The sequence below is a fragment of the Cervus elaphus genome, chromosome 28 (assembly GCF_910594005.1).
Source record: "Cervus elaphus chromosome 28, mCerEla1.1, whole genome shotgun sequence".
NCBI lineage: Eukaryota > Metazoa > Chordata > Mammalia > Artiodactyla > Cervidae > Cervus > Cervus elaphus.
The window spans coordinates 1379356-2516158 of NC_057842.1; positions in this window are offsets into that span (position 1 = coordinate 1379356).

Here is a 1136803-nt window from a genome sequence, read left to right on the forward strand (position 1 = left end):
TATATTCTCGAGTTACGACGGGGATGGCCCTTCCACACACGTGTTTGTTCAGCGACGTCAGGACTCCTGCCTAGTTGCGAGGGACAACTCGGGATTCTCCTCGAGGCTTGGCAGGGCAATTGGGACGCCTCTCCAGCTGAGGCGGGAGACCAAGGGTCCCTTTCCACGTGCCACAGGAATCCTGGGACTGCTATTAAGTTTCACGAGGTGTCAGGCATCGTCTCCTTTGGAGGCACTGATCTCCGCGTACCTCTGGAGTTTTCAAAGTATGTGAGGCCTCCGGTCGCGATGAGGTGGGGAACTAGGTCTTTTTCTGTGGTCTCCACAGGGGATTCGGACATCCTTTCTTCTTGGGAGATGCAAGACGAGCCTGCATTCAAGTCACTGCAGGGATATCCGGCCTTATTTCGAGTCAGGGCATCGCGGTGTCCATTCCACTTGAGGCCGCAAACTCAGCACATAGCTAGAGCTGAGAGAAGCCTCCTCTTGAGGTGCTTGTGGTAAGGTGGTATTCCTCTGGAGTCAAAGCCAGGGACTAGCCTCTCATCTCGAGTTGATTGTTGGCCACGGAGCTCTTTCCTGTTGCTACAGTGACCTCAGGATCCCGCTAGCCTTGAAACAGTGTTCTTGGGGTTTCTCTGGAGTGCCATCAAGGAAATCAAGGCTCCTTTCATGCGTGATGTGCAACACGGAATTGCTCTGCACGCAGTGCAGGGGAATCGGGCCTCATATCGCGGCGAGGGGGAAGTCTCATGGTTTTTCTCGAGTAGCGGCGGGAACCTGGGGTATATTCTCGAGTTACGACGGGGATGGCCCTTCCAACCACGTGTTTGTTCAGCGACGGCAGGACTCCTGCCTAGTTGCGACGGACAATTCGGGATTCCCCTCCAGCCTTGGCAGGGCCATTGGGACGCCTCTCCAGCTGAGGCGGGAGACCAAGGGTCCCTTTCCCCGTGCACAGGAATCCTGGGACTCCTATCAAGTTTCACGAGGAGTCAGGCATCGTCTCCTTTGGAGGCACTGATCTCCGCGTACCTCTGAAGTTTTCAAAGGATGTGAGGCCTCCGTTCGCGATGAGGTGGGGAACTAGGTCTTTCTCTGTGGTCTCCACAGGGGAATCAGACATCCTTTGGTCTTGGGAGATGCAAGACGAGCCTGCATTCAAGTCACTGCAGGGATATCCGGCCTTATTTCGAGTCAGCGCATCGCGGTGTCCATTCCACTTGAGGACGCAAACTCAGGGTCCCTCTCACATACCTAGAGCTGAGAGAAGCCTCCTCTTGAGGTGCTTGTGGTAAGGTGGTATTCCTCTGGAGTTGAAGCCAGGGACTAACCTCTCATCTCGAGTTGATTTTTGGTCCACGGAGCTCGTTCGTGTTACTACAGTGACCTCAGGATCCCTCTAGCCTTGAAAGAGTGTTCTTGGGGTTTCTCTGGAGTGCCATCAAGGAAATCAAGGCTCCTTTCATGTGTGATGTGCAACACGGAATTGCTCTGCACGCAGTGCAGGGGAATCGAGCCTCATCTCGCGGCGAGGGGGAAGTCTCATGGTTTTTCTCGAGTTGCGGTGGGAACCTGGGGTATATTCTCGAGTTACGACGGGGATGGCTCTTCCACCCACGTGTTTCTTCAGCGACGTCAGGACTCCTGCCTACTTTCGAGGGACAACTCGGATTTCTCCTCGAGGCTTGGCAGGGCAATTGGGACGCCTCTCCAGCTGAGGCGGGAGACCAAGTGTCCCTTTCCACGTGCCACAGGAATCCTGGGACTCCTATCAAGTTTCACGAGGAGTCAGGCATCGTCTCCTTTGGAGGCACTGATCTCCGCATACCTCTGGAGTTTTCAAAGGATGTGAGGCCTCCGGTCGCGATGAGGTGGGGAACTAGGTCTTTCTCTGTGGTCTCCACAGGGGATTCAGACATCCTTTCGTCTTGGGAGATGCAAGACGAGCCTGCATTCAAGTCACTGCAGGGATATCCGGCCTTATTCCGCGTCAGGGCATCGCGGTGTCCATTCCATTTGAGGCCGAAAACTCAGGGTCCCTCTCACATACCTAGAGCTGAGAGAAGCCTACTCTTGAGGTGCTTCTGCAAGGTGGTATTCCTCTGGAGTCGAAGCCAGGGACTAACTTCTCATATCGAGTTGATTTTTGGTCCACGGAGCTCTTTCTTGTTGCTACAGTGACCTCAGGATCCCTCTAGCCTTGAAACAGTGTTCTTGGGGTTTCTCTGGAGTGCCATCAAGGAAATCAAGGCTCCTTTCATGTGTGATGTGCAACAAGGAATTGCTCTGCAGGCAGTGCAGGGGAATCGGGCCTCATCTCGCGGCGAGGGGGAAGTCTCATGGTTTTTCTCGAGTTGCGGCGGGAACCTGGGGTATATTCTCGAGTTACGACGGGGATGGCCCTTCCACACACGTGTTTGTTCAGCGACGTCAGGACTCCTGCCTAGTTGCGAGGGACAACTCGGGATTCTCCTCGAGGCTTGGCAGGGCAATTGGGACGCCTCTCCAGCTGATGAAGGAGACCAAGGGTCCCTTTCAACATGCCACAGGAATCCTGGGACTCCTCTCAAGTTTCACGAGGAGTCAGGCATCGTCTCCTTTGGAGGCACTGATCTCCGCGTACCTCTGGAGTTTTCAAAGGATGTGAGGCCTCCGGTCCCGATGAGGTGGGGAACTAGGTCTGTCTCTGTGGTCTCCACAGGGGATTCAGACATCCTTTCATTTTGGGAGATGCAAGACGAGCCTGCATTCAAGTCACTGCAGGGATATCCGGCCTTATTTCGCGTCAGGGAATCGCGGTGTCCATTCCACTTGAGGCCGCAAACTCAGGGTCCCTCTCACATACCTAGAGCTGAGAGAAGCCTCCTCTTGAAGTGCTTGTGGTAAGGTGGTATTCCTCTGGAGTCGAAGCCAGGGACTAACCTCTCATCTCGAGTTGATTTTTGGTCCACGGAGCTCTTTCGTGTTGCTACAGTGACCTCAGGATCCCTCTAGACTTGAAGCAGTGTTTTTGGGGTTTCTCTGGAGTGCCATCAAGGAAATCAAGGCTCCTTTCATGTGTGATGTGCAACACGGATTTGCTCTGCACGCAGTGCAGGGGAATCAGGCCTCATCTCGCGGCGAGGGGGAAGTCTCATGGTTTTTCTCGAGTTGCGGCGGGAACCTGGGGTATATTCTCGAGTTACGACGGGGATGGCCCTTAAACCCACGTGTTTGTTCAGCGACGTCAGGACTCCTGCCTAGTTGCGAGGGACAACTCGGGATTCTCCTCGAGGCTTGGCAGGGCAATTGGGCCGCCTCTCCAGCTGAGGCGGGAGACCAAGGGTCCCTTTCCACGTGCCACAGGAATCCTGGGACTCCTATCAAGTTTCACGAGGAGTCAGGCATCGTCTCCTTTGGAGGCACTGATCTCCGCGTACCTCTGGAGTTTTCAAAGCATGTGAGGCCTCCGGTCGCGATGAGGTGGGGAACTAGGTCTTTCTCTGTGGTCTCCACAGGGGATTCAGACATCCTTTCGTCTTGGGAGATGCAACGAGCCTGCATTCAAGTCACTGCAGGGATATCCGGCCTTATTTCGAGTCAGCGCATCGCGGTGTCCATTCCACTTGAGGCCGCAAACTCAGGGTCCCTCTCACATACCTAGAGCTGAGAGAAGCCTCCTCTTGAGGTGCTTGTGGTAAGGTGGTATTCCTCTGGAGTTGAAGCCAGGGACTAACCTCTCATCTCGAGTTGATTTTTGGTCCACGGAGCTCGTTCGTGTTGCTACAGTGACCTCAGGATCCCTCTAGCCTTGAAAGAGTGTTCTTGGGGTTTCTCTGGAGTGCCATCAAGGAAATCAAGGCTCCTTTCATGTGTGATGTGCAACACGGAATTGCTCTGCACGCAGTGCAGGGGAATCGAGCCTCATCTCGCGGCGAGGGGGAAGTCTCAAGGTTTTTCTCGAGTTGCGGTGGGAACCTGGGGTATATTCTCGAGTTACGACGGGGATGGCCCTTCCACCCACGTGTTTCTTCAGCGACGTCAGGACTCCTGCCTACTTGCGAGAGACAACTCGGATTTCTCCTCGAGGCTTGGCAGGGCAATTGGGACGCCTCTCCAGCTGAGGCGGGAGACCAAGTGTCCCTTTCCACATGCCACAGGAATCCTGGGACTCCTATCAAGTTTCACGAGGAGTCAGGCATCGTCTCCTTTGGAGGCACTGATCTCCGCGTACCTCTGGAGTTTTCAAAGGATGTGAGGCCTCCGGTCGCGATGAGGTGGGGAACTAGGTCTTTCTCTGTGGTCTCCACAGGGGATTCAGACATCCTTTCGTCTTGGGAGATGCAAGACGAGCATGCATTCAAGTCACTGCAGGGATATCCGGCCTTATTTCGCGTCAGGCCATCGCGGTGTCCATTCCATTTGAGGCCGAAAACTCAGGGTCCCTCTCACATACCTAGAGCTGAGAGAAGCCTACTCTTGAGGTCTTGTGCAAGGTGGTATTCCTCTGGAGTCGAACCCAGGGACTAACTTCTCATATCGAGTTGATTTTTGGTCCACGGAGCTCTTTTTTGTTGCTACAGTGACCTCAGGATCCCTCTGGCCTGGAAACAGTGTTCTTGGGGTTTCTCTGGAGTGCCTTCAAGGAAATCAAGGCTCCTTTCATGTGTGATGTGCAACACGGAATTGCTCTGCACGCAGTGCAAGGGAATCGGGCCTCATCTCGCGGCGAGGGGGAAGTCTCATGGTTTTTCTCGAGTTGCGGCGGGAACCTGCGGTATATTCTCGAGTTACGACGGGGATGGCCCTTCCACACACGTGTTTGTTCAGCGACGTCAGGACTCCTGCCTAGTTGCGAGGGACAACTCGGAATTCTCCTCGAGGCTTGGCAGGGCAATTGGGACGCCTCTCCAGCTGATGCAGGAGACCAAGGGTCCCTTTCCACGTGCCACAGGAATCCTGGGACTCCTATCAAGTTTCACGAGGAGTCAGGCATCGTCTCCTTTGGAGGCACTGATCTCCGCGCACCTCTGGAGTTTTCAAAGGATGTGAGGCCTCCGGTCCCGATGAGGTGGGGAACTAGGTCTTTCTCTGTGGTCTCCACAGGGGATTCAGACATCCTTTCATTTTGGGAGATGCAAGACGAGCCTGCATTCAAGTCACTGCAGGGATATCCGGCCTTATTTCGCGTCAGGGAATCGCGGTGTCCATTCCACTTGAGGCCGCAAACTCAGGGTCCCTCTCACATACCTAGAGCTGAGAGAAGCCTCCTCTTGAGGTGCTTGTGGTAAGGTGGTATTCCTCTGGAGTCGAAGCCAGGGACTAACCTCTCATCTCGAGTTGATTTTTGGTCCACGGAGCTCTTTCGTGTTGCTACAGTGACCTCAGGATCCCTCTCGCCTTGAAAGAGTGTTCTTGGGGTTTCTCTGGAGTGCCATCACGGAAATCAAGGCTCCTTTCATGTGTGATGTGCAACACGGAATTGCTCTGCACGCAGTGCAGGGGAATCGGGCCTCATCTCGCGGCGAGGGGGAAGTCTCATGGTTTTTCTCGAGTTGTGGCGAGAACCTGGGGTATATTCTTGAGTTACGACGGGGATGGCCCTTCCACCCACATGTTTGTTCAGCGACGTCAGGACTCCTGCCTAGTTGCGAGGGACAACTCGGGATTCTCCTCGAGGCTTGGCAGGGCAATTGGGACGCCTCTCCAGCTGAGGCGGGAGACCAAGGGTCCCTTTCCACGTGCCACAGGAATCCTGGGACTCCTATCAAGTTTCACGAGGAGTCAGGCATCGTCTCCTTTGGAGGCACTGATCTCCGCGTACCTCTGGAGTTTTCAAAGGATGTGAGGCCTCCGGTCGCGATGAGGTGGTGAACTAGGTCTTTCCCTGTGGTCTCCAAAGGGGATTCAGACATCCTTTCGTCTTGGGAGATGCAAGACGAGCCTGCATTCAAGTCACTGCAGGGATATCCGGCCTTATTTCGAGTCAGGGCATCGCGGTGTCCATTCCACTTGAGGCCGCAAACTCAGGGTCCCTCTCACATACCTAGAGCTGAGAGAGGCCTCCTCTTGAGGTGCTTGTGTTAAGGTGGTATTCCTCTGGAGTCGAAGCCAGGGACTATCATCTCATCTCCAGTTGAATTTTGGGCCACGGTGCTGTTTCGTGTGGCTACAGTGACCTCAGGATCCCTCTGGCCTTGAAACAGTGTTCTTTGGGTTTCTCTGGTGTGCCATCAAGGAAATCAAGGCTCCTTTCATGTGTGATGTGCAACACGGAATTGCTCTGCACGCAGTGCAGGGGAATCGGGCCTCATCTCGCGGCGAGGGGGAAGTCTCATGGTTTTTCTCGAGTTGCGGCGGGAACCTGGGGTATATTCTCGAGTTACAACGGGGATTGGCCTTCCAACCACGTGTTTGTTCAGCGACGGCAGGACTCCTGCCAGTTGCGACGGACAACTCGGGATTCTCCTCGAGGCTTGGCAGGGCAATTGGGACACCTCTTCAGCTGAGGCGGGAGACCAAGGGTCCCTTTCCACGTCCACAGGAATCCTGGGACTCCTATCAAGTTTGACGAGGAGTCAGGCATCGTCTCCTTTGGAGGCACTGATCTCCGCGTACCTCTGAAGTTTTCAAAGGATGTGAGGCCTCCGGTCGCGATGAGGTGGGGAACTAGGTCTTTCTCTGTGGTCTCCACAGGGGATTCAGACATCCTTTCGTCTTGGGAGATGCAAGACGAGCCTGCATTCAAGTCACTGCAAGGATATCCGGCCTTATTTCGAGTCAGGGCATCGCGGTCTCCATTCCACTTGAGGCCGCAAACTCAGCACATAGCTAGAGCTGAGAGAAGCCTCCTCTTGAGGTGCTTGTGGTAAGGTGGTATTCCTCTGGAGTCGAAGCCAGGGACTAACCTCTCATCTCGAGTTGATTTTTGGTTCACGGAGCTCTTTCCTGTTGCTACAGTGACCTCAGGATCCCGCTAGCCTTGAAACAGTGTTCTTGGGGTTTCTCTGGAGTGCCATCAAGGAAATCAAGGCTCCTTTCATGTGTGATGTGCAACACGGAATTGCTCTGCACGCAGTGCAGGGGAATCGGGCCTCATATCGCGGCGAGGGGGAAGTCTCATGGTTTTTCTCGAGTTGCGGCGGGAACCTGGGGTATATTCTCGAGTTACGACGGGGATGGCCCTTCCAACCACGTGTTTATTCAGCGACGGCAGGACTCCTGCCTAGTTGCGACGGACAACTCGGGATTCCCCTCCAGGCTTGGCAGGGCAATTGGGACACCTCTCCAGCTGAGGCGGGAGACCAAGGGTCCCTTTCCACGTCCAGAGGAATCCTGGGACTCCTATCAAGTTTCACGAGGAGTCAGGCATCGTCTCCTTTGGAGGCACTGATCTCCGCGTACCTCTGAAGTTTTCAAAGGATGTGAGGCCTCCGGTCGCGATGAGGTGGGGAACTAGGTCTTTCTCTGTGGTCTCCACAGGGGATTCAGACATCCTTTCGTCTTGGGAGATGCAAGACGAGCCTGCATTCAAGTCACTGCAGGGATATCCGGCCTTATTTCGAGTCAGCGCATCGCGGTGTCCATTCCACTTGAGGCCGCAAACTCAGGGTCCCTCTCACATACATAGAGCTGAGTGAAGCCCCCTCTTGAGGTGCTTGTGGTAAGGTGGTATTCCTCTGGAGTCGAAGCCAGGGACTAACCTCTCATCTCGAGTTGATTTTTGGTCCACGGAGCTCTTTCGTGTTGCTACAGTGACCTCGGGATCCCGCTAGCCTTAAAACAGTGTTCTTGGGGTTTCTCTGGAGTGCCATCAAGGAAATCAAGGCTCCTTTCATGTGTGATGTGCAACACGGAATTGCTCTGCACGCAGTGCAGGGGAATCGGGCCTCATCTCGCGGCGAGGGGGAAGTCTCATGGTTTTTCTCGAGTTGCGGCGGGAACCTGGGGAATATTCTCGAGTTACGACGGGGATGGCTCTTCCACCCACGTGTTTGTTCAGCGACGGCAGAACTCCTGCCTAGTTGCGAGGGACAACTCGGGATTCTTCTCGAGGCTTGGCAGGGCCATTGGGACGCCTCTCCAGCTGAGGCGGGAGACCAAGGGTTCCTTTCCCCGTGCACAGGAATCCTGGGACTCCTATCAAGTTTCACGAGGAGTCAGGCATCGTCTCCTTTGGAGGCACTGATCTCCGCGTACCTCTGGAGTTTTCAAAGGATGTGAGGCCTCCGGTCGCCATGAGGTGGGGAACTAGGTCTTTCTCTGTGGTCTCCACAGGGGATTCAGACATCCTTTGGTCTTGGGAGATGCAAGACGAGCCTGCATTCAAGTCACTGCAGGGATATCCGGCCTTATTTCGAGTCAGCGCATCGCGGTGTCCATTTCACTTGAGGCCGCAAACTCAGGGTCCCTCTCACATACCTAGAGCTGAGAGAAGCCTCCTCTTGAGGTGCTTGTGGTAAGGTGGTATTCCTCTGGAGTCGAAGCCAGGGACTAACCTCTCATCTCGAGTTGATTTTTGGTCCACGGAGCTCTTTCGTGTGGCTACAGTGATCTCAGGATCCCTCTAGCCTTGAAACAGTGTTCTTGGGGATTTTCTGGAGTGCCATCAAGGAAATCAAGGCTCCTTTCATGTGTGATGTGCAACACGCAATTGCTCTGCACGCAGTGCAGGGGAATCGGGCCTCATCTCGTGGCGAGGGGGAAGTCTCATGCTTTTTCTCGAGTTGCGGTGGGAACCTGGGGTATATTCTCGAGTTACGACGGGGATGACCCTTCCACACACGTGTTTGTTCAGCGACGTCAAGACTCCTGCCTAGTTGCGAGGGACAACTCGGGATTCTCCTCGAGGCTTGGCAGGGCAATTGGGACGCCTCTCCAGCTGAGGCGGGAGACCAAGGGTCCCTTTCCACGTGCCACAGGAATCCTGGGACTCCTATCAAGTTTCACGAGGAGTCAGGCATCGTCTCCTTTGGAGGCACTGATCTCCGCGTACCTCTGGAGTTTTCAAAGGTTGTGAGGACTCCGATCGCGATGAGGTGGGGAACTAGGTCTTTCTCTGTGGTCTCCACAGGGGTTTCAGATATCCTTTCGTCTTGGGAGATGCAAGACGAGCCTGCATTCAAGTCACTGCAGGGATATCCGGCCTTATTTCGACTCAGGGCATCGCGGTGTCCATTCCACTTGAGGCCGCAAACTCAGGGTCCCTCTCACATAGCTAGAGCTGAGAGAAGCCTCCTCTTGAGGTGCTTGTGGTAAGGTGGTATTCCTCTGGAGTCGAAGCCAGGGACTAACCTCTCATCTCGAGTTGATTTTTGGTCCACGGAGCTCTTTCGTGTGGCTACAGTGACCTCAGGATCCCCCTAGCCTTGAAACAGTGTTCTTGGGGTTTCTCTGGAGTGCCATCAAGGAAATCAAGGCTCCTTTCATGTGTGATGTGCAACACGGAATTGCTATGCCCGCAGTGCAGGGGAATCGGGCCTCATATCGCGGCGAGGGGGAAGTCTCATGGTTTTTCTCGAGTTGCGGCGGGAACCTGGGGTATATTCTCGAGTTACGACGGGGATGGCCCTTCCAACCACGTGTTTGTTCAGCGACGGCAGGACTCCTGCCTAGTTGCGACGGACAACTCGGGATTCTCCTCGAGGCTTGGCAGGGCAATTGGGACACCTCTCCAGCTGAGGCGGGAGACCAAGGGTCCCTTTCCACGTGCACAGGAATCCTGGGACTCCTATCAAGTTTGACGAGGAGTCAGGCATCGTCTCCTTTGGAGGCACTGATCTCCGCGTACCTCTGAAGTTTTCAAAGGATGTGAGGCCTCCGGTCGCGATGAGGTGGGGAACTAGGTCTTTCTCTGTGGTCTCCACAGGGGATTCAGACATCCTTTCGTCTTGGGAGATGCAAGACGAGCCTGCATTCAAGTCACTGCAGGGATATCCGGCCTTATTTCGAGTCAGAGCATCGCGGTGTCCATTCCACTTGAGGCCGCAAACTCAGGGTCCCTCTCACATACCTAGAGCTGAGAGAAGCCTCCTCTTGAGGTGCTTGTGGTAAGCTGGTATTCCTCTGGAGTCGAAGCCAGGGACTAACCTCTCATCTCGAGTTGATTTTTGGTCCACGGAGCTCTTTCGTGTTGCTACAGTGACCTCAGGATTCCTCTAGCCTTGAAACAGTGTTTTTGGGGTTTCTCTGGAGTGCCATCAAGGAAATCAAGGCTCCTTTCATGTGTGATGTGCAACACGGAATTGCTCTGCACGCAGTGCAGGGGAGTCAGGCCTCATCTCGCGGCGAGGGGGAAGTCTCATGGTTTTTCTCGAGTTGCGGCGGGAACCTGGGGTATATTCTCGAGTTACGACGGGGATGGCCCTTCCACCCACGTGTTTGTTCAGCGACGTCAGGACTCCTGCCTAGTTGCGAGGGACAACTCGGGATTCTCCTCGAGGCTTGGCAGGGAAATTGCGACGCCTCTCCAGCTGAGGCGGGAGAACAAGTTTCCCTATCCACGTGCCACAGGAATCCTGGGACTCCTATCAAGTTTCACGAGGAGTCAGGCATCGTCTCCTTTGGAGGCACTGATCTCCGCGTACCTCTGGAGTTTTCAAAGGATGTGAGGCCTCCGGTCGCCATGAGGTGGGAAACTAGGTCTTTCTCTGTGGTCTCCACAGGGGATTCAGACATTCTTTCATTTTGGGAGATGCAAGACAAGCCTGCATTCAAGTCACTGCAGGGATACCCGGCCTTAATTCACGTCAGGGCATCGCAGTGTCCATTCCACTTGATGCCGCAAACTCAGGGTCCCTCTCACATACCTAGAGCTGAGAGAAGCCTCCTCTTGAGGTGCTTGTGCTAAGGTGGTATTCCTCTGGAGTCGATTCCAGAGACTAACCTCTCATCTCGAGTTGATTCTTGGTCCACGGAGCTCTTTCGTGTTGCTACAGTGACCTCAGGATCCCTCTAGCCTTGAAACAGTGTTCTTGGGGTTTCTCTGGAGTGCCATCAAGGAAATTAAGACTCCTTTCATGTGTGATGTGCAACATGGAATTGCTCTGCACGCAGTGCAGGGGAATCGGGCCTCATCTCGGGGCGAGGGGGAAGTCTCATGGTTTTTCTCGAGTTGCGGCGGGAACCAGGGTTATATTCTCGAATTACGATGGGGATGGCCGTTCCACACACGTGTTTGTTCAGCGACGTCAGGACTCCTGCCTAGTTGCGAGGGACAACTCGGGATTCTCCTCGAGGCTTGGCAGGGCAATTGGGACGCCGCTCCAGCTGAGGCGGGAGACCAAGGGTCCCTTTCCATGTGCCACAGGAATCCTGGGACTCCTATCAAGTTTCACGAGGAGTCAGGAATCGTCTCCTTTGGAGGCACTGATCTCCGCGTACCTCTGGAGTTTTCAAAGGATGTGAGGCCTCCGGTCGCGATGAGGTGGGGAACTAGATCTTTCTCTGAGGTCTCCACAGGGGATTCAGACATCCTTTCGTCTTGGGAGAAGCAAGACGCGCCTGCATTCAAGTCACTGCAGGGATATCCGGCCTTATTTCGAGTCAGGGCATCGCGGTGTCCATTCCACTTGAGGCCGCAAACTCAGGGTCCCTCTCACATACCTAGAGCTGAGAGAAGCCTCCTCTTGAGGTGCTTGTGTTAAGGTGGTATTCCTCTGGAGTCGAAGCCAAGGACTATCCTCTCATCTCGAGTTGATTTTTGGGCCACGGTGCTTTTCCGTGTGGCTACAGTGACCTCAGGATCCCTCTAGCCTTGAAACAGTGTTCTTGGTGTTTCTCTGGAGTGCCATCAAGGAAATCAAGGCTCCTTTCATGTGTGATGTGCAACACTGAATTGCTCTGCACGCAGTGCAGGGGAATCGGGCCTCTTCTCGGGGCGAGGGGGAAGTCTCATGGTTTTTCTCGAGTATTGTCGGGAACCTGGGGTATATTCTCGAGTTACGACGGGGATGGCCCTTCCACCCACGTGTTTGTTCAGCGACGTCAGGACTCCTGCCTAGTTGCGAGGGACAACTCGGGATTCTCCTCGAGGCTTGGCAGGGCAATTGGGACGCCTCTCCAGCTGAGGCGGGAGACCAAGGGTCCCTTTCCACGTGCCACAGGAATCCTGGGACTCCTATCAAGTTTCACGAGGAGTCAGGCATCGTCTCCTTTGGAGGCACTGATCTCCGCGTACCTCTGGAGTTTTCAAAGGATGTGAGGCCTCCGGTCGCGATGAGGTGGGGAACTAAGTTTTTCTCTGTGGTCTCCACAGGGAATTCGGACATCCTTTCATCTTGGGAGATGCAAGACGAGCCTGCATTCAAGTCACTGCAGGGATATCCGGCCTTATTTCGAGTCAGGGCATCGCGGTCTCCATTCCACTTGAGGCCGCAAACTCAGCACATACCTAGAGCTGAGAGAAGCCTCCTCTTGAGGTGCTTGTGGTAAGGTGGTATTCCTCTGGAGTCGAAGCCAGGGACTAACCTCTCATCTTGAGTTGATTCTTGGTCCACGGAGCTCTTTCGTGTTGCTACAGTGACCTCAGGATCCCTCTAGCCTTGAAACAGTGTTCTTGGGGTTTCTCTGGAGTGCCATCAAGGAAATCAAGGCTCCTTTCATGTGTGATGTGCAACAGGGAATTGCTCTGCACGCAGTGCAGGGTATCGGGCCTCATTTTGCGGCGAGGGGGAAGTCTCATGGTTTTTCTCGAGTTGCTGTGGGAACCTGGGGTATATTCTCGAGTTACGACGGGGATGGCCCTTCCACCCACGTGTTTGTTCAGCGACATCAGGACTCCTGCCTAGTTGCGAGGGACAACTCGGGATTCTCCTCGAGGCTTGGCAGGGCAATTGGGATGCATCTCCAGCTTAGGCGGGAGACCAAGGGTCCCTTTCCACGTGCCACAGGAATCCTGGGACTCCTATCAAGTTTCACGAGGAGTCAGGCATCGTCTCCTTTGGAGGCACTGATCTCCGCGTACCTCTGGAGTTTTCAAAGGATGTGAGGCCTCCGATCGCGATGAGGTGGGGAATTAGGTTTTCTCTGTGGTCTCCACAGGGGATTCAGACATCCTTTCGTCTTGGGAGATGCAAGAGGAGCCTGCATTCAAGTCACTGCAGGGATATTTGGCCTTATTTCGAGTCAGGGCATCGCGGTGTCCATTCCACTTGAGGCCGCCAACTCAGGGTCCCTCTCACATACCTAGAGCTGAGATAAGCCTGCTCTTGAGGTGCTTGTGGTAAGCTGGTATTCCTCTGGAGTCGAAGCCAGGGTCTAACTTCTCATCTCCAGTTGATTTTTGGTCCACGGAGCTCTTTCTTGTTGCTACAGTGACCTCAGGATCCCCCTAGCCTTGAAACAGTGTTCTTGGGGTTTCTCTGGAGTGCCATCAAGGAAATCAAGGCTCCTTTCTTGTTTGATGTGCAACACGGAATTGCTCTGCATGCAGTGCAGGGGAATCGGGCCTCATCTCACGGCGAGGGGGAAGTCTCATGGTTTTTCTCGAGTTGCGGCGGGAACCTGGGGTATATTCTCGAGTTACGACGGGGATGGCCCTTCCACCCACGTGCTTGTTCAGCGACGTCAGGACCCCAGCCTAGTTGCGAGGGACAACTCGGGATTCTCCTCGAGGCTTGGCAGGGAAATTGGGACGCCTCTCCAGCTGAGGCGGGAGACCAAGGGTCCCTTTCCACGTGCCACAGGAATCCTGGGACTCCTATCAAGTTTCACGAGGAGTCAGTCATCGTCTCCTTTGGAGGCACTGATCTCCGTGTACCTCTGGAGTTTTCAAAGGATGTGAGCCCTCCGGTCGCGATGAAGTGGGGAACTATGTCTTTCTCTGTGGTCTCCACAGGGGATTCAGACATCCTTACCTCTTGTGAGATGCAAAACGAGCCTGAATTTAAGTCACTGCAGGGATATCCGGCCTTATTTTGAGTCAGGGCATCGCGGTGTCCATTCCACTTGAGGCCGCAAACTCAGGGTTCCTCTCACATAGCTAGAGCTGAGAGAAGCCTCCTCTTGAGGTGCTTGTGGTAAGGTGGTATTCCTCTGGAGTCGAAGCCAGGGACTAACCTCTCATCTCGAGTTGATTTTTGGTCCACGGAGCTCTTTCGTGTTGCTACAGTGACCTCAGGATCCCTCTAGCCTTGAAACAGAGTTCTTGGGGTTTCTCTGGAGTGCGATCAAGGAAATCAAGGCTCCCTTCATGTGTGATGTGCAACAGGGAATTGCTCTGCACGCAGTGCAGGGGAATCGGGCCTCATCTCGCGGCGAGGGGGAAGTCTCATGGTTTTTCTCGAGTTGCGGCGGGAACCTGGGGTATATTCTCGAGTTACGACGGGGATGGCCCTTCCACCCACGTATTTGTTCAGCGATGGCAGGACTCCTGCCTAGTTGCGAGGGACAACTCGGGATTCTCCTCGAGGCTTGGCAGGGCAATTGGGACGCGTCTCCAGCTGAGGCGGGAGACCAAGAGTCCCTTTCCACGTGCCACAGGAATCCTGGGACTCCTATCAAGTTTCACGAGAAGTCAGGCATCGTCTCCTTTGGAGGCACTGATCTCCGCGTACCTCTGGAGTTTTCAAAGGATGTGAGGCCTCCAGTCGCGATGAGGTGGGGAACTAGGTCTTTCTCTGTGGTCTCCACAGGGGATTCAGACATCCTTTCGTCTTGGGAGATGCAAGACGAGCCTGCATTCAAGTCACTGCAGGGATATCCGGCCTTATTTCGAGTCAGGGCATCGCGGTGTCCATTCCACTTGAGGCCGCAAATCAGGGTCCCTCTCACATAGCTAGAGCTGAGACAAGCCTCCTCTTGAGGTGCTTGTGGCAAGGTGGTATTCCTCTGGAGTCGAAGCCAGGGACTAACCTCTCATCTCGAGTTGATTTTTGGTCCACGGAGCCCTTTCGTGTTGCTACAGTGACCTCAGGATCCCTCTAGCCTTGAAACCGTTTTCTTGGGGATTCTCTGGAGTGCCATCAAGGAAATCAAGGGTCCTTTCATGTGTGATGTGCAACACGGAATTGCTCTGCACGCAGTGCAGGGGAATCGGGCCTCATTTTGCGGCGAGGGGAAAGTCTCATGGATTTCCTCGAGTTGCGGCGGGAACCTGAAGTATATTGTCGAGTTACGACGGGGATGGCCCTTCCACACACGTGCTTGTTCAGCGATGTCAGGACTCATGCCTAGTTGCGAGGGACAACTCGGGATTATCCTCGAGGCTTGGCAGGGAAATTGGGACGCCTCTCCAGCTGAGTCGAGAGACCAAGTGTCCCTTTCCACGTGCCACAGGAATCCTGGGACTCCTATCAAGGTTCACGAGGAGTCAGGCATCGTCTCCTTTGGAGGCACTGATCTCCGCGTACGTCTGGAGTTTTCAAAGGATGTGAGGCCTCCGGTCGCGATGAGGTGGGGAACTAGGTCTTTCTCTGTGGTCTCCACAGGGGATTCAGACATCCTTTCGTCTTAGGAGACGCAAGACGAGCCTGCATTCAAGTCACTGCAGGGATATCCGGCCTTATTTCGAGTCAGGGCATCGCGGTGTCCATTCCACTTGAGGCCGCAAATCAGGGTCCCTCTCACATACCTAGAGCTGAGAGAAGCCTCCTCTTGAGGTGCTTGTGGTAAGGTGGTATTCCTCTGGAGTCGAAGCCAGGGACTAAGCTCTCATCTCGAGTTGATTCTTGGTCCACGGAACTCTTTTGTGTTGCTACAGTGACCTCAGTTTCCTTCTAGCCTTGAAACAGTGTTCTTGTGGTTTCTCTGGAGTGCCATCAAGGAAATCAAGGCTCCTTTCATCTGTGATGTGCAACAGGGAATTGCTCTGCACGCAGTGCAGGGTATCGGGCCTCATTTTGCGGCGAGGGGGAAGTCTCATGGTTTTTCTCGAGTTGCTGTGGGAACATGGGGTATATTCTCGAGTTACGACGGGGATGGCCCTTCCACCCACGTGTTTGTTCAGCGACGTCAGGACTCCTGCCTAGTTGCGAGGGACAACTCGGGATTCTCCTCGAGGCTTTGCAGGGCAATTGGGATGCATCTCCAGCTGAGACGGGAGACGAAGTGTCCCTATCCACGTGCCACAGGAATCCTGGGACTCCTATCAAGTTTCACGAGGAGTCAGGCATCGTCTCCTTTGGAGGCACTGATCTCCGCGTACCTCTGGAGTTTTCAAAGGATGTGAGGCCTCCGGTCGCGATGATGTGGGAAACTAGGTCTTTCTCTGTGGTCTCCACAGGGGTTTCAGATATCCTTTCGTCTTGAGAGATGCAAGACGAGCCTGCATTCAACTCACTGCAGGGATATCCGGCCTTATTTCGAGTCAGGGCATCGCGGTCTCCATTTCACTTGAGGCCGCAAACTCAGGGTCCCTCTCACATATCTAGATCTGAGAGAAGCCTCCTCTTGAGGTGCTTCTGGTAAGGTGGTATTCCTCTGGAGTCGAAGCCAGGGACTAACCTCTCATCTCGAGTTGATTTTTGGTCAACGGAGCTCTTTCTTGTTGCTACAGTGACCTCAGGATCCCTCTAGCCTTGAAACAGTGTTCTTGGGGTTTCTCTGGAGTGCCATCAAGGAAATCAAGGCTCCTTTCATGTGTGATGTGCAACACGGAATTGCTCTGCACGCAGTGAAGGGGAATCAAGCCTCATCACGCGGCGAGGGGGAAGTCTCATGGTTTTTCTCGAGTTGCGGCGGGAACCTGGGGTATATTCTCGAGTTACGACGGGGATGTCCCTTCCACCCACGTGTTTGTTCAGCGACGTCAGGACTCCTGCCTAGTTGCGAGGGACAACTCCGGATTCTCCTGGGGGCTTGGAGGGCAATTGGGACGCCTCTCTAGCTGAGGCGGTACACCAAGGGTCCCTTTCCACGTGCCAAAGGAATCCTGGGACTCCTATCAAGTTTCACGAGGAGTCAGGCATCGTCTCCTTTGGAGGCACTGATCTCCGCGTACCTCTGGAGTTTTCAAAGGATGTGAGACCTCCGGTCGCGATGAGGTGGGGAAGTAGGTTTTCTCTGTGGTCTCCACAGGGGATTCAGACATCCTTTCGTCTTGGGAGATGCAAGACGAGCCTGCATTCAAGTCACTGCAGGGATATTCGGCCTTATTTCGAGTCAGGGCATCGCGGTCTCCATTCCACTTGAGGCCGCAAACTCAGGGTCCCTCTCACATACCTAGAGCTGAGATAAGCCTCCTCTTGAGGTGCTTGTGGTAAGGTGGTATTCCTCTGGAGTCGAAGCCAGGGACTAACCTCTCATCTCGAGTTGATTTTTGGTCCACGGAGCCCTTTCGTGTTGCTACAGTGACCTCAGGATCCCTCTAGCCTTGAAACAGTGTTCTTGGGGTTTCTCTGGAGTGCCATCAAGGAAATCAAGGCTCCTTTCATGTGTGATGTGCAACACGGAATTGCTGTGCACGCAGTGCAGGGTATCGGGCCTCATTTTGCGGGGAGGGGGAAGTCTAATGTTTTTTCTCGAGTTGCGATTGGAACCTGGGGTATATTCTCGAGTTACGACGGGGATGGTCCTTCCACACACGTGTTTGTTCCGCGACGTCAGACTCCTGCCTAGTTGCGAGGGTCAACTCGGAATTCTCCTCGAGGCTTGGCAGGGCAATTGGATCGCCTCTCCAGCTTAGGTGGGAGACCAAGGGTCCCTTTCCACGTGCCACAGGAATCCTGGGACTCCTATCAAGTTTCACGAGGAGTCAGCCATCGTCTCCTTTGGAGGCACTGATCTCCGCGTACCTCTGGAGTTTTCAAAGGATGTGAGGCCTCCGGTCGCGATGAGGTGGGCAACTAGGTCTTTCTCTGCGGTCTCCACAGGGGATTCAGACATCCGTTCATCTTGGGAGATGCAAGACGAGCCTGCATTCAAGTCACTGCAGGGATATCCGGCCTTATTTCGAGTCAGGGCATCGCGGTGTCCATTCCACTTGAGGCCGCAAACTCAGGGTCCCTCTCACATATCTAGAGCTGAGAGAAGCCTCCTCTTGAGGTGCTTGTGGTAAGGTGGCATTCCCCTGGAGTCGAAGCCAGGGACTAACCTCTCATCTCGAGTTGATTTTTGGTCCACGGAGCTCTTTCGTGTTGCTACAGTGACCTCAGGATCCCGCTAGCCTTGAAACAGTGTTCTTGGGGTTTCTCTGGAGTGCCATCAAGGAAATCAAGGCTCCTTTCATGTGTGATGTGCAACACGGAATTGCTCTGCACGCAGTGCAGGGGAATCGGGCCTCATCTCGCGGCGAGGGGGAAGTCTCATGGTTTTTCTCGAGTTGCGGCGGGAACCTGCGGTATATTCTCGAGTTACGACGGGGATGGCCCTTCCACACACGTGTTAGTTCAGCGACGGCAGGACTCCTGCCTAGTTGCGAGGGACAACTCGGGATTCTCCTCGAGGCTTGGCAGGGCAATTGCGACGCCTCTCCAGCTGAGGCGGGAGAGCAAGTGTCCCTTTCCACGTGCCACAGGAATCCTGGGACTCCTATCAAGCTTCACGAGGAGTCAGGCATCGTCTCCTTTGGAGGCACTGATCTCCGCGTACCTCTGGAGTTTTCAAAGGATGTGAGGCCTCCGGTCGCGGTGAGGTGGGAAACTAGGTCTTTCTCTGTGGTCTCCACAGGGGATTCAGATATCCTTTCGTCTTGGGAAATGCAAGACGAGCCTGCATTCAAGTCACTGCAGGGATATCCGGCCTTATTTCGAGTCAGGGCATCGCGGTCTCCATTCCACTTGAGGCCGCAAACTCAGGGTCCCTCTCACATACCTAGAGCTGAGAGAAGCCTCCTCTTGAGGTGCTTGTGGTAAGGTGGTATTCCTCTGGAGTCGAAGCCAGGGACTAACCTCTCATCTCGAGTTGATTCATGGTCCACGGAGCTCTTTTGTGCTGCTACAGGGACCTCAGGATCCCTCCAGCCTTGAAACAGTGTTCTTGGGGTTTCTCTGGAGTGCCATTAGGAAATCAAGGCTCCTTTCATTTGTGATGTGCAACACGGAATTGCTCTGCACGCAGTGCAGGGGAATCGGGCCTCATCTCGCGGCGAGGGGGAAGTCTCATGGTTTTTCTCGAGTTGCGGCGGGAACCTGCGGTATATTCTCGAGTTACGACGGGGATGGCCCTTCCACACACGTGTTAGTTCAGCGACGGCAGGACTCCTGCCTAGTTGCGAGGGACAACTCGGGATTCTCCTCGAGGCTTGGCAGGGCAATTGGGACGCCTCTCCAGCTGAGGCGGGAGACCAAGGGTCCCTTTCCACGTGCCACAGGAATCCTGGGACTCCTATCAAGTTTCACGAGGAGTCAGGCATCGTCTCCTTTGGAGGCACTGATCTCCGCGTACCTCTGGAGTTTTCAAGGGATGTGAGGCCTCCGGTCGCGATGAGGTGGGGAACTAGGTCTTTCTCTGTGGCCTCCACAGGGGATTCAGACATCCTTTCGGCTTGGGAGATGCAAGACGAGCCTGCATTCAAGTCACTGCAGGGATATCCGGCCTGATTTCGAGTCAGGGCATCGCGGTGTCCATTCCACTTGAGGCCGCAAACTAAGGGTCTCTCTTACATACCTAGAGCTGAGAGAAGGCTTCTCTTGAGGTGCTTGTGGTAAGGTGGTATTCCTCTGGAGTCGAAGCCAGGGACTAAGCTCTCATTTCGAGTTGATTTTTGGTCCACGGAGCTCTTTCCTGTTGCTACAGTGACCTCATGATCCCTCTAGCTTTGAAACAGTGTTCTTGGGGTTTCTCTGGAGTGCCATCAAGGAAATCAAGGCTCCTTTCATGTGTGATGTGCAACACGGAATTGCTCTGCACGCAGTGCAGGGGAATCGGGCCTCATCTCGCGGCGAGGGGGAAGTCTCATGGTTTTTCTCGAGTTGCGGCGGGAACCTGGGGTATATTCTCGAGTTACGTCGGGGATGGCCCTTCCACCCATGTGTTTGTTCAGCCACGTCAGGACTCCGGCCTAGTTGAGAGGGACAACTCGGGATTCTCCTCGAAGCTTGGCAGGGCAATTGGGACGACTCTCCCGCTGAGGCGGGAGACCAAGTATCCCTTTCCACGTGCCACAGGGATCCTGGGACTCCTATCAAGTTTCACGAGGAGTCAGGCATCGTCTCCTTTGGAGGCACTGATCTCCGCGTACCTCTGGAGTTTTCAAAGGATGTGAGGCCTCCAGTCGCGATGAGGTGGTGAACTAGGTCTTTCTCTGTGGTCTCCACAGGGGATTCAGACATCCTTTCGTCTTGGGAGATGCAAGACGAGCCTGCATTCAAGTCACTGCAGGGATATCCAGCCTTATTTCGAGTCAGAGCATCGCGGTGTCCATTCCACTTGAGGCCGCAAACTCAGGATTCCTCTCACATACCTAGAGCTGAGAGAAGCCTCCTCTTGAGGTGCTTGTGGTAAGGTGGTATTCCTCTGGAGTCGAAGCCAGGGACTAAACTCTCATCTCGAGTTGATTTTTGGTCCACGGAGCTTTTTCGTGTTGCTACAGTGCCCTCAGGATCCCTCTAGCCTTGAAACAGTGTTCGTGGGGTTTCTCTTGAGTGCCATCAAGGAAATCAAGGCTCCTTTCATGTGTGATGTGCAACACGGAATTGCTCTGCACGCAGTGCAGGGTATCGGGCCTCATTTTGCGGGGAGGGGGAAGTCTAATGATTTTTCTCGAGTTGCGATTGGAACCTGGGTTATATTCTCGAGTTACGACGGGGATGGCCCTTCCACCCACGTGTTTGTTCAGCGACGTCAGACTCCTGCCTAGTTGCGAGGGACAACTCGGAATTGTCCTCGAGGCTTGGCAGGGCAATTGGGACGCCTCTCCAGCTGAGGCGGGAGACCAAGGGTCCCTTTCCACGTGCCACAGGAATCCTGGGACTCCTATCAAGTTTCACGAGGAGTCAGGCATCGTCTCCTTTGGAGGCACTGATCTCCGCGTACCTCTGGAGTTTTCAAAGGATGTGAGGCCTCCGGTCGCGATGAGGTGGGGAACTAGTTCTTTCTCTGCGGTCACCACAGGGGATTCAGACATCCTTTGGTCTTGGGAGATGCAAGACGAGCCTACATTCAAGTCACTGCAGGGATATCCGGCCTTATTTTGCGTCAGGGCATTGCAGTGTCGATTCCACTTGAGGCCGCAAAATCAGGGTCCCTCTCACATACCTAGAGCTGAGAGAAGCCTCCTCTTGAGGTGCTTGTGGTAAGGTGGTATTCCCCTGGAGTCGAAGCCAGGGACTAACCTCTCATCTCGACTTGATTTTTGGTCCACGGAGCTCTTTCGTGTTGCTACAGTGACCTCAGGATCCCTCTAGCCTTGAAACAGTGTTCTTGGGGTTTCTCTGGAGTGCCATCAAGGAAATCAAGGCTCCTTTCATGTGTGATGTGCAACACGGAATTGCTCTGCATGCAGTGCAGGGGAATCGGGCCTCATCTCGCGGCGAGGGGGAAGTCTCATGGTTTTTCTCGAGTTGCGGCGGGAACCTGGGGTATATTCTCGAGTTACGACGGGGATGGCCCTTCCACCCACGTGTTTCTTCAGCGACGTCAGACTCCTGCCTAGTTGCGAGGGACAACTCGGGATTCTCCTCGAGGCTTGGCAGGGCAATTGGGACGCCTCTCCAGCTGAGGCGGGAGACCAAGGGTCCCTTTCCACGTGCCACAGGAATCCTGGGACTCCTATCAAGTTTCACGAGGAGTCAGGCATCGTCTCCTTTGGAGGCACTGATCTCCGCGTACCTCTGGAGCTTTCAAAGGATGTGAGGCCTCCGGTCGCGATGAGGTGGGGAACTAGGTCTTTCTCTGTGGTCTCCACAGGGGATTCAGACATCCTTTCGTCTTGGGAGATGCAAGACGAGCCTGCATTCAAGTCACTGCAGGGATATCCGGCCTTATTTCGCGTCAGGGCATCGCGGTGTCCATTCCACTTGAGGCCGCAAACACAGGGTCCCTCTCACATACATAGAGCTGAGAGAAGCCTCCTCTTGAGGTGCTTGTGGTAAGGTGGTATTCCTCTGGAGTCGAAGCCAGGGACTAACCTCTCATCTCGAGTTGATTTTTGGTCCACGGAGCTCTTTCGTGTTGCTACAGTGACCTCAGGATCCCTCAACCTTGAATCAGTGTTCTTGGGGTTTCTCTGGAGTGCCATCAAGGAAATCAAGGCTCCTTTCATGTGTGATGTGCAACACGGAATTGCTCTGCACGCAGTGCAGGGGAATCGGGCCTCATCTCGCGGCGAGGGGGAAGTCTCATGGTTTTTCTCGAGTTGCGGCGGGAACCTGGGGTATATTCTCGAGTTACGACGGGGATGGCCCTTCCACACACTTGTTAGTTCAGCGACGGCAGGACTCCTGCCTAGTTGCGAGGGACAACTCGGGATTCTCCTCGAGGCTTGGCAGGGCAATTGGGACGCCTCTCCAGCTGAGGCGGGAGACCAAGGGTCCCTTTCCACGTGCCACAGGAATCCTGGGACTCCTATCAAGTTTCACGAGGAGTCAGGCATTGTCTCCTTTGGAGGCACTGATCTCCGCGTGCCTCTGGAGTTTTCAAAGCATGTGAGGCCTCCGGTCGCGATGAGGTTGGGAACTAGGTCTTTCTCTGTGGTCTCCACATGGGATTCAGACATCCTTTCGTCTTGGGAGATGCAAGACGAGCCTGCATTCAAGTCACTGCAGGGATATCCGGCCTTATTTCGAGTCAGAGCATCGCGGTGTCCATTCCACTTGAGGCCGCAAACTCAGGATACCTCTCACATACCTAGAGCTGAGAGAAGCCTTCTCTTGAGGTGCTTGTGGTAAGGTGGTATTCCTCTGGAGTCGAAACCAGGGACTAAACTCTCATCTCGAGTTGATTTTTGGTCCACGGAGCTTTTTCGTGTTGCTACAGTGACCTCATGATCCCTCTCGCCTTGAAAGAGTGTTCTTGGGGTTTCTCTGGAGTGCCATCAAGTAAATCAAGGCTCCTTTCATGTGTGATGTGCAACGCGGAAATGCTCTGCACGCAGTGCAGGGTATCGGGCCTCATTTTGCGGGGAGGGGGAAGTCTAATGATTTTTCTCGTGTTGTGATTGGAACCTGGGTTATATTCTCGAGTTACGACGGGGATGGCCCTTCCACACACGTGTTTGTTCAGCGACGTCAGACTCCTGCCTAGTTGCGAGGGACAACTCGGAATTGTCCTCGAGGCTTGGCAGGGCAATTGGGACGCCTCTCCAGCTGAGGCGGGAGACCAAGGGTCCCTTTCCAGGTGCCACAGGAATCCTGGGACTCATATCAAGTTTCACGAGGAGTCAGGCATCGTCTCCTTTGGAGGCACTGATCTCCGCGTACCTCTGGAGTTTTCAAAGGATGTGAGGCCTCCGGTCGCGATGAGGTGGGCAACTAGGTCTTTCTCTGCGGTCTCCACAGGGGATTCAGACATCCGTTCATCTTGGGAGATGCAAGACGAGCCTGCATTCAAGTCACTGCAGGGATATCCGGCCTTATTTCGAGTCAGGGCATCGCCGTGTCCATTCCACTTGAGGCCGCAAACTCATGGTCCCTCTCACATATCTAGAGCTGAGAGAAGCCTCCTCTTGAGGTGCTTGTGGTAAGGTGGCATTCCCCTGGAGTCGAAGCCAGGGACTAACCTCTCATCTCGAGTTGATTTTTGGTCCACGGAGCTCTTTCGTGTTGCTACAGTGACCTCAGGATCCCTCTAGCCTTGAAACAGTGTTCTTGGGGTTTCTCTGGAGTGCCATCAAGGAAATCAAGGCTCCTTTCATGTGTGATGTGCGACACGGAATTGCTCTGCACGCAGTGCAGGGGAATCGGGCCTCATCTCGCGGCGAGGGGGAAGTCTCATGGTTTTTCTCGAGTTGCGGCGGGAACCTGGGGTATATTCTCGAGTTACGACGGGGATGGCCCTTCCAACCACGTGTTAGTTCAGCGACGGCAGGACTCCTGCCTAGTTGCGAGGGACAACTCGGGATTCCCCTCGAGGCTTGGCAGGGCAATTGCGACGCCTCTCCAGCTGAGGCGGGAGAGCAAGTGTCCCTTTCCACGTGCCACAGGAATCCTGGGACTCCTATCAAGCTTCACGAGGAGTCAGGCATCGTCTCCTTTGGAGGCACTGATCTCCGCGTACCTCTGGAGATTTCAAAGGATGTGAGGCCTCCGGTCGCGATGAGGTGGGGAACTAGGTCTTTCTCTGTGGTCTCCTCAGGGGATTCAGATATCCTTTCGTCTTGGGAAATGCAAGACGAGCCTGCATTCAAGTCACTGCAGGGATATCCGGCCTTATTTCGAGTCAGGGCATCGCGGTCTCCATTCCACTTGAGGCCGCAAACTCAGGGTCCCTCTCACATACCTAGAGCTGAGAGAAGCCTCCTCTTGAGGTGCTTGTGGTAAGGTGGTATTCCTCTGGAGTCGAAGCCAGGGACTAACCTCTCATCTCGAGTTGATTCATGGTCCACGGAGCACTTTTGTGCTGCTACAGGGACCTCAGGATCCCTCCAGCCTTGAAACAGTGTTCTTGGGGTTTCTCTGGAGTGCCATTAGGAAATCAAGGCTCCTTTCATTTGTGATGTGCAACACGGAATTGCTCTATACGCAGTGCAGGGGAATCGGGCCTCATCTCGCGGCGAGGGGGAAGTCTCATGGTTTTTCTCGAGTTGCGGCGGGAACCTGCGGTATATTCTCGAGTTACGACGGGGATGGCCCTTCCACACACGTGTTAGTTCAGCGACGGCAGGACTCCTGCCTAGTTGCGAGGGACAACTCGGGATTCTCCTCGAGGCTTGGCAGGGCAATTGGGACGCCTCTCCAGCTGAGGCGGGAGACCAAGGGTCCCTTTCCACGTGCCACAGGAATCCTGGGACTCCTATCAAGTTTCACGAGGAGTCAGGCATCGCCTCCTTTGGAGGCACTGATCTCCGCGTACCTCTGGAGTTTTCAAGGGATGTGAGGCCTCCGGTCGCGATGAGGTGGGGAACTAGGTCTTTCTCTGTGGCCTCCACAGGGGATTCAGACATCTTTTCGGCTTGGGAGATGCAAGACGAGCCTGCATTCAAGTCACTGCAGGGATATCCGGCCTGATTTCGAGTCAGGGCATCGCGGTGTCCATTCCACTTGAGGCCGCAAACTAAGGGTCTCTCTCACATACCTAGAGCTGAGAGAAGGCTTCTCTTGAGGTGCTTGTGGTAAGGTGGTATTCCTCTGGAGTCGAAGCCAGGTACTAAGCTCTCATTTCGAGTTGATTTTTGGTCCACGGAGCTCTTTCGTGTTGCTACAGTGACCTCAGGATCCCTCAACCTTGAAACAGTGTTCTTGGGGTTTCTCTGGAGTGCCATCAAGGAAATCAAGGCTCCTTTCATGTGTGATGTGCAACACGGAATTGCTCTGCACGCAGTGCAGGGGAATCGGGCCTCATCTCGCGGCGAGGGGGAAGTCTCATGGTTTTTCTCGAGTTGCGGCGGGAACCTGGGGTATATTCTCGAGTTACGACGGGGATGGCCCTTCCACCCACGTGTTTGTTCAGCGACGGCAGGACTCCTGCCTAGTTGCGAGGGACAACTCGGGATTCTCCTCGAGGCTTGGCAGGGCAATTGGGACGCCTCTCCAGCTGAGGCGGGAGACCAAGGGTCCCTTTCCACGTGCCACAGGAATCCTGGGACTCCTATCAAGTTTCACGAGGAGTCAGGCATCGTCTCCTTTGGAGGCACTGATCTCCGCGTACCTCTGGAGTTTTCAAAGGATGTGAGGCCTCCGGTCGCGATGAGGTGGGGAACTAGGTCTTTCTCTGTGGTCTCCACAGGGGATTCAGACATCCTTTCGTCTTGGGAGATGCAAGACGAGCCTGCATTCAAGTCACTGCAGGGATATCCGGCCTTATTTCGAGTCAGAGTATCGCGGTGTCCATTCCACTTGAGGCCGCAAACTCAGGATCCCTCTCACATACCTAGAGCTGAGAGAAGCCTCCTCTTGAGGTGCTTGTGGTAAGGTGGTATTCCCCTGGAGTCGAAGCCAGGGACTAACCTCTCATCTCGAGTTGATTTTTGGTCCACGGAGCTCTTTCGTGTTGCTACAGTGACCTCAGGATCCCTCAACCTTGAAACAGTGTTCTTGGGGTTTCTCTGGAGTGCCATCAAGGAAATCAAGGCTCCTTTCATGTGTGATGTGCAACACGGAATTGCTCTGCACGCAGTGCAGGGGAATCGGGCCTCATCTCGCGGCGAGGGGGAAGTCTCATGGTTTTTCTCGAGTTGTGATTGGAACCTGGGTTATATTCTCGAGTTACGACGGGGATGGCCCTTCCACACACGTGTTTGTTCAGCGACGTCAGACTCCTGCCTAGTTGCGAGGGACAACTCGGAATTCTCCTCGAGGCTTGGCAGGGCAATTGGGACGCCTCTCCAGCTGAGGCGGGAGACCAAGGGTCCCTTTCCAGGTGCCACAGGAATCCTGGGACTCCTATCAAGTTTCACGAGGACTCAGGCATCGTCTCCTTTGGAGGCACTAATCTCCGCGTACCTCTGGAGTTTTCAAAGGATGTGAGGCCTCCGGTCGCGATGAGGTGGGCAACTAGGTCTTTCTCTGCGGTCTCCACAGGGGATTCAGACATCCGTTCATCTTGGGAGATGCAAGACGAGCCTGCATTCAAGTCACTGCAGGGATATCCGGCCTTATTTCGAGTCAGGGCATCGCGGTGTCCATTCCACTTGAGGCCGCAAACTCATGGTCCCTCTCACATATCTAGAGCTGAGAGAAGCCTCCTCTTGAGGTGCTTGTGGTAAGGTGGCATTCCCCTGGAGTCGAAGCCAGGGACTAACCTCTCATCTCGAGTTGATTTTTGGTCCACGGAGCTCTTTCGTGTTGCTACAGTGACCTCAGGATCCCTCTAGCCTTGAAACAGTGTTCTTGGGGTTTCTCTGGAGTGCCATCAAGGAAATCAAGGCTCCTTTCATGTGTGATGTGCAACACGGAATTGCTCTGCACGCAGTGCAGGGGAATCGGGCCTCATCTCGCGGCGAGGGGGAAGTCTCATGGTTTTTCTCGAGTTGCGGCGGGAACCTGCGGTATATTCTCGAGTTACGACGGGGATGGCCCTTCCACACACGTGTTAGTTCAGCGACGGCAGGACTCCTGCCTAGTTGCGAGGGACAACTCGGGATTCTCCTCGAGGCTTGGCAGGGCAATTGGGACGCCTCTCCAGCTGAGGCGGGAGAGCAAGTGTCCCTTTCCACGTGCCACAGGAATCCTGGGACTCCTATCAAGCTTCACGAGGAGTCAGGCATCGTCTCCTTTGGAGGCACTGATCTCCGCGTACCTCTGGAGTTTTCAAAGGATGTGAGGCCTCCGGTCGCGATGAGGTGGGGAACTAGGTCTTTCTCTGTGGTCTCAACAGGGGATTCAGATATCCTTTCGTCTTGGGAAATGCAAGACGAGCCTGCATTCAAGTCACTGCAGGGATATCCGGCCTTATTTCGAGTCAGGGCATCGCGGTCTCCATTCCACTTGAGGCCGCAAACTCAGGGTCCCTCTCACATACCTAGAGCTGAGAGAAGCCTCCTCTTGAGGTGCTTGTGGTAAGGTGGTATTCCTCTGGAGTCGAAGCCAGGGACTAACCTCTCATCTCGAGTTGATTCATGGTCCACGGAGCTCTTTTGTGCTGCTACAGGGACCTCAGGATCCCTCCAGCCTTGAAACAGTGTTCTTGGGGTTTCTCTGGAGTGCCATTAGGAAATCAAGGCTCCTTTCATTTGTGATGTGCAACACGGAATTGCTCTGCACGCAGTGCAGGGGAATCGGGCCTCATCTCGCGGCGAGGGGGAAATCTCATGGTTTTTCTCGAGTTGCGGCGGGAACCTGCGGTATATTCTCGAGTTACGACGGGGATGGCCCTTCCACACACGTGTTTGTTCAGCGACGGCAGGACTCCTGCCTAGTTGCGAGGGACAACTCGGGATTCACCTCGAGGCTTGGCAGGGCAATTGGGACGCCTCTCCAGCTGAGGCGGGAGACCAAGGGTCCCTTTCCACGTGCCACAGGAATCCTGGGACTCCTATCAAGTTTCACGAGGAGTCAGGCATCCTCTCCTTTGGAGGCACTGATCTCCGCGTACCTCTGGAGTTTTCAAAGGATGTGAGGCCTCCGGTCGCGATGAGGTGGGGAACTAGGTCTTTCTCTGTGGTCTCCACAGGAGATTCAGACATCCTTTCGTCTTGGGAGATGCAAGACGAGCCTGCATTCAAGTAACTGCAGGGATATCCTGCCTTATTTCGAGTCAGGGCATCGCGGTGTCCATTCCACGTGAGGCCGCAAACTCAGGGTCACTCTCACATACCTAGAGCTAAGAGAAGCCTCCTCTTGAGGTGCTTGTGGTAAGGTGGTATTCCTCTGGAGTCGAAGCCAGGGACTAACCTCTCATCTCGACTTGATTTTTGGTCCACGGAGCTCTTTCGTGTTGCTACAGTGACCTCAGGATCCCTCTAGCCTTGAAACAGTGTTCTTGGGGTTTCTCTGGAGTGCCATCAAGGAAATCAAGGCTCCTTTCATGTGTGATGTGCAACACGGAATTGCTCTGCACGCAGTGCAGGGGAATCGGGCCTCATCTCGCGGCGAGGGGGAAGTCTCATGGTTTTTCTCGAGTTGCGGCGGGAACCTGGGGTATATTCTCGAGTTACGACGGGGATGGCCCTTCCACCCACGTGTTTGTTCAGCGACGTCAGACTCCTGCCTAGTTGCGAGGGACAACTCGGGATTCTCCTCGAGTCTTGGCAGGGCAATTGGGACGCCTCTCCAGCTGAGGCGGGAGACCAAGGGTCCCTTTCCACGTGCCACAGGAATCCTGGGACTCCTATCAAGTTTCACGAGGAGTCAGGCATCGTCTCCTTTGGAGGCACTGATCTCCGCGTACCTCTGGAGTTTTCAAAGGATGTGAGGCCTCCGGTCGCGATGAGGTGGGGAACTAGGTCTTTCTCGGTGGTCTCCACAGGGGATTCAGACATCCTTTCGTCTTGGGAGATGCAAGACGAGCCTGCATTCAAGTCACTGCAGGGATATCCGGCCTTATTTTGAGTCAGGGCATCGCGGTGTCCATTCCACTTGAGGCCGCAAACTCAGGGTTCCTCTCACATAGCTAGAGCTGAGAGAAGCCTCCTCTTGAGGTGCTTGTGGTAAGGTGGTATTCCTCTGGAGTCGAAGCCAGGGACTAACCTCTCATCTCGAGTTGATTTTTGGTCCACGGAGCTCTTTCGTGTTGCTACAGTGACCTCAGGATCCCTCTAGCCTTGAAACAGAGTTCTTGGGGTTTCTCTGGAGTGCGATCAAGGAAATCAAGGCTCCCTTCATGTGTGATGTGCAACAGGGAATTGCTCTGCACGCAGTGCAGGGGAATCGGGCCTCATCTCGCGGCGAGGGGGAAGTCTCATGGTTTTTCTCGAGTTGCGGCGGGAACCTGGGGTATATTCTCGAGTTACGACGGGGATGGCCCTTCCACCCACGTATTTGTTCAGCGATGGCAGGACTCCTGCCTAGTTGCGAGGGACAACTCGGGATTCTCCTCGAGGCTTGGCAGGGCAATTGGGACGCGTCTCCAGCTGAGGCGGGAGACCAAGAGTCCCTTTCCACGTGCCACAGGAATCCTGGGACTCCTATCAAGTTTCACGAGAAGTCAGGCATCGTCTCCTTTGGAGGCACTGATCTCCGCGTACCTCTGGAGTTTTCAAAGGATGTGAGGCCTCCAGTCGCGATGAGGTGGGGAACTAGGTCTTTCTCTGTGGTCTCCACAGGGGATTCAGACATCCTTTCGTCTTGGGAGATGCAAGACGAGCCTGCATTCAAGTCACTGCAGGGATATCCGGCCTTATTTCGAGTCAGGGCATCGCGGTGTCCATTCCACTTGAGGCCGCAAATCAGGGTCCCTCTCACATAGCTAGAGCTGAGACAAGCCTCCTCTTGAGGTGCTTGTGGCAAGGTGGTATTCCTCTGGAGTCGAAGCCAGGGACTAACCTCTCATCTCGAGTTGATTTTTGGTCCACGGAGCCCTTTCGTGTTGCTACAGTGACCTCAGGATCCCTCTAGCCTTGAAACCGTTTTCTTGGGGATTCTCTGGAGTGCCATCAAGGAAATCAAGGGTCCTTTCATGTGTGATGTGCAACACGGAATTGCTCTGCACGCAGTGCAGGGGAATCGGGCCTCATTTTGCGGCGAGGGGAAAGTCTCATGGATTTCCTCGAGTTGCGGCGGGAACCTGAAGTATATTGTCGAGTTACGACGGGGATGGCCCTTCCACACACGTGCTTGTTCAGCGATGTCAGGACTCATGCCTAGTTGCGAGGGACAACTCGGGATTATCCTCGAGGCTTGGCAGGGAAATTGGGACGCCTCTCCAGCTGAGTCGAGAGACCAAGTGTCCCTTTCCACGTGCCACAGGAATCCTGGGACTCCTATCAAGGTTCACGAGGAGTCAGGCATCGTCTCCTTTGGAGGCACTGATCTCCGCGTACGTCTGGAGTTTTCAAAGGATGTGAGGCCTCCGGTCGCGATGAGGTGGGGAACTAGGTCTTTCTCTGTGGTCTCCACAGGGGATTCAGACATCCTTTCGTCTTAGGAGACGCAAGACGAGCCTGCATTCAAGTCACTGCAGGGATATCCGGCCTTATTTCGAGTCAGGGCATCGCGGTGTCCATTCCACTTGAGGCCGCAAATCAGGGTCCCTCTCACATACCTAGAGCTGAGAGAAGCCTCCTCTTGAGGTGCTTGTGGTAAGGTGGTATTCCTCTGGAGTCGAAGCCAGGGACTAAGCTCTCATCTCGAGTTGATTCTTGGTCCACGGAACTCTTTTGTGTTGCTACAGTGACCTCAGTTTCCTTCTAGCCTTGAAACAGTGTTCTTGTGGTTTCTCTGGAGTGCCATCAAGGAAATCAAGGCTCCTTTCATCTGTGATGTGCAACAGGGAATTGCTCTGCACGCAGTGCAGGGTATCGGGCCTCATTTTGCGGCGAGGGGGAAGTCTCATGGTTTTTCTCGAGTTGCTGTGGGAACATGGGGTATATTCTCGAGTTACGACGGGGATGGCCCTTCCACCCACGTGTTTGTTCAGCGACGTCAGGACTCCTGCCTAGTTGCGAGGGACAACTCGGGATTCTCCTCGAGGCTTGGCAGGGCAATTGGGATGCATCTCCAGCTGAGACGGGAGACGAAGTGTCCCTATCCACGTGCCACAGGAATCCTGGGACTCCTATCAAGTTTCACGAGGAGTCAGGCATCGTCTCCTTTGGAGGCACTGATCTCCGCGTACCTCTGGAGTTTTCAAAGGATGTGAGGCCTCCGGTCGCGATGATGTGGGAAACTAGGTCTTTCTCTGTGGTCTCCACAGGGGTTTCAGATATCCTTTCGTCTTGAGAGATGCAAGACGAGCCTGCATTCAACTCACTGCAGGGATATCCGGCCTTATTTCGAGTCAGGGCATCGCGGTCTCCATTTCACTTGAGGCCGCAAACTCAGGGTCCCTCTCACATATCTAGATCTGAGAGAAGCCTCCTCTTGAGGTGCTTCTGGTAAGGTGGTATTCCTCTGGAGTCGAAGCCAGGGACTAACCTCTCATCTCGAGTTGATTTTTGGTCAACGGAGCTCTTTCTTGTTGCTACAGTGACCTCAGGATCCCTCTAGCCTTGAAACAGTGTTCTTGGGGTTTCTCTGGAGTGCCATCAAGGAAATCAAGGCTCCTTTCATGTGTGATGTGCAACACGGAATTGCTCTGCACGCAGTGAAGGGGAATCAAGCCTCATCACGCGGCGAGGGGGAAGTCTCATGGTTTTTCTCGAGTTGCGGCGGGAACCTGGGGTATATTCTCGAGTTACGACGGGGATGTCCCTTCCACCCACGTGTTTGTTCAGCGACGTCAGGACTCCTGCCTAGTTGCGAGGGACAACTCCGGATTCTCCTGGGGGCTTGGAGGGCAATTGGGACGCCTCTCTAGCTGAGGCGGTACACCAAGGGTCCCTTTCCACGTGCCAAAGGAATCCTGGGACTCCTATCAAGTTTCACGAGGAGTCAGGCATCGTCTCCTTTGGAGGCACTGATCTCCGCGTACCTCTGGAGTTTTCAAAGGATGTGAGACCTCCGGTCGCGATGAGGTGGGGAAGTAGGTTTTCTCTGTGGTCTCCACAGGGGATTCAGACATCCTTTCGTCTTGGGAGATGCAAGACGAGCCTGCATTCAAGTCACTGCAGGGATATTCGGCCTTATTTCGAGTCAGGGCATCGCGGTCTCCATTCCACTTGAGGCCGCAAACTCAGGGTCCCTCTCACATACCTAGAGCTGAGATAAGCCTCCTCTTGAGGTGCTTGTGGTAAGGTGGTATTCCTCTGGAGTCGAAGCCAGGGACTAACCTCTCATCTCGAGTTGATTTTTGGTCCACGGAGCCCTTTCGTGTTGCTACAGTGACCTCAGGATCCCTCTAGCCTTGAAACAGTGTTCTTGGGGTTTCTCTGGAGTGCCATCAAGGAAATCAAGGCTCCTTTCATGTGTGATGTGCAACACGGAATTGCTGTGCACGCAGTGCAGGGTATCGGGCCTCATTTTGCGGGGAGGGGGAAGTCTAATGTTTTTTCTCGAGTTGCGATTGGAACCTGGGGTATATTCTCGAGTTACGACGGGGATGGTCCTTCCACACACGTGTTTGTTCCGCGACGTCAGACTCCTGCCTAGTTGCGAGGGTCAACTCGGAATTCTCCTCGAGGCTTGGCAGGGCAATTGGATCGCCTCTCCAGCTTAGGTGGGAGACCAAGGGTCCCTTTCCACGTGCCACAGGAATCCTGGGACTCCTATCAAGTTTCACGAGGAGTCAGCCATCGTCTCCTTTGGAGGCACTGATCTCCGCGTACCTCTGGAGTTTTCAAAGGATGTGAGGCCTCCGGTCGCGATGAGGTGGGCAACTAGGTCTTTCTCTGCGGTCTCCACAGGGGATTCAGACATCCGTTCATCTTGGGAGATGCAAGACGAGCCTGCATTCAAGTCACTGCAGGGATATCCGGCCTTATTTCGAGTCAGGGCATCGCGGTGTCCATTCCACTTGAGGCCGCAAACTCAGGGTCCCTCTCACATATCTAGAGCTGAGAGAAGCCTCCTCTTGAGGTGCTTGTGGTAAGGTGGCATTCCCCTGGAGTCGAAGCCAGGGACTAACCTCTCATCTCGAGTTGATTTTTGGTCCACGGAGCTCTTTCGTGTTGCTACAGTGACCTCAGGATCCCGCTAGCCTTGAAACAGTGTTCTTGGGGTTTCTCTGGAGTGCCATCAAGGAAATCAAGGCTCCTTTCATGTGTGATGTGCAACACGGAATTGCTCTGCACGCAGTGCAGGGGAATCGGGCCTCATCTCGCGGCGAGGGGGAAGTCTCATGGTTTTTCTCGAGTTGCGGCGGGAACCTGCGGTATATTCTCGAGTTACGACGGGGATGGCCCTTCCACACACGTGTTAGTTCAGCGACGGCAGGACTCCTGCCTAGTTGCGAGGGACAACTCGGGATTCTCCTCGAGGCTTGGCAGGGCAATTGCGACGCCTCTCCAGCTGAGGCGGGAGAGCAAGTGTCCCTTTCCACGTGCCACAGGAATCCTGGGACTCCTATCAAGCTTCACGAGGAGTCAGGCATCGTCTCCTTTGGAGGCACTGATCTCCGCGTACCTCTGGAGTTTTCAAAGGATGTGAGGCCTCCGGTCGCGGTGAGGTGGGAAACTAGGTCTTTCTCTGTGGTCTCCACAGGGGATTCAGATATCCTTTCGTCTTGGGAAATGCAAGACGAGCCTGCATTCAAGTCACTGCAGGGATATCCGGCCTTATTTCGAGTCAGGGCATCGCGGTCTCCATTCCACTTGAGGCCGCAAACTCAGGGTCCCTCTCACATACCTAGAGCTGAGAGAAGCCTCCTCTTGAGGTGCTTGTGGTAAGGTGGTATTCCTCTGGAGTCGAAGCCAGGGACTAACCTCTCATCTCGAGTTGATTCATGGTCCACGGAGCTCTTTTGTGCTGCTACAGGGACCTCAGGATCCCTCCAGCCTTGAAACAGTGTTCTTGGGGTTTCTCTGGAGTGCCATTAGGAAATCAAGGCTCCTTTCATTTGTGATGTGCAACACGGAATTGCTCTGCACGCAGTGCAGGGGAATCGGGCCTCATCTCGCGGCGAGGGGGAAGTCTCATGGTTTTTCTCGAGTTGCGGCGGGAACCTGCGGTATATTCTCGAGTTACGACGGGGATGGCCCTTCCACACACGTGTTAGTTCAGCGACGGCAGGACTCCTGCCTAGTTGCGAGGGACAACTCGGGATTCTCCTCGAGGCTTGGCAGGGCAATTGGGACGCCTCTCCAGCTGAGGCGGGAGACCAAGGGTCCCTTTCCACGTGCCACAGGAATCCTGGGACTCCTATCAAGTTTCACGAGGAGTCAGGCATCGTCTCCTTTGGAGGCACTGAGCTCCGCGTACCTCTGGAGTTTTCAAGGGATGTGAGGCCTCCGGTCGCGATGAGGTGGGGAACTAGGTCTTTCTCTGTGGCCTCCACAGGGGATTCAGACATCCTTTCGGCTTGGGAGATGCAAGACGAGCCTGCATTCAAGTCACTGCAGGGATATCCGGCCTGATTTCGAGTCAGGGCATCGCGGTGTCCATTCCACTTGAGGCCGCAAACTAAGGGTCTCTCTTACATACCTAGAGCTGAGAGAAGGCTTCTCTTGAGGTGCTTGTGGTAAGGTGGTATTCCTCTGGAGTCGAAGCCAGGGACTAAGCTCTCATTTCGAGTTGATTTTTGGTCCACGGAGCTCTTTCCTGTTGCTACAGTGACCTCATGATCCCTCTAGCTTTGAAACAGTGTTCTTGGGGTTTCTCTGGAGTGCCATCAAGGAAATCAAGGCTCCTTTCATGTGTGATGTGCAACACGGAATTGCTCTGCACGCAGTGCAGGGGAATCGGGCCTCATCTCGCGGCGAGGGGGAAGTCTCATGGTTTTTCTCGAGTTGCGGCGGGAACCTGGGGTATATTCTCGAGTTACGTCGGGGATGGCCCTTCCACCCATGTGTTTGTTCAGCCACGTCAGGACTCCGGCCTAGTTGAGAGGGACAACTCGGGATTCTCCTCGAAGCTTGGCAGGGCAATTGGGACGACTCTCCCGCTGAGGCGGGAGACCAAGTATCCCTTTCCACGTGCCACAGGGATCCTGGGACTCCTATCAAGTTTCACGAGGAGTCAGGCATCGTCTCCTTTGGAGGCACTGATCTCCGCGTACCTCTGGAGTTTTCAAAGGATGTGAGGCCTCCAGTCGCGATGAGGTGGTGAACTAGGTCTTTCTCTGTGGTCTCCACAGGGGATTCAGACATCCTTTCGTCTTGGGAGATGCAAGACGAGCCTGCATTCAAGTCACTGCAGGGATATCCAGCCTTATTTCGAGTCAGAGCATCGCGGTGTCCATTCCACTTGAGGCCGCAAACTCAGGATTCCTCTCACATACCTAGAGCTGAGAGAAGCCTCCTCTTGAGGTGCTTGTGGTAAGGTGGTATTCCTCTGGAGTCGAAGCCAGGGACTAAACTCTCATCTCGAGTTGATTTTTGGTCCACGGAGCTTTTTCGTGTTGCTACAGTGCCCTCAGGATCCCTCTAGCCTTGAAACAGTGTTCGTGGGGTTTCTCTTGAGTGCCATCAAGGAAATCAAGGCTCCTTTCATGTGTGATGTGCAACACGGAATTGCTCTGCACGCAGTGCAGGGTATCGGGCCTCATTTTGCGGGGAGGGGGAAGTCTAATGATTTTTCTCGAGTTGCGATTGGAACCTGGGTTATATTCTCGAGTTACGACGGGGATGGCCCTTCCACCCACGTGTTTGTTCAGCGACGTCAGACTCCTGCCTAGTTGCGAGGGACAACTCGGAATTGTCCTCGAGGCTTGGCAGGGCAATTGGGACGCCTCTCCAGCTGAGGCGGGAGACCAAGGGTCCCTTTCCACGTGCCACAGGAATCCTGGGACTCCTATCAAGTTTCACGAGGAGTCAGGCATCGTCTCCTTTGGAGGCACTGATCTCCGCGTACCTCTGGAGTTTTCAAAGGATGTGAGGCCTCCGGTCGCGATGAGGTGGGGAACTAGTTCTTTCTCTGCGGTCACCACAGGGGATTCAGACATCCTTTGGTCTTGGGAGATGCAAGACGAGCCTACATTCAAGTCACTGCAGGGATATCCGGCCTTATTTTGCGTCAGGGCATTGCAGTGTCGATTCCACTTGAGGCCGCAAAATCAGGGTCCCTCTCACATACCTAGAGCTGAGAGAAGCCTCCTCTTGAGGTGCTTGTGGTAAGGTGGTATTCCCCTGGAGTCGAAGCCAGGGACTAACCTCTCATCTCGACTTGATTTTTGGTCCACGGAGCTCTTTCGTGTTGCTACAGTGACCTCAGGATCCCTCTAGCCTTGAAACAGTGTTCTTGGGGTTTCTCTGGAGTGCCATCAAGGAAATCAAGGCTCCTTTCATGTGTGATGTGCAACACGGAATTGCTCTGCATGCAGTGCAGGGGAATCGGGCCTCATCTCGCGGCGAGGGGGAAGTCTCATGGTTTTTCTCGAGTTGCGGCGGGAACCTGGGGTATATTCTCGAGTTACGACGGGGATGGCCCTTCCACCCACGTGTTTCTTCAGCGACGTCAGACTCCTGCCTAGTTGCGAGGGACAACTCGGGATTCTCCTCGAGGCTTGGCAGGGCAATTGGGACGCCTCTCCAGCTGAGGCGGGAGACCAAGGGTCCCTTTCCACGTGCCACAGGAATCCTGGGACTCCTATCAAGTTTCACGAGGAGTCAGGCATCGTCTCCTTTGGAGGCACTGATCTCCGCGTACCTCTGGAGTTTTCAAAGGATGTGAGGCCTCCGGTCGCGATGAGGTGGGGAACTAGGTCTTTCTCTGTGGTCTCCACAGGGGATTCAGACATCCTTTCGTCTTGGGAGATGCAAGACGAGCCTGCATTCAAGTCACTGCAGGGATATCCGGCCTTATTTCGCGTCAGGGCATCGCGGTGTCCATTCCACTTGAGGCCGCAAACACAGGGTCCCTCTCACATACATAGAGCTGAGAGAAGCCTCCTCTTGAGGTGCTTGTGGTAAGGTGGTATTCCTCTGGAGTCGAAGCCAGGGACTAACCTCTCATCTCGAGTTGATTTTTGGTCCACGGAGCTCTTTCGTGTTGCTACAGTGACCTCAGGATCCCTCAACCTTGAATCAGTGTTCTTGGGGTTTCTCTGGAGTGCCATCAAGGAAATCAAGGCTCCTTTCATGTGTGATGTGCAACACGGAATTGCTCTGCACGCAGTGCAGGGGAATCGGGCCTCATCTCGCGGCGAGGGGGAAGTCTCATGGTTTTTCTCGAGTTGCGGCGGGAACCTGGGGTATATTCTCGAGTTACGACGGGGATGGCCCTTCCACACACTTGTTAGTTCAGCGACGGCAGGACTCCTGCCTAGTTGCGAGGGACAACTCGGGATTCTCCTCGAGGCTTGGCAGGGCAATTGGGACGCCTCTCCAGCTGAGGCGGGAGACCAAGGGTCCCTTTCCACGTGCCACAGGAATCCTGGGACTCCTATCAAGTTTCACGAGGAGTCAGGCATTGTCTCCTTTGGAGGCACTGATCTCCGCGTGCCTCTGGAGTTTTCAAAGCATGTGAGGCCTCCGGTCGCGATGAGGTTGGGAACTAGGTCTTTCTCTGTGGTCTCCACATGGGATTCAGACATCCTTTCGTCTTGGGAGATGCAAGACGAGCCTGCATTCAAGTCACTGCAGGGATATCCGGCCTTATTTCGAGTCAGAGCATCGCGGTGTCCATTCCACTTGAGGCCGCAAACTCAGGATACCTCTCACATACCTAGAGCTGAGAGAAGCCTTCTCTTGAGGTGCTTGTGGTAAGGTGGTATTCCTCTGGAGTCGAAACCAGGGACTAAACTCTCATCTCGAGTTGATTTTTGGTCCACGGAGCTTTTTCGTGTTGCTACAGTGACCTCATGATCCCTCTCGCCTTGAAAGAGTGTTCTTGGGGTTTCTCTGGAGTGCCATCAAGTAAATCAAGGCTCCTTTCATGTGTGATGTGCAACGCGGAAATGCTCTGCACGCAGTGCAGGGTATCGGGCCTCATTTTGCGGGGAGGGGGAAGTCTAATGATTTTTCTCGTGTTGTGATTGGAACCTGGGTTATATTCTCGAGTTACGACGGGGATGGCCCTTCCACACACGTGTTTGTTCAGCGACGTCAGACTCCTGCCTAGTTGCGAGGGACAACTCGGAATTGTCCTCGAGGCTTGGCAGGGCAATTGGGACGCCTCTCCAGCTGAGGCGGGAGACCAAGGGTCCCTTTCCAGGTGCCACAGGAATCCTGGGACTCATATCAAGTTTCACGAGGAGTCAGGCATCGTCTCCTTTGGAGGCACTGATCTCCGCGTACCTCTGGAGTTTTCAAAGGATGTGAGGCCTCCGGTCGCGATGAGGTGGGCAACTAGGTCTTTCTCTGCGGTCTCCACAGGGGATTCAGACATCCGTTCATCTTGGGAGATGCAAGACGAGCCTGCATTCAAGTCACTGCAGGGATATCCGGCCTTATTTCGAGTCAGGGCATCGCCGTGTCCATTCCACTTGAGGCCGCAAACTCATGGTCCCTCTCACATATCTAGAGCTGAGAGAAGCCTCCTCTTGAGGTGCTTGTGGTAAGGTGGCATTCCCCTGGAGTCGAAGCCAGGGACTAACCTCTCATCTCGAGTTGATTTTTGGTCCACGGAGCTCTTTCGTGTTGCTACAGTGACCTCAGGATCCCTCTAGCCTTGAAACAGTGTTCTTGGGGTTTCTCTGGAGTGCCATCAAGGAAATCAAGGCTCCTTTCATGTGTGATGTGCGACACGGAATTGCTCTGCACGCAGTGCAGGGGAATCGGGCCTCATCTCGCGGCGAGGGGGAAGTCTCATGGTTTTTCTCGAGTTGCGGCGGGAACCTGGGGTATATTCTCGAGTTACGACGGGGATGGCCCTTCCAACCACGTGTTAGTTCAGCGACGGCAGGACTCCTGCCTAGTTGCGAGGGACAACTCGGGATTCCCCTCGAGGCTTGGCAGGGCAATTGCGACGCCTCTCCAGCTGAGGCGGGAGAGCAAGTGTCCCTTTCCACGTGCCACAGGAATCCTGGGACTCCTATCAAGCTTCACGAGGAGTCAGGCATCGTCTCCTTTGGAGGCACTGATCTCCGCGTACCTCTGGAGATTTCAAAGGATGTGAGGCCTCCGGTCGCGATGAGGTGGGGAACTAGGTCTTTCTCTGTGGTCTCCTCAGGGGATTCAGATATCCTTTCGTCTTGGGAAATGCAAGACGAGCCTGCATTCAAGTCACTGCAGGGATATCCGGCCTTATTTCGAGTCAGGGCATCGCGGTCTCCATTCCACTTGAGGCCGCAAACTCAGGGTCCCTCTCACATACCTAGAGCTGAGAGAAGCCTCCTCTTGAGGTGCTTGTGGTAAGGTGGTATTCCTCTGGAGTCGAAGCCAGGGACTAACCTCTCATCTCGAGTTGATTCATGGTCCACGGAGCACTTTTGTGCTGCTACAGGGACCTCAGGATCCCTCCAGCCTTGAAACAGTGTTCTTGGGGTTTCTCTGGAGTGCCATTAGGAAATCAAGGCTCCTTTCATTTGTGATGTGCAACACGGAATTGCTCTATACGCAGTGCAGGGGAATCGGGCCTCATCTCGCGGCGAGGGGGAAGTCTCATGGTTTTTCTCGAGTTGCGGCGGGAACCTGCGGTATATTCTCGAGTTACGACGGGGATGGCCCTTCCACACACGTGTTAGTTCAGCGACGGCAGGACTCCTGCCTAGTTGCGAGGGACAACTCGGGATTCTCCTCGAGGCTTGGCAGGGCAATTGGGACGCCTCTCCAGCTGAGGCGGGAGACCAAGGGTCCCTTTCCACGTGCCACAGGAATCCTGGGACTCCTATCAAGTTTCACGAGGAGTCAGGCATCGTCTCCTTTGGAGGCACTGATCTCCGCGTACCTCTGGAGTTTTCAAGGGATGTGAGGCCTCCGGTCGCGATGAGGTGGGGAACTAGGTCTTTCTCTGTGGCCTCCACAGGGGATTCAGACATCTTTTCGGCTTGGGAGATGCAAGACGAGCCTGCATTCAAGTCACTGCAGGGATATCCGGCCTGATTTCGAGTCAGGGCATCGCGGTGTCCATTCCACTTGAGGCCGCAAACTAAGGGTCTCTCTCACATACCTAGAGCTGAGAGAAGGCTTCTCTTGAGGTGCTTGTGGTAAGGTGGTATTCCTCTGGAGTCGAAGCCAGGTACTAAGCTCTCATTTCGAGTTGATTTTTGGTCCACGGAGCTCTTTCGTGTTGCTACAGTGACCTCAGGATCCCTCAACCTTGAAACAGTGTTCTTGGGGTTTCTCTGGAGTGCCATCAAGGAAATCAAGGCTCCTTTCATGTGTGATGTGCAACACGGAATTGCTCTGCACGCAGTGCAGGGGAATCGGGCCTCATCTCGCGGCGAGGGGGAAGTCTCATGGTTTTTCTCGAGTTGCGGCGGGAACCTGGGGTATATTCTCGAGTTACGACGGGGATGGCCCTTCCACCCACGTGTTTGTTCAGCGACGGCAGGACTCCTGCCTAGTTGCGAGGGACAACTCGGGATTCTCCTCGAGGCTTGGCAGGGCAATTGGGACGCCTCTCCAGCTGAGGCGGGAGACCAAGGGTCCCTTTCCACGTGCCACAGGAATCCTGGGACTCCTATCAAGTTTCACGAGGAGTCAGGCATCGTCTCCTTTGGAGGCACTGATCTCCGCGTACCTCTGGAGTTTTCAAAGGATGTGAGGCCTCCGGTCGCGATGAGGTGGGGAACTAGGTCTTTCTCTGTGGTCTCCACAGGGGATTCAGACATCCTTTCGTCTTGGGAGATGCAAGACGAGCCTGCATTCAAGTCACTGCAGGGATATCCGGCCTTATTTCGAGTCAGAGTATCGCGGTGTCCATTCCACTTGAGGCCGCAAACTCAGGATCCCTCTCACATACCTAGAGCTGAGAGAAGCCTCCTCTTGAGGTGCTTGTGGTAAGGTGGTATTCCCCTGGAGTCGAAGCCAGGGACTAACCTCTCATCTCGAGTTGATTTTTGGTCCACGGAGCTCTTTCGTGTTGCTACAGTGACCTCAGGATCCCTCAACCTTGAAACAGTGTTCTTGGGGTTTCTCTGGAGTGCCATCAAGGAAATCAAGGCTCCTTTCATGTGTGATGTGCAACACGGAATTGCTCTGCACGCAGTGCAGGGGAATCGGGCCTCATCTCGCGGCGAGGGGGAAGTCTCATGGTTTTTCTCGAGTTGTGATTGGAACCTGGGTTATATTCTCGAGTTACGACGGGGATGGCCCTTCCACACACGTGTTTGTTCAGCGACGTCAGACTCCTGCCTAGTTGCGAGGGACAACTCGGAATTCTCCTCGAGGCTTGGCAGGGCAATTGGGACGCCTCTCCAGCTGAGGCGGGAGACCAAGGGTCCCTTTCCAGGTGCCACAGGAATCCTGGGACTCCTATCAAGTTTCACGAGGACTCAGGCATCGTCTCCTTTGGAGGCACTAATCTCCGCGTACCTCTGGAGTTTTCAAAGGATGTGAGGCCTCCGGTCGCGATGAGGTGGGCAACTAGGTCTTTCTCTGCGGTCTCCACAGGGGATTCAGACATCCGTTCATCTTGGGAGATGCAAGACGAGCCTGCATTCAAGTCACTGCAGGGATATCCGGCCTTATTTCGAGTCAGGGCATCGCGGTGTCCATTCCACTTGAGGCCGCAAACTCATGGTCCCTCTCACATATCTAGAGCTGAGAGAAGCCTCCTCTTGAGGTGCTTGTGGTAAGGTGGCATTCCCCTGGAGTCGAAGCCAGGGACTAACCTCTCATCTCGAGTTGATTTTTGGTCCACGGAGCTCTTTCGTGTTGCTACAGTGACCTCAGGATCCCTCTAGCCTTGAAACAGTGTTCTTGGGGTTTCTCTGGAGTGCCATCAAGGAAATCAAGGCTCCTTTCATGTGTGATGTGCAACACGGAATTGCTCTGCACGCAGTGCAGGGGAATCGGGCCTCATCTCGCGGCGAGGGGGAAGTCTCATGGTTTTTCTCGAGTTGCGGCGGGAACCTGCGGTATATTCTCGAGTTACGACGGGGATGGCCCTTCCACACACGTGTTAGTTCAGCGACGGCAGGACTCCTGCCTAGTTGCGAGGGACAACTCGGGATTCTCCTCGAGGCTTGGCAGGGCAATTGGGACGCCTCTCCAGCTGAGGCGGGAGAGCAAGTGTCCCTTTCCACGTGCCACAGGAATCCTGGGACTCCTATCAAGCTTCACGAGGAGTCAGGCATCGTCTCCTTTGGAGGCACTGATCTCCGCGTACCTCTGGAGTTTTCAAAGGATGTGAGGCCTCCGGTCGCGATGAGGTGGGGAACTAGGTCTTTCTCTGTGGTCTCAACAGGGGATTCAGATATCCTTTCGTCTTGGGAAATGCAAGACGAGCCTGCATTCAAGTCACTGCAGGGATATCCGGCCTTATTTCGAGTCAGGGCATCGCGGTCTCCATTCCACTTGAGGCCGCAAACTCAGGGTCCCTCTCACATACCTAGAGCTGAGAGAAGCCTCCTCTTGAGGTGCTTGTGGTAAGGTGGTATTCCTCTGGAGTCGAAGCCAGGGACTAACCTCTCATCTCGAGTTGATTCATGGTCCACGGAGCTCTTTTGTGCTGCTACAGGGACCTCAGGATCCCTCCAGCCTTGAAACAGTGTTCTTGGGGTTTCTCTGGAGTGCCATTAGGAAATCAAGGCTCCTTTCATTTGTGATGTGCAACACGGAATTGCTCTGCACGCAGTGCAGGGGAATCGGGCCTCATCTCGCGGCGAGGGGGAAATCTCATGGTTTTTCTCGAGTTGCGGCGGGAACCTGCGGTATATTCTCGAGTTACGACGGGGATGGCCCTTCCACACACGTGTTTGTTCAGCGACGGCAGGACTCCTGCCTAGTTGCGAGGGACAACTCGGGATTCACCTCGAGGCTTGGCAGGGCAATTGGGACGCCTCTCCAGCTGAGGCGGGAGACCAAGGGTCCCTTTCCACGTGCCACAGGAATCCTGGGACTCCTATCAAGTTTCACGAGGAGTCAGGCATCCTCTCCTTTGGAGGCACTGATCTCCGCGTACCTCTGGAGTTTTCAAAGGATGTGAGGCCTCCGGTCGCGATGAGGTGGGGAACTAGGTCTTTCTCTGTGGTCTCCACAGGAGATTCAGACATCCTTTCGTCTTGGGAGATGCAAGACGAGCCTGCATTCAAGTAACTGCAGGGATATCCTGCCTTATTTCGAGTCAGGGCATCGCGGTGTCCATTCCACGTGAGGCCGCAAACTCAGGGTCACTCTCACATACCTAGAGCTAAGAGAAGCCTCCTCTTGAGGTGCTTGTGGTAAGGTGGTATTCCTCTGGAGTCGAAGCCAGGGACTAACCTCTCATCTCGACTTGATTTTTGGTCCACGGAGCTCTTTCGTGTTGCTACAGTGACCTCAGGATCCCTCTAGCCTTGAAACAGTGTTCTTGGGGTTTCTCTGGAGTGCCATCAAGGAAATCAAGGCTCCTTTCATGTGTGATGTGCAACACGGAATTGCTCTGCACGCAGTGCAGGGGAATCGGGCCTCATCTCGCGGCGAGGGGGAAGTCTCATGGTTTTTCTCGAGTTGCGGCGGGAACCTGGGGTATATTCTCGAGTTACGACGGGGATGGCCCTTCCACCCACGTGTTTGTTCAGCGACGTCAGACTCCTGCCTAGTTGCGAGGGACAACTCGGGATTCTCCTCGAGTCTTGGCAGGGCAATTGGGACGCCTCTCCAGCTGAGGCGGGAGACCAAGGGTCCCTTTCCACGTGCCACAGGAATCCTGGGACTCCTATCAAGTTTCACGAGGAGTCAGGCATCGTCTCCTTTGGAGGCACTGATCTCCGCGTACCTCTGGAGTTTTCAAAGGATGTGAGGCCTCCGGTCGCGATGAGGTGGGGAACTAGGTCTTTCTCGGTGGTCTCCACAGGGGATTCAGACATCCTTTCGTCTTGGGAGATGCAAGACGAGCCTGCATTCAAGTCACTGCAGGGATATGAGGCCTTATTTCGCGTCAGGGCATCGCGGTGTCCATTCCACTTGAGGCCGGAAACACAGGGTCCCTCTCACATACATAGAGCTGAGAAAAGCCTCCTCTTGAGGTGCTTGTGGTAAGGTGGTATTCCTCTGGAGTCGAAGCCAGGGACTAACCTCTCATCTCGAGTTGATTTTTGGTCCACGGAGCTCTTTCGTGTTGCTACAGTGACCTCAGGATCCCTCAACCTTGAAACAGTGTTCTTGGGGTTTCTCTGGAGTGCCATCAAGGAAATCAAGGCTCCTTTCATGTGTGATGTGCAACACGGAATTGCTCTGCACGCAGTGCAGGGGAATCGGGCCTCATCTCGCGGCGAGGGGGAAGTCTCATGGTTTTTCTCGAGTTGCGGTGGGAACCTGGGGTATATTCTCGAGTTACGACGGGGATGGCCCTTCCACACACGTGTTTGTTCAGCGACGTCAGACTCCTGCCTAGTTGCGAGGGACAACTCGGAATTCTCCTCGAGGCTTGGCAGGGCAATTGGGACGCCTCTCCAGCTGAGGCGGGAGACCAAGGGTCCCTTTCCACGTGCCACAGGAATCCTTGGACTCCTATCAAGTTTCACGAGGACTCAGGCATCGTCCCCTTTGGAGGCACTGATCTCCGCGTACCTCTGGAGTTTTCAAAGGATGTGAGGCCTCCGGTCGCGATGAGGTGGGCAATTAGGTCTTTCTCTGCGGTCTCCACAGGGGATTCAGACATCCGTTCATCTTGGGAGATGCAAGCCGAGCCTGCATTCAAGTCACTGCAGGGATATCCGGCCTTATTTCGAGTCAGGGCATCGCGGTGTCCATTCCACTTGAGGCCGCAAACTCATGGTCCCTCTCACATATCTAGAGCTGAGAGAAGCCTCCTCTTGAGGTGCTTGTGGTAAGGTGGCATTCCCCTGGAGTCGAAGCCAGGGACTAACCTCTCATCTCGAGTTGATTTTTGGTCCACGGAGCTCTTTCGTGTTGCTACAGTGACCTCAGGATCCCTCTAGCCTTGAAACAGTGTTCTTGGGGTTTCTCTAGAGTGCCATCAAGGAAATCAAGGCTCCTTTCATGTGTGATGTGCAACACGGAATTGCTCTGCACGCAGTGCAGGGGAATCGGGCCTCATCTCGCGGCGAGGGGGAAGTCTCATGGTTTTTCTCGAGTTACGGCGGGAACCTGCGGTATATTCTCGAGTTACGACGGGGATGGCCCTTCCACACACGTGTTAGTTCAGCGACGGCAGGACTCCTGCCTAGTTGCGAGGGACAACTCGGGATTCTCCTCGAGGCTTGGCAGGGCAATTGGGACGCCTCTCCAGCTGAGGCGGGAGAGCAAGTGTCCCTTTCCACGTGCCACAGGAATCCTGGGACTCCTATCAAGCTTCACGAGGAGTCAGGCATCGTCTCCTTTGGAGGCACTGATCTCCGCGTACCTCTGGAGTTTTCAAAGGATGTGAGGCCTCCGGTCGCGATGAGGTGGGGAACTAGGTCTTTCTCTGTGGTCTCCACAGGGGATTCAGATATCCTTTCGTCTTGGGAAATGCAAGACGAGCCTGCATTCAAGTCACTGCAGGGATATCCGGCCTTATTTCGAGTCAGGGCATCGCGGTCTCCATTCCACTTGAGGCCGCAAACTCAGGGTCCCTCTCACATACCTAGAGCTGACAGAAGCCTCCTCTTGAGGTGCTTGTGGTAAGGTGGTATTCCTCTGGAGTCGAATCCAGGGACTAACCTCTCATCTCGAGTTGATTCATGGTCCACGGAGCTCTTTTGTGCTGCTACAGGGACCTCAGGATCCCTCCAGCCTTTAAACAGTGTTCTTGAGGTTTCTCTGGAGTGCCATTAGGAAATCAAGGCTCCTTTCATTTGTGATGTGCAACACGGAATTGCTCTGCACGCAGTGCAGGGGAATCGGGCCTCATCTCGCGGCGAGGGGGAAGTCTCATGGTTTTTCTCCAGTTGCGGCGGGAACCTGGGGTATATTCTCGAGTTACGACGGGGATGGCCCTTCCACACACGTGTTAGTTCAGCGACGGCAGGATTCCTGCCTAGTTGCGAGGGACAACTCGGGATTCTCCTCGAGGCTTGGCAGGGCAATTGGGACGCCTCTCCAGCTGAGGCGGGAGACCAAGGGTCCCTTTCCACGTGCCACAGGAATCCTGGGACTCCTATCAAGTTTCACGAGGAGTCAGGCATCGTCTCCTTTGGAGGCACTGATCTCCGCGTACCTCTGGAGTTTTCAAGGGATGTGAGGCCTCCGGTCGCGATGAGGTGGGGAACTAGTTCTTTCTCTGTGGCCTCCACAGGGGATTCAGACATCCTTTCGGCTTGGGAGATGCAAGACGAGCCTGCATTCAAGTCACTGCAGGGATATCCGGCCTGATTTCGAGTCAGGGCATCGCGGTGTCCATTCCACTTGAGGCCGCAAACTAAGGGTCTCTCTCACATACATAGAGCTGAGAGAAGCCTCCTCTTGAGGTGCTTGTGGTAAGGTGGTATTCCTCTGGAGTCGAAGCCAGGGACTAAGCTCTCATTTCGAGTTGATTTTTGGTCCACGGAACTCTTTCCTGTTGGTACAGTGACCTCATGATCCCTCTAGCCTTGAAACAGTGTTCTTGGGGTTTCTCTGGAGTGCCATCAAGGAAATCAAGGCTCCTTTCATGTGTGATGTGCAACACGGAATTGCTCTACACGCAGTGCAGGGGAATCGGGCCTCATCTCGCGGCGAGGGGGAAGTCTCATGGTTTTTCTCGAGTTGCGGCGGGAACCTGGGGTATATTCTCGAGTTACGTCGGGGATGGCCCTTCCACCCATGTGTTTGTTCAGCCACGTCAGGACTCCGGCCTAGTTGAGAGGGACAACTCGGGATTCTCCTCGAAGCTTGGCAGGGCAATTGGGACGACTCTCCCGCTGAGGCGGGAGACCAAGTATCCCTTTCCACGTGCCACAGGGATCCTGGGACTCCTATCAAGTTTCACGAGGAGTCAGGCATCGTCTCCTTTGGAGGCACTGATCTCCGCGTACCTCTGGAGTTTTCAAAGGATGTGAGGCCTCCAGTCGCGATGAGGTGGTGAACTAGGTCTTTCTCTGTGGTCTCCACAGGGGATTCAGACATCCTTTCGTCTTGGGAGATGCAAGACGAGCCTGCATTCAAGTCACTGCAGGGATATCCGGCCTTATTTCGAGTCAGGGCATCGCAGTGTCCATTCCACTTGAGGCCGCAAACTCAGGGTCACTCTCACATACCTAGAGCTAAGAGAAGCCTCCTCTTGAGGTGCTTGTGGTAAGGTGGTATTCCTCTGGAGTCGAAGCCAGGGACTAACCTCTCATCTCGAGTTGATTTTTGGTCCACGGAGCTCTTTCGTGTTGCTACAGTGACCTCAGGATCCCTCTAGCCTTGAAACAGTGTTCGTGGGGTTTCTCTGGAGTGCCATCAAGGAAATCAAGGATCCTTTCATGTGTGATGTGCAACACGGAATTACTCTGCACGCAGTGCAGGGTATCGGGCCTCATTTTGCGGGGAGGGGGAAGTCTAATGATTTTTCTCGAGTTGCGATTGGAACCTGGGTTATATTCTCGAGTTACGACGGGGATGGCCCTTCCACACACGTGTTTGTTCAACGACGTCAGACTCCTGCCTAGTTGCGAGGGACAACTCGGGATTCTCCTCGAGGCTTGGCAGGGCAATTGGGACGCCTCTCCAGCTGAGGCGGGAGACCAAGGGTCCCTTTCCACGTGCCACAGGAATCCTGGGACTCCTATCAAGTTTCACGAGGAGTCAGGCATTGTCTCCTTTGGAGGCACTGATCTCCGCGTACCTCTGGAGTTTTCAAAGGATGTGAGGCCTCCGGTCGCGATGAGGTGGGGAACTAGTTCTTTCTCTGCGGTCTCCCCAGGGGATTCAGACATCCGTTCATCTTGGGAGATGCAAGACGAGCCTGCATTCAAGTCACTGCAGGGATATCCGGCCTTATTTTGCGTCAGGGCATTGCATTGTCGATTCCACTTGAGGCCGAAAAATCAGGGTTCCTCTCACATACCTAGAGCTGAGAGAAGCCTCCTCTTGAGGTGCTTGTGGTAAGGTGGCATTCCCCTGGAGCCGAAGCCAGGGACTAACCTCTCATCTCGAGTTGATTTTTGGTCCACGGAGCTCTTTCATGTTGCTACAGTGACCTCAGGATCCCTCTAGCCTTGAAACAGTGTTCGTGGGGTTTCTCTGGAGTGCCATCAAGTAAATCAAGGCTCCTTTCCTGTGTGATGTGCAACACGGAATTGCTCTGCACGCAGTGCAGGGGAATCGGGCCTCATCTCGCGGCGAGGGAGAAGTCTCATGGTTTTTCTCGAGTTGCGGCGGGAACCTGCGGTATATTCTCGAGTTACGACGGGGATGGCCCTTCCACACACGTGTTTGTTCAGCGACGGCAGGACTCCTGCCTAGTTGCGAGGGACAACTTGGGATTCTCCTCGAGGCTTGGCAGGGCAATTGGGACGCCTCTCCAGCTGAGGCGGGAGACCAAGTGTCCCTTTCCACTTGCCACAGGAATCCTGGGACTCCTATCAAGTTTCACGAGGAGTCAGGCATCGTCTCCTTTGGAGGCACTGATCTCCGCGTACCTCTGGAGTTTTCAAAGGATGTGAGGCCTCCGGTCGCGATGAGGTGGGGAACTAGGTCTTTCTCTGTGGTCTCCACAGGGGATTCAGACATCCTTTCGTCTTGGGAGATGCAAGACGAGCCTGCATTCAAGTCACTGCAGGGATATCCGGCCTTATTTCGAGTCAGGGCATCGCGGTCTCCATTCCACTTGAGGCCGCAAACTCAGGGTCCCTCTCACATACCTAGAGCTGAGAGAAGCCTCCTCTTGAGGTGCTTGTGGTAAGGTGGTATTCCTCTGGAGTCGAAGCCAGGGACTAATCTCCCATCTCGAGTTGATTTGTGGTCCAGGGACCTCTTTCCTGTTGCTACAGTGACCTCAGGATCCCTCTAGCCTTGAAGCAGTGTTCTTGGGGTTTCTCTGGAGTGCCACCAAGGAAATCAAGGCTTCTTTCATGTGTGATGTGCAACACGGAATTGCTCTGCATGCAGTGCAGGAGAATCGAGCCTCATCTCGCGGCGAGGGGGAAGTCTCATGGTTTTTCTCGAGTTGCGGCGGGAACCTGGGGTATATTCTCGAGTTACGACGGGGATCGCCCTTCCACCCACGTGTTTGTTCAGCGATGGCAGGACTCCTGCCTAGTTGCGAGGGACAACTCGGGATTCTCCTCGAGGCTTGGCAGGGCAATTGGGACGCCTCTCCAGCTGAGGCGGGAGACCAAGGGTCCCTTTCCACGTGCCACAGGAATCCTGGGACTCCTATCAAGTTTCACGAGGAGTCAGGCATCGTCTCCTTTGGAGGCACTGATCTCCGCGAACCTCTGGATTTTTCAAGTGATGTGAGGCCTCCGGTCGTGATGAGGTGGGGAACTAGGTCTTTCTCTGTGGTTTCCACAGGGGATTCAGACATCCTTTCATCTTGGGAGATGCAAGACGAGCCTGCATTCAAGTCACTGCAGGGATATCCGGCCTTATTTCGAGTCAGGGCATCGCGGTGTCCATTCCACTTGAGGCCGCAAAATCAGGGTCCCTCTCACATACCTAGAGCTGAAAGAAGCCTCCTCTTGAGGTGCTTGTGGTAAGGTGGTATTCCTATGGAGTCGAAGGTACGGACTAACCTCTCATCTGGAGTTGATTCTTGATCCACGGAGCTCTTTCGTGTTGCTACAGTGACCTCAGGATCCCTCTAGCCTTGAAACAGTGTTCTTGGGGTTTCTCTGGAGTGCCATCAAGGAAATCAAGGCTCCTTTCATGTGTGATGTACAACACGGAATTGCTCTGCACGCAGTGCAGGGGAATCAGGCCTCATCTCACGGCGAGGGGGAAGTCTCATGGTTTTTCTCGAGTTGCGGCGGGAACCTGGGGTATATTCTCGAGTTACGACGGGGATGGCCCTTCTACACACGTGTTTGTTCAGCGATGGCAGGACTCCTGCCTAGTTGCGAGGGCAACTCGGGATTATCTTCGAGGCTTGGCAGGGAAATTGGGATGCCTCTCCAGCCGAGGAGGGAGACCAAGGGTCCCTTTCCACGTGCCACAGGAATCCTGGGACTCGTATCAAGTTTCACGAGGAGTCAGGCATCGTCTCCTTTGGAGGCACTCATCTCCGCGTACCTCTGGAGTTTTCAAAGGATGTAAGGACTCTGGTCGCCATAAGGTGGGGAACTAGGTCTTTCTCTGTGGTCTCCACAGGGAATTCAGACATCCTTTCATCTTGGGAGATGCAAGACGAGCCTGCATTCAAGTCACTGCAGGGATATCCGGCCTTATTTCGCGTCAGGGCATCGCAGTGTCCATTCCACTTGAGGCCGCAAACTCAGGGTCCCTCTCACATACTTAGAGCTGAGAGAAGCCTCCTCTTGAGGTGCTTGTGGTAAGGTGGTATTCCTCTGGAGTCGAAGTTAGGAACTAACCTCTCATCTCGAGTTGATTTTTGGTCCACGGAGCTCTTTCGTGTTGTTACAGTGACCTCAGGATCCCGCTAGCCTTGAAACAGTGTTCTTGGGGTTTCTCTGGAGTGCCATCAAGGAAATCAAGGCTCCTTTCATGTGTGATGTGCAACACGGAATTGCTCTGCACGCAGTGCAGGGGAATCGGGCCTCATCTCGCGGCGAGGGGGAAGTCTCATGGTTTTTCTCGAGTTGCGGCGGGAACCTGGGGTATATTCTCGAGTTACGTCGGGGATGGCCCTTCCACCCATGTGTTTGTTCAGCCACGTCAGGACTCCGGCCTAGTTGAGAGGGACAACTCGGGATTCTCCTCGAAGCTTGGCAGGGCAATTGGGACGACTCTCCCGCTGAGGCGGGAGACCAAGTATCCCTTTCCACGTGCCACAGGGATCCTGGGACTCCTATCAAGTTTCACGAGGAGTCAGGCATCGTCTCCTTTGGAGGCACTGATCTCCGCGTACCTCTGGAGTTTTCAAAGGATGTGAGGCCTCCAGTCGTGATGAGGTGGTGAACTAGGTCTTTCTCTGTGGTCTCCACAGGGGATTCAGACATCCTTTCGTCTTGGGAGATGCAAGACGAGCCTGCATTCAAGTCACTGCAGGGATATCCGGCCTTATTTCGAGTCAGGGCATCGCGGTGTCCACTCCACTTGAGGCCGCAAACTCAGGGTCCCTCTCACATACCTAGAGCTGAGAGAAGCCTCCTCTTGAGGTGCTTGTGGTAAGGTGGTATTATTCCTCTGGAGTTGAAGCCAGGGACGAACCTCTCATCTCGCGTTTATTTTTGGTCCACGGAGCTCTTTCGTGTGGCTACAGTGACCTCAGGATCCCTCTAGCCTTGAAACAGTGTTCTTGGGGTTTCTCTGGAGTGCCATCAAGGAAATCAAGGCTCCTTTCATGTGTGATGTGCAACACGGAATTGCTCTGCACGCAGTGCAGGGGAATCAGGCCTCATCTCGCGGCGAGGGGGAAGTCTCATGGTTTTTCTCGAGTTGCGGCGGGAACCTGGGGTATATTCTCGAGTTACGACGGGGATGGCCCTTCCACACACGTGTTTGTTCAGCGATGACAGGACTCCTGCCTAGTTGCGAGGGACAACTCGGGATTCTCCTCGAGGCTTGGCAGGGCAATTGGGACGCCTCTCCAGCTGAGGCGGGAGCCCAAGGGTCCCTTTCCACGTGCCACAGGAATCCTGGGACTCCTATCAAGTTTCACGAGGAGTCAGGCATCGTCTCCTTTGGAGGCACTGATCTCCGCGTACCTCTGGAGTTTTCAAAGGATGTGAGGCCTCCGTCGCCATGAGGTGGGGAACTCGGTCTTTCTCTGTGGTCTCCACAGGGGATTCAGACATCCTTTCATCTTGGGAGATGCAAGACGAGCCTGCATTCAAGTCACTGCAGGGATATCCGGCCTTATTTCGCGTCAGGGCATCGCAGTGTCCATTCCACTTGAGGCCGCAAAATCAGGGTCCCTCTCACATACCTAGAGCTGAGAGAAGCCTCCTCTTGAGGTGCTTGTTGTGAGATGGTATTCCTATGGAGTCGAAGGTACGGACTAACCTCTCATCTCGAGTTGATTCTTGGTCCACGGAGCTCTTTCGTGTTGCTACAGTGACCTCAGGATCCCTCTAGCCTTGAAACAGTGTTCGTGGGGTTTCTCTGGAGTGCCATCAAGGAAATCAAGGCTCCTTTCATGTGTGATGTGCAACACGGAATTGCTCTGCACGCAGTGCAGGGTATTGGGCCTCATTTTGCGGGGAGGGGGAAGTCTAATGATTTTTCTCGAGTTGCGATTGGAACCTGGGTTATATTCTCGAGTTACGACGGGGATGGCCCTTCCACACACGTGTTTGTTCAACGACGTCAGACTCCTGCCTAGTTGCGAGGGACAACTCGGGATTCTCCTCGAGGCTTGGCAGGGCAATTGGGACGCCTCTCCAGCTGAGGCGGGAGACCAAGGGTCCCTTTCCACGTGCCACAGGAATCCTGGGACTCCTATCAAGTTTCACGAGGAGTCAGGCATTGTCTCCTTTGGAGGCACTGATCTCCGCGTACCTCTGGAGTTTTCAAAGGATGTGAGGCCTCCGGTCGCGATGAGGTGGGGAACTAGTTCTTTCTCTGCGGTCTCCCCAGGGGATTCAGACATCCGTTCATCTTGGGAGATGCAAGACGAGCCTGCATTCAAGTCACTGCAGGGATATCCGGCCTTATTTTGCGTCAGGGCATTGCAGTGTCGATTCCACTTGAGGCCGAAAAATCAGGGTTCCTCTCACATACCTAGAGCTGAGAGAAGCCTCCTCTTGAGGTGCTTGTGGTAAGGTGGCATTCCCCTGGAGCCGAAGCCAGGGACTAACCTCTCATCTCGAGTTGATTTTTGGTCCACGGAGCTCTTTCGTGTTGCTACAGTGACCTCAGGATCCCTCTAGCCTTGAAACAGTGTTCGTGGGGTTTCTCTGGAGTGCCATCAAGGAAATCAAGGCTCCTTTCATGTGTGATGTGCAACACGGAATTGCTCTGCACGCAGTGCAGGGGAATCGGGCCTCATCTCGCGGCGAGGGGGAAGTCTCATGGTTTTTCTCGAGTTGCGGCGGGAACCTGGGGTATATTCTCGAGTTACGACGGGGATGGCCCTTCCACACACGTGTTTGTTCAGCGACGGCAGGACTCCTGCCTAGTTGCGAGGGACAACTTGGGATTCTCCTCGAGGCTTGGCAGGGCAATTGGGACGCCTCTCCAGCTGAGGCGGGAGACCAAGTGTCCCTTTCCACTTGCCACAGGAATCCTGGGACTCCTATCAAGTTTCACGAGGAGTCAGGCATCGTCTCCTTTGGAGGCACTGATCTCCGCGTACCTCTGGAGTTTTCAAAGGATGTGAGGCCTCCGGTCGCGATGAGGTGGGGAACTAGGTCTTTCTCTGTGGTCTCCACAGGGGATTCAGACATCCTTTCGTCTTGGGAGATGCAAGACGAGCCTGCATTCAAGTCACTGCAGGGATATCCGGCCTTATTTCGAGTCAGGGCATCGTGGTCTCCATTCCACTTGAGGCCGCAAACTCAGGGTCCCTCTCACATACCTAGAGGTGAGAGAAGCCTCCTCTTGAGGTGCTTGTGGTAAGGTGGTATTCCTCTGGAGTCGAAGCCAGGGACTAACCTCTCATCTCGAGTTGATTTTTGGTCCCTGGAGCTGTTTCGTGTTGCTACAGTGACCTCAGGATCCCTCTAGTCTTGAAACAGTGTTCTTGGGGTTTCTCTGGAGTGCCATCAAGGAAATCAAGGCTCCTTTCATGTGTGATGTGCAACACGGAATTGCTCTGCACGCAGTGCAGGGGAATCGGGCCTCATCTCGCGGCGAGGGGGAAGTCTCATGGTTTTTCTCGAGTTGCGGCGGGAACCTGCGGTATATTCTCGAGTTACGACGGGGATGGCCCTTCCACACACGTGTTAGTTCAGCGACGGCAGGACTCCTGCCTAGTTGCGAGGGACAACTCGGGATTCTCCTTGAGGCTTGGCAGGGCAATTGGGACGCCTCTCCAGCTGAGGCGGGAGACCAAGGGTCCCTTTCCACATGCCACAGGAACCCTGGGACTGCTATCAAGTTTCACGAGGAGTCAGGCATCGTCTCCTTTGGAGGCACTGATCTCGGCGTACCTCTGGAGTTTTCAAAGGATGTGAGGACTCCGGTCGCGATGAGGTGGGGAACTAGGTCTTTCTCTGTGGTCTCCACAGGGGATTCAGACATCCTTTCGTTTTGAGAGATGCAAGACGAGCCTGCATTCAAGTCACTGCAGGGATATCCGGCCTTATTTCGAGTCAGGGCATCGCGGTGTCCATTCCACTTGAGGCCGCAAACTCAGGGTCCCTCTCACATACCTAGAGCTGAGAGACGCCTCCTCTTGAGGTGCTTGTGGTAAGGTGGTGTTTCTCTGGAGTCGAAGCCAGGGACTAACCTCTCATCTCGAGTTGATTGTTGGTCCACGGAGCTCTTTCCTGTTGTTACAGTGACCTCAGGATCCCGCTAGCCTTGAAACAGTGTTCTTGGGGTTTCTCTGGAGTGCCATCAAGGAAATCAAGGCTCCTTTCATGTGTGATGTGCAACACGGAATTGCTCTGCACGCAGTGCAGGGGAATCGGGCCTCATCTCGCGGCGAGGGGGAAGTCTCATGGTTTTTCTCGAGTTGCGGCGGGAACCTGGGGTATATTCTCGAGTTACGACGGGGATGGCCCTTCCACCCACGTGTTTGTTCAGCGACGTCAGGACTCCTGCCTAGTTGCGAGGGACAACTCGGGATTCTCCTTGAGGCTTGGCAGGGCAATTGGGACGCCTCTCCAGCTGAGGCGGGAGGCCAAGGGTCCCTTTCCACGTGCCACAGGAATCCTGGGACTCCTATCAAGTTTCACGAGGAGTCAGGCATCGTCTCCTTTGGAGGCACTGATCTCCGCGTACCTCTGGAGTTTTCAAAGGATGTGAGGCCTCCGGTCGCGATGAGGTGGGGAACTAGATCTTTCTCTGAGGTCTCCACAGGGGATTCAGACAACCTTTCGTCTTGGGAGATGCAAGACGAGCCTGCATTCAAGTCACTGCAGGGATATCCGGCCTTATTTCGAGTCAGGGCATCGCAGTGTCCACTCCACTTGAGGCCGCAAACTCAGGGTCCCTCTCACATACCTAGAGCTGAGAGAAGCCTCCTCTTGAGGTGCTTGTGGTAAGGTGGTATGCCTCTGGAGTCGAAGCCAGGGACTAATCTCCCATCTCGAGTTGATTTGTGGTCCAGGGACCTCTTTCCTGTTGCTACAGTGACCTCAGGATCCCTCTAGCCTTGAAGCAGTGTTCTTGGGGTTTCTCTGGAGTGCCACCAAGGAAATCAAGGCTTCTTTCATGTGTGATGTGCAACACGGAATTGCTCTGCATGCAGTGCAGGAGAATCGAGCCTCATCTCGCGGCGAGGGGGAAGTCTCATGGTTTTTCTCGAGTTGCGGCGGGAACCTGGGGTATATTCTCGAGTTACGACGGGGATGGCCCTTCTACACACGTGTTTGTTCAGCGATGGCAGGACTCCTGCCTAGTTGCGAGGGACAACTCGGGATTATCCTCGAGGCTTGGCAGGGAAATTGGGATGCCTCTCCAGCCGAGGAGGGAGACCAAGGGTCCCTTTCCACGTGCCACAGGAATCCTGGGACTCGTATCAAGTTTCACGAGAAGTCAGGCATCGTCTCCTTTGGAGGCACTCATCTCCGCGTACCTCTGGAGTTTTCAAAGGATGTAAGGACCATGGTCGCCATAAGGTGGGGAACTAGGTCTTTCTCTGTGGTCTCCACAGGGAATTCAGACATCCTTTCATCTTGGGAGATGCAAGCCGAGCCTGCATTCAAGTCACTGCAGGGATATCCGGCCTTATTTCGCGTCAGGGCATCGCAGTGTCCATTCCACTTTAGGCCGCAAACTCAGGGTCCCTCTCACATACTTAGAGCTGAGAGAAGCCTCCTCTTGAGGTGCTTGTGGTAAGGTGGTATTCCTCTGGAGTCGAAGTTAGGAACTAATCTCTCATCTCGAGTTGATTTGTGGTCCACGGACCTCTTTCCTGTTGCTACAGTGACCTCAGGATCCCTCTAGCCTTGAAGCAGTGTTCTTGGGGTTTCTCTGGAGTGCCATCAAGGAAATCAAGGCTCCTTTCATGTGTGATGTGCAACACGGAATTGCTCTGCACGCAGTGCAGGGGAATCGGGCCTCATCTCGCGGCGAGGGGGAAGTCTCATGGTTTTTCTCGAGTTGCGGCGGGAACCTGGAGTATATTCTCGAGTTACGTCGGGGATGGCCCTTCCACACACGTGTTTCTTCAGCGACGTCAGGACTCCTGCCTAGTTGCGAGGGACAACTCGGGGTTCTCCTCGAGGCTTGGCAGGGCAATTGGGACGCCTCTCCAGCTGAGGCGGGAGACCAAGGGTCCCTTTCCACGTGCCACAGGAATCCTGGGACTCCTATCAAGTTTCACGAGGAGTCAGGCATCGTCTCCTTTGGAGGCACTGATCTCCGCGTACCTCTGGAGTTTTCAAGGGATGTGAGGCCTCCGGTCGCGATGAGGTGGGGAACTAGGTCTTTCTCTGTAGTCTCCACAGGGGATTCAGACATCCTTTCGTCTTGTGAAATGCAAGACGAGCCTGCATTCAAGTCACTGCAGGGATATCCGGCCTTATTTCGAGTCAGGGCATCGCGGTGTCCATTCCACTTGAGGCCGCAAACTCAGGGTCCCTCTCACATACCTAGAGCTGAGAGAAGCCTCCTCTTGAGGTGCTTGTGGTAAGGTGGTATTCCCCTGGAGTCGAAGCCAGGGACTAACCTCTCATCTCGAGTTGATTTTTGGTCCACGGAGCTGTTTCTTTTGGTACAGTGACCTCAGGATCCCTCTAGCCTTGAAACAGTGTTCTTGGGGTTTCTCTGGAGTGCCATCAAGGAAATCAAGGCTCCTTTCATGTGTGATGTGCAACACGGAATTGCTCTACACGCAGTGCAGGGGAATCGGGCCTCATCTCGCGGCGAAGAGGAAGTCTCATGGTTTTTCTCCAGTTGCGGCGGGAACATAGGTTATATTCTCGAGTTACAACGGGGATGGCCCTTCCACCCACGTGTTTCTTCAGCGACGTCAGGACTCCTGCCTAGTTGCGAGGGACAACTCGGGATTCTCCTCGAGGCTTGGCAGGGCAATTGGGACGCCTCTCCAGCTGAGGCGGGAGACCAAGGGTCCCTTTCCATGTGCCACAGGAATCCTGGGACTCCTATCAATTTTCACGAGGAGTCAGGCATCGTCTCCTTTGGATGCACTGATCTCCGCGTACCTCTGGAGTTTTCAAAGGATGTGAGGCCTCCGGTCGCGATGAGGTGGGGAACTAGATCTTTCTCTGAGGTCTCCACAGGGGATTCAGACAACCTTTCGTCTTGGGAGATGCAAGACGAGCCTGCATTCAAGTCACTGCAGGGATATCCGGCCTTATTTCGAGTCAGGGCATCGCGGTGTCCATTCCACTTGAGGCCGCAAACTCAGGGTCCCTCTCACATACCTAGAGCTGAGAGAAGCCTCCTCTTGAGGTGCTTGTGGTAAGATGGTATTCCTATGGAGTCGAAGGTACGGACTAACCTCTCATCTCGAGTTGATTCTTGGTCCACGGAGCTCTTTCGTGTTGCTACAGTGACCTCAGGATCCCTCTAGCCTTGAAACAGTGTTCTTGGGGTTTCTCTGGAGTGCCATCAAGGAAATCAAGGCTCCTTTCATGTGTGATGTGCAACACGGAATTGCTCTGCACGCAGTGCAGGGGAATCAGGCCTCATCTCGCGGCGAGGGGGAAGTCTCATGGTTTTTCTCGAGTTGCGGCGGGAACCTGGGGTATATTCTCGAGTTACGACTGGGATGGCCCTTCTACACACGTGTTTGTTCAGCGATGGCAGGACTCCTGCCTAGTTGCGAGGGACAACTCGGGATTCTCCTCGAGGCTTGGCAGGGAAATTGGGACTCCTCTCCAGCCGAGGAGGGAGACCAAGAGTCCCTTTCCACGTGCCACAGGAATCCTGGGACTCCTATCAAGTTTCACGAGGAGTCAGGCATCGTCTCCTTTGGAGGCACTCATCTCCGCGTTCCCCTGGAGTTTTCAAAGGATGTAAGGACTCTGGTCGCCATAAGGTGGGATACTAGGTCTTTCTCTGTGGTCTCCACAGGGAATTCAGACATCCTTTCATCTTGGGAGATACAAGACGAGCCTGCATTCAAGTCACTGCAGGGATATCCGGCCTTATTTCGCGTCAGGGCATCGCAGTGTCCATTCCACTTGAGGCCGCAAACTCAGGGTCCCTCTCACATAGCTAGAGCTGAGAGAAGCCTCCTCTTGAGGTGCTTGTGGTAAGGTGGTATTCCTCTGGAGTCGAAGTTAGGGACTAACCTCTCATCTGGAGTTGATTCTTGGTCCACGGAGCTCTTTCGTGTTGCTACAGTGACCTCAGGATCCCTCTAGCCTTGAAACAGTGTTCTTGGGGTTGCTCTGGAGTGCCATCAAGGAAATCAAGGCTCCTTTCATATGTGATGTGCAATATGGAATTGCTCTGCACGCAGTGCAGAGGAATCGGGCCTCATCTCGCGGCGAGGGGGAAGTCTCATGGTTTTTCTCGAGTTGCGGCGGGAACCTGGGGTATATTCTCGAGTTACGATGGGGATGGCCCATCCACCCACGTGTTTGTTCAGCGACGTCAGGGCTCCTGCCTAGTTGCGAGGGACAACTCGGGATTCTCCTCGAGGCTTGGCAGGGCCATTGGGACGCCTCTCCAGCTGAGGCGGGAGACCAAGGGTCCCTTTCCACGTGCCACAGGAATCCTGGGACTCCTATCAAGTTTCACGAGGAGTCAGGCATCGTCTCCTTTGGAGGCACTGATGTCCGCATACCTCTGGAGTTTTCAAAGGATGTGAGGCCTCCGGTCGCGATGAGGTGGGGAACTAGGTCTTTCTCTGTGGTCTACACAGGTGATTCAGACATCCTTTCGTCTTGGGAGATGCAAGACGAGCCTTCATTCAAGTCACTGCATTAATATTCGGCCTTATTTCGAGTCCGGGCATCGCGGTGTCCATTCCACTTGAGGCCGCAAAATCAGGGTCCCTCTCACATACCTAGAGCTGAGAGAAGCCTCCTCTTGAGGTGCTTGTGGTAAGGTGGTATGCCTCTGGAGTCGAAGCCAGGGACTAATATCCCATCTCGAGTTGATTTGTGGTCCAGGGACCTCTTTCCTGTTGCTACAGTGACCTCAGGATCCCTCTAGCCTTGAAGCAGTGTTCTTGGGGTTTCTCTGGAGTGCCACCAAGGAAATCAAGGCTTCTTTCATGTGTGATGTGCAACACGGAATTGCTCTGCATGCAGTGCAGGAGAATCGAGTCTCATCTCGCGGCGAGGGGGAAGTCTCATGGTTTTTCTCGAGTTGCGGCGGGAACCTGGGGTATATTCTCGAGTTACGACGGGGATCGCCCTTCCACCCACGTGTTTGTTCAGCGATGGCAGGACTCCTGCCTAGTTGCGAGGGACAACTCGGGATTCTCCTCGAGGCTTGGCAGGGCAATTGGGACGCCTCTCCAGCTGAGGCGGGAGACCAAGGGTCCCTTTCCATGTGCCACAGGAATCCTGGGACTCCTATCAAGTTTCACGAGGAGTCAGGCATCGTCTCCTTTGGAGGCACTGATCTCCGCGAACCTCTGGAGTTTTCAAGTGATGTGAGGCCTCCGGTCGCGATGAGGTGGGGAACTAGGTCTTTCTCTGTGGTCTCCACAGGGGATTCAGACATCCTTTCATCTTGGGAGATGCAAGACGAGCCTGCATTCAAGTCACTGCAGGGATATCCGGCCTTATTTCGAGTCAGGGCATCGCGGTCTCCATTCCATTTGAGGCCGCAAACTCAGGGTCCCTCTCACATACATAGAGCTGAGAGAAGCCTCCTCTTGAGGTGCTTGTGGTAAGGTGGCATTCCCCTGGAGTCGAAGCCAGGGACTAACCTCTCATCTCGAGTTGATTTTTGGTCCACGGAGCTCTTTCGTGTTGCTACAGTGACCGCAGGATCCCTCTAGCCTAGAAACAGTGTTCTTGGGGTTTCTCTGGAGTGCCATCAAGGAAATCAAGGCTCCTTTCATGTGTGATGTGCAACACGGAATTGCTCTGCACGCAGTGCAGGGGAATCGGGCCTCATCTCGCGGCGAGGGGGAAGTCTCATGGTTTTTCTCGAGTTGCGGCGGGAACCTGAGGTATATTCTCGAGTTACGACGGGGATGGCCCTTCCACACACGTGTTTGTTCAGCTACGTCAAGACTCCTGCCTAGTTGCGAGGGACAACTCGGGATTCTCCTCGAGGCTTGGCAGGGCAATTGGGACGCCTCTCCAGCTGAGGCGGGAGACCAAGGGTCCCTTTCCACGTGCCACAGGAATCCGGGGACTCCTATCAAGTTTCACGAGGAGTCAGGCATCGTCTCCTTTGGAGGCACTGATCTCCGCGTACCTCTGGAGTTTTCAAAGGATGTGAGGCCTCCGGTCGCGATGAGGTGGGGAACTAGTTCTTTCTCTGCGGTCTCCACAGGGGATTCAGACATCCTTTCGTCTTGGGAGATGCAAGACGAGCCTGCATTCAAGTCACTGCAGGGATATCCGGCCTTATTTCGAGTCAGGGCATCGCGGTGTCCATTCCACTTGAGGCCGCAAACACAAGGTCCCTCTCACATACATAGAGCTGAGAGAAGCCTCCTCTTGAGGTGCTTGTGGTAAGGTGGTATTCCTCTGGAGTCGAAGCCAGGGACTAACCTCTCATCTCGAGTTGATTTTTGGTCCACGGAGCTCTTTCGTGTTGCTACAGTGACCTCAGGATCCATCAACCTTGAAACAGTGTTCTTGGGGTTTCTCTGGAGTGCCATCAAGGAAATCAAGGCTCCTTTCATGTGTGATGTGCAACACGGAATTGCTCTGCACGCAGTGCAGGGGAATCGGGCCTCATCTCGCGGCGAGGGGGAAGTCTCATGGTTTTTCTCGAGTTGCGGCGGGAACCTGGGGTATATTCTCGAGTTACGACGGGGATGGCTCTTCCACACACGTGTTTGTTCAGCGACGGCAGGACTCCTGCCTAGTTGCGAGGGACAACTCGGGATTCTCTTCGAGGCTTGGCAGGGCAATTGGGACGCCTCTCCAGCTGAGGCGGGAGACCAAGTGTCCCTTTCCACGTGCCACAGGAATCCTGGGACTCCTATCAAGTTTCACGAGGAGTCAGGCATCGTCTCCTTTGGAGGCACTGATCTCCGCGTACCTCTGGAGTTTTCAAAGGATGTGAGGCCTCCGGTCGCGATGAGGTGGGGAACTAGGTCTTTCTCTGTGGTCTCCACAGGGGATTCAGACATCCTTTCGTCTTGGGAGATGCAAGACGAGCCTGCATTCAAGTCACTACAGGGATATCCGGCCTTATTTCGAGTCAGAGCATCGCGGTGTCCATTCCACTTGAGGCCGCAAACTCAGGATCCCTCTCACATACCTAGAGCTGAGAGAAGCCTCCTCTTGAGGTGCTTGTGGTAAGGTGGTATTCCTCTGGAGTCGAAGCCAGGGACTAAACTCTCATCTCGAGTTGATTTTTGGTCCACGGAGCTTTTTCGTGTTGCTACAGTGCCCTCAGGATCCCTCTAGCCTTGAAGCAGTGTTCTTGGGGTTTCTCTTGAGTGCCATCAAGGAAATCAAGGCTCCTTTCATGTGTGATGTGCAACACGGAATTGCTCTGCACGCAGTGCAGGGTATCGGGCCTCATTTTGCGGGGAGGGGGAAGTCTAATGATTTTTCTCGAGTTGCGATTGGAACCTGGGTTATATTCTCGAGTTACGACGGGGATGGCCCTTCCACTCACGTGTTTGTTCAGCGACGTCAGACTCCTGCCTAGTTGCGAGGGACAACTCGGAATTGTCCTCGAGGCTTGGCAGGGCAATTGGGACGCCTCTCCAGCTGAGGCGGGAGACCAAGGGTCCCTTTCCACGTGCCACAGGAATCCTGGGACTCCTATCAAGTTTCACGAGGAGTCAGGCATCGTCTCCTTTGGAGGCACTGATCTCCGCGTACCTCTGGAGTTTTCAAAGGATGTGAGGCCTCCGGTCGCGATGAGGTGGGGAACTAGGTCTTTCTCTGCGGTCTCCACAGGGGATTCAGACATCTGTTCATCTTGGGAGATGCAAGACGAGGCTGCATTCAAGTCACTGCAGGGATATCCGGCCTTATTTTGCGTCAGGGCATTGCAGTGTCGATTCCACTTGAGGCCGCAAACTCAGGGTCCCTCTCACATACCTAAAGCTGAGAGAAGCCTCCTCTTGAGGTGCTTGTGGTAAGGTGGTATTCCTATGGAGTCGAAGCCAGGGACTAACCTCTCATCTCGAGTTGATTTTTGGTCCACGGAGCTCTTTCGTGTTGCTACAGTGACCTCAGGATCCCTCTAGCCTTGAAACAGTGTTCTTGGGCTTTCTCTGGAATGCCATCAAGGAAATCAAGGCTCCTTTCATGTGTGATGTGCAACACGGAATTGCTCTGCACGAAGTGCAGGGGAATCGGGCCTCATCTCGCGGCGAGGGGGAAGTCTCATGGTTTTTCTCGAGTTGCGGCGGGAACCTGGGGTATATTCTCGAGTTACGACGGGGATGGCCCTTCCAGCCAAGTGTTTGTTCAGCGACGTCAGGACTCCTGCCTAGTTGCGAGGGACAACTCGGGATTCTCCTCGAGGCTTGGCAGGGCAATTGGGACGCCTCTCCAGCTGAGGCGGGAGACCAAGTGTCCCTTTCCACGTGCCACAGGAATGCTGGGACTCCTATCAAGTTTCACGAGGAGTCAGGCATCGTCTCCTTTGGAGGCACTGATCTTCGAGTACCTCTGGAGTTTTCAAAGGATGTGAGGCCTCCGGTCGCGATGATGTGGGGAACTAGGTCTTTCTCTGTGGTCTCCACAGGGGATTCAGACATCCTTTCGTCTTGGGAGATGCAAGACGAGCCTGCATTCAAATCACTGCAGGGATATCCGGCCTTATTTCGAGTGAGGGCATCGCGGTCTCCATTCCATTTGAGGCCGCAAACTCAGGGTCCCTCTCACATACATAGAGCTGAGAGAAGCCTCCTCTTGAGGTGCTTGTGGTAAGGTGGTATTCCTCTGGAGTCAAAGCCAGGGACTAACCTCTCATCTCGAGTTGATTTTTGGTCCACGGAGCTCTTTCGTGTTGCTACAGTGACCTCAGGATCCCTCAACCTTGAAACAGTGTTCTTGGGGTTTCTCTGGAGTGCCATCAAGGAAATCAAGGCTCCTTTCATGTGTGATGTGCAACACGGAATTGCTCTGCACGCAGTGCAGGGGAATCGGGCCTCATCTCGCGGCGAGGGGGAAGTCTCATGGTTTTTCTCGAGTTGCGGCGGGAACCTGGGGTATATTCTCGAGTTACGCCGGGGATGGCCCTTCCACACACGTGTTTGTTCAGCGACGGCAGGACTCCTGCCTAGTTGCGAGGGACAACTCGGGATTCTCCTCGAGGCTTGGCAGGGCAATTGGGACGCCTCTCCAGCTGAGGCGGGAGACCAAGGGTCCCTTTCCACGTGCCACAGGAATCCTGGGACTCCTATCAAGTTTCACGAGGAGTCAGGCATCGTCTCCTTTGGAGGCACTGATTTCCGCGTACCTCTGGAGTTTTCAAGGGATGTGAGGCCTCCAGTCGCGATGAGGTGGGGAACTAGGTCTTTCTCTGTAGTCTCCACAGGGGATTCAGACATCCTTTCGTCTTGTGAAATGCAAGACGAGCCTGCATTCAAATCACTGCAGGGATATCCGGCCTTATTTCGAGTCAGGGCATCGCGGTGTCCATTCCACTTGAGGCCGCAAACTCAGGGTCCCTCTCACATACCTAGAGCTGAGAGAAGCCTCCTCTTGAGGTGCTTGTGGTAAGGTGGTATTCCTCTGGAGTCGAAGCCAGGGACTAACCTCTCATCTCGAGTTGAATTTTGGTCCACGGAGCTCTTTCGTGTTGCTACAGTGACCTCAGGATCCCTCTAACCTTGAAACAGTGTTCTTGGGGTTTCTCTGGAGTGCCATCAAGGAAATCAAGGCTCCTTTCATGTGTGATGTGCAACACGGAATTGCTCTGCACGCAGTGCACGGTATAGGGCCTCATTTTGCGGGGAGGGGGAAGTCTAATGGTTTTTCTCGAGTTGCGATTGGAACCTGGGGTATAATCTCGAGTTACGACGGGGATGGTCCTTCCACCCACGTGTTTGTTCAGCGACGTCAGACTCCTGCCTAGTTGCGAGGGACAACTCGGGATTCTCCTTGAGGCTTGGCAGGGCAATTGGGACGCCTCTCCAGCTGAGGCGGGAGACCAAGGGTCCCTTTCCACGTTCCACAGGAATCCTGGGACTCCTATCAAGTTTCACGAGGAGTCAGGCATCGTCTCCTTTGGAGGCACTGATCTCCGCGTACCTCTGGAGTTTTCAAAGGATTTGAGGTCTCCGGTCGCGATGAGGTGGGGAACCAAGTCTTTCTCTGCGGTCTCCACAGGGGAATCAGACATCCGTTCATCTTGGGAGATGCAAGACGAGCCTGCATTCAAGGCACTGCAGGGATATCCGGCCTTATTTCGAGTCAGGGCATTGCAGTGTCCATTCCACTTGAGGCCGCAAAATCAGGGTCCTTCTCACATACCTAGAGCTGAGAGAAGCCTCCTCTTGAGGTGCTTGTCGTAAGGTGGTATTCCCCTGGAGTCGAAGCCAGGGACTAACCTCTCATCTCGAGTTGATCTTTGGTCCACGGAGCTGTTTCTTTTGGTACAGTGACCTCAGGATCCCTCTAGCCTTGAAACAGTGTTCTTGGGGTTTCTCTGGAGTGCCATCAAGGAAATCAAGGCTCCTTTCATGTGTGATGTGCAACACGGAATTGCTCTGCACGCAGTGCAGGGGAATCGGGCCTCATCTCACGGCGAAGAGGAAGTCTCATGGTTTTTCTCGAGTTGCGGCGGGAACATGGGTTATATTCTCGAGTTACGACGGGGATGGCCCTTCCACCCACGTGTTTCTTCAGCGACGTCAGGACTCCTGCCTAGTTGCGAGGGACAACTCGGGATTCTCCTCGAGGCTTGGCAGGGCAATTGGGACGCCTCTCCAGCTAAGGCGGGAGACCAAGTAACCCTTTCCACGTGCCACAGGGATCCTGGGACTCCTATCAAGTTTCACGAGGAGTCAGGCATCGTCTCCTTTGGAGGCACTGATCTCCGCGTACCTCTGGAGTTTTCAAAGGATGTGAGGCCTCCAGTCGCGATGAGGTGGTGAACTAGGTCTTTCTCTGTGGTCTCCACAGGGGATTCAGACATCCTTTCGTCTTGGGAGATGCAAGACGAGCCTGCATTCAAGTCACTGCAGGGATATCCGGCCTTATTTCGAGTCAGGGCATCGCGGTGTCCATTCCACTTGAGACCGCAAACTCAGGGTCACTCTCACATACCTAGAGCTAAGAGAAGCCTCCTCTTGAGGTGCTTGTGGTAAGGTGGTATTCCTCTGGAGTCGAAGCCAGGGACTAACCTCTCATCTCGAGTTGATTTTTGGTCCACGGAGCTCTTTCGTGTTGCTACCGTGACCTCAGGATCCCTCTAGCCTTGAAACAGTGTTCTTGGGGTTTCTCTGGAGTGCCATCAAGGAAATCAAGGCTCCTTTCATGTGTGATGTGCAACACGGAATTGCTCTGCACGCAGTGCAGGGGAATCGGGCCTCATCTCGCGGCGAGGGGGAAGTCTCATGGTTTTTCTCGAGTTGCGGCGGGAACCTGGGGTATATTCTCGAGTTACGTCGGGGATGGCACTTCCACCCACGTGTTTGTTCAGCCACGTCAGGACTCCTGCCTAGTTGCGAGGGACAACTCGGGATTCTCCTCGAGGCTTGGCAGGGCAATTTTGACGCCTCTCCAGCTGAGGCGGGAGACCAAGGGTCCCTTTCCACGTGCCACAGGAATCCTGGGACTCCTATCAAGTTTCACGAGGAGTCAGGCATCGTCTCCTTTGGATGCACTGATCTCCGCGTACCTCTGGAGTTTTCAAAGGATGTGAGGCCTCCGGTCGCGATGAGGTGGGGAACTAGGTCTTTCTCTGTGGTCTCCACAGGGGATTCAGACATCCTTTCGTCTTGGGAGATGCAAGACGAGCCTGCATTCAAGTCACTGCAGGGATATCCGGCCTTATTTCGAGTCAGGGCATCGCGGTCTCCATTCCACTTGAGGCCGCAAACACAGGGTCCCTCTCACATACATAGAGCTGAGAGAAGCCTCCTCTTGAGGTTGCTTGTGGTAAGGTGGTATGCCTCTGGAGTCGAATCCAGGGACTAACCTCTCATCTCGAGTTGATTTTTGGTCCACGGAGCTGTTTCGTGTTGCTACAGTGACCTCAGGATCCCTCTAGCCTTGAAACAGTGTTCGTGGGGTTTCTCTGGAGTGCCATCAAGGAAATCAAGGCTCCTTTCATGTGTGATGTGCAACACAAAATTGCTCTGCACGCAGTGCAGGGGAATCGGGCCTCATCTCGCGGCGAGGGGGAAGTCTCATGGTTTTTCTCGAGTTGCGGCGGGAACCTGCGGTATATTCTCGAGTTACGACGTGGATGGCCCTTCCACACACGTGTTAGTTCAGTGACGGCAGGACTCCTGCCTAGTTGTGAGGGACAACTCGGGATTCTCCTCGAGGCTTGGCAGGGCAATTGGGACGCCTCTCCAGCTGAGGCGGGAGACCAAGGGTCCCTTTCCACATGCCACAGGAACCCTGGAACTGCTATCAAGTTTCACGAGGAGTCAGGCATCGTCTCCTTTCGAGGCACTGATCTCGGCGTACCTCTGGAGTTTTCAAAGGATGTGAGGCCTCCGGTCGCGATGAGGTGGGGAACTAGGTCTTTCTCTGTGGTCTCCACAGGGGATTAAGTCATCCTTTCGTTTTGGGAGATGCAAAACGAGCCTGCATTTAAGTCACTGCAGAGATATCCGGCCTTATTTCGAGTCAGGGCATCGCAGTGTCCATTCCACTTGAGGCCGCAAACTCAGGGTCCCTCTCACATAGCTAGAGCTGAGAGAAGCCTCCTCTTGAGGTGCTTGTGGTAAGGTGGTATTCCTCTGGAGTCGAAGCCAGGGACTAACCTCTCATCTCGAGTTGATTTTTGGTCCACAGAGCTCTTTCGTGTTGCTACAGTGACCTCAGGATCCCTCTAGCCTTGAAACAGTGTTCTTCGGGTTTCTCTGGAGTGCCATGAAGGAAATCAAGGCTCCTTTCATGTGTGATGTGCAACACGGAATTGCTCTGCACGCAGTGCAGGGGAATCGGGCCTCATCTCGCGGCGAGGGGGAAGTCTCATGGTTTTTCTCGAGTTGCGGCGGGAACCTGGGGTATATTCTCGAGTTACGACGGGGATGGCCCTTCCACCCACGTGTTTGTTCAGCGACGTCAGGACTCCTGCCTAGTTGCGAAGGACAACTCGGGAATCTCCTCGAGGCTTGGCAGGGCAATTGGGACACCTCTCCAGCTGAGGCGGGAGATCAAGTGTCCCTTTCCACGTGCCACAGGAATCCTGGGCCTCCTATAAAGTTTCACGAGGAGTCAGGCATCGTCTCCTTTGGAGGCACTGATCTCCGCGTACCTCTGAAGTTTTCAAAGGATGTGAGGCCTCCGTTCGCGATGAGGTGCGGAACTAGGTCATTCTCTGTGGTTTCCACAGGGGATTCAGACATCCTTTCGTCTTGGGAGATGCAAGACGAGCCTGCATTCAAGTCACTGCAGGGATATCCGGCCTTATTTCGAGTCAGGGCATCGCGGTGTCCATTCCACTTGAGGCCGCAAACTCAGGGTCCCTCTCACATACCTAGAGCTGAGAGACGCCTCCTCTTGAGGTGCTTGTGGTAAGGTGGTATTTCTCTGGAGTCGAAGCCAGGGACTAACCTCTCATCTCGAGTTGATTGTTGGTCCACGGAGCTCTTTCCTGTTGTTACAGTGACCTCAGGATCCCGCTAGCCTTGAAACAGTGTTCTTGGGCTTTCTCTGGAGTGCCATCAAGGAAATCAAGGCTCCTTTCATGTGTGATGTGCAACACGGAATTGCTCTGCACGCAGTGCAGGGGAATCGGGCCTCATCTCGCGGTGAGGGGGAAGTCTCATGGTTTTTCTCGAGTTGCGGCGGGAACCTGGGGTATATTCTCGAGTTACGACGGGGATGGCCCTTCCACCCACGTGTTTGTTCAGCGACGTCAGACTCCTGCCTAGTTGCAAGGGACAACTCGGGATTCTCCTCGAGGCTTGTCAGGGCAATTGGGACGCCTCTCCAGCTGAGGCGGGAGACCAAGGGTCCCTTTCCACGTGCCACAGGAATCCTGGGACTCCTATCAAGTTTCACGAGGAGTCAGGCATCGTCTCCTTTGGAGGCACTGATCTCCGCGTACCTCTGGAATTTTCAAAGGATGTGAGGCCTCCGGTCGCGATGAGGTGGGGAACTAGGTCTTTCTCTGCGGTCTCCACAGGAGATTCAGACATCCGTTCATCTTGTGAGATGCAAGACGAGCCAGCATTCAAGTCACTGCAGGGATATCCGGCCTTATTTCGCGTCAGGGCATCGCGGTGTCCATTCCACTTGAGGCCGCAAACACAGGGTCCCTCTCACATACATAGAGCTGAGAGAAGCCTCCTCTTGAGGTGCTTGTGGTAAGGTGGTATTCCTCTGGAGTCGAAGCCAGGGACTAACCTCTCATCTCGAGTTGATTTTTGGTCCACGGAGCTCTTTCGTGTTGCTACAGTGACCTCAGGATCCCTCAACCTTGAAACAGTGTTCTTGGGGTTTCTCTGGAGTGCCATCAAGGAAATCAAGGCTCCTTTCATGTGTGATGTGCAACACGGAATTGCTCTGCACGCAGTGCAGGGGAATCGGGCCTCATCTCGCGGCGAGGGGGCAGTCTCATGGTTTTTCTCGAGTTGCGGCGGGAACCTGGGGTATATTCTCGAGTTACGTCGGGGATGGCCCTTCCACACACGTGTTAGTTCAGCGACGGCAGGACTCCTGCCTAGTTGCGAGGGACAACTCGGGATTCTCCTCGAGGCTTGGCAGGGCAATTGGGACGCCTCTCCAGCTGAGGCGGGAGACCAAGTGTCCCTTTCCACGTGCCACAGGAATCCTGGGACTCCTATCAAGTTTCACGAGGAGTCAGGCATCGTTTCCTTTGGAGGCACTGATCTCCGCCTACCTCTGGAATTTTCAAAGGATGTGAGGCCTCCGGTCGCGATGAGGTGGGGAACTAGGTCTTTCTCTGTGGTCTCCACAGGGGATTCAGACATCCTTTCGTCTTGGGAGATGCAAGACGAGCCTGCATTCAAGTCACTGCAGGGATATCCGGCCTTATTTCGAGTCAGAGCATCGCGGTGTCCATTCCATTTGAGGCCGCAAACTCAGGATACCTCTCACATACCTAGAGCTGAGAGAAGCCTCCTCTTGAGGTGCTTGTGGTAAGGTGGTATTCCTCTGGAGTCGAAGCCAGGGACTAAGCTCTCATTTCGAGTTGATTTTTGGTCCACGGAGCTCTTTCGTGTTGCTACAGTGACCTCATGATCCCTCTAGCCTTGAAACAGTGTTCTTGGGGTTTCTCTGGAGTGCCATCAAGGAAATCAAGGCTCCTTTCATGTGTGATGTGCAACACGGAATTGCTCTTCACGCAGTGCAGGGGAATCGGGCCTCATCTCGCGGCGAGGGGGAAGTCTCATGGTTTTTCTCGAGTTGCGGCGGGAACCTGGGGTATATTCTCGAGTTACGTCGGGGATGGCCCTTCCACCCATGTGTTTGTTCAGCCACGTCAGGACTCCGGCCTAGTTGAGGGACAACTCGGGATTCTCCTCGAAGCTTGGCAGGGCAATTGGGACGACTCTCCCGCTGAGGCGGGAGACCAAGTATCCCTTTCCACGTGCCACAGGGATCCTGGGACTCCTATCAAGTTTCACGACGAGTCAGGCATTGTCCCCTTTGGAGGCACTGATCTCCGCGTACCTCTGGAGTTTTCAAAGGATGTGAGGCCTCCAGTCGCGATGAGGTGGTGAACTAGGTCTTTCTCTGTGGTCTCCACAGGGGATTCAGACATCCTTTCGTCTTAGGAGATGCAAGACGAGCCTGCATTCAAGTCACTGCAGGGATATCCGGCCTTATTTCGAGTCAGGGCATCGCGGTGTCCATTCCACTTGAGGCCGCAAACTCAGGGTCACTCTCACATACCTAGAGCTAAGAGAAGCCTCCTCTTGAGGTGCTTGTGGTAAGGTGGTATTCCTCTGGAGTCGAAGCCAGGGACTAACCTCTCATCTCGAGTTGATTTTTGGTCCACGGAGCTCTTTCATGTTGCTACAGTGACCTCAGGATCCCTCTAGCCTTGAAACAGTGTTCGTGGGGTTTCTCTGGAGTGCCATCAAGGAAATCAAGGCTCCTTTCATGTGTGATGTGCAACACGGAATTGCTCTGCACGCAGTGCAGGGTATCGGGCCTCATTTTGCGGGGAGGGGGAAGTCTAATGATTCTTCTCGAGTTGCGATTGGAACCTGGGTTATATTCTCGAGTTACGACGGGGATGGCCCTTCCACACACGTGTTTGTTCAGCGACGTCAGACTCCTGCCTAGTTGCGAGGGACAACTCGGGATTCTCCTCGAGGCTTGGCAGGGCAATTGGGACGCCTCTCCAGCTGAGGCGGGAGACCAAGTGTCCCTTTCCACGTGCCACAGGAATCCTGGGACTCCTATCAAGTTTCACGAGGAGTCAGGCATCGTCTCCTTTGGAGGCACTGATCTCCGCGTACCTCTGGAGTTTTCAAAGAATGTGAGGCCTCCGGTCGCGATGAGGTGGGGAACTAGTTCTTTCTCTGTGGTCTCCACAGGGGATTCAGACATCCATTCATCTTGGGAGATGCAAGACGAGCCTGCATTCAAGTCACTGCAGGGATATCCGGCCTTATTTTGCGTCAGGGCATTGCAGTATCGATTCCACTTGAGGCCGAAAAATCAGGGTCCCTCTCACATACCTAGAGCTGAGAGAAGCCTCCTCTTGAGGTGCTTGTGGTAAGGTGGTATTCCTCTGGAGTCGAAGCCAGGGACTAACCTCTCATCTCGAGTTGATTTTTGGTCCACGGAGCTCTTTCGTGTTGCTACAGTGACCTCAGGATCCCTCAACCTTGAAACAGTGTTCTTGGGGTTTCTCTGGAGTGCCATCAAGGAAATCAAGGCTCCTTTCATGTGTGATGTGCAACACGGAATTGCTCTGCACGCAGTGCAGGGGAATCGGGCCTCATCTCGCGGCGAGGGGGAAGTCTCATGGTTTTTCTCGAGTTGCGGCGGGAACCTGGGGTATATTCTCGAGTTACGTCGGGGATGGCCCTTCCACACACGTGTTAGTTCAGCGACGGCAGGACTCCTGCCTAGTTGCGAGGGACAACTCGGGATTCTCCTCGAGGCTTGGCAGGGCAATTGGGACGCCTCTCCAGCTGAGGCGGGAGACCAAGTGTCCCTTTCCACGTGCCACAGGAATCCTGGGACTCCTATCAAGTTTCACGAGGAGTCAGGCATCGTTTCCTTTGGAGGCACTGATCTCCGCCTACCTCTGGAATTTTCAAAGGATGTGAGGCCTCCGGTCGCGATGAGGTGGGGAACTAGGTCTTTCTCTGTGGTCTCCACAGGGGATTCAGACATCCTTTCGTCTTGGGAGATGCAAGACGAGCCTGCATTCAAGTCACTGCAGGGATATCCGGCCTTATTTCGAGTCAGAGCATCGCGGTGTCCATTCCATTTGAGGCCGCAAACTCAGGATACCTCTCACATACCTAGAGCTGAGAGAAGCCTCCTCTTGAGGTGCTTGTGGTAAGGTGGTATTCCTCTGGAGTCGAAGCCAGGGACTAAGCTCTCATTTCGAGTTGATTTTTGGTCCACGGAGCTCTTTCGTGTTGCTACAGTGACCTCATGATCCCTCTAGCCTTGAAACAGTGTTCTTGGGGTTTCTCTGGAGTGCCATCAAGGAAATCAAGGCTCCTTTCATGTGTGATGTGCAACACGGAATTGCTCTTCACGCAGTGCAGGGGAATCGGGCCTCATCTCGCGGCGAGGGGGAAGTCTCATGGTTTTTCTCGAGTTGCGGCGGGAACCTGGGGTATATTCTCGAGTTACGTCGGGGATGGCCCTTCCACCCATGTGTTTGTTCAGCCACGTCAGGACTCCGGCCTAGTTGAGGGACAACTCGGGATTCTCCTCGAAGCTTGGCAGGGCAATTGGGACGACTCTCCCGCTGAGGCGGGAGACCAAGTATCCCTTTCCACGTGCCACAGGGATCCTGGGACTCCTATCAAGTTTCACGACGAGTCAGGCATCGTCTCCTTTGGAGGCACTGATCTCCGCGTACCTCTGGAGTTTTCAAAGGATGTGAGGCCTCCAGTCGCGATGAGGTGGTGAACTAGGTCTTTCTCTGTGGTCTCCACAGGGGATTCAGACATCCTTTCGTCTTGGGAGATGCAAGACGAGCCTGCATTCAAGTCACTGCAGGGATATCCGGCCTTATTTCGAGTCAGGGCATCGCGGTGTCCATTCCACTTGAGGCCGCAAACTCAGGGTCACTCTCACATACCTAGAGCTAAGAGAAGCCTCCTCTTGAGGTGCTTGTGGTAAGGTGGTATTCCTCTGGAGTCGAAGCCAGGGACTAACCTCTCATCTCGAGTTGATTTTTGGTCCACGGAGCTCTTTCATGTTGCTACAGTGACCTCAGGATCCCTCTAGCCTTGAAACAGTGTTCGTGGGGTTTCTCTGGAGTGCCATCAAGGAAATCAAGGCTCCTTTCATGTGTGATGTGCAACACGGAATTGCTCTGCACGCAGTGCAGGGTATCGGGCCTCATTTTGCGGGGAGGGGGAAGTCTAATGATTCTTCTCGAGTTGCGATTGGAACCTGGGTTATATTCTCGAGTTACGACGGGGATGGCCCTTCCACACACGTGTTTGTTCAGCGACGTCAGACTCCTGCCTAGTTGCGAGGGACAACTCGGGATTCTCCTCGAGGCTTGGCAGGGCAATTGGGACGCCTCTCCAGCTGAGGCGGGAGACCAAGTGTCCCTTTCCACGTGCCACAGGAATCCTGGGACTCCTATCAAGTTTCACGAGGAGTCAGGCATCGTCTCCTTTGGAGGCACTGATCTCCGCGTACCTCTGGAGTTTTCAAAGAATGTGAGGCCTCCGGTCGCGATGAGGTGGGGAACTAGTTCTTTCTCTGCGGTCTCCACAGGGGATTCAGACATCCATTCATCTTGGGAGATGCAAGACGAGCCTGCATTCAAGTCACTGCAGGGATATCCGGCCTTATTTTGCGTCAGGGCATTGCAGTATCGATTCCACTTGAGGCCGAAAAATCAGGGTCCCTCTCACATACCTAGAGCTGAGAGAAGCCTCCTCTTGAGGTGCTTGTGGTAAGGTGGCATTCCCCTGGAGCCGAAGCCAGGGACTAACCTCTCATCTCGAGTTGATTTTTGGTCCACGGAGCTCTTTCGTGTTGCTACAGTGACCTCAGGATCCCTCTAGCCTTGAAACAGTGTTCGTGGGGTTTCTCTGGAGTGCCATCAAGGAAATCAAGGCTCCTTTCATGGGTGATGTGCAAGACGGAATAGCTCTTCACGCAGTGCAGGGGAATCGGGCCTCATCTCGCGGCGAGGGGGAAGTCTCATGGTTTTTCTCGAGTTGCGGCGGGAACCTGGGGTATATTCTCGAGTTACGTCGGGGATGGCCCTTCCACCCACGTGTTTGTTCAGCCACGTCAGGACTCCTGCCTAGTTGCGAGGGACAACTCGGGATTCTCCTCGAGGCTTGGCAGGGCAATTGGGACGCCTCTCCAGCTGAGGCGGGAGACCAAGGGTCACTTTCCACGTGCCACAGGAATCCTGGGACTCCTATCAAGTTTCACGAGGAGTCAGGCATCGTCTCCTTTTTAGGCACTGATCTCCGCGTACCTCTGGAGTTTTCAAAGGATGTGAGGCCTCCGGTCGCGATGAGGTGGGGAACTAGGTCTTTCTCTGTGGTCTCCACAGGGGATTCAGACATCCTTTCGTCTTGGGAGATGCAAGACGAGCCTGCATTCAAGTCACTGCAGGGATATCCGGCCTTATTTCGAGTCAGGGCATCGCGGTCTCCATTCCACTTGAAGCCGCAAACTCAGGGTCCCTCTCACATACATAGAGCTGAGAGAAGCCTCCTCTTGAGGTGCTTGTGGTAAGGTGGTATGCCTCTGGAGTCGAATCCAGGGACTAACCTCTCATCTCGAGTTGATTTTTGGTCCACGGAGCTGTTTCGTGTTGCTACAGTGACCTCAGGATCCCTCTAGCCTTGAAACAGTGTTCTTGGGGTTTCTCTGGAGTGCCATCAAGGAAATCAAGGCTCCTTTCATGTGTGATGTGCAACACGAAATTGCTCTGCACGCAGTGCAGGAAAATCGGGCCTCATCTCACGGCAAGGGGGAAGTCTCATGGTTTTTCTCGAGTTGCGGCGGGAACCTGCGGTATATTCTCGAGTTACGACGGCGATGGCCCTTCCACACACGTGTTAGTTCAGCGACGGCAGGACTCCTGCCTAGTTGCGAGGGACAACTCGGGATTCTCCTCGAGGCTTGGCAGGGCAATTGGGACGCCTCTCCAGCTGAGGCGGGAGACCAAGTGTCCCTTTCCACGTGCCACAGGAACCCTGGGACTGCTATCAAGTTTCACGAGGAGTCAGGCATCGTCTCCTTTGGAGGCACTGATCTCGGCGTACCTCTGGAGTTTTCAAAGGATGTGAGGACTCCGGTCGCGATGAGGTGGGGAACTAGGTCTTTCTCTGTGGTCTCCACAGGGGATTCAGACATCCTTTCGTTTTGGGAGATGCAAAACGAGCTTGCATTTAAGTCACTGCAGAGATATCCGGCCTTATTTCGAGTCAGGGCATCGCAGTGTCCATTCCACTTGAGGCCGCAAACTCAGGGTCCCTCTCACATACATAGAGCTGAGAGAAGCCTCCTCTTGAGGTGCTTGTGGTAAGGTGGTATTCCTCTGGAGTCGAAGCCAGGGACTAACCTCTCATCTCGAGTTGATTTTTGGTCCACGGAGCTCTTTCGTGTTGCTACAGTGACCTCAGGATCCCTCTAGCCTTGAAACAGTGTTCTTCGGGTTTCTCTGGAGTGCCATGAATTAAATCAAGGCTCCTTTCATGTGTGATGTGCAAGACGGAATTGCTCTGCACGCAGTGCAGGGGAATCGGGCCTCATCTCGTGGCGAGGGGGAAGTCTCATGGTTTTTCTCGAGTTGCGGCGGGAACCTGGGGTATATTCTCGAGTTACGACGGGGATGGCCCTTCCACCCACGTGTTTCTTCAGCGACGTCAGGACTCATGCCTAGTTGCGAAGGACAACTCGGGAATCTCCTCGAGGCTTGGCAGGGCAATTGGGACACCTCTCCAGCTGAGGCGGGAAATCAAGTGTCCCTTTCCACGTGCCACAGGAATCCTGGGCCTCCTATAAAGTTTCACGAGGAGTCAGGCATCGTCTCCTTTGGAGGCACTGATCTCCGCGTACCTCTGAAGTTTTCAAAGGATGTGAGGCCTCCGGTCGCGATGAGGTGGGGAACTAGGTCATTCTCTGTGGTTTCCACAGGGGATTCAGACATCCTTTCGTCTTGGGAGATGCAAGACGAGCCTGCATTCAAGTCACTGCGGGGATATCCGGCCTTATTTCGAGTCAGGGCATCGCGGTGTCCATTCCACTTGAGGCCGCAAACTCAGGGTCCCTCTCACATACCTAGAGCTGAGAGACGCCTCCTCTTGAGGTGCTTGTGGTAAGGTGGTATTTCTCTGGAGTCGAAGCCAGGGACTAACCTCTCATCTCGAGTTGATTGTTGGTCCACGGAGCTCTTTCCTGTTGTTACAGTGACCTCATGATCCCGCTAGCCTTGAAACAGTGTTCTTGGGGTTTCTCTGGAGTGCCATCAAGGAAATCAAGGCTCCTTTCATGTGTGATGTGCAACACGGAATTGCTCTGCACGCAGTGCAGGGGAATCGTGCCTCATCTCGCGGCGAGGGGGAAGTCTCATGGTTTTTCTCGAGTTGCGGCGGGAACCTGGGGTATATTCTCGAGTTAAGACGGGGATGGCCCATCCACCCACGTTTTTGTTCAGCGACGGCAGGACTCCTGCCTAGTTGTGAGGGACAACTCGGGATTCTCCTCGAGGCTTGGCAGGGCAATTGGGACGCCTCTCCAGCTGAGGCGGGAGACCAAGGGTCCCTTTCCACATGCCACAGGAATCCTGGGACTCCTATCAAGTTTCACGAGGAGTCAGGCATCGTCTCCTTTGGAGGCACTGATCTCCGCGTACCTCTGGAGTTTTCAAAGGATGTGAGGCCTCCGGTCGCGATGAAGTGGGGAACTAGGTCTTTTTCTGTGGTCTCCACAGGGGATGCGGACATCCTTTCGTCTTGGGAGATGCAAGACGAGCCTGCATTCAAGTCACTGCAGGGATATCCGGCCTTATTTCGGGTCAGGGCATCGCGGTGTCCATTCCACTTGAGGCCGCAAACTCAACACATAGCTAGAGCTGAGAGAAGCCTCCTCTTGAGGTGCTTGTGGTAAAGTGGTATTCCTCTGGAGTCGAAGCCAGGGACTAACCTCTCATCTCGAGTTGATTTTTGGTCCACGGAGCTCTTTCGTGTTGCTACAGTGACCTCAGGATCCCTCTAGCCTTGAAACAGTGTTCTTGGGGTTTCTCTGGAGTGCCACCAAGGAAATCAAGGCTCCTTTCATGTGTGATGTGCAACACGGAATTGCTCTGCACGCAGTGCCGGGGAATCAGGCCTCATCTCGCGGCGAGGGGGAAGTCTCATGGTTTTTCTCGAGTTGCGGCGGGAACCTGGGGTATATTCTCGAATTACGACGGGGATGGCCTTTCCAACCACGTGTTTGTTCAGCGACGTCAGGACTCCTGCCTAGTTGCGAGGGACAACTCGGGATTCTCCTCGAGGCTTGGCAGGGCAATTGGGACGCCTCTCCAGCTGAGGCGGGAGACCAAGGGTCCCTTTCCACGTGCCACAGGAATCCTGGGACTCCTATCAATTTTCACGAGGAGTCAGGCATCGTCTCCTTTGGATGCATTGATCTCCACGTACCTCTGGAGTTTTCAAAGGATGTGAGGCCTCCGGTCGCGATGAGGTGGGGAACTAGGTCTTTCTCTGTGGTCTCCACAGGGGATTCAGACATCCTTTCGTCTTGGGAGATGCAAAACGAGCCTGCATTCAAGTCACTGCAGGGATATCCGGCCTTATTTCGAGCCAGGGCATCGCGGTCTCCATTCCACTTGAGGCCGCAAACTCAGGGTCCCTCTCACATACATAGAGCTGAGAGAAGCCTCCTCTTGAGGTGCTTGTGGTAAGGTGGTATTCCTTTGGAGTCGAAGCCAGGGACTAACCTCTCATCTCGAGTTGATTTTTGGTCCACGGAGCTCTTTCGTGTTGCTATAGTGACCTCAGGATCCCTTTATCCTTGAAACAGTGTTCTTGGGGTTTCTCTGGAGTGCCATCAAGGAAATCAAGGCTCCTTTCATGTGTGATGTGCAACACGGAATTGCTCTGCACGCAGTGCAGGGGAATCGGGCCTCATCTCGCGGCGAGGGGGAAGTCTCATGGTTTTTCTCGAGTTGCGGCGGGAACCTGGGGTATATTCTCGAGTTACGACGGGGATGGCCCTTCCACCCACGTGTTTGTTCAGCGACGTCAGGACTCCTGCCTAGTTGCGAGGGACAACTCGGGATTCTCCTCGAGGCTTGGCAGGGCAATTGGGACGCCTCTCCAGCTGAGGCGGGAGACCAAGGGTCCCTTTCCACGTGCCACAGGAATCCTGGGACTCCTATCAAGTTTCACGAGGAGTCAGGCATCGTCTCCTTTGGAGGCACTGATCTCCGCGTACCTCTGGAGTTTTCAAAGGATGTGAGGCCTCCGGTCGCGATGAGGTGGGGAACTAGATCTTTCTCTGAGGTCTCCACAGGGGATTCAGACAACCTTTCGTCTTGGGAGATGCAAGACGAGCCTGCATTCAAGTCACTGCAGGGATATCCGGCCTTATTTCGAGTCAGGGCATCGCCGTGTCCATTCCATTGAGGCCGCAAACTCAGGATCCCTCTCACATACCTAGAGCTGAGAGACGCCTTCTCTTGAGGTGCTTGTGGTAAGGTGGTATTCCTCTGGAGTCGAAGCCAGGGACTAACCTCTCATCTCGCGTTGATTTTTGGTCCACGGTGCTCTTTCGTGTGGCTACAGTGACCTCAGGATCCCTCTAGCCTTGAAACAGTGTTCTTGGGGTTTCTCTGGAGTGCCATCAAGGAAATCAAGGCTCCTTTCATGTGTGATGTGCAACACGGAATTGCTCTGCACGCAGTGCAGGGGAATCAGGCCTCATCTCGCGGCGAGGGGGAAGTCTCATGGTTTTTCTCGAGTTGCGGCGGGAACCTGGGGTATATTCTCGAGTTAGGACGGGGATGGCCCTGCCACACACGTGTTTCTTCAGCGACGTCAGGACTCCTGCCTAGTTGCGAGGGACAACTCGGGATTCTCCTCGAGGCTTGGCAGGGCAATTGGGACGCCTCTCCAGCTGAGGCGGGAGCCCAAGGGTCCCTTTCCACGTGCCACAGTAATCCTGGGACTCCTATCAAGTTTCACGAGGAGTCAGGCATCGTCTCCTTTGGATGCAATGATCTCCGCGTACCTCTGGAGTTTTCAAAGGATGTGAGGCCTCCGGTCGCGATGAGGTGGGGAACTAGGTCTTTCTCTGTGGTCTCCACAGGGGATTCAGACATCCTTTCGTCTTGGGAGATGCAAAACGAGCCTGCATTCAAGTCACTGCAGGGATATCCGGCCTTATTTCGAGCCAGGGCATCGCGGTGTCCATTCCACTTGAGGCCGCAAACTCAGGGTCCCTCTCACACACATAGAGCTGAGAGAAGCCTCCTCTTGAGGTGCTTGTGGTAAGGTGGTATTCCTCTGGAGTTGAAGCCAGGGACTAACCTCTCATCTCGAGTTGATTTTTGGTCCACGGAGCTCTTTCGTGTGGCTACAGTGACCTCAGGATCCCTTTATCCTTGAAACAGTGTTCTTGGGTTTTCTCTGGAGTGCCATCAAGGAAATCAAGGCTCCTTTCATGTGTGATGTGCAACACGGAATTGCACTGCACGCAGTGCAGGGGAATCGGGCCTCATCTCGCGGCGAGGGGGAAGTCTCATGGTTTTTCTCGAGTTGCGGCGGGAACATGGGTTATATTCTCGAGTTACGACGGGGATGGCCCTTCCACCCACGTGTTTGTTCAGCGACGTCAGGACTCCTGCCTATTTGCGAGGGACAACTCGGGATTCTCCTCGAGGCTTGGCAGGGCAATTGGGACGCCTCTCCAGCTGAGGCGGGAGACCAAGGGTCCCTTTCCATGTGCCACAGGAATCCTGGGACTCCTATTAAGTTTCACGAGGAGTCAGGCATCGTCTCCTTTGGAGGCACTGATCTCCGCGTACCTCTGGAGTTTTCAAAGGATGTGAGGCCTCCGGTCGGGATGAGGTGGGGAACTAGATCTTTCTCTAAGGTCTCCACAGGGGATTCAGACAACCTTTCGTCTTGGGAGATGCAAGACGAGCCTGCATTCAAGTCACTGCAGGGATATCCGGCCTTATTTCGAGTCAGGGCATCGCGGTGTCCATTCCACTTGAGGCCGCAAACTCAGGGTCCCTCTCACATACCTAGAGCTGAGAGAAGCCTCCTCTTGAGGTGCTTGTGGTAAGGTGGGATTCCTCTGGAGTCGAAACCAGGGACGAACCTCTCATCTCGAGTTGATTTTTGGTCCACGGAGCTCTTTCGTGTGGCTACAGTGACCTCAGGATCCCTCTAGCCTTGAAACAGTGTTCTTGGGGTTTCTCTGGAGTGCCATCAAGGAAATCAAGGCTCCTTTCATGTGTGATGTGCAACACGGAATTGCTCTGCACGCAGTGCAGGGGAATCAGGCCTCATCTCGCGGCGAGGGGGAAGTCTCATGGTTTTTCTCGAGTTGCGGCGGGAACCTGGGGTATATTCTCGAGTTAGGACGGGGATGGCCCTTCCACACACGTGTTTGTTCAGCGATGGCAGGACTCCTGCCTAGTTGCGAGGGACAACTCGGGATTCTCCTCGAGGCTTGGCAGGGAAATTGGGACACCTCTCCAGCTGAGGCGGGAGCCCAAGTGTCCCTTTCCACGTGCCACAGTAATCCTGGGACTCCTATCAAGTTTCACGAGGAGTCAGGCATCGTCTCCTTTGGAGGCACTGATCTCCGCGTACCTCTGGAGTTTTCAAAGGATGTGAGGACTCCGGTCGCCATGAGGTGGGGAACTAGGTCTTTCTCTGTGGTCTCCACAGGGGATTCAGACATCCTTTCGTCTTGGGAGATGCAAGACGAGCCTGCATTCAAGTCACTGCGGGGATATCCGGCCTTATTTCGAGTCAGGGCATCGCGGTGTCCATTCCACTTGAGGCCGCAAACTCAGGGTCCCTCTCACATAGCTAGAGCTGAGAGACGCCTCCTCTTGAGGTGCTTGTGGTAAGGTGGTATTTCTCTGGAGTCGAAGCCAGGGACTAAGCTCTCATCTCGAGTTGATTGTTGGTCCACGGAGCTCTTTCCTGTTGTTACAGTGACCTCATGATCCCGCTAGCCTTGAAACAGTGTTCTTGGGGTTTCTCTAGAGTGCCATCAAGGAAATCAAGGCTCCTTTCATGTGTGATGTGCAACACGGAATTGCTCTGCACGCAGTGCAGGGGAATCGTGCCTCATCTCGCGGCGAGGGGGAAGTCTCATGGTTTTTCTCGAGTTGCGGCGGGAACCTGGGGTATATTCTCGAGTTAAGACGGGGATGGCCCATCCACCCACGTTTTTGTTCAGCGACGTCAGGACTCCTGCCTAGTTGTGAGGGACAACTCGGGATTCTCCTCGAGGCTTGGCAGGGCAATTGGGACGCTTCTCCAGCTGAAGCGGGAGACCAAGGGTCCCTTTCCACGTGCCACAGGAATCCTGGGACTCCTATCAAGTTTCACGAGGAGTCAGGCATCGTCTCCTTTGGAGGCACTGATCTCCGCGTACCTCTGGAGTTTTCAAAGGATGTGAGGCCTCCGGTCGCGATGAAGTGGGGAACTAGGTCATTTTCTGTGGTCTCCACAGGGGATGCGGACATCCTTTCGTCTTGGGAGATGCAAGACGAGCCTGCATTCAAGTCACTGCAGGGATATCCGGCCTTATTTCGGGTCAGGGCATCGCGGTGTCCATTCCACTTGAGGCCGCAAACTCAACACATAGCTAGAGCTGAGAGAAGCCTCCTCTTGAGGTGCTTGTGGTAAAGTGGTATTCCTCTGGAGTGGAAGCCAGGGACTAACCTCTCATCTCGAGTTGATTTTAGGTCCACGGAGCGCTTTCGTGTAGCTACAGTGACCTCAGGATCCCTCTAGCCTTGAAACAGTGTTGTTGGGGTTTTTCTGGAGTGCCACCAAGGAAATCAAGGCTCCTTTCATGTGTGATGTGCAACACGGAATTGCTCAGCACGCAGTGCAGGGGAATCGGGCCTCATCTCGCGGCGAGGGGGAAGTCTCATGGTTTTTCTCGAGTTGCGGCGGGAACCTGGGGTATATTCTCGAGTTACGACGGGGATGGCCCTTCCAACCACGTGTTTGTTCAGCGACGTCAGGACTCCTGCCTAGTTGCGAGGGACAACTCGGGATTCTCCTCGAGGCTTGGCAGGGCAATTGGGACGCCTCTCCAGCTGAGGCGGGAGACCAAGGGTCCCTTTCCACGTGCCACAGGAATCCTGGGACTCCTTTCAATTTTCACGAGGAGTCAGGCATCGTCTCCTTTGGATGCACTGATCTCCGCGTACCTCTGGAGTTTTCAAAGGATGTGAGGCCTCCGGTCGCGATGAGGTGGGGAACTAGGTCTTTCTCTGTGGTCTCCACAGGGGATTCAGACATCCTTTCGTCTTGGGAGATGCAAAACGAGCCTGCATTCAAGTCACTGCAGGGATATCCGGCCTTATTTCGAGCCAGGGCATCGCGGTCTCCATTCCACTTGAGGCCGCAAACTCAGGGTCCCTCTCACATACATAGAGCTGAGAGAAGCCTCCTCTTGAGGTGCTTGTGGTAAGGTGGTATTCCTCTGGAGTCGAAGCCAGGGACTAACCTCTCATCTCGAGTTGATTTTTGGTCCACGGAGCTCTTTCGTGTGGCTACAGTGACCTCAGGATCCCTTTATCCTTGAAACAGTGTTCTTGGGGTTTCTCTGGAGTGCCATCAAGGAAATCAAGGCTCCTTTCATGTGTGATGTGCAACACGGAATTGCTCTGCACGCAGTGCAGGGGAATCGGGCCTCATCTCGCGGCGAGGGGGAAGTCTCATGGTTTTTCTCGAGTTGCGGCGGGAACCTGGGGTATATTCTCGAGTTACGACGGGGATGGCCCTTCCACCCACGTGTTTGTTCAGCGACGTCAGGACTCCTGCCTATTTGCGAGGGACAACTCGGGATTCTCCTCGAGGCTTGGCAGGGCAATTGGGACGCCTCTCCAGCTGAGGCGGGAGACCAAGGGTCCCTTTCCACGTGCCACAGGAATCCTGGGACTCCTATCAAGTTTCACGAGGAGTCAGGCATCGTCTCCTTTGGAGGCACTGATCTCCGCGTACCTCTGGAGTTTTCAAAGGATGTGAGGCCTCCGGTCGCGATGAGGTGGGGAACTAGATCTTTCTCTGAGGTCTCCACAGGGGATTCAGACAACCTTTCGTCTTGGGAGATGCAAGACGAGCCTGCATTCAAGTCACTGCAGGGATATCCGGCCTTATTTCGAGTCAGGGCATCGCCGTGTCCATTCCATTGAGGCCGCAAACTCAGGATCCCTCTCACATATCTAGAGCTGAGAGACGCCTCCTCTTGAGGTGCTTGTGGTAAGGTGGTATTCCTCTGGAGTCGAAGCCAGGGACTAACCTCTCATCTCGCGTTGATTTTTGGTCCACGGAGCTCTTTCGTGTGGCTACAGTGACCTCAGGATCCCTCTAGCCTTGAAACAGTGTTCGTGGGGTTTCTCTGGAGTGCCATCAAGGAAATCAAGGCTCCTTTCATGTGTGATGTGCAACACGGAATTGCTCTGCACGCAGTGCAGGGGAATCAGGCCTCATCTCGCGGCGAGGGGGAAGTCTCATGGTTTTTCTCGAGTTGCGGCGGGAACCTGGGGTATATTCTCGAGTTAGGACGGGGATGGCCCTTCCACACACGTGTTTGTTCAGCGATGGCAGGACTCCTGCCTAGTTGCGAGGGACAACTCGGGATTCTCCTCGAGGCTTGGCAGGGCAATTGGGACGCCTCTCCAGCTGAGGCGGGAGCCCAAGGGTCCCTTTCCACGTGCCACAGTAATCCTGGGACTCCTATCAAGTTTCACGAGGAGTCAGGCATCGTCTCCTTTGGAGGCACTGATCTCCGCGTACCTCTGGAGTTTTCAAAGGATGTGAGGCCTCCGGTCGCCATGAGGTGGGGAACTAGGTCTTTCTCTGTGGTCTCCACATGGGATTCAGACATCCTTTCATCTTGGGAGATGCAAGACGAGCCTGCATTCAAGTCACTGCAGGGATATCCTGCCTTATTTCGAGTCAGGGCATCGCGGTTTCCATTCAACTTGAGCCCGCAAACTCAGGGTTCCTCTAACATACCTAGAGCTGAGAGAAGCCTCCTCTTGAGATGCTTGTGGTAAGGTGGTATTCCTCTGGAGTCGAAGCCAGGGACTAACCTCTCATCTCGAGTTGATTTTTGGTCCACGGAGCTCTTTCGTGTTACTACAGTGACCTCAGGATCCCTCTAGCCTTGAAACAGTGTTGTTGGGGTTTCTCTGGAGTGCCACCAAGGAAATCAAGGCTCCTTTCATGTGTGATGTGCAACACGGAATTGCTCTGCACGCAGTGCAGGGGAATCGGGCCTCATCTCGCGGTGAGGGGGAAGTCTCATGGTTTTTCTCGAGTTGCGGCGGGAACCTGGGGTATATTCTCGAGTCAGGACGGGGATGGCCCTTCCACACACGTGTTTGTTCAGCGATGGCAGGACTCCTGCCTAGTTGCGAGGGACAACTCGGGATTCTCCTCGAGGCTTGGCAGGGCAATTGGGACGCCTCTCCAGCTGAGCCGGGAGCCCAAGTGTCCCTTTCCACGTGCCACAGTAATCCTGGGACTCCTATCAAGTTTCACGAGGAGTCAGGCATCGTCTCCTTTGGAGGCACAGATCTCCGCGTACCTCTGGAATTTTCAAAGGATGTGAGGACTCCGGTCGCCATGAGGTGGGGAACTAGGTCTTTCTCTGTGGTCTCCACAGGGGATTCAGACATCCTTTCATCTTGGGAGATGCAAGACGAGCCTGCATTCAAGTCACTGCAGGGATATCCTGCCTTATTTCGCGTCAGGGCATCGCAGTGTCCATTCCACTTGAGGCCGCAAACTCAGGGTCCCTCTCACATACCTAGAGTTGAGAGAAGCCTCCTCTTGAGGTGCTTGTGGTAAGATGGTATTTCTCTGGAGTCGAAGGTACGGACTAACCTCTCATCTCGAGTTGATTCTTGGTCCACGGAGCTCCTTCGTGTTGCTACAGTGACCTCAGGATCCCTCTAGCCTTGAAACAGTGTTCTTGGGGTTGCTCTGGAGAGCCATCAAGGAAATCAAGGCTCCTTTCATATGTGATGTGCAATACGGAATTGCTCTGCACGCAGTGCAGAGGAATCGGGCCTCATCTCGCGGCGAGGGGGAAGTCTCATGGTTTTTCTCGAGTTGCGGCGGGAACCTGGGGTATATTCTCGAGTTAAGACGTGGATGGCCCTTCCACACACGTTTTTGTTCAGCGACGGCAGGACTCCTGCCTAGTTGCGAGGGACAACTCGGGATTCTCCTCGAGGCTTGGCAGGGCAATTGGGACGCCTCTCCAGCTGAGGCGGGAGACCAAGGGTCCCTTTCCACGTGCCACAGGAATCCTGGGACTCCTATCAAGTTTCACGAGGAGTCAGGCATCGTCTCCTTTGGAGGCACTGATCTCCGCGTACCTCTGGAGTTTTCAAAGGATGTGAGGCCTCCGTCGCCATGAGGTGGGGAACTAGGTCTTTCTCTGTGGTCTCCACAGGGGATTCAGACATCCTTTCATCTTGGGAGATGCAAGACGAGCCTGCATTCAAGTCACTGCAGGGATATCCGGCCTTATTTCGCGTCAGGGCATCGCAGTGTCCATTCCACTTGAGGCCCGCAAAATCAGGGTCCCTCTCACATACCTAGAGCTGAGAGAAGCCTCCTCTTGAGGTGCTTGTGGTAAGGTGGTATTCCTCTGGAGTCGAAGTTAGGGACTAACCTCTCATCTCGAGTTGATTCTTGGTCCACGGAGCTCTTTCGTGTTGCTACAGTGACCTCAGGATCCCTCTAGCCTTGAAACAGTGTTCTTGGGGTTCCTCTGGAGTGCCATCAAGGAAATCAAGGCTCCTTTCATATGTGATGTGCAATACGGAATTGCTCTGCACGCAGTGCAGAGGAATCGGGCCTCATCTCGCGGCGAGGGGGAAGTCTGATGGTTTTTCTCGAGTTGCGGCGGGAACCTGGGGTATATTCTCGAGTTACGATGGGGATGGCCCATCCACCCACGTGATTGTTCAGCGACGTCAGGGCTCCTGCCTAGTTGCGAGGGACAATTCGCGATTCTCCTCGAGGCTTGGCAGGGCCATTGGGACGCCTCTCCAGCTGAGGCGGGAGACCAAGGGTCCCTTTCCACCGGCCACAGGAATCCTGGGACTCCTATCAAGTTTCACGAGGAGTCAGGCATCGTCTCCTTTGGAGGCACTGATCTCCGCGTACCTCTGGAGTTTTCAAAGGATGGGAGGCCTCCGGTCGCGATGAGGTGGGGAACTAGGTCTTTCTCTGTGGTCTACACAGGTGATTCAGACATCCTTTCGTCTTGGGAGATGCAAGACGAGCCTGCATTCAAGTCACTGCATGAATATTCGGCCTTATTTCAAGTCAGGGCATCGCGGTGTCCATTCCACTTGAGGCCGCAAAATCAGGGTCCCTCTCACATACCTAGAGCTGAGAGAAGCCTCCTCTTGAGGTGCTTGTGGTAAGGTGGTATGCCTCTGGAGTCGAAGCCAGGGACTAATCTCTCATCTCGAGTTGATTTGTGGTCCAGGGACCTCTTTCCTGTTGCTACAGTGACCTCAGGATCCCTCTAGCCTTGAAGCAGTGTTCTTGGGGTTTCTCTGGAGTGCCATCAAGGAAATCAAGGCTTCTTTCATGTGTGATGTGCAACACGGAATTGCTCTGCATGCAGTGCAGGAGAATCGAGCCTCATCTCGCGGCGAGGGGGAAGTCTCATGGTTTTTCTCGAGTTGCGGCGGGAACCTGGTGTATATTCTCGAGTTACGACGGGGATCGCCCTTCCACCCACGTGTTTGTTCAGCGATGGCAGGACTCCTGCCTAGTTGCGAGGGACAACTCGGGATTCTCCTCGAGGCTTGGCAGGGCAATTGGGATGCCTCTCCAGCTGAGGCGGGAGACCAAGGGTCCCTTTCCACGTGCCACAGGAATCCTGGTACTCCTATCAATTTTCACGAGGAGTTAGGCATCGTCTCCTTTGGAGGCACTGATCTCCGCGTACCTCTGGAGTTTTCAAGGGATGTGAGGCCTCCGGTCGCGATGAGGTGGGGAACTAGGTCTTTCTCTGTGGTCTCCACAGGGGATTCAGACATCCTTTCATCTTGGGAGATGCAAGACGAGCCTGCATTCAAGTCACTGCAGGGATATCCGGCCTTATTTCGAGTCAGGGCATCGCGGTGTCCATTCCACTTGAGGCCGCAAAATCAGGGTCCCTCTCACATACCTAGAGCTGAGAGAAGCCTCCTCTTGAGGTGCTTGTGGTAAGGTGGTATTCCTATGGAGTCGAAGGTACGGACTAACCTCTCATCTGGAGTTGATTCTTGGTCCATGGAGCTCTTTCGTGTTGCTACAGTGACCTCAGGATCCCTCTAGCCTTGAAACAGTGTTCTTGGGGTTTCTCTGGAGTGCCATCAAGGAAATCAAGGCTCCTTTCATGTGTGATGTGCAACACGGAATTGCTCTGCACGCAGTGCAGGGGAATCAGGCCTCATCTCGCGGTGAGGGGGAAGTCTCATGGTTTTTCTCGAGTTGCGGCGGGAACCTGGGGTATATTCTCGAGTTAGGACGGGGATGGCCCTTCCACACACGTGTTTGTTCAGCGATGGCAGGACTCCTGCCTAGTTGCGAGGGACAACTCGGGATTCTCCTCGAGGCTTGGCAGGGCAATTGGGACGCCTCTCCAGCTGAGGCGGGAGCCCAAGGGTCCCTTTCCACGTGCCACAGTAATCCTGGGACTCCTATCAAGTTTCACGAGGAGTCAGGCATCGTCTCCTTTGGAGGCACTGATCTCCGCGTACCTCTGGAGTTTTCAAAGGATGTGCGGACTCCGGTCGCCATGAGGTGGGGAACTAGGTCTTTCTCTGTGGTCTCCACAGGGGATTCAGACATCCTTTCATCTTGGGAGATGCAAGACGAGCCTGCATTCAAGTCACTGCAGGGATATCCTGCCTTATTTCGCGTCAGGGCATCGCAGTGTCCATTCCACTTGAGGCCGCAAACTCAGGGTCCCTCTCACATACCTAGAGCTGAGAGAAGCCTCCTCTTGAGGTGCTTGTGGTAAGGTGGTATTCCTCTGGAGTCGAAGTTAGGGACTAACCTCTCATCTCGAGTTGATTCTTGGTCCACGGAGCTCTTTCGTGTTGCTACAGTGACCTCAGGATCCCTCTAGCCTTGAAACAGTGTTCTTGGGGTTGCTCTGGAGTGCCATCAAGGAAATCAAGGCTCCTTTCATATGTGATGTGCAATACGGAATTGCTCTGCATGCAGTGCAGAGGAATCGGGCCTCATCTCGCGGCGAGGGGGAAGTCTGATGGTTTTTCTCGAGTTGCGGCGGGAACCTGGGGTATATTCTCGAGTTACGATGGGGATGGCCCATCCACCCACATGTTTGTTCAGTGACGTCAGGGCTCCTGCCTAGTTGCGAGGGACAACTCGGGATTCTCCTCGAGGCTTGGCAGGGCCATTGGGACGCCTCTCCAGCTGAGGCGGGAGACCAAGGGTCCCTTTCCATGTGCCACAGGAATCCTGGGACTCCTATCAAGTTTCACGAGGAGTCAGGCATCGTCTCCTTTGGAGGCACTGATCTCCGCGTACCTCTGGAGTTTTCAAAGGATGTGAGGCCTCCGGTCGCGATGAGGTGGGGAACTAGATCTTTCTCTGAGGTCTCCACAGGGGATTCAGACAACCTTTCGTCTTGGGAGATGCAAGACGAGCCTGCATTCAAGTCACTGCAGGGATATCCGGCCTTATTTCGAGTCAGGGCATCACGGTGTCCATTGCACTTGAGGCCGCAAACTCAGGGTCCCTCTCACATACCTAGAGCTGAGAGAAGCCTCCTCGTGAGGTGCTTGTGGTAAGGTGGTATTCCTCTGGAGTCGAAGCCAGGGACGAACCTCTCATCTCGCGTTGATTTTTGGTCCACGGAGCTCTTTCGTGTGGCTACAGTGACCTCAGGATCCCTCTAGCCTTGAAACAGTGTTCTTGGGGTTTCTCTGGAGTGCCATCAAGGAAATCAAGGCTCCTTTCATGTGTGATGTGCAACAAGGAATTGCTCTGCACGCAGTGCAGGGGAATCAGGCCTCATCTCGCGGCGAGGGGGAAGTCTCATGGTTTTTCTCGAGTTGCGGCGGGAACCTGGGGTATATTCTCGAGTTAGGACGGAGATGGCCCTTCCACACACGTGTTTGTTCAGTGACGTCAGGACTCCTGCCTAGTTGCGAGGGACAACTCGGGATTCTCCTCGAGGCTTGGCAGGGCAATTGGGACGCCTCTCCAGCTGAGGCGGGAGCCCAAGTGTCCCTTTCCACGTGCCACAGTAATCCTGGGACTCCTATCAAGTTTCACGAGGAGTCAGGCATCGTCTCCTTTGGAGGCACTGATCTCCGCGTACCTCTGGAGTTTTCAAAGGATGTGAGGCCTCCGGTCGCCATGAGGTGGGGAACTAGGTCTTTCTCTGTGGTCTCCACAGGGGATTCAGACATCCTTTCATCTTGGGAGATGCAAGACGAGCCTGCATTCAAGTCACTGCAGGGATATCCGGCCTTATTTCGCGTCAGGGCATCGCAGTGTCCATTCCACTTGAGGCCGCAAAATCAGGGTCCCTCTCACATACCTAGAGCTGAGAGAAGCCTCCTCTTGAGGTGCTTGTGTTAAGGTGGTATTCCTCTGGAGTCGAAGTTAGGGACTAACCTCTCATCTCGAGTTGATTCTTGGTCCACGGAGCTCTTTCGTGTGGCTACAGTGACCTCAGGATCCCTCTAGCCTTGAAACAGTGTTCTTGGGGTTCCTCTGGAGTGCCATCAAGGAAATCAAGGCTCCTTTCATATGTGATGTGCAATACGGAATTGCTCTGCACGCAGTGCAGAGGAATCGGGCCTCATCTCGCGGCGAGGGGGAAGTCTGATGGTTTTTCTCGAGTTGCGGCGGGAACCTGGGGTATATTCTCGAGTTACGATGGGGATGGCCCATCCACCCACGTGTTTGTTCAGCGATGTCAGGGCTCCTGCCTAGTTGCGAGGGACAACTCGCGATTCTCCTCGAGGCTTGGCAGGGCCATTGGGACGCCTCTCCAGCTGAGGCGGGAGACCAAGGGTCCCTTTCCACCGGCCACAGGAATCCTGGGACTCCTATCAAGTTTCACGAGGAGTCAGGCATCGTCTCCTTTGGAGGCACTGATCTCCGCGTACCTCTGGAGTTTTCAAAGGATGGGAGGCCTCCGGTCGCGATGAGGTGGGGAACTAGGTCTTTCTCTGTGGTCTACACAGGTGATTCAGACATCCTTTCGTCTTGGGAGATGCAAGACGAGCCTGCATTCAAGTCACTGCATGAATATTCGGCCTTATTTCAAGTCAGGGCATCGCGGTGTCCATTCCACTTGAGGCCGCAAAATCAGGGTCCCTCTCACATACCTAGAGCTGAGAGAAGCCTCCTCTTGAGGTGCTTGTGGTAAGGTGGTATGCCTCTGGAGTCGAAGCGAGGGACTAATCTCTCATCTCGAGTTGATTTGTGGTCCAGGGACCTCTTTCCTGTTGCTACAGTGACCTCAGGATCCCTCTAGCCTTGAAGCAGTGTTCTTGGGGTTTCTCTGGAGTGCCATCAAGGAAATCAAGGCTTCTTTCATGTGTGATGTGCAACACGGAATTGCTCTGCATGCAGTGCAGGAGAATCGAGCCTCATCTCGCGGCGAGGGGGAAGTCTCATGGTTTTTCTCGAGTTGCGGCGGGAACCTGGGGTATATTCTCGAGTTACGACGGGGATCGCCCTTCCACCCACGTGTTTGTTCAGCGATGGCAGGACTCCTGCCTAGTTGCGAGGGACAACTCGAGATTCTCCTCGAGGCTTGGCAGGGCAATTGGGATGCCTCTCCAGCTGAGGCGGGAGACCAAGGGTCCCTTTCCACGTGCCACAGGAATCCTGGGACTCCTATCAAGTTTCACGAGGAGTCAGGCATCGTCTCCTTTGGAGGCACTGATCTCCGCGTACCTCTGGAGTTTTCAAGGGATGTGAGGCCTCCGGTCGCGATGAGGTGGGGAACTAGGTCTTTCTCTGTGGTCTCCACAGGGGATTCGGACATCCTTTCATCTTGGGAGATGCAAGACGAGCCTGCATTCAAGTCACTGCAGGGATATCCGGCCTTATTTCGAGTCAGGGCATCGCGGTGTCCATTCCACTTGAGGCCGCAAAATCAGGGTCCCTCTCACATACCTAGAGCTGAGAGAAGCCTCCTCTTGAGGTGCTTGTGGTAAGGTGGTATTCCTATGGAGTCGAAGGTACGGACTAACCTCTCATCTGGAGTTGATTCTTGGTCCACGGAGCTCTTTCGTGTTGCGACAGTGACCTCAGGATCCCTCTAGCCTTGAAACAGTGTTCTTGGGGTTTCTCTGGAGTGCCATCAAGGAAATCAAGGCTCCTTTCATGTGTGATGTGCAACACGGAATTGCTCTGCACGCAGTGCAGGGGAATCAGGCCTCATCTCGCGGTGAGGGGGAAGTCTCATGGTTTTTCTCGAGTTGCGGCGGGAACCTGGGGTATATTCTCGAGTTACGACTGGGATGGCCCTTCTACACACGTGTTTGTTCAGTGATGGCAGGACTCCTGCCTAGTTGCGAGGGACAACTCGGGATTCTCCTCGAGGCTTGGCAGGGAAATTGGGACGTCTCTCCAGCCGAGGAGGGAGACCAAGGGTCCCTTTCCACGTGCCACAGGAATCCTGGGACTCGTATCAAGTTTCACGAGGAGTCAGGCATCGTCTGCTTTGGAGGCACTCATCTCCGCGTACCTCTGGAGTTTTCAAAGGATGTAAGGACTCTGGTCGCCATAAGGTGGGGAACTAGGTCTTTCTCTGTGGTCTCCACAGGGAATTCAGACATCCTTTCATCTTGGGAGATGCAAAACGAGCCTGCATTCAAGTCACTGCAGGGATATTCGGCCTTATATCGAGTCAGGGCATCGTGGTCTCCATTCCACTTGAGGCCGCAAACTCAGGGTCCCTCTCACATACCTAGAGCTGAGATAAGCTTGCTCTTGAGGTGCTTGTGGTACGGTGGTATTCCTCTGGAGTCGAAGACAGGGACTAACCTCTCATCTCCAGTTGATTTTTGGTCCACGGAGCTCTTTCGTGTTGCTACAGTGACCTCAGGATCCCTCTAGCCTTGAAACAGTGTTCTTGGGGTTTCTCTGGAGTGCCATCAAGGAAATCAAGGCTCCTTTCATGTGTGATGTGCAACACGGAATTGCTCTGCACGCAGTGCAGGGGAATCAGGCCTCATCTCGCGGCGAGGGGGAAGTCTCATGGTTTTTCTCGAGTAGCGGCGGGAACCTGGGGTATATTCTCGAGTTACGACGGGGATGGCCCTTCCACACACGTGTTTGTTCAGCGACGGCAGGACTCCTGCCTAGTTGCGAGGGACAACTCGGGATTCTCCTCGAGGCTTGGCAGGGCAATTGGGACGCCTCTCCAGCTGAGGCGGGAGCCCAAGGGTCCCTTTCCACGTGCCACAGTAATCCTGGGACTCCTATCAAGGTTCACGAGGAGTCAGGCATCGTCTCCTTTGGAGGCACTGATCTCCGCGTACCTCTGGAGTTTTCAAAGGATGTGAGGCCTCCGGTCGCCATGAGGTGGGGAACTAGGTCTTTCTCTGTGGTCTCCACAGGGTATTCAGACATCCTTTCGTCTTGGGAGATGCAAGACGAGCCTGCATTCAAGTCACTGCAGGGATATCCGGCCTTATTTCGCGTCAGGGCATCGCAGTGTCCATTACACTTGAGGCCGCAAACTCAGGGTCCCTCTCACATACCTAGAGCTGAGAGAAGCCTCCTCTTGAGGTGCTTGTGGTAATGTGGTATTCCTATGGAGTCGAAGTTATGGACTAACCTCTCATCTCGAGTTGATTTTTGGTCCACGGAGCTCTTTCGTGTTGCTACAGTGACCTCAGGATCCCTCTAGCCTTGAAACAGTGTTCTTGGGGTTTCTCTGGAGTGCCATCAAGGAAATCAAGGCTCCTTTCATGTGTGATGTGCAACACGGAATTGCTCTGCATGCAGTGCAGGGGAATCAGGCCTCATCTCGCGGCAAGGGGGAAGTCTCATGGTTTTTCTCGAGTTGCGGCGGGAACCTGGGGTATATTCTCGAGTTACGCCGGGGATGGCCCTTCCACCCCCGTGTTTGTTCAGCGACGTCAGGACTCCTGCCTAGTTGCGAGGGACAACTCAGGATTCTCCTGGGGGCTTGGCAGGGCAATTGGGACGCCTCTCCAGCTGAGGCGGGAGACCAAGGGTCCCTTTCCACGTGCCACAGAAATCCTGGGATTCCTAAGAAGTTTCACGAGGTGTCAGGCACCGTCTCCTTTGGAGGCACTGATCTCCGAGTACCTCTGGAGTTTTCAAAGGATGTGAGGCCTCCGGTTGCGATGAGGTGGGGAGCTAGGTCTTTCTCTGTGGTCTCCACAGGGGATTCAGACGTCCTTTCATCTTGGGAGATGCAAGACGAGCCTGCATACAAGTCACTGCAGGGATATACGGCCTTATTTCGAGTCAGGGCATCGCCGTGTCCATTCCACTTGAGGCCGCAAACTCAGGGTCCCTCTGACATACCTATAGCTGAGAGAAGCCTCATTTGAGGTGCTTGTGGTAAGGTGGTATTCCTCTGGAGTCGAAGCCAGGGACTAACCTCTCATCTCGAGTTGATTTTTGGCCCACGGAGCTCTTTCGTGTTGCTACAGTGACCTCAGGATCCCTCTAGCCTTGAAACAGTGTTCTTGGGGTTTCTCTGGAGTGCCATCAAGGAAATCAAGGCTCCTTTCATGTGTGATGTGCAAGACGGAATTGCTCTGCACGCAGTGCAGGGGAATCGGGCCTCATCTCACGGCGAGGGGGAAGTCTCATGGATTTTCTCGAGTTGCCTCGGGAACGTGGGGTATATTCTCGAGCTACGACTAGGATGGCCCTTCCACCCACGTGTTTGTTCAGCGACGTCAGGACTCCTGCCTAGTTTCGAGGGACAACTCGGGATTCTCCTCGAGGCTTGGCAGGGCAATTGGGACGCCTCTCCAGCTGAGGCGGGAGACCAAGGGTCCCTTTCCACGTGCAACAGGAATCCTGGGACACCTGTCAAGTTTGACGAGGAGTCAGCATCGTCTGCTTTGGAGGCACTGATCTCCGCGTACCTCTGGAGTTTTCAAAGGATGTGAGGACTCCGGTCACGATGAGGTGGGGAACTAGGTCTTTTTCTGTGGTCTACACAGGGGATTCAGACATCCTTTCGTCTTGGGAGATGCAAGACGAGCCTGCATTCAAGTCACTGCAGGGATATCCGGCCTTATTTCGAGTCAGGGCATCGCGGTGTCCATTCCACTTGAGGCTGCAAACTCAGGGTTCCTCTCACATACCTAAAGCTGCGAGAAGCTTCCTCTTGAGGTGCTTGTGGTAAGCTGGTATGCCTCTGGAGTCGAAGTTAGGAACTAACCTCTCATCTCGAGTTGATTTTTGGTCCACGGAGCTCTTTCGTGTTGCTACAGTGACCTCAGGATCCCTCTAGCCTTGAAACAGTGTTCTTGGGGTTTCTCTTTAGTGCCATGAAGGAAATCAAGGCTCCTTTCATGTGTGATGTGCAACACGGAATTGCTCTGCACGCAGTGCAGGGGAATCGGGCCTCATCTCGCGGCGAGGGGGAAGTCCCATGGTTTTTCTCGAGTTGCGGCGGGAACCTGCAGTATATTCTCGAGTTACACGGGGGTGGCCCTTCCACACACGTGTTTGTTCAGCGACGGCAGGACTCCTGCCTAGTTGCGAGGGACAACTCGGGATTCTCCTCGAGGCTTGGCAGGGCAATTGGGTCGCCTCTCCAGCTGAGGCGGGAGACCAAGGTTCCCTTTCCACGTGCCACAGGAATCTTGGAACTCCTATCAAGTTTCACGAGGAGTCAGGCATCGTCTCCTTTGGAGGCACTGATCTCCGCGTACCTCTGGAGTTTTCAAAGGATGTGAGCCCTCCGGTCGCGATGAAGTGGGGAACTATGTCTTTCTCTGTGGTCTCCACAGGGGATTCAGACATCATTTCGTCTTGGCAGATGCAAGACGAGCCTGCATTTAAGGCACTGCAGGGATATCCGGCCTTATTTCGAGTCAGGGCATCGCGGTGTCCATTCCACTTGAGGCCGCAAACTCAGGGTCCCTCTCACATAGCTAGAGCTGAGAGAAGCCTCCTCTTGAGGTGCTTGTGGTAAGGTGGTATTGCTCTGGAGTCGAAGCCAGGGACTAACCTCTCATCTCGAGTTGATTTTTGGTCCACGGAGCTCTTTCTTGTTGCTACAGTGACCTCAGGATCCCTCTAGCCTTGAAACAGTGTTCTTGGGGTTTCTCTAGAGTGCCATCAAGGAAATCAAGGCTCCTTTCATGTGTGATGTGCAACACGGAATTGCTCTGCACGCAGTTCAGGGGAATTGGGCCTCATCTCGCAGCGAGGGGGAAGTCTCATGGTTTTTCTCGAGTAGCGGCGGGAACCTGGGGTATATTCTCGAGTTACGACGGGGATGGCCCTTCCACACACGTGTTAGTTCAGCGACGGCAGGTCTCCTGCCTAGTTGCGAGGGACAACTCGGGATTCTCCTCGAGGCTTGGCAGGGCAATTGGGACGCCTCTCCAGCTGAGGCGGGAGACCAAGGGTCCCTTTACACGTGCCACAGGAATCCTGGGACTCCTATCAAGTTTCACGAGGAGTCAGGCATCGTCTCCTTTGGAGGCACTGATCTCCACGTACCTCTGGAATTTTCAAATGATATGAGGCCTCCGGTCGCGATGAGGTGGGGAACTAGTTCATTTTCTGTGGTCTCCACAGAGGATTCAGACATCCTTTCGTCTTGGGAGATGCAAGACGAGCCTGCATTCAAGTCACTGCAGGGATATCCGGCCTTATTTCGAGTCAGGGCATCGCGGTGTCCATTCCACTTGAGGCCGCAAACTCAGGGTCCCTCTCACATACCTAGAGCTGAGAGAAGCCTCCTCTTGAGGTGCTTGTGGAAAGGTGGTATTCCTCTGGAGTCGAAGCCAGGGACTAACCTCTCATCTCGAGTTGATTTTTGGTCCACGGAGCTCTTTCGTGTTGCTACAGTGACCTCAGGATCCCTCTAGCCTTGAAACAGTGTTCTTGGGGTTTCTCTGGAGTGCCATCAAGGAAATCAAGGCTCCTTTCATGTGTGATGTGCCACACGGAATTGCTCTGCACGCAGTGCAGGGGAATTGGGCCTCATCTCGCGGCGAGGGGGAAGTCTCAGGGTTTTTCTCGAGTTGCGGCGGGAACCTGGGGTATATTCTTGAGTTACGACGGGGATGGCCCTTACACACACGTGCTTGTTCAGCGACGTCAGGACTCCTGCCTAGTTGCGAGGGACAACTCGGGATTCTCCTCGAGGCTTGGCAGGGCAATTGGGACGCCTCTCCAGCTGAGAGGGGAGACCAAGTGTCCCTTTCCACGTGCCACAGGAATCTTGGGACTCATATCAAGTTTCACGAGGAGTCAGGCATCGTCTCCTTTGGAGGCACTGATCTCCGCGTACCTCTGGAGTTTTCAAAGGATGTGAGCCCTCCGGTAGCGATGAAGTGGGGAACTATGTCTTTCTCTGTGGTCTCCACAGGGGATTCAGACATCCTTTCGTCTTGGGAGATGCAAAACGAGCCTGCATTTAAGGCACTGCAGGGATATCCGGCCTTATTTCGAGTCAGGGCATCGCGGTGTCCATTCCACTTGAGGCCGCAAACTCAGGGTCCCTCTCACATAGCTAGAGCTGAGAGAAGCCTCCTCTTGAGGTGCTTGTGGTAAGGTGGTATTGCTCTGGAGTCGACGCCAGCGACTAACCTCTCATCTCGAGTTGATTTTTGGTCCACGGAGCTCTTTCGTGTTGCTACAGTGACCTCAGGATCCCTCTAGCCTTGAAACAGTGTTCTTGGGGTTTCTCTGGAGTGCCATCAAGGAAATCAAGGCTCCTTTCATGTGTGATGTGCAACACGGAATTGCTCTGCACGCAGTGCAGGGGAATCGGGCCTCATCTCGCGGCGAGGGGGAAATCTCATGGTTTTTCTCGAGTTGCGGCGGGAACCTGGGGTATATTCTCGAGTTACGACGGGGATGGCCCTTCCACACACGTGTTTCTTCAGCGACGTCAGGACTCCTGCCTAGTTGCGAGTGACAACTCGGGATTCTCCTCGAGGCTTGGCAGGGCAATTGGGACGCCTCTCCAGCTGAGGCGGGAGACCAAGGGTCCCTTTCCACATGCCACAGGAATCCTGGGACTCCTATCAAGTTTCACGAGGAGTCAGGCATCGTCTCCTTTGGAGGCACTGATCTCCGCATACCTCTGGAGTTTTCAAAGGATGTGAGGCCTCCGATCGCCATGAGGTGGGGAAGTAGGTTTTCTCTGTGGTCTCCACAGGGGATTCAGACATCCTTTCATCTTGGGAGATGCAAGACGAGCCTGCATTCAAGTCACTGCAGGGATAATCGGCCTTATTTCGAGTCAGGGCATCACGGTGTCCATTCCACTTGAGGCCGCAAACTCAGTGTCCCTCTCACATATCTAGAGCTGAGAGAAGCCTCCTCTTGAGGTGCTTGTGGTAAGGTGGTTTTCCTCTGGAGTCGAAGCCAGGGACTAACCTCTCAACTCGAGTTGATTTTTGGTCCACGGAGCTCTTTTGTGTGGCTACAGTGACCTCAGGATCCCTCTAGTCTTGAAACAGTGTTCTTGGGGTTTCTTTGGAGTGCCATCTAGGAAATCAAGGCTCCTTTGATGTGTGATGTGCAAGACGGAATTGCTCTGCACGCAGTGCTGTGGAATCGGGCCTCATCTCGCGGCGAGGGGGAAGTCTCATGGTTTTTCTCTAGTTACGGCCGAAACCTGGGGTATATTCTCGAGTTACGACGGGGATGGCCCTTCCACACACGTGTTTGTTCAGCCAGGTCAGGACTCCTGCCTAGTTGCGAGGGACAACTCGGGATTCTCCTCGAGGCTTGGCAGGGCAATTGGGACGCCTCTCCAGGTGAGGCGGGAGACCAAGTGTCCCTTTCCCCGTGCCACAGGAATCCTGAGACTCCTATCAAGTTTCACGAGGAGTCAGGCATCGTCTCCTTTGGAGGCACTGATCTCCGCGGACCTCTGGAGTTTTCAAAGAATGTGAGGCCTCCTGTCGCGATGAGGTGGGGAACTAGTTCATTTTCTGTGGTCTCCACAGGGGAGTCAGACATCCTTTCGTCTTGGGAGATGCAAGACGAGCCTGCATTCAAGTCACTGCAGGGATATCCGGCCTTATTTCGAGTCAGGGCATCTCGGTGTCCATTCCACTTGAGGCCGCAAATCAGGGTCCCTCTCACATACCTAGAGCTGAGAGAAGCCTCCTCTTGAGGTGCTTGTGGTAAGGTGGTATTCCTCTGGAGTCGAAGCCAGGGACTAACCTCTCATCTCGAGTTGATTTTTGGTCCACGAAGCTCTTTCGTGTGGCTACAGTGACCTCAGGATCCCTCTAGCCTTGAAACAGTGTTCTTGGGGTTTCTCTGGAGTGCCATCTAGGAAATCAAGGCTCCTTTCATGTGTGATGTGCAACACGGAATTGCTCTGCACGCAGGGCAGGGGAATCGGGCCTCATCTCGTGGCGAGGGGGAAGTCTCATGCTTTTTCTCGAGTTGCGGCGGGAACCTGGGGTATATTCTCGAGTTACGACGGGGATGGCCCTTCCACCCACGTGTTTGTTCAGCGACGTCAGGACTCCTGCCTAGTTGCGAGGGACAACTCGGGATTCTCCTCGAGGCTTGGCAGGGCAATTGGGACGCCTCTCCAGCTGAGGCGGGAGACCAAGGGTCCCTTTCCCCGTGCCACAGGAATCCTGGAACTCCTATCAAGTTTCACGAGGAGTCAGGTATCGTCTCCTTTTTAGGCACTGATCTCCGCGTACCTCTGGAGTTTTCAAAGAATGTGAGGCCTCCGGTCGCGATGAGGTGGGGAACTAGTTCTTTTTCTGTGGTCTCCACAGGGGAGCCAGACATCCTGTCGTCTTGGGAGATGCAAGACGAGACTGCATTCAAGTCACTGCAGGGATATCCGGCCTTATTTCGAGTCAGGGCATCGCGGTGTCCATTCCACTTGAGGCCGCAAATCAGGGTCCCTCTCACATACCTAGAGCTGAGAGAAGCCTCCTCTTGAGGTGCTTGTGGAAAGGTGGTATTCCTCTGGAGTCGATGCCAGGGACTAACCTCTCATCTCGAGTTGATTTTTGGTCCACGGAGCTCTTTCGTGTGGCTACAGTGACCTCAGGATCCCTCTAGCCTTGAAACAGTGTTCTTGGGGTTTCTCTGGAGTGCCATCAAGGAAATCAAGGCTCCTTTCATGTGTGATGTGCAACACGGAATTGCTCTGCACGCAGTGCAGGGGAATCGGGCCTCATTTTGCGGCGAGGGGGAAGTCTCAGGGTTTTTCTCGAGTTGCGGCGGGAACCTGGGGTATATTCTTGAGATACGACGGGGATGGCCCTTACACACACGTGCTTGTTCAGCGACGTCAGGACTCCTGCCTAGTTTCGAGGGACCACTCGAGATTCACCTCGAGGCTTGGCAGGGCAATTGGGACGCCTCTCCAGCTGAGGGGGGAGACCAAGTGACCCTTTCCACGTGCCACAGGAATCTTGGGACTCATATCAAGTTTCACGAGGAGTCAGGCATTGTCTCCTTTGGAGGCACTGATCTCCGCGGACCTCTGGAGTTTTCAAAGGATGTGAGCCCTCCGGTCGCGATGAAGTGGGGAACTATGTCTTTCTCTGTGGTCTCCACAGGGGATTCAGACATCCTTTCATCTTGGGAGATGCAAAACGAGCCTGCATTTAAGTCACTACAGGGATATCCGGCCTTATTTCGAGTCAGGGCATCGCGGTGTCCATTCCACTTGAGGCCGCAAACTCAGGGTCCCTCTCACATAGCTAGAGCTGAGAGAAGCCTCCTCTTGAGGTGCTTGTGGTAAGGTGGTTTTGCTCTGGAGTCGAAGCCAGGGACTAACCTCTCATCTCGAGTTGATTTTTGGTCCACGGAGCTCTTTCGTGTTGCTACAGTGACCTCAGATCCCTCTAGCCTTGAAACAGTGTTCTTGGGGATTCTCTAGAGTGCCATCAAGGAAATCAAGGCTCCTTTCATGTGTGATGTGCAACACGGAATTGCTCTGCACGCGGTGCAGGGGAATCGGGCCTCATCTCGCGGCGAGGGGGAAGTCTCATGGTTTTTCTCGAGTTGCGGCGGGAACCTGGGATGTATTCTCGAGTTACGACGGGGATGGCCTTTCCACACACGTGTTTCTTCAGCGACGTCAGGACTCCTGCCTAGTTGCGAGTGACAACTCTGGATTCTCCTCGAGGCTTGGCAGGGCAATTGGGACGCCTCTCCAGCTGAGGCGGGAGACCAAGGGTCCCTTTCCACGTGCCACAGGAATCCTGGGACTCCTATCAAGTTTCACGAGGAGTCAGGCATCGTCTCCTTTGGAGGCACTGATCTCCGCGTACCTCTGGAGTTTTCAAATGATATGAGGCCTCCGGTCGCGATGAGGTGGGGAAGTAGGTTTCCTTGTGGTCTCCACAGAGGATTCAGACATCCTTTCGTCTTGGGAGATACAAGACGAGCCTGCATTCAAGTCACTGCAGGGATATTCGGCCTTATTTCGAGTCAGGGCATCGTGGTCTCCATTCCACTTGAGGCCGCAAACTCAGGGTCCCTCTCACATACCTAGAGCTGAGATAAGCTTGCTCTTGAGGTGCTTGTAGTAAGGTGGTATTCCTCTGGAGTCGAAGCCAGGGACTAACCTCTCATCTCCAGTTGATTTTTGGTCCACGGAGCTCTTTCGTGTTGCTACAGTGACCTCAGAATCCCTCTAGCCTTGAAACAGTGTTCTTGGGGTTTCTCTGGAGGGCCATCAAGGAAATCAAGGCTCCTTTCATGTGTGATGTGCAACACGGAATTGCTCTGCACGCAGTGCAGGGGAATCGGGCCTCATTTTGTGGCGAGGGGGAAGTCTCATGGTTTTTCTCGAGTTGCGGCGGGAACATGGGGTATATCTCGAGTTACGACGGGGATGGCCCTTCCACCCACGTGCTTTTTCAGCGACGTCAGGACTCCTGCCTAGTTGTGAGGGACAACTCGGGATTCTCCTCGAGGCTTGGCAGGGCAATTGGGACGCCTCTCCAGCTGAGGGGGGAGACCAAGTGTCCCTTTCACCAGCCACAGGAATCTTGGGACTCCTATCAAGTTTCACGAGGAGTCAGGCATCGTCTCCTTTGGAGGCACTGATCTCCGCGTACCTCTGGAGTTTTCAAAGGATGTGAGGCCTCCGGTCGCGATGAAGTGGGGAACTATGTCTTTCTCTGTGGTCTCCACAGGGGATTCAGACATCCTTTCGTCTTGGGAGATGCAAAACGAGCCTGCATTTAAGGCACTGCAGGGATATCCGGCCTTATTTCGAGTCAGGGCATCCCGGTGTCCATTCCACTTGAGGCCGCAAACTCAGGGTCCCTCTCACATAGCTAGAGCTGAGAGAAGCCTCCTCTTGAGGTGCTTGTGGTAAGGTGGTATTGCTCTGGAGTCGAAGCCAGGGACTAACCTCTCATCTCGAGTTGATTTTTGGTCCACGGAGCTCTTTCGTGTTGCTACAGTGACCTCAGGATCCCTCTAGCCTTGAAACAGTGTTCTTGGGTTTTCTCTAGAGTGCCATCAAGGAAATCAAGGCTCCTTTCATGTGTGATGTGCAACACGGAATTGCTCTGCACGCAGTGCAGGGGAATCGGGCCTCATCTCGCGGCGAGGGGGAAGTCTCATGGTTTTTCTCGAGTTGCGGCGGTAACCTGGGGTATATTCTCGAGTTACGACGGGGATGGCCCTTCCACACACGTGTTTCTTCAGCGACGTCAGGACTCCTGCCTAGTTGCGAGTGACAACTCGGGATTCTCCTCGAGGCTTGGCAGGGCAATTGGGACGCCTCTCCAGCTGAGGCGGGAGACCAAGGGTCCCTTTCCACGTGCCACAGGAATCCTGGGACTCCTATCAAGTTTCACGAGGAGTCAGGCATCGTCTCCTTTGAAGGCACTGATCTCCGCATACCTCTGGAGTTTTCAAAGGATGTGAGGCCTCCGGTCGCCATGAGGTGGGGAAGTAGGTTTTCTCTGTGGTCTCCACAGGGGATTCAGACATCCTTTCATCTTGGGAGATGCAAGACGAGCCTGCATTCAAGTCACTGCAGGGATAATCGGCCTTATTTCGAGTCAGGGCATCGCGGTGTCCATTCCACTTGAGGCCGCAAATCAGGGTCCCTCTCACATACCTAGAGCTGAGAGAAGCCTCCTCTTGAGGCACTTCTGGTAAGGTGATATTACTCTGGAGTCGAAGCCAGGGACTAAACTCTCATCTCGAGTTGATTTTTGGTCCACGGAGCTCTTTCGTGTGGCTACAGTGACCTCAGGATCCCTCTAGCCTTGAAACAGTGTTCTTGGGGTTTCTCTGTAGTGCCATCAAGGAAATCAAGGCTCCTTTCATGTGTGATGTGCAACACGGAATTGCTCTGCACGCAGGGCAGGGGAATCGGGCCTCATCTCGTGGCGAGGGGGAAGTCTCATGCTTTTTCTCGAGTTGCGGCGGGAACCTGGGGTATATTCTCGAGATACGACGGGGATGGCCCTTCCACCCACGTGTTTGTTCAGCGATGGCAGGACTCCTGCCTAGTTGCGAGGGACAACTCGGGATTCTCCTCGAGGCTTGGCAGGGCAATTGGGACGCCTCTCCAGCTGAGGCGGGAGACCAAGGGTCCCTTTCCCCGTGCCACAGGAATCCTGGAACTCCTATCAAGTTTCACGAGGAGTCAGGTATCGTCTCCTTTTTAGGCACTGATCTCCGCGTACCTCTGGAGTTTTCAAAGGATGTGAGGCCTCCGGTCGCGATGAGGTGGGGAACTAGTTCTTTTTCTGTGGTCTCCACAGGGGAGCCAGACATCCTGTCGTCTTGGGAGATGCAAGACGAGCCTGCATTCAAGACACTGCAGGGATATCCGGACTTATTTCGAGTCAGTGCATCGCGGTGTCCATTCCACTTGAGGCCGCAAATCAGGGTCCCTCTCACATACCTAGAGCTGAGAGAAGCCTCCTCTTGAGGTGCTTGTGGAAAGGTGGTATTCCTCTGGAGTCGAAGCCAGGGACTAACCTCTCATCTCGAGTTGATTTTTGGTCCACGGAGCTCTTTCGTGTGGCTACAGTGACCTCAGGATCCCTCTAGCCTTGAAACAGTGTTCTTGGGGTTTCTCTGGAGTGCCATCAAGGAATTCAAGGCTCCTTTCATGTGTGATGTGCAACACGGAATTGCTCTGCACGCAGTGCAGGGGAATCGGGCCTCATTTTGCGGCGAGGGGGAAGTTTCAGGGTTTTTCTCGAGTTGCGGTGGGAACCTGGGGTATATTCTTGAGTTACGACGGGGATGGCCCTTACACACACGTGCTTGTTCAGCGACGTCAGGACTCCTGCCTAGTTTCGAGGGACCACTCGGGATTCACCTCGAGGCTTGGCAGGGCAATTGGGACGCCTCTCCAGCTGAGGGGAGAGACCAAGTGACCCTTTCCACGTGCCACAGGAATCTTGGGACTCATATCAAGTTTCACGAGGAGTCAGGCATCGTCTCCTTTGGAGGCACTGATCTCCGCGGACCTCTGGAGTTTTCAAAGGATGTGAGCCCTCCGGTCGCGATGAGTGGGGAACTATGTCTTTCTCTGTGGTCTCCACAGGGGATTCAGACATCCTTTCATCTTGGGAGATGCAAAACGAGCCTGCATTTAAGTCACTGCAGGGATATCCGGCCTTATTTCAAGTCAGGGCATCGCGGTGTCCATTCCACTTGAGGCCACAAACTCAGGGTCCCTCTCACATAGCTAGAGCTGAGAGAAGCCTCCTCTTGAGGTGCTTGTGGTAAGCTGGTATTGCTCTGGAGTCGAAGCCAGGGACTAACCTCTCATCTCGAGTTGATTTTTGGTCCACGGAGCTCTTTCGTGTTGCTACAGTGACCTCAGATCCCTCTAGCCTTGAAACAGTGTTCTTGGGGATTCTCTAGAGTGCCATCAAGGAAATCAAGGCTCCTTTCATGTGTGATGTGCAACACGGAATTGCTCTGCACGCGGTGCAGGGGAATCGGGCCTCATCTCGCGGCGAGGGGGAAGTCTCATGATTTTCTCGAGTTGCGGCGGGAACCTGGGGTATATTCTCGAGTTACGACGGGGATGGCCCTTCCACACACGTGTTAGTTCAGCGACGGCAGGACTCCTGCATAGTTGCGAGGGACAACTTGGGATTCTCCTCGAGGCTTGGCAGGGCAACTGGGACGCCTCTCCAGCTGAGGCGGGAGACCAAGGATCCCTTTCCACGTGCCAAAGGAATCCTGGGACTCCTATCAAGTTTCACGAGGAGTCAGGCATCGTCTCCTTTGGAGGCACTGATCTCCGCGTACCTCTGGAGTTTTCAAGGGATGTGAGGCCTCCGGTCGCGATGAGGTGGGGAACTAGGTCTTTCTCTGTGGTCTCCACAGGGGATTCAGACATCCTTTCGTCTTGGGAGATGCAAGACGAGCCTGCATTCAAGTCACTGCAGGGATATTCGGCCTTATTTCGAGTCAGGGCATCGCGGTTTCCATTCCACTTGAGGCCGCAAAATCAGGGTCCCTCTGACATAGATAGAGCTGAGAGAAGCCTCCTCTTGAGGTGCTTGTGGTAAGGTGGTATTCCTCTGGAGTGGACGCCAGGGACTAACCTCTCATCTCGAGTTGATTTTTGGTCCACGGAGCTCTTTCGTGTTGCTACAGTGACCTCAGGATCCCTCTAGCCTTGAAACAGTGTTCTTGGGGTTTCTCTGGAGTGCCATCAAGGAAATCAAGGCTCCTTTCATGTGTGATGTGCAACACGGAATTGCTCTGCACGCAGTGCAGGGGAATCGGGCCTCATCTCGCGGCGAGGGTGAAGTCTCATGGTTTTTCTCGAGTTGCGGCGGGAACCTGGGGTATATTCTCGAGTTACGACGGGGATGGCCCTTCCACACACGTGTTTCTTCAGCGACGTCAGGACTCCTGCCTAGTTGCGAGGGACAACTCGGGATTCTCCTCGAGGCTTGGCAGGGCAATTGGGACGCCTCTCCAGCTGAGGCGGGAGACCAAGGGTCCCTTTCCACGTGCCACAGGAATCCTGGGACTCCTATCAAGTTTCACGAGGAGTCAGGCATCGTCTCCTTTGAAGGCACTGATCTCCGCATACCTCTGGAGTTTTCAAAGGATGTGAGGCCTCCGGTCGCCATGAGGTGGGGAAGTAGGTTTTCTCTGTGGTCTCCACAGGGGATTCAGACATCCTTTCATCTTGGGAGATGCAAGACGAGCCTGCATTCAAGTCACTGCAGGGATAATCGGCCTTATTTCGAGTCAGGGCATCACGGTGTCCATTCCACTTGAGGCCGCAAACTCAGGGTCCCTCTCACATATCTAGAGCTGAGAGAAGCCTCCTCTTGAGGTGCTTGTGGTAAGGTGGTTTTCCTCTGGAGTCGAAGCCAGGGACTAACCTCTCAACTCGAGTTGATTTTTGGTCCACGGAGCTCTTTTGTGTGGCTACATTGACCTCAGGATCCCTCTACCTTGAAACAGTGTTCTTGGGGTTTCTCTGGAGTGCCATCAAGGAAATCAAGGCTCCTTTCATGTGTGATGTGCAACACGGAATTGCTCTGCACGCAGTGCAGGGGAATCGGGCCTCATCCCGCGGCGAGGGGGAAGTCTCATGGTTTTTCTCGAGTTACGGCGGGAACCTGGGGTATATTCTCGAGTTACGACGGGGATGGCCCTTCCACCCACGTGTTTGTTCAGCCAGGTCAGGACTCCTTCCTAGTTGCGCGGGACAATTCGGGATTCTCCTCGAGGCTTGGCAGGGCAATTGGGACGCCTCTCCAGGTGAGGCGGGAGACCAAGTGTCCCTTTCCGCGTGCCACAGGAATCCTGAGACTCCTATCAAGTTTCACGAGGAGTCAGGCATCGTCTCCTTTGGAGGCACTGATCTCCGCGGACCTCTGAAGTTTTCAAAGAATGTGAGGCCTCCGATGGCGATGAGGTGGGGAACTAGTTCATTTTCTGTGGTCTCCACAGGGGATTCAGACATCCTTTCGTCTTGGGAGATGCAAGACGAGCCTGCATTCAAGTCACTGCAGGGATATCCGGCCTTATTTCGAGTCAGGGCATCGCGGTGTCCATTCCACTTGAGGCCGCAAATCAGGGTCCCTCTCACATACCTAGAGCTGAGAGAAGCCTCCTCTTGAGGCACTTCTGGTAAGGTGATATTACTCTGGAGTCGAAGCCAGGGACTAAACTCTCATCTCGAGTTGATTTTTGGTCCACGGAGCTCTTTCGTGTGGCTACAGTGACCTCAGGATCCCTCTAGCCTTGAAACAGTGTTCTTGGGGTTTCTCTGTAGTGCCATCAAGGAAATCAAGGCTCCTTTCATGTGTGATGTGCAACACGGAATTGCTCTGCACGCAGGGCAGGGGAATCGGGCCTCATCTCGTGGCGAGGGGGAAGTCTCATGCTTTTTCTCGAGTTGCGGCGGGAACCTGGGGTATATTCTCGAGTTACGACGGGGATGGCCCTTCCACCCACGTGTTTGTTCAGCGATGGCAGGACTCCTGCCTAGTTGCGAGGGACAACTCGGGATTCTCCTCGAGGCTTGGCAGGGCAATTGGGACGCCTCTCCAGCTGAGGCGGGAGACCAAGGGTCCCTTTCCCCGTGCCACAGGAATCCTGGAACTCCTATCAAGTTTCACGAGGAGTCAGGTATCGTCTCCTTTTTAGGCACTGATCTCCGCGTACCTCTGGAGTTTTCAAAGGATGTGAGGCCTCCGGTCGCGATGAGGTGGGGAACTAGTTCTTTTTCTGTGGTCTCCACAGGGGAGCCAGACATCCTGTCGTCTTGGGAGATGCAAGACGAGCCTGCATTCAAGACACTGCAGGGATATCCGGCCTTATTTCGAGTCAGTGCATCGCGGTGTCCATTCCACTTGAGGCCGCAAATCAGGGTCCCTCTCACATACCTAGAGCTGAGAGAAGCCTCCTCTTGAGGTGCTTGTGGAAAGGTGGTATTCCTCTGGAGTCGAAGCCAGGGACTAACCTCTCATCTCGAGTTGATTTTTGGTCCACGGAGCTCTTTCGTGTGGCTACAGTGACCTCAGGATCCCTCTAGCCTTGAAACAGTGTTCTTGGGGTTTCTCTGGAGTGCCATCAAGGAATTCAAGGCTCCTTTCATGTGTGATGTGCAACACGGAATTGCTCTGCACGCAGTGCAGGGGAATCGGGCCTCATTTTGCGGCGAGGGGGAAGTTTCAGGGTTTTTCTCGAGTTGCGGTGGGAACCTGGGGTATATTCTTGAGTTACGACGGGGATGGCCCTTACACACACGTGCTTGTTCAGCGACGTCAGGACTCCTGCCTAGTTTCGAGGGACCACTCGGGATTCACCTCGAGGCTTGGCAGGGCAATTGGGACGCCTCTCCAGCTGAGGGGAGAGACCAAGTGACCCTTTCCACGTGCCACAGGAATCTTGGGACTCATATCAAGTTTCACGAGGAGTCAGGCATCGTCTCCTTTGGAGGCACTGATCTCCGCGGACCTCTGGAGTTTTCAAAGGATGTGAGCCCTCCGGTCGCGATGAAGTGGGGAACTATGTCTTTCTCTGTGGTCTCCACAGGGAATTCAGACATCCTTTCATCTTGGGAGATGCAAGCCGAGCCTGCATTTAAGTCACTGCAGGGATATCCGGCATTATTTCGAGGCAGGGCATCGCGGTGTCCATTCCACTTGAGGCCGCAAACTCAGGGTCCCTCTCACATAGCTAGAGCTGAGAGAAGCCTCCTCTTGAGGTGCTTGTGGTAAGCTGGTATTGCTCTGGAGTCGAAGCCAGGGACTAACCTCTCATCTCGAGTTGATTTTTGGTCCACGGAGCTCTTTCGTGTTGCTACAGTGACCTCAGATCCCTCTAGCCTTGAAACAGTGTTCTTGGGGATTCTCTAGAGTGCCATCAAGGAAATCAAGGCTCCTTTCATGTGTGATGTGCAACACGGAATTCCTCTGCACGCGGTGCAGGGGAATCGGGCCTCATCTCGCGGCGAGGGGGAAGTCTCATGATTTTCTCGAGTTGCGGCGGGAACCTGGGGTATATTCTCGAGTTACGACGGGGATGGCCCTTCCACACACGTGTTAGTTCAGCGACGGCAGGACTCCTGCATAGTTGCGAGGGACAACTTGGGATTCTCCTCGAGGCTTGGCAGGGCAACTGGGACGCCTCTCCAGCTGAGGCGGGAGACCAAGGGTCCCTTTCCACGTGCCAAAGGAATCCTGGGACTCCTATCAAGTTTCACGAGGAGTCAGGCATCGTCTCCTTTGGAGGCACTGATCTCCGCGTACCTCTGGAGTTTTCAAGGGATGTGAGGCCTCCGGTCGCGATGAGGTGGGGAACTAGGTCTTTCTCTGTGGTCTCCACAGGGGATTCAGACATCCTTTCGTCTTGGGAGATGCAAGACGAGCCTGCATTCAAGTCACTGCAGGGATATCCGGCCTTATTTCGAGTCAGGGCATCGCGGTTTCCATTCCACTTGAGGCCGCAAAATCAGGGTCCCTCTCACATACCTAGAGCTGAGAGAAGCCTCCTCTTGAGGTGCTTGTGGTAAGGTGGTATTCCTCTGGAGTGGACGCCAGGGACTAACCTCTCATCTCGAGTTGATTTTTGGTCCACGGAGCTCTTTCGTGTTGCTACAGTGACCTCAGGATCCCTCTAGCCTTGAAACAGTGTTCTTGGGGTTTCTCTGGAGTGCCATCAAGGAAATCAAGGCTCCTTTCATGTGTGATGTGCAACACGGAATTGCTCTGCACGCAGTGCAGGGGAATCGGGCCTCATCTCGCGGCGAGGGTGAAGTCTCATGGTTTTTCTCGAGTTGCGGCGGGAACCTGGGGTATATTCTCGAGTTACGACGGGGATGGCCCTTCCACACACGTGTTTCTTCAGCGACGTCAGGACTCCTGCCTAGTTGCGAGGGACAACTCGGGATTCTCCTCGAGGCTTGGCAGGGCAATTGGGACGCCTCTCCAGCTGAGGCGGGAGACCAAGGGTCCCTTTCCACGTGCCACAGGAATCCTGGGACTCCTATCAAGTTTCACGAGGAGTCAGGCATCGTCTCCTTTGGAGGCACAGATCTCCGCATACCTCTGAATTTTTCAAAGGATGTGAAGCCTCCGGTCGCCATGAGGTGGGGAACTAGGTCTTTCTCTGTGGTCTCCACAGGGGATTCAGACATCCTTTCATCTTGGGAGGTGCAAGACGAGCCTGCATTCAAGTCACTGCAGGGATATTCAGCCTTATTTCGAGTCAGGGCATCTCGGTTTCCATTCCACTTGAGGCCGCAAAATCAGGGTCCCTCTCACATAGCTAGAGCTGAGAGAAGCCTCCTCTTGAGGTGCTTGTGGTAAGGTGGTATTCCTCTGGAGTCGAAGCCAGGGACTAACCTCTCATCTCGAGTTGATTTTTGGTCCACGGAGCTCTTTCGTGTTGCTACAGTGACCTCCGGATCCCTCTAGCCTTGAAACAGTGTTCTTGGGGTTTCTCTGGAGTGCCATCAAGGAAATCCAGGCTCCTTTCATGTGTGATGTGCAACACGGAATTGCTCTGCACGCAGTGCAGGGGAATCGGGCCTCATCTCGCGGCGAGGGGGAAGTCTCATGGTTTTTCTCGAGTTGCGGCGGGAACCTGGGGTATATTCGCAAGTTACGACGGGGATGGCCCTTCCAACCATTTGTTTCTTCAGCGACGTCAGGACTCCTGCCTAGTTGCGAGGGACAACTCGGGTTTCTCCTCGAGGCTAGGCAGGGCAATTGGAACGCCTCTCCAGCTGAGGCGGGAGACCAAGGGTCCCTTTCCACGTGCCACAGGATTCATGGGACTCTTATCAAGTTTCACGAGGAGTCAGGCATCATCTCCTTTGGAGGCACTGATCTCCGCGTACCTCTGGAGTTTTCAAGGGATGTGAGGCCTCCGGTCGCGATGAGGTGGGGAACTAGGTCTTTCTCTGTGGTCTCCACAGGGGATTCAGACATCCTTTCGTCTTGGGAGATGCAAGACGAGCCTGCATTCAAGTCACTGCTGGGATATCCGGCCTTATTTCGAGTCAGGGCATCGCGGTGTCCATTCCACTTGAGGCCGCAAACTCAGGGTCCCTCTCACATAGCTAGAGCTGAGAGAAGCCTCCTCTTGAGGTGCTTGTGGTGAGGTGGTATTCCTCTGGAGTCGAAGCCAGGGACTAACCTCTCATCTCGAGTTGATTTTTGGTCCACGGAGCTCTTTCGTGTTGCTACAGTGACCTCAGGATCCCTCTAGCCTTGAAACATTGTTCTTGGGGTTTCGCTGGAATGCCGTCAAGGAAATCAAGGCTCCTTTCTTTTTTTTTTTTTTTTTTAAGGCCCCTTTCATGTGTGATGTGCAACACGGAATTGCTCTGCACGCAGTGCAGGGGAATCGGGCCTCATCTCGCGGCGAGGGGGAAGTCTCATGGTTTTTCTCGAGTTGCGGCGGGAACCTGGGGTATATTCTCGAGTTACGACAGGGATGGCCCTTCCACACACGTGTTTCTTCATCGACGTCAGGACTCCTGCCTAGTTGCGAGGGACAACTCGGGATTCTCCTCGAGGCTTGGCAGGGCAATTGGGACGCCTCTCCAGCTGAGGCGGGAGACCAAGGGTCCCTTTCCACGTGCCACAGGAATCCTGGGACTCCTATCAAGTTTCACGAGGAGTCAGACATCGTCTCCTTTGGAGGCACTGATCTCCGCGTACCTCTGGAGTTTTCAAAGTATGTGAGGCCTCCGGTCGCGATGAGGTGGGGAACTAGGTCTTTCTCTGTGGTCTCCACAGGGGATTCAGACATCCTTTCGACTTGGGAGATGCAAGACGAGCCTGCATTCAAGTCACTGCAGGGATATCCGGCCTTATTTCGAGTCAGGGCATCGCGGTGTCCATTCCACTTGAGGCCGCAAACTCAGGGTCCCTCTCACATAGCTAGAGCTGAGAGAAGCCTCCTCTTGAGGTGCTTGTGGTAAGGTGGTATTCCTCTGGAGTCGAAGCCAGGGACTAACCTCTCATCTCGAGTTGATTTTTGGTCCACGGAGCTCGTTCATGTTGTTACAGTGACCTCAGGATCCCTCTAGCCTTGAAACAGTGTTCTTGGGTTTTTGCTGGAGTGCCGTCAAGGAAATCAAGGCTCCTTTCATGTGTGATGTGCAAAACGGAATTGCTCTGCACGCAGTGCAGGGGCATCGGGCCTCATCTCGTGGCGAGGGGGAAGTCTCATGGTTTTTCTCGAGTTGCGGCGGGAACCTGGGGTATATTCTCGAAGTATGATGGGGAAGGCCCTTCCAACCACGTGTTTGTTCAGCGACGTCAGGACTCCTGCCTAGTTGCGAGGGACAACTCGGGGTTCTCCTCGAAGCTTGGCAGGGCAATTGGGACGCCTCTCCAGCTGAGGCGGGAGACCAAGGGTCCCTTTCCACGTGCCACAGGAATCCTGGGACTCCTATCAAGTTTCACGAGGAGTCAGGCATCGTCTCCTTTGGAGGCACTGATCTCCGCATACCTCTGGAGTTTTCAAAGGATGTGAGGCCTCCGGTCGCGATGAGGTGGGGAACTAGGTCTTTCTCTGTGGTCTGAACAGGGGATTCAGACATCCTTTCGTCTTGGGGGATGCAAGACGAGCCTGCATTCAAGTCACTGCAGGGATATCCGGCCTTATTTCGCGTCAGGGCATCGCCGTGTCCATTCCACTTGAGGCCGCAAACTCAGGGTCCCTCTCACATAGCTAGAGCTGAGAGAAGCCTCCTCTTGAGGTGCTTGTGGTAAGGTGGTATTCCTCTGGAGTCGAAGGCAGGGACGATCCTCTCAACTCGAGTTGATTTTTGGTCCACGGAGCTCTTTCGTGTTGCTACAGTGACCTCAGGATCCCTCTAGCCTTGAAACAGTGTTCTTGGGGTTTCTCTGGAGTGCCATCAAGGAAATCAAGGCTCCTTTCATGTGTGATGTGCAACACGGAATTGCTCTGCCCGCAGTGCATGGGAATCGGGCCTCATCTCGCGGCGAGGGGGAAGTCTCATGGTTTTTCTCGAGTTGCGGCGGGAACCTGGGGTATATTCTCGAGTTACGACGGGGATGGCCCTTCCACCCACGTGTTTCTTCAGCGACGGCAGGACTCCTGCCTAGTTGCGAGGGACAACTCGGGATTCTCCTCGAGGCTTGGCAGGGCAATTGGGACGCCTCTCCAGCTGAGGCGGGAGACCAAGTGTCCCTTTCCACGTGTCACAGGAATCCTGGGACTCCTATCAAGTTTCACGAGGAGTCAGGCATCGTCTCCTTTGGAGGCACTGATCTCCGCGTACCTCTGGAGTTTTCAAAGGCTGTGAGGCCTCCGGTCGCGATGAGGTGGGGAACTAGGTCTTTCTCTGTGGTCTCCACAGGGGATTCAGACATCCTTTCGTCTTGGGAGATGCAAGAAGAGCCTGCATTCAACTCACTGCAGGGATATCCGGCCTTATTTCGAGTAAGGGCATCGCGGTGTCCATTCCACTTGTGGCCGCAAACTCAGGGTCCCTCTCACATAGCTAGAACTGAGAGAAGCCTCCTCTTGAGGTGCTTGTGGTGAGGTGGTATTCCTCTGGAGTCGAAGCCGGGGAATAACCTCTCATCTCGAGTTGATTTTTGGTCCACGGAGATCTTTCGTGTTGCTACAGTGACCTCAGGATCCCTCTAGCCTTGAAACAGTGTTCTTGGGGTTTCTCTGGAGTGCCATCAAGGAAATCAAGGCTCCTTTCTTTTTTTTTTTTTTTAAGGCTCCTTTCATGTGTGATGTGCAACACGGAATTGCTCTGCGCGCAGTGCAGGGGAATCGGGCCTCATCTCGCGGCGAGGGGGAAGTCTCATGGTTTTTCTCGAGTTGCGGCGGGAACCTGGGATATATTCTCGAAGTACGACGGGGATGGCCCTTCCAACCCCGTGTTTGTTCACCGACGTCCGGACTCCTGCCTAGTTGCGAGGGACAACTCGGGGTTCTCCTCGAGGCTTGGCAGGGCAATTGGGACGCCTCTCCAGCTGAGGCGGGAGACCAAGGGTCCCTTTCCACGTGCCACAGGAATCCTGGGACTCCTATCAAGTTTCACGAGGAGTCAGGCATCGTCTCCTTTGGAGGCACTGATCTCCGCATACCTCTGGAGTTTTCAAAGAATGTGAGGCCTCCGGTCACGATGAGGTGGGGAACTAGGTCTTTCTCTGTGGTCTCCACAGGGGATTCAGAAATCCTTTCGTCTTGGGAGATGCAAGACGAGCCTGCATTCAAGTCACTGCAGGGATATCCGGCCTTATTTCGAGTCAGGGCATCGCGGTGTCCATTCCACTTGAGGCCGCAAACTAGGGTCCCTCTCACATAGCTAGAGCTGACAGAAGCCTCCTCTTGAGGTGCTTGTGGTAAGGTGGTATTCCTCTGGAGTCGAAGCCATGGACTAACCTCTCATCTCAAGTGATTTTTGGTCCACGGAGCTCTTTCGTGTTGCTACAGTGACCTCAGGATCCCTCTAGCCTTGAAACAGTGTTCTTGGGGTTTCTCTGGAGTGCCATCAAGGAAATCAAGGCTCCTTTCATGTGTGATGTGCAACACGGAATTGCTCTGCACGCAGTGCAGGGGAATCGGGCCTCATTTTGCGGCGAGGGGGAAGTCTCATGGTTTTTCTCGAGTTGCGGCGGGAACTTGGGGTATATTCTCGAGTTACGACGGGGATGGCCCTTTCACCCACGTGTTTCTTCAGCGACGTCAGGACTCCTGCCTAGTTGCGAGGGACAACTCGGGGTTCTCCTCGAGGCTTGGCAGGGCAATTGGGACGCCTCTCCAGCTGAGGCGGGAGACCAAGGGTCCCTTTCCACGTGCCACAGGAATCCTGGGACTCCTATCAAGTTTCACGAGGAGTCAGGCATCGTCTCCTTTGGAGGCACTGATCTCCGCGTACCTCTGGAGTTTTCAAAGGATGTGAGGCCTCCGGTCGCGATGAGGTGGGGAACTAGGTCTTTCTCTGTGGTCTCCACAGGGGATTAAGACATCCTTTCGTCTTGGGAGATACAAGACGAGCCTGCATTCAAGTCACTGCAGGGATATCCGGCCTTATTTCGAGTCAGGGCATCGCGGTGTCCATTCCACTTGAGGCCGCAAACTCAGGGTCCCTCTCACATAGCTAGAGCTGAGAGAAGCCTCCTCTTGAGGGGCTTGTGGTAAGGTGGTATTCCTCTGGAGTCGAAGCCAGGGGCTAACCTCTCATCTCGAGTTGATTTTTGGTCCACGGAGCACTTTCGTTTTGCTACAGTGACCTCAGGATCCCTCTAGCCTTGAAACAGTATTCTTGGGGATTCTCTGGAGTGCCATCAAGGAAATCAAGGCTCCTTTCATGTGTGATGTGCAAAACGGAATTGCTCTGCACGCAGTGCAGGGGAATCGGGCCTCATCTCGCGGCGAGGGAGAAGTCTCATGGTTTTTCTCGAGTTGCGGCGGGAACCTGGGGTATATTCTCGAGTTACGACGGGGATGGCCCTTTCACCCACGTGTTTCTTCAGCGACGTCAGTACTCCTGCCTAGGTGCGAGGGACAACTCGGGATTCTCCTCGAGGCTTGGCAAGGCAATTGGGACGCCTCTCCAGCTGAGGCGGGAGACCAAGGGTCCCTTTCCACGTGCCACAGGAATCCTGGGACTCCTATCAAGTTTCACGAGGAGTCAGGCATCGTCTCCTTTGGAGGCACTGATCTCCGCGTACCTCTGGAGTTTTCAAAGGATGTGAGGTCTCCGGTCGCGATGAGGTGGGGAACTAGGTCTTTCTCTGTGGTCTCCACATGGGATTCAGACAACCTTTCGTCTTGGGAGATGCAAGACCAGCCTGCATTCAAGTCACTGAAGGGATATCCGGCCTTATTTCGAGTCAGGGCATCACGGTGTCCATTCCACTTGAGGCCGCAAACTCAGGGTCCCTCTCAAAAACCTAGAGCTGAGAGAAGCCTCCTCTTGAGGTGCTTGTGGTAAGGTGGTATTCCTCTGGAGTCGAAGCCAGGGACTAACCTCTCATCTCGAGTTGATTTTTGGTCCACTGAGCTCTTTCGTGTTGCTACAGTGACCTCAGGATCCCTCTAGCCTTGAAACAGTGTTCTTGGGGTTTCTCTGGAGTGCCATCAAGGAAATCAAGGCTCCTTTCATTTGTGATGTGCAACACGGAATTGCTCTGCACGCAGTGCACGGGAATCGGGCCTCATCTCGCGGCGAGGGGGAAGTCTCATGGTTTTTCTCGAGTTGCGGCGGGAACCTGGGGTATATTCTCGAGTTACGATGGGGATGGCCCTTCCACACACGTGTTAGTTCAGCGACGTCAGGACTCCTGCCTAGTTGCGAGGGACAACTCGGGATTCTCCTCGAGGCTTGGCAGGGAAATTGGGACGCCTCTCCAGCTGAAGCGGGAGACCAAGGGTCCCTTTCCACGTGCCACAGGAATCCTGGGACTCCTATCAAGTTTCACGAGGAGTCAGGCATCGTCTCCTTTGGAGACACTGATCTCTGCATACCTCTGGAGTTTTCAAAGGATGTGAGGCCTCCGGTCGCGATGAGGTGGGGAACTAGGTCTTTCTCTGTGGTCTCCACAGGGGATTCAGATATCCTTTCTTCTTGGGAGATGAAAGACGAGCCTGCATTCAAGTCACTGCAGGGATATCCAGCCTTATTTCGAGTCAGGGCATCTCGGTGTCCATTCCACTTGAGACCGCAAAATCAGGGTCCCTCTCACATACCTACAGCTGAGAGAAGCCTCCTCTTGAGGTGCTTGTGGTAAGGTGGCATTCCTCTGGAGTCGAAGCCAGGGACTAACCTCTCATCTCTAGTTGATTTTTGGTCCACGGAGCTCTTTCTTGTTGCTACAGTGACCTCAGGATCCCTCTAGCCTTGAAACAGTGTTCTTGGGGTTTCTCTGGAGTGCCATCAAGGAAATCAAGGCTCCTTTCATGTGTGATGTGCAACACGGAATTGCTCTGCACGCTGTGCAGGGGAATCGGGCCTCATTTCGCGGCGAGGGGGAAGTCTCATGGTTTTTCTCGAGTTGCAGCGGGAACCTGGGGTATATTCTCGAGTTACGACGGGGATGGCCCTTCCACACACGTGTTTCTTCAGCGACGTCAGGACTCCTGCCTAGTTGCGAGGGACAACTCGGGGTTCTCCTCGAGGCTTGGCAGGGCAATTGGGACGCCTCTCCAGCTGAGGCGGGAGACCAAGGGTCCCTTTCCACGTGCCACAGGAATCCTGGGAATCCTATCAAGTTTCACGAGGAGTCAGGCATCGTCTCCTTTGGAGGCACTGATCTCCGCGTACCTCTGGAGTTTTCAAAGGATGTGAGGCCTCCGGTCGCGATGAGGTGGGGAACTAGGTCTTTCTCTGTGGTCTCCACAGGGGATTCACACATCCTTTCGTCTTGGGAGATGCAAGACGAGCCTGCATTCAAGTCACTGCAGGGATATCCGGCCTTATTTCACTTCAGGGCATCGCGGTGTCCATTCCACTTGAGGCTGCAAACTCAGGGTCCCTCTCACATACCTAGAGCTGAGAGAAGCCTCCTCTTGAGGTGCTTGTGGTGAGGTGGTATTGCTCTGGAATCGAAGCCAGGGACTAACCTCTCATCTCGAGTTGATTTTTGGTACACGGAGCTCTTTCGTGTTGCTACAGTGACCTCAGGACCCCTCTAGCCTTGAAACAGTGTTCTTGGGGATTCGCTGGAGTGCCGTCAAGGAAATCAAGGCTCCTTTCATGTGTGATGTGCAACACGGAATTGCTCTGCACGCAGTGCAGGGGAATCGGGCCTCATCTCGCGGCGAGGGGGAAGTCTCATGGTTTTTCTCGAGTTGCGGCGGGAACCTGGGGTATATTCTCGAAGTACGACGGGGATGGCCCTTCCAACCACGTGTTTGTTCAGCGACGTCAGGACTCCTGCCTAGTTGCGAGGGACAACTCGGGGTTCTCCTCGAGGCTTGGCAGGGCAATTGGGACGCCTCTCCAGCTGAGGCGGGAGACCAAGTGTCCCTTTCCACGTGCCACAGGAATCCTGGGACTCCTATCAAGTTTCACGAGGAGTCAGGCATCGTCTCCTTTGGAGGCACTGATCTCCGCGTTCCTCTGGAATTTTCAAAGGATGTGAGGCCTCCGGTCGCGATGAGGTGGGGAACTAGGTCTTTCTCTGTGGTCTCCACAGGGGATTCAGACATCCTTTCGTCTTGGGAGATGCAAGACGAGCCTGCATTCAAGTCACTGCAGGGATATCCGGCCTTATTTCGAGTCAGGGAATCGCGGTGTCCATTCCACTTGAGGCCGCAAACTCAGGGTCCCTCTCACATAGCTAGAGCTGAGGGAAGCCTCCTCTTGAGGTGCTTGTGGTAAGGTGGTATTCCTCTGGAGTCGAAGCCAGGGACTAACCTCTGATCTCGAGTTGATTTTTGGCCCACGGAGCTCTTTCGTGTTGCTACAGTGACCTCAGGATCCCTCTAGCCTTGAAACAGTGTTCTTGGGGTTTCGCTGGAGTGCCGTCAAGGAAATCAAGGCTCCTTTCATGTGTGATGTGCAACAGGGAATTGCTCTGCACGCAGTGCACGGTATCGGGCCTCACTTTTCAGCGAAGGGGAAGTCTCATAGTTTTTCTCGAGTTGCTGTGTAAAGCTGGGGTATATTCTCGAGTTACGACGGGGATGGCCCTTCCACCCACGTGTTTGTTCAGCGACGTCAGGACTCCTGCCTAGTTGCGAGGGACAACTCGGGATTCTCCTCGAGGCTTGGCAGGGCAATTGGGATGCCTCTCCAGCTGACACGGGAGACCAAGGGTCCCTTTCCACGTGCCACAGAAATCCTGGGACTCCTATCAAGTTTCACGAGGAGTCAGGCATCGTCTCCTTTGGAGGCACTGATCTCCGCGTACCTCTGGAATTTTCAAAGGATGTGAGGCCTCCGGTCGCGATGAGGTGGGGAACTAGGTCTTTCTCTGTGGTCTCCACAGGGGTTTCAGATATCCTTTCGTTTGGGAGATGCAAGACGAGCCTGCATTCAAGTCACTGCAGGGATATCCGGCCTTATTTCGAGTCAGGGCATCGCAGTGTCCATTCCACTTGAGGCCGCAAACTCAGGGTCCCTCTCACATAGCTAGAGCTGAGAGAAGCCTCCTCTTGAGGTGCTTGTGGTAAGGTGGTATTCCTCTGGAGTCGAAGCCAGGGACTAACCTCTCATCTGGAGTTGATTCTTGGTCCACGGAGCTCTTTCTTGTTGCTACAGTGACCTCAGGATCCCTCTAGCCTTGAAACAGTGTTCTTGGGGTTTGTCTGGAGTGCCATCAAGGAAATCAAGGCTCTTTTCATGTGTGATGTGCAACACGGAATTGCTCTGCACGCAGTGCAGGGGAATCGGGCCTCATCTCGCGGCGAGGGGGAAGTCTCATGGTTTTTCTCGAGTTGCGGCGGTAACCTGGGGTATATTCTCGAGTTACTACGGAGATAGCCCTTCCACCCACGTGTTTCTTCAGCGACGTCGGACTCCTGCCTAGTTGCGAGGGACAACTCTGGATTCTCCTGGGGCCTTGGCAGGGAAATTGGGACGCCTCTCCAGCTGAGGCGGTAGACCAAGGGTCCCTTTCCATGTGCCACAGGAATCCTGGGACTCCTATCAAGTTTCACGAGGAGTCAGCCATCGTGTCCTTTGGAGGCACTGATCTCCGCGTACCTCTGGAGTTTTCAAATGATATGAGGCCTCCGGTCGCATTGAGGTGGGGAAGTAGGTTTCCTTGTGGTCTCCACAGAGGATTCAGACATCCTTTCGTCTTGGGAGATGCAAAACGAGCCTGCATTCAAGTCGCTGCAGGGATATTCGGCCTTATATCGAGTCAGGGCATCGTGGTCTCCATTCCACTTGAGGCCGCAAACTCAGGGTCCCTCTCACATACCTAGAGTTGAGATAAGCTTGCTCTTGAGGTGCTTGTGGTACGGTGGTATTCCTCTGGAGTCGAAGACAGGGACTAACCTCTCATCTCCAGTTGATTTTTGGTCCACGGAGCTCTTTCGTGTTGCTACAGTGACCTCAGAATCCCTCTAGCCTTGAAACAGTGTTCTTGGGGTTTGTCTGGAGTGCCATCAAGGAAATCAAGGCTCCTTTCATGTGTGATGTGCAACACGGAATTGCTCTGCACGCAGTGCAGGGGAATCGGGCCTCATTTTGCGGCGAGGGGGAAGTCTCATGGTTTTTCTCGAGTTGCGGCGGGAACCTGGGGTATATCTCGAGTTACGACGGGGATGGCCCTTCCACACACGTGCTTGTTCAGCGACGTCAGGACTCCTGCCTAGTTGCGAGGGACAACTCGGGATTCTCCTCGAGGCTTGGCAGGGCAACTGGGATGCCTCTCCAGCTGAGACGGGAGACCAAGTGTCCCTTTCCCCGTGCCACAGGAATCCTGAGACTCCTATCAAGTTTCACGAGGAGTCAGGCATCGTCTCCTTTGGAGGCACTGATCTCCGCGTACCTCTGGAGTTTTCAAAGAATGTGAGGCCTCCGGTCGCGATGAGGTGGGGAACTAGTTCATTTTCTGTGGTCTCCACAGGGGAGTCAAACATCCTTTCGTCTTGGGAGATGCAAGACGAGCCTGCATTCAAGTCACTGCAGGGATATCCGGCCTTATTTCGAGTCAGGGCATCGCGGTGTCCATTCCACTTGAGGCCGCAAATCAGGGTCCCTCTCACATAGATAGAGCTGAGAGAAGCCTCCTCTTGAGGTGCTTCTGGTAAGGTGATATTACTCTGGAGTTGAAGCCAGGGACTAACCTCTCATCTTGAGTTGATTTTTGGTCCACGGAGCTCTTTCGTGAGGCTACAGTGACCTCAGGATCCCTCTAGCCTTAAAACAGTGTTCTTGGGGTTTCTCTGGAGTGCCATCAAGGAAATCAAGGCTCCTTTCATGTGTGATGTGCAACTCGGAATTGCTCTGCACGCAGTGCAGGGGAATTGGGCCTCATCTCGCAGCGATGGGGAAGTCTCATGGTTTTTCTCGAGCTGCGGCAGGAACGTGGGGTATATTCTCGAGTTACGACGGGGATGGCCCTTCCACACACGTGTTTGTTCAGCGACGTCAGGACTCCTGCCTAGTTGCGAGGGACAACTCGGGATTCTCCTCGAGGCTTGGCAGGGCAATTGGGACGCCTCTCCAGCTGAGGCGGGAGACCAAGTGTCCCTTTCCACGTGCCACAGGAATCCTGGGACTCCTATCAAGTTTCACGAGGAGTCAGGCATCGTCTCCTTTGGAGGCACTGATCTCCGCGTACCTCTGGAGTTTTCAAAGGATGTGAGGCCTCCGGTCGCGATGAGTTGCGGAAGTAGGTTTTCTCTGTGGTCTCCACAGTGGATTCAGACATCCTTTCATCTTGCGAGATGCAAGACGAGCCTGCATTCAAGTCACTGCAGGGATATTCGGCCTTATTTCGAGTCAGTGCATCGCGGTGTCCATTCCACTTGAGGCCGCAAACTCAGTGCTCCACTCACATATCTAGAGCTGAGAGAAGCCTCCTTTTGAGGTGCTTGTGGTAAGGTGGTATTCCTCTGAAGTCAAAGCCAGGGACTAACCTCTCATCTGGATTTGATTTATGGTCCACGGAGCTCTTTCTTGTTGCTACAGTGACCTCAGGATCCCTCTAGCCTTGAAACAGTGTTCTTGGGGTTTCTCTGGAGTGCCATCAAGGAAATCAAGGCTCCTTTCATGTGTGATGTGCAACAGGGAATTGCTCTGCACGCAGTGTAGGGTATCGGGCCTCATCTCGTGGCGAGGGGGAAGTCTCATGGTTTTTCTCGTGATGCGGCGGGAACCTGGGGTATATTCTCGAGTTACGACGTGGATGGCCCTTCCACCCACGTGTTTCTTCAGCGACGTCAGGACTCCTGCCTAGTTGCGAGGGACAACTCTGGATTTTCCTGGGAGCTTGGCAGGGCAATTGGGACGCCTCTCCAGCTGAGGCGGGAGACCAAGGGTCCCTTTCCATGTGCCACAGGTGTCCTGGGACTCCTATCAAGTTTCACGAGGAGTCAGCCATCGTGTCCTTTGGAGGCACTGATCTCCGCGTACCTCTGGAGTTTTCAAATGATATGAGGCCTCATGTCGCGATGAGGTGGGGAAGTAGGTTTCCTTGTGGTCTCCACAGAGGATTCAGACATCCTTTCGTCTTCGGAGATGCAAGACGAGCCTGCATTCAAGTCACTGCAGAGATATTCGGCCTTATTTCGAGTCAGGGCATCGTGGTCTCCATTCCACTTGAGGCCACAAACTCAGGGTCCCTCTCACATACATAGAGCTGAGATAAGCTTGCTCTTGAGGTGCTTGTGGTAAGGTGGTATTCCTCTGGAGTCGAAGCCAGAGACTAACCTCTCATCTCCAGTTGATTTTTGGTCCACGGAGCTCTTTAGTGTTGCTGCAGTGACCTCAGAATCCCTCTAGCCTTGAAACAGTGTTCTTGGGGTTTCTCTAGAGTGCCATCAAGGAAATAAAGGCTCCTTTCATGTGTGATGTGCAACACGGAATTGCTCTGAATGCAGGGCAGGGAATTCGGGCCTCATTTTGCGTCGAGGGTGAAGACTCATGGTTTTTCTCGAGTTGCGGCGGGAACCTGGGGTATATTCTCGAATTACGACGGTGATGGTCCTTCCACACACGTGCTTGTTCAGCGACGTCAGGACTCCTGCCTAGTTGCGAGGGACAACTCGAGATTCTCCTCGAGGCTTGGCAGGGCAATTGGGACGCCTCTCCAGCTGAGGCGGGAGACCAAGTGTCCCTTTCCACGTGCCACAGGAATCCTGGGACTCCTATCAAGTTTCACGAGGAGTCAGGCATCGACTCCTTTGGAGGCACTGATCTCCGTGTACCTCTGGAGTTTTCAAAGGATGTGAGCCCTCCGGTCGGGATGAAGTGGGGAACTATGTCTTTCTCTGTGGTCTCCACAGGGGATTCAGACATCCTTTCGTCTTGGGAGATGCACAACGAGCCTGCATTTAAGTCACTGCAGGGATATCCGGCCTTATTTCGAGTCAGGGCATCGCGGTGTCCATTCCACTTGAGGCCGCAAACTCAGGGTCCCTCTCACATACCTAGAGCTGAGAGAAGCCTCCTCTTGAGGTGCTTGTGGTAAGGTGGTATTCCTCTGGAGTCGAAGCCAGGGACTAACCTCTCATCTCGAGTTGATTTTTGGTCCACGGAGCTCTTTCGTGTTACTACAGTGTCCTCAGGATCCCTCTAGCCTTGAAACAGTGTTCTTGGGGTTTCTCTGGAGTGCCATCAAGGAAATCAAGGCTCCTTTCATGTGTGATGTGCAACACGGAATTGCTCTGCATGCAGTGCAGGGGAATCGGGCATCATCTCACGGCGAGGGGGAAGTCTCATGGTTTTTCTCGAGTTGCGGCGGGAACCTGGGGTATATTCTCGAGTTACGACGGGGAGGGCCCTTCCACCCACGTGTTTGATCAGCGACTTCAGGACTCCTGCCTAGTTGTGAGGGACAACTCGGGATTCTCCTGCGGGCTTGGCAAGGCAATTGGGACGCCTCTCTCGCTGAGGCGGGAGACCAAGGGTCCCTTTCCACGTGCCACAGTAATCCTGGGACTCCTATCAAGTTTCACGAGGAGTCAGGCATCGTCCCCTTTGGAGGCACTGATCTCCGCGTACCTCAGGAATTTTCAAAAGATGTGAGGCCTCCGGTCGCGATGAGGTGCGGAAGTAGGTCTTTCTCTGTTGTCTACACAGGGGATTCAGACATCCTTTCGTCTTCGGAGATGCAAGACGAGCCTGCATTCAAGTCACTGCAGAGATATTCGGCCTTATTTCGAGTCAGGGCATCGTGGTCTCCATTCCACTTGAGGCCACAAACTCAGGGTCCCTCTCACATAGCTAGAGCTGAGAGAAGCCTCCTCTTGAGGTGCTTGTGGTAAGGTGGTATTCCTCTGGAGTCGAAGCCAGGGACTAACCTCTCATCTCGAGTTGATTTTTGGTCCACGGAGCTCTTTCGTGTTGCTACAGTGACCTCAGGATCCCTCTAGCCTTGAAACAGTGTTCCTGGGGTTTCGCTGGAGTGCCATCAAGGAAATCAAGGCTCCTTTCATGTGTGATGTGCAACACGGAATTGCTCTGCACGCAGTGCAGGGGAATCGGGCCTCATCTCGCGGCGAGGGGGAAGTCTCATGGTTTTTCTCGAGCTGCGGCGGGAACCTGGGGTATATTCTCGAGTTACGACGGGGATGGCCCTTCCACCCACGTGTTTCTTCAGCGACGTCAGGACTCCTGCCTAGTTCCGAGGGACAACTCGGGGTTCTCCTCGAGGCTTGGCAGGGCAATTGGGACGCCTCTCCAGCTGAGGCGGGAGACCAAGTGTCCCTTTCCACGTGCCACAGGAATCCTGGGACTCCTATCAAGTTTCACGAGGAATCAGGCATCGTCTCCTTTGGAGGCACTGATCTCCGCGTACCTCTGGAGTTTTCAAAGGATGTGAGGCCTCCGGTCGTGATGAGGTGGGGAACTAGGTCTTTCTCTGTGGTCTCCACAGGGGATTCAGACATCCTTTCGACTTGGGAGATGCAAGACGAGCCTGCATTCAAGTCACTGCAGGGATATCCGGCCTAATTTCGAGTCAGGGCATCGCGGTGTCCATTCCACTTGAGGCCGCAAAGTCAGGGTCCCTCTCACATACCTAGAGCTGAGAGAAGCCTCCTCTTGAGGTGCTTGTGGTAAGGTGGTATTCCTCTGGAGTCGAAGCCAGGGACTAACCTCTCATCTCGAGTTGATTTTTGGTCCACGGAGCTCATTCGTGTTGCTACAGTGACCTCAGGATCCCTCTAGCCTTGAAAGAGTGTTCTTGGGGTTTCTCTGGAGTGCCATCAAGGAAATCAAGGCTCCTTTCATGTGTGATGTGCAACACGGAATTGCTCTGCACGCAGTGCAGGGGAATCGGGCAGCATCTCGCGGCGAGGGGGAAGTCTCATGGTTTTTCTCGAGTTGCGGCGGGAACCTGGGGTATATTGTCGAGTTACGACGGGGATGGCCCTTCCACACACGTGTTAGTTCAGCGACGGCAGGACTCCTGCCTAGTTGCGAGGGACAACTCGGGATTCTCCTCGAGGCTTGGCAGGGCAATTGGGACGCCTCTCCAGCTGAGGCGGGAGACCAAGGGTCCCTTTCCACGTGCCACAGGAATCCTGGGACTCCTATCAAGTTTCACGAGGAGTCAGGCATCGTCTCCTTTGGAGGCACTGATCTCCGCGTACCTCGGGAGTTTTCAAGGGATGTGAGGCCTTCGGTCGCGATGAGCTGGGGAACTAGGTCTTTCTCTGTGGTCTCCACAGGGGATTCAGACATCCTTTCGTCTTGGGAGATGCAAGACGAGCCTGCATTCAAGTCACTGCAGGGATATCCGGGCTTATTTCTCGTCAGGGCATCGCCTTGTCCATTCCACTTGAGGCCGCAAACTCAGGGGCCCTCTCACATAGCTAGAGCTGAGAGAAGCCTCCTCTTGAGGTGCTTGTGGTAAGGTGGTATTCCTCTGGAGTCGAAGCCAGTGACGAACCTCTCATCTCGAGTTGATTTTTGGTCCACGGAGCTCTTTCGTGTTGCTACAGTGACCTCAGGATCCCTCTAGCCTTGAAACAGTGTTCTTGGGGTTTCTCTGGAGTGCCATCAAGGAAATCAAGGCTCCTTTCATGGGTGATGTGCAACACGGAATTGCTCTGCCCGCAGTGCATGGGAATCGGGCCTCATCTCGCGGCGAGGGGGAAGTCTCATGGTTTTTCTCGAGTTGCGGCGGGAACCTGGGGTATATTCTCGAGTTACGACGGGGATGGCCCTTCCACCCACGTGTTTGTTCAGCGACGTCAGGACTCCTACCTAGTTGCGAGGGACAACTCTGGATTCTCCTGGGGGCTTGGCAGGGCAATTGGGACGCCTCTCCAGCTGAGGCGGGAGACCAAGGGTCCCTTTCCACGTGCCACAGGAATCCTGGGACTCCTATCAAGATTCACGAGGAGTCAGGCATCGTCTCCTTTGGAGGCACTGATCTCCGCGTACCTCTGGAGTTTTCAAAGGATGTGAGGCCTCCGGTCGCGATGAAGTGGGGAACTAGGTCTTTCTCTGTGGTCTCCACAGGGGATTCAGACATCCTTTCGTCTTGGGAGATGCAAGACGAGCCTGCATTCAAGTCACTGCAGGGATATCCGGCCTTATTTCGAGTCAGGGCATCGCGGTGTCCATTCCACTTGAGGCCGCAAAGTCAGGGTCCCTCTCACATAGCTAGAGCTGAGAGAAGCCTCCTCTTGAGGTGCTTGTGGTAAGGTGGTATTCCTCTGGAGTCGAAGCCAGGGACTAACCTCTCATCTCGAGTTGATTTTTGGTCCACGGAGCTCTTTCGTGTTGCTACAGTGACCTCAGGATCCCTCTAGCCTTGAAACAGTGTTCTTGGGGTTTCTCTGGAGTGCCATCAAGGAAATCAAGGCTCCTTTCATGTTTGATGTGCAACACGGAATTGCGCTGCACGCAGTGCAGGGGAATCGGGCAGCATCTCGCGGCGAGGGGGAAGTCTCATGGTTTTTCTCGAGTTGCGGCGGGAACCTGGGGTATATTCTCGAGTTACGACGGGGATGGCCCTTCCACCCACGTGTTTCTTCAGCGACGTCAGGACTCCTGCCTAGTTGCGAGGGACAACTCGGGGTTCTCCTCGAGGCTTGGCAGGGCAATTGGGACGCCTCTCCAGCTGAGGCGGGAGACCAAGGGTCCCTTTCCACGTGCCACAGGAATACTGGGACTCCTATCAAGTTTCACGAGGAGTCAGGCATCGTCTCCTTTGGAGGCACTGATCTCCGCGTACCCCTGGAGTTTTCAAAGGCTGTGAGGCCTCCGGTCGCGATGAGGTGGGTAACTAGGTCTTTCTCTGTGGTCTCCACAGGGGATTCAGACATCCTTTCGTCTTGGGAGATGCAAGACGAGCCTGGATTCAAGTCACTGCAGGGATATCCGGCCTTATTTCGCGTCAGGGCATCGCGGTGTCCATTCCACTTGAGGCCGCAAACTCAGGGTCCCTCTCACATAGCTAGAGCTGAGAGAAGCCTCCTCTTGAGGTGCTTGTGGTAAGGTGGTATTCCTCTGGAGTCGAAGCCAGGGACTAACCTCTCATCTCGAGTTGATTTTTGGTCCACGGAGCTCTTTCGTGTTGCTACAGTGACCTCAGGATCCCTCTAGCCTTGAAACAGTGTTCTTGGGGTTTCTCTGGAGTGCCGTCAAGGAAATCAAGGCTCCTTTCATGTGTGATGTGCAACACGGAATTGCTCTGCACGCAGTGCAGGGGCATCGGGCCTCATCTCGTGGCGAGGGGGTAGTCTCATGGTTTTTCTCGAGTTGCGGCCGGAACCTGGGGTATATTCTCGAAGTACGATGGGGATGGCCCTTCCAACCACGTGTTTGTTCAGCGACGTCAGGACTCCTGCCTAGTTGCGAGGGACAACTCGGGGTTCTCCTCGAGGCTTGGCAGGGAAATTGGGACGCCTCTCCAGCTGAGGCGGGAGACCAAGGGTCCCTTTCCATGTGCCACAGGAATCCTGGGACTCCTATCAAGTTTCACGAGGAGTCAGGCATCCTCTCTTTTGGAGGCAATGATCTCCGCGTACCTCTGGAGTTTTCAAGGGATGTGAGGCCTTCAGTCGCGATGAGCTGGGGAACTAGGTCTTTCTCTGTGGTCTGCACAGGGGATTCAGACATCCTTTCGTCTTGGGAGATGCAAGACGAGCCTGCATTCAAGTCACTGCAGGGATATTCGGCCTTATTTCGAGTCAGGGCATCGCGGTTTCCATTCCACTTGAGGCCGCAAAATCAGGGTCCCTCTCACATAGATAGAGCTGAGAGAAGCCTCCTCTTGAGGTGCTTGTGGTAAGGTGGTATTCCTCTGGAGTCGAAGCCAGGGACTAACCTCTCATCTCGAGTTGATTTTTGGTCCACGGAGCTCTTTCGTGTTGCTACAGTGACCTAAGGATCCCTCTAGCCTTGAAACAGTGTTCTTGGGGTTTCTCTGGAGTGCCATCAGGGAAATCAAGGCTCCTTTCATGTGTGATGTGCAACACGGAATTGCTCTGCACGCAGTGCAGGGGAATCGGGCCTCATCTCGCGGCGAGGGTGAAGTCTCATGGTTTTTCTCGAGTTGCGGCGGGAACCTGGGGTATATTCTCGAGTTACGACGGGGATGGCCCTTCCACACACGTGTTTCTTCAGCGACGTCAGGACTCCTGCCTAGTTGCGAGGGACAACTCGGGATTCTCCTCGAGGCTTGGCAGGGCAATTGGGACGCCTCTCCAGCTGAGGCGGGAGATCAAGTGTCCCTTTCCACGTGTCACAGGAATCCTGGGACTCCTATCAAGTTTCACGAGGAGTCAGGCATCGTCTCCTTTGGAGGCACAGATCTCCGCATACCTCTGGATTTTTCAAAGGATGTGAAGCCTCCGGTCGCGATGAGGTGGGGAACTAGGTCTTTCTCTGTGGTCTCCACAGGGGATTCAGACATCCTTTCATCTTGGGAGGTGCAAGACGAGCCTGCATTCAAGTCACTGCAGGGATATTCGGCCTTATTTCGAGTCAGGGCATCTCGGTTTCCATTCCACTTGAGACCGCAAAATCAGGGTCCCTCTCACATAGCTAGAGCTGAGAGAAGCCTCCTCTTGAGGTGCTTGTGGTAAGGTGGTATTCCTCTGGAGTCGAAGCCAGGGACTAACCTCTCATCTCGAGTTGATTTTTGGTCCACGGAGCTCTTTTGTGTTGCTACAGTGACCTCAGGATCCCTCTAGCCTTGAAACAGTGTTCTTGGGGTTTCTCTGGAGTGCCATCAAGGAAATCCAGGCTCCTTTCATGTGTGATGTGCAACACGGAATTGCTCTGCACGCAGTGCAGGGGAATCGGGCCTCATCTCGCGGCGAGGGGGAAGTCTCATGGTTTTTCTCGAGTTGCGGCAGGAACCTGGGGTATATTCGCAAGTTTCGACGGGGATGGCACTTCCACCCATTTGTTTCTTCAGCGACGTCAGGACTCCTGCCTAGTTGCGAGGGACAACTCGGGTTTCTCCTCGAGGCTAGGCAGGGCAATTGGAACGCCTCTCCAGCTGAGGCGGGAGACCAAGGGTCCCTTTCCACGTGCCACAGGATTCATGGGACTCCTATCAAGTTTCACGAGGAGTCAGGCATCATCTCCTTTGGAGGCACTGATCTCCGCGTACCTCTGGAGTTTTCAAGGGATGTGAGGCCTCCGGTCGCGATGAGGTGGGGAACTAGGTCTTTCTCTGTGGTCTCCACAGGGGATTCAGACATCCTTTCGTCTTGGGAGATGCAAGACGAGCCTGCATTCAAGTCACTGCTGGGATATCCGGCCTTATTTCGAGTCAGGGCATCGCGGTGTCCATTCCACTTGAGGCCGCAAACTCAGGGTCCCTCTCACATACCTAGAGCTGAGAGAAGCCTCCTCTTGAGTTGCTTGTGGTGAGGTGGTATTCCTCTGGAGTCGAAGCCAGGGACTAACCTCTCATCTCGAGTTGATTTTTGGTCCACGGAGCTCTTTCGTGTTGCTACAGTGACCTCAGGATCCCTCTAGCCTTGAAACAGTGTTCTTGGGGTTTCGCTGGAATGCCGTCAAGGAAATCAAGGCTCCTTTCTTTTTTTTTTTTTTTTTTTAAGGCTCCTTTCATGTGTGATGTGCAACACGGAATTGCTCTGCATGCAGTGCAGGGGAATCGGGCCTCATCTCGTGGCGAGGGGGAAGTCTCATGGTTTTTCTCGAGTTGCGGCGGGAACCTGGGGTATATTCTCGAGTTACGACGGGGATGGCCCTTCCACCCACGTGTTTGTTCAGCGACGTCAGGACTCCTGCCTAGTTGCGAGGGACAACTCGGGATTCTCCTCGAGGCTTGGCAGGGCAATTGGGACGCCTCTCCAGCTGAGGCGGGAGACCAAGGTTCCCTTTCCACGTGCCACAGGAATCCTGGGACTCCTATCAAGTTTCACGAGGAGTCAGGCATCGTCTCCTTTGGAGGCACTGATCTCCGCGTACCTCTGGAGTTTTCAAAGGATGTGAGGCCTCCGGTCGCGATGAAGTGGGGAACTAGGTCTTTCTCTGTGGTCTCCACAGGGGATTCAGACATCCTTTCGTCTTGGGAGATGCAAGACGAGCCTGCATTCAAGTCACTGCAGGGATATCCGGCCTTATTTCGAGTCAGGGCATCGCGGTGTCCATTCCACTTGAGGCCGCAAACTCAGGGTCCCTCTCACATAGCTAGAGCTGAGAGAAGCCTCCTCTTGAGGTGCTTGTGGTAAGGTGGTATTCCTCTGGAGTCGAAGCCAGGGACTAACCTCTCATCTCGAGTTGATTTTTGGTCCACGGAGCTCTTTCGTGTTGCTACAGTGACCTCAGGATCCCTCTAGCCTTGAAACAGTGTTCTTGGGGTTTCTCTGGAGTGCCATCAAGGAAATCAAGGCTCCTTTCATTTGTGATGTGCAACACGGAATTGTTCTGCAAGCAGTGCACCGGAATCGGGCCTCATCTCGCGGCGAGGGGGAAGTCTCATGGTTTTTCTCGAGTTGCGGCGGGAACCTGGGGTATATTCTCGAGTTACGACGGGGATGGCCCTTCCACACACGTGTTAGTTCAGCGACGTCAGGACTCCTGCCTAGTTGCGAGGGACAACTCGGGATTCTCCTCGAGGCTTAGCAGGGAAATTGGGACGCCTCTCCAGCTGAAGCGGGAGACCAAGGGTCCCTTTCCACGTGCCACAGGAATCCTGGGACTCCTATCAAGATTCACGAGGAGTCATGCATCGTCTCCTTTGGAGACACTGATCTCTGCATACCTCTGGAGTTTTCAAAGGATGTGAGGCCTCCGGTCGCGATGAGGTGGGGAACTAGGTCTTTCTCTGTGGTCTCCACAGGGGATTCAGACATCCTTTCGTCTTGGGAGATGAAAGACGAGCCTGCATTCAAGTCACTGCAGGGATATCCAGCCTTATTTCGAGTCAGGGCATCTCGGTGTCCATTCCACTTGAGACCGCAAAATCAGGGTCCCTCTCACATACCTACAGCTGAGAGAAGCCTCCTCTTGAGGTGCTTGTGGTAAGGTGGTATTCCTCTGGAGTCGAAGCCAGGGGCTACCCTCTCATCTCGAGTTGATTTTTGGTCCACGGAGCACTTTCATTTTGCTACAGTGACCTCAGGATCCCTCTAGCCTTGAAACAGTATTCTTGGGGATTCTCTGGAGTGCCATCAAGGAAATCAAGGCTCCTTTCATGTGTGATGTGCAAAACGGAATTGCTCTGCACGCAGTGCAGGGGAATCGGGCAGCATCTCGCGGCGAGGGAGAAGTCTCATGGTTTTTCTCGAGTTGCGGCGGGAACCTGGGGTATATTCTCGAGTTACGACGGGGATGGCCCTTTCACACACGTGTTTCTTCAGCGACGTCAGTACTCCTGCCTAGTTGCGAGGGACAACTCGGGATTCTCCTCGAGGCTTGGCAGGGCAATTGGGACGCCTCTCCAGCTGAGGCGGGAGACCAAGGGTCGCTTTCCATGTGCCACAGGAATCCTGGGACTCCTATCAAGTTTCACGAGGAGTCAGGCATCGTCTCCTTTGGAGGCACTGATCTCCGCGTACCTCTGGAGTTTTCAAGGGATGTGAGGCCTCCGGTCGCGATGAGGTGGGGAACTAGGTCTTTCTCTGTGGTCTCCACAGGGGATTCAGACATCCTTTCGTCTTGGGAGATGCAAGACGAGCCTGCATTCAAGTCACTGCAGGGATATCCGGCCTTATTTCGAGTCAGGGCATCGCGGTGTCCATTCCACTTGAGACCGCAAAATCAGGGTCCCTCTCACATACCTAGAGCTGAGAGAAGCCTCCTCTTGAGGTGCTTGTGTTAAGGTGGTATTCCTCTGGAGTCGAAGCCAGGGACTAACCTCTCATCTCGAGTTGATTTTTGGTCCACGGAGCTCTTTCGTGTTGCTACAGTGACCTCAGGATCCCTCTAGCCTGGAAACAGTGTTCTTGGGGTTTCTCTGGAGTGCCATCAAGGAAATCAAGGCTCCTTTCATGTGTGATGTGCAACACGGAATTGCTCTGCACGCAGTGCAGGGGAATCGGGCCTCATCTCGCGGCGAGGGGGAAGTCTCATGGTTTTTCTCGAGTTGCAGTGGGAACCTGGGGTATATTCTCGAGTTACGACGGGGATGGCCCTTCCACACACGTGTTTCTTCAGCGACGTCAGGACTCCTGCCTAGTTGCGAGGGACAACTCGGGGTTCTCCTCGAGGCTTGGCAGGGCAATTGGGACGCCTCTCCAGCTGAGGCGGGAGACCAAGGGTCCCTTTCCACGTGCCACAGGAATCCTGGGAATCCTATCAAGTTTCACGAGGAGTCAGGCATCGTCTCCTTTGGAGGCACTGATCTCCGCGTCCCTCTGGAGTTTTCAAAGGATGTGAGGCCTCCGGTCGCGATGAGGTGGGGAACTAGGTCTTTCTCTGTGGTCTCCACAGGGGATTCAGACATCCTTTCGTCTTGGGAGATGCAAGACGAGCCTGCATTCAAGTCACTGCAGGGATATCCGGCCTTATTTCACTTCAGGGCATCGCGGTGTCCATTCCACTTGAGGCTGCAAACTCAGGGTCCCTCTCACATACCTAGAGCTGAGAGAAGCCTCCTCTTGAGGTGCTTGTGGTGAGGTGGTATTCCTCTGGAGTCGAAGCCGGGGACTAACCTCTCATCTCGAGTTGATTTTTGGTCCACGGAGCTCTTTCGTGTTGCTACAGTGACCTCAGGATCCCTCTAGCCTTGAAACAGTGTTCTTGGGGTTTCGCTGGAATGCCGTCAAGGAAATCAAGGCTCCTTTCTTTTTTTTTTTTTTTTTTTAAGGCTCCTTTCATGTGTGATGTGCAACACGGAATTGCTCTGCATGCAGTGCAGGGGAATCGGGCCTCATCTCGTGGCGAGGGGGAAGTCTCATGGTTTTTCTCGAGTTGCGGCGGGAACCTGGGGTATATTCTCGAGTTACGACGGGGATGGCCCTTCCACCCACGTGTTTGTTCAGCGACGTCAGGACTCCTGCCTAGTTGCGAGGGACAACTCGGGATTCTCCTCGAGGCTTGGCAGGGCAATTGGGACGCCTCTCCAGCTGAGGCGGGAGACCAAGGTTCCCTTTCCACGTGCCACAGGAATCCTGGGACTCCTATCAAGTTTCACGAGGAGTCAGGCATCGTCTCCTTTGGAGGCACTGATCTCCGCGTACCTCTGGAGTTTTCAAAGGATGTGAGGCCTCCGGTCGCGATGAAGTGGGGAACTAGGTCTTTCTCTGTGGTCTCCACAGGGGATTCAGACATCCTTTCGTCTTGGGAGATGCAAGACGAGCCTGCATTCAAGTCACTGCAGGGATATCCGGCCTTATTTCGAGTCAGGGCATCGCGGTGTCCATTCCACTTGAGGCCGCAAACTCAGGGTCCCTCTCACATAGCTAGAGCTGAGAGAAGCCTCCTCTTGAGGTGCTTGTGGTAAGGTGGTATTCCTCTGGAGTCGAAGCCAGGGACTAACCTCTCATCTCGAGTTGATTTTTGGTCCACGGAGCTCTTTCGTGTTGCTACAGTGACCTCAGGATCCCTCTAGCCTTGAAACAGTGTTCTTGGGGTTTCTCTGGAGTGCCATCAAGGAAATCAAGGCTCCTTTCATTTGTGATGTGCAACACGGAATTGTTCTGCAAGCAGTGCACGGGAATCGGGCCTCATCTCGCGGCGAGGGGGAAGTCTCATGGTTTTTCTCGAGTTGCGGCGGGAACCTGGGGTATATTCTCGAGTTACGACGGGGATGGCCCTTCCACACACGTGTTAGTTCAGCGACGTCAGGACTCCTGCCTAGTTGCGAGGGACAACTCGGGATTCTCCTCGAGGCTTAGCAGGGAAATTGGGACGCCTCTCCAGCTGAAGCGGGAGACCAAGGGTCCCTTTCCACGTGCCACAGGAATCCTGGGACTCCTATCAAGATTCACGAGGAGTCATGCATCGTCTCCTTTGGAGACACTGATCTCTGCATACCTCTGGAGTTTTCAAAGGATGTGAGGCCTCCGGTCGCGATGAGGTGGGGAACTAGGTCTTTCTCTGTGGTCTCCACAGGGGATTCAGACATCCTTTCGTCTTGGGAGATGAAAGACGAGCCTGCATTCAAGTCACTGCAGGGATATCCAGCCTTATTTCGAGTCAGGGCATCTCGGTGTCCATTCCACTTGAGACCGCAAAATCAGGGTCCCTCTCACATACCTACAGCTGAGAGAAGCCTCCTCTTGAGGTGCTTGTGGTAAGGTGGTATTCCTCTGGAGTCGAAGCCAGGGGCTACCCTCTCATCTCGAGTTGATTTTTGGTCCACGGAGCACTTTCATTTTGCTACAGTGACCTCAGGATCCCTCTAGCCTTGAAACAGTATTCTTGGGGATTCTCTGGAGTGCCATCAAGGAAATCAAGGCTCCTTTCATGTGTGATGTGCAAAACGGAATTGCTCTGCACGCAGTGCAGGGGAATCGGGCAGCATCTCGCGGCGAGGGAGAAGTCTCATGGTTTTTCTCGAGTTGCGGCGGGAACCTGGGGTATATTCTCGAGTTACGACGGGGATGGCCCTTTCACACACGTGTTTCTTCAGCGACGTCAGTACTCCTGCCTAGTTGCGAGGGACAACTCGGGATTCTCCTCGAGGCTTGGCAGGGCAATTGGGACGCCTCTCCAGCTGAGGCGGGAGACCAAGGGTCGCTTTCCATGTGCCACAGGAATCCTGGGACTCCTATCAAGTTTCACGAGGAGTCAGGCATCGTCTCCTTTGGAGGCACTGATCTCCGCGTACCTCTGGAGTTTTCAAGGGATGTGAGGCCTCCGGTCGCGATGAGGTGGGGAACTAGGTCTTTCTCTGTGGTCTCCACAGGGGATTCAGACATCCTTTCGTCTTGGGAGATGCAAGACGAGCCTGCATTCAAGTCACTGCAGGGATATCCGGCCTTATTTCGAGTCAGGGCATCGCGGTGTCCATTCCACTTGAGACCGCAAAATCAGGGTCCCTCTCACATACCTAGAGCTGAGAGAAGCCTCCTCTTGAGGTGCTTGTGTTAAGGTGGTATTCCTCTGGAGTCGAAGCCAGGGACTAACCTCTCATCTCGAGTTGATTTTTGGTCCACGGAGCTCTTTCGTGTTGCTACAGTGACCTCAGGATCCCTCTAGCCTGGAAACAGTGTTCTTGGGGTTTCTCTGGAGTGCCATCAAGGAAATCAAGGCTCCTTTCATGTGTGATGTGCAACACGGAATTGCTCTGCACGCAGTGCAGGGGAATCGGGCCTCATCTCGCGGCGAGGGGGAAGTCTCATGGTTTTTCTCGAGTTGCAGTGGGAACCTGGGGTATATTCTCGAGTTACGACGGGGATGGCCCTTCCACACACGTGTTTCTTCAGCGACGTCAGGACTCCTGCCTAGTTGCGAGGGACAACTCGGGGTTCTCCTCGAGGCTTGGCAGGGCAATTGGGACGCCTCTCCAGCTGAGGCGGGAGACCAAGGGTCCCTTTCCACGTGCCACAGGAATCCTGGGAATCCTATCAAGTTTCACGAGGAGTCAGGCATCGTCTCCTTTGGAGGCACTGATCTCCGCGTCCCTCTGGAGTTTTCAAAGGATGTGAGGCCTCCGGTCGCGATGAGGTGGGGAACTAGGTCTTTCTCTGTGGTCTCCACAGGGGATTCAGACATCCTTTCGTCTTGGGAGATGCAAGACGAGCCTGCATTCAAGTCACTGCAGGGATATCCGGCCTTATTTCACTTCAGGGCATCGCGGTGTCCATTCCACTTGAGGCTGCAAACTCAGGGTCCCTCTCACATACCTAGAGCTGAGAGAAGCCTCCTCTTGAGGTGCTTGTGGTGAGGTGGTATTCCTCTGGAGTCGAAGCCGGGGACTAACCTCTCATCTCGAGTTGATTTTTGGTCCACGGAGCTCTTTCGTGTTGCTACAGTGACCTCAGGATCCCTCTAGCCTTGAAACAGTGTTCTTGGGGATTCGCTGGAGTGCCGTCAAGGAAATCAAGGCTCCTTTCATGTGTGATGTGCAACACGGAATTGCTCTGCACGTAGTGCAGGGGAATCGGGCCTCATCTCGCGGCGAGGGGGAAGTCTCATGGTTTTTCTCGAGTTGCGGCGGGAACCTGGGGTATATTCTCGAAGTACGACGGGGATGGCCCTTCCAACCACGTGTTTGTTCAGCGACGTCAGGACTCCTGCCTAGTTGCGAGGGACAACTCGGGGTTCTCCTCGAGGCTTGGCAGGGCAATTGGGACGCCTCTCCAGCTGAGGCGGGAGACCAAGTGTCCCTTTCCACGTGCCACAGGAATCCTGGGACTCCTATCAAGTTTCACGAGGAGTCAGGCATCGTCTCCTTTGGAGGCACTGTTCTCCGCATACCTCTGGAGTTTTCAAAGGATGTGAGGCCTCCGGTCGCGATGAGGTGGGGAACTAGGTCTTTCTCTCTGGTCTCCACAGGGGATTCAGACATCCTTTCGTCTTGGGAGATGCAAGACGAGCCTGCATTCAAGTCACTGCAGGGATATCCGGCCTTATTTCGAGTCAGGGCATCGCGGTGTCCATTCCACTTGAGGCCGCAAACTCAGGGTCCCTCTCACATAGCTAGAGCTGAGGGAAGCCTCCTCTTGAGGTGCTTGTGGTAAGGTGGTATTCCTCTGGAGTCGAAGCCAGGGACTAACCTCTCATCTCGAGTTGATTTTTGGCCCACGGAGCTCTTTCGTGTTGCTACAGTGACCTCAGGATCCCTCTAGCCTTGAAACAGTGTTCTTGGGGTTTCTCTGGAGTGTCATCAAGGAAATCAAGGCTCCTTTCATGTGTGATGGGCAACACGGAATTGCTCTGCACGCAGTGCAGGGGAATCGGGCCTCATCTCGCAGCGAGGGGGAAGTCTCATGGTTTTTCTCGAGTTGCGGCGGGAACCTGAGGTGTATTCCCGAGTTACGACGGGGATGGCCCTTCCACCCACGTGTTTGTTCAGCGACGTCAGTACTCCTGCCTAGTTACGAGGGAAAACTCGGGATTCTCCTCGAGGCTAGGCAGGGCAATTGGGACGCCTCTCCAGCTGAGGCGGGAGACCAAGGGTCCCTTTCCACGTGCCACAGGAATCATGGGACTCCTATCAAGTTTCACGAGGAGTCAGGCATCATCTCCTTTGGAGGCACTTATCTCCGCGTACCTCTGGAGTTTTCAAGGGATGTGAGGCCTCCGGTCGCGATGAGGTGGGGAACTAGGTCTTTCTCTGTGGTCTCCACAGGGGATTCAGACATCCTTTCGTCTTGGGAGATGCAAGACGAGCCTGCATTCAAGTCACTGCAGGGATATCCGGCCTTATTTCGAGTCAGGGCATCGCAGTGTCCATTCCACTTGAGGCCGCAAACTCAGGGTCCCTCTCACATACCTAGAGCTGAGAGAAGCCTCCTCTTGAGGTGCTTCTGGTGAGGTGGTATTCCTCTGGAGTCGAAGCCAGGGACTAACCTCTCATCTCGAGTTGATTTTTGGTCCATGGAGCTCTTTCGTGTGGCTACAGTGACCTCAGGATCCCTCTAGCCTTGAAACAGTGTTCTTGGGGTTTCGCTGGAGTGCCGTCAAGAAAATCAAGGCTCCTTTCTTTTTTTTTTTTTTTTTAAGGCTCCTTTCATGTGTAATGTGCAACACGGAATTGCTCTGCACGCAGTGCAGGGTATCGGGCCTCATTTTGCGGCGAGGGGGAAGTCTAATGGTTTTTCTCGAATTGCGATGGGAACCTGGGGTATATTCTCGAGTTACGACGGGGATGGCCCTTCCACACACGTGTTTGTTCAGCGACGTCAAGACTCCTGCCTAGTTGCGAGGGACAACTCGGGATTCTCCTCGAGGCTTGGCAGGGCAATTGGGACGCCTCTCCAGCTGAGGCGGGAGACCAAGTGTCCCTTTCCACGTGCCACAGAAATCCTGGGACTCCTATCAAGTTTCACGAGGAGTCAGGCATCGTCTCCTTTGGAGGCACTGATCTCCGCGTACCTCTGTAGTTTTCAAAGGATGTGAGGCCTCCGGTCGCCATGAGGTGGGGAACTAGGTCTTTCTCTGTGGTCTCCACAGGGGATTCAGACATCCTTTCATCATGGGAGATACAAGACAAGCCTGCATTCAAGGTACTGCAGGGATATCCGGCCTTTTTTGCGTCAGGGCATCGCAGTGTCCATTCCACTTGAGGCCGCAAAATCAGGGTCCCTCTCACATACCTAGAGCAGAGAGAAGCCTCCTCTTGAACTGATTGTGGTAAGGTGGTATTCCCCTGGAGTCGAAGCCAGGGACTAACCTTTCATCTCGAGTTAACTTTTGGTCCACGGAGCTCTTTCGTGTTGCTACAGTGACCTCAGGATCCCTCTAGCCTTGAAACAGTGTTCTTGGGGTTTCTCTGGAGTGCCATCAAGGAAATCAAAGCTCCTTTCATGTGTGATGTGCAACACGGAATTGCTCTGCATGCCGTGCAGGGGAATCGGGCCTCATCTCGCGGCGAGGGGGAAGTCTCATGGTTTTTCTCGAGTTGCGGCGGGAACCTGGGGTATATTCTCGAGTTACGACGGGGATGGCCCTTCCACCCACGTGTTTGTTCAGAGAAGTCAGGACTCCTGCCTAGTTGCGAGGGACAACTCGGGATTGTCCTTGAGGCTTGGCAGGGCAATTGGAACGCCTCTCCAGCTGAGGCGGGAGACCAAGGGTCCCTTTCCACGTGCCACAGGAATCCTGGGACTCCTATCAAGTTTCACGAGGAATCAGGTATCGTCTCCTTTGGAGGCACTGATCTCCGCGTACCTCTGGAGTTTTCAAAGGATGTGAGGCCTCCGGTCGCGATGAGGTGGGAAACTAGGTCTTTCTCTGTGGTCTCCACAGGGGATTCAGACATCCTTTCGTCTTGGGAGATGCAAGACGAGCCTGCATTCAAGTCACTGCAGGGATATCCGGCCTTATTTCGAGTCAGGGCATCGCAGTGTCCATTCCACTTGAGGCCGCAAACTCAGGGTCCCTCTCACATACCTAGAGCTAAGAGAAGCCTCCTCTTGAGGTGATTGTGGTAAGGTGGTATTCCTCTGGAGTCGAAGCCAGGGACTAACCTCTCATCTCGAGTTGATTTTTGGTCTACAGAGGTCTTTCGTGTTGCTACAGTGACCTCAGGATCCCTCTAGCCTTGCAACAGTGTTTTTGGGGTTTCTCTGGAGTGCCATCAAGGAAATCAAGGCTCCTTTCATGTGTGATGTGCAACACGGAATTGCTCTGCACGCAGTGCAGGGTATCGGGCCTCATTTTGCGGCGAGGGGGAAGTCTAATGGTTTTTCTCGAATTGCGATGGGAACCTGGGGTATATTCTCGAGTTACGACGGGGATGGCCCTTCCACACACGTGTTTGTTCAGCGACGTCAAGACTCCTGCCTAGTTGCGAGGGACAACTCGGGATTCTCCTCGAGGCTTGGCAGGGCAATTGGGACGCCTCTCCAGCTGAGGCGGGAGACCAAGGGTCCCTTTCCACGTGCCACAGGAATCCGGGGACTCCTTTCAAGTTTCACGAGGAGTCAGGCATCGTCTCCTTTGGAGGCACTGATCTCCGCGTACCTCTGGAGTTTTCAAAGGATGTGAGGCCTCCGGTCGCCATGATTTGGGGAACTAAGTCTTTCTCTGTGGTCTCCACAGGGGATTCAGACATCCTTTCATCTTGGGAGATGCAAGACGAGCCTGCATTCAAGTCACTGCAGGGATATCCGGCCTTATTTCGAGTCAGGGCATCGCAGTGTCCATTCCACTTGAGGCCGCAAAATCAGGGTCCCTCTCACATACCTAGAGCTGAGAGAAGCCTCCTCTTGAACTGATTGTGGTAAGGTGGTATTCCCCTGGAGTCGAAGCCAGGGACTAACCTCTCATCTCGAGTTGACTTTTGGTCCACGGAGCTCTTTCGTGTTGCTACAGTGACCTCAGGATCCCTCTAGCCTTGAAACAGTGTTCTTGGGGATTCTCTGGAGTGCCATCAAGGAAATCAAGGCTCCTTTCATGTGTGATGTGCAACACGGAATTGCTCTGCACGCAGTGCAGGGTATCGGGCCTTATTTTGCGGCGAGGGGGAAGTCTCATGGTTTTTCTCGAGTTACGATGGGAACCTGGGGTATATTCTCGAGTTGCGACGGGGATGGCCCTTCCACCCACGTGTTTGTTCAGCGACGTCAGACTCCTGCCTATTTGCGAGGGACAACTCTGGATTCTCCTCGAGGCTTGGCAGGGCAATTGGGACGCCTCTCCAGCTGAGGCGGGAGACCAAGGGTCCCTTTCCACGTGCCACAGGAATCCTGGGACTCCTATCAAGTTTCACGAGGAGTCAGGCATCGTCTCCTTTGGAGGCACTGATCTCCGCGTACCTCTGGAGTTTTCAAAGGATGTGAGGCCTCCGGTCGCCATGAGGTGGGGAACTAGGTCTTTATCTGTGGTCTCCACAGTGGATTCAGACATCCTTTCATCTTGGGAGATGCAAGACGAGCCTGCATTCAAGTCACTGCAGGGATATCCGGCCTTTTTTGCGTCAGGGCATCGCAGTGTCCATTCCACTTGAGGCCGCAAAATCAGGGTCCCTCTCACATACCTAGAGCTGAGAGAAGCCTCCTCTTGAACTGATTATGGTAAGGTGGTATTCCCCTGGAGTTGAAGCCAGGGACTAACCTCTCATCTCGAGTTGATTTTTGGTCCACGGAGCTCTTTCGTGTTGCTACAGTGACCTCAGGATCCCTCTAGCCTTGAAACAGTGTTCTTGGGGATTCTCTGGAGTGCCATCAAGGAAATCAAGGCTCCTTTCATGTGTGATGTGCAACACGGAATTCCTCTGCATGCCGTGCAGGGGAATCGGGCCTCATCTCGCGGCGAGGGGGAAGTCTCATGGTTTTTCTCGAGTTGCGGCGGGAACCTGGGGTATATTCTCGAGTTACGATGGGGATGGCCCTTCCACCCACGTGTTTGTTCAGAGAAGTCAGGACTCCTGCCTAGTTCCGAGGGACAACTCGGGATTGTCCTTGAGGCTTGGCAGGGCAATTGGGACGCCTCTCCAGCTGAGGCGGGAGACCGAGGGTCCCTTTCCACGTGCCACAGGAATCCTGTGACTCCTATCAAGTTTCACGAGGAGTCAGGCATCGTCTCCTTTGGAGGCACTGATCTCCGCGTACCTCGGGAGTTTTCAAAGGATGTGAGGCTTCCGGTCGCCATGAGTTGGGGAACTAGGTCTTTCTCTGTGGTCTCCACAGGGGATTCAGACATCCTTTCATCTTGGGAGATGCAAGACGAGCCTGCATTCAAGTCACTGCAGGGATATCCGGCCTTTTTTGCGTCAGGGCATCGCAGTGTCCATTCCACTTGAGGCCGCAAAATCAGGGTCCCTCTCACATACCTAGAGCTGAGAGAAGCCTCCTCTTGAACTGATTGTGGTAAGGTGGTATTCCCCTGGAGTCGAAGCCAGGGACTAACCTCTCATCTCGAGTTGACTTTTGGTCCACGGAGCTCTTTCTTGTTGCTACAGTGACCTCAGGATCCCTCTAGCCTTGAAACAGTGTTCTTGGGGATTCTCTGGAGTGCCATCAAGGAAATCAAGGCTCCTTTCATGTGTGATGTGCAACACGGAATTGCTCTACACGCAGTGCAGGGGAATCGGGCCTCATCTCGCGGCGAGGGGGAAGTCTCATGGTTTTTCTCGAGTTGCGGCGGGAACCTGGGGTATATTCTCGAGTTACGACGGGGATGGCCTTCCAGCCACGTGTTTGTTCAGTGACGTCAGGACTCCTGCCTAGTTGCGAGGGACAACTCGGGATTCTCCTCGAGGCTTGGCAGGGCAATTGCGACGCCTCTCCAGCTGAGGCGGGAGACCAAGGGTCCCTTTCCACGTGCCACAGGAATCCTGGGACTCCTATCAAGTTTCACGAGGAGTCAGGCATCGTCTCCTTTGGAGGCATTGATCTCCGCGTACCTCTGGAGTTTTCAAGGGATGTGAGGCCTCCGGTCGCGATGAGGTGGGGAACTAGGTCTTTCTCTGTGGTCTCCACAGGGGATTCAGACATCCTTTCGTCTTGGGAGATGCAAGACGAGCCTGCATTCAAGTCACTGCAGGGATATCCGGCCTGATTTCGTGTCAGGGCATCGTGGTGTCCATTCCACTTGAGGCCGCTAACTCAGGGTCCCTCTCACATACCTAGAGCTGAGAGAAGCCTCCTCTTGAGGTGCTTGTGGTAAGGTGGCATTCCCCTGGAGTCGAAGCTAGGGACTAACCTCTCATCTCGAGTTGATTTTTGGTCCACGGAGCTCTTTCTTGTTGCTACAGTGACCTCAGGATCCCTCTAGCCTTGAAACAGTGTTCTTGGGGTTTCTCTGGAGTGCCATCAAGGAAATCAAGGCTCCTTTCATGTGTGATGTGCAACACGGAATTGCTCTGCACGCAGTGCAGGGGAATCGGGCCTCATTTTGCGGCGAGGGGGAAGTCTAATGTTTTTTCTCGAGTTGCGATTGGAACCTGGGGTATATTCTCGAGTTATGACGGGGATGGCCCTTCCACCCACGTGTTTGTTCAGCGACGTCATGACTCCTGCCTAGTTGCGAGGGACAACTCGGGATTCTCCTCGAGGCTTGGCAGGGCAATTGGGACGCCTCTCCAGCTGAGGCGGGAGACCAAGGGTCCCTTTCCACGTGTCACAGGAATCCTAGGACTCCTATCAAGTTTCACGAGGAGTCAGGCATCGTCTCCTTTGGAGGCACTGATCTCCGCGTACCTCTGGAGTTTTCAAAGGATGTGAGGCGTCCGGTCGCGATGAGGTGGGGAACTAGGTCTTTCTCTGTGGTCTCCACAGGGGATTCAGACATCCTTTCGTCTTGGGAGATGCAAGACGAGCCTGCATTCAAGTCACTGCAGGGATATCCGGCCTTATTTCGAGTCAGGGCATCGCGGTCTCCATTCCACTTGAGGCCGCAAACTCAGGGTCCCTCTCACATATCTAGAGTTGAGAGAAGCCTCCTCTTGAGGTTCTTGTGGTAAGGTGGTATTCCTCTGGAGTCGAAGCCAGGGACTAACCTCTCATCTCGAGTTGATTTTTGGTCCACGGAGCTCTTTCGTGTTGCTACAGTGACCTCAGGATCCCTCTAGCCTTGAAACAGTGTTCTTGGGGATTCTCTGGAGTGCCATCAAGGAAATCAAGGCTCCTTTCATGTGTGATGTGCAACACGGAATTGCTCTGCACGCAGTGCAGGGGAATCGTGCCTCATCTTGCGGCGAGGGGGAAGTCTCATGGTTTTTCTCGAGTTGCGGCGGGAACCTGGGGTATATTCTCGAGTTACGACGGGGATGGCCTTTCCACACACGTGTTTCTTCAGCGACGTCAGGACTCCTGCCTAGTTGCGAGGGACAACTCGGGATTCTCCTCGAGGCTTGGCAGGGCAATTGGGACGCCTCTCCAGCTGAGGCGGGAGACCAAGGGTCCCTTTCCACGTGCCACAGGAATCCTGGGACTCCTATCAAGTTTCACGAGGAGTCAGGCATCGTCTGCTTTGGAGGCACTGATCTCCGCGTACCTCTGGAGTTTTCAAAGGATGTGAGGCCTCCGGTCGCGATGAGGTGGGGAACTAGGTCTTTCTCTGTGGTCTCCACAGGGGATTCAGACATCCTTTGGTCTTGGAAGATGCAAGACGAGCCTGCATTCAAGTCACTGCAGGGATATCCGGCCTTATTTCACGTCAGGGCATCGCGGTGTCCATTCCATTTGAGGCCGCAAACTCATGGTCCCTCTCACATACCTAGAGCTGAGAGAAGCCTCCTCTTGAGGTGCTTGTGGAAGGTGGTATTCCTCTGGAGTCGAAGCAAGAGACTAACCTCTCATCTCCAGTTGATTTTTGGTCCACGGAGCTCTTTCGTGTTGCTACAGTGACCTCAGGATCCCTCTAGCCTTGAAACAGTGTTCTTGGGGTTTCGCTGGAGTGCCGTCAAGGAAATCAAGGCTCCTTTCATGTGTGATGTGCAACACGGAATTGCTCTGCACGCAGTGCAGGGGAATCGGGCCTCATCTCGCGGCGAGGGGGAAGTCTCATGGTTTTTCTCGAGTTGCGGCGGGAACCTGGGGTATATTCTCGAGTTATGACGGGGATGGCCCTTCCACACACGTGTTTGTTCAGCGACGTCAGGACTCCAGCCTAGTTGTGAGGGACAACTCGGGATTCTCCTCGAGGCTTGGCAGGGCAATTGGGACGCCTCTCCAGCTGAGGCGGGAGACCAAGGGTCCCTTTCCACGTGCCACAGGAATCCTGGGACTCTTATCAAGTTTCACGAGGAGTCAGGCATCGTCTCCTTTGGAGGCACTGATCTCCGCGTACCTCTGGAGTTTTCAAAGGATGTGAGGCCTCCGGTCGCGATGAGGTGGGGAACTAGGTCTTTCTCTGTGGTCTCCAGAGGGGATTCAGACATCCTTTCGTCTTGGGAGATGCAAGACGAGCCTGCATTCAAGTCACTGCAGGGATATCCAGCCTTATTTCGAGTCATGGCATCGCGGTGTCCATTCCAGTTGAGGCCGCAAACTCAGGGTCCCTCTCACATAGCTAGAGCTGAGAGAAGCATCCTCTTGAGGTGCTTATGGTAAGGTGGTATTCCTCTGGAGTCGACGCCAGGAACTAACCTCTCATCTCGAGTTGATTTTTGGTCCACGGAGCTCTTTCGTGTTGCTACAGTGACCTCAGGATCCCTCTTGACTTGAAACAGTGTTCTTGGGGTTTCTATGGAGTGCCATTAAGGAAATCAAGGATCCTTTCATGTGTGATGTGCAACACGGAATTGCTTTGCACGCAGTGCAGGGGAATCGGGCCTCATCTCGCGGCGAGGGGGAAGTCTCATGGTTTTTCTCGAGTTGGGGCGGGAACCTGGGGTATATTCTCGAGTTACGACGGGGATGGCCCTTCCACACACGTGTTTGTTCAGCGACGTCAGGACTCCTGCCTAGTTGCGAGGGACAACTCGGGATTCTCCTCGAGGCTTGGCAGGGCAATTGGGACGCCTCTCCAGCTGAGGCGGGAGACCAAGGGTCCCTTTCCACGTGCCAACGGAATCCTGGGACTCCTATCAAGTTTCACGAGGAGTCAGGCATTGTCTCCTTTGGAGGCACTGATCTCCGCGTACCTCTGGAGTTTTCAAAGGATGTGAGGCCTCCGGTCGCCATGAGGTGGGGAACTAGGTCTTTCTCTGTGGTCTCCACAGGGGATTCAGACATCCTTTCATCTTGGGAGATGCAAGACGAGCCTGCATTCAAGTCACTGCAGGGATATCCGGCCTTATTTTGCGTCAGGGCATCGCAGTGTCTATTCCACTTGAGGCCGCAAAATCAGGGTCCCTCTCACATACCTAGAGCTGAGACAAGCCTGCTCTTGAGGTGCTTGTGGTAAGGTGGTATTCCTCTGGAGTCGAAGCCAGGGACTAACCTCTCATCTCGAGTTGATTTTTGGTCCACGGAGCTCTTTCGTGTTGCTACAGTGACCTCAGGATCCCTCTAGCCTTGAAACAGTGTTCTTGGGGTTTCTCTGGAGTGCCATCAAGGAAATCAAGGCTACTTTCATGTTTGATGTGCAACCCGGAATTGCTCTGCATGCAGTGCAGGGGAATCGTGCCTCATCTCACGGCGAGGGGGAAGTCTCATGGTTTTTCTCGAGTTGCGGCGGGAACCTGGGGTATATTCTCGAGTTACGACGGGGATGGCCCTTCCACCCACATGTTTGTACAGCGACGTCAGGACTCCTGCCTAGTTGCGAGGGACAACTCGGGATTCTCCTCGAGGCTTGGCAGGGCAATTGGGACGCCTCTCCAGCTGAGGCGGGAGACCAAGTGTCCCTTTCCACGTGCCACAGGAATCCTGGGACTCCTATCAAGTTTCACGAGGAGTCAGGCATCGTCTCCTTTGGAGGCACTGATCTCCGCATACCTCTGGAGTTTTCAAAGGATGTGAGGCCTCCGGTCGCGATGAGGTGGGGAACTAGGTCTTTCTCTGTGGTCTACAGAGGGGATTCACACATCCTTTCGTCTTGGGAGATGCAAGACGAGCCTGCATTCAAGTCACTGCAGGGATATCCGGCCTTATTTCGAGTCAGGGCATCGCGGTGTCCATTCCACTTGAGGCCGCAAACTCAGGGTCCCTCTCACATAGCTAGAGCTGAGAGAAGCCTCCTCTTGAGGTGCTTGTGGTAAGGTGGTATTCCTCTGGAGTCGAAGCCAGGGACTAAGCTCTCATCTCGAGTTGATTTTTGGTCCACGGAGCTCTTTCGTGTTGCTACAGTGACCTCAGGATCCCTCTAGCCTTGAAACAGTGTTCTTGGGGTTTCTCTGGAGTGCCGTCAAGGAAATCAAGGCTCCTTTCATGTGTGATGTGCAACACGGAATTGCTCTGCACGCAGTGCAGGGGAATTGGGCCTCATATCGCGGCGAGGGGGAAGTCTCATGGTTTTTCTCGAGTTGTGCCTGGAACCTGGGGTATATTCTCGAAGTACGAAGGAGATCGCCCATCTAACCACGTGTTTGTTCAGCGACGTCAGGACTCCTGCCTAGTTGCGAGGGACAACTCGGGATTCTCTTGAGGCTTGGCAGGGCAATTGGGACGCCTCTCCAGCTGAGGCGGGAGACCAAGGGTCCCTTTCCACGTGCCACAGGAATCCTGGGACTCCTATCAAGTTTCACGAGGAGTCAGGCATCGTCTCCTTTGGAGGCACTCATCTCCGCGTACCTCTGGAGTTTTCAAAGGATGTGAGGCCTCCGGTCGCGATGAGGTGGGGAACTAGGTCTTTCTCTGTGGTCTCCACAGGGGATTCAGACATCCTTTCGTCTTGGAAGATGCAAGACGAGCCTGCATTCAAGTCACTGCACGGATATCCGGCCTTATTTCGCGTCAGGGCATCGCGGTGTCCATTCCATTTGGGGCCGCAAACTCAGGGTCCCTCTCACATACCTAGAGCTGAGAGAAGCCTCCTCTTGAGGTGCTTGAGCAAGGTGGTATTCCTCTGGAGTCGAAGCCAGGGACTAACCTCTCATCTCCAGTTGATTTTTGGTCCACGGAGCTCTTTCGTGTTGCTACAGTGACCTCAGGATCCCTCTAGCCTTGAAACAGTGTTCTTGGGGTTTCTCTGGAGTGCCATCAAGGAAATCAAGGCTCCTTTCATGTGTGATGTGCAACACGGAATTGCTCTGCACGCAGTGCAGGGGAATCGGGCCTCATCTCGCGGCGAGGGGGAAGTCTCATGGTTTTTCTCGAGTTGCGGCGGGAACCTGGGGTATATTCTCGAGTTACGACGGGGATGGCCCTTCCACACACGTGTTTGTTCAGCGACATCATGACTCCTGCCTAGTTGCGAGGGACAACTCGGGATTCTCCTCGAGGCTTGGCAGGGCAATTGGAACTCCTCTCCAGCTGAGGCGGGAGACCAAGGGTCCCTTTCCACGTGCCACAGGAATCCTGGGACTCCTATCAAGTTTCACGAGGAGTCAGGCATCGTCTCCTTTGGAGGCACTGATCTCCGCATACCTCTGGAGTTTTCAAAGGATGTGAGGACTCCGGTCGCGATGAGGTGGGGAACTAGGTCTTTCTCTGTGGTCTACACAGGGGATTCAGACATCCTTTCGTCTTGGGAGATGCAAGACGAGCCTGCATTCAAGTCACTGCAGGGATATCCGGCCTTATTTCGAGTCAGGGCATCGCGGTGTCCATTCCACTTGAGGCCGCAAACTCAGGGTCCCTCTCACATAGCTAAAGCTGAGAGAAGCCTCCTCTTGAGGTGCTTGTGGTAAGGTGGTATTCCTCTGGAGTCGAAGCCAGGGACTAAGCTCTCATCTCGAGTTGATTTTTGGTCCACGGAGCTCTTTCATGTTGCTACAGTGACCTCAGGATCCCTCTAGCCTTGAAACAGTGTTCTTGGGGTTTCTCTGGAGTGCCGTAAAGGAAATCAAGGCTCCTTTCATGTGTGATGTGCAACACGGAATTGCTCTGCACGCAGTGCAGGGGAATCGGGCCTCATCTCGCGGCGAGGGGGAAGTCTCATGGTTTTTCTCGAGTTGCAGCGGGAACCTGGGGTATATTCTCGAGTTACGACGGGGATGGTCTTTCCACACACGTGTTTCTTCAGCGACGTCAATACTCCTGCCTAGTAGCGAGGGACAACTCGGGATTCTCCTCGAGGCTTGGCAGGGCAATTGGGACGCCTCTCCAGCTGAGGCGGGAGACCAAGGGTCCCTTTCCACGTGCCACAGGAATCCTGGGACTCCTATCAAGTTTCACGAGGAGTCAGGCATCGTCTGCTGTGGAGGCACTGATCTCCGCGTACCTCTGGAGTTTTCAAAGGACGTGAGGCCTCCGGTCGCGATGAGGTGGGGAACTAGGTCTTTCTCTGTGGTCTCCACAGGGGATTCAGACATCCTTTTGTCTTGGAAGATGCAAGACGAGCCTGCATTCAAGTCACTGCAGGGATATCCGGCCTTATTTCACGTCAGTGCATCGCGGTGTCCATTCCATTTGAGGCCGCAAACTCAGGGTCCCTCTCACATACCTAGAGCTGAGAGAAGCCTCCTCTTGAGGTGCTTGTGCAAGGTGGTATTCCTCTGGAGTCGAAGCAAGGGACTAACCTCTCATCTCGAGTTGATTTTTGGTCCACGGAGCTCTTTCGTGTTGCTACAGTGACCTCAGGATCCCTCTAGCCTTGAAACAGTGTTCTTGGGGTTTCGCTGGAGTGCCATCAAGGAAATCAAGGCTCCTTTCATATGTGATGTGCAACACGGAATTGCTCTGCACGCAGTGCAGGGGAATCGTGCCTCATCTCGCGGCGAGGGGGAAGTCTCATGGTTTTTCTCGAGTTGCGGCGGGAACCTGGGGTATATTCTCGAGTTACGACGGGGATGGTCTTTCCACACACGTGTTTCTTCAGCGACGTCAGGACTCCTGCCTAGTAGCGAGGGACAACTCGGGATTCTCCTCGAGGCTTGGCAGGGCAATTGGGACGCCTCTCCAGCTGAGGCGGGAGACCAAGGGTCCCTTTCCACGTGCCACAGGAATCCTGGGACTCCTATCAAGTTTCACGAGGAGTCAGGCATCGTCTGCTTTGGAGGCACTGATCTCCGCGTACCTCTGGAGTTTTCAAAGGATGTGAGGCCTCCGGTCGCGATGATGTGGGGAATTAGGTCTTTCTCTGTGGTCTCCACATGGGATTCAGACACCCTTTCGTCTTGGGAGATGGAAGACGAGCCTGCATTCAAGTCACTGCAGGGATATCCGGCCTTATTTCCAGTCAGGGCATCGCGGTGTCCATTCCACTTGAGGCCGCAAACTCAGGGTCCCTCTCACATACCTAGAGCTGAGAGAAGCCTCCTCTTGAGGTGCTTGTGGTAAGGTGGTATTCCTCTGGAGTCGAAGCCAGGGACTAACCTCTCATCTCGAGTTGATTTTTGGTCCACGGAGCTCTTTCGTGTTGCTACAGTGACCTCAGGATCCCTCTAGCCTTGAAACAGTGTTCTTGGGGTTTCTCTGGAGTGCCATCAAGGAAATCAAGGCTCCTTTCATGTGTGATGTGCAACACGGAATTGCTCTACACGCAGTGCAGGGGAATCGGGCCTCATCTCGCGGCGAGGGGGAAGTCTCATGGTTTTTCTCGAGTTGCGGCGGGAACCTGGGGTATATTCTCGAGTTATGACGGGGATGGCCCTTCCACACACGTGTTAGTTCAGCGACGGCAGGACTCCTGCCTAGTTGCGAGGGACAACTCGGGATTCTCCTCGAGGCTTGGCAGGGCAATTGGGACGCCTCTCCAGCTGAGGCGGGAGACCAAGGGTCCCTTTCCACGTGCCACAGGAATCCTGGGACTCCTATCAAGTTTCACGAGGAGTCAGGCATCGTCTCCTTTGGAGGCACTGATCTCCGCGTATCTCTGGAGTTTTCAAGGGATGTGAGGCCTCCAGTCGCGAAGAGGTGGGGAAGTAGGTCTTTCTCTGTGGTCTCCACAGGGGATTCAGACATCCTTTCGTCTTGGGAGATGCAAGACGAGCCTGCATTCAAGTCACTGCAGGGATATCCAGCCTTATTTCGAGTCATGGCATCGCGGTGTCCATTCCAGTTGAGGCCGCAAACTCAGGGTCCCTCTCACATAGCTCGAGCTGAGAGAAGCATCCTCTTGAGGTGCTTGTGGTAAGGTGGTATTCCTCTGGAGACGACGCCAGGGACTAACCTCTCATCTCGAGTTGATTTTTGGTCCACGGAGCTCTTTCTTGTTGCTACAGTGACCGCAGGATCCCTCTAGACTTGAAACAGTGTTCTTGGGGTTTCTATGGAGTGCCATTAAGGAAATCAAGGATCCTTTCATGTGTGATGTGCAACACGGAATTGCTTTGCACGCAGTGCAGGGGAATCGGGCCTCATCTCGCGGCGAGGGGGAAGTCTCATGGTTTTTCTCGAGTTGCGGCGGGAACCTGGGGTATATTCTCGAGTTACGACGGGGATGGCCCTTCCACACACGTGTTTGTTCAGCGACGTCAGGACTCCTGCCTAGTTGCGAGTGACAACTCGGGATTCTCCTCGAGGCTTGGCAGGGCAATTGGGACGCCTCTCCAGCTGAGGCGGGAGACCAAGGGTCCCTTTCCACGTGCCACAGGAATCCTGGGACTCCTATCAAGTTTCACGAGGAGTCAGGCATTGTCTCCTTTGGAGGCACTGATCTCCGCGTACCTCTGGAGTTTTCAAAGGATGTGAGGCCTCCGGTCGCCATGAGGTGGGGAACTAGGTCTTTCTCTGTGGTCTCCACAGGGGATTCAGACATCCTTTCATCTTGGGAGATGCAAGACGAGCCTGCATTCAAGTCACTGCAGGGATATCCAGCCTTATTTTACGTCAGGGCATCGCAGTGTCCATTCCACTTGAGGCCGCAAAATCAGGGTCCCTCTCACATACCTAGAGCTGAGAGAAGCCTGCTCTTGAGGTGCTTGTGGTAAGGTGGTATTCCTCTGGAGTCGAAGCCAGGGACTAACCTCTCATCTCGAGTTGATTTTTGGTCCACGGAGCTCTTTCGTGTTGCTACAGTGACCTCAGGATCCCTCTAGCCTTGAAACAGTGTTCTTGGGGTTTCTCTGGAGTGCCATCAAGGAAATCAAGGCTACTTTCATGTTTGATGTGCAACCCGGAATTGCTCTGCATGCAGTGCAGGGGAATCGTGCCTCATCTCACGGCGAGGGGGAAGTCTCATGGTTTTTCTCGAGTTGCGGCGGGAACCTGGGGTATATTCTCGAGTTACGACGGGGATGGCCCTTCCACCCACATGTTTGTACAGCGACGTCAGGACTCCTGCCTAGTTGCGAGGGACAACTCGGGATTCTCCTCGAGGCTTGGCAGGGCTATTGGGACGCCTCTCCAGCTGAGGCGGGAGACCAAGTGTCCCTTTCCACGTGCCACAGGAATCCTGGGACTCCTATCAAGTTTCACGAGGAGTCAGGCATCGTCTCCTTTGGAGGCACTGATCTCCGCATACCTCTGGAGTTTTCAAAGGATGTGAGGCCTCCGGTCGCGATGAGGTGGGGAACTAGGTCTTTCTCTGTGGTCTACACAGGGGATTCACACATCCTTTCGTCTTGGGAGATGCAAGACGAGCCTGCATTCAAGTCACTGCAGGGATATCCGGCCTTATTTCACGTCAGGGCATCGCCGTGTCCATTCCACTTGAGGCCGCAAACTCAGGGTCCCTCTCACATAGCTAGAGCTGAGAGAAGCCTCCTCTTGAGGTGCTTGTGGTAAGGTGGTATTCCTCTGGAGTCGAAGCCAGGGACTAAGCTCTCATCTCGAGTTGATTTTTGGTCCACGGAGCTCTTTCGTGCTGCTACAGTGACCTCAGGATCCCTCTAGCCTTGAAACAGTGTTCTTGGGGTTTCTCTGGAGTGCCGTCAAGGAAATCAAGGCTCCTTTCATGTGTGATGTGCAACACGGAATTGCTCTGCACGCAGTGCAGGGGAATCGGGCCTCATCTCGCGGCGAGGGGGAAGTCTCATGGTTTTTCTCGAGTTGTGGCTGGAACCTGGGGTATATTCTCGAAGTACGAAGGAGATCGCCCATCTAACCACGTGTTTGTTCAGCGACGTCAGGACTCCTGCCTAGTTGCGAGTGACAACTCGGGATTCTCCTCGAGGCTTGGCAGGGCAATTGGGACGCCTCTCCAGCTGAGGCGGGAGACCAAGTGTCCCTTTCCACGTGCCAAAGGAATCCTGGGACTCCTATCAAGTTTCACGAGGAGTCAGGCATCGTCTCCTTTGGAGGCACTGATCTCCGCGTACCTCTGGAGTTTTCAAAGGATGTGAGGCCTCCGGTCGCGATGAGGTGGGGAACTAGGTCTTTCTCTGTGGTCTCCACAGGGGATTCAAACATCCTTTCGTCTTGGGAGATGCAAGACGAGCCTGCATTCAAGTCACTGCACGGATATCCGGCCTTATTTCGCGTCAGGGCATCGCGGTGTCCATTCCATTTGGGGCCGCAAACTCAGGGTCCCTCTCACATAACTAGAGCTGAGAGAAGCCTGCTCTTGAGGTGCTTGTGTTAAGGTGGTATTCCTCTGGAGTCGAAGCCAGGGACTAACCTCTCATCTCGAGTTGATTTTTGGTCCACGGACCTCTTTCGTGTTGCTACAGTGACCTCAGGATCCCTCTAGCCTTGAAACAGGGTTCTTGGGGTTTCTATGGAGTGCCATCAAGGAAATCAAGGCTCCTTTCATGTGTGATGTGCAACACGGAATTGCTCTGCACGCAGTGCAGGGGAATCGGGCCTCATCTCGCGGCGAGGGAGAAGTCTCATGGTTTTTCTCGAGTTGGGGCGGAAACCTGGGGTATATTCTCGAGTTACGACGGGGATGGCCCTTCCACACACGTGTTGGGTCAGCGACGTCATGACTCCTGCCTAGTTGCGAGGGACAACTCTGGATTCTCTCCGAGGCTTGGCAGGGCAATTGGGACGCCTCTCCAGCTGAGGCGGGAGACTAAGGGTCCCTTTCCACGTGCCACAGGAATCCTGGGACTCCTATCAAGTTTCACGAGGAGTCAGGCATCGTCTCCTTTGGAGGCACTGATCTCCGCGTACCTCTGGAGTTTTCAAAGTATGTGAGGCCTCCGGTCGCGATGAGGTGGGGAACTAGGTCTTTTTCTGTGGTCTCCACAGGGGATTCGGACATCCTTTCGTTTTGGGAGATGCAAGACGAGCCTGCATTCAAGTCACTGCAGGAATATCCGGCCTTATTTCGAGTCAGGGCATTGCGGTGTCCATTCCACTTGAGGCCGCAAACTCAGCACATAGCTAGAGCTGAGAGAAGCCTCCTCTTGATGTGCTTGTGGTAAGGTGGTATCCTCTGGAGTCGAAGCCAGGGACTAACCTCTCATCTCGAGTTGATTTTTGGTCCACGGAGCTCGTTCCTGTTGCTACAGTGACCTCAGGATCCCTCTAGCCTTGAAACAGTGTTCTTGGGGTTTCTCTGGAGTGCCATCAAGGAAATCAAGGCTCCTTTCATGTGTGATGTGCAACACGGAATTGCGCTGCACGCAGTGCAGGGGAATCGAGCCTCATCTCTCGGCGAGGGGGAAGTCTCATGGTTTTTCTCGAGTTGCGGCTGGAACCTGGGGTATATTCTCGAGTTACGACGGGGATGGCCCTTCCACACACGTGTTTCTATAGCGACGTCAGGACTCCTGCCTACTTGCGAGGGACAACTCGGATTTCTCCTCGAGGCTTGGCAGGGCAATTGGGACGCCTCTCCAGTTGAGGCGGGAGACCAAGTGTCCCTTTCCACGTGCCACAGGAATCCTGGGACTCCTATCAAGTTTCACGAGGAGTCAGGCATCGTCTCCTTTGGAGGCACTGATCTCCGCGTACCTCTGGAGTTTTCAAAGGATGTGAGGCCTCCGGTCGCGATGAGGTGGGGAACTAGGTCTTTCTCTGTGGTCTCCACAGGGGATTCAGACATCCTTTCGTCTTGGGAGATGGAAGACGAGCCTGCATTCAAGTCACTGCAGGGATATCCGGCCTTATTTCGCGTCAGGGCATCGCGGTGTCCATTCCATTTGAGGCCGCAAACTCAGGGTCCCTCTCACATACCTAGAGCTGAGAGAAGCCTACTCTTGAGGTGCTTGTGCAAGGTGGTATTCCTCTGGAGTCGAAGCCAGGGACTAACCTCTCATCTCGAGTTGATTTTTGGTCCACGGAGCTCTTTCTTGTTGCCACAGTGACCTCAGGATCCCTCTCGCCTTGAAACAGAGTTCTTGGGGTTTCTCTGGAGTGCCATCAAGGAAATCAAGGCTCCTTTCATGTGTGATGTGCAACACGGAATTGCTCTGCACGCAGTGCAGGGGAATCGGGCCTCATCTCGCGGCGAGGGGGAAGTCTCATGGTTTTTCTCGAGTTGCGGCGGGAACCTGGGGTATATTCTTGAGTTACGACGGGGATGGCCCTTCCACCCACATGTTTGTTCAGCGACGTCAGGACTCCTGCCTAGTTTCGAGGGACAACTCGGGATTCTAATCGAGGCTTGGTAGGGCAATTGGGACACCTCCCCAGCTGAGGCGGGAGACCAGGGTCCCTTTCCACGTGCCACAGGAATCCTGGGACTCCTATCAAGTTTCACGAGGAGTCAGGCATCGTCTCCTTTGGAGGCACTGATCTCCGCTACCTCTGGAGTTTTCAAAGGATGTGAGGACTCCGGTCGCGATGAGGTGGGGAACTAGGTCTTTTTCTGTGGTCTCCACAGGGGATTCAGACATCCTTTCGTCTTGGAAGATGCAAGACGAGCCTGCATTCAAGTCACTGCACGGATATCCGGCCTTATTTCGAGTCAGGGCATCGCGGTGTCCATTCCATTTGGGGCCGCAAACTCAGGGTCCCTCTCACATAACTAGAGCTGAGAGAAGCCTGCTCTTGAGGTGCTTGTGGTAAGGTGGTATTCCTCTGGAGTCGAAGCCAGGGACTAACCTCTCATCTCGAGTTGATTTTTGGTCCACGGACCTCTTTCGTGTTGCTACAGTGACCTCAGGATCCCTCTAGCCTTGAAACAGGGTTCTTGGGGTTTCGATGGAGTGCCATCAAGGAAATCAAGGCTCCTTTCATGTGTGATGTGCAACACGGAATTGCTCTGCACGCAGTGCAGGGGGATCGGGCCTCATCTCCTGGCGAGGGAGAAGTCTCATGGTTTTTCTCGAGTTGGGGCGGGAACCTGGGGTATATTCTCGAGTTACCACGGGGATGGCCCTTCCACACACGTGTTTGTTCAGCGACGTCAGGACTCCTGCCTAGTTGCGAGGGACAACTCTGGATTCTCTCCGAGGCTTGGCAGGGCAATTGGGACGCCTCTCCAGCTGAGGCGGGAGACCAAGGGTCCCTTTCCACGTGCCACAGGAATCCTGGGACTCCTATCAAGTTTCACGAGGAGTCAGGCATCGTCTCCTTTGGAGGCACTGATCTCCGCGTACCTCTGGAGTTTTCAAAGGATGTGAGGCCTCCGGTCGCGATGAGGTGGTGAACTAGGTCTTTCCCTGTGGTCTCCAAAGGGGATTCAGACATCCTTTCGTCTTGGGAGATGCAAGACGAGCCTGCATTCAAGTCACTGCAGGGATATCCGGCCTTATTTCGAGTCAGGGCATCGCGGTGTCCATTCCACTTGAGGCCGCAAACTCAGCACATAGCTAGAGCTGAGAGAAGCCGCCTCTTGATGTGCTTGTGGTAAGGTGGTATTCCTCTGGAGTCGAAGCCAGGGACTAACCTCTCATCTCGAGTTGATTTTTGGTCCACGGAGCTCGTTCGTGTTGCTACAGTGACCTCAGGATCCCTCTAGCCTTGAAACAGTGTTTTTGGGGTTTCTCTGGAGTGCCATCAAGGAAATCAAGGCTCCTTTCATGTGTGATGTGCAACACAAAATTGCTCTGCACGCAGTGCAGGGGAATCGAGCCTCATCTCGCGGCGAGGGGGAAGTCTCATGGTTTTTCTCGAGTTGCGGTGGGAACCTGGGGTATATTCTCGAGTTACGACGGGGCTGGCCCTTCCACACACGTGTTTCTATAGCGACGTCAGGACTCCTGCCTACTTGCGAGGTACAACTCGGATTTCTCCTCGAGGCTTGGCAGGGCAATTGGGACGCCTCTCCAGCTGAGGCGGGAGACCAAGTGTCCCTTTCCACGTGCCACAGGAATCCTGGGACTCCTATCAAGTTTAACGAGGAGTCAGGCATCGTCTCCTTTGGAGGCACTGATTTCCGCGTACCTCTGGAGTTTTCAAAGGATGTGAGGCCTCCGGTCGCGATGAGGTGGGGAACTAGGTCTTTCTCTGTGGTCTCCACAGGGGATTCAGACATCCTTTCATCTTGGGAGATGCAAGACGAGCCTGCATTCAAGTCACTGCAGGGATATCCGGCCTTATTTCGAGTCAGGGCATCGCGGTGTCCATTCCACTTGAGGCCGCAAACTCAGGGTCCCTCTCACATACCTAGAGCTGAGAGAAGCCTCCTCTTGAGGTGCTTGTGCAAGGTGGTATTCCTGTGGAGTCGAACCCAGGGACTAACTTCTCATATCGAGTTGATTTTTGGGCCACGGAACTCTTTCTTGTTGCTACAGTGACCTCCGGATCCCTCTAGCCTTGAAACAGTGTTCTTGGGGTTTCTCTGGAGTGCCATCAAGGAAATCAAGGCTCCTTTCATGTGTGATGTGCAACAAGGAATTGCTCTGCACGCAGTGCAGGGGAATCGGGCCTCATCTCGCGGCGAGGGGGAAGTCTCATGGTTTTTCTCGAGTTGCGGCGGGAACCTGGGGTATATTCTCGAGTTACGACGGGGATGGCCCTTCCACACACGTGTTTGTTCAGCGACGTCAGGACTCCTGCCTAGTTGCGAGGGACAACTCGGGATTCTCCTCGAGGCTTGGCAGGGCAATTGGGACGCCTCTCCAGCTGATGCAGGAGACCAAGGGTCCCTTTCAACGTGCCACAGGAATCCTGGGACTGTTATCAAGTTTCACGAGGAGTCAGGCATCGTCTCCTTTGGAGGCACTGATCTCCGCGTACCTCTGGAGTTTTCAAAGGATGTGAGGCCTCCGGTCGCGATGAGGTGGGGAACTAGGTCTTTCTCTGTGGTCTCCACAGGGGATTCAGACGTCCTTTCGTCTTGGGAGATGCAAGACGAGCCTGCATTCAAGTCACTGCAGGGATATCCGGCCTTATTTCGCGTCAGGGCATCGCGGTGTCCATTCCATTTGAGGCCGCAAACTCAGGGTCCCTCTCACATACCTAGAGCTGAGAGAAGCCTACTCTTGAGGTGCTTGTGTAAGTGGTATTCCTCTGGAGTCGAACCCAGGGACTAACTTCTCATATCGAGTTGATTTTTGGTCCACGGAGCTCTTTCTTGTTGCTACAGTGACCTCAGGATCCCTCTAGCCTTGAAACAGTGTTCTTGGGGTTTCTCTGGAGTGCCATCAAGGAAATCAAGGCTCCTTTCATGTGTGATGTGCAACAAGGAATTGCTCTGCACGCAGTGCACGGGAATCGGGCCTCATCTCGCGGCGAGGGGGAAGTCTCATGGTTTTTCTCGAGCTGCGGCGGGAACCTGCGGTATATTCTCTAGTTATGACGGGGATGGCCCTTCCACACACGTGTTTGTTCAGCAACGTCAGGACTCCTGCCTAGTTGCGAGGGACAACTCGGGATTCTCCTCGAGGCTTGACAGGGCAATTGGGACGCCTCTCCAGCTGATGCAGGAGACCAAGGGTCCCTTTCAACGTGCCACAGGAATCCTGGGACTCCTATCAAGTTTCACGAGGAGTCAGGCATCGTCTCCTTTGGAGGCACTGATCTCCGCGTACCTCTGGAGTTTTCAAAGGATGTGAGGCCTCCGGTCCCGATGAGGTGGGGAACTAGGTCTTTCTCTGTGGTCTCCACAGGGGTTTCAGACATCCTTTCGTCTTGGGAGATGCAAGACGAGCCTGCATTCAAGTCACTGCAGGGATATCCGGCCTTATTTCGCGTCAGGGAATCGCGGTGTCCATTCCACTTGAGGCCGCAAACTCAGGGTCCCTCTCACATACCTAGAGCTGAGAGAAGCCTCCTCTTGAGGTGCTTGTGGTAAGGTGGTATTCCTCTGGAGTCGAAGCCAGGGACTAACCTCTCATCTCGAGTTGATTTTTGGTCCACGGAGCTCTTTCGTGTTGCTACAGTGACCTCAGGATCCCTCTCGCCTTGAAACAGAGTTCTTGGGGTTTCTCTGGAGTGCCATCAAGGAAATCAAGGCTCCTTTCATGTGTGATGTGCAACACGGAATTGCTCTGCACGCAGTGCAGGGGAATCGGGCCTCATCTCGCGGCGAGGGGGAAGTCTCATGGTTTTTCTCGAGTTGCGGCGGGAACCTGGGGTATATTCTTGAGTTACGACGGGGATGGCCCTTCCACCCACATGTTTGTTCAGCGACGTCAGGACTCCTGCCTAGTTGCGAGGGACAACTCGGGATTCTAATCGAGGCTTGGCAGGGCAATTGGGACACCTCTCCAGCTGAGGCGGGGGACCAGGGTCCCTTTCCACGTGCCACAGGAATCCTGGGACTCCTATCAAGTTTCACGAGGAGTCAGGCATCGTCTCCTTTGGAGGCACTGATCTCCGCGTACCTCTGGAGTTTTCAAAGGATGTGAGGCCTCCGGTCGCGATGAGGTGGTGAACTAGGTCTTTCCCTGTGGTCTCCAAAGGGGATTCAGACATCCTTTCGTCTTGGGAGATGCAAGACGAGCCTGCATTCAAGTCACTGCAGGGATATCCGGCCTTATTTCGAGTCAGGGCATCACGGTGTCCATTCCACTTGAGGCCGCAAACTCAGGGTCCCTCTCACATACCTAGAGCTGAGAGAGGCCTCCTCTTGAGGTGCTTGTGTTAAGGTGGTATTCCTCTGGAGTCGAAGCCAGGGACTATCCTGTCATCTCCAGTTGATTTTTGGGCCACGGTGCTGTTTCATGTTGCTACAGTGACCACAGGATCCCTCTAGCCTTGAAACAGTGTTCTTTGGGTTTCTCTGGAGTGCCATCAAGGAAATCAAGGCTCCTTTCATGTGTGATGTGCAACACTGAATTGCTCTGCACGCAGTGCAGGGGAATCGGGCCTCATCTCGCGGCAAGGGGGAAGTCTCATGGTTTTTCTCGAGTTGCGGCGGGAACCTGGGGTATATTCTCGAGTTAGGACGGGGATGGCCCTTCCACGCACGTGTTTGTTCAGCGACGTCAGGATTCCTGCCTAGTTGCGAGGGACAACTCGGGATTCTCCTCGAGGCTTGGCAGGGCAATTGGGACGCCTCTCCAGCTGAGGCGGGAGACTAAGGGTCCCTTTCCACGTGCCACAGAAATCCTGGGACTGCTATCAAGTTTCACGAGGAGTCAGGCATCGTCTCCTTTGGAGGCACTGATCTCCGCGTACCTCTGGAGTTTTCAAAGTATGTGAGGCCTCCGGTCGCGATGAGGTGGGGAACTAGGTCTTTTTCTGTGGTCTCCACAGGGGATTCGGACATCCTTTCGTCTTGGGAGATGCAAGACGAGCCTGCATTCAAGTCACTGCAGGGATATCCGGCCTTATTTCGAGTCAGGGCATCGCGGTGTCCATTCCACTTGAGGCCGCAAACTCAGCACATAGCTAGAGCTGAGAGAAGCCTCCTCTTGATGTGCTTGTGGTAAGGTGGTATTCCTCTGGAGTCAAAGCCAGGGACTAACCTCTCATCTCGAGTTGATTGTTGGTCCACGGAGCTCTTTCCTGTTGCTACAGTAACCTCAGGATCCCTCTAGCCTTGAAACAGTGTTCTTGGGGTTTCTCTGGAGTGCCATCAAGGAAATCAAGGCTCCTTTCATGTGTGATGTGCAACTCGGAATTGCTCTGCACGCAGTGCAAGGGAATCGGGCCTCATATCGCGGCGAGGGGGAAGTCTCATGGTTTTTCTCGAGTTGCGGCGGGAACCTTGGGTATATTCTCGAGTTACGACGGGGATGGCCCTTCCACACACGTGTTTGTTCAGCGACGTCATGACTCCTGCCTAGTTGCGTTGGACAACTCTGGATTCTCTCCGAGGCTTGGCAGGGCAATTGGGACGCCTCTCCAGCTGAGGCGGGAGACCAAGGGTCCCTTTCCACGTGCCACAGGAATCCTGGGACTCCTATCAAGTTTCACGAGGAGTCAGGCATCGTCTCCTTTGGAGGCACTGATCTCTGCGTACCTCTGGAGTTTTCAAAGGATGTGAGGCCTCCGGTCGCGATAAGGTGGTGAACTAGGTCTTTCCCTGTGGTCTCCAAAGGGGATTCAGACATCCTTTCGTCTTGGGAGATGCAAGACGAGCCTGCATTCAAGTCACTGCAGGGATATCCGGCCTTATTTCGCGTCAGGGCATCGCGGTGTCCATTCCACTTGAGGCCGCAAACTCAGCACATAGCTAGAGCTGAGAGAAGCCGCCTCTTGATGTGCTTGTGGTAAGGTGGTATTCCTCTGGAGTCGAAGCCAGGGACTAACCTCTCATCTCGAGTTGATTTTTGGTCCACGGAGCTCGTTCGTGTTGCTACAGTGACCTCAGGATCCCTCTAGCCTTGAAACAGTGTTCTTGGGGTTTCTCTGGAGTGCCATCAAGGAAATCAAGGCTCCTTTCACGTGTGATGTGCAACACAAAATTGCTCTGCACGCAATGCAGGGGAATCGAGCCTCATCTCGCGGCGAGGGGGAAGTCTCATGGTTTTTCTCGAGTTGCGGTGGGAACCTGGGGTATATTCTCGAGTTACGACGGGGATGGCCCTTCCACACACGTGTTTCTATAGCGACGTCAGGACTCCTGCCTACTTGCGAGGTACAACTCGGATTTCTCCTCGAGGCTTGGCAGGGCAATTGGGACGCCTCTCCAGCTGAGGCGGGAGACCAAGTGTCCCTTTCCACGTGCCACAGGAATCCTGGGACTCCTATCAAGTTTAACGAGGAGTCAGGCATCGTCTCCTTTGGAGGCACTGATTTCCGCGTACCTCTGGAGTTTTCAAAGGATGTGAGGCCTCCGGTCGCGATGAGGTGGGGAACTAGGTCTTTCTCTGTGGTCTCCACAGGGGATTCAGACATCCTTTCATCTTGGGAGATGCAAGACGAGCCTGCATTCAAGTCACTGCAGGGATATCCGGCCTTATTTCGCGTCAGGGCATCGCGGTGTCCATTCCACTTGAGGCCGCAAACTCAGGGTCCCTCTCACATACCTAGAGCTGAGAGAAGCCTACTCTTGAGGTGCTTGTGCAAGGTGGTATTCCTCTGGAGTCTAACCCAGGGACTAACTTCTCATATCGAGTTGATTTTTGGGCCACGGAGCTCTTTCTTGTTGCTACAGTGACCTCAGGATCCCTCTAGCCTTGAAACAGTGTTCTTGGGGTTTCTCTGGAGTGCCATCAAGGAAATCAAGGCTCCTTTCATGTGTGATGTGCAACAAGGAATTGCTCTGCACGCAGTGCAGGGGAATCGGGCCTCATCTCGCGGCGAGGGGGAAGTCTCATGGTTTTCCTCGAGTTGCGGCGGGAACCTGGGGTATATTCTCGAGTTACGACGGGGATGGCCCTTCCACACACGTGTTTGTTCAGCGACGTCAGGACTCCTGCCTAGTTGCGAGGGACAACTCGGGATTCTCCTCGAGGCTTGGCAGGGCAATTGGGACGCCTCTCCAGCTGATGCAGGAGACCAAGGGTCCCTTTCAACGTGCCACAGGAATCCTGGGACTGTTATCAAGTTTCACGAGGAGTCAGGCATCGTCTCCTTTGGAGGCACTGATCTCCGCGTACCTCTGGAGTTTTCAAAGGATGTGAGGCCTCCGGTCGCGATGAGGTGGTGAACTCGGTCTTTCCCTGTGGTCTCCAAAGGGGATTCAGACATCCTTTCGTCTTGGGAGATGCAAGACGAGCCTGCATTCAAGTCACTGCAGGGATATCCGGCCTTATTTCGCGTCAGGGAATCGCGGTGTCCATTCCACTTGAGGCCGCAAACTCAGGGTCCCTCTCACATACCTAGAGCTGAGAGAAGCCTCCTCTTGAGGTGCTTGTGGTAAGGTGGTATTCCTCTGGAGTCAAAGCCAGGGACTAACCTCTCATCTCGAGTTGATTTTTGGTCCACGGAGCTCTTTCGTGTTGCTACAGTGACCTCAGGATCCCTCTCGCCTTGAAACAGAGTTCTTGGGGTTTCTCTGGAGTGCCATCAAGGAAATCAAGGCTCCTTTCATGTGTGATGTGCAACACGGAATTGCTCTGCACGCAATGCAGGGGAATCGGGCCTCATCTCGCGGCGAGGGGGAAGTCTCATGGTTTTTCTCGAGTTGCGGCGGGAACCTGGGGTATATACCTGAGTTACGACGGGGATGGCCCTTCCACCCACGTGTTTGTTCAGCGACGTCATGACTCCTGCCTAGTTGCGAGGGACAACTCGGGATTCTCCTCGAGCCTTGGCAGGGCAATTGGGACGCCTCTCCAGCTGAGGCGGGAGACCAAGGGTCCCATTCCACGTGCCACAGGAATCCTGGGACTCCTATCAAGTTTCACGAGGACTCAGGCATCGTCTCCTTTGGAGGCACTGATCTCCGCGTACCTCTGGAGTTTTCAAAGATTTGAGGCCTCTGGTCATGATCAGGTGGGGAAGTAGGTTTTCTCTGTGGTCTCCACAGGGGATTCAGACATCCTTTCGTCTTGGGAGATGAAAGACGAGCCTGCATTCAAGTCACAGCAGGGATATTTGGCCTTATTTCGAGTCAGGGCATCGCGGTGTCCATTCCACTTGAGGCCACAAATCAGGGGCCCTCTCACATACCTAGAGCTGAGAGAAGCCTCCTCTTGAGGTGCTTCTGGTAAGGTGATATTCCTCTGGAGTCGAAGCCAGGGACTAACCTCTCATCTCGAGTTGATTTTTGGTCCACGGAGCTTTTCGTGTGGCTACAGTGATCTCAGGATCCCTCTAGCCTTGAAACAGTGTTCTTGGGGTTTTTCTGGAGTGCCATCAAGGAAATCAAGGCTCCTTTCATGTGTGATGTGCAACACGGAATTGCTCTGCACGCAGTGCGGCGGAATCGGGCCTCATCTCGCGGCGAGGGGGAAGTCTCATGGTTTTTCTCGAGTTGCGGCGGGAACCTGGGGTATATTCTCGAGTTACGACGGGGATGGCCCTTCCACACACGTGTTTGTTCAGCGACGTCAAGACTCCTGCCTAGTTGCGAGGGACAACTCGGGATTCTCCTCGTGGATTGGCAGGGCAATTGGGATGCCTCTCCAGCTGAGGCGGGAGACCAAGGGTCCCTTTCCACGTGCCACAGGAATCCTGGGACTCCTATCAAGTTTCACGAGGAGTCAGGCATCGTCTCCTTTGGAGGCACTGATCTCCGTGTACCTCTGTAGTTTTCAAAGGATGTGAGGCCTCTGGTCGTGATGAGGTGGGGAAATAGGTCTTTCTCTGTGGTCTCCACAGGGGATTCAGTCATCCTTTCATCTTGGGAGATGCAAGACGAGCCTGCATTCAAATCACTGCAGGGATATCCGGCCTTATATCGAGTCAGGGCATCACGGTGTCCATTCCACTTGAGGCCGCAAACTCAGGGTCCCTCTCACATACCTAGAGCTGAGAGAAGCCTCCTCTTGAGGTGCTTGTGGTAAGGTGGTATTCCTCTGGAGTCGAAGCCAGGGACTAACCTCTCATCTCGAGTTGATTCTTGGTCCACGGAGCTCTTTCGTGTTGCTACACTGACCTCAGTTTCCCTCTAGCCTTGAAAAAGTGTTCTTGGGTTTTCTCTGGAGTGCCATCAAGGAAATCAAGGCTCCTTTCATCTGTGATGTGCAACAGGGAATTGCTCTGCACGCAGTGCAGGGTATCGGGCCTCATTTTGCGGCGAAGGGGAAGTCTCATAGTTTTTCTCGAGTTGCTGTGGGTACCTGGGGTATATTCTCGAGTTACGACGGGGATGGCCCTTCCACCCACGTGTTTGTTCAGCGACGGCAGAACTCCTGCCTAGTTGCGAGGGACAACTCGGGATTCTCCTCGAGGCTTGGCAGGGCCATTGGGACACCTCTCCAGCTGAGGCGGGAGACCAAGGGTCCCTTTCCCCGTGCACAGGAATCCTGGGACTCCTATCAAGTTTCACGAGGAGTCAGGCATCGTCTCCTTTGGAGGCACTGATCTCCGCGTACCTCTGAAGTTTTCAAAGGATGTGAGGCCTCCGGTCGCGATGAGGTGGGGAACTAGGTCTTTCTCTGTGGTCTCCACAGGGGATTCAGACATCCTTTCGACTTGGGAGATGCAAGACGAGCCTGCATTCAAGTCACTGCAGGGATATCCAGCCTTATTTCGAGTCAGGGCATCGCGGTGTCCATTCCACTTGAGGCCGCAAACTCAGGGTCCCTCTCACATACCTAGAGCTTAGAGAAGCCTCCTCTTGAGGTGCTTGTGGTAAGGTGGTATTCCTCTGGAGTCGAAGCCAGGGACTAACCTCTCATCACGAGTTGATTTTTGGTCCACGGAGCTCTTTCGTGTTGCTACAGTGACCTCAGGATCCCTTTAGCCTTGAAACAGTGTTCTTGGGGTTTCTCTGGAGTGCCATCAAGGAAATCAAGGCTCCTTTCATGTGTGATGTGCAACACGGAATTGCTCTGCACGCAGTGCAGGGGAATCAGGCCTCATCTCGCGGCAAGGGGGAAGTCTCATGGTTTTTCTCGAGTTGCGGCGGGAACCTGGGGTATATTCTCGAGTTACGACGGGGATGGCCCTTCCACCCACGTGTTTGTTCAGCGACGTCAGGACTCCTGCCTAGTTGCGAGGGACAACTCGGGATTCTCCTCGAGGCTTGGCAGGGCAATTGCGACGCCTCTCCAGCTGAGGCGGGAGAACAAGTGTCCCTATCCACGTGCCACAGGAATCCTGGGACTCCTATCAAGTTTCACGACGAGTCAGGCATCGTCTCCTTTGGAGGCACTGATCTCCGCGTACCTCTGGAGTTTTCAAAGGATGTGAGGCCTCCGGTCGCCATGAGGTGGGAAACTAGGTCTTTTTCTGTGGTCTCCACAGGGGATTCAGACATCCTTTCGTCTTGGGAGATGCAAGACAAGCCTGCATTCAAGTCACTGCAGGGATATCCGGCCTTATTTCACGTCAGGGCATCGCAGTGTCCATTCCACTTGATGCCGCAAACTCAGGGTCCCTCTCACATACCTAGAGCTGAGAGAAGCCTCCTCTTGAGGTGCTTGTGGCAAGGTGATATTCCTCTGGAGTCGATTCCAGGGACTAACCTCTCATCTCGAGTTGATTCTTGGTCCACGGAGCTCTTTCGTGTTGCTACAGTGACCTCAGGATCCCTCTAGCCTTGAAACAGTGTTCTTGGGGATTCTCTGGAGTGCCATCAAGGAAATCAAGGCTCCTTTCTTGTTTGATGTGCAACACGGAATTGCTCTGCATGCAGTGCAGGGGAATCGGGCCTCATCTCACAGCGAGGGGGAAGTCTCATGGTTTTTCTCGAGTTGCCGCGGGAACCTGGGATATATTCTCGAGTTACGACGGGGATGGCCCTTCCACACACGTGTTAGTTCAGCGACGTCAGGACTCCTGCCTAGTTGCGAGGGACAACTCGGGATTCTCCTCGAGGCTTGGCATGGAAATTGGGACGCCTCTCCAGCTGAGGCGGGAGACCAAGGGTCCCTTTCCACGTGCCACAGGAATCCTGGGACTCCTATCAAGTTTCACGAGGAGTCAGGCATCGTCTCCTTTGGAGGCACTGATCTCCGTATACCTCTGGAGTTTTCAAAGGATGTGAGCCCTCCGGTCGCGATGAAGTGGGGAACTATGTCTTTCTCTGTGGTCTCCACAGGGGATTCAGACATCCTTACCTCTTGTGAGATGCAAAACGAGCCTGAATTTAAGTCACTGCAGGATATCCGGCCTTATTTTGAGTCAGGCCATCGCGGTGTCCATTCCACTTGAGGCCGCAAACTCAGGGTTCCTCTCACATAGCTAGAGCTGAGAGAAGCCTCCTCTTGAGGTGCTTGTGGTAAGGTGGTATTCCTCTGGAGTCGAAGCCAGGGACTACCCTCTCATCTCGAGTTGATTCTTGGTCCACGGAGCTCTTTCGTGTTGCTACAGTGACCTCAGTTTCCCTCTAGCCTTGAAACAGTATTCTTGGGCTTTCTCTGGAGTGCCATCAAGGAAATCAAGGCTCCATTCATGTGTGATGTGCAACAGGGAATTGCTCTGCACGCAGTGCAGGGTATCGGGCCTCATTTTGTGGCCAGGGGGAAGTTCATGGTTTTTCTCGAGTTGCTGTGGGAACCTGGGGTATATTCTCGAGTTACGACGGGGATGGCCCTTCCACCCACGTGTCTGTTCAGCGACATCAGGACTCCTGCCTAGTTGCGAGGGACAACTCGGGATTCTCCTCGAGGCTTGGCAGGGCAATTGGGACGCCTCTCCAGCTGAGGCGGGAGACCAAGGGTCCCTTTCCACGTGCCACAGGAATCCTGGGACTCCTATCAAGTTTCACGAGGACTCAGGCAACGTCTCCTTTGAAGGCACTGATCTCCGCGTACCTCTGGAGTTTTCAAAGGATGTGAGGCCTCTGGTCATGATCAGGTGGGGAAGTAGGTTTTCTCTGAGGTCTCCACAGGGGATTCAGACATCCTTTCGTCTTGGGAGATGAAAGACGAGCCTGCATTCAAGTCACAGCAGGGATATTTTGCCTTATTTCGAGTCAGGGCATCGCGGTGTCCATTCCACTTGAGGCCACAAATCAGGGGCCCTCTCACATACCTAGAGCTGAGAGAAGCCTCCTCTTGAGGTGCTTCTGGTAAGGTGATATTACTCTGGAGTCGAAGCCAGGGACTAACCTCTCATCTCGAGTTGATTTTTGGTCCACGGAGCTTTTCGTGTGGCTACAGTGATCTCAGGATCCCTCTAGCCTTGAAACAGTGTTCTTGGGGTTTTTCTGGAGTGCCATCAAGGAAATCAAGGCTCCTTTCATGTGTGATGTGCAACACGGAATTGCTCTGCACGCAGTGCAGGGGAATCGGGCCTCATTTTGCGGCGAGGGGGAAGTCTCATGGTTTTTCTCGAGTTGCGGCGGGAACCTGGGGTATATTCTCGAGTTACGACGGGGATGGCCCTTCCACACACGTGTTTGTTCAGCGACGTCAAGACTCCTGCCTAGTTGCGAGGGACAACTCGGGATTCTCCACGTGGCTTGGCAGGGCAATTGGGATGCCTCTCCAGCTGAGGCGGGAGACCAAGGGTCCCTTTCCACGTGCCACAGGAATCCTGGGACTCCTATCAAGTTTCACGAGGAGTCAGGCATCGTCTCCTTTGGAGGCACTGATCTCCGTGTACCTCTGTAGTTTTCAAAGGATGTGAGGCCTCTGGTCGTGATGAGGTGGGGAAATAGGTCTTTCTCTGTGGTCTCCACAGGGGATTCAGTCATCCTTTCATCTTGGGAGATGCAAGACGAGCCTGCATTCAAGTCACTGCAGGGATATCCGGCCTTATATCGAGTCAGGGCATCACGGTGTCCATTCCACTTGAGGCCGCAAACTCAGGGTCCCTCTCACATACCTAGAGCTGAGAGAAGCCTCCTCTTGAGGTGCTTGTGGTAAGGTGGTATTCCTCTGGAGTCGAAGCCAGGGACTAACCTCTCATCTCGAGTTGATTCTTGGTCCACGGAGCTCTTTCGTGTTGCTACACTGACCTCAGTTTCCCTCTAGCCTTGAAAAAGTGTTCTTGGGTTTTCTCTGGAGTGCCATCAAGGAAATCAAGGCTCCTTTCATCTGTGATGTGCAACAGGGAATTGCTCTGCACGCAGTGCAGGGTATCGGGTCTCATTTTGCGGCGAGGGGGAAGTCTCATAGTTTTTCTCGAGTTGCTGTGGGTACCTGGGGTATATTCTCGAGTTACGACGGGGATGGACCTTCCACCCACGTGTTTGTTCAGCGACGTCAGGACTCCTGCCTAGTTGCGAGGGACAACTCGGGATTCTCCTCGAGGCTTGGCAGGGCAATTGGGATGCATCTCCAGCTGAGACGGGAGACCAAGTGTCCCTATCCACGTGCCACAGGAATCCTGGGACTCCTATCAAGTTTCACGAGGAGTCAGGCATCGTCTCCTTTGGAGGCACTGATCTCCGCGTACCTCTGGAGTTTTCAAAGGATGTGAGGCCTCCGGTCGCGATGAGGTGGGGAACTAGGTCTTTCTCTGTGGTCTCCACAGGGGTTTCAGATATCCTTTCGTCTTGAGAGATGCAAGACGAGCCTGCATTCAAGTCACTGCAGGCATATCCGGCCTTATTTCGAGTCAGAGCATCGCGGTCTCCATTCCACTTGAGGCCGCAAACTCAGGGTCCCTCTCACATATCTAGATCTGAGAGAAGCCTCCTCTTGAGATGCTTCTGGTAAGGTGGTATTCCTCTGGAGTCGAAGCCAGGGACTAACCTCTCATCTCGAGTTGATTTTTGGTCCACGGAGCTCTTTCTTGTTGCTACAGTGACCTCAGGATCCCTCTAGCCTTGAAACAGTGTTCTTGGGGTTTCTCTGGAGTGCCATCAAGGAAATCAAGGCTCCTTTCATGTGTGATGTGCAACACGGAATTGCTCTGCACGCAGTGCAGGGGAATCAAGCCTCATCTTGCGGCGAGGGGGAAGTCTCATGGTTTTTCTCGAGTTGCGGCGGGAACCTGGGGTATATTCTCGAGTTACGACGGGGATGTCCCTTCCACCCACGTGTTTGTTCAGCGACGTCAGGACTCCTGCCTAGTTGCGTGGGACAACTCGGGATTCTCCTGGGGGCTTGGAGGGCAATTGGGACGCCTCTCCAGCTGAGGCGGTAGACCAAGGGTCCCTTTCCACGTGCACAGGAATCCTGGGACTCCTATTAAGTTTCACGAGGAGTCAGGCATCGTCTCCTTTGGAGGCACTGATCTCCGCGTACCTCTGGAGTTTTCAAAGGATGTGAGACCTCCGGTCGCTATGAGGTTCGGAAGTAGGTTTTCTCTGTGGTCTCCACAGGGTATTCAGACATCCTTTCGTCTTGGGAGATGCAAGACGAGCCTGCATTCAAGTCACTGCAGGGATATTCGGCCTTATTTCGAGTCAGGGTATCGCGGTCTCCATTCCACTTGAGGCCGCAAACTCAGGGTCCCTCTCACATACCTAGAGCTGAGATAAGCCTCCTCTTGAGGTGCTTGTGGTAAGGTGGTATTCCTCTGGAGTCGAAGCCAGGGACTAACCTCTCATCTCGAGTTGATTTTTGGTCCACGGAGCCCTTTCGTGTTTCTACAGTGACCTCAGGATCCTTCTAGCCTTGAAACAGTGTTCTTGGGGATTCTCTGGAGTGCCATCAAGGAAATCAAGGCTTCTTTCATGTGTGATGTGCAACACGGAATTGCTCTGCACGCAGTGCAGGAGAATCGGGCTTCATTTTGCGGCGAGGGGGAAGTCTCATGGATTTTCTCGAGTTGCGGCGGGAACCTGGGGTATATTGTCGAGTTACGACGGGGATGACCCTTCCACACACGTGCTTGTTCAGCGATGTCAGGACTCCTGCCTAGTTGCGAGGGACAACTCGGGATTATCCTCGAGGCTTGGCTGGGAAATTGGGACGCCTCTCCAGCTGAGTCGAGAGACCAAGTGTCCCTTTCCACGTGCCACAGGAATCCTGGGACTCCTATCAAGTTTCACGAGGAGTCAGGCATCGTCTCCTTTGGAGGCACTGATCTCCGAGTACGTCTGGAGTTTTCAAAGGATGTGAGGCCTCTGGTCGCGATGAGGTGGGGAACTAGGTCTTTCTCTGTGGTATCCACAGGGGATTCAGACATCCTTTCGTCTTAGGAGACGCAAGACGAGCCTGCATTCAAGTCACTGCAGGGATATCCGGCCTTATTTCGAGTCAGGGCATCGCGGTGTCCATTCCACTTGAGGCCGCAAATCAGGGTCCCTCTCACATACCTAGAGCTGAGAGAAGCCTCCTCTTGAGGTGCTTGTGGTAAGGTGGTATTCCTCTGGAGTCGAAGCCAGGGACTAAGCTCTCATCTCGAGTTGATTCTTGGTCCACGGAACTCTTTCGTGTTGCTACAGTGACCTCAGTTTCCTTCTAGCCTTGAAACAGTGTTCTTGTGGTTTCTCTGGAGTGCCATCAAGGAAATCAAGGCTCCTTTCATGTGTGATGTGCAACAGGGAATTGCTCTGCACGCAGTGCAGGGTATCGTGCCTCATTTTGCGGCGAGGGGGAAGTCTCATGGTTTTTCTCGAGTTGCGGCGGGAACCTGGGGTATATTCTCGAGTTACGACGGGGATGGCCCTTCCACCCACGTGTTTGTTCAGCGACGTCAGGACTCCTGCCTAGTTGCGAGGGACAACTCGGGATTCTCCTTGAGGCTTGGCAGGGCAATTGGGATGCCTCTCCAGCTGAGACGGGAGACCAAGGGTCCCTTTCCACGTGCCACAGGAATCCTGGGACTCCTATCAAGTTTCACGAGGAGTCAGGCATCGTCTCCTTTGGAGGCACTGATCTCCGCGTACCTCTGGAGTTTTCAAAGGATGTGAGACCTCCGGTCGCGATGAGCTGGGGAAGTAGGTTTTCTCTGTGGTCTCCACAGGGGATTCAGACAACCTTTCATCTTGGGAGATGCAAGAGGAGCCTGCATTCAAGTCACTGCAGGGATATTCGGCCTTATTTCGAGTCAGGGCATCGCGGTCTCCATTCCACTTGAGGCCGCAAACTCAGGGTCCCTCTCACATACCTAGAGCTGAGAGAAGCCTCCTCTTGAGGTGCTTGTGGTAAGGTGGTATTCCTCTGGAGTCGAAGCCAGGGACTAACCTCTCATCTCGAGTTGATTTTTGGTCCACGGAGCCCTTTCGTGTTGCTACAGTTACCTCAGGATCCCTCTAGCCTTGAAACAGTGTTCTTGGGGATTCTCTGGAGTGCCATCAAGGAAATCAAGGCTCCTTTCATGTGTGATGTGCAACACGGAATTGCTCTGCACGCAGTGCAGGGGAATCGGGCCTCATTTTGCGGCGAGGGGGAAGTCTCATGGATTTTCTCGAGTTGCGGCGAGAACTTGGGGTATATTGTCGAGTTACGACGGGGATGGCCCTTCCACACACGTGCTTGTTCAGCGACGTCAGGACTCCTGCCTAGTTGCGAGGGACAACTCGGGATTATCCTCGAGGCTTGGCAGGGCAATTGGGACGCCTCTCCAACTGAGGCGGGAGACCAAGTGTCCCTTTCCACGTGCCACAGGAATCCTGGGACTCCTATCAAGGTTCACGAGGAGTCAGGCATCGTCTCCTTTGGAGGCACTGATCTCCGTGTACCTCTGTAGTTTTCAAAGGATGTGAGGCCTCTGGTCGTGATGAGGTGGGGAAATAGGTCTTTCTCTGTGGTCTCCACAGGGGATTCAGTCATCCTTTCATCTTGGGAGATGCAAGACGAGCCTGCATTCAAGTCACTGCAGGGATATCCGGCCTTATATCGAGTCAGGGCATCACGGTGTCCATTCCACTTGAGGCCGCACACTCAGGGTCCCTCTCACATACCTAGAGCTGAGAGAAGCCTCCTCTTGAGGTGCTTGTGGTAAGGTGGTATTCCTCTGGAGTCGAAGCCAGGGACTAAGCTCTCATCTCGAGTTGATTCTTGGTCCACGGAGCTCTTTCGTGTTGCTACACTGACCTCAGTTTCCCTCTAGCCTTGAAAAAGTGTTCTTGGGTTTTCTCTGGAGTGCCATCAAGGAAATCAAGGCTCCTTTCATCTGTGATGTGCAACAGGGAATTGCTCTGCACGCAGTGCAGGGTATCGGGCCTCATTTTGCGGCGAAGGGGAAGTCTCATAGTTTTTCTCGAGTTGCTGTGGGTACCTGGGGTATATTCTCGAGTTACGACGGGGATGGCCCTTCCACCCACGTGTTTGTTCAGCGACGGCAGAACTCCTGCCTAGTTGCGAGGGACAACTCGGGATTCTCCTCGAGGCTTGGCAGGGCCATTGGGACGCCTCTCCAGCTGAGGCGGGAGACCAAGGGTCCCTTTCCCCGTGCACAGGAATCCTGGGACTCCTATCAAGTTTCACGAGGAGTCAGGCATCGTCTCCTTTGGAGGCACTGATCTCCGCGTACCTCTGAAGTTTTCAAAGGACGTGAGGCCTCCGGTCGCGATGAGGTGGGGAACTAGGTCTTTCTCTGTGGTCTCCACAGGGGATTCAGACATCCTTTCGTCTTGGGAGATGCAAGACGAGCCTGCATTCAAGTCACTGCAGGGATATCCAGCCTTATTTCGAGTCAGGGCATCGCGGTGTCCATTCCACTTGAGGCCGCAAACTCAGGGTCCCTCTCACATACCTAGAGCTTAGAGAAGCCTCCTCTTGAGGTGCTTGTGGTAAGGTGGTATTCCTCTGGAGTCGAAGCCAGGGACTAACCTCTCATCACGAGTTGATTTTTGGTCCATGGAGCTCTTTCGTGTTGCTACAGTGACCTCAGGATCCCTCTAGCCTTGAAACAGTGTTCTTGGGGTTTCTCTGGAGTGCCATCAAGGAAATCAAGGCTCCTTTCATGTGTGATGTGCAACACGGAATTGCTCTGCACGCAGTGCAGGGGAATCAGGCCTCATCTCGCGGCAAGGGGGAAGTCTCATGGTTTTTCTCGAGTTGCGGCGGGAACCTGGGGTATATTCTCGAGTTACGACGGGGATGGCCCTTCCACCCACGTGTTTGTTCAGCGACGTCAGGACTCCTGCCTAGTTGCGAGGGACAACTCGGGATTCTCCTCGAGGCTTGGCAGGGCAATTGCGACGCCTCTCCAGCTGAGGCGGGAGAACAAGTGTCCCTATCCACGTGCCACAGGAATCCTGGGACTCCTATCAAGTTTCACGACGAGTCAGGCATCGTCTCCTTTGGAGGCACTGATCTCCGCGTACCTCTGGAGTTTTCAAAGGATGTGAGGCCTCCGGTCGCCATGAGGTGGGAAACTAGGTCTTTTTCTGTGGTCTCCACAGGGGATTCAGACATCCTTTCGTCTTGGGAGATGCAAGACAAGCCTGCATTCAAGTCACTGCAGGGATATCCGGCCTTATTTCACGTCAGGGCATCGCAGTGTCCATTCCACTTGATGCCGCAAACTCAGGGTCCCTCTCACTTACCTAGAGCTGAGAGAAGCCTCCTCTTGAGGTGCTTGTGGCAAGGTGATATTCCTCTGGAGTCGATTCCAGGGACTAACCTCTCATCTCGAGTTGATTCTTGGTCCACGGAGCTCTTTCGTGTTGCTACAGTGACCTCAGGATCCCTCTAGCCTTGAAACAGTGTTCTTGGGGATTCTCTGGAGTGCCATCAAGGAAATCAAGGCTCCTTTCTTGTTTGATGTGCAACACGGAATTGCTCTGCATGCAGTGCAGGGGAATCGGGCCTCATCTCACAGCGAGGGGGAAGTCTCATGGTTTTTCTCGAGTTGCCGCGGGAACCTGGAATATATTCTCGAGTTACGACGGGGATGGCCCTTCCACACACGTGTTAGTTCAGCGACGTCAGGACTCCTGCCTAGTTGCGAGGGACAACTCGGGATTCTCCTCGAGGCTTGGCATGGAAATTGGGACGCCTCTCCAGCTGAGGCGGGAGACCAAGGGTCCCTTTCCACGTGCCACAGGAATCCTGGGACTCCTATCAAGTTTCACGAGGAGTCAGGCATCGTCTCCTTTGGAGGCACTGATCTCCGTATACCTCTGGAGTTTTCAAAGGATGTGAGCCCTCCGGTCGCGATGACGTGGGGAACTATGTCTTTCTCTGTGGTCTCCACAGGGGATTCAGACATCCTTACCTCTTGTGAGATGCAAAACGAGCCTGAATTTAAGTCACTGCAGGGATATCCGGCCTTATTTTGAGTCAGGCCATCGCGGTGTCCATTCCACTTGAGGCCGCAAACTCAGGGTTCCTCTCACATAGCTAGAGCTGAGAGAAGCCTCCTCTTGAGGTGCTTGTGGTAAGGTGGTATTCCTCTGGAGTCGAAGCCAGGGACTACCCTCTCATCTCGAGTTGATTCTTGGTCCACGGAGCTCTTTCGTGTTGCTACAGTGACCTCAGTTTCCCTCTAGCCTTGAAACAGTATTCTTGGGGTTTCTCTGGAGTGCCATCAAGGAAATCAAGGCTCCATTCATGTGTGATGTGCAACAGGTAATTGCTCTGCACGCAGTGCAGGGTATCGGGCCTCATTTTGTGGCCAGGGGGAAGTTCATGGTTTTTCTCGAGTTGCTGTGGGAACCTGGGGTATATTCTCGAGTTACGACGGGGATGGCCCTTCCACCCACGTGTCTGTTCAGCGACATCAGGACTCCTGCCTAGTTGCGAGGGACAACTCGGGATTCTCCTCGAGGCTTGGCAGGGCAATTGGGACGCCTCTCCAGCTGAGGCGGGAGACCAAGGGTCCCTTTCCACGTGCCACAGGAATCCTGGGACTCCTATCAAGTTTCACGAGGACTCAGGCATCGTCTCCTTTGGAGGCACTGATCTCCGCGTACCTCTGGAGTTTTCAAAGGATGTGAGGCCTCTGGTCATGATCAGGTGGGGAAGTAGGTTTTCTCTGTGGTCTCCACAGGGGATTCAGACATCCTTTCGTCTTGGGAGATGAAAGACGAGCCTGCATTCAAGTCACAGCAGGGATATTTGGCCTTATTTCGAGTCAGGGCATCGCGGTGTCCATTCCACTTGAGGCCACAAATCAGGGGCCCTCTCACATACCTAGAGCTGAGAGAAGCCTCCTCTTGAGGTGCTTCTGGTAAGGTGATATTACTCTGGAGTCGAAGCCAGGGACTAACCTCTCATCTCGAGTTGATTTTTGGTCCACGGAGCTTTTCGTGTGGCTACAGTGATCTCAGGATCCCTCTAGCCTTGAAACAGTGTTCTTGGGGTTTTTCTGGAGTGCCATCAAGGAAATCAAGGCTCCTTTCATGTGTGATGTGCAACATGGAATTGCTCTGCACGCAGTGCAGGGGAATCGGGCCTCATTTTGCAGCGAGGGGGAAGTCTCATGGTTTTTCTCGAGTTGCGGCGGGAACCTGGGGTATATTCTCGAGTTACGACGGGGATGGCCCTTCCACACACGTGTTTGTTCAGCGACGTCAAGACTCCTGCCTAGTTGCGAGGGACAACTCGGGATTCTCCACGTGGCTTGGCAGGGCAATTGGGATGCCTCTCCAGCTGAGGCGGGAGACCAAGGGTCCCTTTCCACGTGCCACAGGAATCCTGGGACTCCTATCAAGTTTCACGAGGAGTCAGGCATCGTCTCCTTTGGAGGCACTGATCTCCGTGTACCTCTGTAGTTTTCAAAGAATGTGAGGCCTCTGGTCGTGATGAGGTGGGGAAATAGGTCTTTCTCTGTGGTCTCCACAGGGGATTCAGTCATCCTTTCATCTTGGGAGATGCAAGACGAGCCTGCATTCAAGTCACTGCAGGGATATCCGGCCTTATATCGAGTCAGGGCATCACGGTGTCCATTCCACTTGAGGCCGCAAACTCAGGGTCCCTCTCACATACCTAGAGCTGAGAGAAGCCTCCTCTTGAGGTGCTTGTGGTAAGGTGGTATTCCTCTGGAGTCGAAGCCAGGGACTAACCTCTCATCTCGAGTTGATTCTTGGTCCACGGAGCTCTTTCGTGTTGCTACACTGACCTCAGTTTCCCTTTAGCCTTGAAAAAGTGTTCTTGGGTTTTCTCTGGAGTGCCATCAAGGAAATCAAGGCTCCTTTCATCTGTGATGTGCAACAGGGAATTGCTCTGCACGCAGTGCAGGGTATCGGGTCTCATTTTGCGGCGAGGGGGAAGTCTCATAGTTTTTCTCGAGTTGCTGTGGGTACCTGGGGTATATTCTCGAGTTACGACGGGGATGGACCTTCCACCCACGTGTTTGTTCAGCGACGTCAGGACTCCTGCCTAGTTGCGAGGGACAACTCGGGATTCTCCTCGAGGCTTGGCAGGGCAATTGGGATGCATCTCCAGCTGAGACGGGAGACCAAGTGTCCCTATCCACGTGCCACAGGAATCCTGGGACTCCTATCAAGTTTCACGAGGAGTCAGGCATCGTCTCCTTTGGAGGCACTGATCTCCGCGTACCTCTGGAGTTTTCAAAGGATGTGAGGCCTCCGGTCGCGATGAGGTGGGGAACTAGGTCTTTCTCTGTGGTCTCCACAGGGGTTTCAGATATCCTTTCGTCTTGAGAGACGCAAGACGAGCCTGCATTCAAGTCACTGCAGGGATATCCGGCCTTATTTCGAGTCAGAGCATCGCGGTCTCCATTCCACTTGAGGCCGCAAACTCAGGGTCCCTCTCACATATCTAGATCTGAGAGAAGCCTCCTCTTGAGATGCTTCTGGTAAGGTGGTATTCCTCTGGAGTCGAAGCCAGGGACTAACCTCTAATCTCGAGGTGATTTTTGGTCCACGGAGCTCTTTCTTGTTGCTACAGTGACCTCAGGATCCCTCTAGCCTTGAAACAGTGTTCTTGGGGTTTCTCTGGAGTGCCATCAAGGAAATCAAGGCTCCTTTCATGTGTGATGTGCAACACGGAATTGCTCTGCACGCAGTGCAGGGGAATCAAGCCTCATCTCGCGGCGAGGGGGAAGTCTCATCGTTTTTCTCGAGTTGCGGCGGGAACCTGGGGTATATTCTCGAGTTACGACGGGGATGTCCCTTCCACCCACGTGTTTGTTCAGCGACGTCAGGACTCCTGCCTAGTTGCGTGGGACAACTCGGGATTCTCCTGGGGGCTTGGAGGGCAATTGGGACGCCTCTCCAGCTGAGGCGGTAGACCAAGGGTCCCTTTCCACGTGCACAGGAATCCTGGGACTCCTATCAAGTTTCACGAGGAGTCAGACATCGTCTCCTTTGGAGGCACTGATCTCCGCGTACCTCTGGAGTTTTCAAAGGATGTGAGACCTCCGGTCGCGATGAGCTGGGGAAGTAGGTTTTCTCTGTGGTCTCCACAGGGGATTCAGACATCCTTTCATCTTGGGAGATGCAAGAGGAGCCTGCATTCAAGTCACTGCAGGGATATTCGGCCTTATTTCGAGTCAGGGCATCGCGGTCTCCATTCCACTTGAGGCCGCAAACTCAGGGTCCCTCTCACATACCTAGAGCTGAGAGAAGCCTCCTCTTGAGGTGCTTGTGGTAAGGTGGTATTCCTCTGGAGTCGAAGCCAGGGACTAACCTCTCATCTCGAGTTGATTTTTGGTCCACGGAGCCCTTTCGTGTTGCTACAGTTACCTCAGGATCCCTCTAGCCTTGAAACAGTGTTCTTGGGGTTTCTCTGGAGTGCCATCAAGGAAATCAAGGCTCCTTTCATGTGTGATGTGCAACACGGAATTGCTCTGCACGCAGTGCAGGGGAATCGGGCCTCATTTTGCGGCGAGGGGGAAGTCTCATGGATTTTCTCGAGTTGCGGTGGGAACCTGGGGTATATTGTCGAGTTACGACGGGGATGGCCCTTCCACACACGTGCTTGTTCAGCGATGTCATGACTCCTGCCTAGTTGCGAGGGACAACTCGGGATTATCCTCGAGGCTTGGCAGGGAAATTGGGACGCCTCTCCAGCTGAGTCGAGAGACCAAGTGTCCCTTTCCACGTGCCACAGGAATCCTGGGACTCCTATCAAGGTTCACGAGGAGTCAGGCATCGTCTCCTTTGGAGGCACTGATCTCCGCGTACGTCTGGAGTTTTCAAAGGATGTGAGGCCTCCGGTCGCGATGAGGTGGGGAACTAGGTCTTTCTCTGTGGTCTCCACAGGGGATTCAGACATCCTTTAGTCTTAGGAGACGCAAGACGAGCCTGCATTCAAGTCACTGCAGGGATATCCGGCCTTATTTCGAGTCAGGGCATCGCGGTGTCCATTCCACTTGAGGCCGCAAATCAGGGTCCCTCTCACATACCTAGAGCTGAGAGAAGCCTCCTCTTGAGGTGCTTGTGGTAAGGTGGTATTCCTCTGGAGTCGAAGCAAGGGACTAAGCTCTCATCTCGAGTTGATTCTTGGTCCACGGAACTCTTTCGTGTTGCTACAGTGAACTCAGTTTCCTTCTAGCCTTGAAACAGTGTTCTTGTGGTTTCTCTGGAGTGCCGTCAAGGAAATCAAGGCTCCTTTCATGTGTGATGTGCAACAGGGAATTGCTCTGCACGCAGTGCAGGGTATCGTGCCTCATTTTGCGGCGAGGGGGAAGTCTCATGATTTTTCTCGAGTTGCGGCGGGAACCTGGGGTATATTCTCGAGTTACGACGGGGATGGCCCTTCCACCCACGTGTTTGTTCAGCGACGTCAGGACTCCTGCCTAGTTGCGAGGGACAACTCGGGATTCTCCTTGAGGCTTGGCAGGGCAATTGGGATGCCTCTCCAGCTGAGACGGGAGACCAAGGGTCCCTTTCCACGTGCCACAGGAATCCTGGGACTCCTATCAAGTTTCACGAGGAGTCAGGCATCGTCTCCTTTGGAGGCACTGATCTCCGTGTACCTGTGGAGTTTTCAAAGGATGTGAGGCCTCCGGTCGCGATGAGGTGGGGAATTAGGTTTTCTCTGTGGTCTCCACAGGGGATTCAGACATCCTTTCGTCTTGGGAGATGCAAGAGGAGCCTGCATTCAAGTCACTGCAGGGATATTCGGCCTTATTTCGAGTCAGGGCATCGCGGTGTCCATTCCACTTGAGGCCGCAAACTCAGGGTCCCTCTCACATACCTAGAGCTGAGTTATCCTGCTCTTGAGGTGCTTGTGGTAAGGTGGTATTCCTCTGGAGTCGAAGCCAGGGACTAACCTCTCATCTCGAGTTGATTTTTGGTCCACGGAGCTCTTTCGTGTTGCTATAGTGACCTCAGGATCCCTCTAGCCTTGAAACAGTGTTCTTGGGGTTTCTCTGGAGTGCCATCAAGGAAATCAAGGCTCCTTTCATGTGTGATGTGCAACACGGAATTGCTCTGCACGCAGTGCAGGGGAATCGGGCCTCATCTCGCAGCGAGGGGGAAGTCTCATGGTTTTTCTCGAGTTGCGGTGGGAACCTGGGGTATATTCTCGAGTTACGACGGGGATGGCCCTTCCACCCACCTGTTTGTTCACCGATGTCAGGACTCCTGCCTAGTTGCGAGGGACAACTCGGGATTCTCGTCGAGGCTTGGCAGGGCAATTGGGACGCCTCTCCAGCTGAGGCGGGAGACCAAGGGTCCCTTTCCACGTGCCACAGGAATCCTGGGACTCCTATCAAGTTTCACGAGGAGTCAGGCATCGTCTCCTTTGGAGGCACTGATCTCCGCGTACCTCTGGAGTTTTCAAAGGATGTGAGGCCTCCGGTCGCGATGAGGTGGGGAACTAGGTCTTTCTCTGTGGTCTCCACAGGGGATTCAGACATCCTTTCATCTTGGGAGATGCAAGACGAGCCTGCATTCAAATCACTGCAGGGATATCCAGCATTATTTCGCGTCAGGGCATCGCAGTGTCCATTCCACTTGAGCCCGCAAACTCAGGGTCCCTCTCACATACCTAGAGCTGAGAGAAGCCTCCTCTTGAGGTGCTTGTGGTAAGGTGGTATTCCTCTGGAGTCGAAGCCAGGGACTAACCTCTCATCTCGAGTTGATTTATGGCCCATGGAGCTCTTTCGTGTTGCTACAGTGACCTCAGAATCCCTCTAGCCTTGAAACAGTGTTCTTGGGGTTTGTCTGGAGTGCAATCAAGGAAATCAAGGCTCCTTTCATGTGTGATGTGCAACACGGAATTGCTCTGCACTCCGTGCAGGGGAATCGGGCCTCATCTCGCAGCGAGGGGGAAGTCTCATGGTTTTTCTCGAGTTGCGGCGGGAACCTGGGGTATATCCTCGAGTTACGACGGGGATGGCCCTTCCACACATGTGTTTGTTCAGCCACGTCAGGACTCCTACCTAGGTGCGAGGGACAACTCGGGATTCTCCTCGAGGCTTGGCAGGGCAATTGGGACGCCTCTCCAGCTGAGACGGGAGACCATGGGTCCCTTTCCACGTGCCACAGGAATCCTGGGACTCCTATCAAGTTTCACGAGGAGTCAGGCATCGTCTCCTTTGGAGGCACTGATCTCCGCGTACCTCTGGAGTTTTCAAAGGATGTGAGGCCTCCGGTCGCAATGAGGTGGGGAAGTAGGTCTTTCTCTGTGGTCTCCACAGGGGATTCAGACAACCTTTCGTCTTGGGAGATGCAAGACGAGCCTGCATTCAAGTCACTGCAGGGATATCCGGCCTTATTTCGAGTCAGGGCATCGCGGTGTCCATTCCACTTGAGGCCGCAAACTCAGGGTCCCTCTCACATACCTAGAGCTGAGAGAAGCCTCCTCTTGAGGTGCTTGTGGTAAGGTGGTATTCCGCTGGAGTCGAACCTAGGGACTAACCTCTCATCTCGAGTTGATTTTTGGTCCACGGAGCTCTTTCGTGTTGCTACAGTGACCTCAGGATCCCTCTAGCCTTGAAACTGTGTTCTTGGGGTTTTTCTGGAGTGCCATCAAGGAAATCCAGGCTCCTTTCATGTGTGATGTGCAAGACGGAATTGCTCTGCACGCAGTGCAGGTGAATCGGTCCTCATCTCGCGGCGAGGTGGTAGTCTCATGGTTTTTCTCGAGTTGCGGCCGGAACCTGGGGTATATTCTCGTGTTACGCCGGGGAAGGCCCTTCCACACACGTGTTTGTTCAGCGACATCAGGACTCCTGCCTAGTTTCGAGGGACAACTCGGGATTCTCCTGGGGGCTTGGCAGGGCAATTGGGACGCCTCTCCAGCTGAGGCGGTAGACCAAGGGTCCCTTACCACGTGCCACAGAAATCCTGGGACTCCTATCAAGTTTCACGAGGAGTCAGGCATCGTCTCCTTTGGAGGCACTGATCTCCGCGTACCTCTGGAGTTGTCAAAGGATGTGAGGCCTCCAGTCGCCATGAGGTGGGGAACTAGGTGTTTCTCTGTGGTTCCACAGGGGATTCGGACATCCTTTCGTCTTGGGAGACGCAAGACGAGCCTTCATTCAAGTCACTGCAGGGATAACCGGCCTTATTTCGCGTCAGGGCATCGCCGTCTCCATTCCACTTGAGGCCGCAAACTCAGGGTCCCTCTCACATAGCTAGAGCTGAGAGAAGCCTCCTCTTGAGGTGCTTGTGGTAAGGTAGTATTCCTCTGGAGTCAAACCAGGGACTAACCTCTCATCTCGAGATGATTTTTGGTCCACAGAACACTTTCGTGTGGCTACAGTGACCTCAGGATCCCTCTAGCCTTGAAACAGTGTTCTTGGGGTTTCTCTGGAGTGGCATCAAGGAAATCAAGGCTCCTTTCATGTGTGATGTGCAAAACGGAATTGCTCTGCACGCAGTGCAGGGGAATCGGGCCTCATCTCGTGGCGAGGGGGAAGTCTCATGGTTTTTCTCGAGTTGCGGCGGGAACCTGGGGTATATTCTCGAGTTACGACGGGGATGGCCCTTCCACACACGTGTTTGTTCAGCGATGTCAAGACTCCTGCCTAGTTGCGAGGGACAAGTCGGATTTCTCCTCGAGGCTTGGCAGGGCAATTGGGACGCCTCTCCAGCTGAGGCGGGAGACCAAGGGTCCCTTTCCACGTGCCACAGGAATCCTGGGACACCTATCAAGTTTCACGAGGAGTCAGGCATCGTCTCCTTTGGAGGCACTGATCTCCGCGTACCTCTGTAGTTTTCAAAGGATGTGAGGCCTCCGGTCGCGATGAGGTGGGGAACTAGGTCTTTCTCTGTGGTCTCCACAGGGGATTCAGTCATCCTTTCATCTTGCGAGATGCAAGACGAGCCTGCATTCAAGTCACTGCAGGGATATCCGGCCTTATATCGAGTCAGGGCATCGCGGTGTCCATTCCACTTGAGGCCGCAAACTCAGGGTCCCTCTCACATACCTAGAGCTGAGAGAAGCCTCCGCTTGAGGTGCTTGTGGTAAGGTGGTATTCCTCTGGAGTCGAAGCCAGGGACTAACCTCTCATCTCGAGTTGATTCTTGGTCCACGGAGCTCTTTCGTGTTGCTACAGTGACCTCAGTTTCCCTCTAGCCTTGAAACAGTGTTCTTGGGGTTTCTCTGGAGTGCCATCAAGGCAATCAAAGCTCCATTCATGTGTGATGTGCAACAGGGAATTGCTCTGCACGCAGCGCAGGGTATCGGGCCTCATTTTGCGGCGAGGGGGAAGTCTCATGGTTTTTCTCGCGTTGCTGTGGGAACCTGGGGTATATTCTCGAGTTACGACGGGGATGGCCCTTCCACCCACGTGCTTGTTCGGCGACGTCAGACTCCTGCCTAGTTGCGAGGGACAACTCGGGATTCTCCTCGAGGCTTGGCAGGGCAATTGGGACGCCTCTCCAGCTGAGGCGGGAGACCAAGTGTCCCTATCCACGTGCCACAGGAATCCTGGGACTCCTATCAAGTTTCACGAGGAGTCAGGCATCGTCTCCTTTGGAGGCACTGATCTCCGTGTACCTCTGGAGTTTTCAAAGGATGTGAGCCCTCCGGTCGCGATGAAGTTGGGAACTATGTCTTTCTCTGTGGTCTCCACAGGGGATTCAGACATCCTTACCTCTTGTGAGATGCAAAACGAGCCTGCATTTAAGTCACTGCAGGGATATCCGGCCTTATTTTGAGTCAGGGCATCGCGGTGTCCATTCCACTTGAGGCCGCAAACTCAGTTTTCCACTCACATAGCTAGAGCTGAGAGAAGCCTCCTCTTGAGGTGCTTGTGGTAAGGTGGTATTCCTCTGGAGTCGAAGCCAGGGATTAACCTCTCATCTCGAGTTGATTTTTGGTCCACGGAGCTCTTTCTTGTTGCTACAGTGACCTCAGGATCGCTCTAGCCTTGAAACAGTGTTCTTGGGTTTTCTCTGGAGTGCCATTAAGGAAATCAAGGCTCCTTTCATGTGTGATGTGCAACACGGAATTGCTCTGCACACAGTGCAGGGGAATCGGGCCTCATCTCGCGGCGAGGGGGAAGTCTCATGGTTTTTCTCAAGTTGCGGCGGGAACCTGGGGTATATTCTCGAGTTACGACGGGGATGGCCCTTCCACCAACGTGTTTGTTCAGCGACTTCAGGACTCCTGCCTAGTTGCGAGGGACAACTCGGGATTCTCGTCGAGGCTTGGCAGGGCATTTGGGACGCCTCTCCAGCTGAGGCGGGAGACCAAGGGTCCGTTTCCACGTGCCACAGGAATCCTGGGACTCCTATCAAGTTTCAAGAGGAGTCAGGCATCGTCTCCTTTGGAGGCACTGATCTCCGCGTACCTATGGAGTTTTCAAAGGATGTGAGGCCTCTGGTCACGATCAGGTGGGGAAGTAGGTTTTCTCTGTGGTCTCCACAGGGGATTCAGACATCCTTTCGTCTTGGGAGATGCAAGACGAGCCTGCATTCAAGTCACAGCAGGGATATTCGGCCTTATTTCGAGTCAGAGCATCGCGGTGTCCATTCCATTTGAGGCCGCAAATCAGGGTCCCTCTCACATACCTAGAGCTGAGAGAAGCCTCCTCTTGAGGTGCTTCTGGTAAGGTGATATTCCTCTGGAGTCGAAGCCAGGGACTAACCTCTCATCTCGAGTTGATTTTTGGTCCACGGAGCTCTTTCGTGTGGCTGCAGTGATCTCAGGATCCCTCTAGCCTTGAAACAGTGTTCTTGGGGTTTTTCTGGAGTGCCATCAAGGAAATCAAGGCTCCTTTCATGTGTGATGTGCAACACGGAATTGCTCTGCACGCAGTGCAGGGGAATCGGGCCTCATTTTGCGGCGAGGGGGAAGTCTCATGGTTTTTCTCGAGTTGCGGCGGGAACCTGGGGTATATTCTCGAGTTACGACGGGGATGGCCCTGCCACACACATGTTTGTTCAGCGACGTCAGGACTCCTGCCTAGTTGCGAGGGACAACTCGGGATTCTCCTGGGGGCTTGGAAGGGCAATTGGGACGCCTCTCCAGCTGAGGCGGGAGACCAAGGGTCCCTTTCCACGTGCCACAGGAATCCTGGGACTCCTATCAAGTTTCACGAGGAGTCAGGCATCGTCTACTTTGGAGGCACTGATCTCCACGTACCTCTGGAGTTTTCAAAGGATGTGAGGCCTCCGGTCGCGATGAGGTGGGGAAGTAGGTTTTCTCTGTGGTCTCCACAGAGGATTCAGACATCCTTTCGTCTTGGGAGATGCAAGATGAGCCTGCATTCAAGTCACTGCAGGGATATTCGGCCTTATTTCGAGTCAGGGCATCGCGGTCTCCATTCCACATGAGGCCGCAAACTCAGGGTCCCTCTCACATACCTAGAGCTGAGATAAGCCTGCTCTTGAGGTGCTTGTGGTAAGGTGGTATTCCTCTGGAGTCAAAGCCAGGGACTAACCTCTCATCTCGAGTTGATTTTTGGTCCACGGAGCTCTTTCGTGTTGCTACAGTGACCTCAGGATCCCTCGAGCCTTGAAACAGTGTTCTTGGGGTTTCTCTGGAGTGCTATCAAGGAAATCAAGGCTCCTTTCATGTGTGATGTGCAACACGAAATTGCTCTGCAGGCAGTGCAGGGGAATCGGGCCTCATTTTGCGGCGAGGGGGAAGTCTCATGGTTTTTCTCGAGTTGCGGCGGGAACCTGGGGTATATTGTCGAGTTAGGACGGGGATGGCCCTTCCACACACGTGCTTGTTCAGCGACGTCAGGACTCCTGCCTAGTTGCGAGGGACAACTCGGGATTCTCCTCGCGGCTTGGCAGGGAAATTGGGACGCCTCTCCAGCTGAGTCGGGAGACCAAGTGTCCCTTTCCACGTGCCACAGGAATCCTGGGACTCCTATCAAGTTTCACGAGGAGTCAGGCATCGTCTCCTTTGGAGGCACTGATCTCCGCGTACCTCTGGAGTTTTCAAAGGATGTGAGGCCTCCGGTCGCGATGAGGTGGGGAACTAGGTCTTTCTCTGTTGTCTCCACAGGGGATTCAGACATCCTTTCGTCTTAGGAGATGCAAGACGAGCCTGCATTCAAGTCACTGCAGGGATATCCGGCCTTATTTCGAGTCAGGGCATCGCGGTGTCCATTCCACTTGAGGCTGCAAACTCAGGGTACCTCTCACATACCTAGAGCTGAGAGAAGCCTCCGCTTGAGGTGCTTGTGGTAAGGTGGTATTCCTCTGGAGTCGAAGCCAGGGACTAACCTCTCATCTCGAGTTGATTCTTGGTCCACGGAGCTCTTCCTTGTTGCTACAGTGACCTCAGGATCCCCCTAGCCTTGAAACAGTGTTCTTGGGGTTTCTCTGGAGTGCCATCAAGGAAATCAAGGCTCCTTTCTTGTTTGATGTGCAACACGGAATTGCTCTGCATGCAGTGCAGGGGAATCGGGCCTCATCTCACGGCGAGGGGGAAGTCTCATGGTTTTTCTCGAGTTGCGGCGGGAACCTGGGGTATATTCTCGAGTTACGACGGGGATGGCCCTTCCACCCACGTGCTTGTTCAGCGACGTCAGGACTCCTGCCTAGTTGCGAGGGACAACTCGGGATTCTCCTCGAGGCTTGGCAGGGCAATTGGGACGCCTCTCCAGCTGAGGCTGGAGACCAAGTGTCCCTTTCCACGTGCCACAGGAATCCTGGGACTCCTATCAAGTTTCACGAGGAGTCAGGCATCGTCTCCTTTGGAGGCACTGATCTCCGTGTACCTCTGGAGTTTTCAAAGGATGTGAGCCCTCCGGTCGCGATGAAGTGGGGAACTATGTCTTTCTCTGTGGTCTCCACAGGGGATTCAGACATCCTTACCTCTTGTGAGATGCAAAAAGAGCCTGCATTTAAGTCACTGCAGGGATATCCGGCCTTATTTTGAGTCAGGGCATCGCGGTGTCCATTCCACTTGAGGCCGCAAACTCAGGGTCCCTCTCACATACCTAGAGCTGAGAGAAGCCTCCGCTTGAGGTGCTTGTGGTAAGGTGGTATTCCTCTGGAGTCGAAGCCAGGGACTAACCTCTCATCTCGAGTTGATTTTTGGTCCACAGAGCTCTTTCGTGTGGCTACAGTGATCTCAGGATCCCTCTAGCCTTGAAACAGTGTTCTTGGGGTTTTTCTGGAGTGCCATCAAGGAAATCAAGGCTCCTTTCATGTGTGATGTGCAACAGGGAATTGCTCTGCACGCAGTGCAGGGTATCGTGCCTCATTTTGCGGCGAGGGGGAAGTCTCATGATTTTTCTCGAGTTGCGGCGGGAACCTGGGGTATATTCTCGAGTTACGACGGGGATGGCCCTTCCACCCACGTGTTTGTTCAGCGACGTCAGGACTCCTGCCTAGTTGCGAGGGACAACTCGGGATTCTCCTTGAGGCTTGGCAGGGCAATTGGGATGCCTCTCCAGCTGAGACGGGAGACCAAGGGTCCCTTTCCACGTGCCACAGGAATCCTGGGACTCCTATCAAGTTTCACGAGGAGTCAGGCATCGTCTCCTTTGGAGGCACTGATCTCCGTGTACCTGTGGAGTTTTCAAAGGATGTGAGGCCTCCGGTCGCGATGAGGTGGGGAATTAGGTTTTCTCTGTGGTCTCCACAGGGGATTCAGACATCCTTTCGTCTTGGGAGATGCAAGAGGAGCCTGCATTCAAGTCACTGCAGGGATATTCGGCCTTATTTCGAGTCAGGGCATCGCGGTGTCCATTCCACTTGAGGCCGCAAACTCAGGGTCCCTCTCACATACCTAGAGCTGAGTTATCCTGCTCTTGAGGTGCTTGTGGTAAGGTGGTATTCCTCTGGAGTCGAAGCCAGGGACTAACCTCTCATCTCGAGTTGATTTTTGGTCCACGGAGCTCTTTCGTGTTGCTATAGTGACCTCAGGATCCCTCTAGCCTTGAAACAGTGTTCTTGGGGTTTCTCTGGAGTGCCATCAAGGAAATCAAGGCTCCTTTCATGTGTGATGTGCAACACGGAATTGCTCTGCACGCAGTGCAGGGGAATCGGGCCTCATCTCGCAGCGAGGGGGAAGTCTCATGGTTTTTCTCGAGTTGCGGTGGGAACCTGGGGTATATTCTCGAGTTACGACGGGGATGGCCCTTCCACCCACCTGTTTGTTCACCGATGTCAGGACTCCTGCCTAGTTGCGAGGGACAACTCGGGATTCTCGTCGAGGCTTGGCAGGGCAATTGGGACGCCTCTCCAGCTGAGGCGGGAGACCAAGGGTCCCTTTCCACGTGCCACAGGAATCCTGGGACTCCTATCAAGTTTCTCGAGGAGTCAGGCATCGTCTCCTTTGGAGGCACTGATCTCCGCGTACCTCTGGAGTTTTCAAAGGATGTGAGGCCTCCGGTCGCGATGAGGTGGGGAACTAGGTCTTTCTCTGTGGTCTCCACAGGGGATTCAGACATCCTTTCATCTTGGGAGATGCAAGACGAGCCTGCATTCAAATCACTGCAGGGATATCCAGCATTATTTCGCGTCAGGGCATCGCAGTGTCCATTCCACTTGAGCCCGCAAACTCAGGGTCCCTCTCACATACCTAGAGCTGAGAGAAGCCTCCTCTTGAGGTGCTTGTGGTAAGGTGGTATTCCTCTGGAGTCGAAGCCAGGGACTAACCTCTCATCTCGAGTTGATTTATGGCCCATGGAGCTCTTTCGTGTTGCTACAGTGACCTCAGAATCCCTCTAGCCTTGAAACAGTGTTCTTGGGGTTTGTCTGGAGTGCAATCAAGGAAATCAAGGCTCCTTTCATGTGTGATGTGCAACACGGAATTGCTCTGCACTCCGTGCAGGGGAATCGGGCCTCATCTCGCAGCGAGGGGGAAGTCTCATGGTTTTTCTCGAGTTGCGGCGGGAACCTGGGGTATATCCTCGAGTTACGACGGGGATGGCCCTTCCACACATGTGTTTGTTCAGCCACGTCAGGACTCCTACCTAGGTGCGAGGGACAACTCGGGATTCTCCTCGAGGCTTGGCAGGGCAATTGGGACGCCTCTCCAGCTGAGACGGGAAACCATGGGTCCCTTTCCACGTGCCACAGGAATCCTGGGACTCCTATCAAGTTTCACGAGGAGTCAGGCATCGTCTCCTTTGGAGGCACTGATCTCCGCGTACCTCTGGAGTTTTCAAAGGATGTGAGGCCTCCGGTCGCAATGAGGTGGGGAAGTAGGTCTTTCTCTGTGGTCTCCACAGGGGATTCAGACAACCTTTCGTCTTGGGAGATGCAAGACGAGCCTGCATTCAAGTCACTGCAGGGATATCCGGCCTTATTTCGAGTCAGGGCATCGCGGTGTCCATTCCACTTGAGGCCGCAAACTCAGGGTCCCTCTCACATACCTAGAGCTGAGAGAAGCCTCCTCTTGAGGTGCTTGTGGTAAGGTGGTATTCCGCTGGAGTCGAACCTAGGGACTAACCTCTCATCTCGAGTTGATTTTTGGTCCACGGAGCTCTTTCGTGTTGCTACAGTGACCTCAGGATCCCTCTAGCCTTGAAACTGTGTTCTTGGGGTTTTTCTGGAGTGCCATCAAGGAAATCCAGGCTCCTTTCATGTGTGATGTGCAAGACGGAATTGCTCTGCACGCAGTGCAGGTGAATCGGTCCTCATCTCGCGGCGAGGTGGTAGTCTCATGGTTTTTCTCGAGTTGCGGCCGGAACCTGGGGTATATTCTCGTGTTACGCCGGGGAAGGCCCTTCCACACACGTGTTTGTTCAGCGACATCAGGACTCCTGCCTAGTTTCGAGGGACAACTCGGGATTCTCCTGGGGGCTTGGCAGGGCAATTGGGACGCCTCTCCAGCTGAGGCGGTAGACCAAGGGTCCCTTACCACGTGCCACAGAAATCCTGGGACTCCTATCAAGTTTCACGAGGAGTCAGGCATCGTCTCCTTTGGAGGCACTGATCTCCGCGTACCTCTGGAGTTGTCAAAGGATGTGAGGCCTCCAGTCGCCATGAGGTGGGGAACTAGGTGTTTCTCTGTGGTTCCACAGGGGATTCGGACATCCTTTCGTCTTGGGAGACGCAAGACGAGCCTTCATTCAAGTCACTGCAGGGATAACCGGCCTTATTTCGCGTCAGGGCATCGCCGTCTCCATTCCACTTGAGGCCGCAAACTCAGGGTCCCTCTCACATAGCTAGAGCTGAGAGAAGCCTCCTCTTGAGGTGCTTGTGGTAAGGTAGTATTCCTCTGGAGTCAAACCAGGGACTAACCTCTCATCTCGAGATGATTTTTGGTCCACAGAACACTTTCGTGTGGCTACAGTGACCTCAGGATCCCTCTAGCCTTGAAACAGTGTTCTTGGGGTTTCTCTGGAGTGGCATCAAGGAAATCAAGGCTCCTTTCATGTGTGATGTGCAAATCGGAATTGCTCTGCACGCAGTGCAGGGGAATCGGGCCTCATCTCGTGGCGAGGGGGAAGTCTCATGGTTTTTCTCGAGTTGCGGCGGGAACCTGGGGTATATTCTCGAGTTACGACGGGGATGGCCCTTCCACACACGTGTTTGTTCAGCGATGTCAAGACTCCTGCCTAGTTGCGAGGGACAAGTCGGATTTCTCCTCGAGGCTTGGCAGGGCAATTGGGACGCCTCTCCAGCTGAGGCGGGAGACCAAGGGTCCCTTTCCACGTGCCACAGGAATCCTGGGACACCTATCAAGTTTCACGAGGAGTCAGGCATCGTCTCCTTTGGAGGCACTGATCTCCGCGTACCTCTGTAGTTTTCAAAGGATGTGAGGCCTCCGGTCGCGATGAGGTGGGGAACTAGGTCTTTCTCTGTGGTCTCCACAGGGGATTCAGTCATCCTTTCATCTTGCGAGATGCAAGACGAGCCTGCATTCAAGTCACTGCAGGGATATCCGGCCTTATATCGAGTCAGGGCATCGCGGTGTCCATTCCACTTGAGGCCGCAAACTCAGGGTCCCTCTCACATACCTAGAGCTGAGAGAAGCCTCCGCTTGAGGTGCTTGTGGTAAGGTGGTATTCCTCTGGAGTCGAAGCCAGGGACTAACCTCTCATCTCGAGTTGATTCTTGGTCCACGGAGCTCTTTCGTGTTGCTACAGTGACCTCAGTTTCCCTCTAGCCTTGAAACAGTGTTCTTGGGGTTTCTCTGGAGTGCCATCAAGGCAATCAAAGCTCCATTCATGTGTGATGTGCAACAGGGAATTGCTCTGCACGCAGCGCAGGGTATCGGGCCTCATTTTGCGGCGAGGGGGAAGTCTCATGGTTTTTCTCGCGTTGCTGTGGGAACCTGGGGTATATTCTCGAGTTACGACGGGGATGGCCCTTCCACCCACGTGCTTGTTCGGCGACGTCAGACTCCTGCCTAGTTGCGAGGGACAACTCGGGATTCTCCTCGAGGCTTGGCAGGGCAATTGGGACGCCTCTCCAGCTGAGGCGGGAGACCAAGTGTCCCTATCCACGTGCCACAGGAATCCTGGGACTCCTATCAAGTTTCACGAGGAGTCAGGCATCGTCTCCTTTGGAGGCACTGATCTCCGTGTACCTCTGGAGTTTTCAAAGGATGTGAGCCCTCCGGTCGCGATGAAGTTGGGAACTATGTCTTTCTCTGTGGTCTCCACAGGGGATTCAGACATCCTTACCTCTTGTGAGATGCAAAACGAGCCTGCATTTAAGTCACTGCAGGGATATCCGGCCTTATTTTGAGTCAGGGCATCGCGGTGTCCATTCCACTTGAGGCCGCAAACTCAGTTTTCCACTCACATAGCTAGAGCTGAGAGAAGCCTCCTCTTGAGGTGCTTGTGGTAAGGTGGTATTCCTCTGGAGTCGAAGCCAGGGATTAACCTCTCATCTCGAGTTGATTTTTGGTCCACGGAGCTCTTTCTTGTTGCTACAGTGACCTCAGGATCGCTCTAGCCTTGAAACAGTGTTCTTGGGTTTTCTCTGGAGTGCCATTAAGGAAATCAAGGCTCCTTTCATGTGTGATGTGCAACACGGAATTGCTCTGCACACAGTGCAGGGGAATCGGGCCTCATCTCGCGGCGAGGGGGAAGTCTCATGGTTTTTCTCAAGTTGCGGCGGGAACCTGGGGTATATTCTCGAGTTACGACGGGGATGGCCCTTCCACCAACGTGTTTGTTCAGCGACTTCAGGACTCCTGCCTAGTTGCGAGGGACAACTCGGGATTCTCGTCGAGGCTTGGCAGGGCATTTGGGACGCCTCTCCAGCTGAGGCGGGAGACCAAGGGTCCGTTTCCACGTGCCACAGGAATCCTGGGACTCCTATCAAGTTTCAAGAGGAGTCAGGCATCGTCTCCTTTGGAGGCACTGATCTCCGCGTACCTATGGAGTTTTCAAAGGATGTGAGGCCTCTGGTCACGATCAGGTGGGGAAGTAGGTTTTCTCTGTGGTCTCCACAGGGGATTCAGACATCCTTTCGTCTTGGGAGATGCAAGACGAGCCTGCATTCAAGTCACAGCAGGGATATTCGGCCTTATTTCGAGTCAGAGCATCGCGGTGTCCATTCCATTTGAGGCCGCAAATCAGGGTCCCTCTCACATACCTAGAGCTGAGAGAAGCCTCCTCTTGAGGTGCTTCTGGTAAGGTGATATTCCTCTGGAGTCGAAGCCAGGGACTAACCTCTCATCTCGAGTTGATTTTTGGTCCACGGAGCTCTTTCGTGTGGCTGCAGTGATCTCAGGATCCCTCTAGCCTTGAAACAGTGTTCTTGGGGTTTTTCTGGAGTGCCATCAAGGAAATCAAGGCTCCTTTCATGTGTGATGTGCAACACGGAATTGCTCTGCACGCAGTGCAGGGGAATCGGGCCTCATTTTGCGGCGAGGGGGAAGTCTCATGGTTTTTCTCGAGTTGCGGCGGGAACCTGGGGTATATTCTCGAGTTACGACGGGGATGGCCCTGCCACACACATGTTTGTTCAGCGACGTCAGGACTCCTGCCTAGTTGCGAGGGACAACTCGGGATTCTCCTGGGGGCTTGGAAGGGCAATTGGGACGCCTCTCCAGCTGAGGCGGGAGACCAAGGGTCCCTTTCCACGTGCCACAGGAATCCTGGGACTCCTATCAAGTTTCACGAGGAGTCAGGCATCGTCTACTTTGGAGGCACTGATCTCCACGTACCTCTGGAGTTTTCAAAGGATGTGAGGCCTCCGGTCGCGATGAGGTGGGGAAGTAGGTTTTCTCTGTGGTCTCCACAGAGGATTCAGACATCCTTTCGTCTTGGGAGATGCAAGATGAGCCTGCATTCAAGTCACTGCAGGGATATTCGGCCTTATTTCGAGTCAGGGCATCGCGGTCTCCATTCCACATGAGGCCGCAAACTCAGGGTCCCTCTCACATACCTAGAGCTGAGATAAGCCTGCTCTTGAGGTGCTTGTGGTAAGGTGGTATTCCTCTGGAGTCAAAGCCAGGGACTAACCTCTCATCTCGAGTTGATTTTTGGTCCACGGAGCTCTTTCGTGTTGCTACAGTGACCTCAGGATCCCTCGAGCCTTGAAACAGTGTTCTTGGGGTTTCTCTGGAGTGCTATCAAGGAAATCAAGGCTCCTTTCATGTGTGATGTGCAACACGAAATTGCTCTGCAGGCAGTGCAGGGGAATCGGGCCTCATTTTGCGGCGAGGGGGAAGTCTCATGGTTTTTCTCGAGTTGCGGCGGGAACCTGGGGTATATTGTCGAGTTAGGACGGGGATGGCCCTTCCACACACGTGCTTGTTCAGCGACGTCAGGACTCCTGCCTAGTTGCGAGGGACAACTCGGGATTCTCCTCGCGGCTTGGCAGGGAAATTGGGACGCCTCTCCAGCTGAGTCGGGAGACCAAGTGTCCCTTTCCACGTGCCACAGGAATCCTGGGACTCCTATCAAGTTTCACGAGGAGTCAGGCATCGTCTCCTTTGGAGGCACTGATCTCCGCGTACCTCTGGAGTTTTCAAAGGATGTGAGGCCTCCGGTCGCGATGAGGTGGGGAACTAGGTCTTTCTCTGTTGTCTCCACAGGGGATTCAGACATCCTTTCGTCTTAGGAGATGCAAGACGAGCCTGCATTCAAGTCACTGCAGGGATATCCGGCCTTATTTCGAGTCAGGGCATCGCGGTGTCCATTCCACTTGAGGCTGCAAACTCAGGGTACCTCTCACATACCTAGAGCTGAGAGAAGCCTCCGCTTGAGGTGCTTGTGGTAAGGTGGTATTCCTCTGGAGTCGAAGCCAGGGACTAACCTCTCATCTCGAGTTGATTCTTGGTCCACGGAGCTCTTCCTTGTTGCTACAGTGACCTCAGGATCCCCCTAGCCTTGAAACAGTGTTCTTGGGGTTTCTCTGGAGTGCCATCAAGGAAATCAAGGCTCCTTTCTTGTTTGATGTGCAACACGGAATTGCTCTGCATGCAGTGCAGGGGAATCGGGCCTCATCTCACGGCGAGGGGGAAGTCTCATGGTTTTTCTCAAGTTGCGGCGGGAACCTGGGGTATATTCTCGAGTTACGACGGGGATGGCCCTTCCACCCACGTGCTTGTTCAGCGACGTCAGGACTCCTGCCTAGTTGCGAGGGACAACTCGGGATTCTCCTCGAGGCTTGGCAGGGCAATTGGGACGCCTCTCCAGCTGAGGCTGGAGACCAAGTGTCCCTTTCCACGTGCCACAGGAATCCTGGGACTCCTATCAAGTTTCACGAGGAGTCAGGCATCGTCTCCTTTGGAGGCACTGATCTCCGTGTACCTCTGGAGTTTTCAAAGGATGTGAGCCCTCCGGTCGCGATGAAGTGGGGAACTATGTCTTTCTCTGTGGTCTCCACAGGGGATTCAGACATCCTTACCTCTTGTGAGATGCAAAAAGAGCCTGCATTTAAGTCACTGCAGGGATATCCGGCCTTATTTTGAGTCAGGGCATCGCGGTGTCCATTCCACTTGAGGCCGCAAACTCAGGGTCCCTCTCACATACCTAGAGCTGAGAGAAGCCTCCGCTTGAGGTGCTTGTGGTAAGGTGGTATTCCTCTGGAGTCGAAGCCAGGGACTAACCTCTCATCTCGAGTTGATTTTTGGTCCACAGAGCTCTTTCGTGTGGCTACAGTGATCTCAGGATCCCTCTAGCCTTGAAACAGTGTTCTTGGGGTTTTTCTGGAGTGCCATCAAGGAAATCAAGGCTCCTTTCATGTGTGATGTGCAACACGGAATTGCTCTGCACGCAGTGAGGGGAATCGGGCCTCATTTTGCGGCGAGGGGGAAGTCTCATGCTTTTTCTCGAGTTGCGGCGGGAACCTGGGGTATATTCTCGAGTTACGACGGGGATGGCCCTTCCACACACGTGTTTGTTCAGCGATGTCAAGACTCCTGCCTAGTTGCGAGGGAGAAGTCGGATTTCTCCTCGAGGCTTGGCAGGGCAATTGGGACACCTCTCCAGCTGAGGCGGGAGACCAAGGGGCCCTTGCCACGTGCCACAGGAATCCTGGGACTCCTATCAAGTTTCTCGAGGAGTCAGGCATCGTCTCCTTTGGAGGCACTGATCTCCGCGTACATCTGGAGTTTTCAAAGGATGTGAGGCCTCCGGTCGCGATGAGGTGGGGAATTAGGTTTTCTCTGTGGTCTCCACAGGGGATTCAGACATCCTTTCGTCTTGGGAGATGTAAGACGAGCCTGCATTCAAGTCACTGCAGGGATATCCGGCCTTATTTCGAGTCAGGGCATTGCGGTGTCCATTCCACTTGAGGCTGCAAACTCAGGGTCCCTCTCACATACCTAGAGCTGAGAGAAGCCTCCGCTTGAGGTGCTTGTGGTAAGGTGGTATTCCTCTTGAGTCGAAACCAGGGACTAACCTCTCATCTCGAGTTGATTCTTGGTCCACGGAGCTCTTTCGTGTTGCTACAGTGACCTCAGTTTCCCTCTAGCCTTGAAACAGTGTTCTTGGGGTTTCTCTTAAGTGCCATCAAGGAAATCAAGGCTCCATTCATGTGTGATGTGCAACAGGGAATTGCTCTGCACGCAGTGCAGGGTATCGGGCCTCATTTTGCGGCGAGGGGGAAGTCTCATGGTTTTTCTCGAGTTGCTGTGGGAACCTGGGGTATATTCTCGAGTTACGACGGGGATGGCCCTTCCACCCACGTGTTTGTTCAGCGACGTCAGGACTCCTGCCTAGTTGCGAGGGACAACTCGGGATTCTCCTGGGGGCTTGGCAAGGCAATTGGGACGCCTCTCCAGCTGAGGCGGTAGACCAAGGGTCCCTTTCCACGTGCAACAGGAATCCTGGGACTCCTATCATGTTTCACGAGGAGTCAGGCATCGTCTCCTTTGGAGGCACTGATCTCCGCGTACCTCTGGAGTTTTCAAAGGATGTGAGGCCTCCGGTCGCGATGAGGTGGGTAATTAGGTTTTCTCTGTGGTCTCCACAGGGGATTCAGACATCCTTTCGTCTTGGGAGATGCAAGACGAGCCTGCATTCAAGTCACTGCAGGGATATTCGGCCTTTTTTCGAGTCAGGGCATTGCGGTGTCCATTCCACTTGAGGCCGCAAACTCAGGGTCCCTCTCACATACCTAGAACTGAGATAAGCCTGCTCTTGGGGTGCTTGTGGTAAGGTGGTATTCCTCTGGAGTCGAAGCCAGGGTCTAACCTCTCATCTCGAGTTGATTTTTGGTCCACGGAGCTCTTCCTTGTTGCTACAGTTACCTCAGGATCCCCCTAGCCTAGAAACAGTGTTCTTGGGGTTTCTCTGGAGTGCCATCAAGGAAATCAAGGCTCCTTTCTTGTTTGATGTGCAACACGGAATTGCTCTGCATGCAGTGCAGGGGAATCGGGCCTCATCTTACGGCGAGGGGGAAGTCTCATGGTTTTTCTCGAGTTGCGGCGGGAACCTGGGGTATATTCTCGAGTTACGACGGGGATGGACCTTCCACCCACGTGCTTGTTCAGCGACGTCAGGACTCCTGCCTAGTTGCGAGGGACAACTCGGGATTCTCCTCGAGGCTTGGCAGGGCAATTGGGACGCCTCTCCAGCTGAGGCGGGAGACCAAGTGTCCCTATCCACGTGCCACAGGAATCCTGGGACTCCTATCAAGTTTCACGAGGAGTCAGGCATCGTCTCCTTTGGAGGCACTGATCTCCGTGTACCTCTGGAATTTTCAAAGGATGTGAGCCCTCCGGTCGCGATGAAGTGGGGAACTATGTCTTTCTCTGTGGTCTCCACAGGGGATTCAGACATCCTTACCTCTTGTGAGATGCAAAACGAGCCTGCATTTAAGTCACTGAAGGGATATCCGGCCTTATTTTGAGTCAGGGCATCGCGGTGTCCATTCCACTTGAGGCCGCAAACTCAGTGTTCTACTCACATAGCTAGAGCTGAGAGAAGCCTCCTCTTGAGGTGCTTGTGGTAAGGTGGTATTCCTCTGGAGTCGAAGCCAGGGACTAACCTCTCATCTCGAGTTGATTTTTGGTCCACGGAGCACTTTCGTGTTGCTACAGTGACCTCAGTTTCCCTCTAGCCTTGAAACAGTGTTCTTGATGTTTCTCTGGAGTGCCATCAAGGAAATCAAGGCTCCTTTGATGTGTGATGTGCAAGACGAAATTGCTCTGCACGCAGTGCAGGGGAATCGGGCCTCATTTTGCGGCGAGGGGGAAGTCTCATGGTTTTTCTCGAGTTGCGGCGGGAACCTGGGGTATATTCTCGAGTTACGACGGGGATGGCCCTTCCACACACGTGTTTGTTCAGCGACTTCAGGACTCCTGCCTAGTTGCGAGGGACAACTCGGGATTCTCCTGGGGGCTTGGAAGGGCAATTGGGACGCCTCTCCAGCTGAGGCGGGAGACCAAGGGTCCCTTTCCACGTGCCACAGGAATCCTGGGACTCCTATCAAGTTTCACGAGGAGTCAGGCATCGTCTCCTTTGGAGGCACTGATCTCCGCATACCTCTGGAGTTTTCAAAGGATGTGAGGCCTCCGGTCGCGATTAGGTGGGGAAGTAGGTTTTCTCTGTGGTCTCCACAGAGGATTCAGACATCCTTTCGTCTTGGGAGATGCAAGACGAGCCTGCATTCAAGTCACTGCAGGGATATTCGGCCTTATTTCGAGTCAGGGTATCGCGATCTCCATTCCACAAGAGGCCGCAAACTCAGGGTCCCTCTCACATACCTAGAGCTGAGATAAGCCTGCTCTTGAGGTGCTTGTGGTAAGGTGGTATTCCTCTGGAGTCGAAGCAAGGGACTAACCTCTCATCTCGAGTTGATTTTTGGTCCACGGAGCTCTTTCGTGTTGCTACAGTGACCTCAGGATCCCTCTAGCCTTGAAACAGTGTTCTTGGGGTTTCTCTGGAGTGCCATCAAGGAAATCAAGGCTCCTTTCATGTGTGATGTGCAACACGGAATTGCTCTGCAGGCAGTGCATGGGAATCGGGCCTCATTTTGCGGCGAGTGGGAAGTCTCATGGTTTTTCTCGAGTTGCGGCGGGAACCTGGGGTATATTCTCGAGTTACGACGGGGATGGCCCTTCCACACACGTGCTTGTTCAGCGACGTCAGGACTCCTGCCTAGTTGCGAGGGACAACTCGGGATTCTCCTCGAGGCTTGGCAGGGAAATTGGGACGCCTCTCCAGCTGAGTCGGGAGACCAAGTGTCCCTTTCCACGTGCCACAGGAATCCTGGGACTCCTATCAAGGTTCACGAGGAGTCAGGCATCCTCTCCTTTGGAGGCACTGATCTCCGCGTACATCTGGAGTTTTCAAAGGATGTGAGACCTCCGGTCGCGATGAGGTGGGGAACTAGGTCTTTCTCTGTGGTCTCCACAGGGGATTCAGACATCCTTTCGTCTTAGGAGATTCAAGACGAGCCTGCATTCAAGTCACTGCAGGGATATCCGGCCTTATTTCGAGTCAGGGCATCGCGGTGTCCATTCCACTTGAGGCCGCAAACTCAGGGTTCCACTCACATATCTAGAGCTGAGAGAAGCCTCCTCTTGAGGTGCTTGTGGTAAGGTGGTATTTCTCTGGAGTCGAAGCCAGGGACTAAACTCTCATCTCGATTTGACTTTTGGTCCACGGAGCTCTTTCTTGTTACTACAGTGACCTCAGGATCCCTCTAGCCTTGAAACAGTGTTCTTGGGGTTTCTCTGGAGTGTCATCAAGGAAATCAAGGCTCCTTTCATGTGTGATGTGCAACACGGAATTGCTCTGCACGCAGTGCAGGGGAATCGGGCCTCATCTCGCGGCGAGGGGGAAGTCTCATGGTTTTTCTCGAGTTGCGGCGGGAACCTTGGGTATATTCTCGAGTTACGACGAGGATCGCCCTTCCACACACGTGTTTGTTCAGCCACGTCAGGACTCCTGCCTAGTTGCGAGGGACAACTCGGGATTCTCCTCGAGGCTTGGCAGGGCAATTGGGACGCCTCTCCAGGTGAGGCGGGAGACCAAGCGTCCCTTTCCACGTGCCACAGGAATCCTGAGACTCCTATCATGTTTCATGAGGAGTAAGGCATCGTCTCCTTTGGAGGCACTGATCTCCACGTACCTCTGGAGTTTTCAAAGGATGTGAGGCCTCCGGTCGCGATGAGGTGGGGAACTATGTCTTTCTCTGTGGTCTCCACAGGGGATTCAGACATCCTTTCGTCTTGGGAGATGCAAGACGAGCCTGCATTCAAGTCACTGCAGGGATATTCGGCCTTATTTCGAGTCAGGGCATTGCGGTGTCCATTCCACTTGAGGCCGCAAACTCAGGGTCCCTCTCACATACCTAGAGCTGAGATAAGCCTGCTCTTGGGGTGCTTGTGGTAAGGTGGTATTCCTCTGGAGTCGAAGCCAGGGTCTAACCTCTCATCTCGAGTTGATTTTTGGTCCACGGAGCTCTTCCTTGTTGCTACAGTGACCTCAGGATCCCCCTAGCCTTGAAACAGTGTTCTTGGGGTTTCTCTGGAGTGCCATCAAGGAAATCAAGGCTCCTTTCTTGTTTGATGTGCAACACGGAATTGCTCTGCATGCAGTGCAGGGGAATCGGGCCTCATCTCCCGGCGAGGGGGAAGTCTCATGGTTTTTCTCGAGTTGCGGCGGGAACCTGGGGTATATTCTCGAGTTACGACGGGGATGGACCTTCCACCCACGTGCTTGTTCAGCGACGTCAGGACTCCTGCCTAGTTTCGAGGGACAACTCGGGATTCTCCTCGAGGCTTGGCAGGGCAATTGGGACGCCTCTCCAGCTGAGGCGGGAGACCAAGTGTCCCTATCCACGTGCCACAGGAATCCTGGGACTCCAATCAAGTTTCACGAGGAGTCAGGCATCGTCTCCTTTGGAGGCACTGATCTCCGTGTACCTCTGGAATTTTCAAAGGATGTGAGCCCTCCGGTCGCGATGAAGTGGGGAACTATGTCTCTCTCTGTGGTCTCCACAGGGGATTCAGACATCCTTACCTCTTGTGAGATGCAAAACGAGCCTGCATTTAAGTCACTGCAGGGATATCCGGCCTTATTTTGAGTCAGGGCATCGCGGTGTCCATTCCACTTGAGGCCGCAAACTCAGTGTTCCACTCACATAGCTAGAGCTGAGAGAAGCCTCCTCTTGAGGTGCTTGTGGTAAGGTGGTATTCCTCTGGAGTCGAAGCCAGGGATTAACCTCTCATCTCGAGTTGATTTTTGGTCCACGGAGCTCTTTCTTGTTGCTACAGTGACCTCAGGATCGCTCTAGCCTTGAAACAGTGTTCTTGGGGTTTCTCTGGAGTGCCATCAAGGAAATCAAGGCTCCTTTCATGTGTGATGTGCAACACGGAATTGCTCTGCACGCAGTGCAGGAGAATCGGGCCTCATCTCTTGGCGAGGGGGAAGTCTCATGGTTTTTCTCGAGTTGCGGCGGGAACCTGGGGTATATTCTCGATTTACGACGGGGATGGCCCTACCACCCACGTGTTTGTTCAGCGACGGCAGGACTCCTGCCTAGTTGCGAGGGACAACTCGGGATTCTCGTCGAGGCTTGGCAGGGCAATTGGGACGCCTCTCCAGCTGAGGCGGGAGACCAAGGGTCCCTTTCCACGTGCCACAGGAATCCTGGGACTCCTATCAAGTTTCAAGAGGAGTCAGGCATCGTCTCCTTTGGAGGCACTGATCTCCGCGTACCTATGGAGTTTTCAAAGGATGTGAGGCCTCTGGTCACGATCAGGTGGGGAAGTAGGTTTTCTCTGTGGTCTCCACAGGGGATTCAGACATCCTTTCGTCTTGGGAGATGCAAGACGAGCCTGCATTCAAGTCACAGCAGGGATATTCTGCCTTATTTCGAGTCAAGGCATCGCGGTGTCCATTCCATTTGAGGCCGCAAATCAGGGTCCCTCTCACATACATAGAGCTGAGAGAAGCCTCCTCTTGAGGTGCTTCTGGTAAGGTGATATTCCTCTGGAGTCGAAGCCAGGGACTAACCTCTCATCTCGAGTTGATTTTTGGTCCACGGAGCTCTTTCGTGTTGCTACAGTGACCTCAGTTTCCCTCTAGCCTTGAAACAGTGTTCTTGGTGTTTCTCTGGAGTGCCATCAAGGAAATCAAGGCTCCTTTCATGTGTGATGTGCAAGACGGAATTGCTCTGCACGCAGTGCAGGGGAATCGGGCCTCATTTTGCGGCGAGGGGGAAGTCTCATGGTTTTTCTCGAGTTGCGGCGGGAACCTGGGGTATATTCTCGAGTTACGACGGGGATGGCCCTTCCACACACGTGTTTGTTCAGCGACGTCAGGACTCCTGCCTAGTTGCGAGGGACAACTCGGGATTCTCCTGGGGGCTTGGAAGGGCAATTGGGACGCCTCTCCAGCTGAGGCGGTAGACCAAGGGTCCCTTTCCACGTGCCACAGGAATCCTGGGACTCCTATCAAGTTTCACGAGGAGTCTGGCATCGTCTACTTTGGAGGCACTGATCTCCGCGTACGTCTGGAGTTTTCAAAGGATGTGAGGCCTCCGGTCGCGATGAGGTGGGGAACTAGGTTTTCTCTGTGGTCTCCACAGGGGATTCAGACATCCTTTCGTCTTGGGAGATGCAAGATGAGCCTGCATTCAAGTCACTGCAGGGATATCCGGCCTTATTTCGAGTCAGGGCATCGCGGTGTCCATTCCACTTGAGGCCGCAAACTCAGGGTTCCACTCACATATCTAGAGCTGAGAGAAGCCTCCTCTTGAGGTGCTTGTGGTAAGGTGGTATTCCTCTGGAGTCGAAGCCAGGGACTAACCTCTCATCTCGATTTGACTTTTGGTCCACGGAGCTCTTTCTTGTTGCTACAGTGACCTCAGGATCCCTCTAGCCTTGAAACAGTGTTCTTGGGGTTTCTCTGGAGTGCCATCAAGGAAATCAAGGCTCCTTTCTTGTTTGATGTGCAACACGGAATTGCTCTGCACGCAGTGCAGGGGAATCGGGCCTCATCTCGCGGCGAGGGGGAAGTCTCATCGTTTTACTCGAGTTGCGGCGGGAACCTTGGTTATATTCTCGAGTTACGAAGAGGATCGCCCTTCCACACACGTGTTTGTTCAGCCACGTCAGGACTCCTGCCTAGTTGCGAGGGACAACTCGGGATTCTCCTCGAGGCTTGGCAGGGCAATTGGGACGCCTCTCCAGGTGAGGCGGGAGACCAAGCGTCCCTTTCCACGTGCCACAGGAATCCTGAGACTCCTATCAAGTTTCACGAGGAATAAGGCATCGTCTCCTTTGGAGGCACTGATCTCCACGTACCTCTGGAGTTTTCAAAGGATGTGAGGCCTCCGGTCGCGATGAGGTGGGGAACTAGGTCTTTTTCTGTGGTCTCCACAGGGGATTCAGACATCCTTTCATCTTAGGAGATGCAAGACGAGCCTGCATTCAAGTCACTGCAGGGATATCCGGCCTTATTTCGAGTCAGGGCATCGCGGTGTCCAATCCACTTGAGGCCGCAAACTCAGGGTCCCCCTCACATAGCTAGAGCTGAGAGAAGCCTCCTCTTGAGGTGCTTGTGGTAAGGTGGTATTCCTCTGGCGTCGAAGCCGGGGACTAAGCTCTCATCTCGAGTTGATTCTTGGTCCACGGAGCTCTTTCGTGTTGCTACAGTGACCTCAGTTTCCCTCTAGCCTTGAAACAGTGTTCTTGGGGTTTCTCTGGAGTGCCATCAAGGAAATCAAGGCTCCTTTCATGTGTGATGTGCAACAGGGAATTGCTCTGCACGCAGTGCAGGGAATCGTGCCTCATTTTGCGGCGAGGGGGAAGTCTCATGGTTTTTCTCGAGTTGCTGTGGGAACCTGGGGTATATTCTCGAGTTACGACGGGGATGGCCCTTCCACCCACGTGTTTGTTCAGCGACGTCAGGACTCCTGCCTAGTTGCGAGGGACAACTCGGGATTCTCCTCGAGGCTTGGCAGGGCAATTGGGATGCCTCTCCAGCTGAGACGGGAGACCAAGGGTCCCTTTCCACGTGCCACAGGAATCCTGGGACTCCTATCAAGTTTAACGAGGAGTCAGGCATCGTCTCCTTTGGAGGCACTGATCTCCGCGTACCTCTGAAATTTTCAAAGGATGTGAGGCCTCCGGTCGCGATGAGGTGGTGAACTAGGTCTTTCTCTGTGGACTCCACAGGTGATTCAGACATCCTTTCGTCCTGGGAAATGCAAGACAAGCCTGCATTCAAGTCACTGCAGGGATATCCGGCCTTTTTTCGAGTCAGGGCATCGCAGTGTAAATTCCACTTGAGGCCGCAAACTCAGGGTCCCTCTCACATATCTAGAGCTGAGAGAAGCCTCCTCTTGAGGTGCTTGTGGTAAGGTGGTATTCCTCTGGAGTCGAAGCCAGGGACTAACCTCTCATCTCGAGTTGATTTTTGGTCCACGGAGCTCTTTCGTGTTTGCTACAGTGACCTCAGGATCCCTCTAGCCTTGAAACAGTGTTCTTGGGGTTTCTCTGGAGTGCCAGCAAAGAAATCAAGGCTCCTTTCATGTGTGATGTGCAACACGGAATTGCTCTGCACGCAGTGCAGGGAAATCGGGCCTCATCTCGCGGCGAGGGGGAAGTCTCATGCTTTTTCTCGAGTTGCGGCGGGAACCTGGGGTATATTCTCGAGTTACGACGGGGATGGCCCTTCCACCCACGTGTTTGTTCAGCCACGTCAGGACTCCTGCCTAGTTGCGAGGGACAACTCGGGATTCTCCTCGAGGCTTGGCAGGGCAATTAGGACGCCTCTCCCAGGTGAGGCGGGAGACCAAAAGTCCCTTTCCACGTGCCACAGGAATCCTGAGAACTCCTATCAAGTTTCACGAGGAGTAAGGCATCGTCTCCTTTGGAGGCACTGATCTCCACGTACCTCTGGAGTTTTCAAAGGATGTGAGGCCTCCGGTCGCGATGAGGTATGGAAGTAGGTTTTCTCTGTGGTCTCCACAGGGGATTCAGACATCCTTTCGTCTTGGGAGATGCAAAATGAGCCTGCATTCAAGTCACTGAAGGGATATCCGGCCTTATTTTCGAGTCAGGGCATCGCGGTGTCCATTCCACTTGAGGCCGCAAACTCAGGGTTCCACTCACATATCTAGAGCTGAGAGAAGCCTCCTCTTGAGGTGCTTGTGGTAAGGTGGTATTCCTCTGGAGTCGAAGCCAGGGACTAACCTCTCATCTCGATTTGACTTTTGGTCACGGAGCTCTTTCTTGTTGCTACAGTGACCTCAGGATCCCTCTAGCCTTGAAACAGTGTTCTTGGGGTTTCTCTGGAGTGCCATCAAGGAAATAAAGGCTCCTTTCATGTGTGATCAACACGGAATTGCTCTGCACGCAGTGCAGGGGAATCGGGCCTCATCTCGCGGCGAGGGGGAAGTCTCATGGTTTTTCTCGAGTTGCGGCGGGAACCTGGGGTATATTCTCGAGTTACGACTGGGATATTCCTTCCACCCACGTGTTTGTTCAGCGACGTCAGGACTCCTGCCTAGTTGCGAGGGACAACTCGGGATTCTCCTGGGGGCTTGGCAGGGCAATTGGGACGCCTCTCCAGATGAGGCGGGAGACCAAGGGTCCCTTTCCACGTGCCACAGGAATCCTGGGACTCCTATCAAGTTTCACGAGGAGTCAGGCATCGTCTCCTTTGGAGGCACTGATCTCCGCGTACCTCTGGAGTTTTCAAAGGATGTAAGGCCTCCGGTAGCGATGAGGTGGGGAAGTAGGTCTTTCTCTGTGGTCTCCACAGGGGATTATGACATCCTTTCGTCTTGGGAGATGCAAGACGAGCCTGCATTCAAGTCACTATAGGGATATTCGGCCTTATTTCGAGTCAGGGCATCACAGTGTCCATTCCACTTGAGGCCGCAAACTCAGGGTCCCTCTCACATATCTAGAGCTGAGAGAAGCCTCCTCTTGAGGTGCTTGTGGTAAGGTGGTATTCCTCTGGAGTCGAAGTCAGGGTCTAACCTCTCATCTCGAGTTGATTCTTGGTCCACGGAGCTCTTTCTTGTTGCCACAGTGACCTCAGTTTCTCTCTAGCCTTGAAACAGTGTTCTTGGGATTTCTCTGGAGTGCCATCAAGGAAATCAAGGCTCCTTTCATGTGTGATGTGCAACACGGAATTGCTCTGCACGCAGTGCAGGGGAATCGGGCCTCATCTCGCGGCGAGGGGGAATTCTCATGCTTTTTCTCGAGTTGCGGCGGGAACCTGGGGTATATTCTCGAGTTACGACGGGGATGGCCCTTCCACACACGTGTTTGTTCAGCGACGTCAGGACTCCTGCCTAGTTGCGAGGGACAACTCGGGATTCTCCTCGAGGCTTGGCAGGGCAATTTGGATGCCTCTCCAGCTGAGACGGGAGACCAAGGTTCCCTTTCCACGTGCCACAGGAATCCTGGGACTCCTATCAAGTTTCTCGAGGAGTCAGGCATCGTCTCCTTTGGAGGCACTGATCTCCACGTACCTCTGGAGGTTTCAAAGGATGTGAGGCCTCCGGTCGCGATGAGGTATGGAAGTAGGTTTTCTCTGTGGTCTCCACAGGGGATTCAGACATCCTTTCATCGTGGGAGATGCAAGACGAGCCTGCATTCAAGTCACTGCAGGGATATCCGGCCTTATTTCGAGTCAGGGCATCGAGGTATCCATTCCACTTGAGGCCCCAAACTCAGGGTTCCACTCACATATCTAGAGCTGAGAGAAGCCTCCTCTTGAGGTGCTTGTGGTAAGGTGGTATTCCTCTGGAGTCGAAGCCAGGGTCTAACCTCTCATCTCGAGTTGATTTTTGGTCCACGGAGCTCTTCCTTGTTGCTACAGTTACCTCAGGTCCCCCTAGCCTTGAAACAGTGTTCTTGGGGTTTCTCTGGAGTGCCATCAAGGAAATCAAGACTCCTTTCTTGTTTGATGTGCAACACGGAATTGCTCTGCATGCAGTGCAGGGGAATCGGGCCTCATCTTACGGCGAGGGGGAAGTCTCATGGTTTTTCTCGAGTTGCGGCGGGAACCTGGGGTATATTCTCGAGTTACGACGGGGATGGACCTTCCACCCACGTGCTTGTTCAGCGACGTCAGGACTCCTGCCTAGTTGCGAGGGACAACTCGGGATTCTCCTCGAGGCTTGGCAGGGCAATTGGGACGCCTCTCCAGCTGAGGCGGGAGACCAAGTGTCCCTATCCACGTGCCACAGGAATCCTGGGACTCCTATCAAGTTTCACGAGGAGTCAGGCATCGTCTCCTTTGGAGGCACTGATCTCCGTGTACCTCTGGAATTTTCAAAGGATGTGAGCCCTCCGGTCGCGATGAAGTGGGGAACTATGTCTTTCTCTGTGGTCTCCACAGGGGATTCAGACATCCTTACCTCTTGTGAGATGCAAAACGAGCCTGCATTTAAGTCACTGCAGGGATATCCGGCCTTATTTTGAGTCAGGGCATCGCGGTGTCCATTCCACTTGAGGCCGCAAACTCAGTGTTCTACTCACATAGCTAGAGCTGAGAGAAGCCTCCTCTTGAGGTGCTTGTGGTAAGGTGGTATTCCTCTGGAGTCGAAGCCAGGGACTAACCTCTCATCTCGAGTTGATTTTTGGTCCACGGAGCACTTTCGTGTTGCTACAGTGACCTCAGTTTCCCTCAAGCCTTGAAACAGTGTTCTTGATGTTTCTCTGGAGTGCCATCAAGGAAATCAAGGCTCCTTTGATGTGTGATGTGCAAGACGGAATTGCTCTGCACGCAGTGCAGGGGAATCGGGCCTCATTTTGCGGCGAGGGGGAAGTCTCATGGTTTTTCTCGAGTTGCGGCGGGAACCTTGGGTATATTCTCGAGTTACGACGGGGATGGCCCTTCCACACACGTGTTTGTTCAGCGACGTCAGGACTCCTGCCTAGTTGCGAGGGACAACTCGGGATTCTCCTGGGGGCTTGGAAGGGCAATTGGGACGCCTCTCCAGCTGAGGCGGTAGACCAAGGGTCCCTTTCCACGTGCCACAGGAATCCTGGGACTCCTATCAAGTTTCACGAGGAGTCAGGCATCGTCTCCTTTGGAGGCACTGATCTCCGCGTACCTCTGGAGTTTTCAAAGGATGTGAGGCCTCCGGTCGCGATGAGGTGGGGAAGTAGGTTTTCTCTGTGGTCTCCACAGAGGATTCAGGCATCCTTTCGTCTTGGGAGATGCAAGACGAGCCTGCATTCAAGTCACTGCAGGGATATTCGGCCTTATTTCGAGTTAGGGCATCGCGGTCTCCATTCCACAAGAGGCCGCAAACTCAGGGTCCCTCTCACATACCTAGAGCTGAGATAAGCCTGCTCTTGAGGTGCTTGTGGTAAGGTGGTATTCCTCTGGAGTCGAAGCAAGGGACTAACCTCTCATCTCGAGTTGATTTTTGGTCCACGGAGCTCTTTCGTGTTGCTACAGTGACCTCAGGATCCCTCTAGCCTTGAAACAGTGTTCTTGGGGTTTCTCTGGAGTGCCATCAAGGAAATCAAGGCTCCTTTCATGTGTGATGTGCAACACGGAATTGCTCTGCAGGCAGTGCAGGGGAATCGGGCCTCATTTTGCGGCGAGGGGGAAGTCTCATGGTTTTTCTCGAGTTGCGGCGGGAACCTGGGGTATATTCTCGAGTTACGACGGGGATGGCCCTTCCACACACGTGCTTGTTCAGCGACGTCAGGACTCTTGCCTAGTTGCGAGGGACAACTCGGGATTCTCCTCGCGGCTTGGCAGGGAAATTGGGACGCCTCTCCAGCTGAGTCGGGAGACCAAGGGTCCCTTTCCACGTGCCACAGGAATCCTGGGACTCCTATCAAGGTTAACGAGGAGTCAGGCATCGTCTCCTTTGGAGGAACTGATCTCCGCGTACATCTGGAGTTTTCAAAGGATGTGAGGCCTCCGGTCGCGATGAGGTGGGGAACTAGGTCTTTCTCTGTGGTCTCCACAGGGGATTCAGACATCCTTTCGTCTTAGGAGATGCAAGACGAGCCTGCATTCAAGTCACTGCAGGGATATCCGGCCTTATTTCGAGTCAGGGCATCGCGGTGTCCATTCCACTTGAGGCCGCAAACTCAGGGTTCCACTCACATATCTAGAGCTGAGAGAAGCCTCCTCTTGAGGTGCTTGTGGTAAGGTGGTATTTCTCTGGAGTCGAAGCCAGGGACTAAACTCTCATCTCGATTTGACTTTTGGTCCACGGAGCTCTTTCTTGTTACTACAGTGACCTCAGGATCCCTCTAGCCTTGAAACAGTGTTCTTGGGGTTTCTCTGGAGTGCCATCAAGGAAATCAAGGCTCCTTTCATGTGTGATGTGCAACACGGAATTGCTCTGCACGCAGTGCAGGGGAATCGGGCCTCATCTCGCGGCGAGGGGGAAGTCTCATGGTTTTTCTCGAGTTGCGGCGGGAACCTTGGGTATATTCTCGAGTTACGACGAGGATCGCCCTTCCACACACGTGTTTGTTCAGCCACGTCAGGACTCCTGCCTAGTTGCGAGGGACAACTCGGGATTCTCCTCGAGGCTTGGCAGGGCAATTGGGACGCCTCTCCAGGTGAGGCGGGAGACCAAGCGTCCCTTTCCACGTGCCACAGGAATCCTGAGACTCCTATCATGTTTCATGAGGAGTAAGGCATCGTCTCCTTTGGAGGCACTGATCTCCACGTACCTCTGGAGTTTTCAAAGGATGTGAGGCCTCCGGTCGCGATGAGGTGGGGAACTATGTCTTTCTCTGTGGTCTCCACAGGGGATTCAGACATCCTTTCGTCTTGGGAGATGCAAGACGAGCCTGCATTCAAGTCACTGCAGGGATATTCGGCCTTATTTCGAGTCAGGGCATTGCGGTGTCCATTCCACTTGAGGCCGCAAACTCAGGGTCCCTCTCACATACCTAGAGCTGAGATAAGCCTGCTCTTGGGGTGCTTGTGGTAAGGTGGTATTCCTCTGGAGTTGAAGCCAGGGTCTAACCTCTCATCTCGAGTTGATTTTTGGTCCACGGAGCTCTTCCTTGTTGCTACAGTGACCTCAGGATCCCCCTAGCCTTGAAACAGTGTTCTTGGGGTTTCTCTGGAGTGCCATCAAGGAAATCAAGGCTCCTTTCTTGTTTGATGTGCAACACGGAATTGCTCTGCATGCAGTGCAGGGGAATCGGGCCTCATCTCCCGGCGAGGGGGAAGTCTCATGGTTTTTCTCGAGTTGCGGCGGGAACCTGGGGTATATTCTCGAGTTACGACGGGGATGGACCTTCCACCCACGTGCTTGTTCAGCGACGTCAGGACTCCTGCCTAGTTTCGAGGGACAACTCGGGATTCTCCTCGAGGCTTGGCAGGGCAATTGGGACGCCTCTCCAGCTGAGGCGGGAGACCAAGTGTCCCTATCCACGTGCCACAGGAATCCTGGGACTCCAATCAAGTTTCACGAGGAGTCAGGCATCGTCTCCTTTGGAGGCACTGATCTCCGTGTACCTCTGGAATTTTCAAAGGATGTGAGCCCTCCGGTCGCGATGAAGTGGGGAACTATGTCTCTCTCTGTGGTCTCCACAGGGGATTCAGACATCCTTACCTCTTGTGAGATGCAAAACGAGCCTGCATTTAAGTCACTGCAGGGATATCCGGCCTTATTTTGAGTCAGGGCATCGCGGTGTCCATTCCACTTGAGGCCGCAAACTCAGTGTTCCACTCACATAGCTAGAGCTGAGAGAAGCCTCCTCTTGAGGTGCTTGTGGTAAGGTGGTATTCCTCTGGAGTCGAAGCCAGGGATTAACCTCTCATCTCGAGTTGATTTTTGGTCCACGGAGCTCTTTCTTGTTGCTACAGTGACCTCAGGATCGCTCTAGCCTTGAAACAGTGTTCTTGGGGTTTCTCTGGAGTGCCATCAAGGAAATCAAGGCTCCTTTCATGTGTGATGTGCAACACGGAATTGCTCTGCACGCAGTGCAGGAGAATCGGGCCTCATCTCTTGGCGAGGGGGAAGTCTCATGGTTTTTCTCGAGTTGCGGCGGGAACCTGGGGTATATTCTCGATTTACGACGGGGATGGCCCTACCACCCACGTGTTTGTTCAGCGACGGCAGGACTCCTGCCTAGTTGCGAGGGACAACTCGGGATTCTCGTCGAGGCTTGGCAGGGCAATTGGGACGCCTCTCCAGCTGAGGCGGGAGACCAAGGGTCCCTTTCCACGTGCCACAGGAATCCTGGGACTCCTATCAAGTTTCAAGAGGAGTCAGGCATCGTCTCCTTTGGAGGCACTGATCTCCGCGTACCTATGGAGTTTTCAAAGGATGTGAGGCCTCTGGTCACGATCAGGTGGGGAAGTAGGTTTTCTCTGTGGTCTCCACAGGGGATTCAGACATCCTTTCGTCTTGGGAGATGCAAGACGAGCCTGCATTCAAGTCACAGCAGGGATATTCTGCCTTATTTCGAGTCAAGGCATCGCGGTGTCCATTCCATTTGAGGCCGCAAATCAGGGTCCCTCTCACATACATAGAGCTGAGAGAAGCCTCCTCTTGAGGTGCTTCTGGTAAGGTGATATTCCTCTGGAGTCGAAGCCAGGGACTAACCTCTCATCTCGAGTTGATTTTTGGTCCACGGAGCTCTTTCGTGTTGCTACAGTGACCTCAGTTTCCCTCTAGCCTTGAAACAGTGTTCTTGGTGTTTCTCTGGAGTGCCATCAAGGAAATCAAGGCTCCTTTCATGTGTGATGTGCAAGACGGAATTGCTCTGCACGCAGTGCAGGGGAATCGGGCCTCATTTTGCGGCGAGGGGGAAGTCTCATGGTTTTTCTCGAGTTGCGGCGGGAACCTGGGGTATATTCTCGAGTTACGACGGGGATGGCCCTTCCACACACGTGTTTGTTCAGCGACGTCAGGACTCCTGCCTAGTTGCGAGGGACAACTCGGGATTCTCCTGGGGGCTTGGAAGGGCAATTGGGACGTCTCTCCAGCTGAGGCGGTAGACCAAGGGTCCCTTTCCACGTGCCACAGGAATCCTGGGACTCCTATCAAGTTTCACGAGGAGTCTGGCATCGTCTACTTTGGAGGCACTGATCTCCGCGTACGTCTGGAGTTTTCAAAGGATGTGAGGCCTCCGGTCGCGATGAGGTGGGGAACTAGGTTTTCTCTGTGGTCTCCACAGGGGATTCAGACATCCTTTCGTCTTGGGAGATGCAAGATGAGCCTGCATTCAAGTCACTGCAGGGATATCCGGCCTTATTTCGAGTCAGGGCATCGCGGTGTCCATTCCACTTGAGGCCGCAAACTCAGGGTTCCACTCACATATCTAGAGCTGAGAGAAGCCTCCTCTTGAGGTGCTTGTGGTAAGGTGGTATTCCTCTGGAGTCGAAGCCAGGGACTAACCTCTCATCTCGATTTGACTTTTGGTCCACGGAGCTCTTTCTTGTTGCTACAGTGACCTCAGGATCGCTCTAGCCTTGAAACAGTGTTCTTGGGGTTTCTCTGGAGTGCCATCAAGGAAATCAAGGCTCCTTTCTTGTTTGATGTGCAACACGGAATTGCTCTGCACGCAGTGCAGGGGAATCGGGCCTCATCTCGCGGCGAGGGGGAAGTCTCATCGTTTTACTCGAGTTGCGGCGGGAACCTTGGTTATATTCTCGAGTTACGAAGAGGATCGCCCTTCCACACACGTGTTTGTTCAGCCACGTCAGGACTCCTGCCTAGTTGCGAGGGACAACTCGGGATTCTCCTCGAGGCTTGGCAGGGCAATTGGGACGCGTCTCCAGGTGAGGCGGGAGACCAAGCGTCCCTTTCCACGTGCCACAGGAATCCTGAGACTCCTATCAAGTTTCACGAGGAATAAGGCATCGTCTCCTTTGGAGGCACTGATCTCCACGTACCTCTGGAGTTTTCAAAGGATGTGAGGCCTCCGGTCGCGATGAGGTGGGGAACTAGGTCTTTTTCTGTGGTCTCCACAGGGGATTCAGACATCCTTTCATCTTAGGAGATGCAAGACGAGCCTGCATTCAAGTCACTGCAGGGATATCCGGCCTTATTTCGAGTCAGGGCATCGCGGTGTCCAATCCACTTGAGGCCGCAAACTCAGGGTCCCCCTCACATAGCTAGAGCTGAGAGAAGCCTCCTCTTGAGGTGCTTGTGGTAAGGTGGTATTCCTCTGGCGTCGAAGCCGGGGACTAAGCTCTCATCTCGAGTTGATTCTTGGTCCACGGAGCTCTTTCGTGTTGCTACAGTGACCTCAGTTTCCCTCTAGCCTTGAAACAGTGTTCTTGGGGTTTCTCTGGAGTGCCATCAAGGAAATCAAGGCTCCTTTCATGTGTGATGTGCAACAGGGAATTGCTCTGCACGCAGTGCAGGGAATCGTGCCTCATTTTGCGGCGAGGGGGAAGTCTCATGGTTTTTCTCGAGTTGCTGTGGGAACCTGGGGTATATTCTCGAGTTACGACAGGGATGGCCCTTCCACCCACGTGTTTGTTCAGCGACGTCAGGACTCCTGCCTAGTTGCGAGGGACAACTCGGGATTCTCCTCGAGGCTTGGCAGGGCAATTGGGATGCCTCTCCAGCTGAGACGGGAGACCAAGGGTCCCTTTCCACGTGCCACAGGAATCCTGGGACTCCTATCAAGTTTAACGAGGAGTCAGGCATCGTCTCCTTTGGAGGCACTGATCTCCGCGTACCTCTGAAATTTTCAAAGGATGTGAGGCCTCCGGTCGCGATGAGGTGGTGAACTAGGTCTTTCTCTGTGGACTCCACAGGTGATTCAGACATCCTTTCGTCCTGGGAAATGCAAGACAAGCCTGCATTCAAGTCACTGCAGGGATATCCGGCCTTTTTTCGAGTCAGGGCATCGCAGTGTAAATTCCACTTGAGGCCGCAAACTCAGGGTCCCTCTCACATATCTAGAGCTGAGAGAAGCCTCCTCTTGAGGTGCTTGTGGTAAGGTGGTATTCCTCTGGAGTCGAAGCCAGGGACTAACCTCTCATCTCGAGTTGATTTTTGGTCCACGGAGCTCTTTCGTGTTGCTACAGTGACCTCAGGATCCCTCTAGCCTTGAAACAGTGTTCTTGGGGTTTCTCTGGAGTGCCAGCAAAGAAATCAAGGCTCCTTTCATGTGTGATGTGCAACACGGAATTGCTCTGCACGCAGTGCAGGGAAATCGGGCCTCATCTCGCGGCGAGGGGGAAGTCTCATGCTTTTTCTCGAGTTGCGGCGGGAACCTGGGGTATATTCTCGAGTTACGACGGGGATGGCCCTTCCACCCACGTGTTTGTTCAGCCACGTCAGGACTCCTGCCTAGTTGCGAGGGACAACTCGGGATTCTCCTCGAGGCTTGGCAGGGCAATTAGGACGCCTCTCCAGGTGAGGCGGGAGACCAAAAGTCCCTTTCCACGTGCCACAGGAATCCTGAGACTCCTATCAAGTTTCACGAGGAGTAAGGCATCGTCTCCTTTGGAGGCACTGATCTCCACGTACCTCTGGAGTTTTCAAAGGATGTGAGGCCTCCGGTCGCGATGAGGTATGGAAGTAGGTTTTCTCTGTGGTCTCCACAGGGGATTCAGACATCCTTTCGTCTTGGGAGATGCAAAATGAGCCTGCATTCAAGTCACTGAAGGGATATCCGGCCTTATTTCGAGTCAGGGCATCGCGGTGTCCATTCCACTTGAGGCCGCAAACTCAGGGTTCCACTCACATATCTAGAGCTAAGAGAAGCCTCCTCTTGAGGTGCTTGTGGTAAGGTGGTATTCCTCTGGAGTCGAAGCCAGGGACTAACCTCTCATCTCGATTTGACTTTTGGTCCACGGAGCTCTTTCTTGTTGCTACAGTGACCTCAGGATCCCTCTAGCCTTGAAACAGTGTTCTTGGGGTTTCTCTGGAGTGCCATCAAGGAAATAAAGGCTCCTTTCATGTGTGATGTGCAACACGGAATTGCTCTGCACGCAGTGCAGGGGAATCGGGCCTCATCTCGCGGCGAGGGGGAAGTCTCATGGTTTTTCTCGAGTTGCGGCGGGAACCTGGGGTATATTCTCGAGTTACGACTGGGATATTCCTTCCACCCACGTGTTTGTTCAGCGACGTCAGGACTCCTGCCTAGTTGCGAGGGACAACTCGGGATTCTCCTGGGGGCTTGGCAGGGCAATTGGGACGCCTCTCCAGATGAGGCGGGAGACCAAGGGTCCCTTTCCACGTGCCACAGGAATCCTGGGACTCCTATCAAGTTTCACGAGGAGTCAGGCATCGTCTCCTTTGGAGGCACTGATCTCCGCGTACCTCTGGAGTTTTCAAAGGATGTAAGGCCTCCGGTAGCGATGAGGTGGGGAAGTAGGTCTTTCTCTGTGGTCTCCACAGGGGATTATGACATCCTTTCGTCTTGGGAGATGCAAGACGAGCCTGCATTCAAGTCACTATAGGGATATTCGGCCTTATTTCGAGTCAGGGCATCACAGTGTCCATTCCACTTGAGGCCGCAAACTCAGGGTCCCTCTCACATATCTAGAGCTGAGAGAAGCCTCCTCTTGAGGTGCTTGTGGTAAGGTGGTATTCCTCTGGAGTCGAAGTCAGGGTCTAACCTCTCATCTCGAGTTGATTCTTGGTCCACGGAGCTCTTTCTTGTTGCCACAGTGACCTCAGTTTCTCTCTAGCCTTGAAACAGTGTTCTTGGGATTTCTCTGGAGTGCCATCAAGGAAATCAAGGCTCCTTTCATGTGTGATGTGCAACACGGAATTGCTCTGCACGCAGTGCAGGGGAATCGGGCCTCATCTCGCGGCGAGGGGGAATTCTCATGCTTTTTCTCGAGTTGCGGCGGGAACCTGGGGTATATTCTCGAGTTACGACGGGGATGGCCCTTCCACACACGTGTTTGTTCAGCGACGTCAGGACTCCTGCCTAGTTGCGAGGGACAACTCGGGATTCTCCTCGAGGCTTGGCAGGGCAATTTGGATGCCTCTCCAGCTGAGACGGGAGACCAAGGTTCCCTTTCCACGTGCCACAGGAATCCTGGGACTCCTATCAAGTTTCTCGAGGAGTCAGGCATCGTCTCCTTTGGAGGCACTGATCTCCACGTACCTCTGGAGGTTTCAAAGGATGTGAGGCCTCCGGTCGCGATGAGGTATGGAAGTAGGTTTTCTCTGTGGTCTCCACAGGGGATTCAGACATCCTTTCATCGTGGGAGATGCAAGACGAGCCTGCATTCAAGTCACTGCAGGGATATCCGGCCTTATTTCGAGTCAGGGCATCGAGGTATCCATTCCACTTGAGGCCCCAAACTCAGGGTTCCACTCACATATCTAGAGCTGAGAGAAGCCTCCTCTTGAGGTGCTTGTGGTAAGGTGGTATTCCTCTGGAGTCGAAGCCAGGGTCTAACCTCTCATCTCGAGTTGATTTTTGGTCCACGGAGCTCTTCCTTGTTGCTACAGTTACCTCAGGTCCCCCTAGCCTTGAAACAGTGTTCTTGGGGTTTCTCTGGAGTGCCATCAAGGAAATCAAGACTCCTTTCTTGTTTGATGTGCAACACGGAATTGCTCTGCATGCAGTGCAGGGGAATCGGGCCTCATCTTACGGCGAGGGGGAAGTCTCATGGTTTTTCTCGAGTTGCGGCGGGAACCTGGGGTATATTCTCGAGTTACGACGGGGATGGACCTTCCACCCACGTGCTTGTTCAGCGACGTCAGGACTCCTGCCTAGTTGCGAGGGACAACTCGGGATTCTCCTCGAGGCTTGGCAGGGCAATTGGGACGCCTCTCCAGCTGAGGCGGGAGACCAAGTGTCCCTATCCACGTGCCACAGGAATCCTGGGACTCCTATCAAGTTTCACGAGGAGTCAGGCATCGTCTCCTTTGGAGGCACTGATCTCCGTGTACCTCTGGAATTTTCAAAGGATGTGAGCCCTCCGGTCGCGATGAAGTGGGGAACTATGTCTTTCTCTGTGGTCTCCACAGGGGATTCAGACATCCTTACCTCTTGTGAGATGCAAAACGAGCCTGCATTTAAGTCACTGCAGGGATATCCGGCCTTATTTTGAGTCAGGGCATCGCGGTGTCCATTCCACTTGAGGCCGCAAACTCAGTGTTCTACTCACATAGCTAGAGCTGAGAGAAGCCTCCTCTTGAGGTGCTTGTGGTAAGGTGGTATTCCTCTGGAGTCGAAGCCAGGGACTAACCTCTCATCTCGAGTTGATTTTTGGTCCACGGAGCACTTTCGTGTTGCTACAGTGACCTCAGTTTCCCTCAAGCCTTGAAACAGTGTTCTTGATGTTTCTCTGGAGTGCCATCAAGGAAATCAAGGCTCCTTTGATGTGTGATGTGCAAGACGGAATTGCTCTGCACGCAGTGCAGGGGAATCGGGCCTCATTTTGCGGCGAGGGGGAAGTCTCATGGTTTTTCTCGAGTTGCGGCGGGAACCTTGGGTATATTCTCGAGTTACGACGGGGATGGCCCTTCCACACACGTGTTTGTTCAGCGACGTCAGGACTCCTGCCTAGTTGCGAGGGACAACTCGGGATTCTCCTGGGGGCTTGGAAGGGCAATTGGGACGCCTCTCCAGCTGAGGCGGTAGACCAAGGGTCCCTTTCCACGTGCCACAGGAATCCTGGGACTCCTATCAAGTTTCACGAGGAGTCAGGCATCGTCTCCTTTGGAGGCACTGATCTCCGCGTACCTCTGGAGTTTTCAAAGGATGTGAGGCCTCCGGTCGCGATGAGGTGGGGAAGTAGGTTTTCTCTGTGGTCTCCACAGAGGATTCAGGCATCCTTTCGTCTTGGGAGATGCAAGACGAGCCTGCATTCAAGTCACTGCAGGGATATTCGGCCTTATTTCGAGTTAGGGCATCGCGGTCTCCATTCCACAAGAGGCCGCAAACTCAGGGTCCCTCTCACATACCTAGAGCTGAGATAAGCCTGCTCTTGAGGTGCTTGTGGTAAGGTGGTATTCCTCTGGAGTCGAAGCAAGGGACTAACCTCTCATCTCGAGTTGATTTTTGGTCCGCGGAGCTCTTTCGTGTTGCTACAGTGACCTCAGGATCCCTCTAGCCTTGAAACAGTGTTCTTGGGGTTTCTCTGGAGTGCCATCAAGGAAATCAAGGCTCCTTTCATGTGTGATGTGCAACACGGAATTGCTCTGCAGGCAGTGCAGGGGAATCGGGCCTCATTTTGCGGCGAGGGGGAAGTCTCATGGTTTTTCTCGAGTTGCGGCGGGAACCTGGGGTATATTCTCGAGTTACGACGGGGATGGCCCTTCCACACACGTGCTTGTTCAGCGACGTCAGGACTCTTGCCTAGTTGCGAGGGACAACTCGGGATTCTCCTCGCGGCTTGGCAGGGAAATTGGGACGCCTCTCCAGCTGAGTCGGGAGACCAAGGGTCCCTTTCCACGTGCCACAGGAATCCTGGGACTCCTATCAAGGTTAACGAGGAGTCAGGCATCGTCTCCTTTGGAGGAACTGATCTCCGCGTACATCTGGAGTTTTCAAAGGATGTGAGGCCTCCGGTCGCGATGAGGTGGGGAACTAGGTCTTTCTCTGTGGTCTCCACAGGGGATTCAGACATCCTTTCGTCTTAGGAGATGCAAGACGAGCCTGCATTCAAGTCACTGCAGGGATATCCGGCCTTATTTCGAGTCAGGGCATCGCGGTGTCCATTCCACTTGAGGCCGCAAACTCAGGGTTCCACTCACATATCTAGAGCTGAGAGAAGCCTCCTCTTGAGGTGCTTGTGGTAAGGTGGTATTTCTCTGGAGTCGAAGCCAGGGACTAAACTCTCATCTCGATTTGACTTTTGGTCCACGGAGCTCTTTCTTGTTACTACAGTGACCTCAGGATCCCTCTAGCCTTGAAACAGTGTTCTTGGGGTTTCTCTGGAGTGCCATCAAGGAAATCAAGGCTCCTTTCATGTGTGATGTGCAACACGGAATTGCTCTGCACGCAGTGCAGGGGAATCGGGCCTCATCTCGCGGCGAGGGGGAAGTCTCATGGTTTTTCTCGAGTTGCGGCGGGAACCTTGGGTATATTCTCGAGTTACGACGAGGATCGCCCTTCCACACACGTGTTTGTTCAGCCACGTCAGGACTCCTGCCTAGTTGCGAGGGACAACTCGGGATTCTCCTCGAGGCTTGGCAGGGCAATTGGGACGCCTCTCCAGGTGAGGCGGGAGACCAAGCGTCCCTTTCCACGTGCCACAGGAATCCTGAGACTCCTATCAAGTTTCATGAGGAGTAAGGCATCGTCTCCTTTGGAGGCACTGATCTCCACGTACCTCTGGAGTTTTCAAAGGATGTGAGGCCTCCGGTCGCGATGAGGTGGGGAATTAGGTTTTCTCTGTGGTCTCCACAGGGGATTCAGACATCCTTTCGTCTTGGGAGATGCAAGACGAGTCTGCATTCAAGTCACTGCAGGGATATTCGGCCTTATTTCGAGTCAGGGCATTGCGGTGTCCATTCCACTTGAGGCCGCAAACTCAGGGTCCCTCTCACATACCTAGAGCTGAAATAAGCCTGCTCTTGGGGTGCTTGTGGTAAGGTGGTATTCCTCTGGAGTCGAAGCCAGGGTTTAACCTCTCATCTCGAGTTGATTTTTGGTCCACGGAGCTCTTTCATGTTGCTACAGTGACGTCAGGATCCCCCTAGCCTTGAAACAGTGTTCTTGGGGTTTCTCTGGAGTGCCATCAAGGAAATCAAGGCTCCTTTCTTGTTTGATGTGCAACACGGAATTGCTCTGCATGCAGTGCAGGGGAATCGGGCCTCATCTCCCGGCGAGGGGGAAGTCTCATGGTTTTTCTCGAGTTGCGGCGGGAACCTTGGGTATATTCTCGAGTTACGACGGGGATGGACCTTCCACCCACGTGCTTGTTCAGCGACGTCAGGACTCCTGCCTAGTTGCGAGGGACAACTCGGGATTCTCCTCGAGGCTTGGCAGGGCAATTGGGACGCCTCTCCAGCTGAGGCGGGAGACCAAGTGTCCCTATCCACGTGCCACAGGAATCCTGGGACTCCAATCAAGTTTCACGAGGAGTCAGGCATCGTCTCCTTTGGAGGCACTGATCTCCGTGTACCTCTGGAATTTTCAAAGGATGTGAGCCCTCCGGTCGCGATGAAGTGGGGAACTATGTCTTTCTCTGTGGTCTCCACAGGGGATTCAGACATCCTTACCTCTTGTGAGATGCAAAACGAGCCTGCATTTAAGTCACTGCAGGGATATCCGGCCTTATTTTGAGTCAGGGCATCGCGGTGTCCATTCCACTTGAGGCCGCAAACTCAGTGTTCCACTCACATAGCTAGAGCTGAGAGAAGCCTCCTCTTGAGGTGCTTGTGGTAAGGTGGTATTCCTCTGGAGTCGAAGCCAGGGATTAACCTCTCATCTCGAGTTGATTTTTGGTCCACGGAGCTCTTTCTTGTTGCTACAGTGACCTCAGGATCGCTCTAGCCTTGAAACAGTGTTCTTGGGTTTTCTCTGGAGTGCCATCAAGGAAATCAAGGCTCCTTTCATGTGTGATGTGCAACACGGAATTGCTCTGCACGCAGTGCAGGAGAATCGGGCCTCATCTCTTGGCGAGGGGGAAGTCTCATGGTTTTTCTCGAGTTGCGGCGGGAACCTGGGGTATATTCTCGAGTTACGACGGGGATGGCCCTTCCACCCACGTGTTTGTTCAGCGACGGCAGGACTCCTGCCTAGTTGCGAGGGACAACTCGGGATTCTCGTCGAGGCTTGGCAGGGCAATTGGGACGCCTCTCCAGGTGAGGCGGGAGACCAAGGGTCCCTTTCCATGTGCCACAGGAATCCTGGGACTCCTATCAAGTTTCAAGAGGAGTCAGGCATCGTCTCCTTTGGAGGCACTGATCTCCGCGTACCTATGGAGTTTTCAAAGGATGTGAGGCCTCTGGTCACGATCAGGTGGGGAAGTAGGTTTTCTCTGTGGTCTCCACAGGGGATTCAGACACCCTTTCGTCTTGGGAGATGCAAGACGAGCCTGCATTCAAGTCACAGCAGGAATATTCGGCCTTATTTCGAGTCAAGGCATCGCGGTGTCCATTCCATTTGAGGCCGCAAATCAGGGTCCCTCTCACATACCTAGAGCTGAGAGAAGCCTCCTCTTGAGGTGCTTCTGGTAAGGTGATATTCCTCTGGAATCGAAGCCAGGGACTAACCTCTCATCTCGAGTGGATTTTTGGTCCACGGAGCTCTTTCGTGTTGCTACAGTGACCTCAGTTTCCCTCTAGCCTTGAAACAGTGTTCTTGGTGTTTCTCTGGAGTGCCATCAAGGAAATCAAGGCTCCTTTCATGTGTGATGTGCAAGACGGAATTGCTCTGCACGCAGTGCAGGGGAATCGGGCCTCATTTTGCGGCGAGGGGGAAGTCTCATGGTTTTTCTCGAGTTGCGGCGGGAACCTGGGGTATATTCTCGAGTTACGACGGGGATGGCCCTTCCACACACGTGTTTGTTCAGCGACGTCAGGACTCCTGCCTAGTTGCGAGGGACAACTCGGGATTCTCCTGGGGGTTTGGAAGGGCAATTGGGACGCCTCTCCAGCTGAGGCGGTAGACCAAGGGTCCCTTTCCACGTGCCACAGGAATCCTGGGACTCCTATCAAGTTTCACGAGGAGTCTGGCATCGTCTACTTTGGAGGCACTGATCTCTGCGTACGTCTGGAGTTTTCAAAGGATGTGAGGCCTCCGGTCGCGATGAGGTGGGGAACTAGGTTTTCTCTGTGGTCTCCACAGGGGATTCAGACATCCTTTCGTCTTGGGAGATGCAAGATGAGCCTGCATTCAAGTCACTGCAGGGATATCCGGCCTTATTTCGAGTCAGGGCATCGCGGTGTCCATTCCACTTGAGGCCGCAAACTCAGAGTTCCACTCACATATCTAGAGCTGAGAGAAGCCTCCTCTTGAGGTGCTTGTGGTAAGGTGGTATTCCTCTGGAGTCGAAGCCAGGGACTAACCTCTCATCTCGAGTTGACTTTTGGTCCACGGAGCTCTTTCTTGTTGCTACAGTGACCTCAGGATCCCTCTAGCCTTGAAACAGTGTTCTTGGGGTTTCTCTGGAGTGCCATCAAGGAAATCAAGGCTCCTTTCTTGTTTGATGTGCAACACGGAATTGCTCTGCACGCAGTGCAGGGGAATCGGGCCTCATCTCGCGGCGAGGGGGAAGTCTCATGGTTTTTCTCGAGTTGCGGCGGGAACCTTGGGTATATTCTCGAGTTACGAAGAGGATCGCCCTTCCACACACGTGTTTGTTCAGCCACGTCAGGACTCCTGCCTAGTTGCGAGGGACAACTCGGGATTCTCCTCGAGGCTTGGCAGGGCAATTGGGACGCCTCTCCAGGTGAGGCGGGAGACCAAGAGTCCCTTTCCACGTGCCACAGGAATCCTGAGACTCCTATCAAGTTTCACGAGGAATAAGGCATCGTCTCCTTTGGAGGCACTGATCTCCACGTACCTCTGGAGTTTTCAAAGGATGTGAGGCCTCCGGTCGCGATGAGGTGGGGAACTAGGTCTTTTTCTGTGGTCTCCACAGGGGATTCAGACATCCTTTCATCTTAGGAGATGCAAGACGAGCCTGCATTCAAGTCACTGCAGGGATATCCGGCCTTATTTCGAGTCAGGGCATCGCGGTGTCTAATCCACTTGAGGCCGCAAACTCAGGGTCCCTCTCACATAGCTAGAGCTGAGAGAAGCCTCCTCTTGAGGTGCTTGTGGTAAGGTGGTATTCCTCTGGCGTCGAAGCCGGGGACTAAGCTCTCATCTCGAGTTGATTCTTGGTCCACGAAGCTCTTTCGTGTTGCTACAGTGACCTCAGTTTCCCTCTAGCCTTGAAATAGTGTTCTTGGGGTTTCTCTGGAGTGCCATCAAGGAAATCAAGGCTCCTTTCATGTGTGATGTGCAACAGGGAATTGCTCTACACGCAGTGCAGGGAATCGTGCCTCATTTTGCGGCGAGGGGGAAGTCTCATGGTTTTTCTCGAGTTGCTGTGGGAACCTGGGGTATATTCTCGAGTTACGACGGGGATGGCCCTTCCACCCACGTGTTTGTTCAGCGACGTCAGGACTCCTGCCTAGTTGCGAGGGACAACTCGGGATTCTCCTCGAGGCTTGGCAGGGCAATTAGGACGCCTCTCCAGGTGAGGCGGGAGACCAAAAGTCCCTTTCCACGTGCCACAGGAATCCTGAGACTCCTATCAAGTTTCACGAGGAGTAAGGCATCGTCTCCTTTGGAGGCACTGATCTCCACGTACCTCTGGAGTTTTCAAAGGATGTGAGGTCTCCGGTCGCGATGAGGTGGGGAACTAGGTCTTTTTCTGTGGTCTCCACAGGGGATTCAGACATCCTTTCGTCTTAGGAGATGCAAGACGAGCCTGCATTCAAGTCACTGCAGGGATATCCGGCCTTATTTCGAGTTAGGGCATCGCGGTGTCCATTCCACTTGAGGCCGCAAACTCAGGGTCCCTCTCACAACCTAGAGCTGAGATAAGCCTCCTCCTGAGGTGCTTGTGGTAAGGTGGTATTCCTCTGGAGTCGAAGCAAGGGACTAACCTCTCATCTCGAGTTGATTTTTGGCCCACGGAGCTCTTTCGTGTTGCTACAGTGACCTCAGGATCCCTCTAGCCTTGAAACAGTGTTCTTGGGGTTTCTCTGGAGTGCCATCAAGGAAATCAAGGCTCCTGTCATGTGTGATGTGCAACACGGAATTGCTCTGCAGGCAGTGCAGGGGAATCGGGCCTCATTTTTCGGCGAGGGGGAAGTCTCATGGTTTTTCTCGAGTTGCGGCGGGAACCTGGGGTATATTCTCGAGTTACGACGGGGATGGCCCTTCCACACACGTGCTTGTTCAGCGACGTCAGGACTCCTGCCTAGTTGCGAGGGACAACTCGGGATTCTCCTCGCCGCTTGGCAGGGAAATTGGGACGCCTCTCCAGCTGAGTCGGGAGACCAAGGGTCCCTTTCCACGTGCCACAGGAATCCTGGGACTCCTATCAAGGTTCACGAGGAGTCAGGCATCGTCTCCTTTGGAGGCACTGATCTCCGCGTACATCTGAGTTTTCAAAGGATGTGAGGCCTCCGGTCGCGATGAGGTGGGGAACTAGGTCTTTCTCTCTGGTCTCCACAGGGGATTCAGACATCCTTTCGTCTTAGGAGATGCAAGACGAGCCTGCATTCAAGTCACTGCAGGGATATCCGGCCTTATTTCGAGTCAGGGCATCGCGGTGTCCATTCCACTTGAGGCCGCAAACTCAGGGTTCCACTCACATATCTAGAGCTGAGAGAAGCCTCCTCTTGAGGTGCTTGTGGTAAGGTGGTATTTCTCTGGAGTCGAAGCCAGGGACTAAACTCTCATCTCGATTTGACTTTTGGTCCACGGAGCTCTTTCTTGTTACTACAGTGACCTCAGGATCCCTCTAGCCTTGAAACAGTGTTCTTGGGGTTTCTCTGGAGTGCCATCAAGGAAATCAAGGCTCCTTTCATGTGTGATGTGCAACACGGAATTGCTCTGCACGCAGTGCAGGGGAATCGGGCCTCATCTCGCGGCGAGGGGGAAGTCTCATGGTTTTTCTCGAGTTGCGGCGGGAACCTTGGGTATATTCTCGAGTTACGACGAGGATCGCCCTTCCACACACGTGTTTGTTCAGCCACGTCAGGACTCCTGCCTAGTTGCGAGGGACAACTCGGGATTCTCCTCGAGGCTTGGCAGGGCAATTGGGACGCCTCTCCAGGTGAGGCGGGAGACCAAGCGTCCCTTTCCACGTGCCACAGGAATCCTGAGACTCCTATCAAGTTTCATGAGGAGTAAGGCATCGTCTCCTTTGGAGGCACTGATCTCCACGTACCTCTGGAGTTTTCAAAGGATGTGAGGCCTCCGGTCGCGATTAGGTGGGGAATTAGGTTTTCTCTGTGGTCTCCACAGGGGATTCAGACATCCTTTCGTCTTGGGAGATGCAAGACGAGCCTGCATTCAAGGCACTGCAGGGATATTCGGCCTTATTTCGAGTCAGGGCATTGCGGTGTCCATTCCACTTGAGGCCGCAAACTCAGGGTCCCTCTCACATACCTAGAGCTGAGATAAGCCTGCTCTTGGGGTGGTTGTGGTAAGGTGGTATTCCTCTGGAGTCAAAGCCAGGGTCTAACCTCTCATCTCGAGTTGATTTTTGGTCCACGGAGCTCTTCCTTGTTGCTACAGTGACCTCAGGATCCCCCTAGCCTTGAAACAGTGTTCTTGGGGTTTCTCTGGAGTGCCATCAAGGAAATCAAGGCTCCTTTCTTGTTTGATGTGCAACACGGAATTGCTCTGCATGCAGTGCAGGGGAATCGGGCCTCATCTCCCGGCGAGGGTGAAGTCTCATGGTTTTTCTCGAGTTGCGGCGGGAACCTGGGGTATATTCTCGAGTTACGACGGGGATGGACCTTCCACCCACGTGCTTGTTCAGCGACGTCAGGACTCTTGCCTAGTTGCGAGGGACAACTCGGGATTCTCCTCGAGGCTTGGCAGGGCAATTGGGACGCCTCTCCAGCTGAGGCGGGAGACCAAGTGTCCCTATCCACGTGCCACAGGAATCCTGGGACTCCAATCAAGTTTCACGAGGAGTCAGGCATCGTCTCCTTTGGAGGCACTGATCTCCGTGTACCTCTGGAATTTTCAAAGGATGTGAGCCCTCCGGTCGCGATGAAGTGGGGAACTATGTCTTTCTCTGTGGTCTCCACAGGGGATTCAGACATCCTTACCTCTTGTGAGATGCAAAACGAGCCTGCATTTAAGTCACTGCAGGGATATCCGGCCTTATTTTGAGTCAGGGCATCGCGGTGTCCATTCCACTTGAGGCCGCAAACTCAGTGTTCCACTCACATAGCTAGAGCTGAGAGAAGCCTCCTCTTGAGGTGCTTGCGGTAAGGTGGTATTCCTCTGGAGTCGAAGCCAGGGATTAACCTCTCATCTCGAGTTGATTTTTGGTCCACGGAGCTCTTTCTTGTTGCTACAGTGACCTCAGGATCGCTCTAGCCTTGAAACAGTGTTCTTGGGTTTTCTCTGGAGTGCCATCAAGGAAATCAAGGCTCCTTTCATGTGTGATGTGCAACACGGAATTGCTCTGCACGCAGTGCAGGGGAATCGGGCCTCATCTCTTGGCGAGGGGGAAGTCTCATGGTTTTTCTCGAGTTGCGGCGGGAACCTGGGGTATATTCTCGAGTTACGACGGGGATGGCCCTACCACCCACGTGTTTGTTCAGCGACGGCAGGACTCCTGCCTAGTTGCGAGGGACAACTCGGGATTCTCGTCGAGGCTTCGCAGGGCAATTGGGACGCCTCTCCAGCTGAGGCGGGAGACCAAGGGTCCCTTTCCACGTGCCACAGGAATCCTGGGACTCCTATCAAGTTTCAAGAGGAGTCAGGCATCGTCTCCTTTGGAGGCACTGATCTCCGCGTACCTCTGGAGTTTTCAAAGGATGTGAGGCCTCCGGTCGCAATGAGCTGGGGAACTAGGTCTTTCTCTGTGGTCTCCACAGGGGATTCAGACATCCTTTCGTCTTGGGAGATGCAAGACGAGCCAGCATTCAAGTCACAGCAGGGATATTCGGCCTTATTTCGAGTCAAGGCATCGCGGTGTCCATTCCATTTGAGGCCGCAAATCAGGGTTCCTCTCACATACATAGAGCTGAGAGAAGCCTCCTCTTGAGGTGCTTGTGGTAAGGTGGTATTCCTCTGGAGTCGAAGCCAGGGACTAACCTCTCATCTCGATTTGACTTTTGGTCCACGGAGCTCTTTCTTGTTGCTACAGTGACCTCAGGATCCCTCTAGCCTTGAAACAGTGTTCTTAGGGTTTCTCTGGAGTGCCATCAAGGAAATCAAGGCTCCTTTCATGTGTGATGTGCAACACGGAATTGCTCTGCACGCAGTGCAGGGGAATCGGGCCTCATCTCCCGGTGAGGGGGAAGTCTCATGGATTTTCTCGAGTTGCGGCGGGAACCTTGGGTATATTCTCGAGTTACGAAGAGGATCGCCCTTCCACACACGTGTTTGTTCAGCCACGTCAGGACTCCTGCCTAGTTGCGAGGGACAACTCGGGATTCTCCTCGAGGCTTGGCAGGGCAATTGGGACGCCTCTCCAGGTGAGGCGGGAGACCAAGCGTCCCTTTCCACGTGCCACAGGAATCCTGAGACTCCTATCAAGTTTCACGAGGAATAAGGCATCGTCTCCTTTGGAGGCACTGATCTCCACGTACCTCTGGAGTTTTCAAAGGATGTGAGGCCTCCGGTCGCGATGAGGTGGGGAACTAGGTCTTTTTCTGTGGTCTCCACAGGGGATTCAGACATCCTTTCATCTTAGGAGATGCAAGACGAGCCTGCATTCAAGTCACTGCAGGGATATCCGGCCTTATTTCGAGTCAGGGCATCGCGGTGTCCAATCCACTTGAGGCCGCAAACTCAGGGTCCCTCTCACATAGCTAGAGCTGAGAGAAGCCTCCTCTTGAGGTGCTTGTGGTAAGGTGGTATTCCTCTGGCGTCGAAGCCGGGGACTAAGCTCTCATCTCGAGTTGATTCTTGGTCCACGGAGCTCTTTCGTGTTGCTACAGTGACCTCAGTTTCCCTCTAGCCTTGAAACAGTGTTCTTGGGGTTTCTCTGGAGTGCCATCAAGGAAATCAAGGCTCCTTTCATGTGTGATGTGCAACAGGGAATTGCTCTGCACGCAGTGCAGGGAATCGTGCCTCATTTTGCGGCGAGGGGGAAGTCTCATGGTTTTTCTCGAGTTGCTGTGGGAACCTGGGGTATATTCTCGAGTTACGACGGGGATGGCCCTTCCACCCACGTGTTTGTTCAGCGACGTCAGGACTCCTGCCTAGTTGCGAGGGACAACTCGGGATTCTCCTCGAGGCTTGGCAGGGCAATTGGGATGCCTCTCCAGCTGAGACGGGAGACCAAGGGTCCCTTTCCACGTGCCACAGGAATCCTGGGACTCCTATCAAGTTTAACGAGGAGTCAGGCATCGTCTCCTTTGGAGGCACTGATCTCCGCGTACCTCTGAAATTTTCAAAGGATGTGTGGCCTCCGGTCGCGATGAGGTGGGGAACTAGGTCTTTCTCTGTGGTCTCCACAGGGGATTCAGACATCCTTTCGTCTTGAGAAATGCAAGACAAGCCTGCATTCAAGTCACTGCAGGGATATCCGGCCTTTTTTCGAGTCAGGGCATCGCAGTGTAAATTCCACTTGAGGCCGCAAACTCAGGGTCCCTCTCACATATCTAGAGCTGAGAGAAGCCTCCTCTTGAGGTGCTTGTGGTAAGGTGGTATTCCTCTGGAGTCGAAGCCAGGGACTAACCTCTCATCTCGAGTTGATTTTTGGTCCACGGAGCTCTTTCGTGTTGCTACAGTGACCTCAGGATCCCTCTAGCCTTGAAACAGTGTTCTTGGGGTTTCTCTGGAGTGCCAGCAAAGAAATCAAGGCTCCTTTCATGTGTGATGTGCAACACGGAATTGCTCTGCACGCAGTGCAGGGAAATCGGGCCTCATCTCGCGGCGAGGGGGAAGTCTCATGCTTTTTCTCGAGTTGCGGCGGGCACCTGGGGTATATTCTCCAGTTACGACGGGGATGGCCCTTCCACCCACCTGTTTGTTCAGCCACGTCAGGACTCCTGCCTAGTTGCGAGGGACAACTCGGGATTCTCCTCGAGGCTTGGCAGGGCAATTAGGACGCCTCTCCAGGTGAGGCGGGAGACCAAAAGTCCCTTTCCACGTGCCACAGGAATCCTGAGACTCCTATCAAGTTTCACGAGGAGTAAGGCATCGTCTCCTTTGGAGGCACTGATCTCCACGTACCTCTGGAGTTTTCAAAGGATGTGAGGCCTCCGGTCGCGATGAGGTGGGGAACTAGGTCTTTTTCTGTGGTCTCCACAGGGGATTCAGACATCCTTTCGTCTTAGGAGATGCAAGACGAGCCTGCATTCAAGTCACTGCAGGGATATCCGGCCTTATTTCGAGTCAGGGCATCGCGGTGTCCATTCCACTTGAGGCCGCAAACTCAGGGTCCCTCTCACATAGCTATAGCTGAGAGAAGCCTCCTATTGAGGTGCTTGTGGTAAGGTGGTATTCCTCTGAAGTCGAAGTCGGGGACTAAGCTCTCATCTCGAGTTGATTCTTGGTCCACGGAGCTCTTTCGTGTTGCTACAGTGACCTCAGTTTCCCTCTAGCCTTGAAACAGTGTTCTTGGGGTTTCTCTGGAGTGCCATCAAGGAAATCAAGGCTCCTTTCATGTGTGATGTGCAAGACGGAATTGCTCTGCACGCAGTGCAGGGGAATCGGGCCTCATCTCGCGGCGAGGGGGAAGTCTCATGGATTTTCTCGAGTTGCGGCGGGAACATGGGGTATATTCTCGAGTTAAGACTGGGATATCCCTTCCACCCACGTGTTTGTTCAGCGACGTCAGGACTCCTGCCTAGTTGCGAGGGACAACTCGGGATTCTCCTGGGGGCTTGGCAGGGCAATTGGGACGCCTCTCCAGATGAGGCGGGAGACCAAGGGTCCCTTTCCACGTGCCACAGGAATCCTGGGACTCCTATCAAGTTTCACGAGGAGTCAGGCATCGTCTCCTTTGGAGGCACTGATCTCCGCGTACCTCTGGAGTTTTCATAGGATGTAAGGCCTCCGGTAGCGATGAGGTGGGGAAGTAGGTCTTTCTCTGTGGTCTCCACAGGGGATTAAGACATCCTTTCGTCTTGGGAGATGCAAGACGAGCCTGCATTCAAGTCACTATAGGGATATTCGGCCTTATTTCGAGTCAGGGCATCACAGTGTCCATTCCACTTGAGGCCGCAAACTCAGGGTCCCTCTCACATATCTAGAGCTGAGAGAAGCCTCCTCTTGAGGTGCTTGTGGTAAGGTGGTATTCCTCTGGAGTCGAAGCCAGGGTCTAACCTCTCATCTCGAGTTGATTTTTGGTCCAGGGAGCTCTTTCTTGTTGCCACAGTGACCTCAGTTTCCCTCTAGCCTTGAAACAGTGTTCTTGGATTTCTCTGGAGTGCCATCAAGGAAATCAAGGCTCCTTTCATGTGTGATGTGCAACAGGGAATTGCTCTGCACGCAGTGCAGGGAATCGTGCCTCATTTTGCGGCGAGGGGGAAGTCTCATGGTTTTTCTCGAGTTGCTGTGGGAACCTGGGGTATATTCTCGAGTTACGACGGGGATGGCCCTTCCACCCACGTGTTTGTTCAGCGACGTCAGGACTCCTGCCTAGTTGCGAGGGACAACTCGGGATTCTCCTCGAGGCTTGGCAGGGCAATTGGGATGCCTCTCCAGCTGAGACGGGAGACCAAGGGTCCCTTTCCACGTGCCACAATAATCCTGGGACTCCTATCAAGTTTCACGAGGAGTCAGGCATCGTCTCCTTTGGAGGCACTGATCTCCGCGTACCTCTGGAATTTTTAAAGGATGTGAGGCCTCCGGTCGCGATGAGGTGGGAACTCGGTCTCTCTCTGTGGTCTGCACAGGGGATTCAGACATCCTTTCGTCTTGGGAGATGCAAGAGGAGCCTGCATTCAAGTCACTGCAGGGATATCCGGCGTTATTTCGAGTCAGGGCATCGTGGTGTCCATTCCACTTGAGGCCGCAAACTCAGGGTCCCTCTCACATATCTAGAGCTGAGAGAAGCCTCCTCTTGAGGTGCTTGTGGTAAGGTGGTATGCCTCTGGAGTCGAAGCCAGGGACTAACCTCTCATCTCGAGTTGATTTTTGGTCCACGGAGCTCTTTCTTGTTGCTACAGTGACCTCAGGATCCCTCTAGCCTTGAAACAGTGTTTTTGGGGTTTCTCTGGAGTGCCATCAAGGAAATCAAGGCTCCTTTCATGTGTGATGTGCAACACGTAATTGCTCTGCACGCAGTGCAGGGGAATCGGGCCTCATCTCGCGGCGAGGGGGAAGTCTCATGGTTTTTCTCGAGTTGCGGCGAGAACTTGGGGTATATTCTCGAGTTACGACGGGGATGGACCTTCCACCCACGTGTTTGTTCAGCGATGTCTGGACTCCTGCCTGGTTGCGAGGGACAACTCGGGAATCTCCTGGGGGCTTGGCAGGGCAATTGGGACGCCTCTCCAGCTGAGGCTGTAGACCAAGGGTCTCTTTCAAAGTGCCACAGGAATCCTGGGACTCCTATCAGGTTTCACGAGGAGTCAGGCATCGTTCCTTTGGAGGCACTGATCTCCGCGTACCTCTGGAGTTTTCAAAGGATGTGAGGCCTCCGGTCGCGATGAGGTGGGGAAGTGGGTTTCCTTGTGGTCTCCACAGAGGATTCAGACATCCTTTCGTCTTGGGAGATGCAAGACAAGCCTGCATTCAAGTCACTGCAGGGATATTCGGCCTTATTTCGAGTCAGGGCCTCGAGGTCTCCATTCCACTTGAGGCCGCAAACTCAGGGTCCCTCTCACATACCTAGAGCTGAGAGAAGACTCCTCTTGAGGTGCTTGTGGGAAGGTGGTATTCCTCTGGAGTCGAAGCCAGGGACTAACCTCTCATCTCGAGTTGATATTTGGACCACGCGGCTCTTTCGTGTTGCTACATTGACCTCAGGATCCCTCAACCTCGAAACAGTGTTCTTGGGGTTTCTCTGGAGTGCCATCAAGGAAATCAAGGCTCCTTTCATGTGTGATGTGCAACACGGAATTGCTCTGCACGCAGTGCAGGGGAATCGGGCCTCATCTCGCGGCGAGGGGGAAGTCTCATGCTTTTTCTTGAGTTGCGGCGGGAACCTGGGGTATATTCTCGAGTTACGACGGGGATGGCCCTTCCACACACGTGTTTGTTCAGCGACGTCAAGACTCCTGCCTAGTTGCGAGGGGCAACTCGGGATTCTCCTCGAAGCTTGGCAGGGCAATTGGGACTCCTCTCAATCTGAGGCGGGAGACCAAGGGTCCCTTTCCACGTGCCACAGCAATCCTGGGTCTCCTATCAAGTTTCACGAGGAGTCAGGCATCGTCTCCTTTGGAGGCACTGATCTCCCTGTCCCTCTGTAGTTTTCAAAGGATGTGAGGCCTCCGGTCGCGATGAGGTGGGGAACTAGGTCTTTCTCTGTGGTCTCCACAGGGGATTCAGTCATCCTTTCATCTTGGGAGATGCAAAACGAGCCTGCATTCAAGTCACTGCAGGGATATCCGGCCTTATATAGAGTCAGGGTATTGCGGTGTCCATTCCACTTGAGGCCGCAAATTCAGGGTCCCTCTCACATACCTAGAGCTGAGAGAAGCCTCCTCTTGAGGTGCTTGTGGAAAGGTGGTATTCCTCTGGAGTCGAAGCCAGGAACTAACCTCTCATCTCGAGTTGATTCTTGGTCCATGAAGCTCTTTCGTGTTGCTACAGTGACCTCAGGATCCCTTTAGCCTTGAAACAGTGTTCTTGGGGTCTCTCTGGAGTGCCATCAAGGAAATCAAGGCTCCTTTCATGTGTGATGTGCAACAGGGAATTGCTCTGCACGCAGTGCACGGTATCGGGCCTCATTTCTCGGCGAGGGGGAAGTCTCATGGTTTTTCTCGAGTTGCTGTGTGAACCTGGGGTATATTCTCGAGTTACGACGGGGATGGCCCTTCCACCCACGTGTTTGTTCAGCGACGTCAGGACTCCTGCCTAGTTGCGAGGGACAACTCGGGATTCTCCTCGAGGCTTGGCAGGGCAATTGGGATGCATCTCCAGCTGAGACGGGAGACCTAGGGTCCCTTTCCACGTGACACAGGAATTCTGGGACTCCTATCAAGTTTCACGAGGAGTCAGGCATCGTCTCCTTTGGAGGCACTGGCCTCCACGTACCTCTGGAGTTTTCAAAGGATGTGAGGCCTCCGGTCGCGATGAGGTGGGGAAGTGGGTTTTCTCTGTGTTCTCCACAGGGGATTCAGACATCCTTTCGTCTTCGGAGATGCAAGACGAGCCTGCATTCAAGTCACTGCGGGGATATTCGGCCTTATTTCGAGTCAGGGCATCACGGTCTCCATTCCACTTGAGGCCGCAAACTCAGGGTCCCTCTCACGTACCTAGAGCTGAGATAAGCCTGCTCTTGAGGTGCTTGTGGTAAGGTGGTATTCCTCTGGAGTCGAAGCCAGGGACTAACCTCTCATCTCGAGTTGATTTTTGGTCCACGCGGCTCTTTCGTGTTGCTACTGTGACCTCAGGATCCCTCTAGCCTTGAAACAGTGTTCTTGTGGTTTCTCTGGAGTGCCATCAAGGAAATCAAGGCTCCTTTCATGTGTGATGTGCAACACGGAATTGCTCTGCACGCAGTGCAGGGGAATCGGGCCTCATTTTGCGTTGACGGGGAAGTCTCATGGTTTTTCTCGAGTTGCGGCGGGAACCTGGGGTGTATTCTCGAGTTACGACGGGGATGGCCCTTCCACCCACGTGTCTGTTCAGCGACTTCAGGACTCCTGCCTAGTTGCGAGGGACAACTCGGGATTCTCCTTGAGGCTTGGCAGGGCAATTGGGATGCCTCTCCAGCTGAGACGGGAGACCAAGGGTCCCTTTCCACGTGCCACAGGAATCCTGGGACTCCTATCAAGTTTAACAAGGAGTCAGGCATCGTCTCCGTTGGAGGCACTGATCTCCGCGCACCTCTGGAGTTTTCAAAGGGTGGGAGGCCTCCGATCGCGATGAGGTGGGGAACTAGGTCTTTGTCTGTGGTATCCACAGGGTTTCAGACATCCTTTCGTCTTGGGAGAAGAAAGACGAGCCAGCATTCAAGTCACTGCAGGGATATCCGGCCTTATTTCGAGTCAGGGCATCGCGGTGTCCATTCCACTTGAGGCCGCAAACTCATGGTCCCTCTCACATATCTAGAGCTGAGAGAAGCCTCCTCTTGAGGTGCTTATGGTAAGGTGGTATTCCTCTGGAGTCGAAGCCAGGGACTAACCTCTCATCTCGAGTTGATTTTTGGTCCACGGAGCTCTTTCGTGTTGCTACAGTGACCTCAGGATCCCTCTAGCCTTGAAACAGTGTTCTTGCGGTTTCTCTGGATTGCCATCAAGGAAATCAAGGCTCCTACCATGTGTGTTGTGCAACACGGAATTGCTCTGCACGCAGTGCAGGGGAATCGGGCCTCATCTCGCGGCGAGGGGGAAGTCTCATGGTTTTCTCGAGTTGCGGCGGGAACCTGGGGTATATTCTCGAGTTACGACGGGGGTGGCCCTTCCACCCACGTGTTTGTTCAGCGACGTCAGGACTCCTGCCTAGTTGCGAGGGACAACTCGGGATTCTCCTCGAGGCTTGGCAGGGCAATTGGGACGCCTCTCCAGCTGAGGCGGGAGACCAAGGGTCCCTTTCCACGTGCCACAGGAATCCTGGGACTCCTATCAAGTTTCAAGAGGAGTCAGGCATCGTCTCCTTTGGAGGCACTGATCTCCGCGTACCTCTGGAGTTTTCAAAGGATGTGAGGCCTCTGGTCACGATCAGGTGGGGAAGTAGGTTTTCTCTGTGGTCTCCACAGGGGATTCAGACATCCTTTCGTCTTGGGAGATGCAAGACGAGCCTGCATTCAAGTCACAGCAGGGATATTCGGCCTTATTTCGAGTCAGGGAATCGCGGTGTCCATTCCATTTGAGGCCGCAAATCAGGGTCCCTCTCACATACCTAGAGCTGAGAGAAGCCTCCTCTTGAGGTGCTTCTGGTAAGCTGATATTCCTCTGGAGTCGAAGCCAGGGACTAACCTCTCATCTCGAGTTGATTTTTTGTCCACGGAGCTCTTTCGTGTGGCGACAGTGCCTCAGGATCCCTCTAGCCTTGAAACAGTGTTCTTGGGGTTTCTCTGGAGTGCCATCAAGGAAATCAAGGCTCCTTTCATGTGTGATGTGCAACACGGAATTGCTCTGCACGCAGTGCAGGGGAATCGGGCCTCATTTTGCGGCGAGGTGGAAGTCTCATGGTTTTTCTCGAGTTGCGGCGGGAACCTGGGGTATATTCTCGAGTTACGACGGGGATGGCCCTTCCACACACATGTTTGTTCAGCGACGTCAGGACTCCTGCCTAGTTGCGAGGGACAACTCGGGATTCTCCTCGCGGCTTGGCAGGGAAATTGGGACGCCTCTCCAGCTGAGTCGGGAGACCAAGTGTCCCTTTCCACGTGCCACAGGAATCCTGGGACTCCTATCAAGTTTCACGAGGAGTCAGGCATCGTCTCCTTTGGAGGCACTGATCTCCGCGTACCTCTGGATTTTTCAAAGAATGTGAGGCCTCCGGTCGCGATGAGGTGGGGAACTAGTTCTTTTTCTGTGGTCTCCACAGGGGAGTCAGACATCCTTTCGTCTTCGGAGATGTAAAACGAGCCTGCATTCAAGTCACTGCAGGGATATCCGGCCTTATTTCGAGTCAGGGCATCGCGGTGTCCATTCCACTTGAGGCCGCAAATCAGGGTCCCTCTCACATACCTAGAGCTGAGAGAAGCCTCCTCTTGAGGTGCTTCTGGTAAGGTGATATTCCTCTGGAGTCGAAGCCAGGGACTAACCTCTCATCTCGAGTTGATTTTTGGTCCACAGAGCTCTTTCGTGTGGCTACAGTGATCTCAGGATCCCTCTAGCCTTGAAACAGTGTTCTTGGGGTTTTTCTGGAGTGCCATTAAGGAAATCAAGGCTCCTTTCATGTGTGATGTGCAACACGGAATTGCTCTGCACGCAGTGCAGGGGAATCGGGCCTCATCTCGTGGCGAGGGGGAAGTCTCATGGTTTTTCTCGAGTTGCGGCGGGAACCTGGGGTATATTCTCGAGTTACGACTGGGATGGCCCTTCCACACACGTGTTTGTTCAGCGATGTCAAGACTTCTGCCTAGTTGCGAGGGAGAAGTCTGATTTCTCCTCGAGGCTTGGCAGGGCAATTGGGACGCCTCTCCAGCTGAGGCGGGAGACCAAGGGTCCCTTGCCACGTGCCACAGGAATCCTGGGACTCCTATCAAGTTTCACGAGGAGTCAGGCATCGTCTCCTTTGGAGGCACTGATCTCCGCGTACCTCTGGAGTTTTCAAAGGATGTGAGGCCTCCGGTCGCGATGAGGTGGGGAACTAGGTCTTTCTCTGTGGTCTCCACAGGGGATTCAGTCATCCTTTCATCTTGGGAGATGCAAGACGAGCCTGCATTCAAGTCACTGCAGGGATATCCGGCCTTATCGAGTCAGGACATCGCGGTGTCCATTCCACTTGAGGCCGCAAACTCAGGGTCCCTCTCACATACCTAGAGCTGAGAGAAGCCTCCGCTTGAGGTGCTTGTGGTAAGGTGGTATTCCTCTGGAGTCGAAGAAAGGGTCTAACCTCTAATCTCGAGTTGATTCTTGGTCCACGGAGCTCTTTCGTGTTGCTACAGTGACCTCAGTTTCCCTCTAGCCTTGAAACAGTGTTCTTGGGGTTTCTCTGGAGTGCCATCAAGGCAATAAAGGCTCCATTCATGTGTGATGTGCAACAGGGAATTGCTCTGCACGCAGTGCAGGGTATCGGGCCTCATTTTGCGGCGAGGGGGAAGTCTCATGGTTTTTCTCGAGTTGCTGTGGGAACCTGGGGTATATTCTCGAGTTACGACGGGGATGGCCCTTCCACACACGTGTTTGTTCAGCGAGGTCAGGACTCCTGCCTAGTTGCCAGGGACAACTCGGGATTCTCCTGGGGGCTTGGCAAGGCAATTGGGACGCCTCTCCAGCTGAGGCGGTAGACCAAGGGTCCCTTTCCACGTGCCACAGGAATCCTGGGACTCCTATCAAGTTTCTCGAGGAGTCAGGCATCGTCTCCTTTGGAGGCACTGATCTCCGCGTATATCTGGAGTTTTCAAAGGATGTGAGGCCTCCGGTCGCGATGAGGTGGGGAATTAGGTTTTCTCTGTGGTCTCCACAGGGGATTCAGACATCCTTTCGTCTTGGGAGATGCAAGACGAGCCTGCATTCAAGTCACTGCAGGGATATTCGGCCTTATTTCGAGTCAGGGCATTGCGGTGTCCATTCCACTTGAGGCCGCAAACTCAGGGTCCCTCTCACATACCTAGAGCTGAGATAAGCCTGCTCTTGGGGTGCTTGTGGTAAGGTGGTATTCCTCTGGAGTCGAAGCCAGGGTCTAACCTCTCATCTCGAGTTGATTTTTGGTCCACGGAGCTCTTCCTTGTTGCTACAGTGACCTCAGGATCCCCCTAGCCTTGAAACAGTGTTCTTGGGGTTTCTCTGGAGTGCCATCAAGGAAATCAAGGCTCCTTTCTTGTTTGATGTGCAACACGGAATTGCTCTGCATGCAGTGCAGGGGAATCGGGCCTCATCTCACGGCGAGGGGGAAGTCTCATGGTTTTTCTCGAGTTGCGGCGGGAACCTGGGGTATATTCTCGAGTTATGACGGGGATGGACCTTCCACCCACGTGCTTGTTCAGCGACGTCAGGACTCCAGCCTAGTTGCGACGGACAACTCGGGATTCTCCTCGAGGCTTGGCAGGGCAATTGGGACGCCTCTCCAGCTGAGGCGGGAGACCAAGTGTCCCTATCCACGTGCCACAGGAATCCTGGGACTCCTATCAAGTTTCACGAGGAGTCAGGCATCGTCTCCTTTGGAGGCACTGATCTCCATGTAACTCTGGAATTTTCAAAGGATGTGAGCCCTCCGGTCGCGATGAAGTGGGGAACTATGTCTTTCTCTGTGGTCTCCACAGGGGATTCAGACATCCTTACCTCTTGTGAGATGCAAAACGAGCCTGCATTTAAGTCACTGTAGGGATATCCGGCCTTATTTTGAGTCAGGGCATCGCGGTGTCCATTCCACTTGAGGCCGCAAACTCAGTGTTCCACTCACATAGCTAGAGCTGAGAGAAGCCTCCTCTTGAGGTGCTTGTGGTAAGGTGGTATTCCTCTGGAGTCGAAGCCAGGGATTAACCTCTCATCTCGAGTTGATTTTTGGTCCACGGAGCTCTTTTTTGTTGCTACAGTGACCTCAGGATCGCTCTAGCCTTGAAACAGTGTTCTTGGGTTTTCTCTGGAGTGCCATCAAGGAAATCAAGGCTCCTTTCATGTGTGATGTGCAACACGGAATTGCTCTGCACGCAGTGCAGGGGAATCGGGCCTCATCTCGCGGCGAGGGGGAAATCTCATGGTTTTTCTCGAGTTGCGGCGGGAACCTGGGGTATATTCTCGAGTTACGACGGGGATGGCCCTTCCACCCACGTGTTTGTTCAGCGACGGCAGGACTCCTGCCTAGTTGCGAGGGACAACTCGGGATTCTCGTCGAGGCTTGGCAGGGCAATTGGGACGCCTCTCCAGCTGAGGCGGGAGACCAAGGGTCCCTTTCCACGTGCCACAGGAATCCTGGGACTCCTATCAAGTTTCAAGAGGAGTCAGGCATCGTCTCCTTTGGAGGCACTGATCTCCGCGTACCTCTGGAGTTTTCAAAGGATGTGAGGCCTCCGGTCGCGATGAGGTGGGGAAGTAGGTTTTCTCTGTGGTCTCCACAGAGGATTCAGACATCCTTTCGTCTTGGGAGATGCAAGACGAGCCTGCATTCAAGTCACTGCAGGGATATCCGGCCTTATTTCGAGTCAGGGCATCGCGGTGTCCAATCCACTTGAGGCCGCAAACTCAGGGTCCCTCTCACATAGCTAGAGCTGAGAGAAGCCCCCTATTGAGGTGCTTGTGGTAAGGTGGTATTCCTCTGGAGTCGAAGCCGGGGACTAAGCTCTCATCTCGAGTTGATTTTTGGTCCACGGAGCTCTTTCGTGTTGCTAAGGTGACCTCAGTTTCCCTCTAGCCTTGAAACAGTGTTCTTGGGGTTTCTCTGGAGTGCCATCAAGGAAATCAAGGCTCCTTTCATGTGTGATGTGCAACACGGAATTGCTCTGCACGCAGTGCAGGGAATCGTGCCTCATTTTGCGGCGAGGGGGAAGTCTCATGGTTTTTCTCGAGTTGCTGTGGGAACCTGGGGTATATTCTCGAGTTACGACGGGGATGGCCCTTCCACCCACGTGTTTGTTCAGCGACGTCAGGACTCCTGCCTAGTTGCGAGGGACAACTCGGGATTCTCCTCGAGGCTTGGCAGGGCAATTGGGATGCCTCTCCAGCTGAGACGGGAGACCAAGGGTCCCTTTCCACGTGCCACAGGAATCCTGGGACTCCTATCAAGTTTAACGAGGAGTCAGGCATCGTCTCCTTTGGAGGCACTGATCTCCGCGTACCTCTGAAATTTTCAAAGGATGTGAGGCCTCCGGTCGCGATGAGGTGGGGAACTAGGTCTTTCTCTGTGGACTCCACAGGGGATTAAGACATCCTTTCGTCTTGGGAGATGCAAGACGAGCCTGCATTCAAGTCACTATAGGGATATTCGGCCTTATTTCGAGTCAGGGCATCACAGTGTCCATTCCACTTGAGGCCGCAAACTCAGGGTCCCTCTCACATATCTAGAGCTGAGAGAAGCCTCCTCTTGAGGTGCTTGTGGTAAGGTGGTATTCCTCTGGAGTCGAAGCCAGGGACTAACCTCTCATCTCGAGTTGATTTTTGGTCCACGGAGCTCTTTCTTGTTGCCACAGTGACCTCAGTTTCCTTCTAGCCTTGAAACAGTGTTCTTGGGATTTCTCTGGAGTGCCATCAAGGAAATCAAGGCTCCTTTCATGTGTGATGTGCAACACGGAATTGCTCTGCACGCAGTGCAGGGGAATCGGGCCTCATCTCGCGGCGAGGGGGAAGTCTCATGCTTTTTCTCGAGTTGCGGCGGGAACCTGGGGTATATTCTCGAGTTACGACTGGGATGGTCCTTCCACCCACGTGTTTGTTCAGCGACGTCAGGACTCCTGCCTAGTTGCGAGGGACAACTCGGGATTCTCCTCGAGGCTTGGCAGGGCAATTGGGATGCCTCTCCAGCTGAGACGGGAGACCAAGGTTCCCTTTCCACGTGCCACAGGAATCCTGGGACTTCTATCAAGTTTCTCGAGGAGTCAGGCATCGTCTCCTTTGGAGGCACTGATCTCCACGTACCTCTGGAGTTTTCAAAGGATGTGAGGCCTCCGGTCGCGATGAGGTATGGAAGTAGGTTTTCTCTGTGGTCTCCACAGGGGATTCAGACATCCTTTCATCGTGGGAGATGCAAGACGAGCCTGCATTCAAGTCACTGCAGGGATATCCAGCCTTATTTCGAGTCAGGGCATCGAGGTATCCATTCCACTTGAAGCCGCAAACTCAGGGTTCCACTCACATATCTAGAGCTGAGAGAAGCCTCCTCTTGAGGTGCTTGTGGTAAGGTGGTATTCCTCTGGAGTCAAAGCCAGGGACTAAGCTCTCATCTCGATTTGATTTTTGGTGCACGGAGCTCTTTCTAGTTGCTACAGTGACCTCAGGATCCCTCTAGCCTTGAAACAGTGTTCTTGGGGTTTCTCTGGAGTGCCATTAAGGAAATCAAGGCTCCTTTCATGTGTGATGTGCAACACGGAATTGCTCTGCACGCAGTGCAGGGGAATCGGGCCTCATCTCCCGGCGAGGGGGAAGTCTCATGGTTTTTCTCGTGTTGCGGCGGGAACCTTGGGTATATTCTCGAGTTACGACGAGGATGGCCCTTCCACACACGTGTTTGTTCAGCCACGTCAGGACTCCTGCCTAGTTGCGAGGGACAACTCGGGATTCTCCCTGAGGCTTGGCAGGGCAACTGGGACGCCTCTCCAGTTGAGGCGGGAGACCAAGAGTCCCTTTCCCCGTGCCACAGGAATCCTGAGACTCCTATCAAGTTTCACGAGGAGTCAGGCATTGTCTCCTTTGGAGGCACTGATCTCCGCGTACCTCTGGAGTTTTCAAAGGATGTGAGGCCTCCGGTCGCGATGAGGTGGGGAACTAGTTCTTTCTCTGTGGTCTCCACAGGGGATTCAGACATCCTTTCGTCTTAGGAGATGCAAGACGGGCCTGCATTCAAGTCACTGCAGGGATATCCAGCCTTATTTCGAGTCAGGGCATCGCGGTGTCCATTCCACTTGAGGCCGCAAACTCAGGGTCCCTCTCACATAGCTAGAGCTGAGAGAAGCCTCCTCTTGAGGTGCTTGTGGTAAGGTGGTATTCCTCTGGAGTCGAAGCCGGGGACTAAGCTCTCATCTCGAGTTGATTCTTGGTCCACGGAGCTCTTTCGTGTTGCTACAGTGACCTCAGTTTCCCTCTAGCCTTGAAACAGTGTTCTTGGGGTTTCTCTGGAGTGCCATCAAGGAAATCAAGGCTCCTTTCATGTGTGATGTGCAACAGGGAATTGCTCTGCACGCAGTGCAGGGAATCGTGCCTCATTTTGCGGCGAGGGGGAAGTCTCATGGTTTTTATCGAGTTGCTGTGGGAACCTGGGGTATATTCTCGAGTTACGACGGGGATGGCCCTTCCACCCACGTGTTTCTTCAGCGACGTCAGGACTCCTGCCTAGTTGCGAGGGACAACTCGGGATTCTCCTCGAGGCTTGGCAGGGCAATTGGGATGCCTCTCCAGCTGAGACGGGAGACCAAGGGTCCCTTTCCACGTGCCACAGGAATCCTGGGACTCCTATCAAGTTTCACGAGGAGTCAGGCATCGTCTCCTTTGGAGGCACTGATCTCCGCGTACCTCTGGAGTTTTCAAAGGATATGAGGCCTCCGGTCGCGATGAGGTGGGGAACTAGGTCTTTCCCTGTGGTCTCCACAGGGGATTCAGGCATCCTTTCGTCTTGGGAGATGCAAGACGAGCCTGTATTCTAGTCACTGCAGGGATATCCGGCCTTATTTCGAGTCAGGGCATCGCAGTGTCCATTCCACTTGAGGCCGCAAAATAAGGGTCCCTCTCACATATCTAGAGCTGAGAGAAGCCTCCTCTTGAGGTGCTTGTGGTAAGGTGGTATGCCTCTGGAGTCGAAGCCAGGGACTAACCTCTCATCTCGAGTTGATTTTTGGTTCACGGAGCTCTTTCTTGTTGCTACAGTGACCTCAGGATCCCTCTAGCCTTGAAACAGTGTTCTTGGGGTTTCTCTGGAGTGCCATCAAGGAAATCAAGGCTCCTTTCATGTGTGATGTGCAACACGGAATTGATCTGCCCGCAGTGGAGGGGAATCGGGCCTCAACTCGTGGCGAGGGGGTAGTCTCATGGTTTTTCTCGAGTTGCAGCGGGAACTTGGGGTATATTCTCGAGTTACGACGGGGATGGACCTTCCACCCACGTGTTTGTTCAGCGATGTCAGGACTCCTGCCTGGTTGCGAGGGACAACTCGGGATTCTCCTGGGGGCTTGGCAGCGCAATTGGGACGCCTCTCCAGCTGAGGCTGTAGACCAAGGGTCCCTTTCCATGTGCCACAGGAATCCTGGGACTCCTATCAGGTTTCACGAGGAGTCAGGCATCGTTCCTTTGGAGGCACTGATTTCCGCGTACCTCTGGAGTTTTCAAAGGATGGGAGGCCTCCGGTCGCGATGAGGTGGGGAAGTGGGTTTCCTTGTGGTCTCCACAGGGGATTCAGACATCCTTTCGTCTTGGGAGATGCAAGACAAGCCTGCATTCAAGTCACTGCAGGGATATTCGGCCTTATTTCGAGTCAGGGCATCGAGGTCTCCATTCCACTTGAGGCCGCAAACTCAGGGTCCCTCTCACATACCTAGAGCTGAGAGAAGACTCCTCTTGAGGTGCTTGTGGGAAGGTGGTATTCCTCTGGAGTCGAAGCCGGGGACTAAGCTCTCATCTCGAGTTGATTCTTGGTCCACGGAGCTCTTTCATGTTGCTACAGTGACCTCAGTTTCCCTCTAGCCTTGAAACAGTGTTCTTGGGGTTTCTCTGGAGTGCCATCAAGGAAATCAAGGCTCCTTTCATGTGTGATGTGCAACAGGGAATTGCTCTGCACGCAGTGCAGGGAATCGTGCCTCATTTTGCGGCGAGGGGGACGTCTCATGGTTTTTATCGAGTTGCTGTGGGAACCTGGGGTATATTCTCGAGTTACGACGGGAATGGCCCTTCCACCCACGTGTTTGTTCAGCCACGTCAGGACTCCTGCCTAGTTGCGAGGGACAACTCGGGATTCTCCTCGAGGCTTGGCAGGGCAATTGGGACGCCTCTCCAGCTGAGGCGGGAGACCAAGGGTCCCTTTCCACGTGCCACAGGAATCCTGGGACTCCTATCAAGTTTCCCGAGGAGTCAGGCATCGTCTCCTTTGGAGGCACTGATCTCCGCGTACCTCTGGAGTTTTCAAAGGATGTGAGCCCTCCGGTCGCGATTAAGTGGGGAACTATGTCTTTCTCTGTGGTCTCCACAGGGGATTCAGACATCCTTTCGTCTTGGGAGATGCAAAACGAGCCTGCATTCAAGTCACTGCAGGGATATCCGGCCTTATTTCGAGTCAGGGCATCGCGGTGTCCATTCCACTTGAGGCCGCAAACTCAGGGTCCCTCTCACATATCTAGAGCTGAGAGAAGCCTCCTCTTGAGGTGCTTGTGGTAAGGTGGTATTCCTCTGGAGTCGAAGCCCGGGTCTAACCTCTCATCTCGAGTTGATTTTTGGTCCACGGAGCTCTTTCTTGTTGCTAGAGTGACCTCAGGATCCCTCTACCTTGAAACAGTGTTCTTGGGGTTTCTCTGGAGTGCCATCAAGGAAATCAAGGCTCCTTTCATGTGTGATGTGCAACACGGAATTGCTCTGCACGCAGTTTAGGGGAATCGGGCCTCATCTCGCGGCGAGGGGGAAATCTCATGGTTTTTCTCGAGTTGCGGCGGGAACCTGGGGTATATTCTCGACTTACGACGGGGATGGCCCTTACACACACGTGTTTGTTCAGCCGCGTCAGGACTCCTGCCTAGTTGCGTGGGACAACTCGGGATTCTCCTCGAGGCTTGGCAGGGCAATTGGGACGCCTCTCCAGCTGAGGCGGGAGACCAAGAGCCCCTTTCCACGTGACACAGGAATACTGGGACTCCTATCAAGTTTCACGAGTTGTCAGGCATCGTCTCCTTTGGAGGCACTGATCTCCGCGTACCTCTGGAGTTTTCAAAGGATGTGAGGCCTCCGGTCGCGATGAGGTGGGGAACTAGGTCTTTCTCTGTCGTCTCCACAGGGGATTCAGTCATCCTTTCATCTTGGGAGATGCAAGACGAGCCTGCATTCAAGTCACTGCAGGGATATCCGGCCTTATATCGAGTCAGGGTATCGCGGTGTCCATTCCACTTGAGGCCGCAAAATCAGGGTCCCTCTCACATACCTAGAGCTGAGAGAAGCCTCCTCTTGAGGTGCTTGTGGTAAGTTGGTATTCCTCTGGAGTCGAAGCCAGGGAATAACCTCTCATCTCGAGTTGATTCTTGGTCCACGGAGCTCTTTCGTGTTGCTACAGTGACCTCAGTTTCCCTCTAGCCTTGAAACAGTGTTCTTGGGGTTTCTCTGGAGTGCCATCAAGGAAATCAAGGCTCCTTTCATGTGTGATGTGCAACAGGGAATTGCTCTGCACGCAGTGCAGGGGAATCGGGCCTCATCTCGCGGCGAGGGGGAAGTCTCATGCTTTTTCTCGAGATGCGGCGGGAACCTGGGGTATATTCTCGAGTTACGACGGGGATGGCCCTTCCACACACGTGTTTGTTCAGCGACGTAAGGACTCCTGCCTAGTTGCGAGGGACAACTCGGGATTCTCTTCGAGGCTTGGCAGGGCAATTGGGACTCCTCTCAATCTGAGGCGGTAGACCAAGGGTCCCTTTCCACGTGCCACAGGAATCCTGGGAATCCTATCAAGTTTCACGAGGAGTCAGGCATCGTCTCCTTTGGAGGCACTGATCTCCGTGTACCTCTGTAGTTTTCAAAGGATGTAAGGCCTCCGGTCGCCATGAGGTGGGGAACTAGGTCTTTCTCTGTGGTCTCCACAGGGGATTCAGACATCCTTTCATCTTGGGAGATGCAAGACGAGCCTGCATTCAAGTCACTGCAGGGATATCCGGCCTTATATCGAGTCAGGGCATCGCGGTGTCCATTCCACTTGAGGCCGCAAAATCAGGGTCCCTCTCACATACCTAGAGCTGAGAGAAGCCTCCTCTTGAGGTGCTTGTGGTAAGGTGGTATTCCTCTGGAGTCGAAGCCAGGGACTAACCTCTCATCTTGAGTTGATTTTTGGTCCACGAAGCTCTTTCGTGTTGCTACAGTGACCTCAGTTTCCCTCTAGCCTTGAAACAGTGTTCTTGGGGTTTCTCTGGAGTGCCATCAAGGAAATCAAGGCTCCTTTCATGTGTGATGTGCAACAGGGAATTGCTCTGCACGCAGTGCACGGTATCGGGCCTCATTTTTCGGCGAGGGGGAAGTCTCATGGTTTTTCTCGAGTTGCTGTGTGAACCTGGGGTATATTCTCGAGTTACGACGGGGATGGCCCTTCCACCCACGTGTTTGTTCAGAGACGTCAGGACTCCTGCCTAGTTGCGAGGGACAACTCGGGATTCTCCTCGAGGCTTGGCAGGGCAATTGGGATGCCTCTCCAGCTGAGACGGGAGACCAAGGGTCCCTTTCCACGTGCCACAGGAATCCTGGGTCTCCTATCAGGTTTCACGAGGAGTCAGGCATCGTCTCCTTTGGAGGCACTGGCCTCCGCGTACCTCTGGAGTTTTCAAAGGATGTGAGGCCTCCGGTCGCGATGAGGTGGGGAAGTGGGTTTTCTCTGAGTTCTCCACAGGGGATTCAGACATCCTTTCGTCTTCGGAGATGCAAGACGAGCCTGCATTCAAGTCACTGCGGGGATATTCCGCCTTATTTCGAGTCAGGGCATCACGGTCTCCATTCCACTTGAGGCCGCAAACTCAGGGTCCCTCTCACGTACCTAGAGCTGAGATAAGCCTGCTCTTGAGGTGCTTGTGGTAAGGTGGTATTCCTCTGGAGTCGAAGCCAGGGACTAACCTCTGATCTCGAGTTGATTTTTAGTCCACGGAGCTCTTTCATGTTGCTACTGTGACTTCAGGATCCCTCTAGCCTTGAAACAGTGTTCTTGTGGTTTCTCTGGAGGGCCATCAAGGAAATCAAGGCTCCTTTCATGTGTGATGTGCAGCACGGAATTGCTCTGCACGCAGTGCAGGGGAATCGGGCCTCATTTTGCGTTGACGGGGAAGTCTCATGGTTTTTCTCGAGTTGCGGCGGGAACCTGTGGTATATTCTCGAGTTACGACGGGGATGGCCCTTCCACTCACGTGTTTGTTCAGCCACGTCAGGACTCCTGCCTAGTTGCGAGGGACAACTCGGGATTCTCCTCGAGGCTTGGCAGGGCAATTGGGACGCCTCTCCAGCTGAGACGGGAGACCAAGGGTCCCTTTCCACGTGCCACAGAAATCCTGGGACTCCTATCAAGTTTCACGAGGAGTCAGGCATCGTCTCCTTTGGAGGCACTGATCTCCGCGTACCTCTGGAGTTTTCAAAGGATATGAGGCCTCCGGTCGCGATGAGGTGGGGAACTAGGTCTTTCTCTGTGGTCTCCACAGGGGATTCAGACATCCTTTCGTCTTGGGAGATGCAAGACGAGCCTGTATTGTAGTCACTGCAGGGATGTCCGGCCTTATTTCGAGTCAGGGCATCGCAGTGTCCATTCCACTTGAGGCCGTAAACTAAGGGTCCCGCTCACATATCTAGAGCTGAGAGAAGCCTCCTCTTGAGATGCTTGTGGTAAGGTGGTATGCCTCTGGAGTCGAAGCCAGGGACTAACCTCTCATCTCGAGTTGATTTTTGGTTCACGGAGCTCTTTCTTGTTGCTACAGTGACCTCAGGATCCCTCTAGCCTTGAAACAGTGTTCTTGGGGTTTCTCTGGAGTTCCATCAAGGAAATCAAGGCTCCTTTCATGTGTGATGTGCAACACGGAATTGCTCTGCACGCAGTGCAGGGGAATCGGGCCTCATCTCGCGGCGAGGGGGAAATCTCATGGTTTTTCTCGAGTTGCGGCGGGAACCTGGGGTATATTCTCGAGTTACGACGGGGATGGGCCTTCCACACACGTGCTTGTTCAGCGACGTCAGGATTCCTGCCTAGTTGCGAGGGACAACTCGGGATTCTCCTCGAGGCTTGGCAGGGCAATTGGGACGCCTCTCCAGCTGAGGCGGGAGACCAAGGGTCCCTTTCCACGTGCCACAGGAATCCTGGGACTCCTATCAAGTTTCACGAGGAGTCAGGCATCGTCTCCTTTGGAGGCACTGATCTCCGCGTACCTCTGGAGTTTTCAAAGGATGTGAGCCCTCCGGTCGCGATTAAGTGGGGAACTATGTCTTTCTCTGTGGTCTCCACAGGGGATTCAGACATCCTTTCGTCTTGGGAGATGCAAAACGAGCCTGCATTCAAGTCACTGCAGGGATATCCGGCATTATTTCGAGTCAGGGCATCGCGGTGTCCATTCCACTTGAGGCCGCAAACTCAGGGTCCCTCTCACATATCTAGAGCTGAGAGAAGCCTCCTCTTGAGGTGCTTGTGGTAAGGTGGTATTCCTCTGGAGTCGAAGCCCGGGTCTAACCTCTCATCTCGAGTTGATTTTTGGTCCACGGAGCTCTTTCTTGTTGCTAGAGTGACCTCAGGATCCCTCTACCTTGAAACACTGTTCTTGGGGTTTCTCTGGAGTGCCATCAAGGAAATCAAGGCTCCTTTCATGTGTGATGTGCAACACGGAATTGCTCTGCACGCAGTTTAGGGGAATCGGGCCTCATCTCGCGGCGAGGGGGAAATCTCATGGTTTTTCTCGAGTTGCGGCGGGAACCTGGGGTATATTCTCGACTTACGACGGGGATGGCCCTTACACACACGTGTTTGTTCAGCCGCGTCAGGACTCCTGCCTAGTTGCGAGGGACAACTCGGGATTCTCCTCGAGGCTTGGCAGGGCAATTGGGACGCCTCTCCAGCTGAGGCGGGAGACCAAGAGCCCCTTTCCACGTGACACAGGAATACTGGGACTCCTATCAAGTTTCACGAGGTGTCAGGCATCGTCTCCTTTGGAGGCACTGATCTCCGCGTACCTCTGGAGTTTTCAAAGGATGTGAGGCCTCCGGTCGCGATGAGGTGGGGAACTAGGTCTTTCTCTGTCGTCTCCACAGGGGATTCAGTCATCCTTTCATCTTGGGAGATGCAAGACGAGCCTGCATTCAAGTCACTGCAGGGATATCCGGCCTTATATCGAGTCAGGGTATCGCGGTGTCCATTCCACTTGAGGCCGCAAAATCAGAGTCCCTCTCACATACCTAGAGCTGAGAGAAGCCTCCTCTTGAGGTGCTTATGGTAAGTTGGTATTCCTCTGGAGTCGAAGCCAGGGAATAACCTCTCATCTCGAGTTGATTCTTGGTCCACGGAGCTCTTTCGTGTTGCTACAGTGACCTCAGTTTCCCTCTAGCCTTGAAACAGTGTTCTTGGGGTTTCTCTGGAGTGCCATCAAGGAAATCAAGGCTCCTTTCATGTGTGATGTGCAACAGGGAATTGCTCTGCACGCAGTGCAGGGGAATCGGGCCTCATCTCGCGGCGAGGGGGAAGTCTCATGCTTTTTCTCGAGTTGCGGCGGGAACCTGGGGTATATTCTCGAGTTACGACGGGGATGGCCCTTCCACACACGTGTTTGTTCAGCGACGTAAGGACTCCTGCCTAGTTGCGAGGGACAACTCGGGATTCTCCTCGAGGCTTGGCAGGGCAATTGGGACGCCTCTCCAGCTGAGGCGGGAGACCAAGGGTCCCTTTCCAGGTGCCACAGGAATCCTGGGACTTCTATCAAGTTTCACGAGGAGTCAGGCATCGTCTCCTTTGGAGGCACTGATCTCCGTGTACCTCTGTAGTTTTCAAAGGATGTAAGGCCTCCGGTCGCCATGAGGTGGGGAACTAGGTCTTTCTCTGTGGTCTCCACAGGGGATTCAGACATCCTTTCATCTTGGGAGATGCAAGACGAGCCTGCATTCAAGTCACTGCAGGGATATCCGGCCTTATATCGAGTCAGGGCATCGCGGTGTCCATTCCACTTGAAGCCGCAAAATCAGGGTCCCTCTCACATACCTAGAGCTGAGAGAAGCCTCCTCTTGAGGTGCTTGTGGTAAGGTGGTATTCCTCTGGAGTCGAAGCCAGGGACTAACCTCTCATCTTGAGTTGATTTTTGGTCCACGAAGCTCTTTCGTGTTGCTACAGTGACCTCAGTTTCCCTCTAGCCTTGAAACAGTGTTCTTGGGGTTTCTCTGGAGTGCCATCAAGGAAATCAAGGCTCCTTTCATGTGTGATGTGCAACAGGGAATTGCTCTGCACGCAGTGCACGGTATCGGGCCTCATTTTTCGGCGAGGGGGAAGTCTCATGGTTTTTCTCGAGTTGCTGTGTGAACCTGGGGTATATTCTCGAGTTACGACGGGGATGGCCCTTCCACCCACGTGTTTGTTCAGAGACGTCAGGACTCCTGCCTAGTTGCGAGGGACAACTCGGGATTCTCCTCGAGGCTTGGCAGGGCAATTGGGATGCCTCTCCAGCTGAGACGGGAGACCAAGGGTCCCTTTCCACGTGCCACAGGAATCCTGGGTCTCCTATCAGGTTTCACGAGGAGTCAGGCATCGTCTCCTTTGGAGGCACTGGCCTCCGCGTACCTCTGGAGTTTTCAAAGGATGTGAGGCCTCCGGTCGCGATGAGGTGGGGAAGTGGGTTTTCTCTGAGTTCTCCACAGGGGATTCAGACATCCTTTCGTCTTCGGAGATGCAAGACGAGCCAGCATTCAAGTCACTGCGGGGATATTCCGCCTTATTTCGAGTCAGGGCATCACGGTCTCCATTCCACTTGAGGCCGCAAACTCAGGGTCCCTCTCACGTACCTAGAGCTGAGATAAGCCTGCTCTTGAGGTGCTTGTGGTAAGGTGGTATTCCTCTGGAGTCGAAGCCAGGGACTAACCTCTGATCTCGAGTTGATTTTTAGTCCACGGAGCTCTTTCATGTTGCTACTGTGACTTCAGGATCCCTCTAGCCTTGAAACAGTGTTCTTGTGGTTTCTCTGGAGGGCCATCAAGGAAATCAAGGCTCCTTTCATGTGTGATGTGCAACACGGAATTGCTATGCACGCAGTGCAGGGGAATCGGGCCTCATTTTGCGTTGACGGGGAAGTCTCATGGTTTTTCTCGAGTTGCGGCGGGAACCTGTGGTATATTCTCGAGTTACGACGGGGATGGCCCTTCCACTCACGTGTTTGTTCAGCCACGTCAGGACTCCTGCCTAGTTGCGAGGGACAACTCGGGATTCTCCTCGAGGCTTGGCAGGGCAATTGGGATGCCTCTCCAGCTGAGACGGGAGACCAAGGGTCCCTTTCCACGTGCCACAGAAATCCTGGGACTCCTATCAAGTTTCACGAGGAGTCAGGCATCGTCTCCTTTGGAGGCACTGATCTCCGCGTACCTCTGGAGTTTTCAAAGGATATGAGGCCTCCGGTCGCGATGAGGTGGGGAACTAGGTCTTTCTCTGTGGTCTCCACAGGGGATTCAGACATCCTTTCGTCTTGGGAGATGCAAGACGAGCCTGTATTGTAGTCACTGCAGGGATGTCCGGCCTTATTTCGAGTCAGGGCATCGCAGTGTCCATTCCACTTGAGGCCGTAAACTAAGGGTCCCGCTCACATATCTAGAGCTGAGAGAAGCCTCCTCTTGAGGTGCTTGTGGTAAGGTGGTATGCCTCTGGAGTCGAAGCCAGGGACTAACCTCTCATCTCGAGTTGATTTTTGGTTCACGGAGCTCTTTCTTGTTGCTACAGTGACCTCAGGATCCCTCTAGCCTTGAAACAGTGTTCTTGGGGTTTCTCTGGAGTTCCATCAAGGAAATCAAGGCTCCTTTCATGTGTGATGTGCAACACGGAATTGCTCTGCACGCAGTGCAGGGGAATCGGGCCTCATCTCGCGGCGAGGGGGAAATCTCATGGTTTTTCTCGAGTTGCGGCGGGAACCTGGGGTATATTCTCGAGTTACGACGGGGATGGGCCTTCCACACACGTGCTTGTTTAGCGACGTTAGGATTCCTGCCTAGTTGCGAGGGACAACTCGGGATTCTCCTCGAGGCTTGGCAGGGCAATTGGGACGCCTCTCCAGCTGAGGCGGGAGACCAAGGGTCCCTTTCCACGTGCCACAGGAATCCTGGGACTCCTATCAAGTTTCACGAGGAGTCAGGCATCGTCTCCTTTGGAGGCACTGATCTCCGCGTACCTCTGGAGTTTTCAAAGGATGTGAGCCCTCCGGTCGCGATTAAGTGGGGAACTATGTCTTTCTCTGTGGTCTCCACAGGGGATTCAGACATCCTTTCGTCTTGGGAGATGCAAAACGAGCCTGCATTCAAGTCACTGCAGGGATATCCGGCATTATTTCGAGTCAGGGCATCGCGGTGTCCATTCCACTTGAGGCCGCAAACTCAGGGTCCCTCTCACATATCTAGAGCTGAGAGAAGCCTCCTCTTGAGGTGCTTGTGGTAAGGTGGTATTCCTCTGGAGTCGAAGCCCGGGTCTAACCTCTCATCTCGAGTTGATTTTTGGTCCACGGAGCTCTTTCTTGTTGCTAGAGTGACCTCAGGATCCCTCTACCTTGAAACAGTGTTCTTGGGGTTTCTCTGGAGTGCCATCAAGGAAATCAAGGCTCCTTTCATGTGTGATGTGCAACACGGAATTGCTCTGCACGCAGTTTAGGGGAATCGGGCCTCATCTCGCGGGGAGGGGGAAATCTCATGGTTTTTCTCGAGTTGCGGCGGGAACCTGGGGTATATTCTCGACTTACGACGGGGATGGCCCTTACACACACGTGTTTGTTCAGCCGCGTCAGGACTCCTGCCTAGTTGCGAGGGACAACTCGGGATTCTCCTCGAGGCTTGGCAGGGCAATTGGGACGCCTCTCCAGCTGAGGCGGGAGACCAAGAGCCCCTTTCCACGTGACACAGGAATACTGGGACTCCTATCAAGTTTCACGAGGTGTCAGGCATCGTCTCCTTTGGAGGCACTGATCTCCGCGTACCTCTGGAGTTTTCAAAGGATGTGAGGCCTCCGGTCGCGATGAGGTGGGGAACTAGGTCTTTCTCTGTCGTCTCCACAGGGGATTCAGTCATCCTTTCATCTTGGGAGATGCAAGACGAGCCTGCATTCAAGTCACTGCAGGGATATCCGGCCTTATATCGAGTCAGGGTATCGCGGTGTCCATTCCACTTGAGGCCGCAAAATCAGAGTCCCTCTCACATACCTAGAGCTGAGAGAAGCCTCCTCTTGAGGTGCTTATGGTAAGTTGGTATTCCTCTGGAGTCGAAGCCAGGGAATAACCTCTCATCTCGAGTTGATTCTTGGTCCACGGAGCTCTTTCGTGTTGCTACAGTGACCTCAGTTTCCCTCTAGCCTTGAAACAGTGTTCTTGGGGTTTCTCTGGAGTGCCATCAAGGAAATCAAGGCTCCTTTCATGTGTGATGTGCAACAGGGAATTGCTCTGCACGCAGTGCAGGGGAATCGGGCCTCATCTCGCGGCGAGGGGGAAGTCTCATGCTTTTTCTCGAGTTGCGGCGGGAACCTGGGGTATATTCTCGAGTTACGACGGGGATGGCCCTTCCACACACGTGTTTGTTCAGCGACGTAAGGACTCCTGCCTAGTTGCGAGGGACAACTCGGGATTCTCCTCGAGGCTTGGCAGGGCAATTGGGACGCCTCTCCAGCTGAGGCGGGAGACCAAGGGTCCCTTTCCAGGTGCCACAGGAATCCTGGGACTTCTATCAAGTTTCACGAGGAGTCAGGCATCGTCTCCTTTGGAGGCACTGATCTCCGCGTACCTCTGGAGTTTTCAAAGGATGTGAGGCCTCCGGTCGCGATGAGGTGGGGAACTAGTTCTTTCTCTGTGGTCTCCACAGGGGATTCAGACATCCTTTCGTCTTAGGAGATGCAAGACGGGCCTGCATTCAAGTCACTGCAGGGATATCCAGCCTTATTTCGAGTCAGGGCATCGCGGTGTCCATTCCACTTGAGGCCGCAAACTCAGGGTCCCTCTCACATAGCTAGAGCTGAGAGAAGCCTCCTCTTGAGGTGCTTGTGGTAAGGTGGTATTCCTCTGGAGTCGAAGCCGGGGACTAAGCTCTCATCTCGAGTTGATTCTTGGTCCACGGAGCTCTTTCGTGTTGCTACAGTGACCTCAGTTTCCCTCTAGCCTTGAAACAGTGTTCTTGGGGTTTCTCTGGAGTGCCATCAAGGAAATCAAGGCTCCTTTCATGTGTGATGTGCAACAGGGAATTGCTCTGCACGCAGTGCAGGGAATCGTGCCTCATTTTGCGGCGAGGGGGAAGTCTCATGGTTTTTATCGAGTTGCTGTGGGAACCTGGGGTATATTCTCGAGTTACGACGGGGATGGCCCTTCCACCCACGTGTTTCTTCAGCGACGTCAGGACTCCTGCCTAGTTGCGAGGGACAACTCGGGATTCTCCTCGAGGCTTGGCAGGGCAATTGGGATGCCTCTCCAGCTGAGACGGGAGACCAAGGGTCCCTTTCCACGTGCCACAGGAATCCTGGGACTCCTATCAAGTTTCACGAGGAGTCAGGCATCGTCTCCTTTGGAGGCACTGATCTCCGCGTACCTCTGGAGTTTTCAAAGGATATGAGGCCTCCGGTCGCGATGAGGTGGGGAACTAGGTCTTTCCCTGTGGTCTCCACAGGGGATTCAGACATCCTTTCGTCTTGGGAGATGCAAGACGAGCCTGTATTCTAGTCACTGCAGGGATATCCGGCCTTATTTCGAGTCAGGGCATCGCAGTGTCCATTCCACTTGAGGCCGCAAAATAAGGGTCCCTCTCACATATCTAGAGCTGAGAGAAGCCTCCTCTTGAGGTGCTTGTGGTAAGGTGGTATGCCTCTGGAGTCGAAGCCAGGGACTAACCTCTCATCTCGAGTTGATTTTTGGTTCACGGAGCTCTTTCTTGTTGCTACAGTGACCTCAGGATCCCTCTAGCCTTGAAACAGTGTTCTTGGGGTTTCTCTGGAGTGCCATCAAGGAAATCAAGGCTCCTTTCATGTGTGATGTGCAACACGGAATTGATCTGCCCGCAGTGCAGGGGAATCGGGCCTCAACTCGTGGCGAGGGGGTAGTCTCATGGTTTTTCTCGAGTTGCGGCGGGAACTTGGGGTATATTCTCGAGTTACGACGGGGATGGACCTTCCACCCACGTGTTTGTTCAGCGATGTCAGGACTCCTGCCTGGTTGCGAGGGACAACTCGGGATTCTCCTGGGGGCTTGGCAGCGCAATTGGGACGCCTCTCCAGCTGAGGCTGTAGACCAAGGGTCCCTTTCCATGTGCCACAGGTATCCTGGGACTCCTATCAGGTTTCACGAGGAGTCAGGCATCGTTCCTTTGGAGGCACTGATTTCCGCGTACCTCTGGAGTTTTCAAAGGATGTGAGGCCTCCGGTCGCGATGAGGTGGGGAAGTGGGTTTCCTTGTGGTCTCCACAGGGGATTCAGACATCCTTTCGTCTTGGGAGATGCAAGACAAGCCTGCATTCAAGTCACTGCAGGGATATTCGGCCTTATTTCGAGTCAGGGCATCGAGGTCTCCATTCCACTTGAGGCCGCAAACTCAGGGTCCCTCTCACATACCTAGAGCTGAGAGAAGACTCCTCTTGAGGTGCTTGTGGGAAGGTGGTATTCCTCTGGAGTCGAAGCCGGGGACTAAGCTCTCATCTCGAGTTGATTCTTGGTCCACGGAGCTCTTTCATGTTGCTACAGTGACCTCAGTTTCCCTCTAGCCTTGAAACAGTGTTCTTGGGGTTTCTCTGGAGTGCCATCAAGGAAATCAAGGCTCCTTTCATGTGTGATGTGCAACAGGGAATTGCTCTGCACGCAGTGCAGGGAATCGTGCCTCATTTTGCGGCGAGGGGGACGTCTCATGGTTTTTATCGAGTTGCTGTGGGAACCTGGGGTATATTCTCGAGTTACGACGGGAATGGCCCTTCCACCCACGTGTTTGTTCAGCCACGTCAGGACTCCTGCCTAGTTGCGAGGGACAACTCGGGATTCTCCTCGAGGCTTGGCAGGGCAATTGGGATGCCTCTCCAGCTGAGACGGGAGACCAAGGGTCCCTTTCCACGTGCCACAGGAATCCTGGGACTCCTATCAAGTTTCACGAGGAGTCAGGCATCGTCTCCTTTGGAGGCACTGATCTCCGCGTACCTCTGGAGTTTTCAAAGGATATGAGGCCTCCGGTCGCGATGAGGTGGGGAACTAGGTCTTTCTCTGTGGTCTCCACAGGGGATTCAGACATCCTTTCGTCTTGGGAGATGTAAGACGAGCCTGTATTCTAGTCACTGCAGGGATATCCGGCCTTATTTCGAGTCAGGGCATCGCAGTGTCCATTCCACTTGAGGCCGCAAACTCAGGGTCCCTCTCACATATCTAGACCTGAGAGAAGCCTCCTCTTGAGGTGCTTGTGGTAAGGTGGTATGCCTCTGGAGTCGAAGCCAGGGACTAACCTCTCATCTCGAGTTGATTTTTGGTTCACGGAGCTCTTTCTTGTTGCTACAGTGACCTCAGGATCCCTCTAGCCTTGAAACAGTGTTCTTGGGGTTTTTCTGGAGTGCCATCAAGGAAATCAAGGCTCCTTTCATGTGTGATGTGCATCACGGAATTGCTCTGCACGCAGTGCAGGTGAATCGGGCCTCATCTCGCGGCGAGGGGGAAATCTCATGGTTTTTCTCGAGTTGCGGGGGGAACCTGGGGTATATTCTCGAGTTACGACGGGGATGGGCCTTCCACACACGTGCTTGTTTAGCGACGTTAGGATTCCTGCCTAGTTGCGAGGGACAACTCGGGATTCTCCTCGAGGCTTGGCAGGGCAATTGGGACGCCTCTCCAGCTGAGGCGGGAGACCAAGGGTCCCTTTCCACGTGCCACAGGAATCCTGGGACTCCTATCAAGTTTCCCGAGGAGTCAGGCATCGTCTCCTTTGGAGGCACTGATCTCCGCGTACCTCTGGAGTTTTCAAAGGATGTGAGCCCTCCGGTCGCGATTAAGTGGGGAACTATGTCTTTCTCTGTGGTCTCCACAGGGGATTCAGACATCCTTTCGTCTTGGGAGATGCAAAACGAGCCTGCATTCAAGTCACTGCAGGGATATCCGGCCTTATTTCGAGTCAGGGCATCGCGGTGTCCATTCCACTTGAGGCCGCAAACTCAGGGTCCCTCTCACATATCTAGAGCTGAGAGAAGCCTCCTCTTGAGGTGCTTGTGGTAAGGTGGTATTCCTCTGGAGTCGAAGCCCGGGTCTAACCTCTCATCTCGAGTTGATTTTTGGTCCACGGAGCTCTTTCTTGTTGCTAGAGTGACCTCAGGATCCCTCTACCTTGAAACAGTGTTCTTGGGGATTCTCTGGAGTGCCATCAAGGAAATCAAGGCTCCTTTCATGTGTGATGTGCAACACGGAATTGCTCTGCACGCAGTTTAGGGGAATCGGGCCTCATCTCGCGGCGAGGGGGAAATCTCATGGTTTTTCTCGAGTTGCGGCGGGAACCTGGGGTATATTCTCGACTTACGACGGGGATGGCCCTTACACACACGTGTTTGTTCAGCCGCGTCAGGACTCCTGCCTAGTTGCGAGGGACAACTCGGGATTCTCCTCGAGGCTTGGCAGGGCAATTGGGACGCCTCTCCAGCTGAGGCGGGAGACCAAGAGCCCCTTTCCACGTGACACAGGAATACTGGGACTCCTATCAAGTTTCACGAGGTGTCAGGCATCGTCTCCTTTGGAGGCACTGATCTCCGCGTACCTCTGGAGTTTTCAAAGGATGTGAGGCCTCCGGTCGCGATGAGGTGGGGAACTAGGTCTTTCTCTGTCGTCTCCACAGGGGATTCAGTCATCCTTTCATCTTGGGAGATGCAAGACGAGCCTGCATTCAAGTCACTGCAGGGATATCCGGCCTTATATCGAGTCAGGGTATCGCGGTGTCCATTCCACTTGAGGCCGCAAAATCAGGGTCCCTCTCACATACCTAGAGCTGAGAGAAGCCTCCGCTTGAGGTGCTTGTGGTAAGTTGGTATTCCTCTGGAGTCGAAGCCAGGGAATAACCTCTCATCTCGAGTTGATTCTTGGTCCACGGAGCTCTTTCGTGTTGCTACAGTGACCTCAGTTTCCCTCTAGCCTTGAAACAGTGTTCTTGGGGTTTCTCTGGAGTGCCATCAAGGAAATCAAGGCTCCTTTCATGTGTGATGTGCAACAGGGAATTGCTCTGCACGCAGTGCAGGGGAATCGGGCCTCATCTCGCGGCGAGGGGGAAGTCTCATGCTTTTTCTCGAGATGCGGCGGGAACCTGGGGTATATTCTCGAGTTACGACGGGGATGGCCCTTCCACACACGTGTTTGTTCAGCGACGTAAGGACTCCTGCCTAGTTGCGAGGGACAACTCGGGATTCTCTTCGAGGCTTGGCAGGGCAATTGGGACTCCTCTCAATCTGAGGCGGTAGACCAAGGGTCCCTTTCCACGTGCCACAGGAATCCTGGGAATCCTATCAAGTTTCACGAGGAGTCAGGCATCGTCTCCTTTGGAGGCACTGATCTCCGTGTACCTCTGTAGTTTTCAAAGGATGTAAGGCCTCCGGTCGCCATGAGGTGGGGAACTAGGTCTTTCTCTGTGGTCTCCACAGGGGATTCAGACATCCTTTCATCTTGGGAGATGCAAGACGAGCCTGCATTCAAGTCACTGCAGGGATATCCGGCCTTATATCGAGTCAGGGCATCGCGGTGTCCATTCCACTTGAGGCCGCAAAATCAGGGTCCCTCTCACATACCTAGAGCTGAGAGAAGCCTCCTCTTGAGGTGCTTGTGGTAAGGTGGTATTCCTCTGGAGTCGAAGCCAGGGACTAACCTCTCATCTTGAGTTGATTTTTGGTCCACGAAGCTCTTTCGTGTTGCTACAGTGACCTCAGTTTCCCTCTAGCCTTGAAACAGTGTTCTTGGGGTTTCTCTGGAGTGCCATCAAGGAAATCAAGGCTCCTTTCATGTGTGATGTGCAACAGGGAATTGCTCTGCACGCAGTGCACGGTATCGGGCCTCATTTTTCGGCGAGGGGGAAGTCTCATGGTTTTTCTCGAGTTGCTGTGTGAACCTGGGGTATATTCTCGAGTTACGACGGGGATGGCCCTTCCACCCACGTGTTTGTTCAGAGACGTCAGGACTCCTGCCTAGTTGCGAGGGACAACTCGGGATTCTCCTCGAGGCTTGGCAGGGCAAGTGGGATGCCTCTCCAGCTGAGACGGGAGACCAAGGGTCCCTTTCCACGTGCCACAGGAATCCTGGGACTCCTATCAGGTTTCACGAGGAGTCAGGCATCGTCTCCTTTGGAGGCACTGGCCTCCGCGTACCTCTGGAGTTTTCAAAGGATGTGAGGCCTCCGGTCGCGATGAGGTGGGGAAGTGGGTTTTCTCTGAGTTCTCCACAGGGGATTCAGACATCCTTTCGTCTTCGGAGATGCAAGACGAGCCTGCATTCAAGTCACTGCGGGGATACTCGGCCTTATTTCGAGTCAGGGCATCACGGTCTCCATTCCACTTGAGGCCGCAAACTCAGGGTCCCTCTCACGTACCTAGAGCTGAGATAAGCCTGCTCTTGAGGTGCTTGTGGTAAGGTGGTATTCCTCTGGAGTCGAAGCCAGGGACTAACCTCTGATCTCGAGTTGATTTTTAGTCCACGGAGCTCTTTCATGTTGCTACTGTGACTTCAGGATCCCTCTAGCCTTGAAACAGTGTTCTTGTGGTTTCTCTGGAGGGCCATCAAGGAAATCAAGGCTCCTTTCATGTGTGATGTGCAACACGGAATTGCTATGCACGCAGTGCAGGGGAATCGGGCCTCATTTTGCGTTGACGGGGAAGTCTCATGGTTTTTCTCGAGTTGCGGCGGGAACCTGTGGTATATTCTCGAGTTACGACGGGGATGGCCCTTCCACCCACGTGTTTGTTCAGCCACGTCAGGACTCCTGCCTAGTTGCGAGGGACAACTCGGGATTCTCCTCGAGGCTTGGCAGGGCAATTGGGATGCCTCTCCAGCTGAGACGGGAGACCAAGGGTCCCTTTCCACGTGCCACAGAAATCCTGGGACTCCTATCAAGTTTCACGAGGAGTCAGGCATCGTCTCCTTTGGAGGCACTGATCTCCGCGTACCTCTGGAGTTTTCAAAGGATATGAGGCCTCCGGTCGCGATGAGGTGGGGAACTAGGTCTTTCTCTGTGGTCTCCACAGGGGATTCAGACATCCTTTCGTCTTGGGAGATGCAAGACGAGCCTGTATTGTAGTCACTGCAGGGATATCCGGCCTTATTTCGAGTCAGGGCATCGCAGTGTCCATTCCACTTGAGGCCGTAAACTAAGGGTCCCGCTCACATATCTAGAGCTGAGAGAAGCCTCCTCTTGAGGTGCTTGTGGTAAGGTGGTATGCCTCTGGAGTCGAAGCCAGGGACTAACCTCTCATCTCGAGTTGATTTTTGGTTCACGGAGCTCTTTCTTGTTGCTACAGTGACCTCAGGATCCCTCTAGCCTTGAAACAGTGTTCTTGGGGTTTCTCTGGAGTTCCATCAAGGAAATCAAGGCTCCTTTCATGTGTGATGTGCAACACGGAATTGCTCTGCACGCAGTGCAGGGGAATCGGGCCTCATCTCGCGGCGAGGGGGAAATCTCATGGTTTTTCTCGAGTTGCGGCGGGAACCTGGGGTATATTCTCGAGTTACGACGGGGATGGGCCTTCCACACACGTGCTTGTTCAGCGACGTCAGGATTCCTGCCTAGTTGCGAGGGACAACTCGGGATTCTCCTCGAGGCTTGGCAGGGCAATTGGGACGCCTCTCCAGCTGAGGCGGGAGACCAAGGGTCCCTTTCCACGTGCCACAGGAATCCTGGGACTCCTATCAAGTTTCACGAGGAGTCAGGCATCGTCTCCTTTGGAGGCACTGATCTCCGCGTACCTCTGGAGTTTTCAAAGGATGTGAGCCCTCCGGTCGCGATTAAGTGGGGAACTATGTCTTTCTCTGTGGTCTCCACAGGGGATTCAGACATCCTTTCGTCTTGGGAGATGCAAAACGAGCCTGCATTCAAGTCACTGCAGGGATATCCGGCATTATTTCGAGTCAGGGTATCGCGGTGTCCATTCCACTTGAGGCCGCAAAATCAGAGTCCCTCTCACATACCTAGAGCTGAGAGAAGCCTCCTCTTGAGGTGCTTATGGTAAGTTGGTATTCCTCTGGAGTCGAAGCCAGGGAATAACCTCTCATCTCGAGTTGATTCTTGGTCCACGGAGCTCTTTCGTGTTGCTACAGTGACCTCAGTTTCCCTCTAGCCTTGAAACAGTGTTCTTGGGGTTTCTCTGGAGTGCCATCAAGGAAATCAAGGCTCCTTTCATGTGTGATGTGCAACAGGGAATTGCTCTGCACGCAGTGCAGGGGAATCGGGCCTCATCTCGCGGCGAGGGGGAAGTCTCATGCTTTTTCTCGAGTTGCGGCGGGAACCTGGGGTATATTCTCGAGTTACGACGGGGATGGCCCTTCCACACACGTGTTTGTTCAGCGACGTAAGGACTCCTGCCTAGTTGCGAGGGACAACTCGGGATTCTCTTCGAGGCTTGGCAGGGCAATTGGGACTCCTCTCAATCTGAGGCGGTAGACCAAGGGTCCCTTTCCACGTGCCACAGGAATCCTGGGAATCCTATCAAGTTTCACGAGGAGTCAGGCATCGTCTCCTTTGGAGGCACTGATCTCCGTGTACCTCTGTAGTTTTCAAAGGATGTAAGGCCTCCGGTCGCCATGAGGTGGGGAACTAGGTCTTTCTCTGTGGTCTCCACAAGGGATTCAGACATCCTTTCATCTTGGGAGATGCAAGACGAGCCTGCATTCAAGTCACTGCAGGGATATCCGGCCTTATATCGAGTCAGGGCATCGCGGTGTCCATTCCACTTGAGGCCGCAAAATCAGGGTCCCTCTCACATACCTAGAGCTGAGAGAAGCCTCCTCTTGAGGTGCTTGTGGTAAGGTGGTATTCCTCTGGAGTCGAAGCCAGGGACTAACCTCTCATCTTGAGTTGATTTTTGGTCCACGGAGCTCTTTCGTGTTGCTACAGTGACCTCAGTTTCCCTCTAGCCTTGAAACAGTGTTCTTGGGGTTTCTCTGGAGTGCCATCAAGGAAATCAAGGCTCCTTTCATGTGTGATGTGCAACAGGGAATTGCTCTGCACGCAGTGCACGGTATCGGGCCTCATTTTTCGGCGAGGGGGAAGTCTCATGGTTTTTGTCGAGTTGCTGTGTGAACCTGGGGTATATTCTCGAGTTACGACGGGGATGGCCCTTCCACCCACGTGTTTGTTCAGAGACGTCAGGACTCCTGCCTAGTTGCGAGGGACAACTCGGGATTCTCCTCGAGGCTTGGCAGGGCAATTGGGATGCCTCTCCAGCTGAGACGGGAGACCAAGGGTCCCTTTCCACGTGCCACAGGAATCCTGGGACTCCTATCAGGTTTCACGAGGAGTCAGGCATCGTCTCCTTTGGAGGCACTGGCCTCCGCGTACCTCTGGAGTTTTCAAAGGATGTGAGGCCTCCGGTCGCGATGAAGTGGGGAAGTGGGTTTTCTCTGAGTTCTCCACAGGGGATTCAGACATCCTTTCGTCTTCGGAGATGCAAGACGAGCCTGCATTCAAGTCACTGCGGGGATATTCGGCCTTATTTCGAGTCAGGGCATCACGGTCTCCATTCCACTTGAGGCCGCAAACTCAGGGTCCCTCTCACGTACCTAGAGCTGAGATAAGCCTGCTCTTGAGGTGCTTGTGGTAAGGTGGTATTCCTCTGGAGTCGAAGCCAGGGACTAACCTCTGATCTCGAGTTGATTTTTAGTCCACGGAGCTCTTTCATGTTGCTACTGTGGCTTCAGGATCCCTCTAGCCTTGAAACAGTGTTCTTGTGGTTTCTCTGGAGGGCCATCAAGGAAATCAAGGCTCCTTTCATGTGTGATGTGCAACACGGAATTGCTCTGCACGCAGTGCAGGGGAATCGGGCCTCATTTTGCGTTGACGGGGAAGTCTCATGGTTTTTCTCGAGTTGCGGCGGGAACCTGGGGTATATTCTCGAGTTACGACGGGGATGGGCCTTCCACACACGTGCTTGTTCAGCGACGTCAGGATTCCTGCCTAGTTGCGAGGGACAACTCGGGATTCTCCTCGAGGCTTGGCAGGGCAATTGGGACGCCTCTGCAGCTGAGGCGGGAGACCAAGTTTCCCTTTGCTCGTACCACAGGAATCCTGGGACTCCTATCAAGTTTCACGAGGAGTCAGGCATCGTCTCCTTTGGAGGCACTGATCTCCGCGTACCTCTGGAGTTTTCAAAGGATGTGAGCCCTCCGGGCGCAATTAAGTGGGGAACTATGTCTTTCTCTGTGGTCTCCACAGGGGATTCAGACATCCTTTCGTCTTGGGAGATGCAAAACGAGCCTGCATTCAAGTCACTGCAGGGATATCCGGCCTTATTTCGAGTCAGGGCATCGCGGTGTCCATTCCACTTGAGGCCGCAAACTCAGGGTCCCTCTCACATACCTAGAGCTGAGAGAAGCCTCCTCTTGAGGTGCTTGTGGTAAGGTGGTATGCCTCTGGAGTCGAAGCCAGGGACTAACCTCTCATCTCGAGTTGATTTTTGGTCCACGGAACTCTTTCGTGTTGCTACAGTTACCTCAGGATGCCTCTCGCCTTGAAACAGTGTTCTTGGGGTTTCTCTGCAGTGCCATCAAGGAAATCAAGGCTCCTTTCATGTGTGATGTGTAACAAGGAATTGCTCTGCACGCAGTGCAGGGGAATCGGGCCTCATCTCGCGGGGAGGCGGAATTCTCATGGTTTTTCTCGAGTTGCGGCGGGAACCTGGGGTATATTCTCGAGTTACGACGGGGATGGACCTTCCACCCACGTGTTTGTTCAGCGACGTCAGGACTCCTGCCCAGTTGCGACGGACAACTCGGGATTCTCCTCGAGGCTTGGCAAGGCAATTGGGACGCCTCTCCAGCTGAGGCGGGAGACCAAGAGCCCCTTTCCACGTGACACAGGAATACTGGGACTCCTATCAAGTTTCACGAGGTGTCAGGCATCGTCTCCTTTGGAGGCACTGATCTCCGCGTACATCTGGAGTTTTCAAAGGATGTGAGGCCTCCGGTCGCGATGAGGTGGGGAACTAGGTCTTTCTCTGTGGTCTCCACAGGGGATTCAGTCATCCTTTCATCTTGGGAGGTGCAAGACGAGCCTGCATTCAAGTCACTGCAGGGATATCCGGCCTTATATCGAGTCAGGGTATCGCGGTGTCCATTCCACTTGAGGCCGCAAAATCAGGGTCCCTCTCACATAGCTAGAGCTGAGAGAAGCCTCCTCTTGAGGTGCTTGTGGTAAGTTGGTATTCCTCTGGAGTCGACGCCAGGGAATAACCTCTCATCTCGAGTTGATTCTTGGTCCACGGAGCTCTTTCGTGTTGCTACAGTGACCTCAGTTTCCCTCTAGCCTTGAAACAGTGTTCTTGGGGTTTCTCTGGAGTGCCATCAAGGAAATCAAGGCTCCTTTCATGTGTGATGTGCAACAGGGAATTGCTCTGCACGCAGTGCAGGGGAATCGGGCCTCATCTCGCGGCGAGGGGGAAGTCTCATCGTTTTTCTCGAGTTGCGGCGGGAACCTGGGGTATATTCTCGAGTTACGACGGGGATGGCCCTTCCACCCACGTGTTTGTTCAGAGACGTCAGGACTCCTGCCTAGTTGCGAGGGACAACTCGGGATTCTCCTCGAGGCTTGGCAGGGCAATTGGGATGCCTCTCCAGCTGAGACGGGAGACCAAGGGTCCCTTTCCACGTGCCACAGGAATCCTGGGACTCCTATCAGGTTTCACGAGGAGTCAGGCATCGTCTCCTTTGGAGGCACTGGCCTCCGCGTACCTCTGGAGTTTTCAAAGGATGTGAGGCCTCCGGTCGCGATGAGGTGGGGAAGTGGGTTTTCTCTGAGTTCTCCACAGGGGATTCAGACATCCTTTCGTCTTCGGAGATTCAAGACGAGCCTGCATTCAAGTCACTGCGGGGATATTCGGCCTTATTTCAAGTCAGGGCATCACGGACTCCATTCCACTTGAGGCCGCAAACTCAGGGTCCCTCTCACATACCTAGAGCTGAGATAAGCCTGCTCTTGAGGTGCTTGTGGTAAGGTGGTATTCCTCTGGAGTCGAAGCCAGGGACTAACCTCTGATCTCGAGTTGATTTTTAGTCCACGGAGCTCTTTCATGTTGCTACTGTGACCTCAGGATCCCTCTAGCCTTGAAACAGTGTTCTTGTGGTTTCTCTGGAGGGCCATCAAGGAAATCAAGGCTCCTTTCATGTGTGATGTGCAGCACGGAATTGCTCTGCACGCAGTGCAGGGGAATCGGGCCTCATTTTGCGTTGACGGGGAAGTCTCATGGTTTTTCTCGAGTTGCGGCGGGAACCTGGGGTATATTCTCGAGTTACGACGGGGATGGGCCTTCCACACACGTGCTTGTTCAGCGACGTCAGGATTCCTGCCTAGTTGCGAGGGACAACTCGGGATTCTCCTCGAGGCTTGGCAGGGCAATTGGGACGCCTCTGCAGCTGAGGCGGGAGACCAAGGGTCCCTTTCCTCGTGCCACAGGAATCCTGGGACTCCTATCAAGTTTCACGAGGAGTCTGGCATCGTCTCATTTGGAGGCACTGATCTCCGCGTACCTCTGGAGTTTTCAAAGGATGTGAGCCCTCCGGTCGCAATTAAGTGGGGAACTATGTCTTTCTCTGTGGTCTCCACAGGGGATTCAGACATCCTTTCGTCTTGGGAGATGCAAAACGAGCCTGCATTTAAGTCACTGCAGGGATATCCGGCCTTATTTTGAGTCAGGGCATCGCGGTGTCCATTTCACTTGAGGCCGCAAACTCAGGGTCCCTCTCACATACCTAGAGCTGAGAGAAGCCTCCTCTTGAGGTGCTTGTGGTAAGGTGGTATGCCTCTGGAGTCGAAGCCAGGGACTAACCTCTCATCTCGAGTTGATTTTTGGTCCACGGAACTCTTTCGTGTTGCTACAGTTACCTCAGGATGCCTCTCGCCTTGAAACAGTGTTCTTGGGGTTTCTCTGCAGTGCCATCAAGGAAATCAAGGCTTCTTTCATGTGTGATGTGTAACAAGGAATTGCTCTGCACGCAGTGCAGGGGAATCGGGCCTCAATCGCGGGGAGGGGGAATTCTCATGGTTTTTCTCGAGTTGCGGCGGGAACCTGGGGTATATTCTCGAGTTACGACGGGGATGGACCTTCCACACACGTGTTTGTTCAGCGACGTCAGGACTCCTGCCTAGTTGCGAGGGACAACTCGGGATTCTCCTCGAGGCTTGGCAAGGCAATTGGGACGCCTCTCCAGCTGAGGCGGGAGACCAAGGGTCTCTTTCCACGTGCCACAGGAATCCTGGGACTCCTATCAAGTTTCACGAGGAGTCAGGCATCGTCTCCTTTGGAGGCACTGATCTCCACGTACCTCTGGAGTTTTCAAAGGATGTGAGGCCTCCGGTCGCGATGAGGTGGGGAACTAGGTCTTTCTCTGTGGTCTCCACAGGGGATTCAGACATCCTTTCGTCTTAGGAGATGCAAGACGAGCCTGCATTCAAGTCACTGCAGGGATATCCGGCCTTATTTCGAGTCAGGGCATCGCGGTGTCCATTCACTTGAGGCCGCAAACTCAGGTTCCCTCTCACATACCTAGAGCTGAGAGAAGCCTCCTCTTGAGGTGCTTGTGGTAAGGTGGTATTCCTCTGGAGTCAAAGCCGGGGACTAAGCTCTCATCTCGAGTTGATTCTTGTCCACGGAGCTCTTTCGTGTTGCTACAGTGACCTCAGGATCCCTCTAGCCTTGAAACAGTGTTCTTGGGGTTTCTCTGGAGTGCCATCAAGGAAATCAAGGCTCCTTTCATGTGTGATGTGCAACACGGAATTGCTCTGCACGCAGTGCAGGGGAATCGGGCCTCATCTCGCGGCGAGGGGGAAGTCTCATGCTTTTTCTCGAGTTGCGGCGGGAACCTGGGGTATATTCTCGAGTTACGACGGGGATGGCCCTTCCACACACGTGTTTGTTCAGCGACGTCAAGACTCCTGCCTAGTTGCGAGGGACAACTCGGGATTCTCCTCGAGGCTTGGCAGGTCAATTGGGACTCCTCTCAATCTGAGACGGGAGACCAAGGGTCCCTTTCCACGTGCCACAGGAATCCTGGGACTCCTATCAAGTTTCACGAGGAGTCAGGCATCGTCTCCTTTGGAGGCACTGATCTCCGCGTACCTCTGGAGTTTTCAAAGGATGTGAGGCCTCCGGTCGCGATGAGGTGGGGAACTAGGTCTTTCTCTGTGGTCTCCACAGGGGATTCAGACATCCTTTCGTCTTGGGAGATGCAAGACGAGCCTGCATTCTAGTCACTGCAGGGATATCCGGCCTTATTTCGAGTCAGGGCATCGCGGTGTCCAATCCACTTGAGGCCGAAAACTCAGGGTCCCTCTCACATATCTAGAGCTGAGAGAAGCCTCCTCTTGAGGTGCTTGTGGTAAGGTGGTATTCCTCTGGAGTCGAAGCCAGGGACTAACCTCTCATCTCGAGTTGATTTTTGGTCCACGGAGCTCTTTCTTGTTGCTACAGTGACCTCAGGATCCCTCTAGCCTTGAAACAGTGTTCTTGGGGTTTCTCTGGAGTGCCATCAAGGAAATCAAGGCTCCTTTCATGTGTGATGTGCAACACGGAATTGCTCTGCCCGCAGTGCAGGGGAATCGGGGCTCAACTCGCGGCGAGGGGGTAGTCTCATGGTTTTTCTCGAGTTGCGGCGGGAACCTGGGGTATATTCTCGAGTTACGACGGGGATGGACCTTACACCCACGTGTTTGTTCAGCGATGTCAGGACTCCTGCCTGGTTGCGAGGGACAACTCGGGATTCTCCTGGGGGCTTGGCAGGGCAATTGGGACGCCTCTCCAGCTGAGGCGGTAGACCAAGGGTCCCTTTCCATGTGCCACAGGAATCCTGGGACTCCTATCAAGTTTCACGAGGAGTCAGGCATCGTCTCCTTTGGAGGCACTGATCTCCGCGTACCTCTGGAGTTTTCAAAGGATGTGAGGCCTCCGGTCGCGATGAAGTGCGGAACTATGTCTTTCTCTGTGGTCTCCTCAGGGGATTCAGACATCCTTTCGTCTTGGGAGATGCAAGACGAGCCTGCATTTAAGGCACTGCAGGGACATGAGGCCTTATTTCGAGGCAGACCATCGCGGTGTCCATTCCACTTGAGGCCGCAAACTCAGGGACCCTCTCACATACCTAGAGCTGAGAGAAGCCTCCTCTTGAGGTGCTTGTGGGAAGGTTGTATTGCTCTGGAGTCGAAGAGAGGGACTAACCTCTCATCTCGAGTTGATTTGTGGTCCACGGAGCTCTTTCGTGTTGCTACAGTGACCTCAGGATCCCTCTACCTTGAAACAGTGTTCTTGGGGTTTCTCTGGAGTGCCATCAAGGAAATCAAGGCTCCTTTCATGTGTGATGTGCAACACGGAATTGCTCTGCACGCAGTGCAGGGGAATCGGGCCTCAATCGCGGGGAGGGGAAAGTCTCATGGTTTTTCTCGAGTTGCGGCGGGAACCTGGGGTATATTCTCGAGTTACGACGGGGATGGACCTTCCACACACGTGTTTGTTCAGCGACGTCAGGACTCCTGCCTAGTTGCGACGGACAACTCGGGATTCTCCTCGAGGCTTGGCAAGGCAATTGGGACGCCTCTCCAGCTGAGGCGGGAGACCAAGGGTCCCTTTCCACGTGCCACAGAAATCCTGGGACTCCTATCAAGTTTCACGAGGAGTCAGGCATCGTCTCCTTTGGAGGCACTGATCTCCGCGTACCTCTGGAGTTTTCAAAGGATATGAGGCCTCCGGTCGCGATGAGGTGGGGAACTAGGTCTTTCTCTGTGGTCTCCACAGGGGATTCAGACATCCTTTCGTCTTGGGAGATGCAAGACGAGCCTGTATTGTAGTCACTGCAGGGATATCCGGCCTTATTTCGAGTCAGGGCATCGCAGTGTCCATTCCACTTGAGGCCGTAAACTAAGGGTCCCGCTCACATATCTAGAGCTGAGAGAAGCCTCCTCTTGAGGTGCTTGTGGTAAGGTGGTATGCCTCTGGAGTCGAAGCCAGGGACTAACCTCTCATCTCGAGTTGATTTTTGGTTCACGGAGCTCTTTCTTGTTGCTACAGTGACCTCAGGATCCCTCTAGCCTTGAAACAGTGTTCTTGGGGTTTCTCTGGAGTTCCATCAAGGAAATCAAGGCTCCTTTCATGTGTGATGTGCAACACGGAATTGCTCTGCACGCAGTGCAGGGGAATCGGGCCTCATCTCGCGGCGAGGGGGAAATCTCATGGTTTTTCTCGAGTTGCGGCGGGAACCTGGGGTATATTCTCGAGTTACGACGGGGATGGGCCTTCCACACACGTGCTTGTTCAGCGACGTCAGGATTCCTGCCTAGTTGCGAGGGACAACTCGGGATTCTCCTCGAGGCTTGGCAGGGCAATTGGGACGCCTCTCCAGCTGAGGCGGGAGACCAAGGGTCCCTTTCCACGTGTCACAGGAATCCTGGGACTCCTATCAAGTTTCACGAGGAGTCAGGCATCGTCTCCTTTGGAGGCACTGATCTCCGCGTACCTCTGGAGTTTTCAAAGGATGTGAGCCCTCCGGTCGCGATTAAGTGGGGAACTATGTCTTTCTCTGTGGTCTCCACAGGGGATTCAGACATCCTTTCGTCTTGGGAGATGCAAAACGAGCCTGCATTCAAGTCACTGCAGGGATATCCGGCATTATTTCGAGTCAGGGCATCGCGGTGTCCATTCCACTTGAGGCCGCAAACTCAGGGTCCCTCTCACATATCTAGAGCTGAGAGAAGCCTCCTCTTGAGGTGCTTGTGGTAAGGTGGTATTCCTCTGGAGTCGAAGCCCGGGTCTAACCTCTCATCTCGAGTTGATTTTTGGTCCACGGAGCTCTTTCTTGTTGCTAGAGTGACCTCAGGATCCCTCTACCTTGAAACAGTGTTCTTGGGGTTTCTCTGGAGTGCCATCAAGGAAATCAAGGCTCCTTTCATGTGTGATGTGCAACACGGAATTGCTCTGCACGCAGTTTAGGGGAATCGGGCCTCATCTCGCGGCGAGGGGGAAATCTCATGGTTTTTCTCGAGTTGCGGCGGGAACCTGGGGTATATTCTCGACTTACGACGGGGATGGCCCTTACACACACGTGTTTGTTCAGCCGCGTCAGGACTCCTGCCTAGTTGCGAGGGACAACTCGGGATTCTCCTCGAGGCTTGGCAGGGCAATTGGGACGCCTCTCCAGCTGAGGCGGGAGACCAAGAGCCCCTTTCCACGTGACACAGGAATACTGGGACTCCTATCAAGTTTCACGAGGTGTCAGGCATCGTCTCCTTTGGAGGCACTGATCTCCGCGTACCTCTGGAGTTTTCAAAGGATGTGAGGCCTCCGGTCGCGATGAGGTGGGGAACTAGGTCTTTCTCTGTCGTCTCCACAGGGGATTCAGTCATCCTTTCATCTTGGGAGATGCAAGACGAGCCTGCATTCAAGTCACTGCAGGGATATCCGGCCTTATATCGAGTCAGGGTATCGCGGTGTCCATTCCACTTGAGGCCGCAAAATCAGAGTCCCTCTCACATACCTAGAGCTGAGAGAAGCCTCCTCTTGAGGTGCTTATGGTAAGTTGGTATTCCTCTGGAGTCGAAGCCAGGGAATAACCTCTCATCTCGAGTTGATTCTTGGTCCACGGAGCTCTTTCGTGTTGCTACAGTGACCTCAGTTTCCCTCTAGCCTTGAAACAGTGTTCTTGGGGTTTCTCTGGAGTGCCATCAAGGAAATCAAGGCTCCTTTCATGTGTGATGTGCAACAGGGAATTGCTCTGCACGCAGTGCAGGGGAATCGGGCCTCATCTCGCGGCGAGGGGGAAGTCTCATGCTTTTTCTCGAGTTGCGGCGGGAACCTGGGGTATATTCTCGAGTTACGACGGGGATGGCCCTTCCACACACGTGTTTGTTCAGCGACGTAAGGACTCCTGCCTAGTTGCGAGGGACAACTCGGGATTCTCTTCGAGGCTTGGCAGGGCAATTGGGACTCCTCTCAATCTGAGGCGGTAGACCAAGGGTCCCTTTCCACGTGCCACAGGAATCCTGGGAATCCTATCAAGTTTCACGAGGAGTCAGGCATCGTCTCCTTTGGAGGCACTGATCTCCGTGTACCTCTGTAGTTTTCAAAGGATGTAAGGCCTCCGGTCGCCATGAGGTGGGGAACTAGGTCTTTCTCTGTGGTCTCCACAAGGGATTCAGACATCCTTTCATCTTGGGAGATGCAAGACGAGCCTGCATTCAAGTCACTGCAGGGATATCCGGCCTTATATCGAGTCAGGGCATCGCGGTGTCCATTCCACTTGAGGCCGCAAAATCAGGGTCCCTCTCACATACCTAGAGCTGAGAGAAGCCTCCTCTTGAGGTGCTTGTGGTAAGGTGGTATTCCTCTGGAGTCGAAGCCAGGGACTAACCTCTCATCTTGAGTTGATTTTTGGTCCACGGAGCTCTTTCGTGTTGCTACAGTGACCTCAGTTTCCCTCTAGCCTTGAAACAGTGTTCTTGGGGTTTCTCTGGAGTGCCATCAAGGAAATCAAGGCTCCTTTCATGTGTGATGTGCAACACGGAATTGCTCTGCACGCAGTGCACGGTATCGGGCCTCATTTTTCGGCGAGGGGGAAGTCTCATGGTTTTTGTCGAGTTGCTGTGTGAACCTGGGGTATATTCTCGAGTTACGACGGGGATGGCCCTTCCACCCACGTGTTTGTTCAGAGACGTCAGGACTCCTGCCTAGTTGCGAGGGACAACTCGGGATTCTCCTCGAGGCTTGGCAGGGCAATTGGGATGCCTCTCCAGCTGAGACGGGAGACCAAGGGTCCCTTTCCACGTGCCACAGGAATCCTGGGACTCCTATCAGGTTTCACGAGGAGTCAGGCATCGTCTCCTTTGGAGGCACTGGCCTCCGCGTACCTCTGGAGTTTTCAAAGGATGTGAGGCCTCCGGTCGCGATGAAGTGGGGAAGTGGGTTTTCTCTGAGTTCTCCACAGGGGATTCAGACATCCTTTCGTCTTCGGAGATGCAAGACGAGCCTGCATTCAAGTCACTGCGGGGATATTCGGCCTTATTTCGAGTCAGGGCATCACGGTCTCCATTCCACTTGAGGCCGCAAACTCAGGGTCCCTCTCACGTACCTAGAGCTGAGATAAGCCTGCTCTTGAGGTGCTTGTGGTAAGGTGGTATTCCTCTGGAGTCGAAGCCAGGGACTAACCTCTGATCTCGAGTTGATTTTTAGTCCACGGAGCTCTTTCATGTTGCTACTGTGGCTTCAGGATCCCTCTAGTCTTGAAACAGTGTTCTTGTGGTTTCTCTGGAGGGCCATCAAGGAAATCAAGGCTCCTTTCATGTGTGATGTGCAACACGGAATTGCTATGCACGCAGTGCAGGGGAATCGGGCCTCATTTTGCGTTGACGGGGAAGTCTCATGGTTTTTCTCGAGTTGCGGCGGGAACCTGGGGTATATTCTCGAGTTACGACGGGGATGGGCCTTCCACACACGTGCTTGTTCAGCGACGTCAGGATTCCTGCCTAGTTGCGAGGGACAACTCGGGATTCTCCTCGAGGCTTGGCAGGGCAATTGGGACGCCTCTGCAGCTGAGGCGGGAGACCAAGTTTCCCTTTGCTCGTACCACAGGAATCCTGGGACTCCTATCAAGTTTCACGAGGAGTCAGGCATCGTCTCCTTTGGAGGCACTGATCTCCGCGTACCTCTGGAGTTTTCAAAGGATGTGAGCCCTCCGGGCGCAATTAAGTGGGGAACTATGTCTTTCTCTGTGGTCTCCACAGGGGATTCAGACATCCTTTCGTCTTGGGAGATGCAAAACGAGCCTGCATTCAAGTCACTGCAGGGATATCCGGCCTTATTTCGAGTCAGGGCATCGCGGTGTCCATTCCACTTGAGGCCGCAAACTCAGGGTCCCTCTCACATACCTAGAGCTGAGAGAAGCCTCCTCTTGAGGTGCTTGTGGTAAGGTGGTATGCCTCTGGAGTCGAAGCCAGGGACTAACCTCTCATCTCGAGTTGATTTTTGGTCCACGGAACTCTTTCGTGTTGCTACAGTTACCTCAGGATGCCTCTCGCCTTGAAACAGTGTTCTTGGGGTTTCTCTGGAGTGCCATCAAGGAAATCAAGGCTCCTGTCATGTGTGATGTGCAACACGGAATTGCTCTGCACGCAGTGCAGGGGAATCGGGCCTCATCTCGCGGGGAGGCGGAATTCTCATGGTTTTTCTCGAGTTGCGGCGGGAACCTGGGGTATATTCTCGAGTTACGACGGGGATGGACCTTCCACCCACGTGTTTGTTCAGCGACGTCAGGACTCCTGCCTAGTTGCGACGGACAACTCGGGATTCTCCTCGAGGCTTGGCAAGGCAATTGGGACGCCTCTCCAGCTGAGGCGGGAGACCAAGAGCCCCTTTCCACGTGACACAGGAATACTGGGACTCCTATCAAGTTTCACGAGGTGTCAGGCATCGTCTCCTTTGGAGGCACTGATTTCCGCGTACATCTGGAGTTTTCAAAGGATGTGAGGCCTCCGGTCGCGATGAGGTGGGGAACTAGGTCTTTCTCTGTGGTCTCCACAGGGGATTCAGTCATCCTTTCATCTTGGGAGATGCAAGACGAGCCTGCATTCAAGTCACTGCAGGGATATCCGGCCTTATATCGAGTCAGGGTATCGCGGTGTCCATTCCACTTGAGGCCGCAAAATCAGGGTCCCTCTCACATAGCTAGAGCTGAGAGAAGCCTCCTCTTGAGGTGCTTGTGGTAAGTTGGTATTCCTCTGGAGTCGACGCCAGGGAATAACCTCTCATCTCGAGTTGATTCTTGGTCCACGGAGCTCTTTCGTGTTGCTACAGTGACCTCAGTTTCCCTCTAGCCTTGAAACAGTGTTCTTGGGGTTTCTCTGGAGTGCCATCAAGGAAATCAAGGCTCCTTTCATGTGTGATGTGCAACAGGGAATTGCTCTGCACGCAGTGCAGGGGAATCGGGCCTCATCTCGCGGCGAGGGGGAAGTCTCATCGTTTTTCTCGAGTTGCGGCGGGAACCTGGGGTATATTCTCGAGTTACGACGGGGATGGCCCTCCACACACGTGTTTGTTCAGCGACGTCAGGACTCCTGCCTAGTTGCGAGGGACAACTCGGGATTCTCTTCGAGGCTTGGCAGGGCAATTGGGACTCCTCTCAATCTGAGGCGGTAGACCAAGGGTCCCTTTCCACGTGCCACAGGAATCCTGGGAATCCTGTCAAGTTTCACGAGGAGTCAGACATCGTCTCCTTTGGAGGCACTGATCTCCGTGTACCTCTGTAGTTTTCAAAGGATATAAGGCCTCCGGTCGCCATGAGGTGGGAAACTAGGTCTTTCTCTGTGGTCTCCACAGGGGATTCAGACATCCTTTCATCTTGGGAGATGCAAGACGAGCCTGCATTCAAGTCACTGCAGGGATATCCGGCCTTATATCGAGTCAGGGCATCGCGGTGTCCATTCCACTTGAGGCCGCAAAATCAGGGTCCCTCTCACATACCTAGAGCTGAGAGAAGCCTCCTCTTGAGGTGCTTGTGGTAAGGTGGTATTCCTCTGGAGTCGAAGCCAGGGACTAACCTCTCATCTTGAGTTGATTGTTGGTCCACGGAGCTCTTTCGTGTTGCTACAGTGACCTGAGTTTCCCTCTAGCCTTGAAACAGTGTTCTTGGGGTTTCTCTGGAGTGCCATCAAGGAAATCAAGGCTCCTTTCATGTGTGATGTGCAACAGGGAATTGCTCTGCACGCAGTGCACGGTATCGGGCCTCATTTTTCGGCGAGGGGGAAGTCTCATGGTTTTTCTCGAGTTGCTGTGTGAACCTGGGGTATATTCTCGAGTTACGACGGGGATGGCCCTTCCACCCACGTGTTTGTTCAGAGACGTCAGGACTCCTGCCTAGTTGCGAGGGACAACTCGGGATTCTCCTCGAGGCTTGGCAGGGCAATTGGGATGCCTCTCCAGCTGAGACGGGAGACCAAGGGTCCCTTTCCACGTGCCACAGGAATCCTGGGACTCCTATCAGGTTTCACGAGGAGTCAGGCATCGTCTCCTTTGGAGGCACTGGCCTCCGCGTACCTCTGGAGTTTTCAAAGGATGTGAGGCCTCCGGTCGCGATGAGGTGGGGAAGTGGGTTTTCTCTGAGTTCTCCACAGGGGATTCAGACATCCTTTCGTCTTCGGAGATTCAAGACGAGCCTGCATTCAAGTCACTGCGGGGATATTCGGCCTTATTTCAAGTCAGGGCATCACGGACTCCATTCCACTTGAGGCCGCAAACTCAGGGTCCCTCTCACGTACCTAGAGCTGAGATAAGCCTGCTCTTGAGGTGCTTGTGGTAAGGTGGTATTCCTCTGGAGTCGAAGCCAGGGACTAACCTCTGATCTCGAGTTGATTTTTAGTCCACGGAGCTCTTTCATGTTGCTACTGTGACCTCAGGATCCCTCTAGCCTTGAAACAGTGTTCTTGTGGTTTCTCTGGAGGGCCATCAAGGAAATCAAGGCTCCTTTCATGTGTGATGTGCAGCACGGAATTGCTCTGCACGCAGTGCAGGGGAATCGGGCCTCATTTTGCGTTGACGGGGAAGTCTCATGGTTTTTCTCGAGTTGCGGCGGGAACCTGGGGTATATTCTCGAGTTACGACGGGGATGGGCCTTCCACACACGTGCTTGTTCAGCGACGTCAGGATTCCTGCCTAGTTGCGAGGGACAACTCGGGATTCTCCTCGAGGCTTGGCAGGGCAATTGGGACGCCTCTGCAGCTGAGGCGGGAGACCAAGGGTCCCTTTCCTCGTGCCACAGGAATCCTGGGACTCCTATCAAGTTTCACGAGGAGTCTGGCATCGTCTCATTTGGAGGCACTGATCTCCGCGTACCTCTGGAGTTTTCAAAGGATGTGAGCCCTCCGGTCGCAATTAAGTGGGGAACTATGTCTTTCTCTGTGGTCTCCACAGGGGATTCAGACATCCTTTCGTCTTGGGAGATGCAAAACGAGCCTGCATTTAAGTCACTGCAGGGATATCCGGCCTTATTTTGAGTCAGGGCATCGCGGTGTCCATTCCACTTGAGGCCGCAAACTCAGGGTCCCTCTCACATACCTAGAGCTGAGAGAAGCCTCCTCTTGAGGTGCTTGTGGTAAGGTGGTATGCCTCTGGAGTCGAAGCCAGGGACTAACCTCTCATCTCGAGTTGATTTTTGGTCCACGGAACTCTTTCGTGTTGCTACAGTTACCTCAGGATGCCTCTCGCCTTGAAACAGTGTTCTTGGGGTTTCTCTGCAGTGCCATCAAGGAAATCAAGGCTTCTTTCATGTGTGATGTGTAACAAGGAATTGCTCTGCACGCAGTGCAGGGGAATCGGGCCTCAATCGCGGGGAGGGGGAATTCTCATGGTTTTTCTCGAGTTGCGGCGGGAACCTGGGGTATATTCTCGAGTTACGACGGGGATGGACCTTCCACACACGTGTTTGTTCAGCGACGTCAGGACTCCTGCCTAGTTGCGACGGACAACTCGGGATTCTCCTCGAGGCTTGGCAAGGCAATTGGGACGCCTCTCCAACTGAGGCGGGAGACCAAGGGTCTCTTTCCACGTGCCACAGGAATCCTGGGACTCCTATCAAGTTTCACGAGGAGTCAGGCATCGTCTCCTTTGGAGGCACTGATCTCCGCGTACATCTGGAGTTTTCAAAGGATGTGAGGCCTCCGGTCGCGATGAGGTGGGGAACTAGGTCTTTCTCTGTGGTCTCCACAGGGGATTCAGACATCCTTTCGTCTTAGGAGATGCAAGACGAGCCTGCATTCAAGTCACTGCAGGGATATCCGGCCTTATTTCGAGTCAGGGCATCGCGGTGTCCATTCACTTGAGGCCGCAAACTCAGGTTCCCTCTCACATACCTAGAGCTGAGAGAAGCCTCCTCTTGAGGTGCTTGTGGTAAGGTGGTATTCCTCTGGAGTCAAAGCCGGGGACTAAGCTCTCATCTCGAGTTGATTCTTGTCCACGGAGCTCTTTCGTGTTGCTACAGTGACCTCAGGATCCCTCTAGCCTTGAAACAGTGTTCTTGGGGTTTCTCTGGAGTGCCATCAAGGAAATCAAGGCTCCTTTCATGTGTGATGTGCAACACGGAATTGCTCTGCACGCAGTGCAGGGGAATCGGGCCTCATCTCGCGGCGAGGGGGAAGTCTCATGCTTTTTCTCGAGTTGCGGCGGGAACCTGGGGTATATTCTCGAGTTACGACGGGGATGGCCCTTCCACACACGTGTTTGTTCAGCGACGTCAAGACTCCTGCCTAGTTGCGAGGGACAACTCGGGATTCTCCTCGAGGCTTGGCAGGTCAATTGGGACTCCTCTCAATCTGAGACGGGAGACCAAGGGTCCCTTTCCACGTGCCACAGGAATCCTGGGACTCCTATCAAGTTTCACGAGGAGTCAGGCATCGTCTCCTTTGGAGGCACTGATCTCCGCGTACCTCTGGAGTTTTCAAAGGATGTGAGGCCTCCGGTCGCGATGAGGTGGGGAACTAGGTCTTTCTCTGTGGTCTCCACAGGGGATTCAGACATCCTTTCGTCTTGGGAGATGCAAGACGAGCCTGCATTCTAGTCACTGCAGGGATATCCGGCCTTATTTCGAGTCAGGGCATCGCGGTGTCCAATCCACTTGAGGCCGAAAACTCAGGGTCCCTCTCACATATCTAGAGCTGAGAGAAGCCTCCTCTTGAGGTGCTTGTGGTAAGGTGGTATTCCTCTGGAGTCGAAGCCAGGGACTAACCTCTCATCTCGAGTTGATTTTTGGTCCACGGAGCTCTTTCTTGTTGCTACAGTGACCTCAGGATCCCTCTAGCCTTGAAACAGTGTTCTTGGGGTTTCTCTGGAGTGCCATCAAGGAAATCAAGGCTCCTTTCATGTGTGATGTGCAACACGGAATTGCTCTGCCCGCAGTGCAGGGGAATCGGGGCTCAACTCGCGGCGAGGGGGTAGTCTCATGGTTTTTCTCGAGTTGCGGCGGGAACCTGGGGTATATTCTCGAGTTACGACGGGGATGGACCTTACACCCACGTGTTTGTTCAGCGATGTCAGGACTCCTGCCTGGTTGCGAGGGACAACTCGGGATTCTCCTGGGGGCTTGGCAGGGCAATTGGGACGCCTCTCCAGCTGAGGCGGTAGACCAAGGGTCCCTTTCCATGTGCCACAGGAATCCTGGGACTCCTATCAAGTTTCACGAGGAGTCAGGCATCGTCTCCTTTGGAGGCACTGATCTCCGCGTACCTCTGGAGTTTTCAAAGGATGTGAGGCCTCCGGTCGCGATGAAGTGCGGAACTATGTCTTTCTCTGTGGTCTCCTCAGGGGATTCAGACATCCTTTCGTCTTGGGAGATGCAAGACGAGCCTGCATTTAAGGCACTGCAGGGACATGAGGCCTTATTTCGAGGCAGACCATCGTGGTGTCCATTCCACTTGAGGCCGCAAACTCAGGGTCCCTCTCACATACCTAGAGCTGAGAGAAGCCTCCTCTTGAGGTGCTTGTGGGAAGGTTGTATTGCTCTGGAGTCGAAGAGAGGGACTAACCTCTCATCTCGAGTTGATTTGTGGTCCACGGAGCTCTTTCGTGTTGCTACAGTGACCTCAGGATCCCTCTACCTTGAAACAGTGTTCTTGGGGTTTCTCTGGAGTGCCATCAAGGAAATCAAGGCTCCTTTCATGTGTGATGTGCAACACGGAATTGCTCTGCACGCAGTGCAGGGGAATCGGGCCTCAATCGCGGGGAGGGGGAAGTCTCATGGTTTTTCTCGAGTTGCGGCGGGAACCTGGGGTATATTCTCGAGTTACGACGGGGATGGACCTTCCACACACGTGTTTGTTCAGCGACGTCAGGACTCCTGCCTAGTTGCGACGGACAACTCGGGATTCTCCTCGAGGCTTGGCAAGGCAATTGGGACGCCTCTCCAGCTGAGGCGGGAGACCAAGGGTCTCTTTCCACGTGCCACAGGAATCCTGGGACTCCTATCAAGTTTCACGAGGAGTCAGGCATCGTCTCCTTTGGAGGCACTGATCTCCACGTACCTCTGGAGTTTTCAAAGGATGTGAGGCCTCCGGTCGCGATGAGGTGGGGAACTAGGTCTTTCTCTGTGGTCTCCACAGGGGATTCAGACATCCTTTCGTCTTAGGAGATGCAAGACGAGCCTGCATTCAAGTCACTGCAGGGATATCCGGCCTTATTTCGAGTCAGGGCATCGCGGTGTCCATTCACTTGAGGCCGCAAACTCAGGTTCCCTCTCACATACCTAGAGCTGAGAGAAGCCTCCTCTTGAGGTGCTTGTGGTAAGGTGGTATTCCTCTGGAGTCAAAGCCGGGGACTAAGCTCTCATCTCGAGTTGATTCTTGTCCACGGAGCTCTTTCGTGTTGCTACAGTGACCTCAGGATCCCTCTAGCTTTGAAACAGTGTTCTTGGGGTTTCTCTGGAGTGCCATCAAGGAAATCAAGGCTCCTTTCATGTGTGATGTGCAACACGGAATTGCTCTGCACGCAGTGCAGGGGAATCGGGCCTCATCTCGCGGCGAGGGGGAAGTCTCATGCTTTTTCTCGAGTTGCGGCGGGAACCTGGGGTATATTCTCGAGTTACGACGGGGATGGCCCTTCCACACACGTGTTTGTTCAGCGACGTCAAGACTCCTGCCTAATTGCGAGGGACAACTCGGGATTCTCCTCGAGGCTTGGCAGGTCAATTGGGACTCCTCTCAATCTGAGACGGGAGACCAAGGGTCCCTTTCCACGTGCCACAGGAATCCTGGGACTCCTATCAAGTTTCACGAGGAGTCAGGCATCGTCTCCTTTGGAGGCACTGATCTCCGCGTACCTCTGGAGTTTTCAAAGGATGTGAGGCCTCCGGTCGCGATGAGGTGGGGAACTAGGTCTTTCTCTGTGGTCTCCACAGGGGATTCAGACATCCTTTCGTCTTGGGAGATGCAAGACGAGCCTGCATTCTAGTCACTGCAGGGATATCCGGCCTTATTTCGAGTCAGGGCATCGCGGTGTCCAATCCACTTGAGGCCGAAAACTCAGGGTCCCTCTCACATATCTAGAGCTGAGAGAAGCCTCCTCTTGAGGTGCTTGTGGTAAGGTGGTATTCCTCTGGAGTCGAAGCCAGGGACTAACCTCTCATCTCGAGTTGATTTTTGGTCCACGGAGCTCTTTCTTGTTGCTACAGTGACCTCAGGATCCCTCTAGCCTTGAAACAGTGTTCTTGGGGTTTCTCTGGAGTGCCATCAAGGAAATCAAGGCTCCTTTCATGTGTGATGTGCAACACGGAATTGCTCTGCCCGCAGTGCAGGGGAATCGGGGCTCAACTCGCGGCGAGGGGGTAGTCTCATGGTTTTTCTCGAGTTGCGGCGGGAACCTGGGGTATATTCTCGAGTTACGACGGGGATGGACCTTACACCCACGTGTTTGTTCAGCGATGTCAGGACTCCTGCCTGGTTGCGAGGGACAACTCGGGATTCTCCTGGGGGCTTGGCAGGGCAATTGGGACGCCTCTCCAGCTGAGGCGGTAGACCAAGGGTCCCTTTCCATGTGCCACAGGAATCCTGGGACTCCTATCAAGTTTCACGAGGAGTCAGGCATCGTCTCCTTTGGAGGCACTGATCTCCGCGTACCTCTGGAGTTTTCAAAGGATGTGAGGCCTCCGGTCGCGATGAAGTGGGGAACTATGTCTTTCTCTGTGGTCTCCTCAGGGGATTCAGACATCCTTTCGTCTTGGGAGATGCAAGACGAGCCTGCATTTAAGGCACTGCAGGGACATGAGGCCTTATTTCGAGGCAGACCATCGCGGTGTCCATTCCACTTTAGGCCGCAAACTCAGGGTCCCTCTCACATACCTAGAGCTGAGAGAAGCCTCCTCTTGAGGTGCTTGTGGGAAGGTTGTATTGCTCTGGAGTCGAAGAGAGGGACTAACCTCTCATCTCGAGTTGATTTGTGGTCCACGGAGCTCTTTCGTGTTGCTACAGTGACCTCAGGATCCCTCTACCTTGAAACAGTGTTCTTGGGGTTTCTCTGGAGTGCCATCAAGGAAATCAAGGCTCCTTTCATGTGTGATGTGCAACACGGAATTGCTCTGCACGCAGTGCAGGGGAATCGGGCCTCATCTCATGGCGAGGGGGAAGTCTCATGATTTTTCTCGAGTTGCGGCGGGAACCTGGGCTATATTCTCAAGTTACAACGGGGTTGGCCCTTCCACCCACGCGTTTGTTCAGCGACGTCAGGACTCCTGCCTAGTTGCGAGGGACAACTCGGGATTCTCCTCGAGGCTTGGCAGGGCATTTGGGACTCCTCTCAATCTGAGGCGGGAGACCAAGGGTCCCTTTCCACGTGCCACAGGAATCCTGGGACTCCTATCAAGTTTCACGAGGAGTCAGGCATCGTCTCCTTTGGAGGCACTTATCTCCGCGTACCTCTGGAGTTTTCAAAGGATGTGAGCCCTCCGGTCGCGATGAAGTGGGGAACTATGTCTTTCTCTGTAGTCTCCACAGGGGATTCAGACATCCTTTCGTCTTGGGAGATGCAAAACGAGCCTGCATTTAAGTCACTGCAGGGATATCCGGCCTTAGTTCGAGTCAGGGAATCGCGGTGTCCATTCCACTTGAGGCCGCAAACTCAGGGTCCCTCTCACATATCTAGAGCTGAGAGAAGCCTCCTCTTGAGGTGCTTGTGGTAAGGTGGTATTCCTCTGGAGTCGAAGCCAGGGACTAACCTCTCATCTCGAGTTGATTTTTGGTCCACGGAGCCCTTTCGTGTTGCTACAGTGACCTCAGGATCCCTCTAGCATTGAAACAGTGTTCTTGGGGTTTCTCTGGAGTGCCATCAAGGAAATCAAGGCTCCTTTCATGTGTGATGTGCAAGACGGAATTGCTCTGCAGGCAGTGTAGGGGAATCGGGCCTCATCTCGCAGCGAGGGGGAAGTCTCATGGTTTTTCTCGAGATGCGGCGGGAACCTGGGGTATATTCTCGAGTTACGACGGGGATGGCCCTTCCACACACGTGTTTGTTCAGTGACGTCAGGACTCCTGCCTAGTTGCGAGGGAGAACTCGGGATTCTCCTCGAGGCTTGGCAGGGCAATTGGGACGCCTCTCCAGCTGAGGCGGGAGACCAAGGGTCCCTTTCCACGTGCCACAGGAATCCTGGGACTCCTATCAAGTTTCACGAGGAGTCAGGCATCGTCTCCTTTGGAGGCACTGATCTCCGCGTACCTCTGGAGTTTTCAAAGGATGTGAGGCCTCCGGTCGCCATGAGGTGGGGAACTAGGTCTTTCTCTGTGGTCTCCAGAGGGGTTCAGACACCCGTTCATCTTGGGAGATGCAAGACGAGCCTGCATTCATGTCACTGCAGGGATATCCGGCCTTATTTCGAGTCAGGGCATCGCGGTGTCCATTCCACTTGAGGCCGCAAACTCAGGGTCCCTCTCACATACCTAGAGCAGAGAGAAGCCTCCTCTTGAGGTGCTTGTGGTAAGGTGGTATGCCCCTGGAGTCGACGCCAGGGACTAACCTCTCATCTCGAGTTGATTTTTGGTCCACGGAGCTCTTTCGTGTTGCTACAGTGACCTCAGGATCCCTCTAGCCTTGAAACAGTGTTCTTGGGGTTTCTCTGGAGTGGCATCAAGGAAATCAAGGCTCCTTTCATGTGTGATGTGCAACACGGAATTGCTCTGCACGCAGTGCAGGGGAATCGGGCCTCATCTCGCAGCGAGGGGGAAGTCTCATGGTTTTTCTCGAGTTGCGGCGGGAACCTGGGGTATATTCTCGAGTTACGACGGGGATGGCCCTTCCACACACGTGTTTGTTCAGCGACGTCAGGACTCCTGCCTAGTTGCGAGGGAGAACTCGGGATTCTCCTCGAGGCTTGGCAGGGCAATTTTGACGCCTCTCCAGCTGAGGCGGGAGACCAAGGGTCCCTTTCCACGTGCCACAGGAATCCTGGGACTCCTATCAAGTTTCACGAGGAGTCAGGCATCGTCTCCTTTGGAGGCACTGATCTCCGCGTACCTCTGGAGTTTTCAAAGGATGTGAGGCCTCCGGTCGCCATGAGGTGGGGAACTAGGTCTTTCTCTGTGGTCTCCAGAGGGGTTCAGACACCCTTTCATCTTGGGAGATGCAAGACGAGCCTGCATTCATGTCACTGCAGGGATATCCGGCCTTATTTCGCGTCAGGGCATCGCAGTGTCAATTCCACTTGAGGCCGCAAACTCATGGTCCCTCTCACATACCTAGAGCTGAGAGAAGCCTCCTCTTGAGATGCTTGTAGCAAGGTGGTATTCCTCTGGAGTCGAAGCCAGGGACTAACCTCTCATCTCGAGTTGATTTTTGGTCCACGGAGCTCTTTCGTGTTGCTACAGTGACCTCAGGATCCCTCTGGCCTTGAAACAGTGTTCTTGGGGTTTCTCTGGAGTGCCATCAAGGAAATCAAGGCTCCTTTCATGTGTGATATGCAACACGGAATTGCTCTGCACGCAGTGCAGGGGAATCGGGCCTCATCTCGCGGCGAGGGGGAAGTCTCATGGTTTTTCTCGAGTTGCGGCGGGAACCTGGGGTATTTTCTCGAGTTACGACGGGGATGGCCCTTCCACACACGTGTTTGTTCAGCGACGTCAGGACTCCTGCCTAGTTGCGAGGGACAACTCGGGATTCTCCTCGAGGCTTGGCAGGGCAATTGGGACGCCTCTCCAGCTGAGCCGGGAGACCAAGTGTCCCTTTCCACGTGTCACAGGAATCCTGGGACTCCTATCAAGTTTCACGAGGAGTCAGGCATCGTCTCCTTTGGAGGCACTGACCTCCGCGTACCTCTGGAGTTTTCAAAGGATGTGAGGCCTCCGGTCGAGATGAGGTGGGGAACTAGGTTTTTCTCTGTGGTCTCCACAGGGGATTCAGACATCCTTTCATCTTGGGAGATGCAAGACGAGCCTGCATTCAAGTCACTGCAGGGATATCCGGCCTTATTTCGAGTCAGGGCATCGCGGTGTCCATTCCACTTGAGGCCGCAAACTCAGGGTCCCTCTCACATACCTAGAGCTGAGAGAAGCCTCCTCTTGAGGTGCTTGTGGTAAGGTGGTATTCCTCTGGAGTCGAAGCCAGGGACTAACCTCTCATCTCGAGTTGGTTTTTGGTCCACGGAGCTCTTTCGTGTGGCTACAGTGACCTCAGGATCCCTCTAGCCTTGAAACAGTGTTCTTGGGGTTTCTCTGGAGTGCCATCAAGGAAATCAAGGCTCCTTTCATGTGTGATGTGCAACACGGAATTGCTCTGCACGCAGTGCAGGGGAATCAGGCCTCATCTCGGGGCGATGGGGAAGTCTCATGGTTTTTCTCGAGTTGCGGCGGGTACCTGGGGTATATTCTCGAGTTACGTCGGGGATGGCCCTTCCAGACACGTGTTTGTTCAGCGACGGCAGGACTCCTGCCTAGTTGCGAGGGACAACTCGGGATTCTCCTCGAGGCTTGGCAGGGCAATTGGGACGCCTCTCCAGCTGAGGCGTTAGACCAAGTGTCCCTTTCCACGTGTCACAGGAATCCTGGGACTCCTATCAAGTTTCACGAGGAGTCAGGCATCGTCTCCTTTGGAGGCACTGATCTCCGCGTACCTCTGGAGTTTTCAAAGGATGTGAGGCCTCCAGTCGCCCTGAGGTGGGGAACTAGGTATTTCTCTCTTGTCTCCAGAGGGGTTCAGACATCCTTTCATCTTGGGAGATGCAAGACGAGCCTGCATTCATGTCACTGCAGGGATATCCGGCCTTATTTCGCGTCAGGGCATCGCAGTGTCCATTCCACTTGAGGCCGCAAACTCAGGGTCCCTCTCACATACCTAGAGCTGAGAGAAGCCTCCTCTTGAGGTGCTTGTGGTAAGGTGGTATTCCTCTGGAGTCGAAGCCAGGGACTAACCTCTCATCTCGAGTTGATTTTTGGTCCACGGAGCTCTTTCGTGTTGCTACAGTGACCTCAGGATCCCTCTAGCCTTGAAACAGTGTTCTTGGGGTTTCTCTGGAGTGCCATCAAGGAAATCAAGGCTCCTTTCATGTGTGATGTGCAACACGGAATTGCTCTGCACGCAGTGCAGGGGAATCGGGCCTCATCTCGCGGCGAGGGGGAAGTCTCATGGTTTTCCTCGAGTTGCGGCGGGAACCTGGGGTATATTCTCTAGTTACGACGGCGATGGCCCTTCCACATAAGTGTTTGTTCAGCGACGTCAGGACTCCTTCCTAGTTGCGAGGGAGAACTCAGGATTCTCCTCGAGGCTTGGCAGGGCAATTGGGACGCCTCTCCAGCTGAGGCGGGAGACCAAGGGTCCCTTTCCACGTGCCACAGGAATCCTGGGACTCCTATCAAGTTTCACGAGGAGTCAGGCATCGTCTCCTTTGGAGGCACTGATCTCCGCGAACCTCTGGAGTTTTCAAAGGATGTGAGGCCTCCGGTCGAGATGAGGTGGGGAACTAGGTCTTTCTCTGTGGTCTCCACAGGGGATTCAGACATCCTTTCATCTTGGGAGATGCAAGACGAGCCTGCATTCAAGTCACTGCAGGGATATACGGCCTTATTTCGCGTCAGTGCATCGCAGTGTCCATTCCACTTGAGACCGCAAACTCAGGGTCCCTCTCACATACCTAGAGCTGAGAGAAGCCTCCTCTTGAGGTGCTTGTGGTAAGGTGGTATTCCTCTGGAGTCGAAGCCAGGAACTAACCTCTCATCTCGAGTTGATTTTTGGTCCACGGAGCTCTTTCGTGTTGCTACAGTGACCTCAGGATCCCTCTAGCCTTGAAACAGTGTTCTTGGGGTTTCTCTGGAGTGCCATCAAGGAAATCAAGGCTCCTTTCATGTGTGATGTGCAACACGGAATTGCTCTGCACGCAGTGCAGGGGAATCGGGCCTCATCTCGCGGCGAGGGGGAAGTCTCATGGTTTTTCTCGAATTGCGGCGGGAACCTGGGGTATATTCTCGAGTTACGACGGGGATGGCCCTTCCACACATGTGTTTGTTCAGCGACGTCAGGACTCCTGCCTAGTTGCGAGGGAAAACTCGGGATTCTCCTCGAGGCTTGGCAGGGCAATTTTGACGCCTCTCCAGCTGAGGCGGGAGACCAAGTGTCCCTTTCCACGTGCCACAGGAATCCTGGGACTCCTATCAAGTTTCACGAGGAGTCAGGCATCGTCTCCTTTGGAGGCACTGATCTCCGCGTACCTCTGGAGTTTTCAAAGGATGTGAGGCCTCCGGTCTCGATGAGGTGGGGAACTAGGTCTTTCTCTGTGGTCTCCACAGGGTATTCAGATATCCTTTCATCTTGGGAGATGCAAGACGAGCCTGCATTCAAGTCACTGCAGGGATATCCGGCCTTATTTCGAGTCAGGGCATCGCGGTGTCCATTCCACTTGAGGCCGCAAAATCAGGGTCCCTCTCACATACCTAGAGCTGAGAGAAGCCTCCTCTTGAGGTGCTTGTGGTAAGGTGGTATTCCTCTGGAGTCGAAGCCAGGGACTACCCTCTCATCTCGAGTTGATTTTTGGTCCACGGAGCTCTTTCGTGTTGCTACAGTGACCTCAGGATCCCTCTAGCCTTGAAACAGTGTTCTTGGGGTTTCTCTGGAGTGCCATCAAGGAAATCAAGGCTCCTTTCATGTGTGAAGTGCAACACGGAATTGCTCTGCACGCAGTGCAGGGGAATCGGGCCTCATCTCGCGGCGAGGAGGAAGTCTCATGGTTTTTCTCGAGTTGCGGCGGGAACCTGGGGAATATTCTCGAGTTACGTCGGGGATGGCCCTTCCAGACACGTGTTTGTTCAGCGACGTCAGGACTCCTGCCTAGTTGCGAGGAACAACTCGGGATTCTCCTCGAGGCTTGGCAGGGCAATTGGGACGCCTCTCCAGCTGAGGCGGTAGACCAAGTGTCCCTTTCCACGTGTCACAGGAATCCTGGGACTCCTGTCAAGTTTCACGAGGAGTCAGGCATCGTCTCCTTTGGAGGCACTGATCTCCGCGTACCTCTGGAGTTTTCAAAGGATGTGAGGCCTCCGATCGCGATGAGGTGGGGAACTAGGTCTTTCTCTGTGGTCTCCACAGGGGATTCAGACATCCTTTCATCTTGGGAGATGCAAGACGAGCCTGCATTCAAGTCACTGCAGGGATATACGGCCTTATTTCGCGTCAGTGCATCGCAGTGTCCATTCCACTTGAGGCCGCAAACTCAGGGTCCCTCTCACATACCTAGAGCTGAGAGAAGCCTCCTCTTGAGGTGCTTGTGGTAAGGTGGTATTCCTCTGGAGTCGAAGCCAGGAACTAACCTCTCATCTCGAGTTGATTTTTGGTCCACGGAGCTCTTTCGTGTTGCTACAGTGACTTCAGGATCCCTCTAGCCTTGAAACAGTGTTCTTGGGGTTTCTCTGGAGTGCCATCAAGGAAATCAAGGCTCCTTTCATGTGTGATGAGCAACACGGAATTGCTCTGCACGCAGTGCAGGGGAATCGGGCCTCATCTCGCGGCGAGGGGGAAGTCTCATGGTTTTTCTCGAATTGCGGCGGGAACCTGGGGTATATTCTCGAGTTACGACGGGGATGGCCCTTCCACACATGTGTTTGTTCAGCGACGTCAGGACTCCTGCCTTGTTGCGAGGGAAAACTCGGGATTCTCCTCGAGGCTTGGCAGGGCAATTTTGACGCCTCTCCAGCTGAGGCGGGAGACCAAGTGTCCCTTTCCACGTGCCACAGGAATCCTGGGACTTCTATCAAGTTTCACGAGGAGTCAGGCATCGTCTCCTTTGGAGGCACTGATCTCCGCGCACCTCTGGAGTTTTCAAAGGATGTGAGGCCTCCGGTCGCCATGAGGTGGGGAACTAGGTCTTTCTCTGTGGTCTCCACAGGGGATTCAGATATCCTTTCATCTTGGGAGATGCAAGACGAGCCTGCATTCAAGTCACTGCAGGGATATCCGGCCTTATTTCGAGTCAGGGCATCGCGGTGTCCATTCCACTTGAGGCCGCAAACTCAGGGTCCCTCTCACATACCTAGAGCTGAGAGAAGCCTCCTCTTGAGGTGCTTGTGGTAAGGTGGTATTCCTCTGGAGTCGAAGCCAGGGACTACCCTCTCATCTCGAGTTGATTTTTGGTCCACGGAGCTCTTTCGTGTTGCTACAGTGACCTCAGGATCCCTCTAGCCTTGAAACAGTGTTCTTGGGGTTTCTCTGGAGTGCCATCAAGGAAATCAAGGCTCCTTTCATGTGTGATGTGCAACACGGAATTGCTCTGCACGCAGTGCAGGGGAATCGGGCCTCATCTCGCGGCGAGGAGGAAGTCTCATGGTTTTTCTCGAGTTGCAGCGGGAACCTGGGGTATATTCTCGAGTTACGTCGGGGATGGCCCTTCCAGACACGTGTTTGTTCAGCGACGTAAGGACTCCTGCCTAGTTGCGAGGGACAACTCGGGATTCTCCTCGAGGCTTGGCAGGGCAATTGGGACGCCTCTCCAGCTGAGGCGGTAGACCAAGTGTCCCTTTCCACGTGTCACAGGAATCCTGGGACTCCTATCAAGTTTCACGAGGAGTCAGGCATCGTCTCCTTTGGAAGCACTGATCTCCGCGTACCTCTGGAGTTTTCAAAGGATGTGAGGCCTCCGGTCGCGATGAGGTGGGGAACTACGTCTTTCTCTGTGGTCTCCACAGGGTATTCAGACATCCTTTCATCTTGGGAGATGCAAGACGAGCCTGCATTCAAGTCACTGCAGGGATATCCGGCCTTATTTCGAGTCAGGGCCTCGCGGTGTCCATTCCACTTGAGGCCGCAAAATCAGGGTCCCTCTCACATACCTAGAGCTGAGAGAAGCCTCCTCTTGAGGTGCTTGTGGTAAGGTGGTATTCCTCTGGAGTCGAAGCCAGGGACTAACCTCTCATCTCGAGTTGATTTTTGGTCCTCGGAGCTCTTTTGTGTTGCTACAGTGACCTCAGGATCCCTCTAGCCTTGAAACAGTGTTCTTGGGGTTTCTCTGGAGTGTCATCAAGGAAATCAAGGCTCCTTTCATGTGTGATGTGCAACACGGAATTGCTCTGCATGCAGTGCAGGGGAATCGGGCCTCATCTCGCGGCGAGGGGGAAGTCTCATGGTTTTCCTCGAGTTGCGGCAGGAACCTGGGGTATATTCTCGAGTTACGACGGGGATATCCCTTCCACCCACGTGTTTGTTCAGCGACGTCAGGACTCCTGCCTAGTTGCGAGGGAGAACTCAGGATTCTCCTCGAGGCTTGGCAGGGCAATTGGGACGCCTCTCCATCTGAGGCGGGAGACCAAGGGTCCCTTTCCACGTACCACAGGAATCCTGGGACACCTATCAAGTTTCACGAGGAGTCATGCATCTTCTCCTTTGGAAGCACTGATCTCCGCGTACCTCTGGAATTTTCAAAGGATGTGAGGCCTCCGGTCGCGATGAGGTGAGGAACTAGGTCTTTCTCTGTGGTCTCCACAGGGGATTCAGACATCCTTTCGTCTTGGGAGATGCAAGACGAGCCTGCATTCAAGTCACTGCAAGGATATCCGGCCTTATTTCGCGTCAGGGTATCGCAGTGTCCATTCCACTTGAGGCCGCAAACTCAGGGTCCCTCTCACATACCTAGAGCTGAGAGAAGCCTCCTCTTGAGGTGCTTGTGGTAAGGTGGTATTCCTCTGGAGTCGAAGCCAGGAACTAACCTCTCATCTCGAGTTGATTTTTGGTCCACGGAGCTCTTTCGTGTTGCTACAGTGACCTCAGGATCCCTCTAGTTTGAAACAGTGTTCTTGGGGTTTCTCTGGAGTGCCATCAAGGAAATCAAGGCTCCTTTCATGTGTGATGTGCAACACGGAATTGCTCTGCACGCAGTGCAGGGGAATCGGGCCTCATTTCGCGGCGAGGGGGAAGTCTCATGGTTTTTCTCGAGTTGCGGCGGGAACCTGGGGTATATTCTCGAGTTACGTCGGGGATGGCCCTTCCAGACACGTGTTTGTTCAGCGACGTAAGGACTCCTGCCTAGTTGCGAGGGACAACTCGGGATTCTCCTCGAGGCTTGGCAGGGCAATTGGGACGCCTCTCCAGCTGAGGCGGGAGACCAAGGGTCCCTTTCCATGTGCCACAGGAATCCTGGGACTCCTATCAAGTTTCACGAGGAGTCAGGCCTCGTCTCCTTTGGAGGCACTGATCTCCGCGTACCTCTGGAGTTTTCAAAGGATGTGAGGCCTCCGGTCGCCATGAGGTGGGGAACTAGGTCTTTCTCTGTGGTCTCCCCAGGGGATTCAGACATCCTTTCATTTTGGGAGATGCAAGACGAGCCTGCATTCAAGTCACTGCCGGGATATCCGGCCTTATTTCGAGTCAGGGCATCGCGGTGTCCATTCCCCTTGAGGCCGTCAAATCAGGGTCCCTCTCACATACCTAGAGCTGAGAGAAGCCTCCTCTTGAGGTGCTTGTGGTAAGGTGGTATTCCTCTGGAGTCGAAGCCAGGGACTAACCTCTCATCTCGAGTTGATTTTTGGTCCTCGGAGCTCTTTTGTGTTGCTACAGTGACCTCAGGATCCCTCTAGCCTTGAAACAGTGTTCTTGGGGTTTCTCTGGAGTGTCATCAAGTAAATCAAGGCTCCTTTCATGTGTGATGTGCAGCACGGAATTGCTCTGCACGCAGTGCAGGGGAATCGGGCCTCATCTCGCGGCGAGGGGGAAGTCTCATGGTTTTTCTCGAGTTGCGGCGGGAACCTGGGGTATATTCTCTAGTTACGACGGCGACGGCCCTTCCACACACGTGTTTGTTCAGCGAAGTCAGGACTCCTTCCTAGTTGCGAGGGAGAACTCAGGATTCTCCTCGAGGCTTGGCAGGGCAATTGGGACGCCTCTCCAGCTGAGGCGGGAGACCAAGGGTCCCTTTCCACGTGCCACAGGAATCCTGGGACTCCTATCAATTTTCACGAGGAGTCAGGCATCGTCTCCTTTGGAGGCACTGATCTCCGCGTATCTCTGGAGTTTTCAAAGGATGTGAGGCCACCGGTCGCGATGAGGTGGGGAACTAGGTTTTCTCTGTGGTCTCCACAGGGGATTCAGACATCCTTTCATCTTGGGAGATGCAAGACGAGCCTGCATTCAAGTCACTGCAGGGATATCCGGCCTTATTTCGCGTCAGTGCATCGCAGTGTCCATTCCACTTGAGGCCGCAAAATCAGGGTCCCTCTCACATACCTAGAGCTGAGAGAAGCCTCCTTTTGAGGTGCTTGTGGTAAGGTGGTATTCCTCTGGAGTCGAAGCCAGGGACTAACCTCTCATCTCGAGTTGATTTTTGGTCCACGGAGCTCTTTCGTGTTGCTACAGTGACCTCAGGATCCCTCTAGCCTTGAAACAGTGTTCTTGGGGTTTCTCTGGAGTGTCATCAAGGAAATCAAGGCTCCTTTCATGTGTGATGTGCAACACGGAATTGCTCTGCACGCAGTGCAGGGGAATCGGGCCTCATCTCGCGGCGAGGGGGAAGTCTCATGGTTTTTCTCGAGTTGCGGCGGGAACCTGGGGTATTCTCTATAGTTACGACGGGGATGGCCTTTCCACACACGTGTTTGATCAGCGACGTCAGGACTCCTGCCTAGTTGCGAGGGACAACTCGGGATTCTCCTCGAGGCTTGGCAGGGCAATTGGGACGCCTCTCCAGCTGAGGCGGGAGACCAAGGGTCCCTTTCCATGTGCCACATGAATCCTGGGACTCCTATCAAGTTTCACGAGGAGTCAGGCCTCGTCTCCTTTGGAGGGACTGATCTCCGCGTACCTCTGGAGTTTTCAAAGGATGTGAGGCCTCCGGTCGCCATGAGGTGGGGAACTAGGTCTTTCTCTGTGGTCTCCACAGGGGATTCAGACATCCTTTCATTTTGGGAGATGCAAGACGAGCCTGCATTCAAGTCACTGCAGGGATATCCGGCCTTATTTTACGTCAGGGCATCGCGGTGTCCATTCCACTTGAGGCCGCAAAATCAGGGTCCCTCTCACATACCTAGAGCTGAGAGAAGCCTCCTCTTGAGGTGCTTGTGGTAAGGTGGTATTCCTCTGGAGTCGAAGCCAGGAACTAACCTCTCATCTCGAGTTGATTTTTGGTCCACGGAGCTCTTTCGTGTTGCTACAGTGACCTCAGGATCCCTCTAGCCTTGAAACAGTGTTCTTGGGCTTTCTCTGGAGTGTCATCAAGTAAATCAAGGCTCCTTTCATGTGTGATGTGCAGCACGGAATTGCTCTGCACGCAGTGCAGGGGAATCGGGCCTCATCTCACGGCGAGGGGGAAGTCTCATGGTTTTCCTCGAGTTGCGGCGGGAACCTGGGGTATATTCTCGAGTTACGTCCTGGATGGCCCTTCCAGACACGTGTTTGTTCAGCGACGTAAGGACTCCTGCCTAGTTGCGAGGGACAACTCGGGATTCTCCTCGAGGCTTGGCAGGGCAATTGGGACGCCTCTCCAGCTGAGGCGGTAGACCAAGTGTCCCTTTCCACGTGTCACAGGAATCCTGGGACTCCTATCAAGTTTCACGAGGAGTCAGGCATCGTCTCCTTTGGAGGCACTGATCTCCGCGTACCTCTGGAGTTTTCAAAGGATGTGAGGCCTACGGTCGCGATGAGGTGGGGAACTAGGTTTTTCTCTGTGGTCTCCACAGGGTATTCAGACATCCTTTCATCTTGGGAGATGCAAGACGAGCCTGCATTCAAGTCACTGCAGGGATATCCGGCCTTATTTCGAGTCAGGGCATCGCGGTGTCCATTCCACTTGAGGCCGCAAACCTAGGGTCCTTCTCACATACCTAGAGCTGAGAGAAGCCTCCTCTTGAGGTGCTTGTGGTAAGGTGGTATTCCTCTGGAGTCGAAGCCAGGGACTAACCTCTCATCTCGAGTTGATTTTTGGTCCACGGAGCTCTTTCGTGTTGCTACAGTGACCTCAGGATCCCTCTAGCCTTGAAACAGTGTTCTTGGGGTTTCTCTGGAGTGTCATCAAGGAAATCAAGGCTCCTTTCATGTGTGATGTGCAACACGGAATTGCTCTGCACGCAGTGCAGGGGAATCGGGCCTCATCTCGCGGCGAGGGGGAAGTCTCATGGTTTTTCCCGAGTTGCGGCGGGAAACTGGGGTATTCTCTATAGTTACGACGGGGATGGCCTTTCCACACACGTGTTTGATCAGCGACGTCAGGACTCCTGCCTAGTTGCGAGGAACAACTCGGGATTCTCCTCGAGGCTTGGCAGGGCAATTGGGACGCCTCTCCAGCTGAGGCGGGAGACCAAGGGTCCCTTTCCATGTGCCACAGGAATCCTGGGACTCCTATCAAGTTTCACGAGGAGTCAGGCCTCGTCTCCTTTGGAGGCACTGATCTCCGCGTACCTCTGGAGTTTTCAAAGGATGTGAGGCCTCCGGTCGCCATGAGGTGGGGAACTAGGTCTTTCTCTGTGGTCTCCACAGGGGATTCAGACATCCTTTCATTTTGGGAGATGCAAGACGAGCCTGCATTCAAGTCACTGCAGGGATATCCGGCCTTATTTCGCGTCAGGGCATCGCGGTGTCCATTCCCCTTGAGGCCGCAAAATCAGGGTCCCTCTCACATACCTAGAGCTGAAAGAAGCCTCCTCTTGAGGTGCTTGTGGTAAGGTGGTATTCCTCTGGAGTCGAAGCCAGGGACTAACCTCTCATCTCGAGTTGATTTTTGGTCCTCGGAGCTCTTTTGTGTTGCTACAGTGACCTCAGAATCCCTCTAGCCTTGAAACAGTGTTCTTGGGGTTTCTCTGGTGTGTCATCACGTAAATCAAGGCTCCTTTCATGTGTGATGTGCAGCACGGAATTACTCTGCACGCAGTGCAGGGGAATCGGGCCTCATTTCGCGGCGAGGGGGAAGTCTCATGGTTTTTCTCGAGTTGCGGCGGGAACCTGGGGTTTTTCTCGAGTTACGACGGGGATGGCCCTTCCACACACGTGTTTGTTCAGCGACGGCAATACTCCTGCCTAGTTGCGAGGGAAAACTCGGGATTCTCCTCGAGGCTTGGCAGCGCAATTGGGACGAATCTCCAGCTGAGGCGGGAGACCAAGGGTCCCTTTCCACGTGCCACAGGAATCCTGGGACTCCTATCAAGTTTCACGAGGAGTCAGGCATCGTCTCCTTTGGAGGCACTGATCTCCGCGTACCTCTGGAGTTTTCAAAGGATGTGAGGCCTCCGGTCGCCATGAGGTGGGGAACTAGGTCTTTCTCTGTGGTCTCCACAGGGGATTCAGACATCCTTTCATCTTGGGAGATGCAAGACGAGCCTGCATTCAAGTCACTGCAGGGATATACGGCCTTATTTCGCGTCAGGGCATCGCGGTGTCCATTCCACTTGAGGCCGCAAACTCAGGGTCCCTCTCACATTCCTAGAGCTGAGAGAAACCTCCTCTTGAGGTGCTTGTGGTAAGGTGGTATTCCTCTGGAGTCGAAGCCAGGAACTAACCTCTCATCTCGAGTTGATTTTTGGTCCACGGAGCTCTTTCGTGTGGCTACAGTGACCTCAGGATCCCTCTAGCCTTGAAACAGTGTTCTTGGGGTTTCTCTGGAGTGTCATCAAGGAAATCAAGGCTCCTTTCATGTGTGATGTGCAACACGGAATTGCTCTGCACGCAGTGCAGGGGAATCGGGCCTCATCTCGCGGCGAGGGGGAAGTCTCATGGTTTTCCTCGAGTTGTGGCAGGAACCTGGGTTATTTTCTCGAGTTACGACGGGGATGGCCCTTCCACACACGTGTTTGTTCAGCGACGGCAGGACTCCTGCCTAGTTGCGAGGGAGAACTCAGGATTCTCCTCGAGGCTTGGCAGGGCAATTGGGACGCCTCTCCATCTGAGGCGGGAGACCAAGGGTCCCATTCCACGTACCACAGGAATCCTGGGACACCTATCAAGTTTCACGAGAAGTCAGGCGTCTATTCCTTTGGAGGCACTGATCTCCGCGTACCTCTGGAGTTTTCAAAGGATGTGAGGCCTCCGGTCGCGATGAGGTGAGGAACTAGGTCTTTCTCTGTGGTCTCCACAGGGGATTCAGACGTCCTTTCGTCTTGGGAGATGCAAGACGAGCCTGCATTCAAGACACTGCAGGGATATCCGGCCTTATTTCGCGTCAGGGTATCGCAGTGTCCATTCCACTTGAGGCCGCAAACTCAGGGTCCCTCTCACATACCTAGAGCTGAGAGAAGCCTCCTCTTGAGGTGCTTGTGGTAAGGTGGTATTCCTCTGGAGTCGAAGCCAGGAACTAACCTCTCATCTCGAGTTGATTTTTGGTCCACGGAGCTCTTTCGTGTTGCTACAGTGACCTCAGGATCCCTCTAGTTTGAAACAGTGTTCTTGGGGTTTCTCTGGAGTGCCATCAAGGAAATCAAGGCTCCTTTCATGTGTGATGTGCAACACGGAATTGCTCTGCACGCAGTGCAGGGGAATCGGGCCTCATTTTGCGGCGAGGGGGAAGTCTCAATGTTTTTCTCGAGTTGCGGCGGGAACCTGGGGTTTATTCTCGAGTTACGTCGGGGATGGCCCTTCCAGAAACGTGTTTGTTCAGCGACGTAAGGACTCCTGCCTAGTTGCGAGGGACAACTCGGGATTCTCCTCGAGGCTTGGCAGGGCAATTGGGACGCCTCTCCAGCTGAGGCGGGAGACCAAGGGTCCCTTTCCATGTGCCACAGGAATCCTGGGACTCCTATCAAGTTTCACGAGGAGTCAGGCCTCGTCTCCTTTGGAGGCACTGATCTCCGCGTACCTCTGGAGTTTTCAAAGGATGTGAGGCCTCCGGTCGCCATGAGGTGGGGAACTAGGTCTTTCTCTGTGGTCTCCACAGGGGATTCAGACATCCTTTCATTTTGGGAGATGCAAGACGAGCCTGCATTCAAGTCACTGCAGGGATATCCGGCCTTATTTCACATCAGGGCAACGCGGTGTCCATTCCCCTTGAGGCCGTAAAATCAGGGTCCCTCTCACATACCTAGAGCTGAGAGAAGCCTCCTCTTGAGGTGCTTGTGGTAAGGTGGTATTCCTCTGGAGTCGAAGCCAGGGACTAACCTCTCATCTCGAGTTGATTTTTGGTCCTCGGAGCTCTTTTGTGTTGCTACAGTGACCTCAGGATCCCTCTAGCCTTGAAACAGTGTTCTTGGGGTTTCTCTGGAGTGTCATCAAGTAAATCAAGGCTCCTTTCATGTGTGATGTGCAGCACCGAATTGCTCTGCACGCAGTGCCGGGGAATCGGGCCTCATCTCGCGGCGAGGGGGAAGTCTCATGGTTTTCCTCGAGTTGCGGCGGGAACCTGGGGTATATTCTCGAGTTACGTCGGGGATGGCCCTTCCAGACACGTGTTTGTTCAGCGACGTCAGGACTCCTGCCTAGTTGCGAGGGACAACTCGGGATTCTCCTCGAGGCTTGGCAGGGCAATTGGGACGCCTCTCCAGCTGAGGCGGTAGACCAAGTGTCCCTTTCAACGTGTCACAGGAATCCTGGGACTCCTATCAAGTTTCACGAGGAGTCAGGCATCGTCTCCTTTGGAAGCACTGATCTCCGCGTACCTCTGGAGTTTTCAAAGGATGTGAGGCCTCCGGTCGCGATGAGGTGGGGAACTTCGTCTATCTCTGTGGTCTCCACAGGGGATTCAGACATCCTTTCATCTTGGGAGATGCAAGACGAGCCTGCATTCAAGTCACTGCAGGGATATCCGGCCTTATTTCGCGTCAGGGAATCGCGGTGTCCATTCCACTTGAGGCCGCAAACTCAGGGTCCCTCTCACATACCTAGAGCTGAGAGAAGCCTCCTCTTGAGGTGCTTGCGGTAAGGTGGTATTCCTCTGGAGTCGAAGCCAGGGACTAACCTCTCATCTCGAGTTGATTTTTGGTTCACGGAGCTCTTTCGTGTTGCTACAGTGACCTCAGGATCCCTCTAGCCTTGAAACAGTGTTCTTGGGGTTACTCTGGAGTGCCGTCAAGGAAATCAAGGCTCCTTTCATGAGTGATGTGCAACACGGAAGTGCTCTGCACGCAGTGCAGGGGAATCGGGCCTCATCTCGCGGCGAGGGGGAAGTCTCATGGTTTTTCTCGAGTTGCGGCGGGAACCTGGGGTATTTTCTCGAGTTACGACAGGGATGGCCCTTCCACACACGTGTTTGTTCAGCGACGGCAATACTCCTGCCTAGTTGCGAGGGAAAACTCGGGATTCTCCTCGAGGCTTGGCAGGGCAATTGGGACGAATCTCCAGCTGAGGCAGAAGACCAAGGGTCCCTTTCCACGTACCACAGGAATCCTGGGACACCTATCAAGTTTCACGAGGAGTCAGGCATCTTCTCCTTTTGAGGCACTGATCTCCGCGTACCTCTGGAGTTTTCAAAGGATGTGAGGCCTCCGGTCGCGATGAGGTGAGGAACTAGGTCTTTCTCTGTGGTCTCCACAGGGGATTCAGACATCCTTTCATCTTGGGAGATGCAAGACGAGCCTGCATTCAAGTCACTGCAGGGATATCCGGCCTTATTTCACGTCAGGGTATCGCAGTGTCCATTCCACTTGAGGCCGCAAACTCAGGGTCCCTCTCACATACCTAGAGCTGAGAGAAGCCTCCTCTTGAGGTGCTTGTGGTAAGGTGGTATTCCTCTGGAGTCGAAGCCAGGAACTAGCCTCTCATCTCGAGTTGATTTTTGGTCCACGGAGCTCTTTTGTGTTGCTACAGTGACCTCAGGATCCCTCTAGCCTTGAAACAGTGTTCTTGGGGTTTCTCTGGAGTGCCATCAAGGAAATCAAGGCTCCTTTCATGTGTGATGTGCAACACGGAATTGCTCTGCACGCAGTGCAGGGGAATCGGGCCTCATTTTGCGGCGAGGGGTAAGTCTCATGGTTTTTCTCGAGTTGCGGCGGGAACCTGGGGTATATTCTCGAGTTACGACGGGGATGGCCCTTCCACCCACGTGTTTCTTCAGTGACGTCAGGACTCCTGCCTAGTTGCGAGGGAAAACTCGGGATTCTCCTCGAGGCTTGGCAGGGCAATTGGGACGCCTCTCCAGCTGAGGCGGGAGACCAAGGGTCATATTCCATGTGCCACAGGAATCCTGGGACTCCTATCAAGTTTCACGAGGAGTCAGGCATCGTCTCCTTTGGAGGCACTGATCTCCGCGTACCTCTGGAGTTTTCAAAGGATGTGAGGCCTCCGGTCGAGATGAGGTGGGGAACTAGGTCTTTCTCTGTGGTCTCCACAGGGGATTCAGACGTCCTTTCGTCTTGGGAGATGCAAGACGAGCCTGCATTCAAGACACTGCAGGGATATCCGGCCTTATTTCGAGTCAGGGCATCGCGGTCTCCATTCCACTTGAGGCCGCAAACTCAGGGTCCCTCTCACAAACCTAGAGCTGAGAGAAGCCTCCTCTTGAGGTGCTTGTGGTAAGGTGGTATTCCTCTGGAGTCGAAGCCAGGGACTAACCTCTCATCTCGAGTTGATTTTTGGTCCACGGAGCTCTTTCGTGTGGCTACAGTGACCTCAGGATCCCTCTAGCCTTGAAACAGTGTTCTTGGGGTTTCTCTGGAGTGCCATCAAGGAAATCAAGGCTCCTTTCATGTGTGATGTGAAACACGGAATTGCTCTGTACGCAGTGCAGGGTAATCGGGCCTCATCTCGTGGCGAGGGGGAAGTCTCATGGTTTTTCTCGAGTTGCGGCGGGAACCTGGGGTATATTCTCGACTTACGACGGGGATGGCCCTTCCACACACGTGTTTCTTCAGCGACGTCAGGACTCCTGCCTAGTTGCGAGGGACAACTCGGGATTCTCCTCGAGGCTTGGCAGGGCAATTGGGACGCCTCTCCAGCTGAGGCGGGAGACCAAGTGTCCCTTTCCACGTACCACAGGAATCCTGGGACTCTTATCAAGTTTCACGAGTAGTCAGGCATCGTCTCCTTTGGAGGCACTGATCTCCGCGTACCTCTGGAGTTTTCAAAGGATGTGAGGCCTCCGGTCGCCATGAGGTGGGGAACTAGGCCTTTCTCTGTGGTCCCCACAGGGTATTCAGACATCCTTTCATTTTGGGAGATGCAAGACGAGCCTGCATTCAAGTCACTTCAGGGATATCCAGCCTTATTTCACGTCAGGGCATCGCGGTGTCCATTCCACTTGACGCCGCAAACTCAGGGTCCCTCTCACATACCTAGAGCTGAGAGAAGCCTCCTCTTGAGGTGCTTGTGGTAAGGTGGTATTCCTCTGGAGTCGAATCCAGGGACTAACCTCTCATCTCGAGTTGATTTGTGGTCCACGGAGCTCTTTCGTGTTGCTACATTGACCTCAGGATCCCTCTAGCCTTGAAACAGTGTTCTTGGGGTTTCTCTGGAGTGCCACCAAGGAAATCAAGGCTCCTTTCATGTGTGATGTGCAACACGGAATTGCTCTGCACGCAGTTCAGTGGAATCGGGCCTCATCTCGCGGCGAGGGGGAAGTCTCATGGTTTTTCTCGAGTTGCGGCGGGAACCTGGGGTATATTCTCGAGTTACGAAGGGGATGGCCCTTCCACCCACGTGTTTCTTTAGTGACGTCAGGACTCCTGCCTAGTTGTGAGGGACAACTCGGGAAAATCCTCGAGGCTTGGCAGGGCAATTGGGACGCCTCTCCAGCTGAGGCGGGAGACCAAGTGTCCCATTCCATGTGCCACAGGAATCCTGGGACTCCTATCAAGGTTCACGAGGAGTCAGGCATCGTCTCCTTTGGAGGCACTGATCTCCGCGTACCTCTGGAGTTTTCAAAGGATGTGAGGCCTCCGGTCGCGATGAGGTGAGGAACTAGGTCTTTCTCTGTGGTCTCCACAGGGGATTCAGACATCCTTTCGTCTTGGGAGATGAAAGACGAGCCTGCATTCAAGTCACTGCAGGGATATCCGGCCTCATTTTGCGTCAGGGCATCGCGGTGTCCATTCCACTTGAGGCCGCAAACTCAGGGTCCCTCTCACATACCTAGAGCTGAGAGAAGCCTCCTCTTGAGGTGCTTGTGGTAAGGTGGTATTCCTCTGGAGTCGAAGCCAGGGACTAACCTCTCATCTCGAGTTGATTTTTGGTCCACGGAGCTCTTTCGTGTGGCTACAGTGACCTCAGGATCCCTCTAGCCTTGAAACAGTGTTCTTGGGGTTTCTCTGGAGTGCCATCAAGGAAATCAAGGCTCCTTTCATGTGTGATGTGCAACACGGAATTGCTCTGTACGCAGTGCAGGGGAATCGGGCCTCATCTCGTGGCGAGGGGGAAGTCTCATGGTTTTTCTCGAGTTGCGGCGGGAACCTGGGGTATATTCTCGACTTACGACGGGGATGGCCCTTCCACACACGTGTTTCTTCAGCGACGTCAGGACTCCTGCCTAGTTGCGAGGGACAACTCGGGATTCTCCTCGAGGCTTGGCAGGGCAATTGGGACGCCTCTCCAGCTGAGGCGGGAGACCAAGTGTCCCTTTCCACGTACCACAGGAATCCTGGGACTCTTATCAAGTTTCACGAGTAGTCAGGCATCGTCTCCTTTGGAGGCACTGATCTCCGCGTACCTCTGGAGTTTTCAAAGGATGTGAGGCCTCCGGTCGCCATGAGGTGGGGAACTAGGCCTTTCTCTGTGGTCCCCACAGGGTATTCAGACATCCTTTCATTTTGGGAGATGCAAGACGAGCCTGCATTCAAGTCACTTCAGGGATATCCAGCCTTATTTCACGTCAGGGCATCGCGGTGTCCATTCCACTTGAGGCCGCAAACTCAGGGTCCCTCTCACATACCTAGAGCTGAGAGAAGCCTCCTCTTGAGGTGCTTGTGGTAAGGTGGTATTCCTCTGGAGTCGAAGCCAGGGACTAACCTCTCATCTCGAGTTGATTTGTGGTCCACGGAGCTCTTTCGTGTTGCTACAGTGACCTCAGGATCCCTCTAGCATTGAAACAGTGTTCTTGGGGTTTCTCTGGAGTGCCACCAAGGAAATCAAGGCTCCTTTCATGTGTGATGTGCAACACGGAATTGCTCTGCACGCAGTTCAGTGGAATCGGGCCTCATCTCGCGGCGAGGGGGAAGTCTCATTGTTTTTCTCGAGTTGCGGCGGGAACCTGGGGTATATTCTCGAGTTACGACGGGGATAGCCCTTCCACCCACGTGTTTCTTCAGTGACGTCAGGACTCCTGCCTAGTTGTGAGGGACAACTCGGGATTCTCCTCGAGGCTTGGCAGGGCAATTGGGACGCCTCTCCAGCTGAGGCGGGAGACCAAGTGTCCCATTCCATGTGCCACAGGAATCCTGGAACTCCTATCAAGGTTCACGAGGAGTCAGGCATCGTCTCCTTTGGAGGCACTGATCTTCGCGTACCTCTGGACTTTTCAAAGGATGTGAGGCCTCCGGTCGCGATGAGGTGAGGAACTAGGTCTTTCTCTGTGGTCTCCACAGGGGATTCAGACATCCTTTCGTCTTGGGAGATGAAAGACGAGCCTGCATTCAAGACACTGCAGGGATATCCGGCCTTATTTCGCGTCAGGGTATCGCAGTGTCCATTCCACCTGAGGCCGCAAACTCAGGGTCCCTCTCACATATCTAGAGCTGAGAGAAGCCTCCTCTTGAGGTGCTTGTGGTAAGGTGGTATTCCCCTGGAGTCGAAGCCAGGGACTAACCTCTCATCTCGAGTTGATTTTTGGTCCACGGAGCTCTTTCGTGTGGCTACAGTGACCTCAGGATCCTCTAGCCTTGAAACAGTGTTCTTGGGGTTTCTCTGTAGTGCCATCAAGGAAATCAAGGCTCCTTTCATGTGTGATGTGCAACACGGAATTACTCTGCACGCAGTAAAGGGGAATCGGGCCTCATCTCGCGGCGAGGGGGAAGTCTCATGGTTTTTCTCGATTTGCGGCGGAAACCTGGGGTATATTCTCGAGTTACGACGGGGATGGCCCTTCCACACACGTGTTTGTTCAGCGATGGCAGGACTCCTGCCTAGTTGCAAGGGACAACTCGGGATTCTCCTCGAGGCTTGGCAGGGCAATTGGGAAGCCTCTCCAGCTGAGGCGGGAGACCAAGTGTCCCTTTCCACGTGCCACAGGAATCCTGGGACTCCTATCAAGTTTCCTGAGGAGTCAGGCATCGTCTCCTTTGGAGGCACTGATCTCTGCGTACCTCTGGAATTTTTAAAGGATGTGAGGCCTCCGGTCGCGATGAGGTTGGGAATTAGGTCTTTCTCTGTGGTCTCAACAGGGGATTCAGACATCCTTTCGTCTTGGGAGATGCAAGTCGAGCCTGCATTCAAGTCCCTGCAGGGATATCCGGCCTTATTTCGAGTCAGGGCATCGCGGTGTCCATTCCACTTGAGGCCGCAAACTCAGGGTCCCTCTCACATACCTAGAGCTGAGAGAAGCCTCATCTTGAGGTGCTTGTGGTAAGGTGGTATTCCTCTGGAGTCGAAGCCAGGGACTACCCTCTCATCTCGAGTTGATTTGTGGTCCACGGAGCTCTTTCGTGTTGCTATAGTGACCTCAGGATCCCTCTAGCCTTGAAACAGTGTTCTTGGGTTTTCTCTGGAGTGCCACGAAGGAAATCAAGGCTCCTTTCATGTGTGATGTGCAACACGGAATTGCTCTGCACGCAGTGCAGGGGAATCGGGCCTCATCTCGCGGCGAGGGGGAAGTCTCATGGTTTTTCTCGAGTTGCGGCGGGAACCTGGGGTATATTCTCGAGTTACGACGGGGATGGCCCTTCCACACACGTGTTTCTTCAGCGACGTCAGGACTCCTGCCTAGTTGCGAGGGACAACTCGGGATTCTCCTCGAGGCTTGGCAGGGCAATTGGGACGCCTCTCCAGCTGAGGCGGGAGACCAAGGGTCCCTTTCCACGTGCCACATGAATCCTGGGACTCCTATCAAGTTTCCCGAGGAGTCAGGCATCGTCTCCTTTGGAGGCACTGATCTCCGCGTACCTCTGGAGTTTTCAAAGGATGTGAGGCCTCCGGTCGCCATGAGGTGGGGAACTTGGTCTTTCTCTGTGGTCTCCACAGGGGATTCAGACATCCTTTCATTTTGGGAGATGCAATACGAGCCTGCATTCAAGTCACTGCAGGGATATCCGGCCTTATTTCACTTCAGGGTATCACTGTGTCCATTCCACTTGAGGCCGCAAAATCAGGGTCCCTCTCACATACCTAGAGCTGAGAGAAGCCTCATCTTGAGGTGCTTGTGGTAAGGTGGTATTCCTCTGGAGTCGAAGCCAGGGACTAACCTCTCATCTCGAGTTGATTTTTGGTCCACGGAGCTCTTTCGTGTTGCTACAGTAACCTCAGGATCCCTCTAGCCTTGAAACAGTGTTCTTGGGGTTTCTCTCGAGTGTCATCAAGTAAATCAAGGCTCCTTTCATGTGTGATGTGCAACACGGAATTGCTCTGCTCGCAGTGCAGGGGAATCGGGCCTCATCTCGCGGCGAGGGGGAAGTCTCATGGTTTTTCTCGAGTTGCGATGGGAACCTGGGGTATATTCTTGAGTTACGACGGAGATGGCCCTTCCACCCACGTGTTTGTTCAGTGACGTCAGACTCCTGCCTAGTTGCGAGGGACAACTCGGGATTCTCCTCGAGGCTTTGCAGGGCAATTGGGACGCCTCTCCAGCTGAGGCGGGAGACCAAGGGTCCCTTTCCACGTGCCACAGGAATCCTGGGACTCCTATCAAGTTTCACGAGGAGTCAGGCATCGTCTCCTTTGAAGGCACTGATCTAGGCGTACCTCTGGAGTTTTCAAAGGATTTGAGGCCTCCGGTCGCGATGAGGTGGGAAACTAGGTCTTTCTCTGTGGTCTCCACAGGTGATTCAGACATCACTTAGTCTTGGGAGATGCAAGACGAACCTGTATTCAAGTCACTGCAGGGATATCCGGCCTTATTTCGAGTCAGGGCATCGCGGTGTCCATTCGACTTGAGGCCGCAAACTCAGGGTCTCTCTCACATACCTAGAGCTGAGAGAAGCCTCCTCTTGAGGTGCTTGTGGTAAAGTGGTATTCCTCTGGAGTCGAAGCCAGGGACTAAACTATCATCTTGAGATGATTTTTGGTCCACGGAGATCTTTTGTGTTGCTACAGTGACCTCAGGATCCCTCTAGCCTTGAAACAGTGTTCTTGGGGTTTCTCTGGAGTGCCACCAAGGAACTCAAGGCTCCTTTCATGTGTGATGTGCAACACGGAATTGCTCTGCAGGCAGTGCAGGGGAATCGGGCCTCATCTCGCGGCGAGGGGGAAGTCTCATGGTTTTCTCGAGTTGCGGCGGGAACCTGGGGTATATTCTCGAGTTACGACGGGGATGGCCCTTCCACCCACGTGTTTCTTCAGTGACATCAGGACTCCTGCCTAGTTGCGAGGGACAACTCGGGATTCTCCTCGAGGCTTGGCAGGGCAATTGGTACGCCTCTCCAGCTGAGGCGGGAGACCAAGTGTCCCATTCCATGTGCCACAGGAATCCTGGGACTCCTATAAAGTTTCACGAGGAGTCAGGCATCGTCTCCTTTGGAGGCACTGATCTCCGCGTACCTCTGGAGTTTTCAAAGGATGTGAGGCCTCCGGTCACGAAGAGGTGGGGAACTAGGTTTTTCTCTGTGGTCTCCACAGGGGATTCAGACATCCTTTCGTCTTCGGAGATGCAAGACGAGCCTGCATTCAAGTCACTGCAGGGATATCCGTCCTTATTTCGAGTCAGGGCATCGCGGTGTCCATTCCACTGTGGCCGCAAACTCAGGGTCCCTCTCACATACCTAGAGCTGAGAGAAGCCTCCTCTTGAGGTGCTTGTGGTAAGGTGGTATTCCTCTGGAGTCGAAGCCAGGGACTAACCTCTCATCTCCAGTTGATTTTTGGTCCACGGAGCTCTTTCTTGTTGCTACAGTGACCTCAGGATCCCTCTAGCCTTGAAACAGTGTTCTTGGGGTTTCTCTGGAGTGCCATCAAGGAAATCAAGGCTCCTTTCATGTGTGATGTGCCACACGGAATTCCTCTGCACGCAGTGCAGGGGAATCGGGCCTCATCTCGCGGCGAAGGGGAAGTCTCATTGTTTTTCTCGAGTTGCGGCGGGAACCTGGGGTATATTCTCGAGTTACGACGGGGATGGCCCATCCACACACGTGTTTGTTCAGCGACGTCAGGACTCCTGCCTAGTTGTGAGGGACAACTCGGGATTCTCTTCTAGGCTTGGCAGGGCAATTGGGACGCCTCTCCAGCTGAGGCGGGAGACCAAGGGTCCCTTTCCACGTGTCACAGGAATCCTGGGACTCCTATCAAGTTTCACGAGGAGTCAGGCATCGTCTCCTTTGGAGGCACTGATCTCCGCGTACCTCTGGAGTTTTCAAAGGATGTGAGGCCTCCGGTCGCGATGAGGTGGGGAACTAGGTCTTTCTCTGTCGTCTCCACAGGGGATTCAGAGATCCTTTCATCTTGGGAGATGCAAGACGAGCCTGCATTCAAGTCACTGCAGGGACATCCGGCCTTATTTCGCGTCAGGGCATCGCAGTGTCCATTCCACTCGAGGCCGCAAACTCAGGGTCCCTCTCACATACCTAGAGCTGAGAGAAGCCTCCTCTTGAGGTGCTTGTGGCAAGGTGGTATTCCTCTGGAGTCGAAGCCAGGGACTACCCTCTCATTTCGAGTTGATTTTTGGTCCACGGAGCTCTTTCGTGTTGCTACAGTGACCTCAGGATCCCTCTAGCCTTGAAACAGTGTTCTTGGGGTTTCTCTGGAGTGCCATCAAGGAAATCAAGGCTCCTTTCATGTGTGATGTGCAACACGGAATTGCTCTGCACGCAGTGCACGGGAATCGGGCCTCATCTTGCGGCGAGGGGGAAGTCTCATGGTTTTTCTCGAGTTGCGGCGGGAACCTGGGGTATATTTTCGAGTTACGACGGGAATGGCCCTTCCACACACGTGTTTGTTCAGCGACGTCAGGACTCCTGCCTAGTTGTGCGTGAAAACTCGGGATTCTCCTCGAGGCTTGGCAGGACAATTGGGACTCCTCTACAGCTGAGGCGGGAGACCAAGGGTCCCTTTCCACGTGCCACAGGAATCCTGGGACTCCTATCAAGTTTCACGAGGAGTCAGGCATCGTCTCCTTTGGAGGCACTGATTACCGCGTACTTCTGAAGTTTTCAAAGGATGTGAGGCTTCCGGTCGCGATGAGGTGGGGAACTAGGTCTTTCTCTGTGGTCTCCACAGGGGATTCAGACATCCTTTCATCTTGGGAGATGCAAGACGAGCCTGCATTCAAGTCACTGCAGGGATATCCGGCCTTATTTCGAGTCAGGGCATCGCGGTGTCCATTCCACTTGAGGCCGCAAACTCAGGGTCCCTCTCACATACCTAGAGCTGAGAGAAGCCTCCTCTTGAGGTGCCTGTGGTAAGGTGGTTTCCTCTGGAGTCGAAGCCAGGGACTAACCTCTCATCTCGAGTTGATTTTTGGTCCACGGAGCTCTTTTGTGTGGCTACAGTGACCTCAGGATCCCTCCAGCCTTGAAACAGTGTTCTTGGGGTTTCTCTGGAGTGCCATCAAGGAAATCAAGGCTCCTTTCATGTTTGATGTGCAAAACGGAATTGCTCTGCGCGCAGTGCAGGGGAATAGGGCCTCATCTCGCGGCGAGGGGGAAGTCTCATGGTTTTTCTCGAGTTGCGGCGGGAACCTGGGGTATATTCTCGAGTTAAGTCGGGGATGGCCCTTCCAGACACGTGTTTGTTCAGCGACGTAAGGACTCCTGCCTAGTTGCGAGGGACAACTCGAGATTCTCCTCGAGGCTTGGCAGGGCAATTGTGACGCCTCTCCAGCTGAGGCGGAAGACCAAGGGTCCCTTTCCATGTGCCACAGGAATCCTGGGACTCCTATCAAGTTTCACGAGGAGTCAGGCATCGTCTCCTTTGGAGGCACTTATCTCCGCGTACCTCTGGAGTTTTCAAAGAATGTGAGGCCTCCGGTCGCGATGAGGTGGGGAACTAGGTCTTTCTCTGTGGTCTCCACAGGGGATTCAGACATCCTTTCATCTTGGGAGATGCAAGACGAGCCTGCATTCAAGTCACTGCAGGGATATCCGGCCTTATTTCGAGTCAGGGCATCGCAGTGTCCATTCCACTTGAGGCCGCAAACTCAGGGTCCCTCTCACATACCTAGAGCTGAGAGAAACCTCCTCTTGAAGTGCCTGTGGTAAGGTGGATTCCTCTGGAGTCGAAGCCAGGGACTAACCTCTCATCTCGAGTTGATTTTTGGTCCACGGAGCTCTTTTGTGTGGCTACAGTGACCTCAGGATCCCTCCAGCCTTGAAACAGTGTTCTTGGGGTTTCTCTGGAGTGCCATCAAGGAAATCAAGGCTCCTTTCATGTTTGATGTGCAAAACGGAATTGCTCTGCGCGCAGTGCAGGGGAATAGGGCCTCATCTCGCGGTGAGGGGGAAGTCTCATGGTTTTTCTCGAGTTGCGGCGGGAACCTGGGGTATATTCTCGAGTTACGACGGGGATGGCCCTTCCACACACGTGTTTGTTCAGCGACGTCAGGACTCCTGCCTAGTTGCGAGGGACAACTCGAGATTCTCCTCGAGGCTTGGCAGGGCAATTGTGACGCCTCTCCAGCTGAGGCGGAAGACCAAGGGTCCCTTTCCATGTGCCACAGGAATCCTGGGACTCCTATCAAGATTCACGAGGAGTCAGGCATCGTCTCCTTTGGAGGCACTTATCTCCGCGTACCTCTGGAGTTTTCAAAGAATGTGAGGCCTCCGGTCGCGATGAGGTGGGGAACTAGGTCTTTCTCTGTGGTCTCCACAGGGGATTCAGACATCCTTTCATCTTGGGAGATTCAAGACGAGCCTGCATTCAAGTCACTGCAGGAATATCCGGCCTTATTTGGAGTCAGGGCATCGCAGTGTCCATTCCACTTGAGGCCGCAAACTCAGGGTCCCTCTCACATACCTAGAGCTGAGAGAAGCCTCCTCTTGAGGTGCTTGTGGTAAGGTGGTATTCCTCTGGAGTCGATGCCAGGGACTAACCTCTCATCTCGAGTTGATTTTTGGTCCACGGAGCTCTTTCGTGTTGCTACAGTGACCTCAGGATCCCTCTAGCCTTGAAACAGTGTTCTTGGGGTTTCTCTGGAGTGCCATCAAGGAAATCAAGGCTCCTTTCATGTGTGATGTGCAACACGGAATTGCTCTGCACGCAGTGCAGGGGAATCGGGCCTCATCTCGCGGCGAGGGGGAAGTCTCATGGTTTTTCTCGAGTTGCGGCGGGAACCTGGGGTATATTCTCGAGTTACGACGGGGATGGCCCTTCCACACACGTGTTTGTTCAGCCACGTCAAGACTCCTACCTAGTTGCGAGAGACAACTCGGGATTCTCCTCGAGGCTTGGCAGGACAGTTGGGACTCCTCTCCAGCTGAGGCGGGAGACCAAGGGTCCCTTTCCACGTGCCACAGGAATCCTGGGACTCCTATCAAGTTTCACGAGGAGTCAGGCATCGTCTCCTTTGGAGGCACTGATCACCGCGTACTTCTGAAGATTTCAAAGGATGTGAGGCTTCCGGTCGCGATGAGGTGGGGAACTAGGTCTTTCTCTGTGGTCTCCACAGGGGATTCAGACATCCTTTCGTCTTGGGAGATGCAAGACGAGCCTGCATTCAAGTCACTGCAGGGATATCCGGCCTTATTTCGAGTCAGGGCATCGCGGTGTCCATTCCACTTGAGGCCGCAAACTCAGGGTCCCTCTCACATACCTAGAGCTGAGAGAAGCCTCCTCTTGAGGTGCCTGTGGTAAGGTGGTTTCCTCTGGAGTCGAACCCAGGGACTAACCTCTCATCTCGAGTTGATTGTTGGTCCACGGAGCTCTTTCGTGTGGCTACAGTGACCTCAGGATCCCTCTAGCCTTGAAACTGTGTTCTTGGGGTTACTCTGGAGTGCCATCAAGGAAATCCAGGCTCCTTTCATGTGTGATGTGCAACACGGAATTGCTCTGCACGCAGTGCAGTGGAATCGGGCCTCATCTCGCGGCGAGGGGGAAGTCTCATGGTTTTTCTCGAGTTGCGGCGGGAACCTGGGGTATATTCTCGAGTTACGACGGGGATGGCCCTTCCACCCACCTGTTTGTTCAGCGACGGCAGGACTCCTGCCTAGTTGCGAGGGACAACTCGGGATTCTCCTCGAGGCTTGGCAGGGCAATTGGGTCGCCTCTCCAGCTGAGGCGGGAAACTAAGGTTCCCTTTCCACGTGCCACAGGAATCCTGGGACTCCTATCAAGTTTCACGAGGAGTCAGGCATCGTCTCCTTTGGAGGCACTGATCTCCGCGTACCTCTGGAGTTTTCAAAGGATGTGAGGCCTCCGGTCGCGATGAGGTGGGGAACTAGGTCTTTCTCTGTGGTCTCCACAGGGGATTCAGAGATCCTTTCATCTTGGGAGATGGAAGACGAGCCTGCATTCATGTCACTGCAGGGATATCCGGCCTTATTTCACGTCAGGGCATCGCAGTGTCCATTCCACTTGAGGCCGCAAACTCAGGGTCCCTCTCACATACCTAGAGCTGAGAGAAGCCTCCTCTTGAGGTGCTTGTGGTAAGGAGGTATCCCTCTGGAGTCGAAGCCAGGGACTAACCTCTCATCTCGAGTTGATTGTTGGTCCACGGAGCTCTTTCGTGTTGCTACAGTGACCTCAGGATCCCTCTAGCCTTGAAACTGTGTTCTTGGGGTTACTCTGGAGTGCCATCAAGGAAATCCAGGCTCCTTTCATGTGTGATGTGCAACACGGAATTGCTCTGCACGCAGTGCAGTGGAATCGGGCCTCATCTCGCGGCGAGGGGGAAGTCTCATGGTTTTACTCGAGTTGCGGCGGGAACCTGGGGTATATTCTCGAGTTACGACGGGGATGGCCCTTCCACCCACCTGTTTGTTCAGCGACGGCAGGACTCCTGCCTAGTTGCGAGGGACAACTCGGGATTCTCCTCGAGGCTTGGCAGGGCAATTGGGTCCCCTCTCCAGCTGAGGCGGGAAACTAAGGTTCCCTTTCCACGTGCCACAGGAATCCTGGGACTCCTATCAAGTTTCACGAGGAGTCAGGCATCGTCTCCTTTGGAGGCACTGATCTCCGCGTACCTCTGGAGTTTTCAAAGGATGTGAGGCCTCCGGTCGCGATGAGGTGGGGAACTAGGTCTTTCTCTGTGGTCTCCACAGGGGATTCAGAGATCCTTTCATCTTGGGAGATGCAAGACGAGCCTGCATTCAAGTCACTGCAGGGATATCCGGCCTTATTTTGCGTCAGGGCATCGCAGTGTCCATTCCACTTGAGGCCGCAAACTCAGGGTCCCTCTCACATATATAGAGCTGAGAGAAGCCTCCTCTTGAGGTGCTTGTGGTAAGGTGGTATTCCTCTGGAGTCGAAGCCAGGGACTAACCTCTCATCTCGCGTTGATTTTTCGTCCACGGAGCTCCTTCTTGTTGCTACAGTGACCTCAGGATCCCTCTAGCCTTGAAACAGTGTTCTTGGGGTTTCTCTGGAGTGCCATCAAGGAAATCAAGGCTCCTTTCATGTGTGATGTGCAACACGGAATTGCTCTGCACGCAGTGCATGGGAATCGGGCCTCATCTCGCGGCGAGGGGGAAGTCTCATGGTTTTTCTCGAGTTGCGGCGGGAACCTGGGGTATATTCTCGAGTTAAGTCGGGGATGGCCCTTCCAGACACGTGTTTGTTCAGCGACGTAAGGACTCCTGCCTAGTTGCGAGGGACAACTCGAGATTCTCCTCGAGGCTTGGCAGGGCAATTGTGACGCCTCTCCAGCTGAGGCGGAAGACCAAGGGTCCCTTTCCATGTGCCACAGGAATCCTGGGACTCCTATCAAGTTTCACGAGGAGTCAGGCATCGTCTCCTTTGGAGGCACTTATCTCCGCGTACCTCTGGAGTTTTCAAAGAATGTGAGGCCTCCGGTCGCGATGAGGTGGGGAACTAGGTCTTTCTCTGTGGTCTCCACAGGGGATTCAGACATCCTTTCATCTTGGGAGATGCAAGACGAGCCTGCATTCAAGTCACTGCAGGGATATCCGGCCTTATTTCGAGTCAGGGCATCGCGGTGTCCATTCCACTTGAGGCCGCAAACTCAGGGTCCCTCTCACATACCTAGAGCTGAGAGAAACCTCCTCTTGAAGTGCCTGTGGTAAGGTGGTTTCCTCTGGAGTCGAAGCCAGGGACTAACCTCTCATCTCGAGTTGATTTTTGGTCCACGGAGCTCTTTTGTGTGGCTACAGTGACCTCAGGATCCCTCCAGCCTTGAAACAGTGTTCTTGGGGTTTCTCTGGAGTGCCATCAAGGAAATCAAGGCTCCTTTCATGTTTGATGTGCAAAACGGAATTGCTCTGCGCGCAGTGCAGGGGAATAGGGCCTCATCTCGCGGTGAGGGGGAAGTCTCATGGTTTTTCTCGAGTTGCGGCGGGAACCTGGGGTATATTCTCGAGTTACGACGGGGATGGCCCTTCCACACACGTGTTTGTTCAGCGACGTCAGGACTCCTGCCTAGTTGCGAGGGACAACTCGAGATTCTCCTCGAGGCTTGGCAGGGCAATTGTGACGCCTCTCCAGCTGAGGCGGAAGACCAAGGGTCCCTTTCCATGTGCCACAGGAATCCTGGGACTCCTATCAAGTTTCACGAGGAGTCAGGCATCGTCTCCTTTGGAGGCACTTATCTCCGCGTACCTCTGGAGTTTTCAAAGAATGTGAGGCCTCCGGTCGCGATGAGGTGGGGAACTAGGTCTTTCTCTGTGGTCTCCACAGGGGATTCAGACATCCTTTCATCTTGGGAGATGCAAGACGAGCCTGCATTCAAGTCACTGCAGGAATATCCGGCCTTATTTGGAGTCAGGGCATCGCAGTGTCCATTCCACTTGAGGCCGCAAACTCAGGGTCCCTCTCACATACCTAGAGCTGAGAGAAGCCTCCTCTTGAGGTGCTTGTGGTAAGGTGGTATTCCTCTGGAGTCGAAGCCAGGGACTAACCTCTCATCTCGAGTTGATTTTTGGTCCACGGAGCTCTTTCGTGTTGCTACAGTGACCTCAGGATCCCTCTAGCCTTGAAACAGTGTTCTTGGGGTTTCTCTGGAGTGCCATCAAGGAAATCAAGGCTCCTTTCATGTGTGATGTGCAACACGGAATTGCTCTGCACGCAGTGCAGGGGAATCGGGCCTCATCTCGCGGCGAGGGGGAAGTCTCATGGTTTTTCTCGAGTTGCGGCGGGAACCTGGGGTATATTCTCGAGTTACGACGGGGATGGCCCTTCCACCCACGTGTTTCTTCAGCCACGTCAAGACTCCTACCTAGTTGCGAGAGACAACTCGGGATTCTCCTCGAGGCTTGGCAGGACAGTTGGGACTCCTCTCCAGCTGAGGCGGGAGACCAAGGGTCCCTTTCCACGTGCCACAGGAATCCTGGGACTCCTATCAAGTTTCACGAGGAGTCAGGCATCGTCTCCTTTGGAGGCACTGATCACCGCGTACTTCTGAAGATTTCAAAGGATGTGAGGCTTCCGGTCGCGATGAGGTGGGGAACTAGGTCTTTCTCTGTGGTCTCCACAGGGGATTCAGACATCCTTTCGTCTTGGGAGATGCAAGACGAGCCTGCATTCAAGTCACTGCAGGGATATCCGGCCTTATTTCGAGTCAGGGCATCGCGGTGTCCATTCCACTTGAGGCCGCAAACTCAGGGTCCCTCTCACATACCTAGAGCTGAGAGAAGCCTCCTCTTGAGGTGCCTGTGGTAAGGTGGTTTCCTCTGGAGTCGAACCCAGGGACTAACCTCTCATCTCGAGTTGATTGTTGGTCCACGGAGCTCTTTCGTGTTGCTACAGTGACCTCAGGATCCCTCTAGCCTTGAAACTGTGTTCTTGGGGTTACTCTGGAGTGCCATCAAGGAAATCCAGGCTCCTTTCATGTGTGATGTGCAACACGGAATTGCTCTGCACGCAGTGCAGTGGAATCGGGCCTCATCTCGCGGCGAGGGGGAAGTCTCATGGTTTTTCTCGAGTTGCGGCGGGAACCTGGGGTATATTCTCGAGTTACGACGGGGATGGCCCTTCCACCCACCTGTTTGTTCAGCGACGGCAGGACTCCTGCCTAGTTGCGAGGGAAAACTCGGGATTCTCCTCGAGGCTTGGCAGGGCAATTGGGTCGCCTCTCCAGCTGAGGCGGGAAACTAAGGTTCCCTTTCCACGTGCCACAGGAATCCTGGGACTCCTATCAAGTTTCACGAGGAGTCAGGCATCGTCTCCTTTGGAGGCACTGATCTCCGCGTACCTCTGGAGTTTTCAAAGGATGTGAGGCCTCCGGTCGCGATGAGGTGGGGAACTAGGTCTTTCTCTGTGGTCTCCACAGGGGATTCAGACATCCTTTCATCTTGGGAGATGCAAGACGAGCCTGCATTCAAGTCACTGCAGGGATATCCGGCCTTATTTCGAGTCAGGGCATCGCGGTGTCCATTCCACTTGAGGCCGCAAACTCAGAGTCCCACTGACATATCTAGAGTTGAGAGAAGCCTCCTCTTGAAGTGCTTGTGGTAAGGTGGTATTCCCCTGGAGTCGAAGCCAGGGACTAACCTCTCATCTCGAGTTGATTTTTGGTCCACGGAGCTCTTTCGTGTTGCTACAGTGACCTCAGGATCCCTCTAGCCTTGAAACTGTGTTCTTGGGGTTTCTCTGGATTGCCATCAAGGAAATCAAGGCTCCTTTCATGTGTGGTGTGCAACACGGAATTGCTCTGCACGCAGTGCAGGGTATTCGGCCTAATTTTGCGGCGAGTGGGAGGTCTCATGGTTTTTCTCGAGTTGCGGCGGGAACCTGGGGACTATTCTCGACTTACGACGGGGATGGCCCTTCCACACACGTGTTTGTTCAGTGACGTCAGGACTCCTGCCTAGTTGCGAGGGACAAGTCGGGATTCTCCTCGAGGCTTGGCAGGGCAATTGGGACGTCTCTCCAGCTGAGGCAGGAGACCAAGCGTCCCTTCCCACGTGCCACAGGAATCCTGGGACTCCTATAAGTTTCACGAGGAGTCAGGCATCGTCTCCTTTGGAGGCACTTATCTCCGCGTACCTCTGGAGTTTTCAAAGGATGTGAGGCCTCCGGTCGCGATGAGGTGGGGAACTAGGTCTTTCTCTGTGGTCTCCACAGGGGATTCAGAGATCCTTTCATCTTGGGAGATGCAAGACGAGCCTGCATTCATGTCACTGCAGGGATATCCGGCCTTATTTCACGTCAGGGCATCGCAGTGTCCACTCCACTTGAGGCCGCAAACTCAGGGTCCCTCTCACATACCTAGAGCTGAGAGAAGCCTCCTCTTGAGGTGCTTGTGGTAAGGAGGTATCCCTCTGGAGTCGAAGCCAGGGACTAACCTCTCATCTCGAGTTGATTGTTGGTCCACGGAGCTCTTTCGTGTTGCTACAGTGACCTCAGGATCCCTCTAGCCTTGAAACTGTGTTCTTGGGGTTACTCTGGAGTGCCATCAAGGAAATCCAGGCTCCTTTCATGTGTGATGTGCAACACGGAATTGCTCTGCACGCAGTGCAGTGGAATCGGGCCTCATCTCGCGGCGAGGGGGAAGTCTCATGGTTTTACTCGAGTTGCGGCGGGAACCTGGGGTATATTCTCGAGTTACGACGGGGATGGCCCTTCCACCCACCTGTTTGTTCAGCGACGGCAGGACTCCTGCCTAGTTGCGAGGGACAACTCGGGATTCTCCTCGAGGCTTGGCAGGGCAATTGGGTCCCCTCTCCAGCTGAGGCGGGAAACTAAGGTTCCCTTTCCACGTGCCACAGGAATCCTGGGACTCCTATCAAGTTTCACGAGGAGTCAGGCATCGTCTCCTTTGGAGGCACTGATCTCCGCGTACCTCTGGAGTTTTCAAAGGATGTGAGGCCTCCGGTCGCGATGAGGTGGGGAACTAGGTCTTTCTCTGTGGTCTCCACAGGGGATTCAGAGATCCTTTCGTCTTGGGAGATGCAAGACGAGCCTGCATTCAAGTCACTGCAGGGATATCCGGCCTTATTTTGCGTCAGGGCATCGCAGTGTCCATTCCACTTGAGGCCACAAACTCAGGGTCCCTCTCACATATATAGAGCTGAGAGAAGCCTCCTCTTGAGGTGCTTGTGGTAAGGTGGTATTCCTCTGGAGTCGAAGCCAGGGACTAACCTCTCATCTCGCGTTGATTTTTCGTCCACGGAGCTCTTTCGTGTTGCTACAGTGACCTCAGGATCCCTCTAGCCTTGAAACAGTGTTCTTGGGGTTTCTCTGGAGTGCCATCAAGGAAATCAAGGCTCCTTTCATGTGTGATGTGCAACACGGAATTGCTCTGCACGCAGTGCATGGGAATCGGGCCTCATCTCGCGGCGAGGGGGAAGTCTCATGGTTTTTCTCGAGTTGCGGCGGGAACCTGGGGTATATTCTCGAGTTACGACGGGGATGGCCCTTCCACACACGTGTTTGTTCAGCGACGGCAGGACTCCTGCCTAGTTGCGAGGGACAACTCGGGATTCTCCTCGAGGCTTGGCAGGGCAATTGGGACGCCTCTCCAGCTGAGGCGGGAGACCAAGGGTCCCTTTCCACGTGCCACAAGAATCCTGGGACTCCTATCAAGTTTCACGAGGAGTCAGGCATCGTCTCCTTTGGAGGCACTGATCTCCGCGTACCTCTGGAGATTTCAAAGGATGTGAGGCCTCGGTCGCGATGAGGTGGGGTACTAGGTCTTTCTCTGTGGTCTCCACAGGGGATTCAGACATCCTTTCATCTTGGGAGATGCAAGACGAGCCTGCATTCAAGTCACTGCAGGGATATCTGGCCTTATTTCGAGTCAGAGCATCGTGGTGTCCATTCCACTTGAGGCCGCAAACTCAGAGTCCCACTGACATACCTAGAGTTGAGAGAAGCCTCCTCTTGAGGTGCTTGTGGTAAGGTGGTATTCCCCTGGAGTCGAAGCCAGGGACGAACCTCTCATCTCGAGTTGATTTTTGGTCCACGGAGCTCTTTCGTGTTGCTACAGTGACCTCAGGATCCCTCTAGCCTTGAAACTGTGTTCTTGGGGTTTCCTTGGAGTGCCATCAAGGAAATCAAGGCTCCTTTCATGTGTGATGTGCAACACGGAATTGCTCTGCACGCAGTGCAGGGTATTCGGCCTCATTTTGCGGCGAGGGGGAAGTCTCATGGTTTTTCTCGAGTTGCGATGGGAATCTGGGGTTTATTCTCGAGTTACGACGGGGATGGCCCTTCCACACACGTGTTTGTTCAGCCACATCAGGACTCCTGCCTAGTTGCGAGGGACAACTCGGGATTCTCCTCGAGGCTTGGCAGGGCAATTGGGACGCCTCTCCAGCTGAGGCGGGAAACTAAGGTTCCCTTTCCACGTGCCACAGGAATCCTGGGACTCCTATCAAGTTTCACGAGGAGTCAGGCATCGTCTCCTTTGGAGGCACTGATCTCCGCGTAGCTCTGGAGTTTTCAAAGGATGTGAGGCGTCCGGTCGCAATGAGGTGGGGAACTAGGTCTTTCTCTGTGGTTTCCACAGGGGATTCAGACATCCTTTCGTCTTGGGAGATGCAAGACGAGCCTGCATTCAAGTCACTGCAGGGATATTCGGCCTTATTTCGAGCCAGGGCATCGCGGTGTCCATTCCACATGAGGCCGCAAACTCAGGGTCCCTTTCACATAGCTGAAGCTGAGAGAAGCCTCCTCTTGAAGTGCTTGTGGTAAGGTGGTATTCCTCTGGAGTCGAAGCCAGGGACTAACCTCTCATCTCGAGTTGATTTTTGGTCCACGGATCTCTTTCATGTTGCTACAGTGACCTCAGGATCCCTCTAGCCTTGAAACAGTGTTCTTGGGGTTTCTCTGGAGTGCCATCAAGGAAATCAAGGCTCCTTTCATGTGTGATGTGCAACACGGAATTGCTCTGCACGCAGTGCAGGGAAATCGGGCCTCATCTCGCGGCGAGGGGGAATTCTCATGGTTTTTCTCGAGTTGCGGCGGGAACCTGGGGTATATTCTCGAGTTACGACGGGGATGGCCCTTCCACACACGTGTTTGTTCAGCGACGGCAGGACTCCTGCCTAGTTGCGAGGGACAACTCGGGATTCTCCTGGGGGCTTGGCAAGGCAATTGGGACGCCTCTCCAGCTGAGGCGGTAGTCCAAGTGTCCCTTTCCACGTTCCACAGGAATCCTGGGACTCCTATCAAGTTTCTCGAGGAGTCAGGCATCGTCTCCTTTGGAGGCACTGATCTCCGTGTACCTCTGGAGTTTTCAAAGGATGTGAGCCCTCCGGTCGCTATGAAGTGGGGAACTATGTCTTTCTCTGTGGTCTCCACAGGGGATTCAGACATCCTTACCTCTTGTGAGATGCAAAACGAGCCTGCATTTAAGTCACTGCAGGGATATCCGGCCTTATTTCGAGCCAGGGCATCGCGGTGTCCATTCCACTTGAGGCCGCAAAATCAGGGTCCCTCTCACATAGCTAGAGCTGAGAGAAGCTTCCTCTTGAGGTGCTTATGGTAAGGTGGTTTTCCTCTGGAGTTGAAGCCAGGGACTAACCTCTCATCTCGAGTTGATTTTTGGTCCACGGAGCTCTTTCGTGTGGCTACAGTGACCTCAGGATCCCTCTAGCCTTGAAACAATGTTCTTGGGTTTTCTCTGGAGTGCCATCAAGGAAATCAAGGCTCCTTTCATGTGTGATGTGCAAAACGGAATTGCTCTGCACGCAGTGCAGGGGAATCGGGCCTCATCTCGCGGCGAGGGGGAAGTCTCATGGTTTTTCTCGAGTTGCGGCGGGAACCTGGGGTATATTCTCGAGTTACGACCGGGATGGCCCTTCCACACACGTGCTTGTTCAGCAACGTCAGGACTCCTGCCTAGTTGCGAGGGACAACTCGAGATTCTCCTCGAGGCTTGGCAGGGCAATTGGGACGCCTCTCCAGCTGAGGCGGGAGACCAAGGGTCCCTTTCCACGTGCCACAGGAATCCTGGGACTCCTATCAAGTTTCACGAGGAGTCAGGCATCGTCTCCTTTGGAGGCACTGATCTCCGCGTACCTCTGGAGTTTTCAAAGGATGTGAGGCCTCCGGTCGCGATGAAGTGGGGAACTAGGTCTTTCTCTGTGGTCTCCACAGGGAATTCAGACATCCTTTCGTCTTGGGAGATGCAAGACGAGCCTGCATTCAAGTCACTGCAGGGATATCCGGCCTTGTTTCGAGTCAGAGCATCGCGGTGTCCATTCCACTTGAGGCCGCAAACTCAGGGTCCCTCTCACATACCTAGAGCTGAGAGAAGCTTCCTCTTGAGGTGCCTGTGGTAAGGTGGTTTCCTCTGGAGTCGAAGCCAGGGACTAACCTCTCATCTCGAGTTGATTTTTGGTCCACGGAGCTCTTTTGTGTGGCTACAGTGTCCTCAGGATCCCTCTAGCCTTGAAACAGTGTTCTTGGGGTTTCTCTGGAGTGCCATCAAGGAAATCAAGGCTCCTTTCATGTGTGATGTGCAACACGGAATTGCTCTGCACGCAGTGCAGGGGAATCGGGCCTCATCTTGCGGCGAGGGGGAAGTCTCATGGTTTTTCTCGAGTTGCGGCGGGAACCTGGGGTATATTTTCGAGTTACGACGGGAATGGCCCTTCCACACACGTGTTTGTTCAGCGACGTCAGGACTCCTGCCTAGTTGTGAGGGAAAACTCGGGATTCTCCTCGAGGCTTGGCAGGACAATTGGGACTCCTCTCCAGCTGAGGCGGGAGACCAAGGGTCCCTTTCCACGTGCCACAGGAATCCTGGGACTCCTATCAAGTTTCACGAGGAGTCAGGCATCGTCTTCTTTGGAGGCACTGATCACCGTGTACCTCTGGAGTTTTCAAAGGATGTGAGGCCTCCGGTCACGATGAGGTGGGGAACTAGGTCTTTCTCTGTGGTCTCCACAGGGGATTCAGACATCCTTTCGTCTTGGGAGATGCAAGACGAGCCTGCATTCAAGTCACTGCAGGGATATCCGGCCTTATTTCGAGTCAGGGCATCACCGTGTTCATTCCACTTGAGGCCGCAAACTCAGGGTCCCTCTCACATAGCTAGAGCTGAGAGAAGCCTCCTCTTGAGGTGCTTGTGGTAAGGTGGTATTCCTCTGGAGTCGAAGCCAGGGACTAACCTCTCATCTCGAGTTGATTTTTGGTCCACGGAGCTCTTTCGTGTTGCTACAGTGACCTCAGGATCCCTCTGGTCTTGAAACAGTGTTCTTGGGGTTTCTCTGGAGTGCCATCAAGGAAATCAAGGCTCCTTTCATGTGTGATGTGCAACACGGAATTGCTCTGCACGCAGTGCAGGGGAATCGGGCCTCATCTCGCTGCGATGGGGAAGTCTCATGGTTTATCTCGAGTTGCGGCGGGAACCTGGGGTATATTCTCGAGTTACGACGGGGATGGCCCTTCCACAAACGTGTTTGTTCAGCGACGTCAGGACTCCTGCCTAGTTGCGAGGGACAACTCGGGATTCTCCTCGAGGCTTGGCAGGGCAATTGGGACGCCTCTCCAGCTGAGGCCGGAGACCAAGGGTCCCTTTCCACGTGCCACAGGAATCCTGGGACTCCTATCAAGTTTCACGAGGAGTCAGGCATCGTCTCCTTTGGGGGCACTGATCTCCGCGTACCTCTGGAGTTTTCAAAGGATGTGAGGCCTCCGGTCGCCATGAGGTGGGGAACTAGGTCTTTCTCTGTGGTCTCCACAGGGGATTCAGACATCCTTTCGTCTTGGGAGATGCAAGACGAGCCTGCATTCAAGTCACTGCAGGGATATCCGGCCTTATTTCGAATCAGGAAATCACGGTCTCCATTCCACTTGAGGCCGCAAATTCAGGGCACCTCTCACATATCTAGAGCTGAGAGAAGCCTCCTCTTGAGGTGCTTGTGGTAAGGTGGTATTCCTCTGGAGTCGAAGCCAGGGACTAACCTCTCATCTCGAGTTGATTCATGGTCCACGGAACTCTTTTGTGCTGCTACAGGGACCTCAGGATCCCTCCAGCCTTGAAAAAGTGTTCTTGGGGTGTCTCTGGAGTGCCATCAAGGAAATCAAGGCTCCTTTCATTTGTGATGCGCAACACGGAATTGCTCTGCACGCAGTGCAGGGGAATCGGGCCTCATCTCCCGGCGACGGGGAAGTCTCATGGTTTTTCTCGAGTTGCGGCGGGAACCTGGGGTATATTCTAGAGTTACGACCGGGATGGCCCTTCCACCCACGTGTTTGTTCAGCGACTTCAGGACTCCTGCATAGTTGCGAGGGACAACTCGGGATTCTCCTCGAGGCTTGGCAGGGCAATTGGGACGCCTCTCCAGCTGAGGCGGGAGACCAAGAGTCCCTTTCCACGTGCCACAGGAATCCTGGGACTCCTATCAAGTTTCACGAGGAGTCAGGCATCGTCTCCTTTGGAGGCACTGATCTCCGCGTACCTCTGGAGTTTTCAAAGGATGTGAGGCCTCCGGTCGCGATGAGGTGGGGAACTAGGTCATTCTCTGTGGTCTCCACAGGGGATTCAGACATCCTTTCGTCTTGGGAGATGCAAGACGAGCCTGCATTCAAGTCACTGCAGGGATATCCGGCCTTATTTCGCGTCAGCGAATCGCGGAGTCCATTCAACTTGAGGCCGCAAACTCAGGGACCCTCTCACATAGCTAGAGCTGAGAGAAGCCTTCTCTTGAGGTGCTTGTGGTAAGGTGGTATTCCTCTGGAGTCGAAGCCAGGGACTAACCTCTCATCTCGAGTTGATTTTTGGTCCACCGAGCACTTTCGTGTTGCTACAGTGACCTCAGGATCCCTCTAGCCTTGAAACAGTGTTCTTGGGGTTTCTCTGGAGTGCCATCAAGGAAATCAAGGCTCCTTTCATGTGTGATGTGCAACACGGAATTGCTCTGCACGCAGTGCAGGGGAATCGGGCCTCATCTCGCGACGAGGGGGAAGTCTCATGGTTTTTCTCGAGTTGCGGTGGGAACCTGGGGTATATTCTCGAGTTACGACGGGGATGGCCCTTCCACCCACGTGTTTGTTCAGTGACGTCAGGACTCCTGCATAGTTGCGAGGGACAACTCGGGATTCTCCTCGAGGCTTGGCAGGGCAATTGGGACGCCTCTCCAGCAAAGGCGGGAGACCAAGGGTCCCGTTCCACGTGCCACAGGAATCCTGGGACTCCTATCAAGTTTCACGAGGAGTCAGGCATCGTCTCCTTTGGAGGCACTGATCTCCGCGTACCTCTGGAGTTTTCAAAGGATGTGAGGCCTCCGGTCGCGATGAGGTGGGGAACTAGGTCTTTCTCTGTGGTCTCCACAGGGGATTCAGACATCCTTTCGTCTTGGGAGATGCAAGACGTGCCTGCATTCAAGTCACTGCAGGGATATCCGGCCTTATTTCGAGTCAGGGCATCGCGGTGTCCATTTCACTTGGGGCCGCAAAATCAGGGTCCGTCTCACATACCTAGAGCTGAGAGAAGCCTCCTCTTGAGGTGCTTGTGGTAAGGTGGTATTCCTCTGGAGTCGAAGCCAGGGACTAACCTCTCATCTCGAGTTGATTTTTGGTCCACAGAGGTCTTTCGTGTTGCTACAGTGACCTCAGGATCCCTCGAGCCTTGAAACAGTGTTTTTGGGGTTTCTCTGGAGTGCCAACAAGGAAATCAAGGCTCCTTTCATGTGTGATGTGAAACACGGAATTGCTCTGCACGCAGTGCAGGGGATCGGGCCTCATTTTGCGGCGAGGGGGAAGTCTAATGGTTTTTCTCGAATTGCGATGGGAACCTGGGGTATATTTTCGAGTTACGATGGGGATGGCCCTTCCACACACGTGTTTGTTCAGCGACGTCAAGACTCCTGCCTAGTTGCGAGGGACAACTCGGGATTCTCCTCGAGGCTTGGCAGGGCAATTGGGACGCCTCTCCAGCTGAGGCGGGAGACCAAGGGTCCCTTTCCACGTGCCACAGGAATCCGGGGACTCCTATCAAGTTTCACGAGGAGTCAGGCATCGTCTCCTTTGGAGGCACTGATCTCCGCGTACCTCTGGAGTTTTCAAAGGATGTGAGGCCTCCGGTCGCCATGAGGTGGGGAACTAGGTCTTTCTCTGTGGTCTCCACAGGGGATTCAGACATCCTTTCATCTTGGGAGATGCAAGACGAGCCTGCATTCAAGTCACTGCAGGGATATCCGGCCTTTTTTGCGTCAGGGCATCGCAGTGTCCATTCCACTTGAGGCCGCAAAATCAGGGTCCCTCTCACATACCTAGAGCTGAGAGAAGCCTCCTCTTGAACTGACTGTGGTAAGGTGGTATTCCTCTGGAGTCGAAGCCAGGGACTAACCTCTCATCTCGAGTTGACTTTTGGTCCACGGAGCTCTTTCGTGTTGCTACAGTGACCTCAGGATCCCTCTAGCCTTGAAACAGTGTTCTTGGGGTTTCTTTGGAGTGCCATCAAGGAAATCAAGGCTCCTTTCATGTGTGATGTGCAACACGGAATTGCTCTGCACGCAGTGCAGGGTATCGGGCCTTATTTTGCGGTGAGGGGGAAGTCTCATGGTTTTTCTCGAGTTGCGGCGGGAACCTGGGGTATATTCTCGAGTTACGACGGGGATGGCCCTTCCACCCACGTGTTTGTTCAGCGACGTCAGACTCCTGCCTATTTGTGAGGGACAACTCGGGATTCTCCTCGAGGCTTGGCAGGGCAATTGGGACGCCTCTCCAGCTGAGGCGGGAGACCAAGGGTCCCTTTCCACGTGCCACAGGAATCCTGGGACTCCTATCAAGTTTCACGAGGAGTCAGGCATCGTCTCCTTTGGAGGCACTGATCTCCGCGTACCTCTGGAGTTTTCAAAGGATGTGAGGCCTCCGGTCGCCATGAGGTGGGGAACTAGGTCTTTCTCTGTGGTCTCCACAGGGGATTCAGACATCCTTTCGGCTTGGGAGATGCAAGACGAGCCTGCATTCAAGTCACTGCAGGGATATCCGGCCTTATTTCGAATTAGGAAATCGCGATCTCCATTCCACTTGAGGCCGCAAACTCAGGGTCCCTCTCACATACCTAGAGCTGAGAGAAGCCTCCTCTTGAGGTGCTTGTGGTAAGGTGGTATTCCTCTGGAGTCGAAGCCAGGGACTAACCTTTCATCTCGAGTTGATTCATGTTCCACGGAACTCTTTTGTGCTGCTACAAGGACCTCAGGATCCCTCCAGCCTTGAAACAGTGTTCTTGGGGTTTCTCTGGAGTGCCATCAAGGAAATCAAGGCTCCTTTCATTTGTGATGTGCAACACGGAATTGCTCTGCACGCAGTGCAGGGGAATCGGGCCTCATCTCGCGGCGACGGGGAAGTCTCATGGTTTTTCTCGAGTTGCGGCGGGAACCTGGGGTATATTCTAGAGTTACGACCGTGATGGCCCTTCCACCCACGTGTTTGTTCAGCGTCGTCAGGACTCCTGCATAGTTGCGAGCGACAACTCGGGATTCTCCTCAAGGCTTGGCAGGGCAATTGGGACGCCTCTCCAGCTGAGGCGGGAGACCAAGAGTCCCTTTCCACGTGCCACAGGAATCCTGGGACTCCTATCAAGTTTCACGAGGAGTCAGGCATCGTCTCCTTTGGAGGCACTGATCTCCGCGTACCTCTGGAGTTTTCAAAGGAAGTGAGGCCTACGGTCGCGATGAGGTGGGGAACTAGGTCATTCTCTGTGGTCTCCACAGGGGATTCAGACATCCTTTCGTCTTGGGAGATGCAAGACGAGCCTGCATTCAAGTCACTGCAGGGATATCCGGCCTTATTTCGCGTCAGGGAATCGCGGAGTCCATTCCATTTGAGGCCGCAAACTCAGGGACCCTCTCACATAGCTAGAGCTGAGAGAAGCCTTCTCTTGAGGTGCTTGTGGTAAGGTGGTATTCCTCTGGAGTCGAAGCCAGGGACTAACCTCTCATCTCGAGTTGATTTTTGGTCCACGGAGCTCTTTCGTGTTTCTACAGTGACCTCAGGATCCCTCTAGCCTTGAAACAGTGTTCTTGGGGTTTCTCTGGAGTGCCATCAAGGAAATCAAGGCTCCTTTCATGTGTGATGTGCAACACGGAATTGCTCTGCACGCAGTGCAGGGGAATCGGGCCTCATCTCGCGGCGAGGGGGAAGTCTCATGGTTTTTCTCGAGTTGCGGCGGGAACCTGGGGTATATTCTCGAGTTACGACGGGGATGGCCCTTCCACCCACGTGTTTGTTCAGTGACGTCAGGACTCCTGCCTAGTTGCGAGGGACAACTCGGGATTCTCCTCGAGGCTTGGCAGGGCAATTGGGACGCCTCTCCAGCTAAGGCGGGAGACCAAGGGTCCCGTTCCACGTGCCACAGGAATCCTGGGACTCCTATCAAGTTTCACGAGGAGTCAGGCATCGTCTCCTTTGGAGGCACTGATCACCGTGTACCTCTGGAGTTTTCAAAGGATGTGAGGCCTCCGTTCGCGAAGAGGTGGGGAACTAGGTCTTTCTCTGTGGTCTCCACAGGGGATTCAGACATCCTTTCGTCTTGGGAGATGCAAGACGAGCCTGCATTCAAGTCACTGCAGGGATATCCGGCCTTATTTCGAGTCAGGGCATCACCGTGTTCATTCCACTTGAGGCCGCAAACTCAGGGTCCCTCTCACATAGCTAGAGCTGAGAGAAGCCTCCTCTTGAGGTGCTTGTGGTAAGGTGGTATTCCTCTGGAGTCGAAGCCAGGGACTAACCTCTCATCTCGAGTTGATTTTTGGTCCACGGAGCTCTTTCGTGTTGCTACAGTGACCGCAGGATCCCTCAACCTTGAAACAGTGTTCTTGGGGTTTCTCTGGAGTGCCATCAAGGAAATCAAGGCTCCTTTCATGTGTGATGTGCAACACGGAATTGCTCTGCACGCAGTGCAGGGGAATCGGGCCTCATCTCGCGGCGAGGGGGAAGTCTCATGGTTTATCTCGAGTTGCGGCGGGAACCTGGGGTATATTCTCGAGTTACGACGGGGATGGCCCTTCCACAAACGTGTTTGTTCAGCGACGTCAGGACTCCTGCCTAGTTGCGAGGGACAACTCGGGATTCTCCTCGAGGCTTGGCAGGGCAATTGGGACGCCTCTCCAGCTGAGGCCGGAGACCAAGGGTCCCTTTCCACGTGCCACAGGAATCCTGGGACTCCTATCAAGTTTCACGAGGAGTCAGGCATCGTCTCCTTTGGGGGCACTGATCTCCGCGTACCTCTGGAGTTTTCAAAGGATGTGAGGCCTCCGGTCGCCATGAGGTGGGGAACTAGGTCTTTCTCTGTGGTCTCCACAGGGGATTCAGACATCCTTTCGTCTTGGGAGATGCAAGACGAGCCTGCATTCAAGTCACTGCAGGGATATCCGGCCTTATTTCGAATCAGGAAATCACGGTCTCCATTCCACTTGAGGCCGCAAACTCAGGGTACCTCTCACATATCTAGAGCTGAGAGAAGCCTCCTCTTGAGGTGCTTGTGGTAAGGTGGTATTCCTCTGGAGTCGAAGCCAGGGACTAACCTCTCATCTCGAGTTGATTCATGGTCCACGGAACTCTTTTGTGCTGCTACAGGGACCTCAGGATACCTCCAGCCTTGAAACAGTGTTCTTGGGGTGTCTCTGGAGTGCCATCAAGGAAATCAAGGCTCCTTTCATTTGTGATGCGCAACACGGAATTGCTCTGCACGCAGTGCAGGGGAATCGGGCCTCATCTCGCGGCGACGGGGAAGTCTCATGGTTTTTCTCGAGTTGCGGCGGGAACCTGGGGTATATTCTAGAGTTACGACCGGGATGGCCCTTCCACCCACGTGTTTGTTCAGCGACTTCAGGACTCCTGCATAGTTGCGAGGGACAACTCGGGATTCTCCTCGAGGCTTGGCAGGGCAATTGGGACGCCTCTCCAGCTGAGGCGGGAGACCAAGAGTCCCTTTCCACGTGCCACAGGAATCCTGGGACTCCTATCAAGTTTCACGAGGAGTCAGGCATCGTCTCCTTTGGAGGCACTGATCTCCGCGTACCTCTGGAGTTTTCAAAGGATGTGAGGCCTACGGTCGTGATGAGGTGGGGAACTAGGTCATTCTCTGTGGTCTCCACAGGGGATTCAGACATCCTTTCGTCTTGGGAGATGCAAGACGAGCCTGCATTCAAGTCACTGCAGGGATATCCGGCCTTATTTCGCGTCAGCGAATCGCGGAGTCCATTCAACTTGAGGCCGCAAACTCAGGGACCCTCTCACATAGCTAGAGCTGAGAGAAGCCTTCTCTTGAGGTGCTTGTGGTAAGGTGGTATTCCTCTGGAGTCGAAGCCAGGGACTAACCTCTCATCTCGAGTTGATTTTTGGTCCACCGAGCACTTTCGTGTTGCTACAGTGACCTCAGGATCCCTCTAGCCTTGAAACAGTGTTCTTGGGGTTTCTCTGGAGTGCCATCAAGGAAATCAAGGCTCCTTTCATGTGTGATGTGCAACACGGAATTGCTCTGCACGCAGTGCAGGGGAATCGGGCCTCATCTCGCGACGAGGGGGAAGTCTCATGGTTTTTCTCGAGTTGCGGTGGGAACCTGGGGTATATTCTCGAGTTACGACGGGGATGGCCCTTCCACCCACGTGTTTGTTCAGTGACGTCAGGACTCCTGCATAGTTGCGAGGGACAACTCGGGATTCTCCTCGAGGCTTGGCAGGGCAATTGGGACGCCTCTCCAGCTAAGGCGGGAGACCAAGGGTCCCGTTCCACGTGCCACAGGAATCCTGGGACTCCTATCAAGTTTCACGAGGAGTCAGGCATCGTCTCCTTTGGAGGCACTGATCTCCGCGTACCTCTGGAGTTTTCAAAGGATGTGAGGCCTCCGGTCGCGATGAGGTGGGGAACTAGGTCTTTCTCTGTGGTCTCCACAGGGGATTCAGACATCCTTTCGTCTTGGGCGATGCAAGACGTGCCTGCATTCAAGTCACTGCAGGGATATCCGGCCTTATTTCGAGTCAGGGCATCGCGGTGTCCATTCCACTTGGGGCCGCAAAATCAGGGTCCGTCTCACATACCTAGAGCTGAGAGAAGCCTCCTCTTGAGGTGCTTGTGGTAAGGTGGTATTCCTCTGGAATCGAAGCCAGGGACTAACCTCTCATCTCGAGTTGATTTTTGGTCCACAGAGGTCTTTCGTGTTGCTACAGTGACCTCAGGATCCCTCGAGCCTTGAAACAGTGTTTTTGGGGTTTCTCTGGAGTGCCAACAAGGAAATCAAGGCTCCTTTCATGTGTGATGTGAAACACGGAATTGCTCTGCACGCAGTGCAGGGGATCGGGCCTCATTTTGCGGCGAGGGGGAAGTCTAATGGTTTTTCTCGAATTGCGATGGGAACCTGGGGTATATTTTCGAGTTACGACGGGGATGGCCCTTCCACACACGTGTTTGTTCAGCGACGTCAAGACTCCTGCCTAGTTGCGAGGGACAACTCGGGATTCTCCTCGAGGCTTGGCAGGGCAATTGGGACGCCTCTCCAGCTGAGGCGGGAGACCAAGGGTCCCTTTCCACGTGCCACAGGAATCCGGGGACTCCTATCAAGTTTCACGAGGAGTCAGGCATCGTCTCCTTTGGAGGCACTGATCTCCGCGTACCTCTGGAGTTTTCAAAGGATGTGAGGCCTCCGGTCGCCATGAGGTGGGGAACTAGGTCTTTCTCTGTGGTCTCCACAGGGGATTCAGACATCCTTTCATCTTGGGAGATGCAAGACGAGCCTGCATTCAAGTCACTGCAGGGATATCCGGCCTTTTTTGCGTCAGGGCATCGCAGTGTCCATTCCACTTGAGGCCGCAAAATCAGGGTCCCTCTCACATACCTAGAGCTGAGAGAAGCCTCCTCTTGAACTGACTGTGGTAAGGTGGTATTCCTCTGGAGTCGAAGCCAGGGACTAACCTCTCATCTCGAGTTGACTTTTGGTCCACGGAGTTCTTTCGTGTTGCTACAGTGACCTCAGGATCCCTCTAGCCTTGAAACAGTGTTCTTGGGGTTTCTCTGGAGTGCCATCAAGGAAATCAAGGCTCCTTTCATGTGTGATGTGCAACACGGAATTGCTCTGCACGCAGTGCAGGGTATCGGGCCTTATTTTGCGGTGAGGGGGAAGTCTCATGGTTTTTCTCGAGTTGCGGCGGGAACCTGGGGTATATTCTCGAGTTACGACGGGGATGGCCCTTCCACCCACGTGTTTGTTCAGCGACGTCAGACTCCTGCCTATTTGTGAGGGACAACTCGGGATTCTCCTCGAGGCTTGGCAGGGCAATTGGGACGCCTCTCCAGCTGAGGCGGGAGACCAAGGGTCCCTTTCCACGTGCCACAGGAATCCTGGGACTCCTATCAAGTTTCACGAGGAGTCAGGCATCGTCTCCTTTGGAGGCACTGATCTCCGCGTACCTCTGGAGTTTTCAAAGGATGTGAGGCCTCCGGTCGCCATGAGGTGGGGAACTAGGTCTTTCTCTGTGGTCTCCACAGGGGATTCAGACATCCTTTCGTCTTGGGAGATGCAAGACGAGCCTGCATTCAAGTCACTGCAGGGATATCCGGCCTTATTTCGAGTCAGGGCATCGCGGTCTCCATTCCACTTGAGGCCGCAAACTCAGGGTCCCTCTCACATACCTAGAGCTGAGAGAAGCCTCCTCTTGAGGTGCTTGTGGTAAGGTGGTATTCCTCTGGAGTCGAAGAGAGGGACTAACCTCTCATCTCGAGTTGATTTTTGGTCCACGGAGCTCTTTCGTGTTGCTACAGTGACCTCAGGATCCCTCAACCTTGAAACAGTGTTCCTGGGGTTTCTCTAGAGTGCCATCAAGGAAATCAAGGCTCCTTTAATGTGTGATGTGCAACACGGAATTGCTCTGCACGCAGTGCAGGGGAATCGGGCCTCATCTCGCGGCGAGGGGGAAGTCTCATGGTTTATCTCGAGTTGCGGCGGGAACCTGGGGTATATTCTCGAGTTACGACGGGGATGGCCCTTCCACACACGTGTTTGTTCAGCGACGTCAGGACTCCTGCCTAGTTGCGAGGGACAACTCGGGATTCTCCTCGAGGCTTGGCAGGGCAATTTTGACGCCTCTCCAGCTGAGGCCGGAGACCAAGGGTCCCTTTCCACGTGCCACAGGAATCCTGGGACTCCTATCAAGTTTCACGAGGAGTCAGGCATCGTCTCCTTTGGAGGCACTGATCTCCGCGTACCTCTGGAGTTTTCAAAGGATGTGAGGCCTCCGGTCGCCATGAGGTGGGGAACTAGGTCTTTCTCTGTGGTCTCCACAGGGAATTCAGACATCCTTTCGTCTTGGGAGATGCAAGACGAGCCTGCATTCAAGTCACTGCAGGGATATCCGGCCTTATTTCGAATCAGGGCATCGCGGTGTCCATTCCACTTGAGGCCGCAAACTCAGGGTCCCTCTCACATACCTAGAGCTGAGAGAAGCCTCCTCTTGAGGTGCTTGTGGTAAGGTGGTATTCCGCTGGAGTCGAAGCCAGGGACTAACCTCTCATCTCGAGTTGATTCATGGTCCACGGAACTCTTTTGTGCTGCTACAGGGACCTCAGGATCCCTCCAGCCTTGAAATAGTGTTCTTGGGGTTTCTCTGGAGTGCCATCAAGGAAATCAAGGCTCCTTTCATTTGTGATGTGCAACACGGAATTGCTCTGCACGCAGTGCAGGGGAATCGGGCCTCATCTCGCGGCGAAGGGGAAGTCTCATGGTTTTTCTCGAGTTACGGCGGGAACCTGGGGTATATTCTAGAGTTACGACGGGGATGGCCCTTCCACCCACGTGTTTGTTCAGCGACGTCAGGACTCCTGCCTAGTTGCGAGGGACAACTCGGGATTCTCCTCGAGGCTTGGCAGGGCAATTGGGACGCCTCTCCAGCTGAGGCGGGAGACCAAGGGTCCCTTTCCACGTGCCACAGGAATCCTGGGACTCCTATCAAGTTTCACGAGGAGTCAGGCATCGTCTCCTTTGGAGGCACTGATCTCCGCGTACCTCTGGAGTATTCAAAGGATGAGAGGCCTACGGTTGCGATGAGGTGGGGAACTAGGTCATTCTCTGTGGTCTCCACAGGGGATTCAGTCATCCTTTCGTCTTGGGAGATGCAAGACGAGCCTGCATTCAAGTCACTGCAGGGATATCCGGCCTTATTTCGAGTCAGGGCATCGCGGTCTCCATTCCACTTGAGGCCGCAAACTCAGGGTCCCTCTCACATACATAGAGCTGAGAGAAGCCTCCTCTTGAGGTGCTTGTGGAAAGGTGGTATTCCTCTGGAGTCGAAGAGAGGGACTAACCTCTCATCTCGAGTTGATTTTTGGTCCACGGAGCTCTTTCGTGTTGCTACAGTGACCTCAGGATCCCTCTAGCCTTGAAACAGTGTTCTTGGGGTTTCTCTGGAGTGCCATCAAGGAAATCAAGGCTCCTTTCATGTGTGATGTGCAACACGGAATTGCTCTGCACGCAGTGCAGGGGAATCGGGCCTCATCTCGCGGCGAGGGGGAAGTCTCATGGTTTATCTCGAGTTGCGGCGGGAACCTGGGGTATATTCTCGAGTTACGACGGGGATGGCCCTTGCACAAAAGTGTTTGTTCAGCGACGTCAGGACTCCTGCCTAGTTGCGAGGGACAACTCGGGATTCTCCTCGAGGCTTGCAGGGCAATTGGGACGCCTCTCCAGCTCAGGCTGGAGACCAAGGGTCCCTTTCCACGTGCCACAGGAATCCTGGGACTTCTATCAAGTTTCACGAGGAGTCAGGCATCGTCTCCTTTGGGGGCACTGATCTCCGCGTACCTCTGGAGGTTTCAAAGGATGTGAGGCCTCCAGTCGCCATGAGGTGGGGAACTAGATCTTTCTCTGTGGTCTCCACAGGGGATTCAGATATCCTTTCGTCTTGGGAGATGCAAGACGAGCCTGCATTCAAGTCACTGCAGGGATATCCGGCCTTATTTCGAACCAGGAAATCGCGGTCTTCATTCCACTTGAGGCCGCAAACTCAGGGACCCTCTCACATACCTAGAGCTGAGAGAAGCCTCCTCTTGAGGTGCTTGTGGAAAGGTGGTATTCCTCTGGAGTCGAAGCCAGGGACTAACCTCTCATCTCGAGTTGATTCATGGTCCACGGAACTCTTTTGTGCTGCTACAGGGACCTCAGGATCCCTCCAGCCTTGAAACAGTGTTCTTGGGGATTCTATGGAGTGCCATCAAGGAAATCAAGGCTCCTTTCATTTGTGATGTGCAACACGGAATTGCTCTGCACGCAGTGCAGGGGAATCGGGCCTCATCTCGCGGCGAGGGGGAAGTCTCATGGTTTTTCTCGCGTTGCGGCGGGAACCTGGGGTATATTCTCGAGTTACGACGGGGATGGCCCTTCCACACACGTGTTTGATCAGCGACGTCAGGACTCCTGCCTAGTTGCGAGGGACAACTCGGGATTCTCCTCGAGGCTTGGCAGGGCAATTGGGACGCCTCTCCAGCTGAGGCGGGAGACCAAGGGTCCCTTTACACGTGCCACAGGAATCCTGGGACTCCTATCAAGTTTCACGAGGAGTCAGGCATCGTCTCCTTTGGAGGCACTGATCTCCGCGTACCTCTGGAGTTTTCAAAGGATGTGAGGCCTCCGGTCGATATGAGGTGGGGAACTAGGTCTTTCTCTGTGGTCTCCACAGGGGATTCAGACATCCTTTCGTCTTGGGAGATGCAAGACGTGCCTGCATTCAAGTCACTGCAGGGATATCCGGCCTTATTTTGCGTCAGGGCATCGCGGTGTCCATTCCACTTGGGGCCGCAAAATCAGGGTCCGTCTCACATACCTAGAGCTGAGAGAAGCCTCCTCTTGAGGTGCTTGTGGTAAGGTGGTATTCCCCTGGAGTCGAAGCCAGGGACTAACCTCTCATCTCGAGTTGACTTTTGGTCGACGGAGCTCTTTCGTGTTGCTACAGTGACCTCAGGATCCCTCTAGCCTTGAAACAGTGTTCTTGGGGTTTCTCTGGAGTGCCATCAAGGAAATCAAGGCTCCTTTCATGTGTGATGTGCAACACGGAATTGCTCTGCACGCAGTGCAGGGTATCGGGCCTTATTTTGTGGCGAGGGGGAAGTCTCATGGTTTTTCTCGAGTTACGATGGGAACCTGGGGTATATTCTCGAGTTACGACGGGGATGGCCCTTCCACCCACGTGTCTGTTCAGCGACGTAAGACTCCTGCCTATTTGCGAGGGACAAGTCGGGATTCTCCTCGAGGCTTGGCAGGGCAATTGGGACGCCTCTCCAGCTGAGGCGGGAGACCAAGGGTCCCTTTCCACGTGCCACAGGAATCCTGGGACTCCTATCAAGTTTCACGAGGAGTCAGGCATCGTCTTCTTTGGAGGCACTGATCTCCGCGTACCTCTAGAGTTTTCAAGGGATGTGAGGCCTCCGGTCGCCATGAGGTGGGGAACTAGGTCTTTCTCTGTGGTCTCCACAGGGGATTCAGACATCCTTTCGTCTTGGGAGATGTAAGACGAGCCTGCATTCAAGTCACTGCAGGGATATCCGGCCTTATTTCGAGTCAGGGCATCCCGGTCTCCATTCCACTTGAGGCCGCAAACTCAGGGTCCCTCTCACATATATAGAGCTGAGAGAAGCCTCCTCTTGAGGTGCTTGTGGTAAGGTGGTATTCCTCTGGAATCGAAGAGAGGGACTAACCTCTCATCTCGAATTGATTTTTGGTCCACGGAGCTCTTTCGTGTTGCTACAGTGACCTCAGGATCCGTCAACCTTGAAACAGTGTTCTTGGGGTTTCTCTGGAGTGCCATCAAGGAAATCAAGACTCCTTTCATGTGTGATGTGCAACACGGAATTGCTCTGCACGCAGTGCAGGGGAATCGGGCCTCATCTCGCGGCGAGGGGGAAGTCTCATGGTTTATCTCGAGTTGCGGCGGGAAGCTGCGGTATATTCTCGAGTTATGACGGGAATGGCCCTTCCACAAACGTGTTTGTTCAGCGACGTCAGGACTCCTGCCTAGTTGCGAGGGACAACTCGGGATTCTCCTCGAGGCTTGGCAGGGCAATTGGGACGCCTCTCCAGCTGAGGCCGGAGACCAAGGGTCCCTTTCCACGTGCCACAGGAATCCTGGGACTCCTATCAAGTTTCACGAGGAGTCAGGCATCGTCTCCTTTGGGGGCACTGATCTCCGCGTACCTCTGGTGTTTTCAAAGGATGTGAGGCCTCCGGTCGCCATGAGGTGGGGAACTAGGTCTTTCTCTGTGGTCTCCACAGGGGATTCAGACATCCTTTCGTCTTGGGAGATGCAAGACGAGCCTGCATTCAAGTCACTGCAGGGATATCCGGCCTTATTTCGAATCAGGAAATCGCGGTCTCCATTCCACTTGAGGCCGCAAACTCAGGGACCCTCTCACATACATAGAGCTGAGAGAAGCCTCCTCTTGAGGTGCTTGTGGTAAGGTGGTATTCCTCTGGAGTCGAAGCCAGGGACTAACCTCTCATCTCGAGTTGATTCATGGTCCACGGAACTCTTTTGTGCTGCTACAGGGACCTCAGGATCCCTCCAGCCTTGAAACAGTGTTCTTGGGGTTTCTCTGGAGTGCCATCAAGGAAATCAAGGCTCCTTTCATGTGTGATGTGCAACACGGAATTGCTCTGCACGCAGTGCAGGGTATCGGGCCTTATTTTGCGGTGAGGGGGAAGTCTCATGGTTTTTCTCGAGTTACGATGGGAACCTGGAGTATATTCTCGAGTTACGACGGGGATGGCCCTTCCACCCACGTGTTTGTTCAGCGACGTCAGACTCCTGCCTATTTGCGAGGGACAACTCGGGATTCTCCTCGAGGCTTGGCAGGGCAATTGGGACGCCTCTCCAGCTGAGGCGGGAGACCAAGGGTCCCTTTCCACGTGCCACAAGAATCCTGGGACTCCTATCAAGTTTCACGAGGAGTCAGGCATCGTCTCCTTTGGAGGCACTGATCTCCGCGTACCTCTGGAGTTTTCAAAGGATGTGAGGCCTCCGGTCGCCATGAGGTGGGGAACTAGGTCTTTCTCTGTGGTCTCCACAGGGGATTCAGACATCCTTTCGTCTTGGGAGATGCAAGACGAGCCTGCATTCAAGTCACTGCAGGGATATCCGGCCTTATTTCGAGTCAGGGCATCGCGGTCTCCATTCCACTTGAGGCCGCAAACTCAGGGTCCCTCTCACATACATTGAGCTGAGAGAAGCCTCCTCTTGAGGTGCTTGTGGTAAGGTGGTATTCCTCTGGAGTCGAAGAGAGGGACTAACCTCTCATCTCGAGTTGATTTTTGGTCCACGGAGCTCTTTCGTGTTGCTACAGTGACCTCAGGATCCCTCAACCTTGAAACAGTGTTCTTGGGGTTTCTGTGGAGTGCCATCAAGGAAATCAAGGCTCCTTTCATGTGTGATGTGCAACACGGAATTGCTCTGCACGCAGTGCAGGGGAATCGGGCCTCATCTCGCGGCGAGGGGGAAGTCTCATGGTGTATCTCGAGTTACGGCGGGAACCTGGGGTATATTCTCGAGTAACGACGGGGATGGCCCTTCCACAAACGTGTTTGTTCAGCGACGTCAGGACTCGTGCCTAGTTGCGAGGGACAACTCGGGATTCTCCTCGAGGCTTGCAGGGCAATTGGGACGCCTCTCCAGCTCAGGCTGGAGACCAAGGGTCCCTTTCCACGTGCCACAGGAATCCTGGGACTCCTATCAAGTTTCACGAGGAGTCAGGCATCGTCTCCTTTGGGGGCACTGATCTCCGCGTACCTCTGGAGTTTTCAAAGGATGTGAGGCCTCCGGTCGCCATGAGGTGGGGAACTAGATCTTTCTCTGTGGTCTCCACAGGGGATTCAGACATCCTTTCGTCTTGGGAGATGCAAGACGAGCCTGCATTCAAGTCACTGCAGGGATATCCGGCCTTATTTCGAATCAGGGAATCGCGGAGTCCATTCTACTTGAGGCCGCAAACTCAGGGACCCTCTCACATAGCTAGAGCTGAGAGAAGCCTTCTCTTGAGGTGCTTGTGGTAAGGTGGTATTCCTCTGGAGTCGAAGCCAGGGACTAACCTCTCATCTCGAGTTGATTTTTGGTCCACGGAGCTCTTTCGTGTTGCTACAGTGACCTCAGGATCCCTCTAGCCTTGAAACGGTGTTCTTGGGGTTTCTCTGGAGTGCCATCAAGGAAATCAAGGCTCCTACCATGTGTGTTGTGCAACACGGAATTGCTCTGCACGCAGTGCAGGGGAATCGGGCCTCATCTCGCGGCGAGGGGGAAGTCTCATGGTTTATCTCGAGTTGCGGCGGGAAGCTGCGGTATATTCTCGAGTTATGACGGGGATGGCCCTTCCACAAACGTGTTTGTTCAGCGACGTCAGGACTCCTGCCTAGTTGCGAGGGACAACTCGGGATTCTCCTCGAGGCTTGGCAGGGCAATTGGGACGCCTCTCCAGCTGAGGCCGGAGACCAAGGGTCCCTTTCCACGTGCCACAGGAATCCTGGGACTCCTATCAAGTTTCACGAGGAGTCAGGCATCGTCTCCTTTGGGGGCACTGATCTCCGCGTACCTCTGGTGTTTTCAAAGGATGTGAGGCCTCCGGTCGCCATGAGGTGGGGAACTAGGTCTTTCTCTGTGGTCTCCACAGGGGATTCAGACATCCTTTCGTCTTGGGAGATGCAAGACGAGCCTGCATTCAAGTCACTGCAGGGATATCCGGCCTTATTTCGAATCAGGAAATCGCGGTCTCCATTCCACTTGAGGCCGCAAACTCAGGGACCCTCTCACATACATAGAGCTGAGAGAAGCCTCCTCTTGAGGTGCTTGTGGTAAGGTGGTATTCCTCTGGAGTCGAAGCCAGGGACTAACCTCTCATCTCGAGTTGATTCATGGTCCACGGAACTCTTTTGTGCTGCTACAGGGACCTCAGGATCCCTCTAGCCTTGAAACAGTGTTTTTGGGGTTTCTCTGGAGTGCCATCAAGGAAATCAAGGCTCCTTTCATGTGTGATGTGCAACACGGAATTGCTCTGCACGCAGTGCAGGGTATCGGGCCTTATTATGCGGCGAGGGGGAAGTCTCATGGTTTTTCTCGAGTTACGATGGGAACCTGGGGTATATTCTCGAGTTACGACGGGGATGGCCCTTCCACCCACGTGTCTGTTCAGCGACGTAAGACTCCTGCCTATTTGCGAGGGACAACTCGGGATTCTCCTCGAGGCTTGGCAGGGCAATTGGGACGCCTCTCCAGCTGAGGCGGGAGACCAAGGGTCCCTTTCCACGTGCCACAGGAATCCTGGGACTCCTATCAAGTTTCACGAGGAATCAGGCATCGTCTTCTTTGGAGGCACTGATCTCCGCGTACCTCTGGAGTTTTCAAGGGATGTGAGGCCTCCGGTCGCCATGAGGTGGGGAACTAGGTCTTTCTCTGTGGTCTCCACAGGGGATTCAGACATCCTTTCGTCTTGGGAGATGTAAGACGAGCCTGCATTCAAGTCACTGCAGGGATATCCGGCCTTATTTCGAGTCAGGGCATCCCGGTCTCCATTCCACTTGAGGCCGCAAACTCAGGGTCCCTCTCACATATATAGAGCTGAGAGAAGCCTCCTCTTGAGGTGCTTGTGGTAAGGTGGTATTCCTCTGGAATCGAAGAGAGGGACTAACCTCTCATCTCGAGTTGATTTTTGGTCCACGGAGCTCTTTCGTGTTGCTACAGTGACCTCAGGATCCGTCAACCTTGAAATAGTGTTCTTGGGGTTTCTCTGGAGTGCCATCAAGGAAATCAAGACTCCTTTCATGTGTGATGTGCAACACGGAATTGCTCTGCACGCAGTGCAGGGGAATCGGGCCTCATCTCGCGGCGAGGGGGAAGTCTCATGGTTTATCTCGAGTTGCGGCGGGAAGCTGTGGTATATTCTCGAGTTATGACGGGGATGGCTCTTCCACAAACGTGTTTGTTCAGCGACGTCAGGACTCCTGCCTAGTTGCGAGGGACAACTCGGGATTCTCCTCGAGGCTTGGCAGGGCAATTGGGACGCCTCTCCAGCTGAGGCCGGAGACCAAGGGTCCCTTTCCACGTGCCACAGGAATCCTGGGACTCCTATCAAGTTTCACGAGGAGTCAGGCATCGTCTCCTTTGGGGGCACTGATCTCCGCGTACCTCTGGTGTTTTCAAAGGATGTGAGGCCTCCGGTCGCCATGAGGTGGGGAACTAGGTCTTTCTCTGTGGTCTCCACAGGGGATTCAGACATCCTTTCGTCTTGGGAGATGCAAGACGAGCCTGCATTCAAGTCACTGCAGGGATATCCGGCCTTATTTCAAATCAGGAAATCGCGGTCTCCATTCCACTTGAGGCCGCAAACTCAGGGTCCCTCTCACATACATAGAGCTGAGAGAAGCCTCCTCTTGAGGTGCTTGTGGTAAGGTGGTATTCCTCTGGAGTCGAAGCCAGGGACTAACCTCTCATCTCGAGTTGATTCATGGTCCACGGAACTCTTTTGTGCTGCTACAAAGACCTCAGGATCCCTCCAGCCTTGAAACAGTGTTCTTGGGGTTTCTCTGGAGTGCCATCAAGGAAATCAAGGCTCCTTTCATGTGTGATGTGCAACACGGAATTGCTCTGCACGCAGTGCAGGGTATCGGGCCTTATTTTGCGGTGAGGGGGAAGTCTCATGGTTTTTCTCGAGTTACGATGGGAACCTGGAGTATATTCTCGAGTTACGACGGGGATGGCCCTTCCACCCACGTGTTTGTTCAGCGACGTCAGACTCCTGCCTATTTGCGAGGGACAACTCGGGATTCTCCTCGAGGCTTGGCAGGGCAATTGGGACGCCTCTCCAGCTGAGGCGGGAGACCAAGGGTCCCTTTCCACGTGCCACAAGAATCCTGGGACTCCTATCAAGTTTCACGAGGAGTCAGGCATCGTCTCCTTTGGAGGCACTGATCTCCGCGTACCTCTGGAGTTTTCAAAGGATGTGAGGCCTCCGGTCGCCATGAGGTGGGGAACTAGGTCTTTCTCTGTGGTCTCCACAGGGGATTCAGACATCCTTTCGTCTTGGGAGATGCAAGACGAGCCTGCATTCAAGTCACTGCAGGGATATCCGGCCTTATTTCGAGTCAGGGCATCGCGGTCTCCATTCCACTTGAGGCCGCAAACTCAGGGTCCCTCTCACATACATTGAGCTGAGAGAAGCCTCCTCTTGAGGTGCTTGTGGTAAGGTGGTATTCCTCTGGAGTCGAAGAGAGGGACTAACCTCTCATCTCGAGTTGATTTTTGGTCCACGGAGCTCTTTCGTGTTGCTACAGTGACCTCAGGATCCCTCTAGCCTTGAAACAGTGTTCTTGGGGTTTCTGTGGAGTGCCATCAAGGAAATCAAGGCTCCTTTCATGTGTGATGTGCAACACGGAATTGCTCTGCACGCAGTGCAGGGGAATCGGGCCTCATCTCGCGGCGAGGGGGAAGTCTCATGGTGTATCTCGAGTTACGGCGGGAACCTGGGGTATATTCTCGAGTAACGACGGGGATGGCCCTTCCACAAACGTGTTTGTTCAGCGACGTCAGGACTCGTGCCTAGTTGCGAGGGACAACTCGGGATTCTCCTCGAGGCTTGCAGGGCAATTGGGACGCCTCTCCAGCTCAGGCTGGAGACCAAGGGTCCCTTTCCACGTGCCACAGGAATCCTGGGACTCCTATCAAGTTTCACGAGGAGTCAGGCATCGTCTCCTTTGGGGGCACTGATCTCCGTGTACCTCTGGAGTTTTCAAAGGATGTGAGGCCTCCGGTCGCCATGAGGTGGGGAACTAGATCTTTCTCTGTGGTCTCCACAGGGGATTCAGACATCCTTTCGTCTTGGGAGATGCAAGACGAGCCTGCATTCAAGTCACTGCAGGGATATCCGGCCTTATTTCGAATCAGGGAATCGCGGAGTCCATTCTACTTGAGGCCGCAAACTCAGGGACCCTCTCACATAGCTAGAGCTGAGAGAAGCCTTCTCTTGAGGTGCTTGTGGTAAGGTGGTATTCCTCTGGAGTCGAAGCCAGGGACTAACCTCTCATCTCGAGTTGATTTTTGGTCCACGGAGCTCTTTCGTGTTGCTACAGTGACCTCAGGATCCCTCTAGCCTTGAAACGGTGTTCTTGGGGTTTCTCTGGAGTGCCATCAAGGAAATCAAGGCTCCTACCATGTGTGTTGTGCAACACGGAATTGCTCTGCACGCAGTGCAGGGGAATCGGGCCTCATCTCGCGGCGAGGGGGAAGTCTCATGGTTTTTCTCGAGTTGCGGCGGGAACCTGGGGTATATTCTCGAGTTACGACGGGGATGGCCCTTCCACCCACCTGTTTGTTCAGCGACGTCAGGACTCCTGCCTAGTTGCGAGGGACAACTCGGGATTCTCCTCGAGGCTTGGCAGGGCAATTGGGAGGCCTCTCCAGCAAAGGCGGGAGACCAAGGGCCCCGTTCCACGTGCCACAGGAATCCTGGGACTCCTATCAAGTTTCACGAAGAGTCCGGCATCGTCTCCTTTGGAGGCACTGATCTCCCCGTACCTCTGGAGTTTTCAAAGGATGTGAGGCCTCCGGTCGCGATGAGGTGGGGAACTAGGTCTTTCTCTGTGGTCTCCACAGGGGATTCAGACATCCTTTCGTCTTGGGAGATGCAAGACGAGCCTGTATTCAAGTCACTGCAGGGATATCCGGCCTTATTTCGAGTCAGGGCATCGCGGTCTCCATTCCACTTGAGGCCGCAAACTCAGGGTCCCTCTCACATACATAGAGCTGAGAGAAGCCTCCTCTTGAGGTGCTTGTGGTAAGGTGGTATTCCTCTGGAGTCGAAGAGAGGGACTAACCTCTCATCTCGAGTTGATTTTTGGTCCACGGAGCTCTTTCGTGTTGCTACAGTGACCTCAGGATCCCTCAACCTTGAAACAGTGTTCTTGGGGTTTCTCTGGAGTGCCATCAAGGAAATCAAGGCTCCTTTCATGTGTGATGTGCAACACGGAATTGCTCTGCACGCAGTTCAGTGGAATCGGGCCTCATCTCGCGGCGAGGGGGAAGTCTCATGGTTTATCTCGAGTTGCGGCAGGAACCTGGGGTATATTCTCGAGTAACGACGGGGATGGCCCTTCCACAAACGTGTTTGTTCAGCAACGTCAGGACTCCTGCCTCGTTGCGAGGGACAACTCGGGATTCTCCTGGAGGCTTGCAGGGCAATTGGGACGCCTCTCCAGCTCAGGCTGGAGACCAAGAGTCCCTTTCCACGTGCCACAGGAATCCTGGGACTCCTATCAAGTTTCACGAGGAGTCAGGCATCGTCTCCTTTGGAGGCACTGATCTCCGCGTACCTCTGGAGTTTTCAAAGAATGTGAGGCCTACGGTCGCGATGAGGTGGGGTATTAGGTCATTCTCTGTGGTCTCCACAGGGGATTCAGACATCCTTTCGTCTTGGGAGATGCAAGACGAGCCTGCATTCAAGTCACTGCAGGGATATCCGGCCTTATTTCGCGTCAGGGAATCGCGGAGTCCATTCAACTTGAGGCCGCAAACTCAGGGACCCTTTCACATAGCTAGAGCTGAGAGAAGCCTTCTCTTGAGGTGCTTGTGGTAAGGTGGTATTCCTCTGGAGTCGAAGCCAGGGACTAACCTCTCATCTCGAGTTGATTTTTGGTCCACGGAGCTCTTTCGTGTTGCTACAGTGACCTCAGGATCCCTCTAGCCTTGAAACAGTGTTCTTGGGGTTTCTCTGGAGTGCCATCAAGGAAATCAAGGCTCCTTTCACGTGTGATGTGCAACACGGAATTGCTCTGCACGCAGTGCAGGGGAATCGGGCCTCATCTCTCGGCGAGGGGGAAGTCTCATGGTTTTTCTCGAGTTGCGGCGGGAACCTGGGGTATATTCTCGAGTTACGACGGGGATGGCCCTTCCACCCACGTGTTTGTTCAGCGACGTCAGGACTCCTGCCTAGTTGCGAGGGACAACTCGGGATTCTCCTCGAGGCTTGGCAGGGCAATTAGGACGCCTCTCCAGCTAAGGCGGGAGACCAAGTGTCCCGTTCCACGTGCCACAGGAATCCTGGGACTCCTATCAAGTTTCACGAAGAGTCCGGCATCGTCTCCTTTGGAGGCACTGATCTCCCCGTACCTCTGGAGTTTTCAAAGGATGTGAGGCCTCCGGTCGCGATGAGGTGGGGAACTAGGTCTTTCTCTGTGGTCTCCACAGGGGATTCAGACATCCTTTCGTCTTGGGAGATGCAAGACGAGCCTGCATTCAAGTCACTGCAGGGATATCCTGCCTTATTTCGAGTAAGGGCATCGCGGTCACCATTCCACTTGAGGCCGCAAACTCAGGGTCCCTCTCACATACATAGAGCTGAGAGAAGCCTCCTCTTGAGGTGCTTGTGGTAAGGTGGTATTCCTCTGGAGTCGAAGCCAGCGACTAACCTCTCATCTCGAGTTGATTTTTGGTCCACGAAGCTCTCTTTCGTGTTGCTACAGTGACCTCAGGATCCCTCAACCTTGAAACAGTTTTCCTGGGGTTTCTCTGGAGTGCCATCAAGGAAATCAAGTCTCCTTTAATGTGTGATGTGCAACACGGAATTGCTCTGCACGCAGTGCAGGGGAATCGGGCCTCATCTCGCGGCGAGGGGGAAGTCTCATGGTTTATCTCGAGTTGCGGCGGGAACCTGGGGTATATTCTCGAGTTACGACGGGGATGGCCCTTCCACAAACGTTTTTGTTCAGCGACGTCAGGACTCCTGCCTAGTTGCGAGGGACAACTCGGGATTCTCCTCGAGGCTTGGCAGGGCAATTTTGACGCCTCTCCAGCTGAGGCCGGAGACCAAGGGTCCCTTTCCACGTGCCACAGGAATCCTGGGACTCCTATCAAGTTTCACGAGGAGTCAGGCATCGTCTCCTTTGGAGGCACTGATCTCCGCGTACCTCTGGAGTTTTCAAAGGATGTGAGGCCTCCGGTCGCCATGAGGTGGGGAACTAGGTCTTTCTCTGTGGTCTCCACAGGGGATTCAGACATCCTTTCGTCTTGGGAGATGCAAGACGAGCCTGCATTCAAGTCACTGCAGGGATATCCGGCCTTATTTCGAATCAGGGCATCGCGGTGTCCATTCCACTTGAGGCCGCAAACTCATGTTCCCTCTCACATACCTAGAGCTGAGAGAAGCCTCCTCTTGAGGTGCTTGTGGTAAGGTGGTATTCCGCTGGAGTCGAAGCCAGGGACTAACCTCTCATCTCGAGTTGATTCATGGTCCACGGAACTCTTTTGTGCTGCTACAGGGACCTCAGGATCCCTCCAGCCTTGAAACAGTGTTCTTGGGGTTTCTCTGGAGTGCCATCAAGGAAATCAAGGCTCCTTTCATTTGTGATGTGCAACACGGAATTGCTCTGCACCCAGTGCAGGGGAATCGGGCCTCATCTCGCGGCGAAGGGGAAGTCTCATGGTTTTTCTCGAGTTACGGCGGGAACCTGGGGTATATTCTAGAGTTACGACGGGGATGGCCCTTCCACCCACGTGTTTGTTCAGCGACGTCAGGACTCCTGCCTAGTTGCGAGGGACAACTCGGGATTCTCCTCGAGGCTTGGCAGGGCAATTGGGACGCCTCTCCAGCTGAGGCGGGAGACCAAGGGTCCCTTTCCACGTGCCACAGGAATCCTGGGACTCCTATCAAGTTTCACGAGGAGTCAGGCATCGTCTCCTTTGGAGGCACTGATCTCCGCGTACCTCTGGAGTTTTCAAAGGATGAGAGGCCTACGGTCGCGATGAGGTGGGGAACTAGGTCATTCTCTGTGGTCTCCACAGGGGATTCAGTCATCCTTTCGTCTTGGGAGATGCAAGACGAGCCTGCATTCAAGTCACTGCAGGGATATCCGGCCTTATTTCGAGTCAGGGCATCGCGGTCTCCATTCCACTTGAGGCCGCAAACTCAGGGTCCCTCTCACATACATAGAGCTGAGAGAAGCCTCCTCTTGAGGTGCTTGTGGAAAGGTGGTATTCCTCTGGAGTCGAAGAGAGGGACTAACCTCTCATCTCGAGTTGATTTTTGGTCCACGGAGCTCTTTCGTGTTGCTACAGTGACCTCAGGATCCCTCTAGCCTTGAAACAGTGTTCTTGGGGTTTCTCTGGAGTGCCATCAAGGAAATCAAGGCTCCTTTCATGTGTGATGTGCAACACGGAATTGCTCTGCACGCAGTGCAGGGGAATCGGGCCTCATCTCGCGGCGAGGGGGAAGTCTCATGGTTTATCTCGAGTTGCGGCGGGAACCTGGGGTATATTCTCGAGTTACGACGGGGATGGCCCTTGCACAAAAGTGTTTGTTCAGCGACGTCAGGACTCCTGCCTAGTTGCGAGGGACAACTCGGGATTCTCCTCGAGGCTTGCAGGGCAATTGGGACGCCTCTCCAGCTCAGGCTGGAGACCAAGGGTCCCTTTCCACGTGCCACAGGAATCCTGGGACTTCTATCAAGTTTCACGAGGAGTCAGGCATCGTCTCCTTTGGGGGCACTGATCTCCGCGTACCTCTGGAGGTTTCAAAGGATGTGAGGCCTCCAGTCGCCATGAGGTGGGGAACTAGATCTTTCTCTGTGGTCTCCACAGGGGATTCAGATATCCTTTCGTCTTGGGAGATGCAAGACGAGCCTGCATTCAAGTCACTGCAGGGATATCCGGCCTTATTTCGAACCAGGAAATCGCGGTCTTCATTCCACTTGAGGCCGCAAACTCAGGGACCCTCTCACATACCTAGAGCTGAGAGAAGCCTCCTCTTGAGGTGCTTGTGGAAAGGTGGTATTCCTCTGGAGTCGAAGCCAGGGACTAACCTCTCATCTCGAGTTGATTCATGGTCCACGGAACTCTTTTGTGCTGCTACAGGGACCTCAGGATCCCTCCAGCCTTGAAACAGTGTTCTTGGGGATTCTATGGAGTGCCATCAAGGAAATCAAGGCTCCTTTCATTTGTGATGTGCAACACGGAATTGCTCTGCACGCAGTGCAGGGGAATCGGGCCTCATCTCGCGGCGAGGGGGAAGTCTCATGGTTTTTCTCGCGTTGCGGCGGGAACCTGGGGTATATTCTCGAGTTACGACGGGGATGGCCCTTCCACACACGTGTTTGATCAGCGACGTCAGGACTCCTGCCTAGTTGCGAGGGACAACTCGGGATTCTCCTCGAGGCTTGGCAGGGCAATTGGGACGCCTCTCCAGCTGAGGCGGGAGACCAAGGGTCCCTTTACACGTGCCACAGGAATCCTGGGACTCCTATCAAGTTTCACGAGGAGTCAGGCATCGTCTCCTTTGGAGGCACTGATCTCCGCGTACCTCTGGAGTTTTCAAAGGATGTGAGGCCTCCGGTCGATATGAGGTGGGGAACTAGGTCTTTCTCTGTGGTCTCCACAGGGGATTCAGACATCCTTTCGTCTTGGGAGATGCAAGACGTGCCTGCATTCAAGTCACTGCAGGGATATCCGGCCTTATTTTGCGTCAGGGCATCGCGGTGTCCATTCCACTTGGGGCCGCAAAATCAGGGTCCGTCTCACATACCTAGAGCTGAGAGAAGCCTCCTCTTGAGGTGCTTGTGGTAAGGTGGTATTCCTCTGGAGTCGAAGCCAGGGACTAACCTCTCATCTCGAGTTGATTTTTGGTCCACAGAGGTCTTTCGTGTAGCTACAGTGACCTCAGGATTCCTCTAGCCTTGAAACAGTGTTCTTGGGGTTTCTCTGGAGTGCCATCAAGGAAATCAAGGCTCCTTTCATGTGTGATGTGCAACACGGAATTGCTCTGCACGCAGTGCAGGGTATCGGGCCTCATTTTGCGGCGAGGGGAAGTCTAATGGTTTTTCTCGAATTGCGATGGGAACCTGGGGTATATTCTCGAGTTACGACGGGGATGGCCCTTCCACACACGTGTTTGTTCAGCGACGTCAAGACTCCTGCCTAGTTGCGAGGGACAACTCGGGATTCTCCTCGAGGCTTGGCAGGGCAATTGGGACGCCTCTCCAGCTGAGGCGGGAGACCAAGAGTCCCTTTCCACGTGCCATCGGAATCCGGGGACTCCTATCAAGTTTCACGAGGAGTCAGGCATCGTCTCCTTCGGAGGCACTAATCTCCGCGTACCTCTGGAGTTTTCAAAGGATGTGACGCCACCGGTCGCCATGAGGTGGGGAACTAGGTCTTTCTCTGTGGTCTCCACAGGGGATTCAGACATCCTTTCATCTTGGGAGATGCAAGACGAGCCTGCATTCAAGTCACTGCAGGGATATCCGGCCTTTTTTGCGTCAGGGCATCGCAGTGTCCATTCCACTTGAGGCCACAAAATCAGGGTCCCTCTCACATACCTTGAGCTGAGAGAAGCCTCCTCTTGAACTGATTGTGGTAAGGTGGTATTCCCCTGGAGTCGAAGCCAGGGACTAACCTCTCATCTCGAGTTGACTTTTGGTCGACGGAGCTCTTTCGTGTTGCTACAGTGACCTCAGGATCCCTCTAGCCTTGAAACAGTGTTCTTGGGGTTTCTCTGGAGTGCCATCAAGGAAATCAAGGCTCCTTTCATGTGTGATGTGCAACACGGAATTGCTCTGCACGCAGTGCAGGGTATCGGGCCTTATTTTGCGGCGAGGGGGAAGTCTCATGGTTTTTCTCGAGTTACGATGGGAACCTGGGGTATATTCTCGAGTTACGACGGGGATGGCCCTTCCACCCACGTGTCTGTTCAGCGACGTAAGACTCCTGCCTATTTGCGAGGGACAAGTCGGGATTCTCCTCGAGGCTTGGCAGGGCAATTGGGACGCCTCTCCAGCTGAGGCGGGAGACCAAGGGTCCCTTTCCACGTGCCACAGGAATCCTGGGACTCCTATCAAGTTTCACGAGGAGTCAGGCATCGTCTCCTTTGGAGGCACTGATCTCCGCGTACCTCTGGAGTTTTCAAGGGATGTGAGGCCTCCGGTCGCCATGAGGTGGGGAACTAGGTCTTTCTCTGTGGTCTCCACAGGGGATTCAGACATCCTTTCGTCTTGGGAGATGTAAGACGAGCCTGCATTCAAGTCACTGCAGGGATATCCGGCCTTATTTCGAGTCAGGGCATCCCGGTCTCCATTCCACTTGAGGCCGCAAACTCAGGGTCCCTCTCACATATATAGAGCTGAGAGAAGCCTCCTCTTGAGGTGCTTGTGGTAAGGTGGTATTCCTCTGGAATCGAAGAGAGGGACTAACCTCTCATCTCGAATTGATTTTTGGTCCACGGAGCTCTTTCGTGTTGCTACAGTGACCTCAGGATCCGTCAACCTTGAAACAGTGTTCTTGGGGTTTCTCTGGAGTGCCATCAAGGAAATCAAGACTCCTTTCATGTGTGATGTGCAACACGGAATTGCTCTGCACGCAGTGCAGGGGAATCGGGCCTCATCTCGCGGCGAGGGGGAAGTCTCATGGTTTATCTCGAGTTGCGGCGGGAAGCTGCGGTATATTCTCGAGTTACGATGGGGATGGCCCTTCCACAAACGTGTTTGTTCAGCGACGTCAGGACTCCTGCCTAGTTGCGAGGGACAACTCGGGATTCTCCTCGAGGCTTGGCAGGGCAATTGGGACGCCTCTCCAGCTGAGGCCGGAGACCAAGGGTCCCTTTCCACGTGCCACAGGAATCCTGGGACTCCTATCAAGTTTCACGAGGAGTCAGGCATCGTCTCCTTTGGGGGCACTGATCTCCGCGTACCTCTGGTGTTTTCAAAGGATGTGAGGCCTCCGGTCGCCATGAGGTGGGGAACTAGGTCTTTCTCTGTGGTCTCCACAGGGGATTCAGACATCCTTTCGTCTTGGGAGATGCAAGACGAGCCTGCATTCAAGTCACTGCAGGGATATCCGGCCTTATTTCGAATCAGGAAATCGCGGTCTCCATTCCACTTGAGGCCGCAAACTCAGGGACCCTCTCACATACATAGAGCTGAGAGAAGCCTCCTCTTGAGGTGCTTGTGGTAAGGTGGTATTCCTCTGGAGTCGAAGCCAGGGACTAACCTCTCATCTCGAGTTGATTCATGGTCCACGGAACTCTTTTGTGCTGCTACAGGGACCTCAGGATCCCTCCAGCCTTGAAACAGTGTTCTTGGGGTTTCTCTGGAGTGCCATCAAGGAAATCAAGGCTCCTTTCATGTGTGATGTGCAACACGGAATTGCTCTGCACGCAGTGCAGGGTATCGGGCCTTATTTTGCGGTGAGGGGGAAGTCTCATGGTTTTTCTCGAGTTACGATGGGAACCTGGAGTATATTCTCGAGTTACGACGGGGATGGCCCTTCCACCCACGTGTTTGTTCAGCGACGTCAGACTCCTGCCTATTTGCGAGGGACAACTCGGGATTCTCCTCGAGGCTTGGCAGGGCAATTGGGACGCCTCTCCAGCTGAGGCGGGAGACCAAGGGTCCCTTTCCACGTGCCACAAGAATCCTGGGACTCCTATCAAGTTTCACGAGGAGTCAGGCATCGTCTCCTTTGGAGGCACTGATCTCCGCGTACCTCTGGAGTTTTCAAAGGATGTGAGGCCTCCGGTCGCCATGAGGTGGGGAACTAGGTCTTTCTCTGTGGTCTCCACAGGGGATTCAGACATCCTTTCGTCTTGGGAGATGCAAGACGAGCCTGCATTCAAGTCACTGCAGGGATATCCGGCCTTATTTCGAGTCAGGGCATCGCGGTCTCCATTCCACTTGAGGCCGCAAACTCAGGGTCCCTCTCACATACATTGAGCTGAGAGAAGCCTCCTCTTGAGGTGCTTGTGGTAAGGTGGTATTCCTCTGGAGTCGAAGAGAGGGACTAACCTCTCATCTCGAGTTGATTTTTGGTCCACGGAGCTCTTTCATGTTGCTACAGTGACCTCAGGATCCCTCAACCTTGAAACAGTGTTCTTGGGGTTTCTGTGGAGTGCCATCAAGGAAATCAAGGCTCCTTTCATGTGTGATGTGCAACACGGAATTGCTCTGCACGCAGTGCAGGGGAATCGGGCCTCATCTCGCGGCGAGGGGGAAGTCTCATGGTGTATCTCGAGTTACGGCGGGAACCTGGGGTATATTCTCGAGTAACGACGGGGATGGCCCTTCCACAAACGTGTTTGTTCAGCGACGTCAGGACTCGTGCCTAGTTGCGAGGGACAACTCGGGATTCTCCTCGAGGCTTGCAGGGCAATTGGGACGCCTCTCCAGCTCAGGCTGGAGACCAAGGGTCCCTTTCCACGTGCCACAGGAATCCTGGGACTCCTATCAAGTTTCACGAGGAGTCAGGCATCGTCTCCTTTGGGGGCACTGATCTCCGCGTACCTCTGGAGTTTTCAAAGGATGTGAGGCCTCCGGTCGCCATGAGGTGGGGAACTAGATCTTTCTCTGTGGTCTCCACAGGGGATTCAGACATCCTTTCGTCTTGGGAGATGCAAGACGAGCCTGCATTCAAGTCACTGCAGGGATATCCGGCCTTATTTCGAATCAGGGAATCGCGGAGTCCATTCTACTTGAGGCCGCAAACTCAGGGACCCTCTCACATAGCTAGAGCTGAGAGAAGCCTTCTCTTGAGGTGCTTGTGGTAAGGTGGTATTCCTCTGGAGTCGAAGCCAGGGACTAACCTCTCATCTCGAGTTGATTTTTGGTCCACGGAGCTCTTTCGTGTTGCTACAGTGACCTCAGGATCCCTCTAGCCTTGAAACGGTGTTCTTGGGGTTTCTCTGGAGTGCCATCAAGGAAATCAAGGCTCCTACCATGTGTGTTGTGCAACACGGAATTGCTCTGCACGCAGTGCAGGGGAATCGGGCCTCATCTCGCGGCGAGGGGGAAGTCTCATGGTTTTTCTCGAGTTGCGGCGGGAACCTGGGGTATATTCTCGAGTTACGACGGGGATGGCCCTTCCACCCACGTGTTTGTTCAGCGACGTCAGGACTCCTGCCTAGTTGCGAGGGACAACTCGGGATTCTCCTCGAGGCTTGGCAGGGCAATTGGGAGGCCTCTCCAGCTAAGGCGGGAGACCAAGGGCCCCGTTCCACGTGCCACAGGAATCCTGGGACTCCTATCAAGTTTCACGAAGAGTCCGGCATCGTCTCCTTTGGAGGCACTGATCTCCCCGTACCTCTGGAGTTTTCAAAGGATGTGAGGCCTCCGGTCGCGATGAGGTGGGGAACTAGGTCTTTCTCTGTGGTCTCCACAGGGGATTCAGACATCCTTTCGTCTTGGGAGATGCAAGACGAGCCTGCATTCAAGTCACTGCAGGGATATCCGGCCTTATTTCGAGTCAGGGCATCGCGGTCTCCATTCCACTTGAGGCCGCAAACTCAGGGTCCCTCTCACATACATAGAGCTGAGAGAAGCCTCCTCTTGAGGTGCTTGTGGTAAGGTGGTATTCCTCTGGAGTCGAAGAGAGGGACTAACCTCTCATCTCGAGTTGATTTTTGGTCCACGGAGCTCTTTCGTGTTGCTACAGTGACCTCATGATCCCTCAACCTTGAAACAGTGTTCTTGGGGTTTCTCTGGAGTGCCATCAAGGAAATCAAGACTCCTTTCATGTGTGATGTGCAACACGGAATTGCTCTGCACGCAGTGCAGGGGAATCGGGCCTCATCTCGCGGCGAGGGGGAAGTCTCATGGTTTATCTCGAGTTGCGGCGGGAAGCTGCGGTATATTCTCGAGTTACGACGGGGATGGCCCTTCCACAAACGTGTTTGTTCAGCGACGTCAGGACTCCTGCCTAGTTGCGAGGGACAACTCGGGATTCTCCTCGAGGCTTGGCAGGGCAATTGGGACGCCTCTCCAGCTGAGGCCGGAGACCAAGGGTCCCTTTCCACGTGCCACAGGAATCCTGGGACTCCTATCAAGTTTCACGAGGAGTCAGGCATCGTCTCCTTTGGGGGCACTGATCTCCGCGTACCTCTGGTGTTTTCAAAGGATGTGAGGCCTCCGGTCGCCATGAGGTGGGGAACTAGGTCTTTCTCTGTGGTCTCCACAGGGGATTCAGACATCCTTTCGTCTTGGGAGATGCAAGACGAGCCTGCATTCAAGTCACTGCAGGGATATCCGGCCTTATTTCGAATCAGGAAATCGCGGTCTCCATTCCACTTGAGGCCGCAAACTCAGGGACCCTCTCACATACATAGAGCTGAGAGAAGCCTCCTCTTGAGGTGCTTGTGGTAAGGTGGTATTCCTCTGGAGTCGAAGCCAGGGACTAACCTCTCATCTCGAGTTGATTCATGGTCCACGGAACTCTTTTGTGCTGCTACAGGGACCTCAGGATCCCTCTAGCCTTGAAACAGTGTTTTTGGGGTTTCTCTGGAGTGCCATCAAGGAAATCAAGGCTCCTTTCATGTGTGATGTGCAACACGGAATTGCTCTGCACGCAGTGCAGGGTATCGGGCCTTATTATGCGGCGAGGGGGAAGTCTCATGGTTTTTCTCGAGTTACGATGGGAACCTGGGGTATATTCTCGAGTTACGACGGGGATGGCCCTTCCACCCACGTGTCTGTTCAGCGACGTAAGACTCCTGCCTATTTGCGAGGGACAACTCGGGATTCTCCTCGAGGCTTGGCAGGGCAATTGGGACGCCTCTCCAGCTGAGGCGGGAGACCAAGGGTCCCTTTCCACGTGCCACAGGAATCCTGGGACTCCTATCAAGTTTCACGAGGAATCAGGCATCGTCTTCTTTGGAGGCACTGATCTCCGCGTACCTCTGGAGTTTTCAAGGGATGTGAGGCCTCCGGTCGCCATGAGGTGGGGAACTAGGTCTTTCTCTGTGGTCTCCACAGGGGATTCAGACATCCTTTCGTCTTGGGAGATGTAAGACGAGCCTGCATTCAAGTCACTGCAGGGATATCCGGCCTTATTTCGAGTCAGGGCATCCCGGTCTCCATTCCACTTGAGGCCGCAAACTCAGGGTCCCCCTCACATATATAGAGCTGAGAGAAGCCTCCTCTTGAGGTGCTTGTGGTAAGGTGGTATTCCTCTGGAATCGAAGAGAGGGACTAACCTCTCATCTCGAGTTGATTTTTGGTCCACGGAGCTCTTTCGTGTTGCTACAGTGACCTCAGGATCCGTCAACCTTGAAACAGTGTTCTTGGGGTTTCTCTGGAGTGCCATCAAGGAAATCAAGACTCCTTTCATGTGTGATGTGCAACACGGAATTGCTCTGCATGCAGTGCAGGGGAATCGGGCCTCATCTCGCGGCGAGGGGGAAGTCTCATGGTTTATCTCGAGTTGCGGCGGGAAGCTGTGGTATATTCTCGAGTTATGACGGGGATGGCTCTTCCACAAACGTGTTTGTTCAGCGACGTCAGGACTCCTGCCTAGTTGCGAGGGACAACTCGGGATTCTCCTCGAGGCTTGGCAGGGCAATTGGGACGCCTCTCCAGCTGAGGCCGGAGACCAAGGGTCCCTTTCCACGTGCCACAGGAATCCTGGGACTCCTATCAAGTTTCACGAGGAGTCAGGCATCGTCTCCTTTGGGGGCACTGATCTCCGCGTACCTCTGGTGTTTTCAAAGGATGTGAGGCCTCCGGTCGCCATGAGGTGGGGAACTAGGTCTTTCTCTGTGGTCTCCACAGGGGATTCAGACATCCTTTCGTCTTGGGAGATGCAAGACGAGCCTGCATTCAAGTCACTGCAGGGATATCCGGCCTTATTTCGAATCAGGAAATCGCGGTCTCCATTCCACTTGAGGCCGCAAACTCAGGGTCCCTCTCACATACATAGAGCTGAGAGAAGCCTCCTCTTGAGGTGCTTGTGGTAAGGTGGTATTCCTCTGGAGTCGAAGCCAGGGACTAACCTCTCATCTCGAGTTGATTCATGGTCCACGGAACTCTTTTGTGCTGCTACAAAGACCTCAGGATCCCTCCAGCCTTGAAACAGTGTTCTTGGGGTTTCTCTGGAGTGCCATCAAGGAAATCAAGGCTCCTTTCATGTGTGATGTGCAACACGGAATTGCTCTGCACGCAGTGCAGGGTATCGGGCCTTATTTTGCGGTGAGGGGGAAGTCTCATGGTTTTTCTCGAGTTACGATGGGAACCTGGAGTATATTCTCGAGTTACGACGGGGATGGCCCTTCCACCCACGTGTTTGTTCAGCGACGTCAGACTCCTGCCTATTTGCGAGGGACAACTCGGGATTCTCCTCGAGGCTTGGCAGGGCAATTGGGACGCCTCTCCAGCTGAGGCGGGAGACCAAGGGTCCCTTTCCACGTGCCACAAGAATCCTGGGACTCCTATCAAGTTTCACGAGGAGTCAGGCATCGTCTCCTTTGGAGGCACTGATCTCCGCGTACCTCTGGAGTTTTCAAAGGATGTGAGGCCTCCGGTCGCCATGAGGTGGGGAACTAGGTCTTTCTCTGTGGTCTCCACAGGGGATTCAGACATCCTTTCGTCTTGGGAGATGCAAGACGAGCCTGCATTCAAGTCACTGCAGGGATATCCGGCCTTATTTCGAGTCAGGGCATCGCGGTCTCCATTCCACTTGAGGCCGCAAACTCAGGGTCCCTCTCACATACATTGAGCTGAGAGAAGCCTCCTCTTGAGGTGCTTGTGGTAAGGTGGTATTCCTCTGGAGTCGAAGAGAGGGACTAACCTTTCATCTCGAGTTGATTTTTGGTCCACGGAGCTCTTTCGTGTTGCTACAGTGACCTCAGGATCCCTCAACCTTGAAACAGTGTTCTTGGGGTTTCTGTGGAGTGCCATCAAGGAAATCAAGGCTCCTTTCATGTGTGATGTGCAACACGGAATTGCTCTGCACGCAGTGCAGGGGAATCGGGCCTCATCTCGCGGCGAGGGGGAAGTCTCATGGTGTATCTCGAGTTACGGCGGGAACCTGGGGTATATTCTCGAGTAACGACGGGGATGGCCCTTCCACAAACGTGTTTGTTCAGCGACGTCAGGACTCGTGCCTAGTTGCGAGGGACAACTCGGGATTCTCCTCGAGGCTTGCAGGGCAATTGGGACGCCTCTCCAGCTCAGGCTGGAGACCAAGGGTCCCTTTCCACGTGCCACAGGAATCCTGGGACTCCTATCAAGTTTCACGAGGAGTCAGGCATCGTCTCCTTTGGGGGCACTGATCTCCGCGTACCTCTGGAGTTTTCAAAGGATGTGAGGCCTCCGGTCGCCATGAGGTGGGGAACTAGATCTTTCTCTGTGGTCTCCACAGGGGATTCAGACATCCTTTCGTCTTGGGAGATGCAAGACGAGCCTGCATTCAAGTCACTGCAGGGATATCCGGCCTTATTTCGAATCAGGGAATCGCGGAGTCCATTCTACTTGAGGCCGCAAACTCAGGGACCCTCTCACATAGCTAGAGCTGAGAGAAGCCTTCTCTTGAGGTGCTTGTGGTAAGGTGGTATTCCTCTGGAGTCGAAGCCAGGGACTAACCTCTCATCTCGAGTTGATTTTTGGTCCACGGAGCTCTTTCGTGTTGCTACAGTGACCTCAGGATCCCTCTAGCCTTGAAACGGTGTTCTTGGGGTTTCTCTGGAGTGCCATCAAGGAAATCAAGGCTCCTACCATGTGTGTTGTGCAACACGGAATTGCTCTGCACGCAGTGCAGGGGAATCGGGCCTCATCTCGCGGCGAGGGGGAAGTCTCATGGTTTTTCTCGAGTTGCGGCGGGAACCTGGGGTATATTCTCGAGTTACGACGGGGATGGCCCTTCCACCCACCTGTTTGTTCAGCGACGTCAGGACTCCTGCCTAGTTGCGAGGGACAACTCGGGATTCTCCTCGAGGCTTGGCAGGGCAATTGGGAGGCCTCTCCAGCAAAGGCGGGAGACCAAGGGCCCCGTTCCACGTGCCACAGGAATCCTGGGACTCCTATCAAGTTTCACGAAGAGTCCGGCATCGTCTCCTTTGGAGGCACTGATCTCCCCGTACCTCTGGAGTTTTCAAAGGATGTGAGGCCTCCGGTCGCGATGAGGTGGGGAACTAGGTCTTTCTCTGTGGTCTCCACAGGGGATTCAGACATCCTTTCGTCTTGGGAGATGCAAGACGAGCCTGCATTCAAGTCACTGCAGGGATATCCGGCCTTATTTCGAGTCAGGGCATCGCGGTCTCCATTCCACTTGAGGCCGCAAACTCAGGGTCCCTCTCACATACATAGAGCTGAGAGAAGCCTCCTCTTGAGGTGCTTGTGGTAAGGTGGTATTCCTCTGGAGTCGAAGAGAGGGACTAACCTCTCATCTCGAGTTGATTTTTGGTCCACGGAGCTCTTTCGTGTTGCAACAGTGACCTCAGGATCCCTCAACCTTGAAACAGTGTTCTTGGGGTTTCTCTGGAGTGCCATCAAGGAAATCAAGGCTCCTTTCATGTGTGATGTGCAACACGGAATTGCTCTGCACGCAGTTCAGTGGAATCGGGCCTCATCTCGCGGCGAGGGGGAAGTCTCATGGTTTATCTCGAGTTGCGGCAGGAACCTGGGGTATATTCTCGAGTAACGACGGGGATGGCCCTTCCACAAACGTGTTTGTTCAGCAACGTCAGGACTCCTGCCTCGTTGCGAGGGACAACTCGGGATTCTCCTGGAGGCTTGCAGGGCAATTGGGACGCCTCTCCAGCTCAGGCTGGAGACCAAGAGTCCCTTTCCACGTGCCACAGGAATCCTGGGACTCCTATCAAGTTTCACGAGGAGTCAGGCATCGTCTCCTTTGGAGGCACTGATCTCCGCGTACCTCTGGAGTTTTCAAAGAATGTGAGGCCTACGGTCGCGATGAGGTGGGGTATTAGGTCATTCTCTGTGGTCTCCACAGGGGATTCAGACATCCTTTCGTCTTGGGAGATGCAAGACGAGCCTGCATTCAAGTCACTGCAGGGATATCCGGCCTTATTTCGCGTCAGGGAATCGCGGAGTCCATTCAACTTGAGGTCGCAAACTCAGGGACCCTCTCACATAGCTAGAGCTGAGAGAAGCCTTCTCTTGAGGTGCTTGTGGTAAGGTGGTATTCCTCTGGAGTCGAAGCCAGGGACTAACCTCTCATCTCGAGTTGATTTTTGGTCCACGGAGCTCTTTCTTGTTGCTACAGTGACCTCAGGATCCCTCTAGCCTTGAAACAGTGTTCTTGGGGTTTCTCTGGAGTGCCATCAAGGAAATCAAGGCTCCTTTCACGTGTGATGTGCAACACGGAATTGCTCTGCACGCAGTGCAGGGGAATCGGGCCTCATAACTCGGCGAGGGGGAAGTCTCATGGTTTTTCTCGAGTTGCGGCGGGAACCTGGGGTATATTCTCGAGTTACGACGGGGATGGCCCTTCCACCCACGTGTTTGTTCAGCGACGTCAGGACTCCTGCCTAGTTGCGAGGGACAACTCGGGATTCTCCTCGAGGCTTGGCAGGGCAATTAGGACGCCTCTCCAGCTAAGGCGGGAGACCAAGTGTCCCGTTCCACGTGCCACAGGAATCCTGGGACTCCTATCAAGTTTCACGAAGAGTCCGGCATCGTCTCCTTTGGAGGCACTGATCTCCCCGTACCTCTGGAGTTTTCAAAGGATGTGAGGCCTCCGGTCGCGATGAGGTGGGGAACTAGGTCTTTCTCTGTGGTCTCCACAGGGGATTCAGACATCCTTTCGTCTTAGGAGATGCAAGACGAGCCTGCATTCAAGTCACTGCAGGGATATCCTGCCTTATTTCGAGTAAGGGCATCGCGGTCACCATTCCACTTGAGGCCGCAAACTCAGGGTCCCTCTCACATACATAGAGCTGAGAGAAGCCTCCTCTTGAGGTGCTTGTGGTAAGGTGGTATTCCTCTGGAGTCGAAGCCAGCGACTAACCTCTCATCTCGAGTTGATTTTTGGTCCACGAAGCTCTCTTTCGTGTTGCTACAGTGACCTCAGGATCCCTCAACCTTGAAACAGTTTTCCTGGGGTTTCTCTGGAGTGCCATCAAGGAAATCAAGTCTCCTTTAATGTGTGATGTGCAACACGGAATTGCTCTGCACGCAGTGCAGGGGAATCGGGCCTCATCTCGCGGCGAGGGGGAAGTCTCATGGTTTATCTCGAGTTGCGGCGGGAACCTGGGGTATATTCTCGAGTTACGACGGGGATGGCCCTTCCACAAACGTTTTTGTTCAGCGACGTCAGGACTCCTGCCTAGTTGCGAGGGACAACTCGGGATTCTCCTCGAGGCTTGGCAGGGCAATTTTGACGCCTCTCCAGCTGAGGCCGGAGACCAAGGGTCCCTTTCCACGTGCCACAGGAATCCTGGGACTCCTATCAAGTTTCACGAGGAGTCAGGCATCGTCTCCTTTAGAGACACTGATCTCCGCGTACCTCTGGAGTTTTCAAAGGATGTGAGGCCTCCGGTCGCCATGAGGTGGGGAACTAGGTCTTTCTCTGTGGTCTCCACAGGGGATTCAGACATCATTTCGTCTTGGGAGATGCAAGACGAGCCTGCATTCAAGTCACTGCAGGGATATCCGGCCTTATTTCGAATCAGGGCATCGCGGTGTCCATTCCACTTGAGGCCGCAAACTCATGTTCCCTCTCACATACCTAGAGCTGAGAGAAGCCTCCTCTTGAGGTGCTTGTGGTAAGGTGGTATTCCGCTGGAGTCGAAGCCAGGGACTAACCTCTCATCTCGAGTTGATTCATGGTCCACGGAACTCTTTTGTGCTGCTACAGGGACCTCAGGATCCCTCCAGCCTTGAAACAGTGTTCTTGGGGTTTCTCTGGAGTGCCATCAAGGAAATCAAGGCTCCTTTCATTTGTGATGTGCAACACGAAATTGCTCTGCACGCAGTGCAGGGGAATCGGGCCTCATCTCGCGGCGACGGGGAAGTCTCATGGTTTTTCTCGAGTTACGGCGGGAACCTGGGGTATATTCTAGAGTTACGACCGGGATGGCCCTTCCACCCACGTGTTTGTTCAGCGACGTCAGGACTCCTGCCTAGTTGCGAGGGAGAACTCGGGATTCTCCTCGAGGCTTGGCAGGGCAATTGGGACGCCTCTCCAGCTGAGGCGGGAGACCAAGGGTCCCTTTCCACGTGCCACAGGAATCCTGGGGCTCCTATCAAGTTTCACGAGGAGTCAGGCATCGTCTCCTTTGGAGGCACTGACCTCCGCGTACCTCTGGAGTTTTCAAAGGATGTGAGGCCTACGGTCGCGATGAGGTGGGGAACTAGGTCATTCTCTGTGGTCTCCACAGGGGATTCAGTCATCCTTTCGTCTTGGGAGATGCAAGACGAGCCTGCATTCAAGTCACTGCAGGGATATCCGGCCTTATTTCGCGTCAGGGAATCGCGGAGTCCATTCAACTTGAGGCCGCAAACTCAGGGACCCTCTCACATAGCTAGAGCTGAGAGAAGCCTCCTCTTGAGGTGCTTGTGGTAAGGTGGTATTCCTCTGGAGTCGAAGCCAGGGACTAACCTCTCATCTCGAGTTGATTTTTGGTCCACGGAGCTCTTTCGTGTTGCTACAGTGACCTCAGGATCCCTCTAGCCTTGAAACAGTGTTCTTGGGGTTTCTCTGGAGTGCCATCAAGGAAATCAAGGCTCCTTTCATGTGTGATGTGCAAGACGGAATTGCTCTGCACGCAGTGCAGGGGGATCGCGCCTAATCTCGCGGCGAGGGGGAAGTCTCATGGTTTTTCTCGAGTTGCGGCGGGAACCTGGGGTATATTCTCGAGTTACGACGGGGATGGCCCTTCCACCCACGTGTTTGTTCAGTGACGTCAGGACTCCTGCCTAGTTGCGAGGGACAACTCGGGATTCTCCTCGAGGCTTGGCAGGGCAATTGGGACGCCTCTCCAGCTGAGGCGGGAGACCAAGGGTCCCTTTCCACGTGCCACAGGAATCCTGGGACTCCTATCAAGTTTCACGAGGAGTCAGGCATCGTCTCCTTTGGAGGCACTGATCTCCGCGTACCTCTGGAGTTTTCAAAGGATGTGAGGCCTCCGGTCGCCATGAGGTGGGGAACTAGGTCTTTCTCTGTGGTCTCCACAGGGGATTCAGACATCCTTTCGTCTTGGGAGATGCAAGGCGAGCCTGCATTCAAGTCACTGCAGGGATATCCGGCCTTATTTCGAGTCAGGGCATCGCGGTCTCCATTCCACTTGAGGCCGCAAACTCAGGGTCCCTCTCACATACATAGAGCTGAGAGAAGCCTCCTCTTGAGGTGCTTGTGGTAAGGTGGTATTCCTCTGGAATCGAAGAGAGGGACTAACCTCTCATCTCGAGTTGATTTTTGGTCCACGGAGCTCTTTCGTGTTGCTACAGTGACCTCAGGATCCCTCAACCTTGATACAGTGTTCTTGGGGTTTCTCTGGAGTGCCATCAAGGAAATCAAGGCTCCTTTCATGTGTGATGTGCAACACGGAATTGCTCTTCACGCAGTGCAGGGGAATCGGGCCTCATCTCGCGGCGAGGGGGAAGTCTCATGGTTATTCTCGAGTTGCGGCGGGAACCTGGGGTATATTCTCGAGTTACGACGGGGATGGCCCTTCCACACACGTGTTTGATCAGCGACGTCAGGACTCCTGCCTAGTTGCGAGGGACAACTCGGGATTCTCCTCGAGGCTTGGCAGGGCAATTGGGACGCCTCTCCAGCTGAGGCGGGAGACCAAGGGTCCCTTTACACGTGCCACAGGAATCCTGGGACTCCTATCAAGTTTCACGAGGAGTCAGGCATCGTCTCCTTTGGAGGCACTGATCTCCGCGTACCTCTGGAGTTTTCAAAGGATGTGAGGCCTCCGGTCGATATGAGGTGGGGAACTAGGTCTTTCTCTGTGGTCTCCACAGGGGATTCAGACATCCTTTCGTCTTGGGAGATGCAAGACGTGCCTGCATTCAAGTCACTGCAGGGATATCCGGCCTTATTTCGAGTCAGGGCATCGCGGTGTCCATTCCACTTGAGGCCGCAAAATCAGGGTCCGTCTCACATACCTAGAGCTGAGAGAAGCCTCCTCTTGAGGTGCTTGTGGTAAGGTGGTATTCCTCTGGAGTCGAAGCCAGGGACTAACCTCTCATATCGAGTTGATTTTTGGTCCACAGAGGTCTTTCGTGTAGCTACAGTGACCTCAGGATTCCTCTAGCCTTGAAACAGTGTTTTTGGGTTTTCTCTGGAGTGCCATCAAGGAAATCAAGGCTCCTTTCATGTGTGATGTGCAAGACGGAATTGCTCTGCACGCAGTGCAGGGTATCGGGCCTCATTTTGCGGCGAGGGGAAGTCTAATGGTTTTTTCTCGAATTGCGATGGGAACCTGGGGTATATTCTCGAGTTACGACGGGGATGGCCCTTCCACACACGTGTTTGTTCAGCGACGTCAAGACTCCTGCCTAGTTGCGAGGGACAACTCGGGATTCTCCTCGAGGCTTGGCAGGGCAATTGGGACGCCTCTCCAGCTGAGGCCGGAGACCAAGGGTCCCTTTCCACGTGCCACAGGAATCCTGGGACTCCTATCAAGTTTCACGAGGAGTCAGGCATCGTCTCCTTTGGGGGCACTGATCTCCGCGTACCTCTGGAGTTTTCAAAGGATGTGAGGCCTCCGGTCGCCATGAGGTGGGGAACTAGGTCTTTCTCTGTGGTCTCCACAGGGAATTCAGACATCCTTTCGTCTTGGGAGATGCAAGACGAGCCTGCATTCAAGTCAATTCAGGGATATCCGGCCTTATTTCGAGTCAGGGCATCGCGGTGTCCATTCCACTTGAGGCCGCAAACTCAGGGTCCCTCTCACATACCTAGAGCTGAGAGAAGCCTCCTCTTGAGGTGCTTGTGGTAAGGTGGTATTCCTCTGGAGTCGAAGCCAGGGACTAACCTCTCATCTCGAGTTGATTTTTGGTCCACGGAGCTCTTTCGTGTTGCTACAGTGACCTCAGGATCCCTCTAGCCTTGAAACAGTGTTCTTGGGGTTTCTCTGGAGTGCCATCAAGGAAATAAAGGCTCCTTTCATGTGTGATGTGCAACACGGAATTGCTCTGCACGCAGTGCAGGGGAATCGGGCCTCATCTCGTGGCGAGAGGGAAGTCTCATGGTTTTTCTCGAGTTGCGGCGGGAACCTGGGGTATATTCTCGAGTTACGACGGGGATGGCACCCACACACGTGTTTCTTCAGCGACGTCAGGACTCCTGCCTAGTTGCGAGGGACAACTCGGGATTCTCCTCGAGGCTTGGCAGGGCAATTGGGACGCCTCTCCAGCTGAGGCAGGAGACCAAGGGTCCCTTTCCACGTGTCACAGGAATCCTGGGACTCCTATCAAGTTTCACGAGGAGTCAGGCATCGTCTCCTTTGGAGGCACTGATCTCCGCGTACCTCTGGAGTTTTCAAAGAATGTGAGGCCTCCGGTCGCGATGAGGTGGGGAACTAGGTCTTTCTCTGTGGTCTCCACAGGGGATTCAGACATCCTTTCGTCTTGGGAGATGCAAGACGTGCCTGCATTCAAGTCACTGCAGGGATATCCGGCCTTATTTCGAGTCAGGGCATCGCGCTGTCCATTCCACTTGGGGCCGCAAAATCAGGGTCCGTGTCACATACCTAGAGCTGAGAGAAGCCTCCTCTTGAGGTGCTTGTGGTAAGGTGGTATTCCTCTGGAGTCGAAGCCAGGGACTAACCTCTCATCTCGAGTTGATTTTTGGTCCACGGAGCTCTTTCGTGTTGCTACAGTGACCTCAGGATCCCTCTAGCCTTGAAACAGTGTTCTTGGGGTTTCTCTGGAGTGCCATCAAGAAAATCAAGGCTCCTTTCTTGTTTGATGTTCAACACGGAATTGCTCTGCATGCAGTGCAGGGGAATCGGGCCTCATCTCACGGCGAGGGGGAAGTCTCATAGTTTTTCTCGAGTTGCGGCGGGAACCTGGGGTATATTCTCGAGTTACGACGGGGATGGCCCTTCCACCCACGTGTTTCTTCAGCGACGTCAGTACTCCTGCCTAGTTCCGAGGGACAACTCGGGATTCTGCTCGAGGCTTGGCAGGGCAATTGGGACGCCTCTCCAGCTGAGGCGGGCGACCAAGGGTCCCTTTCCACGTGCCACAGGAATCCTGGGACTCCTATCAAGTTTCACGAGGAGTCAGGCATTGTCTCCTTTGTAGGCACTGATCTCCGCATACCTTTGGAGTTTTCAAAGTCTCTGAGGCCTCCGGTCGCGATGAGGTGGGGAACTAGGTCTTTCTCTGTGGTCTCCACAGGGGATTCAGACATCCTTTCGTCTTGGGAGATGCAAGACGAGCCTGCATTCAAGTCACTGCAGGGATATCCGGCCTTATTTCGAGTCAGGGCATCGCGGTGTCCATTCCTCTTGAGGCCGCAAACTCAGGGTCCCTCTCACATACCTAGAGCTGAGAGAAGCCTCCTCTTGAGGTGCTTGTGGTAAGGTGGTATTCCTCTGGAGTCGAAGCCAGGGACTAACCTCTCATCTCGAGTTGATTTTTGGTCCACGGAGCTCTTTCGTGTTGCTACAGTGACCTCAGGATCCCTCTAGCCTTGAAACAGTGTTCTTGGGGTTTCTCTGGAGTGCCATCAAGGAAATCAAGGCTCCTTTCATGTGTGATGTGCAACACGGAATTGCTCTGCACGCAGTGCAGGGGAATCGGGCCTCATTTCTTGGCGAGAGGGAAGTCTCATGGTTTTTCTCGAGTTGCGGCGGGAACCTGGGGTATATTCTCGAGTTACGACGGGGATGGCCCTTACACACACGTGTTTCTTCAGCGACGTCAGGACTCCTGCCTAGTTGCGAGGGACAACTCGGGATTCTCCTCGAGGCTTGGCAGGGCAATTGGGACGCCTCTCCAGCTGAGGCGGGAGACCAAGGGTCCCTTTCCACGTGCCACAGGAATCCTGGGACTCCTATCAAGTTTCACGAGGAGTCAGGCTTCGTCTCCTTTGGAGGCACTGATCTCCGCGTACCTCTGGAGTTTTCAAAGGATGTGAGGCCTCCGGTCGCGATGAGGTGGGGAACTAGGTCTTTCTCTTTGGTCTCCACATGGGATTCAGACACCCTTTCGTTTTGGGAGATGCAAGACGAGCCTGCATTCAAGTCACTGCAGGGATATCCGGCCTTATTTCGAGTCAGAGCATCGCGGTGTCCATTCCACTTGAGGCCGCAAACTCAGGGTCCCTCTCACATACCTAGAGCTGAGAGAAGCCTCCTCTTGAGGTGCTTGTGGTAAGGTGGTATTCCTCTGGAGTCGAAGCCAGGGACTAACCTCTCATCTCGAGTTGATTTTTGGTCCACGGAGCTCTTTCGTGTTGCTACAGTGACCTCAGGATCCCTCTAGCCTTGAAACAGTGTTCTTGGGGTTTCTCTGGAGTGCCATCAAGGAAATCAAGGCTCCTTTCATGTGTGATGTGCAACACGGAATTGCTCTGCATGCAGTGCAGGGGAATCTGGCCTCATCTCGCGGCGAGGGGGAAGTCTCATGGTTTTTCTCGAGTTGCGGCGGGAACCTGGGGTATATTCTCGAGTTACGACGGGCATGGCCCTTCCACACACGTGTTTGATCAGCGACGTCAGGACTCCTGCCTAGTTGCGAGTGACAACTCGGGATTCTCCTCGAGGCTTGGCAGGGCAATTGGGACGCCTCTCCAGCTGAGTCGGGAGACCAAGGGTCCCTTTCCACGTGCCACAGGAATCCTGGGACTCCTATCAAGTTTCACGAGGAGTCAGGCATCGTCTCCTTTGGAGGCACTGATCTCCGCGTATCTCTGGAGTTTTCAAGGGATGTGAGGCCTCCAGTCGCGATGAGGTGGGGAAGTAGGTCTTTCTCTGTGGTCTCCACAGGGGATTCAGACATCCTTTCATCTTGGGAGATGCAAGACGAGCCTGCATTCAAGTCACTGCAGGGATATCCAGCCTTATTTCGAGTCATGGCATCGCGGTGTCCATTCCAGTTGAGGCCGCAAACTCAGGGTCCCTCTCACATAGCTAGAGCTGAGAGAAGCATCCTCTTGAGGTGCTTGTGGTAAGGTGGTATTCCTCTGGATTCGACGCCAGGGACTAACCTCTCATCTCGAGTTGATTTTTGGTCCACGGAGCTCTTTCTTGTTGCTACAGTGACCTCAGGATCCCCCTAGCCTTGAAACAGTGTTCTTGGGGTTTCTATGGAGTGCCATTAAGGAAATCAAGGATCCTTTCATGTGTGATGTGCAACACGGAATTGCTTTGCACGCAGTGCAGGGGAATCGGGCCTCATCTCGCGGCGAGGGGGAAGTCTCATGGTTTTTCTCGAGTTGGGGCGGGAACCTGGGGTATATTCTCGAGTTACGACGGGGATGGCCCTTCCACACACGTGTTTGTTCAGCAACGTCAGGACTCCTGCCTAGTTGCGAGGGACAACTCGGGATTCTCCTCGAGGCTTGGCAGGGCAATTGGGACGCCTCTCCAGCTGAGGCGGGAGACCAAGGGTCCCTTTCCACGTGCCACAGGAATCCTGGGACTCCTATCAAGTTTCACGAGGAGTCAGGCATTGTCTCCTTTGTAGGCACTGATCTCCGCATACCTTTGGAGTTTTCAAAGTCTCTGAGGCCTCTGGTCGCGATGAGGTGGGGAACTAGGTCTTTCTCTGTGGTCTCCACAGGGGATTCAGACATACTTTCATCTTGGGAGATGCAAGACGAGCCTGCATTCAAGTCACTGCAGGGATATCCGGCCTTATTTTGCGTCAGGGCATCGCATTGTCCATTCCACTTGAGGCCGCAAAATCAGGGTCCCTCTCACATACCTAGAGCTGAGAGAAGCCTCCTCTTGAGGTGCTTGTGGTAAGGTGGTATTCCTCTGGAGTCGAAGCCAGGGACTAACCTCTCATCTCGAGTTGATTTTTGGTCCACGGAGCTCTTTTGTGTGGCTACAGTGACCTCAGGATCCCTCTACCTTGAAACAGTGTTCTTGGGGTTTCTCTGGAGTGCCATCAAGGAAATCAAGGCTACTTTCATGTTTGATGTGCAACTCGGAATTGCTCTGCATGCAGTGCAGGGGAATCGTGCCTCATCTCACGGCGAGGGGAAAGTCTCATGGTTTTTCTCGAGTTGCGGCGGGAACCTGGGGTATATTCTCGAGTTACGACGGGGATGGCCCTTCCACCCACATGTTTGTACAGCGACGTCAGGACTCCTGCCTAGTTGCGAGGGACAACTCGGGATTCTCCTCCAGGCTTGGCAGGGCAATTGGGACGCCTCTCCAGCTGAGGCGGGAGACCAAGGTTCCCTTTCCACGTGCCACAGGAATCCTGGGACTCCTATCAAGTTTCACGAGGAGTCAGGCATCGTCTCCTTTGGAGGCACTGATCTCCGCATACCTCTGGAGTTTTCAAAGTATGTGAGGCCTCCGGTCGCGATGAGGTGGGGAACTAGGTCTTTCTCTGTGGTCTACACAGGGGATTCACACATCCTTTCGTCTTGGGAGATGCAAGACGAGCCTGCATTCAAGTCACTGCAGGGATATCCGGCCTTATTTCGAGTAAGGGCATCGCAGTCTCCATTCCACATGAGGCCGCAAACTCAGGGTCCCTCTCACATAGCTAGAGCTGAGAGAAGCCTCCTCTTGAGGTGCTTGTGGTAAGGTGGTATTCCTCTGGAGTCGAAGCCAGGGACTAACCTCTCATCTCGAGTTGATTTTTGGTCCACGGAGCTCTTTCGTGTTGCTACAGTGACCTCAGGATCCCTCTAGCCTTGAAACAGTGTTCTTGGGGTTTCGCTGGAGTGCCATCAAGGAAATCAAGGCTCCTTTCATGTGTGATGTGCAACACGGAATTGCTCTGCACGCAGTGTAGGGGAATCGGGCCTCATCTCGCGGCGAGGGGGAAGTCTCATGGTTTTTCTCGAGTTGCGCCGGGAACCTGGGGTATATTCTCGAGTTACGACGGGGATGGCCCTTCCACCCACGTGTTTCTTCAGCGACGTCAGGACTCCTGCCTAGTTGCGAGGGACAACTCGGGATTCTCCTCGAGGCTTGGCAGGGCAATTGGGACGCCTCTCCAGCTGAGGCGGGAGACCAAGGGTCCCTTTTCACGTGCCACAGGAATCCTGGGACTCCTATCAATTTTCACGAGGAGTCAGGCATCGACTCCTTTGAAGGCACTGATCTCCGCGTACCTCTGGAGTTTTCAAAGGATGTGAGGCCTCCGGTCGCGATGAGGTGGGGAACTAGGTCTTTCTCTGTGGTCTCCACAGGGGATTCAGACATCCTTTCGTCTTGGAAGATGCAAGACGAGCCTGCATTCAAGTCACTGCACGGATATCCGGCCTTATTTCGAGTCAGGGCATCGCGGTGTCCATTCCATTTGGGGCCGCAAACTCAGGGTCCCTCTCACATACCTAGAGCTGAGAGAAGCCTCCTCTTGAGGTGCTTGTGCAAGGTGGTATTCCTCTGGAGTCGAAGCCAGGGACTAACCTCTCATCTCGAGTTGATTTTTGGCCCACGGAGCTCTTTCGTGTTGCTACAGTGACCTCAGGATCCCTCTAGCCTTGAAACAGTGTTCTTGGGGTTTCTATGGAGTGCCATCAAGGAAATCAAGGCTCCTTTCATGTGTGATGTGCAACACGGAATTGCTCTGCACGCAGTGCAGGGGAATCGGGCCTCATCTCGCGGCGAGGGGGAAGTCTCATGGTTTTTCTCGAGTTGCGGCGGGAACCTGGGGTATATTCTCGAGTTACGACGGGGATGGCCCTTCGACACACGTGTTTCTTCAGCGACGTCAGGACTCCTGCCTAGTTGCGAGGGACAACTCGGGATTCTCCTCGAGGCTTGGCAGGGCAATTGGGACGCCTCTCCAGCTGAGGCGGGAGACCAAGGGTCCCTTTCCACGTGCCACAGGAATTCTGGGACTCCTATCAAGTTTCACGAGGAGTCAGGCATCGTCTCCTCTGGAGGCACTGATCTCCGCATACCTCTGTAGTTTTCAAAGGATGTGAGGCCTCCGGTCGCGATGAGGTGGGGAACTAGGTCTTTCTCTGTGGTCTCCACAGGGGATTCAGACATCCTTTCGTCTTGGGAGATGCAAGACGAGCCTGCATTCAAGTCACTGCAGGGATATCCGGCCTTATTTCGAGTCAGGGCATCGCGGTCTCCATTCCACTTGAGGCCGCAAACTCAGGGTCCCTCTCACATAGCTAGAGCTGAGAGAAGCCTCCTCTTGAGGTGCTTGTGGTAAGGTGGTATTCCTCTGGAGTCGAAGCCAGCGACTAACCTCTCATCTCGAGTTGATTTTTGGTCCACGAAGCTCTCTTTCGTGTTGCTACAGTGACCTCAGGATCCCTCTAGCCTTGAAACAGTGTTCTTGGGGTTTCTCTGGAGTGCCATCAAGGAAATCAAGGCTCCTTTCATGTGTGATGTGCAACAGGGAATTGCTCTGCACGCAGTGCAGGGGAATCGGGCCTCATCTCACGGCGAGGGGGAAGTCTCATGGTTTTTCTCGAGTTGCGGCGGGAACCTGGGGTATTCTCTATAGTTACGACGGGGATGGCCTTTCCACACACGTGTTTGATCAGCGACGTCAGGACTCCTGCCTAGTTGCGAGGGACAACTCGGGATTCTCCTCGAGGCTTGGCAGGGCAATTGGGACGCCTCTCCAGCTGAGGCAGGAGACCAAGGGTCCCTTTCCACGTGTCACAGGAATCCTGGGACTCCTATCAAGTTTCACGAGGAGTCAGGCATCGTCTCCTTTGGAGGCACTGATCTCCGCGTACCTCTGGAGTTTTCAAAGAATGTGAGGCCTCCGGTCGCGATGAGGTGGGGAACTAGGTCTTTCTCTGTGGTCTCCACAGGGGATTCAGACATCCTTTCGTCTTGGGAGATGCAAGACGTGCCTGCATTCAAGTCACTGCAGGGATATCCGGCCTTATTTCGAGTCAGGGCATCGCGCTGTCCATTCCACTTGGGGCCGCAAAATCAGGGTCCGTGTCACATACCTAGAGCTGAGAGAAGCCTCCTCTTGAGGTGCTTGTGGTAAGGTGGTATTCCTCTGGAGTCGAAGCCAGGGACTAACCTCTCATCTCGAGTTGATTTTTGGTCCACAGAGGTCTTTCGTGTTGCTACAGTGACCTCAGGATTCCTCTAGCCTTGAAACAGTGTTGTTGGGGTTTCTCTGGAGTGCCATCAAGGAAATCAAGGCTCCTTTCATGTGTGATGTGCAACACGGAATTGCTCTGCACGCAGTGCAGGGTATCGGGCCTCATTTTGCGGCGAGGGGGAAGTCTAATTGTTTTTCTCGAATTGCGATGGGAACCTTGGGTATATTCTCGAGTTACGACGGGGATGGCCCTTCCACACACGTGTTTGTTCAGCGACGTCAAGACTCCTGCCTAGTTGCGAGGGACAACTCGGGATTCTCCTCGAGGCTTGGCAGGGCAATTGGGACGCCTCTCCAGCTGAGGCGGGAGACCAAGGGTCCCTTTCCACGTCCCACAGGAATCCGGGGACTCCTATCAAGTTTCACGAGGAGTCAGGCATCGTCTCCTTTGGAGGCACTGATCTCCGCGTACCTCTGGAGTTTTCAAAGGATGTGACGCCTCCGGTCGCCATGAGGTGGGGAACTAGGTCTTTCTCTGTGGTCTCCACAGGGGATTCAGACATCCTTTCATCTTGGGAGATGCAAGACGAGCCTGCATTCAAGTCACTGCAGGGATATCCGGCATTTTTTGCGTCATGGCATCGCAGTGTCCATTCCACTTGAGGCCGCAAAATCAGGGTCCCTCTCACATACGTAGAGCTGAGAGAAGCCTCCTCTTGAACTGATTGTGGTAAGGTGGTATTCCCCTGGAGTCGAAGCCAGGGACTAACCTCTCATCTCGAGTTGACTTTTGGTCCATGGAGCTCTTTTGTGTTGCTACAGTGACCTCAGGATCCCTCTAGCCTTGAAACAGTGTTCTTGGGGTTTCTCTGGAGTGCCATCAAGGAAATCAAGGCTCCTTTCATGTGTGATGTGCAACACGGAATTGCTCTGCACGCAGTGCAGGGTATCGGGCCTTATTTTGCGGCGAGGGGGAAGTCTCATGGTTTTTCTCATGTTACGATGGGAACCTGGGGTATATTCTCGAGTTACGACGGGGATGGCCCTTCCACCCACGTGTTTGTTCAGCGACGTCAGGACTCCTGCCTAGTTGCGAGGGACAACTCGGGATTCTCCTCGAGGCTTGGCAGGGCAATTGGGACGCCTCTCCAGCTGAGGCGGGAGACCAAGGGTCCCTTTCCACGTGCCACAGGAATCCTGGGACTCCTATCAAGTTTCACGAGGAGTCAGGCATCGTCTCCTTTGGAGGAACTGATCTCCGCGTACCTCTGGAGTTTTCAAAGGATGTGAGGCCTCCGGTCGCCATGAGGTGGGGAACTAGGTCTTTCTCTGTGGTCTCCACAGGGGATTCAGACATCCTTTCGACTTGGGAGATGCAAGACGAGCCTGCATTCAAGTCACTGCAGGGATATCCGGCCTTATTTCGAGTCAGGGCATCGCGGTCTCCATTCCACTTGAGGCCGCAAACTCAGGGTCCCTCTCACATACATAGAGCTGAGAGAAGCCTCCTCTTGAGGTGCTTGTGGTAAGGTGGTATTCCTCTGGAGTCGAAGCCAGGGACTAACCTCTCATCTCGAGTTGATTTTTGGTCCACGGAGCTCTTTCGTGTGGCTACATTGACCTCAGGATCCCTCAACCTTGAAACAGTGTTCTTGGGGTTTCTCTGGAGTGCCATCAAGGAAATCAAGGCTCCTTTCATGTGTGATGTGCAACACGGAATTGCTCTGCACACAGTGCAGGGGAATCAGGCCTCATCTCGCGGCGATGGGGAAGTCTCATGGTTTTTCTCGAGTTGCTGCGGGAACCTGGGGTATATTCTCGAGTTACGACTGGGATGGCCCTTCCACACACGTGTTTGTTCAGCGACGTCAGGACTCCTGCCTAGTTGCGAGGGACAACTCGGGATTCTCCTCGAGGCTTGGCAGGGCAATTGGGACGCCTCTCCAGCTGAGGCCGGAGACCAAGGGTCCCTTTCCACGTGCCTCAGGAATCCTGGGACTCCTATCAAGTTTCACGAGGAGTCAGGCGTCGTCTCCTTTGGGGGCACTGATCTCCGCGTACCTCTGGAGTTTTCAAAGGATGTGAGGCCTCCGGTCGCCATGAGGTGGGGAACTAGGTCTTTCTCTGTGGTCTCCACAGGGGATTCAGACATCCTTTCGTCTTGGGAGATGCAAGACGAGCCTGCATTCAAGTCACTGCAGGGATATCCGCCCTTATTTCGAATCAGGAAATCGCGGTGTCCATTCCACTTGAGGCCGCAAACTCAGGGTCCCTCTCACATACCTAGAGCTGAGAGAAGCCTCCTCTTGAGGTGCTTGTGGTAAGGTGGTATTCCCCTGGAGTCGAAGCCAGGGACTAACCTCTCATCTCAAGTTGATTTTTGGTCCACGGAGCTCTTTCGTGTTGCTACAGTGACCTCAGGATCCCTCTAGCCTTGAAACAGTATTCTTGGGGTTTCTCTGGAGTGCCATTAAGAAAATCAAGGCTCCTTTCTTGTTTGATGTTCAACACGGAATTGCTCTGCATGCAGTGCAGGGGAATCGGGCCTCATCTCACGGCGAGGGGGAAGTCTCATAGTTTTTCTCGAGTTGCGGCGGGAACCTGGGGTATATTCTCGAGTTACGACGGGGATGGCCCTTCCACCCACGTGTTTCTTCAGCGACGTCAGTACTCCTGCCTAGTTCCGAGGGACAACTCGGGATTCTGCTCGAGGCTTGGCAGGGCAATTGGGACGCCTCTCCAGCTGAGGCGGGCGACCAAGGGTCCCTTTCCACGTGCCACAGGAATCCTGGGACTCCTATCAAGTTTCACGAGGAGTCAGGCATTGTCTCCTTTGTAGGCACTGATCTCCGCATACCTTTGAAGTTTTCAAAGTCTCTGAGGCCTCCGGTCGCGATGAGGTGGGGAACTAGGTCTTTCTCTGTGGTCTCCACAGGGGATTCAGACATCCTTTCGTCTTGGGAGATGCAAGACGAGCCTGCATTCAAGTCACTGCAGGGATATCCGGCCTTATTTCGAGTCAGGGCATCGCGGTGTCCATTCCTCTTGAGGCCGCAAACTCAGGGTCCCTCTCACATACCTAGAGCTGAGAGAAGCCTCCTCTTGAGGTGCTTGTGGTAAGGTGGTATTCCTCTGGAGTCGAAGCCAGGGACTAACCTCTCATCTCGAGTTGATTTTTGGTCCACGGAGCTCTTTCGTGTTGCTACAGTGACCTCAGGATCCCTCTAGCCTTGAAACAGTGTTCTTGGGGTTTCTCTGGAGTGCCATCAAGGAAATCAAGGCTCCTTTCATGTGTGATGTGCAACACGGAATTGCTCTGCACGCAGTGCAGGGAAATCGGGCCTCATTTCTTGGCGAGAGGGAAGTCTCATGGTTTTTCTCGAGTTGCGGCGGGAACCTGGGGTATATTCTCGAGTTACGACGGGGATGGCCCTTACACACACGTGTTTCTTCAGCGACGTCAGGACTCCTGCCTAGTTGCGAGGGACAACTCGGGATTCTCCTCGAGGCTTGGCAGGGCAATTGGGACGCCTCTCCAGCTGAGGCGGGAGACCAAGGGTCCCTTTCCACGTGCCACAGGAATCCTGGGACTCCTATCAAGTTTCACGAGGAGTCAGGCTTCGTCTCCTTTGGAGGCACTGATCTCCGCGTACCTCTGGAGTTTTCAAAGGATGTGAGGCCTCCGGTCGCGATGAGATGGAGAACTAGGTCTTTCTCTTTGGTCTCCACATGGGATTCAGACACCCTTTCGTTTTGGGAGATGCAAGACGAGCCTGCATTCAAGTCACTGCAGGGATATCCGGCCTTATTTCGAGTCAGAGCATCGCGGTGTCCATTCCACTTGAGGCCGCAAACTCAGGGTCCCTCTCACATACCTAGAGCTGAGAGAAGCCTCCTCTTGAGGTGCTTGTGGTAAGGTGGTATTCCTCTGGAGTCGAAGCCAGGGACTAACCTCTCATCTCGAGTTGATTTTTGGTCCACGGAGCTCTTTCGTGTTGCTACAGTGACCTCAGGATCCCTCTAGCCTTGAAACAGTGTTCTTGGGGTTTCTCTGGAGTGCCATCAAGGAAATCAAGGCTCCTTTCATGTGTGATGTGCAACACGGAATTGCTCTGCATGCAGTGCAGGGGAATCTGGCCTCATCTCGCGGCGAGGGGGAAGTCTCATGGTTTTTCTCGAGTTGCGGCGGGAACCTGGGGTATATTCTCGAGTTACGACGGGCATGGCCCTTCCACACACGTGTTTGATCAGCGACGTCAGGACTCCTGCCTAGTTGCGAGTGACAACTCGGGATTCTCCTCGAGGCTTGGCAGGGCAATTGGGACGCCTCTCCAGCTGAGTCGGGAGACCAAGGGTCCCTTTCCACGTGCCACAGGAATCCTGGGACTCCTATCAAGTTTCACGAGGAGTCAGGCATCGTCTCCTTTGGAGGCACTGATCTCCGCGTATCTCTGGAGTTTTCAAGGGATGTGAGGCCTCCAGTCGCGATGAGGTGGGGAAGTAGGTCTTTCTCTGTGGTCTCCACAGGGGATTCAGACATCCTTCCGTCTTGGGAGATGCAAGACGAGCCTGCATTCAAGTCACTGCAGGGATATCCAGCCTTATTTCGAGTCATGGCATCGCGGTGTCCATTCCAGTTGAGGCCGCAAACTCAGGGTCCCTCTCACATAGCTAGAGCTGAGAGAAGCATCCTCTTGAGGTGCTTGTGGTAAGGTGGTATTCCTCTGGATTCGACGCCAGGGACTAACCTCTCATCTCGAGTTGATTTTTGGTCCACGGAGCTCTTTCTTGTTGCTACAGTGACCTCAGGATCCCCCTAGCCTTGAAACAGTGTTCTTGGGGTTTCTATGGAGTGCCATTAAGGAAATCAAGGATCCTTTCATGTGTGATGTGCAACACGGAATTGCTTTGCACGCAGTGCAGGGGAATCGGGCCTCATCTCGCGGCGAGGGGGAAGTCTCATGGTTTTTCTCGAGTTGGGGCGGGAACCTGGGGTATATTCTCGAGTTACGACGGGGATGGCCCTTCCACACACGTGTTTGTTCAGCAACGTCAGGACTCCTGCCTAGTTGCGAGGGACAACTCGGGATTCTCCTCGAGGCTTGGCAGGGCAATTGGGACGCCTCTCCAGCTGAGGCGGGAGACCAAGGGTCCCTTTCCACGTGCCACAGGAATCCTGGGACTCCTATCAAGTTTCACGAGGAGTCAGGCATTGTCTCCTTTGTAGGCACTGATCTCCGCATACCTTTGGAGTTTTCAAAGTCTCTGAGGCCTCTGGTCGCGATGAGGTGGGGAACTAGGTCTTTCTCTGTGGTCTCCACAGGGGATTCAGACATACTTTCATCTTGGGAGATGCAAGACGAGCCTGCATTCAAGTCACTGCAGGGATATCCGGCCTTATTTTGCGTCAGGGCATCGCATTGTCCATTCCACTTGAGGCCGCAAAATCAGGGTCCCTCTCACATACCTAGAGCTGAGAGAAGCCTCCTCTTGAGGTGCTTGTGGTAAGGTGGTATTCCTCTGGAGTCGAAGCCAGGGACTAACCTCTCATCTCGAGTTGATTTTTGGTCCACGGAGCTCTTTTGTGTGGCTACAGTGACCTCAGGATCCCTCTACCTTGAAACAGTGTTCTTGGGGTTTCTCTGGAGTGCCATCAAGGAAATCAAGGCTACTTTCATGTTTGATGTGCAACTCGGAATTGCTCTGCATGCAGTGCAGGGGAATCGTGCCTCATCTCACGGCGAGGGGAAAGTCTCATGGTTTTTCTCGAGTTGCGGCGGGAACCTGGGGTATATTCTCGAGTTACGACGGGGATGGCCCTTCCACCCACATGTTTGTACAGCGACGTCAGGACTCCTGCCTAGTTGCGAGGGACAACTCGGGATTCTCCTCGAGGCTTGGCAGGGCAATTGGGACGCCTCTCCAGCTGAGGCGGGAGACCAAGGTTCCCTTTCCACGTGCCACAGGAATCCTGGGACTCCTATCAAGTTTCACGAGGAGTCAGGCATCGTCTCCTTTGGAGGCACTGATCTCCGCATACCTCTGGAGTTTTCAAAGTATGTGAGGCCTCCGGTCGCGATGAGGTGGGGAACTAGGTCTTTCTCTGTGGTCTACACAGGGGATTCACACATCCTTTCGTCTTGGGAGATGCAAGACGAGCCTGCATTCAAGTCACTGCAGGGATATCCGGCCTTATTTCGAGTAAGGGCATCGCGGTCTCCATTCCACATGAGGCCGCAAACTCAGGGTCCCTCTCACATAGCTAGAGCTGAGAGAAGCCTCCTCTTGAGGTGCTTGTGGTAAGGTGGTATTCCTCTGGAGTCGAAGCCAGCGACTAACTTCTCATCTCGAGTTGATTTTTGGTCCACGAAGCTCTCTTTCGTGTTGCTACAGTGACCTCAGGATCCCTCTAGCCTTGAAACAGTGTTCTTGGGGTTTCTCTGGAGTGCCATCAAGGAAATCAAGGCTCCTTTCATGTGTGATGTGCAACAGGGAATTGCTCTGCACGCAGTGCAGGGGAATCGGGCCTCATCTCACGGCGAGGGGGAAGTCTCATGGTTTTTCTCGAGTTGCGGCGGGAACCTGGGGTATATTCTCGAGTTACGACGGGGATGGCCCTTCCACCCACGTGTTTCTTCAGCGACGTGAGGACTCCTGCCTAGTTGCGAGGGACAACTCGGGATTCTCCTCGAGGCTTGGCAGGGCAATTGGGACGCCTCTCCAGCTGAGGCGTGAGACCAAGGGTCCCTTTCCACGTGCCACAGGAATCCTGGGACTCCTATCAAGTTTCACGAGGAGTCAGGCATCGTCTCCTTTGGAGGCACTGATCTCCGCGTACCTCTGGAGTTTTCAAAGGATGTGAGGCCTCCGGACGCGATAAGGTGGGGAACTAGGTCTTCCTCTGTGGTCTCCACAGGGGATTCAGACATCCTTTCGTCTTGGAATATGCAAGACGAGCCTGCATTCAAGTCACTGCACGGATATCCGGCCTTATTTCGAGTCAGGGCATCGCGGTGTCCATTCCATTTGGGGCCGCAAACTCAGGGTCCCTCTCACAAACCTAGAGCTGAGAGAAGCCTCCTCTTGAGGTGCTTGTGCAAGGTGGTATTCCTCTGGAGTCGAAGCCAGGGACTAACCTCGCATCTCGAGTTGATTTTTGGTCCACGGAGCTCTTTCGTGTTGCTACAGTGACCTCAGGATCGCTCTAGCCTTGAAACAGTGTTCTTGGGGTTTCTATGGAGTGCCATCAAGGAAATCAAGGCTCCTTTCATGTGTGATGTGCAACACGGAATTGCTCTGCACGCAGTGCAGGGGAATCGGGCCTCATCTCGCGGCGAGGGGGAAGTCTCATGGTTTTTCTCGAGTTGGGGCGGGAACCTGGGGTATATTCTCGAGTTACGACGGGGTTGGCCCTTCCACACACGTGTTTGTTCAGCGATGTCAGGACTCCTGCCTAGTTGCGAGGGACAACTCTGGATTCTCCCCGAGGCTTGGCAGGGCAATTGGAACGCCACTCCAGCTGAGGCGGGAGACCAAGTGTCCCTTTCCACGTGCCACAGGAATCCTGGGACTCCTATCAAGTTTCACGAGGAGTCAGGCATCGTCTCCTTTGGAGGCACTGATCTCCGCGTACCTCTGGAGTTTTCAAAGAATGTGAGGCCTCCGGTCGCGATGAGGTGGTGAAGTAGGTCTTTCTCTGTGGTCTCCACAGGGGACTCAGACATCCTTTCGTCTTGGGAGATGCAAGACGAGCCTGCATTCAAGTCACTGCAGGGATATCCGCCCTTATTTCGAGTCAGGGCATCGCGGTGTCCATTCCACTTAAGGCCGCAAAATCAGGGTCTCTCTCACATAGCTAGAGCTGAGAGAAGCCTCCTCTTGAGGTGCTTGTGGTAAGGTGGTATTCCTCTGGAGTCGAAGCCAGGGACTAACCTCTCATCTCGAGTTGATTTTTGGTCCACGGAGCTCTTTCGTGTTGCTACAGTGACCTCGGGATCTCTCTAGCCTTTAAACAGTGTTCTTGGGGTTTCTCTGGAGTGCCATCAAGGAAATCAAGGCTCCTTTCATGTGTGATGTGCAGCACGGAATTGCTCTCCACGAAGTGCAGGGGAATCGGGCCTCATCTCGCGGCCAGGAGGAAGTCTCATGGTTTTTCTCGAGTTGCGGCGGGAACCTGGGGCATATTCTCGAGTTACGACGGGGATGGCCCTTCCACCCACGTGTTTGTTCAGCGACGTCAGGACTCCTGCCTGGTTGCGCGGGACAACTCGGGAATCTCCTCGAGGCTTGGCATGGCAATTGGAACGCCTCTCCAGCTGAGGCGGGAGACCAGGTGTCCCTTTCCACGTGCCACAGGAATCCTGGGACTCCTATCAAGTTTCTCGAGGAGTCAGGCATCGTCTCCTTTGGAGGCACTGATCTCCGCGTACCTCTGGAGTTTTCAACGGATGTGAGGCCTCCGGTCGCAATGAGGTGGGGAACTAGGTCTTTCTCTGTGGTCTCCACAGGGGATTCAGACATCCTTTCGTCTTGGGAGATGCAAGACGAGCCTGCATTCAAGTCACTGCAGGGATATCCGGCCTTATTTCGAGTCACGGCATCGCGGTCTCCATTCCACTTGATGCCGCAAACTCAGGGTCCCTCTCACATAGCTAGAGCTGAGAGAAGCCTCCTTTTGAGGTGCTCGTGGTAAGGTGGTATTCCTCTGGAGTCGAAGCCAGGGACTAACCTCTCATCTCGAGTTGATTTTTGTTCCACGGACCTCGTTCGTGTTGCTACAGTGACCTCAGGATCCCTCTAGCCTTGAAACAGTGTTCTTGGGGTTTCTCTGGAGTGCCATCAAGGAAATCAAGGCTCCTTTCATGTGTGATGTGCAACACGGAATTGCTCTGCACGCAGTGCAGGGGAATCGAGCCTCATCTCGCGGCGAGGGGGAAGTCTCATGGTTTTTCTCGAGTTGCGGTGGGAACCTGGGGTATATTCTCGAGTTACGACGGGGATGGCCCTTCCACACACGTGTTTCTTCAGCGACGTCAGGACTCCTGCCTACTTGCGAGGGACAACTCGGATTTCTCCTCGATGCTTGGCAGGGCAATTGGGACGCCTCTCCAGCTGAGGCGGGAGACCAAGGGTCCCTTTCCACGTGCCACAGGAATCCTGGGACTCTTATCAAGTTTCACGAGGAGTCAGGCATCGTCTTCTTTGGAGACACTGATCTCTGCGTACCTCTGGAGTTTTCAAAGGATGTGAGGCCTCCGGTCGCGATGAGGTGGGGAACTAGGTCTTTCTCTGTGGTCTCCACAGGGGATTCAGACATCCTTTCGTCTTGGGAGATGCAAGACGAGCCTGCATTCAAGTCACTGCAGGGATATCCGGCCTTATTTCGCGTCAGGGCATCGCGGTGTCCATTCCATTTGAGGCCGCAAACTCAGGGTCCCTCTCACATACCTAAAACTGAGAGAACCCTACTCTTGAGGTGCTTGTGCAAGGTGGTATTCCTCTGGAGTCGAACCCAGGGACTAACTTCTCATATCGAGTTGATTTTTGGTCCACGGAGCTCTTTCTTGTTGCTACAGTGACCTCAGGATCCCTTTAGCCTTGAAACAGTGTTCTTGGGGTTTCTCTGGAGTGCCATCAAGGAAATCAAGGCTCCTTTCATGTGTGATGTGCAACAAGGAATTGCTCTGCACGCAGTGCAGGGGAATCGGGCCTCATCTCGCGGCGAGGGGGAAGTCTCATGGTTTTTCTCGAGTTGCGGCGGGAACCTGGGGTATATTCTCGAGTTACGACGGGGATGGCCCTTCCACACATGTGTTTGTTCAGCGACGTCAGGACTCCTGCCTAGTTGCGAGGGACAACTCGGGATTCTCCTCGAGGCTTGGCAGGGCAATTGGGACGCCTCTCCAGCTGATGCAGGAGACCAAGGGTCCCTTTCCACGTGCCACAGGAATCCTGGGACTCCTATCAAGTTTCACGAGGAGTCAGGCATCGTCTCCTTTGGAGGCACTGATCTCCGCGTACCTCTGGAGTTTTCAAAGGATGTGAGGCCTCCGGTCCCGATGAGGTGGGGAACTAGGTCTTTCTCTGTGGTCTCCACAGGGGATTCAGACATCCTTTCATCTTGGGAGATGCAATACGAGCCTGCATTTAAGTCACTGCAGGGATATCCGGCCTTATTTCGTGTCAGGGCATCGCAGTGTCCATTCCACTTGAGGCCGCAAACTCAGGGACCCTCTCACATAGCTAGAGCTGAGAGAAGCCTCCTCTTGAGGTGCTTGTGGTAAGGTGGTATTCCTCTGGAGTCGAAGCCAGGGACTAACCTCTCATCTCGAGTTGATTTTTGGTCCACGGAGCTCTTTCGTGTTGCTACAGTGACCTCAGGATCCCTCTAGCCTTGAAACAGTGTTCTTGGGGTTTCTCTGGAGTGCCATCAAGGAAATCAAGGCTCCTACCATGTGTGATGTGCAACACGGAATTGCTCTGCACGCAGTGCAGGGGAATCGGGCCTCATCTCGCGGCGAGGGGGAAGTCTCATGGTTTTTCTCGAGTTGCGGCGGGAACCTGGGGTATATTCTCGAGTTACGACGGGGATGGCCCTTCCACCCACGTGTTTGTTCAGCGACGTCAGGACTCCTGCCTGGTTGCGCGGGACAACTCGGGAATCTCCTCGAGGCTTGGCATGGCAATTGGAACGCCTCTCCAGCTGAGGCGGGAGACCAAGGGTCCCTTTCCACGTGCCACAGGAATCCTGGGACTCCTATCAAGTTTCACGAGGAGTCAGGCATCGTCTCCTTTGGAGGCACTGATCTCCGCGTACCTCTGGAGTTTTCAAAGGATGTGAGGCCTCCGGTCGCAATGAGGTGGGGAACTAGGTCTTTCTCTGTGGTCTCCACAGGGGATTCAGACATCCTTTCGTCTTGGGAGATGCAAGACGAGCCTGCATTCAAGTCACTGCAGGGATATCCGGCCTTATTTCGAGTCACGGCATCGCGGTCTCCATTCCACTTGATGCCGCAAACTCAGGGTCCCTCTCACATAGCTAGAGCTGAGAGAAGCCTCCTCTTGAGGTGCTCGTGGTAAGGTGGTATTCCTCTGGAGTCGAAGCCAGGGACTAACCTCTCATCTCGAGTTGATTTTTGGTCCACGGACCTCGTTCGTGTTGCTACAGTGACCTCAGGATCCCTCTAGCCTTGAAACAGTGTTCTTGGGGTTTCTCTGGAGTGCCATCAAGGAAATCAAGGCTCCTTTCATGTGTGATGTGCAACACGGAATTGCTCTGCACGCAGTGCAGGGGAATCGAGCCTCATCTCGCGGCGAGGGGGAAGTCTCATGGTTTTTCTCGAGTTGCGGTGGGAACCTGGGGTATATTCTCGAGTTACGACGGGGATGGCCCTTCCACACACGTGTTTCTTCAGCGACGTCAGGACTCCTGCCTACTTGCGAGGGACAACTCGGATTACTCCTCGATGCTTGGCAGGGCAATTGGGACGCCTCTCCAGCTGAGGCGGGAGACCAAGGGTCCCTTTCCACGTGCCACAGGAATCCTGGGACTCCTATCAAGTTTCACGAGGAGTCAGGCATCGTCTTCTTTGGAGGCACTGATCTCTGCGTACCTCTGGAGTTTTCAAAGGATGTGAGGCCTCCGGTCGCGATGAGGTGGGGAACTAGGTCTTTCTCTGTGGTCTCCACAGGGGATTCAGACATCCTTTCGTCTTGGGAGATGCAAGACGAGCCTGCATTCAAGTCACTGCAGGGATATCCGGCCTTATTTCGCGTCAGGGCATCGCGGTGTCCATTCCATTTGAGGCCGCAAACTCAGGGTCCCTCTCACATACCTAAAACTGAGAGAACCCTACTCTTGAGGTGCTTGTGCAAGGTGGTATTCCTCTGGAGTCGAACCCAGGGACTAACTTCTCATATCGAGTTGATTTTTGGTCCACGGAGGTCTTTCGTGTTGCTACAGTGACCTCAGGATCCCTTTAGCCTTGAAACAGTGTTCTTGGTGTTTCTCTGGAGTGCCATCAAGGAAATCAAGGCTCCTTTCATGTGTGATGTGCAACAAGGAATTGCTCTGCACGCAGTGCAGGGGAATCGGGCCTCATCTCGCGGCGAGGGGGAAGTCTCATGGTTTTTCTCGAGTTGCGGCGGGAACCTGGGGTATATTCTCGAGTTACGACGGGGATGGCCCTTCCACACATGTGTTTGTTCAGCGACGTCAGGACTCCTGCCTAGTTGCGAGGGACAACTCGGGATTCTCCTCGAGGTTTGGCAGGGCAATTGAAACGCCTCTCCAGCTGATGCAGGAGACCAAGGGTCCCTTTCCACGTGCCACAGGAATCCTGGGACTCCTATCAAGTTTCACGAGGAGTCAGGCATCGTCTCCTTTGGAGGCACTGATCTCCGCGTACCTCTGGAGTTTTCAAAGGATGTGAGGCCTCCGGTCCCGATGAGGTGGGGAACTAGGTCTTTCTCTGTGGTCTCCACAGGGGATTCAGACATCCTTTCATCTTGGGAGATGCAATACGAGCCTGCATTTAAGTCACTGCAGGGATATCCGGCCTTATATCGAGTCAGGGCATCGCAGTGTCCATTCCACTTGAGGCCGCAAACTCAGGGACCCTCTCACATAGCTAGAGCTGAGAGAAGCCTCCTCTTGAGGTGCTTGTGGTAAGGTGGTATTCCTCTGGAGTCGAAGCCAGGGACTAACCTCTCATCTCGAGTTGATTTTTGGTCCACGGAGCTCTTTCGTGTTGCTACAGTGACCTCAGGATCCCTCTCGCCTTGAAACAGTTTTCTTGGGGTTTCTCTGGAGTGCCATCAAAGAAATCAAGGCTCCTTTCATGTGTGATGTGCAACACGGAATTGCTCTGCACGCAGTGCAGGGCAATCGGGCCTCATCTCACGGCGAGGGGGAAGTCTCATGGTTTTTCTCGAGTTGCGGTGGGAACCTGGGGTATATTCTCGAGTTACGACAGGGATGGCCCTTCCACCCACGTGCTTGTTCAGCGACGTCAGGACTCCTGCCTAGTTGCGAGGGACAACTTGGGATTCTTCTCGAGGCTTGGCAGGGCAATTGGGACGCCTCTGCAGCTGAGGCGGGAGACCAAGTGTCCCTTTCCACGTGCCACAGGAATCCTGGGACTCCTATCAAGTTTCACGAGGAGTCAGGCATCGTCTCCTTTGGAGGCACTGATCTCCGCGTACCTCTGGAGTTTTCAAAGGATGTGTGGCCTCTGGTCGCGATGAGGTGGGGAACTAGGTCTTTCCCTGTGGTCTCCACAGGGGATTCAGACATCCTTTCGTCTTGGGAGATGCAAGACGAGCCTGCATTCAAGTCACTGCAGGGATATCCGGCCTTATTTTGCGTCAGGGAATCGCGGTGTCCATTCCACTTGAGGCCGCAAACTCAGGGTCCCTCTCACATACCTAGAGCTGAGAGAAGCCTCCTCTTGAGGTGCTTGTGGTAAGGTGGTATTCCTCTGGAGTCGAAGCCAGGGACTAACCTCTCATCTCGAGTTGTTTTTTGGTCCACGGAGCTCTTTCGTGGTGCTACAGTGACCTCAGGATCCCTCTCGCCTTGAAACAGTGTTCTTGGGGTTTCTCTGGAGTGCCATCAAGGAAATCAAGGCTCCTTTCATGTGTGATGTGCAACACGGAATTGCTCTGCACGCAGTGCAGGGGAATCGGGCCTCATCTCGCGGCGAGGGGGAAGTCTCATGGTTTTTCTCGAGTTGCGGCGGGAACCTGGGGTATATTCTCGAGTTACGACGGGGATGGCCCTTCCACCCACATGTTTGTTCAGCGATGTCAGGACTCCTGCCTAGTTGCGAGGGACAACTCGGGATTCTCCTCGAGGCTTGGCAGGGCAATTGGGACGCCTCTCCAGCTGAGGCGGGAGACCAAGGGTCCCTTTCCACGTGCCACAGGAATCCTGGGACTCCTATCAAGTTTCACGAGGAGTCAGGCATCGTCTCCTTTGGAGGCACTGATCTCCGCGTACCTCTGGAGTTTTCAAAGGATGTGAGGCCTCCGGTCGCGATGAGGTGGTGAACTAGGTCTTTCCCTGTGGTCTCCACAGGGGATTCAGACATCCTTTCGTCTTGGGAGATGCAAGACGAGCCTGCATTCAAGTCACTGCAGGGATATCCGGCCTTATTTCCAGCCAGGGCATCGCGGTGTCCATTCCACTTGAGGCCGCAAACTCATGGACCCTCTCACATACCTAGAGCTGAGAGAAGCCTCCTCTTGAGGTGCTTGTGTTAAGGTGGTATTCCTTTGGAGTCGAAGCCAGGGACTATCCTCTCATCTCCAGTTGATTTTTGGGCCACGGTGCTGTTTCGTGTGGCTACAGTGACCTCAGGATCCCTCTAGCCTTGAAACAGTGTTCTTGGGGTTTCTCTGGAGTGCCATCAAGGAAATCAAGGCTCCTTTCATGTGTGATGTGCAACACGGAATTGCTCTGCACGCAGTGCAGGGGAATCGGGCCTCATCTCGCGGCGAGGGGGAAGTCTCATGGTTTTTCTCGAGTTGCGGCGGGAACCTGGGGTATATTCTCGAGTTACGACGGGGATGGCCCTTCCACACACGTGTTTCTTCAGCGACGTCAGGACTCCTGCCTAGTTGCGAGGGACAACTCGGGATTCTCCTCGAGGCTTGGCAGGGCAATTGGGACGCCTCTCCAGCTGAGGCGGGAGACCAAGGGTCCCTTTACACGTGCCACAGGAATCCTGGGACTCCTATCAAGTTTCACGAGAAGTCAGGCATCGTCTCCTTTGGAGGCACTGATCTCCGCGTACCTCTGGAGTTTTCAAAGGATGTGAGGCCTCCGATCGCGATGAGGTGGGGAACTAGGTCTTTCTCTGTGGTCTCCACAGGGGTTTCAGATATCCTTTCGTCTTGGGAGATGCAAGACGAGCCTGCATTCAAGTCACTGCAGGGATATCCGGCCTTACTTCGAGTCAGGGTATCGCGGTGTCCGTTCCTCTTGAGGCCGAAAAATCAGGGTCCCTCTCACATATCTAGAGCTGAGAGAAGCCTCCTCTTGAGGTGCTTGTGGTAAGGTGGTATTCCTCTGGAGTCGAAACCAGGGACTAACCTCTCATCTCGAGTTGATTTTTGGTCCACGGAGCTCTTTCTTGTTGCTACAGTGACCTCAGGATCCCCCTAGCCTTGAAACAGTGTTCTTGGGGTTTCTCTGGAGTGCCATCAAGGAAATCAAGGCTCCTTTCATGTGTGATGTGCAACACGGAATTGCTATGCCCGCAGTGCAGGGGAATCGGGCCTCATATCGCGGCGAGGGGGAAGTCTCATGGTTTTCCTCGAGTTGCGGCGGGAACCTGGGGTATATTCTCGAGTTACGACGGGGATGGCCCTTCCACACACGTGTTTGTTCAGCGACGGCAGGACTCCTGCCTAGTTGCGAGGGACAACTCGGGATTCTCCTCGAGGCTTGGCAGGGCAATTGGGACACCTCTCCAGCTGAGGCGGGAGACCAAGGGTCCCTTTCCACGTGCACAGGAATCCTGGGACTCCTATCAAGTTTCACGAGGAGTCAGGCATCGTCTCCTTTGGAGACACAGATCTCCGCGTACCTCTGGAGTTTTCAAAGGATGTGAGGCCTCCGGTCGCCATGAGGTGGGAAACTAGGTCTTTCTCTGTGGTCTCCACAGGGGATTCAGACATCCTTTCCTCTTGAGAGATGCAAGATAAGCCTGCATTCAAGTCACTGCAGGGATATCCGGCCTTATTTCACGTCAGGGCATCGCAGTGTCCATTTCACTTGATGCCGCAAACTCAGGGTCCCTCTCACATACCTAGAGCTGAGAGAAGCCTCCTCTTGAGGTGCTTGTGGTAAGGTGGTATTCCTCTGGAGTCGATTCCAGGGACTAACCTCTCATCTCGAGTTGATTCTTGGTCCACGGAGCTCTTTCGTGTTGCTACAGTGACCTCAGGATCCCTCTAGCCTTGAAACAGTGTTCTTGGGGTTTCTCTGGAGTGCCATCAAGGAAATTAAGACTCCTTTCATGTGTGATGTGCAAGACGGAATTGCTCTGCACGCAGTGCAGGGGAATCGGGCCTCATCTCGGGGCGAGGGGGAAGTCTCATGGTTTTTCTCGAGTTGCGGCGGGAACCTGGGGCATATTCTCCAATTACGATGGGAATGGCCCTTCCACACACGTGTTTGTTCAGCGACGTCAAGACTCCTGCCTAGTTGCGAGGGACAACTCGGGATTCTCCTCGAGGCTTGGCAGGGCAATTGGGACGCCTCTCCAACTGAGGCGGGAGACCAAGGGTCCCTTTCCACGTGCCACAGGAATCCTGGGACTCCTATCAAGTTTCACGAGGAGTCAGGCATCGTCTTCTTTGGAGACACTGATCTCTGCGTACCTCTGGAGTTTTCAAAGGATGTGAGGCCTCCGGTCGCGATGAGGTGGGGAACTAGGTCTTTCTCTGTGGTCTCCACAGGGGTTTCAGATATCCTTTCGTCTTGGGAGATGCAAGACGAGCCTGCATTCAAGTCACTGCAGGGATATCCGGCCTTATTTCGAGTCAGGGCATCCCGGTGTCCATTCCACTTGAGGCCGCAAACTCAGGGTCCCTCTCACATAGCTAGAGCTGAGAGAAGCCTCCTCTTGAGGTGCTTGTGGTAAGGTGGTATTCCTCTGGAGTCGAAGCCAGGGACTAACCTCTCATCTCGAGTTGATTTTTGGTCCACGGAGCTCTTTCTTGTTGCTACAGTGACCTCAGGATCCCCCTAGCCTTGAAACAGTGTTCTTGGGGTTTCTCTGGAGTGCCATCAAGGAAATCAAGGCTCCTACCATGTGTGATGTGCAACACGGAATTCCTATGCCCGCAGTGCAGGGGAATCGGGCCTCATCTCGCGGCGAGGGGGACGTCTCATGGTTTTTCTCGAGTTGCGGTGGGAACCTGGGGTATATTCTCGAGTTTCGACGGGGATGGCCCTTCCACCCACGTGCTTGTTCAGTGACGTCAGGACTCCTGCCTAGTTGTGAGGGACAACTCGGGATTCTCGTCGAGGCTTGGCAAGGCAATTGGGACGCCTCTCCAGCTGAGGCGGTAGACCAAGGGTCCCTTTCCACGTGCCACAGGAATCCTGGGACTCCTATCAAGTTTCTCGAGGAGTCAGGCATCGTCTCCTTTGGAGGCACTGATCTCCGCGTACCTCTGGAGTTTTCAAAGGATGTGAAGCCTCCGGTCGCGATGAGGTGGGGAAATAGCTTTTCTCTGTGGTCTCCACAGGGGATTCAGACATCCTTTCGTCTTGGGAGATGCAAGACGAGCCTGCATTCAAGTCACTGCAGGGATATTCGGCCTTATTTCGAGTCAAGGCATCGCGGTGTCCATTCCACTTGAGGCCGCAAACTCAGGGTCCCTCTCACATACTTAGAGCTGAGATAAGCCTGCTCTTGAGGTGCTTGTGGTAAGGTGGTATTCCTCTGGAGTCGAAGCCAGGGTCTAACCTCTCATCTCGAGTTGATTTTTCGTCCACGGAGCTCTTTCATGTTGCTACAGTGACCTCAGGATCCCCCTAGCCTTGAAACAGTGTTCTTGGGGTTTCTCTGGAGTGCCATCAAGGAAATCAAGGCTCCTTTCTTGTTTGATGTGCAACACGGAATTGCTCTGCATGCAGTGCAGGGGAATCGGGCCTCATCTCACGGCGAGGGGGAAGTCTCATGGTTTTTCTCGAGTTGCGGTGGGAACCTGGGGTATATTCTCGAGTTACGACGGGGATGGCCCTTCCACCCACGTGCTTGTTCAGCGACGTCAGGACTCCTGCCTAGTTGCGAGGGACAACTCGGGATTCTCCTCGAGGCTTGGCAGGGCAATTGGGACGCCTCTCCAGCTGAGGCGGGAGACCAAGGTTCCCTTTCCACGTGCCACAGGAATCCTGGGACTCCTATCAAGTTTAACGAGGAGTCAGGCATCGTCTCCTTTGGAGGCACTGATCTCCGTGTACCTCTGGAGTTTTCAAAGGATGTGAGACCTCCGGTCGCGATGAAGTGGGGAACTAGGTCTTTCTCTGTGGTCTACACAGGGGATTCAGACATCCTTACCTCTTGTGAGATGCAAAACGAGCCTGCATTTAAATCACTGCAGGGATATCCGGCCTTATTTTGAGTCAGGGCATCGCGGTGTCCATTACACTTGAGGCCACAAACTCAGGGACCCTCTCACATAGCTAGAGCTGAGAGAAGCCTCCTCTTGAGGTGCTTGTGGTAAGGTGGTATTCCTCTGGAGTCGAAGCCAGGGACTAACCTCTCATCTCGAGTTGATTTTTGGTCCACGGAGCTCTTTCGTGTTGCTACAGTGACCTCAGGATCCCTCTAGCCTTGAAACAGTGTTCTTGGGGTTTCTCTGGAGTGCCATCAAGGAAATCAAGGCTCCTTTCATGTGTGATGTGCAACACGGAATTGCTCTGCACGCAGTGCAGGGGAATCTGGCCTCATCTCGCGGCGAGGGGGAAGTCTCATGGTTTTTCTCGAGTTGCGGCGGGAACCTGGGGTATATTCTCGAGTTACGACGGGGATGGAACTTCCACCCACTTGTTTGTTCAGCGACGGCAGGACTCCTGCCTAGTTGCGAGGGACAACTCGGGATTCTCCTCGAGGCTTGGCAGGGCAATTGGGACGCCTCTCCAGCTGAGGCGGGAGACCAAGGGTCCCTTTCCACGTGCCACAGGAATCCTGGGACTCCTATCAAGTTTCACGAGGAGTCAGGCATCGTCTCCTTTGGAGGCACTGATGTCCGCGTACCTCTGGAGTTTTCAAAGGATGTGAGGCCTCTGGTCACGATCAGGTGGGGAACTAGGTTTTTCTCTGTGGTCTCCACAGGGGATTCAGACATCCTTTCGTCTTGGGAGATGCAAGACGAGCCTGCATTCAAGTCACAGCAGGGATATTCGGCCTTATTTCGAGTCAGGGCATCGCGGTGTCCATTCCAATTGAGGCCGCAAACCAGGGTCCCTCTCACATACCTAGAGCTGAGAGAAGCCTCCTCTTGAGGTGCTTCTGGTAAGGTGATATTCCTCTGGAGTCGAAGCCAGGGACTAACCTCTCATCTCGAGTTGATTTTTGGTCCACGGAGCTCTTTCGTGTGGCTACAGTGATCTCAGGATCCCTCTAGCCTTGAAACAGTGTTCTTGGGGTTTTTCTGGAGTGCCATCAAGGAAATCAAGGCTGCTTTCATGTGTGATGTGCAACACGGAATTGCTCTGCACGCAGTGCAGGGGAATCGGGCCTCATTTTGCGGCGAGGGGGAAGTCTCATGGTTTATCTCGAGTTGCGGCGGGAACCTGGGGTATATTCTCGAGTTACGACGGGGATGGCCCTTCCACAAACGTTTTTGTTCAGCGACGTCAGGACTCCTGCCTAGTTGCGAGGGACAACTCGGGATTCTCCTCGAGGCTTGGCAGGGCAATTTTGACGCCTCTCCAGCTGAGGCCGGAGACCAAGGGTCCCTTTCCACGTGCCACAGGAATCCTGGGACTCCTATCAAGTTTCACGAGGAGTCAGGCATCGTCTCCTTTGGAGGCACTGATCTCCGCGTACCTCTGGAGTTTTCAAAGGATGTGAGGCCTCCGGTCGCCATGAGGTGGGGAACTAGGTCTTTCTCTGTGGTCTCCACAGGGGATTCAGACATCCTTTCGTCTTGGGAGATGCAAGACGAGCCTGCATTCAAGTCACTGCAGGGATATCCGGCCTTATTTCGAATCAGGGCATCGCGGTGTCCATTCCACTTGAGGCCGCAAACTCATGTTCCCTCTCACATACCTAGAGCTGAGAGAAGCCTCCTCTTGAGGTGCTTGTGGTAAGGTGGTATTCCGCTGGAGTCGAAGCCAGGGACTAACCTCTCATCTCGAGTTGATTCATGGTCCACGGAACTCTTTTGTGCTGCTACAGGGACCTCAGGATCCCTCCAGCCTTGAAACAGTGTTCTTGGGGTTTCTCTGGAGTGCCATCAAGGAAATCAAGGCTCCTTTCATTTGTGATGTGCAACACGGAATTGCTCTGCACCCAGTGCAGGGGAATCGGGCCTCATCTCGCGGCGAAGGGGAAGTCTCATGGTTTTTCTCGAGTTACGGCGGGAACCTGGGGTATATTCTAGAGTTACGACGGGGATGGCCCTTCCACCCACGTGTTTGTTCAGCGACGTCAGGACTCCTGCCTAGTTGCGAGGGACAACTCGGGATTCTCCTCGAGGCTTGGCAGGGCAATTGGGACGCCTCTCCAGCTGAGGCGGGAGACCAAGGGTCCCTTTCCACGTGCCACAGGAATCCTGGGACTCCTATCAAGTTTCACGAGGAGTCAGGCATCGTCTCCTTTGGAGGCACTGATCTCCGCGTACCTCTGGAGTTTTCAAAGGATGAGAGGCCTACGGTCGCGATGAGGTGGGGAACTAGGTCATTCTCTGTGGTCTCCACAGGGGATTCAGTCATCCTTTCGTCTTGGGAGATGCAAGACGAGCCTGCATTCAAGTCACTGCAGGGATATCCGGCCTTATTTCGAGTCAGGGCATCGCGGTCTCCATTCCACTTGAGGCCGCAAACTCAGGGTCCCTCTCACATACATAGAGCTGAGAGAAGCCTCCTCTTGAGGTGCTTGTGGAAAGGTGGTATTCCTCTGGAGTCGAAGAGAGGGACTAACCTCTCATCTCGAGTTGATTTTTGGTCCACGGAGCTCTTTCGTGTTGCTACAGTGACCTCAGGATCCCTCTAGCCTTGAAACAGTGTTCTTGGGGTTTCTCTGGAGTGCCATCAAGGAAATCAAGGCTCCTTTCATGTGTGATGTGCAACACGGAATTGCTCTGCACGCAGTGCAGGGGAATCGGGCCTCATCTCGCGGCGAGGGGGAAGTCTCATGGTTTATCTCGAGTTGCGGCGGGAACCTGGGGTATATTCTCGAGTTACGACGGGGATGGCCCTTGCACAAAAGTGTTTGTTCAGCGACGTCAGGACTCCTGCCTAGTTGCGAGGGACAACTCGGGATTCTCCTCGAGGCTTGCAGGGCAATTGGGACGCCTCTCCAGCTCAGGCTGGAGACCAAGGGTCCCTTTCCACGTGCCACAGGAATCCTGGGACTTCTATCAAGTTTCACGAGGAGTCAGGCATCGTCTCCTTTGGGGGCACTGATCTCCGCGTACCTCTGGAGGTTTCAAAGGATGTGAGGCCTCCAGTCGCCATGAGGTGGGGAACTAGATCTTTCTCTGTGGTCTCCACAGGGGATTCAGATATCCTTTCGTCTTGGGAGATGCAAGACGAGCCTGCATTCAAGTCACTGCAGGGATATCCGGCCTTATTTCGAACCAGGAAATCGCGGTCTTCATTCCACTTGAGGCCGCAAACTCAGGGACCCTCTCACATACCTAGAGCTGAGAGAAGCCTCCTCTTGAGGTGCTTGTGGAAAGGTGGTATTCCTCTGGAGTCGAAGCCAGGGACTAACCTCTCATCTCGAGTTGATTCATGGTCCACGGAACTCTTTTGTGCTGCTACAGGGACCTCAGGATCCCTCCAGCCTTGAAACAGTGTTCTTGGGGATTCTATGGAGTGCCATCAAGGAAATCAAGGCTCCTTTCATTTGTGATGTGCAACACGGAATTGCTCTGCACGCAGTGCAGGGGAATCGGGCCTCATCTCGCGGCGAGGGGGAAGTCTCATGGTTTTTCTCGCGTTGCGGCGGGAACCTGGGGTATATTCTCGAGTTACGACGGGGATGGCCCTTCCACACACGTGTTTGATCAGCGACGTCAGGACTCCTGCCTAGTTGCGAGGGACAACTCGGGATTCTCCTCGAGGCTTGGCAGGGCAATTGGGACGCCTCTCCAGCTGAGGCGGGAGACCAAGGGTCCCTTTACACGTGCCACAGGAATCCTGGGACTCCTATCAAGTTTCACGAGGAGTCAGGCATCGTCTCCTTTGGAGGCACTGATCTCCGCGTACCTCTGGAGTTTTCAAAGGATGTGAGGCCTCCGGTCGATATGAGGTGGGGAACTAGGTCTTTCTCTGTGGTCTCCACAGGGGATTCAGACATCCTTTCGTCTTGGGAGATGCAAGACGTGCCTGCATTCAAGTCACTGCAGGGATATCCGGCCTTATTTTGCGTCAGGGCATCGCGGTGTCCATTCCACTTGGGGCCGCAAAATCAGGGTCCGTCTCACATACCTAGAGCTGAGAGAAGCCTCCTCTTGAGGTGCTTGTGGTAAGGTGGTATTCCTCTGGAGTCGAAGCCAGGGACTAACCTCTCATCTCGAGTTGATTTTTGGTCCACAGAGGTCTTTCGTGTAGCTACAGTGACCTCAGGATTCCTCTAGCCTTGAAACAGTGTTCTTGGGGTTTCTCTGGAGTGCCATCAAGGAAATCAAGGCTCCTTTCATGTGTGATGTGCAACACGGAATTGCTCTGCACGCAGTGCAGGGTATCGGGCCTCATTTTGCGGCGAGGGGAAGTCTAATGGTTTTTCTCGAATTGCGATGGGAACCTGGGGTATATTCTCGAGTTACGACGGGGATGGCCCTTCCACACACGTGTTTGTTCAGCGACGTCAAGACTCCTGCCTAGTTGCGAGGGACAACTCGGGATTCTCCTCGAGGCTTGGCAGGGCAATTGGGACGCCTCTCCAGCTGAGGCGGGAGACCAAGAGTCCCTTTCCACGTGCCATCGGAATCCGGGGACTCCTATCAAGTTTCACGAGGAGTCAGGCATCGTCTCCTTCGGAGGCACTAATCTCCGCGTACCTCTGGAGTTTTCAAAGGATGTGACGCCACCGGTCGCCATGAGGTGGGGAACTAGGTCTTTCTCTGTGGTCTCCACAGGGGATTCAGACATCCTTTCATCTTGGGAGATGCAAGACGAGCCTGCATTCAAGTCACTGCAGGGATATCCGGCCTTTTTTGCGTCAGGGCATCGCAGTGTCCATTCCACTTGAGGCCACAAAATCAGGGTCCCTCTCACATACCTAGAGCTGAGAGAAGCCTCCTCTTGAACTGATTGTGGTAAGGTGGTATTCCCCTGGAGTCGAAGCCAGGGACTAACCTCTCATCTCGAATTGATTTTTGGTCCACGGAGCTCTTTCGTGTTGCTACAGTGACCTCAGGATCCCTCTAGCCTTGAAACGGTGTTCTTGGGGTTTCTCTGGAGTGCCATCAAGGAAATCAAGGCTCCTACCATGTGTGTTGTGCAACACGGAATTGCTCTGCACGCAGTGCAGGGGAATCGGGCCTCATCTCGCGGCGAGGGGGAAGTCTCATGGTTTTTCTCGAGTTGCGGCGGGAACCTGGGGTATATTCTCGAGTTACGACGGGGATGGCCCTTCCACCCACGTGTTTGTTCAGCGACGTCAGGACTCCTGCCTAGTTGCGAGGGACAACTCGGGATTCTCCTCGAGGCTTGGCAGGGCAATTGGGAGGCCTCTCCAGCTAAGGCGGGAGACCAAGGGCCCCGTTCCACGTGCCACAGGAATCCTGGGACTCCTATCAAGTTTCACGAAGAGTCCGGCATCGTCTCCTTTGGAGGCACTGATCTCCCCGTACCTCTGGAGTTTTCAAAGGATGTGAGGCCTCCGGTCGCGATGAGGTGGGGAACTAGGTCTTTCTCTGTGGTCTCCACAGGGGATTCAGACATCCTTTCGTCTTGGGAGATGCAAGACGAGCCTGCATTCAAGTCACTGCAGGGATATCCGGCCTTATTTCGAGTCAGGGCATCGCGGTCTCCATTCCACTTGAGGCCGCAAACTCAGGGTCCCTCTCACATACATAGAGCTGAGAGAAGCCTCCTCTTGAGGTGCTTGTGGTAAGGTGGTATTCCTCTGGAGTCGAAGAGAGGGACTAACCTCTCATCTCGAGTTGATTTTTGGTCCACGGAGCTCTTTCGTGTTGCTACAGTGACCTCATGATCCCTCAACCTTGAAACAGTGTTCTTGGGGTTTCTCTGGAGTGCCATCAAGGAAATCAAGACTCCTTTCATGTGTGATGTGCAACACGGAATTGCTCTGCACGCAGTGCAGGGGAATCGGGCCTCATCTCGCGGCGAGGGGGAAGTCTCATGGTTTATCTCGAGTTGCGGCGGGAAGCTGCGGTATATTCTCGAGTTACGACGGGGATGGCCCTTCCACAAACGTGTTTGTTCAGCGACGTCAGGACTCCTGCCTAGTTGCGAGGGACAACTCGGGATTCTCCTCGAGGCTTGGCAGGGCAATTGGGACGCCTCTCCAGCTGAGGCCGGAGACCAAGGGTCCCTTTCCACGTGCCACAGGAATCCTGGGACTCCTATCAAGTTTCACGAGGAGTCAGGCATCGTCTCCTTTGGGGGCACTGATCTCCGCGTACCTCTGGTGTTTTCAAAGGATGTGAGGCCTCCGGTCGCCATGAGGTGGGGAACTAGGTCTTTCTCTGTGGTCTCCACAGGGGATTCAGACATCCTTTCGTCTTGGGAGATGCAAGACGAGCCTGCATTCAAGTCACTGCAGGGATATCCGGCCTTATTTCGAATCAGGAAATCGCGGTCTCCATTCCACTTGAGGCCGCAAACTCAGGGACCCTCTCACATACATAGAGCTGAGAGAAGCCTCCTCTTGAGGTGCTTGTGGTAAGGTGGTATTCCTCTGGAGTCGAAGCCAGGGACTAACCTCTCATCTCGAGTTGATTCATGGTCCACGGAACTCTTTTGTGCTGCTACAGGGACCTCAGGATCCCTCTAGCCTTGAAACAGTGTTTTTGGGGTTTCTCTGGAGTGCCATCAAGGAAATCAAGGCTCCTTTCATGTGTGATGTGCAACACGGAATTGCTCTGCACGCAGTGCAGGGTATCGGGCCTTATTATGCGGCGAGGGGGGAAGTCTCATGGTTTTTCTCGAGTTACGATGGGAACCTGGGGTATATTCTCGAGTTACGACGGGGATGGCCCTTCCACCCACGTGTCTGTTCAGCGACGTAAGACTCCTGCCTATTTGCGAGGGACAACTCGGGATTCTCCTCGAGGCTTGGCAGGGCAATTGGGACGCCTCTCCAGCTGAGGCGGGAGACCAAGGGTCCCTTTCCACGTGCCACAGGAATCCTGGGACTCCTATCAAGTTTCACGAGGAATCAGGCATCGTCTTCTTTGGAGGCACTGATCTCCGCGTACCTCTGGAGTTTTCAAGGGATGTGAGGCCTCCGGTCGCCATGAGGTGGGGAACTAGGTCTTTCTCTGTGGTCTCCACAGGGGATTCAGACATCCTTTCGTCTTGGGAGATGTAAGACGAGCCTGCATTCAAGTCACTGCAGGGATATCCGGCCTTATTTCGAGTCAGGGCATCCCGGTCTCCATTCCACTTGAGGCCGCAAACTCAGGGTCCCTCTCACATATATAGAGCTGAGAGAAGCCTCCTCTTGAGGTGCTTGTGGTAAGGTGGTATTCCTCTGGAATCGAAGAGAGGGACTAACCTCTCATCTCGAGTTGATTTTTGGTCCACGGAGCTCTTTCGTGTTGCTACAGTGACCTCAGGATCCGTCAACCTTGAAACAGTGTTCTTGGGGTTTCTCTGGAGTGCCATCAAGGAAATCAAGACTCCTTTCATGTGTGATGTGCAACACGGAATTGCTCTGCACGCAGTGCAGGGGAATCGGGCCTCATCTCGCGGCGAGGGGGAAGTCTCATGGTTTATCTCGAGTTGCGGCGGGAAGCTGTGGTATATTCTCGAGTTATGACGGGGATGGCTCTTCCACAAACGTGTTTGTTCAGCGACGTCAGGACTCCTGCCTAGTTGCGAGGGACAACTCGGGATTCTCCTCGAGGCTTGGCAGGGCAATTGGGACGCCTCTCCAGCTGAGGCCGGAGACCAAGGGTCCCTTTCCACGTGCCACAGGAATCCTGGGACTCCTATCAAGTTTCACGAGGAGTCAGGCATCGTCTCCTTTGGGGGCACTGATCTCCGCGTACCTCTGGTGTTTTCAAAGGATGTGAGGCCTCCGGTCGCCATGAGGTGGGGAACTAGGTCTTTCTCTGTGGTCTCCACAGGGGATTCAGACATCCTTTCGTCTTGGGAGATGCAAGACGAGCCTGCATTCAAGTCACTGCAGGGATATCCGGCCTTATTTCGAATCAGGAAATCGCGGTCTCCATTCCACTTGAGGCCGCAAACTCAGGGTCCCTCTCACATACATAGAGCTGAGAGAAGCCTCCTCTTGAGGTGCTTGTGGTAAGGTGGTATTACTCTGGAGTCGAAGCCAGGGACTAACCTCTCATCTCGAGTTGATTCATGGTCCACGGAACTCTTTTGTGCTGCTACAAAGACCTCAGGATCCCTCCAGCCTTGAAACAGTGTTCTTGGGGTTTCTCTGGAGTGCCATCAAGGAAATCAAGGCTCCTTTCATGTGTGATGTGCAACACGGAATTGCTCTGCACGCAGTGCAGGGTATCGGGCCTTATTTTGCGGTGAGGGGGAAGTCTCATGGTTTTTCTCGAGTTACGATGGGAACCTGGAGTATATTCTCGAGTTACGACGGGGATGGCCCTTCCACCCACGTGTTTGTTCAGCGACGTCAGACTCCTGCCTATTTGCGAGGGACAACTCGGGATTCTCCTCGAGGCTTGGCAGGGCAATTGGGACGCCTCTCCAGCTGAGGCGGGAGACCAAGGGTCCCTTTCCACGTGCCACAAGAATCCTGGGACTCCTATCAAGTTTCACGAGGAGTCAGGCATCGTCTCCTTTGGAGGCACTGATCTCCGCGTACCTTGGAGTTTTCAAAGGATGTGAGGCCTCCGGTCGCCATGAGGTGGGGAACTAGGTCTTTCTCTGTGGTCTCCACAGGGGATTCAGACATCCTTTCGTCTTGGGAGATGCAAGACGAGCCTGCATTCAAGTCACTGCAGGGATATCCGGCCTTATTTCGAGTCAGGGCATCGCGGTCTCCATTCCACTTGAGGCCGCAAACTCAGGGTCCCTCTCACATACATTGAGCTGAGAGAAGCCTCCTCTTGAGGTGCTTGTGGTAAGGTGGTATTCCTCTGGAGTCGAAGAGAGGGACTAACCTTTCATCTCGAGTTGATTTTTGGTCCACGGAGCTCTTTCGTGTTGCTACAGTGACCTCAGGATCCCTCAACCTTGAAACAGTGTTCTTGGGGTTTCTGTGGAGTGCCATCAAGGAAATCAAGGCTCCTTTCATGTGTGATGTGCAACACGGAATTGCTCTGCACGCAGTGCAGGGGAATCGGGCCTCATCTCGCGGCGAGGGGGAAGTCTCATGGTGTATCTCGAGTTACGGCGGGAACCTGGGGTATATTCTCGAGTAACGACGGGGATGGCCCTTCCACAAACGTGTTTGTTCAGCGACGTCAGGACTCGTGCCTAGTTGCGAGGGACAACTCGGGATTCTCCTCGAGGCTTGCAGGGCAATTGGGACGCCTCTCCAGCTCAGGCTGGAGACCAAGGGTCCCTTTCCACGTGCCACAGGAATCCTGGGACTCCTATCAAGTTTCACGAGGAGTCAGGCATCGTCTCCTTTGGGGGCACTGATCTCCGCGTACCTCTGGAGTTTTCAAAGGATGTGAGGCCTCCGGTCGCCATGAGGTGGGGAACTAGATCTTTCTCTGTGGTCTCCACAGGGGATTCAGACATCCTTTCGTCTTGGGAGATGCAAGACGAGCCTGCATTCAAGTCACTGCAGGGATATCCGGCCTTATTTCGAATCAGGGAATCGCGGAGTCCATTCTACTTGAGGCCGCAAACTCAGGGACCCTCTCACATAGCTAGAGCTGAGAGAAGCCTTCTCTTGAGGTGCTTGTGGTAAGGTGGTATTCCTCTGGAGTCGAAGCCAGGGACTAACCTCTCATCTCGAGTTGATTTTTGGTCCACGGAGCTCTTTCGTGTTGCTACAGTGACCTCAGGATCCCTCTAGCCTTGAAACGGTGTTCTTGGGGTTTCTCTGGAGTGCCATCAAGGAAATCAAGGCTCCTACCATGTGTGTTGTGCAACACGGAATTGCTCTGCACGCAGTGCAGGGGAATCGGGCCTCATCTCGCGGCGAGGGGGAAGTCTCATGGTTTTTCTCGAGTTGCGGCGGGAACCTGGGGTATATTCTCGAGTTACGACGGGGATGGCCCTTCCACCCACCTGTTTGTTCAGCGACGTCAGGACTCCTGCCTAGTTGCGAGGGACAACTCGGGATTCTCCTCGAGGCTTGGCAGGGCAATTGGGAGGCCTCTCCAGCAAAGGCGGGAGACCAAGGGCCCCGTTCCACGTGCCACAGGAATCCTGGGACTCCTATCAAGTTTCACGAAGAGTCCGGCATCGTCTCCTTTGGAGGCACTGATCTCCCCGTACCTCTGGAGTTTTCAAAGGATGTGAGGCCTCCGGTCGCGATGAGGTGGGGAACTAGGTCTTTCTCTGTGGTCTCCACAGGGGATTCAGACATCCTTTCGTCTTGGGAGATGCAAGACGAGCCTGCATTCAAGTCACTGCAGGGATATCCGGCCTTATTTCGAGTCAGGGCATCGCGGTCTCCATTCCACTTGAGGCCGCAAACTCAGGGTCCCTCTCACATACATAGAGCTGAGAGAAGCCTCCTCTTGAGGTGCTTGTGGTAAGGTGGTATTCCTCTGGAGTCGAAGAGAGGGACTAACCTCTCATCTCGAGTTGATTTTTGGTCCACGGAGCTCTTTCGTGTTGCAACAGTGACCTCAGGATCCCTCAACCTTGAAACAGTGTTCTTGGGGTTTCTCTGGAGTGCCATCAAGGAAATCAAGGCTCCTTTCATGTGTGATGTGCAACACGGAATTGCTCTGCACGCAGTTCAGTGGAATCGGGCCTCATCTCGCGGCGAGGGGGAAGTCTCATGGTTTATCTCGAGTTGCGGCAGGAACCTGGGGTATATTCTCGAGTAACGACGGGGATGGCCCTTCCACAAACGTGTTTGTTCAGCAACGTCAGGACTCCTGCCTCGTTGCGAGGGACAACTCGGGATTCTCCTGGAGGCTTGCAGGGCAATTGGGACGCCTCTCCAGCTCAGGCTGGAGACCAAGAGTCCCTTTCCACGTGCCACAGGAATCCTGGGACTCCTATCAAGTTTCACGAGGAGTCAGGCATCGTCTCCTTTGGAGGCACTGATCTCCGCGTACCTCTGGAGTTTTCAAAGAATGTGAGGCCTACGGTCGCGATGAGGTGGGGTATTAGGTCATTCTCTGTGGTCTCCACAGGGGATTCAGACATCCTTTCGTCTTGGGAGATGCAAGACGAGCCTGCATTCAAGTCACTGCAGGGATATCCGGCCTTATTTCGCGTCAGGGAATCGCGGAGTCCATTCAACTTGAGGTCGCAAACTCAGGGACCCTCTCACATAGCTAGAGCTGAGAGAAGCCTTCTCTTGAGGTGCTTGTGGTAAGGTGGTATTCCTCTGGAGTCGAAGCCAGGGACTAACCTCTCATCTCGAGTTGATTTTTGGTCCACGGAGCTCTTTCTTGTTGCTACAGTGACCTCAGGATCCCTCTAGCCTTGAAACAGTGTTCTTGGGGTTTCTCTGGAGTGCCATCAAGGAAATCAAGGCTCCTTTCACGTGTGATGTGCAACACGGAATTGCTCTGCACGCAGTGCAGGGGAATCGGGCCTCATCTCTCGGCGAGGGGGAAGTCTCATGGTTTTTCTCGAGTTGCGGCGGGAACCTGGGGTATATTCTCGAGTTACGACGGGGATGGCCCTTCCACCCACGTGTTTTTTCAGCGACGTCAGGACTCCTGCCTAGTTGCGAGGGACAACTCGGGATTCTCCTCGAGGCTTGGCAGGGCAATTAGGACGCCTCTCCAGCTAAGGCGGGAGACCAAGTGTCCCGTTCCACGTGCCACAGGAATCCTGGGACTCCTATCAAGTTTCACGAAGAGTCCGGCATCGTCTCCTTTGGAGGCACTGATCTCCCCGTACCTCTGGAGTTTTCAAAGGATGTGAGGCCTCCGGTCGCGATGAGGTGGGGAACTAGGTCTTTCTCTGTGGTCTCCACAGGGGATTCAGACATCCTTTCGTCTTGGGAGATGCAAGACGAGCCTGCATTCAAGTCACTGCAGGGATATCCTGCCTTATTTCGAGTAAGGGCATCGCGGTCACCATTCCACTTGAGGCCGCAAACTCAGGGTCCCTCTCACATACATAGAGCTGAGAGAAGCCTCCTCTTGAGGTGCTTGTGGTAAGGTGGTATTCCTCTGGAGTCGAAGCCAGCGACTAACCTCTCATCTCGAGTTGATTTTTGGTCCACGAAGCTCTCTTTCGTGTTGCTACAGTGACCTCAGGATCCCTCAACCTTGAAACAGTTTTCCTGGGGTTTCTCTGGAGTGCCATCAAGGAAATCAAGTCTCCTTTAATGTGTGATGTGCAACACGGAATTGCTCTGCACGCAGTGCAGGGGAATCGGGCCTCATCTCGCGGCGAGGGGGAAGTCTCATGGTTTATCTCGAGTTGCGGCGGGAACCTGGGGTATATTCTCGAGTTACGACGGGGATGGCCCTTCCACAAACGTTTTTGTTCAGCGACGTCAGGACTCCTGCCTAGTTGCGAGGGACAACTCGGGATTCTCCTCGAGGCTTGGCAGGGCAATTTTGACGCCTCTCCAGCTGAGGCCGGAGACCAAGGGTCCCTTTCCACGTGCCACAGGAATCCTGGGACTCCTATCAAGTTTCACGAGGAGTCAGGCATCGTCTCCTTTGGAGGCACTGATCTCCGCGTACCTCTGGAGTTTTCAAAGGATGTGAGGCCTCCGGTCGCCATGAGGTGGGGAACTAGGTCTTTCTCTGTGGTCTCCACAGGGGATTCAGACATCCTTTCGTCTTGGGAGATGCAAGACGAGCCTGCATTCAAGTCACTGCAGGGATATCCGGCCTTATTTCGAATCAGGGCATCGCGGTGTCCATTCCACTTGAGGCCGCAAACTCATGTTCCCTCTCACATACCTAGAGCTGAGAGAAGCCTCCTCTTGAGGTGCTTGTGGTAAGGTGGTATTCCGCTGGAGTCGAAGCCAGGGACTAACCTCTCATCTCGAGTTGATTCATGGTCCACGGAACTCTTTTGTGCTGCTACAGGGACCTCAGGATCCCTCCAGCCTTGAAACAGTGTTCTTGGGGTTTCTCTGGAGTGCCATCACGGAAATCAAGGCTCCTTTCATTTGTGATGTGCAACACGAAATTGCTCTGCACGCAGTGCAGGGGAATCGGGCCTCATCTCGCGGCGACGGGGAAGTCTCATGGTTTTTCTCGAGTTACGGCGGGAACCTGGGGTATATTCTAGAGTTACGACCGGGATGGCCCTTCCACCCACGTGTTTGTTCAGCGACGTCAGGACTCCTGCCTAGTTGCGAGGGAGAACTCGGGATTCTCCTCGAGGCTTGGCAGGGCAATTGGGACGCCTCTCCAGCTGAGGCGGGAGACCAAGGGTCCCTTTCCACGTGCCACAGGAATCCTGGGGCTCCTATCAAGTTTCACGAGGAGTCAGGCATCGTCTCCTTTGGAGGCACTGATCTCCGCGTACCTCTGGAGTTTTCAAAGGATGTGAGGCCTACGGTCGCGATGAGGTGGGGAACTAGGTCATTCTCTGTGGTCTCCACAGGGGATTCAGTCATCCTTTCGTCTTGGGAGATGCAAGACGAGCCTGCATTCAAGTCACTGCAGGGATATCCGGCCTTATTTCGCGTCAGGGAATCGCGGAGTCCATTCAACTTGAGGCCGCAAACTCAGGGACCCTCTCACATAGCTAGAGCTGAGAGAAGCCTTCTCTTGAGGTGCTTGTGGTAAGGTGGTATTCCTCTGGAGTCGAAGCCAGGGACTAACCTCTCATCTCGAGTTGATTTTTGGTCCACGGAGCTCTTTCGTGTTGCTACAGTGACCTCAGGATCCCTCTAGCCTTGAAACAGTGTTCTTGGGGTTTCTCTGGAGTGCCATCAAGGAAATCAAGGCTCCTTTCATGTGTGATGTGCAAGACGGAATTGCTCTGCACGCAGTGCAGGGGGATCGCGCCTAATCTCGCGGCGAGGGGGAAGTCTCATGGTTTTTCTCGAGTTGCGGCGGGAACCTGGGGTATATTCTCGAGTTACGACGGGGATGGCCCTTCCACCCACGTGTTTGTTCAGTGACGTCAGGACTCCTGCCTAGTTGCGAGGGACAACTCGGGATTCTCCTCGAGGCTTGGCAGGGCAATTGGGACGCCTCTCCAGCTGAGGCGGGAGACCAAGGGTCCCTTTCCACGTGCCACAGGAATCCTGGGACTCCTATCAAGTTTCACGAGGAGTCAGGCATCGTCTCCTTTGGAGGCACTGATCTCCGCGTACCTCTGGAGTTTTCAAAGGATGTGAGGCCTCCGGTCGCCATGAGGTGGGGAACTAGGTCTTTCTCTGTGGTCTCCACAGGGGATTCAGACATCCTTTCGTCTTGGGAGATGCAAGGCGAGCCTGCATTCAAGTCACTGCAGGGATATCCGGCCTTATTTCGAGTCAGGGCATCGCGGTCTCCATTCCACTTGAGGCCGCAAACTCAGGGTCCCTCTCACATACATAGAGCTGAGAGAAGCCTCCTCTTGAGGTGCTTGTGGTAAGGTGGTATTCCTCTGGAGTCGAAGAGAGGGACTAACCTCTCATCTCGAGTTGATTTTTGGTCCACGGAGCTCTTTCGTGTTGCTACAGTGACCTCAGGATCCCTCAACCTTGAAACAGTGTTCTTGGGGTTTCTCTGGAGTGCCATCAAGGAAATCAAGGCTCCTTTCATGTGTGATGTGCAACACGGAATTGCTCTTCACGCAGTGCAGGGGAATCGGGCCTCATCTCGCGGCGAGGGGGAAGTCTCATGGTTTTTCTCGAGTTGCGGCGGGAACCTGGGGTATATTCTCGAGTTACGACGGGGATGGCCCTTCCACACACGTGTTTGATCAGCGACGTCAGGACTCCTGCCTAGTTGCGAGGGACAACTCGGGATTCTCCTCGAGGCTTGGCAGGGCAATTGGGACGCCTCTCCAGCTGAGGCGGGAGACCAAGGGTCCCTTTACACGTGCCACAGGAATCCTGGGACTCCTATCAAGTTTCACGAGGAGTCAGGCATCGTCTCCTTTGGAGGCACTGATCTCCGCGTACCTCTGGAGTTTTCAAAGGATGTGAGGCCTCCGGTCGATATGAGGTGGGGAACTAGGTCTTTCTCTGTGGTCTCCACAGGGGATTCAGACATCCTTTCGTCTTGGGAGATGCAAGACGTGCCTGCATTCAGGTCACTGCAGGGATATCCGGCCTTATTTCGAGTCAGGGCATCGCGGTGTCCATTCCACTTGAGGCCGCAAAATCAGGGTCCGTCTCACATACCTAGAGCTGAGAGAAGCCTCCTCTTGAGGTGCTTGTGGTAAGGTGGTATTCCTCTGGAGTCGAAGCCAGGGACTAAACTCTCATATCGAGTTGATTTTTGGTCCACAGAGGTCTTTCGTGTAGCTACAGTGACCTCAGGATTCCTCTAGCCTTGAAACAGTGTTTTTGGGTTTTCTCTGGAGTGCCATCAAGGAAATCAAGGCTCCTTTCATGTGTGATGTGCAAGACGGAATTGCTCTGCACGCAGTGCAGGGTATCGGGCCTCATTTTGCGGCGAGGGGAAGTCTAATGGTTTTTTCTCGAATTGCGATGGGAACCTGGGGTATATTCTCGAGTTACGACGGGGATGGCCCTTCCACACACGTGTTTGTTCAGCGACGTCAAGACTCCTGCCTAGTTGCGAGGGACAACTCGGGATTCTCCTCGAGGCTTGGCAGGGCAATTGGGACGCCTCTCCAGCTGAGGCCGGAGACCAAGGGTCCCTTTCCACGTGCCACAGGAATCCTGGGACTCCTATCAAGTTTCACGAGGAGTCAGGCATCGTCTCCTTTGGGGGCACTGATCTCCGCGTACCTCTGGAGTTTTCAAAGGATGTGAGGCCTCCGGTCGCCATGAGGTGGGGAACTAGGTCTTTCTCTGTGGTCTCCACAGGGAATTCAGACATCCTTTCGTCTTGGGAGATGCAAGACGAGCCTGCATTCAAGTCACTGCAGGGATATCCGGCCTTATTTCGAGTCAGGGCATCGCGGTGTCCATTCCACATGAGGCCGCAAACTCAGGGTCCCTCTCACATACCTAGAGCTGAGAGAAGCCTCCTCTTGAGGTGCTTGTGGTAAGGTGGTATTCCTCTGGAGTCAAAGCCAGGGACTAACCTCTCATCTCGAGTTGATTTTTGGTCCACGGAGCTCTTTCGTGTTGCTACAGTGACCTCAGGATCCCTCTAGCCTTGAAACAGTGTTCTTGGGGTTTCTCTGGAGTGCCATCAAGGAAATAAAGGCTCCTTTCATGTGTGATGTGCAACACGGAATTGCTCTGCACGCAGTGCAGGGGAATCGGGCCTCATCTCGTGGCGAGAGGGAAGTCTCATGGTTTTTCTCGAGTTGCGGCGGGAACCTGGGGTATATTCTCGAGTTACGACGGGGATGGCACCCACACACGTGTTTCTTCAGCGACGTCAGGACTCCTGCCTAGTTGCGAGGGACAACTCGGGATTCTCCTCGAGGCTTGGCAGGGCAATTGGGACGCCTCTCCAGCTGAGGCAGGAGACCAAGGGTCCCTTTCCACGTGTCACAGGAATCCTGGGACTCCTATCAAGTTTCACGAGGAGTCAGGCATCGTCTCCTTTGGAGGCACTGATCTCCGCGTACCTCTGGAGTTTTCAAAGAATGTGAGGCCTCCGGTCGCGATGAGGTGGGGAACTAGGTCTTTCTCTGTGGTCTCCACAGGGGATTCAGACATCCTTTCGTCTTGGGAGATGCAAGACGTGCCTGCATTCAAGTCACTGCAGGGATATCCGGCCTTATTTCGAGTCAGGGCATCGCGCTGTCCATTCCACTTGGGGCCGCAAAATCAGGGTCCGTGTCACATACCTAGAGCTGAGAGAAGCCTCCTCTTGAGGTGCTTGTGGTAAGGTGGTATTCCTCTGGAGTCGAAGCCAGGGACTAACCTCTCATCTCGAGTTGATTTTTGGTCCACGGAGCTCTTTCGTGTTGCTACAGTGACCTCAGGATCCCTCTAGCCTTGAAACAGTGTTCTTGGGGTTTCTCTGGAGTGCCATCAAGAAAATCAAGGCTCCTTTCTTGTTTGATGTTCAACACGGAATTGCTCTGCATGCAGTGCAGGGGAATCGGGCCTCATCTCACGGCGAGGGGGAAGTCTCATAGTTTTTCTCGAGTTGCGGCGGGAACCTGGGGTATATTCTCGAGTTACGACGGGGATGGCCCTTCCACCCACGTGTTTCTTCAGCGACGTCAGTACTCCTGCCTAGTTCCGAGGGACAACTCGGGATTCTGCTCGAGGCTTGGCAGGGCAATTGGGACGCCTCTCCAGCTGAGGCGGGCGACCAAGGGTCCCTTTCCACGTGCCACAGGAATCCTGGGACTCCTATCAAGTTTCACGAGGAGTCAGGCATTGTCTCCTTTGTAGGCACTGATCTCCGCATACCTTTGGAGTTTTCAAAGTCTCTGAGGCCTCCGGTCGCGATGAGGTGGGGAACTAGGTCTTTCTCTGTGGTCTCCACAGGGGATTCAGACATCCTTTCGTCTTGGGAGATGCAAGACGAGCCTGCATTCAAGTCACTGCAGGGATATCCGGCCTTATTTCGAGTCAGGGCATCGCGGTGTCCATTCCTCTTGAGGCCGCAAACTCAGGGTCCCTCTCACATACCTAGAGCTGAGAGAAGCCTCCTCTTGAGGTGCTTGTGGTAAGGTGGTATTCCTCTGGAGTCGAAGCCAGGGACTAACCTCTCATCTCGAGTTGATTTTTGGTCCACGGAGCTCTTTCGTGTTGCTACAGTGACCTCAGGATCCCTCTCGCCTTGAAACAGTGTTCTTGGGGTTTCTCTGGAGTGCCATCAAGGAAATCAAGGCTCCTTTCATGTGTGATGTGCAACACGGAATTGCTCTGCACGCAGTGCAGGGAAATCGGGCCTCATTTCTTGGCGAGAGGGAAGTCTCATGGTTTTTCTCGAGTTGCGGCGGGAACCTGGGGTATATTCTCGAGTTACGACGGGGATGGCCCTTACACACACGTGTTTCTTCAGCGACGTCAGGACTCCTGCCTAGTTGCGAGGGACAACTCGGGATTCTCCTCGAGGCTTGGCAGGGCAATTGGGACGCCTCTCCAGCTGAGGCGGGAGACCAAGGGTCCCTTTCCACGTGCCACAGGAATCCTGGGACTCCTATCAAGTTTCACGAGGAGTCAGGCTTCGTCTCCTTTGGAGGCACTGATCTCCGCGTACCTCTGGAGTTTTCAAAGGATGTGAGGCCTCCGGTCGCGATGAGGTGGGGAACTAGGTCTTTCTCTTTGGTCTCCACATGGGATTCAGACACCCTTTCGTTTTGGGAGATGCAAGACGAGCCTGCATTCAAGTCACTGCAGGGATATCCGGCCTTATTTCGAGTCAGAGCATCGCGGTGTCCATTCCACTTGAGGCCGCAAACTCAGGGTCCCTCTCACATACCTAGAGCTGAGAGAAGCCTCCTCTTGAGGTGCTTGTGGTAAGGTGGTATTCCTCTGGAGTCGAAGCCAGGGACTAACCTCTCATCTCGAGTTGATTTTTGGTCCACGGAGCTCTTTCGTGTTGCTACAGTGACCTCAGGATCCCTCTAGCCTTGAAACAGTGTTCTTGGGGTTTCTCTGGAGTGCCATCAAGGAAATCAAGGCTCCTTTCATGTGTGATGTGCAACACGGAATTGCTCTGCATGCAGTGCAGGGGAATCTGGCCTCATCTCGCGGCGAGGGGGAAGTCTCATGGTTTTTCTCGAGTTGCGGCGGGAACCTGGGGTATATTCTCGAGTTACGACGGGCATGGCCCTTCCACACACGTGTTTGATCAGCGACGTCAGGACTCCTGCCTAGTTGCGAGTGACAACTCGGGATTCTCCTCGAGGCTTGGCAGGGCAATTGGGACGCCTCTCCAGCTGAGTCGGGAGACCAAGGGTCCCTTTCCACGTGCCACAGGAATCCTGGGACTCCTATCAAGTTTCACGAGGAGTCAGGCATCGTCTCCTTTGGAGGCACTGATCTCCGCGTATCTCTGGAGTTTTCAAGGGATGTGAGGCCTCCAGTCGCGATGAGGTGGGGAAGTAGGTCTTTCTCTGTGGTCTCCACAGGGGATTCAGACATCCTTTCATCTTGGGAGATGCAAGACGAGCCTGCATTCAAGTCACTGCAGGGATATCCAGCCTTATTTCGAGTCATGGCATCGCGGTGTCCATTCCAGTTGAGGCCGCAAACTCAGGGTCCCTCTCACATAGCTAGAGCTGAGAGAAGCATCCTCTTGAGGTGCTTGTGGTAAGGTGGTATTCCTCTGGATTCGACGCCAGGGACTAACCTCTCATCTCGAGTTGATTTTTGGTCCACGGAGCTCTTTCTTGTTGCTACAGTGACCTCAGGATCCCCCTAGCCTTGAAACAGTGTTCTTGGGGTTTCTATGGAGTGCCATTAAGGAAATCAAGGATCCTTTCATGTGTGATGTGCAACACGGAATTGCTTTGCACGCAGTGCAGGGGAATCGGGCCTCATCTCGCGGCGAGGGGGAAGTCTCATGGTTTTTCTCGAGTTGGGGCGGGAACCTGGGGTATATTCTCGAGTTACGACGGGGATGGCCCTTCCACACACGTGTTTGTTCAGCAACGTCAGGACTCCTGCCTAGTTGCGAGGGACAACTCGGGATTCTCCTCGAGGCTTGGCAGGGCAATTGGGACGCCTCTCCAGCTGAGGCGGGAGACCAAGGGTCCCTTTCCACGTGCCACAGGAATCCTGGGACTCCTATCAAGTTTCACGAGGAGTCAGGCATTGTCTCCTTTGTAGGCACTGATCTCCGCATACCTTTGGAGTTTTCAAAGTCTCTGAGGCCTCTGGTCGCGATGAGGTGGGGAACTAGGTCTTTCTCTGTGGTCTCCACAGGGGATTCAGACATACTTTCATCTTGGGAGATGCAAGACGAGCCTGCATTCAAGTCACTGCAGGGATATCCGGCCTTATTTTGCGTCAGGGCATCGCATTGTCCATTCCACTTGAGGCCGCAAAATCAGGGTCCCTCTCACATACCTAGAGCTGAGAGAAGCCTCCTCTTGAGGTGCTTGTGGTAAGGTGGTATTCCTCTGGAGTCGAAGCCAGGGACTAACCTCTCATCTCGAGTTGATTTTTGGTCCACGGAGCTCTTTTGTGTGGCTACAGTGACCTCAGGATCCCTCTACCTTGAAACAGTGTTCTTGGGGTTTCTCTGGAGTGCCATCAAGGAAATCAAGGCTACTTTCATGTTTGATGTGCAACTCGGAATTGCTCTGCATGCAGTGCAGGGGAATCGTGCCTCATCTCACGGCGAGGGGAAAGTCTCATGGTTTTTCTCGAGTTGCGGCGGGAACCTGGGGTATATTCTCGAGTTACGACGGGGATGGCCCTTCCACCCACATGTTTGTACAGCGACGTCAGGACTCCTGCCTAGTTGCGAGGGACAACTCGGGATTCTCCTCGAGGCTTGGCAGGGCAATTGGGACGCCTCTCCAGCTGAGGCGGGAGACCAAGGTTCCCTTTCCACGTGCCACAGGAATCCTGGGACTCCTATCAAGTTTCACGAGGAGTCAGGCATCGTCTCCTTTGGAGGCACTGATCTCCGCATACCTCTGGAGTTTTCAAAGTATGTGAGGCCTCCGGTCGCGATGAGGTGGGGAACTAGGTCTTTCTCTGTGGTCTACACAGGGGATTCACACATCCTTTCGTCTTGGGAGATGCAAGACGAGCCTGCATTCAAGTCACTGCAGGGATATCCGGCCTTATTTCGAGTAAGGGCATCGCGGTCTCCATTCCACATGAGGCCGCAAACTCAGGGTCCCTCTCACATAGCTAGAGCTGAGAGAAGCCTCCTCTTGAGGTGCTTGTGGTAAGGTGGTATTCCTCTGGAGTCGAAGCCAGGGACTAACCTCTCATCTCGAGTTGATTTTTGGTCCACGGAGCTCTTTCGTGTTGCTACAGTGACCTCAGGATCCCTCTAGCCTTGAAACAGTGTTCTTGGGGTTTCGCTGGAGTGCCATCAAGGAAATCAAGGCTCCTTTCATGTGTGATGTGCAACACGGAATTGCTCTGCACGCAGTGTAGGGGAATCGGGCCTCATCTCGCGGCGAGGGGGAAGTCTCATGGTTTTTCTCGAGTTGCGCCGGGAACCTGGGGTATATTCTCGAGTTACGACGGGGATGGCCCTTCCACCCACGTGTTTCTTCAGCGACGTCAGGACTCCTGCCTAGTTGCGAGGGACAACTCGGGATTCTCCTCGAGGCTTGGCAGGGCAATTGGGACGCCTCTCCAGCTGAGGCGGGAGACCAAGGGTCCCTTTTCACGTGCCACAGGAATCCTGGGACTCCTATCAATTTTCACGAGGAGTCAGGCATCGACTCCTTTGAAGGCACTGATCTCCGCGTACCTCTGGAGTTTTCAAAGGATGTGAGGCCTCCGGTCGCGATGAGGTGGGGAACTAGGTCTTTCTCTGTGGTCTCCACAGGGGATTCAGACATCCTTTCGTCTTGGAAGATGCAAGACGAGCCTGCATTCAAGTCACTGCACGGATATCCGGCCTTATTTCGAGTCAGGGCATCGCGGTGTCCATTCCATTTGGGGCCGCAAACTCAGGGTCCCTCTCACATACCTAGAGCTGAGAGAAGCCTCCTCTTGAGGTGCTTGTGCAAGGTGGTATTCCTCTGGAGTCGAAGCCAGGGACTAACCTCTCATCTCGAGTTGATTTTTGGCCCACGGAGCTCTTTCGTGTTGCTACAGTGACCTCAGGATCCCTCTAGCCTTGAAACAGTGTTCTTGGGGTTTCTATGGAGTGCCATCAAGGAAATCAAGGCTCCTTTCATGTGTGATGTGCAACACGGAATTGCTCTGCACGCAGTGCAGGGGAATCGGGCCTCATCTCTCGGCGAGGGGGAAGTCTCATGGTTTTTCTCGAGTTGCGGCGGGAACCTGGGGTATATTCTCGAGTTACGACGGGGATGGCCCTTCGACACACGTGTTTCTTCAGCGACGTCAGGACTCCTGCCTAGTTGCGAGGGACAACTCGGGATTCTCCTCGAGGCTTGGCAGGGCAATTGGGACGCCTCTCCAGCTGAGGCGGGAGACCAAGGGTCCCTTTCCACGTGCCACAGGAATTCTGGGACTCCTATCAAGTTTCACGAGGAGTCAGGCATCGTCTCCTCTGGAGGCACTGATCTCCGCATACCTCTGTAGTTTTCAAAGGATGTGAGGCCTCCGGTCGCGATGAGGTGGGGAACTAGGTCTTTCTCTGTGGTCTCCACAGGGGATTCAGACATCCTTTCGTCTTGGGAGATGCAAGACGAGCCTGCATTCAAGTCACTGCAGGGATATCCGGCCTTATTTCGAGTCAGGGCATCGCGGTCTCCATTCCACTTGAGGCCGCAAACTCAGGGTCCCTCTCACATAGCTAGAGCTGAGAGAAGCCTCCTCTTGAGGTGCTTGTGGTAAGGTGGTATTCCTCTGGAGTCGAAGCCAGCGACTAACCTCTCATCTCGAGTTGATTTTTGGTCCACGAAGCTCTCTTTCGTGTTGCTACAGTGACCTCAGGATCCCTCTAGCCTTGAAACAGTGTTCTTGGGGTTTCTCTGGAGTGCCATCAAGGAAATCAAGGCTCCTTTCATGTGTGATGTGCAACAGGGAATTGCTCTGCACGCAGTGCAGGGGAATCGGGCCTCATCTCACGGCGAGGGGGAAGTCTCATGGTTTTTCTCGAGTTGCGGCGGGAACCTGGGGTATATTCTCGAGTTACGACGGGGATGGCCCTTCCACCCACGTGTTTCTTCAGCGACGTGAGGACTCCTGCCTAGTTGCGAGGGACAACTCGGGATTCTCCTCGAGGCTTGGCAGGGCAATTGGGACGCCTCTCCAGCTGAGGCAGGAGACCAAGGGTCCCTTTCCACGTGTCACAGGAATCCTGGGACTCCTATCAAGTTTCACGAGGAGTCAGGCATCGTCTCCTTTGGAGGCACTGATCTCCGCGTACCTCTGGAGTTTTCAAAGAATGTGAGGCCTCCGGTCGCGATGAGGTGGGGAACTAGGTCTTTCTCTGTGGTCTCCACAGGGGATTCAGACATCCTTTCGTCTTGGGAGATGCAAGACGTGCCTGCATTCAAGTCACTGCAGGGATATCCGGCCTTATTTCGAGTCAGGGCATCGCGCTGTCCATTCCACTTGGGGCCGCAAAATCAGGGTCCGTGTCACATACCTAGAGCTGAGAGAAGCCTCCTCTTGAGGTGCTTGTGGTAAGGTGGTATTCCTCTGGAGTCGAAGCCAGGGACTAACCTCTCATCTCGAGTTGATTTTTGGTCCACAGAGGTCTTTCGTGTTGCTACAGTGACCTCAGGATTCCTCTAGCCTTGAAACAGTGTTGTTGGGGTTTCTCTGGAGTGCCATCAAGGAAATCAAGGCTCCTTTCATGTGTGATGTGCAACACGGAATTGCTCTGCACGCAGTGCAGGGTATCGGGCCTCATTTTGCGGCGAGGGGGAAGTCTAATTGTTTTTCTCGAATTGCGATGGGAACCTTGGGTATATTCTCGAGTTACGACGGGGATGGCCCTTCCACACACGTGTTTGTTCAGCGACGTCAAGACTCCTGCCTAGTTGCGAGGGACAACTCGGGATTCTCCTCGAGGCTTGGCAGGGCAATTGGGACGCCTCTCCAGCTGAGGCGGGAGACCAAGGGTCCCTTTCCACGTCCCACAGGAATCCGGGGACTCCTATCAAGTTTCACGAGGAGTCAGGCATCGTCTCCTTTGGAGGCACTGATCTCCGCGTACCTCTGGAGTTTTCAAAGGATGTGACGCCTCCGGTCGCCATGAGGTGGGGAACTAGGTCTTTCTCTGTGGTCTCCACAGGGGATTCAGACATCCTTTCATCTTGGGAGATGCAAGACGAGCCTGCATTCAAGTCACTGCAGGGATATACGGCATTTTTTGCGTCACGGCATCGCAGTGTCCATTCCACTTGAGGCCGCAAAATCAGGGTCCCTCTCACATACGTAGAGCTGAGAGAAGCCTCCTCTTGAACTGATTGTGGTAAGGTGGTATTCCCCTGGAGTCGAAGCCAGGGACTAACCTCTCATCTCGAGTTGACTTTTGGTCCATGGAGCTCTTTTGTGTTGCTACAGTGACCTCAGGATCCCTCTAGCCTTGAAACAGTGTTCTTGGGGTTTCTCTGGAGTGCCATCAAGGAAATCAAGGCTCCTTTCATGTGTGATGTGCAACACGGAATTGCTCTGCACGCAGTGCAGGGTATCGGGCCTTATTTTGCGGCGAGGGGGAAGTCTCATGGTTTTTCTCATGTTACGATGGGAACCTGGGGTATATTCTCGAGTTACGACGGGGATGGCCCTTCCACCCACGTGTTTGTTCAGCGACGTCAGGACTCCTGCCTAGTTGCGAGGGACAACTCGGGATTCTCCTCGAGGCTTGGCAGGGCAATTGGGACGCCTCTCCAGCTGAGGCGGGAGACCAAGGGTCCCTTTCCACGTGCCACAGGAATCCTGGGACTCCTATCAAGTTTCACGAGGAGTCAGGCATCGTCTCCTTTGGAGGAACTGATCTCCGCGTACCTCTGGAGTTTTCAAAGGATGTGAGGCCTCCGGTCGCCATGAGGTGGGGAACTAGGTCTTTCTCTGTGGTCTCCACAGGGGATTCAGACATCCTTTCGACTTGGGAGATGCAAGACGAGCCTGCATTCAAGTCACTGCAGGGATATCCGGCCTTATTTCGAGTCAGGGCATCGCGGTCTCCATTCCACTTGAGGCCGCAAACTCAGGGTCCCTCTCACATACATAGAGCTGAGAGAAGCCTCCTCTTGAGGTGCTTGTGGTAAGGTGGTATTCCTCTGGAGTCGAAGCCAGGGACTAACCTCTCATCTCGAGTTGATTTTTGGTCCACGGAGCTCTTTCGTGTGGCTACATTGATCTCAGGATCCCTCAACCTTGAAACAGTGTTCTTGGGGTTTCTCTGGAGTGCCATCAAGGAAATCAAGGCTCCTTTCATGTGTGATGTGCAACACGGAATTGCTCTGCACGCAGTGCAGGGTATCGGGCCTCATTTTGCGGCGAGGGGGAAGTCTAATTGTTTTTCTCGAATTGCGATGGGAACCTTGGGTATATTCTCGAGTTACGACGGGGATGGCCCTTCCACACACGTGTTTGTTCAGCGACGTCAAGACTCCTGCCTAGTTGCGAGGGACAACTCGGGATTCTCCTCGAGGCTTGGCAGGGCAATTGGGACGCCTCTCCAGCTGAGGCGGGAGACCAAGGGTCCCTTTCCACGTCCCACAGGAATCCGGGGACTCCTATCAAGTTTCACGAGGAGTCAGGCATCGTCTCCTTTGGAGGCACTGATCTCCGCGTACCTCTGGAGTTTTCAAAGGATGTGACGCCTCCGGTCGCCATGAGGTGGGGAACTAGGTCTTTCTCTGTGGTCTCCACAGGGGATTCAGACATCCTTTCGTCTTGGAAGATGCAAGACGAGCCTGCATTCAAGTCACTGCACGGATATCCGGCCTTATTTCGAGTCAGGGCATCGCGGTGTCCATTCCATTTGGGGCCGCAAACTCAGGGTCCCTCTCACATACCTAGAGCTGAGAGAAGCCTCCTCTTGAGGTGCTTGTGCAAGGTGGTATTCCTCTGGAGTCGAAGCCAGGGACTAACCTCTCATCTCGAGTTGATTTTTGGCCCACGGAGCTCTTTCGTGTTGCTACAGTGACCTCAGGATCCCTCTAGCCTTGAAACAGTGTTCTTGGGGTTTCAATGGAGTGCCATCAAGGAAATCAAGGCTCCTTTCATGTGTGATGTGCAACACGGAATTGCTCTGCACGCAGTGCAGGGGAATCGGGCCTCATCTCTCGGCGAGGGGGAAGTCTCATGGTTTTTCTCGAGTTGCGGCGGGAACCTGGGGTATATTCTCGAGTTACGACGGGGATGGCCCTTCGACACACGTGTTTCTTCAGCGACGTCAGGACTCCTGCCTAGTTGCGAGGGACAACTCGGGATTCTCCTCGAGGCTTGGCAGGGCAATTGGGACGCCTCTCCAGCTGAGGCGGGAGACCAAGGGTCCCTTTCCACGTGCCACAGGAATTCTGGGACTCCTATCAAGTTTCACGAGGAGTCAGGCATCGTCTCCTCTGGAGGCACTGATCTCCGCATACCTCTGTAGTTTTCAAAGGATGTGAGGCCTCCGGTCGCGATGAGGTGGGGAACTAGGTCTTTCTCTGTGGTCTCCACAGGGGATTCAGACATCCTTTCGTCTTGGGAGATGCAAGACGAGCCTGCATTCAAGTCACTGCAGGGATATCCGGCCTTATTTCGAGTCAGGGCATCGCGGTCTCCATTCCACTTGAGGCCGCAAACTCAGGGTCCCTCTCACATAGCTAGAGCTGAGAGAAGCCTCCTCTTGAGGTGCTTGTGGTAAGGTGGTATTCCTCTGGAGTCGAAGCCAGCGACTAACCTCTCATCTCGAGTTGATTTTTGGTCCACGAAGCTCTCTTTCGTGTTGCTACAGTGACCTCAGGATCCCTCTAGCCTTGAAACAGTGTTCTTGGGGTTTCTCTGGAGTGCCATCAAGGAAATCAAGGCTCCTTTCATGTGTGATGTGCAACAGGGAATTGCTCTGCACGCAGTGCAGGGGAATCGGGCCTCATCTCACGGCGAGGGGGAAGTCTCATGGTTTTTCTCGAGTTGCGGCGGGAACCTGGGGTATATTCTCGAGTTACGACGGGGATGGCCCTTCCACCCACGTGTTTCTTCAGCGACGTGAGGACTCCTGCCTAGTTGCGAGGGACAACTCGGGATTCTCCTCGAGGCTTGGCAGGGCAATTGGGACGCCTCTCCAGCTGAGGCAGGAGACCAAGGGTCCCTTTCCACGTGTCACAGGAATCCTGGGACTCCTATCAAGTTTCACGAGGAGTCAGGCATCGTCTCCTTTGGAGGCACTGATCTCCGCGTACCTCTGGAGTTTTCAAAGAATGTGAGGCCTCCGGTCGCGATGAGGTGGGGAACTAGGTCTTTCTCTGTGGTCTCCACAGGGGATTCAGACATCCTTTCGTCTTGGGAGATGCAAGACGTGCCTGCATTCAAGTCACTGCAGGGATATCCGGCCTTATTTCGAGTCAGGGCATCGCGCTGTCCATTCCACTTGGGGCCGCAAAATCAGGGTCCGTGTCACATACCTAGAGCTGAGAGAAGCCTCCTCTTGAGGTGCTTGTGGTAAGGTGGTATTCCTCTGGAGTCGAAGCCAGGGACTAACCTCTCATCTCGAGTTGATTTTTGGTCCACAGAGGTCTTTCGTGTTGCTACAGTGACCTCAGGATTCCTCTAGCCTTGAAACAGTGTTGTTGGGGTTTCTCTGGAGTGCCATCAAGGAAATCAAGGCTCCTTTCATGTGTGATGTGCAACACGGAATTGCTCTGCACGCAGTGCAGGGTATCGGGCCTCATTTTGCGGCGAGGGGGAAGTCTAATTGTTTTTCTCGAATTGCGATGGGAACCTTGGGTATATTCTCGAGTTACGACGGGGATGGCCCTTCCACACACGTGTTTGTTCAGCGACGTCAAGACTCCTGCCTAGTTGCGAGGGACAACTCGGGATTCTCCTCGAGGCTTGGCAGGGCAATTGGGACGCCTCTCCAGCTGAGGCGGGAGACCAAGGGTCCCTTTCCACGTCCCACAGGAATCCGGGGACTCCTATCAAGTTTCACGAGGAGTCAGGCATCGTCTCCTTTGGAGGCACTGATCTCCGCGTACCTCTGGAGTTTTCAAAGGATGTGACGCCTCCGGTCGCCATGAGGTGGGGAACTAGGTCTTTCTCTGTGGTCTCCACAGGGGATTCAGACATCCTTTCATCTTGGGAGATGCAAGACGAGCCTGCATTCAAGTCACTGCAGGGATATCCGGCATTTTTTGCGTCACGGCATCGCAGTGTCCATTCCACTTGAGGCCGCAAAATCAGGGTCCCTCTCACATACGTAGAGCTGAGAGAAGCCTCCTCTTGAACTGATTGTGGTAAGGTGGTATTCCCCTGGAGTCGAAGCCAGGGACTAACCTCTCATCTCGAGTTGACTTTTGGTCCATGGAGCTCTTTTGTGTTGCTACAGTGACCTCAGGATCCCTCTAGCCTTGAAACAGTGTTCTTGGGGTTTCTCTGGAGTGCCATCAAGGAAATCAAGGCTCCTTTCATGTGTGATGTGCAACACGGAATTGCTCTGCACGCAGTGCAGGGTATCGGGCCTTATTTTGCGGCGAGGGGGAAGTCTCATGGTTTTTCTCATGTTACGATGGGAACCTGGGGTATATTCTCGAGTTACGACGGGGATGGCCCTTCCACCCACGTGTTTGTTCAGCGACGTCAGGACTCCTGCCTAGTTGCGAGGGACAACTCGGGATTCTCCTCGAGGCTTGGCAGGGCAATTGGGACGCCTCTCCAGCTGAGGCGGGAGACCAAGGGTCCCTTTCCACGTGCCACAGGAATCCTGGGACTCCTATCAAGTTTCACGAGGAGTCAGGCATCGTCTCCTTTGGAGGAACTGATCTCCGCGTACCTCTGGAGTTTTCAAAGGATGTGAGGCCTCCGGTCGCCATGAGGTGGGGAACTAGGTCTTTCTCTGTGGTCTCCACAGGGGATTCAGACATCCTTTCGACTTGGGAGATGCAAGACGAGCCTGCATTCAAGTCACTGCAGGGATATCCGGCCTTATTTCGAGTCAGGGCATCGCGGTCTCCATTCCACTTGAGGCCGCAAACTCAGGGTCCCTCTCACATACATAGAGCTGAGAGAAGCCTCCTCTTGAGGTGCTTGTGGTAAGGTGGTATTCCTCTGGAGTCGAAGCCAGGGACTAACCTCTCATCTCGAGTTGATTTTTGGTCCACGGAGCTCTTTCGTGTGGCTACATTGACCTCAGGATCCCTCAACCTTGAAACAGTGTTCTTGGGGTTTCTCTGGAGTGCCATCAAGGAAATCAAGGCTCCTTTCATGTGTGATGTGCAACACGGAATTGCTCTGCACGCAGTGCAGGGTATCGGGCCTCATTTTGCGGCGAGGGGGAAGTCTAATTGTTTTTCTCGAATTGCGATGGGAACCTTGGGTATATTCTCGAGTTACGACGGGGATGGCCCTTCCACACACGTGTTTGTTCAGCGACGTCAAGACTCCTGCCTAGTTGCGAGGGACAACTCGGGATTCTCCTCGAGGCTTGGCAGGGCAATTGGGACGCCTCTCCAGCTGAGGCGGGAGACCAAGGGTCCCTTTCCACGTCCCACAGGAATCCGGGGACTCCTATCAAGTTTCACGAGGAGTCAGGCATCGTCTCCTTTGGAGGCACTGATCTCCGCGTACCTCTGGAGTTTTCAAAGGATGTGACGCCTCCGGTCGCCATGAGGTGGGGAACTAGGTCTTTCTCTGTGGTCTCCACAGGGGATTCAGACATCCTTTCATCTTGGGAGATGCAAGACGAGCCTGCATTCAAGTCACTGCAGGGATATCCGGCATTTTTTGCGTCACGGCATCGCAGTGTCCATTCCACTTGAGGCCGCAAAATCAGGGTCCCTCTCACATACGTAGAGCTGAGAGAAGCCTCCTCTTGAACTGATTGTGGTAAGGTGGTATTCCCCTGGAGTCGAAGCCAGGGACTAACCTCTCATCTCGAGTTGACTTTTGGTCCATGGAGCTCTTTTGTGTTGCTACAGTGACCTCAGGATCCCTCTAGCCTTGAAACAGTGTTCTTGGGGTTTCTCTGGAGTGCCATCAAGGAAATCAAGGCTCCTTTCATGTGTGATGTGCAACACGGAATTGCTCTGCACGCAGTGCAGGGTATCGGGCCTTATTTTGCGGCGAGGGGAAGTCTCATGGTTTTTCTCATGTTACGATGGGAACCTGGGGTATATTCTCGAGTTACGACGGGGATGGCCCTTCCACCCACGTGTTTGTTCAGCGACGTCAGGACTCCTGCCTAGTTGCGAGGGACAACTCGGGATTCTCCTCGAGGCTTGGCAGGGCAATTGGGACGCCTCTCCAGCTGAGGCGGGAGACCAAGGGTCCCTTTCCACGTGCCACAGGAATCCTGGGACTCCTATCAAGTTTCACGAGGAGTCAGGCATCGTCTCCTTTGGAGGAACTGATCTCCGCGTACCTCTGGAGTTTTCAAAGGATGTGAGGCCTCCGGTCGCCATGAGGTGGGGAACTAGGTCTTTCTCTGTGGTCTCCACAGGGGATTCAGACATCCTTTCGACTTGGGAGATGCAAGACGAGCCTGCATTCAAGTCACTGCAGGGATATCCGGCCTTATTTCGAGTCAGGGCATCGCGGTCTCCATTCCACTTGAGGCCGCAAACTCAGGGTCCCTCTCACATACATAGAGCTGAGAGAAGCCTCCTCTTGAGGTGCTTGTGGTAAGGTGGTATTCCTCTGGAGTCGAAGCCAGGGACTAACCTCTCATCTCGAGTTGATTTTTGGTCCACGGAGCTCTTTCGTGTGGCTACATTGACCTCAGGATCCCTCAACCTTGAAACAGTGTTCTTGGGGTTTCTCTGGAGTGCCATCAAGGAAATCAAGGCTCCTTTCATGTGTGATGTGCAACACGGAATTGCTCTGCACACAGTGCAGGGGAATCAGGCCTCATCTCGCGGCGATGGGGAAGTCTCATGGTTTTTCTCGAGTTGCGGCGGGAACCTGGGGTATATTCTCGAGTTACGACTGGGATGGCCCTTCCACACACGTGTTTGTTCAGCGACGTCAGGACTCCTGCCTAGTTGCGAGGGACAACTCGGGATTCTCCTCGAGGCTTGGCAGGGCAATTGGGACGCCTCTCCAGCTGAGGCCGGAGACCAAGGGTCCCTTTCCACGTGCCTCAGGAATCCTGGGACTCCTATCAAGTTTCACGAGGAGTCAGGCGTCGTCTCCTTTGGGGGCACTGATCTCCGCGTACCTCTGGAGTTTTCAAAGGATGTGAGGCCTCCGGTCGCCATGAGGTGGGGAACTAGGTCTTTCTCTGTGGTCTCCACAGGGGATTCAGACATCCTTTCGTCTTGGGAGATGCAAGACGAGCCTGCATTCAAGTCACTGCAGGGATATCCGCCCTTATTTCGAATCAGGAAATCGCGGTGTCCATTCCACTTGAGGCCGCAAACTCAGGGTCCCTCTCACATACCTAGAGCTGAGAGAAGCCTCCTCTTGAGGTGCTTGTGGTAAGGTGGTATTCCTCTGGAGTCGAAGCCAGGGACTAACCTCTCATCTCAAGTTGATTTTTGGTCCACGGAGCTCTTTCGTGTTGCTACAGTGACCTCAGGATCCCTCTAGCCTTGAAACAGTGTTCTTGGGGTTTCTCTGGAGTGCCATTAAGAAAATCAAGGCTCCTTTCTTGTTTGATGTTCAACACGGAATTGCTCTGCATGCAGTGGAGGGGAATCGGGCCTCATCTCACGGCGAGGGGGAAGTCTCATAGTTTTTCTCGAGTTGCGGCGGGAACCTGGGGTATATTCTCGAGTTACGACGGGGATGGCCCTTCCACCCACGTGTTTCTTCAGCGACGTCAGTACTCCTGCCTAGTTCCGAGGGACAACTCGGGATTCTGCTCGAGGCTTGGCAGGGCAATTGGGACGCCTCTCCAGCTGAGGCGGGCGACCAAGGGTCCCTTTCCACGTGCCACAGGAATCCTGGGACTCCTATCAAGTTTCACGAGGAGTCAGGCATTGTCTCCTTTGTAGGCACTGATCTCCGCATACCTTTGGAGTTTTCAAAGTCTCTGAGGCCTCCGGTCGCGATGAGGTGGGGAACTAGGTCTTTCTCTGTGGTCTCCACAGGGGATTCAGACATCCTTTCGTCTTGGGAGATGCAAGACGAGCCTGCATTCAAGTCACTGCAGGGATATCCGGCCTTATTTCGAGTCAGGGCATCGCGGTGTCCATTCCTCTTGAGGCCGCAAACTCAGGGTCCCTCTCACATACCTAGAGCTGAGAGAAGCCTCCTCTTGAGGTGCTTGTGGTAAGGTGGTATTCCTCTGGAGTCGAAGCCAGGGACTAACCTCTCATCTCGAGTTGATTTTTGGTCCACGGAGCTCTTTCGTGTTGCTACAGTGACCTCAGGATCCCTCTAGCCTTGAAACAGTGTTCTTGGGGTTTCTCTGGAGTGCCATCAAGGAAATCAAGGCTCCTTTCATGTGTGATGTGCAACACGGAATTGCTCTGCACGCAGTGCAGGGAAATCGGGCCTCATTTCTTGGCGAGAGGGAAGTCTCATGGTTTTTCTCGAGTTGCGGCGGGAACCTGGGGTATATTCTCGAGTTACGACGGGGATGGCCCTTACACACACGTGTTTCTTCAGCGACGTCAGGACTCCTGCCTAGTTGCGAGGGACAACTCGGGATTCTCCTCGAGGCTTGGCAGGACAATTGGGACGCCTCTCCAGCTGAGGCGGGAGACCAAGGGTCCCTTTCCACGTGCCACAGGAATCCTGGGACTCCTATCAAGTTTCACGAGGAGTCAGGCTTCGTCTCCTTTGGAGGCACTGATCTCCGCGTACCTCTGGAGTTTTCAAAGGATGTGAGGCCTCCGGTCGCGATGAGATGGGGAACTAGGTCTTTCTCTTTGGTCTCCACATGGGATTCAGACACCCTTTCGTTTTGGGAGATGCAAGACGAGCCTGCATTCAAGTCACTGCAGGGATATCCGGCCTTATTTCGAGTCAGAGCATCGCGGTGTCCATTCCACTTGAGGCCGCAAACTCAGGGTCCCTCTCACATACCTAGAGCTGAGAGAAGCCTCCTCTTGAGGTGCTTGTGGTAAGGTGGTATTCCTCTGGAGTCGAAGCCAGGGACTAACCTCTCATCTCCAGTTGATTTTTGGTCCACGGAGCTCTTTCGTGTTGCTACAGTGACCTCAGGATCCCTCTAGCCTTGAAACAGTGTTCTTGGGGTTTCTCTGGAGTGCCATCAAGGAAATCAAGGCTCCTTTCATGTGTGATGTGCAACACGGAATTGCTCTGCATGCAGTGCAGGGGAATCTGGCCTCATCTCGCGGCGAGGGGGAAGTCTCATGGTTTTTCTCGAGTTGCGGCGGGAACCTGGGGTATATTCTCGAGTTACGACGGGCATGGCCCTTCCACACACGTGTTTGATCAGCGACGTCAGGACTCCTGCCTAGTTGCGAGTGACAACTCGGGATTCTCCTCGAGGCTTGGCAGGGCAATTGGGACGCCTCTCCAGCTGAGTCGGGAGACCAAGGGTCCCTTTCCACGTGCCACAGGAATCCTGGGACTCCTATCAAGTTTCACGAGGAGTCAGGCATCGTCTCCTTTGGAGGCACTGATCTCCGCGTATCTCTGGAGTTTTCAAGGGATGTGAGGCCTCCAGTCGCGATGAGGTGGGGAAGTAGGTCTTTCTCTGTGGTCTCCACAGGGGATTCAGACATCCTTCCGTCTTGGGAGATGCAAGACGAGCCTGCATTCAAGTCACTGCAGGGATATCCAGCCTTATTTCGAGTCATGGCATCGCGGTGTCCATTCCAGTTGAGGCCGCAAACTCAGGGTCCCTCTCACATAGCTAGAGCTGAGAGAAGCATCCTCTTGAGGTGCTTGTGGTAAGGTGGTATTCCTCTGGATTCGACGCCAGGGACTAACCTCTCATCTCGAGTTGATTTTTGGTCCACGGAGCTCTTTCTTGTTGCTACAGTGACCTCAGGATCCCCCTAGCCTTGAAACAGTGTTCTTGGGGTTTCTATGGAGTGCCATTAAGGAAATCAAGGATCCTTTCATGTGTGATGTGCAACACGGAATTGCTTTGCACGCAGTGCAGGGGAATCGGGCCTCATCTCGCGGCGAGGGGGAAGTCTCATGGTTTTTCTCGAGTTGGGGCGGGAACCTGGGGTATATTCTCGAGTTACGACGGGGATGGCCCTTCCACACACGTGTTTGTTCAGCAACGTCAGGACTCCTGCCTAGTTGCGAGGGACAACTCGGGATTCTCCTCGAGGCTTGGCAGGGCAATTGGGACGCCTCTCCAGCTGAGGCGGGAGACCAAGGGTCCCTTTCCACGTGCCACAGGAATCCTGGGACTCCTATCAAGTTTCACGAGGAGTCAGGCATTGTCTCCTTTGTAGGCACTGATCTCCGCATACCTTTGGAGTTTTCAAAGTCTCTGAGGCCTCTGGTCGCGATGAGGTGGGGAACTAGGTCTTTCTCTGTGGTCTCCACAGGGGATTCACACATCCTTTCGTCTTGGGAGATGCAAGACGAGCCTGCATTCAAGTCACTGCAGGGATATCCGGCCTTATTTTGCGTCAGGGCATCGCATTGTCCATTCCACTTGAGGCCGCAAAATCAGGGTCCCTCTCACATACCTAGAGCTGAGAGAAGCCTCCTCTTGAGGTGCTTGTGGTAAGGTGGTATTCCTCTGGAGTCGAAGCCAGGGACTAACCTCTCATCTCGAGTTGATTTTTGGTCCACGGAGCTCTTTTGTGTGGCTACAGTGACCTCAGGATCCCTCTACCTTGAAACAGTGTTCTTGGGGTTTCTCTGGAGTGCCATCAAGGAAATCAAGGCTACTTTCATGTTTGATGTGCAACTCGGAATTGCTCTGCATGCAGTGCAGGGGAATCGTGCCTCATCTCACGGCGAGGGGAAAGTCTCATGGTTTTTCTCGAGTTGCGGCGGGAACCTGGGGTATATTCTCGAGTTACGACGGGGATGGCCCTTCCACCCACATGTTTGTACAGCGACGTCAGGACTCCTGCCTAGTTGCGAGGGACAACTCGGGATTCTCCTCGAGGCTTGGCAGGGCAATTGGGACGCCTCTCCAGCTGAGGCGGGAGACCAAGGTTCCCTTTCCACGTGCCACAGGAATCCTGGGACTCCTATCAAGTTTCACGAGGAGTCAGGCATCGTCTCCTTTGGAGGCACTGATCTCCGCATACCTCTGGAGTTTTCAAAGTATGTGAGGCCTCCGGTCGCGATGAGGTGGGGAACTAGGTCTTTCTCTGTGGTCTACACAGGGGATTCACACATCCTTTCGTCTTGGGAGATGCAAGACGAGCCTGCATTCAAGTCACTGCAGGGATATCCGGCCTTATTTCGAGTAAGGGCATCGCGGTCTCCATTCCACATGAGGCCGCAAACTCAGGGTCCCTCTCACATAGCTAGAGCTGAGAGAAGCCTCCTCTTGAGGTGCTTGTGGTAAGGTGGTATTCCTCTGGAGTCGAAGCCAGGGACTAACCTCTCATCTCGAGTTGATTTTTGGTCCACGGAGCTCTTTTGTGTGGCTACAGTGACCTCAGGATCCCTCTAGCCTTGAAACAGTGTTCTTGGGGTTTCGCTGGAGTGCCATCAAGGAAATCAAGGCTCCTTTCATGTGTGATGTGCAACACGGAATTGCTCTGCACGCAGTGTAGGGGAATCGGGCCTCATCTCGCGGCGAGGGGGAAGTCTCATGGTTTTTCTCGAGTTGCGCCGGGAACCTGGGGTATATTCTCGAGTTACGACGGGGATGGCCCTTCCACCCACGTGTTTCTTCAGCGACGTCAGGACTCCTGCCTAGTTGCGAGGGACAACTCGGGATTCTCCTCGAGGCTTGGCAGGGCAATTGGGACGCCTCTCCAGCTGAGGCGGGAGACCAAGGGTCCCTTTCCACGTGCCACAGGAATCCTGGGACTCCTATCAATTTTCACGAGGAGTCAGGCATCGACTCCTTTGAAGGCACTGATCTCCGCGTACCTCTGGAGTTTTCAAAGGATGTGAGGCCTCCGGTCGCGATGAGGTGGGGAACTAGGTCTTTCTCTGTGGTCTCCAAAGGGGATTCAGACATCGTTTCGTCTTGGAAGATGCAAGACGAGCCTGCATTCAAGTCACTGCACGGATATCCGGCCTTATTTCGAGTCAGGGCATCGCGGTGTCCATTCCATTTGGGGCCGCAAACTCAGGGTCCCTCTCACATACCTAGAGCTGAGAGAAGCCTCCTCTTGAGGTGCTTGTGCAAGGTGGTATTCCTCTGGAGTCGAAGCCAGGGACTAACCTCTCATCTCGAGTTGATTTTTGGCCCACGGAGCTCTTTCGTGTTGCTACAGTGACCTCAGGATCCCTCTAGCCTTGAAACAGTGTTCTTGGGGTTTCTATGGAGTGCCATCAAGGAAATCAAGGCTCCTTTCATGTGTGATGTGCAACACGGAATTGCTCTGCATGCAGTGCAGGGGAATCGGGCCTCATCTCGCGGCGAGGGGGAAGTCTCATGGTTTTTCTCGAGTTGCGGCGGGAACCTGGGGTATATTCTCGAGTTACGACGGGGATGGCCCTTCGACACACGTGTTTCTTCAGCGACGTCAGGACTCCTGCCTAGTTGCGAGGGACAACTCGGGATTCTCCTCGAGGCTTGGCAGGGCAATTGGGACGCCTCTCCAGCTGAGGCGGGAGACCAAGGGTCCCTTTCCACGTGCCACAGGAATTCTGGGACTCCTATCAAGTTTCACGAGGAGTCAGGCATCGTCTCCTCTGGAGGCACTGATCTCCGCATACCTCTGTAGTTTTCAAAGGATGTGAGGCCTCCGGTCGCGATGAGGTGGGGAACTAGGTCTTTCTCTGTGGTCTCCACAGGGGATTCAGACATCCTTTCGTCTTGGGAGATGCAAGACGAGCCTGCATTCAAGTCACTGCAGGGATATCCGGCCTTATTTCGAGTCAGGGCATCGCGGTCTCCATTCCACTTGAGGCCGCAAACTCAGGGTCCCTCTCACATAGCTAGAGCTGAGAGAAGCCTCCTCTTGAGGTGCTTGTGGTAAGGTGGTATTCCTCTGGAGTCGAAGCCAGCGACTAACCTCTCATCTCGAGTTAATTTTTGGTCCACGAAGCTCTCTTTCGTGTTGCTACAGTGACCTCAGGATCCCTCTAGCCTTGAAACAGTGTTCTTGGGGTTTCTCTGGAGTGCCATCAAGGAAATCAAGGCTCCTTTCATGTGTGATGTGCAACAGGGAATTGCTCTGCACGCAGTGCAGGGGAATCGGGCCTCATCTCACGGCGAGGGGGAAGTCTCATGGTTTTTCTCGAGTTGCGGCGGGAACCTGGGGTATATTCTCGAGTTACGACGGGGATGGCCCTTCCACCCACGTGTTTCTTCAGCGACGTGAGGACTCCTGCCTAGTTGCGAGGGACAACTCGGGATTCTCCTCGAGGCTTGGCAGGGCAATTGGGACGCCTCTCCAGCTGAGGCGTGAGACCAAGGGTCCCTTTCCACGTGCCACAGGAATCCTGGGACTCCTATCAAGTTTCACGAGGAGTCAGGCATCGTCTCCTTTGGAGGCACTGATCTCCGCGTACCTCTGGAGTTTTCAAAGGATGTGAGGCCTCCGGACGCGATAAGGTGGGGAACTAGGTCTTCCTCTGTGGTCTCCACAGGGGATTCAGACATCCTTTCGTCTTGGAATATGCAAGACGAGCCTGCATTCAAGTCACTGCACGGATATCCGGCCTTATTTCGAGTCAGGGCATCGCGGTGTCCATTCCATTTGGGGCCGCAAACTCAGGGTCCCTCTCACAAACCTAGAGCTGAGAGAAGCCTCCTCTTGAGGTGCTTGTGCAAGGTGGTATTCCTCTGGAGTCGAAGCCAGGGACTAACCTCGCATCTCGAGTTGATTTTTGGTCCACGGAGCTCTTTCGTGTTGCTACAGTGACCTCAGGATCCCTCTAGCCTTGAAACAGTGTTCTTGGGGTTTCTATGGAGTGCCATCAAGGAAATCAAGGCTCCTTTCATGTGTGATGTGCAACACGGAATTGCTCTGCACGCAGTGCAGGGGAATCGGGCCTCATCTCGCGGCGAGGGGGAAGTCTCATGGTTTTTCTCGAGTTGGGGCGGGAACCTGGGGTATATTCTCGAGTTACGACGGGGTTGGCCCTTCCACACACGTGTTTGTTCAGCGATGTCAGGACTCCTGCCTAGTTGCGAGGGACAACTCTGGATTCTCCCCGAGGCTTGGCAGGGCAATTGGAACGCCACTCCAGCTGAGGCGGGAGACCAAGTGTCCCTTTCCACGTGCCACAGGAATCCTGGGACTCCTATCAAGTTTCACGAGGAGTCAGGCATCGTCTCCTTTGGAGGCACTGATCTCCGCGTACCTCTGGAGTTTTCAAAGAATGTGAGGCCTCCGGTCGCGATGAGGTGGTGAAGTAGGTCTTTCTCTGTGGTCTCCACAGGGGACTCAGACATCCTTTCGTCTTGGGAGATGCAAGACGAGCCTGCATTCAAGTCACTGCAGGGATATCCGCCCTTATTTCGAGTCAGGGCATCGCGGTGTCCATTCCACTTAAGGCCGCAAAATCAGGGTCTCTCTCACATAGCTAGAGCTGAGAGAAGCCTCCTCTTGAGGTGCTTGTGGTAAGGTGGTATTCCTCTGGAGTCGAAGCCAGGGACTAACCTCTCATCTCGAGTTGATTTTTGGTCCACGGAGCTCTTTCGTGTTGCTACAGTGACCTCGGGATCTCTCTAGCCTTTAAACAGTGTTCTTGGGGTTTCTCTGGAGTGCCATCAAGGAAATCAAGGCTCCTTTCATGTGTGATGTGCAGCACGGAATTGCTCTCCACGAAGTGCAGGGGAATCGGGCCTCATCTCGCGGCCAGGAGGAAGTCTCATGGTTTTTCTCGAGTTGCGGCGGGAACCTGGGGCATATTCTCGAGTTACGACGGGGATGGCCCTTCCACCCACGTGTTTGTTCAGCGACGTCAGGACTCCTGCCTGGTTGCGCGGGACAACTCGGGAATCTCCTCGAGGCTTGGCATGGCAATTGGAACGCCTCTCCAGCTGAGGCGGGAGACCAGGTGTCCCTTTCCACGTGCCACAGGAATCCTGGGACTCCTATCAAGTTTCTCGAGGAGTCAGGCATCGTCTCCTTTGGAGGCACTGATCTCCGCGTACCTCTGGAGTTTTCAACGGATGTGAGGCCTCCGGTCGCAATGAGGTGGGGAACTAGGTCTTTCTCTGTGGTCTCCACAGGGGATTCAGACATCCTTTCGTCTTGGGAGATGCAAGACGAGCCTGCATTCAAGTCACTGCAGGGATATCCGGCCTTATTTCGAGTCACGGCATCGCGGTCTCCATTCCACTTGATGCCGCAAACTCAGGGTCCCTCTCACATAGCTAGAGCTGAGAGAAGCCTCCTTTTGAGGTGCTCGTGGTAAGGTGGTATTCCTCTGGAGTCGAAGCCAGGGACTAACCTCTCATCTCGAGTTGATTTTTGGTCCACGGACCTCGTTCGTGTTGCTACAGTGACCTCAGGATCCCTCTAGCCTTGAAACAGTGTTCTTGGGGTTTCTCTGGAGTGCCATCAAGGAAATCAAGGCTCCTTTCATGTGTGATGTGCAACACGGAATTGCTCTGCACGCAGTGCAGGGGAATCGAGCCTCATCTCGCGGCGAGGGGGAAGTCTCATGGTTTTTCTCGAGTTGCGGTGGGAACCTGGGGTATATTCTCGAGTTACGACGGGGATGGCCCTTCCACACACGTGTTTCTTCAGCGACGTCAGGACTCCTGCCTACTTGCGAGGGACAACTCGGATTTCTCCTCGATGCTTGGCAGGGCAATTGGGACGCCTCTCCAGCTGAGGCGGGAGACCAAGGGTCCCTTTCCACGTGCCACAGGAATCCTGGGACTCTTATCAAGTTTCACGAGGAGTCAGGCATCGTCTTCTTTGGAGGCACTGATCTCTGCGTACCTCTGGAGTTTTCAAAGGATGTGAGGCCTCCGGTCGCGATGAGGTGGGGAACTAGGTCTTTCTCTGTGGTCTCCACAGGGGATTCAGACATCCTTTCGTCTTGGGAGATGCAAGACGAGCCTGCATTCAAGTCACTGCAGGGATATCCGGCCTTATTTCGCGTCAGGGCATCGCGGTGTCCATTCCATTTGAGGCCGCAAACTCAGGGTCCCTCTCACATACCTAAAACTGAGAGAACCCTACTCTTGAGGTGCTTGTGCAAGGTGGTATTCCTCTGGAGTCGAACCCAGGGACTAACTTCTCATATCGAGTTGATTTTTGGTCCACGGAGCTCTTTCTTGTTGCTACAGTGACCTCAGGATCCCTTTAGCCTTGAAACAGTGTTCTTGGGGTTTCTCTGGAGTGCCATCAAGGAAATCAAGGCTCCTTTCATGTGTGATGTGCAACAAGGAATTGCTCTGCACGCAGTGCAGGGGAATCGGGCCTCATCTCGCGGCGAGTGGGAAGTCTCATGGTTTTTCTCGAGTTGCGGCGGGAACCTGGGGTATATTCTCGAGTTACGACGGGGATGGCCCTTCCACACATGTGTTTGTTCAGCGACGTCAGGACTCCTGCCTAGTTGCGAGGGACAACTCGGGATTCTCCTCGAGGCTTGGCAGGGCAATTGGGACGCCTCTCCAGCTGATGCAGGAGACCAAGGGTCCCTTTCCACGTGCCACAGGAATCCTGGGACTCCTATCAAGTTTCACGAGGAGTCAGGCATCGTCTCCTTTGGAGGCACTGATCTCCGCGTACCTCTGGAGTTTTCAAAGGATGTGAGGCCTCCGGTCCCGATGTGGTGGGGAACTAGGTCTTTCTCTGTGGTCTCCACAGGGGATTCAGACATCCTTTCATCTTGGGAGATGCAATACGAGCCTGCATTTAAGTCACTGCAGGGATATCCGGCCTTATTTCGTGTCAGGGCATCGCAGTGTCCATTCCACTTGAGGCCGCAAACTCAGGGACCCTCTCACATAGCTAGAGCTGAGAGAAGCCTCCTCTTGAGGTGCTTGTGGTAAGGTGGTATTCCTCTGGAGTCGAAGCCAGGGACTAACCTCTCATCTCGAGTTGATTTTTGGTCCACGGAGCTCTTTCGTGTTGCTACAGTGACCTCAGGATCCCTCTAGCCTTGAAACAGTGTTCTTGGGGTTTCTCTGGAGTGCCATCAAGGAAATCAAGGCTCCTACCATGTGTGATGTGCAACACGGAATTGCTCTGCACGCAGTGCAGGGGAATCGGGCCTCATCTCGCGGCGAGGGGGAAGTCTCATGGTTTTTCTCGAGTTGCGGCGGGAACCTGGGGTATATTCTCGAGTTACGACGGGGATGGCCCTTCCACCCACGTGTTTGTTCAGCGACGTCAGGACTCCTGCCTGGTTGCGCGGGACAACTCGGGAATCTCCTCGAGGCTTGGCATGGCAATTGGAACGCCTCTCCAGCTGAGGCGGGAGACCAAGGGTCCCTTTCCACGTGCCACAGGAATCCTGGGACTCCTATCAAGTTTCACGAGGAGTCAGGCATCGTCTCCTTTGGAGGCACTGATCTCCGCGTACCTCTGGAGTTTTCAAAGGATGTGAGGCCTCCGGTCGCAATGAGGTGGGGAACTAGGTCTTTCTCTGTGGTCTCCACAGGGGATTCAGACATCCTTTCGTCTTGGGAGATGCAAGACGAGCCTGCATTCAAGTCACTGCAGGGATATCCGGCCTTATTTCGAGTCACGGCATCGCGGTCTCCATTCCACTTGATGCCGCAAACTCAGGGTCCCTCTCACATAGCTAGAGCTGAGAGAAGCCTCCTCTTGAGGTGCTCGTGGTAAGATGGTATTCCTCTGGAGTCGAAGCCAGGGACTAACCTCTCATCTCGAGTTGATTTTTGGTCCACGGACCTCGTTCGTGTTGCTACAGTGACCTCAGGATCCCTCTAGCCTTGAAACAGTGTTCTTGGGGTTTCTCTGGAGTGCCATCAAGGAAATCAAGGCTCCTTTCATGTGTGATGTGCAACACGGAATTGCTCTGCACGCAGTGCAGGGGAATCGAGCCTCATCTCGCGGCGAGGGGGGAAGTCTCATGGTTTTTCTCGAGTTGCGGTGGGAACCTGGGGTATATTCTCGAGTTACGACGGGGATGGCCCTTCCACACACGTGTTTCTTCAGCGACGTCAGGACTCCTGCCTACTTGCGAGGGACAACTCGGATTACTCCTCGATGCTTGGCAGGGCAATTGGGACGCCTCTCCAGCTGAGGCGGGAGACCAAGGGTCCCTTTCCACGTGCCACAGGAATCCTGGGACTCCTATCAAGTTTCACGAGGAGTCAGGCATCGTCTTCTTTGGAGGCACTGATCTCTGCGTACCTCTGGAGTTTTCAAAGGATGTGAGGCCTCCGGTCGCGATGAGGTGGGGAACTAGGTCTTTCTCTGTGGTCTCCACAGGGGATTCAGACATCCTTTCGTCTTGGGAGATGCAAGACGAGCCTGCATTCAAGTCACTGCAGGGATATCCGGCCTTATTTCGCGTCAGGGCATCGCGGTGTCCATTCCATTTGAGGCCGCAAACTCAGGGTCCCTCTCACATACCTAAAACTGAGAGAACCCTACTCTTGAGGTGCTTGTGCAAGGTGGTATTCCCCTGGAGTCGAACCCAGGGACTAACTTCTCATATCGAGTTGATTTTTGGTCCACGGAGGTCTTTCGTGTTGCTACAGTGACCTCAGGATCCCTTTAGCCTTGAAACAGTGTTCTTGGTGTTTCTCTGGAGTGCCATCAAGGAAATCAAGGCTCCTTTCATGTGTGATGTGCAACAAGGAATTGCTCTGCACGCAGTGCAGGGGAATCGGGCCTCATCTCGCGGCGAGGGGGAAGTCTCATGGTTTTTCTCGAGTTGCGGCGGGAACCTGGGGTATATTCTCGAGTTACGACGGGGATGGCCCTTCCACACATGTGTTTGTTCAGCGACGTCAGGACTCCTGCCTAGTTGCGAGGGACAACTCGGGATTCTCCTCGAAGCTTGGCAGGGCAATTGAAACGCCTCTCCAGCTGATGCAGGAGACCAAGGGTCCCTTTCCACGTGCCACAGGAATCCTGGGACTCCTATCAAGTTTCACGAGGAGTCAGGCATCGTCTCCTTTGGAGGCACTGATCTCCGCGTACCTCTGGAGTTTTCAAAGGATGTGAGGCCTCCGGTCCCGATGAGGTGGGGAACTAGGTCTTTCTCTGTGGTCTCCACAGGGGATTCAGACATCCTTTCATCTTGGGAGATGCAATACGAGCCTGCATTTAAGTCACTGCAGGGATATCCGGCCTTATATCGAGTCAGGGCATCGCAGTGTCCATTCCACTTGAGGCCGCAAACTCAGGGACCCTCTCACATAGCTAGAGCTGAGAGAAGCCTCCTCTTGAGGTGCTTGTGGTAAGGTGGTATTCCTCTGGAGTCGAAGCCAGGGACTAACCTCTCATCTCGAGTTGATTTTTGGTCCACGGAGCTCTTTCGTGTTGCTACAGTGACCTCAGGATCCCTCTCGCCTTGAAACAGTTTTCTTGGGGTTTCTCTGGAGTGCCATCAAAGAAATCAAGGCTCCTTTCATGTGTGATGTGCAACACGGAATTGCTCTGCACGCAGTGCAGGGCAATCGGGCCTCATCTCACGGCGAGGGGGAAGTCTCATGGTTTTTCTCGAGTTGCGGTGGGAACCTGGGGTATATTCTCGAGTTACGACAGGGATGGCCCTTCCACCCACGTGCTTGTTCAGCGACGTCAGGACTCCTGCCTAGTTGCGAGGGACAACTTGGGATTCTTCTCGAGGCTTGGCAGGGCAATTGGGACGCCTCTGCAGCTGAGGCGGGAGACCAAGTGTCCCTTTCCACGTGCCACAGGAATCCTGGGACTCCTATCAAGTTTCACGAGGAGTCAGGCATCGTCTCCTTTGGAGGCACTGATCTCCGCGTACCTCTGGAGTTTTCAAAGGATGTGTGGCCTCTGGTCGCGATGAGGTGGGGAACTAGGTCTTTCTCTGTGGTCTCCACAGGGGATTCAGACATCCTTTCGTCTTGGGAGATGCAAGACGAGCCTGCATTCAAGTCACTGCAGGGATATCCGGCCTTATTTTGCGTCAGGGAATCGCGGTGTCCATTCCACTTGAGGCCGCAAACTCAGGGTCCCTCTCACATACCTAGAGCTGAGAGAAGCCTCCTCTTGAGGTGCTTGTGGTAAGGTGGTATTCCTCTGGAGTCGAAGCCAGGGACTAACCTCTCATCTCGAGTTGTTTTTTGGTCCACGGAGCTCTTTCGTGGTGCTACAGTGACCTCAGGATCCCTCTCGCCTTGAAACAGTGTTCTTGGGGTTTCTCTGGAGTGCCATCAAGGAAATCAAGGCTCCTTTCATGTGTGATGTGCAACACGGAATTGCTCTGCACGCAGTGCAGGGGAATCGGGCCTCATCTCGCGGCGAGGGGGAAGTCTCATGGTTTTTCTCGAGTTGCGGCGGGAACCTGGGGTATATTCTCGAGTTACGACGGGGATGGCCCTTCCACCCACATGTTTGTTCAGCGATGTCAGGACTCCTGCCTAGTTGCGAGGGACAACTCGGGATTCTCCTCGAGGCTTGGCAGGGCAATTGGGACGCCTCTCCAGCTGAGGCGGGAGACCAAGGGTCCCTTTCCACGTGCCACAGGAATCCTGGGACTCCTATCAAGTTTCACGAGGAGTCAGGCATCGTCTCCTTTGGAGGCACTGATCTCCGCGTACCTCTGGAGTTTTCAAAGGATGTGAGGCCTCCGGTCGCGATGAGGTGGTGAACTAGGTCTTTCCCTGTGGTCTCCAAAGGGGATTCAGACATTCTTTCGTCTTGGGAGATGCAAGACGAGCCTGCATTCAAGTCACTGCAGGGATATCCGGCCTTATTTCCAGCCAGGGCATCGCGGTGTCCATTCCACTTGAGGCCGCAAACTCATGGACCCTCTCACATACCTAGAGCTGAGAGAAGCCTCCTCTTGAGGTGCTTGTGTTAAGGTGGTATTCCTTTGGAGTCGAAGCCAGGGACTATCCTCTCATCTCCAGTTGATTTTTGGGCCACGGTGCTGTTTCGTGTGGCTACAGTGACCTCAGGATCCCTCTAGCCTTGAAACAGTGTTCTTGGGGTTTCTCTGGAGTGCCATCAAGGAAATCAAGGCTCCTTTCATGTGTGATGTGCAACACGGAATTGCTCTGCACGCAGTGCAGGGGAATCGGGCCTCATCTCGCGGCGAGGGGGAAGTCTCATGGTTTTTCTCGAGTTGCGGCGGGAACCTTGGGTATATTCTCGAGTTACGACGGGGATGGCCCTTCCACACACGTGTTTCTTCAGCGACGTCAGGACTCCTGCCTAGTTGCGAGGGACAACTCGGGATTCTCCTCGAGGCTTGGCAGGGCAATTGGGACGCCTCTCCAGCTGAGGCGGGAGACCAAGGGTCCCTTTACACGTGCCACAGGAATCCTGGGACTCCTATCAAGTTTCACGAGAAGTCAGGCATCGTCTCCTTTGGAGGCACTGATCTCCGCGTACCTCTGGAGTTTTCAAAGGATGTGAGGCCTCCGATCGCGATGAGGTGGGGAACTAGGTCTTTCTCTGTGGTCTCCACAGGGGTTTCAGATATCCTTTCGTCTTGGGAGATGCAAGACGAGCCTGCATTCAAGTCACTGCAGGGATATCCGGCCTTACTTCGAGTCAGGGCATCGCGGTGTCCGTTCCTCTTGAGGCTGAAAAATCAGGGTCCCTCTCACATATCTAGAGCTGAGAGAAGCCTCCTCTTGAGGTGCTTGTGGTAAGGTGGTATTCCTCTGGAGTCGAAACCAGGGACTAACCTCTCATCTCGAGTTGATTTTTGGTCCACGGAGCTCTTTCTTGTTGCTACAGTGACCTCAGGATCCCCCTAGCCTTGAAACAGTGTTCTTGGGGTTTCTCTGGAATGCCATCAAGGAAATCAAGGCTCCTTTCATGTGTGATGTGCAACACGGAATTGCTATGCCCGCAGTGCAGGGGAATCGGGCCTCATATCGCGGCGAGGGGGAAGTCTCATGGTTTTTCTCGAGTTGCGGCGGGAACCTGGGGTATATTCTCGAGTTACGACGGGGATGGCCCTTCCACACACGTGTTTGTTCAGCGACGGCAGTACTCCTGCCTAGTTGCGAGGGACAACTCGGGATTCTCCTCGAGGCTTGGCAGGGCAATTGGGACACCTCTCCAGCTGAGGCGGGAGACCAAGGGTCCCTTTCCACGTGCACAGGAATCCTGGGACTCCTATCAAGTTTCACGAGGAGTCAGGCATCGTCTCCTTTGGAGACACAGATCTCCGCGTACCTCTGGAGTTTTCAAAGGATGTGAGGCCTCCGGTCGCCATGAGGTGGGAAACTAGGTCTTTCTCTGTGGTCTCCACAGGGGATTCAGACATCCTTTCCTCTTGAGAGATGCAAGATAAGCCTGCATTCAAGTCACTGCAGGGATATCCGGCCTTATTTCACGTCAGGGCATCGCAGTGTCCATTTCACTTGATGCCGCAAACTCAGGGTCCCTCTCACATACCTAGAGCTGAGAGAAGCCTCCTCTTGAGGTGCTTGTGGTAAGGTGGTATTCCTCTGGAGTCGAAGCCAGGGACTAACCTCTCATCTCGAGTTGATTCTTGGTCCACGGAGCTCTTTCGTGTTGCTACAGTGACCTCAGGATCCCTCTAGCCTTGAAACAGTGTTCTTGGGGTTTCTCTGGAGTGCCATCAAGGAAATTAAGACTCCTTTCATGTGTGATGTGCAAGACGGAATTGCTCTGCACGCAGTGCAGGGGAATCGGGCCTCATCTCGGGGCGAGGGGGAAGTCTCATGGTTTTTCTCGAGTTGCGGCGGGAACCTGGGGCATATTCTCCAATTACGATGGGAATGGCCCTTCCACACACGTGTTTGTTCAGCGACGTCAAGACTCCTGCCTAGTTGCGAGGGACAACTCGGGATTCTCCTCGAGGCTTGGCAGGGCAATTGGGACGCCTCTCCAGCTGAGGCGGGAGACCAAGGTTCCCTTTCCACGTGCCACAGGAATCCTGGGACTCCTATCAAGTTTAACGAGGAGTCAGGCATCGTCTCCTTTGGAGGCACTGATCTCCGTGTACCTCTGGAGTTTTCAAAGGATGTGAGACCTCCGGTCGCGATGAAGTGGGGAACTAGGTCTTTCTCTGTGGTCTACACAGGGGATTCAGACATCCTTACCTCTTGTGAGATGCAAAACGAGCCTGCATTTAAGTCACTGCAGGGATATCCGGCCTTATTTTGAGTCAGGGCATCGCGGTGTCCATTACACTTGAGGCCACAAACTCAGGGACCCTCTCACATAGCTAGAGCTGAGAGAAGCCTCCTCTTGAGGTGCTTGTGGTAAGGTGGTATTCCTCTGGAGTCGAAGCCAGGGACTAACCTCTCATCTCGAGTTGATTTTTGGTCCACGGAGCTCTTTCGTGTTGCTACAGTGACCTCAGGATCCCTCTAGCCTTGAAACAGTGTTCTTGGGGTTTCTCTGGAGTGCCATCAAGGAAATCAAGGCTCCTTTCATGTGTGATGTGCAACACGGAATTGCTCTGCACGCAGTGCAGGGGAATCTGGCCTCATCTCGCGGCGAGGGGGAAGTCTCATGGTTTTTCTCGAGTTGCGGCGGGAACCTGGGGTATATTCTCGAGTTACGACGGGGATGGAACTTCCACCCACTTGTTTGTTCAGCGACGGCAGGACTCCTGCCTAGTTGCGAGGGACAACTCGGGATTCTCCTCGAGGCTTGGCAGGGCAATTGGGACGCCTCTCCAGCTGAGGCGGGAGACCAAGGGTCCCTTTCCACGTGCCACAGGAATCCTGGGACTCCTATCAAGTTTCACGAGGAGTCAGGCATCGTCTCCTTTGGAGGCACTGATCTCCGCGTACCTCTGGAGTTTTCAAAGGATGTGAGGCCTCTGGTCACGATCAGGTGGGGAACTAGGTTTTTCTCTGTGGTCTCCACAGGGGATTCAGACATCCTTTCGTCTTGGGAGATGCAAGACGAGCCTGCATTCAAGTCACAGCAGGGATATTCGGCCTTATTTCGAGTCAGGGCATCGCGGTGTCCATTCCAATTGAGGCCGCAAATCAGGGTCCCTCTCACATACCTAGAGCTGAGAGAAGCCTCCTCTTGAGGTGCTTCTGGTAAGGTGATATTCCTCTGGAGTCGAAGCCAGGGACTAACCTCTCATCTCGAGTTGATTTTTGGTCCACGGAGCTCTTTCGTGTGGCTACAGTGATCTCAGGATCCCTCTAGCCTTGAAAGAGTGTTCTTGGGGTTTTTCTGGAGTGCCATCAAGGAAATCAAGGCTGCTTTCATGTGTGATGTGCAACACGGAATTGCTCTGCACGCAGTGCAGGGGAATCGGGCCTCATTTTGCGGCGAGGGGGAAGTCTCATGCTTTTTCTTGAGTTGCGGCGGGAACCTGGGGTTTATTCTCGAATTACGACGGGGATGGTCTTTCCACACACGTGTTTGTTCAGCGACGTCAGGACTCCTGCCTAGTTGCGAGGGACAACTCGGGATTCTCCTCGAGGCTTGGCAGGGCAATTGGGATGCCTGTCCAACTGAGGTGGGAGACCAGGGGTCCCTTTCCACGTGCCACAGGAATCCTTGGACTCCTATCAAGTTGCACGAGGAGTCAGGCATCGTCTCCTTTGGAGGCACTGACCTCCGCGTACCTCTGGAGTTTTCAAAGGATGTGAGGCCTCCGGTCGCGATGAGGTGGGGAACTAGGTCTTTCTCTGTGGTCTCCACAGGGGATTCAGTCATCCTTTCATCTTGGGAGATGCAAGACGAGCCTGCATTCAAGTCACTGCAGGGATATCCGGCCTTATATCGAGTCAGGACATCGCGGTGTCCATTCCACTTGAGGCCGCAAACTCAGGGTCCCTCTCACATACCTAGAGCTGAGAGAAGCCTCCTCTTGAGGTGCTTGTGGTAAGGTGGTATTCCTCTGGAGCCGAAGCCAGGGACTAACCTCTCATTTCGACTTGATCCTTGGTCCACGGAGCTCTTTCGTGTTGCTACAGTGACCTCAGTTTCCCTCTAGCCTTGAAACAGTGTTCTTGGGGTTTCTCTGGAGTGCCATCAAGGAAATCAAGGCTCCTTTCATGTGTGATGTACAACAGGGTATTGCTCTGCACGCAGTGCACGGTATCGGGCCTCATTTTGCGGCGAGGGGGAAGTCTCATGGTTTTTCTCGAGTTGCGGTGGGAACCTGGGGTATATTCTCGAGTTACGACGGGGATGGCCCTTCCACCCACGTATTTGTTCAGCGACATCAGGACTCCTGCCTAGTTGCGAGGGACAACTCGGGATTCTCCTCGAGGCTTGGCAGGGCAATTGGGATGCATCTCCAGCTGAGACGGGAGACCAAGGGTCCCTTTCCACGAGCCACAGGAATCCTGGGACTCCTATCAAGTTTCACGAGGAGTCAGGCATCGTCTCCTTTGGAGGCACTGATCTCTGCGTACCTCTGGAGTTTTCAAAGGATGTGAGGCCTCCGGTCGCGATGACGTGGGGAACTAGGTCTTTCTCTGTGGTCTCCACAGGGGTTTCAGATATCCTTTCGTCTTGGGAGATGCAAGACGAGCCTGCATTCAAGTCACTGCAGGGATATCCGGCCTTATTTCGAGTCAGGGCATCGCGGTGTCCATTCCACTTGAGGCCGCAAACTCAGGGTCCCTCTCACATATCGAGAGCTGAGAGAAGCCTCCTCTTGAGGTGCTTGTGGTAAGGTGGTATTCCTCTGGAGTCGAATCCAGGGACTAACCTCTCATCTCGAGTTGATTTTTATTCCACGGAGCTCTTTCTTGTTGCTACAGTGACCTCAGGATCCCCCTAGCCTTGAAACAGTGTTCTTGGGGTTTCTCTGGAGTGCCATCAAGGAAATCAAGGCTCCTACCATGTGTGATGTGCAACACGGAATTGCTATGCCCGCAGTGCAGGGGAATCGGGCCTCATCTCGCGGCGAGGGGGAAGTCTCATGGTTTTTCTCGAGTTACGGCGGGAACCTGGGGTATATTCTCGAGTTTCGACGGGGATGGCCCTTCCACCCACGTGTTTATTCAGCGATGTCAGGACTCCTGCCTAGTTGTGAGGGACAACTCGGGATTCTCCTGGGGGCTTGGCAAGGCAATTGGGACGCCTCTCCAGCTGAGGCGGTAGACCAAGGGTCCCTTTTCACGTGCCACAGGAATCCTGGGACTCCTTTCAAGTTTCTCGAGGAGTCAGGCATCGTCTCCTTTGGAGGCACTGATCTCCGCGTACCTCTGGAGTTTTCAAAGGATGTGAGGCCTCCGGTCGCGATGAGGTGGGGAATTAGGTTTTCTCTGTGGTCTCCACAGGGGATTCAGACATCCTTTCGTCTTGGGAGATGCAAGACGAGCCTGCATTCAAGTCACTGCAGGGATATTCGGCCTTATTTCGAGTCAGGGCATCGCGGTGTCCATTCCACTTGAGGCCGCAAACTCAGGGTCCCTCTCACATACTTAGATCTGAGATAAGCCTGCTCTTGAGGTGCTTGTGGTAAGGTGGTATTCCTCTGGAGTCGAAGCCAGGGTCTAACCTCTCATCTCGACTTGATTTTTGGTCCACGGAGCACTTTCTTGTTGCTACAGTGACCTCAGGATCCCCCTAGCCTTGAAACAGTGTTCTTGGGGTTTCTCTGGAGTTCATTCAAGGAAATCAAGGCTCCTTTCTTGTTTGATGTGCAACACGGAATTGCTCTGCATGCAGTGCAGGGGAATCGGGCCTCATCTCACGGCGAGGGGGAAGTCTCATGGTTTTTCTCGAGTTGCGGTGGGAACCTGGGGTATATTCTCGAGTTACGACGGGGATGGCCCTTCCACCCACGTGCTTGTTCAGCGACGTCAGGACTCCTGCCTCGTTGCGAGGGACAACTCGGGATTCTCCTCGAGGCTTGGCAGGGCAATTGGGACGCCTCTCCAGCTGAGGCGGGAGACAAAGGGTCCCTTTCCACGTGCCACAGGAATCCTGGGACTCCTATCAAGTTTAACGAGGAGTCAGGCATCGTCTCCTTTGGAGGCACTGATCTCCGTGTACCTCTGGAGTTTTCAAAGGATGTGAGCCCTCCGGTCGCGATGAAGTGGGGAACTATGTCTTTCTCTGTGGTCTCCACAGGGGATTCAGACATCCTTACCTCTTGTGAGATGCAAAACGAGCCTGCATTTAAGTCACTACAGGGATATCCGGCCTTATTTTGAGTCAGGGCATCGCGGTGTCCATTACACTTGAGGCCGCAAACTCAGGGTCCCTCTCACATAGCCTAGAGCTGAGAGAAGCCTCCTCTTGAGGTGCTTGTGGTAAGGTGGTATTCCTCTGGAGTCGAAGCCAGGGACTAACCTCTCATCTCGAGTTGATTTTTGGTCCACGGAGCTCTTTCGTGTGGCTACAGTGATCTCAGGATCCCTCTAGCCTTGAAACAGTGTTCTTGGGGTTTTTCTGGAGTGCCATCAAGGAAATCAAGGCTGCTTTCATGTGTGATGTGCAACACGGAATTGCTCTGCACGCAGTGCAGGGGAATCGGGCCTCATTTTGCTGCGAGGGGGAAGTCTCATGCTTTTTCTTGAGTTGCGGTGGGAACCTGGGGTTTATTCTCGAATTACGACGGGGATGGCCTTTCCACACACGTGTTTGTTCAGCGACGTCAGGACTCCTGCCTAGTTGCGAGGGACAACTCGGGATTCTCCTCGAGGCTTGGCAGGGCAATTGGGATGCCTGTCCAACTGAGGCGGGAGACCAGGGGTCCCTTTCCAAGTGCCACAGGAATCCTTGGACTCCTATCAAGTTGCACGAGGAGTCAGGCATCGTCTCCTTTGGAGGCACTGACCTTAGCGTACCTCTGGAGTTTTCAAAGGATGTGAGGCCTCCGGTCGCGATGAGGTGGGGAACTAGGTCTTTCTCTGTGGTCTCCACAGGGGATTCAGTCATCCTTTCATCTTGGGAGATGCAAGACGAGCCTGCATTCAAGTCACTGCAGGGATATCCGGCCTTATATCGAGTCAGGACATCGCGGTGTCCATTCCACTTGAGGCCGCAAAATCAGGGTCCCTCTCACATACCTAGAGCTGAGAGAAGCCTCCTTTTGAGGTGCTCGTGGTAAGGTGGTATTCCTCTGGAGCCGAAGCCAGGGACTAACCTCTCATTTCGAGTTGATTCTTGGTCCACGGAGCTCTTTCGTGTTGCTACAGTGACCTCAGTTTCCCTCTAGCCTTGAAACAGTGTTCTTGGGGTTTCTCTGGAGTGCCATCAAGGAAATCAAGGCTCCTTTCATGTGTGATGTGCAACAGGGAATTGCTCTGCACGCAGTGCACGGTATCGGGCCTCATTTTGCGGCGAGGGGGAAGTCTCATGGTTTTTCTCGAGTTGCGGAGGGAACCTGGGGTATATTCTCGAGTTACGACGGGGATGGCTCTTCCACCACGTATTTGTTCAGCGACATCAGGACTCCTGCCTAGTTGCGAGGGACAACTCGGGATTCTCCTCGAGGCTTGGCAGGGCAATTGGGATGCATCTCCAGCTGAGACGGGAGACGAAGGGTCCCTTTCCACGTGCCACAGGAATCCTGGGACTCCTATCAAGTTTCACGAGGAGTCAGGCATCGTCTCCTTTGGAGGCACTGATCTCTGCGTACCTCTGGAGTTTTCAAAGGATGTGAGGCCTCCGGTCGCGATGACGTGGGGAACTAGGTCTTTCTCTGTGGTCTCCACAGGGGTTTCAGATATCCTTTCGTCTTGGGAAATGCAAGACGAGCCTGCATTCAAGTCACTGCAGGGATATCCGGCCTTATTTCGAGTCAGGGCATCGCGGTGTCCATTCCACTTGAGGCCGCAAATTCAGGGTCCCTCTCACATAACGAGAGCTGAGAGAAGCCTCCTCTTGAGGTGCTTGTGGTAAGGTGGTATTCCTCTGGAGTCAAAGCCAGGGACTAACCTCTCATCTCGAGTTGATTTTTATTCCACGGAGCTCTTTCTTGTTGCTACAGTGACCTCAGGATCCCCCTAGCCTTGAAACAGTGTTCTTGGGGTTTCTCTGGAGTGCCATCAAGGAAATCAAGGCTCCTACCATGTGTGATGTGCAACACGGAATTGCTATGCCCGCAGTGCAGGGGAATCCGGCCTCATCTCGCGGAGAGGGGGAAGTCTCATGGTTTTTCTCGAGTTGCGGCCGGAACCTGGGGTATATTCTCGAGTTTCGACGGGGATGGCCCTTCCACCCACGTGTTTATTCAGCGATGTCAGGACTCCTGCCTAGTTGTGAGGGACAACTCGGGATTCTCCTGGGGGCTTGGCAAGGCAATTGGGACGCCTCTCCAGCTGAGGCGGTAGACCAAGGGTCCCTTTCCACGTGCCACAGGAATCCTGGGACTCCTATCAAGTTTCTCGAGGAGTCAGGCATCGTCTCCTTTGGAGGCACTGATCTCCGCGTACCTCTGGAGTTTTCAAAGGATGTGAGGCCTCCGGTCGCGATGAGGTGGGGAATTAGGTTTTCTCTGTGTTCTCCACAGGGGATTCAGACATCCTTTCGTCTTGGGAGATGCAAGACGAGCCTGCATTCAAGTCACTGCAGGGATATCCGGCCTTATTTCGAGTCAGGGCATCGCGGTGTCCATTCCACTTGAGGCCGCAAACTCAGGGTCCCTCTCACATACTTAGATCTGAGATAAGCCTGCTCTTGAGGTGCTTGTGGTAAGGTGGTATTCCTCTGGAGTCGAAGCCAGGGTCTAACCTCTCATCTCGAGTTGATTTTTGGTCCACGGAGCACTTTCTTGTTGCTACAGTGACCTCAGGATCCCCCTAGCCTTGAAACAGTGTTCTTGGGGTTTCTCTGGAGTTCATTCAAGGAAATCAAGGCTCCTTTCTTGTTTGATGTGCAACACGGAATTGCTCTGCATGCAGTGCAGGGGAATCGGGCCTCATCTCACGGCGAGGGGGAAGTCTCATGGTTTTTCTCGAGTTGCGGTGGGAACCTGGGGTATATTCTCGAGTTACGACGGGGATGGCCCTTCCACCCACGTGCTTGTTCAGCGACGTCAGGACTCCTGCCTAGTTGCGAGGGACAACTCGGGATTCTCCTCGAGGCTTGGCAGGGCAATTGGGACGCCTCTCCAGCTGAGGCGGGAGACAAAGGGTCCCTTTCCACGTGCCACAGGAATCCTGGGACTCCTATCAAGTTTAACGAGGAGTCAGGCATCGTCTCCTTTGGAGGCACTGATCTCCGTGTACCTCTGGAGTTTTCAAAGGATGTGAGCCCTCCGGTCGCGATGAAGTGGGGAACTATGTCTTTCTCTGTGGTCTCCACAGGGGATTCAGACATCCTTACCTCTTGTGAGATGCAAAACGAGCCTGCATTTAAGTCACTGCAGGGATATCCGGCCTTATTTTGAGTCAGGGCATCGCGGTGTCCATTACACTTGAGGCCGCAAACTCAGGGTCCCTCTCACATAGCTAGAGCTGAGAGAAGCCTCCTCTTGAGGTGCTTGTGGTAAGGTGGTATTCCTCTGGAGTCGAAGCCAGGGACTATCCTCTCATCTCGAGTTGATTTTTGGTCCACGGAGCTCTTTCGTGTTGCTACAGTGACCTCAGGATCCCTCTAGCCTTGAAACAGTGTTCTTGGGGTTTCTCTGGAGTGCCATCAAGGAAATCAAGGCTCCTTTCATGTGTGATGTGCAACACGGAATTGCTCTGCACGCAGTGCAGGGGAATCTGGCCTCATCTCGCGGCGAGGGGGAAGTCTCATGGTTTTTCTCGAGTTGCTGCGGGAACCTGGGGTATATTCTCGAGTTACGACGGGGATGGACCTTCCACCCACTTGTTTGTTCAGCGACGGCAGGACTCCTGCCTAGTTGCGAGGGACAACTCGGGATTCTCCTCGAGGCTTGGCAGGGCAATTGGGATGCCTCTCCAGCTGAGGCGGGAGACCAAGGGTCCCTTTCCACGTGCCACAGGAATCCTGGGACTCCTATCAAGTTTCACGAGGAGTCAGGCATCGTCTCCTTTGGAGGCACTGATCTCCGCGTACCTCTGGAGTTTTCAAAGGATGTGAGGCCTCTGGTCACGATCAGGTGGGGAACTACGTCTTTCTCTGTGGTCTCCACAAGGGATTCAGACATCCTTTCGTCTTGGGAGATGCAAGACGAGCCTGCATTCAAGTCACAGCAGGGATATTCGGCCTTATTTCGAGTCAGGGCATCGCGGTGTCCATTCCAATTGAGGCCGCAAATCAGGGTCCCTCTCACATACCTAGAGCTGAGAGAAGCCTCCTGAGGTGCTTCTGGTAAGGAGATATTCCTCTGGAGTCGAAGCCAGGGACTAACCTCTCATCTCGAGTTGATTTTTGGTCCACGGAGCTCTTTCGTGAGGCTACAGTGATCTCAGGATCCCTCTATCCTTGAAACAGTATTCTTGGGGTTTTTCTGGAGTGCCATCAAGGAAATCAAGGCTGCTTTCATGTGTGATGTGCAACACGGAATTGCTCTGCACGCAGTGCAGGGGAATCGGGCCTCATTTTGCGGCGAGGGGGAAGTCTCATGCTTTTTCTTGAGTTGCGGTGGGAACCTGGGGTTTATTCTCGAATTACGACGGGGATGGCCTTTCCACACACGTGTTTGTTCAGCGACGTCAGGACTCCTGCCTAGTTGCGAGGGACAACTCGGGATTCTCCTCGAGGCTTGGCAGGGCAATTGGGATGCCTGTCCAACTGAGGCGGGAGACCAAGGGTCCCTTTCCACGTGCCACAGGAATCCTTGGACTCCTATCAAGTTTCACGAGGAGTCAGGCATCGTCTCCTTTGGAGGCACTGACCTCCGCGTACCTCTGGAGTTTTCAAAGGATGTGAGGCCTCCGGTGGCGATGAGGTGGGGAACTAGGTTTTTCTCTGTGGTCTCCACAGGGGATTCAGTCATCCTTTCATCTTGGGAGATGCAAGACGAGCCTGCATTCAAGTCACTGCAGGGATATCCGGCCTTATATCGAGTCAGGACATCGCGGTGTCCATTCCACTTGAGGCCGCAAACTCAGGGTCCCTCTCACATACCTAGAGCTGAGAGAAGCCTCCTCTTGAGGTGCTTGTGGTAAGGTGGTATTCCTCTGGAGTCGAAGCCAGGGACTAACCTCTCATCTCGAGTTGATTCTTGGTCCACGGAGATCTTTCGTGTTGCTACAGTGACCTCAGGATCCCCCTAGCCTTGAAACAGTGTTCTTGGGGTTTCTCTGGAGTGCCATCAAGGAAATCAAGGCTCCTTTCATGTGTGATGTGCAACAGGGAATTGCTCTGCACGCAGTGCACGGTATCGGGCCTCATTTTGCGGCGATGGGGAAGTCTCATGGTTTTTCTCGAGTTGCGGCGGGAACCTGGGGTATATTCTCGAGTTACGACGGGGATGGCCCTTCCACCCACCTGTTTGTTCAGCGACATCAGGACTCCTGCCTAGTTGCGAGGGACAACTCGGGATTCTCCTCGAGGCTTGGCAGGGCAATTGGGATGCATCTCCAGCTGAGACGGGAGACCAAGGGTCCCTTTCCACGTGCCACAGGAATCCTGGGACTCCTATCAAGTTTCACTAGGAGTCAGGCATCGTCTCCTTTGGAGGCACTGATCTCTTCATACCTCTGGAGTTTTCAAAGGATGTGAGGCCTCCCGTCGCGATGACGTGGGGAACTAGGTCTTTCTCTGTGGTCTCCACAGGGGTTTCAGATATCCTTTCGTCTTGGGAGATGCAAGACGAGCCTGCATTCAAGTCACTGCAGGGATATCCAGCCTTATTTCGAGTCAGGGCATCGCGGTGTCCATTCCACTTGAGGCCGCAAACTCAGGGTCCCTCTCACATATCGAGAGCTGAGAGAAGCCTCCTCTTGAGGTGCTTGTAGTAAGGTGGTATTCCTCTGGAGTCGAAGCCAGGGACTAACCTCTCATCTCGAGTTGATTTTTATTCCACGGAGCTCTTTCTTGTTGCTACAGTGACCTCAGGATCCCCCTAGCCTTGAAACAGTGTTCTTGTGGTTTCTCGGGAGTGCCATCAAGGAAATCAAGGCTCCTACCATGTGTGATGTGCAACACGGAATTGCTCTGCACGCAGTGCAGGGGAATCGGGCCTCATCTCTCGGCGAGGGGGAAGTCTCATGGTTTTTCTCGAGTTGCGGCGGGAACCTGGGGTATATTCTCGAGTTTCGACGGGGATGGCCCTTCCACCCACGTGTTTATTCAGCGACGTCAGGACTCCTGCCTAGTTGTGAGGGACAACTCGGGATTCTCCTGGGGGCTTGGCAAGGCAATTGGGACGCCTCTCCAGCTGAGGCGGTAGACCAAGGGTCCCTTTCCACGTGCCACAGGAATCCTGGGACTCCTATCAAGTTTCTCGAGGAGTCAGGCATCGTCTCCTTTGGAGGCACTGACCTTAGCGTACCTCTGGAGTTTTCAAAGGATGTGAGGCCTCCGGTCGCGATGAGGTGGGGAACTAGGTCTTTCTCTGTGGTCTCCACAGGGGATTCAGTCATCCTTTCATCTTGGGAGATGCAAGACGAGCCTGCATTCAAGTCACTGCAGGGATATCCGGCCTTATATCGAGTCAGGACATCGCGGTGTCCATTCCACTTGAGGCCGCAAAATCAGGGTCCCTCTCACATACCTAGAGCTGAGAGAAGCCTCCTTTTGAGGTGCTCGTGGTAAGGTGGTATTCCTCTGGAGCCGAAGCCAGGGACTAACCTCTCATTTCGAGTTGATTCTTGGTCCACGGAGCTCTTTCGTGTTGCTACAGTGACCTCAGTTTCCCTCTAGCCTTGAAACAGTGTTCTTGGGGTTTCTCTGGAGTGCCATCAAGGAAATCAAGGCTCCTTTCATGTGTGATGTGCAACAGGGAATTGCTCTGCACGCAGTGCACGGTATCGGGCCTCATTTTGCGGCGAGGGGGAAGTCTCATGGTTTTTCTCGAGTTGCGGAGGGAACCTGGGGTATATTCTCGAGTTACGACGGGGATGGCTCTTCCACCACGTATTTGTTCAGCGACATCAGGACTCCTGCCTAGTTGCGAGGGACAACTCGGGATTCTCCTCGAGGCTTGGCAGGGCAATTGGGATGCATCTCCAGCTGAGACGGGAGACGAAGGGTCCCTTTCCACGTGCCACAGGAATCCTGGGACTCCTATCAAGTTTCACGAGGAGTCAGGCATCGTCTCCTTTGGAGGCACTGATCTCTGCGTACCTCTGGAGTTTTCAAAGGATGTGAGGCCTCCGGTCGCGATGACGTGGGGAACTAGGTCTTTCTCTGTGGTCTCCACAGGGGTTTCAGATATCCTTTCGTCTTGGGAAATGCAAGACGAGCCTGCATTCAAGTCACTGCAGGGATATCCGGCCTTATTTCGAGTCAGGGCATCGCGGTGTCCATTCCACTTGAGGCCGCAAATTCAGGGTCCCTCTCACATAACGAGAGCTGAGAGAAGCCTCCTCTTGAGGTGCTTGTGGTAAGGTGGTATTCCTCTGGAGTCAAAGCCAGGGACTAACCTCTCATCTCGAGTTGATTTTTATTCCACGGAGCTCTTTCTTGTTGCTACAGTGACCTCAGGATCCCCCTAGCCTTGAAACAGTGTTCTTGGGGTTTCTCTGGAGTGCCATCAAGGAAATCAAGGCTCCTACCATGTGTGATGTGCAACACGGAATTGCTATGCCCGCAGTGCAGGGGAATCCGGCCTCATCTCGCGGAGAGGGGGAAGTCTCATGGTTTTTCTCGAGTTGCGGCCGGAACCTGGGGTATATTCTCGAGTTTCGACGGGGATGGCCCTTCCACCCACGTGTTTATTCAGCGATGTCAGGACTCCTGCCTAGTTGTGAGGGACAACTCGGGATTCTCCTGGGGGCTTGGCAAGGCAATTGGGACGCCTCTCCAGCTGAGGCGGTAGACCAAGGGTCCCTTTCCACATGCCACAGGAATCCTGGGACTCCTATCAAGTTTCTCGAGGAGTCAGGCATCGTCTCCTTTGGAGGCACTGATCTCCGCGTACCTCTGGAGTTTTCAAAGGATGTGAGGCCTCCGGTCGCGATGAGGTGGGGAATTAGGTTTTCTCTGTGTTCTCCACAGGGGATTCAGACATCCTTTCGTCTTGGGAGATGCAAGACGAGCCTGCATTCAAGTCACTGCAGGGATATCCGGCCTTATTTCGAGTCAGGGCATCGCGGTGTCCATTCCACTTGAGGCCGCAAACTCAGGGTCCCTCTCACATACTTAGATCTGAGATAAGCCTGCTCTTGAGGTGCTTGTGGTAAGGTGGTATTCCTCTGGAGTCGAAGCCAGGGTCTAACCTCTCATCTCGAGTTGATTTTTGGTCCACGGAGCACTTTCTTGTTGCTACAGTGACCTCAGGATCCCCCTAGCCTTGAAACAGTGTTCTTGGGGTTTCTCTGGAGTTCATTCAAGGAAATCAAGGCTCCTTTCTTGTTTGATGTGCAACACGGAATTGCTCTGCATGCAGTGCAGGGGAATCGGGCCTCATCTCACGGCGAGGGGGAAGTCTCATGGTTTTTCTCGAGTTGCGGTGGGAACCTGGGGTATATTCTCGAGTTACGACGGGGATGGCCCTTCCACCCACGTGCTTGTTCAGCGACGTCAGGACTCCTGCCTAGTTGCGAGGGACAACTCGGGATTCTCCTCGAGGCTTGGCAGGGCAATTGGGACGCCTCTCCAGCTGAGGCGGGAGACAAAGGGTCCCTTTCCACGTGCCACAGGAATCCTGGGACTCCTATCAAGTTTAACGAGGAGTCAGGCATCGTCTCCTTTGGAGGCACTGATCTCCGTGTACCTCTGGAGTTTTCAAAGGATGTGAGCCCTCCGGTCGCGATGAAGTGGGGAACTATGTCTTTCTCTGTGGTCTCCACAGGGGATTCAGACATCCTTACCTCTTGTGAGATGCAAAACGAGCCTGCATTTAAGTCACTGCAGGGATATCCGGCCTTATTTTGAGTCAGGGCATCGCGGTGTCCATTACACTTGAGGCCGCAAACTCAGGGTCCCTCTCACATAGCTAGAGCTGAGAGAAGCCTCCTCTTGAGGTGCTTGTGGTAAGGTGGTATTCCTCTGGAGTCGAAGCCAGGGACTATCCTCTCATCTCGAGTTGATTTTTGGTCCACGGAGCTCTTTCGTGTTGCTACAGTGACCTCAGGATCCCTCTAGCCTTGAAACAGTGTTCTTGGGGTTTCTCTGGAGTGCCATCAAGGAAATCAAGGCTCCTTTCATGTGTGATGTGCAACACGGAATTGCTCTGCACGCAGTGCAGGGGAATCTGGCCTCATCTCGCGGCGAGGGGGAAGTCTCATGGTTTTTCTCGAGTTGCTGCGGGAACCTGGGGTATATTCTCGAGTTACGACGGGGATGGACCTTCCACCCACTTGTTTGTTCAGCGACGGCAGGACTCCTGCCTAGTTGCGAGGGACAACTCGGGATTCTCCTCGAGGCTTGGCAGGGCAATTGGGATGCCTCTCCAGCTGAGGCGGGAGACCAAGGGTCCCTTTCCACGTGCCACAGGAATCCTGGGACTCCTATCAAGTTTCACGAGGAGTCAGGCATCGTCTCCTTTGGAGGCACTGATCTCCGCGTACCTCTGGAGTTTTCAAAGGATGTGAGGCCTCTGGTCACGATCAGGTGGGGAACTACGTCTTTCTCTGTGGTCTCCACAAGGGATTCAGACATCCTTTCGTCTTGGGAGATGCAAGACGAGCCTGCATTCAAGTCACAGCAGGGATATTCGGCCTTATTTCGAGTCAGGGCATCGCGGTGTCCATTCCAATTGAGGCCGCAAATCAGGGTCCCTCTCACATACCTAGAGCTGAGAGAAGCCTCCTGAGGTGCTTCTGGTAAGGAGATATTCCTCTGGAGTCGAAGCCAGGGACTAACCTCTCATCTCGAGTTGATTTTTGGTCCACGGAGCTCTTTCGTGAGGCTACAGTGATCTCAGGATCCCTCTATCCTTGAAACAGTATTCTTGGGGTTTTTCTGGAGTGCCATCAAGGAAATCAAGGCTGCTTTCATGTGTGATGTGCAACACGGAATTGCTCTGCACGCAGTGCAGGGGAATCGGGCCTCATTTTGCGGCGAGGGGGAAGTCTCATGCTTTTTCTTGAGTTGCGGTGGGAACCTGGGGTTTATTCTCGAATTACGACGGGGATGGCCTTTCCACACACGTGTTTGTTCAGCGACGTCAGGACTCCTGCCTAGTTGCGAGGGACAACTCGGGATTCTCCTCGAGGCTTGGCAGGGCAATTGGGATGCCTGTCCAACTGAGGCGGGAGACCAAGGGTCCCTTTCCACGTGCCACAGGAATCCTTGGACTCCTATCAAGTTTCACGAGGAGTCAGGCATCGTCTCCTTTGGAGGCACTGACCTCCGCGTACCTCTGGAGTTTTCAAAGGATGTGAGGCCTCCGGTGGCGATGAGGTGGGGAACTAGGTTTTTCTCTGTGGTCTCCACAGGGGATTCAGTCATCCTTTCATCTTGGGAGATGCAAGACGAGCCTGCATTCAAGTCACTGCAGGGATATCCGGCCTTATATCGAGTCAGGACATCGCGGTGTCCATTCCACTTGAGGCCGCAAACTCAGGGTCCCTCTCACATACCTAGAGCTGAGAGAAGCCTCCTCTTGAGGTGCTTGTGGTAAGGTGGTATTCCTCTGGAGTCGAAGCCAGGGACTAACCTCTCATCTCGAGTTGATTCTTGGTCCACGGAGATCTTTCGTGTTGCTACAGTGACCTCAGTTTCCCTCTAGCCTTGAAACAGTGTTCTTGGGGTTTCTCTGGAGTGCCATCAAGGAAATCAAGGCTCCTTTCATGTGTGATGTGCAACAGGGAATTGCTCTGCACGCAGTGCACGGTATCGGGCCTCATTTTGCGGCGATGGGGAAGTCTCATGGTTTTTCTCGAGTTGCGGCGGGAACCTGGGGTATATTCTCGAGTTACGACGGGGATGGCCCTTCCACCCACCTGTTTGTTCAGCGACATCAGGACTCCTGCCTAGTTGCGAGGGACAACTCGGGATTCTCCTCGAGGCTTGGCAGGGCAATTGGGATGCATCTCCAGCTGAGACGGGAGACCAAGGGTCCCTTTCCACGTGCCACAGGAATCCTGGGACTCCTATCAAGTTTCACTAGGAGTCAGGCATCGTCTCCTTTGGAGGCACTGATCTCTTCATACCTCTGGAGTTTTCAAAGGATGTGAGGCCTCCCGTCGCGATGACGTGGGGAACTAGGTCTTTCTCTGTGGTCTCCACAGGGGTTTCAGATATCCTTTCGTCTTGGGAGATGCAAGACGAGCCTGCATTCAAGTCACTGCAGGGATATCCAGCCTTATTTCGAGTCAGGGCATCGCGGTGTCCATTCCACTTGAGGCCGCAAACTCAGGGTCCCTCTCACATATCGAGAGCTGAGAGAAGCCTCCTCTTGAGGTGCTTGTAGTAAGGTGGTATTCCTCTGGAGTCGAAGCCAGGGACTAACCTCTCATCTCGAGTTGATTTTTATTCCACGGAGCTCTTTCTTGTTGCTACAGTGACCTCAGGATCCCCCTAGCCTTGAAACAGTGTTCTTGTGGTTTCTCGGGAGTGCCATCAAGGAAATCAAGGCTCCTACCATGTGTGATGTGCAACACGGAATTGCTATGCCCGCAGTGCAGGGGAATCGGGCCTCATCTCGCGGCGAGGGGGAAGTCTCATGGTTTTTCTCGAGTTGCGGCGGGAACCTGGGGTATATTCTCGAGTTTCGACGGGGATGGCCCTTCCACCCACGTGTTTATTCAGCGACGTCAGGACTCCTGCCTAGTTGTGAGGGACAACTCGGGATTCTCCTGGGGGCTTGGCAAGGCAATTGGGACGCCTCTCCAGCTGAGGCGGTAGACCAAGGGTCCCTTTCCACGTGCCACAGGAATCCTGGGACTCCTATCAAGTTTCTCGAGGAGTCAGGCATCGTCTCCTTTGGAGGCACTGATCTCCGCGTACCTCTGGAGTTTTCAAAGGATGTGAGGCCTCCGGTCGCGATGAGGTGGGGAATTAGGTTTTCTCTGTGTTCTCCACAGGGGATTCAGACATCCTTTCGTCTTGGGAGATGCAAGACGAGCCTGCATTCAAGTCACTGCAGGGATATTCGGCCTTATTTCGAGTCAGGGCATCGCGGTGTCCATTCCACTTGAGGCCGCAAACTCAGCGTCCCTCTCACATACTTAGAGCTGAGATAAGCCTGCTCTTGAGCTGCTTGTGGTAAGGTGGTATTCCTCTGGAGTCGAAGCCAGGGTCTAACCTCTCATCTCGAGTTGATTTTTCGTCCACGGAGCTCTTTCTTGTTGCTACAGTGACCTCAGGATCCCCCTAGCCTTGAAACAGTGTTCTTGGGGTTTCTCTGGAGTGCCATCAAGGAAATCAAGGCTCCTTTCTTGTTTAATGTGCAACACGGAATTGCTCTGCATGCAGTGCAGGGGAATCGGGCCTCATCTCACGGCGAGGGGGAAGTCTCATGGTTTTTCTCGAGTTGCGGTGGGAACCTGGGGTATATTCTCGAGTTACGACGGGGATGGCCCTTCCACACACGTGCTTGTTCAGCGACGTCAGGACTCCTGCCTAGTTGCGAGGGACAACTCGGGATTCTCCTCGAGGCTTGGCAGGGCAATTGGGACGCCTCTCCAGCTGAGGCGGGAGACCAAGGGTCCCTTTCCACGTGCCACAGGAATCCTGGGACACCTATCAAGTTTAACGAGGAGTCAGGCATCGTCTCCTTTGGAGGCACTGATCTCCGTGTACCTCTGGAGTTTTCAAAGGATGTGAGCCCTTCGGTCGCGATGAAGTGGGGAACTATGTCTTTCTCTGTGGTCTCCACAGGGGATTCAGACATCCTTACCTCTTGTGAGATGCAAAACGAGCCTGCATTTAAGTCACTGCAGGGATATCCGGCCTTATTTTGAGTCAGGGCATCGCGGTGTCCATTACACTTGAGGCCGCAAACTCAGGGTCCCTCTCACATAGCTAGAGCTGAGAGAAGCCTCCTCTTGAGGTGCTTGTGGTAAGGTGGTATTCCTCTGGAGTCGAAGCCAGGGACTAACCTCTCATCTCGAGTTGATTTTTGGTCCACGGAGCTCTTTCGTGTTGCTGCAGTGACCTCAGGATCCCTCTAGCCTTGAAACAGTGTTCTTGGGGTTTCTCTGGAGTGCCATCAAGGAAATCAAGGCTCCTTTCATGTGTGATGTGCAACACGGAATTGCTCTGCACGCAGTGCAGGGGAATCGGGCCTCATCTCGCGGCGAGGGGGAAGTCTCATGGTTTTTCTCGAGTTGCGGCGGGAACCTGGGGTATATTCTCGAGTTACGACGGGGATGGACCTTCCACCCACTTGTTTGTTCAGCGACGGCAGGACTCCTGCCTAGTTGCGAGGGACAACTCGGGATTCTCCTCGAGGCTTGGCAGGGCAATTGGGACGCCTCTCCAGCTGAGGCGGGAGACCAAGTGTCCCTTTCCACGTGCCACAGGAATCCTTGGACTCCTATCAAGTTGCACGAGGAGTCAGGCATCGTCTCCTTTGGAGGCACTGACCTCCGCGTACCTCTGGAGTTTTCAAAGGATGTGAGGCCTCCGGTCGCGATGAAGTGGGGAACTAGGTCTTTCTCTGTGGTCTCCACAGGGGATTCAGTCATCCTTTCATCTTGGAAGATGCAAGACGAGCCTGCATTCAAGTCACTGCAGGGATATCCGGCCTTATATCGAGTCAGGACATCGCGGTGTCCATTCCACTTGAGGCCGCAAACTCAGGGTCCCTCTCACATAGCTAGAGCTGAGAGAAGCCTGCTCTTGAGGTGCTTGTGGTAAGGTGGTATTCCTCTGGAGTCGAAGCCAGGGACTAACCTCTCATCTCGAGTTGATTCTTGGTCCACGGAGCTCTTTCGTGTTGCTACAGTGACCTCAGTTTCCCTCTAGCCTTGAAACAGTGTTCTTGGGGTTTCTCTGGAGTGCCATCAAGGAAATCAAGGCTCCTTTCATGTGTGATGTGCAACACGGAATTGCTCTGCACGCAGTGCAGGGTATCGGGCCTCATTTTGCGGCGAAGGGGAAGTCTCATGGTTTTTCTCGAGTTGCTGTGGGAACCTGGGGTATATTCTCGAGTTACGACGGGGATGGCCCTTCCACCCACGTGTTTGTTCAGCGACATCAGGACTCCTGCCTAGTTGCGAGGGCCAACTCGGGATTCTCCTCGAGGCTTGGCAGGGCAATTGGGATGCATCTCCAGCTGAGACAGGAGACCAAGGGTCCCTTTCCACGTGCCACAGTAATCCTGGGACTCCTATCAAGTTTCTCGAGGAGTCAGGCATCGTCTCCTTTGGAGGCACTGATCTCCGCGTGCCTCTGGAGTTTTCAAAGGATGTGAGGCCTCCGGTCGCCATGAGGTGGGGAACTAGGTCTTTCTCTGTGGTCTCCACAGGGGTTTCAGATATCCTTTCGTCTTGGGAGATGCAAGACGAGCCTGCATTCAAGTCACTGCAGGGATATCCGGCCTTATTTCGAGTCAGGGCATCGCGGTCACCATTCCACTTGAGGCCGCAAACTCAGGGTCCCTCTCACATATCTAGAGCTGAGAGAAGCCTCCTCTTGAGGTGCTTGTGGTAAGGTGGTATTCCTCTGGAGTCGAAGCAAGGGACTAACCTCTCATCTCGAGTTGATTTTTGGTCCACGGAGCTCTTTCTTGTTGCTACAGTGACCTCAGGATCCCCCTAGCCTTGAAACAGTGTTCTTGGGGTTTCTCTGGAGTGCCATCAAGGAAATCAAGGCTCCTTTCTTGTTTGATGTGCAACACGGAATTGCTCTGCATGCAGTGCAGGGGATTCGGGCCTCATCTCACGGCGAGGGGGAAGTCTCATGGTTTTTCTCGAGTTGCGGCGGGAACCTGGGGTATATTCTCGAGTTACGACGGGGATGGCCCTTCCACCCACGTGCTTGTTCAGCGACGTCAGGACTCCTGCCTAGTTGCGAGGGACAACTCGGGATTCTCCTCGAGGCTTGGCAGGGCAATTGGGACGCCTCTCCAGCTAAGGCGGGAGACCAAGGGTCCCTTTCCACGTGCCACAGGAATCCTGGGACTCCTATCAAGTTTCACAAGGAGTCAGGCATCGTCTCCTTTGGAGGCACTGATCTTCGTGTACCTCTGGAGTTTTCAAAGGATGTGAGCCCTCCGGTCGCGATGAAGTGGGGAACTATGTCTTTCTCTGTGGTCTCCACAGGGCATTCAGACATCCTTACCTCTTGTGAGATGCAAAACGAGCCTGCATTCAAGTCACTGCAGGGATATCCGGCCTTATTTTGAGTCAGGGCATCGCGGTGTCCATTCCACTTGAGGCCGCAAACTCAGGGTCCCTCTCACATAGCTAGAGCTGAGAGAAGCCTCCTCTTGAGGTGCTTGTGGTAACGTGGTATTCCTCTGAAGTCGAAGCCAGGGACTAACCTCTCATCTCGAGTTGATTTTTGGTCCACGGAGCTCTTTCGTGTTGCTACAGTGACCTCAGGATCCCTCTAGCCTTGAAACAGTGTTCTTGGGGTTTCTCTGGAGTGCCATCAAGGAAATCAAGGCTCCTTTCATGTGTGATGTGCAACACGGAATTGCTCTGCACGCAGTGCAGGGGAATAGGGCCTCATCTCGCGGCGAGGGGGAAGTCTCATGGTTTTTCTCGAGTTGCGGCGGGAACCTGGGGAATATTCTCGAGTTACGACGGGGATGGCCCTTCCACACACGTGTTTCTTCAGCGACGTCAGGACTCCTGCCTAGTTACGAGGGACAACTCGGAATTCTCCTCGAGGCTTGGCAGGGCAATTGGGACGCCTCTCCAGCTGAGGCGGGAGACCAAGGGTCCCTTTCCACGTGCCACAGGAATCCTGGGACTCCTATCAAGTTTCACGAGGAGTCAGGCATCGTCTCCTTTGGAGACACTGATCTCCGCATACCTCTGGAGTTTTCAAAGGATGTGAGGCCTCCGGTAGCGATGAGGTGGGGAACTAGGTCTTTCTCTGTGGTCTCCACAGGGGATTCAGTCATCCATTCATCTTGGGAGATGCAAGACGAGCCTGCATTCAAGTCACTGCAGGGATATCCGGCCTTATTTCGCGTCAGGGCATTACAGTGTCCATTCCACTTGAGGCCGCAAAATCAGGGTCCCTCTCACATACCTAGAGCTGAGAGAAGCCTCCTCTTGAGGTGCTTGTGGTAAGGTGGTATTCCTCTGGAGTCGAAGCCAGGGACTAACCTCTCATCTCGAGTTGATTTTTGGTCCACGCAGCTCTTTCTTGTTGCTACAGTGACCTCAGGATCCCTCTAGCCTTGAAACAGTGTTCTTGGGGTTTCTCTTGAGTGCCATCAAGGAAATCAAGGCTCCTTTCATGTGTGATGTGCAACACGGAATTGCTCTGCACGCAGTGCAGGGGATTCGGCCCTCATCTCGCAGCGAGGGGGAAGTCTCATGGTTTTTCTCGAGTTACGGCGGGAACCTGGGGTATATTCTCGAGTTACGAAGGGGATGGCCCTTCCACCCACGTGTTTGTTCAGCCACGTCAGTACTCCTGCCTAGTGGCGAGGGACAATTCAGGATTCTACTCGAGGCTGGGCAGGGCAATTGGGACGCCTCTCCATCTGTGGTGGTAGACCAAGTGTCCCTTTCCACGTGCCACAGGAATCCTCGGACTCCTATCAAGTTTCACGAGGAGTCAGGCATCGTCAACTTTGGAGGCACTGATCTCCGCGTACCTCTGGAGTTTTCAAAGAATGTGAGGCCTCCGGGCCCGATGAGGTGGGGAACTAGGTCTTTCTCTGTGGTCTCCACAGGGGATTCAGACATCCTTTCATCTTGGGAGATGCAAGACGAGCCTGCATTCAAGTCACTGCAGGGATATCCGGCCTTATTTCGAGCCAGGGCATCGCGGTGTCCATTCCACTTGAGGCCGCAAACTCAAGGTCCCTCCCACATACCTAGAGCTGAGAGAAGCCTCCTCTTGAGGTGCTTGTGGTAAGGTGGTATTCCTCTGGAGTCGAAGCAAGGGACTAACCTCTCATCTCGAGTTGATTTTTGGTCCACGGAGCACTTTCGTGTTGCTACAGTGACCTCAGGATCCCTCTAGCCTTGAAACAGTGTTCTTGGGGATTCTCTGGAGTGCCATCAAGGAAATCAAGGCTCCTTTCATGTGTGATGTGCAACACGGAATTGCTCTGCATGCAGTGCAGGAGAATCGAGCCTCTTCTCGCGGCGAGGGGGAAGTCTCATGGTTTTTCTCGAGTTGCGGCGGGAACCTGGGGTATATTCTCGAGTTACGAAGCGGATGGCCCTTCCACCCACGTGTTTGTTCAGCCACGTCAGGACTCATGCCTAGTTGCGAGGGACAATTCGGGATAATCCTCGAGGCTTGGCAGGGCAATTGGGATGCCTCTCCATCTGAGGCGGGAGACCAAGGGGCCCTTTCCACGTGCCACAGGAATCCTGGGACTCCTATCAAGTTTTACGAGGAGTCAGGCATCGTCTCCTTTGGAGGCACTGATCTCCGCATACCTCTGGAGTTTTCAAAGGATGTGAGGCCTCCGGTCGCGATGAGGTGGGGAACTAGGTCTTTCTCTGTGGTCTCCACAGGGGATTCAGACATCCTTTCGTCTTGGGAGATGCAAGACGAGCCTGCATTCAAGTCACTGCAGGGATATCCGGGCTTATTTTGAGTCAGGGCATCGCGGTGTCCATTCCACTTGAGGCCGCAAACTCAGGGTCCCTCTCACATACCTAGAGCTGAGAGAAGGCTCCTCTTGACGTGCTTGTGGTAAGGTGGTATTCCTCTGGAGTTGAAGCAAGGGACTAACCTCTCATCTCGAGTTGATTTTTGGTCCACGGAGCTCTTTCGTGTTGCTACTGTGACCTCAGGATCCCTCTAGCCTTGAAACAGTGTTCTTGGGGTTTCTCTGGAGTGCCATCAAGGAAATCAAGGCTCCTTTCATGTGTGATGTGCAACACGGAATTGCTCTGCACGCAGTGCAGGGGAATCGGGCCTCATCTCGCGGCGAGGGGGAAGTCTCATGGTTTGTCTCGAGTTGCGGCGGGAACCTGGGGTATATTCTCGAGTTACGACGGGGATGGCCATTCCACACACGTGTTTGTTCAGCGACGGCAAGACTCCTGCCTAGTTGGGAGGGACAACTCGAGATTCTCCCCTAGGGTTGGCAGGGCAATTGGGACGCCTCTCCAGCTGAGGCGGGAGACCAAGTGTCCCTTTCCACGTGCCACAGAAATCCTGGGACTCCTATCAAGTTTCACGAAGAGTCAGGCATCGTTCCCATTGGAGGCACTGATCTCCGCGTACCTCTGGAGTTTTCAAAGGATGTGAGGCCTTCGGTCGCGATGAGGTGGGGAACTAGGTCTTTCTCTGTGGTCTGCACAGGGGATTCAGACATCCTTTCGTCTTGGGAGAAGCAAGACGAGCCTGCATTCAAGTCACTGAAGGGATATCCGGCCTTATTTCGAGTCAGGGCATCGGGGTGTCCATTCCACTTTAGGCCACAAACTCAGGGTCCCTCTCACATACCTAGAGCTGAGAGAAGCCTCCTCTTGAGGTGCTTGTGGTAAGGTGGTATTCCTCTGGAGTCGAAGCCAGGGACTAACCTCCCATCTCGAGTTGATTTCTGGTCCATGGAGCTCTTTCGTGTTGCTACAGTGACCTCAGGATCCCTCTAGCCTTGAAACAGTGTTCTTGGGGTTTCTCTGGAGTGCCATCAAGGAAATCAAGGCTCCTTTCATGTGTGATGTCCAACACGGAATTGCTCTGCACGCAGTGCAGGGGAATCGGGCCTCATCTCGCGGCGAGGGGGAAGTCTCATGGTTTTTCTCGAGTTGCGGCGGGAACCTGGGGTATATTCTCGAGTTACGACGGGGATGGCCCTTCCACCCACGTGTTAGTTCAGCGACGTTAGGGCTCCTGCATAGTTGCGAGGGATAACTCGGGATTCTCCTCGATGCTTGGCAGGGCAATTGGGACGCCTCTGCAGCTGAGGCGGGAGACCAAGTGTCCCTTTCCACGTGCCACAGGAATCCTGGGACTCCTATCAAGTTTCACGAGGAGTCAGGCATCGTCTCCTTTGGAGGTACTGACCTCCGCATACCTCTGGAGTTTTCAAGGATGTGAGGCCTCCGGTCGCGATGAGGTGGGGAACTAGGTCTTTCTCTGTGGTCTCCACAGGAGATTCAGACATCCTTTCGTCTTGCGAGATGCAAGACGAGCCTGCATTCAAGTCACTGCACTGATATCCGGCCTTCTTTCGCGTCAGGGCATCGCAGTGTCCATTCCAGTTGAGGCCGCAAAATCAGGGTCCCTCTCACATACCTAGAGCTGAGAGAAGCCTCCTCTTGAGGTGCTTCTGGTAAGGTGGTGTTCCTCTGGAGTCGAAGCCAGGGACTAACCTCTCATCTCGAGTTGATTTTTGGTCCACGGAGCTCTTTCGTGTTGCTACAGTGACCTCAGGATCCCTCTAGCCTTGAAACAGTGTTCTTGGGGTTTCTCTGCAGTGCCATCAAGGAAATCAAGGCTCCTTTCATGTGTGATGTGCAACACGGAATTGCTCTGCACGCAGTGCAGGGGATTCTTGCCTCATCCCTCGGCAAGGGGGAAGTCACATGGTTTTTCTCGAGTTGCGGCGGGAACCTTGGGTATATTCTCGAGTTACGACGGGGATGGCCCTTCCACCCACGTGTTTGTTCAGCGACGTCAGGACTCCTGCCTAGTTGCGAGGGACAACTCGGGATTCTCCTCGAGGCTTGGCAGGGCAATTGGGATGCCTCTCCAGCTGAGGCGGGAGACCAAGTGTCCCTTTCCACGTGCCACAGGAATCCTGGGACTCCTATCAAGTTTCACGAGGAGTCAGGCATCGTCTCCTTTGGAGGCACTGATCTCCGCATACCTCTGGAGTTTTCAAAGGATGTGAGGCCTCCGGTCCCGATGAGGTGGGGAACTAGGGCTTTCTCTGTGGTCTCCACAGGGGATTCAGACATCCTTTCGTCTTGGGAGATGCAAGACGAGCCTGCATTCAAGTCACTGCAGGGATATCCGGCCTTATTTCGAGTCAGGGCATCGCGGTGTCCATTCCACTTGAGGCCGCAAACTAAGGGTCCCTCTCACATACCTAGAGCTGAGAGAAGCCTCCTCTTGAGGTGCTTGTGGTAAGGTGGTATTCCTCTGGAGTCGAAGCCAGGGACTACCCTCTCATCTCGAGTTGATTTTTGGTCCACGGAGCTCTTTCGTGTTGCTACAGTGACCTCAGGATCCCTCTAGCCTTGAAACAGTGTTCTTGGGGTTTCTATGGAGTGCCACCAAGGAAATCAAGGCTCCTTTCATGTGTGATGTGCAACACGGAATTGCTCTGCACGCAGTGCAGGGGAATCGGGCCTCATCTTGCGGCGAGGGGAAAGTCTCATGGTTTTTCTCGAGTTGCGGCTGGAACCTGGGGTATATTCTCGAGTTACGACGGGGATGGCCCTTCCACACACGTGTTTGTTCAGCGACGTCAGGACTCCTGCCTAGTTGCGAGGGACAACTCGGGATTCTCCTCGAGGCTTGGCAGGGCAATTGGGACGCCTCTCCAACTGAGGCGGGAGACCAACGATCCCTTTCCACGTGCCACAGGAATCCTGGGACTGCTATCAATTTTGACGAGGAGTCAGGCATTGGCTCCTTTGGAGGCACTAATCTCCGCGTACCTCTGGAGTTTTCAAAGGATGTGAGGCCTCCGGTCGCGATGAGGTGGGGAACTAGGTCTTTCTCTGTGGTCTCCACAGGGGATTCAGACATCCTTTCGTCTTGGGAGATGCAAGACGAGCCTGCATTCAATTCACTGCCGGGATATCCGGCCTTATTTCGAGTCAGGGCATCGCGGTGTCCATTCCACTTGAGGCCGCAAACTAAGAGTCCGTCTCACATACCTAGAGCTGAGAGAAGCCTCCTCTTGAGGTGCTTGTGGTAAGGTGGTGTTCCTCTGGAGTCGAAGCCAGGAACTACCCTCTCATCTCGAGTTGATTTTTGGTCCACGGAGCTCTTTCGTGTTGCTACAGTGACCTCAGGATCTCTCTAGCCTTGAAACAGTGTTCTTGCGGTTTCTCTGGAGTGGCACCAAGGAAATCAAGGCTCCTTTCATGTGTGATGTGCAACACGGAATTGCTCTGCACGCAGTGCAGGGGAATCGGGCCTCATTTCGGGGAGAGGGGAAAGTCTCATGGTTTTTCTCGAGTTGCGGCGGGAACCTGGGGTATATTCTCGAGTTACGACGGGGATGGCCCTTCCACACACGTGTTTGTTCAGCGACGTCAGGACTCCTGCCTAGTTGCGAGGGACAACTCGGTATTCTCCTCGAGGCTTGGCAGGGCAATTGGGACGTCTCTGCAGCTGAGGCGGGAGACCAAGGGTCCCTTTCCACGTGCCACAGGAATCCTGGGACTCCTATCAAGTTTCACGAGGAGTCAGGCATCGTCTCCTTTGGAGGCACTGTTCTCCGCGTACCTCTGGAGTTTTCAAAGGATGTGAGGCCTCCGGTCGCGATGAGGTGGGGAACTAGATCTTTCTCTGTGGTCTCCACAGGGGATTCAGACATCCTTTCGTCTTGGGAGATGCAAGACGAGCCTGCATTCAAGTCACTGCAGGGATATCCGGCCTTATTTCGAGTCAGGGCATCGCGGTGTCCATTCGACTTGAGGCTGCAAAATCAGGGTCCCTCTCACATACCTAGAGCTGAGAGAAGCCTCCTCTTGAGGTGCTTGTGGTAAGGTGGTATTCCTCTGGAGTCGAAGCCAGGGACTAACCTCTCATCTCGAGTTGATTTTTGGGCCACGGAGCTGTTTCGTGTTGCTACAGTGACCTCAGGATCCCTCTAGCCTTGAAACAGTGTTCTTGGGGTTTCTCTTGAGTGCCATCAAGGAAATCAAGGCTCCTTTCATGTGTGATGTGCAACAAGGAATTGCTCTGCACGCAGTGCAGGGGAATTGGGCCTCATCTCGCGGCGAGGGGGAAGTCTCATGGTTTTTCTCGAGTTGCGGCGGGAACCTGGGGTATATTCTCGAGTTACAACGGGGATGGCCCTTCCACACACGTGTTTGTTCAGCGACGTCAGGACTCCTGCCTAGTTGCGAGGGACAACTCGGTATTCTCCTCGAGGCTTGGCAGGGCAATTGGGACGTCTCTGCAGCTGAGGCGGGAGACCAAGGGTCCCTTTCCACGTGCCACAGGAATCCTGGGACTCCTATCAAGTTTCACGAGGAGTCAGGCATCGTCTCCTTTGGAGGCACTGTTCTCCGCGTACCTCTGGAGTTTTCAAAGGATGTGAGGCCTCCGGTCGCGATGAGGTGGGGAACTAGATCTTTCTCTGTGGTCTCCACAGGGGATTCAGACATCCTTTCCTCTTGGGAGATGCAAGACGAGCCTGCATTCAAGTCACTGCAGGGATATCCGGCCTTATTTCGAGTCAGGGCATCGCGGTGTCCATTCGACTTGAGGCTGCAAAATCAGGGTCCCTCTCACATAGCTAGAGCTGAGAGAAGCCTCCTCTTGAGGTGCTTGTGGTAAGGTGGTATTCCTCTGGAGTCGAAGCCAGGGACTAACCTCTCATCTCGAGTTGATTTTTGGGCCACGGAGCTGTTTCATGTTGCTACAGTGACCTCAGGATCCCTCTAGCCTGGAAACAGTGTTCTTGGGGTTTCTCTGGAGTGCCATCAAGGAAATCAAGGCTCCTTTCATGTGTGATGTGCAACACGGAATTGCTCTGCATGCAGTGCAGGGGAATCGGGCCTCATCTCGCGGCGAGGGGGAAGTCTCATGGTTTTTCTCGAGTTGCGGCGGGAACCTGGGCTATATTATCGAGTTACGATGCGGATGGCCCTTCCACCCACGTGTTTGTTCAGCGACGTCAGGACTCCTGCCTAGTTGCGAGGGACAACTCGGGATTCTCCTCGAGGCTTGGCAGGGCAATTGGGACGCCTCTCCAGCTGAGGCGGGAGACCAAGGGTCCCTTTCCACGTGCCACAGGAATCCTGGGACTCCTATCAAGTTTCACGAGGAGTCACGCATCGTCTCCTTTGGAGGCACTGATCTCCGCGTACCTCTGGAGTTTTCAAAGGATGTGAGGCCTCCGGTCGCGATGAGGTGGGGAACTAGGTCTTTCTCTGTGGTCTCCACAGGGGATTCAGACATCCTTTCGTCTTGGGAGATGCAAGACGAGCCTGCATTCAAGTCACTGCAGGGATATCCGGCCTTATTTCGAGTCAGGGCATCGCGGTGTCCATTCGACTTGAGGCTGCAAAATCAGGGTCCCTCTCACATACCTAGAGCTGAGAGAAGCCTCCTCTTGTGGTGCTTGTGGTAAGGTGGTATTCCTCTGGAGTCGAAGCCAGGGACTAACCTCTCATCTCGAGTTGATTTTTGGTCCACGGAGCTCTTTCGTGTTGCTAGAGTAACCTCAGGATACCTCTACCTGGAAACAGTGTTCTTGGGGTTTCTCTGAAATGCCATCAAGGAAATCAAGGCTCCTTTCATGTGTGATGTCCAACACGGAATTGCTCTGCACGCAGTGCAGGGGAATCGGGCCTCATCTCGCGGCGAGGGGGAAGTCTCATGGTTTTTCTCGAGTTGCGGCGGGAACCTGGGGTATATTCTCGAGTTACGACGGGGATGGCCCTTCCACCCACGTGTTTGTTCAGCGACGTCAGGACTCCTGCCTAGTTGCGAGGGACAACTCGGTATTCTCCTCGAGGCTTGGCAGGGCAATTGGGACGACTCTGCAGTTGAGGCGGGAGACCAAGGGTCCCTTTCCACGTGCCACAGGAATCCTGGGACTCCTATCAAGTTTCACGAGGAGTCAGGGATCGTCTCCTTTGGAGGCACTGTTCTCCGCGTACCTCTGGAGTTTTCAAAGGATGTGAGGCCTCCGGTCGCGATGAGGTGGGGAACTAGATCTTTCTCTGTGGTCTCCACAGGGGATTCAGACATCCTTTCGTCTTGGGAGATGCAAGACGAGCCTGCATTCAAGTCACTGCAGGGATATCCGGCCTTATTTCGAGTCAGGGCATCGCGGTGTCCATTCGACTTGAGGCTGCAAACTCAGGGTCCCTCTCACATACCTAGAGCTGAGAGAAGCCTCCTCTTGAGGTGCTTGTGGTAAGGTGGTATTCCTCTGGAGTCAAAGCCAGGGACTAACCTCTCATCTCGAGTTGATTTTTGGGCCACGGAGCTGTTTCATGTTGCTACAGTGACCTCAGGATCCCTCTAGCCTGGAAACAGTGTTCTTGGCGTTTCTCTGGAGTGCCATCAAGGAAATCAAGGCTCCTTTCATGTGTGATGTGCAACACGGAATTGCTCTGCATGCAGTGCAGGGGAATCGGGCCCCATCTCGCGGCGAGGGGGAAGTCTCATGGTTTTTCTCGAGTTGCGGCGGGAACCTGGGCTATATTATCGAGTTACGATGCGGATGGTCCTTCCACCCACGTGTTTGTTCAGCGACGTCAGGACTCCTGCCTAGTTGCGAGGGACAATTCGGGATTCTCCTCGAGGCTTGGCAGGGCAATTGGGACGCCTCTCCAGCTGAGGCGGGAGACCAAGGGTCCCTTTCCACGTGCCACAGGAATCCTGGGACTCCTATCAAGTTTCACGAGGAGTCAGGCATCGTCTCCTTTGGAGGCACTGATCTCCGCGTACCTCTGGAGTTTTCAAAGGATGTGAGGCCTCCGGTCGCGATGAGGTGGGGAACTAGGTCTTTCTCTGTGGTCTCCACAGGGGATTCAGACATCCTTTCGTCTTGGGAGATGCAAGACGAGCCTGCATTCAAGTCACTGCAGGGATATCCGGCCTTATTTCGAGTCAGGGCATCGCGGTGTCCATTCGACTTGAGGCTGCAAACTCAGGGTCCCTCTCACATACCTAGAGCTGAGAGAAGCCTCCTCTTGAGGTGCTTGTGGTAAGGTGGTATTCCTCTGGAGTCTATGCCAGGGACTAACCCCTCATCTCGCGTTGATTTTTGGTCCACGGAGCTCTTTCGTGTTGCTACAGTGACCTCAGGATCCCTCTAGCCTTGAAACAGTGTTCTTGGGGTTTCTCTTGAGTGCCATCAAGGAAATCAAGGCTCCTTTCATGTGTGATGTGCAACACGGAATTGCTCTGCACGCAGTGCAGGGGAATCGGGCCTCATTTCGCGGCGAGGGGGAAGTCTCATCGTTTTTCTCGAGTTGCGGCGGGAACCTGGGGTATATTCTCGAGTTACGACGGGGATGGCCCTTCCACCCACGTGTTTGTTCAGCGACGTCAGGACTCCTGCCTAGTTGCGAGGAACAACTCGGGATTCTCCTCGAGGCTTGGCAGGGCAATTGGGACGACTCTGCAGCTGAGGCGGGAGACCAAGGGTCCCTTTCCACGTGCCACAGGAATCCTGGGACTCCTATCAAGTTTCACGAGGAGTCAGGCATCGTCTCCTTTGGAGGCACTGATCTCCGCGTACCTCTGGAGTTTTCAAAGGATGTGAGGCCTCCGGTCGCGATGAGGTGGGGAACTAGGTCTTTCTCTGTGGTCTCCACAGGGGATTCAGACATCCTTTCGTCTTGGGAGATGCAAGACGAGCCTGCATTCAAGTCACTGCCGGGATATCCGGCCTTATTTCGAGTCAGGGCATCGCGGTGTCCATTCCACTTGAGGCCGCAAACTAAGGGTCCCTCTCACATACCTAGAGCTGAGAGAAGCCTCCTCTTGAGGTGCTTGTGGTAAGGTGGTATTCCTCTGGAGTCGAAGCCAGGGACTACCCTCTCATCTCGAGTTGATTTTTGGTCCACGGAGCTCTTTCGTGTTGCTACAGTGACCTCAGGATCCCTCTAGCCTTGAAACAGTGTTCTTGGGGTTTCTCTGGAGTGGCACCAAGGAAATCAAGGCTCCTTTCATGTGTGATGTGCAACACGGAATTGCTCTGCACGCAGTGCAGGGGAATCGGGCCTCATTTCGGGGCGAGGGGAAAGTCTCATGGTTTTTCTCGAGTTGCTGTGGGAACCTGGGGTATATTCTCGAGTTACGACGGGGATGGCTCTTCCACCCACGTGTTAGTTCAGCGACGTTAGGGCTCCTACATAGTTGCGAGGGATAACTCGGGATTCTCCTCGAGGCTTGGCAGGGCAATTGGGACGCCTCTTCAGCTGAGGCGGGAGACCAAGTTTCCCTTTCCACGTGCCACCGGAATCCTGGGACTCCGATCAAGTTTCACGAGGAGTCAGGCATCGTCTCCTTTGGAGGTACTGACCTCCGCATACCTCTGGAGTTTTCAAAGGATGTGAGGCCTCCGGTCGCGATGAGGTGGGGAACTAGGTCTTTCTCTGTGGTCTCCACAGGAGATTCAGACATCCTTTCGTCTTGCGAGATGCAAGACGAGCCTGCAATCAAGTCAGTGCACTGATATCCGGCCTTATTTCGCGTCAGGGCATCGCAGTGTCCATTCCAGTTGAGGCCGCAAAATCAGGGTCCCTCTCACATACCTAGAGCTGAGAGAAACCTCCTCTTGAGGTGCTTGTGGTAATGTGATGTTCCTCTGGAGTCGAAGCCAGGGACTAACCTCTCATCTCGAGTTGATTTTTGGTCCACGGAGCTCTTTCGTGTTGCTACAGTGACCTCAGGATCCCTCTAGCCTTGAAACAGTGTTCTTGGGGTTTCTCTGGAGTGCCATCAAGGAAATCAAGGCTCCTTTCATGTGTGATGTGCAACACGGAATTGCTCTGCACGCAGTGCAGGGGATTCGGGCCTCATCTCTCGGCAAGGGGGAAGTCTCATGGTTTTTCTCGAGTTGCGGCGGGAACCTTGGGTATATTCTCGAGTTACGACGGGGATGGCCCTTCCACCCACGTGTTTGTTCAGCGACGTCAGGACTCCTGCCTAGTTGCGAGGAACAACTCGGGATTCTCCTCGAGGCTTGGCAGGGCAATTGGGACGCCTCTCCAGCTGAGGCGGGAGACCAAGTGTCCCTTTCCACGTGCCACAGGAATCCTGGGACTCCTATCAAGTTTCACGAGGAGTCAGGCATCGTCTCCTTTGGAGGCACTGATCTCCGCGTACCTCTGGAGTTTTCAAAGGATGTGAGGCCTCCGGTCGTGAAGAGGTGGGGAACTATGTCTTTTTCTGTGGTCTCCACAGGGGATTCAGACATCCTTTCGTCTTGGGAGATGCAAGACGAGCCTGCATTCAAGTCACTGCCGGGATATCCGGCCTTGTTTCGAGTCAGGGCATCGCGGTGTCCATTCCACTTGAGGCCGCAAACTAAGGGTCCCTCTCACATACCTAGAGCTGAGAGAAGCCTCCTCTTGAGGTGCTTGTGGTAAGGTGGTATTCCTCTGGAGTCGAAGCCAGGGACTACCCTCTCATCTCGAGTTGATTTTTGGTCCACGGAGCTCTTTCGTGTTGCTACAGTGACCTCAGGATCCCTCTAGCCTTGAAACAGTGTTCTTGGGGTTTCTCTGGAGTGGCACCAAGGAAATCAAGGCTCCTTTCATGTGTGATGTGCAACACGGAATTGCTCTGCACGCAGTGCAGGGGAATCGGGCCTCATTTCGGGGCGAGGGGAAAGTCTCATGGTTTTTCTCGAGTTGCTGTGGGAACCTGGGGTATATTCTCGAGTTACGACGGGGATGGCCCTTCCACACACGTGTTTGTTCAGCGACGTCAGGACTCCTGCCTAGTTGCGAGGGACAACTCGGGATTCTCCTCGAGGCTTGGCAGGGCAATTGGGACGCCTCTCCAACTGAGGCGGGAGACCAACGATCCCTTTCCACGTGCCACAGGAATCCTGGGACTGTTATCAAGTTTGACGAGGAGTCAGGCATCGTCTCCTTTGGAGGCACTGATCTCCGCGTACCTCTGGAGTTTTCAAAGGATGTGAGGCCTCCGGTCGCGATGAGGTGGGGAACTAGGTCTTTCTCTGTGGTCTCCACAGGGGATTCAGACATCCTTTCGTCTTGGGAGATGCAAGACGAGCCTGCATTCAAGTCACTGCAGGGATATCCGGCCTTATTTTGAGTCAGGGCATCGCGGTGTCCATTCCACTTGAGGCTGCAAACTCAGGGTCCCTCTCACATACCTAGAGCTGATAGAAGCCTCCTCTTGAGGTGCTTGTGGTAAGGTGGTATTCCTCTGGAGTCGAAGCCAGGGACTAACCTCTCATCTCGAGTTGATTTTTGGTCCACGGAGCTCTTTCGTGTTGCTACAGTGACCTCAGGATCCCTCTAGCCTTGAAACAGTGTTCTTGGGGTTTCTCTGGAGTGCCATCAAGGAAATCAAGGCTCCTTTCATGTGTGATGTGCAACACGGAATTGCTCTGCACGCAGTGCAGGGGAATCGGGCCTCATATCGCCGCGAGGGGGAAGTCTCATGGTTTTTCTCGAGTTGCTGTGGGAACCTGGGGTATATTCTCGAGTTACAACGGGGATGGCCCTTCCAACCACGTGTTTGTTCAGCGACGTCAGGACTCCTGCCTAGTTGCGAGGGACAACTCGGGATTCTCCTCGAGGCTTGGCAGGGCAATTGGGACGCCTCTCCAGCTGAGGCGGGAGACCAAGTGTCCCTTTCCACGTGCCACAGGAATCCTGGGACTCCTATCAAGTTTCACGAGGAGTCAGGCATCATTTCCTTTGGAGGCACCGACCTCCGGGTACCCCTGGAGTTTTCAAAGATGTGAGGCCGCCGGTCGCCATGAGGTGGGGAACTAGGTCTTTCTCTGTGGTCTCCACAGGGGATTCAGACATCCTTTCGTCTTGGGAGATGCAAGACGAGCCTGCATTCAAGTCACTGCAGGGATATCCGGCCTTGTTTCGAGTCAGGGCATCGCGGTGTCCATTCCACTTCAAGCCACAAACTCAGGTTCCCTCTCACATACCTAGAGCTGAGAGAAGCCTCCTCTTGAGGTGCTTGTGGTAAGGTGGTATTCCTCTGGCGTCGAAGCCAGGGACTAACCTGTCATCTCGAGTTGATTTTTGGTCCACGGAGCTCTTTCGTGTTGCTACAGTGACCTCAGGATCCCTCTAGCCTTGAAACAGTGTTCTTGGGGTTTCTATGGAGTGCCACCAAGGAAATCAAGGCTCCTTTCATGTGTGATGTGCAACACGGAATTGCTCTGCACGCAGTGCAGGGGAATCGGGCCTCATATCGCCGCGAGGGGGAAGTCTCATGGTTTTTCTCGAGTTGCTGCGGGAACCTGGGGTATATTCTCGAGTTACGACGGGGATGGCCCTTCCACCCACGTGTTTGTTCAGCAACGTCAGGACTCCTGCCTAGTTGCGAGGGACAACTCGGGATTCTCCTCGAGGCTTGGCAGGGCAATTGGGACGCCTCTCCAGCTGAGATGGAGACCAAGGGTCCCTTTCCACGTGCACAGGAATCCTGGGACTCCTATCAAGTTTCACGAGGAGTCAGGCATCGTCTCCTTTGGAGGCACTGATCTCCGCGTACCTCTGAAATTTTCAAAGGATGTGAGGCCTCCGGTTGCGATGTGGTGGGGAACTAGGTCTTTCTCTGTGGTCTCCACAGGGGATTCAGACATCCTTTCATTTTGGGAGATGAAAGACGAGCCTGCATTCAAGTCACTGCAGGGATATCCGGCCTTATTTCGAGTCAGGGCATCGCGGTGTCCATTCCACTTGAGGCCGCAAACTCAGGGTCCCTCTCACATACCTAGAGCTGAGAGAAGCCTCCTCTTGAGGTGCTTGTGGTAAGGTGGTATTCCTCTGGAGTCAAAGCCAGGGACTAACCTCTCATCTCGAGTTGATTTTTGGTCCACGGAGCTCTTTCGTGTTGCTACAGTGACCTCAGGCTCCCTCTAGCCTTGAAACAGTGTTCTTGGGGTTTCTCTGGAGTGCCATCAAAGAAATCAAGGCTCCTTTCATGTGTGATGTGCAAGACGGAATTGCTCTGCACGCAGTGCAGGGGAATCAGGCCTCATCTCGCGGCGATGGGGGAGTCTCATGGTTTTTCTCGAGTTGCGGCGGGAACCTGGGGTATATTCTCGAGTTACGTCGGGGATGGCCCTTCCAGACACGTGTTTGTTCAGCGACGTCAGGACTCCTGCCTAGTTGCGAGGGACAACTCGGGATTCTCCTCGAGTCTTGGCAGGGCAATTGGGACGCCTCTCCAGGTGAGGCGGGAGACCACGGTTCCCTTTCCACGTGCCAAAGGAATCCTGGGACTCCTATCAAGTTTCACGAGGAGTCAGGCATCGTCTCCTTTGGAGGCACTGATCTCCGCGTACCTCTGGAGTTTTCAAAGGATGTGAGGCCTCCGGTCGCCATGAGGTGGGGAACTAGGTTTTTCTCTGTGGTCTCCACAGGGGATTCAGACATCCTTTCATCTTGGGAGATTCAAGACGAGCCTGCATTCAAGTCACTGCAGGGATATCCGGCCTTATTTTGGGTCAGGGCATCGCAGTGTCCTTTCCACTTGAGGCCGCAAACTCAGGGTCCCTCTCACATACCTAGAGCTGAGAGAAGCCTCCTCTTGAGGTGCTTGTGGTAAGGTGGTATTCCTCTGGAGTCGAAGCCAGGGACTACCCTCTCATCTCGAGTTGATTTTTGGTCCACGGAGCTCTTTCGTGTTGCTACAGTGACCTCAGGATCCCTCTAGCCTTGAAACAGTGTTCTTGGGGTTTCTCTGGAGTGGCACCAAGGAAATCAAGGCTCCTTTCATGTGTGATGTGCAACACGGAATTGCTCTGCAGGCAGTGCAGGGGAATCGGGCCTCATCTCGCGGCGAGGGGGAAGTCTCAGGGTTTTTCTCGAGTTGCGGCGGGAACCTGCGGTATATTCTCGAGTTACGACGGGGATGGCCCTTCCACCCACGTGTTTGTTCAGCGACGTCAGGACTCCTGCCTAGTTGCGAGGGAGAACTCGGGATTCTCCTCGAGGCTTGGCAGGGCAATTGGGACGCCTCTCCAGCTGAGGCGGGAGACCAAGGGTCCCTTTCCACGTGCCACAGGAATCCTGGGACTCCTATCAAGTTTCACGAGGAGTCAGGCATCGTCTCCTTTGGAGGCACTGATCTCCGCGTACCTCTGGAGTTTTCAAAGGATGTGAGGCCTCCGGTCGCCATGAGGTGGGGAACTAGGTCTTTCTCTGTGGTCTCCAGAGGGGTTCAGACATCCTTTCATCTTGGGAGATGCAAGACGAGCCTGCATTCATGTCACTGCAGGGATATCCGGCCTTATTTCGGGTCAGGGCATCGCAGTGTCAATTCCACTTGAGGCCGCAAACTCAGGGTCCCTCTCACATACCTAGAGCTGAGAGAAGCCTCCTCTTGAGATGCTTGTGGTAAGGTGGTATTCCTCTGGAGTGAAGCCAGGGACTAACCTCTCATCTCGAGTTGATTTTTGGTCCACGGAGCTCTTTCGTGTTGCTACAGTGACCTCAGGCTCCCTCTATCCTTGAAACAGTGCTCTTGGGGTTTCTCTGGAGCGCCATCAAGGAAATCAAGGCTCCTTTCATGTGTGATGTGCAACACGGAATTGCTCTGCACGCAGTGCAGGGGAATCGGGCCTCATCTCGCGGCGAGGGGAAAGTCTCATGGTTTTTCTCGATTTGCGGTGGGAACCTGGGGTATTTTCTCGAGTTACGACGGGGATGGCCCTTCCACACACGTGTTTGTTCAGCGACGGCAGGACTCCTGCCTAGTTGCGAGGGACAACTCGGGATTCTCCTCGAGGCTTGGCAGGGCAATTGGGACGCCTCTCCAGCTGAGGCGGGAGACCAAGGGTCCCTTCCACGTGCCACAGGAATCCTGGGACTCCTCTCAAGTTTCACGAGGAGTCAGGCATCGTCTCCTTTGGAGGCACTGACATCCGCGTACCTCTGGAGTTTTCAAAGGATGTGAGGCCTCCGGTCGAGATGAGGTGGGGAACTAGGTTTTTCTCTGTGGTCTCCACAGGGGATTCAGACATCCTTTCATCTTGGGAGATGCAAGACGAGCCTGCATTCAAGTCACTGCATTGATATCCGGCCTTATTTCGAGTCAGGGCATCGCGGTGTCCATTCCACTTGAGGCCGCAAACTCAGGGTCCCTCTCACATACCTAGAGCTGAGAGAAGCCTCCTCTTGAGGTGCTTGTGGTAAGGTGGTATTCCTCTGGAGTCGAAGCCAGGGACTACCCTCTCATCTCGAGTTGATTTTTGGTCCACGGAGCTCTTTCGTGTTGCTACAGTGACCTCAGGATCCCTCTAGCCTTGAAACAGTGTTCTTGGGGTTTCTCTGGAGTGCCATCAAGGAAATCAAGGCTCCTTTCATGTGTGATGTGCAACACGGAATTGCCATGCACGCAGTGCAGGGGTATCAGGCCTCATCTCGCGGCGATGGGGAAGTCTCATGGTTTTTCTCGAGTTGCGGAGGGAACCTGGGGTATATTCTCGAGTTACGTCGGGGATGGCCGTTCCAGACACGTGTTTGTTCAGCGACGTCAGGACTCCTGCCTAGTTGCGAGGGACAACTCGGGATTCTCCTCGAGGCTTGGCAGGGCAATTGGGACGCCTCTCCAGCTGAGGCGTTAGAACAAGTGTCCCTTTCCACGTGTCATAGGAATCCTGGGACTCCTATCAAGTTTCACGAGGAGTCAGGCATCGTCTCCTTTGGAGGCACTGATCTCCGCGTACCTCTGAAGTTTTCAAAGGATGTGAGGCCTCCGGTTGCGATGAGGTGGGGAACTAGGTCTTTCTCTGTGGTCTCCACAGGGGATTCAGACAACCTTTCATCTTGGGAGATGCAAGACGAGCCTGCATTCAAGTCACTGCAGGGATATCCGGCCTTATTTCGAGTCAGGGCATCGCGGTGTCCATTCCACTTGAGGCTGCAAACTCCGGGTCCCTCTCACATACCTAGAGCTGAGAGAAGCCTCATCTTGAGGTGCTTGTGGAAAGGTGGTATTCCTCTGGAGTCGAAGCCAGGGACTACCCTCTCATCTCGAGTTGATTTTTGTTCCACGGAACTCTTTCGTGTGGCTACAGTGACCTCAGGATCCCTCTAGCCTTGAAACAGTGTTCTTGGGGTTTCTCTGGAGTGCCATCAAGGAAATCAAGGCTCCTTTCATGTGTGATGTACAACACGGAATTGCTCTGCACGCAGTGCAGGGGAATCGGGCCTCATCTCGCGGCGAGGGGGAAGTCTCATGGTTTTTCTCGATTTGCGGCGGGAACCTGGGGTATTTTCTCGAGTTACGACGGGGATGGCCCTTCCACACACGTGTTTGTTCAGCGACGTCAGGACTCCTGCCTAGTTGCGAGGGACAACTCGGGATTCTCCTCGAGGCTTGGCAGGGCAATTGGGACGCCTCTCCAGCTGAGGCGGGAGACCAAGGGTCCCTTTCCACGTGCCACAGGAATCCTGGGACTCCTATCAAGTTTCACGAGGAATCAGGCATCGTCTCCTTTGGAGGCACTGACCTCCGCGTACCTCTGGAGTTTTCAAAGGATGTGAGGCCTCCGGTCGAGATGAGGTGGGGAACTAGGTTTTTCTCTGTGGTCTCCACAGGGGATTCAGACATCCTTTCATCTTGGGAGATGCAAGACGAGCCTGCATTCAAGTCACTGCAGGGATATCCGGCCTTATTTCGAGTCAGGGCATCGCGGTGTCCATTCCACTTGAGACCGCAAACTCAGGGTCCGTCTCACATACCTAGAGCTGAGAGGAGCCTCCTCTTGAGGTGCTTGTGGTAAGGTGGTATTCCTCTGGAGTCGAAGCCAGGGACTACCCCCTCATCTCGAGTTGATTTTTGGTCCACGGAGCTCTTTCGTGTTGCTACAGTGACCTCAGGATCCCTCTAGCCTTGAAACAGTGTTCTTGGGGTTTCTCTGGAGTGCCATCAAGGAAATCAAGGCTCCTTTCATGTGTGATGTGCAACACGGAATTGCCATGCATGCAGTGCTGGGGAATCAGGCCTCATCTCGCGGCGATGGGGAAGTCTCATGGTTTTTCTCGAGTTGCGGAGGGAACCTGGGGTATATTCTCGACTTACGTCGGGGATGGCCCTTCCAGACACGTGTTTGTTCAGCGACGTCAGGACTCCTGCCTAGTTGCGAGGGACAACTCGGGATTCTCCTCGAGGCTTGGCAGGGCAATTGGGACGCCTCTCCAGCTGAGGCGTTAGACCAAGTGTCCCTTTCCACGTGTCACAGGAATCCTGGGACTCCTATCAAGTTTCACGAGGAGTCAGGCATCGTCTCCTTTGGAGGCACTGATCTCCGCGTACCTCTGGAGTTTTCAAAGGATGTGAGGCCTCCGGTCGCCATGAGGTGGGGAACTAGGTCTTTCTCTGTGGTCTCCACAGGGGATTCAGACATCCTTTCATCTTGGGAGATGCAAGACGAGCCTGCATTCAAGTCACTGCAGGGATATCCGGCCTTATTTTGGGTCAGGGCATCGCAGTGTCCATTCCACTTGAGGCCGCAAAATCAGGGTCCCTCTCACATACCTAGAGCTGAGATAAGCCTGCTCTTGAGGTGCTTGTGGTAAGGTGGTATTCCTCTGGAGTCGAAGCCAGGGACTAACCTCTTATCTCGAGTTGATTTTTATTCCACGGAGATCTTTCGTGTTGCTACAGTGACCTCAGGATCTCTCTAGCCTTGAAACAGTGTTCTTGGGGTTTCTCTGGAGTGCCACCAAGGAAATCAAGGCTCCTTTCATGTGTGATGTGCAACACGGAATTGCTCTGCACGCAGTGCAGGGGAATCGGGCCTCATCTCGCGGCGAGGAGGAAGTCTCATGGTTTTTCTCGAGTTGCGGCGGGAACCTGGGGTATATTCTCGAGTTACAATGGGGATGGCCCTTCCACCCACGTGTTTGTTCAGCGACGGCAGGACTCCTGCCTAGTTGCGAGGGACAACTCGAGATTCTCCTCGAGGCTTGGCAGGGCAATTGGGACGCCTCTCCAGCTGAGGCGGAGACCAAAGGTCCCTTTCCACGTGCACAGGAATCCTGGGACTCCTATCAAGTTTCACGAGGAGTCAGGCATCGTCTCCTTTGGAGGCACTGATCTCCGCGTACCTCTGAAGTTTTCAAAGGATGTGAGGCCTCCGGTTGCGATGAGGTGGGGAACTAGGTCTTTCTCTGTGGTCTCCACAGGGGATTCAGACATCCTTTCGTCTTGGGAGATGCAAGACGAGCCTGCATTCAAGTCACTGCAGGGATATCCGGCCTTATTTCGAGTCAGCGAATCGCGGTGTCCATTCCACTTGAGGCCGCAAACTCAGGGTCCCTCTCACATACCTAGAGCTGAGAGAAGCCTCCTCTTGAGGTGCTTGTGGTAAGGTGGTATTCCTCTGGAGTCGAAGCCAGGGACTAACCTCTCATCTCGAGTTGATTTTTGGTCCACGGAGCTCTTTCGTGTTGCTACAGTGACATCAGGATCCCTCTAGCCTTGAAACAGTGTTCTTGGGGTTTCTCTGGAGTGCCATCAAGGAAATCAAGGCTCCTTTCATGTGTGATGTGCAACACGGAATTGCTCTGCAGGCAGTGCAGGGGAATCGGGCCTCATCTCTCGGCGAGGGGGAAGTCTCATGGTTTTTCTCGAGTTGCGGCGGGAACCTGGGGTATATTCTCGAGTTACGACGGGGATGGCCCTTCCAACCACGTGTTTGTTCAGCGACGTCAGGACTCCTGCCTAATTGCGAGGGAGAACTCGGGATTCTCCTCGAGGCTTGGCAGGGCAATTGGGACGCCTCTCCAGCTGAGGTGGGAGACCAAGTGTCCCTTTCCACGTGCCACAGGAATCCTGGGACTCCTATCAAGTTTCACGAGGAGTCAGGCATCGTCTCCTTTGGAGGCACTGATCTCCGCGTACCTCTGGAGTTTTCAAAGGATGTGAGGCCTCCGGTTCGCCATGAAGTGGGGAACTAGGTCTTTCTCTGTGGTCTCCAGAGGGGTTCAGACATCCTTTCATCTTGGGAGATGCAAGACGAGGCTGCATTCATGTCACTGCAGGGATATCCGGCCTTATTTCGCGTCAGGGCATCGCAGTGTCTATTCCACTTGAGGCCGCAAACTCAGGGTCCCTCTCACATACCTAGAGCTGAGAGAAGCCTCCTCTTGTGATGCTTGTGGTAAGGTGGTATTCCTCTGGAGTCGAAGCCAGGGACTACCCTCTCATCTCGAGTTGATTTTTGTTCCACGGACCTCTTTCATGTGGATACAGTGACCTCAGGATCCCTCTAGCCTTGAAACAGTGTTCTTGGGGTTTCTCTGGAGTGCCATCAAGGAAATCAAGGCTCCTTTCATGTGTGATGTACAACACGGAATTGCTCTGCACGCAGTGCAGGGGAATCGGGCCTCATCTCCCGGCGAGGGGGAAGTCTCATGGTTTTTCTCGAGTTGCGGCGGGAACCTGGGGTATATTCTCGAGTTACAATGGGGATGGCCCTTCCACCCACGTGTTTGTTCAGCGACGGCAGGACTCCTGCCTAGTTGCGAGGGACAACTCGAGATTCTCCTCGAGGCTTGGCAGGGCAATTGGGACGCCTCTCCAGCTGAGGCGGAGACCAAAGGTCCCTTTCCACGTGCACAGGAATCCTGGGACTCCTATCAAGTTTGACGAGGAGTCAGGCATCGTCTCCTTTGGAGGCACTGACCTCCGCGTACCTCTGGAGTTTTCAAAGGATGTGAGGTCTCCGGTCGATATGAGGTGGGGAACTAGGTTTTTCTCTGTGGACTCCACAGGGGATTCAGACATCCTTTCATCTTGGGAGATGCAAGACGAGCCTGCATTCAAGTCACTGCAGGGATATCCGGCCTTATTTCGAGTCAGGGCATCGCGGTGTCCATTCCACTTGAGGCCGCAAACTCAGGGTCCCTCTCACATACCTAGAGCTGAGAGAAGCCTCCTCTTGAGGTGCTTGTGGTAAGGTGGTATTCCTCTGGAGTCGAAGCCAGGGACTACCCTCTCATCTCGAGTTGATTTTTGGTCCACGGAGCTCTTTCGTGTTGCTACAGTGACCTCAGGATCCCTCTAGCCTTGAAACAGTGTTCTTGGGGTTTCTCTGGAGTGCCATCAAGGAAATCAAGGCTCCTTTCATGTGTGATGTGCAACACGGAATTGCCATGCACGCAGTGCAGGGGAATCAGGCCTCATCTCGCGGCGAGGGGGAAGTCTCATGGTTTTTCTCGAGTTGCGGAGGGAACCTGGGGTATATTCTCGAGTTACGTCGGGGATGGCCCTTCCAGACACGTGTTTGTTCAGCGACGTCAGGACTCCTGCCTAGTTGCGAGGGACAACTCGGGATTCTCCTCGAGGCTTGGCAGGGCAATTGGGACGCCTCTCCAGCTGAGGCGTTAGACCAAGTGTCCCTTTCCACGTGTCACAGGAATCCTGGGACTCCTATCAAGTTTCACGAGGAGTCAGGCATCGTCTCCTTTGGAGGCACTGATCTCCGCGTACCTCTGAAGTTTTCAAAGGATGTGAGGCCTCCGGTTGCGATGAGGTGGGGAACTAGGTCTTTCTCTGTGGTCTCCACAGGGGATTCAGACAACCTTTCATCTTGGGAGATGCAAGACGAGCCTGCATTCAAGTCACTGCAGGGATATCCGTCCTTATTTCGAGTCAGGGCATCGCGGTGTCCATTCCACTTGAGGCTGCAAACTCCGGGTCCCTCTCACATACCTAGAGCTGAGAGAAGCCTCTTCTTGAGGTGCTTGTGGAAAGGTGGTATTCCTCTGGAGTCGAAGCCAGGGACTACCCTCTCATCTCGAGTTGATTTTTGTTCCACGGAACTCTTTCGTGTGGCTACAGTGACCTCAGGATCCCTCTAGCCTTGAAACAGTGTTCTTGGGGTTTCTCTGGAGTGCCATCAAGGAAATCAAGGCTCCTTTCATGTGTGATGTACAACACGGAATTGCTCTGCACGCAGTGCAGGGGAATCGGGCCTCATCTCGCGGCGAGGGGGAAGTCTCATGGTTTTTCTCGATTTGCGGCGGGAACCTGGGGTATTTTCTCGAGTTACGACGGGGATGGCCCTTCCACACACGTGTTTGTTCAGCGACGTCAGGACTCCTGCCTAGTTGCGAGGGACAACTCGGGATTCTCCTCGAGGCTTGGCAGGGCAATTGGGACGCCTCTCCAGCTGAGGCGGGAGACCAAGGGTCCCTTTCCACGTGTCACAGGAATCCTGGGCCTCCTATCAAGTTTCACGAGGAGTCAGGCATCGTCTCCTTTGGAGGCACTGACCTCCGCGTACCTCTGGAGTTTTCAAAGGATGTGAGGCCTCCGGTCGAGATGAGGTGGGGAACTAGGTTTTTCTCTGTGGTCTCCACAGGGGATTCAGACATCCTTTCATCTTGGGAGATGCAAGACGAGCCTGCATTCAAGTCACTGCAGGGATATCCGGCCTTATTTCGAGTCAGGGCATCGCGGTGTCCATTCCACTTGAGGCCGCAAACTCAGGGTCCCTCTCACATACCTAGAGCTGAGAGAAGCCTCCTCTTGAGGTGCTTGTGGTAAGGTGGTATTCCTCTGGAGTCGAAGCCAGGGACTACCCTCTCATCTCGAGTTTATTTTTGGTCCACGGAGCTCTTTCGTGTTGCTACAGTGACCTCAGGATCCCTCTAGCCTTGAAACAGTGTTCTTGTGGTTTCTCTGGAGTGCCATCAAGGAAATCAAGGCTCCTTTCATGTGTGATGTGCAACACGGAATTGCCATGCACGCAGTGCAGGGGAATCAGGCCTCATCTCGCGGCGATGTGGAAGTCTCATGGTTTTTCTCGAGTTGCGGAGGGAACCTTGGGTATATTCTCGAGTTACGTCGGGGATGGCCCTTCCAGACACGTGTTTGTTCAGCGACGTCAGGACTCCTGCCTAGTTGCGAGGGACAACTCGGGATTCTCCTCGAGGCTTGGCAGGGCAATTGGGACGCCTCTCCAGCTGAGGCGTTAGACCAAGTGTCCCTTTCCACGTGTCACAGGAATCCTGGGACTCCTATCAAGTTTCACGAGGAGTCAGGCATCGTCTCCTTTGGAGGCATTGATCTCCGCGTACCTCTGGAGTTTTCAAAGAATGTGAGGCCTCCGGTCGCCATGAGGTGGGGAACTAGGTCTTTCTCTGTGGTCTCCACAGGGGATTCAGACATCCTTTCATTTTGGGAGATGCAAGACGAGCCTGCATTCAAGTCACTGCAGGGATATCCGGCCTTATTTTGGGTCAGGGCATCGCAGTGTCCATTCCACTTGAGGCCGCAAACTCAGTGTCCCTCTCACATACCTAGAGGGGAGAGAAGCCTCCTCTTGAGGTGCTTGTGGTAAGGTGGTATTCCTCTGGAGTCGAAGCCAGGGACTAAACTCTTATCTCGAGTTGATTTTTATTCCACGGAGATCTTTCATGTTGCTACAGTGACCTCAGGATCCCTCTAGCCTTGAAACAGTGTTCTTGGGGTTTCTCTGGAGTGCCACCAAGGAAATCAAGGCTCCTTTCATGTGTGATGTGCAACACGGAATTGCTCTGCACGCAGTGCAGGGGAATCGGGCCTCATCTCGCGGCGAGGGGGAAGTCTCATGGTTTTTCTCGAGTTGCGGCGGGAACCTGGGGTATATTCTCGAGTTACAATGGGGATGGCCCTTCCACCCACGTGTTTGTTCAGCGACGGCAGGACTCCTGCCTAGTTGCGAGGGACAACTCGAGATTCTCCTCGAGGCTTGGCAGGGCAATTGGGACGCCTCTCCAGCTGAGGCGGAGACCAAAGGTCCCTTTCCACGTGCACAGGAATCCTGGGACTCCTATCAAGTTTGACGAGGAGTCAGGCATCGTCTCCTTTGGAGGCACTGACCTCCGCGTACCTCTGGAGTTTTCAAAGGATGTGAGGTCTCCGGTCGATAGGAGGTGGGGAACTAGGTTTTTCTCTGTGGACTCCACAGGGGATTCAGACATCCTTTCATCTTGGGAGATGCAAGACGAGCCTGCATTCAAGTCACTGCAGGGATATCCGGCCTTATTTCGAGTCAGGGCATCGCGGTGTCCATTCCACTTGAGGCCGCAAACTCAGGGTCCCTCTCACATACCTAGAGCTGAGAGAAGCCTCCTCTTGAGGTGCTTGTGGTAAGGTGGTATTCCTCTGGAGTCGAAGCCAGGGACTACCCTCTCATCTCGAGTTGATTTTTGGTCCACGGAGCTCTTTCGTGTTGCTACAGTGACCTCAGGATCCCTCTAGCCTTGAAACAGTGTTCTTGGGGTTTCTCTGGAGTGCCATCAAGGAAATCAAGGCTCCTTTCATGTGTGATGTGCAACACGGAATTGCTCTGCACACAGTGCAGGGGAATCAGGCCTCATCTCGCGGCGATGGGGAAGTCTCATGGTTTTTCTCGAGTTGCGGCGGGAACCTGGGGTATATTATCGAGTTACGACGGGGATGGCCCTTCCAGACACGTGTTTGTTCAGCGACGTCAGGACTCCTGCCTAGTTGCGAGGGACAACTCGGGATTCTCCTCGAGGCTTGGCAGGGCCATTGGGACGCCTCTCCAGCTGAGGCGGTAGACCAAGTGTCCCTTTCCACGTGTCACAGGAATCCTGGGACTCCTATCAAGTTTCACGAGGAGTCAGGCATCGTCTCCTTTGGAGGCACTGATCTCCGCGTACCTCTGGAGTTTTCAAAGGATGTGAGGCCTCCGGTCGCGATGAGGTGGGGAACTAGGTCTTTCTCTGTGGTCTCCACAGGGGATTCAGACATCCTTTCATCTTGGGAGATGCAAGACGAGCCTGCATTCAAGTCACTGCAGGGATATCCGGCCTTATTTCGAGTCAGGGCATCGCGGTGTCCATTCCACTTGAGGCCGCAAACTCAGGGTCCCTCTCACATAGCTAGAGTTGAGAGAAGCCTCCTCTTGAGGTGCTTGTGGTAAGGTGGTATTCCTCTGGAATCGAAGCCAGGGACTAACCTCTCATCTCGAGTTGATTTTTGGTCCACGGAGTTCTTTCGTGTTGCTACTGTGACCTCAGGATCCCTCTAGCCTTGAAACAGTGTTCTTGGGGTTTCTCTGGAGTGCCACCAAGGAAATCAAGGCTCCTTTCATGTGTGATGTGCAACACGGAATTGCTCTGCAGGCAGTGCAGGGGAATCGGGCATCATCTTGCGGCGAGGGGAAAGTCTCATGGTTTTTCTCGAGTTGCGGCGGGAACCTGGGGTATATTCTCGAGTTACGACGGGGATGGCCCTTCCACACACGTGTTTGTTCAGCGACGTCAGGACTCCTGCCTAGTTACGAGGGACAACTCGGGATTCTCCTCGAGGCTTGGCAGGGCAATTGGGACGCCTCTCCAGCTGAGGCGGGAGACCAATGGTCCCTTTTCACGTGCCACAGGAATCCTGGGACTCCTATCAAGTTTCACGAGTAGTCAGGCATCGTCTACTTTGGAGGCACTGATCTCCGCGTACCTCTGGAGTTTTCAAAGGATGTGAGGCCTCCGGTCGCCATGAGGTGGGGAACTAGGTCTTTCTCTGTGGTCTCCAGAGGGTTTAAGACATCCTTTCATCTTGGGAGATGCAAGACGAGCCTGCATTCAAGTCACTGCAGGGATATCCGGCCTTATTTCGAGTCAGGGCATCGCGGTGTCCATTCCACTTGAGGCCGCAAACTCAGCGTCCCTCTCACATACCTAGAGCTGAGAGAAGCCTCCTCTTGAGGTGCTTGTGGTAAGGTGGTATTCCTCTGGAGTCGAAGCCAGGGACTACCCTCTCATCTCGAGTTGATTTTTGGTCCACGGAGCTCTTTCTTGTTGCTACAGTCACCTCAGGATCCCTCTAGCCTTGAAACAGTGTTCTTGGGGTTTCTCTGGAGTGCCATCAAGGAAATCAAGGCTCCTTTCATGTGTGATGTGCAACACGGAATTGCTCTGCACACAGTGCAGGGGAATCAGGCCTCATCTCGCGGCGATGGGGAAGTTTCATGGTTTTTCTCGAGTTGCGGCGGGAACCTGGGGTATATTCTCGAGTTACGACGGGGATGGTCCTTCCAGACACGTGTTTGTTCAGCGACGGCAGGACTGCTGCCTAGTTGCGAGGGACAACTCGGGATTCTCCTCGAGGCTTGGCAGGGCAATTGGGACGCCTCTCCAGCTGAGGCGGGAGACCAAGTGTCCCTTTCCACGTGCCACAGGAATCCTGGGACTCCTATCAAGTTTCACGAGGAGTCAGGCATCGTCTCCTTTGGAGGCACTGATCTCCGCGTACCTCTGGAGTTTTCAAAGGATGTGAGGCCTCCGGTCGCAATGAGGTGGGGAACTAGGTCTTTCTCTGTGGTCTCCACAAGGGATTCAGACATCCTTTCGTCTTGGGAGATGCAAGACGAGCCTGCATTCAAGTCACTGCAGGGATATCCGGCCTTATTTCGAGTCAGGGCATCGCGGTGTCCATTCCACTTGAGGCCGCAAACTCAGGGTCCCTCTCACATACCTAGAGTTGAGAGAAGCCTCCTCTTGAGGTGCTTGTGGTAAGGTGGTATTCCTCTGGAGTCGAAGCCAGGGACTAACCTCTCATCTCGAGTTGATTTTTGGTCCACGGAGCTCTTTCGTGTTGCTACAGTGACCTCAGGATCCCTCTAGCCTTGAAACAGTGTTCTTGGGGTTTCTCTGGAGTGCCATCAAGGAAATCAAGGCTCCTTTCATGTGTGATGTGCAACACGGAATTGTTCTGCAGGCAGTGCAGGGGAATCGGGCCTCATCTTGCGGCGAGGGGGAAGTCTCATGGTTTTTCTCGAGTTGCGGCGGGAACCTGGGGTATATTCTCGAGTTACGACGGGGATGGCCCTTCCACACACGTGTTTGTTCAGCGACGTCAGGACTCCTGCCTAGTTGCGAGGGACAACTCGGGATTCTCCTCGAGGCTTGGCAGGGCCATTGGGACGCCTCTCCAGCTGAGGCGCGAGACCAATGGTCCCTTTCCACGTGCCACAGGAATCCTGGGACTCCTATCAAGTTTCACGAGGAGTCAGGCATCGTCTACTTTGGAGGCACTGATCTCCGGGTACCTCTGGAGGTTTCAAAGGATGTGAGGCCTCCGGTCGCCATGAGGTGGGGAACTAGGTCTTTCTCTGTGGTCTCCAGAGGGGTTCAGACATCCTTTCATCTTGGGAGATGCAAGACGAGCCTGCATTCAAGTCACTGCAGGGATATCCGGCCTTATTTCGAATCAGGAAATCGCGGTGTCCATTCCACTTGAGGCCGCAAACTCAGGGTCCCTCTCACATACCTAGAGCTGAGAGAAGCCTCCTCTTGAGGTGCTTGTGGTAAGGTGGTATTCGTCTGGAGTCGAAGCCAGGGACTACCCTCTCATCTCGACTTGATTTTTGGTCCACGGAGCTCTTTCGTGTTGCTACAGTGACCTCAGGATCCCTCTAGCCTTGAAACAGTGTTCTTGGGGTTTCTCTGGAGTGCCACCAAGGAAATCAAGGCTCCTTTCATGTGTGATGTGCAACACGGAATTGCTCTGCACGCAGTGCAGGGGAATCGGGCCTCATCTCGCAGCGAGGGGGAAGTCTCATGGTTTTTCTCGAGTTGCGGCGGGAACCTGGGGTATTTTCTCGAGTTACGACGGGGATGGCCCTTCCACACACGTGTTTGTTCAGCGACGTCAGGACTCCTGCCTAGTTGCGAGGGACAACTCGGGATTCTCCTCGAGGCTTGGCAGGGCAATTGGGACGCCTCTCCAGCTGAGGCGGTAGACCAAGTGTCCCTTTCCACGTGTCACAGGAATCCTGGGACTCCTATCAAGATTCACGAGGAGTCAGGCATCGTCTACTTTGGAGGCACTGATCTCCGCGTACCTCTGGAGTTTTCAAACGATATGAGGCCTCCGGTCCTGATGAGGTGGGGAACTAGGTCTTTCTCTGTGGTCTCCACAGGGGATTCAGACATCCTTTCATCTTGGGAGATGCAAGACGAGCCTGCATTCAAGTCACTGCAGGGATATCCGGCCTTATTTCGAGTCAGGGCATCGCGGTGTCCATTCCACTTGAGGCCGCAAACTCCGGGTCCCTCTCACATACCTAGAGCTGAGAGAAGCCTCCTCTTGAGGTGCTTGTGGTAAGGTGGTATTCCTCTGGAGTCGAAGCCAGGGACTAACCTCTCATCTCGAGTTGATTTTTGGTCCACGGAGCTCTTTCGTGTTGCTACAGTGACCTCAGGATCCCTCTAGCCTTGAAACAGTGTTCTTGGGGTTTCTCTGGAGTGCCATCAAGGAAATCAAGGCTCCTTTCATGTGTGATGTGCAACACGGAATTGTTCTGCACGCAGTGCAGGGGAATCGGGCCTCATCTTGCGGCGAGGGGGAAGTCTCATGGTTTTTCTCGAGTTGCGGCGGGAACCTGGGGTATTTTCTCGAGTTACGACGGGGATGACCCTTCCACACACGTGTTTGTTCAGCGACGTCAGGACTCCTGCCTAGTTGCGAGGGACAACTCGGAATTCTCCTCGAGGCTTGGCAGGGCAATTGGGACGCCTCTCCAGCTGAGGCGGGAGACCAAGTTTCCCTTTCTACGTGTCACAGGAGTCCTGGGACTCCTATCAAGTTTCACGAGGAGTCAGGCATCGTCTCCTTTGGAGGCACTGACCTCCGCGTACCTCTGGAGTTTTCAAAGGATGTGAGGCCTCCAGTCGTGATGAGGTGGGGAACTAGGTTTTTCTCTGTTGTCTCCACAGGGGATGCAGACATCCTTTCATCTTGGGAGATGCAAGACGAGCCTGCATTCAAGTCACTGCAGGGATATCCCGCCTTATTTCGAGTCAGGGCATCGCGGTGTCCATTCCACTTGAGGCCGCAAACTCAGCGTCCCTCTCACATACCTAGAGCTGAGAGAAGCCTCCTCTTGAGGTGCTTGTGGTAAGGTGGTATTCCTCTGGAGTCGAAGCCAGGGACTACCCTCTCATCTCGAGTTGATTTTTGGTCCACGGAGCTCTTTCTTGTTGCTACAGTCACCTCAGGATCCCTCTAGCCTTGAAACAGTGTTCTTGGGGTTTCTCTGGAGTGCCATCAAGGAAATCAAGGCTCCTTTCATGTGTGATGTGCAACAAGGAATTGCTCTGCACACAGTGCAGGGGAATCAGGCCTCATCTCGCGGCGATGGGGAAGTTTCATGGTTTTTCTCGAGTTGCGGCGGGAACCTGGGGTATATTCTCGAGTTACGACGGGGATGGTCCTTCCAGACACGTGTTTGTTCAGCGACGGCAGGACTGCTGCCTAGTTGCGAGGGACAACTCGGGATTCTCCTCGAGGCTTGGCAGGGCAATTGGGACGCCTCTCCAGCTGAGGCGGGAGACCAAGTGTCCCTTTCCACGTGCCACAGGAATCCTGGGACTCCTATCAAGTTTCACGAGGAGTCAGGCATCGTCTCCTTTGGAGGCACTGATCTCCGCGTACCTCTGGAGTTTTCAAAGGATGTGAGGCCTCCGGTCGCAATGAGGTGGGGAACTAGGTCTTTCTCTGTGGTCTCCACAAGGGATTCAGACATCCTTTCGTCTTGGGAGATGCAAGACGAGCCTGCATTCAAGTCACTGCAGGGATATCCGGCCTTATTTCGAGTCAGGGCATCGCGGTGTCCATTCCACTTGAGGCCGCAAACTCAGGGTCCCTCTCACATACCTAGAGTTGAGAGAAGCCTCCTCTTGAGGTGCTTGTGGTAAGGTGGTATTCCTCTGGAGTCGAAGCCAGGGACTAACCTCTCATCTCGAGTTGATTTTTTGTCCACGGAGCTCTTTCGTGTTGCTACAGTGACCTCAGGATCCCTCTAGCCTTGAAACAGTGTTCTTGGGGTTTCTCTGGAGTGCCATCAAGGAAATCAAGGCTCCTTTCATGTGTGATGTGCAACACGGAATTGCTCTGCAGGCAGTGCAGGGGAATCGGGCCTCATCTTGCGGCGAGGGGGAAGTCTCATGGTTTTTCTCGAGTTGCGGCGGGAACCTGGGGTATATTCTCGAGTTACGACGGGGATGGCCCTTCCACACACGTGTTTGTTCAGCGACGTCAGGAGTCCTGCCTATTTGCGAGGGACAACTCGGGATTCTCCTCGAGGCTTGGCAGGGCAATTGGGACGCCTCTCCAGCTGAGGCGGTAGACCAAGTGTCCCTTTTCACGTGCCACAGGAATCCTGGGACTCCTATCAAGTTTCACGAGGAGTCAGGCATCGTCTACTTTGGAGGCACTGATCTCCGGGTACCTCTGGAGGTTTCAAAGGATGTGAGGCCTCCGGTCGCCATGAGGTGGGGAACTAGGTCTTTCTCTGTGGTCTCCAGAGGGGTTCAGACATCCTTTCATCTTGGGAGATGCAAGACGAGCCTGCATTCAAGTCACTGCAGGGATATCCGGCCTTATTTCGAATCAGGAAATCGCGGTGTCCATTCCACTTGAGGCCGCAAACTCAGGGTCCCTCTCACATACCTAGAGCTGAGAGAAGCCTCCTCTTGAGGTGCTTGTGGTAAGGTGGTATTCGTCTGGAGTCGAAGCCAGGGACTACCCTCTCATCTCGACTTGATTTTTGGTCCACGGAGCTCTTTCGTGTTGCTACAGTGACCTCAGGATCCCTCTAGCCTTGAAACAGTGTTCTTGGGGTTTCTCTGGAGTGCCACCAAGGAAATCAAGGCTCCTTTCATGTGTGATGTGCAACACGGAATTGCTCTGCACGCAGTGCAGGGGAATCGGGCCTCATCTCGCAGCGAGGGGGAAGTCTCATGGTTTTTCTCGAGTTGCGGCGGGAACCTGGGGTATTTTCTCGAGTTACGACGGGGATGGCCCTTCCACACACGTGTTTGTTCAGCGACGTCAGGACTCCTGCCTAGTTGCGAGGGACAACTCGGGATTCTCCTCGAGGCTTGGCAGGGCAATTGGGACGCCTCTCCAGCTGAGGCGGTAGACCAAGTGTCCCTTTCCACGTGTCACAGGAATCCTGGGACTCCTATCAAGTTTCACGAGGAGTCAGGCATCGTCTACTTTGGAGGCACTGATCTCCGCGTACCTCTGGAGTTTTCAAAGGATATGAGGCCTCCGGTCCTGATGATGTGGGGAACTAGGTCTTTCTCTGTGGTCTCCACAGGGGATTCAGACATCCTTTCATCTTGGGAGATGCAAGACGAGCCTGCATTCAAGTCACTGCAGGGATATCCGGCCTTATTTCGAGTCAGGGCATCGCGGTGTCCATTCCACTTGAGGCCGCAAACTCCGGGTCCCTCTCACATACCTAGAGCTGAGAGAAGCCTCCTCTTGAGGTGCTTGTGGTAAGGTGGTATTCCTCTGGAGTCGAAGCCAGGGACTACCCTCTCATCTCGAGTTGATTCTTGGTCCACGGAGCTCTTTCGTGTTGCTACAGTGACCTCAGGATCCCTCTAGCCTTGAAACAGTGTTCTTGGGGTTTCTCTGGAGTGCCATCAAGGAAATCAAGGCTCCTTTCATGTGTGATGTGCAACACGGAATTGTTCTGCCCGCAGTGCAGGGGAATCGGGCCTCATCTTGCGGCGAGGGGGAAGTCTCATGGTTTTTCTCGAGTTGCGGCGGGAACCTGGGGTATTTTCTCGAGTTACGACGGGGATGGCCCTTCCACACACGTGTTTGTTCAGCGACGTCAGGACTCCTGCCTAGTTGCGAGGGACAACTCGAAATTCTCCTCGAGGCTTGGCAGGGCAATTGGGACGCCTCTCCAGCTGAGGCGGGAGACCAAGTTTCCCTTTCTACGTGTCACAGGAGTCCTGGGACTCCTATCAAGTTTCACGAGGAGTCAGGCATCGTCTCCTTTGGAGGCACTGACCTCCGCGTACCTCTGCAGTTTTCAAAGGATGTGAGGCCTCCAGTCGTGATGAGGTGGGGAACTAGGTTTTTCTCTGTTGTCTCCACAGGGGATGCAGACATCCTTTCATCTTGGGAGATGCAAGACGAGCCTGCATTCAAGTCACTGCAGGGATATCCCGCCTTATTTCGAGTCAGGGCATCGCGGTGTCCATTCCACTTGAGGCCGCAAATTCAGCGTCCCTCTCACATACCTAGAGCTGAGAGAAGCCTCCTCTTGAGGTGCTTGTGGTAAGGTGGTATTCCTCTGGAGTCGAAGCCAGGGACTACCCTCTCATCTCGAGTTGATTTTTGGTCCACGGAGCTCTTTCTTGTTGCTACAGTCACCTCAGGATCCCTCTAGCCTTGAAACAGTGTTCTTGGGGTTTCTCTGGAGTGCCATCAAGGAAATCAAGGCTCCTTTCATGTGTGATGTGCAACACGGAATTGCTCTGCACACAGTGCAGGGGAATCAGGCCTCATCTCGCGGCGATGGGGAAGTCTCATGGTTTTTCTCGAGTTGCGGCGGGAACCTGGGGTATATTTTCGAGTTACGACGGGGATGGCCCTTCCAGACACGTGTTTGTTCAGCGACGTCAGGACTCCTGCCTAGTTGCGAGGGACAACTCGGGATTCTCCTCCAGGCTTGGCAGGGCAATTGGGACGCCTCTCCAGCTGAGGCGGTAGACCAAGTGTCCCTTTCCACGTGCCACAGGAATCCTGGGACTCCTATCAAGTTTCACGAGGAGTCAGGCATCGTCTCCTTTGGAGGCACTGATCTCCGCGTACCTCTGGAGTTTTCAAAGGATGTGAGGCCTCCGGTCGCGATGAGGTGGGGAACTAGGTCTTTCTCTGTGGTCTCCACAAGGGATTCAGACATCCTTTCGTCTTGGGAGATGCAAGACGAGCCTGCATTCAAGTCACTGCAGGGATATCCGGCCTTATTTAAAGTCAGGGCATCGCGGTGTCCATTCCACTTGAGGCCGCAAACTCAGGGTCCCTCTCACATACCTAGAGCTGAGAGAAGCCTCCTCTTGAGGTGCTTGTGGTAAGGTGGTGTTCCTCTGGAGTCGAAGCCAGGGACTAACCTCTCATCTCGAGTTGATTTTTGGTCCACGGAGCTCTTTCGTGTTGCTACAGTGACCTCAGGATCCCTCTAGCCTTGAAACAGTGTTCTTGGGGTTTCTCTGGAGTGCCATCAAGGAAATCAAGGCTCCTTTCATGTGTGATGTGCAACACGGAATTGCTCTGCAGGCAGTGCAGGGGAATCGGGCCTCATCTTGCGGCGAGGGGGAAGTCTCATGGTTTTTCTCGAGTTGCGGCGGGAACCTGGGGTATATTCTCGAGTTACGACGGGGATGGCCCTTCCACACACGTGTTTGTTCAGCGACGTCAGGACTCCTGCCTAGTTGCGAGGAACAACTCGGGATTCTCCTCGAGGCTTGGCAGGGCAATTGGGACGCCTCTCCAGCTGAGGCGGGAGACCAAGGGTCCCTTTTCACGTGCCACAGGAATCCTGGGACTCCTATCAAGTTTCACGAGGAGTCAGGCATCGTCTACTTTGGAAGCACTGATCTCCGCGTACCTCTGGAGTTTTCAAAGGATGTGTGGCCTCCGGTCGCCATGAGGTGGGGAACTAGCTCTTTCTCTGTGGTCTCCAGAGGGGTTCAGACATCCTTTCATCTTGGGAGATGCAAGACGAGCCTGCATTCAAGTCACTGCAGGGATATCCGGCCTTATTTCAAGTCAGGGCATCGCGGTCTCCATTCCACTTGAGGCCGCAAACTCAGGGTCCCTCTCACATACCTAGAGCTGAGAGAAGCCTCCTCTTGAGGTGCTTGTGGTAAGGTGGTATTCCTCTGGAGTCGAAGCCAGGGACTAACCTCTCATCTCGAGTTGATTTTTGGTCCACGGAGCTCTTTCGTGTTGCTACAGTGACCTCAGGATCCCGCTAGCCTTGAAACAGTGTTCTTGGGTTTTCTCTGGAGTGCCATCAAGGAAATCAAGGCTCCTTTCATGTGTGATGTGCAACTCGGAATTGCTCTGCAAGCAGTGCAGCGGAATCGGGCCTCATCTCGCGGCGAGGGGGAAGTCTCATGGTTTTTCTCGAGTTGCGGCGGGAACCTGGTGTATATTCTCGAGTTACGTCGGGGATGGCCCTTTCAGACACGTGCTTCTTCAGCGACGTCAGGACTCCTGCCTAGTTGCGAGGGACAACTCGGGATTCTCCTCCAGGCTTGGCAGGGCAATTGGGACGCCTCTCCAGGTGAGGCGGTAGACCAAGTGTCCCTTTCCACGTGTCACAGGAATCCTGGGACTCCTATCAAGTTTCACGAGGAGTCAGGCATCGTCTCCTTTGGAGGCACTGATCTCCGCGTACCTCTGGAGTTTTCAAAGGATGTGAGGCCTCCAGTCGCGATGAGGTGGGGAACTAGGTCTTTCTCTGTGGTCTCCAAAGGGGATTCAGACATCCTTTCATCTTGGGAGATGCAAGACGAGCATATCCCTGCATTCAAGTCACTGCAGGTATATCCGGCCTTATTTCGAGTCAGGGCATCGCGGTGTCCATTCCACTTGAGGCCGCAAACTCAGGGTCCCTCTCACATACCTAGAGCTGAGAGAAGCCTCCTCTTGAGGTGCTTGTGGTAAGGTGGTATTCCTCTGGAGTCGAAGCCAGGGACTAACCTCTCATTTCGAGTTGATTTTTGGTCCACGGAGCTCTTTCATGTTGCTACAGTGACCTCAGGATCCCTCTGCCTTGAAACAGTGTTCTTGGGGTTTCTCTGGAGTGCCGTCAAGGAAATCAAGGCTCCTTTCATGTGTGATGTGCAACACGGAATTGCTCTGCACGCAGTGCAGGGGAATCGGGCCTCATCTCGCGGCGAGGGGGAAGTCTCATGGCTTTTCTCGAGTTGCGGCGGGAACCTGGGGTATTTTCTCGAGTTACGACGGGGATGGCCCTTCCACCCACGTGTTTGTTCAGCGACGTCAGGACTCCTGCCTAGTTGCGAGGGACAACTCGGGATTCTCCTTGAGGCTTGGCAGGGCAATTGGGACGCCTCTCCAGCTGAGGCGGGAGACCAAGGGTCCCTTTCCATGTGCCACAGGAATCCTGGGACTCCTATCAAGTTTCTCGAGGAGTCAGGCATCGTCTCCTTTGGAGGGACTGACATCCGCGTACCTCTGGAGTTTTCAAAGGATGTGAGGCCTCCGGTCGCCATGAGGTGGGGAACTAGGTCTTTCTCTGTGGTCTCTAGAGGGGTTCAGACATCCTTTCATCTTGGGAGATGCAAGACGAACCTGCACATGTCACTGCAGGGATATCCGGCCTTATTTCGAGTCAGGGCATCGCGGTGTCCATTCCACTTGAGGCCGCAAACTCAGGGTCCCTCTCACATACCTAGAGCTGAGAGAAGCCTCCTCTTGAGGTGCTTGTGGTAAGGTGGTATACCTCTGGAGTCGAAGCCAGGGACTAACCTCTCATCTCGAGTTGATTTTTGGTCCACGGAGCTCTTTCGTGTTGCTACAGTGACCTCAGGATCCCTCTAGCCTTGAAACAGTGTTCTTGGGTTTTCTCTGGAGTGCCATCAAGGAAATCAAGGCTCCTTTCATGTGTGATGTGCAACACGGAATTGCTCTGCAGGCAGTACAGGGGAATCGGGCCTCATCTCGCGGCGAGGGGGAAGTCTCATGGTTTTTCTCGAGTTGCGGCGGGAACCTGGGGTATATTCTCGAGTTACGTCGGGGATGGCCCTTTCAGACACGTGCTTGTTCAGCGACGTCAGGACTCCTGCCTAGTTGCGAGGGACAACTCGGGATTCTTCTCCAGGCTTGGCAGGGCAATTGGGACGCCTGTCCAGCTGAGGCGGGAGACTAAGCGTCCCTTTCCACGTGCCACAGGAATCCTGGGACTCCTATCAAGTTTCACGAGGAGTCAGGCATCGTCTCCTTTGGAGGCACTGTTCTCCGCGTACCTCTGGAGTTTTCAAAGGATGTGAGGCCTCCGGTCGCGATGAGGTGGGGAACTAGGTCTTTCTCTGTGGACTCCACAGGGGATTCACAGATCCTTTCATCTTGGGAGATGCAAGACGAGCCTGCATTCAAGTCACTGCAGGGATATCCGGCCTTATTTCGAGTCAGGGCATCGCAGTGTCCATTCCACTTGAGGCCGCAAACTCAGGGTCCCTCTCACATACCTAGAGTTGAGAGAAGCCTCCTCTTGAGGTGCTTGTGGTAAGGTGGTATTCCTCTGGAATCGAAGCCAGGGACTAACCTCTCATCTCGAGTTGATTTTTGGTCCACGGAGCTCTTTCGTGTTGCTACAGTGACCTCAGGGTCCCTCTAGCCTTGAAACAGTGTTCTTGGGGTTTCTCTGGAGTGCCGTCAAGGAAATCAAGGCTCCTTTCATGTGTGATGTGCAACACGGAAGTTCTGTGCACGCAGTGCAGGGGAATCGGGCCTCATCTCGTGGCGAGGGGGAAGTCTCATGGTTTTGCTCGAGTTGCGGGGGGAACCTGGGGTATTCTCTAGAGTTACGACGGGGATGGCCCTTCCACCCACGTGTTTGTTCAGCGACGTCAGGACTCCTGCCTAGTTGCGAGGGACAAATCGGGATTCTCCTCGAGGCTTGGCAGGGCAATTGGGACGCCTCTCCAGCTGAGGCGGGAGACCAAGGGTCCCTTTCCATGTGCCACAGGAATCCTGGGACTTCTATCAAATTTCACGAGGAGTCAGGCATCGTCTCCTTTGGAGGCACTGATCTCCGCGTACCTCTGGAGTTTTCAAAGGATGTGAGGCTTCCGGTCGCCATGAGGTGGGGAACTAGGTCTTTCTCTGTGGTCTCCACAGGGGATTCAGACATCCTTTCATCTTGGGAGATGCAAGACGAGCCTGCATTCAAGTCACTGCAGGGATATCCGGCCTTATTTCGCGTCAGGGCATCACGGTGTCCATTCCACTTGAGGCCGCAAACTCCGTGTCCCTCTCACATACCTAGAGCTGAGAGACGCCTCCTCTTGAGGTGCTTGTGGTAAGGTGGTATTCCTCTGGAGTCGAAGCCAGGGACTAACCTCTCATCTCGAGTTGATTTGTGGTTCCCGCAGCTCTTTTGTGTTGATACAGTGACCTCAGGATCCCTCTAGCCTTTAAACAGTGTTCTTGGGGTTTCTCTGGAGTGCCATCAAGGAAATCAAGGCTCCTTTCATGTGTGATGTGCAACACGGAATTGCTCTGCACGCAGTGCAGGGGAATCGGGCCTCATCTCGCGGCGAGGGGGAAGTCTCATGGTTTTTCTCGAGTTACGGCGGGAACCTGGGATATATTCTCGAGTTACGACGGGGATGGCCCTTCCACACACGTGTTTGTTCAGCGACGGCAATACTCCTGCCTAGTTGCGAGGGACAACTCGGGATTCTCCTCGAGGCTTGGCAGGGCAATTGGGACGCCTCTCCAGCTGAGGCGGGAGACCAAGGGTCCCTTTCCACGTGCCGCAGGAATCCTGGGACTCCTATCAAGTTTCACGAGGAGTCAGGCATCGTCTCCTTTGGAGGCACTGACCTCCGCCTACCTCTGGAGTTTTCAAAGGATGTGAGGCGTCCGGTCGCCATGAGGTGGGGAACTAGGTCTTTCTCTGTGGTCTCCACAGGGAATTCAGACATCCTTTCATCTTGGGAGATGCAAGACGAGCCTGCATTCAAGCCACTGCAGGGATATCCGGTCTTATTTCACGTCAGGGCTTCACGGTGTCCATTCCACTTGAGGCCGCAAAATCAGTGTCCCTCTCACATACCTAGAGCTGAGAGAAGCCTCCTCTTGAGGTGCTTGTGGTAAGGTGGTATTCCTCTGGAGTCGAAGCCAGGGACTAACCTCTCATCTCGAGTTGTTTTGTGGTTCCCGGAGCTCTTTCGTGTTGCTACAGTGACCTCAGGATCCCTCTAGCCTTGAAACAGTGTTCTTGGGGTTTCTCTGGAGTGCCATCAAGGAAATCAAGGCTCCTTTCATGTGTGATGTGCAAGACGGAATTGCTCTGCACGCAGTGCAGGGGAATCGGGCCTCATCTCGCGGCGAGGGGGAAGTCTCATGGTTTTTCTCGAGTTGCGGCGGGAACCTGGGGTATATTCTCGAGTTACGACGGGGATGGCCCTTCCACCCACGTGTTTCTTCAGTGACGTCAGGACTCCTGCCTAGTTGTGAGGGACAACTCGGGATTCTCCTCGAGGCTTGGCAGGGCAATTGGGACGCCTCTCCAGCTGAGGCGGGAGACCAAGTGTCCCTTTCCACGTGCCACAGGAATCCTGGGACTCCTATCAAGTTTCACGAGGAGTCAGCCATCGTCTCCTTTGGAGGCACTGATCTCCGCGTACCTCTGGAGTTTTCAAAGGATGTGAGGCCTCCGGTCGCCAAGAGGTGGGGAACTAGGTCTTTCTCTGTTGTCTCCACAGGGGATTCAGACATCCTTTCATCTTGGGAGATGCAAGACGAGCCTGCATTCAAGTCACTGCAGGGATATCCGGCCTTATTTCGCGTCAGGGCATCGCGGTGTCCATTCCACTTGAGGCCGCAAACTCAGGGTCCCTCTCACATATATAGAGCTGAGAGAAGCCTCCTCTTGAGGTGCTTGTGGTAAGGTGGTATTCCTCTGGAGTCGAAGCCAGGGACTAACCTCTCATCTCGAGTTGATTTTTGGTCCACGGAGCTCTTTCGTGTTACTTCAGTGACCTCAGGATCCCTCTAGCCTTGAAACAGTGTTCTTGGGGTTACTCTGGAGTGCCGTCAAGGAAATCAAGGCTCCTTTCATGTGTGATGTGCAACACGGAATTGCTCTGCACGCAGTGCAGGGGAATCGGGCCTCATCTCGCGGCGAGGGGGAAGTCTCATGGTTTTTCTCGAGTTGCGGCGGGAACCTGGGGTATTTTCTCGAGTTACGACGGGGATGGCCCTTCCACACACGTGTTTGTTCAGCGACGGCAATACTTCTGCCTAGTTGCGAGGGAAAACTCGGGATTCTCCTCAAGGCTTGGCAGGGCAATTGGGACGACTCTCCAGCTGAGGCGGGAGACCAAGGGTCCCTTTCCACGTGCCACAGGAATCCTGGGACTCCTATCAAGTTTCACGAGGAGTCAGGCATCGTCTCCTTTGGAGGCACTGATCTCCGCGTACCTCTGGAGTTTTCAAAGGATGTGAGGCCTCCGGTCGCGATGAGGTGGGGAACTCGGTCTTTCTCTGTGGTCTCCACAGGGGATTCAGACATCCTTTCATCTTGGGAGATGCAAGACGAGCCTGCATTCAAGTCACTGCAGGGATATCCGGCCTTATTTCGCGTCAGGGCATCGCGGTGTCCATTCCACTTGAGGCCGCAAACTCAGGGTCCCTCTCACATACCTAGAGCTGAGAGAAGCCTCCTCTTGAGGTGCTTGTGGTAAGGTGGTATTCCTCTGGAGTCGAAACCAGGGACTACCCTCTCATCTCGAGTTGATTTTTGGTCCACGGAGCTCGTTCGTGTTGCTACAGTGACCTCAGGATCCCTCTAGCCTTGAAACAGTGTTCTTGGGGTTACTCTGGAGTGCCGTCAAGGAAATCAAGGCTCCTTTCATGTGTGATGTGCAACACGGAAGTGCTCTGCACGCAGTGCAGGGGAATCGGGCCTCATCTCGCGGCGAGGGGGAAGTCTCATGGTTTTTCTCGAGTTGCGGCGGGAACCTGGGGTATATTCTCGAGTTACGACGGGGATGGCCCTTCCACACATGTGTTTGTTCAGCGACGTCAGGACTCCTGCCTAGTTGTGAGGGACAACTCGGGATTCTCCTCGAGGCTTGGCAGGGCAATTGGGACGCCTCTCCAGCTGAGGCGGGAGACCAAGTGTCCCTTTCCACGTGACACAGGAATCCTGGGACTCCTATCAAGTTTCACGAGGAGTCAGGCATCGTCTCCTTTGGAGGCACTGATCTCCGCGTACCTCTGGAGTTTTCAAAGGATGTGAGGCCTCCGGTCGCGATGAGGTGGGGAACTCGGTCTTTCTCTGTGGTCTCCACAGGGGATTCAGTTATCCTTTCATCTTGGGAGATGCAAGAAGAGCCTGCATTCAAGTCACTGCAGGGATATCCGGCCTTATTTCGAGTCAGGGCATCGCGGTGTCCATTCCACTTGAGGCCGCAAAATCAGGGTCCCACTGACATACCTAGAGTTGAGAGAAGCCTCCTCTTGAGGTACTTGTGGTAAGGTGGTATTCCTCTGGAGTCGAAGCCAGGGACTAACCTCTCATCTCGAGTTGATTTTTGGTCCACGGAGCTCTTTCGTGTTGCTACAGTGACCTCAGGATCCCTCTAGCCTTGAAACAGTGTTCTTGGGGTTTCTCTGAAGTGCCATCAAGGAAATCAAGGCTCCTTTCATGTGTGATGTGCAACACGGAATTGCTCTGCACGCAGTGCAGGGTATTCGGCCTCATTTTGCGGCGAGGGGCAAGTCTCATGGTTTTTCTCGAGTTGCGATGGGAACCTGGGGTTTATTCTCGAGTTACGACGCGGATGGCCCTTCCACACACGTGTTTGTTCATCCACATCAGGACTCCTGCCTAGTTGCGAGGGACAAGTCGGGATTCTCCTCAAGGCTTGGCAGGGCAATTGGGACGCCTGTCCAGCTGAGGCGGGAGACCAAGCGTCCCTTTCCACGTGCCACAGGAATCCTGGGACTCCTATCAAGTTTCACGAGGAGTCAGGCATCGTCTCCTTTGGAGGCACTTATCTCCGCGTACCTCTGGAGTTTTCAAAGGATGTGAGGCCTCCGGTCGCGATGAGGTGGGGAACTAGGTCTTTCTCTGTGGACTCCACAGGGGATTCACAGATCCTTTCATCTTGGGAGATGCAAGACGAGCCTGCATTCAAGTCACTGCAGGGATATCCGGCCTTATTCCGAGTCAGGGCATCGCGGTGTCCATTCCACTTGAGGCCGCAAACTCAGAGTCCCACTGACATAGCTAGAGCTTAGAGAAGCCTCCTCTTGAGGTGCTTGTGGTAAGGTGGTATTCCTCTGGAGTCGAAGCCAGGGACTAACCTCTCATCTCGAGTTGATTTTTGGTCCACGGAGCGCTTTCATGTTGCTACAGTGACCTCAGGATCCCTCTAGCCTTGAAACAGTGTTCTTGGGGTTTCTCTGGAGTGCCATCAAGGAAATCAAGGCTCCTTTCATGTGTGATGTGCAACACGGAATTGCTCTGCACGCAGTGCAGGGTATTCGGCCTCATTTTGCCCCGAGGGGCAAGTCTCATGGTTTTTCTTGAGTTGCGATGGGAACCTGGGGTTTATTCTCGAGTTACGATGGGGATGGCCCTTCCACACACGTGTTTGTTCAGCCACATCAGGACTCCTGCCTAGTTGCGAGGGACAAGTCGGGATTCTCCTCGAGGCTTGGCAGGGCAATTGGGACGCCTGTCCAGCTGAGGCGGGAGACCAAGCGTCCCTTTCCACGTGCCACAGGAATCCTGGGACTCCTATCAAGTTTCACGAGGAGTCAGGCATCGTCTCCTTTGGAGGCACTGATCTCCGCGTACCTCTGGAGTTTTCAAAGGATGTGAGGCCTCCGGTCGCGATGAGGTGGGGAACTAGGTCTTTCTCTGTGGACTTCACAGGGGATTCACAGATCCTTTCATTTTGGGAGATGCAAGACGAGCCTGCATTCAATCACTGCAGGGATATCCGGCCTTATTTCGAGTCAGGGCATCGAAGTGTCCATTTCACTTGAGGCCGCAAACTCAGGGTCCCTCTCACATACCTAGAGCTGAGAGAAGCCTCCTCTTGAGGTGCTTGTGGTAAGGTGGTATTCCTCTGGAGTCGAAGCCAGGGACTAACCTCTCATCTCGAGTTGATTGTTGGTCCACGGAGCTCTTTCGTGTTGCTACAGTGACCTCAGGATCCCTCTAGCCTTGAAACAGTGTTCTTGGGGTTTCTCTGGAGTGCCATCAAGGAAATCCAGGCTCCTTTCATGTGTGATGTGCAACACGGAATTGCTCTGCTCGCAGTTCAGTGGAATCGGGCCTCATCTCGCGGCGAGGGGGAAGTCTCATGGTTTTTCTCGAGTTGCGGCGGGAACCTGGGGTATATTCTCGAGTTACGCCGGGGATGGCCCTTCCACCCACCTGTTTGTTCAGCGACGGCAGGACTCCTGCCTAGTTGCGAGGGACAACTCGGGATTCTCCTCGAGGCTTGGCAGGGCAATTGGGTCGCCTCTCCAGCTGAGGCGGGAAACTAAGTTTCCCTTTCCACGTTCCACAGGAATCCTGGGACTCCTATCAAGTTTCACGAGGAGTCAGGCATCGTCTCCTTTGGAGGCACTGATCTCCGCGTACCTCTGGAGTTTTCAAAGGATGTGAGGCCTCCGGTCGCGATGAGGTGGGGAACTAGGTCTTTCTCTGTGGTCTCCACAGGGGATTCAGACATCCTTTCATCTTGGGAGATGCAAGACGAGCCTGCATTCAAGTCACTGCAGGGATATCCGGCCTTATATCGAGTCAGGGCATCGCGGTGTCCATTCCACTTGAGGCCGAAAATCAGAGAACCACTGACATACCTAGAGTTGAGAGAAGCCTCCTCTTGAGGTGCTTGTGGTAAGGTGGTATTCCTCTGGAGTCGAAGCCAGGGACTAACCTCTCATCTCGAGTTGATTTTTGGTCCACGGAGCTCTTTCGTGTTGCTACAGTGACCTCAGGATGCCTCTAGCCTTGAAACTGTGTTCTTGGGGTTTCTCTGGAGTGCCATCAAGGAAATCAAGGCTCCTTTCATGTGTGATGTGCAACACGGAATTGCTCTGCACGCAGTGCAGGGTATTCGGCCTCATTTTGCGGCGAGGGGCAAGTCTCATGGTTTTTCTCGAGTTGCGATGGGAACCTGGGGTTTATTCTCGAGTTACGACGGGGATGGCCCTTCCACACACGTGTCAGTTCAGCGACGGCAGGACTCCTGCCTAGTTGCGAGGGACAAGTCGGGATTCTCCTTGAGGCATGGCAGGGCAATTGGGACGCCTGTCCAGCTGAGGCGGGAGACCAAGCGTCCCTTTCCACGTGCCACAGGAATCCTGGGACTCCTATCAAGTTTCCCGAGGAGTCAGGCATCATCTCCTTTGGAGGCACTGATCTCCGCGTACCTCTGGAGTTTTCAAAGGATGTAAGCCCTCCGGTCGCGATGAGGTGGGGAACTATGTCTTTCTCTGTGGTCTCCACAGGGGATTCAGACATCCTTTCGTCTTGGGAGATGCAAAACGAGCCTGCATTTAAGTCACTGCAGGGATATCCGGCCTTATTTCGCGTCAGGGCATCGCGGTGTCCATTCCACTTGAGGCCGCAAAATCAGGGTCCCTCTCACATAGGTAGAGCTGAGAGAAGCCTCCTCTTGAGGTGCCTGTGGTAAGGTGGTATTCCTCTGGAGTCGAAGCCAGGGACTAACCTCTCATCTCGAGTAGATTTTTGGTCCACGTAGCTCTTTCATGTTGCTACAGTGACCTCAGGATCCCTCTAGCCTTGAAACAGTGTTCTTGGGGTTTCTCTGGAGTGCCATCAAGGAAATCAAGGCTCCTTTCATGTGTGATGTGCAACACGGAATTGCTCTGCACGCAGTGCAGGGGAATCGGGCCTCATCTCGCGGCGAGGGGGAAGTCTCATGGTTTTTCTCGAGTTGCGGCTGGAACCTGGGGTATATTCTCGAGTTACGACGGGGATGGCCCTTCCACACACATGTTTGTTCAGCGACGGCAGGACTCCTGCCTAGTTGCGAGAGACAACTCGGGATTCTCCACGAGGCTTGCAGGGCAATTGGGACGCCTCTCCAGCTGAGGCGGGAGACCAAGTGTCCCTTTCCACGTGCCACATGCATCCTGGGACTCCTATCAAGTTTCACGAGGAGTCAGGCATCGTCTCCTTTGGAGGCACTGATCTCCGCGTACCTCAGGAATTTTCAAAGGATGTGAGGCCTTCGGTCGCGATGAGGTGGGGAACTCGGTCTTTCTCTGTGGTCTCCACAGGGGATTCAGACATCCTTACCTCTTGTGAGATGCAAGACGAGCCTGCATTCAAGTCACTGCAGGGATATTCGGCCTGATTTCGAGTCAGGGCATCGCGGTGTCCATTCCACTTGAGGCCGCAAACTCAGGGTTCCTCTCACATATCTAGAGTTGAGAGAAGCCTCCTCTTGAGGTTCTTGTGGTAAGGTTGTATTCCTCTGGAGTCGAAGACAGGGACTAACCTCTCATCTCAAGTTGATTTTTGGTCCACGGAGCTCTTTCTTGTTGCTACAGTGACCTCAGGATCCCTCTAGCCTTGAAACAGTGTTCTTGGGGTTACTCTGGAGTGCCATCAAGGAAATCAAGGCTCCTTTCATGTGTGATGTGCAACACGGAATTGCTCTGCACGCAGTGCAGGGGAATCGGGCCTCATCTCGCGGTGAGGGGGAAGTCTCATGGTTTTTCTCGAATTGCGGCGGGAACCTGGGCTATATTCTCGAGTTACGACGGGGATGGGCCTTCCCCACACGTGCTTGTTCAGCGACGTCAGGACTCCTGCCTAGTTGCTAGGGACAACTCGGGATTCTCCTCGAGGCTTGGCAGGGCAATTGGGACGCCTCTCCAGCTGAGGCGGGAGACCAAGGGTCCCTTTCCACATGCCACAGAAATCCTGGGACTCCTAAGAAGTTTCCCGAGGAGTCAGGCACCGTCTCCTTTGGAGGCACTGATCTCCGCGTACCTCTGGAGTTTTCAAAGGATGTGAGGCCTCCGGTCGCGATGAGGTGGGGAACTAGGTCTTTCTCTGTGGTCTACACAGGGGATTCAGACATCCTTTCATCTTGGGAGATGCAAGACGAGCCTGCATTCAAGTCACTGCAGCGATATCCGGCCTTATTTCGAGTCAGGGCATAGTGGTGTCCATTCCACATGAGGCCGCAAAATCAGAGTCCCTCTGACATACCTAGAGTTGAGAGAAGCCTCCTCTTGAGGTGCTTGTGGTAAGGTGGTATTCCTCTGGAGTCGAAGCCAGGGACTAACCTCTCATCTCGAGTTGATTTTTGGTCCACGTAGCTCTTTTGTGTGGCTACAGTGACCTCAGGATCCCTCTAGCCTTGAAACAGTGTTCTTGCGGTTTCTCTGGAGTGCCATCAAGGAAATCAAGGCTCCTTTCATGTGTGATGTGCAACACGGAATTGCTCTGCACGCAGTGCAGGGGAATCGGGCCTCATTTTGCGGCGAGGGGGAGGTCTCATGGTTTTTCTCGAGTTGCGGCCGGAACCTGGGGTATATTTTCAAGTTACGACGGGGATGGGCATTCCACACACGTGCTTGTTCAGCGACGGCAGGACTCCTGCCTAGTTGCGAGGGACAACTCGGGATTCTCCTCGAGGCTTGGCAGGGCAATTGGGACGCCTCTCCAGCTGAGGCGGGAGACCAAGTGTCCCTTTCCACGTGCCACAGGAATCTTGGGACTCATATCAAGTTTCCCGAGGAGTCAGGCATCATCTCCTTTGGAGGCACTGATCTCCGCGTACCTCTGGAGTTTTCAAATGATGTGAGCCCTCCGGTCGCGATGAAGTGGGGAACTATGTCTTTCTCTGTGGTCTCCACAGGGGATTCAGACATCCTTTCGTCTTGGGAGATGCAACACGAGCCTGCATTTAAGTCACCGCAGGGATATCCGGCCTTATTTCGAGTCAGGGCATCGCGGTGTCCATTCCACTTGAGGCCGCAAAATCAGGGTCCCTCTCACATAGCTAGAGCTGAGAGAAGCCTCCTCTTGAGGTGCCTGTGGTAAGGTGGTATTCCTCTGGAGTCGAAGCCAGGGACTAACCTCTCATCTCGAGTAGATTTTTGGTCCACGGAGCTCTTTCATTTTGCTCCAGTGACCTCAGGATCCCTCTAGCCTTGAAACAGTGTTCTTGGGGTTTCTCTGGAGTGCCATCAAGGAAATCAAGGCTCCTTTCATGTGTGATGTGCAAGACGGAATTGCTCTGCACGCAGTGCAGGGGAATCGGGCCTCATCTCGCGGCGAGGGGGAAGTCTCAGGGTTTTCCTCGAGTTGCGGCGGGAACCTGGGGTATATTCTCGAGTTACGACGGGGATGGCCCTTCCACCCACGTGTTTGTTCAGCGACGTCAGGACTCCTGCCTAGTTGCGAGGGACAACTCGGGATTCTCCTCGAGGCTTGGCAGGGCAATTGGGACGCCTCTCCAGCTGAGGCGGGAGACCAAGGGTCCCTTTCCCCGAGCCACAGGAATCCTGGGACTCCTATCAAGTTTCACGAGGAGTCAGGCATCGTCTCCTATGGAGGCACTGATCTCCGCGTACCTCTGGAGTTTTCAAAGAATGTGAGGCCTCCGGTCGCGATGAGGTGGGGTAGTAGGTTTTCTCTGTGGTCTCCACAGGGGATTCACACATCCTTTCGTCTTGGGAGATGCAAGACGAGCCTGCATTCAAGTCACTGCAGGAATATTCGGCCTTATTTCGAGTCAGGGCATCGCGGTGTCCATTCCACTTGAGGCCGCAAATCAGGGTCCCTCTCACATACCTAGAGCTGAGAGACGCCTCCTCTTGAGGTGCTTGTGGTAAGTTGGTATTCCTCTGGAGTCGAGCCATGGACTAACCTCTCATCTCGAGTTGATTTTTGGTCCACGGAGCTCTTTTGTGTGGCTACAGTGACCTCAGGATCCCTCTAGCCTTGAAACAGTGTTCTTGCGGTTTCTCTGGAGTGCCATCAAGGAAATCAAGGCTCCTTTCATGTGTGATGTGCAACACTGAATTGCTCTGCACGCAGTGCAGGGGAATCGGGCCGCATCTTGCGGCGAGGGGGAAGTCTCATGGTTTTTCTCGAGTTGCGGCGGGAACCTGGGGTATATTCTCGAGTTACGCCGGGGATGGCCCTTCCACCCACCTGTTTGTTCAGCGACGGCAGGACTCCTGCCTAGTTGCGAGGGACAACTCGGGATTCTCCTCGAGGCTTGGCAGGGCAATTGGGTCGCCTCTCCATCTGAGGCGGGAAACTAAGGTTCCCTTTCCACGTGCCACAGGAATCCTGGGACTCCTATCAAGTTTCACGAGGAGTCAGGCATCGTCTCCTTTGGAGGCACTGATCTCCGCGTACCTCTTGAGTTTTCAAAGGATGTGAGGCCTCCGGTCGCGATGAGGTGGGGAACTAGGTGTTTCTCTGTGGTCTCCACAGGGTATTCAGAGATCCTTTCATCTTGGGAGATGCAAGACGAGCCTGCATTCAAGTCACTGCAGGGATATTCGGCCTTATTTTGCGTCAGGGCATCGCAGTGTCCATTCCACTTGAGGCCGCAAACTCAGGGTCCCTCTCACATACCTAGAGCTGAGAGAAGCCTCCTCTTGAGGTGCTTGTGGTAAGGTGGTATTCCTCTGGAGTCGAAGCCAGGGACTCACCTCTCATCTCGCGTTGATTTTTCATCCACGGAGCTCTTTCGTGTTGCTACAGTGACCTCAGGATCCCTCTAGCCGTGAAACAGTGTTCTTGGGGTTTCTCTGGAGTGCCATCAAGGAAATCAACGCTCCTTTCATGTGTGATGTGCAACACGGAATTGCTCTGCACGCAGTGCAGGGGAATCGGGCCTCATCTCGCGGCGAGGGGGAAGTCTCATGGTTTTTCTCGAGTTGCGGCGGGAACCTGGGGTATATTCTCGAGTTACGACGGGGATGGCCCTTCCACACACGTGTTTGTTCAGCCACGTCAGGACTCCTACCTAGTTGCGAGGGAGAACACGGGATTTTCCTCGAGGCTTGGCAGGGCAATTGGGACGCCTCTCCAGCTGAGGCGGGAGACCAAGGGTCCCTTTCCACGTGCCACAGGAATCCTGGGACTCCTATCATGTTTCACGAGGAGTCAGGCATCGTCTCCTTTGGAGGCACTGATCTCCGCGTACCTCTGGAGTTTTCAAAGGATGTGAGGCCTCCGTTCGCAATGAGGTGGGGAACTTGGTGTTTCTCTGTGGTCTCCATAGGGGATTCAGACATCCTTTCGTCTTGGGAGATGCAAGACGAGCCTGCATTCAAGTCACTGCAGGGATATCCTGCCTTATTTCGAGTCAGAGCATCGCGGTGTCCATTCCACTTGAGGCCGCAAACTCAGAGTCCCACTGACATACCTAGAGTTGAGAGAAGCCTCCTCTTGAGGTGCTTGTGGTAAGGTGGTATTCCCCTGGAGTCGAAGCCAGGGACTAACCTCTCATCTCGAGTTGATTTTTGGTCCACGGAGCTCTTTCGTGTTGCTACAGTGACCTCAGGATCCCTCTAGCCTTGAAACTGTGTTCTTGGGGTTTCTCTGGAGTGCCATCAAGGAAATCAAGGCTCCTATCATGTGTGATGTGCAACACGGAATTACTCTGCACGCAGTGCAGGGTATTCGGCCTCATTTTGCGGCGAGTGGGAAGTCTCATGGTTTTTCTCGAGTTGCGATGGGAACCTGGGGTTTATTCTCGAGTTACGACGGGGATGGCCCTTCCACACACGTGTTTGTTCAGCCACATCAGGACTCCTGCCTAGTTGCGAGGGACAAGTCGGGATTCTCCTCGAGGCTTGGCAGGGCAATTGGGACGTCTGTCCAGCTGAGGTGGGAGACCAGGCGTCCCTTTCCACGTGCCACAGGAATCCTGGGACTCCTATCAAGTTTCACGAGGAGTCAGGCATCGTCTCCTTTGGAGGCACTTATCTCCGCGTACCTCTGGAGTTTTCAAAGGATGTGAGGCCTCCGGTCGCGATGAGGTGGGGAACTAGGTCTTCTCTGTGGTCTCCACAGGGGATTCAGAAATCCTTTCATCTTGGGAGATGCAAGACGAGCCTGCATTCAAGTCACTGCAGGGATATCCGGCCTTATTTCGAGTCAGGGCATCGCAGTGTCCATTCCACTTGAGGCCGCAAACTCAGGGTCCCTCTCACATACCTAGAGCTGAGAGAAGCCTCCTCTTGAGGTGCTTGTGGTAAGGTGGTATTCCTCTGGAGTCGAAGCCAGGGACTAACCTCTCATCTCGAGTTGATTGTTGGTCCACGGAGCTCTTTCGTGTTGCTACAGTGACCTCAGGATCCCTCTAGCCTTGAAACAGTGTTCTTGGGGTTTCTCTGGAGTGCCATCAAGGAAATCAAGGCTCCTTTCATGTGTGATGTGCAACACGGAATTGCTCTGCACGCAGTTCAGTGGAATCGGGCCTCATCTCGCGGCGAGGGGGAAGTCTCATGGTTTTTCTCGAGTTGCGGCGGGAACCTGGGGTATATTCTCGAGTTACGCCGGGGATGGCCCTTCCACCCACCTGTTTGTTCAGCGACGGCAGGACTCCTGCCTAGTTGCGAGGGACAACTCGGGATTCTCCTCGAGGCTTGGCAGGGCAATTGGGTCGCCTCTCCAGCTGAGGCGGGAAACTAAGGTTCCCTTTCCACGTTCCACAGAAATCCTGGGACTCCTATCAAGTTTCACGAGGAGTCAGGCATCGTCTCCTTTGGAGGCACTGATCTCCGCGTACCTCTGGAGTTTTCAAAGGATGTGAGGCCTCCGGTCGCGATGAGGTGGGGAACTAGGTCTTTCTCTGTGGTCTCCACAGGGGATTCAGAGATCCTTTCATCTTGGGAGATGCAAGACGAGCCTGCATTCAAGTCACTGCAGGGATATCCAGCCTTATTTTGCGTCAGGGCATCGCAGTGTCCATTCCACTTGAGGCCGCAAACTCAGGGTCCCTCTCACATACCTAGAGCTGAGAGAAGCCTCCTCTTGAGGTGCTTGTGGTAAGGTGGTATTCCTCTGGAGTCGAAGCCAGGGACTAACCTCTCATCTCGCGTTGATTTTTCGTCCACGGAGCTCTTTCGTGTTGCTACAGTGACCTCAGGATCCCTCTAGCCTTGAAACAGTGTTCTTGGGGTTTCTCTGGAGTGCCATGAAGGAAATCAAGGCTCCTTTCATGTGTGATGTGCAACACGGAATTGCTCTGCACGCAGTGCAGGGGAATCGGGCCTCATCTCGCGGCGAGGGGGAAGTCTCATGGTTTTTCTCGAGTTGCGGCGGGAACCTGGGGTATATTCTCGAGTTACGACAGGGATGGCCCTTCCACACACGTGTTTGTTCAGCCACGTCAGGACTCCTACCTAGTTGCGAGGGACAACACGGGATTCTCCTCGAGGCTTGGCAGGGCAATTGGGACGCCTCTCCAGCTGAGGCGGGAGACCAAGGGTCCCTTTCCACGTGTCACAGGAATCCTGGGACTCCTATCAAGTTTCACGAGGAGTCAGGCATCGTCTCCATTGGAAGCACTGATCTCCGCGTACCTCTGGAATTTTCAAAGGATGTGAGGCCTCCGGTCGCGTTGAGGTGGGGAACTAGGTCTTTCTCTGTGGTCTCCACAGGGGATTCAGAGATCCTTTCGTCTTGGGAGATGCAAGACGAGCCTGCATTCAAGTCACTGCACGGATATCCGGCCTTATTTCGCGTCAGGGCATCGCAGTGTCCATTCCACTTGAGGCCGAAAACTCAGGGTACCTCTCACATACCTAGAGCTGAGAGAAGCATCCTCTTGAGGTGCTTGTGGTAAGGTGGTATTCCTCTGGAGTCGAAGCCAGGGACTAACCTCTCATCTCGAGTTGAATGTTAGTCCATGGAGCTCTTTCGTGTTGCTACAGCGACCTCAGGATCCCTCTAGCCTTGAAACTGTGTTCTTGGGGTTTCTCTGGAGTGCCATCAAGGAAATCCAGGCTCCTTTCATGTGTGATGTGCAACACGGAATTCCTCTGCACGCAGTGCAGTGGAATTGGGCCTCATCTCGCGGCGAGAGGGAAGTCTCATGGTTTTTCTCGAGTTGCGGCGGGAACCTGGGGTATATTCTCGAGTTACGCCAGGGATGGCCCTTCCACCCACCTGTTTGTTCAGCGACATCAGGACTCCTGCCTAGTTGCGAGGAACAACTCGGGATTCTCCTCGAGGCTTGGCTGGGCAATTGGGACGCCTCTCCAGCTGAGGCGGGAAACTAAGATTCCCTTTCCACGTGCCACAGGAATCCTGGAACTCCTATCAAGTTTCACGAGGAGTCAGGCATCGTCTCCTTTGGAGGCACTGATCTCCGCGTACCTCTGGAGTTTTCAAAGGATGTGAGGTTCCGGTCGCGATGAGGTGGGGAACTACGTCTTTCTCTGTGGTCTCCACAGGGGATTCAGACATCCTTTCATCTTGGGAGATGCAAGACGAGCCTGCATTCAAGTCACTGCAGGGATATCCGTCCTTATTTCGAGTCAGGGCATCGCGGTGTCCATTCCACTTGAGGCCGCAAAATCAGGGTCCCTCTCACATAGGTAGAGCTGAGAGAAGCCTCCTCTTGAGGTGCCTGTGGTAAGGTGGTATTCCTCTGGAGTCGAAGCCAGGGACTAACCTCTCATCTCGAGTAGATTTTTGGTCCATGTAGCTCTTTCATGTTGCTACAGTGACCTCAGGATCCCTCTATCCTTGAAACAGTGTTCTTCGGGTTTCTCTGGAGTGCCATCAAGGAAATCAAGGCTCCTTTCATGTGTGATGTGCAACACGGAATTGCTCTGTACGCAGTGCAGGGGAATCGGGCCTCATCTCGCGGCGAGGGGAAGTCTCATGGTTTTTCTCGAGTTGCGGCTGGAACCTGGGGTATATTCTCGAGTTACGACGGGGATGGCCCTTCCACACACATGTTTGTTCAGCAACGGCAGGACTCCTGCCGAGTTGCGAGAGACAACTCGGGATTCTCCACGAGGTTTGGCAGGGCAATTGGGACGCCTCTCCAGCTGAGGCGGGAGACCAAGTGTCCCTTTCCACGTGCCACATGCATCCTGGGACTCCTATCAAGTTTCACGAGGAGTCAGGCATCGTCTCCTTTGGAGGCACTGATCTCCGCGTACCTCTGGAATTTTCAAAGGATGTGAGGCCTTCGGTCGCGATGAGGTGGGGAACTCGGTCTTTCTCTGTGGTCTCCACAGGGGATTCAGACATCCTTTCATCTTGGGAGATGCAAGACGAGCCTGCATTCAAGTCACTGCAGGGATATTGGGCCTGATTTCGAGTCAGGGCATAGTGGTGTCCATTCCACATGAGGCCGCAAAATCAGAGTCCCTCTGACATACCTAGAGTTGAGAGAAGCCTCCTCTTGAGATGCTTGTGGTAAGGTGGTATTCCTCTGGAGTCGAAGCCAGGGACTAACCTCTCATCTCGAGTTGATTTTTGGTCCACGGAGCTCTTTTGTGTGGCTACAGTGACCTCAGGATCTCTCTACCTTGAAACAGTGTTCTTGGGGTTTCTCTGGAGTGCCATCAAGGAAATCAAGGCTCCTTTCATGTGTGATGTGCAAGACGGAATTGCTCTGCACGCAGTGCAGGGGAATCAGGCCTCATCTCGCGGCGAGGGGGAAGTCTCAGGGTTTTTCTCGAGTTGCGGCGGGAACCTGGGGTATATTCTCGAGTTACGACGGGGATGGCCCTTCCACCCACGTGTTTGTTCAGCGACGTCAGGACTCCTGCCTAGTTGCGAGGGACAACTCGGGATTCTCCTCGAGGCTTGGCAGGGCAATTGGGACTCCTCTCCAGCTGAGGGGGGAGACCAAGGGTCCCTTTCCACGTGCCACAGGAATCCTGGGACTCCTATCAAGTTTCACGAGGGTTCAGGCATCGACTCCTTTGGAGGCACTGATCTCCGCGTACCTCTGGAGTTTTCAAAGGATGTGAGGCCTCCGATCGCGATGAAGTGGGGAATTATGTCTTTCTCTGTGGTCTCCACAGGGGATTCAGACATCCTTTCGTCTTGGGAGATGCACAACGAGCCTGCATTTAAGTCACTGCAGGGATATCCGGCCTTATTTCGAGTCACGGCATCGCGGTGTCCATTCCACTTGAGGCCGCAAACTCAGGGTTCCTCTCACATACATAGAGCTGAGAGAAGCCTCCTCTTGAAGTTTTTGTGGTAAGGTGGTATTCCTCTGGAGTCGAAGCCAGGGACTAACCTCTCATCTCGAGTTGATTTTTGGTCCACGGAGCTCTTTCGTGTTGCTACAGTGACCTCAGGATCCCTCTAGCCTTGAAACAGTGTTCTTGGGGTTTCTCTGGAGTGCCATCAAGGAAATCAAGGCTCCTTTCATGTGTGATGTGCAACAGGGAATTGCTCTGCACGCAGTGCAGGGGAATCGGGCCTCATCTCGCGGTGAGCGGGAAGTCTCATGGTTTTTCTCGAGTTGCGGCGGGAACCTGGGGTATATTCTCGAGTTAGGACGGGGATGGCCCTTCCACACACGTGTTTGTTCAGCGACGGCAGGACTCCTGCCTAGTTGCGAGGGACAACTCGAGATTCTCCTCGAGGCTTGGCAGGGAAATTGGGACGCCTCTCCAGCTGAGGCGGGAGACCAAGGGTCCCTTTCCATGTGCCACAGGAATCCTGGGACTCCTATCAAGTTTCACGAGGAGTCAGGCATCGTCTCCTTTGGAGGCACTGATCTCCGCGTACCTCTGGAGTTTTCAAAGGATGTGAGGCCTCCGGTCGCGATGAGGTGGGGTAGTAGGTTTTCTCTGTGGTCTCCACAGGGGATTCACACATCCTTTCATCTTGGGAGATGCAAGACGAGCCTGCATTCAAGTCACTGCAGGAATATTCGGCCTTATTTCGAGTCAGGGCATCGCGGTGTCCATTCCACTTGAGGCCGCAAATCAGGGTCCCTCTCACATACCTAGAGCTGAGAGACGCCTCCTCTTGAGGTGCTTGTGGTAAGGTGGTATTCCTCTGGAGTCGAAGCCATGGACTAACCTCTCATCTCGAGTTGATTTTTGGTCCACGGAGCTCTTTTGTGTGGCTACAGTGACCTCAGGATCCCTCTAGCCTTGAAACAGTGTTCTTGCGGTTTCTCTGGAGTGCCATCAAGGAAATCAAGGCTCCTTTCATGTGTGATGTGCAACACGGAATTGCTCTGCACGCAGTGCAGGGGAATCGGGCCTCATTTTGCGGCGAAGGGGAAGTCTCAGGGTTTTTCTCGAGTTGCGGCGGGAACCTGGGGTATATTCTCGAGTTACGACGGGGATGGCCCTTACACACACGTGTTTGTTCAGCGACGTCAAGACTCCTGCCTAATTGCGAGGGACAACTCGGGATTCTCCTCGAGGCTTGGCAGGGCAATTGGGATGCCTCTCCAGCTGAGACGGGAGACCAAGGGTCCCTTTCCACGTGCCACAGGAATCCTGGGACTCCTATTAAGTTTAACGAGGAGTCAGGCATCGTCTCCTTTGGAGGCACTGATCTCCGCGTACCTCTGGAGTTTTCAAAGGATGTGAGGCCTCCGGTCGCGATGAGGTGGGGAACTAGGTCTTTCTCTGTGGTCTCCACAGGGGTTTCAGACATCCTTTCGTCTTGGGAGATGCAAAATGAGCCTGCATTCAAGTCACTGCAGGGATATCCGGCCTTATTTCGAGTCAGGGCATCGCGGTGTCCATTCCACTTGAGGCCGCAAAATCAGGGTCCCTCTCACATAGCTAGAGGTGAGAGAAGCCTCCTCTTGAGGTGCCTGTGGTAAGGTGGTATGGCTCTGGAGTCGAAACCAGGGACTAACCTCTCATCTCGAGTAGATTTTTGGTCCACGGAGCTCTTTCATGTTGCTACAGTGACCTCAGGATCCCTCTAGCCTTGAAACAGTGTTCTTGGGGTTTCTCTGGAGTGCCATCAAGGAAATCAAGGCTCCTTTCATGTGTGATGTGCAACACGGAATTGCTCTGCAGGCAGTGCAGGGGAATCGGGCCTCATCTCGCGGCGAGGGGGAAGTCTCATGGTTTTTCTCGAGTTGCGGCTGGAACCTGGGGTATATTCTCGAGTTACGACGGGGATGGCCCTTCCACACACGTGTTTGTTCAGCGACGGCAGGACTCCTGCCTAGTTGCGAGGGACAACTCGGGATTCTCCTCGAGGCTTGGCAGGGCAATTGGGACGCCTCTCCAGCTGAGGCTGGAGACCAAGGGTCCCTTTCCACGTGCCACAGGCATCCTGGGACTCCTATCAAGTTTCACGAAGAGTCAGGCATCGTCTCCTTTGGAGGCACTAATCTCCGCGTACCTCTGGAATTTTCAAAGGATGTGAGGCCTCCGGTCGCGATGAGGTGGGGAACTCGGTCTTTCTCTGTGGTCTCCACAGGGGATTCAGACATCCTTTCGTCTTGGGAGATGCAAGACGAGCCTGCATTCAAGTCACTGCAGGGATATTCGGCCTGATTTCGAGTCAGGGCATCGCGGTGTCCATTCCACTTGAGGCCGCAAACTCAGGGTTCCTCTCACATATCTAGAGTTGAGAGAAGCCTCCTCTTGAGTTTCTTGTGGTAAGGTTGTATTCCTCTGGAGTCGAAGCCAGGGACTAACCTCTCATCTCGAGTTGATTTTTGGTCCACGGAGCTCTTTCTTGTTGCTACAGTGACCTCAGGATCTCTCTAGCCTTGAAACAGTGTTCTTGGGGTTTCTCTGGAGTGCCATCAAGGAAATCAAGGCTCCTTTCATGTGTGATGTGCAACACGGAATTGCTCTGCACGCAGTGCAGGGGAATCGGGCCTCATCTCGCGGCGAGGGGGAACTCTCATGGTTTTTCTCGAATTGCGGCGGGAACCTGGGCTATATTCTCGAGTTACGACGGGGATGGCCCTTCCACACACGTGTTTGTTCAGCGACGTCAGGACTCCTGCCTAGTTGCGAGGGACAACTCGGGATTCTCCTCGAGGCTTGGCAGGGCAATTGGGACGCCTCTCCAGCTGAGGGGGGAGACCAAGTGTCCCTTTCCACGTGCCACAGGAATCTTGGGACTCATATCAAGTTTCACGAGGAGTCAGGCATCGTCTCCTTTGGAGGCACTGATCTCCGCGTACCTCTGGAGTTTTCAAAGGATGTGAGCCCTCCGGTCGCGATGAAGTGGGGAACTATGTCTTTCTCTGTGGTCTCCACAGGGGATTCAGACATCCTTTCGTCTTGGGAGATGCAAAACGAGCCTGCATTTAAGGCACTGCAGGGATAACCGGCCTTATTTCGAGTCAGGGCATCGCGGTGTCCATTCCACTTGAAGCCGCAAACTCAGGGTCCCTCTCACATAGCTAGAGCTGAGAGAAGCCTCCTCTTGAGGTGCTTGTGGTAACGTGGTATTTCTCTGGAGTCGAAGCCAGGGACTAACTCTCATCTCGAGTTGATTTTTGGTCCACAGAGCTCTTTCGTGTTGCTACAGTGACCTCAGGATCCCTCTAGCCTTGAAACAGTGTTCTTGGGGTTTCTCTGGAGTGCCATCAAGGAAATCAAGGCTCCTTTCATGTGTGATGTGCAACACGGAATTGCTCTGCACGCAGTGCAGGGGAATCGGGCCTCATCTCGCGGCGAGGGGGAAGTCTCATGGTTTTTCTCGAGTTGCGGCGGGAACCTGGGGTATATTCTCGAGTTACGACGGGGATGGCCCTTCCACCCACGTGTTTGTTCAGCCACGTCAGGACTCCAGCCTAGTTGCGAGGGACAACTCGGGATTCTCCTCGAGGCTTGGCAGGGCAATTGGGACGCCTCTCCAGCTGAGGCGGGAGACCAAGGGTCCCTTTCCACGTGCCACAGGAATCCTGGGACTCCTATCAAGTTTCACGAGGGTTCAGGCATCGACTCCTTTGGAGGCACTGATCTCCGCGTACCTCTGGAGTTTTCAAAGGATGTGTGGCCTCCAGTCGCGATGAGGTGGGGAAGTAGGTTTTCTCTGTGGTCTCCACAGGGGATTCACACATCCTTTCGCTTGGGAGATGCAAGACGAGCCTGCATTCAAGTCACTGCAGGGATATCCGGCCTTATTTCGAGTCAGGGCATCGCGGTGTCCATTCCACTTGAGGCCGCAAACTCAGGGTCCCTCTCACATACCTAGAGCTGAGAGAAGCCTCCTCTTGAGGTGCTTGTGGTAAGGTGGTATTCCTCTGGAGTCAAAGCCAGAGACTAACCTCTCATCTCGAGTTGATTTTTGGTCCACGGAGCTCTTTCGTGTGGCTACAGTGACCTCTGGATCCCTCTAGCCTTGAAACAGTGTTCTTGGGGTTTCTCTGGAGTGCCATCAAGGAAATCAAGGCTCCTTTCATGTGTGATGTGCAACACGGAATTGCTCTGCAAGCAGTGCAGGATATCGGGCCTCATTTTGCGGTGAGGGGGAAGTCTCATGGTTTTTCTCGATTTGCGGCGGGAACCTGGGGTATATTCTCGAGTTACGACGGGGATATCCCTTCCACACACGGGTTTGTTCAGCGACGTCAGGACTCCTGCCTAGTTGCGAGGGACAACTCGGAATTCTCCTCGAGGCTTGGCAGGGCAATTGGGACGCCTCTCCAGCTGAGGCGGGAGACCAAGGGTCCCTTTCCACGTGCCACAGGAATCCTGGGACTCCTATCAAGTTTCACGAGGAGTCAGGCATCGTCTCCTTTGGAGGCACTGATCTCCGCGTACCTCTGGAGTTTTCAAAGGATGTGAGGCCTCCGGTCGCGATGAGGTGGGGAAGTAGGTTTTCTCTGTGGTCTCCACAGGGGATTAACACATCCTTTCGTCTTGGGAGATGCAAGACGAGCCTGCATTCAAGTCACTGCAGGGATATTCGGCCTTATTTCGAGTCAGGGCATCGCGGTGTCCATTCCACTTGAGGCCGCAAATCAGGGTCCCTCTCACATACCTAGAGCTGAGAGGAGCCTCCTCTTGAGGTGATTGTGGTAAGGTGGTATTCCTCTCGAGTGGAAGCCATGGACTAACCTCTCATCTCGAGTTGATTTTTGGTCCACGGAGCTCTTTTGTGTGGCTACAGTGACCTCAGGATCCCTCTAGCCTTGAAACAGTGTTCTTGGGGTTTCTCTGGAGTGCCATCAAGGAAATCAAGGCTCCTTTCATGTGTGATGTGCAACACGGAATTGCTCTGCACGCAGTGCAGGGGAATCGGGCCTCATTTTGCGGCGAAGGGGAAGTCTCAGGGTTTTTCTCGAGTTGCGGCGGGAACCTGGGGTATATTCTCGAGTTACGACGGGGATGGCCCTTACACACACGTGTTTGTTCAGCGATGTCAAGACTCCTGCCTAGTTGCGAGGGACAACTCGGGATTCTCCTCGAGGCTTGGCAGGGCAATTGGGATGCCACTCCAGCTGAGACGGGAGACCAAGGGTCCCTTTCCACGTGCCACAGGAATCCTGGGACTCCTATTAAGTTTAACGAGGATTCAGGCATCGTCTCCTTTGGAGGCACTGATTTCCGCGTACCTCTGGAATTTTCAAAGGATGTGAGGCCTCCGGTCGCGAAGAAGTGGGGAACTAGGTCTTTCTCTGTGGTCTCCACAGGGGTTTCAGACATCCTTTCGTCTTGGGAGATGCAAGACGAGCCTGCATTCAAGTCACTGCAGGGATATCCGGCCTTATTTCGAGTTAGGGCATCGCGGTGTCCATTCCACTTGAGGCCACAAACTCAGGGTCCCTCTCACATACCTAGAGCTGAGAGAAGCCTCCTCTTGAGGTGCTTGTGGTAAGGTGGTATTCCTCTGGAGTCGAAGCCAGGGACTAACCTCTCATCTCGAGTTGATTTTTGGTCCACGGAGCTCTTTCGTGTTGCTACAGTGACCTCAGGATCCCTCTAGCCTTGAAACAGTGTTCTTGGGGTTTCTCTGGAGTGCCATCAAGGAAATCAAGGCTCCTGTCATGTGTGATGTGCAACACGGAATTGCTCTGCACGCAGTAAAGGGGAATCGGGCCTCATTTTGCGGTGAGGGGGAAGTCTCATGGTTTTTCTCGAGTTGCGGCGGGAACCTGGGGTATATTCTCGAGTTAGGACGGGGATGGCCCTTCCACCCACGTGTTTGTTCAGCGACGGCAGGACTCCTGCCTAGTAGCGAGGGACAACTCGGGATTCTCCTCGAGGCTTGGCAGGGCAATTGGGACGCCTTTCCAGCTGAGGCGGGAGACCAAGGGTCCCTTTCCACGTGCCACAGGAATCCTGGGACGCCTATCAAGTTTCACGAGGAGTCAGGCATCGTCTCCTTTGGAGGCACTGATCTCCGCGTACCTCTGGAGTTTTCAAAGGATGTGAGGCCTCCGGTGCGATGAGGTGGGGAAGTAGGTTTTCTCTGCAGTCTCCACAGGGGATTCAGACATCCTTTCGTCTTGGGAGATGCAAGACGAGCCTGCATTCAAGTCACTGCAGGAATATTCGGCCTTATTTCCAGACAGGGCATCGCGGTGTCCATTCCACTTGAGGCCGCAAACTCAGGGTCCCTCTCACATACCTAGAGCTGAGAGAAGCCTCCTCTTGAGGTGCTTGTGGTAAGGTGGTATTCCTCTGGAGTCGAAGCCAGGGACTAACCTCTCAACTCGAGTTGATTTTTGGTCCACGGAGCTCTTTTGTGTGGCTACAGTGACCTCAGGATCCCTCTAGCCTTGAAACAGTGTTCTTGGGGTTTCTCTGGAGTGCCATCAAGGAAATTAAGGCTCCTTTCATGTTTGATGTGCAACACGGAATTGCGCTGCACGCAGTGCAGGGGAATCGGGCCTCATTTTACGTCGAGGGGGAAGTCTCATGGTTTTTCTCGAGTTGCGGCGGGAACCTGGGGTATATTCTCGAGTTACGACGGGGATGGGCCTTCCACACACGTGCTTGTTCAGCGACGTCAGGATTCCTGCCGAGTTGCGAGGGACAACTCGGGATTCTCCTCGAGGCTTGGCAGGGCAATTGGGACGCCTCTCCAGCTGAGGGGGGAGACCAAGTGTCCCTTTCCACGTGCCACAGGAATCCTGGGACTCCTATCAAGTTTCACGAGGAGTCAGGCATCGTCTCCTTTGGAGGCACTGATCTCTGTGTACCTCTAGAGTTTTCAAAGGATGTGAGCCCTCCGGTCGCGATGAAGTGGGGAACTATGTCTTTCTCTGTGGTTTCCACAGGGGATTCAGACCTCCTTACCTCTTGTGAGATGCAAAACGAGCCTGCATTCAAGTCACTGCAGGGATATCCGGCCTTATTTTGACTCAGGGCATCCCGGTGTCCATTCCACTTGAGGCCGCAAACTCAGGGTCCCTCTCACATAGCTAGAGCTTAGAGAAGCCTCCTTTTGAGGTGCTTGTGGTAAGGTGGTATTCCTCTGGAGTCGAAGCCAGGGACTAACCTCTCATCTCGAGTTGATTTTTGGTCCACGGAGCTCTTTCGTGTTGCTACAGTGACCTCAGGATCCCTCCAACCTTGAAACAGTGTTCTTGGGGTTTCTCTGGAGTGCCATCAAGGAAATCAAGGCTCCTTTCATGTGTGATGTGCAACACGGAATTGCTCTGCACGCAGTGCAGGGGAATCGGGCCTCATCTCGCGGCGAGGGGGAAGTCTCATGGTTTTTCTCGAGTTGTGGCGGGAACCTGGGGTATATTCTCGAGTTACGACGGGGATGGCCCTTCCACCCACGTGTTTGTTCAGCCACGTCAGGACTCCTGCCTAGTTGCGAGGGACAACTTGGGATTCTCCTCGAGGCTTGGCAGGGCAATTGGGACGCCTCTCCAGCTGAGGCGGGAGACCAAGGGTCCCTTTCCACGTGACACAGGAATCCTGGGACTCCTATCAAGTTTCACGAGGAGTCAGGCATCGTCTCCTTTGGAGGCACTGATCTCCGCGTACCTCTGGAGTTTTCAAAGAAAGTGAGGCCTCCGGTCGCGATGAGGTGGGGAACTGGTTCTTTTTCTGTGGTCTCCACAGGGGAGTCAGACATCCTTTCATCTTGGGAGATGTAAGACGAGCCAGCATTCAAGTCACTGCAGGAATATCCGGCCTTATTTTGAGTCAGGGCATCGCGGTGTCCGTTCCACTTGAGGCCGCAAATCAGGGTCCCTCTCACATACCTAGAGCTGAGAGATGCCTCCTCTTGCGTTGCTTCTGGTAAGGTGATATTCCTCTGGAGTCGAAGCCAGGGACTAACCTCTCATCTCGAGTTGATTTTTGGTCCAGGGAGCTCTTTCGTGTGGCTACAGTGATCTCAGGATCCCTCTAGCCTTGAAACAGTGTTCTTGGGTTTTTTCTGGAGTGCCATCAAGGAAATCAAGGCTCCTTTCATGTGTGATGTGCAACACGGAATTGCTCTGCACGCAGTGCAGGGGAATCGGGCCTCATTTTGCGGCGAGGGGGAAGTCTCATGGTTTTTCTCGAGTTGCGGCGGGAACCTGGGGTATATTCTCAAGTTACGACGGGGATGGCCCTTCCACACACGTGTTTGTTCAGCGACGTCAAGACTCCTGCCTAGTTGCGAGGGACAACTCGGGATTCTCCTCTAGGCTTCGCAGGGCAATTGGGACGCCTCTCCAGCTGAGGCGGGAGACCAAGGGTCCCTTTCCACGTGCCACAGGAATCCTGGGACTCCTATCAAGTTTCACGAGGAGTCAGGCATCGTCTCCTTTGGAGGCACTGATCTCCACGTACCTCTATAGTTTTCAAAGGATGTGAGGCCTCCGGTCGCGATGAGGTGGGGAAATAGGTCTTTCTCTTTGGTCTCCACAGGGGATTCAGTCATCCTTTCGTCTTGGGAAATGCAAGACGAGCCTGCTTTCAAGTCACTGCAGGGATATCCGGCCTTATATCGAGTCAGGGCATCACGGTGTCCATTCCACTTGAGGCCGCAAAATCAGGGTCCCTCTCACATACCTAGAGCTGAGAGAAGCCCCCTCTTGAGGTGCTTGTGGAAAGGTGGTATTCCTCTGGAGTCGAAGCCAGGGACTAACCTCTCATCTCGAGTTGATTCTTGGTCCACGGAGCTCTTTCTTGTTGCTACAGTGACCTCAGTTTCCCTCTAGCCTTGAAACAGTGTTCTTGGGGTTTCTCTGGAGTGCCATCAAGGAAATCAAGGCTCCTTTCATGTGTGATGTGCAACACGGAATTGCTCTGCCCGCAGTGCAGGGGAATCGGGCCTCATCTCGTGGCGAGGGGGTAGTCTCATGGTTTTTCTTGAGTTGCGGCGGGAACCTGGGGTATATTCTCGAGTTACGACGGGGATGGCCCTTCCACACACGTGTTTCTTCAGCGACGTCAGGACTCCTGCCTAGTTGCGAGTGACAACTTGGGATTCTCCTCGAGGCTTGGCAGGGCAATTGGGACGCCTCTCCAGCTGAGGCGGGAGACCAAGGGTCCCTTTCCACGTGCCACAGGAATCCTGGGACTTCTATCAAGTTTCACGAGGAGTCAGGCATCGTCTCCTTTGGAGGCACTGATCTCCGCGTACCTCTGGAGTTTTCAAAGGATGTGAGGCCTCCGATCGCCATGAGGTGGGGAAGTAGGTTTTCTCTGTGGTCTCCACAGGGGATTCAGACATCCTTTCATCTTGGGAGATGCAAGACGAGCCTGCATTCCAGTCACTGCAGGGATAATCGGCCTTATTTCGAGTCAGGGCATCGCGGTGTCCATTCCACTTGAGGCCGCAAAATCAGAGTCCCACTGACATACCTAGAGTTGAGAGAAGCCTCTTCTTGAGGTGCTTGTGTTAAGGTGGTATTCCTCTGGAGTCGAAGCCAGGGACTAACCTCTCATCTCGAGTTGATTTTTGGTCCACGGAGCTCTTTCGTGTTGCTACAGTGACCTCAGGATCCCTCTAGCCTTGAAACTGTGTTCTTGGGGTTTCTCTGGAATGCCATCAAGGAAATCAAGGCTCCTTTCATGTGTGATGTGCAACACGGAATTGCTCTGCACGCAGTGCAGGGGAATCGGGCCTCATTTTGCGGCGAGGGGCAAGTCTCATGGTTTTTCTCGAGTTGCGATGGGAACCTGGGGTTTATTCTCGAGTTACGACGGGGATGGCCCTTCCACACACGTGTTAGTTCAGCGACGGCAGGACTCCTGCCTAGTTTCGAGGGACAAGTCGGGATTCTCCTCGAGGCATGGCAGGGCAATTGGGACGCCTGTCCAGCTGAGGCGGGAGACCAAGCGTCCCTTTCCACGTGCCACAGGAATCCTGGGACTCCTATCAAGTTTCCCGAGGAGTCAGGCATCATCTCCTTTGGAGGCACTGATCTCCGCGTACCTCTGGAGTTTTCAAAGGATGTAAGCCCTCCGGTCGCGATGAGCTGTGGAACTATGTCTTTCTCTGTGGTCTCCACAGGGGATTCAGACATCCTTTCGTCTTCGGAGATGCAAAACGAGCCTGCATTTAAGTCACTGCAGGGATATCCGGCCTTATTTCGAGTCAGGGCATCGCGGTGTCCATTCCACTTGAGGCCGCAAAATCAGGGTCCCTCTCACATAGGTAGAGCTGAGAGAAGCCTCCTCTTGAGGTGCCTGTGGTAAGGTGGTATTCCTCTGGAGTCGAAGCCAGGGACTAACCTCTCATCTCGAGTAGATTTATGGTCCACGTAGCTCTTTCATGTTGCTACAGTGACCTCAGGATCCCTCTAGCCTTGAAACAGTGTTCTTGGGGTTTCTCTGGAGTGCCATCAAGGAAATCAAGGCTCCTTTCATGTGTGATGTGCAACACGGAATTGCTCTGTACGCAGTGCAGGGGAATCGGGCCTCATCTCGCGGCGAGGGGAAGTCTCATGGTTTTTCTCGAGTTGCGGCTGGAACCTGGGGTATATTCTCGAGTTACGACGGGGATGGCCCTTCCACACACATGTTTGTTCAGCGACGGCAGGACTCCTGCCGAGTTGCGAGAGACAACTCGGGATTCTCCACGAGGTTTGGCAGGGCAATTGGGACGCCTCTCCAGCTGAGGCGGGAGACCAAGTGTCCCTTTCCACGTGCCACATGCATCCTGGGACTCCTATCAAGTTTCACGAGGAGTCAGGCATCGTCTCCTTTGGAGGCACTGATCTCCGCGTACCTCTGGAATTTTCAAAGGATGTGAGGCCTTCGGTCGCGATGGGGTGGGGAACTCGGTCTTTCTCTGTGGTCTCCACAGGGGATTCAGACATCCTTACCTCTTGTGAGATGCAAGACGAGCCTGCATTCAAGTCACTGCAGGGATATTGGGCCTGATTTCGAGTCAGGGCATAGTGGTGTCCATTCCACATGAGGCCGCAAAATCAGAGTCCCTCTGACATACCTAGAGTTGAGAGAAGCCTCCTCTTGAGGTGCTTGTGGTAAGGTGGTATTCCTCTGGAGTCGAAGCCAGGGACTAACCTCTCATCTCGAGTTGATTTTTGGTCCACGGAGCTCTTTTGTGTGGCTACAGTGACCTCAGGATCTCTCTACCTTGAAACAGTGTTCTTGGGGTTTCTCTGGAGTGCCATCAAGGAAATCAAGGCTCCTTTCATGTGTGATGTGCAAGACGGAATTGCTCTGCACGCAGTGCAGGGGAATCAGGCCTCATCTCGCGGCGAGGGGGAAGTCTCAGGGTTTTTCTCGAGTTGCGGCGGGAACCTGGGGTATATTCTCGAGTTACGACGGGGATGGCCCTTCCACCCACGTGTTTGTTCAGCGACGTCAGGACTCCTGCCTAGTTGCGAGGGACAACTCGGGATTCTCCTCGAGGCTTGGCAGGGCAATTGGGACGCCTCTCCAGCTGAGGCGGGAGACCAAGGGTCCCTTTCCACGTGCCACAGGAATCCTGGGACTCCTATCAAGTTTCACGAGGGTTCAGGCATCGACTCCTTTGGAGGCACTGATCTCCGCGTACCTCTGTAGTTTTCAAAGGATGTGAGGCCTCCGATCGCGATGAAGTGGGGAACTATGTCTTTCTCTGTGGTCTCCACAGGGGATTCAGACATCCTTTCGTCTTGGGAGATGCACAACGAGCCTGCATTTAAGTCACTGCAGGGATATCCGGCCTTATTTCGAGTCACGGCATCGCGGTGTCCATTCCACTTGAGGCCGCAAACTCAGGGTTCCTCTCACATACATAGAGCTGAGAGAAGCCTCCTCTTGAAGTTTTTGTGGTAAGGTGGTATTCCTCTGGAGTCGAAGCCAGGGACTAACCTCTCATCTCGAGTTGATTTTTGGTCCACGGAGCTCTTTCGTGTTGCTACAGTGACCTCAGGATCCCTCTAGCCTTGAAACAGTGTTCTTGGGGTTTCTCTGGAGTGCCATCAAGGAAATCAAGGCTCCTTTCATGTGTGATGTGCAACAGGGAATTGCTCTGCACGCAGTGCAGGGAAATCGGGCCTCATCTCGCGGTGAGCGGGAAGTCTCATGGTTTTTCTCGAGTTGCGGCGGGAACCTGGGGTATATTCTCGAGTTAGGACGGGGATGGCCCTTCCACACACGTGTTTGTTCAGCGACGGCAGGACTCCTGCCTAGTTGCGAGGGACAACTCGAGATTCTCCTCGAGGCTTGGCAGGGAAATTGGGACGCCTCTCCAGCTGAGGCGGGAGACCAAGGGTCCCTTTACACGTGCCACAGGAATCCTGGGACTCCTATCAAGTTTCACGAGGAGTCAGGCATCGTCTCCTTTGGAGGCACTGATCTCCGCGTACCTCTGGAGTTTTCAAAGGATGTGAGGCCTCCGGTCGCGATGAGGTGGGGTAGTAGGTTTTCTCTGTGGTCTCCACAGGGGATTCACACATCCTTTCGTCTTGAGAGATGCAAGACGAGCCTGCATTCAAGTCACTGCAGGAATATTCGGCCTTATTTCGAGTCAGGGCATCGCGGTGTCCATTCCACTTGAGGCCGCAAATCAGGGTCCCTCTCACATACCTAGAGCTGAGAGACGCCTCCTCTTGAGGTGCTTGTGGTAAGGTGGTATTCCTCTGGAGTCGAAGCCATGGACTAACCTCTCATCTCGAGTTGATTTTTGGTCCACGGAGCTCTTTTGTGTGGCTACAGTGACCTCAGGATCCCTCTAGCCTTGAAACAGTGTTCTTGCGGTTTCTCTGGAGTGCCATCAAGGAAATCAAGGCTCCTTTCATGTGTGATGTGCAACACGGAATTGCTCTGCACGCAGTGCAGGGGAATCGGGCCTCATTTTGCGGCGAAGGGGAAGTCTCAGGGTTTTTCTCGAGTTGCGGCGGGAACCTGGGGTATATTCTCGAGTTACAACGGGGATGGCCCTTCCACACACGTGTTTGTTCAGCGACGTCAAGACTCCTGCCTAATTGCGAGGGACAACTCGGGATTCTCCTCGAGGCTTGGCAGGGCAATTGGGATGCCTCTCCAGCTGAGGGGGGAGACCAAGGGTCCCTTTCCACGTGCCACAGGAATCCTGGGACTCCTATTAAGTTTAACGAGGAGTCAGGCATCGTCTCCTTTGGAGGCACTGATCTCCGCGTACCTCTGGAGTTTTCAAAGGATGTGAGGCCTCCGGTCGCGATGAGGTGGGGAACTAGGTCTTTCTCTGTGGTCTCCACAGGGGTTTCAGACATCCTTTCGTCTTGGGAGATGCAAAATGAGCCTGCATTTAAGTCACTGCAGGGATATCCGGCCTTATTTCGAGTCAGGGCATCGCGGTGTCCATTCCACTTGAGGCCGCAAAATCAGGGTCCCTCTCACATAGCTAGAGGTGAGAGAAGCCTCCTCTTGAGGTGCCTGTGGTAAGGTGGTATGGCTCTGGATTCGAAGCCAGGGACTAACCTCTCATCTCGAGTAGATTTTTGGTCCACGGAGCTCTTTCATGTTGCTACAGTGACCTCAGGATCCCTCTAGCCTTGAAACAGTGTTCTTGGGGTTTCTCTGGAGTGCCATCAAGGAAATCAAGGCTCCTTTCATGTGTGATGTGCAACACGGAATTGCTCTGCAGGCAGTGCAGGGGAATCGGGCCTCATCTCGCGGCGAGGGGGAAGTCTCATGGTTTTTCTCGAGTTGCGGCTGGAACCTGGGGTATATTCTCGAGTTACGACGGGGATGGCCCTTCCACACACGTGTTTGTTCAGTGACGTCAGGACTCCTGCCTAGTTGCGAGGGACAACTCGGGATTCTCCTCGAGGCTTGGCAGGGCAATTGGGACGCCTCTCCAGCTGAGGCTGGAGACCAAGGGTCCCTTTCCACGTGCCACAGGCATCCTGGGACTCCTATCAAGTTTCACGAAGAGTCAGGCATCGTCTCCTTTGGAGGCACTAATCTCCGCGTACCTCTGGAATTTTCAAAGGATGTGAGGCCTCCGGTCGCGATGAGGTGGGGAACTCGGTCTTTCTCTGTGGTCTCCACAGGGGATTCAGACATCCTTTCGTCTTGGGAGATGCAAGACGAGCCTGCATTCAAGTCACTGCAGGGATATTCGGCCTGATTTCGAGTCAGGGCATCGCGGTGTCCATTCCACTTGAGGCCGCAAACTCAGGGTTCCTCTCACATATCTAGAGTTGAGAGAAGCCTCCTCTTGAGTTTCTTGTGGTAAGGTTGTATTCCTCTGGAGTCGAAGCCAGGGACTAACCTCTCATCTCGAGTTGATTTTTGGTCCACGGAGCTCTTTCTTGTTGCTACAGTGACCTCAGGATCTCTCTAGCCTTGAAACAGTGTTCTTGGGGTTTCTCTGGAGTGCCATCAAGGAAATCAAGGCTCCTTTCATGTGTGATGTGCAACACGGAATTGCTCTGCACGCAGTGCAGGGGAATCGGGCCTCATCTCGCGGCGAGGGGGAACTCTCATGGTTTTTCTCGAATTGCGGCGGGAACCTGGGCTATATTCTCGAGTTACGACGGGGATGGCCCTTCCACACACGTGTTTGTTCAGCGACGTCAGGACTCCTGCCTAGTTGCGAGGGACAACTCGGGATTCTCCTCGAGGCTTGGCAGGGCAATTGGGACGCCTCTCCAGCTGAGGGGGGAGACCAAGTGTCCCTTTCCACGTGCCACAGGAATCTTGGGACTCATATCAAGTTTCACGAGGAGTCAGGCATCGTCTCCTTTGGAGGCACTGATCTCCGCGTACCTCTGGAGTTTTCAAAGGATGTGAGCCCTCCGGTCGCGATGAAGTGGGGAACTATGTCTTTCTCTGTGGTCTCCACAGGGGATTCAGACATCCTTTCGTCTTGGGAGATGCAAAACGAGCCTGCATTTAAGGCACTGCAGGGATATCCGGCCTTATTTCGAGTCAGGGCATCGCGGTGTCCATTCCACTTGAAGCCGCAAACTCAGGGTCCCTCTCACATAGCTAGAGCTGAGAGAAGCCTCCTCTTGAGGTGCTTGTGGTAACGTGGTATTTCTCTGGAGTGGAAGCCAGGGACTAACTCTCATCTCGAGTTGATTTTTGGTCCACAGAGCTCTTTCGTGTTGCTACAGTGACCTCAGGATCCCTCTAGCCTTGAAACAGTGTTCTTGGGGTTTCTCTGGAGTGCCATGAAGGAAATCAAGGCTCCTTTCATGTGTGATGTGCAACACGGAATTGCTCTGCACGCAGTGCAGGGGAATCGGGCCTCATCTCGCGGCGAGGGGGAAGTCTCAGGGTTTTTCTCGAGTTGCGGCGGGAACCTGGGGTATATTCTCGAGTTACGACGGGGATATCCCTTCCACACACGGGTTTGTTCAGCGACGTCAGGACTCCTGCCTAGTTGCGAGGGACAACTCGGAATTCTCCTCGAGGCTTGGCAGGGCAATTGGGACGCCTCTCCAGCTGAGGCGGGAGACCAAGGGTCCCTTTCCACGTGCCACAGGAATCCTGGGACTCCTATCAAGTTTCACGAGGAGTCAGGCATCGTCTCCTTTGGAGGCACTGATCTCCGCGTACCTCTGGAGTTTTCAAAGGATGTGAGGCCTCCGGTCGCGATGAGGTGGGGAAGTAGGTTTTCTCTGTGGTCTCCACAGGGGATTAACACATCCTTTCGTCTTGGGAGATGCAAGACGAGCCTGCATTCAAGTCACTGCAGGGATATTCGGCCTTATTTCGAGTCAGGGCATCGCGGTGTCCATTCCACTTGAGGCCGCAAATCAGGGTCCCTCTCACATACCTAGAGCTGAGAGAAGCCTCCTCTTGAGGTGCTTGTGGTAAGGTGGTATTCCTCTCGAGTGGAAGCCATGGACTAACCTCTCATCTCGAGTTGATTTTTGGTCCACGGAGCTCTTTTGTGTGGCTACAGTGACCTCAGGATCCCTCTAGCCTTGAAACAGTGTTCTTGGGGTTTCTCTGGAGTGCCATCAAGGAAATCAAGGCTCCTTTCATGTGTGATGTGCAACACGGAATTGCTCTGCACGCAGTGCAGGGGAATCGGGCCTCATTTTGCGGCGAGGGGGAAGTCTCAGGGTTTTTCTCGAGTTGCGGCGGGAACCTGGGGTATATTCTCGAGTTACGACGGGGATGGCCCTTACACACACGTGTTTGTTCAGCGATGTCAAGACTCCTGCCTAGTTGCGAGGGACAACTCGGGATTCTCCTCGAGGCTTGGCAGGGCAATTGGGATGCCACTCCAGCTGAGACGGGAGACCAAGGGTCCCTTTCCACGTGCCACAGGAATCCTGGGACTCCTATTAAGTTTAACGAGGATTCAGGCATCGTCTCCTTTGGAGGCACTGATTTCCGCGTACCTCTGGAGTTTTCAAAGGATGTGAGGCCTCCGGTCGCGAAGAAGTGGGGAACTAGGTCTTTCTCTGTGGTCTCCACAGGGGTTTCAGACATCCTTTCGTCTTGGGAGATGCAAGACGAGCCTGCATTCAAGTCACTGCAGGGATATCCGGCCTTATTTCGAGTTAGGGCATCGCGGTGTCCATTCCACTTGAGGCCACAAACTCAGGGTCCCTCTCACATACCTAGAGCTGAGAGAAGCCTCCTCTTGAGGTGCTTGTGGTAAGGTGGTATTCCTCTGGAGTCGAAGCCAGGGACTAACCTCTCATCTCGAGTTGATTTTTGGTCCACGGAGCTCTTTCGTGTTGCTACAGTGACCTCAGGATCCCTCTAGCCTTGAAACAGTGTTCTTGGGGTTTCTCTGGAGTGCCATCAAGGAAATCAAGGCTCCTGTCATGTGTGATGTGCAACACGGAATTGCTCTGCACGCAGTAAAGGGGAATCGGGCCTCATTTTGCGGTGAGGGGGAAGTCTCATGGTTTTTCTCGAGTTGCGGCGGGAACCTGGGGTATATTCTCGAGTTAGGACGGGGATGGCCCTTCCACCCACGTGTTTGTTCAGCGACGGCAGGACTCCTGCCTAGTAGCGAGGGACAACTCGGGATTCTCCTCGAGGCTTGGCAGGGCAATTGGGACGCCTCTCCAGCTGAGGCGGGAGACCAAGGGTCCCTTTCCACGTGCCACAGGAATCCTGGGACGCCTATCAAGTTTCACGAGGAGTCAGGCATCGTCTCCTTTGGAGGCACTGATCTCCGCGTACCTCTGGAGTTTTCAAAGGATGTGAGGCCTCCGGTGCGATGAGGTGGGGAAGTAGGTTTTCTCTGCAGTCTCCACAGGGGATTCAGACATCCTTTCGTCTTGGGAGATGCAAGACGAGCCTGCATTCAAGTCACTGCAGGAATATTCGGCCTTATTTCCAGACAGGGCATCGCGGTGTCCATTCCACTTGAGGCCGCAAACTCAGGGTCCCTCTCACATACCTAGAGCTGAGAGAAGCCTCCTCTTGAGGTGCTTGTGGTAAGGTGGTATTCCTCTGGAGTCGAAGCCAGGGACTAACCTCTCAACTCGAGTTGATTTTTGGTCCACGGAGCTCTTTTGTGTGGCTACAGTGACCTCAGGATCCCTCTAGCCTTGAAACAGTGTTCTTGGGGTTTCTCTGGAGTGCCATCAAGGAAATCAAGGCTCCTTTCATGTTTGATGTGCAACACGGAATTGCGCTGCACGCAGTGCAGGGGAATCGGGCCTCATTTTACGTCGAGGGGGAAGTCTCATGGTTTTTCTCGAGTTGCGGCGGGAACCTGGGGTATATTCTCGAGTTACGACGGGGATGGGCCTTCCACACACGTGCTTGTTCAGCGACGTCAGGATTCCTGCCGAGTTGCGAGGGACAACTCGGGATTCTCCTCGAGGCTTGGCAGGGCAATTGGGACGCCTCTCCAGCTGAGGGGGGAGACCAAGTGTCCCTTTCCACGTGCCACAGGAATCCTGGGACTCCTATCAAGTTTCACGAGGAGTCAGGCATCGTCTCCTTTGGAGGCACTGATCTCTGTGTACCTCTAGAGTTTTCAAAGGATGTGAGCCCTCCGGTCGCGATGAAGTGGGGAACTATGTCTTTCTCTGTGGTTTCCACAGGGGATTCAGACCTCCTTACCTCTTGTGAGATGCAAAACGAGCCTGCATTCAAGTCACTGCAGGGATATCCGGCCTTATTTTGACTCAGGGCATCCCGGTGTCCATTCCACTTGAGGCCGCAAACTCAGGGTCCCTCTCACATAGCTAGAGCTTAGAGAAGCCTCCTCTTGAGGTGCTTGTGGTAAGGTGGTATTCCTCTGGAGTCGAAGCCAGGGACTAACCTCTCATCTCGAGTTGATTTTTGGTCCACGGAGCTCTTTCGTGTTGCTACAGTGACCTCAGGATCCCTCCAACCTTGAAACAGTGTTCTTGGGGTTTCTCTGGAGTGCCATCAAGGAAATCAAGGCTCCTTTCATGTGTGATGTGCAACACGGAATTGCTCTGCACGCAGTGCAGGGGAATCGGGCCTCATCTCGCGGCGAGGGGGAAGTCTCATGGTTTTTCTCGAGTTGTGGCGGGAACCTGGGGTATATTCTCGAGTTACGACGGGGATGGCCCTTCCACCCACGTGTTTGTTCAGCCACGTCAGGACTCCTGCCTAGTTGCGAGGGACAACTTGGGATTCTCCTCGAGGCTTGGCAGGGCAATTGGGACGCCTCTCCAGCTGAGGCGGGAGACCAAGGGTCCCTTTCCACGTGACACAGGAATCCTGGGACTCCTATCAAGTTTCACGAGGAGTCAGGCATCGTCTCCTTTGGAGGCACTGATCTCCGCGTACCTCTGGAGTTTTCAAAGAAAGTGAGGCCTCCGGTCGCGATGAGGTGGGGAACTGGTTCTTTTTCTGTGGTCTCCACAGGGGAGTCAGACATCCTTTCATCTTGGGAGATGTAAGACGAGCCAGCATTCAAGTCACTGCAGGAATATCCGGCCTTATTTTGAGTCAGGGCATCGCGGTGTCCGTTCCACTTGAGGCCGCAAATCAGGGTCCCTCTCACATACCTAGAGCTGAGAGATGCCTCCTCTTGCGTTGCTTCTGGTAAGGTGATATTCCTCTGGAGTCGAAGCCAGGGACTAACCTCTCATCTCGAGTTGATTTTTGGTCCAGGGAGCTCTTTCGTGTGGCTACAGTGATCTCAGGATCCCTCTAGCCTTGAAACAGTGTTCTTGGGTTTTTTTTGGAGTGCCATCAAGGAAATCAAGGCTCCTTTCATGTGTGATGTGCAACACGGAATTGCTCTGCACGCAGTGCAGGGGAATCGGGCCTCATTTTGCAGCGAGGGGGAAGTCTCATGGTTTTTCTCGAGTTGCGGCGGGAACCTGGGGTATATTCTCAAGTTACGACGGGGATGGCCCTTCCACACACGTGTTTGTTCAGCGACGTCAAGACTCCTGCCTAGTTGCGAGGGACAACTCGGGATTCTCCTCTAGGCTTCGCAGGGCAATTGGGACGCCTCTCCAGCTGAGGCGGGAGACCAAGGGTCCCTTTCCACGTGCCACAGGAATCCTGGGACTCCTATCAAGTTTCACGAGGAGTCAGGCATCGTCTCCTTTGGAGGCACTGATCTCCGCGTACCTCTGTAGTTTTCAAAGGATGTGAGGCCTCCGGACGCAATGAGGTGGGGAAATAGGTCTTTCTCTGTGGTCTCCACAGGGGATTCAGTCATCCTTTCGTCTTGGGAAATGCAAGACGAGCCTGCATTCAAGTCACTGCAGGGATATCCGGCCTTATATCGAGTCAGGGCATCACGGTGTCCATTCCACTTGAGGCCGCAAAATCAGGGTCCCTCTCACATACCTAGAGCTGAGAGAAGCCCCCTCTTGAGGTGCTTGTGGAAAGGTGGTATTCCTCTGGAGTCGAAGCCAGGGACTAACCTCTCATCTCGAGTTGATTCTTGGTCCACGGAGCTCTTTCTTGTTGCTACAGTGACCTCAGTTTCCCTCTAGCCTTGAAACAGTGTTCTTGGGGTTTCTCTGGAGTGCCATCAAGGAAATCAAGGCTCCTTTCATGTGTGATGTGCAACACGGAATTGCTCTGCCCGCAGTGCAGGGGAATCGGGCCTCATCTCGCGGCGAGGGGGAAGTCTCATGGTTTTTCTCGAGTTACGGCGGGAACCTGGGGTATATTCTCGAGTTACGACGGGGATGGCCCTTCCACCCACGTGTTTGTTCAGCCAGGTCAGGACTCCTGCCTAGTTGCGAGGGAAAACTCGGGATTCTCCTCGAGGCTTGGCACGGCAATTGGGACGCTTCTCCAGGTGACGCGGGAGACCAAGTGTCCCTTTCCGCGTGCCACAGGAATCCTGAGACTCCTATCAAGTTTCACGAGGAGTCAGGCATCGTCTCCTTTGGAGGCACTGATCTCCGCGGACCTCTGGAGTTTTCAAAGAATGTGAGGCTTCCGGTCGCGATGAGGTGGGGAACTAGTTCATTTTCTGTGGTCTCCACAGGGGAGTCAGACATCCTTTCGTCTTGGGAGATGCAAGACGAGCCTGCATTTAAGTCACTGCAGGGATATCCGGCCTTATTTCGAATCAGGGAATCGCGGTGTCCATTCCACTTGAGGCCGCAAATCAGGGTCCCTCTCACATACCTAGAGCTGAGAGAAGCCTCCTCTTGAGCTGCTTCTGGTAAGGTGATATTACTCTGGAGTCGAAGCCAGGGACTAACCTCTCATCTTGAGTTGATTTTTGGTCCACGGAGCTCTTTCGTGTGGCTACAGTGACCTCAGGATCCCTCTAGCCTTGAAACAGTGTTCTTGGGGTTTCTCTGGAGTGCCATCAAGGAAATCAAGGCTCCTTTCATGTGTGATGTGCAACACGGAATTGCTCTGCACGCAGTGCAGGGGAATCGGGCCTCATCTCGCGGCGAGGGGGAAGTCTCATGCTTTTTCTCGAGTTGCGGCGGGAACCTGGGGTATATTCTCGAGTTACGATGGGGATGGCCCTTCCACACACGTGTTTGTTCAGCGACGTCAAGACTCCTGCCTAGTTGCGAGGGACAACTCGGGATTCTCCTCGAGGCTAGGCAGGGCAATTGGGACTCCTCTCAATCTGAGGCAGGAGACCAAGGGTCCCTTTCCACGTGCCACAGGAATCCTGGGACTCCTATCAAGTTTCACGAGGAGTCAGGCATCGTCTCCTTTGGAGGCACTGATCTCCCTGTACCTCTGTAGTTTTCAAAGGATGTGAGGCCTCCGGTCGCGATGAGGTGGGGAACTAGGTCTTTCTCTGTGGTCTCCACAGGGGATTCAGTCATCCTTTCATCTTGGGAGATGCAAGACGAGCCTGCATTCAAGTCACTGCAGGGATATCCAGCCTTATATCGAGTCAGGGCATCGCGGTGTCCATTCCACTTGAGGCCGCAAACTCAGGGTCCCTCTCACATACCTAGAGCTGAGAGAAGCCTCCTCTTGAGGTGCTTGTGGTAAGGTGGTATTCCTCTGGAGTCGAAGCCAGGGACTAACCTCTCATCTCGAGTTGATTTTTGGTCCATGGAGCTCTTTCGTGTTGCTACGGTGACCTCAGGATCCCTCTAGCCTTGAAACAGTGTTCTTGGGGTTTCTCTGGAGTGCCATTAAGGAAATCAAGGCTCCTTTCATGTTTGATGTGCAACACGGAATTGCGCTGCACGCAGTGCAGGGGAATCGGGCCTCATTTTGCGTCGAGGGGGAAGTCTCATGGTTTTTCTCGAGTTGCGGCGGGAACCTGGGGTATATTCTCGAGTTACGACGGGGATGGGCCTTCCACACACGTGCTTGTTCAGCGACGTCAGGATTCCTGCCTAGTTGCGAGGGACAACTCGGGATTCTCCTCGAGGCTTGGCAGGGCAATTGGGACGCCTCTCCAGCTGAGGGGGGAGACCAAGTGTCCCTTTCCACGTGCCACAAGAATCCTGGGACTCCTATCAAGTTTCACGAGGAGTCAGGCATCGTCTCCTTTGGAGGCACTGATCTCTGTGTACCTCTGTAGTTTTCAAAGGATGTGAGGCCTCCGGTCGCGATGAAGTGGGGAACTATGTCTTTCTCTGTGGTTTCCACAGGGGATTCAGACCTCCTTACCTCTTGTGAGATGCAAAACGAGCCTGCATTCAAGTCACTGCAGGGATATCCGGCCTTATTTTGACTCAGGGCATCCCGGTGTCCATTCCACTTGAGGCCGCAAACTCAGGGTCCCTCTCACATAGCTAGAGCTTAGAGAAGCCTCCTCTTGAGATGCTTGTGGTAAGGTGGTATTCCTCTGGAGTCGAAGCCAGGGACTAACCTCTCATCTCGAGTTGATTTTTGGTCCACGGAGCTCTTTCGTGTTGCAACAGTGACCTCAGGATCCCTCCAACCTTGAAACAGTGTTCTTGGGGTTTCTCTGGAGTGCCATCAAGGAAATCAAGGCTCCTTTCATGTGTGATGTGCAACACGGAATTGCTCTGCACGCAGTGAAGGGGAATCGGGCCTCATCTCGTGGCGAGGGGGAAGTCTCATGGTTTCTCTCGAGTTGCGGCGGGAACCTGGGGTATATTCTCGAGTTACGACGGGGATGGCCCTTCCACCCACGTGCTTGTTCAGCCACGTCAGGACTCCTTCCTAGTTGCGAGGGACAACTCGGGATTCTCCTCGAGGCTTGGCAGGGCAATTGGGACGCCTCTCCAGCTGAGGCGGGAGACCAAGGGTCCCTTTCCACGTGCCACAGGAATCCTGGGACTCCTATCAAGTTTCACGAGGAGTCAGGCATCGTCTCCTTTGGAGGCACTGATCTCCGCGTACCTCTGGAGTTTTCAAAGAAAGTGAGGCCTCCGGTCGCGATGAGGTGGGGAACTAGTTCTTTTTCTGTGGTCTCCACAGGGGAGTCAGACATCCTTTCGTCTTGGGGGATGTAAGACGAGCCTGCATTCAAGTCACTGCAGGGATATCCGGCCTTATTTTGAGTCAGGGCATTGCGGTGTCCGTTCCACTTGAGGCCGCAAATCAGGGTCCCTCTCACATACCTAGAGCTGAGAGATGCCTCCTCTTGAGTTGCTTCTGGTAAGGTGATATTCCTCTGGAGTCGAAGTCAGGGACAAACCTCTCATCTCGAGTTGATTCTTGGTCCACGGAGCTCTTTCTTGTTGCTACAGTGACCTCAGTTTCCCTCTAGCCTTGAAACAGTGTTCTTGGGGTTTCTCTGGAGTGCCATCAAGGAAATCAAGGCTCCTTTCATGTGTGATGTGCAACACGGAATTGCTCTGCCCGCAGTACAGGGGAATCGGGCCTCATCTCGCGGCGAGGGGGTAGTCTCATGGTTTTTCTCGAGTTGCGGCGGGAACCTGGGGTATATTCTCGAGTTACGACGGGGATGGCACTTCCACCCACGTGTTTCTTCAGCGACGTCAGGACTCCTGCCTAGTTGCGAGGGACAACTCTGGATTCTCCTGGGGGCTTGGCAGGGCAATTGGGACGCCTCTCCAGCTGAGGCAGTAGACCAAGGGTCCCTTTCCATGTGCCACAGGAATCCTGGCACTCCTATCAAGTTTCACGAGGAGTCAGCCATCGTCTCCTTTGGAGGCACTGATCTCCGCGTACCTCTGGAGTTTTCAAATGATATGAGGCCTCCGGTCGCGATGAGGTGGGGAAGTAGGTTTCCTTGTGGTCTCCACAGAGGATTCAGACATCCTTTCGTCTTGGGAGATGCAAGACGAGCCTGCATTCAAGTCACTGCAGGGATATTCGGCCTTATTTCGAGTCAGGGCATCGTGGTCTCCATTCCACTTGAGGCCGCAAACTCAGGGTCCCTCTCACATACCTAGAGCTGAGATAAGCTTGCTCTTGAGGTGCTTGTGGTAAGGTGGTATTCCTCTGGAGTCGAAGCCAGGGACTAACCTCTCATCTCGAGTTGATTTTTGGTCCACGGAGCTCTTTCGTGTTGCTACAGTGTCCTCAGAATCCCTCTAGCCTTGAAACAGTGTTCTTGGGGTTTCTCTGGAGTGCCATCAAGGAAATCAAGGCTCCTTTCATGTGTGATGTGCAACACGGAATTGCTCTGCCCGCAGTGCAGGGGAATCGGGCCTCATCTCGCGGCGAGGGGGTAGTCTCATGGTTTTTCTCGAGTTGCGGCGGAAACCTGGGGTATATCTCGAGTTACGACGCGGATGGCCCTTCCACCCACGTGCTTGTTCAGCGACGTCAGGACTCCTGCCTAGTTGCGAGGGACAACTCGTGATTCTCCTCGAGGCTTGGCAGGGCAATTGGGACGCCTCTCCAGCTGAGGGGGGAGACCAAGTGTCCCTTTCACGTGCCACAGGTATCTTGGGACTCCTATCAAGTTTCACGAGGAGTCAGGCATCGTCTCCTTTGGAGGCACTGATCTCCGCGTACCTCTGGAGTTTTCAAAGGATGTGAGGCCTCCGGTCGCGATGAAGTGGGGAACTATTTCTTTCTCTGTGGTCTTCACAGGGGATTCAGACATCCTTTCGTCTTGGGAGATGCAAAACGAGCCTGCATTTAAGTCACTGCAGGGATATCCGGCCTTATTTCGAGTCAGGGCATCGCGGTGTCCATTCCACTTGAGGCCGCAAACTCAGGGTCCCTCTCACATAGCTAGAGCTGAGAGAAGCCTCCTCTTGAGGGGCTTGTGGTAAGGTGGTATTCCTCTGAAGTCGAAGCCAGGGACTAACCTCTCATCTCGAGTTGATTTTTGGTCCACGGAGCTCTTTCGTGTTGCTACAGTGACCTCAGGATCCCTCTAGCCTTGAAACAGTGTTCTTGGGGTTTCTCTGGAGTGCCATCAAGGAAATCAAGGCTCCTTTCATGTGTGATGTGCAACACGGAATTGCTCTGCACGCAGTGCAGGGGAATCGGGCCTCATCTCGTGGCGAGGGGGATGTCTCATGGTTTTTCTCAAGTTACAGCGGGAACCTGGGGTATATTCTCGAGTTACGACGGGGATGGCCCTTACACACACGTGTTTGTACAGCCAGGTCAGGACTCCTGCCTAGTTGCGAGGGACATCTCGGGATTCGCCTCGAGGCTTGGCAGGGCAATTGGGACGCCTCTCCAGGTGAGGCGGGAGACCAAGTGTCCCTTTCCACGTGCCACAGGAATCTTGGGAATCATATCAAGTTTCACGAGGAGTCAGGCATCGTCTCCTTTGGAGGCACTGATCTCCGCGTACCTCTGGAGTTTTCAAAGGATGTGAGCCCTCCGGTCGCGATGAAGTGGGGAACTATGCCTTTCTCTGTGGTCTCCACAGGGGATTCAGACATCCTTTCGTCTTGGGAGATGCAAAACGAGCCTGCATTTAAGTCACTGCAGGGATATCCGGCCTTATTTCGAGTCAGGGCATCGTGGTGTCCATTCCACTTGAGGCCGCAAAATCAGGGTCCCTCTCACATACCTAGAGCTGAGAGAAGACTCCTCTTGAGGTGCTTGTGGTAAGGTGGTATTCCTCTGGAGTAGAAGCCAGGGACTAACCTCTCATCTCGAGTTGATTCTTGGTCCATGGAGCTCTTTCGTGTTGCTACAGTGACCTCAGTTTCCCTCTAGCCTTGAAACAGTGTTCTTGGGGTTTCTCTGGAGTGCCATCAAGGAAATCAAGGCTCCTTTCATGTGTGATGTGCAACACGGAATTGCTCTGCACGCAGTGAAGGGGAATCGGGCCTCATCTCGCGGCGAGGGGGAAGTCTCATGGTTTTTCTCGAGTTGCGGTGGGAACCTGGGGTATATTCTCGAGTTACGACGGGGATGGCACTTCCACACACGTGTTTGTTCATCCACGTCAGGACTCCTACCTAGTTGTGAGGGACAACTCGGGATTCTCCTCGAGGCTTGGCAGGGCAATTGGGACGCCTCTCCAGCTGAGGCGGGAGACCAAGGGTCCCTTTCCACGTGCCACAGGAATCCTGGGACTCCTATCAAGTTTCACGAGGAGTCAGGCATTGTCTCCTTTGGAGGCACTGATTTCCGCGTACCTCTGGAGTTTTCAAAGGATGTGAGGCCTCCGGTCGCGATGAGGTGGGGAACTAGTTCTTTTTCTGTGGTCTCCACAGGGGAGTCAGACATCCTTTCGTCTTGGGAGATGTAAGACGAGCCTGCATTTAAGTCACTGCAGGGATATCCGGCCTTATTTTGAGTCAGGGCATCGCGGTGTCCGTTCCACTTGAGGCCCCAAATCAGGGTCCGTCTCACATACCTAGAGCTGAGAGAAGCCTCCTCTTGAGGGGCTTGTGGTAAGGTGGTATTCCTCTGGAGTCGAAGCCAGGGACTAACCTCTCATCTCGAGTTGATTCTTGGTCCACGGAGCTCTTTCTTGTTGCTACAGTGACCTCAGTTTCCCTCTAGCCTTGAAACAGTGTTCTTGGGGTTTCTCTGGAGTGCCATCAAGGAAATCAAGGCTCCTTTCATGTGTGATGTGCAACACGGAATTGCTCTGCCCGCAGTGCAGGGGAATCGGGCCTCATCTCGCGGCGATGGGGTAGTCTCATGGTTTTTCTCGAGTTGCGGCGGGAACCTGGGGTATATTCTCGAGTTACGATGGGGATGGCCCTTCCACCCACGTGTTTCTTCAGCGACGTCAGGACTCCTGCCTAGTTGCGAGGGACAACTCTGGATTCTCCTGGGGGCTTGGCAGGGCAATTGGGACGCCTCTCCAGCTGAGGCAGTAGACCAAGGGTCCCTTTCCATGTGCCACAGGAATCCTGGCACTCCTATCAAGTTTCACGAGGAGTCAGCCATCGTCTCCTTTGGAGGCACTGATCTCCGCGTACCTCTGGAGTTTTCAAATGATATGAGGCCTCCGGTCGCGATGAGGTGGGGAAGTAGGTTTCCTTGTGGTCTCCACAGAGGATTCAGACATCCTTTCGTCTTGGGAGATGCAAGACGAGCCTGCATTCAAGTCACTGCAGGGATATTCGGCCTTATTTCGAGTCAGGGCATCGTGGTCTCCATTCCACTTGAGGCCGCAAACTCAGGGTCCCTCTCACATACCTAGAGCTGAGAGAAGCCTCCTCTTGAGGTGCTTGTGGTAAGGTGGTATTCCTCTGGAGTCGAAGCCAGGGACTAACCTCTCATCTCCAGTTGATTTTTGGTCCACGGAGCTCTTTCGTGTTGCTTCAGTGACCTCAGAATCCCTCTAGCCTTGAAACAGTGTTCTTGGGGTTTCTCTGGAGTGCCATCAAGGAAATCAAGGCTCCTTTCATGTGTGATGTGCAACACGGAATTGCTCTGCACGCAGTGCAGGGGAATCGGGCCTCATTTTGCGGCGAGGGGGAAGTCTCATGGTTTTTCTCGAGTTGTGGTGGGAACCTGGGGTATATCTCGAGTTACGACGGGGATGGCCCTTCCACCCACGTGCTTGTTCAGCGACGTCAGGACTGCTGCCTAGTTGCGAGGGACAACTCGGGATTCTCCTCGAGGCTTGGCAGGGCAATTGGGACGCCTCTCCAGCTGAGGGGGGAGACCAAGTGTCCCTTTCACGAGCCACAGGAATCTTGGGACTCCTATCAAGTTTCACGAGGAGTCAGGCATCGTCTCCTTTGGAGGCACTGATCTCCGCGTACCTCTGGAGTTTTCAAAGGATGTGAGGCCTCCGGTCGCGATGAAGTGGGGAACTATGTCTTTCTCTGTGGTCTCCACAGGGGATTCAGACATCCTTTCGTCTTGGGAGATGCAAAACGAGCCTGCATTTAAGTCACTGCAGGGATATCCGGCCTTATTTCGAGTCAGGGCATCGCGGTGTCCATTCCACTTGAGGCCGCAAACTCAGGGTCCCTCTCACATAGCTAGAGCTGAGAGAAGCCTCCTCTTGAGGTGCTTGTGGTAAGGTGGTATTCCTCTGGAGTCGAAGCCAGGGACTAACCTCTCATCTCGAGTTGATTTTTTGTCCACGGAGCTCTTTCGTGTTGCTACAGTGACCTCAGGATCCCTCTAGCCTTGAAACAGTGTTCTTGGGGTTTCTCTGGAGTGCCATCAAGGAAATCAAGGCTCCTTTCATGTGTGATGTGCAACACGGAATTGCTCTGCACGCAGTGCAGGGGAATCGGGCCTCATCTCGTGGCGAGGGGGAAGTCTCATGGTTTTTCTCGAGTTGCGGCGGGAACCTGGGGTATATTCTCGAGTTAGGACGTGGATGGCCCTTTCACACACGTGTTTGTTCAGCGACGGCAGGACTCCTGCCTAGTTGCGAGGGACAACTCGGGATTCTCCTCGAGGCTTGGCAGGGAAATTGGGACGCCTCTCCAGCTGAGGTGGGAGACCAAGGGTCCCTTTCCACGTGCCACAGGAATCCTGGGACTCCTATCAAGTTTCACGAGGAGTCAGGCATCGTCTCCTTTGGAGGCACTGATCTCCGCGTACCTCTGGAGTTTTCAAAGGATGTGAGGCCTCCGGTCGCGATGAGGTGGGGAAGTAGGTTTTCTCTGTGGTCTCCACAGGGGATTCAGACATCCTTTCGTCTTGGGAGATGCAAGACGAGCCTGCATTCAAGTCACTGCAGGGATATTCGGCCTTATTTCCAGTCAGGGCATCACGGTGTCCATTCCACTTGAGGCCGCAAACTCAGGGTCCCTCTCACATACCTAGAGCTGAGAGAAGCCTCCTCTTGAGGTGCTTGTGGTAAGGTGGTATTCCTCTGGAGTCGAAGCCAGGGACTAACCTCTCAACTCGAGTTGATTTTTGGTCCACGGGCTCTTTTGTGTGGCTAAAGTGACCTCAGGATCCCTCTACCTTGAAACAGTGTTCTTGGGGTTTCTCTGGAGTGCCATCAAGGAAATCAAGGCTCCTTTCTTGTGTGATGTGCAAGACGGAATTGCTCTGCACGCAGTGCAGGGGAATCGGGCCTCATCTTGCGGCGAGGGGGAAGTCTCATGGTTTTTCTCGAGTTGCGGCGGGAACCTGGGGTATATTCTCGAGTTACGACGGGGATGGCCCTTCCACCCACGTGTGTGTTCAGCCACGTCAGGACTCCTGCCTAGTTGCGAGGGACAACTCGGGATTCTCCTCGAGGCTTGGCAGGGCAATTGGGACGCCTCTCCAGCTGAGGCGGGAGACCAAGTGTCCCTTTCCCCGTGCCACAGGAATCCTGGAACTCCTATCAAGTTTCACGAGGAGTCATGCATCGTCTCCTTTTTAGGCACTGATCTCCGCGTACCTCTGGAGTTTTCAAAGAATGTGAGGCCTCCGGTCGCGATGAGGTGGGGAACTAGTTCTTTTTCTGTGGTCTCCACAGGGGAGCCAGACATCCTGTCCTCTTGGGAGATGCAAGACGAGCCTGCATTCAAGTCACTGCAGGGATATCCGGCCTTATTTCGAGTCAGGGCATCGCGGTGTCCATTCCACTTGAGGCCGCAAATCAGGGTCCCTCTCACATACCTAGAGCTGAGAGAAGCCTCCTCTTGAGGTGCTTGTGGAAAGGTGGTATTCCTCTGGAGTCGAAGCCAGGGACTAACCTCTCATCTCGAGTTGATTTTTGGTCCACGGAGCTCTTTCGTGTGGCTACAGTGACCTCAGGATCCCTCTAGCCTTGAAACAGGGTTCTTGGGGTTTCTCTGGAGTGCCATCAAGGAAATCAAGGCTCCTTTCATGTGTGATGTGCAACACGGAATTGCTCTGCACGCAGTGCAGGGGAATCGGGCCTCATTTTGCGGCGAGGGGGAAGTCTCAGGGTTTTTCTCGAGTTGCGGCGGGAACCTGGGATATATTCTTGAGTTACGACGGGGATGGCCCTTACACACACGTGCTTGTTCAGCGACGTCAGGAAACCTGCCTAGTTGCGAGGGACAACTCGGGATTCACCTCGAGGCTTGGCAGGGCAATTGGGACGCCTCTCCAGCTGAGGGGGGAGACCAAGTGACCCTTTCCACGTGCCACAGGAATCTTGGGACTCATATCAAGTTTCACGAGGAGTCAGGCATCGTCTCCTTTGGAGGCACTGATCTCCCCGTACCTCTGGAGTTTTCAAAGGATGTGAGGCCTCCGATTGCCATGAGGTGGGGAAGTAGGTTTTCTCTGTGGTCTCCACAGGGGATTCAGACATCCTTTCATCTTGGGAGATGCAAGACGAGCCTGCATTCAAGTCACTGCAGGGATAATCGGCCTTATTTCGAGTCAGGGCATCACGGTGTCCATTCCACTTGAGGCCGCAAATCAGGGTCCCTCTCACATACCTAAAGCTGAGAGAAGCCTCCTCTTGAGGTGCTTGTGGTAAGGTGGTTTTCCTCTGGAGTCGAAGCCAGGGACTAACCTCTCATCCCGAGTTGATTTTTGGTCCACGGAGCTCTTTCGTGTGGCTACAGTGACCTCAGGATACGTTTACCTTGAAACAGTGTTCTTGGGGTTTCTCTGGAGTGCCATCAAGGAAATCAAGGCTCCTTTGATGTGTGATGTGCAAGACGGAATTGCTCTGCACGCAGTGCAGGGGAATCGGGCCTCATCTCGCGGCGAGGGGGAAGTCTCATGGTTTTTCTCGAGTTACGGCGGGAACCTGGGGTATATTCACGAGTTACGACGGGGATGGCCCTTCCACCCACGTGTTTGTTCAGCCAGGTCAGGACTCCTGCCTAGTTGCGAGGGACAACTCGGGATTCTCCTCGAGGCTTGGCAGGGCAATTGGGACGCCTCTCCAGCTGAGGCGGGAGACCAAGGGTCCCTTTCCACGTGCCACAGGAATCCTGGGACTCCTATCAAGTTTCACGAGGAGTCAGGCATCGTCTCCTTTGGAGGCACTGATCTCCGCGGACCTCTGGAGTTTTCAAAGAATGTGAGGCCTCCGGTCGCGATGAGGTGGGGAACTAGTTCATTTTCTGTCGTCTCCACAGGGGAGTCAGACATCCTTTCGTCTTGGGAGATGCAAGACGAGCCTGCATTCAAGTCACTGCAGGGATATCCGGCCTTATTTCGAGTCAGGGCATCGCGGTGTCCATTCCACTTGAGGCCGCAAACTCAGGGTCCCTCTCACATACCTAGAGCTGAGAGAAGCCTCCTCTTGAGGTGCTTGTGGAAAGGTGGTATTTCTCTGGAGTCGAAGCCAGGGACTAACCTCTCATCTCGAGTTGATTTTTGGTCCACGGAGCTCTTTCGTGTGGCTACAGTGACCTCAGGATCCCTCTAGCCTTGAAACAGTGTTCTTGGGGTTTCTCTGGAGTGCCATCAAGGAAATCAAGGCTCCTTTCATGTGTGATGTGCAACACGGAATTGCTCTGTACGCAGTGCAGGGGAATCGGGCCTCATTTTGCGGCGAGGGGGAAGTCTCAGGGTTTTTCTCGAGTTGCGGCGGGAACCTGGGGTATATTCTTGAGTTACGACGGGTATGGCCCTTACACACACGTGCTTGTTCAGCGACGTCAGGACTCGTGCCTAGTTGCGAGGGACAACTCGGGATTCTCCTCGAGGCTTGGCAGGGCAATTGGGACGCCTCTCCAGCTGAGGCGGGAGACCAAGGGTCCCTTTCCACGTGCCACAGGAATCCTGGGACTCCTATCAATTTTCACGAGGAGTCAGGCATCGTCTCCTTTGGAGGCACTGATCTCCGCGGACCTCTGGAGTTTTCAAAGAATGTGAGGCCTCCGGTCGCGATGAGGTGCGGAACTAGTTCATTTTCTGTGGTCTCCACAGGGGAGTCAGACATCCTTTAGTCTTGGGAGAAGCAAGACGAGCCTGCATTCAAGTCACTGTAGGGATATCCGGCCTTATTTCGAGTCAGGGCATCGCGGTGTCCATTCCACTTGAGGCCGCAAATCAGGGTCCCTCTCACATACCTAGAGCCGAGAGAAGCCTCCTCTTGAGGTGCTTCTGGTAAGGTGATATTACTCTGGAGTCGAAGCCAGGGACTAACCTCTCATCTTGAGTTGATTTTTGGTCCACGGAGCTCTTTCGTGTGGCTACAGTGACCTCAGGATCCCTCTATCCTTGAAACAGTGTTCTTGGGGTTTCTCTGGAGTGCCATCAAGGAAATCAAGGCTCCTTTCATGTGTGATGTGCAACACGGAATTGCTCTGCACGCAGTGCAGGGGAATCGGGCCTCATCTCGCGGCGAGGGGGAAGTCTCATGCTTTTTCTCGAGTTGCGGCGGGAACCTGGGGTATATTCTCGAGTTACGACGGGGATGGCCCTTCCACACACGTGTTTCTTCAGCGACGTCAGGACTCCTGCCTAGTTGCGAGGGACAAATCGTGATTCTCCTCGAGGCTTGGCAGGGCAATTGGGACTCCTCTCAATCTGAGGCGGGAGACCAAGGGTCCCTTTACACGTGCCACAGGAATCCTGGGACTCCTATTAAGTTTCACGAGGAGTCAGGCATCGTCTCCTTTGGAGACACTGATCTCCCTGTACCTCTGTAGTTTTCAAAGGATGTGAGGCCTCCGGTCGCGATGAGGTGGGGAACTAGGTCTTTCTCTGTGGTCTCCACAGGGGATTCAATCATCCTTTCATCTTGGGAGATGCAAGACGAGCCTGCATTCAAGTCACTGTAGGGATATCCGGCCTTATATCGAGTCAGGGCATCGCGGTGTCCATTCCACTTGAGGCCGCAAACTCAGGGTCCCTCTCACATAGCTAGAGCTGAGAGAAGCCTCCTCTTGAGGTGCTTGTGGTAAGGTGGTATTCCTCTGGAGTCGAAGCCAGGGACTAACCTCTCATCTCGAGTTGATTTTTGGTCCACGGAGCTCTTTCGTGTTGCTACAGTGACCTCAGGATCCCTCTAGCCTTGAAACTGCGTTCTTGGGGTTTCTCTGGAGTGCCATCAAGGAAATCAAGGCTCCTTTCATGTGTGATGTGCAACACTGAATTGCTCTGCACGCAGTGCAGGATATCGGGCCTCATTTTGCGGTGAGGGGCAAGTCTCATGGTTTTTCTCGAGTTGCGATGGGAACCTGGGGTATATTCTCGAGTTACGACGGGGATGGCCCTTCCACCCACCTGTTTGTTCACCGATGTCAGGACTCCTGCCTAGTTTCGAGGGACAACTCGGGATTCTCCTCGAGGCTTGGCAGGGCAATTGGGACGCCTCTCCAGCTACGGCGGGAGACCAAGGGTCCTTTTCCACGTGCCACAGGAATCCTGGGACTCCTATCAAGTTTCACGAGGGGTCAGGCATCGTTCCCTTTGGAGGCACTGATCTCCGCGTACCTCTGGAGTTTTCAAAGGATGTGAGGCCTCCGGTCGCGATGAGGTGGGGAACTAGGTCTTTCTCTGTGGTCTCCACAGGGGATTCAGACATCCTTTCATCTTGGGAGATGCAAGACGAGCCTGCATTCAAGTCACTGTAGGGATATCCGGCCTTATTTCGAGTCAGGGCATCGCGGTGTCCATTCCACTTGAGGCCGCAAACTCAGGGTCCCTCTGACATACCTATAGCTGAGAGAAGCCTCATCGTGAGGTGCTTGTGGTAAGGTGGTATTCCTCTGGAGTCGAAGCCAGGGACTAACCTCTCATCTCGAGTTGATTTTTGGTCCACGGAGCTCTTTCGTGTTGCTACAGTGACTTCAGGATCCCTCTAGCCTTGAAACAGTGTTCTTGGGGTTTCTCTGGAGTGCCATCAAGGAAATCAAGGCTCCTTTCATGTGTGATGTGCAGCACGGAATTGCTCTGCACGCAGTGCAGGGGAATCGGGCCTCATCTCGCGGCGAGGGGCAAGTCTCATGGTTTTCTCGAGTTGCGATGGGAACCTGGGGTTTATTCTCGAGTTACGACGGGGATGGCCCTTCCACACACGTGTTTGTTCAGCCATATCAGGACTCCTGCCTAGTTGCGAGGGACAACTCGGGATTCTCCTGGGGGCTTGGCAGGGCAATTGGGACGCCTCTCCAGCTAAGGTGGGAGACCAAGGGTCCCTTTCCACGTGCCACAGGAATCCTGGGACTCCTATCAAGTTTCACGAGGAGTCAGGCATCGTCTCCTTTGGAGGCACTGATCTCCGCGTACCTCTGGAGTTGTCAAAGGATGTGAGGCCTCCAGTCGCGATGAGGTGGGGAACTAGGTCTTTCTCTGTGGTCTCCACAGGGGATTCAGACATCCTTTCATCTTGGGAGATGCAAGACGAGCCTGCATTCAAGTCACTGCAGGGATATCCGGCCTTATTTCGAGTCAGGGCATCGCGGTGTCCATTCCACTTGAGGCCGCAAAATCAGGGTCCCACTGACATACCTAGAGCTGAGAGAAGCCTCCTCTTGAGGTGCTTGTGGTAAGGTTGTATTCCTCTGGAGTCAAAGCCAGGGACTCACCTCTCATCTCGAGTTGATTTTTGGTCCACAGAGCTCTTTTGTGTGGCTACAGTGACCTCAGGATCCCTATAGCCTTGAAACAGTGTTCTTGGGGTTTCTCTGGAGTGCCATCAAGGAAATCAAGGCTCCTTTCATGTGTGATGTGCAACACGGAATTGCTCTGCACGCAGTGCAGGGGAATTGGGCCTCATCTCGCAGCGATGGGGAAGTCTCATGGTTTTACTCGAGTTGCGGCGGGAACCTGGGGTATATTCTCGAGTTACGACAGGGATGGCCCTTCCACACACGTGTTTGTTCAGCGACGGCAGGACTCCTGCCTACTTGCGAGGGACAACTCGGGATTCTCCTCGAGGCTTGGCAGGGCAATTGGGACGCCTCTTCAGCTGAGGCGGGAGACCAAGGGTCCCTTTCCACGTGCCACAGGAATCCTGGGACTCCTATCAAGTTTCACGAGGAGTCAGGCATCGTCTCCTTTGGAGGCACTTATCTCCGCGTACCTCTGGAGTTGTCAAAGGATGTGAGGCCTCCATTCGCGATGAGGTGGGGAACTAGGTGTTTCTCTGTGATCTCCACAGGGGATTCAGACATCGTTTCGTCTTGGGAGATGCAAGACGAGCCTGTATTCAAGTCACTGGAGGGATATCCGGCCTTATTTCGAGTCAGGGCATCACGGTCTCCATTCCACTTGAGGCCGCAAACTCAGGGTCCCTCTCACATACCTAGAGCTGAGAGAAGCCTCCTCTTGAGGTGCTTGTGGAAAGGTTGTATTCCTCTGGAGTCAAAGCCAGGGACTAAACTCTCATCTCGAGTTGATTTTTGGTCCACAGAGCTCTTTCGTGTGGCTACAGTGACCTCAGGATCCCTATAGCCTTGAAACAGTGTTCTTGGTGTTTCTCTGGAGTGCCATTAAGGAAATCAAGGCTCCTTTCATGTGTGATGTGCAACACGGAATTGCTCTGCACGCAGTGCAGGGGAATCGGGCCTCATCTCGCGGCGAGGGAGAAGTCTCATGTTTTTTCTCGAGTTGCGGCGGGAACCTGGGGTATATTCTCGAGTTACGACAGGGATGGCCCTTCCACCCACCTGTTTGTTCACCGATGTCAGGACTCCTGCCTAGTTGCGAGGGACAACTCGGGATTCTCCTCGAGGCTTGGCAGGGCAATTGGGACGCCTCTCCAGCTAAGGTGGGAGACCAAGGGTCCCTTTCCACGTGCCACAGGAATCCTGGGACTCCTATCAAGTTTCACGAGGAGTCAGGCATCGTCTCCTTTGGAGGCACTTATCTCCGCGTACCTCTGGAGTTTTCAAAGGATGTGAGGCCTCCGGTCGCGATGAGGTGGGGAACTAGGTTTTCCTCTGTGGTCTCCACAGGGGATTCAGAGATCCTTTCATCTTGGGAGATGCAAGACGAGCCTGCATTCAAGTCACTGCAGGGATATCTGGCCTTATTTCGAGTCAGGGCATCGCAGAGTCTATTCCACTTGAGGCCGCAAACTCTGGGTCCCTCTCACATACCTAGAGCTGAGAGAAGCCTCCTCTTGAGGTGCTTGTGGTAAGGTGGTATTCCTCTGGAGTCGAAGCCAGGGACTAACCTCTCATCTCGAGTTGATTCTTGGTCCACGGAGCTCTTTCGTGTTGCTACAGTGACCTCAGTTTCCCTCTAGCCTTGAAACAGTGTTCTTGGGGTTTCTCTGGAGTGCCATCAAGGAAATCAAGGCTCCTTTCATGTGTGATGTGCAACAGGGAATTGCTCTGCACGCAGTGCAGGGTATCGGGCCTCATTTTGGGGCGTGGCGGAAGTCTCATGGTTTTTCTCGAGTTGCTGTGGGAACCTGGGGTATATTCTCGAGTTACGATGGGGATGGCCCTACCACACACGTGTTTGTTCAGCGACGTCAGGACTCCTGCCTAGTTCCGAGGGACAACTCGGGATTCTCCTCGAGGCTTGGCAGGGCAATTGGGATGCCTCTCCAGCTGAGACGGGAGACCATGGGTCCCTTTCCACGTGCCACAGGAATCCTGGGACTCCTATCAAGTTTCACGAGGAGTCAGGCATCGTCTCCTTTGGAGGCACTGATCTCCACGTACCTCTGGAGTTTTCAAAGAAAGTGAGGCCTCCGGTCGCGATGAAGTGGTTAACTAGGTCTTTCTCTGTGGTCTCCACAGGGGTTTCAGACATCCTTTCATCTTGGGAGATGCAAGACGAGCCTGCATTCAAGTCACTGCAGGGATATTCGGCCTTATTTCCAGTCAGGGCATCACGGTGTCCATTCCACATGAGGCCGCAAACTCAGGGTCCCTCTCACATACCTAGAGCTGAGAGAAGCCTCCTCTTGAGGTGCTTGTGGTAAGGTGGTATTCCTCTGGAGTCGAAGCCAGGGACTAACCTCTCAACTCGAGTTGATTTTTGGTCCACGGAGCTCTTTCGTGTGGCTACAGTGACCTCAGGATCCCTCTAGCCTTGAAACAGTGTTCTTGGGGTTTCTCTGGAGTGCCATCAAGGAAATCAAGGCTCCTTTCATGTGTGATGTGCAACACGGAATTGCTCTGCACGCAGTGCAGGGGAATCGGGCCTCATCTCGCGGCGAGGGGGAAGTCTCATGCTTTTTCTCGAGTTGCGGCGGGAACCTGGAGTATATTCTCGAGTTATGACGGGGATGGCCCTTCCAAACACGTGTTTGTTCAGTGACGTCAGGACTCCTGCCTAGTTGCGAGGGACAACTCGGGATTCTCCTCGAGGCTTGGCAGGGCAATTGGGAGTCCTCTCAATCTGAGGCGGGAGACCAAGGGTCCCTTTCCACGTGCCACAGGAATCCTGGGACTCCTATCAAGTTTCACGAGGAATCAGGCATCGTCTCCTTTGGAGGCACTGATCTCCCTGTACCTCTGTAGTTTTCAAAGGATGTGAGGCCTCCGGTCGCGATGAAGTGGGGAACTAGGTCTTTCTCTGTGGTTTCCACAGGGGATTCACTCATCCTTTCATCTTGGGAGATGCAAGACGAGCCTGCATTCAAGTCACTGTAGGGATATCCGGCCTTATATCGAGTCAGGGCATCGCGGTGTCCATTCCACTTGAGGCCGCAAACTTAGGGTCCCTCTCACATACCTAGAGCTGAGAGAAGCCTCCTCTTCAGGTTCTTGTGGTAAGGTGGTATTCCTCTGGAGTCGAAGCCAGGGACTAACCTCTCATCTCGAGTTGATTCTTGGTCCATGGAGCTCTTTCATGTTGCTACAGTGACCTCAGTTTCCCTCTAGCCTTGAAACAGTGTTCTTGGGGTTTCTCTGGAGTGTCATCAAGGAAATCCAGGCTCCTTTCATGTGTGCTGTGCAACAGGAAATTGCTCTGCACGCAGTGCACGGTATCGGGCCTCATTTTTCGGCGAGGGGGAAGTCTCATGGTTTTTCTCGAGTTGTGGCTGGAACCTGGGGTATATTCTCGAGTTACGACAGGGATGGCCCTTCCACACACGTGTTTGTTCAGCGACGTCAGGACTCCTGCCTAGTTGCGAGGGACAACTCGGGATTCTCCTCGAGGCTTGGCAGGGCAATTGGGACTCCCCTCAATCTGAGGCGGGAGCCCAAGAGTCCCTTTCCACGTGCCACAGGAATCCTGGGACTCCTATCAAGTTTCACGAGGAGTCAGGCATCGTCTCCTTTGGAGGCACTGATCTCCCTGTACCTCTGTAGTTTTCAAAGGATGTGAGGCCTCCGGTCGCGATGAGGTGGGGAACTAGGTCTTTCTCTGTGGTCTCCACAGGGGATTCAGTCATCCTTTCATCTTGGGAGATGCAAGACGAGCCTGCATTCAAGTCCCTGCAGGGATATCCGGCCTTATATCGAGTCAGGGCATCGCGGTGTCCATTCCACTTGAGGCCGCAAACTTAGGGTCCCTCTCACATACGTAGAGCTGAGAGAAGCCTCCTCTTGAGGTGCTTGTGGTAAGGTGGTATTCCTCTGGAGTCGAAGCCAGGGACTAACCTCTCATCTCGAGTTGATTCTTGGTCCATGGAGCTCTTTCGTGTTGCTACAGTGACCTCAGTTTCCCTCTAGCCTTGAAACAGTGTTCTTGGGGTTTCTCTGGAGTGCCATCAAGGAAATCAAGGCTCCTTTCATATGTGATGTGCAACAGGGAATTGCTCTGCACGCAGTGCACGGTATCGGGCCTCATTTTTCAGCGAGGGGGAAGTCTCATAGTTTTTCTCGAGTTGCTGTGTGAAGCTGGGGTATATTCTCGAGTTACGACGGGGAGGGCCCTTCCACCCACGTGTTTGTTCAGCGACGTCAGGACTCCTGCCTAGTTGCGAGGGACAACTCGGGATTCTCCTCGAGGCTTGGCAGGGCATTTGGGACGTCTCTCCAGCTGAGGCGGGAGACCAAGAGTCCCTTTCTACGTGCCACAGGAATCCTGGGACTCCTATCAAGTTTCACGAGGAGTCAGGCATCGTCTCCTTTGGAGGCACTGATCTCCGCGTACCTCTGGAGTTTTCAAAGGATGTGAGGCCTCCGGTCGCGATGAGGTGGGGAACTAGGTCTTTCTCTGTGGTCTCCACAGGGGTTTCAGATATCCTTTCGTTTGGGAGATGCAAGACGAGCCTGCATTCAAGTCACTGCTGGGATATCCGGCCTTATTTCGAGTCAGGGCATCGCAGTGTCCATTCCACTTGAGGCCGCAAACTCAGGGTCCCTCTCACATACCTAGAGCTGAGAGAAGCCTCCTCTTGAGGTGCTTGTGGTAAGGTGGTATTCCTCTGGAGTCGAAGTCAGGGACTAACCGCTCATCTCGAGTTGATTCTTGGTCCACGGAGCTCTTTCTTGTTGCTACAGTGACCTCAGGATCCCTCTAGCCTTGAAACAGTGTTCTTGGGGTTTCTCTGGAGTGCCATCAAGGAAATCAAGGATCCTTTCATGTGTGATGTGCAACACGGAATTGCTCTGCCCGCAGTGCAGGGGAATCGGGCCTCATCTCGCGGCGAGGGGGTAGTCTCATGGTTTTTCTCGAGTTGCGGCGGGAACCTGGGGTATATTCTCGAGTTACGCCGGGGATGGCCCTTCCACCCACGTGTTTCTTCAGCGACGTCAGGACTCCTGCCTAGTTGCGAGGGACAACTCTGGATTCTCCTGGGGCCTTGGCAGGGCAATTGGGACGCCTCTCCAGCTGAGGCGGGAGACCAAGTGTCCCTTTCCACGTGCCACAGGAATCCTGGGACTCCTATCAAGTTTCACGAGGAGTCAGGCATCGACTCCTTTGGAGGCACTGATCTCCGTGTACCTCTGGAGTTTTCAAGGGATGTGAGCCCTCCGGTCCGGATGAAGTGGGGAACTATGTCTTTCTCTGTGGTCTCCACAGGGGATTCAGACATCCTTTCGTCTTGGGAGATGCACAACGAGCCTGCATTTAAGTCACTGCAGGGATATCCGGCCTTATTTCGAGTCAGGGCATCGCGGTGTCCATTCCACTTGAGGCCGCAAACTCAGGGTCCCTCTCACATACCTAGAGCTGAAAGAAGCCTCCTCTTGAGGTGCTTGTCGTAAGGTGGTATTCCTCTGGAGTCGAAGCCAGGGACTAACCTCTCATCTCGAGTTGATTTTTGGTCCACGGAGCTCTTTCGTGTTGCTACAGTGACCTCAGGATCCCTCTAGCCTTGAAACAGTGTTCTTGGGGTTTCTCTGGAGTGCCATCAAGGAAATCAAGGCTCCTTTCATGTGTGATGTGCAACACAGAATTGCTCTGCACGCAGTGCAGGGGAATCGGGCCTCATCTCACGGCGAGGGGGAAGTCTCATGGTTTTTCTCGAGTTGCGGCGGGAACCTGGGGTATATTCTCGAGTTACGACGGGGAGGGCCCTTCCACCCACGTGTTTGTTCAGCGACTTCAGGACTCCTGCCTAGTTGTGAGGGACAACTCGGGATTCTCCTGGGGGCTTGGCGAGGCAATTGGGACGCCTCTCCCGCTGAGGCGGGAGACCAAGTGTCCCTTTCCACGTGCCACAGGAATCCTGGGACTCCTATCAAGTTTCACGAGGAGTCAGGCATCGTCTCCTTTGGAGGCACTGATCTCCGCATACCTCTGGAGTTTTCAAAAGATGTGAGGCCTCCGATCGCGATGAGGTGGGGAACTAGGTCTTTCTCTGTGGTCTACACAGGGGATTCAGACATCCTTTCATCTTGGGAGATGCAAGACGAGCCTGCATTCAAGTCACTGCAGGGATATCCGGCCTTATATCGAGTCAGGGCATCGCGGTGTCCATTTCACTTGAGGCCGCAAAATCAGGGTCCCTCTCACATACCTAGAGCTGAGAGAAGCCTCCTCTTGAGGTGCTTGTGGAAAGGTGGTATTCCTCTGGAGTCGAAGCCAGGGACTAACCTCTCATCTCGAGTTGATTCTTGGTCCACGGAGCTCTTTCGTGTTGCTACAGTGACCTCAGTTTCCCTCTAGCCTTGAAACAGTGTTCTTGGGGTTTCTCTGGAGTTCCATCAAGGAAATCAAGGCTCCTTTCATGTGTGATGTGCAACAGGGAATTGCTCTGCACGCAGTGCAGGGTATCGGGCCTCAATTTGTGGCGAGGCGGAAGTCTCATGGTTTTTCTCGAGTTGCTGTGGGAACTTGGTGTATATTCTCGAGTTACGATGGGGATGGCCCTACCACACACGTGTTTGTTCAGCGACGTCAGGACTCCTGCCTAGTTGCGAGGGACAACTCGGGATTCTCCTCGAGGCTTGGCAGGGCAATTGGGATGCCTCTCCAGCTGAGACGGGAGACCATGGGTCCCTTTCCCCGTGCCACAGGAATCCTGGGACTTCTATCAAGTTTAACGAGGAGTCAGGCATCGTCTCCTTTGGAGGCACTGATCTCCACGTACCTCTGGAGTTTTCAAAGAAAGTGAGGCCTCCGGGCGCGATGAAGTGGTTAACTAGGTCTTTCTCTGTGGTCTCCACAGCGGTTTCATACATCCTTTCGTCTTGGGAGATGCAAGACGAGCCTGCATTCAAGTCACTGCAGGGATATCCGGCCTTATTTCGAGTCAGGGCATCGCGGTGTCCATTCCACTTGATGCCGCAAACTCAGGGTCCCTCTCACATACCTAGAGCTGAGAGAAGCCTCCTCTTGAGGTGCTTGTGGTAAGGTGGTATTCCTCTGGAGTCGAAGCCATTGACTAACCTCTCAACTCGAGTTGATTTTTGGTCCACAGAGCTCTTTTGTGTGGCTACAGTGACCTCAGGATCCCTCTACCTTGAAACAGTGTTCTTGGGGTTTCTCTGGAGTGCCATCAAGGAAATCAAGGCTCCTTTGATGTGTGATGTGCAAGACGGAATTGCTCTGCACGCAGTGCAGGGGAATCGGGCCTCATCTCGCGGCGAGGGGGAAGTCTCATGGTTTTTCTCGAGTTGCGGCGGGAACCTGGGGTATATTCTCGAGTTACGACGGGGATGGCCCTTCCACCCACGTGTTTGTTCAGCCACGTCAGGACTCCTGCCTAGTTGCGAGGGACAACTCGGGATTCTCCTCGAGGCTTGGCAGGGCAATTGGGACGCCTCTCCAGGTGAGGCGGGAGACCAAGTGTCCCTTTCCCCGTGCCACAGGAATCCTGGGACTCCTATCAAGTTTCACGAGGAGTCAGGCATCGTCTCCTTTGGAGGCACTGATCTCCCTGTACCTCTGGAGTTTTCAAAGGATGTGAGGCATCCGGTCGCGATGAGGTGGGGAACTAGTTCATTTTCTGTGGTCTCCACAGGGGAGTCAGACATCCTTTCGTCTTGGGAGATGCAAGACGATCCTGCATTCAAGTCACTGCAGGGATATCCGGCCTTATTTCAAGTCAGGGCATCGCGGTGTCCATTCCACTTGGGGCCGCAAATCAGGGTCCCTCTCACATACCTAGTGCTGGGAGAAGCCTCCTCTTGAGGTGCTTCTGGTAAGGTGATATTACTCTGGAGTCGAAGCCAGGGACTAACCTCTCATCTTGAGTTGATTTTTGGTCCACGGAGGTCTTTCGTGTGGCTACAGTGACCTCAGGATCCCTCTAGCTTTGAAACAGTGTTCTTGGGGTTTCTCTGGAGTGCCATCAAGGTAATCCAGGCTCCTTTCATGTGTGATGTGCAACAGGAAATTGCTCTGCACACAGTGCACGGTATCGGGCCTCATTTTTCGGCGAGGGGGAAGTCTCATGGTTTTTCTCGAGTTGTGGCTGGAACCTGGGGTATATTCTCGAGTTACGACAGGGATGGCCCTTCCACACACGTGTTTGTTCAGCGACGTCAGGACTCCTGCCTAGTTGCGAGGGACAACTCGGGATTCTCCTCGAGGCTTGGCAGGACAATTGGGACTCCCCTCAATCTGAGGCGGGAGACCAAGAGTCCCTTTCCACGTGCCACAGGAATCCTGGGACTCCTATCAAGTTTCACGAGGAGTCAGGCATCGTCTCCTTTGGAGGCACTGATCTCCCTGTACCTCTGTAGTTTTCAAAGGATGTGAGGCCTCCGGTCGCGATGAGGTGGGAAACTAGGTCTTTCTCTGTGGTCTCCACAGGGGATTCTGTCATCCTTTCATCTTGGGAGATGCAAGACGAGCCTGCATTCAAGTCACTGCAGGGATATCCGGCCTTATATCGAGTCAGGGCATCGCGGTGTCCATTCCACTTGAGGCCGCAAACTTAGGGTCCCTCTCACATACGTAGAGCTGAGAGAAGCCTCCTCTTGAGGTGCTTGTGGTAAGGTGGTATTCCTCTGGAGTCGAAGCCAGGGACTAACCTCTCATCTCGAGTTGATTTCTGGTCCACGGAGCTCTTTCGTGTTGCTACAGTGACCTCAGTTTTCCTCTAGCCTTGAAACAGTGTTCTTGGGGTTTCTCTGGAGTGCCATCAAGGAAATCAAGGCTCCTTTCATGTGTGATGTGCAACAGGGAATTGCTCTGCACGCAGTGCACGGTATCGGGCCTCATGTTTCAGCGAGGGGGAAGTCTCATAGTTTTTCTCGAGTTGCTGTGTGAAGCTGGGGTATATTCTCGAGTTACGACGGGGAGGGCCCTTCCACCCACGTGTTTGTTCAGCGACGTCAGGACTCCTGCCTAGTTGCGAGGGACAACTCGGGATTCTCCTCGAGGCTTGGCAGGGCCTTTGGGACGCCTCTCCAGCTGAGGCGGGAGACCAAGGGTCCCTTTCCACGTGCCACAGGAATCCTGGGACTCCTATCCAGTTTCACGAGGAGTCAGGCATCTTCTCCTTTGGAGGCACTGATCTCCGCGTACCTCTGGAGTTTTCAAAGCATGTGAGGCCTCCGGTCGCGATGAGGTGGGGAACTAGGTCTTTCTCTGTGGTCTCCACAGGGGTTTCAGATATCTTTTCGTTTGGGAGATGCAAGACGAGCCTGCATTCAAGTCACTGCATGGATATCCGGCCTTATTTCGGGTCAGGGCATCGCAGTGTCCATTCCACTTGAGGCCGCAAACTCAGGGTCCCTCTCACATACCTAGAGATGAGAGAAGCCTCCTCTTGAGGTGCTTGTGGTAAGGTGGTATTCCTCTGGAGTCGAAGCCATTGACTAACCTCTCATCTCGAGTTGATTCTTGGTCCACGGAGCTCTTTCTTGTTGCTACAGTGACCTCAGGATCCCTCTAGCCTTGAAACAGTGTTCTTGGGGTTTCTCTGGAGTGCCATCAAGGAAATCAAGGCTCCTTTCATGTGTGATGTGCAACACGGAATTGCTCTGCCCGCAGTGCAGGGGAATCGGGCCTCATCTCGCGGCGAGGGGGTAGTCTCATGGTTTTTCTCGAGTTGCGGCCGGAACCTGGGGTATATTCTCGAGTTATGACGGGGATGGCCCTTCCACCCACGTGTTTCTTCAGCGACGTCAGGACTCCTGCCTAGTTGCGAGGGACAACTCTGGATTCTCCTGGGGCCTTTGCAGGGCAATTGGGACGCCTCTCCAGCTGAGGCGTGAGACCAAGGGTCCCTTACCATGTGCCACAGGAATCCTGGGACTCCTATCAAGTTTCACGAGGAGTCAGCCATCGTGTCTTTGGAGGCACTGATCTCCGCGTACCTCTGGAGTTTTCAAATGATATGAGGCCTCCGGTCGCGATGAGGTGGGGAAGTAGGTTTCCTTGTGGTCTCCACAGAGGATTCAGACATCCTTTCGTCTTGGGAGATGCAAGACGAGCCTGCATTCAAGTCACTGCAGGGATATTCGGCCTTATTTCGAGTCAGGGCATCGTGGTCTCCATTCCACTTGAGGCCGCAAACTCAGGGTCCCTCTCACATACCTAGAGCTGAGATAAGCTTGCTCTTGAGGTGCTTGTGGTACGGTGGTTTTCCTCTGGAGTCGAAGCCAGGTACTAACCTCTCATCTCGAGTTGATTCTTGGTCCACGGAGCTCTTTCGTGTTGCTAGAGTGACCTCAGTTTCCCTCTAGCCTTGAAACAGTGTTCTTGGGGACTCTCTGGAGTGCCATCAAGGAAATCAAGGCTCCTTTCATGTGTGATGTGCAACAGGGAATTGCTCTGCACGCAGTGCAGGGTATCGAGCCTCATTTTGTGGCGAGGCGGAAGTCTCATGGTTTTTCTTGAGTTGCTGTGGGAACCTGGGGTATATTCTCGAGTTACGATGGGGATGGCCCTACCACACACGTGTTTGTTCAGCGACGTCAGGACTCCTGCCTAGTTGCGAGGGACAACTCGCGATTCTCCTCGAGGCTTGGCAGGGCAATTGGGATGCCTCTCCAGCTGAGACGGGAGACCAAGTGTCCCTTTCCACGTGCCACAGAAATCCTGGGACTACTATCAAGTTTAACGAGGAGTCAGGCATCGTCTCCTTTGGAGGCACTGATCTCCGCGTACCTCTGGAGTTTTCAAAGGATATGAGGCCTCGGGTCGCGATGAAGTGGTTAACTAGGTCTTTCTCTGTGGTCTCCACAGGGGTTTCAGACATCCTTTCGTCTTGGGAGATGCAAGACGAGCCTGCATTCAAGTCACTGCAGGGATATCCGGCCTTATTTCGAGTCAGGGCATCGCGGTGTCCATTCCACTTGAGGCCGAAAACTCAGGGTCCCTCTCACATACGTAGAGCTGAGAGAAGCCTCCTCTTGAGGTGCTTGTGGTAAGGTGGTATTCCTCTGGAGTCGAAGCCAAGGACTAACCTCTCAACTCGAGTTGATTTTTGGTACACGGAGCTCTTTTGTGTGGCTACAGTGACCTCAGGATCCCTCTACCTTGAAACAGTGTTCTTGGGGTTTCTCTGGAGTGCCATCAAGGAAATCAAGGCTCCTTTCATGTGTGATGTGCAACACGGAATTGCTCTGCACGCAGTGCAGGGGAATCGGGCCTCATCTCGCGGAGAGGGGGAAGTCTCATGGTTTTTCTCGAGTTGCGGCGGGAACCTGGGGTATATTCTCGAGTTACGACGGGGATGGCCCTTCCACCCACGTGTTTGTTCAGCCACGTCAGGACTCCTGCCTAGTTGCGAGGGACAACTCGGGATTCTCCTCGAGGCTTGGCAGGGCAATTGGGACGCCTCTCCAGGTGAGGCGGGAGACCAAGTGTCCCTTTCCCCGTGCCACAGGAATCCTGGGACTCCTATCAAGTTTCACGAGGAGTCAGGCATCGTCTCCTTTGGAGGCACTGATCTCCGCGTACCTCTGGAGTTTTCAAAGGATGTGAGGCCTCCGGTCGCGATGAAGTGGGGAACTATGTCTTTCTCTGTGGTCTCCACAGGGGAATCAGACATCCTTTCGTCTTGGGAGATGCAAAACGAGCCTGCATTTAAGTCACTGCAGGGATATCCGGCCTTATTTCGAGTCAGGGCATCGCGGTGTCCATTCCACTTGAGGCCACAAACTCAGGGTCCCTCTCACATACCTAGAGCTGAGAGAAGCCTCCTCTTGAGGTGCTTGAGGTAAGGTGGTATTCCTCTGGAGTCGAAGCCAGGGACTATCCTCTCATCTCGAGTTGATTTTTGGTCCACGGAGCTCTTTCGTGTTGCTACAGTGACCTCAGGATCCCTCTAGCCTTGAAACAGTGTTCTTGGGGTTTCTCTGGAGTGCCATCAAGGAAATCAAGGCTCCTTTCATGTGTGATGTGCAACACGGAATTGCTCTGCACGCAGTGCAGGGGAATCGGGCCTCATCTCGCGGCGAGGGGGAAGTCTCATGGTTTTTCTCGAGTTGCGGGGGGAACCTGGGGTATATTCTCGAGTTTCGACGGGGATGGCCCTTCCACCCACGTGTTTGTTCAGCGACGGCAGGACTCCTGCCTAGTTGCGAGGGACAACTCGGGATTCTCCTCGAGGCTTGGCAGGGCAATTGAGACGCCTCTCCAGCTGAGGCGGGAGACCAAGTGTCCCTTTCCACGTGCCACAGGAATCCTCGGACTCCTATCAAGTTTCACGAGAAGTCAGGCATCGTCTCCTTTGGAGGCACTGATCTCCGCGTACCTCTGGAGTTTTCAAAGTATGTGAGGACTCCGGTCGCGATGAGGTGGGGAAGTAGGTTTTCTCTGTGGTCTCCACAGGGGATTCACACATCCTTTCGTCTTGGGAGATGCAAGACGAGCCTGCATTCAAGTCACTGCAGGGATATCCGGCCTTATTTCGAGTCAGGGCATCGCAGTGTTCATTCCACTTGAGGCCGCAAACTCAGGGTCCCTCTCACATACGTAGAGCTGAGAGAAGCCTCCTTTTGAGGTGCTTGTGGTATGGTGGTATTCCTCTGGAGTCGAAGCCAGGCACTAACCTCTCAACTCGAGTTGATTTTTGGTCCACGGAGGTCTTTTGTGTGGCTACAGTGACCTCAGGATCCCTCTACCTTGAAACAGTGTTCTTGGGGTTTCTCTGGAGTGCCATCAAGGAAATCAAGGCTCCTTTGATGTGTGATGTGCAAGACGGAATTGCTCTGCACGCAGTGCAGGGGAATCGGGCCTCATCTCGCGGCGAGGGGGAAGTCTCATGGTTTTTCTCGAGTTGCGGCGGGAACCTGGGGTATATTCTCGAGTTACGACGGGAATGGCCTTTCCACCCACGTGTTTGTTCAGCCACGTCAGGACTCCTGCCTAGTTGCGAGGGACAACTCGGGATTCTCCTCGAGGCTTGGCAGGGCAATTGGGATGCCTCTCCAGCTGAGACGGGAGACCAAGTGTCCCTTTCCACGTGCCACAGGAATCCTGGGACTCCTATCAAGTTTCACGAGGAGTCAGGCATCGTCTCCTTTGGAGGCACTGATCTCCGCGTACCTCTGGAGTTGTCAAAGGATGTGAGGCCTCCAGTCGCGATGAGGTGGGGAACTAGGTGTTTCTCTGTGATCTCCACAGGGGATTCAGACATCCTTTCGTCTTGGGAGATGCAAGACGAGCCTGTATTCAAGTCACTGGAGGGATATCCGGCCTTATTTCGAGTCAGGGCATCACGGTCTCCATTCCACTTGAGGCCGCAAACTCAGGGTCCCTCTCACATACCTAGAGCTGAGAGAAGCCTCCTCTTGAGGTGCTTGTGGAAAGGTTGTATTCCTCTGGAGTCAAAGCCAGGGACTAACCTCTCATCTCGAGTTGATTTTTGGTCCACAGAGCTCTTTCGTGTGGCTACAGTGACCTCAGGATCCCTATAGCCTTGAAACAGTGTTCTTGGGGTTTCTCTGGAGTGCCATCAAGGAAATCAAGGCTCCTTTCATGTGTGATGTGCAACACGGAATTGCTCTGCATGCAGTGCAGGGGAATTGGGCCTCATCTCGCAGCGATGGGGAAGTCTCATGGTTTTTCTCGAGTTGCGGTGGGAACCTGGGGTATATTCTCGAGTTACGACGGGGATGGCCCTTCCACACACGTTTTTGTTCAGCGACGGCAGGACTCCTGCCTAGTTGCGAGGGACAACTCGGGATTCTCCTCGAGGCTTGGCAGGGCAATTGGGACGCCTCTCCAGCTGAGGCGGGAGACCAATGGTCCCTTTCCACGTGCCACAGAAATCCTGGGACTCCTAAGAAGTTTCACGAGGTGTCAGGCACCGTCTCCTCTGGAGGCACTGATCTCCGAGTACCTCTGGAGTTTTCAAAGGATGTGAGGCCTCCGGTCGCGATGAGGTGGGGAACTAGGTCTTTCTCAGTGGTCTACACAGTGGATTCAGACATCCTTTCGTCTTGGGAGATGCAAGACGAGCCTGCATTCAAGTCACTGCAGGGATATCCGGCCTTATTTCGAGTCAGGGCATCGCGGTGTCCATTCCAATTGAGGCCGCAAACTCAGGGTCCCTCTCACATACCTATAGCTGAGAGAAGCCTCCTCTTGAGGTGCTTGTGGTAAGGTGGTATTCCTCTGGAGTCGAAGCCAGGGACTAACCTCTCATCTCGAGTTGATTTTTGGCCCACGGAGCTCTTTCGTGTTGCTACAGTGATTTCAGGATTCCTCTAGCCTTGAAACAGTGTTCTTGGGGTTTCTCTGGAGTGCCATCAAGGAAATCCAGGCTCCTTTCATGTGTGATGTGCAGCACGGAATTGCTCTGCACGCAGTGCAGGGTATTGGGCCTCATTTTGCGGCGAGGGGCAAGTCTCATGGTTTTTCTCGAGTTGCGATGGGAACCTGGGGTATATTTTCGAGTTACGACGGGGATGGCCCTTGCACACACGTGTTTGTTCAGCCATATCAGGACTCCTGCCTAGTTGCGAGGGACAAGTCGGGAATCTCTTCGAGGCTTGGCAGGGCAATTGGGACGCCTCTCCAGCTGAGGCGGGAGACCAAGTGTCCCTTTCCACGTGCCACAGGAATCCTGGGACTCCTATCAAGTTTCACGAGGAGTCAGGCATCGTCTCCTTTGGAGGCACTTATCTCCGCGTACCTCTGGAGTTTTCAAAGGATGTGAGGCCTCCGGTCGGGATGAGGTGGGGAACTAGGTTTTTCTCTGTGGTCTCCACAGGGGATTCAGAGATCCTTTCATCTTGGGAGATGCAAGACGAGCCTGCATTCAAGTCACTGCAGGGATATCTGGCCTTATTTCGCGTCAGGGCATCGCAGTGTCCATTCCACTTGAGGCCGCAAACTCTGGGTCCCTCTCACATACCTAGAGCTGAGAGAAGCTTCCTCTTGAGGTGCTTGTGGTAAGGTGGTATTCCTCTGGAGTCAAAGCCAGGGACTAACCTCTCATCTCAAGTTGATTTTTGGTCCACGGAGCTCTTTCGTGTTGCTACAGTGACCTCAGGATCCCTCTAGCCTTGAAACTGTGTTCTTGGGGTTTCTCTGGAGTGCCATCAAGGAAATCAAGGCTCCTTTCATGTGTGATGTCCAACACGGAATTGCTCTGCACGCCGTACAGGGGAATCGGGCCTCATCTCGCGGCGAGGGGGAAGTCTCATGGTTTTTCTCGAGTTGTGGCGGGAACCTGGGGTATATTCTCGAGTTACGCCGGGGATGGCCCTTCCACCCCCGTGTTTGTTCAGCGACGTCAGGACTCCTGCCTAGTTGCGAGGGACAACTCGGGATTCTCCTGGGGGCTTGGCAGGGCAATTGGGACGCCTCTCCAGCTGAGGCGGTAGACCAAGGGTCCCTTTCCACGTGCCACAGGAATCCTGGGACTCCTATCAAGTTTCACGAGTAGTCAGGCATCGTCTCCTTTGGAGGCACTGATCTCCGCGTACCTCTGGAGTTGTCAAAGGATGTGAGGCCTCCAGTCGCGATGAGGTGGGGAACTAGGTGTTTCTCTGTGATCTCCACAGGGGATTCAGACATCCTTTCGTCTTGGGAGATGCAAGACGAGCCTGTATTCAAGTCACTGGAGGGATATCCGGCCTTATTTCGAGTCAGGGCATCACGGTCTCCATTCCACTTGAGGCCGCAAACTCAGGGTCCCTCTCACATACCTAGAGCTGAGAGAAGCCTCCTCTTGAGGTGCTTGTGGAAAGGTTGTATTCCTCTTGAGTCAAAGCCAGGGACTAAACTCTCATCTCGAGTTGATTTTTGGTCCACAGAGCTCTTTCGTGTGGCTACAGTGACCTCAGGATCCCTATAGCCTTGAAACAGTGTTCTTGGGGTTTCTCTGGAGTGCCATCAAGGAAATCAAGGCTCCTTTCATGTGTGATGTGCAACACGGAATTGCTCTGCACGCAGTGCAGGGGAATCGGGCCTCATCTCGCGGCGAGGGGGAAGTCTCATGGTTTTTCTCGAGTTGCGGCGGGAACCTGGGGTATATTCTCGAGTTACGACAGGGATGGCCCTTCCACCCACATGTTTGTTCACCGATGTCAGGACTCCTGCCTAGTTGCGAGGGACAACTCGGGATTCTCCTCGAGGCTTGGCAGGGCAATTGGGACGCCTCTCCAGCTAAGGTGGGAGACCAAGGGTCCTTTTCCACGTGCCACAGGAATCCTGGGACTCCTATCAAGTTTCACGAGGGGTCAGGCATCGTCTCCTTTGGAGGCACTTATCTCCGCGTACCTCTGGAGTTGTCAAAGGATGTGAGGCCTCCATTCGCGATGAGGTGGGGAACTAGGTGTTTCTCTGTGATCTCCACAGGGGATTCAGACATCGTTTCGTCTTGGGAGATGCAAGACGAGCCTGCATTCAAGTCACTGCAGGGATATCCGGCCTTATTTCGAGTCAGGGCATCGCAGTGTTCATTCCACTTGAGGCCGCAAACTCTGGGTCCCTCTCACATACGTAGAGCTGAGAGAAGCCTCCTTTTGAGGTGCTTGTGGTATGGTGGTATTCCTCTGGAGTCGAAGCCAGGCACTAACCTCTCAACTCGAGTTGATTTTTGGTCCACGGAGGTCTTTTGTGTGGCTACAGTGACCTCAGGATCCCTCTACCTTGAAACAGTGTTCTTGGGGTTTCTCTGGAGTGCCATCAAGGAAATCAAGGCTCCTTTGATGTGTGATGTGCAAGACGGAATTGCTCTGCACGCAGTGCAGGGGAATCGGGCCTCATCTCGCGGCGAGGGGGAAGTCTCATGGTTTTTCTCGAGTTGCGGCGGGAACCTGGGGTATATTCTCGAGTTACGACGGGAATGGCCTTTCCACCCACGTGTTTGTTCAGCCACGTCAGGACTCCTGCCTAGTTGCGAGGGACAACTCGGGATTCTCCTCGAGGCTTGGCAGGGCAATTGGGATGCCTCTCCAGCTGAGACGGGAGACCAAGTGTCCCTTTCCACGTGCCACAGGAATCCTGGGACTCCTATCAAGTTTCACGAGGAGTCAGGCATCGTCTCCTTTGGAGGCACTGATCTCCGCGTACCTCTGGAGTTGTCAAAGGATGTGAGGCCTCCAGTCGCGATGAGGTGGGGAACTAGGTGTTTCTCTGTGATCTCCACAGGGGATTCAGACATCCTTTCGTCTTGGGAGATGCAAGACGAGCCTGTATTCAAGTCACTGGAGGGATATCCGGCCTTATTTCGAGTCAGGGCATCACGGTCTCCATTCCACTTGAGGCCGCAAACTCAGGGTCCCTCTCACATACCTAGAGCTGAGAGAAGCCTCCTCTTGAGGTGCTTGTGGTAAGTTTGTATTCCTCTGGAGTCAAAGCCAGGGACTCACCTCTCATCTCGAGTTGATTGTTGGTCCACAGAGCTCTTTCGTGTGGCTACAGTGACCTCAGGATCCCTATAGCCTTGAAACAGTGTTCTTGGGGTTTCTCTGGAGTGCCATCAAGGAAATCAAGGCTCCTTTCATGTGTGATGTGCAACACCGAATTGCTCTGCACGCAGTGCAGGGGAATTGGGCCTCATCTCGCAGCGATGGGGAAGTCTCATGGTTTTTCTCGAGTTGCGGCGGGAACCTGGGGTATATTCTCGAGTTACGACGGGGATGGCCCTTCCACACACGTGTTTGTTCAGCGACGGCAGGACTCCTGCCTACTTGCGAGGGACAACGCGGGATTCTCCTCGAGGCTTGGCAGGGCAATTGGGACGCCTCTCCAGCTGAGGCGGGAGACCAAGGGTCCCTTTCCACGTGCCACAGGAATCCTGGGACTCCTATCAAGTTTCACGAGGAGTCAGGCATCGTCTCCTTTGGAGGCACTTATCTCCGCGTACCTCTGGAGTTTTCAAAGGATGTGAGGCCTCCGGTCGCGATGAGGTGGGGAACTAGGTTTTTCTCTGTGGTCTCCACAGGGGATTCAGAGATCCTTTCATCTTGGGAGATGCAAGACGAGCCTGCATTCAAGTCACTGCAGGGATATCTGGCCTTATTTCGAGTCAGGGCATCGCAGAGTCTATTCCACTTGAGGCCGCAAACTCTGGGTCCCTCTCACATACCTAGAGCTGAGAGAAGCCTCCTCTTGAGGTGCTTGTGGTAAGGTGGTATTCCTCTGGAGTCGAAGCCAGGGACTAACCTCTCATCTCGAGTTGATTCTTGGTCCACGGAGCTCTTTCGTGTTGCTACAGTGACCTCAGTTTCCCTCTAGCCTTGAAACAGTGTTCTTGGGGTTTCTCTGGAGTGCCATCAAGGAAATCAAGGCTCCTTTCATGTGTGATGTGCAACAGGGAATTGCTCTGCACGCAGTGCAGGGTATCGGGCCTCATTTTCGGGCGAGGCGGAAGTCTCATGGTTTTTCTCGAGTTGCTGTGGGAACCTGGGGTATATTCTCGAGTTACGATGGGGATGGCCCTACCACACTCGTGTTTGTTCAGCGACGTCAGGACTCCTGCCTAGTTGCGAGGGACAACTCGGGATTCTCCTCGAGGCTTGGCAGGGCAATTGGGATGCCTCTCCAGCTGAGACGGGAGACCATGGGTCCCTTTCCACGTGCCACAGGAATCCTGGGACTTCTATCAAGTTTCACGAGGAGTCAGGAATCGTCTCCTTTGGAGGCACTGATCTCCACGTACCTCTGGAGTTTTCAAAGAAAGTGAGGCCTCCGGTCGCGATGAAGTGGTTAACTAGGTCTTTCTCTGTGGTCTCCACAGGGGTTTCAGACATCCTTTCATCTTGGGAGATGCAAGACGAGCCTGCATTCAAGTCACTGCAGGGATATTCGGCCTTATTTCCAGTCAGGGCATCTCGGTGTCCATTCCACATGAGGCCGCAAACTCAGGGTCCCTCTCACATACCTAGAGCTGAGAGAAGCCTCCTCTTGAGGTGCTTGTGGTAAGGTGGTATTCCTCTGGAGTCGAAGCCAGGGACTAACCTCTCAACTCGAGTTGATTTTTGGTCCACGGAGCTCTTTCGTGTGGCTACAGTGACCTCAGGATCCCTCTAGCCTTGAAACAGTGTTCTTGGGGTTTCTCTGGAGTGCCATCAAGGAAATCCAGGCTCCTTTCATGTGTGATGTGCAGCACGGAATTGCTCTGCACGCAGTGCAGGGTATTGGGCCTCATTTTGCGGCGAGGGGCAAGTCTCATGGTTTTTCTCGAGTTGCGATGGGAACCTGGGGTATATTTTCGAGTTACGACGGGGATGGCCCTTGCACACACGTGTTTGTTCAGCCATATCAGGACTCCTGCCTAGTTGCGAGGGACAAGTCGGGATTCTCTTCGAGGCTTGGCAGGGCAATTGGGACGCCTCTCCAGCTGAGGCGGGAGACCAAGTGTCCCTTTCCACGTGCCACAGGAATCCTGGGACTCCTATCAAGTTTCACGAGGAGTCAGGCATCGTCTCCTTTGGAGGCACTTATCTCCGCGTACCTCTGGAGTTTTCAAAGGATGTGAGGCCTCCGGTCGGGATGAGGTGGGGAACTAGGTTTTTCTCTGTGGTCTCCACAGGGGATTCAGAGATCCTTTCATCTTGGGAGATGCAAGACGAGCCTGCATTCAAGTCACTGCAGGGATATCTGGCCTTATTTCGCGTCAGGGCATCGCAGTGTCCATTCCACTTGAGGCCGCAAACTCTGGGTCCCTCTCACATACCTAGAGCTGAGAGAAGCTTCCTCTTGAGGTGCTTGTGGTAAGGTGGTATTCCTCTGGAGTCAAAGCCAGGGACTAACCTCTCATCTCAAGTTGATTTTTGGTCCACGGAGCTCTTTCGTGTTGCTACAGTGACCTCAGGATCCCTCTAGCCTTGAAACTGTGTTCTTGGGGTTTCTCTGGAGTGCCATCAAGGAAATCAAGGCTCCTTTCATGTGTGATGTCCAACACGGAATTGCTCTGCACGCCGTACAGGGGAATCGGGCCTCATCTCGCGGCGAGGGGGAAGTCTCATGGTTTTTCTCGAGTTGTGGCGGGAACCTGGGGTATATTCTCGAGTTACGCCGGGGATGGCCCTTCCACCCCCGTGTTTGTTCAGCGACGTCAGGACTCCTGCCTAGTTGCGAGGGACAACTCGGGATTCTCCTGGGGGCTTGGCAGGGCAATTGGGACGCCTCTCCAGCTGAGGCGGTAGACCAAGGGTCCCTTTCCACGTGCCACAGGAATCCTGGGACTCCTATCAAGTTTCACGAGTAGTCAGGCATCGTCTCCTTTGGAGGCACTGATCTCCGCGTACCTCTGGAGTTGTCAAAGGATGTGAGGCCTCCAGTCGCGATGAGGTGGGGAACTAGGTGTTTCTCTGTGATCTCCACAGGGGATTCAGACATCCTTTCGTCTTGGGAGATGCAAGACGAGCCTGTATTCAAGTCACTGGAGGGATATCCGGCCTTATTTCGAGTCAGGGCATCACGGTCTCCATTCCACTTGAGGCCGCAAACTCAGGGTCCCTCTCACATACCTAGAGCTGAGAGAAGCCTCCTCTTGAGGTGCTTGTGGAAAGGTTGTATTCCTCTTGAGTCAAAGCCAGGGACTAAACTCTCATCTCGAGTTGATTTTTGGTCCACAGAGCTCTTTCGTGTGGCTACAGTGACCTCAGGATCCCTATAGCCTTGAAACAGTGTTCTTGGGGTTTCTCTGGAGTGCCATCAAGGAAATCAAGGCTCCTTTCATGTGTGATGTGCAACACGGAATTGCTCTGCACGCAGTGCAGGGGAATCGGGCCTCATCTCGCGGCGAGGGGGAAGTCTCATGGTTTTTCTCGAGTTGCGGCGGGAACCTGGGGTATATTCTCGAGTTACGACAGGGATGGCCCTTCCACCCACATGTTTGTTCACCGATGTCAGGACTCCTGCCTAGTTGCGAGGGACAACTCGGGATTCTCCTCGAGGCTTGGCAGGGCAATTGGGACGCCTCTCCAGCTAAGGTGGTAGACCAAGGGTCCTTTTCCACGTGCCACAGGAATCCTGGGACTCCTATCAAGTTTCACGAGGGGTCAGGCATCGTCTCCTTTGGAGGCACTTATCTCCGCGTACCTCTGGAGTTGTCAAAGGATGTGAGGCCTCCATTCGCGATGAGGTGGGGAACTAGGTGTTTCTCTGTGATCTCCACAGGGGATTCAGACATCGTTTCGTCTTGGGAGATGCAAGACGAGCCTGCATTCAAGTCACTGCAGGGATATCCGGCCTTATTTCGAGTCAGGGCATCGCAGTGTTCATTCCACTTGAGGCCGCAAACTCTGGGTCCCTCTCACATACGTAGAGCTGAGAGAAGCCTCCTTTTGAGGTGCTTGTGGTATGGTGGTATTCCTCTGGAGTCGAAGCCAGGCACTAACCTCTCAACTCGAGTTGATTTTTGGTCCACGGAGGTCTTTTGTGTGGCTACAGTGACCTCAGGATCCCTCTACCTTGAAACAGTGTTCTTGGGGTTTCTCTGGAGTGCCATCAAGGAAATCAAGGCTCCTTTGATGTGTGATGTGCAAGACGGAATTGCTCTGCACGCAGTGCAGGGGAATCGGGCCTCATCTCGCGGCGAGGGGGAAGTCTCATGGTTTTTCTCGAGTTGCGGCGGGAACCTGGGGTATATTCTCGAGTTACGACGGGAATGGCCTTTCCACCCACGTGTTTGTTCAGCCACGTCAGGACTCCTGCCTAGTTGCGAGGGACAACTCGGGATTCTCCTCGAGGCTTGGCAGGGCAATTGGGATGCCTCTCCAGCTGAGACGGGAGACCAAGTGTCCCTTTCCACGTGCCACAGGAATCCTGGGACTCCTATCAAGTTTCACGAGGAGTCAGGCATCGTCTCCTTTGGAGGCACTGATCTCCGCGTACCTCTGGAGTTGTCAAAGGATGTGAGGCCTCCAGTCGCGATGAGGTGGGGAACTAGGTGTTTCTCTGTGATCTCCACAGGGGATTCAGACATCCTTTCGTCTTGGGAGATGCAAGACGAGCCTGTATTCAAGTCACTGGAGGGATATCCGGCCTTATTTCGAGTCAGGGCATCACGGTCTCCATTCCACTTGAGGCCGCAAACTCAGGGTCCCTCTCACATACCTAGAGCTGAGAGAAGCCTCCTCTTGAGGTGCTTGTGGTAAGTTTGTATTCCTCTGGAGTCAAAGCCAGGGACTCACCTCTCATCTCGAGTTGATTGTTGGTCCACAGAGCTCTTTCGTGTGGCTACAGTGACCTCAGGATCCCTATAGCCTTGAAACAGTGTTCTTGGGGTTTCTCTGGAGTGCCATCAAGGAAATCAAGGCTCCTTTCATGTGTGATGTGCAACACCGAATTGCTCTGCACGCAGTGCAGGGGAATTGGGCCTCATCTCGCAGCGATGGGGAAGTCTCATGGTTTTTCTCGAGTTGCGGCGGGAACCTGGGGTATATTCTCGAGTTACGACGGGGATGGCCCTTCCACACACGTGTTTGTTCAGCGACGGCAGGACTCCTGCCTACTTGCGAGGGACAACTCGGGATTCTCCTCGAGGCTTGGCAGGGCAATTGGGACGCCTCTCCAGCTGAGGCGGGAGACCAAGGGTCCCTTTCCACGTGCCACAGGAATCCTGGGACTCCTATCAAGTTTCACGAGGAGTCAGGCATCGTCTCCTTTGGAGGCACTTATCTCCGCGTACCTCTGGAGTTTTCAAAGGATGTGAGGCCTCCGGTCGCGATGAGGTGGGGAACTAGGTTTTTCTCTGTGGTCTCCACAGGGGATTCAGAGATCCTTTCATCTTGGGAGATGCAAGACGAGCCTGCATTCAAGTCACTGCAGGGATATCTGGCCTTATTTCGAGTCAGGGCATCGCAGAGTCTATTCCACTTGAGGCCGCAAACTCTGGGTCCCTCTCACATACCTAGAGCTGAGAGAAGCCTCCTCTTGAGGTGCTTGTGGTAAGGTGGTATTCCTCTGGAGTCGAAGCCAGGGACTAACCTCTCATCTCGAGTTGATTCTTGGTCCACGGAGCTCTTTCGTGTTGCTACAGTGACCTCAGTTTCCCTCTAGCCTTGAAACAGTGTTCTTGGGGTTTCTCTGGAGTGCCATCAAGGAAATCAAGGCTCCTTTCATGTGTGATGTGCAACAGGGAATTGCTCTGCACGCAGTGCAGGGTATCGGGCCTCATTTTGGGGCGAGGCGGAAGTCTCATGGTTTTTCTCGAGTTGCTGTGGGAACCTGGGGTATATTCTCGAGTTACGATGGGGATGGCCCTACCACACTCGTGTTTGTTCAGCGACGTCAGGACTCCTGCCTAGTTGCGAGGGACAACTCGGGATTCTCCTCGAGGCTTGGCAGGGCAATTGGGATGCCTCTCCAGCTGAGACGGGAGACCATGTGTCCCTTTCCACGTGCCACAGGAATCCTGGGACTTCTATCAAGTTTCACGAGGAGTCAGGAATCGTCTCCTTTGGAGGCACTGATCTCCACGTACCTCTGGAGTTTTCAAAGAAAGTGAGGCCTCCGGTCGCGATGAAGTGGTTAACTAGGTCTTTCTCTGTGGTCTCCACAGGGGTTTCAGACATCCTTTCATCTTGGGAGATGCAAGACGAGCCTGCATTCAAGTCACTGCAGGGATATTCGGCCTTATTTCCAGTCAGGGCATCTCGGTGTCCATTCCACATGAGGCCGCAAACTCAGGGTCCCTCTCACATACCTAGAGCTGAGAGAAGCCTCCTCTTGAGGTGCTTGTGGTAAGGTGGTATTCCTCTGGAGTCGAAGCCAGGGACTAACCTCTCAACTCGAGTTGATTTTTGGTCCACGGAGCTCTTTCGTGTGGCTACAGTGACCTCAGGATCCCTCTAGCCTTGAAACAGTGTTCTTGGGGTTTCTCTGGAGTGCCATCAAGGAAATCAAGGCTCCTTTCATGTGTGATGTGCAACACGGAATTGCTCTGCACGCAGTGCAGGGGAATCGGGCCTCATCTCGCGGCGAGGGGGAAGTCTCATGCTTTTTCTCGAGTTGCGGCGGGAACCTGGAGTATATTCTCGAGTTATGACGGGGATGGCCCTTCCAAACACGTGTTTCTTCAGTGACGTCAGGACTCCTGCCTAGTTGCGAGGGACAACTCGGGATTCTCCTCGAGGCTTGGCAGGGCAATTGGGACTCCCCTCAATCTGAGGCGGGAGCCCAAGAGTCCCTTTCCACGTGCCACAGGAATCCTGGGACTCCTATCAAGTTTCACGAGGAGTCAGGCATCGTCTCCTTTGGAGGCACTGATCTCCCTGTACCTCTGTAGTTTTCAAAGGATGTGAGGCCTCCGGTCGCGATGAGGTGGGGAACTAGGTCTTTCTCTGTGGTCTCCACAGGGGATTCAGTCATCCTTTCATCTTGGGAGATGCAAGACGAGCCTGCATTCAAGTCCCTGCAGGGATATCCGGCCTTATATCGAGTCAGGGCATCGCGGTGTCCATTCCACTTGAGGCCGCAAACTTAGGGTCCCTCTCACATACGTAGAGCTGAGAGAAGCCTCCTCTTGAGGTGCTTGTGGTAAGGTGGTATTCCTCTGGAGTCGAAGCCAGGGACTAACCTCTCATCTCGAGTTGATTCTTGGTCCATGGAGCTCTTTCGTGTTGCTACAGTGACCTCAGTTTCCCTCTAGCCTTGAAACAGTGTTCTTGGGGTTTCTCTGGAGTGCCATCAAGGAAATCAAGGCTCCTTTCATGTGTGATGTGCAACACGGAATTGCTCTGCACGCAGTGCACGGTATCGGGCCTCATTTTTCAGCGAGGGGGAAGTCTCATAGTTTTTTTCGAGTTGCTGTGTGAAGCTGGGGTATATTCTCGAGTTACGACGGGGATGGCCCTTCCACCCACGGTTTGTTCAGCGACGTCAGGACTCCTGCCTAGTTGCGAGGGACAACTCGGGATTCTCCTCGAGGCTTGGCAGGGCATTTGGGACGTCTCTCCAGCTGAGGCGGGAGACCAAGAGTCCCTTTCCACGTGTCACAGGAATCCTGGGACTCCTATCAAGTTTCACGAGGAGTCAGGCATCGTCTCCTTTGGAGGCACTGATCTCCGCGTACCTCTGGAGTTTTCAAAGGATGTGACGCCTCCGGTCGCGATGAGGTGGGGAACTAGGTCTTTCTCTGTGGTCTCCACAGGGGTTTCAGATATCCTTTCGTTTGGGAGATGCAAGACGAGCCTGCATTCAAGTCACTGCAGGGATATCCGGCCTTATTTCGAGTCAGGTCATCGCAGTGTCCATTCCACTTGAGGCCGCAAACTCAGGGTCCCTCTCACATACCTAGAGCTGAGAGAAGCCTCCTCTTGAGGTGCTTGTGGTAAGGTGGTATTCCTCTGGAGTCGAAGCCAGGGACTAACCGCTCATCTCGAGTTGATTCTTGGTCCACGGAGCTCTTTCTTGTTGCTACAGTGACCTCAGGATCCCTCTAGCCTTGAAACAGTGTTCTTGGGGTTTCTCTGGAGTGCCATCAAGGAAATCAAGGCTCCTTTCATGTGTGATGTGCAACACGGAATTGCTCTGCCCGCAGTGCAGGGGAATCGGGCCTCATCTCGCGGCGAGGGGGTAGTCTCATGGTTTTTCTCGAGTTGCGGCGGGAACCTGGGGTATATTCTCGAGTTACGCCGGGGATGGCCCTTCCACACACGTGTTTGTTCAGCGACGTCAGGACTCCTGCCTAGTTGCGAGGGACAACTCTGGATTCTCCTGGGGCCTTGGCAGGGCAATTGGGACGCCTCTCCAGCTGAGGCGGGAGACCAAGTGTCCCTTTCCACGTGCCACAGGAATCCTGGGACTCCTATCAAGTTTCACGAGGAGTCAGGCATCGACTCCTTTGGAGGCACTGATCTCCGTGTACCTCTGGAGTTTTCAAGGGATGTGAGCCCTCCGGTCCGGATGAAGTGGGGAACTATGTCTTTCTCTGTGGTCTCCACAGGGGATTCAGACATCCTTTCGTCTTGGGAGATGCACAACGAGCCTGCATTTAAGTCACTGCAGGGATATCCGGCCTTATTTCGAGTCAGGGCATCGCGGTGTCCATTCCACTTGAGGCCGCAAACTCAGGGTCCCTCTCACATACCTAGAGCTGAGAGAAGCCTCCTCTTGAGGTGCTTGTCGTAAGGTGGTATTCCTCTGGAGTCGAAGCCAGGGACTAACCTCTCATCTCGAGTTGATTTTTGGTCCACGGAGCTCTTTCGTGTTGCTACAGTGACCTCAGGATCCCTCTAGCCTTGAAACAGTGTTCTTGGGGTTTCTCTGGAGTGCCATCAAGGAAATCAAGGCTCCTTTCATGTGTGATGTGCAACACAGAATTGCTCTGCACGCAGTGCAGGGGAATCGGGCCTCATCTCACGGCGAGGGGGAAGTCTCATGGTTTTTCTCGAGTTGCGGCGGGAACCTGGGGTATATTCTCGAGTTACGACGGGGAGGGCCCTTCCACCCACGTGTTTGTTCAGCGACTTCAGGACTCCTGCCTAGTTGTGAGGGACAACTCGGGATTTTCCTGGGGGCTTGGCAAGGCAATTGGGACGCCTCTCCCGCTGAGGCGGGAGACCAAGTGTCCCTTTCCACGTGCCACAGGAATCCTGGGACTCCCATCAAGTTTCACGAGGAGTCAGGCATCGTCTCCTTTGGAGGCACTGATCTCCGCATACCTCTGGAGTTTTCAAAAGATGTGAGGCCTCCGATCGCGATGAGGTGGGGAACTAGGTCTTTCTCTGTGGTCTACACAGGGGATTCAGACATCCTTTCATCTTGGGAGATGCAAGACGAGCCTGCATTCAAGTCACTGCAGGGATATCCGGCCTTATATCGAGTCAGGGCATCGCGGTGTCCATTTCACTTGAGGCCGCAAAATCAGGGTCCCTCTCACATACCTAGAGCTGAGAGAAGCCTCCTCTTGTGGTGCTTGTGGAAAGGTGGTATTCCTCTGGAGTCGAAGCCAGGGACTAACCTCTCATCTCGAGTTGATTCTTGGTCCACGGAGCTCTTTCGTGTTGCTACAGTGACCTCAGTTTCCCTCTAGCCTTGAAACAGTGTTCTTGGGGTTTCTCTGGAGTGCCATCAAGGAAATCAAGGCTCCTTTTATGTGTGATGTGCAACAGGGAATTGCTCTGCACGCAGTGCAGGGTATCGGGCCTCATTTTGTGGCGAGGCGGAAGTCTCATGGTTTTTCTCGAGTTGCTGTGGGAACTTGGTGTATATTCTCGAGTTACGATTGGGATGGCCATACCACACTCGTGTTTGTTCAGCGACGTCAGGACTCCTGCCTAGTTGCGAGGGACAACTCGGGATTCTCCTCGAGGCTTGGCAGGGCAATTGGGATGCCTCTCCAGCTGAGACGGGAGACCATGGGTCCCTTTCCACGTGCCACAGGAATCCTGGGACTTCTATCAAGTTTAACGAGGAGTCAGGCATCGTCTCCTTTGGAGGCACTGATCTCCACGTACCTCTGGAGTTTTCAAAGGATGTGAGGCATCCGGTCGCGATGAGGTGGGGAACTAGTTCATTTTCTGTGGTCTCCACAGGGGAGTCAGACATCCTTTCGTCTTGGGAGATGCAAGACAATCCTGCATTCAAGTCACTGCAGGGATATCCGGCCTTATTTCAAGTCAGGGCATCGCGGTGTCCATTCCACTTGGGGCCGCAAATCAGGGTCCCTCTCACATACCTAGTGCTGGGAGAAGCCTCCTCTTGAGGTGCTTCTGGTAAGGTGATATTACTCTGGAGTCGAAGCCAGGGACTAACCTCTCATCTTGAGTTGATTTTTGGTCCACGGAGCTCTTTCGTGTGGCTACAGTGACCTCAGGATCCCTCTAGCCTTGAAACAGTGTTCTTGGGGTTTCTCTGGAGTGCCATCAAGGTAATCCAGGCTCCTTTCATGTGTGATGTGCAACAGGAAATTGCTCTGCACGCAGTGCACGGTATCGGGCCTCATTTTTCGGCGAGGGGGAAGTCTCATGGTTTTTCTCGAGTTGTGGCTGGAACCTGGGGTATATTCTCGAGTTACGACAGGGATGGCCCTTCCACACACGTGTTTGTTCAGCGACGTCAGGACTCCTGCCTAGTTGCGAGGGACAACTCGGGATTCTCCTCGAGGCTTGGAAGGGCAATTGGGACTCCCCTCAATCTGAGGCGGGAGACCAAGAGTCCCTTTCCACGTGCCACAGGAATCCTGGGACTCCTATCAAGTTTCACGAGGAGTCAGGCATCGTCTCCTTTGGAGGCACTGATCTCCCTGTACCTCTGTAGTTTTCAAAGGATGTGAGGCCTCCGGTCCCGATGAGGTGGGAAACTAGGTCTTTCTCTGTGGTCTCCACAGGGGATTCAGTCATCCTTTCATCTTGGGAGATGCAAGACGAGCCTGCATTCAAGTCACTGCAGGGATATCCGGCCTTATATCGAGTCAGGGCATCGCGGTGTCCATTCCACTTGAGGCCGCAAACTTAGGGTCCCTCTCACATACGTAGAGCTGAGAGAAGCCTCCTCTTGAGGTGCTTGTGGTAAGGTGGTATTCCTCTGGAGTCGAAGCCAGGGACTAACCTCTCATCTCGAGTTGATTCTTGGTCCACGGAGCTCTTTCGTGTTGCTACAGTGACCTCAGTTTCCCTCTAGCCTTGAAACAGTGTTCTTGGGGTTTCTCTGGAGTGCCATCAAGGAAATCAAGGCTCCTTTCATGTGTGATGTGCAACAGGGAATTGCTCTGCACGCAGTGCACGGTATCGGGCCTCATTTTTCAGCGAGGGGGAAGTCTCATAGTTTTTCTCGAGTTGCTGTGTGAAGCTGGGGTATATTCTCGAGTTACGACGGGGATGGACCTTCCACCCACGTGTTTGTTCAGCGACGTCAGGACTCCTGCCTAGTTGCGAGGGACAACTCGGGATTCTCCTCGAGGCTTGGCAGGGCCTTTGGGACGCCTCTCCAGCTGAGGCGGGAGACCAAGGGTCCCTTTCCACGTGCCACAGGAATCCTGGGACTCCTATCCAGTTTCACGAGGAGTCAGGCATCGTCTCCTTTGGAGGCACTGATCTCCGCGTACCTCTGGAGTTTTCAAAGGATGTGAGGCCTCCGGTCGCGATGAGGTGGGGAACTAGGTCTTTCTCTGTGGTCTCCACAGGGGTTTCAGATATCTTTTCGTTTGTGAGATGCAAGACGAGCCTGCATTCAAGTCACTGCAGGAATATCCGGCCTTAATTCGAGTCAGGGCATCGCAGTGTCCATTCCACTTGAGGCCGCAAACTCAGGGTCCCTCTCACATACCTAGAGATGAGAGAAGCCTCCTCTTGAGGTGCTTGTGGTAAGGTGGTATTCCTCTGGAGTCGAAGCCAGGGACTAACCTCTCATCTCGAGTTGATTCTTGGTCCACGGAGCTCTTTCTTGTTGCTACAGTGACCTCAGAATCCCTCTAGCCTTGAAACAGTGTTCTTGGGGTTTCTCTGGAGTGCCATCAAGGAAATCAAGGCTCCTTTCATGTGTGATGTGCAACACGGAATTGCTCTGCCCGCAGTGCAGGGGAATCGGGCCTCATCTCGCGGCGAGGGGGTAGTCTCATGGTTTTTCTCGAGTTGCGGCGGGAACCTGGGGTATATTCTCGAGTTATGACGGGGATGGCCCTTCCACCCACGTGTTTCTTCAGCGACGTCAGGACTCCTGCCTAGTTGCGAGGGACAACTCTGGATTCTCCTGGGGCCTTGGCAGGGCAATTGGGACGCCTCTCCAGCTGAGGCGTGAGACCAAGGGTCCCTTTCCATGTGCCACAGAAATCCTGGGACTCCTATCAAGTTTCACGAGGAGTCAGCCATCGTGTCTTTGGAGGCACTGATCTCCGCGTACCTCTGGAGTTTTCAAATGATATGAGGCCTCCGGTCGCGATGAGGTGGGGAAGTAGGTTTCCTTGTGGTCTCCACAGAGGATTCAGACATCCTTTCGTCTTGGGAGATGCAAGACGAGCCTGCATTCAAGTCACTGCAGGGATATTCGGCCTTATTTCGAGTCAGGGCATCGTGGTCTCCATTCCACTTGAGGCCGCAAACTCAGGGTCCCTCTCACATACCTAGAGCTGAGATAAGCTTGCTCTTGAGGTGCTTGTGGTACGGTGGTTTTCCTCTGGAGTCGAAGCCAGGTACTAACCTCTCATCTCGAGTTGATTCTTGGTGCACGGAGCTCTTTCGTGTTGCTAGAGTGACCTCAGTTTCCCTCTAGCCTTGAAACAGTGTTCTTGGGGACTCTCTGGAGTGCCATCAAGGAAATCAAGGCTCCTTTCATGTGTGATGTGCAACAGGGAATTGCTCTGCACGCAGTGCAGGGTATCGGGCCTCATTTTGTGGCGAGGCGGAAGTCTCATGGTTTTTCTCGAGTTGCGGCGGGAACCTGGGGTATATTCTCGAGTTACGATGGGGATGGCCCTACCACACACGTGTTTGTTCAGCGACGTCAGGACTCCTGCCTAGTTGCGAGGGACAACTCGCGATTCTCCTCGAGGCTTGGCAGGGCAATTGGGATGCCTCTCCAGCTGAGACGGGAGACCAAATGTCCCTTTCCACGTGCCACAGAAATCCTGGGACTACTATCAAGTTTAACGAGGAGTCAGGCATCGTCTCCTTTGGAGGCACTGATCTCCGCGTACCTCTGGAGTTTTCAAAGGATATGAGGCCTCGGGTCGCGATGAAGTGGTTAACTAGGTCTTTCTCTGTGGTCTCCACAGGGGTTTCAGACATCCTTTCGTCTTGGGAGATGCAAGACGAGCCTGCATTCAAGTCACTGCAGGGATATCCGGCCTTATTTCGAGTCAGGGCATCGCGGTGTCCATTCCACTTGAGGCCGCAAATCAGGGTCCCTCTCACATACGTAGAGCTGAGAGAAGCCTCCTCTTGAGGTGCTTGTGGTAAGGTGGTATTCCTCTGGAGTCGAAGCCAAGGACTAACCTCTCAACTCGAGTTGATTTTTGGTACACGGAGCTCTTTTGTGTGGCTACAGTGACCTCAGGATCCCTCTACCTTGAAACAGTGTTCTTGGGGTTTCTCTGGAGTGCCATCAAGGAAATCAAGGCTCCTTTGATGTGTGATGTGCAAGACGGAATTGCTCTGCACGCAGTGCAGGGGAATCGGGCCTCATCTCGCGGCGAGGGGGAAGTCTCATGGTTTTTCTCGAGTTGCGGCGGGAACCTGGGGTATATTCTCGAGTTACGACGGGGATGGCCCTTCCACCCACGTGTTTGTTCAGCCACGTCAGGACTCCTGCCTAGTTGCGAGGGACAACTCGGGATTCTCCTCGAGGCTTGGCAGGGCAATTGGGACGCCTCTCCAGGTGAGGCGGGAGACCAAGTGTCCCTTTCCCCGTGCCACAGGAATCCTGGGACTCCTATCAAGTTTCACGAGGAGTCAGGCATCGTCTCCTTTGGAGGCACTGATCTCCGCGTACCTCTGGAGTTTTCAAAGGATGTGAGGCCTCCGGTCGCGATGAAGTGGGGAGCTATGTCTTTCTCTGTGGTCTCCACAGGGGAATCAGACATCCTTTCGTCTTGGGAGATGCAAAACGAGCCTGCATTTAAGTCACTGCAGGGATATCCGGCCTTATTTCGAGTCAGGGCATCGCGGTGTCCATTCCACTTGAGGCCACAAACTCAGGGTTCCTCTCACATACCTAGAGCTGAGAGAAGCCTCCTCTTGAGGTGCTTGAGGTAAGGTGGTATTCCTCTGGAGTCGAAGCCAGGGACTAGCCTCTCATCTCGAGTTGATTTTTGGTCCACGGAGCTCTTTCGTGTTGCTACAGTGACCTCAGGATCCCTCCAGCCTTGAAACAGTGTTCTTGGGGTTTCTCTGGAGTGCCATCAAGGAAATCAAGGCTCCTTTCATGTGTGATGTGCAACACGGAATTGCTCTGCACGCAGTGCAGGGGAATCGGGCCTCATCTCGCGGCGAGGGTGAAGTCTCATGGTTTTTCTCGAGTTGCGGGGGGAACCTGGGGTATATTCTCGAGTTTCGACGGGGATGGCCCTTCCACACACGTGTTTGTTCAGCGACGGCAGGACTCCTGCCTAGTTGCGAGGGACAACTCGGGATTCTCCTCGAGGCTTGGCAGGGCAATTGAGACGCCTCTCCAGCTGAGGCGGGAGACCAAGTGTCCCTTTCCACGTGCCACAGGAATCCTGGGACTCCTATCAAGTTTCACGAGGAGTCAGGCATCGAGTCCTTTGGAGGCACTGATCTCCGTGTACCTCTGGAGTTTTCAAGGGATGTGAGCCCTCCGGTCGCGATGAAGTGGGGAACTATGTCTTTCTCTGTGGTCTCCACAGGGGATTCAGACATCCTTTCGTCTTGGGAGATGCACAACGAGCCTGCATTTAAGTCACTGCAGGGATATCCGGCCTTATTTCGAGTCAGGGCATCGCGGTGTCCATTCCACTTGAGGCCGCAAACTCAGGGTCCCTCTCACATACCTAGAGCTGAGAGAAGCCTCCTCTTGAGGTGCTTGTCGTAAGGTGGTATTCCTCTGGAGTCGAAGCCAGGGACTAACCTCTCATCTCGAGTTGATTTTTGGTCCACGGAGCTCTTTCGTGTTGCTACAGTGACCTCAGGATCCCTCTAGCCATGAAACAGTGTTCTTGGGGTTTCTCTGGAGTGCCATCAAGGAAATCAAGGCTCCTTTCATGTGTGATGTGCAACACGGAATTGCTCTGTACGCAGTGCAGGGGAATCGGGCCTCATCTCACGGCGAGGGGGAAGTCTCATGGTTTTTCTCGAGTTGCGGCGGGAACCTGGGGTATATTCTCGAGTTACGACGGGGAGGGCCCTTCCACCCACGTGTTTGTTCAGCCACTTCAGGACTCCTGCCTAGTTGTGAGGGGCAACTCGGGATTCTCCTGGGGGTTTGGCAAGGCAATTGGGACGCCTCTCCCACTGAGGCGGGAGACCAAGGGTCCCTTTCCACGTGCCACAGGAATCCTGGGACTCCTATCAAGTTTCACGAGGAGTCAGGCATCGTCTCCTTTGGAGGCACTGATCTCCGCATACCTCTGGAGTTTTCAAAAGATGTGAGGCCTCCGGTCGCGATGAGGTGGGGAACTAGGTCTTTCTCTGTGGTCTACACAGGTGATTCAGACATCCTTTCATCTTGGGAGATGCAAGACGAGCCTGCATTCCAGTCACTGCAGGGATATCCGGCCTTATTTCGAGTCAGGGCATCGCGGTGTCCATTTCACTTGAGGCCGCAAAATCAGGGTCCCTCTCACATACCTAGAGCTGAGAGAAGCCTCCTCTTGAGGTGCTTTTGGAAAGGTGGTATTCCTCTGGAGTCGAAGCCAGGGACTAACCTCTCATCTCGAGTTGATTCTTGGTCCACGGAGCTCTTTCGTGTTGCTACAGTGACCTCAGTTTCCCTCTAGCCCTGAAACAGTGTTCTTGGGGTTTCTCTGGAGTGCCATCAAGGAAATCAAGGCTCCTTTCATGTGTGATGTGCAACAGGGAATTGCTCTGCACGCAGTGCAGGGTATCGGGCCTCATTTTGTGGCGAGGCGGAAGTCTCATGGTTTTTCTCGAGTTGCGGCGGGAACCTGGGGTATATTCTCGAGTTACGACGGGGAGGGCCCTTCCACCCACGTGTTTGTTCAGCGACTTCAGGACTCCTGCCTAGTTGTGAGGGGCAACTCGGGATTCTCCTGGGGGTTTGGCAAGGCAATTGGGACGCCTCTCCCACTGAGGCGGGAGACCAAGGGTCCCTTTCCACGTGCCACAGGAATCCTGGGACTCCTATCAAGTTTCACGAGGAGTCAGGCATCGTCTCCTTTGGAGGCACTGATCTCCGCATACCTCTGGAGTTTTCAAAAGATGTGAGGCCTCCGGTCGCAATGAGGTGGGGAACTAGGTCTTTCTCTGTGGTCTACACAGGTGATTCAGACATCCTTTCATCTTGGGAGATGCAAGACGAGCCTGCATTCCAGTCACTGCAGGGATATTCGGCCTTATATCGAGTCAGGGCATCGCGGTGTCCATTTCACTTGAGGCCGCAAAATCAGGGTCCCTCTCAAATACCTAGAGCTGAGAGAAGCCTCCTCTTGAGGTGCTTTTGGAAAGGTGGTATTCCTCTGGAGTCGAAGCCAGGGACTAACCTCTCATCTCGAGTTGATTCTTGGTCCACGGAGCTCTTTCGTGTTGCTACAGTGACCTCAGTTTCCCTCTAGCCCTGAAACAGTGTTCTTGGGGTTTCTCTGGAGTGCCATCAAGGAAATCAAGGCTCCTTTCATGTGTGATGTGCAACAGGGAATTGCTCTGCACGCAGTGCAGGGTATCGGGCCTCATTTTGTGGCGAGGCGGAAGTCTCATGGTTTTTCTCGAGTTGCGGCGGGAACCTGGGGTATATTCTCGAGTTACGATGGGGATGGCCCTACCACACACGTGTTTGTTCAGCGACGTCAGGACTCCTGCCTAGTTGCGAGGGACAACTCGGGATTCTCCTCGAGTCTTGGCAGGGCAATTGGGATGCCTCTCCAGCTGAGACGGGAGACCAAGGGTCCCTTTCCACGTGCCACAGGAATCCTGGGACTTCTATCAAGTTTAACGAGGAGTCAGGCATCGTCTCCTTTGGAGGCACTGATCTCCACGTACCTCTGGAGTTTTCAAAGGATGTGAGGCCTCCGGTCGCGATGAGGTGGGGAACTAGGTCTTTCTCTGTGGTCTCCACAGGGGATTCAGTCATCCTTTCATCTTGGGAGATGCAAGACCAGCCTGCATTCAAGTCACTGTAGGGATATCCGGCCTTATATCGAGTCAGGGCATTGCGGTGTCCATTCCACTTGAGGCCGCAAACTTAGGGTCCCTCTCACATACCTAGAGCTGAGAGAAGCCTCCTCTTCATGTTCTTGTGGTAAGGTGGTATTCCTCTGGAGTCGAAGAGAGGGACTAACCTCTCATCTCGAGTTGATTCTTGGTCCATGGAGCTCTTTCGTGTTGCTACAGTGACCTCAGTTTCCCTCTAGCCTTGAAACAGTGTTCTTGGGGTTTCTCTGGAGTGCCATCAAGGAAATCAAGGCTCCTTTCATGTGTGATGTGCAACAGGAAATTGCTCTGCACGCAGTGCACGGTATCGGGCCTCATTTTTCGGCGAGGGGAAGTCTCATGGTTTTTCTCGAGTTGTGGCTGGAACCTGGGGTATATTCTCGAGTTACGACAGGGATGGCCCTTCCACCCACGTGTTTGTTCAGCGACGTCAGGACTCCTGCCTAGTTGCGAGGGACAACTCGGGATTCTCCTCGAGGCTTGGCAGGGCAATTGGGACTCCCCTCAATCTGAGGCGGGAGCCCAAGAGTCCCTTTCCACGTGCCACAGGAATCCTGGGACTCCTATCAAGTTTCACGAGGAGTCAGGCATCGTCTCCTTTGGAGGCACTGATCTCCCTGTACCTCTGTAGTTTTCAAAGGATGTGAGGCCTCCGGTCGCGATGAGGTGGGGAACTTGGTCTTTCTCTGTGGTCTCCACAGGGGATTCAGTAATCCTTTCATCTTGGGAGATGCAAGACGAGCCTGCATTCAAGTCCCTGCATGGATATCCGGCCTTATATCGTGTCAGGGCATCGCGGTGTCCATTCCACTTGAGGCCGCAAACTTAGGGTCCCTCTCACATACCTAGAGCTGAGAGAAGCCTCCTCTTGAGGTGCTTGTGGTAAGGTGGTATTCCTCTGGAGTCGAAGCCAGGGACTAACCTCTCATCTCTAGTTGATTCTTGGTCCATGGAGCTCTTTCGTGTTGCTACAGTGACCTCAGTTTCCCTCTAGCCTTGAAACAGTGTTCTTGGGGTTTCTCTGGAGTGCCATCAAGGAAATCAAGGCTCCTTTCATGTGTGATGTGCAACAGGGAATTGCTCTGCACACAGTGCACGGTATCGGGCCTCATTTTTCAGCGAGGGGGAAGTCTCATAGTTTTTCTCGAGTTGCTGTTTGAAGCTGGGGTATATTCTCGAGTTACGACGGGGATGGCCCTTCCACCCACGTGTTTGTTCAGCGACGTCAGGACTCCTGCCTAGTTGCGAGGGACAACTCGGGATTCTCCTCGAGGCTTGGCAGGGCAATTGGGACGCCTCTCCAGCTGAGGCGGGAGACCAAGGGTCCCTTTCCAGGTGCCACAGGAATCCTGGGACTTCTATCAAGTTTCACGAGGAGTCAGGCATCGTCTCCTTTGGAGGCACTGATCTCCGCGTACCTCTGGAGTTTTCAAAGGATGTGAGGCCTCCGGTCGCGATGAGGTGGGGAAGTAGGTTTTCTCTGTGGTCTCCACAGTGGATTCAGACATCCTTTCATCTTGGGAGATGCAAGACGAGCCTGCATTCAAGTCACTGCAGGGATATCCGGCCTTATTTCGAGTCAGGGCATCGTGGTCTCCATTCCACTTGAGGCCGCAAACTCAGGGTCCCTCTCACATACCTAGAGCTGAGATAAGCTTGCTCTTGAGGTGATTGTGGTAAGGTGGTATTCCTCTGGAGTCGAAGCCAGGGACTAACCTCTCATCTCCAGTTGATTTTTGGTCCACGGAGCTCTTTCGTGTTGCTGCAGTGACCTCAGAATCCCTCTCGCCTTGAAACAGTGTTCTTAGGGTTTCTCTAGAGTGCCATCAAGGAAATCAATGCTCCTTTCATGTGTGATGTGCAACACGGAATTGCTCTGAATGCAGTGCAGGGAATTCGGGCCTCATTTTGCGTCGAGGGTGAAGACTCATGGTTTTTCTCGAGTTGCGGCGGGAACCTGGGGTATATTCTCGAGTTACGACGGGGATGGTCCTTCCACACACGTGCTTGTTCAGCGACGTCAGGACTCCTGCCTAGTTGCGAGGGACAACTCGGGATTCTCCTCGAGGCTTGGCAGGGCAATTGGGACGCCTCTCCAGCTGAGGCGGGAGACCAAGTGTCCCTTTCCAGGTGCCACAGGAATCCTGGGACTCCTATCAAGTTTCACGAGGAGTCAGGCATCGAGTCCTTTGTAGGCACTGATCTCCGTGTACCTCTGGAGTTTTCAAGGGATGTGAGCCCTCCGGTCGCGATGAAGTGGGGAACTATGTCTTTCTCTGTGGTCTCCACAGGGGATTCAGACATCCTTTCGTCTTGGGAGATGCACAACGAGCCTGCATTTAAGTCACTGCAGGAATATCCGGCCTTATTTCGAGTCAGGGCATCGCGGTGTCCATTCCACTTGAGGCCGCAAACTCAGGGTCCCTCTCACATACCTAGAGCTGAGAGAAGCCTCCTCTTGAGGTGCTTGTCGTAAGGTGGTATTCCTCTGGAGTCGAAGCCAGGGACTAACCTCTCATCTCGAGTTGATTTTTGGTCCACGGAGCTCTTTCGTGTTGCTACAGTGACCTCAGGATCCCTCTAGCCTTGAAACAGTGTTCTTGGGGTTTCTCTGGAGTGCCATCAAGGAAATCAAGGCTCCTTTCATGTGTGATGTGCAACACGGAATTGCTCTGCACGCAGTGCAGGGGAATCGGGCCTGATCTCACGGCGAGGGGGAAGTCTCATGGTTTTTCTCGAGTTGCGGCGGGAACCTGGGGTATATTCTCGAGTTACGACGGGGAGGGCCCTTCCACCCACGTGTTTGTTCAGCGACTTCAGGACTCCTGCCTAGTTGTGAGGGACAACTCGGGATTCTCCTGGGGGTTTGGCAAGGCAATTGGGACGCCTCTCCCGCTGAGGCGGGAGACCTAGGGTCCCTTTCCACGTGCCATAGGAATCCTGGGACTCCTATCAAGTTTCACGAGGAGTCAGGCATCGTCTCCTTTGGAGGCACTGATCTCCGCATACCTCTGGAGTTTTCAAAAGATGTGAGGCCTCCGGTCGCGATGAGGTGGGGAAGTAGGTCTTTCTCTGTGGTCTACACAGGTGATTCAGACATCCTTTCATCTTGGGAGATGCAAGACGAGCCTGCATTCAAGTCACTGCAGGGATATCCGGCCTTATATCGAGTCAGGGCATCGCGGTGTCCATTTCACTTGAGGCCGCAAAATCAGGGTCCCTCTCACATACCCAGAGCTGAGAGAAGCCTCCTCTTGAGGTGCTTTTGGAAAGGTGGCATTCCTCTGGAGTTGAAGCCAGGGACTAACCTCTCATCTCGAGTTGATTCTTGGTCCACGGAGCTCTTTCGTGTTGCTACAGTGACCTCAGTTTCCCTCTAGCCCTGAAACAGTGTTCTTGGGGTTTCTCTGGAGTGCCATGAAGGAAATCAAGGCTCCTTTCATGTGTGATGTGCAACAGGGAATTGCTCTGCACGCAGTGCAGGGTATCGGGCCTCATTTTGTGGCGAGGCGGAAGTCTCATGGTTTTTCTCGAGTTGCTGTGGGAACCTGGGGTATATTCTTGAGTTACGATGGGGATGGCCCTACCACACACGTGTTTGTTCAGCGACGTCAGGACTCCTGCCTAGTTGCGAGGGACAACTCGGGATTCTCCTCGAGGCTTGGCAGGGCAATTGGGATGCCTCTCCAGCTGAGACGGGAGACCAAGGGTCCCTTTCCACGTGCCACAGGAATCCTGGGACTTCTATCAAGTTTAACGAGGAGTCAGGCATCGTCTCCTTTGGAGGCACTGATCTCCACGTACCTCTGGAGTTTTCAAAGGATATGAGGCCTCCGGTCGCGATGAAGTGGTTAACTAGGTCTTTCTCTGTGGTCTCCACAGGGGTTTCAGACATCCTTTCGTCTTGGGAGATGCAAGACGAGCCTGCATTCAAGTCACTGCAGGGATATCCGGCCTTATTTCGAGTCAGGGCATCGCGGTGTCCATTCCACTTGAGGCCGCAAACTCAGGGTCCCTCTCACATACCTAGAGCTGAGAGAAGCCTCCTCTTGAGGTGCTTGTGGTAAGGTGGTATTCCTCTGCAGTCGAAGCCAGGGACTAACCTCTCAACTCGAGTTGATTTTTGGTCCACGGAGCTCTTTTGTGTGGCTACAGTGACCTCAGGATCCCTCTAGCCTTGAAGCAGTGTTCTTGGGGTTTCTCTGGAGTGCCATCAAGGAAATCAAGGCTCCTTTGATGTGTGATGTGCAAGACGGAATTGCTCTGCACGCAATGCAGGGGAATCGGGCCTCATCTCGCGGCGAGGTGGAAGTCTCATGGTTTTTCTCCAGTTGCGGTGGGAACCTGGGGTATATTCTCGAGTTACGACGGGGATGGCCCTTCCACCCACGTGTTTGTTCAGCCACGTCAGGACTCCTGCCTAGTTGCGAGGGACAACTCGGGATTCTCCTCGAGGCTTGGCAGGGCAATTGGGACGCCTCTCCAGGTGAGGCGGGAGACCAAGTGTCCCTTTCCCCGTGCCACAGGAATCCTGGGACTCCTATCAAGTTTCAGAAGGAGTCAGGCATCGTTTCCTTTGGAGGCACTGATCTCCCTGTACCTCTGTTGTTTTCAAAGGATGTGAGGCCTCCGGTCGCGATGAGGTGGGGAACTCGTTCATTTTCTGTGGTCTCCACAGGGGAGTCAGACATCCTTTCGTCTTGGGAGATGCAAGACGATCCTGCATTCAAGTCACTGCAGGGATATCCGGCCTTATTTCGAGTCAGGGCATCGCGGTGTCCATTCCACTTGGGGCCGCAAATCAGGGTCCCTCTCACATACCTAGTGCTGGGAGAAGCCTCCTCTTGAGGTGCTTCTGGTAAGGTGATATTACTCTGGAGTCGAAGCCAGGGACTAACCTCTCATCTTGAGTTGATTTTTGGTCCACGGAGCTCTTTCGTGTGGCTACAGTGACCTCAGGATCCCTCTAGCCTTGAAACAGTGTTCTTGGGGTTTCTCTGGAGTGCCATCAAGGAAATCAAGGCTCCTTTCATGTGTGATGTGCAACACGGAATTGCTCTGCACGCAGTGCAGGGGAATCGGGCCTCATCTCGCGGCGAGGGGGAAGTCTCATGCTTTTTCTCGAGTTGCGGCGGGAACCTGGAGTATATTCTCGAGTTATGACGGGGATGGCCCTTCCACACACGTGTTTGTTCAGCGACGTTAAGACTTCTGCCTAGTTGCGAGGGACAACTCGGGATTCTCCTCGAGTCTTGGCAGGGCAATTGGGACTTCTCTCAATCTGAGGCGGGAGACCAAGGGTCCCTTTCCACGTGCCACAGGAATCCTGGGTCTCCTATCAAGTTTCACGAGGAATCAGGCATCGTCTCCTTTGGAGGCACTGATCTCCCTGTACCTCTGTAGTTTTCAAAGGATGTGAGGCCTCCGGTCGCGATGAGGTGGGGAACTAGGTCTTTCTCTGTGGTCTCCACAGGGGATTCAGTCATCCTTTCATCTTGGGAGATGCAAGACGAGCCTGCATTCAAGTCACTGCAGGGATATCCGGCCTTATATCGAGTCAGGGCATCGCCTTGTCCATTCCACTTGAGGCCGCAAACTTAGGGTCCCTCTCACATACCTAGAGCTGAGAGAAGCCTCCTCTTGAGGTGCTTGTGGTAAGGTGGTATTCCTCTGGAGTCGAAGCCAGGGACTAACCTCTCATCTCCAGTTGATTCTTGGTCCATGGAGCTCTTTCGTGTTGCTACAGTGACCTCAGTTTCCCTCTAGCCTTGAAACAGTGTTCTTGGGGTTTCTCTGGAGTGCCATCAAGGAAATCAAGGCTCCTTTCATGTGTGATGTGCAACACGGAATTGCTCTGTACGCATTGCAGGGGAATCGGGCCTCATCTCACGGCGAGGGGGAAGTCTCATGGTTTTTCTCGAGTTGCGGCGGGAACCTGGGGTATATTCTCGAGTTACGACGGGGAGGGCCCTTCCACCCACGTGTTTGTTCAGCGACTTCAGGACTCCTGCCTAGTTGTGAGGGGCAACTCCGGATTCTCCTGGGGGTTTGGCAAGGCAATTGGGACGCCTCTCCCACTGAGGCGGGAGACCAAGGGTCCCTTTCCACGTGCCACAGGAATCCTGGGACTCCTATCAAGTTTCACGAGGAGTCAGGCATCGTCTCCTTTGGAGGCACTGATCTCCGCATACCTCTGGAGTTTTCAAAAGATGTGAGGCCTCCGGTCGCGATGAGGTGGGGAACTAGGTCTTTCTCTGTGGTCTACACAGGTGATTCAGACATCCTTTCATCTTGGGAGATGCAAGACGAGCCTGCATTCCAGTCACTGCAGGGATATCCGGCCTTATATCGAGTCAGGGCATCGCGGTGTCCATTTCACTTGAGGCCGCAAAATCAGGGTCCCTCTCACATACCTAGAGCTGAGAGAAGCCTCCTCTTGAGGTGCTTTTGGAAAGGTGGTATTCCTCTGGAGTCGAAGCCAGGGACTAACCTCTCATCTCGAGTTGATTCTTGGTCCACGGAGCTCTTTCGTGTTGCTACAGTGACCTCAGTTTCCCTCTAGCCCTGAAACAGTGTTCTTGGGGTTTCTCTGGAGTGCCATCAAGGAAATCAAGGCTCCTTTCATGTGTGATGTGCAACAGGGAATTGCTCTGCACGCAGTGCAGGGTATCGGGCCTCATTGTGTGGCGAGGCGGAAGTCTCATGGTTTTTCTCGAGTTGCGGCGGGAACCTGGGTTATATTCTCGAGTTACGATGGGGATGGCCCTACCACACACGTGTTTGTTCAGCGACGTCAGGACTCCTGCCTAGTTGCGAGGGACAACTCGGGATTCTCCTCGAGGCTTGGCAGGGCAATTGGGATGCCTCTCCAGCTGAGACGGGAGACCAAGGGTCCCTTTCCACGTGCCACAGGAATCCTGGGACTTCTATCAAGTTTAACGAGGAGTCAGGCATCGTCTCCTTTGGAGGCACTGATCTCCACGTACCTCTGGAGTTTTCAAAGGATGTGAGGCCGCCGGTCGCGATGAGGTGGGGAACTAGGTCTTTCTCTGTGGTCTCCACAGGGGATTCAGTCATCCTTTCATCTTGGGAGATGCAAGACCAGCCTGCATTCAAGTCACTGTAGGGATATCCGGCCTTATATCGAGTCAGGGCATTGCGGTGTCCATTCCACTTGAGGCCGCAAACTTAGGGTCCCTCTCACATACCTAGAGCTTAGAGAAGCCTCCTCTTCAGGTTCTTGTGGTAAGGTGGTATTCCTCTGGAGTCGAAGAGAGGGACTAACCTCTCATCTCGAGTTGATTCTTGGTCCATGGAGCTCTTTCGTGTTGCTACAGTGACCTCAGTTTCCCTCTAGCCTTGAAACAGTGTTCTTGGGGTTTCTCTGGAGTGCCATCAAGGAAATCCAGGCTCCTTTCATGTGTGATGTGCAACAGGAAATTGCTCTGCACGCAGTGCACGGTATCGGGCCTCATTTTTCGGCGAGGGGAAGTCTCATGGTTTTTCTCGAGTTGTGGCTGGAACCTGGGGTATATTCTCGAGTTACGACAGGGATGGCCCTTCCACCCACGTGTTTGTTCAGCGACGTCAGGACTCCTGCCTAGTTGCGAGGGACAACTCGGGATTCTCCTCGAGGCTTGGCAGGGCAATTGGGACTCCCCTCAATCTGAGGCGGGAGCCCAAGAGTCCCTTTCCACGTGCCACAGGAATCCTGGGACTCCTATCAAGTTTCACGAGGAGTCAGGCATCGTCTCCTTTGGAGGCACTGATCTCCCTGTACCTCTGGAGTTTTCAAAGGATGTGAGGCCTCCGGTCGCGATGAGGTGGGGAACTTGGTCTTTCTCTGTGGTCTCCACAGGGGATTCAGTAATCCTTTCATCTTGGGAGATGCAAGACGAGCCTGCATTCAAGTCCCTGCATGGATATCCGGCCTTATATCGTGTCAGGGCATCGCGGTGTCCATTCCACTTGAGGCCGCAAACTTAGGGTCCCTCTCACATACCTAGAGCTGAGAGAAGCCTCCTCTTGAGGTGCTTGTGGTAAGGTGGTATTCCTCTGGAGTCGAAGCCAGGGACTAACCTCTCATCTCTAGTTGATTCTTGGTCCATGGAGCTCTTTCGTGTTGCTACAGTGACCTCAGTTTCCCTCTAGCCTTGAAACAGTGTTCTTGGGGTTTCTCTGGAGTGCCATCAAGGAAATCAAGGCTCCTTTCATGTGTGATGTGCAACAGGGAATTGCTCTGCACACAGTGCACGGTATCGGGCCTCATTTTTCAGCGAGGGGGAAGTCTCATAGTTTTTCTCGAGTTGCTGTTTGAAGCTGGGGTATATTCTCGAGTTACGACGGGGATGGCCCTTCCACCCACGTGTTTGTTCAGCGACGTCAGGACTCCTGCCTAGTTGCGAGGGACAACTCGGGATTCTCCTCGAGGCTTGGCAGGGCAATTGGGACGCCTCTCCAGCTGAGGCGGGAGACCAAGGGTCCCTTTCCAGGTGCCACAGGAATCCTGGGACTTCTATCAAGTTTCACGAGGAGTCAGGCATCGTCTCCTTTGGAGGCACTGATCTCCGCGTACCTCTGGAGTTTTCAAAGGATGTGAGGCCTCCGGTCGCGATGAGGTGGGGAAGTAGGTTTTCTCTGTGGTCTCCACAGTGGATTCAGACATCCTTTCATCTTGGGAGATGCAAGACGAGCCTGCATTCAAGTCACTGCAGGGATATCCGGCCTTATTTCGAGTCAGGGCATCGTGGTCTCCATTCCACTTGAGGCCGCAAACTCAGGGTCCCTCTCACATACCTAGAGCTGAGATAAGCTTGCTCTTGAGGTGATTGTGGTAAGGTGGTATTCCTCTGGAGTCGAAGCCAGGGACTAACCTCTCATCTCCAGTTGATTTTTGGTCCACGGAGCTTTTTCGTGTTGCTGCAGTGACCTCAGAATCCCTCTCGCCTTGAAACAGTGTTCTTAGGGTTTCTCTAGAGTGCCATCAAGGAAATCAATGCTCCTTTCATGTGTGATGTGCAACACGGAATTGCTCTGAATGCAGTGCAGGGAATTCGGGCCTCATTTTGCGTCGAGGGTGAAGACTCATGGTTTTTCTCGAGTTGCGGCGGGAACCTGGGGTATATTCTCGAGTTACGACGGGGATGGTCCTTCCACACACGTGCTTGTTCAGCGACGTCAGGACTCCTGCCTAGTTGCGAGGGACAACTCGGGATTCTCCTCGAGGCTTGGCAGGGCAATTGGGACGCCTCTCCAGCTGAGGCGGGAGACCAAGTGTCCCTTTCCAGGTGCCACAGGAATCCTGGGACTCCTATCAAGTTTCACGAGGAGTCAGGCATCGAGTCCTTTGGAGGCACTGATCTCCGTGTACCTCTGGAGTTTTCAAGGGATGTGAGCCCTCCGGTCGCGATGAAGTGGGGAACTATGTCTTTCTCTGTGGTCTCCACAGGGGATTCAGACATCCTTTCGTCTTGGGAGATGCACAACGAGCCTGCATTTAAGTCACTGCAGGAATATCCGGCCTTATTTCGAGTCAGGGCATCTCGGTGTCCATTCCACTTGAGGCCGCAAACTCAGGGTCCCTCTCACTTACCTAGAGCTGAGAGAAGCCTCCTCTTGAGGTGCTTGTCGTAAGGTGGTATTCCTCTGGAGTCGAAGCCAGGGACTAACCTCTCATCTCGAGTTGATTCTTGGTCCACGGAGCTCTTTCGTGTTGCTACAGTGACCTCAGTTTCCCTCTAGCCCTGAAACAGTGTTCTTGGGGTTTCTCTGGAGTGCCATCAAGGAAATCAAGGCTCCTTTCATGTGTGATGTGCAACAGGGAATTGCTCTGCACGCAGTGCAGGGTATCGGGCCTCATTTTGTGGCGAGGCGGAAGTCTCATGGTTTTTCTCGAGTTGCGGCGGGAACCTGGGGTATATTCTCGAGTTACGATGGGGATGGCCCTACCACACACGTGTTTGTTCAGCGACGTCAGGACTCCTGCCTAGTTGCGAGGGACAACTCGGGATTCTCCTCGAGGCTTGGCAGGGCAATTGGGATGCCTCTCCAGCTGAGACGGGAGACCAAGGGTCCCTTTCCACGTGCCACAGGAATCCTGGGACTTCTATCAAGTTTAACGAGGAGTCAGGCATCGTCTCCTTTGGAGGCACTGATCTCCACGTACCTCTGGAGTTTTCAAAGGATGTGAGGCCTCCGGTCGCGATGAGGTGGGGAACTAGGTCTTTCTCTGTGGTCTCCACAGGGGATTCAGTCATCCTTTCATCTTGGGAGATGCAAGACCAGCCTGCATTCAAGTCACTGTAGGGATATCCGGCCTTATATCGAGTCAGGGCATTGCGGTGTCCATTCCACTTGAGGCCGCAAACTTAGGGTCCCTCTCACATACCTAGAGCTGAGAGAAGCCTCCTCTTCAGGTTCTTGTGGTAAGGTGGTATTCCTCTGGAGTCGAAGAGAGGGACTAACCTCTCATCTCGAGTTGATTCTTGGTCCATGGAGCTCTTTCGTGTTGCTACAGTGACCTCAGTTTCCCTCTAGCCTTGAAACAGTGTTCTTGGGGTTTCTCTGGAGTGCCATCAAGGAAATCCAGGCTCCTTTCATGTGTGATGTGCAACAGGAAATTGCTCTGCACGCAGTGCACGGTATCGGGCCTCATTTTTCGGCGAGGGGAAGTCTCATGGTTTTTCTCGAGTTGTGGCTGGAACCTGGGGTATATTCTCGAGTTACGACAGGGATGGCCCTTCCACCCACGTGTTTGTTCAGCGACGTCAGGACTCCTGCCTAGTTGCGAGGGACAACTCGGGATTCTCCTCGAGGCTTGGCAGGGCAATTGGGACTCCCCTCAATCTGAGGCGGGAGCCCAAGAGTCCCTTTCCACGTGCCACAGGAATCCTGGGACTCCTATCAAGTTTCACGAGGAGTCAGGCATCGTCTCCTTTGGAGGCACTGATCTCCCTGTACCTCTGTAGTTTTCAAAGGATGTGAGGCCTCCGGTCGCGATGAGGTGGGGAACTTGGTCTTTCTCTGTGGTCTCCACAGGGGATTCAGTAATCCTTTCATCTTGGGAGATGCAAGACGAGCCTGCATTCAAGTCCCTGCATGGATATCCGGCCTTATATCGTGTCAGGGCATCGCGGTGTCCATTCCACTTGAGGCCGCAAACTTAGGGTCCCTCTCACATACCTAGAGCTGAGAGAAGCCTCCTCTTGAGGTGCTTGTGGTAAGGTGGTATTCCTCTGGAGTCGAAGCCAGGGACTAACCTCTCATCTCTAGTTGATTCTTGGTCCATGGAGCTCTTTCGTGTTGCTACAGTGACCTCAGTTTCCCTCTAGCCTTGAAACAGTGTTCTTGGGGTTTCTCTGGAGTGCCATCAAGGAAATCAAGGCTCCTTTCATGTGTGATGTGCAACAGGGAATTGCTCTGCACACAGTGCACGGTATCGGGCCTCATTTTTCAGCGAGGGGGAAGTCTCATAGTTTTTCTCGAGTTGCTGTTTGAAGCTGGGGTATATTCTCGAGTTACGACGGGGATGGCCCTTCCACCCACGTGTTTGTTCAGCGACGTCAGGACTCCTGCCTAGTTGCGAGGGACAACTCGGGATTCTCCTCGAGGCTTGGCAGGGCAATTGGGACGCCTCTCCAGCTGAGGCGGGAGACCAAGGGTCCCTTTCCAGGTGCCACAGGAATCCTGGGACTTCTATCAAGTTTCACGAGGAGTCAGGCATCGTCTCCTTTGGAGGCACTGATCTCCGCGTACCTCTGGAGTTTTCAAAGGATGTGAGGCCTCCGGTCGCGATGAGGTGGGGAAGTAGGTTTTCTCTGTGGTCTCCACAGTGGATTCAGACATCCTTTCATCTTGGGAGATGCAAGACGAGCCTGCATTCAAGTCACTGCAGGGATATCCGGCCTTATTTCGAGTCAGGGCATCGTGGTCTCCATTCCACTTGAGGCCGCAAACTCAGGGTCCCTCTCACATACCTAGAGCTGAGATAAGCTTGCTCTTGAGGTGATTGTGGTAAGGTGGTATTCCTCTGGAGTCGAAGCCAGGAACTAACCTCTCATCTCCAGTTGATTTTTGGTCCACGGAGCTTTTTCGTGTTGCTGCAGTGACCTCAGAATCCCTCTCGCCTTGAAATAGTGTTCTTAGGGTTTCTCTAGAGTGCCATCAAGGAAATCAATGCTCCTTTCATGTGTGATGTGCAACACGGAATTGCTCTGAATGCAGTGCAGGGAATTCGGGCCTCATTTTGCGTCGAGGGTGAAGACTCATGTTTTTCTCGAGTTGCGGCGGGAACCTGGGGTATATTCTCGAGTTACGACGGGGATGGTCCTTCCACACACGTGCTTGTTCAGCGACGTCAGGACTCCTGCCTAGTTGCGAGGGACAACTCGGGATTCTCCTCGAGGCTTGGCAGGGCAATTGGGACGCCTCTCCAGCTGAGGCGGGAGACCAAGTGTCCCTTTCCAGGTGCCACAGGAATCCTGGGACTCCTATCAAGTTTCACGAGGAGTCAGGCATCGTCTCCTTTGGAGGCACTGATCTCCGCATACCTCTGGAGTTTTCAAAAGATGTGAGGCCTCCGGTCGCGATGAGGTGGGGAAGTAGGTCTTTCTCTGTGGTCTACACAGGTGATTCAGACATCCTTTCATCTTGGGAGATGCAAGACGAGCCTGCATTCAAGTCACTGCAGGGATATCCGGCCTTATATCGAGTCAGGGCATCGCGGTGTCCATTTCACTTGAGGCCGCAAAATCAGGGTCCCTCTCACATACCCAGAGCTGAGAGAAGCCTCCTCTTGAGGTGCTTTTGGAAAGGTGGTATTCCTCTGGAGTCGAAGCCAGGGACTAACCTCTCATCTCGAGTTGATTCTTGGTCCACGGAGCTCTTTCGTGTTGCTACAGTGACCTCAGTTTCCCTCTAGCCCTGAAACAGTGTTCTTGGGGTTTCTCTGGAGTGCCATCAAGGAAATCAAGGCTCCTTTCATGTGTGATGTGCAACAGGGAATTGCTCTGCACGCAGTGCAGGGTATCGGGCCTCATTTTGTGGCGAGGCGGAAGTCTCATGGTTTTTCTCGAGTTGCTGTGGGCACCTGGGGTATATTCTCGAGTTACGATGGGGATGGCCCTACCACACACGTGTTTGTTCAGCGACGTCAGGACTCCTGCCTAGTTGCGAGGGACAACTCGGGATTCTCCTCGAGGCTTGGCAGGGCAATTGGGATGCCTCTCCAGCTGAGACGGGAGACCAAGGGTCCCTTTCCACGTGCCACAGGAATCCTGGGACTTCTATCAAGTTTAACGAGGAGTCAGGCATCGTCTCCTTTGGAGGCACTGATCTCCACGTACCTCTGGAGTTTTCAAAGGATATGAGGCCTCCGGTCGCGATGAAGTGGTTAACTAGGTCTTTCTCTGTGGTCTCCACAGGGGTTTCAGACATCCTTTCGTCTTGGGAGATGCAAGACGAGCCTGCATTCAAGTCACTGCAGGGATATCCGGCCTTATTTCGAGTCAGGGCATCGCGGTGTCCATTCCACTTGAGGCCGCAAACTCAGGGTCCCTCTCACATACCTAGAGCTGAGAGAAGCCTCCTCTTGAGGTGCTTGTGGTAAGGTGGTATTCCTCTGCAGTCGAAGCCAGGGACTAACCTCTCAACTCGAGTTGATTTTTGGTCCACGGAGCTCTTTTGTGTGGCTACAGTGACCTCAGGATCCCTCTAGCCTTGAAGCAGTGTTCTTGGGGTTTCTCTGGAGTGCCATCAAGGAAATCAAGGCTCCTTTGATGTGTGATGTGCAAGACGGAATTGCTCTGCACGCAGTGCAGGGGAATCGGGCCTCATCTCGCGGCGAGGGGGAAGTCTCATGGTTTTTCTCCAGTTGCGGTGGGAACCTGGGGTATATTCTCGAGTTACGACGGGGATGGCCCTTCCACCCACGTGTTTGTTCAGCCACGTCAGGACTCCTGCCTAGTTGCGAGGGACAACTCGGGATTCTCCTCGAGGCTTGGCAGGGCAATTGGGACGCCTCTCCAGGTGAGGCGGGAGACCAAGTGTCCCTTTCCCCGTGCCACAGGAATCCTGGGACTCCTATCAAGTTTCACGAGGAGTCAGGCATCGTTTCCTTTGGAGGCACTGATCTCCCTGTACCTCTGTTGTTTTCAAAGGATGTGAGGCCTCCGGTCGCGATGAGGTGGGGAACTCGTTCATTTTCTGTGGTCTCCACAGGGGAGTCAGACATCCTTTCGTCTTGGGAGATGCAAGACGATCCTGCATTCAAGTCACTGCAGGGATATCCGGCCTTATTTCGAGTCAGGGCATCGCGGTGTCCATTCCACTTGGGGCCGCAAATCAGGGTCCCTCTCACATACCTAGTGCTGGGAGAAGCCTCCTCTTGAGGTGCTTCTGGTAAGGTGATATTACTCTGGAGTCGAAGCCAGGGACTAACCTCTCATCTTGAGTTGATTTTTGGTCCACGGAGCTCTTTCGTGTGGCTACAGTGACCTCAGGATCCCTCTAGCCTTGAAACAGTGTTCTTGGGGTTTCTCTGGAGTGCCATCAAGGAAATCAAGGCTCCTTTCATGTGTGATGTGCAACACGGAATTGCTCTGCACGCAGTGCAGGGGAATCGGGCCTCATCTCGCGGCGAGGGGGAAGTCTCATGCTTTTTCTCGAGTTGCGGCGGGAACCTGGAGTATATTCTCGAGTTATGACGGGGATGGCCCTTCCACACACGTGTTTGTTCAGCGACGTTAAGACTTCTGCCTAGTTGCGAGGGACAACTCGGGATTCTCCTCGAGTCTTGGCAGGGCAATTGGGACTTCTCTCAATCTGAGGCGGGAGACCAAGGGTCCCTTTCCACGTGCCACAGGAATCCTGGGTCTCCTATCAAGTTTCACGAGGAATCAGGCATCGTCTCCTTTGGAGGCACTGATCTCCCTGTACCTCTGTAGTTTTTAAAGGATGTGAGGCCTCCGGTCGCGATGAGGTGGGGAACTAGGTCTTTCTCTGTGGTCTCCACAGGGGATTCAGTCATCCTTTCATCTTGGGAGATGCAAGACGAGCCTGCATTCAAGTCACTGCAGGGATATCCGGCCTTATATCGAGTCAGGGCATCGCCTTGTCCATTCCACTTGAGGCCGCAAACTTAGGGTCCCTCTCACATACCTAGAGCTGAGAGAAGCCTCCTCTTGAGGTGCTTGTGGTAAGGTGGTATTCCTCTGGAGTCGAAGCCAGGGACTAACCTCTCATCTCTAGTTGATTCTTGGTCCATGGAGCTCTTTCGTGTTGCTACAGTGACCTCAGTTTCCCTCTAGCCTTGAAACAGTGTTCTTGGGGTTTCTCTGGAGTGCCATCAAGGAAATCAAGGCTCCTTTCATGTGTGATGTGCAACAGGGAATTGCTCTGCACGCAGTGCACGGTATCGGGCCTCATTTTTCAGCGAGGGGGAAGTCTCATAGTTTTTCTCGAGTTGCTGTTTGAAGCTGGGGTATATTCTCGAGTTACGACGGGGATGGCCCTTCCACCCACGTGTTTGTTCAGCGACGTCAGGACTCCTGCCTAGTTGCGAGGGACAACTCGGGATTCTCCTCGAGGCTTGGCAGGGCATTTGGGACGCCTCTCCAGCTGAGTCGGGAGACCAAGGGTCCCTTTCCACGTGCCACAGGAATCCTGGGACTCCTATCAAGTTTCACGAGGAGTCAGGCATCGTCTCCTTTGGAGGCACTGATCTCCGCGTACCTCTGGGGTTTTCAAAGGATGTGAGGCCTCCGGTCGCGATGAGGTGGGGAACTAGGTCTTTCTCTGTGGTCTCCACAGGGGTTTCAGATATCCTTTCGTTTGGGAGATGCAAGACGAGCCTGCATTCAAGTCACTGCAGGGATATCCGGCCTTATTTCGAGTCAGGGCATCGCAGTGTCCATTCCACTTGAGGCCGCAAACTCAGGGTCCCTCTCACATACCTAGAGCTGAGAGAAGCCTCCTCTGAGGTGCTTGTGGTAAGGTGGTATTCCTCTGGAGTCGAAGCCAGGGACTAACCGCTCATCTCGAGTTGATTCTTGGTCCACGGAGCTCTTTCTTGTTGCTACAGTGACCTCAGGATCCCTCTAGCCTTGAAACAGTGTTCTTGGGGTTTCTCTGGAGTGCCATCAAGGAAATCAAGGCTCCTTTCATGTGTGATGTGCAACACGGAATTGCTCTGCCCGCAGTGCAGGGGAATCGGGCCTCATCTCGCGGCGAGGGGGTAGTCTCATGGTTTTTCTCGAGTTGCGGCGGGAACCTGGGGTATATTCTCGAGTTACGCCGGGGATGGCCCTTCCACCCACGTCTTTCTTCAGCGACGTCAGGACTCCTGCCTAGTTGCGAGGGACAACTCTGGATTCTCCTGGGGCCTTGGCAGGGCAATTGGGACGCCTCTCCAGTTGAGGCGTGAGACCAAGGGTCCCTTTCCATGTGCCACAGGAATCCTGGGACTCCTATCAAGTTTCACGAGGAGTCAGGCATCGTCTCCTTTGGAGGGACTGATCTCCGCGTACCTCTGGAGTTTTCAAAGGATGTGAGGCCTCCGGTCGTGATGAGGTGTGGAAGTAGGTTTTCTCTGTGGTCTCCACAGGGGATTCACACATCCTTTCATCTTGGGAGATGCAAGACGAGCCTGCATTCAAGTCACTGCAGGGATATTCGGACTTATTTCGAGTCAGGGCATCTCGATCTCCATTCCACTTGAGGCCGCAAACTCAGGGTCCCTCTCACATACCTAGAGCTGAGAGAAGCCTCCTCTTGAGGTGCTTGTGGAAAGGTGGTATTCCTCTGGAGTCGAAGCCAGGGACTAACCGCTCATCTCGAGTTGATTCTTGGTCCACGGAGCTCTTTCGTGTTGCTACAGTGACCTCAGTTTCCCTCTAGCCTTGAAACAGTGTTCTTGGGGTTTCTCTGGAGTGCCATCAAGGAAATCAAGGCTCCTTTCATGTGTGATGTGCAACAGGGAATTGCTCTGCACGCAGTGCAGGGTATCGGGCCTCATTTTGTGGTGAGGCGGAAGTCTCATGGTTTTTCTTGAGTTGCTGTGGGAACCTGGGGTATATTCTCGAGTTACGATGGGGATGGCACTACCACACACGTGTTTGTTCAGCGAAGTCAGGACTCCTGCCTAGTTGCGAGGGACAACTCGCGATTCTCCTCGAGGCTTGGCAGGGCAATTGGGATGCCTCTCCAGCTGAGACGGGAGACCAAGGGTCCCTTTCCACGTGACACAGGAATCCTGGGACTTCTATCAAGTTTAACGAGGAGTCAGGCATCGTCTCCTTTGGAGGCACTGATCTCCGCGTACCTCTGGGGTTTTCAAAGGATATGAGGCCTCGGGTCGCGATGAAGTGGTTAACTAGGTCTTTCTCTGTGGTCTCCACAGGGGTTTCAGACATCCTTTCGTCTTGGGAGATGCAAGACGAGCCTGCATTCAAGTCATTGCAGGGATATCCGGCCTTATTTCGAGTCAGGGCATCGCGGTCTCCATTCCACTTGAGGCCGAAAACTCAGGGTCCCTCTCACATACCTAGAGCTGAGAGAAGCCTCCTCTTGAGGTGCTTGTGGTAAGGTGGTATTCCTCTGGAGTCGAAGCTAGGGACTAACCTCTCAACTCGAGTTGATTTTTGGTCCACGGAGCTCTTTTGTGTGGTTACAGTGACCTCAGGATCCCTCTACCTTGAAACAGTGTTCTTGGGGTTTCTCTGGAGTGCCATCAAGGAAATCAAGGCTCCTTTGATGTGTGATGTGCAAGACGGAATTGCTCTGCACGCAGTGCAGGGGAATAGGGCCTCATCTCGCGGCGAGGGGGAAGTCTCATGGTTTTTCTCGAGTTGCGGCGGGAACCTGGGGTATATTCTCGAGTTACGACGGGGATGGCCCTTCCACCCACGTGTTTGTTCAGCCACGTCAGGACTCCTGCCTAGTGGCGAGGGACAACTCGGGATTCTCCTCGAGGCTTGGCAGGGCAATTGGGACTCCCCTCAATCTGAGGCGGGAGACCAAGTGTCCCTTTCCACGTGCCACAGGAATCCTGGGACTCCTATCAAGTTTCACGAGGAGTCAGGCATCGTCTCCTTTGGAGGCACTGATCTCCCTGTACCTCTGTAGTTTTCAAAGGATGTGAGGCCTCCGGTCGCGATGAGGTGGGGAACTAGGTCTTTCTCTGTGGTCTCCACAGGGGATTCAGACATCCTTTCGTCTTGGGAGATGCAAAACGAGCCTGCATTTAAGTCACTGCAGTGATATCCGGCCTTATTTCGAGTCAGGGCATCGCGGTGTCCATTCCACTTGAGGCCGCAAACTCAGGGTCCCTCTCACATACCTAGAGCTGAGAGAAGCCTCCTCTTGAGGTGCTTGTCGTAAGGTGGTATTCCTCTGGAGTCGAAGCCAGGGACTAACCTCTCATCTCGAGTTGATTTTTGGTCCACGGAGCTCTTTCGTGTTGCTACAGTGACCTCAGGATCCCTCTAGCCTTGAAACAGTGTTCTTGGGGATTCTCTGGAGTGCCATCAAGGAAATCAAGGCTCCTTTCATGTGTGATGTGCAACACGTAATTGCTCTGCACGCAGTGCAGGGGAATCGGGCCTCATCTCGCGGCGAGGGGGAAGTCTCATGGTTTTTCTCGAGTTGCGGCGGGAACCTGGGGTATATTCTCGAGTTAGGACGGGGATGGCCCTTCCACACACGTGTTTGTTCAGCGACGGCAAGACTCCTGCCTAGTTGCGAGGGACAACTCGGGATTCTCCTCAAGGCTTGGCAGGGCAATTGGGACGCCTCTCCAGCTGAGGCGGGAGACCAAGTGTCCCTTTCCACGTGCCACAGGAATCCTGGGACTCCTATCAAATTTCACGAGGAGTCAGGCATCGTCTCCTTTGGAGGCACTGATCTCCGCGTACCTCTGGAGTTTTCAAAGGATGTGAGGCCTCCGGTCGTGATGAGGTGTGGAAGTAGGTTTTCTCTGTGGTCTCCACAGGGGATTCACACATCCTTTCATCTTGGGAGATGCAAGACGAGCCTGCATTCAAGTCACTGCAGGGATATTCGGCCTTATTTCGAGTCAGGGCATCGCGGTCTCCATTCCACTTGAGGCCGCAAACTCAGGGTCCCTCTCACATACCTAGAGCTGAGAGAAGCCTCCTCTTGAGGTGCTTGTGGAAAGGTGGTATTCCTCTGGAGTCGAAGCCAGGGACTAACCTCTCATCTCGAGTTGATTCTTGGTCCACGGAGCTCTTTCGTGTTGCTACAGTGACCTCAGTTTCCCTCTAGCCTTGAAACAGTGTTCTTGGGGTTTCTCTGGAGTGCCATCAAGGAAATCAAGGCTCCTTTCATGTGTGATGTGCAACAGGGAATTGCTCTGCACGCAGTGCAGGGTATCGGGCCTCATTTTGTGGCGAGGCGGAAGTCTCATGGTTTTTCTTGAGTTGCTGTGGGAACCTGGGGTATATTCTCGAGTTACGATGGGGATGGCACTACCACACACGTGTTTGTTCAGCGACGTCAGGACTCCTGCCTAGTTGCGAGGGACAACTCGCGATTCTCCTCGAGGCTTGGCAGGGCAATTGGGATGCCTCTCCAGCTGAGACGGGAGACCAAGGGTCCCTTTCCACGTGACACAGGAATCCTGGGACTTCTATCAAGTTTAACGAGGAGTCAGGCATCGTCTCCTTTGGAGGCACTGATCTCCGCGTACCTCTGGGGTTTTCAAAGGATATGAGGCCTCGGGTCGCGATGAAGTGGTTAACTAGGTCTTTCTCTGTGGTCTCCACAGGGGTTTCAGACATCCTTTCGTCTTGGGAGATGCAAGACGAGCCTGCATTCAAGTCACTGCAGGGATATCCGGCCTTATTTCGAGTCAGGGCATCGCGGTGTCCATTCCACTTGAGGCCGCAAACTCAGGGTCCTTCTCACATACGTAGAGCTGAGAGAAGCCTCCTCTTGAGGTGCTTGTGGTAAGGTGGTATTCCTCTGGAGTCGAAGCCAGGGACTAACCTCTCAACTCGAGTTGATTTTTGGTCCACGGAGCTCTTTTTTGTGGCTACAGTGACCTCAGGATCCCTCTACCTTGAAACAGTGTTCTTGGGGTTTCTCTGGAGTGCCATCAAGGAAATCAAGGCTCCTTTCATGTGTGATGTGCAAGACGGAATTGCTCTGCACGCAGTGCAGGGGAATCGGGCCTCATCTCGCGGCGAGGGGGAAGTCTCATGGTTTTTCTCGAGTTGCGGCGGGAACCTGGGGTATATTCTCGAGTTAGGACGGGGATGGCCCTTCCACCCACGTGTTTGTTCACCCACGTCAGGACTCCTGCCTAGTGGCGAGGGACAACTCGGGATTCTCCTCGAGGCTTGGCAGGGCAATTGGGACGCCTCTCCAGGTGAGGCGGGAGACCAAGTGTCCCTTTCCCCGTGCCACAGGAATCCTGGGACTCCTATCAAGTTTCACGAGGAGTCAGGCATCGTCTCCTTTGGAGGTACTGATCTCCCTGTACCTCTGTAGTTTTCAAAGGATGTGAGGCCTCCGGTCGCGATGAGGTGGGGAACCAGGTCTTTCTCTGTGGTCTCCACAGGGGATTCAGACATCCTTTCGTCTTGGGAGATGCAAGACGAGCCTGCATTCAAGTCACTGCAGGGATATCCGGCCTTATTTCGAGTCAGGGCATCGCAGTCTCCATTCCACTTGAGGCCGAAAACTCAGGGTCCCTCTCACATACGTAGAGCTGAGAGAAGCCTCCTCTTGAGGTGCTTGTGGTAAGGTGGTATTCCTCTGGAGTCGAAGCCAGGGACTAACCTCTCAACTCGAGTTGATTTTTGGTCCACGGAGCTCTTTTGTGTGGCTACAGTGACCTCAGGATCCCTCTACCTTGAAACAGTGTTCTTGGGGTTTCTCTGGAGTGCCATCAAGGAAATCAAGGCTTCTTTGATGTGTGATGTGCAAGACGGAATTGCTCTGCACGCAGTGCAGGGGAATCGGGCCTCATCTCGCGGCGAGGGGGAAGTCTCATGGTTTTTCTCGAGTTGCGGCGGGAACCTGGGGTATATTCTCGAGTTACGACGGGGATGGCCCTTCCACCCACGTGTTTGTTCAGCCACGTCAGGACTCCTGCCTAGTTGCGAGGGACAACTCGGGATTCTCCTCGAGGCTTGGCAGGGCAATTGGGACGCCTCTCCAGGTGAGGCGGGAGACCAAGTGTCCCTTTCCCCGTGCCACAGGAATCCTGGGACTCCTATCAAGTTTCACGAGGAGTCAGGCATCGTCTCCTTTGGAGGCACTGATCTCCCTGTACCTCTGGAGTTTTCAAAGGATGTGAGGCCTCCGGTCGCGATGAGGTGGGGAACTAGGTCTTTCTCTGTGGTCTCCACAGGGGATTCAGACATCCTTTCGTCTTGGGAGATGCAAGACGAGCCTGCATTCAAGTCACTGCAGGGATATCCGGCCTTATTTCGAGTCAGGGCATCGCGGTGTCCATTCCACTTGAGGCCGCAAACTCAGGGTCCCTCTCACATACATAGAGCTGAGAGAAGCCTCCTCTTGAGGTGCTTGTGGTAAGGTGGTATTCCTCTGGAGTCGAAGCCAGGGACTAACCTCTCATCTCGAGTTGATTTCTGGTCCACGGAGCTCTTTCGTGTTGCTACAGTGACCTCAGGATCCCTCTAGCCTTGAAACAGTGTTCTTGGGGTTTCTCTGGAGTGCCATCAAGGAAATCAAGGCTCCTTTCATGTGTGATGTGCAACACGGAATTGCTCTGCACGCAGTGTAGGGGAATTGGGCCTCATCTCGCGGCGAGGTGGAAGTCTCATGGTTTTTCTCGAGTTGCGGCGGGAACCTGGGGTATATTCTCGAGTTACGACGGGGATGGCCCTTCCACCCACGTGTTTCTTCAGCGACGGCAGGACTCCTGCCTAGTTGCGAGGGACAACTCGGTATTCTCCTCGAGGCTTGGCAGGGCAATTGGAATGCCTCTCCAGCTGAGGCGGGAGACCAAGGGTCCCTTTCCACGTGCCACAGGAATCCTGGGACTCCTATCAAGTTTCACGAGGAGTGAGGCATCGTCTCCTTTGGAGGCACTGATCTCCGCGTACCTCTGGAGTTTTCAAGGGATGTGAGGCCTCCGGTCGCGATGAGGTGGCTAACTAGGTCTTTCTCTGTGGTCTCCACAGGGGATTCAGACATCCTTTCGTCTTGGGAGATGCAAGACGAGCCTGCATTCAAGTCACTGCAGGGATATCCGGCCTTATTTCGAGTCAGGGCATCGCGGTGTCCATTCCACTTGAGGCCGAAAACTCAGGGTCCCTCTCACAAAGCTAGAGCTGAGAGAAGCCTCTTCTTGAGGTGCTTGTGGTAAGGTGGTATTCCTCTGGAGTCGAAGCCAGGGACTAAGCTCTCATCTCGAGTTGATTTTTGGTCCACGGAGCTCTTTCGTGTTGCTACAGTGACCTCAGGATCCCTCTAGCCTTGAAACAGTGTTCTTGGGGTTTCGCTGGAGTTCTGTCAAGGAAATCAAGGCTCCTTTCATGTGTGATGTGAAACACGGAATTGCTCTGCACACAGTGCAGGGGAATCGGGCCTCATCTCGCGGCGAGGGGGAAGTCTCATGGTTTTTCTCGAGTTGCGGCGGGAACTTGGGGTATATTCTCGAAGTACGACGGGGATGGCCCTTCCAACCAAGTGTTTCTTCAGCGACGTCAGGACTCCTGCCTAGTTGCGAGGGACAACTCGGGGTTCTCCTCGAGGCTTGTCAGGGCAATTGGGACGCCTCTCCAGCTGAGGCGGGAGACCAAGGGTCCCTTTCCACGTGCCACAGGAATTCTGGGACTCCCATCAAGTTTCACGAGGAGTCAGGCATCGTCTCCTTTGGAGGCACTGATCTCCGCGTACCTCTGGAGTATTCAAGGGATGTGAGGCCTTCGGTCGCGATGAGCTGGGGAACTAGCTCTTTCTCTGTGGTCTCCACAGGGGATTCAGACATCCTTTCGTCTTGGGAGATGCAAGACGAGCCTGGATTCACGTCACTGCAGGGATATGCGGCCTTATTTCGAGTCAGGGCATCGCGGTGTCCATTCCACTTGAGGCCGCAAACTCAGGGTCCCTCTCACATACCTAGAGCTGAGAGAAGCCTCCTCTTGAGGTGCTTGTGGTAAGGTGGTATTCCTCTGGAGTCGAAGCCAGGGTCTAACCTCTCATCTCGAGTTGATTTTTGGTCCACGGAGCTCTTTCGTGTTGCTACAGTGACCTCAGGATCCCTCTAGCCTTGAAACAGTGTTCTTGGGGTTTCTCTGGAGTGCCATCAAGGAAATCAAGGCTCCTTTCATGTGTGATGTGCAACACGGAATTGCTCTGCACGCAGTGCAGGGGAATCGGGCCTCATCTCGTGGCGAGGGGGAAGTCTCATGGTTTTTCTCGAGTTGCGGCGGGAACCTGGGGTATATTCTCGAAGTACGATGGGGATGGCCCTTCCAACCAGGTGTTTGTTCAGCGACGTCAGGACTCCTGCCTAGTTGCGAGGGACAACTCGGGGTTCTCCTCGAGGCTTGGCAGGGCAATTGGGACGCCTCTCCCGCTGAGGCGGGAGACCAAGGGTCCCTTTCTACGTGCCACAGGAATCCTGGGACTCCTATCAAGATTCACGAGGAGTCAGGCATCGTCTCCTTTGGAGGCACTGATCTCCGCGTTCCTCTGGAGTTTTCAAAGGATTTGAGGCCTCCGGTCGCGATGAAGTGGGGAACTAGGTCTTTCTCTGTGGTCTGCACAGGGGATTCAGACATCCTTTCGTCTTGGGAGATGCAAGACGAGCCTGCATTCAAGTCACTGCAGGGATATCCGGCCTTATTTCGAGTCAGGGCATCGCGGTCTCCATTCCACTTGAGGCCGCAAACTCAGAGTCCCTCTCACATACCTAGAGCTGAGAGAAGCCTCCTCTTGAGGTGCTTGTGGTAAGGTGGTATTCCTTTGGAGTCGAAGCCAGGGACTAACCTCTCATCTCGAGTTGATTTTTGGTCCACGGAGCTCTTTCGTGTTGCTACAGTGACCTCAGGATCCCTCTAGCCTTGAAACAGTGTTCTTGGGGTTTCTCTGGAGTGCCATCAAGGAAATCAAGGCTCCTTTCATGTGTGATGTGCAACACGGAATTGCGCTGCACGCAGTGCAGGGGAATCGGGCAGCATCTCGCGGCGAGGGGGAAGTCTCATGGTTTTTCTCGAGTTGCGGCGGGAACCTGGGGTATATTCTCGAGTTACGACGGGGATGGCCCTTCCACCCACGTCTTTCTTCAGCGACGTCAGGACTCCTGCCTAGTTGCGAGGGACAACTCGGGGTTCTCCTCGAGTCTTGGCAGGGCAATTGGGACGCCTCTCCAGCTGAGGCGGGAGACCAAGGGTCCCTTTCCACGTGCCACAGGAATCCTGGGACTCCTATCAAGTTTCACGAGGAGTCAGGCATCGTCTCCTTTGGAGGCACTGATCTCCGCGTACCTCAGGAGTTTTCAAAGGCTGTGAGGCCTCCGGTCGTGATGAGGTGGCTAACTAGGTCTTTCTCTGTGGTCTCCACAGGGGATTCAGACATCCTTTCGTCTTGGGAGATGCAAGACGAGCCTGCATTCAAGTCACTGCAGGGATATCCGGCCTTATTTCGAGTCAGGGCATCGCGGTGTCCATTCCACTTGAGGCCGCAAACTCAGGGTCCCTCTCACATAGCTAGAGCTGAGAGAAGCCTCCTCTTGAGGTGCTTGTGGTAAGGTGGTATTCCTCTGGAGTCGAAGCCAGGGACTAACCTCTCATCTCGAGTTGATTTTTGGTCCACGGAGTTCTTTCGTGTTGCTACAGTGACCTCAGGATCCCTCTAGCCTTGAAACAGTGTTCTTGGGTTTTCTCTGGAGTGCCATCAAGGAAATCAAGGCTCCTTTCATGTGTGATGTGCAACACGGAATTGCTCTGCACGCAGTGCAGGGGAATCGGGCCTCATCTCGCGGCGAGGGGGAAGTCTCATGGTTTTTCTCGAGTTGCGGCGGGAACCTGGGGTATATTCTCGAGTTACGACGGGGATGGTGCTTCCACACACGTGCTTGTTCAGCGACGTCAGGACTCCTGCCTAGTTGCGAGGGACAACTCGGGATTCTCCTCGAGGCTTGGCAGGGCAATTGGGACACCTCTCCAGCTGAGGCGGGAGACCAAGTGTCCCTTTCCACGTGCCACAGGAATCCTGGGACTCCTATCAAGTTTCACGAGGAGTCAGGCATCGAGTCCGTTGGAGGCACTGATCTCCGTGTACCTCTGGAGTTTTCAAGGGATGTGAGCCCTCCGGTCGGGATGAAGTGGGGAACTATGTCTTTCTCTGTGGTCTCCACAGGGGATTCAGACATCCTTTCGTCTTGGGAGATGCACAACGAGCCTGCATTTAAGTCACTGCAGGGATATCCAGCCTTATTTCGAGTCAGGGCATTGCGGTGTCCATTCCACTTGAGGCCGCAAACTCAGGGTCCCTCTCACATACCTAGAGCTGAGAGAAGCCTCCTCTTGAGGTGCTTGTCGTAAGGTGGTATTCCTCTGGAGTCGAAGCCAGGGACTAACCTCTCATCTCGAGTTGATTTTTGGTCCACGGAGCTCTTTCGTGTTGCTACAGTGACCTCAGGATCCCTCTAGCCTTGAAACAGTGTTCTTGGGGTTTCTCTGGAGTGCCATCAAGGAAATCAAGGCTCCTTTCATGTGTGATGTGCAACACGGAATTGCTCTGCACGCAGTGCAGGAGAATCGGGCCTCATCTCACGGCGAGGGGGAAGTCTCATGGTTTTTCTCGAGTTGCGGCGGGAACCTGGGGTATATTCTCGAGTTACGACGGGGAGGGCCCTTCCACCCACGTGTTTGTTCAGCGACTTCAGGACTCCTGCCTAGTTGTGAGGGACAACTCGGGATTCTCCTCGAGGCTTGGCAGGGCAATTGGGACGCCTCTCCCGCTGAGGCGGGAGACCAAGGGTCCCTTTCCACGTGCCACAGGAATCCTGGGACTCCTATCAAGTTTCACGAGGAGTCAGGCATCGTCTCCTTTGGAGGCACTGATCTCCGCATACCTCTGGAGTTTTCAAAAGATGTGAGGCCTCCGGTCGCGATGAGGTGGGGAAGTAGGTCTTTCTCTGTGGTCTACACAGTTGATTCAGACATCCTTTCATCTTGGGAGATGCAAGACGAGCCTGCATTCCAGTCACTGCAGGGATATCCGGCCTTCTATCGAGTCAGGGCATCGCGGTGTCCATTTCACTTGAGGCCGCAAACTCAGGGTCCCTCTCACATACCTAGAGCTGAGAGAAGCCTCCTCTTGAGGTGCTTGTGGTAAGGTGGTATTCCTCTGGAGTCGAAGCCAGGGACTAACCTCTCATCTCGAGTTGATTCTTGGTCCACGGAGATCTTTCGTGTTGCTACAGTGACCTCAGTTTCCCTCTAGCCCTGAAACAGTGTTCTTGGGGTTTCTCTGGAGTGCCATCAAGGAAATCAAGGCTCCTTTCATGTGTGATGTGCAACAGGGAATTGCTCTGCACGCAGTGCAGGGTATCGGGCCACATTTTGTGGCGAGGCGGAAGTCTCATGGTTTTTCTCGAGTTGCTGTGGGAACCTGGGGTATATTCTCGAGTTACGATGGGGATGGCCCTACCACACACGTGTTTGTTCAGCGACGTCAGGACTCCTGCCTAGTTGCGAGGGACAACTCGGGATTCTCCTCGAGGCTTGGCAGGGCAATTGGGATGCCTCTCCAGCTGAGACGGAAGACCAAGGGTCCCTTTCCACGTGCCACAGGAATCCTGGGACTTCTATCAAGTTTAACGAGGAGTCAGGCATCGTCTCCTTTGGAGGCACTGATCTCCACGTACCTCTGGAGTTTTCAAAGGATATGAGGCCTCCGGTCACGATGAAGTGGTTAACTAGGTCTTTCTCTGTGGTCTCCACAGGGGTTTCAGACATCCTTTCGTCTTGGGAGATGCAAGACGAGCCTGCATTCAAGTCACTGCAGGGATATCCGGCCTTATTTCGAGTCAGGGCATCGCGGTGTCCATTCCACTTGAGGCCGCAAACTCAGGGTCCCTCTCACATACCTAGAGCTGAGAGAAGCCTCCTCTTGAGGTGCTTGTGGTAAGGTGGTATTCCTCTGGAGTCGAAGCCAGCGACTAACCTCTCAACTCGAGCTGATTTTTGGTCCACGGAGCTCTTTTGTGTGGCTACAGTGACCTCAGGATCCCTCTAGCCTTGAAGCAGTGTTCTTGGGGTTTCTCTGGAGTGCCATCAAGGAAATCAAGGCTCCTTTGATGTGTGATGTGCAAGACGGAATTGCTCTGCACGCAGTGCAGGGGAATCGGGCCTCATCTCGCGGCGAGGGGGAAGTCTCATGGTTTTTCTCCAGTTGCGGTGGGAACCTGGGGTATATTCTCGAGTTACGACGGGGATGGCCCTTCCACCCACGTGTTTGTTCAGCCACGTCAGGACTCCTGCCTAGTTGCGAGGGACAACTCGGGATTCTCCTCGAGGCTTGGCAGGGCAATTGGGACGCCTCTCCAGGTGAGGCGGGAGACCAAGTGTCCCTTTCCCCGTGCCACAGGAATCCTGGGACTCCTATCAAGTTTCACGAGGAGTCAGGCATCGTCTCCTTTGGAGGCACTGATCTCCGCGTACCTCTGTAGTTTTCAAAGGATGTGAGGCCTCCGGTCGCGATGAGGTGGGGAACTCGTTCATTTTCTGTGGTCTCCACAGGGGAGTCAGACCTCCTTTCGTCTTGGGAGATGCAAGACGATCCTGCATTCAAGTCACTGCAGGGATATCCGGCCTTATTTCGAGTCAGGGCATCGCGGTGTCCATTCCACTTGAGACCGCACAATCAGGGTCCCTCTCACATACCTAGTGCTGGGAGAAGCCTCCTCTTGAGGTGCTTCTGGTAAGGTGATATTACTCTGGAGTCGAAGCCAGGGACTAACCTCTCATCTTGAGTTGATTTTTGGTCCACGGAGCTCTTTCGTGTGGCTACAGTGACCTCAGGATCCCTCTAGCCTTGAAACAGTGTTCTTGGGGTTTCTCTGGAGTGCCATCAAGGAAATCAAGGCTCCTTTCATGTGTGATGTGCAACACGGAATTGCTCTGCACGCAGTGCAGGGGAATCGGGCCTCATCTCGCGGCGAGGGGGAAGTCTCATGCTTTTTCTCGAGTTGCGGCGGGAACCTGGAGTATATTCTCGAGTTATGACGGGGATGGCCCTTCCACACACGTGTTTGTTCTGCGACGTCAAGACTTCTGCCTAGTTGCGAGGGACAACTCGGGATTCTCCTCGAGGCTTGGCAGGGCAATTGGGACTTCTCTCAATCTGAGGCGGGAGACCAAGGGTCCCTATCCACGTGCCACAGGAATCCTGGGTCTCCTATCAAGTTTCACGAGGAATCAGGCATCGTCTCCTTTGGAGGCACTGATCTCCCTATACCTCTGTAGTTTTCAAAGGATGTGAGGCCTCCGGTCGTGATGAGGTGGGGAACTAGGTCTTTCTCTGTGGTCTCCACAGGGGATTCAGTCATCCTTTCATCTTGGGAGATGCAAGACGAGCCTGCATTCAAGTCACTGCAGGGATATCCGGCCTTATATCGAGTCAGGGCATTGCGGTGTCCATTCCACTTGAGGCCGCAAACTTAGGGTCCCTCTCACATACCTAGAGCTGAGAGAAGCCTCCTCTTCAGGTTCTTGTGGTAAGGTGGTATTCCTCTGGAGTCGAAGCCAGGGACTAACCTCTCATCTCGAGTTGATTCTTGGTCCATGGAGCTCTTTCGTGTTGCTACAGTGACCTCAGTTTCCCTCTAGCCTTGAAACAGTGTTCTTGGGGTTTCTCTGGAGTGCCATCAAGGAAATCCAGGCTCCTTTCATGTGTGATGTGCAACAGGAAATTGTTCTGCACGCAGTGCACGGTATCGGGCCTCATTTTTCGGCGAGGGGGAAGTCTCATGGTTTTTCTCGAGTTGTGGCTGGAACCTGGGGTATATTCTCGAGTTACGACAGGGATGGCCCTTCCAACCACGTGTTTGTTCAGCGACGTCAGGACTCCTGCCTAGTTGCGAGGGACAACTCGGGATTCTCCTCGAGGCTTGGCAGGGCAATTGGGACTCCCCTCAATCTGAGGCGGGAGCCCAAGAGTCCCTTTCCACGTGCCACAGGAATCCTGGGACTCCTATCAAGTTTCACGAGGAGTCAGGCATCGTCTCCTTTGGAGGCACTGATCCCCCTGTACCTCTGTAGTTTTCAAAGGATGTGACGCCTCCGGTCGCGATGAGGTGGGGAACTAGGTCTTTCTCTGTGGTCTCCACAGGGGATTCAGTCATCCTTTCATCTTGGGAGATGCAAGACGAGCCTGCATTCAAGTCACTGCAGGGATATCCGGCCTTATATCGAGTCAGGGCATCGCGGTGTCCATTCCACTTGAGGCCGCAAACTTAGGGTCCCTCTCACATACCTAGAGCTGAGAGAAGCCTCCTCTTGAGGTGCTTGTGGTAAGGTGGTATTCCTCTGGAGTCGAAGCCAGGGACTAACCTCTCATCTCTAGTTGATTTTTGGTCCATGTAGCTCTTTCGTGTAGCTACAGTGACCTCAGTTTCACTCTAGCCTTGAAACAGTGTTCTTGGGGTTTCTCTGGAGTGCCATCAAGGAAATCAAGGCTCCTTTCATGTGTGATGTGCAACAGGGAATTGCTCTGCACGCAGTGCACGGTATCGGGCCTCATTTTTCAGCGAGGGGGAAGTCTCATAGTTTTTCTCGAGTTGCTGTTTGAAGCTGGGGTATATTCTCGAGTTAGGACGGGGATGGCCCTTCCACACACGTGTTTGTTCAGCGACGGCAGGACTCCTGCCTAGTTGCGAGGAACAACTCGGGATTCTCCTCAAGGCTTGGCAGGGCAATTGGGACGCCTCTCCAGCTGAGGCGGGAGACCAAGTGTCCCTTTCCACGTGCCACAGGAATCCTGGGACTCCTATCAAGTTTCACGAGGAGTGAGGCATCGTCTCCTTTGGAGGCACTGATCTCCGCGTACCTCTGGAGTTTTCAAAGGATGTGAGGCCTCCGGTCGTGATGAGGTGTGGAAGTAGGTTTTCTCTGTGGTCTCCACAGGGGATTCAGACATCCTTTCATCTTGGGAGATGCAAGACGAGCCTGCATTCAAGTCACTGCAGGGATATTCGGCCTTATTTCGAGTCAGGGCATCGCGGTCTCCATTCCACTTGAGGCCGCAAACTCAGGGTCCCTCTCACATACCTAGAGCTGAGAGAAGCCTCCTCTTGAGGTGCTTGTGGTAAGGTGGTATTCCTCTGGAGTCGAAGCCAGGGACTAACCTCTCATCTCGAGTTGATTCTTGGTCCACGGAGCTCTTTCGTGTTGCTACAGTGACCTCAGTTTCCCTCTAGCCTTGAAACAGTGTTCTTGTGGTTTCTCTGGAGTGCCATCAAGGAAATCAAGGCTCCTTTCATGTGTGATGTGCAACACTGAATTGCTCTGCACGCAGTGCAGGGTATCGGGCCTCATTTTGTGGCGAGGCGGAAGTCTCATGGTTTTTCTTGAGTTGCTGTGGGAACCTGGGGTATATTCTCGAGTTACGATGGGGATGGCACTACCACACACGTGTTTGTTCAGCGACGTCAGGACTCCTGCCTAGTTGCGAGGGACAACTCGCGATTCTCCTCGAGGCTTGGCAGGGCAATTGGGATGCCTCTCCAGCTGAGACGGGAGACCAAGGGTCCCTTTCCACGTGCCACAGGAATCCTGGGACTTCTATCAAGTTTAACGAGGAGTCAGGCATCGTCTCCTTTGGAGGCACTGATCTCCGCGTACCTCTGGGGTTTTCAAAGGATATGAGGCCTCGGGTCGCGATGAAGTGGTTAACTAGGTCTTTCTCTGTGGTCTCCACAGGGGTTTCAGACATCCTCTCGTCTTGGGAGATGCAAGACGAGCCTGCATTCAAGTCACTGCAGGGATATCCGGCCTTATTTCGAGTCAGGGCATCGCGGTGTCCATTCCACTTGAGGCCGAAAACTCAGGGTCCCTCTCACATACGTAGAGCTGAGAGAAGCCTCCTCTTGAGGTGCTTGTGGTAAGGTGGTATTCCTCTGGAGTCAAAGCCAGGGACTAACCTCTCAACTCGAGTTGATTTTTGGTCCACGGAGCTCTTTTGTGTGGCTACAGTGACCTCAGGATCCCTCTACCTTGAAACAGTGTTCTTGGGGTTTCTCTGGAGTGCCATCAAGGAAATCAAGGCTCCTTTGATGTGTGATGTGCAAGACGGAATTGCTCTGCACGCAGTGCAGGGGAATCGGGCCTCATCTCGCGGCGAGGGGGAAGTCTCATGGTTTTTCTCGAGTTGCGGCGGGAACCTGGGGTATATTCTCGAGTTACGACGGGGATGGCCCTTCCACCCACGTGTTTGTTCAGCCACGTCAGGACTCCTGCCTAGTTGCGAGGGACAACTCGGGATTCTCCTCGAGGCTTGGCAGGGCAATTGGGACGCCTCTCCAGGTGAGGCGGGAGACCAAGTGTCCCTTTCCCCGTGCCACAGGAATCCTGGGACTCCCATCAAGTTTCACGAGGAGTCAGGCATCGTCTCCTTTGGAGGCACTGATCTCCCTGTACCTCTGGAGTTTTCAAAGGATGTGAGGCCTCCGGTTGCGATGAGGTGGGGAACTAGGTCTTTCTCTGTGGTCTCCACAGGGGATTCAGACATCCTTTCGTCTTGGGAGATGCAAGACGAGCCTGCATTCAAGTCACTGCAGGGATATCCGGCCTTATTTCGAGTCAGGGCATCGCGGTGTCCATTCCACTTGAGGCCGCAAACTCAGGGTCCCTCTCACATACATAGAGCTGAGAGAAGCCTCCTCTTGAGGTGCTTGTGGTAAGGTGGTATTCCTCTGGAGTCGAAGCCAGGGACTAAGCTCTCATCTCGAATTGATTTTTGGTCCACGGAGCTCTTTCGTGTTGCAACAGTGACCTCAGGATCCCTCTAGCCTTGAAACAGTGTTCTTGGGGTTTCTCTGGAGTGCCATCAAGGAAATCAAGGCTCCTTTCATGTGTGATGTGCAACACGGAATTGCTCTGCACGCAGTGCAGGGGAATTGGGCCTCATCTCGCGGCGAGGTGGAAGTCTCATGGTTTTTCTCGAGTTGCGGCGGGAACCTGGGGTATATTCTCGAGTAACGACGGGGATGGCCCTTCCACCCACGTGTTTCTTCAGCGACGGCAGGACTCCTGCCTAGTTGCGAGGGACAACTCGGTATTCTCCTCGAGGCTTGGCAGGGCAATTGGGACGCCTCTCCAGCTGAGGCGGGAGACCAAGGGTCCCTTTCCACGTCGCACAGGAATCCTGGGAATAGTATCAAGTTTCACGAGGAGTCAGGCATCGTCTCCTTTGGAGGCACTGATCTCCGCGTACCTCTGGAGTTTTCAAAGGATGTGAGGACTCCGGTTGCGATGAGGTGGGGAACTAGTTCTTACTCTATGGTCTCCACAGGGGATTTAGACATCCTTTCATCTTGGGAGATGCAAGACGAGCCTGCATTCAAGTCACTGCAGGGATATCCGGCCTTATTTCGAGCCAGGGCATCGCGGTGTCCTTTCCACTTGAGGCTGCAAACTCAGGGTCCCTCTCACATACCTAGAGCTGAGAGAAACCTCCTCTTGAGGTGCTTGTGGTGAGGTGGTATTCCTCTGGAATCGAAGCCAGGGACTAAGCTCTCATCTCGAGTTGATTTTTGGTCCACGGAGCTCTTTCGTGTTGCTACAGTGACCTCAGGATCCCTCTAGCCTTGAAACAGTGTTCTTGGGGTTTCGCTGGAGTGCCGTCAAGGAAATCAAGGCTCCTTTCATGTGTGATGTGAAACACGGAATTGCTCTGCACACAGTGCAGGGGAATCGGGCCTCATCTCGCGGCGAGGGGGAAGTCTCATGGTTTTTCTCGAGTTGCGGCGGGAACTTGGGGTATATTCTCGAAGTACGACGGGGATGGCCCTTCCAACCAAGTGTTTCTTCAGCGACGTCAGGACTCCTGCCTAGTTGCGAGGGACAACTCGGGATTCTCCTCGAGGCTTGGCAGGGCAATTGGGACTCCCCTCAATCTGAGGCGGGAGCCCAAGAGTCCCTTTCCACGTGCCACAGGAATCCTGGGACTCCTATCAAGTTTCACGAGGAGTCAGGCATCGTCTCCTTTGGAGGCACTGATCCCCCTGTACCTCTGTAGTTTTCAAAGGATGTGACGCCTCCGGTCGCGATGAGGTGGGGAACTAGGTCTTTCTCTGTGGTCTCCACAGGGGATTCAGTCATCCTTTCATCTTGGGAGATGCAAGACGAGCCTGCATTCAAGTCACTGCAGGGATATCCGGCCTTATATCGAGTCAGGGCATCGCGGTGTCCATTCCACTTGAGGCCGCAAACTTAGGGTCCCTCTCACATACCTAGAGCTGAGAGAAGCCTCCTCTTGAGGTGCTTGTGGTAAGGTGGTATTCCTCTGGAGTCGAAGCCAGGGACTAACCTCTCATCTCTAGTTGATTTTTGGTCCATGTAGCTCTTTCGTGTAGCTACAGTGACCTCAGTTTCACTCTAGCCTTGAAACAGTGTTCTTGGGGTTTCTCTGGAGTGCCATCAAGGAAATCAAGGCTCCTTTCATGTGTGATGTGCAACAGGGAATTGCTCTGCACGCAGTGCACGGTATCGGGCCTCATTTTTCAGCGAGGGGGAAGTCTCATAGTTTTTCTCGAGTTGCTGTTTGAAGCTGGGGTATATTCTCGAGTTAGGACGGGGATGGCCCTTCCACACACGTGTTTGTTCAGCGACGGCAGGACTCCTGCCTAGTTGCGAGGAACAACTCGGGATTCTCCTCAAGGCTTGGCAGGGCAATTGGGACGCCTCTCCAGCTGAGGCGGGAGACCAAGTGTCCCTTTCCACGTGCCACAGGAATCCTGGGACTCCTATCAAGTTTCACGAGGAGTGAGGCATCGTCTCCTTTGGAGGCACTGATCTCCGCGTACCTCTGGAGTTTTCAAAGGATGTGAGGCCTCCGGTCGTGATGAGGTGTGGAAGTAGGTTTTCTCTGTGGTCTCCACAGGGGATTCAGACATCCTTTCATCTTGGGAGATGCAAGACGAGCCTGCATTCAAGTCACTGCAGGGATATTCGGCCTTATTTCGAGTCAGGGCATCGCGGTCTCCATTCCACTTGAGGCCGCAAACTCAGGGTCCCTCTCACATACCTAGAGCTGAGAGAAGCCTCCTCTTGAGGTGCTTGTGGTAAGGTGGTATTCCTCTGGAGTCGAAGCCAGGGACTAACCTCTCATCTCGAGTTGATTCTTGGTCCACGGAGCTCTTTCGTGTTGCTACAGTGACCTCAGTTTCCCTCTAGCCTTGAAACAGTGTTCTTGTGGTTTCTCTGGAGTGCCATCAAGGAAATCAAGGCTCCTTTCATGTGTGATGTGCAACACTGAATTGCTCTGCACGCAGTGCAGGGTATCGGGCCTCATTTTGTGGCGAGGCGGAAGTCTCATGGTTTTTCTTGAGTTGCTGTGGGAACCTGGGGTATATTCTCGAGTTACGATGGGGATGGCACTACCACACACGTGTTTGTTCAGCGACGTCAGGACTCCTGCCTAGTTGCGAGGGACAACTCGCGATTCTCCTCGAGGCTTGGCAGGGCAATTGGGATGCCTCTCCAGCTGAGACGGGAGACCAAGGGTCCCTTTCCACGTGCCACAGGAATCCTGGGACTTCTATCAAGTTTAACGAGGAGTCAGGCATCGTCTCCTTTGGAGGCACTGATCTCCGCGTACCTCTGGGGTTTTCAAAGGATATGAGGCCTCGGGTCGCGATGAAGTGGTTAACTAGGTCTTTCTCTGTGGTCTCCACAGGGGTTTCAGACATCCTTTCGTCTTGGGAGATGCAAGACGAGCCTGCATTCAAGTCACTGCAGGGATATCCGGCCTTATTTCGAGTCAGGGCATCGCGGTGTCCATTCCACTTGAGGCCGAAAACTCAGGGTCCCTCTCACATACGTAGAGCTGAGAGAAGCCTCCTCTTGAGGTGCTTGTGGTAAGGTGGTATTCCTCTGGAGTCAAAGCCAGGGACTAACCTCTCAACTCGAGTTGATTTTTGGTCCACGGAGCTCTTTTGTGTGGCTACAGTGACCTCAGGATCCCTCTACCTTGAAACAGTGTTCTTGGGGTTTCTCTGGAGTGCCATCAAGGAAATCAAGGCTCCTTTGATGTGTGATGTGCAAGACGGAATTGCTCTGCACGCAGTGCAGGGGAATCGGGCCTCATCTCGCGGCGAGGGGGAAGTCTCATGGTTTTTCTCGAGTTGCGGCGGGAACCTGGGGTATATTCTCGAGTTACGACGGGGATGGCCCTTCCACCCACGTGTTTGTTCAGCCACGTCAGGACTCCTGCCTAGTTGCGAGGGACAACTCGGGATTCTCCTCGAGGCTTGGCAGGGCAATTGGGACGCCTCTCCAGGTGAGGCGGGAGACCAAGTGTCCCTTTCCCCGTGCCACAGGAATCCTGGGACTCCCATCAAGTTTCACGAGGAGTCAGGCATCGTCTCCTTTGGAGGCACTGATCTCCCTGTACCTCTGGAGTTTTCAAAGGATGTGAGGCCTCCGGTCGCGATGAGGTGGGGAACTAGGTCTTTCTCTGTGGTCTCCACAGGGGATTCAGACATCCTTTCGTCTTGGGAGATGCAAGACGAGCCTGCATTCAAGTCACTGCAGGGATATCCGGCCTTATTTCGAGTCAGGGCATCGCGGTGTCCATTCCACTTGAGGCCGCAAACTCAGGGTCCCTCTCACATACATAGAGCTGAGAGAAGCCTCCTCTTGAGGTGCTTGTGGTAAGGTGGTATTCCTCTGGAGTCGAAGCCAGGGACTAAGCTCTCATCTCGAATTGATTTTTGGTCCACGGAGCTCTTTCGTGTTGCAACAGTGACCTCAGGATCCCTCTAGCCTTGAAACAGTGTTCTTGGGGTTTCTCTGGAGTGCCATCAAGGAAATCAAGGCTCCTTTCATGTGTGATGTGCAACACGGAATTGCTCTGCACGCAGTGCAGGGGAATTGGGCCTCATCTCGCGGCGAGGTGGAAGTCTCATGGTTTTTCTCGAGTTGCGGCGGGAACCTGGGGTATATTCTCGAGTAACGACGGGGATGGCCCTTCCACCCACGTGTTTCTTCAGCGACGGCAGGACTCCTGCCTAGTTGCGAGGGACAACTCGGTATTCTCCTCGAGGCTTGGCAGGGCAATTGGGACGCCTCTCCAGCTGAGGCGGGAGACCAAGGGTCCCTTTCCACGTCGCACAGGAATCCTGGGAATAGTATCAAGTTTCACGAGGAGTCAGGCATCGTCTCCTTTGGAGGCACTGATCTCCGCGTACCTCTGGAGTTTTCAAAGGATGTGAGGACTCCGGTTGCGATGAGGTGGGGAACTAGTTCTTACTCTATGGTCTCCACAGGGGATTTAGACATCCTTTCATCTTGGGAGATGCAAGACGAGCCTGCATTCAAGTCACTGCAGGGATATCCGGCCTTATTTCGAGCCAGGGCATCGCGGTGTCCTTTCCACTTGAGGCTGCAAACTCAGGGTCCCTCTCACATACCTAGAGCTGAGAGAAACCTCCTCTTGAGGTGCTTGTGGTGAGGTGGTATTCCTCTGGAATCGAAGCCAGGGACTAAGCTCTCATCTCGAGTTGATTTTTGGTCCACGGAGCTCTTTCGTGTTGCTACAGTGACCTCAGGATCCCTCTAGCCTTGAAACAGTGTTCTTGGGGTTTCGCTGGAGTGCCGTCAAGGAAATCAAGGCTCCTTTCATGTGTGATGTGAAACACGGAATTGCTCTGCACACAGTGCAGGGGAATCGGGCCTCATCTCGCGGCGAGGGGGAAGTCTCATGGTTTTTCTCGAGTTGCGGCGGGAACTTGGGGTATATTCTCGAAGTACGACGGGGATGGCCCTTCCAACCAAGTGTTTCTTCAGCGACGTCAGGACTCCTGCCTAGTTGCGAGTGACAACTCGGGGTTCTCCTCGAGGCTTCTCAGGGCAATTGGGACGCCTCTCCAGCTGAGGCGGGAGACCAAGGGTCCCTTTCCACGTGCCACAGGAATCCTGGGACTCCTATCAAGTTTCACGAGGAGTCAGGCATCGTCTCCTTTGGAGGCACTGATCTCCGAGTACCTCTGGAGTATTCAAGGGATGTGAGGCCTTCGGTCGCGATGAGCTGGGGAACTAGGACTTTCTCTGTGGTCTCCACAGGGGATTCAGACATCCTTTCGTCTTGGGAGATGCAAGACGAGCCTGCATTCAAGTCACTGCAGGGATATCCTGTCTTATTTCGCGTCAGGGCATCGCCGTGTCCATTTCACTTGAGGCCGCAAACTCAGGGTCCCTCTCACATAGCTAGAGCTGAGAGAAGCCTCCTCTTGAGGTGCTTGTGGTAAGGTGGTATTCCTCTGGAGTCGAAGCCAGGGACGAACCTCTCATCTCGAGTTGATTTTTGGTAAACGGACCTCTTTCGTGTTGCTACAGTGACCTCAGGATCCCTCTAGCCTTGAAACAGTGTTCTTGGGGTTTCTCTGGAGTGCCATCAAGGAAATCAAGGCTCCTTTCATGTGTGATGTGCAACACGGAAGTGCTCTGCACGCAGTGCAGGGGAATCGGGCCTCATCTCGCGGCGAGGGGGAAGTCTCATGGTTTTTCTCGAGTTGCGCCGGGAACCTGGGGTATATTCTCGAGTTACGACGGGGATGGCCCTTCCACCCACGTGTTTCTTCAGCGACGTCAGGACTCCTGCCTAGTTGCGAGGGACAACTCGGGGTTCTCCTTGAGGCTTGGCAGGGCAATTGGGACGCCTCTCCAGATGAGGCGGGAGACCAAGGGTCCCTTTCCACGTGCCACAGGAATCCTGGGACTCCTATCAAGTTTCACGAGGAGTCAGGCATCGTCTCCTTTGGAGGCACTGATCTCCGCGTGCCTCTGGAGTTTTCAAAGGATGAGAGGCCTCCGGTCGCGATGAGGTGGGGAACTAGGTCTTTCTCTGTGGTCTCCACAGGGGATTCAGACATCCTTTCGTCTTGGGAGATGCAAGACGAGCCTGCATTCAAGTCACTGCAGGGATATCCGGCCTTATTTCGAGTCAGGGCATCGCGGTGTCCATTCCACTTGAGGCCGCAAACTCAGGGTCCCTCTCACATAGCTAGAGCTGAGAGAAGCCTCCTCTTGAGGTGCTTGTGGTAAGGTGGTATTCCTCTGGAGTCGAAGCCAGGGGCTAACCTCTCATCTCGAGTTGATTTTTGGTCCACGGAGCACTTTCGTTTTGCTACAGTGACCTCAGGATCCCTCTAGCCTTGAAACAGTATTCTTGGGGATTCTCTGGAGTGCCATCAAGGAAATCAAGGCTCCTTTCATGTGTGATGTGCAACACGGAATTGCTCTGCACGCAGTGCAGGGGAATCGGGCAGCATCTCGCGGCAAGGGAGAAGTCTCATGGTTTTTCTCGAGTTGCGGCGGGAACCTGGGGTATATTCTCGAGTTACGACGGGGATGGCCCTTTCACCCACGTGTTTCTTCAGCGACGTCAGTACTCCTGCCTAGTTGCGATGGACAACTCGGGATTCTCCTCGAGGCTTGGCAGGGCAATTGGGACGCCTCTCCAGCTAAGGCGGGAGACCAAGGGTCCCTTTCCACGTGCCACAGGAATCCTGGGACTCCTATCAAGTTTCACGAGGAGTCAGGCATCGTCTCCTTTGGAGGCACTGATCTCCGCGTACCTCTGGAGTTTTCAAGGGATGTGAGGCCTCCGGTCGCGATGAGGTGGGGAACTAGGTCTTTCTCTGTGGTCTGCACAGGGGATTCAGACATCCTTTCATCTTGGGAGATGCAAGACGAGCCTGCATTCAAGTCACTGCAGGGATATCCGGCCTTATTTCGAGTCAGGGCATCGCGGTGTCCATTCCACTTGAGACCGCAAAATCAGGGTCCCTCTCACATACCTAGAGCTGAGAGAAGCCTCCTCTTGAGGTGCTTGTGGTACGGTGGTATTCCTCTGGAGTCGAAGCCAGGGACTAACCTCTCATCTCGAGTTGATTTTTGGTCCACGGAGCTCTTTCTTGTTGCTACAGTGACCTCAGGATCCCTCTAGCCTTGAAACAGTGTTCTTGGGGTTTCTCTGGAGTGCCATCAAGGAAATCAAGGCTCCTTTCATGTGTGATGTGCAACACGGAATTGCTCTGCACGCAGTGCAGGGGAATCGGGCCTCATCTCGCGGCGAGGGGGAAGTCTCATGGTTTTTCTCGAGTTGCGGTGGGAACCTGGGGTATATTCTCGAGTTACGACGGGGATGGTCCTTCCACACACGTGTTAGTTCAGCGACGGCAGGACTCCTGCCTAGTTGCGAGGGACAACTCGGGATTCTCCTCGAGGCTTGGCAGGGCAATTGGGACGCCTCTCCAGCTGAGGCGGGAGACCAAGGGTCCCTTTCCACGTGCCACAGGAATCCTGGGACTCCTTTCAAGTTTCACGAGGAGTCAGTCATCGTCTCCTTTGGAGACACTGATCTCTGCGTACCTCTGGAGTTTTCAAAGGATGTGAGGCCTCCGGTCGCGATGAGGTGGGGAACTAGGTCTTTCTCTGTGGTCTCCACAGGGGATTCAGACATCCTTTCGTCTTGGGAGATGCAAGACGAGCCTGCATTCAAGTCACTGCAGGGATATCCGGCCTTTTTTCGAGTCAGGGCATCTCGGTGTCCATTCCACTTGAGACCGCAAAATCAGGGTCCCTCTCACATACCTAGAGCTGAGAGAAGCCTCCTCTTGAGGTGTTTGTGGTAAGGTGGTATTCCTCTGGAGTCGAAGCCAGGGACGAACCTCTCATCTCGAGTTGATTTTTAGTAAACGGAGCTCTTTCGTGTTGCTACAGTGACCTCAGGATCCCTCTAGCCTTGAAACAGTGTTCTTGGGGTTTCTCTGGAGTGCCATCAAGGAAATCAAGGCTCCTTTCATGTGTGATGTGCAACACGGAATTGCTGTGCACGCATTGCAGGGGAATCGGGCCTCATCTTGCGGCGAGGGGGAAGTCTCATGGTTTCTCTCGAGTTGCGGCGGGAACCTGGGGTATATTCTAGAGTTACGACGGGGATGGCCCTTTCACCCACGTGTTTCTTCAGTGACGTCAGTACTCCTGCCTAGTTGCGAGGGACAACTCGGGATTCTCCTCGAGGCTTGGCAGGGCAATTGGGACGCCTCTCCAGCTGAGGCGGGAGACCAAGGGTCCCTTTCCACGTGCCACAGGAATCCTGTGACTCCTATCAAGTTTCACGAGCAGTCAGGCATCGTCTCCTTTGGAGGCACTGATCTCCGCGTACCTCTGGAGTTTTCAAAGGATGTGAGGTCTCCGGTCGCGATGATGTGGGGAATTAGGTCTTTCTCTGTGGTCTCCACATGGGATTCAGACACCCTTTCGTCTTGTGAGATGCAAGACCAGCCTGCATTCAAGTCACTGTAGGGATATCCGGCCCTATTTCGAGTCAGGGCATCACGGTGTCCATTCCACTTGAGGCCGCAAACTCAGGGTCCCTCTCAAATACCTAGAGCTGAGAGAAGCCTCCTCTTGAGGTGCTTGTGGTAAGGTGGTATTCCTCTGGAGTCGAAGCCAGGGACTAACCTCTCATCTCGAGTTGATTTTTGGTCCACGGAGCTCTTTCGTTTTGCTACAGTGACCTCAGGATCCCTCTAGCCTTGAAACAGTGTTCTTGGGGTTTCTCTGGAGTGCCATCAAGGAAATCAAGGCTCCTTTCATGTGTGATGTGCAACACGGAATTGCTCTGCACGCAGTGCAGGGGAATCGGGCCTCATCTCGCGGCGAGGGGGAAGTCTCATGGTTTTTCTCGAGTTGCGGCGGGAACCTGAGGTATATTCTCGAGTTACGACGGGGATGGCCCTTCCACACACGTGTTAGTTCAGCGACGGCAGGACTCCTGCCTAGTTGCGAGGGACAACTCGGGATTCTCCTCGAGGCTTGGCAGGGCAATTGGGACGCCTCTCCTGCTGAGGCGTGAGACCAAGGGTCCCTTTCCACGTGCCACAGGAATCCTGGGACTCCTTTCAAGTTTCACGAGGAGTCAGTCATCGTCTCCTTTGGAGACACTGATCTCTGCATACCTCTGGAGTTTTCAAAGGATGTGAGGCCTCCGGTCGCGATGAGGTGGGGAACTAGGTCTTTTTCTGTGGTCTCCACAGGGGATTCAGACATCCTTTCGTCTTGGGAGATGCAAGACGAGCCTGCATTCAAGTCACTGCAGGGATATCTGGCCTTTTTTCGAGTCAGGGCATCTCGGTGTCCATTCCACTTGAGACCGCAAAATCAGGGTCCCTCTCACATAGCTAGAGCTGAGAGAAGCCTCCTCTTGAGGTGCTTGTGGTAAGGTGGTATTCCTCTGGAGTCGAAGCCAGGGACGAACCTCTCATCTCGAGTTGATTTTTGGTCCACGGAGCACTTTTGTTTTGCTACAGTGACCTCAGGATCCCTCTAGCCTTGAAACAGTATTCTTGGGGATTCTCTGGAGTGCCATCAAGGAAATCAAGGCTCCTTTCATGTGTGATGTGCAACACGGAATTGCTCTGCACGCAGTGCAGGGGAATCGGGCAGCATCTCGCGGCAAGGGAGAAGTCTCATGGTTTTTCTCGAGTTGCGGCGGGAACCTGGGGTATATTCTCGAGTTACGACGGGGATGGCCCTTTCACCCACGTGTTTCTTCAGCGACGTCAGTACTCCTGCCTAGTTGCGATGGACAACTCGGGATTCTCCTCGAGGCTTGGCAGGGCAATTGGGACGCCTCTCCAGCTAAGGCGGGAGACCAAGGGTCCCTTTCCACGTGCCACAGGAATCCTGGGACTCCTATCAAGTTTCACGAGGAGTCAGGCATCGTCTCCTTTGGAGGCACTGATCTCCGCGTACCTCTGGAGTTTTCAAGGGATGTGAGGCCTCCGGTCGCGATGAGGTGGGGAACTAGGTCTTTCTCTGTGGTCTGCACAGGGGATTCAGACATCCTTTCATCTTGGGAGATGCAAGACGAGCCTGCATTCAAGTCACTGCAGGGATATCCGGCCTTATTTCGAGTCAGGGCATCGCGGTGTCCATTCCACTTGAGACCGCAAAATCAGGGACCCTCTCACATAGCTAGAGCTGAGAGAAGCCTCCTCTTGAGGTGCTTGTGGTACGGTGGTATTCCTCTGGAGTCGAAGCCAGGGACTAACCTCTCATCTCGAGTTGATTTTTGGTCCACGGAGCTCTTTCGTGTTGCTACAGTGACCTCAGGATCCCTCTAGCCTTGAAACAGTGTTCTTGGGGTTTCTCTGGAGTGCCATCAAGGAAATCAAGGCTCCTTTCATGTGTGATGTGCAGCACGGAATTGCTCTGCACGCAGTGCAGGGGAATCGGGCCTCATCTCGCGGCGAGGGGGAAGTCTCATGGTTTTTCTCGAGTTGCGGCGGGAACCTGGGGTATATTCTCGAGTTACGACGGGGATGGTCCTTCCACACACGTGTTAGTTCAGCGACGGCAGGACTCCTGCCTAGTTGCGAGGGACAACTCGGGATTCTCCTCGAGGCTTGGCAGGGCAATTGGGACGCCTCTCCAGCTGAGGCGGGAGACCAAGGGTCCCTTTCCACGTGCCACAGGAATCCTGGGACTCCTTTCAAGTTTCACGAGGAGTCAGTCATCGTCTCCTTTGGAGACACTGATCTCTGCGTACCTCTGGAGTTTTCAAAGGATGTGAGGCCTCCGGTCGCGATGAGGTGGGGAACTAGGTCTTTCTCTGTGGTCTCCACAGGGGATTCAGACATCCTTTCGTCTTGGGAGATGCAAGACGAGCCTGCATTCAAGTCACTGCAGGGATATCCGGCCTTTTTTCGAGTCAGGGCATCTCGGTGTCCATTCCACTTGAGACCGCAAAATCTGGGTCCCTCTCACATACCTAGAGCTGAGAGAAGCCTCCTCTTGAGGTGTTTGTGGTAAGGTGGTATTCCTCTGGAGTCGAAGCCAGGGACGAACCTCTCATCTCGAGTTGATTTTTAGTAAACGGAGCTCTTTCGTGTTGCTACAGTGACCTCAGGATCCCTCTAGCCTTGAAACAGTGTTCTTGGGGTTTCTCTGGAGTGCCATCAAGGAAATCAAGGCTCCTTTCATGTGTGATGTGCAACACGGAATTGCTGTGCACGCAGTGTAGGGGAATCGGGCCTCATCTTGCGGCGAGGGGGAAGTCTCATGGTTTCTCTCGAGTTGCGGCGGGAACCTGGGGTATATTCTCGAGTTACGACGGGGATGGCCCTTCCAGCCACGTGTTTCTTCAGCGACGTCAGGACTCCTGCCTAGTTGCGAGGGACAACTCGGGGTTCTCCTCGAGGCTTGGCAGGGCAATTGGGACGCCTCTCCAGCTGAGGCGGGAGACCAAGGGTCCCTTTCCACGTGCCACAGGAATCCTGGGACTCCTATCAAGTTTCACGAGCAGTCAGGCATCGTCTCCTTTGGAGGCACTGATCTCCGCGTACCTCTGGAGTTTTCAAAGGATGTGAGGCCTCCGGTCGCGATGAGGTGGGGAACTAGGTCTTTCTCTGTGGTCTCCACAGGGGATTCAGACATTCTTTCGTCTTGGGAGATGCAAGACGAGCCTGCATTCAAGTCACTGCAGGGATATCCGGCCTTATTTCGAGTCAGGGCATCGCGGTGTCCATTCCACTTGAGGCCGCAAACTCAGGGTCCCTCTCACATAGCTAGAGCTGAGAGAAGCCTCCTCTTGAGGTGCTTGTGGTAAGGTGGTATTCCTCTGGAGTCGAAGCCAGGGGCTAACCTCTCATCTCGAGTTGATTTTTGGTCCACGGAGCACTTTCGTTTTGCTACAGAGACCTCAGGATCCCTCTAGCCTTGAAACAGTGTTCTTGGGGTTTCTCTGGAGTGCCATCAAGGAAATCAAGGCTCCTTTCATGTGTGATGTGCAACACGGAATTGCTCTGCACGCAGTGCAGGGGAATCGGGCCTCATCTCGCGGCGAGGGGGAAGTCTCATGGTTTTTCTCGAGTTGCGGCGGGAACCTGGGGTATATTCTCGAGTTACGACAGGGATGGCCCTTCCACACACGTGTTAGTTCAGCGACGGCAGGACTCCTGCCTAGTTGCGAGGGACAACTCGGGATTCTCCTCGAGGCTTGGCAGGGCAATTGGGACGCCTTTCCAGCTGAGGCGGGAGACCAAGGGTCCCTTTCCACGTGCCACAGGAATCCTGGGACTCCTATCAAGTTTCACGAGGAGTCAGGCATCGTCTCCTTTGGAGACACTGATCTCTGCGTACCTCTGGAGTTTTCAAAGGATGTGAGGCCTCCGGTCGCGATGAGGTGGGGAACTAGGTCTTTTTCTGTGGTCTCCACAGGGGATTCAGACATCCTTTCGTCTTGGGAGATGCAAGACGAGCCTGCATTCAAGTCACTGCAGGGATATCTGACCTTTTTTCGAGTCAGGGCATCTCGGTGTCCATTCCACTTGAGACCGCAAAATCAGGGTCCCTCTCACATAGCTAGAGCTGAGAGAAGCCTCCTCTTGAGGTGCTTGTGGTAAGGTGGTATTCCTCTGGAGTCGAAGCCAGGGACGAACCTCTCATCTCGAGTTGATTTTTGGTCCACGGAGCACTTTTGTTTTGCTACAGTGACCTCAGGATCCCTCTAGCCTTGAAACAGTATTCTTGGGGATTCTCTGGAGTGCCATCAAGGAAATCAAGGCTCCTTTCATGTGTGATGTGCAACACGGAATTGCTCTGCACGCAGTGCAGGGGAATCGGGCAGCATCTCGCGGCAAGGGAGAAGTCTCATGGTTTTTCTCGAGTTGCGGCGGGAACCTGGGGTATATTCTCGAGTTACGACGGGGATGGCCCTTTCACCCACGTGTTTCTTCAGCGACGTCAGTACTCCTGCCTAGTTGCGATGGACAACTCGGGATTCTCCTCGAGGCTTGGCAGGGCAATTGGGACGCCTCTCCAGCTAAGGCGGGAGACCAAGGGTCCCTTTCCACGTGCCACAGGAATCCTGGGACTCCTATCAAGTTTCACGAGGAGTCAGGCATCGTCTCCTTTGGAGGCACTGATCTCCGCGTACCTCTGGAGTTTTCAAGGGATGTGAGGCCTCCGGTCGCGATGAGGTGGGGAACTAGGTCTTTCTCTGTGGTCTGCACAGGGGATTCAGACATCCTTTCATCTTGGGAGATGCAAGACGAGCCTGCATTCAAGTCACTGCAGGGATATCCGGCCTTATTTCGAGTCAGGGAATCGCGGTGTCCATTCCACTTGAGACCGCAAAATCAGGGTCCCTCTCACATACCTAGAGCTGAGAGAAGCCTCCTCTTGAGGTGCTTGTGTTACGGTGGTATTCCTCTGGAGTCGAATCCAGGGACTAACCTCTCATCTCGAGTTGATTTTTGGTCCACGGAGCTCTTTCGTGTTGCTACAGTGACCTCAGGATCCCTCTAGCCTTGAAACAGTGTTCTTGGGGTTTCTCTGGAGTGCCATCAAGGAAATCAAGGCTCCTTTCATGTATGATGTGCAACACGGAATTGCTCTGCACGCAGTGCAGGGGAATCGGGCCTCATCTCGCGGCGAGGGGGAAGTCTCATGGTTTTTCTCGAGTTGCGGCGGGAACCTGGGGTATATTCTCGAGTTACGACGGGGATGGTCCTTCCACACACGTGTTAGTTCAGCGACGGCAGGACTCCTGCCTAGTTGCGAGGGACAACTCGGGATTCTCCTCGAGGCTTGGCAGGGCAATTGGGACGCCTCTCCAGCTGAGGCGGGAGACCAAGGGTCCCTTTCCACGTGCCACAGGAATCCTGGGACTCCTTTCAAGTTTCACGAGGAGTCAGTCATCGTCTCCTTTGGAAACACTGATCTCTGCGTACCTCTGGAGTTTTCAAAGGATGTGAGGCCTCCGGTCGCGATGAGGTGGGGAACTAGGTCTTTCTCTGTGGTCTCCACAGGGGATTCAGACATCCTTTCGTCTTGGGAGATGCAAGACGAGCCTGCATTCAAGTCACTGCAGGGATATCCGGCCTTTTTTCGAGTCAGGGCATCTCGGTGTCCATTCCACTTGAGACCGCAAAATCAGGGTCCCTCTCACATACCTAGAGCTGAGAGAAGCCTCCTCTTGAGGTGTTTGTGGTAAGGTGATATTCCTCTGGAATCGAAGCCAGGGACGAACCTCTCATCTCGAGTTGATTTTTAGTAAACGGAGCTCTTTCGTGTTGCTACAGTGACCTCAGGATCCCTCTAGCCTTGAAACAGTGTTCTTGGGGTTTCTCTGGAGTGCCATCAAGGAAATCAAGGCTCCTTTCATGTGTGATGTGCAACACGGAATTGCTGTGCACGCAGTGCAGGGGAATCGGGCCTCATCTTGCGGCGAGGGGGAAGTCTCATGGTTTCTCTCGAGTTGCGGCGGGAACCTGGGGTATATTCTCGAGTTACGACGGGGATGGCCCTTCCACCCACGTGTTTCTTCAGCGACGTCAGGACTCCTGCCTAGTTGCGAGGGACAACTCGGGGTTCTCCTCGAGTCTTGGCAGGGCAATTGGGACGCCTCTCCAGCTAAGGCGGGAGACCAAGGGTCCCTTTCCACGTGCCACAGGAATCCTGGGACTCCTATCAAGTTTCACGAGCAGGCAGGCATCGTCTCCTTTGGAGGCACTGATCTCCGCGTACCTCTGGAGTTTTCAAAGGATGTGAGGCCTCCGGTCGCGATGAGGTGGGGAACTAGGTCTTTTTCTGTGGTCTCCACAGGGGATTCAGACATCCTTTCATCTTGGGAGATGCAAGACGAGCCTGCATTCAAGTCACTGCAGGGATATCCGGCCTTATTTCGAGTCAGGGCATCGCGGTGTCCATTCCACTTGAGGCCGCAAACTCAGGGTCCCTCTCACATAGCTAGAGCTGAGAGAAGCCTCCTCTTGAGGTGCTTGTGGTAAGGTGGTATTCCTCTGGAGTCGAAGCCAGGGGCTAACCTCTCATCTCGAGTTGATTTTTGGTCCACGGAGCACTTTCGTTTTGCTACAGTGACCTCAGGATCCCTCTAGCCTTGAAACAGTATTTTTGGGGATTCTCTGGAGTGCCATCAAGGAAATCAAGGCTCCTTTCATGTGTGATGTGCAACACGGAATTTCTCTGCACGCAGTGCAGGGGAATCGGGCCTCATCTCGCGGCGAGGGGGAAGTCTCATGGTTTTTCTCGAGTTGCGGCGGGAACCTGGGGTATATTCTCGAGTTACGACGGGGATGGCCCTTCCACACACGTGTTAGTTCAGCGACGGCAGGACTCCTGCCTAGTTGCGAGGGACAACTCGGGATTCTCCTCGAGGCTTGGCAGGGCAATTGGGACGCCTCTCCAACTGAGGCGGGAGACCAAGGGTCCCTTTCCACGTGCCACAGGAATCCTGGGACTCCTATCAAGTTTCACGAGGAGTCAGGCATCGTCTCCTTTGGAGACACTGATCTCTACGTACCTCTGGAGTTTTCAAAGGATGTGAGGCCTCCGGTCGCGATGAGGTGGGGAACTAGGTCTTTCTCGGTGGTCTCCACAGGGGATTCAAACATCCTTTTGTCTTGGGAGATGCAAGACGAGCCTGCATTTAAGTCACTGCAGGGATATCCGGCCTTATTTCAAGTCAGGGCATCGCGGTGTCTATTCCACTTGAGACCGCAAAATCAGGGTCAATCTCACATACCTAGAGCTGAGAGAAGCCTCCACTTGAAGTGCTTGTGGTAAGGTGGTATTCCTCTGGAGTCGAAGCCAGGGACTAACCTCTCATCTCCACTTGATTTTTGGTCCACGGAGCTCTTTCGTGTTGCTACAGTGACCTCAGGATCCCTCTAGCCTTGAAACAGTGTTCTTGGGGTTTCTCTGGAGTGCCATCAAGGAAATCAAGGCTCCTTTCATGTGTGATGTGCAAGACGGAATTGCTCTGCACGCAGTGCAGGGGAATCGGGCCTCATCTCGCGGCGAGGTGGAAGTCTCATGGTTTTTCTCGAGTTGCGGCGGGAACCTGGGGTATATTCTCGAGTTACGATGGGGATGGCCCTTTCACCCACGTGTTTCTTCAGCGACGTCAGTACTCCTGCCTAGTTGCGAGGGACAGCTCGGGATTCTCCTAGAGGCCTGGCAGGGCAATTGGCACGCCTCTCCAGCTGAGGCGGGAGACCAAGGGTCCCTTTCCACGTGCCACAGGAATCCTGGGACTCCTATCAAGTTTCACGAGCAGTCAGGCATCGTCTCCTTTGGAGGCACTGATCTCCGCGTACCTCTGGAGTTTTCAAAGGATGTGAGGTTTCCGGTCGCGATGATGTGGGGAATTAGGTCTTTCTCTGTGGTCTCCACAGGGGATTCAGACACCCTTTCGTCTTGGGAGATGCAAGACCAGCCTGCATTCAAGTCACTGCAGGGATATCCGGCATTATTTCGAGTCAGGGCATCACGGTGTCCATTCCACTTGAGGCCGCAAACTCAGGGTCCCTCTCACATACCTAGAGCTGAGAGAAGCCTCCTCTTGAGGTGCTTGTCGTAAGGTGGTATTCCTCTGGAGTCGAAGCCAGGGACTAACCTCTCATCTCGAGTTGATTTTTGGTCCACGGAGCTCTTTCGTGTTGCTACAGTGACCTCAGGATCCCTCTAGCCTTGTAACAGTGTTCTTGGGGTTTCTCTGGAGTGCCATCAAGGAAATCAAGGCTCCTTTCATGTGTGATGTGCAACACGGAATTTCTCTGCACGCAGTGCAGGGGAATCGGGCCTCATCTCGCGGCGAGGGGGAAGTCTCATGGTTTTTCTCGAGTTGCGGCGGGAACCTGGGGTATATTCTCGAGTTACGACGGGGATGGCCCTTCCACCCACGTGTTTGTTCAGCGACGGCAGGACTCCTGCCTAGTTGCGAGGGACAACTCGGGATTCTCCTCGAGGCTTGGCAGGGCAATTGGGACGCCTCTCCAACTGAGGCGGGAGACCAAGGGTCCCTTTCCACGTGCCACAGGAATCCTGGGACTCCTATCAAGTTTCACGAGGAGTCAGGCATCGTCTCCTTTGGAGGCACTGATCTCCGCGTACCTCTGGAGTTTTCAAAGGATGTGAGGCCTCCGGTCGCGATGAGGTGGGGAACTAGGTCTTTCTCTGTGGTCTCCACAGGGGATTAAGACATCCTTTCGTCTTGGGAGATGCAAGACGAGCCTGCATTCAAGTTACTGCAGGGATATCCGGCCTTATTTCGAGTCAGGGCATCGCGGTGTCCATTCCACTTGAGGCCGCAAACTCAGGGTCCCTCTCACATACCTAGAGCTGAGAGAAGCCTCCTCTTGAGGTGCTTGTGGTAAGGTGGTATTCCTCTGGATTCGAAGCCAGGGACTAACCTCTCATCTCGAGTTGATTTTTGGTCCACGGAGCTCTTTCGTGTTGCTACAGTGACCTCAGGATCCCTCTAGCCTTGAAACAGTGTTCTTGGGGTTTTTCTGGAGTGCCATCAAGGAAATCAAGGCTCCTTTCATGTGTGATGTGCAACACGGAATTGCTCTGAACGCAGTGCAGGGGAATCGGGCCTCATCTCTCGGCGAGGGGGAAGTCTCATGGTTTTTCTCGAGTTGCGGCGGGAACCTGGGGTATATTCTCGAGTTACGACGCGGATGGCCCTTCCACCCACGTGTTTGTTCAGCGACGGCAGGACTCCTGCCTAGTTGCGAGGGACAACTCGGGATTCTCCTCGAGGCTTGGCAGGGCAATTGGGACGCCTCTCCAGCTGAGGCGGGAGACCAAGGGTCCCTTTCCACGTGCCACAGGAATCCTGGGACTCCTATCAAGTTTCACGAGGACTCAGGCATCGTCTCCTTTGGAGGCACTGATCTCCGCATACCTCTGGATTTTTCAAAGGATGTGAGGCCTCCGGTCGCCATGAGGTGGGGAACTAGGTCTTTCTCTGTGGTCTCCACAGGGGATTCAGACATCCTTTCATCTTGGGAGATGCAAGACGAGCCTGCATTCAAGTCACTGCAGGGATATTCGGCCTTACTTCGAGTCAGGGCATCGCGGTTTCCATTCCACTTGAGGCCGCAAAATCAGGGTCCCTCTCACATAGCTAGAGCTGAGAGAAGCCTCCTCTTGAGGTGCTTGTGGTAAGGTGGTATTCCTCTGGAGTCGAAGCCAGGGGCTAACCTCTCATCTCGAGTTGATTTTTGGTCCACGGAGCACTTTCGTTTTGCTACAGTGACCTCAGGATCCCTCTAGCCTTGAAACAGTATTTTTGGGGATTCTCTGGAGTGCCATCAAGGAAATCAAGGCTCCTTTCATGTGTGATGTGCAAAACGGAATTGCTCTGCACGCAGTGCAGGGGAATCGGGCCTCATCTCGCGGCGATGGGGAAGTCTCATGGTTTTTCTCGAGTTGCGGCGCGAACCTGGGGTATATTCTCGAGTTACGACGGGGATGGCCCTTTCACCCACGTGTTTCTTCAGCGACGTCAGTACTCCTGCCTAGTTGCGAGGGACAACTCGGGATTCTCCTCGAGGCTTGGCAGGGCAATTGGGACGCCTCTCCAGCTAAGGCGGGAGACCAAGGGTCCCTTTCCACGTGCCACAGGAATCCTGGGACGCCTATCAAGTTTCACGAGGAGTCAGGCATCGTCTCCTTTGGAGGCACTGATCTCTGCGTACCTCTGGAGTTTTCAAGGGATGTGAGGCCTCCGGTCGCGATGAGGTGGGGAACTAGGTCTTTCTTTGTGGTCTCCACAGGGGATTCAGACATCCTTTCATCTTGGGAGATGCAAGACGAGCCTGCATTCAAGTCACTGCAGGGATATCCGGCCTTATTTTGAGTCAGGGCATCGCGGTGTCCATTCCACTTGAGACCGCAAAATCAGGGTCCCTCTCACATACCTAGAGCTGAGAGAAGCCTCCTCTTGAGGTGCTTGTGTTAAGGTCGTATTCCTCTGGAGTCGAAGCCAGGGACTAACCTCTCATCTCGAGTTGATTTTTGGTCCACGGAGCTCTTTCGTGTTGCTACAGTGACCTCAGGATCCCTCTAGCCTTGAAACAGTGTTCTTGGGGTTTCTCTGGAGTGCCATCAAGGAAATCAAGGCTCCTTTCCTGTGTGATGTGCAACACGGAATTGCTCTGCACGCAGTGCAGGGGAATCGGGCCTCATCTCGCGGCGAGGGGGAAGTCTCATGGTTTTTCTCGAGTTGCGGCGGGAACCTGGGTTATATTCGAAGTACGATGGGGATGGCCCTTCCAACCACGTGTTTGTTCAGCGACAGCAGGACTCCTGCCTAGTTGCGAGGGACAACTCGGGGTTCTCCTCGAGGCTTGGCAGGGCAATTGGGACGCCTCTCCAGCTGAGGCGGGAGACCAAGGGTCCCTTTCGACGTGCCACAGAAATTCTGGGACTCCTATCAAGTTTCACGAGGAGTCAGGCATCGTCTCCTTTGGAGGCACTGATCTCCGCGTACCTCTGGAGTTTTCAAAGGATGTGAGGTTTCCGGTCGCGATGATGTGGGGAATTAGGTCTTTCTCTGTGGTCTCCATATGGGATTCAGACACCCTTTCGTCTTGGGAGATGCAAAACCAGCCTGCATTCAAGTCACTGCAGGGATATCCGGCCTTATTTCGAGTCAGGGCATCACGGTGTCCATTCCACTTGAGGCCGCAAACTCAGGGTCCCTCTCACATACCTAGAGCTGAGAGAAGCCTCCTCTTGAGGTGCTTGTGGTAAGGTGGTATTCCTCTGGAGTCGAAGCCAGGGGCTAACCTCTCATCTCGAGTTGATTTTTGGTCCACGGAGCTCTTTCGTGTTGCTACAGTGACCTCAGGATCCCTCTAGCCTTGAAACAGTGTTCTTGGGGTTTCTCTGGAGTGCCATCAAGGAAATCAAGGCTCCTTTCATGTGTGATGTGCAACACGGAATTTCTCTGCACGCATTGCTGGGGAATCGGGCCTCATCTCGCGGCGAGGGGGAAGTCTCATGGTTTTTCTCGAGTTGCGGCGGGAACCTGGGGTATATTCTCGAGTTACGACGGGGATGGCCCTTCCACACACGTGTTAGTTCAGCGACGGCAGGACTCCTGCCTAGTTGCGAGGGACAACTCGGGATTCTCCTCGAGGCTTGGCAGGGCAATTGGGACGCCTCTCCAACTGAGGCGGGAGACCAAGGGTCCCTTTCCACGTGCCACAGGAATCCTGGGACTCCTATCAAGTTTCTCGAGGAGTCAGGCATCGTCTCCTTTGGAGGCACTGATCTCCGCGTACCTCTGGAGTTTTCAAAGGATGTGAGGCCTCCGGTCGCGATGAGGTGGGGAACTAGGTCTTTCTCGGTGGTCTCCACAGGGGATTCAAACATCCTTTTGTCTTGGGAGATGCAAGACGAGCCTGCATTCAAGTCACTGCAGGGATATCCGGCCTTATTTCGAGTCAGGGCATCGCGGTGTCCATTCCACTTGAGACCGCAAAATCAGGGTCAATCTCACATACCTAGAGCTGAGAGAAGCCTCCACTTGAGTGCTTGTGGTAAGGTGGTATTCCTCTGGAGTCGAAGCCAGGGACTAACCTCTCATCTCCAGTTGATTTTTGGTCCACGGAGCTCTTTCGTGTTGCTACAGTGACCTCGGGATCCCTCTAGCCTTGAAACAGTGTTCTTGGGGTTTCTCTGGAGTGCCATCAAGGAAATCAAGGCTCCTTTCATGTGTGATGTGCAACACGGAATTGCTCTGCACGCAGTGCAGGGGAATCGGGCCTCATCTCGCGGCGAGGTGGAAGTCTCATGGTTTTTCTCGAGTTGCGGCGGGAACCTGGGGTATATTCTCGAGTTACGATGGGGATGGCCCTTTCACCCACGTGTTTCTTCAGCGACGTCAGGACTCCTGCCTAGTTGCGAGGGACAGCTCGGGATTCTCCTCGAGGCTTGGCAGGGCAATTGGGACGCCTCTCCAGCTGAGGCGGGAGACCAAGGGTCCCTTTCCACGTGCCACAGGAATCCTGGGACTCCTATCAAGTTTCACGAGGAGTCAGGCATCGTCTCCTTTGGAGGCACTGATCTCCGCGTACCTCTGAAGTTTTCAAAGGATGTGAGGTTTCCGGTCGCGATGATGTGGGGAATTAGGTCTTTCTCTGTGGTCTCCACAGGGGATTCAGACACCCTTTCGTCTTGGGAGATGCAAGACCAGCCTGCATTCAAGTCACTGCAGGGATATCCGGCATTATTTCGAGTCAGGGCATCACGGTGTCCATTCCATTTGAGGCCGCAAAATCAGGGTCCCTCTCACATACCTAGAGCTGAGAGAAGCCTCCTCTTGAGGTGCTTGTGGTAAGGTGGTATTCCTCTGGAGTTGAAGCCAGGGACTAACCTCTCATCTCGAGTTGATTTTTGGTCCACGGAGCTCTTTCGTGTTGCTACAGTGACCTCAGGATCCCTCTAGCCTTGAAACAGTGTTCTTGGGGTTTCTCTGGAGTGCCATCAAGGAAATCAAGGCTCCTTTCATGTGTGATGTGCAACACGGAATTTCTCTGCACCCAGTGCAGGGGAATCGGGCCTCATCTCGCGGCGAGGGGGAAGTCTCATGGTTTTTCTCGAGTTGCGGCGGGAACCTGGGGTATATTCTCGAGTTACGACGGGGATGGCCCTTCCACACACGTGTTAGTTCAGCCACGGCAGGACTCCTGCCTAGTTGCGAGGGACAACTCGGGATTCTCCTCGAGGCTTGGCAGGGCAATTGGGACGCCTCTCCAACTGAGGCGGGAGACCAAGGGTCCCTTTCCACGTGCCACAGGAATCCTGGGACTCCTATCAAGTTTCACGAGGAGTCAGGCATCGTCTCCTTTGGAGGCACTGATCTCCGCGTACCTCTGGAGTTTTCAAAGGATGTGAGGCCTCCGGTCGCGATGAGGTGGGGAACTAGGTCTTTCTCTGTGGTCTCCACAGGGGATTAAGACATCCTTTCGTCTTGGGAGATGCAAGACGAGCCTGCATTCAAGTCACTGCAGGGATATCCGGCCTTATTTCGAGTCAGGGCATCGCGGTGTCCATTCCACTTGAGGCCGCAAACTCAGGGTCCCTCTCACATACCTAGAGCTGAGAGAAGCCTCCTCTTGAGGTGCTTGTGGTAAGGTGGTATTCCTCTGGATTCGAAGCCAGGGACTAACCTCTCATCTCGAGTTGATTTTTGGTCCACGGAGCTCTTTCGTGTTGCTACAGTGACCTCAGGATCCCTCTAGCCTTGAAACAGTGTTCTTGGGGTTTCTCTGGAGTGCCATCAAGGAAATCAAGGCTCCTTTCATGTGTGATGTGCAACACGGAATTGCTCTGCACGCAGTGCAGGGGAATCGGGCCTCATCTCTCGGCGAGGGGGAAGTCTCATGGTTTTTCTCGAGTTGCGGCGGGAACCTGGGGTATATTCTCGAGTTACGACGCGGATGGCCCTTCCACCCACGTGTTTGTTCAGCGACGGCAGGACTCCTGCCTAGTTACGAGGGACAACTCGGGATTCTCCTCGAGGCTTGGCAGGGCAATTGGGACGCCTTTCCAGCTGAGGCGGGAGACCAAGGGTCCCTTTCCACGTGCCACAGGAATCCTGGGACTCCTATCAAGTTTCACGAGGACTCAGGCATCGTCTCCTTTGGAGGCACTGATCTCCGCATACCTCTGGAATTTTCAAAGGATGTGAGGCCTCCGGTCGCCATGAGGTGGGGAACTAGGTCTTTCTCTGTGGTCTCCACAGGGGATTCAGACATCCTTTCATCTTGGGAGATGCAAGACGAGCCTGCATTCAAGTCACTGCAGGGATATTCGGCCTTACTTCGAGTCAGGGCATCGCGGTTTCCATTCCACTTGAGGCCGCAAAATCAGGGTCCCTCTCACATAGCTAGAGCTGAGAGAAGCCTCCTCTTGAGGTGCTTGTGGTAAGGTGGTATTCCTCTGGAGTCGAAGCCAGGGGCTAACCTCTCATCTCGAGTTGATTTTTGGTCCACGGAGCACTTTCGTTTTGCTACAGTGACCTCAGGATCCCTCTAGCCTTGAAACAGTATTTTTGGGGATTCTCTGGAGTGCCATCAAGGAAATCAAGGCTCCTTTCATGTGTGATGTGCAAAACGGAATTGCTCTGCACGCAGTGCAGGGGAATCGGGCCTCATCTCGCGGCGAGGGGGAAGTCTCATGGTTTTTCTCGAGTTGCGGCGCGAACCTGGGGTATATTCTCGAGTTACGACGGGGATGGCCCTTTCACCCACGTGTTTCTTCAGCGACGTCAGTACTCCTGCCTAGTTGCGAGGGACAACTCGGGATTCTCCTCGAGGCTTGGCAGGGCAATTGGGACGCCTCTCCAGCTAAGGCGGGAGACCAAGGGTCCCTTTCCACGTGCCACAGGAATCCTGGGACTCCTATCAAGTTTCACGAGGAGTCAGGCATCGTCTCCTTTGGAGGCACTGATCTCCGCGTACCTCTGGAGTTTTCAAGGGATGTGAGGCCTCCGGTCGCGATGAGGTGGGGAACTAGGTCTTTCTCTGTGGTCTCCACAGGGGATTCAGACATCCTTTCATCTTGGGAGATGCAAGACGAGCCTGCATTCAAGTCACTGCAGGGATATCCGGCCTTATTTTGAGTCAGGGCATCGCGGTGTCCATTCCACTTGAGACCGCAAAATCAGGGTCCCTCTCACATACCTAGAGCTGAGAGACGCCTCCTCTTGAGGTGCTTGTGTTAAGGTGGTATTCCTCTGGAGTCGAAGCCAGGGACTAACCTCTCATCTCGAGTTGATTTTTGGTCCACGGAGCTCTTTCGTGTTGCTACAGTGACCTCAGGATCCCTCTAGCCTTGAAACAGTGTTCTTGGGGTTTCTCTGGAGTGCCATCAAGGAAATCAAGGCTCCTTTCATGTGTGATGTGCAACACGGAATTGCTCTGCACGCAGTGCAGGGGAATCGGGCCTCATCTCGCGGCGAGGGGGAAGTCTCATGGTTTTTCTCGAGTTGCGGCGGGAACCTGGGTTATATTCGAAGTACGATGGGGATGGCCCTTCCAACCACGTGTTTGTTCAGCGACAGCAGGACTCCTACCTAGTTGCGAGGGACAACTCGGGGTTCTCCTCGAGGCTTGGCAGGGCAATTGGGACGCCTCTCCAGCTGAGGCGGGAGACCAAGGGTCCCTTTCCACGTGTCACAGGAATCCTCGGACTCCTATCAAGTTTCACGAGGAGTCAGGCATCGTCTCCTTTGGAGGCACTGTTCTCCGCGTACCTCTGGAGTTTTCAAAGGATGTGAGGCCTCCGGTCGCGATGAGGTGGGGAACTAGGTCTTTCTCTGTGGTCTCCACAGGGGATTCAGACATCCTTTCATCTTGGGAGATGCAAGACGAGCCTGCATTCAAGTCACTGCAGGGATATCCGGCCTTATTTTGAGTCAGGGCATCGCGGTGTCCATTCCACTTGAGACCGCAAAATCAGGGTCCCTCTCACATACCTAGAGCTGAGAGAAGCCTCCTCTTGAGGTGTTTGTGGTAAGGTGGTATTGCTCTGGAGTCGAAGCCAGGGACTAACCTCTCATCTCGAGTTGATTTTTGGTCCACGGAGCTCTTTCGTGTTGCTACAGTGACCTCAGGATCGCTCTCGCCTTGAAACAGTGTTCTTGGGGTTTCTCTGGAGTGCCATCAAGGAAATCAAGGCTCCTTTCATGTGTGATGTGCAAGACGGAATTGCTCTGCACGCAGTGCAGGGGAATCGGGCCTCATCTCGCGGCGAGGGGGAAGTCTCATGGTTTTTCTCGAGTTGCGGCGGGAACCTGGGGTATATTCTCGAGTTACAACGGGGATGGCCCTTCCACCCACGTGTTTCTTCAGCGACATCAGTACTCCTGCCTAGTTGCGAGGGACAACTCGGGATTCTCCTCGAGGCTTGGCAGGGCAATTAGGACGCCTCTCCAGCTGAGGCGGGAGACCAAGGGTCCCTTTCCACGTGCCACAGGAATCCTGGGACTCCTATCAAGTTTCACGAGGAGTCAGGCATCGTCTCCTTTGGAGGCACTGATCTCCGCGTACCTCTGGATTTTTCAAAGAATGTGAGGCCTCCGGTCGCGATGAGGTGGGCAACTAGGTCTTTCTCGGTGGTCTCCACAGGGGATTCAAACATCCTTTTGTCTTGGGAGATGCAAGACGAGCCTGCATTCAAGTCACTGCAGGGATATCCGGCCTTATTTCGAGTCAGGGCATCGCGGTGTCTATTCCACTTGAGACCGCAAAATCAGGGTCAATCTCACATACCTAGAGCTGAGAGAAGCCTCCACTTGAGTGCTTGTGGTAAGGTGGTATTCCTCTGGAGTCGAAGCCAGGGACTAACCTCTCATCTCCAGTTGATTTTTGGTCCACGGAGCTCTTTCGTGTTGCTACAGTGACCTCAGGATCCCTCTAGCCTTGAAACAGTGTTCTTGGGGTTTCTCTGGAGTGCCATCAAGGAAATCAAGGCTTCTTTCATGTGTGATGTGCAACACGGAATTGCTCTGCACGCAGTGCAGGGGAATCGGGCCTCATCTCGCGGCGAGGGGGAAGTCTCATGGTTTTTCTCGAGTTGCGGCGGGAACCTGGGGTATATTCTCGAGTTACGACGGGGATGGCCCTTTCACCCACGTGTTTCTTCAGCGACGTCAGTACTCCTGCCTAGTTGCGAGGGACAGCTCGGGATTCTCCTCGAGGCTTGGCAGGGCAATTGGGACGCCTCTCCAGCTGAGGCGGGAGACCAAGTGTCCCTTTCCACGTGCCACAGGAATCCTGGGACTCCTATCAAGTTTCACGAGGAGTCAGGCATCGTCTCCTTTGGAGGCACTGATCTCCGCGTACCTCTGGAGTTTTCAAAGGATGTGAGGCCTCCGGTCGCGATGAGGTGGGGAACTAGGTCTTTCTCTGTGGTCTCCACAGGGGATTAAGACATCCTTTCGTCTTGGGAGATGCAAGACGAGCCTGCATTCAAGTCACTGCAGGGATATCCGGCCTTATTTCGAGTCAGGGCATCGCGGTGTCCATTCCACTTGAGGCCGCAAAATCAGGGTCCCTCTCACATACCTAGAGCTGAGAGAAGCCTCCTCTTGAGGTGCTTGTGGTAAGGTGGTATTCCTCTGGAGTTGAAGCCAGGGACTAACCTCTCATCTCGAGTTGATTTTTGGTCCACGGAGCTCTTTCGTGTTGCTACAGTGACCTCAGGATCCCTCTAGCCTTGAAACAGTGTTCTTGGGGTTTCTCTGGAGTGCCATCAAGGAAATCAAGGCTCCTTTCATGTGTGATGTGCAACACGGAATTTCTCTGCACCCAGTGCAGGGGAATCGGGCCTCATCTCGCGGCGAGGGGGAAGTCTCATGGTTTTTCTCGAGTTGCGGCGGGAACCTGGGGTATATTCTCGAGTTACGACGGGGATGGCCCTTCCACACACGTGTTAGTTCAGCCACGGCAGGACTCCTGCCTAGTTGCGAGGGACAACTCGGGATTCTCCTCGAGGCTTGGCAGGGCAATTGGGACGCCTCTCCAACTGAGGCGGGAGACCAAGGGTCCCTTTCCACGTGCCACAGGAATCCTGGGACTCCTATCAAGTTTCACGAGGAGTCAGGCATCGTCTCCTTTGGAGGCACTGATCTCCGCGTACCTCTGGAGTTTTCAAAGGATGTGAGGCCTCCGGTCGCGATGAGGTGGGGAACTAGGTCTTTCTCTGTGGTCTCCACAGGGGATTAAGACATCCTTTCGTCTTGGGAGATGCAAGACGAGCCTGCATTCAAGTCACTGCAGGGATATCCGGCCTTATTTCGAGTCAGGGCATCGCGGTGTCCATTCCACTTGAGGCCGCAAACTCAGGGTCCCTCTCACATACCTAGAGCTGAGAGAAGCCTCCTCTTGAGGTGCTTGTGGTAAGGTGGTATTCCTCTGGATTCGAAGCCAGGGACTAACCTCTCATCTCGAGTTGATTTTTGGTCCACGGAGCTCTTTCGTGTTGCTACAGTGACCTCAGGATCCCTCTAGCCTTGAAACAGTGTTCTTGGGGTTTCTCTGGAGTGCCATCAAGGAAATCAAGGCTCCTTTCATGTGTGATGTGCAACACGGAATTGCTCTGCACGCAGTGCAGGGGAATCGGGCCTCATCTCTCGGCGAGGGGGAAGTCTCATGGTTTTTCTCGAGTTGCGGCGGGAACCTGGGGTATATTCTCGAGTTACGACGCGGATGGCCCTTCCACCCACGTGTTTGTTCAGCGACGGCAGGACTCCTGCCTAGTTACGAGGGACAACTCGGGATTCTCCTCGAGGCTTGGCAGGGCAATTGGGACGCCTTTCCAGCTGAGGCGGGAGACCAAGGGTCCCTTTCCACGTGCCACAGGAATCCTGGGACTCCTATCAAGTTTCACGAGGACTCAGGCATCGTCTCCTTTGGAGGCACTGATCTCCGCATACCTCTGGAATTTTCAAAGGATGTGAGGCCTCCGGTCGCCATGAGGTGGGGAACTAGGTCTTTCTCTGTGGTCTCCACAGGGGATTCAGACATCCTTTCATCTTGGGAGATGCAAGACGAGCCTGCATTCAAGTCACTGCAGGGATATTCGGCCTTACTTCGAGTCAGGGCATCGCGGTTTCCATTCCACTTGAGGCCGCAAAATCAGGGTCCCTCTCACATAGCTAGAGCTGAGAGAAGCCTCCTCTTGAGGTGCTTGTGGTAAGGTGGTATTCCTCTGGAGTCGAAGCCAGGGGCTAACCTCTCATCTCGAGTTGATTTTTGGTCCACGGAGCACTTTCGTTTTGCTACAGTGACCTCAGGATCCCTCTAGCCTTGAAACAGTATTTTTGGGGATTCTCTGGAGTGCCATCAAGGAAATCAAGGCTCCTTTCATGTGTGATGTGCAAAACGGAATTGCTCTGCACGCAGTGCAGGGGAATCGGGCCTCATCTCGCGGCGAGGGGGAAGTCTCATGGTTTTTCTCGAGTTGCGGCGCGAACCTGGGGTATATTCTCGAGTTACGACGGGGATGGCCCTTTCACCCACGTGTTTCTTCAGCGACGTCAGTACTCCTGCCTAGTTGCGAGGGACAACTCGGGATTCTCCTCGAGGCTTGGCAGGGCAATTGGGACGCCTCTCCAGCTAAGGCGGGAGACCAAGGGTCCCTTTCCACGTGCCACAGGAATCCTGGGACTCCTATCAAGTTTCACGAGGAGTCAGGCATCGTCTCCTTTGGAGGCACTGATCTCCGCGTACCTCTGGAGTTTTCAAGGGATGTGAGGCCTCCGGTCGCGATGAGGTGGGGAACTAGGTCTTTCTCTGTGGTCTCCACAGGGGATTCAGACATCCTTTCATCTTGGGAGATGCAAGACGAGCCTGCATTCAAGTCACTGCAGGGATATCCGGCCTTATTTTGAGTCAGGGCATCGCGGTGTCCATTCCACTTGAGACCGCAAAATCAGGGTCCCTCTCACATACCTAGAGCTGAGAGACGCCTCCTCTTGAGGTGCTTGTGTTAAGGTGGTATTCCTCTGGAGTCGAAGCCAGGGACTAACCTCTCATCTCGAGTTGATTTTTGGTCCACGGAGCTCTTTCGTGTTGCTACAGTGACCTCAGGATCCCTCTAGCCTTGAAACAGTGTTCTTGGGGTTTCTCTGGAGTGCCATCAAGGAAATCAAGGCTCCTTTCATGTGTGATGTGCAACACGGAATTGCTCTGCACGCAGTGCAGGGGAATCGGGCCTCATCTCGCGGCGAGGGGGAAGTCTCATGGTTTTTCTCGAGTTGCGGCGGGAACCTGGGTTATATTCGAAGTACGATGGGGATGGCCCTTCCAACCACGTGTTTGTTCAGCGACAGCAGGACTCCTACCTAGTTGCGAGGGACAACTCGGGGTTCTCCTCGAGGCTTGGCAGGGCAATTGGGACGCCTCTCCAGCTGAGGCGGGAGACCAAGGGTCCCTTTCCACGTGTCACAGGAATCCTCGGACTCCTATCAAGTTTCACGAGGAGTCAGGCATCGTCTCCTTTGGAGGCACTGTTCTCCGCGTACCTCTGGAGTTTTCAAAGGATGTGAGGCCTCCGGTCGCGATGAGGTGGGGAACTAGGTCTTTCTCTGTGGTCTCCACAGGGGATTCAGACATCCTTTCATCTTGGGAGATGCAAGACGAGCCTGCATTCAAGTCACTGCAGGGATATCCGGCCTTATTTTGAGTCAGGGCATCGCGGTGTCCATTCCACTTGAGACCGCAAAATCAGGGTCCCTCTCACATACCTAGAGCTGAGAGAAGCCTCCTCTTGAGGTGTTTGTGGTAAGGTGGTATTGCTCTGGAGTCGAAGCCAGGGACTAACCTCTCATCTCGAGTTGATTTTTGGTCCACGGAGCTCTTTCGTGTTGCTACAGTGACCTCAGGATCGCTCTCGCCTTGAAACAGTGTTCTTGGGGTTTCTCTGGAGTGCCATCAAGGAAATCAAGGCTCCTTTCATGTGTGATGTGCAAGACGGAATTGCTCTGCACGCAGTGCAGGGGAATCGGGCCTCATCTCGCGGCGAGGGGGAAGTCTCATGGTTTTTCTCGAGTTGCGGCGGGAACCTGGGGTATATTCTCGAGTTACAACGGGGATGGCCCTTCCACCCACGTGTTTCTTCAGCGACATCAGTACTCCTGCCTAGTTGCGAGGGACAACTCGGGATTCTCCTCGAGGCTTGGCAGGGCAATTAGGACGCCTCTCCAGCTGAGGCGGGAGACCAAGGGTCCCTTTCCACGTGCCACAGGAATCCTGGGACTCCTATCAAGTTTCACGAGGAGTCAGGCATCGTCTCCTTTGGAGGCACTGATCTCCGCGTACCTCTGGATTTTTCAAAGAATGTGAGGCCTCCGGTCGCGATGAGGTGGGCAACTAGGTCTTTCTCGGTGGTCTCCACAGGGGATTCAAACATCCTTTTGTCTTGGGAGATGCAAGACGAGCCTGCATTCAAGTCACTGCAGGGATATCCGGCCTTATTTCGAGTCAGGGCATCGCGGTGTCTATTCCACTTGAGACCGCAAAATCAGGGTCAATCTCACATACCTAGAGCTGAGAGAAGCCTCCACTTGAGTGCTTGTGGTAAGGTGGTATTCCTCTGGAGTCGAAGCCAGGGACTAACCTCTCATCTCCAGTTGATTTTTGGTCCACGGAGCTCTTTCGTGTTGCTACAGTGACCTCAGGATCCCTCTAGCCTTGAAACAGTGTTCTTGGGGTTTCTCTGGAGTGCCATCAAGGAAATCAAGGCTTCTTTCATGTGTGATGTGCAACACGGAATTGCTCTGCACGCAGTGCAGGGGAATCGGGCCTCATCTCGCGGCGAGGGGGAAGTCTCATGGTTTTTCTCGAGTTGCGGCGGGAACCTGGGGTATATTCTCGAGTTACGACGGGGATGGCCCTTTCACCCACGTGTTTCTTCAGCGACGTCAGTACTCCTGCCTAGTTGCGAGGGACAGCTCGGGATTCTCCTCGAGGCTTGGCAGGGCAATTGGGACGCCTCTCCAGCTGAGGCGGGAGACCAAGTGTCCCTTTCCACGTGCCACAGGAATCCTGGGACTCCTATCAAGTTTCACGAGGAGTCAGGCATCGTCTCCTTTGGAGGCACTGATCTCCGCGTACCTCTGGAGTTTTCAAAGGATGTGAGGCCTCCGGTCGCGATGAGGTGGGGAACTAGGTCTTTCTCTGTGGTCTCCACAGGGGATTAAGACATCCTTTCGTCTTGGGAGATGCAAGACGAGCCTGCATTCAAGTCACTGCAGGGATATCCGGCCTTATTTCGAGTCAGGGCATCGCGGTGTCCATTCCACTTGAGGCCGCAAAATCAGGGTCCCTCTCACATACCTAGAGCTGAGAGAAGCCTCCTCTTGAGGTGCTTGTGGTAAGGTGGTATTCCTCTGGAGTCGAAGCCAGGGACTAACCTCTCATCTCGAGTTGATTTTTGGTCCACGGAGCTCTTTCATGTTGCTACAGTGACCTCAGGATCCCTCTAGCCTTGAAACAGTGTTCTTGGGGTTTCTCTGGAGTGCCGTCAAGGAAATCAAGGCTTCTTTCTTTCTTTTTTTTTTTTTTTTAAGGCTCCTTTCATGTGTGATGTGCAAGACGGAATTGCTCTGCACGCAGTGCAGGGGAATCGGGCCTCATCTCGCGGCGAGGGGGAAGTCTCATGGTTTTTCTCGAGTTGCGGCGGGAACCTGGGGTATATTCTCGAGTTACGACGGGGATGGCCCTTCCACCCACGTGTTTCTTCAGCGACGTCAGGACTCCTGCCTAGTTGCGAGGGACAACTCAGGGTTCTCCTCGAGGCTTGGCAGGGCAATTGGGACGCCTCTCCAGCTGAGGCGGGAGACCAAGGGTCCCTTTCCACGTGCCACAGGAATCCTGGGACTCCTATCAAGTTTCACGAGGAGTCAGGCATCGTCTCCTTTGGAGGCACTGATCTCCGCGTACCTCTGGAATTTTCAAAGGATGTGAGGCCTCCGGTCGCGATGATGTGGGGAATTAGGTCTTTCTCTGTACACTCCACATGGGATTCAGACACCCTTTCGTCTTGGGAGATGCAAGACGAGCCTGCATTCAAGTCACTGCAGGGATATCCGGCCTTATTTCGAGTCAGGGCATCGCGGTGTCCATTCCACTTGAGGCCGCAAACTCAGGGTCCCTCTCACATACGTAGAGCTGAGGGAAGCCTCCTCTTGAGGTGCTTATGGTGAGGTGGTATTCCTCTGGAGTCGAAGCCAGGGACTAACCTCTCATCTCGAGTTGATTTTTGGTCCACGGAGCTCTTTCGTGTTGCTACAGTGACCTCAGGATCCCTCTAGCCTTGAAACAGTGTTCTTGGGGTTTCGCTGGAGTGTCTTCAAGGAAATCAAGGCTCCTTTTATGTGTGATGTGCAACACGGAATTGCTCTGCACGCAGTGCAGGGGCATCGGGCCTCATCACGTGGCGAGGGGGAAGTCTCATGATTTTTCTCGATTTGCGGCGGGAACCTGGATGATATTCGAAGTACGATGGGGATGGCCCTTCCAACCACGTGTTTGTTCAGCGACAGCAGGACTCCTGCCTAGTTGCGAGGGACAACTCGGGGTTCTCCTAGAGGCTTGGCAGGGCAATTGGGACGCCTCTCCAGCTGAGGCGTGAGACCAAGGGTCCCTTTCGACGTGCCACCGGAATTCTGGGACTCCTATCAAGTTTCACGAGGAGTCAGGCATCGTCTCCTTTGGAGGCACTGATCTCCGCGTACCTCTGGAGTTTTCAAAGGATGTGAGGCCTCCGGTCGCGATGAGGTGGGGAACTAGGTCTTTCTCTGTGGTCTCCACAGGGGATTCAGACATCCTTTCGTCTTGGGAGATGCAAGACGAGCCTGCATTCAAGTCACTACAGCGATATCCGGCCTTATTTCGAGTCAGGGCATCGCGGTGTCCATTCCACTTGAGGCCGCAAACTCAGGGTCCCTCTCACATACCTAGAGCTGAGAGAAGCCTCCTCTTGAGGTGCTTGTGGTAAGTTGGTATTCCTCTGGAGTCGAAGCCAGGGACGAACCTCTCATCTCGAGTTGATTTTTGGTCCACGGAGCTCTTTCGTGTTGCTACAGTGACCTCAGGATCGCTCTCGCCTTGAAACAGTGTTCTTGGGGTTTCTCTGGAGTGCCATCAAGGAAATCAAGGCTCCTTTCTTCTTTTTTTTTTTTTTTAAGGCTTCTTTCATGTGTGATGTGCAACACGGAATTGCTCTGCGCGCAGGGCAGGGGAATCGGGCCTCATCTCGCGGCGAGGGGGAAGTCTCATGGTTTTCCTCGAGTTGCGGCGGGAACCTGGGGTATATTCTCGAAGTACGACGGGGATGGCCCTTCCAACCCCGTGTTTGTTCACCGACGTCCGGACTCCGGCCTAGTTGCGAAGGACAACTCGGGGTTCTCCTCGAGGCTTGGCAGGGCAATTGGGACGCCTCTCCAGCTGAGGCGGGAGACCAAGGGTCCCTTTCCACGTGCCACAGGAATCCTGGGACTCCTATCAAGTTTCACGAGGAGTCAGGCATCGTCTCCTTTGGAGGCACTGATCTCCGCGTACCTCTGGAGTTTTCAAAGGATGTGAGGCCTCCGGTCGCGATGAGGTGGGGAACTAGGTCTTTCTCTGTGGTCTCCACAGGGGATTCAGACATCCTTTCGTCTTGGGAGATGCAAGACGAGCCTGCATTCAAGTCACTGCAGGGATATCCGGCCTTATTTCGAGTCAGGGCGTCGCGGTGTCCATTCCACTTGAGGCCGAAAGCTCAGGGTCCCTCTCACATAGCTAGAGCTGAGAGAAGCCTCCTCTTGAGGTGCTTGTGGTAAGGTGGTATTCCTCTGGAGTCGAAGCCAGGGGCTAACCTCTCATCTCGAGTTGATTTTTGGTCCACGGAGCTCTTTCGTGTTGCTACAGTGACCTCAGGATCCCTCTAGCCTTGAAACAGTGTTCTTGGGGTTTCTCTGGAGTGCCATCAAGGAAATCAAGGCTCCTTTCATGTGTGATGTGCAACACGGAATTGCTCTGCACGCAGTGCAGGGGAATCGGGCCTCATCTCGCGGCGAGGGGGAAGTCTCATGGTTTTTCTCGAGTTGCGGCGGGAACCTGGGGTATATTCTCGAGTTACGACGGGGATGGCCCTTCCACCCACGTGTTTCTTCAGCGACGTCAGGACTCCTGCCTAGTTGCGAGGGACAACTCGGGGTTCTCCTCGAGGCTTGGCAGGGCAATTGGGACGCCGCTCCAGCTGAAGCGGGAGACCAAGGGTCCCTTTCCACGTGCCACAGGAATCCTGGGACTCCTATCAAGTTTCACGAGGAGTCAGGCATCCTCTCCTTTGGAGGCAGTGATCTCCGCATACCTCTGGAATTTTCAAAGGATGTGAGGCCTCCGGTCGCGATGATGTGGGGAATTAGGTCTTTCTCTGTAGACTCCACATGGGATTCAGACACCCTTTCGTCTTGGGAGATGCAAGACGAGCCTGCATTCAAGTCACTGCAGGGATATCCGGCCTTATTTCGAGTCAGGGCATCGCGGTGTCCATTCCACTTGAGGCCGCAAACTCAGGGTCCCTCTCACATAGCTAGAGCTGAGGGAAGCCTCCTCTTGAGGTGCTTATGGTGAGGTGGTATTTCTCTGGAGTCGAAGCCAGGGACTAACCTCTCATCTCGAGTTGATTTTTGGTCCACGGAGCTCTTTCGTGTTGCTACAGTGACCTCAGGATCCCTCTAGCCTTGAAACAGTGTTCTTGGGGTTTCGCTGGAGTGCCGTCAAGGAAATCACGGCTTCTTTCTTTTTTTTTTTTTTTTTAAGGCTCCTTTCATGTGTGATGTGCAACACGGAATTGCTCTGCACGCAGTGCAGGGGAATCGGGCCTCATCTCGCGGCGAGGGGGAAGTCTCATGGTTTTCCTCGAGTTGCGGCGGGAACCTGGGGTATATTCTCGAAGTACGAAGAGGATGGCCCTTCCAACCCCGTGTTTGTTCACCGACGTCCGGACTCCTGCCTAGTTGCGAGGGACAACTCGGGGTTCTCCTCGAGGCTTGGCAGGGCAATTGGGACGCCTCTCCAGCTGAGGCGGGAGACCAAGGGTCCCTTTCCACGTGCCACAGGAATCCTGGGACTCCTATCAAGTTTCACGAGGAGTCAGTCATCGTCTCCTTTGGAGGCACTGATCTCCGCGTACCTCTGGAGTTTTCAAAGGATGTGAGGCCTCCGGTCGCGATGAGGTGGGGAACTAGGTCTTTCTCTGTGGTCTCCACAGGGGATTCAGACATCCTTTCGTCTTGGGAGATGCAAGACGAGCCTGCATTCAAGTCAATGCAGGGATATCCGACCTTATTTCGAGTCAGGGCATCGCGGTGTCCATTAAACTTGAGGCCGCAAACTCAGGGTCCCTCTCACATAGCTAGAGCTGAGAGAAGCCTCCTCTTGAGGTGCTTGTGGTAAGGTGGTATTCCTCTGGAGTCGAAGCCAGGGACTAACCTCTCATCTCGAGTTGATTCTTGGTCCACGGAGCTCTTTCGTGTTGCTACAGTGACCTCAGGATCCCTCTAGCCTTGAAACAGTGTTCTTGGGGTTTCTCTGGAGTGCCATCAAGGAAATCAAGGCTCCTTTCATGTGTGATGTGCAACACGGAATTGCTCTGCACGCAGTGCAGGGGAATCGGGCCTCATCTCGCGGCGAGGGGGAAGTCTCATGGTTTTTCTCGAGTTGCGGCGGGAACCTGGGGTATATTCTCGAGTTACGACGGGGATGGCCCTTCCACCCACGTGTTTCTTCAGCGACGTCAGGACTCCTGCCTAGTTGCGAGGGACAACTCGGGGTTCTCCACGAGGCTTGGCAGGGCAATTGGGACGCCTCTCCAGCTGAGGCGGGAGACCAAGGGTCCCTTTCCACGTGCCACAGGAATCCTGGGACTCCTATCAAGTTTCACGAGGAGTCAGGCATCGTCTCCTTTGGAGGCACTGATCTCCGCATACCTCTGGAGTTTTCAAAGGATGTGAGGCCTCCGGTCGCGATGAGGTGGGGAACTAGGTCTTTCTCTGTGGTCTCCACAGGGGATTCAGACATCCTTTCGTCTTGGGAGATGCAAGACGAGCCTGCATTCAAGTCAATGCAGGGATATCCGACCTTATTTCGAGTCAGGGCATCGCGGTGTCCATTCCACTTGAGGCCGCAAACTCAGGGTCCCTCTCACATAGCTAGAGCTGAGAGAAGCCTCCTCTTGAGGTGCTTGTGGTAAGGTGGTATTCCTCTGGAGTCGAAGCCAGGGGCTAACCTGTCATCTCGAGTTGATTTTTGGTCCACGAAGCACTTTCGTTTTGCTACAGTGACCTCAGGATCCCTCTAGCCTTGAAACAGTATTCTTGGGGACTCTCTGCAGTGCCATCAAGGAAATCAAGGCTCCTTTCATGTGTGATGTGCAACACGGAATTGCTCTGCACGCAGTGCAGGGGAATCGGGCAGCATCTCGCGGCGAGGGAGAAGTCTCATGGTTTTTCTCGAGTTGCGGCGGGAACCTGGGGTATATTCTCGAGTTACGACGGGGATGGCACTTTCACCCACGTGCTTGTTCAGCGACGTCAGGACTCCTGCCTAGTTGCGAGGGACAACTCGGGATTCTCCTCGAGGCTTGGCAGGGCAATTGGGACGCCTCTCCAGCTGAGGCGGTAGACCAAGGGTCCCTTTCCACGTGCCACAGGAATCCTGGGACTCCTATCAAGTTTCACGAGGAGTCAGTCATCGTCTCCTTTGGAGGCACTGATCTCCGCGTACCTCTGGAGTTTTCAAGGGATGTGAGGCCTCCGGTCGCGATGAGGTGGGGAACTAGGTCTTTCTCTGTGGTCTCCACAGGGGATTCAGACATCCTTTCATCTTGGGAGATGCAAGACGAGCCTGCATTCAAGTCACTGCAGGGATATCCGGCCTTATTTCGAGTCAGGGCATCGCGGTGTCCATTCCACTTGAGGCCGCAAACTCAGGGTCCCTCTCACATAGCTAGAGCTGAGAGAAGCCTCCTCTTGAGGTGCTTGTGGTAAGGTGGTATTCCTCTGGAGTCGAAGCCAGGGACTAACCTCTCATCTCGAGTTGATTTTTGGTCCACGGAGCTCTTTCGTGTTGCTACAGTGACCTCAGGATCCCTCTAGCCTTAAAACAGTGTTCTTGGGGTTTCTCTGGAGTGCCATCAAGGAAATCAAGGCTCCTTTCAAGTGTGATGTGCAACACGGAATTGCTCTGCACGCAGTGCAGGGGAATCGGGCCTCATCTCGCGGCGAGGGGGAAGTCTCATGGTTTTTCTCGAGTTGCGGCGGGAACCTGGGGTATATTCTCGAGTTACGACGGGGATGGCCCTTCCACCCACGTGTTTCTTCAGCGACGTCAGGACTCCTGCCTAGTTGCGAGGGACAACTCGGGGTTCTCCTCGAGGCTTGGCAGGGCAATTGGGACGCCTCTCCAGCTGAGGCGGGAGACCAAGGGTCCCTTTCCACGTGCCACAGGAATCCTGGGACTCCTATCAAGTTTCACGAGGAGTCAGGCATCGTCTCCTTTGGAGGCACTGATCTCCGCGTACCTCTGGAATTTTCAAAGGATGTGAGGCCTCCGGTCGCGATGATGTGGGGAATTAGGTCTTTCTCTGTAGACTCCACATGGGATTCAGACACCCTTTCGTCTTGGGAGATGCAAGACGAGCCTGCATTCAAGTCACTGCAGGGATATCCGGCCTTATTTCGAGTCAGGGCATCGCGGTGTCCATTCCACTTGAGGCCGCAAACTCAGGGTCCCTCTCACATAGCTAGAGCTGAGAGAAGCCTCCTCTTGAGGTGCTTATGGTGAGGTGGTATTCCTCTGGAGTCGAAGCCAGGGACGAACCTCTCATCTCGAGTTGATTTTTGGTCCACGGAGCTCTTTCGTGTTGCTACAGTGACCTCAGGATCCCTCTAGCCTTGAAACAGTGTTCTTGGGGTTTCGCTGGAGTGCCTTCAAGGAAATCAAGGCTCCTTTTATGTGTGATGTGCAACACGGAATTGCTCTGCACGCAGTGCAGGGGCATCGGGCCTCATCACGTGGAGAGGGGGAAGTCTCATGATTTTTCTCGATTTGCGGCGGGAACCTGGGTGATATTCGAAGTACGAAGGGGATGGCCCTTCCAACCACGTGTTTGTTCAGCGACAGCAGGACTCCTGCCTAGTTGCGAGGGACAACTCGGGATTCTCCTCGAGGCTTGGCAGGGCAATTGGGATGCCTCTCCAGCTGAGGCGGGAGACCAAGGGTCCCTATCCACGTGCCACCGGAATTCTGGGACTCCTATCAAGTTTCACGAGGAGTCAGGCATCGTCTCCTTTGGAGGCACTGATCTCCGCGTACCTCTGGAGTTTTCAAAGGATGTGAGGCCTCCGGTCGCGATGAGGTGGGGAACTAGGTCTTTCTCTGTGGTCTCCACAGGGGATTCAGACATCCTTTCGTCTTGGGAGATGCAAGACGAGCCTGCATTCAAGTCACTGCAGCGATATCCGGCCTTATTTCGAGTCAGGGCATCGCGGTGTCCATTCCACTTGAGGCCGCAAACTCAGGGTCCCTCTCACATACCTAGAGCTGAGAGAAGCCTCCTCTTGAGGTGCTTGTGGTAAGTTGGTATTCCTCTGGAGTCGAAGCCAGGGACGAACCTCTCATCTCGAGTTGATTTTTGGTCCACGGAGCTCTTTCGTGTTGCTACAGTGACCTCAGGATCGCTCTCGCCATGAAACAGTGTTCTTGGGGTTTCTCTGGAGTGCCATCAAGGAAATCAAGGCTCCTTTCTTTTTTTTTTTTTTTTAAGGCTTCTTTCATGTGTGATGTGCAACACGGAATTGCTCTGCGCGCAGTGCAGGGGAATCGGGCCTCATCTCGCGGCGAGGGGGAAGTCTCATGGTTTTCCTCGAGTTGCGGCGGGAACCTGGGGTATATTCTCGAAGTACGACGGGGATGGCCCTTCCAACCCCGTGTTTGTTCACCGACGTCCGGACTCCGGCCTAGTTGCGAAGGACAACTCGGGGTTCTCCTCGAGGCTTGGCAGGGCAATTTGGACGCCTCTCCAGCTGAGGCGGGAGACCAAGGGTCCCTTTCCACGTGCCACAGGAATCCTTGGACTCCTATCAAGTTTCACAAGGAGTCAGGCATCGTCTCCTTTGGAGGCACTGATCTCCGCGTACCTCTGGAGTTTTCAAAGGATGTGAGGCCTCCGGTCGCGATGAGGTGGGGAACTAGGTCTTTCTCTGTGGTCTCCACAGGGGATTCAGACATCCTTTCGTCTTGGGAGATGCAAGACGAGCCTGCATTCAAGTCACTGCAGGGATATCCGGCCTTATTTCGAGTCAGGGCATCGCGGTGTCCATTCCACTTGAGGCCGCAAACTCAGGGTCCCTCACACATATCTAGAGCTGAGAGAAGCCTCCTCTTGAGGTGTTTGTGGTAAGGTGGTATTCCTCTGGAGTCGAAGCCAGGGACTAACCTCTCATCTCCACTTGATTTTTGGTCCACGGAGCTCTTTCGTGTTGCTACAGTGACCTCAGGATCCCTCTAGCCTTGAAACAGTGTTCTTGGGGTTTCTCTGGAGTGCCATCAAGGAAATCAAGGCTCCTTTCATGTGTGATGTGCAACACGGAATTGCTCTGCACGCAGTGCAGGGGAATCGGGCCTCATCTCGCAGCGAGGGGGAAGTCTCATGGTTTTTCTCGAGTTGCGGCGGGAACCTGGGGTATATTCTCGAGTTACGACGGGGATGGCCCTTCCACACACGTGTTTCTTCAGCGACGTCAGGACTCCTGCCTAGTTGCGAGGGACAACTCGGGGTTCTCCTCGAGGCTTGGCAGGGCAATTGGGACGCCTCTCCAGCTGAGGCGGGAGACCAAGGGTCCCTTCCCACGTGCCACAGGAATCCTGGGACTCCTATCAAGTTTCACGAGGAGTCAGGCATCGTCTCCTTTGGAGGCACTGATCTCCGCGTACCTCTGGAGTTTTCAAGGGATGTGAGGCCTCCGGTCGCGATGAGGTGGGGAACTAGGTCTTTCTCTGTGGTCTCCACAGGGGATTCAGACATCCTTTCGTCTTGGGAGATGCAAGACGAGCCTGCATTCAAGTCACTGCAGGGATATCCGGCCTTATTTCGAGTCAGGGCATCGCGGTGTCCATTCCACTTGAGGCCGCAAACTCAGGGTCCCTCTCACATAGCTAGAGCTGAGAGAATCCTCCTCTTGAGGTGCTTGTGGTAAGGTGGTATTCCTCTGGAGTCGAAGCCAGGGGCTAACCTGTCATCTCGAGTTGATTTTTGGTCCACGAAGCACTTTCGTTTTGCTACAGTGACCTCAGGATCCCTCTAGCCTTGAAACAGTATTCTTGGGGATTTTCTGGAGTGCCATCAAGGAAATCAAGGCTCCTTTCTTGTGTGATGTGCAAAACGGAATTGCTCTGCACGCAGTGCAGGGGCATCGGGCCTCATCACGTGGCGAGGGGGAAGTCTCATGATTTTTCTCGATTTGCGGCGGGAACCTGGGTTATATTCGAAGTACGACGGGGATGGCCCTTCCAACCACGTGTTTGTTCAGCGAAAGCAGGACTCCTGCCTAGTTGTGAGGGACAACTCGGGGTTCTCCTCGAGGCTTGGCAGGGCAATTGGGACGCCTCTCCAGCTGAGGCGTGAGACCAAGGGTCCCTTTCGACGTGCCACCGGAATTCTGGGACTCCTATCAAGTTTCACGAGGAGTCAGGCATCGTCTCCTTTGGAGGCACTGATCTCCGCGTACCTCTGGAGTTTTCAAAGGATGTGAGGCCTCCGGTCGCGATGAGGTGGGGAACTAGGTCTTTCTCTGTGGTCTCCACAGGGGATTCAGACATCCTTTCGTCTTGGGAGATGCAAGACGAGCCTGCATTCAATTCACTGCAGCGATATCCGGCCTTATTTCGAGTCAGGGCATCGCGGTGTCCATTCCACTTGAGGCCGCAAAATCAGGGTCCCTCTCACATACCTAGAGCTGAGAGAAGCCTCCTCTTGAGGTGCTTGTGGTAAGGTGGTATTCCTCTGGAGTCGAAGCCAGGGACTAACCTCTCATCTCGAGTTGATTTTTGGTCCACGGAGCTCTTTCGTGTTGCTACAGTGACCTCAGGATCCCTCTAGCCTTGAAACAGTGTTCTTGGGGTTTCTCTGGAGTGCCATCAAGGAAATCAAGGCTCCTTTCATGTGTGATGTGCAACACGGAATTTCTCTGCACGCAGTGCAGGGGAATCGGGCCTCATCTCGCGGCGAGGGGGAAGTCTCATGGTTTTTCTCGAGTTGCGGCGGGAACCTGGGGTATATTCTCGAGTTACGATGGGGATGGCCCTTCCACCCACGTGTTAGTTCAGCGACGGCAGGACTCCTGCCTAGTTGCGAGGGACAACTCGGGATTCTCCTCGAGGCTTGGCAGGGCAATTGGGACGCGTCTCCAGCTGAGGCGTGAGACCAAGGGTCCCTTTCGAACTGCCACCGGAATTCTGGGACTCCTATCAAGTTTCACGAGGAGTCAGGCATCGTCTCCTTTGGAGGCACTGATCTCCGCGTACCTCTGGAGTTTTCAAAGGATGTGAGGCCTCCGGTCGCGATGAGGTGGGGAACTAGGTCTTTCTCTGTGGTCTCCACAGGGGATTCAGACATCCTTTCGTCTTGGGAGATGAAAGACGAGCCTGCATTCAAGTCACTGCAGCGATATCCGGCCTTATTTCGAGTCAGGGCATCGCGGTGTCCATTCCACTTGAGGCCGCAAACTCAGGGTCCCTCTCACATACCTAGAGCTGAGAGAAGCCTCCTCTTGAGGTGCTTGTGGTAAGGTGGTATTCCTCTGGAGTCGAAGCCAGGGACTAACCTCTCATCTCGAGTTGATTTTTGGTCCACGGAGCTCTTTCGTGTTGCTACAGTGACCTCAGGATCGCTCTCGCCTTGAAACAGTGTTCTTGGGGTTTCTCTGGAGTGCCATCAAGGAAATCAAGGCTCCTTTCATGTGTGATGTGCAAGACGGAATTGCTCTGCACGCAGTGCAGGGGAATCGGGCCTCATCTCGCGGCGAGGGGGAAGTCTCATGGTTTTTCTCGAGTTGCTGTGGGAACCTGGGGTATATTCTCGAGTTACGACGGGGATGGCCCTTCCACCCACGTGTTTCTTCAGCGACGTCAGGACTCCTGCCTAGTTGCGAGGGACAACTCGGGAATCTCCTCGAGGCTTGGCAGGGCAATTGGGACGCCTCTCCAGCTGAGGCGGGAGACCAAGGGTCCCTTTCCACGTGCCACAGGAATCCTGGGACTCCTCTCAAGTTTCACGAGGAGTCAGGCATCGTCTCCTTTGGAGGCACTGATCTCCGCGTACCTCTGGAGTTTTCAAAGGATGTGAGGCCTCCGATCGCGATGAGGTGAGGAACTAGGTCTTTCTCTGTGGTCTCCACAGGGGATTCAGACATCCTTTCGTCTTGGGAGATGCAAGACGAGCCTGCATTCAAGTCACTGCAGGGATATCCGGCCTTATTTCGAGTCAGGGCATCGCGGTGTCCATTCCACTTGAGGCCGCAAACTCAGGGTCCCTCTCACATAGCTAGAGCTGAGAGAAGCCTCCTCTTGAGGTGCTTGTGTTATGGTGGTATTCCTCTGGAGTCGAAGCCAGGGACTAACCTCTCATCTCGAGTTGATTTTTGGTCCACGGAGCTCTTTCGTGTTGCTACAGTGACCTCAGGATCCCTCTAGCCTTGAAACAGTGTTCTTGGGGTTTCTCTGGAGTGCCATCAAGGAAATCAAGGCTCCTTTGATGTGTGATGTGCAACACGGAATTGCTCTGCACGCAGTGCAGGGGAATCGGGCCTCATCTCGCGGCGAGGGGGAAGTCTCATGGTTTTTCTCGAGTTGCGGCGGGAACCTGGTGTATATTCTCGAGTTACGACGGGGATGGCCCTTCCACCCACGTGTTTCTTCAGCGACGTCAGGACTCCTGCCTAGTTGCGAGGGACAACTCGGGGTTCTCCTCGAGGCTTGGCAGGGCAATTGGGACGCCTCTCCAGCTGAGGCGGGAGACCAAGGGTCCCTTTCCACGTGCCACAGGAATCCTGGGACTCCTATCAAGTTTCACGAGGAGTCAGGCATCGTCTCCTTTGGAGGCACTGATCTCCGCGTACCTCTGGAATTTTCAAAGGATGTGAGGCCTCCGGTCGCGATGATGTGGGGAATTAGGTCTTTCTCTGTAGACTCCACATGGGATTCAGACACCCTTTCGTCTTGGGAGATGCAAGACGAGCCTGCATTCAAGTCACTGCAGGGATATCCGGCCTTATTTCGAGTCAGGGCATCGCGGTGTCCATTCCACTTGAGGCCGCAAACTCAGGGTCCCTCTCACATAGCTAGAGCTGAGGGAAGCCTCCTCTTGAGGTGATTATGGTGAGGTGGTATTCCTCTGGAGTCGAAGCCAGGGACTAACCTCTCATCTCGAGTTGATTTTTGGTCCACGGAGCTCTTTCGTGTTGCTACAGTGACCTCAGGATCCCTCTAGCCTTGAAACAGTGTTCTTGGGGTTTCGCTGGAGTGCCATCAAGGAAATCAAGGCTCCTTTTATGTGTGATGTGCAACACGGAATTGCTCTGCACGCAGTGCAGGGGAATCGGGCCTCATCTCGCAGCGAGGGGGAAGTCTCATGATTTTTCTCGATTTGCGGCGGGAACCTGGGTTATATTCGAAGTACGATGGGGATGGCCCTTCCAACCAAGTGTTTGTTCAGCGACAGCAGGACTCCTGCCTAGTTGTGAGGGACAACTCGGGGTTCTCCTCGAGGCTTGGCAGGGCAATTGGGACGCCTCTCCAGCTGAGGCGGGAGACCAAGGGTCCCTTTCCACGTGCCACCGGAATTCTGGGACTCCTATCAAGTTTCACGAGGAGTCAGGCATCGTCTCCTTTGGAGGCACTGATCTCCGCGTACCTCTGGAGTTTTCAAAGGATGTGAGGCCTCCGGTCGCGATGAGGTGGGGAACTAGGTCTTTCTCTGTGGTCTCCACAGGGGATTCAGACATCCTTTCGTCTTGGGAGATGAAAGACGAGCCTGCATTCAAGTCACTGCAGCGATATCCGGCCTTATTTCGAGTCAGGGCATCGCGGTGTCCATTCCACTTGAGGCCGCAAACTCAGGGTCCCTCTCACATACCTAGAGCTGAGAGAAGCCTCCTCTTGAGGTGCTTGTGGTAAGGTGGTATTCCTCTGGAGTCGAAGCCAGGGACTAACCTCTCATCTCGAGTTGATTTTTGGTCCACGGAGCTCTTTCGTGTTGCTACAGTGACCTCAGGATCGCTCTCGCCTTGAAACAGTGTTCTTGGGGTTTCTCTGGAGTGCCATCAAGGAAATCAAGGCTCCTTTCATGTGTGATGTGCAAGACGGAATTGCTCTGCACGCAGTGCAGGGGAATCGGGCCTCATCTCGCGGCGAGGGGGAAGTCTCATGGTTTTTCTCGAGTTGCGGTGGGAACCTGGGGTATATTCTCGAGTTACGACGGGGATGGCCCTTCCACCCACGTGTTTCTTCAGCGACGTCAGGACTCCTGCCTAGTTGCGAGGGACAACTCGGGAATCTCCTCGAGGCTTGGCAGGGCAATTGGGACGCCTCTCCAGCTGAGGCGGGAGACCAAGGGTCCCTTTCCACGTGCCACAGGAATCCTGGGACTCCTATCAAGTTTCACGAGGAGTCAGGCATCGTCTCCTTTGGAGGCACTGATCTCCGCGTACCTCTGGAGTTTTCAAAGGATGTGAGGCCTCCGATCGCGATGAGGTGGGGAACTAGGTCTTTCTCTGTGGTCTACACAGGGGATTCAGACATCCTTTCGTCTTGGGAGATGCAAGACGAGCCTGCATTCAAGTCACTGCAGGGATATCCGGCCTTATTTCGAGTCAGGGCATCGCGGTGACCATTCCACTTGAGGCCGCAAACTCAGGGTCCCTCTCACATAGCTAGAGCTGAGAGAAGCCTCCTCTTGAGGTGCTTGTGGTAAGGTGGTATTCCTCTGGAGTCGAAGCAAGGGGCTAACCTGTCATCTCGAGTTGATTTTTGGTCCACGAAGCACTTTCGTTTTGCTACAGTGACCTCAGGATCCCTCTAGCCTTGAAACAGTATTCTTGGGGATTCTCTGGAGTGCCATCAAGGAAATCAAGGCTCCTTTCATGTGTGATGTGCAAAACGGAATTGCTCTGCACGCAGTGCAGGGGAATTGGGCCTCATCTCGCGGCGAGGGGGAAGTCTCATGGTTTTTCTCGAGTTGCGGCGGGAACCTGGGGTATATTCTCGAGTTACGACGGGGATGGCCCTTTCACCAACGTGTTTGTTCAGCGACGTCATGACTCCTGCCTAGTTGCGAGGGGCAACTCGGGATTCTCCTCGAGGCTTGGCAGGGCAATTGGGACGCCTCTCCAGCTGAGGCGGGAGACCAAGGGTCCCTTTCCATGTGCCACAGAAATCCTGGGACTCCTATCAAGTTTCACGAGGAGTCAGGCATCGTCTCCTTTGGAGGCACTGATCTCCGCGTACCTCTGGAGTTTTCAAAGGATGTGAGGTTTCCGGTCACGATGATGTGGGTAATTAGGTCTTTCTCTGTGGTCTCCACATGGGATTCAGACACCCTTTCGTCTTGGGAGATGCAAGACCAGCCTGCATTCAAGTCACTGCAGGGATATCCGGCATTATTTCGAGTCAGGTCATCACGGTGTCCATTCCACTTCAGGCCGCAAACTCAGGGTCCCTCTCACATACCTAGAGGTGAGAGAAGCCTCCTCTTGAGGTGCTTGTGGTAAGGTGGCATTCCTCTGGAGTCGAAGCCAGGGACTAACCTCTCATCTCGAGTTGATTTTTGGTCCACGGAGCTCTTTCGTGTTGCTACAGTGACCTCAGGATCCCTCTAGCCTTGAAACAGTGTTCTTGGGGTTTCTCTGGAGTGCCATCAAGGAAATCAAGGCTCCTTTCATGTGTGATGTGCAACACGGAATTTCTCTGCACGCAGTGCAGGGGAATCGGGCCTCATCTCGCGGCGAGGGGGAAGTCTCATGGTTTTTCTCGAGTTGCGGCGGGAACCTGGGGAATATTCTCGAGTTACGACGTGGATGGCCCTTCCACCCACGTGTTAGTTCAGCGACGGCAGGACTCCTGCCTAGTTGCGAGGGACAACTCGGGATTCTCCTCGAGGCTTGGCAGGGCAATTGGGACGCCTCTCCAACTGAGGCGGGAGACCAAGGGTCCCTTTCCACGTGCCACCGGAATTCTGGGACTCCTATCAAGTTTCACGAGGAGTCAGGCATCGTCTCCTTTGGAGGCACTGATCTCCGCGTACCTCTGGAGTTTTCAAAGGATGTGAGGCCTCCGGTCGCGATGAGGTGGGGAACTAGGTCTTTCTCTGTGGTCTCCACAGGGGATTCAGACATCCTTTCGTCTTGGGAGATGAAAGACGAGCCTGCATTCAAGTCACTGCAGCGATATCCGGCCTTATTTCGAGTCAGGGCATCGCGGTGTCCATTCCACTTGAGGCCGCAAACTCAGGGTCCCTCTCACATACCTAGAGCTGAGAGAAGCCTCCTCTTGAGGTGCTTGTGGTAAGGTGGTATTCCTCTGGAGTCGAAGCCAGGGACGAACCTCTCATCTCGAGTTGATTTTTGGTCCACGGAGCTCTTTCGTGTTGCTACAGTGACCTCAGGATCGCTCTCGCCTTGAAACAGTGTTCTTGGGGTTTCTCTGGAGTGCCATCAAGGAAATCAAGGCTCCTTTCATGTGTGATGTGCAACACGGAATTGCTCTGCACGCAGTGCAGGGGAATCGGGCCTCATCTCGCGGCGAGGGGGATGTCTCATGGTTTTTCTCGAGTTGCGGCGGGAACCTGGGGTATATTCTCGAGTTACGACGGGGATGGCCCTTCCACCCACGTGTTTCTTCAGCGACGTCAGGACTCCTGCCTAGTTGCGAGGGACAACTCGGGAATCTCCTCGAGGCTTGGCAGGGCAATTGGGACGCCTCTCCAGCTGAGACGGGAGTCCAAGGGTCCCTTTCCACGTGCCACAGGAATCCTGGGACTCCTATCAAGTTTCACGAGGAGTCAGGCATCGTCTCCTTTGGAGGCACTGATCTCCGCGTACCTCTGGAGTTTTCAAAGGATGTGAGGCCTCCGGTCGCGATGAGGTGGGGAACTAGGTCTTTCTCTGTGGTCTCCACATGGGATTCAGACATCCTTTCGTCTTGGGAGATGCAAGACGAGCCTGCATTCAAGTCACTGCAGGGATATCCGGCCTTATTTCGAGTCAGGGCATCGCGGTGTCCATTCCACTTGAGGCCGCAAACTCAGGGTCCCTCTCACATAGCTAGAGCTGAGAGAAGCCTCCTCTTGAGGTGCTTGTGGTAAGGTGGTATTCCTCTGGAGTCGAAGCAAGGGGCTAACCTGTCATCTCGAGTTGATTTTTGGTCCACGAAGCACTTTCGTTTTGCTACAGTGACCTCAGGATCCCTCTAGCCTTGAAACAGTATTCTTGGGGATTCTCTGGAGTGCCATCAAGGAAATCAAGGCTCCTTTCATGTGTGATGTGCAAAACGGAATTGCTCTGCACGCAGTGCAGGGGAATCGGGCAGCATCTCGCGCCGAGGGAGAAGTCTCATGGTTTTTCTCGAGTTGCGGCGGGAACCTGGGGTATATTCTCGAGTTAGGCCGGGGATGTCCCTTTCACCCACGTGTTTCTTCAGCGACGTCAGGACTCCTGCCTAGTTGCGAGGGACAACTCGGGATTCTCCTCGAGGCTTGGCAGGGCAATTGGGACGCCTCTCCAGCTGAGGCGGGAGACCAAGGGTCCCTTTCCACGTGCCACAGGAATCCTGGGACTCCTATCAAGTTTCACGAGGAGTCAGGCATCGTCTCCTTTGGAGGCACTGATCTCCAAGGACCTCTGGAGTTTTCAAAGGATGTGAGGTTTCCGGTCGCGATGATGTGGGGAATTAGGTCTTTCTCTGTGGTCTCCACATGGGATTCAGACACCCTTTCGTCTTGGGAGATGCAAGACCAGCCTGCATTCAAGTCACTGCAGGGATATACGGCCTTATTTCGAGTCAGGGCATCGCGGTGTCCATTCCACTTGAGGCCGCAAACTCAGAGTCCCTCTCACATACCTAGAGCTGAGAGAAGCCTCCTCTTGAGGTGCTTGTGGTAAGGTGGTATTCCTCTGGAGTCGAAGCCAGGGACTAACCTCTCATCTAGAGTTGATTTGTGGTCCACGGAGCTCTTTCGTGTTGCTACAGTGACCTCAGGATCCCTCTAGCCTTGAAACAGTGTTCTTGGGGTTTCTCTGGAGTGCCATCAAGGAAATAAAGGCTCCTTTCATGTGTGATGTGCAACACGGAATTGCTCTGCACGCAGTGCAGGGGAATCGGGCCTCATCTCGCGGCGAGGGGGAAGTCTCATGGTTTTTCTCGAGTTGCGGCGGGAACCTGGGGTATATTCTCGAGTTACGACGGGAATGGACCTTCCACACAAGTGTTTCTTCAGCGACGTCAGTACTCCTGCCTAGTTGCGAGGGACAACTTGGGATTCTCCTCGAGGCTTGGCAGGGCAATTGGGACGCCTCTCCAGCTGAGGCGGGAGACCAAGGGTCCCTTTCCACGTGCCACAGGAATCCTGGGACTCCTATCAAGTTTCACGAGGAGTCAGGCATCGTCTCCTTTGGAGGCACTGATCTCCGCGTACCTCTGGAGTTTTCAAGGGATGTGAGGCCTCCGGTCGCGATGAGGTGGGGAACTAGGTCTTTCTCTGTGGTCTCCACAGGGGATTCAGACATCCTTTCGTCTTGGGAGATGCAAGACGAGCCTGCATTCAAGTCACTGCAGGGATATCCGGCCTTATTTCGAGTCAGGGCATCGCGGTGTCCATTCCACTTGAGGCCGCAAACTCAGGGTCCCTCTCACATAGCTAGAGCTGAGAGAAGCCTCTTCTTGAGGTGCTTGTGGTAAGGTGGTATTCCTCTGGAGTCGAAGCCAGGGGCTAACCTGTCATCTCGAGTTGATTTTTGGTCCACGAAGCACTTTCGTTTTGCTACAGTGACCTCAGGATCCCTCTAGCCTTGAAACAGTATTCTTGGGGATTCTCTGGAGTGCCATCAAGGAAATCAAGGCTCCTTTCATGTGTGATGTGCAAAACGGAATTGCTCTGCACACAGTGCAGGGGCATCGGGCCTCATCACGTGGCGAGGGGGAAGTCTCATGATTTTTCTCGATTTGCGGCGGGAACCTGGGTTATATTGGACGTACGATGGGGATGGCCCTTCCAACCACGTGTTTGTTCAGCGAAAGCAGGACTCCTGCCTAGTTGCGAGGGACAACTCGGGGTTCTCCTCGAGGCTTGGCAGGGCAATTGGGACGCCTCTCCTGCTGAGGCGTGAGACCAAGGGTCCCTTTCGACGTGCCACCGGAATTCTGGGACTCCTATCAAGTTTCACGAGGAGTCAGGCATCGTCTCCTTTGGAGGCACTGATCTCCGCGTACCTCTGGAGTTTTCAAAGGATGTGAGGCCTCCGGTCGCGATGAGGTGGGGAACTAGGTCTTTCTCTGTGGTCTCCACAGGGGATTCAGACATCCTTTCGTCTTGGGAGATGAAAGACGAGCCTGCATTCAAGTCACTGCAGCGATATCCGGCCTTATTTCGAGTCAGGGCATCGCGGTGTCCATTCCACTTGAGGCCGCAAACTCAGGGTCCCTCTCACATACCTAGAGCTGAGAGAAGCCTCCTCTTGAGGTGCTTGTGGTAAGGTGGTATTCCTCTGGAGTCGAAGCCAGGGACTAACCTCTCATCTCGAGTTGATTTTTGGTCCACGGAGCTCTTTCGTGTTGCTACAGTGACCTCAGGATCGCTCTCGCCTTGAAACAGTGTTCTTGGGGTTTCTCTGGAGTGCCATCAAGGAAATCAAGGCTCCTTTCATGTGTGATGTGCAAGACGGAATTGCTCTGCACGCAGTGCAGGGGAATCGGGCCTCATCTCGCGGCGAGGGGGAAGTCTCATGGTTTTTCTCGAGTTGCGGCGGGAACCTGGGGTATATTCTCGAGTTACGACGGGGATGGCCCTTCCACCCACGTGTTTCTTCAGCGACGTCAGGACTCCTGCCTAGTTGCGAGGGACAACTCGGTATTCTCCTCGAGGCTTGGCAGGGCAATTGGGACGCCTCTCCAGCTGAGGCGGGAGACCAAGGGTTCCTTTCCACGTGCCACAGGAATCCTGGGACTCCTATCAAGTTTCACGAGGAGTCAGGCATCGTCTCCTTTGGAGGCACTGATCTCCGCGTACCTCTGGAGTTTTCAAAGGATGTGAGGCCTCCGGTCGCGATGAGGTGGGGAACTAGGTCTTTCTCTGTGGTCTACACAGGGGATTCAGACATCCTTTCGTCTTGGGAGATGCAAGACGAGCCTGCATTCAAGTCACTGCAGGGATATCCGGCCTTATTTCGAGTCAGGGCATCGCGGTGACCATTCCATTTGAGGCCGCAAACTCAGGGTCCCTCTCACATAGCTAGAGCTGAGAGAAGCCTCCTCTTGAGGTGCTTGTGGTAAGGTGGTATTCCTCTGGAGTCGAAGCAAGGGGCTAACCTGTCATCTCGAGTTGATTTTTGGTCCACGAAGCACTTTCGTTTTGCTACAGTGACCTCAGGATCCCTCTAGCCTTGAAACAGTATTCTTGGGGATTCTCTGGAGTGCCATCAAGGAAATCAAGGCTCCTTTCATGTGTGATGTGCAAAACGGAATTGCTCTGCACGCAGTGCAGGGGAATTGGGCCTCATCTCGCGGCGAGGGGGAAGTCTCATGGTTTTTCTCGAGTTGCGGCGGGAACCTGGGGTATATTCTCGAGTTACGACGTGGATGGCCCTTTCACCAACGTGTTTGTTCAGCGACGTCATGACTCCTGCCTAGTTGCGAGGGGCAACTCGGGATTCTCCTCGAGGCTTGGCAGGGCAATTGGGACGCCTCTCCAGCTGAGGCGGGAGACCAAGGGTCCCTTTCCATGTGCCACAGGAATCCTGGGACTCCTATCAAGTTTCACGAGGAGTCAGGCATCGTCTCCTTTGGAGGCACTGATCTCCGCGTACCTCTGGAGTTTTCAAAGGATGTGAGGTTTCCGGTCACGATGATGTGGGTAATTAGGTCTTTCTCTGTGGTCTCCACATGGGATTCAGACACCCTTTCGTCTTGGGAGATGCAAGACCAGCCTGCATTCAAGTCACTGCAGCGATATCCGGCCTTATTTCGAGTCAGGGCATCGCGGTGTCCATTCCACTTGAGGCCGCAAACTCAGGGTCCCTCTCACATACCTAGAGCTGAGAGAAGCCTCCTCTTGAGGTGCTTGTGGTAAGGTGGTATTCCTCTGGAGTCGAAGCCAGGGACGAACCTCTCATCTCGAGTTGATTTTTGGTCCACGGAGCTCTTTCGTGTTGCTACAGTGACCTCAGGATCGCTCTCGCCTTGAAACAGTGTTCTTGGGGTTTCTCTGGAGTGCCATCAAGGAAATCAAGGCTCCTTTCATGTGTGATGTGCAACACGGAATTGCTCTGCACGCAGTGCAGGGGAATCGGGCCTCATCTCGCGGCGAGGGGGAAGTCTCATGGTTTTTCTCGAGTTGCGGCGGGAACCTGGGGTATATTCTCGAGTTACGACGGGGATGGCCCTTCCACCCACGTGTTTCTTCAGCGACGTCAGGACTCCTGCCTAGTTGCGAGGGACAACTCGGGAATCTCCTCGAGGCTTGGCAGGGCAATTGGGACGCCTCTCCAGCTGAGACGGGAGTCCAAGGGTCCCTTTCCACGTGCCACAGGAATCCTGGGACTCCTATCAAGTTTCACGAGGAGTCAGGCATCGTCTCCTTTGGAGGCACTGATCTCCGCGTACCTCTGGAGTTTTCAAAGGATGTGAGGCCTCCGGTCGCGATGAGGTGGGGAACTAGGTCTTTCTCTGTGGTCTCCACAGGGGATTCAGACATCCTTTCGTCTTGGGAGATGCAAGACGAGCCTGCATTCAAGTCACTGCAGGGATATCCGGCCTTATTTCGAGTCAGGGCATCGCGGTGTCCATTCCACTTGAGGCCGCAAACTCAGGGTCCCTCTCACATAGCTAGAGCTGAGAGAAGCCTCCTCTTGAGGTGCTTGTGGTAAGGTGGTATTCCTCTGGAGTCGAAGCAAGGGGCTAACCTGTCATCTCGAGTTGATTTTTGGTCCACGAAGCACTTTCGTTTTGCTACAGTGACCTCAGGATCCCTCTAGCCTTGGAACAGTATTCTTGGGGATTCTCTGGAGTGCCATCAAGGAAATCAAGGCTCCTTTCATGTGTGATGTGCAAAACGGAATTGCTCTGCACGCAGTGCAGGGGAATCGGGCAGCATCTCGCGCCGAGGGAGAAGTCTCATGGTTTTTCTCGAGTTGCGGCGGGAACCTGGGGTATATTCTCGAGTTACGCCGGGGATGTCCCTTTCACCCACGTGTTTCTTCAGCGACGTCAGTACTCCTGCCTAGTTGCGAGGGACAACTCGGGATTCTCCTCGACGCTTGGCAGGGCAATTGGGACGCCTCTCCAGCTGAGGCGGGAGACCAAGGGTCCCTTTCCACGTGCCACAGGAATCCTGGGACTCCTATCAAGTTTCACGAGGAGTCAGGCATCGTCTCCTTTGGAGGCACTGATCTCCAAGGACCTCTGGAGTTTTCAAAGGATGTGAGGTTTCCGGTCGCGATGATGTGGGGAATTAGGTCTTTCTCTGTGGTCTCCACATGGGATTCAGACACCCTTTCGTCTTGGGAGATGCAAGACCAGCCTGCATTCAAGTCACTGCAGGGATATACGGCCTTATTTCGAGTCAGGGCATCGCGGTGTCCATTCCACTTGAGGCCGCAAACTCAGAGTCCCTCTCACATACCTAGAGCTGAGAGAAGCCTCCTCTTGAGGTGCTTGTGGTAAGGTGGTATTCCTCTGGAGTCGAAGCCAGGGACTAACCTCTCATCTCGAGTTGATTTGTGGTCCACGGAGCTCTTTCGTGTTGCTACAGTGACCTCAGGATCCCTCTAGCCTTGAAACAGTGTTCTTGGGGTTTCTCTGGAGTGCCATCAAGGAAATCAAGGCTCCTTTCATGTGTGATGTGCAACACGGAATTGCTCTGCACGCAGTGCAGGGGAATCGGGCCTCATCTCGCGGCGAGGGGGAAGTCTCATGGTTTTTCTCGAGTTGCGGCGGGAAACTGGGGTATATTCTCGAGTTACGACGGGAATGGACCTTCCACACAAGTGTTTCTTCAGCGACGTCAGTACTCCTGCCTAGTTGCGAGGGACAACTTGGGATTCTCCTCGAGGCTTGGCAGGGCAATTGGGACGCCTCTCCAGCTGAGGCGGGAGACCAAGGGTCCCTTTCCACGTGCCACAGGAATCCTGGGACTCCTATCAAGTTTCACGAGGAGTCAGGCATCGTCTCCTTTGGAGGCACTGATCTCCGCGTACCTCTGGAGTTTTCAAGGGATGTGAGGCCTCCGGTCGCGATGAGGTGGGGAACTAGGTCTTTCTCTGTGGTCTCCACAGGGGATTCAGACATCCTTTCGTCTTGGGAGATGCAAGACGAGCCTGCATTCAAGTCACTGCAGGGATATCCGGCCTTATTTCGAGTCAGGGCATCGCGGTGTCCATTCCACTTGAGGCCGCAAACTCAGGGTCCCTCTCACATAGCTAGAGCTGAGAGAAGCCTCCTCTTGAGGTGCTTGTGGTAAGGTGGTATTCCTCTGGAGTCGAAGCCAGGGGCTAACCTGTCATCTCGAGTTGATTTTTGGTCCACGAAGCACTTTCGTTTTGCTACAGTGACCTCAGGATCCCTCTAGCCTTGAAACAGTATTCTTGGGGATTCTCTGGAGTGCCATCAAGGAAATCAAGGCTCCTTTCATGTGTGATGTGCAAAACGGAATTGCTCTGCACGCAGTGCAGGGGCATCGGGCCTCATCACGTGGCGAGGGGGAAGTCTCATGATTTTTCTCGATTTGCGGCGGGAACCTGGGTTATATTCGACGTACGATGGGGATGGCCCTTCCAACCACGTGTTTGTTCAGCGAAAGCAGGACTCCTGCCTAGTTGCGAGGGACAACTCGGGGTTCTCCTCGAGGCTTGGCAGGGCAATTGGGACGCCTCTCCTGCTGAGGCGTGAGACCAAGGGTCCCTTTCGACGTGCCACCGGAATTCTGGGACTCCTATCAAGTTTCACGAGGAGTCAGGCATCGTCTCCTTTGGAGGCACTGATCTCCGCGTACCTCTGGAGTTTTCAAAGGATGTGAGGCCTCCGGTCGCGATGAGGTGGGGAACTAGGTCTTTCTCTGTGGTCTCCACAGGGGATTCAGACATCCTTTCGTCTTGGGAGATGAAAGACGAGCCTGCATTCAAGTCACTGCAGCGATATCCGGCCTTATTTCGAGTCAGGGCATCGCGGTGTCCATTCCACTTGAGGCCGCAAACTCAGGGTCCCTCTCACATACCTAGAGCTGAGAGAAGCCTCCTCTTGAGGTGCTTGTGGTAAGGTGGTATTCCTCTGGAGTCGAAGCCAGGGACTAACCTCTCATCTCGAGTTGATTTTTGGTCCACGGAGCTCTTTCGTGTTGCTACAGTGACCTCAGGATCGCTCTCGCCTTGAAACAGTGTTCTTGGGGTTTCTCTGGAGTGCCATCAAGGAAATCAAGGCTCCTTTCATGTGTGATGTGCAAGACGGAATTGCTCTGCACGCAGTGCAGGGGAATCGGGCCTCATCTCGCGGCGAGGGGGAAGTCTCATGGTTTTTCTCGAGTTGCGGTGGGAACCTGGGGTATATTCTCGAGTTACGACGGGGATGGCCCTTCCACCCACGTGTTTCTTCAGCGACGTCAGGACTCCTGCCTAGTTGCGAGGGACAACTCGGGAATCTCCTCGAGGCTTGGCAGGGCAATTGGGACGCCTCTCCAGCTGAGGCGGGAGACCAAGGGTCCCTTTCCACGTGCCACAGGAATCCTGGGACTCCTATCAAGTTTCACGAGGAGTCAGGCATCGTCTCCTTTGGAGGCACTGATCTCCGCGTACCTCTGGAGTTTTCAAAGGATGTGAGGCCTCCGATCGCGATGAGGTGGGGAACTAGGTCTTTCTCTGTGGTCTACACAGGGGATTCAGACATCCTTTCGTCTTGGGAGATGCAAGACGAGCCTGCATTCAAGTCACTGCAGGGATATCCGGCCTTATTTCGAGTCAGGGCATCGCGGTGACCATTCCACTTGAGGCCGCAAACTCAGGGTCCCTCTCACATAGCTAGAGCTGAGAGAAGCCTCCTCTTGAGGTGCTTGTGGTAAGGTGGTATTCCTCTGGAGTCGAAGCAAGGGGCTAACCTGTCATCTCGAGTTGATTTTTGGTCCACGAAGCACTTTCGTTTTGCTACAGTGACCTCAGGATCCCTCTAGCCTTGAAACAGTATTCTTGGGGATTCTCTGGAGTGCCATCAAGGAAATCAAGGCTCCTTTCATGTGTGATGTGCAAAACGGAATTGCTCTGCACGCAGTGCAGGGGAATTGGGCCTCATCTCGCGGCGAGGGGGAAGTCTCATGGTTTTTCTCGAGTTGCGGCGGGAACCTGGGGTATATTCTCGAGTTACGACGGGGATGGCCCTTTCACCAACGTGTTTGTTCAGCGACGTCATGACTCCTGCCTAGTTGCGAGGGGCAACTCGGGATTCTCCTCGAGGCTTGGCAGGGCAATTGGGACGCCTCTCCAGCTGAGGCGGGAGACCAAGGGTCCCTTTCCATGTGCCACAGGAATCCTGGGACTCCTATCAAGTTTCACGAGGAGTCAGGCATCGTCTCCTTTGGAGGCACTGATCTCCGCGTACCTCTGGAGTTTTCAAAGGATGTGAGGTTTCCGGTCACGATGATGTGGGTAATTAGGTCTTTCTCTGTGGTCTCCACATGGGATTCAGACACCCTTTCGTCTTGGGAGATGCAAGACCAGCCTGCATTCAAGTCACTGCAGGGATATCCGGCATTATTTCGAGTCAGGTCATCACGGTGTCCATTCCACTTCAGGCCGCAAACTCAGGGTCCCTCTCACATACCTAGAGCTGAGAGAAGCCTCCTCTTGAGGTGCTTGTGGTAAGGTGGCATTCCTCTGGAGTCGAAGCCAGGGACTAACCTCTCATCTCGAGTTGATTTTTGGTCCACGGAGCTCTTTCGTGTTGCTACAGTGACCTCAGGATCCCTCTAGCCTTGAAACAGTGTTCTTGGGGTTTCTCTGGAGTGCCATCAAGGAAATCAAGGCTCCTTTCATGTGTGATGTGCAACACGGAATTTCTCTGCACGCAGTGCAGGGGAATCGGGCCTCATCTCGCGGCGAGGGGGAAGTCTCATGGTTTTTCTCGTGTTGCGGCGGGAACCTGGGGAATATTCTCGAGTTACGACGTGGATGGCCCTTCCACCCACGTGTTAGTTCAGCGACGGCAGGACTCCTGCCTAGTTGCGAGGGACAACTCGGGATTCTCCTCGAGGCTTGGCAGGGCAATTGGGACGCCTCTCCAACTGAGGCGGGAGACCAAGGGTCCCTTTCCACGTGCCACCGGAATTCTGGGACTCCTATCAAGTTTCACGAGGAGTCAGGCATCGTCTCCTTTGGAGGCACTGATCTCCGCGTACCTCTGGAGTTTTCAAAGGATGTGAGGCCTCCGGTCGCGATGAGGTGGGGAACTAGGTCTTTCTCTGTGGTCTCCACAGGGGATTCAGACATCCTTTCGTCTTGGGAGATGAAAGACGAGCCTGCATTCAAGTCACTGCAGCGATATCCGGCCTTATTTCGAGTCAGGGCATCGCGGTGTCCATTCCACTTGAGGCCGCAAACTCAGGGTCCCTCTCACATACCTAGAGCTGAGAGAAGCCTCCTCTTGAGGTGCTTGTGGTAAGGTGGTATTCCTCTGGAGTCGAAGACAGGGACGAACCTCTCATCTCGAGTTGATTTTTGGTCCACGGAGCTCTTTCGTGTTGCTACAGTGACCTCAGGATCGCTCTCGCCTTGAAACAGTGTTCTTGGGGTTTCTCTGGAGTGCCATCAAGGAAATCAAGGCTCCTTTCATGTGTGATGTGCAACACGGAATTGCTCTGCACGCAGTGCAGGGGAATCGGGCCTCATCTCGCGGCGAGGGGGAAGTCTCATGGTTTTTCTCGAGTTGCGGCGGGAACCTGGGGTATATTCTCGAGTTACGACGGGGATGGCCCTTCCACCCACGTGTTTCTTCAGCGACGTCAGGACTCCTGCCTAGTTGCGAGGGACAACTCGGGAATCTCCTCGAGGCTTGGCAGGGCAATTGGGACGCCTCTCCAGCTGAGACGGGAGTCCAAGGGTCCCTTTCCACGTGCCACAGGAATCCTGGGACTCCTATCAAGTTTCACGAGGAGTCAGGCATCGTCTCCTTTGGAGGCACTGATCTCCGCGTACCTCTGGAGTTTTCAAAGGATGTGAGGCCTCCGGTCGCGATGAGGTGGGGAACTAGGTCTTTCTCTGTGGTCTCCACATGGGATTCAGACATCCTTTCGTCTTGGGAGATGCAAGACGAGCCTGCATTCAAGTCACTGCAGGGATATCCGGCCTTATTTCGAGTCAGGGCATCGCGGTGTCCATTCCACTTGAGGCCGCAAACTCAGGGTCCCTCTCACATAGCTAGAGCTGAGAGAAGCCTCCTCTTGAGGTGCTTGTGGTAAGGTGGTATTCCTCTGGAGTCGAAGCAAGGGGCTAACCTGTCATCTCGAGTTGATTTTTGGTCCACGAAGCACTTTCGTTTTGCTACAGTGACCTCAGGATCCCTCTAGCCTTGGAACAGTATTCTTGGGGATTCTCTGTAGTGCCATCAAGGAAATCAAGGCTCCTTTCATGTGTGATGTGCAAAACGGAATTGCTCTGCACGCAGTGCAGGGGAATCGGGCAGCATCTCGCGCCGAGGGAGAAGTCTCATGGTTTTTCTCGAGTTGCGGCGGGAACCTGGGGTATATTCTCGAGTTACGCCGGGGATGTCCCTTTCACCCACGTGTTTCTTCAGCGACGTCAGTACTCCTGCCTAGTTGCGAGGGACAACTCGGGATTCTCCTCGAGGCTTGGCAGGGCAATTGGGACGCCTCTCCAGCTGATGCGGGAGACCAAGGGTCCCTTTCCACGTGCCACAGGAATCCTGGGACTCCTATCAAGTTTCACGAGGAGTCAGGCATCGTCTCCTTTGGAGGCACTGATCTCCGCGTACCTCTGGAGTTTTCAAAGGATGTGAGGTTTCCGGTCGCGATGATGTGGGGAATTAGGTCTTTCTCTGTGGTCTCCACATGGGATTCAGACACCCTTTCGTCTTGGGAGATGCAAGACCAGCCTGCATTCAAGTCACTGCAGGGATATACGGCCTTATTTCGAGTCAGGGCATCGCGGTGTCCATTCCACTTGAGGCCGCAAACTCAGAGTCCCTCTCACATACCTAGAGCTGAGAGAAGCCTCCTCTTGAGGTGCTTGTGGTAAGGTGGTATTCCTCTGGAGTCGAAGCCAGGGACTAACCTCTCATCTCGAGTTGATTTGTGGTCCACGGAGCTCTTTCGTGTTGCTACAGTGACCTCAGGATCCCTCTAGCCTTGAAACAGTGTTCTTGGGGTTTCTCTGGAGTGCCATCAAGGAAATCAAGGCTCCTTTCATGTGTGATGTGCAACACGGAATTGCTCTGCACGCAGTGCAGGGGAATCGGGCCTCATCTCGCGGCGAGGGGGAAGTCTCATGGTTTTTCTCGAGTTGCGGCGGGAAACTGGGGTATATTCTCGAGTTACGACGGGAATGGACCTTCCACACAAGTGTTTCTTCAGCGACGTCAGTACTCCTGCCTAGTTGCGAGGGACAACTTGGGATTCTCCTCGAGGCTTGGCAGGGCAATTGGGACGCCTCTCCAGCTGAGGCGGGAGACCAAGGGTCCCTTTCCACGTGCCACAGGAATCCTGGGACTCCTATCAAGTTTCACGAGGAGTCAGGCATCGTCTCCTTTGGAGGCACTGATCTCCGCGTACCTCTGGAGTTTTCAAGGGATGTGAGGCCTCCGGTCGCGATGAGGTGGGGAACTAGGTCTTTCTCTGTGGTCTCCACAGGGGATTCAGACATCCTTTCGTCTTGGGAGATGCAAGACGAGCCTGCATTCAAGTCACTGCAGGGATATCCGGCCTTATTTCGAGTCAGGGCATCGCGGTGTCCATTCCACTTGAGGCCGCAAACTCAGGGTCCCTCTCACATAGCTAGAGCTGAGAGAAGCCTCCTCTTGAGGTGCTTGTGGTAAGGTGGTATTCCTCTGGAGTCGAAGCCAGGGGCTAACCTGTCATCTCGAGTTGATTTTTGGTCCACGAAGCACTTTCGTTTTGCTACAGTGACCTCAGGATCCCTCTAGCCTTGAAACAGTATTCTTGGGGATTCTCTGGAGTGCCATCAAGGAAATCAAGGCTCCTTTCATGTGTGATGTGCAAAACGGAATTGCTCTGCACGCAGTGCAGGGGCATCGGGCCTCATCACGTGGCGAGGGGGAAGTCTCATGATTTTTCTCGATTTGCGGCGGGAACCTGGGTTATATTCGACGTACGATGGGGATGGCCCTTCCAACCACGTGTTTGTTCAGCGAAAGCAGGACTCCTGCCTAGTTGCGAGGGACAACTCGGGGTTCTCCTCGAGGCTTGGCAGGGCAATTGGGACGCCTCTCCTGCTGAGGCGTGAGACCAAGGGTCCCTTTCGACGTGCCACCGGAATTCTGGGACTCCTATCAAGTTTCACGAGGAGTCAGGCATCGTCTCCTTTGGAGGCACTGATCTCCGCGTACCTCTGGAGTTTTCAAAGGATGTGAGGCCTCCGGTCGCGATGAGGTGGGGAACTAGGTCTTTCTCTGTGGTCTCCACAGGGGATTCAGACATCCTTTCGTCTTGGGAGATGAAAGACGAGCCTGCATTCAAGTCACTGCAGCGATATCCGGCCTTATTTCGAGTCAGGGCATCGCGGTGTCCATTCCACTTGAGGCCGCAAACTCAGGGTCCCTCTCCCATACCTAGAGCTGAGAGAAGCCTCCTCTTGAGGTGCTTGTGGTAAGGTGGTATTCCTCTGGAGTCGAAGCAAGGGGCTAACCTGTCATCTCGAGTTGATTTTTGGTCCACGAAGCACTTTCGTTTTGCTACAGTGACCTCAGGATCCCTCTAGCCTTGAAACAGTATTCTTGGGGATTCTCTGGAGTGCCATCAAGGAAATCAAGGCTCCTTTCATGTGTGATGTGCAAAACGGAATTGCTCTGCATGCAGTGCAGGGGAATTGGGCCTCATCTCGCGGCGAGGGGGAAGTCTCATGGTTTTTCTCGAGTTGCGGCGGGAACCTGGGGTATATTCTCGAGTTACGACGGGGATGGCCCTTTCACCAACGTGTTTGTTCAGCGACGTCATGACTCCTGCCTAGTTGCGAGGGGCAACTCGGGATTCTCCTCGAGGCTTGGCAGGGCAATTGGGACGCCTCTCCAGCTGAGGCGGGAGACCAAGGGTCCCTTTCCATGTGCCACAGGAATCCTGGGACTCCTATCAAGTTTCACGAGGAGTCAGGCATCGTCTCCTTTGGAGGCACTGATCTCCGCGTACCTCTGGAGTTTTCAAAGGATGTGAGGTTTCCGGTCACGATGATGTGGGTAATTAGGTCTTTCTCTGTGGTCTCCACATGGGATTCAGACACCCTTTCGTCTTGGGAGATGCAAGACCAGCCTGCATTCAAGTCACTGCAGGGATATCCGGCATTATTTCGAGTCAGGTCATCACGGTGTCCATTCCACTTCAGGCCGCAAACTCAGGGTCCCTCTCACATACCTAGAGGTGAGAGAAGCCTCCTCTTGAGGTGCTTGTGGTAAGGTGGCATTCCTCTGGAGTCGAAGCCAGGGACTAACCTCTCATCTCGAGTTGATTTTTGGTCCACGGAGCTCTTTCGTGTTGCTACAGTGACCTCAGGATCCCTCTAGCCTTGAAACAGTGTTCTTGGGGTTTCTCTGGAGTGCCATCAAGGAAATCAAGGCTCCTTTCATGTGTGATGTGCAACACGGAATTTCTCTGCACGCAGTGCAGGGGAATCGGGCCTCATCTCGCGGCGAGGGGGAAGTCTCATGGTTTTTCTCGAGTTGCGGCGGGAACCTGGGGAATATTCTCGAGTTACGACGTGGATGGCCCTTCCACCCACGTGTTAGTTCAGCGACGGCAGGACTCCTGCCTAGTTGCGAGGGACAACTCGGGATTCTCCTCGAGGCTTGGCAGGGCAATTGGGACGCCTCTCCAACTGAGGCGGGAGACCAAGGGTCCCTTTCCACGTGCCACCGGAATTCTGGGACTCCTATCAAGTTTCACGAGGAGTCAGGCATCGTCTCCTTTGGAGGCACTGATCTCCGCGTACCTCTGGAGTTTTCAAAGGATGTGAGGCCTCCGGTCGCGATGAGGTGGGGAACTAGGTCTTTCTCTGTGGTCTCCACAGGGGATTCAGACATCCTTTCGTCTTGGGAGATGAAAGACGAGCCTGCATTCAAGTCACTGCAGCGATATCCGGCCTTATTTCGAGTCAGGGCATCGCGGTGTCCATTCCACTTGAGGCCGCAAACTCAGGGTCCCTCTCACATACCTAGAGCTGAGAGAAGCCTCCTCTTGAGGTGCTTGTGGTAAGGTGGTATTCCTCTGGAGTCGAAGACAGGGACGAACCTCTCATCTCGAGTTGATTTTTGGTCCACGGAGCTCTTTCGTGTTGCTACAGTGACCTCAGGATCGCTCTCGCCTTGAAACAGTGTTCTTGGGGTTTCTCTGGAGTGCCATCAAGGAAATCAAGGCTCCTTTCATGTGTGATGTGCAACACGGAATTGCTCTGCACGCAGTGCAGGGGAATCGGGCCTCATCTCGCGGCGAGGGGGAAGTCTCATGGTTTTTCTCGAGTTGCGGCGGGAACCTGGGGTATATTCTCGAGTTACGACGGGGATGGCCCTTCCACCCACGTGTTTCTTCAGCGACGTCAGGACTCCTGCCTAGTTGCGAGGGACAACTCGGGAATCTCCTCGAGGCTTGGCAGGGCAATTGGGACGCCTCTCCAGCTGAGACGGGAGTCCAAGGGTCCCTTTCCACGTGCCACAGGAATCCTGGGACTCCTATCAAGTTTCACGAGGAGTCAGGCATCGTCTCCTTTGGAGGCACTGATCTCCGCGTACCTCTGGAGTTTTCAAAGGATGTGAGGCCTCCGGTCGCGATGAGGTGGGGAACTAGGTCTTTCTCTGTGGTCTCCACATGGGATTCAGACATCCTTTCGTCTTGGGAGATGCAAGACGAGCCTGCATTCAAGTCACTGCAGGGATATCCGGCCTTATTTCGAGTCAGGGCATCGCGGTGTCCATTCCACTTCAGGCCGCAAACTCAGGGTCCCTCTCACATAGCTAGAGCTGAGAGAAGCCTCCTCTTGAGGTGCTTGTGGTAAGGTGGTATTCCTCTGGAGTCGAAGCAAGGGGCTAACCTGTCATCTCGAGTTGATTTTTGGTCCACGAAGCACTTTCGTTTTGCTACAGTGACCTCAGGATCCCTCTAGCCTTGGAACAGTATTCTTGGGGATTCTCTGGAGTGCCATCAAGGAAATCAAGGCTCCTTTCATGTGTGATGTGCAAAACGGAATTGCTCTGCACGCAGTGCAGAGGAATCGGGCAGCATCTCGCGCCGAGGGAGAAGTCTCATGGTTTTTCTCGAGTTGCGGCGGGAACCTGGGGTATATTCTCGAGTTACGCCGGGGATGTCCCTTTCACCCACGTGTTTCTTCAGCGACGTCAGTACTCCTGCCTAGTTGCGAGGGACAACTCGGGATTCTCCTCGAGGCTTGGCAGGGCAATTGGGACGCCTCTCCAGCTGAGGCGGGAGACCAAGGGTCCCTTTCCACGTGCCACAGGAATCCTGGGACTCCTATCAAGTTTCACGAGGAGTCAGGCATCGTCTCCTTTGGAGGCACTGATCTCCAAGGACCTCTGGAGTTTTCAAAGGATGTGAGGTTTCCGGTCGCGATGATGTGGGGAATTAGGTCTTTCTCTGTGGTCTCCACATGGGATTCAGACACCCTTTCGTCTTGGGAGATGCAAGACCAGCCTGCATTCAAGTCACTGCAGGGATATACGGCCTTATTTCGAGTCAGGGCATCGCGGTGTCCATTCCACTTGAGGCCGCAAACTCAGAGTCCCTCTCACATACCTAGAGCTGAGAGAAGCCTCCTCTTGAGGTGCTTGTGGTAAGGTGGTATTCCTCTGGAGTCGAAGCCAGGGACTAACCTCTCATCTCGAGTTGATTTGTGGTCCACGGAGCTCTTTCGTGTTGCTACAGTGACCTCAGGATCCCTCTAGCCTTGAAACAGTGTTCTTGGGGTTTCTCTGGAGTGCCATCAAGGAAATCAAGGCTCCTTTCATGTGTGATGTGCAACACGGAATTGCTCTGCACGCAGTGCAGGGGAATCGGGCCTCATCTCGCGGCGAGGGGGAAGTCTCATGGTTTTTCTCGAGTTGCGGCGGGAACCTGGGGTATATTCTCGAGTTACGACGGGAATGGACCTTCCACACAAGTGTTTCTTCAGCGACGTCAGTACTCCTGCCTAGTTGCGAGGGACAACTTGGGATTCTCCTCGAGGCTTGGCAGGGCAATTGGGACGCCTCTCCAGCTGAGGCGGGAGACCAAGGGTCCCTTTCCACGTGCCACAGGAATCCTGGGTCTCCTATCAAGTTTCACGAGGAGTCAGGCATCGTCTCCTTTGGAGGCACTGATCTCCGCGTACCTCTGGAGTTTTCAAGGGATGTGAGGCCTCCGGTCGCGATGAGGTGGGGAACTAGGTCTTTCTCTGTGGTCTCCACAGGGGATTCAGACATCCTTTCGTCTTGGGAGATGCAAGACGAGCCTGCATTCAAGTCACTGCAGGGATATCCGGCCTTATTTCGAGTCAGGGCATCGCGGTGTCCATTCCACTTGAGGCCGCAAACTCAGGGTCCCTCTCACATAGCTAGAGCTGAGAGAAGCCTCCTCTTGAGGTGCTTGTGGTAAGGTGGTATTCCTCTGGAGTCGAAGCCAGGGGCTAACCTGTCATCTCGAGTTGATTTTTGGTCTACGAAGCACTTTCGTTTTGCTACAGTGACCTCAGGATCCCTCTAGCCTTGAAACAGTATTCTTGGGGATTCTCTGGAGTGCCATCAAGGAAATCAAGGCTCCTTTCATGTGTGATGTGCAAAACGGAATTGCTCTGCACGCAGTGCAGGGGCATCGGGCCTCATCACGTGGCGAGGGGGAAGTCTCATGATTTTTCTCGATTTGCGGCGGGAACCTGGGTTATATTCGAAGTACGATGGGGATGGCCCTTCCAACCACGTGTTTGTTCAGCGAAAGCAGGACTCCTGCCTAGTTGCGAGGGACAACTCGGGGTTCTCCTCGAGGCTTGGCAGGGCAATTGGGACGCCTCTCCTGCTGAGGCGTGAGACCAAGGGTCCCTTTCGACGTGCCACCGGAATTCTGGGACTCCTATCAAGTTTCACGAGGAGTCAGGCATCGTCTCCTTTGGAGGCACTGATCTCCGCGTACCTCTGGAGTTTTCAAAGGATGTGAGGCCTCCGGTCGCGATGAGGTGGGGAACTAGGTCTTTCTCTGTGGTCTCCACAGGGGATTCAGACATCCTTTCGTCTTGGGAGATGAAAGACGAGCCTGCATTCAAGTCACTGCAGCGATATCCGGCCTTATTTCGAGTCAGGGCATCGCGGTGTCCATTCCACTTGAGGCCGCAAACTCAGGGTCCCTCTCACATACCTAGAGCTGAGAGAAGCCTCCTCTTGAGGTGCTTGTGGTAAGGTGGTATTCCTCTGGAGTCGAAGCAAGGGGCTAACCTGTCATCTCGAGTTGATTTTTGGTCCACGAAGCACTTTCCTGTTGCTACAGTGACCTCAGGATCCCTCTAGCCTTGAAACAGTATTCTTGGGGATTCTCTGGAGTGCCATCAAGGAAATCAAGGCTCCTTTCATGTGTGATGTGCAAAACGGAATTGCTCTGCACGCAGTGCAGGGGAATTGGGCCTCATCTCGCGGCGAGGGGGAAGTCTCATGGTTTTTCTCGAGTTGTGGCGGGAACCTGGGGTATATTCTCGAGTTACGACGGGGATGGCCCTTTCACCAACGTGTTTGTTCAGCGACGTCATGACTCCTGCCTAGTTGCGAGGGGCAACTCGGGATTCTCCTCGAGGCTTGGCAGGGCAATTGGGACGCCTCTCCAGCTGAGGCGGGAGACCAAGGGTCCCTTTCCATGTGCCACAGGAATCCTGGGACTCCTATCAAGTTTCACGAGGAGTCAGGCATCGTCTCCTTTGGAGGCACTGATCTCCGCGTACCTCTGGAGTTTTCAAAGGATGTGAGGTTTCCGGTCACGATGATGTGGGTAATTAGGTCTTTCTCTGTGGTCTCCACATGGGATTCAGACACCCTTTCGTCTTGGGAGATGCAAGACCAGCCTGCATTCAAGTCACTGCAGGGATATCCGGCATTATTTCGAGTCAGGTCATCACGGTGTCCATTCCACTTGAGGCCGCAAACTCAGGGTCCCTCTCACATACCTAGAGGTGAGAGAAGCCTCCTCTTGAGGTGCTTGTGGTAAGGTGGCATTCCTCTGGAGTCGAAGCCAGGGACTAACCTCTCATGTCGAGTTGATTTTTGGTCCACGGAGCTCTTTCGTGTTGCTACAGTGACCTCAGGATCCCTCTAGCCTTGAAACAGTGTTCTTGGGGTTTCTCTGGAGTGCCATCAAGGAAATCAAGGCTCCTTTCATGTGTGATGTGCAACACGGAATTTCTCTGCACGCAGTGCAGGGGAATCGGGCCTCATCTCGCGGTGAGGGGGAAGTCTCATGGTTTTTCTCGAGTTGCGGCGGGAACCTGGGGAATATTCTCGAGTTACGACGTGGATGGCCCTTCCACCCACGTGTTTGTTCAGCGACGGCAGGACTCCTGCCTAGTTGCGAGGGACAACTCGGGATTCTCCTCGAGGCTTGGCAGGGCAATTGGGACGCCTCTCCAACTGAGGCGGGAGACCAAGGGTCCCTTTCCACGTGCCACAGGAATCCTGGGACTCCTATCAAGTTTCTCGAGGAGTCAGGCATCGTTTCCTTTGGAGGCACTGATCTCCGCGTACCTCTGGAGTTTTCAAAGGATGTGAGGCCTCCGGTCGCGATGAGGTGGGGAACTAGGTCTTTCTCTGTGGTCTCCACAGGGAATTCAGATATCCTTTCGTCTTGGGAGATGCAAGACGAGCCTGCATTCAAGTCACTGCAGGGATATCCGGCCTTATTTCGAGTCAGGGCATCGCGGTGTCCATTCCACTTGAGGCCGCAAACTCAGGGTCCCTCACACATAGCTAGAGCTGAGAGAAGCCTCCTCTTGAGGTGCTTGTGGTAAGGTGGTATTCCTCTGGAGTCGAAGCCAGGGGCTAACCTGTCATCTTGAGTTGATTTTTGGTCCACGAAGCACTTTCGTTTTGCTACTGTGACCTCAGGATCCCTCTAGCCTTGAAACAGTATTCTTGGGAATTCTCTGGAGTGCCATCAAGGAAATCAAGGCTCCTTTCATGTGTGATGTGCAACACGGAATTGCTCTGCACGCAGTGCAGGGGAATCGGGCAGTATCTCGCGGCGAGAGAGAAGTCTCATGATTTTTCTCGAGTTGCGACGGGAACCTGGGGTATATTCTCGAGTTACGACGGGGATGGCCCTTTCACCCACGTGTTTCTTTAGCGACGTCAGTACTCCTGCCTAGTTGCGAGGGACAACTCGGGATTCTCCTCGAGGCTTGGCAGGGCAATTGGGACGCCTCTCCAGCTGAGGCGGGAGACCAAGGGTCCCTTTCCACGTGCCACAGGAATCCTGGGACTCCTATCAAGTTTCACGAGGAGTCAGGCATCGTCTCCTTTGGAGGCACTGATCTCCGCGTACCTCTGGAGTTTTCAAAGGATGTGAGGTTTCCGGTCGCGATGATGTGGGGAATTAGGTCTTTCTCTGTGGTCTCCAAATGGGAATCAGACACCCTGTCGTCTTGGGAGATGCAAGACGAGCCTGCATTCAAGTCACTGCAGGGATATCCGGCTTTATTTCGAGTCAGGGCATCACGGTGTCCATTCCACTTGAGGCCGCAAATTCAGGGTCCCTCTCACATAGCTAGAGCTGAGAGAAGCCTCCTCTTGAGGTGCTTGTGGTAAGGTGGTATTCCTCTGGAGTCGAAGCCAGGGACGAACCTCTCATCTCGAGTTGATTTTTGGTCCACGGAGCTCTTTCGTGTTGCTACAGTGACCTCAGGATCCCTCTAGCCTTGAAACAGTGTTCTTGGGGTTTCTCTGGAGTGCCATCAAGGAAATCAAGGCTCCTTTCATTTGTGATGTGCAACACGGAATTGCTCTGCACGCAGTGCAGGGGAATTGGGCCTCATCTCGCGGCGAGGGGGAAGTCTCATGGTTTTTCTCGAGTTGCGGCGGGAACCTGGGGTATATTCTCGAGTTACGACGGGGATGGCCCTTCCACACACGTGTTAGTTCAGGGACGGCAGGACTCCTGCCTAGTTGCGAGGGAAAACTCGGGATTCTCCTCGAGGCTTGGCAGGGCAATTGGGACGCCTCTCCAGCTGAGGCGGGAGACCAAGGGTCCCTTTCCACGTGCCACAGGAATCCTGGGACTCCTATCAAGTTTCACGAGGAGTCAGGGATCGTCTCCTTTGGAGGCACTGATCTCCGCGTACCTCTGGAGTTTTCAAAGGATGTGAGGTTTCCGGTCGCGATGATGTGGGGAATTAGGTCTTTCTCTGTGGTCTCCAAATGGGAATCAGACACCCTGTCGTCTTGGGAGATGCAAGACGAGCCTGCATTCAAGTCACTGCAGGGATATCCGGCCTTATTTCGAGTGAGGGCATCACGGTGTCCATTCCACTTGAGGCCGCAAATTCAGGGTCCCTCTCACATAGCTAGAGCTGAGAGAAGCCTCCTCTTGAGGTGCTTGTGGTAAGGTGGTATTCCTCTGGAGTCGAAGCCAGGGACGAACCTCTCATCTCGAGTTGATTTTTGGTCCACGGAGCTCTTTCGTGTTGCTACAGTGACCTCAGGATCCCTCTAGCCTTGAAACAGTGTTCTTGGGGTTTCTCTGGAGTGCCATCAAGGAAATCAAGGCTCCTTTCATTTGTGATGTGCAACACGGAATTGCTCTGCACGCAGTGCAGGGGAATTGGGCCTCATCTCGCGGCGAGGGGGAAGTCTCATGGTTTTTCTCGAGTTGCGGCGGGAACCTGGGGTATATTCTCGAGTTACGACGGGGATGGCCCTTCCACACACGTGTTAGTTCAGGGACGGCAGGACTCCTGCCTAGTTGCGAGGGAAAACTCGGGATTCTCCTCGAGGCTTGGCAGGGCAATTGGGACGCCTCTCCAGCTGAGGCGGGAGACCAAGGGTCCCTTTCCACGTGCCACAGGAATCCTGGGACTCCTATCAAGTTTCACGAGGAGTCAGGCATCGTCTCCTTTGGAGGCACTGATCTCCGCGTACCTCTGGAGTTTTCAAAGGATGTGAGGCCTCCGGTCGCGATGAGGTGGGGAACTAGGTCTTTCTCTGTGGTCTCCACAGGGGATTCAGACATCCTTTCGTCTTGGGAGATGCAAGACGAGCCTGCATTCAAGTCACTGCAGCGATATCCGGCTTTATTTCGAGTCAGGGCTTCTCGGTGTCCATTCCACTTGAGACCGCAAAATCAGGGTCCCTCTAACATACCTAGAGCTGAGAGAAGCCTCCTCTTGAGGTGCTTGTGGTAAGGTGGTATTCCTCTGGAGTCGAAGCCAGGGACTAACCTCTCATCTCGAGTTGATTTTTGGTCCACGGAGCTCTTTCGTGTTGCTACAGTGACCTCAGGATCCCTCTAGCCTTGAAACAGTGTTCTTGGGGTTTCTCTGGAGTGCCATCAAGGAAATCAAGGCTCCTTTCATGTGTGATGTGCAAGACGGAATTGCTCTGCACGCAGTGCAGGGGAATCGGGCCTCATCTCGCGGCGAGGGGGAAGTCTCATGGTTTTTCTCGAGTTGCGGCGGGAACCTGGGGTATATTCTCGAGTTACGACGGGGATGGCCCTTCCAACCACGTGTTTCTTCAGCGACGTCAGGACTCCTGCCTAGTTGCGAGGGACAACTCGGGGTTCTCCTCGAGGCTTGGCAGGGCAATTGGGACGCCTCTCCAGCTGAGGCGGGAGACCAAGCGTCCCTTTCCACGTGCCACAGGAATCCTGGGACTCCTATCAAGTTTCACGAGGAGTCAGGGATCGTCTCCTTTGGAGGCACTTATCTCCGCGTACCTCTGGAGTTTTCAAAGGATGTGAGGCCTCCGGTCGCGATGAGGTGGGGAACTAGGTCTTTCTCTGTGGTCTCCACAGGGGATTCAGACATCCTTTCGTCTTGGGAGATGCAAGACGAGCCTGCATTCAAGTCACTGCAGGGATATCCGGCCTTATTTCGAGTCAGGGCATCGCGGTGTCCATTCCACTTGAGGCCGCAAACTCAGGGTCCCTCTCACATAGCTAGAGCTGAGAGAAGCCTCCTCTTGAGGTGCTTGTGGTAAGGTGGTATTCCTCTGGAGTCGAAGCCAGGGGCTAACCTGTCATCTCGAGTTGATTTTTGGTCCACGAAGCACTTTCGTTTTGCTACAGTGACCTCAGGATCCCTCTAGCCTTGAAATAGTGTTCTTGGGGTTTCTCTGGAGTCCCATCAAGGAAATCAAGGCTCCTTTCAAGTGGATGTGCAACACGGAATTGCTCTGCACGCATTGCAGGGAAATCGGGCCTCATCTCGCGGCGAGGGGGAAGTCTCATGGTTTTTCTCGAGTTGCGGCGGGAACCTGGGGTATATTCTTGAGTTACGACGGGGATGGCCCTTCCACCCACATGTTTGTTCAGCGACGTCAGGACTCCTGCCTAGTTGCGAGGGACAACTCGGGATTCTCCTCAAGGCTTGGCAGGGCAATTGGGACGCCTCTCCAGCTGAGGCGGGAGACCAAGGGTCCCTTTCCACGTGCCACAGGAATCCTGGGACTCCTATCAAGTTTCACGAGGAGTCAGGCATCGTCCCCTTTGGAGGCACTGATCTCCGCGTACCTCTGGAGTTTTCAAAGAATGTGAGGCCTCCGATCGCGATGAGGTGGTGAACTAGGTCTTTCCCTGTGGTCTCCACAGGGGATTCAGACATCCTTTCGTCTTGGGAGATGCAAGACGAGCCTGCATTCAAGTCACTGCAGGGATATCCGGCCTTATTTCGAGTCAGGGCATCGCGGTGTCCATTCCACTTGAGGCCGCAAACTCAGGGTCCCTCTCACATACCTAGAGCTGAGAGAGGCCTCCTCTTGAGGTGCTTGTGTTTAGGTGGTATTCCTCTGGAGTCGAAGCCAGGGACTATCCTCTCATCTCCAGTTGATTTTTGGGCCACGGTGCTGTTTCGTGTGGCTACAGTGACCTCAGGATCCCTCTAGCCTTGAAACAGTGTTCTTGGGGTTTCTCTGGAGTGCCATCAAGGAAATCAAGGCTCCTTTCATGTTTGATGTGCAACACTGAATTGCTCTGCACGCAGTGCAGGGGAATCGGGCCTCACCTCGCGGCGAGGGGGAAATCTCATGGTTTTTCTCGAGTTGCGGCGGGAACCTGGGGTATATTCTCGAGTTACGACGGGGATGGCCCTTCCACACACGTGTTTGTTCAGCGACGTCAGGACTCCTACCTAGTTGCGAGGGACAACTCGGGATTCTCCTCGAGGCTTGGCAGGGCAATTGGAACGCCTCTCCAGCTGAGGCGGGAGACTAAGTGTCCCTTTCCACGTGCCACAGGAATCCTGGGACTCCTATCAAGTTTCACGAGGAGTCAGGCATCGTCTCCTTTGGAGGCACTGATCTCCGCGTACCTCTGGAGTTTTCAAAGGATGTGAGGCCTCCGGTCGCGATGAGGTGGGGAACTAGGTCTTTTTCTGTGGTCTCCACAGGGGATTCGGACATCCTTTCGTCTTGGGAGATGCAAGACGAGCCTGCATTCAAGTCACTGCAGGGATATCCGGCCTTATTTCGAGTCAGGGCATCGCGGTGTCCATTCCACTTGAGGCCGCAAACTCAGCACATAGCTAGAGCTGAGAGAAGCCTCCTCTTGATGTGCTTGTGGTAAGGTGGTATTCCTCTGGAGTCAAAGCCAGGGACTAACCTCTCATCTCGAGTTGATTGTTGGTCCACGGAACTCTTTCCTATTGCTACAGTGACCTCAGGATCCCGCTAGCCTTGAAACAGTGTTCTTGGGGTTTCTCTGGAGTGCCATCAAGGAAATCAAGGCTCCTTTCATGCGTGATGTGCAACACGGAATTGCTCTGCAAGCAGTGCAGGGGAATCGGGCCTCATATCGCGGCGAGGGGGAAGTCTCATGGTTTTTCTCGAGTTGCGGCGGGAACCTGGGGTATATTCTCGAGTTACGACGGGGATAGCCCTTCCAACCACGTGTTTGTTCAGCGACGTCAGGACTCCTGCCTAGTTGCGACGGACAACTCGGGATTCCCCTCCAGTCTTGGCAGGGCAATTGGGACACCTCTCCAGCTGAGGCGGGAGACCAAGGGTCCCTTTCCACGTCCACAGGAATCCTGGGACTCCTATCAAGTTTCACGAGGAGTCAGGCATCGTCTCCTTTGGAGGCACTGATCTCCGCGTACCTCTGAAGTTTTCAAAGGATGTGAGGCCTCCGGTCGCGATGAGGTGGGGAACTAGGTCTTTCTCTGTGGTCTCCACAGGGGATTCAGACATCCTTTCGTCTTGGGAGATGCAAGACGAGCCTGCATTCAAGTCACTGCAGGGATATCCGGCCTTATTTCGAGTCAGCGCATCGCGGTGTCCATTCCACTTGAGGCCGCAAACTCAGGGTCCCTCTCACATACCTAGAGCTGAGAGAAGCCTCCTCTTGAGGTGCTTGTGGTAAGGTGGTATTCCTCTGGAGTCGAAGCCAGGGACTAACCTCTCATCTCGTGTTGATTTTTGGTCCACGGAGCTCTTTCGTGTTGCTACAGTGACCTCAGGATCCCGCTAGCCTTGAAACAGTGTTCTTGGGGTTTCTCTGGAGTGCCATCAAGGACATCAAGGCTCCTTTCATGTGTGATGTGCAGCACGGAATTGCTCTGCATGCAGTGCAGGGGAATCGGGCCTCATCTCGCGGCGAGGGGGAAGTCTCATGGTTTTTCTCGAGTTGCGGCGGTAACCTGGGGTATATTCTCGAGTTACGACGGGGATTGCCCTTCCAACCACGTGTTTGTTCAGCGACGGCAGAACTCCTGCCTAGTTGCGAGGGAAAACTCGGGATTCTCCTCGAGGCTTGGCAGGGCCATTGGGACGCCTCTCCAGCTGAGGCGGGAGACCAAGTGTCCCTTTCCCCGTGCACAGGAATCCTGGGACTCCTATCAAGTTTCACGAGGAGTCAGGCATCGTCTCCTTTGGAGGCACTGATCTCTGTGTACCTCTGAAGTTTTCAAAGAATGTGAGGCCTCCGGTCGCGATGAGGTGGGGAACTAGGTCTTTCTCTGTGGTCTCCACAGGGGATTCAGACATCCTTTGGTCTTGGGAGATGCAAAACGAGCCTGCATTTAAGTCACTGCAGGGATATCTGTCCTTATTTCGAGTCAGCGCATCGCGGTGTCCATTCCACTTGAGGCCGCAAACTCAGCACATAGCTAGAGCTGAGAGAAGCCTCCTCTTGATGTGCTTGTGGTAAGGTGGTATTCCTCTGGAGTCGAAGCCAGGGACTAACCTCTCATCTTGAGTTGATTTTTGGTCCACGGAGCTCTTGCGTGTGGCTACAGTGATCTCAGGATCCCTCTAGCCTTGAAACAGTGTTCTTGGGGTTTTTCTGGAGTGCCATCAAGGAAATCAAGGCTCCTTTCATGTGTGATGTGCAACACGCAATTGCTCTGCACGCAGTGCAGGGGAATCGGGCCTCTTCTCGTGGCGAGGGGGAAGTCTCATGGTTTTTCTCGAGTTGCGGCGGGAACCTGGGGTATATTCTCGAGTTACGACGGGGATGGCCCTTCCACACACGTGTTTGTTCAGCGACGTCAAGACCCCTGCCTAGTTGCGAGGGACAACTCGGGATTCTCCTCGAGGCTTGGCAGGGCAATTGGGACGCCTCTCCAGCTGAGGCGGGAGACCAAGGGTCCCTTTCCACGTGCCACAGGAATCCTGGGCTCTAATCAAGTTTCACGAGGAGTCAGGCATTGTCTCCTTTGGAGGCACTGATCTCCGCGTACCTCTGGAGTTTTCAAAGGATGTGAGGCCTCCGATCGCGATGAGGTGGGGAACTAGGTCTTTCTCTGTGGTCTCCACAGGTGTTTCAGATATCCTTTCGTCTTGGGAGATGCAAGACGAGCCTGCATTCAAGTCACTGAAGAGATATCCGGCCTTATTTCGAGTCAGGGCATCGCGGTGTCCATTCCACTTGAGGCCGCAAACTCAGGGTCCCTCTCACATATCTAGAGCTGAGAGAAGCCTCCTCTTGAGGTGCTTGTGGTAAGGTGGTATTCCTCTGGATTCGAAGCCAGGGAAAAACCTCTCATCTCGAGTTGATTTTTGGTCCACGGAGCTCTTTCTTGTTGCTACAGTGACCTCAGAATCCCCCTAGCCTTGAAACAGTGTTCTTGGGGTTTCTCTGGAGTGCCATCAAGGAAATCAAGGCTCCTTTCATGTGTGATGTGCAACACGGAATTGCTATGCCCGCAGTGCAGGGGAATCGGGCCTCATATCGCGGCGAGGGGGAAGTCTCATGGTTTTTCTCGAGTTGCGGCGGGAACCTGGGGTATATTCTCGAGTTACGACGGGGATGGCCCTTCCACCCACGTGTTTGTTCAGCGACGTCAGGACTCCTGCCTAGTTGCGACGGACAACTCGGGATTCTCCTCGAGGCTTGGCAGGGCAATTGCGACGGCTCTCCAGCTGAGGCGGGAGAACAAGTGTCAATATCCACGTGCCACAGGAATCCTGGGACTCCTATCAAGTTTCACGAGGAGTCAGGCATCGTCTCCTTTGGAGGCACTGATCTCCGCGTACCTCTGAAGTTTTCAAAGGATGTGAGGCCTCCGGTCGCCATGAGGTGGGAAACTAGGTCTTTCTCTGTGGTCTCCACAGGGGATTCAGACATTCTTTCATTTTGGGAGATGCAAGACAAGCCTGCATTCAAGTCACTGCAGGGATATCCAGCCTTATTTCACGTCAGGGCATCGCAGTGTCCATTCCACTTGATGCCGCAAACTCAGGGTCCCTCTCACATACCTAGAGCTGAGAGAAGCCTCCTCTTGAGGTGCTTGTGGTAAGGTGGTATTCCTCTGGAGTCAAAGCCAGGGACTAACCTCTCATCTCGAGTTGATTGTTGGTCCACGGAACTCTTTCCTGTTGCTACAGTGACCTCAGGATCCCGCTAGCCTTGAAACAGTGTTCTTGGGGTTTCTCTGGAGTGCCATCAAGGAAATCAAGGCTCCTTTCATGCGTGATGTGCAACACGGAATTGCTCTGCACGCAGTGCAGGGGAATCGGGCCTCATATCGCGGCGAGGGGGAAGTCTCATGGTTTTTCTCGAGTTGCGGCGGGAACCTGGGGTATATTCTCGAGTTACGACGGGGATAGCCCTTCCAACCACGTGTTTGTTCAGCGACGTCAGGACTCCTGCCTAGTTGCGACGGACAACTCGGGATTCCCCTCCAGTCTTGGCAGGGCAATTGGGACACCTCTCCAGCTGAGGCGGGAGACCAAGGGTCCCTTTCCACGTCCACAGGAATCCTGGGACTCCTATCAAGTTTCACGAGGAGTCAGGCATCGTCTCCTTTGGAGGCACTGATCTCCGCGTACCTCTGAAGTTTTCAAAGGGTGTGAGGCCTCCGGTCGCGATGAGGTGGGGAACTAGGTCTTTCTCTGTGGTCTCCACAGGGGATTCAGACATCCTTTCGTCTTGGGAGATGCAAGACGAGCCTGCATTCAAGTCACTGCAGGGATATCCGGCCTTATTTCGAGTCAGCGCATCGCGGTGTCCATTCCACTTGAGGCCGCAAACTCAGGGTCCCTCTCACATACCTAGAGCTGAGAGAAGCCTCCTCTTGAGGTGCTTGTGGTAAGGTGGTATTCCTCTGGAGTCGAAGCCAGGGACTAACCTCTCATCTCGTGTTGATTTTTGGTCCACGGAGCTCTTTCGTGTTGCTACAGTGACCTCAGGATCCCGCTAGCCTTGAAACAGTGTTCTTGGGGTTTCTCTGGAGTGCCATCAAGGACATCAAGGCTCCTTTCATGTGTGATGTGCAGCACGGAATTGCTCTGCATGCAGTGCAGGGGAATCGGGCCTCATCTCGCGGCGAGGGGGAAGTCTCATGGTTTTTCTCGAGATGCGGCGGTAACCTGGGGTATATTCTCGAGTTACGACGGGGATTGCCCTTCCAACCACGTGTTTGTTCAGCGACGGCAGAACTCCTGCCTAGTTGCGAGGGAAAACTCGGGATTCTCCTCGAGGCTTGGCAGGGCCATTGGGACGCCTCTCCAGCTGAGGCGGGAGACCAAGTGTCCCTTTCCCCGTGCACAGGAATCCTGGGACTCCTATCAAGTTTCACGAGGAGTCAGGCATCGTCTCCTTTGGAGGCACTGATCTCTGTGTACCTCTGAAGTTTTCAAAGAATGTGAGGCCTCCGGTCGCGATGAGGTGGGGAACTAGGTCTTTCTCTGTGGTCTCCACAGGGGATTCAGACATCCTTTGGTCTTGGGAGATGCAAAACGAGCCTGCATTTAAGTCACTGCAGGGATATCAGTCCTTATTTCGAGTCAGCGCATCGCGGTGTCCATTCCACTTGAGGCCGCAAACTCAGCACATAGCTAGAGCTGAGAGAAGCCTCCTCTTGATGTGCTTGTGGTAAGGTGGTATTCCTCTGGAGTCGAAGCCAGGGACTAACCTCTCATCTTGAGTTGATTTTTGGTCCACGGAGCTCTTGCGTGTGGCTACAGTGATCTCAGGATCCCTCTAGCCTTGAAACAGTGTTCTTGGGGTTTTTCTGGAGTGCCATCAAGGAAATCAAGGCTCCTTTCATGTGTGATGTGCAACACGCAATTGCTCTGCACGCAGTGCAGGGGAATCGGGCCTCTTCTCGTGGCGAGGGGGAAGTCTCATGGTTTTTCTCGAGTTGCGGCGGGAACCTGGGGTATATTCTCGAGTTACGACGGGGATGGCCCTTCCACACACGTGTTTGTTCAGCGACGTCAAGACCCCTGCCTAGTTGCGAGGGACAACTCGGGATTCTCCTCGAGGCTTGGCAGGGCAATTGGGACGCCTCTCCAGCTGAGGCGGGAGACCAAGGGTCCCTTTCCACGTGCCACAGGAATCCTGGGCTCTAATCAAGTTTCACGAGGAGTCAGGCATTGTCTCCTTTGGAGGCACTGATCTCCGCGTACCTCTGGAGTTTTCAAAGGATGTGAGGCCTCCGATCGCGATGAGGTGGGGAACTAGGTCTTTCTCTGTGGTCTCCACAGGTGTTTCAGATATCCTTTCGTCTTGGGAGATGCAAGACGAGCCTGCATTCAAGTCACTGAAGAGATATCCGGCCTTATTTCGAGTCAGGGCATCGCGGTGTCCATTCCACTTGAGGCCGCAAACTCAGGGTCCCTCTCACATATCTAGAGCTGAGAGAAGCCTCCTCTTGAGGTGCTTGTGGTAAGGTGGTATTCCTCTGGATTCGAAGCCAGGGAAAAACCTCTCATCTCGAGTTGATTTTTGGTCCACGGAGCTCTTTCTTGTTGCTACAGTGACCTCAGAATCCCCCTAGCCTTGAAACAGTGTTCTTGGGGTTTCTCTGGAGTGCCATCAAGGAAATCAAGGCTCCTTTCATGTGTGATGTGCAACACGGAATTGCTATGCCCGCAGTGCAGGGGAATCGGGCCTCATATCGCGGCGAGGGGGAAGTCTCATGGTTTTTCTCGAGTTGCGGCGGGAACCTGGGGTATATTCTCGAGTTACGACGGGGATGGCCCTTCCACCCACGTGTTTGTTCAGCGACGTCAGGACTCCTGCCTAGTTGCGACGGACAACTCGGGATTCTCCTCGAGGCTTGGCAGGGCAATTGCGACGGCTCTCCAGCTGAGGCGGGAGAACAAGTGTCAATATCCACGTGCCACAGGAATCCTGGGACTCCTATCAAGTTTCACGAGGAGTCAGGCATCGTCTCCTTTGGAGGCACTGATCTCCGCGTACCTCTGAAGTTTTCAAAGGATGTGAGGCCTCCGGTCGCCATGAGGTGGGAAACTAGGTCTTTCTCTGTGGTCTCCACAGGGGATTCAGACATTCTTTCATTTTGGGAGATGCAAGACAAGCCTGCATTCAAGTCACTGCAGGGATATCCAGCCTTATTTCACGTCAGGGCATCGCAGTGTCCATTCCACTTGATGCCGCAAACTCAGGGTCCCTCTCACATACCTAGAGCTGAGAGAAGCCTCCTCTTGAGGTGCTTGTGGTAAGGTGGTATTCCTCTGGAGTCGATTCCAGGGACTAACCTCTCATCTCGAGTTGATTTTTGGTCCACGGAGCTCTTTCCTGTTGCTACAGTGACCTCAGGATCCCTCTAGCCTTGAAACAGTGTTCTTGGGGTTTCTCTGGAGTGCCATCAAGGAAATTAAGGCTCCTTTCATGTGTGATGTGCAACACGGAATTGCTCTGCACGCAGTGCAGGGGAATCGGGCTCATCTCGGGGCGAGGGGGAAGTCTCATGGTTTTTCTCGAGTGGCGGCGGGAACCTGGGGTATATTCTCGAATTACGATGGGGATGTCCCTTCCACACACGTGTTTGTTCAGCGACGTCAGGACTCCTGCCTAGTTGCGAGGGACAACTCGGGATTCTCCTCGAGGCTTGGCAGGGCAATTGGGACGCCGCTCCAGCTGAGGCGGGAGACCTAGGGTCCCTTTCCATGTGCCACAGGAATCCTGGGACTCCTATCAAGTTTCACGAGGAGTCAGGAATCGTCTCCTTTGGAGGCACTGATCTCCGCGTACCTCTGGAGTTTTCAAAGGATGTGAGGCCTCCGGTCGCGATGAGGTGGGGAACTAGATCTTTCTCTGAGGTCTCCACAGGGGATTCAGACATCCTTTCGTCTTGGGAGATGCAAGACGCGCCTGCATTCAAGTCACTGCAGGGATATCCGGCCTTATTTCGAGTCAGGGAATCGCGGTGTCCATTCCACTTGAGGCCGCAAACTCAGGGTCCCTCTCACATACCTAGAGCTGAGAGAAGCCTCCTCTTGAGGTGCTTGTGTTAAGGTGGTATTCCTCTGGAGTCGAAGCCAAGGACTATCCTCTCATCTCGAGTTGATTTTTGGGCCACGGTGCTCTTTCGTGTGGCTACAGTGACCTCAGGATCCCTCTAGCCTTGAAACAGTGTTCTTGGGGTTTCTCTGAAGTGCCATCAAGGAAATCAAGGCTCCTTTCATGTGTGATGTGCAACACTGAATTGCTCTGCACGCAGTGCAGGGGAATCGGGCCTCTTCTCGTGGCGAGGGGGAAGTCTCATGGTTTTTCTCGAGTATTGTCGGGAACCTGGGGTATATTCTCGAGTTACGACGGGGATGGCCCTTCCACCCACGTGTTTGTTCAGCGACGTCAGGACTCCTGCCTAGTTGCGAGGGACAACTCGGGATTCTCCTCGAGGCTTGGCAGGGCAATTGGGACGCCTCTCCAGCTGAGGCGGGAGACCAAGGGTCCCTTTCCACGTGCCACAGGAATCCTGGGACTCCTATCAAGTTTCACGAGGAGTCAGGCATCGTCTCCTTTGGAGGCACTGATCTCCGCGTACCTCTGGAGTTTTCAAAGGATGTGAGGCCTCCGGTCGCGATGAGGTGGGGAACTAGGTCTTTCTCTGTGGTCTCCACAGGGAATTCGGACATCCTTTCATCATGGGAGATTGAAGACGAGCCTGCATTCAAGTCACTGCAGGGATATCCAGCCTTATTTCACGTCAGGGCATCGCAGTGTCCATTCCACTTGATGCCGCAAACTCAGGGTCCCTCTCACATACCTAGAGCTGAGAGAAGCCTCCTCTTGAGGTGCTTGTGGTAAGGTGGTATTCCTCTGGAGTCGATTCCAGGGACTAACCTCTCATCTCGAGTTGATTCTTGGTCCACGGAGCTCTTTCCTGTTGCTACAGTGACCTCAGGATCCCTCTAGCCTTGAAACAGTGTTCTTGGGGTTTCTCTGGAGTGCCATCAAGGAAATTAAGGCTCCTTTCATGTGTGATGTGCAACACGGAATTGCTCTGCACGCAGTGCAGGGGAATCGGGCTCATCTCGGGGCGAGGGGGAAGTCTCATGGTTTTTCTCGAGTGGCGGCGGGAACCTGGGGTATATTCTCGAATTACGATGGGGATGTCCCTTCCACACACGTGTTTGTTCAGCGACGTTAGGACTCCTGCCTAGTTGCGAGGAACAACTCGGGATTCTCCTCGAGGCTTGGCAGGGCAATTGAGACGCCGCTCCAGCTGAGGCGGGAGACCTAGGGTCCCTTTCCATGTGCCACAGGAATCCTGGGACTCCTATCAAGTTTCACGAGGAGTCAGGAATCGTCTCCTTTGGAAGCACTGATCTCCGCGTACCTCTGGAGTTTTCAAAGGATGTGAGGCCTCCGGTCGCGATGAGGTGGGGAACTAGATCTTTCTCTGAGGTCTCCACAGGGGATTCAGACATCCTTTCGTCTTGGGAGATGCAAGACGCGCCTGCATTCAAGTCACTGCAGGGATATCCGGCCTTATTTCGAGTCAGGGAATCGCGGTGTCCATTCCACTTGAGGCCGCAAACTCAGGGTCCCTCTCACATACCTAGAGCTGAGAGAAGCCTCCTCTTGAGGTGCTTGTGTTAAGGTGGTATTCCTCTGGAGTCGAAGCCAAGGACTATCCTCTCATCTCGAGTTGATTTTTGGGCCACGGTGCTCTTTCGTGTGGCTACAGTGACCTCAGGATCCCTCTAGCCTTGAAACAGTGTTCTTGGGGTTTCTCTGGAGTGCCATCAAGGAAATCAAGGCTCCTTTCATGTGTGATGTGCAACACTGAATTGCTCTGCACGCAGTGCAGGGGAATCGGGCCTCTTCTCGTGGCGAGGGGGAAGTCTCATGGTTTTTCTCGAGTATTGTCGGGAACCTGGGGTATATTCTCGAGTTACGACGGGGATGGCCCTTCCACCCACGTGTTTGTTCAGCGACGTCAGGACTCCTGCCTAGTTGCGAGGGACAACTCGGGATTCTCCTCGAGGCTTGGCAGGGCAATTGGGACGCCTCTCCAGCTGAGGCGGGAGACCAAGGGTCCCTTTCCACGTGCCACAGGAATCCTGGGACTCCTATCAAGTTTCACGAGGAGTCAGGCATCGTCTCCTTTGGAGGCACTGATCTCCGCGTACCTCTGGAGTTTTCAAAGGATGTGAGGCCTCCGGTCGCGATGAGGTGGGGAACTAGGTCTTTCTCTGTGGTCTCCACAGGGAATTCGGACATCCTTTCATCATGGGAGATTGAAGACGAGCCTGCATTCAAGTCACTGAAGGGATATCCGGCCTTATTTCGAGTCAGGGCATTGCGGTCTCCATTCCACTTGAGGCCGCAAACTCAGCACATAGCTAGAGCTGAGAGAAGCCTCTCTTGAGGTGCTTGTGGTAAAGTGGTATTCCTCTGGAGTCGAAGCCAGGGACTAACCTCTCATCTCGAGTTGATTTTTGGTCCACGGAGCTCTTTCCTGTTGCTACAGTGACCTCAGGATCCCGCTAGCCTTGAAACAGTGTTCTTGGGGTTTCTATGGAGTGCCATCAAGGAAATCAAGGCTCCTTTCATGTGTGATGTGCAACACGGAATTGCTCTGCACGCAGTGCAGGGGAATCGGGCCTCATCTCGCGGCGAGGGGGAAGTCTCATGGTTTTTCTCGAGTTGGGGCGGGAACCTGGGGTATATTCTGAAGTTACGACGGGGATGGCCCTTCTACACACGTGTTTGTTCAGCGACGTCATGACTCCTGCCTAGTTGCGAGGGAGAACTCGGGATTCTCCTCGAGGCTTGGCAGGGCAATTGGAACGCCTCTCCAGCTGAGGCGGGAGACCAAGGGTCCCTTTCCACGTGCCACAGGAATCCTGGGACTCCTATCAAGTTTCACGAGGAGTCAGGCATCGTCTCCTTTGGAGGCACTGATCTCCGCGTACCTCTGGAGATTTCAAAGGATGTGAGGCCTCCGTTCGCGATGAGGTGGTGAAGTAGGTCTTTCTCTGTGGTCTCCACAGGGGACTCAGACATCCTTTCGTCTTGGGAGATGCAAGACGAGCCTGCATTCAAGTCACTGCAGGGATATCCGGCCTTATTTCGAGTCAGGGCATCATCGCGGTGTCCATTCCACTTGAGGCCGCAAACTCAGCACATAGCTAGAGCTGAGAGAAGCCTCCTCTTGATGTGCTTGTGGTAAGGTGGTATTCCTCTGGAGTCAAAGCCAGGGACTAACCTCTCATCTCGAGTTGATTGTTGGTCCACGGAACTCTTTCCTGTTGCTACAGTGACCTCAGGATCCCGCTAGCCTTGAAACAGTGTTCTTGGGGTTTCTCTGGAGTGCCATCAAGGAAATCAAGGCTCCTTTCATGCGTGATGTGCAACACGAAATTGCTCTGCACGCAGTGCAGGGGAATCGGGCCTCATATCGCGGCGAGGGGGAAGTCTCATGGTTTTTCTCGAGTTGCGGCGGGAACCTGGGGTATATTCTCGAGTTACGACGGGGATAGCCCTTCCAACCACGTGTTTGTTCAGCGACGTCAGGACTCCTGCCTAGTTGCGACGGACAACTCGGGATTCCCCTCCAGTCTTGGCAGGGCAATTGGGACACCTCTCCAGCTGAGGCGGGAGACCAAGGGTCCCTTTCCACGTGCCACAGGAATCCTGGGACTCCTATCAAGTTTCACGAGGAGTCAGGCATCGTCTCCTTTGGAGGCACTGATCTCCGCGTACCTCTGAAGTTTTCAAAGGATGTGAGGTCTCCGGTCGCGATGAGGTGGGGAACTAGGTCTTTCTCTGTGGTCTCCACAGGGGATTCAGACATCCTTTCGTCTTGGGAGATGCAAGACGAGCCTGCATTCAAGTCACTGCAGGGATATCCGGCCTTATTTCGAGTCAGCGCATCGCGGTGTCCATTCCACTTGAGGCCGCAAACTCAGGGTCCCTCTCACATACCTAGAGCTGAGAGAAGCCTCCTCTTGAGGTGCTTGTGGTAAGGTGGTATTCCTCTGGAGTCGAAGCCAGGGACTAACCTCTCATCTCGTGTTGATTTTTGGTCCACGGAGCTCTTTCGTGTTGCTACAGTGACCTCAGGATCCCGCTAGCCTTGAAACAGTGTTCTTGGGGTTTCTCTGGAGTGCCATCAAGGAAATCAAGGCTCCTTTCATGTATGATGTGCAGCACGGAATTGCTCTGCATGCAGTGCAGGGGAATCGGGCCTCATCTCGCGGCGAGGGGGAAGTCTCATGGTTTTTCTCGAGTTGCGGCGGTAACCTGGGGTATATTCTCGAGTTACGACGGGGATTGCCCTTCCAACCACGTGTTTGTTCAGCGACGGCAGAACTCCTGCCTAGTTGCGAGGGAAAACTCGGGATTCTCCTCGAGGCTTGGCAGGGCCCATTGGGACGCCTCTCCAGCTGAGGCGGGAGACCAAGTGTCCCTTTCCCCGTGCACAGGAATCCTGGGACTCCTATCAAGTTTCACGAGGAGTCAGGCATCGTCTCCTTTGGAGGCACTGATCTCTGTGTACCTCTGAAGTTTTCAAAGAATGTGAGGCCTCCGGTCGCGATGAGGTGGGGAACTAGGTCTTTCTCTGTGGTCTCCACAGGGGATTCAGACATCCTTTGGTCTTGGGAGATGCAAGACGAGCCTGCATTTAAGTCACTGCAGGGATATCTGTCCTTATTTCGAGTCAGCGCATCGCGGTGTCCATTCCACTTGAGGCCGCAAACTCAGCACATAGCTAGAGCTGAGAGAAGCCTCCTCTTGATGTGCTTGTGGTAAGGTGGTATTCCTCTGGAGTCGAAGCCAGGGACTAACCTCTCATCTTGAGTTGATTTTTGGTCCACGGAGCTCTTGCGTGTGGCTACAGTGATCTCAGGATCCCTCTAGCCTTGAAACAGTGTTCTTGGGGTTTTTCTGGAGTGCCATCAAGGAAATCAAGGCTCCTTTCATGTGTGATGTGCAACACGCAATTGCTCTGCACGCAGTGCAGGGGAATCGGGCCTCTTCTCGGGGCGAGGGGGAAGTCTCATGGTTTTTCTCGAGTTGCGGCGGGAACCTGGGGTATATTCTGAAGTTACGACGGGGATGGCCCTTCTACACACGTGTTTGTTCAGCGACGTCATGACTCCTGCCTAGTTGCGAGGGAGAACTCGGGATTCTCCTCGAGGCTTGGCAGGGCAATTGGAACGCCTCTCCAGCTGAGGCGGGAGACCAAGGGTCCCTTTCCACGTGCCACAGGAATCCTGGGACTCCTATCAAGTTTCACGAGGAGTCAGGCATCGTCTCCTTTGGAGGCACTGATCTCCGCGTACCTCTGGAGATTTCAAAGGATGTGAGGCCTCCGTTCGCGATGAGGTGGTGAAGTAGGTCTTTCTCTGTGGTCTCCACAGGGGACTCAGACATCCTTTCGTCTTGGGAGATGCAAGACGAGCCTGCATTCAAGTCACTGCAGGGATATCCGGCCTTATTTCGAGTCAGGGCATCGCGGTGTCCATTCCACTTGAGGCCGCAAAATCAGGGTCTCTCTCACATAGCTAGAGCTGAGAGAAGCCTCCTCTTGAGGTGCTTGTGGTAAGGTGGTATTCCTCTGGAGTCGAAGCCAGGGACTAACCTCTCATCTCGAGTTGATTTTTGGTCCACGGAGCTCTTTCGTGTTGCTACAGTGACTTCGGGATCCCTCTAGCCTTTAAACAGTGTTCTTGGGGATTCTCTGGAGTGCCATCAAGGAAATCAAGGCTCCTTTCATGTGTGATGTGCAACACGGAATTGCTCTGCACGCAGTGCAGGGGAATCGGGCCTCATCTCGCGGCGAGGGGGAAGTCTCATGGTTTTTCTCGAGTTGCGGCGGGAACCTGGGGTATATTCTCGAGTTACGACGGGGATGGCCCTTCCACCCACGTGTTTGTTCAGCCACGTCAGGACTCCTGCCTGGTTGCGCGGGACAACTCGGGATTCTCCTCGAGGCTTGGCAGGGCAATTGGAACGCCTCTCCAGCTGAGGCGGGAGACTAAGTGTCCCTTTCCACGTGCCACAGGAATCCTGGGACTCCTATCAAGTTTCACGAGGAGTCAGGCATCGTCTCCTTTGGAGGCACTGATCTCCGCGTACCTCTGGAGTTTTCAAAGGATGTGAGGCCTCCGGTCGCGATGAGGTGGGGAACTAGGTCTTTTTCTGTGGTCTCCACAGGGGATTCGGACATCCTTTCGTCTTGGGAGATGCAAGACGAGCCTGCATTCAAGTCACTGCAGGGATATCCGGCCTTATTTCGAGTCAGGGCATCGCGGTGTCCATTCCACTTGAGGCCGCAAACTCAGCACATAGCTAGAGCTGAGAGAAGCCTCCTCTTGATGTGCTTGTGGTAAGGTGGTATTCCTCTGGAGTCAAAGCCAGGGACTAACCTCTCATCTCGAGTTGATTGTTGGTCCACGGAACTCTTTCCTGTTGCTACAGTGACCTCAGGATCCCGCTAGCCTTGAAACAGTGTTCTTGGGGTTTCTCTGGAGTGCCATCAAGGAAATCAAGGCTCCTTTCATGCGTGATGTGCAACACGAAATTGCTCTGCACGCAGTGCAGGGGAATCGGGCCTCATATCGCGGCGAGGGGGAAGTCTCATGGTTTTTCTCGAGTTGCGGCGGGAACCTCGGGTATATTCTCGAGTTACGACGGGGATAGCCCTTCCAACCACGTGTTTGTTCAGCGACGTCAGGACTCCTGCCTAGTTGCGACGGACAACTCGGGATTCCCCTCCAGTCTTGGCAGGGCAATTGGGACACCTCTCCAGCTGAGGCGGGAGACCAAGGGTCCCTTTCCACGTGCCACAGGAATCCTGGGACTCCTATCAAGTTTCACGAGGAGTCAGGCATCGTCTCCTTTGGAGGCACTGATCTCCGCGTACCTCTGAAGTTTTCAAAGGATGTGAGGCCTCCGGTCGCGATGAGGTGGGGAACTAGGTCTTTCTCTGTGGTCTCCACAGGGGATTCAGACATCCTTTCGTCTTGGGAGATGCAAGACGAGCCTGCATTCAAGTCACTGCAGGGATATCCGGCCTTATTTCGAGTCAGCGCATCGCGGTGTCCATTCCACTTGAGGCCGCAAACTCAGGGTCCCTCTCACATACCTAGAGCTGAGAGAAGCCTCCTCTTGAGGTGCTTGTGGTAAGGTGGTATTCCTCTGGAGTCGAAGCCAGGGACTAACCTCTCATCTCGTGTTGATTTTTGGTCCACGGAGCTCTTTCGTGTTGCTACAGTGACCTCAGGATCCCGCTAGCCTTGAAACAGTGTTCTTGGGGTTTCTCTGGAGTGCCATCAAGGAAATCAAGGCTCCTTTCATGTGTGATGTGCAGCACGGAATTGCTCTGCATGCAGTGCAGGGGAATCGGGCCTCATCTCGCGGCGAGGGGGAAGTCTCATGGTTTTTCTCGAGTTGCGGCGGTAACCTGGGGTATATTCTCGAGTTACGACGGGGATTGCCCTTCCAACCACGTGTTTGTTCAGCGACGGCAGAACTCCTGCCTAGTTGCGAGGGAAAACTCGGGATTCTCCTCGAGGCTTGGCAGGGCCATTGGGACGCCTCTCCAGCTGAGGCGGGAGACCAAGTGTCCCTTTCCCCGTGCACAGGAATCCTGGGACTCCTATCAAGTTTCACGAGGAGTCAGGCATCGTCTCCTTTGGAGGCACTGATCTCTGTGTACCTCTGAAGTTTTCAAAGAATGTGAGGCCTCCGGTCGCGATGAGGTGGGGAACTAGGTCTTTCTCTGTGGTCTCCACAGGGGATTCAGACATCCTTTGGTCTTGGGAGATGCAAGACGAGCCTGCATTTAAGTCACTGCAGGGATATCTGTCCTTATTTCGAGTCAGCGCATCGCGGTGTCCATTCCACTTGAGGCCGCAAACTCAGCACATAGCTAGAGCTGAGAGAAGCCTCCTCTTGATGTGCTTGTGGTAAGGTGGTATTCCTCTGTAGTCGAAGCCAGGGACTAACCTCTCATCTTGAGTTGATTTTTGGTCCACGGAGCTCTTGCGTGTGGCTACAGTGATCTCAGGATCCCTCTAGCCTTGAAACAGTGTTCTTGGGGTTTTTCTGGAGTGCCATCAAGGAAATCAAGGCTCCTTTCATGTGTGATGTGCAACACGCAATTGCTCTGCACGCAGTGCAGGGGAATCGGGCCTCTTCTCGTGGCGAGGGGGAAGTCTCATGGTTTTTCTCGAGTTGCGGCGGGAACCTGGGGTATATTCTCGAGTTACGACGGGGATGGCCCTTCCACACACGTGTTTGTTCAGCGACGTCAAGACCCCTGCCTAGTTGCGAGGGACAACTCGGGATTCTCCTCGAGGCTTGGCAGGGCAATTGGGACGCCTCTCCAGCTGAGGCGGGAGACCAAGGGTCCCTTTCCACGTGCCACAGGAATCCTGGGCTCCTATCAAGTTTCACGAGGAGTCAGGCATCGTCTCCTTTGGAGGCACTGATCTCCACGTACCTCTGGAGTTTTCAAAGGATGTGAGGCCTCCGATCGCGATGAGGTGGGGAACTAGGTCTTTCTCTGTGGTCTCCACAGGTGTTTCAGATATCCTTTCGTCTTGGGAGATGCAAGACGAGCCTGCATTCAAGTCACTGAAGAGATATCCGGCCTTATTTCGAGTCAGGGCATCGCGGTGTCCATTCCACTTGAGGCCGCAAACTCAGGGTCCCTCTCACATATCTAGAGCTGAGAGAAGCCTCCTCTTGAGGTGCTTGTGGTAAGGTGGTATTCCTCTGGATTCGAAGCCAGGGAAAAACCTCTCATCTCGAGTTGATTTTTGGTCCACGGAGCTCTTTCTTGTTGCTACAGTGACCTCAGGATCCCCCTAGCCTTGAAACAGTGTTCTTGGGGTTTCTCTGGAGTGCCATCAAGGAAATCAAGGCTCCTTTCATGTGTGATGTGCAACACGGAATTGCTATGCCCGCAGTGCAGGGGAATCGGGCCTCATATCGCGGCGAGGGGGAAGTCTCATGGTTTTTCTCGAGTTGCGGCGGGAACCTGGGGTATATTCTCGAGTTACGACGGGGATAGCCCTTCCACCCACGTGTTTGTTCAGCCACGTCAGGACTCCTGCCTAGTTGCGACGGACAACTCGGGATTCTCCTCGAGGCTTGGCAGGGCAATTGCGACGGCTCTCCAGCTGAGGCGGGAGAACAAGTGTCAATATCCACGTGCCACAGGAATCCTGGGACTCCTATCAAGTTTCACGAGGAGTCAGGCATCGTCTCCTTTGGAGGCACTGATCTCCGCGTACCTCTGGAGTTTTCAAAGGATGTGAGGCCTCCGGTCGCGATGAGGTGGGGAACTAGGTCTTTCTCTTTGGTCTCCACAGGGAATTCGGACATCCTTTCATCATGGGAGATTGAAGACGAGCCTGCATTCAAGTCACTGAAGGGATATCCGGCCTTATTTCGAGTCAGGGCATTGCGGTCTCCATTCCACTTGAGGCCGCAAACTCAGCACATAGCTAGAGCTGAGAGAAGCCTCTCTTGAGGTGCTTGTGGTAAAGTGGTATTCCTCTGGAGTCGAAGCCAGGGACTAACCTCTCATCTCGAGTTGATTTTTGGTCCACGGAGCTCTTTCCTGTTGCTACAGTGACCTCAGGATCCCGCTAGCCTTGAAACAGTGTTCTTGGGGTTTCTCTGGAGTGCCATCAAGGAAATCAAGGCTCCTTTCATGTGTGATGTGCAACACGGAATTGCTCTGCATGCAGTGCAGGGGAATCGGGCCTCATCTCGCGGCGAGGGGGAAGTCTCATGGTTTTTCTCGAGTTGCGGCGGGAACCTGGGGTATATTCTCGTGTTACGACGGGGATGGCCCTTCCAACCACGTGTTTGTTCAGCGACGGCAGGACTCCTGCCTAGTTGCGACGGACAACTCGGGAGTCTCCTCGAGGCTTGGCAGGGCAATTGGGACACCTCTCCAGCTGAGGCGGGAGACCAAGGGTCCCTTTCCACGTGCACAGGAATCCTGGGACTCCAATCAAGTTTGACGAGGAGTCAGGCATCGTCTCCTTTGGAGGCACTGATCTCCGCGTATCTCTGGAGTTTTCAAAGGATGTGAGGCCTCCGGTCGCCATGAGGTGGGAAACTAGGTCTTTCTCTGTGGTCTCCACAGGGGATTCAGACATTCTTTCATTTTGGGAGATGCAAGACAAGCCTGCATTCAAGTCACTGCAGGGATATCCGGCCTTATTTCACGTCAGGGCATCGCAGTGTCCATTCCACTTGAGGCCGCAAACTCAGGGTCCCTCTCACATACCTAGAGCTGAGAGAAGCCTCCTCTTGAGGTGCTTGTGTTAAGGTGGTATTCCTCTGGAGTCGAAGCCAAGGCCTATCCTCTCATCTCGAGTTGATTCTTGGGCCACGGTGCTCTTTCGTGTGGCTACAGTGACCTCAGGATCCCTCTAGCCTTGAAACAGTGTTCTTGGGGTTTCTCTGGAGTGCCATCAAGGAAATCAAGGCTCCTTTCATGTGTGATGTGCAACACTGAATTGCTCTGAACGCAGTGCAGGGGAATCGGGCCTCTTCTCGCGGCGAGGGGGAAGTCTCATGGTTTTTCTCGAGTATTGTCGGGAACCTGGGGTATATTCTCGAGTTACGACGGGGATGGCCCTTCCACCCACGTGTTTCTTCAGCGACGTCAGGACTCCTGCCTAGTTGCGAGGGACAACTCGGGATTCTCCTCGATGCTTGGCAGGGCAATTGGGACGCCTCTCCAGCTGAGGCGGGAGACCAAGGGTCCCTTTCCACGTGCCACAGGAATCCTGGGACTCCTATCAAGTTTCACGAGGAGTCAGGCATCGTCTCCTTTGGAGGCACTGATCTCCGCGTACCTCTGGAGTTTTCAAAGGATGTGAGGCCTCCGGTCGCGATGAGGTGGGGAACTAGGTCTTTCTCTGTGGTCTCCACAGGGAATTCGGACATCCTTTCATCTTGGGAGATGCAAGACGAGCCTGCATTCAAGTCACTGCAGGGATATCCGGCCTTATTTCGAGTCAGGGCATCGCGGTCTCCATTCCACTTGAGGCCGCAAACTCAGCACATAGCTAGAGCTGAGAGAAGCCTCCTCTTGATGTGCTTGTGGTAAGGTGGTATTCCTCTGGAGTCGAAGCCAGGGACTAACCTCTCATCTCGAGTTGATTTTTGGTCCACGGAGCTCTTGCGTGTGGCTACAGTGATCTCAGGATCCCTCTAGCCTTGAAACAGTGTTCTTGGGGTTCTTCTGGAGTGCCATCAAGGAAATCAAGGCTCCTTTCATGTGTGATGTGCAACACGCAATTGCTCTGCACGCAGTGCAGGGGAATCGGGCCTCATCTCGCGGCGAGGGGGAAGTCTCATGGTTTTTCTCGAGTTGCGGCGGGAACCTGGGGTATATTCTCGAGTTACGACGGGGATGGCCCTTCCACACACGTGTTTCTTCAGCGACGTCAGGACTCCTGCCTAGTTGCGAGGGACAACTCGGGATTCTCCTCGAGGCTTGGCAGGGCATTTGGGACGCCTCTCCAGCTGAGGCGGGAGACCAAGGGTCCCTTTCCACGTGCCACAGGAATCCTGGGACTCCTATCAAGTTTCACGAGGAGTCAGGCATTGTCTCCTTTGTAGGCACTGATCTCCGCATACCTCTGGAGTTTTCAAAGGATGTGAGGCCTCAAGTCGCGATGAGGTGGGGAACTAGGTCTTTCTCTGTGGTCTCCACAGGGGACTCAGACATCCTTTCGTCTTGGGAGATGCAAGACGAGCCTGCATTCAAGTCACTGCAGGGATATCCGGCCTTATTTCGAGTCAGGGCATCGCGGTGTCCATTCCACTTGAGGCCGCAAAATCAGGGTCTCTCTCACATAGCTAGAGCTGAGAGAAGCCTCCTCTTGAGGTGCTTGTGGTAAGGTGGTATTCCTCTGGAGTCGAAGCCAGGGACTAACCTCTCATCTCGAGTTGATTTTTGGTCCACGGAGCTCTTTCGTGTTGCTACAGTGACTTCGGGATCCCTCTAGCCTTTAAACAGTGTTCTTGGGGATTCTCTGGAGTGCCATCAAGGAAATCAAGGCTCCTTTCATGTGTGATGTGCATCACGGAATTGCTCTGCACGCAGTGCAGGGGAATCGGGCCTCATCTCGCGGCGAGGGGGAAGTCTCATGGTTTTTCTCGAGTTGCGGCGGGAACCTGGGGTATATTCTCGAGTTACGACGGGGATGGCCCTTCCACCCACGTGTTTGTTCAGCGACGTCAGGACTCCTGCCTGGTTGCGCGGGACAACTCGGGATTCTCCTCGAGGCTTGGCAGGGCAATTGGAACGCCTCTCCAGCTGAGGCGGGAGACTAAGTGTCCCTTTCCACGTGCCACAGGAATCCTGGGACTCCTATCAAGTTTCACGAGGAGTCAGGCATCGTCTCCTTTGGAGGCACTGATCTCCGCGTACCTCTGGAGTTTTCAAAGGATGTGAGGCCTCCGGTCGCGATGAGGTGGGGAACTAGGTCTTTTTCTGTGGTCTCCACAGGGGATTCGGACATCCTTTCGTCTTGGGAGATGCAAGACGAGCCTGCATTCAAGTCACTGCAGGGATATCCGGCCTTATTTCGAGTCAGGGCATCGCGGTGTCCATTCCACTTGAGGCCGCAAACTCAGCACATAGCTAGAGCTGAGAGAAGCCTCCTCTTGATGTGCTTGTGGTAAGGTGGTATTCCTCTGGAGTCAAAGCCAGGGACTAACCTCTCATCTCGAGTTGATTGTTGGTCCTCGGAACTCTTTCCTGTTGCTACAGTGACCTCAGGATCCCGCTAGCCTTGAAACAGTGTTCTTGGGGTTTCTCTGGAGTGCCATCAAGGAAATCAAGGCTCCTTTCATGCGTGATGTGCAACACGAAATTGCTCTGCACGCAGTGCAGGGGAATCGGGCCTCATATCGCGGCGAGGGGGAAGTCTCATGGTTTTTCTCGAGTTGCGGCGGGAACCTGGGGTATATTCTCGAGTTACGACGGGGATAGCCCTTCCAACCACGTGTTTGTTCAGCGACGTCAGGACTCCTGCCTAGTTGCGACGGACAACTCGGGATTCCCCTCCAGTCTTGGCAGGGCAATTGGGACACCTCTCCAGCTGAGGCGGGAGACCAAGGGTCCCTTTCCACGTGCCACAGGAATCCTGGGACTCCTATCAAGTTTCACGAGGAGTCAGGCATTGTCTCCTTTGGAGGCACTGATCTCCGCGTACCTCTGAAGTTTTCAAAGGATGTGAGGCCTCCGGTCGCGATGAGGTGGGGAACTAGGTCTTTCTCTGTGGTCTCCACAGGGGATTCAGACATCCTTTCGTCTTGGGAGATGCAAGACGAGCCTGCATTCAAGTCACTGCAGGGATATCCGGCCTTATTTCGAGTCAGTGCATCGCGGTGTCCATTCCACTTGAGGCCGCAAACTCAGGGTCCCTCTCACATACCTAGAACTGAGAGAAGCCTCCTCTTGAGGTGCTTGTGGTAAGGTGGTATTCCTCTGGAGTCGAAGCCAGGGACTAACCTCTCATCTCGTGTTGATTTTTGGTCCACGGAGCTCTTTCGTGTTGCTACAGTGACCTCAGGATCCCGCTAGCCTTGAAACAGTGTTCTTGGGGTTTCTCTGGAGTGCCATCAAGGACATCAAGGCTCCTTTCATGTGTGATGTGCAGCACGGAATTGCTCTGCATGCAGTGCAGGGGAATCGGGCCTCATCTCGCGGCGAGGGGGAAGTCTCATGGTTTTTCTCGAGTTGCGGCGGTAACCTGGGGTATATTCTCGAGTTACGACGGGGATTGCCCTTCCAACCACGTGTTTGTTCAGCGACGGCAGAACTCCTGCCTAGGTGCGAGGGAAAACTCGGGATTCTCCTCGAGGCTTGGCAGGGCCATTGGGACGCCTCTCCAGCTGAGGCGGGAGACCAAGTGTCCCTTTCCCCGTGCACAGGAATCCTGGGACTCCTATCAAGTTTCACGAGGAGTCAGGCATCGTCTCCTTTGGAGGCACTGATCTCTGTGTACCTCTGAAGTTTTCAAAGAATGTGAGGCCTCCGGTCGCGATGAGGTGGGGAACTAGGTCTTTCTCTGTGGTCTCCACAGGGGATTCAGACATCCTTTGGTCTTGGGAGATGCAAGACGAGCCTGCATTTAAGTCACTGCAGGGATATCTGTCCTTATTTCGAGTCAGCGCATCGCGGTGTCCATTCCACTTGAGGCCGCAAACTCAGCACATAGCTAGAGCTGAGAGAAGCCTCCTCTTGATGTGCTTGTGGTAAGGTGGTATTCCTCTGAAGTCGAAGCCAGGGACTAACCTCTCATCTTGAGTTGATTTTTGGTCCACGGAGCTCTTGCGTGTGGCTACAGTGATCTCAGGATCCCTCTAGCCTTGAAACAGTGTTCTTGGGGTTTTTCTGGAGTGCCATCAAGGAAATCAAGGCTCCTTTCATGTGTGATGTGCAACACGCAATTGCTCTGCACGCAGTGCAGGGGAATCGGGCCTCTTCTCGTGGCGAGGGGGAAGTCTCATGGTTTTTCTCGAGTTGCGGCGGGAACCTGGGGTATATTCTGAAGTTACGACGGGGATGGCCCTTCTACACACGTGTTTGTTCAGCGACGTCATGACTCCTGCCTAGTTGCGAGGGAGAACTCGGGATTCTCCTCGAGGCTTGGCAGGGCAATTGGAACGCCTCTCCAGCTGAGGCGGGAGACCAAGGGTCCCTTTCCACGTGCCACAGGAATCCTGGGACTCCTATCAAGTTTCACGAGGAGTCAGGCATCGTCTCCTTTGGAGGCACTGATCTCCGCGTACCTCTGGAGATTTCAAAGGATGTGAGGCCTCCGTTCGCGATGAGGTGGTGAAGTAGGTCTTTCTCTGTGGTCTCCACAGGGGACTCAGACATCCTTTCGTCTTGGGAGATGCAAGACGAGCCTGCATTCAAGTCACTGCAGGGATATCCGGCCTTATTTCGAGTCAGGGCATCGCGGGGTCCATTCCACTTGAGGCCGCAAAATCAGGGTCTCTCTCACATAGCTAGAGCTGAGAGAAGCCTCCTCTTGAGGTGCTTGTGGTAAGGTGGTATTCCTCTGGAGTCGAAGCCAGGGACTAACCTCTCATCTCGAGTTGATTTTTGGTCCACGGAGCTCTTTCGTGTTGCTACAGTGACTTCGGGATCCCTCTAGCCTTTAAACAGTGTTCTTGGGGATTCTCTGGAGTGCCATCAAGGAAATCAAGGCTCCTTTCATGTGTGATGTGCAACACGGAATTGCTCTGCACGCAGTGCAGGGGAATCGGGCCTCATCTCGCGGCGAGGGGGAAGTCTCATGGTTTTTCTCGAGTTGCGGCGGGAACCTGGGGTATATTCTCGAGTTACGACGGGGATGGCCCTTCCACCCACGTGTTTGTTCAGCGACGTCAGGACTCCTGCCTGGTTGCGCGGGACAACTCGGGATTCTCCTCGAGGCTTGGCAGGGCAATTGGAACGCCTCTCCAGCTGAGGCGGGAGACTAAGTGTCCCTTTCCACGTGCCACAGGAATCCTGGGACTCCTATCAAGTTTCACGAGGAGTCAGGCATCGTCTCCTTTGGAGGCACTGATCTCCGCGTACCTCTGGAGTTTTCAAAGGATGTGAGGCCTCCGGTCGCGATGAGGTGGGGAACTAGGTCTTTTTCTGTGGTCTCCACAGGGGATTCGGACATGCTTTCGTCTTGGAGATGCAAGACGAGCCTGCATTCAAGTCACTGCAGGGATATCCGGCCTTATTTCGAGTCAGGGCATCGCGGTGTCCATTCCACTTGAGGCCACAAACTCAGCACATAGCTAGAGCTGAGAGAAGCCTCCTCTTGATGTGCTTGTGGTAAGGTGGTATTCCTCTGGAGTCAAAGCCAGGGACTAACCTCTCATCTCGAGTTGATTGTTGGTCCACGGAACTCTTTCCTGTTGCTACAGTGACCTCAGGATCCCGCTAGCCTTGAAACAGTGTTCTTGGGGTTTCTCTGGAGTGCCATCAAGGAAATCAAGGCTCCTTTCATGCGTGATGTGCAACACGAAATTGCTCTGCACGCAGTGCAGGGGAATCGGGCCTCATATCGCGGCGAGGGGGAAGTCTCATGGTTTTTCTCGAGTTGCGGCGGGAACCTGGGGTATATTCTCGAGTTACGACGGGGATAGCCCTTCCAACCACGTGTTTGTTCAGCGACGTCAGGACTCCTGCCTAGTTGCGACGGACAACTCGGGATTCCCCTCCAGTCTTGGCAGGGCAATTGGGACACCTCTCCAGCTGAGGCGGGAGACCAAGGGTCCCTTTCCACGTGCCACAGGAATCCTGGGACTCCTATCAAGTTTCACGAGGAGTCAGGCATCGTCTCCTTTGGAGGCACTGATCTCCGCGTACCTCTGAAGTTTTCAAAGGATGTGAGGCCTCCGGTCGCGATGAGGTGGGGAACTAGGTCTTTCTCTGTGGTCTCCACAGGGGATTCAGACATCCTTTCGTCTTGGGAGATGCAAGACGAGCCTGCATTCAAGTCACTGCAGGGATATCCGGCCTTATTTCGAGTCAGCGCATCGCGGTGTCCATTCCACTTGAGGCCGCAAACTCAGGGTCCCTCTCACATACCTAGAGCTGAGAGAAGCCTCCTCTTGAGGTGCTTGTGGTAAGGTGGTATTCCTCTGGAGTCGAAGCCAGGGACTAACCTCTCATCTCGTGTTGATTTTTGGTCCACGGAGCTCTTTCGTGTTGCTACAGTGACCTCAGGATCCCGCTAGCCTTGAAACAGTGTTCTTGGGGTTTCTCTGGAGTGCCATCAAGGAAATCAAGGCTCCTTTCATGTGTGATGTGCAGCACGGAATTGCTCTGCATGCAGTGCAGGGGAATCGGGCCTCATCTCGCGGCGAGGGGGAAGTCTCATGGTTTTTCTCGAGTTGCGGCGGTAACCTGGGGTATATTCTCGAGTTACGACGGGGATTGCCCTTCCAACCACGTGTTTGTTCAGCGACGGCAGAACTCCTGCCTAGTTGCGAGGGAAAACTCGGGATTCTCCTCGAGGCTTGGCAGGGCCATTGGGACGCCTCTCCAGCTGAGGCGGGAGACCAAGTGTCCCTTTCCCCGTGCACAGGAATCCTGGGACTCCTATCAAGTTTCACGAGGAGTCAGGCATCGTCTCCTTTGGAGGCACTGATCTCTGTGTACCTCTGAAGTTTTCAAAGAATGTGAGGCCTCCGGTCGCGATGAGGTGGGGAACTAGGTCTTTCTCTGTGGTCTCCACAGGGGATTCAGACATCCTTTGGTCTTGGGAGATGCAAGACGAGCCTGCATTTAAGTCACTGCAGGGATATCTGTCCTTATTTCGAGTCAGCGCATCGCGGTGTCCATTCCACTTGAGGCCGCAAACTCAGCACATAGCTAGAGCTGAGAGAAGCCTCCTCTTGATGTGCTTGTGGTAAGGTGGTATTCCTCTGGAGTCGAAGCCAGGGACTAACCTCTCATCTTGAGTTGATTTTTGGTCCACGGAGCTCTTGCGTGTGGCTACAGTGATCTCAGGATCCCTCTAGCCTTGAAACAGTGTTCTTGGGGTTTTTCTGGAGTGCCATCAAGGAAATCAAGGCTCCTTTCATGTGTGATGTGCAACACGCAATTGCTCTGCACGCAGTGCAGGGGAATCGGGCCTCTTCTCGTGGCGAGGGGGAAGTCTCATGGTTTTTCTCGAGTTGCGGCGGGAACCTGGGGTATATTCTCGAGTTACGACGGGGATGGCCCTTCCACACACGTGTTTGTTCAGCGACGTCAAGACCCCTGCCTAGTTGCGAGGGACAACTCGGGATTCTCCTCGAGGCTTGGCAGGGCAATTGGGACGCCTCTCCAGCTGAGGCGGGAGACCAAGGGTCCCTTTCCACGTGCCACAGGAATCCTGGGCTCCTATCAAGTTTCACGAGGAGTCAGGCATCGTCTCCTTTGGAGGCACTGATCTCCGCGTACCTCTGGAGTTTTCAAAGGATGTGAGGCCTCCGGTCGCGATGAGGTGGGGAACTAGGTCTTTCTCTGTGGTCTCCACAGGTGTTTCAGATATCCTTTCGTCTTGGGAGATGCAAGACGAGCCTGCATTCAAGTCACTGAAGAGATATCCGGCCTTATTTCGAGTCAGGGCATCGCGGTGTCCATTCCACTTGAGGCCGCAAACTCAGGGTCCCTCTCACATATCTAGAGCTGAGAGAAGCCTCCTCTTGAGGTGCTTGTGGTAAGGTGGTATTCCTCTGGATTCGAAGCCAGGGAAAAACCTCTCATCTCGAGTTGATTTTTGGTCCACGGAGCTCTTTCTTGTTGCTACAGTGACCTCAGGATCCCCCTAGCCTTGAAACAGTGTTCTTGGGGTTTCTCTGGAGTGCCATCAAGGAAATCAAGGCTCCTTTCATGTGTGATGTGCAACACGGAATTGCTATGCCCGCAGTGCAGGGGAATCGGGCCTCATATCGCGGCGAGGGGGAAGTCTCATGGTTTTTCTCGAGTTGCGGCGGGAACCTGGGGTATATTCTCGAGTTACGACGGGGATGGCCCTTCCACCCACGTGTTTGTTCAGCGACGTCAGGACTCCTGCCTAGTTGCGACGGACAACTCGGGATTCTCCTCGAGGCTTGGCAGGGCAATTGCGACGGCTCTCCAGCTGAGGCGGGAGAACAAGTGTCAATATCCACGTGCCACAGGAATCCTGGGACTCCTATCAAGTTTCACGAGGAGTCAGGCATCGTCTCCTTTGGAGGCACTGATCTCCGCGTACCTCTGGAGTTTTCAAAGGATGTGAGGCCTCCGGTCGCGATGAGGTGGGGAACTAGGTCTTTCTCTTTGGTCTCCACAGGGAATTCGGACATCCTTTCATCATGGGAGATTGAAGACGAGCCTGCATTCAAGTCACTGAAGGGATATCCGGCCTTATTTCGAGTCAGGGCATTGCGGTCTCCATTCCACTTGAGGCCGCAAACTCAGCACATAGCTAGAGCTGAGAGAAGCCTCTCTTGAGGTGCTTGTGGTAAAGTGGTATTCCTCTGGAGTCGAAGCCAGGGACTAACCTCTCATCTCGAGTTGATTTTTGGTCCACGGAGCTCTTTCCTGTTGCTACAGTGACCTCAGGATCCCGCTAGCCTTGAAACAGTGTTCTTGGGGTTTCTCTGGAGTGCCATCAAGGAAATCAAGGCTCCTTTCATGTGTGATGTGCAACACGGAATTGCTCTGCATGCAGTGCAGGGGAATCGGGCCTCATCTCGCGGCGAGGGGGAAGTCTCATGGTTTTTCTCGAGTTGCGGCGGGAACCTGGGGTATATTCTCGAGTTACGACGGGGATGGCCCTTCCAACCACGTGTTTGTTCAGCGACGGCAGGACTCCTGCCTAGTTGCGACGGACAACTCGGGAGTCTCCTCGAGGCTTGGCAGGGCAATTGGGACACCTCTCCAGCTGAGGCGGGAGACCAAGGGTCCCTTTCCACGTGCACAGGAATCCTGGGACTCCAATCAAGTTTGACGAGGAGTCAGGCATCGTCTCCTTTGAAGGCACTGATCTCCGCGTATCTCTGGAGTTTTCAAAGGATGTGAGGCCTCCGGTCGCCATGAGGTGGGAAACTAGGTCTTTCTCTGTGGTCTCCACAGGGGATTCAGACATTCTTTCATTTTGGGAGATGCAAGACAAGCCTGCATTCAAGTCACTGCAGGGATATCCGGCCTTATTTCACGTCAGGGCATCGCAGTGTCCATTCCACTTGAGGCCGCAAACTCAGGGTCCCTCTCACATACCTAGAGCTGAGAGAAGCCTCCTCTTGAGGTGCTTGTGTTAAGGTGGTATTCCTCTGGAGTCGAAGCCAAGGCCTATCCTCTCATCTCGAGTTGATTCTTGGGCCACGGTGCTCTTTCGTGTGGCTACAGTGACCTCAGGATCCCTCTAGCCTTGAAACAGTGTTCTTGGGGTTTCCCTGGAGTGCCATCAAGGAAATCAAGGCTCCTTTCATGTGTGATGTGCAACACTGAATTGCTCTGCACGCAGTGCAGGGGAATCGGGCCTCTTCTCGCGGCGAGGGGGAAGTCTCATGGTTTTTCTCGAGTATTGTCGGGAACCTGGGGTATATTCTCGAGTTACGACGGGGATGGCCCTTCCACCCACGTGTTTCTTCAGCGACGTCAGGACTCCTGCCTAGTTGCGAGGGACAACTCGGGATTCTCCTCGAGGCTTGGCAGGGCAATTGGGACGCCTCTCCAGCTGAGGCGGGAGACCAAGGGTCCCTTTCCACGTGCCACAGGAATCCTGGGACTCCTATCAAGTTTCACGAGGAGTCAGGCATCGTCTCCTTTGGAGGCACTGATCTCCGCGTACCTCTGGAGTTTTCAAAGGATGTGAGGCCTCCGGTCGCGATGAGGTGGGGAACTAGGTCTTTCTCTGTGGTCTCCACAGGGAATTCGGACATCCTTTCATCTTGGGAGATGCAAGACGAGCCTGCATTCAAGTCACTGCAGGGATATCCGGCCTTATTTCGAGTCAGGGCATCGCGGTCTCCATTCCACTTGAGGCCGCAAACTCAGCACATAGCTAGAGCTGAGAGAAGCCTCCTCTTGATGTGCTTGTGGTAAGGTGGTATTCCTCTGGAGTCGAAGCCAGGGACTAACCTCTCATCTCGAGTTGATTTTTTGTCCACGGAGCTCTTGCGTGTGGCTACAGTGATCTCAGGATCCCTCTAGCCTTGAAACAGTGTTCTTGAGGTTCTTCTGGAGTGCCATCAAGGAAATCAAGGCTCCTTTCATGTGTGATGTGCAACACGCAATTGCTCTGCACGCAGTGCAGGGGAATCGGGCCTCATCTCGTGGCGAGGGGGAAGTCTCATGCTTTTTCTCGAGTTGCGGCGGGAACCTGGGGTATATTCTCGAGTTACGACGGGGATGGCCCTTCCACACAAGTGTTTGTTCAGCGACGTCAAGACCCCTGCCTAGTTGCGAGGGACAACTCGGGATTCTCCTCGAGCCTTGGCAGGGCAATTGGGACGCCTCTCCAGCTGAGGCGGGAGACCAAGGGTCCCTTTCCACGTGCCACAGGAATCCTGGGCTCCTATCAAGTTTCACGAGGAGTCAGGCATCGTCTCCTTTGGAGGCACTGATCTCCGCGTACCTCTGGAGTTTTCAAAGGATGTGAGGCCTCCGATCGTGATGAGGTGGGGAACTAGGTCTTTCTCTGTGGTCTCCACAGGTGTTTCAGACATCCTTTCGTCTTGGGAGATGCAAGACGAGCCTGCATTCAAGTCACTGCAGGGATATGAGGCCTTATTTCGAGTCAGGGCATCGCGGTGTCCATTCCACTTGAGGCCGCAAACTCAGGGTCCCTCTCACATATCTTGAGCTGAGAGAAGCCTCCTCTTGAGGTGCTTGTGGTAAGGTGGTATTCCTCTGGATTCGAAGCCAGGGAAAAACCTCTCATCTCGAGTTGATTTTTGGTCCACGGAGCTCTTTCTTGTTGCTACAGTGACCTCAGGATCCCCCTAGCCTTGAAACAGTGTTCTTGGGGTTTCTCTGGAGTGCCATCAAGGAAATCAAGGCTCCTTTCATGTGTGATGTGCAACACGGAATTGCTCTGCACGCAGTGCAGGGGAATCGGGCCTCATATCGCGGCGAGGGGGAAGTCTCATGGTTTTTCTCGAGTTGCGTCGGGAACCTGGGGTATATTCTCGAGTTACGACGGGGATGGCCCTTCCACCCACGTGTTTGTTCAGCGACGTCAGGACTCCTGCCTAGTTGCGACGGACAACTCGGGATTCTCCTCGAGGCTTGGCAGGGCAATTGCGACGCCTCTCCAGCTGAGGCGGGAGAACAAGTGTCAATATCCACGTGCCACAGGAATCCTGGGACTCCTATCAAGTTTCACGAGGAGTCAGGCATCGTCTCCTTTGGAGGCACTGATCTCCGCGTACCTCTGGAGTTTTCAAAGGATGTGAGGCCTCCGGTCGCCATGAGGTGGGAAACTAGGTCTTTCTCTGTGGTCTCCACAGGGGATTCAGACATTCTTTCATTTTGGGAGATGCAAGACAAGCCTGCATTCAAGTCACTGCAGGGATATCCGGCCTTATTTCACGTCAGGGCATCGCAGTGTCCATTCCACTTGATGCCGCAAACTCAGGGTCCCTCTCACATACCTAGAGCTGAGAGAAGCCTCCTCTTGAGGTGCTTGTGGTAAGGTGGTATTCCTCTGGAGTCGATTCCAGGGACTAACCTCTCATCTCGAGTTTATTCTTGGTCCACGGAGCTCTTTCGTGTTGCTACAGTGACCTCAGGATCCCTCTAGCCTTGAAACAGTGTTCTTGGGGTTTCTCTGGAGTGCCATCAAGGAAATTAAGGCTCCTTTCATGTGTGATGTGCAACACGGAATTGCTCTGCACGCAGTGCAGGGGAATCGGGCCTCATGTCGGGACGAGGGGGAAGTCTCATGGTTTTTCTCGAGTGGCGGCGGGAACCTGGGGTATATTCTCGAATTACAATGGGGATGTCCCTTCCACACACGTGTTTGTTCAGCGACGTCAGGACTCCTGCCTAGTTGCGAGGGACAACTCGGGATTCTCCTCGAGGCTTGCCAGGGCAATTGGGACGCCGCTCCAGCTGAGGCGGGAGACCAAGGGTCCCTTTCCATGTGCCACAGGAATCCTGGGACTCCTATCAAGATTCACGAGGAGTCAGGAATCGTCTCCTTTGGAGGCACTGATCTCCGCGTACCTCTGGAGTTTTCAAAGGATGTGAGGCCTCCGGTTGCCATGAGGTGGGAAACTAGGTCTTTCTCTGTGGTCTCCACAGGGGATTCAGACATTCTTTCATTTTGGGAGATGCAAGACAAGCCTGCATTAAAGTCACTGCAGGGATATCCGGCCTTATTTCACGTCAGGGCATCGCAGTGTCCATTCCACTTGAGGCCGCAAACTCAGGGTCCCTCTCACATAGCTAGAGCTGAGAGAAGCCCCTCTTGAGGTGCTTGTGGTAAGGTGGTATTCCTCTGGAGTCGAAGCCAGGTACAAAGCTCTCATCTCGAGTTGATTTTTGGTCCACGGAGCTCTTTCGTGTTGCTACAGTGACCTCAGATCTCTCTAGCCTTGAAACAGTGTTCTTGGGGTTTCTCTAGAGTGCCATTAAGGAAATCAAGTCTCCTTTCATGTGTGATGTGCAACACGGAATTTCTCTGCACGCAGTGCAGGGGAATCGGGCCTCATCTAGCGGCGAGGGGGAAGTCTCATGGTTTTTCTCGAGTTGCGACGGGAACCTGGGGTAAATTCTCGAGTTACGACGGGCATGGCCCTTCCACCCACGTGTTTCTTCAGCGACGTCAGGACTCCTGCCTAGTTGCGAGGGACAACTCGGGATTCTCCTCGAGGCTTGGCAGGGCAATTGGGACGCCTCTCCAGCTGAGGCGGGAGACCAAGGGTCCCTTTCCACGTGCCACAGGAATCCTGGGACTCCTATCAAGTTTCACGAGGAGTCAGGCATCGTCTCCTTTGGAGGCACTGATCTCCGCGTACCTCTGGAGTTTTCAAAGGATGTGAGGCCTCCGGTCGCGATGAGGTGGGGAACTAGGTCTTTCTCTGTGGTCTCCACAGGGAATTCGGACATCCTTTCATCTTGGGAGATGCAAGACGAGCCTGCATTCAAGTCACTGCAGGGATATCCGGCCTTATTTCGAGTCAGGGCATCCCGGTCTGCATTCCACTTGAGGCCGCAAACTCAGCACATAGCTAGAGCTGAGAGAAGCCTCCTCTTGAGGTGCTTGTGGTAAGGTGGTATTCCTCTGGAGTCGAAGCCAGGGACTAACCTCTCATCTCGAGTTGATTGTTGGACCACGGAGCTCTTTCCTGTTGCTACAGTGACCTCAGGATCCCGCTAGCCTTGAAACAGTGTTCTTGGGGTTTCTCTGGAGTGCCATCAAGGAAATCAAGGCTCCTTTCATGTGTGATGTGCAACACGGAATTGCTCTGCAAGCAGTGCAGGGGAATCGGGCCTCATCTCGCGGCGAGGGGGAAGTCTCATGGTTTTTCTCGAGTTGCGGCGGGAACCTGGGGTATATTCTCGAGTTACGACGGGGATGGCCCTTCCAACCACGTGTTTGTTCAGCGACGGCAGGACTCCTGCCTAGTTGCGACGGACAACTCGGGATTCCCCTCCAGGCTTGGCAGGGAAATTGGGACGCCTCTCCAGCTGAGGCGGGAGACCAAGGGTCCCTTTCCACGTGCACAGGAATCCTGGGACTCCAATCAAGTTTCACGAGGAGTCAGGCATCGTCTCCTTTGGAGGCACTGATCTCCGCGTACCTCTGAAGTTTTCAAAGGATATGAGGACTCCGGTCGCGATGAGGTGGGGAACTAGGTTTTTCTCTGTGGTCTCCACAAGGGATTCAGACATCCTTTCGTCTTGGGAGATGCAAGACGAGCCTGCATTCAAGTCACTGCAGGGATATCCGGCCTTATTTCGAGTCAGCGCATCGCGGTGTCCATTCCACTTGAGGCCGCAAACTCAGGGTCCCTCTCACATACCTAGAGCTGAGAGAAGCCTCCTCTTGAGGTGCTTGTGGTAAGGTGGTATTCCTCTGGAGTCGAAGCCAGGGACTAACCTCTCATCTCGAGTTGATTTTTGGTCCACGGAGCTCTTTCGTGTTGCTACAGTGACCTCAGGATCCCGCTAGCCTTGAAACAGTGTTCTTGGGGTTTCTCTGGAGTGCCATCAAGGAAATCAAGGCTCCTTTCATGTGTGATGTGCAACACGGAATTGCTCTGCATGCAGTGCAGGGGAATCGGGCCTCATCTCGCGGCGAGGGGGAAGTCTCATGGTTTTTCTCGAGTTGCGGCGGGAACCTGGGGTATATTCTCGAGTTACGACGGGGATGGCCCTTCCACCCACGTGTTTGTTCAGCGACGGCAGAACACCTGCCTAGTTGCGAGGGACAACTCGGGATTCTCCTCGAGGCTTGGCAGGGCCATTGGGACGCCTCTCCAGCTGAGGCGGGAGACCAAGGGTCCCTTTCCCCGTGCGCAGGAATCCTGGGACTCCTATCAAGTTTCACGAGGAGGCAGGCATCGTCTCCTTTGGAGGCACTGATCTCCGCGTACCTCTGGAGTTTTCAAAGGATGTGAGGCCTCCGGTCGCGATGAGGTGGGGAACTAGGTCTTTCTCTGTGGTCTCCACAGGGGATTCAGACATCCTTTGGTCTTGGGAGATGCAAGACGAGCCTGCATTCAAGTCACTGCAGGGATATCCGGCCTTATTTCGAGTCAGCGCATCGCGGTGTCCATTCCAATTGAGGCCGCAAACTCAGGGTCCCTCTCACATAGCTAGAGCTGAGAGAAGCCCCTCTTGAGGTGCTTGTGGTAAGGTGGTATTCCTCTGGAGTCGAAGCCAGGTACAAAGCTCTCATCTCGAGTTGATTTTTGGTCCACGGAGCTCTTTCGTGTTGCTACAGTGACCTCAGATCCCTCTAGCCTTGAAACAGTGTTCTTGGGGTTTCTCTAGAGTGCCATCAAGGAAATCAAGGCTCCTTTCATGTGTGATGTGCAACACGGAATTTCTCTGCACGCAGTGCAGGGGAATCGGGCCTCATCTCGCGGCGAGGGGGAAGTCTCATGGTTTTTCTCGAGTTGCGACGGGAACCTGGGGTATATTCTCGAGTTACGACGGGGATGGCCCTTCCACCCACGTGTTTCTTCAGCGACGTCAGGACTCCTGCCTAGTTGCGAGGGACAACTCGGGATTCTCCTTGAGGCTTGGCAGGGCAATTGGGACGCCTCTCCAGCTGAGGCGGGAGACCAAGGGTCCCTTTCCACGTGCCACAGGAATCCTGGGACTCCTATCAAGTTTCACGAGGAGTCAGGCATCGTCTCCTTTGGAGGCACTGATCTCCGCGTACCTCTGGAGTTTTCAAAGGATGTGAGGCCTCCGGTCGCGATGAGGTGGGGAACTAGGTCTTTCTCTGTGGTCTCCACAGGGAATTCGGACATCCTTTCATCTTGGGAGATGCAAGACGAGCCTGCATTCAAGTCACTGCAGGGATATCCGGCCTTATTTCGAGTCAGGGCATCGCGGTCTCCATTCCACTTGAGGCCGCAAACTCAGCACATAGCTAGAGCTGAGAGAAGCCTCCTCTTGAGGTGCTTGTGGTAAGGTGGTATTCCTCTGGAGTCGAAGCCAGGGACTAACCTCTCATCTCGAGTTGATTTTTGGTCCACGGAGCTCTTTCGTGTTGCTACAGTTACCTCAGGAACCCTCTAGCCTTGAAACAGTGTTCTTGGGGTTTCTCTGGAGTGCCATCAAGGAAATCAAGGCTCCTTTCATGTGTGATGTGCAACACGGAATTGCTTTGCCCGCAGTGCAGGGGAATCGGGCCTCATCTCGCGGCGAGGGGGAAGTCTCATGGTTTTTCTCGAGTTGCGGCGGGAACCTGGGGTATATTCTCGAGTTACGACGGGGATGGCCCTTCCAACCACGTGTTTGTTCAGCGACGGCAGGACTCCTGCCTAGTTGCGACGGACAACTCGGGATTCTCCTCGAGGCTTGGCAGGGCAATTGGGACACCTCTCCAGCTGAGGCGGGAGACCAAGGGTCCCTTTCCACGTGCACAGGAATCCTGGGACTCCTATCAAGTTTGACGAGGAGTCAGGCATCGTCTCCTTTGGAGGCACTGATCTCCGCGTACCTCTGGAGTTTTCAAAGGATGTGAGGCCTCCGGTCGCGATGAGGTGGGGAACTAGGTCTTTCTCTGTGGTCTCCACAAGGGATTCAGACATCCTTTCGTCTTGGGAGATGCAAGACGAGCCTGCATTCAAGTCACTGCAGGGATATCCGGCCTTATTTCGAGTCAGCGCATCGCGGTGTCCATTCCACTTGAGGCCGCAAACTCAGGGTCCCTCTCACATAGCTAGAGCTGAGAGAAGCCCCTCTTGAGGTGCTTGTGGTAAGGTGGTATTCCTCTGGAGTCGAAGCCAGGTACAAAGCTCTCATCTCGAGTTGATTTTTGGTCCACGGAGCTCTTTCGTGTTGCTACAGTGACCTCAGATCCCTCTAGCCTTGAAACAGTGTTCTTGGGGTTTCTCTAGAGTGCCATTAAGGAAATCAAGTCTCCTTTCATGTGTGATGTGCAACACGGAATTTCTCTGCACGCAGTGCAGGGGAATCGGGCCTCATCTAGCGGCGAGGGGGAAGTCTCATGGTTTTTCTCGAGTTGCGACGGGAACCTGGGGTAAATTCTCGAGTTACGACGGGGATGGCCCTTCCACCCACGTGTTTCTTCAGCGACGTCAGGACTCCTGCCTAGTTGCGAGGGACAACTCGGGATTCTCCTTGAGGCTTGGCAGGGCAATTGGGACGCCTCTCCAGCTGAGGCGGGAGACCAAGGGTCCCTTTCCACGTGCCACAGGAATCCTGGGACTCCTATCAAGTTTCACGAGGAGTCAGGCATCGTCTCCTTTGGAGGCACTGATCTCCGCGTACCTCTGGAGTTTTCAAAGGATGTGAGGCCTCCGGTCGCGATGAGGTGGGGAACTAGGTCTTTCTCTGTGGTCTCCACAGGGAATTCGGACATCCTTTCATCTTGGGAGATGCAAGACGAGCCTGCATTCAAGTCACTGCAGGGATATCCGGCCTTATTTCGAGTCAGGGCATCGCGGTCTGCATTCCACTTGAGGCCGCAAACTCAGCACATAGCTAGAGCTGAGAGAAGCCTCCTCTTGAGGTGCTTGTGGTAAGGTGGTATTCCTCTGGAGTCGAAGCCAGGGACTAACCTCTCATCTCGAGTTGATTGTTGGACCACGGAGCTCTTTCCTGTTGCTACAGTGACCTCAGGATCCCGCTAGCCTTGAAACAGTGTTCTTGGGGTTTCTCTGGAGTGCCATCAAGGAAATCAAGGCTCCTTTCATGTGTGATGTGCAACACGGAATTGCTCTGCAAGCAGTGCAGGGGAATCGGGCCTCATCTCGCGGCGAGGGGGAAGTCTCATGGTTTTTCTCGAGTTGCGGCGGGAACCTGGGGTATATTCTCGAGTTACGACGGGGATGGCCCTTCCAACCACGTGTTTGTTCAGCGACGGCAGGACTCCTGCCTAGTTGCGACGGACAACTCGGGATTCCCCTCCAGGCTTGGCAGGGAAATTGGGACGCCTCTCCAGCTGAGGCGGGAGACCAAGGGTCCCTTTCCACGTGCACAGGAATCCTGGGACTCCAATCAAGTTTCACGAGGAGTCAGGCATCGTCTCCTTTGGAGGCACTGATCTCCGCGTACCTCTGAAGTTTTCAAAGGATGTGAGGACTCCGGTCGCGATGAGGTGGGGAACTAGGTTTTTCTCTGTGGTCTCCACAAGGGATTCAGACATCCTTTCGTCTTGGGAGATGCAAGACGAGCCTGCATTCAAGTCACTGCAGGGATATCCGGCCTTATTTCGAGTCAGCGCATCGCGGTGTCCATTCCACTTGAGGCCGCAAACTCAGGGTCCCTCTCACATACCTAGAGCTGAGAGAAGCCTCCTCTTGAGGTGCTTGTGGTAAGGTGGTATTCCTCTGGAGTCGAAGCCAGGGACTAACCTCTCATCTCGAGTTGATTTTTGGTCCACGGAGCTCTTTCGTGTTGCTACAGTGACCTCAGGATCCCGCTAGCCTTGAAACAGTGTTCTTGGGGTTTCTCTGGAGTGCCATCAAGGAAATCAAGGCTCCTTTCATGTGTGATGTGCAACACGGAATTGCTCTGCATGCAGTGCAGGGGAATCGGGCCTCATCTCGCGGCGAGGGGGAAGTCTCATGGTTTTTCTCGAGTTGCGGCGGGAACCTGGGGTATATTCTCGAGTTACGACGGGGATGGCCCTTCCACCCACGTGTTTGTTCAGCGACGGCAGAACACCTGCCTAGTTGCGAGGGACAACTCGGGATTCTCCTCGAGGCTTGGCAGGGCCATTGGGACGCCTCTCCAGCTGAGGCGGGAGACCAAGGGTCCCTTTCCCCGTGCGCAGGAATCCTGGGACTCCTATCAAGTTTCACGAGGAGTCAGGCATCGTCTCCTTTGGAGGCACTGATCTCCGCGTACCTCTGGAGTTTTCAAAGGATGTGAGGCCTCCGGTCGCGATGAGGTGGGGAACTAGGTCTTTCTCTGTGGTCTCCACAGGGGATTCAGACATCCTTTGGTCTTGGGAGATGCAAGACGAGCCTGCATTCAAGTCACTGCAGGGATATCCGGCCTTATTTCGAGTCAGCGCATCGCGGTGTCCATTCCACTTGAGGCCGTAAACTCAGGGTCCCTCTCACATAGCTAGAGCTGAGAGAAGCCCCTCTTGAGGTGCTTGTGGTAAGGTGGTATTCCTCTGGAGTCGAAGCCAGGTACAAAGCTCTCATCTCGAGTTGATTTTTGGTCCACGGAGCTCTTTCGTGTTGCTACAGTGACCTCAGATCCCTCTAGCCTTGAAACAGTGTTCTTGGGGTTTCTCTAGAGTGCCATCAAGGAAATCAAGGCTCCTTTCATGTGTGATGTGCTACACGGAATTTCTCTGCACGCAGTGCAGGGGAATCGGGCCTCATCTCGCGGCGAGGGGGAAGTCTCATGGTTTTTCTCGAGTTGCGACGGGAACCAGGGGTATATTCTCGAGTTACGACGGGGATGGCCCTTCCACCCACGTGTTTCTTCAGCGACGTCAGGACTCCTGCCTAGTTGCGAGGGACAACTCGGGATTCTCCTTGAGGCTTGGCAGGGCAATTGGGACGCCTCTCCAGCTGAGGCGGGAGACCAAGGGTCCCTTTCCACGTGCCACAGGAATCCTGGGACTCCTATCAAGTTTCACGAGGAGTCAGGCATCGTCTCCTTTGGAGGCACTGATCTCCGCGTACCTCTGGAGTTTTCAAAGGATGTGAGGCCTCCGGTCGCGATGAGGTGGGGAACTAGGTCTTTCTCTGTGGTCTCCACAGGAAATTCGGACATCCTTTCATCTTGGGAGATGCAAGACGAGCCTGCATTCAAGTCACTGCAGGGATATCCGGCCTTATTTCGAGTCAGGGCATCGCGGTCTCCATTCCACTTGAGGCCGCAAACTCAGCACATAGCTAGAGCTGAGAGAAGCCTCCTCTTGAGGTGCTTGTGGTAAGGTGGTATTCCTCTGGAGTCGAAGCCAGGGACTAACCTCTCATCTCGAGTTGATTGTTGGACCACGGAGCTCTTTCCTGTTGCTACAGTGACCTCAGGATCCCGCTAGCCTTGAAACAGTGTTCTTGGGGTTTCTCTGGAGTGCCATCAAGGAAATCAAGGCTCATTTCATGTGTGATGTGCAACACGGAATTGCTCTGCACGCAGTGCAGGGGAATCGGGCCTCATATCCCGGCGAGGGGGAAGTCTCATGGTTTTTCTCGAGTTGCGGCGGGATCCTGGGGTATATTCTCGAGTTACGACGGGGATGGCCCTTCCAACCACGTGTTTGTTCAGCGACGGCAGGACTCCTGCCTAGTTGCGACGGACAACTCGGGATTCCCCTCCAGGCTTGGCAGGGAAATTGGGACGCCTCTCCAGCTGAGGCGGGAGACCAAGGGTCCCTTTCCACGTGCACAGGAATCCTGGGACTCCTATCAAGTTTCACGAGGAGTCAGGCATCGTCTCCTTTGGAGGCACTGATCTCCGCGTACCTCTGAAGTTTTCAAAGGATGTGAGGACTCTGGTCGCGATGAGGTGGGGAACTAGGTTTTTCTCTGTGGTCTCCACAAGGGATTCAGACATCCTTTCATCTTGGGAGATGCAAGACGAGCCTGCATTCAAGTCACTGCAGGGATATCCGGCCTTATTTCGAGTCAGCGCATCGCGGTGTCCATTCCACTTGAGGCCGCAAACTCAGGGTCCCTCTCACATACCTAGAGCTGAGAGAAGCCTCCTCTTGAGGTGCTTGTGGTAAGGTGGTATTCCTCTGGAGTCAAAGCCAGGGAATAACCTCTCATCTCGAGTTGATTTTTGGTCCACGGAGCTCTTTCTTGTTGCTACAGTGACCTCAGGATCCCCCTAGCCTTGAAACAGTGTTCTTGGGGTTTCTCTGGAGTGCCATCAAGGAAATCAAGGCTCCTTTCATGTGTGATGTGCAACACGGAATTGCTATGCCCGCAGTGCAGGGGAATCGGGCCTCATATCGCGGCGAGGGGGAAGTCTCATGGTTTTTCTCGAGTTGCGGCGGGAACCTGGGGTATATTCTCGAGTTACGACGGGGATGGCCCTTCCACCCACGTGTTTGTTCAGCGACGTCAGGACTCCTGCCTAGTTGCGACGGACAACTCGGGATTCTCCTCGAGGCTTGGCAGGGCAATTGCGACGGCTCTCCAGCTGAGGCGGGAGAACAAGTGTCAATATCCACGTGCCACAGGAATCCTGGGACTCCTATCAAGTTTCACGAGGAGTCAGGCATCGTCTCCTTTGGAGGCACTGATCTCCGCGTACCTCTGGAGTTTTCAAAGGATGTGAGGCCTCCGGTCGCGATGAGGTGGGGAACTAGGTCTTTCTCTTTGGTCTCCACAGGGAATTCGGACATCCTTTCATCATGGGAGATTGAAGACGAGCCTGCATTCAAGTCACTGAAGGGATATCCGGCCTTATTTCGAGTCAGGGCATTGCGGTCTCCATTCCACTTGAGGCCGCAAACTCAGCACATAGCTAGAGCTGAGAGAAGCCTCTCTTGAGGTGCTTGTGGTAAAGTGGTATTCCTCTGGAGTCGAAGCCAGGGACTAACCTCTCATCTCGAGTTGATTTTTGGTCCACGGAGCTCTTTCCTGTTGCTACAGTGACCTCAGGATCCCGCTAGCCTTGAAACAGTGTTCTTGGGGTTTCTCTGGAGTGCCATCAAGGAAATCAAGGCTCCTTTCATGTGTGATGTGCAACACGGAATTGCTCTGCATGCAGTGCAGGGGAATCGGGCCTCATCTCGCGGCGAGGGGGAAGTCTCATGGTTTTTCTCGAGTTGCGGCGGGAACCTGGGGTATATTCTCGAGTTACGACGGGGATGGCCCTTCCAACCACGTGTTTGTTCAGCGACGGCAGGACTCCTGCCTAGTTGCGACGGACAACTCGGGAGTCTCCTCGAGGCTTGGCAGGGCAATTGGGACACCTCTCCAGCTGAGGCGGGAGACCAAGGGTCCCTTTCCACGTGCACAGGAATCCTGGGACTCCAATCAAGTTTGACGAGGAGTCAGGCATCGTCTCCTTTGAAGGCACTGATCTCCGCGTATCTCTGGAGTTTTCAAAGGATGTGAGGCCTCCGGTCGCCATGAGGTGGGAAACTAGGTCTTTCTCTGTGGTCTCCACAGGGGATTCAGACATTCTTTCATTTTGGGAGATGCAAGACAAGCCTGCATTCAAGTCACTGCAGGGATATCCGGCCTTATTTCACGTCAGGGCATCGCAGTGTCCATTCCACTTGAGGCCGCAAACTCAGGGTCCCTCTCACATACCTAGAGCTGAGAGAAGCCTCCTCTTGAGGTGCTTGTGTTAAGGTGGTATTCCTCTGGAGTCGAAGCCAAGGCCTATCCTCTCATCTCGAGTTGATTCTTGGGCCACGGTGCTCTTTCGTGTGGCTACAGTGACCTCAGGATCCCTCTAGCCTTGAAACAGTGTTCTTGGGGTTTCTCTGGAGTGCCATCAAGGAAATCAAGGCTCCTTTCATGTGTGATGTGCAACACTGAATTGCTCTGCACGCAGTGCAGGGGAATCGGGCCTCTTCTCGCGGCGAGGGGGAAGTCTCATGGTTTTTCTCGAGTATTGTCGGGAACCTGGGGTATATTCTCGAGTTACGACGGGGATGGCCCTTCCACCCACGTGTTTCTTCAGCGACGTCAGGACTCCTGCCTAGTTGCGAGGGACAACTCGGGATTCTCCTCGAGGCTTGGCAGGGCAATTGGGACGCCTCTCCAGCTGAGGCGGGAGACCAAGGGTCCCTTTCCACGTGCCACAGGAATCCTGGGACTCCTATCAAGTTTCACGAGGAGTCAGGCATCGTCTCCTTTGGAGGCACTGATCTCCGCGTACCTCTGGAGTTTTCAAAGGATGTGAGGCCTCCGGTCGCGATGAGGTGGGGAACTAGGTCTTTCTCTGTGGTCTCCACAGGGAATTCGGACATCCTTTCATCTTGGGAGATGCAAGACGAGCCTGCATTCAAGTCACTGCAGGGATATCCGGCCTTATTTCGAGTCAGGGCATCGCGGTCTCCATTCCACTTGAGGCCGCAAACTCAGCACATAGTTAGAGCTGAGAGAAGCCTCCTCTTGATGTGCTTGTGGTAAGGTGGTATTCCTCTGGAGTCGAAGCCAGGGACTAACCTCTCATCTCGAGTTGATTTTTTGTCCACGGAGCTCTTGCGTGTGGCTACAGTGATCTCAGGATCCCTCTAGCCTTGAAACAGTGTTCTTGGGGTTCTTCTGGAGTGCCATCAAGGAAATCAAGGCTCCTTTCATGTGTGATGTGCAACACGCAATTGCTCTGCACGCAGTGCAGGGGAATCGGGCCTCATCTCGTGGCGAGGGGGAAGTCTCATGCTTTTTCTCGAGTTGCGGCGGGAACCTGGGGTATATTCTCGAGTTACGACGGGGATGGCCCTTCCACACAAGTGTTTGTTCAGCGACGTCAAGACCCCTGCCTAGTTGCGAGGGACAACTCGGGATTCTCCTCGAGCCTTGGCAGGGCAATTGGGACGCCTCTCCAGCTGAGGCGGGAGACCAAGGGTCCCTTTCCACGTGCCACAGGAATCCTGGGCTCCTATCAAGTTTCACGAGGAGTCAGGCATCGTCTCCTTTGGAGGCACTGATCTCCGCGTACCTCTGGAGTTTTCAAAGGATGTGAGGCCTCCGATCGTGATGAGGTGGGGAACTAGGTCTTTCTCTGTGGTCTCCACAGGTGTTTCAGATATCCTTTCGTCTTGGGAGATGCAAGACGAGCCTGCACTCAAGTCACTGAAGGGATATCCGGCCTTATTTCGAGTCAGGGCATCGCGGTGTCCATTCCACTTGAGGCCGCAAACTCAGGGTCCCTCTCACATATCTTGAGCTGAGAGAAGCCTCCTCTTGAGGTGCTTGTGGTAAGGTGGTATTCCTCTGGATTCGAAGCCAGGGAAAAACCTCTCATCTCGAGTTGATTTTTGGTCCACGGAGCTCTTTCTTGTTGCTACAGTGACCTCAGGATCCCCCTAGCCTTGAAACAGTGTTCTTGGGGTTTCTCTGGAGTGCCATCAAGGAAATCAAGGCTCCTTTCATGTGTGATGTGCAACACGGAATTGCTCTGCACGCAGTGCAGGGGAATCGGGCCTCATATCGCGGCGAGGGGGAAGTCTCATGGTTTTTCTCGAGTTGCGTCGGGAACCTGGGGTATATTCTCGAGTTACGACGGGGATGGCCCTTCCACCCACGTGTTTGTTCAGCGACGTCAGGACTCCTGCCTAGTTGCGACGGACAACTCGGGATTCTCCTCGAGGCTTGGCAGGGCAATTGCGACGCCTCTCCAGCTGAGGCGGGAGAACAAGTGTCAATATCCACGTGCCACAGGAATCCTGGGACTCCTATCAAGTTTCACGAGGAGTCAGGCATCGTCTCCTTTGGAGGCACTGATCTCCGCGTACCTCTGGAGTTTTCAAAGGATGTGAGGCCTCCGGTCGCCATGAGGTGGGAAACTAGGTCTTTCTCTGTGGTCTCCACAGGGGATTCAGACATTCTTTCATTTTGGGAGATGCAAGACAAGCCTGCATTCAAGTCACTGCAGGGATATCCGGCCTTATTTCACGTCAGGGCATCGCAGTGTCCATTCCACTTGATGCCGCAAACTCAGGGTCCCTCTCACATACCTAGAGCTGAGAGAAGCCTCCTCTTGAGGTGCTTGTGGTAAGGTGGTATTCCTCTGGAGTCGATTCCAGGGACTAACCTCTCATCTCGAGTTTATTCTTGGTCCACGGAGCTCTTTCGTGTTGCTACAGTGACCTCAGGATCCCTCTAGCCTTGAAACAGTGTTCTTGGGGTTTCTCTGGAGTGCCATCAAGGAAATTAAGGCTCCTTTCATGTGTGATGTGCAACACGGAATTGCTCTGCACGCAGTGCAGGGGAATCGGGCCTCATGTCGGGACGAGGGGGAAGTCTCATGGTTTTTCTCGAGTGGCGGCGGGAACCTGGGGTATATTCTCGAATTACAATGGGGATGTCCCTTCCACACACGTGTTTGTTCAGCGACGTCAGGACTCCTGCCTAGTTGCGAGGGACAACTCGGGATTCTCCTCGAGGCTTGCCAGGGCAATTGGGACGCCGCTCCAGCTGAGGCGGGAGACCAAGGGTCCCTTTCCATGTGCCACAGGAATCCTGGGACTCCTATCAAGATTCACGAGGAGTCAGGAATCGTCTCCTTTGGAGGCACTGATCTCCGCGTACCTCTGGAGTTTTCAAAGGATGTGAGGCCTCCGGTTGCCATGAGGTGGGAAACTAGGTCTTTCTCTGTGGTCTCCACAGGGGATTCAGACATTCTTTCATTTTGGGAGATGCAAGACAAGCCTGCATTAAAGTCACTGCAGGGATATCCGGCCTTATTTCACGTCAGGGCATCGCAGTGTCCATTCCACTTGAGGCCGCAAACTCAGGGTCCCTCTCACATAGCTAGAGCTGAGAGAAGCCCCTCTTGAGGTGCTTGTGGTAAGGTGGTATTCCTCTGGAGTCGAAGCCAGGTACAAAGCTCTCATCTCGAGTTGATTTTTGGTCCACGGAGCTCTTTCGTGTTGCTACAGTGACCTCAGATCCCTCTAGCCTTGAAACAGTGTTCTTGGGGTTTCTCTAGAGTGCCATTAAGGAAATCAAGTCTCCTTTCATGTGTGATGTGCAACACGGAATTTCTCTGCACGCAGTGCAGGGGAATCGGGCCTCATCTAGCGGCGAGGGGGAAGTCTCATGGTTTTTCTCGAGTTGCGACGGGAACCTGGGGTAAATTCTCGAGTTACGACGGGCATGGCCCTTCCACCCACGTGTTTCTTCAGCGACGTCAGGACTCCTGCCTAGTTGCGAGGGACAACTCGGGATTCTCCTCGAGGCTTGGCAGGGCAATTGGGACGCCTCTCCAGCTGAGGCGGGAGACCAAGGGTCCCTTTCCACGTGCCACAGGAATCCTGGGACTCCTATCAAGTTTCACGAGGAGTCAGGCATCGTCTCCTTTGGAGGCACTGATCTCCGCGTACCTCTGGAGTTTTCAAAGGATGTGAGGCCTCCGGTCGCGATGAGGTGGGGAACTAGGTCTTTCTCTGTGGTCTCCACAGGGAATTCGGACATCCTTTCATCTTGGGAGATGCAAGACGAGCCTGCATTCAAGTCACTGCAGGGATATCCGGCCTTATTTCGAGTCAGGGCATCCCGGTCTGCATTCCACTTGAGGCCGCAAACTCAGCACATAGCTAGAGCTGAGAGAAGCCTCCTCTTGAGGTGCTTGTGGTAAGGTGGTATTCCTCTGGAGTCGAAGCCAGGGACTAACCTCTCATCTCGAGTTGATTGTTGGACCACGGAGCTCTTTCCTGTTGCTACAGTGACCTCAGGATCCCGCTAGCCTTGAAACAGTGTTCTTGGGGTTTCTCTGGAGTGCCATCAAGGAAATCAAGGCTCCTTTCATGTGTGATGTGCAACACGGAATTGCTCTGCAAGCAGTGCAGGGGAATCGGGCCTCATCTCGCGGCGAGGGGGAAGTCTCATGGTTTTTCTCGAGTTGCGGCGGGAACCTGGGGTATATTCTCGAGTTACGACGGGGATGGCCCTTCCAACCACGTGTTTGTTCAGCGACGGCAGGACTCCTGCCTAGTTGCGACGGACAACTCGGGATTCCCCTCCAGGCTTGGCAGGGAAATTGGGACGCCTCTCCAGCTGAGGCGGGAGACCAAGGGTCCCTTTCCACGTGCACAGGAATCCTGGGACTCCAATCAAGTTTCACGAGGAGTCAGGCATCGTCTCCTTTGGAGGCACTGATCTCCGCGTACCTCTGAAGTTTTCAAAGGATGTGAGGACTCCGGTCGCGATGAGGTGGGGAACTAGGTTTTTCTCTGTGGTCTCCACAAGGGATTCAGACATCCTTTCGTCTTGGGAGATGCAAGACGAGCCTGCATTCAAGTCACTGCAGGGATATCCGGCCTTATTTCGAGTCAGCGCATCGCGGTGTCCATTCCACTTGAGGCCGCAAACTCAGGGTCCCTCTCACATACCTAGAGCTGAGAGAAGCCTCCTCTTGAGGTGCTTGTGGTAAGGTGGTATTCCTCTGGAGTCGAAGCCAGGGACTAACCTCTCATCTCGAGTTGATTTTTGGTCCACGGAGCTCTTTCGTGTTGCTACAGTGACCTCAGGATCCCGCTAGCCTTGAAACAGTGTTCTTGGGGTTTCTCTGGAGTGCCATCAAGGAAATCAAGGCTCCTTTCATGTGTGATGTGCAACACGGAATTGCTCTGCATGCAGTGCAGGGGAATCGGGCCTCATCTCGCGGCGAGGGGGAAGTCTCATGGTTTTTCTCGAGTTGCGGCGGGAACCTGGGGTATATTCTCGAGTTACGACGGGGATGGCCCTTCCACCCACGTGTTTGTTCAGCGACGGCAGAACACCTGCCTAGTTGCGAGGGACAACTCGGGATTCTCCTCGAGGCTTGGCAGGGCCATTGGGACGCCTCTCCAGCTGAGGCGGGAGACCAAGGGTCCCTTTCCCCGTGCGCAGGAATCCTGGGACTCCTATCAAGTTTCACGAGGAGTCAGGCATCGTCTCCTTTGGAGGCACTGATCTCCGCGTACCTCTGGAGTTTTCAAAGGATGTGAGGCCTCCGGTCGCGATGAGGTGGGGAACTAGGTCTTTCTCTGTGGTCTCCACAGGGGATTCAGACATCCTTTGGTCTTGGGAGATGCAAGACGAGCCTGCATTCAAGTCACTGCAGGGATATCCGGCCTTATTTCGAGTCAGCGCATCGCGGTGTCCATTCCAATTGAGGCCGCAAACTCAGGGTCCCTCTCACATAGCTAGAGCTGAGAGAAGCCCCTCTTGAGGTGCTTGTGGTAAGGTGGTATTCCTCTGGAGTCGAAGCCAGGTACAAAGCTCTCATCTCGAGTTGATTTTTGGTCCACGGAGCTCTTTCGTGTTGCTACAGTGACCTCAGATCCCTCTAGCCTTGAAACAGTGTTCTTGGGGTTTCTCTAGAGTGCCATCAAGGAAATCAAGGCTCCTTTCATGTGTGATGTGCAACACGGAATTTCTCTGCACGCAGTGCAGGGGAATCGGGCCTCATCTCGCGGCGAGGGGGAAGTCTCATGGTTTTTCTCGAGTTGCGACGGGAACCTGGGGTATATTCTCGAGTTACGACGGGGATGGCCCTTCCACCCACGTGTTTCTTCAGCGACGTCAGGACTCCTGCCTAGTTGCGAGGGACAACTCGGGATTCTCCTTGAGGCTTGGCAGGGCAATTGGGACGCCTCTCCAGCTGAGGCGGGAGACCAAGGGTCCCTTTCCACGTGCCACAGGAATCCTGGGACTCCTATCAAGTTTCACGAGGAGTCAGGCATCGTCTCCTTTGGAGGCACTGATCTCCGCGTACCTCTGGAGTTTTCAAAGGATGTGAGGCCTCCGGTCGCGATGAGGTGGGGAACTAGGTCTTTCTCTGTGGTCTCCACAGGGAATTCGGACATCCTTTCATCTTGGGAGATGCAAGACGAGCCTGCATTCAAGTCACTGCAGGGATATCCGGCCTTATTTCGAGTCAGGGCATCGCGGTCTCCATTCCACTTGAGGCCGCAAACTCAGCACATAGCTAGAGCTGAGAGAAGCCTCCTCTTGATGTGCTTGTGGTAAGGTGGTATTCCTCTGGAGTCGAAGCCAGGGACTAACCTCTCATCTCGAGTTGATTTTTGGTCCACGGAGCTCTTTCGTGTTGCTACAGTTACCTCAGGAACCCTCTAGCCTTGAAACAGTGTTCTTGGGGTTTCTCTGGAGTGCCATCAAGGAAATCAAGGCTCCTTTCATGTGTGATGTGCAACACGGAATTGCTTTGCCCGCAGTGCAGGGGAATCGGGCCTCATCTCGCGGCGAGGGGGAAGTCTCATGGTTTTTCTCGAGTTGCGGCGGGAACCTGGGGTATATTCTCGAGTTACGACGGGGATGGCCCTTCCAACCACGTGTTTGTTCAGCGACGGCAGGACTCCTGCCTAGTTGCGACGGACAACTCGGGATTCTCCTCGAGGCTTGGCAGGGCAATTGGGACACCTCTCCAGCTGAGGCGGGAGACCAAGGGTCCCTTTCCACGTGCACAGGAATCCTGGGACTCCTATCAAGTTTGACGAGGAGTCAGGCATCGTCTCCTTTGGAGGCACTGATCTCCGCGTACCTCTGGAGTTTTCAAAGGATGTGAGGCCTCCGGTCGCGATGAGGTGGGGAACTAGGTCTTTCTCTGTGGTCTCCACAAGGGATTCAGACATCCTTTCGTCTTGGGAGATGCAAGACGAGCCTGCATTCAAGTCACTGCAGGGATATCCGGCCTTATTTCGAGTCAGCGCATCGCGGTGTCCATTCCACTTGAGGCCGCAAACTCAGGGTCCCTCTCACATAGCTAGAGCTGAGAGAAGCCCCTCTTGAGGTGCTTGTGGTAAGGTGGTATTCCTCTGGAGTCGAAGCCAGGTACAAAGCTCTCATCTCGAGTTGATTTTTGGTCCACGGAGCTCTTTCGTGTTGCTACAGTGACCTCAGATCCCTCTAGCCTTGAAACAGTGTTCTTGGGGTTTCTCTAGAGTGCCATTAAGGAAATCAAGTCTCCTTTCATGTGTGATGTGCAACACGGAATTTCTCTGCACGCAGTGCAGGGGAATCGGGCCTCATCTAGCGGCGAGGGGGAAGTCTCATGGTTTTTCTCGAGTTGCGACGGGAACCTGGGGTAAATTCTCGAGTTACGACGGGGATGGCCCTTCCACCCACGTGTTTCTTCAGCGACGTCAGGACTCCTGCCTAGTTGCGAGGGACAACTCGGGATTCTCCTTGAGGCTTGGCAGGGCAATTGGGACGCCTCTCCAGCTGAGGCGGGAGACCAAGGGTCCCTTTCCACGTGCCACAGGAATCCTGGGACTCCTATCAAGTTTCACGAGGAGTCAGGCATCGTCTCCTTTGGAGGCACTGATCTCCGCGTACCTCTGGAGTTTTCAAAGGATGTGAGGCCTCCGGTCGCGATGAGGTGGGGAACTAGGTCTTTCTCTGTGGTCTCCACAGGGAATTCGGACATCCTTTCATCTTGGGAGATGCAAGACGAGCCTGCATTCAAGTCACTGCAGGGATATCCGGCCTTATTTCGAGTCAGGGCATCGCGGTCTGCATTCCACTTGAGGCCGCAAACTCAGCACATAGCTAGAGCTGAGAGAAGCCTCCTCTTGAGGTGCTTGTGGTAAGGTGGTATTCCTCTGGAGTCGAAGCCAGGGACTAACCTCTCATCTCGAGTTGATTGTTGGACCACGGAGCTCTTTCCTGTTGCTACAGTGACCTCAGGATCCCGCTAGCCTTGAAACAGTGTTCTTGGGGTTTCTCTGGAGTGCCATCAAGGAAATCAAGGCTCCTTTCATGTGTGATGTGCAACACGGAATTGCTCTGCAAGCAGTGCAGGGGAATCGGGCCTCATCTCGCGGCGAGGGGGAAGTCTCATGGTTTTTCTCGAGTTGCGGCGGGAACCTGGGGTATATTCTCGAGTTACGACGGGGATGGCCCTTCCAACCACGTGTTTGTTCAGCGACGGCAGGACTCCTGCCTAGTTGCGACGGACAACTCGGGATTCCCCTCCAGGCTTGGCAGGGAAATTGGGACGCCTCTCCAGCTGAGGCGGGAGACCAAGGGTCCCTTTCCACGTGCACAGGAATCCTGGGACTCCAATCAAGTTTCACGAGGAGTCAGGCATCGTCTCCTTTGGAGGCACTGATCTCCGCGTACCTCTGAAGTTTTCAAAGGATGTGAGGACTCCGGTCGCGATGAGGTGGGGAACTAGGTTTTTCTCTGTGGTCTCCACAAGGGATTCAGACATCCTTTCGTCTTGGGAGATGCAAGACGAGCCTGCATTCAAGTCACTGCAGGGATATCCGGCCTTATTTCGAGTCAGCGCATCGCGGTGTCCATTCCACTTGAGGCCGCAAACTCAGGGTCCCTCTCACATACCTAGAGCTGAGAGAAGCCTCCTCTTGAGGTGCTTGTGGTAAGGTGGTATTCCTCTGGAGTCGAAGCCAGGGACTAACCTCTCATCTCGAGTTGATTTTTGGTCCACGGAGCTCTTTCGTGTTGCTACAGTGACCTCAGGATCCCGCTAGCCTTGAAACAGTGTTCTTGGGGTTTCTCTGGAGTGCCATCAAGGAAATCAAGGCTCCTTTCATGTGTGATGTGCAACACGGAATTGCTCTGCATGCAGTGCAGGGGAATCGGGCCTCATCTCGCGGCGAGGGGGAAGTCTCATGGTTTTTCTCGAGTTGCGGTGGGAACCTGGGGTATATTCTCGAGTTACGACGGGGATGGCCCTTCCACCCACGTGTTTGTTCAGCGACGGCAGAACACCTGCCTAGTTGCGAGGGACAACTCGGGATTCTCCTCGAGGCTTGGCAGGGCCATTGGGACGCCTCTCCAGCTGAGGCGGGAGACCAAGGGTCCCTTTCCCCGTGCGCAGGAATCCTGGGACTCCTATCAAGTTTCACGAGGAGTCAGGCATCGTCTCCTTTGGAGGCACTGATCTCCGCGTACCTCTGGAGTTTTCAAAGGATGTGAGGCCTCCGGTCGCGATGAGGTGGGGAACTAGGTCTTTCTCTGTGGTCTCCACAGGGGATTCAGACATCCTTTGGTCTTGGGAGATGCAAGACGAGCCTGCATTCAAGTCACTGCAGGGATATCCGGCCTTATTTCGAGTCAGCGCATCGCGGTGTCCATTCCACTTGAGGCCGTAAACTCAGGGTCCCTCTCACATAGCTAGAGCTGAGAGAAGCCCCTCTTGAGGTGCTTGTGGTAAGGTGGTATTCCTCTGGAGTCGAAGCCAGGTACAAAGCTCTCATCTCGAGTTGATTTTTGGTCCACGGAGCTCTTTCGTGTTGCTACAGTGACCTCAGATCCCTCTAGCCTTGAAACAGTGTTCTTGGGGTTTCTCTAGAGTGCCATCAAGGAAATCAAGGCTCCTTTCATGTGTGATGTGCTACACGGAATTTCTCTGCACGCAGTGCAGGGGAATCGGGCCTCATCTCGCGGCGAGGGGGAAGTCTCATGGTTTTTCTCGAGTTGCGACGGGAACCTGGGGTATATTCTCGAGTTACGACGGGGATGGCCCTTCCACCCACGTGTTTCTTCAGCGACGTCAGGACTCCTGCCTAGTTGCGAGGGACAACTCGGGATTCTCCTTGAGGCTTGGCAGGGCAATTGGGACGCCTCTCCAGCTGAGGCGGGAGACCAAGGGTCCCTTTCCACGTGCCACAGGAATCCTGGGACTCCTATCAAGTTTCACGAGGAGTCAGGCATCGTCTCCTTTGGAGGCACTGATCTCCGCGTACCTCTGGAGTTTTCAAAGGATGTGAGGCCTCCGGTCGCGATGAGGTGGGGAACTAGGTCTTTCTCTGTGGTCTCCACAGGAAATTCGGACATCCTTTCATCTTGGGAGATGCAAGACGAGCCTGCATTCAAGTCACTGCAGGGATATCCGGCCTTATTTCGAGTCAGGGCATCGCGGTCTCCATTCCACTTGAGGCCGCAAACTCAGCACATAGCTAGAGCTGAGAGAAGCCTCCTCTTGAGGTGCTTGTGGTAAGGTGGTATTCCTCTGGAGTCGAAGCCAGGGACTAACCTCTCATCTCGAGTTGATTGTTGGACCACGGAGCTCTTTCCTGTTGCTACAGTGACCTCAGGATCCCGCTAGCCTTGAAACAGTGTTCTTGGGGTTTCTCTGGAGTGCCATCAAGGAAATCAAGGCTCATTTCATGTGTGATGTGCAACACGGAATTGCTCTGCACGCAGTGCAGGGGAATCGGGCCTCATATCGCGGCGAGGGGGAAGTCTCATGGTTTTTCTCGAGTTGCGGCGGGATCCTGGGGTATATTCTCGAGTTACGACGGGGATGGCCCTTCCAACCACGTGTTTGTTCAGCGACGGCAGGACTCCTGCCTAGTTGCGACGGACAACTCGGGATTCCCCTCCAGGCTTGGCAGGGAAATTGGGACGCCTCTCCAGCTGAGGCGGGAGACCAAGGGTCCCTTTCCACGTGCACAGGAATCCTGGGACTCCTATCAAGTTTCACGAGGAGTCAGGCATCGTCTCCTTTGGAGGCACTGATCTCCGCGTACCTCTGAAGTTTTCAAAGGATGTGAGGACTCTGGTCGCGATGAGGTGGGGAACTAGGTTTTTCTCTGTGGTCTCCACAAGGGATTCAGACATCCTTTCATCTTGGGAGATGCAAGACGAGCCTGCATTCAAGTCACTGCAGGGATATCCGGCCTTATTTCGAGTCAGCGCATCGCGGTGTCCATTCCACTTGAGGCCGCAAACTCAGGGTCCCTCTCACATACCTAGAGCTGAGAGAAGCCTCCTCTTGAGGTGCTTGTGGTAAGGTGGTATTCCTCTGGAGTCAAAGCCAGGGAATAACCTCTCATCTCGAGTTGATTTTTGGTCCACGGAGCTCTTTCGTGTTGCTACAGTGACCTCAGGATCCCCCTAGCCTTGAAACAGTGTTCTTGGGGTTTCTCTGGAGTGCCATCAAGGAAATCAAGGCTCCTTTCATGTGTGATGTGCAACACGGAATTGCTCTGCATGCAGTGCAGGGGAATCGGGCCTCATCTCGCGGCGAGGGGGAAGTCTCATGGTTTTTCTCGAGTTGCGGCGGGAACCTGGGGTATATTCTCGAGTTACGACGGGGATGGCCCTTCCACCCACGTGTTTGTTCAGCGACGGCAGAACTCCTGCCTAGTTGCGAGGGACAACTCGGGATTCTCCTCGAGGCTTGGCAGGACCATTGGGACGCCTCTCCAGCTGAGGCGGGAGACCAAGGGTCCCTTTCCCCGTGCGGAGGATTCCTGGGACTCCTATCAAGTTTCACGAGGAGTCAGGCATCGTCTCCTTTGGAGGCACTGATCTCCGCGTACCTCTGGAGTTTTCAAAGGATGTGAGGGCTCCGGTCGCGATGAGGTGGGGAACTAGGTCTTTCTCTGTGGTCTCCACAGGGGATTCAGACATCCTTTGGTCTTGGGAGATGCAAGACGAGCCTGCATTCAACTCACTGCAGGGATATCCGGCCTTATTTCGAGTCAGCGCATCGCGGTGTCCATTCCACTTGAGGCCGCAAACTCAGGGTCCCTCTCACATACCTAGAGCTGAGAGAAGCCTCCTCTTGAGGTGCTTGTGGTAAGGTGGTATTCCTCTGGAGTCGAAGCCAGGGACTAACCTCTCATCTCGAGTTGATTTTTGGTCCACGGAGCTCTTTCGTGTGGCTACAGTGATCTCAGGATCCCTCTAGCCTTGAAACAGTGTTCTTGGGGTTTTTCTGGAGTGCCATCAAGGAAATCAAGGCTCCTTTCATGTGTGATGTGCAACAAGGAATTGCTCTGCACGGAGTGCAGGGGAATCGGGCCTCATCTGGCGGCGAGGGGGAAGTCTCATGGTTTTTCTCGAGTTGCGGCGGGAACCTGGGGTATATTCTCGAGTTACGACGGGGATGGCCCTTCCACACACGTGTTTGTTCAGCGACGTCAAGACTCCTGCCTAGTTGCGAGGGACAACTCGGGATTCTCCTCGAGGCTTGGCAGGGCAACTGGGATGCCTCTCCAGCTGAGGCGGGAGACCAAGTGTCCCTTTCCACGTGCACAGGAATCCTGGGACTCCTATCAAGTTTCACGAGGAGTCAGGCATCGTCTCCTTTGGAGGCACTGATCTCCGCGTACCTCTGGAGTTTTTAAAGGATGTGAGGCCTCCGATCGCGATGAGGTGGGGAACTAGGTCTTTCTCTGTGGTCTCCACAGGGGTTTCAGATATCCTTTCGTCTTGGGAGATGCAAGACGAGCCTGCATTCAAGTCACTGCAGGGATATCCGGCCTTATTTCGAGTCAGGGCATCGCAGTGTCCATTCCACTTGAGACCGCAAACTCGGGGTCCCTCTCACATATCTAGAGCTGAGAGAAGCCTCCTCTTGAGGTGCTTGTGGTAAGGTGGTATTGCTCTGGAGTCCAAGCCAGGGACTAACCTCTCATCTCAAGTTGATTTTTGGTCCACGGAGCTCTTTCGTGTTGCTGCAGTGACCTCAGATCCCTCTAGCCTTGAAACAGTGTTCTTGGGGTTTCTCTAGAGTGCCATCAAGGAAATCAAGGCTCCTTTCATGTGTGATGTGCAACAAGGAATTGCTCTGCACGCAGTGCAGGGGAATCGGGCCTCATCTCGCGGCGAGGGGGAAGTCTCATGGTTTTTCTCGAGTTGCGGCGGGAACCTGGGGTATATTCTCGAGTTACGACGGGGATGGCCCTTCCACACACGTGTTTGTTCAGCGACGTCAAGACTCCTGCCTAGTTGCGAGGGACAACTCGGGATTCTCCTCGAGGCTTGGCAGGGCAATTGGGATGCCTCTCCAGCTGAGGCGGGAGACCAAGTGTCCCTTTCCACGTGCCACAGGAATCCTGGGACTCCTATCAAGTTTCACGAGGAGTCAGGCATCGTCTCCTTTGGAGGCACTGATCTCCGCGTACCTCTGGAGTTTTTAAAGGATGTGAGGCCTCCGATCGCGATGAGGTGGGGAACTAGGTCTTTCTCTGTGGTCTCCACAGGGGTTTCAGATATCCTTTCGTCTTGGGAGATGCAAGACGAGCCTGCATTCAAGTCACTGCAGGGATATCCGGCCTTATTTCGAGTCAGGGCATCGCGGTGTCCATTCCACTTGACGCCGCAAACTCGGGGTCCCTCTCACATATCTAGAGCTGAGAGAAGCCTCCTCGTGAGGTGCTTGTGGTAAGGTGGTATTGCTCTGGAGTCGAAGCCAGGGACTAACCTCTCATCTCAAGTTGATTTTTGGTCCACGGAGCTCTTTCGTGTTGCTACAGTGACCTCAGATCCCTCTAGCCTTGAAACAGTGTTCTTGGGGTTTCTCTAGAGTGCCATCAAGGAAATCAAGGCTCCTTTCATGTGTGATGTGCAACACGGAATTTCTCTGCACGCAGTGCAGGGGAATCGGGCCTCATCTCGCGGCGAGGGGGAAGTCTCATGGTTTTTCTCGAGTTGCGGCGGGAACCTGGGGTATATTCTCGAGTTACGACGGGGATGGCCCTTCCACCCACGTGTTTGTTCAGCGACGTCAGGACTCCTGCCTAGTTGCGAGGGACAACTCGGGATTCTCCTCGAGGCTTGGCAGGGCAATTGGGACGCCTCTCCAGCTGAGGCGGGAGAACAAGTGTCCCTATCCACGTGCCACAGGAATCCTGGGACTCCTATCAAGTTTCACGAGGAGTCAGGCATCGTCTCCTTTGGAGGCACTGATCTCCGCGTACCTCTGGAGTTTTCAAAGAATGTGAGACCTCCGGTCGCCATGAGGTGGGAAACTAGGTCTTTCTCTGTGGTCTCCACAGGGGATTCAGACATTCTTTCATTTTGGGAGATGCAAGACAAGCCTGCATTCAAGTCACTGCAGGGATATCCGGCCTTATTTCACGTCAGGGCATCGCAGTGTACATTCCACTTGATGCCGCAAACTCAGGGTCCCTCTCACATACCTAGAGCTGAGAGAAGCCTCCTCTTGAGGTGCTTGTGGTAAGGTGGTATTCCTCTGGAGTCGATTCCAGGGACTAACCTCTCATCTCGAGTTGATTCTTGGTCCACGGAGCTCTTTCATGTTGCTACAGTGACCTCAGGATCCCTCTAGCCTTGAAACAGTGTTCTTGGGGTTTCTCTGGAGTGCCATCAAGGAAATCAAGGCTCCTTTCATGTGTGATGTGCAACACGGAATTGCTCTGCACGCAGTACAGGGGAATCAGGCCTCATATCGCGGCGAGGGGGAAGTCTCATGGTTTTTCTCGAGTTGCGGCGGGAACCTGGGGTATATTCTCGAGTTACGACGGGGATGGCCCTTCCACCCACGTGTTTGTTCAGCGACGGCAGAACTCCTGCCTAGTTGCGAGGGACAACTCGGGATTCTCCTCGAGGCTTGGCAGGGCAACTGGGACGCCTCTCCATCTGAGGCGGGGGACCAAGTGTCCCTTTCCACGTGCACAGGAATCCTGGGACTCCTATCAAGTTTCACGAGGAGTCAGGCATCCTCTCCTTTGTAGGCACTGATCTCCGCGTACCTCTGAAGTTTTCAAAGGATGTGAGGCCTCCGGTCGCGATGAGGTGGGGAACTAGGTCTTTCTCTGTGGTCTCCACAGGGGATTCAGACATCCTTTCGTCTTGGCAGATGCAAGACGAGCCTGCATTCAAGTCACTGCAGGGATATCCGGCCTTATTTCGAGTCAGCGCATCGCGGTGTCCATTCCACTTGAGGCCGCAAACTCAGGGTCCCTCTCACATACCTAGAGCTGAGAGAAGCCTCCTCTTAAGGTGCTTCTGGTAAGGTGATATTCCTCTGGAGTCGAAGCCAGGGACTAACCTCTCATCTCGAGTTGATTTTTGGTCCACGGAGCTCTTGCGTGTGGCTACAGTGATCTCAGGATCCCTCTAGCCTTGAAACAGTGTTCTTGGGGTTTTTCTGGAGTGCCATCAAGGAAATCAAGGCTCCTTTCATGTGTGATGTGCAACACGGAATTGCTCTGCACGCAGTGCAGGGGAATCGGGCCTCATCTCGTGGCGAGGGGGAAGTCTCATGCTTTTTCTCGAGTTGCGGTGATAACCTGGGTTATATTCTCGAGTTACGACGGGGATGGCCCTTCCACACACGTGTTTGTTCAGCGACGTCAGAACTCCTGCCTAGTTGTGAGGGACAACTTGGGATTCTCCTCCAGGCTTGGCAGGGCAATTGGGACGCCTCTCCAGCTGAGGCGGGAGACCAAGAGTCCCTTTCCACGTGCCACAGGAATCCTGGGACTCCTATCAACTTTCACGAGGAGTCAGGCATCGTCTCCTTTGGAGGCACTGATCTCTGCGTACCTCTGGAGTTTTCAAAGGATGTGAGGCCTCCAGTCGCGATGAGGTGGGGAACTAGGTCTTTCTTTGTGGTCTCCACAGGGGTTTCAGATATCCTTTCATCTTGGGAGATGCAAGACGAGCCTGCATTCAAGTCACTGCAGGGATATTCAGCCTTATTTCGAGTCAGGGCATCGCGGTGTCCATTCCACTTGAGGCCGCAAACTCAGGGTCCCTCTCACATACCTAGAGCTGAGATAAGCCTGCTCTTGGGGTGCTTGTGGTAAGGTGGTATTCCTCTGGAGTCGAAGCCAGGGTCTAACCTCTCATCTCGAGTTCATTTTTGGTCCACGGAGCTCTTTCTTGTTGCTACAGTGACCTCAGGATCCCCCTAGCCTTGAAACAGTGTTCCTGGGGTTTCTCTGGAGTGCCATCAAGGTAATCAAGGCTCCTTTCTTGTTTGATGTGCAACACGATATTGCTCTGCATGAAGTGCAGGGCAATCGGGCCTCATCTCACGGCGAGGGGGAAGTCTCATGGTTTTTCTCGAGTTGCGGCGGGAACCTGGGGTATATTCTCGAGTTACGACAGGGATGGCCCTTCCACCCACGTGCTTGTTCAGCGACGTCAGGACTCCTGCCTAGTTGCGAGGGACAACTCGGGATTCTCCTCGAGGCTTGGCAGGGCAATTGGGACGCCTCTCCAGCTGAGGCGGGAGACCAAGTGTCCCTTTCCACGTGCCACAGGAATCCTGGGAATCCTATCAAGTTTAACGAGGAGTCAGGCATCGTCTCCTTTGGAGGCACTGATCTCCGTGTACCTCTGGAGTTTTCAAAGGATGTGAGCCCTTCGGTCGCGATGAAGTGGGGAACTATGTCTTTCTCTGTGGTCTCCACAGGGGATTCAGACATCCTTACCTCTTGTGAGATGCAAGACGAGCCTGCATTTAAGTCACTGCAGGGATATCCGGCCTTATTTTGAGTCAGGGCATCGCGGTGTCCATTACACTTGAGGCCGCAAACTCAGGGTCCCTCTCACATACCTAGAGCTGAGAGAAGCCTCCTCTTGAGGTGCTTGTGGTAAGGTGGTATTCCTCTGGAGTCGAAGCCAGGGACTAACCTCTCATCTCGAGTTGATTTTTGGTCCACAGAGCTCTTTCGTGTTGCTACAGTGACCTCAGGATTCCTCTAGCCTTGAAACAGTGTTCTTGGGGTTTTTCTGGAGTGCCATCAAGGAAATCAAGGCTCCTTTCATGTGTGATGTGCAACACGGAATTGCTCTGCACGCAGTGCAGGTGAATCTGGCCTCATCTCGCGGCGAGGGGGAAGTCTCATGGTTTTTCTCGAGTTGCGGCGGGAACCTGGGGTATATTCTCGAGTTATGACGGGGATGGACCTTCCACCCACGTGTTTGTTCAGCGACGGCAGGACTCCTGCCTAGTTGCGAGGGACAACTCGGGATTCTCCTCGAGGCTTGGCAGGGCAATTGGGACGCCTCTCCAGCTGAGGCGGGAGACCAAGGGTCCCTTTCCACGTGCCACAGGAATCCTGGGACTCCTATCAAGTTTCACGAGGAGTCAGGCATCGTCTCCTTTGGAGGCACTGATCTCCGCGTACCTCTGGAGTTTTCAAAGGATGTGAGGCCTCCGATCGCGATGAGGTGGGGAATTAGGTTTTCTCTGTGGTTTCCACAGGGGATTCAGACATCCTTTCGTCTTGGGAGATGCAAGACGAGCCTGCATTCAAGTCACTGCAGGGATATTCGGCCTTATTTCGAGTCAGGGCATCGCGGTGTCCATTCCACTTGAGGCCGCAAACTCAGGGTCCCTCTCACATACCTAGAGCTGAGATAAGCCTGCTCTTGAGGTGCTTGTGGTAAGGTGGTATTCCTCTGGAGTCGAAGCCAGGGTCTAACCTCTCATCTCGAGTTGATTTTTGGTCCACGGAGCTCTTTCTTGTTGCTACAGTGACCTCAGGATCCCCCTAGCCTTGAAACAGTGTTCTTGGGGTTTCTCTGGAGTGCCATCAAGGAAATCAAGGCTCCTTTCTTGTTTGATGTGCAACACGAAATTGCTCTGCATGAAATGCAGGGGAATCTGGCCTCATCTCGCGGCGAGGGGGAAGTCTCATGGTTTTTCTCGAGTTGCGGCGGGAACCTGGGGTATATTCTCGAGTTACGACGGGGATGGACCTTCCACCCACGTGTTTGTTCAGCGACGGCAGGACTCCTGCCTAGTTGCGAGGGACAACTCGGGATTCTTCTCGAGGCTTGGCAGGGCAATTGGGACGCCTCTCCAGCTGAGGCGGGAGACCAAGGGTCCCTTTCCACGTGCCACAGGAATCCTGGGACTCCTATCAGGTTTCACGAGGAGTCAGGCATCGTCTCCTTTGGAGGCACTGATCTCCGCGTACTTCTGGAGTTTTCAAAGGATGTGAGGCCTCCGGTCGCGATGAGGTGGGGAACTAGGTCTTTCTCTGTGGTCTCCACAGGGGTTTCAGATATCCTTTCGTCTTGGGAGATGCAAGACGAGCCTGCATTCAACTCACTGCAGGGATATCCGGCCTTATTTCGAGTCAGGGCATCGCGGTGTCCATTCCACTTGAGGCCGCAAACTCAGGGTCCCTCTCACATATCGAGAGCTGAGAGAAGCCTCCTCTTGAGGTGCTTGTGGTAAGGTGGTATTCCTCTGGAGTCGAAGCCAGGGACTAACCTCTCATCTCGAGTTGATTTTTGGTCCACGGAGCTCTTTCTTGTTGCTACAGTGACCTCAGGATCCCCCTAGCCTTGAAACAGTGTTCTTGGGGTTCCTCTGGAGTGCCATCAAGGAAATCAAGGTTCCTTTCATGTGTGATATGCAACACGGAATTGCTTTGCCCGCAGTGCAGGGGAATCGGGCCTCATCTCGCGGCGAGGGGGAAGTCTCATGGTTTTTCTCGAGTTGCGGCGGGAACCTGGGGTATATTCTCGAGTTTCGACAGGGATGGCCCTTCCACCTACGTGTTTGTTCAGCGACGTCAGGACTCCTGCCTAGTTGCGAGGGACAACTCGGGATTCTCCTGGGGGCTTGGCAAGGCAATTGGGACGCCTCTCCAGCTGAGGCGGTAGACCAAGGGTCCCTTCCACGTGCCACAGGAATCCTGGGACTCCTATCAAGTTTCTCGAGGAGTCAGGCATCGTCTCCTTTGGAGGCACTGATCTCCGCGTACCTCTGGAGTTTTCAAAGGATGTGAGGCCTCCGGTCGCGATGAGGTGGGGAATTAGGTTTTCTCTGTGGTCTCCACAGGGGATTTAGACATCCTTTCGTCTTGGGAGATGAAAGAGGAGCCTGCATTCAAGTCACTGCAGGGATATCCGGCCTTATTTCGAGTCAGTGCGTCGCGGTCTCCATTCCACTTGAGGCCGCAAACTCAGGGTCCCTCTCACATATCTAGATCTGAGATAAGCCTGCTCTTGAGGTGCTTGTGGTAAGGTGGTATTCCTCTGGAGTCGAAGCCAGGGTCTAACCTCTCATCTCCAGTTGATTTTTGGTCCACGGAATTCTTTCTTTTTGCTACAGTGACCTCAGGATCCCCCTAGCCTTGAAACAGTGTTCTTGGGGTTTCTCTGGAGTGCCATCAAGGAAATCAAGGCTCCTTTCTTGTTTGATGTGCAACACGGAATTGCTCTGCATGCAGTGCAGGGGAATCGGGCCTCATCTCACGGTGAGGGGGCAGTCTCATGGTTTTTCTCGAGTTGCTGTGGGAACCTGGGGTATATTCTCGAGTTACGACGGGGTTGGCCCTTCCACCCACGTGTTTTTTCAGCGATGTCAGGAATCCTGCCTAGTTGCGAGGGACAACTCGGGATTCTCCTCGAGGCTTGGCAGGGGAATTGGGACGCCTCTCCAGCTGATGCGGTAGACCAAGGGTCCCTTTCCAAGTGCCACAGGAATCCTGGGACTCCTATCAAGTTTGACGAGGAGTCAGGCATCGTCTCCTTTGGAGGCACTGATCTCCGCGTACCTCTGGAGTTTTCAAAGAATGTGAGGCCTCCGGTCGCGATTAGGTGGGGAACTAGTTCTTTTTCTGTGGTCTCCACAGGGGAGTCAGACATCCTTTCGTCTTGGGAGATGGAAAACGAGCCTGCATTCAAGTCACTGCAGGGATATCCGGCCTTATTTCGAGTCAGGGCATCGCGGTGTCCATTCCACTTGAGGCCCCAAATCAGGGTCCCTCTCACATAGCTAGAGCTGAGAGAAGCCTCCTCTTGAGGTGCTTGTGGTAAGGTGGTATTCCTCTGGAGTTGAAGCCAGGGACTAACCTCTCATCTCGAGTTGATTCTTGGTCCACGGAGCTCTTTCGTGTTGCTACAGTGACCTCAGTTTCCCTCTAGCCTTGAAACAGTATTCTTGGGGTTTCTCTGGAGTGCCATCAAGGAAATCAAGGCTCCATTCATGTGTGATGTGCAACAGGGAATTGCTCTGCACGCAGTGCAGGGTATCGCGCCTCATTTTGCGGCGAGGGGGAAGTCTCATGGTTTTTCTCGAGTTGCTGTGGGAACCTGGGGTATATTCTCGAGTTTCGACGGGGATGGCCCTTCCACCCACGTGTTTGTTCAACGACATCAGGACTCCTGCCTAGTTGTGAGGGACAACTCGGGATTCTCCTCGAGGCTTGGCAGGGCAATTGGGATGCATTTCCAGCTGAGGCGGGAGACCAAGGGTCCCTTTCCACGTGCCACAGGAATCCTGGGACTCCTATCAAGTTTCACGAGGAGTCAGGCATCGTCTCCTGTGGAGGCACTGATCTCCGCGTACCTCTGGAGTTTTCAAAGGATGTGAGGCCTCCGGTCGCGATGAGGTGGGGAACTAGGTCTTTCTCTGTGGTCTCCACAGGGGTTTCAGATATCCTTTCGTCTTGGGAGATGCAAGACGAGCCTGCATTCAAGTCACTGCAGGGATATCCGGCCTTATTTCGAGTCAGGGCATCGCGGTGTCCATTCCACTTGAGGCCGCAAACTCAGGGTCCCTCTCACATATCTAGAGCTGAGAGAAGCCTCCTCTTGAGGTGCTTGTGGTAAGGTGGTATTCCTCTGGAGTCGAAGCCAGGGACTAACCTCTCATCTCGAGTTGATTTTTGGTCCACGGAGCTCTTTCTTGTTGCTACAGTGACCTCAGGATCCCTCTAGCCTTGAAACAGTGTTCTTGGGGTTTCTCTGGAGTGCCATCAAGGAAATCAAGGCTCCTTTCATGTGTGATGTGCAACACGGAATTGCTTTGCCCGCAGTGCAGGGGAATCGGGCCTCATCTCGCGGCGAGGGGGAAGTCTCATGGTTTTTCTCGAGTTGCGGTGGGAACCTGGGGTATATTCTCGAGTTTCGACGGGGATGGCCCTTCCACCCACGTGTTTGTTCAGCGACGTCAGGACTCCTGCCTAGTTGCGAGGGACAACTCGGGATTCTCCTGGGGGCTTGGCAAGGCAATTGGGACGCCTCTCCAGCTGAAGCGGTAGACCAAGGGTCCCTTTCCACGTGCCACAGGAATCCTGGGACTCCTATCAAGTTTCTCGAGGAGTCAGGCATCGTCTCCTTTGGAGGCACTGATCTCCGCGTACCTCTGGAGTTTTCAAAGGATGTGAGGCCTCCGGTCGCGATGAGGTGGAGAATTAGGTTTTCTCTGTGGTCTCCACAGGGGATTCAGACATCCTTTCGTCTTGGGAGATGCAAGAGGAGCCTGCATTCAAGTCACTGCAGGGATATTCGGCCTTATTTCGAGTCAGGGCATCGCGGTGTCCATTCCACTTGAGGCCGCAAACTCAGGGTCCCTCTCACATACCTAGAGCTGAGATAAGCCTGCTCTTGAGGTGCTTGTGGTAAGGTGGTATTCCTCTGGAGTCGAAGCCAGGGTCTAACCTCTCATCTCCAGTTGATTTTTGGTCCACGGAATTCTTTCTTTTTGCTACAGTGACCTCAGGATCCCCCTAGCCTTGAAACAGTGTTCTTGGGGTTTCTCTGGAGTGCCATCAAGGAAATCAAGGCTCCTTTCTTGTTTGATGTGCAACACGGAATTGCTCTGCATGCAGTGCAGGGGAATCGGGCCTCATCTCACGGCGAGGGGGAAGTCTCATGGTTTTTCTCGAGTTGCGGCGGGAACCTGGGGTATATTCTCGAGTTACGACGGGGATGGCCCTTCCACCCACGTGCTTGTTCAGCGACGTCAGGACTCCTGCCTAGTTGCGAGGGACAACTCGGGATTCTCCTCGAGGCTTGGCAGGGAAATTGGGACACCTCTCCAACTGAGGCGGGAGACCAAGGGTCCCTTTCCACGTGCCACAGGAATCCTGGGACTCCTATCAAGTTTCACGAGGAGTCAGGCATCATCTCCTTTGGAGGCACTGATCTCCGCGTACCTCTGGAGTTTTCAAAGGATGTGAGGCCTCTGGTCACGATCAGGTGGGGAAGTAGGTTTTCTCTGTGGTCTCCACAGGGGATTCAGACATCCTTTCGTCTTGGGAGATGCAAGACGAGCCTGCATTCAAGTCACAGCAGGGATATTCGGCCTTATTTCGAGTCAGGGCATCGCGGTGTCCATTCCACTTGAGGCCGCAAATCAGGGTCCCTCTCACATAGCTAGAGCTGAGAGAAGCCTCCTCTTGAGGTGCTTCTGGTAAGGTGATATTCCTCTGGAGTCGAAGCCAGGGACTAACCTCTCATCTCGAGTTGATTTTTGGTCCACGGAGCTCTGTCGTGTGGCTACAGTGATCTCAGGATCCCTCTAGCCTTGAAACAGTGTTCTTGAGGTTTTTCTGGAGTGCCATCAAGGAAATCAAGGCTCCTTTCATGTGTGATGTGCAACACGGGATTGCTCTGCACGCAGTGCAGGGGAATCAGGCCTCATTTTGCGGCGAGGGTGAAGTCTCATGCTTTTTCTCGAGTTGCGGCGGGAACCTGGGGTATATTCTCGAGTTACGACGGGGATGGCCCTTCCACACACGTGTTTGTTCAGTGACGTCAAGACTCCTGCCTAGTTGCGAGGGGCAACTCGGGATTCTCCTCGAGGCTTGGCAGGGCAATTGGAACGCCTCTCCAGCTGAGGCGGGAGACCAAGTGTCCCTTTCCACGTGCACAGGAATCCTGGGACTCCTATCAAGTTTCACGAGGAGTCAGGCATCCTCTCCTTTGTAGGCACTGATCTCCGCGTACCTCTGAAGTTTTCAAAGGATGTGAGGCCTCCGGTCGCGATGAGGTGGGGAACTAGGTCTTTCTCTGTGGTCTTCACAGGGGATTCAGACATCCTTTCGTCTTGGAAGATGCAAGACGAGCCTGCATTCAAGTCACTGCAGGGATATCCGGCCTTATTTCGAGTCAGCGCATCGCGGTGTCCATTCCACTTGAGGCCGCAAACTCAGGGTCCCTCTCACATACCTAGAGCTGAGAGAAGCCTCCTCTTGAGGTGCTTCTGGTAAGGTGATATTCCTCTGGGGTCGAAGCCAGGGACTAACCTCTCATCTCGAGTTGATTTTTGGTCCACGGAGCTCTTGCGTGTGGCTACAGTGATCTCAGGATCCCTCTAGCCTTGAAACAGTGTTTTTGGGGTTTTTCTGGAGTGCCATCAAGGAAATCAAGGCTCCTTTCATGTGTGATGTGCAACACGGAATTGCTCTGCACGCAGTGCAGGAGAATCGGGCCTCTTCTCGTGGCGAGGGGGAAGTCTCATGCTTTTTCTCGAGTTGCGGCGGTAACCTGGGGTATATTCTAGAGTTACGACGGGGATGGCCCTTCCACACACGTGTTTGTTCAGCGACGTCAGAACTCCTGCCTAGTTGTGAGGGACAACTAGGGATTCTCCTCGAGGCTTGGCAGGGCAATTGGGACGCCTCTCCAGCTGAGGGGGGAGACCAAGGGTCCCTTTCCACGTGCCACAGGAATCCTGGGACTCCTATCAAGTTTCTCGAGGAGTCAGGCATCGTCTCCTTTGGAGGCACTGATCTCCGCGTACCTCTGGAGTTTTCAAAGGATGTGAGGCCTCCGGTCGCGATGAGGTGGGGAATTAGGTTTTCTCTGTGGTCTCCACAGGGGATTTAGACATCCTTTCGTCTTGGGAGATGAAAGAGGAGCCTGCATTCAAGTCACTGCAGGGATATTCGGCCTTATTTCGAGTCAGGGCATCGCGGTCTCCATTCCACCTGAGGCCGCAAACTCAGGGTCCCTCTCACATATCTAGATCTGAGAGAAGCCTCCTCTTGACGTGCTTGTGGTAAGGTGGTATTCCTCTGGATTCGAAGCCAGGGTTTAACCTCTCATCTCCAGTTGATTTTTCGTCCACGGAGCTCTTTCTTGTTGCTACAGTGACCTCAGGATCCCCCTAGCCTTGAAACAGTGTTCTTGGGGTTTCTCTGGAGTGCCATCAAGGAAATCAAGGCTCCTTTCTTGTTTGATGTGCAACACGGAATTGCTCTGCATGCAGTGCAGGGGAATCGGGCCTCATCTCACGGTGAGGGGGAAGTCTCATGGTTTTTCTCGAGTTGCTGTGGGAACCTGGGGTATATTCTCGAGTTACGACGGGGATGGCCCTTCCACCCACGTGTTTGTTCAGCGCCGTCAGGAATCCTGCCTAGTTGCGAGGGACAACTCGGGATTCTCCTCGAGGCTTGGCAGGGCAATTGGGACGCCTCTCCAGCTGATGCGGTAGACCAAGGGTCCCTTTCCAAGTGCCACAGGAATCCTGGGACTCCTATCAAGTTTCACGAGGAGTCAGGCATCGTCTCCTTTGGAGGCACTGATCTCCGCGTACCTCTGGAGTTTTCAAAGAATGTGAGGCCTCCGGTCGCGATGAGGTGGGGAACTAGTTCTTTTTCTGTGGTCTCCACAGGGGAGTCAGACATCCTTTCGTCTTGGGAGATGTAAAACGAGCCTGCATTCAAGTCACTGCAGGGATATCCGGCCTTATTTCGAGTCAGGGCATCGCGGTGTCCATTCCACTTGAGGCCCCAAATCAGGGTCCCTCTCACATATCTAGAGGTGAGAGAAGCCTCTTCTTGAGGTGCTTGTGGTAAGGTGGTATTCCTCTGGAGTCGAAGCCAGGGACTAACCTCTCATCTCGAGTTGATTCTTGGTCCACGGAGCTCTTTCGTGTTGCTACAGTGACCTCAGTTTCCCTCTAGCCTTGAAACAGTATTCTTGGGGTTTCTCTGGAGTGCCATCAAGGAAATCAAGGCTCCATTCATGTGTTATGTGCAACAGGGAATTGCTCTGCACGCAGTGCAGGGTATCGCGCCTCATTTTGCGGCGAGGGGGAAGTCTCATGGTTTTTCTCGAGTTGCTGTGGGAACCTGGGGTATATTCTCGAGTTTCGACGGGGATGGCCCTTCCACCCACGTGTTTGTTCAACGACATCAGGACTCCTGCCTAGTTGTGAGGGACAACTCGGGATTCTCCTCGAGGCTTGGCAGGGCAATTGGGATGCATCTCCAGCTGAGGCGGGAGACCAAGGGTCCCTTTCCACGTGCCACAGGAATCCTGGGACTCCTATCAAGTTTCACGAGGAGTCAGGCATCGTCTCCTGTGGAGGCACTGATCTCCGCGTACCTCTGGAGTTTTCAAAGGATGTGAGGCCTCCGGTCGCGATGAGGTGGGGAACTAGGTCTTTCTCTGTGGTCTCCACAGGGGTTTCAAATATCCTTTCGTCTTGGGAGATGCAAGACGAGCCTGCATTCAAGTCACTGCAGGGATATCCGGCCTTATTTCGAGTCAGGGCATCGCGGTGTCCATTCCACTTGAGGCCGCAAACTCAGGGTCCCTCTCACATATCTAGAGCTGAGAGAAGCCTCCTCTTGAGGTGCTTGTGGTAAGGTGGTATTCCTCTGGAGTCGAAGCCAGGGACTAACCTCTCATCTCGAGTTGATTTTTGGTCCACGGAGCTCTTTCTTGTTGCTACAGTGACCTCAGGATCCCTCTAGCCTTGAAACAGTGTTCTTGGGGTTTCTCTGGAGTGCCATCAAGGAAATCAAGGCTCCTTTCATGTGTGATGTGCAACACGGAATTGCTTTGCCCGCAGTGCAGGGGAATCGGGCCTCATCTCGCGGCGAGGGGGAAGTCTCATGGTTTTTCTCGAGTTGCGGTGGGAACCTGGGGTATATTCTCGAGTTTCGACGGGGATGGCCCTTCCACCCACGTGTTTGTTCAGCGACGTCAGGACTCCTGCCTAGTTGCGAGGGACAACTCGGGATTCTCCTGGGGGCTTGGCAAGGCAATTGGGACGCCTCTCCAGCTGAAGCGGTAGACCAAGGGTCCCTGTCCACGTGCCACAGGAATCATGGGACTCCTATAAAGTTTCTCGAGGAGTCAGGCATCGTCTCCTTTGGAGGCACTGATCTCCGCGTACCTCTGGAGTTTTCAAAGGATGTGAGGCCTCCGGTCGCGATGAGGTGGGGAATTAGGTTTTCTCTGTGGTCTCCACAGGGGATTCAGACATCCTTTCGTCTTGGGAGATGAAAGAGGAGCCTGCATTCAAGTCACTGCAGGGATATTCGGCCTTATTTCGAGTCAGGGCATCGCGGTGTCCATTCCACTTGAGGCTGCAAACTCAGGGTCCCTCTCACATACCTAGAGGTGAGATAAGCCTGCTCTTGAGGTGCTTGTGGTAAGGTGGTATTCCTCTGGAGTCGAAGCCAGGGTCTAACCTCTCATCTCCAGTTGATTTTTGGTCCACGGAGTTCTTTCTTTTTGCTACAGTGACCTCAGGATCCCTCTAGCCTTGAAACAGTGTTCTTGGGGTTTCTCTGGAGTGCCATCAAGGAAATCAAGGCTCCTTTCTTATTTGATGTGCAACACGGAATTGCTCTGCATGCAGTGCAGGGGAATCGGGCCTCATCTCACGGCGAGGGGGAAGTCTCATGGTTTTTCTCGAGTTGCGGCGGGAACCTGGGGTATATTCTCGAGTTACGACGGGGATGGCCCTTCCACCCACGTTCTTGTTCAGCGACGTCAGGACTCCTGCCTAGTTGCGAGGGACAACTCGGGATTCTCCTCGAGGCTTGGCAGGGAAATTGGGACGCCTCTCCAGGTGAGGCGGGAGACCAAGGGTCCCTTTCCACGTGCCACAGGAATCCTGGGACTCCTATCAAGTTTCACGAGGAGTCAGGCATCGTCTCCTTTGGAGGCACTGATCTCCGCGTACCTCTGGAGTTTTCAAAGGATGTGAGGCCTCTGGTCACGATCAGGTGGGGAAGTAGGCTTTCTCTGTGGTCTCCACAGGGGATTCAGACATCCTTTCGTCTTGGGAGATGCAAGACGAGCCTGCATTCAAGTCACAGCAGGGATATTCGGCCTTATTTCGAGTCAGGGCATCGCAGTGTCCATTCCACTTGAGGCCGCAAATTCAGGGTCCCTCTCACATAGCTAGTGCTGAGAGAAGCCTCCTCTTGAGGTGCTTGTGGTAAGGTGATATTCCTCTGGAGTCGAAGCCAGGGACTAACCTCTCATCTCGAGTTGATTTTTGGTCCACGGAGCTGTGTCGTGTGGCTACAGTGATCTCAGAATCCCTCTAGCCTTGAAACAGTGTTCTTGAGGTTTTTCTGGAGTGCCATCAAGGAAATCAAGGCTCCTTTCATGTGTGATGTGCAACACGGAATTGCTCTGCACGCAGTGCAGGGGAATCGGGCCTCATTTTGCGGCGAGGGTGAAGTCTCATGCTTTTTCTCCAGTTGCGGCGGGAACCTGGGGTATATTCTCGAGTTACGACGGGGATGGCCCTTCCACACACGTTTTTGTTCAGTGACGTCAAGACTCCTGCCTATTTGCGAGGGGCAACTCGGGATTCTCCTCGAGGCTTGGCAGGGCAATTGGGACGCCTCTCCAGCTGAGGCGGGAGACCAAGTGTCCCTTTCCACGTGCCACAGGAATCCTGGGACTCCTATCAAGTTTCACGAGGAGTCAGGCATCGTCTCCTTTGGAGGCACTGATCTCCGCGTACCTCTGGAGTTTTCAAAGGATGTGAGGCCTCCGTTCGCGATGAGGTGGGGAACTAGGTCTTTCTCTGTGGTCTCCACAGGGGATTCAGAAATCGTTTCGTCTTGGGAGATGCAAAACGAGCCTGGATTCAAGTCACTGCAGAGATATCCGGCCTTATTTCGAGTCAGGGCGTCGCGGTGTCCATTCCACTTGCGACCGCAAAATTAGGGTCCCTCTCACATAGCTAGAGCTGAGAGAAGCCTCCTCTTGAGGTGCCTGTGGTAAGGTGGTATTCCTCTGGAGTCGAGGCCAGGGACTAACCTCTCATCTCGAGTTAATTCTTGGTCCACGGAGCTCTTTCATGTTCCTTCAGTGACCTCAGGATCCCTCTAGCCTTGAAACAGTGTTCTTGGGGTTTCTCTGGAGTGCCATCAAGGAAATCAAGGCTCCTTTCATGTGTGATGTGCAACACGGAATTGCTCTGCACGCAGTGCAGGGGAATCGGGCCTCATATCGCGGCGAGGGGGAAGTCTCATGGTTTTTCTCGAGTTGCGGCGGGAACCTGGGGTATATTCTCGAGTTACGACGGGATGGCCCTTCCAACCACGTGTTTGTTCAGCGACGGCAGGACTCCTGCCTAGTTGCGACGGACAACTCGGGATTCCCCTCCAGGCTTGGCAGGGCAATTGGGACGCCTCTCCAGGTGAGGCGGGAGACCAAGGGTCCCTTTCCACGTGCACAGGAATCCTGGGACTCCTATCAAGTTTCACGAGGAGTCAGGCATCGTCTCCTTTGGAGGCACTGATCTCCGCGTACCTCTGGAGTTTTCAAAGGATGTGAGGCCTCCGGTCGCGATGAGGTGGGGAACTAGGTCTTTCTCTGTGGTCTCCACAGGGGATTCAGACATCCTTTGGTCTTGGGAGATGCAAGACGAGCCTGCATTCAACTCACTGCAGGGATATCCGGCCTTATTTCGAGTCAGCGCATCACGGTGTCCATTCCACTTGAGGCCGCAAACTCAGGGTCCCTCTCACATACCTAGAGCTGAGAGAAGCCTCCTCTTGAGGTGCTTGTGGTAAGGTGGTATTCCTCTGGAGTCGAAGCCAGGGACTAACCTCTCATCTCGAGTTGATTTTTGGTCCACGGAGCTCTTTCTTGTTGCTACAGTGACCTCAGGATCCCCCTTGCCTTGAAACAGTGTTCTTGGGGTTCCTCTGGAGTGCCATCAAGGAAATCAAGGTTCCTTTCATGTATGATGTGCAACACGGAATTGCTTTGCCCGCAGTGCAGGGGAATCGGGCCTCATCTCGCGGCGAGGGGGAAGTCTCATGGTTTTTCTCGAGTTGCGGCGGGAACCTGGGGTATATTCTCGAGTTTCGACAGGGATGGCCCTTCCACCCACGTGTTTGTTCAGCGACGTCAGGACTCCTGCCTAGTTGCGAGGGACAACTCGGGATTCTCCTGGGGGCTTGGCAAGGCAATTGGGACGCCTCTCCAGCTGAGGCGGTAGACCAAGGGTCCCTTCCACGTGCCACAGGAATCCTGGGACTCCTATCAAGTTTCTCGAGGAGTCAGGCATCGTCTCCTTTGGAGGCACTGATCTCCGCGTACCTCTGGAGTTTTCAAAGGATGTGAGGCCTCCGGTCGCGATGAGGTGGGGAATTAGGTTTTCTCTGTGGTCTCCACAGGGGATTTAGACATCCTTTCGTCTTGGGAGATGAAAGAGGAGCCTGCATTCAAGTCACTGCAGGGATATCCGGCCTTATTTCGAGTCAGGGCGTCGCGGTCTCCATTCCACTTGAGGCCGCAAACTCAGGGTCCCTCTCACATATCTAGATCTGAGAGAAGCCTCCTCTTGAGGTGCTTGTGGTAAGGTGGTATTCCTCTGGAGTTGAAGCCAGGGACTAACCTCTCATCTCGAGTTGATTCTTGGTCCACGGAGCTCTTTCGTGTTGCTACAGTGACCTCAGTTTCCCTCTAGCCTTGAAACAGTATTCTTGGGGTTTCTCTGGAGTGCCATCAAGGAAATCAAGGCTCCATTCATGTGTGATGTGCAACAGGGAATTGCTCTGCACGCAGTGCAGGGTATCACGCCTCATTTTGCGGCGAGGGGGAAGTCTCATGGTTTTTCTCGAGTTGCTGTGGGAACCTGGGGTATTTCTCGAGTTTCGACGGGGATGGCCCTTCCACCCACGTGTTTGTTCAACGACATCAGGACTCCTGCCTAGTTGTGAGGGACAACTCGGGATTCTCCTCGAGGCTTGGCAGGGCAATTGGGATGCATCTCCAGCTGAGACGGGAGACCAAGGGTCCCTTTCCACGTGCCACAGGAATCCTGGGACTCCTATCAAGTTTCACGAGGAGTCAGGCATCGTCTCCTGTGGAGGCACTGATCTCCGCGTACCTCTGGAGTTTTCAAAGGATGTGAGGCCTCCGGTCGCGATGAGGTGGGGAACTAGGTCTTTCTCTGTGGTCTCCACAGGGGTTTCAGATATCCTTTCGTCTTGGGAGATGCAAGACGAGCCTGCATTCAAGTCACTGCAGGGATATCCGGCCTTATTTCGAGTCAGGGCATCGCGGTGTCCATTCCACTTGAGGCCGCAAACTCAGGGTCCCTCTCACATATCGAGAGCTGAGAGAAGCCTCCTCTTGAGGTGCTTGTGGTAAGGTGGTATTCCTCTGGAGTCGAAGCCAGGGACTAACCTCTCATCTCGAGTTGATTTGTGGTCCACGGAGCACTTTCGTGTTGCTACAGTGACCTCAGGATCCCTCTAGCCTTGAAACAGTGTTCTTGGGGTTTCTCTGGAGTGCCATCAAGGAAATCAAGGCTCCTTTCATGTGTGATGTGCAACACGGAATTGCTTTGCCCGCAGTGCAGGGGAATCGGGCCTCATCTCGCGGTGAGGGGGAAGTCTCATGGTTTTTCTCGAGTTGCGGTGGGAACCTGGGGTATATTCTCGAGTTTCGACGGGGATGGCCCTTCCACCCACGTGTTTGTTCAGCGACGTCAGGACTCCTGCCTAGTTGCGAGGGACAACTCGGGATTCTCCTGGGGGCTTGGCAAGGCAATTGGGACGCCTCTCCAGCTGAAGCGGTAGACCAAGGGTCCCTTTCCACGTGCCACAGGAATCCTGGGACTCCTATCAAGTTTCTCGAGGAGTCAGGCATCGTCTGCTTTGGAGGCACTGATCTCCGCGTACCTCTGGAGTTTTCAAAGGATGTGAGGCCTCCGGTCGCGATGAGGTGGAGAATTAGGTTTTCTCTGTGGTCTCCACAGGGGATTCAGACATCCTTTCGTCTTGGGAGATGCAAGAGGAGCCTGCATTCAAGTCACTGCAGGGATATTCGGCCTTATTTCGAGTCAGGGCATCGCGGTGTCCATTCCACTTGGGCCGCAAACTCAGGGTCCCTCTCACATACCTAGAGCTGAGATAAGCCTGCTCTTGAGGTGCTTGTGGTAAGGTGGTATTCCTCTGGAGTCGAAGCCAGGGTCTAACCTCTCATCTCCAGTTGATTTTTGGTCCACGGAATTCTTTCTTTTTGCTACAGTGACCTCAGGATCCCCCTAGCCTTGAAACAGTGTTCTTGGGGTTTCTCTGGAGTGCCATCAAGGAAATCAAGGCTCCTTTCTTGTTTGATGTGCAACACGGAATTGCTCTGCATGCAGTGCAGGGGAATCGGGCCTCATCTCACGGCGAGGGGGAAGTCTCATGGTTTTTCTCGAGTTGCGGCGGGAACCTGGGGTATATTCTCGAGTTACGACGGGGATGGCCCTTCCACACACGTGTTTGTTCAGTGACGTCAAGACTCCTGCCTAGTTGCGAGGGGCAACTCGGGATTCTCCTCGAGGCTTGGCAGGGCAATTGGGACGCCTCTCCAGCTGAGGCGGGAGACCAAGTGTCCCTTTCCACGTGCACAGGAATCCTGGGACTCCTATCAAGTTTCACGAGGAGTCAGGCATCCTCTCCTTTGTAGGCACTGATCTCCGCGTACCTCTGAAGTTTTCAAAGGATGTGAGGCCTCCGGTCGCGATGAGGTGGGGAACTAGGTCTTTCTCTGTGGTCTCCACAGGGGATTCAGACATCCTTTCGTCTTGGAAGATGCAAGACGAGCCTGCATTCAAGTCACTGCAGGGATATCCGGCCTTATTTCGAGTCAGCGCATCGCGGTGTCCATTCCACTTGAGGCCGCAAACTCAGGGTCCCTCTCACATACCTAGAGCTGAGAGAAGCCTCCTCTTGAGGTGCTTCTGGTAAGGTGATATTCCTCTGGAGTCGAAGCCAGGGACTAACCTCTCATCTCGAGTTGATTTTTGGTCCACGGAGCTCTTGCGTGTGGCTACAGTGATCTCAGGATCCCTCTAGCCTTGAAACAGTGTTCTTGGGGTTTTTCTGGAGTGCCATCAAGGAAATCAAGGCTCCTTTCATGTGTGATGTGCAACACGGAATTGCTCTGCACGCAGTGCAGGGTAATCGGGCCTCATCTCGTGGTGAGGGGGAAGTCTCATGCTTTTTCTCGAGTTGCGGCGGTAACCTGGGGTATATTCTAGAGTTACGACGGGGATGGCCCTTCCACACACGTGTTTGTTCAGCGACGTCAGAACTCCTGCCTAGTTGTGAGGGACAACTTGGGATTCTCCTCGAGGCTTGGCAGGGCAATTGGGACGCCTCTCCAACTGAGGGGGGAGACCAAGGGTCCCTTTCCACGTGCCACAGGAATCCTGGGACTCCTATCAACTTTCACGAGGAGTCAGGCATCGTCTCCTTTGGAGGCACTGATCTCTGCGTACCTCTGGAGTTTTCAAAGGATGTGAGGCCTCCGGTCGTGATGAGGTGGGGAACTAGGTCTTTCTCTGTGGTCTCCACAGGGGTTTCAGATATCCTTTCGTCTTGGGAGATGCAAGACGAGCCTGCATTCAAGTCACTGCAGGGATATTCAGCCTTATTTCGAGTCAGGGCATCGCGGTGTCCATTCCACTTGAGGCCGCAAACTCAGGGTCCCTCTCACATACCTAGAGCTGAGATAAGCCTGCTCTTGAGGTGCTTGTGGTAAGGTGGTATTCCTCTGGAGTCGAAGCCAGAGTCTAAGCTCTCATCTCGAGTTGATTTTTGGTCCACGGAGCTCTTTCTTGTTGCTACAGTGACCTCAGGATCCCCCTAGCCTTGAAACAGTGTTCTTGGGGTTTCTCTGGAGTGCCATCAAGGAAATCAAGGCTCCTTTCTTGTTTGATGTGCAACACGAAATTGCTCTGCATGAAGTGCAGGGCAATCGGGCCTCATCTCACGGCGAGGGGGAAGTCTCATGGTTTTTCTCAAGTTGCGGTGGGAACCTGGGGTATATTCTCGAGTTACGACAGGGATGGCCCTTCCACCCACGTGCTTGTTCAGCGACGTCAGGACTCCTGCCTACTTGCGAGGGACAACTCGGGATTCTCCTCGAGGCTTCGCAGGGCAATTGGGACGCCTCTCCAGCTGAGGCGGGAGACCAAGGGTCCCTTTCCACGTGCCACAGGAATCCTGGGACTCCTATCAAGTTTAACGAGGAGTCAGGCATCGTCTCCTTTGGAGGCACTGATCTCCGTGTACCTCTGGAGTTTTCAAAGGATGTGAGCCCTCCGGTCGCGATGAAGTGGGGAACTATGTCTTTCTCTGTGGTCTCCACAGGGGATTCAGACATCCTTACCTCTTGTGAGATGCAAAACGAGCCTGCATTTAAGTCACTGCAGGGATATCCGGCCTTATTTTGAGTCAGGGCATCGCGGTGTCCATTACACTTGAGGCCGCAAACTCAGGGTCCCTCTCACATAGCTAGAGCTGAGAGAAGCCTCCTCTTGAGGTGCTTGTGGTAACGTGGTATTCCTCTGGAGTCGAAGCCAGGGACTAACCTCTCATCTCGAGTTGATTTTTGGTCCACGGAGCTCTTTCGTGTTGCTACAGTGACCTCAGGATCCCTCTAGCCTTGAAACAGTGTTCTTGGGGTTTCTCTGGAATGCCATCAAGGAAATCAAGGCTCCTTTCATGTGTGATGTGCAACACGGAATTGCTCTGCACGCAGTGCAGGTGAATCTGGCCTCATCTCGCGGCGAGGGGGAAGTCTCATGGTTTTTCTCGAGTTGCGGCGGGAACCTGGGGTATATTCTCGAGTTACGACGGGGATGGACCTTCCACCCACGTGTTTGTTCAGCGACGGCAGGACTCCTGCCTAGTTGCGAGGGACAACTCGGGATTCTCCTCGAGGCTTGGCAGGGCAATTGGGACGCCTCTCCAGCTGAGGCGGGAGACCAAGGGTCCCTTTCCACGTGCCACAGGAATCCTGGGACTCCTATCAAGTTTCACGAGGAGTCAGGCATCGTCTCCTTTGGAGGCACTGATCTCCGCGTACCTCTGGAGTTTTCAAAGGATGTGAGGCCTCCGGTCGCGATGAGGTGGGGAACTAGGTCTTTCTCTGTGGTCTCCACAGGGGTTTCAGATATCCTTTCGTCTTGGGAGATGCAAGACGAGCCTGCATTCAAGTCACTGCAGGGATATCCGGCCTTATTTCGAGTCAGGGCATCGCGGTGTCCATTCCATTTGAGGCCGCAAACTCAGGGTCCCTCTCACATATCGAGAGCTGAGAGAAGCCTCCTCTTGAGGTGCTTGTGGTAAGGTGGTATTCCTCTGGAGTCGAAGCCAGGGACTAACCTCTCATCTCGAGTTGATTTTTGGTCCACGGAGCTCTTTCGTGTTGCTACAGTGACCTCAGGATCCCCCTAGCCTTGAAACAGTGTTCTTGGGGTTCCTCTGGAGTGCCATCAAGGAAATCAAGGTTCCTTTCATGTGTGATGTGCAACACGGAATTGCTTTGCCCGCAGTGCAGGGAAATCGGGCCTCATCTCGCGGCGAGGGGGAAGTCTCATGGTTTTTCTCGAGTTGCGGCGGGCACCTGGGGTATATTCTCGAGTTTCGACGGGGATGGCCCTTCCACCCACGTGTTTGTTCAGCGACGGCAGAACTCCTGCCTAGTTGCGAGGGACAACTCGGGATTCTCCTCGAGGCTTGGCAGGGCAATTGGGACGCCTCTCCAGCTGAGGCGGGAGACCAAGTGTCCCTTTCCACGTGCACAGGAATCCTGGGACTCCTATCAAGTTTCACGAGGAGTCAGGCATCGTCTCCTTTGTAGGCACTGATCTCCGCGTACCTCTGAAGTTTTCAAAGGATGTGAGGCCTCCGGTCGCGATGAGGTGGGGAACTAGGTCTTTCTCTGTGGTCTCCACAGGGGATTCAGACATCCTTTCGTCTTGGAAGATGCAAGACGAGCCTGCATTCAAGTCACTGCAGGGATATCCGGCCTTATTTCGAGTCAGCGCATCGCGGTGTCCATTCCACTTGAGGCCGCAAACTCAGGGTCCCTCTCACATACCTAGAGCTGAGAAAAGCCTCCTCTTGAGGTGCTTCTGGTAAGGTGGTATTCCTCTGGAGTCGAAGCCAGGGACTAACCTCTCATCTCGAGTTGATTTTTGGTCCACGGAGCTCTTGCATGTGGCTACAGTGATCTCAGGATCCCTCTAGACTTGAAACAGTGTTCTTGGGGTTTTTCTGGAGTGCCATCAAGGAAATCAAGGCTCCTTTCATGTGTGATGTGCAACACGGAATTGCTCTGCACGCAGTGCAGGGGAATCGGGCCTCATCTCGGGGCGAGGGGGAAGTCTCATGCTTTTTCTCGAGTTGCGGCGGTAACCTGGGGTATATTCTCGAGTTACGACGGGGATGGCCCTTCCACACACGTGTTTGTTCAGCGACGTCAGAACTCCTGCCTAGTTGCGAGGGACAACTCGGGATTCTCCTCGAGGCTTGGCAGGGCAATTGGGACGCCTCTCCAGCTGAGGCGGGAGACCAAGGGTCCCTTTCCACGTGCCACAGGAATCCTGGGACTCCTATCAACTTTCACGAGGAGTCAGGCATCGTCTCCTTTGGAGGCACTGATCTCTGCGTACCTCTGGAGTTTTCAAAGGATGTGAGGCCTCCGGTCGCGATGAGGTGGGGAACTAGGTCTTTCTCTGTGGTCTCCACAGGGGTTTCAGATATCCTTTCATCTTGGGAGATGCAAGACGAGCCTGCATTCAAGTCACTGCAGGGATATCCGGCCTTATTTCGAGTCAGGGCATCGCGGTGTCCATTCCACTTGAGGCCGAAAACTCAGGGTCCCTCTCACATAGCTAGAGCTGAAAGAAGCCTCCTCTTGAGGTGCTTGTGGTAAGTTGGTATTCCTCTGGAGTCGAAGCCAGGGACTAACCTCTCATCTCGAGTTGATTTTTGGTCCACGGAGCTCTTTCTTGTTGCTACAGTGACCTCAGGATCCCCCTAGCCTTGAAACAGTGTTCTTGGGGTTTCTCTGGAGTGCCATCAAGGAAATCAAGGCTCCTACCATGTGTGATGTGCAACACGGAATTGCTATGTCCGCAGTGCAGGGGAATCGGGCCTCATCTCGCGGCGAGGGGGAAGTTTCATGGTTTTTCTCGAGTTGCGGCGGGAACCTGGGGTATATTCTCGAGTTTCGACGGGTATGGCCCTTCCACCCACGTGTTTGTTCAGTGACGTCAGGACTCCTGCCTAGTTGTGAGGGACAACTCGGGATTCTCCTGGGGGCTTGGCAAGGCAATTGGGACGCCTCTCCAGCTGAGGCGGTAGACCAAGGGTCCCTTTCCACGTGCCACAGGAATCCTGGGACTCCTATCAAGTTTCTCGAGGTGTCAGGCATCGTCTCCTTTGGAGGCACTGATCTCCGCGTACCTCTGGAGTTTTCAAAGGATGTGAGGCCTCCGATCGCGATGAGGTGGGGAATTAGGTTTTCTCTGTGGTTTCCACAGGGGATTCAGACATCCTTTCGTCTTGGGAGATGCAAGACGAGCCTGCATTCAAGTCACTGCAGGGATATTCGGCCTTATTTCGAGTCAGGGCATCGCGGTGTCCATTCCACTTGAGGCCGCAAACTCAGGGTCCCTCTCACATACCTAGAGCTGAGATAAGCCTGCTCTTGAGGTGCTTGTGGTAAGGTGGTATTCCTCTGGAGTCGAAGCCAGTGTCTAACCTCTCATCTCGAGTTGATTTTTGGTCCACGGAGCTCTTCCTTGTTGCTACAGTGACCTCAGAATCCCCCTAGCCTTGAAACAGTGTTCTTGGGGTTTCTCTGGAGTGCCATCAAGGAAATCAAGGCTCCTTTCTTGTTTGATGTGCAACACGAAATTGCTCTGCATGTAGTGCAGGGCAATTGGGCCTCATCTCACGGCGAGGGGGAAGTCTCATGGTTTTTCTCGAGTTGCGGTGGGAACCTGGGGTATATTCTCGAGTTACGACGGGGATGGCCCTTCCACACACGTGCTTGTTCAGCGACGTCAGGACTCCTGCCTAGTTGCGAGGGACAACTCGGGATTCTCCTCAAGGCTTGGCAGGGCAATTGGGACGCCTCTCCAGCTGAGGCGGGAGACCAAGGGTCCCTTTCCACGTGCCACAGGAATCCTGGGACTCCTATCAAGTTTAACGAGGAGTCAGGCATCGTCTCCTTTGGAGGCACTGATCTCCGTGTACCTCTGGAGTTTTCAAAGGATGTGAGCCCTCCGGTCGCGATGAAGTGGGGAACTATGTCTTTCTCTGTGGTGTCCACAGGGGATTCAGACATCCTTACCTCTTGTGAGATGCAAAACGAGCCTGCATTTAAGTCACTGCAGGGATATCCGGCCTTATTTTGAGTCAGGGCATCGCGGTGTCCATTACACTTGAGGCCGCAAACTCAGGGTCCCTCTCACATAGCTAGAGCTGAGAGAAGCCTCCTCTTGACGTGCTTGTGGTAAGGTGGTATTCCTCTGGAGTCGAAGCCAGGGACTAACCTCTCATCTCGAGTTGATTTTTGGTCCACGGAGCTCTTTCGTGTTGCTACAGTGACCTCAGGATCCCTCTAGCCTTGAAACAGTGTTCTTGGGGTTTCTCTGGAGTGCCATCAAGGAAATCAAGGCTCCTTTCATGTGTGATGTGCAACACGGAATTGCTCTGCACGCAGTGCAGGGGAATCTGGCCTCATCTCGCGGCGAGGGGGAAGTCTCATGGTTTTTCTCGAGTTGCGGCGGGAACCTGGGGTATATTCTCGAGTTACGACGGGGATGGACCTTCCACCCACGTGTTTGTTCAGCGACGGCAGGACTCCTGCCTAGTTGCGAGGGACAACTCGGGATTCTTCTCGAGGCTTGGCAGGGCAATTGGGACGCCTCTCCAGCTGAGGCGGGAGACCAAGTGTCCCTTTCCACGTGCCACAGGAATCCTGGGACTCCTATCAAGTTTCACGAGGAGTCAGGCATCGTCTCCTTTGGAGGCACTGATCTCCGCGTACCTCTGGAGTTTTCAAAGGATGTGAGGCCTCTGGTCACGATCAGGTGGGGAAGTAGGTTTTCTCTGTAGTCTCCAAAGGGGATTCAGACATCCTTTCGTCTTGGGAGATGCAAGACGAGCCTGCATTCAAGTCACAGCAGGGATATTCGGCCTTATTTCGAGTCAGGGCATCGCGCTGTCCATTCCAATTGAGGCCGCAAATCAGGGTACCTCTCACATAGCTAGAGCTGAGAGAAGCCTCCTCTTGAGGTGCCTGTGGTAAGGTGGTATTCCTCTGGAGTCGAGGCCAGGGACTAACCTCTCATCTCGAGTTGATTTTTGGTCCACAGAGCTCTTTCATGTTGCTTCAGTGACCTCAGGATCCCTCTAGCCTTGAAACAGTGTTCTTGGGGTTTCTCTGGAGTGTCATCAAGGAAATCAAGGCTCCTTTGATGTCTGATGTGCAAGACGGAATTGCTCTGCACGCAGTGCAGGGGAATCGGGCCTCATCTCGCGGCGAGGGGGAAGTCTCATGCTTTTTCTCGAGTTGCTGTGGGAACCTGGGGTATATTCTCGAGTTACGACGGGGATGGCCCTTCCACCCACGTGTCTGTTCAGCGACATCAGGACTCCTGCCTAGTTGCGAGGGACAACTCGGGATTCTCCTCGAGGCTTGGCAGGGCAATTGGAATGCATCTCCAGCTGAGAGAGGAGACCAAGGGTCCCTTTCCATGTGCCACAGGAATCCTGGGACTCCTATCAAGTTTCACGAGGAGTCAGGCATCGTCTCCTTTGGAGGCACTGATCTCCGCGTACCTCTGGAGTTTTCAAAGGAGGTGAGGCCTCCGGTCGCGATGAGGTGGGGAACTAGGTCTTTCTCTGTGGTCTCCACAGGGGTTTCAGATATCCTTTCGTCTTGGGAGATGCAAGACGAGCCTGCATTCAAGTCACTGCAGGGATATTCGGCCTTATTTCGAGTCAGGGCATTGCGGTGTCCATTCCACTTGAGGCCGCAAACTCAGGGTCCCTCTCACATACCTAGAGCTGAGATAAGCCTGCTCTTGAGGTGCTTGTGGTAAGGTGGTATTCCTGTGGAGTCGAAGCCAGGGTCTAACCTCTCATCTCGAGTTGATTTTTGGTCCACGGAGCTCTTCCTTGTTGCTACAGTGACCTCAGGATCCCCCTAGCCTTGAAACAGTGTTCTTGGGGTTTCTCTGGAGTGCCATCAAGGAAATCAAGGCTCCTTTCTTGTTTGATGTGCAACACGGAATTGCTCTGCATGCAGTGCAGGGGAATCGGGCCTCATTTCGCGGCGAGGGGGAAGTCTCATGGTTTTTCTCGAGTTGCTGTGGGAACCTGGGGTATATTCTCGAGTTACGACGGGGATGGCCCTTCCACCCACGTGTTTGTTCAGCGACGTCAGGACTCCTGCCTAGTTGCGAGGGACAACTCGGGATTCTCGTCGAGGCTTGGCAGGGCAATTGGGACGCCTCTCCAGCTGAGGCGGGAGACCAAGTGTCCCTTTCCACGTGCCACAGGAATCCTGGGACTCCTATCAAGTTTCACGAGGAGTCAGGCATCGTCTCCTTTGGAGGCACTGATCTCCGCGTACCTCTGGAGTTTTCAAAGGATGTGAGGCCTCTGGTCACGATCAGGTGGGGAAGTAGGTTTTCTCTGTGGTCTCCAAAGGGAATTCAGACATCCTTTCGTCTTGGGAGATGCAAGACGAGCCTGCATTCAAGTCACAGCAGGGATATTCGGCCTTATTTCGAGTCAGGGCATCGCGGTGTCCATTCCAATTGAGGCCGCAAATCAGGGTCCCTCTCACATAGCTAGAGCTGAGAGAAGCCTCCTCTTGAGGTGCTTGTGGTAAGGTGGTATTCCTCTGGAGTCGAAGCCAGGGACTAACCTCTCATCTCGAGTTGATTTTTGGTCCACGGAGCTCTTTCGTGTGGCTACAGTGATCTCAGGATCCCTCTAGCCTTGAAACAGTGTTCTTGGGGTTTTTCTGGAGTGCCATCAAGGAAATCAAGGCTCCTTTCATGTGTGATGTGCAACAAGGAATTGCTCTGCACGCAGTGCAGGGGAATCGGGCTTCATTTTGCGGCGAGGGGGAAGTCTCATGCTTTTTCTCGAGTTGCGGCGGGAACCTGGGGTATATTCTCGAGTTACGACGGGGATGGCCCTTCCACACACGTGCTTGTTCAGCGACGTCAGGACTCCTGCCTAGTTGCGAGGGACAACTCGGGATTCTCCTCGTGGCTTGGCAGGGCAATTGGGATGCCTCTCCAGCTGAGGCGGGAGACCAAGTGTCCCGTTCCACGTGCCACAGGAATCCTGGGACTCCTATCAAGTTTGACGAGGAGTCAGGCATCGTCTCCTTTGGAGGCACTGATCTCCGAGTACCCCTGGAGTTTTCAAAGCATGTGAGGCCTCCGGTCGCGATGAGGTGGGGAACTAGGTCTTTCTCTGTGGTCTCCACAGGGGATTCTGACATCGTTTCGTCTTGGGAGATGCAAAATGAGCCTGGATTCAAGTCACTGCAGGGATATTCGGCCTTATTTCGAGTCAGGGCGTCGCAGTGTCCATTCCACTTGCTGCCGCAAAATTAGGGTCCCTCTCACATAGATAGAGCTGAGAGAAGCCTCCTCTTGAGGTGCCTGTGGTAAGGTGGTATTCCTCTGGAGTCGAGGCCAGGGACTAACCTCTCATCTCGAGTTGATTTTTGGTCCACGGAGCTCTTTCATGTTGCTTCAGTGACCTCAGGATCCCTCTAGCCTTGAAACAGTGTTCTTGGGGTTTCTCTGGAGTGTCATCAAGGAAATCAAGGCTCCTTTGATGTCTGATGTGCAAGACGGAATTGCTCTGCACGCAGTGCAGGGGAATCGGGCCTCATCTCGCGGCGAGGGGGAAGTCTCATGGTTTTTCTCGAGTTGCGGTGGGAACCTGGGGTATATTCTCGAGATACGACGGGGATGGCCCTTCCACCCACCTGTTTGTTCACCGATGTCAGGACTCCTGCCTAGTTTCGAGGGACAACTCGGGATTCTCCTCGAGGCTTTGCAGGGCAATTGGCACGCCTCTCCAGCTAAGGTGGGAGACCAAGGGTCCCATTCCACGTGCCACAGGAATCCTGGGACTCCTATCAAGTTTCACGAGGGCTCAGGCATCGTCTCCTTTGGAGGCACTGATCTCCGCGTACCTCTGTAGTTTTCAAAGGATGTGAGGCCTCCGGTCGCGATGAGGTGGGGAACTAGGTCTTTCTCTGTGGTCTCCACAGGGGATTCAGACATCCTTTCATCTTGGGAGATGCAAGACGAGCCTGCATTCAAGTCACTGCAGGGATATCCGGCCTTATATCGAGTCAGGGCATCGCGGTGTCCATTCCACTTGAGGCCGCAAATCAGGGTCCCTCTCACATACCTAGAGCTGAAAGAAGCCTCCTCTTGAGGTGCTTCTGGTATGGTGGTATTCCTCTGGAGTCGAAGCCAGGGACTAACCTCTCATCTCGAGTTGATTCTTGGTCCACGGAGCTCTTTCGTGTTGCTACAGTGACCTCAGTTTCCCTCTAGCTTTGAAACAATGTTCTTGGGTTTTCTCTGGAGTGCCATCAAGGAAATCAAGGCTCCTTTGATGTGTGATGTGCAACACGGAATTGCTCTGCCCGCAGTGCAGGGGAATCGGGCCTCATCTCGCGGCGAGGGGGAAGTCTCATGGTTTTTCTCGAGTTGCGGCGGGAACCTGGGGTATATTCTCGAGTTACGACGGGGATGGCCCTTCCACACACGTGTTTGTTCAGCGACGTCAAGACTCCTGCCTAGTTGCGAGGGACAACTCGGGATTCTCCTCGATGCTTGGCAGGTCAATTGGGACTCCTCTCAATCTGAGGCGGGAGACCAAGCGTCCCTTTCCACATGCCACAGGAATCCTGGGACTCCTATCAAGTTTCACGAGGAGTCAGGCATCGTCTCCTTTGGAGGCACTGATCTCCGTGTACCTCAGAAGTTTTCAAAGGATGTGAGGCCTCCGGTCGCGATGAGGTGGGGAACTAGGTCTTTCTCTGTGGTCTCCACAGGGGATTCAGTCATCCTTTCATCTTGGGAGATGCAAGACGAGCCTGCATTCAAGTCACTGCAGGGATATCCGGCCATATATCGAGTCAGGGCATCGCGGTGTCCATTCCACTTGAGGCCGCAAAATCAGGGTCCCTCTCACATACCTAGAGCTGAGAGAATCCTCCTCTTGAGGTGCTTGTGGTAAGGTGGTATTCCTCTGGAGTCGAAGCCAGGGAATAACCTCTCATCTCGAGTTGATTCTTGGTCCACGGAGCTCTTTCTTGTTGCTACAGTGACCTCAGTTTCCCTCTAGCCTTGAAACAGTGTTCTTGGGGTTTCTCTGGAGTGCCATCAAGGAAATTAAGGCTCCTTTCATGTGTGATGTGCAACAGGGAATTGCTCTGCACGCAGTGCAGGGGAATCGGGCCTCATCTCGCGGCGAGCGGGAAGTCTCATGCTTTTTCTCGAGTTGCGGCGGGAACCTGGGGTATATTCTCGAGTTACGACGGGGAAGACCCTTCCACACACGTGTTTGTTCAGTGACGTCAGGTCTCCTGCCTAGTTGCGAGGGACAACTCGGGATTCTCTTCGAGGCATGGCAGGGCAATTGGGACTCCTCTCAATCTGAGGCGGTAGACCAAGGGTCCCTTTCCACGTGCCACAGGAATCCTGGGACTCCTATCAAGTTTCACGAGAAGTCAGGCATCGTCTCCTTTGGAGGCACTGATCTCCGTGTACCTCTGTAGTTTTCAAAGGATGTGAGGACTCCGGTCGCCATGAGGTGGGGAACTAGGTCTTTCTCTGTGGTCTCCACAGGGGATTCAGACATCCTTTCATCTTGGGAGATGCAAGACGAGCCTGCATTCAAGTCACTGCAGGGATATCCGGCCTTATATCGAGTCAGGGCATCACGGTGTCCATTCCACTTGAGGCCGCAAACTCAGGGTCCCTCTCACATATCTAGAGCTGAGAGAAGCCTCCTCTTGAGGTGCTTGTGGTAAGGTGGTATTCCTCTGGAGTTGAAGCCAGGGACTAACCTCTCATCTCGAGTTGATTTTTGGTCCACGGAGCTCTTTCGTGTTGCTACAGTGACCTCAGTTTCCCTCTAGCCTTGAAACAGTGTTCTTGGGGTTTCTCTGGAGTGCCATCAAGGAAATCAAGGCTCCTTTCATGTGTGATGTGCAACACGGAATTGCTCTGCACGCAATGCAGGGGAATCGGGCCTCATTTTGCGTTGACCGGGAAGTCTCATGGTTTTTCTCGAGTTGCGGCGGGAACCTGGGGTATATTCTCGATTTACAACGGGGATGGCCCTTCCACACACGTGCTTGTTCAGCGACGTCAGGATTCCTGCCTAGTTGCGAGGGACAACTCGGGATTCTCCTCGAGGCTTGGCAGGGAAATTGGGACGCCTCTCCAGCTGAGGCGGGAGACCAAGGGTCCCTTTCCACGTGCCACAGGAATCCTGGGACTCCTATCAAGTTTCACGAGGAGTCAGGCATCGTCTCCTTTGGAGGCACTGATCTCCGCGTACCTCTGGAGTTTTCAAAGGATGTGAGCCCTCCAGTCGCGATTAAGTGGGGAACTATGTCTTTCTCTGTGGTCTCCATAGGGGATTCAGACATCCTTTCATCTTGGGAGATGCAAAACGAGCCTGCATTTAAGTCACTGCAGGGATATCCGGCCTTATTTCGAGTCAGGGCATCGCGGTGTCCATTACACTTGAGGCCGCAAACTCAGGGTCCCTCTCACATATCTAGAGCTGAGAGAAGCCTCCTCTTGAGGTGCTTGTGGTAAGGTGGTATGCCTCTGGAGTCGAAGCCAGGGACTAACCTCTCATCTCGAGTTGATTTTTGGTCCACGGAGCTCTTTCGTGTTGCTACAGTGACCTCAGGATTCCTCTAGCCTTCAAACAGTGTTCTTAGGGTTTCTCTGCAGTGCCATCAAGGAAATCAAGGCTCTTTTCATGTGTGATGTGCAACACGGAATTGCTCTGCACGCAGTGCAGGGGAATCGGGCCTCATCTCGCGGCAAGGGGGAAGTCTCATGGTTTTTCTCGAGTTGCTGTGGGAACCTGGGGTATATTCTCGAGTTACGACGGGGATGGCCCTTCCACCCACGTGTTTGTTCAGCGACGTCAGGACTCCTGCCTAGTTGCGACGGACAACTCGGGATTCTCCTCGAGGCTTGGCAAGGCAATTGGGACGCCTCTCCAGCTGAGGCGGGAGACCAAGGGTCTCTTTCCACGTGCCACAGGAATCCTGGGACTCCTATCAAGTTTCACGAGGAGTAGGGCATCGTCTCCTTTGGAGGCACTGATCTCCGTGTACCTCTGGAGTTTTCAAAAGATGTGAGGCCTCCGGTCGCGATGAGGTGGGGAACTAGGTCTTTCTCTGTGGTCTCCACAGGGGATTCAGACATCCTTTCATCTTGGGAGATGCAAGACGAGCCTGCATTCAAGTCACTGCAGGGATATCCGGCCTTATATCGAGTCAGGGCATCGCGGTGTCCATTTCACTTGAGGCCGCAAAATCAGGGTCCCTCTCACATACCTAGAGCTGAGAGAAGCCTCCTCTTGAGGTGCTTGTGGTAAGGTGGTATTCCTCTGGAGTCGAAGCCACGGACTAACCTCTCATCTCGAGTTGATTCTTGGTCCACGGAGCTCTTTCGTGTTGCTACAGTGACCTCAGTTTCCCTCTAGGCTTGAAACAGTGTTCTTGGGGTTTTTCTGGAGTGCCATCAAGGAAATCAAGGCTCCTTTCATGTGTGATGTGCAACAGGGAATTGCTCTGCACGCAGTGCAGGGTATCGGGCCTCATTTTGTGGCGAGGGGGAAGTCTCATGGTTTTTCTCGAGTTGCGGCGGGAACCTGGGGTATATTCTCGAGTTACGACGGGGATGACCCTTCCACACACGTGTTTCTTCAGCGACGTCAGGATTCCTGCCTAGTTGCGAGGGACAACTCGGGATTCTCCTCCAGGCTTGGCAGGGCAATTGGGACGCCTCTCCAGCTGAGGCGGGAGACCAAGTGTCCCTTTCCACGTGCCACAGGAATCCTGGGACTCCTATCAAGTTTCACGAGGAGTCAGGCATCGTCTCCTTTGGAGGCACTGATCTCCGCGTACCTCTGGAGTTTTCAAAGGATGTGAGCCCTCCAGTCGCGATTAAGTGGGGAACTATGTCTTTCTCTGTGGTCTCCATAGGGGATTCAGACATCCTTTCGTCTTGGGAGATGCAAAACGAGCCTGCATTTAAGTCACTGCAGGGATATCCGGCCTTATTTCGAGTCAGGGCATCGCGGTGTCCATTACACTTGAGGCCGCAAACTCAGGGTCCCTCTCACATATCTAGAGCTGAGAGAAGCCTCCTCTTGAGGTGCTTGTGGTAAGGTGGTATTCCTCTGGAGTCGAAGCCAGGGACTAACCTCTCATCTCGAGTTGATTTTTGGTCCACGGAGCTCTGTCGTGTTGCTACAGTGACCTCAGGATGCCTCTAGCCTTCAAACAGTGTTCTTAGGGTTTCTTTGCAGTGCCATCAAGGAAATCAAGGCTCCTTTCATGTGTGATGTGCAACACGGAATTGCTCTGCACGCAGTGCAGGGGAATCGGGCCTCATCTCGCGGCGAGGGGGAATTCTCATGGTTTTTCTCGAGTTGCGGCGGGAACCTGGGGTATATTCTCGAGTTACGACGGGGATGGACCTTCCACCCACGTGTTTGTTCAGCGACGTCAGGACTCCTGCCTAGTTGCGACGGACAACTCGGGATTCTCCTCGAGGCTTGGCAAGGCAATTGGGACGCCTCTCCAGCTGAGGCGGGAGACCAAGGGTCTCTTTCCACGTGCCACAGGAATCCTGAGACTCCTATCAAGTTTCACGAGGAGTCAGGCATCGTCTCCTTTGGAGGCACTGATCTCCGTGTACCTCTGGAGTTTTCAAAAGATGTGAGGCCTCCGGTCGCGATGAGGTGGGGAAGAAGGTCTTTCTCTGTGGTCTCCAGAGGGGATTCAGACATCCTTTCATCTTGGGCGATGCAAGACGAGCCTGCATTCAAGTCACTGCAGGGATATCCGGCCTTATATCGAGTCAGGGCATCGCGGTGTCCATTTCACTTGAGGCCGCAAAATCAGGGTCCCTCTCACATATCTAGAGCTGAGAGAAGCCTCCTCTTGAGGTGCTTGTGGTAAGGTGGTATTCCTCTGGAGTCGAAGCCACGGACTAACCTCTCATCTCGAGTTGATTCTTGGTCCACGGAGCTCTTTCGTGTTGCTACAGTGACCTCAGTTTCCCTCTAGGCTTGAAACAGTGTTCTTGGGGTTTTTCTGGAGTGCCATCAAGGAAATCAAGGCTCCTTTCATGTGTGATGTGCAACAGGGAATTGCTCTGCACGCAGTGCAGGGTATCGGGCCTCATTTTGTGGCGAGGGGGAAGTCTCATGGTTTTTCTCGAGTTGCTGTGGGAACCTGGGGTATATTCTCGAGTTACGACGGGGATGACCCTTCCACACACGTGTTTCTTCAGCGACGTCAGGATTCCTGCCTAGTTGCGAGGGACAACTCGGGATTTTCCTCCAGGCTTGGCAGGGCAATTGGGACGCCTCTCCAGCTGAGGCGGGAGACCAAGGGTCCCTTTCCACGTGCCACAGGAATCCTGGGACTCCTATCAAGTTTCACGAGGAGTCAGGCATCGTCTCCTTTGGAGGCACTGATCTCCGCGTACCTCTGGAGTTTTCAAAGGATGTGAGCCCTCCAGTCGCGATTAAGTGGGGAACTATGTCTTTCTCTGTGGTCTCCATAGGGGATTCAGACATCCTTTCGTCTTGGGAGATGCAAAACGAGCCTGCATTTAAGTCACTGCAGGGATATCCGGCCTTATTTCGAGTCAGGGCATCGCGGTGTCCATTACACTTGAGGCCGCAAACTCAGGGTCCCTCTCACATATCTAGAGCTGAGAGAAGCCTCCTCTTGAGGTGCTTGTGGTAAGGTGGTATGCCTCTGGAGTCGAAGCCAGGGACTAACCTCTCATCTCGAGTTGATTTTTGGTCCACGGAGCTCTGTCGTGTTGCTACAGTGACCTCAGGATGCCTCTAGCCTTCAAACAGTGTTCTTAGGGTTTCTCTGCAGTGCCATCAAGGAAATCAAGGCTCCTTTCATGTGTGATGTGCAACACGGAATTGCTCTGCACGCAGTGCAGGGGAATCGGGCCTCATCTCGCGGCGAGGGGGAATTCTCATGGTTTTTCTCGAGTTGCGGCGGGAACCTGGGGTATATTCTCGAGTTACGACGGGGATGGACCTTCCACCCACGTGTTTGTTCAGCGACGTCAGGACTCCTGCCTAGTTGCGACGGACAACTCGGAATTCTCCTCGAGGCTTGGCAAGGCAATTGGGACGCCTCTCCAGCTGAGGCGGGAGACCAAGGGTCTCTTTCCACGTGCCACAGGAATCCTGGGACTCCTATCAAGTTTCACGAGGAGTCAGGCATCGTCTCCTTTGGAGGCACTGATCTCCGTGTACCTCTGGAGTTTTCGAAAGATGTGAGGCCTCCGGTCGCGATGAGGTGGGGAAGAAGGTCTTTCTCTGTGGTCTCCAGAGGGGATTCAGACATCCTTTCATCTTGGGCGATGCAAGACGAGCCTGCATTTAAGTCACTGCAGGGATATCCGGCCTTATATCGAGTCAGGGCATCGCGGTGTCCATTTCACTTGAGGCCGCAAAATCAGGGTCCCTCTCACATACCTAGAGCTGAGAGAAGCCTCCTCTTGAGGTGCTTGTGGTAAGGTGGTATTCCTCTGGAGTCGAAGCCACGGACTAACCTCTCATCTCGAGTTGATTCTTGGTCCACGGAGCTCTTTCGTGTTGCTACAGTGACCTCAGTTTCCCTCTAGGCTTGAAACAGTGTTCTTGGGGTTTCTCTGGAGTGCCATCAAGGAAATCAAGGCTCCTTTCATGTGTGATGTGCAACAGGGAATTGCTCTGCACGCAGTGCAGGGTATCGGGCCTCATTTTGTGGCGAGGGGGAAGTCTCATGGTTTTTCTCGAGTTGCTGTGGGAACCTGGGGTATATTCTCGAGTTACGACGGGGATGGCCCTTCCACACACGTGTTTCTTCAGCGACGTCAGGACTCCTGCCTAGTTGCGAGGGGCAACTCGGGATTCTCCTCGAGGCTTGGCAGGGCAATTGGGACGCCTCTCCAGGTGAGGCGGGAGACCAAGAGTCCCTTTCCCCGTGCCACAGGAATCCTGAGACTCCAATCACGTTTCACGAGGAGTAAGGCATCGTCTCCTTTGGAGGCACTGATCTCCACGTACCTCTGGAGTTTTCAAAGGATGTGAGGCCTCCGGTCGCGATGAGGTGGGGAATTAGGTCTTTCTCTGTGGTCTCCACAGGGGATTCAGACATCCTTTCGTCTTAGGAGATGCAAGACGAGCCTGCATTCAAGTCACTGCAGGGATATCCGGCCTTATTTCGAGTCAGGGCATCACGGTGTCCATTCCACTTGAGGCCGCAAACTCAGGGTCCCTCTCACATAGCTAGAGCTGAGAGAAGCCTCCTCTTGAGGTGCTTGTGGTAAGGTGGTATTCCTCTGGAGTCGAAGCCAGGGACTAACCTCTCATCTCGAGTTGATTCTTGGTCCACGGAGCTCTTTCGTGTTGCTACTTTGACCTCAGGATCCCTCTAGCCTTTAAACAGTGTTCTTGGGGTTTCTCTGGAGTGCCATCAAGGAAATCAAGGCTCCTTTCATGTGTGATGTGCAACACGGAATTGCTCTGCACGCAGTGCAGGGGAATCGGGCCTCATCTCGCGGCGAGGGGGAAGTCTCATGGTTTTTCTCGAGTTGCGGCGGGAACCTGGGGTATATTCTCGAGTTACGACGGGGATGGCCCTTCCACCCACGTGCTTGTTCAGCGACGTCAGGACTCCAGACTAGTTGCGAGGGACAACTGGGGATTCTCCTCGAGGCTTGGCAGGGCAATTGGGATGCCTCTCCAGCTGAGGGGGGAGACCAAGTGTCCCTTTCCACGTGCCACAGGAATCTTGGGAATCCTATCAAGTTTCACGAGGAGTCAGGCATCGTCTCCTTTGGAGGCACTGATCTCCGCGTACCTCTGGAGTTTTCAAAGGATGTGAGCCCTCCGGTCGCGATGAAGTGGGGAACTATGTCTTTCTCTGTGGTCTCCTCAGGGGATTCAGACATCCTTTCGTCTTGGGAGATGGAAAACGAGCCTGCATTCAAGTCACTGTAGGGATATCCGGCCTTATTTCGAGTCAGGGCATCGCGGTGTCCATTCCACTTGAGGCCGCAAATCAGGGTCCCTCTCACATACCTAGAGCTGAGAGAAGCCTCCTCTTGAGGTGCTTGTGGTAAGGTGGTATTCCTCTGGAGTCGAAGCCAGGGACTAACCTCTCATCTCGAGTTGATTCTTGGTCCACGGAGCTCTTTCGTGTTGCTACAGTGACCTCAGTTTCCCTCTAGGCTTGAAACAGTGTTCTTGGGGTTTCTCTGGAGTACCATCAAAGAAATCAAGACTCCTTTTATGTGTGATGTGCAACACGGAATTGCTCTGCACGCAGTGCAGGGGAATCGGGCCTCATCTCGCGGCGAGGGGGAAGTCTCATGGTTTTTCTCGAGTTGCGGCGGGAACCTGGGGTATATTCTCGAGTTACGACGGGGATGGCCCTTCCACACACGTGTTTGTTCAGCGACGTCAAGACTCCTGCCTAGTTGCGAGGGACAACTCGGGATTCTCCTCGAGGCTTGGCAGGTCAATTGGGACTCCTCTCAATCTGAGGCGGGAGACCAAGGGTCCCTTTCCACGTGCCACAGGAATCCTGGGACTCCTATCAAGTTTCACGAGAAGTCAGGCATCGTCTCCTTTGGAGGCACTGATCTCCGTGTACCTCAGAAGTTTTCAAAGGATGTGAGGCCTCCGGTCGCGATGAGGTGGGGAACTAGGTCTTTCTCTGTGGTCTCCACAGGGGATTCAGTCATCCTTTCATCTTGGGAGATGCAAGACGAGCCTGCATTCAAGTCACTGCAGGGATATCCGTCCTTATTTCGAGTCAGGGCATCGCGGTGTCCATTCCACTTGAGGCCGCAAAATCAGGGTCCCTCTCACATACCTAGAGCTGAGAGAAGCCTCCTCTTGAGGTGCTTGTGGTAAGGTGGTATTCCTCTGGAGTCGAAGCCAGGGACTAACCTCTCATCTCGAGTTGATTCTTGGTCCACGGAGCTCTTTCGTGTTACTACAGTGACCTCAGTTTCCCTCTAGCCTTGAAACACTGTTCTTGGGGTTTCTCTGGAGTGCCATCAAGGAAATCAAGGCTCCTTTCATGTGTGATGTGCAACACGGAATTGCTCTGCACGCAGTGCAGGGGAATCGGGCCTCATCTTGCGGCGAGGGGGAATTCTCATGGTTTTTCTCGAGTTGCGGCGGGAACCTGGGGTATATTCTCGAGTTACGACGGGGATGGCCCTTACACACACGTGTTTGTTCAGCGACGTCAGGACTCCTGCCTAGTTGCGAGGGACAACTCGGGATTCTCCTCGAGGCTTGGCAGGGCAATTGGGACGCCTCTCCAGCTGAGGCGGGAGACCAAGAGCCCCTTTCCACGTGCCACAGGAATCCTGGGACTCCTATCAAGTTTCACGAGGTGTCAGGCATCGTCTCCTTTGGAGGCACTGATCTCCGCGTACCTCTGGAGTTTTCAAAGAATGTGAGGCCTCCGGTCGCGATGAGGTGGGGAACTAGTTCTTTTTCTGTGGAATCCACAGGGTATTCAGACCTCCTTTCGTCTTGGGAGATGCAAGACGAGCCTGCATTCAAGTCACTGCAGGGATATCCGGCCTTATTTCGAGTCAAGGCATCGCGGTGTCCATTCCACTTGAGGCCGCAAATCAGGGTCCCTCTCACATAGCTAGAGCTGAGAGAAGCCTCCTCTTGAGGTGCTTGTGGTAAGGTGGTATTCCTCTGGAGTCGAAGCCAGGGACTAACCTCTCATCTCGAGTTGATTCTTGGTCCACGGAGCTCTTTCGTGTTGCTACAGTGACCTCAGTTTCCCTCTAGACTTGAAACAGTGTTCCTGGGGTTTCTCTGGAGTGCCATCAAGGAAATCAATTCTCCTTTGATGTGTGATGTGCAACACGGAATTGCTCTGCACGCAGTGCAGGGGAATCGGGCCTCATCTCGCGGCGAGGGGGAAGTCTCATGGTTTTTCTCGAGTTGCGGCGGGAACCTGGGGTATATTCTCGAGTTACGACGGGGATGGCCCTTCCACACACGTGTTTGTTCAGCGACGTCAAGACTCCTGCCTAGTTGCGAGGGACAACTCGGGATTCTCCTCGAGGCTTGGCAGGTCAATTGGGACTCCACTCAATCTGAGGCGGGAGACCAAGGGTCCCTTTCCACGTGCCACAGGAATCCTGGGTCTCCTATCAAGTTTCACGAGGAGTCAGGCATCGTCTCCTTTGGAGGCACTGATCCCCGTGTACCTCAGAAGTTTTCAAAGGATGTGAGGCCTCCGGTCGCGATGAGGTGGGGAACTAGGTCTTTCTCTGTGGTCTCCACAGGGGATTCAGTCATCCTTTCATCTTGGGAGATGCAAGACGAGCCTGCATTCAAGTCACTGCAGGGATATCCGGCCCTATATCGAGTCAGGGCATCGCGGTGTCCATTCCACTTTAAGCCGCAAAATCAGGGTCCCTCTCACATAGCTAGAGCTGAGAGAAGCCTCCTCTTGAGGTGCTTGTGGTAAGGTGGTATTCCTCTGGAGTCGAAGCCAGGGAATAACCTCTCATCTCGAGTTGATTCTTGGTCCACGGAGCTCTTTCTTGTTGCTACAGTGACCTCAGTTTCCCTCTAGCCTTGAAACAGTGTTCTTGGGGTTTCTCTGGAGTGCCATCAAGGAAATCAAGGCTCCTTTCATGTGTGATGTGCAACACGGAATTGCTCTGCCCGCAGTGCAGGGGAATCGGGCCTCATCTGGCGGCGAGGGGGAAGTCTCATGGTTTTTCTCGAGTTGCGGCGGGAACCTGGGGTATATTCTCGAGTTACGACGGGGATGGCCCTTCCACCCACGTGTTTCTTCAGCGACGTCAGGACTCCTGCCTAGTTGCGAGGGAGAACTCGGGATTCTCCTCGAGGCTTGGCAAGGCAATTGGGACGCCTCTCCAGCTGAGGCGGGAGACCAAGGGTCCCTTTCCACGTGCCACAGGAATCCTGGGACTCCTATCAAGTTTCACGAGGAGTCAGGCATCGTCTCCTTTGGAGGCACTTATCTCCGTGTACCTCTAGAGTTTTCAAAGGATGTGAGGCCTCCGGTCGCGATGAGGTGGGGAAATAGGTCTTTCTCTGTGGTCTCCACAGGGGATTCAGACATCCTTTCATCTTGGGAGATGCAAGACGAGCCTGCATTCAAGTCACTGCAGGGATATCCGGCCTTATTTCGAGCCAGGGCATCGCGGTGTCCATTCCACTTGAGGCTGCAAACTCAGGGTCCCTCTCACATACCTAGAGCTGAGAGAAGCCTCCTCTTGAGGTGCTTGTGGTAAGGTGGTATTCCTCTGGAGTCGAAGCCAGGGACTAACCTCTGATCTCGAGTTGATTCTTGGTCCACGGAGCTCTTTCGTGTTGCTACTGTGACCTCAGGATCCCTCTAGCCTTGAAACAGTTTTCTTGGGGTTTTTCTGGAATGCCATCAAGGAAATCAAGGCTCCTTTCATGTGTGATGTACAACACGGAATTGCTCTGCACGCAGTGCAGGGGAATCGGGCCTCATCTCGCGCCGAGGGGGATGTCTCATGGTTTTTCTCGAGTTGCGGCGGGAACCTGGGGTATATTCTCGAGTTACGACGGGGATGGCCCTTCCTCCCACGTGTCTGTTCAGCGACGTCAGGACTCCTGCCTAGTTGCGAGGGACAACTCGGGATTCTCCTCGAGGCTTGCCAGGGAAATTGGGACGCCTCTCCAGCTGAGGCGGTAGACCAAGGGTCCCTTTCCACGTGCCACAGCAATCCTGGGACTCTAATAAAGTTTCACGAGGAGTTAGGCATCGTCTCCTTTGGAGGCACTGATCTCCGCGTACCTCTGGAGTTTTCAAAGGATGTGAGGCATTCGGTCGCGATGAGGTGGGGAACTAGTTCTTTCTCTGTGGTCTCCACAGGGGATTCAGACATCCTTTCGTCTTGGAAGATGCAAGACGAGCCTGCATTCAAGTCACTGCAGGGATATCCGGCCTTATTTCGCGTCAGGGCATCGCGGTCTCCATTACACTTGAGGCCGCAAACTCAGGGTCCCTCTCACATAGCTAGAGCTGAGAGAAGCCTCCTCTTGAGGTGCTTGTGGTAAGGTGGTATGCCTCTGGAGTCGAAGCCAGGGACTAACCTTTCATCTCGAGTTGATTTGTGGTCCACGGAGCACTTTCGTGTTGCTACAGTGACCTCAGGATCCCTCTAGCCTTGAAACAGTGTTCTTGGGGTTTCTCTGGAGTGCCATCAAGGAAATCAAGGCTCCTTTCATGTGTGATGTGCAACACGGAATTGCTCTGCACGCAGTGCAGGGGAATCGGGCCTCATCTGGCGGCGAGGGGGAAGTCTCATGGTTTTTCTCGAGTTGCGGCGGGAACCTGGGGTATATTCTCGAGTTACGACGGGGATGGCCCTTCCACACACGTGTTTGTTCAGCGACGTCAAGACTCCTGCCTAGTTGCGAGGGACAACTCGGGATTCTCCTCGAGGCTTGGCAGGGCAATTGGGACGCCTCTCCAGGTGAGGCGGGAGACCAAGGGTCCCTTTCCACGTGCCACAGGAATCCTGGAACTCCTATCAAGTTTCTCGAGGAGTCAGGCATCGTCTCCTTTGGAGGAACTGATCTCCGCGTACCTCTGGAGTTTTCAAAGGATGTGAGGCCTCTGGTCGCCATGAGGTGGGAAACTAGGTCTTTTTCTGTGGTCTTCACAGGGGATTCAGACATCCTTTCATCTTGGGAGATGCAAGACGAGCCTGCATTCAAGTCACTGCAGTGATATCCGGCCTTATTTCGCGTCAGGGCATCACAGAGTCCATTCCACTTGAGGCCGCAAACTCAGGGTCCCTCTCACATACCTAGAGCTGAGAGAAGAATCCTCTTGATGTGCGTGTGGTAAGGTGGTATTCCTCTGAAGTCGAAGCCAGGGACTAACCTCTCATCTCGAGTTGATTTTTGGTCCACGGAGCTGTTTCGTGTTGCTACAGTGACCTCAGGATCCCTCTAGCCTTGAAACAGTGTTCTTGGGGTTTCTCTGGAGTGCCATCAAGGAAATCAAGGCTCCTTTCATGTGTGATGTGCATCACGGAATTGCTCTGAACGCAGTGCAGGGGAATCGGGCCTCATCTCGCGGCGAGGGGGAAGTCTCATGGTTTTTCTCGAGTTGCGGCGGGAACCTGGGGTATATTCTCGAGTTACGACGGGGATGGCCCTTCCACCCACGTGTTTGTTCAGCGACGTCAGGACTCCTGCCTAGTTGCGAGGGACAACTCGGGATTCTCCTCGAGGCTTGGCAGGGCAATTGGGACGCCTCTCCAGCTGAGGCGGGAGACCAAGGGTCCCTTTCCACGTGCCACAGGAATCCTGGGACTCCTATCAAGTTTCACGATGAGTCAGGCATCGTCTCCTTTGGAGGAACTGATCTCCGCGTACCTCTGGAGTTTTCAAAGATGTGAGGCCTCCGGTCGCCATGAGGTGGGAAACTAGGTCTTTCTCTGTGGTCTACACAGGGGATTCAGACATCCTTTCATCTTGGTAGATGCAAGACGAGCCTGCATTCAAGTCACTGCAGGGATATCCGGCCTTATTTCGCGTCAGGGCATCGCAGTGTCCATTCCACTTGAGGCCGCAAACTCAGGGTCCCTCTCACATACCTAAAGCTTAGAGAAGCCTCCACTTGAGGTGCTTGTGGTAAGGTGGTATTCCTCTGGAGTCGAAGCCAGGGACTAACCTCTCATCTCGAGTTGATTTTTGGTCCACGGAGCCCTTTCGTGTTGCTACAGTGACCTCAGGATCCCTCTAGCCTTGAAACAGTGTTCTTGGGGTTTCTCTGGAGTGCCATCAAGGAAATCAAGGCTACTTTCATGTGTGATGTGCAACACGGAATTGCTCTGCATGCAGTGCAGGGGAATCGTGCCTCATCTCACGGCGAGGGGGAAGTCTCATGGTTTTTCTCGAGTTGCGGCGGGAACCTGGGGTATATTCTCGAGTTACGACGAGTATGGCCCTTCCACCCACGTGTTTGTTCAGCAACGTCAGGACTCCTGCCTAGTTGCGAGGGACAAATCGGGATTCTCCACGAGGCTTGGCAGGGCAATTGGGACGCCTCTCCAGCTGAGGCGGGAAACCAAGGGTCCCTTTACACGTGCCACAGGAATCCTTGGACTCCTATCAAGTTTCACGAGGAGTCAGGCATCGTCTTCTTTGGAGGCACTGATCTCCGCGTACCTCTGGAGTTTTCAAAGGATGTGAGGCCTCCGGTCGCGATGAGGTGGGGAACTAGGTCTTTCTATGTGGTCTACACAGTTGATTCAGACATACTTTCGTCTTGGGAGATGCAAGACGAGCCTGCATTCAAGTCACTGCAGGGATATGAGGCCTTATTTCGAGCCAGACCATCGCGGTGTCCATTCCACTTGAGGCCACAAACTCAGGGTCCCTCTCACATACCTAGAGCTGAGAGAAGCCTCCTCTTGAGGTGCTTGTGGTAAGGTGGTATTCCTCTGGAGTCGAAGCCAGGGACTGAGCTCTCATCTCGAGTTGATTTTTTGTCCACGGAGCTCTTTCGTGTTGCTACAGTGACCTCAGGATCCCTCTAGCCTTGAAACAGTGTTCTTGGGGTTTCTCTGGAGTGCCATCAAGGAAATCAAGGCTCCTTTCATGTGTGATGTGCAACACGGAATTGCTCTGCATGCAGTGCAGGGGAATGGGGCCTCATCTCGCGGCGAGGGGGAAGTCTCATGGTTTTTCTCGAGTTGCGGCGAGACCCTGGGGAATATTCTCGAGTTACGACGGGGATGGCCCTTCCACACACGTGTTTGTTCAGCGACGTCAGGACTCCTGCCTAGTTACGAGGGACAACACGGGATTCTCCTCGAGGCTTGGCAGGGCAATTGGGACGCCTCTCCAGCTGAGGCGGGAGACCAAGGGTCCCTTTCCACGTGCTACAGGAATCCTGGGACTCCTATCAAGTTTCACGAGGAGTCAGGCATCGTCTCCTTTGGAGGCACTGATCTCCGCGTACCTCTGGAGTTTTCAAAGGATGTGAGGCCTCCGGTCGCGATGAGGTGGGGAACTAGGTCTTTCTCTGTGGTCTCCACAGGGGTTTCAGACATCCTTTCATCTTGGGAGATGCAAGACGAGCCTGCCTTAAAGTCGCTGCAGGGATATTCGGCCTTATTTCGAGTCAGGGCATCGCGGTGTCCATTCCACTTGAGGCCGCAAATCAGGGTCCCTCTCACATACCTAGAGCTGAGAGAAGCCTCCTCTTGAGGTGCTTGTGGTAAGGTGGTATTCCTCTGGAGTCGAAGCCAGGGACTAACCTCTCATCTCGAGTTGATTTTTTGTCCACGGAGCTCTTTCGTGTTGCTACAGTGACCTCAGGATCCCTCTAGCCTTGAAACAGTGTTCTTGGGGTTTCTCTGGAGTGCCATCAAGGAAATCAAGGCTCCTTTCATGTGTGATGTGCAACACGGAATTGCTCTGCATGCAGTGCAGGGGAATGGGGCCTCATCTCGCGGCGAGGGGGAAGTCTCATGGTTTTTCTCGAGTTGCGGCGGGAACCTGGGGAATATTCTCGAGTTACGACGGAGATGGCCCTTCCACACACGTGTTTGTTCAGCGACGTCAGGACTCCTGCCTAGTTGCGAGGGACAACTCGGGATTCTGCTCGAGGCTTGGCAGGGCAATTGGGACGCCTCTCCAGCTGAGGCGGGAGACCAAGGGTCCCTTTCCACGTGCCACAGGAATCCTGGGACTCCTATCAAGTTTCACGAGGAATAAGGCATCGTCTTCTTTGGAGGCACTGATCTCCGCGTACCTCTGGAGATTTTAAAGGATGTGAGGCCTCCGATCGCGATGAGGTGGGGAACTAGGTCTTTCTCTGTGGTCTACACAGGTGATTCAGACATCCATTCATCTTGGGAGATGCAAGACGAGCCTGCATTCAAGTCACTGCAGGGATATGAGGCCTTATTTCGAGCCAGACCATCGTGGTGTCCATTCCACTTGAGGCCGCAAACTCAGGGTCCCTCTCACATAGCTAGAGCTGAGAGAAGCCTCCTCTTGAGGTGCTTGTGGTAAGGTGGTATTCCTCTGGAGTCGAAGCCAGGGACTAACCTCTCATCTCGAGTTGATTTGTGGTCCACGGAGCACTTTCGTGTTGCTACAGTGACCTCAGAATCCCTCTAGCCTTGAAACAGTGTTCTTGGGGTTTCTCTGGAGTGCCATCAAGGAAATCAAGGCTCCTTTCATGTGTGATGTGCAACACGGAATTGCTCTGCACGCAGTGCAGGGGAATCGGGCCTCATCTGGCGGCGAGGGGGAAGTCTCATGGTTTTTCTCGAGTTGCGGCGGGAACCTGGGGTATATTCTCGAGTTACGACGGGGATGGCCCTTCCACACACGTGTTTGTTCAGCGACGTCAAGACTCCTGCCTAGTTGCGAGGGACAACTCGGGATTCTCCTCGAGGCTTGGCAGGGCAATTGGGACGCCTCTCCAGCTCAGGCGGGAGACCAAGGGTCCCTTTCCACGTGCCACAGGAATCCTGGAACTCCTATCAAGTTTCTCGAGGAGTCAGGCATCGTCTCCTTTGGAGGAACTGATCTCCGCGTACCTCTGGAGTTTTCAAAGGATGTGAGGCCTCTGGTCGCCATGAGGTGGGAAACTAGGTCTTTTTCTGTGGTCTTCACAGGGGATTCAGACATCCTTTCATCTTGGGAGATGCAAGACGAGCCTGCATTCAAGTCACTGCAGTGATATCCGGCCTTATTTCGCGTCAGGGCATCACAGAGTCCATTCCACTTGAGGCCGCAAACTCAGGGTCCCTCTCACATACCTAGAGCTGAGAGAAGAATCTTCTTGAGGTGCGTGTGGTAAGGTGGTATTCCTCTGAAGTCGAAGCCAGGGACTAACCTCTCATCTCGAGTTGATTTTTGGTCCACGGAGCTGTTTCGTGTTGCTACAGTGACCTCAGGATCCCTCTAGCCTTGAAACAGTGTTCTTGGGGTTTCTCTGGAGTGCCATCAAGGAAATCAAGGCTCCTTTCATGTGTGATGTGCATCACGGAATTGCTCTGCCCGCAGTGCAGGGGAATCGGGCCTCATCTGGCGGCGAGGGGGAAGTCTCATGGTTTTTCTCGAGTTGCGGCGGGAACCTGGGGTATATTCTCGAGTTACGACGGGGATGGCCCTTCCACACACGTGTTTGTTCAGCGACGGCAAGACTCCTGCCTAGTTGCGAGGGACAACTCGGGATTCTCGTCGAGGCTTGGCAGGGCAATTGGGACGCTTCTCCAGCTGAGGCGGGAGACCAAGTGTCCCTTTCCACGTGCCACAGGAATCCTGGGACTCCTATCAAGTTTCACGAGGAGTCAGGCATCGTCTCCTTTGGAGGCACTGATCTCCGCGTACCTCTGGAGTTTTCAAAGGATGTGAGGCCTCTGGTCACGATCAGGTGGGGAAGTAGGTTTTCTCTGTGGTCTCCAAAGGGGATTCAGTCATCCTTTCATCTTGGGAGATGCAAGACGAGCCTGCATTCAAGTCACTGCAGGGATATCCGGCCCTATATCGAGTCAGGGCATCGCGGTGTCCATTCCACTTTAAGCCGCAAAATCAGGGTCCCTCTCACATAGCTAGAGCTGAGAGAAGCCTCCTCTTGAGGTGCTTGTGGTAAGGTGGTATTCCTCTGGAGTCGAAGCCAGGGAATAACCTCTCATCTCGAGTTGATTCTTGGTCCACGGAGCTCTTTCTTGTTGCTACAGTGACCTCAGTTTCCCTCTAGCCTTGAAACAGTGTTCTTGGGGTTTCTCTGGAGTGCCATCAAGGAAATCAAGGCTCCTTTCATGTGTGATGTGCAACACGGAATTGCTCTGCCCGCAGTGCAGGGGAATCGGGCCTCATCTGGCGGCGAGGGGGAAGTCTCATGGTTTTTCTCGAGTTGCGGCGGGAACCTGGGGTATATTCTCGAGTTACGACGGGGATGGCTCTTCCACCCACGTGTTTCTTCAGCGACGTCAGGACTCCTGCCTAGTTGCGAGGGACAACTCGGGATTCTCCTCGAGGCTTGGCAAGGCAATTGGGACGCCTCTCCAGCTGAGGCGGGAGACCAAGGGTCCCTTTCCACGTGCCACAGGAATCCTGGGACTCCTATCAAGTTTCACGAGGAGTCAGGCATCGTCTCCTTTGGAGGCACTTATCTCCGTGTACCTCTAGAGTTTTCAAAGGATGTGAGGCCTCCGGTCGCGATGAGGTGGGGAAATAGGTCTTTCTCTGTGGTCTCCACAGGGGATTCAGACATCCTTTCATCTTGGGAGATGCAAGACGAGCCTGCATTCAAGTCACTGCAGGGATATCCGGCCTTATTTCGAGCCAGGGCATCGCGGTGTCCATTCCACTTGAGGCTGCAAACTCAGGGTCCCTCTCACATACCTAGAGCTGAGATAAGCCTGCTCTTGAGGTGCTTGTGGTAAGGTGGTATTCCTCTGGAGTCGAAGCCAGGGACTAACCTCTGATCTCGAGTTGATTCTTGGTCCACGGAGCTCTTTCGTGTTGCTACTGTGACCTCAGGATCCCTCTAGCCTTGAAACAGTTTTCTTGGGGTTTTTCTGGAATGCCATCAAGGAAATCAAGGCTCCTTTCATGTGTGATGTACAACACGGAATTGCTCTGCACGCAGTGCAGGGGAATCGGGCCTCATCTCGCGCCGAGGGGGAAGTCTCATGGTTTTTCTCGAGTTGCGGCGGGAACCTGGGGTATATTCTCGAGTTACGACGGGGATGGCCCTTCCTCCCACGTGTCTGTTCAGCGACGTCAGGACTCCTGCCTAGTTGCGAGGGACAACTCGGGATTCTCCTCGAGGCTTGCCAGGGAAATTGGGACGCCTCTCCAGCTGAGGCGGTAGACCAAGGGTCCCTTTCCACGTGCCACAGCAATCCTGGGACTCTAATAAAGTTTCACGAGGAGTTAGGCATCGTCTCCTTTGGAGGCACTGATCTCCGCGTACCTCTGGAGTTTTCAAAGGATGTGAGGCATTCGGTCGCGATGAGGTGGGGAACTAGTTCTTTCTCTGTGGTCTCCACAGGGGATTCAGACATCCTTTCGTCTTGGAAGATGCAAGACGAGCCTGCATTCAAGTCACTGCAGGGATATCCGGCCTTATTTCGCGTCAGGGCATCGCGGTCTCCATTACACTTGAGGCCGCAAACTCAGGGTCCCTCTCACATAGCTAGAGCTGAGAGAAGCCTCCTCTTGAGGTGCTTGTGGTAAGGTCGTATTCCTCTGGAGTCGAAGCCAGGGACTAACCTCTCATCTCGAGTTGATTTGTGGTCCACGGAGCACTTTCGTGTTGCTACAGTGACCTCAGGATCCCTCTAGCCTTGAAACAGTGTTCTTGGGGTTTCTCTGGAGTGCCATCAAGGAAATCAAGGCTCCTTTCATGTGTGATGTGCAACACGGAATTGCTCTGCACGCAGTGCAGGGGAATCGGGCCTCATCTCGTGGCGAGGGGGAAGTCTCATGGTTTTTCTCGAGTTGCGGCGGGAACCTGGGGTATATTCTCGAGTTACGACGGGGATGGCCCTTCCACACACGTGTTTGTTCAGCGACGTCAAGACTCCTGCCTAGTTGCGAGGGACAACTCGGGATTCTCCTCGAGGCTTGGCAGGGCAATTGGGACGCCTCTCCAGCTCAGGCGGGAGACCAAGGGTCCCTTTCCACGTGCCACAGGAATCCTGGAACTCCTATCAAGTTTCTCGAGGAGTCAGGCATCGTCTCCTTTGGAGGAACTGATCTCCGCGTACCTCTGGAGTTTTCAAAGGATGTGAGGCCTCTAGTCGCCATGAGGTGGGAAACTAGGTCTTTTTCTGTGGTCTTCACAGGGGATTCAGACATCCTTTCATCTTGGGAGATGCAAGACGAGCCTGCATTCAAGTCACTGCAGGGATATCCGGCCTTATTTCGCGTCAGGGCATCGCAGTGTCCATTCCACTTGAGGCCGCAAACTCAGGGTCCCTCTCACATACCTAAAGCTGAGAGAAGCCTCCACTTGAGGTGCTTGTGGTAAGGTGGTATTCCTCTGGAGTCGAAGCCAGGGACTAACCTCTCATCTCGAGTTGATTTTTTGTCCACGGAGCTCTTTCGTGTTGCTACAGTGACCTCAGGATCCCTCTAGCCTTGAAACAGTGTTCTTGGGGTTTCTCTGGAGTGCCATCAAGGAAATCAAGGCTACTTTCATGTGTGATGTGCAACACGGAATTGCTCTGCATGCAGTGCAGGGGAATCGTGCCTCATCTCACGGCGAGGGGGAAGTCTCATGGTTTTTCTCGAGTTGCGGCGGGAACCTGGGGTATATTCTCGAGTTACGACGGGGATGGCCCTTCCACCCACGTGTTTGTTCAGCGACGTCAGGACTCCTGCCTAGTTGCGAGGGAGAACTCGGGATTCTCCTCGAGGCTTGGCAGGGCAATTGGGACGCCTCTCCAGCTGAGGCGGGAAACCAAGGGTCCCTTTACACGTGCCACAGGAATCCTTGGACTCCTATCAAGTTTCACGAGGAGTCAGGCATCGTCTTCTTTGGAGGCACTGATCTCCGCGTACCTCTGGAGTTTTCAAAGGATGTGAGGCCTCCGGTCGCGATGAGGTGGGGAACTAGGTCTTTCTATGTGGTCTACACAGTTGATTCAGACATACTTTCGTCTTGGGAGATGCAAGACGAGCCTGCATTCAAGTCACTGCAGGGATATGAGGCCTTATTTCGAGCCAGACCATCGCGGTGTCCATTCCACTTGAGGCCACAAACTCAGGGTCCCTCTCACATACCTAGAGCTGAGAGAAGCCTCCTCTTGAGGTGCTTGTGGTAAGGTGGTATTCCTCTGGAGTCGAAGCCAGGGACTGAGCTCTCATCTCGAGTTGATTTTTTGTCCACGGAGCTCTTTCGTGTTGCTACAGTGACCTCAGGATCCCTCTAGCCTTGAAACAGTGTTCTTGGGGTTTCTCTGGAGTGCCATCAAGGAAATCAAGGCTCCTTTCATGTGTGATGTGCAACACGGAATTGCTCTGCATGCAGTGCAGGGGAATGGGGCCTCATCTCGCGGCGAGGGGGAAGTCTCATGGTTTTTCTCGAGTTGCGGCGAGACCCTGGGGAATATTCTCGAGTTACGACGGGGATGGCCCTTCCACACACGTGTTTGTTCAGCGACGTCAGGACTCCTGCCTAGTTACGAGGGACAACACGGGATTCTCCTCGAGGCTTGGCAGGGCAATTGGGACGCCTCTCCAGCTGAGGCGGGAGACCAAGGGTCCCTTTCCACGTGCTACAGGAATCCTGGGACTCCTATCAAGTTTCACGAGGAGTCAGGCATCGTCTCCTTTGGAGGCACTGATCTCCGCGTACCTCTGGAGTTTTCAAAGGATGTGAGGCCTCCGGTCGCGATGAGGTGGGGAACTAGGTCTTTCTCTGTGGTCTCCACAGGGGTTTCAGACATCCTTTCATCTTGGGAGATGCAAGACGAGCCTGCCTTAAAGTCACTGCAGGGATATTCGGCCTTATTTCGAGTCAGGGCATCGCGGTGTCCATTCCACTTGAGGCCGCAAATCAGGGTCCCTCTCACATACCTAGAGCTGAGAGAAGCCTCCTCTTGAGGTGCTTGTGGTAAGGTGGTATTCCTCTGGAGTCGAAGCCAGGGACTAACCTCTCATCTCGAGTTGATTTTTTGTCCACGGAGCTCTTTCGTGTTGCTACAGTGACCTCAGGATCCCTCTAGCCTTGAAACAGTGTTCTTGGGGTTTCTCTGGAGTGCCATCAAGGAAATCAAGGCTCCTTTCATGTGTGATGTGCAACACGGAATTGCTCTGCATGCAGTGCAGGGGAATGGGGCCTCATCTCGCGGCGAGGGGGAAGTCTCATGGTTTTTCTCGAGTTGCGGCGGGAACCTGGGGAATATTCTCGAGTTACGACGGGGATGGCCCTTCCACACACGTGTTTGTTCAGCGACGTCAGGACTCCTGCCTAGTTGCGAGGGACAACTCGGGATTCTGCTCGAGGCTTGGCAGGGCAATTGGGACGCCTCTCCAGCTGAGGCGGGAGACCAAGGGTCCCTTTCCACGTGCCACAGGAATCCTGGGACTCCTATCAAGTTTCACGAGGAATAAGGCTTCGTCTTCTTTGGAGGCACTGATCTCCGCGTACCTCTGGAGATTTTAAAGGATGTGAGGCCTCCGGTCGCGATGAGGTGGGGAACTAGGTCTTTCTCTGTGGTCTACACAGGTGATTCAGACATCCATTCATTTTGGGAGATGCAAGACGAGCCTGCATTCAAGTCACTGCAGGGATATGAGGCCTTATTTCGAGCCAGACCATCGTGGTGTCCATTCCACTTGAGGCCGCAAACTCAGGGTCCCTCTCACATAGCTAGAGCTGAGAGAAGCCTCCTCTTGAGGTGCTTGTGGTAAGGTGGTATTCCTCTGGAGTCGAAGCCAGGGACTAACCTCTCATCTCGAGTTGATTTGTGGTCCACGGAGCACTTTCGTGTTGCTACAGTGACCTCAGGATCCCTCTAGCCTTGAAACAGTGTTCTTGGGGTTTCTCTGGAGTGCCATCAAGGAAATCAAGGCTCCTTTCATGTGTGATGTGCAACACGGAATTGCTCTGCACGCAGTGCAGGGGAATCGGGCCTCATCTGGCGGCGAGGGGGAAGTCTCATGGTTTTTCTCGAGTTGCGGCGGGAACCTGGGGTATATTCTCGAGTTACGACGGGGATGGCCCTTCCACACACGTGTTTGTTCAGCGACGTCAAGACTCCTGCCTAGTTGCGAGGGACAACTCGGGATTCTCCTCGAGGCTTGGCAGGGCAATTGGGACGCCTCTCCAGCTCAGGCGGGAGACCAAGGGTCCCTTTCCACGTGCCACAGGAATCCTGGAACTCCTATCAAGTTTCTCGAGGAGTCAGGCATCGTCTCCTTTGGAGGAACTGATCTCCGCGTACCTCTGGAGTTTTCAAAGGATGTGAGGCCTCTGGTCGCCATGAGGTGGGAAACTTGGTCTTTTTCTGTGGTCTTCACAGGGGATTCAGACATCCTTTCATCTTGGGAGATGCAAGACGAGCCTGCATTCAAGTCACTGCAGTGATATCCGGCCTTATTTCGCGTCAGGGCATCACAGAGTCCATTCCACTTGAGGCCGCAAACTCAGGGTCCCTCTCACATACCTAGAGCTGAGAGAAGAATCCTCTTGAGGTGCGTGTGGTAAGGTGGTATTCCTCTGAAGTCGAAGCCAGGGACTAACCTCTCATCTCGAGTTGATTTTTGGTCCACGGAGCTGTTTCGTGTTGCTACAGTGACCTCAGGATCCCTCTAGCCTTGAAACAGTGTTCTTGGGGTTTCTCTGGAGTGCCATCAAGGAAATCAAGGCTCCTTTCATGTGTGATGTGCATCACGGAATTGCTCTGAACGCAGTGCAGGTGAATCGGGCCTCATCTCGCGGCGAGGGGGAAGTCTCATGGTTTTTCTCGAGTTGCGGCGGGAACCTGGGGTATATTCTCGAGTTACGACGGGGATGGCCCTTCCACACACGTGTTTGTTCAGCGACGTCAAGACTCCTGCCTAGTTGCGAGGGACAACTCGGGATTCTCGTCGAGGCTTGCCAGGGCAATTGGGACGCCTCTCCAGCTGAGGCGGGAGACCAAGTGTCCCTTTCCACGTGCCACAGGAATCCTGGGACTCCTATCAAGTTTCACGAGGAGTCAGGCATCGTCTCCTTTGGAGGCACTGATCTCCGCGTACCTCTGGAGTTTTCAAAGGATGTGAGGCCTCTGGTCACGATCAGGTGGGGAAGTAGGTTTTCTCTGTGGTCTCCAAAGGGGATTCAGTCATCCTTTCATCTTGGGAGATGCAAGACGAGCCTGCATTCAAGTCACTGCAGGGATATCCGGCCCTATATCGAGTCAGGGCATCGCGGTGTCCATTCCACTTTAAGCCGCAAAATCAGGGTCCCTCTCACATAGCTAGAGCTGAGAGAAGCCTCCTCTTGAGGTGCTTGTGGTAAGGTGGTATTCCTCTGGAGTCGAAGCCAGGGAATAACCTCTCATCTCGAGTTGATTCTTGGTCCACGGAGCTCTTTCTTGTTGCTACAGTGACCTCAGTTTCCCTCTAGCCTTGAAACAGTGTTCTTGGGGTTTCTCTGGAGTGCCATCAAGGAAATCAAGGCTCCTTTCATGTGTGATGTGCAACACGGAATTGCTCTGCCCGCAGTGCAGGGGAATCGGGCCTCATCTGGCGGTGAGGGGGAAGTCTCATGGTTTTTCTCGAGTTGCGGCGGGAACCTGGGGTATATTCTCGAGTTACGACGGGGATGGCCCTTCCACCCAAGTGTTTCTTCAGCGACGTCAGGACTCCTGCCTAGTTGCGAGGGACAACTCGGGATTCTCCTCGAGGCTTGGCAAGGCAATTGGGACGCCTCTCCAGCTGAGGCGGGAGACCAAGTGTCCCTTTCCACGTGCCACAGGAATCCTGGGACTCCTATCAAGTTTCACGAGGAGTCAGGCATCGTCTCCTTTGGAGGCACTTATCTCCGTGTACCTCTAGAGTTTTCAAAGGATGTGAGGCCTCCGGTCGCGATGAGGTGGGGAAATAGGTCTTTCTCTGTGGTCTCCACAGGGGATTCAGACATCCTTTCGTCTTGGGAGATACAAGACGAGCCTGCATTCAAGTCACTGCAGGGATATCCGGCCTTATATCGAGCCAGGGCATCACGGTGTCCATTCCACTTGAGGCTGCAAACTCAGGGTCCCTCTCACATACCTAGAGCTGAGATAAGCCTGCTCTTGAGGTGCTTGTGGTAAGGTGGTATTCCTCTGGAGTCGAAGCCAGGGACTAACCTCTGATCTCGAGTTGATTCTTGGTCCACGGAGCTCTTTCGTGTTGCTACTGTGACCTCAGGATCCCTCTAGCCTTGAAACAGTTTTCTTGGGGTTTTTCTGGAATGCCATCAAGGAAATCAAGGCTCCTTTCATGTGTGATGTACAACACGGAATTGCTCTGCACGCAGTGCAGGGGAATCGGGCCTCATCTCGCGCCGAGGGGGATGTCTCATGGTTTTTCTCGAGTTGCGGCGGGAACCTGGGGTATATTCTCAAGTTACGACGGGGATGGCCCTTCCTCCCACGTGTCTGTTCAGCGACGTCAGGACTCCTGCCTAGTTGCGAGGGACAACTCGGGATTCTCCTCGAGGCTTGCCAGGGAAATTGGGACGCCTCTCCAGCTGAGGCGGTAGACCAAGGGTCCCTTTCCACGTGCCACAGCAATCCTGGGACTCTAATAAAGTTTCACGAGGAGTTAGGCATCGTCTCCTTTGGAGGCACTGATCTCCGCGTACCTCTGGAGTTTTCAAAGGATGTGAGGCATTCGGTCGCGATGAGGTGGGGAACTAGTTCTTTCTCTGTGGTCTCCACAGGGGATTCAGACATCCTTTCGTCTTGGAAGATGCAAGACGAGCCTGCATTCAAGTCACTGCAGGGATATCCGGCCTTATTTCACGTCAGGGCATCGCGGTCTCCATTACACTTGAGGCCGCAAACTCAGGGTCCCTCTCACATAGCTAGAGCTGAGAGAAGCCTCCTCTTGAGGTGCTTGTGGTAAGGTGGTATTCCTCTGGAGTCGAAGCCAGGGACTAACCTCTCATCTCGAGTTGATTTGTGGTCCACGGAGCACTTTCGTGTTGCTACAGTGACCTCAGGATCCCTCTAGCCTTGAAACAGTGTTCTTGGGGTTTCTCTGGAGTGCCATCAAGGAAATCAAGGCTCCTTTCATGTGTGATGTGCAACACGGAATTGCTCTGCACGCAGTGCAGGGGAATCGGGCCTCATCTGGCGGCGAGGGGGAAGTCTCATGGTTTTTCTCGAGTTGCGGCGGGAACCTGGGGTATATTCTCGAGTTACGACGGGGATGGCCCTTCCACACACGTGTTTGTTCAGCGACGTCAAGACTCCTACCTAGTTGCGAGGGACAACTCGGGATTCTCCTCGAGGCTTGGCAGGGCAATTGGGACGCCTCTCCAGCTCAGGCGGGAGACCAAGGGTCCCTTTCCACGTGCCACAGGAATCCTGGAACTCCTATCAAGTTTCTCGAGGAGTCAGGCATCGTCTCCTTTGGAGGAACTGATCTCCGCGTACCTCTGGAGTTTTCAAAGGATGTGAGGCCTCTGGTCGCCATGAGGTGGGAAACTAGGTCTTTTTCTGTGGTCTTCACAGGGGATTCAGACATCCTTTCATCTTGGGAGATGCAAGACGAGCCTGCATTCAAGTCACTGCAGTGATATCCGGCCTTATTTCGCGTCAGGGCATCACAGAGTCCATTCCACTTGAGGCCGCAAACTCAGGGTCCCTCTCACATACCTAGAGCTGAGAGAAGAATCCTCTTGAGGTGCGTGTGGTAAGGTGGTATTCCTCTGAAGTCGAAGCCAGGGACTAACCTCTCATCTCGAATTGATTTTTGGTCCACGGAGCTGTTTCGTGTTGCTACAGTGACCTCAGGATCCCTCTAGCCTTGAAACAGTGTTCTTGGGGTTTCTCTGGAGTGCCATCAAGGAAATCAAGGCTCCTTTCATGTGTGATGTGCATCACGGAATTGCTCTGAACGCATTGCAGGGGAATCGGGCCTCATCTCGCGGCGAGGGGGAAGTCTCATGGTTTTTCTCGAGTTGCGGCGGGAACCTGGGGTATATTCTCGAGTTACGACGGGGATGGCCCTTCCACACACGTGTTTGTTCAGCGACGTCAGGACTCCTGCCTAGTTGCGAGGGACAACTCGGGATTCTCCTCGAGGCTTGGCAGGGCAATTGGGACGCCTCTCCAGCTGAGGCGGGAGACCATGGGTCCCTTTCCACGTGCCACAGGAATCCTGGGACTCCTATCAAGTTTCACGATGAGTCAGGCATCGTCTCCTTTGGAGGAACTGATCTCCGCGTACCTCTGGAGTTTTCAAAGGATGTGAGGCCTCCGGTCGCCATGAGGTGGGAAACTAGGTCTTTCTCTGTGGTCTACACAGGGGATTCAGACATCCTTTCATCTTGGTAGATGCAAGACGAGCCTGCATTCAAGTCACTGCAGGGATATCCGGCCTTATTTCGCGTCAGGGCATCGCAGTGTCCATTCCACTTGAGGCCGCAAACTCAGGGTCCCTCTCACATACCTAAAGCTGAGAGAAGCCTCCACTTGAGGTGCTTGTGGTAAGGTGGTATTCCTCTGGAGTCGAAGCCAGGGACTAACCTCTCATCTCGAGTTGATTTTTGGTCCACGGAGCCCTTTCGTGTTGCTACAGTGACCTCAGGATCCCTCTAGCCTTGAAACAGTGTTCTTGGGGTTTCTCTGGAGTGCCATCAAGGAAATCAAGGCTACTTTCATGTGTGATGTGCAACACGGAATTGCTCTGCATGCAGTGCAGGGGAATCGTGCCTCACCTCACGGCGAGGGGGAAGTCTCATGGTTTTTCTCGAGTTGCGGCGGGAACCTGGGGTATATTCTCGAGTTACGACGGGGATGGCCCTTCCACCCACGTGTTTGTTCAGCAACGTCAGGACTCCTGCCTAGTTGCGAGGGACAAATCGGGATTCTCCTCGAGGCTTGGCAGGGCAATTGGGACGCCTCTCCAGCTGAGGCGGGAAACCAAGGGTCCCTTTACACGTGCCACAGGAATCCTTGGACTCCTATCAAGTTTCACGAGGAGTCAGGCATCGTCTTCTTTGGAGGCACTGATCTCCGCGTACCTCTGGAGTTTTCAAAGGATGTGAGGCCTCCGGTCGCGATGAGGTGGGGAACTAGGTCTTTCTATGTGGTCTACACAGTTGATTCAGACATACTTTCGTCTTGGGAGATGCAAGACGAGCCTGCATTCAAGTCACTGCAGGGATATGAGGCCTTATTTCGAGCCAGACCATCGCGGTGTCCATTCCACTTGAGGCCACAAACTCAGGGTTCCTCTCACATACCTAGAGCTGAGAGAAGCCTCCTCTTGAGGTGCTTGTGGTAAGGTGGTATTCCTCTGGAGTCGAAGCCAGGGACTGAGCTCTCATCTCGAGTTGATTTTTTGTCCACGGAGCTCTTTCGTGTTGCTACAGTGACCTCAGGATCCCTCTAGCCTTGAAACAGTGTTCTTGGGGTTTCTCTGGAGTGCCATCAAGGAAATCAAGGCTCCTTTCATGTGTGATGTGCAACACGGAATTGCTCTGCATGCAGTGCAGGGGAATGGGGCCTCATCTCGCGGCGAGGGGGAAGTCTCATGGTTTTTCTCGAGTTGCGGCGAGACCCTGGGGAATATTCTCGAGTTACGACGGGGATGGCCCTTCCACACACGTGTTTGTTCAGCGACGTCAGGACTCCTGCCTAGTTACGAGGGACAACACGGGATTCTCCTCGAGGCTTGGCAGGGCAATTGGGACGCCTCTCCAGCTGAGGCGGGAGACCAAGGGTCCCTTTTCACGTGCCACAGGAATCCTGGGACTCCTATCAAGTTTCACGAGGAGTCAGGCATCGTCTCCTTTGGAGGCACTGATCTCCGCGTACCTCTGGAGTTTTCAAAGGATGTGAGGCCTCCGGTCGCGATGAGGTGGGGAACTAGGTCTTTCTCTGTGGTCTCCACAGGGGTTTCAGACATCCTTTCATCTTGGGAGATGCAAGACGAGCCTGCCTTAAAGTCACTGCAGGGATATTCGGCCTTATTTCGAGTCAGGGCATCGCGGTGTCCATTCCACTTGAGGCCGCAAATCAGGGTCCCTCTCACATACCTAGAGCTGAGAGAAGCCTCCTCTTGAGGTGCTTGTGGTAAGGTGGTATTCCTCTGGAGTCGAAGCCAGGGACTAACCTCTCATCTCGAGTTGATTTTTTGTCCACGGAGCTCTTTCGTGTTGCTACAGTGACCTCAGGATCCCTCTAGCCTTGAAACAGTGTTCTTGGGGTTTCTCTGGAGTGCCATCAAGGAAATCAAGGCTCCTTTCATGTGTGATGTGCAACACGGAATTGCTCTGCATGCAGTGCAGGGGAATGGGGCCTCATCTCGCGGCGAGGGGGAAGTCTCATGGTTTTTCTCGAGTTGCGGCGGGAACCTGGGGAATATTCTCGAGTTACGACGGGGATGGCCCTTCCACACACGTGTTTGTTCAGCGACGTCAGGACTCCTGCCTAGTTGCGAGGGACAACTCGGGATTCTGCTCGAGGCTTGGCAGGGCAATTGGGACGCCTCTCCAGCTGAGGCGGGAGACCAAGGGTCCCTTTCCACGTGCCACAGGAATCCTGGGACTCCTATCAAGTTTCACGAGGAATAAGGCATCGTCTTCTTTGGAGGCACTGATCTCCGCGTACCTCTGGAGATTTTAAAGGATGTGAGGCCTCCGGTCGCGATGAGGTGGGGAACTAGGTCTTTCTCTGTGGTCTACACAGGTGATTCAGACATCCATTCATCTTGGGAGATGCAAGACGAGCCTGCATTCAAGTCACTGCAGGGATATGAGGCCTTATTTCGAGCCAGACCATCGTGGTGTCCATTCCACTTGAGGCCGCAAACTCAGGGTCCCTCTCACAAACCTAGAGCTGAGAGAAGCCTCCTCTTGAGGTGCGTGTGGTAAGGTGGTATTCCTCTGGAGTCGAAGCAAGGGACTAAACTCTCATCTCGAGTTGATTTTTGGTCCACGGAGCTCTTTCGTGTTGCTACAGTGACCTCAGGATCCCTCTAGCCTTGAAACAGTGTTCTTGGGGTTTCTCTGGAGTGCCATCAAGGAAATCAAGGCTCCTTTCATGTGTGATGTGCAACAGGGAATTGCTCTGCACGCAGTGCAGGGGAATCGGGCCTCATCTCGCGGCGAGGGGGAAGTCTCATGGTTTTTCTCGAGTTGCGGCGGGACCCTGGGGAATATTCTCGAGTTACGACGGGGATGGCCCTTCCACACACGTGTTTCTTCAGCGACGGCAGGACTCCTGCCTAGTTACGAGGGACAAGTCGGGATTCTCCTCGAGGCTTGGCAGGGCAATTGGGACGCCTCTCCAGCTGAGGCGGGAGACCAAGGGTCCCTTTCCACGTGCTACAGGAATCCTGGGACTCCTATCAAGTTTCACGAGGAGTCAGGCATCGTCTCCTTTGGAGGCACTGATCTCCGCGTACCTCTGGAGTTTTCAAAGGATGTGAGGCCTCCGGTCGCGATGAGGTGGGGAACTAGGTCTTTCTCTGTGGTCTCCACAGGGGTTTCAGACATCCATTCATCTTGGGAGATGCAAGACAAGCCTGCCTTAAAGTCACTGCAGGGATATTCGGCCTTATTTCGAGTCAGGGCATCGCGGTTTCCATTCCACTTGAGGCCGCAAATCAGGGTCCCTCTCACATACCTAGAGCTGAGAGAAGCCTCCTCTTGAGGTGCTTGTGGTAAGGTGGTATTCCTCTGGAGTCGAATCCAGGGACTAACCTCTCATCTCGAGTTGATTTTTGGTCCACGGAGCTCTTTCTTGTTGCTACAGTGACCTCAGGATCCCTCTACCCTTGAAACAGTGTTCTTGGGGTTTCTCTGGAGTGCCATCCAGGAAATCAAGGCTACTTTCATGTTTGATGTGCAACACGGAATTGCTCTGCATGCAGTGCAGGGGAATCGTGCCTCATCTCACGGAGAGGGGGAAGTCTTATGGATTTTCTCGAGTTGCGGCGGGAACCTGGGGTATATTCTCGAGTTACGTCGGGGATGGCCCTTCCACCCACATGTTTGTTCAGCGACGTCAGAACTCCTGCCTAGTTGCGAGGGACAACTCGGGATTCTCCTCGAGGCTTGGCAGGGCAATTGGGACGCCTCTCCAGCTGAGGCGGGAGACCAAGGGTCCCTTTCCACGTGCCACAGGAATCCTGGGACTCCTATCAAGTTTCACGAGGAGTCAGGCATCGTCATCTTTGGAGGCACTGATCTCCGCGTACCTCTGGAGTTTTCAAAGGATGTGAGGCCTCTGGTCGCGATGAGGTGGGGAACTAGGTCTTTCTCTGTGGTCTACACAGGTGATTCCGACATCCTTTCGTATTGGGAGATGCAAGACCAGCCTGCATTCAAGTCACTGCAGGGACATGAGGCCTTATTTCGAGCCAGACCATCGCGGTGTCCATTCCACTTGAGGCCGCAAACTCAGGGTCCCTCTCACATACCTAGAGCTGAGAGAAGCCTCCTCTTGAGGTGCTTGTGGTAAGGCTGTATTACTCTGGAGTCGAAGCCAGGGACTAAGCTCACATCTCAAATTGATTTTTGGTCCAGGGAGCTCTTTCGTGTTGCTACAGTGACCTCAGGATCCCTCTACCTTGAAACAGTGTTCTTGGGGTTTCTCTGGAGTGCCATCAAGGAAATCAAGGCTCCTTTCATGTGTGATGTGCAACACGGAATTGCTCTGCATGCAGTGCGGGGCAATCGGGCCTCATCTCGCGGCGAGGGGGAAGTCTCATGGTTTTTCTCGAGTTGCGGCGGGAACCTGGGGAATATTCTCGAGTTACGACGGGGATGGCCCTTCCACACACGTGTTTCTTCAGCGACGTCAGTACTCCTGCCTAGTTGCGAGGGACAACTCGGGATTCTGCTCGAGGCTTGGCAGGGAAATTGGGACGCCTCTCCAGCTGAGGCGGGAGACCAAGGGTCCCTTTCCACGTGCTACAGGAATCCTGGGACTCCTATCAAGTTTCACGAGGAGTCAGGCATCGTCTCCTTTGGAGGCACTGATCTCCGCGTACCTCTGGAGTTTTCAAAGGATGTGAGGCCTCCGGTCGCGATGAGGTGGGGAACTAGGTCTTTCTCTGTGTTCACCCCAGGGGTTTCAGATATCCTTTCGTTTGGGAAATGCAAGACGAGCCTGCATTCAAGTCACTGCAGGGATATCCGGCCTTATTTCGAGTCAGGGCATCACGGTGTCCATTCCACTTGAGGCTGCAAACTCAAGGTCCCTCTCACATATCTAGAGCTGAGAGAAGCCTCCTCTTGAGGTGCTTGTGGTAAGGTGGTATTCCTCTGGAGTCGAAGCCAGGGACTAACCTCACATTTCGACTTGATTTTTGGTCTACGGAGCTCTTTCTTGTTGCTACAGTGACTTCAGGATCTCTCTAGCCTTAAAACAGTGTTCTTGGGATTTCTCTGGAGTGTCATCAAGGAAATCAAGTCTCCTTTCATGTGTGATGTGCAACACGGAATTGCTCTGCCCGCAGTGCAGGGGAATCGGGCCTCATCTGGCGGCGAGGGAGAATTCTCATGGTTTTTCTCGAGTTGCGGCGGGATCCTGTGGTATATTCTCGAGTTACGACGGGGATGGCCCTTCCACCCACGTGTTTCTTCAGCGACGTCAGGACTCCTGCCTAGTTGCGAGGGACAACTCGGGATTCTCCTCGAGGCTTGGCAAGGCAATTGGGACGCCTCTCCAGCTGAGGCGAGAGACCAAGGGTCCCTTTCCACGTGCCACAGGAATCCTGGGACTCCTATCAAGTTTCACGAGGAGTCAGGCATCGTCTCCTTTGGAGGCACTTATCTCCGTGTACCTCTAGAGTTTTCAAAGGATGTGAGGCCTCCGGTCGCGATGAGGTGGGGAAATAAGCCTTTCTCTGTGGTCTCCACAGGGGATTCAGACATCCTTTCATCTTGGGAGATGCAAGACGAGCCTGCATTCAAGTCACTGCAGGGATATCCGGCCTTATTTCGAGCCAGACCATCGCGGTGTAAATTCCACTTGAGGCCACAAACTCAGGGTCCCTCTCACATACCTAGAGCTGAGAGAAGCCTCCTCTTGAGGTGCTTGTGGTAAGGTGGTATTCCTCTGGAGTCGAAGCCAGGGACTAACCTCTCATCTCGAGTTGATTTTTTGTCCACGGAGCTCTTTCGTGTTGCTACAGTGACCTCAGGATCCCTCTAGCCTTGAAACAGTGTTCTTGGGGTTTCTCTGGAGTGCCATCAAGGAAATCAAGGCTCCTTTCATGTGTGATGTGCAACACGGAATTGCTCTGCATGCAGTGCAGGGGAATGGGGCCTCATCTCGCGGCGAGGGGGAAGTCTTATGGTTTTTCTCGAGTTGCGGCGGGAACCTGGGGAATATTCTCGAGTTACGACGGGGATGGCCCTTCCAACCACGTGTTTGTTCAGCGACGTCGGGACTCCTGCCTAGTTGCGAGGGAGAACTCGGGATTCTCCTCGAGGCTTGGCAGGGCAATTGGGACGCCTCTCCAGCTGAGGCGGGAGACCAAGGGTCCCTTTCCACGTGCCACAGGAATCCTGGGACTCCTATCAAGTTTCACGAGGAATCAGGCATCGTCTTCTTTGGAGGCACTGATCTCCGCGTACCTCTGGAGTTTTCAAAGGATGTGAGGCCTCCGGTCGCCATGAGGTGGGGAACTAGGTCTTTCTCTGTGGTCTACACAGGTGATTCAGACATCCATTCATCTTGGGAGATGCAAGACGAGCCTGCATTCAAGTCACTGCAGGGATATGAGGCCTTATTTCGAGCCAGACCATCGCGGTGTCCATTCCACTTGAGGCCGAAAACTCAGGGTCCCTCTCACATACCTAGAGCTGAGAGAAGCCTCCTCTTGAGGTGCGTGTGGTAAGTTGGTATTCCTCTGGAGTCGAAGCCAGGGACTAACCTCTCATCTCGAGTTGATTTTTGGTCCACGGAGCTCTTTCGTGTTGCTACAGTGACCTCAGGATCCCTCTAGCCTTGAAACAGTGTTCTTGGGGTTTCTCTGGAGTGCCATCAAGGAAATCAAGGCTCCTTTCATGTGTGATGTGCAACACGGAAGTGCTCTGCACGCAGTGCAGGGGAATCGGGCCTCATCTGCCGGCGAGGGGGAAGTCTCATGGTTTTTTTCGAGTTGCGGCGAGACCCTGGGGAATATTCTCGAGTTACGACGTGGATGGCACTTCCACACACGTGTTTCTTCAGCGACGTCAGGACTCCTGTCTAGTTACGAGGGAAAACTCGGGATTCTCCTCGAGGCTTGGCAGGGCAATTGGGACGCCTCTCCAGCTGAGGCGGGAGACCAAGGGTTCCTTTCCACGTGCTACAGGAATCCTGGGACTCCTATCAAGTTTCACGAGGAGTCAGGCATCGTCTCCTTTGGAGGCACTGATCTCCGCGTACCTCTGGAGTTTTCAAAGGATGTGAGGCCTCCGGTCGCGATGAGGTGGGGAACTAGGTCTTTCTCTGTGGTCTCCACAGGGGTTTCAGACATCCTTTCATCTTGGGAGATGCAAGACGAGCCTGCCTTAAAGTCACTGCAGGGATATCCGGCCTTATTTCGAGTCAGGGCATCGCGGTGTCCATTCCACTTGAGGCCGCAAATCAGGGTCCCTCTCACATACATAGAGCTGGGAGAAGCCTGCTCTTGAGGTGCTTGTGGTAAGGTGGTATTCCTCTGGAGTCGAAGCCAGGGACTAACCTCTCATCTCGAGTTGATTTTTGGTCCACGGAGCTCTTTCGTGTTGCTACAGTGACCTCAGGATCCCTCTAGCCTTGAAACAGTGTTCTTGGGGTTTCTCTGGAGTGCCATCAAGGAAATCAAGGCTACTTTCATATTTGATGTGCAACACGGAATTGCTCTGCATGCAGTGCAGGGGAATCGTGCCTGATCTCACGGCGAGGGGAAAGTCTCATGGTTTTTCTCGAGTTGCGGCGGGAACCTGGGGTATATTCTCGAGTTACGACGGGGATGGCCCTTCCACCCACATGTTTGTTCAGCGACGACAGAACTCCTGCCTAGTTGCGAGGGACAACTCGGGATTCTCCTCGAGGCTTGGCAGGGCAATTGGGACGCCTCTCCAGCTGAGGCGGGAGACCAAGGGTCCCTTTCCACGTACTACAGGAATCCTGGGACTCCTATCAAGTTTCACGAGGAGTCAGGCATCGTCTCCTTTGGAGGCACTGATCTCCGCGTACCTCTGGAGTTTTCAAAGGATGTGAGGCCTCCGGTCGCGATGAGGTGGGGAACTAGGTCTTTCTCTGTGGTCTCCACAGGGGTTTCAGACATCCATTCATCTTGGGAGATGCAAGACGAGCCTGCCTTAAAGTCACTGCAGGGATATGAGGCCTTATTTTGAGCCTGACCATCGCGGTTTCCATTCCACTTGAGGCCACAAACTCAGGGTCCCTCTCACATACCTAGAGCTGAGAGAAGCCTCCTCTTGAGGTGCTTGTGGTAAGGTGGTATTCCTCTGGAGTCGAAGCCAGGGACTAAGCTCTCATCTCGAGTTGATTTTTGGTCCACGGAGCTCTTTCGTGTTGCTACAGTGACCTCAGGATCCCTCTAGCCTTGAAACAGTGTTCTTGGGGTTTCTCTAGAGTGCCATCAAGGAAATCAAGGCTCCTTTCATGTGTGATGTGCAACAGGGAATTGCTCTGCGCGCAGTGCAGGGGAATCGGGCCTCATCTCGCGGCGAGGGGGAAGTCTCATGGTTTTTCTCGAGTTGCGGCGGGACCCTGGGGTATATTCTCGAGTTACGACGGGGATGGCCCTTCCACACACGTGTTTCTTCAGCGAAGTCAGGACTCCTGCCTAGTTGCGAGGGACAACTCGGGATTCTCCTCGAGGCTTGGCAGGGCAATTGCGACCCCTCTCCAGCTGAGGCGGGAGACCAAGGTTCCCTTTCCACGTGCCACAGGAATCCTGGGACTCCTATCAAGTTTCACGAGGAGTCAGGCATCGTCCCCTTTGGAGGCACTGATCTCCGCGTACCCCTGGTGTTTTCAAAGGATGTGAGGCCTCCGGTCGCGTTGAGGTGTGGAAGTAGGTTTTCTCTGTGGTCTCCACAGGGGATTCAGACATCCTTTCATCTTGGGAGATGCAAGATGAGCCTGCATTCAAGTCACTGCAGGGATATTCGGCCTTATTTCGAGTCAGGGCATCACGGTGTCCATTCCACTTGAGGCCGCAAACTCAGGGTTCCTCTCACATATCTAGAGCTGAGAGAAGCCTCCTCTTGAGGTGCTTGGGTTAAGGTGGTATTCCTCTGGAGTCGAAGCCAGGGACTAACCTCTCATCTCGAGTTGATTTTTGGTCCACGGAGCTCTTTTGTGTGGCTACAGTGACCTCAGGATCCCTCTACCTTGAAAAAGGGTTCTTGGGGATTCTCTGGAGTGCCATCAAGGAAATCAAGGCTCCTTTGATGTGTGATGTGCAAGACGGAATTGCTCTGCACGCAGTGCAGGGGAATCGGGCCTCATCTCGCGGCGAGGGGGAAGTCTCATGGTTTTTCTCGAGTTGCGGCGGGAACCTGGGGTATATTCTCGAGTTACGACGGGGATGGCCCTTCCACACACGTGTTTGTTCAGCCACGTCAGGACTCCTGCCTAGTTGCGAGGGACAACTCGGGATTCTCCTCGAGGCTTGGCAGGGCAATTGGGACGCCTCTCCAGCTGAGGCGGGAGACCAAGGGTCCCTTTCCACCTGACACAGGAATCCTGGGACTCCAATAAATTTTCATGAGGAGTCAGGCATCGTCTCCTTTGGAGGCACTGATCTCCGCATAACTCTGGAGTTTTCAAAGAATGTGAGGCCTCCGGTCGCGATGAGATGGGGAACTAGGTCTTTCTCTGTGGTCTCCACAGGGGATTCAGACATCCTTTCATCTTGGGAGATGCAAGACGAGCCTGCATTTAAGTCACTGCAGGGATATCCGGCCTTATTTTGCGTCAGGGAATCGCCGTGTCCATTCCACTTGAGGCCGGAAAATCAGGGTACCTCTCACATACCTAGAGCTGAGAAAAGCCTCCCCTTGAGGTGCTTGTGGTAAGGTTGTATTCCTCTGGAGTCGAAGCCAGGGACTAACCTCTCATCTCGAGTTGATTTTTGGTCCACGGAGCTCTTTCCTGTTGCTTCAGTGACCTCAGGATCCCTCTAGCCTTGAAACAGTGTTCTTGGGGTTTCTCTGGAGTGCCATCAAGGAAATCAAGGCTCCTTTCATGTGTGATGTGCAACACGGAATTGCTCTGCACACAGTGCAGGGGAATCGGGCCTCATCTCGCGGCGAGGGGGAAGTCTCATGGTTTTTCTCGAGTTGCGGCGGGAACCTGGGGAATATTCTCGAGTTACGACAGGGATAGCCCTTCCACACACGTGTTTCTTCAGCGACGTCAGGACTCCTGCCTAGTTGCGAGGGACAACTCGGGATTCTCCTCGAGGCTTGGCAGGGCAATTGGGACGCCTCTCCAGCTGAGGCGGGAGACCAAGCGTCCCTTTCCACGTGCTACAGGAATCCTGGGACTCCTATAAAGTTTCACGAGGAGTCAGACATCGTCTCCTTTGGAGGCACTGATCTCCGCTTACCTCTGGAGGTTTCAAAGGATGTGAGGCCTCCGGTCGCCATGAGGTGGGGAACTAGGTCTTTCTCTGTGGTCTCCACAGGGATTCAGTCATCCTTTCATCTTGGGAGATGCAAGACAAGCCTGCATTCAAGTCACTGCAGGGATATTCGGCCTTATTTCGAGTCAGGGCATCGCGGTGTCCATTCCACTTGCGGCCGCAAATCAGGGTCCCTCTCACATACCTAGAGCTGAGAGAAGCCTGCTCTTGAGGTGCTTGTGGTAAGGTGGTATTCCTCTGGAGTCGAAGCCAGGGACTAACCTCTCATCTCGAGTTGATTTTTGGTCCACGGAGCTCTTTCGTGTTGCTACAGTGACCTCAGGATCCCTCTAGCCTTGAAACAGTGTTCTTGGGGTTTCTCTGGAGTGCCATCAAGGAAATCAAGGCTACTTTCTTGTTTGATGTGCAACACGGAATTGCTCTGCATGCAGTGCAGGGGAATCGGGCCTCTTCTCACGGCGAGGGGGAAGTCTCATGGTTTTTCTTGAGTAGCGGCGGGAACCTGGGGTATATTCTCGAGTTACGATGGGGATGGCCCTTCCACACACGTGTTTGTTCAGCGACGTCAGGACTCCTGCCTAGTTGCGAGGGACAACTCGGGATTCTCCTCGAGGCTTGGCAGAGCAATTGGGACGCCTCTCCAGCTGAGGCGGTAGACCAAGGGTCCCTTTCCACGTGCCACAGCAATCCTGGGACTCCTATCAAGTTTCACGAGGAGTCAGGCATCGTCTCCTTTGGAGGCACTGATCTCCACGTACCTCTGGAGTTTTCAAAGGATGTGAGGCCTCCGGGCGCGAAGAGGTGGGGAACTAGGTCTTTCTCTGTGGTCTCCACAGGGGATTCAGACATCCTTTCGTATTGGGAGATGCAAGACGAACCTGCATTCAAGTCACTGCAGGGATATGAGGCCTTATTTCGAGCCAGACCATCGCGGTGTCCATTCCACTTGAGGCCACAAACTCAGGGTCCCTCTCACATACCTAGAGCTGAGAAAAGCCTCCTCGTGAGGTGCTTGTGGTAAGGTGGTATTCCTCTGGAGTCGAAGCCAGGGACTAACCTCTCATCTCGAGTTGATTTTTGGTCCACGGAGTTCTTTCTTGTTGCTACAGTGACCTCAGGTTCCCTCTAGCCTTGAAACAGTGTTCTTGGGGTTTCTCTGGAGTGCCATCAAGGAAATCAAGGCTCCTTTCATGTGTGATGTGCAACACGGAATTGCTCTGCACACAGTGCAGGGGAATCGGGCCTCATCTCGCGGCGAGAGGGAAGTCTCATGGTTTTTCTCGAGTAGCGGCGGGAACCTGGGGTATATTCTCGAGTTACCACTTGGATGGCCCTTCCACACACGTGTTTGTTCAGCGACGTCAGGACTCCTCCTGCCTAGTTGCGAGGGACAACTCGGGATTCTCCTGGGGGCTTGGCAGGGCAATTGGGACGCCTTTTCAGCTGAGGCGGGAGACCAAGGGTCCCTTTCCACGTGCCACAGGAATCCTGTGACTCCTATCAAGTTTCACGAGGAGTCAGGCATCGTCTCCTTTGGAGGAACTGTTCTCCGCGTACCTGTGGAGTTTTCAAAGGATGTGAGGCCTCCGGTCGCCATGAGGTGGGGAACTAGGACTTTCTCTGTGGTCTCCACAGGGGATTCAGACATCCTTTCATCTTGGGAGATGCAAGACGAGCCTGCATTCAAGTCACTGCAGGGATATCTGGCCTTATTTCGCGTCAGGGCATCGCGGGGTTCGTTCCACTTAAGGCCGCAAAATCAGGGTCCCTCTCACAAACCTAGAGCTGAGAGAAGCCTCCTCTTGAGGTGCTTGTGGTAAGGTGGTATTCCTCTGGAGTCGAAGCCAGGGACTAACCTCTCATCTCGAGTTGATTCTTGGTCCACAGAGCTCTTTCGTGTTGCTACAGTGACCTCAGGATCCCTCTAGCCTTGAAACAGTGTTCTTGGGGTTTCTCCGGAGTGCCATCAAGGAAATCAAGGCTACTTTCATGTTTGATGTGCAACACGGAATTGCTCTGCATGCAGTGCAGGGGAATCGTGCCTCATCTCACGGCGAGGGGGAAGTCTCATGGTTTTTCTCGAGTTGCGGCGGGAACCTGGGCTATATTCTCGAGTTAAGACGCGGATGGCCCTTCCACCCACATGTTTGTTCAGCGACGTCAGAACTCCTGCCTAGTTGCGAGGGACAACTCGGGATTCTCCTCGAGGCTTGGCAGGGCAATTGGGACGCCTCTCTAGCTGAGGCGGGAGACCAAGCGTCCCTTTCCACGTGCCACAGGAATCCTGGGACTCCTCTCATGTTTCACAAGGAGTCAGGCATCGTCTCCTTTGGAGGCACTGATCTCCGCCTACCTCTGGAGTTTTCAAAGGATGTGAGGCCTTCGGTCGCGATGAGGTGGGGAACTAGGTCTTTCTCTGTGGTCTACACAGGTGATTCAGACATCCTTTCGTCTTGGGAGATGCAAAACGAGCCTGCATTCAAGTCACTGCAGGGATATGAGGCCTTATTTCGAGCCAGACCATCGCGGTGTCCATTCCACTTGAGGCCGCAAACTCAGGGTTCCTCTCACATACCTAGAGCTGAGAGAAGCCTCCTCTTGAGGTGCTTGTGGTAAGGTGGTATTCCTCTGGAGTCGAAGCCAGGGACTAACCTCTCATCTCGAGTTGATTTTTGGTCCACGGAGCTCTTTCGTGTTGCTACAGTGACCTCAGAATCCCTCTAGCATTGAAACAGTGTTCTTGGGGTTTCTCTGGAGTGCCATCAAGGAAATCAAGGCTCCTTTCATGTGTGATGTGCAACACGGAATTGCTCTGCACGCAGTGCAGGGGAATCAGGCCTCATCTCGTGGCGAGGGGGAAGTCTCATGGTTTTTCTCGAGTTGCGGCGGTAACCTGGGGAATATTCTCGAGTTACGACGGGGATGGCCCTTCCACACACGTGTTTGTTCAGCGACGTCAGGACTCCTGCCTAGTTGCGAGGGACAACTCGGGGTTCTCCTCGAGGCTTGGCAGGGCAATTGGGATGCCTCTCCAGCTGAGGCGGGAGACCAAGGGTCCCTTTCCATGTGCCACAGGAATCCTGGGACTCCTATCAAGTTTCACGAGGAGTCAGGCATCGTCTCCTTTGGAGGCACTGATCTCCGCGTACCTCTGGAGTTTTCAAAGGATGTGAGGCCTCCGGTCGCGATGAGGTGGGGAACTAGGTCTTTCTCTGTGGTCTCCACATGGGATTCAGACATCCTTTCGTCTTGGGAGATGCAAGACGAGCCTGCATTCAAGTCACTGCAGGGATATCCGCCCTTATTTCGAGTCGGGGCATCGCGGTCTCCATTCCACTTGAGGCCGCAAAATCAGGGTCCCTCTCACATACCTAGAGGTGAGAGAAGCCTCCTCTTGAGGTACTTGTGGTAAGGTGGTATTCCTCTGGAGTCGAAGCCAGGGACTAAGCTCTCATCTCGAGTTGATTTTTGGTCCACGGAGCTCTTTCGTGTTGCTACAGTGACCTCAGGATCCCCCTAGCCTTAAAACAGTGTTCTTGGGTTTTCTCTGGAGTACCTTCGAGGAAATCAAGGCTCCTTTCATGTGTGATGTGCAACACGGAATTGCTCTGCACGCAGTGCAGGGGAATCGGGCCTCATCTCGCGGCGAGGGGGAAGTCTCATGGTTTTTCTCGAGTTGCGGCGGGAACCTGGGGTATATTCACGAGTTACGACGGGGATGGCCCTTCCACCCACGTGTTTCTTCAGCGACGTCAGAACTCCTGCCTAGTTGCGAGGGACAACTCGGGATTCTCCTCGAGCCTTGGCAGGGCAATTGGGACGCCTCTCCAGCTGAGGCGGGAGACCAAGGGTCCCTTTGCACGTGCCACAGGAATCCTGGGACTCCTATCAAGTTTCACGAGGAGTCAGGCATCGTCTCCTTTGGAGGCACTGATCTCCGCGTACCTGTGGAGTTTTCAAAGGATGTGAGGCCTTCGGTCGCGATGAGGTGGGGAACTAGGTCTTTCTCTGTGGTCTCCACAGGGGATTCAGACATCCTTTCGTCTAGGAAGATGCAAGACGAGCCTGCATTCAAGTCACTGCAGGGATATCCGGCCTTATTTCGCGTCAGGGCATCGCGGTGTCCATTCCACTTGAGGCCGCAAACTCAGGGTCCCTCTCACATAGCTAGAGCTGAGAGAAGCCTCCTCTTTAGGTGCTTGTGGTAAGGTGGTATTCCTCTGGAGTCGAAGCCAGGGACTAACCTCTCATCTCGAGTTGATTTGTGGTCCACGGAGCTCTTTCCTGTTGCTACAGTGACCTCAGGATCCCTCTAGCCTTGAAACAGTGTTCTTGGGGTTTCTCTGGAGTGCCATCGAGGAAATCAAGGCTCCTTTCATGTGTGATGTGCAACACGGAATTGCTCTGCACGCAGTGCAGGAGAATCGGGCCTCATCTCGCGGCGAGTGGGAAGTCTCACGGTTTTTCTGGAGTTGCGGCGGGAACCTGGGGTATATTCTCGAGTTACGACGGGGATGGCCCTTCCACACACGTGTTTCTTCAGCGACGTCAGCACTCCTGCCTAGTTGCAAGGGACAACTCGGGATTCTCCTCGAGGCTTGGCAGGGCAATTGGGACGCCTCTCCAGCTGAGGCGGGAGACCAAGGGTCCCTTTCCACGTGCCACAGGAATCCTGGGACTCCTATCAAGTTTCACGAGGAGTCAGGCATCGTCTCCTTTGGAGGCACTGATCTCCGCGTACCTCTGGAGTTTTCAAAGGATGTGAGGCCTCCGGTCGCGATGAGGTGGGGAACTAGGTCTTTCTCTGTGGTCTCCACAGGGGATTCAGACATACTTTCATCTTGGGAGATGCAAGACGAGCCTGCATTCAAGTCACTGCAGGGATATCCGGCCTTATTTCGCGTCAGGGCATCGCGGTGTCCGTTCCACTTGAGGCCGCAAACTCAGGGTCCCTCTCACATACCTAGAGCTGAGAGAAGCCTCCTCTTGAGGTGCTTGTGGTAAGGTGGTATTCCTCTGGAGTCGAAGCCAGGGACTAACCTCTCATCTCGAGTTGATTTTTGGTCCACGGAGCTCTTTCGTGTTGCTACAGTGACCTCAGGATCCCTCTAGCCTTGAAACAGTGTTCTTGGGGTTTCTCTGGAGTGCCATCAAGGAAATCAAGGCTACTTTCATGTTTGATGTGCAACACGGAATTGCTCTGCATGCAGTGCAGGGGAATCGTGCCTCATCTCACGGCGAGGGGGAAGTCTCATGGTTTTTCTCGAGTTGCGGCGGGAACCTGGGCTATATTCTCGAGTTACGACGGGGATGGCCCTTCCACCCACGTGTTTGTTCAGCGACGTCAGACCTCCTGCCTAGTTGGGAGGGACAACTCGGGGTTTTCCTCGAGGCTTGGCAGGGCAATTGGGACGCCTCTCCAGCTGAGGCGGGAGACCAAGCGTCCCTTTCCACGTGCCACAGGAATCCTGGGACTCCTCTCATGTTTCACGAGGAGTCAGGCATCGTCTCCTTTGGAGGCACTGATCTCCGCGTACCTCTGGAGTTTTCAAAGTATGTGAGGCCTTCGGTCGCGAGGAGGTGGGGAACTAGGTCTTTCTCTGTGGTCTACACAGGGGATTCAGACATCCTTTCGTCTTGGGAGATGCAAGACGAGCCTGCATTCAAGTCACTGCAGGGATATGAGGCCTTATTTCGAGCCAGACCATCGCGGTGTCCATTCCACTTAAGGCCGCAAACTCAGGGTTCCTCTCACATACCTAGAGTTGAGAGAAGCCTCCTCTTGAGGTGCTTGTGGTAAGGTGGTATTCCTCTGGAGTCGAAGCCAGGGACTAACCTCTCATCTCGAGTTGATTTTTGGTCCACGGAGCTCTTTCGTGTTGCTACAGTGACCTCAGAATCCCTCTAGCATTGAAACAGTGTTCTTGGGGTTACTCTGGAGTGCCATCAAGGAAATCAAGGCTCCTTTCATGTGTGATGTGCAACACGGAATTGCTCTGCACGCAGTGCAGGGGAATCAGGCCTCATCTCGCGGCGAGGGGGAAGTCTCATGGTTTTTCTCGAGTTGCGGCGGTAACCTGTGGAATATTCTCGAGTTACGACGGGGATGGCCCTTCCACACACGTGTATGTTCAGCGACGTCAGGACTCCTGCCTAGTTGCGAGGGACAACTCGGGGTTCTCCTCGAGGCTTGGCAGGGCAATTGGGATGCCTCTCCAGCTGAGGCGGGAGACCAAGTGTCTCTTTCCACGTGCCACAGCAATCCTGGGACTCCTATCAAGTTTCACGAGGAGTCAGGCATCGTCTCCTGTGGAGGCACTGATCTCCGCGTACCTCTGGAGTTTTCAAAGGATGTGAGGCCTCCGGTCGCGATGAGGTGGGGAACTAGGTCTTTCTCTGCGGTCTCCACAGGGGATTCAGACATCCTTTCGTCTTGGGAGATGCAAGACGAGCCTGCATTCAAGTCACTGCAGGGATATCCGGCCTTATTTCAAGTCAGGGCATCGCGGTCTCCATTCCACTTGAGGCCGCAAACTCAGGGTCCCTCTCACATACCTAGAGCTGAGAGAAGCCTCCTCTTGAGGTGCTTGTGGTAAGGTGGTATTCCTCTGGAGTCGAAGCCAGGGACTAAGCTCTCATCTCGAGTTGATTTTTGGTCCACGGAGCTCTTTCGTGTTGCTACAGTGACCTCAGGATCCCTCTAGCGTTGAAACAGTGTTCTTGGGGTTTCTCTGGAGTGCCATTAAGGAAATCAAGGCTCCTTTCATGTGTGATGTGCAACACGGAATTGCTCTGCACGCAGTGCAGGGGAATCAGGCCTCATCTCGCGGCGAGGGGGAAGTCTCATGGTTTTTCTCGAGTTGCGGCGGGAACCTGGGGTATATTCTCGAGTTACGACGGGGATGGCCCTTCCACACACGTGTTTGTTCAGCGACGTCAGGACTCCTCCTGCCTAGTTGCGAGGGACAACTCGGGATTCTCCTGGGGGCTTGGCAGGGCAATTGGGACGCCTTTTCAGCTGAGGCGGTAGACCAAGGGTCCCTTTCCACGTGCCACAGGAATCCTGGGACTCCTATCAAGTTTCACGAGGAGTCAGGCATCGTCTCCTTTGGAGGCACTGATCTCCGCGTACCTCTGGAGTTTTCAAAGGATGTGAGGCCTCCGGTCGCGATGAGGTGGGGAACTAGGTCTTTCTCTGTGGTCTACACAGGTATTTCAGACATCCTTTCGTCTTGGGAGATGCAAGACGAGCGTGCATTCAAGTCACTGCAGGGATATCCGGCATTATTTCGAGCCAGACCATCGCGGTGTCCATTCCACTTGAGGCCGCAAACTCAGGGTCCCTCTCACATACCTAGAGCTGAGAGAAGCCTCCTCTTGAGGTGCTTGTGGTAAGGTGGTATTCCTCTGGAGTCGAAGCCAGGGACTAACCTCTCATCTCGAGTTGATTTTTGGTCCACGGAGCTCTTTCGTGTTGCTACAGTGACCTCAGGATCCCTCTAGCCTTGAAACAGTGTTCTTGGGGTTTCTCTGGAGTGCCATCAAGGAAATCAAGGCTCCTTTCATGTGTGATGTGCAACACGGAATTGCTCTGCATGCAGTGCAGAGGAATCGGGCCTCATCTCGCGGCGAGGGGGAAGTCTCATGGTTTTTCTCGAGTTGCGGCGGGAACCTGGGGAATATTCTCGAGTTACGACGGGGATGGCCCTTCCACACACGTGTTTCTTCAGCGACGTCAGGACACCTGCCTAGTTGCGAGGGACAATTCGGGGTTTTCCTCCAGGCTTGGCAGGGCAATTGGGACGCCTCTCCAGCTGAGGCGGGAGACCAAGGGTCCCTTTCCACGTGCCACAGGAATCCTGGGACTCCTATCAAGTTTCACGAGGAGTCAGGCATCGTCTCCTTTGGAGGCACTGATCTCCGCATACCTCTGGAGTTTTCAAAGGGTGTGAGGCCTCCGGTAGCGATGAGGTGGGGAACTAGGTCTTTCTCTGTGGTCTCCACAGGGGATTCAGTCATCCTTTCATCTTGGGAGATGCAAGACGAGCCTGCATTCAAGTCACTGCAGGGATATTCGGTCTTATTTCGAGTCAGGGCATTGCGGTGTCCATTCCACTTGAGGCCGCAGAATCAGGGTCCCTCTCACATACCTAGAGCTGAGAGAAGCCTCCTCTTGAGGTGCTTGTGGTAAGGTGGTATTCCTTTGGAGTCGAAGCCAGGGACTAAGCTCTCATCTCGAGTTGATTTTTGGTCCACGGAGCTCTTTCGTGTTGCTACAGTGACCTCAGGATCCCTCTAGCCTTGAAACAGTGTTCTTGGGGTTTCTCTGGAGTGCCATCAAGGAAATCAAGGCTCCTTTCATGTGTGATGTGCAACACGGAATTGCTCTGCACGCAGTGCAGGGGAATCGGGCCTCATCTCGCGGCGAGGGGGAAGTCTCATGGTTTTTCTCGAGTTGCGGCGGGAACCTGGGGTATATTCTCGAGTTACGACGGGGATGGCCCTTCCACCCACGTGTTTCTTCAGCGACGTCAGGACTCCTGCCTAGTTGCGAGGGACAACTCGGGATTCTCCTCGAGCCTTGGCAGGGCAATTGGGACGCCTCTCCAGCTGAGGCGGGAGACCAAGGGTCCCTTTCCACGTGCCACAGGAATCCTGGGACTCCTATCAAGTTTCACGAGGAGTCAGGCATCGTCTCCTTTGGAGGCACTGATCTCCGCGTACCTCTGGAATTTTCAAAGGATGTGAGGCCTTCGGTCGCGATGAGGTGGGGAACTAGGTCTTTCTCTGCGGTCTCCACAGGGGATTCAGACATCCTTTCGTCTTGGAAGATGCAAGACGAGCCTGCATTCAAGTCAGTGCAGGGATATCCGGCCTTATTTCGCGTCAGGGCATCGCGGTGTCCATTCCACTTGAGGCCGCAAACTCACGGTCCCTCTCACATACCTAGAGCTGAGCGAAGCCTCCTCTTGAGGTGCTTGTGGTAAGGTGGTATTCCTCTGGAGTCGAAGCCAGGGACTAACCTCTCATCTCGAGTTGATTTGTGGTCCACGGAGCTCTTTCGTGTTGCTACAGTGACCTCAGGATCCCTCTAGCCTTGAAACAGTGTTCTTGGGGTTTCTCTGGAGTGCCATCAAGGAAATCAAGGCTCCTTTCATGTGTGATGTGCAACACGGAATTGCTCTGCACGCAGTGCAGGAGAATCGGGCCTCATCTCGCAGCCAGGGGGAAGTCTCATGGTTTTTCTCGAGTTGCGGCGAGAACCTGGGGTATATTCTCGAGTTAAGATGGGGATGGCCCTTCCACCCACGTGTTTCTTCAGCGACGTCAGGACTCCTGCCTAGTTGCGAGGGACAACTCGGGATTCTCCTCGAGGCTTGGCAGGGCAATTGGGACGCCTCTCCAGCTGAGGCGGGAGACCAAGGGTCCCTTTCCACGTGCCACAGGAATCCTGGGACTCCTATAAAGTTTCACGAGGAGTCAGGCATCGTCTCCTTTGGAGGAACTCTTCTCCGCGTACCTGTGGACTTTTCAAAGGATGTGAGGCCTCCGGTCGCCATGAGGTGGGGAAGTAGGTCTTTCTCTGTGGTCTCCACAGGGGATTCAGATATCCTTTCATCTTGGGAGATGCAAGACGAGCCTGCATTCAAGTCACTGCAGGGATATCCGGCATTATTTCGCGTCAGGGCATCGCGGTGTCCGTTCCACTTGAGGCCGCAAAATCAGGGTCCCTCTCACATACCTAGAGCTGAGAGAAGCCTCCTCTTGAGGTGCTTGTGGTAAGGTGGTATTCCTCTGGAGTCGAAGCCAGGGACTAACCTCTCATCTCGAGTTGATTTTTGGTCCACGGAGCTCTTTCGTGTTGCTACAGTTACCTCAGGATCCCTCTAGCCTTGAAACAGTGTTCTTGGGGTTTCTCTGGAGTGCCATCAAGGAAATCAAGGCTCCTTTCATGTGTGATGTGCAACACGGAATTGCTCTGCATGCAGTGCAGGGGAATCGTGCCTCAACTCACGGCGAGGGGGAAGTCTCATGGTTTTTCTCGAGTTGCGGCGGGAACCTGGGCTATAATCTCGAGTTACGACGGAGATGGCCCTTCCACCCACATGTTTGTTCAGCGTCGTCAGAACTCCTGCCTAGTTGCGAGGGACAACTCGGGATTCTCCTCGAGGCTTGGCAGGGCAATTGGGACGCCTCTCCAGCTGAGGCGGGAGACCAAGCGTCCCTTTCCACGTGCCAAAGGAATCCTGGGACTCCTCTCATGTTTCACGAGGAGTCAGGCATCGTCTCCTTTGGAGGCACTGATCTCCGCGTACCTCTGGAGTTTTCTAAGGATGTGAGGCCTTCGGTCGCGATGAGGTGGGGAACTAGGTCTTTCTCTGTGGTCTACACAGGTGATTCAGACATCCTTTCGTCTTGGGAGATGCAAGACGAGCCTGCATTCAAGTCACTGCAGGGATATGAGGCCTTATTTCGAGCCAGACCATCGCGGTGTTCATTCCACTTGAGGCCGCAAACTCAGGGTTCCTCTCACATACCTAGAGCTGAGAGAAGCCTCCTCTTGAGGTGCTTGTGGTAAGGTGGTTTTCCTCTGGAGTCGAAGCCAGGGACTAACCTCTCATCTCGAGTTGATTTTTGGTCCACGGAGCTCTTTCGTGTTGCTACAGTGACCTCAGAATCAATCTAGCATTGAAACAGTGTTCTTGGGGTTTCTCTGGAGTGCCATCAAGGAAATCAAGGCTCCTTTCATGTGTGATGTGCAACACGGAATTGCTCTGCACGCAGTGCAGGGGAATCAGGCCTCATCTCGCGGCGAGGGGGAAGTCTCATGGTTTTTCTCGAGTTGCGGCGGTAACCTGGGGAATATTCTCGAGTTACGACGGGGATGGCCCTTCCACACACGTGTTTGTTCACCGACGTCAGGACTCCTGCCTAGTTGCGAGGGACAACTCGGGGTTCTCCTCGAGGCTTGGCAGGGCAATTGGGATGCCTTTCCAGCTGAGGCGGGAGACCAAGGGTCCCTTTCCACGTGCCACAGGAATCCTGGGACTCCTATCAAGTTTCACGAGGAGTCAGGCATCGTCTCCTTTGGAGGCACTGATCTCCGCTTACCTCTGGAGTTTTCAAAGGATGTGAGGCCTCCGGTCGCGATGAGGTGGGGAACTAGGTCTTTCTCTGTGGTCTACACAGGTGATTCAGACATCCTTTCGTCTTGGGAGATGCAAGACGAGCCTTCATTCATGTCACTGCAGGAATATGAGGCCTTATTTCGAGCCAGACCATCGCGGTGTTCATTCCACTTGAGGCCGCAAACTCAGGTTTCCTCTCACATACCTAGAGCTGAGAGAAGCCTCCTCTTGAGGTGCTTGTGATAAGGTGGTATTCCTCTGGAGTCGAAGCCAGGGACTAACCCCTCATCTCGAGTTGATTTTTGGTCCACGGAGCTCTTTCGTGTTGCTACAGTGACCTCAGAATCAATCTAGCATTGAAACAGTGTTCTTGGAGTTTCTCTGGAGTGCCATCAAGGAAATCAAGGCTCCTTTCATGTGTGATGTGCAACACGGAATTGCTCTGCACGCAGTGCAGGGAAATCAGGCCTCATCTCGCGGCGAGGGGGAAGTCTCATGGTTTTTCTCGAGTTGCGGCGGGAACCTGGGGAATATTCTCGAGTTACGACGGGGATGGCCCTTCCACACACGTGTTTGTTCAGCGACGTCAGGTCTCCTGCCTAGTTGTGAGGGACAACTCGGGATTCTCCTCGAGGCTTGGCAGGGCAATTGGGATGCCTCTCCAGCTGAGGCGGGAGACCAAGGGTCCCTTTCCACGTGCCACAGCAATCCTGGGACTCCTATCAAGTTTCACGAGGAGTCAGGCATCGTCTCCTTTGGAGGCACTGATCTCCGCGTACCTCTGGAGTTTTCAAAGGATGTGAGGCCTCCGGTCGCGATGAGGTGGGGAACTAGGTCTTTCTCTGTGGTCTGCACAGGGGATTCAGACATCCTTTCGTCTTGGGAGATGCAAGACGAGCCTGCATTCAAGTCACTGCAGGGATATCCGGCCTTATTTCGAGTCAGGGCATCGCGGTCTCCATTCCACTTGAGGCCGCAAACTCAGGGTCCCTCTCACATACCTAGAGATGAGAGAAGCCTCCTCTTGAGGTGCTTGTGGTAAGGTGGTATTCCTCTGGAGTCGAAGCCAGGGACTAACCTCTCATCTCGAGTTGATTCTTGGTCCACGGAGCTCTTTCGTGTTGCTACAGTGACCTCAGGATCCCTCTAGCCTTAAAACAGTATTCTTGGGGTTTCTCTGGAGTGCCTTCGAGGAAATCAAGGCTCCTTTCATGTGTGATGTGCAACACGGAATTACTCTGCACGCAGTGCAGGGGAATCGGGCCTCATCTCGCGGCGAGGGGGAAGTCTCATGGTTTTTCTCGAGTTGCGGCGGGAACCTGGGGAATATTCTCGAGTTACGACGGGGATGGCCCTTCCACACACGTGTTTCTTCAGCGACGTCAGGACACCTGCCTAGTTGTGAGGGACAATTCGGGGTTTTCCTCCAGGCTTGGCAGGGCAATTGGGACGCCTCTCCAGCTGAGGCGGGAGACCAAGGGTCCCTTTCCACGTGCCACAGGAATCCTGGGACTCCTATCAAGTTTCACGAGGAGTCAGGCATCGTCTCCTTTGGAGGCACTGATCTCCGCATACCTCTGGAGTTTTCAAAGGATGTGAGGCCACCGGTAGCGATGAGGTGGGGAACTAGGTCTTTCTCTGTGGTCTCCACAGGGGATTCAGTCATCCATTCATCTTGGGAGATGCAAGACGAGCCTGCATTCAAGTCACTGCAGGGATATTCGGTCTTATTTCGAGTCAGGGCATTGCGGTGTCCATTCCACTTGAGGCCGCAGAATCAGGGTCCCTCTCACATACCTAGAGCTGAGAGAAGCCTCCTCTTGAGGTGCTTGTGGTAAGGTGGTATTCCTTTGGAGTCGAAGCCAGGGACTAAGCTCTCATCTCGAGTTGATTTTTGGTCCACGGAGCTCTTTCGTGTTGCTACAGTGACCTCAGTATCCCTCTAGCCTTGAAACAGTGTTCTTGGGGTTTCTCTGGAGTGCCATCAAGGAAATCAAGGCTCCTTTCATGTGTGATGTGCAACACGGAATTGCTCTGCACGCAGTGCAGGGGAATCGGGCCTCATCTCGCGGCGAGGGGGAAGTCTCATGGTTTTTCTCGAGTTGCGGCGGGAACCTGGGGTATATTCTCGAGTTACGACGGGGATGGCCCTTCCACCCACGTGTTTCTTCAGCGACGTCAGGACTCCTGCCTAGTTGCGAGGGACAACTCGGGATTCTCCTCGAGCCTTGGCAGGGCAATTGGGACGCCTCTCCAGCTGAGGCGGGAGACCAAGGGTCCCTTTCCACGTGCCACAGGAATCCTGGGACTCCTATCAAGTTTCACGAGGAGTCAGGCATCGTCTCCTTTGGAGGCACTGATCTCCGCGTACCTCTGGAATTTTCAAAGGATGTGAGGCCTTCGGTCGCGATGAGGTGGGGAACTAGGTCTTTCTCTGTGGTCTCCACAGGGGATTCAGACATCCTTTCGTCTTGGAAGATGCAAGACGAGCCTGCATTCAAGTCAGTGCAGGGATATCCGGCCTTATTTCGCGTCAGGGCATCGCGGTGTCCATTCCACTTGAGGCCGCAAACTCACGGTCCCTCTCACATACCTAGAGCTGAGCGAAGCCTCCTCTTGAGGTGCTTGTGGTAAGGTGGTATTCCTCTGGAGTCGAAGCCAGGGACTAACCTCTCATCTCGAGTTGATTTGTGGTCCACGGAGCTCTTTCGTGTTGCTACAGTGACCTCAGGATCCCTCTAGCCTTGAAACAGTGTTCTTGGGGTTTCTCTGGAGTGCCATCAAGGAAATCAAGGCTCCTTTCATGTGTGATGTGAAACACGGAATTGCTCTGCACGCAGCGCAGGAGAATCGGGCCTCATCTCGCAGCCAGGGGGAAGTCTCATGGTTTTTCTCGAGTTGCGGCGAGAACCTGGGGTATATTCTCGAGTTAAGATGGGGATGGCCCTTCCACCCACGTGTTTCTTCAGCGACGTCAGGACTCCTGCCTAGTTGCGAGGGACAACTCGGGTTTCTCCTCGAGGCTTGGCAGGGCAATTGGGACGCCTCTCCAGCTGAGGCGGGAGACCAAGGGTCCCTTTCCACGTGCCACAGGAATCCTGGGACTCCTATAAAGTTTCACGAGGAGTCAGGCATCGTCTCCTTTGGAGGAACTGTTCTCTGCGTACCTGTGGACTTTTCAAAGGATGTGAGGACTCCGGTCGCCATGAGGTGGGGAAGTAGGTCTTTCTCTGTGGTCTCCACAGGGGATTCAGATATCCTTTCATCTTGGGAGATGCAAGACGAGCCTGCATTCAAGTCACTGCAGGGATATCCGGCATTATTTCGCGTCAGGGCATCGCGGTGTCCGTTCCACTTGTGGCCGCAAAATTAGGGTCCCTCTCACATACCTAGAGCTGAGAGAAGCCTCCTCTTGAGGTGCTTGTGGTAAGGTGGTATTCCTCTGGAGTCGAAGCCAGGGACTAACCTCTCATCTCGAGTTGATTTTTGGTCCACGGAGCTCTTTCGTGTTGCTACAGTGACCTCAGGATGCCTCTAGCCTTGAAACAGTGTTCTTGGGGTTTCTCTGGAGTGCCATCAAGGAAATCAAGGCTCCTTTCATGTGTGATGTGCAACACGGAATTGCTCTGCATGCAGTGCAGGGGAATCGTGCCTCAACTCACGGCGAGGGGGAAGTCTCATGGTTTTTCTCGAGTTGCGGCGGGAACCTGGGCTATAATCTCGAGTTACGACGGAGGTGGCCCTTCCACCCACATGTTTGTTCAGCGTCGTCAGAACTCCTGCCTAGTTGCGAGGGACAACTCGGGATTCTCCTCGAGGCTTGGCAGGGCAATTGGGACGCCTCTCCAGCTGAGGCGGGAGACCAAGCGTCCCTTTCCACGTGCCAAAGGAATCCTGGGACTCCTCTCATGTTTCACGAGGAGTCAGGCATCGTCTCCTTTGGAGGCACTGATCTCCGCGTACCTCTGGAGTTTTCTAAGGATGTGAGGCCTTCGGTCGCGATGAGGTGGGGAACTAGGTCTTTCTCTGTGGTCTACACAGGTGATTCAGACATCCTTTCGTCTTGGGAGATGCAAGACGAGCCTGCATTCAAGTCACTGCAGGGATATGAGGCCTTATTTCGAGCCAGACCATCGCGGTGTTCATTCCACTTGAGGCCGCAAACTCAGGGTTCCTCTCACATACCTAGAGCTGAGAGAAGCCTCCTCTTGAGGTGCTTGTGGTAAGGTGGTATTCCTCTGGAGTCGAAGCCAGGGACTAACCTCTCATCTCGAGTTGATTTTTGGTCCACGGAGCTCTTTCGTGTTGCTACAGTGACCTCAGAATCAATCTAGCATTGAAACAGTGTTCTTGGGGTTTCTCTGGAGTGCCATCAAGGAAATCAAGGCTCCTTTCATGTGTGATGTGCAACACGGAATTGCTCTGCACGCAGTGCAGGGGAATCAGGCCTCATCTCGCGGCGAGGGGGAAGTCTCATGGTTTTTCTCGAGTTGCGGCGGTAACCTGGGGAATATTCTCGAGTTACGACGGGGATGGCCCTTCCACACACGTGTTTGTTCACCGACGTCAGGACTCCTGCCCAGTTGCGAGGGACAACTCGGGGTTCTCCTCGAGGCTTGGCAGGGCAATTGGGATGCCTTTCCAGCTGAGGCGGGAGACCAAGGGTCCCTTTCCACGTGCCACAGGAATCCTGGGACTCTTATCAAGTTTCACGAGGAGTCAGGCATCGTCTCCTTTGGAGGCACTGATCTCCGCGTACCTCTGGAGTTTTCAAAGGATGTGAGGCCTCCGGTCGCGATGAGGTGGGGAACTCGGTCTTTCTCTGTGGTCTACACAGGTGATTCAGACATCCTTTCGTCTTGGAAGATGCAAGACGAGCCTGCATTCAAGTCACTGCAGGGATATCCGGCCTTATATCGAGTCAGGGCATCGCGGTGTCCATTCCACTTGAGGCCGCAGAATCAGGGTCCCTCTCACATACCTAGAGCTGAGAGAAGCCTCCTCTTGTGGTGCTTGTGGTAAGGTGGTATTCCTCTGGAGTCGAAGCCAGGGACTAACCTCTCATCTCGAGTTGATTTTTGGTCCACGGAGCTCTTTCGTGTGGCTACAGTGACCTCAGGATCCCTCTAGCCTTGAAACAGTGTTCTTGGGGTTTCTCTGGAGTGCCATCAAGGAAATCAAGGCTCCTTTCATGTGTGATGTGCAACACGGAATTGCTCTGCACGCAGTGCAGGGGAATCGGGCCTCATCTCGCGGCGAGGGGAAAGTCTCATGGTTTTTCTCGAGTTGCGGCGGGAACCTGGGGAATATTCTCGAGTTACGACGGGGATGGCCCTTTCACACACGTGTTTGTTCAGAGACGTCAGGACTCCTGCCTAGTTACGAGGGACAACTCGGGATTCTCCTCGAGGCTTGGCAGGGCAATTGGGACGCCTCTCCAGCTGAGGCGGGAGACCAAGGGTCCCTTTCCACGTGCCACAGGAATCCTGGGAATCCTATCAAGTTTCAGGAGGGGTCAGGCATGGTCTCCTTTGGAGGCACTGATCTCCGCGTACCTCTGGAGTTTTCAAAGGATGTGAGGCCTCCGGTCGCGATGAGGTGGGCAACTACGTCTTTCTCTGTGGTCTCCACAGGCGATTCAGACATCCTTTCGTCTTGGGAGACGCAAGACGAGCCTGCATTCAAGTCACTGCAGGGATATCCGGCCTTATTTCGAGTCAGGGCATCGCAGTGTCCATTCCACTTGAGGCCGCAAACTCAGGGTTCCTCTCACATACCTAGAGCTGAGAGAAGCCTCCTCTTGAGGTGCTTGTGGTAAGGTGGTATTCCTCTGGAGTCGAAGCCAGGGACTAACCTCTCATCTCGAGTTGATTTTTGGTCCACGGAGCTCGTTCGTGTTGCTACAGTGACCTCAGGATGCCTATAGCCTTGAAACAGTGTTCTTCGGGTTTCTCTGGAGTGCCATCATGGAAATCAAGGCTCCTTTCATGTGTGATGTGCAACACGGAATTGCTCTGCATGCAGTGCAGGGAAATCGGGCCTCATCTCGCGGCGAGGGGAAAGTCTCATGGTTTTTCTCGAGTTGCGGCGGGAACCTGGGGTATATTCTCGAGTTACGACGGGGATGGCCCTTCCACACACGTGTTTCTTCAGCGACGTCAGGACTCCTGCCTAGTTGTGAGGGACAATTCGGTATTCTCCTCGAGGCTTGGCAGGGCAATTGGGACGCCTCTCCATCTGAGGCGGGAGACCAAGTGTCCCTTTCCACGTGCTACAGGAATCCTGGGACTCCTATAAAGTTTCACGAGGAGTCAGGCATCGTCTCCTTTGGAGGCACTAATCTCCGCGTACCTCTGGAGTTTTCAAAGGATGTGAGGCCTCCGGTCGCGATGAGGTGGGGAACTAGGTCTTTCTCTGTGGTCTCCACAGGGGATTCAGACATCCTTTCATCTTGGGAGATGCAAGACGAGCCTGCATTCAAGTCACTGCAGGGATATTCAGCTTTATTTCGAGTCAGGGCATCGCGGTGTCCATTCCACTTGAGGCCGCAAACTCAGGGTCCCTCTCACATAGCTAGAGCTGAGAGAAGCCTCCTCTTGTGGTGCTTGTGGTAAGGTGGTATTCCTCTGGAGTCGAAGCCAGGGACTAACCTCTCATCTCGAGTTGATTTGTGGTCCACGGAGCTCTTTCGTGTTGCTACAGTGACCTCAGGATCCCTCTAGCCTTGAAACAGTGTTCTTGGGGTTTCTCTGGAGTGCCATCAAGGAAATCAAGGCTCCTTTCATGTGTGATGTGCAACACGGAATTGCTCTGCACGCAGTGCAGGGGAATCGGGCCTCATCTCGCGGCGAGGGGTAAGTCTCATGGTTTTTTTCGAGTTGCGGCGGGAACCTGGGGAATATTCTCGAAGTACGACGGGGATGGCCCTTCCAACCACGTGTTTGTTCAGCGAAGTCAGGACTCCTGCCTAGTTGCGAGGGACAACTCGGGATTCTCCACGAGGCTTGGCAGGGCAATTGGGACGCCTCTCCAGCTGAGGCGGGAGACCAAGTGTCCCTTTCCACGTGCCACAGGAATCCTGGGACTCCTATAAAGTTTCACGAGGAGTCAGACATCGTCTCCTTTGGAGGAACTCTTCTCCGCGTACCTGTGGACTTTTCAAAGGATGTGAGGCCTCCGGTCGCCATGAGGTGGGGAAGTAGGTCTTTCTCTGTGGTCTCCACAGGGGATTCAGATATCCTTTCATCTTGGGAGATTCAAGACGAGCCTGCATTCAAGTCACTGCAGGGATATCCGGCATTATTTCGCGTCAGGGCATCGCGGTGTCCGTTCCACTTGAGGCCGCAAAATCAGGGTCCCTCTCACATACCTAGAGCTGAGAGAAGCCTCCTCTTGAGGTGCTTGTGGTAAGGTGGTATTCCTCTGGAGTCGAAGCCAGGGACTAACCTCTCATCTCGAGTTGATTTTTGGTCCACGGAGCTCTTTCGTGTTGCTACAGTTACCTCAGGATCCCTCTAGCCTTGAAACAGTGTTCTTGGGGTTTCTCTGGAGTGCCATCAAGGAAATCAAGGCTCCTTTCATGTGTGATGTGCAACACGGAATTGCTCTGCATGCAGTGCAGGGGAATCGTGCCTCAACTCACGGCGAGGGGGAAGTCTCATGGTTTTTCTCGAGTTGCGGCGGGAACCTGGGCTATATTCTCGAGTTACGACGGAGATGGCCCTTCCACCCACATGTTTGTTCAGCGTCGTCAGAACTCCTGCCTAGTTGCGAGGGACAACTCGGGATTCTCCTCGAGGCTTGGCAGGGCAATTGGGACGCCTCTCCAGCTGAGGCGGGAGACCAAGCGTCCCTTTCCACGTGCCAAAGGAATCCTGGGACTCCTCTCATGTTTCACGAGGAGTCAGGCATCGTCTCCTTTGGAGGCACTGATCTCCGCGTACCTCTGGAGTTTTCAAAGGATGTGAGGCCTTCGGTCGCGATGAGGTGGGGAACTAGGTCTTTCTCTGTGGTCTACACAGGTGATTCAGACATCCTTTCGTCTTGGGAGATGCAAGACGAGCCTGCATTCAAGTCACTGCAGGGATATGAGGCCTTATTTCGAGCCAGACCATCGCGGTGTTCATTCCACTTGAGGCCGCAAACTCAGGGTTCCTCTCACATACCTAGAGCTGAGAGAAGCCTCCTCTTGAGGTGCTTGTGGTAAGGTGGTATTCCTCTGGAGTCGAAGCCAGGGACTAACCTCTCATCTCGAGTTGATTTTTGGTCCACGGAGCTCTTTCGTGTTGCTACAGTGACCTCAGAATCAATCTAGCATTGAAACAGTGTTCTTGGGGTTTCTCTGGAGTGCCATCAAGGAAATCAAGGCTCCTTTCATGTGTGATGTGCAACACGGAATTGCTCTGCACGCAGTGCAGGGGAATCAGGCCTCATCTCGCGGCGAGGGGGAAGTCTCATGGTTTTTCTCGAGTTGCGGCGGTAACCTGGGGAATATTCTCGAGTTACGACGGGGATGGCCCTTCCACACACGTGTTTCTTCAGCGACGGCAGGACTCCTGCCTAGTTGCGAGGGACAACTCGGGGTTCTCCTCGAGGCTTGGCAGGGCAATTGGGATGCCTTTCCAGCTGAGGCGGGAGACCAAGGGTCCCTTTCCACGTGCCACAGGAATCCTGGGACTCCTATCAAGTTTCACGAGGAGTCAGGCATCGTCTCCTTTGGAGGCACTGATTTCCGCTTACCTCTGGAGTTTTCAAAGGATGTGAGGCCTCCGGTCGCCATGAGGTGGGGAACTAGGTCTTTCTCTGTGGTCTACACAGGTGATTCAGACATCCTTTCGTCTTGGGAGATGCAAGACGAGCCTTCATTCATGTCACTGCAGGGATATGAGGCCTTATATCGAGCCAGACCATCGCGGTGTTCATTCCACTTGAGGCCGCAAACTCAGGGTTCCTCTCACATACCTAGAGCTGAGAGAAGCCTCCTCTTGAGGTGCTTGTGGTAAGGTGGTATTCCTCTGGAGTCGAAGCCAGGGACTAACCTCTCATCTCGAGTTGATTTTTGGTCCACGGAGCTCTTTCGTGTTGCTACAGTGACCTCAGAATCAATCTAGCATTGAAACAGTGTTCTTGGAGTTTCTCTGGAGTGCCATCAAGGAAATCAAGGCTCCTTTCATGTGTGATGTGCAACACGGAATTGCTCTGCACGCAGTGCAGGGGAATCAGGCCTCATCTCGCGGCGAGGGGGAAGTCTCATGGTTTTTCTCGAGTTGCGGCGGTAACCTGGGGAATATTCTCGAGTTACGACGGGGATGGCCCTTCCACACACGTGTTTGTTCAGCGACGTCAGGTCTCCTGCCTAGTTGTGAGGGACAACTCGGGATTCTCCTCGAGGCTTGGCAGGGCAATTGGGATGCCTCTCCAGCTGAGGCGGGAGACCAAGGGTCCCTTTCCACGTGCCACAGCAATCCTGGGACTCCTATCAAGTTTCACGAGGAGTCAGGCATCGTCTCCTTTGGAGGCACTGATCTCCGCGTACCTCTGGAGTTTTCAAAGGATGTGAGGCCTCCGGTCGCGATGAGGTGGGGAACTAGGTCTTTCTCTGTGGTCTGCACAGGGGATTCAGACATCCTTTCGTCTTGGGAGATGCAAGACGAGCCTGCATTCAAGTCACTGCAGGGATATCCGGCCTTATTTCGAGTCAGGGCATCGCGGTCTCCATTCCACTTGAGGCCGCAAACTCAGGGTCCCTCTCACATACCTAGAGATGAGAGAAGCCTCCTCTTGAGGTGCTTGTGGTAAGGTGGTATTCCTCTGGAGTCGAAGCCAGGGACTAACCTCTCATCTCGAGTTGATTCTTGGTCCACGGAGCTCTTTCGTGTTGCTACAGTGACCTCAGGATCCCTCTAGCCTTAAAACAGTATTCTTGGGGTTTCTCTGGAGTGCCTTCGAGGAAATCAAGGCTCCTTTCATGTGTGATGTGCAACACGGAATTACTCTGCACGCAGTGCAGGGGAATCGGGCCTCATCTCGCGGCGAGGGGGAAGTCTCATGGTTTTTCTCGAGTTGCGGCGGGAACCTGGGGTATATTTTCGAGTTACGACGGGGATGGACCTTCCACCCACGTGTTTCTTCAGCGACGTCAGGACTCCTGCCTAGTTGCGAGGGACAACTCGGGATTCTCCTCGAGGCTTGGCAGGGCAATTGGGACGCCTCTCCAGCTGAGGCGGGAGACCAAGGGTCCCTTTCCACGTGCCACAGGAATCCTGGGACTCCTATCAAGTTTCACGATGAGTCAGGCATCGTCTCCTTTGGAGGCACTGATCTCCGCGTACCTCTGGAGTTTTCAAAGGATGTGAGGCCTCCGGTCGCGATGAGGTGGGGAACTAGGTCTTTCTCTGTGGTCTACACAGGTATTTCAGACATCCTTTCGTCTTGGGAGATGCAAGACGAGCCTGCATTCAAGTCACTGCAGGGATATCCGGCATTATTTCGAGCCAGACCATCGCGGTGTCCATTCCACTTGAGGCCGCAAACTCAGGGTCCCTCTCACATACCTAGAGCTGAGAGAAGCCTCCTCTTGAGGTGCTTGTGGTAAGGTGGTATTCCTCTGGAGTCGAAGCCAGGGACTAACCTCTCATCTCGAGTTGATTTTTGGTCCACGGAGCTCTTTCGTGTTGCTACAGTGACCTCAGGATCCCTCTAGCCTTGAAACAGTGTTCTTGGGGTTTCTCTGGAGTGCCATCAAGGAAATCAAGGCTCCTTTCATGTGTGATGTGCAACACGGAATTGCTCTGCATGCAGTGCAGAGGAATCGGGCCTCATCTCGTGGCGAGGGGGAAGTCTCATGGTTTTTCTCGAGTTGCGGCGGGAACCGGGGGAATATTCTCGAGTTACGATGGGGATGGCCCTTCCAACCACGTGTTAGTTCAGAGACGGCAGGACTCCTGCCTAGTTGCGAGGGACAACTCGGGATTCTCCACGAGGCTTGGCAGGGCAATTGGAATGCCTCTCCAGCTGAGGCGGGAGACCAAGGGTCCCTTTCCACGAGCCACAGGAATCCTGGGACTCCTATAAAGTTTCACGAGGAGTCAGGCATCGTCTCCTTTGGAGGAACTCTTCTCCGCGTACCTGTGGACTTTTCAAAGGATGTGAGGCCTCCGGTCGCCATGAGGTGGGGAAGTAGGTCTTTCTCTGTGGTCTCCACAGGGGATTCAGATATCCTTTCATCTTGGGAGATTCAAGACGAGCCTGCATTCAAGTCACTGCAGGGATATCCGGCATTATTTCGCGTCAGGGCATCGCGGTGTCCGTTCCACTTGAGGCCGCAAAATCAGGGTCCCTCTCACATACCTAGATCTGAGAGAAGCCTCCTCTTGAGGTGCTTGTGGTAAGGTGGTATTCCTCTGGAGTCGAAGCCAGGGACTAACCTCTCATCTCGAGTTGATTTTTGGTCCACGGAGCTCTTCCGTGTTGCTACAGTTACCTCAGGAACCCTCTAGCCTTGAAACAGTGTTCTTGGGGTTTCTCTGGAGTGCCATCAAGGAAATCAAGGCTCCTTTCATGTGTGATGTGCAACACGGAATTGCTCTGCATGCAGTGCAGGGGAATCGTGCCTCAACTCACGGCGAGGGGGAAGTCTCATGGTTTTTCTCGAGTTGCGGCGGGAACCTGGGCTATATTCTCGAGTTACGACGGAGATGGCCCTTCCACCCACATGTTTGTTCAGCGTCGTCAGAACTCCTGCCTAGTTGCGAGGGACAACTCGGGATTCTCCTCGAGGCTTGGCAGGGCAATTGGGACGCCTCTCCAGCTGAGGCGGGAGACCAAGCGTCCCTTTCCACGTGCCAAAGGAATCCTGGGACTCCTCTCATGTTTCACGAGGAGTCAGGCATCGTCTCCTTTGGAGGCACTGATCTCCGCGTACCTCTGGAGTTTTCAAAGGATGTGAGGCCTTCGGTCGCGATGAGGTGGGGAAGTAGGTCTTTCTCTGTGGTCTACACAGGTGATTCAGACATCCTTTCGTCTTGGGAGATGCAAGACGAGCCTGCATTCAAGTCACTGCAGGGATATGAGGCCTTATTTCGAGCCAGACCATCGCGGTGTTCATTCCACTTGAGGCCGCAAACTCAGGGTTCCTCTCACATACCTAGAGCTGAGAGAAGCCTCCTCTTGAGGTGCTTGTGGTAAGGTGGTATTCCTCTGGAGTCGAAGCCAGGGACTAACCTCTCATCTCGAGTTGATTTTTGGTCCACGGAGCTCTTTCGTGTTGCTACAGTGACCTCAGAATCAATCTAGCATTGAAACAGTGTTCTTGGGGTTTCTCTGGAGTGCCATCAAGGAAATCAAGGCTCCTTTGATGTGTGATGTGCAACACGGAATTGCTCTGCACGCAGTGCAGGGGAATCAGGCCTCATCTCGCGGCGAGGGGGAAGTCTCATGGTTTTTCTCGAGTTGCGGCGGTAACCTGGGGAATATTCTCGAGTTACGACGGGGATGGCCCTTCCACACACGTGTTTGTTCACCGACGTCAGGACTCCTGCCTAGTTGCGAGGGACAACTCGGGGTTCTCCTCGAGGCTTGGCAGGGCAATTGGGATGCCTTTCCAGCTGAGGCGGGAGACCAAGGGTCCCTTTCCACGTGCCACAGGAATCCTGGGACTCCTATCAAGTTTCACGAGGAGTCAGGCATCGTCTCCTTTGGAGGCACTGATTTCCGCTTACCTCTGGAGTTTTCAAAGGATGTGAGGCCTCCGGTCCCCATGAGGTGGGGAACTAGGTCTTTCTCTGTGGTCTACACAGGTGATTCAGACATCCTTTCGTCTTGGGAGATGCAAGACGAGCCTTCATTCATGTCACTGCAGGGATATGAGGCCTTATTTCGAGCCAGACCATCGCGGTGTTCATTCCACTTGAGGCCGCAAACTCAGGGTTCCTCTCACATACCTAGAGCTGAGAGAAGCCTCCTCTTGAGGTGCTTGTGGTAAGGTGGTATTCCTCTGGAGTCGAAGCCAGGGACTAACCTCTCATCTCGAGTTGATTTTTGGTCCACGGAGCTCTTTCGTGTTGCTACAGTGACCTCAGAATCAATCTAGCATTGAAACAGTGTTCTTGGAGTTTCTCTGGAGTGCCATCAAGGAAATCAAGGCTCCTTTCATGTGTGATGTGCAACACGGAATTGCTCTGCACGCAGTGCAGGGGAATCAGGCCTCATCTCCCGGCGAGGGGGAAGTCTCATGGTTTTTCTCGAGTTGCGGCGGTAACCTGGGGAATATTCTCGAGTTACGACGGGGATGGCCCTTCCACACACGTGTTTGTTCAGCGACGTCAGGTCTCCTGCCTAGTTGTGAGGGACAACTCGGGATTCTCCTCGAGGCTTGGCAGGGCAATTGGGATGCCTCTCCAGCTGAGGCGGGAGACCAAGGGTCCCTTTCCACGTGCCACAGCAATCCTGGGACTCCTATCAAGTTTCACGAGGAGTCAGGCATCGTCTCCTTTGGAGGCACTGATCTCCGCGTACCTCTGGAGTTTTCAAAGGATGTGAGGCCTCCGGTCGCGATGAGGTGGGGAACTAGGTCTTTCTCTGTGGTCTGCACAGGGGATTCAGACATCCTTTCGTCTTGGGAGATGCAAACGAGCCTGCATTCAAGTCACTGCAGGGATATCCGGCCTTATTTCGAGTCAGGGCATCGCGGTGTCCATTCCACTTGAGGCCGCAAACTCAGGGTCCCTCTCACATACCTAGAGATGAGAGAAGCCTCCTCTTGAGGTGCTTGTGGTAAGGTGGTATTCCTCTGGAGTCGAAGCCAGGGACTAACCTCTCATCTCGAGTTGATTCTTGGTCCACGGAGCTCTTTCGTGTTGCTACAGTGACCTCAGGATCCCTCTAGCCTTAAAACAGTATTCTTGGGGTTTCTCTGGAGTGCCTTCGAGGAAATCAAGGCTCCTTTCATGTGTGATGTGCAACACGGAATTACTCTGCACGCAGTGCAGGGGAATCGGGCCTCATCTCGCGGCGAGGGGGAAGTCTCATGGTTTTTCTCGAGTTGCGGCGGGAACCTGGGGTATATTTTCGAGTTACGACGGGGATGGACCTTCCACCCACGTGTTTCTTCAGCGACGTCAGGACTCCTGCCTAGTTGCGAGGGACAACTCGGGATTCTCCTCGAGGCTTGGCAGGGCAATTGGGACGCCTCTCCAGCTGAGGCGGGAGACCAAGGGTCCCTTTCCACGTGCCACAGGAATCCTGGGACTCCTATCAAGTTTCACGAGGAGTCAGGCATCGTCTCCTTTGGAGGCACTGATCTCCGCGTACCTCTGGAGTTTTCAAAGGATGTGAGGCCTCCGGTCGCGATGAGGTGGGGAACTAGGTCTTTCTCTGTGGTCTACACAGGTATTTCAGACATCCTTTCGTCTTGGGAGATGCAAGACGAGCCTGCATTCAAGTCACTGCATGGATATCCGGCATTATTTCGAGCCAGACCATCGCGGTGTCCATTCCACTTGAGGCCGCAAACTCAGGGTCCCTCTCACATACCTAGAGCTGAGAGAAGCCTCCTCTTGAGGTGCTTGTGGTAAGGTGGTATTCCTCTGGAGTCGAAGCCAGGGACTAACCTCTCATCTCGAGTTGATTTTTGGTCCACGGAGCTCTTTCGTGTTGCTACAGTGACCTCAGGATCCCTCTAGCCTTGAAACAGTGTTCTTGGGGTTTCTCTGGAGTGCCATCAAGGAAATCAAGGCTCCTTTCATGTGTGATGTGCAACACGGAATTGCTCTGCATGCAGTGCAGAGGAATCGGGCCTCATCTCGTGGCGAGGGGGAAGTCTCATGGTTTTTCTCGAGTTGCGGCGGGAACCTGGGGAATATTCTCGAGTTACGACGGGGATGGCCCTTCCACACACGTGTTTCTTCAGCGACGTCAGGACACCTGCCCAGTTGCGAGGGACAATTCGGGGTTTTCCTCCAGGCTTGGCAGGGCAATTGGGACGCCTCTCCAGCTGAGGCGGGAGACCAAGGGTCCCTTTCCACGTACCACAGGAATCCTGGGACTCCTATCAAGTTTCACGAGGAGTCAGGCATCGTCTCCTTTGGAGGCACTGATCTCCGCATACCTCTGGAGTTTTCAAAGGATGTGAGGCGTCCGGTAGCGATGAGGTGGGGAACTAGGTCTTTCTCTGTGGTCTCCACAGGGGATTCAGTCATCCATTCATCTTGGGAGATGCAAGACGAGCCTGCATTCAAGTCACTGCAGGGATATTCGGTCTTATTTCGAGTCAGGGCATTGCGGTGTCCATTCCACTTGAGGCCGCAGAATCAGGGTCCCTCTCACATACCTAGAGCTGAGAGAAGCCTCCTCTTGAGGTGCTTGTGGTAAGGTGGTATTCCTTTGGAGTCGAAGCCAGGGACTAAGCTCTCATCTCGAGTTGATTTTTGGTCCACGGAGCTCTTTCGTGTTGCTACAGTGACCTCAGGATCCCTCTAGCCTTGAAACAGTGTTCTTGGGGTTTCTCTGGAGTGCCATCAAGGAAATCAAGGCTCCTTTCATGTGTGATGTGCAACACGGAATTGCTCTGCACGCAGTGCAGGGGAATCGGGCCTCATCTCGCGGCGAGGGGGAAGTCTCATGGTTTTTCTCGAGTTGCGGCGGGAACCTGGGGTATATTCTCGAGTTACGACGGGGATGGCCGTTCCACCGACGTGTTTCTTCAGCGACGTCAGGACTCCTGCCTAGTTGCGAGGGACAACTCGGGATTCTCCTCGAGCCTTGGCAGGGCAATTGGGACGCCTCTCCAGCTGAGGCGGGAGACCAAGGGTCCCTTTCCACGTGCCACAGGAATCCTGGGACTCCTATCAAGTTTCACGAGGAGTCAGGCATCGTCTCCTTTGGAGGCACTAATTTCCGCGTCCCTCTGGAGTTTTCAAAGGATGTGAGGCCTTCGGTCGCGATGAGGTGGGGAACTAGGTCTTTCTCTGTGGTCTCCACAGGGGATTCAGACATCCTTTCGTCTTGGAAGATGCAAGACGAGCCTGCATTCAAGTCAGTGCAGGGATATCCGGCCTTATTTCGAGTCAGGGCATCGCGGTGTCCATTCCACTTGAGGCCGCAAACTCACGGTCCCTCTCACATACCTAGAGCTGAGAGAAGCCTCCTCTTGAGGTGCTTGTGGTAAGGTGGTATTCCTCTGGAGTCGAAGCCAGGGACTAACCTCTCATCTCGAGTTGATTTGTGGTCCACGGAGCTCTTTCGTGTTGCTACAGTGACCTCAGGATCCCTCTAGCCTTGAAACAGTGTTCTTGGGGTTTCTCTGGAGTGCCATCAAGGAAATCAAGGCTCCTTTCATGTGTGATGTGCAACACGGAATTGCTCTGCACGCAGTGCAGGAGAATCGGGCCTCATCTCGCAGCCAGGGGGAAGTCTCATGGTTTTTCTCGAGTTGCGGCGAGAACCTGGGGTATATTCTCGAGTTAAGATGGGGATGGCCCTTCCACCCACGTGTTTCTTCAGCGACGTCAGGACTCCTGCCTAGTTGCGAGGGACAACTCGGGATTCTCCTCGAGGCTTGGCAGGGCAATTGGGACGCCTCTCCAGCTGAGGCGGGAGACCAAGGGTCCCTTTCCACGTGCCACAGGAATCCTGGGACTCCTATAAAGTTTCACGAGGAGTCAGGCATCGTCTCCTTTGGAGGAACTGTTCTCCGCGTACCTGTGGACTTTTCAAAGGATGTGAGGCCTCCGGTCGCCATGAGGTGGGGAAGTAGGTCTTTCTCTGTGGTCTCCACAGGGGATTCAGATATCCTTTCATCTTGGGAGATGCAAGACGAGCCTGCATTCAAGTCACTGCAGGGATATCCGGCATTATTTCGCGTCAGGGCATCGCGGTGTCCGTTCCACTTGAGGCCGCAAAATCAGGGTCCCTCTCACATACCTAGAGCTGAGAGAAGCCTCCTCTTGAGGTGCTTGTGGTAAGGTGGTATTCCTCTGGAGTCGAAGCCAGGGACTAACCTCTCATCTCGAGTTGATTTTTGGTCCACGGAGCTCTTTCGTGTTGCTACAGTTACCTCAGGATCCCTCTAGCCTTGAAACAGTGTTCTTGGGGTTTCTCTGGAGTGCCATCAAGGAAATCAAGGCTCCTTTCATGTGTGATGTGCAACACGTAATTGCTCTGCATGCAGTGCAGGGGAATCGTGCCTCAACTCACGGCGAGGGGGAAGTCTCATGGTTTTTCTCGAGTTGCGGCGGGAACCTGGGCTATATTCTCGAGTTACGACGGAGATGGCCCTTCCACCCACATGTTTGTTCAGCGTCGTCAGAACTCCTGCCTAGTTGCGAGGGACAACTCGGGATTCTCCTCGAGGCTTGGCAGGGCAATTGGGACGCCTCTCCAGCTGAGGCGGGAGACCAAGCGTCCCTTTCCACGTGCCAAAGGAATCCTGGGACTCCTCTCATGTTTCACGAGGAGTCAGGCATCGTCTCCTTTGGAGGCACTGATCTCCGCGTACCTCTGGAGTTTTCTAAGGATGTGAGGCCTTCGGTCGCGATGAGGTGGGGAACTAGGTCTTTCTCTGTGGTCTACACAGGTGATTCAGACATCCTTTCGTCTTGGGAGATGCAAGACGAGCCTGCATTCAAGTCACTGCAGGGATATGAGGCCTTATTTCGAGCCAGACCATCGCGGTGTTCATTCCACTTGAGGCCGCAAACTCAGGGTTCCTCTCACATACCTAGAGCTGAGAGAAGCCTCCTCTTGAGGTGCTTGTGGTAAGGTGGTATTCCTCTGGAGTCGAAGCCAGGGACTAACCTCTCATCTCGAGTTGATTTTTGGTCCACGGAGCTCTTTCGTGTTGCTACAGTGACCTCAGAATCAATCTAGCATTGAAACAGTGTTCTTGGGGTTTCTCTGGAGTGCCATCAAGGAAATCAAGGCCCCTTTCATGTGTGATGTGCAACACGGAATTGCTCTGCACGCAGTGCAGGGGAATCAGGCCTCATCTCGCGGCGAGGGGGAAGTCTCATGGTTTTTCTCGAGTTGCGGCGGTAACCTGGGGAATATTCTCGAGTTACGACGGGGATGGCCCTTCCACACACGTGTTTGTTCACCGACGTCAGGACTCCTGCCTAGTTGCGAGGGACAACTCGGGGTTCTCCTCGAGGCTTGGCAGGGCAATTGGGATGCCTTTCCAGCTGAGGCGGGAGACCAAGGGTCCCTTTCCACGTGCCACAGGAATCCTGGGACTCCTATCAAGTTTCACGAGGAGTCAGGCATCGTCTCCTTTGGAGGCACTGATCTCCGCTTACCTCTGGAGTTTTCAAAGGATGTGAGGCCTCCGGTCGCGATGAGGTGGGGAACTAGGTCTTTCTCTGTGGTCTACACAGGTGATTCAGACATCCTTTCGTCTTGGAAGATGCAAGACGAGCCTGCATTCAAGTCACTGCAGGGATATCCGGCCTTATTTCGCGTCAGGGCATCGCGGTGTCCATTCCACTTGAGGCCGCAAACTCACGGTCCCTCTCACATACCTAGAGCTGAGAGAAGCCTCCTCTTGAGGTGCTTGTGGTAAGGTGGTATTCCTCTGGAGTCGAAGCCAGTGACTAACCTCTCATCTCGAGTTGATTTTTGGTCCACGGAGCTCTTTCGTGTTGCTACAGTGACCTCAGGATCCCTCTAGCCTTGAAACAGTGTTCTTGGGGTTTCTCTGGAGTGCCATCAAGGAAATCAAGGCTCCTTTCATGTGTGATGTGCAACACGGAATTGCTCTGGATACAGTGCAGGGGAATCGGGCCTCATCTCGCGGCGAGGGGGAAGTCTCATGGTTTTTCTCGAGTTTTGGCGGAAACCTGAGGAATATTCTCGAGTTACGACGGGGATGGCCCTTCCACACACGTCTTTCTTCAGCGACGTCAGTACACCTGCCTAGTTGCGAGGGACAACTCGGGATTCTCCTCGAGGCTTGGCAGGGCAATTGGGACGCCTCTCTAGCTGAGGCGGGAGACCAAGGGTCCCTTTCCAGTGCCACAGGAATCCTGGGACTCCTATCAAGTTTCACGAGGAGTCCGGCATCGTCTCCTTTGGAGGCACTGATCTCTGCATACCTCTGGAATTTTCAAAGGATGTGAGGCCTCCGGGAGCAATGAGGTGGGGAGCTAGGTCTTTCTCTGTGGTCTCCACAGGGGATTCAGTCATCCATTCATCTTGGGAGATGCAAGACGAGCCTGCATTCAAGTCACTGCAGGGATATTTGGCCTTATTTCGAGTCAGGGCATCGCGGTGTCCATTCCACTTGAGGCCGCAGAATCAGGGTCCCTCTCACATACCTAGAGCTGAGAGAAGCCTCCTCTTGTGGTGCTTGTGGTAAGGTGGTATTCCTCTGGAGTCGAAGCCAGGGACTAACCTCTCATCTCGAGTTGATTTTTGGTCCACGGAGCTCTTTCGTGTTGCTACAGTGACCTCAGGATCCCTCTAGCCTTGAAACAGTGTTCTTGGGGTTTCTCTGGAGTGCCATCAAGGAAATCAAGGCTCCTTTCATGTGTGATGTGCAACACGGAATTGCTCTGCACGCAGTGCAGGGGAATCGGGCCTCATCTCGCGGCGAGGGGAAAGTCTCATGGTTTTTCTCGAGTTGCGGCGGGAACCTGGGGAATATTCTCGAGTTACGACGGGGATGGCCCTTCCACACACGTGTTTGTTCAGAGACGTCAGGACTCCTGCCTAGTTACGAGGGACAACTCGGGATTCTCCTCGAGGCTTGGCAGGGCAATTGGGACGCCTCTCCAGCTGAGGCGGGAGACCAAGGGTCCCTTTCCACGTGCCACAGGAATCCTGGGAATCCTATCAAGTTTCAGGAGGGGTCAGGCATGGTCTCCTTTGGAGGCACTGATCTCCGCATACCTCTGGAGTTTTCAAAGGATGTGAGGCCTCCGGTGGCGATGAGGTGGGCAACTACGTCTTTCTCTGTGGTCTCCACAGGCGATTCAGACATCCTTTCGTCTTGGGAGACGCAAGACGAGCCTGCATTCAAGTCACTGCAGGGATATCCGGCCTTATTTCGAGTCAGGGCATCGCAGTGTCCATTCCACTTGAGGCCGCAAACTCAGGGTTCCTCTCACATACCTAGAGCTGAGAGAAGCCTCCTCTTGAGGTGCTTGTGGTAAGGTGGTATTCCTCTGGAGTCGAAGCCAGGGACTAACCTCTCATCTCGAGTTGATTTTTGGTCCACGGAGCTCTTTCGTGTTGCTACAGTGACCTCAGGATCCCTCTAGCCTTGAAACAGTGTTCTTCGGGTTTCTCTGGAGTGCCATCATGGAAATCAAGGCTCCTTTCATGTGTGATGTGCAACACGGAATTGCTCTGCATGCAGTGCAGGGAAATCGGGCCTCATCTCGCGGCGAGGGGAAAGTCTCATGGTTTTTCTCGAGTTGCGGCGGGAACCTGGGGTATATTCTCGAGTTACGACGGGGATGGCCCTTCCACACACGTGTTTCTTCAGCGACGTCAGGACTCCTGCCTAGTTGTGAGGGACAACTCGGGATTCTCCTCGAGGCTTGGCAGGACAATTGGGACGCCTCTCCATCTGAGGCGGGAGACCAAGTGTCCCTTTCCACGTGCTACAGGAATCCTGGGACTCCTATCAAGTTTCACGAGGAGTCAGGCATCGTCTCCTTTGGAGGCACTAATCTCCGCGTACCTCTGGAGTTTTCAAATTATGTGAGGCCTCCGGTCGCGATGAGGTGGGGAACTAGGTCTTTCTCTGTGGTCTCCACAGGGGATTCAGACATCCTTTCATCTTGGGAGATGCAAGACGAGCCTGCATTCAAGTCACTGCAGGGATATTCGGCCTTATTTCGAGTCAGGGCATCGCGGTGTCCATTCCACTTGAGGCCGCAAACTCAGGGTCCCTCTCACATAGCTAGAGCTGAGAGAAGCCTCCTCTTGTGGTGCTTGTGGTAAGGTGGTATTCCTCTGGAGTCGAAGCCAGGGACTAACCTCTCATCTCGAGTTGATTTTTGGTCCACGGAGCTCTTTCGTGTTGCTACAGTGACCTCAGGATCCCTCTAGCCTTGAAACAGTGTTCTTGGGGTTTCTCTGGAGTGCCATCAAGGAAATCAAGGCTCCTTTCATGTGTGATGTGCAACACGGAATTGCTCTGCACGCAGTGCAGGGGAATCGGGCCTCATCTCGCGGCGAGGGGTAAGTCTCATGGTTTTTTTCGAGTTGCGGCGGGAACCTGGGGAATATTCTCGAAGTAAGACGGGGATGGCCCTTCCAACCACGTGTTTGTTCAGCGAAGTCAGGACTCCTGCCTAGTTGCGAGGGACAACTCGGGGTTTTCCTCGAGGCTTGGCAGGGCAATTGGGACGCCTCTCCAGCTGAGGCGGGAGACCAAGTGTCCCTTTCCACGTGCCACAGGAATCCTGGGACTCCTATCAAGTTTCACGAGGAGTCAGGCATCGTCTCCTTTGGAGGCACTGATCTCCGCGTACCTCTGGAGTTTTTAAAGGATGTGAGGCCTCCGGTCGCGATGAGGTGGGGAACTAGGTCTTTCTCTGTGGTCTCCACAGGGGATTCAGACATCCTTTCGTCTTGGGAGATGCAAGACGAGCCTGCATTCAAGTCACTGCAGGGATATCCGGCCTTATTTCGAGTCAGGGCATCGCGGTGTGCATTCCACTTGAGGCCGCAAACTCTGGGTCCCTCTCACATAGCTAGAGCTGAGAGAAGCCTCCTCTTGAGGTGCTTGTGGTAAGGTGGTATTCCTCTGGAGTCGAAGCCAGGGACTAACCTCTCATCTCGAGTTGATTTTTGGTCCACGGAGCTCTTTCGTGTTGCTACAGTGACCTCAGAATCCCTCTAGCCTTGAAACAGTGTTCTTGGGGTTTCTCTGGAGTGCCATCAAGGAAATCAAGGCTCCTTTCATGTGTGATGTGCAACACGGAATTGCTCTGCACGCAGTGCAGGGGAATCGGGCCTCATCTCGCGGCGAGGGGTCAGTCTCATGGTTTTTTTCGAGTTGCGGCGGGAACCTGGGGAATATTCTCGAGTTACGACGGGGATGGCCCTTCCACACACGTGTTTCTTCAGCGACGTCAGGACACCTGCCTAGTTGCGAGGGACAACTCGGGATTCTCCTCGAGGCTTGGCAGGGCAATTGGGACGCCTCTCCAGCTGAGGCGGGAGACCAACGGTCCCTTTCCACGTGCCACAGGAATCCTGGGACTCCTATCAAGTTTCACGAGGAGTCAGGCATCGTCTCCTTTGGAGGCACTGATCTCCGCGTACCTCTGGAGTTTTCAAAGGATGTGAGGCCTCCGGTCGCGATGAGGTGGGGAACTAGGTCTTTCTCTGTGGTCTCCACAGGGGATTCAGACATCCTTTCGTCTTGGGAGATGCAAGACGAGCCTGCATTCAAGTCACTGCAGGGATATCCGGCCTTATTTCGCGTCAGGGCATCACAGTGTCCATTCCACTTGAGGCCGCAAAATCAGGGTCCCTCTCACATACCTAGAGCTGAGAGAAGCCTCCTCTTGAGGTGCTTGTGGTAAGGTGGTATTCCTCTGGAGTCGAAGCCAGGGACTAACCTCTCATCTCGCGTTGATTTTTGGTCCACGGAGCTCTTTCGTGTTGCTACAGTGACCTCAGGATCCCTCTAGCCTTGAAACAGTGTTCTTGGGGTTTCGCTGGAGTGCCGTCAAGGAAATCAAGGCTCCTTTCATGTGTGATGTGCTACACGGAATTGCTCTGCACGCAGTGCAGGGGAATCGGGCCTCATCTCGCGGCAAGGGGGAAGTCTCATGGTTTTTCTCGAGTTGCGGCGGGAACCTGGGGTATATTCTCGAAGTACGACGGGGATGGCCCTTCCAACCACGTGTTTGTTCAGCGAAGTCAGGACTCCTGCCTAGTTGCGAGGGACAACTCGGGGTTTTCCTCGAGGCTTGGCAGGGCAATTGGGACGCCTCTCCAGCTGAGGCGGGAGACCAAGGGTCCCTTTCCACGTGCCACAGGAATCCTGGGACTCCTATCAAGTTTCACGAGGAGTCAGGCATCGTCTCCTTTGGAGGCACTGATCTCCGCGTACCTCTGGAGTTTTTAAAGGATGTGAGGCCTCCGGTCGCGATGAGGTGGGGAACTAGGTCTTTCTCTGTGGTCTCCACAGGGGATTCAGACATCCTTTCGTCTTGGGAGATGCAAGACGAGCCTGCATTCAAGTCACTGCAGGGATATCCGGCCTTATTTCGAGTCAGGGCATCGCGGTGTGCATTCCACTTGAGGCCGCAAACTCAGGGTCCCTCTCACATAGCTAGAGCTGAGAGAAGCCTCCTCTTGAGGTGCTTGTGGTAAGGTGGTATTCCTCTGGAGTCGAAGCCAGGGACTAACCTCTCATCTCGAGTTGATTTTTGGTCCACGGAGCTCTTTCGTGTTGCTACAGTGACCTCAGGATCCCTCTAGCCTTGAAACAGTGTTCTTGGGGTTTCTCTGGAGTGCCATCAAGGAAATCAAGGCTCCTTTCATGTGTGATGTGCAACACGGAATTGCTCTGCACGCAGTGCAGGGGAATCGGGCCTCATCTCGCGGCGAGGGGGAAGTCTCATGGTTTTTCTCGAGTTGCGTCGGGAACCTGGGGTATATTCTCGAGTTACGATGGGGATGGCCCTTCCAACCACGTGTTAGTTCAGCCACGGCAGGACTCCTGCCTAGTTGCGAGGGACAACTCGGTATTCTCCACGAGGCTTGGCAGGGCAATTGGAATGCGTCTCCAGCTGAGGCGGGAGACCAAGGGTCCCTTTCCACGTGCCACAGGAATCCTGGGATTCCTATTAAGTTTCATGAGGAGTCAGGCATCGTCTCCTTTGGAGGCACTGATCTCCGCCTACCTCTGTAGTTTTCAAAGGATGTGAGGCCTCCGGTCGCGATGAGTTGGGGAAGTAGGTCTTTCTCTGTGGTCTCCACAGGGGATTCAGACATCCTTTCATCTTGGGAGATGCAAGACGAGCCTGCATTCAAGTCACTGCAGGGATATCCGGCCTTATTTCGAGTCAGGGCATCACCGTGTTCATTCCACTTGAGGCCGCAAACTCAGAGTCCCTCTCACATACCTAGAGCTGAGAGAAGCCTCCTCTTGAGGTGCTTGTGGTAAGGTGGTATTCCTCTGGAGTCGAAGCCAGGGACTAACCTCTCATCTCGAGTTGATTTTTGGTCCACGGAGCTCTTTCGTGTTGCTACAGTGACCTCAGGTTCCCTCTAGCCTTGAAACAGTGTTCTTGGAGTTTCTCTGGAGTGCCATCAAGTAAATCAAGGCTCCTTTTATGTGTGATGGGCAACACGGAATTGCTCTGCACGCAGTGTAGGGGAATCAGGCCTCATCTCGCGGCGAGGGGGAAGTCTCATGGTTTTTCTCGATTTGCGGCGGGAACCTGGGCTACATTATCGAGTTACGATTCGGATGGCCCTTCCACACACGTGTTTGTTCAGCGACGTCAGGACTCCTGACTAGTTGCGAGGGACAACTCGGGATTCTCCTCGAGGCTTGGCAGGGCAATTGGAACGCCTCTCCAGCTGAGGCGGGAGACCAAGGGTCCCTTTCCACATGCCACAGGAATCCTGGGACTCCTATCAAGTTTGACGAGAAGTCAGGCATTGGCTCCTTTATAGGCACTGATCTCCGCGTACCTCTGGAGTTTTCAAAGGATGTGAGGCCTCCGGTCGCGATGAGGTGGGGAACTAGGTCTTTCTCTGTGGTCTCCACAGGGGATTCAGACATCCTTTCGTCTTGGGAGATGCAAGACGAGCCTGCATTCAAGTCACTGCAGGGATATCCGGTCTTATTTCGAGTCAGGGCATTGTGGTGTCTATTCGACTGGAGGCTGAAAACTCAGGGTCCCTCTCACATACCTAGAGCTGAGAGAAGCCTCCTCTTGAGGTGCTTGTGGTAAGGTGGTATTCCTCTAGAGTCGAAGCCAGGGACTAACCCCTCATCTCGAGTTGACTTTTGGTCCACGGAGCTCTTTCGTGTTGCTACAGTGACCTCAGGATCCCTCTAGCCTTGAAACAGTGTTCTTGGGTTTTCTCTGGAGTGCCATCGAGGAAATCAAGGCTCCTTTCATGTGTGATGTGCAACACGGAATTGCTCTGCACGCAGTGCAGGGTAATCGGCCCTCATCTCGCAGCGAGGGGGAAGTCTCATGGTTTTTCTCGAGTTGCGGCGGGAACCTGGGGTATATTCTCGAGTTACGACGGGGATGGCCCTTCCACCCACGTGTTTGTTCAGCGACGGCAGGACTCCTGCCTAGTTGCGAGGGACAACTCGGGATTCTCCTCGAGGCTGGGCAGGGAAATTGGGACGCCTCTCCATCTGTGGCGTTAGACCAAGTGTCCCTTTCCACGTGCCACAGGAATCCTGGGACTCCTATCAAGTTTCTCGAGGAGTCAGGCATCGTCACCTTTGGAGGCACTGATCTCCGCGTACCTCTCGAGTTTTCAAAGGATGTGAGGCCTCCGGTCCCGATGAGGTGGGGAACTAGGTCTTTCTCTGTGGTCTCCACAGGGGATTCAGACATAGTTTCATCTTGGGAGATGCAAGACGAGCCTGCATTCAAGTCACTGCAGGGATATACGGCCTTATTTCGAGCCAGGGCATCGCGGTGTCCATTCCACTTGAGGCCGCAAACTCAAGGTCCCTCCCACATACCTAGAGCTGAGAGAAGCCTCCTCTTGAGGTGCTTGTGGTAAGGTGGTATTCCTCTGGAGTCGAAGCCAGGGACTACCCTCTCATCTCGAGTTGATTTTTGGTCCACGGAGCACTTTCGTGTTGCTACAGTGACCTCAGGATCCCTCTAGCCTGGAAACAGTGTTCTTGGGGTTTCTCTGGAGTGCCATCAAGAAAATTAAGGCTACTTTCATGTGTGATGTGCAACACGGAATTGCTCTGCATGCAGTGCAGGGGAATCGAGCCTCATCTCGCGGCGAGGGGGAAGTCTCATGGTTTTTCGCGAGCTGCGGCGGGAACCTGGGGTATATTCTCGAGTTACGAAGTGGATGGCCCTTCCACCCACGTGTTTGTTCAGCCACGTCAGGACTCCTGCCTAGTTGCGAGGGACAACTCGGGATTCTCCTCGAGGCTTGGCAGGGCAATTGGGACGCCTCTCCATCTGAGGCGGGAGACCAAGTGTCCCTTTCCACGTGCCACAGGAATCCTGGGACTCCTATCAAGTTTTACGAGGAGTCAGGCATCGTCTCCTTTGGAGGCACTGATCTCCGCGTACCTCTGGAGTTTTCAAAGGATGTGAGGCCTCCGGTCGCGATGAGGTGGGGAACTAGGTCTTTCTCTGTGGTCTCCACAGGGGATTCAGACATCCTTTCGTCTTGGGAGATGCAAGACGAGCCTGCATTCAAGTCACTGCCGGGATATCCGGCCTTATTTTGAGTCAGGGCATCGCGGTGTCCATTCCACTTGAGGCCGCAAACTCAGGGTCCCTCTCACATACCTAGAGCTGAGAGAAGCCTCCACTTGAGGTGCTTGTGGTAAGGTGGTATTCCTCTGGAGTCGAAGCCCGGGACTAACCTCTCATCTCGCGTTGATTTTTGGTCCACGGAGCTCTTTCGTGTTGCTACAGTGACCTCAGGATCCCTCTAGCCTTGAAACAGTGTTCTTGGGGTTTCGCTGGAGTGCCGTCAAGGAAATCAAGGCTCCTTTCATGTGTGATGTGCTACACGGAATTGCTCTGCACGCAGTGCAGGGGAATCGGGCCTCATCTCGCGGCGAGGGGGAAGTCTCATGGTTTTTCTCGAGTTGCGGCGGGAACCTGGGGTATATTCTCGAAGTACGACGGGGATGGCCCTTCCAACCACGTGTTTGTTCAGCGAAGTCAGGACTCCTGCCTAGTTGCGAGGGACAACTCGGGGTTTTCCTCGAGGCTTGGCAGGGCAATTGGGACGCCTCTCCAGCTGAGGCGGGAGACCAAGGGTCCCTTTCCACGTGCCACAGGAATCCTCGGACTCCTATCAAGTTTCACGAGGAGTCAGGCATCGTCTCCTTTGGAGGCACTGATCTCCGCGTACCTCTGGAGTTTTTAAAGGATGTGAGGCCTCCGGTCGCGATGAGGTGGGGAACTAGGTCTTTCTCTGTGGTCTCCACAGGGGATTCAGACATCCTTTCGTCTTGGGAGATGCAAGACGAGCCTGCATTCAAGTCACTGCAGGGATATCCGGCCTTATTTCGAGTCAGGGCATCACCGTGTTCATTCCACTTGAGGCCGCAAACTCAGAGTCCCTCTCACATACCTAGAGCTGAGAGAAGCCTCCTCTTGAGGTGCTTGTGGTAAGGTGGTATTCCTCTGGAGTCGAAGCCAGGGACTAACCTCTCATCTCGAGTTGATTTTTGGTCCACGGAGCTCTTTCGTGTTGCTACAGTGACCTCAGGTTCCCTCTAGACTTGAAACAGTGTTCTTGGAGTTTCTCTGGAGTGCCATCAAGGAAATCAAGGCTCCTTTCATGTGTGATGGGCAACACGGAATTGCTCTGCACGCAGTGCAGGATATCGGGCCTCATTTTGCGGCGAGGGGGAAGTCTCATGGTTTTTCTCGAGTTGCGGCGGGAACCTGGGGTATATTCTCGAGTTACGACGGGGATGGCCCTTCCAGCCACGTGTTTGTTCAGCGACGGCAGGACTTCTGCCTAGTTGCGAGGGACAACTCGGGATTCTCCTCGAGGCTTGGCAGGGCAATTGGGACGCCTCTCCAGCTGAGGCGGGAGACCAAGGGTCCCTTTCCACGTGCCACAGGAATCCTGGGACTCCTATCAAGTTTCACGAGGAGTCAGGCATCGTCTCCTTTGGCGGCACTGATCTCCACGTACCTCTGGATTTTTCAAAGGATGTGAGGCCTCCGGTCGCGATGAGGTGGGGAACTAGGTCTTTCTCTGTGGTCTCCACAGGGGATTCAGACATCCTTTCGTATTGGGAGATGCAAGACGAGCCTGCATTCAAGTCACTGCAGGAATATACGGCCTTATTTCACGTCAGGGCATCACAGTGTCCTTTCCACTTGAGGCCGCAAAATCAGGGTGCCTCTCACATACCTAGAGCTGAGAGAAGCCTCCTCTTGAGGTGCTTGTGTTAAGGTGGTATTCCTCTGGAGTCGAAGCCAGGGACTAACCACTCATTTCGAGTAGATTTTTGGTCCACGGAGCTCTTTCGTGTTGCTACAGTGACCTCAGGATCCCTCTAGCCTTGAAACAGTGTTCTAGGGGTTTCTCTGGAGTGACATCAGGGAAATCAAGGCTCCTTTCATGTGTGATGTGCAACACGGAATTGCTCTGCACGCAGTGTAGGGGAATCAGGCCTCATCTCGCAGCGAGGGGGAAGTCTCATGGTTTTTCTCGAGTTGCGGCGGGAACCTGGGGTATATTCTCGAGTTACGACGGGGATGGCCCTTCCACCCACGTGTTTGTTCAGCGACGGCAGGACTCCTGCCTAGTTGCGAGGGACAACTCGGGATTCTCCTCGAGGCTGGGCAGGGAAATTGGGACGCCTCTCCAGCTGAGGCGTTAGACCAAGTGTCCCTTTCCACGTGCCACAGGAATCCTGGGACTCCTATCAAGTTTCACGAGGAGTCAGGCATCGTCACCTTTGGAGGCACTGATCTCCGCGTACCTCTCGAGTTTTCAAAGGATGTGAGGCCTCCTGTCCCGATGAGGTGGGGAACTAGGTCTTTCTCTGTGGTCTCCACAGGGGATTCAGACATCCTTTCATCTTGGGAGATGCAAGACGAGCCTGCATTCAAGTCACTGCAGGGATATACGGCCTTATTTCGAGCCAGGGCATCGCGGTGTCCATTCCACTTGAGGCCGCAAACTCAAGGTCCCTCCCACATACCTAGAGCTGAGAGAAGCCTCCTCTTGAGGTGCTTGTGGTAAGGTGGTATTCCTCTGGAGTCGAAGCCAGGGACTACCCTCTCATCTCGAGTTGATTTTTGGTCCACGGAGCACTTTCGTGTTGCTACAGTGACCTCAGGATCCCTCTAGCCTGGAAACAGTGTTCTTGGGGTTTCTCTGGAGTGCCATCAAGAAAATTAAGGCTACTTTCATGTGTGATGTGCAACACGGAATTGCTCTGCATGCAGTGCAGGGGAATCGAGCCTCATCTCGCGGCGAGGGGGAAGTCTCATGGTTTTTCGCGAGCTGCGGCGGGAACCTTGGGTATATTCTCGAGTTACGAAGTGGATGGCCCTTCCACCCACGTGTTTGTTCAGCCACGTCAGGACTCCTGCCTAGTTGCGAGGGACAACTCGGGATTCTCCTCGAGGCTTGGCAGGGCAATTGGGACGCCTCTCCATCTGAGGCGGGAGACCAAGTGTCCCTTTCCACGTGCCACAGGAATCCTGGGACTCCTATCAAGTTTTACGAGGAGTCAGGCATCGTCTCCTTTGGAGGCACTGATCTCCGCGTACCTCTGGAGTTTTCAAAGGATGTGAGGCCTCCGGTCGCGATGAGGTGGGGAACTAGGTCTTTCTCTGTGGTCTCCACAGGGGATTCAGACATCCTTTCGTCTTGGGAGATGCAAGACGAGCCTGCATTCAAGTCACTGCCGGGATATCCGGCCTTATTTTGAGTCAGGGCATCGCGGTGTCCATTCCACTTGAGGCCGCAAACTCAGGGTCCCTCACACATACCTAGAGCTGAGAGAAGCCTCCACTTGAGGTGCTTGTGGTAAGGTGGTATTCCTCTGGAGTCGAAGCCAGGGACTAACCTCTCATCTCGCGTTGATTTTTGGTCCACGGAGCTCTTTCGTGTTGCTACAGTGACCTCAGGATCCCTCTAGCCTTGAAACAGTGTTCTAGGGGTTTCTCTGGAGTGACATCAGGGAAATCAAGGCTCCTTTCATGTGTGATGTGCAACACGGAATTGCTCTGCACGCAGTGTAGGGGAATCAGGCCTCATCTCGCGGCGAGGGGGAAGTCTCATGGTTTTTCTCGATTTGCGGCGGGAACCTGGGCTACATTATCGAGTTACGATTCGGATGGCCCTTCCACACACGTGTTTGTTCAGCGACGTCAGGACTCCTGACTAGTTGCGAGGGACAACTCGGGATTCTCCTCGAGGCTTGGCAGGGCAATTGGGACGCCTCTCCAGCTGAGGCGGGAGACCAAGGGTCCCTTTCCACATGCCACAGGAATCCTGGGACTCCTATCAAGTTTGACGAGAAGTCAGTCATTGGCTCCTTTATAGGCACTGATCTCCGCGTACCTCTGGAGTTTTCAAAGGATGTGAGGCCTCCGGTCGCGATGAGGTGGGGAACTAGGTCTTTCTCTGTGGTCTCCACAGGGGATTCAGACATCCTTTCGTCTTGGGAGATGCAAGACGAGCCTGCATTCAAGTCACTGCAGGGATATCCGGTCTTATTTCGAGTCAGGGCATTGTGGTGTCTATTCGACTGGAGGCTGAAAACTCAGGGTCCCTCTCACATACCTAGAGCTGAGAGAAGCCTCCACTTGAGGTGCTTGTGGTAAGGTGGTATTCCTCTGGAGTCGAAGCCAGGGACTAACCTCTCATCTCGCGTTGATTTTTGGTCCACGGAGCTCTTTCGTGTTGCTACAGTGACCTCAGGATCCCTCTAGCCTTGAAACAGTGTTCTTGGGGTTTCGCTGGAGTCCCGTCAAGGAAATCAAGGCTCCTTTCATGTGTGATGTGCTACACGGAATTGCTCTGCACGCAGTGCAGGGGAATCGGGCCTCATCTCGCGGCGAGGGGGAAGTCTCATGGTTTTTCTCGAGTTGCGGCGGGAACCTGGGGTATATTCTCGAAGTACGACGGGGATGGCCCTTCCAACCACGTGTTTGTTCAGCGAAGTCAGGACTCCTGCCTAGTTGCGAGGGACAACTCGGGGTTTTCCTCGAGGCTTGGCAGGGCAATTGGGACGCCTCTCCAGCTGAGGCGGGAGACCAAGTGTCCCTTTCCACGTGCCACAGGAATCCTGGGACTCCTATCAAGTTTCACGAGGAGTCAGGCATCGTCTCCTTTGGAGGCACTGATCTCCGCGTACCTCTGGAGTTTTTAAAGGATGTGAGGCCTCCGGTCGCGATGAGGTGGGGAACTAGGTCTTTCTCTGTGGTCTCCACAGGGGATTCAGACATCCTTTCGTCTTGGGAGATGCAAGACGAGCCTGCATTCAAGTCACTGCAGGGATATCCGGCCTTATTTCGAGTCAGGGCATCGCGGAGTGCATTCCACTTGAGGCCGCAAATCAGGGTCCCTCTCACATAGCTAGAGCTGAGAGAAGCCTCCTCTTGAGGTGCTTCTGGTAAGGTGGTATTCCTCTGGAGTCGAAGCCAGGGACTAACCTCTCATCTCGAGTTGATTTTTGGTCCACGGAGCTCTTTCGTGTTGCTACAGTGACCTCAGGATCCCTCTAGCCTTGAAACAGTGTTCTTGGGGTTTCTCTGGAGTGCCATCAAGGAAATCAAGGCTCCTTTCATGTGTGATGTGCAACACGGAATTGCTCTGCACGCAGTGCAGGGGAATCGGGCCTCATCTCGCGGCGAGGGGGAAGTCTCATGGTTTTTCTCGAGTTGCGGCGGGAACCTGGGGTATATTCTCGAGTTACGATGGGGATGGCCCTTCCAACCACGTGTTAGTTCAGCGACGGCAGGACTCCTGCCTAGTTGCGAGGGACAACTCGGTATTCTCCACGAGGCTTGGCAGGGCAATTGGAATGCCTCTCCAGCTGAGGCGGGAGACCAAGGGTCCCTTTCCACGTGCCACAGGAATCCTGGGATTCCTATTAAGTTTCATGAGGAGTCAGGCATCGTCTCCTTTGGAGGCACTGATCTCCGCCTACCTCTGTAGTTTTCAAAGGATGTGAGGCCTCCGGTCGCGATGAGGTGGGGAACTAGGTCTTTCTCTGTGATCTCCACAGGGGTTTCAGACATCCTTTCGTCTTGGGAGATGCAAGACGAGCCTGCATTCAAGTCACTGCAGGGATATCCGGCCTTATTTCGAGTCAGGGCATCACCGTGTTCATTCCACTTGAGGCCGCAAACTCAGAGTCCCTCTCACATACCTAGAGCTGAGAGAAGCCTCCTCTTGAGGTGCTTGTGGTAAGGTGGTATTCCTCTGGAGTCGAAGCCAGGGACTAACCTCTCATCTCGAGTTGATTTTTGGTCCACGGAGCTCTTTCGTGTTGCTACAGTGACCTCAGGTTCCCTCTAGCCTTGAAACAGTGTTCTTGGAGTTTCTCTGGAGTGCCATCAAGTAAATCAAGGCTCCTTTCATGTGTGATGGGCAACACGGAATTGCTCTGCACGCAGTGCAGGATATCGGGCCTCATTTTGCGGCGAGGGGGAAGTCTCATGGTTTTTCTCGAGTTGCGGCGGGAACCTGGGGTATATTCTCGAGTTACAACGGGGATGGCCCTTCCAGCCACGTGTTTGTTCAGCGACGTCAGGACTCCTGCCTAGTTTCAAGGGACAACTCGGGATTCTCCTCGAGGCTTGGCAGGGCAATTGGAACGCCTCTCCAGCTGAGGCGGGAGACCAAGGGTCCCTTTCCACGTGCCACAGGAATCCTGGGACTCCTATCAAGTTTCACGAGGAGTCAGGCATCGTCTCCTTTGGCGGCACTGATCTCCACGTACCTCTGGATTTTTCAAAGGATGTGAGGCCTCCGATCGCGATGAGGTGGGGAACTAGGTCTTTCTCTGTGGTCTCCACAGGGGATTCAGCCATCCTTTCGTATTGGGAGATGCAAGACGAGCCTGCATTCAAGTCACAGCAGGAATATACGGCCTTATTTCACGTCAGGGCATCACAGTGTCCTTTCCACTTGAGGCCGCAAAATTAGGGTCCCTCTCACATACCTAGAGCTGAGAGAAGCCTCCTCTTGAGGTGCTTGTGTTAAGGTGGTATTCCTCTGGAGTCGAAGCCAGGGACTAACCACTAATTTCGAGTAGATTTTTGGTCCACGGAGCTCTTTCGTGTTGCTACAGTGACCTCAGGATCCCTCTAGCCTTGAAACAGTGTTCTAGGGGTTTCTCTGGAGTGACATCAGGGAAATCAAGGCTCCTTTCATGTGTGATGTGCAACACGGAATTGCTCTGCACGCAGTGTAGGGGAATCAGGCCTCATCTCGCGGCGAGGGGGAAGTCTCATGGTTTTTCTCGATTTGCGGCGGGAACCTGGGCTACATTATCGAGTTACGATTCGGATGGCCCTTCCACACACGTGTTTCTTCAGCGACGTCAGGACTCCTGCCTAGTTGCGAGGGACAATTCGGGATTCTCCTCGAGGCTTGGCAGGGCAATTGGAACGCCTCTCCAGCTGAGGCGGGAGACCAAGGGTCCCTTTCCACATGCCACAGGAATCCTGGGACTCCTATCAAGTTTTACGAGGAGTCAGGCATCGTCTCCTTTGGAGGCACTGATCTCCGCGTACCTCTGGAGTTTTCAAAGGATGTGAGGCCTCCGGTCGCGATGAGGTGGGGAACTAGGTCTTTCTCTGTGGTCTCCACAGGGGATTCAGACATCCTTTCGTCTTGCGAGATGCAAGACGAGCCTGCATTCAAGTCACTGCCGGGATATCCGGCCTTATTTTGAGTCAGGGCATCGCGGTGTCCATTCCACTTGAGGCCGCAAACTCAGGGTCCCTCTCACATACCTAGAGCTGAGAGAAGCCTCCACTTGAGGTGCTTGTGGTAAGGTGGTATTCGTCTGGAGTCGAAGCCAGGGACTAACCTCTCATCTCGCGTTGATTTTTGGTCCACGGAGCTCTTTCGTGTTGCTACAGTGACCTCAGGATCCCTCTAGCCTTGAAACAGTGTTCTTGGGGTTTCGCTGGAGTGCCGTCAAGGAAATCAAGGCTCCTTTCATGTGTGATGTGCTACACGGAATTGCTCTGCACGCAGTGCAGGGGAATCGGGCCTCATCTCGCGTCGAGGGGGAAGTCTCATGGTTTTTCTCGAGTTGCGGCGGGAACCTGGGGTATATTCTCGAAGTACGACGGGGATGGCCCTTCCAACCACGTGTTTGTTCAGCGAAGTCAGGACTCCTGCCTAGTTGCGAGGGACAACTCGGGGTTTTCCTCGAGGCTTGGCAGGGCAATTGGGACGCCTCTCCAGGTGAGGCGGGAGACCAAGGGTCCCTTTCCACGTGCCACAGGAATCCTGGGACTCCTATCAAGTTTCACGAGGAGTCAGGCATCGTCTCCTTTGGAGGCACTGATCTCCGCGTATCTCTGGAGTTTTTAAAGGATGTGAGGCCTCCGGTCGCGATGAGGTGGGGAACTAGGTCTTTCTCTGTGGTCTCCACAGGGGATTCAGACAACCTTTCGTCTTGGGAGATGCAAGACGAGCCTGCATTCAAGTCACTGCAGGGATATCCGGCCTTATTTCGAGTCAGGGCATCGCGGTGTGCATTCCACTTGAGGCCGCAAACTCAGGGCCCCTCTCACATACCTAGAGCTGAGAGAAGCCTCCTCTTGAGGTGCTTGTGGTAAGGTGGTATTCCTCTGGAGTCGAAGCCAGGGACTAACCTCTCATCTCGAGTTGATTTTTGGTCCACGGAGCTCTTTCGTGTTGCTACAGTGACCTCAGGATCCCTCTAGCCTTGAAACACTGTTCTTGGGGTTTCTCTGGAGTGCCATCAAGGAAATCAAGGCTCCTTTCATGTGTGATGTGCAACACGGAATTGCTCTGCACGCAGTGCAGGGGAATCGGGCCTCATCTCGCGGCGAGGGGGAAGTCTCATGGTTTTTCTCGAGTTGCGGCGGGAACCTGGGGTATATTCTCGAGTTATGATGGGGATGGCCCTTCCAACCACGTGTTAGTTCAGCGACGGCAGGACTCCTGCCTAGTTGGGAGGGACAACTCGGTATTCTCCACGAGGCTTGGCAGGGCAATTGAAATGCCTCTCCAGCTGAGGCGGGAGACCAAGGGTCCCTTTCCACGTGCCACAGGAATCCTGGGATTACTATTAAGTTTCATGAGGAGTCAGGCATCGTCTCCTTTGGAGGCACTGATCTCCGCCTACCTCTGTAGTTTTCAAAGGATGTGAGGCCTCCGGTCGCGATGAGGTGGGGAACTAGGTCTTTCTCTGTGGTCTCCACAGGGGATTCAGACATCCTTTCGTCTTGGGAGATGCAAGACGAGCCTGCATTCAAGTCACTGCAGGGATATCCGGCCTTATTTCGAGTCAGGGCATCACCGTGTTCATTCCACTTGAGGCCGCAAACTCAGAGTCCCTCTCACATACCTAGAGCTGAGAGAAGCCTCCTCTTGAGGTGCTTGTGGTAAGGTGGTATTCCTCTGGAGTCGAAGCCAGGGACTAACCTCTCATCTCGAGTTGATTTTTGGTCCACGGAGCTCTTTCGTGTTGCTACAGTGACCTCAGGTTCCCTCTAGCCTTGAAACAGTGTTCTTGGAGTTTCTCTGGAGTGCCATCAAGTAAATCAAGGCTCCTTTCATGTGTGATGGGCAACACGGAATTGCTCTGCACGCAGTGCAGGATATCGGGCCTCATTTTGCGGCGAGGGGGAAGTCTCATGGTTTTTCTCGAGTTGCGGCGGGAACCTGGGGTATATTCTCGAGTTACAACGGGGATGGCCCTTCCAGCCACGTGTTTGTTCAGCGACGGCAGGACTCCTGCCTAGTTGCGAGGGACAACTCGGGATTCTCCTCGAGGCTTGGCAGGGCAATTGGGACGCCTCTCCAGCTGAGGCGGGAGACCAAGGGTCCCTTTCCACGTGCCACAGGAATCCTGGGACTCCTATCAAGTTTCACGAGGAGTCAGGTATCGTCTCCTTTGGCGGCACTGATCTCCACGTACCTCTGGATTTTTCAAAGGATGTGAGGCCTCCGGTCGCGATGAGGTGGGGAACTAGGTCTTTCTCTGTGGTCTCCACAGGGGATTCAGACATCCTTTCGTATTGGGAGATGCAAGACGAGCCTGCATTCAAGTCACTGCAGGAATATACGGCCTTATTTCACGTCAGGGCATCACAGTGTCCTTTCCACTTGAGGCCGCAAATTCAGGGTCCCTCTCACATACCTAGAGCTGAGAGAAGCCTCCTCTTGAGGTGCTTGTGTTAAGGTGGTATTCCTCTGGAGTCGAAGCCAGGGACTAACCACTCATTTCGAGTAGATTTTTGGTCCACGGAGCTCTTTCGTGTTGCTACAGTGACCTCAGGATCCCTCTAGCCTTGAAACAGTGTTCTAGGGGTTTCTCTGGAGTGACATCAGGGAAATCAAGGCTCCTTTCATGTGTGATGTACAACACGGAATTGCTCTGCACGCAGTGTAGGGGAATCAGGCCTCATCTCCCGTCGAGGGGGAAGTCTCATGGTTTTTCTCGATTTGCGGCGGGAACCTGGGCTACATTATCGAGTTACGATTCGGATGGCCCTTCCACACACGTGTTTGTTCAGCGACGTCAGGACTCCTGACTAGTTGCGAGGGACAACTCGGGATTCTCCTCGAGGCTTGGCAGGGCAATTGGGACGCCTCTCCAGCTGAGGCGGGAGACCAAGGGTCCCTTTCCACATGCCACAGGAATCCTGGGACTCCTATCAAGTTTGACGAGAAGTCAGGCATTGGCTCCTTTATAGGCACTGATCTCCGCGTACCTCTGGAGTTTTCAAAGGATGTGAGGCCTCCGGTCGCGATGAGGTGGGGAACTAGGTCTTTCTCTGTGGTCTCCACAGGGGATTCAGACATCCTTTCGTCTTGGGAGATGCAAGACGAGCCTGCATTCAAGTCACTGCAGGGATATCCGGTCTTATTTCGAGTCAGGGCATTGTGGTGTCTATTCGACTGGAGGCTGAAAACTCAGGGTCCCTCTCACATACCTAGAGCTGAGAGAAGCCTCCTCTTGAGGTGCTTGTGGTAAGGTGGTATTCCTCTGGAGTCGAAGCCAGGGACTAACCCCTCATCTCGAGTTGACTTTTGGTCCACGGAGCTCTTTCGTGTTCCTACAGTGACCTCAGGATCCCTCTAGCCTTGAAACAGTGTTCTTGGGTTTTCTCTGGAGTGCCATCGAGGAAATCAAGGCTCCTTTCATGTGTGATGTGCAACACGGAATTGCTCTGCACGCAGTGCAGGGTAATCGGCCCTCATCTCGCAGCGAGGGGGAAGTCTCATGGTTTTTCTCGAGTTGCGGCGGGAACCTGGGGTATATTCTCGAGTTACGACGGGGATGGCCCTTCCACCCACGTGTTTGTTCAGCCACGTCAAAACTCCTGCCTAGTTGCGAGGGACAACTCGGGATTCTCCTCGAGGCTGGGCAGGGAAATTGGGACGCCTCTCCATCTGTGGCGTTAGACCAAGTGTCCCTTTCCACGTGCCACAGGAATCCTCGGACTCCTATCAAGTTTCACGAGGAGTCAGGCATCGTCACCTTTGGAGGCACTGATCTCCGCGTACCTCTCGAGTTTTCAAAGGATGTGAGGCCTCCGGTCCCGATGAGGTGGGGAACTAGGTCTTTCTCTGTGGTCTCCACAGGGGATTCAGACATCCTTTCATCTTGGGAGATGCAAGACGAGCCTGCATTCAAGTCACTGCACCGATATCCGGCCTTATTTCGCGTCAGGGAATCGCAGTGTCCATTCCACTTGAGGCCGCAAAATCAGGGTCCCTCTCACATACATAGAGCTGAGAGAAGCCTCCTCTTGAGGTGCTTGTGGTAAGGTGGTGTTCCTCTGGAGTCGAAGCCAGGGACTAACCTCTCATCTCGAGTTGATTTTTGGTCCACGGAGCTCTTTCGTGTTGCTACAGTGACCTCAGGATCCCTCTAGCCTTGAAACAGTGTTCTTGGGGTTTCTCTGGAGTGCCATCAAGGAAATAAAGGTTCCTTTCATGTTTGATGTGCAACACGGAATTGCTCTGCATACAGTGCAGGGGAATCGGGCCTCATCTCGCGGCGAGGGGGAAGTCTCATGGTTTTTCTCGAGTTGCGGCGGGAACCTGGGGTATATTCTCGAGTTACGACGGGTTTGGCCCTTCCACCCACGTGTGTGTTCAGCGACGTCAGGACTCCTGCCTAGTTGCGAGGGACAACTCGGGATTCTCCTCGAGGCTTGGCAGGGCTATTGGGACGCCTCTCCAGCTGAGGCGGGAGACCAAGTGTCCCTTTACACGTGCCACAGGAATCCTGGGACTCATATCAAGTTTCACGAGGAGTCAGGCATCGTCTCCTTTGGAGGCACTGATCTCCGCGTACCTCTGGAGTTTTCAAAGGATGTGAGGCCTCCGGTCGCAATGAGGTGGGGAACTAGGTCTTTCTCTGTGGTCTCCACAGGGGATTCAGACATCCTTTCGTATTGGGAGATGCAAGACGAGCCTGCATTCAAGTCACTGCAGGGATATCCGGCCTTATTTCGAGTCAGGGCATCGCGGTGTTCATTCCACTTGAGGCCGCAAACTCTGGGTCCCTCTCACATACCTAGAGCTGATAGAAGCCTCCTCTTGAGGTGCTTGTGGTAAGGTGGTATTCCTCTGGAGTCGAAGCCAGGGACTAACCTCTCATCTCGAGTTGATTTTTGGTCCACGGAGCTCTTTCGTGTTGCTACAGTGACCTCAGGTTCCCTCTAGACTTGAAACAGTGTTCTTGGGGTTTCTCTGGAGTGCCATCAAGGAAATCAAGGCTCCTTTAATGTGTGATGTGCAACACGGAATTGCTCTGCACGCAGTGCAGGATATCAGGCCTCATTTTGCGGCGAGGGGGAAGTCTCATGGTTTTTCTCGAGTTGCGGCGGGAACCTGGGGTATATTCTAGAGTTATGACGGGGATGGCCCTTCCAACCACGTGTTTGTTCAGCGACGTCAGGACTCCTGCCTAGTTGCGAGGGACAACTCGGGATTCTCCTCGAGGCTTGGCAGGGCAATTGGGACGCCTCTCCAGCTGAGGCGGGAGACCAAGGGTCCCTTTCCCCGTGCCACAGGAATCCTGGGACTCCTATCAAGTTTCACGAGGAGTCAGGCATCGTCTCCTTTGGAGGCACTGATCTCCGCGTACCTCTGGAGTTTTCAAAGGATGTGAGGGCTCCGGTCGCGATGAGGTGGGGAACTAGGTCTTTCTCTGTGGTCTCCACAGGGGATTCAGACATCCTTTCGTCTTGGGAGATGCAAGACGAGCCTGCATTCAAGTCACTGCCGGGATATCCGGCCTTATTTCGAGTCAGGGCATCGCGGTGTCCATTCGACATGAGGCTGCAAATTCAGGGTCCCTCTCACATACCTAGAGCTGAGAGAAGCCTCCTCTTGAGGTGCTTGTGGTAAGGTGGTATTCCTCTGGAGTCGAAGCCAGGGACTAACCTCTCATCTCGAGTTGATTTTTGGGCCACGGAGCTGTTTCATGTTGCTACAGTGACCTCAGGATCCCTCTAGCCTGGAAACAGTGTTCTTGGGATTTCTCTGGAGTGCCATCAAGGAAATCAATGCTCCTTTCATGTGTGATGTGCAACACGGAATTGTTCTGCACGCAGTGCAGGGGAATCGGGCCTCATCTCGCGGCGAGGGGGAAGTCTCATGGTTTTTCTCGAGTTGCGGCTGGAACCTGGGGTATATTCTCGAGTTACGACGGGGATGGCCCTTCCACCCACGTGTTAGTTCAGCGATGTTAGGGCTCCTGCATAGTTGCGAGGGATAATTCGGGATTCTCCTCGAGGCTTGGCAGGGCAATTAGGACGCCTCTCCAGCTGAGGCGGGAGACCAAGTGTCCCTTTCCACGTTCCACAGGAATCCTGGGACTCCGATCAAGTTTCACGAGGAGTCAGGCATCGTCTCCTTTGGAGGTACTGACTTCCGCATACCTCTGGAGTTTTCAAAGGATGTGAGGCCTCCGGTCGCGATGAGGTGGGTAACTAGGTCTTTCTCTGTAGTCTTCATAGGAGATTCAGACATCCTTTCGTCTTGCGAGATGCAAGACGAGCCTGCATTCAAGTCACTGCACTGATATCCGGCCTTATTTCGCGTCAGGGCATCGCAGTGTCCATTCCACTTGAGACCGCAAAATCAGGGTCCCTCTCACATACCTAGAGCTGAGAGAAGCCTCCTCTTGAGGTGCTTGTGGTAAGGTGGTGTTCCTCTGGAGTCGAAGCCAGGGACTAACCTCTCATCTCGAGTTGATTTTTGGTCCACGGAGCACTTTCGTGTTGCTACAGTGACCTCAGGATCCCTCTAGCCTTGAAACAGTGTTCTTGGGGTTTCTCTGGAGTGCCATCAAGGAAATAAAGGTTCCTTTCATGTTTGATGTGCAACACGGAATTGCTCTGCATACAGTGCAGGGGAATCGGGCTTCATCTCGCGGCGAGGGGGAAGTCTCATGGTTTTTCTCGAGTTGCGGCGGGAACCTGGGGTATATTCTCGAGTTACGACGGGGATGGCCCTTCCACCCACGTGTTTGTTCAGCGACGTCAGGACTCCTGCCTAGTTGCGAGGGACAACTTGGGATTCTCCTCGAGGCTTGGCAGGGCAATTGGGACGCCTCTCCAGCTGAGGCGGGAGACCAAGTGTCCCTTTACACGTGCCACAGCAATCCTGGGACTCCTATCAAGTTTCACGAGGAGTCAGGCATCGTCTTCTTTGGAGGCACTGATCTCCGCGTACCGCTGGAGTTTTCAAAGGATGTGAGGCCTCCGGTCGCAATGAGGTGGGGAACTAGGTCTTTCTCTGTGGTCTCCACAGGGGATTCAGACATCCTTTCGTATTGGGAGATGCAAGACGAGCCTGCATTCAAGTCACTGCAGGGATATCCGGCCTTATTTCGAGTCAGGGCATCGCGGTGTCCATTCCACTTGAGGCCGCAAACTCTGGGTCCCTCTCACATACCTAGAGCTGATAGAAGCCTCCTCTTGAGGTGCTTGTGGTAAGGTGGTATTCCTCTGGAGTCGAAGCCAGGGACTAACCTCTCATCTCGAGTTGATTTTTGGTCCACGGAGCTCTTTCGTGTTGCTACAGTGACCTCAGGTTCCCTCTAGACTTGAAACAGTGTTCTTGGGGTTTCTCTGGAGTGCCATCAAGGAAATCAAGGCTCCTTTAATGTGTGATGTGCAACACGGAATTGCTCTGCACGCAGTGCAGGATATCGGGCCTCATTTTGCGGCGAGGGGGAAGTCTCATGGTTTTTCTCGAGTTGCGGCGGGAACCTGGGGTATATTCTAGAGTTATGACGGGGATGGCCCTTCCAACCACGTGTTTGTTCAGCGACGTCAGGACTCCTGCCTAGTTGCGAGGGACAACTCGGGATTCTCCTCGAGGCTTGGCAGGGCAATTGGGACGCCTCTCCAGCTGAGGCGGGAGACCAAGGGTCCCTTTCCCCGTGCCACAGGAATCCTGGGACTCCTATCAAGTTTCACGAGGAGTCAGGCATCGTCTCCTTTGGCGGCACTAATCTCCGCGTACCTCTGGAGTTTTCAAAGGATGTGAGGGCTCCGGTCGCGATGAGGTGGGGAACTAGGTCTTTCTCTGTGGTCTCCACAGGGGATTCAGACATCCTTTCGTCTTGGGAAATGCAAGACGACCCTGCATTCAAGTCACTGCAGGGATATCCGGCCTTATTTCGAGTCAGGGCATCGCGGTGTCCATTCGACATGAGGCTGCAAATTCAGGGTCCCTCTCACATACCTAGAGCTGAGAGAAGCCTCCTCTTGAGGTGCTTGTGGTAAGGTGGTATTCCTCTGGAGTCGAAGCCAGGGACTAACCTCTCATCTCGAGTTGATTTTTGGGCCACGGAGCTGTTTCATGTTGCTACAGTGACCTCAGGATCCCTCTAGCCTGGAAACAGTGTTCTTGGCGTTTCTCTGGAGTGCCATCAAGGAAATCAATGCTCCTTTCATGTGTGATGTGCAACACGGAATTGTTCTGCACGCAGTGCAGGGGAATCGGGCCTCATCTCGCGGCGAGGGGGAAGTCTCATGGTTTTTCTCGAGTTGCGGCGGGAACCTGGGGTATATTCTCGAGTTACGACGGGGATGGCCCTTCCACCCACGTGTTAGTTCAGCGACGTTAGGGCTCCTGCATAGTTGCGAGGGATAACTCGGGATTCTCCTCGAGGCTTGGCAGGGCAATTAGGACGCCTCTCCAGCTGAGGCGGGAGACCAAGTGTCCCTTTCCACGTGCCACAGGAATCCTGGGACTCCGATCAAGTTTCACGAGGAGTCAGGCATCGTCTCCTTTGGAGGTACTGACTTCCGCATACCTCTGGAGTTTTCAAAGGATGTGAGGCCTCCGGTCGCGATGAGGTGGGTAACTAGGTCTTTCTCTGTAGTCTTCATAGGACATTCAGACATCCTTTCGTCTTGCGAGATGCAAGACGAGCCTGCATTCAAGTCACTGCACTGATATCCGGCCTTATTTCGCGTCAGGGCATCGCAGTGTCCATTCCACTTGAGGCCGCAAAATCAGGGTCCCTCTCACATACCTAGAGCTGAGAGAAGCCTCCTCTTGAGGTGCTTGTGGTAAGGTGGTGTTCCTCTGGAGTCGAAGCCAGGGACTAACCTCTCATCTCGAGTTGATTTTTGGTCCACGGAGCTCTTTCGTGTTGCTACAGTGACCTCAGGATCCCTCTAGCCTTGAAACAGTGTTCTTGGGGTTTCTCTGGAGTGCCATCAAGGAAATAAAGGTTCCTTTCATGTTTGATGTGCAACACGGAATTGCTCTGCATACAGTGCAGGGGAATCGGGCCTCATCTCGCGGCGAGGGGGAAGTCTCATGGTTTTTCTCGAGTTGCGGCGGGAACCTGGGGTATATTCTCGAGTTACGACGGGGATGGCCCTTCCACCCACGTGTTTGTTCAGCGACGTCAGGACTCCTGCCTAGTTGCGAGGGACAACTTGGGATTCTCCTCGAAGCTTGGCAGGGCAATTGGGACGCCTCTCCAGCTGAGGCGGGAGACCAAGTGTCCCTTTACACGTGCCACAGGAATCCTGGGACTCCTAAGAAGTTTCACGAGGAGTCAGGCATCGTCTCCTTTGGAGGCACTGATCTCGGCGTACCGTTGGAGTTTTCAAAGGATGTGAGGCCTCCGGTTGCGATGAGGTGGGGAACTAGGTCTTTCTCTGTGGTCTCCACAGGGGATTCAGACATCCTTTCGTCTTGGGAGATGAAGACGAGCCTGCATTCAAGTCACTGCCGGGATATCCGGCCTTATTTTGAGTCAGGGCATCGCTGTGTCCATTCCAATTGAGGCCGCAAACTCAGGGTCCCTCTCACATACCTAGAGCTGAGAGAAGCCTCCACTTGAGTTGCTTGTGGTAAGGTGGTATTCCTCTGGAGTTGAAGCCAGGGACTAACCTCTCATCTCGAGTTGATTTTTGGTCCACGGAGCTCTTTCCTGTTGCTACTGTGACCTCAGGATCCCTCTAGCCTTGAAACAGTGTTCTTGGGGTTTCTCTGGAGTGCCATCAAGGAAATCAAGGCTCCTTTCATGTGTGATGTGCAACACGGAATTGCTCTGCATACAGTGCAGGGGAAACGGGCCTCATCTCGTGGCGAGGGGGAAGTCTCATGGTTTTTCTCGAGTTGCGGCGGGAACCTGGGGTATATTCTCGAGTTACGACGGGGATGGCCATTCCACACACGTGTTTGTTCAGCGACTTCAGGACTCCTGCCTAGTTGGGAGGGACAACTCGAGATTCTCCCCGAGGCTTGGCAGGGCAATTGGGACGCCTCTCCAGCTGAGGCGGGAGACCAAGGGTCCCTTTCCACGTGCCACCGGAATCCTGGGACTCCTATCAAGTTTCACGAAGAGTCAGGCATCGTTCCCTTTGGCGGCACTGATCCCCGGAACCTCTGGAGTTTTCAAAGGATGTGAGGCCTCCGGTCGCGATGAGGTGGGGAACTAGGTCTTTCTCTGTGGTCTCCACAGGGGATTCAGACATCCTTTCGTCTTGGGAGATGCAAGACGAGCCTGCATTCAAGTCACTGCAGGGATATCCGGCCTTATTTCGAGTCAGGGCATCGGGGTGTCCATTCCACTTGAGGTCGCAAACTCAGAGTCCCTCTCACATACCTAGAGCTGAGAGAAGCCTCCTCTTGAGGTGCTTGTGGTAAAGTGGTATTCCTCTGGAGTCGAAGCCAGGGACTAACCTCCCATCTCGAGTTGATTTCTGGTCCATGGAGCTCTTTCGTGTTGCTACAGTGACCTCAGGATCCCTCTAGCCTTGAAACAGTGTTCTTGGGGTTTCTCTGGAGTGCCATCAAGGAAATCAAGGCTCCTTTCATGTTTGATGTGCAACACGAAATTGCTCTGCACGCAGGGCAGGGGAATCGGGCCTCATCTGGCGGCGAGGGGGAAGTCTCATGGTTTTTCTCGAGTTGCGGCCGGAACCTGGGGTATATTCTCGAGTTACGACGGGGATGGTTCTTCCACCCACGTGTTAGTTCAGCGACGTTAGGGCTCCTGCATAGTTGCGAGGGATAACTCGGGATTCTCCTCGAGGCTTGGCAGGGCAATTGGGACGCCTCTCCAGCTGAGGCGGGAGACCAAGTGTCCCTTTCCACGTGCCACAGGAATCCTGGGACTCCGATCAAGTTTCACGAGGAGTCAGGCATCGTCTCCTTTGGAGGTACTGACTTCCGCATACCTCTGGAGTTTTCAAAGGATGTGAGGCCTCCGGTCGCAATGAGGTGGGGAACTAGGTCTTTCTCTGTGATCTCCACAGGAGATTCAGACATCCTTTCGTCTTGCGAGATGCAAGACGAGCCTGCATTCAAGTCACTGCACTGATATCCGGCCTTATTTCGCGTCAGGGCATCGCAGTGTCCATTCCACTTGAGGCCGCAAAATCAGGGTCCCTCTCACATACCTAGAGCTGAGAGAAGCCTCCTCTTGAGGTGCTTGTGGTAAGGTGGTGTTCCTCTGGAGTCGAAGCCAGGGACTAACCTCTCATCTCGAGTTGATTTTTGGTCCACGGAGCTCTTTCGTGTTGCTACAGTGACCTCAGGATCCCTCTAGCCTTGAAACAGTGTTCTTGGGGTTTCTCTGGAGTGCCATCAAGGAAATAAAGGTTCCTTTCATGTTTGATGTGCAACACGGAATTGCTCTGCATACAGTGCAGGGGAATCGGGCCTCATCTCGCGGCGAGGGGGAAGTCTCATGGTTTTTCTCGAGTTGCGGCGGGAACCTGGGGTATATTATCGAGTTACGACGGGGATGGCCCTTCCACACACGTGTTTGTTCAGCGACGTCAGGACTCCTGCCTAGTTGCGAGGGACAACTTGGGATTCTCCTCGAGGCTTGGCAGGGCAATTGGGACGCCTCTCCAGCTGAGGCGGGAGACCAAGTGTCCCTTTACACGTGCCACAGGAATCCTGGGACTGCTAAGAAGTTTCACGAGGAGTCAGGCATCGTCTCCTTTGGAGGCACTGATCTCCGCATACCGCTGGAGTTTTCAAAGGATGTGAGGCCTCCGGTCGCGATGAGGTGGGGAACTAGGTCTTTCTCTGTGGTCTCCACAGGGGATTCAGACATCCTTTCGTATTGGGAGATGCAAGACGAGCCTGCATTCAAGTCACTGCAGGGATATCCGGCCTTATTTCGAGTCAGGGCATCGCGGTGTCCATTCCACTTGAGGCCGCAAACTCAGGGTCCCTCTCACATACCAAGAGCTGAGAGAAGCCTCCTCTTGAGGTGCTTGTGGTAAGGTGGTATTCCTCTGGAGTCGAAGCCAGGGACTAACCTCTCATCTCGAGTTGATTTTTGGTCCACGGAGCTCTTTCGTGTTGCTACAGTGACCTCAGGTTCCCTCTAGCCTTGAAACAGTGTTCCTGGGGTTTCTCTGGAGTGCCATCTAGCAAATCAAGGCTCCTTTAATGTGTGATGTGCAACACGGAATTGCTCTGCACGCAGTGCAGGATATCGGGCCTCATTTTGCGGCGAGGGGGAAGTCTCATGGTTTTTCTCGAGTTGCGGCGGGAACCTGGGGTATATTCTAGAGTTATGACGGGGATGGCCCTTCCAACCACGTGTTTGTTCAGCGACGTCAGGACTCCTGCCTAGTTGCGAGTGACAACTCGGGATTCTCCTCGAGGCTTGGCAGGGCAATTGGGACGCCTCTCCAGCTGAGGCGGGAGACCAAGGGTCCCTTTCCAAGTGCCACAGGAATCCTGGGACTCCTATCAAGTTTCACGAGGAGTCAGGCATCGTCTCCTTTGGCGGCACTGATCTCCGCGTACCTCTGGAGTTTTCAAAGGATGTGAGGGCTCCGGTCGCGATGAGGTGGGGAACTAGGTCTTTCTCTGTGGTCTCCACAGGGGATTCAGACATCCTTTCGTCTTGGGAGATGCAAGACGAGCCTGCATTCAAGTCACTGCAGGGATATCCGGCCTTATTTCGAGTCAGGGCATCGCGGTGTCCATTCAACATGAGGCTGCAAACTCAGGGTCCCTCTCACATACCTAGAGCTGAGAGAAGCCTCCTCTTGAGGTGCTTGTGGTAAGGTGGTATTCTTCTGGAGTCGAAGCCAGGGACTAACCTCTCATCTCGAGTTGATTTTTGGGCCACGGAGCTGTTTCATGTTGCTACAGTGACCTCAGGATCCCTCTAGCCTGGAAACAGTGTTCTTGGGGTTTCTCTGGAGTGCCATCAAGGAAATCAAGGCTTCTTTCATGTGTGATGTGCAACACGGAATTGCTCTGCATGCAGTGCAGGGGAATCGGGCCTCATCTCGCGGCGAGGGGGAAGTCTCATGGTTTTTCTCGAGTTGCGGCGGGAACCTGGGGTATATTCTCGAGTTACGATGGGGATGGCCCTTCCACACACGTGTTTGTTCAGCGACGTCAGGACTCCTGCCTAGTTGCGAGGGACAATTCGGGATTCTCCTCGAGGCTTGGCAGGGCAATTGGGACGCCTCTCCAGCTGAGGCGGGAGACCAAGGGTCCCTTTCCACGTGCCACCGGAATCCTGGGACTCCTATCAAGTTTCAGAGGAGTCAGGCATCGTCTCCTTTGGAGGCACTGATCTCCGCGTACCTCTGGAGTTTTCAAAGGATGTGAGGCCTCCTGTCGCGATGAGGTGGGAATCTAGGTCTTTCTCTGTGGTCTCCACAGGGGATTCAGACATCCTTTGGTCTTGTGAAATGCAAGACGAGCCTGCATTCAAGTCACTGCAGGAATATCCGGCCTTATTTCGAGTCAGGGCATAGCGGTGTCCATTCCACTTGAGGCTGCAAACTCAGGGTCCCTCTCACATACCTAGAGCTGAGAGAAGCCTCCTCTTGAGGTGCTTGTGGTAAGGTGGTATTCCTCTGGAGTCGAAGCCAGGGACTAACCTCTCATCTCGAGTTGACTTTTGGTCCACGGAGCTCGTTCGTGTTGCTACAGTGACCTCAGGATCCCTCTAGCCTTGAAACAGTGTTCTTGGGGTTTCTCTGGAGTGCCATCAAGGAAATCAAGGCTCCTTTCATGTGTGATGTGCAACACGGAATTGCTCTGCACGCAGTGCAGGGGAATCGGGCCTCATCTCGCGGCGAGGGGGAAGTCTCATGGTTTTTCTCGAGTTGCGGCGGGAACCTGAGGTATATTCTCGAGTTACGACGGGGATGGCCCTTCCACACACGTTTTTGTTCAGCGACGTCAGGACTCCTGCCTAGTTGCGAGGGACAACTCGGGATTCTCCTCGAGGCTTGGCACAATTGGGATGCCTCTCCAGCTGAGGCGGGAGACCAAGGGTCCCTTTCCACGTGCCACAGGAATCCTGGGACTCCTATCAAGTTTCACGAGGAGTCACGCATCGTCTCCTTTGGAGGCACTGATCTCCGCATACCTCTGGAGTTATCAAAGGATGTGAGGCCTCCAGTCGGGATGAGGTGGGGAACTAGGGCTTTCTCTGTGGTCTCCAAAGGGGATTCAGACATCCTTTCGTCTTGGGAGATGCAAGACGAGCCTGCATTCAAGTCACTGCAGGAATATCCGGCCTTATTTTGAGTCAGGGCATCGCTGTCTCCATTCCACTTGAGGCCGCAAACTCAGGGTCCCTCTCACATACCTAGAGCTGAGAGAAGCCTCCTCTTGAGGTGCTTGTGGTAAGGTGGTATTCCTCTGGAGTCGAAGCCAGGGACTACCCTCTCATCTCGAGTTGATTTTTGGTCCACGGAGCTCTTTCGTGTTGCTACAGTGACCTCAGGATCCCTCTAGCCTTGAAACAGTGTTCTTGGGGTTTCTCTGGAGTGCCATCAAGGAAATCAAGGCTCCTTTCATGTGTGATGTGCAACACGGAATTGCTCTCCACGCAGTGCAGGGGAATCGGGCCTCATCTCGCGGCGAGGGGGAAGTCTCATGGTTTTTCTCGAGTTGCGGAGGGAACCTGGGGTATATTCTCGAGTTACGACGGGGATGGCCCTTCCACCCACGTGTTTGTTCACCGACGTCAGGACTCCTGCCTAGTTTCAAGGGACAATTCGAGATCCTCCTCGAGGCTTGGCAGGGCAATTGGGACGCCTCTCCAGTTGAGGCGGGAGACCATGGGTCCCTTTCCACGTGCCACAGGAATCCTGGGACTCCTATCAAGTTTCATGAGGAGTCAGGCATCGTTTCCTTTGGAGGCACTGATCTCCGCGTACCTCTGGTGTTTTCAAAGGATGTGAGGCCTCCGGTCGCGATGAGGTGGGGAACTAGGTCTTTCTCTGTGGTCTCCACAGAGGATTCAGACATCCTTTTGTCTTGGGAGATGCAAGACGAGCCTGCATTTATGTCAATGCAGGGATATCCGGCCTTATTTCGAGTCAGGGCATTGCGGTGTCCATTCCACTTGAGGCTGTAAACTCAAGGTCCCTCTCACATACCTAAAGCTGCGAAAAGCCTCCTCTTGAGGTGCTTGTGGTTAGGTGGTATTCCTCTGGAGTCGAAGTTAGGGACTAACCTCTCGTCTCGAGTTGATTTTTGGTCCACGGAGTTCTTTCTTGTTGCTACAGTGACCTCAGGATCCCTCTAGCCTTGAAACAGTGTTCTTGGGGTTTCTCTGGAGTGCCATGAAGGAAATCAAGGCTCCTTTCATGTGTGATGTGCAACACGGAATTTCTCTGCCCGCAGTGTAGGGGAATCGGGCCTCATCTCGCGGCGAGGGGGAAGTCTCATTGTTTTTCTTAAGTTGAGGCGGGAACCTGGGGTACATACTCGAGTTACGACGGGGATGGCCCTTCCACACACGTTTTTGTTCAGCGACGTCAGGACTCCTGCCTGGTTGCGAGGGACAACTCGGGATTCTCCTCGAGGCTTGGCACAATTGGGATGCCTCTCCAGCTGAGGCGGGAGACCAAGGGTCCCTTTCCACGTGCCACAGGAATCCTGGGACGCCTATCAAGTTTCACGAGGAGTCACGCATCGTCTCCTGTGGAGGCACTGATCTCCGCGTACCTCTGGAGTTTTCAAAGGATGTGAGGCCTCCGGTCGCGATGAGGTGGGGAACTAGGTCTTTCTCTGTGGTCTCCACAGGGGATTCAGACATCCTTTCGTCTTGGGAGATGCAAGACGAGCCTGCATTCAAGTCACTGCAGGGATTTCCGGCCCTATTTCGAGTCAGGGCATCGCGGTGTCCATTCGACTTGAGGCTGCAAACTCAGGGTCCCTCTCACATACCTAGAGCTGAGAGAAGCCTCCTCTTGAGGTGCTTGTGGTAAGGTGGTATTCCTCTGGAGTCGAAGCTAGGGACTAACCTCTCATCTCGAGTTGATTTTTGGTCCACGGAGCTCTTTCGTGTTGCTACAGTGACCTCAGGATCCCTCTAGCCTTGAAACAGTGTTCTTGGGGTTTCTCTGGAGTGCCATCAAGGAAATCAAGGCTCCTTTCATGTGTGATGTGCAACACGGAATTGCTCTGCACGCAGTGAAGGGGAATCGGGCCTCATCTCGCGGCGAGGGGGAAGTCTCATGGTTTTTCTCGAGTTGCGGCGGGAACCTGAGGTATATTCTCGAGGTACGACGGGGATGGCCCTTCCACACACGTTTTTGTTCAGCGACGTCAGGACTCCTGCCTAGTTGCGAGGGACAACTCGGGATTCTCCTCGAGGCTTGGCACAATTGGGATGCCTCTCCAGCTGAGGCGGGAGACCAAGGGTCCCTTTCCACGTGCCACAGGAATCCTGGGACTCCTATCAAGTTTCACGAGGAGTCACGCATCGTCTCCTTTGGAGGCACTGATCTCCGCATACCTCTGGAGTTATCAAAGGATGTGAGGCCTCCAGTCGGGATGAGGTGGGGAACTAGGGCTTTCTCTGTGGTCTCCAAAGGGGATTCAGACATCCTTTCGTCTTGGGAGATGCAAGACGAGCCTGCATTCAAGTCACTGCAGGGATATCCGGCCTTATTTTGAGTCAGGGCATCGCGGTCTCCATTCCACTTGAGGCCGCAAACTCAGGGTCCCTCTCACATACCTAGAGCTGAGAGAAGCCTCCTCTTGAGGTGCTTGTGGTAAGGTGGTATTCCTCTGGAGTCGAAGCCAGGGACTACCCTCTCATCTCGAGTTGATTTTTGGTCCACGGAGCTCTTTCATATGGCTACAGTGACCTCAGGATCCCTCTAGCCTTGAAACAGTGTTCTTGGGGTTTCTCTGGAGTGCCATCAAGGAAATCAAGGCTCCTTTCATGTGTGATGTGCAACACGGAATTGCTCTGCACGCAGTGCAGGGGAATCGGGCCTCATCTCGCGGCGAGGGGGAAGTCTCATGGTTTTTCTCGAGTTGCGGCGGGAACCTGGGGTATATTCTCGAGTTACGACGGGGATGGCCCTTCCACCCACGTGTTTGTTCAGCGACGTCAGGACTCCTGCCTAGTTGCGAGGGACAACTCGGTATTCTCCTCGAGGCTTGGCAGGGCAATTGGGACGACTCTGCAGCTGAGGCGGGACACCAAGGGTCCCTTTCCACGTGCCACAGGAATCCTGGGACTCCTATTAAGTTTCACGAGGAGTCAGGCATTGTCTCCTTTGGAGGCACTGTTCTCCGCGTACCTCTGGAGTTTTCAAAGGATGTGAGGCCTCCGGTCGCGATGAGGTGGGGAACTAGGTCTTTCTCTGTGGTCTCCACAGGGGATTCAGACATCCTTTCATCTTGGGAGATGCAAGACGAGCCTGCATTGAAGTCACTGCAGGGATATCCGGCCTTATTTCGCGTCAGGGCATCGCAGTGTCCATTCCACTTGAGGCCGCAAAATCAGGGTCCCTCTCACATACCTAGAGCTGAGAGAAGCCTCATCTTGAGGTGCTTGTGGTAAGGTGGTGTTCCTCTGGAGTCGAAGCCAGGGACTAACCTCTCATCTCGAGTTGATATTTGGTCCACGGAGCTCTTTCGTGTTGCTACAGTGACCTCAGGATCCCTCTAGCCTTGAAACAGTGTTCTTGGGGTTTCTCTGGAGTGCCATCAAGGAAATAAAGGTTCCTTTCATGTTTGATGTGCAACACGGAATTGCTCTGCATACAGTGCAGGGGAATCGGGCCTCATCTCGCGGCGAGGGGGAAGTCTCATGGTTTTTCTCGAGTTGCGGCGGGAACCTGGGGTATATTCTCGAGTTACGACGGGGATGGCCCTTCCACCCACGTGTTTGTTCAGCGACGTCAGGACTCCTGCCTAGTTGCGAGGAACAACTTGGGATTCTCCTCGAGGCTTGGCAGGGCAATTGGGACGCCTCTCCAGCTGAGGCGGGAGACCAAGTGTCCCTTTACACGTGCCACAGGAATCCTGGGACTCCTAAGAAGTTTCACGAGGAGTCAGGCATCGTCTCCTTTGGAGGCACTGATTTCCGCGTACCGCTGGAGTTTTCAAAGGATGTGAGGCCTCCGGTCGCGATGAGGTGGGGAACTAGGTCTTTCTCTGTGGTCTCCACAGGGGATTCAGACATCCTTTCGTATTGGGAGATGCAAGACGAGCCTGCATTCAAGTCACTGCAGGGATATCCGGCCTTATTTCGAGTCAGGGCATCGCGGTGTCCATTCCACTTGAGGCCGCAAACTCAGGGTCCCTCTCACATACCAAGAGCTGAGAGAAGCCTCCTCTTGAGGTGCTTGTGGTAAGGTGGTATTCCTCTGGAGTCGAAGCCAGGGACTAACCTCTCATCTCGAGTTGATTTTTGGTCCACGGAGCTCTTTCGTGTTGCTACAGTGACCTCAGGTTCCCTCTAGCCTTGAAACAGTGTTCCTGGGGTTTCTCTGGAGTGCCATCTAGCAAATCAAGGCTCCTTTAATGTGTGATGTGCAACACGGAATTGCTCTGCACGCAGTGTAGGATATCGGGCCTCATTTTGCGGCGAGGGGGAAGTCTCATGGTTTTTCTCGAGTTGCGGCGGGAACCTGGGGTATATTCTAGAGTTATGACGGGGATGGCCCTTCCAACCACGTGTTTGTTCAGCGACGTCAGGACTCCTGCCTAGTTGCGAGTGACAACTCGGGATTCTCCTCGAGGCTTGGCAGGGCAATTGGGACGCCTCTCCAGCTGAGGCGGGAGACCAAGGGTCCCTTTCCAAGTGCCACAGGAATCCTGGGACTCCTATCAAGTTTCACGAGGAGTCAGGCATCGTCTCCTTTGGCGGCACTGATCTCCGCGTACCTCTGGAGTTTTCAAAGGATGTGAGGGCTCCGGTCGCGATGAGGTGGGGAACTAGGTCTTTCTCTGTGGTCTCCACAGGGGATTCAGACATCCTTTCGTCTTGGGAGATGCAAGACGAGCCTGCATTCAAGTCACTGCAGGGATATCCGGCCTTATTTCGAGTCAGGGCATCGCGGTGTCCATTCGACATGAGGCTGCAAACTCAGGGTCCCTCTCACATACCTAGAGCTGAGAGAAGCCTCCTCTTGAGGTGCTTGTGGTAAGGTGGTATTCTTCTGGAGTCGAAGCCAGGGACTAACCTCTCATCTCGAGTTGATTTTTGGGCCACGGAGCTCTTTCATGTTGCTACAGTGACCTCAGGATCCCTCTAGCCTGGAAACAGTGTTCTTGGGGTTTCTCTGGAGTGCCATCAAGGAAATCAAGGCTCCTTTCATGTGTGATGTGCAACACGGAATTGCTCTGCATGCAGTGCAGGGGAATCGGGCCTCATCTCGCGACGAGGGGGAAGTCTCATGGTTTTTCTCGAGTTGCGGCGGGAACCTGGGGTATATTCTCGAGTTACGATGGGGATGGCCCTTCCACACACGTGTTTGTTCAGCGACGTCAGGACTCCTGCCTAGTTGCGAGGGACAATTCGGGATTCTCCTCGAGGCTTGGCAGGGCAATTGGGACGCCTCTCCAGCTGAGGCGGGAGACCAAGGGTCCCTTTCCACGTGCCACCGGAATCCTGGGACTCCTAAGAAGTTTCACGAGGAGTCAGGCATCGTCTCCTTTGGAGGCACTGATCTCCGCGTACCGCTGGAGTTTTCAAAGGATGTGAGGCCTCCGGTCGCGATGAGGTGGGCAACTAGGTTTTTCTCTGTGGTCTCCACAGGGGATTCAGACATCCTTTCGTATTGGGAGATGCAAGACGAGCCTGCATTCAAGTCACTGCAGGGATATCCGGCCTTATTTCGAGTCAGGGCATCGCGGTGTCCATTCCACTTGAGGCCGCAAACTCAGGGTCCCTCTCACATACCTAGAGCTGATAGAAGCCTCCTCTTGAGGTGCTTGTGGTAAGGTGGTATTCCTCTGGAGTCGAAGCCAGGGACTAACCTCTCATCTCGAGTTGATTTTTGGTCCACGGAGCTCTTTCGTGTTGCTACAGTGACCTCAGGTTCCCTCTAGCCTTGAAACAGTGTTCTTGGAGTTTCTCTGGAGTGCCATCAAGGAAATCAAGGCTCCTTTCATGTGTGATGGGCAACACGGAATTGCTCTGCACGCAGTGCAGGATATCGGGCCTCATTTTGCGGCGAGGGGGAAGTCTCATGGTTTTTATCGAGTTGCGGCGGGAACCTGGGGTATATTCTCGAGTTACGACGGGGATGGCCCTTCCACCCACGTGTTTGTTCAGCGACGGCAGGACTCCTGCCTAGTTGCGAGGGACAACTCGGGATTCTCCTCGAGGCTTGGCAGGGCAATTGGGACGCCTCTCCAGCTGAGGCGGGAGACCAAGGGTCCCTTTCCACGTGCCACAGGAATCCTGGGACTCCTATCAAGTTTCACGAGGAGTCAGGCATCGTCTCCTTTGGCGGCACTGATCTCCACGTACCTCTGGATTTTTCAAAGGATGTGAGGCCTCCGGTCGCGATGAGGTGGGGAACTAGGTCTTTCTCTGTGGTCTCCACAGGGAATTCAGACATCCTTTCGTATTGGGAGATGCAAGACGAGCCTGCATTCAAGTCACTGCAGGAATATACGGCCTTATTTCACGTCAGGGTATCACAGTGTCCTTTCCACTTGAGGCCGCAAAATCAGGGTCCCTCTCACATACCTAGAGCTGAGAGAAGCCTCCTCTTGAGGTGCTTGTGTTAAGGTGGTATTCCTCTGGAGTCGAAGCCAGGGACTAACCACTCATTTCGAGTAGATTTTTGGTCCACGGAGCTCTTTCGTGTTGCTACAGTGACCTCAGGATCCCTCTAGCCTTGAAACAGTGTTCTAGGGGTTTCTCTGGAGTGACATCAGGGAAATCAAGGCTCCTTTCATGTGTGATGTGCAACACGGAATTGCTCTGCACGCAGTGTAGGGGAATCAGGCCTCATCTCGCGGCGAGGGGGAAGTCTCATGGTTTTTCTCGATTTGCGGCGGGAACCTGGGCTACATTATCGAGTTACGATTCGGATGGCCCTTCCACACACGTGTTTGTTCAGCGACGTCAGGACTCCTGACTAGTTGCGAGGGACAACTCGGGATTCTCCTCGAGGCTTGGCAGGGCAATTGGAACGCCTCTCCAGCTGAGGCGGGAGACCAAGGGTCCCTTTTCACATGCCACAGGAATCCTGGGACTCCTATCAAGTTTGACGAGAAGTCAGGCATTGGCTCCTTTATAGGCACTGATCTCCGCGTACCTCTGGAGTTTTCAAAGGATGTGAGGCCTCCGGTCGCGATGAGGTGGGGAACTAGGTCTTTCTCTGTGGTCTCCACAGGGGATTCAGACATCCTTTCGTCTTGGGAGATGCAAGACGAGCCTGCATTCAAGTCACTGCAGGGATATCCGGTCTTATTTCGAGTCAGGGCATTGTGGTGTCTATTCGACTGGAGGCTGAAAACTCAGGGTCCCTCTCACATACCTAGAGCTGAGAGAAGCCTCCACTTGAGGTGCTTGTGGTAAGGTGGTATTCCTCTGGAGTCGAAGCCAGGGACTAACCTCTCATCTCGCGTTGATTTTTGGTCCACGGAGCTCTTTCGTGTTGCTACAGTGACCTCAGGATCCCTCTAGCCTTGAAACAGTGTTCTTGGGGTTTCGCTGGAGTGCCGTCAAGGAAATCAAGGCTCCTTTCATGTGTGATGTGCTACACGGAATTGCTCTGCACGCAGTGCAGGGGAATCGGGCCTCATCTCGCGGCGAGGGGGAAGTCTCATGGTTTTTCTCGAGTTGCGGCGGGAACCTGGGGTATATTCTCGAAGTACGACGGGGATGGCCCTTCCAACCACGTGTTTGTTCAGCGAAGTCAGGACTCCTGCCTAGTTGCGAGGGACAACTCGGGGTTTTCCTCGAGGCTTGGCAGGGCAATTGGGACGCCTCTCCAGCTGAGGCGGGAGACCAAGTGTCCCTTTCCACGTGCCACAGGAATCCTGGGACTCCTATCAAGTTTCACGAGGAGTCAGGCATCGTCTCCTTTGGAGGCACTGATCTCCGCGTACCTCTGGAGTTTTTAAAGGATGTGAGGCCTCCGGTCGCGATGAGGTGGGGAACTAGGTCTTTCTCTGTGGTCTCCACAGGGGATTCAGACATCCTTTCGTCTTGGGAGATGCAAGACGAGCCTGCATTCAAGTCACTGCAGGGATATCCGGCCTTATTTCGAGTCAGGGCATCGCGGTGTGCATTCCACTTGAGGCCACAAACTAAGGGTCCCTCTCACATAGCTAGAGCTGAGAGAAGCCTCCTCTTGAGGTGCTTGTGGTAAGGTGGTATTCCTCTGGAGTCGAAGCCAGGGACTAACCTCTCATCTCGAGTTGATTTTTGGTCCACGGAGCTCTTTCGTGTTGCTACAGTGACCTCAGGATCCCTCTAGCCTTGAAACAGTGTTCTTGGGGTTTCTCTGGAGTGCCATCAAGGAAATCAAGGCTCCTTTCATGTGTGATGTGCAACACGGAATTGCTCTGCACGCAGTGCAGGGGAATCGGGCCTCATCTCGCGGCGAGGGGGAAGTCTCATGGTTTTTCTCGAGTTGCGGCGGGAACCTGGGGTATATTCTCGAGTTACGATGGGGATGGCCCTTCCAACCACGTGTTAGTTCAGCGACGGCAGGACTCCTGCCTAGTTGCGAGGGACAACTCGGTATTCTCCACGAGGCTTGGCAGGGCAATTGGAATGCCTCTCCAGCTGAGGCGGGAGACCAAGGGTCCCTTTCCACGTGCCACAGGAATCCTGGGATTCCTATTAAGTTTCATGAGGAGTCAGGCATCGTCTCCTTTGGAGGCACTGATCTCCGCCTACCTCTGTAGTTTTCAAAGGATGTGAGGCCTCCGGTCGCGATGAGGTGGGGAACTAGGTCTTTCTCTGTGGTCTCCACAGGGGATTCAGACATCCTTTCGTCTTGGGAGATGCAAGACGAGCCTGCATTCAAGTCACTGCAGGGATATCCGGCCTTATTTCGAGTCAGGGCATCACCGTGTTCATTCCACTTGAGGCCGCAAACTCAGAGTCCCTCTCACATACCTAGAGCTGAGAGAAGCCTCCTCTTGAGGTGCTTGTGGTAAGGTGGTATTCCTCTGGAGTCGAAGCCAGGGACTAACCTCTCATCTCGAGTTGATTTTTGGTCCACGGAGCTCTTTCGTGTTGCTACAGTGACCTCAGGTTCCCTCTAGCCTTGAAACAGTGTTCTTGGAGTTTCTCTGGAGTGCCATCAAGTAAATCAAGGCTCCTTTCATGTGTGATGGGCAACACGGAATTGCTCTGCACGCAGTGCAGGATATCGGGCCTCATTTTGCGGCGAGGGGGAAGTCTCATGGTTTTTCTCGAGTTGCGGCGGGAACCTGGGGTATATTCTCGAGTTACAACGGGGATGGCCCTTCCAGCCACGTGTTTGTTCAGCGACGTCAGGACTCCTGCCTAGTTTCAAGGGACAACTCGGGATTCTCCTCGAGGCTTGGCAGGGCAATTGGGACGCCTCTCCAGCTGAGGCGGGAGACCAAGTGTCCCTTTCCACGTGCCACAGGAATCCTGGGACTCCTATCAAGTTTCACGAGGAGTCAGGCATCGTCTCCTTTGGCGGCACTGATCTCCACGTACCTCTGGATTTTTCAAAGGATGTGAGGCCTCCGGTCGCGATGAGGTGGGGAACTAGGTCTTTCTCTGTGGTCTCCACAGGGGATTCAGACATCCTTTCGTATTGGGAGATGCAAGACGAGCCTGCATTCAAGTCACTGCAGGAATATACGGCCTTATTTCACGTCAGGGCATCACAGTGTCCTTTCCACTTGAGGCCGCAAAATCAGGGTCCCTCTCACATACCTAGAGCTGAGAGAAGCCTCCTCTTGAGGTGCTTGTGTTAAGGTGGTATTCCTCTGGAGTCAAGCCAGGGACTAACCTCTCATCTCGCGTTGATTTTTGGTCCACGGAGCTCTTTCGTGTTGCTACAGTGACCTCAGGATCCCTCTAGCCTTGAAACAGTGTTCTTGGGGTTTCGCTGGAGTGCCGTCAAGGAAATCAAGGTTCCTTTCATGTGTGATGTGCTACACGGAATTGCTCTGCACGCAGTGCAGGGGAATCGGGCCTCATCTCGCGGCGAGGGGGAAGTCTCATGGTTTTTCTCGAGTTGCGGCGGGAACCTGGGGTATATTCTCGAAGTACGACGGGGATGGCCCTTCCAACCACGTGTTTGTTCAGCGAAGTCAGGACTCCTGCCTAGTTGCGAGGGACAACTCGGGGTTTTCCTCGAGGCTTGGCAGGGCAATTGGGACGCCTCTCCAGCTGAGGCGGGAGACCAAGGGTCCCTTTCCACGTGCCACAGGAATCCTGGGACTCCTATCAAGTTTCACGAGGAGTCAGGCATCGTCTCCTTTGGAGGCACTGATCTCCGCGTACCTCTGGAGTTTTTAAAGGATGTGAGGCCTCCGGTCGCGATGAGGTGGGGAACTAGGTCTTTCTCTGTGGTCTCCACAGGGGATTCAGACATCCTTTCGTCTTGGGAGATGCAAGACGAGCCTGCATTCAAGTCACTGCAGGGATATCCGGCCTTATTTCGAGTCAGGGCATCGCGGTGTGCATTCCACTTGAGGCCGCAAACTCAGGGTCCCTCTCACATAGCTAGAGCTGAGAGAAGCCTCCTCTTGAGGTGCTTGTGGTAAGGTGGTATTCCTCTGGAGTCGAAGCCAGGGACTAACCTCTCATCTCGAGTTGATTTTTGGTCCACGGAGCTCTTTCGTGTTGCTACAGTGACCTCAGGATCCCTGTAGCCTTGAAACAGTGTTCTTGGGGTTTCTCTGAAGTGCCATCAAGGAAATCAAGGCTCCTTTCATGTGTGATGTGCAACACAGAATTGCTCTGCACGCAGTGCAGGGGAATCGGGCCTCATCTCGCGGCGAGGGGGAAGTCTCATGGTTTTTCTCGAGTTGCGGCGGGAACCTGGGGTATATTCTCGAGTTACGATGGGGATGGCCCTTCCAACCACGTGTTAGTTCAGCGACGGCAGGACTCCTGCCTAGTTGCGAGGGACAACTCGGTATTCTCCAGGAGGCTTGGCAGGGCAATTGAAATGCCTCTCCAGCTGAGGCGGGAGACCAAGGGTCCCTTTCCACGTGCCACAGGAATCCTGGGATTCCTTTTAAGTTTCATGAGGAGTCAGGCATCGTCTCCTTTGGAGGCACTGATCTCCGCCTACCTCTGTAGTTTTCAAAGGATTTGAGGCCTCCGGTCGCGATGAGGTGGGGAACTAGGTCTTTCTCTGTGGTCTCCACAGGGGATTCAGACATCCTTTCGTCTTGGGAGATGCAAGACGAGCCTGCATTCAAGTCACTGCAGGGATATCCGGCCTTATTTCGAGTCAGGGCATCACCGTGTTCATTCCACTTGAGGCCGCAAACTCAGAGTCCCTCTCACACACCTAGAGCTGAGAGAAGCCTCCTCTTGAGGTGCTTGTGGTAAGGTGGTATTCCTCTGGAGTCGAAGCCAGGGACTAACCTCTCATCTCGAGTTGATTTTTGGTCCACGGAGCTCTTTCGTGTTGCTACAGTGACCTCAGGTTCCCTCTAGCCTTGAAACAGTGTTCTTGGAGTTTCTCTGGAGTGCCATCAAGTAAATCAAGGCTCCTTTCATGTGTGATGGGCAACACGGAATTGCTCTGCACACAGTGCAGGATATCGGGCCTCATTTTGCGGCGAGGGGGAAGTCTCATGGTTTTTCTCGAGTTGCGGCGGGAACCTGGGCTACATTATCGAGTTACAACGGGGATGGCCCTTCCAGCCACGTGTTTGTTCAGCGACGGCAGGACTCCTGCCTAGTTGCGAGGGACAACTCGGGATTCTCCTCGAGGCTTGGCAGGGCAATTGGGACGCCTCTCCAGCTGAGGCGGGAGACCAAGTGTCCCTTTCCACGTGCCACAGGAATCCTGGGACTCCTATCAAGTTTCACGAGGAGTCAGGTATCGTCTCCTTTGACGGCACTGATCTCCACGTACCTCTGGATTTTTCAAAGGATGTAGGGCCTCCGGTCGCGATGAGGTGGGGAACTAGGTCTTTCTCTGTGGTCTCCACAGGGGATTCAGACATCCTTTCGTATTGGGAGATGCAAGACGAGCCTGCATTCAAGTCACTGCAGGAATATACGGCCTTATTTCACGTCAGGGCATCACAGTGTCCTTTCCACTTGAGGCCGCAAAATCAGGGTCCCTCTCACATACCTAGAGCTGAGAGAAGCCTCCTCTTGAGGTGCTTGTGTTAAGGTGGTATTCCTCTGGAGTCGAAGCCAGGGACTAACCACTCATTTCGAGTAGATTTTTGGTCCACGGAGCTCTTTCGTGTTGCTACAGTGACCTCAGGATCCCTCTAGCCTTGAAACAGTGTTCTAGGGGTTTCTCTGGAGTGACATCAGGGAAATCAAGGCTCCTTTCATGTGTGATGTGCAACACGGAATTGCTCTGCACGCAGTGTAGGGGAATCAGGCCTCATCTCGCGTCGAGGGGGAAGTCTCATGGTTTTTCTCGATTTGCGGCGGGAACCTGGGCTACATTATCGAGTTACGATTCGGATGGCCCTTCCACACACGTGTTTGTTCAGCGACGTCAGGACTCCTGACTAGTTGCGAGGGACAACTCGGGATTCTCCTCGAGGCTTGGCAGGGCAATTGGGACGCCTCTCCAGCTGAGGCGGGAGACCAAGGGTCCCTTTCCACATGCCACAGGAATCCTGGGACTCCTATCAAGTTTGACGAGAAGTCAGGCATTGGCTCCTTTATAGGCACTGATCTCCGCGTACCTCTGGAGTTTTCAAAGGATGTGAGGCCTCCGGTCGCGATGAGGTGGGGAACTAGGTCTTTCTCTGTGGTCTCCACAGGGGATTCAGACATCCTTTCGTCTTGGGAGATGCAAGACGAGCCTGCATTCAAGTCACTGCAGGGATATCCGGTCTTATTTCGAGTCAGGGCATTGTGGTGTCTATTCGACTGGAGGCTGAAAACTCAGGGTCCCTCTCACATACCTAGAGCTGAGAGAAGCCTCCTCTTGAGGTGCTTGTGGTAAGGTGGTATTCCTCTAGAGTCGAAGCCAGGGACTAACCCCTCATCTCGAGTTGACTTTTGGTCCACGGAGCTCTTTCGTGTTGCTACAGTGACCTCAGGATCCCTCTAGCCTTGAAACAGAGTTCTTGGGTTTTCTCTGGAGTGCCATCGAGGAAATCAAGGCTCCTTTCATGTGTGATGTGCAACACGGAATTGCTCTGCACGCAGTGCAGGGTAATCGGCCCTCATCTCGCAGCGAGGGGGAAGTCTCATGGTTTTTCTCGAGTTGCGGCGGGAACCTGGGGTATATTCTCGAGTTACGACGGGGATGGCCCTTCCACCCACGTGTTTGTTCAGCCACGTCAAAACTCCTGCCTAGTTGCGAGGGACAACTCGGGATTCTCCTCGAGGCTGGGCAGGGAAATTGGGACGCCTCTCCATCTGTGGCGTTAGACCAAGTGTCCCTTTCCACGTGCCACAGGAATCCTCGGACTCCTATCAAGTTTCACGAGGAGTCAGGCATCGTCACCTTTGGAGGCACTGATCTCCGCGTACCTCTCGAGTTTTCAAAGGATGTGAGGCCTCCGGTCCCGATGAGGTGGGGAACTAGGTCTTTCTCTGTGGTCTCCACAGGGGATTCAGACATCCTTTCATCTTGGGAGATGCAAGACGAGCCTGCATTCAAGTCACTGCACCGATATCCGGCCTTATTTCACGTCAGGGAATCGCAGTGTCCATTCCACTTGAGGCCGCAAAATCAGGGTCCCTCTCACATACCTAGAGCTGAGAGAAGCCTCCTCTTGAGGTGCTTGTGGTAAGGTGGTATTCCTCTGGAGTCGAAGCCAGGGACTAACCTCTCATCTCGAGTTGATTTTTGGGCCACGGAGCTGTTTCATGTTGCTACAGTGACCTCAGGATCCCTCTAGCCTGGAAACAGTGTTCTTGGGGTTTCTCTGGAGTGCCATCAAGGAAATCAATGCTCCTTTCATGTGTGATGTGCAACACGGAATTGTTCTGCACGCAGTGCAGGGGAATCGGGCCTCATCTCGCGGCGAGGGGGAAGTCTCATGGTTTTTCTCGAGTTGCGGCGGGAACCTGGGGTATATTCTCGAGTTACGACGGGGATGGCCCTTCCACCCACGTGTTAGTTCAGCGACGTTAGGGCTCCTGCATAGTTGCGAGGGATAACTCGGGATTCTCCTCGAGGCTTGGCAGGGCAATTAGGACGCCTCTCCAGCTGAGGCGGGAGACCAAGTGTTCCTTTCCACGTGCCACAGGAATCCTGGGACTCCGATCAAGTTTCACGAGGAGTCAGGCATCGTCTCCTTTGGAGGTACTGACTTCCGCATACCTCTGGAGTTTTCAAAGGATGTGAGGCCTCCGGTCGCGATGAGGTAGGTAACTAGGTCTTTCTCTGTAGTCTTCATAGGAGATTCAGACATCCTTTCGTCTTGCGAGATGCAAGACGAGCCTGCATTCAAGTCACTGCACTGATATCCGGCCTTATTTCGCGTCAGGGCATCGCAGTGTCCATTCCACTTGAGGCCGCAAAATCAGGGTCCCTCTCACATACCTAGAGCTGAGAGAAGCCTCCTCTTGAGGTGCTTGTGGTAAGGTGGTGTTCCTCTGGAGTCGAAGCCAGGGACTAACCTCTCATCTCGAGTTGATTTTTGGTCCACGGAGCACTTTCGTGTTGCTACAGTGACCTCAGGATCCCTCTAGCCTTGAAACAGTGTTCTTGGGGTTTCTCTGGAGTGCCATCAAGGAAATAAAGGTTCCTTTCATGTTTGATGTGCAACACGGAATTGCTCTGCATACAGTGCAGGGGAATCGGGCCTCATCTCGCGGCGAGGGGGAAGTCTCATGGTTTTTCTCGAGTTGCGGCGGGAACCTGGGGTATATTCTCGAGTTATGACGGGGATGGCCCTTCCACCCACGTGTTTGTTCAGCGACGTCAGGACTCCTGCCTAGTTGCGAGGGACAACTTGGGATTCTCCTCGATGCTTGGCAGGGCAATTGGGACGCCTCTCCAGCTGAGGCGGGAGACCAAGTGTCCCTTTACACGTGCCACAGGAATCCTGGGACTCCTATCAAGTTTCACGAGGAGTCAGGCATCGTCTCCTTTGGAGGCACTGATCTCCGCGTACCGCTGGAGTTTTCAAAGGATGTGAGGCCTCCGGTCGCAATGAGGTGGGGAACTAGGTCTTTCTCTGTGGTCTCCACAGGGGATTCAGACATCCTTTCGTATTGGGAGATGCAAGACGAGCCTGCATTCAAGTCACTGCAGGGATATCCGGCCTTATTTCGAGTCAGGGCATCGCGGTGTCCATTCCACTTGAGGCAGCAAACTCTGGGTCCCTCTCACATACCTAGAGCTGATAGAAGCCTCCTCTTGAGGTGCTTGTGGTAAGGTGGTATTCCTCTGGAGTCGAAGCCAGGGACTAACCTCTCATCTCGAGTTGATTTTTGGTCCACGGAGCTCTTTCGTGTTGCTACAGTGACCTCAGGTTCCCTCTAGACTTGAAACAGTGTTCTTGGGGTTTCTCTGGAGTGCCATCAAGGAAATCAAGGCTCCTTAAATGTGTGATGTGCAACACGGAATTGCTCTGCACGCAGTGCAGGATATCGGGCCTCATTTTGCGGCGAGGGGGAAGTCTCATGGTTTTTCTCGAGTTGCGGCGGGAACCTGGGGTATATTCTAGAGTTATGACGGGGATGGCCCTTCCAACCACTTGTTTGTTCAGCGACGTCAGGACTCCTGCCTAGTTGCGAGGGACAACTCGGGATTCTCCTCGAGGCTTGGCAGGGCAATTGGGACGCCTCTCCAGCTGAGGCGGGAGACCAAGGGTCCCTTTCCACGTGCCACAGGAATCCTGGGACTCCTATCAAGTTTCACGAGAAGTCAGGCATCGTCTCCTTTGGCGGCACTGATCTCGGCGTACCGTTGGAGTTTTCAAAGGATGTGAGGCCTCCGGTCGCGATGAGGTGGGGAACTAGGTCTTTCTCTGTGGTCTCCACAGGGGATTCAGACATCCTTTCGTCTTGGGAGATGCAAGACGAGCCTGCATTCAAGTCACTGCCGGGATATCCGGCCTTATTTTGAGTCAGGGCATCGCGGTGTCCATTCCAATTGAGGCCGCAAACTCAGGGTCCCTCTCACATACCTAGAGCTGAGAGAAGCCTCCACTTGAGTTGCTTGTGGTAAGGTGGTATTCCTCTGGAGTTGAAGCCAGGGACTAACCTCTCATCTCGAGTTGATTTTTGGTCCACGGAGCTCTTTCCTGTTGCTACTGTGACCTCAGGATCCCTCTAGCCTTGAAACAGTGTTCTTGGGGTTTCTTTGGAGTGCCATCAAGGAAATCAAGGCTCCTTTAATGTGTGATGTGCAACACGGAATTGCTCTGCATACAGTGCAGGGGAAACGGGCCTCATCTCGTGGCGAGGGTGAAGTCTCATGGTTTTTCTCGAGTTGCGGCGGGAACCTGGGGTGTATTCTCGAGTTACGACGGGGATGGCCATTCCACACACGTGTTTGTTCAGCGACGTCAGGACTCCTGCCTAGTTGGGAGGGACAACTCGAGATTCTCCCCGAGGCTTGGTAGGGCAATTGGGACGCCTCTCCAGCTGAGGCGGGAGACCAAGTGTCCCTTTCCACGTGCCACAGAAATCCTGGGACTCCTATCAAGTTTCACGAAGAGTCAGGCATTGTTCCCTATGGCGGCACTGATCTCCGCGAACCTCTGGAGTTTTCAAAGGATGTGAGGCCTCCGGTCGCGATGAGGTGGGGAACTAGGTCTTTCTCTGTGGTCTCCACAGGGGATTCAGACATCCTTTCGTCTTGGGAGATGCAAGACGAGCCTGCATTCAAGTCACTGCAGGGATATCCGGCCTTATTTCGAGTCAGGGCATCGGGGTGTCCATTCCACTTGAGGCCGCAAACTCAGGGTCCCTCTCACATACCTAGAGCTGAGAGAAGCCTCCTCTTGAGGTGCTTGTGGTAAAGTGGTATTCCTCTGGAGTCGAAGCCAGGGACTAACCTCCCATCTCGAGTTGATTTCTGGTCCATGGAGCTCTTTCGTGTTGCTACAGTGACCTCAGGATCCCTCTAGCCTTGAAACAGTGTTCTTGGGATTTCTCTGGAGTGCCATCAAGGAAATCAAGGCTCCTTTCATGTTTGATGTGCAACACGAAATTGCTCTGCACGCAGGGCAGGGGAATCGGGCCTCATCTCGCGGCGAGGGGGAAGTCTCATGGTTTTTCTCGAGTTGCGGCTGGAACCTGGGGTATATTCTCGAGTTACGACGGGGATGGCCCTTCCACCCACGTGTTAGTTCAGCGACGTTAGGGCTCCTGCATAGTTGCGAGGGATAACTCGGGATTCTCCTCGAGGCTTGGCAGGGCAATTGGGACGCCTCTCCAGCTGAGGCGGGAGACCAAGTGTCCCTTTCCACGTGCCACAGGAATCCTGGGACTCCGATCAAGTTTCACGAGGAGTCAGGCATCGTCTCCTTTGGAGGTACTGACTTCCGCATACCTCTGGAGTTTTCAAAGGATGTGAGGCCTCCGGTCGCAATGAGGTCGGGAACTAGGTCTTTCTCTGTGGTCTCCACAGGAGATTCAGACATCCTTTCGTCTTGCGAGATGCAAGACGAGCCTGCATTCAAGTCACTGCACTGATATCCGGCCTTATTTCGCGTCAGGGCATCGCAGTGTCCATTCCACTTGAGGCCGCAAAATCAGGGTCCCTCTCACATACCTAGAGCTGAGAGAAGCCTCCTCTTGAGGTGCTTGTGGTAAGGTGGTGTTCCTCTGGAGTTGAAGCCAGGGACTAACCTCTCATCTCGAGTTGATTTTTGGTCCACGGAGCTCTTTCGTGTTGCTACAGTGACCTCAGGATCCCTCTAGCCTTGAAACAGTGTTCTTGGGGTTTCTCTGGAGTGCCATCAAGGAAATCAAGTCTACTTTCATGTTTGATGTGCAACACGGAATTGCTCTGCATACAGTGCAGGGGAATCGGGCCTCATCTCGCGGCGAGGGGGAAGTCTCATGGTTTTTCTCGAGTTGCGGCGGGAACCTGGGGTATATTATCGAGTTACGACGGGGATGGCCCTTCCACCCACGTGTTTGTTCAGCGACGTCAGGACTCCTGCCTAGTTGCGAGGGACAACTTGGGATTTTCCTCGAGGCTTGGCAGGGCAATTGGGACGCCTCTCCAGCTGAGGCGGGAGACCAAGTGTCCCTTTACACGTGCCACAGGAATCCTGGGACTCCTAAGAAGTTTCACGAGGAGTCAGGCATCGTCTCCTTTGGAGGCACTGATCTCCGCGTACCGCTGGAGTTTTCAAAGGATGTGAGGCCTCCGGTCGCGATGAGGTGGGGAACTAGGTCTTTCTCTGTGGTCTCCACAGGGGATTCAGACATCCTTTCGTATTGGGAGATGCAAGACGAGCCTGCATTCAAGTCACTGCAGGGATATCCGGCCTTATTTCGAGTCAGGGCATCGCGGTGTCCATTCCACTTGAGGCCGCAAACTCAGGGTCCCTCTCACAAACCAAGAGCTGAGAGAAGCCTCCTCTTGAGGTGCTTGTGGTAAGGTGGTATTCCTCTGGAGTCGAAGCCAGGGACTAACCTCTCATCTCAAGTTGATTTTTGGTCCACGGAGCTCTTTCGTGTTGCTACAGTGACCTCAGGTTCCCTCTAGCCTTGAAACAGTGTTCCTGGGGTTTCTCTGGAGTGCCATCTAGCAAATCAAGGCTCCTTTAATGTGTGATGTGCAACACGGAATTGCTCTGCACGCAGTGCAGGATATCGGGCCTCATTTTGCGGCGAGGGGGAAGTCTCATGGTTTTTCTCGAGTTGCGGCGGGAACCTGGGGTATATTCTAGAGTTATGACGGGGATGGCCCTTCCAACCACGTGTTTGTTCAGCGACGTCAGGACTCCTGCCTAGTTGCGAGTGACAACTCGGGATTCTCCTCGAGGCTTGGCAGGGCAATTGGGACGCCTCTCCAGCTGAGGCGGGAGACCAAGGGTCCCTTTCCAAGTGCCACAGGAATCCTGGGACTCCTATCAAGTTTCACGAGGAGTCAGGCATCGTCTCCTTTGGCGGCACTGATCTCCGCGTACCTCTGGAGTTTTCAAAGGATGTGAGGGCTCCGGTCGCGATGAGGTGGGGAACTAGGTCTTTCTCTGTGGTCTCCACAGGGGATTCAGACATCCTTTCGTCTTGGGAGATGCAAGACGAGCCTGCATTCAAGTCACTGCAGGGATATCCGGCCTTATTTCGAGTCAGGGCATCGCGGTGTCCATTCGACATGAGGCTGCAAACTCAGGGTCCCTCTCACATACCTAGAGCTGAGAGAAGCCTCCTCTTGAGGTGCTTGTGGTAAGGTGGTATTCTTCTGGAGTCGAAGCCAGGGACTAACCTCTCATCTCGAGTTGATTTTTGGGCCACGGAGCTGTTTCATGTTGCTACAGTGACCTCAGGATCCCTCTAGCCTGGAAACAGTGTTCTTGGGGTTTCTCTGGAGTGCCATCAAGAAATCAAGGCTTCTTTCATGTGTGATGTGCAACACGGAATTGCTCTGCATGCAGTGCAGGGGAATCGGGCCTCATCTCGCGGCAAGGGGGAAGTCTCATGGTTTTTCTCGAGTTGCGGCGGGAACCTGGGGTATATTCTCGAGTTACGATGGGGATGGCCCTTCCACACACGTGTTTGTTCAGCGACGTCAGGACTCCTGCCTAGTTGCGAGGGACAATTCGGTATTCTCCTCGAGGCTTGGCAGGGCAATTGGGACGCCTCTCCAGCTGAGGCGGGAGACCAAGGGTCCCTTTCCACGTGCCACCGGAATCCTGGGACTCCTATCAAGTTTCAGAGGAGTCAGGCATCGTCTCCTTTGGAGGCACTGATCTCCGCGTACCTCTGGAGTTTTCAAAGGATGTGAGGCCTCCTGTCGCGATGAGGTGGGAATCTAGGTCTTTCTCTGTGGTCTCCACAGGGGATTCAGACATCCTTTGTTCTTGTGAAATGCAAGACGAGCCTGCATTCAAGTCACTGCAGGAATATCCGGCCTTATTTCGAGTCAGGGCATAGCGGTGTCCATTCCACTTGAGGCTGCAAACTCAGGGTCCCTCTCACATACCTAGAGCTGAGAGAAGCCTCCTCTTGAGGTGCTTGTGGTAAGGTGGTATTCCTCTGGAGTCGAAGCCAGGGACTAACCTCTCATCTCGAGTTGACTTTTGGTCCACGGAGCTCGTTCGTGTTGCTACAGTGACCTCAGGATCCCTCTAGCCTTGAAACAGTGTTCTTGGGGTTTCTCTGGAGTGCCATCAAGGAAATCAAGGCTCCTTTCATGTGTGATGTGCAACACGGAATTGCTCTGCACGCAGTGAAGGGGATTCGGGCCTCATCTCGCGGCGAGGGGGAAGTCTCATGGTTTTTCTCGAGTTGCGGCGGGAACCTGAGGTATATTCTCGAGTTACGACGGGGATGGCCCTTCCACACACGTTTTTGTTCAGCGACGTCAGGACTCCTGCCTAGTTGCGAGGGACAACTCGGGATTCTCCTCGAGGCTTGGCACAATTGGGATGCCTCTCCAGCTGAGGCGGGAGACCAAGGGTCCCTTTCCACGTGCCACAGGAATCCTGGGACTCCTATCAAGTTTCACGAGGAGTCACGCATCGTCTCCTTTGGAGGCACTGATCTCCGCATACCTCTGGAGTTATCAAAGGATGTGAGGCCTCCAGTCGGGATGAGGTGGGGAACTAGGGCTTTCTCTGTGGTCTCCAAAGGGGATTCAGACATCCTTTCGTCATGGGAGATGCAAGACGAGCCTGCATTCAAGTCACTGCAGGAATATCCGGCCTTATTTTGAGTCAGGGCATCGCGGTCTCCATTCCACTTGAGGCCGCAAACTCAGGGTCCCTCTCACATACCTAGAGCTGAGAGAAGCCTCCTCTTGAGGTGCTTGTGGTAAGGTGGTATTCCTCTGGAGTCGAAGCCAGGGACTACCCTCTCATCTCGAGTTGATTTTTGGTCCACGGAGCTCTTTCATATGGCTACAGTGACCTCAGGATCCCTCTAGCCTTGAAACAGTGTTCTTGGGGTTTCTCTGGAGTGCCATCAAGGAAATCAAGGCTCCTTTCATGTGTGATGTGCAACACGGAATTGCTCTGCACGCAGTGCAGGGGAATCGGGCCTCATCTCGCGGCGAGGGGGAAGTCTCATGGTTTTTCTCGAGTTGCGGAGGGAACCTGGGGTATATTCTCGAGTTACGACGGGGATGGCCCTTCCACCCACGTGTTTGTTCACCGACGTCAGGACTCCTGCCTAGTTTCAAGGTACAATTCGAGATCCTCCTCGAGGCTTGGCAGGGCAATTGGGACGCCTCTCCAGTTGAGGCGGGAGACCATGGGTCCCTTTCCACGTGCCACAGGAATCCTGGGACTCCTATCAAGTTTCATGAGGAGTCAGGCATCGTTTCCTTTGGAGGCACTGATCTCCGCGTACCTCTGGTGTTTTCAAAGGATGTGAGGCCTCCGGTCGCGATGAGGTGGGGAACTAGGTCTTTCTCTGTGGTCTCCACAGAGGATTCAGACATCCTTTTGTCTTGGGAGATGCAAGACGAGCCTGCATTTATGTCAATGCAGGGATATCCGGCCTTATTTCGAGTCAAGGCATTGCGGTGTCCATTCCACTTGAGGCTGTAAACTCAAGGTCCCTCTCACATACCTAAAGCTGCGAAAAGCCTCCTCTTGAGGTGCTTGTGGTTAGGTGGTATTCCTCTGGAGTCGAAGTTAGGGACTAACCTCTCGTCTCGAGTTGATTTTTGGTCCACGGAGTTCTTTCTTGTTGCTACAGTGACCTCAGGATCCCTCTAGCCTTGAAACAGTGTTCTTGGGGTTTCTCTGGAGTGCCATGGAGGAAATCAAGGCTCCTTTCATGTGTGATGTGCAACACGGAATGTCTCTGCCCGCAGTGTAGGGGAATCGGGCCTCATCTCGCGGCGAGGGGGAAGTCTCATTGTTTTTCTCAAGTTGCGGCGGGAACCTGGGGTACATTCTCGAGTTACGACGGGGATGGCCCTTCCACACACGTTTTTGTTCAGCGACGTCAGGACTCCTGCCTGGTTGCGAGGGACAACTCGGGATTCTCCTCGAGTCTTGGCACAATTGGGATGCCTCTCCAGCTGAGGCGGGAGACCAAGGGTCCCTTTCCACGTGCCACAGGAATCCTGGGACTCCTATCAAGTTTCACGAGGAGTCACGCATCGTCTCCTGTGGAGGCACTGATCTCCGCGTACCTCTGGAGTTTTCAAAGGATGTGAGGCCTCCGGTCGCGATGAGGTGGGGAACTAGGTCTTTCTCTGTGGTCTCCACAGGGGATTCAGACATCCTTTCGTCTTGGGAGATGCAAGACGAGCCTGCATTCAAGTCACTGCAGGGATTTCCGGCCCTATTTCGAGTCAGGGCATCGCGGTGTCCATTCGACTTGAGGCTGCAAACTCAGGGTCCCTCTCACATACCTAGAGCTGAGAGAAGCCTCCTCTTGAGGTGCTTGTGGTAAGGTGGTATTCCTCTGGAGTCGAAGCTAGGGACTAACCTCTCATCTCGAGTTGATTTTTGGTCCACGGAGCTCTTTCGTGTTGCTACAGTGACCTCAGGATCCCTCTAGCCTTGAAACAGTGTTCTTGGGGTTTCGCTGGAGTGCCATCAAGGAAATCAAGGCTCCTTTCATGTGTGATGTGCAACACGGAATTGCTCTGCACGCAGTGAAGGGGAATCGGGCCTCATCTCGCGGCGAGGGGGAAGTCTCATGGTTTTTCTCGAGTTGCGGCGGGAACCTGAGGTATATTTTCGAGTTACGACGGGGATGGCCCTTCCACACACGTTTTTGTTCAGCGACGTCAGGACTCCTGCCTAGTTGCGAGGGACAACTCAGGATTCTCCTCGAGGCTTGGCAGGGCAATTGGGACGCCTCTCCAGCTGAGGCGGGAAACCAAGGGTCCCTTTCCACGTGCCACAGTAATCCTGGGACTCCTATCAAGTTTCACAAGGAGTCAGGCATCGTCTCCTTTGGAGGCACTGATCGCCGCGTACCTCTGGAGTTTTTAAAGGATGTGAGGCCTCCGGTCGCGAAGAGGTGGGGAACTAGGTCTTTTTCTGTGGTCTCCACAGGGGATTCAGACATCCTTTCATCTTGGGAGATTCAAGACGAGCCTGCATTCAAGTCACTGCAGGGATATCCGGCCTTATTTCGAGTCAGGGCATCGCAGTGTCCATTCCACTTGAGGCCGCAAAATCAGGGTCCCTCTCACATACCTAGAGCTGAGAGAAGCGTTCTCTTGAGGTGCCTGTGGTAAGGTGGTATTCCTCTGGAGTCGAAGCCAAGGACTAACCTCTCATCTCGTGTTGATTTTTGGTCCACGGAGCTCTTTCGTGTTGCTACAGTGACCTCAGGATCCCTCTAGCCTTGAAACAGTGTTCTTGGGGTTTCTCTGGAGTGCCATCAAGGAAATCAAGGCTCCTTTCATGTGTGATGTGCAACACGGAATTGCTCTGCACGCATTGCAGGGGAATCGGGCCTCATCTTTCGGCGATGGGGAAGTCTCATGGTTTTTCTCGAGTTGCGGTGGGAACCTCCGGTATATTCTCGAGTTACGACGGAGATGGACCTTCCACCCACGTGTTTGTTCAGTGACGTCAGGACTCCTGCATAGTTGCGAGGGACAACTCGGGATTCTCCTCGAGGCTTGGCAGGGCAATTGGGACGCCTCTCCAGCTGAGGCGGGAGACCAAGGATCCCTTTCCACGTGCCACAAGAATCCTGGGACTCCTATCAAGTTTCACGAGGAGTCACGCATCGTCTCCTTTGGAGGCACTGATCTCCGCATACCTCTGGAGTTTTCAAAGGATATGAGGCCTCCGGTCGGAATGAGGTGGGGAACTAGGTCTTTCTCTGTGGTCTGCACAGGGGATTCAGACATCCTTTCGTCTTGGGAGATGCAAGACGAGCCTGCATTCTAGTCACTGCAGGGATATATGTCCTTATTTCGAGTCAGGGCATAGCGGTGTCCATTTTACTTGAGGCTGCAAACTCAGGGACCCTCTCACATACCTAGAGCTGAGAGAAGCCTCCTGTTGAGGTGCTTGTGGTAAGGTGGTATTCCTCTGGAGTCGAAGCCAGGGACTAACCCCTCATCTCGAGTTGATTTTTGGTCCACGGAGCTCTTTCCTGTTGCTACAGTGACCTCAGGATCCCTCTAGCCTTGAAACAGTGTTCTTGGGGTTTCTCTGGAGTGCGATCAAGGAAATCAAGGCTACTTTCATGTGTGATGTGCAACACGGAATTGCTCTGCACGCAGTGAAGGGGAATCGGGCCTCATCTCGCGGCGAGGGGGAAGTCTCATGGTTTTTCTCGAGTTGCGGCGGGAACCTGGGGTATATTTTCGAGTTACGACGGGGATGGCCCTTCCACACATGTTTTTGTTCAGCAACGTCAGGACTCCTGCCTAGTTGCGAGGGACAACTCGGGATTCTCCTCGAGGCTTGGCAGGGCAATTGGGACGCCTCTCCAGTTGAGCCGGGAGACCAAGGGTCCCTTTCCACGTACCACAGGAATCCTAGGACTCCTATCAAGTTTCACTAGGAGTCAGGCATCGTCTCCTTTGGAGGCACTGAGCTCCGGGTACCTCTGGAGTTTTCAAAGGATGTGAGGCCTCCGGTCGCGATGAGGTGGGGAACTAGGTCTTTCTCTGTGGTCTCCACAGGGGATTCAGACATCCTTTCATCTTGGGAGATGCAAGACGTGCCTGCATTCAAGTCACTGCAGAGATATCCAGCCTTATTTCGAGTCAGGGCATCGCGGTCTCCATTCCACTTGAGGCCGCAAACTCAGGGTCCCTCTCACATATCTAGAGCTGAGAGAAGCCTCCTCTTGAGGTGCTTGTGGTAAGGTGGTATTCCTCTGGAGTCGAAGCCAGGGACTAACCTCTCATCTCGAGTTGAATTTTGGTCCACGGAGCTCGTTCGTGTTGCTACAGTGACCTCAGGATCCCTCTAGCCTTGAAACAGTGTTCTTGGGGTTTCTCTGGAGTGCCATCAAGGAAATCAAGGCTCCTTTCATGTGTGATGTGCAACACGGAATTGCTCTGCACGCAGTGAAGGGGATTCGGGCCTCATCTCGCGGCGAGGGGGAAGTCTCATGGTTTTTCTCGAGTTGCGGAGGGAACCTGGGGTATATTCTCGAGTTACGACGGGGATGGCCCTTCCTCCCACGTGTTTGTTCACCGACGTCAGGACTCCTGCCTAGTTTCAAGGGACAATTCGAGATCCTCCTCGAGGCTTGGCAGGGCAATTGGGACGCCTCTCCAGTTGAGGCTGGAGACCATGGGTCCCTTTCCACGTGCCACAGGAATCCTGGGACTCCTATCAAGTTTCATGAGGAGTCAGGCATCGTTTCCTTTGGAGGCACTGATCTCCGCGTACCTCTGGTGTTTTCAAAGGATGTGAGGCCTCCGGTCGCGATGAGGTGGGGAACTAGGTCTTTCTCTGTGGTCTCCACAGAGGATTCAGACATCCTTTTGTCTTGGGAGATGCAAGACGAGCCTGCATTTATGTCAATGCAGGGATATCCGGCCTTATTTCGAGTCAGGGCATTGCGGTGTCCATTCCACTTGAGGCTGTAAACTCAAGGTCCCTCTCACATACCTAAAGCTGCGAAAAGCCTCCTCTTGAGGTGCTTGTGGTTAGGTGGTATTCCTCTGGAGTCGAAGTTAGGGACTAACCTCTCGTCTCGAGTTGATTTTTGGTCCACGGAGTTCTTTCTTGTTGCTACAGTGACCTCAGGATCCCTCTAGCCTTGAAACAGTGTTCTTGGGGTTTCTCTGGAGTGCCATGAAGGAAATCAAGGCTCCTTTCATGTGTGATGTGCAACACGGAATTTCTCTGCCCGCAGTGTAGGGGAATCGGGCCTCATCTCGCGGCGAGGGGGAAGTCTCATTGTTTTTCTCAAGTTGCGGCGGGAACCTGGGGTACATTCTCGAGTTACGACGGGGATGGCCCTTCCACACACGTTTTTGTTCAGCGACGTCAGGACTCCTGCCTGGTTGCGAGGGACAACTCGGGATTCTCCTCGAGGCTTGGCACAATTGGGATGCCTCTCCAGCTGAGGCGGGAGACCAAGGGTCCCTTTCCACGTGCCACAGGAATCCTGGGACTCCTATCAAGTTTCACGAGGAGTCACGCATCGTCTCCTGTGGAGGCACTGATCTCCGCGTACCTCTGGAGTTTTCAAAGGATGTGAGGCCTCCGGTCGCGATGAGGTGGGGAACTAGGTCTTTCTCTGTGGTCTCCACAGGGGATTCAGACATCCTTTCGTCTTGGGAGATGCAAGACGAGCCTGCATTCAAGTCACTGCAGGGATTTCCGGCCCTATTTCGAGTCAGGGCATCGCGGTGTCCATTCGACTTGAGGCTGCAAACTCAGGGTCCCTCTCACATACCTAGAGCTGAGAGAAGCCTCCTCTTGAGGTGCTTGTGGTAAGGTGGTATTCCTCTGGAGTCGAAGCTAGGGACTAACCTCTCATCTCGAGTTGATTTTTGGTCCACGGAGCTCTTTCGTGTTGCTACAGTGACCTCAGGATCCCTCTAGCCTTGAAACAGTGTTCTTGGGGTTTCTCTGGAGTGCCATCAAGGAAATCAAGGCTCCTTTCATGTGTGATGTGCAACACGGAATTGCTCTGCACGCAGTGAAGGGGAATCGGGCCTCATCTCGCGGCGAGGGGGACGTCTCATGGTTTTTCTCGAGTTGCGGCGGGAACCTGAGGTATATTCTCGAGTTACGACGGGGATGGCCCTTCCACACACGTTTTTGTTCAGCGACGTCAGGACTCCTGCCTAGTTGCGAGGGACAACTCGGGATTCTCCTCGAGGCTTGGCACAATTGGGATGCCTCTCCAGCTGAGGCGGGAGACCAAGGGTCCCTTTCCACGTGCCACAGGAATCCTGGGACTCCTATCAAGTTTCACGAGGAGTCACGCATCGTCTCCTTTGGAGGCACTGATCTCCGCATACCTCTGGAGTTATCAAAGGATGTGAGGCCCCCGGTCGCGATGAGGTGGGGAACTAGGGCTTTCTCTGTGGTCTCCAAAGGGGATTCAGACATCCTTTCGTCTTGGGAGATGCAAGACGAGCCTGCATTCAAGTCACTGCAGGGATATCCGGCCTTATTTTGAGTCAGGGCATCGCGGTCTCCATTCCACTTGAGGCCGCAAACTCAGGGTCCCTCTCACATACCTAGAGCTGAGAGAAGCCTCCTCTTGAGGTGCTTGTGGTAAGGTGGTATTCCTCTGGAGTCGAAGCCAGGGACTACCCTCTCATCTCGAGTTGATTTTTGGTCCACGGAGCTCTTTCATATGGCTACAGTGACCTCAGGATCCCTCTAGCCTTGAAACAGTGTTCTTGGGGTTTCTCTGGAGTGCCATCAAGGAAATCAAGGCTCCTTTCATGTGTGATGTGCAACACGGAATTGCTCTGCACGCAGTGCAGGGGAATCGGGCCTCATCTCGCGGCGAGAGGGAAGTCTCATGGTTTTTCTCGAGTTGCGGCGGGAACCTGGGGTATATTCTCGAGTTACGACGGGGATGGCCCTTCCACCCACGTGTTTGTTCAGCGACGTCAGGACTCCTGCCTAGTTGCGAGGAACAACTTGGGATTCTCCTCGAGGCTTGGCAGGGCAATTGGGACGCCTCTCCAGCTGAGGCGGGAGACCAAGTGTCCCTTTACACGTGCCACAGGAATCCTGGGACTCCTAAGAAGTTTCACGAGGAGTCAGGCATCGTCTCCTTTGGAGGCACTGATCTCCGCGTACCGCTGGAGTTTTCAAAGGATGTGAGGCCTCCGGTCGCGATGAGGTGGGCAACTAGGTCTTTCTCTGTGGTCTCCACAGGGGATTCAGACATCCTTTCGTATTGGGAGATGCAAGACGAGCCTGCATTCAAGTCACTGCAGGGATATCCGGCCTTATTTCGAGTCAGGGCATCGCGGTGTCCATTCCACTTGAGGCCGCAAACTCAGGGTCCCTCTCACATACCTAGAGCTGATAGAAGCCTCCTCTTGAGGTGCTTGTGGTAAGGTGGTATTCCTCTGGAGTCGAAGCCAGGGACTAACCTCTCATCTCGAGTTGATTTTTGGTCCACGGAGCTCTTTCGTGTTGCTACAGTGACCTCAGGTTCCCTCTAGCCTGGAAACAGTGTTCTTGGGGTTTCTCTGGAGTGCCATCAAGGAAATCAAGGCTCCTTTCATGTGTGATGTGCAACACGGAATTGCTCTGCATGCAGTGCAGGGGAATCGGGCCTCATCTCGCGGCGAGGGGGAAGTCTCATGGTTTTTCTCGAGTTGCGGCGGTAACCTGGGCTATATTCTCGAGTTACGATGGGGATGGCCCTTACACCCACGTGTTTGTTCAGCGACGTCAGGACTCCTGCCTAGTTGCGAGGGACAATTCGGGATTCTCCTCGAGGCTTGGCAGGGCAATTGGGATGCCTCTCCAGGGGACGCGGGAGACCAAGGGTCCCTTTCCACGTGCCACCGGAATCCTGGGACTCCTATCAAGTTTCACGAGGAGTCAGGCATCGTCTCCTTTGGAGGCACTGTTCTCCGCGTACCTCTGGAGTTTTCAAAGGATGTGAGGCCTCCGGTCGTGATGAGGTGGGGAACTAGGTCTTTCTCTGTGGTCTGCACAGGGGATTCAGACATCCTTTCGTCTTGGGAGATGCAAGACGAGCCTGCATTCAAGTCACTGCAGGGATATCCGGCCTTATTTCGAGTCAGGGCATCGCGGTGTCCATTCGACTTGAGGCTGCAAACTCAGAGTCCCTCTCACATACCTAGAGCTGAGAGAAGCCTCCTCTTGAGGTGCTTGTGGTAAGGTGGTATTCCTCTGGAGTCGAAGCCAGGGACTAACCCCTCATCTCGAGTTGATTTTTGGTCAACGGAGCTCTTTCGTGTTGCTACAGTGACCTCTGGATCCCTCTAGCCTGGAAACAGTGTTCTTGGGGTTTCTCTGGAGTGCCATCAAGGAAATCAAGGCTCCTTTCATGTGTGATGTGCAACACGGAATTGCTCTGCACGCAGTGCAGGAGAATCGGGCCTCATCTGGCGGCGAGGGGGAAGTCTCATGGTTTTTCTCGAGTTGCGGCGGGAACCTGGGGTATATTCTCGAGTTACGACGGGGATGGCCCTTCCACACACGTGCTTGTTCAGCGACTTCAGGACTCCTGCCTAGTTGCGAGGGACAACTCAGGATTCTCCTCGAGGCTTGGCAGGGCAATTGGGACGCCTCTCCAGCTGAGGCGGGAAACCAAGGGTCCCTTTCCACGTGCCACAGTAATCCTGGGACTCCTATCAAGTTTCACAAGGAGTCAGGCATCGTCTCCTTTGGAGGCACTGATCTCCTCGTACTTCTGGAGTTTTTAAAGGATGTGAGGCCTCCGGTCGCGAAGAGGTGGGGAACTAGGTCTTTTTCTGTGGTCTCCACAGGGGATTCAGACATCCTTTCATCTTGGGAGATTCAAGACGAGCCTGCATTCAAGTCACTGCAGGGATATCCGGCCTTATTTCGAGTCAGGGCATCGCAGTGTCCATTCCACTTGAGGCCGCAAAATCAGGGTCCCTCTCACATACCTAGAGCTGAGAGAAGCGTTCTCTTGAGGTGCCTGTGGTAAGGTGGTATTCCTCTGGAGTCGAAGCCAAGGACTAACCTCTCATCTCGTGTTGATTTTTGGTCCACGGAGCTCTTTCGTGTTGCTACAGTGACCTCAGGATCCCTGTAGCCTTGAAACAGTGTTCTTGGGGTTTCTCTGGAGTGCCATCAAGGAAATCAAGGCTCCTTTCATGTGTGATGTGCAACACGGAATTGCTCTGCACGCATTGCAGGGGAATCGGGCCTCATCTTTCGGCGAGGGGGAAGTCTCATGGTTTTTCTCGAGTTGCGGTGGGAACCTCCGGTATATTCTCGAGTTACGACGGAGATGGACCTTCCACCCACGTGTTTGTTCAGTGACGTCAGGACTCCTGCATAGTTGCGAGGGACAACTCGGGATTCTCCTCGAGGCTTGGCAGAGCAATTGGGACGCCTCTCCAGCTGAGGCGGGAGACCAAGGATCCCTTTCCACGTGCCACAAGAATCCTGGGACTCCTATCAAGTTTCACGAGGAGTCACGCATCGTCTCCTTTGGAGGCACTGATCTCCGCGTACCTCTGGAGTTTTCAAAGGATATGAGGCCTCCGGTCGGAATGAGGTGGGGAACTAGGTCTTTCTCTGTGGTCTGCACAGGGGATTCAGACATCCTTTCGTCTTGGGAGATGCAAGACGAGCCTGCATTCTAGTCACTGCAGGGATATATGTCCTTATTTCGAGTCAGGGCATAGCGGTGTCCATTTTACTTGAGGCTGCAAACTCAGGGACCCTCTCACATACCTAGAGCTGAGAGAAGCCTCCTGTTGAGGTGCTTGTGGTAAGGTGGTATTCCTCTGGAGTCGAAGCCAGGGACTAACCCCTCATCTCGAGTTGATTTTTGGTCCACGGAGCTCTTTTGTGTTGCTACAGTGACCTCAGGATCCCTCTAGCCTTGAAACAGTGTTCTTGGGGTTTCTCTGGAGTGCGATCAAGGAAATCAAGGCTACTTTCATGTGTGATGTGCAACACGGAATTGCTCTGCACGCAGTGAAGGGGAATCGGGCCTCATCTCGCGGCGAGGGGGAAGTCTCATGGTTTTTCTCGAGTTGCGGCGGGAACCTGGGGTATATTCTCGAGTTACGACGGGGATGGCCCTTCCACACATGTTTTTGTTCAGCAACGTCAGGACTCCTGCCTAGTTGCGAGGGACAACTCGGGATTCTCCTCGAGGCTTGGCAGGGCAATTGGGACGCCTCTCCAGTTGAGCCGGGAGACCAAGGGTCCCTTTCCACGTACCACAGGAATCCTAGGACTCCTATCAAGTTTCACTAGGAGTCAGGCATCGTCTCCTTTGGAGGCACTGAGCTCCGGGTACCTCTGGAGTTTTCAAAGGATGTGAGGCCTCCGGTCGCGATGAGGTGGGGAACTAGGTCTTTCTCTGTGGTCTCCACAGGGGATTCAGACATCCTTTCATCTTGGGAGATGCAAGACGTGCCTGCATTCAAGTCACTGCAGAGATATCCAGCCTTATTTCGAGTCAGGGCATCGCGGTCTCCATTCCACTTGAGGCCGCAAACTCAGGGTCCCTCTCACATACCTAGAGCTGAGAGAAGCCTCCTCTTGAGGTGCTTGTGGTAAGGTGGTATTCCTCTGGAGTCGAAGCCAGGGACTAACCTCTCATCTCGAGTTGATTTTTGGTCCACGGAGCTCTTTCGTGTGGCTACAGTGACCTCAGGATCCCTGTAGCCTTGAAACAGTGTTCTTGGGGTTTCTCTGCAGTGCCATCAAGGAAATCAAGGCTCCTTTCATGTGTGATGTGCAACACGGAATTGCTCTGCACGCAGTGCAGGGGAATCGGGCCTCATCTCGCGGCGAGGGGGAAGTCTCATGGTATTTCTCGAGTTGTGGCGGGACCCTGGGGTATATTCTCGAGTTATGACGGGGATGGCACTTCCAGCCACGTGTTTGTTCAGCGACGTCAGGACTCCTGCCTAGTTTCGAGGGACAACTCGGGATTCTCGTCAAGGCTTGGCAGGGCAATTGGGACGCCTCTGCAGCTGAGGAGGGAGACCAAGGGTCCCTTTCCACGTACCACAGGAATCCTGGGACTCCTATCAAGTTTCACTAGGAGTCAGGCATCGTCTCCTTTGGAGGCATTGATCTCCGGGTACCTCTGGAGTTTTCAAAGGATGTGAGGCCTCCGGTCGCGATGAGGTGGGGAACTAGGTCTTTCTCTGTGGTCTCCACAGGGGATTCAGACATCCTTTCGTCTTGGGAGATGCAAGACGAGCCTGCATTCAAGTCACTGCAGGGATATCCGGCCTTATTTCGAGTCAGGGCATCGCGGTGTCCATTCCACTTGAGGCCGCAAACTCAGGGTCCCTCTCACATACCTAGGGCTGAGAGAAGCCTCCTCTTGAGGTGCTTGTGGTACGGTGGTATTACTCTGAGGTCGAAGCTAGGGACTAACCTCTCATCTCGAGTTGATTTTTGTTCCACGGAGCTCTTTCGTGTTGCTACAGTGACCTCAGGATCCCTCTAGCCTTGAAACAGTGTTCTTGGGGTTTCTCTGGAGTGCCATCAAGGAAATCAAGGCTCCTTTCATGTGTGATGTGCAACACTCAATTGCTCTGCACGCAGTGCAGGGGAATCGGGCCTCATCTCGTGGCGAGGGGAAGTCTCATGGTTTTTCTCGTGTTGCGGCGGGAACCTGGGGTATATTTTCGAGTTACGACGGGGATGGCCCTTCCACACACGTGTTTGTTCAGCGACGTCAGGACTCCTGCCTAGTTGCGAGGGACAACTCGGGATTCTCCTCGAGGCTTGGCAGGGCAATTGGGACGCCTCTCCAGCTGAGGCGGGAGACCAAGGGTCCCTTTCCAGGTGCCACAGGAATCCTGGGACTCGTATCAAGTTTCATGAGACGTCAGGCATCGTCTCCCTTGGAGGCACTGATCTCCGCGTACCTCTAGAGTTTTCAAAGAATGTGAGGCCTCCGGTCGCGATGAGGTGGGGAACTAGGTCTTTCTCTGTGGTCTCCACAGGGGATTCAGACATCCTTTCGTCTTGGGAGATGGAAGACGAGCCTGCATTCAAGTCACTGCAGGGATATCCGGCCTTATTTCGAGTAAGGGCATCGCGGTGTCCATTCCACTTGAGGCCGCAAACTCAGGGTCCCTCTCACATACCTAGAGCTGAGAGAAGCCTCCTCTTGAGGTGCTTGTGGTAAGGTGGTATTCCTCTGGAGTCGAAGCCAGGAGCTAACCTCTCATCTCGATTTGATTTTTGGTCCACGGAGCTCTTTCGTGTTGCTACAGTGACCTCAGGATCCCTGTAGCCTTGAAACAGTGTTCTTGGGGTTTCTCTGGAGTGCCATCAAGGAAATCAAGGCTCCTTTCATGTGTGATGTGCAACACGGAATTGCTCTGCACGCATTGCAGGGGAATCAGGCCTCATCTGGCGGCGAGGGGGAAGTCTCATGGTTTTTCTCGAGTTGCGGCGGGAACCTGGGGTATATTCTCGAGTTACGACGGGGATGGCCCTTCCACACACGTGCTTGTTCAGCGACTTCAGGACTCCTGCCTAGTTGCGATGGACAACTCGGGATTCTCCTCGAGGCTTGGCAGGGCAATTGGGATGCCTCTCCAGGGGACGCGGGAGACCAAGGGTCCCTTTCCACGTGCCACAGTAATCCTGGGACTCCTATCAAGTTTCACAAGGAGTCAGGCATCGTCTCCTTTGGAGGCACTGATCGCCGCGTACCTCTGGAGTTTTTAAAGGATGTGAGGCCTCCGGTCGCGAAGAGGTGGGGAACTTGGTCTTTTTCTGTGGTCTCCACAGGGGATTCAGACATCCTTTCATCTTGGGAGATTCAAGACGAGCCTGCATTCAAGTCACTGCAGGGATATCCGGCCTTATTTCGAGTCAGGGCATCGCAGTGTCCATTCCACTTGAGGCCGCAAAATCAGGGTCCCTCTCACATACCTAGAGCTGAGAGAAGCGTTCTCTTGAGGTGCCTGTGGTAAGGTGGTATTCCTCTGGAGTCGAAGCCAAGGACTAACCTCTCATCTCGTGTTGATTTTTGGTCCACGGAGCTCTTTCGTGTTGCTACAGTGACCTCAGGATCCCTGTAGCCTTGAAACAGTGTTCTTGAGGTTTCTCTGGAGTGCCATCAAGGAAATCAAGGCTCCTTTCATGTGTGATGTGCAACACGGAATTGCTCTGCATGCATTGCAGGGGAATCGGGCCTCATCTGGCGGCGAGGGGGAAGTCTCATGGTTTTTATCGAGTTGCGGCGGGAACCTGCGGTATATTCTCGAGTTATGACGGAGATGGACCTTCCACCCACGTGTTTGTTCAGTGACGTCAGGACTCCTGCCTAGTTGTGAGGGACAACTCGGGATTCTCCTCGAGGCTTGGCAGGGCAATTGGGACGCCTCTCCAGCTGAGGCGGGAGACCAAGGGTCCCTTTCCACGTGCCACAAGAATCCTGGGACTCCAATCAAGTTTCACGAGGAGTCAGGCATCGTCTCCTTTGGAGGCACTGATCTCCTTGTACCTCTGGAGTTTTCAAAGGATGTGAGGCCTCCGGTCGCAATGAGGTGGGGAACTAGGTCTTTCTCTGTGGTCTCCACAGGGGATTCAGACATCCTTTCGTCTTGGGAGATGCAAGACGAGCCTGCATTCTAGTCACTGCAGGGATATATGTCCTTATTTCGAGTCAGGGCATAGCGGTGTCCATTTTACTTGAGGCTGCAAACTCAGGGACCCTCTCACATACCTAGAGCTGAGAGAAGCCTCCTGTTGAGGTGCTTGTGGTAAGGTGGTATTCCTCTGGAGTCGAAGCCAGGGACTAACCCCTCATCTCGAGTTGATTTTTGGTCCACGGAGCTCTTTCGTGTTGCTACAGTGACCTCAGGATCCCTCTAGCCTTGAAACAGTGTTCTTGGGGTTTCTCTGGAGTGCGATCAAGGAAATCAAGGCTACTTTCATGTGTGATGTGCAACACGGAATTGCTCTGCACGCAGTGAAGGGGAATCGGGCCTCATCTCGCGGCGAGGGGGAAGTCTCATGGTTTTTCTCAAGTTGCGGCGGGAACCTGGGGTATATTCTCGAGTTACGACGGGGATGGCCCTTCCACACACGTGTTTGTTCAGCGACGTCAGGACTCCTGCCTAGTTGCGAGGGACAACTCGGGATTCTCCTCGAGGCTTGGCAGGGCAATTGGGACGCCTCTCCACCTGAGGTAGGAGACCAAGGGTCCCTTTCCACGTGCCACAGGAATCCTGGAACTCCTATCAACTTTCACGAGGAGTCAGGCATCGTCTCCTTTGGAGGCACTGATCTCCGCGTACCTCTGGAGTTTTCAAAGGATGTGAGGCCTCCGGTCGCGATGATGTGGGGAACTAGGTCTTTCTCTGTGGTCTCCACAGGGGATTCAGACATCCTTTCATCTTGGGAGATGCAAGACGTGCCTGCATTCAAGTCACTGCAGAGATATCCAGCCTTATTTCGAGTCAGGGCATCGCGGTCTCCATTCCACTTGAGGCCGCAAACTCAGGGTCCCTCTCACATACCTAGAGCTGAGAGAAGCCTCCTCTTGAGGTGCTTGTGGTAAGGTGGTATTTCTCTGGAGTCGAAGCCAGGGACTAACCTCTCATCTCGAGTTGATTTTTGGTCCACGGAGCTCTTTCGTGTGGCTACAGTGACCTCAGGATCCCTGTAGCCTTGAAACAGTGTTCTTGGGGTTTCTCTGCAGTGCCATCAAGGAAATCAAGGCTCCTTTCATGTGTGATGTGCAACACGGAATTGCTCTGCACGCAGTGCAGGGGAATCGGGCCTCATCTTGCGGCGAGGGGGAAGTCTCATGGTTTTTCTCGAGTTGCGGCGGGAACCTGGGGTATATACTCGAGTTACGACGGGGATGCCCCTTCCACCCACGTGTTTGTTCAGCGACGTCAGGACTCCTGCCTAGTTGTGAGGGACAAATCGCGATTCTCCTTGAGGCTTGGCAGGGCAATTGGGACGCCTCTCCAGCTGAGGAAGAAGACCAAGCGTCCCTTTCCACGTGCCACAGGAATCCTGCAACTCCTATCAAGTTTCAAGAGGAGTCAGGCATCGTCTCCTTTGGAGGCACTGATCTCCGTGTAACTCTAAAGTTTTCTAAGGATGTGAGGCCTCCGGTCGCGATGAGGTGGGGAACTAGGTCTTTCTCTGTGGTCTCCACAGGGGATTCAGACATCCTTTCGTCTTGGGAGATGCAAGACGAGCCTGCATTCAAGTCACTGCAGGGATATCCGGCCTTATTTCGAGTAAGGGCATCGCGGTGTCCATTCCACCTGAGGCCGCAAACTCAGGGTCCCTCTCACATACCTAGAGCTGAGAGAAGCCTCCTCTTGAGGTGCTTGTGGTAAGGTGGTATTCCTCTGGAGTCGAAGCCAGGGGCTAACCTCTCATCTCGAGTTGATTTTTGGTCCACGGAGCTCTTTCGTGTTGCTACAGTGACCTCAGGATCCCTGTAGCCTTGAAACAGTGTTCTTGGGGTTTCTCTGGAGTGCCATCAAGGAAATCAAGGCTCCTTTCATGTGTGATGTGCAACACGGAATTGCTCTGCACGCATTGCAGGGGAATCGGGCCTCATCTGGCGGCGAGGGGGAAGTCTCATGGTTTTTATCGAGTTGCGGCGGGAACCTGAGGTATATTCTCGAGTTACGACGGAGATGGACCTTCCACCCACGTGTTTGTTCAGTGACGACAGGACTCCTGCCTAGTTGCGAGGGACAACTCGGGATTCTCCTCGAGGCTTGGCAGGGCAATTGGGACGCCTCTCCAGCTGAGGCGGGAGACCAAGGGTCCCTTTCCACGTGCCACAATAATCCTGGGACTCCATTCAAGTTTCACGAGGAGTCAGGCATCGTCTCCTTTGGAGGCACTGATCTCCTTGTACCTCTGGAGTTTTCAAAGGATGTGAGGCCTCCGGTCGCAATGAGGTGGGGAACTAGGTCTTTCTCTGTGGTCTCCACAGGGGATTCAGACAATCTTTCGTCTTGGGAGATGCAAGACGAGCCTGCATTCTAGTCACTGCAGGGATATATGTCCTTATTTCGAGTCAGGGCATAGCGGTGTCCATTTTACTTGAGGCTGCAAACTCAGGGACCCTCTCACATACCTAGAGCTGAGAGAAGCCTCCTGTTGAGGTGCTTGTGGTAAGGTGGTATTCCTCTGGAGTCGAAGCCAGGGACTAACCCCTCATCTCGAGTTGATTTTTGGTCCACGGAGCTCTTTCGTGTGGCTACAGTGACCTCAGGATCCCTCTAGCCTTGAAACAGTGTTCTTGGGGTTTCTCTGGAGTGCGATCAAGGAAATCAAGGCTACTTTCATGTGTGATGTGCAACACGGAATTGCTCTGCACGCAGTGAAGGGGAATCGGGCCTCATCTCGCGGCGAGGGGGAAGTCTCATGGTTTTTCTCGAGTTGCGGCGGGAACCTGGGGTATATTCTCGAGTTACGACGGGGATGGCCCTTCCACACACGTGCTTGTTCAGCGACTTCAGGACTCCTGCCTAGTTGCGATGGACAACTCGGGATTCTCCTCGAGGCTTGGCAGGGCAATTGGGATGCCTCTCCAGGGGACGCGGGAGACCAAGGGTCCCTTTCCACGTGCCACAGTAATCCTGGGACTCCTATCAAGTTTCACAAGGAGTCAGGCATCGTCTCCTTTGGAGGCACTGATCGCCGCGTACCTCTGGAGTTTTTAAAGGATGTGAGGCCTCCGGTCGCGAAGAGGTGGGGAACTTGGTCTTTTTCTGTGGTCTCCACAGGGGATTCAGACATCCTTTCATCTTGGGAGATTCAAGACGAGCCTGCATTCAAGTCACTGCAGGGATATCCGGCCTTATTTCGAGTCAGGGCATCGCAGTGTCCATTCCACTTGAGGCCGCAAAATCAGGGTCCCTCTCACATACCTAGAGCTGAGAGAAGCGTTCTCTTGAGGTGCCTGTGGTAAGGTGGTATTCCTCTGGAGTCGAAGCCAAGGACTAACCTCTCATCTCGTGTTGATTTTTGGTCCACGGAGCTCTTTCGTGTTGCTACAGTGACCTCAGGATCCCTGTAGCCTTGAAACAGTGTTCTTGAGGTTTCTCTGGAGTGCCATCAAGGAAATCAAGGCTCCTTTCATGTGTGATGTGCAACACGGAATTGCTCTGCATGCATTGCAGGGGAATCGGGCCTCATCTGGCGGCGAGGGGGAAGTCTCATGGTTTTTATCGAGTTGCGGCGGGAACCTGCGGTATATTCTCGAGTTATGACGGAGATGGACCTTCCACCCACGTGTTTGTTCAGTGACGTCAGGACTCCTGCCTAGTTGTGAGGGACAACTCGGGATTCTCCTCGAGGCTTGGCAGGGCAATTGGGACGCCTCTCCAGCTGAGGCGGGAGACCAAGGGTCCCTTTCCACGTGCCACAAGAATCCTGGGACTCCAATCAAGTTTCACGAGGAGTCAGGCATCGTCTCCTTTGGAGGCACTGATCTCCTTGTACCTCTGGAGTTTTCAAAGGATGTGAGGCCTCCGGTCGCAATGAGGTGGGGAACTAGGTCTTTCTCTGTGGTCTCCACAGGGGATTCAGACATCCTTTCGTCTTGGGAGATGCAAGACGAGCCTGCATTCTAGTCACTGCAGGGATATATGTCCTTATTTCGAGTCAGGGCATAGCGGTGTCCATTTTACTTGAGGCTGCAAACTCAGGGACCCTCTCACATACCTAGAGCTGAGAGAAGCCTCCTGTTGAGGTGCTTGTGGTAAGGTGGTATTCCTCTGGAGTCGAAGCCAGGGACTAACCCCTCATCTCGAGTTGATTTTTGGTCCACGGAGCTCTTTCGTGTTGCTACAGTGACCTCAGGATCCCTCTAGCCTTGAAACAGTGTTCTTGGGGTTTCTCTGGAGTGCGATCAAGGAAATCAAGGCTACTTTCATGTGTGATGTGCAACACGGAATTGCTCTGCACGCAGTGAAGGGGAATCGGGCCTCATCTCGCGGCGAGGGGGAAGTCTCATGGTTTTTCTCAAGTTGCGGCGGGAACCTGGGGTATATTCTCGAGTTACGACGGGGATGGCCCTTCCACACACGTGTTTGTTCAGCGACGTCAGGACTCCTGCCTAGTTGCGAGGGACAACTCGGGATTCTCCTCGAGGCTTGGCAGGGCAATTGGGACGCCTCTCCACCTGAGGTAGGAGACCAAGGGTCCCTTTCCACGTGCCACAGGAATCCTGGAACTCCTATCAACTTTCACGAGGAGTCAGGCATCGTCTCCTTTGGAGGCACTGATCTCCGCGTACCTCTGGAGTTTTCAAAGGATGTGAGGCCTCCGGTCGCGATGATGTGGGGAACTAGGTCTTTCTCTGTGGTCTCCACAGGGGATTCAGACATCCTTTCATCTTGGGAGATGCAAGACGTGCCTGCATTCAAGTCACTGCAGAGATATCCAGCCTTATTTCGAGTCAGGGCATCGCGGTCTCCATTCCACTTGAGGCCGCAAACTCAGGGTCCCTCTCACATACCTAGAGCTGAGAGAAGCCTCCTCTTGAGGTGCTTGTGGTAAGGTGGTATTTCTCTGGAGTCGAAGCCAGGGACTAACCTCTCATCTCGAGTTGATTTTTGGTCCACGGAGCTCTTTCGTGTGGCTACAGTGACCTCAGGATCCCTGTAGCCTTGAAACAGTGTTCTTGGGGTTTCTCTGCAGTGCCATCAAGGAAATCAAGGCTCCTTTCATGTGTGATGTGCAACACGGAATTGCTCTGCACGCAGTGCAGGGGAATCGGGCCTCATCTTGCGGCGAGGGGGAAGTCTCATGGTTTTTCTCGAGTTGCGGCGGGAACCTGGGGTATATACTCGAGTTACGACGGGGATGCCCCTTCCACCCACGTGTTTGTTCAGCGACGTCAGGACTCCTGCCTAGTTGTGAGGGACAAATCGCGATTCTCCTTGAGGCTTGGCAGGGCAATTGGGACGCCTCTCCAGCTGAGGAAGAAGACCAAGCGTCCCTTTCCACGTGCCACAGGAATCCTGCAACTCCTATCAAGTTTCAAGAGGAGTCAGGCATCGTCTCCTTTGGAGGCACTGATCTCCGTGTAACTCTAAAGTTTTCTAAGGATGTGAGGCCTCCGGTCGCGATGAGGTGGGGAACTAGGTCTTTCTCTGTGGTCTCCACAGGGGATTCAGACATCCTTTCGTCTTGGGAGATGCAAGACGAGCCTGCATTCAAGTCACTGCAGGGATATCCGGCCTTATTTCGAGTAAGGGCATCGCGGTGTCCATTCCACCTGAGGCCGCAAACTCAGGGTCCCTCTCACATACCTAGAGCTGAGAGAAGCCTCCTCTTGAGGTGCTTGTGGTAAGGTGGTATTCCTCTGGAGTCGAAGCCAGGGGCTAACCTCTCATCTCGAGTTGATTTTTGGTCCACGGAGCTCTTTCGTGTTGCTACAGTGACCTCAGGATCCCTGTAGCCTTGAAACAGTGTTCTTGGGGTTTCTCTGGAGTGCCATCAAGGAAATCAAGGCTCCTTTCATGTGTGATGTGCAACACGGAATTGCTCTGCACGCATTGCAGGGGAATCGGGCCTCATCTGGCGGCGAGGGGGAAGTCTCATGGTTTTTATCGAGTTGCGGCGGGAACCTGAGGTATATTCTCGAGTTACGACGGAGATGGACCTTCCACCCACGTGTTTGTTCAGTGACGACAGGACTCCTGCCTAGTTGCGAGGGACAACTCGGGATTCTCCTCGAGGCTTGGCAGGGCAATTGGGACGCCTCTCCAGCTGAGGCGGGAGACCAAGGGTCCCTTTCCACGTGCCACAATAATCCTGGGACTCCATTCAAGTTTCACGAGGAGTCAGGCATCGTCTCCTTTGGAGGCACTGATCTCCTTGTACCTCTGGAGTTTTCAAAGGATGTGAGGCCTCCGGTCGCAATGAGGTGGGGAACTAGGTCTTTCTCTGTGGTCTCCACAGGGGATTCAGACAATCTTTCGTCTTGGGAGATGCAAGACGAGCCTGCATTCTAGTCACTGCAGGGATATATGTCCTTATTTCGAGTCAGGGCATAGCGGTGTCCATTTTACTTGAGGCTGCAAACTCAGGGACCCTCTCACATACCTAGAGCTGAGAGAAGCCTCCTGTTGAGGTGCTTGTGGTAAGGTGGTATTCCTCTGGAGTCGAAGCCAGGGACTAACCCCTCATCTCGAGTTGATTTTTGGTCCACGGAGCTCTTTCGTGTGGCTACAGTGACCTCAGGATCCCTCTAGCCTTGAAACAGTGTTCTTGGGGTTTCTCTGGAGTGCGATCAAGGAAATCAAGGCTACTTTCATGTGTGATGTGCAACACGGAATTGCTCTGCACGCAGTGAAGGGGAATCGGGCCTCATCTCGCGGCGAGGGGGAAGTCTCATGGTTTTTCTCGAGTTGCGGCGGGAACCTGGGGTATATTCTCGAGTTACGACGGGGATGGCCCTTCCACACACGTGTTTGTTCAGCGACGTCAGGACTCCTGCCTAGTTGCGAGGGACAACTCGGGATTCTCCTCGAGGCTTGGCAGGGCAATTGGGACGCCTCTCCAGCTGAGGCGGGAGACCAAGGGTCCCTTTCCATGTGCCACAGGAATCCTGGAACTCCTATCAACTTTCACGAGGAGTCAGGCATCGTCTCCTTTGGAGGCACTGATCTCCGCGTACCTCTGGAGTTTTCAAAGGATGTGAGGCCTCCGGTCGCGATGATGTGGGGAATTAGGTCTTTCTCTGTGGTCTCCACAGGGGATTCAGACATCCTTTCATCTTGGGAGATGCAAGACGTGCCTGCATTCAAGTCACTGCAGAGATATCCAGCCTTATTTCGAGTCAGTGCATCGCGGTCTCCATTCCACTTGAGGCCGCAAACTCAGGGTCCCTCTCACATACCTAGAGCTGAGAGAAGCCTCCTCTTGAGGTGCTTGTGGTAAGGTGGTATTCCTCTGGAGTCGAAGCCAGGGACTAACCTCTCATCTCGAGTTGATTTTTGGTCCACGGAGCTCTTTCGTGTGGCTACAGTGACCTCAGGATCCCTGTAACCTTGAAACAGTGTTCTTGGGGTTTCTCTGGAGTGCCATCAAGGAAATCAAGGCTCCTTTCATGTGTGATGTGCAACACGGAATTGCTCTGCACGCAGTGCAGGGGAATCGGGCCTCATCTCGCGGCGAGGGGGAAGTCTCATGGTTTTTCTCGAGTTGCGGCGGGAACCTGGGCTATATTATCGAGTTACGATGGGGATGGCCCTTCCACCCACGTGTTTGTTCAGCGACGTCAGGACTCCTGCCTAGTTGCGAGGGACATTTCGGGATTCTCCTCGAGGCTTGGCAGGGCAATTGGGACGCCTCTCCAGCTGAGGCGGGAGACCAAGGGTCCCTTTTCACGTGCCACAGGAATCCTGGGACTCCTATCAAGTTTCAGAGGAGTCAGGCATCGTCTCCTTTGGAGGCACTGATCTCCGCGTACCTCTGGAGTTTTCAAAGGATGTGAGGCCTCCTGTCGCGATGAGGTGGGGATCTAGGTCTTCCTCTGTGGTCTCCACAGGGATTCAGACATCCTTTGGTCCTGTGAAATGCAAGACGAGCCTGCATTCAAGTCACTGCAGGAATATCCGGCCTTATTTCGAGTCAGGGCATAGCGGTGTCCATTCCACTTGAGGCTGCAAACTCAGGTTCCCTCTCACATACCTAGAGCTGAGAGAAGCCTCCTCTTGAGGTGCTTGTGGTAAGGTGGTATTCCTCTGGAGTCGAAGCCAGGGACTAACCCCTCATCTCGAGTTGATTTTTGGTCAACGGAGCTCTTTCGTGTTGCTACAGTGACCTCTGGATCCCTCTAGCCTGGAAACAGTGTTCTTGGGGTTTCTCTGGAGTGCCATCAAGGAAATCAAGGCTCCTTTCATGTGTGATGTGCAACACGGAATTGCTCTGCACGCAGTGCAGGGGAATCGGGCCTCATCTCGCGGCGAGGGGGAAGTCTCATGGTTTTTCGCGAGTTGCGGCGGGAACCTGGGGTATATTCTCGAGTTACGACGGGGATGGCCCTTCCACAAACGTGTTTGTTCAGCGACGTAAGGACTCCTGCCTAGTTGCGAGGGACTACTCGGGATTCTCCTCGAGGCTTGGCAGGGCAATTGGGACGCCTCTCCAGCTGAGGCGGGAGACCAACAGTCCCTTTCCACGTGCCAAAGGAATCCTGGGACTCTTATAAGTTTCATGAGGAGTCAGGCATCGTCCCTTTTGGAGGCACTGTTCTCCGCGTACCTCTGGAGTTTTCAAAGGATGTGAGGCCTCCGGTCGGGATGAGGTGGGGAACTAGGTCTTTCTCTGTGGTCTCCACAGGGGATTCAGACATTCTTTCATCTTGGGAGATGCAAGACGAGCCTGCATTCTAGTCACAGCAGGGATATCCGGCCTTATTTCGAGTCAGGGCTTAGCGGTGTCCATTCCAGTTGAGGCTCCAAACTCAGGGACCCTCTCACATACCTAGAGCTGAGAGAAGCCTCCTCTTGAGGTGCTTGTGCAAGGTGGTATTCCTCTGGAGTCGAAGCCAGGGACTAACCCCTCATCTCGAGTTGATTTTTGGTCCACGGAGCTCTTTCGTGTTGCTACAGTGACCTCAGGATCCCTCTAGCCTTGTAACAGTGTTCTTGGGGTTTCTCTGGAGTGCCATCAAGGAAATCAAGTCTACTTTCATGTGTGATGTGCAACACGGAATTGCTCTTCATGCAGTGAAGGGGAATCGGGCCTCATCTCACGGCGAGGGGGAAGTCTCATGGTTTGTCTCGAGTTGCGGCGGGAACCTGGGGTATATTCTCGAGTTACGACGGGGATGGCCCTTCCACACATGTTTTTGTTCATCGACGTCAGGACTCCTGCCTGGTTGTGAGGGACAACTCTGGATTCTCCTCGAAGCTTGGCACAATTGGGATGCCTCTCCAGCTGAGGCGGGAGACCAAGGGTCCCTTTCCATGTGCCACAGGAATCCTAGCACTCCTATCAAGTTTCACGAGGAGTCACGCATCGTCTCCTTTGGAGGCACTGATCTCCGCGTACCTCTGGAGTTATCAAAGGATGTGAGGCCTCCGGTCGCGATGAGTTGGGAACTAGTTCTTTCTCGGTGGTCTCCACAGGGTATTCAGACATCCTTTCGTCTTGGGAGATGAAAGACGAGCCTGCATTCAAGTCACTGCAGGGATATCCGGCCTTATTTTGAGTCAGGGCATCACAGTGTCCATTCCACTTGAGGCCGCAAACTCAGGGTCCCTCTCACATACCTAGAGCTGAGAGAAGCGTCCTCTTGAGGTGCTTGTGGTAAGGTGGTATTCCTCTGGAGTCGAAGCCAGGGACTAACCTCTCATCTCGAGTTGATTTTTGGTCCACGGAGCTCTTTCGTGTTGCTACAGTGACCTCAGGATCCCTCTAGCCTTGAAACAGTGTTCTTGGGGTTTCTCTGGAGTGCCATCAAGGAAATCAAGGCTCCTTTCATGTGTGATGTGCAACACGGAATTGCTCTGCACGCATTGCAGGGGAATCGGGCCTCATCTGGCGGCGAGGGGGAAGTCTCATGGTTTTTCTCGAGTTGCGGCGGGAACCTGGGGTATATTCTCGAGTTACGACGGGGATGGCCCTTCCACACACGTGCTTGTTCAGCGACTTCAGGACTCCTGCCTAGTTGCGAGGGACAGCTCGGGATTCTCCTCGAGGCTTGGCAGGGCAATTGGGACGCCTCTCCAGCTGAGGCGGGAAACCAAGGGTCCCTTTCCACGTGCCACAGTAATCCTGGGACTCCTATCAAGTTTCACAAGGAGTCAGGCATCGTCTCCTTTGGAGGCACTGATCTCCTCGTACCTCTGGAGTTTTTAAAGGATGTGAGGCCTCCGGTCGCGAAGAGGTGGGGAACTAGGTCTTTTTCTGTGGTCTCCACAGGGGATTCAGACATCCTTTCATCTTGGGAGATTCAAGACGAGCCTGCATTCAAGTCACTGCAGGGATATCCGGCCTTATTTCGAGTCAGGGCATCGCAGTGTCCATTCCACTTGAGGCCGCAAAATCAGGGTCCCTCTCACATACCTAGAGCTGAGAGAAGCGTTCTCTTGAGGTGCCTGTGGTAAGGTGGTATTCCTCTGGAGTCGAAGCCAGGGACTAACCTCTCATCTCGAGTTGATTTTTGGTCCACGGAGCTCTTTCGTGTTGCTACAGTGACCTCAGGATCCCTCTAGCCTTGAAACAGTGTTCTTGGGGTTTCTCTGGAGTGCCATCAAGGAAATCAAGGCTCCTTTCATGTGTGATGTGCAACACGGAATTGCTCTGCACGCATTGCAGGGGAATCGGGCCTCATCTTTCGGCGAGGGGGAAGTCTCATGGTTTTTCTCGAGTTGCGGTGGGAACCTGCGGTATATTCTCGAGTTACGACGGAGATGGACCTTCCACCCACGTGTTTGTTCAGTGACGTCAGGACTCCTGCATAGTTGCGAGGGACAACTCGGTATTCTCCTCAAGGCTTGGCAGGGTAATTGGGACGCCTCTCCAGCTGAGGCGGGAGACCAAGGGTCCCTTTCCACGTGCCACAAGAATCCTGGGACTCCTATCAAGTTTCACGAGGAGTCACGCATCGTCTCCTTTGGAGGCAATGATCTCCGCGTACCTCTGGAGTTTTCAAAGGATATGAGGCCTCCGGTCGGAATGAGGTGGGGAACTAGGTCTTTCTCTGTGGTCTGCACAGGGGATTCAGACATCCTTTCGTCTTGGGAGATGCAAGACGAGCCTGCATTCTAGTCACTGCAGGGATATATGTCCTTATTTCGAGTCAGGGCATAGTGGTGTCCATTTTACTTGAGGCTGCAAACTCAGGGACCCTCTCACATACCTAGAGCTGAGAGAAGCCTCCTCTTGAGGTGCTTGTGGTAAGGTGGTATTCCTCTGGAGTCGAAGCCAGGGACTAACCTCTCATCTCGAGTTGATTTTTGGTCCACGGAGCTCTTTTGTGTTGCTACTGTGACCTCAGGATCCCTCTAGCCTTGAAACAGTGTTCTTGGGGTTTCTCTGGAGTGCGATCAAGGAAATCAAGGCTACTTTCATGTGTGATGTGCAACACGGAATTGCTCTGCACGCAGTGAAGGGGAATCGGGCCTCATCTCGCGGCGAGGGGGAAGTCTCATGGTTTTTCTCGAGTTGCGGCGGGAACCTGGGGTATATTCTCGAGTTACGACGGGGATGGCCCTTCCACACATGTTTTTGTTCAGCAACGTCAGGACTCCTGCCTAGTTGCGAGGGACAACTCGGGATTCTCCTCGAGGCTTGGCAGGGCAATTGGGACGCCTCTCCAGTTGAGCCGGGAGACCAAGGGTCCCTTTCCACGTACCACAGAAATCCTAGGACTCCTATCAAGTTTCACTAGGAGTCAGGCATCGTCTCCTTTGGAGGCACTGAGCTCCGGGTACCTCTGGAGTTTTCAAAGGATGTGAGGCCTCCGGTCGTGAAGAGGTGGGGAACTAGGTCTTTTTCTGTGGTCTCCACAGGGGATTCAGACATCCTTTCATCTTGGGAGATGCAAGACGAGCCTGCATTCAAGTCACTGCAGGGATATCCGGCCTTATTTCGAGTCAGGGCATCGCGGTGTCCATTCCACTTGAGGCCGCAAAATCAGGGTCCCTCTCACATACCTAGAGCTGAGAGAAGCGTTCTCTTGAGGTGCCTGTGGTAAGGTGGTATTCCCCTGGAGTCGAAGCCAAGGACTAACCTCTCATCTCGTGTTGATTTTTGGTCCACGGAGCTCTTTCGTGTTGCTACAGTGACCTCAGGATCCCTCTAGCCTTGAAACAGTGTTCTTGGGGTTTCTCTGGAGTGCCATCAAGGAAATTAAGGCTCCTTTCATGTGTGATGTGCAACACGGAATTGCTCTGCACGCATTGCAGGGGAATCGGGCCTCATCTGGCGGCGAGGGGGAAGTCTCATGGTTTTTCTCGAGTTGCGGCGGGAACCTGCGGTATATTCTCGAGTTATGACGGAGATGGACCTTCCACCCACGTGTTTGTTCAGTGACGTCAGGACTCCTGCATAGTTGCGAGGGACAACTCGGGATTCTCCTCGAGGCTTGGCAGGGCAATTGGGACGCCTCTCCAGCTGAGGCGGGAGACCAAGGGTCCCTTTCCACGTGCCACAAGAATCCTGGCACTCCAATCAAGTTTCACGAGGAGTCAGGCATCGTCTCCTTTGGAGGCACTGATCTCCTTGTACCTCTGGAGTTTTCAAAGGATGTGAGGCCTCCGGTCGCAAGGAGGTGGGGAACTAGGTCTTTCTCTGTGGTCTCCACAGGGGATTCAGACATCCTTTCGTCTTGGGAGATGCAAGACGAGCCTGCATTCTAGTCACTGCAGGGATATATGTCCTTATTTCGAGTCAGGGCATAGCGGTGTCCATTTTACTTGAGGCTGTAAACTCAGGGACCCTCTCACATACCTAGAGCTGAGAGAAGCCTCCTGTTGAGGTGCTTGTGGTAAGGTGGTATTCCTCTGGAGTCGAAGCCTGGGACTAACCCCTCATCTCGAGTTGATTTTTGTTCCACGGAGCTCTTTCGTGTTGCTACAGTGACCTCAGGATCCCTCTAGCCTTGAAACAGTGTTCTTGGGGTTTCTCTGGAGTGCCATCAAGGAAATCAAGGCTCCTTTCATGTGTGATGTGCAACACGGAATTGCTCTGCACGCAGTGAAGGGGAATCGGGCCTCATCTCGCGGCGAGGGGGAAGTCTCATGGTTTTTCTCGAGTTGCGGTGGGAACCTGGGCTATATTATCGAGTTACGACGGGGATGGCCCTTCCACACACGTGTTTGTTCAGCGACGTCAGGACTCCTGCCTAGTTGCGAGGGACAACTCGGGATTCTCCTCGAGGCTTGGCAGGGCAATTGGGACGCCTCTCCAGCTGAGGCGGGAGACCAAGGGTCCCTTTACACGTGCCACAGGAATCCTGGAACTCCTATCAACTTTCAGGAGGAGTCAGGCATCGTCTCCTTTGGAGGCACTGATCTCCGCGTACCTCTGGAGTTTTCAAAGGATGTGAGGCCTCCGGTCGCGATGATGTGGGCAACTAGGTCTTTCTCTGTGGTCTCCACAGGGGATTCAGACATCCTTTCATCTTGGGAGATGCAAGACGTGCCTGCATTCAAGTCACTGCAGAGATATCCAGCCTTATTTCGAGTCAGTGCATCGCGGTCTCCATTCCACTTGAGGCCGCAAACTCAGGGTCCCTCTCACATACCTAGAGCTGAGAGAAGCCTCCTCTTGAGGTGCTTGTGGTAAGGTGGTATTCCTCTGGAGTCGAAGCCAGGGACTAACCTCTCATCTCGAGTTGATTTTTGGTCCACGGAGCTCTTTCGTGTGGCTACAGTGACCTCAGGATCCCTGTAGCCTTGAAACAGTGTTCTTGGGGTTTCTCTGGAGTGCCATCAAGGAAATCAAGGCTCCTTTCATGTGTGATGTGCAACACGGAATTGCTCTGCACGCAGTGCAGGGGAATCGGGCCTCATCTTGCGGCGAGGGGGAAGTCTCATGGTTTTTCTCGAGTTGCGGCGGGAACCTGGGGTATATACTCGAGTTACGACGGGGATGCCCCTTCCACCCACGTGTTTGTTCAGCGACGTCAGGACTCCTGCCTAGTTGTGAGGGACAAATCGCGATTCTCCTTGAGGCTTGGCAGGGCAATTGGGACGCCTCTCCAGCTGAGGAAGAAGACCAAGCGTCCCTTTCCACGTGCCACAGGAATCCTGCAACTCCTATCAAGTTTCAAGAGGAGTCAGGCATCGTCTCCTTTGGAGGCACTGATCTCCGTGTAACTCTAAAGTTTTCTAAGGATGTGAGGCCTCCGGTCGCGATGAGGTGGGGAACTAGGTCTTTCTCTGTGGTCTCCACAGGGGATTCAGACAACCTTTCATCTTGGGAGATGCAAGACGAGCCTGCATTCAAGTCACTGCAAGGATATCCGGCGCTATTTCGAGTCAGGGCATCGCGGTGTCCATTCCACTTGAGGCCGCAAACTCAGGGTCCCTCTCACATACCTAGAGCTGAGAGAAGCCTCCTCTTGAGGTGCTTGTGGTAAGGTGGCATTCCTCTGGAGTCGAAGCCAGGGACTAACCTCTCATCTCGAGTTGATTTTTTGTCCATGGAGCTCTTTCATGTTGCTACAGTAACCTCAGGATTCCTCTAGCCTTGAAACAGTGTTCTTGGGGTTTCTCTGGAGTGCCATCAAGGAAATCAAGGCTCCTTTCATGTTTGATGTGCAACACGGAATTGCTCTGCATGCAGTGCAGGAGAATCGAGCCTCATCTCACGGCGAGGGGGAAGTCTCATGGTATTTCTCCAGTTGCGGCGGGACCCTGGGGTATATTCTCGAGTTATGACGGGGATGGCACTTCCAGCCACGTGTTTGTTCAGCGACGTTAGGACTCCTGCCTAGTTGCGAGGGACAACTCGGGATTCTCCTCGAGGCTTGGCAGGGCAATTGGGACGCCTCTCCAGTTGAGCCGGGAGACCAAGGGTCCCTTTCCACGTACCACAGGAATCCTAGGACTCCTATCAAGTTTCACTAGGAGTCAGGCATCGTCTCCTTTGGAGGCACTGAGCTCCGGGTACCTCTGAAGTTTTCAAAGGATGTGAGGCCTCCGGTCGCGATGAGGTGGGGAACTAGGTCTTTCTCTGTGGTCTCCACAGGGGATTGAGACATCCTTTCGTCTTGGGAGATGCAAGAGGAGCCTGCATTCAAGTCACTGCAGGGATATCCGGCCTTATTTCGAGACAGGGCATCGCGGTGTCCATTCCACTTGAGGCCGCAAACTCAGGGTCCCTCTCACATAGCTAGAGCTGAGAGAAGCCTCCTCTTGAGGTGCTTGTGGTACGGTGGTATTCCTCTGGAGTCGAAGCTAGGGACTAACCTCTCATCTCGAGTTGATTTTTGGGCCACGGAGCTCTTTCGTGTTGCTACAGTGACCTCAGGATCCCTCTAGGCTTGAAACAGTGTTCTTGGGGTTTCTCTGGAGTGCCATCAAGGAAATCAAGGCTCCTTTCATGTGTGATGTGCAACACTCAATTGCTCTGCACGCAGTGCAGGGGAATCGGGCCTCATCTCGCGGCGAGGGGAAAGTCTCATGGTTTTTCTCGAGTAGCGGCGGGAACCTGGGGTATATTCTCGAGTTACGATGGGGATGGCCCTTCCACACACGTGTTTTTTCAGCGACGTCAGGACTCCTGCCTAGTTCCGAGGGACAACTCGGGATTCTCCTCGAGGCTTGGCAGGGCAATTGGGACGCCTCTCCAGCTGAGGCGGGAGACCAAGGGTCCCTTTCCACGAGCCACAGGAATCCTGGAACTCCTATCAAATTTCACGAGGAGTCAGGCATCGTCTCCTTTGGAGGCACTGATCTCCGCGTACCTCTGGAGTTTTCAAAGGATGTGAGGCCTCCGGTCGCGATGAGGTGGGGAACTAGGTCTTTCTCTGTGGTCTCCACAGGGGATTCAGACATCCTTTCGTCTTGGGAGATGCAAGACGAGCCTGCATTCAAGTCACTGCAGGGATATCCGGCCTTATTTCGCGTCAGGGCATCGGAGTGTCCATTCCACTTGAGGCCGCAAAATCAGGGTCCCTCTCACATACCTAGAGCTGAGAGAAGCGTTCTCTTGAGGTGCTTGTGGTAAGGTGGTATTCCTCTGGAGCCGAAGCCAAGGACTAACCTCTCATCTCGTGTTGATTTTTGGTCCACGGAGCTCTTTCGTGTTGCTACAGTGACCTCAGGATCCCTCTAGCCTTGAAACAGTGTTCTTGGGGTTTTTCTGAAGTGCCATCAAGGAAATCAAGGCTCCTTTCATGTGTGATGTGCAACACGGAATTGCTCTGCACGCAGTGCAGGGGAATCGGGCCTCATCTCGCGACGAGGGGGAAGTCTCATGATTTTCGGCGAGTTGCGGCAGGAACCTGTGGTATATTCTCGAGTTACGACGGGGATGGCCCTTCCACACACGTGTTTATTCAGCGACGTAAGGACTCCTGCCTAGTTGCGAGGGACAACTCGGGATTCTCCTCGAGGCTTGGCAGGGCAATTGGGACGCCTCTCCAGCTGAGGCGGGAGACCAAGGGTCCCTTTCCACGAGCCACAGGAATCCTGGGACTCGTATCAAGTTTCATGAGACGTCAGGCATCGTCTCCTTTGGAGGCACTGATCTCCGCGTACCTCTGGAGTTTTCAAAGAATGTGAGGCCTCCGGTCGCGATGAGGTGGGGAACTAGGTCTTTCTCTGTGGGCTCCACAGGGGATTCAGACATCCTTTCGTCTTGGGAGATGCAAGACAAGCCTGCATTCAAGTCACTGCAGTGATATCCGGCCTTATTTCGAGTAAGGGCATCGCGGTGTCCATTCCACTTGAGGCCGCAAACTCAGGGTCCCTCTCACATACCTAGAGCTGAGAGAAGCCTCCTCTTGAGGTGCTTGTGTTAAGGTGGTATTCCTCTGGAGTCGAAGCCAGGGGCTAACCTCTCATCTCGAGTTGATTTTTGGTCCACGGAGCTCTTTCGTGTTGCTACAGTGACCTCAGGATCCCTCTAGCCTTGAAACAGTGTTCCTGGGGTTTCTCTGGAGTGCCATCAAGGAAATTAAGGCTCCTTTCATGTGTGATGTGCAACACGGAATTGCTCTGCACGCATTGCAGGGGAATCGGGCCTCATCTGGCGGCGAGGGGGAAGTCTCATGGTTTTTCTCGAGTTGCGGCGGGAACCTGGGGTATATTCTCGAGTTACGACGGGGATGGCCCTTCCACACACGTGTTTGTTCAGTGACGTCAGGACTCCTGCATAGTTGCGAGGGACAACTCGGGATACTCCTCGAGGCTTGGCAGGGCAATTGGGACGCCTCTCCAGGTGAGGCGGGAGACCAAGGGTCCCTTTCCACGTGCCACAAGAATCCTGGGACTCCTATCTAGTTTCACGAGGAGTCAGGCATCGTCTCCTTTGGAGGCACTGATCTCCGCGTACCTCTGGAGTTTTCAAAGGATGTGAGGCCTCCGGTCGCAATGAGGTGGGGAACTAGGTCTTTCTCTGTGGTCTCCACAGGGGATTCAGACAATCTTTCGTCTTGGGAGATTTAAGACGAGCCTGCATTCTAGTCACTGCAGGGATATATGTCCTTATTTCGAGTCAGGGCATAGCGGTGTCCATTTTACTTGAGGCTGCAAACTCAGAGTCCCTCTCACATACCTAGAGCTGTGAGAAGCCTCCTGTTGAGGTGCATGTGGTAAGGTGGTATTCCTCTGGATTCGATGCCAGGGACTAACCCCTCATCTCGAGTTGATTTTTGGTCCACGGAGCTCTTTCGTGTTGCTACAGTGACCTCAGGATCCCTCTAGCCTTGAAACAGTGTTCTTGGGGTTTCTTTGGAGTGCCATCAAGTAAATCAAGACTCCTTTCATATGTGATGTGCAACACGGAATTGCTCTGCACGCAGTGCAGGGGAATCGGGCCTCATCTCTCGGCGAGGGGTAGTCTCATCGTTTTTCTCGTGTTGCGGCGGGAACCTGGGGTATATTCTCGAGTTACGACGGGGATGGCTCTTTCACACACGTGTTTGTTCAGCGACTTCAGGACTCCTGCCTAGTTGCGAGGGACAACTCGGGATTCTCCTCGAGGCTTGGCAGGGCAATTGGGACGCCTCTCCAGCTGAGGCGGAAAACCAAGGGTCCCTTTCCACGTGCCACAGTAATCCTGGGACTCCTATCAGGTTTCACAAGGAGTCAGGTATCGTCTCCTTTGGAGGCACTGATCTCCGCGTACCTCTGGAGTTTTTAAAGGATGTGAGGCCTCCGGTCGCCATGAGGTGGGGAACTAGGTCTTTTTCTGTGGTCTCCACAGGGGATTCAGACATCCTTTCATCTTGGGAGATTCAAGACGAGCCTGCATTCAAGTCACTGCAGGGATATCCGGCCTTATTTTGAGTCAGGGCATCGCAGTGTCCATTCCACTTGAGGCCGCAAAATCAGGGTCCCTCTCACATACCTAGAGCTGAGAGAAGCGTTCTCTTGAGGTGCCTGTGGTAAGGTGGTATTCCTCTGAAGTCGAAGCCAAGGACTAACCTCTCATCTCGTGTTGATTTTTGGTCCACGGATCTCTTTCGTGGTGCTACAGTGACCTCAGGATCCCTCTAGCCTTGAAATAGTGTTCTTGGGGTTTCTCTGGAGTGCCATCAAGGAAATCAAGGCTCCTTTCATGTGTGATGTGCAACACGGAATTGCTCTGCACGCATTGCAGGGGAATCGGGCTTCATCTGGCGGCGAGGGGGAAGTCTCATGGTTTTTCTCGAGTTGCGGCGGGAACCTGGGGTATATTCTCGAGTTACGACGGGGATGGACCTTCCACCCACGTGTTTGTTCAGTGACGTCAGGACTCCTGCATAGTTGCGAGGGACAACTCGGGATTCTCCTCGAGGCTTGGCAGGGCAATTGGGACGCCTCTCCAGCTGAGGCGGGAGACCAAGGGTCCCTTTCCACGTGCCACAAGAATCCTGGGACTCCTATCAAGTTTCACGAGGAGTCAGGCATCGTCTCCTTTGGAGGCACTGATCTCCGTGTACCTCGGGAGTTTTCAAAGGATATGAGGCCTCCGGTCCCAATGAGGTGGGGAACTAGGTCTTTCTCTGTGGTCTCCACAGGGGATTCAGACATCCTTTCGTCTTGGGAGATGCAAGACGAGCCTGCATTCTAGTCACTGCAGGGATATATGTCCTTATTTCGAGTCAGGGCATAGCGGTGTCCATTTTACTTGAGGCTGCAAACTCAGGGTCCCTCTCACATACCTAGAGCTGAGAGAAGCCTCCTGTTGAGGTGCATGTGGTAAGGTGGTATTCCTCTGGATTCGATGCCAGGGACTAACCCCTCATCTCGAGTTGATTTTTCGTCCACGGAGCACTTTCGTGTTGCTACAGTGACCTCAGGATCCCTCTAGCCTTGAAACAGTGTTCTTGGGGTTTCTCTGGAGTGCCATCAAGGAAATCAAGACTCCTTTCATGTGTGATGTGCAACACGGAATTGCTCTGCACGCAGTGCAGGGGAATCAGGCCTCATCTCGCGGCGAGGGGGAAGTCTCATGGTTTTTCTCGTGTTTCGGCGGGAACCTGGGGTATATTCTCGAGTAACGACGGGGATGGCCCTTTCACACACTTGTTTGTTCAGCGACTTCAGGACTCCTGCCTAGTTGCGAGGGACAACTCGGGATTCTCCTCGAGGCTTGGCAGGGCAATTGGGACGCCTCTCCAGCTGAGGCGGGAGACCACGGGTCCCTTTCCACCTGCCACAGGAATTCTGGGACTCCTATCAAGTTTCACGAGGAGTCAGGCATCGTCTCCTTTGGAGGCACTGATCTCCGCGTATCTCTGGAGTTTTCAAAGGATGTGAGGCCTCCGGTCGCCATGAGGTGGGGAACTAGGTCTTTCTCTGTGGTCTCCACAGGGGATTCAGACATCCTTTCTTCTTGGGAGATGCAAGGCGAGCCTGCATTCAAGTCACAGCAGGGATATCCGGCCTTATTTCGAGTCAGGGCATCGCGGTGTCCATTCCACTTGAGGCCACAAACTCCGGGTCCCTCTCACATACCTAGAGCAGACAGAAGCCTCCTCTTGAGGTGCTTGTGGTAAGGTGGTATTCCTCTGGATTCGACGCCAGGGACTAACGTCTCATCTCGAGTTGATTTTTGGTCCACGGAGCTCTTTCGTGTTGCTACAGTGACCTCAGGATCCCGCTAGCCTTGAAACAGTGTTCATGGGGTTTCTCTGGAGTGGCATCAAGGAAATCAAGGCTCCTTTCCTGTGTGATGTGCAACACGGAATTGCTCTGCACGCAGTGCAGGGGAATCGGGCCTCATCTCGCAGCGAGGGGAAAGTCTCATGGTTTTTCTCGAGTTGCGGCGGGAACCTGGGTTATATTCTCGAGTTAGGACGGGGATGGCCCTTCCACCCTCGTGTTTGTTCAGCGACGGCAGGACTCTTTCCTAGTTGCGAGGGACAACTCGGGATTCTACTTGAGGAATGGCAGGGCAATTGGGACGCCTCTCCAGCTGAGGCGGGAGACCAAGGGTCCCTTTCCACGTGCCACAGGAATCCTGGGACTCCTATCAAGTTTCACGAGGAGTCAGGCATCGTCTCCTTTGGAGGCTCTGATCTCCGCGTACCTCTGGAGTTTTCAAAGGATGTGAGGCCTCCGGTCGCCATGAGGTGGGGAGCTAGGTCTTTCTCTGTGGTCTCCACAGGGGATTCAGACATCCTTTCATCTTGGGAGATGCAAGACGAGCCTGCATTCAAGTCACTGCAGGGATATCCTGCCTTATTTTGCGTCAGGGCATCGCGGTGTCCATTCCACTTGAGGCCACAAATTCAGGGTCCCTCTCACATACCTAGAGCTGAGAGACGCCTCCTCTTGAGGTGCTTGTGGTAAGGTGGTATTCCTCTGGAGTCGAAGCCAGGGACTAACCTGTCATCTCAAGTTGATTTTTGGTCCATGGAGCTCTTTCTTGTTGCTACAGTGACCTCAGGATCACTCTAGCCTTGAAACAGTGTTCTTGGGGTGTCTATGGAGTGCCACCAAGGAAATCAAGGCTCCTTTCATGTGTGATGTGCAAGACGGAATTGCTCTGCACGCAGTGCAGGGGAATCGGGCCTCATATCGCAGCGAGGGGGAAGTCTCATGGTTTTTCTCGAGTTGCTGCGGGAACCTGGGGTATATTCTCGAGTTACGACGGGGATGGCCCTTCCAACCACGTGTTTGTTCAGCGACGTCAGGACTCCTGCCTAGTTGCGAGGGACAACTCGGGATTCTCCTCGAGGCTTGGCAGGGCAATTGGGACGCCTCTCCAGCTGAGATGGGGACCAAGGGTCCCTTTCCACGTGCACAGGAATCCTGGGACTCCTATCAAGTTTCACGAGGAGTCAGGCATCGTCTCCTTTGGAGGCACTGATCTCCGCGTACCTCTGAAATTTTCAAAGGATGTGAGGCCTCCGGTTGCGATGTGGTGGGGAACTAGGTCTTTCTCTGTGGTCTCCACAGGGGATTCAGACATCCTTTCGTCTTGGGAGATGCAAGACGAGCCTGCATTCAAGTCACTGCAGGGATATCCGGCCTTATTTCGAGTCAGGGCATCGCGGTGTCCATTCCACTTGAGGCCGCAATCTCAGGGTCCCTCTCACATACCTAGAGTTGAGAGAAGCCTCCTCTTGAGGTGCTTGTGGAAAGGTGGTATTCCTCTGGAGTCAAAGCCAGGGACTAACCTCTCATCTCGAGTTGATTTTTGGTCCACGGAGCTCTTTCGTGTTGCTACAGTGACCTCAGGCTCCATCTAGCCTTGAAACAGTGTTCTTGGGGTTTCTCTGGAGTGCCATCAAGGAAATCAAGGCTCCTTTCATGTGTGATGTGCAACACGGAATTGCTCTGCACGCAGTGCAGGGGAATCGCGCCTCATCTCGCGGCGAGGGGGAAGTCTCATGGTTTTTCTCGAGTTGCGGCGGGAACCTGGGGTATATTCTCGAGTTACGACGGGGATGGCCCTTCCACACACGTGCTTGTTCAGCGACTTCAGGACTCCTGCCTAGTTGCGATGGACAACTCGGGATTCTCCTCGAGGCTTGGCAGGGCAATTGGGATGCCTCTCCAGGGGACGCGGGAGACCAAGGGTCCCTTTCCACGTGCCACAGTAATCCTGGGACTCCTATCAAGTTTCACAAGGAGTCAGGCATCGTCTCCTTTGGAGGCACTGATCGCCGCGTACCTCTGGAGTTTTTAAAGGATGTGAGGCCTCCGGTCGCGAAGAGGTGGGGAACTTGGTCTTTTTCTGTGGTCTCCACAGGGGATTCAGACATCCTTTCATCTTGGGAGATTCAAGACGAGCCTGCATTCAAGTCACTGCAGGGATATCCGGCCTTATTTCGAGTCAGGGCATCGCAGTGTCCATTCCACTTGAGGCCGCAAAATCAGGGTCCCTCTCACATACCTAGAGCTGAGAGAAGCGTTCTCTTGAGGTGCCTGTGGTAAGGTGGTATTCCTCTGGAGTCGAAGCCAAGGACTAACCTCTCATCTCGTGTTGATTTTTGGTCCACGGAGCTCTTTCGTGTTGCTACAGTGACCTCAGGATCCCTGTAGCCTTGAAACAGTGTTCTTGAGGTTTCTCTGGAGTGCCATCAAGGAAATCAAGGCTCCTTTCATGTGTGATGTGCAACACGGAATTGCTCTGCATGCATTGCAGGGGAATCGGGCCTCATCTGGCGGCGAGGGGGAAGTCTCATGGTTTTTATCGAGTTGCGGCGGGAACCTGCGGTATATTCTCGAGTTATGACGGAGATGGACCTTCCACCCACGTGTTTGTTCAGTGACGTCAGGACTCCTGCCTAGTTGTGAGGGACAACTCGGGATTCTCCTCGAGGCTTGGCAGGGCAATTGGGACGCCTCTCCAGCTGAGGCGGGAGACCAAGGGTCCCTTTCCACGTGCCACAAGAATCCTGGGACTCCAATCAAGTTTCACGAGGAGTCAGGCATCGTCTCCTTTGGAGGCACTGATCTCCTTGTACCTCTGGAGTTTTCAAAGGATGTGAGGCCTCCGGTCGCAATGAGGTGGGGAACTAGGTCTTTCTCTGTGGTCTCCACAGGGGATTCAGACATCCTTTCGTCTTGGGAGATGCAAGACGAGCCTGCATTCTAGTCACTGCAGGGATATATGTCCTTATTTCGAGTCAGGGCATAGCGGTGTCCATTTTACTTGAGGCTGCAAACTCAGGGACCCTCTCACATACCTAGAGCTGAGAGAAGCCTCCTGTTGAGGTGCTTGTGGTAAGGTGGTATTCCTCTGGAGTCGAAGCCAGGGACTAACCCCTCATCTCGAGTTGATTTTTGGTCCACGGAGCTCTTTCGTGTTGCTACAGTGACCTCAGGATCCCTCTAGCCTTGAAACAGTGTTCTTGGGGTTTCTCTGGAGTGCGATCAAGGAAATCAAGGCTACTTTCATGTGTGATGTGCAACACGGAATTGCTCTGCACGCAGTGAAGGGGAATCGGGCCTCATCTCGCGGCGAGGGGGAAGTCTCATGGTTTTTCTCAAGTTGCGGCGGGAACCTGGGGTATATTCTCGAGTTACGACGGGGATGGCCCTTCCACACACGTGTTTGTTCAGCGACGTCAGGACTCCTGCCTAGTTGCGAGGGACAACTCGGGATTCTCCTCGAGGCTTGGCAGGGCAATTGGGACGCCTCTCCACCTGAGGTAGGAGACCAAGGGTCCCTTTCCACGTGCCACAGGAATCCTGGAACTCCTATCAACTTTCACGAGGAGTCAGGCATCGTCTCCTTTGGAGGCACTGATCTCCGCGTACCTCTGGAGTTTTCAAAGGATGTGAGGCCTCCGGTCGCGATGATGTGGGGAACTAGGTCTTTCTCTGTGGTCTCCACAGGGGATTCAGACATCCTTTCATCTTGGGAGATGCAAGACGTGCCTGCATTCAAGTCACTGCAGAGATATCCAGCCTTATTTCGAGTCAGGGCATCGCGGTCTCCATTCCACTTGAGGCCGCAAACTCAGGGTCCCTCTCACATACCTAGAGCTGAGAGAAGCCTCCTCTTGAGGTGCTTGTGGTAAGGTGGTATTCCTCTGGAGTCGAAGCCAGGGACTAACCTCTCATCTCGAGTTGATTTTTGGTCCACGGAGCTCTTTCGTGTGGCTACAGTGACCTCAGGATCCCTGTAGCCTTGAAACAGTGTTCTTGGGGTTTCTCTGCAGTGCCATCAAGGAAATCAAGGCTCCTTTCATGTGTGATGTGCAACACGGAATTGCTCTGCACGCAGTGCAGGGGAATCGGGCCTCATCTTGCGGCGAGGGGGAAGTCTCATGGTTTTTCTCGAGTTGCGGCGGGAACCTGGGGTATATACTCGAGTTACGACGGGGATGCCCCTTCCACCCACGTGTTTGTTCAGCGACGTCAGGACTCCTGCCTAGTTGTGAGGGACAAATCGCGATTCTCCTCGAGGCTTGGCAGGGCAATTGGGACGCCTCTCCAGCTGAGGAAGAAGACCAAGCGTCCCTTTCCACGTGCCACAGGAATCCTGCAACTCCTATCAAGTTTCAAGAGGAGTCAGGCATCGTCTCCTTTGGAGGCACTGATCTCCGTGTAACTCTAAAGTTTTCTAAGGATGTGAGGCCTCCGGTCGCGATGAGGTGGGGAACTAGGTCTTTCTCTGTGGTCTCCACAGGGGATTCAGACATCCTTTCGTCTTGGGAGATGCAAGACGAGCCTGCATTCAAGTCACTGCAGGGATATCCGGCCTTATTTCGAGTAAGGGCATCGCGGTGTCCATTCCACCTGAGGCCGCAAACTCAGGGTCCCTCTCACATACCTAGAGCTGAGAGAAGCCTCCTCTTGAGGTGCTTGTGGTAAGGTGGTATTCCTCTGGAGTCGAAGCCAGGGGCTAACCTCTCATCTCGAGTTGATTTTTGGTCCACGGAGCTCTTTCGTGTTGCTACAGTGACCTCAGGATCCCTGTAGCCTTGAAACAGTGTTCTTGGGGTTTCTCTGGAGTGCCATCAAGGAAATCAAGGCTCCTTTCATGTGTGATGTGCAACACGGAATTGCTCTGCACGCATTGCAGGGGAATCGGGCCTCATCTGGCGGCGAGGGGGAAGTCTCATGGTTTTTATCGAGTTGCGGCGGGAACCTGAGGTATATTCTCGAGTTACGACGGAGATGGACCTTCCACCCACGTGTTTGTTCAGTGACGACAGGACTCCTGCCTAGTTGCGAGGGACAACTCGGGATTCTCCTCGAGGCTTGGCAGGGCAATTGGGACGCCTCTCCAGCTGAGGCGGGAGACCAAGGGTCCCTTTCCACGTGCCACAATAATCCTGGGACTCCATTCAAGTTTCACGAGGAGTCAGGCATCGTCTCCTTTGGAGGCACTGATCTCCTTGTACCTCTGGAGTTTTCAAAGGATGTGAGGCCTCCGGTCGCAATGAGGTGGGGAACTAGGTCTTTCTCTGTGGTCTCCACAGGGGATTCAGACAATCTTTCGTCTTGGGAGATGCAAGACGAGCCTGCATTCTAGTCACTGCAGGGATATATGTCCTTATTTCGAGTCAGGGCATAGCGGTGTCCATTTTACTTGAGGCTGCAAACTCAGGGACCCTCTCACATACCTAGAGCTGAGAGAAGCCTCCTGTTGAGGTGCTTGTGGTAAGGTGGTATTCCTCTGGAGTCGAAGCCAGGGACTAACCCCTCATCTCGAGTTGATTTTTGGTCCACGGAGCTCTTTCGTGTTGCTACAGTGACCTCAGGATCCCTCTAGCCTTGAAACAGTGTTCTTGGGGTTTCTCTGGAGTGCGATCAAGGAAATCAAGGCTACTTTCATGTGTGATGTGCAACACGGAATTGCTCTGCACGCAGTGAAGGGGAATCGGGCCTCATCTCGCGGCGAGGGGGAAGTCTCATGGTTTTTCTCGAGTTGCGGCGGGAACCTGGGGTATATTCTCGAGTTACGACGGGGATGGCCCTTCCACACACGTGTTTGTTCAGCGACGTCAGGACTCCTGCCTAGTTGCGAGGGACAACTCGGGATTCTCCTCGAGGCTTGGCAGGGCAATTGGGACGCCTCTCCAGCTGAGGCGGGAGACCAAGGGTCCCTTTCCATGTGCCACAGGAATCCTGGAACTCCTATCAACTTTCACGAGGAGTCAGGCATCGTCTCCTTTGGAGGCACTGATCTCCGCGTACCTCTGGAGTTTTCAAAGGATGTGAGGCCTCCGGTCGCGATGATGTGGGGAATTAGGTCTTTCTCTGTGGTCTCCACAGGGGATTCAGACATCCTTTCATCTTGGGAGATGCAAGACGTGCCTGCATTCAAGTCACTGCAGAGATATCCAGCCTTATTTCGAGTCAGTGCATCGCGGTCTCCATTCCACTTGAGGCCGCAAACTCAGGGTCCCTCTCACATACCTAGAGCTGAGAGAAGCCTCCTCTTGAGGTGCTTGTGGTAAGGTGGTATTCCTCTGGAGTCGAAGCCAGGGACTAACCTCTCATCTCGAGTTGATTTTTGGTCCACGGAGCTCTTTCGTGTGGCTACAGTGACCTCAGGATCCCTGTAACCTTGAAACAGTGTTCTTGGGGTTTCTCTGGAGTGCCATCAAGGAAATCAAGGCTCCTTTCATGTGTGATGTGCAACACGGAATTGCTCTGCACGCAGTGCAGGGGAATCGGGCCTCATCTCGCGGCGAGGGGGAAGTCTCATGGTTTTTCTCGAGTTGCGGCGGGAACCTGGGCTATATTATCGAGTTACGATGGGGATGGCCCTTCCACCCACGTGTTTGTTCAGCGACGTCAGGACTCCTGCCTAGTTGCGAGGGACATTTCGGGATTCTCCTCGAGGCTTGGCAGGGCAATTGGGACGCCTCTCCAGCTGAGGCGGGAGACCAAGGGTCCCTTTTCACGTGCCACAGGAATCCTGGGACTCCTATCAAGTTTCAGAGGAGTCAGGCATCGTCTCCTTTGGAGGCACTGATCTCCGCGTACCTCTGGAGTTTTCAAAGGATGTGAGGCCTCCTGTCGCGATGAGGTGGGGATCTAGGTCTTCCTCTGTGGTCTCCACAGGGATTCAGACATCCTTTGGTCCTGTGAAATGCAAGACGAGCCTGCATTCAAGTCACTGCAGGAATATCCGGCCTTATTTCGAGTCAGGGCATAGCGGTGTCCATTCCACTTGAGGCTGCAAACTCAGGTTCCCTCTCACATACCTAGAGCTGAGAGAAGCCTCCTCTTGAGGTGCTTGTGGTAAGGTGGTATTCCTCTGGAGTCGAAGCCAGGGACTAACCCCTCATCTCGAGTTGATTTTTGGTCAACGGAGCTCTTTCGTGTTGCTACAGTGACCTCTGGATCCCTCTAGCCTGGAAACAGTGTTCTTGGGGTTTCTCTGGAGTGCCATCAAGGAAATCAAGGCTCCTTTCATGTGTGATGTGCAACACGGAATTGCTCTGCACGCAGTGCAGGGGAATCGGGCCTCATCTCGCGGCGAGGGGGAAGTCTCATGGTTTTTCGCGAGTTGCGGCGGGAACCTGGGGTATATTCTCGAGTTACGACGGGGATGGCCCTTCCACAAACGTGTTTGTTCAGCGACGTAAGGACTCCTGCCTAGTTGCGAGGGACTACTCGGGATTCTCCTCGAGGCTTGGCAGGGCAATTGGGACGCCTCTCCAGCTGAGGCGGGAGACCAACAGTCCCTTTCCACGTGCCAAAGGAATCCTGGGACTCTTATAAGTTTCATGAGGAGTCAGGCATCGTCCCTTTTGGAGGCACTGTTCTCCGCGTACCTCTGGAGTTTTCAAAGGATGTGAGGCCTCCGGTCGGGATGAGGTGGGGAACTAGGTCTTTCTCTGTGGTCTCCACAGGGGATTCAGACATTCTTTCATCTTGGGAGATGCAAGACGAGCCTGCATTCTAGTCACAGCAGGGATATCCGGCCTTATTTCGAGTCAGGGCTTAGCGGTGTCCATTCCAGTTGAGGCTCCAAACTCAGGGACCCTCTCACATACCTAGAGCTGAGAGAAGCCTCCTCTTGAGGTGCTTGTGCAAGGTGGTATTCCTCTGGAGTCGAAGCCAGGGACTAACCCCTCATCTCGAGTTGATTTTTGGTCCACGGAGCTCTTTCGTGTTGCTACAGTGACCTCAGGATCCCTCTAGCCTTGTAACAGTGTTCTTGGGGTTTCTCTGGAGTGCCATCAAGGAAATCAAGTCTACTTTCATGTGTGATGTGCAACACGGAATTGCTCTTCATGCAGTGAAGGGGAATCGGGCCTCATCTCACGGCGAGGGGGAAGTCTCATGGTTTGTCTCGAGTTGCGGCGGGAACCTGGGGTATATTCTCGAGTTACGACGGGGATGGCCCTTCCACACATGTTTTTGTTCATCGACGTCAGGACTCCTGCCTGGTTGTGAGGGACAACTCTGGATTCTCCTCGAAGCTTGGCACAATTGGGATGCCTCTCCAGCTGAGGCGGGAGACCAAGGGTCCCTTTCCATGTGCCACAGGAATCCTAGCACTCCTATCAAGTTTCACGAGGAGTCACGCATCGTCTCCTTTGGAGGCACTGATCTCCGCGTACCTCTGGAGTTATCAAAGGATGTGAGGCCTCCGGTCGCGATGAGTTGGGAACTAGTTCTTTCTCGGTGGTCTCCACAGGGTATTCAGACATCCTTTCGTCTTGGGAGATGAAAGACGAGCCTGCATTCAAGTCACTGCAGGGATATCCGGCCTTATTTTGAGTCAGGGCATCACAGTGTCCATTCCACTTGAGGCCGCAAACTCAGGGTCCCTCTCACATACCTAGAGCTGAGAGAAGCGTCCTCTTGAGGTGCTTGTGGTAAGGTGGTATTCCTCTGGAGTCGAAGCCAGGGACTAACCTCTCATCTCGAGTTGATTTTTGGTCCACGGAGCTCTTTCGTGTTGCTACAGTGACCTCAGGATCCCTCTAGCCTTGAAACAGTGTTCTTGGGGTTTCTCTGGAGTGCCATCAAGGAAATCAAGGCTCCTTTCATGTGTGATGTGCAACACGGAATTGCTCTGCACGCATTGCAGGGGAATCGGGCCTCATCTGGCGGCGAGGGGGAAGTCTCATGGTTTTTCTCGAGTTGCGGCGGGAACCTGGGGTATATTCTCGAGTTACGACGGGGATGGCCCTTCCACACACGTGCTTGTTCAGCGACTTCAGGACTCCTGCCTAGTTGCGAGGGACAGCTCGGGATTCTCCTCGAGGCTTGGCAGGGCAATTGGGACGCCTCTCCAGCTGAGGCGGGAAACCAAGGGTCCCTTTCCACGTGCCACAGTAATCCTGGGACTCCTATCAAGTTTCACAAGGAGTCAGGCATCGTCTCCTTTGGAGGCACTGATCTCCTCGTACCTCTGGAGTTTTTAAAGGATGTGAGGCCTCCGGTCGCGAAGAGGTGGGGAACTAGGTCTTTTTCTGTGGTCTCCACAGGGGATTCAGACATCCTTTCATCTTGGGAGATTCAAGACGAGCCTGCATTCAAGTCACTGCAGGGATATCCGGCCTTATTTCGAGTCAGGGCATCGCAGTGTCCATTCCACTTGAGGCCGCAAAATCAGGGTCCCTCTCACATACCTAGAGCTGAGAGAAGCGTTCTCTTGAGGTGCCTGTGGTAAGGTGGTATTCCTCTGGAGTCGAAGCCAGGGACTAACCTCTCATCTCGAGTTGATTTTTGGTCCACGGAGCTCTTTCGTGTTGCTACAGTGACCTCAGGATCCCTCTAGCCTTGAAACAGTGTTCTTGGGGTTTCTCTGGAGTGCCATCAAGGAAATCAAGGCTCCTTTCATGTGTGATGTGCAACACGGAATTGCTCTGCACGCATTGCAGGGGAATCGGGCCTCATCTTTCGGCGAGGGGGAAGTCTCATGGTTTTTCTCGAGTTGCGGTGGGAACCTGCGGTATATTCTCGAGTTACGACGGAGATGGACCTTCCACCCACGTGTTTGTTCAGTGACGTCAGGACTCCTGCATAGTTGCGAGGGACAACTCGGTATTCTCCTCAAGGCTTGGCAGGGTAATTGGGACGCCTCTCCAGCTGAGGCGGGAGACCAAGGGTCCCTTTCCACGTGCCACAAGAATCCTGGGACTCCTATCAAGTTTCACGAGGAGTCACGCATCGTCTCCTTTGGAGGCAATGATCTCCGCGTACCTCTGGAGTTTTCAAAGGATATGAGGCCTCCGGTCGGAATGAGGTGGGGAACTAGGTCTTTCTCTGTGGTCTGCACAGGGGATTCAGACATCCTTTCGTCTTGGGAGATGCAAGACGAGCCTGCATTCTAGTCACTGCAGGGATATATGTCCTTATTTCGAGTCAGGGCATAGTGGTGTCCATTTTACTTGAGGCTGCAAACTCAGGGACCCTCTCACATACCTAGAGCTGAGAGAAGCCTCCTCTTGAGGTGCTTGTGGTAAGGTGGTATTCCTCTGGAGTCGAAGCCAGGGACTAACCTCTCATCTCGAGTTGATTTTTGGTCCACGGAGCTCTTTTGTGTTGCTACTGTGACCTCAGGATCCCTCTAGCCTTGAAACAGTGTTCTTGGGGTTTCTCTGGAGTGCGATCAAGGAAATCAAGGCTACTTTCATGTGTGATGTGCAACACGGAATTGCTCTGCACGCAGTGAAGGGGAATCGGGCCTCATCTCGCGGCGAGGGGGAAGTCTCATGGTTTTTCTCGAGTTGCGGCGGGAACCTGGGGTATATTCTCGAGTTACGACGGGGATGGCCCTTCCACACATGTTTTTGTTCAGCAACGTCAGGACTCCTGCCTAGTTGCGAGGGACAACTCGGGATTCTCCTCGAGGCTTGGCAGGGCAATTGGGACGCCTCTCCAGTTGAGCCGGGAGACCAAGGGTCCCTTTCCACGTACCACAGAAATCCTAGGACTCCTATCAAGTTTCACTAGGAGTCAGGCATCGTCTCCTTTGGAGGCACTGAGCTCCGGGTACCTCTGGAGTTTTCAAAGGATGTGAGGCCTCCGGTCGTGAAGAGGTGGGGAACTAGGTCTTTTTCTGTGGTCTCCACAGGGGATTCAGACATCCTTTCATCTTGGGAGATGCAAGACGAGCCTGCATTCAAGTCACTGCAGGGATATCCGGCCTTATTTCGAGTCAGGGCATCGCGGTGTCCATTCCACTTGAGGCCGCAAAATCAGGGTCCCTCTCACATACCTAGAGCTGAGAGAAGCGTTCTCTTGAGGTGCCTGTGGTAAGGTGGTATTCCCCTGGAGTCGAAGCCAAGGACTAACCTCTCATCTCGTGTTGATTTTTGGTCCACGGAGCTCTTTCGTGTTGCTACAGTGACCTCAGGATCCCTCTAGCCTTGAAACAGTGTTCTTGGGGTTTCTCTGGAGTGCCATCAAGGAAATTAAGGCTCCTTTCATGTGTGATGTGCAACACGGAATTGCTCTGCACGCATTGCAGGGGAATCGGGCCTCATCTGGCGGCGAGGGGGAAGTCTCATGGTTTTTCTCGAGTTGCGGCGGGAACCTGCGGTATATTCTCGAGTTATGACGGAGATGGACCTTCCACCCACGTGTTTGTTCAGTGACGTCAGGACTCCTGCATAGTTGCGAGGGACAACTCGGGATTCTCCTCGAGGCTTGGCAGGGCAATTGGGACGCCTCTCCAGCTGAGGCGGGAGACCAAGGGTCCCTTTCCACGTGCCACAAGAATCCTGGCACTCCAATCAAGTTTCACGAGGAGTCAGGCATCGTCTCCTTTGGAGGCACTGATCTCCTTGTACCTCTGGAGTTTTCAAAGGATGTGAGGCCTCCGGTCGCAAGGAGGTGGGGAACTAGGTCTTTCTCTGTGGTCTCCACAGGGGATTCAGACATCCTTTCGTCTTGGGAGATGCAAGACGAGCCTGCATTCTAGTCACTGCAGGGATATATGTCCTTATTTCGAGTCAGGGCATAGCGGTGTCCATTTTACTTGAGGCTGTAAACTCAGGGACCCTCTCACATACCTAGAGCTGAGAGAAGCCTCCTGTTGAGGTGCTTGTGGTAAGGTGGTATTCCTCTGGAGTCGAAGCCAGGGACTAACCCCTCATCTCGAGTTGATTTTTGTTCCACGGAGCTCTTTCGTGTTGCTACAGTGACCTCAGGATCCCTCTAGCCTTGAAACAGTGTTCTTGGGGTTTCTCTGGAGTGCCATCAAGGAAATCAAGGCTCCTTTCATGTGTGATGTGCAACACGGAATTGCTCTGCACGCAGTGAAGGGGAATCGGGCCTCATCTCGCGGCGAGGGGGAAGTCTCATGGTTTTTCTCGAGTTGCGGTGGGAACCTGGGCTATATTATCGAGTTACGACGGGGATGGCCCTTCCACACACGTGTTTGTTCAGCGACGTCAGGACTCCTGCCTAGTTGCGAGGGACAACTCGGGATTCTCCTCGAGGCTTGGCAGGGCAATTGGGACGCCTCTCCAGCTGAGGCGGGAGACCAAGGGTCCCTTTACACGTGCCACAGGAATCCTGGAACTCCTATCAACTTTCAGGAGGAGTCAGGCATCGTCTCCTTTGGAGGCACTGATCTCCGCGTACCTCTGGAGTTTTCAAAGGATGTGAGGCCTCCGGTCGCGATGATGTGGGCAACTAGGTCTTTCTCTGTGGTCTCCACAGGGGATTCAGACATCCTTTCATCTTGGGAGATGCAAGACGTGCCTGCATTCAAGTCACTGCAGAGATATCCAGCCTTATTTCGAGTCAGTGCATCGCGGTCTCCATTCCACTTGAGGCCGCAAACTCAGGGTCCCTCTCACATACCTAGAGCTGAGAGAAGCCTCCTCTTGAGGTGCTTGTGGTAAGGTGGTATTCCTCTGGAGTCGAAGCCAGGGACTAACCTCTCATCTCGAGTTGATTTTTGGTCCACGGAGCTCTTTCGTGTGGCTACAGTGACCTCAGGATCCCTGTAGCCTTGAAACAGTGTTCTTGGGGTTTCTCTGGAGTGCCATCAAGGAAATCAAGGCTCCTTTCATGTGTGATGTGCAACACGGAATTGCTCTGCACGCAGTGCAGGGGAATCGGGCCTCATCTTGCGGCGAGGGGGAAGTCTCATGGTTTTTCTCGAGTTGCGGCGGGAACCTGGGGTATATACTCGAGTTACGACGGGGATGCCCCTTCCACCCACGTGTTTGTTCAGCGACGTCAGGACTCCTGCCTAGTTGTGAGGGACAAATCGCGATTCTCCTTGAGGCTTGGCAGGGCAATTGGGACGCCTCTCCAGCTGAGGAAGAAGACCAAGCGTCCCTTTCCACGTGCCACAGGAATCCTGCAACTCCTATCAAGTTTCAAGAGGAGTCAGGCATCGTCTCCTTTGGAGGCACTGATCTCCGTGTAACTCTAAAGTTTTCTAAGGATGTGAGGCCTCCGGTCGCGATGAGGTGGGGAACTAGGTCTTTCTCTGTGGTCTCCACAGGGGATTCAGACAACCTTTCATCTTGGGAGATGCAAGACGAGCCTGCATTCAAGTCACTGCAAGGATATCCGGCGCTATTTCGAGTCAGGGCATCGCGGTGTCCATTCCACTTGAGGCCGCAAACTCAGGGTCCCTCTCACATACCTAGAGCTGAGAGAAGCCTCCTCTTGAGGTGCTTGTGGTAAGGTGGCATTCCTCTGGAGTCGAAGCCAGGGACTAACCTCTCATCTCGAGTTGATTTTTTGTCCATGGAGCTCTTTCATGTTGCTACAGTAACCTCAGGATTCCTCTAGCCTTGAAACAGTGTTCTTGGGGTTTCTCTGGAGTGCCATCAAGGAAATCAAGGCTCCTTTCATGTTTGATGTGCAACACGGAATTGCTCTGCATGCAGTGCAGGAGAATCGAGCCTCATCTCACGGCGAGGGGGAAGTCTCATGGTATTTCTCCAGTTGCGGCGGGACCCTGGGGTATATTCTCGAGTTATGACGGGGATGGCACTTCCAGCCACGTGTTTGTTCAGCGACGTTAGGACTCCTGCCTAGTTGCGAGGGACAACTCGGGATTCTCCTCGAGGCTTGGCAGGGCAATTGGGACGCCTCTCCAGTTGAGCCGGGAGACCAAGGGTCCCTTTCCACGTACCACAGGAATCCTAGGACTCCTATCAAGTTTCACTAGGAGTCAGGCATCGTCTCCTTTGGAGGCACTGAGCTCCGGGTACCTCTGAAGTTTTCAAAGGATGTGAGGCCTCCGGTCGCGATGAGGTGGGGAACTAGGTCTTTCTCTGTGGTCTCCACAGGGGATTGAGACATCCTTTCGTCTTGGGAGATGCAAGAGGAGCCTGCATTCAAGTCACTGCAGGGATATCCGGCCTTATTTCGAGTCAGGGCATCGCGGTGTCCATTCCACTTGAGGCCGCAAACTCAGGGTCCCTCTCACATAGCTAGAGCTGAGAGAAGCCTCCTCTTGAGGTGCTTGTGGTACGGTGGTATTCCTCTGGAGTCGAAGCTAGGGACTAACCTCTCATCTCGAGTTGATTTTTGGGCCACGGAGCTCTTTCGTGTTGCTACAGTGACCTCAGGATCCCTCTAGGCTTGAAACAGTGTTCTTGGGGTTTCTCTGGAGTGCCATCAAGGAAATCAAGGCTCCTTTCATGTGTGATGTGCAACACTCAATTGCTCTGCACGCAGTGCAGGGGAATCGGGCCTCATCTCGCGGCGAGGGGAAAGTCTCATGGTTTTTCTCGAGTAGCGGCGGGAACCTGGGGTATATTCTCGAGTTACGATGGGGATGGCCCTTCCACACACGTGTTTTTTCAGCGACGTCAGGACTCCTGCCTAGTTCCGAGGGACAACTCGGGATTCTCCTCGAGGCTTGGCAGGGCAATTGGGACGCCTCTCCAGCTGAGGCGGGAGACCAAGGGTCCCTTTCCACGAGCCACAGGAATCCTGGAACTCCTATCAAATTTCACGAGGAGTCAGGCATCGTCTCCTTTGGAGGCACTGATCTCCGCGTACCTCTGGAGTTTTCAAAGGATGTGAGGCCTCCGGTCGCGATGAGGTGGGGAACTAGGTCTTTCTCTGTGGTCTCCACAGGGGATTCAGACATCCTTTCGTCTTGGGAGATGCAAGACGAGCCTGCATTCAAGTCACTGCAGGGATATCCGGCCTTATTTCGCGTCAGGGCATCGGAGTGTCCATTCCACTTGAGGCCGCAAAATCAGGGTCCCTCTCACATACCTAGAGCTGAGAGAAGCGTTCTCTTGAGGTGCTTGTGGTAAGGTGGTATTCCTCTGGAGCCGAAGCCAAGGACTAACCTCTCATCTCGTGTTGATTTTTGGTCCACGGAGCTCTTTCGTGTTGCTACAGTGACCTCAGGATCCCTCTAGCCTTGAAACAGTGTTCTTGGGGTTTTTCTGAAGTGCCATCAAGGAAATCAAGGCTCCTTTCATGTGTGATGTGCAACACGGAATTGCTCTGCACGCAGTGCAGGGGAATCGGGCCTCATCTCGCGACGAGGGGGAAGTCTCATGATTTTTCGCGAGTTGCGGCAGGAACCTGTGGTATATTCTCGAGTTACGACGGGGATGGCCCTTCCACACACGTGTTTATTCAGCGACGTAAGGACTCCTGCCTAGTTGCGAGGGACAACTCGGGATTCTCCTCGAGGCTTGGCAGGGCAATTGGGACGCCTCTCCAGCTGAGGCGGGAGACCAAGGGTCCCTTTCCACGAGCCACAGGAATCCTGGGACTCGTATCAAGTTTCATGAGACGTCAGGCATCGTCTCCTTTGGAGGCACTGATCTCCGCGTACCTCTGGAGTTTTCAAAGAATGTGAGGCCTCCGGTCGCGATGAGGTGGGGAACTAGGTCTTTCTCTGTGGGCTCCACAGGGGATTCAGACATCCTTTCGTCTTGGGAGATGCAAGACAAGCCTGCATTCAAGTCACTGCAGTGATATCCGGCCTTATTTCGAGTAAGGGCATCGCGGTGTCCATTCCACTTGAGGCCGCAAACTCAGGGTCCCTCTCACATACCTAGAGCTGAGAGAAGCCTCCTCTTGAGGTGCTTGTGTTAAGGTGGTATTCCTCTGGAGTCGAAGCCAGGGGCTAACCTCTCATCTCGAGTTGATTTTTGGTCCACGGAGCTCTTTCGTGTTGCTACAGTGACCTCAGGATCCCTCTAGCCTTGAAACAGTGTTCCTGGGGTTTCTCTGGAGTGCCATCAAGGAAATTAAGGCTCCTTTCATGTGTGATGTGCAACACGGAATTGGTCTGCACGCATTGCAGGGGAATCGGGCCTCATCTGGCGGCGAGGGGGAAGTCTCATGGTTTTTCTCGAGTTGCGGCGGGAACCTGGGGTATATTCTCGAGTTACGACGGGGATGGCCCTTCCACACACGTGTTTGTTCAGTGACGTCAGGACTCCTGCATAGTTGCGAGGGACAACTCGGGATACTCCTCGAGGCTTGGCAGGGCAATTGGGACGCCTCTCCAGGTGAGGCGGGAGACCAAGGGTCCCTTTCCACGTGCCACAAGAATCCTGGGACTCCTATCTAGTTTCACGAGGAGTCAGGCATCGTCTCCTTTGGAGGCACTGATCTCCGCGTACCTCTGGAGTTTTCAAAGGATGTGAGGCCTCCGGTCGCAATGAGGTGGGGAACTAGGTCTTTCTCTGTGGTCTCCACAGGGGATTCAGACAATCTTTCGTCTTGGGAGATTTAAGACGAGCCTGCATTCTAGTCACTGCAGGGATATATGTCCTTATTTCGAGTCAGGGCATAGCGGTGTCCATTTTACTTGAGGCTGCAAACTCAGAGTCCCTCTCACATACCTAGAGCTGTGAGAAGCCTCCTGTTGAGGTGCATGTGGTAAGGTGGTATTCCTCTGGATTCGATGCCAGGGACTAACCCCTCATCTCGAGTTGATTTTTGGTCCACGGAGCTCTTTCGTGTTGCTACAGTGACCTCAGGATCCCTCTAGCCTTGAAACAGTGTTCTTGGGGTTTCTTTGGAGTGCCATCAAGTAAATCAAGACTCCTTTCATATGTGATGTGCAACACGGAATTGCTCTGCACGCAGTGCAGGGGAATCGGGCCTCATCTCTCGGCGAGGGGTAGTCTCATCGTTTTTCTCGTGTTGCGGCGGGAACCTGGGGTATATTCTCGAGTTACGACGGGGATGGCTCTTTCACACACGTGTTTGTTCAGCGACTTCAGGACTCCTGCCTAGTTGCGAGGGACAACTCGGGATTCTCCTCGAGGCTTGGCAGGGCAATTGGGACGCCTCTCCAGCTGAGGCGGAAAACCAAGGGTCCCTTTCCACGTGCCACAGTAATCCTGGGACTCCTATCAGGTTTCACAAGGAGTCAGGTATCGTCTCCTTTGGAGGCACTGATCTCCGCGTACCTCTGGAGTTTTTAAAGGATGTGAGGCCTCCGGTCGCCATGAGGTGGGGAACTAGGTCTTTTTCTGTGGTCTCCACAGGGGATTCAGACATCCTTTCATCTTGGGAGATTCAAGACGAGCCTGCATTCAAGTCACTGCAGGGATATCCGGCCTTATTTTGAGTCAGGGCATCGCAGTGTCCATTCCACTTGAGGCCGCAAAATCAGGGTCCCTCTCACATACCTAGAGCTGAGAGAAGCGTTCTCTTGAGGTGCCTGTGGTAAGGTGGTATTCCTCTGAAGTCGAAGCCAAGGACTAACCTCTCATCTCGTGTTGATTTTTGGTCCACGGATCTCTTTCGTGGTGCTACAGTGACCTCAGGATCCCTCTAGCCTTGAAATAGTGTTCTTGGGGTTTCTCTGGAGTGCCATCAAGGAAATCAAGGCTCCTTTCATGTGTGATGTGCAACACGGAATTGCTCTGCACGCATTGCAGGGGAATCGGGCTTCATCTGGCGGCGAGGGGGAAGTCTCATGGTTTTTCTCGAGTTGCGGCGGGAACCTGGGGTATATTCTCGAGTTACGACGGGGATGGACCTTCCACCCACGTGTTTGTTCAGTGACGTCAGGACTCCTGCCTAGTTGCGAGGGACAACTCGGGATTCTCCTCGAGGCTTGGCAGGGCAATTGGGACGCCTCTCCAGCTGAGGCGGGAGACCAAGGGTCCCTTTCCACGTGCCACAAGAATCCTGGGACTCCTATCAAGTTTCACGAGGAGTCAGGCATCGTCTCCTTTGGAGGCACTGATCTCCGTGTACCTCGGGAGTTTTCAAAGGATATGAGGCCTCCGGTCCCAATGAGGTGGGGAACTAGGTCTTTCTCTGTGGTCTCCACAGGGGATTCAGACATCCTTTCGTCTTGGGAGATGCAAGACGAGCCTGCATTCTAGTCACTGCAGGGATATATGTCCTTATTTCGAGTCAGGGCATAGCGGTGTCCATTTTACTTGAGGCTGCAAACTCAGGGTCCCTCTCACATACCTAGAGCTGAGAGAAGCCTCCTGTTGAGGTGCATGTGGTAAGGTGGTATTCCTCTGGATTCGATGCCAGGGACTAACCCCTCATCTCGAGTTGATTTTTCGTCCACGGAGCACTTTCGTGTTGCTACAGTGACCTCAGGATCCCTCTAGCCTTGAAACAGTGTTCTTGGGGTTTCTCTGGAGTGCCATCAAGGAAATCAAGACTCCTTTCATGTGTGATGTGCAACACGGAATTGCTCTGCACGCAGTGCAGGGGAATCAGGCCTCATCTCGCGGCGAGGGGGAAGTCTCATGGTTTTTCTCGTGTTTCGGCGGGAACCTGGGGTATATTCTCGAGTAACGACGGGGATGGCCCTTTCACACACTTGTTTGTTCAGCGACTTCAGGACTCCTGCCTAGTTGCGAGGGACAACTCGGGATTCTCCTCGAGGCTTGGCAGGGCAATTGGGACGCCTCTCCAGCTGAGGCGGGAGACCACGGGTCCCTTTCCACCTGCCACAGGAATTCTGGGACTCCTATCAAGTTTCACGAGGAGTCAGGCATCGTCTCCTTTGGAGGCACTGATCTCCGCGTATCTCTGGAGTTTTCAAAGGATGTGAGGCCTCCGGTCGCCATGAGGTGGGGAACTAGGTCTTTCTCTGTGGTCTCCACAGGGGATTCAGACATCCTTTCTTCTTGGGAGATGCAAGGCGAGCCTGCATTCAAGTCACAGCAGGGATATCCGGCCTTATTTCGAGTCAGGGCATCGCGGTGTCCATTCCACTTGAGGCCACAAACTCCGGGTCCCTCTCACATACCTAGAGCAGACAGAAGCCTCCTCTTGAGGTGCTTGTGGTAAGGTGGTATTCCTCTGGATTCGACGCCAGGGACTAACGTCTCATCTCGAGTTGATTTTTGGTCCACGGAGCTCTTTCGTGTTGCTACAGTGACCTCAGGATCCCGCTAGCCTTGAAACAGTGTTCATGGGGTTTCTCTGGAGTGGCATCAAGGAAATCAAGGCTCCTTTCCTGTGTGATGTGCAACACGGAATTGCTCTGCACGCAGTGCAGGGGAATCGGGCCTCATCTCGCAGCGAGGGGAAAGTCTCATGGTTTTTCTCGAGTTGCGGCGGGAACCTGGGTTATATTCTCGAGTTAGGACGGGGATGGCCCTTCCACCCTCGTGTTTGTTCAGCGACGGCAGGACTCTTTCCTAGTTGCGAGGGACAACTCGGGATTCTACTTGAGGAATGGCAGGGCAATTGGGACGCCTCTCCAGCTGAGGCGGGAGACCAAGGGTCCCTTTCCACGTGCCACAGGAATCCTGGGACTCCTATCAAGTTTCACGAGGAGTCAGGCATCGTCTCCTTTGGAGGCTCTGATCTCCGCGTACCTCTGGAGTTTTCAAAGGATGTGAGGCCTCCGGTCGCCATGAGGTGGGGAGCTAGGTCTTTCTCTGTGGTCTCCACAGGGGATTCAGACATCCTTTCATCTTGGGAGATGCAAGACGAGCCTGCATTCAAGTCACTGCAGGGATATCCTGCCTTATTTTGCGTCAGGGCATCGCGGTGTCCATTCCACTTGAGGCCACAAATTCAGGGTCCCTCTCACATACCTAGAGCTGAGAGACGCCTCCTCTTGAGGTGCTTGTGGTAAGGTGGTATTCCTCTGGAGTCGAAGCCAGGGACTAACCTGTCATCTCAAGTTGATTTTTGGTCCATGGAGCTCTTTCTTGTTGCTACAGTGACCTCAGGATCACTCTAGCCTTGAAACAGTGTTCTTGGGGTGTCTATGGAGTGCCACCAAGGAAATCAAGGCTCCTTTCATGTGTGATGTGCAAGACGGAATTGCTCTGCACGCAGTGCAGGGGAATCGGGCCTCATATCGCAGCGAGGGGGAAGTCTCATGGTTTTTCTCGAGTTGCTGCGGGAACCTGGGGTATATTCTCGAGTTACGACGGGGATGGCCCTTCCAACCACGTGTTTGTTCAGCGACGTCAGGACTCCTGCCTAGTTGCGAGGGACAACTCGGGATTCTCCTCGAGGCTTGGCAGGGCAATTGGGACGCCTCTCCAGCTGAGATGGGGACCAAGGGTCCCTTTCCACGTGCACAGGAATCCTGGGACTCCTATCAAGTTTCACGAGGAGTCAGGCATCGTCTCCTTTGGAGGCACTGATCTCCGCGTACCTCTGAAATTTTCAAAGGATGTGAGGCCTCCGGTTGCGATGTGGTGGGGAACTAGGTCTTTCTCTGTGGTCTCCACAGGGGATTCAGACATCCTTTCGTCTTGGGAGATGCAAGACGAGCCTGCATTCAAGTCACTGCAGGGATATCCGGCCTTATTTCGAGTCAGGGCATCGCGGTGTCCATTCCACTTGAGGCCGCAATCTCAGGGTCCCTCTCACATACCTAGAGTTGAGAGAAGCCTCCTCTTGAGGTGCTTGTGGAAAGGTGGTATTCCTCTGGAGTCAAAGCCAGGGACTAACCTCTCATCTCGAGTTGATTTTTGGTCCACGGAGCTCTTTCGTGTTGCTACAGTGACCTCAGGCTCCATCTAGCCTTGAAACAGTGTTCTTGGGGTTTCTCTGGAGTGCCATCAAGGAAATCAAGGCTCCTTTCATGTGTGATGTGCAACACGGAATTGCTCTGCACGCAGTGCAGGGGAATCAGGCCTCATCTCGCGGCGATGGGGAAGTCTCATGGTTTTTCTCGAGTTGCGGCGGGAACCTGGGGTATATTCTCGAGTTACGTCGGGGATGGCACTTCCAGACACGTGTTTGTTCAGCGACGTCAGGACTCCTGCCTAGTTGCGTGGGACAACTCGGGATTCTCCTCGAGGCTTGGCAGGGCAATTGGGACGCCTCTCCAGCTGAGGCGTTAGACCAAGTGTCCCTTTCCACGTGTCACAGGAATCCTGGGACTCCTATCAAGTTTCACGAGGAGTCAGGCATCGTCTCCTTTGGAGGCACTGATCTCCGCGTACCTCTGGAGTTTTCAAAGGATGTGAGGCCTCCGGTCGCCATGAGGTGGGGAACTAGGTCTTTCTCTGTGGTCTCCACAGGGGATTCAGACATACTTTCATCTTGGGAGATGCAAGACGAGCCTGCATTCAAGTCACTGCAGGGATATCCGACCTAATTTTGGGTCAGGGCATCGCAGTGTCCATTCCACTTGAGGCCGCAAAATCAGGATCCCTCTCACATACCTAGAGCTGAGAGAAGCCTCCTCTTGAGGTGCTTGTGGTAAGGTGGTATTCCTCTGGAGTCGAAGCCAGGGACTAACCTCTCATCTCGAGTTGATTTTTATTCCACGGAGATCTTTCGTGTTGCTACAGTGACCTCAGGATCCCTCTAGCCTTGAAACAGTGTTCTTGGGGTTTCTCTGGCATGCCATTAAGGAAATCAAGGCTCCTTTCATGTGTGATGTGCAACACGGAATTGCTCTGCACGCAGTGCAGGGGAATCGGGCCTCATCTCGCGGCGAGGGGAAAGTCTCATGGTTTTTCTCGAGTTCCGGCGGGAACCTGGGGTATATTCTCGAGTTACAACGGGGATGGCCCTTCCACCCACGTGTTTGTTCAGCGACGTCAGGACTCCTGCCTAGTTGCGAGGGACAACTCGGGATTCTCCTCGAGGCTTGGCAGGTCAATTGAGACGCCTCTCCAGCTGAGGCGGAGACCAAGGGTCCCTTTCCACGTGCACAGGAATCCTGGGACTCCTATCAAGTTTAACGAGGAGTCAGGCATCGTCTCCTTTGGAGGCACTGATCTCCGCGTACCTCTGAAGTTTTCAAAGGATGTGAGGCCTCCGGTTGCGATGAGGTGGGGAACTAGGTCTTTCTCTGTGGTCTCCACAGGGGATTCAGACATCCTTTCGTCTTGGGAGATGCAAAACGAGCCTGCATTCAAGTCACTGCAGGGATATCCGGCCTTATTTCGAGTCAGGGCATCGCGGTGTCCATTCCACTTGAGGCCGCAAACTCAGGGTCCCTCTCACATACCTAGAGCTGAGAGAAGCCTCCTCTTGAGGTGCTTGTGGTAAGGTGGTATTCCTCTGGAGTCGAAGCCAGGGACTAACCTCTCATCTCGAGTTGATTTTTGGTCCACGGAGCTCTTTCGTGTTGCTACAGTGACCTCAGGATCCCTCTAGCCTTGAAACAGTGTTCTTGGGGTTTCTCTGGAGTGCCATCAAGGAAATCAAGGCTCCTTTCATGTGTGATGTGCAACACTCAATTGCTCTGCACGCAGTGCAGGGGAATCGGGCCTCATCTCGGGGCGAGGGGGAAGTCTCATGGTTTTTCTCGAGTTGCGGCGGGAACCTGGGGAATATTCTCGAGTTACGAAGGGGATGGCCCTTCCACACACGTGTTTCTTCAGCGACGTCAGGACTCCTGCCTAGTTGCGAGGGACAATTCGGGATTCTCCTCGAGGCTTGGCAGGGCAATTGGGACGCCTCTCCAGCTGAGGCGGGAGACCAAGTGTCCCTTTCCACGTGTCACAGGAATCCGGGGACTCCTATCAAGTTTCACGAGGAGTCAGGCATCGTCTCCTTTGGAGGCACTGACCTCCTCGTACCTCTGGAGTTTTCAAAGAATGTGAGGCCTCCGGTCGAGATGAGGTGGGGAACTAGGTTTTTCTCTGTGGTCTCCACAGGGGATTCAGACATCCTTTCGTCTCGGGAGATGCAAGACGAGCCTGCATTCAAGTCACTGCAGGGATATCCGGCCTTATTTCGAGTCAGGGCATCGCGGTGTCCATTCCACTTGAGGCCGCAAACTCAGGGTTCCTCTCACATACCTAGAGCTGAGAGAAGCCTCCTCTTGAGGTACTTGTGGTAAGGTGGTATTCCTCTGGAGTCGAAGCCAGGGACTACCCTCTCATCTCGAGTTGATTTTTGGTCCACGGAGCTCTTTCGTGTGGCTACAGTGACCTCAGGATCCCTCTAGCCTTGAAACAGTGTTCTTGGGGTTTCTCTGGAGTGCCATCAAGGAAATCAAGGCTCCTTTCATGTGTGATGTGCAACACGGAATTGCTCTGCACGCAGTGCAGGGGAATCAGGCCTTATCTTGCGGCGATGAGGAAGTCTCATGGTTTTTCTCGAGTTGCGGCGGGAACCTGGGGTATATTCTCGAGTTACGTCGGGGATGGCCCTTCCAGACACGTGTTTGTTCAGCGACGTCAGGACTCCTGCCTAGTTGCGAGGGACAACTCGGGATTCTCCTCGAGGCTTGGCAGGGCAATTGGGACGCCTCTCCAGCTCAGGCGGGAGACCAAGAGTCCCTTTCCACGTGTCACAGGAATCCTGGGACTCCTATCAAGTTTCACGAGGAGTCAGGCATCGTCTCCTTTGGAGGCACTGATCTCCGCGTACCTCTGGAGTTTTCAAAGGATGTGAGGCCTCCGGTCGCCATGAGGTGGGGAACTAGGTCTTTCTCTGTGGTCTCCACAGGGGATTCAGACATCCTTTCGTCTTTGGAGATGCAAGACGAGCCTGCATTCAAGTCACTGCAGGGATATCCGGCCTTATTTCGAGTAAGGGCATCGCGGTGTCCATTCCACTTGAGGCCGCAAACTCAGGGTCCCTCTCACATACCTAGAGCTGAGAGAAGCCTCCTCTTGAGGTGCTTGTGGTAAGGTGGTATTCCTCTGGAGTCGAAGCCAGGGACTAACCTCTCATCTCGAGTTGATTTTTGGTCCACGGAGCTCTTTCGTGTAGCTACAGTGACGTCAGGATCCCTCGAGCCTTGAAACAGTGTTCTTGGGGTTTCTCTGGAGTGCCATCAAGGAAATCAAGGCTCCTTTCATGTGTGATGTGCAACACGGAATTGCTCTGCACGCAGTGCAGGGGAATCGGGCCTCATCTCGCGGCGAGGGGGAAGTCTCATGGTTTTTCTCGAGTTGCGGCGGGAACCTGGGGTATTTTCTCGAGTTACGACGGGGATGGCCCTTCCACCCACGTGTTTGTTCAGCAACGTCAGGACTCCTGCCTAGTTGCGAGGGACAACTCGGGATTCTCCTCGAGGCTTGGCAGGGCAATTGGGACGCCTCTCCAGCTATGGCGGGAGACCAAGTGTCCCTTTCCACGTGTCACAGGAATCCTGGGACTCCTATCAAGTTTCACGAGGAGTCAGGCATCGTCTCCTTTGGCGGCACTGATCTCCGCGTACCTCTGGAGTTTTCAAAGGATGTGAAGCATCCGGTCGAGATGAGGTGGGGAACTAGGTTTTTCTCTGTGGACTCCACAGGGAATTCAGATATCCTTTCATCTTGGGAGATGCAAGACGAGCCTGCATTCAAGTCACTGCAGGGATATCCGGCCTTATTTCGAGTCAGGGCATCGCGGTGTCCATTCCACTTGAGGCCGCAAACTCAGGGTCCCTCTCACATACCTAGAGCTGAGAGAAGCCTCCTCTTGAGGTGCTTGTGGTAAGGTGGTATTCCTCTGGAGTCGAAGCCAGGGACTACCCTCTCATCTCGAGTTAATTTTTGGTCCACGGAGCTCTTTCGTGTGGCTACAGTGACCTCAGGATCCCTCTAGCATTGAAACAGTGTTCTTGGGGTTTCTCTGGAGTGCCATCAAGGAAATCAAGGCTCCTTTCATGTGTGATGTGCAACACGGAATTGCTCTGCACGCAGTGCAGGGGAATCAGGCCTCATCTCGCGGCGATGGGGTTGTCTCATGGTTTTTCTCGAGTTGCGGCGGGAACCTGGGGTATATTCTCGAGTTACGTCGGGGATGGCCCTTCCAGACACGTGTTTGTTCAGCAACGTCAGGACTCCTGCCTAGTTGTGAGGGACAACTCGGGATTCTTCTCGAGGCTTGGCAGGGCAATTGGGACGCCTCTCCAGCTGAGGCGTTAGACCAAGTGTCCCTTTCCACGTGTCACAGGAATCCTGGGACTCCTATCAAGTTTCACGAGGAGTCAGGCATCGTCTCCTTTGGAGGCACTGATCTCCGCGTACCTCTGGAGTTTTCAAAGGATGTGAGGCCTCCGGTCGCCATGAGGTGGGGAACTAGGTCTTTCTCTGTGGTCTCCAGAGGGGTTTAGACATCCATTCATCTTGGGAGATGCAGGACGAGCCTGCATTCAAGTCACTGCAGGGATATCCGGCCTTATTTCGAATCAGGGCATCGCGGTGTCCATTCCACTTTAGGCCGCAAACTCAGGGTCCCTCTCACATACCTAGAGCTGAGAGAAGCCTCATCTTGAGGTGCTTGTGGTAAGGTGGTATTCCTCTGGAGTCGAAGCCAGGGACTAACCTCTCATCTTGAGTTGATTTTTGGTCCACGGAGCTCTTTCGTGTGGCTACAGTGACCTCAGGATCCCTCTAGCCTTGAAACAGTGTTCTTGGGGTTTCTCTGGAGTGCCATCAAGGAAATCAAGGCTCCTTTCATGTGTGATGTGCAACACGGAATTGCTCTGCACGCAGTGCAGGGGAATCGGGCCTCATCTCGCGGCGAGGGGGAAGTCTCATGGTTTTTCTCGAGTTGCGGCGGGAACCTGGGGTATATTCTCGAGTTGCAACGGGGATGGCCCTTCCACCCACGTGTTTGTTCAGCGACGGCAGGACTCCTTCCTAGTTGGGAGGGACAACTCGGGATTCTCCTCGAGGCTTGGCAGGGCAATTGAGACGCCTCTCCAGCTGATGCGGAGACCAAGGGTCCCTTTCAACGTGGACAGGAATCCTGGGACTCCTATCAAGTTTCACGAGGAGTCAGGCATCGTCTCCTTTGGAGGCACTGATCTCCGCATACCTCTGAAGTTTTCAAAGGATGTGAGGCCTCCGGTTGCGATGAGGTGGGGAACTAGGTCTTTCTCTGTGGTCTCCACAGGGGATTCAGACATCCTTTCGTCTTGGGAGATGCAAGACGAGCCTGCATTCAAGTCACTGCAGGGATATCCGGCCTTATTTCGAGAAAGGGCCTCGCGGTGTCCATTCCACTTGAGGCCGCAAACTCAGGGTCCCTCTCACATACCTAGAGCTGAGAGAAGCCTCCTCTTGAGGTGCTTGTGGTAAGGTGGTATTCCTCTAGAGTCGAAGCCAGGGACGAACCTCTCATCTGGAGTTGATTTTTGGTCCATGGAGCTCTTTTGTGTTGCTACAGTGACCTCAGGATCCCTCTAGCCTTGAAACAGTGTTCTTGGGGTTTCTCTGGAGTGCCATCAAGGAAATCAAGGATCCTTTCATGTGTGATGTGCAACACGGAATTGCTCTGCACGCAGTGCAGGGGAATCGGGCCTCATCTCGCGGCGAGGGGGAAGTCTCAAGATTTTTCTCGAGTTGCGGCGGGAACCTGGGGTATTTTCTCGAGTTACGACGGGGATGGCCCTTCCACACACGTGTTTGTTCAGCGACGTCAGGACTCCTGCCTAGTTGCGAGGGACAACTCGGGATTCTCCTCGAGGCTTGGCAGGGCAATTGGGACGCCTCTCCAGCTGAGGCGGGAGACCAAGTGTCCCTTTCCACGTGTCACAGGAATCCTGGGACTCCTATCAAGTTTCACGAGGAGTCAGGCATCGTCTCCTTTGGAGGCACTGATCTCCGCGTACCTCTGGAGTTTTCAAAGGATGTGAGGCCTCCGGTCGAGATGAGGTGGGGAACGAGGTTTTTCTCTGTGGTCTCCACAGGGGATTCAGACATCCTTTCGTCTTGGGAGATGCAAGACGAGCCTGCATTCAAGTCACTGCAGGGATGTCCGGCCTTATTTCGAGTCAGGGCATCGCGGTGTCCATTCCACTTGAGGCCGCAAACTCAGGGTCCCTCTCACATACCTATAGCTGAGAGAAGCCTCCTCTTGAGGTGCTTGTGGTAAGGTGGTATTCCTCTGGAGTCGAAGCCAGGAACTACCCTCTCATCTCGAGTTGATTTTTGGTCCACGGAGCTCTTTCGTGTTGCTACAGTGACCTCAGGATCCCTCTAGCCTTGAAACAGTGTTCTTGGGGTTTCTCTGGAGTGCCATCAAGGAAATCAAGGCTCCTTTCATGTGTGATGTGCAACACGGAATTGCTCTGCACGCAGTGCAGAGGAATCAGGCCTTATCTCGCGGCGATGGGGAAGTCTCATGGTTTTTCTCGAGTTGCGGCGGGAACCTGGGGTATATTCTCGAGTTACGTCGGGGATGGCCCTACCAGACACGTGTTTGTTCAGCGACCTCAGGACTCCTGCCTAGTTGCGAGGGACAACTCGGGATTCTCCTCGAGGCTTGGCAGGGCAAGTGAGACGCCTCTCCAGCTGAGGCGGGAGACCAAGTGTTCCTTTCCACGTGTCACAGGAATCCTGGGACTCCTATCAAGTTTCACGAGGAGTCAGGCATCGTCTCCTTTGGAGGCACTGATCTCCGCGTACCTCTGGAGTTTTCAAAGGATATGAGGCCTCCGGTCGCGATGAGGTGGGGAACTAGGTCTTTCTCTGTGGTCTCCACAGGGGATTCAGACATCCTTTCATCTTGGGAGATGCAAGACGAGCCTGCATTCAAGTCACTGCAGGGATATCCGGCCTTATTTCGAGTCAGGGCATCGCGGTGTCCATTCCACTTGAGGCCGCAAACTCAGGGTCCCTCTCACATACCTAGAGCTGAGAGAAGCCTCCTCTTGAGGTGCTTGTGGTAAGGTGGTATTCATCTGGAGTCGAAGCCAGGGACTACCCTCTCATCTCGAGTTGATTTTTGGTCCACGGAGCTCTTTCGTGTTGCTACAGTGACCTCAGGATCCCTCTAGCCTTGAAACAGTGTTCTTGGGGTTTCTCTGGAGTGCCATCAAGGAAATCAAGGCTCCTTTCATGTGTGATGTGCAACACGGAATTGCTCTGCAGGCAGTGCAGGGGAATCGGGCCTCATCTTGCGGCGAGGGGGAAGTCTCATGGTTTTTCTCGAGTTGCGGCGGGAACCTGGGGTATATTCTCGAGTTACGACGGGGATGGCCCTTCCACACAGGTGTTTGTTCAGCGACGTCAGGACTCCTGCCTAGTTGCGAGGGAGAACTCGGGATTCTCCTCGAGGCTTGGCAGGGCAATTGGGACGCCTCTCCAGCTGAGGCGGGAGACCAAGGGTCCCTTTTCACGTGCCACAGGAATCCTGGGACTCCTATCAAGTTTCACGAGGAGTCAGGCATCGTCTACTTTGGAGGCACTGATCTCCGCGTACCTCTGGAGTTTTCAAAGGATGTGAGGCCTCCGGTCGCCATGAGGTGGGGAACTAGGTCTTTCTCTGTGGTCTCCAGAGGGGTTCAGACATCCTTTCATCTTGGGAGATGCAAGACGAGCCTGCATTCAAGTCACTGCCGGGATATCCGGCCTTATTTCGAGTCAGGGCATCGCGGTGTCCATTCCACTTGAGGCCGCAAACTCAGGGTCCCTCTCACATACCTAGAGCTGAGAGAAGCCTCCTCTTGAGGTGCTTGTGGTAAGGTGGTATTCCTCTGGAGTCGAAGCCAGGGACTACCATCTCATCTCGAGTTGATTTTTGGTCCACGGAGCTCTTTCGTGTTGCTACAGTGACCTCAGGATCCCTCTAGCCTTGAAACAGTGTTCTTGGGGTTTCTCTGGAGTGCCATCAAGGAAATCAAGGCTCCTTTCATGTGTGATGTGCAACACGGAATTGCTCTGCACACAGTGCAGGGGAATCAGGCCTCATCTCGCGGCGATGGGGAAGTCTCATGGTTTTTCTCGAGTTGCGGCGGGAACCTGGGGTATATTCTCGAGTTACGACGGGGATGGCCCTTCCAGACACGTGTTTGTTCAGTGACGTCAGGACTCCTGCCTAGTTGCGAGGGACAACTCGGGATTCTCCTCGAGGCTTGGCAGGGCAATTGGGACGCCTCTCCAGCTGAGGCGGTAGACCAAGTGTCCCTTTCCACGTGTCACAGGAATCCTCGGACTCCTATCAAGTTTCACGAGGAGTCAGGCATCGTCTCCTTTGGAGGCACTGATCTCCGCGTACCTCTGGAGTTTTCAAAGGATGTGAGGCCTCCGGTTGCGATGAGGTGGGGAACTAGGTCTTTCTCTGTGGTCTCCACAGGGGATTCAGACATCCTTTCATCTTGGGAGATGCAAGACGAGCCTGCATTCAAGTCACTGCAGGGATATCCGGCCTTATTTCGAGTCAGGGCATCGCAGTGTCCATTCCACTTGAGGCCGCAAACTCAGGGTCCCTCTCACATACCTAGAGCTGAGAGAAGCCTCCTCTTGAGGTGCTTGTGGTAAGGTGGTATTCATCTGGAGTCGAAGCCAGGGACTACCCTCTCATCTCGAGTTGATTTTTGGTCCACGGAGCTTTTTCGTGTTGCTACAGTGACCTCAGGATCCCTCTAGCCTTGAAACAGTGTTCTTGGGGTTTGTCTGGAGTGCCATCAAGGAAATCAAGGCTCCTTTCATGTGTGATGTGCAACACAGAATTGCTCTGCACGCAGTGCAGGGGAAACGGGCCTCATCTTGCGGCGAGGGGGAAGTCTCATGGTTTTTCTCGAGTTGCGGCGGGAACCTGGGGTATATTCTCGAGTTACGACGGGGATGGCCCTTCCACACACGTGTTTGTTCAGCGACGTCAGGACTCCTGCCTAGTTGCGAGGGAGAACTCGGGATTTTCCTCGAGGCTTGGCAGGGCAATTGGGACGCCTCTCCAGCTGAGGCGGGAGACCAAGGGTCCCTTTTCACGTGCCACAGGAATCCTGGGACTCCTATCAAGTTTCACGAGGAGTCAGGCAGCGTCTACTTTGGAGGCACTGATCTCCGCGTACCTCTGGAGTTTTCAAAGGATGTGAGGCCTCCGGTCGCCATGAGGTGGGGAACTAGGTCTTTCTCTGTGGTCTCCAGAGGGGTTTAGACATCCTTTCATCTTGGGAGATGCAAGACGAGCCTGCATTCAAGTCACTGCAGGGATATCCGGCCTTATTTCGAGTCAGGGCATCGCGGTGTCCATTCCACTTTAGGCCGCAAACTCAGGGTCCCTCTCACATACCTAGAGCTGAGAGAAGCCTCATCTTGAGGTGCTTGTGGTAAGGTGGTATTCCTCTGGAGTCGAAGCCAGGGACTAACCTCTTATCTCGAGTTGATTTTTGGTCCAAAGAGCTCTTTCGTGTTGCGACAGTGACCTCAGGATCCCTCTAGCCTTGAAACAGTGTTCTTGGGGTTTCTCTGGAGTGCCACCAAGGAAATAAATGCTCCTTTCATGTTTGATGTGCAACACGGAATTGCTCTGCACGCAGTGCAGGGGAATCAGGCCTCATCTCGCGGCGAGGGGGAAGTCTCATGGTTTTTCTCGAGTTGCAGCGGGAACCTGGGGTATATTCTCGAGTTACGACGGGGATGGCCCTTCCAGACACGTGTTTGTTCAGCGACGACAGGACTCCTGCCTAGTTGCGAGGGACAACTCGGGATTCTCCTCGAGGCTTGGCAGGGCAATTGGGACGCCTCTCCAGCTGAGGCGGGAGACCAAGGGTGCCTTTCCACGTGCCACAGGAGTCCTGGGACTCCTATCAAGTTTCACGAGGAGTCAGGCATCGTCTCCTTTGGAGGCACTGATCTCTGCGTACCTCTGGAGTTTTCAAAGGATGTGAGGCCTCCGGTCGCGATGAGGTGGGGAACAAGGTCTTTCTCTGTGGTCTCCAGAGGGGTTCAGACATCCTTTCATCTTGGGAGATGCAAGACGTGCCTGCAATTTCACTGCAGGGATATCCGGCCTTATTTCGAGTCAGGGCATCGCAGTGTCCATTCCACTTGAGGCCGCAAACTCAGGGTCCCTCTCACATACCTAGAGCTGAGAGAAGCCTCCTCTTGAGGTGCTTGTGGTAAGGTGGTATTCCTCTGGAGTCGAAGCCAGGGACTACCCTCTCATCTCGAGTTGATTTTTGGTCCACGGAGCTCTTTCGTGTTGCTACAGTGACCTCAGGATCCCTCTATCCTTTAAACAGTGTTCTTGGGGATTCTCTGGAGTGCCATCAAGGAAATCAAGGCTCCTTTCATGTGTGATGTGCAACACGGAATTGCTCTGCACGCAGTGCAGGGGAATCGGGCCTCATCACGCGGCGAGGGGGAAGTCTCATGGTTTTTCTCGAGTTGCAGCGGGAACCTGGGGTATTTTCTCGAGTTTCGACGGGGATGGCCCTTCCACACACGTGTTTGTTCAGCGACGTCAGGACTCCTGCCTAGTTGCGAGGGACAACTTGGGATTCTCTTCGAGGCTTGGCAGGGCAATTGTGACGCCTCTCCAGCTGAGGCGGAGACCAAGTTTCCCTTTCCACGTGCCACAGGAATCCTGGGACTCCTATCAAGTTTCACGAGGAGTCAGGCATCGTCTCCTTTGGAGGCACTGACCTCCGCGTACCTCTGGAGTTTTCAAAGGATGTGAGGCCTCCGGTCGCGATGAGGTGGGGAACTAGGTTTTTCTCTGTTGTCTCCACAGGGGATTCAGACATCCTTTCATCTTGGGAGATGCAAGACGAGCCTGCATTCAAGTCACTGCAGGGATATCCGGCCTTATTTCGAGTCAGGGCATCGCGGTGTCCATTCCACTTGAGGCCGAAAACTCAGGGTCCCTCTCACATACCTAGAGCTGAGAGAAGCCTCCTCTTGAGGTGCTTGTGGTAAGGTGGTATTCCTCTGGAGTCGAAGCCAGGGACTACCCTCTCATCTCGAGTTGATTTTTGGTCCACGGAGCTCTTTCGTGTTGCTACAGTGACCACAGGATCCCTCTAGCCTTGAAACAGTGTTCTTGGGGTTTCTCTGGAGTGCCATCAAGGAAATCAAGCCTCCTTTCATGTGTGATGTGCAACACGGAATTGCTCTGCACACAGTGCAGGGGAATCAGGCCTCATCTCGCGGCGATGGGGAAGTCTCATGGTTTTTCTCGAGTTGCGGCGGGAACCTGGGGTATATTCTCGAGTTACGACGGGGATGGCCCTTCCACACACGTGTTTGTTCAGCGACGTCAGGACTCCTGCCTAGTTGCGAGGGAGAACTCGGGATTCTCCTCGAGGCTTGGCAGGGCAATTGGGACGCCTCTCCAGCTGAGGCGGGAGACCAAGGGTCCCTTTTCACGTGCCACAGGAATCCTGGGACTCCTATCAAGTTTCACGAGGAGTCAGGCATTGTCTACTTTGGAGGCACTGATCTCCGCGTACCTCTGGAGTTTTCAAAGGATGTGAGGCCTCCGGTCGCCATGAGGTGGGGAACTAGGTCTTTCTCTGTGGTCTCCAGAGGGGTTCAGACATCCTTTCATCATGGGAGATGCAAGACGAGCCTGCATTCAAGTCACTGCAGGGATATCCGGCCTTATTTCGAGTCAGGGCATCGCGGTGTCCATTCCACTTGAGGCCGCAAACTCAGGGTCCCTCTCACATACCTAGAGCTGAGAGAAGCCTCCTCTTGAGGTGCTTGTGGTAAGGTGGTATTCCTCTGGAGTCGAAGCCAGGGACTACCATCTCATCTCGAGTTGATTTTTGGTCCACGGAGCTCTTTCGTGTTGCTACAGTGACCTCAGGATCCCTCTAGCCTTGAAACAGTGTTCTTGGGGTTTCTCTGGAGTGCCATCAAGGAAATCAAGGCTCCTTTCATGTGTGATGTGCAACACGGAATTGCTCTGCACACAGTGCAGGGGAATCAGGCCTCATCTCGCGGCGATGGGGAAGTCTCATGGTTTTTCTCGAGTTGCGGCGGGAACCTGGGGTATATTCTCGAGTTACGACGGGGATGGCCCTTCCAGACACGTGTTTGTTCAGCGACGTCAGGACTCCTGCCTAGTTGCGAGGGACAACTCGGGATTCTCCTCGAGGCTTGGCAGGGCAATTGGGACGCCTCTCCAGCTGAGGCGGTAGACCAAGTGTCCCTTTCCACGTGTCACAGGAATCCTGGGACTCCTATCAAGTTTCACGAGGAGTCAGGCATCGTCTCCTTTGGAGGCACTGATCTCCGCGTACCTCTGGAGTTTTCAAAGGATGTGAGGCCTCCGGTCGCGATGAGGTGGGGAACTAGGTCTTTCTCTGTGGTCTCCACAGGGGATTCAGACATCCTTTCATCTTGTGAGATGCAAGACGAGCCTGCATTCAAGTCACTGCAGGGATATCCGGCCTTATTTCGAGTCAGGGCATCGCGGTGTCCATTCCACTTGAGGCCGCAAACTCAGGTTCCCTCTCACATACCTAGAGCTGAGAGAAGCCTCCTCTTGAGGTGCTTGTGGTAAGGTGGTATTCCTCTGGAGTCGAAGCCAGGGACTACCCTCTCATCTCGAGTTGATTTTTGGTCCACGGAACTTTTTCGTGTTGCTACAGTGACCTCAGGATCCCTCTAGCCTTGAAACAGTGTTCTTGGGGTTTCTCTGGAGTGCCATCAAGGAAATCAAGGCTCCTTTCATGTGTGATGTGCAACACAGAATTGCTCTGCAGGCAGTGCAGGGGAATCGGGCCTCATCTTGCGGCGAGGGGGAAGTCTCATGGTTTTTCTCGAGTTGCGGCGGGAACCTGGGGTATATTCTCGAGTTACGACGGGGATGGCCCTTCCACACACGTGTTTGTACAGCGACGTCAGGACTCCTGCCTAGTTGCGAGGGAGAACTCGGGATTCTCCTCGAGGCTTGGCAGGGCAATTGGGACGCCTCTCCAGCTGAGGCGGGAGACCAAGGGTCCCTTTTCACGTGCCACAGGAATCCTGGGACTCCTATCAAGTTTCACGAGGAGTCAGGCATCGTCTACTTTGGAGGCACTGATCTCCGCGTACCTCTGGAGTTTTCAAAGGATGTGAGGCCTCCGGTCGCGATGAGGTGGGGAACTAGGTCTTTCTCTGTGGTCTCCAGAGGGGTTTAGACATCCTTTCATCTTGGGAGATGCAAGACGAGCCTGCATTAAAGTCACTGCAGGGATATCCGGCCTTATTTCGAGTCAGGGCATCGCGGTGTCCATTCCACTTGAGGCCCCAAACTCAGGGTCCCTCTCACATACCTAGAGCTGAGAGAAGCCTCCTCTTGAGGTGCTTGTGGTAAGGTGGTATTCCTCTAGAGTTCGAAGCCAGGGACTACCCTCTCATCTCGAGTTGATTTTTGGTCCACGGAGCTCTTTCGTGTTGCTACAGTGACCTCAGGATCCCTCTTGCCTTGAAACAGTGTTCTTGGGGTTTCTCTGGAGTGCCATCAAGGAAATCAAGGCTCCTTTCATGTGTGATGCGCAACACGGAATTGCTCTGCACACAGTGCAGGGGAATCAGGCCTCATCTCGCGGCGATGGGGAAGTCTCATGGTTTTTCTCGAGTTGCGGCGGGAACCTGGGGTATATTCTCGAGTTACGACGGGGATCGCCCTTCCAGACACGTGTTTGTTCAGCGACGTCAGGACTTCGGCCTAGTTGCGAGGGACAACTCGGGATTCTCCTCGAGGCTTGGCAGGGCAATTGGGACGCCTCTCCAGCTGAGGCGGTAGACCAAGTGTCCCTTTCCACGTGTCACAGGAATCCTGGGACTCCTATCAAGTTTCACGAGGAGTCAGGCATCGTCTCCTTTGGAGGCACTGATCTCCGCGTACCTCTGGAGTTTTCAAAGGATGTGAGGCCTCCGGTCGCGATGAGGTGGGGAACTAGGTCTTTCTCTGTGGTCTCCACAGGGGATTCAGACATCCTTTCATCTTGTGAGATGCAAGACGAGCCTGCATTCAAGTCACTGCAGGGATATCCGGCCTTATTTCGAGTCAGGGCATCGCGGTGTCCATTCCACTTGAGGCCGCAAACTCAGGGTCCCTCTCACATACCTAGAGCTGAGAGAAGCCTCCTCTTGAGGTGCTTGTGGTAAGGTGGTATTCATCTGGAGTCGAAGCCAGGGACTACCCTCTCATCTCGAGTTGATTTTTGGTCCACGGAACTTTTTCGTGTTGCTACAGTGACCTCAGGATCCCTCTAGCCTTGAAACAGTGTTCTTGGGGTTTCTCTGGAGTGCCATCTAGGAAATCAAGGCTCCTTTCATGTGTGATGTGCAACACAGAATTGCTCTGCAGGCAGTTCAGGGGAATCGGGCCTCATCTTGCGGCGAGGGGGAAGTCTCATGGTTTTTCTCGAGTTGCGGCGGGAACCTGGGGTATATTCTCGAGTTACGACGGGGATGGCCCTTCCACACACGTGTTTGTTCAGCGACGTCAGGACTCCTGCCTAGTTGCGAGGGAGAACTCGGGATTCTCCTCGAGGCTTGGCAGGGCAATTGGGACGCCTCTCCAGCTGAGGCGGGAGACCAAGGGTCCCTTTTCACGTGCCACAGGAATCCTGGGACTCCTATCAAGTTTCACGAGGAGTCAGGCATCGTCTACTTTGGAGGCACTGATCTCCGCGTACCTCTGGAGTTTTCAAAGGATGTGAGGCCTCCGGTCGCCATGAGGTGGGGAACTAGGTCTTTCTCTGTGGTCTCCAGAGGGGATTCAGACATCCTTTCGTCTTGGGAGATGCAAGACGAGCCTGCATTCAAGTCACTGCAGGGATATCCGGCCTTATTTCGAGTCAGGGCATCGCGGTGTCCATTCCACTTGAGGCCCCAAATTCAGGGTCCCTCTCACATACCTAGAGCTGAGAGAAGCCTCCTCTTGAGGTGCTTGTGGTAAGGTGGTATTCCTCTGGAGTCGAAGCCAGGGACTACCCTCTCATCTCGAGTTGATTTTTGGTCCACGGAGCTCTTTCGTGTTGCTACAGTGACCTCAGGATCCCTCTAGCCTTGAAACAGTGTTCTTGGGGTTTCTCTGGAGTGCCATCAAGGAAATCAAGGCTCCTTTCATGTGTGATGTGCAACACGGAATTGCTCTGCACACAGTGCAGGGGAATCAGGCCTCATCTCGCGGCGATGGGGAAGTCTCATGGTTTTTCTCGAGTTGCGGCGGGAACCTTGGGTATATTCTCGAGTTACGACGGGGATCGCCCTTCCAGACACGTGTTTGTTCAGCGACGTCAGGACTTCTGCCTAGTTGCGAGGGACAACTCGGGATTCTCCTCGAGGCTTGGCAGGGCAATTGGGACGCCTCTCCAGCTGAGGCGGTAGACCAAGTGTCCCTTTCCACGTGTCACAGGAATCCTGGGACTCCTATCAAGTTTCACGAGGAGTCAGGCATCGTCTCCTTTGGAGGCACTGATCTCCGCGTACCTCTGGAGTTTTCAAAGGATGTGAGGCCTCCGGTCGCGATGAGGTGGGGAACTAGGTTTTTCTCTGTGGTCTCCACAGGGGATTCAGACATCCTTGCATCTTGGGAGATGCAAGACGAGCCTGCATTCAAGTCACTGCAGGGATATCCGGCCTTATTTCACGTCAGGGCATCACGGTGTCCATTCCACTTGAGGCCGCAAAATCAGTGTCCCTCTCACATACCTAGAGCTGAGAGAAGCCTCCTCTTGAGGTGCTTGTGGTAATGTGGTATTCCTCTGGAGTCGAAGCCAGGGACTAACCTCTCATCTCGAGTTGATTTTTGGTTCCCGGAGCTCTTTCGTGTTGCTACAGTGACCTCAGGATCCCTCTAGCCTTGAAACAGTTTTCTTGGGGTTTCTCTGGAGTGCCATCAAGGAAATCAAGGCTCCTTTCATGTGTGATGTGCAACACGGAATTGCTCTGCACGCAGTGCAGGGGAATCGGGCCTCATCTCGCGGCGAGGGGGAAGTCTCATGGTTTTTCTCGACTTGCGGCGGGAACCTGGGGTACATTCTCGAGTTACGACGGGGATGGCCCTTCCACCCACGTGTTTCTTCATTGACGTCAGGACTCCTACCTAGTTGTGAGGGACAACTCGGGATTCTCCTCGAGGCTTGGCAGGGCAATTGGGACGCCTCTCCAGCTGAGGCGGGAGACCAAGTGTCCCTTTCCACGTGCCACAGGAATCCTGGGACTCCTATCAAGTTTCACGAGGAGTCAGGCATCGTCTCCTTTGGAGGCACTGATCTCCCTGTACCTCTGGAGTTTTCAAAGGATGTGAGGCCTCCGGTCGCGATGAGGTGGGGAACTAGGTCTTTCTCTGTGGTCTCCACAGGGGATTCAGATATCCTTTCATCTTGGGAGATGCAAGCCGAGCCTGCATTCAAGTCACTGCAGGGATATCTGGCCTTATTTCGAGTCAGGGCATCGCGGTGTCCATTCCACTTGAGGCCGCAAACTCAGGGTCCCTCTCACATACCTAGAGCTGAGAGAAGCCTCCTCTTGAGGTGCTTGTGGTAAGGTGGTATTCCTCTGGAGTCGAAGCCAGGGACTAACCTCTCATCTCGAGTTGATTTGTGGTTCCCGGAGCTCTTTCGTGTTGCTACATTGACCTCAGGATCCCTCTAGCCTTTAAACAGTGTTCTTGGGTTTTCTCTGGAGTGCCATCAAGGAAATCAAGGCTCCTTTCATGTGTGATGTGCAACACGGAATTGCTCTGCACCCAGTGCAGGGGAATCGGGCCTCATCTCGCGGCGAGGGGGAAGTCTCATGGTTTTTCCCGAGTTGCGGCGGGAACCTGGGGTATTCTCTAGAGTTACGACGGGGATGGCCCTTCCACACACGTGTTTGATCAGCGACGTCAGGACTCCTGCCTAGTTGCGAGGGACAACTCGGGATTATCCTCGAGGTTTGGCAGGGCAATTGGGATGCCTCTCCAGCTGAGGCGCGAGACCAAGGGTCCCTTTCCACGTGCCACAGGAATCCTGGGACTCCTATCAAGTTTCACGAGGAGTCAGGCATCGTCTCCTTTGGAGGCACTGATCTCCGCGTACCTCTGGAGTTTTCAAAGGATGTGAGGCCTCCGGTCGCGATGAGGTGGGGAACTAGGTCTTTCTCTGTGGTCTCCACAGGGGATTCAGACATCCTTTCATCTTGGGAGATGCAAGACGAGCCTGCATTCAAGTCACTGCAGGGATATACGGCCTTATTTCACGTCAGGGCATCGCAGTGTCCATTCCACTTGAGGCCGCAAACTCAGGGTCCCTCTCACATACCTAGAGCTGAGAGAAGCCTCCTCTTGAGGTGCTTGTGGTAAGGTGGTATTCCTCTGGAGTCGAAGCCAGGGACTAACCTGTCATCTCAAGTTGATTTTTGGTCCATGGAGCTCTTTCTTGTTGCTACAGTGACCTCAGGATCACTCTAGCCTTGAAACAGTGTTCTTGGGGTGTCTATGGAGTGCCACCAAGGAAATCAAGGCTCCTTTCATGTGTGATGTGCAAGACGGAATTGCTCTGCACGCAGTGCAGGGGAATCGGGCCTCATATCGCAGCGAGGGGGAAGTCTCATGGTTTTTCTCGAGTTGCTGCGGGAACCTGGGGTATATTCTCGAGTTACGACGGGGATGGCCCTTCCAACCACGTGTTTGTTCAGCGACGTCAGGACTCCTACCTAGTTGCGAGGGACAACTCGGGATTCTCCTCGAGGCTTGGCAGGGCAATTGGGACGCCTCTCCAGCTGAGATGGGGACCAAGGGTCCCTTTCCACGTGCACAGGAATCCTGGGACTCCTATCAAGTTTCACGAGGAGTCAGGCATCGTCTCCTTTGGAGGCACTGATCTCCGCGTACCTCTGAAATTTTCAAAGGATGTGAGGCCTCCGGTTGCGATGTGGTGGGGAACTAGGTCTTTCTCTGTGGTCTCCACAGGGGATTCAGACATCCTTTCGTCTTGGGAGATGCAAGACGAGCCTGCATTCAAGTCACTGCAGGGATATCCGGCCTTATTTCGAGTCAGGGCATCGCGGTGTCCATTCCACTTGAGGCCGCAATCTCAGGGTCCCTCTCACATACCTAGAGTTGAGAGAAGCCTCCTCTTGAGGTGCTTGTGGAAAGGTGGTATTCCTCTGGAGTCAAAGCCAGGGACTAACCTCTCATCTCGAGTTGATTTTTGGTCCACGGAGCTCTTTCGTGTTGCTACAGTGACCTCAGGCTCCATCTAGCCTTGAAACAGTGTTCTTGGGGTTTCTCTGGAGTGCCATCAAGGAAATCAAGGCTCCTTTCATGTGTGATGTGCAACACGGAATTGCTCTGCACGCAGTGCAGGGGAATCAGGCCTCATCTCGCGGCGATGGGGAAGTCTCATGGTTTTTCTCGAGTTGCGGCGGGAACCTGGGGTATATTCTCGAGTTACGTCGGGGATGGCACTTCCAGACACGTGTTTGTTCAGCGACGTCAGGACTCCTGCCTAGTTGCGTGGGACAACTCGGGATTCTCCTCGAGGCTTGGCAGGGCAATTGGGACGCCTCTCCAGCTGAGGCGTTAGACCAAGTGTCCCTTTCCACGTGTCACAGGAATCCTGGGACTCCTATCAAGTTTCCCGAGGAGTCAGGCATCGTCTCCTTTGGAGGCACTGATCTCCGCGTACCTCTGGAGTTTTCAAAGGATGTGAGGCCTCCGGTCGCCATGAGGTGGGGAACTAGGTCTTTCTCTGTGGTCTCCACAGGGGATTCAGACATACTTTCATCTTGGGAGATGCAAGACGAGCCTGCATTCAAGTCACTGCAGGGATATCCGGCCTAATTTTGGGTCAGGGCATCGCAGTGTCCATTCCACTTGAGGCCGCAAAATCAGGATCCCTCTCACATACCTAGAGCTGAGAGAAGCCTCCTCTTGAGGTGCTTGTGGTAAGGTGGTATTCCTCTGGAGTCGAAGCCAGGGACTAACCTCTCATCTCGAGTTGATTTTTATTCCACGGAGATCTTTCGTGTTGCTACAGTGACCTCAGGATCCCTCTAGCCTTGAAACAGTGTTCTTGGGGTTTCTCTGGCGTGCCATTAAGGAAATCAATGCTCCTTTCATGTGTGATGTGCAACACGGAATTGCTCTGCACGCAGTGCAGGGGAATCGGGCCTCATCTCGCGGCGAGGGGAAAGTCTCATGGTTTTTCTCGAGTTGCGGCGGGAACCTGGGGTATATTCTCGAGTTACAACGGGGATGGCCCTTCCACCCACGTGTTTGTTCAGCGACGGCAGGACTCCTGCCTAGTTGCGAGGGACAACTCGGGATTCTCTTCGAGGCTTGGCAGGTCAATTGAGACGCCTCTCCAGCTGAGGCGGAGACCAAGGGTCCCTTTCCACGTGCACAGGAATCCTGGGACTCCTATCAAGTTTAACGAGGAGTCAGGCATCGTCTCCTTTGGAGGCACTGATCTCCGCATACCTCTGAAGTTTTCAAAGGATGTGAGGCCTCCGGTTGCGATGAGGTGGGGAACTAGGTCTTTCTCTGTGGTCTCCACAGGGGATTCAGACATCCTTTCGTCTTGGGAGATGCAAAACGAGCCTGCATTCAAGTCACTGCAGGGATATCCGGCCTTATTTCGAGTCAGGGCATCGCGGTGTCCATTCCACTTGAGGCCGCAAACTCAGGGTCCCTCTCACATACCTAGAGCTGAGAGAAGCCTCCTCTTGAGGTGCTTGTGGTAAGGTGGTATTCCTCTGGAGTCGAAGCCAGGGACTAACCTCTCATCTCGAGTTGATTTTTGGTCCACGGAGCTCTTTCGTGTTGCTACAGTGAGCTCAGGATCCCTCTAGCCTTGAAACAGTGTTCTTGGGGTTTCTCTGGAGTGCCATCAAGGAAATCAAGGCTCCTTTCATGTGTGATGTGCAACACTCAATTGCTCTGCACGCAGTGCAGGGGAATCGGGCCTCATCTCGGGGCGAGGGGGAAGTCTCATGGTTTTTCTCGAGTTGCGGCGGGAACCTGGGGAATATTCTCGAGTTACGAAGGGGATGGCCCTTCCACACACGTGTTTCTTCAGCGACGTCAGGACTCCTGCCTAGTTGCGAGGGACAATTCGGGATTCTCCTCGAGGCTTGGCAGGGCAATTGGGACGCCTCTCCAGCTGAGGCGGGAGACCAAGTGTCCCTTTCCACGTGTCACAGGAATCCGGGGACTCCTATCAAGTTTCACGAGGAGTCAGGCATCGTCTCCTTTGGAGGCACTGACCTCCTCGTACCTCTGGAGTTTTCAAAGGATGTGAGGCCTCCGGTCGAGATGAGGTGGGGAACTAGGTTTTTCTCTGTGGTCTCCACAGGGGATTCAGACATCCTTTCGTCTCGGGAGATGCAAGACGAGCCTGCATTCAAGTCACTGCAGGGATATCCGGCCTTATTTCGAGTCAGGGCATCGCAGTGTCCATTCCACTTGAGGCCGCAAACTCAGGGTCCCTCTCACATACCTAGAGCTGAGAGAAGCCTCCTCTTGAGGTACTTGTGGTAAGGTGGTATTCCTCTGGAGTCGAAGCCAGGGACTACCCTCTCATCTCGAGTTGATTTTTGGTCCACGGAGCTCTTTCGTGTGGCTACAGTGACCTCAGGATCCCTCTAGCCTGGAAACAGTGTTCTTGGGGTTTCTCTGGAGTGCCATCAAGGAAATCAAGGCTCCTTTCATGTGTGATGTGCAACACGGAATTGCTCTGCACGCAGTGCAGGGGAATCAGGCCTTATCTCGCGGCGATGAGGAAGTCTCATGGTTTTTCTCGAGTTGCGGCGGGAACCTGGGGTATATTCTCGAGTTACGTCGGGGATGGCCCTTCCAGACACGTGTTTGTTCAGCGACGTCAGGACTCCTGCCTAGTTGCGAGGGACAACTCGGGATTCTCCTCGAGGCTTGGCAGGGCAATTGGGACGCCTCTCCAGCTCAGGCGGGAGACCAAGAGTCCCTTTCCACGTGTCACAGGAATCCTGGGACTCCTATCAAGTTTCACGAGGAGTCAGGCATCGTCTCCTTTGGAGGCACTGATCTCCGCGTACCTCTGGAGTTTTCAAAGGATGTGAGGCCTCCGGTCGCCATGAGGTGGGGAACTAGGTCTTTCTCTGTGGTCTCCACAGGGGATTCAGACATCCTTTCGTCTTGGGAGATGCAAGACGAGCCTGCATTCAAGTCACTGCAGGGATATCCGGCCTTATTTCGAGTAAGGGCATCGCGGTGTCCATTCCACTTGAGGCCGCAAACTCAGGGTCCCTCTCACATACCTAGAGCTGAGAGAAGCCTCCTCTTGAGGTGCTTGTGGTAAGGTGGTATTCCTCTGGAGTCGAAGCCAGGGACTACCCTCTCATCTCGAGTTGATTTTTGGTCCACGGAGCTCTTTCGTGTGGCTACAGTGACCTCAGGATCCCTCTAGCCTTGAAACAGTGTTCTTGGGGTTTCTCTGGAGTGCCATCAAGGAAATCAAGGCTCCTTTCATGTGTGATGTGCAACACGGAATTGCTCTGCACGCAGTGCAGGGGAATCAGGCCTCATCTCGCGGCGATGGGGTTGTCTCATGGTTTTTCTCGAGTTGCGGCGGGAACCTGGGGTATATTCTCGAGTTACGTCGGGGATGGCCCTTCCAGACACGTGTTTGTTCAGCAACGTCAGGACTCCTGCCTAGTTGTGAGGGACAACTCGGGATTCTTCTCGAGGCTTGGCAGGGCAATTGGGACGCCTCTCCAGCTGAGGCGTTAGACCAAGTGTCCCTTTCCACGTGTCACAGGAATCCTGGGACTCCTATCAAGTTTCACGAGGAGTCAGGCATCGTCTCCTTTGGAGGCACTGATCTCCGCGTACCTCTGGAGTTTTTAAAGGATGTGAGGCCTCCGGTCGAGATGAGATGGGGAACTAGGTCTTTCTCTGTGGTCTCCACAGGGGATTCAGACATACTTTCATCTTGGGAGATGCAAGACGAGCCTGTATTCAAGTCACTGCAGGGATATCCGGCCTTATTTTGGGTCAGGGCATCGCAGTGTCCATTCCACTTGAGGCCGCAAACTCAGGTTCCCTCTCACATACCTAGAGCTGAGAGAAGCCTCCTCTTGAGGTGCTTGTGGAAAGGTGGTATTCCTCTGGAGTTGAAGCCAGGGACTAACCTCTCATCTCGAGTTGATTTTTGGTCCACGGAGCTTTTTCGTGTTGCTACAGTGACCTCAGGATCCCTCTAGCCTTGAAACAGTGTTCTTGGGGTTTCTCTGGAGTGCCATTAAGGAAATCAAGGTTCCTTTCATGTGTGATGTGCAACACGGAATTGCTCTGCACGCAGTGCAGGGGAATCGGGCCTCATCTCGCGGCGAGGGGAAAGTCTCATGGTTTTTCTCGAGTTGCGGCGGGAACCTGGGGTATATTCTCGAGTTGCAACGGGGATGGCCCTTCCACCCACGTGTTTGTTCAGCGACGGCAGGACTCCTGCCTAGTTGCGAGGGACAACTCGGGATTCTCCTCGAGGCTTGGCAGGGCAATTGAGACGCCTCTCCAGCTGATGCGGAGACCAAGGGTCCCTTTCAACGTGGACAGGAATCCTGGGACTCCTATCAAGTTTCACGAGGAGTCAGGCATCGTCTCCTTTGGAGGCACTGATCTCCGCATACCTCTGAAGTTTTCAAAGGATGTGAGGCCTCCGGTTGCGATGAGGTGGGGAACTAGGTCTTTCTCTGTGGTCTCCACAGGGGATTCAGACATCCTTTCGTCTTGGGAGATGCAAGACGAGCCTGCATTCAAGTCACTGCAGGGATATCCGGCCTTATTTCGAGTAAGGGCCTCGCGGTGTCCATTCCACTTGAGGCCGCAAACTCAGGGTCCCTCTCACATACCTAGAGCTGAGAGAAGCCTCCTCTTGAGGTGCTTGTGGTAAGGTGGTATTCCTCTAGAGTCGAAGCCAGGGACGAACCTCTCATCTGGAGTTGATTTTTGGTCCACGGAGCTCTTTCGTGTTGCTACAGTGACCTCAGGATCCCTCTAGCCTTGAAACAGTGTTCTTGGGGTTTCTCTGGAGTGCCATCAAGGAAATCAAGGATCCTTTCATGTGTGATGTGCAACACGGAATTGCTCTGCACGCAGTGCAGGGGAATCGGGCCTCATCTCGCGGCGAGGGGGAAGTCTCATGATTTTTCTCGAGTTGCGGCGGGAACCTGGGGTATTTTCTCGAGTTACGACGGGGATGGCCCTTCCAGACACGTGTTTGTTCAGCGACGTCAGGACTCCTGCCTAGTTGCGAGGGACAACTCGGGATTCTCCTCGAGGCTTGGCAGGGCAATTGGGACGCCTCTCCAGCTGAGGCGGGAGACCAAGTGTCCCTTTCCACGTGTCACAGGAATCCTGGGACTCCTATCAAGTTTCACGAGGAGTCAGGCATCGTCTCCTTTGGAGGCACTGATCTCCGCGTACCTCTGGAGTTTTCAAAGGATGTGAGGCCTCCGGTTGCGATGAGGTGGGGAACTAGGTCTTTCTCTGTGGTCTCCACAGGGGATTCAGACATCCTTTCATCTTGGGAGATGCAAGACGAGCCTGCATTCAAGTCACTGCAGGGATATCCGGCCTTATTTCGAGTCAGGGCATCGCAGTGTCCATTCCACTTGAGGCCGCAAACTCAGGGTCCCTCTCACATACCTAGAGCTGAGAGAAGTCTCCTCTTGAGGTGCTTGTGGTAAGGTGGTATTCCTCTGGAGTCGAAGCCAGGGACTACCCTCTCATCTCGAGTTGATTTTTGGTCCACGGAGCTTTTTCGTGTTGCTACAGTGACCTCAGGATCCCTCTTGCCTTGAAACAGTGTTCTTGGGGTTTGTCTGGAGTGCCATCAAGGAAATCAAGGCTCCTTTCATGTGTGATGTGCCACACAGAATTGCTCTACACGCAGTGCAGGGGAAACGGGCCTCATCTTGCGGCGAGGGGGAAGTCTCATGGTTTTTCTCGAGTTGCGGCGGGAACCTGGGGTATATTCTCGAGTTACGACGGGGATGGCCCTTCCACACACGTGTTTGTTCAGCGACGTCAGGACTCCTGCCTAGTTGCGAGGGAGAACTCGGGATTCTCCTCGAGGCTTGGCAGGGCAATTGGGACGCCTCTCCAGCTGAGGCGGGAGACCAAGGGTCCCTTTTCACGTGCCACAGGAATCCTGGGACTCCTATCAAGTTTCACGAGGAGTCAGGCAGCGTCTACTTTGGAGGCACTGATCTCCGCGTACCTCTGGAGTTTTCAAAGGATGTGAGGCCTCCGGTCGCCATGAGGTGGGGAACTAGGTCTTTCTCTGTGGTCTCCAGAGGGGTTTAGACATCCATTCATCTTGGGAGATGCAAGACGAGCCTGCATTCAAGTCACTGCAGGGATATCCGGCCTTATTTCGAGTCAGGGCATCGCGGTGTCCATTCCACTTTAGGCCGCAAACTCAGGGTCCCTCTCACATACCTAGAGCTGAGAGAAGCCTCATCTTGAGGTGCTTGTGGTAAGGTTGTATTCCTCTGGAGTCGAAGCCAGGGACTAACCTCTCATCTTGAGTTGATTTTTGGTCCACGGAGCTCTTTCGTGTGGCTACAGTGACCTCAGGATCCCTCTAGCCTTGAAACAGTGTTCTTGGGTTTCTCTGGAGTGCCATCAAGGAAATCAAGGCTCCTTTCATGTGTGATGTGCAACACGGAATTGCTCTGCACGCAGTGCAGGGGAATCGGGCCTCATCTCGCGGCGAGGGGAAAGTCTCATGGTTTTTCTCGAGTTGCGGCGGGAACCTGGGGTATATTCTCGAGTTGCAACGGGGATGGCCCTTCCACCCACGTGTTTGTTCAGCGACGGCAGGACTCCTTCCTAGTTGGGAGGGACAACTCGGGATTCTCCTCGAGGCTTGGCAGGGCAATTGAGACGCCTCTCCAGCTGATGCGGAGACCAAGGGTCCCTTTCAACGTGGACAGGAATCCTGGGACTCCTATCAAGTTTCACGAGGAGTCAGGCATCGTCTCCTTTGGAGGCACTGATCTCCGCATACCTCTGAAGTTTTCAAAGGATGTGAGGCCTCCGGTTGCGATGAGGTGGGGAACTAGGTCTTTCTCTGTGGTCTCCACAGGGGATTCAGACATCCTTTCGTCTTGGGAGATGCAAGACGAGCCTGCATTCAAGTCACTGCAGGGATATCCGGCCTTATTTCGAGAAAGGGCCTCGCGGTGTCCACTCCACTTGAGGCCGCAAACTCAGGGTCCCTCTCACATACCTAGAGCTGAGAGAAGCCTCCTCTTGAGGTGCTTGTGGTAAGGTGGTATTCCTCTAGAGTCGAAGCCAGGGACGAACCTCTCATCTGGAGTTGATTTTTGGTCCACGGAGCTCTTTCGTGTTGCTACAGTGACCTCAGGATCCCTCTAGCCTTGAAACAGTGTTCTTGGGGTTTCTCTGGAGTGCCATCAAGGAAATCAAGGCTCCTTTCATGTGTGATGTGCAACACGGAATTGCTCTGCACGCAGTGCAGGGGAATCGGGCCTCATCTCGCGGCGAGGGGGAAGTCTCATGATTTTTCTCGAGTTGCGGCGGGAACCTGGGGTATTTTCTCGAGTTACGACGGGGATGGCCCTTCCACACACGTGTTTGTTCAGCGACGTCAGGACTCCTGCCTAGTTGCGAGGGACAACTCGGGATTCTCCTCGAGGCTTGGCAGGGCAATTGGGACGCCTCTCCAGCTGAGGCGGGAGACCAAGTGTCCCTTTCCACGTGTCACAGGAATCCTGGGACTCCTATCAAGTTTCACGAGGAGTCAGGCATCGTCTCCTTTGGAGGCACTGATCTCCGCGTACCTCTGGAGTTTTCAAAGGATGTGAGGCCTCCGGTCGAGATGAGGTGGGGAACGAGGTTTTTCTCTGTGGTCTCCACAGGGGATTCAGACATCCTTTCGTCTTGGGAGATGCAAGACGAGCCTGCATTCAAGTCACTGCAGGGATGTCCGGCCTTATTTCGAGTCAGGGCATCGCGGTGTCCATTCCACTTGAGGCCGCAAACTCAGGGTCCCTCTCACATACCTATAGCTGAGAGAAGCCTCCTCTTGAGGTGCTTGTGGTAAGGTGGTATTCCTCTGGAGTCGAAGCCAGGAACTACCCTCTCATCTCGAGTTGATTTTTGGTCCACGGAGCTCTTTCGTGTTGCTACAGTGACCTCAGGATCCCTCTAGCCTTGAAACAGTGTTCTTGGGGTTTCTCTGGAGTGCCATCAAGGAAATCAAGGCTCCTTTCATGTGTGATGTGCAACACGGAATTGCACTGCACGCAGTGCAGAGGAATCAGGCCTTATCTCGCGGCGATGGGGAAGTCTCATGGTTTTTCTCGAGTTGCGGCGGGAACCTGGGGTATATTCTCGAGTTACGTCGGGTATGGCCCTACCAGACACGTGTTTGTTCAGCGACCTCAGGACTCCTGCCTAGTTGCAAGGGACAACTCGGGATTCTCCTCGAGGCTTGGCAGGGCAATTGAGACGCCTCTCCAGCTGAGGCGGGAGACCAAGTGTTCCTTTCCACGTGTCACAGGAATCCTGGGACTCCTATCAAGTTTCACGAGGAGTCAGGCATCGTCTCCTTTGGAAGCACTGATCTCCGCGTACCTCTGGAGTTTTCAAAGGATATGAGGCCTCCGGTCGCGATGAGGTGGGGAACTAGGTCTTTCTCTGTGGTCTCCACAGGGGATTCAGACATCCTTTCATCTTGGGAGATGCAAGACGAGCCTGCATTCAAGTCACTGCAGGGATATCCGGCCTTATTTCGAGTCAGGGCATCGCGGTGTCCATTCCACTTGAGGCCGCAAACTCAGGGTCCCTCTCACATACCTAGAGCTGAGAGAAGCCTCCTCTTGAGGTGCTTGTGGTAAGGTGGTATTCATCTGGAGTCGAAGCCAGGGACTACCCTCTCATCTCGAGTTGATTTTTGGTCCACCGAGCTCTTTCGTGTTGCTACAGTGAGCTCAGGATCCCTCTAGCCTTGAAACAGTGTTCTTGGGGTTTCTCTGGAGTGCCATCAAGGAAATCAAGGCTCCTTTCATGTGTGATGTGCAACACGGAATTGCTCTGCAGGCAGTGCAGGGGAATCGGGCCTCATCTTGCGGCGAGGGGGAAGTCTCATGGTTTTTCTCGAGTTGCGGCGGGAACCTGGGGTATATTCTCGAGTTACGACGGGGATGGCCCTTCCACACACGTGTTTGTTCAGCGACGTCAGGACTCCTGCCTAGTTGCGAGGGAGAACTCGGGATTCTCCTCGAGGCTTGGCAGGGCAATTGGGACGCCTCTCCAGCTGAGGCGGGAGACCAAGGGTCCCTTTTCACGTGCCACAGGAATCCTGGGGCTCCTATCAAGTTTCACGAGGAGTCAGGCATCGTCTACTTTGGAGGCACTGATCTCCGCGTACCTCTGGAGTTTTCAAAGGATGTGAGGCCTCCGGTCGCCATGAGGTGGGGAACTAGGTCTTTCTCTGTGGTCTCCAGAGGGGTTCAGACATCCTTTCATCTTGGGAGATGCAAGACGAGCCTGCATTCAAGTCACTGCAGGGATATCCGGCCTTATTTCGAGTCAGGGCATCGGGGTGTCCATTCCACTTGAGGCCGCAAACTCAGGGTCTCTCTCACATACCTAGAGCTGAGAGAAGCCTCCTCTTGAGGTGCTTGTGGTAAGGTGGTATTCCTCTGGAGTCGAAGCCAGGGACTACCATCTCATCTCGAGTTGATTTTTGGTCCACGGAGCTCTTTCGTGTTGCTACAGTGACCTCAGGATCCCTCTAGCCTTGAAACAGTGTTCTTGGGGTTTCTCTGGAGTGCCATCAAGGAAATCAAGGCTCCTTTCATGTGTGATGTGCAACACGGAATTGCTCTGCACACAGTGCAGGGGAATCAGGCCTCATCTCGCGGCGATGGGGAAGTCTCATGGTTTTTCTCGAGTTGCGGCGGGAACCTGGGGTATATTCTTGAGTTACGACGGGGATGGCCCTTCCAGACACGTGTTTGTTCAGTGACGTCAGGACTCCTGCCTAGTTGCGAGGGACAACTCGGGATTCTCCTCGAGGCTTGGCAGGGCAATTGGGACGCCTCTCCAGCTGAGGCGGTAGACCAAGTGTCCCTTTCCACGTGTCACAGGAATCCTCGGACTCCTATCAAGTTTCACGAGGAGTCAGGCATCGTCTCCTTTGGAGGCACTGATCTCCGCGTACCTCTGGAGTTTTCAAAGGATGTGAGGCCTCCGGTTGCGATGAGGTGGGGAACTAGGTCTTTCTCTGTGGTCTCCACAGGGGATTCAGACATCCTTTCATCTTGGGAGATGCAAGACGAGCCTGCATTCAAGTCACTGCAGGGATATCCGGCCTTATTTCGAGTCAGGGCATCGCAGTGTCCATTCCACTTGAGGCCGCAAACTCAGGGTCCCTCTCACATACCTAGAGCTGAGAGAAGCCTCCTCTTGAGGTGCTTGTGGTAAGGTGGTATTCATCTGGAGTCGAAGCCAGGGACTACCCTCTCATCTCGAGTTGATTTTTGGTCCACGGAGCTTTTTCGTGTTGCTACAGTGACCTCAGGATCCCTCTAGCCTTGAAACAGTGTTCTTGGGGTTTGTCTGGAGTGCCATCAAGGAAATCAAGGCTCCTTTCATGTGTGATGTGCAACACAGAATTGCTCTGCACGCAGTGCAGGGGAAACGGGCCTCATCTTGCGGCGAGGGGGAAGTCTCATGGTTTTTCTCGAGTTGCGGCGGGAACCTGGGGTATATTCTCGAGTTACGACGGGGATGGCCCTTCCACACACGTGTTTGTTCAGCGACGTCAGGACTCCTGCCTAGTTGCGAGGGAGAACTCGGGATTTTCCTCGAGGCTTGGCAGGGCAATTGGGACGCCTCTCCAGCTGAGGCGGGAGACCAAGGGTCCCTTTTCACGTGCCACAGGAATCCTGGGACTCCTATCAAGTTTCACGAGGAGTCAGGCAGCGTCTACTTTGGAGGCACTGATCTCCGCGTACCTCTGGAGTTTTCAAAGGATGTGAGGCCTCCGGTCGCCATGAGGTGGGGAACTAGGTCTTTCTCTGTGGTCTCCAGAGGGGTTTAGACATCCTTTCATCTTGGGAGATGCAAGACGAGCCTGCATTCAAGTCACTGCAGGGATATCCGGCCTTATTTCGAGTCAGGGCATCGCGGTGTCCATTCCACTTTAGGCCGCAAACTCAGGGTCCCTCTCACATACCTAGAGCTGAGAGAAGCCTCATCTTGAGGTGCTTGTGGTAAGGTGGTATTCCTCTGGAGTCGAAGCCAGGGACTAACCTCTCATCTCGAGTTGATTTTTGGTCCAAAGAGCTCTTTCGTGTTGCGACAGTGACCTCAGGATCCCTCTAGCCTTGAAACAGTGTTCTTGGGGTTTCTCTGGAGTGCCACCAAGGAAATAAATGCTCCTTTCATGTTTGATGTGCAACACGGAATTGCTCTGCACGCAGTGCAGGGGAATCAGGCCTCATCTCGCGGCGAGGGGGAAGTCTCATGGTTTTTCTCGAGTTGCAGCGGGAACCTGGGGTATATTCTCGAGTTACGACGGGGATCGCCCTTCCAGACACGTGTTTGTTCAGCGACGACAGGACTCCTGCCTAGTTGCGAGGGACAACTCGGGATTCTCCTCGAGGCTTGGCAGGGCAATTGGAACGCCTCTCCAGCTGAGGCGGGAGACCAAGGGTGCCTTTCCACGTGCCACAGGAGTCCTGGGACTCCTATCAAGTTTCACGAGGAGTCAGGCATCGTCTCCTTTGGAGGCACTGATCTCTGCGTACCTCTGGAGTTTTCAAAGGATGTGAGGCCTCCGGTCGCGATGAGGTGGGGAACTAGGTCTTTCTCTGTGGTCTCCAGAGGGGTTCAGACATCCTTTCATCTTGGGAGATGCAAGACGTGCCTGCAATTTCACTGCAGGGATATCCGGCCTTATTTCGAGTCAGGGCATCGCAGTGTCCATTCCACTTGAGGCCGCAAACTCAGGGTCCCTCTCACATACCTAGAGCTGAGAGAAGCCTCCTCTTGAGGTGCTTGTGGTAAGGTGGTATTCCTCTGGAGTCGAAGCCAGGGACTACCCTCTCATCTCGAGTTGATTTTTGGTCCACGGAGCTCTTTCGTGTTGCTACAGTGACCTCAGGATCCCTCTATCCTTGAAACAGTGTTCTTGGGGATTCTCTGGAGTGCCATCAAGGAAATCAAGGCTCCTTTCATGTGTGATGTGCAACACGGAATTGCTCTGCACGCAGTGCAGGGGAATCGGGCCTCATCTCGCGGCGAGGGGGAAGTCTCATGGTTTTTCTCGAGTTGCAGCGGGAACCTGGGGTATTTTCTCGAGTTTCGACGGGGATGGCCCTTCCACACACGTGTTTGTTCAGCGACGTCAGGACTCCTGCCTAGTTGCGAGGGACAACTCGGGATTCTCTTCGAGGCTTGGCAGGGCAATTGGGACGCCTCTCCAGCTGAGGCGGTAGACCAAGTTTCCCTTTCCACGTGCCACAGGAATCCTGGGACTCCTATCAAGTTTCACGAGGAGTCAGGCATCGTCTCCTTTGGAGGCACTGACCTCCGCGTACCTCTGGAGTTTTCAAAGGATGTGAGGCCTCCGGTCGCGATGAGGTGGGGAACTAGGTTTTTCTCTGTTGTCTCCACAGGGGATTCAGACATCCTTTCATCTTGGGAGATGCAAGACGAGCCTGCATTCAAGTCACTGCAGGGATATCCGGCCTTATTTCGAGTCAGGGCATCGCGGTGTCCATTCCACTTGAGGCCGAAAACTCAGGGTCCCTCTCACATACCTAGAGCTGAGAGAAGCCTCCTCTTGAGGTGCTTGTGGTAAGGTGGTATTCCTCTGGAGTCGAAGCCAGGGACTAACCTCTCATCTCGAGTTGATTTTTGGTCCACGGAGCTCTTTCGTGTTGCTACAGTGACCTCAGGATCCCTCTAGCCTTGAAACAGTGTTTTTGGGGTTTCTCTGGAGTGCCATCAAGGAAATCAAGCCTCCTTTCATGTGTGATGTGCAACACGGAATTGCTCTGCACACAGTGCAGGGGAATCAGGCCTCATCTCGCGGCGATGGGGAAGTCTCATGGTTTTTCTCGAGTTGCGGCGGGAACCTGGGGTATATTCTCGAGTTACGACGGGGATGGCCCTTCCACACACGTGTTTGTTCAGCGACGTCAGGACTCCTGCCTAGTTGCGAGGGAGAACTCGGGATTCTCCTCGAGGCTTGGCAGGGCAATTGGGACGCCTCTCCAGCTGAGGCGGGAGACCAAGGGTCCCTTTTCACGTGCCACAGGAATCCTGGGACTCCTATCAAGTTTCACGAGGAGTCAGGCATCGTCTCCTTTGGAGGCACTGATCTCCGCGTACCTCTGGAGTTTTCAAAGGATGTGAGGCCTCCGGTCGCCATGAGGTGGGGAACTAGGTCTTTCTCTGTGGTCTCCAGAGGGGTTCAGACATCCTTTCATCATGGGAGATGCAAGACGAGCCTGCATTCAAGTCACTGCAGGGATATCCGGCCTTATTTCGAGTCAGGGCATCGCGGTGTCCATTCCACTTGAGGCCGCAAACTCAGGGTCCCTCTCACATACCTAGAGCTGAGAGAAGCCTCCTCTTGAGGTGCTTGTGGTAAGGTGGTATTCCTCTGGAGTCGAAGCCAGGGACTACCATCTCATCTCGAGTTGATTTTTGGTCCACGGAGCTCTTTCGTGTTGCTACAGTGACCTCAGGATCCCTCTAGCCTTGAAACAGTGTTCTTGGGGTTTCTCTGGAGTGCCATCAAGGAAATCAAGGCTCCTTTCATGTGTGATGTGCAACACGGAATTGCTCTGCACACAGTGCAGGGGAATCAGGCCTCATCTCGCGGCGATGGGGAAGTCTCATGGTTTTTATCGAGTTGCGGCGGGAACCTGGGGTATATTCTCGAGTTACGACGGGGATGGCCCTTCCACACACGTGTTTGTACAGCGACGTCAGGACTCCTGCCTAGTTGCGAGGGAGAACTCGGGATTCTCCTCGAGGCTTGGCAGGGCAATTGGGACGCCTCTCCAGCTGAGGCGGGAGACCAAGGGTCCCTTTTCACGTGCCACAGGAATCCTGGGACTCCTATCAAGTTTCACGAGGAGTCAGGCATCGTCTACTTTGGAGGCACTGATCTCCGCGTACCTCTGGAGTTTTCAAAGGATGTGAGGCCTCCGGTCGCGATGAGGTGGGGAACTAGGTCTTTCTCTGTGGTCTCCAGAGGGGTTTAGACATCCTTTCATCTTGGGAGATGCAAGACGAGCCTGCATTAAAGTCACTGCAGGGATATCCGGCCTTATTTCGAGTCAGGGCATCGCGGTGTCCATTCCACTTGAGGCCCCAAACTCAGGGTCCCTCTCACATACCTAGAGCTGAGAGAAGCCTCCTCTTGAGGTGCTTGTGGTAAGGTGGTATTCCTCTAGAGTTCGAAGCCAGGGACTACCCTCTCATCTCGAGTTGATTTTTGGTCCTCGGAGCTCTTTCGTGTTGCTACAGTGACCTCAGGATCCCTCTTGCCTTGAAACAGTGTTCTTGGGGTTTCTCTGGAGTGCCATCAAGGAAATCAAGGCTCCTTTCATGTGTGATGCGCAACACGGAATTGCTCTGCACACAGTGCAGGGGAATCAGGCCTCATCTCGCGGCGATGGGGAAGTCTCATGGTTTTTCTCGAGTTGCGGCGGGAACCTGGGGTATATTCTCGAGTTACGACGGGGATGGCCCTTCCACACACGTGTTTGTTCAGCGACGTCAGGACTCCTGCCTAGTTGCGAGGGAGAACTCGGGATTCTCCTCGAGGCTTGGCAGGGCAATTGGGACGCCTCTCCAGCTGAGGCGGGAGACCAAGGGTCCCTTTTCACGTGCCACAGGAATCCTGGGACTCCTATCAAGTTTCACGAGGAGTCAGGCATCGTCTACTTTGGAGGCACTGATCTCCGCGTACCTCTGGAGTTTTCAAAGGATGTGAGGCCTCCGGTCGCCATGAGGTGGGGAACTAGGTCTTTCTCTGTGGTCTCCAGAGGGGATTCAGACATCCTTTCGTCTTGGGAGATGCAAGACGAGCCTGCATTCAAGTCACTGCAGGGATATCCGGCCTTATTTCGAGTCAGGGCATCACGGTGTCCATTCCACTTGAGGCCCCAAACTCAGGGTCCCTCTCACATACCTAGAGCTGAGAGAAGCCTCCTCTTGAGGTGCTTGTGGTAAGGTGGTATTCCTCTGGAGTCGAAGCCAGGGACTACCCTCTCATCTCGAGTTGATTTTTGGTCCACGGAGCTCTTTCGTGTTGCTACAGTGACCTCAGGATCCCTCTTGCCTTGAAACAGTGTTCTTGGGGTTTCTCTGGAGTGCCATCAAGGAAATCAAGGCTCCTTTCATGTGTGATGTGCAACACGGAATTGCTCTGCAGGCAGTGCAGGGGAATCGGGCCTCATCTTGCGGCGAGGGGGAAGTCTCATGGTTTTTCTCGAGTTGCGGCGGGAACCTGGGGTATATTCTCGAGTTACGACGGGGATGGCCCTTCCACACACGTGTTTGTTCAGCGACGTCAGGACTCCTGCCTAGTTGCGAGGGAGAACTCGGGATTCTCCTCGAGGCTTGGCAGGGCAATTGGGACGCCTCTCCAGCTGAGGCGGGAGACCAAGGGTCCCTTTTCACGTGCCACAGGAATCCTGGGGCTCCTATCAAGTTTCACGAGGAGTCAGGCATCGTCTACTTTGGAGGCACTGATCTCCGCGTACCTCTGGAGTTTTCAAAGGATGTGAGGCCTCCGGTCGCCATGAGGTGGGGAACTAGGTCTTTCTCTGTGGTCTCCAGAGGGGTTCAGACATCCTTTCATCTTGGGAGATGCAAGACGAGCCTGCATTCAAGTCACTGCCGGGATATCCGGCCTTATTTCGAGTCAGGGCATCGGGGTGTCCATTCCACTTGAGGCCGCAAACTCAGGGTCTCTCTCACATACCTAGAGCTGAGAGAAGCCTCCTCTTGAGGTGCTTGTGGTAAGGTGGTATTCCTCTGGAGTCGAAGCCAGGGACTACCATCTCATCTCGAGTTGATTTTTGGTCCACGGAGCTCTTTCGTGTTGCTACAGTGACCTCAGGATCCCTCTAGCCTTGAAACAGTGTTCTTGGGGTTTCTCTGGAGTGCCATCAAGGAAATCAAGGCTCCTTTCATGTGTGATGTGCAACACGGAATTGCTCTGCACACAGTGCAGGGGAATCAGGCCTCATCTCGCGGCGATGGGGAAGTCTCATGGTTTTTCTCGAGTTGCGGCGGGAACCTGGGGTATATTCTTGAGTTACGACGGGGATGGCCCTTCCAGACACGTGTTTGTTCAGTGACGTCAGGACTCCTGCCTAGTTGCGAGGGACAACTCGGGATTCTCCTCGAGGCTTGGCAGGGCAATTGGGACGCCTCTCCAGCTGAGGCGGTAGACCAAGTGTCCCTTTCCACGTGTCACAGGAATCCTCGGACTCCTATCAAGTTTCACGAGGAGTCAGGCATCGTCTCCTTTGGAGGCACTGATCTCCGCGTACCTCTGGAGTTTTCAAAGGATGTGAGGCCTCCGGTTGCGATGAGGTGGGGAACTAGGTCTTTCTCTGTGGTCTCCACAGGGGATTCAGACATCCTTTCATCTTGGGAGATGCAAGACGAGCCTGCATTCAAGTCACTGCAGGGATATCCGGCCTTATTTCGAGTCAGGGCATCGCAGTGTCCATTCCACTTGAGGCCGCAAACTCAGGGTCCCTCTCACATACCTAGAGCTGAGAGAAGCCTCCTCTTGAGGTGCTTGTGGTAAGGTGGTATTCATCTGGAGTCGAAGCCAGGGACTACCCTCTCATCTCGAGTTGATTTTTGGTCCACGGAGCTTTTTCGTGTTGCTACAGTGACCTCAGGATCCCTCTAGCCTTGAAACAGTGTTCTTGGGGTTTGTCTGGAGTGCCATCAAGGAAATCAAGGCTCCTTTCATGTGTGATGTTCAACACAGAATTGCTCTGCACGCAGTGCAGGGGAAACGGGCCTCATCTTGCGGCGAGGGGGAAGTCTCATGGTTTTTCTCGAGTTGCTGCGGGAACCTGGGGTATATTCTCGAGTTACGACGGGGATGGCCCTTCCACACACGTGTTTGTTCAGCGACGTCAGGACTCCTGCCTAGTTGCGAGGGAGAACTCGGGATTTTCCTCGAGGCTTGGCAGGGCAATTGGGACGCCTCTCCAGCTGAGGCGGGAGACCAAGGGTCCCTTTTCACGTGCCACAGGAATCCTGGGACTCCTATCAAGTTTCACGAGGAGTCAGGCAGCGTCTACTTTGGAGGCACTGATCTCCGCGTACCTCTGGAGTTTTCAAAGGATGTGAGGCCTCCGGTCGCCATGAGGTGGGGAACTAGGTCTTTCTCTGTGGTCTCCAGAGGGGTTTAGACATCCTTTCATCTTGGGAGATGCAAGACGAGCCTGCATTCAAGTCACTGCAGGGATATCGGGCCTTATTTCGAGTCAGGGCATCGCGGTGTCCATTCCACTTTAGGCCGCAAACTCAGGGTCCCTCTCACATACCTAGAGCTGAGAGAAGCCTCATCTTGAGGTGCTTGTGGTAAGGTGGTATTCCTCTGGAGTCGAAGCCAGGGACTAACCTCTCATCTCGAGTTGATTTTTGGTCCAAAGAGCTCTTTCGTGTTGCGACAGTGACCTCAGGATCCCTCTAGCCTTGAAACAGTGTTCTTGGGGTTTCTCTGGAGTGCCACCAAGGAAATAAATGCTCCTTTCATGTTTGATGTGCAACACGGAATTGCTCTGCACGCAGTGCAGGGGAATCAGGCCTCATCTCGCGGCGAGGGGGAAGTCTCATGGTTTTTCTCGAGTTGCAGCGGGAACCTGGGGTATATTCTCGAGTTACGACGGGGATGGCCCTTCCAGACACGTGTTTGTTCAGCGACGACAGGACTCCTGCCTAGTTGCGAGGGACAACTCGGGATTCTCCTCGAGGCTTGGCAGGGCAATTGGGACGCCTCTCCAGCTGAGGCGGGAGACCAAGGGTGCCTTTCCACGTGCCACAGGAGTCCTGGGACTCCTATCAAGTTTCAAGAGGAGTCAGGCATCGTCTCCTTTGGAGGCACTGATCTCTGCGTACCTCTGGAGTTTTCAAAGGATGTGAGGCCTCCGGTCGCGATGAGGTGGGGAACTAGGTCTTTCTCTGTGGTCTCCAGAGGGGTTCAGACATCCTTTCATCTTGGGAGATGCAAGACGTGCCTGCAATTTCACTGCAGGGATATCCGGCCTTATTTCGAGTCAGGGCATCGCAGTGTCCATTCCACTTGAGGCCGCAAACTCAGGGTCCCTCTCACATACCTAGAGCTGAGAGAAGCCTCCTCTTGAGGTGCTTGTGGTAAGGTGGTATTCCTCTGGAGTCGAAGCCAGGGACTACCCTCTCATCTCGAGTTGATTTTTGGTCCACGGAGCTCTTTCGTGTTGCTACAGTGACCTCAGGATCCCTCTATCCTTGAAACAGTGTTCTTGGGGATTCTCTGGAGTGCCATCAAGGAAATCAAGGCTCCTTTCATGTGTGATGTGCAACACGGAATTGCTCTGCACGCAGTGCAGGGGAATCGGGCCTCATCTCGCGGCGAGGGGGAAGTCTCATGGTTTTTCTCGAGTTGCAGCGGGAACCTGGGGTATTTTCTCGAGTTTCGACGGGGATGGCCCTTCCACACACGTGTTTGTTCAGCGACGTCAGGACTCCTGCCTAGTTGCGAGGGACAACTCGGGATTCTCTTCGAGGCTTGGCAGGGCAATTGGGACGCCTCTCCAGCTGAGGCGGAGACCAAGTTTCCCTTTCCACGTGCCACAGGAATCCTGGGACTCCTATCAAGTTTCACGAGGAGTCAGGCATCGTCTCCTTTGGAGGCACTGACCTCCGCGTACCTCTGGAGTTTTCAAAGGATGTGAGGCCTCCGGTCGCGATGAGGTGGGGAACTAGGTTTTTCTCTGTTGTCTCCACAGGGGATTCAGACATCCTTTCATCTTGGGAGATGCAAGACGAGCCTGCATTCAAGTCACTGCAGGGATATCCGGCCTTATTTCGAGTCAGGGCATCGCGGTGTCCATTCCACTTGAGGCCGAAAACTCAGGGTCCCTCTCACATACCTAGAGCTGAGAGAAGCCTCCTCTTGAGGTGCTTGTGGTAAGGTGGTATTCCTCTGGAGTCGAAGCCAGGGACTACCCTCTCATCTCGAGTTGATTTTTGGTCCACGGAGCTCTTTCGTGTTGCTACAGTGACCTCAGGATCCCTCTAGCCTTGAAACAGTGTTTTTGGGGTTTCTCTGGAGTGCCATCAAGGAAATCAAGCCTCCTTTCATGTGTGATGTGCAACACGGAATTGCTCTGCACACAGTGCAGGGGAATCAGGCCTCATCTCGCGGCGATGGGGAAGTCTCATGGTTTTTCTCGAGTTGCGGCGGGAACCTGGGGTATATTCTCGAGTTACGACGGGGATGGCCCTTCCACACACGTGTTTGTTCAGCGACGTCAGGACTCCTGCCTAGTTGCGAGGGAGAACTCGGGATTCTCCTCGAGGCTTGGCAGGGCAATTGGGACGCCTCTCCAGCTGAGGCGGGAGACCAAGGGTCCCTTTTCACGTGCCACAGGAATCCTGGGACTCCTATCAAGTTTCACGAGGAGTCAGGCATCGTCTACTTTGGAGGCACTGATCTCCGCGTACCTCTGGAGTTTTCAAAGGATGTGAGGCCTCCGGTCGCCATGAGGTGGGGAACTAGGTCTTTCTCTGTGGTCTCCAGAGGGGATTCAGACATCCTTTCGTCTTGGGAGATGTAAGACGAGCCTGCATTCAAGTCACTGCAGGGATATCCGGCCTTATTTCGAGTCAGGGCATCACGGTGTCCATTCCACTTGAGGCCCCAAACTCAGGGTCCCTCTCACATACCTAGAGCTGAGAGAAGCCTCCTCTTGAGGTGCTTGTGGTAAGGTGGTATTCCTCTGGAGTCGAAGCCAGGGACTACCCTCTCATCTCGAGTTGATTTTTGGTCCACGGAGCTCTTTCGTGTTGCTACAGTGACCTCAGGATCCCTCTTGCCTTGAAACAGTGTTCTTGGGGTTTCTCTGGAGTGCCATCAAGGAAATCAAGGCTCCTTTCATGTGTGATGTGCAACACGGAATTGCTCTGCACACAGTGCAGGGGAATCAGGCCTCATCTCGCGGCGATGGGGAAGTCTCATGGTTTTTCTCGAGTTGCGGCGGGAACCTGGGGTATATTCTCGAGTTACGACGGGGATCGCCCTTCCAGACACGTGTTTGTTCAGCGACGTCAGGACTTCTGCCTAGTTGCGAGGGACAACTCGGGATTCTCCTCGAGGCTTGGCAGGGCAATTGGGACGCCTCTCCAGCTGAGGCGGTAGACCAAGTGTCCCTTTCCACGTGTCACAGGAATCCTGGGACTCCTATCAAGTTTCACGAGGAGTCAGGCATCGTCTCCTTTGGAGGCACTGATCTCCGCGTACATCTGGAGTTTTTAAAGGATGTGAGGCCTCCGGTCGCGATGAGGTGGGGAACTAGGTCTTTCTCTGTGGTCTCCAGAGGGGTTTAGACATCCTTTCATCTTGGGAGATGCAAGACGAGCCTGCATTAAAGTCACTGCAGGGATATCCGGCCTTATTTCGAGTCAGGGCATCGCGGTGTCCATTCCACTTGAGGCCCCAAACTCAGGGTCCCTCTCACATACCTAGAGCTGAGAGAAGCCTCCTCTTGAGGTGCTTGTGGTAAGGTGGTATTCCTCTAGAGTTCGAAGCCAGGGACTACCCTCTCATCTCGAGTTGATTTTTGGTCCACGGAGCTCTTTCGTGTTGCTACAGTGACCTCAGGATCCCTCTTGCCTTGAAACAGTGTTCTTGGGGTTTCTCTGGAGTGCCATCAAGGAAATCAAGGCTCCTTTCATGTGTGATGCGCAACACGGAATTGCTCTGCACACAGTGCAGGGGAATCAGGCCTCATCTCGCGGCGATGGGGAAGTCTCATGGTTTTTCTCGAGTTGCGGCGGGAACCTGGGGTATATTCTCGAGTTACGACGGGGATGGCCCTTCCACACACGTGTTTGTTCAGCGACGTCAGGACTCCTGCCTAGTTGCGAGGGAGAACTCGGGATTCTCCTCGAGGCTTGGCAGGGCAATTGGGACGCCTCTCCAGCTGAGGCGGGAGACCAAGGGTCCCTTTTCACGTGCCACAGGAATCCTGGGACTCCTATCAAGTTTCACGAGGAGACAGGCATCGTCTACTTTGGAGGCACTGATCTCCGCGTACCTCTGGAGTTTTCAAAGGATGTGAGGCCTCCGGTCGCCATGAGGTGGGGAACTAGGTCTTTCTCTGTGGTCTCCAGAGGGGATTCAGACATCCTTTCGTCTTGGGAGATGCAAGACGAGCCTGCATTCAAGTCACTGCAGGGATATCCGGCCTTATTTCGAGTCAGGGCATCACGGTGTCCATTCCACTTGAGGCCCCAAACTCAGGGTCCCTCTCACATACCTAGAGCTGAGAGAAGCCTCCTCTTGAGGTGCTTGTGGTAAGGTGGTATTCCTCTGGAGTCGAAGCCAGGGACTACCCTCTCATCTCGAGTTGATTTTTGGTCCACGGAGCTCTTTCGTGTTGCTACAGTGACCTCAGGATCCCTCTTGCCTTGAAACAGTGTTCTTGGGGTTTCTCTGGAGTGCCATCAAGGAAATCAAGGCTCCTTTCATGTGTGATGTGCAACACGGAATTGCTCTGCACACAGTGCAGGGGAATCAGGCCTCATCTCGCGGCGATGGGGAAGTCTCATGGTTTTTCTCGAGTTGCGGCGGGAACCTGGGGTATATTCTCGAGTTACGACGGGGATCGCCCTTCCAGCCACGTGTTTGTTCAGCGACGTCAGGACTTCTGCCTAGTTGCGAGGGACAACTCGGGATTCTCCTCGAGGCTTGGCAGGGCAATTGGGACGCCTCTCCAGCTGAGGCGGTAGACCAAGTGTCCCTTTCCACGTGTCACAGGAATCCTGGGACTCCTATCAAGTTTCACGAGGAGTCAGGCATCGTCTCCTTTGGAGGCACTGATCTCCGCGTACATCTGGAGTTTTTAAAGGATGTGAGGTCTCCGGTCGCGATGAGGTGGGGAACTAGGTCTTTCTCTGTGGTCTCCACAGGGGATTCAGACATCCTTTCATCTTGGGAGATGCAAGACGAGCCTTCATTCAAGTCACTGCAGGGATATCCGGCCTTATTTCGAGTCAGGGCATCGCGGTGTCCATTCCACTTTAGGCCGCAAACTCAGGGTCCCTCTCACATACCTAGAGCTGAGAGAAGCCTCATCTTGAGGTGCTTGTGGTAAGGTGGTATTCCTCTGGAGTCGAAGCCAGGGACTAACCTCTCATCTCGAGTTGATTTTTGGTCCAAAGAGCTCTTTCGTGTTGCTACAGTGACCTCAGGATCCCTCTAGCCTTGAAACAGTGTTCTTGGGGTTTCTCTGGAGTGCCACCAAGGAAATAAATGCTCCTTTCATGTGTGATGTGCAACACGGAATTGCTCTGCACACAGTGCAGGGGAATCAGGCCTCATCTCCCGGCGAGGGGGAAGTCTCATGGTTTTTCTCGAGTTGCAGCGGGAACCTGGGGTATATTCTAGAGTTACGACGGGGATGGCACTTCCAGACACGTGTTTGTTCAGCGACGTCAGGACTCCTGCCTAGTTGCGAGGGACAACTCGGGATTCTCCTCGAGGCTTGGCAGGGCAATTGGGACGCCTCTCCAGCTGAGGCGGGAGACAAGGGTCCCTTTCCACGTGCCACAGGAGTCCTGGGACTCCTATCAAGTTTCACGAGGAGTCAGGCATCGTCTCCTTTGGAGGCACTGATCTCCGCGTACCTCTGGAGTTTTCAAAGGATGTGAGGCCTCCGGTCGCGATGAGGTGGGGAACTAGGTCTTTCTCTGTTGTCTCCAGAGGGGTTCAGACATCCTTTCATCTTGGGAGATGCAAGACGTGCCTGCAATGTCACTGCAGGGATATCCGGCCTTATTTCGAGTCAGGGCATCGCAGTGTCCATTCCACTTGAGGCCGCAAACTCAGGGTCCCTCTCACATACCTAGAGCTGAGAGAAGCCTCCTCTTGAGGTGCTTGTGGTAAGGTGGTATTCCTCTGGAGTCGAAGCCAGGGACTACCCTCTCATCTCGAGTTGATTTTTGGTCCACGGAGCTCTTTCGTGTTGCTACAGTGACCTCAGGATCCCTCTAGCCTTGAAACAGTGTTCTTGGGGATTCTCTGGAGTGCCATCAAGGAAATCAAGGCTCCTTTCATGTGTGATGTGCAACACGGAATTGCTCTGCACGCAGTGCAGGGGAATCGGGCCTCATCTCGCGGCGAGGGGGAAGTCTCATGGTTTTTCTCGAGTTGCGGCGGGAACCTGGGGTATATTCTCGAGTTACGACGGGGATGGCCCTTCCACACACGTGTTTGTTCAGCGACGTCAGGACTCCTGCCTAGTTGCGAGGGACAACTCGGGATTCTCTTCGAGGCTTGGCAGGGCAATTGGGACGCCTCTCCAGCTGAGGCGGGAGACCAAGTTTCCCTTTCCACGTGCCACAGGAATCCTGGGACTCCTATCAAGTTTCACGAGGAGTCAGCCATCGTCTCCTTTGGAGGCACTGACCTCCGCGTACCTCTGGAGTTTTCAAAGGATGTGAGGCCTCCGGTCGCGATGAGGTGGGGAACTAGGTTTTTCTCTGTGGTCTCCACAGGGGATTCAGACATCCTTTCATCTTGGGAGATGCAAGACGAGCCTGCATTCAAGTCACTGCAGGGATATCCGGCCTTATTTCGAGTCAGGGCATCGCGGTGTCCATTCCACTTGAGGCCGAAAACTCAGGGTCCCTCTCACATACCTAGAGCTGAGAGAAGCCTCCTCTTGAGGTGCTTGTGGTAAGGTGGTATTCCTCTGGAGTCGAAGCCAGGGACTACCCTCTCATCTCGAGTTGATTTTTGGTCCACGGAGCTCTTTCGTGTTGCTACAGTGACCTCAGGATCCCTCTAGCCTTGAAACAGTGTTCTTGGGGTTTCTCTGGAGTGCCATCAAGGAAATCAAGCCTCCTTTCATGTGTGATGTGCAACACGGAATTGCTCTGCACACAGTGCAGGGGAATCAGGCCTCATCTCGCGGCGATGGGGAAGTCTCATGGTTTTTCTCGAGTTGCGGCGGGAACCTGGGGTATATTCTCGAGTTACGTCGGGGATGGCCCTTCCAGACACGTGTTTGTTCAGCGACGTCAGGACTCCTGCCTAGTTGCGAGGGACAACTCGGGATTCTCCTCGAGGCTTGGCAGGGCAATTGGGACGGTTCTCCAGCTGAGGCGGTAGACCAAGTGTCCCTTTCCACGTGTCACAGGAATCCTGGGACTCCTATCAAGTTTCACGAGGAGTCAGGCATCGTCTCCTTTGGAGGCACTGATCTCCGCGTACCTCTTTAGTTTTCAAAGAATGTGAGGCCTCCGGTCGCGATGAGGTGGGGAACTAGGTCTTTCTCTGTGGTCTCCACAGGGGATTCAGACATCCTTTCATCTTGGGAGATGCAAGACGAGCCTGCATTCAAGTCACTGCAGGGATATCCGGCCTTATTTCGAGTCAGGGCATCGCGGTGTCCATTCCACTTGAGGCCACAAACTCAGGGTCCCTCTCACATACCTAGAGCTGAGAGAAGCCTCATCTTGAGGTGCTTGTGGTAAGGTGGTATTCCTCTGGAGTCGAAGCCAGGGACTAACCTCTCATCTCGAGTTGATTTTTGCTCCAAGGAGATCTTTCGTGTTGCTACAGTGACCTCAGGATCCCTCTAGCCTTGAAACAGTGTTCTTGGGTTTTCTCTGGAGTGCCATCAAGGAAATCAAGGCTCCTTTCATGTGTGATGTGCAACACGGAATTGCTCTGCACGCAGTGCAGGGGAATCGGGCCTCATCTCGCGGCGAGGGGGAAGTCTCATGGCTTTTCTCGAGTTGCGGCGGGAACCTGGGGTATTTTCTCGAGTTACGACGGAGATGGCCCTTCAAGACACGTGTTTGTTCAGCGACGTCAGGATTCCTGCCTAGTTGCGAGGGACAACTCGGTATTCTCCTCGAGGCTTGGCAGGGCAATTGGGACGCCTCTCCAGCTGAGGCGGGAGACCAAGGATCCCTTTCCACGTGCCACAGGAGTCCTGGGACTCCTATCAAGTTTCACGAGGAGTCAGGCATCGTCTCCTTTGGAGGCACTGATCTCCGCGTACCTCTGGAGTTTTCAAAGGATGTGAGGCCTCCGGTCGCGATGAGGTGGGGAACTAGGTTTTTCTCTGTGGTCTCCACAGGGGATTCAGACATCCTTGCATCTTGGGAGATGCAAGACGAGCCTGCATTCAAGTCACTGCAGGGATATCCGGCCTTATTTCACGTCAGGGCATCACGGTGTCCATTCCACTTGAGGCCGCAAAATCAGTGTCCCTCTCACATACCTAGAGCTGAGAGAAGCCTCCTCTTGAGGTGCTTGTGGTAATGTGGTATTCCTCTGGAGTCGAAGCCAGGGACTAACCTCTCATCTCGAGTTGATTTTTGGTTCCCGGAGCTCTTTCGTGTTGCTACAGTGACCTCAGGATCCCTCTAGCCTTGAAACAGTTTTCTTGGGGTTTCTCTGGAGTGCCATCAAGGAAATCAAGGCTCCTTTCATGTGTGATGTGCAACACGGAATTGCTCTGCACGCAGTGCAGGGGAATCGGGCCTCATCTCGCGGCGAGGGGGAAGTCTCATGGTTTTTCTCGACTTGCGGCGGGAACCTGGGGTACATTCTCGAGTTACGACGGGGATGGCCCTTCCACCCACGTGTTTCTTCATTGACGTCAGGACTCCTGCCTAGTTGTGAGGGACAACTCGGGATTCTCCTCGAGGCTTGGCAGGGCAATTGGGACGCCTCTCCAGCTGAGGCGGGAGACCAAGTGTCCCTTTCCACGTGCCACAGGAATCCTGGGACTCCTATCAAGTTTCACGAGGAGTCAGGCATCGTCTCCTTTGGAGGCACTGATCTCCCTGTACCTCTGGAGTTTTCAAAGGATGTGAGGCCTCCGGTCGCGATGAGGTGGGGAACTAGGTCTTTCTCTGTGGTCTCCACAGGGGATTCAGATATCCTTTCATCTTGGGAGATGCAAGCCGAGCCTGCATTCAAGTCACTGCAGGGATATCTGGCCTTATTTCGAGTCAGGGCATCGCGGTGTCCATTCCACTTGAGGCCGCAAACTCAGGGTCCCTCTCACATACCTAGAGCTGAGAGAAGCCTCCTCTTGAGGTGCTTGTGGTAAGGTGGTATTCCTCTGGAGTCGAAGCCAGGGACTAACCTCTCATCTCGAGTTGATTTTTTGTCCACGGAGCTCTTTCGTGTTGCTACAGTGACCTCAGGATCCCTCTAGCCTTGAAACAGTGTTCTTGAGGTTTCTCTGGAGTGCCATCCAGGAAATCAAGGCTCCTTTCATGTGTGATGTGCAACACGGAATTACTCTGCACGCAGTGCAGGGTAATCGGACCTGATCTCGCGGCGAGGGGGAAGTCTCATGGTTTTTCTCGAGTTGCGGCGGGAACCTGGGGTATATTCTCGAGTTACGACGGGGATGGCCCTTCCACCCACGTGTTTCTTCAGTGACGTCAGGACTCCTGCCTAGTTGCGAGGGACAACTCGGGATTCTCCTCGAGGCTTGGCAGGGCAATTGGGACGCCTCTCCAGCTGAGGCGGGAGACCAAGGGTCCCATTCCATGTGCCACAGGAATCCTGGGACTCCTATCAAGTTTCACGAGGAGTCAGGCATCGTCTCCTTTGGAGGCACTGATCTCCCTGTACCTCTGGAGTTTTCAAAGGATGTGAGGCCTCCGGTCGCCATGAGGTGGGGAACTAGGTCTTTCGCTGTGGTCTCTACAGGGGATTCAGACATCCTTTCATCTTGGGAGATGCAAGACAAGCCTGCATTCAAGTCACTGCAGGGATATCCGGCCTTATTTCACGTCAGGGTATCACGGTGTCCATTCCACTTGAGGCCGCAAACTCAGGGACCCTCTCACATACCTAGAGCTGAGAGAAGCTTCCTCTTGAGGTGCTTGTGGTAAGGTGGTATTCCTCTGGAGTCGAAGCCAGGGACTAACCTCTCATCTCGAGTTGATTTTTGGTCCACGGAGCTCTTTCGTGTTGCTACAGTGACCTCAGGATCCCTCTAGCCTTGAAACTGTGTTCTTGGAGTTTCTCTGGAATGCCATCAAGGAAATCCAGGCTCCTTTCATGTGTGATGTGCAACAAGGATTTGATCTGCACGCAGTGCAGGGGAATTGGGCCTCATCTCGCGGCGAGGGGGAAGTCTCATGGTTTTTCTCGAGTTGCGGCGGGAACCTGGGGTATATTCTCGAGTTACGCCGGGGATGGCCCTTCCACCCACCTGTTTGTTCAGCGACGGCAGGACACCTGCCTAGTTGCGAGGGACAACTCGGGATTCTCCTGGGGGCTTGGCAGGGCAATTGGGACGCCTCTCCAGCTGAGGCGGTAGACCAACGGTCCCTTTCCACGTGCCACAGGAATCCTGGGACTGCTATCAAGTTTCACGAGGAGTCAGGCATTGTCTCCTTTGGAGGCACTGATCTCCGCGTACCTCTGGAGTTTTCAAAGGATGTGAGGCCTCCAGTCGCGATGAGGTGGCGATCTAGGTGTTTCTCTGTGGTCTCCACAGGGGATTCAGACATCCTTTCGTCTTGGGAGATGCAAGACGAGCCTGCATTCAAGTCACTGCAGGGATATCCGGCCTTATTTCGAGTCAGGGCATCGCGGTGTCCATTCCACTTGAGGCCGCAAACTCAGGGTCCCTCTCACATACCTAGAGCTGAGAGAAGCCTCCTCTTGAGGTGCTTGTGGTAAGGTTGTATTCCTCTGGAGTCAAAGCCAGGGACTAACCTCTCATCTCGAGTTGATTTTTGGCCCACAGAGCTCTTTCGTGTGGCTACAGTGACCTCAGGATCCCTATAGCCTTGAAACAGTGTTCTTGGGGTTTCTCTGGAGTGCCATCAAGGAAATCAAGGCTCCTTTCATGGTGATGTGCAACACGGAATTGCTCTGCACGCAGTGTAGTTGAATTGGGCCTCATCTCGCAGCGATGGGGAAGTCTCATGGTTTTGCTCGAGTTGCGGCGGGAACCTGGGGTATATTCTCTAGTTACGACGGGGATGGCCCTTCCACCCACGTGTCTGTTCAGCGACGTCAAGACTCTTGCCTAGTTGCGAGGGACAACTCGAGATTCTCCTCGAGGCTTGGCAGGGCAATTGGGACGCCTGTCCAACTGAGGCGGGAGACCAAGGGTCCCTTTCCACGTGCCACAGAAATCCTGGGACTCCTAAGAAGTTTCACGAGGAGTCAGGCACCGTCTCCTTTGGAGGCACTGATCTCCGCGTACCTCTGGAGTTTTCAAAGGATATGATGCCTCCGGTCGCGATGATGTGGGGAACTAGGTCTTTCTCTGTGGTCTCCACAGGGGATTCAGACATCCTTTCGTCTTGGGAGATGCAAGACGAGCCTGCATTCAAGTCACTGCAGCGATATCCGGCCTTATTTCGAGTCAGGGCATAGTGGTGTCCATTGCACATGAGGCCGCAAACTCAGAGTCCCCCTGACATACCTAGAGTTGAGAGAAGCCTCCTCTTGAGGTGCTTGTGGTAAGGTGGTATTCCTCTGGAGTCGAAGCCAGGGACTAACCTCTCATCTCGAGTTGATTTGTGGTCCACGGAGCTCTTTCGTGTGGCTACAGTGACCCAGGATCCCTCTAGCCTTGAAACAGTGTTCTTGGGGTTTCTCTGGAGTGCCATCAAGGAAATCAAGGCTCCTTTCATGTGCGATGTGCAACAAGGAATTGCTCTGCACGCAGTGCAGGGGAATCGGGCCTCATCTCGCGGCGAGGGGGAAGTCTCATGGTTTTTCTCGAGTTGCGGGGGTAACCTGGGGAATATTCTCGAGTTACGATGGGGATGGCCCTTCCACACACGTGTTTGTTCAGCCACATCAGGACTCCTGCCTAGTTGCGAGGGACAAGTCGGGATTCTCCTCGAGGCTTGGCAGGGCAATTGGGTCGCCTGTCCAGCTGAGGCGGGAGACCAAGCGTCCCTTTCCACGTGCCACAGGAATCCTGGGACTCCTATCAAGTTTCACGAGGAGTCAGGCATCGTCTCCTTTGGAGGCACTTATCTCCGCGTACCCCTGGAGTTTTCAAAGGATGTGAGGCCTCCGGTCGCGATGAGGTGGGGAACTAGGTCTTTCTCTGTGGTCTCCACAGGGGATTCAGACATCCTTTCATCTTGGGAGATGCAAGACGAGCCTGCATTCAAGTCACTGCAGGGATATCCGGCCTTATTTTGAGTCAGAGCATCGCAGTGTCCATTTAACTTGAGGCCGCAAACTCAGGGTCCCTCTCACATACCTAGAGCTGAGAGAAGCCTCCTCTTGAGGTGCTTGTGGTAAGGTGGTATTCCTCTGGAGTCGAAGCCAGGGACTAACCTCTCATCTCGAGTTGATTTTTGGTCCACGGAGCTCTTTCGTGTTGCTACAGTGATCTCAGGGTCCCTCTAGACTTGAAACAGTGTTCTTGGGGTTTCTCTGGAGTGCCATCAAGGAAATCAAGGCTCCTTTCATGTGTGATGTGCAACACGGAATTGCTCTGCATGCAGTGCAGCGGAATCGGGCCTCATCTCGCGGCGAGGGGGAAGTCTCATGGTTTTTCTCGAGTTGCGGCGGGAACCTGGGGTATATTCTCGAGTTACGACGGGGATGGCCCTTCCACACACGTGTTTGTTCAGCCACGTCAGGACTCCTACCCAGTTGTGAGGGAAACTCGGGATTCTCCTCGAGGATTGGCAGGGCAATTGGGACGCCTCTCCAACTGAGGCGGGAAACCAAGGGTCCCTTTCCACGTGCCACAGGAATCCTGGGACTCCTATCAAGTTTCACGAGGAGTCAGGCATCGTCTCCTTTGGAGGCACTGATCTCCGCGTACCTCTGGAGTTTTCAAAGGATGTGAGGCCTCCGGTCGCAATGAGGTGGGGAACTAGGTCTTTCTCTGTGGTTTCCACAGGGGATTCAGACATCCTTTCGTCTTGGGAGATGCAAGACGAGCCTGCATTAAAGTCACTGCAGGGATATTCGGCCTTATTTCGAGCCAGGGCATCGCGGTGTCCATTCCACTTGAGGCCGCAAACTCAGGGTCCCTTTCACATAACTGAAGCTGAGAGAAGCCTCCTCTTGCGGTGCTTGTGGTAAGGTGGTATTCCTCTGGAGTCGAAGCCAGGGACTACCCTCTCATCTCGAGTTGATTTTTGGTCCACGGAGCGCTTTCATGTTGCTACAGTGACCTCAGGATCCCTCTAGCCTTGAAACAGTGTTCTTGGGGTTTCTCTGGAGTGCCATCAAGGAAATCAAGGCTCCTTTCATGTGTGATGCGCAACACTGAATTGCTCTGCACGCAGTGCAGGGGAATCAGGCCTCATCTCGCGGCGATGGGGAAGTCTCATGGTTTTTCTCGAGTTGCGGCGGGAACCTGGGGTATATTCTCGAGTTACGACGGGGATCGCCCTTCCAGACACGTGTTTGTTCAGCGACGTCAGGACTTCTGCCTAGTTGCGAGGGAGAACTCGGGATTCTCCTCGAGGCTTGGCAGGGCAATTGGGACGCCTCTCCAGCTGAGGCGGGAGACCAAGGGTCCCTTTTCACGTGCCACAGGAATCCTGGGACTCCTATCAAGTTTCACGAGAAGTCAGGCATCGTCTACTTTGGAGGCACTGATCTCCGCGTACCTCTGGAGTTTTCAAAGGATGTGAGGCCTCCGGTCGCGATGAGGTGGGGAACTAGGTCTTTCTCTGTGGTCTCCAGAGGGGTTTAGACATCCTTTCATCTTGGGAGATGCAAGACGAGCCTGCATTAAAGTCACTGCAGGGATATCCGGCCTTATTTCGAGTCAGGGCATCGCGGTGTCCATTCCACTTGAGGCCCCAAACTCAGGGTCCCTCTCACATACCTAGAGCTGAGAGAAGCCTCCTCTTGAGGTGCTTGTGGTAAGGTGGTATTCCTCTAGAGTTCGAAGCCAGGGACTACCCTCTCATCTCGAGTTGATTTTTGGTCCACGGAGCTCTTTCGTGTTGCTACAGTGACCTCAGGATCCCTCTTGCCTTGAAACAGTGTTCTTGGGGTTTCTCTGGAGTGCCATCAAGGAAATCAAGGCTCCTTTCATGTGTGATGCGCAACACGGAATTGCTCTGCACACAGTGCAGGGGAATGAGGCCTCATCTCGCGGCGATGGGGAAGTCTCATGGTTTTTCTCGAGTTGCGGCGGGAACCTGGGGTATATTCTCGAGTTACGACGGGGATCGCCCTTCCAGACACGTGTTTGTTCAGCGACGTCAGGACTTCTGCCTAGTTGCGAGGGACAACTCGGGATTCTCCTCGAGGCTTGGCAGGGCAATTGGGACGCCTCTCCAGCTGAGGCGGTAGACCAAGTGTCCCTTTCCACGTGTCACAGGAATCCTGGGACTCCTATCAAGTTTCACGAGGAGTCAGGCATCGTCTCCTTTGGAGGCACTGATCTCCGCGTACCTCTGGAGTTTTCAAAGGATGTGAGGCCTTCGATCGCGATGAGGTGGGGAACTAGGTCTTTCTCTGTGGTCTCCACAGGGGATTCAGACATCCTTTCATCTTGTGAGATGCAAGACGAGCCTGCATTCAAGTCACTGCAGGGATATCCGGCCTTATTTCGAGTCAGGGCATCGCGGTGTCCATTCCACTTGAGGCCGCAAACTCAGGGTCCCTCTCACATACCTAGAGCTGAGAGAAGCCTCCTCTTGAGGTGCTTGTGGTAAGGTGGTATTCATCTGGAGTCGAAGCCAGGGACTACCCTCTCATCTCGAGTTGAGTTTTGGTCCACGGAGCTTTTTCGTGTTGCTACAGTGACCTCAGGATCCCTCTAGCCTTGAAACAGTGTTCTTGGGGTGTCTCTGGAGTGCGATCAAGGAAATCAAGGCTCCTTTCATGTGTGATGTGCAACACAGAATTGCTCTGCAGGCAGTGCAGGGGAATCGGGCCTCATCTTGCGGCGAGGGGGAAGTCTCATGGTTTTTCTCGAGTTGCGGCGGGAACCTGGGGTATATTCTCGAGTTACGACGGGGATGGCCCTTCCACACACGTGTTTGTTCAGCGACGTCAGGACTCCTGCCTAGTTGCGAGGGAGAACTCGGGATTCTCCTCGAGGCTTGGCAGGGAAATTGGGACGCCTCTCCAGCTGAGGCGGGAGACCAAGGGTCCCTTTTCACGTGCCACAGGAATCCTGGGACTCCTATCAAGTTTCACGAGGAGTCAGGCATCGTCTACTTTGGAGGCACTGATCTCCGCGTACCTCTGGAGTTTTCAAAGGATGTGAGGCCTCCGGTCGCCATGAGGTGGGGAACTAGGTCTTTCTCTGTGGTCTCCAGAGGGGATTCAGACATCCTTTCGTCTTGGGAGATGCAAGACGAGCCTGCATTCAAGTCACTGCAGGGATATCCGGCCTTATTTCGAGTCAGGGCATTGCGGTGTCCATTCCACTTGAGGCCCCAAACTCAGGGTCCCTCTCACATACCTAGAGCTGAGAGAAGCCTCCTCTTGAGGTGCTTGTGGTAAGGTGGTATTCCTCTGGAGTCGAAGCCAGGGACTACCCTCTCATCTCGAGTTGATTTTTGGTCCACGGAGCTCTTTCGTGTTGCTACAGTGACCTCAGGATCCCTCTTGCCTTGAAACAGTGTTCTTGGGGTTTCTCTGGAATGCCATCAAGGAAATCAAGGCTCCTTTCATGTGTGATGTGCAACACGGAATTGCTCTGCACACAGTGCAGGGGAATCAGGCCTCATCTCGCGGCGATGGGGAAGTCTCATGGTTTTTCTCGAGTTGCGGCGGGAACCTGGGGTATATTCTCGAGTTACGACGGGGATGGCCCTTCCAGACACGTGTTTGTTCAGCGACGTCAGGACTTCTGCCTAGTTGCGAGGGACAACTCGGGATTCTCCTCGAGGCTTGGCAGGGCAATTGGGACGCCTCTCCAGCTGAGGCGGTAGACCAAGTGTCCCTTTCCACGTGTCACAGGAATCCTGGGACTCCTATCAAGTTTCACGAGGAGTCAGGCATCGTCTCCTTTGGAGGCACTGATCTCCGCGTACCTCTGGAGTTTTTAAAGGATGTGAGGTCTCCGGTCGCGATGAGGTGGGGAACTAGGTCTTTCTCTGTGGTCTCCACAGGGAATTCAGACATCCTTTCATCTTGGGAGATGCAAGACAAGCCTTCATTCAAGTCACTGCAGGAATATCCGGCCTTATATAGAGTCAGGGCATCACGGTGTCCATTCCACTTTAGGCCGCAAACTCAGGGTCCCTCTCACATACCTAGAGCTGAGAGAAGCCTCATCTTGAGGTGCTTGTGGTAAGGTGGTATTCCTCTGGAGTCGAAGCCAGGGACTAACCTCTCATCTCGAGTTGATTTTTGGTCCAAAGAGCTCTTTCGTGTTGCTACAGTGACCTCAGGATCCCTCTAGCCTTGAAACAGTGTTCTTGGGGTTTCTCTGGAGTGCCACCAAGGAAATAAATGCTCCTTTCATGTGTGATGTGCAACACGGAATTGCTCTGCACACAGTGCAGGGGAATCAGGCCTCATATCCCGGCGAGGGGGAAGTCTCATGGTTTTTCTCGAGTTGCAGCGGGAACCTGGGGTATATTCTAGAGTTACGACGGGGATGGCCCTTCCAGACACGTGTTTGTTCAGCGACTTCAGGACTCCTGCCTAGTTGCGAGGGACAACTCGGGATTCTCCTCGAGGCTTGGCAGGGCAATTGGAACGCCTCTCCAGCTGAGGCGGTAGACAAGGGTCCCTTTCCACGTGCCACAGGAGTCCTGGGACTCCTATCAAGTTTCAAGAGGAGTCAGGAATCGTCTCCTTTGGAGGCACTGATCTCCGCGTACCTCTGGAGTTTTCAAAGGATGTGAGGCCTCCGGTCGCGATGAGGTGGGGAACTAGGTCTTTCTCTGTTGTCTCCAGAGGGGTTCAGACATCCTTTCATCTTGGGAGATGCAAGACGTGCCTGCAATGTCACTGCAGGGATATCCGGCCTTATTTCGAGTCAGGGCATCGCAGTGTCCATTCCACTTGAGGCCGCAAACTCAGGGTCCCTCTCACATACCTAGAGCTGAGAGAAGCCTCCTCTTGAGGTGCTTATGGTAAGGTGGTATTCATCTGGAGTCGAAGCCAGGGACTACCCTCTCATCTCGAGTTGATTTTTGGTCCACGGAGCTCTTTCGTGTTGCTACAGTGACCTCAGGATCCCTCTATCCTTGAAACAGTGTTCTTGGGGATTCTCTGGAGTGCCATCAAGGAAATCAAGGCTCCTTTCATGTGTGATGTGCAACACGGAATTGCTCTGCACGCAGTGCAGGGGAATCGGGCCTCATCTCGCGGCGAGGGGGAAGTCTCATGGTTTTTCTCGAGTTGCGGCGGGAACCTGGGGTATATTCTCGAGTTACGACGGGGATGGCCCTTCCACACACGTGTTTGTTCAGCGACGTCAGGACTCCTGCCTAGTTGCGAGGGACAACTCGGGATTCTCTTCGAGGCTTGGCAGGGCAATTGAGACGCCTCTCCAGCTGAGGCGGGAGACCAAGTTTCCCTTTCCACGTGCCACAGGAATCCTGGGACTCCTATCAAGTTTCACGAGGAGTCAGCCATCGTCTCCTTTGGAGGCACTGACCTCCGCGTACCTCTGGAGTTTTCAAAGGATGTGAGGCCTCCGGTCGCGATGAGGTGGGGAACTAGGTTTTTCTCTGTGGTCTCCACAGGGGATTCAGACATCCTTTCATCTTGGGAGATGCAAGACGAGCCTGCATTCAAGTCACTGCAGGGATATCCGGCCTTATTTCGAGTCAGGGCATCGCGGTGTCCATTCCACTTGAGGCCGAAAACTCAGGGTCCCTCTCACATACCTAGAGCTGAGAGAAGCCTCCTCTTGAGGTGCTTGTGGTAAGGTGGTATTCCTCTGGAGTCGAAGCCAGGGACTACCCTCTCATCTCGAGTTGATTTTTGGTCCACGGAGCTCTTTCGTGTTGCTACAGTGACCTCAGGATCCCTCTAGCCTTGAAACAGTGTTCTTGGGGTTTCTCTGGAGTGCCGTCAAGGAAATCAAGCCTCCTTTCATGTGTGATGTGCAACACGGAATTGCTCTGCACACAGTGCAGGGGAATCAGGCCTCATCTCGCGGCGAGGGGGAAGTCTCATGGTTTTTCTCGAGTTGCGGCGGGAACCTGGGGTATATTCTCGAGTTACGTCGGGGATGGCCCTTCCAGACACGTGTTTGTTCAGCGACGTCAGGACTCCTGCCTAGTTGCGAGGGACAACTCGGGATTCTCCTCGAGGCTTGGCAGGGCAATTGGGACGGTTCTCCAGCTGAGGCGGTAGACCAAGTGTCCCTTTCCACGTGTCACAGGAATCCTGGGACTCCTATCAAGTTTCACGAGGAGTCAGGCATCGTCTCCTTTGGAGGCACTGATCTCCGCGTACCTCTTTAGTTTTCAAAGAATGTGAGGCCTCCGGTCGCGATGAGGTGGGGAACTAGGTCTTTCTCTGTGGTGTCCACAGGGGATTCAGACATCCTTTCATCTTGGGAGATGCAAGACGAGCCTGCATTCAAGTCACTGCAGGGATATCCGGCCTTATTTCGAGTCAGGGCATCGCGGTGTTCATTCCACTTGAGGCCACAAACTCAGGGTCCCTCTCACATAGCTAGAGCTGAGAGAAGCCTCATCTTGAGGTGCTTGTGGTAAGGTGGTATTCCTCTGAAGTCGAAGCCAGGGACTAACCTCTCATCTCGAGTTGATTTTTGCTCCAAGGAGATCTTTCGTGTTGCTACAGTGACCTCAGGATCCCTCTAGCCTTGAAACAGTGTTCTTGGGTTTTCTCTGGAGTGCCATCAAGGAAATCAAGGCTCCTTTCATGTGTGATGTGCAACACGGAATTGCTCTGCACGCAGTGCAGGGGAATCGGGCCTCATCTCGCGGCGAGGGGGAAGTCTCATGGCTTTTCTCTAGTTGCGGCGGGAACCTGGGGTATTTTCTCGAGTTACGACGGAGATGGCCCTTCAAGACACGTGTTTGTTCAGCGACGTCAGGACTCCTGCCTAGTTGCGAGGGAGAACTCGGGATTCTCCTCGAGGCTTGGCAGGGCAATTGGGACGCCTCTCCAGCTGAGGCGGGAGACCAAGGATCCCTTTCCACGTGCCACAGGAGTCCTGGGACTCCTATCAAGTTTCACGAGGAGTCAGGCATCGTCTCCTTTGGAGGCACTGATCTCCGCGTACCTCTGGAGTTTTCAAAGGATGTGAGGCCTCCGGTCGCGATGAGGTGGGGAACTAGGTTTTTCTCTGTGGTCTCCACAGGGGATTCAGACATCCTTTCATCTTGGGAGATGCAAGACGAGCCTGCATTCAAGTCACTGCAGGGATATCCGGCCTTATTTCACGTCAGGGCATCACGGTGTCCATTCCACTTGAGGCCGCAAAATCAGTGTCCCTCTCACATACCAAGAGCTGAGAGAAGCCTCCTCTTGAGGTGCTTGTGGTAATGTGGTATTCCTCTGGAGTCGAAGCCAGGGACTAACCTCTCATCTCGAGTTGATTTTTGGTTCCCGGAGCTCTTTCGTGTTGCTACAGTGACCTCAGGATCCCTCTAGCCTTGAAACAGTGTTCTTCGGGTTTCTCTGGAGTGCCATCAAGGAAATCAAGGCTCCTTTCATGTGTGATGTGCAACACGGAATTGCTCTGCACGCAGTGCAGGGGAATCGGGCCTCATCTCGCGGCGAGGGGGAAGTCTCATGGTTTTTCTCGACTTGCGGCGGGAACCTGGGGTACATTCTCGAGTTACGACGGGGATGGCCCTTCCACCCACGTGTTTCTTCATTGACGTCAGGACTCCTGCCTAGTTGTGAGGGACAACTCGGGATTCTCCTCGAGGCTTGGCAGGGCAATTGGGACGCCTCTCCAGCTGAGGCGGTAGACCAAGTGTCCCTTTCCACGTGCCACAGGAATCCTGGGACTCCTATCAAGTTTCACGAGGAGTCAGGCATCGTCTCCTTTGGAGGCACTGATCTCCCTGTACCTCTGGAGTTTTCAAAGGATGTGAGGCCTCCGGTCGCGATGAGGTGGGGAACTAGGTCTTTCTCTGTGGTCTCCACAGGGGATTCAGATATCCTTTCATCTTGGGAGATGCAAGCCGAGCCTGCATTCAAGTCACTGCAGGGATATCTGGCCTTATTTCGAGTCAGGGCATCGCGGTGTCCATTCCACTTGAGGCCGCAAACTCAGGGTCCGTCTCACATACCTAGAGCTGAGAGAAGCCTCCTCTTGAGGTGCTTGTGGTAAGGTGGTATTCCTCTGGAGTCGAAGCCAGGGACTAACCTCTCATCTCGAGTTGATTTGTGGTTCCCGGAGCTCTTTCGTGTTGCTACAGTGACCTCAGGATCCCTCTAGCCTTGAAACAGTGTTCTTGGGGTTTCTCTGGAGTGCCATCAAGGAAATCAAGGCTCCTTTCATGTGTGATGTGCAACACGGAATTGCTCTGCACCCAGTGCAGGGGAATCGGGCCTCATCTCGCGGCGAGGGGGAACTCTCATGGTTTTTCCCGAGTTGCGGCGGGAACCTGGGGTATTCTCTAGAGTTACGACGGGGATGGCCCTTCCACACACGTGTTTGATCAGCGACGTCAGGACTCCTGCCTAGTTGCGAGGGACAACTCGGGATTATCCTCGAGGTTTGGCAGGGCAATTGGGACTCCTCTCCAGCTGAGGCGGGAGACCAAGGGTCCCTTTCCATGTGCCACAGGAATCCTGGGACTCCTATCAAGTTTCACGAGGAGTCAGGCATCGTCTCCTTTGGAGGCACTGATCTCCGCGTACCTCTGGAGTTTTCAAAGGATGTGAGGCCTCCGGTCGCCATGAGGTGGGGAACTAGGTCTTTCTCTGTGGTCTCCACAGGGGATTCAGACATCCTTTCGTCTTGGGAGATGCAAGACGAGCCTGCATTCAAGTCACTGCAGGGATATCCGGCCTTATTTCGCGTCAGGGCATCGCGGTGTCCATTCCACTTGAGGCCGCAAACTCAGGGTCCCTCTCACATACCTAGAGCTGAGAGAAGCCTCCTCTTGAGGTGCTTGTGGTAAGGTGGTATTCCTCTGGAGTCGAAGCCAGGGACTAACCTCTCATCTCGAGTTGATTTTTGGTCCACGGAGCTCTTTCGTGTTGCTACAGTGACCTCAGGATCCCTCTAGCCTTGAAACAATGTTCTTGGGGTTACTCTGGAGTGCCGTCAAGGAAATCAAGGCTCCTTTCATGTGTGATGTGCAACACGGAAGTGCTCTGCACGCAGTGCAGGGGAATCGGGCCTCATCTCGCTGCGAGGGGGAAGTCTCATGGTTTTTCTCGAGTTGCGGCGGGAACCTGGGGTATATTCTCGAGTTACGACGGGGATGGCCCTTCCACACACGTGTTTGTTCAGCGACGGCAATACTCCTGCCTAGTTGCGAGGAAAAACTCGGGATTCTCCTCGAGGCTTGGCAGGGCAATTGGGACGCCTCTCCAGCTGAGGCGCGAGACCAAGGGTCCCTTTCCACGTGCCACAGGAATCCTGGGACTCCTATCAAGTTTCACGAGGAGTCAGGCATCGTCTCCTTTGGAGGCACTGATCTCCGCGTACCTCTGGAGTTTTCAAAGGATGTGAGGCCTCCGGTCGCGATGAGGTGGGGAACTAGGTCTTTCTCTGTGGTCTCCACAGGGGATTCAGACATCCTTTCATCTTGGGAGATGCAAGACGAGCCTGCATTCAAGTCACTGCAGGGACATACGGCCTTATTTCACGTCAGGGCATCGCAGTGTCCATTCCACTTGAGGCCGCAAACTCAGGGTCCCTCTCACATACCTAGAGCTGAGAGAAGCCTCCTCTTGAAGTGCTTGTGGTAAGGTGGTATTCCTCTGGAGTCGAAGCCAGGGACTACCCTCTCATCTCGAGTTGATTTTTGGTCCACGGAGCTCTTTCGTGTTGCTACAGTGACCTCAGGATCCCTCTAGCCTTGAAACAGTGTTCTTGAGGTTTCTCTGGAGTGCCATCAAGGAAATCAAGGCTCCTTTCATGTGTGATGTGCAACACGGAATTGCTCTGCACGCAGTGCAGGGTAATCGGACCTGATCTCGCGGAGAGGGGGAAGTCTCATGGTTTTTCTCGAGTTGCGGCGGGAACCTGGGGTATATTCTCGAGTTACGACGGGGATGGCCCTTCCACCCACGTGTTTCTTCAGTGACGTCAGGACTCCTGCCTAGTTGCGAGGGACAACTCGGGATTCTCCTCGAGGCTTGGCAGGGCAATTGGGACGCCTCTCCAGCTGAGGCGGGAGACCAAGGGTCCCATTCCATGTGCCACAGGAATCCTGGGACTCCTATCAAGTTTCACGAGGAGTCAGGCATCGTCTCCTTTGGAGGAACTGATCTCCGCGTACCTCTGGAGTTTTCAAAGGATGTGAGGCCTCCGGTCGCGATGAGGTGGGGAACTAGGTCTTTCGCTGTGGTCTCTACAGGGGATTCAGACATCCTTTCATCTTGGGAGATGCAAGACGAGCCTGCATTCAAGTCACTGCAGGGATATCCGGCCTTATTTCACGTCAGGGCATCACGGTGTCCATTCCACTTGAGGCCGCAAACTCAGGGACCCTCTCACATACCTAGAGCTGAGAGAAGCTTCCTCTTGAGGTGCTTGTGGTAAGGTGGTATTCCTCTGGAGTCGAAGCCAGGGACTAACCTCTCATCTCGAGTTGATTTTTGGTCCACGGAGCTCTTTCGTGTTGCTACAGTGACCTCAGGATCCCTCTAGCCTTGAAACTGTGTTCTTGGGGTTTCTCTGGAGTGCCATCAAGGAAATCCAGGCTCCTTTCATGTGTGATGTGCAACAAGGATTTGCTCTGCACGCAGTGCAGGGGAATTGGGCCTCATCTCGCGGCGAGGGGGAAGTCTCATGGTTTTTCTCGAGTTGCGGCGGGAACCTGGGGTATATTCTCGAGTTACGCCGGGGATGGCCCTTCCACCCACCTGTTTGTTCAGCGACGGCAGGACTCCTGCCTAGTTGCGAGGGACAACTCGGGATTCTCCTGGGGGCTTGGCAGGGCAATTGGGACGCCTCTCCAGCTGAGGCGGTAGACCAAGGGTCCCTTTCCACGTGCCACAGGAATCCTGGGACTGCTATCAAGTTTCACGAGGAGTCAGGCATCGTCTCCTTTGGAGGCACTGATCTCCGCGTACCTCTGGAGTTTTCAAAGGATGTGAGGCCTCCAGTCGCGATGAGGTGGGGAACTAGGTGTTTCTCTGTGGTCTCCACAGGGGATTCAGACATCCTTTCGTCTTGGGAGATGCAAGACGAGCCTGCATTCAAGTCACTGCAGGGATATCCGGCCTTATTTCGAGTCAGGGCATCGCGGTGTCCATTCCACTTGAGGCCGCAAACTCAGGGTCCCTCTCACATAGCTAGAGCTGAGAGAAGCCTCCTCTTGAGGTGCTTCTGGTAAGGTTGTATTCCTCTGGAGTCAAAGCCAGGGACTAACCTCTCATCTCGAGTTGATTTTTGGCCCACAGAGCTCTTTCGTGTGGCTACAGTGACCTCAGGATCCCTATAGCCTTGAAACAGTGTTCTTGGGGTTTCTCTGGAGTGCCATCAAGGAAATCAAGGCTCCTTTCATGGTGATGTGCAACACGGAATTGCTCTGCACGCAGTGCAGTTGAATTGGGCCTCATCTCGCAGCGATGGGGAAGTCTCATGGTTTTGCTCGAGTTGCGGCGGGAACCTGGGGTATATTCTCTAGTTACGACGGGGATGGCCCTTCCACCCACGTGTCTGTTCAGCGACGTCAAGACTCTTGCCTAGTTGCGAGGGACAACTCGAGATTCTCCTCGAGGCTTGGGAGGGCAATTGGGACGCCTGTCCAACTGAGGCGGGAGACCAAGGGTCCCTTTCCACGTGCCACAGAAATCCTGGGACTCCTAAGAAGTTTCACGAGGAGTCAGGCACCGTCTTCTTTGGAGGCACTGATCTCCGCGTACCTCTGGAGTTTTCAAAGGATGTGAGGCCTCCGGTCGCGATGATGTGGGGAACTAGGTCTTTCTCTGTGGTCTCCACAGGGAATTCAGACATCCTTTCGTCTTGGGAGATGCAAGACGAGCCTGCATTCAAGTCACTGCAGCGATATCCGGCCTTATTTCGAGTCAGGGCATAGTGGTGTCCATTGCACATGAGGCCGCAAACTCAGAGTCCCCCTGACATACCTAGAGTTGAGAGAAGCCTCCTCTTGAGGTGCTTGTGGTAAGGTGGTATTCCTCTGGAGTCGAAGCCAGGGACTAACCTCTCATCTCGAGTTGATTTGTGGTCCACGGAGCTCTTTCGTGTGGCTACAGTGACCCAGGATCCCTCTAGCCTTGAAACAGTGTTCTTGGGGTTTCTCTGGAGTGCCATCAAGGAAATCAAGGCTCCTTTCATGTGTGATGTGCAACAAGGAATTGCTCTGCACGCAGTGCAGGGGAATCGGGCCTCATCTCGCGGCGAGGGGGAAGTCTCATGGTTTTTATCGAGTTGCGGGGGTAACCTGGGGAATATTCTCGAGTTACGACGGGGAGGGCCCTTCCACACACGTGTTTATTCAGCGACATCAGGACTCCTGCCTAGTTGCAAGGGACAACTCGGGATTCTCCTCGAGGCTTGGCAGGGCAATTGGGACACCTCTCCAGCTGAGGCGGGAAACTAAGGTTCCCTTTCCACGTGCCACAGGAATCCTGGGACTCCTATCAAGTTTCACGAGGAGTCAGGCATCGTCTCCTTTGGAGGCACTGATCTCCGCGTACCTCTGGAGTTTTCAAAGGATGTGAGGCCTCCGGTCGCGAGGAGGTGGGGAACTAGGTCTTTCTCTGTGGTCTCCACAGGGGATTCAGACATCCTTTCATCTTGGGAGATGCAAGACGAGCCTGCATTCAAGTCACTGCAGGGATATACGGCCTTATTTCACGTCAGGGCATCGCAGTGTCCATTCCACTTGAGGCCGCAAACTCAGGGTCCCTCTCACATACCTAGAGCTGAGAGAAGCCTCCTCTTGAGGTGCTTGTGGTAAGGTGGTATTCCTCTGGAGTCGAAGCCAGGGACTAACCTCTCATCTCGAGTTGATTTTTGGTCCACGGAGCTCTTTCGTGTTGCTACAGTGCCCTCAGGATCCCTCTAGCCTTGAAACAGTGTTCTTGAGGTTTCTCTGGAGTGCCATCAAGGAAATCAAGGCTCCTTTCATGTGTGATGTGCAACACGGAATTGCTCTGCACGCAGTGCAGGGTAATCGGACCTGATCTCGCGGCGAGGGGGAAGTCTCATGGTTTTTCTCGAGTTGCGGCGGGAACCTGGGGTATATTCTCGAGTTACGACGGGGATGGCCTTTCCACCCACGTGTTTCTTCAGTGACGTCAGGACTCCTGCCTAGTTGGGAGGGACAACTCGGGATTCTCCTCGAGGCTTGGCAGGGCAATTGGGACGCCTCTCCAGCTGAGGCGGGAGACCAAGGGTCCCATTCCATGTGCCACAGGAATCCTGGGACTCCTATCAAGTTTCACGAGGAGTCAGGCATCGTCTCCTTTGGAGGCACTGATCTCCGCGTACCTCTGGAGTTTTCAAAGGATGTGAGGCCTCCGGTCGCGATGAGGTGGGGAACTAGGTCTTTCGCTGTGGTCTCTACAGGGGATTCAGACATCCTTTCATCTTGGGAGATGCAAGACGAGCCTGCATTCAAGTCACTGCAGGGATATCCGGCCTTATTTCACGTCAGGGCATCACGGTGTCCATTCCACTTGAGGCCGCAAACTCAGGGACCCTCTCACATACCTAGAGCTGAGAGAAGCTTCCTCTTGAGGTGCTTGTGGTAAGGTGGTATTCCTCTGGAGTCGAAGCCAGGGACTAACCTCTCATCTCGAGTTGATTTTTGGTCCACGGAGCTCTTTCGTGTTGCTACAGTGACCTCAGGATCCCTCTAGCCTTGAAACTGTGTTCTTGGGGTTTCTCTGGAGTGCCATCAAGGAAATCCAGGCTCCTTTCATGTGTGATGTGCAACAAGGATTTGCTCTGCACGCAGTGCAGGGGAATTGGGCCTCATCTCGCGGCGAGGGGGAAGTCTCATGGTTTTTCTCGAGTTGCGGCGGGAACCTGGGGTATATTCTCGAGTTACGCCGGGGATGGCCCTTCCACCCACCTGTTTGTTCAGCGACGGCAGGACTCCTGCCTAGTTGCGAGGGACAACTCGGGATTCTCCTCGAGGCTTGGCAGGGCAATTGGGAGGCCTCTCCAGCTGAGGCGGGAGACCAAGGGTCCCTTTCCCCGTGCCACAGGAATCCTGGGACTCCTATCAAGTTTCACGAGGAGTCAGGCATCGTTTCCTTTGGAGGCACTGATCTCCGCGTACCTCTGGAGTTGTCAAAGGATGTGAGGCCTCCGGTCGCGTTGAGCTGGGGAAGTAGGTTTTCTCTGTGGTCTCCACAGGGGATTCAGACATCCTTTCGTCTTGGGAGATGCAAGACGAGCCTGCATTCAAGTCACTGCAGGGATATCCGGCCTTTTTTGCGTCAGGGCATCGCAGTGTCCATTCCACTTGAGGCCGCAAAATCAGGGTCCCTCTCACATACCTAGAGCTGAGAGAAGCCTCCTCTTGAACTGATTGTGGTAAGGTGGTATTACCCTGGAGTCGAAGCCAGGGACTACCCTCTCATCTCGAGTTGACTTTTGGTCCACGGAGCTCTTTCGTGTTGCTACAGTGACCTCAGGATCCCTCTAGCCTTGAAACAGTGTTCTTGGGGTTTCTCTGGAGTGCCATCAAGGAAATCAAGGCTCCTTTCATGTGTGATATGCAACACGGAATTGCTCTGCATGCCCTGCAGGGGAATCGGGCCTCATCTCGCGGCGAGGGGGAAGTCTCATGGTTTTTCTCGAGTTGCGGCGGGAACCTGGGGTATATTCTCGAGTTACGACGGGGATGGCCCTTCCACACACGTGTTTGTTCAGCGACGTCAGGCCTCCTGCCTAGTTGTGAGGGAAAACTCGGGATTCTCCTCGAGGCTTGGCTGGACAATTGGGACTCCTCTCCAGCTGAGGCGGGAGACCAAGGGTCCCTTTCCACGTGCCACAGGAATCCTGGGACTCCTATCAAGTTTCACGAGGAGTCAGGCATCGTCTCCTTTGGAGGCACTGATCACCGTGTATCTCTGGAATTTTCAAAGGATGTGAGGCCTCCGGTCGCGATGAGGTAGGGAACTAGGTCTTTCTCTGTGGTCTCCACAGGGGATTCAGACATCCTTTCGTCTTGGGAGATGCAAGACGAGCCTGCATTCAAGTCACTGCAGGGATATCCGGCCTTATTTCGAGTCAGGGCATCGTGGTGTCCATTCCACTTGAGGCCACAAAATCAGGGTCCCTCTCACATAGCTAGAGCTGAGAGAAGCCTCCTCTTGAGGTGCTTGTGGTAAGGTGGTATTCCTCTGGAGTCGAAGCCAGGGACTAACCTCACATCTCGAGTTGATTTTCCGTCCACGGAGCTCTTTCGTGTTGCTACAGTGACCTCAGGATCCCTCTAGCCTTGAAACAGTGTTCTTGGGGTTTCTCTGGAGTGCCATCAAGGAAATCAAGGCTCCTTTCATGTGTGATGTGCAACACGGAATTGCTCTGCACGCAGTGCAGGGGAATCGGGCCTCATCTCGCGGCGAGGGGGAGGTCTCATGGTTTTTCTCGAGTTGCGGCGGGAACCTGGGGTATATTCTCAAGTTACGACGGGGATGGGCCTTCCATACACGTGCTTGTTCAGCGACGTCAGGACTCCTGCCTAGTTGCGAGGGACAACTCGGGATTATCCTCGAGGCTTGGCAGGGCAATTGGGACGCCTCTCCAGCTGAGGCGGGAGACCAAGTGTACCTTTCCACGTGCCACAGGAATCTTGGGACTCATATCAAGTTTCCCGAGGAGTCAGGCATCGTCTCCTTTAGAGGCACTGATCTCCGCGTACCTCTGGAATTTTCAAAGGATGTGAGGCCTCCGGTCGCGATGAGGTGGGGAACTCGGTCTTTCTCTGTGGTCTCCACAGGGGATTCAGACATCCTTTCGTCTTGGGAGATGCAAGACGAGCCTGCATTCAAGTCACTGCAGGGATATACGGCCTTATTTCGAGTCAGGGCATCGCGGTGTCCATTCCACTTGAGGCCGCAAACTCAGGGTCCCTCTCACATACCTAGAGCTGAGAGAAGCCTCCACTTGAGGTGCTTGTGGTAAGGTGGTATTCCTCTGGAGTCGAAGCCAGGGACTACCCTCTCATCTCGAGTTGATTTTTGGTCCACGGAGCTCTTTCGTGTTGCTACAGTGACCTCAGGATGCCTCTAGCCTTGAACCAGTGTCCTTGGGGTTTCTCTGGAGTGCCATCAAGGAAATCTAGGCTCCTTTCATGTGTGATGTGCAACACGGAATTGCTCTGCACGCAGTGCAGGGTATCGGGCTCATTTTGCGGCGAGGGGGAAGTATCATGGTTTTTTTCGAGTTGCGATGGGAACCTGGGGTATATTCTCGAGTTACGACGGAGATGGCCCGTCCACCCACGTGTTTGTTCAGCGACGTCAGGACTCCTGCCTAGTTGCGAGGGACAACTCGGGATTCTCCTCGAGGCTTGGCAGGGTAATTGGGAAGCCTCTCCAGCTGAGGCGGGAGACCAAGCGTCCCTTTCCACGTGCCACAGGAATCCTGGGACTCCTATCAAGTTTCACGAGGAGTCAGGCATCGTCTCCTTTGGAGGCACTGATCTCCGTGTACCTCTGGAGTTTTCAAAGGATGTGAGGCCTCCGGTCGCCATGAGGTGGGGAACTAGCTCTTTCTCTGTGGTCTCCACAGGGGATTCAGACATCCTTTCATCTTGGGAGATGCAAGACGAGCCTGCATTCAAGTCACTGCAGGGATATCCAGCCTTTTTTGCGTCAGGGCATCGCGGTGTCCATTCCACTTGAGGCCGCAAAATCAGGGTCCCTATCACATACCTAGAGCTGAGAGAAGCCTCCTCTTGAACTGATTGTGGTAAGGTGGTATTCCCCTGGAGTCGAAGCCAGGGACTAACCTCTCATCTCGAGTTGACTTTTGGTCCACGGAGCTCTTTCGTGTTGCTACAGTGACCTCAGGATCCCTCTAGCCTTGAAACAGTGTTCTTGGGGTTTCTCTGGAGTGCCATCAAGGAAATCAAGGCTCCTTTCATGTGTGATGTGCAACACGGAATTGCTCTGCATGCCGTGCAGGGGAATCGGGCCTCATCTCGCGGCGAGGGGGAAGTCTCATGGTTTTTCTCGAGTTGCGGCGGGAACCTGGGGTATATTCTCGAGTTACGACGGGGATGGCCCTTCCACACACGTGTTTGTTCAGCGACGTCAGGACTCCTGCCTAGTTGTGAGGGAAAACTCGGGATTCTCCTCAAGGCTTGGCAGGACAATTGGGACTCCTCTCCAGCTGAGGCGGGAGACCAAGTGTCCCTTTCCACGTGCCACAGGAATTCTGGGACTCCTATCAAGTTTCACGAGGAGTCAGGCATCGTCTCCTTTGGAGGCACTGATCACCGTGTACCTCTGGAATTTTCAAAGGATGTGATGCCTCCGGTCGCGATGAGGTAGGGAACTAGGTCTTACTCTGTGGTCTCCACAGGGGATTCAGACATCCTTTCGTCTTGGGAGATGCAAGATGAGCCTGCATTCAAGTCACTGCAGGGATATCCGGCCTTATTTCGAGTCAGGGCATCGCGGTGTCCATTCCACTTGAGGCCGCAAACTCAGGTTCCCTCTCACATACCTAGAGCTGAGAGAAGCCTCCTCTTGAGGTGCTTGTGGTAAGGTGGTTTCCTCTGGAGTCGAAGCCAGGGACTAACCTCTCATCTCGAGTTGATTTTTGGACCACGGAGCTCTTTTGTGTGGCTACAGTGACCTCAGGATCCCTCTAGCCTTGAAACAGTGTTCTTGGGGTTTCTCTGGAGTGCCATCAAGGAAATCAAGGCTCCTTTCATGTGTGATGTTCAACACGGAATTGCTCGGCACGCAGTGCAGGGGAATCGGGCCTCATCTCGCGGCGAGGGGGAAGTCTCATGGTTTTTCTCGAGTTGCTGCGGGAACCTGGGGTATATTCTCGAGTTATGACGGGGATGGCCCTTCCACACACGTGTTAGTTCAGCGACGGCAGGACTCCTGCCTAGTTGCGAGGGACAACTCGGGATTCTCCTCGAGGCTTGGCAAGGCAATTGGGACGCCTCTCCAGCTGAGGCGGGAGACCAAGGGTCCCTTTCCACGTGCCACAGGAATCCTGGGACTCCTATCAAGTTTCACGAAGAGTCAGGCATTGTCTCCTTTGGAGGCACTGATCTCCGCGTATCTCTGGAGTTTTCAAGGGATGTGAGGCCTCCGGTCGCCATGAGGTGGGGAAGTAGGTCTTTCTCTGTGGTCTCCACAGGGGATTCAGACATCTTTTCGTCTTGGGAGATGCAAGACGAGCCTGCATTCAAGTAACTGCAGGGATATCCAGCCTTATTTCGAGTCATGTCATCGCGGTGTCCATTCCAGTTGAGGCCGCAAACTCAGGGTCCCTCTCACATAGTTAGAGCTGAGAGAAGCATCCTCTTGAGGTGCTTGTGGTAAGGTGGTATTCCTCTGGAGTCGACGCCAGGGACTAACCTCTCATCTCGAGTTGATTTTTGGTCCACGGAGCTCTTTCGTGTTGCTACAATGACCTCAGGATCCCTCTAGCCTTGAAACAGTGTTCTTGGGGTTTCTATGGAGTGCCATAAGTAAATCAAGGATCCTTTCATGTGTGATGTGCAACACGGAATTGCTTTGCACGCAGTGCAGGGGAATCGGGCCTCATCTCGCGGCGAGGAGGAAGTCTGATGGTTTTTCTCGAGTTGGGGCGGGAACCTGGGGTATATTCTCGAGTTACGACGGGGATGGCCCTTCCACACACGTGTTTGTTCAGCGACGTCAGGACTCCTGCCTAGTTGCGAGGGACAACTCGGGATTCTCCTCGAGGCTTGGCATGGCAATTGGGACGCCTCTTCAGCTGAGACGGGAGACCAAGGGTCCCTTTCCACGTGCCACAGGAATCCTGGGACTCCTATCAAGTTTCACGAGGAGTCAGGCATCGTCTCCTTTGGAGGCACTTATCTCCGCTTACCTCTGGAGTTTTCAAAGGATGTGAGGCCTCCGGTCGCCATGAGGTGGGGAACTAGGTCTTTCTCTGTGGTCTCCACAGGGGATTCAGACATCCTTTCATCTTGGGAGATGCAAGACCAGCCTGCATTCAAGTCACTGCAGGGATATCCGGCCTTATTTTGCGTCAGGGCATCGCAGTGTCCATTCCACTTGAGGCCGCAAAATCAGGGTCCCTCTCACATACCTAGAGCTGAGAGAAGCCTCCTCTTGAGGTGCTTGTGGTAAGGTGGTATTCCTCTGGAGTCGAAGCCAGGGACTAACCTCTCATCTCGAGTTGATTTTTGGTCCACGGAGCTCTTTCGTGTTGCTACAGTGACCTCAGGATCCCTCTAGCCTTGAAACAGTGTTCTTGGGGTTTCTCTGGAGTGCCATCAAGGAAATCAAGGCTACTTTCATGTTTGATGTGCAACCCGGAATTGCTCTGCATGCAGTGCAGGGGAATCGTGCCTCATCTCACGGCGAGGGGGAAGTCTCATGGTTTTTCTCGAGTTGCGGCGGGAACCTGGGGTATATTCTCGAGTTACGACGGGGATGGCCCTTCCACCCACATGTTTGTACAGCGACGTCAGGACTCCTGCCTAGTTGCGAGGGACAACTCGGGATTCTCCTCGAGGCTTGGCAGGGCAATTGGGACGCCTCTCCAGCTGAGGCGGGAGACCAAGTGTCCCTTTCCACGTGCCACAGGAATCCTGGGACTCCTATCAAGTTTCACGAGGAGGCAGGCATCGTCTCCTTTGGAGACACTGATCTCCGCATACCTCTGTAGGTTTCAAAGGATGTGAGGCCTCCGGTCGCCATGAGGTGGGGAACTAGGTCTTTCTCTGTGGTCTACACAGGGGATTCACACATCCTTTCGTCTTGGGAGATGCAAGACGAGCCTGCATTCAAGTCACTGCAGGGATATCCGGCCTTATTTCGAGTCAGGGCATCGCGGTCTCCATTCCACATGAGGCCGCAAACTCAGGGTCCCTCTCACATAGCTAGAGCTGAGAGAAGCCTCCTCTTGAGGTGCTTGTGGTAAGGTGGTATTCCTCTGGAGTTGAAGCCAGGGACTAACCTCTCATCTCGAGTTGATTTTTGGTCCACGGAGCTATTTCGTGTTGATACAGTGACCTCAGGATCCCTCTAGCCTTGAAACAGTGTTCTTGGGGTTTCTCTGGAGTGCCATCAAGGAAATCAAGGCTCCTTTCATGTGTGATGTGCAACACGGAATTGCTCTGCACGCAGTGCAGGGGAATCGGGCCTCATCTCGTGGCGAGGGGGAAGTCTCATGGTTTTTCTCGAGTTGTGGCGGGAACCTGGGGTATATTTTCGAGTTACGACGGGGATGGCCCTTCCTCACACGTGTTTGTTCAGCGACGTCAGGACTCCTGCCTAGTTGCGACGGACAACTCGGGATTCTCCTCGAGGCTTGGCAGGGCAATTGGGACGCCTCTCCAGCTGAGGCGGAAGACCAAGGGTCCCTTTCCACGTGCCACTGGAATCCTGGGACTCCTATCAAGTTTCACGAGGAGGCAGGCATCGTCTCCTTTGGAGACACTGATCTCTGCGTACCTCTGGAGTTTTCAAAGAATGTGAGGCCTCCGGTTGCGATGAGGTGGGGAACTAGGTCTTTCTCTGTGGTCTCCACAGGGGATTCAGACAACCTTTCGTCTTGGGACATGCAAGACGAGCCTGCATTCAAGTCACTGCAGGGATATCCGGCCTTATTTCGCGTCAGGGCATCGCGGTGTCCATTCCACTTGAGGCCGCAAACTCAGGGTCCCTCTCACATAGCTAGAGCTGAGAGAAGCCTCCTCTTGAGGTGCTTGTGGTAAGGTGGTATTCCTCTGGAGTCGAAGCCAGGTACTAAGCTCTCATCTCGAGTTGATTTTTGGTCCACGGAGCTCTTTCGTGTTGCAACAGTGACCTCAGGATCCCTCTAGCCTTGAAACAGTTTTCTTGGGGTTTCGCTGGAGTGCCGTCAAGGAAATCAAGGCTCCTTTCATGTGTGATGTGCAACAGGGAATTGCTCTGCACGCAGTGCAGGGGAATCGGGCCTCATCTCGCGGCGAGGGGGAAGTCTCATGGTTTTTCTCGAGTTGTGGCGGGAACCTGGGGTATATTCTCGAAGTACGAAGGGGATGGCCCATCTAACCACGTGTTTGTTCAGCGACGTCAGGACTACTGCCTAGTTGCGAGGGACAACTCGGGGTTCCCCTCGAGGCTTGGCAGGGCAATTGGAACGCCTCTCCAGCTGAGGCGGGAGACCAAGTGTCCCTTTCCACGTGCCACAGGAATCCTGGGACTCCTATCAAGTTTCACGAGGAGTCAGGCATCGTCTCCTTTGGAGGCACTGATCTCCGCGTACCTCTGGCGTTTTTAAAGGATGTGAGGCCTCCGGTCGCGATGATGTGGGGAACTAGGTCTTTCTCTGTGGTCTCCACATGGGATTCAGACATCCTTTCGTCTTGGGAGATGCAAGACGAGCCTGCATTCAAGTCACTGCAGGGATATCCGGCCTTATTTCGAGTCAGGGCATCGCGGTCTCCATTCCACTTGAGGCCGCAAACTCAGGGTCCCTCTCACATAGCTAGAGCTGAGAGAAACCTCCTCTTGAAGTGCTTGTGGTAAGGTGGTATTCCTCTGGAGTCGAAGCCAGGGACTAACCTCTCATCTCGAGTTGATTTTTGGTCCACGGAGCTCTTTCGTGTTACTACAGTGACCTCCGAATCGCTCAACCTTTAAACAGTGTTCTTGGGGTTTCTCTGGAGTGCCATCGGGGAAATCAAGGCTCCTTTCATGTGTGATGTGCAACACGGAATTGCTCTGCACGCAGTAGAGGGTATCGGGCCTCATTTTGCGGCGAGGGGGAAGTCTAATGGTTTTTCTCGAATTGCGATGGGAACCTGGGGTATATTCTCGAGTTACGACGGGGATGGCCCTTCCACCCACGTGTTTGTTCAGCGTCGTCAGACTCCTGCCTATTTGCCAGGGACAACTCGGGATTCTCCTCGAGGCTTGGCAGGGCAATTGGGACGCCTCTCCAGCTGAGGCGGGAGACCAAGGGTCCCTTTCCACGTGCCACAGGAATCCTGGGACTCCTATCAAGTTTCACGAGGAGTCAGGCATCGTCTCCTTTGGAGGCACTGATCTCCGCGTACCTCTGGAGTTTTCAAAGGATGTGAGCCCTCCGGGCACGATGAAGTGGGGAACTATGTCTTTCTCTGTGGACTCCACAGGGGATTCAGACATCCTTTCGTCTTGGGAGATGCAAGACGAGCCTGCATTTAAGTCACTGCAGGGATATCCGGCCTTATTTCGAGTCAGGGCATCGCGGTGTCCATTCCACTTGAGGCCGCAAACTCAGGGTCCCTCTCACATACATAGAGCTGAGAGAAGCCTCCTCTTGAGGTGCTGGTGGTAAGGTGGTATTCCTCTGGAGTCGAAGAGAGGGACTAACCTCTCATCTCGAGTTGATTTTTGGTCCACGGAGCTCTTTCGTGTTGCTACAGTGACCTCAGGATCCCTCAACCTTGAAACAGTGTTCTTGGGGTTTCTCTGGAGTGCCATCAAGGAAATCAAGGCTCCTTTCATGTGTGATATTCAACACGGAATTGCTCTGCACGCAGTGCAGGGGAATCGGGCCTCATCTCGCGGCGAGGGGGAAGTCTCATGGTTTTTCTCGAGTTGCGGCGGGAACCTGGGGTATATTCTCGAGTTACGACGGGGATGGCCCTTCCACACAGGTGTTTGTTCAGCGACGTCAGGACTCCTGCCTAGTTGCGAGGGACAACTCGGGATTCTCCTCGAGGCTTGGCAGGGCAATTGGGACGCCTCTACAGCTGAGGCCGGAGACCAAGGGTCCCTTTCCACGTGCCACAGGAATCCTGGGACTCCAATCAAGTTTCACGAGGAGTCACGCATCGTCTCCTTTGGAGGCACTGATCTCCGCGTACCTCTGGAGTTTTCAAAGGATGTGAGGCCTCCGGTCGCCATGAGGTGGGGAACTAGGTCTTTCTCTGTGGTCTCCACAGGGGATTCAGACATCCTTTCATCTTGCGAGATGCAAGACGAGCCTGCATTCAAGTCACTGCAAGGATATCCGGCCTTATTTCGAATCAGGAAATCGCGGTCTCCATTCCACTTGAGGCCGCAAACTCAGGGTCCCTCTCACATAGCTAGAGCTGAGAGAAGCCTCCTCTTGAGGTGCTTGTGGTAAGGTGGTATTCCTCTGGAGTCGAAGCCAGGGACTAACCTCTCATCTCGAGTTGATTCATGGTCCACGGAACACTTTTGTGCTGCTACAGGGACCTCAGGATCCCTCCAGCCTTGAAAGAGTGTTCTTGGGGTTTCTCTGGAGTGCCATCAAGGAAATCAAGGCTCCTTTCATTTGTGATGTGCAACACGGAATTGCTCTGCACGCAGTGCAGGGGAATCGGGCCTCATCTCGCGGCGACGGGGAAGTCTCATGGTTTTTCTAGAGTTGGGGCGGGAACCTGGGGTATATTCTAGAGTTATGACCAGGATGGCCCTTCCACCCACGTGTTTGTTCAGCGACGTCAGGACTCCTGCATAGTTACGAGGGACAACTCGGGATTCTCCTCGAGGCTTGGCAGGGCAATTGGGACGCCTCTCCAGCTGAGGCGGGAGACCAAGGGTCCCTTTCCACGTGCCACAGGAATCCTGGGACTCCTATCAAGTTTCACGAGGAGTCAGGCATCGTCTCCTTTGGAGGCACTGATCTCCGCGTACCTCTGGAGTTTTCAAAGGATGTGAGGCCTACGGTCGCGATGAGGTGGGGAACTAGGTCTTTCTCTGTGGTCTCCACAGGGGATTCAGACATTCTTTCGTCTTGGGAGATGCAAGACGAGCCTGCATTCAAGTCACTGCAGGGATATCCGGCCTTATTTCGAGTCAGGGCATCGCAGTGTCCATTCCAATTGAGGCCGCAAACTCAGGGTCCCTCTCACATACATAGAGCTGAGAGAAGCCTCCTCTTGAGGTGCTTGTGGTAAGGTGGTATTCCTCTGGAGTCGAAGCCAGGGACTAACCTCTCATCTCGAGTTGATTTTTGGTCCACGGAGCTGTTTCATGTTGCTACAGTGACCTCCGGATCGCTCAACCTTGAAACAGTGTTTTTGGGGTTTCTCTGGAGTGCCATCGGGGAAATCAAGGCTCCTTTCATGTGTGATGTGCAACACGGAATTGCTCTGCACGCAGTAGAGGGTATCGGGCCTCATTTTGCGGCGAGGGGGAAGTCTAATTGTTTTTCTCGAATTGCGATGGGAACCTGGGGTATATTCTCGAGTTACCACGGGGATGGCCCTTCCACCCACATGTTTGTTCAGCGACGTCAGACTCCTGCCTAGTTGCGAGGGACAACTCGGGATTCTCCGCGAGGCTTGGCAGGGCAATTGGGACGCCTCTCCAGCTGAGGCGGGAGACCAAGGGTCCCTTTCCACGTGCCACATGAATCCGGGGACTCCTATCAAGTTTCACGAGGAGTCAGGCATCGTCTCCTTTGGAGGCACTGATCTCCGCGTACCTCTGGAGTTTTCACAGGATGTGAGGCCTCCAGTTGCGATGAGGTGGGGAACTAGGTCTTTCTCTGTGGTCTCCACAGGGGATTCAGACATCCTTTCGTCTTGGGAGATGCAAGACGAGCCTGCATTCAAGTCACTGCAGGGATATCCGGCCTGATTTCGAGTCAGGGCATCTTGGTGTCCATTCCACTTGAGGCCGTAAACTCAGGGTCCCTCTCACATAGCTAGAGCTGAGAGAAGCCTCCTCTTGAGGTGCTTGTGGTAAGGTGGTATTCCCCTGGAGTCGAAGCTAGGGACTAACCTCTCATCTCGAGTTGATTTTTGGTCCACGGAGCTCTTTCGTGTTGCTACAGTGACCTCAGGATCCCTCTAGCCTTGAAACAGTGTTCTTGGGGTTTCTCTGGAGTGCCATCAAGGAAATCAAGGCTCCTTTCATGTGTGATGTGCAACACAGAAATGTTCTGCATGCAGTGCAGGGGAATCGGGCCTCATCTCGCGGCGAGGGGGAAGTCTCATGGTTTTTCTCGAGTTGCGGCGGGAACCTGGGGTATATTCTCGAGTTACGACGGGGATGGCCCTTCCACACACGTGTTTCTTCAGCGACGTCAGGACTCCTGCCTAGTTGCGATGTACAACTCGGGATTCTCCTCGAGGCTTGGCAGGGCAATTGGGACGCCTCTCCAGCTGAGGCGGGAGACCAAGGGTCCCTTTCCACGTGCTACAGGAATCCTGGGACTCCTATCAAGTTTCACGAGGAGTCAGGCATCGTCTCCTTTGGAGGCACTGATCTCCGCGTACCTCTGGAGTTTTCAAAGGATGTGAGGCCTCCGGTCGCGATGAGGTGGGGAACTAGGTCTTTCTCTGTGGTCTACACAAGGGAGTCAGACATCCTTTCGTCTTGGGAGATGCAAGACGAGCCTGCATTCAAGTCACTGCAGGGATATGCGGCCTTATTTCGAGCCAGAGCATCGCGGTGTTCATTCCACTTGAGGCCGCAAACTCAGGGTCCCTCTCACATACCTAGAGCTGAGAGAAGCCTCCTCTTGAGGTGCTTGTGGTAAGGTGGTATTCCTCTGGAGTCGAAGCCAGGGACTAACCTCTCATCTCGAGTTGATTTTTGGTCCACGGAGCTCTTTCGTGTTGCTACAGTGACCTCAGGATCCCTCTAGCCTTGAAACAGTGTTCTTGGGGTTTCTCTGGAGTGCCATCAAAGAAATCAAGGCTCCTTTCATGTGTGATGTGCAACACGGAATTGCTCTGCACGCAGTGCAGGGGAATCGGGCCTCATCTCGCGGCGAGGGGGAAGTCTCATGGTTTTTCTCGAGTTGCTGCGGGAACCTGGGGTATATTCTCGAGTTACGACGGGGATGGCCCTTCCACACACGTGTTTCCTCAGCGACGTCAGGACTCCTGCCTAGTTGCGAGGGACAACTCGGGATTCTCCTCGAGGCTTGGCACAATTAGGATGCCTCTCCAGCTGAGGCGGGAGACCAAGGGTCCCTTTCCACGTGCCACAGGAATCCTGGGACTCCTATCAAGTTTCACGAGGAGGCAGGCATCGTCTCCTTTGGAGACACTGATCTCTGCGTACCTCTGGAGTTTTCAAAGGATGTGAGGCCTCCGGTCGCGATGAGGTGGGGAACTAAGTCTTTCTCTGTGGTCTGCACAGGGGATTCAGACATCCTTTCGTCTTGTGAGATGCAAGATGAGCCTGCATTCAAGTCACTGCAGGGATATCCGGCCTTATTTCGCGTCAGGGCATCGCGGTGTCCATTCCACTTGAGGCCGCAAACTCAGGGTCCCTCTCACATACCTAGAGCTGAGAGAAGCCTCCTCTTGAGGTGCTTGTGGTAAGGTGATATTCCTCTGGAATCGAAGCCAGGGACTAACCTCTTATCTCGAGTTGATTTTTGGTCCACGGAGCTCTTTCGTGTTGCTACAGTGACCTCGGGATCCCTCTAGCCTTGAAACAGTGTTCTTGGGGTTTCTATGGAGTGCCATCAAGGAAATCAAGGCTCCTTTCATGTGTGATGTGCAACACGGAATTGCTCTGCACGCGTGCAGGGGAATCGGGCCTCATCTCGCGGCGAGGGGGAAGTCTGATGGTTTTTCTCGACTTGAGGCGGGAACCTGGGGTATATTCTCGAGTTACGACGGGGATGGCCCTTCCACACACGTGTTTGTTCAGCGACGTCAGGACTCCAGCCTAGTTGCGAGGGACAACTCGGGATTCTCCTCGAGGCTTGGCAGGGCAATTGGGACGCCTCTCCAGCCGAAGCGGGAGACTAAGGGTCCCTTTCCACGTGCCACAGGATTCCTGGGACTGCTATCAAGTTTCACGAGGAGTCAGGCATCGTCTCCTTTGGAGGCACTGATCTCCGCGTACCTCTGGAGTTTTCAAAGGATGTGAGGCCTCCGGTCGCGATGAGGTGGGGAACTAGGTCTTTTTCTGTGGTCTCCACAGGGGATTCGGACATCCTTTCGTCTTGGGAGATGCAAGACGAGCCTGCATTCAAGTCACTGCAGGGATATCCGGCCTTATTTCGAGTCAGGGCATCGCGGTGTCCATTCCACTTGAGGCCGCAAACTCAGCACATAGCTAGAGCTGAGAGAAGCCTCCTCTTGATGTGCTTGTGGTAAGGTGGTATTCCTCTGGAGTCGAAGCCAGGGACTAACCTCTCATCTCGAGTTGATTGTTGGTCCACGGAGCTCTTTCCTGTTGCTACAGTGACCTCAGGATCCCGCTAGCCTTGAAACAGTGTTCTTGGGGTTTCTCTGGAGTGCCATCAAGGAAATCAAGGCTCCTTTCATGTGTGATGTGCAACACGGAATTGCTCTACAAGCAGTGCAGGGGAATCGGGCCTCATATCGCGGCGAGGGGGAAGTCTCATGGTTTTTCTCGAGTTGCGGCGGGAACCTGGGGTATATTCTCGAGTTACGACGGGCATGGCCCTTCCAACCACGTGTTTGTTCAGCGACGGCAGGACTCCTGCCTAGTTGCGAGGGACAACTCGAGATTCTCCTGGGGGCTTGGCAGGGCAATTGGGACGCCTCTCCAGCTGAGGCGGGAGACCAAGGGTCCCTTTCCACGTGCCACAGGAATCCTGGGACTCCTATCAAGTTTCACGAGGAGTCAGGCATCGTCTCCTTTGGAGGCACTGATCTCCGCGTACCTCTGGAGTTGTCAAAGGATGTGAGGCCTCCGGTCGGGATGAGGTGGGGACCTAGGTCTTTCTCTGTGGTCTCCACAGGGGATTCAGTCATCATTTCATCTTGGGAGATGCAAGACGAGCCTGCATTCAAGTCACTGCAGGGATATCCGGCCTTATATCGAGTCAGGACATCGCGGTGTCCATTCCACTTGAGGCCGCAAACTCAGGGTCCCTCTCACATACCTAGAGCTGAGAGAAGCCTCCTCTTGAGGTGCTTGTGGTAAGGTGGTATTCCTCTGGAGTCGAAGTCAGGGACTAACCTCTCATCTCGAGTTGATTTTTGGTCCACGGAGCTCTTGCGTGTGGCTACAGTGATCTCAGGATCCCTCTAGCCTTGAAACAGTGTTCTTGGGGTTTTTCTGGAGTGCCATCAAGGAAATCAAGGCTCCTTTCATGTGTGATGTGAAACACGGAATTGCTCTGCATGCAGTGCAGGGGTATCGGGCCTCATTTTGTGGCGAGGGGGAAGTCTCATGGTTTTTCTCGAGTTGCGGCGGGAACCTGGGGTATATTCTCGAGTTACGACGGGGATGGCCCTTCCACACACGTGTTTGTTCAGCGACGTCAGGACTCCTGCCTAGTTGCGAGGGACAACTCGGGATTCTCCTCGAGGCTTGCCAGGGCAATTGGGACGGGAGACCAAGGGTCCCTTTCCACGTGCCACAGGAATCCTGGGACTCCTATCAAGTTGCACGAGGAGTCAGGCATCGTCTCCTTTGGAGGCACTGACCTCCGCGTTCCTCTGCAGTTTTCAAAGGATGTGAGGCCTCCGGTCGCGATGAGGTGGGGAACTAGGTATTTCTCTGTGGTCTGCACAGGGGATTCAGACATCCTTTCATCTCTGGAGATGAAAGACGAGCCTGCATTCAAGTCATTGCAGGGATATCCTGCCTTATATCGAGTCAGGGCATCGCGGTGTCCATTCCACTTGAGGCCGCAAACTCAGGGTCCCTCTCACATACCTAGAGCTGAGAGAAGCCTCCTCTTCAGGTGCTAGTGGTAAGGTGGTATTCCTCTGGAGTCGAAGCCAGGGACTAACCTCTCATCTTGAGTTGATTTTTGGTCCACGGAGCTCTTTCGTGTTGCTACAGTGACCTCAGGATCCCTCTAGCCTTGAAACAGTGTTCTTGGGGTTTCTCTGGAGTGCCATCAAGGAAATCAAGGCTCCTTTCATGTGTGATGTGCAACACGGAATTGCTCTGCACGCGTGCAGGGGAATCGGGCCTCATCTCGCGGCGAGGGGGAAGTCTGATGGTTTTTCTCGACTTGAGGCGGGAACCTGGGGTATATTCTCGAGTTACGACGGGGATGGCCCTTCCACACACGTGTTTGTTCAGCGACGTCAGGACTCCAGCCTAGTTGCGAGGGACAACTCGGGATTCTCCTCGAGGCTTGGCAGGGCAATTGGGACGCCTCTCCAGCCGAAGCGGGAGACTAAGGGTCCCTTTCCACGTGCCACAGGATTCCTGGGACTGCTATCAAGTTTCACGAGGAGTCAGGCATCGTCTCCTTTGGAGGCACTGATCTCCGCGTACCTCTGGAGTTTTCAAAGGATGTGAGGCCTCCGGTCGCGATGAGGTGGGGAACTAGGTCTTTTTCTGTGGTCTCCACAGGGGATTCGGACATCCTTTCGTCTTGGGAGATGCAAGACGAGCCTGCATTCAAGTCACTGCAGGGATATCCGGCCTTATTTCGAGTCAGGGCATCGCGGTGTCCATTCCACTTGAGGCCGCAAACTCAGCACATAGCTAGAGCTGAGAGAAGCCTCCTCTTGATGTGCTTGTGGTAAGGTGGTATTCCTCTGGAGTCGAAGCCAGGGACTAACCTCTCATCTCGAGTTGATTGTTGGTCCACGGAGCTCTTTCCTGTTGCTACAGTGACCTCAGGATCCCGCTAGCCTTGAAACAGTGTTCTTGGGGTTTCTCTGGAGTGCCATCAAGGAAATCAAGGCTCCTTTCATGTGTGATGTGCAACACGGAATTGCTCTACAAGCAGTGCAGGGGAATCGGGCCTCATATCGCGGCGAGGGGGAAGTCTCATGGTTTTTCTCGAGTTGCGGCGGGAACCTGGGGTATATTCTCGAGTTACGACGGGCATGGCCCTTCCAACCACGTGTTTGTTCAGCGACGGCAGGACTCCTGCCTAGTTGCGAGGGACAACTCGAGATTCTCCTGGGGGCTTGGCAGGGCAATTGGGACGCCTCTCCAGCTGAGGCGGGAGACCAAGGGTCCCTTTCCACGTGCCACAGGAATCCTGGGACTCCTATCAAGTTTCACGAGGAGTCAGGCATCGTCTCCTTTGGAGGCACTGATCTCCGCGTACCTCTGGAGTTGTCAAAGGATGTGAGGCCTCCGGTCGGGATGAGGTGGGGACCTAGGTCTTTCTCTGTGGTCTCCACAGGGGATTCAGTCATCATTTCATCTTGGGAGATGCAAGACGAGCCTGCATTCAAGTCACTGCAGGGATATCCGGCCTTATATCGAGTCAGGACATCGCGGTGTCCATTCCACTTGAGGCCGCAAACTCAGGGTCCCTCTCACATACCTAGAGCTGAGAGAAGCCTCCTCTTGAGGTGCTTGTGGTAAGGTGGTATTCCTCTGGAGTCGAAGTCAGGGACTAACCTCTCATCTCGAGTTGATTTTTGGTCCACGGAGCTCTTGCGTGTGGCTACAGTGATCTCAGGATCCCTCTAGCCTTGAAACAGTGTTCTTGGGGTTTTTCTGGAGTGCCATCAAGGAAATCAAGGCTCCTTTCATGTGTGATGTGAAACACGGAATTGCTCTGCATGCAGTGCAGGGGTATCGGGCCTCATTTTGTGGCGAGGGGGAAGTCTCATGGTTTTTCTCGAGTTGCGGCGGGAACCTGGGGTATATTCTCGAGTTACGACGGGGATGGCCCTTCCACACACGTGTTTGTTCAGCGACGTCAGGACTCCTGCCTAGTTGCGAGGGACAACTCGGGATTCTCCTCGAGGCTTGCCAGGGCAATTGGGACGGGAGACCAAGGGTCCCTTTCCACGTGCCACAGGAATCCTGGGACTCCTATCAAGTTGCACGAGGAGTCAGGCATCGTCTCCTTTGGAGGCACTGACCTCCGCGTTCCTCTGCAGTTTTCAAAGGATGTGAGGCCTCCGGTCGCGATGAGGTGGGGAACTAGGTATTTCTCTGTGGTCTGCACAGGGGATTCAGACATCCTTTCATCTCTGGAGATGAAAGACGAGCCTGCATTCAAGTCATTGCAGGGATATCCTGCCTTATATCGAGTCAGGGCATCGCGGTGTCCATTCCACTTGAGGCCGCAAACTCAGGGTCCCTCTCACATACCTAGAGCTGAGAGAAGCCTCCTCTTCAGGTGCTAGTGGTAAGGTGGTATTCCTCTGGAGTCGAAGCCAGGGACTAACCTCTCATCTTGAGTTGATTTTTGGTCCACGGAGCTCTTTCGTGTTGCTACAGTGACCTCAGGATCCCTCTAGCCTTGAAACAGTGTTCTTGGGGTTTCTCTGGAGTGCCATCAAGGAAATCAAGGCTCCTTTCATGTGTGATGTGCAACATGGAATTGCGCTGCACGCAGTGCAGGGGAATCGGGCCTCATCTCACGGATAGGGGGAAGTCTCATGGTTTTTCTCGACTTGCGGCGGGAACCTGGGGTATATTCTCGAGTTACGACGGGGATGGCCCTTCCACACACGTGTTTCTTCAGCGACGTCAGGACTCCTGCCTAGTTGCGAGGTACAACTCGGGATTCTCCTCGAGGCTTGGCAGGGCAATTGGGACGCCTCTCCAGCTGAGGCGGGAGACCAAGGGTCCCTTTCCACGTGCCACAGGAATCCTGGGACTCCTATCAAGTTTCACGAGGAGTCAGGCATCGTCTCCTTTGGAGGCACTGATCTCCGCGTACCTCTGGAGTTTTCAAAGGATGTGAGGCCTCCGGTCGCGATGAGGTGGGGAACTAGGTCTTTCTCTGTGGTCTACACAGGGGAGTCAGACATCCTTTCGTCTTGGGAGATGCAAGACGAGCCTGCATTCAAGTCACTGCAGGAATATGCGGCCTTATTTCGAGCCAGAGCATCGCGGTGTTCATTCCACTTGAGGCCGCAAACTCAGGGTTCCTCTCACATACCTAGAGCTGAGAGAAGCCTCCTCTTGAGGTGCTTGTGGTAAGTTGGTATTCCTCTGGAGTCGAAGCCAGGGACTAACCTCTCATCTCGAGTTGATTTTTGGTCCACGGAGCTCTATCGTGTTGCTACAGTGACCTCAGGATCCCTCTCGCCTTGAAACAGTGTTCTTGGGGTTTCTCTGGAGTGCCATCAAAGAAATCAAGGCTCCTTTCATGTGTGATGTGCAACACGGAATTGCTCTGCACGCAGTGCAGGGAAATCGGTCCTCATCTCGCGGCGAGTGGGAAGTCTCATGGTTTTTCTCGAGTTGCTGCGGGAACCTGGGGTATATTCTCGAGTTACGACGGGGATGGCCCTTCCACCCACGTGTTTCCTCAGCGACGTCAGGACTCCTGCCTAGTTGTGAGGGACAACTCGGGATTCTCCTCGAGGCTTGGCAGGGCAATTGGGACGCCTCTCCAGCTGAGGCGGGAGACCAAGGGTCCCTTTCCACGTGCCACAGGAATCCTGGGACTCCTATCAAGTTTCACGAGGAGGCGGGCATCGTCTCCTTTGGAGACACTGATCTCTGCGTACCTCTGGAGTTTTCAAAGGATGTGAGGCCTCCGGTCGCGATGAGGTGGGGAACTAGGTCTTTCTCTGTGGTCTGCACAGGGGATTCAGACATCCTTTCGTCTTGTGAGATGCAAGACGAGCCTGCATTCAAGTCACTGCAGGGATATCCGGCCTTATTTCGCGTCAGGGCATCGCGGTGTCCATTCCACTTGAGGCCGCAAACTCAGGGTCCCTCTCACATACCTAGAGCTGAGAGAAGCCTCCTCTTGAGGTGCTTGTGGTAAGGTGATATTCCTCTGGAATCGAAGCCAGGGACTAACCTCTCATCTCGAGTTGATTTTTGGTCCACGGAGCTCTTTCGTGTTGCTACAGTGACCTCGGGATCCCTCTAGCCTTGAAACAGTGTTCTTGGGGTTTCTATGGAGTGCCATCAAGGAAATCAAGGCTCCTTTCATGTGTGATGTGCAACACGGAATTGCTCTGCACGCAGTGCAGGGGAATCGGGCCTCATCTCACGGCGAGGGGGAAGTCTCATGGTTTTTCTCGACTTGCGGCGGGAACCTGGGGTATATTCTCGAGTTACGACGGGGATGGCCCTTCCACACACGTGTTTGTTCAGCGACGTCAGGACTCCTGCCTAGTTGCGAGGGACAACTCGGGATTCTCCTCGAGGCTTGGCTGGGCAATTGGGACGCCTCTCCAGCCGAGGCGGGAGACTAAGGGTCCCTTTCCACGTGCCACAGGAATCCTGGGACTGCTATCAAGTTTCACGAGGAGTCAGGCATCGTCTCCTTTGGAGGCACTGATCTCCGCGTACCTCTGGAGTTTTCAAAGGATGTGAGGCCTCCGGTCGCGATGAGGTGGGGAACTAGGTCTTTTTCTGTGGTCTCCACAGGGGATTCGGACATCCTTTCGTCTTGGGAGATGCAAGACGAGCCTGCATTCAAGTCACTGCAGGGATATCCGGCCTTATTTCGAGTCAGGGCATCGCGGTGTCCATTCCACTTGAGGCCGCAAACTCAGCACATAGCTAGAGCTGAGAGAAGCCTCCTCTTGATGTGCTTGTGGTAAGGTGGTATTCCTCTGGAGTCGAAGCCAGGGACTAACCTCTCATCTCGAGTTGACTGTTGGTCCACGGAGCTCTTTCCTGTTGCTACAGTGAACTCAGGATCCCGCTAGCCTTGAAACAGTGTTCTTGGGGTTTCTCTGGAGTGCCATCAAGGAAATCAAGGCACCTTTAATGCGTGATGTGCAACACGGAATTGCTCTGCAAGCAGTGCTGGGGAATCGGGCCTCATATCGCGGCGAGGGGGAAGTCTCATGGTTTTTCTCGAGTTGCGGCGGGAACCTGGGGTATATTCTCGAGTTACGACGGGGATGGCCCTTCCAACCACGTGTTTGTTCAGCGACGGCAGGACCCCTGCCTAGTTGCGACGGACAACTCGGGCTTCCCCTCGAGGCTTGGCAGGGCAATTGGGACACCTCTCCAGCTGAGGCGGGAGACCAAGGGTCCCTTTCCACGTCCACAGGAATCCTGGGACTCCTATCAAGTTTCACGAGGAGTCAGGCATCGTCTCCTTTGGAGGCACTGATCTCCGCGTACCTCTGAAGTTTTCAAAGGATGTGAGGCCTCCGGTCACGATGAGGTGGGGAACTACGTCTTTCTCTGTGGTCTCCACAGGGGATTCAGACATCCTTCCGTCTTAGGAGATGCAAGACGAGCCTGCATTCAAGTCACTGCAGGGATATCCGGCCTTATTTCGAGTCCGGGCATCGCGGTGTCCATTCCACTTGAGGCCGCAAACTCAGGGTCCCTCTCACATACCTAGAGCTGAGAGAAGCCTCCTCTTGAGGTGCTTGTGGTAAGGTGGTATTCCTCTAGAGTCGAAGCCAGGGACTAACCTCTCATCTCGAGTTGATTTTTGGTCCACGGAGCTCTTTCGTGTTGCTACAGTGACCTCAGGATCCCGCTAGCCTTGAAACAGTGTTCTTGGGGTTTCTCTGGAGTGCCATCAAGGAAATCAAGGCTCCTTTCATGTGTGATGTGCAACAGGGAATTGCTCTGCACGCAGTGCAGGGGAATCGGGCGTCATCTCGCGGCGAGGGGGAAGTCTCATGCTTTTTCTCGAGTTGCGGCGGGAACCTGGGGTATATTCTCGAGTTACGACGGGGATGGCCCTTCCACACACGTGTTTGTTCAGCGACGTCAGGACTCCTGCCTAGTTGCGAGGGACAAGTCGGGATTCTCCTCGAGGCTTGCCAGGGCAATTGGGTCGCCTGTCCAACTGAGGCGGGAGACCAAGGGTCCCTTTCCACGTGCCACAGGAATCCTGGGACTCCTATCAAGTTGCACGAGGAGTCAGGCATCGTCTCCTTTGGAGACACTCACCTCCGCGTACCTCTGGAGTTTTCAAAGGATGTGAGGCCTCCGGTCGCGATGAGGTGGGGAACTAGGTCTTTCTCTGTGGTCTCCACAGGGGATTCAGACATCCTTTCATCTTGGGAGATGCAAGACGAGCCTGCATTCAAGTCATTGCAGGAATATCCTGCCTTATATCGAGTCAGGGCATCGCGGTGTCCATTCCACTTGAGGCCGCAAACTCAGGGTCCCTCTCACATACCTAGAGCTGAGAGAAGCCTCCTCTTCAGGTGCTAGTGGTAAGGTGGTATTCCTCTGGAGTCGAAGCCAGGGACTAACCTCTCATCTTGAGTTGATTTTTCGTCCACGGAGCTCTTTCGTGTTGCTACAGTGACCTCAGGATCCCTCTAGCCTTGAAACAGTGTTCTTGGGGATTCTCTGGAGTGCCATCAAGGAAATCAAGGCTCCTTTCATGTGTGATGTGCAACACGGAATTGCTCTGCACGCAGTGCAGGGGAATCGGGCCTCATCTCGCGGCGAGGGGGAATTCTCATGGTTTTTCTCGAGTTGCGGTGGGAACCTGGGGTATATTCTCGAGTTACGACGGGGATGGCCCTTCCACCCACCTGTTTGTTCACCGATGTCAGGACTCCTGCCTAGTTGCGAGGGACAACTCGGGATTCTCCTCGAGGCTTGGCAGGGCAATTGGGACGCCTCTCCAGCTAAGGCGGGAGACCAAGGTTCCCTTTCCACGTGCCACAGGAATCCTGGGACTCCTATCAAGTTTCACGAGGGGTCAGGCATCGTCTCCTTTGGAGGCACTGATCTCCGCGTACCTCTGTAGTTTTCAAAGGATGTGAGGCCTCCGGTCGCGATGAGGTGGGGAACTAGGTCTTTCTCTGTGGTCTCCACAGGGGATTCAGACATCCTTTCATCTTGGGAGATGCAAGACGAGCCTGCATTCAAGTCACTGCAGGGATATCCAGCATTATTTCGCGTCAGGGCATCGCAGTGTCCATTCCACTTGAGCCCGCAAACTCAGGGTCCCTCTCACATACCTAGAGCTGAGAGAAGCCTCCTCTTGAGGTGCTTGTGGTAAGGTGGTATTCCTCTGGAGTCGAAGCCAGGGACTAACCTCTCATCTCGAGTTGATTTATGGCCCATGGAGCTCTTTCGTGTTGCTACAGTGACCTCAGAATCCCTCTAGCCTTGAAACGGTGTTCTTGGGGTTCCTCTGGAGTGCCAACAAGGAAATCAAGGCTCCTTTCATGTGTGATGTGCAACATGGAATTGCTCTGCACGCCGTGCAGGGGAATCGGGCCTCATCTCGCAGCGAGGGGGAAGTCTCATGGTTTTTCTCGAGTTGCAGCGGGAACCTGGGGTGTATCCTCGAGTTACGACGGGGATGGCCTTTCCACACATGTGTTTGTTCAGCCACGTCAGGACTCCTACCTAGGTGCGAGGGAAAACTCGGGATTCTCCTCGAGGCTTGGCAGGGCAATTGGACGCCTCTCCAGCTGAGGCGGGAGACCAAGTGTCCCTTTCCACGTGCCACAGGAATCCTGGGACTCCTATCAAGTTTCACGAGGAGTCAGGCATCGTCTCCTTTGGAGGCACTGATCTCCGCGTACCTCTGGAGTTTTCAAAGGATGTGAGGCCTCCGGTCGCAATGAGGTGGGGAACTAGGTCTTTCTCTGTGGTCTCCACAGGGGATTCAGACAACCTTTCGTCTTGGGACATGCAAGACGAGCCTGCATTCAAGTCACTGCAGGGATATCCGGCCTTATTTCGAGTCAGGGCATCGCGGTCTCCATTCCACTTGAGGCCGCAAACTCAGGGTCCCTCTCACATACCTAGAGCTGAGAGAAGCCTCCTCTTGAGGTGCTTGTGGTAAGGTGGTATTCCGCTGGAGTCGACGCCAGGGACTAACCTCTCATCTCGAGTTGATTTTTGGTCCACGGAGCTCTTTCGTGTTGCTACAGTGACCTCAGGATCCCTCTAGCCTTGAAACTGTGTTCTTGGGGTTTTTCTGGAGTGCCATCAAGGAAATCAAGGCTCCTTTCATGTGTGATGTGCAAGACGGAATTGCTCTGCACGCAGTGCAGGGGAATCGGTCCTCATCTCGCGGTGAGGTGGTAGTCTCATGGTTTTTCTCGAGTTGCGGCCGGAACCTGGGGTATATTCTCGAGTTACGCCGGGGATGGCCCTTCCACTCACGTGTTTGTTCAGCGACGTCAGGACTCCTGCCTAGTTGCGAGGGACAACTCGGGATTCTCCTGGGGGCTTGGCAGGGCAATTGGGACGCCTCTCCAGCTGAGGCGGGAGACCAAGGGTCCCTTTCCACGTGCCACAGGAATCCTGGGACTCCTATCAAGTTTCACGAGGAGTCAGGCATCGTCTCCTTTGGAGGCACCGATCTCCGCGTACCTCTGGAGTTGTCAAAGGATGTGAGGCCTCCAGTCGCCATGAGGGGGGGAACTAGGTGTTTCTCTGTGGTCTCCACAGGGGATTCGGACATCCTTTCGTCTTGGGAGACGCAAGACGAGCCTGCATTCAAGTTACTGCAGGGATATCCGGCCTTATTTCGCGTCAGGGCATCGCGGTCTCCATTCCACTTGAGGCCGCAAACTCAGGGTCCCTCTCACATAGCTAGAGCTGAGAGAAGCCTCTTCTTGAGGTGCTTGTGGTAAGGTAGTATTCCTCTGGAGTCAAACCAGGGACTAACCTCTCATCTCGAGATGATTTTTCGTCCACAGATCTCTTTCGTGTGGCTACAGTGACCTCAGGATCCCTATAGCCTTGAAACAGTGTTCTTGGGGTTTCTCTGGAGTGCCATCAAGGAAATCAAGGCTCCTTTCATGTGTGATGTGCAACACGGAATTGCTCTGCACGCAGTGCAGGGGAATTGGGCCTCATCTCGCAGCGATGGGGAAGTCTCATGGTTTTTCTCGAGTTGCGGCCGGAACCTGGGGTATATTCTCGAGTTACGACGGGGATGGCCCTTCCACACACGTGTTTGTTCATCGACGGCAGGACTCCTGCCTAGTTGCGAGGGACAACTCGGGATTCTCCTCGAGGCTTGGCAGGGCAATTGGGACGCCTCTCCAGCTGAGGCGGGAGACCAAGGGTCCCTTTCCACGTGCCACAGGAATCCTGGGACTCCTATCAAGTTTCACGAGGAGTCAGGCATCGTCTCCTTTGGAGGCACTGATCTCCGCGTACCTCTGGAGTTTTCAAAGGATGTGAGGCCTCCGGTCGCGATGAGGTGGGGAACTAGGTCTTTCTCTGTGGTCTCCACAGGGGATTCAGACATCCTTTCCCCTTGGGAGATGCAAGACGAGCCTGCATTCAAGTCACTGCAGGGATATCCGGCCTTATTTCGAATCAGGGCATCGCGGTGTCCATTCCACTTGAGGCCGCAAATCAGGGTCCCTCTCACATACCTAGAGCTGAGAGAAGCCTCCTCTTGAGGTGCTTCTGGTAAGGTGATATTCCTCTGGAGTCGAAGCCAGGGAATAACCTCTCATCTCGAGTTGATTTTTGGTCCACGGAGCTCTTTCGTGTGGCTACAGTGACCTCAGGATCCCTCTAGCCTTGAAACAGTGTTCTTGGGGTTTCTCTGGAGTGCCATCAAGGAAATCAAGGCTCCTTTCATGTGTGATGTGCAACATGGAATTGCGCTGCATGCAGTGCAGGGGAATCGGGCATCATCTCACGGATAGGGGGAAGTCTAATGTTTTTTCTCGAGTTGCGGCCGGAACCTGAGGTATATTCTCGAGTTACGACGGGGAAGACCCTTCCACACACGTGCTTGTTCAGCGACGTCAGGACTCCTGCCTATTTGCGAGGGACAACTCAGGATTCTCCTCGTGGCTTGGCAGGGCAATTGGGATGCCTCTCCAGCTGAGGCGGGAGACCAAGTGTCCCTTTCCACGTGCCACAGGAATCCTGGGACTCCTATCAAGTTTGACGAGGAGTCAGGCATCGTCTCCTTTGGAGGCACTGATCTCCGAGTACCTCTGGAGTTTTCAAAGGATGTGAGGCCTCCGGTCGCCATGAGATGGGGAACTAGGTCTTTCTCTGTGGTCTCCACAGGGGATTCAGACATCGTTTCGTCTTGGGAGATGCAAAACGAGCCTGCATTCAAGTCACTGCAGGGATATCCGGCCTTATTTCGCGTCAGGGCATCGCGGTCTCCATTCCACTTGAGGCCGCAAACTCAGGGTCCCTCTCACATAGCTAGAGCTGAGAGAAGCCTCCTCTTGAGGTGCTTGTGGTAAGGTAGTATTCCTCTGGAGTCAAACCAGGGACTAACCTTTCATCTCGAGATGATTTTTGGTCCACAGAGCTCTTTCGTGTGGCTACAGTGACCTCAGGATCCCTCTAGCCTTGAAACAGTGTTCTTGGGGTTTCTCTGGAGTTCCATCAAGGAAATCAAGGCTCCTTTCATGTGTGATGTGCAACACGGAATTGCACTGCACGCAGTGCAGGGGAATCGGGCCTCATCTCGCGGATAGGGGGAAGTCTAATGTTTTTTCCGAGTTGCGGCGGGAACCTGAGGTATATTCTCGAGTTACGACGGGGAAGGCCCTTCCACACACGTGTTTGTTCAGCGACGTCAGGACTCCTGCCTAGTTGCGAGGGACAACTCGGGATTCTCCTCGTGGCTTGGCAGGGCAATTGGGATGCCTCTCCAGCTGAGGCGGGAGACCAAGTGTCCCTTTCCACGTGTCACAGGAATCCTGGGACTCCTATCAATTTTGACGAGGAGTCAGGCATCGTCTCCTTTGGAGGCACTGACCTCCGCGTACCTCTGGAGTTTTCAAAGGATGTGAGGCCTCCGGTCGCGATGAGGTGGGGAACTAGGTCTTTCTCTGTGGTCTCCACAGGGGATTCAGACATCGTTTCGTCTTGGGAGATGCAAAACGAGCCTGGATTCAAGTCACTGCAGGGATATCCGGCCTTATTTCGAGTCAGGGCGTCGCGGTGTCCATTCCACTTGCTGCCGCAAAATTAGGGTCCCTCTCACATAGATAGAGCTGAGAGAAGCCTCCTCTTGAGGTGCCTTTGGTAAGGTGGTATTCCTCTGGATTCGAAGCCAGGGACTAACCTCTCATCTCGAGTTGATTTTTGGTCCACGGAGCTCTTTCATGTTGCTTCAGTGACCTCAGGATCCCTCTAGCCTTGAAACAGTGTTCTTGGGGTTTCTCTGGAGTGCCATCAAGGAAATCAAGGCACCTTTCATGTGTGATGTGCAACACGGAATTGCTCTGCACGCAGTGCAGGGGAATCGGGCCTCATCTCGCGGCGAGGGGGAAGTCTCATGGTTTTTCTCGAGTTGCGGTGGGAACCTGGGGTATATTCTCGAGTTACGACGGGGATGGCCCTTCCACCCACCTGTTTGTTCACCGATGTCAGGACTCCTGCCTAGTTGCGAGGGACAACTCGGGATTCTCCTCGAGGCTTGGCAGGGCAATTGGCACGCCTCTCCACCTAAGGCGGGAGACCAAGGGTCCCTTTCCACGTGCCACAGGAATCCTGGGACTCCTATCAAGTTTCACGAGGGGTCAGGCATCGTCTCCTTTGGAGGCACTGATCTCCGCGTACCTCTGTAGTTTTCAAAGGATGTGAGGCCTCCGGTCGCGATGAGGTGGGGAACTAGGTCTTTCTCTGTGGTCTCCACAGGGGATTCAGACATCCTTTCATCTTGGGAGATGCAAGACGAGCCTGCATTCAAATCACTGCAGGGATATCCAGCATTATTTCGCGTCAGGGCATCGCAGTGTCCATTCCACTTGAGCCCGCAATCTCAGGGTCCCTCTCACATACCTAGAGCTGAGAGAAGCCTCCTCTTGAGGTGCTTGTGGTAAGGTGGTATTCCTCTGGAGTCGAAGCCAGGGACTAACCTCTCATCTCGAGTTGATTTATGGCCCATGGAGCTCTTTCGTGTTGCTACAGTGACCTCAGAATCCCTCTAGCCTTGAAACAGTGTTCTTGGGGTTTCTCTGGAGTGTCAACAAGGAAATCAAGGCTCCTTTCATGTGTGATGTGCAACACGGAATTGCTCTGCACGCCGTGCAGGGGAATCGGGCCTCATCTCGCAGCCAGGGGGAAGTCTCATGGTTTTTCTCAAGTTGCAGTGGGAACCTGGGGTATATCCTCGAGTTACGACGGGGATGGCCCTTCCACACATGTGTTTGTTCAGCCACGTCAGGACTCCTACCTAGTTGCGAGGGACAACTCGGGATTCTCCTCGAGGCTTGGCAGGGCAATTGGGACGCCTCTCCAGCTGAGGCGGTAGACCAAGGGTCCCTTTCCACGTGCCACAGGAATCCTGGGACTCCTATCAAGTTTCACGAGGAGTCAGGCATCGTCTCCTTTGGAGGCACTGATCTCCGCGTACCTCTGTAGTTTTCAAAGGATGTGAGGCCTCCGGTCGCGATGAGGTGGGGAAGTAGGTTTTCACTGTGGTCTCCACAGTGGATTCAGACATCCTTTCATCTTGGGAGATGCAAGACGAGCCTGCATTCAAGTCACTGCAGGGATATTCGGCCTTATTTCGAGTCAGGGCATCGCGGTGTCCATTCCACCTGAGGCCGCAAACTCAGGGTCCCTCTCACATACCTTTAGCTGAGATAATCCTGCTCTTGAGGTGCTTGTGGTAAGGTGGTATTCCTCTGGAGTCGAAGCCAGGGACTAACCTCTCATCTCGAGTTAATTTTTGGTCCACGGAGCTCTTTCGTGTTGCTACAGTGACCTCAGGATCCCTCTAGCCTTGAAACAGTGTTCTTGGGGTTTCTCTGGAGTGCCATCAAGGAAATCAAGGCTCCTTTCATGTGTGATGTGCAACACGGAATTGCTCTGCACGCAGTGCAGGGGAATCGGGCCTCATCTCGCGGCGAGGGGGAAGTCTCATGGTTTTTCTCGAGTTGCGGCGGGAACCTGGGGTATATTCTCGAGTTACGACGGGGATGGCCCTTCCACACACGTGTTTGTTCAGCGACGGCAGGACTCCTACCTAGTTGCGAGGGACAACTCGGGATTCTCCTCGAGGCTTGGCAGGGCAATTGGGACGCCTCTCCAGCTGAGGCGGGAGACCAAGGGTCCCTTTCCACGTGCCACAGGAATCCTGGGACTCCTATCAAGTTTCACGAGGAGTCCGTCATTGTCTCCTTTGGAGGCACGGATCTCCGTGTACCTCTGGAGTTTTCAAAAGATGTGAGGCCTCCGGTCGCGATGAGGTGGGGAAGTAGGTCTTTCTCTGTGGTCTCCACAGGGGATTCAGACATCCTTTCATGTTGGGAGATGCAAGACGAGCCTGCATTCAAGTCACTGCAGGGATATCCGGCCTTATTTCGAGTCAGGGCATCGAGGTATCCATTCCAGTTGAGGCCGCAAACTCAGGGTCCCTCTCACATAGCTAGAGCTGAGAGAAGCCTCCTCTTGAGGTGCTTGTGGTAAGGTGGTATTCCTCTGGAGTCGAAGCCGGGAACTAAGCTCTCATCTCGAGTTGATTTTTGGTCCACGGAGCTCTTTCTTGTTGCTACAGTGACCTCAGGATCCCTCTAGCCTTGAAACAGTGTTCTTGGGGTTTCTCTGGAGTGCCATCAAGGAAATCAAGGCTACTTTCATGTGTGATGTGCAACACGGAATTGCTCTGCACGCAGTGCAGGGGAATCGGGCCTCATCTCGCGGCGATGGGGAAGTCTCATGGTTTTTCTCGATTTGCGGCGGGAACCTTGGGTATATTCTCGAGTTACGACGAGGATGGCCCTTCCACACACGTGTTTGTTCAGCCACGTCAGGACTCCTGCCTAGTTGCGAGGGACAAGTCGGATTTCTCCTCGAGGCTTGGCAGGGCAATTGGGACGCCTCTGCAGCTGAGGCGGGAGACCAAGGGTCCCTTGCCACGTGCCACAGGAATCCTGGGACTCCTATCAAGTTTCACGAGGAGTCAGGCATCGTCTCCTTTGGAGGCACTGATCTCCGCGTACCTCTGGAGTTTTCAAAGGATGTGAGGTCTCCGGTCGCGATGAGGTGGGGAAGTAGGTCTTTCTCTGTGGTCTCCACAGGGGATTAAGACATCCTTTCGTCTTGGGAGATGCAAGACGAGCCTGCATTCAAGTCACTATAGGGATATTCGGCCTTATTTCGAGTCAGGGCATCACGGTGTCCATTCCACTTGAGGCCGCAAACTCAGGGTCCCTCTCACATATCTAGAGCTGAGAGAAGCCTCCTCTTGAGGTGCTTGTGGTAAGGTGGTATTCCTCTGGAGTCGAAGCCAGGGACTAACCTCTCATCTCGAGTTGATTTATGGCCCATGGAGCTCTTTCGTGTTGCTACAGTGACCTCAGAATCCCTCTAGCCTTGAAACAGTGTTCTTGGGGTTCCTCTGGAGTGCCATCAAGGAAATCAAGGCTCCTTTCATGTGTGATGTGCAACACGGAATTGCTCTGCACGCCGTGCAGGGGAATCGGGACTCATCTCGCGGCGAGGGGGAAGTCTCATGGTTTTTCTCGAGTTGCGGCCGGAACCTGGGGTATATTCTCGAGTTACGCCGGGGATGGCCCTTCCACACACGTGTTTGTTCAGCGACGTCAGGACTCCTGCCTAGTTGCGAGGGACAACTCGGGATTCTCCTGGGGGCTTGGCAGGGCAATTGGGACGCCTCTCCAGCTGAGGCGGGAGACCAAGGGTCCCTTTCCACGTGCCACAGGAATCCTGGGACTCCTATCAAGTTTCACGAGGAGTCAGGCATCGTCTCCTTTGGAGGCACCGATCTCCGCGTACCTCTGGAGTTGTCAAAGGATGTGAGGCCTCCAGTCGCCATGAGGGGGGGAACTAGGTGTTTCTCTGTGGTCTCCACAGGGGATTCGGACATCCTTTCGTCTTGGGAGACGCAAGACGAGCCTGCATTCAAGTTACTGCAGGGATATCCGGCCTTATTTCGCGTCAGGGCATCGCGGTCTCCATTCCACTTGAGGCCGCAAACTCAGGGTCCCTCTCACATAGCTAGAGCTGAGAGAAGCCTCTTCTTGAGGTGCTTGTGGTAAGGTAGTATTCCTCTGGAGTCAAACCAGGGACTAACCTCTCATCTCGAGATGATTTTTCGTCCACAGATCTCTTTCGTGTGGCTACAGTGACCTCAGGATCCCTATAGCCTTGAAACAGTGTTCTTGGGGTTTCTCTGGAGTGCCATCAAGGAAATCAAGGCTCCTTTCATGTGTGATGTGCAACACGGAATTGCTCTGCACGCAGTGCAGGGGAATTGGGCCTCATCTCGCAGCGATGGGGAAGTCTCATGGTTTTTCTCGAGTTGCGGCCGGAACCTGGGGTATATTCTCGAGTTACGACGGGGATGGCCCTTCCACACACGTGTTTGTTCATCGACGGCAGGACTCCTGCCTAGTTGCGAGGGACAACTCGGGATTCTCCTCGAGGCTTGGCAGGGCAATTGGGACGCCTCTCCAGCTGAGGCGGGAGACCAAGGGTCCCTTTCCACGTGCCACAGGAATTCTGCGACTCCTATCAAGTTTCACGAGGAGTCAGGCATCGTCTCCTTTGGAGGCACTGATCTCCGCGTACCTCTGGAGTTTTCAAAGGATGTGAGGCCTCCGGTCGCGATGAGGTGGGGAACTAGGTCTTCCTCTGTGGTCTCCACAGGGGATTCAGACATCCTTTCCTCTTGGGAGATGCAAGACGAGCCTGCATTCAAGTCACTGCAGGGATATCCGGCCTTATTTCGAATCAGGGCATCGCGGTGTCCATTCCACTTGAGGCCGCAAATCAGGGTCCCTCTCACATACCTAGAGCTGAGAGAAGCCTCCTCTTGAGGTGCTTCTGGTAAGGTGATATTCCTCTGGAGTCGAAGCCAGGGAATAACCTCTCATCTCGAGTTGATTTTTGGTCCACGGAGCTCTTTCGTGTGGCTACAGTGACATCAGGATCCCTCTAGCCTTGAAACAGTGTTCTTGGGGTTTTTCTGGAGTGCCATCAAGGAAATCAAGGCTCCTTTCATGTGTGATGTGCAACACGGAATTACTCTGCACGCAGTGCAGGGGAATCGGGCCTCATCTTGTGGCGAGGGGGAAGTCTCATGCTTTTTCTCGAGTTGCGGCGGGAACCTGGGGTATATTATCGAGTTACGACGGGGATGGCCCTTCCACACACGTTTTTGTTCAGCGACGTCAGGACTCCTGCCTAGTTGCGAGGGACAAGTCGGGATTCTCCTCGAGGCTTGGCAGGGCAATTGGGACGCCTCTCCAGCTGAGGCGGGAGACCAAGGGTCCCTTGCCACGTGCCACAGGAATCCTGGGACCCTATCAAGTTTCACGAGGAGTCAGGCATCGTCTCCTTTGGAGGCACTGATCTCCGCGTACCTCTGTAGTTTTCAAAGGATGTGAGGCCTCCGGTCGCGATGAGGTGGGGAACTAGGTCTTTCTCTGTGGTCTCCACAGGGGATTCAGTCATCCTTTCATCTTGGGAGATGCAAGACGAGCCTGCATTCAAGTCACTGCAGGGATATCCGGCCTTATATCGAGTCAGGACATCGCGGTGTCCATTCCTCTTGAGGCCGCAAACTCAGGGTCCCTCTCACATACCTAGAGCTGAGAGAAGCCTCCTCTTGAGGTGCTTGTGGTAAGGTGGTATTCCTCTGGAGTCGAAGCCAGGGACTAACCTCTCATCTCGAGTTGATTTTTGGTCCACGGAGCTCTTGCGTGTGGCTACAGTGATCTCAGGATCCCTCTAGCCTTGAAACAGTGTTCTTGGGGTTTTTCTGGAGTGCCATCAAGGAAATCAAGGCTCCTTTCATGTGTGATGTGCAACACGGAATTGCTCTGCATGCAGTGCAGGGGTATCGGGCCTCATTTTGTGGCGAGGGGGAAGTCTCATGCTTTTTCTCGAGTTGCGGCGGGAACCTGGGGTATTTTCTCGAGTTACGACGGGGATGGCCCTTCCACACACGTGTTTGTTCAGCGACGTCAGGACTCCTGCCTAGTTGCGAGGGACAAGTCGGGATTCTCCTCGAGGCTTGACAGGGCAATTGGGACGCCTGTCCAACTGAGGCGGGAGACCAAGGGTCCCTTTCCACGTGCCACAGGAATCCTGGGACTCCTATCAAGTTGCACGAGGAGTCAGGCATCGTCTCCTTTGGAGGCACTGACCTCCGCGTTCCTCTGGAGTTTTCAAAGGATGTGAGGCCTCCGGTCGCGATGAGGTGGGGAACTAGGTCTTTCTCTGTGGTCTCCACAGGGGATTCAGACATCCTTTCATCTTGGGAGAAGCAAGACGAGCCTGCATTCAAGTCATTGCAGGGATATCCTGCCTTATATCGAATCAGGGCATCGCGGTGTCCATTCCACTTGAGGCCGCAAAATCAGGGTCCCTCTCACATACCTAGAGCTGAGAGAAGCCTCCTCTTCAGGTGCTAGTGGTAAGGTGGTATTCCTCTGGAGTCAAAGCCCGGGACTAACCTCTCATCTTGAGTTGATTTTTGGTCCACGGAGCTCTTTCGTGTTGCTACAGTGACCTCAGGATCCCTCTAGCCTTGAAACAGTGTTCTTGGGGTTTCTCTGGAGTGCCATCAAGGAAATCAAGGCTCCTTTCATGTGTGATGTGCAACACGGAATTGCTCTGCACGCAGTGCAGGGGAATCGGGCCTCATCTCGCGGCGAGGGGGAAGTCTCATGGTTTTTCTCGAGTTGCGGCGGGAACCTGGGGTATATTCTCGAGTTACGACGGGGATGGCCCTTCCACACACGTGTTTGTTCAGCGACGGCAGGACTCCTACCTAGTTGCGAGGGACAACTCGGGATTCTCCTCGAGGCTTGGCAGGGCAATTGGGACGCCTCTCCAGCTGAGGCGGGAGACCAAGGGTCCCTTTCCACGTGCCACAGGAATCCTGGGACTCCTATCAAGTTTCACGAGGAGTCCGTCATTGTCTCCTTTGGAGGCACGGATCTCCGTGTACCTCTGGAGTTTTCAAAAGATGTGAGGCCTCCGGTCGCGATGAAGTGGGGAAGTAGGTCTTTCTCTGTGGTCTCCACAGGGGATTCAGACATCCTTTCATGTTGGGAGATGCAAGACGAGCCTGCATTTAAGTCACTGCAGGGATATCCGGCCTTATTTCGAGTCAGGGCATCGAGGTATCCATTCCAGTTGAGGCCGCAAACTCAGGGTCCCTCTCACATAGCTAGAGCTGAGAGAAGCCTCCTCTTGAGGTGCTTGTGGTAAGGTGGTATTCCTCTGGAGTCGAAGCCGGGAACTAAGCTCTCATCTCGAGTTGATTTTTGGTCCACGGAGCTCTTTCTTGTTGCTACAGTGACCTCAGGATCCCTCTAGCCTTGAAACAGTGTTCTTGGGGTTTCTCTGGAGTGCCATCAAGGAAATCAAGGCTACTTTCATGTGTGATGTGCAACACGGAATTGCTCTGCACGCAGTGCAGGGGAATCGGGCCTCATCTCGCGGCGATGGGGAAGTCTCATGGTTTTTCTCGATTTGCGGCGGGAACCTTGGGTATATTCTCGAGTTACGACGAGGATGGCCCTTCCACACACGTGTTTGTTCAGCCACGTCAGGACTCCTGCCTAGTTGCGAGGGACAAGTCGGATTTCTCCTCGAGGCTTGGCAGGGCAATTGGGACGCCTCTGCAGCTGAGGCGGGAGACCAAGGGTCCCTTGCCACGTGCCACAGGAATCCTGGGACTCCTATCAAGTTTCACGAGGAGTCAGGCATCGTCTCCTTTGGAGGCACTGATCTCCGCGTACCTCTGGAGTTTTCAAAGGATGTGAGGTCTCCGGTCGCGATGAGGTGGGGAAGTAGGTCTTTCTCTGTGGTCTCCACAGGGGATTAAGACATCCTTTCGTCTTGGGAGATGCAAGACGAGCCTGCATTCAAGTCACTATAGGGATATTCGGCCTTATTTCGAGTCAGGGCATCACGGTGTCCATTCCACTTGAGGCCGCAAACTCAGGGTCCCTCTCACATATCTAGAGCTGAGAGAAGCCTCCTCTTGAGGTGCTTGTGGTAAGGTGGTATTCCTCTGGAGTCGAAGCCAGGGACTAACCTCTCATCTCGAGTTGATTTATGGCCCATGGAGCTCTTTCGTGTTGCTACAGTGACCTCAGAATCCCTCTAGCCTTGAAACAGTGTTCTTGGGGTTCCTCTGGAGTGCCAACAAGGAAATCAAGGCTCCTTTCATGTGTGATGTGCAACACGGAATTGCTCTGCACGCCGTGCAGGGGAATCGGGACTCATCTCGCGGCGAGGGGGAAGTCTCATGGTTTTTCTCGAGTTGCGGCCGGAACCTGGGGTATATTCTCGAGTTACGCCGGGGATGGCCCTTCCACACACGTGTTTGTTCAGCGACGTCAGGACTCCTGCCTAGTTGCGAGGGACAACTCGGGATTCTCCTGGGGGCTTGGCAGGGCAATTGGGACGCCTCTCCAGCTGAGGCGGGAGACCAAGGGTCCCTTTCCACGTGCCACAGGAATCCTGGGACTCCTATCAAGTTTCACGAGGAGTCAGGCATCGTCTCCTTTGGAGGCACCGATCTCCGCGTACCTCTGGAGTTGTCAAAGGATGTGAGGCCTCCAGTCGCCATGAGGGGGGGAACTAGGTGTTTCTCTGTGGTCTCCACAGGGGATTCGGACATCCTTTCGTCTTGGGAGACGCAAGACGAGCCTGCATTCAAGTTACTGCAGGGATATCCGGCCTTATTTCGCGTCAGGGCATCGCGGTCTCCATTCCACTTGAGGCCGCAAACTCAGGGTCCCTCTCACATAGCTAGAGCTGAGAGAAGCCTCTTCTTGAGGTGCTTGTGGTAAGGTAGTATTCCTCTGGAGTCAAACCAGGGACTAACCTCTCATCTCGAGATGATTTTTCGTCCACAGATCTCTTTCGTGTGGCTACAGTGACCTCAGGATCCCTATAGCCTTGAAACAGTGTTCTTGGGGTTTCTCTGGAGTGCCATCAAGGAAATCAAGGCTCCTTTCATGTGTGATGTGCAACACGGAATTGCTCTGCACGCAGTGCAGGGGAATTGGGCCTCATCTCGCAGCGATGGGGAAGTCTCATGGTTTTTCTCGAGTTGCGGCCGGAACCTGGGGTATATTCTCGAGTTACGACGGGGATGGCCCTTCCACACACGTGTTTGTTCATCGACGGCAGGACTCCTGCCTAGTTGCGAGGGACAACTCGGGATTCTCCTCGAGGCTTGGCAGGGCAATTGGGACGCCTCTCCAGCTGAGGCGGGAGACCAAGGGTCCCTTTCCACGTGCCACAGGAATTCTGCGACTCCTATCAAGTTTCACGAGGAGTCAGGCATCGTCTCCTTTGGAGGCACTGATCTCCGCGTACCTCTGGAGTTTTCAAAGGATGTGAGGCCTCCGGTCGCGATGAGGTGGGGAACTAGGTCTTCCTCTGTGGTCTCCACAGGGGATTCAGACATCCTTTCCTCTTGGGAGATGCAAGACGAGCCTGCATTCAAGTCACTGCAGGGATATCCGGCCTTATTTCGAATCAGGGCATCGCGGTGTCCATTCCACTTGAGGCCGCAAATCAGGGTCCCTCTCACATACCTAGAGCTGAGAGAAGCCTCCTCTTGAGGTGCTTCTGGTAAGGTGATATTCCTCTGGAGTCGAAGCCAGGGAATAACCTCTCATCTCGAGTTGATTTTTGGTCCACGGAGCTCTTTCGTGTGGCTACAGTGACATCAGGATCCCTCTAGCCTTGAAACAGTGTTCTTGGGGTTTTTCTGGAGTGCCATCAAGGAAATCAAGGCTCCTTTCATGTGTGATGTGCAACACGGAATTACTCTGCACGCAGTGCAGGGGAATCGGGCCTCATCTTGTGGCGAGGGGGAAGTCTCATGCTTTTTCTCGAGTTGCGGCGGGAACCTGGGGTATATTCTCGAGTTACGACGGGGATGGCCCTTCCACACACGTTTTTGTTCAGCGACGTCAGGACTCCTGCCTAGTTGCGAGGGACAAGTCGGGATTCTCCTCGAGGCTTGGCAGGGCAATTGGGACGCCTCTCCAGCTGAGGCGGGAGACCAAGGGTCCCTTGCCACGTGCCACAGGAATCCTGGGACTCCTATCAAGTTTCACGAGGAGTCAGGCATCGTCTCCTTTGGAGGCACTGATCTCCACGTACCTCTGTAGTTTTCAAAGGATGTGAGGCCTCCGGTCGCGATGAGGTGGGGAACTAGGTCTTTCTCTGTGGTCTCCACAGGGGATTCAGTCATCCTTTCATCTTGGGAGATGCAAGACGAGCCTGCATTCAAGTCACTGCAGGGATATCCGGCCTTATATCGAGTCAGGACATCGCGGTGTCCATTCCTCTTGAGGCCGCAAACTCAGGGTCCCTCTCACATACCTAGAGCTGAGAGAAGCCTCCTCTTGAGGTGCTTGTGGTAAGGTGGTATTCCTCTGGAGTCGAAGCCAGGGACTAACCTCTCATCTCGAGTTGATTTTTGGTCCACGGAGCTCTTGCGTGTGGCTACAGTGATCTCAGGATCCCTCTAGCCTTGAAACAGTGTTCTTGGGGTTTTTCTGGAGTGCCATCAAGGAAATCAAGGCTCCTTTCATGTGTGATGTGCAACACGGAATTGCTCTGCATGCAGTGCAGGGGTATCGGGCCTCATTTTGTGGCGAGGGGGAAGTCTCATGCTTTTTCTCGAGTTGCGGCGGGAACCTGGGGTATTTTCTCGAGTTACGACGGGGATGGCCCTTCCACACACGTGTTTGTTCAGCGACGTCAGGACTCCTGCCTAGTTGCGAGGGACAAGTCGGGATTCTCCTCGAGGCTTGACAGGGCAATTGGGACGCCTGTCCAACTGAGGCGGGAGACCAAGGGTCCCTTTCCACGTGCCACAGGAATCCTGGGACTCCTATCAAGTTGCACGAGGAGTCAGGCATCGTCTCCTTTGGAGGCACTGACCTCCGCGTTCCTCTGGAGTTTTCAAAGGATGTGAGGCCTCCGGTCGCGATGAGGTGGGGAACTAGGTCTTTCTCTGTGGTCTCCACAGGGGATTCAGACATCCTTTCATCTTGGGAGAAGCAAGACGAGCCTGCATTCAAGTCATTGCAGGGATATCCTGCCTTATATCGAATCAGGGCATCGCGGTGTCCATTCCACTTGAGGCCGCAAACTCAGGGTCCCTCTCACATACCTAGAGCTGAGAGAAGCCTCCTCTTGAGGTGCTTGTGGTAAGGTGGTATTCCTCTGGAGTCGAAGCCAGGGACTAACCTCTCATCTCGAGTTGATTCTTGGTTCACGGAGCTCTTTCGTGTTGCTACAGTGACCTCAGAATCCCTCTAGCCTTGAAACAGTGTTCTTGGGGTTTCTCTGGAGTGCCATCAAGGAAATCAAGGCTCCTTTCATGTGTGATGTGCAACACGGAATTGCACTGCACGCAGTGCAGGGGAATCGGGCCTCATCTCGCGGATAGGGGGAAGTCTAATGTTTTTTCCGAGTTGCGGCGGGAACCTGAGGTATATTCTCGAGTTACGACGGGGAAGGCCCTTCCACACACGTGTTTGTTCAGCGACGTCAGGACTCCTGCCTAGTTGCGAGGGACAACTCGGGATTCTCCTCGTGGCTTGGCAGGGCAATTGGGATGCCTCTCCAGCTGAGGCGGGAGACCAAGTGTCCCTTTCCACGTGCCACAGGAATCCTGGGACTCCTATCAAGTTTGACGAGGAGTCAGGCATCGTCTCCTTTGGAGGCACTGACCTCCGCGTACCTCTGGAGTTTTCAAAGGATGTGAGGCCTCCGGTCGCGATGAGGTGGGGAACTAGGTCTTTCTCTGTGGTCTCCACAGGGGATTCAGACATCGTTTCGTCTTGGGAGATGCAAAACGAGCCTGGATTCAAGTCACTGCAGGGATATCCGGCCTTATTTCGAGTCAGGGCGTCGCGGTGTCCATTCCACTTGCTGCCGCAAAATTAGGGTCCCTCTCACATAGATAGAGCTGAGAGAAGCCTCCTCTTGAGGTGCCTTTGGTAAGGTGGTATTCCTCTGGATTCGAAGCCAGGGACTAACCTCTCATCTCGAGTTGATTTTTGGTCCACGGAGCTCTTTCATGTTGCTTCAGTGACCTCAGGATCCCTCTAGCCTTGAAACGGTGTTCTTGGGGTTTCTCTGGAGTGCCATCAAGGAAATCAAGGCTCCTTTCATGTGTGATGTGCAACACGGAATTGCTCTGCACGCAGTGCAGGGGAATCGGGCCTCATCTCGCGGCGAGGGGGAAGTCTCATGGTTTTTCTCGAGTTGCGGTGGGAACCTGGGGTATATTCTCGAGTTACGACGGGGATGGCCCTTCCACCCACCTGTTTGTTCACCGATGTCAGGACTCCTGCCTAGTTGCGAGGCACAACTCGGGATTCTCCCTGAGGCTTGGCAGGGCAATTGGCACGCCTCTCCACCTAAGGCGGGAGACCAAGGGTCCCTTTCCACGTGCCACAGGAATCCTGGGACTCCTATCAAGTTTCACGAGGGGTCAGGCATCGTCTCCTTTGGAGGCACTGATCTCCGCGTACCTCTGTAGTTTTCAAAGGATGTGAGGCCTCCGGTCGCGATGAGGTGGGGAACTAGGTCTTTCTCTGTGGTCTCCACAGGGGATTCAGACATCCTTTCATCTTGGGAGATGCAAGACGAGCCTGCATTCAAATCACTGCAGGGATATCCAGCATTATTTCGCGTCAGGGCATCGCAGTGTCCATTCCACTTGAGGCCGCAAACTCAGGGTCCCTCTCACATACCTAGAGCTGAGAGAAGCCTCCTCTTGAGGTGCTTGTGGTAAGGTGGTATTCCTCTGGAGTCGAAGCCAGGGACTAACCTCTCATCTCGAGTTGATTTATGGCCCATGGAGCTCTTTCGTGTTGCTACAGTGACCTCAGAATCCCTCTAGCCTTGAAACAGTGTTCTTGGGGTTTCTCTGGAGTGTCAACAAGGAAATCAAGGCTCCTTTCATGTGTGATGTGCAACACGGAATTGCTCTGCACGCCGTGCAGGGGAATCGGGCCTCATCTCGCAGCCAGGGGGAAGTCTCATGGTTTTTCTCAAGTTGCAGTGGGAACCTGGGGTATATCCTCGAGTTACGACGGGGATTGCCCTTCCACACATGTGTTTGTTCAGCCACGTCAGGACTCCTACCTAGGTGCGAGGGACAACTCGGGATTCTCCTCGAGGCTTGGCAGGGCAATTGGGACGCCTCTCCAGCTGAGGCGGTAGACCAAGGGTCCCTTTCCACGTGCCACAGGAATCCTGGGACTCCTATCAAGTTTCACGAGGAGTCAGGCATCGTCTCCTTTGGAGGCACTGATCTCCGCGTACCTCTGTAGTTTTCAAAGGATGTGAGGCCTCCGGTCGCGATGAGGTGGGGAAGTAGGTTTTCTCTGTGGTCTCCACAGTGGATTCAGACATCCTTTCATCTTGGGAGATGCAAGACGAGCCTGCATTCAAGTCACTGCAGGGATATTCGGCCTTATTTCGAGTCAGGGCATCGCGGTGTCCATTCCACCTGAGGCCGCAAACTCAGGGTCCCTCTCACATACCTTTAGCTGAGATAATCCTGCTCTTGAGGTGCTTGTGGTAAGGTGGTATTCCTCTGGAGTCGAAGCCAGGGACTAACCTCTCATCTCGAGTTAATTTTTGGTCCACGGAGTTCTTTCGTGTTACTACAGTGACCTCAGGATCCCTCTAGCCTTGAAACAGTGTTCTTGGGGTTTCTCTGGAGTGCCATCAAGGAAATCAAGGCTCCTTTCATGTGTGATGTGCAACACGGAATTGCTCTGCACGCAGTGCAGGGGAATCGGGCCTCATCTCGCGGCGAGGGGGAAGTCTCATGGTTTTTCTCGAGTTGCGGCGGGAACCTGGGGTATATTCTCGAGTTACGACAGGGATGGCCCTTCCACACACCTGTTTGTTCAGCGATGGCAGGACTCCTACCTAGTTGCGAGGGACAACTCGGGATTCTCCTCGAGGCTTGGCAGGGCAATTGGGACGCCTCTCCAGCTGAGGCGGGAGACGAAGTGTCCCTTTCCACGTGCCACAGGAATCCTGGGACTCCTATCAAGTTTCACGAGGAGTCCGTCATCGTCTCCTTTGGAGGCACTGATCTCCGTGCACCTCTGGAGTTTTCAAAAGATGTGAGGCCTCCGGTCGCGATGACGTGGGGAAGTAGGTCTTTCTCTGTGGTCTTCACAGGGGATTCAGACATCCTTTCATGTTGGGAGATGCAAGACGAGCCTGCATTCAAGTCACTGCAGGGATATCCGGCCTTATTTCGAGTCAGGGCATGGAGGTATCCATTCCACTTGAGGCCGCAAACTCAGGGTTCCACTCACATATCTAGAGCTGAGAGAAGCCTCCTCTTGAGGTGCTTGTGGTAAGGTGGTATTCCTCTGGAGTCAAAGCCAGGGACTAACCTCTCATCTCGATTTGATTTTTGGTCCACGGAGCTCTTTCTTGTTGCTACAGTGACCTCAGGATCCCTCTAGCCTTGAAACAGTGTTCTTGGGGTTTCTCTGGAGTGCCATCAAGGAAATCAAGGCTCCTTTCATGTGTGATGTGCAACACGGAATTGCTCTGCACGCAGTGCAGGGGAATCGGGCCTCGTCTCGCGGCGAGGGGGAAGTCTCATGGTTTTTCTCGAGTTGCGGCGGGAACCTGGGGTATATTCTCAAGTTACGACGAGGATGGCCCTTCCACCCACCTGTTTGTTCACCCACGTCAGGACTCCTGCCTAGTTGCGAGGGACAACTCGGGATTCTCCTCGAGGCTTGGCAGGGCAATAGGCACGCCTCTCCAGGTGAGGCGGGAGACCAAGAGTCCCTTTCCCCGTGCCACAGGAATTCTGAGACTCCTATCAAGTTTCACGAGGAGTCAGGCATCGTCTCCTTTGGAGGCACTGATCTCCGCGTACCTCTGTAGTTTTCAAAGGATGTGAGGCCTCCGGTCGCGATGAGGTGGGGAACTAGTTCTTTCTCTGTGGTCTCCACAGGGGATTCAGACATCCTTTCGTCTTAGGAGATGCAAGACGAGCCTGCATTCAAGTCACTGCAGGGATATCCGGCCTTATTTCGAGTCAGGGCATCGCGGTGTCCATTCCACTTGAGGCCGCAAACTCAGGGTCCCTCTCACATAGCTAGAGCTGAGAGAAGCCTCCTCTTGAGGTGCTTGTGGTAAGGTGGTATTCCTCTGGAGTCGAAGCCGGGGACTAAGCTCTCATCTCGAGTTGATTTTTGGTCCACAGAGCTCTTTCTTGTTGCTACAGTGACCTAAGGATCCCTCTAGCCTTGAAACAGTGTTCTTGGGGTTTCTCTGGAGTGCCATCAAGGAAATCAAGGCTCCTTTCATGTGTGATGTGCAACACGGTATTGCTCTGCACGCAGTGCAGGGGAATCGGGCCTCATCTCGCAGCCAGGGGGAAGTCTCATGGTTTTTCTCAAGTTGCAGTGGGAACCTGGGGTATATCCTCGAGTTACGACGGGGATGGCCCTTCCACACATGTGTTTGTTCAGCGACGTCAGGACTCCTGCCTAGTTGCGAGGGACAACTCGGGATTTTCCTCGAGGCTTGGCAGGGCAATTGGGACGCCTCTCCAGCTGAGGCGGTAGACCAAGGGTCCCTTTCCACGTGCCACAGGAATCCTGGGACTCCTATCAAGTTTCACGAGGAGTCAGGCATCGTCTCCTTTGGAGGCACTGATCTCCGCGTACCTCTGGAGTTTTCAAAGGATGTGAGGTCTCCGGTCGCGATGAGGTGGGGAAGTAGGTCTTTCTCTGTGGTCTCCACAGGGGATTAAGACATCCTTTCGTCTTGGGAGATGCAAGACGAGCCTGCATTCAAGTCACTATAGGGATATTCGGCCTTATTTCGAGTCAGGGCATCACGGTGTCCATTCCACTTGAGGCCGCAAACTCAGGGTCCCTCTCACATATCTAGAGCTGAGAGAAGCCTCCTCTTGAGGTGCTTGTGGTAAGGTGGTATTACTCTGGAGTCGAAGCCAGGGTCTAACCTCTCATCTTGAGTTGATTTTTGGTCCACGGAGCTCTTTCATGTTGCTATAGTGACCTCAGGATCCCTCTACCTTGAAACAGTGTTCTTGGGGTTTCTCTGGAGTGCCATCAAGGAAATCAAGGCTCCTTTCATGTGTGATGTGCAACACGGAATTGCTCTGCACGCAGTGCAGGGGAATTGGGCCTCATCTCGCGGCGAGGCGGAAGTCTCATGCTTTTTCTCGAGTTGCGGCGGGAACCTGGGGTATATTCTCGAGTTACGACGGGGATGGCCCTTCCACCCACGTGTTTGTTCAGCGACGTCAGGACTCCTGCCTAGTTGCGAGGGACAACTCGGGATTCTCTTCGAGGCTTGGCAGGGCAATTGGGACTCCTCTCAATCTGAGGCGGTAGACCAAGGGTCCCTTTCCACGTGCCACAGGAATCCTGGGAATCCTATCAAGTTTCACGAGGAGTCAGGCATCGTCTCCTTTGGAGGCACTGATCTCCGTGTACCTCTGTAGTTTTCAAAGGATGTGAGGCCTCCGGTCGCGATGAGGTGGGGAACTAGGTCTTTCACTCTGGTCTCCACAGGGGAGTCAGACATCCTTTCATCTTGGGAGATGCAAGACGAGCCTGCATTTAGGTCACTGTAGGGATATCCGGCCTTATATCGAGTCAGGGCATCGCGGTGTCCATTCCACTTGAGGCCGCAAAATCAGGGTCCCTCTCACATACCTAGAGCTGAGAGAAGCCTCCTCTTGAGGTGCTTGTGGTAAGGTGGTATTCCTCTGGAGTCGAAGCCAGGGACTAACCTCTCATCTCGAGTTGATTTTTGGTCCACGGAGCTCTTTCGTGTTGCTACAGTGACCTCAGTTTCCCTCTAGCCTTGAAACAGTGTTCTTGTGGTTTCTCTGGAGTGCCATCAAGGAAATCAAGGCTCCTTTCATGTGTGATGTGCAACAGGGAATTGCTCTGCACGCAGTGCACGGTATCGGGCCTCATTTTTCGGTGAGGGGGAAGTCTCATGGTTTTTCTCGAGTTGCTGTGTGAACCTGGGGTATATTCTCAAGTTACGACGGGGATGGAACTTCCACCCACGTGTTTCTTCAGCGACGTCAGGACTCCTGCCTAGTTGCGAGGGACAACTCGGGATTCTCCTCGAGGCTTGGCAGGGCAATTGGGATGCCTCTCCAGCTGAGACGGGAGACCAAGGGTCCCTTTCCACGTGCCACAGGAATCCTGGGACTCCTATCAAGTTTCACGAGGAGTCAGGCATCGTCTCCTTTGGAGGCACTGATCTCCGCGTACCTCTGTAGTTTTCAAAGGATGTGAGGCCTCCGGTCGCGATGAGGTGGGGAACTAGTTCTTTTTCTGTGGTCTCCACAGGGGAGTCAGACATCCTTTCATCTTGGGAGATGCAAGACGAGCCTGCATTCAAGTCACTGCAGGGATATTCGGCCTTATTTCGAGTCAGGGCATCGCGGTGTCCATTCCACTTGAGGCCGCAAATCAGGGTCCCTCTCACATACCTAGAGCTGAGAGAAGCCTCCTCTTGAGGTGCTTGTAGTAAGGTGGTATTCCTCTGGAGTCGAAGCCAGGGACTAACCTCTCATCTCGAGTTGATTTTTGGTCCACGGAGTTCTTTCGTGTTGCTACAGTGACCTAAGGATCCCTCTAGCCTTGAAACAGTGTTCTTGGGGTTTCTCTGGAGTGCCATCAAGGAAATCAAGGCTCCTTTCATGTGTGATGTGCAACACGGTATTGCTCTGCACGCAGTGCAGGGGAATCGGGCCTCATCTCGCAGCCAGGGGGAAGTCTCATGGTTTTTCTCAAGTTGCAGTGGGAACCTGGGGTATATCCTCGAGTTACGACGGGGATGGCCCTTCCACACATGTGTTTGTTCAGCGACGTCAGGACTCCTGCCTAGTTGCGAGGGACAACTCGGGATTTTCCTCGAGGCTTGGCAGGGCAATTGGGACGCCTCTCCAGCTGAGGCGGTAGACCAAGGGTCCCTTTCCACGTGCCACAGGAATCCTGGGACTCCTATCAAGTTTCACGAGGAGTCAGGCATCGTCTCCTTTGGAGGCACTGATCTCCGCGTACCTCTGGAGTTTTCAAAGGATGTGAGGTCTCCGGTCGCGATGAGGTGGGGAAGTAGGTCTTTCTCTGTGGTCTCCACAGGGGATTAAGACATCCTTTCGTCTTGGGAGATGCAAGACGAGCCTGCATTCAAGTCACTATAGGGATATTCGGCCTTATTTCGAGTCAGGGCATCACGGTGTCCATTCCACTTGAGGCCGCAAACTCAGGGTCCCTCTCACATATCTAGAGCTGAGAGAAGCCTCCTCTTGAGGTGCTTGTGGTAAGGTGGTATTACTCTGGAGTCGAAGCCAGGGTCTAACCTCTCATCTTGAGTTGATTTTTGGTCCACGGAGCTCTTTCATGTTGCTACAGTGACCTCAGGATCCCTCTACCTTGAAACAGTGTTCTTGGGGTTTCTCTGGAGTGCCATCAAGGAAATCAAGGCTCCTTTCATGTGTGATGTGCAACACGGAATTGCTCTGCACGCAGTGCAGGGGAATTGGGCCTCATCTCGCGGCGAGTCGGAAGTCTCATGCTTTTTCTCGAGTTGCGGCGGGAACCTGGGGTATATTCTCGAGTTACGACGGGGATGGCCCTTCCACCCACATGTTTGTTCAGCGACGTCAGGACTCCTGCCTATTTGCGAGGGACAACTCGGGATTCTCTTCGAGGCTTGGCAGGGCAATTGGGACTCCTCTCAATCTGAGGCGGTAGACCAAGGGTCCCTTTCCACGTGCCACAGGAATCCTGGGAATCCTATCAAGTTTCACGAGGAGTCAGGCATCGTCTCCTTTGGAGGCACTGATCTCCGTGTACCTCTGTAGTTTTCAAAGGATGTGAGGCCTCCGGTCGCGATGAGGTGGGGAACTAGGTCTTTCACTCTGGTCTCCACAGGGGAGTCAGACATCCTTTCATCTTGGGAGATGCAAGACGAGCCTGCATTTAGGTCACTGTAGGGATATCCGGCCTTATATCGAGTCAGGGCATCGCGGTGTCCATTCCACTTGAGGCCGCAAAATCAGGGTCCCTCTCACATACCTAGAGCTGAGAGAAGCCTCCTCTTGAGGTGCTTGTGGTAAGGTGGTATTCCTCTGGAGTCGAAGCCAGGGACTAACCTCTCATCTCGAGTTGATTTTTGGTCCACGGAGCTCTTTCGTGTTGCTACAGTGACCTCAGTTTCCCTCTAGCCTTGAAACAGTGTTCTTGGGGTTTCTCTGGAGTGCCATCAAGGAAATCAAGGCTCCTTTCATGTGTGATGTGCAACAGGGAATTGCTCTGCACGCAGTGCACGGTATCGGGCCTCATTTTTCGGTGAGGGGGAAGTCTCATGGTTTTTCTCGAGTTGCTGTGTGAACCTGGGGTATATTCTCAAGTTACGACGGGGATGGAACTTCCACCCACGTGTTTCTTCAGCGACCTCAGGACTCCTGCCTAGTTGCGAGGGACAACTCGGGATTCTCCTCGAGGCTTGGCAGGGCAATTGGGATGCCTCTCCAGCTGAGACGGGAGACCAAGGGTCCCTTTCCACGTGCCACAGGAATCCTGGGACTCCTATCAAGTTTCACGAGGAGTCAGGCATCGTCTCCTTTGGAGGCACTGATCTCCGCGTACCTCTGTAGTTTTCAAAGGATGTGAGGCCTCCGGTCGCGATGAGGTGGGGAACTAGTTCTTTTTCTGTGGTCTCCACAGGGGAGTCAGACATCCTTTCATCTTGGGAGATGCAAGACGAGCCTGCATTCAAGTCACTGCAGGGATATTCGGCCTTATTTCGAGTCAGGGCATCGCGGTGTCCATTCCACTTGAGGCCGCAAATCAGGGTCCCTCTCACATACCTAGAGCTGAGAGAAGCCTCCTCTTGAGGTGCTTGTAGTAAGGTGGTATTCCTCTGGAGTCGAAGCCAGGGACTAACCTCTCATCTCGAGTTGATTTTTGGTCCACGGAGTTCTTTCGTGTTGCCACAGTGACCTCAGTTTCCCTCTAGCCTTGAAACAGTGTTCTTGGGGTTTCTCTGGAGTGCCATCAAGGAAATCAAGGCTCCTTTCATGTGTGATGTGCAACACGGAATTGCTCTGCACGCAGTGCAGGGGAATAGGGCGTCATCTCGCGGCGAGGGGGAAGTCTCATGCTTTTTCTCGAGTTGCGGCGGGAACCTGGGGTATATTCTCGAGTTACGACGGGGATATCCCTTCCACCCACGTGTTTGTTCTGCGACGTCAGGACTCCTGCCTAGTTGCGAGGGACAACTCGGGATTCTCCTCGAGGCTTGGCAGGGCAATTGGGATGCCTCTCCAGCTGAGACGGGAGACCAAGGTTCCCTTTCCACGTGCCACAGGAATCCTGGGACTCCTATCAAGTTTCACGAGGAGTCAGGCATCGTCTCCTTTGGAGGCACTGATCTCCGTGTACCTCTGGAGTTTTCAAAAGATGTGAGGCCTCCGGTCGCGATGAGGTGGGGAAGTAGGTCTTTCTCTGTGGTCTCCACAGGGGATTCAGACATCCTTTCATGTTGGGAGATGCAAGACGAGCCTGCATTCAAGTCACTGCAGGGATATCCAGCCTTATTTCGAGTCAGGGCATGGAGGTATCCATTCCACTTGAGGCCGCAAACTCAGGGTTCCACTCACATATCTAGAGCTGAGAGAAGCCTCCTCTTGAGGTGCTTGTGGTAAGGTGGTATTCCTCTGGAGTCAAAGCCAGGGACTAACCTCTCATCTCGATTTGATTTTTGGTCCATGGAGCTCTTTCTTGTTGCTACAGTGACCTCAGGATCCCTCTAGCCTTGAAACAGTGTTCTTGGGGTTTCTCTGGAGTGCCATCAAGGAAATCAAGGCTCCTTTCATGTGTGATGTGCAACACGGAATTGCTCTGCACGCAGTGCAGGGGAATCGGGCCTCGTCTCGCGGCGAGGGGGAAGTCTCATGGTTTTTCTCGATTTGCGGTGGGAACCTGGGGTATATTCTCAAGTTACGACGAGGATGGCCCTTCCACCCACCTGTTTGTTCACCCACGTCAGGACTCCTGCCTAGTTGCGAGGGACAACTCGGGATTCTCCTCGAGGCTTGGCAGGGCAATTGGCACGCCTCTCCAGGTGAGGCGGGAGACCAAGGGTGCCTTTCCCCGTGCCACAGGAATCCTGAGACTCCTATCAAGTTTCACGAGGAGTCAGGCATCATCTCCTTTGGAGGCACTGATCTCCGCGTACCTCTGTAGTTTTCAAAGGATGTGAGGCCTCCGGTCACGATGAGGTGGGGAACTAGTTCTTTCTCTGTGGTCTCCACAGGGGATTCAGACATCCTTTCGTCTTAGGAGATGCAAGACGAGCCTGCATTCAAGTCACTGCAGGGATATCCGGCCTTATTTCGAGTCAGGGCATCGCGGTGTCCATTCCACTTGAGGCCGCAAACTCAGGGTCCCTCTCACATAGCTAGAGCTGAGAGAAGCCTCCTCTTGAGGTGCTTGTGGTAAGGTGGTATTCCTCTGGAGTCGAAGCCGGGGACTAAGCTCTCATCTCGAGTTGATTTTTGGTCCACAGAGCTCTTTCTTGTTGCTACAGTGACCTCAGGATCCCTCTAGCCTTGAAACAGTGTTCTTGGGGTTTCTCTGGAGTGCCATCAAGGAAATCAAGGCTCCTTTCATGTGTGATGTGCAACACGGTATTGCTCTGCACGCAGTGCAGGGGAATCGGGCCTCATCTCGCGGCGAGGGGGAAGTCTCATGGTTTTTCTCGAGTTGCGGCGGGAACCTGGGGTATATTCTCGAGTTACGACGGGGATATCCCTTCCACCCACGTGTTTGTTCAGCGACGTCAGGACTCCTGCCTAGTTGCGAGGGACAACTCGGGATTCTCCTCGAGGCTTGGCAGGGCAATTGGGATGCCTCTCCTGCTGAGACGGGAGACCAAGAGTCCCTTTCCACGTGCCACAGGAATCCTGGGACTCCTATCAAGTTTCACGAGGAGTCAGGCATCGTCTCCTTTGGAGGCACTGATCTCCGCGTACCTCTGGAGTTTTCAAAGGATGTGAGGCCTCCGGTCGCGATGAGGTGGGGAACTAGTTCTTTTTCTGTGGTCTCCACAGGGGAGTCAGACATCCTTTCATCTTGGGAGATGCAAGACGAGCCTGCATTCAAGTCACTGCAGGGATATTCGGCCTTATTTCGAGTCAGGGCATCGCGGTGTCCATTCCACTTGAGGCCACAAATCAGTGTCCCTCTCACATACCTAGAGCTTAGAGAAGCCTCCTCTTGAGGTGCTTGTGGTAAGGTGGTATTCCTCTGGAGTCGAAGCCAGGGACTAACCTCTCATCTCGAGTTGATTTTTTGTCCACGGAGTTCTTTCGTGTTGCCACAGTGACCTCAGTTTCCCTCTATCCTTGAAACAGTGTTCTTGGGGTTTCTCTGGAGTGCCATCAAGGAAATCAAGTCTCCTTTGATGTGTGATGTGCAACACGGAATTGCTCTGCACGCAGTGCAAGGGAATCGGGCGTCATCTCGCGGCGAGGGGGAAGTCTCATGCTTTTTCTCGAGTTGCGGCGGGAACCTGGGGTATATTCTCGAGTTACGACGGGGAAGGCCCTTCCACCCACGTGTTTGTTCAGCGACGTCAGGACTCCTGCCTAGTTGCGAGGGACAACTCGGGATTCTCCTCGAGGCTTGGCAGGGCAATTGGGATGCCTCTCCAGCTGAGACGGGAGACCAAGGGTCCCTTTCCACGTGCCACAGGAATCCTGGGACTCCTATCAAGTTTCACGAGTAGTCAGGCATCGTCTCCTTTGGAGGCACTGATCTCCGCGTACCTCTGGAGTTTTCAAAGGATGTGAGGCCTCCGGTCGCTATGAGTTGGGGAAGTAGGTTTTCTCTGTGGTCTCCACCGTGGATTCAGACATCCTTTCATCTTGGGAGATGCAAGACGAGCCTGCATTCAAGTCACTGCAGGGATATTCGGCCTTATTTCGAGTCAGGGCATCGCGGTGTCCATTCCACTTGAGGCCGCAAACTCAGGGTCCCTCTCACATACCTAGAGCTGAGATAATCCTGCTCTTGAGGTGCTTGTGGTAAGGTGGTATTCCTCTGGAGTCGAAGCCAGGGACTAACCTCTCATCTCGAGTTGATTTTTGGTCCACGGAGCTCTTTCGTGTTGCTACAGTGACCTCAGGATCCCTCTAGCCTTGAAACAGTGTTCTTGGGGTTTCTCTGGAGTGCCATCAAGGAAATCAAGGCTCCTTTCATGTGTGATGTGCAACACGGAATTGCTCTGCACGCAGTGCAGGGGAATCGGGCCTCATCTCGCGGCGAGGGGGAAGTCTCATGGTTTTTCTCGAGTTGCGGCGGGAACCTGGGGTATATTCTCGAGTTACGACGGGGATGGCCCTTCCACACACGTGTTTGTTCAGCGATGGCAGGACTCCTACCTAGTTGCGAGGGACAACTCGGGATTCTCCTCGAGGCTTGGCAGGGCAATTGGCACGCCTCTCCAGCTGAGGCGGGAGACGAAGTGTCCCTTTCCACGTGCCACAGGAATCCTGGGACTCCTATCAAGTTTCACGAGGAGTCCGTCATCGTCTCCTTTGGAGGCACTGATCTCCGTGTACCTCTGGAGTTTTCAAAAGATGTGAGGCCTCCGGTCGCGATGAGGTGGGGAAGTAGGTCTTTCTCTGTGGTCTCCACAGGGGATTCAGACATCCTTTCATGTTGGGAGATGCAAGACGAGCCTGCATTCAAGTCACTGCAGGGATATCCGGCCTTATTTCGAGTCAGGGCATGGAGGTATCCATTCCACTTGAGGCCGCAAACTCAGGGTTCCACTCACATATCTAGAGCTGAGAGAAGCCTCCTCTTGAGGTGCTTGTGGTAAGGTGGTATTCCTCTGGAGTCGAAGCCAGGGACTAACGTCTCATCTCGATTTGATTTTTGGTCCACAGAGCTCTTTCTTGTTGCTACAGTGACCTCAGGATCCCTCTAGCCTAGAAACAGTGTTCTTGGGGTTTCTCTGGAGTGCCATCAAGGAAATCAAGGCTCCTTTCATGTGTGATGTGCAACACGGAATTGCTCTGCACGCAGTGCAGGGGAATCGGGCCTCATCTCGCGGCGAGGGGGAAGTCTCATGGTTTTTCTCGATTTGCGGCGGGAACCTTGGGTATATTCTCAAGTTACGACGAGGATGGCCCTTCCACACACGTGTTTGTTCAGCCACGTCAGGACTCCTGCCTAGTTGCGAGGGACAACTCGGGATTCTCCCTGAGGCTCGGCAGGGCAATTGGGACGCCTCTCCCGGTGAGGCGGGAGACCAAGAGTCCCTTTCCCCGTGCCACAGGAATCCTGAGACTCCTATCAAGTTTCACGAGGAGTAAGGCATCGTCTCCTTTGGAGGCACTGATCTCCGCGTACCTCTGGAATTTTCAAAGGATGTGAGGCCTCCGATCGCGATGAGGTGGGGAACTAGTTCTTTCTCTGTGGTCTCCACAGGGGATTCAGACATCCTTTCGTCTTAGGAGATGCAAGACGAGCCTGCATTCAAGTCACTGCAGGGATATCCGGCCTTATTTCGAGTCAGGGCATCGCGGTGTCCATTCCACTTGAGGCCGCAAACTCAGGGTCCCTCTCACATAGCTAGAGCTGAGAGAAGCCTCCTCTTGAGGTGCTTGTGGTAAGGTGGTATTCCTCTGGAGTCGAAGCCGGGGACTAAGCTCTCATCTCGAGTTGATTTTTGGTCCACGGAGCTCTTTCTTGTTGCTACAGTGACCTCAGGATCCCTCTAGCCTTGAAACAGTGTTCTTGTGGTTTCTCTGGAGTGCCATCATGGAAATCAAGACTCCTTTCATGTGTGATGTGCAACAGGGAATTGCTCTGCACGCAGTGCACGGTATCGGGCCTCATTTTTCGGTGAGGGGGAAGTCTCATGGTTTTTCTCGAGTTGCTGTGTGAACCTGGGGTATATTCTCGAGTTACGACGGGGATGGAACTTCCACCCACGTGTTTGTTCAGCGACGTCAGGACTCCTGCCTAGTTGCGAGGGACAACTCGGGATTCTCCTCGAGGCTTGGCAGGGCAATTGGGATGCCTCTCCAGCTGAGACGGGAGACCAAGGGTCCCTTTCCACGTGCCACAGGAATCCTGGGACTCCTATCAAGTTTCACGAGGAGTCAGGCATCGTCTCCTTTGGAGGCACTGATCTCCGCATACCTCTGGAGTTTTCAAAGGATGTGAGGCCTCCGGTCGCGATGAGGTGGGAAAGTAGGTTTTCTCTGTGGTCTCCACAGTGGATTCAGACATCCTTTCATATTGGGAGATGCAAGACGAGCCTGCATTCAAGTCACTGCAGGGATATTCGGCCTTATTTCGAGTCAGGGCATCGCGGTGTCCATTCCACTTGAGGCCGCAAACTCAGGGTCCCTCTCACATAGCTAGAGCTGAGAGAAGCCTCCTCTTGAGGTGCTTGTGGTAAGGTGGTATTCCTCTGGAGTCGAAGCCGGGGACTAAGCTCTCATCTCGAGTTGATTTTTGGTCCACGGAGTTCTTTCGTGTTGCTACAGTGACCTCAGGATCCCTCTAGCCTTGAAACAGTGTTCTTGGGGTTTCTCTGGAGTGCCATCAAGGAAATCAAGGCTCCTTTCATGTGTGATGTGCAACACGGAATTGCTCTGCACGCAGTGCAGGGGAATCGGGCCCCATCTCGCGGTGAGGGGGAAGTCTCATGCTTTTTCTCGAGTTGCGGCGGGAACCTGGGGTATATTTTCGAGTTACGACGGGGATATCCCTTCCACCCACGTGTTTGTTCAGCGACGTCAGGCCTCCTGCCTAGTTGCGAGGGACAACTCGGGATTCTCCTCGAGGCTTGGCAGGGCAATTGGGACGCCTCTCCAGCTGAGGCGGGAGACCAAGGGTCCCTTTCCACGTGCCACAGGAATCCTGGGACTCCTATCAAGTTTCACGAGGAGTCAGGCATCGTCTCCTTTGGAGGCACTGATCTCCGCGTACCTCTGGAGTTTTCAAAGGATGTGAGGCCTCCGGTCGCCATGAGGTGGGGAAGTAGGTCTTTCTCTGTGGTCTCCACAAGGGATTAAGACATCCTTTCGTCTTGGGAGATGCAAGACGAGCCTGCATTCAAGTCACTATAGGGATATTCGGCCTTATTTCGAGTCAGGGCATCACGGTGTCCATTCCACTTGAGGCCGCAAACTCAGGGTCCCTCTCACATATCTAGAGCTGAGAGAAGCCTCCTCTTGAGGTGCTTGTGGTAAGGTGGTATTCCTCTGGAGTCGAAGCCAGGGTCTAACCTCTCATCTCGAGTTGATTTTTGGTCCACGGAGCTCTTTCTTGTTGCTACAGTGACCTCAGGATCCCTCTACCTTGAAACAGTGTTCTTGGGGTTTCTCTGGAGTGCCATCAAGGAAATCAATGCTCCTTTCACGTGTGATGGGCAACACGGAATTGCTCTGCACGCAGTGCAGGGGAATCGGGCCTCATCTCGCGGCGAGGGGGAAGTCTCATGCTTTTTCTCGAGTTGCGGCGGGAACCTGGGGTATATTCTCGAGTTACGACGGGGATGGCCCTTCCACCCACGTGTTTGTTCAGCGACGTCAGGACTCGTGCCTAGTTGCGAGGGACAACTCGGGATTCTCTTCGAGGCTTGGCAGGGCAATTGGGACTCCTCTCAATCTGAGGCGGTAGACCAAGGGTCCCTTTCCATGTGCCACAGGAATCCTGGGAATCCTATCAAGTTTCACGAGGAGTCAGGCATCGTCTCCTTTGGAGGCAGGGATCTCCGTGTACCTCTGTAGTTTTCAAAGGATGTGAGGCCTCCGGTCGCGATGAGGTGGGGAACTAGGTCTTTCTCTGTGGTCTCCACAGGGTATTCAGACATCCTTTCATCTTGGGAGATGCAAGACGAGCCTGCATTCAAGTCACTGCAGGGATATCCGGCCTTATTTCGAGTCAGGGCATGGAGGTATCCATTCCACTTGAGGCCGCAAACTCAGGGTTCCACTCACATATCTAGAGCTGAGAGAAGCCTCCTCTTGAGGTGCTTGTGGTAAGGTGGTATTCCTCTGGAGTCAAAGCCAGGGACTAACCTCTCATCTCGATTTGATTTTTGGTCCACGGAGCTCTTTCTTGTTGCTACAGTGACCTCAGGATCCCTCTAGCCTAGAAACAGTGTTCTTGGGGTTTCTCTGGAGTGCCATCAAGGAAATCAAGGCTCCTTTCATGTGTGATGTGCAACACGGAATTGCTCTGCACGCAGTGCAGGGGAATCGCGCCTCATCTCGCGGCGAGGGGGAAGTCTCATGGTTTTTCTCGATTTGCGGCGGGAACCTTGGGTATATTCTCAAGTTACGACGAGGATGGCCCTTCCACACACGTGTTTGTTCAGCCACGTCAGGACTCCTGCCTAGTTGCGAGGGACAACTCGGGATTCTCCCTGAGGCTTGGCAGGGCAATTGGGACGCCTCTCCAGGTGAGGCGGGAGACCAAGAGTCCCTTTCCCCGTGCCACAGGAATCCTGGGAATCCTATCAAGTTTCACGAGGAGTCAGGCATCGTCTCCTTTGGAGGCACTGATCTCCGCGTACCTCTGGAGTTTTCAAAGGATGTGAGGCCTCCGGTCGCCATGAGGTGGGGAAGTAGGTCTTTCTCTGTGGTCTCCACAAGGGATTAAGACATCCTTTCGTCTTGGGAGATGCAAGACGAGCCTGCATTCAAGTCACTATAGGGATATTCGGCCTTATTTCGAGTCAGGGCATCACGGTGTCCATTCCACTTGAGGCCGCAAACTCAGGGTCCCTCTCACATATCTAGAGCTGAGAGAAGCCTCCTCTTGAGGTGCTTGTGGTAAGGTGGTATTCCTCTGGAGTCGAAGCCAGGGTCTAACCTCTCATCTCGAGTTGATTTTTGGTCCACGGAGCTCTTTCTTGTTGCTACAGTGACCTCAGGATCCCTCTACCTTGAAACAGTGTTCTTGGGGTTTCTCTGGAGTGCCATCAAGGAAATCAAGGCTCCTTTCACGTGTGATGGGCAACACGGAATTGCTCTGCACGCAGTGCAGGGGAATCGGGCCTCATCTCGCGGCGAGGGGGAAGTCTCATGGTTTTTCTCGAGTTGCGGCGGGAACCTGGGGTATATTCTCGAGTTACGACGGGGATGGCCCTTCCACCCCCGTGTTTGTTCAGCGACGTCAGGACTCGTGCCTAGTTGCGAGGGACAACTCGGGATTCTCTTCGAGGCTTGGAGGGCAATTGGGACTCCTCGCAATCTGAGGCGGTAGACCAAGGGTCCCTTTCCATGTGCCACAGGAATCCTGGGACTCCTATCAAGTTTCACGAGGAGTCAGGCATCGTCTCCTTTGGAGGCACTGATCTCCGTGTACCTCTGTAGTTTTCAAAGGATGTGAGGCCTCCGGTCGCGATGAGGTGGGGAACTAGGTCTTTCTCTGTGGTCTCCACAGGGGATTCAGACATCCTTTCATCTTGGGAGATGCAAGACGAGCCTGCATTCAAGTCACTGTAGGGATATCCGGCCTTATATCGAGTCAGGGCATCGCGGTGTCCATTCCACTTGAGGCCGCAAAATCAGGGTCCCTCTCACATACCTAGAGCTGAGAGAAGCCTCCTCTTGAGGTGCTTGTGGTAAGGTGGTATGCCTCTGGAGTCGAAGCCAGGGACTAACCTCTCATCTCGAGTTGATTTTTGGTCCACGGAGCTCTTTCTTGTTGCTACAGTGACCTCAGGATCCCTCTACCCTTAAAACAGTGTTCTTGGGGTTTCTCTGGAGTGCCATCAAGGAAATCAAGGCTCCTTTCATGTGTGATGTGCAACACGGAATTGCTCTGCCCGCAGTGCAGGGGAATCGGGCCTCAACTCGCGGCGAGGGGGTAGTCTCGGGGTTTTTCTCGAGTTGCGGCGGGAACCTGGGGTATATTCTCGAGTTACGACGGGGATATCCCTTCCACCCAAGTGTTTGTTCAGCGACGTCAGGACTCCTACCTAGTTGCGAGGGACAACTCGGGATTCTCCTCGAGGCTTGGCAGGGCAATTGGGACGCCTCTCCAGCTGAGGCGGGAGACCATGGGTCCCTTTCCACGTGCCACAGGAATCCTGGAACTCCTATCAAGTTTCACGAGGAGTCAGGCATCGTCTCCTTTGGAGGCACTGATCTCCGTGTACCTCTGTAGTTTTCAAAAGATGTGAGGCCTCCGGTCGCGATGAGGTGGGGAACTAGGTCTTTCTCTGTGGTCTCCACAGGGGATTCAGACATCCTTTCATCTTGGGAGATGCAAGACGAGCCTGCATTCAAGTCACTGTAGGGATATCCGGCCTTATATCGAGTCAGGGCATCGCGGTGTCCATTCCACTTGAGGCCGCAAACTCAGGGTCCCTCTCACATACCTAGAGCTGAGAGAAGCCTCCTCTTGAGGTGCTTGTGGTAAGGTGGTATTCCTCTGGAGTCGAAGCCAGGGACTAACCTCTCATCTCGAGTTGATTTTTGGTCCACGGAGCTCTTTCGTGTTGCTACAGTGACCTCAGTTTCCCTCTAGCCTTGAAACAGTGTTCTTGGTGTTTCTCTGGAGTGCCATCAAGGAAATCAAGGCTCCTTTCATGTGTGATGTGCAACAGGGAATTGCTCTGCACGCAGTGCACGGTATCGGGCCTCATTTTTCGGTGAGGGGGAAGTCTCATGGTTTTTCTCGAGTTGCTGTGTGAACCTGGGGTATATTCTCGAGTTACGACGGGGATGGAACTTCCACCCACGTGTTTGTTCAGCGACGTCAGGACTCCTGCCTAGTTGCGAGGGACAACTCGGGATTCTCCTCGAGGCTTGGCAGGGCAATTGGGACGCCTCTCCAGCTGAGACGGGAGACCAAGGGTCCCTTTCCACGTGCCACAGGAATCCTGGGAATCCTATCAAGTTTCACGAGGAGTCAGGCATCGTCTCCTTTGGAGGCACTGATCTCCGCATACCTCTGGAGTTTTCAAAGGATGTGAGGCCTCCGGTCGCGATGAGGTGGGAAAGTAGATTTTCTCTGTGGTCTCCACAGTGGATTCAGACATCCTTTCATATTGGGAGATGCAAGACGAGCCTGCATTCAAGTCACTGCAGGGATATTCGACCTTATTTCGAGTCAGGGCATCGCGGTGTCCATTCCACTTGAGGCCGCAAACTCAGGGTCCCTCTCACATAGCTAGAGCTGAGAGAAGCCTCCTCTTGAGGTGCTTGTGGTAAGGTGGTATTCCTCTGGAGTCGAAGCCGGGGACTAAGCTCTCATCTCGAGTTGATTTTTGGTCCACGGAGTTCTTTCGTGTTGCTACAGTGACCTCAGGATCCCTCTAGCCTTGAAACAGTGTTCTTGGGGTTTCTCTGGAGTGCCATCAAGGAAATCAAGGCTCCTTTCATGTGTGATGTGCAACACGGAATTGCTCTGCACGCAGTGCAGGGGAATCGGGCCTCATCTCGCGGTGAGGGGGAAGTCTCATGCTTTTTCTCGAGTTGCGGCGGGAACCTGGGGTATATTTTCGAGTTACGACGGGGATATCCCTTCCACCCACGTGTTTGTTCAGCGACGTCAGGACTCCTGCCTAGTTGCGAGGGACAACTCGGGATTCTCCTCGAGGCTTGGCAGGGCAATTGGGACGCCTCTCCAGCTGAGGCGGTAGACCAAGTGTCCCTTTCCACGTGCCACAGGAATCCTGGGAATCCTATCAAGTTTCACGAGGAGTCAGGCATCGTCTCCTTTGGAGGCACTGATCTCCGCGTACCTCTGGAGTTTTCAAAGGATGTGAGGCCTCCGGTCGCCATGAGGTGGGGAAGTAGGTCTTTCTCTGTGGTCTCCACAAGGGATTAAGACATCCTTTCGTCTTGGGAGATGCAAGACGAGCCTGCATTCAAGTCACTATAGGGATATTCGGCCTTATTTCGAGTCAGGGCATCACGGTGTCCATTCCACTTGAGGCCGCAAACTCAGGGTCCCTCTCACATATCTAGAGCTGAGAGAAGCCTCCTCTTGAGGTGCTTGTGGTAAGGTGGTATTCCTCTGGAGTCGAAGCCAGGGTCTAACCTCTCATCTCGAGTTGATTTTTGGTCCACGGAGCTCTTTCTTGTTGCTACAGTGACCTCAGGATCCCTCTACCTTGAAACAGTGTTCTTGGGGTTTCTCTGGAGTGCCATCAAGGAAATCAAGGCTCCTTTCACGTGTGATGGGCAACACGGAATTGCTCTGCACGCAGTGCAGGGGAATCGGGCCTCATCTCGCGGCGAGGGGGAAGTCTCATGCTTTTACTCGAGTTGCGGCGGGAACCTGGGGTATATTCTCGAGTTACGACGGGGATGGCCCTTCCACCCCCGTGTTTGTTCAGCGACGTCAGGACTCGTGCCTAGTTGCGAGGGACAACTCGGGATTCTCTTCGAGGCTTGGAGGGCAATTGGGACTCCTCTCAATCTGAGGCGGTAGACCAAGGGTCCCTTTCAACGTGCCACAGGAATCCTGGGAATCCTATCAAGTTTCACGAGGAGTCAGGCATCGTCTCCTTTGGAGGCACTGATCTCCGTGTACCTCTGTAGTTTTCAAAGGATGTGAGGCCTCCGGTCGCGATGAGGTGGGGAACTAGGTCTTTCTCTGTGGTATCCACAGGGGATTCAGACATCCTTTCATCTTGGGAGATGCAAGACGAGCCTGCATTCAAGTCACTGTAGGGATATCCGGCCTTATATCGAGTCAGGGCATCGCGGTGTCCATTCCACTTGAGGCCGCAAAATCAGGGTCCCTCTCACATACCTAGAGCTGAGAGAAGCCTCCTCTTGAAGTGCTTGTGGTAAGGTGGTATTCCTCTGTAGGCGAACCAGGGACTAACCTCTCATCTCGAGTTGATTTTTGGTCCACGGAGCTCTTTCGTGTTGCTACAGTGACCTCAGTTTCCCTCTAGCCTTGAAACAGTGTTCTTGTGGTTTCTCTGGAGTGCCATCAAGGAAATCAAGGCTCCTTTCATGTGTGATGTGCAACACGGAATTGCTCTGCACGCAGTGCACGGTATCGGGCCTCATTTTTCGGTGAGGGGGAAGTCTCATGGTTTTTCTCGAGTTGCGGCGGGAACCTGGGGTATATTCTCGAGTCACGACGGGGATGGAACTTCCAACCACGTGTTTGTTCAGCGACGTCAGGACTCCTGCCTAGTTGCGAGGGAGAACTCGGGATTCTCCTCGAGGCTTGGCAGGGCAATTGGGATGCCTCTCCAGCTGAGACGGGAGACCAAGGGTCCCTTTCCACGTGCCACAGGAATCCTGGGAATCCTATCAAGTTTCACGAGGAGTCAGGCATCGTCTCCTTTGGAGGCACTGATCTCCGCGTACCTCTGGAGTTTTCAAAGGATGGGAGGCCTCCGGTCGCGATGAGGTGGGGAACTAGGTCTTTCTCTGTGGTCTCCACAGGGGATTCAGACATCCTTTCGTCTTGGGAGATGCAAGACGAGCCTGCATTCTAGTCACTGCAGGGATATCCGGCCTTATTTCGAGTCAGGGCATCGCGGTGTCCATTCCACTTGAGGCCGCAAACTCAGGGTCCCTCTCACATAGCTAGAGCTGAGAGAAGCCTCCTCTTGAGGTGCTTGTGATAAGGTGGTATGCCTCTGGAGTCGAAGCCAGGGACTAACCTCTCATCTCGAGTTGATTTTTGGTCCACGGAGCTCTTTCTTGTTGCTACAGTGACCTCAGGATCCCTCTAGCCTTGAAACAGTGTTCTTGGGGTTTCTCTGGAGTGCCATCAAGAAAATCAAGGCTCCTTTCATGTGTGATGTGCAACACGGAATTGCTCTGCCCGCAGTGCAGGGGAATCGGGCCTCAACTCGCGGCGAGGGGGTAGTCTCGGGGTTTTTCTCGAGTTGCGGCGGGAACCTGGGGTATATTCTCGAGTTACGATGGGGATGGACCTTCCACCCACGTGTTTGTTCAGCGATGTCAGGACTCCTGCCTGGTTGCGAGGGACAACTCGGGATTCTCCTGGGGGCTTGGCAGGGCAATTGGGACGCCTCTCCAGCTGAGGCTGTAGACCAAGGGTCCCTTTCCATGTGCCACCGGAATCCTGGGACTCCTATCAGGTTTCACGAGGAGTCAGGCATCTTCTCCTTTGGAGGCACTGATCTCCGCGTACCTCTGGAGTTTTCAAAGGATGTGAGGCCTCCGGTCGCGATGAGGTGGGGAAGTGGGTTTCCTTGTGGTCTCCACAGGGGATTCAGACATCCTTTCGTCTTGGGAGATGCAAGACAAGCCTGCATTCAAGTCACTGCAGGGATATTCGGCCTTATTTCGAGTCAGGGCATCGCGGTGTCCATTCCACTTGAGGCCGCAAATCAGGGTCCCTCTCACATACATAGAGCTGAGAGAAGCCTCCTCTTGAGGTGCTTGTGGTAAGGTGGTATTCCTCTGGAGTCGAAGCCAGGGACTAACCTCTCATCTCGAGTTGATTTTTGGTCCACGGAGTTCTTTCGTGTTGCCACAGTGACCTCAGTTTCCCTCTAGCCTTGAAACAGTGTTCTTGGGGTTTCTCTGGAGTGCCATCAAGGAAATCAAGGCTCCTTTGATGTGTGATGTGCAACACGGAATTGCTCTGCACGCAGTGCAGGGGAATCGGGCGTCATCTCGCGGCGAGGGGGAAGTCTCATGCTTTTTCTCGAGTTGCGGCGGGAACCTGGGGTATATTCTCGAGTTACAACGGGGAAGGCCCTTCCACCCACGTGTTTGTTCAGCGACGTCAGGACTCCTGCTTAGTTGCGAGGGACAACTCGGGATTCTCCTCGAGGCTTGGCAGGGCAATTGGGATGCCTCTCCAGCTGAGACGGGAGACCAAGGTTCCCTTTCCACGTGCCACAGGAATCCTGGGACTCCTATCAAGTTTAACGAGGAGTCAGGCATCGTCTCCTTTGGAGGCACTGATCTCCGCGTACCTCTGGAGTTTTCAAAGGATGTGAGGCCTCCGGTCGCGATGAGGTGGGGAACTAGTTCTTTCTCTTTGGTCTCCACAGGGGATTCAGACATCCTTTCATCTTGGGAGATGCAAGACGAGCCTGCATTCAAGTCACTGCAGGGATATCCGGCCTTATTTCGAGTCAGGGCATCGCGGTGTCCATTCCACTTGAGGCCGAAAACTCAGGGTCCCTCTCACATAGCTAGAGCTGAGAGAAGCCTCCTCTTGAGGTGCTTGTGGTAAGGTGGTATTACTCTGGAGTCGAAGCCAGGGACTAACCTCTCATCTCGAGTTGATTTTTGGTCCACGGAGCTCTTTCTTGTTGCTACAGTGACCTCAGGATCCCTCTAGCCTTGAAACAGTGTTCTTGGGGTTTCTCTGGAGTGCCATCAAGGAAATCAAGGCTCCTTTCATGTATGATGTGCAACACGGAATTGCTCTGCACGCAGTGCAGGGGAATCGGGCCTCATCTCGCGGCGAGGGGGAAGTCTCATGGTTTTTCTCGAGTTGCGGCGGGAACCTGGGGTATATTCTCGAGTTACCACGGGGATATCCCTTCCACCCACGTGTTTGTTCAGCGACGTCAGGACTCCTGCCTAGTTGCGAGGGACAACTCGGGATTCTCCTCGAGGCTTGGCAGGGCAATTGGGACGCCTCTCCAGCTGAGGCGGTAGACCAAGTGTCCCTTTCCACGTGCCACAGGAATCCTGGGACTCCTATCAAGTTTCACGAGGAGTCAGGCATCGTCTCCTTTGGAGGCACTGATCTCCGCGTACCTCTGGAGTTTTCAAAGGATGTGAGGCCTCCGGTCGCGATGAGGTGGGGAAGTAGGTCTTTCTCTGTGGTCTCCACAGGGGATTAAGACATCCTTTCGTCTTGGTAGATGCAAGACGAGCCTGCATTCAAGTCACTATAGGGATATTCGGCCTTATTTCGAGTCAGGGCATTACGGTGTCCATTCCACTTGAGGCCGCAAACTCAGGGTCCCTCTCACATATCTAGAGCTGAGAGAAGCCTCCTCTTGAGGTGCTTGTCGTAATTTGGTATTCCTCTGGAGTCAAAGCCAGGGTCTAACCTCTCATCTCGAGTTGATTTTTGGTCCACGGAGCTCTTTCTTGTTGCTACAGTTACCTCAGGATCCCTCTACCTTGAAACAGTGTTCTTGGGGTTTCTCTGGAGTGCCATCAAGGAAATCAAGGCTCCTTTCATGTGTGATGTGCAACACGGAATTGCTCTGCACGCAGTGCAGGGGAATCGGGCCTCATCTCGCGGCGAGGGGGAAGTCTGATGGTTTTTCTCGACTTGCGGCGGGAACCTGGGGTATATTCTCGAGTTACGACGGGGATGGCCCTTCCACCCACGTGTTTGTTCAGCGACGTCAGGACTCCTGCCTAGTTGCGAGGGACAACTCGGGATTCTCTTCGAGGCTTGGCAGGGCAATTGGGACTCCTCTCAATCTGAGGCGGTAGACCAAGGGTCCCTTTCCACGTGCCACAGGAATCCTGGGAATCCTATCAAGTTTCACGAGGAGTCAGGCATCGTCTCCTTTGGAGGCACTGATCTCCGTGTACCTCTGTAGTTTTCAAAGGATGTGAGGCCTCCGGTCGCGATGAGGTGGGGAACTAGGTCTTTCTCTGTGGTATCCACAGGGGATTCAGACATCCTTTCATCTTGGGAGATGCAAGACGAGCCTGCATTCAAGTCACTGTAGGGATATCCGGCCTTATATCGAGTCAGGGCATCGCGGTGTCCATTCCACTTGAGGCCGCAAAATCAGGGTCCCTCTCACATACCTAGAGCTGAGAGAAGCCTCCTCTTGAGGTGCTTGTGGTAAGGTGGTATTCCTCTGGAGTCGAAGCCAGGGACTAACCTCTCATCTCGAGTTGATTTTTGGTCCACGGAGCTTTTTCGTGTTGCTACAGTGACCTCAGTTTCCTTCTAGCCTTGAAACAGTGTTCTTGTGGTTTCTCTGGAGTGCCATCAAGGAAATCAAGGCTCCTTTCATGTGTGATGTGCAACAGGAATTGCTCTGAACGCAGTGCACGTTATCGGGCCTCATTTTTCGGTGAGGGGGAAGTCTCATGGTTTTTCTCGAGTTGCTGTGTGAACCTGGGGTATATTCTCGAGTTACGACGGGGATGGAACTTCCACCCACGTGTTTGTTCAGCGACGTCAGGACTCCTGCCTAGTTGCGAGGGACAACTTGGGATTCTCCTCGAGGCTTCGCAGGGCAATTGGGATGCCTCTCCAGCTGAGACGGGAGACCAAGGGTCCCTTTCCACGTGCCACAGGAATCCTGGGACTCCTATCAAGCTTCACGAGGAGTCAGGCATCGTCTCCTTTGGAGGCACTGATCTCCGCGTACCTCTGGAGTTTTCAAAGGATGTGAGGCCTCCGGTCGCCTTGAGGTGGGGAACTAGGTCTTTCTCTGTGGTCTCCACAGGGGATTCAGACATCCTTTCGTCTTGGGAGATGCAAGACAAGCCTGCATTCTAGTCACTGCAGGGATATCCGGCCTTATTTCGAGTCAGGGCATCGCGGTGTCCATTCCACTTGAGGCCGCAAACTAAGGGTCCCTCTCACATATATAGAGCTGAGAGAAGCCTCCTCTTGAGGTCCTTGTGGTAAGGTGGTATTCCTCTGGAGTCGAAGCCAGGGACTAACCTCTCATCTCGAGTTGATTTTTGGTCCACGGAGCTCTTTCTTGTTGCTACAGTGACCTCAGGATCCCTCAACCTTGAAACAGTGTTCTTGGGGTTTCTCTGGAGTGCCATCAAGGAAATCAAGGCTCCTTTCATGTGTGATGTGCAACACGGAATTGCTCTGCCCGCAGTGCAGGGGAATCGGGCCTCAACTCGCGGCGAGGGGGTAGTCTCATGGTTTTTCTCGAGTTGCGGCGGGAACCTGGGGTATATTCTTGAGTTACGACGGGGATGGACCTTCCACCCACGTGTTTGTTCAGCGTTGTCAGGACTCCTGCCTAGTTGCGAGGGACAACTCGGGATTCTCCTGGGGGCTTGGCAGGGCAATTGGGACGCCTCTCCAGCTGAGGCTGTAGACCAAGGGTCCCTTTCCATGTGCCACCGGAATCCTGGGACTCCTATCAGGTTTCACGAGGAGTCAGGCATCGTCTCCTTTGGAGGCACTGATCTCCGCGTACCTCTGGAGTTTTCAAAGGATGTGAGGCCTCCGGTCGCGATGAGGTGGGGAAGTGGGTTTCCTTGTGGTCTCCACAGAGGATTCAGACATCCTTTCGTCTTGGGAGATGCAAGACAAGCCTGCATTCAAGTCACTGCAGGGATATTCGGCCTTATTTCGAGTCAGGGCATCGCGGTGTCCATTCCACTTGAGGCCGCAAACTCAGGATCCCTCTCACATACCTAGAGCTGAGAGAAGCCTCCTCTTGAGGTGCTTGTGGTAAGGTGGTATTCCTCTGGAGTCGAAGCCAGGGACTACCCTCTCATCTCGAGTTGATTTTTGGTCCACGGAGCTCTTTCGTGTTGCTACAGTGACCTCAGAATCCCTCTAGCCTTGAAACAGTGTTCTTGGGGTTTCTCTGGAGTGCCATCAAGGAAATCAAGGCTCCTTTCATGTGTGATGTGCAACACGGAATTACTCTGCATGCAGTGCAGGGGAATCGGGCCTCATCTCGCGGCGAGGGGTAAGTCTCATGGTTTTTCTCGAGTTGCGGCGGGAACCTGGGGTATTTTCTCGAGTTACGACGGGGATGGCCCTTACACACACGTGCTTGTTCAGCGACGTCAGGACTCCTGCCTAGTTGCGACGGACAGCTCGGGATTCTCCTCGAGGCTTGGCAGGGCAATTGGGACGCCTCTCCAGCTGAGGCGGGAGACCAAGTGTCCCTTTCCACGTGCCACAGGAATCTTGGGAATCCTATCAAGTTTCATGAGGAGTCAGGCATCGTCTCCTTTGGAGGAACTGATCTCCGCGTACCTCTGGAGTTTTCAAAGGATGTGAGCCCTCCGGTCGCGATGAAGTGGGGAACTCTGTCTTTCTCTGTGGTCTCCTCAGGGGATTCACACATCCTTTCGTCTTGGGAGATGCAAAACGAGCCTACATTAAAGTCACTGCAGGGATATCCGGCCTTATTTCGAGTCAGGGCATCGCGGTGTCCATTCCACTTGAGGCCGCAAACTCAGGGTCCCTCTCACATAGCTAGAGCTGAGAGAAGCCTCCTCTTGAGGTGCTTGTGGGAAGGTGGTATTCCTCTGGAGTCGAAGCCAGGGACTAACCTCTCATCTCGAGTTGATTTTTGGTCCACGGAGCTCTTTCGTTTTGCTACATTGACCTCAGGATCCCTCAACCTCGAAACAGTGTTCTTGGGGTTTCTCTGGAGTGCCATCAAGGAAATCAAGGCTCCTTTCATGTGTGATGTGCAACACGGAATTGCTCTGCACGCAGTGCAGGGGAATCGGGCCTCATCTCGCGGCGAGGGGGAAGTCTCATGCTTTTTCTCGAGTTGCGGCGGGAACCTGGGGTATATTCTCGAGTTACGACGGGGATGGCCCTTACACACACGTGTTTGTTCAGCGACGTCAAGACTCCTGCCTAGTTGCGAGGGGCAACTCGGGATTCTCCTCGAGGCTTGGCAGGGCAATTGGGACTCCTCTCAATCTGAGGCGGGAGACCAAGGGTCCCTTTCCACGTGCCACAGGAATCCTGAGACTCCTATCAAGTTTCACGAGGAGTCAGGCATCGTCTCCTTTGGAGGCACTGATCTCCCTGTACCTCTGTAGTTTTCAAAGGATGTGAGGCCTCCGGTCGCGATGAGGTGGGGAACTAGGTCTTTCTCTGTGGTCTCCACAGGGGATTCAGTCATCCTTTCATCTTGGGAGATGCAAGACGAGCCTGCATTCAAGTCACTGCAGGGATATCCGGCCTTATATAGAGTCAGGTTATCGCGGTGTCCATTCCACTTGAGGCCGCAAATTCAGGGTCCCTCTCACATACCTAGAGCTGAGAGAAGCCTTCTCTTGAGGTGCTTGTGGTAAGGTGGTATTCCTCTGGAGTCGAAGCCAGGGACTAACCTCTCATCTCGAGTTGATTCTTGGTCCATGGAGCTCTTTCGTGTTGCTACAGTGACCTCAGGATCCCTCTAGCCTTGAAACAGTGTTCTTGGGGTTTCTCTGGAGTGCCATCAAGGAAATCAAGGCTCCTTTCATGTGTGACTTGCAACAGGGAATTGCTCTGCACGAGGTGCACGGTATCGGGCCTCATTTCTCGGGGAGGGGGAAGTCTCATGGTTTTTCTCGAGTTGCTGTGTGAACCTGGGATACATTCTCGAGTTACGACGGGGATGGCCCTTCCACACACGTGTTTGTTCAGCGACGTCAGGACTCCTGCCTAATTGCGAGGGACAACTCGGGATTCTCCTCGAGGCTTGGCAGGGCAATTGGGATGCATCTCCAGCTGAGACGGGAGACCAAGGGTCCCTTTCCACGTGACACAGGAATTCTGGGACTCCTATCAAGTTTCACGAGGAGTCAGGCATCATCTCCTTTTTAGGCACTGATCTCCGCGTACCTCTGGAGTTTTCAAAGGATGTGAGGCCTCCGGTCGCGATGAGGTGGGGAACTAGGTCTTTCTCTGTGGTCTCCACAGGGGTTTCAGATATCCTTTCGTTTGGGAGATGCAAGACGAGCCTGCATTCAAGTCACTGCAGAGATATCCGGCCTTATTTCGAGTCAGGGCATCACGGTGTCCATTCCACTTGAGGCCGCAAACTCAGGGTCCCTCTCACATATCTAGAGCTGAGAGAAGCCTCCTCTTGAGGTGCTTGTGGTAAGGTGGTATTCCTCTGGAGTCGAAGCCAGGGACTAACCTCTCATCTCGAGTTGATTTTTGGTCCACGGAGCTCTTTCTTGTTGCTACAGTGACTTCAGGATCCCTCTAGCCTTACAACAGTGTTCTTGGTATTTCTCTGGAGTGCCATCAAGGAAATCAAGGCTCCTTTCATGTGTGATGTGCAACACGGAATTGCTCTGCCCGCAGTGCAGGGGAATCGGGCCTCATATCGCGGCGAGGGGAAATCTCATGGTTTTTCTCGAGTTGCGGCGGGAACCTGGGGTATATTCTCGAGTTACGACGGGGATGGCCCTTCCACCCACGTGTTTCTTCAGCGACGTCAGGACTCCTGCCTAGTTGCGAGGGACAACTCTGGATTCTCCTGGGGGCTTGTCAAGGCAATTGGGGAGCCTCTCCATCTGAGGCGGGAGACCAAGGGTCCCTTTCCACGTGCCACAGGAATCCTGGGACTCCTATCAAGTTTCACGAGAAGTCAGGCATCGTCTCCTTTGGAGGCACTGGTCTCCGCATACCTCTGGAGTTTTCAAAGGATGTGAGGCCTCCGGTCGCGATGAGGTGGGGAAGTGGGTTTTCTCTGTGTTCTACACAGGGATTCAGACATCCTTTCGTCTTTGGAGATGCAAGACGAGCCTGCATTCAAGTCACTGCAGGGATATTCGGCATTATTTCGAGTCAGGGCATCGCGGTGTCCATTCCACTTGAGGCCGCAAACTCAGGGTCCCTCTCACATACCTAGAGCTGAGAGAAGCCTCCTCTTGAGGTGCTTGTGGTAAGGTGGTATTCCTCTGGAGTCGAAGCCAGGGACTAACCTCTGACCTCGAGTTGATTTTTGGTCCACGGAGCTCTTTCATGTTGCTACTGTGACCTCAGGATCCCTCTAGCCTTGAAACAGTGTTCTTGGGGTTTCTCTGGAGTGCCATCAAGGAAATCAAGGCTCCTTTCATGTGTGATGTGCAACACGGAATTGCTCTGCACGCAGTGCAGGGGAATCGGGCGTCATCTCGCGGCGAGGGGGAAGTCTCATGGTTTTTCTCGAGTTGCGGCGGGAACCTGGGGTATATTCTCGAGTTACGACGGGGATGGGCCTTCCACACACGTGCTTGTTCACCGACGTCATGATTCCTGCCTAGTTGCGAGGGACAACTCGGGATTCTCCTCGAGGCTTGGCAGGGAAATTGGGACGCCTCTCCAGCTGAGGCGGGAGACTAAGAGTCCCTTTCCACGTGCCACAGGAATCCTGGGACTGCTATCAAGTTTCACGAGGAGTCAGGCATCGTCTCCTTTGGAGGCACTGATCTCCGCGTACCTCTGGAGTTTTCAAAGGATGTGAGGCCTCCGGTCGCGATGAGGTGGGGAACTAGGTCTTTCTCTGTGGTCTCCACACGGGATTCAGACATCCTGTCGTCTTGGGAGATTCAAAACGAGCCTGCATTCAAGTCACTGCAGGGATATCCGGCCTTATTTCGAGTCAGGGCATCGCGGTGTCCATTCCACTTGAGGCCGCAAACTCAGGGTCCCTCTCACATAGCTAGAGCTGAGAGAAGCCTCCTCTTGAGGTGCTTGTGGTAAGGTGCTATGCCTCTGGAGTCGAAGCCAGGGACTAACCTCTCATCTCGAGTTGATTTTTGGTCCACGGAGCTCTTTCGTGTTGCTACAGTGACCTCAGGATGCCTCTAGCCTTGAAACAGTGTTCTTGGGGTTTCTCTGCAGTGCCATCAAGGAAATCAAGGCTCCTTTCATGTGTGATGTGCAACACGGAATTGCTCTGCACGCAGTGCAGGGGAATCGAGCCTCATCTCGCGGCGAGGGGGAATTCTCATGGTTTTTCTCGAGTTGCGGCGGGAACCTGGGGTATATTCTCGAGTTACGACGGGGATGGACCTTCCACCCACGTGTTTGTTCAGCGACGTCAAGACTCCTGCGTAGTTGCGACGGACAACTCGGGATTCTCCTCGAGGCTTGGCAAGGCAATTGGGACGCCTCTCCAGCTGAGGCGGGAGACCAAGGGTCCCTTTCCACGTGCCACAGGAATCCTGGGACTCCTATTAAGTTTCACGAGGAGTAAGGCATCGTCTCCTTTGGAGGCACTGATCTCCGCGTACCTCTGGAGTTTTCAAAGGATGTGAGGCCTCCGGTCGCGATGAGGTGGGGAATTAGGTTTCCTTGTGGTATCCACAGAGGATTCAGACATCCTTTCGTCTTGGGAGATGCAAGACGAGCCTGCATTCAAGTCACTGCAGGGATATTCGGCCTTATTTTGAGTCAGGGCATCGCGGTCTCCATTCCACTTGAGGCCGCAAACTCAGGGTCCCTCTCACATACCTAGAGCTGAGAGAAGCCTCCTCTTGAGGTGCTTGTGGTAAGGTGGTATTCCTCTGGAGTCGAAGCCAGGGACTAAACTCTCATCTCGAGTTGATTTTTGGTCCACGGAGCTCTTTCGTGTTGCTACAGTGACCTCAGAATCCCTCTAGCCTTGAAACAGTGTTCTTGGGGTTTCTCTGGAGTGCCATCAAGGAAATCAAGGCTCCTTTCATGTGTGATGTGCAACACGGAATTGCTCTGCATGCAGTGCAGGGGAATCGGGCCTCATCTCGCGGCGAGGGGGAAATCTCATGGTTTTTCTCGAGTTGCGGCGGGAACCTGGGGTATATTCTCGAGTTACGACGGGGATGGCCCTTACACACACGTGCTTGTTCAGCGACGTCAGGACTCCTGCCTAGTTGCGAGGGACAACTCTGGATTCTCCTGGGGGCTTGTCAAGGCAATTGGGGCGCCTCTCCATCTGAGGCGGGAGACCAAGGGTCCCTTTCCACGTGCCACAGGAATCCTGGGACTCCTATCAAGTTTCACGAGTAGTCAGGCATCGTCTCCTTTGGAGGCACTGGTCTCCGCATACCTCTGGAGTTTTCAAAGGATGTGAGGCCTCCGGTCGCGATGAGGTGGGGAAGTGGGTTTTCTCTGTGTTCTCCACAGGGGATTCAGACATCCTTTCGTCTTTGGAGATGCAAGACGAGCCTGCATTCAAGTCACTGCAGGGATATTCGGCCTTATTTCGAGTCAGGGCATCGCGGTGTCCATTCTACTTGAGGCCGCAAACTCAGGGTCCCTCTCACATACCTAGAGCTGAGATAAGCCTGCTCTTGAGGTGCTTGTGGTAAGGTGGTATTCCTCTGGAGTCGAAGCCAGGGACTAACCTCTGATCTCGAGTTGATTTTTGGTCCACGGAGCTCTTTCATGTTGCTACTGTGACCTCAGGATCCCTCTAGCCTTGAAACAGTGTTCTTGGGGTTTCTCTGGAGTGCCATCAAGGAAATCAAGGCTCCTTTCATGTGTGATGTGCAACACGGAATTGCTCTGCACGCAGTGCAGGGGAATCGGGCCTCATCTCGCGGCGAGGGGGAAGTCTCATGGTTTTTCTCGAGTTGCGGCGGGAACCTGGGGTATATTCTCGAGTTACGACGGGGATGGCCCTTCCACACACGTGCTTGTTCACCGACGTCAGGATTCCTGCCTAGTTGCGAGGGACAACTCGGGATTCTCCTCGAGGCTTGGCAGGGAAATTGGGACGCCTCTCCAGCTGAGGCGGGAGACCAAGGGTCCCTTTCCACGTGCCACAGGAATCCTGGGACTCCTATCAAGTTTCACGAGGAGTCAGGCATCGTCTCCTTTGGAGGCACTGATCTCCGCGTACCTCTGGAGTTTTCAAAGGATGTGAGGCCTCCGGTCGCGATGAGGTGGGGAACTAGGTCTTTCTCTGTGGTCTCCTCAGGGGATTCAGACATCCTTTCGTCTTGGGAGATTCAAAACGAGCCTGCATTCAAGTCACTGCAGGGATATCCGGCCTTATTTCGAGTCAGGGCATCGCGGTGTCCATTCCACTTGTGGCCGCAAACTCAGGGTCCCTCTCACATAGCTAGAGCTGAGAGAAGCCTCCTCTTGAGGTGCTTGTGGTAAGGTGCTATGCCTCTGGAGTCGAAGCCGGGGACTAACCTCTCATCTCGAGTTGATTTTTGGTCCACGGAGCTCTTTCTTGTTGCTACAGTGACCTCAGGATCCCTCTAGCCTTGAAACAGTGTTCTTGGGGTTTCTCTGGAGTGCCATCAAGGAAATCAAGGCTCCTTTCATGTGTGATGTGCAACACGAAATTACTCTGCACGCAGTGCAGGGGAATCGGGCCTCATCTCGCGGCGAGGGGGAATTCTCATGGTTTTTCTCGAGTTGCGGCGGGAACCTGGGGTATATTCTCGAGTTACGACGGGGATGGACCTTCCACCCACGTGTTTGTTCAGCGACGTCAAGACTCCTGCCTAGTTCCGACGGACAACTCGGGATTCTCCTCGAGGCTTGGCAAGGCAATTGGGACGCCTCTCCAGCTGAGGCGGGAGACCAAGAGTCCCTTTCCACGTGCCACAGGAATCCTGGGACTCCTATCAAGTTTCACGAGGAGTCAGGCATCGTCTCTTTTGGAGGCACTGATCTCCGTGTACCTCTGGAGTTTTCAAAAGATGTGAGGCCTCCGGTCGCGATGAGGTGGGGAAGATGGTCTTTCTCTGTGGTCTCCACAGGGGATTCAGACATCCTTTCATCTTAGGCGATGCAAGACGAGCCTGCATTCAAGTCACTGCAGGGATATCCGGCCTTATGTCGAGTCAGGGCATCGCGGTGTCCATTTCACTTGAGGCCGCAAACTCAGGGTCCCTCTCACATAGCTAGAGCTGAGAGAAGCCTCCTCTTGAGGTGCTTGTGGTAAGGTGGTATTCCTCTGGAGTCGAAGCCACGGACTAACCTCTCATCTCGAGTTGATTCTTGGTCCACGGAGCTCTTTCGTGTTGCTACAGTGACCTCAGTTTCCCTCTAGGCTTGAAACAGTGTTCTTGGGGTTTCTCTGGAGTGCCATCAAGGAAATCAAGGCTCCTTTCATGTGTGATGTGCAACAGGGAATTGCTCTGCACGCAGTGCAGGGTATCGGGCCTCATTTTGTGGCGAGGGGGAAGTCTCATGGTTTTTCTCGAGTTGCTGTGGGAACCTGGGGTATATTCTCGAGTTACGACGGGGATGGCCCTTCCACACACGTGTTTGTTCAGCGACGTCAGGACTCCTGCCTAGTTGCGAGGGGCAACTCGGGATTCTCGTGGAGGCTTAGCAGGGCAATTGGGATGCCTCTCCAGCTGAGACGGGAGACCAAGAGTCCCTTTCCACGTGCCACAGGAATCCTGGGACTCCTATCAAGTTTAACGAGGAGTCAGGCATCGTCTCCTTTGGAGGCACTGATCTCCGTGTACCTCTGGAGTTTTCAAAGGATATGAGGCCTTCGGTCGCGATGAGGTGGGGAACTAGGTCTTTCTCTGTGGTCTCCACAGGGGAGTCAGACATCCTTTCGTCTTGGGAGATGCAAGACGAGCCTGCATTCTAGTCACTGCAGGGATATCCGGCCTTATTTCGAGTCAGGGCATCGCGGTGTCCATTCCATTTGAGGCCGCAAACTCAGGGTCCCTCTCACATAGCTAGAGCTGAGAGAAGCCTCCTATTGAGGTGCTTGTGGGAAGGTGGTATCCTCTGGAGTCGAAGCCCGGGACTAACCTCTCATCTCGAGTTGATTTTTGGTCCACGGAGCTCTTTCGTGTTGCTACATTGACCTCAGGATCCCTCAACCTCGAAACAGTGTTCTTGGGGTTTCTCTGGAGTGCCATCAAGGAAATCAAGGCTCCTTTCATGTGTGATGTGCAACACGGAATTGCTCTGCACGCAGTGCAGGGGAATCAGGCCTCATCTCGCGGCGAGGGGGAAGTCTCATGCTTTTTCTCGAGTTGCGGCGGGAACCTGGGGTATATTCTCGAGTTACGACGGGGATGGCCCTTCCACACACATGTTTGTTCAGCGACGTCAGGACTCCTGCCTAGTTGCGAGGGACAAATCGGGATTCTCCTCGAGGCTTGGCAGGGCAATTGGGATGCATCTCCAGCTGAGACGGGAGACCAAGGGTCCCTTTCCACGTGACACAGGAATTCTGGGACTCCTATCAAGTTTCACGAGGAGTCATTCATCGTCTCCTTTGGAGGCACTGATCTCCGAGTACCTCTGGAATTTTCAAAGGATGTGAGGCCTCCGGTCGCGATGAGGTGGGGAACTAGGTCTTTCTCTGTGTTCTCCACAGGGGTTTCAGATATCCTTTCGTTTGGGAGATGGAAGACGAGCCTGCATTCAAGTCACTGCAGTGATATCCGGCCTTATTTCGAGTCAGGGCCTCACGGTGTCCATTCCACTTGAGGCCGCAACTCAGGGTCCCTCTCACATAGATAGAGCTGAGAGAAGCCTCCTCTTGAGGTGCTTGTGGTAAGGTGGTATTCCTCTGGAGTCGAAGCCAGGGACTAACCTCTCATCTCGAGTTGATTTTTGGTCCACGGAGCTCTTTCTTGTTGCTACAGTGACTTCAGGATCCCTCTAGCCTTAAAACAGTGTTCTTGGGATTTCTCTGGAGTGCCATCAAGGAAATCAAGGCTCCTTTCATGTGTGATGTGCAACACGGAATTTCTCTGCCCGCAGTGCAGGGGAATCGGGCCTCATCTCGCGGCGAGGGGGAAGTCTCATGGTTTTTCTCGAGTTGCTGTGTGAACCTGGGGTATATTCTCGAGTTACGACGGGGATGGCCCTTCCACACACGTGTTTGTTCAGCGACGTCAGGACTCCTGCCTAGTTGCGAGGGACAACTCGGGATTCTCCTCGAGGCTTGGCAAGGCAATTGGGACGCCTCTCAAGCTGAGGCGGGAGACCAAGGGTCCCTTTCCACGTGCCACAGGAATCCTGGGACTCCTATCAAGTTTCACGATGAGTCAGGCATCGTCTCCTTTGGAGGAAATGATCTCCGCGTACCTCTGGAGTTTTCAAAGGATGTGAGGCCTCCGGTCGCCATGAGGTGGGGAACTAGGTCTTTCTCTGTGGTCTCCACAAGGGATTCAGACATCCTTTCGTCTTGGGAGATGCAAGACAAGCCTGCATTCAAGTCACTGCAGGGATATCCGGCCTTATTTCGCGTCAGGGCATCGCAGTGTCCATTACACTTGAGGCCGCAAACTCAGGGTCCCTCTCACATACCTAAAGCTGAGAGAAGTCTCCGCTTGAGGTGCTTGTGGTAAGGTGGTATTCCTCTGGAGTCGAAGCTAGGGACTAACCTTTCATCTCGAGTTGATTTTTGGTCCACGGAGCTCTTTCGTGTTGCTACAGTGACCTCAGGATCCCTCTAGCCTTGAAACAGTGTTCTTGGGGTTTCTCTGGAGTGCCATCAAGGAAATCAAGGCTCCTTTCATGTGTGATGTGCAACACGGAATTGCTCTGCACGCAGTGCAGGGGAATCGTGCCTCATCTCACGGTGAGGGGGAAGTCTCATGGTTTTTCTCGAGTTGCGGCGGGAACCTGGGGTATGTTCTCGAGTTACGACGGGGATGGCCCTTCCACCCACGTGTTTCTTCAGCGACGTCAGAACTCCTGCCTAGTTGCGAGGGACAACTCAGGGTTTTCCTCGAGGCTTGGCAGGGCAATTGGGACGCCTCTCCAGCTAAGGCTGGAGACCAAGAGTCCCTTTCCACGTGCCACAGGAATCCTGGGACTCCTATCAAGTTTCACGAGGAGTCAGGCATCGTCTCCTTTGGAGGCACTGATCTCCGCGTACCTCTGGAGTTTTCAAAGGATGTGAGGCCTCCTGTCGCGATGAGGTGGGGAAGTAGGTTTCCTTGTGGTCTCCACGGAGGATTCAGACATCCTTTCGTCTTGGGAGATGCAAGACGAGCCTGCATTCAAGTCACTGCAGGGATATCCGGCCTTATTTCGAGTCAGGGCATCGCGGTGTCCATTCCACTTGAGGCCGCAAACTCAGGGTCTCTCTCACATACCTAGAGCTGAGAGAAGCCTCCTCTTGAGGTGCTTGTAGTAAGGTGGTATTCCTCTGGAGTCGAAGCCAGCGACTAACCTCTCATCTCGAGTTGATTTTTGGTCCACGGAGCTCTTTCGTGTTGCTACAGTGACCTCAGGATCCCTCTAGCCTTGAAACAGTGTTCTTGGGGTTTCTCTGGAGTGCCATCAAGGAAATCAAGGCTCCTTTCATGTGTGACTTGCAACAGAGAATTGCTCTGCATGCAGTGCAGGGGAATCGGGCCTCATCTCGCGGCGAGGGGGAAGTCTCATGGTTTTTCTCGAGTTGCGGCGGGAACCTGGGGTATATTCTCGAGTTACGACGGGGATGGCCCTTACACACACGTGCTTGTTCAGCGACGTCAGGACTCCTGCCTAGTTGCGAGGGACAACTCGGGATTATCCTCGAGGCTTGGCAGGGCAATTGGGACGCCTCTCCAGCTGAGGCGGTAGACCAAGGGTCCCTTTCCACGTGCCACAGCAATCCTGGGACTCCAATAAAGTTTCACGAGGAGTCAGGCATCGTCTCCTTTGGAGGCACTGATCTCCGCGTACCTCTGGAGTTTTCAAAGGATGTGAGGCATTCGGTCGTGATGAGGTGGGGAACTATTTATTTCTCTGTGGTCTCCACAGGGGATTCAGACATCCTTTCGTCTTGGAAGATGCAAGACGAGCCTGCATTCAAGTCACTGCAGGGATATCCGGCCTTATTTCGCGTCAGGGCATCGCAGTGTCCATTCCACTTGAGGCCGCAAACTCAGGGTCCCTCTCACATAGCTAGAGCTGAGAGAAGCCTCCTCTTGAGGTGCTTGTGGTAAGGTGGTATTCCTCTGGAGTCGAAGCCAGGGACTAACCTCTCATCTCGAGTTGACTTTTGGTCCACGGAGCTCTTTCGTGTTGCTACAGTGACCTCAGGATCGCTCTAGCCTTGAAACAGTGTTCTTGGGGTTTCTCTGGAGTGCCATCAAGGAAATCAAGGCTCCTTTCATGTGTGATGTGCAACACGGAATTGCTCTGCACGCAGTGCAGGGGAATCGGGCCTCATCTCGCGGCGAGGGGGAAGTCTCATGGTTTTTCTCGAGTTGCTGTGTGAACCTGGGGTATATTCTCGAGTTACGACGGGGATGGCCCTTCCACACACGTGTTTGTTCAGCGACATCAGGACTCCTGCCTAGTTGCGAGGGACAACTCGGGATTCTCCTCGAGGCTTGGCAGGGCAATTGGGACGCCTCTCCAGCTGAGGCGGGAGACCAAGGGTCCCTTTCCACGTGCCAGAGGAATCCTGGGACTCCTATCAAGTTTCACGATGAGTCAGGCATCGTCTCCTTTGGAGGAAATGATCTCCGCGTACCTCTGGAGTTTTCAAAGGATGTGAGGCCTCCGGTCGCCATGAGGTGGTAAACTAGGTCTTTCGCTGTGGTCTCCACAAGGGATTCAGACATCCTTTCATCTTGGGAGATGCAAGACGAGCCTGCATTCAAGTCACTGCAGGGATATCCGGCCTTATTTCGCGTCAGGGCATCGCAGTGTCCATTACACTTGAGGCCGCAAACTCAGGGTCCCTCTCACATACCTAAAGCTGAGAGAAGTCTCCTCTTGAGGTGCTTGTGGTAAGGTGGTATTCCTCTGGAGTCGAAGCCAGGGACTAACCTCTCATCTCGAGTTGATTTTTGGTCCACGGAGCTCTTTCGTGTTGCTACAGTGACCTCAGGATCCCTCTAGCCTTGAAACAGTGTTCTTGGGGTTTCTCTGGAGTGCCATCAAGGAAATCAAGGCTACTTTCATGTGTGATGTGCAACACGGAATTGCTCTGCATGCAGTGCAGGGGAATCGTGCCTCATCTCACGGTGAGGGGGAAGTCTCATGGTTTTTCTCGAGTTGCGGCGGGAACCTTGGGTATATTCTCGAGTTACGACGGGGATGGCCCTTCCACACACGTGTTTCTTCAGCGACGTCAGAACTCCTGCCTAGTTGCGAGGGACAACTCGGGGTTCTCCTCGAGGCTTGGCAGGGCAATTGGGACGCCTCTCCAGCTGAGGCGGTAGACCAAGGTTCCCTTTCCATGTGCCACAGGAATCCTGGGACTCCTATCAGGTTTCACGAGGAGTCAGGCATCGTCTCCTTTGGAGGCACTGATCTCCGCGTACCTCTGGAGTTTTCAAAGGATGTGAGGCCTCCGGTCGCCATGAGGTGGGGAAGTAGGTTTCCTTGTGGTCTCCACAGAGGATTCAGACATCCTTTCGTCTTGGGAGATGCAAGACGAGCCTGCATTCAAGTCACTGCAGGGATATTCGGCCTTATTTTGAGTCAGGGCATCGCGGTCTCCATTCCACTTGAGGCCGCAAACTCAGGGTCCCTCTCACATACCTAGAGCTGAGAGAAGCCTCCTCTTGAGGTGCTTGTGGTAAGGTGGTATTCCTCTGGAGTCGAAGCCAGCGACTAACCTCTCATCTCGAGTTGATTTTTGGTCCACGGAGCTCTTTCGTGTTGCTACAGTGACCTCAGAATCCCTCTAGCCTTGAAACAGTGTTCTTGGGGTTTCTCTGGAGTGCCATCAAGGAAATCAAGGCTCCTTTCATGTGTGATGTGCAACACGGAATTGCTCTGCATGCAGTGCAGGGGAATCGGGCCTCATCTCGCGGCGAGGGGGAAGTCTCATGGTTTTTCTCGAGTTGCGGCGGGAACCTGGGGTATATTCTCGAGTTACGACGGGGATGGCCCTTACACACACGTGCTTGTTCAGCGACGTCAGGACTCCTGCCTAGTTGGGAGGGACAACTCGGGATTCTCCTCGAGGCTTGGCAGGGCAATTGGGACGCCTCTCCAGCTGAGGGGGGAGACCAAGTGTCCCTTTCCACGTGCCACAGGAATCTTGGGAATCCTATCAAGTTTCACGAGGAGTCAGGCATCGTCTCCTTTGGAGGCACTGATCTCCGCGTACCTCTGGAGTTTTCAAAGGATGTGAGCCCTCCGGTCGCGATGAGGTGGGGAACTATGTCTTTCTCTGTGGTCTCCTCAGGGGATTCAGACATCCTTTCGTCTTGGGAGATGCAAAACGAGCCTGCATTTAAGTCACTGCAGGGATATCCGGCCTTATTTCGAGTCAGGGCATCGCGGTGTCCATTCCACTTGAGGCCGCAAACTCAGGGTCCCTCTCACATAGCTAGAGCTGAGAGAAGCCTCCTATTGAGGTGCTTGTGGGAAGGTGGTATCCTCTGGAGTCGAAGCCCGGGACTAACCTCTCATCTCGAGTTGATTTTTGGTCCACGGAGCTCTTTCGTGTTGCTACATTGACCTCAGGATCCCTCAACCTCGAAACAGTGTTCTTGGGGTTTCTCTGGAGTGCCATCAAGGAAATCAAGGCTCCTTTCATGTGTGATGTGTAACACGGAATTGCTCTGCACGCAGTGCAGGGGAATCAGGCCTCATCTCGCGGCGAGGGGGAAGTCTCATGCTTTTTCTCGAGGTGCGGCGGGAACCTGGGGTATATTCTCGAGTTACGACGGGGATGGCCCTTCCACACACGTGTTTGTTCAGCGACGTCAAGACTCCTGCCTAGTTGCGAGGGACAACTCGAGATTCTCCTCGAGGCTTGGCAGGGCAATTGGGACTCCTCTCAATCTGAGGCGGGAGACCAAGGGTCCCTTTCCACGTGCGACAGGAATTCTGGGAATCCTATCAAGTTTCACGAGGAGTCAGGCATCGTCTCCTTTGGAGGCACTGATCTCCCTGTACCTCTGTAGTTTTCAAAGGATGTGAGGCCTCCGGTTGCAATGAGGTGGGGAACTAGGTCTTTCTCTGTGGTCACCACAGGGGATTCAGTCATCCATGCATCTTGGGAGATGCAAGACGAGCCTACATTCAAGTCACTGGAGGGATATCCGGCCTTATATCGAGTCAGGGCATCGCGGTGTCCATTCCACTTGAGGCCGCAAATTCAGGGTCCCTCTCACATACCTAGAGCTGAGAGACGCCTCCTCTTGAGGTGCTTGTGGTAAGGTGGTATTCCTCTGGAGTCGAAGCCAGGGACTAACCTCTCATCGCGAGTTGATTCTTGGTCCATGGAGCTCTTTCGTGTTGCTACAGTGACCTCAGGATCCCTCTAGCCTTGAAACAGTGTTCTTGGGGATTCTCTGGAGTGCCATCAAGGAAATCAAGGCTCCTTTCATGTGTGACGTGCAACAGGGAATTGCTCTGCACGCAGTGCACGGTATCGGGCCTCATTTTTCGGCGAGGGGGAAGTCTCATGGTTTTTCTCGTGTTGCTGTGTGAACCTGGGGTATATTCTCGAGTTACGACGGGGAAGGCCCTTCCACACACGTGTTTGTTCAGCGACGTCAGGACTCCTGCCTAGTTGCGAGGGACAAATCGGGATTCTCCTCGAGGCTTGGCAGGGCAATTGGGATGCATCTCCAGCTGAGACGGGAGACCAAGTGTCCCTTTCCACGTGACACAGGAATTCTGGGACTCCTATCAAGTTTCACGAGGAGTCATTCATCGTCTCCTTTGGAGGCACTGATCTCCGCGTACCTCTGGAATTTTCAAAGGATGTGAGGCCTCCGGTCGCGATGAGGTGGGGAACTAGGGCTTTCTCTGTGTTCTCCACAGGGGTTTCAGACATCCTTTCGTCTTGGAAGATTCAAGACGAGCCTGCATTCAAGTCACTGCAGGGATATCCGGCCTTATTTCGCGTCAGGGCATCGCGGTCTCCATTCCACTTGAGGCCGCAAACTCAGGGTCCCTCTCACATAGCTAGAGCTGAGAGAAGCCTCCTCTTGAGGTGCTTGTGGTAAGGTGGTATTCCTCTGGAGTCGAAGCCAGGGACTATCCTCTCATCTCGAGTTGACTTTTGGTCCACGGAGCTCTTTCGTGTTGCTACAGTGACCTCAGGATCGCTCTAGCCTTGAAACAGTGTTCTTGGGGTTTCTCTGGAGTGCCATCAAGGAAATCAAGGCTCCTTTCATGTGTGATGTGCAACACGGAATTGCTCTGCAGGCAGTGCAGGGGAATCGGGCTTCATCTCGCGGCGAGGGGGAAGTCTCATGGTTTTTCTCGAGTTGCTGTGTGAACCTGGGGTATATTCTCGAGTTACGACGGGGATGGCCCTTCCACACACGTGTTTGTTCAGCGACGTCAGGACTCCTGCCTAGTTGCGAGGGACAACTCGGGATTCTCCTCGAGGCTTGGCAGGGCAATTGGGACGCCTCTCCAGCTGAGGCGGGAGACCAAGGGTCCCTTTCCACGTGCCACAGGAATCCTGGGACTCCTATCAAGTTTCACGATGAGTCAGGCATCGTCTCCTTTGGAGGAAATGATCTCCGCGTACCTCTGGAGTTTTCAAAGGATGTGAGGCCTCCGGTCGCGATGAGGTGGGGAAGGAGGTTTTCTCTGTGGTCTCCACAAGGGATTCAGACATCCTTTCATCTTGGGAGATGCAAGACGAGCCTGCATTCAAGTCACTGCAGGGATATCCGGCCTTATTTCGCGTCAGGGCATCGCAGTGTCCATTACACTTGAGGCCGCAAACTCAGGGTCCCTCTCACATACCTAAAGTTGAGAGAAGTTTCCGCTTGAGGTGCTTGTGGTAAGGTGGTATTCCTCTGGAGTCGAAACTAGGGACTAACCTTTCATCTCGAGTTGATTTTTGGTCCACGGAGCTCTTTCGTGTTGCTACAGTGACCTCAGGATCCCTCTAGCCTTGAAACAGTGTTCTTGGGGTTTCTCTGGAGTGCCATCAAGGAAATCAAGGCTACTTTCATGTGTGATGTGCAACACGGAATTGCTCTGCACGCAGTGCAGGGGAATCGTGCCTCATCTCACGGTGAGGGGAAAGTCTCATGGTTTTTCTCGAGTTGCGGCGGGAACCTGGGGTATGTTCTCGAGTTACGACGGGGATGGCCCTTCCACCCACGTGTTTCTTCAGCGACGTCAGAACTCCTGCCTAGTTGCGAGGAATAACTCGGGGTTTTCCTCGAGGCTTGGCAGGGCAATTGGGACGCCTCTCCAGCTGAGGCTGGAGACCAAGAGTCCCTTTCCACGTGCCACAGGAATCCTGGGACTCCTATCAAGTTTCACGAGGAGTCAGGCATCGTCTCCTTTGGAGGCACTGATCTCCGCGTACCTCTGGAGTTTTCAAAAGATGTGAGGCCTCCGGTCGCGATTAGGTGGGGAAGATGGTCTTTCTCTTTGGTCTCCACAGGGGATTCAGACATCCTTTCATCTTGGGCGATGCAAGACGAGCCTGCATTCAAGTCACTGCAGGGATATCCGTCCTTATATCGAGTCAGGGCATCGCGGTGTCCATTCCACTTGAGGCCGCAAAATCAGGGTCCCTCTCACATACCTAGAGCTGAGAGAAGCCTCCTCTTGAGGTGCTTGTGGTAAGGTGGTATTCCTCTGGAGTCGAAGCCACGGACTAACCTCTCATCTCAAGTTGATTCTTGGTCCACGGAGCTCTTTCGTGTTGCTACAGTGACCTCAGTTTCCCTCTAGGCTTGAAACAGTGTTCTTGGGGTTTCTCTGGAGTGCCATCAAGGAAATCAAGGCTCCTTTCATGTGTGATGTGCAACAGGGAATTGCTCTGCACGCAGTGCAGGGTATCGGGCCTCATTTTGTGGCGAGGGGGAAGTCTCATGTTTTTTCTCGAGTTGCTGTGGGAACCTGGGGTATATTCTCGAGTTACGACGGGGATGGCCCTTCCACCCACGTGTTTGTTCAGCGACGTCAGGACTCCTGCCTAGTTGCGAGGGGCAACTCGGGATTCTCCTCGAGGCTTGGCAGGGCAATTGGGATGCCTCTCCAGCTGAGACGGGAGACCAAGAGTCCCTTTCCACGTGCCACAGGAATCCTGGGACTCCTATCAAGTTTCACGAGGAGTCAGGCATCGTCTCCTTTGGAGGCACTGATCTCCCTGTACCTCTGTAGTTTTCAAAGGATGTGAGGCCTCCGGTCGCGATGAGGTGGGGAACTAGGTCTTTCTCTGTGGTCTCCACAGGGGATTCAGTCATCCATGCATCTTGGGAGATGCAAGACGAGCCTACATTCAAGTCACTGGAGGGATATCCGGCCTTATATCGAGTCAGGGCATCGCGGTGTCCATTCCACTTGAGGCCGCAAATTCAGGGTCCCTCTCACATACCTAGAGCTGAGAGAAGCCTCCTCTTGAGGTGCTTGTGGTAAGGTGGTATTCCTCTGGAGTCGAAGCCAGGGACTAACCTCTCATCGCGAGTTGATTCTTGGTCCATGGAGCTCTTTCGTGTTGCTACAGTGACCTCAGGATCCCTCTAGCCTTGAAACAGTGTTCTTGGGGATTCTCTGGAGTGCCATCAAGGAAATCAAGGCTCCTTTCATGTGTGACGTGCAACAGGGAATTGCTCTGTACGCAGTGCACGGTATCGGGCCTCATTTTTCGGCGAGGGGGAAGTCTCATGGTTTTTCTCGAGTTGCTGTGTGAACCTGGGGTATATTCTCGAGTTACGACGGGGATGGCCCTTCCACACACGTGTTTGTTCAGCGACGTCAGGACTCCTGCCTAGTTGCGAGGGACAAATCGGGATTCTCCTCGAGGCTTGGCAGGGCAATTGGGATGCATCTCCAGCTGAGACGGGAGACCAAGGGTCCCTTTCCACGTGACACAGGAATTCTGGGACTCCTATCAAGTTTCACGAGGAGTCATTCATCGTCTCCTTTGGAGGCACTGATCTCCGCGTACCTCTGGAATTTTCAAAGGATGTGAGGCCTCCGGTCGCGATGAGGTGGGGAACTAGGTCTTTCTCTGTGTTCTCCACAGGGGTTTCAGACATCCTTTCGTCTTGGAAGATGTAAGACGAGCCTGCATTCAAGTCACTGCAGGGATATCCGGCCTTATTTCGCGTCAGGGCATCGCGGTCTCCATTCCACTTGAGGCCACAAACTCAGGGTCCCTCTCACATAGCTAGAGCTGAGAGAAGCCTCCTCTTGAGGTGCTTGTGGTAAGGTGGTATTCCTCTGGAGTCGAAGCCACGGACTAACCTCTCATCTCGAGTTGATTCTTGGTCCACGGAGCTCTTTCGTGTTGCTACAGTGACCTCAGTTTCCCTCTAGGCTTGAAACAGTGTTCTTGGGGTTTCTCTGGAGTGCCATCAAGGAAATCAAGGCTCCTTTCATGTGTGATGTGCAACAGGGAATTGCTCTGCACGCAGTGCAGGGTATCGGGCCTCATTTTGTGGCGAGGGGGAAGTCTCATGTTTTTTCTCGAGTTGCTGTGGGAACCTAGGGTATATTCTCGAGTTACGACGGGGATGGCCCTTCCACCCACGTGTTTGTTCAGCGACGTCAGGACTCCTGCCTAGTTGCGAGGGGCAACTCGGGATTCTCCTCGAGGCTTGGCAGGGCAATTGGGATGCCTCTCCAGCTGAGTCGGGAGACCAAGAGTCCCTTTCCACGTGCCACAGGAATCCTGGGACTCCTATCAAGTTTAACGAGGAGTCAGGCATCGTCTCCTTTGGAGGCACTGATCTCCGCGTACCTCTGGAGTTTTCAAAGGATGTGAGGCCTTCGGTCGCGATGAGGTGGGGAACTAGGTCTTTGTCTGTGGTCTCCACAGGGGAGTCAGACATCCTTTCGTCTTGGGAGATGCAAGACGAGCCTGCATTCTAGTCACTGCAGGGATATCCGGCCTTATTTCGAGTCAGGGCATCACGGTGTCCATTCCACTTGAGGCCGCAAACTCAGGGTCCCTCTCACATATCTAGAGCTGAGAGAAGCCTCCTCTTGAGGTGCTTGTGGTAAGGTGGTATTCCTCTGGATTCGAAGCCAGGGACTAACCTCTCATCTCGAGTTGATTTTTGGTCCACGCAGCTCTTTCTTGTTGCTAAAGTGACCTCAGGATCCCTCTAGCCTTGAAACAGTGTTCTTGTGGTTTCTCTGGAGTGCCATCAAGGAAATCAAGGCTCCTTTCATGTGTGATGTGCAACACGGAATTGCTCTGCCCGCAGTGCAGGGGAATCGGGCCTCAACTCGCGGCGAGGGGGTAGTCTCATGGTTTTTCTCGAGTTGCGGCGGGAACCTGTGGTATATTCTCGAGTTACGACGGGGATGGACCTTCCACCCACGTGTTTGTTCAGCGATGTCAGGACTCCTGCCTGGTTGCGAGGGAGAACTCGGGATTCTCCTCGAGGCTTGGCAGGGCAATTGGGACGCCTCTCCAGCTGAGGCGGTAGACCAAGGTTCCCTTTCCATGTGCCACAGGAATCCTGGGACTCCTATCAGGTTTCACGAGGAGTCAGGCATCGTCTCCTTTGGAGGCACTGATCTCCGCGTACCTCTGGAGTTTTCAAAGGATGTGAGGCCTCCTGTCGCGATGAGGTGGGGAAGTAGGTTTCCTTGTGGTCTCCACGGAGGATTCAGACATCCTTTCGTCTTGGGAGATGCAAGACGAGCCTGCATTCAAGTCACTGCAGGGATATCCGGCCTTATTTCGAGTCAGGGCATCGCGGTGTCCATTCTACTTGAGGCCGCAAACTCAGGGTCCCTCTCACATACCTAGAGCTGAGAGAAGCCTCCTCTTGAGGTGCTTGTAGTAAGGTGGTATTCCTCTGGAGTCGAAGCCAGCGACTAACCTCTCATCTCGAGTTGATTTTTGGTCCACGGAGCTCTTTCGTGTTGCTACAGTGACCTCAGGATCCCTCTAGCCTTGAAAGAGTGTTCTTGGGGATTCTCTGGAGTGCCATCAAGGAAATCAAGGCTCCTTTCATGTGTGACTTGCAACAGGGAATTGCTCTGCATGCAGTGCAGGGGAATCGGGCCTCATCTCGCGGCGAGGGGGAAGTCTCATGGTTTTTCTCGAGTTGCGGCGGGAACCTGGGGTATATTCTCGAGTTACGACGGGGATGGCCCTTACACACACGTGCTTGTTCAGCGACGTCAGGACTCCTGCCTAGTTGCGAGGGACAACTCGGGATTCTCCTCGAGGCTTGGCAGGGCAATTGGGACGCCTCTCCAGCTGAGGGGGGAGACCAAGTGTCCCTTTCCACGTGCCACAGGAATCTTGGGAATCCTATCAAGTTTCACGAGGAGTCAGGCATCGTCTCCTTTGGAGGCACTGATCTCCGCGTACCTCTGGAGTTTTCAAAGGATGTGAGCCCTCCGGTCGCGATGAAGTGGGGAACTATGTCTTTCTCTGTGGTCTCCTCAGGGGATTCAGACATCCTTTCGTCTTGGGAGATGCAAAACGAGCCTGCATTTAAGTCACTGCAGGGATATCCGGCCTTATTTCGAGTCAGGGCATCGCGGTGTCCATTCCACTTGAGGCCGCAAACTCAGGGTCCCTTTCACATAGCTAGAGCTGAGAGAAGCCTCCTATTGAGGTGCTTGTGGGAAGGTGGTATCCTCTGGAGTCGAAGCCCGGGACTAACCTCTCATCTCGAGTTGATTTTTAGTCCACGGAGCTCTTTCGTGTTGCTACATTGACCTCAGGATCCCTCAACCTCGAAACAGTGTTCTTGGGGTTTCTCTGGAGTGCCATCAAGGAAATCAAGGCTTCTTTCATGTGTGATGTGCAACACGGAATTGCTCTGCACGCAGTGCAGGGGAATCAGGCCTCATCTCGCGGCGAGGGGGAAGTCTCATGCTTTTTCTCGAGGTGCGGCGGGAACCTGGGGTATATTCTCGAAGTACGACGGGGATGGCCCTTCCACACACGTGTTTGTTCAGTGAAGTCAGGACTCCTGCCTAGTTGCGAGGGACAACTCGGGATTCTCCTCGAGGCTTGGCAGGGCAATTGGGACTCCTCTCAATCTGAGGCAGGAGACCAAGGGTCCCTTTCCATGTGCCACAGGAATCCTGGGACTCCTATCAAGTTTCACGAGGAGTCAGGCATCGTCTCCTTTGGAGGCACTGATCTCCCTGTACCTCTGTAGTTTTCAAAGGATGTGAGGCCTCCGGTCGCGATGAGGTGGGGAACTAGGTCTTTCTCTGTGGTCTCCACAGGGGATTCAGTCATCCATTCATTTTGGGAGATGCAAGACGAGCCTACATTCAAGACACTGGAGGGATATCCGGCCTTATATCGATTCAGGGCATCGCGGTGTCCATTCCACTTGAGGCCGCAAATTCAGGGTCCCTCTCACATACCTAGAGCTGAGAGAAGCCTCCTCTTGAGGTGCTTGTGGTAAGGTGGTATTCCTCTGGAGTCGAAGCCAGGGACTAACCTCTCATCGCGAGTTGATTCTTGGTCCATGGAGCTCTTTCGTGTTGCTACAGTGACCTCAGGATCCCTCTAGCCTTGAAACAGTGTTCTTGGGGATTCTCTGGAGTGCCATCAAGGAAATCAAGGCTCCTTTCATGTGTGACGTGCAACAGGGAATTGCTCTGCACGCAGCGCACGGTATCGGGCCTCCTTTTTCGGCGAGGGGGAAGTCTCATGGTTTTTCTCGAGTTGCTGTTTGAACCTGGGGTATATTCTCGAGTTACGACGGGGATGGCCCTTCCACACACGTGTTTGTTCAGCGACGTCAGGACTCCTGCCTAGTTGCGTGGGACAAATCGGGATTCTCCTCGAGGCTTGGCAGGGCAATTGGGATGCATCTCCAGCTGAGACGGGAGACCAAGGGTCCCTTTCCACGTGACACAGGAATTCTGGGACTCCTATCAAGTTTCACGAGGAGTCAGGCATCGTCTCCTTTGGAGGCACTGATCTCCGCGTATCTGTGGAATTTTCAAAGGATGTGAGGCCTCCGGTCGCGATGAGGTGGGGAACTATTTATTTCTCTGTGGTCTCCACAGGGGATTCAGACATCCTTTCGTCTTGGAAGATGCAAGACGAGCCTGCATTCAAGTCACTGCAGGGATATCCGGCCTTATTTCGCGTCAGGGCATCGCAGTGTCCATTCCACTTGAGGCCGCAAACTCAGGGTCCCTCTCACATAGCTAGAGCTGAGAGAAGCCTCCTCTTGAGGTGCTTGTGGTAAGGTGGTATTCCTCTGGAGTCGAAGCCAGGGACTAACCTCTCATCTCGAGTTGACTTTTGTTCCACGGAGCTCTTTCGTGTTGCTACAGTGACCTCAGGATCGCTCTAGCCTTGAAACAGTGTTCTTGGGGTTTCTCTGGAGTGCCATCAAGGAAATCAAGGCTCCTTTCATGTGTGATGTGCAACACGGAATTGCTCTGCACGCAGTGCAGGGGAATCGGGCCTCATCTCGTGGCGAGGGGGAAGTCTCATGATTTTTCTCGAGTTGCTGTGTGAACCTGGGGTATATTCTCGAGTTACGACGGGGATGGCCCTTCCACAAACGTGTTTGTTCAGCGACATCAGGACTCCTGCCTAGTTGCGAGGGACAACTCGGGATTCTCCTCGAGGCTTGGCAGGGCAATTGGGACGCCTCTCCAGCTGAGGCGGGAGACCAAGTGTCCCTTTCCACGTGCCACAGGAATCCTGGGACTCCTATCAAGTTTCACGAGGAGTCAGGCATCGTCTCCTTTGGAGGAAATGATCTCCGCGTACCTCTGGAGTTTTCAAAGGATGTGAGGCCTCCGGTCGCGATGAGGTGGTAAACTAGGTCTTTCTCTGTGGTCTCCACAGGGGATTCAGACATCCTTTCATCTTGGGCGATGCAAGACGAGCCTGCATTCAAGTCACTGCAGGGATATCCGGCCTTATATCGAGTCAGGGCATCGCGGTGTCCATTTCACTTGAGGCCGCAAAATCAGGGTCCCTCTCACATACCTAGAGCTGAGAGAAGCCTCCTCTTGAGGTGCTTGTGGTAAGGTGGTATTCCTCTGGAGTCGAAGCCACGGACTAACCTCTCATCTCGAGCTGATTCTTGGTCCACGGAGCTCTTTCGTGTTGCTACAGTGACCTCAGTTTCCCTCTAGGCTTGAAACAGTGTTCTTGGGGTTTCTCTGGAGTGCCATCAAGGAAATCAAGGCTCCTTTCATGTGTGATGTGCAACAGGGAATTGCTCTGCACGCAGTGCAGGGTATCGGGCCTCATTTTGTGGCGAGGGGGAAGTCTCATGGTTTTTCTCAAGTTGCTGTGGGAACCTGGGGTATATTCTCGAGTTACGACGGGGATGGCCCTTCCACACACGTGTTTGTTCAGCGACGTCAGGACTCCTGCCTAGTTGCGAGGGGCAACTCGGGATTCTCCTCGAGGCTTGGCAGGGCAATTGAGATGCCTCTCCAGCTGAGACGGGAGACCAAGAGTTCCTTTCCACGTGCCACAGGAATCCTGGGACTCCTATCAAGTTTAACGAGGAGTCAGGCATCGTCTCCTTTGGAGGCACTGATCTCCGCGTACCTCTGGAGTTTTCAAAGGATGTGAGGCCTTCGGTCGCGATGAGGTGGGGAACTAGGTCTTTCTCTGTGATCTCCACAGGGGAGTCAGACATCCTTTCGTCTTGGGAGATACAAGACGAGCCTGCATTCTAGTCACTGCAGGGATATCCGGCCTTATTTCGAGTCAGGGCATCGCGGTGTCCATTCCACTTGAGGCCGCAAACTCAGGGTCCCTCTCACATATCTAGAGCTGAGAGAAGCCTCCTCTTGAGGTGCTTGTGGTAAGGTGGTATTCCTCTGGAGTCGAAGCCAGGGACTAACCTCTCATCTCGAGTTGATTTTTGGTCCACGGAGCTCTTTCTTGTTGCTAAAGTGACCTCAGGATCCCTCTAGCCTTGAAACAGTGTTCTTGGGGTTTCTCTGGAGTGCCATCAAGGAAATCAAGGCTCCTTTCATGTGTGATGTGCAACACGGAATTGCTCTGCCCGCAGTGCAGGGGAATCGGGCCTCAACTCGCGGCGAGGGGGTAGTCTCATGGTTTTTCTCGAGTTGCGGCGGGAACCTGGGGTATATTCTCGAGTTACGACGGGGATGGACCTTCCACCCACGTGTTTGTTCAGCGATGTCAGGACTCCTGCCTGGTTGCGAGGGAGAACTCGGGATTCTCCTCGAGGCTTGGCAGGGCAATTGGGACGCCTCTCCAGCTGAGGCGGTAGACCAAGGTTCCCTTTCCATGTGCCACAGGAATCCTGGGACTCCTATCAGGTTTCACGAGGAGTCAGGCATCGTCTCCTTTGGAGGCACTGATCTCCGCATACCTCTGGAGTTTTCAAAGGATGTGAGGCCTCCGGTCGCGATGAGGTGGGGAAGTAGGTTTCCTTGTGGTCTCCACAGAGGATTCAGACATCCTTTCGTCTTGGGAGATGCAAGACGAGCCTGCATTCAAGTCACTGCAGGGATATTCGGCCTTATTTTGAGTCAGGGCATCGCGGTCTCCATTCCACTTGAGGCCGCAAACTCAGGGTCCCTCTCACATACCTAGAGCTGAGAGAAGCCTCCTCTTGAGGTGCTTGTTGTAAGGTGGTATTCCTCTGGAGTCGAAGCCAGGGACTAACCTCTCATCTCGAGTTGATTTTTGTTCCACGGAGCTCTTTCGTGTTGCTACAGTAACCTCAGAATCCCTCTAGCCTTGAAACAGTGTTCTTGGGGTTACTCTGGAGTGCCATCAAGGAAATCAAGGCTCCTTTCATGTGTGATGTGCAACACGGAATTGCTCTGCATGCAGTGCAGGGGAATCGGGCCTCATCTCGCGGCGAGGGGGAAGTCTCATGGTTTTTCTCGAGTTGCGGCGGGAACCTGGGGTATATTCTCGAGTTACAACGGGGATGGCCCTTACACACACGTGCTTGTTCAGCGACGTCAGGACTCCTGCCTAGTTGCGAGGGACAACTCGGGATTCTCCTCGAGGCTTGGCAGGGCAATTGGGACGCCTCTCCAGCTGAGGGGGGAGACCAAGTGTCCCTTTCCACGTGCCATAGGAATCTTGGGAATCCTATCAAGTTTCACGAGGAGTCAGGCATCGTCTCCTTTGGAGGCACTGATCTCCGCGTACCTCTGGAGTTTTCAAAGGATGTGAGCCCTCCGGTCGCGATGAAGTGGTGATCTATGTCTTTCTCTGTGGTCTCCTCAGGGGATTCAGACATCCTTTCGTCTTGGGAGATGCAAAACGAGCCTGCATTTAAGTCACTGCAGGGATATCCGGCCTTATTTCGAGTCAGGGCATCGCGGTGTCCATTCCACTTGAGGCCGCAAACTCAGGGTCCCTCTCACATAGCTAGAGCTGAGAGAAGCCTCCTATTGAGGTGCTTGTGGGAAGGTGGTATCCTCTGGAGTCGAAGCCCGGGACTAACCTCTCATCTCGAGTTGATTTTTGGTCCACGGAGCTCTTTCGTGTTGCTACATTGACCTCAGGATCCCTCAACCTCGAAACAGTGTTCTTGGGGTTACTCTGGAGTGCCATCAAGGAAATCAAGGCTCCTTTCATGTGTGATGTGCAACACGGAATTGCTCTGCACGCAGTGCAGGGGAATCAGGCCTCATCTCGCGGCGAGGGGGAAGTCTCATGCTTTTTCTCGAGGTGCGGCGGGAACCTGGGGTATATTCTCGAGTTACGACGGGGATGGCCCTTCCACACACGTGTTTGTTCAGCGACGTCAAGACTCCTGCCTAGTTGCGAGGGACAACTCGGGATTCTCCTCGAGGCTTGGCAGGGCAATTGGGACTCCTCTCAATTTGAGGCGGGAGACCAAGGGTCCCTTTCCACGTGCCACAGGAATCCTGGGACTCCTATCAAGTTTCACGAGTAGTCAGGCATCGTCTCCTTTGGAGGCACTGATCTCCCTGTACCTCTGTAGTTTTCAAAGGATGTGAGGCCTCCGGTCGCGATGAGGTGGGGAACTAGGTCTTTCTCTGTGGTCTCCACAGGGGATTCAGTCATCCATTCATTTTGGGAGATGCAAGACGAGCCTACATTCAAGTCACTGGAGGGATATCCGGCCTTATATCGAGTCAGGGCATCGCGGTGTCCATTCCACTTGAGGCCGCAAATTCAGGGTCCCTCTCACATACCTAGAGCTGAGAGAAGCCTCCTCTTGAGGTGCTTGTGGTAAGGTGGTATTCCTCTGGAGTCGAAGCCAGGGACTAACCTCTCATCGCGAGTTGATTCTTGGTCCATGGAGCTCTTTCGTGTTGCTACAGTGACCTCGGATCCCTCTAGCCTTGAAACAGTGTTCCTGGGGTTTCTCTGGAGTGCCATCAAGGAAATCAAGGCTCCTTTCATGTGTGACGTGCAACAGGGAATTGCTCTGCACGCAGTGCACGGTATCGGGCCTCCTTTTTCGGCGAGGGGGAAGTCTCATGGTTTTTCTCGAGTTGCTGTGTGAACCTGGGGTATATTCTCGAGTTACGACGGGAATGGCCCTTCCACACACGTGTTTGTTCAGCGACGTCAGGACTCCTGCCTAGTTGCGAGGGACAAATCGGGATTCTCCTCCAGGCTTGGCAGGGCAATTGGGATGCATCTCCAGCTGAGACGGGAGACCACGAGTCCCTTTCCACGTGACACAGGAATTCTGGGACTCCTATCAAGTTTCACGAGGAGTCAGGCATCGTCTCCTTTGGAGGCACTGATCTCCGCGTACCTCTGGAATTTTCAAAGGATGTGAGGCCTCCGGTCGCGATGAGGTGGGGAACTAGGTCTTTCTCTGTGTTCTCCACAGGGGTTTCAGATATCCTTTCGTTTGGGAGATGCAAGACGAGCCTGCATTCAAGTCACTGCAGGGATATCCGGCCTTATTTCGAGTCAGGGCCTCACGGTGTCCATTCCACTTGAGGCCGCAAACTCAGGGTCCCTCTCACATATCTAGAGCTGAGAGAAGCCTCCTCTTGAGGTGCTTGTGGTAAGGTGGTATTCCTCTGGAGTCGAAGCCAGGGACTAACCTCTCATCTCGAGTTGATTTTTGGTCCACGGAGCTCTTTCTTGTTGCTACAGTGACTTCAGGATCCCTCTAGCCTTAAAACAGTGTTCTTGGGATTTCTCTGGAGTGCCATCAAGGAAATCAAGGCTCCTTTCATGTGTGATGTGCAACACGGAATTGCTCTGCACGCAGTTCAGGGGAATCGGGCCTCATCTCGCGGCGAGGGGGAAGTCTCATGGTTTTTCTCGAGTTGCGGCGGGAACCTGGGGTATATTCTCGAGTCACGACGGGGATGGCCCTTCCACCCACGTGTTTGTTCAGAGATGTCAGGACTCCTGCCTAGTTGCAAGGGACAACTCGGGATTCTCCTCGAGGCTTGGCAAGGCAATTGGGACGCCTCTCAAAATGAGGCGGGAGACCAAGGGTCCCTTTCCACGTGCCACAGGAATCCTGGGACTCCTATCAAGTTTCACGAGGAGTCAGGCATCGTCTCCTTTGGAGGCACTGATCTCCGCGTACCTCTGGAGTTTTCAAAGGATGTGAGGCCTCCGGTCGCCATGAGGTGGTAAACTAGGTCTTTCTCTGTGGTCTCCACAAGGGATTCAGACATCCTTTCATCTTGGGAGATGCAAGACGAGCCTGCATTCAAGTCACTGCAGGGACATGAGGCCTTATTTCGAGCCAGACCATCGCGGTGTCCATTCCACTTGAGGCCGCAAACTCAGGGTCCCTCTCACATACCTAGAGCTGAGAGAAGCCTCCTCTTGAGGTGCTTGTGGTAAGGTTGTATTCCTCTGGAGTCGAAGCCAGGGACTAAGCTCACATCTCGAGTTGATTTTTGGTCCACGGAGCTCTTTCGTTTTGCTACAGTGACCTCAGGATCCCTCTACCTTGAAACAGTGTTCTTGGGGTTTCTCTGGAGTGCCATCAAGGAAATTAAGGCTCCTTTCATGTGTGATGTGCAACACGGAATTGCTCTGCATGCAGTGCGCGGCAATCGGGCCTCATCTCGCGGCGAGGGGGAAGTCTCATGGTTTTTCTCGAGTTGCGGCGGGAACCTGGGGAATATTCTCGAGTTACGACGGGGATGGTCCTTCCACACACGTGTTTGTTCAGCGACGTCAAGACTCCTGCCTAGTTGCGAGGGACAACTCGGGATTCTCCTCGAGGCTTGGCAGGGCAATTGGGACGCTTCTCCAGCTGAGGCGGGAGACCAAGGGTCCCTTTCCACGTGCCACAGGGATCCTGGGACTCCTATCAAGTTTCACGAGGAGTCATGCATCGTCTCCTTTGGAGGCACTGATCTCCGCGTACCTCTGGAGTTTTCAAAGGATGTGAGGCCTCCGGTCGCGATGAGGTGGGGAACTAGGTCTTACTCTGTGGTCTCCACAGGGGATTCAGACACCCTTTCATCTTGGGAGATGCAAGACGAGCCTGCATTCCAGTCACTGCTGGGAGATCCGGCCTTATTTCGAGCCAGACCATCGCGGTGTCCATTCCACTTGAGGCCGCAAACTCAGGGTCCCTCTCACATACCTAGAGCTGAGAGAAGCCTCCTCTTGAGGTGCTTGTGGTAAGGTGGTATTCCTCTGGAGTCGAAGCCAGGGACTAACCTCTCATCTCGAGTTGATTTTTGGTCCACGGAGTTCTTTCGCGGTGCTACAGTGACCTCAGGATCCCTCTAGCCTTGAAACAGTGTTCTTGGGGTTTCTCTGGAGTGCCATCAAGGAAATCAAGGCTCCTTTCATGTGTGATGTGCAACACGGAATTGCTCTGCACGCAGTGCAGGGGAATCAGGCCTCATCTCGCGGCGAGGGGGAAGTCTCATGGGTTTTCTCGAGTTGCGGCGGGAACCTGGGGTTATTCTCGAGTTACGTCGGGGATGGCCCTTCCACACACGTGTTTCTTCAGCGACGTCAGGACTCCTTCCTAGTTACGAGGGACAACTCGGGATTCTCCTCGAGGCTTGGCAGGGCAATTGGGACGCCTCTCCAGCTGAGGCGGGAAACCAAGGGTCCCTTTCCACGTGCCACAGGAATCCTGGGACTCCTATCAAGTTTCACGAGGAGTCAGGCATCGTTTCCTTTGGAGGCACTGATCTCCGCGTACCTCTGGAGTTTTCAAAGGATGTGAGGCCTCCGGTCACGATGAGGTGGGGAACTAGGTCTTTCTCTGTGGTCTCCACAGGGGTTTCAGACTTCCATTCATCTTGGGAGATGCAAGACGAGCCTGCCTTAAAGTCACTGCAGGGATATTCGGCCTTATTTCGAGTCAGGGCATCGCGGTGTCCATTCCACTTGAGGCCGCAAATCAGGGTCCCTCTCACATACCTAGAGCTGAGAGAAGCCTCCTCTTGAGGTGCTTGTGGTAAGGTGGTATTCCTCTGGAGTCGAAGCCAGGGACTAACCTCTCATCTCGAGTTGATTTTTGGTCCACGGAGCTCTTTCGTGTTGCTACAGTGACCTCAGGATCCCTCTACCCTTGAAACAGTGTTCTTGGGGTTTCTCTGGAGTGCCATCAAGGAAATCAAGGCTACTTACATGTTTGATGCGCAACACGGAATTGCTCTGCATGCAGTGCAGGGGAATCGTGCCTCATCTCACGGAGAGGGGGAAGTCTCATGGATTTTCTCGAGTTGCGGCGGGAACCTGGGGTATATTCTCGAGTTACGACGGGGATGGCCCTTCCACCCACATGTTTGTTCAGCGACGTCAGAACTCCTGCCTAGTTACGAGGGACAACTCGGGATTCTCCTCGAGGCTTGGCAGGGCAATTGGGACGCCTCTCCAGCTGAGGCGGGAGACCAAGGGTCCCTTTCCACGTGCCACAGGAATCCTGGGACTCCTATCAATTTTCACGAGGAGTCAGGCATCGTCATCTTTGGAGGCACTGATCTCCGCGTACCACTGGAGTTTTCAAAGGATGTGAGGCCTCTGGTCGCGATGAGGTGGGGAACTAGGTCTTTCTCTGTGGTCTACACAGGTGATTCCGACATCCTTTCGTATTGGGAGATGCAAGAAGAGCCTGCATTCAAGTCACTGCAGGGACATGAGGCCTTATTTCGAGCCAGACCATCGCGGTGTCCATTCCACTTGAGGTCGCAAACTCAGGGTCCCTCTCACATACCTAGAGCTGAGAGAAGCCTCCTCTTGAGGTGCTTGTGGTAAGGTTGTATTGCTCTGGAGTCGAAGCCAGGGACTAAGCTCACATCTCGAGTTGATTTTTGGTCCACGGAGCTCTTTCGTGTTGCTACAGTGACCTCAGGATCCCTCTACCTTGAAACAGTGTTCTTGGGGTTTCTCTGGAGTGCCATCAAGGAAATCAAGGCTCCTTTCATGTGTGATGTGCAACAGGGAATTGCTCTGCATGCAGTGCGGGGCAATCGGGCCTCATCTCGCGGCGAGGGGGAAGTCTCATGGTTTTTCTCGAGTTGCGGCGGGAACCTGGGGAATATTCTCGAGTTACGACGGGGATGGTCCTTCCACACACGTGTTTGTTCAGCGATGTCAAGACTCCTGCCTAGTTGCGAGGGACAACTCGGGATTCTCCTCGAGGCTTGGCAGGGCTATTGGGATGCTTCTCCAGCTGAGGCGGGAGACCAAGGGTCCCTTTCCACGTGCCACAGGGATCCTGGGACTCCTATCAAGTTTCACGAGGAGTCAGGCATCGTCTCCTTTGGAGGCACTGATCTCCGCGTACCTCTGGAGTTTTCAAAGGATGTGAGGCCTCCGGTCGCGATGAGGTGGGGAACTAGGTCTTTCTCTGTGGTCTCCACAGGGGATTCAGACACCCTTTCATCTTGGGAGATGCAAGACGAGCCTGCATTCCAGTCACTGCTGGGAGATCCGGCCTTATTTCGAGTCAGGGCATCGCGGTGTCCATTCCACTTGAGGCTGCAAACTCAGGGTCCCTCTCACATACCTAGAGCTGAGAGAAGCCTCCTCTTGAGGTGCTTGTGGTAAGGTGGTTTTCCTCTGGAGTCGAAGCCAGGGACTAAACTCTCAACTCGAGTTGATTTTTGGTCCACGGAGCTCTTTTGTGTGGCTACAGTGACCTCAGGATCCCTCTATCTTGAAACAGTGTTCTTGGGGTTTCTCTGGAGTGCCATCAAGGAAATCAAGGCTCTTTTCATGTGTGATGTGCAAGTCGGAATTGCTCTGCACCCAGTGCAGGGGAATCGGGTCTCATCTCGCAGCGAGGGGGAAGTCTCATGGTTTTTCTCGAGTTGCAGCGGGAACCTGGGGTATATTCTCGAGTTACGACGGGGATGGCCCTTACACACACGTGTTTGTTCAGCCGCGTCAGGACTCCTGCCTAGTTGCGAGGAACAACTCGGGATTCTCCTCGAGGCTTGGCAGGGCAATTGGGACACCTCTCCAGCTGAGGAGGGAGACCAAGGGTCCCTTTCCCCGTGCCACAGGAATCCTGGGACTCCTATCAAGTTTCACGAGGAGTCAGGCATCGTCTCCTTTGGAGGCACTGATCTCCGCGTACCTCTGGAGTTTTCAAAGAATGTGAGGCCTCCGGTCGCGGTGAGGTGGGGATCTAGTTCTTTTTCTGTGGTCTCCACAGGGGATTCAGACATCCTTTCGTCTTGGGAGATGCAAGACGAGCCTGCATTCAAGTCACTGCAGGGATATGCGGCCTTATTTCGAGTCAGGGCATCGCGGTGTCCATTCCACTTGAGGCCGCAAACTCAGGGTCCCTCTCACATACCTAGAGCTGAGAGAAGCCTCCTCTTGAGGTGCTTCTGGTAAGGTGATATCCTTCTGGAGTCGAAGCCAGGGACTAACCTCTCATCTCGAGTTGATTTTTGGTCCACGGAGCTCTTTCGTGTTGCTACAGTGACCTCAGGATCCCTCTAGCCTTGAAACAGTGTTCTTGGGGTTTCTCTGCAGTGCCATCAAGGAAATTAAGGCTCCTTTCATGTGTGATGTGCAACACGGAATTGCTCTGCACACAGTGCAGGGGATTCGGGCCTCATCTCGCGGCGAGGGGGAAGTCTCATGGTTTTTCTCGAGTTGCGGCGGGAACCTGGGGAATATTCTCGAGTTACGACGGGGATGGCCCTTCCACACACGTGTTTCTTCAGCGACGTCAGGACTCCTGCCTAGTTGCGAGGGACAACTCAGGATTCTCCTCGAGGCTTGGCAGGGCAATTGGGACGCCTCTCCAGCTGAGGCGGGAGACCAAGCGTCCCTTTCCACGTGCTACAGGAATCCTGGGACTCCTATAAAGTTTCACGAGGAGTCAGGCATCGTCTCCTTTGGAGGCACTGATCTCCGCTTACCTCTGGAGTTTTCAAAGGATGTGAGGCCTCCGGTCGCCATGAGGTGGGGAACTAGGTCTTTCTCTGTGGTCTCCACAGGGGATTCAGTCATCCTTTCATCATGGGAGAAGCAAGACAAGCCTGCATTCAAGTCACTGCAGGGATATTCGGCCTTATTTCGAGTCAGGGCATCGCGGTGTCCATTCCACTTGAGACCGCAATATCAGGGTCCCTCTCACATACCTAGAGCTGAGAGAAGCCTCCTCTTGAGGTGCTTGTGGTAAGGTGGTATTCCTCTGGAGTCGAAGCCAGGGACTAACCTATCATCTCGAGTTGATTTTTCGTCCACGGAGCTCTTTCGTGTTGTTACAGTGTCCTCAGGATCCCTCTAGCCTTGAAACAGTGTTCTTGGGGTTTCTCTGGAGTGCCATCAAGGAAATCAAGGCTCCTTTCTTGTTTGATGTGCAATACGGAATTGCTCTGCATGCAGTGCAGGGGAATCGGGCCTCTTTTCACGGCGAGGGGGAAGTCTCATGGTTTTTCTCGAGTTGCGGCGGGAACCTGGGGTATATTCTCGAGTTACGATGGGGATGGCCCTTCCACACACGTGTTTGTTCAGCGACGTCAGGACTCCTGCCTAGTTGCGAGGGACAACTCGGGATTCTCCTCGAGGCTTGGCAGGGCAATTGGGACGCCTCTCCAGCTGAGGCGGGAGACCAAGGGTCCCTTTCCACGTGCCACAGCAATCCTGGGACTCCTATCAAGTTTCACGAGGAGTCAGGCATCGTCTCCTTTGGAGGCACTGATCTCCATGTACCTCTGGAGTTTTCAAAGGATGTGAGGCCTCCAGGCGCGATGAGGTGGGGAACTAGGTCTTTCTCTGTGGTCTCCACAGGGGATTCAGACATCCTTTCGTCTTGGGAGATGCAAGACGAGCCTGCATTCAAGTCACTGCAGGGATATCCGGCCTTATTTCGAGTCAGGGCATCACGGTCTCCATTCCACTTGAGGCTGCAAACTCAGGGTCCCTCTCACATAGCTAGAGCTGAGAGAAGCCTCCTCTTGAGGTGCTTGTGGTAAGGTGGTATTCCTCTGGAGTCGAAGCCAGGGACTAACCTCTCATCTCGAGTTGATTTTTGGTCCACGGAGCTCTTTCGTGTTGCTACAGTGACCTCAGGATCCCTCTAGCCTTGAAACAGTGTTCTTGGGGTTTCTCTGGAGTGCCATCAAGGAAATCAAGGCTCCTTTCATGTGTGATGTGCAACACGGAATTGCTCTGCACGCAGTGCAGGGGAATCGGGCCTCATCTCGCGGCGAGGGGGAAGTCTCATGGTTTTTCTCGAGTTGCGGCGGGAACCTGGGGTATATTCTCGAGTTACGACGGGGATGGCCCTTCCACACACGTGTTTCTTCAGCGACGTCAGGACTCCTGCCTAGTTGCGAGGGACAACTCGGGATTCTCCTCGAGGCTTGGCAGGGCAATTGGGACGCCTCTCCAGCTGAGGCGGGAGACCAAGGGTCCCTTGCCACGTGCCACAGGAATCCTGGGACTCCTATCAAGTTTCACGAGGAGTCAGGCATCGTCTCCTTTGGAGGCACTGATCTCCGCGTACCTCTGAAGTTTTCAAAGGATGTGAGGCCTCCGGTCGCGATGAGGTGGGGAACTAGGTCTTTCTCTGTGGTCTTCACAGGTGATTCAGACATCCTTTCGTCTTGGGAGATGCAAGACGAGCCTGCATTCAAGTCACTGCAGGGATATGAGGCCTTATTTCGAGCCAGACCATCGCGGTGTCCATTCCACTTGAGGGCGCAAACTCAGGGTCCCTCTCACATACCTAGAGCTGAGAGAAGCCTCCTCTTGAGGTGCTTGTGGTAAGGTGGTATTCCTCTGGAGTCGAAGCCAGGGACTAACCTCTCATCTCGAGTTGATTTTTGGTCCACGGAGCTCTTTCGTGTTGCTACAGTGACCTCAGGATCCCTCTAGCCTTGAAACAGTGTTCTTGGGCTTTCTCTGGAGTGCCATCAAGGAAATCAAGGCTCCTTTCATCTGTGATGTGCAACACGGAATTGCTCTGCACGCAGTGCAGGGGAATCGGGCCTCATCTCGCGGCGAGGGGGAAGTCTCATGGTTTTTCTCGAGTTGCGTCGGGAACCTGTGGACTATTCTCGAGTTACGACGGGGATGGCCCTTCCACACACGTGTTTGTTCAGCGACGTCAAGACTCCTGCCTAGTTGTGAGGGACAACTCGGGATTCTCCTCGAGGCTTGGCAGGGCAATTGGGGCGCCTCTCCAGCTGAGGCGGGAGACCAAGTGTCCCTTTCCACGTGCTACAGGAATCCTGGGACTCCTATCAAGTTTCACGAGAAGTCAGGTATCGTCTCCTTTGGAGGCACTGATCTCCGCGTACCTCTGGATTTTTCAAAGGATGTGAGGCCTCCGGTCGCGATGAGGTGGGGAACTAGGTCTTTCTCTGTGGTCTCCACAGGGGATTCAGACATCCTTTCATCTTGGTAGATGCAAGACGAGCCTGCATTCAAGTCACTGCAGGAATATCCGGCCTTATTTCGCGTCAGGGCATCGCGGTGTCCATTCCACTTGAGGCCGCAAAATCAGGGTCCCTCTAACATACCTAGAGCTGAGAGAAGCCTCCTCTTGAACTGATTGTGGTAAGGTGGTATTCCTCTGGAGTCGAAGCCAGGGACTACCCTCTCATCTCGAGTTGATTTTTGGTCCACGGAACTCTTTCGTGTTGCTACAGTGACCTCAGGATCCCTCTAGCCTTGAAACAGTGTTCTTGGGGTTTCTCTGGAGTGCCATCAAGGAAATCAAGGCTTCTTTCATGTTTGATGTGCAACACGGAATTGCTCTGCATGCAGTGCAGGGGAATCGTGCCTCATCTCACGGCGAGGGGGAAGTCTCATGGTTTTTCTCGAGTTGCGGCGGGAACCTGGGCTATATTCTTTAGTTACGACGGGGATGGCCCTTCCACCCACATGTTTGTTCAGCGACGTCAGAACTCCTGCCTAGTTTCGAGGGAAAACTCGGGATTCTCCTCGAGGCTTGGCAGGGCAATTGGAATGCCTCTCCAGCTGAGGCGGGAGACCAAGGGTCCCTTTCCACGTGCCACAGGAATCCTGGGACTCCTCTCATGTTTCACGAGGAGTCAGGCATCGTCTCCTTTGGAGGCACTGATCTCCGCGTACCTCTGGAGTTTTCAAAGGATGTGAGGCCTTCGGTCGCAATGAGGTGGGGAACTAGGTCTTTCTCTGTGGTCTCCACAGGGGATTCAGACATCCTTTCGTCTTGGGAGATGCAAGACGAGCCTGCATTCAAGTCACTGCAGGAATATCCGGCCTTATTTCGAGTCAGGGCATCGCGGTGTCCATTCCACTTGAGGCCGCAAACTCAGGATCCCTCTCACCTTGAAACACTGTTCTTGGGGTTTCTCGGGAGTGCCATCAAGGAAATCAAGGCTCCTTTCATGTGTGATGTGCAACACGGAATTGCTCTGCACGCAGTGCAGGGGAATCGGGCCTCATCTCGCGGCGAGGGGGAAGTCTCATGGTTTTTCTCGAGTTGCGGCGGGAACCTGGGGTATATTCTCGAGTTACGACGGGGATGGCCCTTCCACACACGTGTTTGTTCAGCGACGTCAGGACTCCTGCCTAGTTGCGAGGGACAACTCGGGATTCTCCTCGAGGCTTGACAGGGCAATTGGGACGCCTCTCCAGCTGAGGCGGGAGACCAAGGGTCCCTTTCCACGTGCCACAGGAATCCTGGGACTCCTATCAAGTTTCACGAGTAGTCAGGCATCGTCTCCTTTGGAGGCACTGATCTCCGCGTACCTCTGGAGTTTTCAAAGGATGTGAGGCCTCCGGTCGCGATGAGGTGGGGAACTAGGTCTTTCTCTGTGGTCTTCACAGGTGATTCAGACATCCTTTCGTCTTGGGAGATGCAAGACGAGCCTGCATTCAAGTCACTGCAGGGATATGAGGCCTTATTTCGAGCCAGACCATCGCGGTGTCCATTCCACTTGAGGCCGCAAACTCAGGGTCCCTCTCACATACCTAGAGCTGAGAGAAGCCTCCTCTTGAGGTGCTTGTGGTAAGGTGGTATTCCTCTGGAGTCGAAGCCAGGGACTAACCTCTCATCTCGAGTTGATTTTTGGTCCACGGAGCTCTTTCGTGTTGCTACAGTGACCTCAGGATCCCTCTAGCCTTGAAACAGTGTTCTTGGGGTTTCTCTGGAGTGCCATCAAGGAAATCAAGGCTCCTTTCATGTGTGATGTGCAACACGGAATTGCTCTGCATGCAGTGCAGGGGAATCGGGCCTCATCTCGCGGCGAGGGGAAAGTCTCATGGTTTTTCTCGAGTTGCGTCGGGAACCTGGGGTATATTCTCGAGTTACGACGGGGATGGCCCTTCCACACACGTGTTTCTTCAGCGACGTCAGGACTCCTGCCTAGTTGTGAGGGACAACTCGGGATTCTCCTCGAGGCTTGGCAGGGCAATTGGGACGCCTCTCCAGCTGAGGCGGGAGACCACGGGTCCCTTGCCACGTGCTACAGGAATCCTGGGACTCCTATAAAGTTTCACGAGGAGTCAGGCATCGTCTCCTTTGGAGGCACTGATCTCCGCGTACCTCTGGAGTTTTCAAAGGATGTGAGGCCTCCGGTCGCCATGAGGTGGGGAACTAGGTCTTTCTCTGTGGTCTCCACAGGGGATTCAGACATCCTTTCATCTTGGGAGATGCAAGACGAGCCTGCATTCAAGTCACTGCAGGGATATTCGGCCTTATTTCGAGTCAGGGCATCGCGGTGTCCATTCCACTTGAGGCCGCAAACTCAGGGTCCCTCTCACATAGCTAGAGCTGAGAGAAGCCTCCTCTTGAGGTGCTTGTGGTAAGGTGGTATTCCTCTGGAGTCGAAGCCAGGGACTAACCTCTCATCTCGAGTTGATTTTTGGTCCACGGAGCTCTTTCGTGTTGCTGCAGTGACCTCAGGATCCCTCTAGCCTTGAAATTGTGTTCTTGGGGTTTCTCTGGAGTGCCATCAAGGAAATCAAGGCTCCTTTCATGTGTGATGTGCAACACGGAATTGCTCTGCACGCAGTGCAGGGGAATCGGGCCTCATCTCGGGGCGAGGGGGAAGTCTCATGGTTTTTCTCGAGTTGCGGCGGGAACCTGGGGAATATTCTCGAGTTACGATGGGGATGGCCCTTCCACACACATGTTTCTTCAGCGACGTCAGGACTCCTGCCTAGTTAAGAGGGACAACTCGGGATTCTCCTCGAGGCTTGGCAGGGCAATTGGGACGCCTCTCCAGCTGAGGCGGGAGACCAAGTATCCCTTTCCACGTGCCACAGAAATCCTGGGACTCCTGTCAAGTTTCACGAGGAGTCAGGCATCGTCTTCTATGGAGGCACTGATTTCCGCGTACCTCTGGAGTTTTCAAAGGATGTGAGGCCTCCGGTCGCGATGAGGTGGGGAACTAGGTCTTTCTCTGTGGTCTACACAGGTGATTCAGACATCCTTTCGTCTCGGGAGATGCAAGACGAGCCTGCATTCAAGTCACTGCAGGGATATGAGGCCTTATTTCGAGCCAGACCATCGCTGTGTCCATTCCACTTGAGGCCGCAAACTCAGGGTCCGTCTCACATACCTAGAGATGAGAGAAGCCTCCTCTTGAGGTGCTTGTGGTAAGGTGGTATTCCTCTGGAGTCGAAGCCAGGGACTAACCTCTCATCTCGAGTTGATTTTTGGTCCACGGAGCTCTTTCGTGTGGCTACAGTGACCTCAGGATCCCTATAGCCTTGAAACAGTGTTCTTGGGGTTTCTCTGGAATGCCATCAAGGAAATCAAGGCTCCTTTCATGTGTGATGTGCAACACGGAATTGCTCTGCATGCAGTGCAGGAGAATCGGGCCTCATCTCGCGGCGAGGGGAAAGTCTCATGGTTTTTCTCGAGTTGCGGCGGGAACCTGGGGTATATTCTCGAGTTACGACGGGGATAGCCCTTCCACACACGTGTTTGTTCAGCGACGTCAGGACTCCTGCCTAGTTGTGAGGGACAACTCGGGATTCTCCTCGAGGCTTGGTAGGGCAATTGGGACGCCTCTCCATCTGAGGCGGGAGAACAAGGGTCCCTTTCCACGTGCTACAGGAATCCTGGGACTCCTATAAAGTTTCACGAGGAGTCAGGCATCGTCTCCTTTGGAGGCACTAATCTCCGCGTACCTCTGGAGTTTTCAAAGGATGTGAGGCCTCCGGTCGCGATGAGGTGGGGAACTAGGTCTTTCTCTCAGGTCTCCACAGGGGATTCAGACATCCTTTCATCTTGGGAGATGCAAGACGAGCCTGCATTCAAGTCACTGCAGGGATATTTGGCCTTATTTCGAGTCAGAGCATCGTGGTGTCCATTCCACTTGAGGCCGCAAACTCCCGGTCCCTCTCACATACCTAGAGCTGAGAGCAGCCTCCTCTTGAGGTGCTTGTGGTAAGGTGGTATTCCTCTGGAGTCGAAGCCAGGGACTAACCTCTCATCTCGAGTTGATTTTTGGTCCATGGAGCTCTTTCGTGTTGCTACAGTGACCTCAGGATCCCTCTAGCCTTGAAACAGTGTTCTTGGGCTTTGGCTGGAGTGCCGTCAAGGAAATCAAGGCTCCTTTCATGTGTGATGTGCAACACGGAATTGCTCTGCACGCAGTGCAGGGGAATCAGGCCTCATCTCGCGGCGAGGGGGAAGTCTCATGGTTTTTCTCGAGTTGCGGCGGGAACCTGGGGTATATTCTCGAGTTACGACGGGGATGGCCCTTCCAACCACGTGTTTGTTCAGCGACGTCAGGACTCCTGCCTAGTTGTGAGGGACAACTCGGGATTCTCCTCGAGGCTTGGCAGGGCAATTGGGACGCCTCTCCAGCTTAGGCGGGAGACCAAGTGTCCCTTTCCACGTGCTACAGGAATCCTGGGACTCCTATCAAGTTTGACGAGGAGTCAGGCATCGTCTCCTTTGGAGGCACTGATCTCCGCGTACCTCTGGAGTTTTCAAAGGATGTGAGGCCTCCGGTCGCCATGAGGTGGGGAACTAGGTCTTTCTCTTTGGTCTCCACAGGGGATTCAGACATCCTTTCATCTTGGGAGATGCAAGACGAGCCTGCATTCAAGTTACTGCAGGGATATTCGGCCTTATTTCGAGTCAGGGCATCGCGGTGTCCATTCCACTTGAGGCCGCAAACTCAGGGTCCCTCTCACATAGCTAGAGCTGAGAGAAGCCTCCTCTTGAGGTGCTTGTGGTAAGGTGGTATTCCTCTGGAGTCGAAGCCAGGGACTAACCTCTCATCTCGAGTTGATTTTTGGTCCACGGAGCTCTTTCGTGTTGCTACAGTGACCTCAGGATCCCTCTAGCCTTGAAACAGTGTTCTTGGGGTTTCTCTGGAGTGCCATCAAGGAAATCAAGGCTCCTTTCATGTGTGATGTGCAACACGGAATTGCTCTGCACGCAGTGCAGGGGAATCGGGCCTCATCTCGCGGCGAGGGGAAAGTCTCATGGTTTTTCTCGAGTTGCGGCGGGAACCTGGGGAATATTCTCGAGTTACGACGGGGATGGCCCTTCCACGCACGTGTTTCTTCAGCGACGTCAGGACACCTGCCTAATTGCGAGGGACAACTCGGGATTCTCCTCGAGGCTTGGCAGGGCAATTGGGACAACTCTCCAGCTGAGACGGGAGACCAAGGGTCCCTTTCCACGTGCCACAGGAATCCTGGGACTCCTATCAAGTTTCATGAGGAGTCAGGCATCGTCTCCTTTGGAGGCACTGATCTCCGCGTACCTCTGGAGTTTTCAAAGGATGTGAGGCCTCCGGTCGCGATGAGATGGGGAACTAGGTCCTTACTTGTGGTCTCCACAGGGGATTCAGACATCCTTTCGTCTTGGGAGATGCAAGACGAGCCTGCATTGAAGTCACTGGAGGGATATTCGGCCTTATTTCGAGGCAGGGCATCGCGGTGTCCATTCCATTTGAGGCCGCAAACTCAGGGTCCCTCTCACATACCTAGAGCTGAGAGAAGCCTCCTCTTGAGGTGCTTGTGGTAAGGTGGTATTCCTCTGGAGTCGAAGCCAGGGACTAACCTCTCATCTCGAGTTGATTTTTGGTCCACGGAGCTCTTTCGTGTTGCTACAGTGACCTCAGGATCCCTCGAGCCTTGAAACAGTGTTCTTGGGGTTTCTCTGGAGTGCCGTCAAGGAAATTAAGGCTCCTTTCATGTGTGATGTGCAACACGGAATTGCTCTGCACGCAGTGCAGGGGAATCGGGCCTCATCTCGCGGCGAGGGGGAAGTCTCATGGTTTTTCTCGAGTTGCGGCGGGAACCTGGGGTATATTCTCGAAGTACGACGGGGATGGCCCTTCCACACACGTGTTTGTTCAGTGAAGTCAGGACTCCTGCCTAGTTGCGAGGGACAACTCGGGATTCTCCTCGAGGCTTGGCAGGGCAATTGGGACGCCTCTCCAGCTGAGGCGGGAGACCAAGGGTCCCTTTCCACGTGCCACAGGAATCCTGGGACTCCTATCAAGTTTCACGAGGAGTCAGGCATCGTCTCCTTTGGAGGCACTGATCTCCGCGTACCTCTGGAGTTTTTAAAGGATGTGAGGCCGACGGTCGCGATGAGGTGGGGAACTAGGTCTTTCTCTGTGGTCTCCACAGGGGATTCAGACATCCTTTCGTCTTGGGAGATGCAAGACGAGCCTGCATTCAAGTCACTGCAGGGATATCCGGCCTTATTTCGAGTCAGGGCATCGCGGTGTGCATTCCACTTGAGGCCGCAAACTCAGAGTCCCTCTCACATAGCTAGAGCCGAGAGAAGCCTCCTCTTGAGGTGCTTGTGGTAAGGTGGTATTCCTCTGGAGTCGAAGCCAGGGACTAACCTCTCATCTCGAGTTGATTTTTGGTGCACGGAGCTCTTTCGTGTTGCTACAGTGACCTCAGGATCCCTCTAGCCTTGAAACAGTGTTCTTGGGGTTTCTCTGGAGTGCCATCAAGGAAATCAAGGCTCCTTTCATGTGTGATGTGCAACACGGAATTGCTCTGCACGCAGTGCAGGGGAATCGGGCCTCATCTCGCGGCGAGGGGGAAGTCTCATGGTTTTTCTCGAGTTGCGGCGGGAACCTGGGGTATATTCTCGAGTTACGATGGGGATGGCCGTTCCAACCACGTGTTAGTTCAGCGACGGCAGGACTCCTGCCTAGTTGCGAGGGACAACTCGGGATTCTCCACGAGGCTTGGCAGGGCAATTGGAATGCCTCTCCAGCTGAGGCGGGAGACCAAGGGTCCCTTTCCACGTGCCACAGGAATCCTGGGACTCCTATTAAGTTTCATGAGGAGTCAGGCATCGTCTCCTTTGGAGGCACTGATCTCCGCGTACCTCTGAAGTTTTCAAAGGATGTGAGGCCTCCGGTCGCGATGAGGTTTGGAACTAGGTCTTTCTCTGTGGTCTCCACAGGGGATTCAGACATCCTTTCATCTTGGGAGATGCAAGACGAGCCTGCATTCAAGTCACTGCAGGGATATCCGGCCTTATTTCGAGTCACGGCATCACCGTGTTCATTCCACTTGAGGCCGCAAACTCAGAGTCCCTCTCACATACCTAGAGCTGAGAGAAGCCTCCTCTTGAGGTGCTTGTGGTAAGGTGGTATTCCTCTGGAGTCGAAGCCAGGGACTAACCTCTCATCTCGAGTTGATTTTTGGTCCACGGAGCTCTTTCGTGTTGCTACAGTGACCTCAGGTTCCCTCTAGCCTTGAAAGAGTGTTCTTGGGGTTTCTCTGGAGTGCCGTCAATGAAATCAAGGCTACTTTCATGTGTGATGTGCAACACGGAATTGCTCTGCACGCAGTGCAGGGGAATCGGGCCTCATCTCGCGGCGAGGAGGAAGTCTCATGGTTTTTCTCGAGTTGCGGCGGGAACCTGTGGAATATTCTCGAGTTACAACGGGGATGGCCCTTCCACCCACGTGTTTGTTCAGCGACGGCAGGACTCCTGCCTAGTTGCGAGTGACAACTCGGGATTCTCCTCGATGCTTGGCAGGGCAATTGGGACGCCTCTCCAGCTGAGGCGGGAGACCAAGGGTCCCTTTCCACGTGCCACAGGAATCCTGGGACTCCTATCAAGTTTCAGGAGGAGTCAGGCATCGTCTCCTTTGGAGGCAGTGATCTCCGCATACCTCTGGCGTTTTCAAAGGATGTGAGGCCTCCGGTCGCGATGAGGTGGGGAACTAGGTCTTTCTCTGTGGTCTACACAGGGGATTCAGGCATCCTTTCGTCTTGGGAGATGGAAGACGAGCCTGCATTCAAGTCACTGCAGGGATATCCGGTCTTATTTCGAGTCAGGGCATTGTGGTGTCTATTCGACTGGAGGCTGCAAACTCAGGGTCCCTCTCACATACCTAGAGCTGAGAGAAGCCTCCTCTTGAGGTGCTTGTGGTAAGGTGGTATTCCTCTGGAGTCGAAGCCAGGGACTAACCCCTCATCTCGAGTTGATTTTGGTCCACGGAGCTCTTTCGTGTTACTACAGTGACCTCAGGATCCCTCTAGCCATGAAACAGTGTTCTTGGGGTTTCTCTGGAGTGCCATCAAGGAAATCAAGGCTCCTTTCATGTGTGATGTGCAACACGGAATTGCTCTGAACGCAGTGTAGGGGAATCGGGCATCATCTCGCAGCGAGGGGGACGTCTCATGGTTTTTCTCGAGTTGCGGCGGGAACCTCGGGTATATTCTCGAGTTACAACGGGGATGGCCCTTCCACCCACGTGTTTATTCAGCCATGTCAGGACTCCTGCCTAGTTGCGAGGGACAGCTCGGGATTCTCCTTGAGGCTTGGCAGGGCAATTGGGACGCCTCTCCAGGTGGGGCGGGAGACGAAGCGTCCCTTTCCACGTGCCACAGGAATCCTGGGACTCCTATAAAGTTTCACGAGATGTCAGGCATCGTCTCCTTTGGAGGCACTGATCTCCGCGTGCCTCTGGATTTTTCAAAGGATGTGAGGCCTCCGGTCGCGATGAGGTGGGGAACTAGGTCTTTCTCTGTGGTCTCCACAAGGGATTCAGACATCTTTTCGTCTTGGGAGATGCAAGACGAGCCTGCATTCAAGTCACTGCAGGGATATCCGGCCTTATTTCGAGTCAGGGTATCACAGTGTCCATTCCACTTGAGGCCACAAACTCAGGGTCCCTCTCACATACCTAGAGCTGAGAGAAGCCTCCTCTTGAGGTGCTTGTGGTAAGGTGGTATTCCTCTGGAGTCGAAGCCAGGGACTAACCTCTCATCTCGAATTGATTTTTGGTCTACGGAGCTCTTTCGTGTTGCTACATTGACCTCAGGTTCCCTCTATCCTTGAAACAGTGTTCTTGGGGTTTCTCTGGAGTACCATCAAGGAAATCAAGGCTCCTTTCATGTGTGATGTGCAACATGGAATTGCTCTGCACGCAGTGCAGGATATCGGGCCTCATTTTCCGGCGAGGGGGAAGTCTCATGGTTTTTCTCGAGTTGCGGCGGGAACATGGGGTATATTCTCGAGTTACGACGGGGATATCCCTTCCACACACGGGTTTGTTCAGCGACGTCAGGACTCCTGCCTAGTTGCGAGGGACAACTCGGGATTCTCCTCGAGGCTTGGCAGGGCAATTGGGACGCCTCTCCAGCTGAGGCGGGAGACCAAGGGTCCCTTTCCACGTGCCACAGGAATCCTGGGACTTCTAACAAGTTTCACGAGGAGTCAGGCATCGTCTCCTTTGGAGGAACTGATCTCCGCGTACCTCTGGAGTTTTCAAAGGATGTGAGGCCTCCGGTCGCGATGAGGTGGGGAACTAGGTCTTTCTCTGTGGTCTCCACAGGGGATTCAGACATCCTTTCGTCTTGGGAGATGCAAGACGTGCCTGCATTCAAGTCACTGCAGGAATATCCGGCCTTATTTCGCGTCAGGGCATCGCAGTGTCCATTCCACTTGAGGCCGCAAAATCAGGGTCCCTCTCACATACCTAGAGCTGAGAGAAGCCTCCTCTTGAGGTGCTTGTGGTAAGGTGGTATTCCTCTGGAGTCGAAGCCAGGGACTAACCACTCATCTCGAGTAGAGTTTTGGTCCACGGAGCTCTTTCGTGTTGCTACAGTGACCTCAGGATCCCTCTAGCCTTGAAACAGTGTTCTTGGGGTTTCTCTGGAGTGCCATCAAGGAAATCAAGGCTCCTTTCATGTGTGATGTGCAACACGGAATTGCTCTGCACGCAGTGTAGGGGAATCAGGCCTCATCTCGCGGCGAGGGGGAAGTCTCATGGTTTTTCTCGAGTTGCGGCGGGAACCTGGGGTATATTCTCGAGTTACGACGGGGATGGCCCTTCCACCCACGTGTTTGTTCAGTGACGGCAGGACTCCTGCCTAGTTGCGAGGGACAACTCGGGATTCTCCTCGAGGATTGGCAGGGCAATTGGGACGCCTCTGCAGCTAAGGCGGGAGACCAAGGGTCCCTTTCCACATGCCACAGGAATCCTGGGACTCCTATCAAGTTTGACGAGGAGTCAGGCATTGGCTCCTTTGGAGGCACTGATCTCCGCGTACCTCTGGAGTTTTCAAAGAATGTGAGGCCTCCGATCGCGATGAGGTGGGGAACTAGGTCTTTCTCTGTGGTCTCCACAGGGGATTCAGACATCCTTTCGTCTTGGGAGATGCAAGACGAGCCTGCATTCAAGTCACTGCAGGGATATCCGGCCTTATTTCGAGTCAGGGCATCACAGTGTCCATTCCACTTGAGGCCGCAAACTCAGGGTCCCTCTCGCATAGCTAGAGCTGAGAGAAGCCTCCTCTTGAGGTGCTTGTGGTAAGGTGGTATTCCTCTGGAGTCGAAGCCAGGGACTAACCTCTCATCTCGAGTTGATTTTTGGTCCACGGAGCTCTTTCGTGTTGCTACAGTGACTTCAGGATCCCTCTAGCCTTGAAACAGTGTTCTTGGGGTTTCTCTTGAGTGCCATCAAGGAAATCAAGGCTCCTTTCATGTGTGATGTGCAACACGGAATTGCTCTGCACGCAGTGCAGGGGATTCGGCCCTCATCTCGCAGCGAGGGGGAAGTCTCATGGTTTTTCTCGAGTTGCGGCGGGAATCTGGGGTATATTCTCGAGTTACGAAGGGGATGGCCCTTCCACCCACGTGTTTGTTCAGCCACGTCAGGACTCCTGCCTAGTTGCGAGGGACAACTCGGGATTCTCCTCGAGGCTTGGCAGGGCAATTGGGACGCCTCTCCATCTGTGGCGGTAGACCAAGTGTCCCATTCCACGTGCCACAGGAATCCTCGGACTCCTATCAAGTTTCACGAGGAGTCAGGCATCGTCACCTTTGGAGGCACTGATCTCCGCGTACCTCTGGAGTTTTCAAAGGATGTGAGGCCACCGGTCCCGATGAGGTGGGGAACTAGGTCTTTCTCTGTGGTCTACACAGGTGATTCAGACATCCTTTCGTCTTGGGAGATGCAAGACGAGCCTGCATTCAAGTCACTGCAGGGATATCCGGCCTTATTTCGCGTCAGGGCATCACAGTGTCCATTCCACTTGAGGCCGCAAACTCAGGGTCCCTCTCGCATAGCTAGAGCTGAGAGAAGTCTCCTCTTGAGGTGCTTGTGGTAAGGTGGTATTCCTCTAGAGTCGAAGCCAGGGACTAACCTGTCATCTCGAGTTGATTTTTGGTCCACGGAGCTCTTTCGTGTTGCTACAGTGACTTCAGGATCCCTCTAGCCTTGAAACAGTGTTCTTGGGGTTTCTCTTGAGTGCCATCAAGGAAATCAAGGCTCCTTTCATGTATGATGTGCAAAACGCAATTGCTCTGCACGCAGTGCAGGGGATTCGGCCCTCATCTCGCAGCGAGGGGGAAGTCTCATGGTTTTTCTCGAGTTGCGGCGGGAATCTGGGGTATATTCTCGAGTTACGAAGGGGATGGCCCTTCCACCCACGTGTTTGTTCAGCCACGTCAGGACTCCTGCCTAGTTGCGAGGGACAACTCGGGATTCTCCTCGAGGCTTGGCAGGGCAATTGGGACGCCTCTCCAGCTGAGGCGGGAGACCAAGGTTCCCTTTCCACGTGCCACAGGAATCCTGGGACTCCTATCAAGTTTCAGAGGAGTCAGGCATCGTCTCCTTTGGAGGCACTGATCTCCGCGTACCTCTGGAGTTTTCAAAGGATGTGAGGCCTCCTGTCGCGATGAGGTGGGGATCTAGGTCTTCCTCTGTGGTCTCCACAGGGGATTCACACATTCTTTCGTCTTGTGAAATGCAAGACGAGCCTGCATTCAAGTCACTGCAGGAATATCCGGCCTTATTTCGAGTCAGGGCATCGCGGTGTCCATTCCACTTGAGGCTGCAAACTCAGGGTCCCTCTCACACACCTAGAGCTGATAGAAGCCTCCTCTTGAGGTGCTTGTGGTAAGGTGGTATTCCTCTGGAGTCGAAGCCAGGGACTAACCCCTCATCTCGAGTTGATTTTTGGTCCACGGAGCTCTTTCGTGTTGCTACAGTGACCTCAGGATCACTCTAGCCTTGAAACAGTGTTCTTGGGGTTTCTCTGGAGTGCCATAAAGGAAATCAAGGCTCCTTTCATGTGTGATGTGCAACACGGAATTGCTCTGCACGCAGTGCAGGGGAATCGGGCCTCATCTCGCGGCGAGGGGGAAGCCTCATGGTTTTTCTCGATTTGCGGCGGGAACCTGGGGTATATTCTCGAGTTACGACGGGGATGGCCCTTCCACCCACGTGTTTGTTCAGCGACGTCAGGACTCCTGCCTAGTTTCAAGGGACAACTCGACATTCTCCTCGAGGCTTGGCAGGGCAATTGGGACGCCTCGCCAGCTGAGGCGGGAGACCATGGGTCCCTTTCCACGTGCCACAGGAATCCTGGGACTCCTATCAAGTTTCATGAGGAGTCAGGCATCGTTTCTTTTGGAGGCACTGATCCCCGCGTACCTCTGGAGTTTTCAAAGGATGTGAGGCCTCCGGTCGCGATGAGGTGGGGAACTAGGTCTTTCTCTGTGGTCTCCACAGAGGATTCAGACATCCTTTTGTCTTGGGAGATGCAAGACGAGCCTGCATTTATGTCAATGCAGGGATATCCGGCCTTATTTCGAGTCAGGGCATTGCGGTGTCCATTCCACTTGAGGCTGTAAACTCAAGGTCCCTCTCACATACCTAAATCTGCGAAAAGCCTCCTCTTGAGGTGCTTGTGGTTAGGTGGTATTCCTCTGGAGTCGAAGTTAGGGACTAACATCTCGTCTCGAGTTGATATTTTGTCCACGGAGTTCTTTCTTGTTGCTACAGTGACCTCAGGATCCCTCTAGCCTTGAAACAGTGTTCTTGGGGTTTCTCTGGAGTGCCATCAAGGAAATCAAGGCTCCTTTCATGTGTGATGTGCAACACGGAATTTCTCTGCACGCAGTGCAGGGGAATCGGGCCTCATCTCGCGGCAAGGGAGAAGTCTCATTGTTTTTCTCAAGTTGCGGCGGGAACCGGGGGTATATTCTCGAGTTACGACGGGGATGGCCCTTCCACACACGTTTTTGTTCAGCGACGTCAGGACTCCTGCCTGGTTGCGAGGGACAACTCGGGATTCTCCTCGAGGCTTGGCACTATTTGGATGCCTCTCCAGCTGAGGCGGGAGACCAAGGGTCGCTTTCCACGTGCCACAGGAATCCTTGGACTCTTATCAAGTTTCACGAGGAGTCACGCATCGTCTCCTGTGGAGGCACTGATCTCCGCGTACCTCTGGCGTTTTCAAAGGATGTGAGGCCTCCGGTCGCGATGAGGTGGGGAACTAGGTCTTTCTCTGTGGTCTCCACAGGGGATTCAGACATCCTTTCGTCTTGGGAGATGCAAGACGAGAGTGCATTCAAGTCACTGCAGGGATATCCGGCCTTATTTCAAGTCAGGGCATCGCGGTGTCCATTCGACTTGAGGCTGCAAACTCAGGGTCCCTCTCACATACCTAGAGCTGAGAGAAGCCTCCTCTTGAGGTGCTTGTGGTAAGGTGGTATTCCTCTGGAGTCGAAGCCAGGGACTAACCTCTCATCTCGAGTTGATTTTTGGGCCACGGAGCTGTTTCATGTTGCTACAGTGACCTCAGGATCCCTCTAGCCTTGAAACAGTGTTCTTGGGGTTTCTCTGGAGTGCCATCAAGGAAATCAAGGCTCCTTTCATGTGTGATGTGCAACACGGAATTGCTCTGCACGCAGTGCAGGGGAATCGGGCCTCATCTCGCAGCGAGGGGGAAGTCTCATGGTTTTTCTCGAGTTGCGGCGGGAACCTGGTGTATATTCTCGAGTTACGACGGGGATGGCCCTTCCAACCACGTGTTTGTTCAGCGACGTCAGGACTCCTGCCTAGTTGTGAGGGACAACTCGGGATTCTCCTCGAGGCTTGGCAGGGCAATTGGGACGCCTCTCCAGCTTAGGCGGGAGACCAAGTGTCCCTTTCCACGTGCTACAGGAATCCTGGGACTCCTATCAAGTTTGACGAGGAGTCAGGCATCGTCTCCTTTGGAGGCACTGATCTCTGCGTACCTCTGGAGTTTTCAAAGGATGTGAGGCCTCCGGTCGCCATGAGGTGGGGAACTAGGTCTTTCTCTTTGGTCTCCACAGGGGATTCAGACATCCTTTCATCTTGGGAGATGCAAGACGAGCCTGCATTCAAGTTACTGCAGGGATATTCGGCCTTATTTCGAGTCAGGGCATCGCGGTGTCCATTCCACTTGAGGCCGCAATCTCAGGGTCCCTCTCACATAGCTAGAGCTGAGAGAAGCCTCCTCTTGAGGTGCTTGTGGTAAGGTGGTATTCCTCTGGAGTCGAAGCCAGGGACTAACCTCTCATCTCGAGTTGATTTTTGGTCCACGGAGCTCTTTTGTGTTGCTACAGTGACCTCAGGATCCCTCTAGCCTTGAAACAGTGTTCTTGGGGTTTCTCTGGAGTGCCATCAAGGAAATCAAGGCTCCTTTCATGTGTGATGTGCAACACGGAATTGCTCTGCACGCAGTGCAGGGGAATCGGGCCTCATCTCGCGGCGAGGGGAAAGTCTCATGGTTTTTCTCGAGTTGCGGCGGGAACCTGGGGAATATTCTCGAGTTACGACGGGGATGGCCCTTCCACGCACGTGTTTCTTCAGCGACGTCCGGACACCTGCCTAATTGCGAGGGACAACTCGGGATTCTCCTCGAGGCTTGGCAGGGCAATTGGGACAACTCTCCAGCTGAGGCGGGAGACCAAGGGTCCCTTTCCACGTGCCACAGGAATCCTGGGACTCCTATCAAGTTTCATGAGGAGTCAGGCATCGTCTCCTTTGGAGGCACTGATCTCCGCGTACCTCTGGAGTTTTCAAAGGATGTGAGGCCTCCGGTCGCGATGAGATGGGGAACTAGGTCCTTACTTGTGGTCTCCACAGGGGATTCAGACATCCTTTCGTCTTGGGAGATTCAAGACGAGCCTGCATTCAAGTCACTGGAGGGATATTCGGCCTTATTTCGAGGCAGGGCATCGCGGTGTCCATTCCATTTGAGGCCGCAAACTCAGGGTCCCTCTCACATACCTAGAGCTGAGAGAAGCCTCCTCTTGAGGTGCTTGTGGTAAGGTGGTATTCCTCTGGAGTCGAAGCCAGGGACTAACCTCTCATCTCGAGTTGATTTTTGGTCCACGGAGCTCTTTCGTGTTGCTACAGTGACCTCAGGATCCCTCGAGCCTTGAAACAGTGTTCTTGGGGTTTCTCTGGAGTGCCGTCGAGGAAATTAAGGCTCCTTTCATGTGTGATGTGCAACACGGAATTGCTCTGCACGCAGTGCAGGGGAATCGGGCCTCATCTCGCGGCGAGGGGGAAGTCTCATGGTTTTTCTCGAGTTGCGGCGGGAACCTGGGGTATATTCTCGAAGTACGACGGGGATGGCCCTTCCACACACGTGTTTGTTCAGTGAAGTCAGGACTCCTGCCTAGTTGCGAGGGACAACTCGGGATTCTCCTCGAGGCTTGGCAGGGCAATTGGGACGCCTCTCCAGCTGAGGCGGGAGACCAAGGGTCCCTTTCCACGTGCCACAGGAATCCGGGGACTCCTATCAAGTTTCACGAGGAGTCAGGCATCGTCTCCTTTGGAGGCACTGATCTCCGCGTACCTCTGGAGTTTTTAAAGGATGTGAGGCCGCCGGTCGCTATGAGGTGGGGAACTAGGTCTTTCTCTGTGGTCTCCACAGGGGATTCAGACATCCTTTCGTCTTGGGAGATGCAAGACGAGCCTGCATTCAAGTCACTGCAGGGATATCCGGCCTTATTTCGAGTCAGGGCATCGCGGTTTGCATTCCACTTGAGGCCGCAAACTCAGGGTCCCTCTCACATAGCTAGAGCCGAGAGAAGCCTCCTCTTGAGGTGCTTGTGGTAAGGTGGTATTCCTCTGGAGTCGAAGCCAGGGACTAACCTCTCATCTCGAGTTGATTTTTGGTCCACGGAGCTCTTTCGTGTTGCTACAGTGACCTCAGGATCCCTCTAGCCTTGAAACAGTGTTCTTGGGGTTTCTCTGGAGTGCCATCAAGGAAATCAAGGCTCCTTTCATGTGTGATGTGCAACACGGAATTGCTCTGCACGCAGTGCAGGGGAATCGGGCCTCATCTTGCGGCGAGGGGGAAGTCTCATGGTTTTTCTCGAGTTGCGGCGGGAACCTGGGGTATATTCTCGAGTTACGATGGGGATGGCCGTTCCAACCACGTGTTAGTTCATCGACGGCAGGACTCCTGCCTAGTTGCGAGGGACAACTCGGGATTCTCCACGAGGCTTGGCAGGGCAATTGGAACGCCTCTCCAGCTGAGGCGGGAGACCAAGGGTCCCTTTCCACGTGCCACAGGAATCCTGGGACTCCTATTAAGTTTCATGAGGAGTCAGGCATCGTCTCCTTTGGAGGCACTGATCTCCGCGTACCTCTGAAGTTTTCAAAGGATGTGAGGCCTCCGGTCGCGATGAGGTTTGGAACTAGGTCTTTCTCTGTGGTCTCCACAGGGGATTCAGACATCCTTTCATCTTGGGAGATGCAAGACGAGCCTGCATTCAAGTCACTGCAGGGATATCCGGCCTTATTTCGAGTCACGGCATCACCGTGTTCATTCCACTTGAGGCCGCAAACTCAGAGTCCCTCTCACATACCTAGAGCTGAGAGAAGCCTCCTCTTGAGGTGCTTGTGGTAAGGTGGTATTCCTCTGGAGTCGAAGCCAGGGACTAACCTCTCATCTCGAGTTGATTTTTGGTCCACGGAGCTCTTTCGTGTTGCTACAGTGACCTCAGGTTCCCTCTAGCCTTGAAACAGTGTTCTTGGGGTTTCTCTGTAGTGCCGTCAAGGAAATCAAGGCTACTTTCATGTGTGATGTGCAACACGGAATTGCTCTGCACGCAGTGCAGGGGAATCGGGCCTCATCTCGCGGCGAGGGGTTAGTCTCATGGTTTTTCTCGAGTTGCGGCGGGAACCTGTGGAATATTCTCGAGTTACAACGGGGATGGCCCTTCCACCCACGTGTTTGTTCAGCGACGGCAGGACTCCTGCCTAGTTGCGAGTGACAACTCGGGATTCTCCTCGATGCTTGGCAGGGCAATTGGGACGCCTCTCCAGCTGAGGCGGGAGACCAAGGGTCCCTTTCCACGTGCCACAGGAATCCTGGGACTCCTATCAAGTTTCAGGAGGAGTCAGGCATCGTCTCCTTTGGAGGCAGTGATCTCCGCATACCTCTGGCGTTTTCAAAGGATGTGAGGCCTCCGGTCGCGATGAGGTGGGGAACTAGGTCTTTCTCTGTGGTCTACACAGGGGATTCAGGCATCCTTTCGTCTTGGGAGATGGAAGACGAGCCTGCATTCAAGTCACTGCAGGGATATCCGGTCTTATTTCGAGTCAGGGCATTGTGGTGTCTATTCGACTGGAGGCTGCAAACTCAGGGTCCCTCTCACATACCTAGAGCTGAGAGAAGCCTCCTCTTGAGGTGCTTGTGGTAAGGTGGTATTCCTCTGGAGTCGAAGCCAGGGACTAACCCCTCATCTCGAGTTGATTTTGGTCCACGGAGCTCTTTCGTGTTACTACAGTGACCTCAGGATCCCTCTAGCCTTGAAACAGTGTTCTTGGGGTTTCTCTGGAGTGCCATCAAGGAAATCAAGGCTCCTTTCATGTGTGATGTGCAACACGGAATTGCTCTGCACGCAGTGTAGGGGAATCGGGCATCATCTCGCAGCGAGGGGGACGTCTCATGGTTTTTCTCGAGTTGCGGCGGGAACCTCGGGTATATTCTCGAGTTACAACGGGGATGGCCCTTCCACCCACGTGTTTATTCAGCCATGTCAGGACTCCTGCCTAGTTGCGAGGGACAGCTCGGGATTCTCCTTGAGGCTTGGCAGGGCAATTGGGACGCCTCTCCAGGTTTGGCGGGAGACGAAGCGTCCCTTTCCACGTGCCACAGGAATCCTGGGACTCCTATCAAGTTTCACGAGGAGTCAGGCATCGTCTCCTTTGGAGGCACTGATCTCCGCGTGCCTCTGGAGTTTTCAAAGGATGTGAGGCCTCCGGTCGCGATGAGGTGGGGAACTAGGTCTTTCTCTGTGGTCTCCACCGGGGATTCAGACATCTTTTCGTCTTGGGAGATGCAAGACGAGCCTGCATTCAAGTCACTGCAGGGATATCCGGCCTTATTTCGAGTCAGGGTATCACAGTGTCCATTCCACTTGAGGCCACAAACTCAGGGTCCCTCTCACATACCTAGAGCTGAGAGAAGCCTCCTCTTGAGGTGCTTGTGGTAAGGTGGTATTCCTCTGGAGTCGAAGCCAGGGACTAACCTCTCATCTCGAGTTGATTTTTGGTCTACGGAGCTCTTTCGTGTTGCTACATTGACCTCAGGTTCCCTCTATCCTTGAAACAGTGTTCTTGGGGTTTCTCTGGAGTACCATCAAGGAAATCAAGGCTCCTTTCATGTGTGATGTGCAACATGGAATTGCTCTGCACGCAGTGCAGGATATCGGGCCTCATTTTGCGGCGAGGGGGAAGTCTCATGGTTTTTCTCGAGTTGCGGCGGGAACATGGGGTATATTCTCGAGTTACGACGGGGATATCCCTTCCACACACGGGATTGTTCAGCGACGTCAGGACTCCTGCCTAGTTGCGAGGGACAACTCGGGATTCTCCTCGAGGCTTGGCAGGGCAATTGGGACGCCTCTCCAGCTGAGGCGGGAGACCAAGGGTCCCTTTCCACGTGCCACAGGAATCCTGGGACTCCTAACAAGTTTCACGAGGAGTCAGGCATCGTCTCCTTTGGAGGCACTGATCTCCGCGTACCTCTGGAGTTTTCAAAGGATGTGAGGCCTCCGGTCGCGATGAGGTGGGGAACTAGGTCTTTCTCTGTGGTCTCCACAGGGGATTCAGACATCCTTTCGTCTTGGGAGATGCAAGACGTGCCTGCATTCAAGTCACTGCAGGAATATCCGGCCTTATTTCGCGTCAGGGCATCGCAGTGTCCATTCCACTTGAGGCCGCAAAATCAGGGTCCCTCTCACATACCTAGAGCTGAGAGAAGCCTCCTCTTGAGGTGCTTGTGGTAAGGTGGTATTCCTCTGGAGTCGAAGCCAGGGACTAACCACTCATCTCGAGTAGAGTTTTGGTCCACGGAGCTCTTTCGTGTTGCTACAGTGACCTCAGGATCCCTCTAGCCTTGAAACAGTGTTCTTGGGGTTTCTCTGGAGTGCCATCAAGGAAATCAAGGCTCCTTTCATGTGTGATGTGCAACACGGAATTGCTCTGCACGCAGTGTTGGGGAATCAGGCCTCATCTCGCGGCGAGGGGGAAGTCTCATGGTTTTTCTCGAGTTGCGGCGGGAACCTGGGGTATATTCTCGAGTTACGACGGGGATGGCCCTTCCACCCATGTGTTTGTTCAGCGACGGCAGGACTCCTGCCTAGTTGCGAGGGACAACTCGGGATTCTCCTCGAGGATTGGCAGGGCAATTGGGACGCCTCTGCAGCTAAGGCGGGAAACCAAGGGTCCCTTTCCACATGCCACAGGAATCCTGGGACTCCTATCAAGTTTGACGAGGAGTCAGGCATTGGCTCCTTTGGAGGCACTGATCTCCGCGTACCTCTGGAGTTTTCAAAGGATGTGAGGCCTCCGATCGCGATGAGGTGGGGAACTAGGTCTTTCTCTGTGGTCTCCACAGGGGATTCAGACATCCTTTCGTCTTGGGAGATGCAAGACGAGCCTGCATTCAAGTCACTGCAGGGATATCCGGCCTTATTTCGCGTCAGGGCATCACAGTGTCCATTCCACTTGAGGCCGCAAACTCAGGGTCCCTCTCGCATAGCTAGAGCTGAGAGAAGCCTCCTCTTGAGGTGCTTGTGGTAAGGTGGTATTCCTCTGGAGTCGAAGCCAGGGACTAACCTCTCATCTCGAGTTGATTTTTGGTCCACGGAGCTCTTTCGTGTTGCTACAGTGACTTCAGGATCCCTCTAGCCTTGAAACAGTGTTCTTGGGGTTTCTCTTGAGTGCCATCAAGGAAATCAAGGCTCCTTTCATGTGTGATGTGCAACACGGAATTGCTCTGCACGCAGTGCAGGGGATTCGGCCCTCATCTCGCAGCGAGGGGGAAGTCTCATGGTTTTTCTCGAGTTGCGGCGGGAATCTGGGGTATATTCTCGAGTTACGAAGGGGATGGCCCTTCCACCCACGTGTTTGTTCAGCCACGTCAGGACTCCTGCCTAGTTGCGAGGGACAACTCTGGATTCTCCTCGAGGCTTGGCAGGGCAATTGGGACGCCTCTCCATCTGTGGCGGTAGACCAAGTGTCCCATTCCACGTGCCACAGGAATCCTCGGACTCCTATCAAGTTTCACGAGGAGTCAGGCATCGTCACCTTTGGAGGCACTGATCTCCGCGTACCTCTGGAGTTTTCAAAGGATGTGAGGCCACCGGTCCCGATGAGGTGGGGAACTAGGTCTTTCTCTGTGGTCTACACAGGTGATTCAGACATCCTTTCGTCTTGGGAGATGCAAGACGAGCCTGCATTCAAGTCACTGCAGGGATATCCGGCCTTATTTCGCGTCAGGGCATCACAGTGTCCATTCCACTTGAGGCCGCAAACTCAGGGTCCCTCTCGCATAGCTAGAGCTGAGAGAAGCCTCCTCTTGAGGTGCTTGTGGTAAGTTGGTATTCCTCTGGAGTCGAAGCCAGGGACTAACCCCTCATCTCGAGTTGATTTTTGGTCCACGGAGCTCTTTCGTGTTGCTACAGTGACCTCAGGATCCCTCTATCCTGGAAACAGTGTTCTTGGAGTTTCTCTGGAGTGCCATCAAGGAAATCAAGGCTCCTTTCATGTGTGATGTGCAACACGGAATTGCTCTGCCCGCAGTGCAGGGGAATCGGGCCTCATCTCGCGGCGAGGGGGAAGTCTCATGGTTTTTCTCGAGTTGCGGCGGGAACCTGGGGTATATTCTCGACTTACGACGGGGATGGACCTTCCACCCACGTGTTTGTTCAGCGACGTCAGGTCTCCTGCCTAGTTGCGAGGGACAACTCGGGATTCTCCTCGAGGCTTGGCAGGGCAATTGGGACGCCTCTCCAGCTGAGGCGGGAGACCAAGGTTCCCTTTCCACGTGCCACAGGAATCCTGGGACTCCTATCAAGTTTCAGAGGAGTCAGGCATCGTCTCCTTTGGAGGCACTGATCTCCGCGTACCTCTGGAGTTTTCAAAGGATGTGAGGCCTCCTGTCGCGATGAGGTGGGGATCTAGGTCTTCCTCTGTGGTCTCCACAGGGGATTCACACATCCTTTCGTCTTGGGAGATGCAAGACGAGCCTGCATTCAAGTCACTGCAGGAATATCCGGCCTTATTTCGAGTCAGGGCATCGCGGTGTCCATTCCACTTGAGGCCACAAACTCAGGGTCCCTCTCACATACCTAGAGCTGATAGAAGCCTCCTCTTGAGGTGCTTGTGGTAAGGTGGTATTCCTCTGGAGTCGAAGCCAGGGACTAACCCCTCATCTCGAGTTGATTTTTGGTCCACGGAGCTCTTTCGTGTTGCTACAGTGACCTCAGGCTCCCTCTAGCCTTGAAACAGTGTTCTTGGGGTTTCTCTGGAGTGCCATAAAGGAAATCAAGGCTCCTTTCATGTGTGATGTGCAACACGGAATTGCTCTGCACGCAGTGCAGGGGAATCGGGCCTCATCTCGCGGGGAGGGGGAAGCCTCATGGTTTTTCTCGATTTGCGGCGGGAACCTGGGGTATATTCTCGAGTTACGACGGGGATGGCCCTTCCACCCACGTGTTTGTTCAGCGACGTCAGGACTCCTGCCTAGTTTCAAGGGACAACTCGACATTCTCCTCGAGGCTTGGCAGGGCAATTGGGACGCCTCGCCAGCTGAGGCGGGAGACCATGGGTCCCTTTCCACGTGCCACAGGAATCCTGGGACTCCTATCAAGTTTCATGAGGAGTCAGGCATCGTTTCTTTTGGAGGCACTGATCCCCGCGTACCTCTGGAGTTTTCAAAGGATGTGAGGCCTCCGGTCGCGATGAGGTGGGGAACTAGGTCTTTCTCTGTGGTCTCCACAGAGGATTCAGACATCCTTTTGTCTTGGGAGATGCAAGACGAGCCTGCATTTATGTCAATGCAGGGATATCCGGCCTTATTTCGAGTCAGGGCATTGCGGTGTCCATTCCACTTGAGGCTGTAAACTCAAGGTCCCTCTCACATACCTAAATCTGCGAAAAGCCTCCTCTTGAGGTGCTTGTGGTTAGGTGGTATTCCTCTGGAGTCGAAGTTAGGGACTAACATCTCGTCTCGAGTTGATATTTTGTCCACGGAGTTCTTTCTTGTTGCTACAGTGACCTCTGGATCCCTCTAGCCTTGAAACAGTGTTCTTGGGGTTTCTCTGGAGTGCCATCAAGGAAATCAAGGCTCCTTTCATGTGTGATGTGCAACACGGAATTTCTCTGCACGCAGTGCAGGGGAATCGGGCCTCATCTCGCGGCGAGGGGGAAGTCTCATTGTTTTTCTCAAGTTGCGGCGGGAACCTGGGGTATATTCTCGAGTTACGACGGGGATGGCCCTTCCACACACGTTTTTGTTCAGCGACGTCAGGACTCCTGCCTGGTTGCGAGGGACAACTCGGGATTCTCCTCGAGGCTTGGCACTATTGGGATGCCTCTCCAGCTGAGGCAGGAGACCAAGGGTCGCTTTCCACGTGCCACAGGAATCCTTGGACTCTTATCAAGTTTCACGAGGAGTCACGCATCGTCTCCTGTGGAGGCACTGATCTCCGCGTACCTCTGGCGTTTTCAAAGGATGTGAGGCCTCCGGTCGCGATGAGGTGGGGAACTAGGTCTTTCTCTGTGGTCTCCACAGGGGATTCAGACATCCTTTCGTCTTGGGAGATGCAAGACGAGAGTGCATTCAAGTCACTGCAGGGATATCCGGCCTTATTTCGAGTCAGGGCATCGCGGTGTCCATTCGACTTGAGGCTGCAAACTCAGGGTCCCTCTCACATACCTAGAGCTGAGAGAAGCCTCCTCTTGAGGTGCTTGTGGTAAGGTGGTATTCCTCTGGAGTCGAAGCCAGGGAATAACCTCTCATCTCGAGTTGATTTTTGGGCCACGGAGCTGTTTCATGTTGCTACAGTGACCTCAGGATCCCTCTAGCCTTGAAACAGTGTTCTTGGGGTTTCTCTGGAGTGCCATCAAGGAAATCAAGGCTCCTTTCATGTGTGATGTGCAACACGGAATTGCTCTGCACGCAGTGCAGGGGAATCGGGCCTCATCTCGCAGCGAGGGGGAAGTCTCATGGTTTTTCTCGAGTTGCGGCGGGAACCTGGGGTATATTCTCGAGTTACGATGGGGATGGCCCTTCCACCCACGTGTTTGTTCAGCGACGTCAGGACTCCTGCCTAGTTGCGAGGGACAACTCGGGATTCCCCTCGAGGCTTGGCAGGGCAATTGGGACGCCTCTCCAGCTGAGGCGGGAGACCAAGGGTCCCTTTCCACGTGCCACAGGAATCCTGGGACTCCTATCAAGTTTCACGAGGAGTCACGCATCGTCTCCTTTGAAGGCACTGATCTCCGCATACCTCTGGAGTTATCAAAGGATGTGAGGCCTCCAGTCGGGATGAGGTGGGGAACTAGGTCTTTCTCTGTGGTCTCCACAGGGGATTCAGACATCCTTTCGTCTTGGGAGATGCAAGACGAGCCTGCATTCAAGTCACTGCAGGGATATCCGGCCTTATTTCGAGTCAGGGCATCGCGGTGTCCATTCCACTTGAGGCCGCAAACTCAGGGTCCCTCTCACATACCTAGAGCTGAGAGAAGCCTCCTCTTGAGGTGCTTGTGGTAAGGTGGTATTCCTCTGGAGTCGAAGCCAGGGACTAACCTCTCATCTCGAGTTGATTTTTGGTCCACGGAGCTCTTTCATGTGGCTACAGTGACCTCAGGATCCCTCTAGCCTTGAAACAGTGTTCTTGGGGTTTCTCTGGAGTGCCATCAAGGAAATCAAGGCTCCTTTCATGTGTGATGTGCAACACGGAATTGCTCTGCACGCAGTGCAGGGGAATCGGGCCTCATCTCTCGGCGAGGGGGAAGTCTCATGGTTTTTCTCGAGTTGCGGCGGGAACCTGTGGTATATTCTCGAGTTACGACGGGGATGGCCCTTCCACCCACGTGTTTGTTCACCGACGTCAGGACTCCTGCCTAGTTTCAAGGGACAACTCGAGATTCTCCTCGAGGATTGGCAGGGCAATTGGGACGCCTCTCCAGCTGAGGCGGGAGACCAAGCGTCCCTTTCCACGTGCCACAGGAATCCTGGGACTCCTATCAAGTTTCATGAGGAGTCAGGCATCGTTTCCTTTGGAGGCACTGATCTCCGCGTACCTCTGGAGTTTTCAAAGGATGTGAGGCTTCCGGTCGCGATGAGGTGGGGAACTAGGTCTTTCTCTGTGGTCTCCACAGAGGATTCAGACATCCTTTTGTCTTGGGAGATGCAAGACGAGCCTGCATTTATGTCAATGCAGGGATATCCGGCATTATTTCGAGTCAGGGCATTGCGGTGTACATTCCACTTGAGGCTGTAAACTCAAGGTCCCTCCCACATACCTAAAGCTGTGAAAAGCCTCCTCTTGAGGTGCTTGTGGTTAGGTGTTATTCCTCTGGAGTCGAAGTTAGGGTCTAACCTCTCGTCTCGAGTTGATTTTTGGTCCACGGAGTTCTTTCTTGTTGCTACAGTGACCTCAGGATCCCTATAGCCTTGAAACAGTGTTCTTAGGGTTTCTCTGGAGTGCCATGAAGGAAATCAAGGCTCCTTTCATGTGTGATGTGCAACACGGAATTTCTCTGCCCGCAGTGTAGGGGAATCGGGCCTCATCTCACGGCGAGTGGGAAGTCTCATTGTTTTTCTCAAGTTGCGGCGGGAACCTGGGGTATATTCTCGTGTTACAACGGGGAAGGCCCTTCCACACACGTTTTTGTTCAGCGACGTCAGGACTCCTGCCTGGTTGCGAGGGACAACTCGGGATTCTCCTCGAGGCTTGGCACAATTGGGATGCCTCTCCAGCTGAGGCGGGAGACCAAGGGTCCCTTTCCACGTGCCACAGGAATCCTGGGACTCCTATCAAGTTTCACGAGGAGTCACGCATCGTCTCCTGTGGAGGCACTGATCTCTGCGTACCTCTGGAGTTTTCAAAGGATGTGAGGCCTCCGGTCGCGATGAGGTGGGGAACTAGGTCTTTCTCTGTGGTCTCCACAGGTGATTCAGACATCCTTTCGTCTTGGGAGATGCAAGACGAGCCTGCATTCAAGTCACTGCAGGGATATCCGGCCTTATTTCGAGTCAGGGCATCGCGGTTTCCATTCGACTTGAGGCTGCAAACTCAGGGTCCCTCTCACATACCTAGAGCTGAGAGAAGCCTCCTCTTGAGGTGCTTGTGGTAAGGTGGTATTCCTCTGGAGTCGAAGCCAGGGACTACCCTGTCATCTCGAGTTGATTTTTGGGCCACGGAGCTGTTTCATGTTGCTACAGTGACCTCAGGATCCCTCTAGCCTGGAAACAGTGTTCTTGGGGTTTCTCTGGAGTGCCATCAAGGAAATCAAGGCTCCTTTCATGTGTGATGTGCAACACGGAATTGCTCTGCATGCAGTTCAGGGGAATCGGGCCTCATCTCGCGGCGAGGGGGAAGTCTCATGGTTTTTCTCGAGTTGCGGCGGGAACCTGGGGTATATTCTCGAGTTACGATGGGGATGGCCCTTCCACCCACATGTTTGTTCAGCGACGTCAGGACTCCTGTCTAGTTGCGAGGGACAATTCGGGATTCTCCTCGAGGCTTGGCAGGGCAATTGGGACGCCTCTCCAGCTGAGGCGGGAGACCAAGGGTCCCTTTCCACGTGCCACAGGAATCCTGGGACTCCTATCAAGTTTCAGAGGAGTCAGGCATCGTCTCCTTTGGAGGCACTGGTCTCCGCGTACCTCTGGAGTTTTCAAAGGATGTGAGGCCTCCTGTCGCGATGAGGTGGGGAACTAGGTCTTCCTCTGTGGTCTCCACAGGGGATTCAGACATCCTTTGGTCTGGTGAAATGCAAGACGAGTCTGCATTCAAGTCAGTGCAGGAATATCCGGCCTTATTTCGAGTCAGGGCATAGCGGTGTCCATTCCACTTGAGGATGCAAACTCAGGGTCCCTCTCACATACCTAGAGCTGAGAGAAGCCTCCTCTTGAGGTGCTTGTGGTAAGGTGGTATTCCTCTGGAATCGAAGCCAGGGACTACCCTCTCATCTCGAGTTGATTTTTGGTCCACGGAGCTCTTTCGTGTTGCTACAGTGACCTCAAGATCCCTCTAGCCTTGAACCAGTGTTCTTGGGGATTCTCTGGAGTGCCATCAAGGAAATCAAGGCTCCTTTCATGTGTGATGTGCAACACGGAATTGCTCTGCACGCAGTGCAGGGGAATCAGGCCTCATCTCGGGGCGATGGGGAAGTCTCATGGTTTTTCTCGAGTTGCGGCGGGAACCTGGGGTTATTCTCGAGTTACGTCGGGGATGGCCCTTCCAGACACGTGTTTGTTCAGCGACGTCAGGACTCCTGCCTAGTTGCGAGGGACAACTCGGGATTCTCCTCGAGGCTTGGCAGGGCAATTGGGACGCCTCTCCAGCTGAGGCGGGAGACCAACGATCCCTTTCCACATGCCACAGGAATCCTGGGACTCCTATCAAGTTTCACGAGGAGTCAGGCATCGTCTCCTTTGGAGGCACTGATCTCCGCGTACCTCTGGAGTTTTCAAAGGATGTGAGGCCTCCGGTCGCCATGAGGTGGGGAACTAGGTCTTTCTCTGTGGTCTCCACAGGGGATTCAGACATCCTTTCGTCTTGGGAGATGCAAGACGAGCCTGCATTCAAGTCACTGCAGGGATATCCGGCCTTGTTTCGAGTCAGGGCATTGCGGTGTCCATTCCACTTGAGGCCACAAACTCAGGTTCCCTCTCACATACCTAGAGCTGAGAGAAGCCTCCTCTTGAGGTGCTTGTGGTAAGGTGGTATTCCTCTGGCGTCGTAGCCAGGGACTAACCTCTCATCTCGAGTTGATTTTTGGTCCACGGAGCTCTTTCGTGTTGTTACAGTGACCTCAGGATCCCTCTAGCCTTGAAACAGTGTTCTTGGGGTTTCTATGGAGTGCCACCAAGGAAATCAAGGCTCCTTTCATGTGTGATGTGCAACACGGAATTGCTCTGCACGCAGTGCAGGGGAATCGGGCCTCATATCGCCGCGAGGGGGAAGTCTCATGGTTTTTCTCGAGTTGCTGAGGGAACCTGGGGTATATTCTCGAGTTACGACGGGGATGGCCCTTCCAACCACGTGTTTGTTCAGCGACGTCAGGACTCCTGCCTAGTTGCGAGGGAGAACTCGGGATTCTCCTCGAGGCTTGGCAGGGCAATTGGGACGCCTCTCCAGCTGAGGCGGGAGACCAAGGGTCCCTTTCCACGTACCACAGGAATCCTGGGACTCCTATCAAGTTTCACGAGGAGTCAGGCATCGTCTCCTTTGGAGGCACTGATCTCCGCGTACCTCTGGAGTTTTCAAAGGATGTGAAGCCTCCGGTCGCGATGAGGTGGGGAACTAGGTCTTTCTCTGTGGTCTCCACAGGGGATTCAAACATCCTCTCATCTTGGGAGATGCAAGACGAGCCTGCATTCAAGTCACTGCAGGGATATCCGGCCTTATTTCGTGTCAGGGCATCGCGGTGTCCATTCCACTTGAGGCCGCAAACTCAGGGTCTCTCTCACATACCTAGACCTGAGAGAAGCCTCCTCTTGAGGTGCTTGTGGTAAGGTGGTATTCCTCTGGAGTCGAAGCCAGGGACTACCCTCTCATCTCGAGTTGATTTTTGGTCCACGGAGCTCTTTCGTGTTGCTACAGTGACCTCAGGATCCCTCTAGCCTTGAAACAGTGTTCTTGGGGTTTCTCTGGAGTGCCATCAAGGAAATCAAGGCTCCTTTCATGTGTGATGTGCAACACTTAATTGCTCTGCACGCAGTGCAGGGGAATCAGGCCTCATCTCGCGGCGATGGGGAAGTCTCATGGTTTTTCTCGAGTTGCGGCGGGAACCTGGGGTTCTTCTCGAGTTACGTCGGGGATGGCCCTTCCAGACACGTGTTTGTTCAGCGAAGGCAGGACTCCTGCCTAGTTGCGAGGGACAACTCGGGATTCTCCGTGAGGCTTGGCAGGGCAATTGGGACGCCTCTCCAGCTGAGGCGGTAGACCAAGTGTCCCTTTCCACGTGCCACAGGAATCCTGGGACTCCTATCAAGTTTCACGAGGAGTCAGGCATCGTCTCCTTTGGAGGCACTGATCTCCGCGTACCTCTGGAGTTTTCAAAGGATGTGAGGCCTCCAGTCGCCATGAGGTGGGGAACTAGGTCTTTCTCTGTGGTCCCCAGAGGGGTTCAGACATCCTTTCATCTTGGGAGATGCAAGACGAGCCTGCATTCATGTCACTGCAGGGATATCCGGCCTTATTTCGGGTCAGGGCATCGCAGTGTCCATTCCACTTGAGGCCGCAAACTCAGGGTCCCTCTCACATACCTAGAGCTGAGAGAAGCCTCCTCTTGAGATGCTTGTGGTAAGGTGGTATTCCTCTGGAATCGAAGCCAGGGACTAACCTCTCATCTCGAGTTGATTTTTGGTCCACGGAGCTCTTTCGTGTTGCTACAGTGACCTCAGGATCCCTCTAGCCTTGAAACAGTGTTCTTGGGGTTTCTCTGGAGTGCCATCAAGGAAATCAAGGCTCCATTCATTTGTGATGTGCAACACGGAATTGCTCTGCACGCAGTGCAGGGGAATCGGGCCTCATCTCGCGGCGAGGGGGAAGTCTCATGGTTTTTCTCGAGTAGCGGCGGGAACCTGGGGTATTTTCTCGAGTTACGACGGGGATGGCCCTTCCACACACATGTTTGTTCAGCGACGTCAGGACTCCTGGCTAGTTGCGAGGGACAACTCGGGATTCTCCTCGAGGCTTGGCAGGGCAATTGGGACGCCTCTCCTGCTGAGGCGGGAGACTAAGTGTCCCTTTCCAAGTGCCACAGGAATCCTGGGACTCCTATCAATTTTCACGAGGAGTCAGGCATCGTCTCCTTTGGAGGCACTGATCTCCGCGTACCTCTGGAGTTTTCAAAGGATGTGAGGCCTCCGGTCGCCATGAGGTGGGGAACTAGGTCTTTCTCTGTGGTCTCCACAGGGGATTCAGTCATCCTTTCGTCTTGGGAGATGCAAGACGAGCCTGCATTCAAGTCACTGCAGGGATATCCGGCCTTATTTCGAGTCAGGGCATCGCGGTGTCCATTCCACTTGAGGCCACAAACTCAGGTTCCCTCTCACATAGCTAGAGCTGAGAGAAGCCTCCTCTTGAGGTGCTTGTGGTAAGGTGGTATTCCTCTGGCGTCGAAGCCAGGGACTAACCTCTCATCTCGAGTTGATTTTTGGTCCACGGAGCTCTTTCGTGTTGCTACAGTGACCTCAGGATCCCTCTAGCCTTGAAACAGTGTTCTTGGGGTTTCTATGGAGTGCCACCAAGGAAATCAAGGCTCCTTTCATGTGTGATGTGCAACACGGAATTGCTCTGCACGCAGTGCAGGGGAATCGGGCCTCATATCGCCGCGAGGGGGAAGTCTCATGGTTTTTCTCGAGTTGCGGCGGGAACCTGGGGTATATTCTCGAGTTACGACGGGGATGGCCCTTCCAACCACGTGTTTGTTCAGCGACGTCAGGACTCCTGCCTAGTTGCGAGGGACAACTCGGGATTCTCCTCGAGGCTTGGCAGGGCAATTGGGACGCCTCTCCAGCTGAGATGGAGACCAAGGGTCCCTTTCCACGTGCACAGGAATCCTGGGACTCCTATCAAGTTTCACGAGGAGTCAGGCATCGTCTCCTTTGGAGGCACTGATCTCCGCGTACCTCTGAAATTTTCAAAGGATGTGAGGCCTCCGGTTGCGATGTGTTGGGGAACTAGGTCTTTCTCTGTGGTCTCCACAGGGGATTCAGACATCCTTTCGTCTTGGGAGATGCAAGACGAGCCTGCATTCAAGTCACTGCAGGGATATCCGGCCTTATTTCGAGTCAGGGCATCGCGGTGTCCATTCCACTTGAGGCCGCAAACTCAGGGTCCCTCTCACATAGCTAGAGCTGAGAGAAGCCTCCTCTTGAGGTGCTTGTGGTAAGGTGGTATTCCTCTGGAGTCAAAGCCAGGGACAAACCTCTCATCTCGAGTTGATTTTTTGTCCACGGAGCTCTTTCGTGTTGCTACAGTGACCTCAGGCTCCCTCTAGCCTTGAAACAGTGTTCTTGGGGTTTCTCTGGTGTGCCATCAAGGAAATCAAGGCTCCTTTCATGTGTGATGTGCAACACGGAATTGCTCTGCACGCAGTGCAGGGGAATCAGGCCTCATCTCGCGGCGATGGGGAAGTCTCATGGTTTTTCTCGAGTTGCGGCGGGAACCTGGGGTATATTCTCGAGTTACGTCGGGGATGGCCCTTCCAGACACGTGTTTGTTCAGCGACGTCAGGACTCCTGCCTAGTTGCGAGGGACAACTCGGGATTCTCCTCGAGGCATGGCAGGGCAATTGGGACGCCTCTCCAGGTGAGGCGGGAGACCACGGTTCCCTTTCCACGTGCCAAAGGAATCCTGGGACTCCTATCAAGTTTCACGAGGAGTCAGGCATCGTCTCCTTTGGAGGCACTGATCTCCGCGTACCTCTGGAGTTTTCAAAGGATGTGAGGCCTCCGGTCGCCATGAGGTGGGGAACTAGGTCTTTCTCTGTGGTCTCCACAGGGGATCAGACATCCTTTCATCTTGGGAGATGCAAGACGAGCCTGCATTCAAGTCACTGCAGGGATATCCGGCCTTATTTCGAGTCAGGGCATCGCGGTGTCCATTCCACTTGAGGCCGCAAACTCAGGGTCCCTCTCACATACATAGAGCTGAGAGAAGCTTCCTCTTGAGGTGCTTGTGGTAAGGTGGTATTCCTCTGGAGTCGAAGCCAGGGACTACCCTCTCATCTCGAGTTGATTTTTGGTCCACGGAGCTCTTTCGTGTTGCTACAGTGACCTCAGGATCCCTCTAGCCTTGAAACAGTGTTCTTGGGGTTTCTCTGGAGTGCCATCAAGGAAATCAAGGCTCCTTTCATGTGTGATGTGCAACACGGAATTGCTCTGCACGCAGTGCAGGGGAATCGGGCCTCATCTCGAGGCGAGGGGGAAGTCTCATGGTTTTTCTCGAGTTGCGGCGGGAACCTGGGGTATATTCTCGAGTTACGACGGGAATGGCCCTTCCAACCACGTGTTTGTTCAGCGACGTCAGGACTCCTGCCTAGTTGCGAGGGAGAACTCGGGATTCTCCTCGAGGCTTGGCAGGGCAATTGGGACGCCTCTCCAGCTGAGGCGGGAGACCAAGGGTCCCTTTCCACGTGCCACAGGAATCCTGGGACTCCTATCAAGTTTCACGAGGAGTCAGGCATCGTCTCCTTTGGAGGCACTGATCTCCGCGTACCTCTGGAGTTTTCAAAGGATGTGAGGCCTCCGGTTCGCCATAAGGTGGGGAACTAGGTCTTTCTCTGTGGTCTCCAGAGGGGTTCAGACATCCTTTCATCTTGGGAGATGCAAGACGAGCCTGCATTCATGTCACTGCAGGGATATCCGGCCTTATTTCGCGTCAGGGCATCACAGTGTCTATTCCACTTGAGGCCGCAAACTCAGGGTCCCTCTCACATACCTAGAGCTGAGAGAAGCCTCCTTTGAGGTGCTTGTGGTATGGTGATATTCCTCTGGAGTCGAAGCCAGGGACTAACCTCTCATCTCGAGTTGATTTTTGGTCCACGGAGCTCTTTCGTGTGGCTACAGTGACCTCAGTATCCCTCTAGCCTTGAAACAGTGTTCTTGGGGTTTCTCTGGAGTGCCACCAAGGAAATCAAGGCTCCTTTCATGTGTGATGTGCAACACGGAATTGCTCTGCACGCAGTGCAGGGGAATTGGGCCTCATCTCGCGGCGAGGGGGAAGTCTCATGGTTTTTCTCGAGTTGCGGCGGGAACCTGGGGTATTTTCTCGAGTTACGACGGGGATGGCCCTTCCAGACACGTGTTTGTTCAGCGACGTCAGGACTCCTGCCTAGTTGCGAGGGACAACTCGGGATTCTCCTCGAGGCTTGGCAGGGCAATTGGGACGCCTCTCCAGCTGAGGCGGGAGACCAAGTGTCCCTTTCCACGTGTCACAGGAATCCTGGGACTCCTATCAAGTTTCACGAGGAGTCAGGCATCGTCTCCTTTGGAGGCACTGACCTCCGCGTACCTCTGGAGTTTTCAAAGGATGTGAGGCCTCCTGTCGAGATGAGGTGGGGAACTAGGTTTTTCTCTGTGGTCTCCACAAGGGATTCAGACATCCTTTCATCTTGGGAGATGCAAGACGAGCCTGCATTCAAGTCACTGCAGGGATATCCGGCCTTATTTCGAGTCAGGGCATCGCGGTGTCCATTCCACTTGAGGCCGCAAACTCAGGGTCCCTCTCACATACCTAGAACTGAGAGAAGCCTCCTCTTGAGGTGCTTGTGGTAAGGTGGTATACCTCTGGAGTCGAAGCCAGGGACTACCCTCTCAACTCGAGTTGATTTTTGGTCCACGGAGCTCTTTCGTGTGGCTACAGTGACCTCAGGATCCCTCTAGCCTTGAAACAGTGTTCTTGGGGTTTCTCTGGAGTGCCATCAAGGAAATCAAGGCTCCTTCCATGTGTGATGTGCAACACGGAATTGCTCTGCACGCAGTGCAGGGGAATCAGGCCTCATCTCGCGGCGATGGGGAAGTCTGATGGTTTTTCTCTTGTTGCGGCGGGAACCTGGGGTATATTCTCGAGTTACAACGGGGATGGCCCTTCCACCCACGTGTTTGTTCAGCGACGGCAGGACTCCTGGCTAGTTGCGAGGGACAACTCGGGATTCTCCTCGAGGCTTGGCAGGGCAATTGGGACGCTTCTCCAGCTGAGGCGGGAGACCAAGTGTCCCTTTCCACGTGTCACAGGAATCCTGGGACTCCTATCAAGTTTCACGAGGAGTCAGGCATCATTTCCTTTGGAGGCACTGACCTCCGGGTACCCCTGGAGTTTTCAAAGGATGTGAGGCCTCCGGTCGCCATGAGGTGGGGAACTAGGTCTTTCTCTGTGGTCTCCACAGGGGATTCAGACATCCTTTCGTCTTGGGAGATGCAAGACGAGCCTGCATTCAAGTCACTGCAGGGATATCCGGCCTTGTTTCGAGTCAGGGCATCGCGGTGTCCATTCCACTTCAGGCCACAAACTCAGGTTCCCTCTCACATACCTAGAGCTGAGAGAAGCCTCCTCTTGAGGTACTTGTGGTAAGGTGGTATTCGTCTGGAGTCGAAGCCAGGGACTAACCTGTCATCTCGAGTTGATTTTTGGTCCACGGAGCTCTTTCGTGTTGCTACAGTGACCTCAGGATCCCTCTAGCCTTGAAACAGTGTTCTTGGGGTTTCTCTGGAGTGCCATCAAGGAAATCAAGGCTCCTTTCATGTGTGATGTGCAACACGGAATTGCTCTGCACGCAGTGCAGGGGAATCGGGCCTCATCTCGCGGCGAGGGGGAAGTCTCATGGTTTTTCTCGAGTTGCGGCGGGAACCTGGGGTATATTCTCGAGTTACGACGGGGATGGCCCTTCCAACCACGTGTTTGTTCAGCGACGTCAGGACTCCTGCCTAGTTGCGAGGGACAACTCGGGATTCTCCTCGAGGCTTGGTAGGGCAATTGGGACGCCTCTCCAGCTGAGATGGAGACCAAGGGTCCCTTTCCACGTGCACAGGAATCCTGGGACTCCTATCAAGTTTCACGAGGAGTCAGGCATCGTCTCCTTTGGAGGCACTGATCTCCGCGTACCTCTGAAATTTTCAAAGGATGTGAGGCCTCCGGTTGCGATGTGTTGGGGAACTAGGTCTTTCTCTGTGGTCTCCACAGGGGATTCAGACATCCTTTCGTCTTGGGAGATGCAAGACGAGCCTGCATTCAAGTCACTGCAGGGATATCCGGCCTTATTTCGAGTCAGGGCATCGCGGTGTCCATTCCACTTGAGGCCGCAAACTCAGGGTCCCTCTCACATAGCTAGAGCTGAGAGAAGCCTCCTCTTGAGGTGCTTGTGGTAAGGTGGTATTCCTCTGGAGTCAAAGCCAGGGACAAACCTCTCATCTCGAGTTGATTTTTGGTCCACGGAGCTCTTTCGTGTTGCTACAGTGACCTCAGGCTCCCTCTAGCCTTGAAACAGTGTTCTTGGGGTTTCTCTGGTGTGCCATCAAGGAAATCAAGGCTCCTTTCATGTGTGATGTGCAACACGGAATTGCTCTGCACGCAGTGCAGGGGAATCAGGCCTCATCTCGCGGCGATCGGGAAGTCTCATGGTTTTTCTCGAGTTGCGGCGGGAACCTGGGGTATATTCTCGAGTTACGTCGGGGATGGCCCTTCCAGACACGTGTTTGTTCCGCGACGTCAGGACTCCTGCCTAGTTGCGAGGGACAACTCGGGATTCTCCTCGAGGCATGGCAGGGCAATTGGGACGCCTCTCCAGCTGAGGCGGGAGACCACGGTTCCCTTTCCACGTGCCAAAGGAATCCTGGGACTCCTATCAAGTTTCACGAGGAGTCAGGCATCGTCTCCTTTGGAGGCACTGATCTCCGCGTACCTCTGGAGTTTTCAAAGGATGTGAGGCCTCCGGTCGCCATGAGGTGGGGAACTAGGTCTTTCTCTGTGGTCTCCACAGGGGATCAGACATCCTTTCATCTTGGGAGATGCAAGACGAGCCTGCATTCAAGTCACTGCAGGGATATCCGGCCTTATTTCGAGTCAGGGCATCGCGGTGTCCATTCCACTTGAGGCCGCAAACTCAGGGTCCCTCTCACATACATAGAGCTGAGAGAAGCTTCCTCTTGAGGTGCTTGTGGTAAGGTGGTATTCCTCTGGAGTCGAAGCCAGGGACTACCCTCTCATCTCGAGTTGATTTTTGGTCCACGGAGCTCTTTCGTGTTGCTACAGTGACCTCAGGATCCCTCTAGCCTTGAAACAGTGTTCTTGGGGTTTCTCTGGAGTGCCATCAAGGAAATCAAGGCTCCTTTCATGTGTGATGTGCAACACGGAATTACTCTGCACGCAGTGCAGGGGAATCGGGCCTCATCTCGAGGCGAGGGGGAAGTCTCATGGTTTTTCTCGAGTTGCGGCGGGAACCTGGGGTATATTCTCGAGTTACGACGGGAATGGCCCTTCCAACCACGTGTTTGTTCAGCGACGTCAGGACTCCTGCCTAGTTGCGAGGGAGAACTCGGGATTATCCTCGAGGCTTGGCAGGGCAATTGGGACGCCTCTCCAGCTGAGGCGGGAGACCAAGGGTCCCTTTCCACGTGCCACAGGAATCCTGGGACTCCTATCAAGTTTCACGAGGAGTCAGGCATCGTCTCCTTTGGAGGCACTGATCTCCGCGTACCTCTGGAATTTTCAAAGGATGTGAGGCCTCCGGTTCGCCATAAGGTGGGGAACTAGGTCTTTCTCTGTGGTCTCCAGAGGGGTTCAGACATCCTTTCATCTTGGGAGATGCAAGACGAGCCTGCATTCATGTCACTGCAGGGATATCCGGCCTTATTTCGCGTCAGGGCATCACAGTGTCCATTCCACTTGAGGCCGCAAACTCAGGGTCCCTCTCACATACCTAGAGCTGAGAGAAGCCTCCTCTTGAGGTGCTTGTGGTATGGTGATATTCCTCTGGAGTCGAAGCCAGGGACTAACCTCTCATCTCGAGTTGATTTTTGGTCCACGGAGCTCTTTCGTGTGGCTACAGTGACCTCAGTATCCCTCTAGCCTTGAAACAGTGTTCTTGGGCTTTCTTTGGAGTGCCACCAAGGAAATCAAGGCTCCTTTCATGTGTGATGTGCAACACGTTATTGCTCTGCACGCAGTGCAGGGGAATCGGGCCTCATCTCGCGGCGAGGGGGAAGTCTCATGGTTTTTCTCGAGTTGCGGCGGGAACCTGGGGTATTTTCTCGAGTTACGACGGGGATGGCCCTTCCAGACACGTGTTTGTTCAGCGACGTCAGGACTCCTGCCTAGGTGCGAGGGACAACTCGGGATTCTCCTCGAGGCTTGGCAGGGCAATTGGGACGCCTCTCCAGCTGAGGCGCTAGACCAAGTGTCCCTTTCCACGTGTCACAGGAATCCTGGGACTCCTATCAAGTTTCACGAGGAGTCAGGCATCGTCTCCTTTGGGGGCACTGACCTCCGCGTACCTCTGGAGTTTTCAAAGGATGTGAGGCCTCCTGTCGAGATGAGGTGGGGAACTAGGTTTTTCTCTGTGGTCTCCACAGGGGATTCAGACATCCTTTCATCTTGGGAGATGCAAGACGAGCCTGCATTCAAGTCACTGCAGGGATATCCGGCCTTATTTCGAGTCAGGGCATCGCGGTGTCCATTCCACTTGAGGCCGCAAACTCAGGGTCCCTCTCACATACCTAGAACTGAGAGAAGCCTCCTCTTGAGGTGCTTGTGGTAAGGTGGTATACCTCTGGAGTCGAAGCCAGGGACTACCCTCTCATCTCGAGTTGATTTTTGGTCCACGGAGCTCTTTCGTGTGGCTACAGTGACCTCAGGATCCCTCTAGCCTTGAAACAGTGTTCTTGGGGTTTCTCTGGAGTGCCATCAAGGAAATCAAGGCTCCTTTCATGTGTGATGTGCAACACGGAATTGCTCTGCACGCAGTGCAGGGGAATCAGGCCTCATCTCGCGGCGATGGGGAAGTCTGATGGTTTTTCTCTTGTTGCGGCGGGAACCTGGGGTATATTCTCTAGTTACAACGGGGATGGCCCTTCCACCCACGTGTTTGTTCAGCGACGGCAGGACTCCTGCCTAGTTGCGAGGGACAACTCGGGATTCTCCTCGAGGCTTGGCAGGGCAATTCAGACGCCTCTCCAGCTGAGGCGGGAGACCAAGTGTCCCTTTCCACGTGTCACAGGAATCCTGGGACTCCTATCAAGTTTCACGAGGAGTCAGGCATCATTTCCTTTGGAGGCACTGACCTCCGGGTACCCCTGGAGTTTTCAAAGGATGTGAGGCCTCCGGTCGCCATGAGGTGGGGAACTAGGTCTTTCTCTGTGGTCTACACAGGGGATTCAGACATCCTTTCGTCTTAGGAGATGCAAGACGAGCCTGCATTCAAGTCACTGCAGGGATATCCGGCCTTGTTTCGAGTCAGGGCATCGCGGTGTCCATTCCACTTCAGGCCACAAACTCAGGTTCCCTCTCACATACCTAGAGCTGAGAGAAGCCTCCTCTTGAGGTGCTTGTGGTAAGGTGGTATTCCTCTGGAGTCGAAGCCAGGGACTAACCTCTCATCTCGAGTTGATTTTTGGTCCACGGAGCTCTTTCTTGTTGCTACAGTGACCTCAGGATCCCTCTAGCCTTGAAACAGTGTTCTTGGGGTTTCTATGGAGTGCCACCAAGGAAATCAAGGCTCCTTTCATGTGTGATGTGCAACACGGAATTGCTCTGCATGCAGTGCAGGGGAATCGGGCCTCATATCGCCGCGAGGGGGAAGTCTCATGGTTTTTCTCGAGTTGCGGCGGGAACCTGGGGTATATTCTCGAGTTACGACGGGGATGGCCCTTCCAACCACGTGTTTGTTCAGCGACGTCAGGACTCCTGCCTAGTTGCGAGGGACAACTCGGGATTCTCCTCGAGGCTTGGCAGGGCAATTGGGACGCCTCTCCAGCTGAGATGGAGACCAAGGGTCCCTTTCCACGTGCACAGGTATCCTGGGACTCCTATCAATTTTCACGAGGAGTCAGGCATCGTCTCCTTTGGAGGCACTGATCTCCGCGTACCTCTGAAATTTTCCAAGGTTGTGAGGCCTCCGGTTGCGATGTGTTGGGGAACTAGGTCTTTCTCTGTGGTCTCCACAGGGGATTCAGACATCCTTTCGTCTTGGGAGATGCAAGACGAGCCTGCATTCAAGTCACTGCAGGGATATCCGGCCTTATTTCGAGTCAGGGCATCGCGGTGTCCATTCCACTTGAGGCCGCAAACTCAGGGTCCCTCTCACATAGCTAGAGCTGAGAGAAGCCTCCTCTTGAGGTGCTTGTGGTAAGGTGGTATTCCTCTGGAGTCAAAGCCAGGGACAAACCTCTCATCTCGAGTTGATTTTTGGTCCACGGAGCTCTTTCGTGTTGCTACAGTGACCTCAGGCTCCCTCTAACCTTGAAACAGTGTTCTTGGGGTTTCTCTGGTGTGCCATCAAGGAAATCAAGGCTCCTTTCATGTGTGATGTGCAACACGGAATTGCTCTGCACGCAGTGCAGGGGAATCAGGTCTCATCTCGCGGCGATCGGGAAGTCTCATGGTTTTTCTCGAGTTGCGGCGGGAACCTGGGGTATATTCTCGAGTTACGTCGGGGATGGCCCTTCCAGACACGTGTTTGTTCAGCGACGTCAGGACTCCTGCCTAGTTGCGAGGGACAACTCGGGATTCTCCTCGAGGCTTGGCAGGGCAATTGGGACGCCTCTCCAGCTGAGGCGGGAGACCAAGGGTCCCTTTCCACGTGCCACAGGAATCCTGGGACTCCTATCAAGTTTCACGAGGAGTCAGGCATCGTCTCCTTTGGAGGCACTGATCTCCGCGTACCTCTGGAGTTTTCAAAGGATGTGAGGCCTCCGGTCGCAATGAGGTGGGGAACTAGGTCTTTCTCTGTGGTGTCCACAGGGGATTCAGACATCCTTTCATCTTGGGAGATGCAAGACGAGCCCGCATTTAAGTCACTGCAGGGATATCCGGCCTTATTTCGAGTCAGGGCATCGCGGTGTCCATTCCACTTGAGGCCGCAAACTCAGGGTCCCTCTCACATACCTAGAGCTGAGAGAAGCCTCCTCTTGAGGTGCTTGTGGTAAGGTGGTATTTCTCTGGAGTCGAAGCCAGGGACTAACCTCTCATCTCGAGTTGATTTTTGGTCCACGGAGCTCTTTCGTGTTGCTACAGTGACCTCAGGATCCCTCTAGCCTTGAAACAGTGTTCTTGGTGTTTCTCTGGAGTGCCATCAAGGAAATCAAGGCTCCTTTCATGTGTGATGTGCAACACGGAATTGCTCTGCAGGCTGTGCAGGGGAATCGGGCCTCATCTTGCGGCGAGGGGGAAGTCTCATGTTTTTTCTCGAGTTGCGGTGGAACCTGGGGTATATTCTCGAGTTACGACGGGGATGGCCCTTCCACACACGTGTTTGTTCAGCGACGTCAGGACTCCTGCCTAGTTGCGAGGGAGAACTCGGGATTCTCCTCGAGGCTTGGCAGGGCAATTGGGACGCCTCTCCAGCTGAGGCGGGAGACCAAGTGTCCCTTTCCACGTGTCACAGGAATCCTGGGACTCCTATCAAGTTTCACGAGGAGTCAGGCATCGTCTCCTTTGGAGTCACTGACTTCCGCGTACCTCTGGAGTTTTCAAAGGATGTGAGGCCTCCGGTCGAGATGAGGCGGGATACTAGGTTTTTCTCTGTGGTCTCCACAGGGGATTCAGACATCCTTTCATCTTGGGAGATGCAAGACGAGCCTGCATTCAAGTCACTGCAGAGATATCCGGCCTTATTTCGAGTCAGGGCATCGCAGTGTCCATTCCACTTGAGGCCGCAAACTCAGGGTCCCTCTCACATACCTAGAGCTGAGAGAAGCCTCCTCTTGAGGTGCTTGTGGTAAGGTGGTATTCCTCTGGAGTCGAAGCCAGGGACTACCCTCTCATCTCGAGTTGATTTTTGGTCCACGGAGCTCTTTCGTGTTGCTACAGTGACCTCAGGCTCCCTCTAGCCTTGAAACAGTGTTCTTGGGGTTTCTCTGGAGTGTCATCAAGGAAATCAAGGCTCCTTTCATGTGTGATGTGCAACACGGAATTGCTCTGCACGCAGTCCAGGGGAATCAGGCCTCATCTCGCGGCGATGGGGAAGTCTCATGGTTTTTCTCGAGTTGCGGAGGGAACCTGGGGTATATTCTCGAGTTACGTCGGGGATGGCCCTTCCAGCCACGTGTTTGTTCAGCGACGTCAGGACTCCTGCCTAGTTGCGAGGGACAACTCGGGATTCTCCTCGAGGCTTGGCAGGGCAATTGGGACGCCTCTCCAGCTGAGGCGTTAGACCAAGTGTCCCTTTCAACGTGTCACAGGAATCCTGGGACTCCTATCAAGTTCACGAGGAGTCAGGCATCGTCTCCTTTGGAGGCTCTGATCTCCGCGTACCTCTGGAGTTTTCAAAGGATGTGAGGTCTCCGGTCACGATGAGGTGGGGAACTAGGTCTTTCTCTGTGGTCTCCAGAGGGGTTCAGACATCCTTTCATCTTGGGAGATGCAAGACGAGCCTGCATTCATGTCACTGCAGGGATATCCGGCCTTATTTCGCGTCAGTGCATCGCAGTGTCCATTCCACTTGAGGCCGCAAACTCAGGGTCCCTCTCACATACCTAGAGCTGAGAGAAGCCTCCTCTTGAGATGCTTGTGGTAAGGTGGTATTCCTCTGGAGTCGACGCCAGGGACTAACCTCTCATCTCGAGTTGATTTTTGGTCCACGGAGCTCTTTCGTGTTGCTACAGTGACCTCAGGATGCCTCTAGCCTTGAAACAGTGTTCTTGGGGTTTCTCTGGAGTGCCATCTAGGAAATCAAGGCTCCTTTCATGTGTGATGTGCAACACGGAATTGCTCTGCACGCAGTGCAGGGGAATCGGGCCTCATCTCGCGGCGAGGGGGAAGTCTCATGGTTTTTCTCGAGTTGCGGCGGGAACCTGGGGTATTTTCTCGAGTTACGACGGGGATGGCCCTTCCACACACGTGTTTGTTCAGCGACGTCAGGACTCCTGCCTAGTTGCGAGGGACAACTCGGGATTCTCCTCGAGGCTTGGCAGGGCAATTGGGACGCCTCTCCAGCTGAGGCGGGAGACCAAGTTTCCCTTTCCACGTGTCACAGGAATCCTGGGACTCCTATCAAGTTTCACGAGGAGTCAGGCATCGTCTCCTTTGGAGGCACTGACCTCCTCGTACCTCTGGAGTTTTCAAAGGATATGAGGCCTCCAGTCGAGATGAGGTGGGGAAGTAGGTTTTTCTCTGTTGTCTCCACAGGGGATTCAGACATCCTTTCATCTTGGGAGATGCAAGACGAGCCTGCATTCAAGTCACTGCAGGGATATCCGGCCTTATTTCGAGTCAGGGCATCGCGGTGTCCATTCCACTTGAGGCCGCAAACTCAGGGTCCCTCTCACAGACCTAGAGCTGAGAGAAGCCTCCTCTTGAGGTGCTTGTGGTAAGGTGGTATTCCTCTGGAGTCGAAGCCAGGGACTACCCTCTCATCTCGAGTTGATTTTTGGTCCACGGAGCTCTTTCGTGTTGCTACAGTGACCTCAGGATCCCTCTAGCCTTGAAAGAGTGTTCTTGGGGTTTCTCTGGAGTGCCATCAAGGAAATCAAGGCTCCTTTCATGTGTGATGTGCAACACGGAATTGCTCTGCACACAGTGCAGGGGAATCAGGCCTCATCTCGCGGCGATGGGGAAGTCTCATGGTTTTTCTCGAGTTGCGGCGGGAACCTGGGGTATATTCTCGAGTTACGACGGGGATGGCCCTTCCAGACACGTGTTTGTTCAGCGAAGTCAGGACTCCTGCCTAGTTGCGAGGGACAACTCGGGATTATCCTCGAGGCTTGGCAGGGCAATTGGGACGCCTCTCCAGCTGAGGCGGTAGACCAAGTGTCCCTTTCCACGTGTCACAGGAATCCTGGGACTCCTATCAAGTTTCACGAGGAGTCAGGCATCGTCTCCTTTGGAGGCACTGATCTCCGCGTACCTCTGGAGTTTTCAAAGGATGTGAGGCCTCCGTACACGATGAGGTGGGGAACTAGGTCTTTCTCTGTGGTCTCCACAGGGGATTCAGACATCCTTTCATCTTGGGAGATGCAAGACGAGCCTGCATTCAAGTCACTGCAGGGATATCCGGCCTTATTTCGAGTCAGGGCATCGCGGTGTCCATTCCACTTGAGGCCGCAAACTCAGGGTCCCTCTCACATACCTAGAGCTGAGAGAAGCCTCCTCTTGAGGTGGTTGTGGTAAGGTGGTATTCCTCTGGAGTCGAAGCCAGGGACTAACCTCTCATCTCGAGTTGATTTTTGGTCCACGGAGCTCTTTCGTGTTGCTACAGTGACCTCAGGATCCCTCTAGCCTTGAAACAGTGTTCTTGGGGTTTCTCTGGAGTGCCATCAAGGAAATAAAGGCTCCTTTCATGTGTGATGTGCAACACGGAATTGCTCTGCACGCAGTGCAGGGGAATCAGGCCTCATTTCGCGGCGAGGGGGAAGTCTCATGGTTTTTCTCGAGTTGCAGCGGGAACCTGGGGTATATTCTCGAGTTACGTCGGGGATGGCCCTTCCAGACACGTGTTTGTTCAGCGACGTCAGGACTCCTGCTTAGTTGCGAGGGACAACTCGGGATTCTCCTCCAGGCTTGGCAGGGCAATTGGGACGCCTCTCCAGCTGAGGCGGGAGACCTAGTGTCCCTTTCCACGTGCCACAGGAATCCTGGGACTCCTATCAAGTTTCACGAGGAGTCAGGCATCGTCTCCTTTGGAGGCACTGATCTCCGCGTACCTCTGGAGTTTTCAAAGGATGTGAGGCCTCCGGTCGCCATGAGGTGGGGAACTAGGTCTTTCTCTGTGGTCTCCACAGGGGATTCAGATATCCTTTCATCTTGGGAGATACAAGCCGAGCCTGCATTCAAGTCACTGCAGGGATATCCGGCCTTATTTCGAGTCAGGGCATCGCGGTGTCCATTCCACTTGAGGCCGCAAACTCAGGGTCCCTCTCACATACCTAGAGCTGAGAGAAGCCTCCTCTTGAGGTGCTTGTGGTAAGGTGGTATTCCTCTGGGGTCGAAGCCAGGGACTAACCTCTCATCTCGAGTTGATTTTTGGTCCACGGAGCTCTTTCTTGTTGCTACAGTGACCTCAGGATCCCTCTAGCCTTGAAACAGTGTTCTTGGGGTTTCTCTGGAGTGCCATCAAGGAAATCAAGGCTCCTTTCATGTGTGATGTGCAACACGGAATTGCTCTGCACGCAGTGCAGGGGAATCGGGCCTCATCTCGCGGCGAGGGGGAAGTCTCATGGTTTTTCTCGAGTTGCGGCGGGAACCTGGGGTATATTCTCGAGTTACGTCGGGGATGGCCCTTCCAGACACGTGTTTGTTCAGCGAAGTCAGGACTCCTGCCTAGTTGCGAGGGACAACTCGGGATTCTCCTCGAGGCTTGGCAGTGCAATTGGGACGCCTCTACAGCTGAGGCGGTAGACCAAGTGTCCCTTTCCACGTGTCACAGGAATCCTGGGACTCCTATCAAGTTTCACGAGGAGTCAGGCATCGTCTCCTTTGGAGGCACTGATCTCCGCGTACCTCTGGAGTTTTCAAAGGATGTGAGGCCTCCGGTCGCGTTGAGGTGGGGAACTAGGTCTTTCTCTGTGGTCTCCACAGGGGATTCAGACATCCTTTCATCTTGGGAGATGCAAGACGAGCCTGCATTCAAGTCACTGCAGGGATATCCGGCCTTATTTCGAGTCAGGGCATCGCGGTGTCCATTCCACTTGAGGCCGCAAAATCAGGGTCCCTCTCACATAGCAAGAGCTGAGAGAAGCCTCCTCTTGAGGTGCTTGTGGTAAGGTGGTATTCCTCTGGAGTCGAAGCCAGGAACTAACCTCTCATCTCGAGTTGATTTTTGGTCCACGGAGCTCTTTCGTGTTGCTTCAGTGACCTCAGGATCCCTCTAGCCTTGAAACAGTGTTCTTGGGGTTACTCTGGAGTGCCGTCAAGGAAATCAAGGCTCCTTTCATGTGTGATGTGCAACACGGAATTGCTCTGCACGCAGTGCAGGGGAATCGGGCCTCATCTCGCGGCGAGGGGGAAGTCTCATGGTTTTTCTCGAGTTGCGGCGGGAACCTGGGGTATATTCTCGAGTTACGACGGGGATGGCCCTTCCACACACGTGTTTGTTCAGCGACGGCAATCCTCCTGCCTAGTTGCGAGGGAAAACTCGGGATTCTCCTCGAGGCTTGGCAGGGCAATTGGGACGCCTCTCCAGCTGAGGCGGGAGACCAAGTGTCCCTTTCCACGTGTCACAAGAATCCTGGGACTCCTATCAAGTTTCACGAGGAGTCAGGCATCGTCTCCTTTGGAGGCACTGATCTCCGCGTACCTCTGGAGTTTTCAAAGGATGTGAGGCCTCCAGTCGCGATGAGGTGGGGAACTAGGTCTTTCTCTGTGGTCTCCACAGGGGATTCAGACATCCTTTCATCTTGGGAGATGCAAGACGAGCCTGCATTCAAGTCACTGCAGGGATATCCGGCCTTATTTCGAGTCAGGGCATCGCGGTGTCCATTCCACTTGAGGCCGCAAAATCAGGGTCCCTCTCACATAGCTAGAGCTGAGAGAAGCCTCCTCTTGAGGTGCTTGTGTTAAGGTGGTATTCCTCTGGAGTCGAAGCCAGGGACTAACCTCCCATCTCGAGTTGATTTTTGGTCCACGGACCTCTTTCGTGTTGCTACAGTGACCTCAGGATCCCTCTAGCCTTGAAACAGTGTTCTTGGGGTTTCTCTGGAGTGTCATCAAGGAAATCAAGGCTCCTTTCATGTGTGATGTGCAACACGGAATTGCTCTGCACGCAGTGCAGGGGAATCGGGCCTCATATCGCGGTGAGGGGGAAGTCTCATCGTTTTTCCCGAGTTGCGGCGGGAACCTGGGGTATTCTCTATAGTTACGACGGGGATGGCCTTTCCACACACGTGTTTGATCAGCGACGTCAGGACTCCTGCCTAGTTGCGAGGGACAACTCGGGATTCTCCTCGAGGCTTGGCAGGGCAATTGGGACGCCTCTCCAGCTGAGGCTGGAGACCAAGGGTCCGTTTCCATGTGCCACAGGAATCCTGGGACTCCTGTCAAGTTTGACGAGGAGTCTGGCATCGTCTGCTTTGGAGGCACTGATCTCCGCGTACCTCTGGAGTTTTCAAAGGATGTGAGGACTCCGGTCGCCATGAGGTGGGGAACGAGGTCTTTCTCTGTGGTCTCCACAGGGGATTCAGACGTCCTTTCATCTTGGGAGATGCAAGACGAGCCTGCATTCAAGTCACTGCAGGGATATCCGGCCTTATTTCACGTCAGGGCATCGCGGTGTCCATTCCACTTGAGGCCGCAAAATCAGGGTCCCTCACACATACCTAGAGCTGAGAGAAGCCTCCTCTTGAGGTGCTTGTGGTAAGGTGGTATTCCTCTGGAGTCGAAGCCAGGGACTAACCTCTCATCTCGAGTTGATTTTTGGTCCACGGAGCTCTTTTGTGTTGCTACAGTGACCTCAGGATCCCTCTAGCCTTGAAACAGTGTTCTTGGGGTTTCTCTGGAGTGTCATCAAGGAAATCAAGGCTCCTTTCATGTGTGATGTGCAGCACGGAATTGCTCTGCACGCAGTGCAGGGGAATCGGGCCTCATCTCGCGGCGAGGGGGAAGTCTCATGGTTTTCCTCGAGTTGCGGCGGGAACCTGGGGTATATTCTCTAGTTACGACGGCGATGGCCCTTCCACACACGTGTTTGTTCAGCGACGTCAGGACTCCTTCCTAGTTGCGAGGGAGAACTCAGGATTCTCCTCGAGGCATGGCAGGGCAATTGGGACGCCTCTCCAGCTGAGGCGGGAGACCAAGGGTCCCTTTCCACGTGCCACAGGAATCCTGGGACTCCTATCAAGTTTCACGAGGAGTCAGGCATCGTCTCCTTTGGAGGCACTGATCTCCGCGTACCTCTGGAGTTTTCAAAGGATGTGAGGCCTCCGGTCGCGATGAGGTGGGGAACTAGGTCTTTCTCTGTGGTCTCCACAGGGGATTCAGACATCCTTTCGTCTTGGGAGATGCAAGACGAGCCTGCATTCAAGTCACTGCAGGGATATACGGCCTTATTTCGCGTCAGGGCATCGCAGTGTCCATTCCAATTGAGGCCGCAAACTCAGGGTCCCTCTCACATACCTAGAGCTGAGAGAAGCCTCCTCTTGAGGTGCTTGTGGTAAGGTGGTATTCCTCTGGAGTCGAAGCCACGGACTAACCTCTCATCTCGAGTTAATTTTTGGTCCACGGAGCTCTTTCGTGTTGCTACAGTGACCTCAGGGTCCCTCTAGCCTTGAAACAGTGTTCTTGGGGTTTCTCTGGAGTGCCATCAAGGAAATCAAGGCTCCTTTCATGTGTGATGTGCAACACGGAATTGCTCTGCACGCAGTGCAAGGGAATCGGGCCTCATCTCGCGGCGAGGGGGAAGTCTCATGGTTTTTCTCGAATTGCGGCGGGAACCTGGGCTATATTCTCGAGTTACGACGGGGATGGCCCTTCCACCCTTGTGTTTGTTCAGCGACGTCAGGACTCCTGCCTAGTTGCGAGGGAAAACTCGGGATTCTCCTCGAGGCTTGGCAGGGCAATTGGGACGCCTCTCCAGCTGAGGCGGGAGACAAAGAGTCCCTTTCCAAGTGCCACAGGAATCCTGGGACTCCTATCAAGTTTCACGAGGAGTCAGGCATCGTCTGCTTTGGAGGCACTGATCTCCGCGTACCTCTGGAGTTTTCAAAGGATGTGAGGCCTCCGGTCGCCATGAGGTGGGGAACTAGGTCTTTCTCTGTGGTCTCCACAGGGGATTCAGACATCCTTTCATCTTGGGAGATGCAAGACGAGCCTGCATTCAAGTCACTGCAGGGATATCCGGCCTTATTTCACGTCAGGGCATCGCGGTGTCCATTCCACTTGAGGCCGCAAAATCAGGGTCCCTCACACATACCTAGAGCTGAGAGAAGCCTCCTCTTGAGGTGCTTGTGGTAAGGTGGTATTCCTCTGGAGTCGAAGCCAGGGACTAACCTCTCATCTCGAGTTGATTTTTGGTCCACGGAGCTCTTTTGTGTTGCTACAGTGACCTCAGGATCCCTCTAGCCTTGAAACAGTGTTCTTGGGGTTTCTCTGGAGTGTCATCAAGTAAATCAAGGCTCCTTTCATGTGTGATGTGCAGCACGGAATTGCTCTGCACGCAGTGCAGGGGAATCGGGCCTCATCTCGCGGCGAGGGGGAAGTCTCATGGTTTTCCTCGAGTTGCGGCGGGAACCTGGGGTATATTCTCTAGTTACGACGGCGATGGCCCTTCCACACACGTGTTTGTTCAGAGACGTCAGGACTCCTTCCTAGTTGCGAGGGAGAACTCGGGATTCTCCTCGAGGCTTGGCAGGGCAATTGGGACGCCTCTCCAGCTGAGGCGGGAGACCAAGGGTCCCTTTCCACGTGCCACAGGAATCCTGGGACTCCTATCAAGTTTCACGAGGAGTCAGGCATCGTCTCCTTTGGAGGCACTGATCTCCGCGTACCTCTGGAGTTTTCAAAGGTTGTGAGGCCTCCGGTCGCGTTGAGGTGGGGAAGTAGGTTTTCTCTGTGGTCTCCACAGGGGATTCAGACATCCTTTCGTCTTGGGAGATGCAAGACGAGCCTGCATTCAAGTCACTGCAGGGATATTCGGCCTTATTTCGAATCAGAGCATCACGGTATCCATTACACTAGAGGCCGCAAACTCAGGGTCCCTCTCACATATCTAGAGCCTAGAGAAGCCTCCTCTTGAGGTGCTTGTGGTAAGGTGGTATTTCTCTGGAGTCGAAGCCAGGGACTAACCTCTCAACTCGAGTTGATTTTTGGTCCACAGAGCTCTTTTGTGTGGCTACAGTGACCTCAGGATCCCTCTAGCCTTTAAACAGTGTTCTTGGGGGTTTTCTGGAGTGCCATCAAGGAAATCAAGGCACCTTTGATGTGTGATGTGCAACACGGAATTGCTCTGCACGCAGTGCAGGGGAATCGGGCCTCATCTCGCGGCGAGGGGGAAGTCTCATGGTTTTTCTCGAGTTGGGGCGGGAACCTGGGGTATATTCTCGAGTTACGACGGGGATGGCCCTTCCACACACGTGTTTGTTCAGCGACGTCAGGACTCCTGCCTAGTTGCGAGGGACAACTCGGGATTCTCCTCGAGGCTTGGCAGGGCAACTGGGACTCCTCTCAATCTGAGGCGGTAGACCAAGGGGCCCTTTCCACGTGCCACAGGAATCCTGGGACTCCTATCAAGTTTCACGAGGAGTCAGCCATCGTCTCCTTTGGAGGCACTGATCTCCGCGTACCTCTGGAGTTTTCAAAGGATGTGAGGCCTCCGGTCGCGATGAGGTGGGGAACTAGGTCTTTCTCTGTGGTCTCCACAGGGGATTCAGTCATCCTTTCATCTTGGGAGATGCAAGACGAGCCTGCATTCAAGTCACTGCAGGGATATCCGTCCTTATTTCGAGTCAGGGCATCGCGGTGTCCATTCCACTTGAGGCCGCAAACTCAGAGTCCCACTGACATACCTAGAGTTGAGAGAAGCCTCCTCTTGAGGTGCTTGTGGTAAGGTGGTATTCCTCTGGAGTCGAAGCCAGGGACTAACCTCTCATCTCGAGTTGATTTTTGGTCCACGGAGCTCTTTCGTGTTGCTACAGTGACCTCAGGATCCCTCTAGCCTTGAAACTGTGTTCTTGGGGTTTCTCTGGAGTGCCATCAAGGAAATCAAGGCTCCTTTCATGTGTGATGTGCAACACGGAATTGCTCTGCACGCAGTGCAGGGTATTCGGCCTCATTTTGCCCCGAGGGGCAAGTCTCATGGTTTTTCTTGAGTTGCGATGGAAACCTGCGGTTTATTCTCGAGTTACGACGGGGATGGCCCTTCCACACACGTGTTTGTTCAGCCACATCAGGACTCCTGCCTAGTTGCGAGGGACAAGTCGGGATTCTCCTCGAGGCTTGGCAGGGCAATTGGGACGCCTGTCCAGCTGAGGCGGGAGACCAAGCGTCCCTTTCCACGTGCCACAGGAATCCTGGGACTCCTATCAAGTTTCACGAGGAGTCAGGCATCGTCTCCTTTGGAGGCACTTATCTCTGCGTACCTTAGGAGTTTTCAAAGGATGTGAGGCCTCCGGTCGCGATGAGGTGGGGAACTAGGTCTTTCTCTGTGGTCTCCACAGGGGATTCAGACATCCTTACCTCTTGTGAGATGCAAAACGAGCCTGCATTTAAGTCACTGCAGGGATATCCGGCCTTATTTTGAGTCAGGGCATCGCGGTGTCCATTCCACTTGAGGCCGCAAACTCAGGGTCCCTCTCACATACCTAGAGCTGAGAGAAGCCTCCTCTTGAGGTGCTTGTGGTAAGGTGGTATTCCTCTGGAGTCGAAGCCAGGGACTAACCTCTCATCTCGAGTTGATTTTCGGTCCACGGAGCTCTTTCGTGTTGCTACAGTGACCTCAGGATCCCTCAAGCCTTGAAACAGTGTTCTTGGGGTTTCTCTGGAGTGCCATCAAGGAAATCAAGGCTCCTTTCATGTGTGATGTGCAAGACGGAATTGCTCTGCACGCAGTGCAGGGGAATCGGGCCTCATCTCGCGGCGAGGGGGAAGTCTCATCGTTTTTCTCGAGTTGCGGCGGGAACCTGGGGTATATTTTCGAGTTACGACGGGAATGGCCCTTCCACACACGTGTTTGTTCAGCGACGTCAGGACTCCTGCCTAGTTGCGAGGGACAACTCGGGATTCTCCTCGAGGCTTGCCAGGGCAATTGGGACGCCTCTCCAGCTGAGGCGGGAGACCAAGGGGCCCTTTCCACGTGCCACAGGAATCCTGGGACTCCTATCAAGTTTCACGAGGAGTCAGCCATCGTCTCCTTTGGAGGCACTGATCTCCGTGTACCTCTGGAGTTTTCAAAGAATGTGAGGCCTCCGGTCGCCATGAGGTGGGGAACTAGGTCTTTCTCTGTGGTCTCCACAGGGGATTCAGACATCCTTTCGTCTTGGGAAATGCAAGACGAGCCTGCATTCAAGTCACTGAAGGGATATCCGGCCTTATTTCGAGTCAGGGCATCGCGGTGTCCATTTCACTTGAGGCCGCATACTCAGGGTCCCTCTCACATACCTAGAGCTGAGAGAAGCCTCCTCTTGAGGTGCTTGTGGTAAGGTGGTATTCCTCTGGAGTCGAAGCCAGGGACTAACCTCTCATCTCGAGTTGATTGTTGGTCCACGGAGCTCTTTCGTGTTGCTACAGTGACCTCAGGATCCCTCGAACCTTGAAACAGTGTTCTTGGGGTTTCTCTGGAGTGCCATCAAGGAAATCAAGGCTCCTTTCTTGGGTGATGTGCAACACGGAATTGCTCTGCACGCAGTTCAGGGGAATTGGGCCTCATCTCGCAGCGATGGGGAAGTCTCATGGTTTTTCTCGAGTTGCGGCGGGAATCTGGGGTTTATTCTCGAGTTACGACGGGGATGGCCCTTCCACCCACGTGTCTGTTCAGCGACGTCAAGACTCCTGCCTAGTTGCGAGGGACAACTCGGGATTCTCCTCGAGGCTTGGCAGGGCAATTGGGACGACTCTCCAGCTGAGGCGGGAGACCAAGAGTCCCTTTCCACGTGCCACAGAAATCCTGGGACTCCTAAGAAGTTTCACGAGGAGTCAGGCACCGTCTCCTTTGGAGGCACTGATCTCCGCGTACCTCTGGAGTTTTCAAAAGATGTGAGGCCTCCGGTCGCGATGAGGTGGGGAACTAGGTCTTTCTCTGTGGTCTCCACAGGGGATTCAGACATCCTTTCATCTTGGGAGATGCAAGACGAGCCTGCATTCAAGTCACTGCAGCGATATCCGGCCTTATTTCGAGTCAGGGCATAGTGGTGTCCATTCCACATGAGACCGCAAACTCAGAGTCCCTCTGACATACATAGAGTTGAGAGAAGCCTCGTCTTGAGGTGCTTGTGGTAAGGTGGTATTCCTCTGGAGTCGAAGCCAGGGACTAACCTCTCATCTCGAGTTGATTTTTGGTCCACGGAGCTCTTTCGTGTGGCTACAGTGACCCAGGATTCCTCTAGCCTTGAAACAGTGTTCTTGGGGTTTCTCTGGAGTGCCATCAAGGAAATCAAGGCTCCTTTCATGTGTGATGTGCAACAAGGAATTGCTCTGCACGCAGTGCAGGGGAATCGGGCTTCATCTCGTGGCGAGGGGGAAGTCTCATGGTTTTTATCGAGTTGGGGCGGGAACTTGGGGTATATTCTCGAGTTACGACGGGGATAGCCCTTCCACACACGTGTTTATTCAGCGATATCAGGACTCCTGCCTAGTTGCAAGGGACAACTCGGGATTCTCCTCGAGGCTTGGCAGGGCAATTGGGACGCCTCTCCACCTGAGGCGGGAAACTAAGGTTCCCTTTCCACGTGCCACAGGAATCCTGGGACTCCTATCAAGTTTCACGAGGAGTCAGGCATCGTCTCCTTTGGATGCACTGATCTCCGCGTACCTCTGGAGTTTTCAAAGGATGTGAGTCCTCCGGTCGCGATGAGGTGGGGGACTAGGTCTTTCTCTGTGGTCTCCACAGGGGATTCAGACATCCTTTCGTCTTGGGAGATGCGAGACGAGCCTGCATTCAAGTCACTGCAGGGATATCCGGCCTTTTTTCGAGTCAGGGCATCGCAGTGTCCATTCCACTTGAGGCCGCAAACTCAGGGTCCCTCTCAAATACCTAGAGCTGAGAGAAGCCTCCTCTTGAGGTGCTTGTGGTAAGGTGGTATTCCTCTGGAGTCGAAGCCAGGGACTACCCTCTCATCTCGAGTTGATTTTTGGTCCACGGAGCTCTTTCGTGTTGCTACATTGACCTCAGGATCCCTCTAGCCTTGAACCAGTGTTCTTGGGGTTTCTCTGGAGTGCCATCAAGGAAATCTAGGCTCCTTTCATGTGTGATGTGCAACACGGAATTGCTCTGCACGCAGTGCAGGGTATCGGGCTCATTTTGCAGCGAGGGGGAAGTATCATGGTTTTTTTCGAGTTGCGATGGGAACGTGGGGTATATTCTCGAGTTACGACGGAGATGGCCCGTCCACCCACGTGTTTGTTCAGCGACGTCAGGACTCCTGCCTAGTTGCGAGGGACAACTCGGGATTCTCCTCGAGGCTTGCCAGGGTAATTGGGACGCCTCTCCACCAGAGGCGGGAGACCATGGGGCCCTTTCCACGTGCCACAGGAATCCTGGGACTCCTATCAAGTTTCACGAGGAGTCAGCCATCGTCTCCTTTGGAGGCACTGATCTCCGTGTACCTCTGGAGTTTTCAAAGGATGTGAGGCCTCCGTTCGCCATGAGGTGGGGAACTAGGTCTTTCTCTGTGGTCTCCACAGGGGATTCAGACATCCTTTCGTCTTGGGAGATGCAAGACGAGCCTGTATTCAAGTCACTGCAGGGATATCCGGCCTAATTTCGAGTCAGGGCATCGCGGTGTCCATTCCACTTGAGGCCGCAAACTCAGGGTCCCTCTTACATACCTAGAGCTGAGAGAAGCCTCCTTTTGAGGTGCTTGTGGTAATGTGGTATTCCTCT